Raw genomic sequence first — 1,083,021 nt, forward strand, 5'->3', positions numbered from 1 at the left:
GATCCATTGTTCAGTCTGGCTAAAGTTGGAGTAATAATCATAGCTACCATTTATCTACTACTTTAACTGCATTTATCTCATTGTACTTCACAATAACCCTATAAGGTGGGGTTATCCCCATTTTCTAGATGAAGCACGGAAACTTAAATGACATCGATGGTCACACAGCTTGTGTGTCAGAGATAGGGTTTGGACTCAGATCTTCCAGACAACCAAGTCCAGCACTTGGTGCGCTATATCACACTTATTCTCATAAAGGTAAATGAGTCATGTTACTGATATCATGCTAAGGAGTCAGACTTTACTGGGTGGATAATAGGCAGCCATGGAAAGAGTGATGTGATCCAGATTGCGCTTTAGGACAATCATTCTGGCAAAGCTCATAGAAGAGGGCATACAAACTCAATCATGCGGCTCAGAACCTGAGATAACTCTCTCAGCTATAATTTTTTTCTGCCCCAGGATAGCCCTAAGGAGGAGTGAGAAAGCTCCTCTTTTTTTTTGGGGGGGTGAGGTAATTGGGGTTAAGTGACTTGCTCAGGGTCACATAGCTAGTAAGTGGCAAGTGTCTGAGGCCAGACTTGAACTCAGGTCCTCCTGAATGCAGGGCTGGTGCTTTATCCACTGGGCCACCCAGCTGCCCCTAAGCTCCTTCTTCTTGGCCCTTTCGCACTCTTGCCCATAAGAAGGTCAATTAGTGGAAACTGATCAACACTACATTCACAGGTGAATGTTGTTTGGCTCCTCTCTCAGCTGCCCTGTGATTATACTTCAGAGCAGTTCTCTTTTCTGTGGCCTCTTTTCCATTCCCATTGTTCCCAACTGAGGCTAGGCTTTTTTTCCCACCTCAAAATCTCAGTTTCTTCATTTGCAAAATAGGGAGAAAATTATGGATCTTACAGGGTTATTGTGAGAGAATGCATTAAAAATAATATATTGAACCTGACCTATGAACCAATTCTCCCTCTCGAATTTGCCTGTGCTGTTGTTCTGCATAGCGGTGATGCCTTTTTTGCCCTACCTCTGTCTCTTAAAATACCACCTCTGTACTCTAAGACCCAACCCAGATGTCAGCTTCAGAGTGAATCTTTCCCTGAATCTCCCAACCAGGAGTGATTATTTATTCCTCTAGCCTCTCAAAGCACATTGTAACTGTCTTACGTGCTTAGCCAAATTTACTTTATAAAGTAGTTATTTGTGTGCCTGCCAGCTCCCCTACCAGACTAAATTCCTTGCAGGCAGGAGTCCCATCTTTGCATCATCATGGATTTAGAACTGGAAAGAACATTTTACAAATCATCCCCTTTGTTCAGTCCTTTTATTTGACAGATTAGGAAAGGGAGGTCCAGCGACACTAAGTGATTTGTCCAGCATCTGAGAGATAACAAGGGCCCCTTCTATAAAACATGTTTATTTTAGAAAAAACAATTAGGAAGTGAGACGATTAAGAATGGGGTGGTACTGCGGTTCTGTGGTATCTGCTTGGCTTTTCCCACACAGCTTCATTCTTTTGCATTGTACAAACCCCTGGGTGAGTCTTGTAAGGGAGGGAGCAGCTATAGGGTTGAGGCAAGAAAAGCTAGATTATAGAGAGGTGCACTGGGAGAGAGTCCCAGGGATGAGGGAAGGGCTGAAGGTCTTGACAAAGGCAATGGATGAAGAAGTGGGAGAGGTGGAAGTTTAGAAGGCTGCAAATGGGGAGCGGACTTTTGAAGATCTACATCATAGGTCATAGTTATGAAGTATTTAGAAGCAGGGGTGAACTGGAACCAGTATCTTAAGAGCCGATGGTTAAATTGTCAAATGTGAGCATTTATACCTGGCGAATCAGTGAACACTACAAATCAGGTATTGATTTATTGTTTGGTTAATTTCTGGACTTAAAGTGATGCGGGAAAGGCTAATAATGCAGAAAAAACCCTTAAAAGTTTATTCGATATACAACTTTCCCCTCCTCTGGTTGTTCAACATTTACCAGCATATCTCAGGCTAGAGGTCATCTAGTCCAATTTCTTCATGTCATAGACAAGGAAACCTGAGCTCAAAGGTCACGTAGGTAGTAAATAGCAAAGCCAGGATTTGAACCCAAATCCTATGACTTTAAATCTAGCATCCTGTCTCCCTTTGTCACTCTGCTACTTGGAGTTAGAATAATTATGAAAGTTGGTGAAGTCATGGGTGTGACCATGCCAGGGCAGGAGTGGAGAAGAAAGTAATTGAGAATTGGACTACATCAGGGATGTCAAACTCAAATAGAAATAGGGAGGGGAACTAAACCAAACATAAGGATCCTTGTGGGCTGCATATTGACTTAGAAAACATTGACATTATTATTAATATTAATTAATGAATGTTTTTATTATTATAATTAACATTATCTGTATTCTGTTGTATTTTTATTTTGTTAAATATTTCCCAATCCAATTTTTCTTCTTTTTCTTTTTTTGGTGAGGCAATTTGGGTTAAGTGACTTGCCCCAATTAAATTTTAAACTGGTTCTGCTGCACTGGGATTGGGGTGAGAGGTGGGGCATCTCATGAAGCCAGCTGGCTCTGTGTGTGATACCTCTGTTGTAAACTAATCAAATTCTTTGAAAACATTAATTCAACTTGAGCTGTGATTTGATTGCTATAGGGCAGTGGTTCCCAAACTTTTGGGTCTTAAGACTCCTTTACTCTCTCAAAAAATGAATAAGGACCTCCACAAAGAACTTAATTATATGTGGGTTATATCTATTGATACACATTGTACTAGAAATGAAAACATCTTAGCGTTATTATGACCTCACAGTTTTGACCTTACAGATCCTCCTCGAGGGGAGGTCCTCATACCATACTTTGAGAACCCACTGGTGAAGGGACTCTCTGTGACGGGCTTCTCCTACCAAAGCAGACATCTCATGACCCGGTCTGCAGCTTAGAGAGTTGTTAAGGATACAGAGAGAAAGCACAAGCTCTAGAGCAGAAAGAAGACCACAGAGCTTGAGGCGTGATCAATTTGTGTCAGGTCAGTGATGACCGCCATCTTGATAATCCCTTCTGACAACTTGCATATTCTCCTGAGAATGCCCAAGTCAAGTTACTACTCATAATTCCATGGTAACCAAGAGGCCACAGCAGTCTTAGCTCATAGTACCTGGCAACAAGCAAGTGGTAGGTGGAGCTCCACTAAGGTGAGTGATACAACAAGTCCCTTGGACCTCCAAGAATTGTGCTGTGACAAGACTGCCCTTAGAACAGGAGTAATCCAACACATACACTTATGTGACCTTGATTCCACTTCTCTTCAGTCAGACCAATAAAGATAAGATATATTCCACAAAGCATTTATTAAGCACCCACTATGTGCCAGGCACCATACGAAGTGCTTTACAAATATCATCTTATTTGATAAGCTCAGACATAGTCATTTATTCAAAACAGAAAGTGCAGACTCTAAGATAAATGGCAAACTGTAAGATTAAAAAGTGCTCCCTTCCCAAAAAATTCCACTTAATGGTCTAGATGACTCTAGTGAGCGAATAACAAATATATGCTCTTATAGCACATCTATCATTATTTATCAAGATTTCAAAATACTAAAGTGAGAAAAATTAGAGAAATGTAAAATTAAAGCAACTCTGAGGTTCTACCTCCTGCCCAGCAGACTGGCAATGACAAAAAATAAGGAAAATGACAAATGCTGGAGGGGCTGTGAGAAAAGACAGGTTGATCTGCTGTTGATGGAGTTGTGAATTGGCCCAAACATTCTAGATAGCAGTTTGGAACTATGCCCCCAAAACTTACTGAACTGGGCATTCCAGCACTGAAATCTGGAAATCTCCATTTGCTAAATTATTTCTAAACTCCTTGAAGGTAGGACCTGTGCAATCTAAACTTTATATCTCCCTTTAGAAGAGTACTCTGCACATGGTAGGTAATCAGTGCTTGTTGTAATTTTGACCCATCAGCTTCAAAGACATTTCTTGGCTAAGGCCCATGAATTCCCCTGGCTTATTCCATATAACCTATGGCCAAGGGCCCCACATGCTATGGTTTTACATGATTCAAGTCCAGTTTGTGGGGCGGTCCCCCGAATCACTATTATTTTGTTACCCAGAGTTTATTTGGGAAAGTCTCCAAATATATCTCATTGTCTAACTCTCCACAGCTGTAGATAAAAAAGGGTGCCCTCCACCCAGATGCTGCATAACAACTTGAGGTGACAGTACATTTATTGGGTGTGGGATAACATTTATTCCATCCTAGAGAAAATACAGAAAATGCAAAGGACTAACAGAAGGACATAAACAAATGGAGAAAACACATTTTGTAGAATGACTCACGCTAGCCATGAGTAATCAATACAATTCTCTTCCCTCTCTAGGGAGTCTCACTTTCTTTACAGGGCAGCTAGGTGGTGTGGTGGATAAAGCACTGGCCCTGGAGTCATGAGGACCTGAGTGCAAATGTGACTTCAAACACTTACTATCTATGTGACCCTGGGCAGGTCACTTAACCCCAATTGCCTTAAATATCTTTGGCCATCTCCAGTCATCCTGATGTATGTTTTGCCACTGGACCCAAATGGCTCTGGAGGAAAGAGTGAGGTTGGTAACCTTGCACAGCCCTCCCTCGCTTAAATCCAATTCATTTCAAGTCACAACTGTCATAGTTCTCTTCAATAATGAGGGACCATCAACAACAACTCACTTTAGGTTCCCAAAGCCCCTTAAATTCAGAGTCTAAGCTCCTGTGGCTTAGCCTCCCCCCAAAAGGGAAATGAACTTAGGTTTCCTGGAAAGAACTCCCTTTACATTTTGGTGAGTTTTTCTTTTACCCCACAGAGATAGATCCAAATAATCACCCAGTCATATAGTACTATCCCAAGAGACAGTTTACTTGGAGCTACTAAACAGGAAACCCTCCTATTTCTATTGGGCCCATGCCATCTGAATAATTCATGTTAACAGAAAAGGGAAAGTCCAGGATCCTTGCTCCCCATATCACGACTTTATTTCTTGATGCTGCTTCTCCCAGAACCAGGGGCTATATGTATTATGCTACCCTCTTGCCAAGAGGCACACTCCTCTGGAAATTCCCCTCCTCTTAATAACCCAGATCACTGAATTCTTAATTTGGGGGTTACTTGTGAATTAAATTCTGAGCCCAGCCCTGCTCAAGAATTCCCCCTTCTCGGGGGGGCGGCTAGATGGTGCAATGGATAGAGCACCGGCCCTGGATTCAGGAGTACCTGAGTTCAAATCCCGCCTCAGACACTTGACACTTACTAGCTGTGTGACCCTGGGCAAGTCACTTAACCCCCATTGCCCCGCAAAAAAAAAAAAAAAAAAAAGAATTCCCCCTTCTATGGCTAGAAATCCACACTCTGCAATGCGGCCATTGAAGAAATATCCCTTCTTTAGATAAAAGGTTGGATTCTAGGACTCAGACTTGGGACTGCCAGAGAAACAGTCAGGAAATGTCACCATTTAGCTACGTGATTCCCCTTTCCATGGCTACCATGTTATTGAAAGGTGGCACCTTTGCCTCTCCAAGTCTGGGGCTAGGAACTTGACTCTGTGAAGAAACTCTCCTCTCGGACCATGTGTGTGAGAACATCTAGAGCTTCCATATGCTTCTGGCCGAAGGTTTACTATTAATAGCTCCTGTTTGGGGGAGGTCTCTTGCCCTGGACCCAGTTCTGCTGTATCCTCAGGATGTCTTTAGAGGAGAAATGAATGAGAAAGAGAATGAGTCCACAATGAAGATTACCTTTATAGGCCAGTGTAAAGGGCGGCTGCTCCTGTAACAGCCATCTCATAACAGAGGCAAACAAGGAATTCAATGGGGGGGGGCAGCCCCCATTACCAAAAAACATCCCCCCTTTAAAATAATATTTTATTTTCCCACAATTACATGTAAAACAAATTTTAGTTTTAGGGTTTTTTTTTTTTAAGTTTTGAGTTCCAAATTCTATCCCTTCCTCCCTCCCTGAAATGGTAAGCAATCTAATATAGGTTATACCTGTGCAATATCCTATTAAGAAAAATGTCCAACAATACAATGATCCAAGACAATCCCAAAAGAATATTGATGAAACATACTATCCACCTCCAAAGAAAGAACTGATGTTGATGAAACAGACTGAAGCATGCTATTTTTCACTTTCTTTCATTTTTTTCCTTTTAATCAAGCTTTCTTGTACGAAATGACAAATATGGTAATGTTTTACATAATCAGACATGTATAACCCATATGTGATTGTTTGCTGCCTCAGGGAGGGGGAGGGAAGGGGAGGGTGAGGGAAGGGGAGGGTGAGAAAGGGATAAAAATCGGAACCCCAAACTTTATATAAAAATATTTATTATTAAAAATAAAATATAAAGGAAAAAAAAAGAAAAAAGAAAAATGTATGATCTCTCCCTCCCTCCCCCAGAAGAAAAAAACACAAACAAAACTCTTGCAAAAATAAACAGTCAAGCAAAATTAACTCTGTCATTAACTATTTATGTCTCAATCTGAGTCCATCAGGAGGTGAGTAGCATTATCTCATCATGAGACCTCTGGAATGAAATTTTTAAAAGTTATTTTGTTTGTGAAATGTTGTTATCTTATAAATTTTTCTCCCGATACTGCTCACTTTGATCTGTGTCAGATCAATGACATCTTCCCAGGTTTCTCTGAAACTGTTTCCATTGTTTCTTTTTTTTTCTTTCTTTTTTTTGGGGGGACCCATTATTTCTTTTGGGTTTTTTTGTTTGTTTGGTTGGTTTTTGTGGGGCAATGGGGGTTAAGTGACTTGCCCAGGGTCACACAGCTAGTAAGTGTCAAGTGTCTGAGGCTAGATTTGAACTCAGGTACTCCTGAATCTAGGGCCAGTGCTTTATCCACTGCGCCACCTAGCCGCCCCCCCCATTATTTCTTATAGAACAATAGTATTTCATTACATTTATATGCTACAATTTCTTCCACCAGTTCCCCAGTTGATACATACCTCTTAGTTTTCAGTTCTTTACCACCACAAAAAGAGTTCCTCTAAATATTTTTGCACAAATTAGTTCAAGTCAACTAGTATTTATTAAATGTTTATTTAGGGGATATTTTATATCCCCTGTCCTAAGCACTGGGAATACAAAAAAAGGCAAAAATAGTAACCACTCTCAAGGAGCTCACAGTCCAATGGGAAAGGCAGTATTCAAATAACTATGTACAGACAAGATAGAAGGGGAAACTGACAAATGTTGGAGAGGATGTGGAAAAATTGGGACACTAATTCATTGTTTTTAGTCCAACCATTTTGGAGAGTAATCTGGAATTGTGCCCAAAGAGTTATTAAACTGCTTATACCCTTTGACCCAGCAATACCACTACTTGGTCTATTTCCAAAGATGATTAGGGAAAAGGGGAAAGGACCTATATGTTCTAAAATGTTTATAACAGCTCTCTTCAGGGTGGCAAAGAACTAGAACTTGCAGGAATGCCCATCAATTTGTGAAAGGCTGAACAAATTGTGTTATATGACTGTAATGGAATACCACTGCGCTATAAGAAATGATGAGCTCGATGATTTTAGAAAAAACATGGAAAGACAGGGAATAATGAAGAGCAAAATGAGCAGAACCAAGAAATGTTGTATACAGTAACAGCAATATTGTTTGAAGAATGATTTTGAGGGGGGCAGCTAGGTGGCATAGTGGATAAAACACTGGCCCTGGATTCAGGAGGACCTGAGTTCAAATCTGATCTTAGACACTTGACATTAGCTGTGTGACCCTGGGCAAGTCACTTAATTCTCATTGCCCAGCAAAAAAAAATGATTTTGAGTGAATAAGTTATTTTGTCTATTATAAATACCTAGGTTAATTATAAAGGACATATGAAGAAAGATGCTATCTATATCCAGAGAAAGAACTGATAAATAGAAGTATATATATAATAATTTTACATATACATATACCTATTTGTATTTAGTGGTAGCCATCTCTAGGATGGGGGTGGGTAGGGAAGAAAAAAATTTACATCATAATTTTGTTACATATTTGAAAGGAATAGCAAGTTGTGCATAGTAGATTTGCAGTTTCATGGACAATCATCTTTTTATTGTACTATGTAATGGAAATGCTTGTTATATTCCATAAATTAAAAATTAAAATAAGATAAATTTTAAATAATTTTTTAAAAATTATAAACGGGATAGATGGAGAATATTCCCAATGGGAAGGCAAGAAAATTGAGGGGGACTGAGGTCTTCTTGCAAAAAGTGGGACTTCAGCAGAGATTTGAAAGAAGCTAGGGAGGTGAGGAGGTAGAGATGAGGGAGGGCATTCCAGATATGAAAGACAGTCAATGAAAATGTTTGGAGGCTGGAGGTGAAGGATCATTGTTAAGGAACAGAAAAGAGGCCAATTGGATGAGTGTATGGAGGGGAGTAATGTGTAAGAATACTGGAAAAGGGGGGCAGCTAGGTGGCGCAGTGGATAGAGCACTGGCCCTGGATTCAGGAGGACCTGAGTTCAAATCCAGTCTCAGACACTTGACACTTACTAGCTGTGTGACCCTGGGCAAGTCACTTAACCCTCATTGCCCTGCCAAAAAAAATACTGGAAAGCTAAGAAGGAGTTATGAAGGGTTTTGAAAGCTAAAAGAGGGTTTTATATCTGAGCCTGAAAGTAATAAGGAGCTTATTGCCTCAATGGAACTTATTGAATGGTGGGGGGGTGATATGGTCAGTGAGATCAATTTGATAGCTTTCTGGAGGATGAACTGGAGTGGGGAGAGACTTGGACCAACCAGCAGGCATGAGGTGATGAGGGCCTACACCTGTGGGCACCAACTCCTTCTTGTGACTCAATTCTGAATCTAGCTCAGTTCCCTCTTTATTTAGTTATGGCCTTAGTCCAATTTCTGTCTTGTGAAAAAACTATTCAGTTGTAGGGATTGTGAGAAAACTTTAGTGCATTGTTTGAACCTATCCCTGTGCAACTGGGAAGCTGGACCTCCTCTACCTGCTGTCTAGAGATCTTTAACAAAGGACCCAGGTTATGTTGACCAGAGACCCAGTCGAATCCAAAGATTGATGCAAAGAGTTTTCTCACCATTATACAGCTCAGGCAACCCATATGTCTTACGTGAAAACCAGCCCCAAACTGATCAATCAGTTATTGTTTCCATATTCCTTTGATTTAATACAGACACGTGGGTTTAGAGTGGGACATCTCTTTTTCTGATTTCAGGAAATTACATCTGTTTGCCCTTCCCCTCCCAAGGTGGAAAGTCCCAAATCTTTCCTTCAATCAGAAATCAGATTATCTAATTTTGTTTCCTGTTTAATTGTTTTAATTAATTGGTCTTATTTGATTAATTGTTTTTAATGCATAAAAACCTGTCTCTCCTTGTATTCTGGGTCCAGATCCAAGGCTAAGGAGGCCTGATCCCTATGTGTTAGGCAATCAGCATGCACTGCTTGCTTAATAGACTGATATGCTCGGAAGCTTGAATCTTTATTTCCTCAGTCATTTCATCTTTCCTCCCACACACACAGAAGAGAGAAGGGAACATGTACGAGAGATGTTATGAAGTTAAAACTGACAGGACTTGACAACAGATGGGATATGATATGTATGAGGAATGAGGAGAGATTATGAGCTTGGGTGCCTGAGAGGATGGTGGTACCCTCAACAGTCATAGGGAAGTCTAGAAGTGACGATGTGGAAGGAATAATAATGAATTTAGTTTTGGACATGTTGATTTTTATGTCATCTGCAGGACGTCCAGTTGGAGATGTGAGACTGGACATTAGGGTCAGACTAGTAGATCAGTCTCATTAAATCAAACTGAGTAGCTTTGGGGTATGTTGGTCAAGCAGTTATCCATGAGGCAAAGTTTCTGATTATCTCCTCGAGTGCCATGTACAATGTACATTGTGTACAGTTCTGAGACACTCCTCAAATTAATAGTCTTTTTTGAGGGATCAGATCTTCCATAGCTGGTGTACTTAGAGGTTACACTCATCCCCCTAAACAAAAAAAATTTACAAATTCAACAATCAAAAGCAGTTTTACAAATCTCTTACAGGTTCCTGTATGCCTTGGTACTTGTAAGGGCCTGTCCCATCCCAGGAAAATTATTATTTTTTTAAGTAAAGAATAAATGACTAATATGGTAATGTTTTACATAATTGCATATATATATATGTATATATATATATATATATATATATATATAACCTATATATGATTGTTTACTGCCTGGGGGGAGGAAGGGAAGAGGAGAGATAGAATTTGGAATTCAAAACTTTAAATAAAAATATTTATTATTTTTTAAAAAACAAGAATAGAAAAAAAAAGAAAAGAAAAGAGGAAAAAAAACCCAAACTTCTCTCCTTAGGAGTCCAGTCCTAATTTAGTTCTCAAGGCATGTGATGTTTTACCAAAAGGGATCTGGGACTTGGAGCTGATTAAAAGTCAACCCCTCACCCTCAAGTGAGAAACCAAACTATCCTGGATGAATTTCTCTCCAATGGATCTCTAAAATTTCCCCAAAGTAATTATTGTATGTTCTAATCCTTTGTGTTCAATAAATTTATACCCTTGTTCTCAAGGAGAAAACTGTGTGTGCAATTTATTGGGTGCAATCTGCCAAGACGTGCTATTGCCAAGTTCAAAAGATTCCAAGTTCACAAGACTCTAGCTCTGCAGGAGAATTCCAGGGAGATATTTGGGTAATAATCAGGATATTTTCAGATCCATACTTTTGAAAAAAGTCTTCTATTTTGGGGGTCTCTTCAATCCAACATAGCATGCAGGCTATGACAGTCTTCTGCTGTTATTTCAAGATCCTGTCCTTTGGTACTTTTATATTATTCCTGGATTTTTTTCAATCCATTTGGCCAATTTCAATTAATGAAGGGGGAATGGACTTTACTAGTGATTTTGAGAGAGAATCTAGTGTTTCTCTCTCCTTCCTGACACCTGTACCATATGCTTTTCAAGGGGTTCACACAGTGTGATTTTTTTTTTTAGAAGAATGAGATGCTTTCCAGGTCACATCATGGATATATTCAACTTTTTTTTTTTAAATCTCATAATCATGTAGTCAAATGGAAGTGGGAATAAAAGACTGTGAAGATAAAGGGAAGAGTAAACCAGAGAACATAAGCAGAGAAGAGAACCAGAGAGAAGTGGAGAATAAGAACAAGCTAGATCAGGGCCTGGAGAAGGGACCTTAATAAAGAACTAACCAAAAATAAAGGACTCATTGCCCGCCTACCCCACTGGTCTCACCTGAGTGCTAATTAATAGATGTCATAGTTAACATGTAACCAGGAAAAAAGAGCTAAACTCAAAGTTTGGAAACCTGGATTCAGACACTTTGCTGTGTGACTGTGGGGAGATCATTTAACTTCTTGAGCCTCTGCTTTCTCCTCTGTGCTGTCAACCTCACCATCCTTTAAGCAAATCAGAAGGGATAGAGCCAGGGATACAAGGTACAAATACAAGGTAAAGGATACTGAATGGTACCATGGTTTCTGAACCATGTGGAACTGAGCATGAGTAACTTATAATTAGGGTCCCTCACAATGACTTTTTTTGTTCTTTTCATTTCTTTTAGTTTTGCTGCAATAAGTTATTATTAACTTATTATCAGGGTCCCTGATTTTCAATTGGAAATGCCATGTCGACCTGAAATTAAGCCAAATGTAATAAGATGAGCTCTCTAAAAAGAGGAGTAATAATTGATTGATTACATATTTGTACTGTGTACACAATAAAGATACAACATTTTCACTATCTCTTGGTTTGGAAGACTACATTCTGCTCTCGTTTTGAAAAGAAGAATGGTAACTGAAAGACCATGAGACTTGAAATCAGAAGCAGAACTGTAAGTAGCAAAGCAAGGGAATGGGGCAAATATAACGAGACATGATGGAGGCCTTGGAACACAAAGCCCAGACTGGCTGGGGAAGGGAGCAGGATGGATTTGAGCTGGGGAAAAGCTTACCCTGGTTGGGGAATGTCCAGAGGTGTGCTGAAGCCAGCTAGAAGCATTCCCTATGAAGTGACTGTTAAATTTTTAGTGTAAGCATTTGCACCTCAGAAATGGGCAAATACTACAAATTCAGTGCTTGATTTGTTGTTTTGTTGATTGTCTCGACTGAAGAAAGTGACAAAGTGTGGATAATTTGGATTAAACTTAAAAGTATGTTATACATTTGCCAGCATACGGGTTGGTATATTCATCCAGCAGATTCCTATCTTAACTATTTGTCTGAGTTCAAATCTGGCCTCAGACACTTAGCTGTGTGACCCTGGGAAAGTCACTTAACCCTACTTGCCTCAGTTTCCTCATCTGTAAAATGAGTTGGAGAAGGAAATGGAAAACCACTCCAGTGTCTCAGTCAGGAAAACCTGAAATGGGGTCATAAAGAGTCAAATACGACTGAAAATTGACTGAACCACAGGGTACTGGAAGGTTTGTAGTCAGAGAGCATGACCTGGATTTGAATTTCTTCTGTGCCCCTTTCTGTCCCCTCTGAGAGACCTTGGGCAAGTTATTAAGGTTTGGATAACGTGACCCTTCCAACTATGAATCTATGATTCTCTGCTCCTGTCTCCTTTTTGGTTTAGAAAGGTTTACTGCCCTGCAGCTTCTCTCTTTTACCACCAGATGGCAGAGGTAAGGCGAGATACCCTCTGGATTAACAGTATTGGAGACTGCGGAAGAAATGAACAATTCAACAAACAAAATTTACTATATGCAAGACACGTTGGTGGGTGCTGAGGAAATAAAGGTGAAAAATGACTGCTCCTTTCCCTCAATTATCTTATGGGGAATCAATGGATCAAGGCTTGCTGATGGGGTCTGCATGTATTGGATGGAATGTAAAGATAAGCCATCCCAGCTACCTGATGGAATTTTAAGTGAAACTACTTAGGAAAATATCTTGATTTTTTTTCCTGGAAAATACAGTAAGTTAGATGCTATGGGGATCACAGTCTTTCACCCTGTCTCTAATGGTCTTCTTACCATAGACATTTCTCTATTCACCAAGTCCAGTGACTGATTCCTTCCAAATGTATCTTTTCTTTGCTACTGCCAGCCAAGAAGCCCGGAGTCTCACTACCTCATTGTAGTGTAATGGAAAGCACTTAACCAGAAGTCAGAAGGTCTCAGTTTGAGTCCCAGTTCTGTGATAGAACCACAGACCTAGAGCTAGAAGGGACCTTTGAAACCATCAAATCCAAATACCTCATTTTACAGATGAGGAAACTAAGGCACAGAGAGATTAAATGATGCACCCTGGAACACATAACTAGTACGTATCTGAGGTGGGATTTGAACTCAAATCTGCTTACCTGAAAATCCAACGTCCTATTCACCCTGCCATGCTGCCTTTCCTCAGGCAACTCTGAGCCTCAGTTTATTCATATGTAAAATGGGAAGCTAGAATTCTGGACCTGAAGTCAGGAAGACTCATCTTTGTGAGTTCAAATCTGACCTCAGACACTTCCTAGCTGTGTGACCCTGGGCAAGTCACTTAACCCCGCTTACCTCCATTTCCTTACCTGAAAAATGGGCTGGAGAAGGAAATGAAAAAACACTTCAGTACCTTTGCCAAGAAAACCCCAAATGAGGTCATGAAGAATCGGACACAACTGAACAACACAACATCAAAATTGCCCATTACATCTCACAAGGTTGTTCTGGGGAAAGTGCTTTGCCAACTTTGAAGAGGTACAGAAATCTGAATTCTCCATAAGATTTTGTACCTCTCTCTTTGTGTTTTGCATTTCCCCCTGTATTCTTCTGTGTTTGCCTTACCTCCCCTACTAGGTGCAACAGGCAGATTGTATACAGCATTTCCCTAACCTGTGGCATTATTTTGAAATGTCCATAATACAGTATAACCAAGTCCTATGCCACACCAGTGTAAGATCCTGCAGTGATGTTGATGTTTCATTTATTCATTTATAACATAACATTGTTCTTAGGAATTAACTGGGGGCTCCCCCCCACCATGAGATTGTTTTTCCTAACACCTCATTTTACTGATGGGGATGCAAGAGACAGACTCAGCATAATCAAATGACTTGCCTGTGATCACAGAGCTGGTAAGTACCAGAGCTGCACCTCGTCACAATACTCTGCATTGTCGTATGGCATTGATGATGGTGCTCTCAACTTCCTCTAGTCAATATCCAATCCCCAAATTTGACAATGAATTTAATTTTCTGAATTCTTTTTGTCTGGATTGTTTCTCTGTGGATTTAGGGTGAAATAAGCCAATTTCACAAAATGAAGGTAAACAGAGAATGTAGGATCTGAGCTACCTAGTCTAATTCCCTCATTTTAAAGAGGATGAAAAAAAATAAAGAGGATAAAAATAAAGCCCAGAGAAATTAAGTGATTTGCCCAAGATTATACACAGTTTATTGGCTTCAGAGTCAGAACAAGAACACAGTTTTGACTCCCAATTTAGTGTTCTATTCCAGAGCCATAACTAACACTTTTTTTAATTCATGTGACAAGCAGCACAAAATGCCTTTTTAATTATGTGAGAAGGGACTCTGGAACATTGTGAGGTCTCTATTGTGGAGGGAGAGAGGATCAGGATAGGACACACCAGACTGCAGCTACCAGTGGGAAGCAAGAAGGCCCATCTGTAGCCTCTTAGTTTAGTCCTTCTTGCTAACTCATTGCTTTGATGACTTATTTCTACACTGATGCAGGATTGAAAGTTTTGTCAGTACCCTATACATTTCGGTACCTTGGGATAGAGCCCCCATTTGCCCTACCTTAGTTACACCTTTACTCTATGTTGTTTTTCTGGTCCTGAACAAAAGTTCATCCTTCCTTCTCAAAGAGGACCAATGTCATCAGGAGGTTAATGTCTTGACTTGAAAGTGAATTGGATTTCAGTGAGGCAGAGCTGTGCAAAGTCATCAGCCTCACTCTCTCCTCCAGAGTCCTTAGAGTCCAATTGGCAAGACATAGATCAAGATGACTGGCGATGGCCCCAGATGCAGTGGGGGACCATGGCCTTTTCAAACTAAGGTCTCTCCCGGGTCTCAGTTTGTCTGAGGCAAAGCCTTTTTAGTAATTAAAAGCTAGTTAAGAATTGAGGCAAAAGATGACCTGGTCAGTCTGGAAGGGGAAGACCATGTGTCCTCAGGGGACATGGCTGAAGGCTTATGAAATACTTCTGCCTTATATATACATTCCTACTGACTGGTCCATCTGGGTAGGGGGCTTCTGGCAAGTAACTTCCTCCACTTATAGATGTAATTCACAGTCTTAAGAAAGTTGTTTAGGGGCACTTAGAGGTTAAGCCCAGGATCACAACTGCAATAATGTCAGAAAATAGGATTTGAACTCCTGTCTTCAAGACTCCAAGTCCGGTACTCTTTCTACCTACCATACTGCCTTTCATAAAGGAGTGTACAGCTGGATGGTACAGTGAACAGAGCTCCAAACCTGGAGTCAGGAAGACCTCAGTTCCAATAGGACCTCAGACACTAGTCACTTCACTTCTGTTTGTCTCATCCCTAAAATGGAAATAATAACTACCTATTTCCCAGGTTATCATGAGGATAAAATGAGATAATAATTATAAAGCACTTAGCACAGTGCCTGGCACATACTAAGGGCAATGTAAATGTTAGCTAGTATAATTACAGCTAGGTCCTGATTAGTATAAACAATGAACCCCCTGCAATGCATGCATGTATTTGCATTCGTACTATTCAAAGCTATAATTTTGTGAAATGTGGTAAGTGGTTCCAGCCTGGCAGAAGTGAATTTGAATTATGCATCCACTTCAGGGAAAAACAGGTTAGAGGCAAATTGTGGAGGTCTTCGAATGTCATGGTTAGGAATTGGATTTGAACCCAGATCTTCCTGCCTTTGAGACCAAGCTTTCTATCCGCAATGCCATGGCTTCCTCACTTCATACATATGGCTTTGATAATTATGGCAATCAGCAATTTCCACCCTATTTTGTCCCCCTAGTATTTGCTTCAATGCTCCCCTCACAAATTGCTTTCCTGGTGTTCTAACACATCACAGCACTTACAAATAGAAGACAAGCCTTTCAGACTTGTTAATAAATTGAAACTTGGCTCTTCCTTGCAATCTAGGAAACTCTCCGAGCTGAGATATTTCCCTGAGGTGAAGGAAGAAGAGCTTGATGCTTTAATGAGAACATTAAACTCTGTTTCACCTCTCTTTGCTTGGTGCCAAAGGCTTCTTCATCAGGACGGATGCTTGGGGTAGAAGCTCTTGTCTTTCTCTGGGTAATTTCCTTGTACCATTTCTCTTCAATAGCCCATATATGTGCCATCACGTTCTGTGTTATCAGCAGAGAACAATGCAGCCCCATGATGAAAAAGAAGCTCTTTCTGGGTCCCTTCCTTTCCTTAATTGGTATTATTGTCTACTGAGAAACCTAAGCTCAACATGGGGGCTCACTTGACAATTCCAGCACCATTGTTCTGAAATGAGACATTTTTTTTCTGGTGATAAATGAAGATTCTGGGGATTTAGGCCAGCCAAATCACTAACAGATAAATATAGTTTACCCAGCTAAGTTGTGTTTTCTGATGACTTTATCAGTTATCATTGTTTCGGTCCTTGGAATCCAAGCTAAGCATTTTATTGGAACAAAAGCCCCAAGGCCGGTTCCTCTGTAACTCTTTCAGGGCTAGGAACTTATCCACCAGCTGCCCAGGACATGACTCTCTTTAGTACAGATATTTGCTAAGTTTGCCCATGGAAGCACATGAGATCTTTTATGCCATCAGTCAGTCTGCCAATAAGCATTTATTGAGCACCTACTATGTGTCAGAATTTGGCACAGGATTTGAGGACAGCTAATATGACTGTAGTACCACCTGTGTGATGGTATGTAAGTCATTTAACCTCTCCAGGACTCAGTTTCCTCATCTGTAAAATGAGGGAGTGGGTCTAGCCAATCTTTAAGTGCTCTGAGAGGTGTCCTGGCCCCTCATGAATCTTCTGAGGATCTTCAGCCTGTCTGCTATTCACATCAGAGGGGAAGGCAAACAGGAAGATTTAGTTACATCAGGACATTGGAGGGCTTAAAAATGGAGTAAGATGCTGTTTTACTCCTTGAATCTTACAGTGGTAAGCATTACAGCTATTCAAAGATGGGCCCCTCTCCCAATAAGTCTTTATTTTCCCAGATTGAACACCCCTAGTGCCTTCAATTGTTCTTCATATGATATAGTCACCCGGCTGCTCACCACTCTCATCACCCTTCTCTGGATTCAATTTGTCAAAGGGCCTTTTAAAACATGGCCTCAGAATACATTCTCATCAGCATAGAGTCCAATGGGATTATTACTTCCTGTGGTCTGACCACTGTGGTGTCAGATTTTTTAGTAGCCATACCACACCAGTGATATGTCACACTGAACATGCAGCAAATCAGGCTCACTGGATCTTTTACACACGAACTGCTTCTAAGCAAGGTCTACTTCAATTTGCACTTGTGCACAGAACTCTGTAACTAGGGCAGAATGATTGACACTTTGCCCCAGGATGCTGAAACTTAAGAGAGTGCTGGCAGCAATGTCCTGGGCTGCTCTCCTTCTGTCCTTGCATTCCAGGGGAGCTCCTCCTCACGTGCCAGCCTCAGTGGCAATGGACTCCTTTTGATGCATGCTTTCTCCTCTTGGTAGTCATATAACAATCCCCTTCCCCTCTAACCCTATTCCCCCTTCCACAGTCATGACTACTCCATCAGCAGTGGTCAGTTCTTCAAGTTTCGTCCCCTAAGCAGCTGTACCCCACATGAGCTTGCCAACCTCACCTCTTCTTTCCTTAGGAGCATAAATTCCTATTTATAGTTATTATAACATGTAATTATATTCATAATTTTAATAATAGTACATAATTATATATATCATTGCATTATATTATGTTATAATAATATAATTATAATAGCATCTGCCTCTCAGGATTGCTGTGAGGATAAAGTGAGCTAATATCTGCAAAGCACTTTGCAAACCTTAGAGGGTCATAGAAATGTTAGCTATTACAGTTCTGTTTGTGCAATTGATTCTTTGAACCTAACAGTAGGACTTCACATTTGTCCCTCTTCAATTTCATCTTGGTCCACAGATTCAATCTGTCATTACCATTCTGAATTTTGATTCCAAGCCATAGTTTCCTCAACTGTGAAATAAGGGAGTGGGACCCTCACAGCTACCTAGTCTAATCCATAATTCCTAAAAGGAGCCCTGATTTCAACATACTTGACAACTAGCCATTTAGCCTCTTGTAGATTTCTAAGGAGTGGGAACCCATTACTTTCCCAGACAGTCAATTGATCCCTCTAATGGTTAGGACATTGAGGTTACGTTTGCCTCTTTACAACTTCCACCGGTTACTCCTAATCCTGCCCCATGGGCCAGGCACAAAAAGTTGAATCCCTCTACCTGAGGACAACTCTCATGTCCCTCCCATGTCTATATAACCCCAATGTCTTGGTCTTTAACCAAGCATTATATGATATGGATTCAAGATCATTCAGAATTTCTTCCCCTGGTCACTTTTCATCTTATCAATATCTTTCATCAACCTTAGTGCTCCAGACTGAACACAATGTTTCAGAAGTGGTCCAACATAATTCTGGCACAGTATATTAGATTGCCCACAATGAGTTCCTGGTATTGGTGGGATTAGAACCGATTTTCACAAGTGAAAGAAAATGAACTGTGGGTCCTCCTACTGTTCATCATAGGATCAAAAGGTCATAGATTTAGAAATGGAAGGACCCTTAACTTCCTTATAATTGGAAGCGGTGCTTCTGTCTCTGTCTCGCTCCCGACAGCATCTCCTGATTCTTTTTCATTTTCCCCCAGATGAATCAGAAGTGACAAGTACAGGAGAGAACAGTTCTGGTCAATTGCTGTAATGTGTGTATGTACAAATGTTTTGACATTTATGTGCTGAGAAGAAGGAAAGAAGTGCCTTGTTAAAATTCACTCTCATCTCTGGTGCATCTGAGACACTGGACTAAATTTGCAGGACAAAAGTGAAACAACCTAGCTAAGTCCAATGATGACTTAATGAAGAACAAATAAATCAGAGTATGAAGGCCATTTTGTCCTTATATTATCTACAGGTTACCTAGGAACTTGCCAGATGAGGAATCTCCAAGGAATTGACAATGTAACTTACTGGGACTGGAAGCATTTGCCTAGACTCTGGTTTTATTCAGATGGGTAAGCTTTGATAGTCTTCACATCATCAACAGAACAGTTCTGAGAATTTGAGTTTACCATGGCCACTTGATTCACCATCCCTACTGCCTGGCACACATGCTCCCAAATGGTGTGCTTCCCATCAAGCCATTGGGTGGTGCCAAAGTCAAAGAATTGACTACCATTGTTGTTTGGCCATGCATTGGTCATTGCTAGAATTCCATCCCATGTGAATTTCAACTTTGGGTAAATTCATCTGCAAAGTGCTTGCCATAGATTCTTTTTGTATCATTACCCTGAACTATGATGTCTTTGATGATCCTGTGAAACTTGGTGCCATTATAGAAATCCCATTGAGTCAGCTCTACAAAGTCCTTCCAGGTCTTGGGGACATACTTCCAAAATGGCTGCAGCACCTTAGTGCCCATGCTGGTTTCCAGAAAGACTTTGGCTGGCTTCCAGGAAACGGAGGCTACCACTGACATGCTGGAGCCTATAACATTCCTCAATCAGCCTTTTTAGGCTTCCCTCAAAGCAGCCCAAGTTCACATTAGCTTTTTTTTGGCTGCCACATCACACAATTGACTCACAGTGACAGTCCAGTCCACTAAAACTGCTAGACATTTTTCAGACAAACCTGTCAGAAGTTTGCTTCCCCCATCTCATATTTGCAAAGTTGGTTCCAAGTGTAAGAAATCCTCTTTGTGGGCAGCTAGGTGGTACAGTGGATAAAGCACCAGCCCTGGATTCAGGAGTTTCTGAGTTCAAATCTGGCCTCAGACACTAGCTGTATGACCCTAGGCAAGTCACTTAACCCTTATTGCCCTGACCAAAAAAACCCTGTAGTTTAAAAAAAGAAATTCTCTTTGTATCCCACATTTTTAGATTCATCTTGAAGTTCTTGACTGTCAAGGTCACCTTAAATCCTGTCTCTGCCATCCAGTGTGTCAGCTGCCTCTACCATCTCTGTGTCATCTGCAAGCTTCATCATTTTACTATATCGTTTCTAAGTTTCCTTCTAGTTCAAATACCAACTGTTTCGATTAGCTCTCCCTCTCAGCTTTTCATCATTAAAAATTTCTATAAATATGACTTTAATTCATTCAAGTTATTGTTGAATCTTAATCGATTTAAAAACATGTTTTATTATTACAAAATTAAAATATATCATTCAGACATAGAGGATTGACAGCTCACAATTTCAATGGGTTATAGCCTGGCCTTAAATATAGAAAGGAATTTTCTGTCTTTTTCCTTGTGATTAAATTGTACTCCACACGGAACAGTGTCTATTCACTATTTTCTCTCTATTCCATTTCCCAGTTCAGATTTGGCAACAACACAGTGAATGGAAGAATAAGTAAAGGAAGACATCTAGGTAGCCTATTTATTTCTTCTATCTTAAAGGTTATTTGCAAAGAAGAAAAGAACCCAGAGCTAGTATTTACGGCTTCAGGTCAATATGCCCATGAGTTTTAAATTCAGACCAGCAGTTTCTCGAGAGGAAAGTACCAAAACATATCCTACTGGTAGAGACAGGTTTTAGTTGGCTATAGTATACAAGCAAGATGATTCTCCCTCTATCACGATACACTCCTAGTTTGTTATTGAAATTGCTATGTAAATCTTGTGGAAACTGTTCCCTTCCCAAGCCATAAAAATGATAGAATTGATTCTTTTTATGCCATTTCTCCCCAGAGTGATCCTTGTTGGTTTTCATGGGGGCTGAATTAACCATTGACCTTCTTCCATCTGTTTCAAGGATTTTCCCTGTAATTACTTCACTGTCCACAAGATGGCAATCTCTATCCACATTCTTGCTAGTGAATTTCACTCATTGGCAAGTGTCCTGACAGTTTAAAGAGGATGATTTGGGCTAATATAGCAGTAGAATTTACGATTTTCATTCCCAGCACATAATCATATAATAAAAGTGCTAAATGGTCACAGTCACTGCCATTTCTGCTTAATTTAAAATGTACAGACACTCTTCTGCTATTAACAGTACAGTATTTTCCTGTTATAACATTCTCTCTAGTGCCTCAGTCACTCCCCAGCAGCTAATAAGGTGCACTTGGGTGGGAGCAAACAAAGAGTCCAATGGTACTTTCAAGGCCTGAATCAAAGGAAAACCTTGCCTGCCTACACGCTGAAGATGCTGGCAGAACCTTCCTAAGCACCACGGAGGACAAGACTCGCTATAATTTCTGTACTTTATTCTATCTTCTAGTTATGGGATTTTTTCAGATCGTCAGAATAGATATGAATGGCAATAGAAGTTTTTCATAACTCTAGGGTACAAAAAAAGCTCTGAAATATATTTTCTAATATTAGGAAATTCCGGGTGACTACCTTGAGGAGTTACCCAAAGACTCGTGAAACTGGAGGAAGGGAAAATGCATGAGACTTGGAGGTGGAAGAGACTGGTTCAAATCTGTCTCTCAGTGCCTTGGTTTCCTTATCTGTAAAGTGAAGGTTTAGTCTACCTAATCTATGAGTCCTAAATCCTTTTATCTAAGTAGGCTCTAGAGTCATTGGGAGCCCAGGAACAGAAGGATTCCACTAAGGTATGTAGCACGTAAAATATAATTCAGGTGGTTTGGAGTAAGTACCTGTGATTTCTTTGGTGTAGGGAACTCCAGGACAGGATCAATCAATCAGCCAAAAATATTTATTAAGCACCTACTCTGTGCCAGACTGTATCAGTGCTGGGAGCAAAAGGTCAAAGATTGAAACAATCCCTACTCTCAGGAAGCTTTATCTCTAAAATGTGGTTGATAATAACTATAGCCTCAAGGACTGTGCTCAGAGTCATTCATATCAAGGCTCAACATTTACTAGCTGTGTGACCCTGGGCAAGTCATTTAACCTCCTCCTGGTTCAGTTTCCTCATCTGTAAAATGGGGATAATAATAGCACCTACCTCAAGGGGTTGTTGTGAGGATCAAATGAGATAATAATTAGAAAGCACTTAGCACAGTGTCTGGCACATCTATAGTGGGCACTCTATAAATGCCTGTTTCCTTCCTTTATTAAAACTCGAGTAAGGTGATGTATGGAAGGCTCTTTGTTACTGTTTAAGGCGCTCTGTAAATGTCAGTTATCCTTAAAACATTGGTTTGAGGATGTAAAGGCACAGGCTGCTGGAGGCGTCCTCCCTACAGGAAGAAGCCGAGGAGGCATTTACCCTATAACTGAGACATGTCTCTCCCTTACTCTCCCCCTGACTCATTTCTACTTTCCCAGGTGGATAAGAGGAACTTTCCATTGAGGGGCTTTAAGAATCGGACCCCAAACCCTAACTCCAGTACATTTGGCAAACAAACGAAGGGTTTTCCCTATTGTTTATGAGGGCATTTTTACAAACCAGAAAGGCTGTAAAACCCCCTATTTCCAGTTCAACAGGCAGTGGCAGAGCCTCTGCTTTTTTTTTTCTCCCCAGTATGCTCCATCCTATGAGCCAGGGTAGCTAGGTGGTACAGTGGATAGAGTGCTGGCCTTAAAGGTAGGAGTACCTCAGTTCAAATCTCACCTTAGGTACTTCCTAGCTGTGTGACCCTGAGCAAGTCACTTAACCCCAATCACCTCAAAAACCATCTGAGGCCATCTCCAGTCATATATGTGTGTGTGTATACTTTTTTTGGCAGAGTAGTGAGGGTTGTGACTTGCCCAGGGTCACACAGCTAGTAAGTGTAAAGTGTCTGAGGCTGTATTTGAACTGAGGTCCTCCTGAATCCAGGGTCTGTGCTTTATCTACTGTGCCACCTAACTGCCCCATTGTCCTGATATATATCTTGCCATTGGACCCAGATGGCTCTGGAGGACAGAGTGAGGTTGATGATCTTGTATAATCCCCCCCCCACTTAAATCCAATTCAATGCAAGTCATGACATCTGTCATGGTCCTCTTCAAGAATGAAGGACACATGGGGCAGCTAGGTGGCACAATGGATAGAGCACCTGCCCTGGAGTCAGGAGTACCTGAGTTCAAATCTGTCCTCAAACACTTAACACTTACTAACTGTGTGACCCCGGGCAAGTCACTTAACTCCAATTGCCTCACCAAAAAAAAAAAATTAAAAGAAAATAAAAGAAAAAAAAGAATGAAGGACACACAACAATCCTATGAGGCAGGGGTACAGAGCAAGAGAAGCCTGTTTTCCCAGCAATACATCAATCTCTCCTCTTTAGTCTTTCTTTTCCCCATCCCTCCTGGTGGGTGCCTCTAAAGCCAGAAGAGAATCAGCCCTTCCCTCTTATCTCACTCTATGTAAAAGATGAAAGATTTACAATTAGAAAAAAGGAACTCAGAACTTGTGATCTTTGTACTGGATATGGGGAAGGAGGAAGTTATCAGAGAGACAAAGATTTTAAGCTGATATATTTAGCAAGACCTACTTTTAGGAAGTATTTTAAACCAGATTCTTTAAAATTTTTTCATTTTTTACTTAAAGACTGTGAATTTTATAAGGAGGTTTTAGAAACAATATATTTGAAAAAAACTAATATGATTTTTTAAAAAAGATGATCTTTATCTCCAAATACCTCAAAATAAGCTCTGAAGGGCTTGTCTTCCACTTTCTATTACTTATTCATAGAATCTCAAATTTCTAAGAGACCTTAGAGGCTAAATAGACTAATTCTACTTGACAGATAATCCTCTCTACATTATCTTCAATAAATAGTCATTCAGGCTCTCCTGAGGACTGTAAGGAAAGGGGAACCCACTACTTACTAAGTAAGCCCATTTTACTTTTGATGGTTCTGATGGTTCGACTTTTTATTTACCTCAACACTTCGAAGGCAGCGGGTGATGAAATGAATAGAGTGCTTGGCCTAAAATCAGCAAGACATGAGTTCAAATTTGACCTCAGACAGTTACTGTGTGACCCTGAGCAAGTCACTTAACCTCTCTTTGCCTCAATTTCCTCAAATGTAAAGTATGAATAATAATAGTACCTATTTCCTAGGGTTGTTGATCAAATGGGATAATATCTTTAGTCTTTAGCATAATGCCTGGCACATAGTAGGTACTTAATAAATACTTGTTTTCTTCCTCCTGCTACCAGAATAAGCCAAGGAAAGAACCTGAGCTGTCACAGCCAAGTGCTGCCTAATTGATGATACTGCCTGGTAGGTTTGTTATAAGGATGATATGAGAAAGTATTTGTTTAAAAAAAGTGCTTAGCATAGTGCTTGGTACATAGTAGGCGCAATATAAATGCTTATTCTTCTTACTCCTTTTCCTCTTCCTCCTCCACAGCAACTCCCAAAGACTGTACTTTGGCATAAAAGGACTATATGACCAATATAATGCAACCCCCCCCCACATTGATGAAATAAGGTATTTAATTAATATGTAATGAGTATAATCAGAGGAATAATTGAAGGATAATTGCCCTGGCTAGAGTACACTGAGTATACCCCAGTGGAACATACCTGAACTCGGTCCATTCTGGTGCCACAGTGTACTTACAATTGTACCCCAACTGGTGACATATTTACCTTGGTCCTTCCTCTTGGGCCCCTTGATAAAAGTGTACCATAGAGCTGCTATAATGCTTCTTGGAGAAGATGACCACCAGCAGGTGGAGGAGCCCAACTTCTGGCCTGGCTTGATAGAAAACATTTAGCGTCAGGTTGCAATTTAGACAATACAGTGCCAGGATTAAAGTGAAAATGTATGTTATTGCTCCTGTCTAAGTAATTGTCAATATGTGCTTGTTAGTTTTTTTGTATTTTAGGCATTTCTTTTGTTTGGAAGAAATAAATAGCTGTCTTCTACCTGATCCATATTGCACACTGAATGCTTTTCTATTCCCTTTTGGGGAGACCCTAAACAAAAGCCACATCTAAGCATTAGGTGATTCTCTCTAGGCCTCCAGGGTAGAGATATATAGAACTGGAGAGTTTGAGAAATAAAATCTTCATCTCTCTCTTTAGGGGTCAGACTTACCTTAGTTTGAACCCAGCCCACACCAGAGGTTCTTGGTGGGTGCAGAGCTAGTGACTCCTTTAATAATAATAATATATAACACATATAATGCTTTATGGGTGGCAGAGCACTTTACATATATTATCTCATTTTGATCTTCACAATAACCCTATGAAACAGGTGCTATTATGATCCCTTGTTTTAGAAATAAGGAAACAGAAACTGAGAGCAGTAGAGAGACATTTTTAGGAACATAGTATCTAAGGTAGAATTTGAATTCAAGTCTTTTTAACTCCTCTATCAACTATGACACCTAGCTAGGTGTCTCTACAGGGAGAGAGAATGCTATACCCACCTTGGGTTCAACACGGATTTTGTGTTATATATAATATAACAGTATAATGAAATACAATAGAATATGAAATAATCTAATCTAATATAGCTAGGTGATGCAGTGGTTAGAGTGCCAGGCCTGGAGTCAGGAAGACTCATCTTCTTGAGTTCAAATCCAGCCTCAGACACTTCCTAGCTGTGTGACCCTGGGCAAGTCACTTAACCCTGTTTGCCTCAGTTTCCTCATCTATAAAATAAGCTGGAGAAGGAAATGGCAAACCACTCCAGTATCTTTGCCAAGAAAACTCCAAATATGGTCACAAAGAGTAAGACATGACCAAAACAACTGAACAACAAAAAATTTAATATAACCTAATAGACTATAACAGAGTATAATGCTATAACACTATAATATATTAGAATAAATTATATTACAAATATGTACTAATCATTATGACAGTGGTAGATACATCATCTCATTTGAGCCCCACCACTATCCTATAAATAGGAAAATACAAGTGTTGTCCCCATTTTATAGATGGGAAAGTAGAGGCTCTGAGGGACTATGGGACTTGCCCAGTCACAGAACTAGTAAATGACAGGGTTAGAACTTAAATGCAGGTCTTCTGATTCCAAATGTAGTGAGTGATCTTTCCACCAAACTGCTGCTCTTTAAAATGTATTGTCGGGGCAGCTAGATGGCGCAGTGGATAGAGCACCGGCCCTGGAGTCAGGAGTACCTGAGTTCAAATCTGGCCTCAGACACTTAACACTTACTAGCTGTGTGACCCTGGGCAAGTCACTTAACCCCAATTGCCTCACTAAAAAAAAAATAATAAAATAAAATAAAATGCATTGTCTTACAATTTTCATCATATCCCCTTCATTCCTCAAACAATTTGTCTTGATGTCTGTCCTTTTTTTTCCAGGACAATGAGGGTTAAGTGACTTGCCCAGGGTCACACAGCTAGTAAGTGTCAAATGTCTGAGGCCAGATTTGAATTGATGTCTGTTCTTACTAAACACAGAGAATGGGTTGATGCATAGATTTCATTTTTATTTCCACCAAACACAAGAGTAAGTATTTAACTTGTTCAAAGAGAAATGCTTCGCAATGCTGCCAGGAACAACTCAGACTTGTTATGTAAAAATGCATTTTGCTCCATGTGTTCTTCTGACAGTTTGTACCCAGGTCACTTTCCTGTATAGCATAGTTGGCCTCCAGTAATGGCTCTGACTCTTTCTAGTGATGACCTTGGGTAAATAGCTTACCCCTCTGAGCCCCAGTTTCCCCCATCTCTAGAGGTGCAATGGAATATTGGATAAAGAGCTAGGAGTGGAGTCAGGAAGACCTGAGTCTAAATTCCCCCTCAGATACTTATAGACTGTGTGATCTTAGTCAAGTCAACCTCTTTGGGCCTCAGTTTCTTCATCTGTAAATAAAGGAGGCTGGACCAGATGCTTATTAGATATTTCAAACTGAATGTCCTAGACACATCTCAAACTCCAGGTGATAAAAAGAGAAATCATTATCTTTCCCTATTTCCAGAGAAGACACCACACCATTCTTCCAATCTTCCAGGTCCATCACTCTCCCTCAACCCACATATCCAATTAGATCCTATGTCTTGCCATTTCTACCACCATGACATCTCTCTTATCCGATTCCTACTCTTTACTCACAAAGCTAACACTTTAGTTCCAGCCCTTATCACTCTAGCCTAGCTTTCCAACATCTTCCTCTTTGGTCTCCCTGACCCATCTCTCTACATTTCAATCCATTCTTCCGTACAGTTGTAAAAGAGCATTTCCTTAACTGGAGGTCTAATTATGCAACTTCCCTACTTAATCAACCACAATGACTCTCAATTCCCTCTAGGATAAAATACAAGTCCTTCTGTTTGGCTTTTAAAGCCTTTTTCCACCTGACCCCAACCTATCTTTACAGCTTTATTTTATATCACATCCCTTCCTGCACTCTATGAAGAAGGAGAAAAAGAAGGAGAAGGAAGAGGAGGAGAAAGAGGAGAAGAAGGAGGAGGATGGGAGGAAAAGAGAGGAGAGTGACAATATGCATAGAGTACAATTAAAGTGATTGAACCTTGGCTTATTTAAATAAGTAAATGAAAATTTAAAAAAAGAGAAATGGGCAATAGAATTGACATCAACACAACATAATAGCATATAATATACTAATTTTATCCAGAAAACTCAACAGTGGCCAATGGATTGGAAAAGCTCAGTTTACCTCTCACACCTAAAGAAGAACAATGTCAAGGAATGTTCAAATTACTGAACAATTGCTCTCATTCCACATGCTAAGAAGGTTACGATTAAGATTCTGCAAACTAGGCTTCAGCAATATATGAATCAAGAATTGCCAGAAGAGCAGGTTGGTTTTCAAGGAGGCAGAGGAACTAGAGACCAAATTGCCAACATTTGCTGGATTAAGGAAGGGAGTTCAGAAAAAAAAACATCTACTTCTGCTACATTGACCATACGGAAGTCTTTGACTGTGAGGATCGCAACAAAATGTGGTGAGTTCTCAAAGAGATGGGAGTACTAGATTACCTGTCTCTTGAGGAACCTGTATGTAGGTCAAGAAGCAACAGTTAGAATGGAGCATGGAACAGCAGATTGGTTTAAGCTTGGAAAAGGTGTAAGACAAGGCTGTACCTTATTTAACTTAAATGCATAGTACATCATGTGAAATACCAGGCTGGATGAATCAAAAGCTGGAATTAAGGTTTCCAGGAGAAATATCAACAATCTCAGATATGCAGACAATTTCATTCTGATGGCAGAAAGTGAAAAGGAATTAAGAAGCCTCTTGATGAGGGTGAAAGAAAAAACTGTAAAGGCTGGCTTGAAGCTTAACATCAAAAAAGCTAAGATCTTGGCAACTGCTCCCATCACTTCCTGGCAAATAGAAGGAGAAGAAATGGAGGCAGTGTCAGATTTTATATCCTTGGGCTCAAAAATCACTGCAGAGGGTGACCGCAGCCACAAAATTAAAAGATGCATGCTCCTTGGAAAGGAAGCTATGGCAAATGTGGACAGCACACTAAAAAGCAGAGACATCACCTTGCCAACAAAGGTTCATTTTGTCAAATCTATGGTTTTTCCAGTAGTAACATATGGCTGTGAGAGTTGGAGTATAAGAAAAGCTGAGTGTCGCAGAATCAACACTTTCAAATTGTGGTACTGCAGGAGACTTCTGAGAATCTCTTAGACAGCAAGATCAAATCAGTCAATACTTATGGAAATTAATTCAGGCTTTTCACTGGAAGGTTAAATGCTGAAGCTGAAGCTGAAGCTGAAATATTTTGACCACATAATGAGAAGAGGGGACTCATTGGAAAAGGTCATCATGTCAGGAAAGATTGAAAACAAAAGGAAAAGGAGATGACAGATGATAAGCTGGATTAGATAGTGTCATGGAAACAATGAACATGAATTTGGACAGACTTTGAAAGAGAGTGAAGGATGTGGTATGCTATGGTCCATGGGGTCCATGACAAGCCACAATCAACTGAATGACTGAACAACAGTTAACCAATGCAAATCCATCATCACAACAAAGAACCTAAAAGAGCTGAAAAAGTTCCTTCATCAGCAAACATTAGACTTGTTTAGCAAATGGAAAAAGATGGCTGCTAAAAGGCTCAAACAGAAGACTAGACATCACTCAGAAACATTTAGTAAGTGTATACTGTGTGCTGGCTACTATGTGAAGCACTGAGGATGCAAATCACCCATTCAAAAATGAAACTCCCTGTTCTCAAGTAGCTTACATTCTATTAGGGGAAACAAGATATAGAGAAGTGGTATGTACCCTTCGGATTCACTGCTCCAAAGCCAATATGACAACAATCTCCCCTTCACTGTTCTGGGGATAGCACTGAGGGGTCTCTTCTCTAATTCCTGTAGCTCTACCCCTCCCAAGTGTGTTTTCCCTACTGATAAGCCCTACTGATTAGTGCTCAGTTTAATTTAACCCATCAACATCAATTAGATTTTACAAAGGAAATTTATTTCAAAGATATAATAAGAAACATTTTATCCTAGTACCTTAGGAGCATTCTTTTCTATTTACCACCTTGGTCCCTGGGGAGAGTGGGCTCAGATTCACTACATTGGGTCCCACCAAGTTCATGTTCAAATGTGGCACTTCTTTGAGATGAGTCTTTAGGCTATTTCCAGGCTGGATCCTGGAGATTCATTCCTCAGGATAGTAATTCTGGATTGCCTATAGAATCCAGCATGGAATTAACTCCTAGACCCTAAGTGATTTGCTCACCTGTACCCTCCAGATTAATCTCCTTCACTTAAAACAAAAGAACAAACATGGAGGCAAAGAACTAAGACTCATATTTACCGGTTGCCTGTTGGCCTCAAAAGCAGGGATAATAGCCTGAGGCCTTCTTCTTTACAGCAGCCCATCTCATTGACAATGTCAGCCAGAAAGAAGTCAAATAAAGACAAGGGCCAAACCAAGAGAGAGACAGGACGAGGTTGAGAGTGCCTTTTCAATCTCTCCCACTGTCCTTCCAGTTGGAGGTAGGCAGCAGCTGCCAAAGAGCATCCTCTTTATCATATAGTAAAGACCAGAAATATGTACAGAATATTCACAAATGCTCCAAAGTGTCTTGAAGGTACTTTCATCATACATCCTCATAACTCTCCTGGAAGTAGGCTCTTCAGTAGGGGTTATATCATTGGTACTCTGCACATGCTTATAAGGACAGGCCTCATTGGCTTTGTTACACTATAAAAAGTCCTTTTTTACACTACATAAAAACTAAATAAAAGCTAATTTGGGTGGATGAGACACTAGGAACTGGTAAGGGAGGGATCAGGGAAGACACCTTCATCCTTAGAGCTGGTGTTCTAGGTATTCTAAGAAGAAGAGGTGAGAAAGAAATGCATCCCTCTAGTGGAGGAAAGCCAGTGTAAAGACAGACATGGGATTTAGGTGTTTGAAGAATACTAAGAAGACCATTTTGGCATAGAGAAATGAAAGGGGAGTAATGTATAATAAAGCTGGAAAGGTAGGCTGAAGACAAAGGGCTTTAATGACCAACAGAATTTCTATTTAACCTAGAAGTGATAGGGGTACTGGAGTTTTTTGAACAAGGGAGTTATATGGTCAGACCTGTGCTTTGAGGAGCTCACTTTGGGGCTGGGTGGAAGATGAATGAAGTGATGAGGTGTTTTGCCATTCACTTACGTGTAGGGGGGTTCAGATCTACTAAAGAGAATGCTAGAATTGATGAAATAATGAATTTTTATTTATTTTTTTTTTAGTGAGGCAGTTGGGGTTAAGTGACTTGCCCAGGGTCACACAGCTAGTAAGTGTTAAGTGTCTGAGGCTGGATTTGAACTCAGATACTCCTGACTCCAGGGCCGCTGCTCTATCCACTGCGCCACCTAGCTGCCCAATCATGAATTTTTTGAAATCCTGAAGCAATAGTGATGGAGGTCCTTAATCAAACTTGAGGACTTCCATATAGGCAAGGGGGCACTAAGGCTCCAACTGGATGTTTTTCCCTCCTCCAGTTGCTGATATTTTTATACATTTTGTAAGGGTTTGGGGACCCCATTGGCATAAAATTCCTGCCTATGCTCCCCCGACACCTCTCAGTGATCACTTTTTCTTCACCTTCCCAGAAGATGGAATAAGAGATTTCTGCTATAACATAAGGGATTTAGTTAGAGAGAAAGGATTTCCTGACTGTGGGGGTTTATTTTCCATAGGAATTGGTGTCACAGAGAGGTCATAGTCATATAGAGGCTATAGAAACTCTTCTGGAGGTCATTAAGATAGGACACCTTCTCATCTATCTGGGAAAGATTTAGATGGATTAAGCCTGTCAGTCTATTGCAAGCAGTGTGGTCGTTGTTTTTAAAAATAGCTCATGTTGACTTTAAAGTTTGCAGAACCCTCACCTCACATCAACTTCACGAAATCAGTAGAGTTTAAATATCATATTGCTATTTCACAGATGAGGAAACTGAGTTCTAGGGAAGTAGAATGACTTATTGGGTCATTCAACAGAGAGGCAGTGGGATGTATTGGGAAGAATACTGGAAATAGTTCGGAGAGGTCTGGGTTTGAATCCTGGCCCCTTCCTGCTCCCCAACCTTGGATAAGCTACTTAGCTTTTCTGAGTCCCTGACATTCCATTCATCATGATGCTTCTTAACTTTTCTGCCATTAGCTGGAACTGTTATGAACTGGGAACAACATCAGAGAGTCAGGGAATAATCATAATAATAATGAGGACAGCTGACATTTGCCTAGGGTTTTGCAAAGCATATTCTGTCATTTTTTGAGGTTAGAAGGTCCTGTATTGCTGTATCTATCATACAAATGAGATAATCATTCGACTCTGAAATTTGGGAGCTGAGATCTCAACTCTAGTTCCAGGCAGGCTGCCTTCCTTCTTTCTTTCTTTCTTTCTTTCTTTCTTTCTTTCTTTCTTTCTTTCTTTCTTTCTTTCTTTCTTTCTTTCCTTCCTTCCTTCCTTCCTTCCTACCACCTTTCATGCTTATGTTTTTGGTTCTTATTATAGCAAATAACTGGTTGCTGCTATTTATCCTTCATTTTTTGAAGAGGACCAATGACATCACAAGGTGATGTCTTGACTGGCATGTCAACTGAAGCTTTGTAGGATGAGGTGAAGGCAAGGACTATTTTATGGAGGGTTCTAGGGTGAGTTAAAGCATTTTGGTCAGCAGATGGCACTCCAGGATCTTTGCTTTTACATACACTAACAGACCAGACCCTTAACCATTCCCAGAAGAGAAATTCAATGAAACCAGAAACAGATCAAAAAGGAAAAAAAAATGAACTGGGGATGTATGCAATGCTGCAGTCACAATTTGATGAAAAATTACATTTTGATACTGTTATACACCTATATATACTGTAATAAATATTAGCAACGGAGGCTCCATTAAAAATGGATCATAGATGATTGAGATAGATATACCCATGTTGTATGCCCTTGAATGACTTTTTCCCTTTTCCTTTGATAAACAAGGAAGGGACAGAGGAGAGGATCAGAACTACTATGTCAACGTTGACCTAATAGCTGAAAACCCTAACAGACAAAGGTCAAAGACCTGTGATTTCATTGAGATCGCAATTTCCTCTATCAATTAAGGACTTAGAGAGTCATCACTTGCTCTTTGCTAGTGCCAGAGCTAGGATTTGAACCTAGAGAGTATGGTACAGGAGAGAAGGTACTGACTCACTGAGTCTAGAGATAGAATATTTGATTTCAAACAACTCCCCGGACACATGCTGGGTGACTTTAGCTAAGTCAGTTAAGCCTCCCTGGATCTCAGTTTACTCATCTGTAAAATACCTCGATCTACGATCCTAGTCGATCAGTCTGCTTCATCTAACAGATATATTATATTTTCCCTTCCTGATGATGGAGTCGTTAGCAGGTCTTCCATGAGAATAGGAATAGATAGGGAAGTAGTGGAAAGAACTAGAGTATTTAGAATTAACCAGATTGAGAGATAAAGGGAATGGCATACACATGTAAAATGATTTCCTTTTCCATCCTGCCCAGCTGAAATATTAGTTCACAATTTAAATGGATACATTTTCTTGTCACAGCAGCACAACATACACCTCAAGTCAATTTTATAAGGCCTATTCAGTTGAGTTGGCAGTCGTGAATTTAAAGCTGAAGGAACTTCAGACAGTATCTGGCCTAATCTCTTCATTTTACATAAGGAAACTGAGGTTTACTCTGTCATGGGCCCCTCTATCTCTAAGTTTCTGCTTATAGAAAGGGTTACCCTACCAAGTATTTTTAAAATGTCTTATTGAAACCTTTTATATATCCCAGTAACTTCTGGGGAAAAATTTCCACTGAATTTAGATTCCTTCTTGCTCTTCCACAAATGTTTCTTCTATTGTCCCTCCTTGCCTGGGCACTTTTGCTCGTGTCAGTCTTTATGCTTAGAATGTCCTATTCTCCCCATTCTTATCTCTGCTGAAATTTCACCTTTGCTCAAAAGCCTTCACTGATCCTTACAGTCAGAAATTACCTTTTCCTCCTAAGAATTCTCATAACCGGCTTCTCTTAATCATTTATATACATGGTAAGTGTGGAAAAGTGAAACAAACTGACTTTAGAATCAAAGGACTGGGGCAGCTAGATGGCGAAGTGGCAAAGCACTGGCCCTGGATTCAGGAGGACCTGAGTTCAAATCCGGACTCAGACACTTGACACTAGCTGTGTGACCCTGGGCAAGTCACTTAACCCTCATTGCCCTGCAAAAAAAAAAAAAAGAATCAAAGGACTGGGGGGGTTCAAATCTTACCACTGATAATTACTACTTGTGTTAGCTTGGACTGGTCACCTGGGTCAATTTCCTCAGCTATAAAGAGAAGGGCAGCTAGGTGGCGCCATAGGGCATAGAGTGCTGGGCCTGGTGTCATGAGTTGAAATTTAGTCTCAAACTAGCTGCTTGACCCTGGGCAAGCCACTTAATCCTGTTTGCCTCAGTTTCCTCATCGGTCAAATGAAGTAGAGAAAGAAATGGTAAACGACCCCAGTATCTTTGCCAAGAAAACTCCAAAAGGGCTCACAAAGAGTTAAACATGACTGAAAATAATATAACAACAACTGGCTGGCTTATGAAGTCACTTTTTTAAAAAAGTGAGGCAAGGGGCAGCTAGGTGGCACAGTGGATAAAGCGCCAGCCCTGGATTCAGGAGGACCTGAGTTCAAATCCAGTCTCAGGCACTTGACACTTACTAGCTGTTTGACCCTGGGCAAGTCACTTAACCCTCATTGCCCTGCAAAAAGAAAAAAAAAAGTGAGGCAATTGGGGTTAAGTGACTTGCCCAGGGTCAAACAGCTAGTAAGTGTCAAGTGCCTGAGACTGGATTTGAACTCAGGTCCTCTTGAATCCAGGGCTGGCGCTTTATCCACTGTGCCACCTAGCTGCCCCTCTGCAGTCACTTTTAGCTCTTGCTCTACAATCCACTTTCTATTATCCAGGCACATGGGTATACACGTTATCAGTCCTGTAGATTGTAAACTCCGGGGGCGGGCGGGGGGGGGGGGGGACGGACGGACGGACAATATCTTATTTATCTGTACTTTCCCCAGTAACTATATAGTCTTTATGCTTATTTAATGTTAATGAAGTCAGTAGTAGATTGTGAAAAAGGTTGAAGTAACTTCACTTAAGCTAACTCAGATTCATGAGTTGTTTTCATTTCTACATAATAAAGGGGGGAAAACCCCAAAACATTGTTTATAGGTATTACTGGGGACCTGGGAAACACTGCCTGACAGCTGTGCTGCTTTGGTTTCAAATGAGCATACACAGTTAGATACTTCCATGATTTTTGAGCTCATCTATGGGAATACTTCCTCCAAAAAATATAGACCCCAAACCATTCATGTCTTCTCATCTTGAAGAGCCCTTATCCATGTCCTCTAATGGGAAGCAGTTACGTGGGAGCAGTGCTAAGCTTGGCGTCAGAAAGACCTAAATTCAAAGCTGGCTTCAGATACTAGCTGCATGACCCTGGGCAAGTTACTTAACTCTGTTTGCCTCAGTTTCCTCATTTGTCAAATGAGCTGGAGAAGGAAACAGTAAGCCACTCCAGTATCTTTGTCAAGAAAACCCTAAATGGGGCCATGAAGAGTCAAACATGACTGAAAAATGATCCAGCAATGATGTCCTTCAATAAATTCTCCATAGTGGGGGTCTACCCAATGTGCTTAATGGGCTTTCTTCAGATTTCTTGACATTTCATGGTTTAAGAACAGAATATGTGAACTGAACACCTATTATGTTCTTGCTATATGGCTTCCTTTTCCATTAACTTATTTCTTTAATGATATGCAGGCTAACCCAAAAGTCTCAGTGCAGTTGTAACTTTTAATAGCAGAAAACTGCACCAAGACTATTAGGATACCCCATACTTGGTGTCATTTTTGCATAGTTCTTTGCTGGTAATCAATTACAATCTGCTCACATTCATAGAGTATTTTAAAAATAAAATGTTTATTGATGGCCTTTTGTGTTTTCAATATCTGCATTTCCTAATGAATCCCTTTTCCAAAGAGCTATCCCTCACAACAGAGAATATAAAAAAGGGGAAAAAATTGAATAAGGATCTTGAAAAAGTCTGACATCATATGCAGTGTTCTTTATCTGTAGCTCCCAGCCTCACCAAAGAAGTGGGGTCTTTTTACATCTCTCCTTATAATATCACTTATAAGGTGCCTATAGTTTCATAGCATTCCATTTTGATTGGGTTGTTGTCTTTTTCATTTGTATTATTGGAGTCCTAGAACATATTGTTTTCCTGGTTCTGCTCATTTCACTCTGTATTAGTTCATATATTTCTTCTGGTTTTTTTCTGTGTGTATCGTATTCATTATTTCTTGTAGCCACAGGCTTTAAAAAATTTAATCTTTACCACTAATTGAACAGACTTTATGAGTACCTTCAAAAATCATTCAGAATGCTTGTGTTCGGGGGCAGCTAAGTGGTGCAGTGGATAAAGCACTGGCCCTGAGCTCAAATCTGGCCTCAGACACTTGATACTCACTAGCTGTGTGACCCAGGGCAAGTCACTGAACCCTCATTGCCCCACAAAACAAAAACAAACACAAAAACAATTTGGGAGCAGCTAGGTGGTGCAGTAGATAAAGCACCGGCTCTGGATTCAGGAGGACCTGAGTTCAAATCTGGCCTTAGACATTTGACACTTACTAACTGTGTGACCCTGGGCAAATCACTTAACCCTCACTGCCCCATTAAAAAATGCTTGTGGTTATGCTAAAGGATCCTAAGAAGGTTGAGAAAGTATTATGAGAACTGAAGTACTTAGCCTCACAAGGTTGAAGCCTGCTCCTGATATCTAGTTGTTTGTCAATTAATTGATGTTTTTTTTTAAAATCCCAGAGTAATTTTCTGATCAACCTCATGACCTCCTCCCAGAACTCTCTTGTATCAGAGAATAACATTCCACCAAAATCAACTGACACAGAGAATAAGTGTGCATACAATATTTAGCACTGACTGTCACCCACCTCTCTGTGTTCCATCATCTGTCCAATAGAATTGTTATTGGTTATTTCATTCCCACCCCACCCCCATCCCCAATAGAATATAAACCCCATGAAGGCAGGGACTCTCCAGGACCTACCATGGTGCCAATTTAAAGACACATTCATTAAACTGAATTGACTTGATTGAATCCAGCTGCTTCTTAGAGTTATTTTCAGTTCAACTACAATAATGTAAATGCAAACTGCCTGACATGCATTTTACATTGTAGAAATAATCATTAGCATTAATTAACATTTATTAAGTAACCACTATATGCCTGATTTGGTAATTAGAAGCTTTTGAAGTCATGGAACATTGAAACTATAATCTTAAGAGCATCTGAAATGTGTGTCCTATATTTATATATACATACATACAAACATACGTACACACATACACACATCCATATATGTGTGTGTATGTATATATATTATATATATATATACACATACATATATTTGGAATAGGGGAATCACTAGAAGCACAGTCTAATGGAACTACTAGGTTAGAAGTCACAAGGACAATCTTTAAGTCTCTCTGTATCCTACTGATTCTCTTACTTATCTTTTTGTCTTTCAATTTTCTTTATTTGTAAGATAAAGATGCTCTGCCCTTCCTCTTTTGTGGATTGTTGTGAGGATAAAATGGAATAATATATTCGAAAGCTGTTATTACTTCATTTGGTGATTTTTCCTGCTTATTAATAAAATATTTAACCTCTAGGGAAATGACCTATACTTATCTATTTACAAAAACCTCATCCATCCAAATGGTATTTCTTTCTATAGATGAACTCCTAGGGCTCACCTGAATTTTTGAAGGATAAATTGGCTTAATATGCAGAAGACATAATGGGTAGAGCTGAGACAGTAGCAGGTGGACTTACTGTGTTTTCATTGTTCCAGTTCCAACATGATAAGCAATTTCATAGGGGGTAATTCTAGCATTTTCTAGAGGTAATTCGATTGGACTATAATTTTTCAAGAATTTTTACTCAAATGCGTTGGGTTCCAGCCATCGTTGCAACCAATTCAGGTACAATTCTTTATTTTGGGGCGGGGGGGGGGGGGAGAAAGGAGGATAACCTTATAAAATCTTCCTGTTCATTCCTCCACCTAAGAAAACATTATCTCAGTAATTTTGCTCTCTCTAAAAGGGCCCTCAGCTCCCCTGCAAACATTTAGGCTAATAAGGAATCTAGGAACCAGGAATCCAGGCCAGGTTTCTATTTGGTTTAAAATATTTTATTAATTATATATTGTTTTTACATCACCTTTATTTCCCAATATATTCTTTTTCCTTCCCCTTACCAGAGAACCACTCCTTATTAGAAAGGAAAAGAAGGGGAAAATCCAGTTCAGTAAATGAGTCATCCAAATATTATTCTATGTATAATATTTTACACCCGTAGTTCCTGCCCCTCTATCCCCCAAGCTTTTATTTAACTGGGCAAAAAAATGCAGAATGCAATTTTCACCTGTCAGCAAAACTTTCTTTGCCCTTCAAATCTCTCCCTACTCCGATCCATCTGCACTCAGTTGCCAAGGTGATTTTCCTAAATGTCTGACTGTGTTACTCCCTCTACTCAATAAACTTCAGTGGCTCCCTATTACCTCCACAATCAAATTTAACATCTTCTGTTTAGTATTTTAAACCCTTAATAACCTGGCCCTCTCCTATCTTCCCAGTTTTCTTATACTTTATTCCTTTTCACGAACTCTTTGATGAAGTAGCACTGGCCTCCTTGCTTGCTCCTCATACATGAAACTTCCGTCTCTTGACTTAATGCATCTGCACCGGCAGTCTCTCCCTCTTCACCTCCATCTCTTACTTTCTCTGGCTTCCTTTGAGACCCAGCTTCTACAGGAGGCCTGTCTCTGTCTTTCCCGCTGTCAGTGCCTTCCTTTTGAGATTACCTTCCATTTACACCACATAGATCTTATGTGTACACAAGTGTTTGCATATTGTCTCGCTCATTAGTATGTAAGCTTCTTGAGGGCAAGGACCATGCTTCTCTCTCTCTTTCTATCCTCAGAGCACAGAGAAACCTCTCAATAAATGCTTGTTGACTGAATGAGTGACTGGTGTATCCAGCCTTCCCTCAGGACCCATGGTGTCTGACTTGTCCCTCTCTCAGTACCCACAAAGGGATAGGGTGGGGCTTCTCCTGAGTCTGTGCTCACAGTTCACTGCCAGGCCAATCTCTGTAGTGCTCAGAAGGGCAAGAGCCACTAGATAGCTCTGTTGGCATGGTTCTGTTCCCCATTCTCTCACTCCATTTGGTGCCAGCTCCTGAGCACATGAGATTCACTGTCAAGTAGGACAGATAGTATTTATCAAGCTCCTACTAAGCGCTAGACACTGTGCTAAGGCAGGGTTACATACAAAGAAAGACAACACCCCCGAAATAATAAAAACCAAACCAAACAAGTGCCTCCCCCCAAACCACAAAAACCCAGTTTCTGCTCTCATAGATTTCAAGAGCATGGAGCAGCTAGGTGGCACAGTGGATAGAGCACCGGCCCTGGATTCAGGAGGACCTGAGTTCAAATCCGGCCTCAGACCCTTGACACTTAATTAGCTGTGTGACCCTGGGCAAGTCACTTAACCCCAATTGCCTCACCAAAAAAAAATTCAAGAGCATGTGAATGAGTAGGCCTCTCTCCAGGTCCGCTATGTGTCTTCTTATTCTGTCAAAAGAGCAGATCTATTCTTGTGCTCATCTCCCCAGTGTCACCTGTGAAAATGTGGGGAGATACTTGATCTAATGAATGCGATGGGCCTTGCTTACCTGCATTGCCTACTCCTTGTTCAGTCATTTTTTTAGTCATGTCCAACTCTTGGTGACCCCATTTATGGTTTCTCTTAGCAAAGATACTGTAGCACTTTGCCATTTCTTTCTCCAGTTCACTTTACAGATGGGGTCATGAAGAGTTAGTACAACTGAAAAATAACTGAATAACAACTGAATAACAAAAATGAGGCATCTGGATGGCTCAGGAGATAGCATACTGGACCTGGGGTCAGGAAGACCTGAGTTCAAATTCAGCCTCAGACACACTTACTTGCTGTGTGACTCTGGGCAAGTCACTTAGCCTGTATGTTCAATTTCCTCATCTGTAAAGTGGGGATAATAACAGCACCTCACTCCCAGGGTTGTGCAAAGGTTGTGAGGTTCACATGAGTTATAATTTATAGGGGCAGCTAGGTGGCGCAGTGGATAAAGCACCGACCCCATATTCAGGAGTACCTGAGTTCAAATATGACCTCAGACCTTGACACTTATTAGCTGTGCGACCCTGGGCGAGTCACTTAATTCTCATTGACCCACAAAAAAAAAGGAAAAAGGAAAAAAAAAAGATATAAATTGCAAAACTCTTTGCAAACCTTAAAGTGTCATAGAAGTGTTAACCTTTATTAAATGGCAAATATTAAGAATTTAGGAATCATTAGATAGAAAACTTTGTGGTCCCTTCAGTGGACTCTTAAAAAAATGCAGGCAGTATATTCTCATTGTTTTAGTAGCTGAAGGGCTTATAGCAGTGATGTAATTAGGAACCTCAGATGAGTGTCCTCTGCTTGTTGCTAAACCACAGAAGGAATGAGAACCACTCAAACTCTTTCCTTCAACATTTAGTCATTTGTTCATGAACAGCCATTAAAGGGCCTATTACGTGCCAAAATCTGTGCAGGGCACAAGGGGCAATAAGAGGTCTGCTTCTGGGCAGAGCATTATCCCATCACAGGGTTAGGAACTAGACCTGCGATTTCATTGATGTAGAGAACTCTGAGATGAGGAAATACTACTGCTCGGGTCATCACTTTGAGTTCAAATCTGACCCTAGACACTTACTAGATGTTTGACCCTGGGCAAGTCACTTAACCCCAATTGCCTTAAACATCCAGGGCCATCTCCAGTCATCCTGATGTATGTCTTGCCACTGGACCCAGATGGCTCTGGAGGAGAGTGAGGTAGGCGACCTTGCACATCCCTCCCTCACTTAAATCCAATTCACTGCAAGTCATGATATCAATTTGATGTCATGATCCTCTCGGAGATCTAAGGGCAAACAACAATAGTATTAGAGCTTCCTAGGGCATTAACAGGTCAAGTGAATAGCCCAAGGTCATACAGCCAGTATGTGTTAAGGTCAAGACTAGAACCTGGGGCTTGAAACTTCTCTGGGGCATCCTGCAGTCCCGGGTTTGTGAGCAGGGCTTTGAGGCTCCATCTGTCATGCCCACTGCTTTTCTACCCCGTCATATGAAATGTAAAACATGTCTATGTGGCCGTTCAGACTTATTGTCCTTTTGTTGAGTGTTTTTAAGCAAAACTGGACATCTGTGCTAAGTAATTTTGTAGGAAGCTGGTGGCACAGACAATAACAAAATCCTCTATCCTCTCTACAAGCTATCTCACCTCTTACCCCTAGCTGTGGGGCTATCGTTGATGGGAGAGAGAGGAGGGAAGAAGAGTAGACAGAAAGGCCTGCAAGGATGCTCTTACCACTCCTGTTATTCCATGACCCTTAAAGGCCTGGCAGAACAGGAAAGGACAGACCTCAGTAACCATTGTCTGACCTCCAGATTTTTACAAATGGGGAAACTGAGGCCCAGGAAAGTGGAATGATATGGGTGAAGTTGCCACATTTAATTAACAGAAGTGTATCCCCTTCAACCTGGGCCAAGGTATCTGAGGACAGGTACTGATTTTCTGGTCTTGCTATTCTGAAACAGTGGAGACAGGTGGGCTTCCCTTCCCTCCCTTCAGGCACCTATGGGAGGCCAAAGGGCTACATCAGTGGCTATGAGCCTTTTTTTTTTTTGGCGGGGCAATGGGGGTTAAGTGACTTGCCCAGGGTCACACAGCTAGTAAGTGTCAAGTGTCTGAGGCCAGATTTGAACTCAGGTACTCCTGAATCCAGGGCCGGTGCTTTATCCATTGCGCCACCTAGCTGCCCCAGCTATGAGCCTTTTAAGAGACAAAAGCCTTTCCGGAGGGATACACTGTCTGAAGAGCTACTCTCCATACACACACAGTCTTACACCAGATTTTACACTAACCTCATTGTTATTCTATTTACTTTGTGCAAAGGTGTGTTAGACTGCCTAAGTACCACCATTTGACAAGTGGCATGGGGAGATTCGATTTGAAGTCTGACCCACATTTGCAGAGAGTAGGACCTATGCTACCGGCATGTTACCTAGAGGGGAGAGGCAGGTAAGATCTGGGACAACTGGAAAACGTCTCCTCCTATCTCCAAGAAGGGCAATGTCTCTGAACTAGTCATTCAGTCGTTTTTCAGTCATGTAGAACTCTGTTCAACTCCTCATGACCCCATTCGGGGTTTTTGTGGCAATGATACTAGAGTGGTTTGTCATTTCTTTCTCCAGTTTATTTGACAGATGAGGAAAGTGAGGCAACTAGGGTTAAGTGACTTGGCCAAGGTCATACAACTAATAATGATCTGAGGCCAAATTTGAACTCAGGAAGATGAGTCTTTCTAACTCTAGGTCTGATACTCTATCCACTATGCCACCTAGTTGCCTAGTCTAGGGTTATGATAGGCTCAGAACAAAAGATGCTTCCCTCGAAATTCTTATGAGGGAGGATAGCTCCTTATTGTATATCTAGGTGGTTTGGTGGATGGAGCTCTGGGCTTGGAGTCAGGAAGACCTGAGTTCAAATCCTACCTCAGATACTTATGAACAGTATGACCATAGGCAAGCCACTTAACCTGTGTTTGCCTCACTTTCCTTATGTGTAAAATGAGGGTAACAATAGCACCTACCCCCGAGAGTTACTGTGAGGATCAAACGAGATAATTGTAAAGTACTTAGTACAGTGTCTGGCACATTATAAATATTATATAAATATTAGTTATTATTATTATTTACCAGCTTTGCTCCTCCCCACCAAACACTAATCATACAAAAGACCATCGCAAATGGTGAGAGTAAGTAAATGTATTTATCTAAGCAAAACAACAAAGATAAATTGGAGAAATTCTACAGATGAGAATATGCCAAAAAATACACAGGAGTGAATGAGTTCTTCCGCTGGGAGCCAGATAAGATCTCAGCTCCAATTGGGAAGGAGAGAATCATTTCACACAGAGGAAATCCTCTCTCAGCAGTCTCTAGAATTGCAAGCCCTGGAGATATCAAGGAACAGGATGGAGGTGGCTCCCCTGTATGTCCACATATGGAGGGGTCCTGGTTCACCATCCAAAGTCTCTCTGGATCACCTCCCTGGAGGTCCTTCCTTTCTCCACATTTCCTCAAAGAGTGTCTGGAACCAACACAAGTAAGGTGCACGGCGGCACTGTTCAGCATTGTCTCAGCCATTCAGATGTCACAGCACCCCCACGTATGTAGCTGCAGTCACTTTGAACTTGCATGGGTGCTAGGCTATAGTCGTTTACAGAACACAGCAGAAGATCAAATACTAATTTAGTGTTACCAGAAGGGCCTTGTTACAATGCACAGGTGGCTTAGGAACTAGAAGAAAGGCCTGGAGGAGCTTCTACAGTGTTCTCCTAGCCATTAGCACATTAGTAAAATGAGTTTATCAGATTTGCTAATTGTCACCCATCCTGGAAGGCAGGAAGCACCCGACCCTGAGGGGGATGAGTACAGAAAAGAAGGAAGGGAGGTAGCAGCAAACCCAAGGTAGGGATATATTTTGTCAAATGGGTATGAGTGAGGAGGTTAAGACCCAAGTGAAGCAACCAAATGGGGGTTCTGGGCTTTGAGGTAGAGGGAGCATATTCTAGATACAGGGTTTAAGCTCTATTCTCTTTCAAGAATCATTTGCTCATAACATTCGCTCTTACTGAAGAGAGTCAGCATATAGGTGCAAGACTCTGCCTTCCTTTATTTTGAGTTAAGAAGCTTCAGGTATGGACTTAGAAAGGCATTTGGAGCTGGTCTGAAGGTTGTTCTGCCTCTGAGGCTGGTGAGAGGGACCCAGAGCCAGGAATAAGGGTGTTGAGGTAGAAGGGAGGAAAAAGATGGAGAAGATGAGTTTATGAGTTTGTGATGGGCTGAATGCAGCAGACAAAAAGCCAGACAATTACTCTGGCTGTTCACCACCATCACGGAGAACAACATATTTCACCTCATGCTATTTACCTTAGAGCAGAATTAGTGACAACAAGTGGGTTCAGTTTACATTTAAGTACCAAAAGGGAACTCATTATGAGGCTGTTTCATGCCCAAGGCTTTCCATGAAATGGAGAGCATTTTTTTTTTTGTCTTCCAGGAGACTCCAATATTATTTAGCTCTTGGTGTACAATACTTAGCAGGTTGGAAAAGGTTACCACCCCACTCCTGCAGGAAGGTCCTGGGGCCTGGGGGCCTGACACCACTCACTTGTAGGTCACCTACCTAAGCCTACCTTTTGATTTGCACTTATCTATTTACTTTAATCCTTCAAGGTTCTATAGCTATCTAGGTATGTTTATTTGCCATTAATGTACTAGCAGTCTTTCTCACTAATTAGTTTGATGTTACATATAGAAAAGGAATTACAAAGACCCAGACCCTGTGCCCAGGGAGCTTATAAACTAAACCACAAGGCTGATTCACATCCCCAACGTTAATGGGCATACAGACTACAGAATAAAAAACACAATGAATCAATCATAGATATCTACCCTAAAACATCTTTCTCTCTCTCTCTCTCTCTCTCTCTCTCTCTCTAGGAGACAAGGCTAAACATGGGCAAAGTACTGTAGAGGCTTCGACTGGCAAAAAGCTGGAGGAAAGCAGTCGGCTTCTTCTCGGATCAGACTTGAGCTTTCTGGTACTATTTAGAAATGTTATTGAGACCCTTTCTGGATCCTGATGTCCTGAGACATAACCTCAGAATTACAACGGCTAGGTATTTTGTCAGCAATTAAAAAGCGAGTGCTTTATTATATCAATGCCGACTTTCTGCACTACCCAGGGGTTCTGCGGAACATATCTCAGGCTAACTAAAGTAACTGGACACTAGCCCTCACATACTCATCAGCATAAAAAGAAAAACTATGGGCAGTATAATACATAGTAAGCTGGATACTCCAAAAGCCTAACTTTTCCCTTAGTTACAAGCTTAGGCATTTTAAAAAAGAACATTAACTCTTTAGTTTCCCAGTGGATCCTTTGGCAAACCTTGGTGTGGTTGCTAAAGGAACAAAATCTGCCAATAGCAACCTTCTCAGACATGTGAAAAATTCTAGTACATTCTTGATCAGCCTGCTTTGCTCTGGCCCTGAATACAAGTGGGGAAACCAATACTTAAATCTGCAATCATTTGCATATTCATAACATTGTTTTATCATTCTTCTTCATAAAATCATTTATAAATCACCATACACCATAAAACAAAGCAAAAACGACCTTAGTAAATAAACCTATATCTCTGTCCATGCTGTATTCTTCAGACTAAGGATGAGATGGTATGACATAGTAGAAAGGATATCAGACATGCCATGAGTTCAAATCCCATCTTTGCCCTTATTAGCTATATGACCTTGGGTAAGTCATCCAATGGAGGATCAAATGAAATATTTGTAAAGCAAATAGCAAAATGCCTGGCACATAGGAGGCTCCATACAAATGCTTATTCTTCCCCTCCTCTTCCCTCACCCCCTTCATTCAACTACTGAGAATCTTGGTCTTCGGAGCTTTGAAAGGCTGAAGATGATAAGACTACTTGCCTCCCAAAGGGTTTTTGTGAGGAAAGCCCATAGTAACTTTCCAAGTGCCTGCTGCAGAAATGTGAGAGTAATATATTACCCACAAGATTCTTTTAATGAACTGCTTGGCTAATTTCACCATATATTCTGCTCCATGAAGCAGTCACTTACGTTGCAAATTCTGGTAAAAATAATCTCCTCTTAAAAGACTGGGAATATCTGAAAAATCCCATAGCATGAATGGTTAAGTGAGAGGGTAAAGAAATAGGCCAGGAGCAAGAAATACATTTTAACACCTTAATTTTAGACTTGGTGGGCCGCTGGGTCCCGAAGGGGATTGCTGTGTCCTCAAAGCTCACCAGACCTTCTCCAGACAGAGCCAAGGCTGCCCCTGCACTTCCACGTGTCATGCAGGCCCCTTGCCCTCTGCTGTGGTGCTGGTGGGGTTTGGAGTATGGGCTTCTTCAGGCTCCAGAATCACAGGGTTGGCAGGCTCAGTGCCTGCTCAGTACTGACCTCTTTCTTAATTCCTTCCCTGGCTGTCCTGGAAAGCTGGGCTGGGAGGAATCTTTATTAAGTAGTTCCTTCCTTCACTTTGCCAGCCACTTTCTGGAGATGTAGATGAGAGATCTTGCTACCTTTTTTGCACAAGCTAGTGTGAGAGTCAAGGTGTTCCCCCAGGCATCTCTCCCAGCTGCTTTGCTTCTTTATTCAGGGGTTAGCTGATCAGCAACGAAAATGCTGACTCCCTTCCCTTCCTTTGGTAATAAGGAAGGAAGGCCTGAATCCTTCGCTTTCTCCCACTGGGAGACGACAGGAGTGGTGACCTCGGGCGGGCGGGTGGGTAGAGGTGCTGCCAAGACAACCGGCACAGACGAGTGGTCCTTCTGATGCCCGTTGTTACCCGTTAAAGATTTGTCTGCCCTTTGCTCTGGCTCAGTCTTGGCCCCGGACACAGGGGCAGAGGTCAGGTCCTTGGCCACTGCGGAGGAGCCGGGTCTCTTCTGGTATGGTCACAGGGCTGCGCGGGCTCCGTTCCATCTCCCACGGGAACAGCTGCGGAGCAGAGAGGGTTCTTTCACTCGGGCAAGCTCTGCTTTCCTTCTGGGAACTGCCCTTTGCCCCCTAAAGGTTAAAAGATACAGCTAGGTTGCTGTTCTATGTGTTGCTGACACGAAAACTCCCACAGGCTCACTGTGCAATTTACGCGTGGCATTAGTCACCTTCACCACAGCAGACACCCACCCCCAACTCTCCTTTTTCTCTCCCAACCCAAAAAAAAAAGGTCCCCGTCAGAGACGTGCCCCGTGGTTTCCAAAATGCCTCTGGGCGTCAGGGCAAACAACTCGTTGATGATACATCAAGTGAAAAAGCCTCCGGTTGGGCGTTACTTGCCCCGTCGGATCACAGAAATAAGGAAAACAGGGCAGCACGTTCCATCCCCGAAATATTAGAACACCACTGCTACATTCCCCTTTCTCAGATCCAGACTCTAGAGGGTTAAACCAGGAGACTACAATTCTCCCACACCCCCCCTTCAGTTCCCCCACTTCCCGCCTTCCCCCCCCCCACCCCTTACCTTTAAAAAGTTACAAAATGTCTGCAGTCAGTCTAAATCTCTTAAAGGGGCGGCGCTGGTGAACGAGGACTCTTGGCACCAGTCGCTGAAAAGGCTGGCCAGGGGCGTGAGTTCGCTCCACCAGCACCAAAACACTGAAAAAAAAAAAAAAGAAAGAAAAAGAAAAAGAAAAAAAGAAAAAAAAAAGGAAAAAAAAAGGAAGAGGAAAAAAAAGGGGGGGGGAAGGCAGACAGACACACACTTTAGATAAGGACAATTAGTCACCAGCAAGACCCTGTAGAAAGAAGGGGCTCAAATCAGAGGGATTTAATTAGGGAGTTCCGTGCCTTCTCTCCACGCCATGCCCTATCCCAGCTCCTGCCCCCCTGCGCTCCTAAGCCCGATGGCACTGTGGCTTGCTCTGATGCTACATCTCTCTCTTTCCTCCCAAGCTGGAGACAGGAGAACTTTTCCTGTAGGCAAGTCTCAAGGTGTGAAGGAAAAAACTCTGATTCTTCTCGATGTGAGCACCAAGAGCCCTGTCAGGACAGTCAATGAAAACTTCCTCTCTCTACAGCTGGACCCTTCCATCATTCATGATGGCTGGCTCGATTTCTTAAGGTAAGGCAGGGGCTTCGATGTATCATACTTTTTCTTTTTCTTTTTCTTTTTTTTTTTTTTTCAAAACAACCCCCACCCCCTCCCATCCCCCATTCCAAGAGCGGAAAGGAAAAAAAAAAAGCAGATCTCTCTCAAAGCAAAGATAGGAGGCTTTTCTTCTGGATATCCTGCTCTGGGGCTGTAACTTGTGATTGGGAAAAGCAATGTTTTCTATTAAGATGCACATGTTTGCAATGCAGAAAAGCATTTCAGAAACTTATCAGTTATGACTGAAAAAATGTTGTGCTTACATATATCCACAACAATTAGCCCTCCCCGTCTCCTTTTGAAAAGAAACAAGAAAAGGGGGCTAGCTGCAAACTGAAGAACCATCTCTGGCAACAAAGACTTGAGGGGAAGGGGTGTGAGTGTGTCTGTGTGTGGACCCGCGCGCGCCTGTGTTTGCTCTGTGAAGGGATCGCACGAAAGTGGAATTTTCCACGGAAAGATCGTTTCGCTAATTTTCTCCCACTCCCAGCTGGAGAGCAGAGACTGATCGGCGTACAAAAACGGATTTATTATTATTATTTTTAAACTAAATATCTTCCGCTGTCTCCTCCAGCCTGTGGGGCTGGCAAACAGCTTTTTATATATGGAATGCTCCCCCCTTTCCCAGTCCCTCCTCCTCAAGTCTCCTGCGGTAACTATGCATAGTTTAGTTTTCTTGAAAGAAAAAAAAATCCTCGACCCGATCTTACAGTATATAAGGGGAGCTTAAAGTAGCCCTAAAATACTTCGGGGATGTTTCTAAGTTTGAACGGGTCGCAGGCAGATTAGCAAACGAGGGAGTACCGACCGGTTTTCCCAACTGCTCTTCGGGCTATGCCAAGTAACTCTCTTTGCATTTTCCCAGTATTTTTTTAACTCCCTGACTCGCTAGCAACCGCGATCCATCCACATTACGGACGAGGAGATGGAGTGTAAAAAATAGTCTCTACTAAGTTGAAAGTAAATATTGGCTTAAAAAAATTCCTTCCAACACGGAGACTCAGCTATGGGTAAACCACCCTAAAGCCCTGAGTCTCCAGCAGAGCGAGGGAGAGGGAGAAACATAGAGTGGGATCACCCAGTCCCGCTTTTCCTTTTCCGAGGCTGGTGTCCGATGCTCTTCTTTCAGTGAGTAATTTCACCCATTGGGAAATGTACCTTTTGCTCCCGGCCTTCCTACCTCTGCGGGAGAATCCGCCGGATCTCCCGGGAGCTGCAGGGGAATGAGACACGTGGAGTGCTGCTTCCACGTGGAATGAAACATCCCGGGCGGGAGGATCTTCCCAGACAGCAGCGGAGCCGTCTCGATCCTTGTCAATGTCTGTGCTGCCCGGGTGAGGCAAAACAGTGCAGGGCGGCTTGCTCTTTCTTTTAGAAAGAGTGCTCATGTGGCCAAGGAGAGTATCCATGTGGATGCGTGTCTCTTTACGCAGTGCGAATGTGTGTACGGCAATAGGCGCGCGTTTCTTGAAATAAACATGACATGTTTGTGATGGACAGCATGCACTAGCTTGTCTATATATAGTTTCAGAGGAAAAAAAATCAAAACAGCCAACTCTACAACCATGCTATGTTCTCCATGCTGGCTGCAGAGATGATTTTTATAACGGCCGCTTTTATGGAAAGATGCCCGGGGTTTATTTGCGAGTTTGCAGTGGCTATGTGTGCATTAGGGAACAGTGCTACATAATGGCACGGCGTTCTTTTCACAGCCTGCTCAGGTGCAGAAATATAATTGTGGAATTTGGAGGTCCTCCTGTGCCCCCCCTATTGCCACTTTTTAGTGGCTCCTTTTGCCCACTAACCGTTCTTGCAGCGGGTCGCCTCTGCGGATCACCTTTAAGCTCAGACATCCCTTCCATGTACTCAACCGTGACCTCCAGAGGGGACTCGGTTTATTCTGCCGCACTTTCTAGTTTGGTCCCTTTCCTCTCCATTCTCATCCCCTTTACGTATCTCCCTGGAGTCTCCAGGTGGAGTTAGACTCCCCAATTCTAAGTCAGGAAAGTGTTAAAAATTTTTTTTTAAACCAACAAATCCAGAACTGAAAACCTATGCGCTATTTTCTCTTATTTTCTACTGGTTTTCCCTCTCTCAGCCCCCCCCCCCCCATCAATTGGCTGTAAAGGAATATAAGAGTTATTAAGCTAATTATTTTGGTTGCTTACTTTCTGGAACTTCCATGCTTACGTGTATCCAAAGTCCCATTCGCCTCGAAATATCGCAGTTGCAAAATTGGCGCTTAAGTTTCTCCAAGTAAAAAAGTTCCAAATTCCTAGGTTTAATTTACTGCCCTCATACCTGCATGGTTCCTTTCCCGAAAGTTTGCAAAAAGCTCCCAAATGCGGAGGATGAGAAAGGAAAAGAAAGCAGAGACCAAGCCCAGGATTGCCTTTCCGTAGAGTAGGCTGGGTTTCAGCAGCTGCAAAAACTGCACGTTCCCAGGGTAAAAAGCATTGCATACTTTTTTCTCCAGAAGGCAAGAAGTTCTAGGATCTATCCCAGCAACCCTTCTGGCCCGAGAGCTACGGGGTGGATGGGGTTAAAAAGGCAATGGAGAAGGAAATTCAATTTAAAAAAAAAATCGGAGGCCACCTGAATTGTGGGCTTCGGAAAGTCTCCAAAGAGCGGCGCTGGGCTGAGACTCAGCGAGCAGGTTTACCTGTGGTTAAGCCTCACTGGTCGGCAGCGGATCGGGAAGCAGAGGCAGAGCCGGGCTTTTGCAGCTGCGAGCGGGGCGGGCGTCTGGAATCTTCCGCAGGAAAGCGCGCTTGGCTGCAGCAGAGCGGCGTCCCCCCCGCGCCGGGCTCCGCTGCCCCTCAGGTCCGTGGTCGCAGCAACCGAAGTTTCTTCTTTAAACAAAAAGTAAAAGAAAGATACTGCAAAGACACCAGTGATTTTAGATTCCCGTTTTAAAAGGAGCATACGTTATACCTGAGAGTTGAGGTCACAGCCCCAGGGGAACTGGCAACCCTGGGAGCCCAGCAGCGTTAGCGAAGATAATGTTGGACGGCCCCGCTCCGTCTGGCCGAAGTCCCGACAAAGTTACGCGGGACTGACTTGCAGGAAGGAGGAAGCGAAGCAACCAGAGCCCGGCGCCGAGTGGGCAGCAGGAGCGCGCAGAATTCCCACCCTCCATGGTCCTGGGGCCTCGGTTCCCGACGACCCCACGGGGTACTTAGGGAGGAAGGGTGCGATGCACTCAGCCTCTGGAGACCCAGGCTTCCTTTTTACGTACCGATTCCCCCATTCCTCTTATCTCTCTCTTCTCTTCGCAGCTCCAAGCGGCTGGTGACCCTGGCCCGGGGTCTGTCGCCCGCCTTCCTGCGTTTCGGGGGCAAGAGGACAGATTTTCTCCAGTTCCAAAACCTGAGGAACCCAGCGAAAAGTCGCGGGGGCCCTGGCCCTGATTACTATCTCAAGAACTACGAGGATGGTGAGAAACTCGATTCACCTTGATCCCGGGTGCGAGGGAGCGGGCGCTGGTGCAGCGGGAAAGAAGGAGATGAAAGCCTGCCAGACAGGCCTAGGGATCTTTTCAAAATCCCTAAAAAGCCCCTGGCCCCTGGCAAGAAAGGCCCTTGACTTTGGAGACTTTTGCGTGATTTTTTTATGGGGCAGTAAATAGCTCTTGTGGTATCTCTCCTTCCAAGCTGAGCAATGGCCCGGCTCCACTTTGGTGAAATCTTGGAGGGAGGGAGCGGTGTCAGGCCTCCAATGCCTTGGGGTGGCTTCTGGAGATACTTTCAAGCACATTGAATAATGCCGTCAGAATGCCATCCCATCTTGGAGGGGGAAAACTGTACAGGGAAGTTCCTATTAAAATACGCATCCTTCAGGACTAAAGATCTGCTTCAAGTGTCAGACTTGGGGCCTTAGAAGAAAGGAATTTACTTTTTCTTTTGATAATTTCTTTGTAGCCTTTAGGCTTATCCGGCCGGAATGCCTTCCCCTATCCCTTTTCTAGAAGCCGCTCTGTTCAGGTCTGGAGATTTATCTCAGAATGCTTCTGGGTTTGAAAAGCTTCCTTTCTGCTAGTGAAAGAAGTCAAATGGCCTTATTTAATGTAGACTATCTTTCTATTAGTCCTAACCCACAACTTTTCATATTTACTAGAGGGATAGGCTGATCCTTAAGGTCTCTTCCTGTTTGTACCTTGGGCTCAAGTTGATTTGTCTTCAGTTTAGGTTTGTAGAACATAGATGATCCACGAGGACATTGTCTTTTGGTAGGTTGACCCTTCTGTTTACCTTTTTAAGGGGCAAAGTGCATTTTTCTTTGTCTTTAAGGGACGTAAATCTAGGGTTCCAGAGCTCCCTAGGCTGTCTTTCTTACATCTAATTTCCAGGGGTTTTCAGTTTGGAAAATTCTGGGAAAGAAGTGTCTGGGCTTCTTTCCTTTCCTTTCCTTTTCCCTTCTGAATTTCTCGCTTGTGCACTGAATAAGAGATTTCAGGAAAGATGTTCCACTCTTTGATTACACCTAAGCAATATCTAGATGTCAGGGGGAGGTAGAGAGAAACCAGTGTTGGTACAGACAGCCTAAGAAGTCTGAATAAAATTTATGAAAGGACCCTTTTAGGAGTTGTCAACCTTAGAAGGCATAGGCATGTCTTTGGGATCTTAAGGGACCTTAGAAGTCTTCTGGTCCAACTTCATCATTTCCCAGATGAAGAGGCTGAAGTCCAAAGAGAATTGACTTGCCCAAGCTCACACAAACAGTAAATAGTAGAACTGGGGCTCATTTTTGTAAAAAATAATTTTTTATTAATATCCTTTGTTTTTATATCACCTAAATTTCCCTCTCCCTCTTCCATAGAACCATCCCTTATAAAAAGAATTTACAAAGAGGAAGAAAACAAGTTCAGCAAAACTGATCAATATATCCCAAAAGGCTGGCAGTTATTCCATGTTCCACACCTGTGGACTCCCTGCAAGAGCTGAGTGAGGGTGGGGAGGCATCTTTTCAAATCTCTTCTTTGGGACCAAGCTTGGTCATTACAATTTCAAAGCCTTCAATTTCATTTGTTTTACTGCTATTCTTTGCATTTCCATTGTTGTAGCAATTGTTTATATTGATTTCTGGGTTCTGCTTATTCACTTTGTATCACTTTGTAGAAGTCATCCAATGCTTCTCAGTCCTTTTCAGGGGCTGAGTTTCTTACTACTCTTCCTTCACATTTGGATGCCCCATTGTGTTTAGCCACTGGCCAATGAATGGGTATTGACATTATTTCCCCCTAAGAACTGGGACCCAGAGACAGGTCCTCTGCCTTTAAACCATTTTCTCTTTCTTCTACAGTTTATTTTTTCTCTCCAATATGGATTCTCTAGATCCAATATGGATGAGGCTGAGCAAGGCTTACAAACTTGCTGAAGGCCTTCTCATATGCATTATGTTTATTTTTAGAGATAATCGTGTACAAGAATGTTTGTATTTGTTGGGGTCTTTTAAAAAGGTGAATGTTACAGTTGTGAGAAAAAAGAAGGGATTGTGCAGCAAGATTTCTGTGTCACACACTGCAAAAGGAAAAAAAATAAATTACAATATAATAACAACCCTGGGGAAGTTTGACAGAGGGTTGTACGGCCTAGAGCCTATTGGTTCATGCTGTTATTGTCAGCATTGTGACAGAGACTAGAGGTGGAATGAATATTAGTGATTTTGCTGATTAAACAGCTCTTTCATGTTCATTTTCCATTAAACATGCTTTCTTCATTGTTTATGGTAGAACATTCGAGAGCCCCAGGAATCCCAGGGTGGGGCATTGGGGTGAGGAGAGAATGAAAAAAAGAAAAAGACAGATATAAGTTTAGGAATTGGCTTTCTTCTGTCAAACTTCTACCCAGGATAGAATTACTGATTCATTGAGAACAATGAGATCTGTTTAAAATGAAGGATGCAATTTGCCTCCTTTGTAAAAGGAGAAAGTGGGCACCCTGGGGAGAGAGGAAATTGGCAGAAGGCCGTGGCCCATAAAACTTCATAGAATCAAAAAATCAGAGATGGAAAAGATCTGAGAGGTCATCTTCAGTCTACCTACCTCTTCAGGGGCTAGTGTCGGCATAGAATTCCATGTGGGATCCTCTCTCTTGCTTTGTCCAGTCTGGTATTAAATATCTCTAGGAATGTGATTTTTACCATTCCTCCTGGGAAAGACAGTTCTATCCTAAAGGTTATTGCCAGCAAATTTTTCATGAGGTTCAGCCTTTCTTATTTCTAGCTGCCCACCAGCCACCTAATTCTCTTTGCTTTTTTTCTGGGTTCCTTCCCATGCATCTGCCGTATGTGTCTTAGCTTTTAAAATAATACTCTATTCCTATAGCTGTTTTTTATTCAAGCTACCTGGATTCAATTCTTGGAAAACTTTCTTTAAAGTCAGGCCTTCCAGACACTAATCGAGTTTATTGCTCGTAGCCAAACACTTTCTGATTTATGTCTCTCTGGTAATAAGATGCTCTGAACTGTATCAGTATTTGAGAACCCAGCAGAGTTTAAGAGCGTGCCCTATTTCTTGCCCTTTGATGCATGAGTATCTCTAAATCATATCTCTTGTTTTTGTTGCTTTGTGTTATATTGCCAATTTCAAGCAAACGAGCTTTCAGCAAAGACCTTTTACAAATTGGGTAAATCTGGGGAGGGGCCCCTTCCTGTCATTACCTACCACTCTTATCATCAGATGAGCGGACCTACTTTGTGAGTGGTACTGAACTAGATGCTTGTGTGTAACAGTAACTGATGATATAGTGCTATAAGGTCCACAAAGTGCTTTATAGATAATATCTCATTTGATCCTCACAGCATCTCTTCTGTGTGAGTGGTACAGATGATATATCCATTTTTTGAATGAGAAAATTAAGTCCCAGAGAAGTTAAAATTTTTGAGCCTACTACTCTATACCATGCTTCATAGAAGAACTGTGTTGCCTTAAAGCAAAAAATACAGACTAGCTAGATAAAGTGAAGTCAGAAGGTGTACCTATAACATGACATTTTTGTTCAGGCCAGATGATACCTAACATTTCTATGTAGGTATTTAAAAGTTTTTCATTTTGCTAGTTTCCAGTAACATGCCATTTCCCCTTTTCTCCCCCCCTCCAATTGAGCTGAGCTGCGTGTGTTTGAGAGAGATTATATAATTATAAATTTTCCAAAGAAAAAAGAGAGTTTTGTAGCACTGATTGAGACAAATGTAAGACTTTAGAGAGGGGAAAGGAGAGGAGGAGGAGGAGGACAGAACTGATTTCTTTAATTGTAATTGTCACTGGTTTCTTTCGCTGTAATGCAGATGAGGTCCATTCAATCCCTCTGTGATGAATTTTACTGGTGACTTCATTTATATTTCTGTCCCTTTCTAGTTCCTTAGTATTATTTGTTTTCCGTGACACACATCATGAATAAAGGCAAGTTATATTCCCTGTAGCTTTAGTTTCCCAAGTAATTTATGAGCCCATTAAGACACCTGCCTCACCTACAATTCTTTACAACTCCATTTATGGAAATACCCCTTTTGGAAACTTCCCTAATTATGCTTTCAGTGATATCACATCTTGTCAGTCAGTCAATAAGCATTTATTAAGCACCTACTATGTGACAGACATTGTGCTAAGTGCTGGGACTACCAAAGAAAGGCAAAAGATAGCCCAAGCTCTCAGGATCTCACAGTCTAATGGAAGAGATAACATGTAGACAACTATGTACAAACAGGCTAGAGATGGGATAAATCAGAGAGAATTAGTCTTATCCTCCTCGCCACCTCTCATCACAACTCCTCCATTCCACCCAGACAGGTTAATGGATGGTGCCCTGATCATGCCTTACTCATGGTTACTTGGGATCATAAAATCACAAATTAGAGTAGGTTGTTTCTAGACTAGTCACCTGGTATGCAATTACCTCATTATATGGAGGAAACTAAAACTCAGGGAGGTTAGTTTAGTGACTTGCCCGAGGGCACACACAGCTAGTAAGTGGCATAATCCAAATTCAAACTCCAGTTCTTTGGTTCAAGATCTAGCACTCTTTCCCATCTACCATTCTGGTTCCATGAGGGTCCTAAGCCATAGGATCTTATATTTGGAGCATCAGCATATTCTGAGCGTCCTCCGTTCCCATTTTTGATACTCTGCCACTGGAGCAGTTTTGTATTTTGTCTTTGTCTCATGGGTTGCCATGGCCAAAGAATCCATCACTCACCAGTTGGTCTGCTGGCGATGAGCCTTTCCCCACACTCAGAAAACAGACACTTTTTGTTGTCTTGTCTTGAAGCCTTTTGAGCAGGGCAGAGCCTGGCAGAATTTGTAGCCCATCACTGTAGACTTGTAGAAGCCAGAGTCACCTCCAGTGAAGTAGGTCGTTTGGAGAGCTCTTGTATATGCAACTACTCGGCAAACTTATTGGATATTTGTTTTACATTATTTTGAACATTTTACCAATATCCATGAAAGTCTAAGGTGACATGGGCTCTGTCTATGCACGAGAACCAATACTACGGCTAGCTTCTATTGACCTAGTGTGGATTTTGTGATTTTCAGTCATTTCTCCCACCTGTTCCCACACCCTGCTTTGGCTCTGCCTTCTTAACCCTGTGCAGTTTGTGTATTTTTCGAATCTTATAACTTTGTGGTGTTTCCTTAAATTTCAGATTCCTTTTTTCCTCTTTTTCTTTTGTTTTTTTCAATTAGTAAGCATTTCTTTTCTTCCCCTCTTGCTTCCTAGGCATTGGGGGACAAAACCAAACCCCAAACAAACCCTTTTAAACAAATGTATAGTAAAGCAAACAATTCCTTACCTGTCTTTCCAGCAGACATCCCCTCTTTCACAAAGAGATAGAATCCCTGACTACAGGCAGGCTTTCTTGGCTAAATGTAAGTGAGGTGGTTCTTTTTCTCCTCCAGATTATGTGAGTGCCAAACATTACATAACACGACTGTGTTCTGAATACCCAAGTAAATATTTATCTATTTGTAAACCTGAACTCTTGTATCTTTCAGTAAAACTCTATTTCACATAAACATTCCTTGAAATTAAATCTAATTCAAAAAGTCATTTTTGAGTGCCCAACTTGTATCCTGGTCTGCTCAGGATCCTGGGGAGATACAAGAGAGTAACAGTAGTTTACACGTATGTAGTACTTGCAGGCTTGTAAAGCATTTACGCACCTCATTTCTTTTGAGTGTCACAGTAAACTTGTGATGTTAATGGTACGCTATCTCCATTTTGTAGATGAGGGAACCGAGGTTCCATTTCTTTTCTTTTTAAAATTTCATTTTCACATCTACATTCTCTTCTTCTGAACCTCCCCACTCCCCAGTAAAGAGAGCAAGGAAAATGAAACCTAAGTTACTATATACAAACATGTTGTCATTCAGTTGTATCCGACTCTTTGTGACCCCGTAGACCTCTCTTTCTCTGGGGTTTTCTTGGCAAGGATACTGGAGTGGTTTGCTATTTCCTTCTCAAGTGGATTAAGACAAACAGAGGTTAAGTGACTTGCCCAGGGTCTGAAGCTGGATTTGAACTCAGCGTTTCTTGACCCCAGGCCCAGTGCTTTATCTACTGATCCACACAGCTGCCTCCTGTACAAATATGTATCAGTCAAAACAAATTATCATATTGGTAAGGTTCCATTTCTGGTACAGTGCCTGGACATAGTGCTTAATTAATGCTTCTAGATGTTATTGGGGGAAAATAAAATATTAAATAAATATATTTTAAAAATATGTTTCCTTCATTTAAAAAAACAAACAAACAAAAACAGCTCATTGACTGAGAGGTTTGGTGAATTGCCTAAATTCACATGACCAGTAAATATTGGTGGTAGGATTTGAACCCAGGTCTTATTGATGCTACAGTCCAGCCCTCCACTATACTCCATTGGTCTCTAAAAGAAATTGCCTCTTCGGGCCCCTCAAAAGGCTTATAGTCATGTTAGGGAGGTAAGACTGTCTGTCACACATGAAACTATCAGAAAACAGTACTAAGACTATGTAATAAAGTGCTAAAATGACTATAAATCAAATACCTAAGATATGTAGAACAGATGTTAACTGGAGGGAAGGAATGGCTCAGCCCTGGCCCGAGCTCTCAGGGGAGGCCCGTAAAGGAAGCAGGACTGGGAGGACAGTTGGATTGGGGTGGGTAGGGGGTTAAACCTGGAGCATTCCAGAGTTGGAGGAATAGTATCAGCCAATGCCAAGAGACACACATGGGGCATATTTTAGGGATGGTTGGGGCTGGACCAGACAACTAGAGGGGTAGGTAGTGTTAGGAAATAACACAGGATCTCTAGTGGTACCAGGCTGCAGAGGGTATTGAAACCCAGACAATATAATAAAAATAGCACTAATCATTGCTAGCATTTATATAGCTGCTTTACATATGTTATCTCATCTAAGCCTCATAACCACCCTGGGAGGTAGATGTTATTTTTATCCTCAGTTTGGAGAAGGGGAAATGGGCTGAGAGAACTTGAGTGACTTGCCCTGGGTCACTAAGTGCCTAAGACAGGATTTAAACTCAATTGTTTCTGATGTGAAGTTCTGGTATCCTATACATCAGTAAAACCTAGATGTGCCCTTAGAACATCAGTATGGCCAAGTGAAGCCATGCTTGGGCCTAGACCCACTATTATAGGGTAGAGTCATTATGCCAACTCACCGTTAGTTACACTCAGCTCTTTTCCTTAGCTTCATCATTCCAAGTCTTGATGAATGCCCTGAAAATGTGTCTGCAAGCATCTACCCTCACTAGTTGATCCTTTCTTCTAAGATGATGTGGGAAGAGAACACTTACTAAGTACCAGGTGGAGCCTGGTAGCCTGGTCGACCAAGTGGCTGACCTAGTCACTGAGTCAAGGACAGTAGAACTCTGTGTGATGTAGTGGGAAGAGTCTGGTTGTATAGTCCTAAGGCCTGGGTCTGAATCCTGGCCCTATTACTTAGGACCTGGGTGATTTTCTTTGGTAAAAACAGCCTTCCCATCTCAGGCTCTAAGAGCAGCAGCTACTCATTGGCCCAGTCCTCTGACTGATCTGGCATGGGACCTCTGACCTGGGTCAGTTTGTCCCTTCTTAGGCAATCTGGTGGCCCCTGCTCTCACCATATCGCTGCCAGACTTGTGTGGAGTTCTGATTGGTTTAGCCTACTGTCGCTCAGAACTTACAAACTACAAAGATCCACCAGCCTCAGCCAACCCAGGATCTGGGACTATAGGAGTGTACCACCACCCTTGGCTCTGGCTCTGTGTGACACTGGACAGATCATCTCTCCTCTGAAGGCTCTACCCTCTCATCTTTAAAATGAGCATCATGGATTAGATCAGGGATTCTTAACCTGGGATCTGTGAACTTTTGCTCTAAATATGTTGATAAATGCATTTTAATATAATTAGGGTTTTTTGTATAGTCATGTACAATTATTTTATATTTTTATATACAGTTTAATGTATATATCATATAATTTAATGCATATTTATATAGAATTACTTTCATATGATGTAATTATATTAATACCGATTTTATATATTTTATATAATTGATAAATTCACTTATGTTTATAATTAGCATATGTATATATATAATTTAATTGTGATATAATACATTATACATATTTATATATTATTTTAATACATTTGTAAAATTTATATATATAATTATATATGGTCTGTTTTGGTAGATATAATTCAAATAATTGTAGATAAATGCATTTTTATATAATTGGATGCCTTAGTTATCACATATACACACATATATTTTAATGTATTTAAAAGCATTCTTAGATCAGATTCATAGGCTGCATCAGACTGACCGCCAGAGAAGACCATGGCTCACCAAAAGGTTAAGAGCCTCCGGATTAGATGTGCTCTAAGGATTCTTTAGCTTTCAGCCCTGTTATTGATACAGTTCCCCCAATTCCTTATCAAAGCCTATTGGAGATCAGGGGAGAGAACTTGGGATTTTGGTAGACCAATGAATAAAATGGTGGCACCCCAGAGAGGGGCACAGGGTAGAGTTTGCAAAGGAGCCTTGGCAATCGACCTTGGGTGTCAGTAATTAAGGTGCTAAATAACTAGGGAGTTCAGTGGGTTAGAGATGTGGGATCAGCGAAATCTGAGTTAAGAACCTGCCTCAGACACTTACTAGCTATGTGAACCTGGGCAAGTCACTCAGCCTCAGTTTCCTCATCTGTAAAACAGGGATAATAATGGTGCCCACCTCCCATCATTGTTGTGAGGATCAAATGAGATAATATATGTAAAGGGCTTTGTAAGCCTTAAAGTACTGTATACATGCTAGCGATCAATATTATTATTGTGTTGTTACAAAGTCTAATTTTTTTAATTTTTAAATTTTTTTTGGTGAGGCAATTGGGGTTAAGTGACTTGCCCAGGGTCACACAGCTAGTAAGTGTTAAGTGTATGAGGTCAGATTTGAACTCAGGTAGTCCTGAATCCAGGGCCAGTGCCCTATCCACTGACAAAGTCTTATTTTTAATTAAAAAAAAAATTCATGAAGACTCATCAAGTAAGATAGGCTGATAAGTCATGTGAACAGCCTGTTTTTACTTTTAGGCCTATATAATCACAATGACTTAACCTTTCAGTTGTGTCCAATCAAGTAAATAATGTGTAGCTCTAACTTGGACCAAGCATCTGGCTTAGTTATTGAAGGGAAGGGAGGACTTCATTTTTGTCTTTGAGATCCCAGTGTCAGGCACTTAGCAGGAACTTAGTAAAAGTTTGCTGATTGACTATTATATCAAATTTTAGTTTGTTAATATGAAAAATTGTAGAAGGTATGTGCATTTTGTTTCAAAAGAACTCCCCAACTTTAAAATGATGGTCCCACAAATTGAACTTGAGGTGCAGGGAGCATTTTTGTCCACATCTGAACACTTAGCAAATACTTTTTGGATTTGATGTAAGGAAGAGGGTAAGTGTGTGTCATAAATTAATGGATACTAATGTTAATTTCCTGCTATCCCTCAAGTCAAGGATATAAACTTTTCTTTATTTTCTTTTCCCTGAGGCCTTGGATTTGAACTAGCAAGACAATTTGGGATAATAGGATCATGGAATTTGGAGCTGGGAGGGCCCTTCCCTACCACTTTTGCCATGGATGCCTCTGGCAGCTGTGGACCCCTTTTCAGGAAATTGGCTTTAAATGCATAAAATAGGATTACAAAAGAAACCAACTATATTGAAATATTGCTATAAGGATATGAAAAAGCCAAATTTGTTATGTACTAATCTATCTATAACAAGTTTAATAACTACTACTAATAATAATTTAATTTTGAAGTAGTGATGATTGTGGATGATATTTTGAGGTCTCTGTAATAACTGTAGTGTGACATGAGACAGCTGGTGGGGCAATAGATAGTGGGACCTGGTGTCAGGAAGACCCAAGTTTAAATTCTGCCTCAGATACTTACTAGCTGTGTGAAGCCCTCTCAGCCTCTGTTTCCCCATATGTCAAGTGGGCATGGTAATTATAACACACACCTTCCCAGAGTTGTGAGGATGAAAATGAGATAATATTTGTGAAGTACTTTGCAGACCGTAAAGTGCTATTTAAATATGAGCTTTTATTATATGAAAATATCTGTGATTACTGTTGGTGACAGAGTCACAGGCACCACTAGCGATACTGTGGTTTGCTGCCCACATTCATAACTGAAGGAAACGCTAAATTGCAGTTAGAGGTTAGTGGGGAAAAAAAGTCGTCTTTTCTTCATCTAAAGTCATGGACTTTTTTGGGGGGTGGGGTGGGGCAGTGAGAGTTAAGTGACTTGCCCAAGGTCACACAGTTAGTAAATGTCGAGGGTTTCATGTCAGATTTGAACTCAGGCCCTCCTGAATCCAGGCCTGGTGCGCCACCTAGCTGTCCCAGTCATGGACTTTTGAAATCTCTCTGTGTACTATGATCTCCTTTCCTGTCCTTCCCCCCAACTCCTGATCTAGACCAATCCCCTTATTTTACAGATGAAGGAACTCGGCCCCAGAGGAAAGGAAAGTGACTTGGACAAGGTGACAAGCTAAGTCCTAGGTAGCAGAGCTCAGAATTTAAAAATAATTTTCTTTTAAATACAATGTGTCCCAAAAGTCTTAGTGAAGTTTTCAGCTTCAAGCTGTACTAAGACCTTTGGGACACTTTGTATAAACATAAAAGCTTAACTCTCCCCAGAAGTAGCTTTAATAGTTTCTGGCCAGAGGAGCAGCTATAATAGACAGAATGCAAAGGATTTAAAGATGAGTGGAGAGTGTGTGGCCACATGGGTTATGTGGATTACAAGATGCAATGGGCTCTGAAAAACTGGAATAATCCACTGCCTTCTCAGAGCAGTGGCAGAGGCTGGTGGGTACTCCCCCCATCCCTCCAAGGCATTTTGTAGCCCTTAGGGAAGTGTCCTTCCCCACTGCATTCCTTGTTCCCTTTCAATAACTCTTTTCTTCCATAGGTACCATATACTGTCTCCCTTTCCAAATTTCTTTTAAGTTAAATTAAACCCAGCCATTCTTACCCACTCCCCAAGCTTCCCCTCCCCCACCCCCTCCCCCATTCTCAAATCCTGGATACAGAGTGACACTGACTCCCAGGCAGAGGTGTCTTGGAACCAGTTCAAACCTCCTCTGAAACTTATTATTATATTATTATATATACACCTCAGTAGTCTGGGGCAGCTAGGTGGTGCAGTGGATACAGTGCTGGGCCTGGAGTTAGAAGACCCATCCTCCAAATCTCAGACACTTACTAGCTGTGTGACCCTGGGCAAGTCACTTAACCTTGCTTGCCTCAGTTTCCTCATCTGTAAAATGAGCTGGAGAAGGAAATGGCAAACCACTCCAGTAGCCTTGCCAAAAAACCCCAAACAACCAAACAAATGAACAAAAAAACCTAACGTGTCACAGAGAGTCAGACGTAGCTAAGCAACAAATAATCTGGTCTAATCTCACCTGTCCAATCAAATTATGAGAAGTTTCCTTCATATGACAGATCTGTCTCCTCACTATCCTTGAAACAAACGTTGGCCATTCAGTCTTAATTCTGTTGTTCATTGTTGTTTCCCATCTGGAGAACACTGCCTTCTTTCCTTTGCCTACTTAATTAAATTAAATGCCACAAGCATTTATCAAGTACCTGCAGTGTTCAAGGTATTATCGTACGTATCAAGGATATAAAGGCTAAACGAAATAGTTCCTGACCTGAGAATATTATATTCTACTGGGGGAGGAGGCAGCTAGGTGGCGCAATGGATAAGGCAATGGCCTTAGTTCAGGAGGACCTGAGTTCAAATCCAGCCTCAGACACTTGACACTAGCTGTGTGACCCTCATTGCCCAACAAAAACAAACAAAAAAAAACATTCTACTGTGGGGGGCGGGGGCGGGGAAGGATACAAACATTTGTTTATGCAGTAAATACAAAGTATAGACAAAGTAACTGAAGAAGCGGCTAGGTGACACAGCAGATAGAACACTGGACCTAGAGTCAGGAGGACCTGAGTTCAAATCTGGCCTCAGCCACTTATAAGCTATATGATCCTGGACAAGTCACCTAACTTCTGTCTGCTTCAGTTTCTTCAATTGTGAAACAGGGATTATGGCACCTAATTCCTGCTGTTGTTGTGAGGCTGAAATGAGATCATATTTGTAAAGTGCTTTACAAATCTTAAATTGCTATGTAAATGCATTAATAATAATAATTCCAAAGGAGAAGTGTGCCCTTCCTACCTTCTTCCTTTAAATTACTTGGAAATGGGGGCAGCTAGGTGGCGCAGTGGATAGAGCACTGGCCCTGGATTCAGAAGGACCTGAGTTCAAATCTGGCCTCAGACCCTTGACACTTACTAGCTGTGTGACCCTGGGCAAGTCACTTAACCCCAATTGCCTCACCAAAAAAAAAAAAAAAAAAAGCAAACCAAAAAGGTAAATTACTTGGAAATTAAGCAGTGGCTCTGGAGTAGGAAGATGTGTTTTCATATCCTGCTTTCAGCAGCTACTGGAGCAAATGAGTGAGTGCCTTAAGCTGCCTGGGCCTCAGTTTGCTGATCTGTAATATGAGGGGATTGAACCAGATGCTCTCTGAGGTCCCTTCCGCCTCTAGATCTATGATCCCTATGAATGGCCTCATTCAGGAGGTGGATCTTGACTTGTGCTTTGTAAGATGTTTACAAAGGGCAGAGGGCAAGAAGGCAGACACACCAGGAAAAGAAAGCTTCCCAATCTTCTGAAAGTCTGGTCTGCTCAGGAGCCATTCTGGACTTCACCCATTTCTTCCCTCTCTGGACTCCTCCTAGTCTGTGCTGCACAGTTTAGCCCAGCACAGGACTGGGCACATAAATTCAGTCCCATTCCTGTGGATTGATTGGAAGGAAACAGACACGGTCCATGCCTCCAGGAATTTGCAATCCAAACACTCATTGACATTGACAAACACGTGAATACCCTTACAGACTCACATGTCCTGGTGCTGCATGGAGCAGAGATGCACACCAACTCAAACAGAGCATTGATATTATTTACAAACCTTAATGCATGTGTTTTGCTTTTTGTGTGGTAGAAGATGAAGAGTGAAAAATGTAAGTTGCATTTTTAGGAAAGAGGGAAAGGAGGAAGACCCTTTGCCTTGTTTCCAGCTGCTCTGGAAGGGCAAGAACTCCATGGAGGATGTCAGGGAGGAAGTTTGGCAGGCTTGGAGGGGGAGAGTGTTCTGGCATAGCCTTGGAACCAGCATGAAAGAGGGAGCAATGATGACGTGTCTATAAGAATCACTGAGGTGTAGTGGAAGGAGCCACCACTGGAAATCGACCTCCATCCTCGTCCCAGCAACTTAGAATGATGAGCTCCGTGACCTTGGGCAAGTCATTTCTCCTGCCGGGGCCTGGGTTTTCCCATCTGTAAAAACAAAGGGGTTAGAGCACCACCTCTGGAGTCAGAAGACATGGGTTCAAATCCAGAATCTAATGTTTGCTTCCCATGAGACTTTGGGCAAGTCACTTATTCCATTTGGGTCTGTTTCCCAATATGTAAAATGAGGGCATCGACTAAATGATCTGAGGGACCTTCTACCTCTAAACCTGTATCAGAGGTTCTTTTTTTTTTTAATATGGAATGCTTCACGAATTTGCATGTCATCCTTGCGCAGGGGCCATGCTAATCTTCTCTGTATCGTTCCAATTTTAGTATATGTGCTGCCGAAGCGAGCACTGTATCAGAGGTTCTTAATGAGGGGTGTGTCTGTGGATCTCTAAGGGATGTGTGGGTAGATTTTTTTTTAAGTCATCCATGCACTTGAATAGGGAAAAGAAAATGACATCTTTGGCATTTCCTTTTAAGTATTTTAAAACATTATTTTGGGGGCAGCTAGGTGGCGCAGTGGATAAAGCACTGGCCTTGGATTCAGGAAGACCTGAGTTCAAATCCAGCCTCAGACACTTGATACTGCCTAGCTGTGTGACCCTTGGCAAGTCACTTAACCCCCATTGCCCCGCCAAACAAACAAACAAACAAAGCATTATTTTGAGAAGGGGTCCATAGAATATGCCCAACCTCCAGAGGGGTCTATGACACAAAATGGGTTTAAGAACCGCTATTCTCCATGACTGCTAAGGCCCCTTCCCAGGCTAACACTCTATCAATGAATCAAAACTGCAACTCTATATTACAGTGTCAACCAACGCCAGGATCTCTTAGACTTATACCATGTACTCAGTGACATGCCAGGTGCCACGGAGCAGAGGAGGCTTGATATATTTCCCTCATTCTAACTGGTGAAGCAAGACAAATCTAGATGGAACAATAGCAGATGAGACATGGCAGTATATGGGGTGATTTGTGCGCTGCAGACCACAAGGACCGTAGGAATCTGAAGGACAGGAAAGTCAGTGGCTGTAGGAGTCGTCAAGGAGAGTTGCTTACCATAGGTCTAGAATTGGAAGGAAACTGAGGGGCCGTCTAGTAGGATTTTACAAGATTGAGGACCATAGTGGGTTAAGTGACTTGCCCAAGGTCATCTGGTAGTAGGTGATAATTTCAGAACCAATGCCCTTTATACCATACCATGCTGTTTCCCTTAATTTGAGGTTTGAAAAATGAGAGGAAAGGAGAGAATTCCAGAAGGAGACACAATGGGCAGAGCATCCTTGTGGGACTGGGAGGACACTGGCCCTCATAGAGTAGAGGGGGTTTGTTGGAAATTAGCAGGAAATAATTAAAAGAATTATTAAGTGGCTACTTTAAGCTGTAGGTAGGGTTAGGCCTTGTATCTTTTCAGATCTAGATGTATTCTCTTTTTCTCACATTCAGATTTTGTCACAAGTCATATATATGCATGCATACATACACATATAGACACAATGCATACATATACACATATATATATGTGTACACACATACACACATATATAAACAGAACAAACCCCACAACCTCATCTGTCTTTCTGGACCCAGCCCAGATACTGCCTCTTCTATGAAGCCCTCCCTGATTCCCTCCATGTGAAAAGAATTGCTCTTTTAAAATAATAATTTATTTCTCCTAATCACAAGTAAAGATAGTTTTTAATGTTCTTTTTTATAACAAAAATGTTAAGTTCCAAATGTTCTCCCTCCCTCCCAAAGTTGGTAAGTGATTTGATATAGGTTATATATGTGCAATCATGTAAAACAGACACACTTCTATATTAATCATGTTGTGAAAGAAGAAACAGATGAAAAGGAAAAAAAACCATTAAAGTGGAAAAAAAAGAATGCTTCAATGTACATTCAGACTCTTATCGGTTCTTTCTCTAGATGCGGATAGCATAAATTGTTCTTTTTCCCCTCCAAATTTCTCACCACACTATAATTAAAGCCCTCCTTTGCATTGATCTCACTCCCTAGTATCATCTTTTTTGTCTATATAATAACCGCTAGCATTTATGAATTGCTTACCATGTGCCAGGTACTGTCCTGTCAGCTTTATAATTATTGTCTCAATTGTTTATCACAACAACTCTGGGAGGTAGGTGTTATTTTTATCCTCATTTTACAGATAGGTAAACTAAGGCAAACAGAAATTAAGTGACTTGGCCAGAATCTGGCACCTTACTACATATGTGATGTTGTGCAAGTCATTTACCCCATTTAAGATTTGTAAAATGAGAGGATGTTGATTCAGATAACATCCAAAGTCCCCTCTGGGGGGCAGCTAGGTGGTACAGTGACTAGAGCACTCAGCCCTGAGTCAGGAAGACTCACCTTTCAAAGTTCAAATCTGGCCTCAGAAACTTACTGGCTGTGTGACCCTGCACAAGTCACTTAACCCTGTTTGCCCCAGTTTCCTCATCTGTCAAATGAGCTGGAGAAGGAAATGGCAAACCTCTCCAGTATCCCTGCCAAGAAAACTCCAAATAGGGTCATGAAGAGTCGGGAACAACAAACATCATTATTAATATAATCATTTTCCTTTATAATCCTATGTATCTTATTCCATGAATATAAAAACATGACCCTGTGAGGGGTCCCGAGGCATACAGGACACACACAAAAAGGTTCAGAACCATTGGACAAGTTCCACCTTCCCAGTTCAATCCAAGGAAGACCCTTTTTGAAGCCGTTTTAAACCCGACTCAGGTAGGGTCTTGTTCTGTTGTTGGCTGGTGGCAGGGCCAGCCTTAAGTCAGGGTAGAGCCAGCAAGTATCTACATGATACAGTTGGAGGAGTGCTGGCTTTGAATCCTAGCTTTGACACTAACTAGCTGGGGGACCTTAAGCCTCTCCAGGCCTCAGTTTCCTCATCTGTAAAATCAGGGGGTTGAACTGGATGACCTCTAAGGTCTCTTCCAACAATCTAGGCATGTGATCCTATGATATCTCCAGCCTCCATAGTGTCTGATGTGTCTGTTATTAAGGCCCTCTTTTTACACGTCTTTTGGCCTTGTTTGTTAGCCCCCAGGAGGCCCTTTTAACAAAATTTCCTGGAAGGGCTATGTTAAACCCCATTCACCCATTAACACTTTAGTATGAATGGAATAGCCAGTCAACTCCTTTATTTCAGGGACTGTATGTACCCTAACAGAGAACACTGCATTGCAGGGAGGGAGCCCTTAATTCATGTTTGATCATTACAGGCATTTATCAGAGATTAGCAGGTGTTTCACATCTCCAGGTTCAGAGGAAATGGAAGGCTGGTATGTTTTGGTTGGTGAAAGAGAGGGAGGAGGGATTGTAGAACATGATCTTTTTGCTAGAGCAGACAGGAAGTGGGTTGGAGGTGGGAGGGGGCTCAGAAAAGCTTCCCAAGAGCAGGAGGTCTCTGAGTGCCTGGGGGACCCCCTGACAGTGAAGAATTCCTGTTAAAATACTTTTTTTCCACATTTTATTTTATTTATTTAATCATAAAAGTATTTAATTACTTTCTAGTTACATGTAGAGATAGTTTTCAACATTTATTTTTATAAGATTTCTAGTTCCAAATTTTTCTCCTTCCCTCTCTCCCCAAGACAGCAAGCAATCTGATATAGGTTATATATGTACAATCACATTAAACATTTCTGCATTAGTCATGTTGTGAAATAAAATACTTTTCGTATTCATCTTAATCGTTTTGGCAAAAATAAGTTTGTTTGGGGGCAGCTAGGTAGCACAGTGGATAAAGCACTGGCCCTAGATTCAGAAGGACCTGAGTTCAAATGTGACCTCAGACACTTGACACTTACTAGCTTTGTGACCCTGGGCAAGTCACTTAACCCTCATTGCCCACCCCCCAATACTAAGTTTGTTGAATCAATTTCACTACAACAGAACTCTATCCCTGTACATTCAGATACAGTTGACTTTAAATACTTGTTTTGTGATCATTTCATGGTGATCATTATAATTACTTTCACCCTTGGTGCTCAGGTGCTTCCTCTTCTATGAAGCTTTCCTCATCCCTTCCAGTCCTTAGTCCCTCACCTGCCTCAATTTAACTAGTACTTAATTGTGTATGTGGAGAGCTTTTTTATAGTGGGGTGGGGCGCTGAGGTGGGGTATGGCCAGATCTGTGGTTTGACCAGGGCAGATGGACGTCTGCTCTGCAACTTAGAGCCTTAGAGGGTTATCTTGGTTCATTGAGAGGACTCAACCAGGGTCACGCTGCTGGAATGTGTCAGCAGAACTGGAACTCAGATCTTCTAGATTCCGAGGTCAGACCTATATCTGCTATGTCAATTTTGTTATATTTTTACATGTTGTGTCCTGATAAGTATCAGATCTCACATCCATAAAGCGCTTGGAGATTTACAAAAGGAATTCTCTCATTTGATCCTTAAAACAACCCTTTGAGACAGATGTTCTTTTTGACCTCATTCTGTAGAAGAGGAAACTGAGGCTTAGAAGGCTCAGGCGCATTGCCCAGGATCATCAAACCCAGGTCTTCTTGACTATAAATAAAGCACACATACCCTTGCCGTGTTGTTGTTCAGTCATTTCAGTCATATTTATGGTATGGGGCAGCTAGGTGATGCAGTGGAGAGAGCACTGGCCCCGAAGTTGGGAGGACTTAAGTTCAAGTCTCACTTCAGACGCTTACTAGTTGTGTGACCCTGGGAAAGTCAATTAACTCCAATTGCCTTGAACATCTTGGGCCATCTCCAGTCATCCTGATCCATCTCTTGCCACTGGACCTAGAGGGCTCTGGAGGATAGAGTGAGGCTGGTGACTTTTCACAGCCCTCCCTCACTTAAATCCAATTCACTGCAACATAACATCACATCCCGATGTCATGGTCTTCTTTGAGAATGAAGGATAAACAACGACTCTTTATGACCCCATTCCGGGTTTTCTTGGCACATTAGAATGGTTTGCTATTTCCTTTTCCAACTCATTTTACAAATGAGGAAACTATAGCAAACGGGGTTAAGTGACTTGCCCAGGGTCACACAGCTAAGTAAGTGTCTGAGGTCAAATTTGAAATCATGTCTCCTTGATTCCCGATCTGGCACTTTATCCACTGTGTGACCTAGTTGTCCTAGCCATGTTACCTAACAATAATAATAATAATTATGATCATTTCCATTTTGGACTTCAGGACGCTACAACCTAATAAGATTAAATTAGACTTATCTCAAATTATGAGTGCTTATGATAAATTCTGATGAAAATTATTAAAGTGCTAGAAATAGAGTTTAAGTTTTCTGGTCATGTAAGATCTCTAATAATAGCCCATGTGGCCTTCAAAACAAACAACAAATACTTTTTCTGTTGGTAAATTATGAGAGTTTAGCTGTCTGAGGGTAGATGCTCTGTACACATTGACATTCACATCTTTTTGCTGTGCTTCTTAGAAAAATGCAATCATGGCCTTATCGTGCATGCCTGTGACACCATTATGAATCTCCTTGGAAGATGGATCTTAAATGAAATCAAGGGAGATTCTAGAGGAAATGTTGGCCAGGCCAGTGAAAATCCATAGGTGAAGCTAAACAGGGAACCTAAAACCATTAGAAAAATAAATGTTGTTGGTTCATAGAAAACATTTGTAGACGTGAGTGAATGGGCCCCTCAGCCCAGAGGTCAATATTTCAACAACTAGCCGCAGAAAACTTACACTTATTAAATGTCTTCACTTGAGGGGTGAGGTGGGGAGGGGCTCATGTTCGTGGATGACTGAGGTCTTTTGTTTCTCCCGTTTTCCTTATGGCAATAAAGTTGAAATGTAGCAACCTTTCAAAATGAGATTTCTCATAGAAGTTATAACCGCGGGTTTTAAGTTTTCATCACCTAAATGTGGAACAGAACCATTGCAAACCTGGGGGAGGGGATGGGGGCCGAGGAGAGGGAGGACACATGTGGTGTGAATCAGGGATCGGTGCAAATCGGGAAGGTGTGGTAAGGGGATTTCCTGTGCTAGAGCGCTGCAGAAATCTTGCCCCCCCCCTTCCCCATTGGTAAATTTCATATGTGGGTGATCAGAGGTGGTTTGGCCCTGTCAGGTGAGGGGCAGACCACTCCTCCCTCCGCTGCCCTGGAGGTGTTTATTCCCATTGCATGTCGGGAAAGCCAGACTCCATAGATAATGTAGCCTTTAATTGGGTTTTCTTTCCCTTTCTCTTGTGGTGCCTTATGGGGATCCTTAACCCAGGGAAGGGGTACTCAGCATTCTTTGGTCACTGACTGACGCTTTTGGCAGTCTGCTTTAGCCTGTGGGACCCTTTCCACAATAATATTTTTAAATGCATTAAACAAAATACAGAGATTATCAGGGATACCAAGTATATTGAAATATGAAGTCATGTACTACAAAGTTAAGAACCTAAAGGGGTTCAGCACCATTTCTGAGGGGTGCATCTCTTACTTTGTCCCTCACCTTGCTGTTCCATTTTCATCTAGGGAAAATTAAGGGCCTCCGCTAGAGTCCTCTTTTGTACTTTTGATTGTTATTCCATCTTAAAGAGGACCATGGCATTGGGGTGATGTCATGACTTGCACTGAATTGGATTTCAGTGAGGGAGGACTGATGTTTAATACCTGGGTAACCTTGAGCAAATCACTTTAAATCTCCCTGAGCCTCCATTTCCTCAACTATAAAAGGAAGGAGCTAGACTAGAAGTTTTTGAGGCTGGATTTGAATTCTGGCCTTCCTGATTCCTGGCCCAGCACTCTATCCACTGCATGACCTGGCTGCTTACCAAGCAAACAAAGAAGCAAAAGTTCTCCACCCTAAAGGAAGCTTCATTCCTCTGTAAGCACCCTTTTCTGTCTGTTGAGGACACCTATAGAAAATTGTTATCCCTGGTATTGATTAAATACATCTTTCCTAATTAGCATTAATCTTTCATCTAATTTTACCCTCAATTACGTACCTCTCCCATTTCTTCCTTTGCTTTTTTGCTATTTTCTTTCCCTTCAATCTTCAGTCTTTTCCCTTCAGTACTACACATGCTCAGGTGTTTCCTGTCCTAAAAGAAGCTGCCTTTGACCCCAATACCTCATTCATGCCATCCTCCTGCCTTTCCCTTACCCTTGGCTGCCAAATTTCACTCTTTTCTCCCTCCCCATCCCTTTCTGGAAATGGGCAAATGTCCCAAAATGAGAGAATATCAGCAAACACCCTGATGAATTTGACCTTCACTTTTTCAGTCAACATTCATTCAGCAAGCATTTATTAGTTACCTACTTTGTGTCAGGCACTGAGGAAACAGAAAAACATGAACAAATACAAAATTATTTTGGTTTGTTTTGCTGAGTATTTCAGGGAAAGGTATAGAACTTGACCTGAGATTATAAGAGAGGCAAAGCTGAGGAGGGGGAGCTGTTCTTGGTCATATCTTCTCCCATGGAGACTAGAGATGGAATGTCAGTTATCAGGACTGGCAACCAGATCAGTCTGGCTGAATGTAGAGTGTGTGAGGAAGATCAGGTGAAGTCATCCTAGAGAGATCAGGGCCAGAATGAAGAGAAAAGGGAGCCATAGAAACTTCTTGAGCAGGGGAGTTACAGCAGTTTTTATTTTTTCTTCTCCCCAGCCCTTTAAATTTGTTGACTAATCCTGAGGGATCCGCCTTAGCAATACTTCGTGCCTGTCCTGTTCTTTCTGCTCCATTTCTATCACAACTACCCTAATTCAGGCCCTCATCTCTTCCTGCTCAGCCTGTTATAATAGCTTTCTGTCTTCGCCTTATTCCTTCCCCATCTTTCACATCACTGCCCAAGTAATTGTCCTGTCTGATGATATTAGTCTTCTTCTCAAAAACCTTACCTGGCTCTAGATTGTCTCCCAAATATAGTATATATTTAAGGGTTTGTTCACTCAATCTCTAATCTGTTTTCTGGGCTTATCACAAACCAGCTCCCTTCAGCACTGTGCCTCCCAACCCCAGTTTTTGTTCTGCCTTCCCCTGTTTTCCATTTGTTGGCTCATGCTGACCTCCAAGTTGGAAGATGGACTTAACCTCTCCCACCTTTTGGTCAAACCCCTCCTTTCAAAACCTAATGCCAATTTTGTCTCCTCCCTGAAGTTTTCTGTTAACTTCCCCCCTCTTTTCCACCACCGAAAATGATCTTTCTCCTTACACTTCTTATAGTATTTATCCCAACTTTTCCTTGTAGTTGGGGCAGCTAGGTGCTAAAGTGGATGGATCGTTGGACCTGGAGTCAGGAAGGCTTCAGTTCCCGAGTTCACAATCTGGCCTCAAATACTTAATGGCTGTGTGACCCCAGGCAAGTCACTTCATCATCTTTGCCTCAGTCTCATCATCTGTAAAATGAGTTGTAGAAGTATTTTTGCCAAGAAAACCCCAGTTGGGGTCATGAAGAGTCAGGCACAAGTGAAAAACAACTGAACCCCTTGTACTTATCCAGTTCTCCTTTGTATCATGTTTGTTTTTGTAGGCATGGATCCCCGCCCCGCCCCTGCCCCTATTAAATTACAATCTCCTTGAGAATAGAGACTATGCCATACCTACCCTTGTGTCCTCTGACATAGGCCTCTACACATAGCGAACACTTAAATGCTTTGGGGTTTTTTTTGGGGGGGGGGCGGGGAGGAACCTCTGATTTCTTTGGTATAGGGAATTTCTGGTATAGCAACTCCCTACACTAATGATGATTGATAATGTATCTTTAACAGCCTAAGAGAATTGCCTGAGGGTGACTCACCCACCCATATTTCTAAATCTCCTATTAGTCAATCAGCCAATACACATTTTTAAAGCACTGGTTACTAGGTGTGCCAGGGTGTGTCAGAAACAGGACTTCAACCCAAGGCTTCCTGACACCAGGACTGGCCCTCTTATCCACCAGACCATGATGCCTCTTGTGTTAGTTCACTGCTTCTTGGTGCCTGGCACATAGTTGGTGCTATAACAATGTTAGCATAAAGCCCATCATTATTAGGTTTTATTCTGAGTGTTTCCTTTTAGTACAATCTCCTCCCAACTGTTCCTCTTATGCATTATTGTGAAACAGAGGCTCTTAATAGCAGAACTCAAGCTCTCGAAGATTCCACTAAGTCAAACATGGGCCTGGGAATGGGACTCTGCGCTTGTTGGCCAAGGACCAGCTTGGCCAAGTTGGGAGAGACTCCTTACATAGTTGGCTGCAAGGCATGAATTTTTCAGCCAAGGTAACCCTAGAGAATTACTTTCTAAGTTAGAGGAGAGCTGTGGTGTGTCATTTGAAAGAGGATTGAAGTATTATAACACCAAACAGTATAAAAAGGAAATGCAATGTGAATCTTGGCAAAGTCTATCTTAAATGTAAATGTGATTGTACCATTGGAGTTGCTGTCAAACTATTTGGGAGAACAGCTGTCAAGCTGAATGAGGAGAACAGGGGTCCTTAATCATTTTTTTGTGTGTGTCTCATGGACATCCTTAACAGTCTGCTAAAACCTATGGACCTTTTCTCTGAGAAATGTTTTGTTGCCTACTGATACATAATTGAAGGAAATGCTAAATTTCAGCTGGAGGTTAGTGAAAATAAAAATGGAATTTTTTTCCCTATCCAAGTTCACAGACCCCCTGGAAGTATATAGACTATGAAATTTCCACATGGTCACTCTGGTCCCAGCCAAATGGACCAGAGCTCTTAGGACCTCCTGCCTTAACTCAGGTAAGAGACCTGTTCGCAAAAACAGAGATTGATCAGCATCACCAGGCTCACTTACCCCTGGAGTTCATGTGTGTCACAGTCACTGAAGTCAGGAAGTCCTAAGATCAGCCACTACCCCGAACAGGAGCTGTCTACCGCAGGGAACAATCCTTATGCAGATTGCAATAACGACGAAGCAAACTTAGACACCTTTATAAAAATAGAAACCATCTCTCTGCTATATAAAATTGGCTCAGAGGACTGATGCATGCTTTGCGTGAGTGCATCTTGAATAGCACATGCTTATGTAAAAAGTTTTTAAAAGCTCTCTATAAAACAAATTACTGAGCTTAATACTTCCTCTGAAGGATTTGAAAGGATATAAGAATATCCTTTTAAAGTATCCATTAAAACAATTTTTAGATGCATCGTGCAGAGGGCAAATGCTTCATGTGTGTGTGTGTGTGTGTGTATACACGTGTGTGAGAGTGAGTTACTTGGCAAGGGTTCAGGAGGAAAAGGAGAGGTTACAGTTTGTCTGGGATGCTGTAGAGGGTCTTTCAGATGGTGTTGGATTGGGGTGACCCCTGAGATCCCTTCTTGCTGTAGGATTGTTTGGTTCTAGAGACCCTTTCAGGAAAGGAGTCTCGGGGCCCTAGCTGTACTTGGATTTTTCGTGAATTTTTTTTATTTTAGCTATTTCTGTGGTCATTTTTGTTTCTGCCAGGACTGCTGCCCCCTTCATGGTACTCGGCCAGTGATACCCTTCCCTAAATGAGAAACCAGTTCACTAACATGGTTTTGCAGAGGGAGCAGATGGCCTAAGAGGGATAGGTCCAAATGCCATCCTTCATTTCACTTGCAAAGCCAAACTACCCTAAGATATGGGGCCAGGAAGGTGGGAAATAAAATCAGACCAGTTTGGTTCCATTCCTGGTCTCTCCTCCTTAGGAGCCTGACTTCTTAGGATCATATCTAATGTGGGCAGTGGAAGGAGCCTGAGATTTGGGGCAAGACTTGTTGTTTAGTCATTCAGTCAACTCTTCATGACCCCATGGACTATTTTTTTCCCCGTGGGTCTTTCTTGGCAAAGATACTGGAGTGGTTTGCTATTTCCTTCTCCAGAGGATCACTTTTTTTTTGGTCTGAGCTCTCCATTATGACCTGTATGTTTTGGGTAACCCTGCACAGCATAGTTCCTAGTGTCACTGAGTCACATAAGCTCCTTTGCCATGACAAGATGGTGATTCAGGAGGGCTTTTTTTTAGGCAAATAGGAGATAAGTAACTTGCCCAGGGTCACACAGCTAGTAAGTGTCTGAGACTGGATTTGAACTAGGGTCTTCCTGTCTTCAGAATCAGCACTCTTTTCACTTCATTATATAGCTGAGTAGTGGGGTTCAAATCCTATCTCTCCCGTTTATTAATTTTATGACCTACTGCAAATCACTTCAGCTTTGGGCTTCCTACTCTGTTAAATGAGAAAGTTGGATTAGATGCCCTCCAGGTTCTGTTTTGTCTCCAAATCTGATTCTATGACCTTTCTGAAGCCTTTACAGATGTGGAAGATCAGCTTTCTCATCTATAAAATGGGGATAATTAGGTAAGTACATAACTGGCTCCTGGGTTGTTTGAAGTAATGTATTTAAAGAACTTTGTGAAACCTTTAAGTGATATATAAAAATTAGCTGTTAACGATAGAAGGGCAGCTAGGTGGTACGGTGGGTACAGTGTGAGCCCTGGAGTCAGAAAGACTCAACTTCATGAGTTCAAATCTGGATTCAGATGCTTATTAGCTGTATGACCCTGAGCAAGTCACTTTACCCTGTTTGCCTCAGTTTCCTCATCTATAAAATGAGCTGGAGAAGGATATGGCAAACCACTGCAGTATCTCTGCCAACAAAACCCCAAAATGGGGTCATGAAGAGTTGGGCATGATTGAACAACAGTTACATTCACATTAAAGGGGGCGGCTAGGTGGCGCAGTGGATAAAGCACCGGCCCTGGATTCAGGAGTACCTGAGTTCAAATCCGGCCTCAGACACTTACTAGCTGTGTGACCCTGGGCAAGTCACTTAACCCCCATTGCCCCGCAAAAAAACAAAAAAAAAAACAACATTCACATTAAAACTGGAAAGAGCATTGAAGCTGAAGTTATAAGTCATAGAATATTACAGATGGGCAAACTAAGGTCCAAGGAGTGTGACTTTACTCAAGTAAAGAGGTAACAATTGACTGACCCTAGGTTTAAACCCAGGTTCTCCATGTCCAGATTTAGTGCTCTCCATTATAAAACGCTGCCTCCCTTATCTGGATTTGAATTCCTGGCTCTAACATTAATTAAGTGTGACTCTGGACAAGTCATTTAACCACCAAGAGTTTAAATCTGAGGACAGAGTTTAGGGTGAGGAGGAGCCACCAGATACCGAAGCCTTCATTAGGAAGTTAGTCCAAATGTTGAGAAATGGTATGATGTAGAAGTAGACACTCATCCTGCCACTGACTAGTCATGAGACAATGGGCAGGGGACATAAACTTTCTGAACCCCAGTTTCTCCCACTGTAAAACAGGGGGATAAGTATTTTGGTACATTCCTCACAAGGTGAGAGAAACATCTTGGGAACCCTAAAGCACTGTACACAAATATGTTATTATTTAATTAGCCCACCTTGGAAGCTTTTGTAGACCTCTCAACATTCATTCAACCTGGGCTATAAAATAATGACACTTGGGGAAGACTTCATCACATGCTTCCTCTTGGAGTAGACTCATGCCATTGGTGTCTTTGCCCTAGTGTCTGAAAAATAGGTTGTAGAGAAAAACCTATTGAACTTTCTGGAGAAAAACATATGGAAATTCAGCAGATGCCATCCAGGTAGCTAAGTGGCCCCAGGGGACAGGGTACTGGACCTCAATGTAGGAAGACCCAAGTTATCCAGCTTCGGACCTTATCTGTATAACCCTAGTCAAGCCACTAAACCTCTGCTTTATCTACAAAATGGGCATAATAATGACACCTACCTCCCAAGATTGTTGTGCGGACCAAATGAGATAACCTCTAAGGTGCTTCACAAACCTCAAAGTACTTTTAGAAATACTGTTATTTTAAGGACAGCTCGGTGACACAGTGGATAGAGTGCTGGGTCTGGAGTTAGAAACATTCATCTTCAAGAGTTCAAATCTGGCTTCAGACACTTACAAGCTATGTGATCCTGGGCAAGTCACTTCGCCCTGTTTGCCTCAGTTTCCTCATCTGTAAAATGAGCTGGAGAAGGAAATAGCAAACCTCTCCAGCATCTCTGCCAAGAAAACCCCATGTGAGGTCACCAAGAGTTGGACACAACTGAAAAATGACTGAAAATGACAACAGCTCAGGCCTTTAATGAAGTAGGCAGTTAGTATAGGAGAAGGTAAGTGGATTTTGGATTAGGTGACGGGTTCCAATTTTGGCTCTGCTAGTTAGTCTTCGTGTGACCTTGGGCAAGTCACTCCAGCTCTTCTGGAAGATGAGAGAGTTGGACTAGTTAGCTTTGGAGGTTCTCTCCTGTTCTAAATCTCATGATTCGTTTCACTCCAGGTTGGTGGCACTTCCAGTGATTGCCTCTGGAGTCACAACTGCAGCCTTCATTAACCAAAAGAGCCCACGTGATTCCCCAGTGCCCCCAAGAGTCCGCTCTAGTAAGAGGATTCTAATAGAAGAATTACAAGGCTCCAAGAGTCAGAGGTTGCATATAAAAGAGCCAGATGCAGCTTGGGAGCCTCGGTCTGAATGTCACGGCTCCCAGAGTTGTTTATAAAAATGTGAACTAAAAATAGAGCAGAAGCAAAAAGAGCAAGATAAACTCCAGGGCATTGAGTAGATCCCCTGTGGAGGATTTATGGGAAAACTAGGACAAGAATCACCTTGGAGGGGCTTGGGGAATTCATCAAGACTTGTTTTTGTTTTGTTTTGTTTTTGTGTTTTGTTTTAAAATAAAGCACCTACTACTGATAATAATGCTCATATTTATATGGTCCTGTACAATTCGTGAAACATTGTATCACCCCACGCCTCAGTGTGTAGGAAGCTGGACACAATGGTTAGCTACTGTTCTCATTTTGAAGATGAGGAAACAGATTCTATGCGCTGTCACACACATAGGACATAGTGAAGACTGGATCTAAACATGGGATCACAGATCATAAGCTCAGAGGCCAGCTAGTCCAACTCGCTCATTTTACAGAAAAGGAAACTGAGGCTGAGTGACCTCCCTAGTAGTAAGTCTCCGAGATGGTATTAGAACCAACTAACTTCAAAGCCAGTGCCTTTTGCCCCGTATAAGACCCTGCCCCCAAGTTTGCTTTTCTTTTTTTCTACTTATATGTGCCGGAAAGTATAGTGGGTGCTGTGGGGCCTACAAAAAAGAGTATAAGATACAGGCCCTGGCTTCAAGGAGCTGACATTCTGTTTGGGGAGGCAAGATACCTACTGATGGAAAATCTAAATCTAAGTGACAAAGGCCTCATGAATGATATAGACTCTACCTTCTTAAACTGTGGGTCACAACCCCATATGGGGTTGTGTGACAATGTGGGGGTCATGAAAAATTTGGCAATAGTAAAAGGTTATGTCTACCTATTTTATATACCTATATGCCAGGGGTCATGTAAAAATTTTAGGGGCTAAAAGGGGTCGCAAGTGGAAAAAGCTTAAAAAGCATTGGTATAGAAAATCAATGCTTTAGGAGATCAGATGAGAGGGAAGAATATAATTTGTAATAATGAAATAATTCATGAAGGGAGGTAGAATTTAAGTTTGACCTTGAATGATGACTTTGGGTGGAAAACGGTAGGGTGGATATTACAGGCAGCCGTGATCATGAGTGGCACAGAATACATTGGGGGAAAGTGAACAGATGAGTTGGAAGCATCCCTCTTATAGTGGGACATAAAGACTAAAAAGGTATGTTGGGGATCTTGTGTTAAGAGAGTGTGATAGTAGTACACAGCATGGAGTCAGGAAGACCTGAGTTCAAAATAGGTCTCAGCCACTTACTAGAACTGTGGCCCTGGGCAAGTCATTTAACCTCAATCTCAGTTTCCTCTTCTGCAAAATCATCTGTAATCCTTGCTTAATTTTTTTTTCAACAAATCCCACACAAATGGAATTCGTCCTGGACCACTCTTTTTATATAATATCCTTTGGAGTAACTTGTCTAGCTGAGAGCCTGTTAACTATCCATCATTAACTGTAAATGCTTATGATGGAATCAATTATTTTTTTCTACATTAAAAAAAAAGAATCTGATTTAAAGCTGAAACAGAACCTGCAGGTCATATAGTTCAACCTTCTCTTTTACCAGATGAGGAAAATGGGGGAAAATAATAGTTGTTATCTCATGGGGTGGTTGTGAAATGGGATAATGTATGTGAAACTCTAGATAAGGTGTTATTTGGGTGAGGGGTGCTGTTGCCATAGATGTAGGGTCCGATTCTCAGACAGGATTTTTACCAGCCCCTTCCTCCAATCACTTAGTCCATTTACATTTATGTGCATGTAAAGTCTTTGCCTTTGTACAGTCATAGTCTGCATACTTGTTTTTGGTCTGGCTCTTCTCTCTTTAATTTGCATGATTTCACATAAGTTTTTCCATCTTTCCTTGGATTCCCTCTACTCGCCATAAAAGCATTGCCTTAGGTGAATATACCATGATTTGGACAGTCATATCTCAACTTCTGGGCGGGAATTCATTCATTCAATAAAAATGTTATTGAGCATTGTTATGCAGCACACATATAGACTGTTTCTAATTTTTCACAATTATTATTTTAAAAGAGCTGAGAATGTTTTTTGTACAGAAAGTTTTCTTTCCTAGCTATATTCTTTGGTGTTTCCCCCCATAATAATAGGGTGATCGGATCAAAGGATATGGTCACTTTTAATAGCTATTGATATATGCAGGGTGTCCCCAAAGTCTTGGTGCAGCCTAAAACTATTAAAGCTTTCTTTTCTAAGCTTAAAAATAAAGATTAAATATGCCCTAAGATTTTTCTCCTTTGTTGTGATTTAAAAACATCCATATGTCATCAGAAAAATATACCATCTTTTTCATAGGCTATTTCCCTAGCAACAATAATAATAATAACAACAACAGTAATAATAATATTGGACACTTACGTAGTTTACCATTTTATAAAACACCATACATACATGATCTCCTTTGATCCCTAATTCGATTTATTTCTATAGTCAGTCAATAGGCAGCCAGTCACTGAGCATTTTTAAAGTGCTTTGTATGTGTTAAACAGTTTGCAAATTACTATGGATGCAGAGCAAGCCGACTTCTGGAAGCTCACTGTGAAACAGGGGAGACAATATTGCAAAATACTACGTGTAACCACAATACATATAGTGTAAATGGCAGATCATCTCAGAAGGAAGGTTCTGGTAACTGGGACACCCGGGCTGGGGAAGAGATGAGGAGAGAGAGTGTCCAGGCTTGGGCAACCTCCAGAGCCTTTAAAGGAACCCCTAGTAAACACCTACCAAAGGCAAGATGCTGCTGTGTGTGGTGCACAGACACCAAGACAAATCTATCCTTGCCTTTGGGGAGCTTATATCCTCACAACGCATTCCATGGTTCATCTTATCTGTTGTTACTTTCCATTTTAGACAGAGCCGATTTTGGACTATATTTTACTTGGTTTCTACAGCCCTGCCCTATTCTCTGATTATACTACATGCAGTCAAGTCGCTCGGTCAATAGACATTTATTAAATACCTACTATGTGCCAGGTTAGGGAGCTAGGTGGCTTAGTGGATAAAGTGGAGTTAGATCTGAGTTCAAATTTGACTTCAGACACTTAATAGCTGTGTGACCCCCAGACAAGTCTCTTAACTTTGCCTCAGTTTCCTCATCTGTCAAATGAGCTGGAGAAGGAAATGGCAAACTACTCTAGTATCTTTGCCAAGAAAATCCCCTAAAAGGGGCCACAAAGAGTTGGACATGCCTGAAATGATTCAACAACAACAACAACAACATGTGCTGAGTTCTGGGCATAGAAAGAAAGACAAAAGACGGTCCTTGAAGTGAGCCTCATTTGGCGAGGCTATCGTAAGCCAGTTCAAGGAGTCTGTGTTTTGTACTATAGGTGGTTAGGAACCATTGGACAGTCTTGAGGAAGAAAACGATATGAAGATTTTTTTTTTTTAGTGAGGCAATTGGGATTAAGTGACTTGCCCAGGGTCACACAGCCAGTACGTGTTAAATGTCTGAGGCCGGATTTGAACTCAGGTCCTCCTGACTCCAGGGCCGGTGCTCTATCCACTGCGCCACCTAGCTGCCCCATGAAGATGTTTTTATGAAGATTAATCAGGTGGTATTTTGTAGATAGGGTTGGTGAGGATAAAGATTGGGGACAGGAAGCTCAGGCAGGAGGTATTTACAGTTTTCTGAGAATCTCAAGATGAAGGCATAAACAATGGAAAATAATAATAATGATGATAATGATAATAATTTCAATAGAAATTCAGGGTTTACAAAGCTCTTTTTCACATCTCCATTAATTAGGTCGCACTGGGATGATCATTCCCATTCTATGGATGAAAAAACTGAGGCCATAAAAGTTAAGAGATCATTCAGTACATATTGCAGCCTGAACTCAAATCCAGACCTCGTAATTCACAGGCTTCCTAACTCAATGTCTATTATCCCAATGTAGGAATAAAAAGGAAAATATTTCTGCATGGAGCTGGTGAAGGAAAACTTTGCCAGGAGTTGGTCACTTAGCAGTTACTTTGCGCCCCAGTTGGAGCTTTAAAGGGACCCAATGGTAATGTTTCTTTGGAGAATGCTCTGGGGTCAAGGCTAATGGTTGTAAAGCTGAGGGACTAATAGCACTGGCATGAGTCAGATTTTTTTCCCCCTTACACAAGAAGCACAAAGCAGGCTTTTGGCCCGCGTCTTTGCCAATTCATCTCCATCTGAGCTGGAAACAATTCTTGTTCTCTCTCTCTCTCTCTCTCTCTCTCTCTCTCTCTCTCTCTCTCTCTCTCTCTCTCTCTCTCTCTCTCTCCCTCCTACCCTCCCTCCCTCCCTCTTTCCTTCCCCCCTCTTTTTTTTTTTTTAAGTTTGAGCTTTCTCTCCAAGAAGGCAAAATATATAGTCAGATTATAATTATTTGAGGATGGTATGAACAAATATTTTCTAAGGCCTGCTGTAAGTACTGCCTGAATGACTGATTGTGAGTGTGTTACGTGTCACTGGGTCCCTGGGATAGTGCCCATCATGTATATGGATGCCAAGTTGACACACAGGGAAAAACTCGGTCATTTTGCCGTTGATTGTATTATTCCTAAACCCAATTGGACAATTGAGGTGTGTGTGTGTGTGTGTGTGTGTGTGCGCATATGTGTTTGCTGATTTAGTGTAGCTAGTCACCATATCTGAAAAACTAGCTCTAAGCACAATGTCTTCTTACTGATGTTTCCTTCGTGTCATGTTTCCAAGGAAAAAAGACTCCATGGATCCAGTGGACACACGATTATGTTGATACCTCCATCAATGCACATAACAATGAATCTGTTCCTTATCGTACTCGTATCCATGTACTCTATTAAATCTACCCACCACAAGGGGTCTACTCGGAGTTTGGGGGCCATTCCATTTCTCTTGATATTGGATTCCAGTGGAGCCTCCGCAGAATCTTCCTTTGATGCCTTGTGGTGATCTGCCAGTGACCTAGAGTTGTCAACAAAAGGCAAAAAGGGTCCCTGTCTGGAATGATGTTGCTTTCTAATGGGAGAGACAAAATGTAAATTAGAGGGAAGGGAGGGGGATAAGCATTAATATGGCGCCTGCTCCATGTCAGGATTGGTTATCCAAGAGAAGAGAAGGCTCCTAGTGGTCGTGGTAGGGAGGGGAGGAGACGTTATAGCTGTTTTCCAGTATTCAAAGGGGGATTAGACTTCTTCTTCCTGGCCCCAAAGGGCAGAAGAGGGATGAGTTGCAGAGTGGACTTCTCAGGTTCCCTGTTGTCGCTCATCCACTGTCTTTGAAGAGGACCAGTTACATCATGGGTGAAGTCTTAACTTGGTTCCATGTCAAAGACTAATTAAAGATATTCAGAAGTGGGATAAGGAAGTAGTGGGAAGTCCTCATTGGAGGAAGAGCTGTGTGACCCTTTGTTAGCCATAGTGCAGAGGGCATTCTCTTGGAGGCAAGGTAAGGTCCCTTACAACTTTGAAATCTCGTGGTTTAATTTTTACCCTGTTTATGTCTTGACTCGAGATTCAAAAAATGAAAGTAAAAAGAAAATGCTACTGTTGGCCATCTTTAAGGAATTCCCTCCAAAGACCCTAACCCTGAGATTAAGATCTTTCCCCTGTACCACTCTAGAGTGAATGTAAGGACAATTTTTACTTGACTTGAAGTCAGGCGGCCCAGTGAGTTCAAACCCTGGGTCTAACAGTAACACTAATAATCAGAGCTAGCACGTATATGGAGCTTGCTGGTTCACTTTACATATATTATCTTATTTGATATTCACAAAAACTTTGTGAGGTAGGTGCTATTATTTTTCTTGTTTTTCAGATGAGGACACTGAGGCAAACAGTTCAAGTGGTAATAATAATAATAATAATGATGATATTTATGTAATACTTACTACACAGGCACAATCCTAAGAACTTTGAAATTATGATGTCATTTGCTTCTTTCAACAATCCTGGGAGGTAGGTGCTACTATTATCCCCCTTTTACAGATGAGGAAACTGAGGCAAACAGAGTTTAAGTGACTTGCCTAGGGGTCATCCCGGTAGCGTCTGAGATTAGATTTGAACTCAGATCTTCCTGACTCCAGGCCCAGTGCTCCATTTCCTGTGCCAACTAGCTGCCAAGTTGTGTCCTATTAGACAAGTCACTTAATTTCTAAGCCTCCTCTTTAAAATGGTATACTTACATAAATTATTGCCCCCACTGGTTTGTAGTGTGGAACATGCTTTGTAAACCTTAATGTGCCTTGTCAATGTGAGTTATTATGTCTGTGGTCAGTGGTCCCCCAGCCCCAGTGCAGTGTTCTGGTCAGTTGTAAGCACAAAAGCTACTTCATTTAATAGATTGCAAGGGGATCTGGGAGACCAAATTATAAATCCATCAGTAATGACAAACACACCTGTTCCTCGCTTTAGTTCGGCAGTTTCATACATCATCGGTTTGCGAGCTGCCTCCAGCCCTTTTTCCTGAGGTCACCCTTACTTTCACACACCCTGAGCCCTGGTCAGTTCCTTTCTGAAGTAATTCCTCTCTTAATTTTATGGTGAGAATGTCAGAATGGATAGGCCTCGGATTCATCTTGTTGGTCTTTGGAGAGACATCTTCAGGCCCCCAACAGCTCCCTTCATTTTTATAGCTGGTTTAAAAAAGGTTGGGCTTAGCATGTTCCGTCCCCATTTGGACAACTCCACAATCATCCCTGCAGAGGCAGAAAGGGGGTAACCTAGCATTTTTCTTTCTTTCATGGATGAAGTTATGGAGAACAATAACAACGCTAATGATGATCATAACTAAAATTTCCATACCACTTTAAGATTTTCAGATTATCCCAATGAGAAATATTATGATTCCTATTTTACAGATGAGAAAACTGAGGCTGACCAAGATTAGGTGAGGAGAAAGTATGACATCCAATAAATGTATGAGTGAAGAAAGATGGTGTGGTCATGTGGCTAGGGGTGACCAAGGGATAGCCTCTGTCCTCTGTTGGCATCCTAATGATGTCAGCAGGAAGCATCTCTCCAGGATGATGGATAGATGGCCCGTGGTGAATTTATGGGAGGGCTTGGATAAGCATTTCCTGGGATGGGTGGACATGCATGGGTTGGATCTACAGTGATGGAGGAAGTGACCACACCAATGAGCTCATGAATTCCCTTGACCATATTTGAACATCTCTGGGCGTCAAGGCGAGAAGGTCTTTCTGCCTGGGTTGAGATCAACCCTCCAAATTCCAGGTCAGAACTGCCCCTGTGACCACCCAGACCACACTGGTGAGCATGAAACTCTTCTAAGCCTCTAAAGAGGTTTCTTCCTTTGGTAAGAGTGGAGGTTGACTTAGTAAATTGTATTGCCCCCCCCTTCACTTAAAAAATGATAAGATACTAAACCCTCATACATTTGTCACATCTGGATCCTCTGCTGGGTATGGATGAGTGCTGGACATCTCCCCAGGACAGGAAGTCTGTTCAGATTGGCCAAGGGGCAGTTCCCCCTCATGCATTATAAACCTACTCTGTCTAAAAGCTCTAATTTCTTTTTGCACATTTCTATTTCCTTTTTTTTTTTTGGCTCTCCCAAACCTGCTCCCATCAGCAGCCTACATGAATGGGCCTGACTTCATGTCTATATCTCTAGGTTTTGTTTTCTTCTCCATACAAATGAAAAGCATGAATATTATTTTATCTAAAGACAAATTATTTTTTTCATTGTTCCTGGCTACCCTCCCCTGGCTGCTCGCCAGTTTATCTGTGTTCACTTGTATCTTAAAACTGTAGTCTCAATATAGTCTTTCCAGGACAATATAGAGTGCCATTACCATCTTCCTAGTTCTGGGCCCTTTGCTCTCAAGCTGTCACTCTGTCTCTGTCACACCTATTTATTGCCAAACTTCTAAAGAAGGGTGAATCCCTGCATTGTTATCACTCACTCCTTCACAAATTTGCTTCTGCTCCCACAACACCACTGAAATCAAAGGTTACCAAAGGTGACTCTTGGTTGACAAATTCAATGGTCTGTTTTGCCCTTGACCCCTCTGCAACACTTGGCTTTGTTGACCATCTGTGCTTCTGGATATTTTCTCTTCCCTTGGTTTTAGGCACCAAACTCTTCTGGTTCTTTTCCTACGTCTCCAATTCCTTCTCTGACTCCTTCCTTCCTTCCTTCCTTGTCCTCTTTCCTAGCCATTAAACTGATTGTTCCCCTAGAGTCTGTCCTTCTTACCTCTTCTCTTTCTCCATTTTCTTCCTGAGCAAACTTATCATCTTAGCAAACTCATCATCATAGTTTTCTAACTATTCTTACTTCACAGATGACTCTCAGATCTGAATTTCCAGTCTTAATCTCCCTGGACACCTTTAGACTCAGATTTACAATTGCCTAGAAGACATCTGTACCTGGCTGTCACATTGGTATCTCAAAGGAAACATGTCAAAAAATCAAGCTTATTATCACAGAATTTGACTACATGAAGGGACCTCAGCAACTATCTAGTCCAAGTCATACACAAAAAAGTACTCACTATAATTTAGGCTCTATCCATTCACTATAACATCTCTTCTCAGGTGACACAGTAGATAGACCTAGATTCAGGAATACTGGAGTTTAAATCTTGCCTTACAAACTTCCCATCTGTATGAACTTGGACTACTCACTGAACCTCTCTCTGCCTCAGTTTCCCCATCTCTAACATGTTGATAATAATAGAAACTACCTCCCAGGGTTATTAGGGGAATCAAATGAGATGATATTTTGTAAAGCACTTTGTAAACATTAAAGCACTATATAAAATGCTATTATCTATCTATCTATCTATCTATCTATCTATCTATCTATCTATCTATCTATCTATCTGTCTGTCTGTCTGTCTATCTGTTTTCCAAAGCTTGCTCTTCTTTCTGACTTTGTTTCTTTTGCTGCTATTACCATTTTTTTTTTTGAGCATCGAGCAGGCTTTATTCTTTATTGTGGGCCCAGTCGGCCTTCTCGTGGGGCTGCTTCTTCTAGTCCTGCTTCAGGCTCAGCCGCTCGAACAGGTATTCTCCCAGCCCGGGCTGGGGGTCGGCCTGCACGTGGCGCAGGGTGGTCAGGTGGTCGCCCAGGCGCTTCAGCAGCCTCACCTCTTCGCCCAGGTAGTGGCTCTCCAGGAAATCGCAGAGGTGTGGATCCCCTTGGCTGGAGCCCAGGGCATGCAGCTTCAGGAGGGCCTGGTTCAGACCCTTCTCCAGGCTCAGGGCAGCCTCCATGGCATCCAAGCTGCGGCCCCACTCATCTTGACCAGGTTTCTGCACAGCTTGGAGGAGGACCCGGCCCCCACGTTGGTTCTGGAGCCGCATAAGGCGCTCGGCGCCCTCGCGTTTCTCCTTCGCCAGGTCACGGAAAAAGTGCGACACCCTCGGCAGAGCGACATCGTCCCGGTCGAAATAGAAACCCAGGGACAGGTAGGAGTAGGAGGCCTGCAGGTAGAGGTTGGCCAGGCGGTTGACCGCGGCCTCGGCCTCGGAGGAGAAGTTTTGGCGGATCTGAGAGGTGGAGCTCATGGCACCGACGGCAACGGGAGGAGGAGGCTGGTCCCGGGGCTGTTTGGTCTCGGAGGCGGATGGTCTCGAAAGCGAGGGTCGGGTGGTCCCAGGGGCTGTAGGGCTGCAGGACGAAGATCTAGCGCGAGGGGAGCTGGGGGAACCCCGGGTCTGTTCCGTCCAAACACTGTTGAAGCAAGAACCAGAGCCGGGAGACGAGGTCTCTGCTATTACCATTTATCCACTCTTACACTTTGGTTGAGCTGGTCTGTCTTTGGCCTCTCTTTGTATCCCTAGCACTTAGCACAGCACCTGACACATAATACAAACTTAATAAATATTTGTTTATTCATTATTTTTACCTTTCCCTCTCTCACAGCAAATTCTGTCTTCTCATTATCCTTCCTGGATGTCCTCCTCGTCCCTCTCCTGACACCTGTCCAGTAAAAGTACTTATTACTACCTGCTTCTACTATTACAATAGCCTCCCAATGGGTCTTCCCACGAGTCTCACCTGCCAATCCTTTCTTCATGTTGCTGCCAAGTTGCTCAAAGCCCCATAGCAATTCCTTCTCATCTGCCAAGTAAAGCTCAGACATCTTTGAGTTTTATACTGAGGTCTTCCATGATCTGGTGTATCCTTTTCTACTGCTTTCCTCTGAGTCCCCAGTACTCTAGCCAAACTGAACTCCTCCCTATCCCCTGTCTAGTGCCCTTCTCCTCTCTGCCCTGGCTTATGCTGCTCCCTTTTCCTGGAATGTTCTTCCGCTCCTTTAACTGTTAAATGCCTACCTCTTGTTCCTATCCCTGCTTATGTACCACCATCTCCAAAAACCTCCCCTAATTGATTTAGTTGTTAATGACTTTTGCCTGTTCGAATCACACATAGGAATTTCCTCCTCTCAGGAAGGTTATACTTGCCCCTTTATTATTCAGTTGTCAGTAAAATGTAAGCTTCCAGAAGGCAGGAGCTTCTTTCCATTTAAAAAATTTTATCTCCAAACAGCGAGGCAAAGAAGAGGGGTACATTTTCCTGGGGGCCGCGTGTCATCCTCATCAAGGGCCCAAGGTCTCTCTGCCTCCATCATTGTCTCTCACCAGACAGTGTCAGAGAAGGAGTCCAATCTGGAGCAGAGATCCACCAAGAGAAGAGTCTAAGAGAACAGTCAAGGACCTGGTCAGCTAGTGTTCTTTAAAGGCATGCTCAGCATCCACTTAGCTAGCAGACTGGAAGCAATTACAGAGTGTCTACACATGCTCCGGAGGCTCTCCAAAGCACTTCCATTATATGCCATTGTGACTCTTCTGGAAGCAGGTTCCCCACGTGGGCCATTGGCTTTCACACATGGGGAAAATAGAGGTATTCTGTGCATGCCCAGTTCCTGTCCCATGGGTCTCTCCCCTGGTGCTTCTTCAGCTCCTGTCATACATCACCAACCACATTTTAGATGTCTAAAACCGGATATCTTGTAGGCATCTCAAACTCAATGTGTCCAAATCAGAACTTATCCCCTTCCTCAACTACCCTCCAGTCCCCAGCTTTCCCATTGGTGTCGAGGACACCACCATCCTCCCAGTCACCTAGGTCCACGGTCTCGGTGTCAGCCTAGACTCCTTACTCTTACTCAGATGGAGGAGTCATCAAGCATCTATTAAGTACCTACCGAGCACTGTTTTCTCATTTCTGTTTTTACAACATCTTCATTCCTGTCCTAGAGTATGGGCTGTCATCGTTTCTCACCTGGAATACTGAGATCGCCTTCTAAATGGACTTGCTTCAAGTTTCTTTTCCCTCCAGTTCTTCCTCCACTCAGGGTAAGGGGAGGTAATAAGCCCAAATGCTTTAAAAATATTATTGCATTTGATCCTCACAACAATCCCGGGAGGTCGATACTGTTATTATACCCGTTTTACTGTTGAGGATACTGAGGCAAACAGAGGCTTAAGTGACTTGCCCAGAGTCTGAGGCCAAATTTGAACTCAGATCTTCCTGATTTTGGGTCTGGAACTCATATTCACTGAGCCACTTAGCTGCTCCTAAGCAGCTACCAAAGTGATTTTTCCTAAAGGTCTGATCATGTCACCTCCTATATAATAAACTCTAATGGCTTCCTGTTGCCTCCAAGATCAAACATAAAGACCTATTTTTGGCATTTAAAGCTCTTGCAAGCCTTGCCCTTTCCTGCCTCTCCAGTCTTTTTGCACATTCCCCTCCCCCCTATAATTTTTGATGCGGAGATCCAGGGACACTGGCATCCTTGTTCTTCTTTACAAAGGGTACTCGGTCTCACGTCTCTATCCATCTTCACTGGCCATTGCCCATGCGTGGAATACTCTCCTTTCTCATCTTCAGCCTTCGTGGCTCAAATCCCACCTTTTGCAAGAGCCCTCTCCTGGTCCCCTCAATTGCTAGTGCCTTCTCCGGGAGTTGGCCCTCCATTTATTTACACTGGATGTTTGCTCTATGTTATCTAGTTATTTCTATTTTTCCCCTATTAGAATAAGCTCCTGGAGGGCAAGGGATGGTCTTTGCCTTTCTTTGCATTCCCAATGTCTGGCACAGTGCTTGGTAGATAGTAAATAATAAATGCTTGTTGGTTGACAAACTGACCGATGAATGGAAGGCAAAGTTTATCCACTTCACAATTTTTCCCAGTGTCTGTTTATTGTATCCACCTTATAAGGTGTGTAGACAAATAGATGCCACATATAGAAGCATGTAAGGCACAGCTTGGTGGGATTGTGGCCACTGAGCCAAGTGAATTATAGAGGGGCGTGTGTATATTTTAACTTGACCAACTTAATGATGTACGAACGTTGCTCAAAGATTTAGAGAGGCAACGTGGAGTAGTGGATAGAGATCTTGTCTTGAAGACAGGAAGATTTAAATTCCAGTCCCCCTTCTGACACATGCTTGGTGTGTGACCCTGGGCAGATCACAGTCATCTGGGCAGCTCTCTGTGACTGTGAGTTGCAGAGAATATGTTGACCTTTGCTAGAGGGATTTTCCATACATGGAAGTTCCTTATAATAATAATACAATCACAGGTGGGCCAGTCCCTGTCTCCTACTCAAAGATTTAATTGAAATGCTATTATCAGGGGGCAGCTAGGTGGTGCAGTGGATAGAGTACCAGCCCTGGATTCAGGAGGACCTGAGTTCAAATCCAACCTCAGACATTTAACATTTACTAGCCATGTAACCCTGGGCAAATCACTTAACTCCAATTGCCCAGCCAAAAAAAAAAAATTAAAAAAAAATAAAATAAATAAAAAAAAAGAAATGCTATTATCAGGGCAAAGAAATGTCTTTGGTCTTTTCCTTTATTCCAGGCCCTCTTCTTTAGAGGGACACCTCTCTCTCTCTCTCTGTCTCTCTTTCTCAGTGTTAAGAGAAAATCGATTCTCAGTATTTAATGTGTGTATCCATCCTTCCCTGGGGTGTAGGGGCTTTCAGAGCTGCTCATCCACCTTTGGTGTCCACTTGGTGCTCAACTCTTACCTGTGGCTCTGAGAAGCTGTAGCATGTGCAGTGGTCACATCCCAGTAAAAACCATATTGGCTAAACCAGGCCTCAGACCTGTCAGTGAGTTAGGGGGATATCTACCCCAAGCACATGAAGACTCCCCTTGCAGAACAGGCAAAAGAGAACAATTTGTTCCAATAGCCATGAAGGCAGCAGAAGAGGGTGATTTGAAACTTTTAGATTTTGGTCAGACGTTGAAGACCACAGGTCTTTCATAGCATCCTGACCCTGTTGCTACAATCTTGACTTTTCTCCTGCCACTGGACTTTAATGACTATGGAAGATTGAGGCTGATGACTTTGCAAAACTCTGCCTCAGTGAAATCCAATTCATGGGCAAGTCCCAACATCACTCACGATGTCATTGGTCCTGTTGGAGAACAAAGGACAACAATATCAGCCTTCTCTCTAACAAGCACCAAAAAACCCAAACAAACCCCCAAACCCAGTGCTTGTCTTTTGTGTCCTCAATCAATGAATATTGATGGATATTTCACTGGGGACAAAAAGAGTTGGGGGTGGTGGGGAGGAGATAGTAATGCAGAGGATGGTCTGATGGATGGGCATCAGGTGATAACACATAGTCCAACCACAAGATAGTCCAAATGCAGTTCAGTCATGTTAGCTGGGGCGGGGTGGGGCAGTTTGTGAGACTCTGTACAGGTGGTGGGGAATGGCAAGCAATGGAGACTCTTGGGGCTAGGCAAGAAACGTGCTAATGGACTCTCTGGACTTCTCTAATAAGGAAACGGTCTACTTTAAGGATCATTCCTCCCTCTCCCCTCTTCCCCCCCTCCCCCAGTAGTGCCCATGAGGTAAAGTCTTGCTTTCTCTTCACCTTATAAACACTTCTACAGCACATTCTAACCCCCATTACATAATCTTTCTGATGTTGGTTATTCTGTCTGTCACCTTAAAATGTTAGCATGTTCTTCTGAAAGGATCCCAGCCAAGAAATCCCTCTTGATTTTTTCCATTTTTCCTCAGTGTAAATACTGGCATTTGTCTTGTGGTTACATTCTTTAGATTCTCTCCTTTTCTCAGGATCAGCATTCCTTGGACGTTCTCTTCCATATCACTACAGATTTTTCGCTGTTTCACAGTTTGTCTGATATTACCTAGGAGAATCACTCAGAGCCCCAGCTATTGGCCCAGCTCAGCCGTCAAGTTCCTTTTTCATTCAAAATGCTAGTATTATTTCCTCACAGAGGAGTCATTGCTTCCACAAAGAATCATGCGATCACACAGAATCATAACATTTCAGAGTGGGAAGAGGCCTCTGAAGTGGCTGTCCATTCCAACTCCTGGCTGAAAAATAATCCCTCTACAACCTCCCCAACTAATTGCCTTTCTGCCTCTGCTTAGAGATGGCAAATAAGGGGGAACCCAATACCTCCCAAGGCAGACCATTTTGCTTTTGTGTAGCTGTAGTCAGTGAGGAAGCTTTTCCTTACTTTGAGCTCAAATCTATTCTGCCCTGAATCTCTTCCACTCATCATTCCTAGTTCTGCCTCTTTCGGGGAGAAGCAGAAAAAGTTTAATCCATCTGCCACAAAATAGGCTTATGGATGCTTGAAGGTAGTGATTATATTCTCCTGAGTCCTCTCTTGTCCAGGCTAAATGTGCCCAATTTCACCAACTGATCCTTCAGTGGCTTGGACTATTGGTTCCCTACTTTACCCTCTGAGAGCTGTATGTAGGGTCAGACAAGGCCTAAACAAGGGAAGTGGGGCCTATGTAGAGTGAAAGGTGTTCCTCCTTCCTGAAAGATGCTTCCATTTGTCTTATGGGAGGCTAAATTCTTGATTCCACTAGTTTATTTGTAGGATTTAGAGCCCAAAGGGACCATTGTGATCTTCTCACCATTGACTTAGAATTGGAAGGGAACTTGGGCTCCCTTAGTGTCAATGCCCTGATTTTACAGATGAGGAGAATGGGACCCAGAGAGATAAAGTGACTTACCATTCAAAGTAGCGGCCACTGGATGGCGCCATACTGGATAGGGCTCTAGGTTTGGAATCAGCAAGACTCAACTTCCTGAGTTCAAAGCCAGCCTCAGACGCTTACTAGCTTTGTGACCTTGGACAAGTCACTTAACCCTGTTTGCCTCAGTTTTCACATCTGTAAAATGAGCTAGAGAAGGAAATGGCAAACCACTCCAGCATCCTTGCCAATAAAACCCCAAATGGGGTTACAAAGAGTCAGACAGACTCAAACGACGCCACAACAACAACCACCCAAAGTCACATAAGGAGTACATTTGGGATTCGAATCCCAGTTCCTCTGTCTCTAAGCCCAGCTCTCCTTCCACTATACTATGTTACCTCCCCACCAAAGCTTAATCAGTTGTTCTTGAATCACCCTGGATCTCAACCTTTTTGTATAGGGTAGTGTGTGGCAGCTGGAATCAGGTAGACCTGAATTTCAAATCTGACCTCAGACACTTAAAATCTGTGAAATGTTGGGCAAGTCACTTAACCTCTGTCTCAGTTTGTTCATCTGTAAAATGGGCATAATATGGGGTATAATAATCCCCAGGATTGTGAGGATCAAAGAGGATATTTTTAAGGTGCTTTACCAACCTCAAAGTACTATGTAAAAATTAGCCATTTATTCTCCTAAACTCTCTTTATTTGGCTTAGAGTCAAGGGTAGAAAACAAATGAGGCAGGAGTTGTGGTTACATTTAGAGGTCACAGGTTCAGGATGACCTTGGATGCCCAAACTCCTTTTTGAGGGATAGACAGTATCCTAGAATTCAGGGAGGATTATAAGAAGTACCAAATTCCGTTGTCCTAATCCTGAACCGTAGCTTTCAGCAAACTGGCAATCCTCATTTCTGTCTAGTATTGAGGAAGGAGCCCTGGATTTGAAGTCGGATGACTGATGAGTTGATTGATTGGTTATAATCCTACCCAGACTCTGTGACTGGAGTCAAGTCACTTAAAAATGAGGCTTACAATCCTTGTTTTGTTTATATCACAGGGTTGTTGTAAGGTAGCTTGTAACTCTTAAAGGACTGTAAAAATGCAAGCTGTCAAGTGTTTCTCACAAATTATGTAGCCCTGACTGATGCAGAATGCACATGGGCAGAGTGGATATCTGCAGTGGGTGAAGATGGGGGAAGGATTGAGTCATCTCTCCCTTGCCCTCAAGTGTCCAAGAGTCTTTTCTCCATCCTCATGCTTCTAGTGCTAAAGACTGAGTCGGGGTCCCTATGGCAGTTGCTACCTTGATATCACTCATAATCTCTAGGCAGTTCTCCATCTTGAAGGTGGGCCTGGGATCCACCCCACAAACCTTTTTCACTTATGGACATTGACATTTCCTTAAATCACCAGGAGTCTCTACAGGGGATGATAATTAATTAGGTGCTTGGAAACTCGAGAACAGTCTCTTTGGCCTCATTCTCTAGTCTTCAATTTCTTTTATATCTCAATGGAAATATGTCCTTGGCTAGTATGGGAAGAGATCCCATTTTAATGGTAATAACTCACATTTATCATGGCTGATGTAGTGGGAAGAGTCCTTGATTTGGAATTAGAAAACCTGGAATTGAATTTCAGGTTCATTATGCTACTGGAAACCTTGGGCAAGTAGACTAATATCTCTGAGCCTCAGTTTCTTTCATCTAGATGATGCAGAGTAGGAGTGGGGAAGGTTGGATGAGTTGATCTTTGAGAGATCCATTCTGTGTATAAATCCTGCAATCCTTTCACTTTGAGTCATAGATATGGAATTGCATCCAGCTCTGATGCCTATTAGCTGTGTGACATGTCATGGGCAAGTTAATTAGCATCTCTTAACTTTGATTTCCCTATACGTAACATGAATAATGATACCTTACCCTACCTTGGGGTAGTGGATAGAATGTCAGGCCTGGAGTCAGAAAGGCCTGAGTTAAAATCTGGTCTCAGATACTTACTAGCTGTGTGACCCTGGACAAGTCACTTAACCCCATTTGCCTCAGTTTCCTCATCTGTCAAATGAGTGGGAGAAGGAAATGGCAAACCATTCTAGTATCTTTGCAAAGAAAATCCCAAAGAGTCAGACATGAATGAAACAACTAAACAACAACATTAATAACCTTATTTTACCAAGTTATTGTGGAGAAGATGCTCTGTAAATGTTATCAATTATTATTATTACTTTATAGTTATAAAACTCCTTAACTACTTTATCTCAATTGATCCTCACATTTATTGTTAGATAAACTGTTTGAATGTGTACTCATAATTTTCTAAGGAGGTGGCTTAACAGGTTGCCTGCCACTTAGTTGGTACTTAATAAATGTTGATTGATTGATTGGGTCAGGGAGTATTATAGCTTCATTTGCATTTCCTTGAGTACCTTCTGCATGCCTGCTGCTCCTGTGTACAGTAGGGTCATTGTCTTAGAGCTGGAAGGGACCTTGCCACCCTGTCCAGCCCCCTCATTTTACAAATGAGGAAACTGAGGCCCACAAAATTAAATGACTTATCTAGAAGTAGCAGAACTGGGATTTGAACCCAGATCCTGTGATTGAAAATCCAAGTCTCTCTTAACTTCTCCACATTGTACCAGAGAAGTAGAAAATGAATTGACTGCTGTTAGGCAGAACCAGGTCAAAGGGAAGGATCTTTTTTGGGGAGGAGATGAAACTTGGGCAGTGTTTTGAAGGAAGGGTAGAATTGGATTCAGTAAGGTGTGTAGGATAAAATGAAAAACAAGCTAGAATAGGAGGGTTGAAATTCATGGCTCTGGTTTTCGCTCTGATACTTACCAGCTGAGTGACGTTGGGAAGACCTTTGGACTTTTCTGAGCCTCGATTTCTTCATCTGTAATGACTCTCTAGACTGTCTACATGCCTCAGCTGCTTTCTCACCTGGGAATTTGCTTCCTCCCCTCTTGCCCCCTTATCCCATTGGTGGTGAGTTTTTCCAGGTGCCTCTATTTTAGGGAGTGTCTCAGGCTTCACATCTTTCATTCTCCACTTGGCTTTACTACTGACTCTCTGGACTTTGCCACCATTTCCTTCTCCCAGATATCTCCCCTGCTTCTTCTCAAGTCCCTTCTGTTTATCATCTTCCTCCATCAGAATGTAAACTTCTCAAGGGGAGGAACAATCTTTTTTCCTGCTTATCACAAGGGCCTGGCACATAGTAAATACTTAATAAATGCTTATTGCCTGCTGCCTGTCATAGAAAGATCTTTGAATTTATCATCCTAAGCAGTTTCCAGTGAGGGAACTTCATGAGTACAGATGTTAATCCATATGTGACTTAGATAAGTGCTTTTATTGTTCTTTGTGACCCCATTTGAGGATTTCTTGGCAAAGATTCTGGAGTATTTTGCCATTTCCTTCTTCAGCTCATTTGAACTGAGGCAAACAGGGTTAAGTGACTTGTTCAGGCTCACACAACTAGTAAGTATCTGAGGCCAGATTTGAACTCGGGAAGATGAGTCTTCCTGACTCCAGGCCTGGCACTTGGTCTAGTGCACCACCTAGCTGTCCTGTTATTAAGAGTTGCTGAAGGCAAATAGAGATTAATGGACTACCAGAGGACCATATTGTCAGTAAGTGTTAGAGGTAGAATTTGAATCCAGGCCATCTTGACTTCAAGCTCAGCATCCTGTCCGAGATGCCTCTTGACTCCTATTTTCCTTAGTTATAAAATGAGAATAATACTTCATAAGGTTGTCTTGATGATCACGTGAGAGAGCATTTGTGGAAATCCTTTGTATATCAGAAAGCACTCTACAATGCCAGGTATTATTTATAAGCCTCTCGAAGTCATGGCTGATATTTGAACCCAAAAGACTTTCCCTTCCAAGTCCAGAGCTCTGTGACCAGTCAGCACTCCCTTGGTTTATTTCTTCTGCCAGTGTCACCTGGAGGTGAAGATAGATGTTATTTATGCATCAGATATTCTTCCCTAGGGCTTCGGATACCAATTTGCTGAGAGAAGGAGAGAAACAGCCAAGGTTTATGGGGCTAAATATGGCTTACCCCATTACGTCACCCAACAGCTCTCTGAAGAGAACCTTTGCTTTTGAACATATTAATGAGCCCTTTCATCTGAAGGAACGTTTCTCCTTCTTCTGTCTCTTGATCAGCAATCATCTGAGCATTTCAAAATGCCATGACCTGCTGATTAATCGTCTATTGTACATCTGACAAATTACATTTCATGGACTAGCTTTTCTGGGGGAGGAGGCCCATTACTTTGGCCTCCTCTTCCCTGCCAGTTTACTCTCACAATTGCCGTCTGGTTGATTCCCACTAATTGTGGGAACCAAGATACTTTTAAGCCTGTTGGCCACCAATACTGGTTAACCCTTTGATGGCCTCAGCAGTGCAATTGTGGGGGATCCTGAGGAGCTACAACATTCTATAAATTCTTATGTATTTATTTCTTTAATATTTATGTTCCAACGGCTTCCGAGAACTCTTAGGTTAAGGTGACAAGTCTGCGAATATCTGTTAATCCATTCAGTGTCTCTGAATCATGAGAAATAGATTGCTTTCCCATGAAAATAGCAGGTCTGGTTTAGACATATCTCCCACCCTCCACAGAGTAGCTACACTTTCTCAGTGATTCATAGAGCATCTCCATCACCACATGAGGATAATTTTGGCTGTGACTCTAGCAAGCTACAGAGAGAGAAGTATAAATGAAGAAGGCTTCATGATGATATGTAAAAATGAGGCAAAGATCAGGAGGTACAGTGGAAACAGTGATGCCTTTAGAGTCAGAGGATGCAAATTCAAATCCTGTCTCTTGTCACTTCCTGTCCCTGTGTCCTTGGGCAAATCACTGAATGGCTCTTTGCCTCAGTTTCCTGCCCTGTAAAATAAGGGAGTTAAACCAGATCAACTCTAAGGTCCCTTTCAGCTCTAACTCTAAGAGCCTATGAACTTTTTTTTTTTTTTTTAAGCAGGGCAATGGGGGTTAAGTGACTTGCCCAGGGTCACACAGCTAGTAAGTGTCAAGTGTCTGAGGCCAGATTTGAACTCAGGTACTCCTGAATCCAGGGCCACTGCTTTATCCACTGCGCCACCTAACTGCCACATCTATGAACTTTTTACTCAGTTAAGTGGTATCCTTAAATCTCCAGCAGTAGAGAGGCATTTCAGAAGCTTTGGAGCTGAAGAATACATCTATCTCATTGATCTTTTTTCCCCATCATTGATCTTCTTGATAGGAAAATGGAGGATCAGAGAGGTTGTTGCTTCCTCTAGGGTTTACTATGTGTAGCAAGCAGCAGAACCAGTATTTGAACCCATGTTTTCAGGCTCCATATCCTGGGCTTTCCCCACTATTTCACTACTTTGTATGGGGCAGGGCAGGGTATGCCTTTGTCTCATCCATTCCTGCCCTCAAGCCTGGATTCTTTTCTTGGCATGTCTGAGGTGTATCAATTAGAGTTTCTTTATCTGTTGTTTATTTGGCTTTTTACATTTTCGTGCAGATTTACCTTTTTTTTTGGTAAACAGCAATTTTCATATACAATGTTGTCATCTGGGAGGACCCCATCTTGTAGTTTTAATGGTCCCCAGTTGAGACTTGGGGCATCATAAAGAAAAAGCAGGGACTAGATGAATTTTGCTCTCTTTGCATTGGTGTAAGGAAGCATAGCATTTTTGAGGCAAGAGTTTGAGTCTTTTTCATGATTATGTATGGCATTATTTCCTATTCCTATTCATTTTTCTTCAGAGGTCTGTCATATGTAACCTTTCTAAAATTCTATTCACCCTCCTTAACTTTTTTTCTTTATTTATTCTTGTTTATCTATTTTGTGGTTAGATTTATCTAGTTCTCTTTCCTCTTATAACTCATTTAACATCTCCTTTAAGAATTCGGGTACTATACCACTTGGTGAATATGTTTAATATTGATATTACGTCAAAAATAATGATATTGCTTCATTGTCTGCAGAACCTTTTAGTAAGATGTAGTTTTCCTATTTCTTTTAATTAGATTTATGTTTGCTTTTGCTTTGTCTGAGATCGTGATTGCTATCCTTGCTTTTTAAAAAATTTCAGCTGAAATATAATAGCGTCTGTTCCAGCCCTCTACCTTTACTCTGTGTGTGTGTCTCTCTGCTTCAAGTGTGTTTCTTGTAAACAACATATTGTAAGATTCTGTTTTTTAATCCACCAAGCTATCTGCTTCCTCTTTTTGGGGGAGTTTATCCCATTCACATTCATGGTTATATTTTTCCCTCTGTGCTATTTTTCCTCCTTTTTATCCTTCTCTCTCTCCTTTCACCCTTTCCCTCCTCACCAGTGTTTTGCCTCTGACCACTGCCTCCCCAAGTCTGCCCTCCCTTCTTTCAGTTTCTTCCCCTGCCCCTGCAATAACACCATTCCCTCCAACAAAATTTGATTCTGATGTCTTCTAATGATACAGAGGAGAAACTGCAACCTGTGTTCTGGAAGGTTATGCTAGAAGAGGGTTTTTTTTTTAAATACCAGATCAATCTTCCTTTCTCACAGATCTGATGATGGTATATACGGCTTTGCTCAAAACCCTGCAATGGTTTCTTATTGTTTATTCAAAGAAGTCCAGAATCCTTTACCTTCAAAGTTCTCCACAACATGCCACCTGCCTTGCTCTCTAGCTTTCTTTCACCTCTCCATACCCAACTATGCCCCTGACAAACTGGAGTATTTGCTATCACATGTCCACCTCTGTAGCCTTCCCAGCTCTATAAATTTGCTTATGTTGCTACCCATTCCTGGAATGCTTTCTTACTGTCCTGGCCTCTGCCTTTGGAAATTCTACCTATTCTTCAGGACCCTAATCAAATGTCACCCGGTCTAAGAAATTTTCCTTGATTTCATCCCAGTTGAAAACAATCATCTCTTCTTGCAACTTCATGTAGAATTTTGTACCTACCTTTTTCTCTCATCATTCTTGTGCATTTTGATTATTGTGTCTTTGTGTGTAATAATAGCTAATAGCAGACATTTATATGGAACTTAATATATGCTGGGCTCTGTGTTAAATGCTTTCCAAATATTATCTCATTTGATCCTCACAACAACCTTGGGAAATAATACTTTTATTAGCCCCATTTTACAGATGAGGAAACTGTGGCAAACAGAGATTAATGGACTTGCCCAATATTATACAGTTACTTAATGTCTGAAGCAGGATTTGAATTCAGGTCTTCCTGTTGAATCAATGTTCTCTCCTCTATCATCTGGACCCCAGCACAGTGCTTTGTGAATAGTAGGTGCTTAATTCTTACACATAGTGGCTCCTTAATTTTTGAAAAATTTGAATATGGTACTTAATTATCAAACAATTTGATTACTTAAATTCTTGCATATAGTAGGTACTTAAATCACAGGTCAAACCACATTTGGAGCATTTACTGAGTTGGATTCTGGGCAGCCCATTTGGGGAATGATACTGACAGGCTGAAGTATATACAGAAGTGGGTAGGCACAATGGCAAGAGGACTTGGAAACAAATCCATATGAGTATATGATAAAGGAACTCTAGGGCAGTTTAGCCCGAGTAAGAGAAGATGTGTGTATGGAGGCACGGCAGTTAGCTTCAAGCATTTGATGGTTTACTGTACAGAAGTAAAACTAGACTCATTCTGCTTGGCCCCAGAGGGTAGATCTAGGAGCAGTGGGTGGCAGTTGTAGAGAGCGGGGTTTAGGCTTGATATAAGGAAAGACTTCCTAATGATCAAGTTGGCCCAAAATGGAAGGGCTGCCTGCCTTTGGAAGATCTTTAATCAGAGGCTGGAATGTCACCATCAGTGACATGATAGAGGGAATGATTGTTCAGGAATGGATTGGATTAGACCTTCCCTGAGGTCTTTCACATCTCTGAGAGGTCATGATTCAATGAGTAGATGGTTATTGAATGAATCAATGAATGAATAAATGTAGATGCTTGGGAAATCCAGTTAGTTGCCAGAAAGTGGCTTGGTGAGCATGACATCAGGGCAGAGGGAGCCGAGGGATATTTGTCTTCTGGGGAATAGGAGAATATGGTGTGCCATCCCAGCTCTATTCTGTAGTCTACCTTCCCAATGACTGGAATCCATGTGTCCACCAGATGCAGTGTTTCTTTCCCCCTTACACATATGGAGATATATTCTAGTCCATTTCTTCTGCGAGCATTCTTATTTTCCTAGAACCACCACCTTCTCTGCCTGCAAATGGGATTCCTTCTTTAACATATTTTCCTGATGTGTTATAGTTCTTCTGTTTACACGTGGTTTTTCATGAATTACGTCTTAGGTTGGCTGCTTCCTGATGACTGAATATAGACCCATGCTATGAGAATGACCACGGAATTCCTTATCAATAAGAGAATGTCAGCTCACATGTCAGGTTAGGCTGCTTCTGGGTAAACACCCTGTGGACAGCAAATCCCATCCAGATCATGTGGATCCTTGTTAGCCTCAGCCCCACAGAGCGGGCCTTACTGACCTTTGATTTTGAGGGGACTTCCCAAAATGGACCCATCGCTCCATAGCATAGTACTCCAGTGGACACCTGCTCTCATGGGTCTGGATTCCCTTCCCCTGGAGCCGACTGAAGCTCATTCTTGCCTTCTTAGCCCATGTGATTTGTTGTCTGTGTCTTTTTTTAAATCCCTTATAAAGGAACCACCCAGTATTCTGGAGTCCTGACATTGGTTCTTTTGATGTGCCATGGCTATCAGGGCAACACTGGAGTTCATAGGATCACAGGCTTAGAATTGGAAGGGACCTTAGAGGTCATCTAGCCCAACACACCTATGTGGTGCAGTGGATAGAGTTTAAGATTTGGAGTCAGGAAGATTTGAGTTCAAATTCAGCCCCAGAACTACTAGCTATATGATCCTGCATGAGTCATTTACTTGTGCTGTGCCTTTGTTTCTTCATCTGTAGAATGGAAATAATAATAGCACCCACCTCCCATCGTTGTTGAGTTAATGTAAATGTATGAGGGGTTTTGTTTTTGGTTTTTTTGGTGAGGCAGTTAGGGTTAAATGACTTGCCCAGGGTCACACTGGTCACACAGCTAGTAAGTGTTAAGTGTTTGAGGTTAGATTTGAACTCAGGCCCTCCTGACTCCAGGGCCAGTGCTCTATCCACTGCGTCACCTAGCTGTCCCTATGTATGAGTTTTTAATGTATATACACACATATATGCAATAAATATATGTAAAAATATAGAAATTTATATAAATGATGTTACATACATGAAAATACACTTTATACATATATACCTATATATTATACATTCATATACATATATTTTATACATATATGTATATGTTATACACACACATATATCTCTTCCTTTTTAGACCTTAAGATGCTTTCTTCTTTTTCTTTTTAATAATAAAATTTTTTATTTATAATTTTGAATTTCAAATTTTATCCCTCCTTCCCTCCCTCCCCTCTTCCCTCCAAAAGGAGGTGAGCAATCAAATGTAGGTTATACATGTGTATTTATTATTTTGTATAAGAAAACTTGAATAAAAGAAAGTAAAAAATAGCATGCTTCAGTCTATGTTCAATCAACATCAGTTCTTTCTCTGGAGGTGGATAGTATGCTTCATCATTAGTCCTTTGGGATTGTCTTGGATCATTGCATTGTTGAGAATAGTTAAGTCATTCACAGTTCTTAAGATGCTTTATAATTATTATTAATTATTATTTTATAGATGTGGAAACTGAAGTTCAGAAAAGTGAAGGGGTTTGCCAAAGGTCAAACCTACTAAGTAGTAGAGCCAGGATTTGAACCCAGGCCCTGCAGTGTTCTTTCCACTATTAGATGTTACTTTCCTATCATGCTTAAATCCTTCCTCACTCCTATCACAGTCTTACCCCTTTGTTCATCCTATGCCTCCTTGAGGATGTCCCTCAGGCCCTTGCACAAAAGTCATTGTTGGCAGCATGCTGCAGCCTATCACACCTAATATGCATCTTCCCATTCCCCTTTGGGTCGGCTGCCATTTTGATTCTTCTGAGTTCATGGCATTCCATGATTTGCAGCCAAATGACGTTAAGGGGCGAATGTTTTAAAGCAGGCATTGCAAGAAAACTTAATGAGGTTTTCCACCGGAGATTTAAAGTGGCTTTGTGACATTCATCAGGTATAATTTGAATCTCGAGTCTTTTCTAGCAGAAGAGGAATAGGCAACATTAGAGTAAAAATTGCCATAGCTCTCCACCTTGAAAGATTGACGATCATCCCTAGGAACAATGGAGCCTGTGGTGCCTTAGGGGCTGTGACTCAGGGAGAAAAACTTACTGTATGTAATGGAATCCCTAGAACTAGGATCTCCCTAGGAACAGGAGTGATTGTATTTGAGGATTTTTATTTCTTGTTTAAAATGCATCCATTCAACTAAATTCAGCAAATACTTTATTAATCACTCGCTATGTGCAGAGCACTGTGCTAGATGCTGGGGTGGCAAGTTAAAAAGGAAGCAGTTTGGGGGTTAAAAGAGCTTGCATTCGACTAGATGATAACTTGTATGTAGACATATAAGTAAATACAATGTGGATGCAAAGTAAAAAATATAATTCAGAAGTGAGAATGTAAGTAAGTGGAGGTGATATTTTATAGGGCCTCCCCCATCAGGCCCTCAGCAGGCTTTCAAGGAGGCTTGGGATTCCATGAGGTGGAAGTGAAGGTGGAGGGCATTGTTTACATGGAGTACAAAGTCATGGAAGGCAGAGATGGCATGCCATGTGATGGCAACAGTTTGACGGAAATGGAGGTGAGTAATAGGAAATGGGGGGCAGCTAGGTGGTGCAGTGGATAAAACACTGGCCCTGGATTCAGGAGGACCTGAGTTCAAATCCGGCCTCAGACACTTAACACCAGCTGTGTGACCCTGGGCAAGTCACTTAACCCCAATTGTCTCACTAAAAAAAATAAAAACAAAACCTAAAACTAAAAAAAAAATAGGCAATGGAAAGGTCACAGGGGCAGCAGATTGTGGAGGACTTTAAATTGTGGACTGAAGATTTTTAAATTTTATTTTAAGAGCAACAGGGAGCAATTGAAACTTTGTGAAGGGAGAAGGCTGACCTGCTTCGATGTGTATTTTAAGAATATCAGTTTGGCAGCTGTGTGGAGGATCAATGGGAGTGCAGAGACTGGAGATCAATTAAGAGACTATTGTGATGATCCATGCAGAGGAGGGATGAAGTCCTGCCTTTGGGTTGAGACTCATTATTAAGGGCATGTACCATACCTTAGTAATTTTTTAAAAATCCCTTAGTGTTGGGTGTGGTGGCTTACACTTGTAGACCCTGTTGCAGGGGAGGCTGAGGCTGGTGGATGGATTAAATTCAGGAGTTCTGAGCTGCAATAGGACTGTCCTGGCTGAGCAGCTGATCTGGTGTCTGTTCCAAGTGTAGTCCCTGGGAGTGCCTGAATAGGGACAGACTAGCTCAGGCTGGAAAAATGGAGCAGGTTAAAGCTTCTGGGCTGATTATTGGGATCAAGATCATGAGTGGTCACTGTACTTCATGTCCAGGCAAGATTGGGAGAGCCAGCCTTGACAGCAAACAGAAACAAATAATATGGAATAGTGCCTTACAAGTAATTTGTTACTCCACTATCTTTTGAAGTCTGTCCAAGTTCATTGTTTCCATGACACTATTCATCTTATCCTCTGCTGTCCCCTTCTCCTTTTGCCTTTAATTTTCCCCTAACATCAGAGCACCTAATAGTTGGTGCCCAATAAATGTTTGTTAAATTATATTGAAACCAGTATCATGCCATCATATGAGGGGATTTGGACTTTGAATTCTGCATCTCCTGCTATGTACTTGGATGACCCTGGGCAAATGAATGAACATATCTGGGTTCTGTAGGAATTGGATCCGACAATCTGCAAAGTCTCTTTCAGCTCAAAATTGTTTGAACCTATAAAGTAAGACTGTGAACAAAGAATTCCAAGATATTCTGGATTGAAAATGTCAGTTGCTTTTGGAGCCCAGGATTTCCGAGCAAACCAAAGTACTGTTTGTCCAAGAAGCTGATCCTGGGCCACAGCATAGAACTGGAAGAGACCTTAGAGATTGCTTAGTCCAAGGCATCTTAAAATTTTTCCACTCGTAACCTGTTTTTATCCGAGAAATTTTTATGTGACCCCAGGTATGTAGGTATATAAAATAGGTAGACATAGCCCTTTCCCAATTTTTTCATGACCCCCACATTCAGTTATGAGACCCCATAGGGAGTCACAACCCATAGTTTAAGAAGCTGTGGCTTAGTCCAACCCCTTATTTTACAGAGGAAGAAATCGAGGCTCTGACATTAAATGAGGTGCTCATAGTCAACTGGAATAGCAAGTCCGGATCAAACCTATATCCGCTGACTCTTGGCGCCATCACTCTTTTGCCTGCCTTGGCCCGGAGTCATCCAGATGAGGACTTGTCTGAGGAAGAGGCCCTTTGGTTTTTCCCAAACCCATCTGAGCGATTGGTTGGATGCTCCTGATCCCCTGTCCCGTGAGGTGGTGGAAATTCAGTTCTCCCTGTTCCCGGCAAGGGCCCCGTTTCCAAACATGACTCTCCACTCTTCTAATTAACTCCACTCATCCAATTAACTTTCTGCCACATGCTGCTGGCACCAGCCGCCGAGCCCGTGGGGTGGCTGACCCCAAACTGCTGATGAAGGTTCAAAGTAAACATATTTTCAGCCAATCTGGAACAGCCTATTTCTAAGAGCCCAGAGAACTCTTAAAATTAATTAACTTATCCGGACAAACTGTCCATCCAGCGGCAGTTTTTCAGTAATGAGACTCAGACCCAAGGGCTTCACCCTTGGAAGAGGTTCTGTCTCCAGGGTTTTGATTTCATTTTTGCCGGCTTCTGATTTTGAAAATGTATATAAACAAAAACAGGCCAAGAAGGCAGAAATGCTCCCATTGGATTGAGAGAGCCCATAGCTCCCCAAAAGGCAGATGCCTCTTCCTCCCTGCCCCCCACAAGCTGGAGCCCTTGTGGGCTGAGGAGGAGAGAGCCCCATATTGTGTAGGGCTGGTGGTGGTGGTGAGAGATGGTGACTTCAAAGCACCAGTCTTGCCCTGAATGGTGTTTCCCTCCAGGGAGAGTCTAATAAGGAGCTTCCCGGTACAGTCCTGATCACTGCCTAATGATTGATAGACTAGGGATGATGTCAGCTACACATAGAGGCCATAGGCCCAACTCCAGAGTCAGAGCCAGGAAGTACAAGAAGTTAATGCCCTGACAGGACTGACTTGATGCCTCAGATGGGCGATCCCCGGCTCTTCCTTGGCCGACCTTCTGTGTTCTTCCAACGGCATGTTTTTCCATCTTACACAACACTTCATATTTTGCAGAACACATTACTGTCTCCTCACAGTGGCCCATTTGGGGGCTTTCTAATGAGCTGTGGGCCTTGCTCAGGGTCTTCCTGGGGGCAGGGAGGAACCCCTTGGAGGAGTTTTGCACTCCTGGCTCTCCCATGGACCCAAGCTGCCCTCCTGGGCCGGCTCACGGGAGTAGGGGGACCATCTTGGGGTCTGCAGAGGGTGGAGATCCAGGAGCTCAGCCGTTGGCTGCTATTGGAGCAGAGCTATTAGTGGTAATAACGTTAACGGTTTACATTTATAGAGTGCTTTGTAACGTTTTCAAGATACAAAAGTATACTCTCGCTTTGTCTCTGTCTCCCTCCTCATCTGCCTCCTCTCTCTTTCTGTGTTTCTGTCTCTGTTTTTCCCTCCTTTTCATCCTTGTTTTCCTCTTCCTCCTCTCTCTGTCTCTGTTTTTCTCTGTCTGTCTTTCTACTTTAAGCAACCCTGTCAAGATAGGAGCTGCTAGGTTCCTCATTTTATAGGAGGAACTGAAGTTCAGAGAGTTTAAGTGACCTGTCCGAGGGTCATACCATTAGTAAGTGCTTAAGACAGAATTTGAACCCAGATATTCTTGTCTCTGCATCCAGGAGACTGTCCGTTATGCCCTGCCACCTCAGAGGGTAACTCCTGCTCTCAGAGAATCAGTAGCCAGATTCAGCTTTCTTCCCAGTTGTTTGGCGCTCCACATGTAGCGGGACAGGGTGGGGGTAGGGGTGGGGTCGTTGGTGCTGGTTATTTTGTGATTCAACCTCTTGGCCTCAGTGGACTATATTCTCCCCGCCCCCACATTCTTTTTTCTTTCTTTCTTTCTTTTTTTTTTAAATTTTAGTGAGGCAATTGGGGTTAAGTGACTTGCCCAGGGTCACACAGCTAGTAAGTGTTAAGTGTCTGAGGCCAGATTTGAACTCAGGTCCTCCTGACTCCAGGGCCGGTACTCTATCCACTGCGCCACCTAGCTGCCCCTGCCCCCCCTGCATTCTTAATGATGGGATGGCATTATTATCTTTATTCTACATATAGAACAACTGAGGCACAGAGAGAATGCAACTCCAAGTTGGTGCTTGAATTGAGAGAAGGTGGAAAACAGAAACGTTTATAGTTTAGCTACATTATTTCAGTTGGAGGAATAAGGCCCTAGTGTGACCATTTTCCTTTGTGAGAATTTGTTATTTTAGCCATATTGTATTACTACTACTGTTCTTTGGCCTCTGTCTCCTGTCTCTGCATCCATATAAGCCTGTGCATCCCCTCCCTTCTCACTCCTTCCTCCTAGAGCGTCCCTTCAAGGCTCTGCCCAGGTGGCTTCTCCTCCTCCCCTTCCTCCTCCCCTTCCTCCTCCCCTTCCTCCTCCTCCTCCTCCCTTGTGACACCTTCTCTGTTTCCACTATTGTTCATACTCTCTCCCTTGCCACATGAATTGGTTTACTTACCTGTGCACTTGTTATATGTCCCCAGTGGTCCCATATTCCTTGAGGCTCTGAGACCATTTCATTTTTGACAGGTAATACAGTGTCTGGCACATAGTAGGTGCTTAATAAAGTATGGCAGAGCGGCACGAATGTTGGACTTGGAGACATAGGATGTGAGTTCAGTTTCCAGATCTGTCACATCTTCCCTTTGGGATCTTGGACAAGTCACTCCACTCTTCTAGGCCTCAATTTCCCCATCTATACAATGAAGGTATTAGACTTTTCCACCCAAGAATTTCCATTCTTATACCATTCTCTTTCTAGAAAGGCAGTGTGTGTGTGTGTGTGTGTGTGTGTGTGTGTGATGAAAAGAACTGAATTAGGGATCAGAGTAGAGTCCAAATCTTTTGGGGTTTTTTTGACATATAATAGCTGTGCAAGCACAGGCAGCTCATTTAATTTCTTTGAGCTTCAGTTTTTTGTTTTTGTTTTGTTTGTGTCTTTTATTATTTGTGGGGCAGTGAGGGTTAAGTGACTTGCCCAGGGTCACACAGCTAATTAAGTGTCAAGTGTCTGAGACTGGATTTGAACTCAGGTCCTTCTGAATCCAGGGCTGGTACTTTATCCACTGCCCCTGAGCCTCAGTTTTTTAATCAGTAAAATGAGAATGATAACTCTCTACCTTACCTGGGTTGTTCTGTGGAAAGCCCTTCGCAAACCTTCAGAGCCTTCCATAAATCTTAAATATAAGTGCTATCATTAATCCTGGCCCTGCTGCTACCTAGATGTGTGACCTTTAGTTAGTCTGATGATCTTGGTCTCAGTTTCCTAAGCTGTAAAACAATTTAATCCTATAAGCATTTGTTACATCCCTAACAGGCACTCTGCTAAGAGATAGAGAACTCCTAGGTGAGAAAACTTCTGCCAATGTAGGTCCACCTTTTGTCTACAAGTTACAGTGTTGGTGTTACCTAGAACTCTGAGAGAGGTTGAGCATTTCGTCAGTGGCATAGCTAGCATGGGTCAGAGGCACAGGTTTTCTTAGCCCCAAGGCACTACTGTGACTAAAAATTATGCTTGGCTGCCTCTCTAACTGCTTCCCATTGTACAGTTGAGGAAACTGAGGCAAACAGAAGTGAAATGTCTTGTCTAGGGTCACGCAGCTAGTTATGCTTCTGAGGCAAAATTTGTATTCAGGTTTTCCTGACTCCGGGTCCAGTGTTCTGTTGACAGATCTCATTTTCCTTTCTGTGCCAGGTGTGGGTATATTTTAGAGACCCTCCCTCTTGTCCACTAGACAAACCCCAGATTTTAGGATCTCATGAGTTCCTAACTGATTTGCTGCTCGTGTACAAGTGGGAAAAACCCAGGGCCCAGCACCGTAGGGTCTAGTGAGGGTCCTGTCCTGGGAAGCTTTGTCCTTTTCAAGGCTGTGTGGCGTTAGGTCCCCTGAGGCAGCCACTAGGCGGCTCCAAAGCCATCCGCATGAGGACACATTTGATCCATCTGGCCTGAAATGGATGATCACTGACAATTTCTAACTGTGAATTCTGGGTTCCAAATTCCTGTTAGAGGTTCCCTACAGAATTTCTGCCTTCCAGTTAACCTTGGCAGTTGCTGAGCCTCACTGTGTTACAGTTGTCCTTATTTTGAGGAAAGCCAGACTATGTTTTCTAAAGAATTTGTACCCTGCCAGTTCTACCCATTTTCAAGGAGATAACACTGAGTCACCTAGAGGGGAAATCTTTTCCACTGTAGTCCACAGAAAGAAAGTAGGCTGGGAGGACTTCCTTTTTATCACATGATCTGCCTCCCTCTTCGCCTTCCTCATCAGAGATCATCAATTAGGCACAACTTTATTATACCTGCTACCAGAGCCAGGTCCCCTTAACCTTGTAAGGTCTCTCTGAAGACTCTGGTGCAAGAATACTTCCTCCATTGCACTGTTATTAACCAGACAGAGAAGTGCTGCTCCTGCCTACCTGCTAATTTTGGTTCTCTGAATTGCGCTTATTTTAGCTGGTTCAGTCTTCTGGATTGCCCTTAACTTCAGGGCCTCCTCTTGTCCCTGGAGTATTTTCTTGTTTCCAAGTGGCTTTTGGTTCTGATTCATTTCTCCACGGGGGCTGTGGAAGAAGACAGGACTCATCATCACCGTGAGCCGTGATGAACCCTTTCTCAGCAGGGGACTGTTGCCTTGCCACGGCGCTTGGGCCAACTCTGCAATAATTGCCTGGATGGAGAAAAGGACTTTTCGGGCCTGTTGGAAATCATCATTACCGTGACTCTCAGAAACTCTTATTAAGTAACTTGGTGCCATTGGGAAGCTGTTCAAAGCGAGTAAAAGGAGGGTGGCTTGATCGCCTCTGGGGGGGATCCCTTCCAGCCCTAAATTTATGGGTCCGTGAGTTAAACTTCATTCCTACCCTCAAGGAGCTAATGCACCAAAGTGACACTCATGTCCCCCAGACACATACAGAACACCCAGACAGCTGAAGAGGCCGGTAAAACTAAGTAGAAAGAAATTCCTGAATTATATACAGATGCAGGTGTTGGGGCATGCTGTGGGGTGGCAGATGAAATGGGGGCTGTGGAAGGGGATGGTACCTGTTGGTGAAGCTTGAATACTGTATTGGAAAGACTAGTGAGTCCAGAGTTAGAAAGTATTATTTCCATTTTACAGATGAGGAAACTGAGGCAAACAGTGGGTAAGTGATACCATAGCTAGTAAGGATCTGAGATTAGATTTGAACTCGTCTTCTTGACTTCAATGCATTCACCTTCTGTTACCTCACATAGCCATTGTGAGACTTGACTTATATAATGAAGATCATGGGATCATTGATGTAGACCCAGAAGGGAGCTTTGTATTGAGTCTAATCCCCTCATTTTAAAAATGAGAGAGGTCAGGTGATTAGTCCAGCATCACACAGAAAGTAGTATCTGAATCAGGATTCCATCTCAGGTCTTCTAGACTCCCAAGTCCAGCACTCTACCCATCATACCACCTTGTGGTATTAGCCCCATCTTATAGGTGAGAAAAAGGACCCGGTGTGCTTGTGCCTTTTTCAGGTCCCATTCCTAGTGTTTGGGGCAGGACTAGAGACCATGTCTGCCTGTCTAGTCAGAAATGTGCTCCCATCCTCAGTTCTCTGAAAGTAAATAAAAGTAAGTATTAAAATTTATTTTTTTTCAAGGCAGTGAGGGTTAAGTGACTTGCCCAGGGTCACACAGCTAGTAAGTGTCAAGTGTCTAAGGCCGGATAAGTATTAAAATTTAAATGTACAGTTCCCAACAGAAAAAAGCAAACCAAGAAGATATGGTCATATATAGACATCTAGGAACTCTTATGCCAAAAATTCAATTTAATGATTTTTGTGAGCACCTAATAAGGTCCTGTTACTGACAAGACACTGGGAGTTGGGGGGATTGGTAATTGAAACAAACAGGATATTATTGATCTCTGTTCTTTCCTAGTTTAAATTCTTATATTTGGTGGAGGGTAGAAACTTAGCAAAAAAAGTAATTGACCATATACTTCAGGATAGGAATAAATTATAGACATAAATTTAAAAGCAAAAAGGCTACTCAGTTTCCTTATGCAAAAAACAAATCAGGTCATTGGACTGTTGGTCTTTCTCTCTGTAACCTCAAAATTTCATGTCAAGGAATTTGGTTCCGTTTGAGAGGTGACACAGTGGATAGAGTGTTGAGCCTGGAGTTAGGAAGACCTGAGTTCAAATTTGGCCTCAGACACTTACTAGCTGTATGAACCTGGCCAAGTCACTTTACCCTGCTTGCCTCAGTTTCCTCATCTGTCAGATGAGCTGGAGAAGGAAATGGCAAGCCAATCCAGTATCTTTGCCAAGAAAATTCCAAATGGGGTCACAGAGATTTGGACAAAACTGAACAACTACCACAGCAACAAGCCAGTGTTTAACTGACTATTATGTGCCAGACACTTCTGGCACCAAGGATACAAATACAAATAAAGAAATTGTTCCTTCTCAAAAGGAGATTATTTTCAAAAGAGGGAGACAAGTATTTATAAAAACTACAGGGTGTCCTAAAAGTCACTGTTGTTTTAAGCTTTAACAGCTTTAAACTGCACTAAGATTTTTGAGACACCCTATGTATGTATGTATGTATGTATGTATACATTCACACACATATATGTATGTATATGTACACTCATAAATACACATATATGTATATATTTGTGTGTATATGTATACATGTACCTGTGTATTTATATACACTATGTTTATATATCTATGTGTGTATATATATGTATACACACATACACATTATATATATATATGTATATATAGAAATAAGTGTCTATATAAATACAAAGTACTTACATACAAGGGAATCTGGGAAAGAATGCATTAGCAGTTGGGAGATGAGAGAAGACGATGCAGAAAATGGTGCCGAGTTAAATCTTAAGGGAAGAGAAGGTCTTTATTACCAGAAAATAATAAAAACCTGAAGTAGTAAAAGAAAAAAATATCTCTGGCCACACTAGCCTATTGAACCATAAACAGGGAAAAAACCCCAAACAAACCAAAAAACCACCAGGAGGAAGAATGAATGGATGTTACCTAGGTTAGGATAGTAGCCCATTGAATTAGCTCATCTTGGGATATGTCTTGGGCAGATATCACAGGGGCACTGTGAGCTGGGTCCAGAATTGAATAGGAAGAGGAAAGTGGTCTAAAATGCTTTGGGGAAATCCTTCAGCTCCCGCCATGAGCCCCAGCTTATTCTTGCTATAAAAATGCATCTTTTTAAATTCCATTTTTCTCCTAGTAATGACTGTGAGTCATGTAATAGAATTTCAGAGAAATAAAAAATTATAGCTAGCCCAAGGAGAGTGGAAAAACACACAGAGTTTAAAGGACTGTTTTGGGGTGAGGATCACTGTAAGAGAAAAAAATGGAGGACACAGGATTATAGATTTTGCTTTGGGAGGGATCTTGGAGATAAAAGGGATCATGGGGATGGAATCGACTTCGGAGGTCAGCAGGGCCAGCTGCACCTTCCTTTAACCACCTCCCCATTTTATGATGAGGGAACTGAAACCCAGGAGGTTACAGTTTAGCCAAGGTCACACACGAGGCTCAAAAAGGGAATGACAATGTAGCTTTATTTTGTAGGTGAGTAGACTGAGGCCTACAGATGTGTGAAGAATCTTGTCCAAGGCCACACACGCATATTAAAAGAGCAGTGCTGTGATTTCAGTCCAGGCTCTCTGAATCCAAAGCCAGCATTTGGGATTTTGGATGTGATTATAGCCTCAGCATTGCATTGGTATCCTTGGAATATTAGAAAAATTATAAGAAAGCCTCCAGTACATTGGGTAGAGCTTCTTGGAGGATCTGTAGAAGGACATGGATAAGAATTATCAGGGTGGAGGGCAGTGTGGTACAATGGATAGCATACTAGGTTTGGAGTCAAAAGATCTGGATTGAAATGCCAACTGCCAGTACTAGTTGTATGACCTTGGGTAAGTCCCTTATCATCTCTTGGTCTCGATTTCTTTTTCTGATAAATAGGAGGTTGGACTAGATAACCTCTCCGACTCTCTGCCTCTAAATCTGTAATCCTGTGATTGCAAACTGCACTGCTGTATAAGATATCGAGAGATTATAAATTCATTAAAGTAGCACCATCGTCTGTTACTGTTGTTATGGAGAAATGACCTCCATTTTAAAACCTTGGGCTCCATTTAAACACATGTAACAGCTTTTATTCTGATAAACTTATGAGTGTGAAACTCCAAGAGCTAAAAGTTTTTGGCAGAAAATAGTTATTTGGTCCCTGCATCCCACTATTCCACAGTGATTCAGTGCAAATTGATCAGAACAGCTCTTGCAGTTAGATACCTGGTGGGAGGGAAGCGCTCAGGGCAATTGTAGTTCCAGGAAAACTGATTGGAAAAAAGATAATCATGGTGTTTCATGCTGGGAAACGCTCAGATTCTCGATGGGGCTTTGTTTGCTTGTAATTTTTTTTTCCCCTTCTGCTTCTGCTAGGAAAAGATTCAGAACTCCTTCTGTTCAGAGAGCTGATTGGGAGAACTGGATAAACAACTTAACATTTTTCCCTTAAGTTGGAGGGAGAAGGGGCTCTCACTCTAGGGAAGGTCAAAGGTTGAATAGAAACATCAAGGACTTCAGACAGACTCTGAGAGGATGTTATAACTCCTGGTTAAATTAAGCTTCAGAGACCGTCAACTTCTGTTAAACTCAATGACGGAATCAGAGTTAAATTAAGCCATTATTGATGATAGTTGGAAATTAGTGTAAAATAGGTACTACATGCAACTGAGGTGTTCAGATTTCCACAAATTTTGTCCCAATTCTATTTAAACATACTGCTTGTGTTAATATTTGACAATGTTAATTTAACTTAACAATCTAAATAATTTCATTTTTATAGGAAGCATGACTGAAAGGGAAAACATGTTATTTTTTTTTTTAATCTTCATTCATGTAGTGAAAAACACCACCTGGTGAGGACTTTACCATAATGGTAGGCAAAATACTCTAATTATAGACAAAGGATTGAATGACAACCTTTAAAATATCTGATAATAGAAAATAAAACAAACAACTTCCAAATCAGGTGTTCTTAACCTTTTTTTTTCATGTTGTCATTCTGGTGAAAACCTGTGGGCCCCTTCTCAAAATAATCTTTTTTAAATACATAAAAGGAAGTTATTATGCCTCAGTTGTGTTAAATTCTCCATGACCCCCTTTGGGTTTTTTTTTGGCAGAGATATTGGAGTGATTTTGCCATTTCCTTCTCCAGCTCATTTAACAGATGAGGAAACTGAGGCAAACAGGGCAATAGGTCACTTAAGACCTTCCCAGGGTCACACAGCTAGTACAACATAAGATTAAAAGGAAGTCAATTATGTTGAAATATGGTTAGATATTTAAAAAAAAAAAACAAGTTCATGGACAATGCTAAGAACCCCTGACTTAAAGGAAGTGATATGGTGACATTCCAGAAAATTAAGGTCATGGAATTATAAATTTATAGCTGAAGGACTCTAGGTCATGTAGGCCATTTTACAGATGAGGAATTTAGGCTTAAATAGATTTAATGGCTTGTTCGATGTCCCACAGGTAGCCAGGACCGGACCGGGGTTCTCCAATTTCAAATTCTTTTCGTTGTCAGTGTTGTCTGAAAAGCAAGGGATTGGTCTGGGTGACTTCTGGGGCTCCTTCCAGCTAAAAACCCATGTTCCTATGATCAGAATAGCCACCATTTCCTCCAAAAGAACCAAACTCCCAGTCTTCTGCCTTTGGACGGATGTCATAGCACAAACAGGAATATTCTAAGTTGGCTCAAGACTAAGATGGGAAAAAGAAAAACTTGTGGAAATACCCAAAATGCCCTTGAAAACTTGCTAGTAGAACCTAGGCCCACATAAAATCAATTCAGGTGTCCAGGACTTATCTGCTCCTGCTCCCACCCCAATTTCCCTATTTGGTGAGGCTGCAGCTGACTTGTACCTTCAAAGTCTGAGCCCCTCCTCCTCCCCAAGGGTCCAAGCTTGGACCTGGAACAGCATGTCGCTGTTGCTAGGCTCCAAACCAGAGCCAATGAGGTCAGGGACCCATTTTGTAACTATGGGAACATTTAGCTACTGCAAAGGAAGAATTGCCAAGACTTTTTTGTAACTGAAGAAATTGTATAGATGACTCCAAGTTTGTGACAGCGATGAGAAAAATGGACCTGGAGGGTGAAAGTTTACCATGGGTGATGATTATCTTATTTTGAAAATGTCATGGTGACAGCTGGGATGAGATATTGGGCAGCCAGGAAATGGGATGGTAGGATTTAGAGATGGCAGGGACCTCAGAGTTCATCTAGACCAGCCACCTCATTTTATGGAGGACCCCAGGGTTTAAATGGCCTCTTCAGTGTACAGGTAGTGGAGATAAACCAGGTTTTCCAACTCCCAAATCTAGTGCTAATTATATAGGTTAGGCTCTGAGATTAAGAAATGGAATCATTTGAAAATATCTTCTGGATAAAGGAATGTCAACATATGTTGGAAGTGCTATGGGAAGACAGAGGGTGCCGGTGTAGAAACTTGGGGCCCATGCAGAAGAATTCAGCAAGGGAAGAAGCAAATGGCTGAAGATTTGTGACACTGCTAGGAGCTGGCTCATAGATATAGTACTGAAAGGAACATTGGAAGTCATCTGGTCCATGTCCCTTATTTTAAGGATAAAGAAATTGAGGTCCAAGAAGGGCTAGGTATTTTCCTCAGGTCTGCCCTGGGAATAGGTGGAAAAACTGGAATTTGAACCCAGGGTCTCGGATTTCCAATCCAGTGTTTGGTACACTGTAGCAAGGCAGCAAGGTTAAATGACTTATTCCTGGTCACATACAACTGTTGTGTGTTGAGGGCTGGACTTGAACCTGGATCTCCCTCACCTTAAAACCAGCCTGCTCCACTGTACCCAGTCTCCTCTTCATTCAGTAAATAACTATGATAATGTAAATGAAAAAAAATTGAACAGCCTTAAAATTCTGATTAATTGTAATGATCAACATTGGCTTAAGAGAAGAGATGAAGAAAAGTGCCTCTCTCCTCTTGGTAGAGGGGTGTGTGTGTGTGTGTGTGTGTGTGTGTGAGAGAGAGAGAGAGAGAGAGAGAGAGAGACACTATGGATGTGGAATGATGTATGCTATCAGATACAGGGTGGCTCTGCTTGCTGGTTTTGCCAATTTTTTTTTTTAAACATTGAAAGGGTCAGTGGGAAGAGGAGAGGAATATTAGGGAAGACATGATGTCAGTTAATCTACAAACACTTATTAGGCTCTTAATATGCTTGCTGTAGAAGTACAAAGGGAAAAAAGATGTAAAAACATGAATTTTTAAAGTGTGCATAACAGCAAAGAAAAGAAATGATGTGAATTATTGATATAAAGTATACACACATACGCGGTGCATGTTCATATAGATCCGTTCAAGTTCATCTAATCTAATGCCTTCATTTTACAGATGAGGGACCAAGGATCAGACCAGTTCAATGCCTCTTGCAAGATCTCATAGCTAGTAAATGGTCAGATTTGAACCCAGGTCCTCCGACCATCCTTGCCACTATTGCATGTTGATGTTTCTTTGAATTTTGAATCACTCAACCAAAAGATCATGTTTATGTTTTATTCTCAGTGAGGGCTGCTGAGCTGCCACTTGGTAATCTCATCAGTGGCTCAAAGGACAAAGTAACAGGAAAACAGAAAATTCTGCTTCCTAAGGCTTCCTAGTTACTAGAGAATTTCATCTTAGGCTCCTTCTTAGATAGGCCTTATCTAGGTCCACCTTCCCCTTCAGAAAGTGTGGGGATCAGGAAGACTTCAATTTATCTAATCTTAATATCTCCCCACCTAGCACAGTGATATGCACACAATGGATGATTAATGACTATTGGGCGAATGAATGCGCTTGGTTATATGGGTGGGGAGGGATAGAGAAGATAAACTATGGGAAGGAGGGAGGAAAATATAAATCAAGAGATTATTACTTACCTACATTTCAGAATTTTTTCTGAAGGGAAGGAAGATAATGCGACAGTTGGATGGGAAAATGGGGTGAAGTCACACCTTTTTGGTTTTTTTTTTAAGTTAGGGAAAGCCCTGGGCATTTTTAAATAGATGGAAGGAATAATCATTGGAAGCTGAGAAGTTGATGGCGTGTCTGGGCACAAAATAAGCAATGGGTAGATACTTGTTAATTCTTTTGATTGCTTTTGCTTGGTTCAGTGGGAAGAGGGTTGACTTTAGAGTCAGGGCACCTGGGTTTAGGATTTTGGCTCAGCTGCTGTGGGACCTTGCGTAACCCTCTCTGGGCCTCAGTTTTCCCAACTTTTAAGATGACCGGGTAAGACCCACTCCAATTCTAAATCTGTGCTCTGAGTTTAATCAACATCAGTCACATTCTGAACCTGTAATTGATGATGTTATAGAGAGAAGAGAAAGGCTAAGGAAGTGAGGCCTAGAAGTCAGAGGGTTAACGTCTGTCTGCAAGTTTCGTGTTAATGAATTGAGACTAGCTATATTTACAAGAAGGAGGAAAGCATCCCAAGCTGGTGTGTCCTTCACAGTCTCCAGTGCGATCCACAAGCTGTGAAAGAGTGTCAAAGGTGATGTTGAGACCTCACCTGTCCCCGAGTCTTCCACAGCAGTGACTAAGGTCCCAGCAACCTCTTCCATGGTTTTCAGAGGGCGACTAGGGTAGAGGAGGCTTAAAGGAGTATAGTAGACAGTACAGTGCCTTCACACTGTCATCTGACACAATGGAAGGTAGGAGTCAGGTGAAAAAAGTTTTAGTTTTAAGGATTTTATTTGCTGTGCAGTATTTATGGTATGGTAGATTTTATGTGTTATGAAAAGCGAATATTGTCTGCATTCAATTTTTTTTAGTTGAGATGTTAGCACAAAAGGCCATAAAATTCTAGGGAAATTTCTAACAAGATAAAATGTTTTGCATGGTACCATTTTTATTTTGTGCGCTGCATCTTTTTTTGTATTCCCCTATGTGTTAGACAAGTATACCTTGATGCTCTTACCTGTTTGACCTTGGGCTGGTCAGTTAAACTCCTTTTGCCTCAGTTTCCTTATCTGTAAAATGAGGGAGTTGGATGCAGTGACCTTTGGGGTCCCTTTCAGCCCTATGATTGTGTGATTCTACCAGAACCATAACTAGAGTGGGGTGACTGGGGCTTTGTTAATTTAGAGGGCTTGAAACAAATCAGTTAAACATCTAGTTAGCGAGAAAGATTTGTTAAAAAGAAAGGTACCAGCTGGCATAGCTTCCTCTTTCTTCTACCCTACATTGGGCAGCTGTACCCCAGACTTGTACCTCCCTGGCCCTGTCCTCCTGGTGTCTCCCCAACCCTGGGGATACCTTCTGAGATCTCCAGGGCCTGTTTTGTACTGTTTATTTTGGTTGTCTTTGCCCCAGGCACAAACAGTGCTACTAATGGCTGTCCTTTCTAGGTCTTTGTCAAGGTCTTTAATAAAAAAGGAGACTAGATAGGCGGCTAGAACCCAAGGGCGCTTCATTAAAGACCTTCCTCCCGTTTGACATTGAGACATTAGTAAGTCTTTTTTTTTAGGGATAGCTATTTTACCAACTGTGACTTCACCTATCAGAAAAGAAAATGAGGTTAGTTAGGCATGACTTGTCTTTGTAAATCCATGATGATATCTCCTCATCATTTTCTAAATGCCTACAAATAACCTGTCTCATAAACCACACTACATTTTTTGTTGTTTGTTGGTACACAATTTTCGGGATTCACCCTTTTCTGTTTTTGAAAATTGCGATATTTGTTTTCCTCCAGTAATCTGGTGCCTTTCTCATTCTCCTTGATTCCCCAGAGAATGTGGAGTCAAGCATCGTCTATTTTTTCTGTGTTGCATTTCATTTTGAACTTCTTTCAAGTGCTTACATAAGGTCTTGCTATCACAGAATTACCTTACAATATACCACCTACCTCAGGCTACAATTTTCCCTTTACTGTGGCCTGTAGATTTTAGTTTGAAGACTTTTGTGGACAAATCAACATTGTTTTGCCTTCTCTGTGGCATTCTTTACATTATATCGTATAATAATAGACCCTCCCTCCCAGGGCTGTTGCGAGGCTCAAATGAGATTATAATTGTAAAGTGTTTAGCATAATGCTTGCCACATAGTAAGTGCTATAGAAACGTTACTTATTTTTATTATTATTATTGTTATGATCTTCCTGCACTTTTTTTTTGTTTCTCTTCTTCCTCTAAACATAGCTAACAGAATCCTTTTGTTGTTTTTGATGCTTTTCATGAGCTTGAATTAATTTAGGTTTTAACCTTCAGGATGATATTTATACAGGTTTACACTACACTTTTGTGTTTTCTCTGGCTATATACCTTTCTTTCCAGGGGTATGTTGATAGATGTTTAACAACCAATTCTCTGGGGGAGAAATGGATGATATACTTTTAACTTTAATCTGTGTTATTAATGTTTTTCTCTATCACTTTCTTAAGTTGTAGCAGTCAACAATATGATAAATCAAGCCCTAATTTTTAGTGTTTGCTGATTTCCAAGTTATCAATGTTTACACTGGAAATTTAACAGTCAGCTTATAGGCTGGCTGTAGCATATCTTCCTATCTTTTAATATTATTTTGAAATCTGAACTCATCAGAGAGCCCTCTGTGCAGCCTCACTATTGCTGTTTATTATCTAATCCAAAGTTTCTTAAACTGTGTCATCACATAACTGAATGGGGGTTGAGAAAAATTTGGTAGTAAATGTTTTATTTGCATACCTATTTTATATACTTATATACCCAGGGTTGCGTAAAGATTTATCCAGTGAAAAGGGATCGTGAGTGGAAAAAGTTTAAGAAGCCCTGATCTAATCCCCACTCTGCTGTCATTCTTCCTCACTGGGGTTGTTTGCCATTTTCTTGTCAGAATGTCACTTCACAGGATTTAGAACCGGGAGGGAATTTAGAGATGCTCTTGCTCAATATCCTTATTTTACATATGAGGAAATTGAGGCCCAGAGAAGCTAAGTGACAGCTCTTGGTCTCACAAACCATAAGCAGCAGATCCAATATTCGATCCTGGCTGTTTTACTCCTAATCCAGTGTCTTTGGTGTCATATCCCAGCTGCCTCTGGAATTTTGCATCCTCTGTGAATCGTATTCCCCTTTGGGGAATCCCCCTGGGATGGAACAATACCATTTTTTTTCTGGGATCGTTTTGAAACCTTTTCTCACATGTAAGAAGCATGTCTGACTTTGCCTGGTGCTCCCTTTCGCTGATATTTTGAGTTTCAGCATGCTTTCTCCCAAGGTTTCAATACTGAGACTCAGTTGAGATAGACTAGTTCTTCCTACTTGGTGGGAATTAAATTGGGCAGTTCAATATAGTGCTTCCTTTGACCTTCTGAGAGGCAGAACTTTGACTCAGGCAATTCAGTTTAATTTGGCAAATATTCACTACATGCCAAGCACTGTATTAGGGACTAAGGAGACAGAGAGAGATGATCCAGGTCTGAGTTCAAGGAATTTATAATCTGGTTGAGTGAAGAACAAGTACATGACTAATTATAATGCAATTATACTAATACTAATTATATATAATATAGTACATTATGTATTATGTATACTATGTAATGAAGTATATAGAAACATACTCTAAATATATATAACATACTAATACAATACTAATTATAATACAAGGAAGGGTGACATAAAGTCAAAGGAGATATCCAGGCAAAGTGCTGCAAGAAATTTGAGGAGGAGATTTCTGTAGGGATTTCCTTTCAGCACAGTTAACACTCTTGTCAAATGTTAGGGTAGATGTAGTCCTCATAAATGACATAGTTAGTCTTCATCTAAGTTTTGTGTACTAAGGAGTGATCATCCATATCCCTTGTCTAACAGGGTGGTTTATATTCTATGCTCAGAACAATATAATTCTGGCTTCTTGTGTAGGAAATAACTTTTGAGGGGGATGGGGCAATGAGGGTTAAGTGACTTGCCCAGGGTCACACAGCTAGTAAGGGGGTCAAGTGTCTGAGGTTGGATCCGAACTCAGGTCCTCCTGAATCCAGGGCTGGTGTTTTATCCACTGCGCCACCTAATTCTGGGTTCTTTTATTCTCACCCATATACTCTTACCCATAATTCAATTCTTAGGTTTGTATGTGTATGTGAACACATGTGTATATGTACATATATACACACATATATACATACATGTATATACAAACATACATGCATCTACCCACAAACCTGTGGACTATGTATGTGTGTATATATATGTGTGTGTCTATATGTATATAGATACACACATACAAATATATATACACACTTTAAATTTGTTTCTTTTCTATTAGATCTATTTCTTTTGAACAAAATAAACTTGAGTTGATGTATAGCAGTCATGAGTTTTATACCATCAGCTGTCAGTGATATATAGGAAGTTTTTTTACTATCTTATTTTAAAATTTCAAATTCATTTTTTATCTGTATTATATATTTTAGCATATATACATGTGGTGAGGCAGCACGATATAGGGGATAGAGAGGTGACTTTAGAGTTAGGAAGACCCAGGTTCAAGTTCTGCCTCTGACACTAATTATCTGGTTGGATAAGTTACCCTCTCAGGGCCCATAGCAAATGTCTAAGATTGTACTTGGCAGAACAATTGTTGATCTGTATTAGTTAAAGGGGAGGGGCAGCTAGGTGGCTCAGTAGATAGAGCACTGGACTTGGAATTAGGAAGACTCATCTTCCTGAGTTCAAATACCTAGATACTTACTAGCTATGTGACACTGGGTAAGTCACTTAGCCCTTTTTGCCTCAGTTTCCTTATCTGTAAAATGAGCTGGAGAAGGAAGTGGCGAACCCCTCTAGTATCTTTGCCAAGAAAACCCCAAATGGGGTCATGAAGAGTTGGGCACAATTGAAAGAACTCAACAACAACAATATTAGTTAAGGGAGTTATCCCACCAGAAGTTCCCCATAGCAATAATAAAAAATCTCAAGACTGAACAAAAAATTGGACATCTGAGGCTAGGAGTACTATGATATTCTCAACAAGCTTCCTTATTGTCTTCTTCTGACAATCATTGGACATCTCTACTGTGCTTTTCTTTCTGGGTCACGCATTCTATCTTCTGCAATCACCGGTGCTGGGATTCATTTTCCTTCCTCCTGAGTGCTCTCTTAATCAAACTAGTAAGTCTCCAGTAAAACATATTCTTTCCTGCATTGGACCCTCAGTAGGAGCCTGTCTCTTTAGTATTGTAGGCAGTCATGTAGGAAACCACTTCCTTCCTAATACCCACCACAGTCAGCCATTCACTTCCTATAACCTCCTTTCTCTTCCAAAGCCAGGACTATTAATGGGAGGAAGAGATGAAAATACCACCTGTGTCCCAAGCCCTTCAGTTTCCTACCCAGAACTTCAAAGTCACTAGAGATACATTCCAGATTTTTCCCCAGCTCTATCATTTGTTCCTACATGAATCAGCTGAATTCCTTGTTTTCTTGGTTGCAAAAATAAGTACTCAGAGGACAATAACTTTTGGGTACAAAAGGTCCCCTACTTGATGGGAAGCATCCTAGTTGGGTGTTTCTTTATAGAAGAGGCTATTTTTTACAGTTCTGTGGTGTACATCTGCTTTGAGTGAAATTAAACTGAAGCATAAGATGCAGCCTGTCCTTAATGGGAAAATAATTGGGAAAGAGGCGAGTTTGCAAAGTGGCTCCAGTCCTTCTCTGGCTCTCTTTGGTGACCCACAGATGACCTCTGTTGAAAGAGTGAAATGGAATCGGTTTGAAGACTGCTTCACTAGCAAGGCACCTGGAATACAGGAGGGGAGACCCAAAGGAGACAGCCCCAGCACAGCTGAGGCATAGGATTTGAACACGGGCCTCATGTCTTGAGTCAGACATGCTGCAGTTCTCAACCAGCAGAGGGTTGGAGACATGACGTCAGCAGTACACGTATTCAGACAAGGAATTTTCCATGTAGAACAACAAAAGCAATGAAACAGCATGTCCCTGTGAATTGAGTAAACCATGAGAATGAGTTGAAGAGGGGAGTCGAGGATCAAGAAGCCTAAATGAAATGATCGAGAGAGAGAAAAGCAAATAAAATCTTAGGGAGACTATTGGAAATAATCAGAGATACTTGCCCAAAATGACATGGAGGGGTGTGTGTGTGAAGCCTTTAGACTTCTGATTCTGTTCAAAATTCATTTAAGATCTCAATATCTGTGGGGCAGAGATTCCCAGTGGACTTCCCCTCTGCATGCTGGATGACAGTCAGTATTCAAAAGCACCTTGATAGGCTACAGCATTGGGCTAAGTCTAGTATGATTAAATTCACTAGGGATAAATGTAAAGTTTTATGCTTAGGTACAAAAAAATCAATATCCCAAGTACAAGATAGATAGATGACAGTTCCACAAAAGATCTGAGGATTTTGGTAAATTGCATGCTTAACAGAAGTCAACAATGGAATGTAACTGTACCTCTATACATATATCTATCTTTCTCTATAGATATACACATACACAAACATGTATGCATATATATTTATATCCATGTGTATATAAATATATTTGCATACATGAATACACGTATATATCCATGTATGTATATATCTCTTTATTTCTACATATGCATCTATCTACCTATCTATCCATGCATCCATCCATCTATCTACCTTGAACTACCTTACGAGAAGCTTAACTTCCAGGAATAGTTTAGCTTCCACTTGTTTTGTTTCCCTCTCCCCTTGTTGGGAGTATTGAGTTCATCCCTGGGTGCCATGGTTTAAGAAGGACATGGAGGGGCAGCTAGGTGGCGCAGTGGATAGAGCACTGGCCCTGGAGTCAGGAGTACCTGAGTTCAAATCCGGCCTCAGACACTTAACACTTACTAGCTGTGTGACCCTGGGCAAGTCACTTAACCCCAATTGCCTCAAAAAAAAAAAAAAAAAAAAAAAAAAAAAAAGAAGTACATGGAAAGGTAGAGAGTATTCAAAGGTGGGCAGCCAGCCTGGTGAAGGGCCTTGAGTCCATTGTCATATGAAGGCCACTTGAGTGAGCTGGGCAAGTTTAGCTTGGAGGATGCAGAGGGAACATAGTAACTGTCATGAAGTATTTGGGGGGGTATTGTGAAGGAGGACTAGGCTTATTTTTTTGGCCTAGGAGTAATGGGCCAAAGTTGCTGAGAGGCCAATTTAAGCTTGACATTAAAAAAGATTTCCTTAACAATTAGAACTATTTAAAAGTAGAATGGGCCACCTTGACACGTGGTATAGTTTTTTTTTGTTTGTTTGGGTTTTTTTGTGGGGCAATGAGGGTTAAGTGACTTGCCCAGGGTCACACAGCTAGTAAGTGTCAAGTGTCTGAGGCCAGATTTAAACTCAGGTACTCCTGAATCCAGGGCCAGTGCTTTATCCACTATGCCACCTAGCTGCCTCCGACAAGTGAAATGTTTTCCTAACTTGTTGGTCTTCACGGAAGGCTAGATGATCACTTGTCTATCATGTTATGATGGAAATTCCTTTTATGTTGGCTTATGAGATGATTGTTGAGGTTCTTTCCAAGTCTCTGTTGAGATTCAGTGAAATTTATGTATTGTCCTCTGAAAATACAGTTAGAATCTCCTCTATAGCATCGATTGACCCAGGGATTAGCACCCTATATTCATTTAACCATTTAACATCAATTCACTTTCTTATAAGAATATTTGCTGAGAGCTACAGCAGGAACAGAAATATAAACACATTTACTGCCCTCCTTTCTCCTCCCTCCCAAAAAATAGAGGATGACATTTCCTTATACTACCTCTGCTTCTGGAGAGTCAGAGAGAATAGGCTTAAGTTGTTTTTTTGTTTTGTTTTGTTTTGTATGGGGCAATGGGGGTTAAGCGACTTGCCCAAGGCCACAAAGCTAGTAAGTGTCAAGTATCTGAGGCCGAATTTGAACTCAGGTACTCCTGAATCCAGGGCCAGTGCTTTATCCACTGCGCCACCTAGCTGCCCTGAGAATAGGCTTAAGTTTTAAAAGGGACTACAAAGCATTCTCTGTGCCAAGTTCATTTCCAAATGTGGCATAGCTGAAAGACCATTCAGTTCTCACCAGTTGCCGGCAGACTCTGGCATGGATTCCAGTTCTTAGACCCCTGTTCTATTAACCTTTTGAAGCTCACAATTTGTCAGCTTAGTCTATTCCATCTCCAGTCATCTTTGGTGGGACACAACAGGGTCAGAAGGAATAGCAGAGCTAGAATATGGCTTCACATGGCTCTTGGTGTGGAGCACAGGTCACCAGAGCTCCCCATGGCCCAAAGGCTCATAACAGTTATTTGCCTTATTTATGGGCTTTAGATTCTCGTTCTGTTAACTAAATGAATTGCTTTTGGTAGAGTGGGGCTTCATTTTTGCTGTCTGCCTTCTCTTTTCCCTCTTGCAGACATTGTTCGGAGTGATGTTGCCTTGGATAAGCAGAAGGGCTGCAAGATTGCCCAGCACCCAGATGTAATGCTGGAGCTTCAGAGAGAGAAGGCTGCTCAGATGCACTTGGTTCTCCTCAAGGAGCAATTCTCCAACACATACAGTAACCTCATATTAACAGGTAAGGCTACTTAGGTCAGCTGACTCCCACCACAGTGAGTTCCTGGCTTACATCAATTAACATTCTAAAATTTTGGATTCACCAGAGTGGTCCCCTGCTGAGTTTTTGCCAGTTCTATCCTTTATTTAGTTGTGATGACTTTTGTTTTCCTCTGACAAATATTTCATGTGGCTGGCATGTACATTTTTGGCCTCAGATTGTAGACCATTCTGCATGTGTATTTTCAAATGTCAGAATCAATGAGAAACTAGTGTTGGTTTGTAAAAATATGACTTGCTAAATGTGTGTGTGTGTTGTGCATTTGAAAGAATTACTAAATTTGGTATCTTTGAAGAAGTGGCTATTTTCACCTTTTTGTAAACCTAGTAAATACAAAGATGAATGATAAGTGATAATGACCTGTGGGCAGAATAGAGAATGTTTTATTCCTGGTGGAGTTCTCTGGGGAATTTTATTTTCTCTAATGGGGTCCACAGGCATTGAGAATGGGCCCCATCCCTCATGTCTTTGTATGAGTTCTAGTAGAAAAATGAAAGCTGGATGGCAATTTTAGGAGAGAAGATCCCTGAAATAGAATGAGAAGCAGCCTTTCTAAGGCTGCCAAGAAACTTTGCTGGTAGAAGGTACACAGACAGGATGAATCCAGAAGCCTCAGTCTTAAGGTATTTGTAATGCTACAATAGCAGAAAATGATGTGAGAATTCTCAAGAATGGTTGAGGCTTTTAGATAGAAGCAGCAAATCATAGGAGTTGCCCTGTTTCTCTTGTAAAAAACAAGGGAGGCCTGTCTTTTATTGATCCAAATAAAGTCTAACAAACCCAGAGTCTGTTTACCTTGTTTGCAGAGCTTTAGAAGACATTGCAGTGTTGGTTAAGGCTTGGGCAACTCACCTTTTTTTTAATACCTCAAACCCAAATGGGAAAAAAGTTTTAGCTCCCATTATAGGATCCCTGACATTTCTCCAGGAATCTCCATGTGATAAACTCATTGTTTTACACTTTGAGAAAGCTTGAAACTTTCCCTTGTATTCCATCTTCAACCTGGTGAGAAAACCAAAAGAATGAAATGAAAGCTTGATCCAAAGGTGCCTATGAATAGGGAATGGGGTTACAGGGAAAAGCTCTTTCTCCCTATGGTAGGTCAATAAGAGTTGGGAACAGAAATGATAATTTCGTGTGTGCAAATGGTTGGATGCTGAGGGTACTTGGAACTCCCTGAGTTCTTTCTGTCATACCACATGTAAGTATGTCGGAGGGGATACCTATTTTTGCCACTCTCCAATGGGCTGCATCAGAAAACCAATGGACTATCATCAATGTAGTTGAGAACAATGTGATTTTTTTTCAATTCCTTCTCTGGTCTATCTTTCATTTATTTGCCCAAATGAAGGTGTCAGAGCCCAGAGTCCTTGAGTATGTTACAGAAGAGAGTTCAGCATAAGAAACCCTAGCCCTCACCCTGTTATCCTTGAATGTGGCTGAAGGACGCATTATCTTTAAAAACGCAAGCATGGTCTATTGGCTTCAATGGAGTCTTTTCCAATTTTCAGTAACATAATCCCCTCACATGTTTATTCCCGGTTCAAACTGTTGGAATCAACATTGTCAACTTTTACCCTGACAACTTGCTTACTTTCTCCTAAACAAACTTACCCCAGTAAAGAGGCTTTTCCCTGCTTTTGCTTCTCTCAGAGCTGCTTCAAAGAGTCCTCAGGCGTTTTCCACATTTTTCACCCAAAAGGCTGGGCTGAGGTGGTACCTTGTTACCCCTGGAGCCCTTGGAGTTTCCCTTTTTGTTTACATGAGAGTTCAGAAGGTTTGAGCTCCAGGTGTTGGGAAGTGATGGAGTCACTGCAGCTTAGCACCAGCAGTAAAACTATTTTAATGTCCTCTAACTAAGTCTTTGATTCTGAGCAGTGCGCTTTTCTAATTGTTATGAAATTTAATCCTTGATTTCTTATATAAATCTTGAGAACATGGTCTCCAGACAGCTAAACATAATATTTAAACATAACTAAACTAACTTTTGTAAATATTTCCCTTTTCGGTGATGAATGTGTATTGGTAAGGGGGGCAAGGTTGAAGGGGGTGGAGACCTCTCTAACAGAGTGACTTTCTTTGCCCACTTATTTAGAACACCTACTCTAGGATTTCTATTCAGTGATGGACTAGTTGTTTCATATAACTCCCCCATGAAGTTTGGGATATCAGCAAGGGAAGTATTTATGTTTCTAGCACTGGTGTAAAGACATTGGGTTTCTAGATTCTTTGGAGGGGGGGGTGTCTTTCTACATGTTTTCCCTACTTTCACTCATTTATTAAAGCCCTAGGGTAATCAGAACCTCAAGGGTATCCCTTTTGTCTGTTTCCCAGATTCCTTAGAGCCTGTAGTGTAGCTTCATGCCACGATGGTGTGATAGCTAGAGAACCATTGTCATTATCACTGTTTTCCAGATGAGAAATAGAAATGTGCAGAGAAGGCTGCTGCAGACATTGTGGCCATTGAATGGAATGGATTGGGAATGTTTGATTCAAGAGGGATGGGATTTACTCAAGAATTAAATTCTGAAGACACAAAGAGAAATGATTCCAAGAAGGAGGAAAAATGGGATTTGTCCACAGAGACTGATGTGGAACTCAATTAGTAACTTAGATTAAAAAAAAAAGAAATGTACAAAAGATGTAAGCAAGGTCAAGTGATGGTGAATTAATATAAAAATGTGGCATGGTGCCATGTCAGGAATGTCTATTCAGAATGAATTGAATGGCAAGGGAATCTAAGGATATCATTTATATATACATGTATATACATACACACACATGCATACATACATTTATGTGTGTATACATGTTGACAGAAAAAAGAGGGTCAAAGAAGGGACAGGACTTTTTTGGGGGTTGGATGGGATGATGATAACTGACAATAGAGTGAAGACAAAGTTTTTGATTTCTTATTTTGCTTCTGTTTTCTCAGCTAAAGAGAATGACTTTTGTATTTGAAATGGTTGAATAAACAAAGAAAGAGCTTGATTGATACTCAAGACATAATAAGAGAGAGTACCCAGCTGCCCTTGATGATTTCAAGTAACATGGTCCAGAAAAACTTGGGGACTAAAAGAATTGGCAGGTGTGATTGTTGTTAGTAATGTTTGAAAGATCAAGCAAAATGGGGGAGGTACCAAAAAATTGGGGGAGGACAAATATGTCCCAATTTTTGAAGAAAAGGAAGAGAGTCTGTGATGTTGAGGCCGGTGAGCTCGACTTGAATCTCTGGGAATATTCTAGAATACCTCATGCAAGAGATGGTTGGTGAACATCTAGAAAGTCAAGTTGTGATTTCAAAGAACCAAGAATAACATCATCAAAAACAGGTCTTGCTGCTCTAACCTCATTTCCTTTTTTGAAGGATTAGTAAGCTAATAGTTGAGGGCTATGTGAGGGATGTAGTTTACCTAGATTTTGACAATGCTATGGATAAATTCTCTCATGCTATTCTTTTTTTTTTGTGAGGCAGTTGGAGTTAAGTGACTTGCCCAGAGTCACACAGCTAGTAAGTGTTAAGTGTCTGTGGCCGGATTTGAATTCAGGTCCTCCTGAATCCAAGGCCGGTACTCTATCCACTGTACCACCTAGCTTCCCCTCATCTCATGCTATTCTTCTTCTTTTTTTTTTAAATTAATAAAGTATTTTATTTTTTTTCTGTTACATGTAAAGATAGTTCTCAACCTTTGTTTATACAAGCTTTACAATTTCAGATTTTTCTCCCTCCCTCCCCTCCCTCCCCTCCCCCCCTCCCCTAGACAGCAGGTAATCTGATATAGGTTATATATATACACACACATAATAACATTAATCCTATTTCTGCATTAGTCATGTTATAAGAGAAAAAAAATCAGAGCAATGATGGAAAACCTCAAAATAGAAAACAAACAACAGCATCAAAAACAAAAGAAATAGTATGGTTCATTTTCATGCTATTATTCTTAAGGAGGCTGTGGAGAGGTATGGATTAGATGATCATACAATTAGATGAATACAGAATTGGTCTCTGGCCTGAAATAATGAGTGGTTGTTAACAGTTGAGTGTCATTGACTTACTTGGTAGGATGGCTCCAGTGAGATATCACAGGGATCTATGTTTGGCCCTGTGCTCTTCAACAATTTTACCAATTACTTGGGTATGACACAAAGTGAGGAGGTAGAGCTACCACTCTGGATGATCCAAAAGGATCTTGACAGGCTATAGCATTGGGCTGAATCTAAGAAGATTAAATTCAATAGGATTAAATATAAACTTGGGAAGTTGTGTTTTGTTGTATGCTCAAGTACAAGACAGGGAATATTACACAACTGGACAATTTTCTGAAAAATTTTTGAGAGTTCTAGTGGACTTCCAGCTCAATATGAGTCAGCAGAGTGATATGGAAGCCAGAAAAGCTAATGTAATCAATCCTGGGTTCAGTTAATAAAGAGATAGTTTTAGGAATAAGGAGGTCAAAGTCCCAATGTACTCTACCCTTGTCAGAACTCATCTGCACTATTGTGTTCAGCTCTGGTTACTGTAATTTACTAAGACCATTGATATGCCAGAGAGGGTTCAGAGGGGGACAAGAAGGAGAATAAACTGTCTTGACTTTATGTATCATGAAGGTTCATTGAAGGAACTATGTTTAACTTTGAAAAGAGAACATAATAATTGGCAACAACTATTTGATGGATTGTCAGATGCAGGAGGAATAGACCAAAGGGCAGAAGGGCAGAACTGACTCATCTTGTATATATTTGTCAGATTAGTCCTGAAAATACTACTTAAGGGGCAGCTAGGTGGAGCAGGGGACAGAGCTCCTGTCCTGGAGTCAGGAGGACCCGAGTTCAAATTCGGCCTCAGACACTTACTAGCTGTGTGACCCTAGGTGACCCTGGGCATATCACTTAACCCGAAAAAAGAAAATGCTACTAATAACATGTGTCATCAACACCTACCACTCATCAGTTCCAAAGTTGAACTCATCTTCCTTGCCCTTTCCCCCAGACAAAAACCTTCTGCTCTTCATGTTTCCTCTCGTTTAACAGGCTCACGAACATCCTTTAGTTTTTAATTTTCCCATCTTCTTTTCCTGTCACATTTAATTTGGTCATTAAATCTTGTCAGTTCTTATGAAATATCTCCCCCACCCCCTCTGTCGATAAACTGGCCAGTGTCTCAGGGGAGGGTAATTAGGTCGGCAAAGGGCCCTGAATCCACTTCATATGAAGCTGAAAGAACTGGGCATGATTCTCTGAGAGAAGAGAAAGCTCAGAGGGGATGTGCTATCTCTCATAAAGAATTGGGTGGGCTTTCCTTAGAGGAGGTGAGTTACTCTCCCACCTCAGCTTCTACTGCCTTAATTCATTTCCTAATCACTCTTCCTGAGGTATTTCAATAATCTCCTAACTGGTCCATTAGCTTCCATCCTCTGTACTTTAATCCATCCTTCCAATTCTTGTTAATATAATTAAAGTGCTCCTTTAATCACATTATCTTCCCCCTACTTTGGAAAAAAATTCACTGGTGACCCAACATTTGTGGAATAAACCTTTAGCTCCTTAAAACTGCATTTGATTTCTTCAGTTGTTCTGGAGTGAATGGTGACTGGTTTGTGTCACCTGGTTGATAAGCAAACAGTATGCCAAGCTCTGCTGGGGTAATCAGAGTTTTCTAGCTTGGAGACCCCTTCCTTAGGGAGACCATGTGTTCTCAGGCTATAGAAGTGACAATGCTCATGCACACACACACACATACATATATATACACAGACACACACTTAACTTGTTTATAGGATCATAAATCTGGTTCTTGAAGGTCTAGTCTAACTACATGTAAAAAAGATAAGATTGTTTTAAAAAATTTAGCAAGCATTTTATTTGTTCTTTTCCCTTTTCACTCTCGCCTCCAAATGGTGCAACAAAAGAAAAAAGAGGGGAAAAAAAGAAAAAAAGAAACCCTTTGTAACAAATATGCATAGTTAAGCAAAGCAAATTCCCACATTGGCCATGTCAAAAATGTATGCCTCATTCTTTGTCTTGAATCCATCTCCTCCTCTGTTAAGAAGTACAGCCCCATTCATTTTACAGTTAAGTATACTGAGTTTGAGGGAGGGTGGGACTTTCTCAAGATCACATAGCTAGGAAGTAGAAGAGCTCTCCCCTCTAAGATGACTCCTTCCATGTGTTAGGTTTGTATCTTGTATGTTTCTACTTATAGTTATCCCTTCCACATTGTGGGGGTTAGGGGCATGGCACCCCCTGCAATCTGGAAAATCTGCGTAAAATTTTTTGACCTTCCCTTTGTACCAGAGGAGTCTGAATGATGATGGTATTAAGAGATGAAATATGTTGATATTATACATTCTATACATATATTTTATGCATTTCTGAGTTTCTAAACTTTTTCTGTCTTCTGCTGGCGTTTGCATGTCATCTGTGGCTTCCGCAAAACTCCCTCCAAATTCTCATTTAATTTCTTATGCCAATCCGTGTGATGGGGAAAATTGCAGTGTTGAAGGGATAACTCTATATATCTTGTCTTCCCCCAACATTAGAATATTAGCTCATTGAAGGCAGAGACTATTCATGATTTTTCTTTTATTTTTGGCACATAGTAGATGCTTAATAAATGCTTGTTGCTTGATTGACTGATCCATAATCTAGGGTTGTTGTGAGGACCAAATAAGGCAGTAATTGGAAAGTTCTTAGGACAATTCCTGACACATAACAGGTGCTATATAATTGTTAACTATAATGACCTTCGTCATCATCATCATTATTAACCCTAGGCAAATCACTTACATGCTTTTTACCTCGGTTTCCTCATTTGTCAAATGCAGATAACAAGAGGACCTACCTCCCAGGGTTATGAGGATCAAATGAAATAATAATAGCAAAGCACTTGGCACAGTGCTGGGCACATAAATGCTATATAAATATTAACTATTATAATTTATTATTATTATTATTATTAACACTAAGCAATGTACTTAAACCCCTGTTTGCTCCGTTTCCTCATCTGTAAAATGGAGATTATAAGAGCACTGACCTTCCAGGGTTATTGTGAGGATCAAATGACTTCATATTTGTAAGGTGCTTAGCACAGTGGCAGCCACTTATTAAGCTCATGTAAATGTTAGCTACCATCATTATAATTTATTATTATTATTATTATTATTATTATTATTATTATTATTATTATTATTATTATTATTAAGGTGTTGAAGTGAATAGACCACTGAGCTTGGAGTCAGGAAGACTCATCTCCCTGGGTTCACATCCAGCCTCAGACACTTACTAGCTGTGTGACCTTGGGCAAGTCATTTGACCCTGTTTGCCTCAGTGTCCTCATCTGTAAAATGAGATGAAGAGGGAAATGGCAAACCACTCCTGTATCTTTGCCAAGAAAACTTCAAATGGGTCGTGACTGAAATGACTGAAAAATCACCACCATCACCATCACCATCACCATCACCATCACCATCACCATCACCATCACCATCACCATCACCATCACCATCACCATCACCATCACCATCACCATCACCATCACCATCACCATCACCATCACCATCACCATCACCATGTCATTAAGATTCTTTTTTTTTTTTGGTGGGGCAATGAGGGTTAAGTGACTTGCACAGGGTCACATAGCTAGTGTCAAGTGTCTGAGGCCAGATTTGAATCAAATACCACTCAGAGAGTTATTATTATTAAGGCATTTACATGTGTTTACATGATAAAGCTCTTCACTCCTCTGCCTTTGTTTCCTCAGGTGTCCAGGATACCTAAGCCATAGCAGCTTACATTTATATGGCACTTTATGATTAAAAAACACTTCAAAAACCCTGTGAAGTTGAGCAAGTATTAATGCCCCCATTCTGCAGATGAGGAATGTCTAGGTTGCATTGACATTGGACCTAGCCCAAGGTCCAATGGATAACAAATGATTAACCCAAACTAGAACTCCATCTCTTCTGACTCAAAGAGCAGTTTTCTTTCCACTAATCCAAGCTGCCCTTTCTTAAAGAAAGAAAAAAAAGTCTTAAGTGTTTTCTCAGGGTATGAGTGCCCAAAGTCTGACAGTGTTTCATGGAGGTAGCAACGTTTCATTATCTCTTGGCAGAGACTTCAAAAATGTGTTTTGAATGAATCTTATAATGAGATTTCTTGTACCCAAGGCACTTTGAACTCTTTGAAAAAATGGTATGAGATAAGCCTTAGCTGGTATTAATAATTCTGCCTGATTGCATTTAAATGAATCCCCAAGAAGAGGAATTAGATGGCATTTACTTATCTCGAATAAGCCTAATGCCATTACCAGTGAAATGAAATGCTGAATATGGGAAAGGCAGTGGAGGTGCACAATGGGACTGTCAGTGGAATGGGAAACACATGGCCCTTCCCAGCATCTTCATTCTCCTCACGCTTTTCAGTGCCCAGCCGTAATACCCCTTTGTCTTCTTGGGTGCTCCCTTGTGAACAGTTCCATTAGCTAAGGATGCTGCTTTGGAAGTACTTCTCCTTCCTCATGCTCCTGATGTAGACAACTGGGGAGGTAGAGGTTGGGAGCATAAGTCAAGTTAGAAAACCTTGTCTGGTTTGTTTTAGGATACGAGTATAGAACACCTCATAGGCTGTTCTCTCTAGTTAGTGTCTCATGTTGTTTTCCTGAGATCATGTAGTATATGAAAGTTCCATCTTGGGTCCTTTTTCCTCCCCCTCTACCCTATCAAAAATGAAAAATAGCTAATAGTTTTGTAAAGTTCTTTATATGTATTATCTCATTTGATCTTCATGATAACCCTCTGAGGTTGGTGCTATTATTATCCCCATTTTACAGATGAAGAAACTGAGACTGAGAGAGGTTAATGAACTTGTCCAGGGTCACCCAGATAAATATCTGAATCAAGATTTGAACTCAGGCCTTATGTATGCTGAATGCTCTCTTTTCTTTCCTTTCTACATTTTCCTTTGGTAGGTAATTATATCTACTTCCATGGCTGCACATATCACTTTTTTGTTTTGTTTTGTTTTGTTTTCCAGGGCAATGAGGGTTAAGTGACTTGCCCAGGGTCACACAGCTAGTAAGTATCAAGTGTCTGAAGCCGGATTTGAACTCAGGTGCTCCTGAATCCAGGACCGGTGCTTTATCCACTGTGCCACCTAGCTGTCCCCCACATATCATTTTTTACAGACAACTTCCAAATCTATATTATCTTCTGTCATAACATTATTATATACCAAAACATTGTACTTAGTTGTGTAATAATAATGATAGCTAGCATTTTTATTGACCTTTAATGTTTGCAAAGTGTATTACATATTATGTCATTCAATCCTGGAAACAGTCTTTTGAATTAGGTTCTATTATTATCCCCACTTCTCAGATAAAGAAAGTGAATCCAACAGAGGTTAAATGACCTGCTCAAAGTCACACAACCAGTAAGTGTCTGAGGCAGAATTTGAATTGAGTCTTCCTGACTCCAGGACCTGGCTCTATCTACTGTACCTACCACCCAGCTGCCTCATCTCCTGTGGGCACATTAAGGCCCTAGATTAAGAGCTGGATTAGGAGTGTAAGCTTGGTTAGAAATTGATCTGATTTTGCCAGATGCATATTGCCTTAGAAAACCACAAATTAACATTCTCTATGTTGTATTGTTTTTATAATTTATTTTGTTAAACATTTCTCAATTACATTTTAATCTGGCTTGAGCCACATTCCCAGGAGTTTTGCCTAGTCTATCTCTCTCATTTTACAGATGAAAAAACAGAGGACCAGAGAGCTTAAGTGATAAGTCATCCAAGGAGTAATTGGTAGAGCAAGGACCCAAACTCAAGATTCTATACCAAGGGTCTGTATGCAGCACCATGCTCCCACCCCTTGAGTTTTACATACTCATGCTGGATCCTTTAACATCTAGATTTTTGGTTAATATTAATTTTATTTTATACTTAATAATTAAAAACATTTATGCTTAATGAATAGAAAGAGAGAAACTGCCAATATGGATTAATTCAGTGCTTCTCATCCCTATTTTATGCTGAAATTTAAAACATTTTGAAAATATATTTAAAGATAAAATATATTTGATTTAAATACATTTTAAGTACATTTAAAAAGTATATTTAAATGTAAAATGTATTCAATTTGTGATGTTTAAAATCTTAATTGTGGTCGCCAAAAATTAAAAGACTTCAGTGCCAGTCTTTGGGCATTAAACATTTATTAGAACATACAGATATTTACAAAGAGTTCAGAAGGTTATGAAAAAGAAGTCCTACCTAGCCTAGAGTTCCAGCTTGGTTGGGTTCTTCCTGAAGTCCTCCTCCACAAGCCTGCTTTAATCAGGAACTCCTCAACGAGCCTGTCTTAATCAGGAACCCCTTTACCAGCCTGTTGTTTTTTTTTTGTTGTTGTTTTGTTTTTGTTTTTTTTTGCCGGGCAATGGGGGTTAAGTGACTTGCCCAGGGTCACACAGCTAGTTAAGTGTCAAGTGTCTGAGGCCAGATTTGAACTCAGGTACTCCTGAATCCAGGGCCGGTGCTTTATCCACTGCGCCACCTAGCCGCCCCCTCACCAGCCTGTTTTAATCAGGAATTCCTTAATGAGCCTGTCTTAATCAGGAACTCTCCCTCAAGCTGTTTGTGGAAGCTTTTTTATAGATCTGGAACAGAGGCGGTCCTTACACACTGCTTCAAGGTGATTGGTTGGTGTCATCCAAATCCATTGTCTTTGAAGGTGTTCTCAAGTTGAGTTCACAGTCTAGTTTCTGAGAACAATACCTTCTTAAGGGATGGCCAGGTGTGATTACAATCCAATTAACTTGAAGTAGGCTTAATCAGCAGTCAATTACTCTCGCTTGATTCAATCAGTCTTGATTAATCTCCAGGTGGGTCTTTGAGTATCTGCTAAATCCCATTATTTCATCACAAATTTAAATATATTTTGAAAATATATCTATATATTAATTTAAATATATTTTAAATACATTTTGAAAGTATATTTACATGTAAAATATATTCAGTTTAAATATATTTTGAAAATATATTTACATATAAAGTATATTCAATTTAAATATATCTTAAATATCTTTTGAAAGTATACTTAAATATAAATGTATTCAATTTAAATACATTTTGAAAATATATTTAAGTGTATTTTAAAATTGGCTTTTGACTTTAGCTAGTCTTATTTCTCAGTAGGAGAGATGAATGTGAGGCTTCCCGCTCTTAATTTCTCCCAGTTTCAGTTGCCATTCAAAGAAATGTTCCTGATGTAGCCAGCCCACACACAACGAAAACTCGGTAAAATTCCTAGGTCACTTCTGTGTCATATGTTCAGCATTTGCAGATGTGTGCAGCTGTGGAACTGCCAGTCTTTTTCCTTTAAAAAAAAAAAAAACAAACCAAAAACCTCGAAAAGTTATGCGATATCTTAAGATACATCTCTGTTAGAAGCTCATAGGCTTAGAACTGGGAGGGATGTTAGGGTTCATCTCATACTACTTACACATTTAACAAATGGGAAAACGGAGATCCAGAGAGGCCAAGAGACTTGTCTACTATCACGTCGCACAATCAGAATTTGAACCTAGGTCCTGCAGCTCCAGAAGCAGTTGTCTTCTCTTTTTTTTTTCTTTTTTTTTCTTTTTGGTGAGGCAATTGAGGTTAAGTGACTTGCCTAAGGTCATATAGCTAGTAAGTGTTTTTTTTGTTTGTTTGTTTTTGGTGAGGCAGTTGGGGTTAAGTGACTTGCCCAGGGTCACACAGCTAGTAAGTGTTAAGTGTCTGAGGCTGGATTTGAACTCAGGTCCTCCTGAATCCAGGGCCAGTGCTCTATCCACTGTGCCACCTAGCTGCCCCCACAACTAGTAAGTGTTAAGTGTCTGAGGTCGGATTTGAACTCAGATCTTCCTGACTCCAGGGCCGGTACTCTATCGATTGCGCCACCTAGCTGCCCCCCTGTTTTGCCTTTTATTGAACAATATCTCAGGTTGTCCACCAAAGGGAAAAACCTGGTTGCTTTCTGTTGTGCAAATGCTGATTAAAGAGATAAATTTCCTGAATAGGTAAAACCATATATTATAGCTTCAAATGGACAGAATTTCTTTTTAAGCACTTTTATTTCTACACTCAGGACTGTAATGACAAGTAATGGTGGCCAAAAAGTTCTGTGGGGCTATACTTCCTTGGAGCTATACCATAGTGGGGTCGCCACAGGTCATAGGCTGATCTTTCAGCCATGAAAGTTGAGAACTTTGAATTGGTTCATTCACATCTAATCAGACTGCAAGATAACTGTCTTAACCCAAACAAGACTTATTAATACCAGAGACCTCATTGATTCATTCACATTAGGAAAATAATATCTTTCCTGAGACTGGATAATTTGCCTGTGTAGTGGTATCTGGAAATCTAATTAGGCATCAGGAGGAGGTAGTTGAGTGGTATTGAGGGAGAGTTGCCCAAAGCAGGTTTCATTCCAGTGAATGATTTTTTCCCCTCTTGTATAGAGCACATATCTTTTGAGCAACTGGCTATCTCTCCCTGGGGCCTTGCTAAAGAAACACTGACATTATTATTATTCAACAACTTGCCTTTTTATAGACCTCATGATGACAATGCCCTCTTACTTGCTCTTGTTATTACATTATCATTTCCACCTTTTTTTAATAAACAGATACAATGTCCAGGTTTGTTCTTCATTTCCCATTGATCACGGGTGTTCAGAGAGCTGTAACTTAAGTCAATGTTAAGCTTCAGAGAGATGGGGGTGGGAAGGCCTTCTCTGTGCTGTTAGAATTCCAAGATTATGAAAATCTGAAAAAGCTTTGTAGCTTTTGCTGAATCTCATATAATAATATGTAAATAAAGAACCTCTTGCGTTTATTTCCTTCCGTTTCTAATGTCACTACCTAACTTCAGATTCTTATAACCTCATTAGAATAACCTCTAATTGGTGTCCCTGCCTTCATCATCTCTTCTCTTTATTCTATGGACTGCTACCCAAGTAATCTTCTTACATCAACACCCTTTCCAGGCTACTCCCTGCCACTCAGAAACCAACCCTCCATGGCTTCTCACTACTTATGGGAGATGCTCCAAACTCCTTAACCTGCCTTCAAATACTTTTCATACTATTTGCAAGCTACTTTTACAGTCTTATTTCATATTTTTCTTCCTAAACTCTTCTCTTTCTCTTCCTACTCTCCATACTTTGGCTCAGGTCATTTCCTTTGCCTGGAGTTTTCTCTCCTCCTCCTCCTCCCCCGCCCCCCAAGTCTCTTTCTACTTGCTGAAATCCTATTCATCCATCAAATTTCAACATATACTCCACTTTGATGAACCTTTCCAGATTTTAGTCAGAAATGGTCCCTTCTTCTTTTCAATGCTCACAGTACCTTTCATGCATTTTCATCATCTGCCTGGTATTATACTTGTATTATCCCCATATCTAAGGTTGTTAAATTTTTTTTTGCAGGGCAATGAGAGTTAGGTGACTTTCCGAGGGTCATAGAGCTAGTAAGTGTCAAGTGTCTGAGGCTGGATTTGAACTCGGGTCCTCCTGAATCCAGGATTGGTGCTTTATCCACTGTGCCACCTAGCTGCCCCCAGGTTATTAAAATCTAAAAGAATTTGTGACTTTTGTCACAAAACTAGTAAAGTCCTTGAAGGTGGAGACCCATTATGTCTTCCTCAACAATAAATAATTCAACAGATATTTATTAAATAATTACTATATGCAGGAAGCCTGGTATAGTGGATAGAGTGATAGATTGACTTGTCGTCAAGACCTGGGCTCTGATCCCACCTCTGATACATACTGACCATCTGACACCAGATATCATTTAATCCATGAGCACCCCAGACAGTTGTCTAGAGTGCATGTGGATAGGCTTTAGTAGAGGAGATTTCTTCATTAGGGGTTGTCTATACCAGGGAGATCACAGATCCAAGACTTCCCACAAAAAGTGGTCAAGGCCCCGTCCTAAGTTCTAGAAAAAGATAACAAACAATACAGTCCATGATCTGAAGTTGCTGACATATTGGTAGGTGTGTGTGTGTGTGTGGGGGGGTGAGAAATGTAATTAAATAATGCTCATGCTAGTTACTATATCATTAAATGAAAATTATTTGAGATTGAGATCTTTGGGGATAATCAAGGAAGGCTTCATAGAGGAGATAGTTCCTGAACTGGGTCTTGAAGGTAGAAAAAGATTTTAAAAAGTGGAGACACAGGATGAATCTGTTTTAGGGCCTGGGGGATGTTGTGTGAAGATGCCTGGGAACAGATGAGGGCAGGATGAGATTGAAGAATGATAAAGAGTCCCAGTTTGGCTAGCATTTTGAGTATGTGAAAGGGAATTTTGAGAAATAAAGTTGGAAAGGTAGGTTATTAAGCCAAATGCTTGTTGTTATTATTATAGAGGGCCCTGAGTGCTAGGATAAGGAGTTTGTATATGTATGTGGTAGGCAATAGGGAACAAGTGGAATTTTTAAGTGAGAGAGTCACTTAGAATGTTGTATTATCAGTGAGATTACTTTGTAGAATGGATTGGAGAGTGGAAGTAGGAAGTAGGAAGTAGGAAGACCCATTAGGATATTCATTTGATAATTCAGGAGAGAGGTGATGAAGGTCTGAACCAGTTTGGTAATAATGTAAGTGAGAGGAAGGGGACAGATGAGAAATATATTATGGAGGATAGATCGAATGTGCATTCTTTTTTGTGCCTAAAACACATTGCTTTAAACAGTAAAATGTTTATTGAACTGAGTCGAATTGATACAGTTCTCTTTGTTTTAGGAAGCCATAGTCAGGCAAGGAGAGGGTATCCAAGATCTAGGTGACTTGCTGGTTGTGCTCAACATTGGAGTTTTCTTTGCTATTTTTCAAGCATGAAAAAAGTGGGTCTAAGTCAAGCAGGTAGTTTTAAGAGAAGGTTACAAAACCAAATAATCAACAAATGTTTTATAAGCATCTACTATGTTCCAAACACTGATGTCAATGCCAAGGATCAGGTGAGACTGCCCCTGCTCTGAAGAAGCTTGCATCCTATGGGGGGAGACAACTTGGATAGATAAATCTGTACTGCACAAATATATACAGAATAAATACAAAGTAAACACAAGGTAGCTAATTCCAAGGTAGTTAGGAAGGAAAGGCCGATGGCCATTGGGGGACTCAAGAAAGGCACCACATAGAAAGTCATGCTTGAGCTACATCTTAAAGGAAGCATGAGGGATTCTTGGAGGAAGAAGTGAGCCGAGAGGGCATTTCAGGCACAGGGGATTACTATTGCAAAGGCAGAGAGATGGCAGATGGAGTGCCATGTGTGAGGAAAAGAAGGAAGGCCAGTTAAGCCAACCATGCATTAACCAAGAATGAATAAGACCCTGAAGCGGAGATGACAAAGGTAGAGCCAAGGGATTTTGCCAAGGAAGAAGTAGATAGACTTAGTCTTGGAGGAGACATGTCGTTGTTCAGTGTTGCAGTCATGTGCAATTTTTTGTGACCCCTGTTAGGGGTTTTCTTGGCAAAGATACTGGAGTGGTTTGCCATTTCCTTCTCTAGCTCATTTTACAGATGAGCAAATGGAGGCAAACAGGGTTAAGTGACTTATCCAGTGTCATATTGAAGCCAGATTTGAACTTGGGCCTTCCTGACGCAAGGTCCAGCACTTTATGTGCTATACCACCTAGCTGTCCCTAGGGAACGTAGTAGGTACAAAATAAGGAATTATTAAATATTCTCAAGTTATTTGGGGGAAAGGATGATGGTGACTAAGATGGAGCTTGATGGAAAGACTTGGAGCTTTTATTTTTTGGCACCTATAATTTTATATCACAGATGGACATTCAATTGACCTCTAAACATGCTTAATGTGGGTGAGGAATAAAAGGATAGTTGGGGGTAATTTGAAAGAGTAATCAAAATTATTAAGATGATTTCAGAATCCTAGAATGATTCCAGGTGAAAGGGACCAGAGTTATGGAGAAGTCAACTCCTCTCATTTTATTGATAGGACAATAGACTGTCAGAGAAGCAGTATGACTTACATTCCAAAGTCATCCAGCCGAGTAGTTGCTGTAGTCAAAAGTAGGATCCGGATTTCTTTCTTTCTTTCTTTCTTTCTTTCTTTCTTTCTTTCTTTCTTTCTTTCTTTCTTTCTTTCTTTCTTTCTTTCTTTCTTTCTTTCTTTCTTTCTTTCTTTCTTTCTTTCTTTCTTTTTTAGGGAGGCAATTGGGGTTAAGTGACTTGCCCAGGGTCACACAGCTAGTAAGTGTTAAGTGTCTAAGGCCAGATTTGAACTCAGGTACTCCTGAATCCAGGGCTGGTGCTCTATCCACTGCGCCACCTAGCTGCCCCAAGGATCTGGATTTCTTGACCCTAAGTCTAGCTATTTCTCATCATACCATTATGTCTCTATAAGAGGCGTGGTCATGTAGCCTTCTCTTGCAGATTCTAGTATTTGGGAACTCTGGAGGCAGCCCATTTCCTTCTTAGAAGGTTGTCATCACTAAGACAAAGTGTAACCCCAATGTTGAGGTTCTAAGCCAAGCCTGGTGTGTTTTGTGTGTGAGATGCCATGTAACATTGGTTCAAGAGCTTTCTCCCCACCCATTGGTAGTCATACATATGTGACCCACAGAATGCATCAGGCATGGATTGAAATCTGGGGTGTAGAGGAGAAATTGGCCTCTTTCTATACATTACCCTCAGAAGCTAAGGAAAACAGATTTAAGCTTTCTTCTGTATGGCATCCCTAACTGAAGGGCAGCTATCTTTTCTCCTAAATCCCCTCTTCTCCAGGATAGTTTCTTCAGTCTTCACATTATAGTTTGAGCTTGAGTCTTCTCAATATTCCAGTTGCTTTTATCTGCACAGGGCCCAGTTTATCAATGCCCTTGCTTAATGATGGTGCCCAGACTAAACACTCCAAATGGGACCCAGCTAGGGTGGAGAGTACAGTAGAAGGTTCCTTCCCACTTTTTGTACACTGTGCTATTATTATTATTATTATTATTTTTGGTGAGGCAATTGGGGTTAAGTGACTTGCCCAGGGTCACACAGCTAGTAAGTGTTAAGTGTCTGAGGCCGGATTTGAACTCAGGTACTCCTGAATCCAGGGCCAGTGCTTTATCCACTGCGCCATCTAGCTGCCCCCACTGTGCTATTATTGATGTAACTCAAGAACGAATGAACCCTTTTTTTGGGGGGGGCGGCGGGGCAATGGGGGTTAAGTGACTTGCCCAGGGTCACACAGCTAGTAAGTGTCAAGTGTCTGAGGCTGGATTTGAACTCAGGTACTCCTGAATCCAGGGCCAGCGCTTTAACCACTGCACCATCTAGCTGCTCCCAAGAATGAATGAACTCTTGAAGGCTTTCACTCAGGGATGTGCTGGAGCCAGCTCATACTGACTCATGAGAGCAGATTGTTACATTTTCCCTTTCAGTGTTTACACCTTGGAAGTTGGCAAATGCTACAAATCAGTGCTTGTTTCTGTTATTGTCTAGACTTAAGCAAGTGATGGATAAAATGTTAATAATGCATGTAAAACTTAAAGGTGTGTTGTATATATAGTGTATTTTTCCAGATCTAGTTTGTTAAATATTTATCAACACATCCTTGCTTAGACTTTGGGGAAGGTAGGTGGCACAGTGACCCTAAGCTGGGAAGACCTGAGTTCAAATCTCATCTTAGACACTTATTTGCTGTGTGAATCTGGACAAGTCACTTAGCCCCAATTTCCTTAAACATCCAGGTCCATCTCCAGTCATCCTGATATATATCTTGCCTCTGGTCCCAGATGGCTCTGGAGGAGAGAGTGAGGTTGGTCACTTTGCACAGTCCTTCCTCACTTAAATCCAATTCAATGTAAGTCATGACATCACCTTCCAATGTCATTGTCTTCTTTGAGAAGGGACAAACAACAACAACAACAAAACAGCAGCAGCAGCAACTACTACTACTATTTCTTCTTCTTCTTCTTCTTCTTCTTCTTCTTCTTCTTCTTCTTCTTCTTCTACTACTACTACTACTACTACTACATACCCCAACCAAAGCAGATGTCTCACTGTGAAAAAAAATGTCATCAATTAGTACTTATTAAGCACCCACTATGTACCAGGCACTGAATCCTGAGTTTGTCAGACTCTCCTATCTTAGACAATATATAGTCCTCTTATTATTTAGTGTACCCATAAACCTGTTGGATTTCAAAGTACTTTAACCCTCCAGTGTTTTGTTTATTTTGAGGCACATGGTATTATGTTCAAGTTACTTCGGGAGACAGATCCATTCGTTTAAGGCGAGTCAGAAAGTTAAGTGCCAATAACAGAATTTAGCTGTTAAGAACATTAAATCCATTGTTTTGTTCACAGGGCATGAAATCTTTCCTGGGAAGGGTAGGTTGATTAGCCACCATAACCTGTTGATGGGAGCCAAGACTAGAATGCCTGGGATGGCCACTTCCTTTGAAAGAATGTTATATCCCTATTCCAGAACTGGGCAGTTGCTTTCATGAGAGGGTTTCATTTTCTAGGTATTTCTAGGAACTCATGGGCATGGTCCTTTCTTTAGCTGGGATATGTTACTCCTCAGAATCCCCAGGAGGCCTGTACTGAAGCCCTCCTCACCCAAAGTCACTGGGTATTGGTGCCAAATCATAGAATGTGGGGATTAAAATATGCAAATGTGGCCCAGGGAAGGAAGGTGGTCTGGACATTCCAGGGCAGGCCGTGTGGGTTGAGTAGGAATTTCTTGACATGCTAATGTACCTGGCAGACATGAGCCATCCAGGGCTGCTCCAGGATCCCAGGCAGAGGGGGTTGGGCATTCAGGCCACCCAGGGTTGCAGTTGAGAAGAAACAGAGTGGGTTTTAACAATTCTGTAGGTTTAGAAAGGAAAAAGAAAGAAACTTAATGGCTGACTCCCACTCCCTACAGCGTTTGCTGGATTCTCCTCAGGCTCTGCTTAGGCTGTCATTCCCCAGGCTGAAGCAGATGGGTTGGTTAGGTTCCCATTTTACTGAGTTGGGTAACCGAGGTTCCATCAAGTTCTCCTCCACTGCCCAGAAATTCTAAGAATCCTACTCCATTTTTTCCTTCTCTTTCAAGGGAAGAGTTATTCTTATGCCTTGTAGAGCTGAATGACTCTGCCTGTATCCTTCATCGCATGGCATTCCCCCATCACTACCCCTCTTCATCTCCTGTGTCTGCGTATTTTCACTGGAATTCCATGCCTGAAATGTACTTCCTCCTCACTTACAAATCATTCAATCAACAAACATTTATTAAGTGACTGCCATGGATCAGGCATTCTTGTAGCTCTACATCTGTGATCTGATAAGGAAAGAGCACATTTCTTAAGTACCTACTATACGCTAGACACTGTACTAAATGTTTTACAAATATTATCTCCTTTGTTCTCACAGCATCCCTGGGAGTTAGGTGCTATTATTGTTCAGTTGTTTTTCAGTCATGTCCGATTCTTCCTGACCCCATCTAGGGTTTTCTGGGCAGAGGTACTGGAGTGGTTTGCCATTTCCTTCTCTCACATATTTGACAGGAGATGAAACTGAACCAAACAGGGTTAAATGATTTGTCCAGGGTCACAGACCTAATAAGTATCTGAGGCTGGATTTGAACTCACAAAGATGAATTTTTCCTGACTTCGGGTCTGGCACTTTATCTGCTGTGCCACCTAGTCAACCCCAGTGCTATTATAATCTTTCCTATTTTACAGTTGAAGAAACCAAAGTTAGGAAATTTGCCTAGGGTCGCCCAGCTAGTAAGTGTCTGAGGCTGGATTTGAACTCAGGATTTCTGGAGTAGAGTCCCATTGCTCTCTCCACTGCACCACCTAGCTGCCTACTAATTTGGATGCCCTACTGCAGTGTTTCAGGAGGCCAAGGGCTGCGAATTGCCATGACTATTTTCCTCATTGGGTTGTTATGAGGAAAGTGCTTCGTAATCCTTTAAAGCTCTATAGACATGTGAATCCTTAGTTTTATTTTTGACAGACATTGGCATAACTTAATATTTGGCACTGGGGAACTTCAGCTGATAGGCAGAGCTTAGGGTGGCAGCCTATAGCGGTGCTCACCTGGACTGTGACCACAGAGGGTGTGAGCCATCTGTCACCTTACCATCTCAAGTAACCACTGCTACCAACAGGTGCCAAGTTCAGTTGTTTCTAGTCATGGCTGTAGATAAAGTAGAAATTCTAGTAGCATCTTTTACATTGGGCTTCCCTTGGGCAAAGCCCCCATCATCCTAAGTTATGACTCTGCCTACCAGCTGAGGAGATACATGAGCTACTCTGTAGCCAGAGTAGCTGAGATCTCTGTAATACTCTTCTCACCATGTTAGTTCTACAGTTCTAATATCTCCTATTATGTTAATTTATGGATATAAAGAAATTATGTCTGTAAAATTTTTATTTGGGAACTCTGTGACTTCTGCCTTGGGGAGGGGATTAGGAAAAAACTTTTCTTTTCCTGCCTGGACCCACATTTACTTTAATAAAGACCAGGCAACCTGAAATTGTCTTACTAATGAATGGGGGAGAGCTTAAGGTTTCTTTACAAGTAGGGTTTCTTTGAGGGGAAGTTTGCTGGAGAGGCACCCTCCATTCTGAAGCCAGACCACACCATCCAGCTGTGTGGGAGACTCAGACAAGGAATGTCTTTCTGCCCAGTTGGAGGAGAGATTAAATACTAATAAGCATGGACAATAAATTTAGACCGTGAGGGGGCCCTGAGTGCTCTCCACTCAGTTGGGAGCAAGGATGAATGTAATGAAGCCCCCATCTCTCCAAAGTTACTGTGGAATGATGGGGAAACTATGGGTGGCTTGATTAAAAAAATTTTTTTTTAAATTTTCCCTTTCTGTTTTTGATATTTTGGCTAAGTAGTTCAAACCCAGATCTATACCATCCTGGTGGGGAGAGAAGAAATAAACATGGGTATTAGGTCCTTTGGGAACCAGGAAAAGCTGTGTTTGGCACAGGTGGAAGGGTTAGTCTTTGAATGGAGCAGAAATACCTCTTCCCCTGGGACTTGGGAAAAGGATGAGAAAATGCATTTTTTAAACATTGCTTTTCTTTGCACTTCCTCCAATTTATCATAATTATCTTCTGACACACACACAAAATGGGCATAAAATGAATAGGTATGACAGATGTGGTCTCATTGCGGTGGAGGGGAAGGGACCTTGTGTAATTCTTTTTTACACACAACTCAAAGCAACTTCATCTTAATTTAATAAATGTTTATTGAATTCCAACAACATTCAAAGCCCTGGGCTCAGCTCTGTGAGCTCAGAGATGAAAAGCAGAACAATAGACCCCTCCAGGAGCATTCTGTCTTGTAGGGGAATGGGCCCCATCCATGAATAACATGTTGGATGATGTTCCTAGAAAAGTTGAACAGAATGACCTGAAACTCTCAAAGAGAGGGAACAGGAGAGGACTTGACTGGGCCTTCAAAGGGAAGCATATTCTTTTTTTTGGTGAGGCAATTGGGGTTAAGTGACTTGCCCAGAGTAACACAGCTAGTAAGTGTTAAGTGTCTGAGGCTGGATATGAACTCAGGTCCTCTTGAATCCAGGGCCAGTGCTCTATTCACTGCGCCACTTATCTGCCCCAGGGAAGCATATTCTAAACACAGCATACTCCTTTTTCAGAAACATAGACTATCAGAAAACATCTTTTAATTAGAATTTGGCGCCATCATGAATGAGTAGTAGCATTGTGTTTGTTTTGGGTTGATTTATCTGGGTACATTTTCCCAAAGATCCCTATAAGTAGAATGTATGTGCCTCGAAGGCACAGAATGTTTCACATATTGCACATGTCCTTACACACAGTTAAGCTGAATTGTTGGAAAGGGCACTGAATTTGGAGTCAGAGGACCTGTGTTCAATTCCTAGCATTACCATATATTAACTATATGACTTTTGGTACTCCAACACAAACACTTTACCTCCTTGGCCCTTAGACTCTTCATCTAGAAAAAGAGAGGATTGAACTAGAGGGCCTCTTGGGTCTCTTCTGGCTAGAGCTGCAATTTAGTCTCCTGTGACTATAATTCAATAGAATGAGCCCTGGTTTTGGAGTCAAAGGACTTGGGTTCAAATCCTCAATTTGTTACCACCCAGGTGAACTTGGGCAAATATCTTAACCTTTTCATGTCTCAATTTCCTCGTTTGTGAAAAGAGGAAGTAGATGACATCTAACATTCTATCCTTTAATTAGAATCCTCTGATGATATGGGAAAATGTAGTAACCTAGAAACTAGATATTGACAGTTATAGAATGAAATAAACATTAATCATGAAAGTGTATAAACTTAGATGAAATGAAATATGAAAACAATGTATTCACTTATAGAGTGGGAGTAATAACGTCAGAACACTCTAACACATTTTTTTTTCCCTCTCAGGTGCAAATTTTGTGACTGTAGGAATCATATGAAATCATATCATGATATTGCTGAACTTTAGCAAGGTATTGTGTGTAGTGTCTCGTGCAATTTGACTTGAAAAACTGGTTCACTTTTCTTTGGAAAGGAACCCCAAGGACATGGATTGAAACTCCCAAAGTTACAGAATATAGTGGTATGTTGATTTAGGGGAAATTGCTTCAGAACTTATTGTAGAAGATACTGTTAGTTCTAATTCTGTTTAAAATTGTTACTAGTGATTTGGAAGAGGGACTGGAGGCACATTAATGCTATTTATTCTAAATAGGGAATGGCCAAGAACCAAAATGGAAAGGAATAATGAAAGTGAGAACCAAAGAGATTTTTTTTAATAAAAATGAAATGCACATGGAAGAAAAATAATATGAAAATTCACATACTCATTTTGGAGGGAAACTTTGTAAATAAGACAATGTCAAACAAGACTCATGGGTCATCAGATTAAATAGCAACATATAAAAGATTTTAAGCACAAAAAATTTTTTTGAAACTGAAGCTGCCAGGGGCCACCAACCATGAAGGCCTCTGGACCCATTTCAGGCCCTGCTTTGGAACCAAAGTCACTTATCCCCACCCTTGCCTCATTCAAACCTCCAGAAGCCTCCAAGAAGCCCAGATAGGACTTTAAGTTTCTGCCTATTCTGTAATCTTCTTGTGATATATTCTTAAAAGTTAGGAGGGACTTTGTAGCTTCCCTACTCTCAACAGCTCTCCAGTGGGCATCTCCTTACAACATCCCTAACAAGTAGTCACCCAGTGATGTGGCCTTTGTCTGTGAGCCAGCCTTTTCTATTTTGGGGGGGGGGACTCTACCTGTGAGAAAGGAAGTTGATATTGCCCTGAAATCTGCCTCCTTGGAACTTCTACCCTTTATTTCAAATGACACAGCTCCAAGTCTTCATGCCTAGGGCCAAATCACATCCTAGGGCCAAGAGGACAAGAATTCCTCATCTATGTGAAAACCTTTAAAATATTGGAAGACAGGTGTCTATTGTGTTTCCCCCTGACCTTCTCGTTTTAAAGCTAGACATTTCTAGTTTCTTCAGTTGCTTTTTCTGTTGCATAGTTTCCAATAACCTTACAATCCTTGTTGTTGTCCTCTTGATGTATTGTGGCTTGTTTATGTCTTTCCTGAAATGTGGCACCCACATCTGGTACTGTAGATGAGGTCCCCTCTGAGAAAAATACAACAGGGCTACTCAGTCGTTATCCCTGAGCATCATGGCTGCCGATCATACCGTTGAATGCATGTTGTTGATGCATATTACAGTGCACTGGGGCTCCCATCATTTTTCAGATGAGATGATTTTTTAAATGTTTTTACCTGAACTATTTTAATAATCACCCTCTCTTCAGTCTCTCTCCCATTAATTCATCCTTAACACCACAGCCATCATGATCTTCCAAACTCTAATCATGCCAACTCCACTTGACATTCATTGGTTCCACCCTTGCCTTTTGAATAAAACTCAGACTTCTTAGCATTCAAGACCCTGAATGGTCTTGTTCCAACTTGTCTTTCTTCCTTATTTCATACTACTCTTCATCACATGTTCTAAGTTTTAACCAACTGGGTTACTGGCCAGATCTGAGCCCTGCTCCTACTGCCATGAACTCTAGCCCACTGTGTTTGGAATGGACACCTAACTCTGCTCACTGAACACATTCAGAAAACTGGGGATGACAGAAAATGCCGTCACCTTGAAGAGAGGCAGCATAATGCTTATTTTGTATTGAGTGATTGCATGGTGTGCACAAGGACATTCCTCCTCCCTAGGCCCTCAATTAGAATGTATACTCCTTGAAGTCAGGTATTATTTCCTTTTTCCCTTCTCTGTATTCTAGGTGAGTACTTGTACAGTACCTTACACAGAGTAGAGGTAGCACAGGAGTGTTATATGGCTTGAAGGGAGGCAGAATACACATAGCCTCTAGCCTCTTTATTCAAGGGAGACTCATTTTTGCCAGGAGGGGAAGCCAGAAGTGGAGGGTAGAGGCTGGCTGGTTACTCTGCTTGAATTACATCTCTCCACTCCCTTAAATATTGTTAGTCTAGGGGATGTAGTTCTCCACCAAAGACTAATCTTCTGATGGCTATTTATTAATAGGAGGACCCTGAGCTTTATATGCAAGGCATGACTCACTTTCCACCAAATACCAGTTCTACAATGAACAGACATCGCAGGTAGAAAAAGCAAACAAAAGACCATTTATCCCAGTTGATGGCAAAACAGAAATCAGAGAATGTATACCTGGGAGGATAAATGCCAGCCTGTACAGAATGAAGGAACTCTCCCATTGGGACCAAGGTAACAGCTCTGCCAGGAGAGAGTGTCAGATCTCACCTGAGGAGAAATATCCTGAAGGCTTTAGTATGGTAAGATGGGCACTGGGACATGCTGTAGACTGTCAGGTCCCCTCATGGCGGCTTCTTCAGCAATCAGAAGTAGGGTTGCTATTGTCTGTCCTCTCTCATGATGCTGGAAAGCTCCTGAGGCAAATGCAGGGCCCAGAGGAACTCTGGAGAAATGAAGAGGCTCAAGACCTTTAAGGGACCAAACTCCCCTTTTTCTGGCTCTTGCCATCTCTGCCCTGACTTTTATGCAGGCGTGGGGCATTGATCACCAATGAGGAGAGAGTTGCTATACCAAGGGACTTTGGCACTTGGGTTACGTAGATGATTAAAAAATGCTCATTGAATCACATTTTTGGAAAGAAGATTGTATTAAAAAAATCTGGGTTCAAATCCCAGCACGTTCATCTATGTGACTTTGGGCAGCCACCACTTCATTTTATTTAATCTTTTCTGGGAATGATTTTTTTCCTCTTCAAAGCTGTTTTGCAGCTTGGCTTAGCAGATCAAAAGTTCCAGACTTGAATCAGGAAGACTTGAATTTAAATCCACCTCAGATACTTATTAGCTGGACATCTATCCTGGGCAAATCCTGCTACCGCTCATGTTCTCAGTTGCTTCACCTGTAAAATGGGAATAATAATAGCACTGACTTCATAGGGCTGTAGTAAGGATCGGATGAGAATAATCTATGTAAAGTGCTTTGTCCTAAAAGTCTATGTAAATACTAGCTATTATTTAAATTAAAAAAAATTAAAATTGAGTGGTTTAACTACAAACCTAAACGCTCCCTTGGCCAATTTTCTTATTTGTTTCAGGCACAGATAACCCTGAGTTTTCTTTAGAACAGAAACTGGAGTTAAAACTTTTTCAAAAAAGCTAAATAGAAATCTCAGACATTATGTTCCGAGTTCTCTAATTTGTTTTTCTAGTTTCCCTGTGGTGGCTATAACATTTTTATGAGTTAGATGTAACGCACATGATAAAATACCTCCTCTAAACACTAACTTTAAATGTTCCCCTTTGACAAATGACAAAATAATCTCCCTCCTTTTATTCACGAAATACATTACAGGAAGGAAAGAAACAAGCATTTATGAAGTCCCTACCATGTGTCAGGTACTGTGCTAAGTGCTCAGAATACTAGATGTATATTTACTGCGTAATTACTGTATATTGACTACATAAATATACATAGTTACTGTATAATTCTGAAATAAAAGACCCAAATCATAAGCCAATGGACAATTAAAAATCTCACATTTTGGAGACTACCCCGGGCAAGACTACCTCCCATCCAAACATCTGAAATTTGGCATAAAGTACGATTCATAGGCAATTTTAAAAACCTGGATTTCTTCCCCCTCTCCTCTCATGATATGTATTTTACCAATATACTATGTATTATTTTCCTGGGCACTTAAAATGTAAACAGTAAAATCATTTAAAAAAATATAATACCATTTTATTGTGGAATTGCTCATTTTATGAAATAAAAGTGACTAATAAAGAGGATTCGAATGAAGCTTGTGAGTCTTTTATGCAATTTAATTGCTTTTTTATGTATCCCAATTCATTAATAAAGGCAAAGAAGGGAAGAACACTGGTGCATTTTCTCCATCGTTACTGTTCAAAATGACTATTTTCCCCCTCTCTCTTTTGGTGCAAATCTTCACCTAAATGGCCAATTCCTGTTTTCCCAGAAAAAATCTTGTTATGGAATGAGCATCTCCACCCATTTCCAGGGAATCCTCAATGAAAATATGAGAAAGACTTTTCTTAGACTATTTCTACAATAAACCACATCTCCATAGTGACCACTCTACCATAGTTCTTATTTGTTGACTTTACTGACAAGTGTTTTGGTGGAGAAAGATTCAGCCTTAAAGGCTGGCCTCCTACCATTCAGTAACCCAGGCAGTCAGCATTTATTAAGTGCCAAAGCTAGCCTCTGCTCATGAGGGGCTTACAATCAGATAGTGGAGAGAACATGCTGACAACTACCTGTAAACAAGCTGTGGACACAGGATATATAGGACGTAATCAACAGAGGAAAGGCAACAGAATCAAGAAAGATTGGGGAAAGCTTTCTGTAGAAGAAGGGATTTTTTTAGCTTGGATTTGAAGTGAGTCAGAGAAGCCAGAGCAGGTAGGTGGCACCATAGTGCATAGAGCTCCAGGCCTGGAGTCAGGAAGACTTCTAGAGTTCAAATCTGGCCTCAGGCACTAACTAGCTGTGTAACCCACACAGTGACTTTTAACCCTGTTTCCCTCAGTTTCCTCAAGAGCTGGAGAAAAATGGCAAACCAATCCAGTATCTTTGCCCGGAAAACCCCAAAGGGAGTTTTCACCAAGAGTTGGACACAACTGAAAAACGACTGAAGGGAAGCCAGGAGGTGGAGATGAGGAAGAAGAGCATCTCATGCATGGGGAGCAGCCAGTGAAGATGCATGGAACTGAGAAATGAAGTGTCTTGGTTTTTTGGTTATTTTTTGAAAGTAAAAAAAAAAATGCTTCAATAAGTATTCAGATACCATCAATTCTTTTTTGGGGGGAGGTGGGGCAATGAGGGTTAAGAGACTTGTCCAACAAGTTGTGGTATATGAATACAATGGAATACTATTGTGCTGTAAGAAATGATGAGCAGGAAGAGTTCAGAGAAACCTGGAGGGTCTTACGTGAGCTGATGATGAGTGAGATGAGCAGAACCAGAAGAACATTGTACACAGTATCATCAACATTGAGTGTTGACCTACTGTGATGGACTATATTCTTCTCACCAATGCAATGGTACAGAAGAGTTCCAGGGAACTCATGATAGAAGAGGATCTCCAAATCCAAGAAAAAAAAAAGAAAGAAAGAACTGTGGAGTATAGATGCTGATTGAACCATATTATTTCTTTTGTTTTGGGTGCTGTTGTTTTTTTTTTCTATTTTGAGGTTTTGCATCACTGCTCTGATTCTTTCTCTTGTAACAGGATTAATGCAGAAATAGGATTAATGTTATTATGTGTATATATATGTGTGTGTATATATATATCTATATGTATAGATATATATAGATATAACCTATATCAGATTACCTGCTGTCTAGGGGAGGGGGGGAGGGAGGGGAGGGAGGGAGGGAGAAAAATCTGAAATTGTAAAGCATGTATAAACAAAAGTTGAGAACTATCTTTACATGTAACGGAAAAAATAAAATATCTCAAAAAAAAAAAAAAAAAAAAAAAAAAAAAAGAGACTTGTCCAAGGTCACACAGCTAGTAAGTGTCAAGTGTCTGAAGCCGGATTTGAACTCAGGTCCTCCTGAATCCAGGGCCAGTGCTTTATCCACTGCTCCACTTAGCTGCCCCAATACCACCAATTCTTTCTCTGGGGATAGATATAATTTCTTATCATAAGTCCTTCAGAGTTGTCTTAGATCATTATATTGCTGAGAAGAGCTAAGTAATTCACAGCTGATCATTTGTTACTTTGTACACAGTACATTTCATTTTGCATTAGATCATGTAAGTTTGTCCAGGTTTTCCTGCTCATCGTTTCTTATAGCACAATAGTATTCCATCATAATCATATACCACAATTTGTTCAGCCATTCCCCAGTTTATTCAGCCATTCCTCAATTTCTAATTCTTTGCCACCAGAAGAGAGCTGCTATAAATATGTTTGTACCTATAGGTCCTCTTCCTATTTCTTTTTGGATACAGCCCTAGGTTAAAGGGCAGGCATGTTTTTATAGTCCTTTGGACATAGTTCCAAATTTCTCTACAGAATGGATGAATCAGTTCACAACACCAACAGTGAATTAATGTCTTACTTTTCCCACATCCCCTCCTATATTTGTTATTTTTCTCTTCTGTTCTATTAGCCAATCTAATATGTATGAGGTGGTACCCCTGAATTATTTTTATTTGCATCTCTCCAATCGATAGTGAGTTAGAGCATTTTTTTTTCATGTGGCTATAGATAACTTTGATTACTTCATCTGAAAACTGTTCACTTCTTTTGATCATTTATCAGTTGGGCAATGATTCATTTTTATAAATTCGACACAGTTCTCTATATGTTTGAGAAATGAGGCATTTATCAGAGAAATTTGCTTCAAAATTTTTTTCAGTTACTATTATTGCTAATGGTATTTCCCTCCAACCCATTCTCTCCTCCTATTTATTCTGTTCTCTTTCTCCTTTCATTCTGTCCCTCCTCAAAAGTGTTTCTTCAACTATCAGGCTAGACCAAGTGTGAGGTGATGAGGACTTGCAGGCTGGTGGCAGTATCAGAGAAGAGAAGGGGCTATTTTTGATAGATGTTGCAAAGGTGAAATTGACAGACCTTTGCAACAGATTGGTTATGGGGGTGACAGATGGTAAAGAATCAAGGATGCCATCTAGGGGACCGCAAGGATGTTAGTGCCCTTAACGGTGATAGGGAAATCTGATAAGGCAGTCGGGGATGTGAGCCTGGAGGTCAGCAGAGAGCTAAGGGCTGGATAAGTAAATTTGAGAATCATCAACCTAGAGATGATAATCGAATCCACAGGAGTGGATGAGGTCACCAAATGAAATAGTATATATAGATAAGACAAGAGAGCCGTACCGGATTCCTTGAGAGATCTAACCCCAGGTATACCATTTTCCAAGTTAATATGTGGCCTGAAGGAATTGTGATGTATGGTTAGTGGCCCCCATTTGAGTTTGACCCTACTGTTCTGGACAACTCTCTAAGACTGCGGTGAGTTAAAAAGTGCTGACCTGAATTGGTGGAGAGAATGCCCAAATACCAGTAAAATCCCATCTCTAGCCCCTATCCTTTACACCATGGCTTGGACTTAAGAACTGATATAAATTATATCATCAAAGAAATGCCTGACTGGAAGAGGAGGTTTGCTGATCAGATAACTAGAGTAAGTGATTGATGAAATGTTAAGACCCAGATGAAGGTGCCTCGTGGGTTTGATCCTTTATAGAGAATTTATGGATGGACAAGGAGGTGAATCACACAAGAGGAGACGACATGGAGGGGTTGAAGTGGCTGCTGATAGAGGGAGTATCCATACCAAGGAGGTTCTAAGTCATTGCTATTGTGAGGCTAGAAAGACCATGATCCTATAATCCCAACAACATTTGTAAAAATGGCTTTTTTTTTTGTTTTTACTGTTGTCATTAATTACAGTTAACAAGCTTTAGATCAGAGGTCAAATTAAGGCCGTGGGCTCCAAGCCCACAAAAGTTCTAAGTATGGTCTGAACCTGATTAAAATGTAATTAGGAGGGGGGAACCTGGGTGGCACAGTGGATAAAGCACTGGCCCTGGATTCAGGAGGACCTGAGTTCAAATGTGACCTCAGACACTTTAAACTTACCAGCTGTGTGACCCAGGGCAAGTCACTTAACCCTCATTGCCCCAGAAAAAAATGTAATTGGGAAATGTTTAACCAAATAAATAGAAATACAGTGGTTTTCTTTTTTCAAATTTTTTTTTTAAATTTGTGACTTTCTCAGTCAATATGCACTCAGAGGGATCTATTTCTATTTGAGTTTGACTGCTCTAGACTTTCTATAGCTCTTCTCCCTTCCACCTAAATGGCAGACTCTATTTGAAGGTCAGGAAAATGACCTTTTACCCAAGTAGAGGCAACAAGGCAAATGAGATCATCCTCAGGACTGAATGGAGGCTGAGAAAGACCCCTACACCCTAAGGATGCTTCAGCATGGTGTGTAAAACAGCCTTAGTAAGTGTTTGTTGAGTTGATTATACTTCTCTGTTCCTCACTTTCCTTGGAAATCCCAAGAGACAGAAGCCAGCTTTATGAGAAGAGAGAGAAGAGGGATGGTACTATGCTATATTCCCACCAAAGATGTTGCTAACAGCTCCTCCTAGGTAGCAGTTTCCATTTTGAATGGTGGATGTTGATACCTTTTTTTTTAAAAAAGAAAGGTTACAAGGATGGGTATGTAGCCAGTATCTGAGAGCAGACTTTGTCCTTAAACTGAAATCAACCTATTTCAACAGTTATTGATTAAATGCCCACTATGTGCAAGACATCATGCTTAGTTCCAGGGTTACAACAACAAAAACAAATGAAAACTGTCTCCACCCTTAAGGAATTTACAATCTATTGGAAAAATAGGACACATAAAATTTATAATGAAATACAAACTAACAAGCAGGATGATCAAGAAAGGCTTCCTTTCCTAGAAGAGGTGGCATCTGATTTGAGCTGGGAGGGGTGCTAAGGATGAGGAGGATGAGGAAAATCACATTTATGTAGCACTTTCAGATTTGTAAAAGGCTTTATTTAATATAACATGTATACTATATTATATATTATATAACATGTATGTAAAATTGTAGTATTCACTATACTAAATATTATGTAATATGTGTGTAAAATAATGTGTAATGTATGTCATATAATCTATATTTAATAGAATGTGTTATCTCATTTGATTTTAAGAGGCATAGGTGAAGAGAGGGTGTATTCCAGGCACAAGGAAAAGACAGCAAAAATATGGAAGGAGGAGATGGAATGCTATTTAGGGAACAACAAAGCCAGTGTACCAGGAGCAGAGTACACGAAGGGGAAAAATATAAAATAAGCTTGAAAATGTGTGAAGGGCCGGAACTATCAGGTTGAGGAGTGGTCAGCTTGGCCCTCAGTTCCTTCATCTGTAATATGAGGGGGTTGGACTAGACCAGGGCTTCTTAAACTTTTTCCACTTGCAACCCCTTTTCTCCTGAGAAATTTTCATGTGACTCTGGGTATATTGGTATATAAAATAGGTATAAAACCTAGACATTTAGGGGGCAGCTAGGTGGCATAGTGGATAAAGCATCAGCCCTGGCTTCAGGAAGACCTGAGTTCAAATCTGGCCTCAGACATTTGACATTTACTAGCTGTGTGACCCTGGGCAAGTCACTTAACCCTCATTGCCCCATCAAAAAAATCAAACATTTACTGCCAAATTTTTTGTGACCCCCATATTCAGTTAACTTGACCCCATATGGGCTTGGGACCCACAGTTTAAGAAGCTGTGGATGAGATGACTTCCAAGGGCTTGTCTGGTTCTAAATATTTGATCCTGTATTTACCATTGGACTGGGAGATCCTTGAGACCAGGGGCTGTCTTTTGCCCTTTTTTGGTATCCCTAGAGCTTAGCATGATGTCTGGCACATTGTAGGTACTTAATAAACACTTATTGAATATCTAGAAGGCAGTTGAAGGTGCAGGATGGGAGCTCATTTGACCATTTCCTCTCAGATAAACAGGAGAGAATAATGAGGAGCACAGAAAAATGCATGAAGACCCTCTATCCTTTTTTTTTTTTTAACATGAACATTGTACCATTTTAGGAGGAGAGGTTCTCAGACTAGTATATATCTTTTCCACCCAGCAATCAGGTAATTTTGATTATTTTTTTTGGGGGGGGGAGGAGGTGACTGGAAAGAAAGGGAGAATTATGCAATTTTGCCCTTAGGTTTTTTTTTTTGGCATTTTTTTTTTTGGTGGGACAGTGAGGGTTAAGTGACTTGCTCAGGGTCACACAGCTAATAAGTGTCAAGTGTCTGAGGCCAGATTTGAACTCAGGTCCTCCTGAATCCAGGGCTGGTGCTTTATTCACTGAGCCACCTAGCTGCCCTCATTGCCCTTAGTTTTGAAGAATGAGTCAATCTAAAATTTAATTTGGCCCTTCAATTTGTTTATGTTCCTGATACACAGACCCCCCCAGAACCTCATATTCACATCACTTCCTGACATACATAAACACAACTTCATATTCTTATGTTCTCCCATCTGCAGGCCCAAACAGCCTATGAGATCCACAGATCTACACCCCACTTTTGTTCAGAGACCTTTACCCCACTTCTAGCCTTTTATTGCTGCTGCTTCAACTCCATCCCTTTTTAGTCTTACTTGATGAAAACACTAGAGTTCTCTAATAGGCTGGCACAGCCTCCAGGCCTATGGTTTATTTCTTACTATCTCTCCTAATTCCATACCATAGAGGGGGGAGGAATAGGGCTTACATTGGTCAGCATTTAGCTCTGTGCCTGGCACATAGTAGGTGCTTAATAAATATTGATTGACTGATTGATTATGAAGTAAAAAAATATTTACCAAAATTCTGGGGACCTAGAAGTCACCCCTTTCCGTGCTTCTCCTTCTTCTTACAAAGTGGGCTTCTTTTAGTTGGGATTTTCAAGGAAAGTGGAGAATGGAGAAGTATAATTCAATTCAGCAAACATTTATTTATTTATTTTGCTGGGCAATGAAGGTTAAGGTGACACAGCTAGGAAGTGTCAAGTGTCTGAGGCTGGATTTGAACTCAGGTCCTCCTGAATCCAGGGCCGGTGCTCTATATACTGTGCCACCTTTCTGCCCCCTCAGCAAACATTTATTAAGTTGATTTTGCATCCCTAGGGGGTGGGGGTCTCAGCATCCATTCATTCTTGAGAGTGATAACATTTTCACCTAGAAAGGAATCCATTCCATGGTGGACCATTAAGAGATTTTTGATTTTCATTCCTGGTCTTATACTCAGAAGTCACTGTATTTAGTATTTTAGACAAGAATGAATGAATTTCATGAGTTCAATAAAAACATGAATAGCCAACTAGATAAAATTTAGAAGAATATAAAAAGTATATGTTCTTTAATCAAATATATATATTTTTTGGTGAGGCAGTTGGGGTTAAGTGACTTGCCCAGGGTCACACAGCTAGTAAGTGTCAAGTGTCTGAGGTCAGATTTGAACTCGGGTCCTCCTGACTCCAAGGCCAGTGCTCTATCCACTGCACCACCTAGCTGCCCCTAATTAAGTATTTTCTAGAGAGAAAAATATTTTAACTGCTAAAAACGAAATTATATGCATACAAGGATCTTGATAAATTTGGTTAACTATTGCTCGTTTTTATCCTAGGTGTCATACTTTCATTGTTTAAAAGGCACTCATGGGGGCAGCTAGGTGGCACAGTGTATAAAGCACCGGCCCTGGATTCAGGAGGACCTGAGTTCAAATCTGGCCTCAGACACTTGACACTTACTAGGTGTGTGACCCTGGGCAAGTCACTTAACCCCTGTTGCCCCGCCAAAAAAAAAAAGGCACTCATGTTCCAGGGTAGGTCCTACAGAGAGACTTGTTCATTCTTGCCACCAGGTGCCTCATTGGGATAGTGGCTAGACTTCAGGAATGACCTGAGAAATAAGTATATGAAATAAACTTAAGCCTATACTACTTATGAATTATAAAAATCAGATCAGTATTAAAAGCAAAAAACAAAACTTGAAGGAAAGAACCATGGGATCATAAGATTTAAAGTTAGAAGTTCCCTTAAAATTAATTATCTAAGACATTTCTCTAACTTACAGAGGATGAAGTCCAAAGAGTTTGTGATTTTCTCAAGGTTACTTAGCTCCAGTTCTTAATACTGACTTAGTTTTCTTCTGCAGAGTGCCCCAGGCCACTTCCTCTATATCTACCCTATTTGTTAGGTTGAATGGTTTTTGTTGTTGTCGTTGTCATTATTGTTTGTTGATTTTGTTATTCATCCATCCATCCATCCATCCATCCATCCATCCATCCATCCATCCTTGTCTCCCTATTTTACCCAGCCTGGAAAAGGAGTGGCCTTTCATGGGGGATGCCATTATCAATTGGCATGGGAGCTTTGACTATCTCTGTTTCAGATGTGGGCTGGTTCTGACCTTCCTTAGGCAGCCTGATGATCCCCTCACCCCAGATTGGTGCCAGACTTAGTGTGGTCATCCAATCAATTTAACTCAATTCATAATGCCCAAGGTCAAGCAATCCAATGGCCGCAGCCTCCCTGGTAGGTGAGATTATAGGCATGTGTCACCAGGACTGGTGAGTTTGTCAGGGGCCTCATTAGCCACCTTTCTGCTGCTTAAAGTGCTAAGTGTCCTTAGGAAGTTCTGAAGTTCCCTCAAAGCCATCTTTTCAGTCTTCTGGCTCTCAGCCTCTACTTGAGTTTTCCTCAGTTCTCTCCTGTCCTCTTATTGTAAACCCACGTGTGGACTTTCAGCTCTTCTTCATGTCTCTGAGCTGCCTTTTAAAGGGGAGGCATGTACTGTTGGAGATCTGTCATAGTTCTTCACAATTTCCTCTCCCAGGGCTGTTACCTTCACCTGGAGGGGAATGCAATCTTGCTTTTTAAAGGGGCCAGATCTACTCTATCCTGTACAGTTTTGAAAATCAAATCAAACTCAAAAATATGAACAGATTTCTTTACGTCTCTTCTCACATTTCTTTTATGGTGGAACTCTAGGCTTAGCAGAAATTGCCAGTGTAATGTCCACTTAGATGGGAGAAATCCAAGAGCTTGAATTCAGTAAACACTTGTCCAGCACCTGCTATGGGCAGAGCTGTTGGGTTTTTTCCAAGAAAGCAATTCTGTCAAACTCTTTTCCTATTAAGCCACATGCTGAAAGTCCTGAAGTTTCTCTAATTTGGATTAAAAGAAAAATAACATCTAGCCCCATATCAGCTTTGCCATTCCTCTCATTGGGTGTTCCTCAGCACCTTCTTGTAACAAAAGCACCAAGACCACAGTTTTCAGTGTTGTCCAGGGTCTCCTGGGGATCCCTGAGAACTTTTTAGGAAGTTTTTGAAGTTAAATTTAATTTCATTATAAAACTAAGATGTTTTATTTTCATATGTGGTAAATATTGATAGCTAAACCCCATATAAAAAAGCTATTTGGAGGGATCCTCAATAACTTTAAGAATGTAGGGGCTAGGTGGCACAGTGGATAAAACACTGGCTCTGGAGTCAGAAGGACCTGAGTTCAAATTGGTCTCAGATACTTGCTAGCTGTGTGACCCTGGGCAAGTCATTTAACCCCAATTGCTTCCCCACCTCCAAAAGAATGTAAAGGGTGCCTGAGATTACAGCTTTTGAGAAGTGCTCCATTAAAGACTCAGAATGCTAGGACTGAGAGGCATGATGCTGTAATAGTAGTCAGTAAGAATTTCCCTGAGCCCTGCCTCTGAGTTTTATCTCTCAGTACCCCAGGCAATATTCTGAGTTATATTCTGTAAGTTAAGGGTAGTTTGCTGATCTGCTTCAGTGGATAGAGTTTTCACACTGGGCTATCCCTACATGGATGAAAGCACAGGTTGGAATGAAAAAAAAATTCCAAGTGTACCTGAGGCATACTCACCTATCTCTCCAGCCAATAACTTATCTAAGAAGGGCTGAAACCAAGCCAAAACTGAAGGTGAAAATGGAAAGGAGGGAACTTCCCTGAGAAAGACAACATCAACTTGGGAAGTTGAAACTTAAACAAGAGGAGATTCAGAAGTGGCCCCACCACCAGTGAATGGAAGGAGTTACAGCTCTAATAACCCCCTAGGCCTCACCCCAAGATTTGAGTATGTCTCAGGAGATGACTCTTACCTTTGTTTATCCACATGTGAACAAACAGCATGAACCTGGGGTTTTCAAGAATAGAATCACACCAAATGTATTCCAAGTTGGATCCTTTCAAATTGGCTGTGGTCTTTAGAGGCAATTCTGGGGGTGGGGGATAATATTAACTACAAAGTGTTTGTTTAAGGGACTGGTTTAAGTGTAGCCCCTGGAATCTCTAACCCACTCACTTTTGGCCACTTCTAAGTCCATAATACTTAAGGCATAAATGCCCAGTGAATATGGTACTGCAGGGAACAAGAACGTTTTCAGGACATGGCTAGGGGCCCTAACTATGGCTTAGATGATGAGAGGGGTCCCTGAGGTTGAGCCTCCAAACAGAATTCAGAAAATAACAATAAGGAGGACCTGAGGCCTAGGGCAACAGGTCTATTTCAATTCAAAACTCATTAAGTTTCCATTTCCACTGAATCTCCTTCATGAAACCAGGATAAACCATGCAAAATATCATAGTAAAGCCAAGGTCATTTACTCCAAGTAGAATGCAAGTTAATGCTTGCTACCCATTTCCCAAAGGTCTGCTCTCACTACCCTGTATACTGGGGGCGCACTAGTTTCTCTTAGTTAACCACTCTGGGCTTCTCCTGCTGCCTCCTCAACTTTATAACATGGTGTCCGTCAAGACTCTCAGTAGCGTGTTGTCAGTATCGTCAATATTAGATGCCTTGGGCTTCTTGCCATGGTTTCTACAAGATAGGTGTTCATGTTGGGTTGTTAGTGTGGGAACTGGGAAACATAGAGATTTTCCCAGGACAGAAAGAAAGTGAAAAATTCGGAGCAGGGCCTGACCATAATTTCTTTGCAATCTTTCTCCTTGGCTCTTTCACCATAGTCTGTTAGCCTATCACATCCTTCTCCATGTGGCTTATGGTCTTTTAAATGGTAAGTACTGAAAGCTGCTGGGCTCCACCCAGATTTCTGGGAAATGTAGTTACGAGAGGGTGTTCATGCATTTTTCTGTCTTCTTAAAGTAAGAAAGATTCAAGATGGGGCTGGATCGTTTTCAGGAGAAATGTGAAATTTCGCAGCCTTCATCTAATTTTTGTTTTAAATTTTTGGCTACCACAAAGTTCTGCTATGATTGTTTATATATCATTGGGACATTTTTGTTGTTGACCTCCCTGGAGTATATGCCCAGTAGTGGGAGGTTGGGCCAAATGGAATAAACAGTTTGATGACTTATCTTGTAAGTTTTCAGTAGTTTTTCACAATGGTTTCATTGTTCATAGCTCCATAAGTAGTCATTTTATCAAGAAACACTTATTAAGCACATGCTATAGGGCATATAGTTGGTAGCACCATAGTGCATAGAGTGCTGGGCCTGAAGTTAGGAAGACTCATCTTCCTGAATTCAAATCCAGCCTCAGACACTTACTAGCTGTTTGACTCTAGGCAAGTCACTTAAACCTGTTTGCTTCAGTTTCCTGGCTTCTAAAATGGGTTGGAGAAAGAAATGGCAAACCACTCCAGTATTTTTGCCAAGAAAACCCCAAATGGGGTCATGAATAGTTGGACATGACTGAAACAACTCAAGAACATGGGGCACCTAACAAAGACAGTGAATAGAGCACCCAGCTTGGGGTCAGGAAGACCTCGGTTCAAATCCAACAGACTAAATGTGTGATCCTAAGTTACTTTAACCCTATTTGCCTCAGTTTCCTCATGTAAAATGGGAATGGTAATAGACCTACCTCCTAGGGTTGTTGTGAAGATCAAATGAGATAATAATTGTGAAGTGCTTAGCATAGTGTCTAGAACGTAGTAAGTGCTATAGAAATGTTAGCTGTTGTTGTGATGATGACGACGAAGACGATGATGATGTTCAGTCATGTCTGACTCTTTGTGAACCCCCTTTCTTGACCAAGGATACTAAAGTGGTTTACCATTTCATTCTCCAGCTCATTTGACAGATGAGGAAATTGAGGCAAACAGGGTGAAATGACTTGTCCAGGGTCACATAGCTAGTAAGTATCTGAGGCTAGATTTGAAATCAGGAAGATGAGTCTTCCTGATTCCAAGCCCAGTGCTCTATCCAGTGTGCCACTTTCTGTCCATCATTGTTATGCTAAGTGCATAAAGAAGGTAAAAACCAGCCCTTGCTTTCAAGTAGCTCACATTCTAAAGGGGAAACAACATGCAAACAACTTCTAAAGATTAATGAAATTTACAAGAAACACATTTTTTTTTTCTGTGTGGGAACATGGGGTACTTTCAATTTCAGGGGCCCAAGTTTTAGAAGGCCCAGATGTCTAAATGAATTGGCTGGCTCAGCGTAGTTCAGAACCCAAAGAAGTGTCTAGTGAAAAGAGAGAGTGTATGGTGGGAACATACTTACGAATAGGGCAGGAATAAAGCATGGGGCTGAACAATCTGGAGCAGTCAAGGATAAAGTCCTATTAGGAATGCCAGTTACAGGAGCCTCAGCACAGTTTATTAGATCAGATCCGGTTGAGGTTTCCAATTATGTCCTGGGGAGCTATCGAGATACAGAGTCTGATAAGCCAGCTGTTTTAAGTTTCACTAACTTCCGTGCCTTTCTCCTGGAGAGTTCAGATTATGTGGGAGGCAGACAGAAAATTAGAAAACACCAGGGCCCATCACTTATCCTCCTTGAGCCTCGGTTTCCTTATCTGTAAAAGGTAGGTGATGATATTTTCACCATCAATGATATGCAAGGTTTTTGTAAAAGAAATTGCTTTCCAAAAGCTGAGCTATCAATATTGAATAAAGGGAATGAAGAGACCTAGCTCTGGAGTCAGAGTTTCAAATCCTACTTCTGCTACTGACTACTTACATGATCTTGAGTGAGCCATTATTAACCCCATCGGGCCTCAGTTTCTTTTTTTGTTTGTTTGGGGTTTTTTTGCAGGCAATGAGGGTTAAGTGACTTGCCCAGGGTCACACAGCTAGTAAGTGTCAAGTGTCTGAGGCAGGATTTGAACTCAGGTACTCCTGAATCCAGGGCCCGTACTTTAACCACTGCGCCACCTAGCTGCTCTCGGGCCTCAGTTTCTTAATTTGTAAAATGAGAGAGAGTTGGATTAGATGGCCCCTGCTGCCCTTTCCAGTTTTAAATCTGTGGTCCTTGGTCCTAGGTAAACTCCTATGATAATAGGGAATGAATGAAGTTATAGGAACTGAGACTAACCATAGTAGTGATTGGTGGCCGACACCATTCCCTTTATTCAATATTGATAGCTCCATCCTTCATTTGTAAAATGAGGAGGTTGTATTTGAAGACCTCTGATGTCCCTTCCAGCTTTAAATCTATATTCCTTTGAACTTATGGCCAGTAGATGGGGAAGGAGACAGAGACCACAGAATACCATCAGTCTCATGCTGGGGAGGTTGCCAAGGCAGGAAGGGCCTCTAGGCAGTGCCAGATTGGTAAGGCGCTCATCTGGGTTGCAGCTGCCACCAATCTGGTAGCATCCCACGTTTTTCATTTATTTCATTTTAAAGAAATTGTTATTGACATTTTTTCTTTTCACATTACCTGTATTTCCAAATGCATCTCTTCCTTTCCCCCTTTCCAAAGAGTTACCCCTTAAAACGAGGAATAAAGAAAAAAAAAGTAAAGCAAAACTAACCAACATATTCCCCAAATGTGACTTTATATGAAATGTTCCATATCCATAGTGTCCCACTTCAGTAAAAGGGTGGGGAAAGACCTTTTCATATCTCTTCCTTGGGGCCAGCCTTGGTCACTGTAATTTCACAAAGTTGTTTCGATTGTTTTTGTTATTGTTATTCTTTCATTTCAACTTGTTGTGGTCATTGTGTAGATTGTGTGTTCCTGGTTCTGCTTGATTTACTCTGCATCAGTTCATAGACATCTTTCCATGCTTCTCTATTCCTTGGCTCTTACAGCCAGTATATTTACCATTATGTCCGTGTCATGGTTTGCTATTTCCCAATCGATGGGGATCTACTTTGTTTCTAGATCTTTTCTACTAAATATGTATTGCTATAAATATTTAGGCCTGTATGGGGCTGTTAAAAAAACACAACAACATTGTATGTGTGCGTGTGTGTGTGTGTGTGTGTTTTTGTTTTTGTTTTTTGTGTAGAATCTCTGGGTCAAAAGGTATAGACATTTTAGTTACTCCTTTACAAAATTCCAGTTTGATTTCCACAATTGTTTTTGGGCCAATTCATAACTCTAGCCTTGTCCAGCTGTTTTTCACCAGCACAGACTCTTACCATTTTTCCGCACCTTTGCCAGTTTGCTAGTCATGAGGTCAAACCTCAGAGCTGTTTTTGTGCCTGTTTCTCTTCTCACTAATTAGGAGCACTCTTTTCTGTTGTTATTAGTAGAAATTGAGAACTGTTTCTTCATATCCGTTGACCACATATCTATTGGGAAATGGTCCTATTTTATGTCATTATTCTTGCTTATTAGGTTTTACCTTCATTTGTTTCCATATTGTTGAAGCATGGCAAGTGCTGTCAGTGCCCTCCAAATCTAAGTGTCCTCAGCAGAGCCACGGCAGCTTTCTCTTAATTATGGTTCTGGGGAGAGGCTCTGCTGAGTCAGCGTTTTCATTTGACTTTTCCCATCAGAAGTGGTAACAGAGGCATAGACTTTCTATAGGAAGATGTGGGTGGTAATGAAGGAGTGTGTCACTTGGTGCTAGGTTAAAAGCTGTGCTAGAAAGTGTACTAAGGCATCATCAATTACCCCCAGATCTTCCATGTTCACTTTCCCCCTGGGCTTAAAGGCAGCTCACTAGATATGATCTGAAATATATTCATGAATTGCCAAAAAAAAATGCAAAATTCTCTCTTTCTGTCTCTCTGTCTCTGTCTCTGTCTCTCCCCTTTCTTAGTTTCCTTCTACTTCCTCCTTCCTTCCTTCCTTCCTTCCTTCCTTCCTTCCTTCCTTCCTTCCTTCCTTCCTTCCTTCCTTCCTTCCTTCCTTCCTTCCTTCCTTCCTTCCTTCCTTCCTTCCTTCCTTCCTTCCTTCCTTCCTTCTCTCTTTATCTCTTTGTCTTGATCTCTCTGTCTCATTAAATGAAGCTCCTATACACCTTTAAATCTTTGTTGTTCAGTTGTTTTCATTTGTGTCTGACTCTTCATGATCCCATTTGGGGTTTTCTTGGCAAAAACATGAGAGTGGTTTGCTATTGACTTCTCTAGTTCATTTTACAGATGAGGAAAACTGAGGCAAAGAGGGTTATGAGACTTGCCCAGTCACACAGTATCTGAGGACAGATTTGAACTCAGGAAGATGAGTCTTTCTGACTCCAGGCCCAGCACTCTATCCACTATGCCATCTAGCTGCCTAAACCTTTAAACCCAAGCTATCTTAAATTGTAAAATTAGATCATTCATCAGTTTTATAATTTTTTCTTTTTTATTATGTACTTGACAAAAACCCAACAAACACGATTATTTCAATATACAAAGAACAGAAAGGAAATTTTAAATGAAATTGTCAACTTAAATGAAGTATTGTTTTTAAAAACTTATATTAAATGTAACACAGTGCTCACAAACCTTTCCTGCTTGTCGGTGTCCTCTTCTGAGCTTCCTTCTGGTACCTTCTGTATGTTTTTTAATGTTTCGCTGCCACTCTTTTCTTTTTCTTCTTTTGCATCATTATTGTTATCCACCAACTGTCCCACCCCATAGCAGTGCCCCTACTCAAATACATACAGTCAAGCAACAAACATATTTGCTCTGCCTGAACATGTATGTCTCATTCTGCATCTCTAAGGTCTCCCCTTTCTGCCAAGAGCTGGGAAGATTGTTCCATTGATCATCAGCTTTTTAAAGTCATGATTGGTCACTGAATTGATCAGAGTTTTGAAATCTTTCAAAGTTGTTTTATTTTATGGACATTGGGCAAATTCTGTTTTTGCTTTCTTCATTTAGCATCAGTTTATACCAGTCTTTCCTGCTTTCTCTGAATCTGTCTTTATTATAATTTCTTACAAATAGTCTATTTAGACAATTCCTTGCTAATAACCACTTGCTTTATATCAGATATCATAGAAAACCCAGACATTAAAGCAATGCTTAGCAGGCTACAATCAAGTTGTACCTGAATTGGCTTCTTTCTACTTTCCTACCCTCCACCCTTCTCTTTCAATAGTTGGAAGAAGAACAGGAAGGCACATATTAGAATTTATAAAGGACACAGTGATCTAGGGAAGGAGGAAAAATGAAGGTTATGGGACTGGGCTCCTTTTGCTCTCATGAACCAAAGAGTCTAGTTTATCCCAGTCTCATTCCACCCATCTTTTTTGGGTTTTCTCCCACTTTTGTCTTCTTTCTCTAGTTCCAATTGACTCAGAGACCAAGAAACATCTTTCACCTAGAAGATAATATTGAACTCTTCCCCTCTGAAGCCTTCTACTTTCAGAGGAAGGAGTTGGAGATAGGATGAAAGAGTATCATTGTAAATATTTGCTGCAGATGTGTAGCTTTCATGTGTTGACTCTTAGGTACAGAATTGTGAATAGTGGTAAGGTACCTAGGTAAAGGAAAGAAGTAGCTACATTCCTTCAGGGCAGAGAGTCTCTTTTTTTCTAGCTTCTAAGAGAAGCTGCTGAGCATTGGAAGTTCATAGAAATTGGAATCAGAATCTCAGAGATGGAATGACTTTCAGAGACCATTAGGTGCAATTTGAACCTGAACAAGAGTCCCCTCAGTGACATACCTGACCATTAAAAAAACTTCCTATAGGATTTTCTATTATAAGTAAAGCTAGGGGCTGGCTGACCCTCTAGACTAGACCAAAGGGACTGGGCAGTCAGAATCATGGAATTTCAGAGTTAGAAGGGACCTTAGCTATCAGATCTCACCTAGTTTTACCGCACATCTCCTCCCCATACATGAATAAGGATCCTCTTGATGGAGGACACTTGACTAATGGGCATCCATCTTTGGCTTGAACATTTTCAAGGGAAGGGGAAACTTCTACTTGCTATCCCTTTTTGCTCCTTAGCTGATCCCCTGAACTTTCTATTTTCTGAATTGGACTTTGCCATTTTTGGACAACTCTTGGGTTTTTTCCCCCCAAACTCTACTTTTTAGGAAGTTTTTTTTCCTAATATTGAACCTAACTTGGTCTATTTGCAGCTCCCACCTATAACTCCTCAGTCTGGCCTTTGGGGTCAAGCAGAATAAGTCAATCTGCCTTCCACATGACAGCCCTGTAAATACTTGAAGACAGAGGTTTTTTTTTTTTTGTTGTTTTGTTTTGTTTTTTTTTTGTAGGCAGTGGGGGTCAAGTGACTTGCTCAGGGTCACATAGCTAATAAATGCCTGAGGTTGAATTTGAACTCAGATTCTCCTAATCTACTGCGCCACCAAGCTATCCTGGGGAAGACAGCCAATTTTGAAGATATTTCTTCCTGTATTCTTCTCCTCCTCTCAAGTGTTTTCCTACATTTATTGGCTCAATGCTAGCTGATAGGCACATATATCTATATATCTAAATTGGAGGTTGATTAGGATCAAAAGAAGATACAGGCCATTCTTATTAAGATAAAAGATCATTAGTTAGGCTCAAGGAAAGTCCAAGTGTTTAGGTTCTAAGGACACTCAGATTTGTATCAGATTCGTCTCTGAGGAAAGGAATGATGGACAAGTGTGTTTCAGAAGTCAGTACAATTGAGGTGAAAAAAGAGTAATTGGAATTTTTCTGTAGTATTTTGTTGATATTTAATCAAGCCTCAGAACATTACAGGGTGTCCTTAATGAAGTCCATGATTATTCAGAAGAGATTGGATTAATGATCCATACAGGAAATAATTAAATGGATGAAAAACTCCTTCATGTAGATTATGGAGACTTAACTGTCCCCCAAGGGTAGGGATGATGACTAGAGAAGGCAAGGAACAAAGAAAACCTCCAGCCCAAAAATGCCACTTAGCAGATGTTGCTAATTGGAGATCCATTTGGGCTTATAGCTGTACAGTGGAATGTGATCTCAGAGGCTGTCAAAGTTGAGTTGCTTATATTTATGTCCTCCATGCTTAGTACAGTGCTTCTATTTGTCTGTCTGTCTCATCTGACTATCCATCCATCCATCCATCCATCCATCTATTTATATCTAGTTACTGTATGCAGAGAGATTGTTCAGATTTTTTTTTTGTGGGACAGTAAGAGTTAAGTGACTTGCCCAGGGTCACACAGCTAGTAAGTGTCAAGTGTCTGAGTCTGGCTTTGAACTCAGGCCCTCCTGAATCCAAGGCCGGTGCTTTATCCACTGCACCACCTAGCTGTCCCCGATTGTTCAGATTTTGACACACATTTGGTACATTACATTGATATACCAGGGCAGCTCTTTGGGATAGGCATAGCATGTAGACAGTGAGTTCGTCTCAGAATTGTATAGGAGAAAGAGAAGGAGCTGGATTACATTTGGGAAATTGTGCAGTGCTTTTAACCATCCCAAATTATGCCCTGATGCAAAGATCCATGGTTTTAACACAAATGTTCTCTTAGCAAGAGTCAGCTAGGTGATGTGGTAGGTAGAACATTAGATATAGAATCAGGAAGACATGAGTTCAAATCCAGATTTAGGCATTTACTAGCTGTGTAACCCTGGGAAAGTCAATTAACTTCTGTTTGCCTCAGTAGCCTCATCTGTAATATGGAGATAATGACAACACCTACCTCTTGGGATCGTTGTGAGGATAAAAAGATGTTATTTGCAAAGTTCTTTTTTTTTTTGAGGGGCACTGAGGGTTAAGTGACTTGCTCAGGGTCACACAGCTAGTAAGTGTCAAGTGTCTGAGGCCAGATTTGAACTCAGGTCCTCCTGAATTCAGGGCCAGTGCTTTATCCACTGTGCCACCTAGCTATCCCTGCAAAGTTCTTTGTAAACCATAAAGCACTATATAAATGCTAGCTGTTGTTATTCTTAGCTAGAGATGCTATATAGTTATCCATTTTGATGTATCACAGTACTTCAGGAATCAAAGTTTCAAGTGACCCAAAGATCAGTGAAGAAATGCATGGTGGGTACAGTTAGGAAGTAGGCTATTTCCAATAAAGCTCTATGGAAAAGAAATCACATGAGGAATATTACTGAGGAAATCTATGATTAGAAAAGAAGGTGGATTGATCATACAGGGAGGGGAAGGGGAAGGATAGTAAGAGAATTCCACGAGTAGAGTGAGATGCTAAATTTGCACCTATTCAACCTGTGTTCTAGAACAATGTGTTTTGCTTGTGTTGAAATAACATATATATATATATATATATATTTAACATTATAGTTTTTTACTTCCTGATTTTCATGTTACATATTTGCATTCCTAATCTAGTTTTCTTTTTCACATCATTGAAGAGACATCAGCAGAGATTCAAATCTTTCTATTTTGATAATTATTTCTGTGTCGCGCCAGTCAAACATTCTACCATTCGTTCTCATCTAAATTCTTCTTTCAATAGTATTTTTTTTCTTGAAGCACTAAATCATACTACACTTTCATACTCTCTTAGGACTCTATATCATCTCATGTTTCATCAAGTGATTCCTTAATTTCCTTTGTTTTTCAGTATTTATTTAGATACATTCCTAATATTTGATTTCTCTGTTTGTGCTCTGTGTTTTTAATTCAGCCTTCTTCCACTGGAAGTCTTTAAAAAATGAAAAACAAATACTGGAGTGGATTGCCCTTCCCTTCTCCATTGTAAAAAGACAAAGGAAGGCAGCACCTTGGATATACATACACTCAATGAAGACTTTATACATGGACAAGAAATCCGCAGAATGAGAAGACGTGGTTGGGTTGCTGTCTGTATGGTGGAGGGGTCATAGACTTAGAGATGGAAGGGACCTTTGCGGTCATTTAGCCAAACCTCATTTTACAGATGAGGAGACCAAGGGACACACATGTTTAAGTGACTTAACAAGGGTCACTCAGCTGGTGTCTGAGGCAGGGTTTGAAACCAGATCCTCCTGACTTCCAAGTTCAGTGTTCTATCCACTCTACCCCACTACTTCTGGCTTAGATCATGGATCTGTCTATTTAAACCTAAGTATATATTATCGTTATTTTTATATATTCAATCATCTTCCAGATGTTAACCGTTCTCAGATTATCAGATCCTTTATGTATTAGTTCATTCATTTCATACTCTTAAGTTTTCACGGTTCATCAAGATCGCTGTTCCCTTCAATGATGTCTCTAGATTGTAACCCCTTCCATACCTGAATGGTAAATGATATCGTTAAGTTAGCCGAAGAATCTGGCAGAGATTGTTTTTTTTTTTTTACTTTCTTTGTACATCCAGTATTTAACACACTTCCTGGCATATAAAGTCAGTACTTAATAAATACTTGTCGATTGGGCAACCCTCTGATAATGAACCTCGCTGAACATAACCAGGCAGGTCCTCAGACAAAAGCTAGACAATCTGTGCCAGGCTTCTACATGATCTGTTTCCAACTTGGTTGAATATTCTAAAGCTTGTAGTCTATTGGCATTTGCTTTAAGAATTGCCTCTGTTCTATGATAAAGCATTCAGGTAGGATTTTAATAGAGGATGTGTGCATGTGTATGTGCATGTGTGTGTACTTGACTGTGTGTGTGGTGTGTTTATGTGTGTGTTCACTACATTCCCGATAGGGCCTTTGTTTCATTGTGCCTGACCTGTGGTAGAGCCTTCCCAGCTCATATTGGTCTGATCAGCCAGAGTTGGACAAACTGAACTGTGTAATTAAAAATTCTAAACGTGGGTCCTAATCTGTTCCCTCAGTTTTGGGGGAAACTGACTAAAATCAGTGATAAAATGAGTTTAGGTTTTTAAGGGTTTATTGAAAGATAGAAATAGAAAGATTGAGAACAGAATTCCTACAGCCTGGCAATCCTATCTTTCCTCAATTTCCCTGTGAAGTCCTCAGGAGTCTCTCTCCTCCACCACGGTGAAGTCAGGAACCCAAAGAGATAGAGCTCCCTGCGCAGGCTCTCCTTCCTCCTTCCTGTCCCCTCCCAGAAATGGGAGGTTCTTCAGGCTGGTTGGTTGACTGGCCAGAAGTTCAAAGTTTTTTTAGCTTCTGAGAACCATGCTTTGTTAAGTACTCTCAAGTACCAGCCAGATGTGTTTAGAATCTAGTCAACTAGTAATCCACTCAGGTGGGCTCCTGAGTATCTGCCAAATCTCATCTATCACATTCCATTATCTTGACAGTTTCTTGACATCAACGTAGTGATACCATTTTGCTCCTCTTAAAAAAAGGAAGGACAACAACTACCCAACTTTGTTGCAGAATTCTTTTACAAAATTTGTTGTGGTTAAAAACAGTTATCCATCATCACACTTTCTCATAATCCCCTAGTCAGTCAGAGGCCCTCCATTTTATACCAATTCACCAAAGACTTATTGTCATAAGTGCAAATGACAGGGAGGGAGGGGGAGAAGAACATTTTCACCATCCATGATATGGGAGCTTATGAACATTTTCATGCACTGTGAAGGGAAAAAGTCTCTGTGGCTTATTGGGAGAAAGTGTGGAATAAGTACTAGGTATCTGAGTTCCATCTTGGTTGCACAAGTTTCATTGTGTGCCTTGGGTGGGTGGTGGTGAAGTTTCTGTTGGTCAGAACTGTCCCCTTCCTCTCTCATAACTCTTCTCATCTGAGACAAGTTTCTGAAACTCATGGTTAACATCCATCTAATTAATAACCTTAAACAGAATGCTCTAGCGTGGACTTTGGGAGATCTGTGAACTTGTCCTATTTTTCAAATTCTGATTTATATTTCAATATAATTGTTTTCCTTTGTCATTCTGCTATTTTATTTTATGAATTTAAAGGTATTTGGAAGAGTGATCCAAGGGCTTTACCAGATTGACAAAGAGTTCTATGGCACAAAAGGAGGCTAAGAACTCCAGATTCAAATCCTTTTACACATGTTGGTTCTTACAAATATTGACTATGTGATAATATTTGCAAAAACCACATAGCACAGTGCCTGTCAAATAGGAGGTGCTTATTCCCTTCCATTTCTTCCATCCTAAACTCATAAAATTATTTCTTTCTTCTTGGCCAGTCTTGAGTAGGTGGGGTAGTTTTCCTTGCCATGTCAGGTACTGCCACTGATGCTAGACTGTTATGAGCTGTCCTCTTTATCCATCTCTTCCTTTTCATGGGAGCATCAAACACCCAGGAGCAAGGGGAAAGTCTAGACACCTCTAGCACTGACTGTTGACAGCATAGTTATGAGAGAAGAAGGGGATGGCTCTGACCCATGAAAACCTCACCACCACTGACTCAAGGCACATAATGAAATGTGTACAACCAAGATGAAACTTGGACACCTAGAAGTTATTCCAGACTTTCTCCCAATAAACCATAGAGACTTTCCCTTCATAATTCATGAAAGAGTCAAGGAGATATCCTTTGTGAGGAGAAATAAGACCCTGGGTGACTATACTGTATAAAATCTAGTGGTTTGTTAACATTTTAAAAATCAGCCCCAGTAGTAAGGGATAGGGGGACAGAAATCATGCCAGTTGTTTTGGTACTGCAGATTCCAATTTTCTTTACCAGTTTTTTCTCATGGTTGTTCAATGATCAGTCCTTGGTGGTATTTGCAGATTTTCATAGAAGAAGATTTTGTGTTTTATCCTCTCTTCATCAACTAGGAGACAGATACAGGAGGAAGGTTTTACTCTTGGTTGGCCATCCCAAGTCAACAGCAGACCTGGGAAGAAGCCTTGATTTCTGCTTCTTTCCTCCCAGGTCAGAAGGCCACTCAGGACTCCATGTGTTGGGTTATTCATCCCATCCTAGCCTACAATAACAGGCTCATTAGTATTACTTCTGGTATTGTGCACACATTTAGGGTACAGGCAGCCAAAATTAAACCAGGCTTACCAAGAAGAAGTTCGGCAGTCACGTTAGGAATATTTAGAGGGACATATCCTGCCCTCAGATGCACATGCATAATTTCCATTGACGTCAATCCTTGTGGCTCACATGTATCCGATGGCAGGATCTGGCCCTTAGAAATTGAATTAAATAATTCCCTGTGTGAGACACCAGAAAGTATATTAGATCTGCTGAAAAGGACACGCTATGAACTATGAAAGGGAAGATTTTATGCGGCCGTGTCGACACCAGCAACTTCAGATGACCCAGAGTTGAAAAGCATGGCCCTACCCATTTGCTTCTTAAGTCCATGAACATTTGTGATGTGCAAATATGTTTTTAAGGGTAAACAAGATTCTTTTTTTCTAACCATGCCAGAGACAGACTCAGTGAAGAGTTCATTTTTTCTTTTACTGATCCATGCATTTGTCGCCACTAAAATGAAAAGTCTAACCCCCTTCCCACCCGAAACATTCCAAACCCTCCCTTCCTGTGCTTTTAGATTTGAAAGTCACTGGAGCAGGAAGGAAACCCAGACTACATCTAATCCAACACTCATTTTAAGAGAAAAATGGAGGCCCAGAAATATGGAATGATTTGCTCAAGGTTGAACATCTGATGGGTGGTGGAACCAGCTCTTATAGGATCATAGATCATCATAGAATCATAGATCATACATCCAGAGCTGGAAGAAACCCCAATGGCCATCAAGTCTAACCCTCTCATTTTACAGATGAGGGAACTGAGGCCAAGGGAAGTTCAGTGACTTACCCAAGCTTATACAGATGGTAATCATTAGAAGTGGGATTTGAATTCATGTCCTCTGTGTTCTCACACCTGGAAGGCACTCCCATTGATCCCTCCCATTTCCCTCTGGAAGAGCCTATAATAAAGTCCCAGAATGTGCCAGTCCATTTAGGACCATGTTCTGTGTTTATGTGTACTCCTGGACCAGAACCACATGTTCTGTTGGGCAATGCCCTCTGTTGACAGAACATAGAGAATGCTGAACTTCCTGGGAGGAAGATGTCTTGAGTTACCCAATATTTAGTGCACTTTGGGGGCAGATTTATGGGGAAAATATTCAGCTTGCTTTTCTTACCCTTGGGATAGGTGGAGGTTGGGCTCTAGGCTGTGGAGTTTCATCAGTTGTCTTTTCCTACACCATAAGGATAGCTCAGGAAAGGTTTTCTCTGTCCTGTGGCTATGGAAGGCACATTGTGCAGCACATGAGCTATTGAAGGAGGTGACAAGACTAATCTCTTCCTAATAACAATCTATAACTCTTATATGTGGGGTTCACACTTGAATAACCAACTCTTCATAGTTTATGTGTTGTTATAATCAAACTGTTTAATGAGGCATTACAATTAATGAATTTCTCTAGTATTTCTTGATTACTTTTCTTTTAGCTACATAAAAATAGAACAACATTGCAATCTGTCCTTTGACCTCAATTTAACTGTGACTGCTCTCTTTAAGCCTACCAATGATCTCTGATTGTCAAGTCCGATGGCTGTTTCCTTATTTTTTTTTGATCAATCAACAAACATTTATTAAGCTCAGTTTTGTCATCTTCTGTTTTGGTTACCAGGAGCTCCCCATGGCAGTACCCAACACACATTTGTTTTCCCTAGAAGGGCTGCATTTCTCCCCAAATTACCTATTATACTCCATCTCCTTTGTCAAAATGCTATTTCTCTCAAAGAACTCATTAGTAATGTACTTACTTGGGAGGGAAACCTTTAGGTCTGCATTTTTTTTACCAACTGCTTTTTTAAAATAGTCCACAAAGAAACAAAGGAAGACCTTTGAAAAATGTTTAATTGATACTTTTTGTTCTTTTTTTCTTCATAGCTATTGATTGATTTATCTGTTCTTACAGTTCCACTGAACCCTCCTTTATTTTTTAATGTAAAATGTTTCCATAATAGTCATTTTTGCAAAAGAAGACTAGAATAAAAGAAAAAAATGAAAGAAAGAAAGTGAGAAATAGCATGCTTTGTCTGTGTTCAATCAATATTAGTTCTTTCTCTGGAGGTGGATAGTAGGCTTCATCATTAGTCTTTTGGGCTTGCCTTGGTTCACTGTATTGCTGAAAACAGATAAGTCATTCACAGTTCTTTATTGTGTGATACTATTGCTACTGTGTACAACATTCTCTTGGTTCTGTTTACTTCACCATGTATCAGTTCATATAAGTCTTTCCAGGTTTTTCTGAAATCATTCTGCTTGTCATTTCTATTACAATCATATGTCACAGTTGGTTTAGCTATTCCCCAATTGATGGGCATCCCTTTGATTTTCAATTCTTAGCCACCACAATAAAAACTGCTATAAATATTTTTGTACAAATATGTCCTTTTCCCTTTTGGGGGGATTTCTTTGGGATATAGACCTAGTAGTGTGAACCCTCCTTTATAAGGAAGAAAACCAGTTAAGTAAAAACTGGTAAAAAAAAGACCATGCCTGATATTGAATATTGTGAAAGCAACATCCCACCTCTGTAGTGCCCCACCTCCCTACCTAGAGAAGTGCAGTGTTTCATTATCTGTTCTCCAAGATCAATTATTGAAATTAATCTGAATTCAGCTACCTTGTATTTTCTTCAAACTATAGCCATTTGTATGACTTTAACAATATGGTCTGCTATAGAATAGATTTTGAGAAGGACTGCTAGTTTGTTTCCCTTATTGTCATTAAGGATGCCTTTTTTTTTTCTTTTTTTTGGTGAGGCAATTGGGGCTAAGTGACTTGCCCAGAGTCACACAGCTAGTAAGTGTTAAGTGTCTGAGGCAGGATTTGAACTCAGGTCCTCCTGAATCTAGGGCCAGTGCTCTATCTACTGCACCACCTAGCTGCCCCAAGGATGCCTTCTGGACATGTATCACTCATAAGGATTTTGCAGAAATAAGAAAGTAAGTATATGGATGGTAATTATTGATGATTTCTTGACTGCTTTTTTTCAGTGGTACTGTCCATGATTTTTCCTTTTGTTAAAAATATTTTCCCCTTTCAGATTTCTTAATTAATCTCTTGAAAAATCGATCCTTTAATACTTTCTTTCAACGTTGCATTGTCTCCAACGTAGAGCTACTATGGGTCTGCACTGATTGGTCCAAATGCTCTTCCTTTTTGTTTTGTTTTATTGTTGTTTTTGTTCACTTGTTTTAGTTATATATGACTCTTTATGACCCTATTTGGGATTTTATTGGCAAAGATACTGAGTGGTTTGCTATTTCTTTTTTCTAGTTTATTTTACTGTTGAGGAAACTGAGGCAAATAGGGTTAAGTGACTTGCTGAGGGTCACACAGCTAATAAGTGTCTGAGGCCAGATTTGAACTCACAAAGATGAGTCTTCCAGCACTCTAACCACTTTGCCATCTAAGTGCCCTTCCATTTTTATTTTTCTTTAGTTCTTTAGTTTCCTCATTCAGCACAAAGCAGGATGGGGCTATATAGTATATATCATTCCTGTCTCCACTTCTCTCTCACTCTCTAGACTTCTTTCTCCATCATAATCTAACCTTCTCACCCTAGAGGACCACCCTGCCCCTGTAGTCCTTTCTCTGATTAGTCAATTCTTACTGGAACTTCAATTTTAAGGAAAATGCCCAGGCCAACTATGTTCACTCCTTTATCCCTCTCTAGACCTCTTTCTCTACTGTGCTCGGGAATAATTACCACCTTTCCTTCCTCTTGGCCCTACCCCCTCAGCTTTTCACATTTTAAAAATGTGCTATCTTTCCCCATTATCCCCTATCCTGTGCTGTGGGCAAGGACTCTTGTTCTTTTTGCTTGTATTTTTATTCCCAGAATTTAGCACATAGTAATAAATGCTTATATACCGAGTGATATGTTTTTTATATGTATGTATGTCTGGTTGGTTGGTTGGATTTATATGTGTATATATGTAGAAATATACGTATACATATATAAATATGCACAATCACATACAATACATTTATGCATGCATGCATACCTATGGATGAGAGAGAGAGAGAGAGAGAGAGAGAGAGAGAGAAGGGGGGGAGGGAGAGAGAGACCTCATTTTCTCATCTAGGAAATGAGAGAATCGATATGATGCCTTCACTGTCATTGATGAAGACAGTAATTTGTGCAAGAATTGTTGATAGATCTTTTCCATTTTTTGTCTGTTATTCTCCTAGTCTCATCTTTAAAAGCTTTTGGGATGCTCTGCTTTGATTGAGTCTCACATCAAGATGTCTGCAAGCTCATTCTTTCCTTCACTGTTTCTTTCTGTTTTATGAGAAGGCAATGCTCATAATTCCCCACTCTTCTCCTTCAGAAGGCTTTTCAAATAAATTTATATTTTGAACCAGTGTTGCCCTTGGCTGTTCCAAAAATTATTGGCTGCCTGAAGAGTTTTTTAAGGCTCTCTTAGCTTCATGATTGTGACTTTATATTGTTTTAATTAATTTAGAAAATGGTGATAGTTGGTATCACTAATTATTCCTTTACCCAATTCCCATCATACTTGATACCTGGGTCAAATAACCTCTTTTTTTTAGTGAGGCAATCGGGGTTAAATGACTTTCCCAGGGTCACACAGCTAGTAAGTGTTAAGTGTCTGAGGCCGGATTTGAACTCAGGTACTCCTATCTCCAAGACTGGTGCTCTATCCACTGCACCATCTAGCTGCCCCAAATAACCTCTTTTTAACTAATAAATGCCAGGTTAAGGCCCTTCCCTCCTTTCCTGATCTTCCAGCAATATTTAAGAACTCCAGATGGATTGAGTAGTCATTAGCTCAGTATTTGTGACCTCAAAGTTCAGGGAAGGCAGGAGCAACATAGCCCTTCCTGATTAAATCATACATGCCTTGTTTTAACCTGTCAAGATCTTTTTGGAACCTGGCATTGTCATCCAGGGTTAGGCTAGTCTTGTGACGAATTGATAAGGATGCCATCTATGCCACTACCTGAGGCATTGATAGAAAGGTCAAGCAACATAGGACCATAGATCAGTTCATGGATGGTTTTGCATTAAACCCCCTCACTAGTTCCAAATACATCTAATTGTACTATTGTCTAGACTCTAGGAAACCATCTTTCCCATTGCATGAAACATCTTGCCAAAGTCTAGGTAAACCTATAGCTACAGCATTCTCCTAACCCACCAGTTTAGTAATTATGTCAACAAAGAAAATATAGTTGGTGTGGTATGACCTGTTTTTTTTGTGAAGCACCAATGGCTCTTTCTGGTCACTGCTTCCTTTTCTAAGAGTTTACTAAACACCTCTTTAGTAATAAAGGGTGTCCCAAATTGAAGTCTTAACAGCTTAAGCTGAATCTTTTGGGACACCCTGTATGTTCCAGAATTCTAGAATTTTCTCAAAGTCGAGCTCACTGGCCTCTTGCCTTTTTTGAAAACTGGGAAAAACATTTGCCCTTTCCCAGTCTTGTGGCCCCTCTCCTTCCAAAGCACACATCCCAAACATTTGGCCAGAAGAAGGCCGCTTGACATCACCGCTCGCTTTAGAGCTTTCTCTCAAAAAAGGTCAGAATTGACCTTATTCCATTTTCTTGGATGGAAAACACTGACTCCCGTGCCCTCAAATGCACCAAGTTATAAGCAGACATTCCTTCCATGTGGCATTCTGAACAGTGCTGAAAGCATTTCTCTGCCTGGCAAGCCCTTAAGAATACCAAGCACAGTGGTTTTATTATCTTCTTGGTAAGGGGTATGGGCCCCAAAGGCTCTGGGTTTCTGACATGGCAGCAGAGTGACTCTCCTTGTGTCTTACATCCTTAGTGAAAATGGTGCGGTTTGACCTGCGATACCCTTTAAAGACCCTTGGAGTAAAACTTTACCAGTCGATATGAAGAATTGTAGCTAGATGGTGCAGTGGATAGAGTACCAGGCCTGGACTCATCTTCCTGAGTTCAGATACAGCCTCAGACACTTACTATAGCTGTGTAACCCTGGCCAAGTCACTTCACCCTGTTTGTCTCAGTTTTCTCATTTGTGAAATGAGCTCAATAATGAAATGGCAAACCACTCCGGTATCTCTGCCGTGAAAATCCCAAATGGGGTCATGAAGAGTCTTTGACAACTGAAACAACTCAACAGCAACAAGCATATGTTCAGAGTCAGAGGGAGGTAGAGCTCGAAGGGGCCTTTGGGGTCATCTGAAGCTTATAGATGAGGAAACTGAGGCCCAGAGAGAAGATGACTTGCCCAAGGTCACTTCTGGGGCTAGAATCACAAGATCAAGAGATCTAGAACTGGAAGATGCTTTGGAAGCCTGCTGATTCAACCCTGTTTCTGTGAAGTGACTTAGCCAAGATTTCGTGGCAAGGTAGAGGCACAGCCAGGGCTAGAATCCAGGTTACTGTCTCTTGGTCCATTGCTTTTCTCCAATGTCCTGTACATAGTGCTTCATGCCTCGTGAATCCTTATCTTCAGTCCAGCCTTGCAGATAGACTAAAAATATCTTCTAGCTCACAAACATGTCTCAAAATTTGCATCCCTCTTGTGGCCCTTTTCTTCCTCTGGTGTTCCCTTCCCCCATTCCTGCCACTCTCTCTGTTCCTGGGCTAAGAAAGCATATGTTTCTGTCTGCAGAAAACAGGCTCTGAATCTCCCCATGTGCACATCTTCCTAAGCATCAAGAGCGAAAAGATAATTGCCCCAAATGATGTGAGACTTTCTTGTGTTGTCTAAGGTACCTAAAACGTAGCTTTCAGAAGGGCAGTTTTGAGTTCTAGATTCTGTCCGTACTTCTGTTCAGCTTTGGATATTTGGGGGACATCATGTCTTCAGAATACCAGGAATGTAAAGGAGGGTTGAAAAAATTCCTTTGGCCCGATTGCTTTTTGTTAGGCATTTGGGAAAGTCTTCTTTTTCATAAGCCCTTTTGACCTTTCCATGGGTCTGATCAATTCATGGAATTCTAGGACTGGTGAAACATGAAGGATTTGTGATTTAGTCAGCTTGGGGAAGTCCTAGGGAACTACTGAGGCATGTAGATGTTAATAGACTTGTCTGGGAACCCACCTTTAATAAATGTCAGGGTTGGGATTTGAACCGTGGTCTCATTATGATAGGGTCAGCTAGAGGCTCAGTGGATACAGTGCCAGGCCTGGAGTTAGGATGACTTATCTTCCCGAGTTCAAATCCAGCCTCAGACACATACTAGCTGAGCAAATCACTTCACCCTGTTTGCCTCAGTTTCCTCATCTGTAAAATGAGCCGGAGAAGGAAATGGCAAACCACTCCAGCATCTTTGTTAAGAAATTCCCAAATGGGGTCAACAAAGAGTTGGACATGACTGAAAAAAAAAATAAAACAACTCATTCAGACTCCAAGCCTAACATTCTCTCTGCTGGACCATTCTTTCTTTTCCTGGGGCAATGAGGGTTAAGTGACTTACCCAGGGTCACACAGCTAGTAAGTGTCAAGTGTTTGAGGCTGGCTTTGAACTCAGGTCCTCCTGAATCCAAGGCCGGTGCTTTATCCACTGCACCACCTAGCTGCCCCTGCTGGACCTTTCTTACTTTTCAGAACGACTGAGTAAAGGACCTTCATTGATGGCATCCTCCACTAGTCTTGCTCCAATGCTTCACCACAGCATGGAGTTGCCCAGAGAGGACATAGGTCTAGCAGTAAAGACTCTGCGTTTGATCTGTTTGACTAGTGAGATATAGAGTGATATACACACACCAGTGAAATGACGGGTCTTTTAAAATATCACAGGGGCAGCTAGATGGCGCAGTGGATAGAGCACCAGCCCTGGAGTCAGGAGTACCTGAGTTCAAATCCGGCCTCAGACACTTAACACTTACTAGCTGTGTGACCCTGGGCAAGTCACTTAACCCCAATTGCCTCACTAAAAAAAAAAAAAAGAGTAAAATATCACAGCATTGCTGACACAGTATCTTCTTTGCCTTGCCTAGCCCTCTGAAAATATTCTGGGAAGATAGCAGTGTGTTAGGATCTAGAGGAGCCCAGATTCCTCCCAAACACAAGCTCTAAAAATGTACCAGAAAGGAACAATTATAAAGAAAACCCAAGAGAAACAACAATCAACTCCTTCATCCAAGGCAGAACTATTCAGAAAGACAGCCAGAACCTTGTGGAAGCCCTGAATAGAGACAGACTAGCCTAGGTGGGAAGAAGGCTCAGTGCTGTCCTTCCTGGGTCTGCTTGTTTCTATCTGGGGCTGTCCTCTGGTGAGTTCTCCTCTCCTGGATCCAACCAGAGTCCCTTGTTCATCCTACATTTTCCTTTGCAGTTCTTTGAAGTCCTTACTGCATCTGAGATTGCAGCCTCCTTGGGCCTCCAATATAATTTAGGTCCCCCTAGTACAAGTGTCTGAGCCCTACTCCTTGTAGTATCTGGGCCAAAGGTGCCTCACGCTCCTTCAAAAAAATAATCTTTTTTTTTGTTTATTCCTTTTGCTCTTTCAATTAAAAACGTCCTCACTCTAGAGCCATGTCCTTCTCTCCTGAGCCAAAATATAACCAGAGAGATCTATCCAGAGGTATCCATAAAGTACATTCTTCCCATGGAAGTTCCATTGTCCCTACCACTCCCTATGTTCTTTGTCAGTCAGGAGCTTCTGTTATGGCAGGAGGGGACGGAGGTTGAGATTTTCTTTTAAACTTAAGCATCTGACCAGGCTTTGGCTCCCATCCAAATGCTGAACTGGGTTCATTATTTCCTAATGATAATGAAAAAGAAAGGGAGACTTAAAAAAAGAAGGGAAAAAAAGCTTTTAGGCCTATTATGCAATTTCTTTTATGTGTATGGGAATGTCCTGGTTTTCCATAGGTGCTTTTGTGATCATAAATCTGGAGAATTATGGGGCTGATCATCTTGAGGTTATCTAGTTTCAAGATTGGCTTTGGATAGGAATGCAATTGTAGAAAATAGATTCACCCGTTTGAAAAAGAAAAATCTGCAGTGGAGGGGAATCAGGGCTTAGGTTTAGATACTTCTGAGATCCCTTGTAGCTCCACAGTTTCTTACCACATAAGTAACTGAATCTTGATTTGAATTTTAATCCCTCCCATGATAATTTTTGCCTGTTTCCATTCGTCATCTCCTGAGGAGAGAATGAGTTACGCTAATGTTTTTGAAGATAGTATTAAACATGCATATCTTCTAATAGTGTATCTCCCCCTGTTTTTAATCCTTGTGACACGTTAGACTTCTTGAAGTTTGTTTCAGTTGTAGACTCCTTATTAAGTATTAAGTGAGGCAGCCTGGTTAGATGGCTGGAGAGTGGGCCTTAGTGTCAAATGAAACAACATATGTAAAAGGGAAATACCTACTCATAGAACATGGAGTGATTCTTTCCCTTCTAAATCCCTGCTACTAAAGAGGGCTAGTTTTTTCCTCGGGCTTTATTCATGCCTTTAAAAAATATTTTATTTTGTAATAAACATTTTTATTTATAGTTTTGGGTTCCAATTTTTATCCCTCTTTCCCTCCCTCACCTCCCCCCTCCCTGAGGCAGCAAACAATCAGGTATGGGCTATATATGCATGATTATGTAAAACATTACCATGTTTGTCCTTTTGTATATGAAAACTTGATTAAAAGAAAAAAAATGAAAGTGAAAAATAGCATGCTTCAATCTGTTCCATGCATTTAAAAAATATCATAGACATTTCTAGATAAAACATCTTCATCGTCCCTTCCTCCCCTCTGTCCTCTCCTAGTAAGCTTTCTCTTGTAACAGAGAAAAATATTAAGTAAAACCAACTGAGTACTGACCACAGTTGCTCTAGGAGATTAAATCCAGAATGACTTAGACAGACACTTCTGGCAGAGTTGAGAGTAGGAATAGTGGATCTAGTGCTGAACTGGAAGTCAGGAAGACTCATCTTCATGAGTTCGAATCTGGCCTCAGACACTTACGAGCTGTGTGACCCTGGGGAAGTCACTTAACCCTCTTTGTCTCAGTTTGCTCATCTGTAAAATGAGCTGGAGAAGGAAATGGCGAACCACTCTAGTATCTTAGCCAAGAAAACCCCAAATTGGTTGGAAATGACTGAAACAAGAGAACAACAACAAGAAAATAAGTTAAAAATCGCCCTCCCATCAGTTTGCTTGCATTCAGTTCAGCACTGGCAAGCACTTCATCACTACACTGCCTATGTGTAATCCTGCCACATCTGCAGTCACAGCTGGGCTTGTGCACCATAGTCTGTTATGTTCCTTTATTTGTATTTCTCAGGCTTCTTGCTTTCATGTATAAATACGTGAAGTTATCCTAGTCTTACATCTCCTTTTTACTTCCTTTACTACCTTGCCATACTGCTGACTCTTCCTTAGCATTTAAGCATCATCAACAATCAATCAACTAAACATTTCTTAAGCACTTAAAATGTACCTGGCACAGCTAACCACTGGGGATACAAAGAACAAGTAAAAACAGTTCCTGCCCTCGAAGAGCTTACATTCTAATAGGGAAAACGAGATGTTTCAGTTGCAAAAACAAAAACAAATTAACTACCAAATAGGTGAATCATCATTCCATTCATTTTATCAGCAGAAACATATAAAAGAAATAGAAACTTCTCCCAAATAAATTGATCCAGGATGCAGCTGTCAGATGGAACTTAGGCTTTTAAATGTGAAAAAATCTTAGGGTATATTGGCAAGAGTCATCCACTTTGGTGGAAAGTGATAGAGCTGGTTTATGTAAATTATTCTTAACTCATCTGCCACTTGGGTGAGTTCTGATTCATTCTCCTTGTTTCAGGACATATCCCTCATATATCTTCTTGGCTATCCAACAGTTCTCATAAAACAGCACTTTGATTAGCTAAGTGCAGCTAAATCAGAAACATGTAGACTTGGCAACACTTAGTTTCACAGGATGATTGAGCTGGGAGTAGAGGGGGTGGGCAGGGTAATGCCAAACTAAACAACATGATCAGCTCCATACATGACTCTGTTGTATCCCTAATGGGTACTTGGACTCAGGCTCCCCATCTTCAAGGCTGAAACACATCCACCCCCAGAGGCAGAGGCCGTCTACACAAGGGCAGTGTACCATGGTGTTTGCTTTCAAAGCCATCATTTCCCCTATCCCATGCTCATGTTTACATACTCAAAGAAAAGAGAATTAAGGAGCAAAACACACTCTTATGTCGGCATCCATGACTTCATTTTAGCAACTTCTTAGGTCAATTCTTAATGTACTTATTGGTCTGAGACAGGAGAGTCAACAGGAAGGAAGCCATGGAAAGGTAGCTGGACTATTGGATTTACCAAAAGGTATGTAGGGTTTAGAGATCGAAAAGGAGCCTCGAAGACCACCTACTCCAACCCCATAATTTTACAGAGGAGGAAAGAAGGGTTCAGAATGGAGAAAGTTCATATATTGAGTAATTCACCAAACTGGTATTCAAACCCAATGTCTTCTCCAAATCCTGTAAAAAAGTAGGGACAGGGGGCAGCTAGGTGGCACAATGGATAAAGCACCGGCCCTGGATTCAGGAGGACCTGAGTTCAAATTTGGCCTCAGACACTTGACACTTATTAGTTGTGTGACCCTGGGCAAGTCACTTAACCCTCATTGCCCTGCAAAAAAAAAAAAAGTAGGGACACAAATCTGATTTCATATAGTTCATTATTTTTCTTGTGGTGTCATTTAACTGCTGACTCTTTTATAGTCCCACTAATCCACTCTACCCTGAGCTGATTAGGTCATCCTCAATGCTGCGACCTTCTATTTCTCACTAATGAAGAGATTCTTAACCTTTTCTTTCCCTTCCTTCCTTCCTTCCTTCCTTCCTTCCTTCCTTCCTTCCTTCCTTCCTTCCTTCCTTCCTTCCTTCCTTCCTTTCTCTTTCTTTCTTTCTTTCTTTCTTTCTTTCTTTCTTTCTTTCTTTCTTTCTTTCTTTCTTTCTTTCTTTCTTTCTTTCTTTCTTTCTTTCTTTCTTTCTTTCTTTCTTTCTTTCTTTCTTTCTTTCTTTCTTCCTTCCTTCCTTCCTTCCTTCCTTCCTTCCTTCCTTCCTTCCTTCCTTCCTTCCTTCCTTCCTTCCTTCCTTCCTTCCTTCCTTCCTTCCTTCCTTCCTTCCTTCCTTCCTTCCTTCCTTCCTTCCTTCCTTTCTTTCTTTCTTTCTTTCTTTCTTTCTTTCTTTCTTTCTTTCTTTCTTTCTTTCTTTCTTTCTTCACCAGGGACTTTTTGGCAGTCTAGCAAAGTCTGTGAACTTGTTCTCAGAAAAATGTTTTTAAATGCATAAAATTCATAGGATTACAAAAGAAACTGATTTTTTTGAAATACAGTGATCACTATACATATGCATATGTGTATATGTGTATACATCAACACACATACACACACACACAAGTTCATGGACCCCAGGTTAAGAACTTCTCATCTAATGTGACCCTTCAGGTTCAGTTTTGGTGCTGATGCACCATCCCATTCAACTCTCATCTTTCTCATATCCCAGGAGGCATTGCTTCAGAGAGTCTGACTGGGAGAGAAAGCAGCCCATTTCCTCTCCTCTCCTCTCCTCTCCTCTCCTCTCCTCTCCTCTCCTCTCCTCTCCTCTCCTCTCCTCTCCTCTCCTCTCCTCTCCTCTCCTCTCCTCTCCTCTCCTCTCCTCTCCTCTCCTCTCCTCTCCTCTCCTCTCCTCTCCTCTCCTCTCCTCTCCTCTCCTCTCCTCTCCTCTCCTCTCCTCTCCTCTCCTCTCCTCTCCTCTCCTCTCCTCTCCTCTCCTCTCCTCTCCTCTCCTCTCCTCTCCTCTCCTCTCCTGGCAGTCATACTCCCCTTCCCTGTCCTGGGTTCTGCCTACTTCCCCAAACTTAATAAGAAACTCAAGCTGGTAGATTAAAGGGTATTAGATGAATGCTGGACAGCTGGGCAAAAGAAACTTGAGACAAAACCCCGACTGGCCTACCCTTGTTACAGTTCTGCCACTGAATTTTAGGCCCAGAGAGAAGGTGGTTAGCTTGGGAACAACCCTTTAGATCTGAACGGCATAGTCTCATCAAATATTACAAAGCGTTTAGGGTTTCTAAATTTGATCTGATTGGATTTAAACATACTCTTTTTTTTTGGTACTTAAGGAAAGAAACAAGGGTCCACATAAGCTGAAACAATCTTAGTTGGGATGCAAAATGGAGTTCTACTCCATCTTTACTAACATTACTGGAACAGACTTCTCAAATCCCTCTTCCTTTGTTTCCCAATCACTTTACCGAATTCAGCTCACAGCAGTATTATAAAGATTAATTCCTTAGCATCTGCTCAGGAAATCAAAATGCCAAATGCTTCTCTATTACCATATTGATCCATTTCCCTCTAGAACCGTGCAGGGGAATTAGAAGCGAGACATCCATATATTATATTAATTTAGCTTGCAAGCGCCCTTTTGATTCTTTCTTTGTGAGTTTTCATGGCTGCTGTTGTAAATGCCAGTGATTTCTTTGCTCTGATTTCCAGTGACTTGTTGGGTCATCTAATCAACTTATTTAACTGAATTTCACAATGGGGGAAATACCCAAAGTGATACAGGTTCTACACAGTTTGTAATAAAAAACATGATTCTGTGTGAGGATGGACTCATATGGAAATGGAACAGAAAGTCTCCTAAGCATAGTATTCTTTGAGGGATGGTGGGAAGCCCTTCCTTTCCCCCCAAACATATTCCCCATTGATCCTTTACTTGCTCAATGTTTTACATATAGACAATGCTCAATTAGTATTTAGTAGCATTGTCTAAAATTTTGGTGGAATTTTAATGAAATTCTAATGATTACTAATTTTTTCCTTCCTGATAAATACTTCATTCTTTCTTTACAAAGTTTTTGCAAATGTGCAATCCATAATCCATAGAAATCCTTAATACCCAAGTCTAAACAAATATGCTCGATGGATTTCCTTCCTGATGGAATTGAGACAGCATGGTGTAGTGGAAACACCTTGGATATGAGTTTGAGCCTTGGCTTTGTTACATATTACCTGTGTGCCCTTGAATAAGTCATTTAACCTCTCTAGGCCTCAGCTGTTCATCTATTAAGGGTGGGGATGGAAGGATGGACTGAATGACCTTTAAGGTATGAAATAGGAGGGTGAGAAGGCATTGATTGGGCATGACCTTGTTTTATTCCTTCTCTCCCCGCCCTCTTCCCTATTATTCCCTTCAGAAACTGAGAAGACTTCTGGGGTTTTGTGTTACTTCCCAGCTTACTGGGCTTTCTTCTCCGCTAAAATATCACCTTCTCCCAGATGCCTCTCCTGGTCCTCCTTAATGCTAGTTTCTCTCTATTGATTACTTCTGCTCTATCCTCTTATTATCTTCTTTATCCGTAGTTGTTTGCATGTTGTTTCCCCCTTTAGATTGTGAGCTCCTTGAGGGCAGGGACTATCTTCATCTCTCATGTGCTCAGCACATTGCCTGCACACAGTAGGCACTTAATCAATGCTTGTTGACTTGAGGCTGAAGTTTGGGAAAGGGTGCTAAAAAAGTTGTGTGGCAAAGGGGGATAGAGAACTTGCTTCAGAGCATCCAACAACCTGGGTTCAACTCCTGAATCCAGTTAACCACTTGACTCTGGACCCATAGAAGCTACCTGAGTATTAATGTCTTCATTTGTAAGATGGGGAGAATAGAAGTTTCATTAAAGCAACCCTACCAATGAGGGTCAGTGCCTTCTAAAGCCTTATCTAAATGAGAGGTGATGAACTATTGTTAGTCCATAGCCTTGCCTATCACTTATTTCCTTTCCACTCTTTTTTTGTGATGAGGCAGTTGGGGTTAAGTGCCTTGTCCAAGGTCACACAGCTAGTAAGTGTTGTGTCTGAGGTCGGATTTGAACTCAGGTCCTCCTGAATCCAGGGCCAGTACTCTATCCATTGCACCACCTAGCTGTCCTATTTCCACTCTTAATTAATTAATTAAGGTCCCAGAAATGCCCCCCTTTTGGACAGAAGGGGAAAAGAGATCTCTCCTCTTCTCTCGTCCAGCAGCTGCCCTGATTTTGGACCTCCAGAGATCAGTAGGTTTCTGGTTCTAGGAACTCTCTGCTGTATCCTAGATAAAATTTTTAAGTATCCAATATGAGCTAGGCCCCTTTAGAATGTTTCCCCAATTGGGAAGGGTGAAGAACATACCAGATATCGTTCTTATACTAGTAGCTAGACAAGTTCCAAGGTAGCTGTGCTCTTCCTAGGGTCATCTCCATTTGTGACCTGGAACTGCCTCCTTGGAATTTGCTCGGGATTCTCACCACCCTCTGTTCTATCAGTCTGTCAACAAGCATTTATGAAAGCACCTACTTTGTTCCAGGTACTGTGCTGGGAATGCCAAAATGTAACACTCCATGTCCTCAAGAAGCTTATGGGAGGAAACAATAAATCAACATAAAGATATAACTAAAACACATTCAAAGTAAACACAGGGTAATTCCAAGGGGGAGGTGTGAGGAACGAGGGTGGGATGAGGTCAAGAAAGGCCACCCGGTGGAGATGTCTTTTGCTCTGAGCTTTGATCTAGAAATTCGAGGAGGTGGAGATAAGGAAGGCAATATTTTGCAATAATCACAAGGCAAAAGCACAGAGATGGGAAATGGAATATTTATGTGTAAAGAACAGCAGGCCATATAGTTTGGCTGGAAAGGTGGTCTGGACCCAGGTAGTGAAGTCTTTTAAACGCTAAACAGAGGAATTTGTTGGTGGATGAAAAATATCTTGAGTGGCATGCTTCCCAATAGCCAAGTAAAAATTGTGGCCGGGAATGTGGCATCTAAAGAGGGCAATTTATGTGTGTATTTTGCAGTTGTAATAAATACAAGTTAATATACTATGGATTATAGGTACTGGAAAGATTTACCTGATAGAAGGCACTCATACATATGGCTTTTTTCAGAGGAGAGATGGGGAAATTTATTTTTTTTAATAATGAGTTCATAACAATTTATTTAATAACAAGAGCCAACAGTAATTTATTTATTTAATAATAAGAGGGTTAACACAATGGATGACAGAGTTGGCATGCAAAAAAAATCTTGAGATGTTAGAATTTTACAACAAATTAAAATAGAGAAAATTTAGTAGCAATAAAATGTAGTCTCATACTTCGGTTAAAAAAAATGACATGAGTTCAAGATAGAGCAGATGTGGTTAGATAAAACTTTTTCTTAGAAAGGGATCAAGGTTTTAGTAGACTGCAAGATCAGTATGAATCAATAGCATTTTATGGCAGCCCCCAAAGTAATGTTAGCATGCATCCTGTTAAGAAAGGCAGATCTTTGAAGAATCAGGCTGGATAAAGAATAAGTCAGGCAGCTTACCATTCGGGCCGGGTCACATCTGGTTTATTGTGCTCAGTTTTAGTTTCCACATTTAATAAAGGCTATTGATAAGTTGGAGAGCATCCAGTGTGGGGTGAAATAGAGAGTGAAGGGGTTAGAGTTCCTGCTAGATGACAATTAGTTGAAGGAAATAGTAGTTTGAAGTGAGGTTTGGGATTGGGGGCTCACACTCTAGCTGTCCTGAGTATTTGAAAGCATTATATATGGATGAGGAATCGGACAAATTCTCTTTGGCCCTAGGGGGGGAACTAGGAGAAATGAGCAGAAGCTGCCAAAAGGTAAACCTAAGCTTCATCTAAGGAAAAACTGCCTAAAACCAGAGCCATTCACAAGGACTGCATGGGCAGGGACTAGCTTGCCCCTTTGGAGGTCTTCAGGCAGACCCTTGATGAACCTCTGGTCTTGTCTAGGATGGTATAATGGGGTTGAACTATTTTTTTGTTTTGTTTTGCGGGGCAATGAGGATTAAGTGACTTGCCCAAGGTCACATAGCTAGTAAGTGTCAAGTGTCTGAGGCCGGGTTTGAACTTAGGTCTTCCTGAATCCAGGGCCAGTGTTTTATCCGCTATGCCACCTAAGTGCCCAGGGTTTAACTCTTTTTACTCTTTTTAGATGTAGGTCGAACTGGAAGGCCCCCTGGAATTCCTTCCATCTCTTCAATTCAATAATCTTATAAAGTTGATGTATTTTAGGAACAAAAGTCCTGAATTTTACATCGAGCAGTGCCTCTGATTCACTTTAAGCATATCCAGTAGAGTATAAAGGGTGGCTAGGTAGCTCAGTGGATAGAGCACTGGGCCTAATGTTATGAAGACCTGAGTTCAAATCCAGATCAGCTATTTTACTAGCTGTGTGACCCTGGACAAGTCACTTCACCCTGTTTGCCTCAGTTTCCTCATCTGTAAAATGAGCTGGAGAAGGAAATGACAAGCCACTCCAGTATCTTTGCCAAAAAAATCCCAAATGGGGACATGAAGAGTTGGACACAACTGAAATGATTGAACAACAACGACAGCAACAAGTAGAGTGTAAACTCTTGAAGGGTAAAGCCTTGTCATTGTTGTGGTTTTCCATTTTGTCCAGTATCAAACACAATGCTGGGCACATACAATAGACATACATACACATATGTATACACACATGTGCATATATGTACACACAATATGTGCATACATGTTAAATTCATATCGGCTCATTTTGCATCCCTAGTGCTTAGCACAGTGCCTGGCCCATAGTAAGCCCTTAACAAATGTTTCTTGATCGTTTGATTGACATATATATACACATGCATATACATGTGTATGTCTTTGGTGTGACCTGTTATTTCATAGGGAACTCCCAAGTGAGAAAAGTCCCTCTACTAATATAATACCCACTTCACTACCAATCCTTAGTGCTTAGAGATTTGTCAGGAGCACTGAGAGATTAAGTTATTTACCCTGTGCCAAAGGTGAGTCCCCAAGGGAGGTATTCCTTTTCTTTATCTATGATTCTCTGCTGCCCCTTCCTTGGCACACAGTAAGTCTGTTCCCAACCCCATTGGTGCACAGTAGGCCTCTTGATAAGTACTTGCCATTAAATTGAATTAGACCACTTAGAGAAAAGCTCTTTCCTCACTTTTCACTTATGAAACCTTTTTATGTAACCCTAGAATGAACTAGGACATTGGATATGGTGTCATTGCAACATCCATTGTTATCGCCAGCCATATTTTTTGTCAGTCTGCTATTGCTCCCCCTCATAAGGGCCACGCCCAGGATAAAGGCTTCTCAGAAGCATCCACAGACACCCTGCCCTGGGCTCTAGGACATTGGAAGGGAAACATGATCAGACAGAGCCACGGGTGTGGCATCACAACTCCCAGAAACAGCTCCAGCCCACCGTGGCTTGGCAGGAAGCATTGTATAGGGTATGGGAAGACAGACAAGGGGGAGATGCTCTGTGCCTGGGGTAAGGGCAGAGACCCCCCTGAATCTGAGTGAGATGGAGACCTGTTGAGGCTTTATAATACGCTATATTCTGTTGAGAATTTATTTTTCTTTTTTCAGAGGAAGAAGCAACAGTCTGTGAGTTTGGCTTGGCAATGAGCATCTAGATAATCTTTCAGTTTGGATGTGGGGACCTTACTATTTATTGCCCTGCCAAAACGGCGATCTTTGGGGGCACTGCCTGCTGCTGGGAACTCAGTTTGGTTCCAAAGATTTGTTCTTTCCTCTTCAACCAAACGTGTTTTGCTAAACCACTTTTCCAGCTGTCAGCCTCTACCTATTTATTTTCCATTTGTATTTTAGTTACTTCTCGCCTTACTGGTCCACTCCTATTTCCATGATGTCTCTATCAGGATTAAGAGAGCTGGGAAAGAATAATCAGATCATAGATGCAGAGCTGAAAGGGGTCCCAAGGGCCATCTGGTCGAAACCTTTCCATTTACAGATGAAGGGATTGAAGCCCAGGGAGGCTTGCCTTATCACATAGAAAGGAAGCATCTGGAGCAGGATCTGAACCTGCATCCTCTGACTTGAGAGTCGGAGCTCTTTCTTTTGTATTGTGTTGCTTTCTGGAATTGATGCTGTGTAGAGAGGTGAGATCACTAAGCCAGGTCTGTTCTGTTGCTAAGGTCAAGGACACACCTAACGAGAGTTGCTCATTTAGTGTAACCACTGGGGCATCACAGAGGACTTCTAACTTGGAAATGGGAATCCTTGCTGTTGATTGATCTAGTAGAAAAAAAATTCCCGTAAGAGCAGAAACTGAGTCATTTAACCCTCATTGCCCCGCAAAAAATTTTTTTTTGCATGACTGCTCATGTACAGCTGATATTGAATCCCTCAAGTTCTTGGGGGGAAGAGGGAGGAAGAGAATTTGGAACACAAAGTCTTAAAATAATTTGATGTCAAAATTTGTATTTACATGTAATTTGGGAAAATAAAATTCTAAAATGAAAAAAAAGAGCAGAAACAGTTTCATTTCTGTGTTTGTGCACCTGGTGCTTTGCCCAGTATCTTAGACCTGAAAGATGCTCCCTAAATGCTTGTGAAATGGGATTGGGTTGAATTGACAAGGGGAATCTGAGGCACAATGGACACACTTTGTGCATTGTGGGTGTTTAACAAATGATGGTGGAATGAATGCACTTCACTCGCTTCATAGCTTTGTCTGGGACTGCCTGGTCCTGCTTCTCCTCACTATTTATCTCTGAGAGCAAAGTACTTTCTCATTATGCATATGATCCCCAGTGCTTGGATCTGAGCCAATCTCAGTGATGGTTTTATTAATATCTGGCCTAATGAAATAGAAAGCATGCTCATCAAGTTTGGTAGTGACACAAAATTGGGCAAAGGTTTTATTATTTCGTAGGAAGGGACTCAAATGTTGAAAGGCCTGCCAAGCTTCAAAAGTGGACAGTTATAAAAGGAAGATTAATTGGGGCAGTTTTTCAAGTTCATGTGATTCACTTGGCTATGAGAAACATACACAAACACATATGATATGGTAGAACTGTCTTTAACCTGAAGAAAGTTCTGCATAGAGGGATGATGTTTGTAATGTGTTCTACCAACCAAAGAACAGTGGTAGAAAAATGGACATTTTTAAGGTCTTAGGATCATAGATTTGTAACTTATCGATCTTACCTCTTTTTCATTTTATTATATATCTAGGTTAACCTCTGCACACCCATTTTACAGATAAGGAAACTGAATCCCAGAGAGGTCGAAATGACTTGCCCAAGGTCACACAGTAAATGACAGCTCCAGGATTCAGACATGAGTAAAAAAACATAAATTGCACCAAGAGATCCCTAGTATAAATATAACAAAAATAATGAAAACATAAATTATGCCAAGAGACCCCTAATATAAACATAATAAAAATAATGAAAACATACGTTGCACCAAGAGATCCCTAGTATGAGGGGAGAAGCAAGTGAAGGGTAAGGCAGAGCAATCCATGGGGAGCAGAGGTGAGAAGAAAGTAGGGGGGCTGATAAAGAGCTCTGGGAGTGATGCAGGAGTCCTGATGCTTTGTAGGCCATAGGATCATACACTGAAAGCTAGTTGGACCTTAGAGGGCATCTAGTCCAGTTGTACAGGTGGCCCAGTAAGGCTCTATGACTTGCCCCAAATGACGAAGTTTATAAATAGAAGGGCTAAGAAGGGAAATAATAATTTATTAAGTACCTACTATGTGTCAGGCACTGTGCTAAGCACTTTATAGATTCTTTATTTGATTTCTTAACTACTTTAGGAGGCAGGTGGTATTATTATCTTGACTTTACAGTTGAGGAAACTGAGGTACACAGAGGTTCAGTGACTTGCCCAGGGTCACAGCTAAGAAGTGTCTGAGGATGGATTTGAATTCAGCTCTTCCTGATGATAGACCAAGTGCTCTATCCATTGTACTACCTAGCTGCCTAGGAATCAAACCCAAGGCCTCTGACTCTGAAACGAGCACATTTACTACTGGACCAGGATCCTAGCATTTCTGTCAGGTCTCTTGCTTACTCAGTCTCCTGTCTGCATGAGTCAGGTATAGACCCCCTAATCAGCTCCCTATACCTGCCTTCTAGAGTTGTCACTAGGAGAGCCAAGTTGAAGAAAAGATCAAGTCCCTACATGGTTCTTGGTTCTAGTAGAACGTCTTCAGATTTGGTTGGATATTCTTTCTCTATCCTCCACCCTCTCTGCCCTCTCCCCTCCATTACCCTGTTTCCCATCTCTCACAATACTCAACCTGTTGCTGTTTTGACTTCCATTTCTGGGATTATATCTTGGAACTTGATTTTCTTTCCTTGATGACTTCCAGCTTTGGCTACTGGTTGTACCAATGGACTGATTAATTGCTCCAACTTCCTTGGCCCTCTTGAATCAGGTTCCTGGACTCTGGTCCTAGTTAAGGTTACAGCCTTAACATTGGCTCATCCCATTACAGATGGGGTAGAGGGGCCACGGGAATAATGCAGAAAGACCCAAGGGAGAATTGTGAATCCAGAGAAAAACGAAAAGGAGAAACAAAGAAGGGTAAGAGTGTTAGCCAAAATAATAATTCTGAGGACTCAAACTCTCAAGTAGAGTTACAGTAATTTTTATATGGTATCATGATAATATTGTTGCAACATAGTTTCCAGGTGCTCCAGAATAAGCATTTGTTCTAATCTGCATATTTGTTTCAGCAAATAGTTATTAACCCATCACATGCCAGGGATTCTGCTATGCAGGTACCTGCATATAAAGACAAAAATGAAAAATTTCCTTGCCTTCAAAGAGATGACTTTCTGCCAGCTGCTGAAATGGGAAAATCAGGTTGTGTTTCATTTTAAAACAAACTTGATGTGTGAAAACTTGGGTAGTACTAAAAAAACCCCCAATAGAATTAAGGACCCATTCTTCAGAAAATTTTCTTTAATTAACAAGCTGCAGAATTTTAAAATAACTTAATGATAAGTTTAATTAGCTGCTTTTCAAAAACACATCAGGTAAAAGGTCATCTCCTTTTGTTTTGGAAAGAGAAAAAGGGGCAAGTTTATACTTTGGAATAGATTCCAATTAACAGGTCCAATTAATAGTAAGAAACTACAGTTCATAAGAAACTCATGGTAATAATCATACATATGTAACCCATATCTGATTTCTTGCTGCCTCCGGGAGGGGGGGTAAGGAGGGGCAAGAATTGGAACCCAAAATATAAATAAAAATGTTTATTACATTAAAAAAAAGAAATTCATGGTAAGTGAGGCACCTAGAGCAGAGTCACAAAGAGGAAGCTGGAAAAGATTTAAGAAAATTCAGGCTCAACTTTCTTATATTATAGTTGATAGCCCATAGATGGGATGTCCCTTACCCAAAATCATTAGTGAATTGGTTGTAAAGTAAGGACCCAGACTGCCTGATCTAGTGTTTTTTCCCCATTATACCATATTTTCCTTTTTGAACATAGGAGTATATAAGTAAGCCTCTCCTCAGAAGACTGCTGGCTGGGTCAAGTGCTGAGAAGAGGCAACCCTGATAGCTGTTTTTTTTTTTTTTTTTAAAGTGAGGCAGTTGGGGTTAAGTGACTTGCCCAGGGTCACACAGCTAGTAAGTGTTAAGTGTCTGAGGCCGGATTTGAACTCAGGTCCTCGTGACTCCAAGGCCGGTGCTCCATCCACTGTGCCATCTAGCTGCCCCGATAGCTGGTTTTTAATAGTTTGAATTTAAGGCTTCCAGGGATTACAGGCAAACCTTTTCTATGATTCTAGACCAAGAGTTCTTAGTTTTGGGGGGTCATGGACTTCTTTTGGAAGTCCAGTGAAGCCTATGGAGCCCTCCTTAAAATTTTTAAAAATTGATGATTGAAGGAAATGCTAAATGTCATTGTTCAGTAGTTTTTCAGTTGTGTTTGACTCTTTGTAACCCTATTTGCTTGTTTGCTTTTTGGCAAAGATATTGGAGTGGTTTGCCATTTGCTTCTCCAGGTCAATTTACAGATGAGGAAACTGAGGCAAATAGGGTCAAGTGACTTGCTCAGGGTCACATAGATAGTCTGAGCCCAAATTTGAACTCAGGAAGATGAAGCATCCTGACTCCAGGTCTGACACTCTATCCACTGTGCCGCCTAGCTGCCAGATTTCATTGGGATGTTAGTAAAAACATGTATGTACATATGTATGCATATATACACATAACATACACTTACACCTACACTTATACACATACATTTCCTATCCAAGTTCATGGACATCCTGAAATCTATTCATGTGTCCCTTAGGGTGTCTAGAATAAGAACTCCTGCTCTAGATTGAATTCTCTGACCCGAGAAAAATACCAAAACTGAGAGTAAGCTGTTTTGCCACCTACTTTTTTTTTTTTTGCAGGGCAATGAGGGTTAAGTGACTTGCCCAGGGTCGCACAGCTAGTGTCAAGTGTCTGAGGCTGGATTTGAACTCAGGTCCTCCTGAATCCAGGGCTGGTGCTTTATTTACTGTGCCACCTACCTGCCCCCTTGCCACCTACTTTTATAGACCACAGAGAGGGACAGCCAAGAAGAGACCAATAAGTAGGTTTCCAAGACTCTATGGCCAGGCACAAATGGGAATGCCCATGCTTCAGGAGGGGGCACTGCTCAGGTACATCGGAACAGAACCCTTGCCTTATAATATCATCAAGTTAGCTGGAAAATTCATCAAATTGATAAAGGACTCTTCTGATCAACTCCTCTTATGAGCATCAACTCCTTTTTGAAATCATTCATTGGAGGATGGTGGAAGATAATAAGCACATTGGAAAATGCAGCAAAGTGCAGTGGAGGAAAAATAGAAGTTTACAGAAAACTTGGCAATGAGACCAACTAAGCAAAATATTCCTGAGGATATTTAAGGACGAAACTCAGTAGAGGACCGCAAACTGATGGGGGGCGGGGGGGGGGAACGAATCTATGAAAATGTTTACAAAAATTTATTTTTCCCCATCAAGGACAGTTAATCATTCAGACTTTAGTATTTAAGTCCTGGGTGTATTCAAGGACATGGAAATGATGCTGAAGAAAATGCAGGATAAACAATTTACAAAGCATCTGGCTTAGACCAAGCATACAGAGATAAAGGAGGTCTATGCTAGAGGCAACACACACAGTTGGAGGGCATTGAGAGAGAAGTTTCCAAAGGATGTGAAAAAGAAGAGTCTGTCAAAGGTGTTATGGGGAAATCTCAGAAGTTATTACCACCCCAAAAAAGGAGAACAAGAGACTGTCAGTGACTCCCAACATGTATTCCTTCTTTCCAAGCTCTACACAACTTTGAAGGCATCCTTAGTGAGGGTATTAGAAAAGTATAAGGAGGCTTTTGCAAATGATATTCTACAATGGATCCCATATTTACCAATATGCAACTTATTGAAAGGTGTAGTCAATATAAGATCTCATTTGTTGACTATAACAATGCTTTTGATTCAGCAGATTTAAGCTCCTTCCTTAAAGTCTCCTTTCTAAAATGTTGTTTTCTATGCATGTGTCAACATAGGCTGGCATAGAACGTGGGCTGGGTATAGTATCTCGTTTAGTCCTACATTACCATTGGCTCTACCCACGAGGCTTATGGGTGTCAAAATCATATATGAGGGGGTAGCTAGGTGGCGCAGTGGACAGAGCACTGGCCCTGGAATCAGGAGGATCTGAGTTTAAATCCAGCCTCAGACATTTGACACTTACTAGCTGTGTGACCCTTGGCAAGTCACTTAACCCCAATTGCCTCAACAACAACAAAATCACATATGAGCCTTTGAAAGGTACAGCAAAAGAGAAAATGTGGTTTGACTCTGATGACTCTGATGTTTTAAATAAAGGGAGGGCACAGTTCAAGTTGAAGAGAGATTTGCTATAGATTCTGTGTTTCTCTGAATGCTTCTGCTTGCAGACAGCATTGTGCTGGTTATGTTAAACCCCAGAGTGTTGTAGAGCCTCCTAGGTGAGGTTCATGGTCACTCTAAAAAATTTGGTCTAACTATTCAAATAGGGTGCATACATACATACATACATACATATTCATATACAGAATATATGGGCAGCTAGGTAGTGCCGTGGATAGAATGCTGGGCCTGGAGTGAGGAAGATTCAGCTTCTTGAGTTCAAATCTGACCTTATATTACTTACTAGCTGTGTGACTGTGGACAAGTCACTTAAGCCTGTTTGCCTTAGTTTTCTTATCTGCAAAATGAACTGGAGAAGAAAATAACAAACTACTCTAGTATCTTTGCCAAGAAAACCCCAAATGGGGTCACGGAGAGTTGGATGTGACTAAAATGACTGAAAAAAGTTCATACAGGGAGAAAAGTAGATGAAAAATGCTTATTCCCTAGATTACAGTATGGATTAGGGTGCATACCTGTAGAAATATCCATCAACACATGTGTCTGGGGCAGACACTGTATATGGAAAAATCCTGGGTTCAGAATGAAACCGAAGAAAGAACATGGGCTGAATTGCCTATGGGAAATTGCAAAATTCTTTAATGAACCCAAACTTCTTTCCAAAGCAGCGTCCCCCTTTTTTAACATCACTCTCCCAAGGATATAGTCTAACTGTGAGTCATAGAATAATACAGTCTCTGAAGAATTGAAATTGAGGATCACCCAAAGGGCACCGAAGAGGGATAAAATGGGCATAACCAGGCTGCCACAGATTTCCCACAAGGAGCGACGCAGGAGGAATGGTATAAAGAATGCTAGCAGAGAAATAAGTGCCTGGAAAAAAAAGGAATTGGCTCATCATGTAAAGAGTTTGAAAGAGGGACAGCCTTGGTGTTTCATCAATATACAATTTAATGTCAAGAACAGGTGAGGTAGGCTCAGCACATTGGTAAAATTTGGTGTGTGTGGGGGAGACTTGGTCAAAAGCCCAGAATATAGACAAGTATAGGTTGGTCATGATTGGCATCATTGGAGGGAAGACCCCTGTCACTGAGATCACAGCTCCATTGGAGGATTAGACTATGGAACACTTTATATTTGACTTTTTTATTTTTTAAAAAAATTTCACAATCTGTAGTGGATAAAGCACCAACCCTAGATTTAGGAGGACCTGAGTTCAAATGTGACCTCAGACATTTGACACTTACTAGCTGTGTGACCCTGAGCAAGTCACTTAACCCTCACTGCCCTGCCCAAAAAAATTTACACAATTACAGAAAAACCTATGAAAATTCTCAGTTTTGATCAGGAATCTAAAAAAATAACACTGGGTTCTTGTCTGCATTGTGGGACTCAAGGCATTTACCATTACTGGGTGGTAGAATATACCCCTTTCAGATTGGGAATTTAAGGGGAAAACAGCTTCGAGTACTGAATTTCTCAACTTACAAGTCCCAGGTAATGGTAAATATTCCATTATTTTTGATTCTGTTCTTCTTGGGGTAAAAAGGTCTTGGTGGATCCTTGCTTCCCATACCAAAGACAAATTATTCTTTTCATTTGGATTATAAAAGGAAGCAAGGACCCCATGGCTAGATTTTGTCCAAAGCAATATTTTGAAGCAGAAATTGCCCACGCCAAAAGCCTCCTAATTCAGTGTCCCAAACGGTTGGGAAAATACTTTCCAAGGCAATTAGCTGAGCCCAGGGATTGTTCTGTTGTAGCTTTAATTGGTTATAGTTCATGTAGTTATACACCAGCTGAGCCCAGGTATGTTTCTGTCCAAGCTTTAATATGTTATTTTAATGTAGTTATAGATAGGGTACTTTCTGCAGATTAATAAAAGGGAAGACTAGCTCACAAGAGGCTAAAGGTTACGAACAATACAAAAACATTAAGGGGTAAATCAATATAACAATTTAATCCATGAAGGAGAAACAGATGGAACGTTAATTTCAAAATTGTAATGTGCCATCAGCAGTAGATGGCTTTGTCAGTATAATGGAGACATGATTAAAGGCAGAAGGGAAGGAGACTGAAGGAAGGATGAGACTGATTTTACAAGAGAAAAGGTGATAAAGTTGATTTTTCTGGACTATGAAATGGTCCAAAGACTCAGTTTTCTTTTAATCAGGTAGTTGGTAACCTGATGCCTTTGAGCTGAAGAAATAAGTTACAAGTAAGTCTAACCTTCCATTCTTGCTCCCATAAGAAATAAAGGCTCTGGGTATAGGCAGCTAGAGATGAATAGAAGTGGGAACTGGGGAATCAATGAGGCACCATTATCATCATGACCACCATCATCTATTTTATCCTTTGCTCAAGTTCGTTCTCTCTTACATGAGTTCCTACTGCAGGACTCAGTCCTTACCTTTCTTGCTGTTCTTTTTGGAGATTTCATGCCCTATCATCTCTAGTAGGATAAGTGCTAAATTTATCCCAAGATTCCAGTTATTTCTGATCTCTAAATTTGTGCTAAGAGGTATGGGTACAAATCTTGTTTCAGGCACCTACTAGTTGTCTAAGCACGGATCAGTCTTTTAATCTTCTCCTGGCCTTGGTTTTCTTATCTGAACATATACCTAGCTGAGTTCAGAGAGACTTCATGAAATTGGCCATGACTAGGTCATGACTTTCTTGACCACAGTGATCTTCAAAAGCCTTTGGCCAAACCACAGAGGAGTTGTGATCAGAATGGAGAGAATACCAACATTAGCAAAAATCATAGGATCCTTGAAAGAGTATTCTTGTTCATGGGTTCATGACATTTGGAGGCAGAAGGGGCCTTAATGACCCTTTTAGGAAGGAGAAGAAATTTTTGTTTTATTTTATATATACCAAGAGTTGTACTTTTCTTGCCAGAGGCAACTAGGTAGTATGATGGATATTCTACTGGATCTGGAATCAGGAAAATCTGAATTCAAATCCAGCCTGAGACTGTAATTGAGCTGGGGTAAATCCAGGAAGGAGTGGGGGTAGTGAGACTTTGAATCATGGATTCAAATCCTGCCTCTGCCCTTTCACTTACTCGGTGATCTTGGGCAAGTCAGTTTTTGGCTCCAGGCTTCAGTTCCTTCATGTTTAAAATAAAATAGTTGGACTGGGTGATTGTGGCGATACCTGTCTCCAAATGGTTAATGCTTTGGCAAGTCCATGAATTTTGGATGCATCATAGGAGGTTGTCAAATCTACACAGTGCAAGGCTTAGCTTCTGCTTGGCCTCTCAGAGCTCACTGGCTCATTGGTCTGTGACCCCATGAGCAACTACCAACAAAAGTTCTGTACTATCCCCTTGGCTGGTACCATTGGTTTGGTCCTGCTCCATATTGTAACTGGTGGTGGTAGTGGTCTTAAGTGTCTTCTTTTGAAACTACTGAAAATAAAAAGAGGATGGACTTTTGTGTAATTTCAGGAACTGGAAATGTCCAGAGTAATTTCTGCTGGCATAAATCAAGGTCAAATATTAGGGAAAAGCCCTGGCAGAAATGTGGTTGTAGAGAGAATCTCTCATTCCCCCCATCCTCCTCCTGCTCAACTATGGGGAGATGGGGGAAGGAAGCTTTCTTTATGATGAGGGAACTACTGGTGAATAATTTCTTATTTGGGGGATAAACCATCTGGGAAAGAAAAGTGTGGGTCTCAGCATGTGGGCTCTTCATTAGGCAACAGCCAAGAGCAACATTGAGAAGAGTGAAGAAGAGTGAGACTAAAAAGGAAGCTTTGTTGGCCCTGTTTTGGGGAATTTGGACCAGAGCTATCTCTTCAGCGCCATTTTGGACCATCCTGCTGAAAATCACATTTTGTTCCTTCATACAGAAAACCTTTAGGAGTTAAGCTTCCAGTCTCTAGCTCTTTGCTCTGTGTGTGTGTGTGTGTGAGTGTGGGGGGGCAATGGGTAAATAGCAAGAGCTAGATTTGGAGGAGAAACTGAAACTGATTCAAACAAGATTCCATTAACTAATTAGGGGAGCAGTGGAAGCTGGTCTGGGGCTCACAATCCCTCCTTTTCTCTTCTCCATTGGCACTCCAAGAATCAGATCACCTGGGGAAAGGCGATTTAAAAAATACCAGATGGTCTGTGCGATGCTCCAGCTGCAGAGAATAACTCCCAGTCAGGCAATCTGCCTTTCGGTCAGACCCTCTAAAAGTACACTGCCCATTCGTCATGCTTCTCCGATTGCAGCCTTCTGGATAGCCTCTTTCTGCCTTGTCTGACTCTTCCTTTCCAATTTTTATCATCCCCCTCCATGAGCTAATGGAGTAACATCTCTTCATTGGCTATAAATCCATTGAGGAACCCTATATAAAATATGGTTTTGTGAAGGAAAATTGGAAAACATCTGGTTTTTTTACCCATAAGATTCAGTGTTCACTTGTCTCCTATGACGACGTGACTGTTTGTGCATGTGTGAAAAAGAAAAGAGACAGGAAAGGGGGGTGGAGAGAAAAAGAGGCAAGTATCAGAGGGAGAAAGTATATTTGTGTGTGTGTTCAAGTGTGTGAGCGTGTGCATGTGCATGTGTGTATGTGTGCATGTGCATGTGTGTGTGTGTGTGTGGCCAAATGAAAAACTGGGGACTCTGTGTGGGGGAAAGTTGGCCCTTTATACCAGCTTGGAGAGAACCCTGGATTCATACAGGGAGAGACAAAACCCTGTTGACATGTGACCTTTCTAGGATGGCCTTGGAACAGGGTGAGCCTCAGCAGCATCCTCGAGGTCATTGTGCCAGCTTGGGTCAAGGTGGTCTCTGGCAGGAAGCAGTAAAGCCTAAAGTATAGCAGGCTTCAGTGGGTCTCCTTGAGATTGCTACTCAGCCCTTCCTGGCTTCAAGCTCTTACATCTGGGGACCAGCTCACTGCAGGGAGGTGAGGGAGGATGGAGGTTGTATATGAAGCCCTGAAGCGCTGGCGGCCTGCCCCTGGGTGCATGCATATGTGTGTGTGTGTGTGTGTGTGTGTGTGTGTGTGTGTGTGTGTGTGTGTGAGAGAGAGAGAGAGAGAGAGAGAGCACGCACGCGCATGCGTGCACACACTTTAGTGCACATCTCCTTCAATACGTATGACTCGCCTAATCTGGTATATGGTTGAATTGATGAATTTTAAAATCTTTTATGTTATGTGAGTCATCTGCAGAATATTGGGTTGAAAGACAATTGAAGAAGGAGGCATTTGTTAGTGGTATTTTTTTTCTACATACTTAGTGCCTCTGGAAACCACTATGCAAATTCATACAAATGAGAAAATTGCTAGCATTTTGAAAAACAAGAGCAAGACAAAACTTTGGCTAAGCTTTCTTTCCTATTCTCCTGCCCCCTTCCATTTTGTTGTCTTCAGTTATCTATAAGAGAGTTACTAAGCCTCTCTCTGACTGGGCTTCAGTTCACTCAGTGGTAAAATGAGAAGGCTGTGTCTGACTCTTCATGACCCCATTTGGGGTTTTCTTGGCAGATACTGAAATGGTTTGCCATTTCCTTCCTCAGGTCATTTTACAAACGAACAAACTGAGGCAAACAGGGTTATATGACTTACCCAAGGTCGCACAGCTAATAAATGTCTGAGATTGGATTTGAACTTAGGTCTTCTTGACTCCAGATCTAGTGTTTGATCCATTTTGCCAGTGGTTGCCTTTACAGCTTGTGATTGATTGTCTTCATAGAGTATAGCATGTATGTGTATGCGTGTGTGTGTGTGTGTGTGTGTGTGTATAGGTGTGTGAATAGCTTGAAGTTACAGAATTTCTCTCTTAAAGAAAAGAAATGATCATTGAGTCCTTTGGAGATCACTGGGTGGTCAGCAGCCTCTGCAGCTGTAGGAGAGTTTGGATGAGGACTGGAGAAAGGGGTTTTTCCAGTTAGTTGCCCATATATGTGTCTGAGCAACACCTCAGATACTGTTTTATCAACTTTTAATTTTTTTTAGTAATTTTGGGGAAAATTATTAATATTTCTTCATAGGACCAATGATCCTAGGGTTAGAGATGGAAGGGAAATTGGAGTTCATCTAGTCCACCTTCCTAATTTTACATTTAAGGAAAATGATGTCTAGAGAAGTTAAATGCGTAGTCCAAGGTAACACATGTAGTAAGTGGAAGGGTTATCTCCATCTCACCTGGGCTGGAAATGTATGGGCTACTCTGGCCCCCAATCCCACTCCTGATCATCATGGGACCTTTGGCCCACTCTGTTTCCAGGCTATAACCCTATTTCCTGGTCCTCAGGCAAACTAGTTGTCCCTCTTCTTCCTGTAACTCACCATATGAATGTTGAACTGTGTATGGGCACCCAAGCAATATAACCCCACTCTGCTGTTCAGAACTGCTGAATTCAAGAGGCCAACCAGCCTCAGCCTCCTGGGTAACCCTTTTCCTTTGCTTCCCTGGAAGACCAAGAAAGCAAAACTCATCAATCTGGCAGTCTGGTCATTATTCCACTGCCAGTCACCCTCCTCTCCCACTCTACAAAGAAGGGTTGGAGGGGCCAGCTTTGATTTGAGAGGCAAATAAGGTAAATAAGGTTGATGGTCTCTTAGAAAAACTGGGAAGATCGGGAGGATTCCCAGCTTCTTTTATTTGGGGGCAATCTTCAGGCTACAAAAGTAAGTGATTATGGGCCAGCTGAGAGAAAAATTTGGTCTGAGCCTTCAGGCACGGGTCTTTGATGCCAGGCTTGCAGTGGGACAGAGAGATGGGGATCTGAAAAGGGGACAGCAGGCCTGGGAGGTATGATCTAGTAGAAAGGGGAACTGCATTTGAATCCTGACTCTGAGGCTTGTTTGTTCTGTGACCATGGGCATGTCCACTCACTTCTCTGTGACTCGGTCTCTCCTTTTTTAAAATAGGAAAAAATGATACTTGTGCTACTTACTTCACAGGTGTGTTGGGAAGAAAATGCTTCAGAAACCCTTGCAAGACCATGTATGTGTGAACTGAAATAATTATTCCTAATAATATTGTTAATGATGAGGACAATAAGGCTTGGTACCCTTGAACAGAAAATAGTTCTGGGATGATAAAAAAATCAAGGTGCATGTTTATATGTTTAATGAAGAAGAGCAAAGAGCAAAAGTATGGATTGCTTTTTTGTTGTGAGGATCAAATGATTCATCAGGGATATCAGGGAGGGTGATGAGTGTGAATAATTGTATGAGTATGAATAAGCATGAATAAATGAATTGAAAAATGAAGTGCTTACTACATATTGGGCAATGCAGATATTTTCTGGGTATACAAATGTAAGCTGGCAAGACATCCTTGGCCCTCAAGGATCTTATATTCTAATAGGGGAAGATCGCCCTGGTGACCAGGGAGGAGTGTCTGGGAAAGGGAAGTCAGAGGGAATGGGATTAGCACCATAGGAAAATTGGGTGACTTGTCTTTTCCAGAAAGGGTTGTATGGTTTTATTGTTCTCAGAGCGAGAGGTGAGAGGAGAGGAGAGGATACTCATGAAAGGCTGGGCATCAAGATGATTATAAGAATTGATACAGGGGCCTGAAAGTCAAATAATAATAGAAACAACAACAATAGTAACAACAACAATAATAGTTAATATATCTAGAGGTCCATCTGTCTGTTTGTTTGGCTATTGCTAGATGCCAGGCACTGTGCTAAGCACTTTACTATTATTATCTCATTTGACCCTCAAAACAACCCTTGTAGGTAGGTGCTATTATTACTCCCATATTACAAATGAAGAAAATGAGGCAGACAGAAGTTAAATGACTTGGCAAAGGGCAGCAAGGTGGCACAGTGGATAAAGCGCCGGCCCTGGATTCAGGAAGACCTGAGTTCAAATCCGGCCTCAGATACTTGACACTTACTAGCTATATGACCTTGGGCAAGTCACTTAACCCTCATTGCCCTGCAAAAAAGAAAACAAACAAACAAAAACCCAACCAAAAAAAAAATAAATGACTTGGCCAGGGTCATATATCTAGGATGTTTCATCAATCAGAGTCCAGGGATACAGGGATGGGACCTTCAGTTCCCTGTGTAGGTGGCCGTTGGAGCGCAGATGACATGGCCTGGAGAGGACCCCAAAGTGGCCCAGCAGGCCTGAGACTAGGTAAGATGAGATGAAAACTCTCCAATCAGAGCCCTTGTGGGCTCACCAGATCACTGGTATCCTTGTAGGATCTGCCAGCTTTGAGTCCTGGACTTTGGGTGAGAGTTTTAGGAGGCAGTGGGAATGTAAGCAGTATGTGTTCTAGTTCTAGTCATACTGCTAGTTATCTACAGGATTTAGAATAGGGTTCTTGACCTCTGGGCTTCAATGTCCTCATTTTTTAAAAGGGAGATGAGTTCTGGGACCCCCAAATTCCATTCCACAAACAAAAGGACACTGAAACAGACTAAGCAGTTTCAGTTGATTAGGGAAACTGGTGGTCCCAAAGCAACTGGACCCAAGACTCTCCTCTGAAGTCAAAGATGCCTCTTCCCCGGGGGAGGGGGGGAGGGTTGTTTGCTTCTTTTATAGCAACTGAGGAGTTGCCAAAAATAGACTTAGGTGGTACAATTCTTTGATTGGTCAGTTCCAAAGGAGGGAAATTCACATGATTGGTCAAAGAAAAATGTCCATCAGTCACCAAAGTTTAGCGCTTTCCACATCTCATCAATCACAGATGTTTAGTCAGTGACTAGGCAACAAGATTGTGGGACTTTCCACCGGCATGTTATGAGCATTAGGCACAAAAGAACAAAGTAAAAGGGGAAACTATGGTTTTCTGGGATACAGCAGCTCTCAGAGCACATTTATGGGGGGGATTGTTAGTAAAACAAGTTTCTGACAGGTTAACACAGGCCCTCAATAGCAAACTATAAATCTATATAATATAAATCTATCATTTCCAAGCAATCTAATCATCAACGTGTAGATCTTCTCATCAGTACATAGTGGATTAATTAATTCCAACCTATATAATTCTTATTCTTATAATTAAACTTATTTCTATCTTATTTGTCTTACTTATAGACAGTCACCCACACCCATAAATCACAATGAACTGAGTAAAATACAGATTAATTGAGGAGGAGATGTCAAAATTATTCTCATAATTCTATTATCTTCAAGGTCCTTTCCAGCTCTAATATTCTATGACGTGAGGATGGAGCCTCAGGGAGGCGTCTCCAACCTCTCACTGCCTTTGGGAAAGTAGGGCTTTGGAAGGGATGGAGAGAGAGAGCTGCTGGATATTTGACTAGGGAAAATTGGGGAAGAAATCATGCTGTATAATTCCCATCCCACTCTCTCACCTTTACCACCATGCTGAAGCTCCAGTTCAGAAGGCAAACTTGAACTTCTGGTATACCCTACATTCTGTTCCCCCATGTACCCCCTATCCTTATCTACTTCCAACCCTGCTCTGCAGTCTCAGCCTTAAGCAAAGGGAAACCACAGAATAACATGTCAAAGGAAAAATGGCTTGGGGAGAAAAGAATCAAGATGTGAGAAATTGAAGATATATTTTCCTGATTTTCTTAATGTTGTGTAGCCATTGTTTTTCAAGTGTCTCCCCCGCCCCCATCCAGATCAAAGACTGATCTGATGACCATTTGTACTTTAGTCTGAGTGATTTTCAGAGCTAAGCTGACAGGACTGGGATCAGGAGACGTTTAATCTCAGGACCTGCTGGATTCTGTGTGGTTGAAATACAGCACTATTCATTTTCATTAATATTGTTTTCTATTTTTCATTTCAGATGTGTATGTATTTCGGCACGATCATGGGTCAACTAGGCTTCTGTGGGCTGGTCTGGGAACATCATCACTACATATGATACTGCTTCTAGAATCAGATGCATTCCAAGTTACAAATAGCTGATTTACAAATACTCCTTTTGGAACTCAGTTGCCTATAATTAGGATTAAATGTAGACATTTATCTCATTCCCTGATACAGTGCAATAATTAGTTATTTGGCATACAATTCAGCACAACTTGATGAACATTTATTAATCTGTGAGAGGCTCTTAGGATACAAATGGAAAAAAAATCCAACCCTGCCCTCAAGTAGCTTACATTGTAACATTCCTCAGACTCATAAATCAGTTTCTTCAGTTCCTATGATCCTAGTACAATATACCCTAAGTGCTTGGAGACCCCACCCAAAAAAGGGTCCTAAGGCAACCCATTCTGCTTTGTCATAGCTCCAGTTGTTAGGGAAATTTCTCCTGACATTGGACCCAAATTGGCCTCTTTGCAATTTCTATTCACTGACCCTGGTTCTGCTCTCTGGGGCTTGGTGGGACCAATGGAGTCCAGCTTCCCTTCATGTGGGATTCTCTATCTCATCTCCCTCCCCTTCTCTTTTTCAGCCTAAATATTTCATTTCCTTCAAGTGACTGTCATATGGCACGATCTCCCAGTCCCACTGTGCACAAGAAGCTTTTCCCCAGTTGACCTTAACCTTAATGCTTTTCCTGTGGGATCATGACCAGTTTAGGCCTTGCTTGTTCATTCTGACCAGTGGGCCTCTCCCCTCATTATTCCCAGAAGCCATACCTCTCTTTTTTTTTTAGTGAGGCAATTGGGGTTAAGTGACTTGTCCAGGGTCACACAGCTAGTAAGTGTTAAGTGTCTGAGGCCTGATTTGAACTCAGGTACTCCTGACTCTAGGGCCAGTGCTCTATCCACTGTGCCACCTAGCTGCCCCTCATACCTCTCTTAATACAGCCTGAGACTGCATTCACTTTTTTTTAAGCTGCCATAACCGAATGCATTGAGGCTGCAGGCCAATAATGGTGGTTAAGGATTCCAGAATCTTCTGCTCTTTCTATGCCAAATGTTAGGTGTTGAGGTGGATATAAAGAAGTAGGAGACTTGGCCTTCAAGAAGCTAACAGGTTGGGGCAGCTAGGTGGCGCAGTGGATAGAGCACCGGCCCTGGAGTCAGGAGTACCTGAGTTCAAATCCAGCCTCAGACACTTAACACTTACTAGCTGTGTGACCCTGGGCAAGTCACTTAACCCCAATTGCCTCACTAAAAAAACAACAACAACAAAAAGAAGCTAACAGGTTTATCTCAGTGGGGAGATGAGGTTTATACAAAAATAGACATGTTTAGATATCAGGTCAAGAAACATTTAGAAAGCATCTACTATGTGCCAGGCACTGTGCTAAGCAATGAGAACACAAGAGAAAGGTGAAAGGAGGTCCCTGCTCTCAAGGAGCTCATGGGGGAAACAACATGTAAGCTTTGGCTCTGTACAAACAAGATCTATATGGACTAAATTGGAGCTAATCCCAGAGGGAAAGCCCTAAGGTTAAGGAGGACAAAAAAGGGCTTCTTGCAGAAGATGAGAGATAAAGAGAATAGCTGTTATCTCCTTGGATCTGCTTGGTTTCATATAGTTCACCTCCATGTAAATTCTCTGCCTTGGATAAATAGGCACGGGTTACCTCCTCTTTTAAAAAATTAAAAAAAAAACTTTTAGTAAATAGTATTTTATTTTTTCTAATTACATGTAAAGATAGTTTTCAACATTCTTTTTTTTTTTTTTAGTGAGGCAATTGGGATTAAGTGACTTGCCCAGGGTCACACAGCTAGTAAGTGTTAAGTGTCTGAGGCCGGATTTGAACTCAGGTACTCCTGACTCCAGGGCCGGTGCTTATCCACTGCGCCACCTAGCCGCCCCTCAACATTCATTTTTAAAAGATTTTGAGTTCCAAATTTTTCTTCCTCCCTTTCTCCCCTCCTCCCTTCCCCCTCCCCAAGACAACAAGCAATCTGATACAGGTTATGCATGTGCACTCATGTTAAACGTATTTCCTCCTCTTTATTTTGTCGAACATCATTTTCTGAAATAGAATTATGATTTTTCTACCTTAAAGGGGTCCTACTAGTTAATAACAACATACAAACCAATAATATTGTGAAACCTCCCCTTCCCCACAGGTCCCCACCTCCGCGCCCCCCCCCCCCAAAGCACCCAAGAACAAAATTACTTTCTGCCCTTGTAGAGGAAACAGTCTCTGGGATATATAGTTATCCCTTCCACATTGCAACTTTCCACATCTCAACTTTTCCCATTGTGGTTTTGATATATGGTGGGTTGGCCTAAGAAATGAAATGGGAATATTTGGGGAGTTTTGCCAAAGCCAAAGATGACATGTAAAGGCCAGAAGATGACACAGAAAAAGCTTGGAAACTTAAAAAATGCATAAAATATTGTATATCAATTTATTTATCTTTTAATACCATAATAATTCAGACTTCTTTTCTGGTACAAAGAGAGGGCCAAAAAATTTTATGTGGGTTTTCCAGATTGCAGGGGCACTGTGCCCCTAACCCCTGCAATGTGAATGGGATAACAATAAATAGAAATCACTTAGGTAGGCTAGCTAATCTTTAAGAATTTGTTAATTCTAGGAGGGTCTCATTCACAATCTATTAACTCTCTTATACCTGGGAAAGAAACTATATCATCTCATTACCTATCAGGTAACTACTTCCTGGCTAGGAAATGATCCTTGGCCTTTCCAACTGAGTAAATAGGATCATAGGTTTAGAGTTGGGAGGAACCTCCAATAGTTTATTCCAACAGTCAACTTCTTATTTAAGTTTTACATCTGATTTTATGTTACTCTATAGTTTGTGACAAAAAGCCAATTTGACGTTCATTTATGACAGCCGAGTGTGGCTCTCTGCAAATTTCCAAATCAAAATTTTTTGCACCGAGATCATCCCTCCTCAGTAGAATGCTGTGAATTCAGGTTTTTAAATGAGCCCCTTGAGGGATCTCCGAGGTGTTTGGCACCAACACAAGTCATTAGGCAAAACTGAAATAGTCATCAGACCAGGAACGGCTTATTTTATATACTGTTTTGTGGAGAGTTAAATATTTCACCATATTCCAATGCTGATTGGTGTCTTGAATCATTTCCAAATGTTCAACCTGTAAAGATATTTGAGAAGCCCAGAACTTGTTCCCCCCACCCCCATCTCCACCTCCCCCCTCCCAGTGATAGATTTCACTTGGATTTTTACAAATGGAAAACCACAACTCCCCATAGCTGCAGAGAAGCAGCTGTCACACCAGGTACAGAGCATGAGAAAACACTTTCCAAAGAGCTCAGGGACTTCCCATTATCTGGAAGTTTTTTAGTGCTCTCAAAATTTGTGAAGAAAATAAAAGATTTTTGGGTGAAGAGTTGGCTTCAGATAATCAGCTGCACCTGTTTGGAAGCAGCTCTTCACGTTTTTCTCTCTAATATTTTGATGCACGTGTTCAGTTAATTCTTCACAGAAATAGGAAAGTTAACAAACTAGAAACTTACAAAATTGCCACTTATTAAATCAATAACTGGCATTTTTCAGTAGTGTCATCTTCATGACACCTTGATTTATTTTTTGGACTGACATTTATGTAATGCATTTTTATGTACTGAAGTTAATATTTTTATTTCAAGGAGCAGAACAAAACTCATTGTTGTTATGGTTGGGTTAGCCAACTAGTGGTACCAGAAAAGATCAATCAATAAACATTTATTAAGCACCTACTATGTGCTAGGTACAGTATCAGTGTCCTCAGTTTTGTTTACTAGGTGTTGGGGTGGGCCTACCACCAGCACTGTGTTTAGAATGAGTTTGTTTTGGTTTGAAATCTGGTACTTATAAGTCACTTGAACAGTTTAGAAAAGGGGGTTTACTCTGCTCTAACAGCAAAGATGGATATGCAATAAGAATACAGTGGCACTTAGCTTTTATAGGCATGGCCTCCCTCAGCTTGATAGTGAAACAGTCTGGTCAGTGGAGCAGGTGATTCACATAGTTTTCATACATCTACCTTACAGGTCCCCAGCTGTATGGTGGGTGGGATTTTTGATGCCTTTAGGTGATCAGGGAGCAGGGTTAAGGGAGGCAGAGGCCTCCCTAAAACTTAAAAAATGCATAAAATATTTAGGAAGGCAGTGGCCTTCCTAAAACAGCTTTGTTGCCTTTTAGGAAAAACGAATCTCCATGGCATGGAAACAGTGAATTCTGTTCCTCTATAACACGAATGTTTAATAAATAAGGCAAAACAATGATGGGACAAGTTGGATCAGTTATCCAGAAGCCAGGCTGCAGAATGGAAGCAAAGGGATATATGTTCTAAAGGGCTCAGAAAGTGTCCATGAAGTCACTGTTGTTAGGGGCCAGGTTAAGAAAATTAATGGAGTGAAGTTCCTTGGAATAGTACCCTGAGAAATCTGTGGCAGTAGTCTCTCTGATAACTGAGGGCTTCTGCTGCTTAATAAAAAAATTAATAACTCATATCGACTTAAGGCAGCTCATATATCCCACCCTAACTGGTTGGTGCTTCTGGCTTTAAAGGACTCTTGATGATCCTTGGCCATATTTCCTCATTAGCAGTATTCTTTTTCACCAGGGTCACCCTCTCTGTTTTGTTGTTGTTGTTTAGTCTTGTCAGATTCTTCATGACCCCATTTGGGGTTTTCTTGGTAGGATACTGGAGTGGTTTGCCATTTCCTTCTCTAGTTCATTTAACAGATAAGAAAACTGAGGCAAGCAGGACCTGCCTAGGGTCATGTAGCTGCTAAGTGTCTGTGGCTGGATTTAAATTCAAAAGACCTGATTTCAGACTAGATCCTCTGTGCACTATGGCACCAATTAGCTGCCCTATCTTCTCTGTTTAGATGAAGGAAAACCAGAGGATAATCTGAAAAACCCAGCTTGGGACCTAGTCATGTGGCCTCTTCCCTATCATTGCTTTTGTCCAATAAGTTCTGGGTACGTATCCTTGTGAGAGAGATGCATATGAGTACAGGGAAATTAATCTTCAACCCTAAGAACCCCAAAATAAGACATTAAGTTTTTAGAGGAAGAAACATTTATTTTAAGGAACCAAAGAGAGGAGGTTTGACCTGAGTCAACAAGTATGGAATTAAGAAACAAATGTTTGGACTTTAAACATCTTGAGTTATGTTTAGTTCATAAATTTAATCTGGAGGATTTAAAAATAAAAGCTTAATCACAGGACAGAGTTGTTTTGAAGGCCCCTCCCCCCTTTTTTTTGGCTGGTAAGAACACTGCCAAAATGTGCTCCCACTCTATATGGGCAAGGACTGATGGTTGCTGTAAATCTTTTGAGCTCTCTATATTCCTTTTCCTCCCCAGGTTTTATTTCAGATCTTTGTTTAATAGTGTATGAAAGGGAAATGAAGGCACATTTGCGTCTTACTAGGTAGGGAGTATAACCAATCATTATGTGAAATTCTGTTTTTCCTATTAAGGATAGAGCATTCTGGTTCTTTTTGATTCTAGACGCAGTTTTTGCAGCTTGTTCTGTTTTATATTTATTTATGGTTAATAGTTCGAGACAGCTTCTGTGTTGTCTGAGTAGAACCTCTATACCTCTTTAAGGCTCTTTAATATCCATTATCTCAGGTGATCTTTCTAACAGCCCTTTGAGAGAGACAAGACAGGAGGGGGGAGGGAACGAAATAGAGAGAGAAGGAGGGGAGGGAAGAGAAGAGAAAGAAACAGAGACAGTGAGGGAGAGCAAGGGAGAGAGAGAGACATGAAGGGAGAGACACAGAGAAAGAGACAGACAGACTGACAGATGGACAGACCGAGGTATGCTATGTGCCTTACCTGAAGCTGTCCAGCTAGTTAGCTCCTTTGCTCATTCTTCCTCTTGATTGCTTTTTGTTCCTTTCCTCAGTTTCCTTCCTTCACCTCTATTTGTGGGGTAAGTGGAGCTACCAAATATCCACATTTTTAAAAAAGTAAAACAAATTTCTTTTGAAAATTCTATTTCTAATAGAATAGAATAATTTCAAATTTCAAATTTTGAAAATTCTAATTCTGTTTCCTTTACTCAAGTTCACATTTACCTCAATCCAGGGGAATGGGTTGGAGGTCAGGAGACATGCTCTCTCCCAAACCAACTGCCTTTCCATGACTTTGGGCAAATCCCTTGACCTCTCCGACCTATTCACCTGAGAGATGAAGGCATTGGACTACATATCTAAGATCCCACATTTGTGCTTCTCTTCTCCCTAAACCACCTTGTATTCATTTTGTTTATGTTCTGAATATATTTTTGCACGTATATGTTATCTTCCTCATTAGAATGTAAGCTCCCTGAGAGCAGAGACAGTTTCATGTCTTCTTTTTATCCAGAGCTTAGCATGGTACCTGACACATAGTAGGTGCTTAATAAATGACACATAGTAGGTGCTTAATAAATAAACTGACTGACCACAGGGCTACACAGAGCTTGGCACACAGTAAGTGCTTATTAAGTGCTTGTTGATTGAATGATTGCTTCTATGTATAAAATACTCAATGAATCTGGGCACTCATAAGAATTACAAATAGCTGCAGTAAAAACAGTCTGACTTGCTTAAAGAAATGCACAATAAAGTATTGGACTTTATATTCATACAAGAAAAAATAGGTATAAAATGAGTCATAGTTCTCTTTGAGCTTAGGATCAACCACTCTTTTCTTATTGGACACCTGTTTGTGTGCTGCTGTTCCCCTACTGAAGGAATTGAACCCCCTAGGAAGTGACTGATGTCCTGGGATGAAGGATTCTCCTCAGCCACAGGAAACAACCAGTGGTGACTCTCCATCTTCTATAAATGACTCTTTATTTTCCAGCTGGGGGGAAAAAGTAGCAGATCCTTAGGCATGTGTTGTTATCATCTCCTTTAGCTATGGGCACCTTTTATCACCAGGCATAATTTTCCCCCTTTAAAAATTTTCTTTCTTTCTTTCTTTCTCTTTCTTTCTTTCTTTCTTTCTTTCTTTCTTTCTTTCTTTCTTTCTTTCTTTCTTTCTTTCTTTCTTTCTTTCTTTCTTTCTTTCTTTCTTTCTTTCTTTCTTTCTTTCTTCCTTCCTTCCTTCCTTCCTTCCTTCCTTCCTTCCTTCCTTCCTTCCTTCCCTCCTTCCTTCCTTCCTTCCTTCCTTCCTTTCTCTCTCTCTCTCTTTCTCTCTTTCTCCCTTTCTTTCTCTTTTTCTCCCTTTCTCTCTTTCTCTCTTTCTTTCTCTTTCTCTTTTTCTCTTTCTTTCTCTTCCTTCCTTCCTTCCTTTCTTTCTGTCTGTCTTTTTACATCACCTTTATTTCTTAATGTTTCCCACTTCCAATTGAATCCTCACTTATAACAGATGAATACAGTCAGGCAAAATAAGTCAACCCATTGACCACGTCTGAAAATGTATGCCTCATCTCATCCTCTGTGCTGTATTCCTTTTCTGCTGATAGGAAGTTAGCATATTTTACTGCCAATCTTCCCAAATCATGGTTGGATTCTGCCTTAGAGATCCAAAGTCTTATTGTTTTCTTTTGCCTCATACAGGTCATTGTGTAAATTGTTCTCCCAAGTCTGTGCCCTTCATTTAGCGTTAGTTCATAGAGGTCTTCCAAGGTTTCTCTGAATTCTTTATGTTCATCATTCAGGATCATAGATTTTTGAGCTAAAAGGGCCCATTCAAGGCCACCAAGTTCATGTCACATGACATAAAAATGTTTTTCCCCTCAGAAGTCACAATTTGTTTAGGCATTGCCTTTCTTTCTCGTTCTCTCCTACTGTATATTGCTGCTGTAAATATTTTTACATAAATGAAGGGATGGTCTTCACAAGGAAAGGGCGCACCTCTTCCAACAATAACATCTCACATGTATACAGTGGAGAAGTGATTTGCCCCTCCACACAGCTAGAAACCCCGGTCATCTGATCTTACAGTTAAGCCTCTCGAGCAAAGGAAATGAGGGATTGCTTCCCTTGCACAGTTGGAGTTCAAGTTAGTTCTGATGAAGTTCGAGCCCTTGGATGTTTATATTGAGAGACTCTGACATGTTCTGTCTGGCCCTAGGTCAGCCTAATTCATTGTATGAGAGATTTGAGCTAGAAGGGATGTGAAAGGTTGTCCAATATAACACCTTCATTTTATTAGTAGTATTATTACATTTTAATTGTTTTTTATTCTTAACAACAAACACAAAATAAAATGAGCATTTGCATATAGAATGGGGAACAGAGGAAGAGGATTGGATGTGAAATTGAGGATAAACTCATAACTGTCCTGCCTATTTGTAATTTCTTCTGGCCTTCCTTCTTTTCACTTTTTTTGGGGGGGAAGGGGAATCCTATTCCGACCCCCTCTTCTTCTCACTTCCCCCTTATTGGGGGAAGGAGGGATGGACAGTTAAGCGTTATTAAATAAAACAAATTTCCATTGACCATGTCCAAAAATGCATGTCTTTTTGTGCATCTCAAGTCTGTTACCTCTGTTAGGAGATGGATTCCATGCTGCTTCCTTGGTCCCTTAGAGTGGTGACTCATAATTTTATTGCTAACTCCCCTTATTTTACAGATTCATAAAAACCTGAGATTTAGTGAGGTTGAGTGATTTACCCAGGGTCATACAGTTGTGGGGGCAGAATTTGAACCCAGATCCTCTGACTCCAGATCCAGGACATTTCATCAAATGGCCTGTTCCAAGGAAGGCCTACATAGTTTAAGGAGTTCATTTTTTAGGAGTTCAGGGCAATTTTAGTCAGGGTTCTGCCTTGGGGGAGGGTTAGGAGGTGAGGGCCTAGAGTTATGACAATCAGGAATTTCAGACCTGTCTGTTCCTGGGGAGTTACAGGGTCGAAGGCTAACTTTACTGGGGAAGAGGGCCCCAGGGCAAATCTTATAGATTCATACACCTAAAGTCAGGTTAAAACGGACAGCAAGGGTGTAGCTTTGAAGAGCCAAAGAAGTCACAGAAGACTGCCTAAAGAATGTTTGTAGAAGGGGTAGAGAAAGTCTTATTGTGTAAGGGGTGTGTGTGTGCCTTTGTAAGAAGTTCATATTCACATGGCTTGTCTAAATGTATAGATGTCTTGGGGGTGGCATGGGTAGATAGGTCTTGAATCTAACCCTCCTGTTTCCAAGGGATACTGTGATCCCCCCCAGCCCTGCCCCCAGGATCAGGTGCTTATTCCTTCCATGCTCACAACTAAGAGGGTCCTCAGGAAAGATTTACATCTATCTGACCCCTCAAATATTGCTGGTCTAGGAGTATGAATTTTTCCTTTTGGTTGAAAATGAAGGTTTTTTTCCTGATTGCCTTTAAAGGGGAAGGTAGCAATCAGCTTACATGCTCTAGCTTAGCCCCTTCCCATTAAGCTCTGGTCAAACAGAGCACTATCACAAATAGCAAGTAAACTCAGTTATCTGAACAAAACAGTAAACAAATTGGAGAAGTTCTACAGTTTAGAATATGCCAGAGAATAGTCAGTATTTATAGGGGCAAGATGAGCCCTCAGCTCAAACCAAGGGAAAAACACCCCAACAACCCAATCTCACACAAGAAGAAATGCTTCTGAAGTTCCCAGCAAGGCAAGCTGCAAGTTAGGGACATGTTGCAGGGCCAGATTCCTCTCCATGTCTGCAGGTTAGGTTCCAAAGTCTTTTCTTCTCTGTGTATATATCTTCCAAACAGTGCTTGGAAGCACATGTCTCTTTCCTGCAAAGCTCCATTATTACCCAAAGAGTCCTTGAAATGGCACATGTCTCTGTCCTCCAAGGCTCTGGCAGCATCCCAGTGCCTCATGGAGACATTCATGGCTGACTCAGCATTCTCTCCACCAATTAGGAGTCACATCTCCCTATATATGTGGTACTGCAGCATGTGGCTTCTTCTCCCATACTCTGCTGGAGTGGAAGCCTAGGTTACATTGAGAATCATAGAATTTCAGAAGAAATCTCAGAAGCCATATTAGAATGAGAGGCTCCTCAATAATATACCTAAAGCTTTTGCTTGAAACCTTCAGTGGAGGGGAGCCTCTTCATGTAGTCCAGCCCAATTTGCATAGCTTGAATTTTTAGGAAGTTTTCTTTATGTCAGGTATAAATTTGCCATCTCATCCTCCTAGTTTTTGGGGTCAAGCAGAAAAGTTTCATTTTTTTTCTATATGACAACCCTTCAAAATACTTTAAAACAACTTTCACGTCCCTTCTGAGTTTACTCTCCAGTTTTCTTTAAACAGTCTTCACATGGCATGATTTCAAGGGTCTCCTTTGGTTGCTTTCCACTGGACATTTTTCAGCTTATCATTGCCCTTCCTGCACTCAATGTGCTGATGACTTATATTGAGATTGTATTTCTCCTACTTCCTCTTCTCCCTAGATTTCTTTCAGATGAATTTCTGCCTTCCCACACCTCTCCTGTCTTGCCCTTATAAAACTTATTTTTTGAACTTAAGTGTAAGACTTTTTATGTATTCTAATTAAATTCCATTTATTAAATTTAACCAAATGTTTTAGCGTGTTAAGATATTTTGGGATCTTCTCTCTGTCTTTCAGGGATTAGCTGTTCTTTCTAGCTTTGTGTCATCTGTCAACTGGATAAACACAACATCATTTTATGTATCTTTTTCACATGCAAATCATTGATAAAAATGGTAAATAGTACAAGGCCAAGTCCAGAGCCATAGAGCATTGCATCAGAAGGGACTATCTTTCCAATTTGACACGGAACCATCAATGATTACTTGTTGGCTATTCAATTAATCTTGAATCCACCATATTTTACTATTGTTTGACCTAGTGACTTGCAAAGTTTTTGGTCTTTACACTCTTTTACTTTACACTCCTTTACACTCTAAAAATTGATGACCCCAAAGAGCTTTTATTTTATGTGGGTTTTATCTATTGATATTTACTCTACTAGAAATGAAAACATCAGTATCATTATGAAAATAGTTTTGAACTCTTGGCCTGAAAGGGTCTAGGGCCCTCCCAGGGATTTCTGGATTACACATTGAGAACCATTGGTCTAACCTACGTTTGTTTTTCTATCTTTTCCACAAAGAATAACATTTGCCAAATACTTTGATGAAATATAGGTAAACTCTTATCCACAGAGTTTCCCTAATCTACCAGTCTAACGACCCTGCCATAGAAAGGAAACAGGATTAGTATGGCATGAAATGTTCCTGATGAAGTCATACTAACTCCTTGTGATCACTGTTTTGTTTTCTAGATGTTCACTAACTATCCCTTTAATAATATACCCAAGAATTTGACTAGAAATTGAAGTTAAGGTCACTGGCTTATCTTTTAGAGACTCCATTCTTTTTTCCTTAAAAATGATTTGCCTCAATTCTGTGGTACCTCTCCCATTTTCCAATCTTTCAAAGATCACCAGCAGTGGCTTAGCAATCACACCTGCCACTTCTTTTAATACTCAAACATGAAGTTCATCTGGCCTGGGAGACTTGAAGTCAAGGGCAGCTTGAATGCCCTTACTTTGGGTTTAGAGAGGTAGGAATCTTAAAAGTAGAGCATTTAAACCCCTAAATCCCACCCCATTCCATCACTGCCTAGATCTGGAAGCATGATATTCTCTCAAAGCAAGAGCCCCATTAATTAACTCCTTCTAACTTTACTCTAAAGGGTACTGATTCTTATTCAACTTGTTGAAGGTCAAATGGATTTTATATTATAACATAGCTTCAGGAAATGCTAGACAAAATGAGAGGCCTCCAGATAGGATTCATTCAACTCTGGTTTAGACATTTTAGGGAGGTTATAGTTTGAAATGAGCTCATTGATCCTTGGTTGATTTAGACTTGGTTATGGACTAGCCTCCTGTTCTGTGAATTTGGAATCCATCCATGTTAATGTACAGTGGGGTATAACCCATGCCTTTGCCTATCTTGTCTGGATGCTTGTTGCCTCAATGGCTTCTCAGAAGCGCTAAGTTTTTCCATCCATAAATGTTGGTGTTCGTTGTTGTTATATTGGCTTCTTTTTTTGGTTGGGCAATGAGGGTTAAGTGACTTGCCCAAGGTCACACAGCTAGTAAGTGTTAAGTGTCTGAGGCCGAATTTGAACTCAGGTCCTCCTGACTCCAGGGCCAGTGCTCTATTCACTGCGCCATCTAGCTCCCCTGTTATGTTGGCTTTTGAGCTAAACTTTCCCTAGAGTCATCAATTTTAATTTTAGTCTTGTATGTGTATATGGTAAGTACATCCCCATTTTCAAAGAGCATTTGCGAAATTTATGGGGATTCAGCTTTATGAAAATACTCTGGCACCATTGAGATCCTGGGATGTAGCCGACTGACTGGGCAGGGGAATTTGGGTCATAGTGTTGTTTCATGGTAGTTGGATCTCCTGGAAAAACCCAGCTATTCTGTTGACACAACAGCCTTAAATGTAGCACTTGAGAACCAGATGGACACCATATTTAATTTGAAAATCGGGGCAAGATTTCAGAAGGTTTTGTGACTTCTGCTGCTGGAATGCCCTCTCTTTTTGCGGCTGCTTTTTTACGATCCCTCTCTCCCTTCTGAGTGTTGTCAACTCTGTGAAATCTTCTCTGTCCCCACAAGAATGATGTCTTCTTTCTCAAATTTTCCTAGAAAATTTTGTCAGGATGCTTTCTGTGCACCCTTTGTCACACTCTACCTTGTCTTCACTTCCCTGTCTATAAATTGTGTCTTTCATGGTAAAATGTAAGTTCCATGAGGACAGAGATTGTACTGCTTTTAAAAAAATTTTACCATTGTATCCGTAGCATATTGTGCAATGCCTTCACAAGTATGTAATGAATGCTGCTTTTATTATAAGCTATTGGCTTTGCTACCCCACCAGTTGTGTGAATTGTCACGCACCTCTCTTAGATGATGTTACTAAGTGACATAGTGGATAGAACATCAGACCAAGAGTCAAGAAGATCTGAGTTCAAATTGATCCAAACAATACTCACCAGTTGTGTGACACTGTATAACCCCTCTCTCCTCCACTTTCCTTATCTGCAAAATGGGGATGATAACCTGCTTCTCAGCGTTGTTGGGAAGATAAAATTCTATCCGTAAAGTACTTTGCACACTTTAAAGCTCTATATAAATGCTAGCTCTTATTCCTTGGTTATTTTGTTAGGAAAAGTCAAGTTAGAGGATATTATTTTACTAGTAGAGGTGACTGATCTTTTGAAATAATCATTAACAGATCTGGATTCCAGAAAGGAAAAACTATAGAGAATTGGGAGGTAGTAGACTCTTTGTAAGGCCAGAAATGATTTGGGGATCTCCAGGTACTCACAAATGGCATACAGGTTATGATTTTAGAAAGGTCATAGTTACAGGCAAGGTTGCTCTTATCCATAAGAAGAATTAATACAATATTTTATTTGAGGTATTGCCCTTAAACACCCTCACCTGTCTGCTTCAGATTTAGCAACTTGGTAGTATAGATAGAAGGATCAGCTAGAGGGTGTAGTGGATAGAGCAAGGGTCTTGGAGTAAGGAAGATCTGAATTCAAATTCAGCTTCAGACACTTACTATGTGACCCTGGGCAAGTCATTTAACCCTTATTTTCCTCAGCTCCTTATCTATAAAATGGGGACACACTGCAGAAGGAAATGGCAAACTACTCTAATATCTTTGCCAAGAAAAACCCATTGACAAAAGTTTGTGGGGTCACATAGAGTTGGATATGACTGATAGATTAGAAGGCTGGATTTAGAATTAGGAAGACCTGGGTTAAATTCTTGCCTCTGACTAGCTTATATGACAATAGTCAAATCAGTAAACCTCTTAAAGTCTCAATTACTTCATCTTTAAAATGGGTACAGTAGTACTCTTAGTACCTACTACATAGGGGTGTTATGAGACTTACATATCCAAATCACTTGCATACTATAAAGCTAGATATCATTCTTTAGCAGATTATAATCTCCCAATAGAGATGAATTTTTCTGGGTTGTTGAGAAATTGTTTTTCTTCAAGGTTCAGAAAGTCATAAGTGACTCATCCAACTTTACATATCAGCTAAGAGGAAGAATTAGAAATGGAATTCAGATGGTTTTCATACCCAAGCCAATGTCTTCAACATGGTGCCTGTAGAAAACATACCTGGATTGGGTGCCCCCTAGTGGGGATAGGGAAAAGCAAGAGCCCTCCAGTTATCTAGGGGAGGGGGCAGCAAAGAAGTGGGAGAAGGACATTGAAAGGGTGTATGCCCGGGACTCTTCTATGATAATTAAAAGTTATTTATGCCCACCTCCTGTTACCTCAACCAGATTGTAAATACCTTGATCTCTCTAGTACTTACCACACTTCCTAGTACCCAGGTCCTTAGTGAGTATTGGCTATTTATGAAGATACCTTAATTTTTAAAATGAGATAAAGTACTTAAAGCACTTTGCATGCCTAAAAGTACTAAATAAATGAGAGCTATAATAAGAATTAGTAGTGATAGTAGTGTTTCTGAGAGGCAGTGTGTTGTAATTGGCCTTGAAGCCAAGAAGACCTGGTTTCAGCTCCTGCCTCACACTCATGAGTTGTGTGACCTCTCACTGCTATTTGCAAATCTCCAAGACCATAAATTACATAAAAGTTGTTGACCTACATTGATGGAGGGTGTCCCCTCACCCACTTGTACCAGTAAAATCACAAATCCAGCCTCTCTATCCCTATCCCCCAGTAAAATATCTAATAGAATCAGTTCACAGTATCATATATCATCATTAAGTGCCAGTATTAAGCATCTGATGTAGCAGGGGCTGAAAATTCCTTGCATTTGGGGCTCCAGTTCCTATAAAATAACTTCTGACTTCATCAATTTTCTAAATTAAAAATTGGGTAAAAACACTTCTTTTTAAGGAAGTGGTAAAATACTTGGCTTAAAAAAATTGGCAGTAGACACCAAGAAGTCTTTTTGCATATAGAATAACAATCCTAACGCATATTTGCATACTTGTAAACTGAATGAAATCAAGCTATTTATCTTCCATTTTTATATCCTAGAATTTTCCTTGCCTTTAGCTTCTTTTAGTTTGAACATTAAACAAGATGTTTCTAATGCATGTTAGAATATAGCATGAAAGCATACAGTTTTAGCATTGGAAGGGACCTTAGGGATCACCTCTTACAACACTGACATTTTATAAATGAGGAAAGTGAGACACATAAAGGTTAAGCAACGTGCCCAGGGTCATACAGAGAGTCTGCATGTAACACAGTTGACTGAGAGAATAAGGGAGTCACAGACCTTGAATGGAAAATAAATTTAAACGAGTTAAATCCAGTTACCACTACATCAGCATTTAACTCTTCCTAAGGGACAGCCTAAGGGAGCTATGAAGTGTCAGTCCTAAAAAAAAATTCCAGATTGTGGGTCCTGGTGAGGAGCAGCTGTATGCACAGACAGAGTCACATACCTACTTGGTGTTACTGATGCCTTTTACTATCAGTACCTTTAGTGAGCTTTGAGTTAATCAGACAGTCTTCAACATTCCCCAGGCTCCTGCTGTGTGCAGAACACTGTACCAGGTGCTATGGGGAGTTACAAAGGAAGGAGAAGAAATGGCCGTATCCTGGAGGAGCAAATGTTATAAAGCAAAATATTTCCTCTCTTATTCAGGGTAACTTATTCCCTTTATCCTGTATGTTTTGCACATGGGAATACCTAGTCAGAAGTCCATAGCCAGCAGTCTTTAAAAATGATAGAGAAAGGTTCCAATCCCACATGAACAACTGGAATGAGACATTGATGTAAAGCCAGTCTCTGACTCCTGAGTTATGTTGAGGGACTGGTGATTGTGGTCAGTCAAGAATTCCCCAGTGGTAGATATTAATTGTTAGCTATCCTTCAATCACCAATTCACCGGCAACCAGGGAAATGTCCATGACCACCAAGTTGCATGTAGATAGTAGAACCTAAGGCAGTTCTACCCAAGTGGTACAGGGTTGGGTGAAGGCTAGATTAGGGAGGACTTGGAATGCCTGAACAAGGAATCAAGATTGGACCTTTTTGGTGGGGGGGGGGTGGAGAATACTGAATTTACCTATATTGTCCAGGATAGATGTGTAGCAATTATTCACAGGTCTGATTCTACAACTGATTGTTATGGAAGTTTTACCCTGCCTGGGGCATTTTGCCACCCCTTACCCTACTAAGGTGGCCTGGTGGCTCCCTTGCTCCCAGGGACTCTCCATATTGATACCAAACAGTGCATATACCAGAACTTTTGAGCTCAAGTGATGTGCCTGGCTCAACCTCCTCAGGAGCGGGAATTATGGGCATGCCCAACTATTTCTGAAAAAGGCTGGATTCTCTGAGCAAGTAACATTATAGGCTTTGGAGAAGGTTGTTTTATTAGACGTATCTATGTGTGCATGTGTACATGCATATGTATATATGTATTGTGCATGTATGCATGTATGTGCATACATATTTACATATACACATGTATGTATGTGTATATATATGTATGTATGTATTTGGGGGGGAGATAAATGGGGGGAGGTATTAGAATGGGAAACAAGATGAAGAGATTAGCCAATCATGAGGTGATTAAATATAGGACTAGGGTGGCGGCTGTGAAGGAGAAGAGATCTGAGAGACATTATAGCAAGAGAATCAAGAATTATTGACTGTTAGGAGTGGTTGTGGGGAAATAAGGGAGTAGAATCAAAGACGGCTCCATGATTTCAGTACTGTGTGGCAAGAAGAATTATGGGACTTTTAATGAAAGGAGAGAGTTGGGAGGGGGTGATGTTTTGGGGGAAGATGATTTGGTTTTGAACATACTTAATTGAAGGAAAGATTTCCAAACAAAGATTTCTTAAAGGCAAGTGGCAAGAAAGGGCTTGAGCTCGGGTGATGTGATAGAATAGGAGATGTAGATGAATAGATTTGGGAATCGTCTGACGAGAAGAGACGGCTAAAGTCCTGGCTGTACACAAACTGTCCACAGGAAGAAATGGAGAATTGTGTGTGGCTGATGAACGAGTCTGGGGATGAGAAGGGAAAGAGGAGTCAGTGAAGATGAGTGATTCTTTATCTGGAACACAAGCAGGTTAGATTAGATAATCTTCATGGCTTCTTCCAACTCCAACATTTTATGGTTCTGTGAGTGATTTTGGAGAGATCTGGGGAAGAACCTACCATCCATCATCACATCCTGGAATACTAGTCCCGGGGATTATCGCTTGAACTTAAAGGAAATAGTTTTAGGTTACATAAGGGAAAGCTTAGTCTATGTTCCGGGTGGTTGAAAAAATAAAGGAACATTTGTTAACCCCTGAGGTGGTAGAGGTAGAAGCTAGAAGCAGACTCGTGAAGAATAAATTCATATATATCAGATCCAGCCTGGGTTTTTAAGAACAAAGAAGGGGGTATTGGGGAAATATGCTCTGACTTGTTGAGGTTTCCTAGAGAGGAACTGTGGTGTAGCAAAAAAAATATTCCCGTGACATAATCAGAAGACCCCTTCTTAGGACCACTGTTGATGGGCTTCCTGCCTAGGATCAGTTGGGCTCAGCCTAAGTAGTCTTAGCTTCTTGTTTAGATTTGAAATTCTCTGATTTGGGGAGACCCAGCAATGCCACTTGCCAGATTTATGACCGTGAGCAAGTCAACCTAAGCTCCCTGACCCTCAGTTTCCTTATCTGTCAGATGGAGGTCAGACTCTGTTCTGCCTACCTCAGGAGGTTGTTGTGAGGATTCCATGAGATAATATATCTAGAGTGCTTTGTAAGCAAAGAAAATTCTAGATGACACAACTTTATGTTTTCATCTTTCTCCCCAGTGTTCAGCTTGGTGCTTAACCCATAATGGGTAATTGATGTTTATTGAATTGAATTGACATTGCACTTCTCATCTCTGCATCTTTGGCATGGAATGCATTCCCTCCTGTCCTCAGTTTCTTAGCCTTCTTTAAGGCTCTTCTAGATTCCACTATTTATGTCGGGAATCCCCAAAGATGAGGGATAGATCTAAGGTCATTTCTATGAACTTGAGTGGGAAGAATTTGATGTGTATTTTCACTAACCTTTGATTTCCTTTATAATCCTTTGCCTTTCATTTACGAATTTAAAAACATTCTAAGAAGGAATCTGTCCAAAGGCTTCTCCAGGGTGCCAAAGGGGCCTGGGATACAAAAAGGGTTAAGAACCGCTATTCTATGGGAAACCTTTCCCCAGTTGTTAGTGGTCTTTGCTTGCTCAGATTATCCTGGATTTACTAATCTGAATATGTTATGTACCCCTGTAGATTTTAAGCCCCTTGAGGTCAGAAATGTCTTCCTTTTTCTTGTGATTTCCAAGAACTAAGCATAGTAACTGTCCTTTTTGGGGGGCAGAGGTGCCTATAGTTAATAGGTTTTTTGGTGGGGTTTTTTTCTACAGGGCAATGAGGGTTAAGTGACTTGCCCAGGGTCACACAGCTACATGTCAAGTGTCTAAGGCTGGATTTGAACTCAGGTCCTCCTGAATCCAGGGCCAGTGCTTTATCCACTGCGCCACCTAGCTGCCCTCCCTATAGTTAATAGTTGAGATTTCATCCATGTAGGGAACTATCAGGGTGGACATTTCTTCCACCGATGTAAATCATGACTCTTCTATCATTTATAATCTTAAAGTTACCTGGAACATTGACTTGCCCAGAATTACCCAGATTAGAAGGTACTCTCCGTACCTTGCATATAGCAGGCACTTAAATGTTGGTTGAATCCAGTGTTTATCATGGAGAGAAATAGCATTTTGTAATTGAATGTCTTGTGATATTGCTGGAAAGGACAGGATACTGGGGCTCTGACTGGAGAGAATGACTTTTCATATGTTATCTAGTATTCAAAATGCAAAAGATTCAATATATAAATGAGGAGGTGAGTGCTTGCTACACTAGCTACATCAAACAGCCAATCAATAAACATTTATTGAGCACCTCCTATTCTGGGCAAGAAGAACAATGAGTGCCAGGTAGGAGACATTGGATCATGTGTGAAGAGTGATGAGCAGTGATGCTGAATGAGATACAAGAAGATGGTTAATAGGAAAGGGGGTGGCGTGAGCTGGCAGCAAGAACCCCGACCTGATAATCAGGACACCTGGGTTCTCATGCTAGTCTTGCCATGACAAGATGGGTAGCACTAGGAAATATCCCTTTGTCTCTCTGGGTTTCAGCTTTCTCATCTGGAAAAGGGGGGTGCTTCATGAAGGCCTTGCCTAGCCCTGAAATTCATGGATCCTCAGAGAACTCTCGATTTTCTCATCTCGATGCTACTCATGGTGACTGCCTGACTACCTTGCTGGGTTATTATGGAGGTCAAGTGACATCATATGTATGTGGCAGCACTTCAGAAAATGCTGCAGAAATAGAAAAGGATGAATGTCATAAGCTAGGAAGGCAGTTGAAGAGGTGGGGAGGCACTGATGTTCAACCATTTAATTTCTTCCTTTCTCTAAATCCACAACTTCCTTCAAGTGACCTCCCCCTAAGTTCAGGTCCTCATCCACTTTCTCCTTAATTATTCCAATAACCTTCCAATTGGTCTTCCTATTTCAAGACTCTCTCCACTCCCATTTCCTCCTCTGCACAGCTGCCATAGTGAATTACTAAAGCACAGATCTGACTGTTTTTCTCTCCTACCTAGTAAACTCCAGCGGCTCCCTAGTTAACACTAGGAACAGAACTTCTACTTGGCACCTAGCATCCTTCCTTTGTTGTCTCCCTGAGTAGAATGGAAGTGTCTAGAGGATAGAGACTTTCGTTTTTGTTTTTGTATTCCTGGCACCCAACACGGTGCCTGGCACACAATAGGCTCTTTTTGGGGGGAAGGTAGGACAATGAGGGTTAAGTGACTTACCCAGGGTCACACAGTTAGTAAGTGTCAAGTGTCTTGGGTCGGATTTGAACTCAGGTCCTCCTGAATCCAGGGCTGGTGCAGTGGATAACACTGCGCCACTTAGCTAACCCCTTACATAGTAGGCTCTTAATCAATATTTTTTGGTTTATTGATTCAATGTACATCAGTTTCCTTTCCTGTCCAATGAAAAGGGTTGAAATCTTAGTTGTAGAGAATATAATTCTCTCCTCTTGGTAGAAAGATGAGGGGCTATATAGGTACTAAATGTGGCATAAATTGTTGGATGGGGTTGCTTCCATTGGTTGGCTTTTGCTTAACTTTTCCTGTGGTGCATTAGAGCATAGGGTCAGCAAACGACATCTGGAGGGTCAAGTCTGTTCTGCCTCCTGTTTTTGTATAGCCTGGGAATGTTTTTTTTTACATTTTAAAATAAAAGTTTATTTAAAAATGTAAAAACTCTACTCCACTGGCCAGTTGTGTTAAAACAGGCAGCTGGCCGCATTTGGCCCTCCACATTAGAGGATGGAGTGGGGTTGGGGGTTGTGTTGGTAAATGAATGTGGTGTTAAAAACAAAAGACATCAGTAAAACTGAAGATATAAAATGAAAGGAATCTTCTAGATGACCTCTAAGGGCCTTGTGAGCACCGAACCCTCAGATCTGGTTTCGTTTTGGTCTTCCTCAGAATATTTTGCCTAACTCTTTTCACTTAGCCCCTGACCTTCCTGAAGACATTTGTCTGCACTTACCTGCATGTCTTTCCGTTTATCTCCCTTAGCCGAAAGAACAGAAAACTAAACTCTCGTGATCTGCAGAAAGAAACAGGTTGAAGACCTTGTCCAAACATGACACTTTATGCAAATATTTTCCTGCGCAGTATCCATGAAACAGCTGTTCCCCACTTTTGCACTGATGTGCTCCAAACTTACAGCAGCCTTGGTGCAAAGCAGACCAACAGACACCTTTAAATGGTTTTATTTATGAAGTGGCAAGTGGAGATTAAGATTATTGTGCTTACAGGAGAGCCAGATATATATGGTGTCACTGATAGAACCCTTCAAACCAGGGCTAAGCTCCAGGCCTGATGTTTGCATGCTTTTGAGAAAGTTGGACTCTCTGTAATGACTTAGTAAGCCCAAGGAAATCGCACAGATAAGGATGCATCGTTTAACGGTTTGCTGTAGCTGAACTTTTGGCCAGCAGCATTCTGTTTGCAAGAGCACCGACTGAGCCAGCTCTGTGTTTTGTTGCCAATATGTGGTTTGGTTCTATTTCTCCCAGAGATAGCAGGCCTCAACCATATTAGCTAGTGGCTGACTTGGAAGAGGGATCCTGTTTCTTCCGTTCTTTTGGGGTCTCTCTGCACCAGAAACCTAACTCACGTGGATGGCACAAGGTCACCTAGACTACTGGACTCCAGTTTACCTGAGCAAAGAGAAAATTTTCATCAAGGGTTACTAGGTGCTTAATTTTTCTTTTCTCCCTTTTCTCCTTTTAAACATTTATTTATTTATTCACTCATGCATTTATCTTTCTGCTTATTTATCCACTCATTCATTCATTCATTTATTTGCCTGCTCACTTGTTCATCTATTGATTTATTGATCCATTTATCTATCATTTGTATGGTACCTACTATGTGTCAGGTACTATACTAAGCACTTAACAAACATTCTCTCATTTAATTCTCACAACAACCCTGTGAGATAGATGCTGTTATTATCCCCATTTTGCAGTTGAGGAAACTGAGGAAAACAAAAATTTAGTGATTTGCCCAGAGTCTCACAGGAAGTATCTGAGGCCAGATTTGAATTCAAGTCTTTCTGATTCTGAGCCATCCAACTGCCCAATTGATGAGCATGTACCCTCTTTCCAATTCTTTGCTACTCTAAAAGTGAATATTTTTGTGTCTAGAGGAACTATCTGTCTTTGAGGACCTCAAAAGTCCCTTTTACCTCTAAATCTATGAGGGCAGAGAGACAAGAAGGGGCACAGAGGAGATATTCCCAGAAGTGGGATCTCTTGGTCAAAGAATATGGACATTGTAGTTCCTTGGAGAGGGAGAGTGAGGGGAGAGAGAACCCAATTAAGAATTCTTCCAAGAGTAAATGCCTGTATCTTTCTTTCCATAGCCCTCCAACACTGATTATTTCTTTCTTTTGTCATCTTTACCAATTTGCTGGGTTTTAGGTGAAAACCTTAAAGTGATTTGGAGTAATCTTTCATAGAGTTGTTCTATATATGCCTTGGTTATCTCTATATTTGATACACATCTTTTATTCTCGATTGATCATTTTACTCTAAGTCATTATTGATTTTGTTCATGCAAATGCCTTTCGATTTCTGGTAACTGAAGTTATATATTATCTTTTGTCATCACCTCCCTCCCTTGTTTGGTTAAGAATTCTTCCCCTAGCCAAAGCTGTGAAAGGTACCTGATCTGGTTCTCTTCTAGTTTTTTTTTATGGTGTGACCTTTAATATTCAGTTCACATATTCAGTTTGAGCTATAATATATGGTTTAAGATTTCCATCTAAATCTAATTTCTGCCAAACCGTTTTACAGTTTTCCCAGTAGGTCTTTGTAAATAGAGAATTCTTCCCTAAGTAATTTATGTTCGTGAGCTTATTGAAATCTGGGTTGAGTTCAATTGTTTCTGATTTTTTTCTTATCTATTCTGTTCCACTGATGTACTTTTTTATTTCCTAACCACTACCAAATAAATTGATGATTACTGTTTTGTAAGATAATTTGTGGTCTTAAAGTGCTGAAGTGCTGTTCTTTTATTCCTATCTTTCTCCCCCCCAATATTTTCCTTAAGATTCTAGACCTTTTAGGGGCAGCTAGGTGGTGCAATGGATAAAACACTGGCCCTGGATTCAGTAGGACCTGAGTTCAAATGTGACCTCAGACACTTGACACTTACTAGCTATGTGACACTGGGCAAGTCACTTAACCCTCATTGCCCTGAAAAAAAAAGATTGTAGACCTTTTGCTCCACCAAATAAATATTATTTTGTATACTATAGTAAAGTAATAAAAATAATGATGAGGATAGCTAGCATTTATATAGCACCTATTCTGTTCCAGGCACTGTCCTAAGTGCTTAACAAATATTATCTCATTGAATCTTCATAACATTCCTGGGAGGTAGGTGCTATTGTTATCTCCATTTTACAGTTGAGAAAACTGAGGCAAATGGTTTAAATGATTTGCCAAGGGTCACAGAGGCAGGATTTGAACTCAACTCTCCCTGACAACAGGCCCAGCACCCAATCCATTGCATCACTTAGCAGTTGAGTATCACCTTGGTTGTTTGGCATAGCACCAAATCTGTAAATTTGTTTAGTTAATATTGTTATTTTTATTATATTGGTTTAGCCCAACCAGGAGCAGTGAACGTTCTTCCATTTATTTGTCTATATTGTTTCAGCCCAATCAGGAGCAAAGAATATTCTTCAATTTATTTGTCTTTATTTCTTTGAATAGTGTTTTAAAAATTGTAATTATAGGGGGTGGCTAGGTGGCGCAGTGGATAAAGCACCGGCCCTGGATTCAGGAGGACCTGAATTCAAATCCGGCCTCAGACACTTGACACTTACTAGCTGTGTGACCCTGGGCAAGTCACTTAAACCCCCATTGCCCCGCCAAAATAAAAAATTGTAATTATAGCCCTTTTAAGTATACCTTCCAAATTTTAATTATGGACCTCTTAAGTGGATTCAAAAATATTTTATACTTTTGAAAAATAATTTTCAATGGGATTTATTTTTTTTAGGAATTGTTTGTTTTGTTTTTTGTTTTGTTTGTTTTTATGCAGGGCAATGAAGGTTAAGTGACTTGTCCAGGGTCACACAGCTAGTAAGTGTCAAGTGTCTGAGGTCAAATTTGAACTCAGGTCCTCCTGAATACAGGGCTGGTGCTTTATCTACTGTGCCACCTAGCTGCCTCCTGATTTATTATTTTTTAAAATATTTCACTGTGTCTTTTTGTTAGGGTTTTATTTTAAAATTTTGCACTAAATCCCTTAGTGATATTGATCTGTAATAATTTTATTTCCTTTAGAAAAAGAATTGGGTTTTGCTGTTGCTAATGGTTACACCATTTTTGCCAAATGATTGCTACATTATACATTGTCCTTCTTCATGACTTTGGCTTATGGCTAATGTTTTCTCTGCTTCTGATATCATCCTCTATGACCTGAGCATGTTGGTGATCCATTTGTCTTTGGCTCTACGTTCAAGGCCTTGAACTGAACTCTGACCACAGCCTTCTTACCTGCTATCTCATATTCTCCTACCCCATAGAACTGTTCTCCTCCTGTACCAGGATTGCCAATTACCTGACCCATTCTAATTCACCTAGATAGATCCCTGGTGTTGACCAACATGTGGGGCAAAGGCCACCTGTGGCCTTCCTGACGTTGGGGCGTGGCCCACTTGAGATTTTAATTTTTGTCTAATTAGTACATGTGAAATTGTGGGTCATTGGGTCCTACCCATCTGCCTGACACTACTGTTATATAACTGACTACAGTCAGGTGTCATGTTAGCAAGCTTGGATCAATTAGTAATTGTAATTGAAGCTGAATGTAATTTATTATATAATGAGATTCATGTGGCCCTCACACACATGGATTCCTGATCACGTAACCCACTGGTAAAACACGGAGACTTCTGTGACCTAGATCATTAGTCTTCATCAGTTCACTCCCTTTTTTGTCTGGACTTCATGATTGGCTACTTCAGGATCTCCTTAAATCTCTTACCCTTTCACTGTCTGCCTTGCCAGGCCCAAATACTGAGTCACTTACATCATCTGTTTTCTTTATTCTTGACCCTGAGGCACAGAGAAAAGTCATGGAACCATGGCATTCTATAACCTCAACTATAAGACTTCAACCAAACCCTTGCCAATGCCCAGAAGTTATATTCTTTCATCTTCTATTGGTTCCTTATAGAGTTGCAGATTGGTAGTTGAACTTAGAGTCATAAAGACATGGATTTATCAATTGATTCTGACATTTACTAACTTTGCAATTGTGGCCAAGTTATTTAACCTCTTTCTTTTTTTTTTAGTGAGGCAATTGGGGTTAAGTGACTTGCCCAGGGTCACACAGCTAGTAAGTGTTAAGTGTCTGAGGCCGGATTTGAACTCAGGTCCTCCTGACTCCAGGGCCGGTGCTCCATCCACTGTGCCACCTAGCTGCCCCTGCCCCTCTCTCTTTATCCCCTTCCCCTCCTATTTTCCTGCATGGTTAGAGAGATTACTCTACCCAATTGAGTATGTATGTTAGCCGCCCCATTTAACCTCTTTCTTGCCTCAGTTTCTTCATCTGTAAAATGGGACAAATAATACCCTTCAGAGTTACCTTAAGAGGTTGTTGTGAGATTCTAATGAGATAATACTTGCGTGCATACACACATACACACACAGATGTAGAATGCTTTGCAAATCACTACATAAATGTCAGTTGTTGCCAGCATCATCTCCCTCTGAGCTTGAAGAGACTTAAGGCCATCTCATCCAATCCTTTCATTTTATTAAATAGAAAACCAGAGAGATTGGAGCTACCAATAGACACCAGCTTGTAAACTTTGGAGAAAGATGTTGTCCCTTGAGGGGATGTTATACAGAACATTAGAAAGAGCAGTTCCCCAAGTGATGCCTCAATCCTGGATCACATTGGATTCACTTCTGCTTACCCGATATTCACCAGTTCCTAATCATAGATAAGGCAACTGAGTCACAGAGCCCAAGGCCATAAGATAGTAAGTAGCAGAGCTAGTAGTGAAACTTGGGCTCTTCTGATACTAAATACTTTATTCTTTCTTCCTTCCCTTTCAGCCCCCATTTGATATTCCACAGGTGAAATAACCCATTTTGGAATGTCACATTCTAGCAAGAGTACCTTCATCCTCCATCTTCTTTACTCCCAAAGTATCAGTCTCTGGATAGTTGAGCTTCTCAATTTGTTTGTGGTCAGAATAGTCATTTAAAATTTCCCCAATTGTATCAACTTCAGTTAAATCAGAAGCTCTGACTGGACCATTAGCGGTATGCACAGTGACTTGCTGAAGTCAGAGGGAAAGAAGGGACAGTGCAAGGCAGGTACTGAAATAGCTTCTAGAAATAGATCAGAGCTCTAAAGAGGTGGTTTATGTCAAAGGGGAAAAAGACAAAATGGACATGGAATGAATATGACCTAAGTGGGCTCTTTCCAAGTTCTTATAACCCCAATGGAAAATGAATAGGGTGGGGAAGAAGAATGTGAATGAAACCAGACCCTATCTACTCTATTGGCCAAAGTATGTAAGATCAGATCTATTTCATGTCCCCCAGAAGCCAGGCAGAGTGAAGGGAACTATATATTAGCCGCCAGTAAAATCCCTGCTCTGGAGGTAAGGATACCCCCCTTCTAGACTACAGAATGACTCATCCTAGAGAAATGGATGGATGGATGGATGGATGGATGGATGGATGGATGGATGGATGGATGGATGGATGGATGAAGAACAAAGTATTTATTAAGCACTAACCTTGTGCAAACCTGGGGGTCACAAATAGACAGGTAGAAGGCAGGTAGAAGCTACCAAAAGAAACCAACTTTCAAACTTCGTTGGAAGCTGTTATCTCTTGGTGGTGTTGGGGAGGGGGAGGTGTCACTTCATAGAACATTAGAAAGAGCAGATGATCTAATCAAGTCTTAATCCTAGATCACAGCCATCAGCTCTCATCTTTAAAACAGGCAGAGTCATTATTATTATTTTTTGTATCTCAGCCTTTTGGTTTTGATATTAGTCATTTCCTAAGGTATCCTTTCTACACTAGTGAAACTTCCCTTGTAACAAAGCAAAAGTTGAGCAAACTGATTTTAAAAAGCAAATTTGAATTTGGGGCAACTAGGTGGTACAGAGGATAGAGTGCTGGGCCTGAAGTCAGGATAGCATTGAGTTCAAATCCTGCCCTCAGATACTGACTTGTGTGATTCTAGGCAAAATCCTTAACCACTGTCTGCCTCAGTTTCTTTATCTGTAAAATGGGGATAATAATATCTACCTCCCAGGGTTGTTATGAGAATTAAATGAGATGATAATTGTAAGGCACTTAGCACAATGCCTGGCACATAGTAAGCATTATATAAATGTTAGCTACTGTTATTGTTGTAGTGAGGATCAGATGAGATAGCACTTAGTATTCCTACATAAATGTTAACTATTAATATTAATTGTGTCATTGTATGCAGTATTCCCTACCTTTATTTTATTTTACTTATCTTCATTTGTTCATTCATTCATTCATTCATTCATTCATTCATTCATTCATTCATTCTTCATTCATTCCTCTGGGATAGCTGATTCTTCTCTGCTGAGAAGATAGAAATAGATTTCATTCTTTGTTCTTCAGGACTGAGATTGGTTATCGTAGTTAATCTCAGTTCAGCTGCATTTTGGGATTGTTTTCACTGGTCATATTGTAATCATCATGTATGTTGTTCTCCTGGTCCTTTCTTGGCTCTCCATCAGCTCATAAAAAACATTCTTCTGTGTTTCTCTGAATTCTTATATTCTTCAATATTTACAACACAACAATATTTCATTACATCCACATACCATAGTTCAAATAGCTGTCTAGTTTAAATACCCAGAAGGAGAAATCATGAGCCAACATCATAGAAGTGTGAGCTAACTTCCTTCTGGCATAAGCTTTGAAAGCCAAAGTCATCCCCACACTAGTCAGTCAATAAGCAATTAAGTACTTACTATGTTCCAGGCAATGTGCTAAGCCATAGGGATATGAAAAAGGAGAAAATTAGTCTCTGTTTTCAAGCATGTGTTAATTGTTTAATTATTAGATAATTATAGAAGACAGATAGATGGTTCAGTGGATAGAGCACTGAGTACAGAAGACCTGAGTTCAAATACAGTCAGAGATAATTTGCTAGCTATGTCATTTCACCTGTCTGCCTCAGTTTCCTTATCTGTAAAAAGGGATAATAATAGTATCTACCTCCCATGATTGTTCTGTTGATAAAATGATAACATTTATACGTATAATAAAATATAAATACAATATGATATAAATATATTTATAATATAATATTTATGAAGCACATTAAAGTTCAAATCTTAAAGCTCTCTTTAATTGCTGACTGTTATTAAGGGAAGTATCTCTCCCCTTCAGAGAGACTAGATTGGTTATGGAGTGAAGTAACAACAAAAACAATATTAATATCAGAAAGTCTGAAGCAAAAATAGGATGGACTAGAAGTAGCTTTAATGGAGGTAGCCAGAGTCAAAGAAATCAATACAAATTATACTAAATTAGGCAAGGCTGGACTCTCTATTTGATGTGCCTGTAAATAGTTGGTAGGTACCATTCAGAGAAATTGGAAGTACCTGGCACTCTGCCATATCTCTTATCTCAACCTCTAGTCTAGGGGTTCTTAATCATTTTTGTGTCATGGACCCTTTCGTCAATCTGGTAGAGTCTATAGATCCCTTCTCTGAGTAATGCTACTAAAATAATCGAAGGAAATGCTAAATTTCAGTTAGAAATTAATAAAAATAAAGATGTAATCTCCACCATCAAGTTTGTAGACCCTCTGAAATCTATAAATGGTGGTGGTTGTTTAGCCATTTTCGGTCTTGTATGGCTCTATGTGACTTCATTTGGGGTTTTCTTGGCAGATTCTGGAGTGGTTTGCTGTTTCCTTCTCTAATTTATTTTACAGATGAGAGAACTGAGGCAAATGGGATTAAGTAAATTGCCCAGGATCAAACACTTAGTAAATTTCTGAAACCAGATTTAAATTCAGGGAGATGAGTCTTCCTGAATCCAGGCTAGGCACTCTAAGCACTGTGCCACCTAGCCCTAACAGTAACATAAATGTGTAGTGATCTAGCCAGCAGGGTTTTGTGATTTCTTCCAGCTCCATTCATCAGCATCTGAATAGAAACAAAGGAAACTGATGCTGGGAGTAATCCAGGATACTAGAGGGGTTTGCCATTTTCTTTTCCAGCTCATTTTACAGATGAGGAAACTGAGGCAAACAGGCTGAAGTGACTTGCCCAGGGTCACACAGCCAGTCAGTATCTGAGGCCAAATTTGAACTCAGGAAGATGAGTCATACTCTATCCACTGCACCACTTAGCTGTCATCTACAAACGGATTCCTGAATGTGGAGAAAATGGTAGAGCATTTTTCCTTTTCTTGGTGTAGGAAGAGGTGAAGAGAAACCGTTTTGGTTTTGTCACAGGTTTGTGGAAAACTGGAATTGCTGTGTCTTCCTAAATACCCATATTCCCAAAGGCTAGTAGCACTGAAGCTTTAATCTTCCCTGGGTTCAGGCACCTGTCAGCTAGGTTTGGAAGATGTGAAGACCTTTCTTAGATCACATGTTTTTTGTTTTCGCCTAAGGTTTGGTTAGGGTGAGACCCCTTAGTGACATCCTTTACATTTATCCTCTTTGTTTTCCCCTCCCTCTTTCCCCAAGGATTTCTTACATGTTCAGGAATGCAGAATCCCATGACTGGTAACATCATTACTTGAAATAGAATGGAAAACAACTAATAGTGCAAGCTGCTGGTAGGAGACCACCCTCTCACAGCAAGTGGTGGGCCTTGATTTACTGCCTAGTGACTAGTGGAGTGCCTAGCCCTCATTAGAGTAACGAGGAAGACACATGGAGGCCCACAAGAAATGAATTAGATCAAAGGATCCCAACATTTAGAGCTGAGACAGGCCCTAGAGGTCATTGAGGTTAACTCCTTCACCAAGAGGCAAGGAAACTGAGGCTCCTCAAGGTGAGTTGGCTTTATGATTGAAAAATATGGAAACAGAGATGATAGTAATGGAGATTTTTTAAGTGGGATTGATCAAAGGACATTGACTAGGATAGCATTGATTGGTCTTAGATTCCCAACTGACACAGTTTGGTAACAGGGCACCAAATCTGTTAGAGAAAATGGTTTTGAAATAGTCTAGAAGTTGAACTTTTTAAGTATTGGTCTGCCATTAGGCAGACTGTTTACTCCAAAGGTATGAGAAATATAGACTATGAGAGGAGATGAGATTTGGCTGGAAGTAAAATTTTAAACCCTATAGAAAATGAATTGAAACAGATTGAAAACATAGTGCCAAGGGTCCTAGAGTGATGTGCAGGAACCAAAGTGCTAAGAAGTGTGGTCTTGATTCTGAGGAGAATATTATACAGGGATCTTAGTCCCAAGGATTCCTGACTCCTGCTATATCTTTTTTTTTTTTTTTTTGGTGGGGCAATGAGGGTTAAGTTATTTGCCCAGGGTCACATAGCTAGTAAGTGTCAAGTGTCTGAGGCCAGATTTGAACTCAGGAACTCCTGAATCCAGAGCTGGTGCTTTATCCACTGTGTCACCTAGCTGCCCCCCTTCCCCGCTATACTTTCTAAGCCTCACCTGAACTCCCAGGGTCTTGGTGTTGTCCAAAGAGTTCACTGGCACTATGGAAGTCATAAACTTTCCCCATGTAATACAATGTGGGCACTTGTAGAACTTGCTATGGATTTTCTTGTTCAGGAATAATTATGGAACTGTGAATTCCATGGTCCAGCCCTGAACTTCTCTTTCTAGACTTTTTCTGTGTGTTCTAGGAAACTTACCCTCATGGATTTAGAAATGGAAGGAACTCTAGAGTTAACTCTGGATTCAATTAAATTCAGTAAACATGTAATTAAGCACCTACTATGTGCCAGGCATTGTGCTAAGTGCTAGAGATACAAGTAAGAAAAAGACAGTTCCTGCTCTCAAGGAACTTACAATCTAATTTCCTTCAACTCCCTTATTTTACTGATAAGGAAATGGACACACAGGAAAGTAAAGTGATTTGTACAAGGTTACAAAGAAATAAAGTGATAAAACTGGGATGTGAACCCAGATCTTTGCCTAGACCCAATGTTCTTTTCATAGTGCCAACCTTCTTCTTCAGTCATAGATTTTTTTTTCTCACAACAAACATTTATTTTATTTTTTCCAGTTACATGTAAGGGTAGTTTTCAACATTCATTTTCATAAGATTTAGAGTTCCAAATTTTTCTCCCTCCCTCCCTTCCCTCCCCCCTCCACAAGAAAGCAACCAGGTTATATATGTACAATCCACAAGTGCTCTTTTTATCAGTTCTTTCTATGGGGGTGGATAGTATGCTTCATCATTAGTCCCTTGGGATTGTCTTGGATCATCATATTGCTGAGAGAGTCATTCACAATTGTTCATTGAACAATAATGCGGTCACCATGCACAATGTCTTCCCAGTTCTGCTCACTTCATTTTACATCAGTTCATGAGTCTTTCCAGGTTTTTCTGGGATCATCCTGTTTGTCATTTCCTATAGCACAATACCATTCCACTACAATCATATACCACAGCTGCTTCAGTCATTCCTCAATTGATGGACGTTCCCTTGATTCTCAATTCTTAGCCACCACAAAGAGTTGCTATAAATATTTTTTGTACAATTTTCCCCCTTTTCTCTTTTTCATGATTACTATTGTTAACTGTTTCCCTTCCATCCATGATATTTATTCTATTATTCATCAAGGGATTTGCTTCTGTCTGTCCCCTACCCCAATCTGCCCTTCCTTCTTTTGCCCCTCTCTCTCTTTTTTTTTTTTTAAAGTGAGGCAATTGGGGTTAAGTGACTTGCCCAGAGTCACACAGCTAGTAAGTGTTAAGTGTCTGAGGCCGGATTTGAACTCAGGTCCTCCTGACTCCAGGGCCGGTGCTCCATCCACTGCGCCACCTAACTGCCCCTGCCCCTCTCTCTTTATCCCCTTCCCCTCCTATTTTCCTGCATGGTTAGAGAGATTACTCTACCCAATTGAGTATGTATGTTATTCCCTCCTTGAGCCAATTCTGATGAGATTGAGGTCTTTGAGCCAATTCTGATGAGTATTAGGCTCATTTACTTCCGAGATTAAATAGATTACTCCACCCAGTTGGGTGTGTGTGTGTTAATCCCTCCTTGAGGCAACGCTGATGAGTTTAAGGCCTTTGAGTCTTTTCTGATGAGTGTAAAATTAATTTACTACCCTGCTCCTCCCCCATCTCTTCCCTTACTCCATAAGCCCTTTCCTATTTCTTTCATGTAGGATTTCACCCTATGCTACCTCTGGCCTTCCCTCTCTACCAGTGCATTCCCCTCACCCCTCAGTTTAACCCTAAAGATGTCATCATGGGGCAGCTAGGTGACACAGTGGACAAAGCATCCACCCTGGACCCAGGGGCATCCCAGCCAAAACCTGGCCTCAGACATAAGGCACTCACCCACTGCATGACCCCAGGTATGTCCCCCAACTCCAAGTTTTTATGGTCCTCTAGGGTCTTGTATTTGAAAGTCAAATTTGCCATTCGGTTTAGGTCTTTTCATCACAAATACCTGAAAGTCATCTTTTTCATTAAAGTCCCATTTTTTTTCCTCTGAAAGATTAAGATCAGTTTTGCTGGATAGGTGATTCTTGATTGTAATCCCAATTCCTTTTCCCTCTGGAATATCATATTCCATGCCCTCCAGTCCTTTAATGTAGAAGCTGCTAGATCTTGTGCTATCCTGACTGGGGCTCTATAGTACTTGAATTCTTTCTTTTTGGCAGCTTGCAATATGTTCTCCTTGACCTGAGAGATCTGGAATTTGACTATAATATTCCTAGGAGTTTTCCTTTTGGGATCTCTTTCTGGAGGTGATCGGTGGATTCTTTCAATTTCTATTTTAGCTTCTTCTTCTAGAATTTCAGGGCAATTTTCCCTGAGAATTTCTTGGAAGATGATGTCTAAGCTCTTTCCTTGATCATGGTTTTCAGGTACACCAATAATTTTCAAATTATCTCTCCTGGACCTATTTTCCAGGTCAGCAGTTTTTCCCAGAAGATATTTCACATTGCCCTCTATTTTTTATTCATTTGGATTTGCTTTATTGTGCCTTGGTTTCTCATAAAGTCACTAACTTCCATTTGTTCAATCCTAATTCTTAGGCAATTATTTTCATCAGAGAGCTTTTGTACCTCCTTTTCCATTTGGCCAATTTGACTTTTCAAGCTGTTGGCTTTTTTCTCATGTCTTTCCCGCATCACCTTCATTTCTCTTTCCATTTTTCCCTCTACCTCTCTAATTTTATCTTCAAAGTCCTTTTTGAGCACCTCTATGGCCTGAGACCAATTCCTATTTTTCTTGGAAGCTTTAGATATAGGGGCCCTGATGTTGACATCTTCCTCTGAGGGTGTACCTCGATCTTCCTTGTCACTAAAGAAACTTTCTATGGTCCTCACCTTTCTCTGTCTGCTCATCTTGCCTTTCTTTTACTTGACTTTTAGCTCCTTAAAGTGGGGCACTGTTTCCAGGTTGCAGTATCCCAAGCTTAAGAAGTCCCAGGGGTTATGATTTAAGGAGGATCAGGTTCTTCCCTTGCCTGGCCTGTTTCCTGGTCCTAGATGACCCCAGACCAACTTGCTAATCAACCAGCTTTGTGTGTTGTGGTTGTCAGCTCTGACAAGCCTGTGCCCCTCCCTAACCTGGGCCACTGCTACTCAAGCCTATCTCCTGGTTCCCATCAGGGGTGAAAAACCCAAGTTCTGCCTCAGTACTAGCATAGACCCCTGTAGTCTCCCCCTCTGCCAAGGGCTGAGCCCTCTCACCAGACTATGAGCTTAGTTCCAGATGACACTGGCGCTTCAAACTGATTCAGAGGCTCTGGGGGTCTGCTTCTCTGATGAGGCCTTCCTGGCAATGGATCTGTGTCAGGATGACTGTGGGGTTGGGCTTGACTCCTGTCTCAGCACAGCAGCTCCCTCCTTCTGACCTTCCAAGCCATTCTTGGTTAGAAGATGATTTCAGCACATTCTTCTGTGGGTTTTGCTGCTCTAGGTATTGTCCTATGGCATTATTTTGATGTTTTTTTGAGCAATCGTGTCATGAGTTCGAGAGCTCACTGCCTTTCCTCCGCCATCTTGGCTCCACCCTGGAAGTCTAGTCATAGATTTAGAGTTGTAAGGCATCCTGTAAGTTCTATAAGCCTCTCAAGGTTATATTGCGGCTTTTAGATGTTTATATATATACACACAGACACACACACACATATACACACATACACACACATATACATCTGTATACATACATATGTGTGCCTGTGTGTATATATATGCAATAGTTCAGTAACTATTAATTACTGAATTACTGCATGTATATATACATACATACATATACACACACATGTGTGTTGCAGGTGCTATGGGCCAAACAAAGCATTATGGACTGTTAGAGTTGGCAGCGACTTCCGGGATCATTTCATCCAAACGACACCAGGTTCAGGATTCTTCTTGATATCCCTGACAGTTCGTCTTCCATTCTCTGCCTGAATGGTTCCATAAAGGAGACCATGTGACTTTCTGGAGCATCTGCTCCATTGTTGAATGGTTCTAATGGCTAGTTCTTTCTTATGGGAAACCATGACTTCCTATAGCTGGATTGGTCCTGGTTCCACATAAGAAGGTCCCCTAGGAGCTTTGAATTTAGTTGAACTAAGATTTAATTAATCACATTGATCCTATGATGGAAATGCTGTGTGAATGGTACAGATGAGTACTTTGGAGCTCAGTGGAAGAAGAGAGCACACTCATGGTGGAAGAGAGAGTAGTATTTAAATTCTTCCTTGAGGGATTGGTAAGGTTTCAGTAGATAGAAATGGGACAATGGGTTAGTGGTGGTGGCGGCGGTAGCTAATTCCTGGAGTAATAGAAATAGTACTAGAACCAGTTCTCCTGATAGATATATAGTTCATTGATCTATTTACTATCCAGTGAAAGCACAAGATCATAGCTCTAGAACTGAACCTCGAAGGCTCTCCAACTCTTCATTTTACAGATCATGAGACTGGTCACATGGGTAGTAACCATCAGAGGAAGGATTTGAACTCGAGCCCTTTGACTTCTGAGTCTGTGTTCTTTCCACTGCACTATAATGCCTCTGATGAGATTTGACACATCGCTTTACCTTTCTGGACCTCAATTTCCCTATCTGCAATATGAAGAGCTTAGACTGTGTGATTGCCAACTCCTTTTTTAACTCTCTCTGAATCCAGGGAAGATGAGAGGAACACCTTGTTGCAAGCACTGTATATGTTCCAAGGAAAATAAATGTTATGGTACTTAAGAGGGAAACAAAAGAAACCTACCCCAGTCACTGGAGCAGCATCCAGGAGCTAAAGACACCAGAGAGCTCTGGAGGAACATCTGGCTGAGGGAAATTTGGAAAGGTGAGACAGTGTGGTATGTAGATTCTTATTTAACAGACTAAGGTAGGTCAGTCATGGGCTTGTGGAGTCAAGTGATGCCACTGGAATGAGGAAGGAAAGCCCAGTACTCTGTGGGTTTGAACAAGTTTGTTGGCTTCCATACTGTTCTTCTTTCTCCGACCCCTTCCTTCTACCCCACACCCCCTCCCCAGCCCAACCCCTGGGGTGGGAAATGGGGAATGGACTCCTGGATTTGAGATGCCTATGCTGCCAAAGACATCTTGAAGTAATACACAGCCCTTGATGACACCTCTTCAGCACTTAGTAAATCTGACCTCTCCTTTCATCTGTCATTAGGCCGAATCACATGACTTAGCAAGCCACTCACACATTGCGACCAAACTTCTCCATTTGCAGGCTGGGAACATGTGCTCCCTTAAGTTGATTAGTGATATTACTAGTGTTTCAGCCCATTTCCTGTCACCTTGGGGGACGGAGGGGTTACTTGACAGGAAGTCATTCTGCTGTCATCCAGGAGGGCAATTCCTTACATGTGTTTGGGAAAGGGGATGGTGGACGCGGCATTCCGCCCATTCAGCCAGCTCACTTCCCAAGTTCTCTCACACATGGCAAGAGCCATGAACAGACTGTGAAAGCACCTAGTTTTGATGTTAATGGAATGTGCATTTCTTTTATTTCCAAGCTCCCAAAGGATTTCTGTGAGGGTTGATACAGAAACAATTCTGGTTAAAAATGGGCTTGCATTCTCTTTAAAGGGTCTTTTTTTTGTATTAAGCTGCACATTAAAAGCCTTCATTGAAAAATTACCTTTTGGGGGGCGGGGGCAAGAAGGAAATTCCCAAGAGGTGGCCCATTTCCTCTAATAAATCTGAGCATCTTTTTCTTTGTATTGAAGAGATTCATTGTCATCCATTTTCATTGTCATATTGGACATCCCCTGGCCATCATTTAAACCAGATTGGTAATTTGGCCCTTAATTTTGGCACCTGTACATCTTTTAAAACTCAGTACTGCCTCTGGAGACATTCCTGCTCTGTAAGTTAATACCCTTTTATGGCCTTAATGCGCCATTAACAACACATTGGCCTCCCTGGATGCTGAATGGAGCTATTTTTTATATTTATTTATTGAATCTTTATTAGCCAAAGGTTGTCTGACTGCCCTGGGGGAGTGAATTGCCCATGAGGCTTTGAGACAGGTTTAAATCTTTTCCCTTATAACTTGAAGCATTAAGGGAAGGTTTGATCATTGTAAGTACTCCACAGACCCACTCCCCCATGACCCAGGCTTCAGTTTCTAGGAAGTCATGAAAAGTAGGTCTGGAGAAAAAGGACTCAGGCTAAAATTCTGCCTTGGATGCTTACTATTGGTATCTCCTTGGGCAAGTGACTTATCTGTCCTGGTCTTCTGGTTTCCTTATCTGTAAAGACCACAGCAGTGGATGGGATGGCCTCTGAGATCTGAGACTCTGAAGGCCCAGCCAGTGGGAGGGGGAGAGAGAAAAAGGGAGAATGCAAGATACTATCTTTCATGAATGGAGATCCTGGGAAGTTATGAGGCTTCTTCTAGCTAGTTGGTATGCAAGATGAGGGAGCATGAGCTTAAGCTAAGGAGGAGCTCCTCTAGGTGGTGGTCAGCAAGAGTAGGGTTGGGAGATGTTGCTTGGTAGCCTTCTTTTTGAAATAATAATGATAGCTAGCATTTGTGTAGCTCTTGCTATACTGAGTGCTTCACAAATATTATCTCATTTGATCCTCGTAAAAACCCTGTGAGGTAGGTGCTATTACTATCTTCATTTTACAGATAAGGAGACTGAGGCAAACAGAGATTTAGAGACTTGCTCAGGGCCACACAGATAGTAAATTCCCAAGGCTGGATTTGAACTCACTTCTTTCTGACTCCAGGCCCAGAGCTCTGTTTACTGCCACCTAGCCCCTCAAGTACTTACACTTATTAAGTAATTATACTAACTAAATAGATCCTAGCTCAGTTACTTCTAATTCATGAAGGACTTACAAGTGCTGTGGGCACCCACTAAATTTTGGCCCTCTGGAAAAAAACTCTAGTTACTGTCCCTTAGTTCCAGCTCTAGTCTTTAGTCTGTAAGGGGCTAAAATTCTAACTAGTCTGTCTAAAATATCTAATGAGTGGTCGCCAATAAATTATAAGCTTTAGCAAGAGTTAGACTTTTAAGCATTTATTAAGGAGAATAAGAATTTGGTGAAGAGAGAGAGAAAGAAGCCTAGATTCATCTATCTATCAAAGGGAGCATGCATTTTAGCTCCTCTCTACAAGAGTCCTAATGAAAGGGAGAGAACCACCCCTTCTTCATCCCACAAGCCTCCTGTGAAACTGGGAACATCCCATCCACATGTACACACATCTCCAAGCTAATTGGCTGGTAGCCTTGATTGACAGTACACATGAGAAAACATCACTTCCTGACGCCAAGGAAAGCTGCAAGGCTTGCCCTCAGCTGCCTTCTCCTCATGGTGGAGCTTTCCTACAGTAACTCTCCAGAAAGTGGCATCATTCCAATCGTTACAAGTCATTTTCCATCCCTCCTTTCAGTTCTCTTCTCAGTCTTTCTGCCTCACCAAGGGCGCTGTCCTCTTTCCCCAGTCCTCTTTATTCTTCCCATCTGTGTGTCAAAAGCCCAATTAATCCCTTATCCCCCAACAAAAGAACTAACTGGTGAAGTTTTAAGGTAAAACTCCTCCTGGGGCATCTGTAGTTTTATAAGAGAACTGTCAAGTACTCAAACCTTTCAAGACCCAAGTCATAGAAGGTTAGATAGTGAGAGTCTTTAGACGGGACCTCATTCACCTAGTTGCATACCATAATTTTTCAGATGAGGAATTGAAGACTAGAGGTTGGTCCTTTGCTCAAGACCATTTGAGTGAGAAGCAACTAGACTGAGACTAGATCCCAGATCATTCATTCCTTTCTTTCTTTCTTTCCTTCCTTTCTTTCCTTCCTTTCCTTCTTTCCTTCCTTCCTTCTTTCTTTCTTTCTTTCTTTCTTTCTTTCTTTCTTTCTTTCTTTCTTTCTTTCTTTCTTTCTTTCTTTCTTTCTTTCTTTCTTTCTTTCTTTCTTTCTTTCTTTCTTTCTTTCTTTCTTTCTTTCTTTCTTTCTTTCTTTCTTTCTTTCTTTCTTCCTTCCTTCCTTCCTTCCTTCCTTCCTTCCTTCCTTCCTTCCTTCCTTCCTTCCTTCCTCTCTTTCTTTCTTTTTTTATTTGTTTTTGGTGAGGCAATTGGGGTTAAGTGACTTGCCCAGGGTCACACAGCTAGTAAGTGTCAAGTGTCTGAGGCCGGATTTGAACTCAAGTCCTCCTGAATCCAGGGCCAGTGCTCTATTCACTGCGCCACCTAGCTGCCCCCCAATATTCTTTTTACGACACAGGGGCCAGGAGTTAGGGTTAGGATGCCTTCTCCTAAAAGCTAATCTTCCTGATTCATTCTTCTCGACTAAGATGCTCAGCAATCTGAGGGAATCAGTCTAGGCAGAGGGTTAATTTAGTGTTAATAACTTTGTGTCTGTTTCTCCACCTGCGCTGGGAGAGGTCCAGGCAATCAGCCCCCATTGAATCATTGAGGCTTAGTTCAAGCCCTGACTCTTACATGAGACTTTTTCTTCTCCTTACCCCCCTCCCCCACACTGAAACACTCCATATTTAATCATCTGTGTGCATGTTTTCTCCCCTCAGTAGAATATAAACTCTTTGAGGAGGGAGATTTTCTTATTTTTGTTTTTGTATCCTTAGCATCTTGAAAAGTGCCTGATATACAATAGGTGCTTATTATATGCTTGTTGAATTGGAATGGGGCATGGTTGGGGATTATTCCATAGTTTCAATGGGACAATGCCTTCCTTGGCCAGCGTCAAGTCTACCCTGATCTGCTGAAGCCCATTGTTCTTTACCATGGAAATCCTGGGAGGAATCAGAAGGTGAATCTTGTCTTGAATCCAACCTCAAAGGGAAGACTATTTTTCCAGAGGCAGATTCCACAGAGTAATTTGTCTTCCCAGAGATGCTTTATTTATCTTTTATAAGGTTTTGTGGTTGAAGAATTTCAGTGGTAGCTAATGAACACATTTAATCTTCTTCCTGTTCTCCCAGCCTCTCTGAACTACATATATACTTTTTATTTCATATTATAGACTTATTCCTTTTAGTTTATTCTTTGAGAAAAGAAACCCAGTCCTGAATTAATCTTTGTAGTTATGTGACTGTCTTTAATCAGAGGATAGTGAGGTCATAGCTAAGAGCAAAGAAGCAATGTCATTAATAATTTAACCTGAACCCCTCCCTCCTTTTTTTAGTCTAAGATAAGTGGATGGTGATTTTTATCATGTCATTCCCTGTTCAAATACCTTTAGTGACTCCCCATTGCTTACCAAGTAAAATAAGTACCAATTCCTTAGCCTGTATTCAAGGTACTCTAAAACCTGTGTCTGAGGCCATGCCTCTGTCACTAGTAATGTTGAGTGGAAGAATAGGAAAGGCAAACCTAACCCAGTACTGTGCTTCCATGGGTGGGCTATGGGTTCAACTTAAGCAGCTGGTACAAAAAGGCCAAAGTTTTGGGGAGATGGGCTGAGTCAGACAAATGGTCACCTCCTGTGTCCCAGCATGCATCTTACCTCTTGCTCCAGTCATGATCTCAGGTCCTCAGTCTCTGTTTCTTTAAATGCCTTTCTTGGTTGTTTTAATTCTTAGAAATCAGTGCCCCTGAGGAAGGCTGACATTTTGGTTTATCCTTATATGTATCCTACACTGGATTTCAGTTCTCTCTCTAGGAATGCAATGCCCTCTCCTCACCCTGCTGCTTGCCAGGTCACCTGGCTGGCAACAGATTAGTTCTGCAGCCTCATTCAACTCCCATAAATGTAACCCATTCTATAACTGAGCAATTTAAAAAGCATGCTCTATATACTTAGCCACATTCCACAGAAAGTTGTCTCAGGCAATGCAATTTTATAATAATGTCATTAATGGATTTTAACAAATACTTCATATACATAGGCATCCTCCAGAAAAGGCTGTCTCAACTGACTTAATTTTACAATAATGTCATTAATGATTTTAACAAATACTTCATATACACAGGCATACTCCACAGAAAATTATCTCAGGCAACATAATTTTATAATAATGTCATTAATGGATTTTAAACAAATACTTCACATACACAGGCATATTCCACAGAAAGTTGTCTCAGGCAACATCATTTTATGATAATGTCATTAATGAATTATAACAAGTATTCCATATAATTAGGAATCCTCCACAGAAAGTTGTTTCAAGCAACATAATTTTATAATGTTATTAATGGATTTTAACAAATACTTCATATACATAGGCATCCACCACAGAAAGCTGCCTTAATTGACTTAATTTTATAATAATGTCATTAGTACTCCATAAACAGTCAGTTAATAAGCATTTATGAAATGTCTATTATATACTAGGCATTGTGCTAACCTCCAGGGATGGCAAGAAAGGCAAAAGACAGTCCCTGCCCTCAAGGAACTTATAATATAATGGGGGAGAACAGCATACACAAGGAAGTAGAAAAGGGTGTGGGGAGGGCAAGGTATCTGTGGTAGGGGCATGATGGAGAAGTCCAGAAAAGCATGGCCAGATGGAAAATGAAGAGACAAACTCAACAGTAAGTTACACCAACCAACATGATTTTACAATAATGCCATCAATGGATTATAACAAATCTCTTCCATAAAGTCACAGACTGTTCCCTCTTCATTTCCTCATCTCTGCCTGCTGAAATACTAACCAGCCATCAATACCCAACTAAAATTTCACTTCCTTCTCTGATTCTTCTTTTTCATCACTTTTTCTGAGTCCCCTTTTCCCTGACCTCCCAGCTAGGGGCAAACTGTTCTTCATTTTAACTCTCATCCAACTTTGCATCTCTCTTATGGTACTTCTCCCATGCTGCCTTGGAGTCATTGTTTCTTATCAGTCCTAAGTACGCTGACGCTAAGGATTCAGCTTCTTTTCTCTCCCAGAATCTTTCTTAGTGCAAGGGAAAGGGAGCTGACTTCAGTGGATCTGTAAGCATGTTCATGCATTTAAGCGTTCCCTCCAGAGATACAGATTACAATTCATCCATGCTTGTCCAGCCTATGTGAATTTTACCCATGATTTCCTATAGATTCTCTAGAAGGAGTCCACTCAATGTGGTGAAGACTTTTCTTGCTTTTTTCTAATATTATCAGGTTCTGAAGGGAGCATTTCTGGATGTCTCCCTGTCATCTCTTACCCTGTGACCATACCATCTTTTCTTCCTATCGTACGTTTCCTTAATGACATTTTATTTTACTCCTATTTTTCTTTCAAATTCATCATGGATCATATGTTGCAACCTGCTCACACTCTCTGTGCCCCCTTTTCATTACTCTCTGTGCAATACTCATTTTAAATTCTTCAAAGACTGGTGAGCTCCGTGTCTTGATGCCATAGGGTAACGCTAGAAGACTTGGCATAATGGATGGATGAAGACTTGGTTCTGGAGCCTGAGGCCCTGATTTGGAATCCTTACTCTCTCATTTAGCAGCTGCACCACCTTGAAAAAGTCCCTTCACTTATCTGAGACTCATATCTAAAAGGCAAAGACAGGATGAGATGAGCCCTAAAGACCTTTCCAGCTCTAACAATCTATGATTTATGTGGGGGTTGGATTAGATCAGATCACTGTGAGGTTCCAGCTTTCAATATCTTATGTAAGAGCTACTCAAAGATTTGTTAAATGAATAATTTAAACCTATAAGCTGAGATCCTCACTTAATCGAAGCGTTTATTAAAAAAGAGCCTATTAAGTACTAGGCACTAGGAATAAAAATATAATAATAATTGCAATAGCTAACATTTAGATAGGGCTTACTATGAGCCAGGCACTGTGTTAAACACTTTACGATAATTATCTCATTTGATCCTCACAACAACCCTGAGAGGTAGGTGCTGTTATTATCCCCATTTTACAGGTGAGGAAACTGAGGTAAACAGAGGTCAAGCAATTTGCCCAGGAACATAAAGGTAGTGTCTGAGGCCCATACTTTGTCTACTGGGCCACCAGGTGCCTTGAAAAGGCAAAGACAGAAACAAAGAATAGTTTTAGCTAGGATCTTGGATTCTGTTCCTCTTAAGTCAGTGTTGTAGTAGGGGAGAAACCCCATTGTTTTGGGCATCAAGGACTGAGTTCTAGTTTCAGTTTTGTTGTTAACTGGCTATGTGCCTCCCGGGGAAGGCAACTCTGGGCCTCAGCTTGCTTCTCTTCCCACGAGTGAAGTGAATCAAATGATCTTAGAGCCCCTTATTGCTCTACCACTGTGTTAAGTCTGTGGACCTTAGTTTGGTCAAGCTCTGCACACCTGGCCATCAGATATCTCAGGAAAGTCAAGGTGCTGGAGGAAGTGAAGTTCAGGATCTGTCAGCAGGTGAATTTTTTCCTTTTCTTTGTGGATCCAAGTTATTTGTGTTTCAAGATGGAAGGGGATGTTCTTGGCTACCTGAAAACCTGCTTTGGAGTGAGACTGAATTCCTGGCCCAAATCCCTGGTTTAGGATCCCTTAGCCAATCTTTCCAATACTTCCCTTAAAAGTGACACTGTGGAAATGAATTGGAAAGCTTCTTGAAGGTTACTTTTCAGTTGAGCCCTTCCAGTAATGGGAACCCTTAAGTCCCAGTGATGGCCGTGATCTCTATACATAGTAATTTATTTTTCCTTTAAAGCAGTAGATATTTTAAGGTTCAGGGCTGAGAAGGACAACAGAGATTATATAGTTGAATATCTTCATTTTACAAATGAAGAAACTGAGGCTCACAGAGTTGAAATGTCTTACCTATGGTTATCTGAGAATTGAATACATGCATATATATATATCTATGCAAATAAAAAACATATATAAATATAGGCATATATGCACACACACATATCAGTTTACACGGAACTTCCTTTTGTCATTTTAGGTTTGGTAAGGTGATGGGACCGTATGGTGGGTATGGATTATGTTGGGATGGGATGATGCTCTGTTATAATCACATAATAAATACTTCACATACACAGGCATACTTCACAGAAAGCTGTCTCAGGCAACATCATTTTATAATAATGTCATTAATGGATTTTAACAAATGCTTCAGATACATAGGCATCTTCCACAGAAAGCTCTCTCAGTTGACTTAATTTTATAATAATGTCATTAATGGATTTTAATAAATACTTCACATACACAGGCATACTCCACAGAAAATTATCTCAGGCAACATCATTTTATAATAATGTCATTAGTGGATTTTAACAAATACTTCACATACACAGGCATACTCCACAGAAAGTTGTCTCAGGCAACATCATTTTATGATAATGTCATTAAATTTTTCAAACACTTTAGGTAGTATAGGGTTATTTTACTTTCCTAAATGCCCTTTAACAAATATAGAGCAGGTTGTAGTTAAATCAATTTAATTTGTCGAATACCTATTTTTAAAGTCTAGTGCTTCTTACTGAATTACAAATCCATGTAATGCAACAGGACTAGGCCAAGCTTCCTACTAGATTACAAATGCCTTAAAAGCAGAGACCATATTTAAAGAAAATTTTCTATCTCCCCCAGACTTTCATAGCTTTTTGTAAATATTAGTTGTTTAATTTTTTTTTTAAAGAATGAAATCAAGGTAAGAAAAGCTCATCAGAAATTGTCACCCAAATTGTTTTAATCTGGCTCCTCAAGACCCCAGGAATTGGCACTGGTCACTTCTATGTTCAAACAGGCTGACTCAAGAGTCTCTCTCCCTCTAATTTTACAGTAGCATATCTCTGAATATTAACACATTAAAAACGATAGACGCCTAGCCGGGAAATCTGATACTAATTGACTCTGGGATATTTTATTTTCAAAACATTTTCCAAGCGGGACTGTGAATTGTTCAGTTTCCTTCTTCAGGACTAAAGAAAACATTTGGTCTGCCAGGAAAAGTCTGTCCAAGAAGGCAGGAACGCCGGAGTCCTGGCATTTACCTGTCAATCTTCTATTTTTCCTGTCCTTGCCCAGAAACAAGCCTACGAGCTAATTGACTTCTGGGCCTTTCCTCTTGGCCTCTCGTTTTTCTGAACATGGTGATTCAAATTAAAACAAAGATAAAATTCCAGGGGAAGCTGGCATTGATCAAGGTTTGGATTAAATTAAATTAAGTGCTTTTTATTGAACTCAGCAGTATTAGTTATTAAAACCAGAAGGCTTTACCCGAGCTGGTGTAAAAAAAGAAAACAATGACTCATGCTGGGCAGAGATTTTATTGGGAAATTAAAACACTCGTTTTCTCTTATTCCATAAAAACTTTTTTTTTTTCAGACAAACACATGTAAACAAGATTGGGAGATGGAAAACAACACAGAGTCAGTCTTCCTAAGACTCTGGCACTTTGTGGGTCCTAGATCTAAGTTGTGGAAATTTTTTTTGGGGGGGAATCCTGACCTGGTAAGAAGTAGAAAAATGCATCAGAGGGTGCAAGTGGATCAGCCCAGAGGGATTCTTTGTTCCCACAGTGCGCTAGAATTTTGATTTCTGTGGTTTTTTTCGTGAGCCCAAGGGATGTCAACATCACCCAAAACTGCTGAGGAGGGGGCAGTGGTCCGGGAGGGTCTGCCCCCACCACCAGAGTTGGGGAATGGTGTTGGTGGGTCAAGCAGGGTTCTGCTGCTTTCACAGCCCAGCAGAAAGAGTGGGCACCTCTCTGGTTGTACTTTGTTCTAAGTGGCTGTCAGCAGTTTCCTAATTGAAATGCAAGATGTAAAGCTAGATAGAGCCTGCCCTGGCTTTCATTCCCCTTTTCCTGACATTGCAGAGAGAAAACTCAAGTAACAACGGGGAGGGTTGTTTAACTGGCTCTGACGGAGTGTTTGCAAGCGTCTTGTCAGTAGCGCCAGGTCTGCCCTGTGGTATCAGATATGTGGAGAGTTTGATGTGATGTGAAAAATGTTGACGAGACCTGAGGCCAAGTCCATCAAACTTATTTCATTGGTGAATTTACTCAAATTAGAACCAAAGGTTTCCAGTAGTGAAATATGAGTGCATTAGGGCCCACTTCTCAGAAGGACTCCTGAAGCCATATGCTTTGACCTAGACTGGGAGAGAGTAAATCATCAGGCTCCGTAGCGGTTTAATATGTCTGAACATCTGGAACTGGACATAAATCTGATTTCAGTAGGTTTTTCACACTCCAATATCATCATCTCACCAAATTAGTGAAGTCGTCAATGGAGAGTGATTAGAGAAACTGAGTGATTTATTGTGAATAGTAACTGTGTTAAGGTCCCACTGAAGCAACATTCATGTTTTAAATCCAAAATACAATCGAACTCCATTATTGCCACAGGTGTTGGGGGAACAAGGATAACTCCCAGGTTATATAGGCATTCTGTAGTTTCTGTTGATGGAGAATCACTATACAGTACTGCATGCGTGTACACACACACACACACACACACACATGGAATGGAATTGACCTCTCCGAGTAACCAACCCCAGGGTACAAAGCACAGGCTATTGGAATAGAGTTTGCCAATGAAAACAAAAATTCAAATTCAAAGTGAAAATGTTAAAATCCCGATAGGTACAGTAACTGTATCAGGGGGTATACTGGTGCTAGCTCGTTCTGACAGGAGAGAGCCCATGGTTAAATTTTCAGTGTGAGCATTTACACCTCGGAAATCAGCCAGTGCTACAAATCAGGGCTTTATTTATTTATATATCTGTCTATCTGTTCATTTATTGACTTATTTATTTGTTTGTTCATTCATTTATTCATTTATTTATTCAGTTACCTTGTTTGTTTGTTTGTTGTTGTTCTTGATTGTCTAGATTTAAGAAAGTGAGAGACCTGGGTTGAAATTCCACATCTGATGATGACTGTCTTTGTGATCATATACACAAGCCCACCATTCCTTTATGTGTAAAATGAAAGGGTTGGAACTGATGTTTTCTGAGACCTCTTCTTACTCTTTGAACTTTGCTGTGACTCTATCAGGCTACCAATCTGTCCACTTAACTTAGATGGTTCCCTCTCAGGTCATCATCAACTTTCTCCCTTAGGTTCAGTGGTTAGGTTAATGACAAAGTACCCTGAAACAGATAACTCAGGATTACTGTTGACTTATACTGCAGCCCACAATGTCATAAAACCATTTTCACATGAAGTGCTGTCTACCTGTGCTTCCCCTGTCTTCTACTTGTAAAGTTGATGTTTTTAAGCCAAGTATAAGAATTTACATTTATTCCTTTTAAGCATGTTTTACTACATTCTTCTCAATGTTCTGGCATCTTGTAATGTTTTTGGATGCTCACTCTGTAACTCAGTGTTAGCTATGCCTCCAAGCTTTGTGTCATTTGCAAATTGAGAAGCGTGTCATCAGTGCCTTCCTCCAAGTCATGGCACAAATGATAAACAGTTCATGGCCAGGGATAGAGCCTTGGGGTACTTCACTAAAGACCTTCCAAATTGAAATTGAGCCATTTGGGTTTAGCCATTCAACCTGTTTTGGATCTATATGATCGCCCTATTGTGTAATTGACATTTCTTCATCTTTTCTATAAGAGTAAGCTAAGAGGGGCAGCTAGGTGGCGCAGTGGATAGAGCACCGGCCCTGGAGTCAGGAGTACCTGAGTTCAAATCCGGCCTCGGACACTTAACACTTACTGGCTGTGTGACCCTGGGCAAGTCACTTAACCCCAATTGCCTCACTTAAAAAAAAAAAAGTTAAAAAAAAAAAAGAGTAAGCTAAGAGATTTTTGTTGAATACTTTGCTAAAATCTAGGGAAGCTAAATATATAGAATTCCATTGATCTAACAGTCTAGTTATCCTGCCATAAAAGGAAATCAGATGAGCCTGGCATGAACTGTACTTCATGAAGCCTTGTTGGTTCTTTGTGATTGCTGCTTCATTTTCATAGTAAACTGCATTTATCTAGTACTTTAAAGAGAGATTTCCTTACAATAAGCACATGAGGTTGATTGTTACAACAACAGTAATATATAACATTTAGATAGTACCATATGCCTGACAAAGAATTTTCTTCATAATAGCCCAGCAAGTAAATACCATACAGCTTATCATCATCATCAATCAATAATCGTCAATCAATTCTTGTCATCAATCCATCTTCCTCCTCATCAATCAATCCCCATCTTCATCAATTAATTCTCCTCATCATCAATCAGTCCTCATAATCAATAAGTCCTCATCAATCAATTCTCATCTTCATCCAATCACTGCATCATTTTCTAGAAATTCACTAATTATCCCTCCAATAATATGCACTAGAATTTTTCCAGGAATCAAAATCTATCTCATTGACCTATATTTTGTAGGTTCTCTGTGTCTCTGTCTTTTGTCCGTCCTTCCTTCCTCCCTTCCTTTCCTTTCCTTTCCTTTCCTTTCCTTTCCTTTCCTTTCCTTTCCTTTCCTTTCCTTTCCTTTCCTTTCCTTTCCTTTCCTTTCCTTTCCTTTCCTTTCCTTTCCTTTCCTTTCCTTTCCTTTCCTTTCCTTTCCTTTCCTTTCCTTTCCTTTCCTTTCCTTTCCTTTCCTTTCCTTTCCTTTCCTTTCCTTTCCTTTCCTCCTTCTTCTCTCCCTCCCTTTTTCTCTTCTTCATTTCTCTATGATCTTTCAAAGGTCACTGACTGTGCCTCAGCAGTCACATCTGACAGTTTTTTCAGTAACTTGGAATATAGGTCATCTGGGCCTATTGACCTCCTTTTACTATCTCTGTACTTGTCTTGGGTTTCAATCCCTAGGAGCCCTTTTTGTTTGGTTCTCTCTTATCCAAAGATCATTCTCCTTGGCAGAGAAAACAGAAGCAAAATAATAATTGAGCCTGCCTTCTTTCCTTTGTCTATAATCATCATTCCATTTACCCTGAGCAGTAAGCAATCCTAGTGTTTCTTTGGTTCTTTGCTTTTCCCTATATAGTTTTAAAATTTAAACACAAAACAAAACCAATAAACCCAATCCTTTGTGTTGTCCATAGGTTTCTGTACCATCCTCAGCTCGTCCTGATCTTTAGCCCTTCTGCCTCTATCCTAACAAGAGTGGGCCACTCTTGTATTTATACTATTATCCACCTTGATCTGTACATGCCATTTTAGAAAACTTAAGTTGGTCGATGAGTTCCCTGAGAGTCAGCTGCATTAGTATTTTTGGACAGTTTCCTTTTCTCATCATTAGAATTCTTTCTCCTTTGTAAATTGGGAAATGCATTTGAAAGCTCCCCATCCTTCTTGGGCTAACTTCCCTATAGAATTTTAGGCCCTGGAATATCATCTGTCTTTTCTCTAAATTCTTCAAAGTCTGTTCTTCTAAAATGTAGGGTGCATGTCAGACTGTGCTTGGTTTTCTTCTCTGTCTGTCACAGATGCAAAGATCAAAGGATTACTTGCCCAAACAATTTCCTCCACTACCCCTCCAGCAACCAGTTCATTCCTCCTTGTTAGGGAGAATCATATCCTGAATAGTAGTTTCCTCCCAACGGTTCATCTACCTTTTGAAGGATAATTTACCATGAGAGAGAGTGTTGGTCAGAAAGTGTTCTGGTAGATGTTGGAATAACCAAAGTCCATCATCCATCAGTACCATGCCAGACTTGTGATCTATTTCTCAAATGCTTCCTCTATTTCCTCTTTCTGTCCAGGTGGTATGTACTATATACATAGCATACTCCAATAAAAGTATTCCTTCTGTTTCTCCCTCCATTTATCTCTAATGAAATACTTGTTCTTCATCTCAGTGGTTCCTGGATTTCTCTCTAGGAGTATGTTTTCCTAGAACACAAAGCTACTCCATCTACTATCATCCCTTTGCATACCCTATTCTTTCTGAATTAGATATACCCTTCCAGTCTAATGCTCTAGTCATGGGTCTGCCAAATCTCAGTGATAACAGAGAAAAACCTTCATTTGGATATGGAAAAAACACAACCATCACACCCTCTATGAAGGTCACTACAACTTTTTCTTTTTTCTCCACATTTCATGGAAGTGAGAACCTTAGTTGTTTTTTCTTCTCCCTGCCCCTTACTTCCTAGCATCTCGCATCTCCCCTTGGGAACAGATCTTTATTTGTAAGATGAAGAAACTGAGGACAAGAGAATCTTAATGATTTTGTCCAAGGTTACAAATCTAATGTTGGATCTGACTTAAATCCAGTGATCTTTTTGTATGAAGTCACTTCTCTGTTGATCTCTCTTATTCTGTAGGTTCTTTCCTTTAATTTTCACTGAGTGGGGGCAGCTATAGGTGGCGCAGTGGATAGAGCACCGGCCCTGGAGTCAGGAGTACCTGAGTTCAAATGCGGCCTCAGACACTTAACACTTATTAGCTGTGTGACCCTAGGCAAGTCACTTAACCCCAATTGCCTCACCAAAAAACAACAACAACAACAACAAAAACAATAGATAATTTTCACTGAGTGGGTATGTGTTCTTCTTACTTGTCCAGCCTTCTTTCACAATCTTGTTTTACCTTTTGGTTTCTTGGGGAGTAAAGACCTTTCCTGTTTGGTTCATAAATACACTTTCCTCCTTTTACTTTCTGCTTGACGTGGTTCTCTCTCTCTATTTGACTTCTTCTATAGCTTTGCTGGCATCTTACCCAAATATTCCTCTAAGAATCCTATTTTCCAGCCTATGCTTTTGAGATCCCATTCAAAGTCTGTTTACCTACTTGCCCATTAGTGCAGTTTCTGGTACATAAATGCTTGTTGGCCCACTACATTGTGGGTAGATCTTAGATTTCATCTTACCCTTGTCATCTTGCTTATAGGCTTTCCAGACAGTCTGGGTTTCAAGCCCTTATGATTTTTTTTTTTTAATTTAAATTTTTTTGCAGGGCAATGGGGGTTAAGTGACTTGCCCAGGGTCACACAGCTAGTAAGTGTCAAGTGTCTGAGGCCGGATTTGAACTCGGGTACTCCTGAATCCAGGGCCGGTGCTTTATCCCCTGCGTCACCTAGCCGTCCCCCCCCCCCATGGTTTTTTTTATTAATGTATCAGGGTCCTTCTGTCCCGGTTTCTCTGTCTCTTGTCCTTTATGAAGTGGGATTTTCTAAAGACCCACCAAAAGCCCCTCCTTAGCTCTTTGTGCAGCCACCCAGGCTCAGTTCAGGATCATAGGATCAGTTTAAACACACTTATTTGGAGAAGTAAAGAGACTTGCCTCATACATAATATAAAGAGTCAGAATTTGCACGTGGATCCTTAAACTTCAAATTTGACCCACATTCTACCATGTCATCCTACTTCCCTTTTATACTATAGAGTCATGGAATTGTGGATTTACAGTCAGTACCACCCAGTTGAACAGTTATTAATCATCTTCTCTGTGTAAGGCATGAGGGGAAAAAATGAAAGTGTTTACACATTCTCCTTGAGTTTATAACATGTAAACAGAGAAGCGATATATAGTCACACAAAACAATTTCAAGAGGGAGGAAACATGAATGCCTTAGAGGCTTTTATTGGAAGTATCTCCTGAACTTCAAAAATAACTCTCCATGCACTTTAGCATACTGCCTTCCTTGTACAAATGAAGGGATAGGTCTAGCCCCTGCCCCTTTCCCTGCCTCTGCCCTATCTTGGAGTCAATAGGGAGCTACTGAAGATTTTTGAGTAGGGGAGTGATCTTCCAATCACTCCCTTACCCACTGATAATCTAGCTCTTTCCTTGCCTAACAAACAACAGAGAAAGTCTCTCCTAAACGTATATGAATGAGGAAGCTATGCTGGGATTATGAACAGTAATAGCCCACATGGTTTATGAATCAGTCACAAATGGGGAGTAAGACATCTGCTGATGTCCATTCTTGGCTGTCTGTCTGTGCAGAGGCCTCTGGTGGTCAGGCAGTGCCACTCACGCACACATCAGGACCAGCATCATGCACCGCCATCCCTACCTCCCACCCCCAGTTGCATGAATAGACAGCCTCATGGCTGTTCATACCCCATGTGTCACGGGAAGCCGATTGTCTTCATTTGCATCAGAGCATGGAAGTCTAGAGCTAGTGAAGACATCAGAAGTGATTGAGTGCAGGTTTGCCTAAGTAGAATTGAAAGGAGGGGGCTGAAGCGTTGGGGGAATAAAAGAAGGTGTCAGCAGAAAACTTGATTAGTCTTAGAAGAGAAGTGTCATAGGAAAGAAGCTTTCCCAGATGAGGGCAGACGTGGTCCAAACAAGTTGTATTTATTGAGTGTTTTTAGAAACGCACAACCCTGCTCCAGGAGTGAGAGGGAGGGACAGCCAAGCTTTAGCAAAGGCTCTGGCTTGGACCAGAGGCCATGGATGGCCACTTGTCTGGGATAATATTGATGAGATTTACGTTCTGGGTGAAGGCTCAAATAGATGATGTTCAAGAAAAGTTTGGCTTCTGCCCCCCACCCCTACCCTCTCCTACTGAATCGGTTTTCTTGGAAGCCCCCATGTCCATATTTCCATTTTAATTAGAAAGACAGAATAAACATGCCTACATGCCTAGAATGTCAGATCTGGAAAGACTCTTAGAGAACTTCTAATTTAACTCCATATTTTACTGACAAGGTCACTGAAGTCCAGAGCATTGGAGTTAATCCATCAGCCAATCAACAAACTTATAAAAAAAAGGCAGCTACTGTCTGCCAGGCACTGTGTTGAGTGCTGAGTATACATATACACAGAATGAAATAGTCCCTACTTTTTCCAAGCTTACAGTCGAACCAGGGAGTGATTTGCTCAAGTTTGCATTGCCAGGGGTGGGCAGAGTTGGCATTCAGTATAAAATAAATCATTGTATGTAAGAAAATTCAGTTCTTCTAAGGGCGTAGACATCAGTCCCATCCCTTTGGTCTGTGTCTTCTCCAAGAGTTCTTTGCTGTAGTTGTGTGTCTTTCTGTAAATGGCTAGGCTTATACATGCCAATTTGGAATTCACTTTGGAAACTTGAGTGGGTGAACTAAATAAAAATCATCAGTGTCCACATGTACAAGAGATGAAAGAAAGTGGTGGGGAGAGTGGGAAAGATTTAGGAGGGTGTGAGGTGGGTCTGGGGCCAGTCCAGGTAGACTAGGCAGGTGCCTATGTGGTATGATTTTACACTTTTTTTTTTTTTGCTGGACAATGGGGGTTAAGTGACTTGCCCAGGGTCATACAGCTAGTAAGTTTCAAGTGTCTGAGGCTGGATTTGAACTCAGGTCCTCCTGAATCCAGGGCTGGTGCTTTATCCACTGCACCACCTGGCTGCCCCTTTGGTTTTTTTGTTTGTGTTTTTGTTGTGTGTGTGTGTGTGTGTGTGTGTGTGTGTGTGTGTGTGTGTGTGTGGTATGATTTTGGAGGCCCTCTGGACTTCTCCCTTCCCCTCCCCTGCCCCAATTCCCTCACCTACACCTTGTTGCTTAAATCCCTTTCACAGGGGGCACAAACTCTTATTCTACAATGAGTTGGAAGGCCTACCTTGCCATACCTTTGCAGGAGAAATATATGGATTTATTTCCAACATGGCATTTAAAAAAGCTCGAGACATAATTGCTGGGTAATTTAATCATTTTATTAATAACGCCAACATTTTAATAAAAGGACAGTCATTTGGCCGACTCTCTCTTAGACAAAAGACAATCATGGAGGCTGGCCCATGGCTTATGACCTTTTGGAAGAGGAGTGTTCCCCAGGGACAATCAACTCTGGTTAGCAATTAATGAGAGAATGAATATTACAATGAGGGACCAGACTTGAACTTTGATTATGTCATTTACTTCTAAATAAGCCCCGTATGATTGACTGATATTAAAACTGATTCTCAAGTGGATAAAGCACCCGCCCTGGATTCAGAAGGACCTGAGTTCAAATCCAGATTTGGGCAATCTTTTCTTCCTTCCTTCCTTCCTTCCTTCCTTCCTTCCTTCCTTCCTTCCTTCCTTCCTTCCTTCCTTCCTTCTTTCTTTCTTTCTTTCTTTCTTTCACGGGGCAATGAGCGTTAAGTAACTTGCCCAGAGTCACACAGCTAGTAAGTGTCAAGTGTCTGAGGTCGGATTTGAACTCAGGCCCTCCTAAATCTAGGGCTGGTGCTTTATCTACTGCACCACTTAGCTGCCCCTGGGCAATCTCTTAAGAGAATTCATCCCTACCAGAACCTGAGCAGAGCACAATGGTTGCCCCACCTGGGTGGGGTCTGGATAGAGGAGAAGGCCATATCAACCTTCAGAGACTGAGGTCTTGAAATGAGAAAAGACAAAGGGGGAAATCTGAATCTTCCCAGTTCATTGGTTATTAATAATCATTTCTCTCACAAAGTACTAGGTATGATTGACTGATATTAAAACTAATTCTCAGTGGCAGCTAGGTGGCACAGTGGATAAAGCTCTGTCTCTGGATTCAGGAAGATCTGAGTTCAAATTTGGCCTCAGACACTTGACATACTTACTAGCTGTGTGACCCTAGGCAAGTCACTTAACCATCATTGCCCTTCAAAAAAACCAACCAAACAAACAAACAAAAAAAAAAAACCTGATTCTCCAGAAGAGATAGGATGAGGGTGCCCGGCAGGAGGGCACTATGTGCCTAAAAGGAAAGGGGAAGAAAGGGCACAAGGATACAGAAAGAGAGTGAGCTCTCCAAGAAATTCTCTAGTCCTGGTTACAGGCCTTTCAGGTTTTGATAAACTCTCCAAACCTAGTTTCCTTAAGCCTACAGTCTTTTTACTCTTCTTCAGCACAGTTCCTAGGGATGCCCCTTTCAATCTTTTCTCCTTTCATTCATCCTTCACTGACCCATCCTAAACTACTTTACACAGTCGTGAGCCCAGATTTCTTCTCTTCCAGTGCCCAGGCTGACCCTTTGCCAGTTAACTTTACCCCTTGCTTTGTAGAGAAGCTTAAGACCATCCATTAATAAGTCTCATATTTACCTGGAATCCTCATTCTTTCTACAGCTACTCACTTATTCCTTACTCCAGTCAAAGAGAATAAGAAATACCTCTTCTCCAAAGTTCTGGCTCTTTTCTGTCCTCTTCTGCCTTACTACTTTCCAATTTCTGTCTTTGAGTGTCTTAGACCAGGTGTCAAATACACCAGCAGAGGGCTGTATGAGGTACACAGTCCTTCTCAGGGCAGCAGAACCATATTAAATTATAATTGGGGGGGGGGGGCAGCTAGGTGACACAGTGGATAGAGCAGTGGCCTTGGATTCAGGAGGACCTGAATTCAATTCAGCCTCAGACACTTAACACTTACTAGCTGTATGACCCTGGGCAAGTCACTTAACCCCAATTGCCTCCCTAAAAAAAATTATATTTGGGAAATATTGGGAAAGAAATAAAAATACAATAAACATAGATAATGAGAAGATGTGGTTTTCTAAGCCAATATGTCACCTGCATGGAATTCTTTTGTATGGTTTGGTAGCCCCATTTCTATTTGAGTTTGATTCTCTTGGTGTAGACTATATTTACATGTTTCACTTCCTAGTTTCCCATTCCCTTTTTACCCTCTGGCAATCTGGCTTCTGCCTTGTAGTCTACTAAAATTTTTCTTGAAGGTCATTAGTGAATTTTTTTTCCTCAACAAATTGTCATTTTTTTAGATATTGACCTCAATTCTGCTTCAGCATTTCACACTGGAGGCAACCTCATGTTTTTCAAACTCTTTTCCCTTGGCTTCTGAGACGACCTACTTTTCCCGATTCCTTTCTCATCTTTTTCACCAATCCTTCCCTGACCTTCTTTCCTTTCTCTCGAATCTTCCTCTTGAGCCCTCTGATCTTGCATATTTATATTTAGTCTCTTGGAGAGCTTCTCCATTCCTTTTCAACACTGACACAGCATCAGAAAGACCTGGGGTTCACATCTCACCTCTGACACTTTTTAGCAGTGTGACTGTAGTGAGAGTTTGAAGGAATCTTAGAGGTCGCCTAGTACAATCCCTAACAAGGTGTGTTAATCCAGTCAATACCATAAGTGACAAATGTAATATAAGTTATCAAAAGGTTCTGTTCGGAGGCAGCTAGGTGGTGCAGTGGATGAAGCACCGGCCCTAGATTCAGGTGGACCTGAGTACAAATCTGGCCTCAGACACTTGACACTTACTAGCTGTGTGACCCTGGGCAAGTCACTTAACCCTCATTGCCCAGCAAAAAAAAAAAAAAAAAGAAAAAAAGGTTCTGTTCATTCTTTCTTCAATACTATCTCAGATTCATTTCCCTCTACTATGACTATAGCTCATATCCTTTCACTTCACACCTATTATAGTCCCCAACTGGCCTTCCCAGCCAACTCATTCCCCATGACACTGCCATACTTGTTTTCTGAAAGGACCTACTTCATCCTGTTCCTTTCCTTCAATAGGATCAAACTCTCCCCAAAGTCTTGTATTCAAAGCTCTTTATAAGTTGGTTTGACCTTACCTGGCCTACCTTATAATAATAAGGAGAAGGAGGAGGAGGAGGAGAAGGAGAAGGAGAAGAAGAAGTTGTGCAATTATTTACCACTATTTTTCATCATTAATCCTTCAATCCAGTTTGCCGGTCTCTTTATGTTGTCTACTTACAAGTTTTTCCAAATGCTCTTATCCTGTCTGTTCTGCTCTCCATCTCTGTCTTCCATATCCAATTCAAATCCCACCCATCCTTAAGATCCCCAGCTCGCATCCAGCCTCTTCTAGCTCCCTATGATCTTTCTCAGTCTGGCTTCCTGTAGTATTAAAGTTAGGATCATGCAACTTAACACTTAATTCCATTCTGTCTTATGGTAGTCTTTAATGAACCCATTTTGATCTTCATATGTTTATATGCATGCCAACATTTTATGTTATATATAATTGTAACTATTTCTCTTTCATTCTCTCTGTTTCTCTCTCTAAACATTTAAATGCTTGTTAAAATGAAAATGTGTATCTATGTATGCATGTGTATATATAGACATAAATAATAGGTATAGCTATGAATAGATATAGATCTATAGATCTCTGTGTATACATACATAAATACATATGTGTATGTATATGTATATATATGTGTGTGTATATATATATGTGTGTGTATATATATATATATATCTATATATATCTATAGCGGGGACCAATTTTTAATTGGGGAGTGTTAGCTAAGCGGCTTGCCGCAATATTGCGGCAAGGAAGGAGACAGACAGCCTCCCTCAAAACAGAGCAGGATTTATTTAACAAGAACGAACTTAAAAAAACACAAACAGAATCAGTAGGATTAAGGGAAAGGAAATAAAATGGGGAAAGGGAAATTATACAACCAGAACAACACCACTGCCCAGGAATCAGCTGAGAACACACAGCAGTGTCCCGTCGCCTTCCAGCTTCCAGCTAGAATGGAGGAAAAAACCTCCCTTCTTCCCAGCAGACCCCAGGCTGACCACACACAGCCCCCAGCCAATTGGCTGGCTGCTCTGATAGTCACATGACTGCCCTCACTGGGCTTCTAATCATTATAATTTTGCCAGGCCCATGTAGGCGTCGCCGAGTGGTGATGACATGAGGTTGCCAGTGCCATGGCGATGGCTCCAACCAGTGGGTGGAGCACTGTGTGGTTTGCGGAGCCCCAGAGGCCAGTGCACATGCTGAAGTTTTTTAAAAAATTCTGGCCAAAAGATGGGGTCATAAAAACCTCAAATAACAATTAATTCTTTACAATATAATATATGTGTGTATATATAAAAGCTCTAAGAAAGATTATTTCATATAGATAAATGGAGAGAGTATATAGTATATACATGCATATATTTAATATGTGTTTATACATGTATATGTGTATGTATATATGTGTGTATATACATATGTACATACATATATGTGTGTATATGTATGTGTATGTATAAAACATGTATGTGTGTGTATGTATATATATAAACATGTACGTGTTTTTTTAAAGAAGCATTTATTGAACACCTCCTCCTAGGTTCCAGGCACTGTGCTAAGCACTTTATGAATATTATCTCATTTGATCCTCACAATGGTCCTGGGAGGTAGGTGCTATTATTATCCCCATTTTACAGATAGGGAAATTGAGGTAGAGAGAGGTTAATTGATTTGTCCAGCTTTTAAGTATCTGAGGTTGGATTTGAACTCAGGTCTTCCTAATACCAAGCCCCTACGCTTTTCCTTTCTGGCAGCTGGCAAAGTGTTAGAACCAGAATCATCATTCAGTGAATGTTGACCTGAAATCCTAGAACATTAGACCAGGAAAGAACATTAGGGATCACCTAGGTCAGTCCCTTCGTTTTACAGATGAGGGGGGACAATGACTTGCTTGTAAAGGGCTCAGAATTTCACACCCGAAGTTTGTCCTTGATCCAGAAGGTGATAGAGAGTGACTGGGAAGTTGAGTGATATGCGGTGCATGAATAAAAGATTTTGGCTGTTGTGTACAGCATGGGTGCAGGGCAAGTAGAGGAAGAGCCAGTGTTTCCAGCCAGACTGGTCCCAGGTGTGAATTTTTGGTAGATGAATAAGAAGCCAGTAGAGAGGGTCAATATCAGAGAAAGGAAAATCATGCTGGGAGAGTTTTGTTGTCCTTGTTTCAATGAGGGGAAGGAATTGGGAAAACACCTCTGGGTCCTAGTAAAGAAAGAACTCTGCTAGCTACCAACCTTTTTTAGTCAGTCCCCTCCAGGAAAATGTCTCCCATTAACCTGTCTGGAGAGGAATAAAGTTAGTTTTTATCTAGTATTTTAAGATTTGCAAAGGACTTTACTCATATCATCTCATCTGGTCCTCACAACAAGGCCCTCTGCTATTGTTATCATTACCCTCATTTTGCTGATGAGGGTACTGAGGCTTTCCTGTGATCATACATCTATCCAGAGGTAGGGTTTGAACCCTGGTCTTTTTGATTTCCAAATCCAGCACTCAGTTCATTACACTATGACGCCTCACAAAGGCTGTATTTCAAAATAATTCACTTTCTAAGCCAGAGTCCCAACTAGCTCCATTCTGGGTACATGAGTATACCCATCCATCAGGCGTGACTGTGGCTTTACTATGTTGGTTGAGGCCACGAGTTGTCAGATTGCATCAGCCCAGCAGTCCATAGCATGTCTGGGGTATAATGGCACGTGATTTAGAGAACTTGAAAGGCAGCATGCTGTAGGAAGTGGGTTTGGCAGTCCTGTGGAGGGTGTTTGGGGGTGAATCAGAAATGGGCTAGTACCCAGGCACATGGGTTACTTCGTGGCAGGGGGTGCCCAGCAAGCCAAAGCCACGTGGATCATGGGTACGTGACACAGAGATTTTGAAAGGCAGTCTTTTGTTGAAGTGGGTTTGGCAGTTGTGCAGAGGGGGCATTTCTAATCGAACTAGAAATTGGCCGGTGCCTGGGCAGAATGGTCAGGTCACTTTAGTGCAGGAGGTGCTGCTGGGCTCTCAACCACGAATGGTTCTTTTGTTTCCTTTACCACAGAAGTGTTAGCCACATTGTCTTGGCTGAGATCCAGGGAGGGCAGTTGTAGCATTGGCTCTGAAAGTTTCCTCCTCCTCCTCCTCCTCCTCCTCCTCCTCCTCTTCTCCTTCTCTTCCTCCATCTCCCCTCCTCCTCCTCATCCCCTCCTCCTTCTCCTTTTCCTCTTCCTCTTCCTTCTTCTCCCCTTCCCCCTCTTCCCTCTTCCTCTTCTTCTTCCTCCTCCTCCTTCTTCCCTCCCCCTCCCCTTCCTCCTCCTCCTTCCATTCCTCCCCTCCTCTTCCCCTCCTCCTCCTAGCTCCAGTTGGCTACAGAATTCTTTGCTTCCTGTCCTAAATTTTTGTGAGGTGTCATGGCTGTTAAACAGCTGCCATGTTGCAGGCCAGATGTGGTTGCATTTGAGTGTGCATTAAACACGCCTTGTATAAAACATAAGATAGTTTAAAAATATGTTTTCTTAAAGAAAAAAAAGTTTGTGAAGCCCTTGGGGTTCTTTCTCGATAAGAGGGCTGTTAGTATATTCTTAAACTTTGTGGAATTGAGGACAAGGAATCTTAATATCGGGGATAAATTGCCAAGGGCGTGTGTGTGTGTGTGTGTGTGTGTGTGTGTGTGTGTGTGTGTGTGTGACACATGGGACATTGTTAACTCCTAGCTTCACCTGTGACCTCGTAAATACCAGTGATTACTAAAGAAACAAGTGGATGCAATCTCTTTCTGCTCTCCCAAAGCCTTTCTCCACAAAAGGCTATTAAAAATGCATGGTGAGATCAGGGCAATTGTTTTGTCATATGTAAGGAATGACCTTAGATATGGGAAACAAAAGGTAGAGGGGGAATATGTGGGCATTTCTCTGGATGGAAAAGTTTAAACATGGAGACTTCCCTGGGGATCAGTGCCAGGAGTCAGCCTTATTTAACACTTTTATATATGATCTGTTGGAGAGAAGGTACTGGTGAAACCTTCAGGTTTACAGGTTCAGCTAAGTTCTTCCAGGTGCTGAAATGCTAAGATGATGGGAGCCAACTGCAAGGAATACTTACAAAACTGGGAATGGGTAGGAAAGTGGCATCTGGGTCTTGGTGTTGGGCAAACAGTTGTGCCTTTAAAACAGGGCTTCTTTTTAAATAATAAACTTTTAAATTTATGGTTTGGGGTTCCAATTTTTATCCCTCTTTCCTTCCCTCCCCTCCTCCCTCTCTGAGATGGCCAGCAATCAGCTATGGATTATACATGTTGGTTATGTAAAACATTACCATATTTTTCATATTGTACAAGCAATCTTGATTTTTAAAAAAATGAAAGAAAGTGAAAAATAGCATGCTTCATTCTGTTCCATCAATATCAGTTCTTTCTTTGGAGGTGGATAGTTTGTTTCATCAATAGTCCTTTGGGATTGTCTTGAATCATTGTATTGTTGAGAATTGTCAAGTCATTCACAGTTAGAACAGGGCTTCTTAACCTGGGATTTATGGATTAGTTTTTTCTCAAAAACATTTTGATAACTGTATTTCAATATGACTGGTTTCCTTAGTAATTCTACATATTTTATTTAAAAACTGTATTCCAAAAAGGGTCTATAGGCCAGCTTCCCAAGGGGACCATGACACAGAGAAGGGGGATGAATCCCTGATCTCAGGTAAAGAAACCACGAGTGATATTTACAAAAAGCCTTAAAGTTTTGCAAGAATTATATATATGTTATCATACTTGATTCTTACAGCTCAATGGGGAAGGTAACACAATCCCCATTTTATGAGAGAGGAATCAGACTGGAGAAGGGATTAAGAGACTTACCTAGAGTCACATACACTAAATATTTGAGGCAGCATTTGAACCCAGACCTTCCACACTCCAACTGAAATGCTCTGTCTGCTATACCATCTTGACAAGTAGTCTAAACTATCTATTATATTGATGGTTCCTGTAGAGTTTAATTATACCTATAATAGTTCCCTCACCGGGGTTTAAGTGGTTTAAGTGAAATGAAACATGTAAAGTGGGAAAAGTTGGCAGCTTCCAAGGACTGTATGAATCGTTATGGATGGCACCAGCCACCAAGTCAGCAAGACATCGATCGGTTCATATTCCTTAGATACTTCCTTCCTTCCTGGCTATGTACTGTTGGGCAGGTCAGCTCAAGGTAACTTAGTCCATAGAGTGCTGGGCTTAAAATCAGCAAGACCAAAGTTTAAATTCAGCCTCAGGACTCTGTGTCTAAGAAGTGTCAGGCTGAGTTAGCCTGTGCAAGTGACTTCATTTCCCTCAGCCGTCAGGTTCCTCTTGTATAAAATCTGATGGCTTTTGACAGGCATCCCAGCTCTAAATTTGTGATTCTATGACATCACTGTTCCTCAGTTACCTCATCTGTAAAGTGAGGAGAACGATAGCATGTTTTTGTTGAGAAGCAGCAGAACACAGCAAAAAGAGAGCCAGTCTGGGAGTCAGGAAGACATGAAGTCAGGTTACATTTCTGGCCCTACTGGTCATGTAACACTGGGCTATTCACAGACCTCTCAGTGTTCCACTCTCTAATGAAATAGTGGCAGCACCAGTGCAGATCTGCATTGGGGAAGGAAGATGGTTGCCTCATTGGTATTCCTTACATTTCTGAAAGTGCAAATCCAATAAAAACAAAATTAATTTTATCCTGGAAATGGATCTGGGAGTCACTGACAGACCATCCTTGGATGACATTTAGTTTGGTGTTCTCTCCTCCCCCTTCCCTCCCTCCATCTCTACTTGGAAAGTCATACGTAGTTAACACACCTTGAGAAATGTAAAGGAACAGGCCTGAGAAAGGCAGTTCAAGTGATCGAGAAGGTTTGGGGGCTATGGCTGTCACATGGGGTCCTACACAAAAGATTAGGGCTCTTCCATGAGGTTGATGAGAGCAGAGATAGATGGAGTGAATCACAATCATCAAGAGAGAAGTAGTGTGGCAGAGGAAAAGGGGGACCCCACTTTGGAGTCAGGTGCTGACTCTGATATGTATCAACTTTGTGAATGTGGACACATCACATAACTACTCAGTGCTCCAGGCAAATTATCTAAGATGATCAATTTTAGATTTGATAATTCGCATCTGTATCAGAAAGTTTCAAAAAGCAATGAAATCACATACATGCAACCCCAAAATAGGACAAGAGGTTCCTTCTAGAAAGTTTGAGAGAGGCGCATTAAGACAAAAAAGAAAAACTTTAACATACCAGATGAATGAACACTCATACTTGGGTGAGAGAGTTTAAGCTTAAAAAATATGAGTATATTCACAAAACATTTTGATAAATTCACAAATAAAAGATTCATAATCAGCTACTGGATGAATTGGTTGGTCTATTAGAGTATAACTCAAAATCTTTGAGTCTACAACCAACAGCTTACCTACTTTCTGCTCCAGGTATAGGTGGAATGATGTTGGAAAGAGAATCCAGGACTGTTTGGAGTATGGGATATCTGAGTCTGGTGAATCTTAGATTGTGTACTTAGTCAGAATTTTCCAGCAGAGGGCTTGGGCCTGAACTATTCCAGGTGTCTGTCTATGGTACATAGTTGTTATTCAATTGTTTTCACTCATGTCTGACTGTCCCTCATTTGAGGAGTTCTTGGCAGAGATATTGGAGGGTTTGCCATTTCCTTCTCTAACTCATTATACAGATGAGGAAACTGAGGCAAACAGGGTTAAGTGACTTGCTCAGGGTCACACAGCTAGTAAGTGTCTGAGGCTGGATTTGAACTCATGAAAATGAGTCTTCCTGACTCTAGGCCTGGCACTCTATCCATAGAGTGATACATTGAGGTCAGATTGCTAGGCTAAAACAAACAAACAAATAAGCAAGGTAATTAGTTTTTGGTGTGGACACAGAAGGATTATGTTAAAAACAGGTGATAATTGAATGTAGGCTGATGGTTATCTCTTCCTGATTCCAAATGACTATTTTAGTCCAGTAGTATCAAACTCAAATAGAAACAGATCCCAGTGAGTGACACTGACTTAGAAAACCACAACTTAACATTACCTATGTTGTATTGTATTTCCATTTATTTTGCTAAAAATTCCCCAATTACATTTTTATCTGGTTTGGGCTACACTTAGTTTTGCAGGGTTCATGTGTTTGATGCCTCTACTTTAGCCTATTGGTTCCAGATCAGCTTCCCTTTTTATCTCATGTAAGTTTGGTACAGTTTGAGTAGATGAAGATCGATAAACTAAGGGAACTGGAGATTGGAGGCCTTTTAAGTCCTCTTTATTTACCACACATCATTTGCTTTGTTCAGTTCCCCACTCCCAATACCACTTCCCTTGACCCTCTTCCCTAAGCCAGTTTCCCAAATTCCCACTTCTGGAATTCACTGTTGATTTTGGTAAAGGCCCTTTCCATAGCTTCTGTGAACAGGAACTATTCTGAAAGGGCCATGAAGTCTCAGAATTTGGTGACTTTTTTTTTTTAGGGAGGCAATTGGGGTTAAGTGACTTGCCTAGGGTCACACAGCTAGTAAGTGTTAAGTGTCTGAGGCCGGATTTGAACTCAGGTTCTCCTGACTCCAGGGCCGGTGCTCTATCCACTGTGCCAAGTAGCTGCCCCCAATTTGATGACTTTTTAAGATACTGCTACTATTTCCCATAAAAATTTGGAGCTGGGTAGAAAGAACTGTACCTAGAAGAATGAATGAATGAATGAATAGATAAATGAAAAAGCATTTATTAAGTGTCTATAAAGTGACAGACCCTCAGGAGGAAATACCACCAAAGATCCAAGGAAGGTTAAATTAACATGGGGAAGTCCAGAGAACTTTCGAAGACTTGGAGGAGTAAGCTTGAGAAAGCTTCATACAGCAAGGGCTAAGGTGGGATTTGCAAAAGACAAAGGGAAACAAACTATTTACATATATCAGGAAAAATATTGGCTTTTTTTGGACTTGTGATGGGAAAATTGTTTAATAGACAGAACCTGTCAATGAAGCATTGTAAATCTCTGCTTAATACCCTCCTTTAATTGTTGCTTCAGATGTCTTATCCAGAAAAGAGCTAAGCTCTTTTGGAGATAGCTTTCCAAGGACATTTCTTACAGAGGCAGACTGTAAAAGTGAGAGCCCAGCTGTTTTTCTGGATATATATAGCTCCTAGGAGGCGAGCAAGAAAAGTATTATGGGGGGAAAGTAGAAAGAAAAGGCCTGTTAATAAAAAAGTAGAAAATAAAACAATTTAAAAATCAATACCTGGCCAGCCACTGGGATATTTGTAGGGAAGAAGGACGTTTCTCTCTTTCTTAAATAGATTAGAAGGTCAGGTTGGTGTGATGAATTTGGAGTCAAAAGAATGCTATTTGAGTTCCAGATTTGTCACTGATTAGATGGGTGACGTTGGTCCAGGCTAGCTTCTTTCTCTGACCTTCACTTTTCTCACCTATAAAATGAGGGTCACATTACTTGCACCATTTACCTCACAGAACTGTCATGAGAAGCACAACAGATAATGTATGCAAAGTATTTTGTAAAATTGTAAAGTTTTGTACAATGGGTGGGGGGCAAAGAGCAGGTTACATGCATTTCTATCAATAGTTGCTTTACAAGGGCAGTAGTAACCAGAAAAGAATAAATCCTAATCTCACCTATTACAGAAATAGGTTGACTACTAGTCCTGCTGAAAATATCTCACTTAATTTTTATTTTATTTTATTTTATTTTATTTTATTTTTTAGTGAGGCAATTGGGGTTAAGTGACTTGCCCAGGGTCACACAGCTAGTAAGTGTTAAGTGTCTGAGGCCGGATTTGAACTCAGGTACTCCTGAATCCAGGGTCAGTGCTTTATCCACTGCACCACCTAGCTGCCCCTCACTTAATTTTTCTAATTATAGTGGCCCCCACCCCTATACTGTACAGAACTTTACAATCTTACAATTGCTAAATCTGACGGCCTTTTCTCTCTTTTCATTCTACTTGAATTTTGTAACTTTTACACTTTTAGATTATTATTACCAACTTGTTCTGGACACTCTTTCCAGTCTTGGTTTACATGATGTGACTTTCTTTTGGTTTTTCTCCTACCTATCTGACTGTTCCTCTTTTGCATGGGTGCCCCACCAGGCTTTGCCCTGGACCTCATTTTCTTCTTTCTCTCTACTCTCCCTTTTGGTGCTCTTATTAGCTTTTGTGTCTTTAATTATCATCGCCATGGGATTTATCTGCATTTATGCAATTATCATTGCCATGCAAACAGATCCCACATTTAGAAACCCAGCTCAATTTTGGACTCTAGTAGCAAATAATCAGGTGCCCAAGGGAATCTCCACATAGATGTTTCATAGGCACCTCAAACTCAGCATATCCAAAATAGAACTAATTATTTTTCTATTTAAACCCATTTTCCCTCCCAGTTTCTTTGTTTCAATTAAGGATACCACTGTCCTAGACAGTCGGGTTTACAACCTTGAAATCTTCCTTGACTCTCCTCCTTCTTCATTATCTTCTACTATCCAGTCAGTTGTCAAATCTTGTTGATTCTGTTTCCATATCATCTCTTATGTCTTTCCTCTTTCCATTCACATAGCCTTCACTTTAGTGAAGGTCTTCCTCACCTTCTGCCTAGACTAACCTTTCCTGCTTCTAATTTTCCTCTCTCCAATCTGCCTTCTACACATTGTCAAATTAATATTCCTAAAGGCACATCTGACCATATCCCTCTACTGACCAAAAAGTCTTTGGTGCCTTCCTGTTGTCTCAAAGATAAAATACACATTTCAGTCTAGTGTTTAAGGATCTCTATGATCTGGCTTCTTGCAAGCCTACATTCTTCTCGTACATTATTTTTCTTCCATTTAAACTGCTTTACTAGCTGTCTCTACAAATTCCATCTCCTGCTCTTTGTATGCACAGGCTGCCTTCTATGCCTAAAAGTCATTTAGTCTTTTCTCTCTATCTGTTAGAATTCCTAGAGTTCAAGGTCCAGCTCAGATGCCACCACCAATATGGAACCTTTTTTGATTCCTTTGGTTGAAAGTGCTATTTTTCTCTCCCCTCCCTACCCCCCACAAAATGCTATTGTATTTACTTATCTGTTTATATGTTATGTCTCCCCCCAACAGAATGAAAAGTCCCAACAGGGAAACATAATTTTGGTCATCATGTCCCCAGTGCCTAGCTTCTACCCACATACCATAATACTTTGCCCAGAGTCAATGCTTAAAATTTTGTTGAACTGCACAATAGGAGAAAAGATCTGAGGAAGAGTAGACTCTTACAAAGCCTGAAAGAGTTAATGTAGTTTTTACCCATTTGCCTTAAAAAACCAGAAAACAAACAAAAAACCCTAAAGAGTTCCTTAGGTACCAGGAGAATTTGGCTCAGAATGTACTTGCTAATATCATACTCAAAAACAGGTTATATAAGCTCAAGTTGATGTGTTAACCAGACCCCTTGGGGGCTTTTTCAAACTGTCAACGATGGTGGTTATGGTTACAGGATATATTTTTTTTTTCTTTCTGAAAGTTGAGTATACTGAGCGTGTTTGGATGTTGCCACCAAGCAGAAACATATTCCCAATCTTTGGATAAGGATGACATGAGGGAAAGCTACTGAAATTGTCAGAATTTGGAAAGGATCTGCCGCCAATACCCTGTCGCACTGTAGATCAACAGCCAAACCACAGCAGAGAGTGAGCAGCCGGGGAAGGGAGAAGATTTCAACTTCTCAGCCAGAATATACAGTTATTAAATGCAAAAGCTGTGATTGTGCAGCTGGCGAGGCTCTAGAGTTAACATCCAAATTTGGGATATGAAAATGTTAAGGTTCCGGGTCCTAAATCACGAGTGATATTTTAAGTGATAAGAGAGAAATGATGTTTTAGAAAAAGTGCTCCATAAATAGGGTGCAAAGAGGTGGGGACAGGCTGGAGACAAGGAGATCAGCTAGGGAGCTGACACAGTAGATCAGGAAGGAGGTGGTCAGAATAATGACTGTGAGAACAGAGAACAGAACACACAGTTCAGGGGAATTTTAAAGGAAGAATGCACAGACTTTGATTCAATTAAATAAGCATCTGTTTGGTGCCTACTGTATGCAAGGCACTGGGAATATGAAGATGAGAAACAACAGAGCTTACCTTTAAGGACCTTACAATCTATAAGACCAAACGTGATAAAGGTAAACACAGGGTCTAAGCCAGTATCTGTAAGGAATTTGAAGAAGGAGCAATCACTTTCAGCTTGTGGAACTTCAACAAACATTTATTAAGCATCTACTGTCTGCCAGGTACCATGATAAGCACTTCAGAAATATCTCATTTGATCGTCTGAACAAAATATTCCCTAACCTCTGGGGGAACAAAACAAGTATAGGTAAATATACGCAAGGAGATTTCAAGAGGAGGAAATCAAGAAGGACCCCAGGTAGGAGGTAGCACCTCAGCAAGCCTTTGTAGGAAGTCAGTGACTCTACAAGATGGAGGTGAGGAGAGAGTGCATTCTGAGTGTAGGGAGCTACTTGTCCAAAATCACAGAGGGATGGGAGATGGGATTATGGGGTCTGGTGAGTAATTAGCAAACCTGTGTGATTAGAATGGAGAATGGATCTTTATAATACTGTTTTTTTTAAACCATGCCTTATGCATGTTTTCCCTTTGGAGTATGATTTTTTTTTTGAACTCTAAGGTAGGACTTTTCATTTGTTGCAAATATAGGGACTGAGAGAGAGGAGGGTGTCAAAGGTGATGCCATAGTTTTAAGCCTAAAGATTGTGTTCCACCAACAGAAATGAGGAAAACCAGAGGGAGCCAAATGTTGACCTTACCTGTTAAGGCCTTCTCTTTTCCTTCTAGATATTTCTTCTCTTGTTATGTCCTTAGTGGGGAGGACCCTCATCATTTTAGAGATGAGGTAACAGTGACATAGAGAGAGGAAGTAGCTTTCCCAAGGTCTTGCCTCTGGTTCAAGCCAAGCCTCAGGAAGCTCAGGACACCCTTTAGGTCTAACCTGGGTCCCCAAAAGTTTTCAGAAATCTTTCCTTTCCTTTCTATTCTCTTCTAGCTATTTGGTCTTTTTTCCCTGCCAGGCCTAACTGAGGCTGTGTTCACAGTCAAAGTTTGACACCTGTAGGTCATCTAACATTTACCAAAAGGAGGTTTAATTAGCCATAGTAGTCAGTCAGTAAACATTTATTAAATTTCTACCATGTGCCAGGTATGATGCTAAGCACTAGGAATATAAAAAGAGGCAAAAGACAGCCCCTGCCCTGAAGGAGCTCACAATCTGTTGAGGAGACAACAAACTAATATGTACAAATGAGCTATATATGGGATAAAAAAGAAAAAAAATTAAGAGAGAAAGCACTGGAATTGAGTGATTGGGGGGGCAGCTAGGTGGCTCAGTGGATAAAGCACCGGCCCTGGATTCAGGAGTACCTGAGTTCAAATCTGGCCTCAGACACTTGACACTTACTAGCTGTGTGACCCTGGGCAAGTCACTTAACCCCCATTGCCCTGCAAAAACAAACAAACAAACTAAAAAAGAATTGAGTGATTGGGAAAGGTTTCCTATAGAAGAAGGGATTTTGACTGGGACGTAAAGGAAGCCAGTGAGTGATGATAAGGAGAACATTCCAAGCATGGAAAAGCCAGAGAAAATGCCAAGAGCCAACAGACAGAGCATGTCTTGTTCATAGAACAGCCAGGAGGCCATTGTCACCGGGTCAAAGAGTAGGCGCTGGGGAGTGAGGGTGAGAAGACTGGAAAGGTAGGAAAGGGATAGGTTATGCAGGGCTTTGAATGCCAATAGAGAATTTTATATGTGATCCCGGAAATGACAGAATGAGCAGGTTGGGGGTTGACAGGGGTCAGACCCGAACTTTAAGAAAATTACTTTGGTGACTGAAGGATGGGCTGGAGTAGGGAGAGACTTGAGGCAGGCACACCTCCCAGCAGGCTGTTTCAGTAATCAAGGCATGAAGTGATGAGGTCCTGCACCTCGACTTGTGACAGTGTTAGAGGAAAGAGGGGATATTGCAAAGAAAGATTTTGCAAAGGGGGAATCGACAGGCCTTGATGACCAATCAGATGTGGAAGGACAAAAGATAATGGGCCCTTGAGGATACCAACTAGGTTATAAGCCCAAGGACTTGAGAAGGTGATGTTACCTTGACAGTAACAGGGAAGTTAGGCATGGCTGCGGGGAGGGTTTAGGGGGAAATATAACTAGTTCAGTTCTGGATATGTTGAGTTTAAAATGTGGACCTGACATCCAGTTTGAAATGTCTGAAAGGCAAGTGGAGGTGTGAGATTGGAGGTCAGCAGAGAGTTTAGGGCAGGATAGATCTGAGCATCACCAGCACAGAGACAATAATAAATCTAAGGGAGCTGATGAGATCATCAAGTAAAATACTAGAGAGAAAGAAGAGAAGAGAGCCTAGGACAGAACCCTAAGGAACATCCACAATAATAAAGTGTGATCTGGCTCAAAGCTTTTTTAACTGTGGGTCATGACTCCATATGGTGTCACATAATTGAATGTGAGGGTTGTGAAAAACTTGGCAATGGTAAAAGGTTATGTATACCTATTTTATAAACCTATATACCCAGGGTCATGGAAAAAAATTCTTGGGCAAAAAGGGGTCACCAGGGGGCAGCTAGGTGGCACAGTGGATAAACCACTGGCCCTGGATTCAGGAGGACCTGAGTTCAAATCTGACCTCAGACACTTGACACTTACTAGCTGTGTGACCCTGGGCAAGTCACTTAACCATCATTGCCCAACACACCCCCCCCCCCAAAAAAAAGGGATCCTGAGTGGAAAAAAGTTTAAGAAGCCCTGATCTAGATGAGGCTCCAGCAAAGGAAAAGAAGTGGTCAGATAGGTAGGGGGACAACCAGGAGAGAGGAGTGTCCTGAAAACCTAGAGAGAAGAAAGTAACAAGGCAGAGAGTGTTAATAATGTCAAAGACTGCAGAGAGATTGAAAAGAATGAGCACTGAGATGAGGCCATTGGATTTGGCAATTAAGAGATTACTGGTAACTTTGGAGAGAGCAGTTTTGGCAGAATGATAAGGTTAGAAGCCAGATGTAAAAGGTTAAGAAGAGAGTGAGAGAAGAGAAAGTGGAGGCAGCTTTGTAGATGTCTTTTCTTTTTTTTAGTGAGGCAATTGTTCCCTACTATCCACAGTAGCCCTTCAGCTGACCCTGTAGCACATAAAGAAATGCCATGGAAAGTGGAACTTTCTGGCATAAAAGATAAATATTTATAGAAGTAATATTAAAAGATGTCCTATGTTCTTTCCTCTTCAAGCAGTGCCATTCCTAGCTCTGTGTTAAGTTTTTCCTGTTACCTAGCATCCTCCTTGCCATTGTTTGGGTAGGTAGCTTCCCCTTTTACAAATGGACCATTGTTGTTGAATTGTTTCAGTTATGTCTGACTCTTCATGACCCCATTTGGGATTTTCTTGACAGAGATACTGGAGTGTTTTGCCATTTCCTTCTCTAGCTCATTTTAAACTTGAGGAAACTGAAGCAAACAGGGTTAAGTGACTTGTGCAGGGTTAAAAGCTAGTAAGTGTCTGAAGCTGGATTTGATCTCATGAATCTTCCTGATTCTAAGCCCAGTGCTTCCCCTAGCTGCCCCAGACTGTTGTAAGCCTGCTCATTTATACAGAGAACCTGAGAAGGTGAGACTGCCTCTTCTAGAAAGAAGGGGGCTTCCAAAGGCCATGTACCTTGGGGCTCCAATCATGCAACCAGACAGTTCTTACTTATCATCTCTGCTGAAAGAAAAAGATGCCTATAGAGGACAGTCACACATCTCTTGATTTAGACATTTCATCTCTTCTTATCCCTTTACTGAGAGGCAACTTCAATGTGAAATCCCCTGCTTGGCTTCCAAAGCTCTTTCCCACCTGGTCCTTTCTTACCTGTCTAGTCTTCTTATTCTTTGCCCCCCTCATGTACTCTACAAGCAGCAACCTTGGCCTCCTCACCATTCTGGACACAGACATTCCATCTCCTGACTCCATGGCTTTGCACTGCTTGTCTTCTGTGTTTGGAATGCTCTCACTCCCCACCTCCCCACTTTTATTTCCCTCCAGGTCCCAGCTAAAATTCCACTTTCTGCAAGAAGCTTTTCCCCATCCCCGCTTAATGCTAGTGCACCCCTTCTGAGATAATCTCCAGTCTGGCCTGTCTGCATTGTCTGTATGTAGCTCTTTGCATCTTGTCACCCCCATTACACTGTAAGCCACAGCTTTCAGGTCTCCTCGTATCAACAGTCTGTAGCACAGTCGCTGGCACACAGTAAACACCTAATGAATGTCTCTCTTTCTTTCTTTCTTTCTTTCTTTCTTTCTTTCTTTCTTTCTTTCTTTCTTTCTTCTTTCTTTCTTTCTTTCTTTCTTTCTTTCTTTCTTTCTTTCTCTCTCTCTCTCTCTCTCTCTCTCTCTCTCTCTTTCTTTCTTTCTTTCCTTCTTTCTCTCTCTCTCTCTCTCTCTCTCTCTCTCTCTCTCTCTCTCTCTCTCTCTCTCTCTCTTTCTTTCTCTTTTTCTTTTTCTGGGGTAATGAGGGTTAAGTGACTTGCCCAGGGTCCCACAGCTAGTAAGTGTCAAGTGTCTGAGTTAAACTCAGGTCCTCCTGAATGCAGGGCGGGTGCTCTATCCACTGCACCACCCAGCCGTGCCCATGAATGTCTCTTGACTTGATTTCAGAGGGGAAAGTGCAGTGCTGGATTTGGGGACAGGAGAAGTTGTTTGAATCCTGCTTTTGTCCATGTGTGACCACAAGCACATTTCCCCATCTTCACTGTATATTTCACTATGTGTAAAAGTGGGATGATATTGCCTCCAGTTCTTGCCTCATGGAGTTGTCAGGCTCAAATAAGCTAATGTGTGTGAAGTATTTGTCTATCTTTAGAACTTTGTGTCAAATATATGCATAGATATATGCATGTATATATTATATATCAGGTGCATATATATCATCAATGTTATATGTATATGCCATGTATTATGTGCATGTATATATTGTCATCTATGTTATAGTCTATAGTATATGTATGCATATTATCTATTATGTATAACATGTATGCATACATTATGTGTCTGTATTATATGTATATATATTATCTTGTCTTACATACATATTATAATGTAACATATTATAACATCTATATCGGCTGTTAGGATGAATATTTTCTGTGGTTGAATTACTGAGCAGCAGAGAACTCATGCGGACATGAAGGGAGGAGATGTGACAATCAGCCCCTGAAATACGTATAATCCGATTTAGGTGTATTGATGAGTCCCTTACCAGCTCCTGTGACTTCATAGTAGCTTTATTGTTTTGAAACCGAAAGTCATAGGAGGAGGTTACTCCGCCAGAAGCAGATTAAAACATCAGCATTATAATAGCAGCAGCAGTTACGGCTTCTCTGCTAAATCTAATAAAATTCCATCCTGTACTAATCCCATTTACCCAAACAAAAGTGAAACAAGAACCCTCTTAGGAGAGGCCTGCAAAGAGGGTTGAGATGAGGCTGAAAGCAGAAGGTTTTTACAAAAATCTCAGCGTTCACCTCTGACTCGTTGGATGGTCATCAGGTTTTATGCTAGGGACGCTGAGACCCGGTATCGGCCCTGCGCTTTTGAGGGTGCATCCACAGCGCCAAACACATAACCTCCATTTGTTCCCCAATAAGAGCTTGATGCTCTCTCTGCTTCTTGTCCACTCCCAGCTCCTGGAGTGGTCTTGGCACATCTGTAGTCAATCTTCAGTAAATGGCTAGAGGTGGGGATGATCAGAAGTTTGCTAGATTGTCATATGTAGAGAGATTATATTTATTATCAACAAGAGGGTGTAATCACAAACCCGTAAGATCTTTAGCCATTTACAAATAGATTTCCTATTGAAGATGCCTATCTTGCTTCAGCACAGAGTTAGGAGTTACATATGGCCTCCTTTTAGCATGCCTAGCATGTCCTTATTGCTCCATGTATCATGCAGACGTTTTAACATCTCTGCTTGAAAGTGCTTTACCTAATAATAATAATAATAGCTAGCAGTTATATATGGCATGCAAAGTGCTTTCAAAACATCTCATTTTATCTCCACCATAAACTCGGGAGGTAGGTGCTATTATTTACATCCATTTCACAGATGAGGAAACTGAGGCATAACACTTACGTCACAGGGTCACAGAAATAGAAAATGTCAGAGGTCAAATTTGAACTCAAGATCTCCTGATTCTATATCTAATGCTGTATCTACTGTGTGGCCTAGCTGTCCCATATAGTAATAATCATAAATAAAATCCACCATCTGCTGTGTGACAAAAGGTGGATTCTACCTTTGGCTTTAACATATGCAGTCAGTTTCCAAAAGGAAATAGGGCAGATAGGTGGTGTAGTGGATAGAGTATGGGGCCTGAAGTCAGGAAGATTTGAGTTCAAATCTGGCTTCAGATACTTACCAGCTATGTGACCCTGGGTAAGTCACTTAACCCTGTTTGCCTCAGTTTTCTCATCTGTAAGATGAACTGGAGAAGGAAATGGCAAAACACTCCCGTATCTTTGCCAAGAAAACCTCAAATGGGGTTACTAAGAGTCAGATATGACTGAACAACAACAGCATGTGCCAGACATTTTGCTAGGAACTTTGAAAATATTTTCTCATTGGAGCCTTACAACAGTCACATGAGGTAGGTGCTATCATTGTTCAGAGTTGAGGAAACTGAGGCAAAGTGTTAGATTTGAACTCAGATCTTCCTGACTCTAGGTCCAGCACGCTTGCCTTCACCATTAGCTGGCTCTAGACATAGGCATCATTTGATTTCATTAACCAGGACTCCTTCACCCACCCCCCTCTGAATTCCGGATCCTTCTTTTGTTGTCAGTTTCTTGTGGGGTTGTTGTCCCCCTTATACCATCTCAAGGTAAGCGGCAGGTATGGTGAGGGTTCATGCACGCTAGATCTACAGTCAGGAGGCCTGGGTTCCTGTCTTGTCTTTGACTTTTGACTAATAGTAACTGTAGACAAGGTATTTTACTAGCTGACCTCTTTGAAACCTTCTGGCTCCGAATCGATGAACCCATGGTATGATCTGATGAACTCCAGAAGATCTTGACCAGAGAGAGGATGGTTAATTTCCTCCTTCAGGAAATACCTGTATTCTTGCTCTTGGAAATTGACTACATATTTTAAAGTAAAGGTAGAATCCACTTTTTTTGTCATTACTGAGGTGAGATCTACAATACCAGAGAGGTGATGAGTGGAGAGGTCTTCAGAAGGAGACATGCTCCAAAATTCCTGTCTCCATTTGCAGGTGTTCTTTGGGGATTGGCTGAAAGGAATTTCCTTTGGGAGGCAGCATCCCTGCTGAACCACAGGACTTTCCTTTGAGAGAAAAGGCATCTGAAGGGAAAATTCTAAGAGAATTCTTAGCTGGATAGGTGGTTTCCATTGAAGGTGGATGAGGTGGTATGAATTTGGAGAATTTCTTGAAGTAGAACTTTGCAAGAGTGAAGCAATGGGCTGCCATTAGTCCAATCAGAAGGAGGCTTCTTTCTCTCATCCCAGAAGTGCATGGCCCTATTCTCACTGCATATAACACATGATTGATTTGGTGTTAAGTGACAGCTTGGATCCCTTCAAACTGGGAAGCCTTAACTAGCAATTCTTGTGCTTGGGGAAAGCATTATAAAAAGCATGCCCAGAGCAAACATCCCAAAAGATGCCTTTGAGTCAGGCTTCTCAGACAAATTCCATTGGAGCAAACCTGAAGTCAGGAAGACTGAAATTCAAATTCAGCCCTTAGATACTGTGTGACTCTGGGTAGCCTCTGGCTACCTCAGTTTCCTCATCTGTTAAATATAGATAATAATCATAACATGGTTGTTATGAGGATCAAATTAGGTTAATATCTGTAATGAGCTTTGTAAAAGTGCTATAAAATGATAGTTATTTATTACCACATGCGTTATTTTTTCCCCATAATTCTTTGGGATGAAAGGGCAAGCTTGTCAGTCAGTCAGACGTTCCCCCCACACTTCAGGTCACAAGATTAGGGCACAACTTTCCAGGAGATCAAGGAGGACACCAGGACTCCTCAGCCTGAAACCAGTAGACAACCATCTCTAACATTCTGATGTCAGCAACTCTGGAATTCAGTATGGTCAAGATAGGCTGACATAGTTATGTGTGCAAATAAATGATCTTCTCTACTAGATGGTAAACTCCTTGAGGCCAGGGGCTGAGTCTTGGTTTTTCTTTGTATTTCCAAATAGGAGAGAGGATTGAAAATGCTTAATGAATGCATATTTGCTGGATCTTTCTGCCCTCCCTAATTCCAAGTCATGGTTAAATACTGTCATACTCCCCCCCCCCCCATCACCATTTTTACTCCCAGGCTGCTCAGCACTGCCAGAGACAATTCCTGAATCACAGGGATTTTATCTCATAAAGACTTTTGCATGAGGCTGTGTAGGCCTCAGCTGGAGCCTCCCCAGTGCTGCTCTCTGTAGCTTCTGGACTCTTAAAAAATTTTCCATCATCTTGGCGTCAGACCTCCTTCCATTTCTACAAGCATACAATCTTTCTTCTACTCCCACAATACTCTAAGCTTGTGGCCCTAAGCATGATTATTAGCCAGCCTTGGCAAGTATGAGTTCTGTGGAGTGGAGCAGGCAAAAGCTGATGGAGAAACATCCTAACTCAGTTAGCTGGGAGAAAGTAAAGGTGTGTCCAGTTCAATTAAAAAGCCATACAGGGGGTGCCACGTATGTTCAAAGCATGATGCTGAGTACTGAATGGGGTAAAATCATGAATCTGTCCTCAAAGAGCTCACTATCTAGCGGGAGAGATGAGTAAGCCAGGAGATACAAGAAAGAGTGTGCTAAACGCACATAAAGGTGATGGTGCTCTAAAAGTGTAACTGTGACTTTGGACCATTCATTTGCCTTCTCAGCTCCCTTATCCTTTTTTTTTTTTTTAAGTGAGGCAATTGGGGTTAAGTGACTTGCCCAGGGTCACACAGCTAGTAAGTGTCTGAGGTCGGATTTGAACTCAGGTACTCCTGACTCCAGGACCGGTGCTCTATCCACTGCGCCACCTAGCTGCCCCTTTTTACTTTTTTTTTTTTTTTTTTTTGCAGGGCAATGTGGGTTAAGTGACTTGCCCAGGGTCACACAGCTAGTAAGTGTCTGACGCTGGGTTTGAACTCAGGTCCTCCAGAATCCAAGGCTGGTGCCTTATCCACTGCGCCACCTACCTGCCCCTTCCCTTATCCTTAAACAAAGTAATTGGCATCTCTAAGTACTTTAGAAATCGCTAGATGAAAGGAAATGGTAAAATAGGCTGGTACCTGGGAACCCTAGTTGAATCATGCCTGTTTGGGTTGGGGGAACAGTACCTTGGGTTTATTAGAATGTTATAAGGAAGGGGTTGGTTTGGGAAGCCAGTGGTTGAGAAGAAGAGTGAAAGTTTTGGAAGGGGTTGGAGTCAGGGTAAGGGTAATGGCTTTTACTTTATTTATATTATTTTAGAACTGTAGAAAGAGCTGACCATAGGGGATGGAGTATTAGGTTTGGAGTCAAGAAGATCATAGGTCAAAGTCCTTCTCTAATACTGTCTTTGTGACTTTGGCCAAGTTACTTAATCTTTCTGAGTCTCAGGCAATGCCCTACAACTGGATAGACTAGGAGCTACATAGATCAATGGTCCTATGATCTAATAATGACTTATAACTGTGACTTCTTGGTGGAGGGAGTCTCCCAGTATTGATAAAGTCTCAAGTTCTTCCATGATGAATTCCCATTTGAGGAACAGTCTTTTTTAGTGGATGGGAATAGATGAGATCCATCACACAGGTGGGGGGTTTATTTCTGAAAAGGAAGTAGGAGGGGCAGCTAGGTGGCGCAGTGGATAGAGTACCAGCCCTGGAGTCAGGAGTACCTGAGTTCAAATCCGGCCTCAGACACTTAACACTTACTAGCTGTGTGACCCTGGGCAAGTCACTTAACCCCAATTGCCTTACTAAAAAAAAAAAGAAGTGGGCTTCTTCATGACCATCAAGGAAGGCAAGAAAGATTGGGCATGGCTGGAGGGATGCCACAGACTTATAGACTTAGAGGCACCAATGGGCTTCAGGGTCCATCTCATTAAGTCCCCTCATTCTACAGATGAGGAAGTTAAGACCCAGAAAGATAAAATCTCTTGCCCCAGGTAACATAAATGCTGAGAGACAGCAAGGAGATGAGATATCTTCTGACCACATACAACTCTTTCCAATACATGATGCAAAGCATGTTAAGCAGGTGCTCTCTTTCAATAGCCATGGCCCTCTTTTGGGCCATTGGATGAAGGATGAAGGTGGCATCTCTCATGTGTTGCTGAGATTATGGAAGGGATGAACCCTGAAGCCCATTGGTATGGTAATTAAAGCCTCAAAGGACAGTTGTCACTGAACACCTGGAAATCATGAAAGGGTTGGACATGATCTTTAAGCGTTTGTGAACAGTGGGAGAAGTCACAGGAGATGAGGGAGGGGCCTACTAAGAGCTTGGCCATAACTAGGGTGGGGAAACTGGGCCTTTGCTCCAGGCCAACAAAATATAGAGTGCCTATAGCACTTGCGTTGTTGTAGAAAAAGATTGAGTTTAGCCCTTTTGGTCTGGGATTTTATTTCTCTTTGCAAGCCCTGAGCTAATTTCTTTGACTCTCTACCCCAACGGGACCCTTTGTCCTGGGTTCCATCCCCCTCAGATGAATTCTCTCCAGCACCAAATTGCTTGTTGTGGCTCTAACTAATAGGATGCATGCCACGCTGCTGAACTCAAGGCAGAATAATCCCAAATGAAGAAGAAATCCTTTATGTAGTCTAGGCATTTGCAGGGAGGTAGGGAGAAGCTAGAAATTCACAAATCACTCAAAAGGAGTAAAGGATTTAGTGGGAACATAAGGCTCATTCTTATTTGGGAGTCAGTTTGGTCTAGTGGAAATCGTGCCACGTTTGAAGATCAGAGTTCGAATCCTGGCTGATGCTAGCTACTACTACCAACTCTAAGTCTTTGGGCAAGTCACTTAATCCCTTTGGGGATGTGTTTCCACATATGTAAAGGGGATGGGTTTTACTGTGATCCGAGTGGTGTCTTCTTGCTTTATCCTGTGAAGGGTAAGGTCACTTGGGATGAAGGCTAAAGTCCAGAGATAATCTATGTAAGCTTTTAAACATCACTTATGATGGACTGGACCAGGCAGACATTCGTTGATCTCTCTTTAGAGGGGCCGAGGAATGTATGGTATACGTGTAAGGGTCAGAAAGGAGAAAACAGGAGCGAGGGGAATGACCACATTTCTGGACTTCTGGAAGATTTTTTCCCCCTTTTCTTATTCTTCCTGACATCCAGACGGAGGAGGGATCTTGATTTCCCAAATGATCGGCCTTGGGGGGCCCCTTGTTCTCCCCTTCTCAAGCTTCAGGCCTGTCTTGGCAGCAGAGATTTGGGAACGAACTCCAAGTGCTTCTTCGTGGCAGAGAGCTTGTTTATCCCGTAGTGACTGTGGGCACATGTGGGCTCTCTTGGTGGCACATGAGGCAGCCAGGACGGGGAAAGCTGGAGCCCAACTCATGTTACAGAGGAAGCCTGCCTTTTCGGATTCATTTCTGAGTGATCTCATCTGTTCCCATGGTCTTAATTACCCCCCCCCCCAATGATGAGCCCCAGATTTATCTCTTTACACCTCACTTCTCACCGAGTGCTTGATACCCTTCATCCTTCTGTCTGCTTAATTGCAACTGCCTGGCTGTCTAGCTGCCAAGTCAAACATACAAGTGGTCACTGTGTCTTCTGTAAAATCTCTTAAGATCTGCCCTTCCCTCTTGGCCCCTGTAGCCAAATATGTGGTCCACACATGGGTTCTATAACCGCCTTATTGGGTGCCTCTTGCCTAGGCCTTCTCTCCTTTCTTCCTAAAACGTCCCAACAAAAATGCTCATCCCTGCCCTTGCTTTGACCAGCTCACTATCCCGCTATGCTAGTTTTTTATCCGTTTTTGTGGCATCTGGTGAAGCCTATGGGCCCTTTCTTGGAATAATGTTTTTAAATGCATAAACTAAAATACATAGGGTTATAAAGGAAATCAATTATATTGAAATACAGTTATCAAAATATTAAAAGATTCATGGACCACAGGCTAAGAACCTAGCAGATCTTACTGTTTTCAGCACCTCTGGTAGCCATTGTTCATTTTAGACTTCATTTCCCCTCATCTCAGACATGTGAAATTGCCTCCCAGTTGTTGTTCAGTAATTTCAGTTGTTTCTGACTCTTTGTGACACCACTTGGGGTTTTCTTGGCAAAGATACCAGAGTGGTTTGCCATTTCCTTCTCCAGCTCATTTTACATATGAGGAACCTGAAGTGAACAGTGTTAAGTGACTTGCCCAGGGTCACATAGCTAGTAAGTGTCTGAGGTGGGATTTGAACTCAGGAAGATGAATCATCCTAATTCTAGGTCCAGCATTCTATCCACTGTACCATCTACCTGCCCCATTACCCAGTACCTAGCCTCCTAATACCCTAATATAAAGGTCCTTCCCGTACTCCCTTAATTCAGAAGTCTCAGATCATGGAGAAAGCCTTCTTAATCTAGGTATTTAATCTAGGAGTGCACTCAATTGCCTCAAATCTTGCTTGCTTTAAGGCTACCAAACTTATTTTTAGGAAGGGAAGAATCAAGACCAGAACACAAAACCAGGCTCTAAAATAATCCATATACTGTCAAACCTTGATGTGCATATGTATGGAATGAGATCTATAGCAGAATGTTACAAACATTTCTTAGAATAAGCCCTTTCTCCCAATAGATTAAGTGGTAAAGTGATTTGAAAAGGCAGTTTTCAAAAGGAGAAATGCAAACTCTCAACAACCATATGAAAGAATGCTCTAAAACATGAATAATAAGAAAATGCAAATCAAAACAATTCTGAGGTTTCACCTCACACCCATCAGATTGGCAAAGATGACAAAAGACAAAAATGGTAAATGGTGGAGGGGCATGTGTATTGTACATCAGATCATCAGGTCGGGTCACACTTTTATTGCTTTTGACTGAAAGCCAGGGAGGAAGATTTTGGCTCAACATAAGGAAAAAAAAAACTTTCTAACAATTAGAGCTATCCAAAAAGGGAGTGGGGGGAGGAGATGGGTGGGTGGGGTGGTGAATTTCCCATTGCTGGAGGTCTTCTGTTGGTGTTGAAAATGTTCTATACAGAGTTCATAATTAGGGTAAATTATGATGCTTAGGACTTTTGCAAGTATGAAGTCCCTAAGTCTGTACCTTTTTCTAAGATTGAGAGCACAAAGAGTTCATAACAGTCGATCTATTAAAGAAACTCTAAAAATTAGAGAAGATTTAAGCAAGAATGTAAGAAGAGGCAACTTTTTGGAATTAATTTCATTAGACTTTACAGAGTCACCAATCTACTACATAATGTGGTCATTTGGGTTTTTTATTTTTTTTTAGTGAGGCAATTGGGGTTAAGTGACTTGCCCAGGGTCACACAGCTAGTAAGTGTTAAGTGCCTGAGGCCGGATTTGAACTCAGGTACTCCTGACTCCAGGGCCAGTGCTCTATCCATTGTGCCACCTAGCTGCCCCTTATAATGTGGTCATTTTAACTGCGATTAGGTGACTTCAGTTCTGGTTTTTGCAGCAGTCTGTTCAAATAGAGAGAGGCTAGTTGCACCTTTGCCTCAGGATCCCTTATCATTTTGGCTTTTATTCTGGAGTGGATAGTAGTTAAAAATCATTCCCCTCCAATAAACTTCTGGAATGATTTCAGAATTAGTGTGTGTGTGTGTGTGTGTGTGTGTGTGTGTGCGCGCACATATATATATATATATATATATATATATATATATATATATATATGTATATGTATATGTGTATATATGTATATGCACACACCTGTGTGTGCAAATTCCTAGGGAGTGATGGATAATGTAAATGCTATTTATGCATTATATGAAACTTCACACATTTTAGTTGCGTGAATATTTCCAAAACATCTTTTTTTCCCCCTTAACATCAAAGTGGAGAAAGTATCTGCACACTTGGAATTAAGTATCCCATGAATTCGATGCACTGAGTAATCTTGTTATTATTTCATTTGTGTCTGACTCTGTGTCCTCATTTGAGGTTTTCTTAGCAAAGATACAGGAATGGTTTGCCATTTCCTTCTCCAGCTCATTTTACAGATGAGGAAACTGAGGTAAACAGGGTTAAGCGATTTGTCCAAGGTCACACATCTAAGTAAATTCTGAGGCTGGTTTTGAACTCAGGGAGAGGAGCCTTCCTGATTCTCAGCCCAGTGCTCTATCCACTGCACCACCTAGCTGCCCATTGAGTAATTACTTCTATAAAAAAACAACAACATTCTATAACAGGGGAAAATCACTGATTTGGGGAGTCTAAAGTCTTGAATTTAAGTCTTAGCCCATTATGTGTAAGTTGAGTGATCATGAGCAATTCAGCTAACCTTCGTGAGCCTCAATTTCCTCATCTGAAAGTAATCATTCTTGTCCCATCTACCTCAAGGGATTTTTGTAAGGAAAGTGCTTTGTAAACTTTAAATGGGGGGGGGGGGAGGAGGTGAAAGGCAAAAATATGGTTGATGTAAGAGAAGAGAGATGCAATTCCTCTCCTCCCATTTGCTATTAAACACGATGCTTTAACATTGGAACGGTATGAACACCTTTCTAAGTCAAGAAGGGAACAACTAGGTTGGCTGAGCAAACAAAGAACTGAATGCTGGATGAATTTCAGCAGTTGTAAATTGGGAGAGATTGTAAGCTTAGAGATGCCTGACTGTCTTCTTAGCTTCTTTTCCCTTTTCCTTCCTTCCTTCCTTCCTTCCTTCCTTCCTTCCTTCCTTCCTTCCTTCCTTCCTTCCTTCCTTCCTTCCTTCCTTCCTTCCTTCCTTCCTTCCTTCCTTCCCTCCTTCCTTCCCTCCTTCCTTCCCTCCTTCCTTCCCTCCTTCCTTCCCTCCTTCCTTCCCTCCTTCCCTCCCTCCTTCCCTCCCTCCTTCCCTCCCTCCTTCCCTCCCTCCTTCCCTCCCTCCTTCCCTCCCTCCTTCCCTCCTTCCTTCCCTCCTTCCTTCCCTCCTTCCTTCCCTCCTTCCTTCCCTCCTTCCTTCCTTCCTTCCTTCCTTCCTTCCTTCCTTCCTTCCTTCCTTCCTTCCTTCCTTCCTTCCTTCCTTCCTTCCTTCCTTCCTTCCTTCCTTCCTTCCTTCCTTCCTTCCTTCCTTTCTTCCTCCTTTCCTTCTCAAAAGATCAGTTAATATACTTATAGCCTTACTTGTTCTCTCCCCTCACCACTAGAATGTAACCTTCTTGAGGGCAAGGGCTACATTTCTCTCTTTGTCCCCAGGGTCTCACACCTCAGGACATCGAATCATTGCTTCTTTGCTTGCTTGCTTGTTGAATCAGCTTGGCTTGGAACAGCAGGTTGAGGGAGTCCTCGTTCTGGAGGTGCGGCTGAAAAGGATTAGATCAATGTTGGGTTGCCAGCTTTTCTGGTGAAGCCCCATTCTCCTGCTGGCCCCAGTTGCTCACAGTTAGCCCCTGGGGCAGTTGGCTCGTTCCCCAGCACCCTTTAGTCAAAATCACACGGCTAGGTAGTGAGGCATCTAACTGTGGCAAGAAGGGGTTTGGGGTCACTAGCCATTATTCAACTGAATCCTATCCAACCCATTTCCTCTGTATCCCCAGAAGCAAATTTTATTTGCTCTATAAGTTAATTATTTAAATTTTTTCAAACTTAGCAGAGAGCCTGTCTGAGGCTTGACCACATGTGAAGACTAACGTTTTAAAGGTCAGATGGTTTGAGTTATTGTATGCAAGAGTCAACAGATTTTTCTCTTTTTAAATGGGGGTGGGGGAGTCTATTGTTTTTTTCCACTTGAACAACTAAATAAAACACAAATATCTCATGAGTTTTCTTCAGACTTTCCAGAAGGATTTCATATTTGTGATGGGACTAGGCACGAGGAAGTTGCAGCCCCAGATGACTTTCTGACAAAGTTCCAGCAGCATCATTATACCTATTAGATGCAGATGAGGGCAGAGAAATCCTTCTCTCCTCCACCTGGTAAAGGTGGAAAGAGGGAAATTTCTTGCTTCCCCCTGAGCTACTATATTTTACCACTTAGTGTGACAAATCCTAGGAAATAACTTCGTTTGGGACATGGTTGTGGGTGGCCTGGAACCAGCAGTGATGCTGTTTTTGAAACGTGGCATCAGCTCCATCCTGAACTGTTTCAACAGTTTTCTAAGTAGTTTTCTGAGGCTTAGCACGTCAGCTAGCAGAGCCAATGTGGCTATAAACCATGAACAACCTGTGTGGCCCTGTGAAAGACAGTTTTAACCTCTTTCGGCCTCAGTTTCCTCATGTGTAAAATGAGGATTGTAATAGCACCTATTTCCCAGGGCTGTTGTCAGGATCATATGCAATGCCATGTGTAAAATGTGTTTGCGAACCTTAAAAGTGCTATATGAAAGCTAGTTATCCTTGTTGTCGTCGTCATCACCATCATCATCACTTGTTAATGTATCAGTCTCCATTGGGTCAAGTGGGCTCTATATGGGAAACAGAGATGTATAATACAGAGCCCCTACCCTTTAGGAGTTTATAGCTTAGCTTATGAAACAGGACATCCCCAGACAGAAAGTTATACAACAATAGGAGTAAATACTTGCTTGTTAAGTGTCCGATGAGTAGTACAGACAGTGAGACTCCAGGCATGGAGACAAAGCAAAAGACTACAGAGTCACACCCTCTCAGAGTTGGAGAGGATCTCAGACACCATCTAGTCCAGCCCATAATTAAATGGGTAATGGTCATTGAACCTATGCTTGAAGACTTCCGGTCATCTCTTATGGTAGTTGGCCCTACTTTGGGACAGATTTAAGAGGTTTTTCCTCACATTGAGCCAAAAATCTCTCTCTAATTCCTTTTCATTGCTCCTACTTTTTGCCTTCTGGGACCAAGCAGAATAAGTTAGTTGGCTAGTCACTTAACATTTATTAAGCACTAGGCATATGACCCTGGGCAAGTCATTTAACCCTGCCTGCCTCAGTTTCCTCCATCTGTAAAAATGAGCTGGAGAAAGACATGGCAAACCATTCCAGTATCTCTATCAAGAAAACCCCAAATGGGATCACTAGAGTTGGGCATAACTGAAAATGAATGACTGAACAACAGCAACAATGTATTAAACGTTGGTGGTATTTTGAAAGTCAAAAGATGCTCTCTGCTCTTAAGGATCTCACAGTTTGATGGGGGAGACAATACAAAAAACTGTATGAATAAGTTATATATTCAAGATAAACTGAAAATAATTAACAGGGGGGAAGGTAGCAGAATTAGGGGAGATTAGGAAAGGCTTCTTGTAAAAGGTGGGGTTTTTAGCTAGGCCTTCAAGAAAGCCAGGAAGACAAGAGGTGGAGATGAGGAGGGAGAGAAATCCAGACATAGGGGAAAAACCATTGGAAATACCCAGAGTCTGGAGGGAGAGCAAGGATACCAGTCTCACTGGATCAAAGAGTACTGGTTGGGAGTGTGTGGACTAGAAGATGTAAGAAAACTGGAAAGATGAAGCAGGGTTATGTTATGAAGGGCTCTGAACATCCATTTTTAAAAATGAAAAGAGGATTTTGCACTTAATGCCAGAGGCAATAAAGAATCACAGAAATTCATTAGACGAGCTTGAAACCCAACAGTCCATTACCCAACCCACATCTCTCCATCTTATCTACAGGATAGCTGGAGAGTTTATCAAAGGACACTCTCATCTACCAGTCTACTTATCCTATCTAAAAAGGAAATGACATTAGTCCAGTTTGATCTGTTGCTGATGAAATCATATAGGTCTTTTAAAAAGACTAAACTTCTCATTTTATCCACATCCAGCATTCTCTTTACTAAAACAGAACTATATCTGCTCATCAATTATCATCATAGGTCCCTTGGGACTGAGAGGTTAAATGATTTGTCCACAGTCATACAACGAGTATAAGGTCATATCTTAACAATGATCACTTTTCTTTTTAAATGCCCACAAAGCTGCATAGAAAGAACTGATAAAAAAAGAGCACTTGTGGATTGTACACATATAACCTGGTTGCTCTCTTGTGGAGGGGGGAGGAAAGGGAGGGAGGGAGGGAGAAAAATAAATTTGGAACTCTAAATCTTATGAAAATGAATGTTGAAAAATACCCTTACATATAACTGGAAAAAATAAAATAAAATAATTTTTTAAAAAAGAAAAAAAATTAAATGCCCACAAAGCATCTGTTGTGTAGTGTGTCTTAGAATTTTGTTAATAATCCAAGTCAAACTCACTGGCTAGAATTTGCAGTCTTCTCATATATGTATATATGTACATGTACATACGTATGTCTATATACATATATGTATACATGTGTGCATATGTAGATGTATGTATATATAAAATATATGAAAATGTGTGTGTATATAAAAATCAGAACCTTGGTCTGTCTCCAATTCTGGAGCACCTGTCTTGTTCTTCACAACTTTTCTAGCATCACAGCCAGTGACTCAGAAATTACATCCACTAGTTCTCTTTGGACTCTTCACATGGACCTGGTAATTTGGTCCCTGTGCTGAATGTGTTCCTTTGAGTTCTGCCTAAATCTTCTCTTTTCTTGGCTGACTCATGTCCCGTTCCTTCAGTGGGTCCTCATGTGCCACGATGTCAAAGCCCTTCACTATCCTGATTGCTCTCTTCTTGACACTCGCCAATGATCAATGATCCAATGTCTTTTCTTTGATCTTGAGTATAGAACTGAGTTGATATATGTGATTTGAGCAGAGCATAGTATGGGGGGAGGTAAGGCATTATTTCCTTAGTCCTACATGGACATGTTGGCCTCTTAATGCAGCCAATGATTGCATTAGTTTTTTGGGGGGCTGCTGTGTTACATTTTGACTCATATTGAATTTGCAATTCTCAAAAAAACACATATAAAAAACAACAAAAAAGAGATCTTTTTTAAAAAAAGATAAACTACTAGCTAATTATGCCAGCAGCTAGGTGGCGCAGTGGATAGTTTCAGTTCTGGAGTCAGGAAGACATCTCCTTGAGTACAAATCTGCCCTCAGACACTTACTAGCTGTGTGACCCTGAGCAAATCACTTTACTCTGTTTTCCTCAGTTTCCTTATCTGTAAAATGAGCTGGAGAAGGAAATGGCAAACCACTCTGGTATCTTTGCTAAGAAAACCCTAAATGAAGTGACAAAGACTTGGACATGACTAAACAAGAACAACGACCACCATCACCACACTTCTCCCATCTTATCCTTGTGAAGTTGATTTTTTGAACCTAAATATGAGTTTCTATTGAACCCTCTTAAATGACCTTTTGTTAGAATGAGTCTGTTGAGATCTTTACTGGCTTGTGATTTAGTGATCCAATATGCTAACTATAACTCCTAACTTTATAGCATTTTCAAATTTGCTCAACATAGCATCTGTTCCCTTATCCAAATCATTGATAAAAATGTTAAACAGTCCAGGGCCCCAATCCAGCTACCTGGAAATAGCATGTTAATTTCAGAAGCTGAAATTATGAAACTATTGAGTAGTGACCTTAAGAAAAAAAGGGACAGATTTGAGGACCATCGGGAAAGAATCAGAAAGTTTAGTGAACTGCATGGCAATGGCTATATCGCAAGGAGTTCAGATGTTTGAGCCTGGGTGAATTGGAAAATGATGATTGTACCAACAGAAGAAATGAGAGGATGTCAAGAGTGAGATCTGGATCAGATGAACTGCATCCCAGGTTACTAACGACACTTTTGCATGGGATATTGATCCATTGCCAATGATCTTTGAAAAATTGTGGTAAATAGGAGAAGTGCTGTAGGTTTGGAGATGCCAAAACATCCTCGTTGGTTTGTTTGTTTTTGTTTGTTTGTTTTAAGGAGAACAAAAGAATAATAGAAGTTAAGCTATTTTGTGTTTCTTTTTTTTTTAGTTCTCATTGTCAAGTGTGGTGCCTGGCACATGGCTAAGGGGCTTAGCATGTACTTGTTGAATGAAAGAATAAGGTGAATTCTATAGAATTCAGGCAAGTGAGTTGGATGTTTATTCTGGAAAGTGTGTGTGTGTGTGTGTGTGTGTGTGTATAGTTCAGGAGCACTTATAAATGGAATTGATGGCCAATTTGAGTCAGCTGGAGTTCATTCAGGGTAAGTCACAATAGACTAATGATAGAATTATGAGGTTGAACCATTAGGAGAATGTTGTAGACAGTATACTTGAATTTTAGCAACAAACTTTGACCAAGTTGCTCATGATATACTTGTTGACAAGATGGAAAACTATGAACTGATATATTCAAAACCAATTGAATGACTGAATCCACAGTGGCTGTTCCAGACCTTCTTGTATCTACTCCAGCCTCCCATTGTATTCTTCTCTTGACAATCTTGGCTGAGGACATTGTTTCACAACTCTAAAATATTGAGGCCACTCACTGAGAACCTCCTCCTCTCCCCTCATCTCACATCCTACTGACATCATACCTCACTACGTCTTCCTTGATCTCAGTCTCTGCCAAGACCAGCCACTATATGCACTTTTGATCCCCTCCCCTCTTGTCTTTTCCAGCAGATTGCTCCCAATATTATCCCTATTCTCTTCTTTTTTTCTATTTGGAATTTTATTTTACAAATTACATGTAAAAACAAATTTTGACATCAATTTTTTCAGTTTCCCAAGTTTTATTGCAATACTGTGAGTGATCACAGGGAGAGAACCAGAATAGTGGAAAGGTATCTCTCCTTGACATCAATTTTTTAAAATTTTGCATTCCAACTTCTCTTCCTCCCTCCTTTCCCACCTCCCACCACCAAGAATTCAAGCAATTCAATATGTTATATATACATGAGTAGTCATGGAAAATATCTCCACAATAGCCATGTTGTACAAAAACAAAACAAAACAAAACCCCAAACACAATAGCCATGTTGTGAGAGAAAACAGACAAAAACAAAACTTCAGATTAAGGAACTATCAAAAAAATTATGCTTCAATCTGTTTTCAGATACCATCAGTTCTTTCTATGTAGATGGATTGCAATTTTCATAAGTCCTTCAGAGATATATTGGATCATTGCATTGTTGAAAGTAACCATGTCCTTCCCAGCAGATCACCTTACACTATTGCTGTTCTTTTGTATACAGTACATTTCACTCTGCTTCAGTTCATGTAGGTGTTTCTAGGTTTTTCTGATAGCTTCCTCTTCATCATAACCTTTATATAGTACCTTAAATTTGACAAAGAATTTTCTTCACAATAGCCCAGCAAAGTAGGTACCATACATTTTGCCATTATATTCAATCATCATAACTATTTCCCTCCATCCTATTCCCTTCCCATGATATTTACTCTATTTTCTATCTTCTTTTACCCTATTTTCCTATTCTCTTATAATCTTCATTCTATCCCTGTGTACTTGTTCCTTCTCTGCTACCTACAAACACATCCATGGCCCCATCATAATTAAAAAAAAGAAATACTCAGGGCAGCTAGATGGTGCAGTGGATAGAGCACTGGCCCTGGATTCAGGAGTACCTGAGTTCAAATCCGACCTCAGACACTTAACACTTACTAGCTATGTGACCCTGGGCAAGTCACTTGGCCCCATTGCCTCACCAAAAAAAAAAAAAAAAGAAAAAAAAAAAGAAACACTTATTTGGTCTCACTATTTCCCACTAGCTATCATCCTATATCTCTACTCCCTTTCTGAGCTAACCTCCTTGAAAAGTCATTTTTTTCCTTAGAGTCTCCACTGCCTATCTATCTATCATCTCTGTGTTCTAAATCTTCTGTACTCTGGTTTTCCATCTCATCATTCAACTGAAACTGCTTACTCCAAAATTACCAAGGGTCTTTTTTGGGGGGTGGGGCAATGGGGGTTAAGTGACTTGTCCAGGGTCACACAGCTAGTAAGTATCAAGTGTCTGAAGTTGGATTTGAACTCAGGTCCTCCTGAATCCAGGGCCGGTGCTTTATTCAACACGCCACCTAACTGCCCCCTACCTTTCAATGACCAAATCTAATATCCTCTTCTCAAACCTCATCCCTGAACCTTTTGTGGCATTTCATACTGTTTACCATCTCTACCTGGCAACTGTCTCCTCTCTAGGTTGGACTGACACTGCTCTTCCTCTTGGTTCTCCTCCTTTGCTGTACCCTTTTCAGTCCCCTTTGCTGTACCTTCACATGTCCCACCCTGTAACTGTCCTTGTCCCCCTTCTCTTTCCTCTATACTCTTTCCTTTGGTGAGCTCATCAGTTCCCGCAGGTTCATTGATCATCTCTGCAGGGAATTCCTGGATCTATACAGCCAATCCTCGTCTCTTGCTTGAACTTTGTCTCCTCACGTGACCAACTGATTTTCTGATACCCAAACTGGATGTTCCAAAACTATCTCAAATTCAGTTCATTCAAACTCGATCTCATGATCTCGCTCACCATTCCTACTAGCTATCTTTCTGTATCTCTTCTCCCTTTTTCAGCTAAACTCCTTCAAAAAAGTCATTTCTACTTAGTGTCTTCTGCAGTCAGACTCTGCGTTTGTGAATTTTCTTTTAATTGTCAAGAACAACACTATCCTTCTACACCATAGATTGGCCATATCAGTGTCTTACTCAATTCTGTCCTTTGAGTTGCCCCGTACTAGAGTTAACTCTTGTCTTTTCTGCCTTAAGGACATCTCATGTGGACAGCCTCTTCTCTCCATTCACACAGTTACCACCCTAGTTAATGCCTTTATCACTTCTAGTTTAGATGAATGCAATCACCTTCTGGCTTCTCTCTCTGCTTCAATTCTCTCCTCCACTGTGATCCATCCTTCACAGAGCCGCCAAAATGATTTTCCCAAAGTGAAGGCATGACCACATCATTCCTTTAACTATTAAAATTCACTGGCTCAGGGGGCAGCTACATGGCGCAGTGGTTAAAGCACTGGCCCTGGATTCAGGAGTACCTGAGTTCAAATCCGGCCTCAGACACTTGATACTTACTAGCTGTGTGACCGTGGGCAAGTCACTTGACCCCCATTGCCTAAAAAAAAAAAAAAAAAATTCACTGGCTCAGGGGCAGCTAGGTGGCACAGTAGATAAAGCTCAGGAGATCCCAAGTTCAAATCTGGCCTCAGACACTTGATACTTACTAGTTGTGTGACCCTCGGCAAGTCACTTAACCGTCATTGCCCTGCCACAAAAAAGAAAGAAATTCACTGGCTTCCTGATTCTTTCAAATATATCATCCATCTAGGTGTCTCAATAGATAGAACGCCTGACCTAGAATAAGGAAGATCAGAATTCAAATCCTGTTTCAAGCACTTATTAGTTGTGTGAACCTGGGAAAAGCACATAACTTCTTTCTTCCTCAGTCTCCTCATCTCCAAAATGGGAATAATAACAACACCTACCTCCAAGAGGATGCTTTCCAAACCATAAAGCCCCATGTCAATGGCAGCTTTTAATCATTATTCTGCTTCAGACATTTGCTTGCTGCATGACTTTGAGCAAATAACTTCACCTTTCTGTGGCTCACATTTTTCATCTTGCCTTTTGGCAAGTGCTACACTTTGCAAAATAAATAAACAGGGATGTTGAGGAAGGCAGTGTTGGAAGGACAGAGGACCTGGATGTTCTCTAACAGTGGCCGAGCCTCTGAGTACCAGACCTACTTCCAGGCTGTCTACACCTAGCTAGCCTAGTCAGAGGCTAGCCGAGTGGACCTCCCAGATCCGTCTGCATGGCTGCTCCAGACTCTAAGTGGCTCCCCAGATGTCAGCAATGTCTTTTTGGATGCAGACCCAGTTTATATTAAGAAAATAAAAAAGACTGCCATGCTGTGGGTTGTCGGAGTTTATCAGCTTCAGAAATACAACCCCATCCAATGCAAATCCTAGAGCACATTCGTATCATTCCCCAAACATCTCCAGCACAAACAATGCTTTGATGCTTTGAAATGGAAGATAAATGTTGTCAGTCAAGATGGAAAGCGTGCTTTCTTTATGGGATCCATCTCTGAAGGGCTCACTGCATTTGGAGTTGGCAGGGAACCAGCAAAAAATGCTCCAACACACTGGGATTTGCTTTACCCAGCCCTGGTTTCTGAGGGATTTGTAAAATGAATACATTTCACAAGGACCTGGAGAAAAATCCCTTGGTGCCTTGGGGGGATGTGGAATGATGATATTTGTGAGGTTTTTAATGTCTTGCCTCAAAGAGGCCTGTGCTGAACTTGTTAAGATTGGTCATTTGTAGCACAGTGTCATGTAACAATGAAATGACTCCCTTAGAAAACAGGAATGTGTTAGCAAGAGCCCACATTGGGGTGGCGGTGGCAGGGGGTTGGGGGGGTTGGAGGAGGGTATGCACTTCAGGGAGAGTTAAGGAGAAAAGGCATTTTTCTGAGTGTGATGAAATGAGAGAAAGTAACAATTCCTGTCATTTTCCCAGATTTTTCCTTTGATGTTATGCTAAAATGTCGCAGTCCTCCACTTGTCCTAATTTGATTTTAAGCATTTATTAGCTGTGTTCAAAAAATAAGTACGGCTTAAATGTTTGTTGGAGGTGCCACACAGTATAGTCAAAAGATGCTGGACCTGCAGTTAGGAAGAACTGGATTCTAATCTTACCTCTAACACTTCTTAGCTGTGTGACCTCAGGCAAGTTGCTTTTTCAGCTTGGTGCCCTAGGTAACAGTCTAACAGGATATATTTTAGATAATTTGATGATGTGCACTGGGATCTGAAATCCTGACTAAAAAAATATAAAAGGATCAACTAATGTTTTCCATAAAATTTAAAAGCACAACTAAAACACTTGATGCATTTCTTATTTATTCAATACTATAGTCTCATTTTCTCAGCTTATTACAGGTCTTAGAGTCTTCTCATTTATTCAAAATAAAAAAACCCACCATAAAACTGTCATATCATTTTCAACCAAGGGCACCTTTAAAGATAATTGTGTATTTGTCTTCTCTTATTCTGAGACATCTTCTGAGATCTTTATAAAATCTAGATGATTCCATATATTTTAATTCCATTCAATGATTTTCTTAACTAATTCTAACTTGCCTCTGAGACTTAACCCAGTTTTTAATGTCTCCTCCTAAGAATTATCTCATAGCCTCAGTCCCATTACCTGCATTATATAAATGATGAGAGGTTTACTTTAAAATTCTGCTGACACTTTTTTTGACATATGTTGCTAACTCTTCCATCAGTCTTTTCCCCCCCTTTTATCTCATTAACCCAAATATTCTGATATTTGAAATGGAATGTCCTTCTGAAACATGAGAGGTTTTCCCACACTTCATTAAGTATCATTTCTTAGCAATCACTTCTCAGGTTGCTATCTACCATATGTTTTTGCATGGTACCCTGTGGATAAACCATTTCCTAGAAGCCATTGGACTCTTTCTGCTATCCTGCAATATCCTTTTACCTTGTATTCTTCTTATCTGTGTTCTCCCAGAAGTCCTTCATAAAAGCTTTTCCCAGTGCACTGAAGGGCTTTCTCTAGGATTTCTAAAGTTTTATAGGTATCAATTCAGCATGAAGACAATTATAGAAGAAATGCATGCAGAAGCAACACAAATCCGAAAGAAAAATCAAAGACTGATTTTTAAGTTTTCTCAAGCTGGTGAATAGAAAAAATAATAATGATTGATATTATTACAAACAAATAAAAAGGTGACCAAGAAGATATCAGAAATTATTAACTCATAAGCCTATTATCACATCTCTGAAATCTTTATGAGAATGATCTTTTTAGCTATCAATTAAGGATATTCTTGTGGGAAACATGAAAGAAGACAGGGATGATTAGGTCAAGCACCAGCAACTGTGAGAATGCCTCAAAATTACACATAATTTTCTGTAAGTAAACTCTCTCCTCACAGTCATAAAATTTTTAGAGGTATACACAATCCAGGATCAACTCTTCATATTGTTAGTGCAAAAATCACTTTACTCAATAGAGATAAATGCAGCCTCAACAACTGTGCTCCAAAAAATAATTTCTCATACAGGAGATCATATACGATTTTGTTATGGTACAACTCCAGAGATAAATTGCTTTGATTTCCTTCTGGTATGATCAATATCAAGCAAGGTACGAAACAGGATATGTGTGCTCATCAGACATGTTGACCACTGCCATAAAGAATCTCCTTTTCAAAGTCCAAATGGAAAAGGAGGTTCCTTGGGAATGATGTAGTCCTCCACTTGTTCCTGTTTGAAGATACATCCAATCCCCGAACAATATAAGGACACCATAAGAAACCCACACTCACTCAGAAGAGGTTGGGCTAACCATACATGAAAAACCAACTGAATAGGCAGCCCATTGAGTCAGTTTATCAGTGTATATAGCTTTTCCTCTTGTCTTGGGCAGTTAGACTCTGTCCAGAATTGAATTAGAGCAAAGAGTAGACTGGATTGCATTTCCTTACTTTATCTTTCTAAGCTCCATTTCTGTTTTCTGTACATGGAATATCAAATACTGAAATGGAGGAGTCCAAACATTGTGGTTTTGCTGTCTTCAATTTTGTGACCAGATTGCAATAGAAATGTTGACAGATCTGTTTCATTTCAAGTCTATTTGTTTTCCTCCTCTTAATTTCATCCATAAATGCTTTCAGAATGGTCTGGTTTATATGGGTCTCTCATCAAGTTTTTTTACAGGCTCATTTTTTCCCCTTGAGTGTTTCTCACTGTTTAGTGAGGCCATGTGACTAATAATCTTCCATCATCCCACTCAGTAATATTCTCTAAGTGATCTTTCACTCTAAACAAGTGTTGCACTTAGCTGCCATGTCTCTGCACTTAGCAAGGACGTTAAATGTTTGCTGACTGGGGTGGTTTCTGGTTCTCCTCACTCTCCTGACTATTTTATATATATATTAAGCTTCTCTAAGATATTTAATTAGAAGAATTAATGTCTAATTTTATCCATTTACCATTTATGAGAGTCAAGAGCTCATTGAACTCCTTCCCTTGATGAGTTCAGTTCACCAAATCTTGATGAAATTACATGCCAGGGTACTAAAAATTTGTGGATGTGGCTATTGAGCCATTCTTTATCATCTCCAAAAACATTTCCACTGAAGGGAGAATATTTCAGGGTCAGAGATGAACCGATGTCCAAATCTTCAGAAGAGTGTTGAGAGGGGAGAGGGTTAGGAAGGTTACTTACAGAATGTTCTATTAAAGTAGTGGTTTGTGTGAGCACTTAGAAAGAAAAGTATTGGTCCCTCTCAACCAGCCTTGGTTCATCGAAGACATGCAACTCCACATAATCATTATTTTCTCTTTTGCAGAGGAGACAGGGTTACTTTATTTAACAAGGTCTATCAGAATATCCATGTGGACAGGATAGAGCAGTATATGGGAAACACTAGTAAGTTGCTAGATTTGGAACCAATTGGACGATTATTTAATCTGAATGTGTCTGATTGAATGATCAGACACAAATAGAAGTGATTTATTGATTTATATCAACCTATGGGGGAATTCTTTATTAGTGGGCCATAGGTGACATACTTATCAAATTTGCAGAATATTTTAATCAATAATTATTTGTTAGGTTACTACTGTATACCAGGTCCTTTGCTAAGCACTGGGTGTACAAAGAAGGGCCAAAGAGCCCCCAGGGAGATCACAATCTAATGGGAGAGATGACATACAACTATATATATACAAGCTCTATATAGGGCAAATATGAAATCATCAAAAGAGAGAGTGTACTAGAATTAAAAAAGATTGGGAAAGGGATTTTAGCTGGGACTTGAAGGAAGAAAATCTAGCCACTACATTGAATTACTGAATTAGGAACCAAAAAGATATCTCTAATATCATAGACTAATTTGATCTATTATTTAATTTAATAGGAATTAACATAAGGTCTTTTTATTTACATTCTAAAAATGGTTTTCTTTCTTTTCTTTTCTTTTCTTTTCTTTTCTTTTCTTTTCTTTTTTTTTTTTGCAGGGCAATGAGGGTTAAGTGACTTGCCCAGGATCACACAGCTAGTAAGTGTAAAGTGTCTGAGGCCGGATTTGAACTCAGGTACTCCTGAATCCAGGGCCGGTGCTTTGCCATTGCACCATCTAGCTGCCCCTAAAAATGGTTTTCTTAAATATAAAATGGATGAGGTATGGATAGACAGTAGTTCACATAAAAAAGACCTGGAGATTTTAATGATTTGAAAGTTCAATTTGAATCAGGTGTGTTCTGGTGATTGAAGAAGTGAATGTGTTCTCATCAGTAAGTTTCAGCACAGGTGCAAGCAAACAAACCAGGTCAGGCCATTGTAACAGAACAGGACAGAGCCAGCATGGCTATTGGCACTAACAGCATAGGAAATAGGCAGGAGCCAGTGCCAGACAAATAAGGATCATCAAAGGTTCCAGACACTCTGAAGATCCTAACGAGGCAAATCTTGGCACTAAGAGGGTTCCAGGTGAGGTAAAACATTTTGCTGATTGAGACATTTATCCTGGCACATCAGGGCAACCTGCTTTATTCCACTTGCTAACTAACCCCTTGTCCCCCCAACCCTCCTCTTACTAACTCTATAGATTTCAGTTTACTCTTTAAGTTTTATTGATGTCTTTTTCCTTCCTTCCTTCCTTCCTTCTTTCTTTCTTTCTTTTTCTTCCTTCTTTCCTTCTTTCCTTCCTTCCTTCCTTCCTTCCTTCCTTCCTTCCTTCCTTCCTTCCTTCCTTCCTTCCTTCCTTCCTTCCTTCCTTCCTTCCTTCCTTCCTTCCTTCCTTCCTTCCTTCCTTCCTTTCTTTCTTTCTCTTTCTCTCTTTCTCTCTTTCTTTCTTTCTTTCTTTCTTTCTTTCTTTCTTTCTTTCTTTCTTTCTTTCTTTCTTTCTTTCTTTCTTTCTTTCTTTCTTTCTCCCTTCCTTCCTTCCTTCCTTCCTTCCTTCCTTCCTTCCTTCCTTCCTTCCTTCCTTCCTTCCTTCCTTCCTTCCTTCCTTCCTTCCTTCCTTCCTTTCTTTCTTTCTTTCTTTCTTTCTTTCTTTCTTTCTTTCTTTCTTTCTTTCTTTCTTTCTTTCTTTCTTTCTTTCTTTCTTTCTTTCTTTCTTTCTTTCTTTCTTTCTTTCTTTCTTTCTTTCTTTCTTTCTTTCTTTCTTTCTTTCGGCAGTGAGGGTTAAGTGAGTTGCCCAGGGTCACACAGCTAGTAAGTGTCAAGTGTCTGAGGCTGGATTTAAACTCAGTTCCTCCTGAATCCAGGGCTAGTGCTTTATCCACTGTGCCACCTAGCTGACCCCTATTGATGTCTTTTAAAAAAACCACAACAGTTATACCCTCCTCTCCTGTCCGTTGAATTCTTTCCTGTAACAAAGGAGTTCAGCAAAATTAATGTGCTCAGTGACTGCATCTGACAATACCTGTAATCTTTCATCTCTCCTGAAAGAAGAGAAGTGAGCTTAATCATCTTTGCTCTGGTATCAATCGATAGGTATAATTACTCACAATTTGTCAATGTTCATTTACATGTTTTTGTCATTGTGTCTCTGGTTCTCTTAGTTCTGCTTACTTCATTTTGTATCTGTTCATAAAAGTCTTCCAATGTTCCTTTGAATTCCTCATATTCATCTTTTCTTATGGCATGATAGCATTTCTTTATATTCTCATACCACAGTTTGTTCAACAATTTCCCAATCAATAGGCATCCACTTTTCCCCACATTTTTTTGTCTGTCACAAGCATATATGGGGCCTTCTTTAGGGACCCTAATAGTGGGAATACTAGGTGACAGGATATGAAAGTTTAGTTATTTTTCTCTCATAATTCCTAATTTTTTTCAGAATGCTTTGACCAATTCATAGCTTCATTTACCCATTTGGGGCTATGGTTATTCAACTGGTTATGAACTGAGTGTGTGTGTGTGTGTGTGTGTGTGTGTGTGTGTGTGTGTGTTTGTGTGTTGATAATTTGAAAAAACTCAGTAATCAACTGGATATTTAGTTGAGGAAAATTCTACTTACATTTAAAATAGTGGAACTTTTTTAAACTTTTAATTTCATTAGTCTTTTAACAGAAACCTCTCCTGCTGGTCCTTTGTGAAACAATCTATAGCCCTTCTTTGAAGGTAATTCCTGACATTTTTATAGAAAGCTGATAACCTTAGAGCCACATTTTATCCCTGATTATGTTGTACTGTTAGCCTGTGCACCATCCAGGCAACATCATATAGTAGGAAGAACCTTGGCCTTGGAGTCAAGAGGTCTCAGTGTGCTGAGCTGGCTCTAAAGATGCTTATTAACCTTATTAGTAATGGATGGGAAGTCAGTTCAGCTCTCTGAACTTCAGTTTATGCACCTGTAAAATAAGGAGAAGAGGGACAGGTAGGTGGCACAGTGGATAAAACACTGGCCCTGGATTCAGGAGGACCTGAGTTCAAATCTGGCCTCAGACATTTGATACTTACTAGCTGTGTGACCCTGGGCAAGTCACTTAACCCTCACTGCCCCGCAAAAAAAAAAAAATAAGGAGAAGACTTGCACTACTTACCTCATAGAATTTTTGTGATGAAAGTGCTTTGTCAACTGTAAATCTATTGTTGCCTACTGAAGTATAGTCTATTATCATTTTTGAAGTCCAAACACAAAGAATTGTTGAAAGTGACTTAGATTGAATTTCATTTACTTTCCATAATAAAAGCTGCTACTCTTGGAAATTTTATGATGTTGTACTATAATTTTCTTTATTTTAGGGGTTAAAAATTAACCATATGATAGTTTCTCATCCACACATGTCTACTTTTTTATTTCTATAAAATTTCTGTGAGAATGACCTATGTTGTTGTGAAGGGCATCCTTGATGGAAAAAATGAGAAATTTAAAATGGGGCTTTTGCACATTATACTCTAAAGCAGGCCAATATTGACTCGTGTATAAGAAGAGTCATAAAAATAAAATTAAGGAAACGTGATCAGATAAAAGAAATCGGCCATTTTTGTAGAGAGAGGAAAGGATGGCAGATGTCTGGCTGTATGTTGAACTGGTACTTACAAAATATAAAATGATGTAGATGCATCCCTCTAGTACATTGAGTAGATCCTTTATGGAGGAATTCTGGAACGACAGAAGAAGATGAGAAGGTGCCAGTGGGCTTCCACCTTCACCGCTGGAGAGAAGACTCTTGTGAATGGGATTGGAGAATGTGTCAAGGATTCTAAGTATCATCATATTGATTTTAAAATTGTGGAAGTAGTCACCATTACTGTGACCATTTTTGAGAGAGAGGGAGAGAAGGAGAGAGGGAGGGAGGGAAGGAGGGAGGGAGAGAGAGAGAGAGAGAGAGAGAGAGAGAGAGAGAGAGAGAGAGAGAGAGAGATTGGGATTACTTTGTGGTCAGAGGAAATACATGTAATATCTTACCATTTGGTCAACTGCCATTTAATTGCTTATATTGGTTTAAGATGCACAGGGAAGGTGGCAGGTTTAATTACAGAATAATCACATGGCAGTTGGTACAGTAGATTTGAAGATCTTAAGATAGACAAATGGACCTTATGCCTTTGAGAGAAGACACACATATATATACACACATATATACACACACACACACACACACACACACACACACATATATATATATATATATATATATATATGAGTTGCCTTTAAATGAGTGGAGACCATTAAATTGCCCAAAATCTTATGGAGAAAACATCCACATAGTTGCGACTTATAAATATTGCTGGATGATGGCCATCTTTTTTTTTTTTTGGTGAGGCAATTGGGGTTAAGTGACTTGCCCAGGGTCACACAGCTAGTAAGTGTTAAGTGTCTGAGGCTGGATTTGAACTCAGGTACTCCTGATTCCAGGGCTGGTGCTCTATCCACTGCACCACCTAGCTGCCCCTCATGGCCATCTTTTAATAAGGAATCAGTTTAATGTTTTTAAAAATCACAGGTGAATTAAATTTTATCTAGAGAATTAATCCTAAGATAAAGATTCTGCTGTGTGTGATGATCTGAAATTGTACTCACATGATGCCAGACCATCCAGTTGAAAGATGAAAAAAAAATCAATCACCTTGCTGTTTTATGTATAGAGCAGAGGCAAACAAGGCAATCTGATGGAGTAGACTGAGAACAGGAGCATGGAATTAGCCCAGTAATTTACTTATATAAACAGTGGATCCCCTCAAGGAGATTGGGATATAGTAAAGAGAAAATAACGCACTTATAAAAATAAATATAATTCAAAATAGAGCTTGAAAGTGCATAGGAAGTTCCCATAATGGAGAGATCACTTCTGGCAGGAAGTCGGGTTGAGTAATCCCGGAAAGCCCCATAGAATAGAATGGTGTTTGGTTTGGACCTTGAAGGATTGGTAACATTTCAGTTAATGGATATATGGATACTGCAGGTATATGGAATTATCAGGAACCAATGTCCAAAGCAGGGGAAGTATGGACAAAGTTTAGGGAACCAATAATACATTTTTATTCCAGTGTAAGACATATGAAAGACTTAATTGAAGTGTAAGACATATGGACTACTGTGTAAGAACCAAAGAGTGAAGACCATTAGAGTTTAGACCCTGGAGTGAGGATTCATTGAGGATTTTTGAAGCTTTTTATAGTGGGAAGAATGTTGAACTAGGAGTCAGAATCAATCACTAAGTGTATATTAAGCACCTAGTACATGCCAGGAACTGTACTGGATTCTGAGGATTCAAGAAAAAAGAAAGAAACAAGCCTTACAAAGATTTTACATTCTAATGGCGGAGATGCCAAGTGAACCTATAAAGAAACAGAGCATAAGGATAAAGTGAATATCTACAAAGTAGTTTTAATAAAAGGCAGGTGGTATCAGATTGGCTAATATGACAAAAAAGGAAAATAATAAATATTGGAGAAGTTGTGGAAATATTGGAACACTAATGCATTGTTGGTGGAGCTGTGAACTGATCCAGCCATTCTGGAGAGCAATTTGGAATTATGCCCAAAGGGTTGTAAAGCTGTGCATACCCTTTGACCCAGAAATACCACTTTTGGGTCTTTTTCCCAAAGAAATGATAAAAAAGGGAAAAGGACCCACATGTACAAAAATATTTTTAGCTGCTCTTTTTATGATGACAAGGAATTGGAAATTGAGGGGATGTCCATCAGTTGGGGAATGGCTGAACAAGTTGTGGTATATGAATGTAATGGAATTCTATTGTGCTGTAAGAAATGATGAGCAGGAGGAGTTCAGAGAAACCTGGAAGGATTTGCATGAACTGATGGTGAGTGAGATGAGCAGAACCAGAAGAACATTATACACAGTATCATCAGTGTTGTGTATTGATCAACTGTGATGGACTAGATTATTCTCACCAATCCAGTGGTACAGGGGGGGCTCCAGGGGATTCATGATGGAAAGGGCTCTCCAAATCCAGAAAAAAAGGAACTGTGGAATATGGATGCTGATTGAACCATACGGTTTCTTTTGTTTTTGGTGCTGTTGGTTTTCTGTTTTGAGTTTTTCCTTTTTGCTCTGATTCTTCTCTTGTAACATTAGTGCAGAAATATGTTTAATGTTTTTGTGTATATATAACCTATATCAGATTACCTGCTGTCTAGGAGGGAGGGGAGGGAGGGAGAAAAATTTGGAATTGGAAATCTTATATAAACAAATGTTGAAAATTAGTTCTACATGTAACTGGAAAATAATAAAATACTTTTATTTTAAAAAATAAATAAAAGGCAGGTGGAATAGGAAGGCACCAGCACTTAGCAGCATGAGGTAAGGCTTCCTGCCAGAAGTGGTACCTGAGCTTCATTTTAAAGGAAGAAAGGGACTTTAGAAGATCTAGATAAGAAGGGTGCATTCCAGGCACGTGGGGCAGTCAGTGCCAAGACAGAGATGGGAAATGGAGGATTGAGTGAGGAAGACCAGTCTGATTGGATGACAGAGTTTGAGGGAGGAATTAATGTCCAAAGAAGGCATAGAGCTAGGTTAGCCCAGGGTATGAAAGGATTTAAAAAGTAAACAGAGAAGTTGGCAGTAGGGAGCCACTAGTGTTGGCTCAATAGGGGAATTACATGATCAGATCTGAGTTTAGAGAAAATTACTTTGGCAACAGTGTGAAGGATAGAGTGGAGGGAGGAGAGGTTTGTCTTGGTTCTTCTGTTTATTTGTTATGTGCCCTTAGACAAGTCACTTTACATTTCTCAGCCTAGGTTTCCTTATCTGTAAAGCCTGGGCTTGGACTAGGTGATTTCCAAGGCTCATTCAGCTGTATGTTTCTATAATAAGAGTTTATTTTCTAAAAATGAGGTGATGTATGTGGGAAAAATGCCAAGCAAATATAAACTACTATTATTATGGCTTAGCTTTGAAAAACAACAGGCAAGACTCTCTTTTTTTTTTTTTTTGGTGGGGCAATGAGGATTAAGTGACTTGCCCAGGGTCACCCAGCTAGTAAGTGTCAAGTGTCTGAAGCTGGATTTGAACTCAGGTCCTCCTGAATCCAGGGCCAGTGCTTTATCCACTGTGCCACCTAGCTGTCCCCCCCCCCTTTTTGTACAGGGCAATGAGGGATAAGTGACTTGCCCAGGTGTCTGAGACCAGATTTGAACTAAGGTCTTCTTGAATCGAGAGCCAGTGCTTTATCCACTGTGCCACTTAGCTGCCCCAGCAGGCAAGACTCTTACAAAATGAAGAGAGAAGCTCCTAGATACCAAGTGTTCTAAAAATATTCAGAATAGCTGCTTTCTAGCAAAGCCACCAGTTCATCACCCTACACCCACATGTTGTCCATCTCCTCCTCCCTTTGAAGTCAGATACACTAGACTCTTCACCACCTTCAGCCCTGTCCTGCTGAATTAGTGGCCAAATGTTATACCTCATATATTACTTCCTGTCACTTCCTTGGTTCATCTCCAAAGCAGAGTCTTCTCTTAGTCTAGAGAAAGGGAGATTTCTTTGGAAGAACATTCAGTTCAGAGACTTCACATGTCACAAGTACATACCAGTCAGGTCACTTAACAAAGCAATCTTTTTTAAAATTACCTTTTGGGGGGGGGGCAATGGGGGTTAAGTGACTTGCCAGGGTCACACAGCTAGTAAGTGTCAAGTGTCTGAGGCCAGATTTGAACTCAGGTCCTCCTGACTCCAGGGCCGGTGCTTTATCCACTGCGCCACCCAGCTGCCCCTATCTTTTTCTTTCTTTCTTTGTTTTTTTGATTGATTCCATTTATTCCTATTCATCACTTGTATTTAGGGACTGAAAGCCCATGTTGGGAGATTATGGAAAATTGTACCCCATTTCCTTTTATGGTTTGCCTTGTTACATTTTTTTACCCCTTCTCATGATTCTGAAGGGAAAATGTAAATGTTCTTCCCTTCTGCGTAAACGTCCTGTTGTTCTTATCCAGGTGATGCTGTCCTTCTGGCTTCTGTTTCACAGTGGAAGCCCCTGCTTACACAGCAGACAAACTGGGCATCTTCTGATCTTTTTCTTAATGTATTATAGAATTATATTTACTTTTTTTTGTCTGTCACATCATACTGCTAAGTCGCATTAAAATTTTTCACATAGATTGTTGTCTCGCTCACTGTTTTTATTCCCAACTTGTACCATGAAATTGATTTTTAAAAAAATCTAAGTTCAGGGGCAGCTAGCTGGCGCAGTGCATAGAGCACCGGCCCTGGCTTCAGGAGGACCTGAGTTCAAATTCGGCCTCAGACACTTAACACTTACTAGCTATGTGACCCTGGGCAAGTCACTTAACCCCAATTGCCTCACCAAAAAAAAAAAAAATCTAAGTTCAATACTTTATGTGTATCCAATTTTTAAAATATGGCTTTTGTTTCTTATATCATCCTAGTTATGCCCAGTATCCCCCCTTCCCAGAGAATTATCCCATAAATCAAGCAGCATTTTTTGGGGGTGGGGCAATGAGGGTTAAGTGACTTGTCCAGGGTCACACAGATAATAAATGTCAAGTGTCTGAGGCCACATTTGAACTCACCTCCTCCTGAATTCAGGGCCAGTGCTTTATCCACTGTGCCAACTAGCTGCCCCCAAGCGGTATTTTTTTTAAGGAGGAAAAAAAATGAGCAGAAATGGATACATTCAAGGAGTCAGAAAACATTTGTAATATGTAACACCCGGGGACCTCCCGCCTCCATAAAGGGGTGGGTTGGGGGGTGTCCTCTCGGTTCTCTTCATTGGAGTCATGCTTGAGCTATATAATTTTGTTACATAGTCACTTTTAATTTTTTTGGTCTCTGGTTCTTTCTGTTTACATTGCTGTAATTCTTGTGTATATTGTTTTCTTGACTCTGCTTACTATACTTTCTAGCGTGTAAACATAATGTTTACATGTTTATATCAGTTCATGTAGACCTTTCTATATTCCTTTGTATTCATCACACACATCATTTCTTACAGCACAATAATATTCCATTGCATTCTTCTACCTTATACATTCCCCAATCGATGGCCATGCACTTTGTTTCCAGTTCTTTGCTATCACAAAAAGTACTGTTATAAATATTTTAGTGTATTTGAAGACTTTCTTCTTATCGATGACTTTGGGGTATAAACCCAGCAATAGAATTTCTTGTTCAAAGACTATGAAGATTTTTAGTCACTTTATTTGCATATTTCCAAATTGCTTTCCAAAATGGTTGTGCCATTTCACAGCTCTACTAACATGCATTGCTGTGCCTATCATTCCACAACCCCTCCAACATTGACTACTGCCATTTTTTTTATCTTCTTTGCCTATTTGAATAGTGTAAGGAGATATTTATTATTTTTTAATTTGACTTGATTATTTTATTTTATTTGCTGAGATCTGTTTGGATCCTAATTATGCCATCCAAAGTGTTAGCTGCCTGCTTCAGATTAATGTCATTCAGAAATCAATGAATTATTTATTATCCACCCAGTGACAAACCTCTCTAGTATCTTTGCCAAGAAAATGCCAAATAGCAGGGGCAGCTAGGTGGTGCGGTGGATAAAGCAGGAGGACCTGAATTCAGATCCGGACTCAGACACTTGACACTTACTCGCTGTGGGACCCTAGGCAGATCACCTCCCCAAAAATGCAAAATAGGGTCATGAAGAGTCAGACAAGACTGAAACAATTGAAACATCCACATCCAAGTCATTGATAAAACTCTTGACAGGAATAGGGTCAAGGACAGAACATAAGATCATAACTTTAATGCTGGAAGAGATCCTAGAAGTCCACAAGTCCAACCCCTTTATTTTACAGATGAGGAAAATTCACGTAGATTAAATGATTTACTCAGGGTCACAAAGTATGTGTCAGAGACAGGATTCAAATCTAGGACTTTCCTGACTGCAAATCTAAAAGTGTTTCTGCTACATGCCACTTCCTCTTAATATTCATAGAATCAGGATTAAAGATTTAGAAGCTAGGATGGACTTTAGGGATTATCACCACTGCCACCACTACCCAGCCCCAGTTTTCAATTTTAAAGCCCAGAAAACAGGTCTGAAGAGTTGAAGTGACTTTTTCCAGGTCCCCCCAAATCTCCCCCCCAGTATGTATATATTAAATAATGGTATGTATGTATGTATGTATGTATGTATGTATGTATGTATGTATGTATGTATAATAGCAGAACCAAGATTCAAACCCAGGCCTTTTGACTCTGTAATATGATCCATTCCCTCTTTCTCCTATGCCCATGCTGACTCACAGTTGGGAAGAATCTAGCTACTGTTTCTGAGAGAAGGGGACAGCTCAGGAGACATCCTGGCCTATAGCAATGATCAGGGATACTTTGTTTAGAAGAAATAGGTGAGGGCAGCTAGGTGTCACGGTGGATAAAACACTGGCTCTGGATTCAGGGGTACCCGAGTTCAAATCCAGCCTCAAACATTTGACACTTACTAGCTGTGTGACCCTGGGCAAGTCATAACCCTCATTGTCCTGCAAAAAAAAAAAAAAAAAGAAAAGAAAAGAAATAGGTGAGATGAAAGAGATAAAGCCCCTAGTTTTCTACCATTTGCCCTTCCTTTGTTTTTAAAAAGATGGCTAAAGCAAAAGTATTTTTAAAAAAACTTTTGTTTAGTCATCTCTGACTCTCTGTGATCCCATTCAGGGTTTTCTTGGCAGAGATACTGGAGTGGTTTGCCATTCCCTTCTCCAGCTCATTTGACAGATGAAGAAGCTGAGGCAATGAGAAGAGAAGATTTAGGATGGATGCTATGGGAAACTCAGGATAAGAGCACATGTTGATTTTTTTTTCTCTGCTTTTTGTTTTTTAATGCAAGAGAAGGGGAGGCCAATGTCAGGGAAAGAGAAAAGGGAGAAACCTGTGACATCAGGTAGAATAAGGTGTTTATTTTGAGTTGAATATGTGTGACTGACCAACATTTAACATTTCTTTTCCTATTCTTTGAGCTCTAGGAAATGAGGCACATCAGTCTATTCCTTTGGGTCCTGTGGACAAGGGGTGTTTTGTTATCATAGCTATTGTTGTGAAGTCTGGGCAAGGGAGTGAGCAGACAACTCATCTGGAAGTCATCTCTCCCTCATTTGATCTCATAAGCACTTTGCACTGCTCTTAGACACTTACATCCTAATTTGTACTATATTTATCTGTGCACCTGTCTTGATTCCCTTACTAGATAACAGCTTCCTTGTAGAGTAGAGTTTATGTTTAGGGTAGCTGGGTGGCACAGTGGATAGAGCACTGGGCCTGGAGTCAGGAAGACTTGAGTTCAAATCCAGCCTCAGAGACTTTCTAGCTATGTGACCCTGGGAAAATCACTTAACCCTGTTTACCCCAGTTTCCTCATCTACAAAATGAGCTGGAGAAATGGCAAACCACTTCAGTTTCTTTGCCAAGATAACTCTAAATGGGGTCACAAAGAGTCACACGACTGAAAAATGACTGAATAACAACAAGGGTTTATGTTTTATTTTTCTTAGTTTTGTGTCTACACTAGAACCTAACCTGGTATATTGAATGTAAGTAGCTGTGTCATGAGGATATGGTATATATACATGGTTAAATATGCACATGTCTTATTCTTCTCCTTGACAATAAATTCTTTGTGGGTGGGGATTTAGCTAGGGAAAATCTCAGGAGATCAAAGTGTGTGTGTGTATACACATGTACACACATGTGCCTGCCTTCCCCCTCCCTCTTAGCCCATCTATAATACTAGTTCACATTTATTTATCATTTACATGTTTATAAAGGTACTTGTTTTCTAAACAACCCTATGAAGTAGATATTTCCCATTTTGCAAATCGTAAAACTGACACTTAGCAAGGTGAAAAGATTTGTTCAGATCACACAGGCATGAAGGTCATATTCTAATTTTTGGGCACCAACACCAGTGTTGTATCCACAAACTGGAACTAGAACTTTTTCATGTAGGATAAAAATAGTTGAGGAAATTGGACCTTAACTGAGTCCCCACTCAGATGTAGACACCTTAAATTAGCTCTTTAGACAACATCTCAGAAAGGGGACAGAACTGGGGGGCAGCAAGGGCCAGCTTACACTGCAGGAAGATCCTGAGGTTCTGCCATAGTTATGTCTGCTGGTCACATTGGTCACTCTGTGCCCCCTGGTAAACATTTTCTTGGGATGATTTTGAGATGTTGTCATCAAACAGTGCTTCTGGGCATCAGGACGGCTGAAGTTGGGAGGTAATTCTCCCCTGAATAAGGGTGTAAGCTCTACTCTGGGAAAACATGGGAAGGGAGAAAAAGGAAACTCTTCCCTCAACACCAAAAAAAAAAAAAAAAAAGAGATGTATGACTTGTACCCCAGAGGTTTGCGCAGAACAGAGCACTAGGATCCTAAGTTTTAATACTTTTGGAATGAAACTTTTTATACTTGATTTTGAGTTAGAGGAATTTTTATGGGAATTTTTATCTAATTTAATTCAATTGCAAGAAACGGTATGGAAATAGCATCTGGATGCTAGAATGGAAAGCATGACACTAGGGATTTGGTGAGTTATGAAGGACAATGTTTCCAAACCATGAGGCCGATTATGGCCTGGAGTGGGCTGTGTAATGCTCCGTTCTGGAAGGCCTAAGAAGAGTCTAGCCTTCCAGAACTCTGCCCTGTTGTCTGCTATCAGCCCCTCATGGCCCTGAAAAAAGAAGCCTTCTCTTCCTTCTCAGTCATTGCTTCTAAATAGTTTGCCTTCTAAGATATTTGGGGGGGTATTATTGTCCTTTAGTAGACTTCCTTCCCTGTTCCCAGATTGCAATTACTTCTCCAAACTTTTCGCTTTACTTGTCCCTGCTCTGACTTGCCCCTTTCTCCTCTTGCCATCCTTTGGATTGATACCTTTTTTCTCTAATTTCAAATCCAATTCTGGCCCCATTTCAATCTATTTCTCCTCCATCTTCTGTATTGTGATCTTTGATAGGGCTGCTTTTTCTTTGCCACCCCAGCAAGTGCCCAAACAGAGCTACTTTTAAGAAAGGGCTTCTTAAGGAGGGAGAGGAGGGGAGGCATCCATGGGTGGATTTCAGATGTTCTTATAAGCTTCTATGAGAAAAAACTTTACATCTTTATTATTGCTAACCTCTAAATAAAAAGGAGTGTTTCCTTCAAAGAAGAATTTTTAAGGGGGGCAGCTAGGTGGCGCAGCGGATTAAAGCACTGGCCCTGGATTCAGGAGGACCTAAGTTCAAATGTGGCCTCAGGCACTTGACACTTACTAGCCGTGTGACCCTGGGCAAGTCACTTAACCCTCATTGCCTAAAAAAAGAAAAAAAAATTTTAAAGACAACGTTATTCCAAGGTGGAATCTATGACTTCACCAGACTGTCAATGAGTATGTGACTCAAAAAAAGGTAAGAGCTCCTACTTTAGGGTATGCATGTGGGACATGCCTGCTGTGAAACACCCTCTGAATACAACTTCTATTTGGTCCTTGGGTGAGCATCCTCTTGAAGCATCTCCAGGTGTCTTTTGCTTCACTCCATGGCAAGGTCAGAGAAGGAGGCGGGAGAGTTAGAAAGGAGGGGAAAAGGGAACTTCTCATGTGCAGTCAGCAGCAGAGTACAAGGTGAAGTATACCATACTGGCTTTGTAGTCAGAAGCCTTGAGTTCCAATTATGCCTCTACTAATTACAACTCATATGACCTTGGGGAATAAAGCTAATCTCTCAGAACTTCAGTTTCCTCATCTCTAAAATGAGGTGGAGTTAGATTTAAAGAGCTTTCCTGGGCTCCAGAACCTTTGAGTGGAGTGTTTTCAGAGACAGAGGATTTCTGGGTGGAATCAGGGGGCTGGGAGAATAAGCTTCTTAGTTTATCTTTGGTCCCTCCCCACTCCCTCTTTTTTTTTCCTCTTTCAGCTAGGTGGTATGGTAGATTGAGTGCTGGGCCTAGAATCAGGAAGACCTGAGTTCAAATCCAGATCCAGCCACTTGCCACTCTGGGCAAAGTCATTTAATTTCTGTTTGCCTCAGTTTCCTCATCTATAAATGAGGATAAGAATAGCACCTACCTCCCAGAGTTGTTGTGAAGATCAAATGAGATAATAAATTTAAAGCACTTAACACAGTGCCTGGTACATAGTAAATACCATATAAATTTTAGTCATTATTATTATTATTACTAAAGAAACCAAAGGTTAGTGGATATAAAGATGTAATTATTTTCACATCCAAACACTCTACCCCCGCCCCCCAGCCAAACTGCCTCAGTCCTGAAATCTATCCATAAATCCCTTTGGGTGTCTTTGGACTCCAGTTTAAGAACCCCTGCTCTAGACATTCTCCATTTTGTAAATTTACTTTCTAAAATATGACCTCCCAAATTGAACATAAATAGTCCAGACGTGGACTTCATATTATTAGCTGACAAAGACAAGTGGTAATAAAATGCCCCAGTGTAACATTCTAGATCTCTTGCCATTCCTTCAGTGAGTCTATTATGTATGTTCATGCACTCACACAGACAAAATGGTAGAGTGAGAAATTCAAGATGAGCCACAATTCAGAAGGTCTCTAGAGGAGAGACATTCATCTGAACAAAGAAAAACAAACAAAAAAAAAACCTTACCACATACACTGTCACCCAAACATCCAAGTACTTTCCTCCATCAAAGTAGTTGGCTTAAGACACTATTCCATACCTTACCCAACAGTGTTGTCGTTACTAGAAAACACACCTAGACTTCTTCTTTGGCAATTCCCTTAAGAACAAATGGACAAATTACAAAAGAGAATTTATCTATTACTTTACAGCCAGGTCACATTTTTAGCCTCAAATGGTCTTACCAAATTTCATCCCCTTCCTTATTCACTAGACTAGACTCTAAATAATTTTCCCTTACTTTAAAAACGTAAATCTGTTTTCCAAGAAGGAAGGTTTCTCTTTAATGAGGAAATCCCAAAGATAGGTAGGCATAAGTTTCAAGGGGTTGACCACAATGGTAGCATCATAGAGATGGGTATATTACTTTACAGGATGCCCACCTACAAGGGGACAACATTCATTTGGATATTTGTATCCAAATTTTGCCATGTACTTGGTTTCCCTGACTTCTTGGTGTCCAGCTAAAATTCTACTTTCTATAGGAAGCCTTTCCTGTTCTCCCTTAATTCTAGTTTATCTTGTCCATAGTGTGTTTGTATGTAGTTGTTTGCATGTTGTTGGCGTCTGATCTTCCATTAGATAGTGAGCTACTTGGAAGCAGGGGCTGTCTTTTTTTTTGGTGCCTCCCCCATTTTGGTATCCTCAGCATTTATCTTTTGATCTTTTCTTCCTTCACTTTCTTTCTTTCTTTTTCTTTTTTTGGTGAGACAATTGGGGTTAAGTGACTTGCCCACGGTCACACAGCTAGTAAGTGTTAAGTGTCTGAGGTCGGATTGGAACTCAGGTCCTCCTGAATCCAGGGCCAGTGCTCTATCCACTGTGCCACCTAGCTGCCCCCTCTTCCTTCACTTTCAAAGAATGAGAACCTATTCAGTCAAGCATAGCCAAAAAATAAAAGCTTGAACATCAGCATAAATCTCATGATTTCTTTATCTGTGGTGTTCTCCAAAATAATTTTGTATACAGTGTGTACAGAATTGACTTATCTATGTACATGCTGTTTCTTCCCAGTAGAATATAAACTTCTCAGTTTCGTATTCATATCCCTGGTGCCTAGCACAGTGTCTCGCAATAGTGGGTATTTAGAAAATCATTTTTGAATTGAGTTTTTTACTTGACACTAAGGAAAGACTAGATTTATTTTACTTACCTAGTGTTGGTTGAGATTCATTCTTTGCTCATTTATTATGTCTTGTAAGATAAATGGCAAAGGCAGTAACAGGGAGGAAAGGGGTCAAAATCTATCATATTCACAGACATCTGATGGATATTCCCTTCTTCTGGTCTGTTGTCTGCTCCACAATTATATTGGCATTTGCAGAAGATGTCTGTAATGTTGCATTGGGCCACAAACCCAATGATCACAAGCATTGAGAGTGAATCAGAAAGATGGGAAAAGAAAAAGGAGGTGAACGTTTTCTTCATTCATTATTGAGGATCTTTCATTGATAGTGCTCTTGACTGAAAGTAATGGTGGAAGAAAGATGCAGAGTCTGGGCCTAGGAGACACAAAATAGGAAGAAGGTCAGGACTGGTCCTTAATCACTACTGTTGTGATGCAAGCAAAACAAAATGAGCCAAGTGCCCACCAACACCAATGGCTTGCTGCCTGTGACGTCGTTCTTAGGTACAGGAAAGGGAGAAGCTTAGACATCCCTTTTCCTCTCCACTCTTAGCATTTTCCATTTCTTAAAAGAAAGGAAATACATTTTAACTTTAGTCATAGGAACCAATGCCAACCATTGGACTTGATCTGAATCCCGTTGTCCTTTACTGATGTCAATATGTTATTCATTGCAATAATTATATAGAGACAGATCTAGGTTATATCAGTCTATATCCACATAAAAATAAACTTAACTCTGTAATTAAGATTCATCTATTTCCTTACCATACATCTATTTGTATACAACTTCCCATGTTTCTCTACTTTTAAAAATTAAATCTTTCCCCCAGTAGATGAATGTTTGTTACTACTGAGGAGGTCTCAAACAAAGGCTTAGATATAACCCCTAAGATGGTTATTAGAGAGGAGCTTCTGAGAAGTTTTGAATGACAGTGGCATCATTGGAATGAGTATACCACCTCCCAAGGTAACCATATTGAAGGGGACAAAATATTCATGCTTCCTTGAGGTGCAGGAATAGTCCATTACATTCATCTAGCATAGTTTGTCCCTAATCATTGGATATATCATTTGTTTACTGGACTTGGGGTACTACAGTGCTGGCTCCTAAGAGCCAATTATGATTAAATTTTCAGTGTGACCATATACACCTCAGAAATCAGCAACTGCTAGGAAACAGTTATTGTTTTGTTGATTGTCTAGATAGAAGAAAGTGATGAAGAAAATATTAATGATGCAGATAAATCTTTAAAATGTACAGTGGGTAAATTTTCTAGGCGGCACAGTGGATAGAAGATTGGGCCTGGACTCAGGAAGATCTGAGTACAAATTTGGCCTCAGTTACTAGCTGTGTGACCCTGGGCAAGTCATTCAACTTTTGTTTGTGTCAGTTTCCTCATCTGCAAAATGGGGTTAATAATAATACCTATCTCCCTGGCTTTTTATAGAGATAAAATGAGATAATAATTGTAAAATGCTTAGCACCATGCCTAGCATATAGAAAACATTATATAAATGCTTATTGTTGTGGTCGTTATTATTAAATTTTTGAGAGCTGGTTGTTAAACATTTACCAGAGCACCATTGGGCATATGAGTCCTTTCTTTGTACCCTTGACCCCTTTGTGTGTAAGCACAACAATGAAACTGTTGAATCAAAGGCCACATGAACCATTTAGACACTTTTATTGCATAATGTAGGTGGCCTGGGGGATGGATAGAGTGTGTTAAATTTAGCATCATGAAGACTTGAGTTTGAATCCTGCCTTAGGCCTTTAGAAATCCTTAAGCCAGTCACTTGTCTTTTGCCAGCCTCAGTTTCCTCATCTGTAAAATAGGAACATTGTAAGGATCAAATAAATGCGAATTATTATTTTCATTCCTTTTGTTTTAGATAAATGCTTTTGCTCATATTAGGGAAAGGCCCCCTCTGATTTCCTATACTTCTTTAGGATCTTTAACAAATAAGCAATCTATTTTCTCAGGAGGCTTTTCCTGCATCTTTTGATGTAATTCTGTGGTCAGATGATCAGTTAGTACAGTCACAGACTTAAATGGAGCCTTAAATGTTCAGACTGCTCATTTGTCAACTGAGGAATCTACAAGTCATAGAATGTGGGTAACTTACCCAGTTCTCAGAGCTAATTGATGGCGGAACCAAGTCTTGAACCCAGATCTTTCTTGCATTCAGTAGTTTTTCCATTGCCCCATGCTGCCACCTCAGTATCTCTTGGACATAAGAGAATTGCACCAGGAGTAGGTGTTCTGGCTACCTCCTGGCCCAGTTCCTGGCATTTTGCACTTAGTGTCTTGCACTTAATAAGCTATTTGTTGACTTATTGTTCTTTGTATAATTTCTTAAAAGATGAAACAAAATGCTTACATTCACTTTGCTTCTGTGGCCTTCTTTGCAAACAGGGATGAAAACACACCTTTTATATCTCCCAGGGCTGTTAGAAAGAGCAGTTTAAAAGTTTCTATGTTATACTCTGAGCTCCTGAGAGGAGACACTAATAGTCACAACTTGAATGCTTCTCTTTTCTTTGTGGTATGATAGACGTAGGATTCCCTTCTTCATCCAGGAGAGTGTGTTGCTAGAGCAATGTGTAGAAAGGAGAATCAAGATGGCCAGTTGAAGACCAGGCATGGTGGCACATTTTTGTGATTCATGCTACTGGAGAGGCTGAGGATGGTGGATCACTTGAGCTCAGGAGTTCTGAGCTGTCATAGGGATAAACTCAATTGAGTGTCCATCCTTATGATCAGTATGGTGAGCCACCTAGGACCCAGGAACCAACCCAAATAAAAAAAAATGGAGCAGGTCAAAGTTTCCATGCTGACATCCAGCCTGCACTTTAAGGCTGGTTGAGATAATAAAATATGGTGAGTTTTTTCCTTACAGCCATTGATATGAATGATAAAATTGAGATTTGTTCTTTTCCTTGAAGTCACTTTATATCACAAGAAGCACTTATCTGGAAATCTCACTCCTCCCCAACTTGTGTTTGGTCCCACCCCTCTAATTAATTGCAGTTTGCTAACTTTTCTCCTGAAATTTGTTGCATACAAAAGTCAGTTCCTGATCTATTTGAAGACTAGTCCCTGCCCCGAACCCACACAGCCTGTGATCTTTCAACTCCCCAGGCACGGTCTGAGGCATATTTCTCAGGCAGCAAGGTAGGGCTCTTTGAAAATAGTGTTGCCATGGTTTCTCAGCTGTCAAATGAAATTGGTGTCATGTAATGGAGAAATAGAAGGATTGACTTGCCTAAGGGCAATCAACAGTTTTTTTCTGCCCCTTCTATGAAGTGATTCCCTGACAGTAAAGTCAAAGAATGAAGAGGCCTCAAAGATTACATAGCCTGAACCCTCATTTTACAGTTGGATAATGTGGATAGATGATAGACAGACAGACAGACAGATAGATAGATGAATGGATGGATAATAGATTCATATGTATATCTGTATCTTTGCCAGCTGACCCCTATCATACCCAACCTCTTTCCCCCCTTTCATAGAAGGCAAGCTCCCAGCAATCCCAGGGATTGTTTCCGTTTCTATTGGTATCTCAGTGCCTACTTCATAAAAGGCATTTAATAAATACTTGCTGATTGATTGATTGTTGGTGGACTCAGGGTGAAGTGATTTGCCAAAGGTGATATAATAATAATATTGATAGCTAACATTGATATAGCTTTTACTATGTGCCAGACACTGTGCTAAGCTCTTTATAAATATTATCTCATTTGATCCTCACAGCAACCCTGGGAGGTAGGTGCTATTACTATCCCCATTTTTTTTTGTTATTGTTTAGTCGTTTTCAGTCATGTCTGATTCTCCGTGACCCCATTTAGGGTTTTCTTGGCAAAGATACTAGAGTGGTTTGCCATTTCCTTCTCCAGCTCATTCTACAGATAGGGAAACTGAAGCAAACAAGGTTAAGTGACCTGCCCAGGGTCACACATCTGGTGTGTCTGAGTCAGGGTTTGAAGTCAGGTCTTCCTGATTCCAGGCCCAGCACTCTAGCCACTGAGCCACCAGCTGACATTAGCTCATTGGTGGCTGAATTCAAGTATCCTGGCCCCTGTCCCTGTTTGCTTTCTATCTCTGAAGCACAAAAGGTCACTTATTTATAGCTGCAAAGGACTTTAGAGTCTGTCTAATTCGACCTTCTCATTTTAGAGACCATGGACTAAGGATGTTGTGACTTGCCCACAGTCACAGTGGCTGAGGCAGTATTTGAATTTGGGTCCTTTGAACACAAATTCGGCTTTTGTTTTGGTTTTTGGTTTTTAGCTCTACTCACCTGCTTTTCTGAAGTTAAGCTCTTAGGGGCATGCCATCTAGGGTTCAAGACTGCAGTCTGTTTCTTCTCATTGCTAGACTTGCATTCATCCACTCTTGCACCCTGCCCTCCATAAGCTCTTTTATAAATTATGCTGATCTAGAATCAAGGAATCTTAGAGTTGGGAGAGAGCTCAGTGGCCATCTAGTCCAATTTTATTCAGTCAAGAAGCCATGATCTCTGTTGCTGCTTTGTCTCCTGTTTACTTACAAGATGGGTTTCTCTTGTCCTCTGTATGCAGAAGACTCTCAGATCTAATTGTCCAGCCCTAATCTCACATCTCAAACTGCCTAGTTAGACATCTCATGCTGGGTGTCCCTTAGACAACGTGAACTCAACATGTCCAAAACCGAACTCATTATCTTTCCCTGCAAATCCTCCTCTCTTCTGAACGTCCCCGTTCTTATCAAGGGCAGTGCCACCCTCCTAGTAACCCAGGCTCAAAACTTAGATGCCATCCTTTTCTTTGTTTTTGTTTTTGTTTTTAATTTTTTTGCCATCCTTTTTTTTTTTAAAGCAGGCTCACAGACTTCACTTTAAGAACCCCTTTTAAGTCTGTCTGGTCATTGTAAATATAAACTCTAAGAACTGAAAGGAACCTTCAATATTATCAATTCCAACTGATTTTACAGATGGAGAAACTGAGACTCTGAGAGGTAGTCACCTACCCAAGTCATTAATCAACATTTGGGGTGGCAGGGCAAGTCTTCTGTCCCCCTGGGCCAGTTCACTTTTCAATGCACTGTTCAGCCTTCAACTCTTTTTATATCATTTGTAAATGCACCCAATTCCCCAACATACACACATCTCTTCTTCGCCTTTCTCTTCTAGACTGGGACTAGCATTATCTAAGACATTCACTAGGCTTCTGTATCAGTCCTTGTTTTCCCCTTTGAATAAAGACCTCTATCAAGTCAGAGAGAAGCCTCTGCTAGGCACACGACAGCCTCATTTTCTCCAGGAGGGCACTGATTGGAAGGGTTAGAGGGCAGATGAAGACCCTCTGTGGTGCAGTTCACATCTGGGATTCAGCTCCTGGGAAAGAGCCATGACTGCGGCTGGGCCGAGGGCAGAGAGTGCCTGCCTTTGGGAGCCTGGGCCCTGGATCACAGGGTGACATGGTGAAAGTCCTCAGCAAAGATGGCCTGACTGTTTTCCAGAATGTAAACCATCCTATAACTTAGAGACTCTGTTTATACAAAAAGAGATCAGGAAACAAACTCTGTTAGATGATATTGACTAAATCTGGGCAGATGGGAAGCAGGCCTAGACTGCGTTTGAAGTTCCATTGACAAGCCAGGGACATACATGAGGGTGATAACTTTTCCGGCTTTTGAAAGCACTTGATTTTATCATCTTGTTTACTTATCTGTCACAATAGGGCATCGAACCAAGAAACACTCACATCGGCTGATATCTGAGAAATGTGGTTCTGGTAGCAGGGAAGCAGCAAGAGACTCATATATCAGCTTTCTGTTCTTCGTTAAATATAGTAATAAGCCAGTTTCTTCTAAAACCACCTAGCCGAATGTCAAATAGAGTATGACAGGGGACAGATTTAGAGCAAGGGATAGACATTCTCGATGTAACAAATTGCTCTTTTACATCAGTATTTCATGCCCGGTGCCGATAGATCAAGTGTAATTTGTCACATTCTCAAAAATCCACTCCCATTACATTGTGAAACAAAGCAAGAAATTTCAATATAAAGGCATTGTCGGGCTTCTCTTCCCCACGGCCATCAACCATTCCCACTCTTACAATACTGTGGGTTCAATGTCAGCAGGAGCCGAACTGGTTAAATCATATTCTGCTTTCCAACAGGGAGCTAAAAGTAATTGCAAAATATTTTGTTCCCCCCCCCCCTTGGCTCCGCATGTAGATTTAAAATTAAATTGGTTCTGGTTAGCAAGCTAGAACAGGGCAACTAAATTGAATTTTCTGAGGAATGTTGTGAATCCTGTGTGAAAAAAAATAAAACACACACAGTTTCCCTGCTCTTTTTCTCTGTTCTCCTCATTTCTCCACTTCTGCTTTCTTTTTTCCCCCCTTGCTTCAACTCTACCTTCCTTACAGCACCTCCTCATTGGGCTTATCCAGCCTAGGCCCCGGGGCTCATTTATTTATAAGGTCACACAGGTGGGTGGTTGTCAATCCAGACACCTACTTTTGCCCTGGTGCAAGTATCCACATTTAACTGAGTTCTGAGTGCCCCACGCCTGGTTCACCCTCGACCCACTGTCTGGCTGTTTACCTTCCCCCTTTCCATTGAAACAACTCTTCCCATGACTTCTGGGGTGAGGTCCTTGGGAGTCCTGCTTATAGGAAAAACAACAGTTGGTGTGTGTGTGTGTGTTTGTGTGTGTGTTTTCCTTTGAAAGGAGCTCCAGGAATTTCACATACCACTAACCTCCAGGGTTGACGGATACATACTAAGGAAGATTCTGGGCTTGCCTTCCTTGGAAAATGTGAAGAAAAAACAAAAAAAAAATCAGGCTATTCTTATATTTCTCTGATGATTTAGGGACTGTCCTGATTGGAGGCAGGGCTGGTTAGTGGTTGTGGGGGGTGACCTCCCAAGTCTCTTCATTATTACCATGATTTTGTCTAGAGCTGTGGGTGTGTTGGTGGGCAGGATATTTGGGTGTGATGGGGTAGGGTTCATCTGGTACAAATTGATACATTTCCACCCTTTGCTTGGCATCAGAACAGTGTCCACATAGTCTGTACTGCCAGTAATTTAATGTCCCCAGATCCTGTACTTCAGTGGCATTGCAGAAAAATGGGGTTTACTTTGATTACTGACTAGGAAAGGCTCTGTGGTACCTTCAACATTGGAGAACTCCCTGTACCAACACTGATTGCAATCCCTCTGTGACTGAATAGGTCAAAGCACCATAGATTTAGATTTAAAGGAGATCTAAGAAGTCATATAATTCAATCTTCTTATTTTACAGATGAGGAAACTGAGGCTCCAAGAAAGAAGGGTCACCCAGAAAGTAAATGGCAGAATTGAGTATTGAATCCAGCACTCACGAGTCCAAATCCATCCTGCTTTCCACTGTACCCAATTCTAGTAGGCCACAAAAACAGGAAATATCATAGAATGGGCTTGAACTTGGGTCTTTCCAAGTCCAGTGTTGCATCTATTAAGTCAAGCTGCCTCTACTCACTTTTATTACTTAGCACTCATCTTAAACGCAAGAGGTGATGAGCTAAATTCACATGAGAAGTTGTTTCTAAACCTATGCTTGCTGCAAGTTAACAGGTACTGTTGCTTGGAACTCAGAAGGGTTGCTGGTTAACTTTTAGGTACCACCATTGAGGTTTTGTTCTTTGTGTGTGTGTGTGTGTGAAGACCATAGGACTACAGAGGTAGAAAGGACTTCAGAGGCTGTCTAATCCAACCTCCTCATTTTACAGATGAGGAAACTGAGGCTCAGAGAGGATAAATGATTTGTTCAAGGTCATATAGACAATGAACATCAGAGTCAGGATTAGAAACCAGTTCCCTTGACTCCAAAGTCAATGAATAGCTACTGTATCAATGATTAAATGCACTGATTGATAGTGAATTGAAAGAGCTTGTGTGCCAAAGGACTCATAATGAAAAATGCTATCTGCCTTAAGAGGAAGGACTGCCTGAATCTGAATGCAGACCGAAGCTTGCTTGCTTGGTTGCTTCCTTCCTTCCTTCCTTCCTTCCTTCCTTCCTTCCTTCCTTCCTTCCTTCCTTCCTTCCTTCCTTCCTTCCTTCCTTCCTTCCTTCCCTCCCTCTCACGCACTCTCTTCTTCCTTCCTTTATTCCCTCCTTCCCTCTTTCTCTCTCTTTCTTTCTTTCTCAAAATGGCTAATATAGATATATTATTTATATGTCTGCACATGTATAACCCCATATCAGGTTGTATCAGACATATAACCCATCCCCAGGGTGGGTGAAAATGGAGGGAGAAAATTTGGAATTAAAAATTTGGGGGGATTAAATATTTTTTTTGTGGGGCACTAAAGGTTAAGTGACTTGTCCAGGGTCACACAGCCACTAAATGTCAAGTGTCTGAGGCTAGATTTGAACTCAGGTCCTCCTGAATCCACAGCTGTTGCTTTATCCACTGTGCCACTTAGTTGCCCCCAAATATTATTTTTAAAAGACTTGAGCCTTTGTTTCTAGAACAAGTTGGTATAAATAAAGAAACTTTGCAATTTCTTGAAGGCAAAGAAATCCTTGTGAAATATATTAAAAAATAAAGGGCTTGTGAAACATAGTCCTTTACCCTTATTCTTTGAGTAATATGCCTGGCTTTTGCAAAGCTTTAAAAGCCTCTAAACATTGTTGCTTATTAAAGTTTATTTTTCCTTTTAAAAATGATGTTATGAGAAAGAGAAAACAACATTAGTGGTTATGTACTTTGGGCTCTTATATAAGGCCAACTTTCTTTCTCTATTCTCTGCACCTACCCAAGGACATATTCCCACTTGTGCAAACTACACCAATTCCCTTTCAGAGAAGCTATTTGAGAACTATGTGGAACTATATTCCTGGATGCTCTAAGTGACCCGAATTTCCTTTAATCCTTTAATTTTGGCTTCTGCCCCTCTGATCCAGGTCTTCTTTGAGCCTTGGACAAAGGTCAGTAGCCTGAGTCTCATGGTTGTCTAAATAAATCCTTCTGGGGACTGCTTTGTAGTTCTGACCTTTTTTTGAATTCCGTTTCATTAAGAAGCTTCCCTTATGGAACTGCTGATAACAAGTAGAAGTTGTTAATGGAAAGTTTGCCTGTATGTTAATATGTTAATAAAGATATTAAGTATAAATGTTGTACACAATTGCACATGTATAACCCATATCTGATTGCTTATCGCATCAGGGAGGGGTAGGGGAGGGAGGGAGGGAAGGAAGGAGGGATAGAATTTGGAACTCAAAACTATAAATAAGACTTTATTATTTAAAAAATAAAGATGAGGGGCAGCTAGGTGGCGCAGTGGATAAAGCACCAGCCCTGGATTCAGAAGGACCTGAGTTCAAATCTGGCCTCAGACATTTGACACTTACTAGCTGTGTGACCCTGGGCAAGTCGCTTAACCCCAATTGCCTCACTAAAAAAAAAAAAATTAATTAAAAATAAAGATGAATAAGATATCCTCAAGGAAAAAAGATATTAAGTATAATGGAACCCTATTTGCTCCATCCAGCATTAATCAATGGTATTCTTAGAAACTGTTTTATTAGGGGAGTAATTCTATATGAATATGTTCCATTCTGTGTCTCTATGTCCTGGCAAAATTCAGTGAACAACTCTGAGTTACACACTGAATTTCAGCATATACACAATGGAAACTGCACAGAAAAATAAATACCCCTTAGCTTTGGTGAGCACAGTTAAGGCTACAGATTTTCTATGTGAGCATAGTCAAGTAGTGGTCATAATGTTTTTCTACATTTTATAATTAATATTTCTAAGTATTTATTATCTATTATCTATTTCTAAGTAATATTATCCAAGTAATTTCTAAATATTTCTATTTTTAAACTTGAGGTGGGAGTGCTGTATAACAAACAAAGACTTGACCACAAAAGCCAGTAAGAATTAGGTTCAAGTACTACTTTTGGCATACTAGCTGTGACTCTAGTTAAGTTATGACATCTCTGTGTCCCCCAGGAGACACTTTAAAACTCTTAAGTTGCAGAACAGGTACTGAGTTGCACTCCTGAAAAAGTTTCCTAGATAAATGAAGTCAAAGTAACTGTCCAGCAACAACAACAATAACAAATTGTTATTAACACCTTATAGGTGGCATAAAAAGGTGGAATGGTATATGGTAATTTCGAGGTGATGTTTAATCCAATAACACTGATGTCCTCCAGAAAAGCTTTCTCCTTAATATGAATACTCTTATGCTCAGAAAGTTCCTGATGTGAGCTAAAGGACTGTTGACATTAATAGCTTAAATGGAGTTTCAATCCAGTCTGGCTAAAAGGTTCAGTAAGGTGCCCACTCCAGTTAAAAGATTTCTCACACTTAACACACTCAAGAGATGTTTCTCTGATAGGAATTTTCTTTTTTTTTATTCAGAAGTTTATTTTTTCTCAAATTACATGTAAAAACAAATTTTAACATTGATTTTTTTAAACTTTGTGTTCCAAATTCTCTTCCTCCCTCCCTCCCCACTCCCCCCTTAAGGACTTAAGCAATTCATGGTTATACATGTGTAGTCATACAAAACATTTCCATATTAGTCAAGTTATGAAAGAAAACAGGCAAAAAAAAACTTTAGAAAAAGGAACTAACAAAAATTGTACTTCAATCTGTATTCAGATACCATCAGTTCTTTCTTTGTAGATAGACTGCATTTTTCATAAGTCCTTCAGAGCTGTCTTGGATCATTGTATTGCTGAAAATAACTAAGTCATTCACAGCAAATTATCTTACTATATTGCTATTATTTTGTATATAGTTCATTTCACTTTGCATCAGCTCATGTAAGTCTTTTCAGGTTTTTCTGATAGCATCTTGCTCATCATTTCTTATAGCACAAGTGTGTTCTATCATAATATCATCCCACAATTTGTTCAGCCATTCCCCAATTGATGGACATCTCACCAATTTCGAATTTAACTTTTTTTTCTCTTTAGATACCAACTTAGTAGTTAGTAGTATTACTAGGTCAAAGAGTATGCATATTTTATAGCCCTTTAGCCAGTTCCAAATTGCTCTACAGAATGTTTGAATCAGTTTACAACCAAGAGTGTATTAATGTCTCATTTTCCCCATATCCCCTACAACATTTGTCATTTTCCTCTGCTGTCCTATTATCCAATCCAATGGGTATGAGGTAGCACCCAGAATTATTTTGACCTGAATCTCTCCAATAAATAGTGAGTTGGAGCATTTTTTTCATGTGGCTATAGGTAGCTTTGATTATTTCATTTGAAAACTTCATGTCTTTTGATCATCTATCAATTTGGGGATGGCTCTTATTTTAACAAATTTGACTCAGTTCTCTATGTGTTTGAGAACTGAGGCCTATCAAACAAACTTGCTTCAAATTTTTTTTCACAGTTACTATTGCTAACTGTATTTCCCTCCATCCTATTCCTTTCCCATAACATTTACTCTATTTTCTATCTTCTTTCACCCTATCCCTCCTCAAAAGTGTTTTGCTTCTGACCATCTGCTCCCCCAATCTGCCTTCCCTTCTTTCACCTCCCCCCCTTATCCCCTTCCCTTCCTACTTTCCTGCTGGGTAAGATAGATTACTATATCCAATTGAGTATGTATGTTATTCCCTCTTAGAGACAATTCCGATGAGAGTATGGCTCACTCACTCTCCCGTATCTCCCCCATCTTCTCCTCCACTCCATAAGCTTTTTCTTGCTTCTTTTATGTGAGATACTTTACCTCATTCCACCTCTACCTTTCCATTTCTCCCAGTCTATTCCTCTCACCCTTTAATTGTAGATTTTAAAAGATATCATCCCTTCATTTGCAACTCATACCTGTGCCCTCTGTCTAAATATACTCCATTCAGCTGCCTAATAATGAGAAAGTTCTTATTAGTTACAAGTACCATCTTCCCATGTAGGAATGTGAATGGTTTAACCTCTTAATATCCCTCATGATTGCTTTTCCTGTTTACCTTTTCATGGTTCTCTAGGGTCTTGTATTTGATAGTCAAATTTTCTATTCAACTCAGGTCTTTTCATCATGAATGTCTGAAAGTCCTCTCTTTCATTGAATTCCTATTTTTACCCAAAGGATTATACACAGTTTTTCTGGGTAGGTGATTCTTTATTGTAACCCCATTTCCTTTGCCCTCCAGAATTTCATTCCAAGCCCTCAAATCCTTTAATGTAGAAGCTTCTAGGTCTTGTGTTATCCTAACTGTGGCTCCACAGTATTTCAATTATTTCTTTCTGGCTGCTTGCAGTATTTTTTCTTTGACTTGGGAGTTCTGGAATTTGGTTATAATATTTCTGGAAGTTTTCATTTTGGGATCTCTTTCAAGAGGTGATCGGTAGATTCTTTCAATCTCTATTTTATCTGCTTCTTCTAGAATATCAGGGCAATTTTCCCTGACAGTTACTTGGAATATGATATCTAGACACTTTTTTTGATAATGGCTTTCAGGGAGTCAAATTATTTTCAAATTATCTCTCCTGGATCTATTTTTCCAGGTCAGTTGTTTTTCTAAGGAGATATTTCATATCACCTTCTATTTTTTCATTATTTTGGTTTTGCTTTATTATGTCTTGATTTCTCTTAAAGTCATTAGCTTCCATTTGCTCAATCCTAATTTTTAAGCAATTATTTTCTTCAGAGAGCTTTTGTACCTCATTTTCCATTTGGCTAATTTGTCTTTGCAAGCTATTGACTTTTTTCATGATTTTTTTGTATCACTCTCATTTGTCTTTCTATTTTTTCCTCTACTTCTCTTACTTTATTTTCAGAGTCCTTTTTGAGCACTCATATGGCCTGAAACCAATTCATATTTTTCTTGCAAGCTTTGGATGTAGGAGCTTTGACTTTGTTATCTTCTTCTGAGGTTGTATTTTGATCTTCCCTGTCACCATAAAGACTTTCTATGGTCAGCATTTTGTGTTTGCTCATTTTCCAGTCTTTTTCTTGACTTTTAACTCCTTCTTAAAGTGGGGCACTGCTTCCAGGGTGGAAGGCACACTGTCCCAAGCTTCAGAGGGTTTGAACAGCCATTCTCCAAGATACCTCCAGGAATTTGCAAGTCCCTAGTTCCTCCAAGGTGATACCTAGGAATTGTCTTATGTTTGGTAAGGCCTTAATGTTAGCTAAAGACTTAGCACCTTCATTACATTCAAAGGGGTTTCTCTCCAATATGAATTTCCTTATGTGTAGTAAGTTGCTGCCTCCTATTAATGATTAAGTTTCTGCACTATTTGGCCATTTTTTGAGAATTTCACTGTTAGATTATACTTGAAAATGAAGAAGTCTATCATGGAGAAAGGAACAATAATTGTTATTGTTGTTAAGTTCTTTCAGTCCTATCTGACTCTTCATTACCCCATATAGGGTTTTCTTGACAAAAATGCTGGAGTGGTTTGCCATTTCCTTCTCCAGCTTATTTTACAGAAGAGAAACTGAAGCAAATAGGGGTAAGTGACACAGCTAGGAAGTCTAAGGCTGGATTTGAACTCTGGTCTTCCTAACTTAAACCCCCAAACTGGCATTACTGTTGGATAACTATGCAGTATGTGACTGGTATTTCATATATTCTTGTTGTGAGTGGAGAAATATCCAATTATTTGACATTGTGTCATTTTGCTGTAGGGAACCACTCTGAGTAAATTAGGAACAGATGATAAAATACATAGAAAAATGAAGTACTTTAAACATGGCCTTTTTTCCACTCTATTTGGGTCAATTGTATATCTCCACTGGCATGTATTTATGCTGCCTGTTTCATTTGATGTGAGCTCCTTGAGGGAGGGACTGTTGGGTGTTTTTCTCTGTATCTGTGGTGACTTATCTAGAGCACAGTAAACTTTTTTTTTTGGTGAGGCAATTGGGGTTAAGTGACTTGCCAGGGTCACACAGCTAGTAAGTGTCAAATGTCTGAGGCTGGATTTGAACTCAGGTCCTCCTGAATCTAAGGCCAGTGCTTTATCCACTGCAACACCTAGCTGCCCCATACAGTAACTGCATGTAGATTGGCTGATTGATAATCAGTTGGGTAAGAGAGGCGATAGAATTGCCCAGAACTCAAAAAGCGAAGTCAGGTGATTTAGGGTTAGATCCAAGACTGGACTGGGACAAGCTTCTACTGGCTTACATGAGTCCATTGTAAAGTTTTCAGTGGAAGCATTTGTACTTTGCAGAAATTGACAAATACTACAAATCAGGGCTAGATTTATGATTTTGTTGATTGTCTAGACTTAAGAAAGTGATGCATAAAGTATTAATAATGCAGGCATTTGTTAAGCATCTACCAGCCAACCCCTGGAACTTCAATCAGTATTGGCTGGAGTTGTCTTAAGGATGAGGGGCATTTTGATGGCCAGGTAGAATTTTAATAGGGCAGATTATAGAGAAGTTATGTAGTGTGGTAAATATGTATGTCGGATTTTGGCTTAAAGAAGACTTTGGTGCAAGTCTTGCCTCTGACACTTGCTAGCTGGGTCACTGTGTACAAGTCGCTTAACCTCAGAGTAACTTACTCTCAAGTAACTTAATCTCAGAGAGGTAAAATAGAGATAATAATGCCTGTAATAGTGACCTCACTGGTTTGTCATGAACACCAAATGAGATAATATGCCCAAAGAGGGAAATGTCAGTTTTCATTATTTTAGGTGTATGGGAAGGGAGGGGGAGAGGCAGCATATGCATGGCATTGGAGGGGATTAGGGGTAACTCCCCTAATTTCATTTCTGGCAACATTTTCTGGAAAATTTTCGATTCCTTAACATCTGGCTTTTATGTTTTCAGTTATAGGGTGGCAGAAGCCAATGGCAAAATCCTTCATGGACAGTGAGTACCCTAGTCAGAGATCAGTCCTATCTGCTGCTGCCATTTGGGTGACCTTGGACATATGGCTACCTTTCTCAAGGAGCTCATAGTCTTATGGGGAAGAATGGCATACAGACAACCATGTCCAGACAAGAAATGGACAGGATAAGCTGGATATAATTCACAGTGGGGAAGGCACTAGCATTAAGGGGGATTAGGAAAGGCTTTTTGAAGAAGGTGCGGTTTTAGCTGGGTCTTGAAGAAATCCAGGAAGTATAAATGAAGAGTAAGAGAATTCCAGGTATGGAGGACAGCCAGTGAAAATTCCTGGGGAGAAGGGGTGTCCAGTGCAAGGAACAGAAAGGATATCAGTGTTGCTGGATTGCAGGGTATGAGGTTTAAGAAGACTAGAAAGGTGGGAGTAGAGAGCAGATTATGAAAAGTTTTATGCCAAGTAGAAGGTTCTGTATATGATCTTAGAAGTAATAAGAAGCCAACTGTAGCTTATTGAATGGGGGGAAGATGTAGACAGACCAGTGCTTGAAGAAGATCAGTTTGATAATTAAATGGTGATTGGGAGAGACTTGAGGCAAGGAAATCAGCCTCAAGCTTCAGCCTATACCTGGGTAGTGGCAATGTCAGAGGAGAGAAGGGGGCCCATACAAAAGATGTGGCAAAGATAGAAACAGCACGACTTGACAATAGATAGCACTGAGGATGAATCTGTTGAAGGTGGGAGAGAGTGAGCAGTTAAGGATGACACCTAGATTGGGAACTTGGGGATGACAGGAGGATGTTGGAACCCTGTGCAGTAATGGGAAGATTAGGAGGAGGTGTGTGTGCTTTGGGAGGAATGATCATAAGTTCAGTTTTTGACCTGTTGAATTTAAGATGTCTATGGAAGATCCAGTTTGAGGTGTCCAGTTTGCAGTTGGAGATGTGATATTGGCGGTCAGGAGAGAATTGTGGGCTGGATAAATAAATCTTAGAATCATCAGCAGAGGTAATAATTATTTCTATGGGAGCCAATGAGATCACTGAGAGAAATAGTATAATTGCAAAATAAAAGAGTACCTAGAACAGTCTTGGGGGATGCCTATTGTTCATTTAGGCATGGTCTAATGAAGATTTAGCAAAAGCAACCCAGAAAGACTGAATAGAAAGGTGGTTGGGGCAGGCCAGGAAGGGGTTGTGTCATAAAAACTTAGAAGAGAGTATCAAGGAGAATAATATGGTTAAAAATGCCAAAGGATAGGGGGCAGCTAGGTGGCACAGTGGATAAAGCATTGGCCCTGGATTCAGGAGGACCTGAGTCCAAATCCGATCTCATACCCATGACACTTACTAGCTGTGTGACCCTGAGCAAGTCACTTAACCCCTATTGCCTCACCAAAAAAAAAAAAAAGTTTAAAAAATGTCAAAGGCTAAGGAGAAAGAGGTCAAGAAGCATGAGGATTGAGTAAAGGCCATTAGATCTGCCAATTAAGAGATCATCATGTATAGAAGATTTCCATAAAAAACAATCTTGCAACTCCCCAAGCCCCTTGTTTCCCATTTCTATCTTTATCATATTCAAATGTATTGGTTTTTTTGTGTGTGTGTGTGAGGCAATTGGGGTTAAGTGACTTGCCCAGGGTCACACAGCTAGTAAGTGTGAAGTGTGTGAGGCCGGATTTGAACTCAGATACTCCTGACTCCAGGGCCGGTGCTCTATCCACTGTGCCACCTAGCTGCCCCCAAATATATTGTTTTTAAGAGCCCATGATCTTTCCTTCCACTTCTGCCTGTGATGTTTAAAAGCTAACTGTGTGGTCACCTTAAATCAGAAGCTTTAGCACCAGTCTTTGGGCATTAAGCATTTATTAAAGCATACCAAATATTCGTGTGGAGTTCAGAAAGTTAAGAAAAGGCCTATCTAGCCTAGAGTTCCAGCCTGGTTTGGTTCTTCCTCAAGTCCTCCACACCGCGAGCCTGCTTTGAACCATGAACTCCCTTCAAACTAAGTGTGTGGAAGCTTTTTATAGGTCCAGAGCATGGGCAGTCCTTACACACTGCTTCAAGCTGATTGGTTAGCGTCATCCAAATCCATTGGACTTGAAGGTGGTCTCCAAATAAGTTCAAAGTCTTCTGAGAACAATACCTTCTTTTTGTGTTTTGTTTTTGTTTTTGTTTTGTGTGTGAGGCAATTGGGGTTAAGTGACTTGCTCAGGGTCACACAGCTAATAAGTGTTAAGTTTCTGAGGCCAGATTTGAACTCAGGTCCTCCTGACTCCAGGGCTGGTGCTCCATCCACTGCTCCACCTAGCTGCCCCCAGAACAATACCTTCTTAAGGACTAGCCATGTGTGCTTACAATCTAGTTAACTTGAAGTAGGCTAATCGGCAGTCGATCACTTTCACTTAATTCAATCAGTTTAGATTACTCTCCAGGTGGGTCTTTGAGTATCTGCTAAATCCCATTATTTTATCACAGCCCTGTGGTTCCTCTTCTCCTGTATCAGTCTTTGTTTCTGTATGTGGAAATCCACTGTCTACTCTTTCTAAGAGGATGTGGTAAATTTTATATATATGTATACATATATAAATATCTATATGTGTGTACATATATACAGATCCATGCATATGTGTATATATACATATATTGTGTGTGTGTATGTATATATATGTGTGTGTGTGTGTGTGTGTGTGTGTGTGCATATATTACACACAGAGCTACATACATTTGTTGGGTGTTTACTGACAAAGGCCTAGAAAACATTAATCATGGCTGTTTTCGACCATTCATAAAGGATGACCTGAAGTTGTTTCTAATGGGTGTGAATTATTACTGATTTCTGAAATCACAATAATCCCTAAATAAAAGATTCTGATTCTTGGCTGAGCTGCTTACCCCCTTTCTATCCAAGTTCTAGCCATCCTTTAAAGTTTTCTTATTCCCCTCCTGGCTTTTAGAACTCCGAGGTTCTCTTTTTTCTTCCCCAAATGGTTCTAGATTGATTTCTGAAGACAATTTAACACAAATCCTTTATTTGTTTCTATTTGTTCCTAATTCATTCAGCTCTAGCCCCTCTGAGTGAATGATCTGACTTTTCCCCCCTAGAGATTTTGATGTCAACCAACACAACAAAGCCTAGAATTCTAGATCTAAGTCAATAAGGTAACATCAAGTGACCACCTAGTTAAGAGCTCTGCCTTCAGCTATGCCTTGGTGTTCCTTTACCACCAAGCTATGTACATTATTGGGTTTTAATATATACTTATGGAGTGAATTAATGTCCAAGTCATTTTAGTATTTGAAAACCTTTACTATTATTATTATTAATTTTTTTTTGATGGGGCAGTGAGGGTTAGGTGACTTGCCCAGGGCCACACAGTTAGTAAGTGTCAAGTGTCTGAGTCCAGATTTGAACTCAGGTCCTTCTGAATTCAGGGCCAGTGCTTTATCCACTGTGCTACCTACCTGCCCCCTAAAAACCTTTATTATTAGAAAGTTATTTCTATATGTAATCTTGTTTTTGTTTTTGTTTTTTTGCAGGGCAATTGGGGTTAAGTGACTTGCCCAGGGTCACACAGCTAGTAAGCGTTAAGTGTCTGAGGCCGGATTTGAACTCAGGTCCTCCTGAATCCAGGGCCGGTGCTTTATCCACTGCGCCACCTAGCTGCCCCTCTGTATGTAATCTAACACTTTCATTCAGTTGTTTAATCCAAGATATACTTGAAGCCAATTTAAAAATCTTTCTCGGGCAGCTAGGTGGTGCAGTGGATAGAGCACCGGCCCTGGAGTCAGGAGTACCTGAGTTCAAATCCGGCCTCAGACACTTAACGCTTACTAGCTGTGTGACCCTGGGCAAGTCACTTAACCCCAATTGCCTCACTTAAAAAAAAAAAAATCTTTCTCCATCTTCCCTTTCTAATTCCTTTCATTTCCCACACAAATCCTGCTTTGCTCTACTACTAACAAATTTTGGGACCTTAAGCAGTTCACCTCTGTGATCCTCATTTGTTTTATATATAGAAAACAGGTGATTGGATGCAATGATCTATAGCTTCATCAAGCTCCAACATTCTATGAGTTATTATTAATGGTATAAAGGACAAGGGGCCAATGATTTTCCAGTTATTTATACCTGGCTATTAGTAGCAACACTACTAGCTAATATAAAGTTTCTCTATTATCTGTGGATATTAAATATACCTGTTATCTTCATCTTTCCTTACCATCAGTGAGTGAGAATTGGTTTTACTCTGTTAAATATTAAAGCCTATAGAAATGCCTCCATTATTATGCTATTAAGATTGAAATATATGTACATAGAAGTCATAAAATCCAAACATTAAGTGTCTAAGAGCGATATTAACTCTGCTAAATGAAATCCAGTACATTTTGGGTTACTTTAAATTGTTACCCCACCTGTAACATATTAATAAAAATATATTGGATATACACATATATGTATACATATACACATATGTGTGTATGTATGTGTATAAAAATCGGAACTGGGGCCAAATCACTTTTGCTATAACTTTTGATTCTCCAGACTTAAGTGCATTTATTAATTAACTTGTTTGTTGACATCCAATGCTCTTTTAAGGAGGGGGGCTAATGGTGATGCAAAAAAAAGTGTGTAGCCTTCTATGAAGAGAAGGAAAAGCCAAAATCATAGAGAAAAAGCATTATCATTATCCCAATTCTCTTAGCTGCTGCACTCCCCCTTTGTAGAAGACGTGAGCCTCTACAGAGCTAGGGATGTAAGTCATTCTGGGAGATGAGAGCTTCCCTACTGATGAGGCTGGAGACTGGCTTTTTGAAAAAAACAAAAACAAAAACAAGACAAAACCCAAACCAAAATAAACCAAAAGCCACACAGGTTTGACAGAAGGAATGCTTGACTCCCAACTCTCTCTGAAACTTCTCTTCACCTTCAAAGCCCCAGACAGCTCTGCCTTCAACACCTTTGTTCCTACCACACCTATGATCTGTTCAAGCTTAATTTCCAGTCTGCCTTTGTCTCTTCCAACCATGATCTAACCCTTCTTCCATGTTACTCTCCATCTCCTCAGTCAGTCTTGGAACTATTATGCCTCAAGCTGCTTCCTTTTCTTCCAGAAACTATTAAAATTCCATCTGTTCCTTTCACTTACAGTAACAATACAGTATTTATTATTTTCTTCCTCTGGCTTCAGACCAGTACATTACTGACTTTATCTTATTTGCTTAAAAAAATAATTAGGCAGGGCAGTAACATTTGTCTTCAAAACTTTTTGTGTGAGTCACACTGGAACACATGATAGGATTTTTAACCTGCAGGTCAGGAAGCCGAATGTGGAAGTAATTGAAGAAAGGAGCCTCCTGGGTGGTGGTGGATCTGGGAGTTGATGCTTTGGCTATGGCTGGAGACCACTGTTTGCAAATGAACCATGAATTTAAGCCCAAATCCTTGTCCCACCCTGCACGTGTTTGTCCCCAAGGAATCTGTACTCAATCAGACAATCAGCAAGCAATTACTGAGCATTTACTATGTGCCTGGCTCTGTGTGAGATGTTGTCAATACAAAACCAAAAATAAAGTAGTCCCCGCTTTCAGGGAGTTGACATTCTATTGAAGAGCTCCATGTGTGTATGAGTATGAGCATACAAAAAAAATAGATTGTCAATTCAAAGTAATTTGGGGTTTTGAGGAGAGAGGGTGGTAGTAGCCGTTGGATGGAGAACCAGGAAAGGACTCAGGTGAAAGGTGGCATTTGAGCTGAGCTTTGAAGGATGTAGACTAGGAATTTCAAGAGAGAAGAATGAGGAGGAACAGCTTTACAGGCCTGGCAAAGGTGGGGTGTAGCCAATGTAAAAGCACCGAGATGCAGTGTCAGGTGAAGAGTAGCTACAAATAGGTCAGCATATTAGGACTGAAGAATGTGTGAAGGGAAGGTTTGGCTTAAAAAATGAGTAAGAAGAAGAGAAATCAAAATGGCAGCCTCTGAAATGTGTTCAATTGGGAAGTGTCATGGTGTTGTAGAAACAGCACTGCACTGAGAGTCAGACTATCTGGTTTTGAATCCATACTACCTAGGTTACGTTGGGTAAATTCCTTCATTCCTTGAGGCCTCAGTTTCCATGTCTGTAAAGTGAGAAAGTTTCACCAGATGATTTTCAAGGCCCCTCTGAGCATTGCATTCTATGAACTTGTGAAATTGAATGTCTACCAACTCAAACCCTTGATATAAAAAGAATAGAACATAAAGTTTTTTTAAAAATTATGTTAAAATTTTGTTTTTACATATATTTTGGAAAATAAAATTCTGTTCAGTAATAAAAAAAGAAATGGTATCCAATCAAATAAAGGAAATTAAGTAAGTTTTAAGGTAAAAGCGCCCATTCACATTTGTCTAGAATGGTTCCATCATGCAACATAGATGAGAGAAGGGGAAGGTGGAAAACTAGATCAATGGATTTTAGGCCTCTTAGTCTGTTTGATTGGTGCTGTTTCCATTAAGAATTAGCTGACCCTGGGCAAGTCACTTAACCCCAATTGCCTCACTAAAAAAAAAAAAAAAGAATTCACATTAGAGGGGCAGCTAGGTGGTGCAGTGAATAAAGCACTGGCCCTGGATTCAGGAAAACCTGAGTTCAAATCCAGCCTCAGACACTTGACACTTACTAGCTGTGTGACCCTGGGCAGGTCATTTAACCCTCATTGCCCCGCAAAAAATTGTAATATTCAGCTTTTTCTAGCTTGGAGGATGTCTTGGGGATATCCTTGGTTTTACTGTAGGAGTTTCTCTCTCTCTCTCTCTCTCTCTCTCTCTCTCTCTCCCCTCTCTCTCTCTCTCTCTCTCTCTCTCTCTCTCTCTCTCTCTCTCTCTCTCTCTCTCCCCTCTCTCTCTATCTCTCTCTCTGTCTCTCTGTCTCTCTGTATGTATCTTATAGACCCTTTTGGCCATCTGGTGAAGACTATGGACCCCTTTTCAGACTAATGTTTTTAAATGCACAAAATAAAATTCACAAGATTACAAAGGAAGCCAATTATATTATATTGAAATATTTAAAATTCCAAGATCATCAACCCCTTAGAAACTCTCTACAGACTCCCAAGGATTTGTAGACTCTAGTTTATGAATCCCTATTCTAAAGTCACCTTGTCTCATCACTCCCTTGCTTTTGACCCCAGTCGAAGGCATTCAGTTGGATGGATTTCTAACAAATCTGATTTCTCTTCTGCAGTCTGCCTTTGCATTTATATTCAGTTGAATCTAGATCTATTTTTCCCCCTCAGTTCTTCTGGTCACTGTGAGGAATGATGGCCCTTCTCACTTGACAACCTCCATTAAGTAGTGCAGTGGATAGAGCAGCGGGCCTGGAGTCAGGAAGACTTGAGTTAAAATCCTACAGCACATTATACTTAATAGTATACTTACTATATATACACATACTATATATGTGTATATATATATGTATATATCTATATATGCATACATATACTTACCTATACTTCCTAGTTTTATAACATTAGGCAGGTCATTTAACATTTGTCCCAGCTTCCTCATTTTTTTTTTTTTTGGTGGGGCAATAAGGGTTAAGTGACTTTCCCAGGGTCATACAGCTAGTAAGTGTCAAGTATCTGAGGCTGGATTTGAACTTAGGTCTTCCTGAATCCAAGACCAGTGCTTTATTTACTGTACCACCTAGCTGTCCCCCCCACCCCGCAAGTTTCCTAATTTTTAAAATGGGGATGATTATAATAGCATCCGTCTCCTGGGGGTTTTGCGAGGATGGAATGAAACAGTATTTGTAAAGTGCTTAGCACAATGCCTGGTATATAGTAGGTGCTTAAAAAATGCTTGTTTTCTCCTTTTCTAACTGGAAATACAGAAATCCCTTCATTTACTTTCTCTCTCATCTTTTAAAAATATAATTATTTTATAAAATGCTTCTTTAAATTCATCTTATGAGAGGCAGACTGGTGGAGTGGATCGAGCTCTAGACTTTGGAAGTCAGGAAGTTCTAGGTTTGCAACCTGACATAGACACTTTAGAGATGTAACCTAATGAAATAGTTAGATTCAATGACCTCTATAGGCCCTTCCTACTTGAAATCTATGATGCTGTGGCCAGTTAGCCTTGTGGTACATGGGCAAAGGTTCCAGCTTCCAGAATGACAAATAAAATAAATAAACGAATGAATCTATCTAATAGTCTATTGATCTTTATTCTTAATTGGCTCTTACTTCTTTACTATTGTCTCAAAGTTAAAGAAGTAGATTCCTCTTTCACATTATGGGACAAAAAGGTCTTTTTTTTTTTTTTTTTTTTTTGGTGGGGCAATGAGGGTTAAGTAACTTGTCCAGGGTCACATAGTAAGTGTCAGGTGTCTGAGGCCAGATTTGAACTCAGGTCCTCCTGAATCCAGGGCTGATGCTTTATCCACTGTGTCACCTAGCTGCCCTTGAAAAAGGTATTTTTAAATAACCTTGACATTCTGTCATAAAAATTGACTCAAAGGCAGCAAATAAAATTTATAGAAAAATGGTCACATCCCTGGATGAGAACTGTAATTAAACACAGTGGAGTGGATTTAAGTTCTCCATCGATAAGTTCCAAGACTCAACCTTACTTAACCTTTTGATAAAAGATTTAGAAGAATCAGTGAATATTTACACTTCAGAGTACTTGCCTCAGATACTTTGAAGATGCTCATGTCTAAAAGGTTGGCCACTGGGAGAAACGTTTTGGAGATTCAGAGATTCACAGGCATAGATGCATAGAGAGAGGATTGTAATCTGAATGAGAGGAAGGAGTATTAATGAAGCCATGGGGTTTTTGAGTAATGAAGGATCCTTACTTATCTGATGATAGAGGTATATTTATGTGTTAATGGACCGTAGTTACCCAGTAACTGTATGAGGCTGGATTTCATCTTTCTGACTCAAGATCCAGCTCTCTATCTACTGAACTACCTAGCTGCCTCTTAATTTGGAACCAGACATTTGGAGACACTCTACATCTAAATTATGCCTTGGTTGAATTTTAGAGATTTCCCCAAAATTGGGGTCAGAAACAAAGACAGAATTTGAATTTCTTTGGGATCCAGGAGTTAGCTACCTCTGGGTGATTCCAGAGTCCCTCTTCCCAACTTCCTTTCCCCCCATCCCTGCTATGGAGGAAGATACATCTTGGGTACTCTGCAAACTGGGACACGAAGGGTAGGCTGTTTTCAACCAATATTAACAAAAGTGTTGGATAGGGAGTGTGAGGACCTGTGTTCAAGTTCCAGGTCTGTAACCTACTACCTGTGTGAGCCATGCTAAGTCTCTCCTGGGCTTAGTTTCTTTGTTTATAAATGACTCAGATGTTTATGAGGTGTCCACTATGTGCCAGGCCTTGAAGGTTCCTTCCAATTCTCAACATATTGGACTGTTATTGGACCTATACTGATTATTGATTGACCAAGACAAAAGTGGAAGTAACTTGACCTGGAGAGGCAGATGAATATATTTTTTTTTTTTAGTGAGGCAATTGGCATTAAGTGACTTGCCCAGGGTCACACAGCTAGTAAGTGTTAAGTGTCTGAGGCCGGATTTGAACTCAGGTACTCCTGACTCCAGGGCCGGTGCTCTATCCACTGTGCCACCTAGCTGCCCCAATAATTTTCTTTTAATTAAACCTTCTCGTATTTTTTCTGCCTCTTTGACAGAGCACTTATTTACAAAAAACAGTTGATAAGAAACCTGTGTCAAAACCATAATTTAATGAGTTCTGATGAGATTTTCAGTATAAGAACAAGTCCCAGGAATCATCCATTTCTGTCTTCCTTTGTGCTGGGTTAAAATTAGAACCAGCTCATTATGATTGAACTTTGGTTCTATTTTTTTTTTATGCAGGACCTAGAATTTCATAGGTTTGCAGAACTCCCAGTGTGATGAAACTCCTCCACTGTTATAAATCAACAACTCCCTCAGACCTAGAGGATTCTAGGGCCCTGAAGAGTTAAAATGACTTGCTCAGGGTCACACAGCCAGAATGGGTCTGGTCTTTCTGACCCCAACCAAGCTCTCCTTCCCCTACACAAAGCTTCTTCTTATAAGATTAAATTTTACCAAGATTTGAAGAATCATTTCTCAAACAAAGCCCTTCTCTGGTGTTTCATTAGGGGATAAAAAGGAAGATAGGTGACAAAGGCAAACCATTTCTTTCAAAATGTTTCCTAGGTCCTGGCTTATCCTAGGAAAAAAAGAGGCAAAAAATGTTTTCCTTTCATTCCCTCTTCCTTTCTCCAAGAACATCTGGGTCTAAAACATTTAGATCGCAGATGAAAACCGGTTCAAGAGCTGCACTACATTATGTTAAATACCTTTTTTATAAACTGACCTGGTTATGTGACCACCATTTATAACTATGTGACAAAAGGCTTTCCCACTCCTAAACAACCTGTGGGTTTGTTTGGGGTAAAGAGTTTGGGGGTAAAAACGAACGAAGAAGCAGGTCATAAAAATGTTCTGGCGCATTAAATGAAAACATACCCAAGCTGAAATCAAAACAAATCTGTGTTTGAAAGGATTTTCTCTGTCTGGGTTTCAGGCACCTAGCAATCATGTTAGACCAAACCCAGGTACAGCAAGGCTTCTGACTTGGAATTTTTAAAAGCCTGTTCATGGAAAGGAGACTTCCTAAGTTGTTGTTCAGTCTTTTCTGAGTCTCTCTGACCCCATTTTGGGGTTTTCTTGGCAAAGATACAGGAGTGGTTTGCCATTTCCTTCTCCAGCTCATTTTACAGATGAGGAAACTGAGGCAAACAGGGTGAAGTGACTTGTCCAGGGTCACATGGTATTCAGTATCTGAGGCTGGATTTGAACTCAGGTCTTCCTGACTCCAGGGTCGTGCTCTATCCACTTAGTTTCCCAGAGTAACCTGAAGGTACCAGAAAAGCATAGATTTCTATTTAATTCAGACTGTTTCAATTTAAGAGAGATTTCAAGCACCTACTTGTTGATAGATGCTGTGCCAGGCAATGAGGATAAAAAGATAATCAAGCACTCAACAAACACTTATTAAGGACCTACTATATGCCAATCACTGTAATAGGCGCCTGGAAATTTAAAGACAAAATGTGCTTGGCAATCAATCACTCAAAAAGCATTTTTAAGGACTTGCTAAGTTTCAGACACTGCCCCAGGCACAAGGGGGTAGAAAGGCAAGAAATGCTGCATCAGGACTTCCTAGCCTTTTTGTGTATGTTGTATGTCCCTTAGGGTAAGCTGGCAAAGTCTATGGACCCCTTCTCAGAGTTACTTTTTTATGTCTATTTAATTAATTATTTTATCTCGCTTAATAGTATTTTTTTCCAATTACATATAAAGATAGTTTTCAACATTAATTTTTTTTTCAACATTAATTTTTTAAAAAAGATTTTGAGTTCCAAATTTTTCTCTCTCCTTCCCTTCCTTCCTTCCTCTCCAAGACAGCAAGAAATCTAATATATGTACAATCATGTTAAACATATTTCCACATTAGTCATGTTGTGAAAGAAGAATCAGAACAAAAGGAAAAACCACAAGAAAGAAAAAACAAAATAACAAGAAAAAAGTGGAATGAGTATGCTTTGATCTGCATTCAGACTCCATAGTTCTTTTTCTGGATTTAGAGAGCATTTTTCCATCATGAGTCTTTTGGAATTGCCTTGGATCATTATATTGCTGAGAAGAGTTAAGTCTATCACAGTTGCTCATCACACAGTGTTGCTGTTATGTGTACAATGTTCTCCTGGTTCTGCTCACTTCACTCAGCATCAGGTCACGTAAGTCTTTCCAGGTTTTTCTGAAATCTGCCTGCTCATCATTTCTTACAGCACAATAGTATTCCATTACATTTATATACCACAGCTTGTTCAGCCATTCCCCAACTGATGGGCATCTCTTCAAGTTCCAATTCTTTGCCACCACAAAAGAACAACTATAAATATTTTTGTACATGTGGGTCCTTTCCCCTTTTTATGATCTCTTTGGGATACAGACCTAGTAGTAGTATTGCTGGCTCAAAGGGTATGCACAGTTTTATAACCCGTTGGGCATAGTTCCAAATTGCTCTCCATAATGGTTGGATCAGTTTACAACTCCACCAACAATGCATTATTTTTCCCACATCTTCTCCAACATTTATCATTTTCCTTTTTTGTCATATTAGCTAATCTGATAGGTGTGAGGTGGTACCTCAGAGTTGCTTTAATTTGCATTTCTTAAACCAATAGTGATTGAGAACATTTTTATATTACTATAGATAGCTTTAATATCTCCATCTGAAAACTTCCTGTTCATATCTTTTGACCAATGACTTGTATTCTTATAGATTTGCAGTTATTTCTTTAAATGCATAAATAAAACAGTATTACAAAGGAAAGCAATTAGAGTGAAATAAAACTATAATTTTTTTCCCCATCCAAGATTGCACACCACCTGAAATCTACCCATGGGCCTCTTGGGCAGGTCCATGGACCGCAGGTTAGAACTCCTTATGACTCATTCAAATGTCTGGGGTGTCTTCATCGGATGTTAATCTAAGACTTTGGCACATATATGCTTCTCTTGCCCAAAAAACCACCACCACCAACAAGAAAATACTGGGTGTCATTAAAAAGGGTCTGGGAAATGAGATAGAGAATGTTGTCCTGTCCTTGAACAAGAGTATGGTCTAATTAGGACCAAGAATATTATGTGCTATTCTGGCCACCCCATTGTAAAGGAAAATGTAAAATGGAAATAGAGATAGTTCAGAGATAGAGGAAGAAGGACCAAACCCATAGAGGACTCCTAGAGGGGGAAACTCCCTTTACCAATGCCAGTTGTCACCTTCTCCATAACTTAGAATCAAAGTTGCCTAGAATCCTGAGAGAGTGACTTACTCAAGGTTACAAAGGCAGTAGATGTCTGAGATAAGACTTGAATAATCTCGTCAGTGTCTGAAATGGGATTTGAATTCACAAAGATGTCTTCCTGATTCTAAGCCCAGTGCTTTATCCACTGTGTCACCTAGCTGCCCTTATCTTCTATAGAAATGACAGAACCAAGAAGGATTCCCTTCAGACTAAGAAGGGGTCCAAGACCTGTGAATATTTCAAATTCCCCCCTTACTGTGAGTGAGACATGCAAAATCTGATGCCCTAATATTGCCTCAGGCATAAATGTGGCATTAATACATGTACCCTTTTGTCTTATTATTTTTAAATGTTTATTTGTCTTATTATTCTTACCCATTTGGCCTATGGTTTAAGTTCGAGGTTGTGAAATTTGGGAGGAAGGACTGAAGTGTTTCATTATCTTCCCTCTATCTGTTGGGAACTGTGACCTTTCATCCTCTCCCCTTCCCCCACTTCATATTAGACTTTTAACTAAATGCCCACCTGAGAAAGGAGAGGTTTGTATGCTGCAGATGGCCTTCACTGATGGGCAGGCAGTACAGGAAGATTGGCTAGGATGCTCAGGAAGGGTCGTCTGCCAAGATGGGATGAAGTGTGGATCACCGGAGACTGGAACGCTGGAATGAGAGTCTGAGAAGAGAGCAGTTGAAGCGATTAGGCATGTGTTTTAGGGAAGTGAGGGGAGACTGAAATGGGCAGAGCTCATGAACAGATGAAATGCCAGCTAGGGGTGAACGCTGGGCTCGGAGAGAAGGTGGTTGTCAAGGCCTTGGTAACTATGGAATGAAAACTAGTCAAAGAGCCATACTCACACAGCCATAAGGCTTAGAGCTGGATGAGGATCTTAGAAATCACCTAATCCGATACCCTCATAAAAATATATAATCTATTCCTCCTGCCTTCCAGCCCAGAGATTTATCATATATAACAATGAATAAAAAAGCAGGTTAGAAAAAAGTAATCAAGAGAGTAACCAAGGCTGACAGTATCTGCAACTTTTTGTACCCACAGTCCTCTCCTTCTGCAGGGCAGGGAGGAAATTGCCTTTTCTGGTGTCTTCTTTGGGAACAAGGTTGGCCCTTATAATCAGACAATATTCAGTTTTATTCCTTGTGTGTGTTCTTCACATTTACATTGTTGTGATCATTGTGAAGTTCTGCCCACTTTATTTTGCATTAGTTCATGCAAGCCTTATTATGCTTCTCTGATTTCTTCATATTCACCTTTTCTTAACAGTGCTGAAATATGTCATACATAATTTGTTAAGACGTTAGAAAAAAGAGGGGCATCTACTCTGTTCTCAGTTCTTTCCTACTACAAAAAGTGTTGTAATAAATATTTTTGTATATAGGAGTCTTTCTACTTTTAAACATCTTGGTGTATATGCCTAGTAGGAGGATCTGTGGTTCAAATTTAGGGTATACTCATTCTAGTCATTTTTTTCAGCATTTGCTTTCCTGAATGGTTGGACCAATTCACAGGTCCACCAACAGTGTATTAGTGTCCAGATTCTTAACTTTTCCTTCCCTTTATTAGGTTCAAATAAAGTTTTCTTTCCTAAATGATTAACCAAGGCAAGTTCATTTCCATGCTTTATAGATTAGCAAGGGAGGCAGTGTTGTATAGTGAGGAGATAGATGGCTATCAGGAAGGTCTGAGTTCAAGTCCCATGTGTGACTCTTACCAACTGTGTGACCATGGGAAGATCACTTAATCTCTCAATGCCTGAGACAATTCTCTTAAGTCTTTAAGGTTAAAGAACAGATGCTTGGGAATCTTTATTGATAAAGGCAGTTTCTCACTAGGAGCTTCCTACCCCAGTGAAATAATATTGTTTTTGTTGATGTTCAGCCGTTTTTTCTGTCGTGTCAGACTCTTCATAGTCCCATTTGTTTGTTTGTTTTTTTGGACAGGATACTGGAGTGGTTTGTCATTTCTTTCTCCAGCTCATCTGACACATGAGGAAACTGAGGTAAACAGGGCAAAGCGACTTGCCCAAGGTCACATTTGAACTCAGTTATTTGTGACTCCAGGCCTGGTGCTCTATCCACTGTGCCACTTAGCTGCCCACCTAGCTGATGCTGCCTCATACTTAATGCTTGCTTTTCCCCTTAGGGATGAGGAGGGGAGATATCTCTCTCCCATTTGCTTAAGCTACACAGTTAAAAGGAGAGAAGCAAAGAGCAGTCAAACCCTGGGCAGAGGCTGCCTTATTGTACCTCCAGGAGAACTTCTGCCTCCCTTCAGAGATTTGAAGGGTCTACTTCTTGGTCAGCAACTCTGGTTCTATAGCCCTTGTTTCTTATCTTTTCAAGATGTTGCCTCAGTTATGAGTCATTTACGTTATACTAAGACCTAACATCACCAAATAAACAAATCAATAAGTAACTAAGATGTATAAAGAACTTAGACACTGGCTGCATGGCCTATGGCAAGTCACTTCACCCTGTTTGCCTCAGTTTCCTTATATGTAAAATGAGCCGGAGAAGGAAATGGCAAGCCACTCCAGTGTCTTTGCTAAGAAAACCCCAAATGAGTCACAAAGAGTCAGGCATGACTGGAAATGACTGAACAACAATATAGGACTTCAAGTCTAGCAAAGTACTTTACACATGTTATTTAATGCTCACAGCAACTCTCTGAGATAAGGAGCTCTTAGGATTCCCATTTGACCTAATGCCTTCTGACTCCAAGTCATGTTGCCTCTTAAGGTTCAGAATCCTTTGCTTTGAGCATGAGGATTTCTGAGATTAGATGTATCACCTACCTGCAGGAAGCAAGTACAGGTGGTAAGTGCAGTAAGAGACATCAGGTTTTCCCAGTTAGGGTCAGATATCTTGACTTTTCCAGTTAATTTCAATTTAATAAGCATTTATCACTAAGTATCAGTTATTTGCAAGGCACTCTGCTAGATTTAGGGAAGTATTCCTTCCCTCATGGAGCTTCTGGGCTCAATCACCTTCCATAAAACTCCAGCATCTTGGAGTTTGGAAGGATCTCAGAGACTGAGTGGCACTTGTCCACCCCCACCCCCTTCATTTCACACACGAGGAAATGGAATCTCAGAGAGGCCAAGTGATTCATGGAGAGTCAGACAGCTATTAAGTGACAGAATTGGGACTAGAATGATGCGAAAGGATAAATGGGGGAGAAGATAAAAGACGCGTGATTGAGAGCTCTAATTAGGTAGGAGAAAGGAACACTAGGAAAGCTCACAATTAAGCACTGGGTAGTTGGTCAGCACACACTGAAAGAGGTCAGTCATTCAGCAATTAGAAGACCAGGTAATAGTACCAGAGGTTATCTTTTGAAACTTGAGTAATTTTATGTTAAATAATAAGCAGTAGCTCACATTTACATAATGCTTTAAGATTTGCAGAGTGATTTAAATAATCCTTATTTCATTTGACCCTCACAAGGCCCCGGGGAGGTAGGTGCCAGTATTTTTTGTTCAGCTGGTTCAGTTGTATCTGAATCTTTGTGACCCATTTGGGGTTTTCTTAGCAGAGATATTGGAGTGGTTTGCCATTTCCTTCTCCAGATCATTTGACAGATGAGGAAACTGAGGAAACAGGGTTAAGTGACTTGGCCAGGGTCACACAGCTAGTAAGTGTCTAAGGCCAGATATTAACTCAGGAAGATGAGTCTTCCCAACTCCAGGCCTGGCACTCCAATCACTGTGCCCTCTAGCTGCCATTATTCCAATTTCATAGATTAGGACACTTGAGTAAAGTAACTTGCTGGGGGGTGGGGGTACATAGCATAACATAACAATAAGTATCAGTCTGGATTTGTACCCGGGTCTTTTTGACTCTTCCTTTGGATATCAGATAGTAAAATCATGGCACTTGTTGCCTTTCAAGGTACCACAGGCAGAAACTACAAGAAGCAACACAACGAATAAATGAATAAATGCCTGTTGCTACTTTGTATCATTAAGAGGAAGTTGGGAGGTTTGGGGATGGACCATGACTTTTGATACCACCTGAAGAGGAATTGGATTGTAGTAGGCCTAGAGTCTGAAGCCTGCCTAGTAGAGACATGGATGGAATTTGTACTTTGGGCAAGAGAGAGATTAGATCAGTGATTCTAAAAGTTTTTGGTCTTGGGATCCTTTATACTTTTAAAAATTATTGAGAACTCCAAAGAATCTTTGTTTAGGAGGGTATCTATTGATATTTATCTTGTCAGAAATTAAAATATATTATCATTATTATGAAAATGTAAGGGAACACTATTGTGCTGTGAGAAACAATGAGCAGGGGGCAGCTAGGTGGTACAGTGGATAGAGCACCAGCCCTGGATTCAGAAGGACCTGAGTTCAAATGCGGCCTCAGATACTTAACACTTACTAGCTGTGTGACCCTGGGCAAGTCATTTAACCCCAATTGCCTCACCAAAAAACAAACAACAAAAAAAAAGAAAGAAAAAAGTTTTTTACTTCAAGTTAAGCTGCCTAGGGGCATCTAGGTGGTAGAGTGAATAGAGTGCCAGGCCTAGAGTCCGGAAGACTCATCTTCATGAGTTCAAATCCAGCCTCAGACAATTACTAGCTGTGTGACCCTGGGCAAGTCACTTAATCTGTTTGCCTCAATTTCCTTATCTCTAAAATAAGTTGAAGGAAATGGCAAACCACTTCAGTATCTTTACCAAGAAAACCCCAATTGGGGGTCATTAAAAGTCAGACACGAATGAAAAACGACTTAAAACAAAGCCTCCTGAAAGTGTATTGGGGATCCCCAAAGACTGAGAACCACTGAACGGTCAGTACCATCAACAACAATAACTCATGCTTTGAGGTCTACAAAATGCTTCCTGAGGTTCCTTCTAACTTTTAGTTTTGTGCTAACTTCTGACAACCTAGTTGTCAGACTCTTTACCAATACCGATTGTTCTCAGAATGAACGCTTTTATATATCAAGGCTTGATTGATTGTTTTATCAATTGTCTCAGCTGAAGAATGTGATAGAGAATATTATGTTCTTTGACTGAGACAATCAGTAGAACAGAAAAGAGATATCACAGAGAATATCATATTCTTGTTCATTAATATTATACATTACATAACATTACAAATTTTATTCTTAATTAACATATAAACATCAAAATAATTAATGTTAATTTTAATTATGCAGATTAAAATTAAGTGTGGAATGTGGCTCCCTCCTTGTTTTTTCCTTTCCAGAGTCAGGTGTTAGACATTTATCAGCACACTTTTGAAAGCAGCACCATAGATATGGGAAGATTACAAGATCCTAAAATTTAGAGCTGGAAAAGGCTTGAGAGATCATCTAAGCCCGTGGTATCAAACTCAGCTAGAACTAGGGGCCACTAAACTATACATAGGGATTCTCTTGGGTCACATTTTGACTCAGAAAACCACATATTCTTATTATCTCCATTGTAATCTAGTTTGGGCCTCACACACCCAGGAGCCTGGTGGGCCTTGGGAGACTGGGCCACGTTTTTGGTGATCTGCTCCAACTCCCTCATTCTAGAGATGAGAGAACTTAAACCTCTGCCCCTGACCAAGGACACACAGGTAGCTCATAGCAGAAGTGGTGCTAGAAGCCCTGGCTCCTGGTGCCCAAATGTTCTGACTCTGCCTTACCAGTCATTCATTCACAAAAGTCAATACCTGTCATTATGTGCTAGAGGAACCACATACCGTGTTGACAGACATCAGGCACATTTTCTGGGGCAACCCCTTTCTTCTCCTGGATCCTGGCAACCCCTTTCTTCTCCTGGATCCTGCTCCCTCTGCTGAACACACCTCATCATCTCCTCTGGATGGAAGAGCATAAGGTAGAGTTGCTGGCAGATGGCAAGGCAAGGGAGAGAAATTGGGTTGTACGTGCTGATTGCTTCCTAGCAAAATATCAGGGTAGTCATTCTGTCATCAGACTCCTGACTGAATTGATTCTCTACAAAATCACCTCACCTTTAGATCCTCTGGGCTTCACGCTTTGGGATGGTGGAGCCTCCGTGTTCATCTGGGAACACTGGATGCCTCCAGCCAGCCCCAGCAGCAGAAAAGCACCAACTGTGCGTGGCCCCATTTACCTCTAAGCGTGCTTATGTGGCCCGTGGCTACCAGGGCTGGGAGGTCAGACCTCAAAGCCCACTTTGGATCCTGAGTATGCAGGTGGAAGCTCTCCAAATACGTTTTCTTAGCTTAGACATAGAGTTAATAGTATTTGTGATACTACTTCCCTCCCACAGGCTTGTTGTGAGGAAAGCATACAACAAAGCTTAAAATGCCATAACAAATAGATTTATTTGTTCCCTTCTTGGCAGAGTGGATACAACACTGGGTTTGAAGACCTGCGTGCAAATCTTGCCTCAGAACTAGCTCTGTGGCCCCAGAGAAGAGGCTTCATCTTTCTGAGCTCCAGTTTCCTCATCTCTAATATGGGGGGAATAAAACCTCCAGGGTTGTGAGCATCAAATGAGAGAGTATAGCCAAGACCCTTTGTAAAACTGAAATATCTACACAGGTGTTTAGTATTTTTTAAAAAAATGTTGATTCTGTATAATATTCACATATATTATATATTATAGACTTCATTATATATGATATAGGATATATTTCATTATATATTCCTTAGATAACATATATTTCATTACATAAAATATATTGTATATCTAAATAAGAATTCACATATACTTGTATATTATGTAATATATTAATATATACAATAATATTGCAAATCATCTATATATGTTAAATTTATAACACAAATGAAATGAATGATCTTTATATGTAATATGTACTAAATGTATTATATAAAAATGAAATTCATCACCTTCATTTCTACATAATATAAAAATGAAATTCATCATCTTTATGTATAATACATAAGATATATATTATAGAAATGAATTTAATGTCTTCATGTATATAATATACAAAATATATATTATATCAACCAATTTCACAATCTTATATATACAGAATATATTATATATATTACATTAATCTTCATTTATATATAATATAGATTCCATTTTATTATACACAAATGAAGATTACTCATTATATCCTTATAACAATTGTGCCAGGAAGACTGTAGAAGGAAGAACCTAGATCAAAGATCCAGCCCTTTCATTTTACATATGAGGAAATAGAGGCCCAGAGAACAATGGTGACTTGACTGAGGTCAAGCACTAGGCTAATCTGGGATTTGAGCTTGGGCCCTATGACTCTGTGTACAGAGCTCTCCTCATTAAACTACATTGAATTTAGTATTATTATCCCCATTTTTAAGAGGTGGTGAACCTGAATATGGTCATTTCAATGACTTGCTCAGGATCACACAGAGTAGTAAGTGATACCAAAACCCAAACCCTCATCTTCCAATTTCAAGTCCGGCATTCTTGTTGGACCATACTATCCATCGATTGGCATGGCAGGCATTTATTTGTTCATTCATTCATTAATTCATTCATTCATTTTTTTCCTTAATAGTATTTTTTCCAGTTACATGTAAAGATAGTTTTCAACATTTTAAAAATAAGATTTAGAGTTCCAATTTCTCTCCCTTCCTCTCTTGCCCTCTCCCTCCCCCAGAAAGCAAGCAATCTGAGATAGGTTATATACATACAATCACATTAAACTTATTTCCACATTAATCATGTTGTGAAAGAAGAATCAGAACAAAAAGGAAAAATCTTAAGAAAGAAAAATAAGTAACACAAAAAGTAAAAATAATATGGTTCAATCTGCATTCAGATTCCACAGTTCTTTTTCTGGATGTGGAGAACATTTCTCATCATAAGTCCTTTGGAAGTATCTTGGATCATTGTATAGCTGAGAGAAGCAAAGTCTATCACAGCTGATTATCACACAATGTTTCATAGCAGGTATTTATAAAGGAGAAAGGCCCAATGAGATTTTGTGTGTGTGTGTGTGTGTGTGTGTGTGTGATGTTATTCTTCACCTACCCAAGTGATGATGACCAGCCCATCATTTCCATGGGCTCATCTTAAAAATCAGGCAGAACATTCAATGTTTTCCAGCCTCAGGGATTTTGAGCCAGTCATCCTCATTGAGTGCAGCACAGAAACTCTATAAACCTCAGCTCTCTTGAAGTCAGACCCTTAAGTATTCTCGCATGTAAGTCATCAGGGCCTGCAGATCTTATCTCATCTCATCTTATCCAGAGACAGATTTCCATGAAAGTAGCATTAAAAAGTCATGGAATGGAGAACTAGCTGCTAAATGCTTTTCAGACTGCTTGCCTGATTTCCTTCAGGGCCTATCACCCGGGTTTCTTTACCCCCACCCTGGTCAGCCTGAGTACACTTCAAGTTTTGGCCACATGGGCCTGTGTTGATGTGCACAGCTGGTTCCTGGGTTCATATTTTCACTTTGCATTTATTCAGTCCATTTTTCTGCAGTCCTTTTCCCATCTGCTTACATTTGCCGCTTCCCTTCTGGCATATTCTGATCATGGTGGTGGTGGAGGGGAGCAGTACTCCTATTTCTGATATTCCTGTCCCCCTATTTCTGCTTGTGTGGACCCTGTAATCGCTCTTCTAGCCCCAACCTTCCATTATTCTTTTTTAAGTCTCCTGCCCCCCCCCCCCCCATTTTTAATCCTTACTGTATTTTCCTTTTCTCATTTCCTAGCTACCATCTTCTAGCCTGGGCAAATCTCCTTGTCTTATAGCTACTTTCCCCATGCAATTTTCCATCCAGATCTGCGGATGTTACTCTAGCTTCTCTCTTCTGCTCCCCTCCTTTCCCAACCCTGTCTGCCTTCTGCCTTCCCCATTTTCTAGACTAGAACTGCGCTGGTGTTTTCCACGTGGTTCACATTTTAAAAACCAGAAACATCTGTTTGGGGAGGAGACGCTAATAATAAATAATTAAATTTAGCACTTTCCCTGTCTTAGAGCAGCTTTTACCACCATTAGTGAGCTAATTCACACAGCAATTAGCCTCGAGGTGTTGGCGGCTTCTTTTTACCAACAGGAAGCTAAGGCCACAGAGAGGATTGGTGACTTCAAGAGAGGGAGGCAAAATGAGATCCAACATCAAGATTCAGTCAAGTCTCCCCCCCCCTCACCATACCTCCAACCCCCCCCCCTATATTGGATTCATTTTTGTAGAGTAAATTTTTATTGATCTTTTGGGTTTTTTTAACATCACCAAAATTTCTCCAGTATTTTTGTCCCTTCCCTCTCCCATAAAGCCATCCCCTATAACAAATAACAATTCTTTTTTTTCGTTTTTTTTTTGGCTGGGCAATGAGGGTTAAGTGACTTGCCCAGGGTCACACAGCTAGTGAGTGTCAAGTGTCTGAGGCCCCCAACAGGGGCAGCTAGGTGGCGCTGTGGATAGAGCACCGGCCCTGGAGTCAGGAGGACCTGAGTTCAAACCCGGCCTCAGATACTTGACACTTACTAGCTGTGTGACCCTGGGCAAGTCACTTAACCCTCATTGCCCCGAAAAAAATAAATTAAATAAAATAAAAAGTGAGAGAGGGGGAAAAATAGTAGTCCAGGTAAGAAATATTTCAAGAAAGGACTAAGCATTTATATAGGGCCAATTACATGTGAGACAGTATTCTAAGCACTTTACATATATCTCATTTGATCTTCAGAATAATTTTTAAGTATTGTTATAACCTCCATTTTACAGGTGAAGAAACCAAGGCAGAAGTGAAGTAACTAGGTCAGAGTCACATAGTAAGTATCTGAGGCTATATTTGAACTCAGGGCTTCCTGACTCCTGACCAAGTACCCTATCCATTACACTGCCTAGCTTCCTGGTTGTTATTTGTTCTTCTTCTGGAAGAGGACTGTGACATCGGGAGGTGATATGACTTTGCAGTGAATTGGATTTAAGTGAGTCAAAGTTGTGCAAAGTCACCAGCCTAACTCTCTCCGATGGAGCCATCTGGGTCCAGTGGCAAGATATAGATCAGGACACAGCCTCCAGCTCCCTGGTATGGTGAGCAGAAAGGGATATATGTGAGAAATATTGTGGAGACAGTCACTAAGGCAGGGCAATTAATTAGATTTGTGGTCACCCCATTAGAAAAGAAAACAAGATTGGTTTGGCACGACTTGTTTTGGATGAACCACAATTGGCTCATTGTGATTGTGTCTTCCATTTCTTTGTTATTGTTCACTTGTTTCAGTCATGTCCGACTCTTCGTGTCCCCATTTGGGGTTTTCTTGTCATAGATACTGGAGCAGTTTGCTATTTACTTTCCCCAGCTCATTTTACAGATGAGGAAACTGAGGCAAACAGGGTGAAGGTCACATAGCTATTAAGTGCTTGAGGCCAGACACTTCCTTTTCTGAACCATCCATTCCTTTAAAAATATTCTATAAAGTTATGCCAAGAATCAACCTTAAAGGTCCCTGGTGGTAGACTTCATTCTCTTCCATGTTTCTTTTCTACCTACCTGAGTAAACTGAACTAATGTTACTCTAGAACGAGGTAAATGATAATTCATTCTGCTCTATTCCATCCTTGATCAAACCATCTCTATAAATAAACTGGAACTTTTCCTCTAGTTCTGCTGGTAACGATCTGTGTTGGGAGAAGGAGAGTTCTCAGGACCAGCAAAATCACAAACCAAGCCAAAAATATAGTAACGGACTTGGTCTATACTCTCTTCTTCCCCCCCTAATTTTATACTCTGTATCATGTGCTATGTAATTCTCTATATATCAGACTGTTGATTTTATCTATTTAACATCTTTCATATGCCCCTGTCTCTCTTTTGACCCAGCCAACAACTCTGGTCCTGGCACTTAATACCTCTCTCCTGGACTGCTGGTGGGTCTGGTGGGTCTGCTACTGGTGGGTCTGCTGATTCCAAGGATCTTCCCACTCTTGTCTTTCCTCTATTCAGCTATGAAATTAATCTTCCTAATGCACAGGCATGTTGTTCCCTATCCCCCTTCTCCCCCTATTCAATAAACTCCACCGACTTCCTATTATCTCCAAGATTAAATCTCAAGCAATCCACTGTCCTCAGCTTCTCCAGTGGCAGGGATTATATGTCTGGCCTCTGGTTTATTCTATGTTGTTGTTGTACAGTAGTTTCATTTGTGTTCAACTCTTTGTGACCCTATTTGGGGTTTTCTTGGCAAAGATATTGGAGTGGCATGACATTTTACAGAGGAGGAAACTGAGACAAACAGTGACTTGCCCCACTAGTGTCAAAAGCTAGATTTGAACTCTCAAAGAGGAAACTTCCTGACAACATGCCCAGTACTCTATCCACTGTGCCACCTAGCTGCCCCACACTATGCTATACATTTTTTTTTTGGCAGAGCAATGAGGGTTAAGTGACTTGCCCAGGGTCACACAGCTAGTAAGTGTCAAGTGTTTGAGGCTGGATTTGAACTCAGGTCCTCCCAAATCCAGGGCCAGTGCTTTATCCACTGTGCCACCTAGCTGCCCCCCCTTTTTGCTATACTCTTTATCACACTGTATTAATATTTGGTAATCCACTCCAGGATCATACACCAAAAAAAATGGGAGATGACAGTAACCTCTCAATGGATGCTCCCCACAGAATCCCATGCCACTGTTTTCCTTTTTCTTGGTCTTTTGTTCTTACCTCTGTCTCTTCTCCTTCTTTTTTTCCCCTTTGTTTCTTTCTCTTTTAATTTCCTTTTATCATTCTCTCTCCCTTTCTCTTCCTGAGCATGTTTTTCTAATTTGTCATGCTCTTCCATTTATACGTGTTTTTTTCTCTCTCCACTCCAGCTTTTCCCTGTCTCTCCTCTCTTCAACTTGTTTCTTATCTTCCCTTTCTGGTCTCTGTCTTTAGCTCTCCCTCATTTTTCTCTCCTTTAATTAACTATAACATGACATTGAAATGTATTTTTTGTGCTATTTGTTGAGTAAAATCTTTTGGTTCTTACTCTTAATTGTAAGATTTTATTTGTTTTAAAAAAGGACCCAAACATTTTCTTTCTCTGAGGAACAAAATTAATTAGATTACTTTCTAGTATAGGTTATTTTTAATGCTCCTCAACTTATTGTTTCTTACTGACCTGGCAGTTCTCTGGAGATTCAGATTTGAGCTGGATCTCTATGGGCTGAGTCTCAAATGTACTCCTGGCAATGCTGAATAATGTCAAATCTTAACATGCTACAATATTTGAAGATTTCAAAGAAATAAAATTGAGGGTTTCTCAGTGCCTAGTGGAGGTCCACTTGGGTTTGAGGAGCGCTTGCTTGGTAGGTGTGATGTGGCGATATGCTTTGGACTTGGTGACCCCTGAGATTCTTTCTTATTCTCAAGTTCTGTGATTCTGCCACATATTTCCAGCAATGACCTGAATCCAAGAAGTGGTGTAAGATGTCATTAAAGAAATATGTGACCAGAGAAGTATGTTGGGGTGAGTAAATATTTTATAAACCTTAAAGCACTATATGAACATGGATTATTATTTGTGAGGTTTCTGCTGCCAAAAATGGGAGGTAAGAGGGGCAGCATTCTTGGCTTAGGGAATGATGTGCTCAAAGACATGGGCGCAGAATAGTGAGAGAGAATGGATTTGGGGAGCAATGAATTGATTGGCTTAGCTATAGAGTAGGGAATGTGAAGGAGACCAGTATGAGAAAAGATTTTAAAGTGGGCAAGTCACTTAATCTCTGCTTGCCTCAATTTACTCAATTGTAAAATGGGAACAGTAACAGCACCTACTTCCCAAGGTTGTTATCAGGATAAAATGAGATAATAATTGTAAATGCCCTTAGCACAGTTCTTGGCACATTAGTTAAGGCTATAGAAAAAAAAAATTTTTTTGTTTTATTATTTAGTAGATTAGTTGTGCTCAGCTTTTTGTGACTCTGTTTGGGGTTTTCTTGACAAATGTACTGGAGTGATTTGCCATTTCCTTCTTCCACTCATTTTACAGATGAAGAAACTGAGACAAACAGGGTTAAGTGACACAGCTAGTAAGTGTGTGCGGCAGGATTTGAACTCAGGTCTTCCTGACTCCAGGTCTGGCACTTTATCTAGTGTGCCACTTAGCTGCCCTGTAGAAATGTTAATTATTATTATTATAAATTTGAGAGGGAGTTAATTAGGGAGGACCTTGAATGCCAAGTATAGGAGTTTGAACTTTATTTGCTACATAGTAGTAGGGAGCCACTAAATGTTCACCACCTATCCCTTAAAGGCTACATAAAGTATTATGCACCTCTGTGCTGTATTCCAGAAAATTGATATATGCATAATTTTATGTTGGTACTATATGTAAGTGGTTACTCTGTTCTCTAGGAGGTTATGATATATTATAGCTTACATTTATAGAGTATTTTAAGGCTTGCAGAGCATCATATATATGTATGTTTACTTATCTATCTATCTAATATGGACATTTAGTACTAGAGATTTAGTGCTTTTAAAATAGAGAAAGGAGTTGGAATATATAAATATATACATATATATTCACAAAAGGTTGATTTTAAAGTGTTTGGGGGGAATTTACAACATATTTTTTATCATTCCTATAGAGATGTGAACAATACCTATAAATAATAAAACCAAAACTGTAGAAGTTAGGCCCTCGGGACAGCTAGGTGGCTCAGTGGATAGAGCACCGGCCCTGGAGTCAGGAATACCTGAGTTCAAATCCGGCCTCAGACACTTAACACTTACTAGCTGTGTGACCCTGGGCAAGTCTTTTAACCCCAATTGACACACTAAAAAAAAAGAAGAAAAAAAGAAAAAAAAAGAAATTAGGCCCTCAATTAGGTAGGTGTAAGAAAAACTATCAGGCCCAGAATTAAGGAGAAGGGTCATAGATTTAGAGCTGAGAAATCATCTAATTTAGCCCCTTACTTTTACAGATGAGGTCCATTGGAATTATTTAACTTGCCTAAAGTATTACGTGGCAGGGTTGACATTTGAACTCAGGCCCTATGACTCATCATTGCGCCATATGGCCAACAAGCAAGGTACCTGCCATAGACGTACATTTAGAGAGAGTATAGTCATGAAAGTCCTGCTTTGGAACCATCTAATTCTAGAACCATTGAATTTGGAGGCTGGAAGAGGCCATTCTGATCTTCATCTAATCCAGGCCCCTCATTTTCCAACTGAAGAAACTGAAGTCCTCAGAGGAGGAAGTGATTTAGTCAAGTAGACTGAGCTAGTGGTGGTTCTGGGGAAAGGCTCCAACTTCCTAGGATCCCAGACTCTCAAAGTTAGATGGAGTCTTAGATAGAGCCTTTCTAGTGTAGTCTACACCTGAACAGAAGAATCCCTTCTAGACACACCTGTTATGTTTTGGAAACATCATCTACCCTTGTAGGCAGCGCATTCTGCCTTTGGATAACTCTTTTAGGAAGCTTTTCCATGCCACAAGCCTAAATCTGGCTCTTTCTAGCAATCACCTATCACTTTTAGTTCTACATTCTGAGGCAAAATAAACCCCCAAGTTTAATGCTTCTTCCACTTAACAGAGTTTGAAATATGGGAAGACAATTATCATGTGCTTTCCCCTCCCCAACTCCCAAGTCTTCCCTTCTTCAAGTAAACACCCTCATTCCTTTTTTTTCCCCCAGGGCAATGGGGGTTAAGTGACTTGCCCAGGGTCACACAGCTAGTAAGTGTCGAGTGTCTGAGGCCAGATTTGAACTCAGGTCCTCCTGAATCCAGGGCCAGTGCTTTATCCACTGCACCACCTAGCTGCCCCCAAAGCCCTCATTCTTTAACCAGCTTCTTAGATGCATAGGCTCAAGCATTTTTGCCATCCCAGACATCCTTTTGTGGATGGACTCCCGTTTTATCAAAGCTCCTCCTAAAGTGTAACACTGAGAACTGATCACAGAATTTCAAGCCCAATGTATTTTCTGACATTTTCTAGAGCCCTTTCTTCTGGTGATCCCTAGAACTCTAGGTTTTCTCCCTCATCCCCAACTCCACCTGCCAGTCAAGCATCTCCAGCATGCTTTACTTGGTGGCTGTTACTTATCCAGCTTCCAGGAATGGAGGGAGATGGTACCATTTACCATGTCACCCAATCCAAGTAGATGGTATCTAGTTAGAGGTTGTAATGGTTGGGGTAGAAGAGGACTGACTGAATTGGTTGAAATCCTAGGAGTTAGAAAAATGATTTGAGTAGTAGTTGTGAAGAAAATATTAAGTTAGTGGGAGATTTGTGTAAAACTTTCCTATGGCGGATTAAGGAATTTAGCAACCTGATATAGGAAGGGGGAACCAACAAACAATAAAAAAAATCAGTTTCTGTAAGACAGCAATTTAATAATAGCAAATTCAGCCCATAAATTCAGTCTGTTGGAATCCTAATTCCATCATCTAACATATTGACTATCTCCTCCATGTTCATATAATTTGCAAATTTGATGATTGTAACATCTCTGCCTCTAAATCATTGATTAAAATGAACATAACAGAACCAAGCACAGAACCTACTAGAGACCTTTTGAGTTAAATCAGTCCATTAATTATCATTCTTTGGATCTAATTGTTCAATTATTTCTGAACCTACCTCTACTACCATCCATTCCATAGCTCTCCATTTTCAAAAGAGGGCTCTTATGAAGTACTGTGTATGTGTACCTCATTAAAATCCAGGCTTTATTTATTCTATCATATTCCCAATAACCTTGTAAAAATGAAAACAAGGGTAGTGTATGACTTATTCTTTTGTTCATTCACTAATTTATTCACTTATTAACATTCATGCAACAAACATTTATTATTTTGCAGAATTACTATGGCATAGCTCTGTGTTAGGTGCTAGGGGAGAATTATAGATGAGATGAGGCCCCTAGCTTCAGTGAGCTTCCAGTCCCCTAAGTGAAATATTTGCTTTTGTTGTTCAATTGTGTATGACTTATTCATAATGACTTTATCTTGGCTTATAATGATTGTTGCTTCTCTTTCTAATTCCTCACAAAACTTCCCTTTAATAATAAAGTATACAATTTTGCTAGAGGTCAAAGTCATCCTTACTGACTTATAGTCTTCTTCGCCATTTTGAAAATTGGATCAAACTTTTCATGTCGTGCAGCATATCTTCTGTTCTTTAGGGTGGGTTTTTGTTTTTGTTTTGTTTGTTTTCTGCTTTTTAGTAATTACCAAAGGCAGTCATGCCCATATATTATTTTAACACTATGGGGTATGATTCCACCTGAATTGAGTTGAGGGTAGTTAGCTACTCTCTTCCCCATATTTTGATGTCATTAGCCATTTCTGTTTCGTACTTCCCAGTTTGTAGAGAAAATAAAAGTGAAGTTAATATTGAATAGAATATCACATAGTGAGCCTTTAAATACATGTTTATTGAATTTAATGTTTATCTATTTAAATATAAGTTGAGATTGCTTACCACCTCAGGGAGGGGGGGGAGGAAGGGAAGGAGGGATAAAAACTGGAACCCAAAACTATAAATAAAAATACTCATTACTCAAACAAACAAGTAAGTAATTGAATGAATGAAGGAATGAATATCAGTTGAATAGTTTTCTGTAATCACAAGTCTTTTATATAGATTTCCCCATTTTTCCCTATTATAATCAGCTTCATAATTTCTTTTTTGAGAGCATCCCATCCCTCTTTAAGCCATGAGTTCTTACCAAAAATTTTTCTGAACTTTAAAAAATATTCTCACATAAATTTTATTAGAGTATGCCTAGCCCTTTCCTTTTTATCTATTATGAGCTCAATTCCTATTGAGATTCCCATCATTTCTGCCTTGGCAACAAGTTCCTATATACTGGCCAAGAGCAGGGAAGGAAAGAAGGAAACAAGTACTTATTAAGTGTCTACTGTCTTCCAGTCACTGTGCCAAGCACTTTACACATATTATCTTATGGTATTACCACACCAAGTTTACAGTTAAGAAAACAGGACACTAGGGGCAGCTAGGTGTCACAGTGGATAGAGCACCGGCCCTGGAGTCAGGAGTACCTGAGTTCAAATCCGGCCTCAGACACTTAACACTTACTATGTGACCATGGGCAAGTCACTTAACCCCAATTGCCTCACTAAAAAAAAAGAAAAAAAGAAAAAAGAAAACAGGACACTAGAGATTAAACAACTTGTGCAGGGCCACACTGCTAGTAAGTGTCTGAGGCTAGATACAAACTCAACTTTTCCTGATGCCAGGCCCATTGCCCATCCATTGTGCAATCATATTTCCCCCTCTCTGCTTCCTCCACTTTCAACAGAATGGGATAGACTGCAATGAAAATCATGATTTTTAAAATTCTGTACTTTTAGCAGGGGAAGAGCTGCAACCTGTGTCCCATCCCTACTCTCTTGCCACTGTCCATTTCTGTGACGTCCTTCTGGATGTCGTCATCTACTTTTTCCTTTTAGCCAAGAGGTTTGCAGTATACTCCACATACAATAGCTTTTTTATTGATCTTTACTCAAATATTTTCTGCCATGTCTTTGCCACAACCATCTTCCATTGATGGATTTCTACACAGGAGCAATTTTTTTTTTTTTTGTATTCAATGGTATTTGACCTCTCCTTTTATTTAACCTTTTCCTTTTTTATCATAAAAGTGTTTTATTATTTTCCAGTTACATGTAAAAATAGTTTTCAACATTTGTTTTCATAAGATTTTTAGTTCCAAATTTTTCTCCCTCCCTGCTCTCCCCACTCTCCAAGACAGAAAGCAATCTGTTATAGGTTATATATGTACAATCACATTAAACATATCTCTGCATTAGTCATGTTGTGAAAGAAGAATCAGAACAAAAGGGGAAAACCTCAAAAAAGAAAAAAAGAAAACCAAAAAAAGTAGAAACAGTATGGTTCAATCTGCATCTAGATCCCACAGTTCTTTTTTTCTGGATGTGAAGAGCATTTTCCATCATGAGTCCTTTGGAATTATCTTGGATCATTGTATTGCTGAGAAGAGTTAAGTCTATCACAGTTGAGCATCACACAATGTTGTTGATACTGTACAATGTTCTCCTGGTTCTGCTCACTTCACTCGGCATCAGTTCACGTAAGTCTTTCCAGACATTTCTGAAATTCGTCTGCTCATTGTTTCTTACAGAATAATAGTATTCCATTACATTCATATACTACAACTTGTTAAGCCATTCCCCAACTTATGGGCATCTCCTCAATTTCCAATTCTTTGCCACCACAAAAAGAGTAGCTATAAATATTTTTGTACATGTGGGTCCTTTCCCCTTTTTATGATCTCTTTGAGGTATAGACCTAGTAGTTGTATTGCTGGGTCAAACGGTATGCACAGTTTTATAGCCCTTTGGGCATAATTCCAAATTGCTTCCCAGAGTAGTTGGATCAGTTCACAGCTCCACCAACAATGCACTAGTGTTCCAATTTTTCCACAGCTTCTCCAAAATTTATTATTTTCCTTTTTTTCATATTAGCCAGTATGATAGGTGTGAGGTGGTACCTCAGAGTTGTCTTAATTTGCATTTCTCTGACCTTTTCCTTTTGAATAAAGTACAATCCCTAGAGAATAAACATAAGGGATTTTTTGGTAACCTTTTACAATACTTAAAATATTAAATGCAGAATTAGTCCCAAACAAAATTTCTTAATAGCCATCTATGGGATAAATAATCTTTCTTCCCACCCCTGCTGCTTTTCCATCCATTGAAAGAGTTTCGATGCTATTTGGAATATTGGGGAGGGGAAGAGAGACAGGTCTAACTCTGCAAAGGCAGTGATTGGGAACATCTTGGGAATGGGTTTTGCTGATACAGTGGAGCTGATTGAGGATGATAGGGGGCAGCCTGAAAGTGGTTGTAGCTCCAGGAAGTTTAGGGTTTTCCAGTTTGGGGGTGGGGTAGGCAGAGAGAGAGAGAACATTCGAGTCTGGAGGAGGATGAAAGAACAACATGAAAGAAAAGTCCCTCTGTTTGCCTTTGTTTGTGCTGATGCCAGAAGGTGGTCTTGGGATGAGAGAAGGCCCTCCCTACCCCTACCCCCTACCCCATGCATTCATGGGTTTAAAACGAGAATAAAGTGGAGCTCATTTAGGTTCTTTGGAATGCCTTTTATTTTGGACTTTCCCCCATTCCTAGTGTTATTGGGTTATAATAAGAGGCTGCTTGGCGAAATCCTTTGAACTCAGTCTAGGATTTCATGTGAGAACCAGCCAAGGGTGAGAGAAAATAGTGATAGCACATTGCTGAGGAGCCCACCACTAAACCTTCCATTCCACCACAAACCACACAAGACCTGACTCTGGGCTCACTTGAAGGCTGGTGAGCATCAGTGATGCTTTCACCATCTAAGAGAGCCAGGAACCCATGTGGCCTATAGAGCTGGTTACGCAGGAAGAAGTAGAAATAGGTCTCCTCCCCCAACAAAGGACAAGAGCTAGTGGTAGTGAGGGGTGACCAAGGGAAACAGGAAAAGGACATCTGTGACTTCCCACTTTTATCTTTTTGCCATCCAAAAGGTTTCAAGGCCAGCTTTCAGTGTCAAGACAGGAAGGGTGAGGAGTAGGAACATCCCGAGTCCTGGGGGTGAGATAGCCCCTTTCAACTTGAAATTCTGGGATTCTGTGGGTGGATAAAAAAGAATAATGCAGACCCCACATTGGGGCACCAGATGTCAGGCCTAAGGAATGCCTCCTCTTTCTTCTTGCATCCTCCAGTCAACCTACATGTTAAGTATTAATTTCATCTAGCTTTTCACTTAGCAATAAAAACCATGAGGTTTCACATTATTTCATTCTAAAATGTTCTGGCATTTGGTTCCATAATCAAATTGATCTGCTTGAAAGTGGCATAGAAGGATAGAAAGTAGAATTCTAATTTTAAAGAAATTATTCCTAGCTTTTTTGTTGTTAATCTTAAAATACTCAGATGGAGCTGTGATCTCATCAATTTGGGTATCAGTTGATAGATTTCTTCCCATGATGCAAACTGCAAGCCATCCATGCCTGACCATCCATTATCAATGACTCATCAGTGTTGAGTAACTTCACAGGGTATTCACTCAACCCAGTATAGGCTTGTCTAACTTTCTCCTGACATTGTATGAACACCATTGGACTACCTGTTTCCCCTAGATCTTAGCCATGATCATCTCATCTTTTTCACTCATATATTTCCTTGCTGATAGTCTTTACTCCAGTTATTTGAATTCCCTTATCTTATGTTTCCTCCTGCAGCCTGCCTCTGCCCATGATACACCCTCCATTGTCTTCTTTGTGATACCCATCTGTAATTCTTTGTGAGTCATAGAGATCCCTTACTTTGCAACCATATAATAACCCAGGTAAAATACTGGTATTAAAAAGATGGGCCTTTGCCTCTGGGAGAAGTCAGTATGTATCAAAACAACTTTGTAATTTCATAAAAGCAGTCTAACTTACCTTCCTACTATTGTTTAATTCTGGGATCAATTCACTGTTGTTTAATTTGCATTCATCCCTTTATGACTTCTATTTTTTGCCTTTTAAATATTCCATATTCCTTTTAAAACTTGACTATCTGAGAGCATGACTAGATAGGATTTTTAGTCCAAATTGCATTGTGAGCAGGCCACCTAAGAAATATTCTCTACTGTCTATACAGCCAGCCTTCATGGCATGGAGTTGTCACTGCAATCTCTTTTCTATTTTTAGTCCATAGCAAAAAGGTAAATGTTTGCTGAATGAATGAATGAATGAATACACTCATTAATTTGAAAATAAAAGCTCAGTTTAGTTTTATTATTTCTGTAAAGTTCTTGGGCATTTTAAAATAGGAACAAATTAAATTGAAGAATACCTTTTAACAGGCTTTTGAAAGCCCGTTTGCTTACATTTGGGGCAACAGACATTACACAATCCTGCGTCTTATATTCCCATTTCTGATCCTGTGAGAGAAGGGAAATGATTGTGGTTGGGGAAGAATAGGTAAACCATGCCCGCTACAAGCCAGATCGAAGGCCATAACAGCTGTGAGAAGAGATTACATGACTTCTAAGTAGAAATGGTTTCAATTATATTTATAGTAACCAAGTTAGTGACATTGAGAGGTTCAAAAGATACACAAGGACTGGATAAAGATTCTGTACTGCAATAGCTTCTGGGCTGAAATCAGCGTAAATGACCATTGTACTCAACAACAATAATGTGCCCTCCTGGCCCTGCCCATAATTCTAACTCATTGGTTGTTAATTGTCCACACTTTGGATTAAAGCTCTGGCTTCTACAGAGGACAGAGGGCTCTGGTATGCTTTGCTTTTTCTTCTTATCCTCAGATCAATCCTGAAATACATAAGAGCAGAGGTGTCCAATATGACTGTAATTGGAAATTATTTAACTAAGTAAAAATACAACAGAACATAGATAATTATTATGTGGTTTCCTAAGTCAATATGTGGCACACAGGAATCCTGATGTATAGTTTAGTGGCCTCATCTTTATTTGAATTTGACCTCATTGCTTAAGAAGGAAGAGCTAGAGGAAATGATGGGGAATTAACTGTGGGGTGTTTTATGTAGTTATTTTATCCATTATAGTGAAATAATAGTCCAACTTTTGGAATTCAGTGGAAAATGTGCCAAATCTGTAGTCTCTGGATTTGAGTTCTAATCTCCTTCTGCTATTTACTACCAATGTAACTGTGGGTAAGTCACTTATCCTCTTTGGGTGTGAGTTTCCTCATCTGTTAAATGAAATTAGATTAGATGACCTTCCAAATCTAGATTTATGATCTTAGAGCACTTTAAAGTTTACAAAGCACTCTCTTTCCAATGACGTAGGGTATTCTTATTCTTGTTATTATTATTCCAGTGTTACAAATGAGGAAACTGAGGTTCAGAGAGGTTGATCAAAACTAAGCGACCCGGGGCAGCTAGGTGGCACGGTGGATAAAGCATTGGCCCTGGATTCAGGAGGACCTCAGTTCAAATTCAGCCTCAGACACTTGACACTTATTAGCTGTGTGACCATGGCAGTCACTTAACCCTCATTGCACCACCAGAAGAAGAAGAAGAAGAAGAAGAAGATGACGAAGACGACAAAGACCAAAGGGTCACTTTGGACTTAAACCCACATCTTCAAACTCTAAAACCCAGATGCTTACCATTACATAACATAATATTTTTCTATTCTATTACATTGCATTCCATTGCATTCCATTACAGAAATTTGAGCCCTCTCCAATATAATATCATTTCAAACAATATAACAGGAAAGTGTTGACATGTGTCCTTTTCCAAATTTCCTTTTCTATCTTTAATTTTTTCAAATTTCTAGTTAATGAGCATTTATTTTCTCTCACTCCCACCCCATTCACAGTTTAGGGAAAAAATCCTTGTAGCAAATGTACGTAGTCAAGCAAAACATATTCCCACATAGCCCATATCCAAAGAAAGTATGTCTTATTTTTCACTTTGAGTCCCATCACCTCTGCATCAAGAAATGGGTAGCATAATTCATCATCAGTCCTTTGTAATCATGGTTGGTCAACACATTGATCAAGTCTTTCAAAGTTGTTTTTCCTAACAATGTTGTTATTGTATAAATTATTCTCTTCATTCAGTTAATATAAATCCTCCAAGGTTTTCCTGAAACCATCTCTTGTCATTTTTTACAGCACAATAACATTCTATTCCATTAATGTTACATACTTTGTTCAGCCGTTCCCCAACTGATGGGCACCTTCTTAACTTCTAGTTCTTTGCCACTAAAAAGGGTTGCTATAAGTATTTCTACACATGTGAGTCCTTTTCCTCTTCCTATGATTACTCTAGTAATAGCATCTCTTAGTCACATTGGTGTGCCTGCTTTCCTGCGGCCCCTCAGGCATTTGTCATTTTTCTTTTTCTTTCTTCTGTCTTCAAGACTTCCTTTTTCACAGAAACTTTGGTTGTTTAACCCTGCTTTATTCTGCTTTGTACCCTATCTGTGTAAATGTTCAGTTTACACATGCTTACATATTTCAAACTGTTTTTAAGGCTTTTCTCTGCATGTTTGCTCTGGTTCTTCAAAAATGAAGATTTACTCTGTCTTTGGTATGAGGTCTAATAGAGGGTTCTTTGTGGAATGAGTGTCCAGTGAATGCTACTGAGGCACTTTGAGGAACTATCCCATTCAATCTATGTAACTATATTTTTTATAATACACGCAGTTATACATCTAGGACAGTTTTTTTCCCTTAGGCATTTGGAAGGATGTATGTGTGTGCTGTGTGGGTGCATATACACACATAAATGGTTTTAAGAAACATAACCTGTTTGCACGAAAAGTTTGCCAAAACTCATTTTGGCAAATTAAATCTAGCAAAAATAAAATCTCTTCTATTGGGCAGTAGAGGATCTATGGCTTTGGGGAAATGTCAAAGGGATAGTGAGTGGACCCCTTTCTGACTGTAATAAGTTTAGTGGTGAGAAGGCCCAGGGAGATAATTCTCAAATACTTGCTGGTGCTGCGGGTCTAGGGTCCAGTTTTATAGAATAAATATGTGTGACCCATAGGATCTATGAGTAAACATAGAAGCTAGCAATTTTCGAACTTCCAGTAAAAAACAAATAGTTTCCCTCATGTGGGTATATCTTTTTGTATTTATATGTCTATCCATATGCAAAGGTATGGATATACCAGTATGCATATAACTAATGTGTAACTTAAAATTCTAAATGTGGGTTCTAATCTGTCCCCCCAGGTTTTGGAGGAAACTAAAATCACTGATAAACGAGTTTAGGATTTTAAGGATTTATTGAAAGATTTATTGAAAGAAAGAGAAAGATTGAGAACAGATTTCTTATAGCCTGGAAATCTTCGCCTTTCTAAACTTCCCACTTCTGAAGTCCTCTGCCACCAAGCCGATGTCTCGCACCAAAAGAGGAAGAACTCTCTTGCCAGCATCTGCTTCCTCCTTCATGTTCCCCTCCAAGAAACAGGAGATTTTTCAAGCTGATTGGCTAGTGTCATTAAGATTCATTGGTTTGGGGCAGCTAGGTGGCGCAGTAGATAAAGTACCGGCTTTGGAGTCAGGAGTACCTGAGTTCAAATCTGGCCTCAGACACTTAACACTTACTAGCTGTGTGACCTTGGGCAAGTCACTTAACCCCAATTGCCTCACTAAAAAAAAAAAAAAAAAGATTCATTGGTTCACTGGACCCGAAGGTGGTCTCAATCTAAAGTTCAAAGTTTTTAGCTTCTGAGAACAATACCCTCTTAAGTACCCTCTTAAGTACCAGTCAGATGTGCTTACAATCTAGTTAACTGGAAGTAAGCCAGTCATCAGTCAGTCACCTAATCCAATTCAATCAGTTTAAATCAATCTCTAGGTGGGCCCCTGAGTATCTGCTAAATCCCATCTACCACATTCCATTATCTGGACATACTAGCGCAGGGCAGCTGGAACTTCGTCCTAAGGTACTGAAATTTAAAGAGTACAAAAAATGAACAACTGAGCTAAGTATCTGGTTAACAAGAATAATTAGTTAAAATATGATACTATCAGCTACTACTATAATTAATTAATACCCTTTCCTCTTCTACTGAATTTATATTAATCATGTCCTGGACTTTTTTTATAGAATAACTTTTTAAAAATTGAATTTGATGATACTTTTCCCCAGAAATTCTTGCCCCTTTCCCTGAATACCCAAATTCCTACTTATAACTTGTCCTATATGTGCATTCATCTATGTGTGACTGCATATGTCATTGTTTATGTCTAGGTATCTTTGTCTTTCTGTGTATCTATGTGTCTGAGTTGCTGTAATTTATTGGGTTATTTGCATGTTGTCTCCTCCATTAGAACATAAGTTTCAGGGGCAGCTAGGTGGCGCAGTAGATAAAGCACTGGTCCTGGATTCAGGAGGACCTGGGTTCAAATCCAGCCTCAGACACTTGACATTTACTAGCTGTGTGACCCTGAGCAAGTCACTTAACCCTCATTACCCAGCAAAACAAACAAAAAAACCAAACCAAACCAGACAAAAAAAACCAAACCCATAAGCTTCTTGAGGGCAGGGACTTTTTTTTGGTCTTGTCTTTTTTCTAACCTTAGTGCTTATTCTAGTGTCTGGCACATGGAAAGCATTTAATAAATACCTCCTGATTGATGGGTTGACTGTGAGGTGATTCTTGTGTGTGCATGTATGTGCATGCATGTGTGTGTGTGTGTGTGTGTGTGTGTGAGAGAGAGAGGGGGGGGGAGGGGTGGAGAGGGAGGGAGAGAGAAAGAAGGGGTCTCCGTTTCTGCAGAGCTGAGCTCCAGCAGGACGCATGAGTTTTGCATTAGGGTTGTTTGCCACTCTGCATACGATCCTGCCTTCAGCCTCCTCTTGTCTGAGCTGCGGCCCTGGTATACTCCCATCCTCCCTTAGTGCAGCTGCAGGCATCCCTTTGGCAGGGCCCTGTGTTTATTATAATCTCTGTGATGTGCAAAAGTAAATTTCTTCTCTAACTTTCTCTTTAAATACGAAGAATTATGAATGTGGTTTTAATTAAGGATTTGAAATTGAAACATTTCCTTTTTCTTAGGACAATTTTCAGTTAGAATGTTTTAGTTTTGAAAAATACCAGATCCCTAGCTCACAAAGTGCAAAAAAAAAAAAAATCATCAGTCATTCCCTCCGTTGGCTTTGAAGGGGGAATCAGCTGCCACATCATGGCAAGAGAGCTAGGGCCCAGGTTAGGCCATTGTCAGAAGACATTGTAGAAAGCCTTCAACACACGCACACACACACACACACACACTCTTTTTTTTTCTTCTAATGAAACCATCTCTCCTTGAAGATCTGGAAAATAATCTCAGAAAAAAATGTTGTTGGGCATGATCCCTATTACATAAGCAACTCATCTGTAAAAAGTGGAGCCTGGCCTAGATGGTATCCAAAGCCCGATCTAGCTCCAAGTATTCTAGATGCTGTATTCTACCTGGCACCGTCCAGTGGGCTAGGGCCGGGAATGGAGCCCAGAGACCCTGGGTGGCAGAGATATTCCATGGTGCCCACAGAGGTCTGTGGGGATTGGGGATGGCGACAGTTTCACAGGCTGGGGAATTTTTTTAAAGAAGCTCAGCAGAAGGAATGTCAAAAGAGCCTTGCCGTAGGCAGAGGGCATATGCTTATCGTTATGGGAGGAGACGGCAGCAGGATGTGAGCTCTCAGACAGAATCCAAAGCCATGGTGGGTTGAATCCCAGGACCTACAATGACAGAATCAGTAGTCCTTCCACATCCTGTAACTTACTACCTGTTTGACCTTAGGTAAGTCATCCTTGCTAGGCCTCAGGAACTGCAATAGATGAAAGCAGAGGAAGTTAGACTAATTCATTTCAAATCTTATGATTCTGTTAAAGATGAGAGTCCTGGAGGAGGTTTTTTGCTATGGAAGGAGGGAGTCCATCTATTAGATGAAGCTATTCAGTTAATGGCATTGAAAAGAAGAAGGAAGGGAGTCCTAAGTTTGGGAGGAAGGTTTTACTTGTCCTACCTGCCCCAAATTTGCTCTTGCCCACTGCCTGAAATTTCCACCATTCAGTCCACTCATTTGGGCTAAGGATTTGTCTCCAGAAGTGGTGGTGATGGTGATGGCAATGATGATAGCTAGCATTTATATAGCATTGCATGGTTTTCAAGGCACTTTACAAACATGATTGCATTTATCCTCACCATGATCCTGAGAGGTAAATGCTATTATTATTCCTGTTTTATAGATGAGGACATGGAGGCAGACATCATTTAAATGACTTTCCTAGGATCATATAGCTAGTAAGCATCTGAGGCCTTATTTGAGCTCAGATTTTCCTGATTCTAGGTTCAGAGCCCTATCCACTGTGCTACCCAGCTTCATTATAGATTTAGAATTTTTGAAAGAACGTAGATTTACAGCTAGAAGGAACCTTCCGGTTATCTAGTTTGACACATTTTTTCAGATGAGGAGAAAGTGAAGTGACCCGGGTCACACTCTCCCTTCAAACACAAATATGTTACCTGGGGCCTGTGATCACATTAAAAGCAGAGTCAGGTCAGGTTGTGTCAGGACGGGAAATGAAAGGGAAAAAAAATCTAGACAATGAAGCCGTCCCAGGGAGAGTAGCCCTGGGTGTCCTGGATATCCCACTGATGTCTTGTATCAGGCCTAATCTCTCTAGAAACTTATCTTTTCCTCAAATGAGATAATATTTATAAAGTTCTTAGTACAGTAAATAGTACACACTTAGTAAATGCTTGGTCCTTTCCTCTTCTACATTGGCCTTAATTCATCAAAAACTATGTAGCCTGTGCTTGTCTCCTTCATGTTCATGTTACATGGATTCCAGGTAAATTACTTGAATTTACCTACCAGGCCTCCTGAAGGCATTTTCTGATAATTTCCTTAAGGAGACAGAAAAATAAAAGGAACCAAAGCGAGCTTCCTCTACTTCAGAATTGGGCCTGGAGCTGGCATTGCATGGAGTTCAAAGCTTACAGCTTCAACTGGAGACTTCCTGCTGATCAGAAAATGGAGCCATTAAGGATTGCAGTTTGAGCCCGGCCATTTAACAAGTTCTGAATTCATCTCATTGTATTATCATCTAGACCATATCTCTCTCCATCTTTTTTTTTTTTTCATAAGAATAGAGTGAGATAATTGATCAAATGGTTTGCTAAAAGCTGGATACACTGTGACCAGTAAGTGGTGCATTTGGGTGCACAATAAGTGACAATTTGAACTACTCTCCCCTAGATGGCCCCCAACTCTGGAATGTAGGTATATTCCCTCTTTCCCAAAATCTCACTTAGTCAGGTCCAGAGGGATACAACTCCCCCTTAGTTAATGTCTTCACCCTTTACTTAGGATCTGATTGCTTTTTTATTTTTCTAAGCTCTCTTGCCTAAGTCTCCTTGCCTTTACTTATACCACCTAAATCCATTTTCTCAAGAACTCAGTTACGTGAAGATCTTAATTATGTCTTAATTTTTTTTCATAGAATAATTTTTTAAAAATTATCTTAATGGTACTTTTTCCCAGTTTAGGTGTTAAACATACCTGACATTCAGCCCATAACAATCTAGAGTGCAGCCCAAACTGGAGTAAGATATCATTGAAGAATATTTAACAGAATAAATAGAAATACAATAAAATATAGGTAATGGCTTTCTAAGTCAAAATGTGACCCTCAGGGATCCTTATGTGTAGCCCATCTCTGTTTGAGTTTGACACTGCTGGTGTATAACCCGACTATTTCTAGGCTCTACCAAAATTTCCTTTAATGATTCATTGTAAAGATAAATATTAATGATTAGGGCTGGGTTTAGCATTATTAATGGGAAGGCAGTTATTGAAACAGGACTGTATAGGAAATTCTAAAGTAATAACATTCTCTCTATGAATGCTAGCCAGCACCTTCTCTACAAGCCATAAAGAACTTTAGGGAATTGCCCAGAACACTGAGAGTTTAAGTGACTTGCCCAGGGTCATAGCACTTATGTTTCAGAGGCAAGATCTGAACTCAAGGTTTCCTGGGTTTGATGCTGGCTTGCTTTATAATACATTTTTAATATAGCATGAGACCCTTTACTGAGTTTTAATAATAAAAATTATTATATGTTTCATTAAGAATCACAAATAGCAGGGTGGGTGTTTTACTTATGCCTTATGCAAAGTCTTTGACCACTTTTCAGTTGAGTAATAGCTCTGCCCAAGTCCACCCATATTAGTCTTTGTTTTGACTGCATATTCTGTGGTCGCAGGATGGCAACATTGAAGGGGTTGATTTTCGCTTTTAAAACAGTGTAATTTTCCTTTTTGTCTGAAAATCCAATTCAATAAACCTAATAAAATTATGTAATTTCTGATTTAAATTAAAGTGACTCTGGCTATTTAACCATTGTATATAGAATTCCAGGATTATTAAACTAAACTCATTTACAAATTGAATTTAACCTAAACTATCCCTCATTTAATAATACATCCCTGCATTCCACTCCCCCCTTTCCCTCCTGTCTTTTTCTTAGACTTCATTCTTTCTCTTTCCCAGGCCACAGTTACAGAAGTACTATTTTTATACCATCAAACAACAAACCTGAATGAAGTACCTAACATTTTCCAGGCATAGTGCTAGGATCTGGATATGGAAAGGAAGGAAGGAAGGAAGGAAGGAAGGAAGGAAGGAAGGAAGGAAGGAAGGAAGGAAGGAAGGAAAGAGAAAGAGAAAGAAAAGAAAGAAAGAGAAAGAAAAGAAAGAAAGAGAAAGGAAAGAAGGAAAGAAAGAAGGAAGGAAGGAGAAAGAGAAAGAAAAGAAGGAAGGAAGGAAGGAGAGAGAGAAGAAAAGAAAGAAAGAGAAAGGAAAGAAGGAAAGAAAGAAGGAAGGAAGGAAGGAAGGAAAGAAAGAATCCCTACTCTCAAGGACCTCAGATACCTAAGAGGCCCAGTGGAAAAAGTTCTAGGCCTGGAGTCAGGAGGACTTGAGTTCAAATCTATCCTCAGTCATTTACTAGCACTGTGACCTTGGACAAATCACTTAACCTCTGTTTGCCTCAGTTCTGCCAAATGTAAAATGGGCATGCCATTAGCATTTAATAACAGCATTGAATCCCCAGGGGCAGTTGTGCTTTGACTAAGGACAAAAAAGCACCACAGTCTAAGATGCAGAATCTCAGAACTGGAAAGAGCCAGAAAACTCCCTTCACAGGCGCTCTTGCAGCAGATCTCCAGCGAGAGGGATTCTGCAGCTGCCCACTGCCCTCTTGGACAGCTCTAAATGGTCAGAACTGATGTCAAGTCTAACCTTCATTCTATACAATGTATGATCATTATCTCTGATTTTTTCCTCTCGGGTCCAGCAGAGTGTCGTCAATCCCTCTTCCACATAAATGCCCTTGAAATATCTATCTAAAGATAGTTCATGCATTTCCTTTAAGTGGTCTTTTCTACAAGCTAAACATCCATAACTCCTTCAGCTGAGATGAAATGGTCTTCAATCCCCTTAGTTCGTTGCCCTGCTTTGAACATGCTTCATCTTGTCAATGGTCTCCTTATACTATGACACCCAGATTAGAACACAATATTCTAGGCATGTTCTGACCAGGGCAGAGCAGACTGGGTAGCATGTTATATAAAGTCCACTACAATCCCCAGATTTCTCCCATCCCACTGTGAGGGCCAAATTTAATATATGGAGAGTTAATTAAATGTTATTTAATCAAGCTTCCTTCATGTTATATAGAGGTATCTGGGTGGTCTAGTGAATACTAGGCTTGGTATCCACTGAATAATGGTGGAAGTTTTGGATTAGAGTCAGAAATCTAGGTGGTGCAGTGGACCTGGCGTAAAGAGGACCTGAGCTCAAATCTGAACTCAGACCTTAATTCTACATCCCCTGTAATGGTTACGGATCATTGGCTTCTATGGTTCTTTGCAGATGGATTATTAACAAGTGTGACCTTAGGCAAGTCACTTAACCTTTATCTCAGTTTCCTCGCCTTTTAAATGGGAATAATAATAGCATCTACCTCCTAATGTTATTGTGAGAATAATGTGAGATCATATTTGTAAAGTATATTGTAATTCTTAAAGTGCTACAAAATGCCAGTTACTATAATTATAATAATAATAATTATTATTATTCCCCAGGGTGGTTGTAAGGATAAAATAAGATACCATATGTTAAGTACTTTGTGAATCTTAAAGTTTTATGTATTATATGTATATATGTATATATATATATGTGTGTGTGTGTGTGTGTGTGTGTGTGTATATATATATATATATATATGTATTATTATTTGGGAAGTAGATTATGTTGGGACCCCAATTATAGGACTTTACATTTATCTCAATTAAGTTTCACTGTATTAGATTCAGTCCATCATTCTAGCTTGTCTTTGAGGATCCTGAGTGTGTCATCCATTACAGTAGCTATCCTTCCTAGTTTTATATTATTGAAAAAAATGATAAACATCAGTCTTTACTTTCATCCAACTCATGCAAATGACATCAGTGATATACTACCAATGCCTACTCCTCACTCAGCTGAATCTGCACTATTGTGGCACCAGTTATCTCTGTTTAGTGTCTGCCTGCTTCTATATGGCTCAACTTCCCATCCCTGTAATTCTCCAAAAGAAAATACCAACCCCTCCCCGACCATGGCCATCATTCTTCAGTGTATGTTGTCTCCTCCTTTAGAAAGAAAGCTCCTGAGGTGCAGAGGCTGTGTTTGCTTCTGCATTCCTACCTCGTGCCTATTGGTTTTTCATTCATTCATTCATTCATTCATTCATTCATTCATTCATTCATTCACTTGTGTTTCATCCATAAAAACACAAGCAGATGGTAATTTTGATTAGACTGATAGACTGTGTGCTGTATATCTGAGGAAAGGTCCTTTTTATAAGAATCCTGTGTGGACTCCTGGAATTGTCCCACCCTGTGACATCCTTTGGGTATATTGTTTCTCCACTTGTTAGTCTTCCATATCGATCACTGGTCTCTTTCTGGAACCCATTGGTCTTTGGTGGACCGATTGCTATAAGTTCAGAGTGAAGCTATCCTCATATGGAAGTGACTATACCCCTCCCCTATGTAATGACTTTTATAAAACTTTGACCTTATGCTATTTAACCAAATATTGCAATGTGGCCCAAATAATGAGTGTTTTGAACAATGTGTTCCACATTTCTTCCTTTTGTGCTTTTCAAATTAAAATTCCAGTTGTTTAAACTTAACAAACAAAATTCAATTTATATAGAATTCCAATTAAAGTAGGGTGAGGTCTGCCTAGATGTAGAGCCTCCTGAAACACCTCCTGGATACGTTTTCCTTTTGAGTCTATTATCTAGAAATGGTATTTTGTTAGACATCTGCCAATTAAAATTATCCACAAAGACTAGAACTTGTTAATAATCCATCTGCAAAGAACCATAGAAGCCAATGATCCGTAACCACTATAGGGGATGTAGAATTAAATTATTCCAATGTGTTACCTATGTTTTGGCACCTCACATTTTATTTCTTTCCCTTTCGTGGCAAAGGAGAAGGTCATTCTCCATTTCAACCTCATTAGGCAGCTTTTGCCAAATTCCTTTTAATTGATTTTATTGGGGGGAAAATCCCTCTAGTCACTTACAAACGTCTGTTAATAATCATGTGGCAAATCAAAACAAGCAAATCTTCCCAGGCCACATCTGCCATGTTGTCTCCATTAGCAAACTGGTTGTCTCTTCCTCAAGTAAGGTTCAATTCAGTCTTTTAATCTTTTAATCTTTCTATGCAAGGGTGCTTTGTTAGGCACTGGAGATAAGTAGGACACAGAGCCTGCTGTTCATTGTTAATAACGAAATAGAATACTAATTATTATTAACTCAGTAAAAGACAAACTGGGATAATAAAGAGATCCAGTCTCAGAGCCAAGAAGGCCTGCATTCAAGGCTTGTCTCAGACACATAGCAACCATGCGACCCTGGACAAATTACTTCAAATCTTAGTATTCTAGGTAACTCTTTTATGATTATATGTCTGAGAGAAGGTAACACTGGTCAAAAGCTACATTGGTAGAGATAATCTCTTTAACCTGGAGTTGTCTATACCAATGAAATCATGTCCAGTCCCTCTGGCTATCCAGTAATAATACCAAGGCTACCTCCTAATAATTTATTTTTACCTTTAAAATTCATTTGATAATTAAGAGAAATTTAATTATGGCCCTGAATTTTCAGCATGGTATAGTGGAAAGAGTACTGGGCTTTAAGACTTTGATTCATGTTATAGCTGTGATAGGTTGTACTGAAGTGACTTTAAATCTCTGAACTTCCATGAGACTCAGTTTCCTTATCTAAAAAAATGGGAATAATAATAATCATACTGGCTACTTCCCCTTACAGGTTTGTTGGGAAAATCAAATAAGGGAATATTTGGGAAAGATATTTTATGAAAACATTTTTGTTAAAATATAAGGTAATGTTATTCTAGCATTTAGGGGCACTACAGCAGGAAATGAATCCTGTTTTGTACCCAGCCATTCCTCAGTCTTGGAAAAGCCTGATATCCTATTAGGAGAATGAGGCTCCCCATTGTTGTACTCATTATCTCATAAACTAAAGTAATCTAAGCATAGTGAAAGTTATGTTTCAGAAGTCTAGGACTTCTCCAAAAGGGAGAAAATAGCAAGGTGACCCAGTTTAGTATGAATCAGGTATGGGACAAGTCATTTATTCATATACAAATGCTTAACACTGAGAAATCACAGTACATGTAAATAGAATGTTTACAGTGAATTTATTGGTGTGGTTCTCAACAGCAGTATCAGAATATAATATAGTTTTGCAATACTTCTTGGCATTGGCCTATTCACTTTTGGTACTTGTTTACTGATAAAGTGTCCAGGCTCCTGTTAACTATTCAGGTATCAGGTTTTAGCCATGTGTATTTCACCACACCCAACCATCACCATGTCTTTATACTGATGTTGTCACTCTCATTGACAGAACTCTAGACCTACACAAAGGATTTTTTTTTTTAAAAAGCAGAGGTTGCCAGCATCTTAGGAGCCAGCTCTTCTCTTTGGGGACCACAGCTGCCATGTGGGTAGGACCACCCTGATACCAGGGCAAAGAAGGGATCTTGGTTCTTTTCTACCCCTCACTGGGGTCACAATTTGTGAATGTGCCAGCTGCAAGCTGTTTCTTTTTTTTAACAGATGCAGTAACCCCTGCACCTTCTCCTGACACAGGGCAGGGAGAAGGAGATGGACAACCAAAGAATTATTCAGAGTCTATCATGTCCTGTTAAAATACAAAATTCTTTCAGTATTGGAACATCATATGCCTGGAAACAACTCCCAAACTCCCATGTAGCTGACCCAAATCAGGGAGAGACTATATGTCCACGCTCCATGAAATGGGATGAAATGGGACTTGACTTATTATTTCCAGAATTTTCATTTGTGGTTTGTTTGTTTTTTCCCCATGTAGGATCTTCTTCGAATAGCCAGAGAAATAAGATGAACTCTCTATCCTAGATATAAAACAGGGCAGGACTTTGGAATTCATCTAGTCTAATCTCATTTTACAGATGAGGAAACTGATATACAGAGAAATTAATTCTTTCAAAGATCAAGTATCTCCCTCCATATGAAATCTCTTGATTTCCCTCACTTCTAGTAACCTCCTGCATTCTTAACTTTATATTTTTTCAAATTACCTTGTATATATTTTGTATCTACTTACATTTGTATATATAGTCAGCCTCAATAAAATGTAAGCTCCTTGAGGGTAGGGGTTATTTCATCTTGGTCTTTGTATTCCCAAGTGTCTAGTACAGTGGGTGGCACGTGGTAAGTAATCATTAAATGTTTGTTGATTGACTGATTGTCCAAGGTTACACCTTGGACCCCAAATCCAGCCCCTTTTCCACTGTATCATGCTGCCTGCTATTATAAATCTTCTTTGACCTTTAGCAATATTTGATCATATCTATCTAATGACCCAAATGATAAATTGGGTATAACTCCACCTTGATATCCCAGAGCATAGGAAGGGAAGCACTCTCCAGATGTTTACAAATAAGCTTAGAAACAAAAGATTTCAGATCCACATTTCTGACATTTTTTAATAGAAATTTTCAAAAGGATTGAAAAATGAATTAAATGGCACACATCTGACCAGCAGTGCTTCGACAGTCTCCCCATGGCCACCCACACAAAGTCTTTCCAGACCTAATCAGGGAGGGTAGGAAAATCCAAACATTACCATGTACCCAGCCACTCTCACTCAGGGTGGGGTGCCCTTGATGTTAGCCATTCCAGAGAGGGTGACTGCTGATGGTCAGGCCCGCATATGTTCTGTTAGCTGGCCTGGAAGGAGTTTGAAGTCCTGTAGAAATAACAACAACAATAATAGCGCATTTATATAGTTCTTTAAAGTTTGTACAACATTTTTTAAAATAAATGTCCCACCTGATTCTCACATCAATTCTTGCAGGTAGATACTATTCATATCCCTAGTTTACAGATAAGGAAACTGAGTCAGACAGCAGTTAAGTGACTTGCCCAAGGTCAAACAGCTAGTAAGTGTTTGTCAAGCCATATTTACATCCATTCAGTGTTTATTGCTTAACCTTTTAGGCAAAGGCAACCGTGCTGGGGGTGTGAATACACAGATTTAAACATGGAGTCTCTCCCAGCACCTAACAAAGTAGCCAGTCTATTGGTGCTTGATAAATACTTGTTGGTTGGTGGGTTTAGATACTGGTTGGACAAGAGGGATTAAAGGCAAGATTAAAGCAAGTAAAACAAAGGAAGAATCAAAGATGTGCCTGAATTTTAGAGCACAGGTGACAGGGAGGATGCTATCAACAGAAAAAGGGAAGTTTGGGAGAAAGAGGTGGGTTGAAAGGGGAACAATGACTCAGTCACGTGCATGTTGAGTTTGAGGCACTGCTGGGATAATCTTAAGTGAGCCTCAGTTTCCTCGTCTGTAAAATGGGGATAGTAATACACTTAGCTCACAGTATTGTGGTTTGGATCCAATGAGATAATATTTGAAAAGAACTTTACAAGGCTGACTATATAAATTTTTGATATTGTGTTTGAGGAAAATTTTACCTAAAGGGGACTAATTATTTGGGGGGGGGCCTAGCTTTAGATGGTAGCCCCCCCACTTTGTGTTCATCTTCTCTGAAGCTAGTAAAGATTGGATGATGGCGCATATGAAAACGTACTCCCTAAAGGGACAGGGTAAAGTCTCCCTAAGAATTGGGGTTATTTCTCTGAAATATTTATTGATGAAGAAACCATAATTCATAGATCTCTTTCCTTCAAGCCTTTGTGTTTAAAGCCCTTCACAGTCTGGCTCCATTGTGCCTTTCTAGATTTAATTCCCATTAATCTCTTTCACATACTATCAGAACTAGCCAACCTGTCATACTTTATGTTCCCTAATACTCAGGATTCCGTCTTCATAATCCCTGCCCTTTAAAATATATTTACTGAAGGCAGCTAGATGGTGCAGTGGATAAAGCACCAGCCCTGGATTCAGGAGGACCTGAGTTCAAATCCAGACTCAGACACTTGATACTTACTAGCCGTGTGACCCTGGGCAAGTCACTTAACCCTCATTGCCCCACCCCCCCCAAAAAAGATAAAATATATTTACTTATTTTTAACATTAATTTTTAAAAAAAATTTGAATTCCAAATTCTCTCCTTCCCTCTAGCCACTCCCCCACTCACTGAGAAGGCAAGCAATATGATATCTGTTATACATATGAAATCATGTAAAACAATTCCATATTAGACATGATGCAAAAAAATTAAGAAAAAGTAAAAAAAAAAAACACTATACTTCAATCTACACACAGAATTTGTTAGTTCTATCTCTAGAGGTGGATGGCATTTTCATCATGGGTCCTTTGGAATTGTCTTGAATCATTGCATGGATCAGAGTAGTTAAGTCTTTTGCAGTTATACAATATTGCTGTTATTGTGTACAATATTCTCTTGGTTCTGCTCATTTCACTTTGTATCAGTTCATGTCACTCCAGGTTTCTCTGATAGCACAGTAGTATTTTATCACTATCATATGCCAGAACTTGTTTAGCCATTCCCCAATTGACAGTCATTCCCTCAATTTCCAGTTCTTTGCCACCACAAAAAGAGCTACTATGAATATTTTCATTCATGTGGGTTCTTTTTCCTTTTCTTCACTCTCTTTGCAATAGAGACCTAGCAGTGACATTGTTGGGTCAAAGGGTGTGCACATTTTTATATCCCTTTGGGCATAGCAGGGAAACTACATCTTGCTAAAAGGTACCAAAGATAATAAATAATGTTAATTCTAAACACACATTCAACAAGTAGTAAAACATCCATTTCCTTAAAGGAAAAGTTAAATGAATTACAAGAGGAAATAGAAAGTCAAACGATACTAGTGGAGGACCTTAACTTTTGCCTCTCAGAGATAAATAAATGTAACAAAAAAAATAAGAAATAAGTTTATCTATGTAGCTATCTAACTATCTGTATACACACACACATATAAGTTTGTGGAATGCAGCCACAGCAGTACTTAGGGGACATTTTATATCTTTAAACAGTTACATCAACAAAATTGAAAAAGAGCAGATCAATGAACTAGGCATGCAACTAAAAAAACCTGTGAAAGAACAAATTAAAAATCCTCAGTTAAACACCAAAATTGAAATCTTGAAAATCAAAGAAGATATTATTAAAATTGAAAGTTAAAAAAACAACATTGAGTTAATAAATAAAACCAGGAGCTGATTTTATGAAAAAAAAAACCACAGTAAAGTAGATGTCATTGGTTAATTTGATTAGAAAAGAAAGACAGAAGAAAAGCAAATTATCAGTATTAAAAATTAAAAGTGTGAATGTACCACCCAGGATGAAATTAAAGCAATTAGGAATTATTTTTCCCAATTATAAGCCAGTAGAATTGACAGTCTAAGTGAAATGTATGAATATTTACAAAAAACATAAACTGCCTAGATTAACAGAAGAGGAAATAAAATATTTCAATAATCCTATCTTAGAAAAAGAAGTTGAACAAACTATTAATGAATTCCTTAAGAAAAAAATCCCCAGAATCAGATGGATTTATAAGTTAATTCTACCATTCTAACAACAATTATTCTTTTTTTTTGTAGGGCAATGGGGGTTAAGTGACTTGCTCAGGGTCACACAGCTAGTAAGTGTTAAGTGTGTGAGGCCGGATTTGAACTCAAGTACTCCTGAATCCAGGGCTGGTGCTCTATCCACTGTACCATCTAGCTGCCCCTACAATTACTCTCTTTTTTTTTTTTAGTGAGGCAATTGGGGTTAAGTGACTTGCCCAAGGTCACACAGCTAGTAAGTGTTAAGTGTGTGAGGCCGGATTTGAACTCAGGTACTCCTGACTCCAGGGCCGGTGCTCTATCCACTGCGCCACCTAGCTGCCCCACAATTACTCTTAATACTATATAAATTATTTGCAAAAAATAGGAGTTCTACCATATTCCTTTTATGACACAAATATGGTTTTGATATCTAAACTAGGGAGAGCAAAAACACAGAGAGAAAACTGTAGGCCAATTTCCCTAATGAATACAAAACACAAAAATTTTAAATAAAATACTAGCGAGGAGAATAAAGCAATATGTCACAAAGACCACACACTATGATCAGGTGGGATTTATATCAGAAATACAGGGTTGCTTCAATATTAGAACAGCCATCAGCATAATTGACCATATCAATAGCAGTACCAATAGAAATCATATGATTACATCAAGAGATGCAGAAAAAGCCTTGGGCAAAATATAACACTTATTCCTATTAAAAACGCTAGAAAGCATAGGAATAAATGGAGCTTTCCTTAAAATGATAAATAGTATCTCCAATTAATCTTTCCACATCACTGAGATTAAGGATGTGGCACCCTGAGATCTGGAAAATCTGCATAAAGTTTTTTGGCCCTGCCTTCATACCGGGGAAGTCTGGATTTTTTTCTTTGTTTTTTATAGGGTATTTACAGTACCTTATTGTAAAATTTGAGTTAAATATTTGGTCATAGGCTCTTTGTCATCTGCTGGCCTTTACCTGTCATCTCTAGCTTCTGCAAAATTCCCCCCAAATTCCCATTAAATTTCTTATGCTAACCTGTAATATATCGACACTACAATGGAGAAAGTTATGATTTGGGAGGAAGAACTGCATTTAAAACCAAGAGCAAGCATTATATGTAATGGGAATAAATTTGAAGCCTTCCCAATAAGATCAAGAGTGAAGCAGGGCTGTCCATTATTACCACTATTATTCAATATTGTACTAGAAATGCTAGCTAGGCAGAAGACAAGAAAAAGAAATGGAAGAAATAAAAGTAGTCACTGAGAAAACAAAACTATCACTCTTTGAAGAAGATATGATGGTATACATAGAGAACCCTAGAGAATCAACTAAAGAATTATTGAAACAATAAATCATGACACAATCTATAAGACTACTCTCAGGAATACTAGAGTACAGAAGGACCTGAGTCAAGAAATGTTTATTAAGCACCTACTATGTGCCAAGGCACTATGCTGGGCACTGGGATACACAAAGAACCAAGACAGTTCTTGCCCTCGGGGAGCTTACAATCTAATGGGGGAGATCATGTGGAAACAAATATATACAAAGCAAGCTATGTACTAGATAAATAGGAAATAATTTAAAGAGGCAATATGCTGGAATTAATGGGGGTTAGGGCAGGCTTTCTGTAGAAGGTGGGGGTTTCATTGGTACTTGAAAGAAGCCAGGTAGGTCAGTAAAGTGTTCTAGGCATGGGAGATAATCAGAACTGAGAGATGGAGGGTCTTGTTTATGGAATAGCCAGGAGGCCAGTGTCACTGGATCGGAGCAGTGTTGTGCAATAAGGCGTAAGAAGACTAGGAAAAGTAAAATGGGATTTAGGTGATGAAGAGCTTTGAATGACAAGCAGGGAATTTTGTATTTGATCCTGGAGGCAATGGGAGTTGTGGGAGGACGTGACGTGATCAGATCTCTACTTTAGTAAAGTCACTTTAGTGCCTCAATGAAGGGTGGATTGGAGTGAGGAGAGACTTGAGGAAGGCAGACCCACCTGCAGTAGTCCGGGTGTAGGCTGATGAGGGTCTGCACCAAAGTGGTGGCAACATCAGAAAAGATAAGAGAGTGTGTTCAAGAGATGTTGTAAAGATGACATCAACAGGCATTGGTAACAGCTTGCCTATGGGGGTAACAGATGGTGAGAAGTACAGAATGAATCCTAGGTTGTGAGCTTGAAGTCATGGGAGAATGGTGTCCCTCAACAGTAACAGGGAAGGTAGGAGGTGAAGAAGGGTTTAAGAGGAAAGATAAGTTTTATTTCAGTCTAATGGACCATTGATCAATGATGGTCAATGCAAATGCTGTATTAAGGGTAAGAAGAAAATCAGATGAGTGTTTGGTTTGCTTCACAGTTTGGATAGAATTCTGATAATGGATTATGGAGAGAAAGAAAAACAAGTGGATTCTTCTTCTGCTTTAGATTTCTCTGCCAAGAAGAATTATACTGTGTTTCCAAAGTTTTAGTGTGAATTTCAGCTATTGAAGCTTTAAAATGCTAAACATCATCTTAAAATGTTAGATTAGAGTTTCAATCTGCATTAAGACTTTTAGGACACCATTGGAACTGGGAAGTATAGAACAAAACAAGTCAATAGAGATTTCCACCCCAAGGTAAGGGAGGAGATGGTCAGAGAGCATATTCAGTAGTTACCCTTTGTGACTTCAAATCACCAAACCCAGATGACCTACCCCTTTTAGGTACTGATAGAAATAGCAGATGGAATTGTATAGTGGCTCTCAGAGATCTTTGAAAAAAAAAATCGGGGAACAGGCTCAATGGCCTAGGACAGGGCAAGAAGAAATGTCTCAATTTTCAAATAAGGGGAAAGATGGAGTCTGTAAAATATAGGCTAGGGATCTTAACTTCATTTCTTGGGGGGAATCAAATGTGAATTTTTAAAGGGTTGCTTTATGAGCATGTATAAAATGAAGTGGGGGATCCCTAAGGCTTTATCAAGAAATTTATGTGGCAGTTTATGTTTTGCAAAGCAAGTGCTTGATACATAGTATCTCATTCAATCCTCACCGCAACTCTGAGAGGTAAGTAGTACAGGTTTTATTTATTATTTCCATTTTATAGGTGAGGAAATTGTAGCTTACAAAAGTTGATTGATTTTTCCAGACCTACATAACAAACCCATATCAGAGGGGGGATTTAAACCCCCTTTAACCTGGTCAGAAACTCTTCCACCACCAGTCTGACTCCTAGACAGAAAGGTCCTGTCACACTCACCTTATTTTCATTTTTACAGGATTATTAGACAGCCAGATGAAGGGGGTTCTGGATAAAGAGTATACCTAGATTTTTGCATACCTATCAAAGTCTTTAATATTCCTTTGTCATAAAATTTGATATTTAGAGCTAGCAGTTCCTGTAGTAGGACTCCTTAATTATACCATTGAGTAAATTAAAACTCAGAGAGAATAAGTGAATTGTCCAGAATACCAGAATACCAGAGCCAAGATCTGAACCCAGGTCCTTTGACTCAAAACCCATTCTTCTTTCTACTGGACCACAACAATTATGAATAAATTGGAAGGAGGTGGGCTAGGCTGGAGTACAGTTAAATGAATTAAGAACTGATTTAATAACCATCTGGGTCCAAAAATAGGTCATTAATGGGGTTAGAAGTAGAGGTCTCTAGCAGAGCGATCCATGAATTTGTCCTTGGCCTGACACTTTTCAGCATTGTTTTTTTATAAATGACTTCCATAAAGATATAGATGGTATGCTGATGATACTTGCAGATAATATGAAGTTGGGAAAGATGATCATGTCTGTATCCTGGAAGAACTTGACTAGATGGAACAGTCAACTGAGTCACAGAAAATGAATTATAGGGATCAATAAAAATTCTACATTTGAATTTTAAAATCAGCTTCATAAGGATAATATCAGGGAGATATAGCTTGACACCAGACCATGTGGAAAGGAGATTTGGTGGATTGTTAAGCTCAGAATGAGTCAAGCGTATCACAACAATCTTTTACCATGTCTTGCCCTTGTTTGAACACCTCTGGAATATTGCATTTGGTTTGGGGCAACACATTTTAATGAAGGTATTCAGCCATAGTATAGCCAGAGGAGATGACTATGATGGTGAGGGCCACTAGAAACCAGTCTTCTGTGAGACCAGGTGCTTAGCAGAGTGCTTTGTATATAGTAGGCTTTCTGTAAATAGAATTTTAATGAGTTCAAATTAACTTAAAGAAAATTATCCTTGATCGTGGATCAGTGAGAAATAGTTACACTTTGCATCTTCATGGGTTGTTTTGTTTTTGTTTTGTTTTGTTGCTTCCTATATGGAAAGTAGAGTAGCAAAGAGACGCTTTCATGCCATGACCAATATGGTGGTTTTTTTAAAAAACCCTCACAGATTTCAGTCTTTTCTGTGTGAATATCACATCTAGCAGTACATAATTGAATTTCTAGTAAGTGAACCTTGAGACAATTCTCTCTCTGCTCGATTACACAGTAAACCATTTCTCGTAAAAGAATCATCAACTCATAAAATACTCATTATGATGCAAAGCACCCATGAAACATGCATATGGAGAGAGCAGTGGAGATGAAATTGAGGGAAAAAGATGACATTCCGGAAGTCTTCAATGATATTAGGTTACATTCTCCTTCTTGACTGTAACATTTTCAGAAACCTCAGAACAAACAGAAACCTTTCCTTTGTTCCCATTATTTCCAAGGCAATGATATGCCTGAAGTCCTCAGTACCATCTGCCAAGCCTGATGTTATGTATAGATCCCATAATTATGATGAGGAATGGAGGGCATTTGGAGAGATGGCAAGAAAAGTGTGGTATGCTGCAAACATTGCTGGGTTTGGAGTCAGGTGAACTGGTCTTGAATTCTAGCCAGATCACTTACTATATGACCTTAGGCAAATGATTCAGCCTATTAGTTTCATTGCACTTGTGTAATCGATCAGTCAACAAGCTTCATAAAACACCTATTATGTGCTGGCATTATACTCAGTGTTGCTGATACGATTTTGTTTTTCGGGTTATTTCAGTTGTGTCCAACTCTTCATGACCCCATTTGAGGTTTTCTTGATAGAGATACTTGCGTGGTTTGCCATTTCCTTCTCCAGTCCATTTTACAGATGAGGAAACTGAGGCAAACAGGGTTAAGTGACTTGGCCAGGGTCACACAGCTAGTAAGTGTCTGAGGTCAGATTTGATCTCAAGAAGATAAGTCTTCCTGATTCTAAGCCCAGTGCTCTAGCCACTGCACCACCTAGCCATACCTTTGCTGATACAAATACAACAGTTAAACAACCCTTGATCTTAAGGATCTTACAATCTAGATGGTACTCAATGATCACTAAGGTCCTTTCTGGCTCTAATGACCCATGAGTACAATAAGGGGAGCCCCATCCTGGGTAACTCTGGTAGTAGCTACTTTTTGTATTTTATCTTTTTAAAAATTTTATCCTTATTCATTCATTCATCTATCTATCTATCTATCTATCTATCTATCTATCTATCTATCTATCTATTCATTTTAATTTTTTTTTGGCAGGGCAATGAGGGTTGTGACTTGCCCAGGATCACACAGCTAATAGTAAGTGTCAAGTGTCTGAGGCCGGATTTGAACTTGGGTCCTCCTGAATCCAAGGCCAGTGCTTTATCCACTGCACCACCTAGCTGCCCCCCTGCATTTTATCTTCTTGCTGGCACTCCCTAGGGAGCCCCTTTGGAACTGTCCACTCCATTCATCATCCTTCAGTATTGGTCTCTTGATGCCTATTTGCTTGTCATTTGCATTTCTGCCACCCAGCTCAATTAAAGGGAAAAAAAAAACCCTTAAGCACTTACAATGTACCAAACATTGTGCCAAGCACTCAGGACAAAATAAATAGTCCCTTTCTTAAAGGTACTTAGATCCTACTGTCTCTTTGTTCATACTGGAATTGTAAAATATTTCTGTTGGATGGGAATTGATGGGTCATCTGATCCAGTCCTTTTCCTTTTAAAGATGAAGAAACTGAGGTCCAGAGAGGATGTAAATTGTTTTTCCTGATAAAAGTATTTTATTATTTTCCAGTTACATGTAGAGATGAGGATGTAAATTTCACAAGGTCATAGATCTACTGTTAGAGCCAGAAATAGAATTCAGACATTTCTATTCAAATGGTCACCAAATGCCAAGGTTGTGAATGGGAGAAGAGAGCATTCTGAATGTTTTCTATGTGCCAGATGCTATGCTAAGTGTTATAGATTATCTGATTTGATCCCCACAACAACCCTGTGGAGCTAAGTCTCCATTTTTCTGTTGAGGAAACTGAGGTAGAGATTGAATGACTTGCCCAGGATCACACAGCTAGAGAGTGTCTAAGGTAGGATTTGAACTCAGATCTTCTTGACTATAGACCCAACTTGCTCTCTGTTGCACCACCTAGCTGCCAGAAAGAACACTAGACTTTGACTTGAAGATCAGAGTTCTAGTTCTGGCTCTCACTTATCTAGTTTGTGAGGCTGAAATTGAGAGAGAGGAAAGTAGGGTAGTGACTTTCTCTGGTGCTCTATTGGGATGATAACGGGTGTAATTAATTGGCTTATTTAAGGGGAGGAGGAGTAGGGAGGAGCCACTGGGGTTTCTGAAATTATCTGCATGAGTAGAATGCAAAATGTAAATTATAAAGCACTCTGCAGCTATTAGCTATATTGATAACACTAATTATAATTAGTATTCTTACTGTTATTACTTAGAAGGGAGGATATGAATGTTTCTTAGGTCACTTCTATATCTACAAGGAGTTAGGCACATGGCAGACATGAAGGGAAAACTGATATATCAAGAGATGAGTCCTGGCAAATATGACTCATTGATGCCTGTCTGATACTTTTTATTTGAAGATATTTTCCTTTTCCAGGGCAGGTAGGTGACACAGAAAATTCAATGCTGGCCCTAGAGTCAGGAAGACTCATCTTTGTGAGTTCAAATCCAGTCTCAGACACTTCCTAGCTATGTGATCCTGGGCAAATCACTTCACCCTGTTTGCCTCAGTTTCCTCATCTGTAAAATGAGCTGGAAAAGGAAATGGCAAACCACTCCAGTTTCTTTGCCAAGAAAACCCCCAACGGGAGTCACTAAGTGTCAGATATGACTGAAAATGACTGAACAACTACAACCTTTCTTCTGGGAGGTGTTCTTGATTCACAGGTTTCAAACCAGTCTTCACTGTTACTTTTGTACTTTCCACATCTTTCTTCCCAGCCAATCTGCTCATTTCAGTGACCCCAGAACGTGTATTCGACGATTTTCTATGATTTTGTTCAAAACATTTTTGGGTGTGTGCCAATTGTTTAATATGTCGTCTTGCCTAGCTAGGCTGTAATCTTCTCAAGGGAACAGGCTGTTTTCATTGTTGTCTTTTTATCACCAGTGCCTGACACGTTTCTTGGCACATAAAATTATTGCTTGTTGATCGATGGATAGATAAATGCATTGACTCTTCTCTTGTTGAAAATGCCCTATTCTTTTCCTCTTTGACAATCCATAGCTTATCAATTTTTCAAGGTCCAGGTTAAATTTCACCTCCTCCTTGTATCCCTTCCTGGTTATTATGACCACTGCCTTCTCTTTTCTGTGATCTAATAATAATAGTAATAAGTGCTAACCTGGGCGCAGCTAGGTGGCACAGTGGATAAAGCACCAGCCCTGGATTCAGGAGGACCTGAGTTCAAATTCAGACACAGACATTTGACACTTACTAGCTGTGTGACTCTAGGCAAGTCACTTAACCCTCATTGCCCCGAAAACAACAAAAAAAAAGTGCTAACCTATGTATAGTGCCTCCTTTGTGTAGGCACTTTACAAATATTATCCCATGTAATCCTCACAACAACCCTGAGAAGTATGTGGTATTATTATTCCCATTTTAGACTTGAGGAAACCTAGGCAAACAAAAGTTAGGTGATTTGTTAAATGACACACAGGGAATCAGAAGTCGAATTTGAATTCAGGTCTTCCTGATTGCAAACCCAGCACTCCATCCATTGCCCTGTTTAGATGCTTCTCTCTTAATATTTCCTTTTAATAGATATTCATTATGCTTATGTCTACATCACTCACTTGATACTTATATCATCCTATGTTAACTTGCTTTTTTGCTGTGCTACTATTATTTTAAATTATTGATATATTTTATTTTTATATTAATTTAACTTTCTAATGCATTCCTTCTCCCTCCCTCCTCTCCCAGAGAGAAATTACATATAACAAAGAATACAAAAGAAGGAAAAAGAAACAATTGCTCAAAACCAACCAAAATATCAACAAAATCAATATTATATGCAACACCCAGAGTCCCCCACCTTTATAAAGAATAGAGTGAGACAGCTTCTTAGATCTCTTCTTTGGGCCTGAGCTTGGTGATTACATAATTTTCCAGCATTCAGTTTTTATTTTAGTTGTTGTTCTTTCCATTTACTTTGTTGAAGTCGTTGTATAGATTATTTTTCTGGTCCTGATTATTTCATTTTGAATCAGTTCATAGAAGACTTCCCAGGCTTCTCCAAATTTCTTGGTATTGGTTATTTCTCAGGGCATAATAATATTCAGTTACATTCATGTATATATTTTATTGTTATTTAGCTTTTCTTGCAAGTGATGTCATTCTTTGACTAAATTATTCTGTCTTGTGCACTAGAACTGTGCCACATATAGACTTGCAGCTCACATTACTATATTACTTTAAGGCCTACAAAATGCTTTCACCTCTCTGTCATGAGTTGATGAGGTAAATTGTGCAAGTCCTGAGACTCAGGGAGGACACTGTACTATTCATTCCTATGTCATTCTTCCAGTTCATCTGAAGATACTCTTGGGGTAGTCTGCCTTAGTTGGGAGTAGCATTCTGGATTTAGTGGAAAGAGCAATGAATTTTAATTCAAAGGGCCTAGATTGGAACCTAAGATCTGTTATTTATTACCCTAGGATCACTCATTTAATCTCTCTCTTGGGGACAGATTCTTCATTTCAACAATCAGGAGATTAAACCCAAATTGATCATCTCTGAAGTTCCACTCCCTTTACACCAGCCCACATCTAAGTACTGGGAAACTATGTTTGAGGAGCAGTACTAAAGAAGAAGTCCTCATTCCATCCCTGTGCCCCAACCCCAAACTCAGTAATTGGTCATCCCTGGTTCTCATGCTGTATGTTAAACAACCATCCATGTCAACAGATCATCCTTAGGTAGGTTATATGAGATAAGATTTCAGAATCTTTTAAGTACCTTCCCTCTGAGACCCATTCTTTCTCAGGATAGGAGTGATACATATGCTGCAAATAATTTGTTTGGCTTTTTGGCAGAGAGTAAACTGGGGCCTTGCCTTGGCATCAGAAAGTTCTGGGTTCAAGTCTTGCCTCTGATGTATACTAGCTGTGTGATGCAAGCCCAGGGTAGCTAATGCAGTAGGACTTAAGTTACAGATAACTGCCGACTTGCATTAGTGGAGCCTATAGAGTTCTCTATCTGATGAAATCACAAGGTTGAACTTTTAAAAAAAGCAGCTATAACAGTTTGACTCTCATTTATATTCTCTTTAACACACACACACATTTACAAACATATAACTTTGGGGGAAGCTCATAGGGATCTTGGGGCTAGAGCTGGAAATAACATCAGAGGACATCTAGTCTGTCTCACTCAATTTACAAACAAGGAAACCGAGACTCGGGGTAGTGAAGAGATTTCCCCAAAGTCACCTAGACAATAATCATCAGAAGTGGGATTTGAACCTTTGGCTGAAGAGTATGTGCTTTTTCCACCCCAGGAAGTAAGAGTAAAGCTGTGTACTCTTTCATCCATTGCTTATTTCAGAGGAATTTTTGAAAGAAATTTTTAAAGATTAACGACAAGAATATTTATGAAAATATCTCTGTGACTTACATTTGTAACCATTCAGATATGTGGCTTTGGCCATTTGTATTTAATTTACATTTTAAAACCTTTTTTTCCCTCTCCTGGAGCATTGCCAGGCAAGCATGTAGCCTGGCCAAGAGCCCTGAGCATGTAAATAAATAAATAAAATGACACAACCCATTGCATGTTTAGACAGGAAAACCTGCTGCCCGCCTGGGCCCTTCAGCAGGTGACTGGCATGGAGGTTGACAAGCCCTCAGGTGGGAGGACCTCCCTTGGACTCCAAGGTCTTTCCCTCCTCCTTCCCCACCCCTCCCATTTACTCCTTTCCTCTGAGGTGGCTGTGAAAGCTGAGGAGAAGGGAAGTGTAAGGAAGGCTTCATCTGAAGAGAATTAGCTCTCCAAATGTAAATGAAGGTGTGGGTTGTCATAACTGGCCGTCAGGCTTGCTGACAGCATGTGACTGCTTGGGACACTGTGATGTGGTGTGGATGACTGAGACCGTAATTTGACATATCAAAAATAGACATTCCTTTGAGGTAAAAAAAAAAAAGAAAAATAAGCAGCGAGCTTGTTTGCTACATGGTTAAAATAAATGTGTGTTTGGTATTTGTACTGGTGGCTTAAAAAAAGAAAGTATCATTGCATGATACCATGGGAGAGATTTAAGGGAACAAGTTGGGGGAGGATGAAATTAGAATCAGAGTTTATACCTACCCTTGTGAGCCTAATGCTCTATACACAATAGGGGCTGAATAAATATTTGTTGAGTGGAATTAAAAAAGAATGGTAAGGAGAATCCTAAAGAATATGAGGAAGGCAGCCAGGCAGCCAGGCATGGTGGCATACATTTGAAATCTGAGACACTGGAGGCTGGTGGATATTTTGAGCTCTGGAGTTCTGAGCTTAATTGGGCTAGGCAAGAGATCCCTGGGATGTCTAAAGTTGGACTAAGCAAGAGATCCCTGTGATGTCTAAAGAAGGTTGAGACAACCTGGGGTGGAAATGGAGCAGATCAAAACTCCTGTGTTAATTGGAGTGAGATTGCACCCATGAATGATCCTTGTGCTTCCAGCTACTCCCAGACAAAGAGAGACCCAGTCTTTTAAAACACACACACACACACACACACACACACACACACAGTTCCAAAAATTATTAAAAGCTGAGGAGAGACTATGGGGAAGGAGAATATCTCCTAAGTTTATAAGAGAAAAAAGGAGAGGCATTTGTTTTCCTTTGGAAAGCCAAATTTTTTAAAAAAAGATTATAGGGAAGGAGTGTTTGACATTAAGTTAATGTTTAGTCCAGGAGGACATGTTCTGTCAGGGTCTGAAAAAATATTGCTTTTATTTTCAATCTAACTGTGGCCAGTGGTTAAGGGAAATGGTGGGGCAGGGTGAGTAATCCTATGGGGTCTTTTGATTCTAAGTTCCTTGAGGCCAGGGACCATGTATTATTATTCTTTGTATCTACCACTATGCCCAGCATGGAGACTGGCACCAAGAAGTTCCTAAATAAAGATGAAAGAAATGAATGAATGATATAGTTTCAGGAGTAAGCATTTATTGGGCACATTTATAGTATTGCTAGGCAGCATGCTAAATTCTGGGAATACAAAAATAGGCAAAAGACAATTCCTGCTCTCAAGTGGTTCACAATCAAATGGGGTCAGGCACAGGTTCATGCCTTCATGATTCTTAGTACTTCCTGTAGCACATTTTCCTAATGGGACTTTGTGCAGAAATATCATGTTAATGAGGCCCCAGCATTAATTGTGGAACACCCAAAAATGCCATCTTTCCACCTACTTCTTTCCATCGAAGTCCTTGGCCAATTGAGATGTCAACAGCATCAAGCCAGCCAACAACCGGTTTGAAGGGTTGTTCTATTTCATTGGCCCATCTGTAAAAAGGGGTTCGGGAACCCTGAAGGATGCTGTTAGTGAAGGAGTCTCCCTTCACTAACTCAACACAAGAAGGAATTCCTGGTTAGCAAATGGAACTTGGCAGATATCAAAATTGTCAGCACTGTGGCCAGGGCTAGCAGCATAACCACTAGCCCATTAGCTCAGTCAGCACCATGGCTAGGGAAAGAGTTGGAGACAGTCACAGCAATTGGACTATATTGTTATACCTTTGTGTGCATTTGGAGGCAATTGGGAAATTTAAGGAGGAAAAGTAATGTGAAATATTGGTAGTAATTAGGTTTGCCACCATTGTGAAGTCTTTTGGCATATCCACCTGCTTGCAGAAAGTTAGTCCCAGATCTTTAACATTTCTAAAATGAAGAAACTATCCACATAATCTTCTAGTTTGTGTGAAAGGCATAGATACTTGTTTGGAATCTTATGGAGATTTCCCTAATGTGGGTGGGCTTCTGGGTGTTCCCCGAGCTGTAAGAAGGTAGTTGGGGAAACCATGAGTGGTATCTATGATTCCTTCCTCTGAGTCTTTGTATGCTATCATTATACTTGGAATTTTCCTAATGATTAAAGGGTAGGCCATCTGGCACAATTAAGTCTGTGATCACAGGACCATAGACTTATAACTCAGAGGTCATGCATTCCAAACCTTTTATATTACTGATGAGAAACCTAAATCTCAGAGACCTTACGTGATTTGCCCCAAATCACAGAGCCAGGGTTTGAACTTAGGACCTTTAATTCTAAATCTCATGTCCTTTCTGAAAAAGTTTCTTTGATTCAGTTTAGAGTTGCTTCTCTAAGGTATTTGGGACTCTGACCTTTTAACCTGAGGGTTTACTCATGGATAAGTAAGTACTAGGCATCAAAAAAGGAGGTAGAGATAAAATATAACCTATTGGGGTTTTTTCCCTTTTTTTTGTGGGGCAATGAGCGTTAAGTGACTTGCCCAAGGTCACACAGCTAGTGTTAAGTGTCTGAGGCCAAATTTGAACTCAGGTCCTTCTGAATCCAGGGCCAGTGCTCTATCCACTGCGCCACCTAGCTGCCCCCTAAAATATAACCTATTGTGATCTATGTTTCATATATTCTAAAAAAGGTTATAAAAGATAGTTTCAAATAATTTACAATTTTTCTTTTATGAAATACTCAATCTTTAATAGTTCTAAGGTGAAAAATTCTAGAAGTATTTGGCAATGATGATAAAATCCAACCTATTTTTTTTTTTAATATGATTTTAATACCTACAGTCCTTGCTCCTGGGGAAGATGTGACTAGTGGATTGCCTGAGCTGGGGAGTTTTGAGCCTCAGTTAGACTAAACTTATTGGGCATCTGCTCTAGTTCTTATACTAATATGGTGAGCCTCCAACAGTGTATTATTATTATTAGATATCTATCTGGAGAAGCCAGATGATGTGATGTGAGAGAGAAACTCAAAATAGAGATTAGGGTGTGTGGGAGGGGAGAAGAAGGAAAGAAAAACAGACAGACATATTAAGGCGTAATTTACAAAGAGGTAATAATTAATGACAGTTGATGAGATCACTTATAGAGAAGGTGCCATGAGTCCTCCAGTCCTGTTTTCCCATGTTGTATGAGCTTCCCATGTGAGGACATGCTATTTTTTGGACAGAGATTTAAATACTGGGAGCCTCACACTGTTCCCATTTCTACTCCCTCCTGCTGGTTTTGCCTTGATTGAGAGGCACCCAGGGTATAGGAGCTGCCAGAGGAAAGAATAATTATATACCCATGACTTTTCAAGACCCAGGTGATAGATGGTAAGGGAGTTGGTAGATGAACCTAAATTGCCAAAATGTCTAGAATATTATCCCCTCTGAATTTTATCACTCCTGGGACAAAGCCCCATTTGTCCCATCCTAGTTGCCATTCTCTCAAGTTAAATCCAGGAGGGGCTAGAAGCATGAGAACATGGACTCCAGGAACACATAATTCTCCATTATTTCAACAGGATATACCCAATTCAGCCTTCTATATGTCAGTAGTAATTACTTTACTATAGGAAATAAGGGGAATACAGTTACAAACTTTTTTGGTAATTAGGGGATCACAGATACATACAGAGATACATGAAAAATTGGGCTTGGAGGAGTCATGGAGACAATTTTTTAATGGTCTCATGAATTGGCCCCTGTTTTCTACTCCTAAGTCCCACATATTCCCAAGAATACTTGCTGTCTTTTGAGGTTACTTCAGTGTTTTATGATGCTACAAGTTCTATTCCTTCATGATTCCTCAAGAACTTGGACTTTTTTCTAGTCTTAATTTCTTCAAGTAAACTCCTAATTTTTTTCAATTGCCTCTTTTTCTCACTCTGGACATCTGGTTTTGTCAACAAAATGGTTTCCCTGATTCTCTTGTTTTTGTTTTTGTTTTTTTTTGCGGGGCTATGGGGGTTAAGTGACTTGCCCAGGGTCACACAGCTAGTCAAGTGTCTAAGGCCAGATTTGAACTCAGGTACTCCTGAATCCAGGGCCGGTGCTTTATCCACTGCGCCACCTAGCTGCTCCCCTCCCTGATTCTCTTAATCCACATAGTCCTGATCATATAGGATCCCCAGGGAGCTAGATGACACAATGAATAGAGTGCTGGGCCTGGAGTCAGGAAGACATGACTTCAAATTCAGCCTTTGATACTTCCTAGCTGTGTGATCCTGGGCAAGTCACTCTGCCTGTCTCAATATCCTCAGTTGTAAAATGGGAACAAATTACAACACTTACCTTCCAGTATTATTGTTAGGACCAAATGGGATCATATCTGTAAAGCACTTAGTGTGATGCCTGGCATAGAGAAAGTGCTTAGTAAATGCCTGTTCCCTTCCCTCCTCCCACACATAGCCTTCATATAACTAAGGTAGGTGGACTTAGCAAAGCACCTGGCACATAGTAGGTGCTACATAAATACCAGATAGTATGATGATTATTAGTTTTAGCAGACATATACATATCTATACATCTTTTATGTTGAGTCAGTCATGATGTAGTGGCAAGAACACTGTTAAAACTATCAAGAACATGATTTGGAGTCCAAAGACCTGTATTCGAATCCAGGCTTTAATACTTATTACTTTTGTGACCTTGGGCAAGCGAATTAACCTCTCCAACCATGAATTTTTCTCATCTATAAAACAAAGGATTAGATACTAGATGTTCTCTAAAAGTACCCTGTGGTCCATGAAAGGAAATAATTCCCTACAGAACTATGATGGATCACCCTCAACTCTCTTAATGGAAAAATAATCCTTTGGGGAATAGAATCAAGGCATCTACAGTGACATTCTTTAACCAGGACATAACATATTGGCACTGGAGGGGACTTGAGGGATATTCTAGTCTAACCTCTACCTTTTGCAGGTGAAGATACTGAAGTTCAGAAAAGTTAGGTGATTTACCTAAGGCCACACAGCACTATTACCAAGAATCTTCAGTCTAGTCTTTTCATATGTTTAATTTTGTCTTTCCTGCATAATAACCAAATTATCTAATGCTATGACTTCATTAAAACCTCTTGGGGTGAGAGATGGCTGTGCTCCATGAAGCTGCTCAGGCTTTTTCTTCACCAAGAGTTTTGCCATGGAGTTTAAGTATTTAACTTCTCTCACTATATTTTGTCTGCAGGGTAGTTGAAAATGGTGTATTAACTGCCACTTCCCACATAACACCTCCAGCTAATAGAAGCTTGAGAGTCGGGGTTCTGGGTTCGAGTTCAGAAGTCCTGGTTTCGATTCCCAGCTTTGCTCCTTTGTTTCTTGTGTGACTTTGGGTGAATCACTTCAGGCTTCTGATTACAGCCTCTTCATCCCTAAGATGAGGTGGTTGTGCAATGTTGAGGCAAGTGCTGGAGATGTTGGAGACACAGAGACCTGGTTTTGGATCCCAGCTCCAGACTTTGGCCTTGACCTCTCAGGGACTCAGTTTTCTCATTGGTGGAACAATAGTGTCAGACAAGAAGACTTCTAAGTTCCCTTCTGGCTCTAAATCGGTGGTCCCATGATCCTTAGCAAAACTCTCACTCCATGGTAAGCTCACACAGCTTTCCCCTCCCCACATGACTCCCGAAACTTTCCTTGAGATCATTTTGTCTTTTCAAATACAAATTCCTTGACTTGCCCAGAATGATATTTGTGGAATTTACACACATGACTAATCGGTGTGAACTCTGTAATTGAAAACAACACACCTCCAATGCAACCCTCCCTCACCTCCCACATGGAAGCAAAGTGGGGAAAGAGCTTTGTTATCTGAAGCCTCTCTCTTGGGTCTGGGTTGCAAAAACTCTGTGATTTTTCAGACCCTTGACTCCATATTTTCTCATGTAACTAAAATGCTGGAGTTTTCCATTGTTCACACCATAGAGAATTGAGGAGATTGGAGCAAACTCCCAGGACCCCCACCGCAGATGCTGCAAATGGTGTACACGTGTGCGGCAGATACATGCAGACATTCCTGCTTGCAGAGACATTCCTTCAGGCTCATCACACACAGACATGAACTTGTAATGTACTTTCAGGTTACTTTTCACCTAATCATGAGCTCCAAAAAACCTTGTTCACAATAGAGAATAAAGACAACCCCATGTAGGTGACAACACAGTGAGGGAAAGAGTGCACAGCTTACAGACGGATCAGAACTCTAACCCTGCTTTTGCCATCGCTGGTTGCATGATCTTAGGCAAGTGATTTCTCTAGGTCTTAGATTCTCATAGTTTCATTTTTCATCTCTGTATGGCCAGGTCCCATTAGCATGAATAACGAGTCAGGTGAAGTTGTCATATATATTCAAATTTGGGCTATTACAAGTTGTAATCACATAAAATATTGCAATTAGTTCCAGGACAATGGAAGTATGCAGTGACAATTCGAATAATGCAAACACTTTACAGGATTCATTAGTTCATTCTTTGTATTAATCAGGACCTAGCTGTACATATTCTTAGATATTTAACATAGTGTATGGAACATTGTAAGTGCTTAATGATGACTGATATTTCTAAAAAATATATAGACCTGAATTCAAATATGGCTTCAGACACTTATTAGATACATGTCCCTGGGCAAGTCACTTGACTTTTGTCTACCTCTGTCTTCATCTGTGAAAGGGGATGGCCCTATATAGCACTTCCCTTTCAGATTTGTCATGAGGATAAAAATGAGATATTTGGGAGGAAAACATTCCTATTCTTAAAGTACTATACACAATCTATCATCATCACCACCACCACCACGTAGCTGACAATGACTACCAACATTTCCAGTTTCATCTTTGTACATTCCCTAATGGATGGAGGAAGATCTGAGGGAGAAAAGATCACTCCCAAATGAAAAGGTTCAGCAAGACTTCATGGAAGAGGTGGCATCAGAGAAGAATTTGTGACTTGCATTGCTCTGAAGTACAAAAGTTAATTCCTCATAGGTTGAGAATTTTCTGTGAGGGCAGGGACGATGTCATCATGGTCTTTGCATCCCAATTACTCAGCATGGTGTCTTCTGTGTAGCAGGTGATTTATGAGAATTTGTTCGATTTAATTGAATTGCAAGAGAATTGTTCAGGACAATATCATATGTTTTCTACACCTAAAATCACAAACACAAGTCTTTAATAAAATAGACTTTTGCTTTGAAAATTCTTAACCTATGAGTAATTAATTTTTCACTTCAGAGCGATGCAAGTCACATAAATTTTTCTCTGATGCCACCTCTTCCATGAAGCCTTGCTAAACCTTCCCAGTTGGGAGTGGTCTTTTCTTCCTCAGATCTTACATAATTTTTTATCACTGCCTTTTTATATGCTTCATGTGTCCTCTTTTCCATTGTGATTATTTGTCCAAATGTCTCATCTGCCTGGTAGATTATCCACTTCTTAAAAAAAGGCACTCTTTAGAGCACCGGCCCTGGAGTCAGGAGTACCTGGGCTCAAATTCGGCCTCAGACACTTAACACTTACTAGCTGTGTGACCCTGGGCAAGTCACTTAACCCCCATTGCCTCACTAAAAAAAAAAAAAAAAAGGCACTCTTCAGGGGCAGCTAGGTGGTGCAGTGGATGAAGCACCGGCCCTGGAAACAGGAGGACCTGAGTTCAAATCTGGCCTCAGACACTTGATATGTGCTAGCTGTGTGACCCTGGGCAAGTCACTTAACCCTCATTGCCCTGCAAACCACACACACACACACAAACAAACCAGGCACTCTTCTCTCATCTTTGGCATCTCCCCTGGGGCCCAGCACAGTGCTCTGCATATATAGCTCTGTGCTCTCATCAATGTGGGTATTTTATTCAGATCATTCTGCATATAGTAGACACTTAATGACTGTGATGCAAGTTGAACATTACTATAAAAAAGAATAAACACATAGTCAAAAAGGATCCATGCTTCAATGGGATAATGTTTTTAAAGTGCTTTGCAATACTTATGGTGGCATTGTTGTTGTTAAGCATGGGGAACTTACTGGTATGAGAAATCCCCCCTAATTTTGCAAGTTACAACCCTGCTATGATTTAGTATATAAATCCAATTAAACCCCAAGAAATCACAGAAAAAGTAAAATGACCTATTTATATATCTGGTTGTTTTTTTCAAAAAGCAGCTTTTTTTGGTGGTAAAGAATTAGAAACTAAGGGGATGCTCATCAGTTGGGAAATAGCTGTACAAAATATGTGATATAATTGTGATGGAATACTTTTGTGCCATAAGAAATAACGAAGGGGATAGTTTCAGAAAAAAAAACCACAAAAACAAAACTGGGAAGACTTATATGAACAGATGCAAAGTGAAATGAGCAGAACCAGGAGAACAGTGTACATAGTAACAACAATATTGTAAGGATGATCAACTGTGAAAGACTTAGCTATTCTGATCAATACACTGATCCATGACAATTCCAAAGGACTAAATGAAAAGCACAGTTTACCTCCAGAAAAAGAACTGGATTTAGAATGTAGATTGAAACATGGGTTTTCCCTCTCTTTATTCTTCTTCCTTTTCCCCCTCTTTATGATTATGGATATAGGTTTTGCATGACTTAATATGTATAATGGATGTCATATTTCTTGCCTCCTCAATGGGTGGGGGAAGGGAAGGATTTGGGACTGAAAATAAAAATTAAAAAAAAACAGATAAATCCAATTCAAAAAGGATTTATAAAATATATGCAAGGCACTAGGGGCACAAAGAATAGTAGAGTTTTCCCTCAAAATGTTTACATTGTACTAGGGAAATGTGGCATGTAAACACAAGTAGTGAGGAGGAAGAAGAAGACTTAGCAACTACAGGGATTAAGAAAATCTTCAGGGGGCAGGTAGGTGGCGCAGTGGATAGAGCACCAGCCCTGGATTCAGGATGACTTGAGTTCAAATCCGACATCAGACATTTGACATTTACTAGCTGTGTGGCTCTCAGCAAGTCACTTAACCCTCATTGCCACCTCCCCCCAACACAAAAATCTTCCTATAGTGGGGTGTTACATGATCTGAGCCTCAACAGACTATTCAAAAGCACAGAGTTTGGAGAAGTAATACTGAATTTAGGGAAGTTGTCTAGTTCTAAGATGTTGCTTGAAGAATGTAGTGGCTAAGTTATTTTCTTAGGTCACATAACTGTTAATATCAGGGTCATGATTTAAGCGCAGGTCTGGATGGTAGGTGGCACGGTGGAAAGAGTGCCAGACCTGAAGTCAGGAAGACTCCTCTTCCTCAGTTCAAATTTGGCCTCAGACCCTTGCTATCTGTGTGACCCTGGGCAAGTCACTTCACCTCGTTTTCCTCAGTTCCTTCATCTACAAAATGGGCTGTAGAAAGAAATGGCAAAACCACTTCATTATCTTTGCCAAGAAAACCCCAAATGGGGTCATGAAGAGTCAGACACAGGTGAAATGACTGAACAACAAGAAAACTGCTTGTCTCCAAGCCCAGAACTTTATCCACTATTTTATCAGTTTAGGATCAGATCTGGTACGATGAAGAGCTCAGTGTATAGGTATTGCAAACATTTGCTTTGCTATGATGCAGAGTACATGACCCTAAAGAATCTCAATACTTAGTGAGTTCAGTGTCCCCTGTTTTTGTTTCTCTTCAGTGATAACTTGCCAATCCCAGGGGGAGGCCCTTGAAAATCTTGGAGTTCCTTCCTATGAGCCTCAACACCCAGATAACCCATATCCATGTCCTATTGCCTCTATAAAAAGAAATTAAATTAAAATCATCCAAACAGAGACATGGTCAACAGATTAGTTTCAATCTAGATTTCTATATCACCATATATAAGTAACCTAATACTTGTAGTGGTAAAAACACTTTTCAAAAGTGCTTTTATCTGATCCTTCTAGAAATCCTCGGAGTAGATAAGACATTAAATGATTTTTAAAAGTAGCCTTCCACTCCCTTCTGTTTTTAAATGATCAAAAGTTGGCTTGGGCTGTCTTCTCAGCATGATTTCTAGTTAGGCAGTTTGCAGACAAGACCAAAAATTTCTATCCAATAAGCTCATAATAATATCATATTCCCCTGCAGACTTGGCCATGACAAAAATCCATCCAATGGTGAATAATGAAAGAGCTATAAACTTATCTTGCTTAATAGAAAACAGGAACCCCATCCCACTTGCCAAGCCCAAGCCCCCAAAGTCTGCTTCTATCCAGGAAAAATCACTGGGAATGAAAAAGAATTTCTATTGGCTGGGCAGGCCCAACCAGCAGTAATTAGGACTCCTTCATCTCTGGGGGGAATGCTCCAAAGTCTAACATTATGGCCTCCATGCTCCAGACACTCCCTTCTTTTGTAGGCAATTCTAGACAGAGGGGACCATTCCCATCCCCTTCTGGTCCTTGAAGCATCTGTGAACACATCATTGCTTCCTGAGGAGGGAGAAGGAGTAGGAGAGGAAAAGGGAAATCTCTTGGTGAAGCTACCTTCAATTATATTTTTAAGGGAAATAATGGTTGTGGGGGAAGGGGAGTACAAGGGAGGTCAGGTTGCCTTGATTCTGGGTCCTAATCCCTAACCTGCTTCTTATTAGCTGGTTGTCCTTAGGCATAGACACTTCTTGGCCTCAGTTTCCTCATCTGTAAAATGAGAAATCTCATCCACAGATTCTCTAAATTCCTTTCCAACACTAAAATGACATGAGTTCTAAATACACACAAAATATATGGGGAAGTTATGGAATTTCATGCATGGATAAAAATTATATATAAGGAATATATATGCCTTCATATTTGAGTTTTAATGAATTCATACCCTAATCCCCAGGGAAATTAATTTACTTGGTTTTGGATTTCCTGCCTTAGGGTCCAACCCACTTGGTTTGTGACTGTATACAAACTAGTCTATTTAGTTTTCATTTAAATCTTTTCTTTTCCTTCCTTCCTTCCTTCCTTTTTTCCCCTTCTTCCTCCTACATCCCTCTCTCTTTTTTTCTCAATAATCACTATCCATTCATCCATCCATCTCCATTCTACTCACAACTCACCTCCCAAATAAAAATCACCCGTTTGTATCAAAAAAGTACAGGTGAGAAAAATAGATTTACATATTGGTCATGTCTGAAAATGTATGTCTCATTGTACATTTTCCATTACCTCTATGCTGAGATGAGGTACACTTAATCATCATTTTCCAGAGTTTTGAATAGTCATTTCATCAGTGTTTTTAAGCCTTTCAAAGTTGTTTTCATTTATAATATTGTCATCATTATATAAATAGTTCTTCTCATTCTGTTTACTTCCCTCTCTGTTAGTTCATATAGGACTTCCCAGGTTTCTTTGAATCCAACTCTTTTATTATCTTATGGCAAAATCTATTATATCACGTTTAGATACCATGTTTAGCCATTCTCCAATTAATGGCTGCTCACTTTGTTTATAGTTCTTTGCTAGACCAAAAAGTTCTTCTATAAATATGTATATTTTCTCTTTTTTGTCTCTAAAGTTCAAACCAGAGACAAAGAGTATTCATTTTTAGTAACTCTTTGGGTATAATTCCAAAATACTTCCCAAGATTGTTGGGTCACTTTATAGTTCCACCAACAATGTGTTAGTATACCTATCCTTCCAAGACCTTAAAATACTTGTCATTTTCCTTTTCAAAATTTTTGCCAATCTAATTAATGAGAAGTGGAATGTCTGAATTGTTTAAATTTTATTAATAGTAATTTACAGATTTTTTCAGATGGTTATTTAAAGCTTACCTTTCTTCTTTAAAGAACTAACTAGTCACATTCCTTGATTTTTTTATCTACTGGCAAATCACTCTTGTTCTCATAAATTTTTATCAGTTCCTTATAAATCTCATATATCAGATCTTTATCCAAGAAATTTGCTTTAAAGTTTTTTCTCCCAGTTTATTGTTTTATTTCTAATTCAACCTGCATTGATTTTGTTTGTGCAAAAAACCTTTTAAATTTTATGTAATCAGAATTGTTTGTTTTATGTTTGTCCATCTCTATCATTCAATTGGTCAAGAACTGTCTTTCTTTACCTATGATATGATCTTATATATATAGGTCATACATCCTTTTTTTAAAAAATAGTTTTATTTATTCCATCAAATATTTCCCAATTACATGTAAAAATGTAACAATCATTTTTTTTTATTTTGAGTTCCAAATTCTCTCCCCCTCTCCAACCCCTCTCCCCATCTTGAGAAGGCAAGCAATCTGATTTTGATTATATATGTGGGTCATGAAAAACATGTTTCTATATAAGCCATCTTATAAAACAAAACAAAATAAAACAATAAAATAAAGAAAGTTTAAAAATATATTTCAATTGCATTCGGAAGTCATCAGTTCTCTCTCTAGAGGTAGATAGCATTTTTTATCGTGGATTATTTGGAATTGTCTTGCATCATTGTCTTGATCAGAGTACCTGAGTCTTTCACAATTGATCATTCTTATAATACTGCTGTTATGGTGCACAATGTTCTCCTTGTTCCGCTCACTTCATTTTGCTTCAGTTAATCTAAGTTTTCTCAGGTTTTTTTCTGAAACCACCCCCATCATTTTTTAATAGCATAATAGAATTCCATCACAATTATATACCACAAGTTGTTCAGCCAATCCCCAATTGATGGGCATCCCCTCAGTTTCTAAATCTTTGCTAGCAAAATATATATATTTTACAAATAGTTCCTTTTCTGTTTTCTTTGATCTCTTTGGGATACAAACCTAGTAGTTAGTATTGCTGGGTCAGAGGGTGTGAACAGTTTTATAGCCTTTTGAGCAGAGTTCCAAATTCTTTTCTAAAATGGTTGGACTGGGGGGCAGCTAGGTGGCTCAGTGGCTAGAGCACCAGCCCTGGATTCAGGAGGACCAGAATTCAAATCCACTTTCAGACACTTGACACCAGCTGTGTGACCTTGGGCAAGTCACTTAAGCCTCATTGCCCTGCAAAAATAAAATAAAATAAAATGGTTGGATTGGTTCACAACTCTCCCAACAATCCATTAGTGTCCCAATTTTTCTACATTCCCTCCAGTATTTTGGGGAAGCTAACAATATATGGAGAATCTGATACTTCAACATGCCCTGATAGCTCAACCAAGAAGCCCCAGCCTCACCCAAGGAGAAATTCCCTGAAGTTTCTAGGGATTCAAGCTAGTAGTCAGGGACATTTTGAAGAGCCCAATTTCTCCCATATATGCCTTCCAAAATCAATCTCCCTCTCAAAACAGGTCTTCTAAAAGGAAAGAAGGATGTGACTTTGCTCCAAAAATCTTGTGCCAACTTTGCCCCTCACATTGGCACACAGCGAGCAAACATTCTCTCTCCACCAATTTGGAATCCTGCCTAAACCTGGGTTACAAGTTTATTCAACAAACACATTCTTTAAAAAATCATTAAGTACACACAGATTCAGAAAGGTGTGATAGCTTGTTCCAATTCCAGCATTCATGAGACTTCAGAGGAGGTTCCACAAAATAACCAGGCTGATGTTGTATAAATCAGTGGCACACAAAGGGAGGCCCAAGGCTTAAGGTTTCTACCCAGGGGTGAGAACATAGAGGCTAGGGAAATAAAGGAAGGATACACCAAGAGAGGTTACTGGACATCAGGCGTCATTTTCTTTAGGTCGCTGAAGAAGGGAGAAGGGGGTAGAGCATCAGTGGCGATCCTTCAGAGCCTCTGCCCTCGGACTTCGCTAACGCCCAGCTTCATCAGATCTGTTTACTCTTTCTCAGTGAGGGTGACATAACCGGCTCCCCCAAACCCCAGACAACTTTTCCTGCTGCTGCCGTAGGTCAAAGGTTTTCTAAAGAGGAAATGGTTCTCTTTGAGTGGTTTCCCATCTCTGCTGTCACAGACAGGGTGATTCTAGGGGAGTCTTAGCTGTGTGATATTGGGACATGGATGCTACCAGAAAAGGGAAGGGTGGAGGTTTTGGTTTTGTTTTTTGTTCGTTTTGTTTTGTTTTTAGGGGTTAAGTGACTTGCCCAGGGTCACACAGCTAATAAGTGTCAAGTGAACTCAGGTCCTCCTGAATCCAGGGCCAGTGCTCTGTCCACTGCGCCAACTAGCTACACCAGGGTGGAGGTTTTAAGCACAGAGAGGGGATGGATGCGAAGCAGAGGCATCCAGCCACGGGTGAGTGCTGTAGAGACACAGAAAAGAGAAAAGTTTTTTTGGGCTAGACCATCACAGATCCTAAAGTATACAGGCAGAGAATTCCCTGGGTCACATGCATGCCCCTGTTCAAGTTTCAGTTTCACACCTGCCCCAACTGTAGGGTTTCTGCTCCAAGAACTTGTCTAAGCAAGACGAGCAGCTGGTCCCAGATCACCAACGTCAGCTGGTTCTCATAGGCTTAGCCTCAATGTTGGAGGTGGGTGGGGGGAGGAGAAGAAAGGCTCATCAGTTGATGAGAACACACCCCAGCTGTAGTACCTCAGCTGCCACTTTTCATACCCTGTAGGGCCTGCCTGTTTGCACCTTCTTGGTCCCCAGTATTTGACACCTGACTCTGCTGACCATGCCGTGATGACCAGCATAGGTTTTGCCAAGTATACATGGTGCTGTTTATATCCGCATGTTGGCACAGTGTGTGTGTGTGTGTGTGTGTGTGTGTGTGTGTGTGTGTGTGTGTGTAGGGGGAGATTTCTTCCCTGTTGTTGGCCACAGTGTTTGCAGGATCTGATATAGAACATTTGCTGATTTCCAGTCTCCCTGCCCCATTGTCTATGATTTCTCGAAAATTGCTGTCAGTGGTGCTGAGATCACACCTGCGAATTCCTCCCACACCCTGGGATGTAATTCATCTGGCTTTCAAAATCATGAACTCATTTCAAGCAGCTAGGTGCTCCGCCACTGTCAGCTCACCTGTCTGGAGCTAGAATTCCCCCCTTCAGCTGCCTCATTTGGTGATCATTTTTATTGCTGGAGAAAACAGAAGCAGCCTCCTACATCTTCCTCCCTTCCACCTCCATTCTACTTCTGCCTAGAGAAATCCATCACCACATCATCCCCTCCATCTATAAGTAACCTCTCCTTCAGTTAGTCCTAGCACTCTATCTGGATTCAGGAGGACCTGAGTTCAAATCTGGCCTCACACACTTGACACTTACTAGCTGTGTGACCCTGGGCAAGTCATTTAACCCTCATTGCCCCGCCCCCAAAAAACAAACAAACAAACAAAACTGTCCTTTACACAGATGCCAAGTTGATATTCCTAAAATACATGATTACCTTACCATTCCCCTGCTGAATAAACTTCAAGGGCTCCCTATTGCCTCTAGAGTGAACTATAAAACTTCCTCTCTGTTTTTTTAACTCTACACAATCTGTTCCTAGTCTGTCTTTCCAGGTTTATCACAAAGTACTCCCTTTCACACTCTCTACATTCCAACCAAATTGTATCATAGCAATTTTTGGTTTAAGTATATGTATGGGTACATGTACATGTACATATGTGTGTATATATCCACTTATAGCCATATACAGTACATATATATATATATATGTACTTCCATCTCAGTGGCTTTGCATGGGCTATATCTCCCTAAGCCTGAAATGTGATCTCTCCTCACTTTTCCCTCTTAAAAGCCTTAGTTTCTTTTCTTAGAATTCAGCAAAAGTGCTATATCTTACATGAGGTTTGATCCCAATCCTCTTCCCCCTCTAAAATTGTTTTGTATTTATTTTCTCTCTCTGTCTCTGTCTGTGTCTGTGTCTGTCTGTCTGTCTGTCTGTCTGTCTGTCTCTCCCTCCTTCTCTCTCTCCCTCCCTCTGTCCATCTGTCTTTCTGGCTTTGTCTCTCTCTGTCTCTCATATAATAAGGTTTGCACATGTTCTTTCCCCAGTATAATGTAAGTCACTGGGACCAGGGAGTATTCCATTTTAAACTTTGTTCCCAATGCACCGAGCACAGTGCAATACACAAGGAGTGCTCAATAAGTGATTCTCAAATGATATTATACAACAGGGTCCAGAAGAAAGACGACTGAATTTGGAGTCAGAGGACCCGAGTTAAAATCATGGTTTTTCTATGGATTACTTGTGTGTGACCTTGAACACTTGAATCTCTTTGACTCTTTGGGGCTTTCGATATCTAGAAAATGGGGGAGTTGGCAAAGATCTCGGTCTTGAAGGCTCTTTGTCTTTTTCCAACAGTCAAGCTAAAATGGTTTGTTATGTGGAATTAAATGAGTAGAAATGTGTATATGATGTAGCATCTACAACATGCGTGAGCAATTTTGACTGTTTCGTGCCACTTACAGAAAGCTGCTGCAGTCTATCAAGGGAAGGTGAGTTTTCCCCAAAGAATTGACTAAGGAAAACAATCCATAGCACTCCTGGAAGGGGGAAAACCATTTCACTAGTGAACATTAATAAACAATAGACTAGAGGTAGCCTGGGCTTGGTGTCTTGGAGCATTTTTATGGCTTACCTGACCGTTTTGTGATCTTGGATAGATTACTGAACCTCTCTGTGCCTCAGTTTCTTCATCTGTGAAACGAAAGGGTTAGATTCAATGACCTTTGAGGAATTTTCTCAGCTCTACATCTATGATCTCATGGTCCATCTGGGAGCCAGAAATATGAATTGGAAGTTTATAAGTGCTTTCAAGGCAAGTGCCTTCTAGTATAAGTGGCCATGGCTATAGTGAAACATCATCCACTTTTTTGCTGGGAGTTTTGTGAATATGGAGGACTGGTTGTAGCAGGGGAGGGCATCCTTAGCAGAAACAGGGATGGCTACAGGATTTTTAAAAGGAAACAAAATCATACCAGGCCTCTAAAAGAGACAAGTGGGCCATGGTTTGGGATGTGCTGGTAAATATTTAACAACCAACTCACCAGGGAGAAAACTCATTCACTATACTCTTTTAAGATTAATTTGCATTATTAAAATTTCCTCCACCACTTTCTTTTTTATTTTCTTTTGAATTTTGTTTTTCCAAATTACATGTAAAACCCAATTTTGACATCAATTTTTTAAAACTTTGTGTTCCAACTTCTCTTCCTCCCTCCCTCCCCCCCACCTCTGCCAAAAACTCAAGCAATTCAATATGTTATACATGAGTAGTCATGCAAAATATCTCCACATTAGCCAGATTGTGAAAGAAACCAGACAAAAACAAAACTTCAGAGTAAGGAACTATCAACAAAATTATGCTTCAATCTGTTTTCAGATACCACCAGTTCTTTCTCTGTAGATAAATTGCAATTTTCATAAGTCTTTCAGAGTTATCTTGAATCATCGCATTGCTGAAAACAACCAAGTCATTCACAGAAGAACATCTTACACTATTGCTGTTATTTTGTATACAGTACATTTCACTCTGCATCAGTTCATATAGGTCTTTCCAGGTTTTTCTGATAGCATCCTGTTCATCTTTTGTTTGTTTGTTTCCAATCACTTTCTTAAGTCTAGACAATCAACAAGACAATAAAGCAAGCCCTGATTTGTAACATTTGCTGATTGATTTCCAAGATGTAAATGTTCACACTAAAAATTTAACAATTGGCTCTTGGGAGAGTCCAAACTGGTTCCAGCACACCATTGGTCATGGCACAGTTAAATACACTTTTGTTCAATCACAATCACATGTATGTATTGCTGGCAGGATGGGGGATTGAGATCATGTATGCTCAGAGTTGTGGGATTTTAGCCCTGAGGAAATGGGAAAAGTGAGTTCTTTGTGGACATTTTGTTTTTATTTCCCCAAAGCCCATAGCTGTGAAAGGTTTTGATGAATGGAGAAAAACAAAAGGTAATAGAAAATAGTTTTTTTTTTTTTAAGTCCCTACTTTTTTTTTTTCTTCTTTGTAGGGCAATGAGGGTTAAGTGACTTGGTCAGGGCCACATAGCTAGTAAATGTCAAGTGTCTTAGGCCAAATTTGAACTCAGGTCCTCCTGAATTCAGGGCCAGTGCTTTATCTACTACACCACCTAGCTGCCCCATAGAAAATGTTTTTTTTAAAAGGTGGGAAGCACCTAGGGCAGCTAGTGGAACAGTAGATAGATCATAGGACCTGGAGTCAGGATGTCTGAGTTCAGATCTAGCCTTAGACACTTGCTATATGACCTTAAGTAAGTCATTTAACCCTTCTTTGCTTTAGTTTCCTGGTCTATAAAATGGGGGCAATAAGAACACCTACTTGCCAGGGTTGTTGTGAGGATCAAATGAGATAATAATTATAAAACACTTTTAAGGCACAGTGCTTGGGACATAGTAAATATATATAAATATTTTCTATTATTATTTATTATCATTATTATTGTAAGTACTATAGAACTATTAGATATTATTTAGTAGTAGTAGTAGTAAAAGCACTACATAAATATATATATGTGTGTATGTATGTGTATATATGTGTGTGTGTGTATATATGTATATATGTATACACACACACACACACACGTAAGCATAGATTTGGGGAGTTAAAAGGAAGTCTATAGATAGATGATTTCTACTTCTTTACCCTAAATATCCATGAGGAAACTGAGGCATAGAGAGGGTGAAGTGACTTACCCAAAGTCACACAGTAAATTACAATGAAAGCCAGGATTAAAACCTAGAGCTCCTTGTTCCCAGATCATCATTCCTTCTGCTCAGTCACACTTGGGTTTTCCAGTCTTACTGTACACCTATTTAAAATTCACAGGCATTGTTGTGGTACTACTTTAGAGGGACAGTGGGATAATGCATTGAAAACCAGATTAGAAAGTAGGAAGATAATTTCATATTGTATTAGAAATGTTAGCTAAAGCAATAAGAGAAGAAAAAGAAATTAAAGGAATTAGAATAGGCAAGGAGGAAACAAAACTTTCACTCTTTTCAGATGATATGATGGTATACTTAGAGAATCCTAAAGAATCAACTAAAAAACTGCTTGAAATAATGAACAACTTTAGCAAACTTGCAGGATATAAAATAAACCCACATAAATCATCAGCATTTCTATACATGACCAACAAAGCTCAGCAGCAAGAGATAGAAAGAGAAATTCCATTTAAAGTAATAGTAGACAATATAAAATACTTGGGCGTCTACCTGCCAAGACAAACCCAAGAACTCTATGAACACAATTATAAAACGCTTTTCACACAAATAAAATCCAATCTATGTAATTGAAAAAATATCAATTGCTCATGGATAGGCCAAGCTAATATAATAAAATGACAATTCTACCTAAATTAATTTACCTATTCAGTGCCAGACCAATCAGACTACCAAAAAAATTATTTTATAGAGCTAGAAAAAATAATAACAAAATTCATATGGAAAAACAAAAAGTCAAGAATATCAAGGGAATTAATAAAAAAAATGCACAGGAAGGTGAGCTAGCCATACCAAATTTGAAGCTATACCATAAAGTAGCAGTCATCAAAACTATGTGGTATTGGCTAAGAAATAGAGTGGTGGATCAATGGAATAGGTTAGGCACAGGAGACACAGTTGTAAATGACTATAGTAAACTACTGTTTAATAAACCCAAAGACTTCTGCTTCTGGGACAGGAACTCAGTATTTGACAAAAACTGCTGGGAAAACTGGAAGATAGTATGGCAGAAACTAGGAATAGACCAACATCTTACACCTTATACAAAAATAAGGTCAAAATGGGTTCAAGATTTAGACATAAAGGGTGATACCATAGATAAATTAGGAGAAGAAGGAATAGTTTACGTCTCAGATCTTATGGAGAGGAAAACAATTTATGTCCTAACAAGAGATAGAGAATATTATCAAAAGCAAGGCAGAAGACTTTGATTACATTAAGTTAAAAAGCTTTTGTACAAACTGAAGCAATGCAGCCAAAATTAGAAGGGAGTCAGAAAACTAGGAAACAATTTTTACAGCCAGCATTTCTGATAAAGGCCTCATTTCTAAAATATATTGGGAACTAAATCAAATTTATAAGAATCCAAGTCATTCCCCATTTGAGAAATGGTCAAAGGACATGAACAGGCAGTTTTCTGATGAAGAAGTCAAAGCTATCTATTGCCATATGAAAAAATACTCTAAATCACTATTGATCAGAGAAATGCAAATTAAAACAACTTTGAGGTACTACCTCACATCTATCAGATTGGCTAATATGACAAAAAAGGAAAATAATAAATGTTGGAGAAGTTGTGGAAAAATTGGAACACTAATGCATTGTTGGTGGAGCTGTGAACTGATCCAACCATTCTGAAGAGCAATTTGGAACTATGCCCAAAGGGCATACCCTTTGACCCAGTGGTACCATTGCTAGGTCTGTATCCCAAAGACACCCTAGAAAAGGGAAAAGGACACACATGTACAAAAATATTTATAGCAGCTCTCTTTGTGGTGGCAAAGAATTGGAAATCAAGGGAATGCCCATCAATTGGGGAATGGCTAAACAAGTTGTGGTATATGAATGTAATGGAATACCATTGTGCCATAAGAAATGATGAGCAGGAGTTCAGAGAAACCTGGAAGGACTTACATGAACTGATGCTGACTTAGAGGAGCAGAACCAGGAGTACTTTGTACACAGTAACAGCAACATTGTGTGATGAACAATGGGGATAGACTTGGCTCTTCTCATTAGTGCAACAGTCCAAAATGGTTTCAAAGAACTTGTGATAGAAAATGTTCTCAACATCCAGAAAAAAGAACTGTGAATTATGAATGCAGATTGAATCATATTGTTTCTACTTTTGGACTGTGTTTTTTTCATTCTTGTTTGAGGTTTTTCCTTTCTGCTCTGATTCTTCTTTCACAAGATGACTAATGTAGAAATATGTTTGATGTGATTGTACTTATATAACCTATATCAGACTGCTTTCTGTCTTGGGGAAGAGGGAGGGAAGGGGGAAGGGAGAAAAGAAAAATTTGGAACTAAAAATCTATTGAAAACAAATGTTGGAAACTATCCTTATATGTAATATGTAACTGGGAAATAATAAAATTAAATTTAAAAAAATTTTAAAAAAAGAAACTAGGAAGATGTGGGGTCAGGTTCTTCCTCTGACACATACTGTCAATGTAACCCGGGACAAGTTTTTTACCTCTTTAGGTTAGAGGTGTCAAATGCATGTCTGGCTGGCTCTAAGTGGCCACAAAACTCTAGAGGACCACAGAAACCAGATTAAAATATCATTGAGAAATGTTTAATGTTTTAAATATATATGCAATGCAACATAGATAATGTTGATTTGTGATCTTCTAAGTCATCAGGAGGCTCCAGGGGTTTCTGTTTGAGTTTGTCACCAATGTTTTATGCAGTTCTCTAAAAGTGTAAGTCTTTAAATTGCAGAGATGGAGTTGACTGGCATCTATAGAGGGAGATACTCTTTACTGTGGGAGTTCTCTATACTAGTGTTCCCTATGCAGGTCCCATCTATATCCCTATCCCCCTAATGTGATACTTGCTTATTTCTAACCCATCCCCATCCTTCCCTCCCAAGGCATTTTTCAGCCACCAAATAATGGTGAGATGCTTTGTGTAAAAAAAAGGATTCGTGAGTGTTATCACGATTTATAGCCTTACCACTAATATCAGATTCTATAGAAGTGCTGTGTGGCTTAGGATAGCAGGCATCAATTATGGGAATACCTTCCATCTTTGAACTTTTGTGAGTATTTCAATTTTCAGCCTTAATGTTATATAGATATAGGTTTTTGCCTCTAATTTAAAATATTTCGGAATTTTAATTATGCCTAGTAGAATGAAGTGAATGTTCTTTATATGGGCCATTACTTACATTAGTGAAAAAGCACTGGGTTAAAATTTAAATCACATACTTTGCACCATCCTGTTTCTAGACCTGATCAATTACATTTTTCCATTAACTTCCCTAGATGGTCTATGAATTTTAAACATATACTGAATTATATCATTCTCTCCTCTTATGGTATGATGGAAACTTAAGTGGATACCTAATTAATAACATTCCCAACAGTGGCTCATTAGTAGAACTGTCTATCATGAGGAGTCAGCAGGGTGGCCCAAGAGGTTACTGACCCATGGGACAGTGGTGGATTGGAGTGGATTAGGGAATAGAAGAATAGACTTGGAATCAGGAAGACCTAGGACCATATTTTATCTCAGATACTTACTAGTTGTGTGACCTTTACCAACTGTGTGGGCAAATCACTTAACCTGCTGGTGCCTCAGTTTTCTTATTTGTAAAATGGACTCAAGTTGCCTCTAAGGCCCCATCCAACTCTAAATCTATCATTCTCTGATGATCCTATGATTAATATATTATCTTACTGCTCACCAGAAACCTATACTCTCCCATACCTTTGCCCATACCATTCTCTAGGCTTGGAATGCCTGTCTTGACCCTCACCCCCACCTCAGTTATATTCTGTTTAAATCCTGTGAGATTTGGTGCAATTCAATTCAATTCAAAAAGCAATTATTAAGGGCCTACTTTATTTCAATCACTGTGCTAAATACTAGGTCTTCAAAGACCAAAAAAAAAAAAAAAAAAAAAAAAGAAAAAGAAATGCCCCTTGCTTTCATGAGCCTTATATTCTACTGGAGTAAATAACATGTACACCACTGAGTAAATATAAAATGTAGACATTTTATATTCTCCATGGGAAAGAAGGTATGGTTGGATGGGGGGTTGACAATTCTTCTTTCACAAAATTATTTTATATAAATGTGTATATATGTACATACATACCTACATATGATCTCTTAATTGAGTAGATGGGTGGGGGGGGGAGGGGCAGTTAAGAAATATGACTGAAGATACAACTGTTGCTCCAAAGAGTAGCCAGGGTGTCTGTGTCATCAGGAGAGAGCCAGGTCTCAGTGAGTGCAAGATGAATAGAGCAGCAAAGGTAAAGGCCTAAGATGAGAATGAGTCTGTTGCCAAAGGAACAGGCATTCCAGAGAGGACCATGGAAAAGATGGGTAGGGTTAGAGTAAGACATTGGTGGGGTTGGTTTAAGGAGGATGGAAATAAAGTAGTGAGCAGTAGGAGACAGAGGATGGTGTTTGGATGGTGATAAGCTAAGGGCTGAGAATTACTGGGATGAGAAGGGTATGATGGAGAAGAAACATGTCATTGATAAATGGGTTTATATAACCCTGGGAGTAGTCCCAGGGTTTCAGGCAGCTAGGTGTAGCTAGACATGATGGGGAGGGGGTGAAGAAGCCAAGTAGATTGCCATGGAGTTTGAGTGTTAGAAGAGATTAACTGGACCTCGATCTCTGGAAAGCCAGAAAACCCTCCTTGGAGGACATAGGCGAGCTACCAGTGCTGGACCTTTAATGACCCGAGGTTTAATATTCTCATTAATTACTTGGATAAAGGTGTTTATATATACATACATACATACATACACACACACACACACACACACACACACACACATATATATATATATATATATATATATATCATACTTAGCCAACAGAGGTAACACTAAGGGTTCTGGACTTGGAGTCAGAAAGACCCAAGTTCAACTCATGTTTCAGATACTTTTTAGCTGTGTGATTCTGAACTGGTATCAAGGTTTCAGTTTCTTACTGCAAAAGGGAATGGGGAAGTTGGGGAAAGGGATAAGTAGGGCTTCCTATGTGCCTGGGACTGGGCTAAGCTAAAGGCAGGTTTTGAATTTGATGGCTTTTTCAGATACCTTCCAGTTCTAAATAGATTATCTTATTACCATACTGGCTGACAGAATCATGATTGGAAAAGAACATTGGGTTAATATGAGTAAAATGAAATTTAACAGGGATAAATGTAAAAGTATTACAATAGGGTTCAAAAAATAAATTTCCTGTTCATGGTTGGGAGGTACAGTTAGATGGTAGTCTGTCCGAAAAAGGACTGGGGGTTTTAGTGGCTGCAAGTTCAGTATGACTCCATCAGATGATATCAGTCCAGAAAGCTAGCATAACTTTAGATTGCATCAAGAAAGGCACAGCATCCAGGACAAAGGAGGAAACAGGCCTTTTGTATTTGTCCTGGCCAGAAGATGTCTGAAGTATTGTACTTTTTGGGGTGACATTTTTTAAAGACTAGTGATTGATTAACTGGAGAATGTCCAGTGCAGGGCAAGTAGGATGGTGATGAGCTCGATCACATGATATGGGTATCATTTGAAGGACTTGGAAATGTTTAGGCTGGAGAAGAAAAGACTTAAGCGGGAATGATAGTTGTCTTCAAGAATTTGGAAGAATGTTCATGGAAGAGGGATTAGACTTGTTCTCCTTGGCTCCAATATAATTGGTTCCTTTTGTAATCTTATGTATTTTTATATTATGCATCTAAAACATTATGTTGAAAGGGTATCCATTGATTTCACCAGACATTACCAAAGGGGTCTATTACATAAAAAGCTAAGAATCTGTTTCATTGGGAATTTTTGTTCAGCTGTATGTTAAACTGGATGGGCTCTGAGTTTCCTGCTAACTCAGATTCTGATTGTGTTTTTCAATGATTGCAAAGATGCCTTGGTCAGAGTCCCAAACAAAGGATTCCCTATTAAGGTTACTTGCCACAGTGGAAGCTGTATTAATTTCATTAAGCTCTGGAAGATTTTTGAATCAGAAATGAGACCCTGAAGTAGGGTGATTTTTTTTCAGGAAAACTTTCAGGATAGTTTGAGATGCCAGGGGTATGGTGGATACAGTCAATAAGACCTGGGTTTGAATCTCATCTTAAATACTGATGATCCATTTAACTCTGGGAAAGTCATTTAATCTCTCTCTGGGCCTCACTTCCCTTATTTGTAAAATAAGGTGGTTGAATTCAGTAGCCTCCAAGATACATTCCACTTTAGACTTTTCTGACCCCAAACAAATACTTAGAGATTTGTAGAGATGATAAGTCAAAGGTGGAGCTGACAATTAGTCTTTTGCCTTCGTTTTTATCTTTTCTATGCTGTTTTGATTAAGCTTTAGCTTTATAGCTTTCTTTTGTCATTTATATGTCATTGCCTTCAAAGGAGACCTTTCCCAAAGGCCTAATACATTTTTTAGGGAACATCTCTCAGAGTATTCATCAGTTAGACCCAAGATTATGAGATCAAAGCAGTAGAACTTTAGAGACTATATCATCAATCCCTCTCACTTTATAGCTGAGTAAGCTGAGACCCAAAGAGTCTGAGTGACTTGCTCGAAGTCATATGGTAGTAAGTGACAGAGGCGGTCTTCTAACCCCAAATCCAATATTCTTCCCACCACCCCATGCTTCCTTTGGCCGAGCTGCCATCTTGTAAACTCATCATAGAGGTAGGTATTCCATCCTTGGTGTGTATGGCTCAGATTGCCAGGCCCAAGAGAGGGCAGATCTCAGGGAAGAAAGCTCTGCTGGAATGCATGTTCTGGTATTTGCCTCTCCATGAAGGAATCCAGTTCCATTTTTGTCTCTCTGTTGAGCGGCTCATAGATTGTTAGGTGTTTGGAGAAACCGTCTGCCTCTTGCTTATTTGGGAATGCTTTTAAGAGGTTCCAGAAACTGCTGTTTGTTGATAAATCAGGATAATCAGAAAGAAGTGTTTTAGTGAAACTGTGTAAAAGTAGGAACAAGGCTTTCTGCATCGGTACCAGCTGTCGCCTCTCTGAGGAGCATGCATAGTAGATTGCAGTACTTCTCAGACATCTGCTCTCAAAGCCATATAAAATGGTCTTTCTGTCAGCAAAGATTCTGGCAAAAAAGAGCTTACATTATTTCAGGAATCACATTCCCAGGCCTGGTGTGTATATGGTCTCCTCCAGAGTTATGGGGACAGAAAAGTCACCTAATAGTCTCTTGAACATTAGCCCATGACCTAGCTCTTTAAGTAACCATTTTTACTTCAGTCCTAGAAAACAGAAAGCAAAACTAGGAATAGGCCACGTATCCCATGACTGGCATTCAAGGTTCCTTCAACAGTAGCTGAGGATTAAGCCTAGACTCTGTGGTGGAGATGTGCCCTGGCTGCTTCTTCCAAGGTAGAGTCTAACCCTCATGGCCACCATGAAAAGTCCATGCTGCTTGGGCCTAAGCCTAGGCTTTGGGTATTCTACAGACCCAACTCCCTCCTCCTGACAATTTTCTAAACCTTTTACCATTTTGAGATTGAACCCAGATCTTGCCGTTTAATTCAAGCTGTTTGTCAGCTTTCACTTGAACCCAGAAACGATTGTTGTCATTTGAACTCTTTACCATCTGACGATTGAAACCAGACCCCCGTGTGGGTCTTCCAAGCTTTTTAATGACAAGAGATTGAACCCAGACCTCACTCCTGTCATCCAAACTTTTTGCTATTTAAGGATTAAACCCATTCCCAAATGTCATCCATGCTCTGTGCCATTTGGGGACCAAACTCCAGGTCTTTGGACTTTTATCTAAGTTCTTTTCAATTTCTAGACTTAACCCATACTGCTTGTTTGTTATCAAAGCATTATATCAATTGGAGATTGATTCCACACAACAAGGCTGGGAGCCAAGCTCTTTAGCAGCTAGATATTGAACCCAGACTTCATGGTTGTCTTCCAAGTTCCATGCCAGCTGGGAATTGAGCCCACATCCTGTGGCTGCCTTCCAGCCCCCTTATTGGTGGGGGAGAAACCCTGAGACCCTAAACTACTCTTTAGGTATTCCAGAGTGAGGGACAAAACCTATCCGTGGTCATTACACAAGTTTTTTACCAGCTGTGGATTGAACCCAGCTGTCAGAAACTAAGAGGGAAGATTGAGTGAAGGCCTAACTTTTCTTCTTCAGCTGCTAAAGATCTTGAATGATGATATTAGTAACCCCTAGAGCAAGATCGCCTGTTATCTGTTGGGGAATAATCTCAGATCTCCCAGCTGTCATCCAGCTGCTTGCCAGCTGGGTATAAAATTCAGGTTCTTATTAATACACTATATCAGCCCATTACTTTATTAGCTTGGATGTGCAAGCCAAGTTTCCTTAACTATTGTTTGGTTATGTTATTATACAAGACGGAGCTCATTCCCTTGGCTTGATGCAAAAAAAAAAAAAAGCCAGAAACTGTTTTGTGATAGTGTAGCAACCAAGCCTGCCAATGCATTTCTTTTTTGCATAGTGGACCACCAATGCTGTACCTTGCCTAGGGGACCACACCCAGAAAGCCCCCAATGTAAGGCTTTCCTGTACTACTCATTCCTCATTCAAGTTACAGGAAGGCCAGGCATGGTTCTCTGTGTGAGAAAAGAACTGTTTTGTCCACTTCATCATCTCCAACAAAGGAGCAGGTCAGATTGGCAAATCAGGTGAGTTCCTGAATCATTAGTCTGCCTGAATTCTGTTTGCCTCTTTTTTTTAAGCCAAAGCATTTACAAATGTACTGATTTATAGTGAAATGCATAGGGATGGAGAATGAGAAGCAAACAGTCTGGATGTTAACATCTGGAGCAGACAGAATTAAAACGTAAGGACTCGTTACTGTAACAATTACTTACTGAGTCTGGGAAACTTTTAAACCTAAATCTGGGAAGAAATTTTTCAAGAATGCTTTAATATAAAAATAACTTAGAAAAATCTGCATGGACTATTCTGCATCAAATTGAATTTCATGTCAGCTATTGAAAATGCATGGCATTGCTTTTCAGTCGACTCTGTGGAAAGAGCCCCCCACACAACCTCTCTCCAGGGCTGAAATGTGCATGTTTGCCTTAGACTGAAGGGTGCTGGTAATTGAGTCTCTTAAAAAATAAAGGCCCTGGTTCTGCATGAAAGAGCTATGGGCTTCACCCTTTGGTCAAAAGAAGCTGAAATTGTCATAATCTGTAATGTCTGGTAATGCTCTTTGCTTGTGTCTGTCTGCCTGGGCACCTTTCCTAAAATGTGGGTCTTTCTGAGCTGCCAGTATAGATATTCCCACTTCTTTCCCTGGTCTTCCTGGGAGTTGTAGCAGCTGAAGTCCAGTGGCCTGTGGCCTGTCATCAGCAGATCTTTTTCTGCATTTATTTTCTGGGAAGTCAATAGGAAAAATAGCCAGAGAATAGTCATACAGCTTTTGTGATTCCCAGCAGGGTTGGGGAGAGAAGGGTCAGGACAAAAAAAACCCCAAAAAACTGCATGATCCAAGACACTTATTTCCTTCAGCCCTCTCTTTCCCTCTACAAATCTTGAAATAGCCAGTAGCTATTAACTACCCTCCAACCCCCAACCATCTACTCATTCCTTTAACTCTTATTCTTGTTGGCTGGTCAACCTTCTCCATTGAACCGCCTGAAGCTGTCCTATGCTCTCACATATTCTGCATATTTTCCCCTTTACCCCACTCTTAAGCTACCAAGATTCTTCAGTGTTAGCATTTTAAATTGAAATTTTATACAACAGGATAAAATGAATGGGAGCAAAGTTTCCCAAAGGGAGTAGAGATTGAATATTAATATAAATCCCCATCAGTGATGATTTTACAGTGAAACGCCTATAGTTCTCTATTATTTCCCTAGTTGTGGAAAGTAAAATGATGCTCCATGGTTTCTTGAAGAGCCACAGGGATACCAGAGGTTTTTTTTCATGGTTTTTCGTTGGGTAGGACACTTAGGAATGGATTTTGGCAACAACAACAACATCAATAACAATATAGATCCACAAGCATTTATAAGTACCTATCATGTTCCTGGAATTGGGGAGACATAGAGAAAAATAAAGCAATTTGTACCCTCAAGGAGCTAACATACCATTGGAGGATACAACATAGACACACACACACACACACACACATAAATTAGTACTGAATCTAAGTCATTCTGATTCTGAGGCAAGCTATTTATGTACTCTGCCATGCCACCTCTCCTACAAGATACGTACTTAAATTAATATGAGATCATTTTTGGAAGAAGGACACTAGAATCTGGCAATGTCAGGGAAAAGCTTCATGTCATGCTTGAACTGAGCCTTAAAAGGAACAAGAGATTCTAAGAATCAGAGAGTTGAAGAGGGCAGGACATATTCTAGGCATGGAGGCAGGAGATGGAGTATCAGGTGTGAGAGGGCCAATTCAGCTGAACCATAGAGTGAGCCAAGGGGAGGAATGTGGGGAGGAATATAGAACAAAACTGTCAAAGTAGATCATAATACCTGGACTTACCTGAGGCTTTATGGTGATAGCCTCCACTAAAGTCCTAGTTTGATGTCTCATTATGGCATGAAGTTGACCTTGGATTCTCAGAGAACAGCAGAGAGCAAGCTTTGGAAAGCTTTCAGATAGACACCTTGTAGTAGACTCTGTGTCTGTCCTCCAGATCCAGCATAGCTGGGTTCAGAGATATGCTCCAACAGGATGGCTACAGCAGGATACATTCTTCATTCATGGCAGCTAGGTAGATGATACAGACATTGCTATCATTTCCATTTTGCAAATGAGGAAACTTAGACTCGGACTTACCCAAAGTGATACAAGTAGCAAGTGACAATATTGTTCAGTCGTGTCTGTCTCTTTGGGACCCCATTTGGGGTTTTCTTAAAGTGATTTGCCATTTCCTTCTTCAGTTCATTTTCCATATGAGGAAACTGAACCAAACAGGGTTAAGTGACTTTCCCAGGGTCACACAGCTAGTAAGTGTCTCAGGCCAGATTTGAATTCAGGAAGATTAGCATTCCTGACTCAGCACTGTATTCACTATGCCACCTAGTTGCCTCAGCAAGTGGCAATACTGGGATTCAAATCCAAGTCTACTGACTCCATGTCCAGTATAATGAGATGAGGCCAGTTGGTGTCCTGAGTCAAGTGCCTATCCATGGGGAGACTAAGGAAACTCTTTTCCTTATTACCCAATGAGCTAATCTGAGAAGTCTCCAAATGGTACTTTATTCCATGGGGAATCTCATTGTTTTGGGATTACAGAGTACCTCTCTTCTTCTGTAAAGCTTGGCTAAGTAACCTCAGGAATAATTAACATGAAACTAACTAATGGCAGAATTAGTCAGAACAGAGAATCATTTTTTTTCCTATCAGTAAATCATTTTTATTTCTCATTACAGCTAAGCGCCCAATCCCATCACAAAGGAAGACATAGACCTCCAGCCTGACTTTGTAGTAGAATTTAAGGATAATATGAAATAAAGAATTTTCACAAAGCAGAACACTAACCATTCCATTCCCCTGATCCACAAACTCCAGGGTCAGATACAAATTCCTATCTTGGGTATTTAAAGTTCTTCACAACTCGGCTCCAGGTTACTTTTTTCAACTTTATTACCCATCATTCCTTTCACGCACCCTATAGTCCAGCCAAAATGGCCCTTTTGTTGTTCCTTAAACATGAAATTCTCATCACGCTTCTCTGAATCTTTACATAGGCCATCCACATGTCATAATGGACTCTCTACTCACAGCCATCTCTTCGAATCTCTTAGAATGTGCTTCAAAACTCTGTTCACAGGTGACTTTTTACCTGAAGCCTTTCCTGATCTCCTAGCTGCTAGTGCCTTCCTTGGATATTATATCATATTTGTGTTTTGCTTATGTCTAGATTTTGTTTATGTGTATAGGTGTGTGTGTGTGTGTGTGTGTGTACACACACACACATACACACACACACAGAGCAACATTTATCCATATATACACATTGTCAGCCCTGGGAAAATATAATCTCCTTGAGGTTAGGAACTGCTTCATTTTTGTCTTGTATCCTAAGCATCTAGAATTATGCCTGGCATCTGGGCAGCTTTTAATAAAGGATTGTTGCTTGCTTGACTCTTACTGCATAGGCTCCAAGTGAGCTGTGCTCTACAAAGTGCCTTTTCATTGTAAATAGGGATGGTTAGGCAAAGGGGTACTAAAGCTAGCTTTTACTGGTTGGGGAGAGATGATTGTTAAATCTTTATTGTGAGCATTTACACTTTGAGAATAGGCAAACATTATAAATCAGGGCTTTATTAGTTTTGTGGATTTTCTATATTTAAGAAAGTGATGGAGAAAATGTTAATGCAGATTAAACTTTAAAATGTGTGGTGGGTACATTTTTAAAAGAGCTCATTGTTCAATATTTACCAGCACCCTGCTGCTATTAGGTGACCCAGAGAATGTATTTGGTGAGTTGATTTACAGAGAATTCCTGATAACTAGATCAGCAGAGTATTCTGGATATAGTTTATCCACAAACTCATGGAGATGAAGGAATTAAATGAAGTAAATGACTTCATTTAACTTAAACATCACTCCTGATGGAATTTTACCTCTCCTGTATGGTTAACTTATATTTTCGCTTTGAGAGATTTAGGTTACCTTACTCTACAATTCCTGAACATTGCACTGGGTTACCATATAACATGGAAAGTTCTGTAGTGGAAAGAACAATGGAATAAGAACCAGAAGCATAGGTTCTAGATCCAGCTCTGTTATTGACTAGCCATGTAATTTTCAGCAAGGTACTTTCTCTCCCTAAGACTCAGTTTTCTACTCTGCAAAATGAGTAGTTTCAACCTTCTGATTCTTCAAGCTCTGACATTCTGATGTGGCAGTATTAGGTTGCCTTCAGAGACACATATCATCTGTGAATATAGCAGCACTTACTATTCTGTACTCTAACCTTGTCAGACCAAATATTGGGTCCAGTGAATGGATTGTAATATATAATAAACAGGACTGAGGTTTGTACTGTGGTCTAAAATAACTGTTCTTTCTATTATGGCTTTGGGATTTTAAGCTATAATCATGAGATAATTTTATGGTTTTGATCTATTTATTAATAACTAGTATAAGAGGCTCCAAAGAGAAAAAGATTAATTACTGTGACTCAGAATCATTACCATTGGCCTTGAATCTTGAATAAACAGACTTAGAGAGTATAAAGAGGCAATTGCCTCAGGAAAAGTTGCTTTTCTTTTTGTTCTTTCTTGGGCAGTTTAAAGCCTTATAATCTCCTAGGGAATAAGAGTCTGAGTAGTGGCTTGGGGGCAGCTAGGTAAATTCAGTGGATAGAGCACTGGGCCTGGAGTCAGGAAGACCTGAGTTCAAATCCAGCCTCTGATGCTTACTAGCTGTATGACCCTGGGCAAGACATATTGTTTGCCTCAATTCCTCATCTGCAACAATGAGCTGAGAAAGGAAACAACAAAGTTCTCTAGTATCAAAATGGTGTCATGAAGAATCATACATAATTGAACAACAACTGAACATAAGTCTTCACGGGGGGCCAGCTTCAAGGAGGAGTTGGTGCCCACATTCCAAAGTTGGAAGGCCAGAGGAACCTCTTGCTTCTTTTTCTTTCTATAACTAGCCTTTCCAGACAGCACCACCTGCTGGTTATGCTCATAATAGATATAATGGATTTGTGGCCACCACTAGGTTTGGTTTATTAATTAGTGTTTAGTGCTTTCTATTTTAAATATTATCACATTAAAGAGGTCTTATCTTTTTTTTTTCAGTATCCAGAGGCCCCCATTAAAAGAAGCAAATAACAATATGGTAACAAATGATAGGTACAAGGAGTGATAATTAACACTTATTATTAACATTTATTAAGGATCTACTATATACTGACACTGCGCTACTCATTGGCAGCTACAGAGAGAAAAACTAAGTCCTGTTCTCAAGGAACTTATGTTCTATCAATGGATATAAGGTATATGTATGTGTGTGTGTGTGTGTGTGTATGGGGGGGGGAGGAAGCATATTCAGAATAAATATAAGATAGTTAAATACAAGAGAGGTCAGAAGTCACTAGCAGTTTCCAAGAAGCACTTCCCACATAAGGTGGTACTTGAGATGATCATGAAGGAAATGGGGATCCTATGAGGCAGAGGTGAAGAGGACAGGATTTCTCCAGACAGTGTCCTGGGACTTCACTTTCTTTGTTTGTAAAAAAAAGTGGGGGGCGGAGATAATAATACTTCTATTCACCAATAACAATATTGTGAGGAAGATACCTTATAAACTGTAAAACATGATGCAAATAAGATCTAGGATGTTTCCTATGTCAGAGTTGACACTTGCTTGAATAGCATCTCCCTGGTCTAAAGGAGTTAATGTAGTTTTCAAATGTGCTTAACATATGACTAGGGAGTAATTTGCAAACTGAGAGAATTTGGCTCAACAAACAATAATAGCAGCAAATATAGTATTGTTGAAGAATTGTAATTCAGAAGCCATGGGAGCCAGAGAAGGAGTTCCCTTTTTAATAATAGCTCACATTAATTTGGTGCTTTACAAGTTTCCAAAGCCTGTGAGGCAGATAGTACAAGTGTGACTATCCCTACTTTTACAAATGAGAAAAATGAGGCTGAGATTCAGTGACTTGCTCATCACCACATGACTGGTAAGTAGCAGAGCCAGTATTTGAACTCAGGCTACTTGACTTGTCAGTTTAGTGCTTTTCCCTTTACCCAAAGAAGAATGTTTAATAACATAATTGACTGATTTCTTCCTTTGTATACTTTATTCCTTGGAAGGGAGGCATTTTGAGGGGGTGTTAACCCTTTTGTGAAAATGGAGCACCATTTTAAGTCTTACTAAACAAAACTGGATGAAATGCTGCTTAAATTACTTAATTTATTCAAAGTCCATATCCTATTATTACATGGACAGGCTTGTCTGGGGAGGATAACAAGGAATATGAAGGAAATTAAGCTTGAAGGATATTTAGTCTGGAAAAGAGAAGACTTTGGGGGTTGGGGAAGGATGCATCATAGCTGACTTGAAATCATTGAATCATTTTCATATGGAAGAGAACTATGACTTATTTTTGCCTGGCACTAGAGGATAGTACTAGGACCAACTGTTGGAAATTGCATTGAGATAGCTACGATGTCAATATAAAGAAAAACTTCCTAACAATTAGAACTAACTAAAAATTAAATGAGCTGATTGGAAAGGTAGTAAGTTCCTCATTACTGAAGGTCTTCAAGTGGAGACTGGATGATCATTTTGTAGGGATGTTATAGAGAAGATTTATCTTCAGTAATAGGTTGTGTGGAATGAACCTTGACTTCTCTTCAAGATACCACAGTGCAGACATGACACCCAAACCCTCTTGTCTCTTATATCTCAGGATTGACTAACTCACCCCAACCTGCACTCTCATGTGGACAGTTTGGGATGGGGGTTTCTAAAGAAAATAGATTCATTGCTACAACTAACTCTCAGAGTTTCAAGAGTAACTTTGGTGGAGGGAGCGCACTTATACTGCTGTATAGTGTAGCTTTGGAGCCCCCATCGGCGTGCTCCCCACTTAATAAATTTGCCAGCTAAACCCCATTAGCTCTTAATCATAAACATTTACTAAAGAGAAGACAAAACAGGAACAATAATAACATAACTTTCTACCCATAATCTGGAAGATACTCTACCACTGATGCACACAGTGACTATACATACTGATCATCAGAGAGAAAGTGGGCACAAACTTACAGAACCATAGCAGAAAGGCACATGTGTTATAAAATACATGTATATAGAACACATGTACCGATGAAGCTGGGTGGCACAGTAGATAAAGCACTGGCCCTAGATTCAGGAGGACCTGAGTTCAAATCCAGCCTCAGACACTTGACACTTACTAGCTGTGTGACCCTGGGCAAGTCACTTAACCCCCATTGCCCCACAAAACCAACCAAACAAACAAACATAAAAAACTCTAGTCTGTGATTCTTGATGTCTTCTATCTCCCTAAGGAACAGTCATCACAACTGTTTACTATAGTCATTCTTTTCTGCTGGCAGCTCCATTTCTCCTCTCCCGGGCTGCCTAAGTAGTGTTAAACTCTTAAAGCAAAAGCAAAAACTCTAAGCTTGGAATCTGCATAGCTTCTCATGTCAGGACCCATGGTTGGTCTCTGAGGGGCTCCTATCTCTAAGGCAGTAGTATAGGGAAAATCAAAAATAAAAGCCAATATTTCACTATTTGGTTCTGCCAAACAGTAGGTGGCAGCACAAGCTTTCTTGTCTTTTTTCCAGGCTTGAGCCTCATCATCCATATGCTACTTGTTATTGATTCTGCTCCTGCCAATAAATACAGTGACCCCTCTGCTTTAGCCTATTCCCATCACCTCCCAGTGGCGACTCTAAATTATAATTAAACATTGGACAATAAAAGGGAATTCCTAGAGCTGGAGCGACATGGAGTTAAATTTGCAATGGAGTTAAATTTGGCTTGGTGACACTAAACACCATTCTGTGAGCATGGAGCATCCCATGGTCACGTTTCACAATGGTGTTCTTATAAAGGGGTTCAAGCTTTGGGGTATTAAGAGGATATACATTACCTTAGAGGACAGAATGTTAGATTCAAATACTTTGAAATAACTAACAGGAGACATGGTTCCTTGCATTATACAATTAATTAGAAAATTGGTTTTCATCCCTATTGGAATTTACATAAGTATTTAACCTGCATTATTCAAAATGTATTGTTCTATTTTTCCATCCATTTTATATAGCATCCTATTTGACAAAGGTTTAAAAAAATCTATAAACTATAAAACTAGCTTACAAGGTTGGATTCAATATTAAGTGGAGAGGAAAGTGGGGGATATTCTCAATAAAAGAAATAACATGATCTGTTTATTTGTTGCTCATTTTGAACATGATAAATTAGAGGATCAGTGAGGAGGTCACTGGCAAGGCTGCAATAGAGGATGTATATTGGGGAATAGTAGAAAATAACTGGGCAGGCAAGGGAGAGTCAAATTTAGAGATGTTCTAGTGCTAGGCTAACAAGTTTGGATTTTAGTCATAAGCATGAATGTGGGTACTGTGCCTCACCCGGTACATGCCATCTGGACAAGTAGTCTGTGACCCATTACATATGTGTATATACATGCACACATACACACATATGCATCCAGCAATGACAAAAATACAATGATAACAAAGCTAATGCTGTAGTGTTTTCAGAGTGTGAATGCAACATCTGCCAGAGGGATACATTCAGAATTAGACTCTTTTCTTATGGTCAATGAGATCTACAATCAGTAGCCAAATTCACAGGCACATCATTTGAAGTATGATGACTAGAGTGACGGAGGTGATAGTTCTACTTATCCTGTGTTGCTTAGACCACTTCTGTCATTTCTTGGCATCCTATTTTACAGAGACTATTTTGGAGTTGGGTGAGTCACCAGAGGAAAGTGACCAGGATGGTGAGGGATGGGGAAGTCATGTCTTAAAAGGAGCAATGGGAAGAGCTAAGGGAATGTTAAGCTTGGAAAAGAAAAGACACAGAGAAGATAAATAGCCATGTTTAAATAATTGCAGCATTTGGATGTGAAAGAAGAATTAGACATTCTGTGAAGTTTAAAAGCACAAAGTAAGATAGAACCAAAGGGAAGAGGTTAGGGGAGGGTAGATTTGTTTCAGCATCAGAATTTCTAACAGAGCTTCATTGAGAGGTGTTTAAGCAGATGTTAGAAGATCACCTCTCCAGTATTCTAGTATAAATGGAGTTGGGTTGGAGATATAGCTCTTCGAAGCAGGTTCTTATAACAGGCCTCCTTATACAGCTTGGGGCTGCTAATCACATAGCCTCTTACTGGTTTGTGAAAATTGGACAGTAGAGAATATTCCTTTGGCAGGAGTACCCATCATGTTGACTTGCCTGCTACCACCCTTGGTTCCCATCCACCTACACATATTGGATTGCCCCGTACATCTTAGGTACTCACTAACTATTTGTGGAGTTGACTTGAATTAGAAATTAAGTGGTAGAACCAAATAGCAGAGGGCCCTGGATCTGGAATCCTGGAGCCATGTCAATAGGAAAGAGGTAAATTAAAAGGCATAGGCAATAACCTGGGTCACCATGATATGAGGTTCTTTTGTCTTTGACCATTTTCAGTGACCCTCAAAGAATCATAAAGTCACACCATCTTGGAGTTATGAGAAACAGCAGAGGCTTCATAACTAGACCTGAAAAGCAATCATCTAGCCTTTCCTGAGGAGGCGGTCACTTGGTTTCGAGATAGCCCATCTCTCTTCTGTACAATTGTTCTGTGTAATTGTTGCACCTCTAAGTTGTGAAAACGAGACTACTCTTCTGAGGTGAGCTGGTAGATTTCCTTTCTTCTAAAACTCATGTGAATTTTCTCTCTCAGTAGCCTTTGGGCCTTGTTTTTGTTCCTCCATCATCACCATAGGCAAGGCCTAAAATATCTCTGATTTACCTAACAGTGGTGATCTATATGAGCAAATAAGACTGCTGGCAAACTTATACCAGAAATCTGGTTGAAAAAAGGAAGAGGGCTTTAAGGTGACTTGAATTACCCAAACAGGACCCGGAATTCTGTTCTAGGGAACCGCTTAGCATATTTGCTTTTGATTTGCTCATGTAAACAAAACCTACTTCTTCACTTACTATATGTGGATTAACTTTTTCCTTGGACTTCACAAATTAATTTTATAAAATTGTAGTAACCAAAAAATGATGATCACCACAACAAAAACAATTTCCTGTCCTTCATTTCTTGCATGGAGTTTATGAGGAGCTGGGCTTTATTAGCTTTTTTCAAATCTTACAAAAATGCCAACCACACTTCTCAAACATGATGCTTTCAGGCACTTGTAAGTTCAAAAATACCCTTTATTCTTTTCAAACTCAGTAAGGAGGCTGGTCCCCATGGAGACCCTGCCACAAAGCAAGTTTGAAGTTTCCTTTTGTTCAGCTTATATGGAGTCATTGGTGAGCAATAGGAGTCTTTTTTCCCTGAGTTTGGGGTAGGAGAAATGAATGGCAAGAACAAAGCTAAATTTTTGTGTTTACTTTTCCATATGTCTGAGATTTTTGCTCAGAATTGCACACACACACATACACAGAGTCTCTCACACACATACACACAGAGAGACTCACACTTTGTTTTATCTTGATAATGAGAGAAGGGAAAAGTGAATGGTCAAAGGATGGAATTCATCACCTGAGATGAAAAAATACTTAGCCAGTGAGCTCAAACAAGGCTGGGATGAACGGACCTAGCAACAACATCAAGCTTAGAGTTTACCCCTGGCAACAATTTAGCAGTTTACATGTTCTGCATCTGGGTACCCCAAGGTACCAGCTATCATGACAATCAGGGAGGCAGAGCAACTGATCTGTGAGAGCAGGAAGGCAGCAGTGGTCAGTCACCAGGAGTCCTAGTGAAGGCAGCCACTTCTCTCTAAACTTGAGGCTTGCCCATAGGTAGCACATAAAAATAGAAAGCAATTGATTGAGCCTCGGTGCTGTTATCGAAACTAGTGCATTAGATTAGCAACATCAGAGCAACATGGATTGGAAGGAATAAGAGGCAGGTGAAACCTTTTCATGGCAAATTGGTGAAGTCCCCCAAATTTAGCATCTTTTAGTTGTTGTTCCTGTGTTTTTTTATGGGCTCCACTGTGTTATGTACTCCTGAGAAAGTCTTGTGTTCCAAACACTATCTAGCACAAGCTTCCTGAGGTTTTGTGTGTGTGTGTGTGTGTGTGTGTGTGTGTGTGTTCTAACAAAAGGTTTTGTTTTGTTTTGTTTTTTGGTGAGGCAGTTGGGGTTAAGTGACTTGCCCAGGGTCACACAGCTAGTAAGTGTCAAGTGTCTGAGGTCGGATTTGAACTCAGGTCCTCTTGAATCCAGGGCCAGTGCTCTATCCACTGGGCCACCCAGCTGCCACTAAAAGTTTTTTTAATCTTTATTAGGTTTTAGTTGAAATCATATGATCACAGAGATAACTATTGAGTTACTAGTGAGGAAAGCACTTTCTAAAAATATTTTTAAAACAATACTTGAAGCAGCTGTATGCATTGCAGGCCAGTATTCTATCCATTGCACCACCTAGCTGTTCATCTTCCTACTGTGACACAGCAGAAACCAACAAGCATATAGAGGGAAGTAATGTGTAAAAATGCTGGAGATGGACAATGGGGCCACGTTGTAAAGGACTTTAAATACCACATGGAAGAGTATATGTTTGATCCTAGAGGTAATAGGGAGCCACTAAAGTTTATGGGGTTACCAAGAAAGTAAGGAGAGATAAGAGGGGCTAGGACATAGCTTTGGGAATTACTCACAGTTAGGGAGCATGATATGGATGAGGAACTAACAAAAGAGACTGGCAAAGAGTAATCAGGTAAGAGAATAATTAGGGAAGAATCATGTTATAGAAACCTTGAAAGGAGAGAGAATGTGGTAAACAGTCAGTGCCACAGAGAGGTCAGAAGAATGAGAATTGGACAAAGGCCCTCAGGTTCAGCTATTAAGAAATTATCGGTACGGGGGCAGCTAGGTGGCACAGTGGTTAAAGCATCGGCCCTGGATTCAGGAAGACCTGAGTTCAAAATCAGGCCTCAGACACTTGATACTTTCTAGCTGTGTGACCCTGGGCAAGTCACTTAACCCTCATTGCCCCACAAAAAAAAAAGAGAAGAAAATGAAAAAGAAATTATTGGTGATGTTGAATAGATGAGTTTCATTTGATGAGGTTGGAATTCAAATTGTAAAAGGTTGAGGAGTTAGAGGAGAGGATATGGAGATGACAAGTGCAAGCAACGATTTAATTGAGAGAGGGAAGATATTGGATGATAGCTTGGGGGAGGGGAGGTAGGGTATAGTTAAAGTTTTTTGGTTTTGTTTTTTGCTTTTATAAGATGGGGAGACTTCAGTCTGTTTGATGGAAGTAGGGAAGGAGCTAGGAGAAGGGTCAATGTTGAAGATTATGGGGGAAGGAGTGATTGAGGGGGCAATATGCTGGAGAAGTGGCAGGAGATGAGATCAAGGGCACATGAGGAGGTATCGGCAACTTCATTATGGAGACTGGGGGGAAATGTTAAAGGGTTGTACGATAAAGAGACGGGGAGAAGAGGAAGCTCACAGCAAATTGCCTCAATGGTCTCAGTAAAGCAAGAGGTGAAATAATCTGAATAACTTTGCTTTCCCAGTTTGCCAGTAAACACCACCCAAGCTTCATTGTTTTCCAGCTGTGCCCTTTAGGATGACTGCAACACTCTTTTCTCTTCTTCTTTGCCTCTTACCTCAGAGGAAGAGATGTCCTCTGTCCATTTACCAGCTGTGTGACTTTGGGCACATCTCTTAAGCTCCCTAAGACTCACTTACCTCCTCTGTGAAATGAGGGGATTAAACTACGTGACCTCAAAGATCCTTCTGACCCTAAATCTATGACTTTATGATACTCTTAAGGAAATGACTCCACTCTTTTGCTGTCTTCTCTGTGATCTTGTTCCTTTAATTATTCCACACCTCTATTGCATCTTCCATTTCTCTCACACCAATAAGCAGGGTAGCACATAGCTCACACAGGGTAGCACAGCCTTCCCTCTTGTCTTTTATATCTTGTAACTCTTACCTCACCACAGACTCCACTGGTGTCCATAAGTTTTTTTTAGTATCCTTGTCACAGAGCTGTAGTAGCATTGGGGTCTGTGTAGAGTAGTCTAAAGGCATAACTCTGCCATATTTGTAGCAACTGATTTTCCATTATTTTCATCTTTCAAGAAGAGAAAGAGTCCAAAGCATATTGCCCTCTTGTGGTGATGAAGTGAAAAGCACTAAGTTAGTACTCAGGAGAACTAAGGACCTTGCTTAAAATTGTAGTGTCATCTTCATTAATTAAATAAAGAGTTAGATTAAATCAAGGGTTCTTTTTTTTGTTTGTTGTTTTTTTGGTGGGGCAAAGAGGGTTAAGTGACTTGCCCAGGGTCACACAGCTAGTACATGTCAAGTATCTGAAGCTGGATTTGAACTAAGGTCCTCCTGAATCCAGGGCTGGTGTTTTATCCACCCCCAAATCAAGGGTTCTTAACCTGGGTCTGTGAACTTTAAATTATTTTGATAACTATATTTCAATATAATTGACTTCCTTTGTACGTCCATGCAGTTTGGGGCACATTAAGATATCATTCCAAGAAAGCCTCATCAAGAGGTTTGACTAGCTTGCTAAAGGGATCCATGGCACATAAAAGGTTAAGGCAAATTCCAGATGCCCACACAGTCAGTAAGTGACACACCCAATCAGGACAACAATGTTGGTCTTCAGAGAACTAATTTAGTGCTCTTCTGGTGGATCACCACAAGAGGACAGTAGTTGTTGGACTCTTTCCCATTGAAGGATGGTACTCGTGAAAAGTTCTACCATGGAGGCAGAAGGAAGGCTGCTTCAAGCTTCCTGTGGTTTTTGCGTTTCTACACTGTTTACAGCCTGGTTTTGTGCTTGTAGAAGGGGCTGATTGGTATTCAGTCCAGCAACACAGATACTTCTCCCATGTGAGCTCACGAGAAGCTTAGATTCTAATCTAGCTGCTTCTTTTTACAAAAGAGGAAACCAAGGCTCAGGAAGGCATAGTAACTTGTCCTACATCAAATAAATAATAGGTGCAAGTGCTGGGATGAAAATCCTAGTCCTCTAACTGTACATCAGTGAGGTTGTGCAGTAGATAGAGCAACAGACCTGGAATCAGGAAGACCTCAGTTCAAATCCTGCCTCAGATAATTCCTAGCTGTGTAATCCTTGGCAGGTCACCTAAACTCTGCCTCACTTTCCTCAACTGTTAAACACCTACCTCAAAGAGTTGTTGTAAGGATCAAATGAGATAGTATTTATACAAGAGAAGCTAGGTGGCACAGTGGATAGAATACCAAGTTTGGAATCAGGAAGACTTATCTTTGTGAGTTCAAATCCCACCCCAGACACTTACTAGCTGTGTGACCCTGGACAAGTCACTCAAGTCACCTATTTACCTAATTTTCCTCATCTCTCAAATGATCTGGAGAAAGAAAAGTCAAATCACTTCGATATCTTTGTCAAGAAAAGCCTAATGGGGTCACAAAAAGTTGGACATGACCGAAAAATGACTGAACACACACACACCTTCATTTGTAAAGCATTTAGCCCAGTACCTGGAACATAGTCAGTGTTATATAAAATATAAATGCTTATTCTCTTTTCTTTTTCCATTATACCAAATGCATATATTCTTGTGTGCCGGTGAAATGAAGCTGTGGCTGTTTTTAAGTCTGGCTGGCTGTGGGAGGGCTGTGTATGGATGGTGTTAGGAAGAAGCCTTCAGACTAGGCCCAGAAAAGAGAAGAGGCTGAAATCTTGGCAGATGGGAGAAAGTGGCTAGTTCAGCAACCGTCAAAACTAGCAGAAAAAAGATAAGAACAGCAGCAGAGAGGTCAAGAGATAAGGGACCTAGAATTTCAGAAAAGAGCCCTTGGTCACAGGCCTATGGGGACTCAGAAATGAAGGGATCAGCAGCATGAGATTCTGGAGACTGTTTCAAACCTCAGACACCAGGAACATGAATGGTAGGGGATTTTCAATGTGAAACTAACCTAAATGACCAGATTATATTAATACTGGTCCTTGGTTCTTAAAAAATGGTGGTTGACACCTCTAAGTCACTTTATCTTATTGTAAGTAGTGGCTAGACCTCCAGACTTGGAATCAGGAAGACCCAGGTTAACATCCTGACTCAGACACTTTTTTTTTGTGGGGCACTTGGGGTTAAGTGACTTGCCCAGGGTCACACAGCTAATAAGTGTTAAGTGTCTGAGTCCGGATTTGAACTCAGGTCCTCCTGAATCCAGGGCCAGTGCTCTATCCACTGCACCACCTAGCTGCCCCTGACTCAGACACTTCTGACCTGTGTGACCCTGGATAAATCACTTAACTTCTCAGAGACTTGGTTTCTTCTGTAAAATGAGGGGAGGTAGGATGTCTAAGGCTCCCACAGTTTTAAATCTGTGATCTTATTAATGTGTGTGTATATATACAAGCTTGTGGGTACAGAGTTATAGAGAATCAAATAAAGGAAGAAAGTATTGGCAAAGGAGAGATAGACGGATAGAAGACAGAGACACAGATAGAAACAGGAGAGGCTCTGGAAGAGTTGAGGGCAGTGTATGATTCTAGGGTTGGGGACTGTGCAGAAAGGCTTTACCCCTTGAATGGTTTAAGACAAAATGGGAACACTGAGGTAGCAGTCATAGTAACAATTATAGTGTTTCTTCTCTCCCCTACCTCCTATTTCATATCTTCCACTTATTGCCTCCTGCTGCCTAAGGTCTTTGCTTACAGCCCACTCACAATCAGCATCGTTCCCTATCTCTTGGGGGTGAGGCTACAAATTACCACGGCCAATAATTTTTCCAAAGCCATCCTGATGTCCATCAATTTATTGAACACTCTGGTGTTTGTTAGGAGTGCCTGTTGTTCCCTGTTTAATCTTCTCTAGTAATAGGAAGTAATGGCAAGCCTAGCTGTTACAATTCAGATACTCCAGGCTAACTGGATTGGACTGCAGGATGCCTTCCAAATTCTGATGGATACCATGTGGGAATTCTGGAGCAGCATGAGCTGCCGACATCTACTCATGCCCTCTGCTCCCCATATATCCAATCATCATTGGTAGTGGAGGGGCCTATAATTCATGCCTCAGTTTCTTTTGCTAGCTCCTCCAAACATACCTGGTATATCCAGGACTCTCAAGTGATGATGGACTGATGCCTTAACAAAATCACCATATCAGAAATATGAATCTAGTCATAGCTTCATTATAACAAAAGAATTGCCGTACCCTTCTCTTCACTGGGATGCTGCTAGGCTGCCAATGTTTCCGCAGTTCTTGGTTGCCTTCCCTCCCATATGCATGACTAACAAACAGTCTTCATTGCATTTCACAGTTGTGTCAAGCATTCTTCTTTCACAGGTATTCCCTCTTCTCTTGAAAGGCTATTTGGTGTTGATGACCACTCCTCATTCCCTCTGTTTCTCTTGAAGTTTCAGAGTTCTGCCCGAAGGAGCAGAACTGTTCTTTTATTTTCTCTTGTGACTTACCCACTTGGGGCAGAAACTTTAAAGACTTTACTTCTTGGGGAAGGGGGAAGTCTGAAGGACAACTTCACTTCACCCTTAGCTCAGTCTTCCATACTCAAGAGTAAAGAGATCAGCTCCTTGGGCTCTCTTGCCTCAAGATTTTAGCTCTTATAATAGTGTTTGGGGCTGAGTAAGACAATAAACTTGTAGTCCCTATTGCTGGGAAAGCTAACATTGGTGGATCTCTTGAGTTCAGGAGTTCTGAGCTACAGCCAATCAGGTATCAGTATTAAATTCAGCACCAAACCCCAAAACCAATCAACCAACCAATAATAAGGAAGTATAGAGAGGGGTTGATGCCATGCCTCTATAAGCCAGTTTCAGGGAAGGTGCAGTGACTCAAGCATGTACCATTAAAGGTAGGAATTGTGCTATTCTTCTTGGTTTCAGCATCTTCTCTTCCAGAAGTATTTCCCCAACTCCCTTTTCTCTCTCCCTCATCTCCTTGTTTTAGGATTCTTGGAAATGGGTTGTTTTTTGTTTGTTCACATAGATACATTTCTCTCTTCCACAGCTTTCTCTGACAGCCTGAGCTTTAGGCCTGACTCTGCACAGAATAAAGGCGACTTAACATTCTATTTTTGCTGCCCTACCCCCTCCTCCAGCTTAAAGGAGGGTTGAGCATCCTTGCTTAAGGTGTCAAACCTTATCTTTCCAGTAGCTGGACCACATGCCATAACCACTCTGTTTAGGCCCATGAGGAACTGATAGCACATTGGAAAAATTAATCAGTCGAACAAAAGATGCCCAAATCATGAATTACATTTGACTACTTCTATTGCTTCATTTCTTTCTTTCTTTCTGTTTGTCCTCTCTTGTTACATCTTCTGCTCTGTGCTCTGGATTCCTACTTTCTCTGGGACTCAACTCAGTAACTTCTCTGTTCCCTGTTAGCATTTTCAACCTTCCTCCACTGGTGCATGACCTTCTGCCTTCAAATTTAATTAGGTAAGTACCTAAGAGCGAAAGCCATTTCCCAGTAGAACTGCAAGCCAGCAATGATCACATAACAATGTTCCACATCATTAATAATAAAAAATGCAAATTAAAATAATTCTGGGATTTTACCTCACACTCATCAAAATGACAAAGATGACAAAAAATGCAAATCATTGCCTTTGCTTAATTTTATTGCAAGGGAATGTTCAGTGTTTTGGGAAGAGGTGAGTTGGATATTGGGAAATAACCTGCTCTAAAAACGGAAGGCATGAATAAAATGCTCATTTTTAACCTTTGGTTTCTTCTGCCTCTCCCAGTCACTACAGTTTCTCAACTTCTTCCAGACAAACTTCGCTAATGAGAGATTGATGCCCACTACTTCCATTTCTTCACTATCTACTATCTTCTTAAATTTTTACAGTATGGCTTCCTCTCCAACTACCTTATTGAAACTGCACTGAGACCTGCCTCTAACAAAATTCCCATTGTCTTTAACTCATTTAGCTCTCTAATATTTGATAATTTTTACCTCCCTCTGCCTTCTTGAAACACTTGTCTTATTTGACTTCTCTAACACTGCTGGCAGTGTTCTCCATGGTTTCTTGCCCTGTTTTAACACTGCCAGTTGCTCCCAACAGTAGGAATTACCCATGGCTATTTTCATAAAATTAGATAGAGGTGAGAGGAATCTTAGATCATCCCAGCTCTGTTCTGGCTTTGGCTTTGGCGCTTTGGGGCTTCAGAACATCTTGACATCAAAACACTTGCAGGTAGTTTCTACCTTTAACTAAACAGGCACTAATTTGTCCTCTCAAATATTGCTCTCAAAGCCTTTTTTTCTGACTCCGCCTCACTTAAAACTTTTAATTTTGTGTTGGTTGGGTTTTTCTGGTTCCATGTTATCCACTTCAACCCAAAGAAGAAAGATTATATGGAATTAAAATCTTAGTAGGTCTACACTTGATGATTACTAATGATTATAATTTTCTAATTTTCCCACCAAGCTGGCTTCTTTTTTTGTGGGAAACCCATGGATTTACACCCAGTTGCTTAAGATTTTCTCATAACCACCCCAGCAGGAGCTTGTAGTAGTTTTTGAATTTTGTTTCTATCAGAGTTCTCCCCTTTCTGACCCCCCAAATCCTGGAGATTTATGGTAGCGGTATCCTCTTTTTTTTTTTTTTTGGTGGTGTAGTGGTTTCTTCTTACTGTGTATCCTCTGGGACATGTGTGTGTGTGTGTGTGTGTCTGGGGCAATTTTCAGTTCTTGGGCATTTATATCATACATACACATATATATTTGACAGATGGGGCCTATATATATATTAGAATAATTCTGGGATTATTCTATATATTATACATATAACATATAATTAAAATGATTATGGGATATATATTATTAAAATAATTCTGGGATCATACATAAATACATACATACATACATACACCCACACACATATGATCTTACTTTATAGTTCCAAGGCCATCATTTCTGTGAGGTCTCCTTTTAAGTAGGAGAGTGGGAGACAATTCTTGTGCATCTTCTTCCCCAAGCTCCACCTACCTCCACCCCCCACAAAAGTTGAAAACCTTAAGAAGGCATGTACAGGTTTTATGACAACAGCTTTGCCCTACCCAGAACTCAGGTTCACTGTATACATAGAAAGAACTTTTTTGGGGGGTCTGCAAGTGAGGAAGAAATATCTTCAAGCATCAATCTTATGTGTTCTTTGCTCTTTCCATTTAATAGATGAAGAAAATGAGAAACAGAAAAATTAGATTTTTTTCTTTGCCGGAGGTAGAACTGAAATTTAACGTCACTGTTCTCTGCACTTTGATAGACCACTACTTCATCTGCTGACCTCATGGGTTGTAGTGACTCTTTGGTGCCTGACCTCACTCTCTCCTCCAGAGCCATCTGGGTCCAATGGCAAGATATACATCAGGACAACTGGAGACAGCCCCAGACATTTAAAGCAATTGGGATTAAGTGACTTGCCCAGGGTCACACAGCTATAAGTGTCTAAGGTGAAATTTGAACTCAGGTCCTCCCAGCTTCAGGGCCAGTGCTCTATCTACTGTGCCACCTAGCTGTCCCACTTGACTATATAAGGACTATATCATGAACATGGTTGTTCTGTCCTCGATGCAGATGCCACCTACCATTTGGTGCAAGGGTCAGGGTACTTTGGGAGTATATATCACATTCCCCTTGGCTTGAGTCACTTTTTGGGAAATTAAGACCCACAGTCGAGCCCTTCCTATTTACAAACACATTGGTTACAGTGTATGGAAGAGGAGGAAAAACACTATTAATTAAAAACAGCCAGTTAAAATCCTCTCCTACATTTTCCCAATAGAATTCAGGTTTCTTTTTTTCCAATAATAAACATTTTTATTTAAAGTTTCTTTTCCAATCTTAATAGTATTTTTTCCAGTTACACGTAAAGATAGTTTTCAACATTTTAAAATTTATTTATTTATTTATTGCGGGGCAATTAGGGTTAAATGACTTGCCAAGGATCACACAGGTATTTAAGTGTCAAGTGTCTGAGGCCAGATTTGAACTCAGGTCCTCCTGAATCCAGGTCCAGTGCTTTATCCACTACTCCACCTAGCTGCCCCCTCAACATTTGTTTTTATAAGATTTTTAGTTCCAAATTTTTCTCCCTCCCTTCCTTCCCTCCCCCATCCTCAAGACAGAAAGCTACCTGATATAGGTCATATAAGTACAATCACATTAAACATATTTTTACATTAGTTATGTTGTGAAACAAGAATCAGAACAAAAGGGAAAAAATTTTTAAAAAGAAGAAACAGTATGGTTTGATCTGCATTCAGAATTCACAGTTCTTTTTTATGAATGGGGAGAACATTTTCCATCATAAGTCCTTTGGAATTGTCTTGGATCATTGCACTGCTGAGAAGAGCCAAATTCTATCACAGTTGATCATCACACAATGTTGCTGTTACGGTGTACAATGTTTTGGTTCTGCTCACTTCACTCAGCATCAGTCCACTTAAGTCTTTCCAGGTTTTTCTAAGATCTGCCTGCTCATCATTTCTTTTTCTTTTTCTTTTTTTTTTTTTATGGGGCAAATGAAGGTTAAGTGACTTGCTCAGGGTCACACAGCTAGTAAGTGTCAAGTGCCTGAGGCTGGATTTGAACTCAGGTCCTCCTGAATCCAAGGCCAGTGCTTTATCTACTGTGATACCTAGCTGCCCCCTGCTCATCATTTCTTACAGCACGATGGTATTCCATTACAGAATGCAGGTTTCTTAAGGACATAGATTGGTTATTTTTGTCTCTGCATTTCCACTGTCTAAACTGTTAAATATTCTCTAGTGTCTACTGTTACAGAAGTCCAGAGCCTCTTCTTGGTGGTCATCTAAGTCACTTCCTTGTTTAGGGGTCTTTCAGCACTATGTGACCCTCTGAGCCCCATTCTCTACCTGTAAAACTGGGATAAGAACACTTGTACTAATCTAACGCTTGGGTCTGAAGTATTGCATTTTAGGAGCATCATGAAGTAGTTGATTGAGAGAGTTTGCCTTGGAGGTGGGGAAGACCTCTTTGTGACTCTGGATAAACCAGCTCTCAAAGACTTGAGGTTGCAAACAGGGTGCTAACCTACACTGGTAGAGGGAATGTGATCACTTAGGAGTTCCTATACCTATGAAATCACAGGCTGGGTCTTAAATATTTACTGAAGGTTACTGAAGGTGGGGGAACAAATAAACAATTTTTAATATGCAGCTACGTTAGGACTATTGTTGTTGTTGTTGAAGCATTTGGGGTTAATTGACTTACCCAGAGACACATAGCTAGTAAGCACCTGAGGTTGGATTTGAACTCAGGTCCTCTGGACTCCAGAGTTGGTGCTCTGTCCACTATACTGGTGCTCTCTCCACCTAGCTGCCCCTCAATGTTATTATTTTTGACAATTTTATTATATTTTGTTTTTAAAATTATTTATTTTTACTATTAATAAGAACAACAACAATACCATGGACTACTATCCACCTCTCTCATTTTTGCAAATGAAAGTTTATATTACATGATTTGTTCACAAACAGATTTGGAGTGTAAAGGTTCTGAGTTCAAATCCTGACTGTCGTTACTCTCTTTAAGATCTCGGGAAAATTCGTTAAACTCTCCATTCCTCAGTTTTTTTCACTTGAAAGATTAGAGAGATGGACTAGGTCACCACCAAGACTCCAAGGTTATGAGCCTTCAAGGGCATGTCCACTCTGGTGACATCTGCTTCAAGGGAAAGAACACTGGACTGATAGCCAGGACACAGATTTGAGTACTGATGTTGCGGCTCACAAATGTCATCTCGCTGAGTCTCAGTTTCCTCATCTGTACAATGGAGACACTAATAACTTGCACTGCCTAGCCCCATGTCAGGAGGAAAGCATTTGCAAATGTTAATGCTCTAGGTCAGAGCAAGTCCTTATTACTGGCTGGTGGGGTCTCATGTCTCCACCTACTATGTATGCAGCCTTGCTCAGTGTGACCAGGAAGGAGCCCAGGAATTTCCCCTTCCTCAGATCACATGGCTAAAACTTCATTTCCGTAGAGAAGTTGGAGTTTTTTGTTCAATCACCTCCACGGAGGGTGGGGCTAACCATCCATCGAGCCTTTGTGATTGGCCACCCCACGAAAGACCGCCTCTTTCCTTCATAGCTTGCTTGTCTCATGATTTCATTGGGCTTGGGGGCTGTTGGGAGTCCTTGTCAGTAACAGCGCACTCAAGAGAATTATGCCTCATCCTAACCCCTCTTCCCTTCCCAATGTCCCTCCCCCTTTCTCCATCTGCTCCAAAGAGAACAGGGCATCCTCCCCTAAGGGGCTACATTCAGCCACCCTGGTTGTCCCCGTAATCAGCATATGCTGTGCAAATCCAGGAGGGGGAAACCTCCACATAGAAGAGATAGCCCTGGTTTACATGTGTCTGTGCACACATGTGTTTCTGCATTCTAGATCAGTGATAGAATGGTTTCAGGCTGACCTAGCATGAGAGCAAAAAGAACAGACAGCCCCAAAATTCATGCTGCTCACAATTTTGACTTTGCAGAATGCTTGTGCTTTCTATCTGTGCTTGGAGCTCTCTGAATGTGGAGGAAAGGGAGAGGGAGTTAAGTGCCCGACAGTTCCAGACAGTGGACTTTTTCCCCCCTTTCCTTAGTAAAGAGAAAGAAGGGGGAGGGAAGGGGAGTATCAGAACTCTTCAGTTCTTCCCCAGAGGTGTTTCAGGCCACTGGCATCTAGAAGTGCTGGCATCTGGCCCTGGTGGGTGACTAGAAGTCCCGTCAGGTAAAGGTTTACCATCCTTACATTCAAAGCTAGCTAGTCCAACGCTTCCATTTTAGAGATGAAAATGGAAGCCCAGATTGATTTAGGGATTTGACTAGGGTACTACATGGTGACAGAAGTGGAATTTGAACCCAGGACTTCTGGACTTTTCCCAAGCTCTTTCCATTGTACCACACTGCTTCGAGGTCTTCAACACAGCAGTCCATAGCTCATAAAGAAGGAGATGAAGGTGGTATGGGGCTATGGACAAGGAAGAAAAAAGCCCAAATGGTACATTGCGTTTTATTTTCTCCCAGGCCCAGAATGCAAGTTCTCTGCCTTAGAAAGAGGGGCCTATACCCTGTGGTAACTGCTCAATACTGATCTGCCAGTACCTGTTACTCAGAGGACCCTGACATTTTCCAGATATCTTTGCAGGGAAAGCAACACCTGATTTCAGTTAAAACTGCAGCGTCTGCCCCCTGCTTTTCCCAACCCAAACCCACACCTCACCCACTGAGGCAGTGACGCAAGGAGGATGTAATTATCTAGTGGCGGGGGTAGGTGGGGGGGGGATGGGAGCAAGAACCTCGGGAGAGCATCCATCAGCATTCCAGGGTCTGATTTTTGTGACTCAATCCCAATATTTCTCCCACATGCATAATGTATACTGACAATGAAGAAAGAGGGAGAATAGGGCCGATACCATCATTAAAAACACAGGGTGTTGGGATGTGTGTATTTGTGTATTTGTGTCTTTGTCTGGATACATGTGTGTTTGTGTGTTGTGAGTCTGTTTTTCTTATGGATGTAACCTCTCTTCTTTTCTTTTTCTGAAATCTCCAAGACAGATCAAGCAAGTTAAGCCCTTAGAATTTTGCCCTTAGAAGTGCCCCATTTAATATCTCCAAGGAGGACCATAAAGTTCATCCGGGGAGCTAGGAAACTTCTAGCTCTCCATGAGAGTAAGGACTCACACATGAGGTCTGATTACACCATAAACCTTGTTAACTTATACACAACCTTCATCGCTTTTCTTTTTTTAGATGTCTGAAAGTTTATACAGAAGATAGTTCAAATTTCCGAACGTTAAATTTAATCCATCTTCATGAAGGAGGGAATGAGAAGGATGGCCAAAGATTCCAGCAGAAGGGATTTAAGTCAGATTCAGGCTAACCTAACCTTACCTAAGGGGGGGTAGGCAATGCGACAGACTCTTGGGAGAAAATTTCCCTTTTTGGAGAGATTTTCTGAAACCCCATGATGCTTGTTGGAACTTTGACTTCCTGAACAGTTTGGGGGGAAAGAGCTGGCAGCTGGGCCCTTCACATCAGACAAACATTCCTTACCCAATGCCCTGGGCTGTGCCCAATACAAGACAGTCACTAGGCAGATACAGTAGCTAGGCTTCTCCATCCTTCCAACTCCTAATGGGAACGGAAAACTTGAACCAATCTGGAATGTTCCATATGCGTCATTAATTCCCTTCAATGAGAAATACTTTTAACTTTCCTATGTAAATAAATTAGCAAGATTTGAGATGCAGAATGTAAAAAGTTAAAAACTCACCCATGAGATGAGGCACTCCATTTCTCCAATGCATTTGTGATCTCATTGATATCAGGAGGCTTTGGTAAATGTTTAACTATCAGACTGGAAAAAATACATGCAAGACACACTTTTAAGGTTAATCTGCATCATTAACATTATTTCCATCACTTCCCTTAGCTTAGTCAACAAAACAAATCAAGCCCTGATTGGTAGCATTTGTGATTTCTAAGGTATAGATACCCACAATGAAAATTTTAAAATCTATTCTTACAATCCAATGTGAACAGGCCCTAATGATGCAGATTGCAATCCATCCATTGGTGTTTATCCTCTGTGACTTACATCTATGTCCTCACGTAAATGCACCATTTGGAGGCTAGTCAATATGCAGAGGCTCATCCTCTTGTTTTTTTTAACATCATCAGAATTCCTATGAAATTTATGCAAGCTGTTTATTGGTTGCCCTTTACTTTTCCTATTAAATCACACATTTCTCTTATGACATCTTTTATACCAGTGGTGTCAAACTCAAATAGAAATGAAGCCACTAAGTTATGTATAAGGATCCCTAAGGCAATAATATTGACTTAGAAAACCACAAATTAACATTATCTATGTTTAATGCATTTTTATTATTTTGTTAAGTTATTTCCTAATTACATTTTAATCTGGTTTGGCCCCACTTGACCCCTGGATTGAATTTTTGCCACCTCTGCTTTACTCTACATATATATATACATTTATATACATATACATGTGTGTATATACATACATTTATATATTTATATATATGAGTTATTTGGAGACTATGGCTCAAACTGTGTCAAATATCAGAAGGAAGATGGTGTTTGAAAAATAGTGTCTTCTTGGGTGGAGGGTGGATTGAAGTGAAAAAAAGATGATGCATGTGGGCCAATTAAAAGGCTAAATAAATAGTCCAGGTGGGAGGTGATAAGGGCCTGGACAAAAATAGTGGCTATGAGTGGAAAGATGGAGATGTATGTGACAGACAGAGAGAAGGAAATGATAATACTTGACAATAGATTGTATATGTGAGGTGAGGAAGAAAGGAGTCAAGGATTACACCAAGCTTGCTTACCTGGGTGATTGGAAGAATGGTGGTGCCCTCAACATCAGTAGAAAAGTTAACAAAATAGGTGGGTTTGGAAATAAACCCAGTGACTTCTGCTTTGCATATGTGGAGTTTGAGATAACTTCCATTTTGAAATGTCAATAGATAGTTGGTAATTTGGGATTGGAATTCAGGAGAGAGACTGAAACTAGACAAATAGACCTGTGAATCATCTTCGGAAAATTAATTATTGAACCCATGAAAACTAATAAGATTAGCAAGTGAGCTCAATATTGGGGGCTTTAATATCACTAGAGAAGGCATGATGCTGGACAACATGGTGCTTAAATACTATAAAATAGACTAAAGATGAGGAGCCAAACTGTGAAAGGCGTTAAATGGTCATCAGAAGTGCTGCTCTTTCATCCATTTGGTTTGCACATCTGTACATACTATAAATCTAGGTGTTGATGTAATCCATCAAGGAAGGACACCAGCTCTGAAACCAGGGACCCCTCTGATACTCACTATTTCTGCAATTTTGGTAAGTCATTTAACCTCCTTGAGAGTCAGTTTTCTCATGGGTCAAGTTAAAAGGTTGAAGTAGATGACCAAAGCTTTCATCCCATGATGCTTCTCATTCTGTAAAATTCTTGTCAACATCTTTCTACAAATGTAGCACAGAGGACCTATTAAACATTCTGTAATCTTTATTCTGGATCTTTTAATAGTTCCAACAGCATTCAGCATCTCAAGAGTAAGAGAGAAGAAAAGAAGACAGGTGGTAGGATTGACTGAGAGTTGAGAAGTAACAGGGCATGTCTAGTTTGAGACAAGGGGACAAGGGATTCAAGAGGAGATGAAATTCAGGTCTGGAAAGAGAAAGAGGTAAAGCCAGAACAGGAATGATAGCATGGGAAAATAAAGAATGATTAAGTATCTGAAGACCTTGATGATGAAGAAGAATCATTTTAGCAGGAATGAGGCAAAGGGGAAGATAGAAGAACAGGAGATTATGAACAGATGAAGAAATTTCAAAGTTCAAAGTCACAGAAGTGGCAGAAAGAAGAGGAATGTCCCCTATAGGTATTTTCAGGATAGAAGGGGCCATGAAAAGAGATAGTAGTTGTCCAAGGAGTAATACAGAAGAGTAGGGAATCCCCTAGAATGAGGAGATAAAGAGAGTTCCCTGTTGGAACAAGTATGTAATGTTGAACATTACTAATTCAAGGACTACCTGTTGTGAATATATATATATTTTTTAATTTTTGCTGAGATTTCCCGTGAGGATCTTCACAGAGAATGGTATGCGTTTTCTTCCAGCAAGACCTGTGAAAATATGATGGGGTCAAGCATAAACAAACTACCACTTATCATTCATGGTGCAATGGCGGGTAGAAAGATTTCCTACTACTCCAAAGGGAATATAAGCCTGCTTCTAAGCAGAGGATTTAGACTTAGAAGTGACCTTAGTGACCATCTGGTATAGTATTACCTATTGTAACTCCCTCATTTTACTGATCAGGAAACTCAGACCTGGAAAGCTGAAATTGCTTGCCCAGGATCACACAGTGGTGGAGCTAAAACTCAAACACAGATCTTCTGGTTAAGACTTATGTGTATGGCCATACTAATAATTGGGATGATCAATTAGCACATTTACTATGCACAGGGAGAGAGATTTCCCAAGAAGCTGTTAGGTTTTCAGCATTTAAATTTACTTATCACTATATTCTTACTATGTGCCAAGTCACTGTGCTAGGGAAATGCCACAGAGGATATGAAGAAGAATTTGGATCCAGAATGATCCTAACAGATTAGATCAATAGGCTGAAATGAAAAAGATGAAACTGAAAGGGATAACTATAAAGGCATATAGGTTCAAAGAAATTAACTTCATAGGGTGGGAAGGATATGGATAGATGTTCAACCCCAAAATTATCTGGCAAGGTCTTTGGTAAGACTATAAGTTCAATGTGAATCAAGAGTATGAAATAAAAGCCAGTAAATCTAATGTCATCTTTAGCCACATTATCATAGCTATAATGTCCAGGACTACGAAAATATACACTGTCCTGATTGGACTACTAGAGTACCACAGTCAGTTTTGTCTCCTACATTTTGGGAAGAACATCAGTAAGTTAGAAGATGACTAGAGGAGAGTGACTGGAATGGTGAGGGGGAAGACCACGCCTGTTTGAAGCCTGTTTGAAGAAACTGAGAAAATTTAGCCTGGAGAAGACTTAGGTGAGGCATGATGGTTGTTTTCCAATATTTGAAGGTTTTTCCTATGGTGGAGGGATTAGACTTATTCTTGGTTCTAGAGACAGAGTTTATAGCCCTTTTTGTATCATGGACCACTTTGACAGTCTGGTGAAGCCTTTGACCCCCTACTCAGAAACATGTTTTTAAATAATCGCGCTACATTTCAGTTAGTGAAAGTAAAGATGTAATTTCCCCCTTTGTCTAAGTTCAGAGAACCCTTGAAATGTGCCCATGGACACTTTGGTTAAGAATCTCTATCTTAAAGAGTAGAACTGGGGCAGCTAGGTGGCATAGTGGATAAAGCACCGGCCCTGGATTCAGGAGGACCTGAGTTCAAATCTGGCCTCAGACACTTGACACTTACTAGCTGTGTGACTCTGGGCATGTTATTTAACCTCCATTGCCCTACACAAACAACAACAACAAGAAAAAGAGTAGAACTAGGAGTAACAGCTTCACAGATAGGCTTGAGAGAAGGTAAAACTTCCAAACAAACTCTCTAAAAGTGAAATTTTCTGCCTCCAGACACAAGAGGTTCCTTCTCACAAAAGATCTTCATGCAGAGGTTCAATAACTACTTGTTGGGGATATTATAGAACTAATTTAGAGATTCTTTATAAAGACAGAGCTGCTCCAGAAACTTATAGTCTAAATGGGAAACCAGTAAAGAAAGTTGTAACAAGTGAAATAACTATTTATACTTCAATATTTATTCACATGGGATTTACAGTCTCTGTATTCTTTCCACTTACATAGCTCACAGCCAGTGTGTGTCTTAGCAGACATGAGCCCATATCATATGATAATTGATTGAAGAAACTTGGAATGTTAGCCTGGAGAAGACTAGGAGATGGAGGAGGAAAGAAACAAGAGACTTGACAATTATGTTCAAGTAATTTGGAGGGCTATCCTTGTTCTGTTTGATTCTAGGGGGCAGAACCAGGAGTGTTGGATGGAAGTTGCAAAGAAGAAAATTTAGACTCATGTTGGGAAAAATAGCCTAACAAATAGAGAGGGCTACTCCAAAGTAGAATGGGCTGCCTTAGGAGGTATTTAAGGAATTTAGGAAGTATTTAAACAGAGGCTAGATGACTGACCATTTGTTGCATATGTTAGGCTGAGAATTCCTTCTTCAGATATGGGTTGAACCAAATGGTCACTGAGTTCTCTTCCAATTAAAATTCTGTCATCCTGAGTTGCTGTAGCAGAAGGAATTCAACACTTGGTGACCAGGCTTCTGGTGATGAATCTTTCTAATTTTAATTAGGCTGATCCCCAGATGACAGACATAAATAATGATATGAGATGTAAATTTCACACAATTAAGACAATACCGAGGTTGCCACAGACCAGTACATGATTCATTGCTAAATGAATGGCAAAACACTCAGGAATTCAGAGAAGGGAAGTGTTATTTTAGGCTTGGGACATGTGTTGGAGATTGTAGCCTTATTCCAAAGTGGGAATAATTGCATCAGAATTGCTTTGTGAGGTTTGCTAGAGATAGGCTTTGGGCTAACAGGAAAAACCCTGGAAGGTTTCTTGCAGGAGGTACCATTTGAGTTGGTCTTTAAAGGCTGGATAGGAAGTGAGCAGGCAGAAATGGGAAGGACACAGCATAGGCAAAAGCCTGGAGGCAGGAAAGTACTTGGTTTTAATAATCGAATACTTTTACATATGGCTGGGCTAGGATACAGTGACTGGGGAGCATTTGGTTGAAAAAGTTCAGTTGTTGAAGGGACCAACTCTTCAAACCTCATGTCTAAACTGACTTCCTCCTCAAATGGGATCTTTTATTTCCCTTTGAATACAGAGATAAATTTTCTTGATCGTGGTTGGGAGAGCTAGCTTCCAAATCCAATCTGATCCAGCAAGTATTTGTTAAGTCCCTATTATGTGGAAGGCAGTATAATAATGAAAAACAGCCCTTGACCTCAAGAATGTTACATTCTAGAGTAACAGAATATAGAATCTTTCTAGAAGCTAGAACGTCTGGGTCTACCTGATAAAATCATTCAATCAACAAGAATTTATTAAACACTTATTTTGTACCAAGTACTTTGTTAGACTCTAAAGGCTACAAATACATAAGTGAGGCACCTCCTGCCTTCAAGGAGCTTACATTCTATGGGATTTATATCTCATGCTCACAGATAAATAAATACAGGATAAATATACAATAAGTGTACAGTGATTGGGGGTGAAGTACTAACAAGTAGGGGAATCAAGAACAACTTTTTGAAGGAGAAATGCTTGAATTAAACCATGAAGGAAGCCAAGAATACAGGTGTGGTAAGATTATTAGAATTGGGCTGACTGGCTCTCACACAAGGAAGAGGAAGGAAAACATTCTAGGTATGGGGGATAGTCTTGAAAAGGCCCAGAGATGGGGGCAGCTAGGTGGCGCAGTGGATAAAACACTGGCCCTGGATTCAGGAGTACCTGAGTTAAAATCCAGCCTCAGACACTTGACAATTACTAGCTGTGTGACCTTAGGCAAGTCAATTAACCCTCATTGCCCTGCCCAAAAAAAAAAAAAAAAAAAAAAAAGAAAGAAAAGGCCCAGAGATGGAAAATGGACAGTCATATAGGAAGCATAGGGTGCATCAGGGAAATTGCAGGGGCTGATCTGACTGAGGCTGATATTCTATTACTTCATTTTCAGAGTTAGAATAGAAAGGCACTCTTAAGTCATTTAATAGTTAACAAAAGGAGGCATAGAAAAGATATTCAATAAGGATACTTCACTTACCTTGAGTAGACAGGATCCCTCCCTCGCTTTTAGAAATACCTCTGGTCAGAAGGGCATTATGTGATGACTCATACGGTCTCGGGATGGATTTGGGGATATCTGACAAGACTGAAGAGCCCTAACTCCATCTCTGTTGGTTGAGCAGGAAGTCATGTCAGTAGGGGCCAGAGTCTACCAGGAAGTTTCATCAAGCTGCCTCTTACTTAAGTCTTAATGCTATGAGATAACCAAGTCTTTGAGATGGCTCTTGTCATTTTTTTTTTGTAATAAACATTTTCATTTATACTTTTGGGTTCCAATTTTTATCCCACTTTCCCTCCCTCTCCTCCCACCTCCCTGAGGTGGCAAACAGCCAGCTATGGGTTATACATGTATGATTATGTAAAACATAACCATGTTTGTCATTTTGTACAAGAAAACTTGATTAAATGAAAAAATGAAAGAAAGCGAAAAATAGCATGCTTCAGTCTGTTCCATCAATATCAGTTCTTTCTTTGGAGGTAGATAGTGTGTTTTTCATCAATAGTCCTTTGGGATTGTCTTGGATCATTGTGTTGTCTTGTCTTTTTTTCAAGGAAAAAACTAGCATAAGCCACAGTGGGTGTAGGGGAAAGAAGATAAGGGAAGGGAGAAAGCATTTATTAAGCACCTACTATGTGCCAGGCATTGGACTAGGCATGTTACAAGTGCTATCTCATTTGATTCTCAGAACAACCTTGCAAGGTAGGTGCTATAATTATATTCATTTAACAGGCGAGGAAACTGAAGCAGATAGGAGTTAGGTGACTTATCCAGGGTCACACACCTAGTAATTGTCTGAGGCCAGATTTGACCTCAGATCTCCCTGATCTAGGCCCAGCACTCTATACACTATGCCACTTAGGGAAAATGTAGTAAAGTCTTTTCACAGGGAATTGTGTGTTATCAGCCTTGAAAAGTATGTTGGAGCTAGATGCAAAGGGCTTTAAATGCTAAACATAACAATTCTTATTTTTATCTTAAAGATCATTGGCAGAGGGAGTGGGATGGAGAGGGGAACAGGATAATATGGCCAGACCTATGCTTTAGAGGAATTTGATAGCTGTGTGCAGGATGGGTTGGAGAGAACGATTGGATGTAAGGAGACCAAACAGAGACTATTGCAGTGTCTCTTCAGAAAGTATTAGACAAATTCTAGCATCTTAGTCTCCAACTCCCCTTTTCTTTCAATATGTGAGGTGCATCATCTGTATTTTCATTGCTCATTAGGTCAACAGTTTTCTTCCTATCAACAGACTTTGACAGAAGGCCAAGTTTTTCAGATTCCCTATTCTCACTAAAGGCATTTAAAATGGGCTCATCCTCTCAGGAAGAGCCTATCTCCAAGTCAATGTGTTTGGCTCCTTCCTAGCAAGGATGGGGTGTGGATTATTGTGAGTTTCAGTCCCAGAGAGAGACACCTCCCTGTCATTACTGGGACCTTGTCCTTTGACTTTACAAAATTTGGAGTATGTAGCAATCTGCTTGGGGGAAGCTGGGTGGCTCAGTAGATAGAAGTGCTGGGCCTGGAGTCAGAAAGACCTGAGTTCAAATCTGGCCTCAGACACTTAGTAGCTGTGTGACCCTGAGTAAGTAATTTAACCTCTGTTTGTCTTAATCCAGTGGAGAAGGAAATGGTAAACCACTCCAATATTCTTGCCAAGAAAACCACATATATAGTATGGTCCATGGGGTCACAAAGAATCAGACACAACTGAACAGCAACAGGAATCTCCTCCAAGACTATAATACTTAACACACCCAAAATCAGAGAATGTAAAAGTGTCTTTTTGCATATGACCATCATGCCTTGTTTCTTTTTGTTTGTTTGTTTTGTTTGATGTGTTGTTTTTTTGTTGTTGTTGTTGTTTTGCGGGGCAATGAGGTTAAGTGACTTGCCCAGGGTCACACAGCTAGTAAGTGTCAAGTGTCTGAGGCCGCATTTGAACTCAGGTCCTCCTGAATCCACCTAGCTGCCCCCATCATGCCTTGTTGAATGTGTTCCTGTATTATTTCTCCAACCCACATTATTATTCCACTGTCTGTGTCCAAGGCTTTTTTCTAACTTAAACATAAATTCCAAGAGAGCAAAGACCATGTCTGTCTGATTGCACTCAGTACCCAAATGACTAATATGATGCCAGTAAGAGTGGGATGAGGACACCCTCCCTCTTCACCCCCTCTCTCTACATCTACTGTCCCAGCTGTTTTCAGGTCCTCTCCCTAAATCAGATTCTTTGGAGAGATGCCCCATTACTCTGCCCCCTCCCTTTCCTCTCCTTCATTCCTGCACCCCTCTCAACTCACTGGAGAGCTTGGGGATACCCAGCCAAAAGTGGTTCTGAGGCAAAAAGAGTGTTCCATACTATAGCATGTGAAGATTTATTTCTGGCTGAATGGGAACTGTGCCAAGTCTCTGGTTATAGTGTTTTCATGGCACCATAAGAGCTATCTTCTTTGGAAAACATCTTCAGCCCGGACTGAATAAATTCGTTTCCATGGCAGCCTTAACCCGATCTTGTTTTTCCCCTCTGGAACAAGACTTAAGAATCTACAAGACAGGGGCAGCTAGGTAGTGCAGAGGATAAAGCACCGGCCCTGGATTCAGGAGGACCTGAGTTCAAATCTGGCCTCAGATACTTGACACTAGTTGTGTGACCCTGGGCAAGTCACTTAACTCCAATTGCCCAGCCAAAAAAAAAAAAAAAGAATCTACAATACAGAAATGTACATACTATCCTGCGGTGCTGAAAAGAGTCATGTGGTAGAACTGTACCCCAAGCTTAAGAGCCAGAAAGAATTGGAGATGATCTGAGGGCCGACCCACCCAATGCCAGGGGCATCAATCTCTCTCTTAAAGTTCTCTTCAGCCTCCTTATTGTCCTTTATGGTCTTTTACCTCTATAGGACACTCTCCTGTACAAAGCAGGCTCACACAGATGATAAAGTAATTTTCCTAAGACACAAGTTGGACCTGGTCACCTCCCACCTCCCAGTAGTCTTCAGGGACTCCCCAGTTGTCTCTATGTTAAATGTGCACTCTTTAGCTTGGCATTTAAAACACATCACCATCTGTTTCTACCAGTCTACCCTTCTAGGTTTATTGCATGCTATTCTCCTTCATAGACTGTATATTCAAGTCAAACTCTCTTACTTGCTGCTTCCTCAGCTCATTATTCTGTTTCCTGCCTCCCTATGCCTTTGCCCTGGAGTGCCTGGAATGCTCTCCCTCTATACCTCTGAATAGGAAGCCCTAGCTTCCTTAAGTCTCCCATCATATTTGCCTTTTACAGAAAGTGTTTCCCCATCCCCCAATTGTTAGTGTGCTCTGTGTCCTCAAAAAGCTGTGTCTATACTTACCTGTGTACATGTTGTACTCCCTTTCCCCTAACCCCAGTAGAATGTAAGCTTGTTAACCACAGAGACTTCCTATTTTGTCTGACTGTCATTGTTTTTATATACTTAGTACCTAGCAAGCAGTACTTAGTATAGGCTGGGGAATTGATAAACCCTTGTTGTATTAGATTGTCTCATCTGAACTGCACAAAGACCCTGGGTGATAGGACAGGTATTATTATTCCTCCTCCTCCTTCTCCTTTCCATGTGTTTGATTAAAAAATTAAGGAACAGGGGCAGCTAGGTGGCGCAGTGGATAGAACACCGGCCCTGGATTCAGGAGGACCTGAGTTCAAATCCGGCCTCAGACACTTAACAATTACTGGCTGTGTGACCCTGGGCAAGTCACTTAACCCCAATTGCCTCACCAAAAAATAAAAATAAAAATATATTAAGGAACAGAGGTTATTTTCAAATCCAGTCACTGAGTTTGATGTCAAAGACAGGACTAGAACTTAGGTTTCCTAATTTTTGGCCTATTTATCTTTCCACTATATCCAACTTAGTAATCCGTTGAGTTCCCTCCTCATTAAATAGCAATCAGTCAGTGAGCATTTATTGAGTACTTGATTCCCCATTCCTGTTGAGTGGGCTGTTCTGCTTCTAGTCATTCAAGTTCACAACTTCAGAAAGATTCTGGATCTTCCTTCTTCATCACTCCACCCCCTTCTCCATTTAGTTGCCAAGCCTCATTATTTCTGCCTCACCAAAATCTCTCGGTCCTTCCCTTTCCTTCAGTTCATACAGTCATTAAACTGAATGCTTTGTATTTAGATGATGTCAGTAGCCTCCCAATGTGACCCTCAGCTTCCAATATTTTTCCCGTTCTGCTTCATTTTTTGCACAGCTGCTAATACCATTTTCCTAAGGAATGGATCTGACCATGTCACTTACCTACTCAATGACCCTTCAATGACCCCCCCCATTCCACTGACTGTTTTCTTGGCTCTGCCAAATTGGCCCATCACTTCTTTGCCTAGCCCTTAGTTAATGAATGGGCATGTTCTCAGACAAACTGAGACCTGGGAAAGATAGTACTCAGAAAGGCCAAGGTTACCCATTTCATCCTGTGCCATCTCCAGTTGTCTTGAGCTTTGACATAGATGACTCTGGAGGAGAGAATGAGGCACAGCTCTGCCCTGCTTAAATCCAGTCTATGCGGCAAGTCAAGACATCACCCTTATGATGCCATTGGTCCTCTTCAAGAATATAGGACGAGCAAAAACTGACTTTAAAATACATTACAAACTATTCAGCCTGGTGTTTACAAGCCTTTCCTAGTCTGGTTCCAGCCTTCCTTTCTGGATTATTTGGAATTACCCCTACTTGTGTAAGAAGCTGCATGATTTAATGACTAGTACACTAGACCTTGAGTCAGGAAGGCTTAGTTTCTGATCCCACCTCAGACATTTAGTAGTTATGGGACTCTGGCTAGTTCACTGAGCCTTTATTAACCTACTTCTTGGTGTGTAAAATAAGAAATATAATATCACCTACCTCACAAGGTTGTTGTGAGTATCAAATGAAATAATGCATATAAAGCATGTTATAAATCCTAAGTTATTATAGAAATGTTTTATTACTAATATTACTACACATTATTTTGTAGCCAAATGGGCTTCCTTGTTCACCAAATTTGACCTTCAGTCTAAACCATTGTACCTTTGCACTGTTTCATGTGCCTTTAATATATTTTTTCCTCACACCTGCCTCTCAAAATCCTTTGCTTCCTCTAGGCTTAGCTCCCCTTGATCACCCTAATTGTTCGTGTACTCTCCCTTCTCAAGTTATTTTGTATTTACTTATCTGTATATATCCCTGTCAATGTTATGTGTCCTCTCCCGCCCCCCCACCAAAGTAGAATGTTAGCTTCTAAAAGGCAAAGGTTACTTTTTGTAATTCTTTGTAGCTTCAGTGTTTAGCACAATCCCTTGTGTATGATAAGTACTTAATAAATATTTGTTATTTGTTAGGGTGACAATTCAACCACCATTTTGTGTAAGGCACTGTGCTATATAAGATTGGATGATTCCCTCCCAGTAGCTTACAGTCCAATTGGGTAGAGGTGGGGAGCTTAGCCAAAAAAAAATAATAATATAACTTAATAGACAGTAGAAAAGATATCACAAGTTCCTATATTGATAAAAATATTCAAAGGCAGCAGACCTCAGAATCACATTAAATCTGTATTTGGATCTCTCTAAGTATGGTAGGGGATGTTATTTTAAACTCTTTTAAAATATCTTTAAAATCCTATTGCTGTCATCCAGAATCATGCAGATGCCTTGTCACTTTTCCCAAGTCACCTTCTTGCCAGACTTTAAACAGCATTCAGAGTCAGTTAATGCTCCTTGCTAATTCTCTTTTCCCATTAACCTGTTTAAGAAATAGGGAAGTTTTGTATAGCTCATGATATTCTCCATCTTCCCTGTTGCTGTTACTATTTCTAATATATACTGTATGTATTGATATTGCACAGATTTGTGGAAAAATTACATGGTTTATTTTTCACAAGTGGAATCTCACACAAAGCTAGCTTACTTTTTTACAAGTATTACAACTGAAATATTTACCAAACTGTTCATAATCCTGGGGCAGACTGCTTTTTTGAATTTGTGCTTATTGACACTATTTACTATATAAATATAATTTATCATTTGTATCATAAAAAAAGAAATAGGGAAGTTTGGTAAAAGTAATGATGTTAAGTTCTATTTTGGTCCTGATTAAGATATCCCAGGATGTCCCATTTGAAATGTTTAGTAGGTGTTGCTGAGCTAAAGCTCAGGGGAGAGGCTGGAACTGGTTTTATAGATCTTTGCATTTTGTTTTGTTTTGTTTTGTTTTGCAGGGCAGTGAGGGTTAAGTGACTTGCCCAGGGTCACACAGCTAGTAAGTGTCAAGTGTCTGAGGCTGGATTTGAACTCAGGTCCTCCTGAATCCAGGGCTGGTGCTTTATCCACTGCGCCAACTAGCTGCCCCCTTCATTTTTTTTATTGTTAAAAAGTTTACACATCTAGAGATAGCAAGACTGAGTCTTTTTATGTAAACCATTACCATATTAGTCATTTTGTATAAGAAAACTTGAATAAAAGAAAAAAACTGAAAGAAAGTAAAAAATAGCATGCTTCAGTCTGTGTTCCATCAATATCAGTTCTTTCTTCAGAGGTGGATAGTATGTTTCATCAATAGTCCTTTGGGATTGTCTTGGATCATTGTATTGTTGAGAATAGTTAAGTTATTCACAGTTCTTCATCAAACAATAGTGCTTTCTCTGTGCATAATGGTCTCTTGGTTCTGCTCACTTCACTATACATCAGTCGAATGGAGTTAGAGATTTTTGATAAAATGAATCTCAAAGCAGGAGAGATTGCTGCAGCATTGTGGCAAAGAGAAAATTGAGAAAGGGCAGTGAGAAGCAAGGATTGGAACCACTCCTCCTCCAGGACTAATGTGTCATGGAGTGATTAAAATTGTAACCAGTGCCACAGAGGATGGAGAGGGATGGACAGTTGTCTGGGGATTTGGGGGTGGGGGGAAGGTCTGAGCCTAGTTGCAAATTCCAATTCTCTCCACTTTCCTACAGTTACTCTCTCTAAGGTCACTGTTAGCCAACTTCTCAAATCCAATGGCCTTTTCTTAGTTCAAGATTTCTGAAACTCTCTGTAGCACTTGTCACTGTTGACCTTCTCTTTTTGGGCTCTCCTGCTCTTTCTGACCACTAAGTTATCAATGACTACTGTCTCCCTGTTCCAGGCTGAGAATGACTCAGGCTAGTTCCCAGCTAGTTTTATGGTCAATATTGGAACAAAATGAAACACTCATTGGCCATTCATCAGTTAACAAAAGCAGATTTACTTAGCCATAGCAGAAGAACATTCAACATTGAGGTCACCTTGAGTGAATACATTTGAGTTGCCAGAATTGCTTGTCATTTTCCAGCAGTCAATCATCAAAGAGATCCTGGAGCTACTTTGGGGCTGTTTTGTTCAAAGGTGAACAGTTGGAGTATTTACTCCTTGGAGTCAATCAGATTTCGAGGATGATTTCAATACTTTTCAAGGAAAAAATATCCTAACTTGCATGGGGGCAGGGGTTAGGCTATCACCCTTCCCATTACCCCTTTCTACCACCACCACCAACAAAATCCAAAAAGCTCTCAGCAGGGTAGAACAAAAGGCCAAATATAATATAAAATTAAGAGAAGATAAATATAAAGTTCTATACCTGGATTCAAAAAATCAATCTCTCATAAATTCAAGATAGAGGAAGGGCTAGATGAAGAGTCATGGCAAAAACCAAGGTTGTTACTGTTATTTTGTGGGGGCGGGGGGGTCGTAAATTTAATTAGAGTCCACAGTATGGTGTGGAAAGGTCTAAAATCTACTTTTATTTTAGGCTGCATTTAAGAGTAGCTTAATTTCCAGAATGAGAGAAGTAATGGATCCACTGTACTTTGCCCTGGGCAAACCAGATCTGGAATATAGTGTTCCTTTCTAGACCCAACATTTTAGCAAACACATTGATTTGGAAAGAATTGTCAGGATGGAAATTAAAAACCTTGAGCTCATGCCATACATGGAAGAGTTGAAGGATTTGTGACAAGTGTTTTCAAGTATTTACAGGGCTAGAATGTGGAAGAGTGATTAGATTTGTTTTTCTTGGCACCACAAGTCAGAACTAGTAGCAGGGAGTAGATGTTTGAGAGGCAGATTTAGGTTGGATATGACGACAGTGACAAGAGAGTCATCCTAACAATGAGAGCGTTTCCAAGAGTGTAATTAGCTGCCTCAGGAGGCCATGGGCTTCTAGCAAAGGTTAGATGACCATTTGGAAATGATTTTCAGCCTGAAACTGGTGGAAATGAAGGACCTACGTGATTTCTTCCAAGTCTTAGATGCTGGGAATAGCGAGTCCCCTCTAAGTCCTAAACCTTTGACTCTTCTTTTGCTATACTGTCTCCTTTATACATTTCATTTGTTCCAGTTTATCTCATGGTTTTTTGTTTGGTTTGGTTTGGGGTTTTTTTGAGGGGCAGTGAGGGTTAAGTGACTTGCTCAGGGTCACACAGCTAGTAAGTGTCAAGTGTCTGAGGCTGGATTTGAACTCAGGTCCTCCTGAATCCAGGGCTGGTGCTTTATCCACTGTGCCACCTAGCTGCCCATTATCTCATATTTTTGAATGACTGCCAAGCATGAAGTGCCAACCCTGACTCCCCCTCCCATTCTGTCCTTCATCAACTCCATTTTTCGCTTGGAAACACATAAAACACTAAGTTTACTCAATTTGGAAGAAGACCTAGCTATTGGTACCCTCTAGAGGGATGAGTAGAAAGTCTGATACCATAGACCTGCCTTATTTGTGATGGGAACTTTAACCATATAGGAGCATCAAAGCTCCTTTCTTGCCTATCTCCAACCATGCTTTCCTGGAAAAGGATGAGAGGGTGTGGGGAATCAAGGCCACACTCCCTGGGAGACTTTAGCGAATACTTCCCTCTTTGTCTTCTCTGTACACTTTTAGTTATTTCCTTAGAAGATCTTTCTGCCTGTGCTTTCCCACTATCTTGGGGAGCCAGTAGAAAAATAACTAATTTGAAAATAAAGAAGTAACTTCTGGTCCTAGCTTTCTTAGCAATGAATCATTCAGCCTTGGACAAATGACATCACCTCTCCCACTCTGGACCTCAGTTCCTAATCCATAAAAGAAGACTGTTGGACTAGGTTATCTCTAAGGTCCCTTTAGACTATGGACAGTTCCTTGAAAGGACAGACTGGCTGGGCCTGGTGGCATGTCCTTTATGTTGAAGAGGATGAGCATGGGGGATTGCTTGAGTTTGGAAGTTCTGAGATTTAGTAGGGATGAAACTGATCAGGTGTCCATACTAAGTCTGGCACTAATATTATGAGAGCTACTAGGCTGCCTAAGGAGGGGCAAACTATCCCAGGCCAGAAAAATGGGGCAGCTTAAAGCTTCTGTGCCTGTCAGTATTGGGATCAAGCCTGTGGTGGCCACAGCACTTCCATCCTGAGTGAGGTACAGTGAGCAAGTCTTGGGGGAAGGGAGAGAGGAAAGGAAGAAAGGAAGGAAGGAGGGAGAGAGGGAAGGAAGGAAGGAAGGAAGGAAGGAAGGAAGGAAGGAAGGAAGGAAGGAAGGAAGGAAGGAAGGAGCAAAAGAGAAAGCAGAGCCTGTTTGTCATGGTATTCCCAATGCCTTGCTCATAGTGTGTGCTTGTGTGTGGCTGTGCTCTGAAAGGGAAAGTGACTCCCCTACCTTCTCAGAGCAAGTGGCAGAGCTGGGGTGGTCTTCTGTCCTCTGACTCTTTCCAGTGCCATCTTCACCCTGGCAGCCTCGAAGAACAGCATGTGGCTGCCTCTTGAAGAGTAAAATGGGAGAAAGCAAAAAAGTTTCCTTAGGGACTTTGCCCCTCTAACAGAGCCAGAAATATGCCTTTGAGTATATTCTATGAGGCTGATATTTTTCATCTTACCTGGTGATGTTCTGGTGATAGGACTATATTTCCTCTAAAAATCTTGCTATTTTTCACTCATTTGTTAATTCTTCTACTTACTCCACATTTGCTCAGTTGGCTAGAGCTAAAGTTCTCTGCCCATTCTTTCCTTCTTAGACAATTCTATGTGGTAAATGTCATATCGCATGCTAGGCAGGGGCTTCATGTTGCTAGTGATTGTTGTTGTTTGTGCTTTCTTCTCAAAGAGGACCATGACATCTGGAGGTGGTGTCATGACTTGCAGTGAAGGGAGGACGGTGCAAGGTCACCACCCTCACTTTCTCCTCTAGAGTTATCTGGGTCCAGTGGTAAGATATAGATCAGGACAACTGGAGATGACTCTGGATGTTTGAGGCAAGTGAGGTTAAGTGACTTGCCAAAGCTCATAAGTGTCAAGTGTTTGAGGCCAGATTTGAACTCAGGTTCTCCTGACTCCAGGGTCAGTGTGCTATCCACGGTGCCACCTAGCTGTCCCTTTGTTGGTGATTAGACAAACACTAGACTTGGGCAAGGGCAGTTTCCACAAGGGGAAAGATGGGGTGGGGTTTGACAGATATAAATCACACTAATCAGATGTAAACCAAAAATCCAGGTGTACTTTGTACAAGGAGGTCTTAACAGTAATGAAATTCATGGAGCTAAGATGAGTGAGCTAACATTCAGAAACAAAGATTGAGAAGTAGTGATTTGAGATACACAGAATAGGGCAGCTAGGTGGCGCCATAGTGCATAGCGTTCTGGGCCTAGAGTTAGGAAGACTCATTTTCCTAAATTCAAATCTGGCCTCAGACACTTACTGGCTGTGTGACCCAGGGCAAGTCACTTAACCCTGTTTGCCTCAGTTTTTCATCTGTAAAATGAGCTAGAGAAAGAAACGTCTGGCTAACCATTCCAGTATCTTTGCCAAGAAAACCCCAAAAGGGGTCATGAAGAGTTGGACATGACTGAAAAATGACTGCACAATAACAAAAATATGCAGAAGACCAGAAATCAGATCATTCGTCTGGCACAATCTGTCTTGTCAAAGCTCAAGGCTTTGAGTGGGAGCAGCTCAGGTTCCCTTTCCCCTCACCATCATAACGACCGTCATCACAATTTCATTCATCATCAACAACAGCAACAACAATAAGCATTCTTAAAGCAACTAATATATGGCAGGCCTTGTGCTAAGTAATGGAAATACAAGAAAGGCCCAAAAAAGCCCCTGATATCAAGGACGTCACAGACTAATGGGGAGACGTCATGTGAACAACCGTGTACAAACAAGATCTACAATCATACACAAGGAAAATGGGCGGTAGGCTCAGAGGGGAGACGTTCATGGAGGTGGGGTAGGGGAGGTCTGGGAAAGGGCTCTTGTAGAACAGATCTGAGCTGACTCTGGAAGGAAGCCAGGAGATGGAGATGTTGGTCTGTGGGCTGCTACACTGAAGTCTTCAGCATGACTTCAGGCCAAGGATGACTGATCCAATTTATTATAATGCAATTCATCCATCCACCCACCCACCCATCTATCCATCCATCCATTTATTCATAGACTCATAGAATCTCAGACTTGAAAGTCAATGTCAAAATCACCTCTTCCAACCAACACCTGAATCAGAATGCCTTTTAGTTACGACATCTCCAACAAGAGATCATCTTGCTTCTGCCAGAAGACTTCTGATGATTAGAAACTCACTTCCTCCCAATGCTGTCCATTCTACTTTTGCATGTTTCTCCCTGTTAGGAAATGATTTTCTTATACAAAGCCAACATCTGTCTCCCTGCAGCTTTTAGTTCTGCCTTCTCAGACCAAGTCAAACAAATCTAATCCCTCTTCTAAATACTTTAGATACTTGAAGATAGCTCTTGTCCCCATCCCTCCCCCACCAACCTCCCAGCCTCCACTTTAAGCAAAACGTCCTCAGTTTTGTTGGCCAATCCTTATATGGCATTGCTGTGAATCTCTTTGCCATCCTAGTCACCCTCCTTTCAATATGCTCCAGCTTGTCTATGTCCTTCCAGACCTGAGTACGATGTCCCAGATATGGTCTAAGTCCAGTAGAACTGACATCATTTTCAATACTAGTGATTCAGCCTAAGATTTATTTCAATTGTTTTGTTGACCCATATTGACGTTGGGGCCAATAAAACTCTCAGTTATTTTCTTTGTATGACACAAATTGTTATCAAGCCATTGTCATCCCCATTCTATACTTGTGGAATTGATTTTTTTGGTGGGGGGAACAATCAAGTGATATAGCTAGTAAGCGTCTGAGACCAAATTTGAACTCCTGACTCCAGGCCCTGTGTTCTATCCACTCTGTCACCTAGCTGACCCCTGGAGTTGATTTTCTGAACCTAAGTATGAGATTTAAATCCGTCTTTGTTGAATTTAACTTAACAGATTCAGCCTAGCATTCCAGACTATTAAGAACTTTTTTGACCTCAACTCTCATCTAACACAGAGGTCAGCAAACTCCAGCCTGCTGCTTGCTTTTGTACAAGCTAAGAATGGCTTTTACGTTATAAAATGCAATAAAACTTTATTTGCAAATGTAAAAACCACCCTTAGCTCCCTACTCCATACAAAAACAGGCAGTAGGAATATTTGGCATGCTGGCTATTGGTTACCAGATTGCCATTTATGACCTAATACATTCATTGTCATTCATAAATTCATTAAGCTTTTATCATCCATAAATTCATTAAGCATCAGGCTTTTGCTTAAATACAGGTCCTTGATTTTTTAAAAAAATTATTAAGAGAACTTAAGGAATGATCACTGGGGCATTGCACTCAAGAGCTCCCCGTATTTGATGATTATCCATTAATTACCACCCATTGGTTATTTCAACCAGCATGGCAGATACGTAATGGTACCATTGTCTTGTCCACATCTCTCTGTGTAATTGCCAAGGACAGCATGAACAACTTCATAAAATTCTTGGCTGGGATTCAAAAATACAGTGTCTATGGCATTACCCAGTTCTATCAGTAGATAGACCTGTCAGAAAAGAAAATGAAAACTAATCTGGCATGACCCATTCTTGATGAACTCATGCTGGCTCATAGTGATCACCATTTCCCTTTCTAAATACTTCTACATCCTCTCATTAATAAAATGTTCTAAAATTTCGTCAGTGGTTAAAGCCAAGGCTTCTGGACTATAGACCAGGGAATGATCTTGCTCCCTTTTAGTTCAGTGATACCTCTCCTGTTCGCCACAGTATTTCAAAGGTCACTAACAGGGGCTGAGCGACAGCACCAACAAATTCTTATTCTTGCTATGCCAGGGAATGTAATTTGCTTGGGCCAAGTGACTTGTACTTCATTGCTCAAGTGAAAACACTCTCACCAAAGGTACCAGTGATCTCCTAATCACCCAATTCAATGACCTGTTTTTTGGTGCCCTGCCTTCATGACCCCATCTGTTCCTTTTGACACTGGATCCCTCACCTCCTGGATATGCTCTCTGGGAGTTTTGTGGCACTGCTTTCTCTTCCCTGGCTGTTCTTTCTCAGTCTCTATTTTTTTTTAGATCATAAGAATGTCCTGCTTCCCAACTGGGAATGACTTCCCAAGACTCATTGATAAATACAAAGAATAATACTTTCATTCCCTACCTTAAAGGGCTGTTGTAAAAAGAAGAAATGCTGATTTTAAAGTTCCATATAAATGTGAACTAGTATTTTTCACATTTATTTAGCGTATTTTAGCTTAGAATACAATTGTATTTGAGTCGAATCATCAAAAATGTATTAAGCACCTATTATGTACAAGGTGCTATTCTAGGTTCTGAGGATACAGAGAAAAAATGAAATAGCACCTACCCTCAAGGAACTTACATTCTATTGTTCTCTTTCTGAAAACCAAGACTTCCCAGCTTCCACCTTGCAGTACCTCTGTCATTGACCATAGGTTGTGGTTTTTATTTTTTTAATAGGAAAAATAATTATTGCACTCTGTATCCCAGTGCAGGTCAGTGGAAACAACTTTGCATTTGAAGTCAGAGGGCTTGGGTTCAAATCCTGCCCCTGCTATTAGGTATTTTGTTTGACTTTGAACAAGTCACTTAAGCAATCTAAACCTTGATTTCTTGTTCTTTAAAATGGAGCTAGGCTTTTGGATTACTTACCATCTTACAGAGAGGGGAGGAAAGGTAGAAAGTTTGGAACTCAAAATTTTATTAAAAATAAATGTTTAAAATTGTCTTTACTTGGGGCAGCTAGGTGGTGCAGTGGATAGAGCACCGGCCCTGGATTCGGGAGGACCTGAGTTCAAATCCAGCCTCAGACACTTAACACTTACTAGCTGTGTGACCCTGGGCAAGTCACTTAACCCCAATTGCCTGGCCAAAAAAACAAACAAAAAAAAATGCCAACAAAAAATTGTCTTTACTTGTAATTGGAAAAAATAAATTACTATTTAAAAAAAATTATAGTCATAGTAGTACTTTAAAGAGTTTTTGTGAACCACAAATAAGACACTGCACATATAGCACTTTGCTATGGGTTTTTAAGAGGCAGATATGTGGCACAGTGGATAGAGCACTGGCTCCAAAGTTGGGAGGATTTCAGAGCTCACCTCAGACACTTATTAGCTGTATGACCCTGGGTCATTTAAACCCAATTGCCTTACACATCTGAGGTCATCTTCAGTCACCCTGATGAATATGTTGCCACTGGATCCAGATGGCTCTGGGGAGAGAGTAGGGTTGATTACCTTGCACAGCCCTCCCTCACTTAAATCCAATTCACTGCAAGCCATGAGATCACCTTTCCATGTCATGGTCCTCTAGGGGAATGAAGGGCAAACAACAACAATGGGTTGTTATATACTTTGGAGATGTTGTTAGTATTAACATCTTCCTTTGATTTCCCAAAGTACCTTCTTGTGCCTTTTTTATGCACTTATCATGTGTTAGTATTATAGTGTGTATATTTGAGTGTGTATTTATGTATTCTATATAGTATATATTTCTATTATATTGTTGGGATGGGGTGGGTGTCATACAACTGGGACACCCGCCAACCAATTATTACCAAATCCCAACTTCTTCTACCTCTTACACCTATGATTCAGATTAGCCAAACTTCAAAAAGACATAGGGGTAGGAATGGGGAATTATTTAATTAATATAGGGAATTCCCAGATCAGTAAACTAATGCAGATTCTCCACACCTCCCCTGCAACTTACAGAGGTTAAGTGACTTTCCCCAAGACAAACAAGTTTTTCCCAATCCCCTCTAATTCCATCCATTGTCTTCCCTCTTGATTATTTCCAATTTATCCTCTGTAAAGCTTGTTTTTATATAGTATTTGCATGTTGTCTTCCCCTATTGAACTGTGAGTTCCTTGAAAACAGAGACTGTCTTTTGCTTTTCTTTGTATTCCCAGAATTTATAACACAGCCTGGCATATAATAGGTGCTTAATAAATGTTCATTGCCTGTCTGCCACAGGCATAACTTGAACTCAGGTCTTGGTTCTGCGGCCAGTACTCTATCCCCTATGCCATAGTGCCCCTCTGTATTATGGTAGCCTTTAACAGATGCTTAGGAAGGAAGGAAAAGAGGGAGGGAGGAAGAAAGGAAAAAGAAGGAAAGAAAAGAGGAAGGAAAGAACAAATAATTTATTATGTGCCAGGCAATGTACTAAGTGCTTTACAAAAATTCTTTCACTGGGTCCTCACAACAGCCCTGAAGGTAGCTATTATTCTTCCCATTCCACATTTGAGAACACTGAATCAGACATTGACATGAACCAGGATCGCCCAGCTAGTGAGTGTTCGAGGCCAAATCTGAACTCGGGTCTTTCAGGCTCAGAGTTCTATCCACGGTGCCACCTAATTACCTCTCAATTGAATCCACTTAACTTTTTTGAAGTCCTTGACCTTTTCTTCTTATCTGGAGTCTTTGTCTGAGAATCACAAGCCTCCCTTTGCTTCTTCCCAGCCAGGTCTCTAGACAAACTCTATAACTTCGCTGATTGCTCTGGGCTCCACCTGATCTTCGCCTTGAACGCGCTGCGACGCAATCCGAACAATTCCTGGAACAGCTCGAGCGCTCTGGGTCTGGTTAAATACAGCGCCAGTAAAAAATACAACATCTCTTGGGAGCTGGGCAATGGTGAGTAAAGACATTGATTGTCTTCTCGGCACCGGTGAGGTTGAGAAGGGAAAGCAAAGAGAAGTTGGTGGTCCTTCCTCTCAGCTGGTTACCTGGGCCGGAAGCAGGGAAACGCTAGAGGTGCCTGATCCTTAAGAGGAGCTCCCCCAAATAGCCTCTTCAGTTCAACCCACCCTTGTGGAGTTACAATCACTTTTTTTCCCCAGGCAATGAGGGTTAAGTGACTTGCCCAGGGTCACACAGCTAGGAGGTATCAAGTGTCTGAGGTCGGATAGGGCCGGTGCCCTATCTACTGCACCACCTAGCTGCCCCCTACAATCACTTTTATACTTGGATCTTCTCGTTTGAGTTTTCCCATTGGACAGCACTTGGAGTGTTCCCATTGGACAGGCAAGAAAACTGAGACTCTAAGAGGTTACATACAATCACTTTTACATTTGAATCTTCTCCCTTGGGTTTCCACTAGCCGGCAGGTATGATTGTTTCCATTTGACAGGCAAAGAAAGTGAGACTGTAAGAGTTTACACATCCCTTGACACAGCTAGTAAATGACAGAATTCACATTCCAACTTCCGACCCCAAGTCTAGTTCTTTCATCTTTTTTTCTTCAATTATACTTTTTTTTCAATTAACAAGCATTTATTTCACTCCTTCCCACCTCTCCTTCTGTGTGTGTGTGTGTGTGTGTGTGTGCGTGTGCCTGTGCTCCTGTGTTGGGTTGGAGAAAAGGAGACAAAAATAAAAGCAAAACCCTCATAAAAATATGCAGTCAAGAAAAAACAAATTCCCCCATTAGCAGTGTCCAGAAATATGTGTCTCATTCTACATGTTGAGCACATCACTTCTGTGTCGGGAGGTGAGCCTTTCCACCACACCATCTTTCCTTTGTGAAACATAATCCATTGGGGAGCAAACTGCTCATTTGGGTGAATGCCTGGATTTTTCAGGCTCACCTTTTTGTTTGCTTAACTTTATGGGCCTCTGAAAATGGCTGGCCAGGGATTTCAAGGCACATCACTACGGCTGCTTTTTTCAGTTTTGTTTTGTTACTGCTGTTACACCTACAGCGACTTGATTCAGAGCTTGGGAATAAAACCACACATGAACTTGACCGTTTCTCTTTTAACCAGGATACAGCCCATCTGTAATAGCCAGGATCATATTTTCCCTCTGGTAATTTAACCTTTTTTTCTTTTTTCTTTTTCTTTAATATGAGACCTTCTTGCAGAGATTCTGGGATCCATTCCTATTACAGAATCAATGCTAATTATGATTTCATTTTGGGTAATAGCCATCTGAACTGAAAACGTGCCAGCATCCTCATGAATGGCTTGGTAATTTAATGTGCTGCTCTTTGTTGAAAATCTGTACCTAATCTCTCAATGCTTCAGTTTCCTCCCCTTAGTTGACACCTGTTTCTTCTTCTCGATCTTTCTTATTTCTGTCCCTCGCTCTTCATCCTATGATTCTCGACCTCTCAGAGGGGGAAGGGGAGGAAGGGGAAATACTGTAAGGATAATAATGCCCCAAATCAAGAAGGGCAATGGAAATAAAGTTCAAAACATTATTTTCTAGGGGCAGCTAGGTGGCACGGTAGATAAAGCACCAGCCCTGCATTTAGGAGGACCTGAGTTCAAATCCGGCCTCAGACACTTGACCCTTTCTAGCTGTGTGACCCTGGGCAAGTCACTTAACCCTCATTGCTCCACAAACAAACAAAACAAAACAAAACCAAAAAACAACCAAAACCATTATTTTCTATTTTAAAAGGCTGGTGACCCCAGAGAAGTCCCTTGACCTCTCTTCTCCTCAGTTTCCTCATCTGTAAAATGGGCACCATAATCGCACTTGCCTCCCATTCTGGTTGTGATGACCAAATGAGATAATACTTATAAAGTGGGCATAGCACAGTGACTGGCTCATAGGAAGTGCTATATAAATATTAGCTATTGTTATCGATGATAGTGTTCTTATTATTACAAGGCAGCATCATATAGGGGATAGAACTTTGTACTTTAAAGTCAGAAGACCTGGGGTTTGAGTCCTATCTCATGCATTTAATATCTATGTGAGCATGGATGAATCTCTTACTCATTCAATAGTTCTTGAAGACTACAATTAATAGTGAGTTTGCCAATTAGTAACAGAGAGAGGACTTCCACACTGAGAGTTGCCGTGACCTCTTTTTCATCCACTATAAAACAAGGATAATGATATGTTCCCTCTCTATCACAGATAGTGTAGGAAACCTTGCAGACCATACATTGCACAGAGGAAGCACAGCAGAGAGGAAAGGGTCCTGGACATGGATTCAAGAAGTCCCGGGGTACAAATCTTACTTCACCCACTTCCCTTCTCTGTGGTAACTGACGAATCACTCCCTTAGACAACTCTTCAGGCCTTGTATGCTAAATTATAGATGGTTGGGATCTTCATCAGTGACAACACTGCCAAAACCACAGTTCTTTGGCATATTAATATACATCAGGGATGGGGAAGGAGTGTGCCAGGTACTGTGCTAAATGCTTTACAAATATTTCATTTGATCCTCACAACAGCCCTGGCTAACTATGCCGACAGAAAATAAGGCCCTTGCAGGTAGGAGGTTTCATTTCTATCTTTGTTTTCCTAGGACCTAGTACAATGACTAGTACCTAGCAGACTCTTATAAATGCTGATTGATTGATTGATTGATTGGTGCTGATGGTGATGCAAAGAAAACAAAGCTTGAAGGAGCATAGAATCCAGTTTGGGGAGTGGTGAAATAAAATATACCCACACAACTATTGTAAAAAGCAGAGTGTGGCCACATAATATTTTGTGAGATGTCATGCTAGGGAAGTTTAGAGGAGAATTCCAAATCATGTAGCCTTTCCAAATCGTCCTCTTATCTGTGGAAGGATGGAAAAACAAAACTGGACAAAGCCTAGTGAAGGGTAACCAAAATGCTCAAGATGCTCAAGGGGCCATATTGAAAATACAAAGTAAGAAACTGAGACTCCATATAAATACACTCTGTCCCTTAAGTCTGGAGACAGTGAAGATCAGGAGGAGATGTGACCCAAGACTGAAACATCATGTATATGACTGGGATGGACACAGGCTTATTCTCCAAATCCTTATCCTCAAATACCAGGCATCAGCCCCTTGAGAGAGGATCGCTGTGGTACAAATAAAAGGAACTCTAGACAATGCATAGTAAACTGATGGAACTTGTTATTCCCAAGATAGGATACAGATTGAAAATGTAAATAAGTTCAAGAAGAATTTGCATTCCTTCATGGATGAAAATGATCTGTAACACGCAAATTACTACACTTCACTTACAATAAGGGAATAGGATATAGATGTATCCCGGTGGAAGTAGGCTTGGGAATAATAGAAGAGGCAAGGCTTAGTAGTGAATAGGAAGTCCATACTGCCCAACACTGATTTACACAATTTGCTTTTTATCTAGAGCCAAACAACTATAGGACCATGAATGGCCGTGCGGTGAATGGCAGTCAGTTGGGAAAGGACTACATCCAACTAAAAAGCCTGTTGCAGCCCATCAGAACTTACTCCAGAGCCAGCTTGTATGGACCCAATATTGGGCGTCCCCGGAAGAATGTCATAGCTCTTCTAGATGGGTAAGTAAAAGAGTTTTGAACAAGTAAAAATACAATCCAATAACCTTCACAGGCTCATGACTCCCTCCTCCTCCCTCCAATTTTACATTAATTCCATTGAGATAGCATGTGGTAATAGATAGAGTATTAGTCTTGAAGTCAGGGAGACCTGGATTCAAATCTCACCAATGCTTGGTATTTGTGTGACCATGGACAAGTTATTTACTCTCTCTAAGCATCTGTAATCTTAGGGCTTAAACTTAATACAAGAAGTAATAGAAGAAGATGTCTAAAGAGACTAGCATTTATGTACAGACACATCATGAACCATTTTAGGTTTTTAATAATCTTTACAGGAGATAGAAATGGCAAACCACTCCAGTATCTTTGCTAAGAAAACCCCAATTAAGATCACAAAGCGTTAGACTCAACTGAAACAACTCAACAACAACAATGACACAGGAGATAGAAGCAAGAGCATTTAAGGAAAATGAAATTATAGTCGTGGCACAGTCCTGTAAGAATAGTCAGGAATATTGGAACTCAGAATAAGTTGAGGCTAGGACAATTTTTTTAAAAAAAATTTAATGCTATGTTAAATAAATAAGGCAGAACCAGATAAGATTGCTACTTAGGATATGCAGAATGAGGATAAAGATCAACAGAGAGAAGATAACTGTTCAATCTTTTGTTTTGCTCCTGGGGCTTTTTTGTTTGCTTTTTTCTGAAATGGTGAGTTATCATTTAGCCAGAAATTACAGAAGAAAAATCATAAAATGTAGTTGATTCCCAAGATAGATGAGAAGACAGTTAAATTTATTTACCATTTTTGTATTTCTGTATTACTGTTTCTTGTATTTGCAAATTGAATAATCTGCTCTCAGGTTCTTCTTTTTTATTTGTTTGTTTTTGCAGAAACACTCCAAATGCCTCTCTTTTATTGAAGGACCATTTTATTAATTTATGATTAGGTTCAGATTGCAGGATATTCATTTTGGGTTGCATCTTAAGCTTCTTTGCTCTTTGGAATATATTATTCCATTCCCTTCTGCAGTTTCCTATGAGTACAGCATAGTTTTGCGTTATGTTTCTTTTCTCTTTGAAGGTCTTTCTCCTCATTGCTTGCAGAATTTATTGTTTGGCATTGGAACTGTGAAATTTAATCACTGCGGAGGCTTCAGAGGGCAGAATTGGGAACAATTGGTAGAAGTTGTCAGGAAGCTTGGCACCAAATTTCCAAACGAGTAGAACCTTTCAGTAGTGAAATGGGCTACTCCAGGAGGTTGTAAATCTCCTCTTAATGAAAGTCTTCAAGCAAAAGCAGGAGAATCACTTGCAGGATATGTTGTAGAGGAGATGATTATTCAACACTGGGTTGTGTAACATGATATCTAAGAGCCCTTCCAAATTGGAGATTCTCTGATTCTGTTTTTGAACCTGAACAGGGAATGGGACTTGGAGGACCTTCTGCTTCCTCAATGGCCAAGGCTTGTAGTAGAAATAGGTGGAACTAGGAAGAGGAGATGGGTCATTGGCATTTTACACCAGCCTTTAGGGGCTTCCCTTCATTTCCAAAAGCACCCAGGGACATGTGTGAAATGGATTTGTGATACAAATTATGGGGGTTGTTAGACAGTGTGTAAATGTCTATCCATTGATCAACAAAGGTAAAATACTGGGACAATTTCTAAACAACATCTTCTAGGTCTAATGGAAGACACATGGTCTCTTCCCGTGGTCTCTTGGTCTGATGGGAGAGATATTATCAGCATCAGACTTTGAGGGGAAGATGAAAGAACCAAAGGCCTGCTTAGTGACCCGAGCTATCAAGTGATGGATGGGCAGCTTGCAGCAGAATTGGGGGTTCTTACCCATGCTTGTGTCATGCATGCCTTTGATTCTCTCATGGAGTCTGTGGGGCCCTTCTCAGAAGGAGGTTTATAACAGATAAAATACAGAAGATTTACAAAGGAAAGCAATTATTTTGAAATATAATTATCAAACAATTTTTAAAGAGACAAATCTGTTAAAATGGCTTTTTACAAGTAATTGGGGAAATAATAAAATATTATTTTTAAAAGGACAAATCTTCAGATTCCAGAGCTTTTCACAAGCTCCAACATTCCGCAGTTTACTTTAGTTTCTAATAAAATGAGTGGGATTAAATTGTCTGAATAATCTGTGATTTCTTCTTCCATTCCCACTTTGACATCTAGACAGAGGCAGGAGAGGGAACTTTACTTTTTGCCCTTCCCACCTCACAGAGGGCTCTGAAACGTTGGTACAGAATGAAGCATCCCCCATAGCACTGTGGGAATTAACATAAGTCGGGTGCTTTCTGTACGCAGGACATTGTGCTGGGCTCAAGTCTGACAGTAGGAAATTATTTTTATGCTGCTCTGGTGGTTCAGTGCTTAGAAATGGGAGCAGGGACTCTTGGGATAATGCTCTAATCCCTCTCTTCATTCTTCCTTTGTGGACAGAACTCTCCCAGCTAATGAGAGGATATTGTGGATACAAGGAGAGATTCTTGGTACTGGATACATAGACAAAAGGCAACTTGGCACAGGCTTCATGTCCCCTTCACCCTGCTGTGTCTCTACCATGAATCCACTGTTTATGATTACTTTTTTTGGTGTGTGTGTGGGGGGGGTGTATGTATGCAAAGAGAGACATGTGACATTGTCCAAATAAGATGCTAACACACTTATATAGGAAGATAGATAGGGTGAACTAAAAAGAGCCCTGGATTTAGAATGAGAAAACCCACATTTGAATCCTGGTTAAAATTATTAGCTGTGCAAAACTGCATGTCAGTTAATCTCTCTGAAACTCAGTTTCCTTATCTTTAAAATTGAGGGAGAGAGAAGACTGGGTTGTATATAAGATATTTTTAAATTCTAAATTCTATAATCATATGGATTACCACGGACAAATCCCATAACCTCTCAGTGCTCCATGTGTCATCATCATCACACAACCACCACCACCATCAGGATCATCACTAGCATTTAAGGTTTGCAAAATGCTTTACATCTGTAATCTCATTGAAATCTAATAACCCAGTGATTTAGAGCTTATTATTATAGATGAGGAAACTGAGGCTGAGAGAGGCTATAATAAACATTTAAGACAGAATCCATATTCAGGTATTCCTGAATCTAGAGTCTAGAACTCTACCTACTGTGCCACCTGTCCTCATGTTACATACCAGCTGATATTCTGTGTTGGTGAAAGGAATCTTCATACGAGGAGTTCCCTATGCTGAGAAAATCGCAGGTTTATACCAAAAGCAACATCTGACTCCGCAAGAGCCACAGTAAGTTCCTGGTAGACCCCATGCATGTCAGGGCTCATTTCATGCTCCCGAAGAGATGTCATTGCCCTTTCTATATTCTTGGTGCCTAGCCTCCCTCTAGACTTATGTTTTCTGCAAAATACCTAGTGTAGCTATTAGGTAATCTAGCCCAGAGTTAGCACAAGATGATAGCTGACAGTGATGTTGCTTTCACATTTGCCAGGTACTTTGCATGTCTTCTTCCCATCTGATCCTGATAATGACCCTGTTAGGCAGGTCCTACAGGCATTATCATGTCCATTTTACAGATGAGGAAACTGAGGCTCCAAGTGCCTTTTTAAGTGACTTGACCCTAGGCAAACAACTAAATAAGCCTCAGAAGTAGGATTCCAACCCCCATCTTTCCTGACCGAGTTCTTTCCACTGTACCGTCTTGCCCCGCAAGGAACCTGCTCTGCTTGCTTCCTTGCTCTTGGGCAGGGGGGTTTCCCTGTTCTTGATAGTTTTATAAAAAGTCCTCTAGTTCCCTTGTTCTCTAGTCCTTCACATGGAGCCCAAGAAAATACCTACTGCAAGAGAGCACACAAGGCTGTTGGGTTGGGTTTTGCCATGCCCTGTTGGCATGGGAGAGTAGAGGCCATCTTCCCCCCAGCTCAAGGGGCACAAGAGAGGAGAGCTGGAAGGGTGGGCTTCACCCTGACAGTGGGATGAGGATGATGTAGGGCTCTGCCCAGGCCAGAAACTTGCTTCCTCGACATGAGCTCAGCGGGAAGATACACAGCTGGGGACGATTTGTTTCACCAAGTAATTATCAGTGTTATTCCTAATAATTGCTCTGTTTTGTTTCAACTATAAACTACTGAACCAAAATGCAGCAGAGAAGAAGAAAGCAAATCCTTCCTTTTGGGTTCATAATTAGAGAGACTGCTATTCTACTGTCCCTGGAGAGAGTGTAGAACTTCCAAGCAGCTGTTGTGGGTTCATCAGTAGGAACGTGTACTGACTACTGGAATTGTTTACTCCCCATTGATGAATATTGCTGGTTGCTCCTTAGTTTAGTTCAACAGATATTTATTAAGCCCTTAGCATATGCTGTGGCCTAGAGTCTTTACTCTTTTTTTTTTTTTGAGACAATAAGGGTCAGGCGACTTACCCAGGGTCGCATAGCTACTAAGTGTCTGAGGTTGGATTTGAACCCAGGTCCTCCTGACTCTATCCTCTGAATCACCTAGATGCCCGTTAGACCCTTTACTTTTGGTAGGAAGCTTTTAAAAAACGCTCTTAACAATCATTTAAAAAATTTTTGAGTTCCAAATTCTCCCTCTCTTCAGCCCCTCCTCCACTCATTAAGAAATCAATCAAGATGATTTGATAGAGGCTTAATAAATGTTTGTTGAGTTGAATTGTGCTGGAGTGGGGGGTGAGGGGAGCAAAACAAAGGAGAAATAACTCTCGCCTTCAGAAAGCCTAAAATCTAATGGTTCTGAATCCCCCTCTCCCAAACATGTCTCTCTTCTCCTATTTTTTAAGAAGGGTTCTCTCCTGATTTTAATGGTAGACAAACTCCTCACTCCAGACCTTAGTAATAGTTCCAAAAAATTATACCCAGTGGCATGCTGCTAAATTAATTAAATTAAATGAGCTATTAAATGTGTTCATATTTGTACACAGTAGCAGGTGCTATCTAAATGTTTATTCCTTTCCCCTTCACCCCTAAATGTGTAACGATGGGCTCTCCTAAAACATGACCCACTTTTAAGTTTAATCTGCACTGTTAACATTTTCTCCATCATTTTCTGAAATTTAGAGCTAAGGTTTCAAACTAGAAGCTGACAATATTCCAGAGTGATCTTGACCCAGATTAAAATATAATTGGGAAATATTTGACAAAATAAACAGAAATACAGTAGAATATAGATAATGCGAATTGCAGTTTTCTTTCTTTGTTTGTTGAGGCAATTGGGGTTAAGTGACTTGCCCAGGGTCACACAGCTAGTATGTGTCAAGCGTCTGAGGCCAGATTTGAACTCAGGTCCTCCTGAATCCAGGGTCAGTGCTTTATCTGCTGTACCACCTAGCTGCCCCCAAATTTCGCTTTTCTAAGTCACTTTTCCCTGGCATGATTTACTGGTTCTGTTTCTATTTGAGTTTGGCACCAACCGTTAGTCAGTCAACAAACATTAAATATCTACTGTGTGTCAGACACTGTTTTCACTGCCCTCAAAGAGCTCACAGTCTAATGGTTGAAACAACAAGCAGACAAATATGTATGAGTAAGATATACACAAGAAATAATTAAGATAGAGAAGGCACCAGAATTGAGGGGTTTAGGAAGTCAGCAGAACAATAAATTAAGCCCTGATTTATAGTGTTTGCTACTGAAAGGTTAAAAATCCCCTCAGAGCAGTAGGAGCTGACTCAGTGCATCCCTGCCTAGTACTGGGGGAGGAGAGAGGACAGACTATATTGTAGTTTGATGGAAAGATACTTAGGTCGACAATCAGAAGACCCGCAGAGGTTCAAGTACCAGCTCCATCACTGGCTACATAATGTGAGGCATCCTGCTGTGTGCCCCTGGACTGTGAACCTTAGCTTCCTTACCTAAAAAATGGAGATGACGCCATCTTGCCTGCACTTCTCACACAGATGTGTGCCCAGGGGTGCGAGGGTCCCTGAATCAGTCTTTGCTCTAGGTTTGTAAGGGGCTCATTCACTGTGTCTCCCTGACTTGTCCAGAGAACATTAAACAGTAACACATTGAAGTGTATACGAGCTGGAGAGTCAAACCGAATGAGAGCCGTCAGAGCATGAGAATCCTAACTAAATGCAGTACAGTTCTTGGGGAGCCAGAACAGTCCAGACCAGTAATGGTGTAATCATCGAATGTCAGAGCTGGACAGAACCTTTTCAGTCACTTAGTGCAACTTTCTCATCTTATAGATGAGGAAGTTTACCCCCTTGGAACGGAAGTAACTTGTGCAAAGGCACATAGCTAGTTTACTTTGGTACCCAGGTGACGTCAGTTCATGGAAAGTTGGGGGCATGGAGAAAGAGAAGCTTGAACCAGACTCAAGGAGGAAGAATATGAACTGCTTGGGTAGTTGGGTAAATTGGCAAAGATTAGAAACCAAGATGGCCTTGAGACCTAGCTGTCTCCACATCTGAACTCGGTGTGGGTTCTTACCTAAATATTTTAAGTGGTATGGGCTTTTATGGGCAGACTTGCTCTCATCATTGGTTAAGCTCGTGGTCTCTCTATGCCTTTGTAAAAGACCTTCCTGGCTTGCTGTGGCCAAAAGAATCAACTTTTGGTGATTACTCTATTTTTTTTAAATAAGGAAACTGAGATTCAGGTTGTAATTTGCTCAAAACCATGTATTGGGGTTTGTTTTTTTAAGTTGCAGAGTCTGGCCTCTAATCTAGTCTGATTTATAATCTTTTCACTATGCCAGCATGTTAACCTCTATATCTATATAGATACATGTTAGACATGTGCAAGAGCCAGCAGAAGTCTGAAATTCCTCATCCATTCCCTTTGCATGGACTATGGGGGGCAGAGGTGAAGAGAAACAGAGACAGAGGGGAAAAAGAGAGAGACAGAGATAGAGGCAGAGAAGAGACATGTGTGTGTATGTATATATATATATATATATAGAGAGAGAGAGAGAGAGAGAGAGAGAGAGAGAGAGACAGAGAGAGACAGAGACAGAGACAGAGACAGAGACAGAGACAGAGACAGACAGACAAAGAGAGAGACAGAGACAGAGACAGAGACAGAGAACAGAGACAATCAGGGGGAGAGAGGAAGGAGAGATGACATAGAGGAAGGATGAGAGAGAGAAACAGATAGAGACAGACAGATTGTGAGAGAGGGACAAAGAGAGAAAATACAAAGTGCATTGTAGAGACAGTAGGACAAGTCTCTGTTTTTCAGAAAACTGTGGAACATGCTTACAAAAGCACCAAGGTTTGCTGATCTAAAGACTGAGGAGGAAGGAAAGAAGCTTCCAAGAAAATGTCAAGTAAAGGTTGCCTCTGGGGAATGGGTAGAAGCTCCTCAGTCAAGCAAGGAGCAACAAGGGTCCTTGAATGGATGGAATGATATGGTGGCAGACAGCTCCCCAAGTCACAATTTGAATCCAGATCTTGTGACTCCAAATCCCACCTTCCTTTGAAATTAAAAAAAAAACAAACCCATCACTATGGACTTCAAGATCATTCTGTAATTTAAGCAAGGTTTCTGGGATTAAATAAGTTATTTTACAAAATTGTCTATCCTGCCTATAGACAAGGGGAGAAAGCTCAGCTTTCCTTGATTCTTGGAACATATAAGCTTTAAGGCATATGCTACTGATTTTGCAGGATTTATCCTCTTTCCTGGGAGCAGGATTCAGAACACAGCTTTCTGTGTCACACTCTGAAGTCTGAGAGAGAGAAATAAACCCATAAGGCTATGAATAAAGATGTGCCTTATTATAAGAGAGAGCTGTGATACCCCCTCAGGGAGAAGGCCTGACAATATTTCAGGCACGTCATGCATGCAGGTGGAAAACAAAAAGAAAAAAAAATTCTCCCAGATTTGGGGATCCTTGGGGATGAAAGGAACTCTAGAAATGCAAGGGGATATTTTACTTTTATTTATAGCGGTGATTCAGCTCCAAAGGAGGAGATGACCAAATATCTACCAGAGCTGTGGGCTGTCACCCTTGTTACAGGTGCCTGCTTTCTTCTGTAGCCTATCCTTGCTGGAGAGATTCCCAGCTGTTTGCATAGCTGAGCCTTAATGTGAACGCCCAGCACACTCTGCTGTTATTCTTAAGAAGACCACCCACTGTTTCTTGTCACCAGAGTCCTGACTTTATCAGGCATCTATCTGGCCTTTGGAAATCCTGTGTCTTATCCTCCCCACTACTTAGGCAGCAGGTTCAGGTACCTGTGTGAAAAACATGACTCCCAAACTCTGTGTGGTCCTTTACTTCCACATCTAGTGGCCGCATTCCAAGCAAGGGAACAGACTGGGATGCTCAGGGACATGTTGATGATGCTAGAACTTCACCTGAATGTCAGTTTCCTAGTGGTATTTCACTCCTGTTTCCCTTCCTGACAGTAGGGTTCTGCATGTTATTCCGTCGTTCATATTTTTCTGGCTGAGAATTTTGCAGCTGTGTTGAAGTTAGTCATCTGTTGTTCTTTCTGTTCAAACCACTTAGGATTCAAGGCTCAAAGTGGTTGCTACCAATATCTGTGAATGATTTTCCTTAGTTCCAACCCATTTTGGAGAATTAGATATCCTCTTATCAAAGGTTTCCAAGGCATTAGTGAGGTATACTATCACCACCACCACCACCACCACTGTTACTACTACTACTACTACTACTACTGGCAGCTAGGTGGCAAAGTGGATCAAGCACTGGAGTACTACTACTTCTATTCCTGCTACTCCTAATACAACTACTACCAACACCACTACTAGCCATTAGATGGTGAAGTGGATAGAGCACAAGACTTGAGTTAGCAAAGCCTGAGTTCAAATCCTTATTTGAAGATATATCTTCAAACAAGATACATCTTCAAGAATATATCTCAAATATCTTGTTTCAGATATCTCCTAGCTGTGTGACCCTAGTTGAGTCAATGGTTAGCCTCAGTTTCATCACATGTGAAATGGGGATAACAATAACACCTATCTCCAAAGGTTGTTGGGAGGATCAAATGAGATAATATATGTAAAGCACTTTGTAAACCTTAAAGCCATATATAAATGCTAGCTATTATTACTATATGCCATTGGTGTAGCTCTTTAAGGATTTGCTAAGCATTTCACATATTCTGTCTCATTTTAGACTCATGACTCTGTGAGTCTTAACTCACATTAATTACTATTGTAATTACAGTCAATCCTCAACATTGGCATGTTTAACTTTAGTGACTTCAAGCATTCTCACAATTTTATTAGAAACCTCATTTTCATGTTGTCAACTGTGCACATTTCTGGCTTTGCACAGAAGAGAAAAAAAGTGAGAGGCAAAATGTATTCAAGTATGTGGAGTGGCTGATATCCTACTACGTGCTTCACTGATCTTGTTTACCCTACTGTTAAAGAGTAAAGAGCTCCCCTTGCATTTGTAGCATATTTTCATTGTTTACCTTTAAAATTCATTGTTTACCTTTAAAATTCAAGTTGCAGTTATGCCCCCAAACATAGTACAAATCCTTTAGGCCCTAAGCCCAAATGTGCAAAGTCAGTGATGTGGCTTAATGAGAATTTGTTCCTGCTGCTCAGCTAACACCATGTCACCCTTCCTCCAGTCTTCTAACTTCTCTTCCTACGGTTTGGTCCTTGGTCTCTCTTTTTCCATTCCTTAAACCACTCTAGCTCCATTTTTTTTCTGCTCAGCTGCTATTGGAACATTTTTTTCAACAACAGTGGCTCTCTATCCTTAGAAGCTGCTGTTCCACCCCTATATTTACCATTTCTAGAACACAAACCCAAATATGCCTTTCTGGAGCTTATTTAGAATAAATTTCCTTTCTTTGTATTGTCCAAATTTTGCCACCTGATTGATAGTAATGGATTTCATTTGGACATGTAACATTCTTTTTTTTGGTGGTGGGGGGGAGGCAATTGGGGTTAAGTGACTTGCCCAGGGTCACCACAGCTAGTAAGTGTCAAGTGTCTGAGGCCGGATTTGAACTCAGGTCCTCCTAACTTCAGGGCTGGTGCTCTATCCACTGCGCCACCTAGTTGCCCCGACATGTGACATTTTTACAATGTCTTAGGACATGTGGGGCAGCTAGAGAGGATGTTTGAATAGGAGTTGAGATATTTGGAAAGGGAAAGAAATGGAAATCTGGGAAAATTTTGGAGTACTTTTGTAAATAGAAGGCAGCTTGATGGCTCAGTGGATAGAGAGCTGAGCCTGGAGTCAGGAAGACCTGAGTTTAAATCTAGCCTCAGACACTTACTAGCTTTGTGACCCTGGGCAAGTCATTTAACCTTGCTTGCCTTAATGCACTGGAAAGAAAAATGGTAAACCAATTCAGTACCTTTGCCAAGAAAACCCCAAGGACAGTGTGGTCCATGAGGCCATCAAAAATCTGACATGACTGAACAACAACTTTTGCAAAAGCAGCTTTTAGGAGCTAACGGTGCTCTGATCATTTAGGAATGTGCACCTTAGATTGCTCATATAATAATATTTGACATGAAAGTATTTTTTCACGCAATAATTTCAAGCTCATGAATTGAATTTGCAGCAAGATGTTTTACATTTTTGTTGCAAACCCAGCTAGACTGTAAGCCCCTTGAAGGCAAGGCCTGTTTCACTTATGTCTTTGTATTCCCCAGGGCCTAGCATTTACTACTATGACTGGGTGCTTAATAAATGTTGATCACTTGAAATAGAGTTCAATACCTAAGAAGCCATGACTCCAAAACTGTGTTAGCTTGTGAGACAGGCAAAAACATAGACCAAAAGTGTCTAGCAACATTATGTCAAAATAAAGTAAAGAAAGAAAGTCACAGCAAAGAGAACAGGTTGCCTGGCATAGTACCAAAAGTTCTGGACTTGGAATCAGATGTTCAGGCTTCCCATCCTGCCTCTGTTCCTTATCACCTATGTGACCTTGAGCAAATTGCTTAAGCTTTCTGGGGGTTCATCATCCTCCTCTTTAAAATGAAGAGGCAGGGGCATGATCTCTGAGGTCCCTTCCTGCTCTAAATCTTTGATTGTCTGCTCTTTAGCACGTAAGTCTGCAAAGCGCTTTATGTGTGTGTGTGTGTGTGTGTGTGTGTGTGTGTATCATGTCCCTTGATCCTTAGGTATTACAGATGTTATTTTCTCCATGTTACAGATGAGTTCCTGTGCTTTCTAGACCTGTGTCATCCCTGGTGGCAAGCAGATAACAATGAGTCTCAGTTGCAAGAAAGGAAATGAGGGCAAAATAATAATAATGATGATGATGATGATAATAATAATAATAATAATTTTAAAATAGAAGACTCTAAAATTCACCAACCACGACTTTTGCCATCTGGGACTGTGTCTAATCAGCCTCATTTCCTGAACCATTGCTATTAGCAAGATGTTGCCATCAAAATTAATATATCAAAACTGAAAACTTGCTTCTCGATGTAGCTGACATTCGAGAACATGTGTGTGGTCATCCTCATGGCACTCAGAGCTGCATGTTTCGTTTGACAGTGTTCACAGGTCATCTCCCCTACCCGCTACCTACCACTTCTAAATAACTCAATACGGAAATGCTTCCATATGGTAGAAGTTGGCCTGACTATTTTGCTGAGAGTGGCTATGGAACATTGTGGCTCGGTGGTGACTTTCACATAAATATGCATTGAATAATGGCATCCCTTTCAGAATTCACTGTAAAATAGCTTTTCCAGCCCTACAGGCCTTATGTTGCTGCAAAAGGCATGGTAGGCGATTTTGCCTTGAAATATTGGGTCACAAGGAATTCAAGAATGATTGCATGTAGGTTATAAAATATGGATTCAGCTAAGCCATAGTTTTAATCTTCAGATAAATTTAAGCATTTTGCAGAATGAAAGGATTAGTTCCTTTGTGTAAAAGCTGAGAATCTGGCCTCAGACACTTACTAGCTGTGTGACTCTGGGCAAATCACTTAACTGTTTGCCTCAGTTTCCACATCTGTAAAATGAGCTGGAGAAGGAAATAGCTAACCATTCAGTATCTCTGCCAAGAAAAGCCCAAATGGGGTCAATGAGAATTGGATACAACTGAAAAAACCAGAATAACAAATCAAAGCTAAGGCTCTTAGACACACCCTTAGAGAGATAGGTTGGAGTCTCAGGTTGATCGCCTTTGCAGATACACAGCCTAAGCTGTTTCTATATCTGAGATGCTTCATCCTTATAGTAGATACCAAGTAAAATCACAGGTTTTAGGATAGTGGAATACTGCCACTAGTGCCCTACCACCATGAATTACTCACTTAGCTGCAGCAACAACCTCCTTTGGGCACCTAAATCTCACTTGAGTGAATTTTACTTGCTGGCTCTGTTTTCCCAAACCTCTACTCATGGTCCTGGGGAGAGGTCAGAGTAGCTTGAATGTGAGCATATGGTACTACTTTATTTGTCATTAAGCATGTAGCCCATTGACATGAAGCTTATTTCATCCAAATATATGTGCAGTAATGGCGTCCTCATTACTCGATATGTATGTGTTCCAAGTCCACTTCAAGAGTAATACCAGTGGTAATGTTATATCTAGGACTGCACCTGCCCCCTACAATCCTTTCCTATATGTATTACCTATCTATAAGCTTTCCATGCTTTTGTTTGTTTTGTTTTGTTTACTAATGATTATAAAATGTAATCCTACTTCAATCTTTACTGCACTTTTTTAGTATTTGTATCTTCTGTCTCTTTGTCCCAATCTGTATCCAGTAAGACTCAGTTCTCTATATTGTGACATTAAAGGCCAACTCCTTTCAAAAATGGAGGCTTCCAGCCAATCTCTGAGGATCATTGACTCCACTGTTTCTAGAAATGGCATGTCAGTTAACTGACTAATGGATAATCTTGACAGCCCTATGATCCCTAAGCCAAAATTCCCTTCCATGGGCTCCAGTCCTCCCTATTAGAGTATAAATTTCTTGAGTTTAGGACTCAAATGTATCTGTTTTGTTTCATCAGCATTTAGTACAGTTCTTGAAACATTGTAATAGAATTATTTTTCATCTGTCCATCTCCTGCCTGCCAACATGATCCTCAAAACTAAAAATGCAGTTAGTTCCTGTACAGTATTTACTGCCTATCTGTCACCTTTGGTCATCATTTTTCTCATTGAAGATCCACTCCCCACACCCTCCCAGTTCTCCAATCTTAAAATTCCTTATGTCCATGAGTTCTTCCTAATCCTAGTATTTCTCTCTTCAGCTAAACCTGTTGTGAAGGCAGAAAGCTTGCTCCAAGTTTCCCATTCAGGGTCAATGATAACTGTCCTCTCTTCTTCAGAAACCCAGATAACTCTTCCATTGGGCACTCAGGGCATTCTTCATATCTTTTGGGTTCCCCTTGTACAATACTAACTTGGCGCTTTCTGTAGCATGAGACCACAGGCTCTCACATCTTTCCAAACTTGTATTTGCTCTGATTCTCACTGCCTTTTGAGCAAAAACAAACAAACAAACCAAAACCAAAACCAAAACCAAAACAAAACCCAACCCAAAACAATAAGTTTTGTTTCTTAACATTACAGGAGCAAAGAGATATGCTACAACCAATGGGCCCTGCAGGCTTAGCCATTGTTAGCCTAAACACAACTAGCCACTGATTCAAAAATCAATAGGAGGAAACCTACAACAAACACATTTCTGATGTTTTTCTAATTGTGAAATTTGTACTGTTGCTGTGACAAGTAAAGGCTGAATACCAGAAGATATTCATCTTGTATTTTAAAAAAGTTTATTCACTGTTCAGTCTAAAAAATTCATAATTCAAAATTTTTCAGTATTTATACTTTCTCAAAATAAAAATGTCTCCAGAAAAAAAACCAGTTAAGTAAGGAAATAAGAATTTATTAGGGGGTCCATGCTGGTGCTAAGGCAGAACTTGGATTTTACACCCCTGCTGAGAACCAGGAGGTAGGCTCGAGTAGCAGTGGCCCAGGTGGGGGAGGGGCTAACAACCATAAAGCTGGTTGATTGGCAAGTTGGTCTGGGGTCATCTAGGACCAGGAAACAGGCCGGGCGAGGGAAGAACCTGATTCTCCTTAAATCATACCACCTGGGACTTCTTCAGCTTGGGATACTGCAGCCTGGAAACAGTGCCCCACTTTAAGGAGCTAAAAGTCTAGTAAAAGAAAGGCAAGATGAACCGACAGAGAAAGGTGAGGACCATAGAAAGTTTCTTCAGTAACAAGGAAGTTCGAGGGGTACCCTCAGAGGAAGATGTCAACATCAGGGCCCTTATATCTAAAGCTTCCAAGAAAAATATGAATTGGTCTCAGGCCATAGAGGTGCTCAAAAAGGACTTTGAAGATAAAATTAGAGAGGTAGAGGAAAAAATGGAAAGAGAAATGAGGGCGATGCAGGAAAGACATGAGAAAAAAGTCAACAACTTGAAAAGTCAAGTGGAAAAGGAGGTACAAAAGCTCCCTGATGAAAATAATTGCCTAAGAATTAGGATTGAACAAATGGAAGCCAGTGACTTTATGAAAAACCAAGACACAATAAAGCAAATCCAAATGAATAAAAAATAGAGGGCAATGTGAAATATCTTCAGGGAAAATAGGTCCAGGAGAGATAATTTGAAAATTATTGGTCTACCTGAAAACCATGATCAAGGAAAGAGCTTAGACACCATCTTCCAAGATATTCTCAGGGAAAATTGCCCTGAAATTCTAGAAGAAGAAGCTAAAATAGAAATTGAAAGAATCTACTAATCACCTCCAGAAAGAGATCCCAAAAAGAAAACTCCTAGGAATATTATAGCCAAATTCCAGATCTCTCAGGTCAAGGAGAAAATATTCCAAGCTGCCAAAAAGAAAGAATTCAAGTACTGTGGAGCCCCAGTCAGGATAGCACAAGATCTAGCAGCTTCTACATTAAAGGACTGGAGGGCATGGAATATGATATTCCAAAGGGCAAAGGAAATGGGATTACAACCAAGAATCACCTACCCAGCAAAACTCAGCATTATCTTTCGGTGGAAAAAATGGGACTTTAATGAAAAAGAAGACTTTCAGATATTTGTGATGAAAAGACCTGAACTGAATGGCAAATTTCACTTTCAAATACAAGACCTTAGAGAACCATAAAAAATTGGAGTTGGGGGACATACCTGGGGTTGTACAGTGGGTGACTGTCTTGTGTCTGAGGCCAGGTTTTGGCTGGGATTCTCCCTGGGTCCAGGGGTGATGGTTTGTCTACTGTGTCACTTAGCTAGATGATAACAATTCTTTTAGGTTTATATTGAGGGGTGAAGGGATTCACTGGGGAGGGGGAGGGCAGAGGGGAAATCCTACATGAAAGTAACAGGAAAAGGCTTATAGAGTGAGGGAAGAGATGGGAAAGGAGCAGGGCAGTAAATGAATTTTACACTCATCAGAAAAGGCTCAAAGATCTTAAACTCATTAGAGCTGCCTCAAGGAGGGACTAACAGACACACCCAACTGGGTGGAGTAATCTATTTAATCTGGGCAGTAAATGAGCCTAACACTCATCAAAATTGGCTCAAAGACCTCAATCTCATTAGAATTGGCTCAAGGAGGGAATAATGTACTCACTCAATTGGGTAGAGTAATCTCTCTAACCCTACAGGAAAATAGATGGGGAAGGGGATAAAGAGAGAGGGGCAAAAGAAGGAAGGGCAGAGTGGGGGAGGGGACAGACAGAAGCAAATCCCTTTTGAAGAGTGATAGGATGAAAGAAGATGGATAATAGAATAAATATCATGGGGAAGGGAATAGGATGGAAGGGAAACAGTTAACAATAGTAATCATGAAAAAGAGAAAAGGGGGGAAAATTGTACAAAAAATATTTATAGCAACTCGGTGGAGGCTAAGAATTGAGAATCAAGGGAATGTCCATCAATTGAGGAATGATGGAAAAAGCTGTGCTATATGATTGTAGTAGAATGGTCTTATGCTACAGGAAATGACAAACAGGATGATCCCAAAAAAACCTGGAAAGACTAATGAACATCGATGTATAGTGAAGTGAGCAGAGCTGAGAGGACATTGTGTGTAGTGACAGCAGTATTGTTCAATGAGCAATTGTGAATGACTTAACTACTCTCAGCAGTGCAATGATCCAAGACAATTCCAAGGAACTAATGAGGAAGCTTACTATGCACCCCTATAGAAAGAACTGATAAAAAGAACACTTGTAGATTGTACATAAAAAACCTGATTGCGATCTTGTGGAGGGGGGAGGAGAGGGAGGGAGGGAGAAAAATTTGGAACTCTAAATCTTATGAAAATGAATGTTGAAAACTACCCTTACATGTAAATGGAAAATAAAATAAATGTTTGTTGCTAAAAAAAAAAAAGAATTTATTAGGTGCTTACTCTGTGCCAGACACTGTACTAAACATTTTACAAGATATTATATATTTGATCTTTACACAAATCCAGGAAAGAGATGCTATTATTTCCCCCATTTTACAATGGAGGAAATCGATGTGGGAGATGAACCTCAGAGTTTCTGGCCAGAACATCATGAAGAGCCACTGAAGGAAATTGGAGATATTTTATCTAAAAAAAACATAGGAAGGTACATGATGGCTGTCTCTTGAATATTTAAAGCACTAGTATGGGAATGATATAATTGTTTTTACTTGGCTTGGGGTCAGGGAATAGAGGATAAACACAACTAGGAACCATGTCTAAAGTTGCTAGCAAGAGAAGATTTAGACTTCACGTAAAGAAAAATTTCCTAACAATGAATCTCACTTGAGATTCCATTCATTAGGGGAAGCTGGATGGCACTCTTTAATAGGATTGTACCCCAAGGTCTCTTCCAATGCTGAGATTCTGTAGACATGGAGAAGAAGGACCAACCTTACCCAGACCCATAATGAGCCCTAGAAAGAACCACTAACCCTTATTGTGGATCCTGCACTGGGCCAGAAAGCACAGTTTGCCCTTTGCCCACAGTCTTGCCCCTTGCGTGTGTGACTTAATTCATCTTTCATGAGGTTTTTTCCTTCCTTTCTTCCTAGGTTCATGAAGGTAGCTGGGAGCACTGTGGATGCTGTTACCTGGCAACAGTAGGTATTCATCAGTCTTGTTTTTCCTTATGTCAGCTAAACTGTGGCAGAAAGAAAGACAAATTAGTCATCCCTGAGTTTACATCTGAAGCATCCTCAAATTATCCATCATCCTCTAAGGAAAAGTTGAAACTGGTTGTGGAACCAACTATTATGACAAGAAAATACTAACTCATAATCCTCTGGGTTCTTATTCCAAGCAGCCTGTCACTTTCATGAAATCTCAGATATTATATATTGTTTTAGATTAAACTACCATTAGTGGACAGGGAATCTGAAGGTTTCCTCTCGGGAAACATTCTTTATCTACTACCAGGCTGCCTAAATACAGGGAATATATTGAGTCTGGTATTTCCTCCAGCGATATATTTCCTCATTTATTTTAACTGGACACTAAAGGACTGAGGGAAACAACTTACAATTTTAGTACTCCTGCTACAGAGTCAAAATGTGATATCTCATTGAGTGTCTCAATGGCAGGAACCACACTTAGGACTGAGTCAGTCCATGAAGTAAAGAGCTAAGCAGGTGCAAAAAAGATGATTTGTAAGGAAATGAAGTGACCTGAAGTGAATGGGTGCACAGAGCTCCCAGGAAGTAAATGAGGCAAAAAATGGGCTACTTGTAAAAACCAGCAGCTCAAAGAAGAAAAAGAAGACTGACTGACTGTCTAATGAGCCCAGTTTTCCCCTGGGGTAGATTCAATTCCATTCCATTCTACCCAACAGACATTTATTAAACATCTCTTCAAGTTCATAGTGATAAAGAAATAGGACATGGTGGTGAAAGCAGGGCTGGACTTGAGTTCAGAAAGACCTGGATTCAAAACCCATCTCTGACTTTTACTAACTACATGACCCTGGGCAAGTTATTAATCTCTCTGTTAATGTGCTTCAGGAAACTCCCCAGGACTGATTTACTAAGTCAGATATGGGTTGTAACCTATGTTAGTAAAGGAACTTATCACACCAGGAACTCCCCACCTTGATGAAATTGAAATGCTTCCTGTATTAATGCATATAGAAGACATTCTATATAGGATTCACTATCCCTTTACCCAGATGAGGAGCATATATAAGCTCACTTCAAACCTTCAAAACTTCAAACCTCCTTACTGTATGCTCAACCCAAATGTAGCATAGGGCCCATTTCAGTGTTTTTCTGTAACTCTACCTATCTTTTTTTTCCTTCTCCAACAGTCCCCACATATGACCTAATTTTCTTTACTTTCAGTTTTATTTTAGCTGATTATAACCCTGACTGTTAGGATGCATGCTTCTCCAACCTGGATCCCCTCATTATTACCCAGGGATTGTTGGCATTTTGCCCCTTATCAAAGGCACTTGGCTACTGTTTGTACCACATGTGTGTATTCTCCACTTTGAGAAATGTAAAATTTAAGAGCAGTATTGGTTAAACTTGAAGTAAATAAAAGTTTTAAGTGGTGTGCTTTGGGAAGGAATATGATGAGTTTCTGCTTTGTTTTAGGTATGGTGATAACCATTCATCTTTGTGATCATGGCTTTAACCATGTCCACTAGTGCTGTGCACTGTTAGCTCTAAGTGAAATGTCACATTTGTATATTTATCCACTTTCCAACCAATTCCACATACTTGCAGACATTCCTTTTGTTAACTTTCATCAGATTGTCATGAGGCCAGGGGAATGATACAGTCATCTTTATCTATATGTACTTATAAGGTCAAAACCCAGAGAGATCTTGTGATTCTTAAATGGTCAATACTGGTTGTAGAAGATGTAAAATAAGTCTGAGAAATGCCTCCTGACATGAAGGAGATGAGCTCTAGGTATCATTCTGGAGACAGGATATGAAACAGTTGGAACAAATGAGAACTAAACTACTGTAAACTCTAACAGGAACTCAGACAAGGGTGAGAACATATGGAACTGGTAGCAATGGGAGCATGGTATGGTGAGCAGGGTTGTTCTTCACCCTCCTACTGACATATCTAGATTAGAGTTTCCTGCTATAATCAACCTTTCTCTGCTCTAGGAAGTGGTAACAAAAGGAATCATAATTCTCTAATATTTTTCTAGCTCTGAGCCCCTAGCCAGGGATAGCACTCTGGCTAATACCTTAAAAAGAACAAGGACCCCTACTGGAGGATTTGCAAGAAGTCTCCCCAGGTTTTGCTCCCTTGGGACCTTGGTTCTGAATCCTACTTCTTCCAACTGGATATGGGACAGCAGGATCATCTCAGCAAACTAATGTCCTTTATGCTTAGCCTTTCCTTTTAACAACTTATCCGGATACAAGACTGGTCTCCTTGTGAGATGCTACATCCAAACTTTGAGTGATATAGTACATTTGCTAGTCTCCATCTCTATAGGCTAAACCATAACCAGACAACAATTATTTGTCTTACGATCACTCTGTAGCTCTAGGGTTCAAAGTTCCCCAATATATTTGTTGGTTTTTATTTCTCTCTCTTACCTATTGGTCCATACAAATGAGAGAAAAGGATGCAGTGATAATTCATGTCTCCACTCAGCTACTTTACTCAATTTATTGTATGCAAATGAGCCCCCTAAAAGTTTCATGTCCTTGACAAGACCCCACATGATTCACTTAAATATGAAAGGAGCTCGGCCTTTACAAGGTGCAGTGCCGTCTGAGTGAGACACAATCTTTCATATATTGTCTTGGCTACTTGCCCCTTAAATCCTGAAAATGTGCCAAAGTCTGAAATGCTCACACCCTTACAAATGATCAAGGAAGGCTTCATGAATTTGTCTTTGAATATTAGGTAGGATTGCTGTAGACTAAGAAATTCTGGGTAAGTGAAATAATATGAGCCAAGACTTAGAATTTGAGAGTGATCATCATGTATATAGGGGAATGGTATCTTTACACACACTATCCCCCGAGCCTGGAATGCATTAATTTTTTACCTCTAGCTCTTAGAAAGATCCACACGGTCTTTGAGTCTGTGAACTCATATGGGGAAAAATGCATCTTTACTCTCACTAATCACTTATAGAAATTGAGCATTTCTTTGCCTTATGAATGGAGGCAAAAAAATCATTATTCTGATAAGGGTTCCTGGATATCACCAGACTGCCAGAGGGGTTCATGACCCAAAGAAAGTCAATCTCTGGTCTGTCTAGTCCAATACCCATCATTTTACAAACAAGGCAGCTAAAGCTCAGAGAGATTAGACTGCTTGCCCAAAGTCCTCTGGACAACAAGTGGTAGATTTGAATTCAGATCTTCTGACTCCAAATCAAGTGCCCTTTTTGCTATACAGCAGTACCTGTCCAGCATAGCCACCTGTGTAAGAACACAGAATTGAAGAAGCCACAGTTTAGTCAATTGGAAGAATGGTGGTGGATCTGTCCGAAAGTAAATACCTCTGCAGTGTATAGGCCAGGAAGGCTTCCCATTCCAACTAAACAAAGGTGTCAGTCACAGTACCCCACCTCAGCTAAGAGGCAGCCAGGAGGAGTCTGCAGACAAAGTTTTGACATAAGATGAAAGATAAACTTAAGACTTCTATCAAAAGAGTAGATGAGGCAGTCTGATAAACCACTTACCATTCTGAAGTCTCCCTCTTAATTTTTAACCCTACCTTATTGGTACTTCTCATTGATAATTTAGGGGGTGTCCAGACATGTGATTTTAGTATTATGAAGAACTCTAAGCTGGGAAACCTTCCCTGCCAATCCAGATCTTCAGCTGTTCTCAACCCATCCTTTAAGGGAGTTATCTGGAACACAAAGAGTTTAAGGGGACTTGCCCAAGGTCAAACAGCCAGTAAATGACAAAGGTTGGACTTGACTATGTCCTGCCCGACTTCCATTTAAGTTGTCTATCCTCCATGCCATGGTTCTTCTGCTAATTAGTAGTATGATGAATTTCTATTAAGTACATAAATAGTGGGAGGCTCTTCCAATTTTAGGTTCATGTTCCTCTGGTCCACACTGTTATACAAGCATGCATAACTATAACATATATGTGTGAATATATGTGTATATATACAAGCATATATATACATACACATGTGTATATATATAGACAGACAGAAAGACAGACAGACTGTGTCTAGATATCACAATAGGTAGATAGAACACTAGGCCTAGAGTCAGGAAGACCTGAGTTCAAATCTTTCCTCAGGTACTCAATAGCAGTGTGACCCTGGGTAAGTCTTGAGCAGCTTAACAACTTTTTGCCTCAGTTTCCTCATCTGTAAAATGGTGGTAATAATAGGACCTACCTCTCAGACTTGATGTGATGATCAAATGAGATAATTTAGCATAGTGTCTGGCATATAGTAAGTACTATATGAATGTTAGCTATCATTATTATCATTATTATACAAAATTTTATCTCAATGGATAACTCAATAGAGAATATGAATCAATATAACTCAATAGTTGAGTTCTCTTCTAAATCTATATCCATATTGAGTTAAAGATGTACATAAGATATAATGCGGCAGCTAGGTGGTACAGTGGATAAAGCACCGGGCTTGGACTCAAGAAGACCCGAGTTCAAATCTAACCTTAGACACTTACTAGCTATATGACCCTGGGCAAGTCACTTAACCCTGTTTCCCTCAGTTTCCACATCTATAAAATGTGCTGGAGAGGGAAATAGCAAACCACTCCAGTATCTGTGTCAAGAAAACCCCCAAATGTAATCACAGAGAACAATATAATATACTTTTTTTTTTTTTAGTGAGGCAATTGGGGTTAAGTGACTTGCCCAGGGTCACACAGCTAGTATGTGTTAAGTGTCTAAGGCTGGATTTGAATTCAGGTACTCCTGACTCCAGGGCCAGTGCTCTATCCACTGCTCCACCTAGCTGCCCCAATATGATATACTTTAAAGTTTCAAAAGCACTTTAAAAATATTTTCTCATTTTATCCCCATAACATTCCTGGGAGTTGGATGCTATTATTGTCCCCCTTTTACAGATTAGGAAACTGAGACAGACAGTGGTTACATGACTTGCACAGCTAATAAGTGGCAGGATTAGAACTCAGGTTTCCCTGACTCCAGGTCCTATGCTCTGTCTACTTCACAAGTTTTTATTGGCACTGGAATATCTCTGAGCCTCAATTACACACACTTGGAGCAGCCTGCCTACTTAGCTTTCCCACCACTCATTTGGTGGCAGTGACCTGTCGTGAGGCAAAAGCCAAATGAATAAAGTGCTAAGATCACTAGAACTCACTTGAAACTTTAAGCCCACAAGGTTGTGGTCAAGATAACATCATGTAAATTTGAAGCAGTATAGGAATAAAAGCTATCTTATTATTTTAAAGTTATGAAGTTACTTAGAATACAGATGTGAACAGAGTTTCAATTTATGCCAAATCTGAAGAGGAACTTGGATTAAAATTTGGTAAAACCATAGAGAGTTTCAAGGAAACCAGTTAAAATCCTATGCTGAACGGTGTTCAGCATTTCTGTTCTTGGAGCTCAGATCTGAAATTATTGGCAGCTCTATTTAAAATCGTCAAATTGAGAGGAAGGAGAGAGTTAATCTCCAAAAGAAAAAAGTAGAAAAATACATCCTCTTCCTTAGGGTGGAGAAATGGAGGCTTTTACTGTTGCTAGTGAGATGTTTCTTTGTAATGGTCTTTCTTCTCTTTTACCTGAGGCAAGGAAGGAATTAGAATCTCTTAGAGCTAGAATTTTCTACCCAAGAGAGGCACACAGCAGTGGGAATAGCAAGAGAAATGCCATGCAGAGATGTATTCTGAAAAATCTGGCCTGCAGTGTTCAGTGTTGTAAATCAGACCAGAATCTCTCTCTGAGGGGATATCAAACTTTGGAATTACAGCATTTGGATTTTGAATGGAAGTTCTATGTCATCCAGTGAGATTTTCCTCCCATCTCAGGACTCCTGCAATAGACTCTTTCAACAACACCCCTTAGAGATGGTAATCCAATTTTTGGTTGAATATGCCAAATAGTGGGGAATTCACTGACAACTCATTCCATTTGGGCACCTCCAATTTTATTAAAGTTTTTTTTTCTTATTTTTGACAGAATATCTGCCACCTTATAAAATGTTGTGCCCAACTTTAGCTCCTTTGTTAAATTTGGATCCTCAAACCTGCCACCCATCGGTCCTAGCTCTATTCTCTGAAGCAGGACAGAATCTATTCCCTTCTACCTGATAGACATTCAGATATGTGAAGACAAGGCTTCATGCCCTCTCCCACCCACCCAAGTCATTTCCAGTTTCATTCAACTATTCCCCTTATGACACGATTTTCAGACACTCCAACATCTTGGTACCCTCCTTTTAATGTGGTCTAGTTTAGTAGTGCCCACACATAATGAATGGTGTCCCAAACTAGACAAGTATTTTTGTTCTTCCATTAATTTAGTCTGATTGTATTCACTTGGTTTTAGCAGCTCTATCACACTGTTGGTTTCTACTAAGCTTGTGGTCAACAGAAACTCCCAGGTTTTTTTCACATCAATACTGTCTAACTAGATGTCATCCATCCTGTACTTATATAATATGTTGCTTTGAGCCTAAATTTGTTGTTGTCCAGTCATTTTGCAGTTGGACTCTTTGTGATCCCATTTGAGGTTTTCTTTGCAAAAATACTAGAGTGGTTTGCCATTTCCTTCTCCAGCTCATTTTTACAGATGAAGAACCCAAGGCAAATAGGTTAAGTGACTTGCTCAGGATCACACAGCTAATGAATGTCTGAGACCAGATTTGAACTCAGGAAGAGCCAGCACTCTATGTACTATGGAGCCCGCTAGCTGCTCCTTGAACCTAAATAGCAGCCTTTATATTGTTCCCTTAAAATTTCATCTTCTGGTTTTGTCTCATCATTCTAACCTATGGAGATCTTTTTGGACCCTAACCACTAGATGACCTAGAACTTCCCGTTAGCTTTTTGTCATCTGCAGAGTTGACAAAATATTACCACCATGCCTTCTTCCAAGTCTCTGATTAAAATCTAAGAGGCCAGAATCAAGGACTGGTCCTTGGGCTAATCCATTTAACAAGTTGGCAATTTTAGGCCACTTATTTCTTTTAACCTCCTTTATGGTCCTAGATATTAAGAGGAAATCATAAAGGCATAGGCTTTTGCAAATAATGAGCTGATTCTGGTAAAGAGAACAAAGGGGTCCATCATTTGGAATTCTTTTTACCGGCTCTCTCCAAAGGGATGAGAGATTGCATGCTAAGCAGTAAGCTACCAAGAGTGATACCTGGTGGCAAAAGCAGGGTAACTACAGCCAGAGTTACACATTGCTGAAGTGAAGAAATCAGATTTAGAATCAGATTAATTTTCAGAGAGCCGCTTTGGTGGGCAGTGTGGACTAAAACCCTGTGCCAGGCATGATTTTGGCCCAGACCATGTGGCTTAGCATATTATTGCCTCTTGGAGACCATTTGTCTTCAGTTACAGGAGCAGTCTTTTAGGTGCCAAACAAAAATGTAATAAAATAGGATGCAGGACTTTGAGCTGGAAGGACCATAGAGGATCACTTCATCTAACTTCTTTATTTTGGAGAGGAGGGAAACAAAGATTCAAATAAATTAAGTGACTTGTTCAAGGTCATCATCATCTCGAATAACTAGCTTTTTCATAAGTAGCCTAGATTTGCAAAGAGTTTTATGTAGCATATCTCATTTGATCCTCAGCAGAGTCCTGTGAAATAAGCACTTAGAGGTATGATTACATACCTTTTACAGATAAGGAAACTGAGGTTTCCAAGGGGTCATATGGGTAATAAATAGCCATAGGTCCCTGTGTTTCTAAATCTAATGCTCTTTTCCATTACAAACCCATATAGTAGGAGCTGCTATAGATTTGTGGTCACTTGATAAGCATTTATTAAGTGCTTACTCTTTGCCTGGGAACATGCCAAATGTGGGGGAATACAAAGATCAGCATCATAGAATCCGTGTTAGGGAAGATTAGTTGGGTGGTAATATGTAGGGCAAATTGGAGAGGTGGAAGACTGAAGAACAGGGAGAGCATCCAGAAGTAATTCAGGCATGAGACAATGAAGGCCTTGAAAAAGAGTATGAATGAAGAGCCAGGGAAAGTCTCTGAGCCATTTCAAAAAAGAGTGGCAGAACTTAGTGACAGAGTTGGTAAAGAGGATGGAAGAGAGAGGTATGTCAAAGATGAAATTAATTGAGGCGAGATGTGAGGTTCTCCATTTAACTTTGCTGAAGTTAAGATGAGGGTCTCAACTGGCAAGAGCATTGGGGAGGGAAAGAGTGTGGAGAGATGCATAATGGACCTTGATGGAGAGAAGATGAGAACCCCCATGAAATGAGACAAAAAAGGAGAGGCTGGAGGTAGACCATAATAGAATAGAGTCCTGGAAACCAAGACAGGGGAGGCTTTCAAGGAGAAGGGGTTAGGCAGGAACCATCAAAGTCTCCAAGAAGGGAAGAGGGCCATTGAATGTGAAGGAGAGAGGTTTATTGAGTTTTTCATAACTTTTTCTCTCTGCCCATGAAGTCATGCTGCCTTCTTGGCTCAGGAGTATACATGATCTCCTATGCCAAGAATCTGTAGAGGGAGGCATGCAGATTTTAATAAGAAGTGTCATAACTCACGTTTGACAGTGCGGTGTGGGTGTTAGAGCTCTGGTGCCATCTAGCAGTCCCCTCCACCACGGACACAAACTCGCCTTAAAGCTAAAGGAATTTTGAGCGTTACAGAGGAACCTCGAGCCAACAGGCAGCCATTTCTTAGCACTCTGCAGCCTTAGTTTTCCTGGGGTTCACTACTAGAGTACAGCCTTCCTCGGACAACAGGGAGAGAAGTCAACCTAAGGTTCAAACTTGGATGCTCTTCCCTATTCCGATTTTCATTTTGCTGATTGCTGCTTATCCTATTTATCTATTTATTTGTTTGTTTGTTTGTTTATTTTTTGCTGGGCAATAACGGTTAAGTGACTTGCCCAGGGTCACACAGCTAGTCTACTATTCTTTAATTGTCTGGCTCAAATGCCACTTCTTCCTGTGAGGTCTGACCTCATCCCTTCCATACCTCTATACCCACCAGCTTGAAATGAATTATCCCTCCACTAATTGTATAGAACCTGTAGTCCTCATATGTAATTATACTCCCATTTATTCGTATCTGATAGAATGTAAATTCCTTGAGAAAAGGGACAGTTTTTTGTTTTCATATCCTCAGCACCAGGCAAACAGTAGGTACTTCATAAATGCTGCCTTGTCAGTCAACAAGCATTATTTAGTACTTGCTATGTTTTTATACTGTGCCAAGTGTTGGAGATATAAAGAAAAAATAATTCCTGCCCTCAAGGGTTTACAATTTAATAGGGGAAACAATGTGCAAACAACTCTGTACAAACAAGTATAGTGAAGGTAATCTTAAAGAAGGGGAACACTTACCTGATGTTTCCCTATACGTTTTAACCTCTCCACTAGACTGTAAAGTTTGAGGGCCAGACATCATTTCTCTTTCTGTCTCCCTGAACGCAATGGATTTCCTCTCGTAGGGTCTCAGCAAACATTTGAACAAATGAGAGCAATTGAAGGAATGAATCAAATGAATGAATGCCTGTGGCTGCAGTCTTGCTCCCGCACAGCTGATACTTTCGCTCTCCTCTTGGGGGACATTATTCTTATGCTCACCTTCTTTTAAATAAGGAAAACACTTCTCCAGTGGCTCCCACACAAGTGCACATGTATACTCCTCATAGCCAGGGGTGAGCAGTGAAAATACAAAAAGGGATTGGGAAGAGGAGGAGGTGATGGTTTGTGGTAGAATAGGTTCTAGTCCCAGCTCCATTACTGATTTGTTGTGGAACCTGAAACAAGTCACTTCTCCTTTTGGACCTCAGTTTCCTCATCTGAAAAATAAGGGGAATTGGACTTGTGGGCATTTCCTTCCTGTTGATCATATTACCATACTCAAGGGGGAGATGGGAGCCCAGTCTTTCTTTATAATGGGAAAACACAGTTTACTCTAAATACATTTCGTTTATTGGTACTTTAAAAATATTGGCCACTTCTCAAGACAAACAACATGTGTTTGCAACTTCTCCAGATGCACCCCGAAAGCAGGGAGGGTGTTGTGTTTCTTTTGGCTCAAGGATCTACTCTCATTTGGGGACAACAAGTAGCACCTGGAATCCACCATTTCCCCCCTCCTAGCCATGGTCCTCATTCAAGACTTGGGAAAGTTATAGAATAATCCCAGGAAATCCAAACCATGAGGACTCCATAGAAACTCAAGCCAAATGCCATGTTGCTGTACCATTAAGGGCAATTCCAATGAAGGTTCTCTTAATGCAAAGAAAATCAGCAGTCACTGTCCAATACAAAGGCCACTGCTTTGGGGAGAACTACTATCATAACTTCCCACCAAGTATTGGGAAGCAGAGTCTAGCCCATAATCAGGTAGCATTGAAAACCTCACTTGTGAAATTGTGAATAGGGATTTCCATGGAGGATTTGCTCTATTTTGAGGACCTTAGTGTCTCAGGCTTCTAGGCTGCTCCACCCATTAACCCCACCCCCAAATTTGAGAGTTGCCAAAGCCTGCTCATGTCCACAGTGTGCCTCCCAGTTCAAAGATGGGAGGGAAGGAAGAAAATGTATCATCAGGGAAGTAAATGATAAGAAGTTAAGATCAGCAGCAACTAGTCAAACAGCAATGGTGTGGTATGACAAAGCAATAGTGATAGGGCTCCTCAGGCAGCTGGCACAGGAGGGGATGCCATGGTTGATTGGTGATCTGTGCTTTTGGAGGGAACCTCCAAATTGGTGTCATCATTGATCCATTCTAGTTCATCTCAAGTGACTAGCTCAATACTCTGAAAATCGTAGGTGCTTAAGTAATGATGACCATTGATTGCTTACACAAGCACAGACGTTTTATTAGCAAGCAGAGTCATAACTGGGAACTCTCTGCTGTGCAAATTAAGATAGAAAGGGGGTGTGAAGCACAGAGGCCGGTAGGTGGTGCAGTGGGTAGAGCTCTGGCCCTGAAGTTAGGAGGACTTTAGTTCAAATCTTAGCTACTGTGTGACCCTGGGCAAGTCACTTAACCCCAATTACCTTAAACATCTCGGCCCATTTTCAGTCATCCTGATATCTTTCCACTGGGCCCAGATACCTCTGGAGGAAAGAATGAGGTTGGTGACCTTGCATAGCCCTCTCTCATTTAAATCCAATTCACAGCAAGTCATGATATCATCCCAGTGTCATGGTCCTCTCTGAGAATGGGGTCAGGAAGATCTGAATTCAAATCTGGCCTCAGTTACTAGCTGTATAACCCCAGGCAAGTCACTTAGCCCTATTTGCCTCAGCTTCCTTATCTGTAAAATGAGCAGGAGAAGGAAATGGCAAAGTGCTCCAGTAACCTTTGCCAAGAAAACCCCAAATGGGGTCACAAAGAGTCAGACATGACTGAAAAACTGAACAACAAAAAATATCACCAAAAAGTTATGGACCATCCCTCAGGGAGTATAGTCTACTCTTAGCAGCACATGCTATGGCCCCTCACCTTACTTCAAACTTTTGTGAGTAGGCAGCAGGGCAGGGATGTTGGGCAGTTAGGAGAGATGGGCATTCCCTAAAAATAGGGCCTAAGGCCAGGTTTGAGTCAGGGTGGGAGGACTGGTGGTACTAGTGCTGTGAAACATGAACCTACATAGAATCTCAAGGCTCAGGAACGGTGAACCCAATGTCTCCTGCAGTGAGCAAATACTGCCAAGCCTCCACCACTGTACTGATGTCTGGGACAGAACCCAAGTCATTCCATCATAGATATGGGTCTATAATTAAGTATGTCTTTGGCATTCTACACATTCTGATGATATCTTTACCTCCTATTTACCTTTTCTTCTTCAAATGTAAATTGAGTTATGATTAGGTTAGTATGAATATTCTGTCCAGCAGAAGGGATTGAACGGGATCAAATGGGAACAAATGGGGTCAAACGATAGCATTATAACAAAATAGATTAAAAGTAAATTTGAAGGGAAGCCACTAAGCAGCTCTCTTCAGGTGGGAGCTGTATCCAGTTGCCAACTTCGTTTAGTTCCTCTGCTGCAGAGGAGTTGGTCAGCAGGACTTGATAGGGAGGACCTTTCCACCTGGGCTGTAGGAAATCCTTGTGTAGGTGCCTTTTCTAGTAAGACCCCAGTCTCCAGGTTCCAGATGCAGGGTAGGTGATTTAAATTTGAGTCTCTAGAAAGTAACTGAGAAGTAATTGGGGTGATGAAGAGTCTGGGCAAGTCCTCTGTGGTAGAACAGAAGGGAGACCTGGGTGGTGAGGGAGTCGCTGGAGGGAGAAAGCAGGGGCATAGGTTACCTGGTGATGATTTCAAAGGGTGAAAGAGAAAGGGGTTGCCCTAAAATTCAAAAGAACTAAGGGAAGTGGATAGAGCACCCGGCCCTGGAGTCAGGAGGACTTGAGTTCAAATCCAACCTCAGACACTTAACACTTACTAGCTGTGTGATTCCTGGGCAAGTCACTTAACCCAATTACCTCACCTCCCCCCCAAAAAAAGAACTAGGGGAAGGGCTTTTGGCCAGGGCACATCCAAATCATCCACAGATCTGCCAAACTGGACCTTAATAATTCCATTCTACTGGACCAAAGGATTGGGAATTAGAAGGTGTGGTCAAATGTAAAATAATGGCTAAATGGAACAAGTTTCTCTGGCCTATTAGGGAAACCTCCAGTTTTCACATTTAAACAAAAAAAACAACTTTTCTTGCTATTTACAGCAAGAAGCCAAATTATTTTTCCCAGAGTCACACATTCATTATGCCTAGGGAATATCCCAGAGGGGAAACTTGAACTCAGGTGTTCCTGACTTTGAGATCACTTCTTAGTGAATTCACAATAATAAAACTGTAAATATCTAAACAAGTCATTTAAATTGCTTGACTTCAGTTTTTTAACAGTTACATCTACAACAATTTATAACCCCAAAGAATACTAGTCTATAATTAGCAAATATTCAGATTACAGATGGGTAAATTGAAATAACTTGTTTTAAAATTCTGCATTTAATAAATTTCCAGATCCATGGAATTTTAAACACTTTGTCTTGATGCAAATATCACAATAAATCCTGATTAAAAAAAAAAAACATCTTATTAGAAGACATATTTCCCTTAAAATAAGACTAGAATAATTCAGTTACACTGGATGTCTATTCCCAAGTGGTATGATTCTCAAGTTATCTAAGGCTCACCTACTATTAGTATTCCAATATGAGACTATTATTATCAATAAATCCATTTTTACATGGTGATATAAACTCTAGTGACTGAGAAGCCAGACAGTGCCCCAGATTTTAATCAAAACTGATTTATCAACCTGGACTTAAGCTTGGACAGCAAGTGGGAAGAAGAAAAAAAGATTGCTTTTCACTCAGAGACACATATACACACAGAGAGAACATTTTAACACAAATAGCACTCTACAGACAAAAACAGTAAACAGTAGTGGTAAAGAATCTTAAAATAATTTAGCATGCATAAATTAAGTCCTCTAAATCCTCAAAGCCCCATTTATTTAGACCTTTTTCTGAGGGACAAAAATCTTATTTTCCTCTTTTTTTTTCTTTTTTGACTTTATTTTCTGGAAGGGAGGAGGGTTCATATTCAGATTCCTACTTAGTTGATTCAAAATGCCATCAGAAACTAAAAATGAGTCCCGCTCAGGGTCTTTTGTTTGGGGGAGCAGAATCAAGAGTAAACTCAAAAAGGAGATCCCACTGTGTGGTTCAGACTTAGTCAAATTTTGCCAATTTTCTGAGTACTTACAAGAACATGGTCCATACTTGGAAAACAGCATTCGGTTCTGGTGGACCATACCAAAGAAGACCACAAATTACCCATGGATTTTGCCAGACACCAGACTCAAAGAGCTTTAGGAATTCAAGAAAAAAGTTCTGAATTTGAGAGACCTACTCACCCACCGAGTTTGAGTCCTGACTGGGAACTCAATGGATTCCTATTGGTACCAAGCATCTGAAGTAAAAAAATGGGATTTGGCTGAGCAAGGCATCTTCAAATACCAGACAAGCCCCCAAAATATCAACCTGAAAATAGATAAAAGAATCAGTATAATAAAATTAAGGTCTTTTATTGGGGCAGATAACTCATGATATATATCACCATAGTAAACCAGGAATATCCAACAGAGTTTATATAGGGTATAAACTACAAACAGCACAAAATGTCTTCCCTTGGTTGATTACCTTTTGTTTTACCTGTTAAGTTTTATTTTTGTTGTTGTGTACATAAGCTGGTAATCAGAGGCTGGAGTTGACAAAGTTTGGTCAGCCCCAGGCAATTCATTGGTTTGAGGAAAGGAAACTAAAAGAAGTTGGTTAGTTCTCAGATAATTGAGTTTGTCAGTGGTTAAGAGTTCTAAATAACCAGAAGTCAGGAAGAGCAACTGAGAAGATTTGGCAATTAAAAGATAGTTGGTTATTTTTATATGTCTTATTGATGTTTCCCCTACCCCCCTTATATATTAACCATTTTGAGTGGAAAAACCATCCATATTGAACACTCTCTTGATATAAAGAAAAAACAATTAAGCAAAAAATCCTATCCAGTTATCATATGACAGTGGATAGAATATTCTTCTTAGTTATTCACCCTCTCCCCCTCATACCTGCTCTCCAAGGAGAGAGATATATTCCATTCTCTCTCCATATACAATAGTTTTGTTCATCCATTTCCCCCACCCACTTTATATCTCATTTTACTACCATAAAATTATTATTAATGTTATGGGCCCCTGGGTACCTCAGAAGTTTTCTGTGTTGCATCAAAGAACCTTTTCCTTGAGAAACTAAACCAAAGGACAGACACACCTAAAGAGATGTGGCACCTGATAGGGACTGAGTTAGCCCCAGGACCACCATCCTTCATTCTTGTCTCCCCCACCCCTCAGGGAGATAAGATTAGGTGTTGCTGCTGCCTTTGTGGCATGGGGAGGACAGAGATGGCTTGAGAGATCTGGAGCCACCCCTCACCCAACTTCCCCCAGTCACCACCAGTGGGGGATGGTCCTCCCCCAGTAAAGGAACTTTCCACAGTCAGATGATCACCTGATTGGACCATCATCTGTCCTCTACAAAAGTTTCTGCCTGTCTACTGCTCAAGGAGAAAGGTATCTCAGAGAGAAATGCCTCTGTGCCATGCCTTCTCCCCATGAGAAGTCCAAGGATTTCTCTCTTGGTTTCCTTTCCATAGCCCCTAAATAAACTATTATTTTATTCTAATTGGATTTGTGTGCAAGAGGGTATAATTCTTTAAAGGAGAATTCTTAAAAATCCCTACCCCAAACCCCCTTCATTTCCCCATAACAATTAATATGTTAACATATTTCCATACCTAATCTCTCTTTGTATATAGATATCAATCCATTGATCTATCTACCTATACCAGTTTCCAGTGATTTCTTAATTGCCAAATCCAATGATCTTTTATTCTCCTCAACCTCTCTGCAGCCTTTGACATTGTTGCTTTCTCTCTCTTCCTTGAGACTCTCTTCTCCCTTGGTTTTTAGGATACCACTCCCTCTTTGTTCTCCTCCTCTCCATCTGACTATTTCTCAGTCCTCCAATTATAGACATCCAACAGGCTTCTTTTTGGGGTCCTCTTCTCTTCTCCATCTCTACTATTTCACTTGGTGATCACATCAGCTCCTGTGGATTTCATTACCATATTTATTCTGATTATTCTCATATCTATTTATTGTCTTAAGCTCTCTGCTGACCTCCACTCTCATATCTCCAACAGCCTTTCAGACATGTCAAATTGTGTTTCCAGTAGAAATCTTAAACTCAACATGTCCAAAAAAAAAAAACACCTCATTATCTTTCCCTGTAAAGTTTGTCCTCCTTCATATTTCCCTGTCAAGGGCAACAGGATCTTCCCATCTCTAAGGCTTTCAACCCAGGTGCCATCCTTGACTCTTCATTATCTCTCAACTCTAATACCCAATCTGTTCTGAAGGTCTGTCAATTTCACCTTCACATATCTCTTGAATATGCCCCTTTCTTTCCTGTGACAGTGTCATCACTCTGGTTGAGGCTCTCATCACATCACAACTGATTTGTTGCAATATCCTGCTGGTGGGTCTGCCTGCCTCAAGTCTCTCCCCACTCTATTCCAGTCTTCATTCAGCCACCAAAGTGATTTTCCTGAAGGGCCAGACCTCTGATCATGTTACCCCACCCATCCACTCAATAAACTCCAGTGGCTCCCTATCACCTCTAGGATCACACACAAAATACTCTATTTGGCATTCAAAACTCTTATCACCTAACCCCTTCTACCTTTCCAGTCTTCTTACACCTCCCTCCTCCCCATGTCCAGTAGACATCTTGAATTCGGTATATCCAAAACAGAACTCATTATCTTTCCCCCTAAACAATCCCACCACCACCTTCCCTATTACTATAGAGGCCAATTCTGACCATGTCAAGCCCCTACTCAATAAAATCTAGTGGTTCTTATCACTTCTAGCATCAAATACAAAATGCTTAATGACCTAGCCCTCACCTACCTTTACAATCTTCTTATTCCTTTGTCCAGATATGGTGGAAAGAGATAATTCATCATCAATATATGAATACAAGTATTTCTTTGAATAAACTAGAATGAAAATTTCTCCCTTACATCCAAGAGAAAGTACTGGTGCCACTGACAAATTCTAAAAAGTTGGGACAATGAACTCTTTTCTTCTGTAGTTTTCACTTATGATTTCTTGAAATGTGGCTCTGAAAAAAAAACAGGCTTTGAAAAAGCCCTTTGTGATTTAAATGGAGCTACTTGACTATGCCTTTAAACCCAAATCACCCTGACTTTCAATGATTGGCCAATAATAGGTCGCAAACCTCTCTTGCCACTGTTTGGGTTTTTGATGACTAGAGTCAGTGTAAAAACAATTGTTTTTTTGTTCTGGCCAGAAATTCTGAGGGTCTTCCCCCTCTCAGGTTGATTCTCTTATACTGGCAAAACTATGTCATCTTTTGTCTCATTTCCTACCTAGTCCTTAATTACTGAATGGGCCTTGCCTCAGAGAAACATACCTGAGAAATATCTTAGCTTAAAAAGGCCAAAGTGTCCCACTGCATCCTGGGTGATTGCCAGTCATCTTGATTTATGTCTTGCCTGTGGACTCCAATGACTCTGGAGGAGAGGGTGAGGCAAATGACTTTACCCATTTCTGCCTCACTCAAAGCCAATTCATTCACAAGTCAAGACACCACCCTTGTGATATAATTGGTCTTCTTCAAGGATGAAGGATGAATAGCAACAGTTCCTTATTACTCTTCAAATCCAGAGACAATGGCCTCCTGGCTATTCCACCAACAAGACATCCCATCTCTTGGTTGTGTGCATTTTCTGTGGCTGTCCCCCATGCCTGGAGACTCTCCCTCCTGAACAACAACAGCTGAACTCCCTTGCTTCCTTTAAGTCTCAACTAAAATCCTACATTTTTAAAGTAATTCTTCCTCAACTCTCTTAATTCTAATGTCTTTCCTCTTCTAATTATTTCCTATTTATCCTGCATATAGTTTGTTTTGTATATATTTGTTTGCATGTTGTCTCCCTCATTAGATTCTAAAACTCCTTGAGGGCAGGAAATGTCTGTCTGTATTCCCAGCGCTCATAGTTGGCACTTTATCTAGTGACTGGCACTTGACCATTCTATTAATAAAACACACTATCTCTTGGCTCCTACCATTTTTTTTTGGTTCTTTCTAGAGTACTGTCTCTCCTCTCTGCCTCCTGGATTCTCTGGTTTCCTTTAAGTTCCAACTAGAATATCATCTTATATAGAAAGTCTTTCCTAACCACTCTTAATTTTAGTAACTTATTTTGTTTGTTGCTGTTTTGTCTGCTATGCTTTGCACAACTACACATGTATAACATAATTGAATTGCTTGAGTTCTTAAGGTGGGGGTAGGGAGGAAGGTTGAGAATTTGGAACACAAAGTTTAAAAATTGATGTTACAATTTGTTCTTACATGTAAGGTGGAAAGATTCTAAATAATTTTTTAAAAATTCTCTTAAGTATTTCCTATTATCCAGTATGTAGCTTTTTATACTTATTTGTTCACTTATCTCCCCATTAGATTGTGAACTCCTTGAGAGTAAGAAGTGTCTTTTGCCTGTTTTATATCCCTAGCACTTAGCATAGTTCCTGTCATGTGGTGGGTGCTAAATAAATCTTTTTTTCCCCATTCTTTCTGTTTTTCTTCCATTTTTCCTTCCTTCCTTTCTCTTTTTCCCTTCTCCCCCTCCTTCCTTCCCTCTCTCTCCTTCCTTTCTTCCTTCTCTCTCTTCCTTTTCCTTCTCTCTCTGCATGAGGTTCTTGGATACATATAGATGGCTGTTCTCTTCATAGCAGCCCTGTTTCCCCCCCCTCAGGAAATTAAATGAGCAAAGACAAATATAAGCATATTTTAAAAGAGCTATTAAACTAATAGCCCTGGTCATTTTTTGCAATTGTATTTACTGTGAGAAAGGTAAAAAAAACCATGGGAGTATAAAGTAATGATGTGGATGTTGATCACTAAGTATTATCTCACGCATACAAAATCTTAGCTTTGACATTATATGAAAAATGAACTACAGCTAACTTTACATCATCTCATTTGATCATTATAGAGACAGAATAGAATAAGAAAAAGAATTCTGGCTTTAGGGTCATAGGACTTGGATTCAAATCCCAGATCTGCTGAATTCAGCCATGGGACTTTGATGAAGGCCCTTCACCCCCTGGGCTTTAATTTTTTCATCTGTAAAATAAAAAGCCTGGACCAGATGGCCTCTTAAGATTCCTTCTAATGTTCAATCTATGATCATCAGAAGTCATTGAGGGCTGGAGAACTGAGATGATCATTGTAAACAAGTCAATAATGGGCATATATTGAGCATCTATCATGTGTCCAGTGCTCTCTAGGCCCTATGGGGAATCCAGAAATATAGTCTTTGCTCTCAATCAATTGGTCAACAATCATTTATTAAGTGCCTACCATGTACAAGGCATTTATTAAGTGCTTACTATATACAAGGCTGGAGATATAAAGACATAAATGGACCAGTTTCTTCCCTCTAGGAGCTTACATTCCATGGGGGTAGGGGGGAGGGAACAACATATCTACAATAAGTGGAATGAATGCAAGTTAATTTTCTGGAAAGAAGTCATTAGCAGTTGGAACAATCAGGAAATTCCTCTTGTAAGGGGATGGCCTTTGAGCTGAGCCTAATGTCTTATTAAATTGCTAATTTTTTTTTTGTTGACACATGAATACTTTCTCATAAAGACATGTTACAGTTGCCAAGATCATAGCTTTTGTTTCTCTAGCTTAATTTTAAATGGACAGACACCCAAAAAGAAAAAAGAAAAAAAATTTAAATGGACAGCACTCTCCTCAAGACCTCCCTCTAAGCTGACACCAACCTATTAATTACTCATCTGCACTTCCATTCTTTCACTTAGTTCTGAATTCATTGAACTGTACCATCAGTACAATCTTTTCTCTAATGATAATGTGCCTCATTAAAATAAAGTTATTTAGTATCTACCATATTCCTCTGACATACTGGTCTAGTGACACTGTCAGAAAAGGAGATTAAGTTAATATGCTGTGACCTGTTCCTGATGATGTCAAGTTGTTTTTATCATCAGTAATTACTAAAGATTTTAAATGTTCATAAACCAGTCCGTTTAATGATGCATGCTAGAATCCTTCCAGGAATAGAAGTCAGGATTATTGGACAGTAATTTGTAGAATCTCCACTTTTTAAAAAAGTTTGAACATTTACTTTGTTCCAAACCAGAGGCACCTCTCCTAGTCACCATGATGTTGCAAAGATCATTAATCATAGCTCAGTAATCATAGCTGCCAGTCCTGTTATTACCTTACGGTGCAGTTGCCTAGACCTGGTGCCTTGAGCTTATTAAGGACAGCCAAGCTCTCCACTTCTCTTTCGTTTCAATTCCCAGTTAACTTCCTCTGTTCTCTCTTTCTCAACCCCATGATCATTTTTTTTAATTAATAAAATATTTTATTTTTTTCCTGTTACATGCAAAGATAGTTCTCAACTTTTGTTTATACAAGCTTTCCAATTTCAGATTTTTCTCTCTCCCTCCCCTCCCTCCCCCCTCCCCTAGACAGCAGATAATCTGATATAGGTTTTATACACACACACACACACACACACACACACAACATAATAACATTAAACATATTTCTGCATTAGTCATGTTATAAGAGAAAAATCAGAGCAATGATGAAAATCCTCAAAATAGAAAAAATAACAGCACCAAAAACAAAAGAAATAGTATGGTTCATTCAGCATCTATACTCCACAGTTCTTTTTTTTCCCCTGGATTTGGAGATCCTCTTCTATCATGAGTTCCCTGGAACTCTTCTGTACCATTGCATTGGTGAGAAGAATATAGTCCATCACAGTAGATCAACACTCAGTGTTGATGATACTGTGTACAATGTTCTTCTTGTTCTGCTCATTTCACTCATCATCAGCCCATGCAAGACCCTCCAAATTTCTCTGAACTCCTCCTGCTCATTGTTTCTTACAGCACAATAGTATTCCATTGTATTCATATACCACAACTTGTCCAGCCATTCCCCAATTGATGGGCACCCCCTCAACTTCCAATTCCTGCCACCACATAAAGAGCAGCTATAAATATGTTTGTACAGTGTGGGTCCCTTTCCCCTTTCCATCATTTCTTTGGGCAAAAGACCCAAAAGTGGTATTGCTGGGTCAAAGGGTATGCACAGCTTTATCGCCCTTTGGGCATAATTCCAAATTGCTCTCCAGAATGGTTGGATCAGTTCACAGCTCCACCAACAATGCATTAGTGTTCCAATTTTCCCACAGCCTCTCCAACATTTATTATTTTCCTTTTTTGTCATTTTAGCCAATCTGATAGGTGTCAGGTGGTACCTCAGAGTTGTTTTAATTTGCATCTCTCTAATCATTAGAGATTTATAGCATTTTTTCATATGGGAATAGATAGCTTTGGTTTCTTCATCAGAAAACTGCCTGTTCATATCCTTTGACCATTTCTCAATTGGGTAGCAGTCAGTTTTTACAAGTCTAGGAAGTCTTTCTGTCACAACAGAAATAGTATTTCAAGAAAAGTAAACCTATTTATTGTATGTGAGGTCAATCAATAGCCTAAATATCCTGCCATCCTCACACACACCTCCCCACCCTCTCTGCATAGATAAAGTTATCAATTGCAAAGAATAATAATAACAATGATAACAACAACACTTTAAGGTTTGCAAAGCACTTTACACTAGTTTATTTCATTTGTTTCTCACAAAATCCCTATAAAGTTGGTTTTATTGTTATTATTATTATTATTATTATTATTCATTTTTCCTGGGGCCATTAGGGTTAAGTGACTTGTCCAAGGTCACACAGCTAGTAAATGTCAAGTGTCTGAGGCTGGATTTGAACTCAGGTCCTCCTGAATCCAAGGCCGGTGCTTTATCCACGGCACTACCTACCTGCCCCAGTTGGTTTTATTATTATCCTCACTTTACAGATGAGGAAACCTGAGCTGAGAGAGGTAAGTGACTTGCTGAGAGTCATGCAATAAGTATCTAAGGTAAGTTTGAATTCAGGTCTTCCTGTCTATAGGTCTGGCACTTGATCCATTGTATCACCTAGCTGCCCCCCACTACTAGATTCTTCTTTCTCTGACCATTACCAGATAATCTCTCACCAGATGACTCTTATGGATCATCATTCTGTGTTACATTCATTCCATGGTTAAAGAAGGAGATCATGTCTATCCTAAATCTCTAAGTGAATAAGTCTTTACTTCCCTTCACCAGTCTTCATATGGCATAGTTTCAGGTCCCATCAACATCCTAGTAGCCCTCTTCAGATGAGACAAATCAAGTTCATCAATGCCTCTCATAAAATATGATGCCTAAAACTGAACATAATACTCAAATTTGGTCAGATGTGGGTAGATCACAGTACTGATAGGACATCTCCTTGCTCTGGACACCACGTTTCTCTTAAAGCAGCCTAGACTTTTTGGCAACAAAGTCACATTGGTGTTTTGTATTGGGGCCTTACAGTTCACTAAAATACCTAGATGTTTTTTTCACATGAACTCAGGTCTAGCTTATCTCCACAATTCTAAACTTAAGCAGTTGTTTAGTTGTTGTTTTTTCTCACCTAGATACAAGACTAAATTTATCTTTGCTCAATTTTATCTTTCCCAATTTCAGCTCCAGGCTTTCTAGAACTTTGATAATGCCTATTGTCAGCCAAAATAATAGCTATCCCTTTGGGTTTTGTGTCAATCTGCAAGCTTTAATGAGCATACCATTGAGTTCTTCTTTGAAGTCATTGATGAAATATTGACCAGAACATGGTCAAGGACAGAGTGTGACAATGCACCACTAGAAACTTCCTTTTAGGTTGACATCGATCCATTAATCAGCATTCTTTAGATCCAGTTATTCAACCAGTTTCAAATTCACATAATTGCACTATTATTCGGGCTACCTTTCTTCATCTTCTCTGTGAATATATCATAAAAGACTTTATCAAATGCTTCATGAAAGGCAATACACTGGAGTGGGAAATACACTGGACCCGGAATCAGGATTCCTGGGTTCAAATCCTTGCTATGATACTAGTTCATTTTTTACTCTGGGAAAGTCATTTAGGCTCAGTTTCCTTCTCTGCAAAATGAGGATAATAATACCTATACAACCTACCCTCAAGCATTTTGTGTTGGAGAAGGTATCATTTAAAATTGAGTTATAATTATTAATGCTGAATATCCATTTTATATTATACTTATACATTTTCTCTGATTGATAATCTTCAGTAGACTGGTAAAGTGGTACCACTGTGTACCGATTAGCAAGCTACACTTTGAATTACAGAAAAACTGAATTCTCCTGCTTCCATACACTTGATAGCCATGTGATCATGGACAAGTCAACCTCTCTTAAGCAGTTCTCCAAAAAGTGTCTACTAATCAGTCATTCAATAAGCATTTATTAAGCACTCAATATGTGCCAGGCACTGTACTAGGAATACAAAGAAAAAATGGAAAACAGATCCTGCTCTTTCCAGGCCCTTACATTATGATGGCGGAGACCACATGTACACAAATAGTTGTATACAAGATATACAAGTTATATATATAATTTTATACAAGATATACATAGAGTAAACATAACTTTATTGAGGAAAGCACTAGCAACTGGTAGACTGGGACACTGACTAAGCTACATATAACTTTATATTCGCTATACTATAATATAATATAACATATAAGGTTTACACATAACGTACCAAAATTAGTTGGGTGTTGGGAAGTCTCCCATTAAAGAGATCAGGCCAATCTCATAGCCCTTTCCAAAAAAAAAAAAATAGGTGATCTATTGAAATTACAGATCCTTGACCTTTGGATGAATTGACCAATCCAGTGACCCCATCAACAAAGGAAATTAGGTTTATTGGATCATAGATTTAAAGCCAAAAGAGACCTTTGGAGATCATCTAATCTGGAATGACTTGTTCTAAACAACCCTGCCACGTGGTAATGACTGCTGTTTGCCTTTCTAAGTTCTAGTTGCTCACAAATCATTCATTTAATTCTTATTCTAAAAATTTTCCCACGGGGGCAGCTAGGTGGCACAGTGGATAAAGCACTAGCCCTGGATTCAGGGGGACCTGAGTTCAAATCCAGCCTCAGACATTTGACATTTAATTACCTGTGTGACCCTGGGCAAGTCACCAAAAAGAAAAGAAAAAAGAAAGAATATTACAGCGAGGGGCTAAGAGTGACTTCAGGTCACCCATGGACAGAAAAACTGTCTCTATATGCAGACCACCCCCAGCCTTGGGTAATCTATTCAAAGAATCTATGTAGCATCCAATGCTTAGCAGAACACAATGGCTGCTCTACCAGGGTGGGGTCTTGAACAAGAAAGTTAATCCAATCTGGTTATCAGCAATGGCCTTCAAGAGCCTAAACTTTTCTAAGATTGGGACTTTAGAAGAAGGTGAGAAACCTGGGTCTTCCCAGATCATTGGTTATTTATAATCATTTCTCTCACCCCTGTGGTTCTAATCTTTTAAGATTTGAATAATTCCCTCTTTCTTTCTTCAGGTACACATCTTCCCATCTAGCCCAAGTAGCAAATGTAGTCTCTCCTTGTTCTTTTTGCCTCTACTCTAGCTTTTTTTTTTTTTTTTAAGCCAGCACTTTCTTTATCATTGTCTATACTTGTGCATGTCTGTTCCAAACATCCCCCACAAAACCTGGTGTCTTTACTAAAGGATTCCATTTTTAAAAGAAGGACATTCTATAATTTAAATTTCCATCCATACTAAAAGGCACAAAAATGAAAATTTTAAAAGTATGTCATTGCAGTGGTGACTCTGAATTTGCCTTTAATGTAAATGTGAATTAAAATGACTCTTGAGAACAGCATCTCTTGGAAAGGCATGAAAATGCCCAGGGCTAATGGGCCATTAGAATGACTTATTCAATACACATTCTGGTTAAAGAGCGAAAGCATCTCTAACAGATCCATCACCCAGATATTCAATTTTAGAAACCAGAATGATATCCAGCCTGGCAACAGTAAGGAAGAAATTGAAAGGAAGAGTTAAGAAAGTACATTATTCCCAGAAAGCTTGGAGTTTAGTTCAAGGTACTTCATTGTTAGCCCCCAATGGAAAAGATCAGGCCTTCCAAAGAAAAACCTGCCCAGCTGACAACCAGTAGAATGAGGCTTTTAAATAAGGGAAATCTACAAAGTATGGCAGTTATGTGCGATCAGAACATAGGCCACCAAAAAAGCAGTTAAGAATTACCTTATAAAAGGGCTCGATCGAGCCATTATCACCTAGCTGAGAAGACTGAAAGGTCTTCAGGGTCTGGGACCTGGACACAGGTTCATACCTCATTTTGAATGAGTGTAGCATTTGAGCATGAGATTGATAAGGACTTTTGTAGATCCAGAGCTGAGTCCCAGTAATTCAGAGAGCTAAAGATAGCTAGAGATAAAGAAATTTTCTCTCTAGAGGGGTGTAGGCCCTAGGTTGAAGTAGAGGGATGGGTCTTTGCATCCACAGAGCTTCACTACTAGGAGCCATTAATGGCAACCTTGGGAAGGGTCATTTATAAGTACCCTCAACCAATATGGTCTTTTTTGGGGGGGGGGAGGTGAGGCAGTTGGGGTTAAGTGACTTGCCCAGGGTCACACAGCTAGTAAGTGTCAAATGTCTGAGGCCAAATTTGAACTCAGGTACTCCTGACTCCAGGACCGGTGCTCTATCCACTGTGCCACATAGCTGCCCCTACCAATATGGTCTTAGCAACAACATTGCCCCTGGAGAAGATGGTACCATGTGGCCCAGTCTCCTAAGTCAAGGACTTCTTAGGTGGCCCTAGAGTGAGAAAGTGAGTTCCTGGACACAGAGCTTGTTGACCTGGACCACAAAGAATAACAAGGGATCTGTGATACACATGACCAAAACCCAGACATTTATCCCGGCCACTACCATGAATTGTTCCATTGACACAGATTGAATGGGAAAAGGTTTGCCTTTTTTAGGAACCCCAAGTTTGTTTTCCCTGGAACCTTTAGGGTAATATTCTAGGCTGGAAACCTATATAGGTCCCTGGGGTGAAGTTAACACTTCTAAGAATGACAGACATTGCCTCATTACTCAAATACTCAAAGGATTTGTGATGAAAAAGGTCTCTATGAATTTCAAAGGGGTCAAGTATCAGTTATCTTATTTGCAGAAAAACAATAAAAACTATATAGGATGGTGTGTCCTTGACTATCCGTGACAATCCTGGAATCTTACATGATAGGACCCTTCAGGGAGCTCCTTCTAACACCCTATTACACTGCCTCCTATATCATGGTATATCAGGAAATTGGATCCACTGTTCTTAATATCACTGCCCCTAAAGAACTAAAGAACAACTACAACCAGTAATTAAAATGATCAAAGGGATGGGGTGAATAATTACTAATAATAATGAATAGTAATTGCTTGCTATCACATAGTGCTATAAAGTTTCTACCTTAACCTTACAAAGAAAGTATTCTTCTTCTTATTATCCTTATTTTACAAATGGGAAAGTGAAAGGGAAAGTGAAGTGGTTTGGCCAGGGCTGCAAAGCTAGTAAATGTCTAAAATGGGATTTGACCTTGTCCTCCTCCTGATTCTGATTCCAGTGCTCTATGCACTATGACTTGCCGCTTCTCCAAAGGACATCCTACGTTAAGACAAGCTAAGCAGATTAGGACTTTTCAGTCCATAATAATAGACTCAGAGGAGAGATGCCAAAGTCACCAATTCAATGAGATTATGGAAAGGGTAAGTGCACCAAACCTAAATAAAGTCCAACTTCTTTGCAAGAAAGAGATTTAGGAGAGGAACAAAACAAGTTCTCTGCAGTATATAATACGCTTATGGAATTCTACCACAAGAGGTGGTACAGGCTGTAAAAATCAGCTCCAATAGGGGGCAGCTAGATGGCGCAGTGGATAAAGCACCGGCCCTGGATTCAGGAGGACCTGAGTTCAAATCCAGCCTCAGACACTTAACACTTACTAGCTGTGTGACCCTGGGCAAGTCACTTAACCCCAATTGCCTCACCAAAAAACAAAACAAAACAAAACAAAACAAATATCAGCTCCGATAAATGTGTGGATGATGGATTCTTAATAGCTTATTGAAGGAAACTAACCAATCTGAAGCACAACTCTAACCTTTGAAGTTGTCATCAGGCGTGCCAACCTCACCTTTCTTGACAAATCCATCGATGACACTGTATGAGAAAGGATCCTCGCACACATTTGTATCCTTAGTGCCTACTACAGTGCCTGGTGCATTGGAGGTCTTACTAATTAATAAGAAAATAGCAATTCTCATCTCTCTGTGTTCTTATAATCCAGATATTTCATCTGGACGAGTCACTTAACTCTTCTGAGCTTCAATTTCTTCATTTATAAAATGAGAATTTGGATTAGATCATCTCTAAGGCCTCTATTATCTCTAATATTTGGTGATGTTGGTAATATGGTTATTCCCTATATAATGCCGACCTCAATTCACCGGCCCATTTTATAATCTTAGTGAGTGCTTACCGTTACCAAGCACTTTCACATCCGTGATCAGGGGTATGATGGAGCCAGCTCAATCCAGCCCAGCATGGGAGAGATTGCTAAATTTTCAGTGTGAGCACGCACACCTTGGAAATCAGCAAATGCTGCAAATCTGGTGATTTTGGTTGATTATGTAGACTGCATGGAAAAAGTTCTAATAATACAGATTAAACTTCAAAGTGTGTTGTGGGTACATTTTTTTGAAAGCCAGTTGTTAAACATTTACCAGAACACTCCTGCTCACAACTATTCAATAACGTATGCAAAGTAGGCATTACTAGTTCCTATTTTACAGATGACAAAACTGAGGTTAAGAGACTTGCCAAGGGTCAAAGGCTAATAGGTGGTAAAGCTAGGACTTAAATGCTCTGCCCAGTATTCCTACTACACCATGACTCATAAAGATCCAGCAAATGGTATTTCCTTAGAAAAGCTCTAAATGACTCCCTGACTCCAACTAATCCATCATCAACACTTGACTCTTCCTACATATGACAGAGCTGGTTGGCTTCTGCATCAGATCCTCTCATTTTTATCAGCTAAGCTATGGATGTCACTTGGAGATCCAGACCCATTATTCTCAACTCTTTCTGACATCCATTAGGCCCTCACAGTGAAGAGACAAATGCAGACCTCTCAACCTCCCAGAAAAGAACATCAATCAATTATGTACAGCAATGCAAGGGGCAGGAAGTCCTTTCCTATAAATGTGCCCATCAGTCTTCCTCTGCAAAAAGAAACAAGATGTAATACCTGCACCTGAAAAACATCAATAAAGGCTCCCATGGTGTTTGTGATATTGGGTTGTTTCTCTGATGATCAGTAGAGCCTCGATGTATTTTAAGGCAATGATTATATTTATATATAAGTCCAACCATTTCCAGTAAGATTCACTTTGTGAAGTAGCCCTTGCTTCTCTTCTCTTTACCTTTAGGTCTCAGGTTCTAGACCTCTCCCTCAGTCCACTCACCTGACCACATACAGTAGGACTCTGTCTCTCTGGCCCTGACTAATTTGAATCTCTAACATATTTAGATGCTCTAAATAGAGATGTCACCTGGAATTCTTTTATTTTTCCATAAAAGTATTTTATTATTTTCTAGTTACATGTAGAGATAGTTTTCAACATTTGTTTTTATAAGATTTCTAGTTTCAAATTTTTCTCTCTCCCTCCCCTTCCTCCCTCCCCTGTTCCGCAAGACAGCAAGTAATCTGATATAGGTTGTCACCTAGAATTCTAATGGTTGTTGTGCTGACTCACTGTAATGTATTTGTAGCTGCAGCACCTAACATAATGCCTGGCACAAAGTAGGTCCTTAACAAGTGCTTAATGATTGACTGACTGATTGCTTGTAGGACTCAACTAAGATAAAGCTTGTGAAAGAGATTTTTTAAATTGCAAAGTACTCTATAAATATCAGTCATTACTATTTCTAGCTAATTCAAGGTTATTCTACTTAAGCACCACAATGTTTAAAAATTTGACCATTCTGATGGAAAATATGCTTCCTAAAGTAGAATATATACGCCTTGCCTTCCTAAAATGAGTATATTTCAGTAAATCAAAAATCCATGGATTTTCTGAGTTGCCATGTCTAAAAAAATCATCACAACTTTAAAAAATATCTTATTTTTACCAATTACATGTGAAACAATTTTTAACATTGGGTTTTTTCAAATTTTGAGTTCCACATTCTCTCTCTTCCTTCCCTCCTCTTCCTGAAGCAGTAGGCAATTTGATATAGGTTATACATGTGCAATCATGCAGAATATATTTCTCTATTATTCATGGAGAATTAATAAGAGGTAGATGGGTTGTAGTGGGGCAGGGTGAGGTGGAGAAGTTGGAAGAGTGGAGGTTGACTCCAAGGATTTTCAGAGTGTTCCGGTCTCTTCCCTCAATTGTCACATCTAGCCCCCTCAGAATGTCTGCTTCCAAAAAAAACCTCTACCTCTTGCTCCTATTCTGTTGCGATCTAGAAAGATCAAATAGCTAAACTTGTTTAATCAATAACCTCATTTTGACAAACAATTTTAAGTCTGCTGTCAATGGCCTGCATTCATCATCCTTTGTCTGTTGGTCTTGTAATGATTTTCTAGTGGGCTCATGACCCATTTGCCTCCACACTTCCAATGTTTGTCTTGAATTCTCTCAAGATCCAAAAGTACCACCCTTTCACATCTCTGCCCAGCCCACCCCAGGCACTGCCACCACCTGGGAGGAACTAAGCTTCTTCTCTCTGTAGTGGCAGATTTTTAAAGTGATCCTTCAGCGAACACTGGGAAAGACTTAAAGGAGCTTAAGGGAAAGGAAGACTGGGATAATTAGGGAGGAGAGTTCATTAGGGACTGAAATGCATTATGTAAGCAGCCATACATGAACAGCACTGAGCATAGTGCTCTGCACATAGTAGGCAATTAATAAATTGGAATGAATGAACATATACAATGAGGATGTATATGTTTGACAAGTAAATTCTCCTAATTAATGTATATAATCATTTTACTTAAACATTATTGTTATAGGAGAAAAGCTTACTGTGGACATGGGGACTTTTTAATCATGCTCTCAATTATCCATGCCTTGGGGGGAAAAAAGATTATTTGACTTATATACCATACACTAAAGCACCACATTAGGTGCCTGGATTGTAGGTATTGTGTTTAGGAATGAAGTTTTACCTTGCAAGACCAAACCTAGTAAGTGACAGCATTTGTCTTAGAAGACTGAGTTGAAGTTAAACAACTTAATTCTGCAATGGGTTGGGTATATGTGAATCTATATCCTTGGTTAGGAGCATTCTATATATGCCTAGATGTAAGTGGAAGAAAAAAAAAAGACAGAAAACTGGAGTGATCAAGAATTGTAGACTTCTGTGATGGGCTTGGAGGAAGGTCAAGGGTAACAACAACAGTAATAATAGCTGGCATTTATAGAGTACCTTTGATGTGCCAGGCCTGGTGCTAACCACTTTATTATCATTATCTCATTGAATCATGAATATGCACCAGGAGTGGTGCTAATCACTTTACAATCATTATCTCATTGAATCATGATAACAATAGCTAACATTCATATAGGACCTACTATGTGCCAGCTGTGGTGTTAACGACTTTACAATTATTATCTCACTTAATAATAGCTAACATTTATATAGTGCCTACTATATGCCAGGCTGTCCCAAGTGCTCTAAATTTACAAACTCATTTGATTCTTGCAGTAGTGCTGGGAGGTAGGTATTATTATTAATATATCCATTTACAGATGAGGAAACTGAGGCAGACAATATTTACCTGATTGCCCAGGGTCACACAGCTAGTAAGTGTCTGAGGCTGGATTTGAAGTCAGGTCTTTCTGACTCCAGGCTAGGTGCTCTACCCCCGGGTCACCTGGCTGCCTTTATGTTGAAAACTTGAATTCTAGAAACAGCAGAATTAAAGTAATTTACAACAGAGTTTAGGCCCTGCTGATGTAGGAAAAGCTGGATGTCTACTTAAGGAGATTAAGGAAATGTGATCTCCATGGGGTCTAATGAGTCCTCACTATGAAGGCATCATGGACGATGACAGTGGATGGGGTAGGCAGGAAGAATGTGATCCAGGTATTAAAATCATCCAGGAGGGAGAGAGCATCTATCTGTCCTATGGGATCATAGTCAAACGCAATGATTTTAAGAGTGGCGTCATTCACTTCAACTGGGTGACATGATGCATAGAGAGCCCTGTCCTTGGCGTTGGACAGACCTAAGGTCACATCCTGACTCACATACTTACCAGCTACGTAACCTCGGACGAGTCCCTTCTATCTCTCTCAGCCTCAGTCTTCTTATCTGTCAAATGGGAATAATAAAAATAAACCTGCCTCACTGGGTTGTAAGGATCAAATGAAATCATGTATATGGTACACTTTACAAACCTTAAAGAGCTATAGAAATGCTACCACAGCACACCAATATTGTCCATGGGGTTTTCTTGGCAAAGATACTTACAGTGGTTTTGTCATTTCCTTCTCCCGTAGATTAAGGCAAACAGGTTAAGTGACTTTCCCAGGGTCACACAACTAGGATTTGAGGCTGAATTTAAATTCAGGTTTTCCTAATTCCAGGCCTATGACTCTATCCACTGAGCCACATAGCTGCCCTCCATAAATGCTAGCTATTATTATTAAATTTAGTGAGCCTTTAAGTGCCTATTATATCCCGGGCACTGTAGAGGGACAACAAAGACCTCAAATCATTTCAAAAGAAGAAAAGATGGTGGTCCATAAATGGTACTGAGGAATAAGGGCAAGTTTAATTGGTCACCCCCCCCCAACCATTCCTATTCAGTCAGAGGATCATAAATCCAAAGCAGAAAGAGGTCTCAGAGGCTGACCCCCTCATTTTACAGTTAAGGAAACTGAGGGCTAGGGAAGGTAAGTGGTCATAGAAGTAGGAAGCTTCCTGGGTGGGAGGTTGTGATACCAAAGCTGGGGCCGTGCTCAGCCATGTTGCCTCCCTTACAGATAAGGAAAAATCACCGTTGAAGGAAGCCAAGACCCCAGAGCCAGTGAGTGCCGGAACAGGAACCAGAGGCCTTGTCATTGAATCCCATTTTCATCCTTAGATTATACAAAACTGTGTCTTCAGTTGCTTTCTTCAACATGTCAACCCAGGATAGCTGCATCAACCTTCTAAGCCTGGGACTTGGGGAGAGGGGGGGAAAGGGAGCACAGTAGGTAGGCAAAGGGAGAGGGAAAATTTTTCCACCCTGGCTTCCTCTAGTAAACTTTTCCCATCTTCCCATCCTCCTTCCACCTTAGTATCAAATGATCTCCCCAAATGGAATCCGCTTGAAATTGCTCATATTTTAAAAATGTGATAATAAAACATTTTTAAATGTTGTATATAAACTAACCTCTAAAATGATCGGTGTTGTCTCCAAAAAAGGGTGATATTGCGTGAATAAATCTGAATGATAAGTTTCATGTCACCACAACCGTAGACAAAAATAATTCTGTTAAAAGTTCAGAATTGTGCCCAGCACACACACTGTATTAACAGTAAGTGACATTTGTATTGACAGTTTCTATACATCCTAGATTTTCTGGAATATACTTCTTATAAAATATTTGGTTCTTTTATCCCCAGCAGTAGAAAGAATGATGGGTTAAGACTCAGAAGACCTGGGTTTGAGTCCCCCAGCTCTTATACTCATTGGCTGTGTGACTTTTTAGTACTCACTTCAATTCTCTGAGATTCAGTCTTCTCTTATATAAAATGGGGAGGATTACAATTGGCCCTAAACTGCCTCTCAGGATTGTTGTGAGAAAAATTACTCTTTTAACCCCAAAGCTGGACATAGGTGTGAATATTATAGGAATTACAGTATTGTGGTAAATGATCATAACCTCATTCCAACAAAAGGTACCTCTCTGGGGCAGCTAGGTGGTACAGTGGATAAAGTACTGGCCCTGGATTCAGGAAGACCTGAGTTCAAATCCAGCCTCAGATACTTGACACTTAGTAGCTGTGTGACCCTGGGCAAGTCACTTAACCCTCATTGTCCTGCCCCTCCCTGCCAAAAAAGGTACCTCTCTTCTAAACTTTGTAACTCCCCAAGGGGTTCAGCATAGTGCTTAATTCTCTACTCACAAATGTCCAAATGGAGATGGGATCTCAATAATGTGGCTGTTCCTTTCAGTGGTGGTGGTGGTGCAGAAGAAGAAGAAGGAGGAGGAGGAAGAAGAAGAAGAAGGAAGAAGAAGAAGAAGGAAGAAGAAGAAGGAAGAAGAAGGAGGAAGAAGAAGAAGGAAGAAGAAGGAGGAGGAAGAAGAAGAAGAAAAAGAAGAAGGAAAAAGAAGGAAGAAGAAGGAAGAAGAATGTTTGTTGAAACACTAAATATTCATGAATTTGGAGTTGAAAGACCTGAGTTCAAAACCCGGCTTTGCCACTTACCACCAGTATAACCTCAGACAGCTCATTTAGACATTCTGGGCCTCAGTTTCTTCATCTATAAAAACAGGGCATCAGACTAGAAATTCTTCCAGATGCCCCTTCCATCTTGAAGTCAATGAGCATTACAGTAAAAATAGACATAGGTCACAAAATATTCAGAATTATAAAATCACATGCCAAAGAAACACAAATTATTAACAGAAACATAAATAGAATATATCTTTTTAGCTATATCAAGATACACAATACAGGCTAATGAGTATGCCATTTGCTTTTGTTGTTGTCATCCTTGTTGTTGAGTTGTTTCAATCATGTCAGACCCCATTTGGGGTTTTCTTGGCAGATTTACTGGTCCAGTTTGCCATTTCCTTCTCCAGTTCATTTTACAGATGAGAAACTGAGGCAGAGTTAAGTGACTTGCCCAGGATCACACAGCTAATAGTCTCGGAGGCTGAATTTGAACTCAGGTCTTCCTGACTCCAGTCCCAGCAGTCTATCCACTGTGCCACTTTACTGCCCTAATGTATGTATTATATACACACATGTACATATGTATATATGTGTGTATGTGTTTGTGTATATATATATATGCTTGTTGAATCAAGGCAAATTCAATCTGTCCAGGATTTTTCAGTTTACAGTTATGGTCAGAGAAATAACAAATGAAAGCCATTACTTGGTGCAATATAGGGTGGTCATTTAAAATGCCAAACATCCCCCAAACAGCAGCATTCTCTTCAGCATTTCTAAAATAAGCTGCTTTTCTTTCAAGGAGTTCAGGGAATTCAATGCAAAGGTTGGCAGGATTCTCCCAGAATGCTCCTCTGTGAGTACAGATCAGATGCGGGGCAGACCACAGGCATGAAGAGATGAACAATCTGTTGAGTGACTCAGAGAATGCCTTTTTATGAGCAAGGAGGTATTTTTATGGTGCAGGCCGAGTGAGCAGCCTCTTATGTTGAGAAAGCAGACTGAAAACAGCTGGACAGCCCTTTGTATCAGTTGCTATAACAACTTGAGACATTTGTCTCTAATGTCATTTGATCACTTTGAGAGCTGGCTTGCTTCAGGGTGGATGTTGACTTTTAGGATTACTCCAGGCAGTGATTACATCTGTCTCATTGGGTTCCTGGGATTACATTGTAGAGTGATTATGTTCAGTTTGGGAGTTTGGATTCTGGTATCACACAACAGGTCTATAATAATGTGGGAACTTTGATCCCCAAATCACACTATCCAGCGACCCTGCCAACCTTCCAGGTGTACCCAGATAGGGGAGAGTGGCCCGCATCTAAGAGATGAGACATGAGATTCTCCACTGACCCCTTTCCAGTGGCTTTATGTCTTTCCCCTACTCCCAACATGCCCTTCGAGGTTGATGGTTTTCTTACTTGGTCTTCATCCAGACATCTTCATCCAAAAATTCTTTTGTTTGGAAAATGAAGCGAGAAGCACTTGTGGAGCTAAAAATAAACGCACTTGTCTGATTTTAAGAGCAGGTTAAACGTTCCCTAACCTTACTCTTCAGGGTCTCCAAAGCGGCTGAGCTTTTGGCGTTAAATTGAGAGGCTTGTGTCTTGGCTACTGTGTAAAATTCTCTCCTCAGTCACTGAAAGGGTCAAATTCTGAGGCTCAACCACTTGCCTTGCCTTTGCTCTTCTGGGAAAAAAAATGCTTCTTTCTTCCTCCCCCTCCTTTTTTTTGACAGAGAAGTGGACAGTGACAACCCAAACCATTCAAACCTGCTCTTCCCTATTCCTCAAAATAATGGGGAGGGGGGACAAAACGTAGGCAGTGCCCCTTAAAAACAGCTATCCCCATCCTTCCACAGCAAAGTGGAAACTCTTGACTCACTGTCTGAGGAAGAGAATCTCCTGGATCAATTCTGAAAATTAACAAAGAGTAATGGAGTTAGAAGCAATGGAGAGAAGGACTTTTTGAGCACCATCAGGATGTGATTGCTTGACTGTCTAGAGTTACATGGCTATTTCTGGTCTTGGGCAGTTTCATAAACACAAAGTATTGTTTGATGGTAACATAGCTGTGGTTTTCTGCTGGCGTTTTTATGCGGAGGTGGATGGCTGCTGCATCCTGTCAGGTTGTTTTCCTTCCCCTCCCTCCCTCTCCTTTTCTACTTTATTTCATATAAATAAAAAAAAAGATCAAAGTTACAGCTAAGAAATCTCCTTCATTTCTAATTTTAGCCCACAGAAGACAGTAAATTTCTCAGAGTAATTTTTATTACTTTCAAATTTCAGGGAACAGCCAAGTGGGTATAATGGAAAGGGTTCTGGTCAGCAAGACTTGGCTTCAGATCACCACTTAAGGTATTGCTATGTGACCTTGGGCAGGTCACTTAACCCCTATTTGTTTCTGCTTCCTCAACTATAAAATGGAAATAAGAATAATAGCACCTAGCTCACAGGGTTGTCGTGAAGATCAGATGAGAAAAATTTTTTTAAGTGCTTATCACATAGCCTGAGACATAGTATGTGCTATATAAATAGTTATCCCTTCCCTAGTTAAACGTTTACATGGGATATTTTCATGTGAATTACATGGAAATGGGGATTACCAATGAGAAATTCAACATTGTATTTTTTTTTACCCTGGTGTATGTATGTGTGTGTGAGAGGAAGAGAGAGATGGATTCCGTAAATTCATGTCAAGTTGACAGATTTAGAGAAGAGTAGGGTACCATTGGGTTCACCTGCTTTGGCACATGGCCCTCATTTGGGAAAAATAAATATAGTCAGAATCATAGACTTTTGGAGGGGGGGGAGGGGGGGTGTTCTGGGAAGTCATGTGATCCAACTGTTTGATTTTTTTTTTTTTTAGAATTTCTACATTGGAAAAAAGAACCCTCAGACAAATGAAATGGCTTAGGCTAGATGACCTAGACTTCAACCAATGGTCAGACCAGTACTAGAACCCGGGCACCTTCAATCTTTGGTTGATATTTCTTTTCCCTAGACAAGGCTTAACCACACACCATTTTTTCCTGCCTCCCCATATGCTTTGACATTCTTTTTTTTTTTTTTTTTTGGCATGGCAATGAGGGTTAAGTGACTTGCCCAAGGTCACACAGCTAGTAAGTGTCAAGTGTCTGAGGCTGGATTTGAACTCAGGTCCTCCTGAATCCAGGGCCGGTACTTTATCCTCTGTGCCACCTAGCTGCCCCCTCCCCATATGCTTTTATTCCTTCCCTATGCAAGCTTATATGCTAACCCGCATAGCACCAAAGAGAGCACATTGATTACAGACAGGTGAGCAATACTTTCAATTTGTCCAAGATCTGTGATTTCATCAGTGCAAGATCTTGTGTATAATTTATAGATTTAGAGTTTCCTGAGACTCAGAACAATGAAATGACTCGCCAAGGTCACACAGAGAGTATCTAAATTGAGATTCAAATCTAGAGCTTCCTGACAGTCCAAATCCAACACTCAACCCACTACGACATGGTGCCTTTGAACATGAACATAACAATCGAAGAAATGCAGAGTAGCCTAGTGGGGGGGACACATGTTTGTCATCTCTGCTACTGGGGAGACTGAGGCTAGTGGCTCACGAGTTTGGGAGCTCTCAACTACAGTAGGGCTAAAGCTGATCAGGTGCTTGCATTAAGTCTGGCACCAATATAATGACTCCTGAAGGTAGGGGGGCATCAAGCTGCGTAAGAAGGGACAAACTTACCCAGGCAAGAAATGGAACAGGTCAAAGGTCCGATCTGATCAGTAGTAGGGTCAGGCCTATGAGGGGTCCTTCTAATTTCAGTCTGGGCAAGATAGGGAGACCTAGTCTCAAACCTAAAGGAAAGAAGGGAGGAAAGAAGAAGGGAAGGGAGAGAGAGAAGGTTGGAGGGAGGGAGTTTGGGAGAGGAAAAAAGGTAATAAAAAAGGGAAAAAAAAATGGGGGAAAAGGAGGGGAGGGAAGAAAGTAAGGTAGAACATAATCCCAGTATTGGAGGATAGGAGCAACAAGTGTGTTTTAAAGCCTTTCCTGCTTTAACAAAAGAGATGACTTAGATGTTGGTCTCCATACAAGATATGCCCAAATAATCAATTTGCAGCATAGTGAGATGGTCGTAATGGGATATCTAATATACTTAAATCATATGTAATTGGGTTAGTTATAAAGAGAGATAATAAGGAAGTTGGGGTAGTAAAAAGAACAAAACAGAAAAACGGTAAAGGAAAAATGGTATCATTGACATTTCATTAGTGTACTGAGGTTTACAAAGCACTTTCCTTTTGATCTTATACAAACAGGGAGTTAAGTAGCTCCTGACTAGAGCACTGTATAGTCAAGAAGAACTGAGCTTGAATCCCACTTAGAATACCCACTACTTGAGTGCCCCTGGACAAGTCACTTCACCCATCAGCCTCATTTTCCTCATCTATAGTACTTCCCTCATGGAATTGTTGTGAGGATCAATGAAATAATCTATGTAAAGTGCTTTTCAAACTGCAGAGCACCATTATACACATTAGCTATTTTAATTTTCATCATCTACATATTACAAACAGGGAAATTGAAGGCAAGAGAGGGAAAGTGATTTAAGAAAGGTATTGGAATAAGTTAGTGGCAGACCTGGGATAAGAACTGAGATCTCCTGAGTTCCAGGCTACTATTTTCCCACTATACCGTTATATAAGAGAGCAGAGAATGGTGGAATGGGGAGAAGAGAAGAAAAGTTCCAAAGAATGCAATACCATTTGCCTTTGATAAATTAAGATATTGGAAATAAGGCCACCCAGGAAGGTTTTGTCAGATGTCTTCCTTTAAAAAAAAAAAAAGCAGGAAGAAAACTGAGAGCATAAGTCCAAGGCAAGGGACCCATTGCCAAAGACAAACTTGGGTCTGTACACTTGGCAATTTAGCTTAAGATCAGGCCTACTTGGCACTGGCATGCTTGGCAATGTTGGGGCTGAGAAGAAATCATTACTTCCCTTCTCATTAGTTTAGCATACATATATCTTGAAAATAACATCTGTCTTAGTTGAGAGAAAAGTTTCCACATTGAAGAAGAAATATTTTAAGAATATTATTAAGCTGGTGCTTTAAATTGCTATTTCTTAGTGGTAATTTAATGAGCTGAGACTTTAAATTGCAGCAAATGGGAAATAATTACATTTCACCTTAGTCTCAAGATGGCATGTTCCAGTCCCTTTGATGCTAACTGGCAAGTACACAATCTCTTCAAGGCCAACTGGCACAAGGATTATCCCCCCATCACTTCCAAGTATTACAAGACTGGGATCTTTAAGGAGTAATGGATATATTCCTAGGCCATCAGGGCCATGTGACCTCTGACTTCTACCTTTGGGAAAGTGAAACCTAAACATGCTAGATAATTTATGACCATCAACCTTTAGTGATATCATTTGCTGGTTTTTCTTTTTTTATTGAAATGCTTGTCCTTTTTAAAATAGAATAATTCCTCATTGGTGGATTTAGGTAAAAATCAGCCAAGAAAGAGAAGTAATTGTTGGGCTGCCCCAGTATAAAGAATAACAACATCATTAATTTGTTAATAAGCATTTACTAAGGGGTAAGTATCATGCAAGGCTCTGGGGATATAAAGAAAGTCAGAAACAACCCCCTCCCTCAAGTTGCTTACACTAAACTGGAGGGATGCAATATTTATGCCAACAATACAAGGTCACTTCAGGCAGGAGAGAACACTGACAGGTGGGGAAATAAGCGAAAGCTTAGCATCAGAGGTAGCAACTGAATGGAATCTTGAGGGAAGCTAAGATTCCATGAGGCAGAGGTGAGTCATGGGAGACAGTCTTGTCAGACAAAGGCATAGAGACTGGAGATAAACTTGTTCAGGGAATGATCGATAGGCTTGGAATATAGAATGAGTGACATGAACTCTATCCAGAAAGGTCAGTGTGCATCATCATCAATCAATCAATCGATCGATCGATCACCCACCACCATCATCATCATCATCAATATTTTTACATAGATTTGCAAAGGGCTGTACTTATATTAAATCATTTGATTGTCCTGACAGCCCTGAGAAGTAGGTGCTATCATTATCTCCATTTTGCAGATAAGGAAACTGAGGTTGAAAATAGTTAAGTAAGTTGTCCAGGTTTGCTCAACTAATAGGGAGATCTAGAGGAAATTAGGGTTTAGAGTAGAGGACGAGTTCTATTTTACACATGTTGAGTTTTCAATACAGATAGGCCATTCAATTGGATTTGCCTCAAGGTATTTGGTGATGGAACACTAAAGTTCAGAAAAGATATTAGGACTCTGTGTGTGTGTGTGTGTGTGTGTGTGTGTGTGTGTAAGAGAGAGAGAGGCAGAGGGAGAGAAAGACAGAGACAGAGACAGAGAAAGAGAATATGTGTAGAGGAAATTTAAAGACCAAGAACAGATGAACTCACTAAGGGAGAGAGTGTAGAAAAATGAGAGCTCACTATCTTCTCAAAGTAAATCATCATACCTTAATAGTGGTTTTTTTTTTAGAAAGCTGTGTTCAAATAATTTTATAGTTGCAATATTTGTAATTGTCAAACAAATGAACAACAACAAAAATTGGAGTCTACCTGATGGCTTAGTGGTTTGGTTGAGTAAAATGTGATATTGATGTAATATAATACTTTAATTCAATTATGATCTATAAGTATAAGGAATATAAAGAAATCTTATAGGACCTTTCTAAAATAATTCAAAGAAAAAAAAGCAGAACCATAAGGACTGAATACATTGTAGTTACAACCATACAAGAGAAAAAATAAATGGAAGTGACCAAAGAATTGTAATAGAGACTTTAAGGGATTTAATGAAAAGTTATGCCATTTTATGCATGTAAGTACATTTACTTAAATGTAAATAGTTGCCAATAAAATTTAGTTACATTTATCATTATGTTAAGTTTATAATTAATAACCAGGCTGGTTGTTGTTGTTGTTGGGTTTTTGGTGAGGCAATTGGGATTAAGTGACTTGCCCAGGGTCACCCAGCTAGTAAGTGTTAAGTGTCTGAGGCTGGATTTGAACTCAGGTCCTCCTGACTCCAGGGCTGGTGCTCTATCCACTGTGCCACCTAGCTGCCCCTAGGTTTTTCTTTTTTGAAGAATATCAATAAAGCAAAAGATGAATCTGAAGCTTCTTGTTTAAGTATTAGGTAGAATTGTAAAATTATTCACTATTTCATTTGTAAGTCTCATGGGATGAAGATATCATATGAGACATAAATAAGACAAATACATAATTTGGGAAGAATCAGAGCTGACCAAAATTAGAATGAAACTGACCAGATAGCATAGGGTAAGGCTTCTTAAACTTTTTTCACTCATGACCCCTTTTTGCCTGAGAAATTTTTATGCAACCCTAGATATATAGTTATATGAAATAGGAATACATAACCTCTTACTGTTGCCAAATTTTTTGTGATCCCCACATTCAGTTACATGACCCCATATGGGGTCGCAACTCACAATTTAAGGCTGAGGGAAAGGGGAAGGGGGAAACAAAAGAGGAAAGAATAAGCATTTATATAGCACCTACTATTTGCCAGGCACTGTGGTAAGAGCTTGATCCTTACAATAACTCTGTGAGGTAAGTGCTGTTATGATCCACATTTTACAGTTGAGGAAACTGAGGCAGGCAGAGGTTAAGTGACTTGCTCAAAGTCACACAATGACTAAGTGTCTGAAGATGGATTTTAATTCAAGACTCTTCTGGCTTCAAGCCCAGCATTTTATCCACTGCTCTACCAACTTCCTCCAGTTAAAAATGTGCTGGGTGGGAATTGGGAAGATCGAGGTTCAAATCCTGTCTCTGACACCATAGCTGTATAACCTTGGACAAGTCAATTATCTTATGTTTGCCTCAAACAATGCCACAGGAGTCTACTGAGGTTGTCAGTGGAGAGAGTTTCCAAATACGGAGGGAGGGGGGTAGGGAATCACAGATTCTTCAGCCATTCCCACCAAAATAGTAGAGGTGATATAAGTCTAAAAAGAGGCAAACAATAAATGGAAGTATCTGGGCATGAAGGAGTGCAGTCATATCATTCTCTTCAGAAAATCCCCTCTTGTCCTCCTCCTCAGAATTGTTTCCCTTTGTATCTTCAGGACTTTCTTCCTGAGCATTTGCCACCTACCTCCTCATCAGACTATAGAATTCTAGTTCACAACATCATATTTACCCATACTCTGAACCCATTAGAATCTGCTCTACCAAAAATCAAGGCATGTGTCAAACTATGCCTGACTTCCTCTCCTTTATTTCAAATTCTAGGAGAAAATGGTCATTTCTTCCCATCATTCCTGCTCCATTCCCCCAAGTAACCACGTTCTCTCCTATTGGTGAGAAATCATATCCAGAATCTGTCCTTGAATGAAACTTATTATTGATGGGCTATGGCCTTGGACAAACTGAGACCTGAGAAAAACCTTAATTTAGAAAGTCCACGCTATGGGACTGTTCATACCCTTTGACTCAGTGGTACCACTACTAGGTCTGTATCCCAAAGAGATCATAGAGGAGGTGAAAAGGACACACATGTACAAAAATATTTATAGCAGCTCTCTTTGTGGTGACAAAGAATTGGAAATACAGGGAATGCCCATCAGTTGGGGAATGGCTAAACAAATTGTGGTATATGGATGTAATGGAATACTATTGTGCTGTAAGAAACGATGAGCAGAAGTTCAGAGAAACCTGTAAGGACTTACATGAACTGATACTTACTGAAAGGAGCAGAACCAGGAGAACATTGTACACAACAACAGCAACATTGTGTGATGAACAATGGTAATAGACTTGGCTATTCTTAGCAAATCCAAAACAATTTCAAAGAACTCATGATAGAAAATGTTCTCAACATCCAGAAAAAAGAACTGTGGACTATGAATGCAGATTGAAACATACTGTTTCTACTTTGGGGCCATAGTTTTTTCCTTCTTTTTTGAGATTTTCCTCTTGTGCTCTGATTCTTCTTTCACAATATGTTTAATGTGCTTGTACATATATAAACTATATCAGATTGCTTTCCGCTTTGGGGAGGAGGGAGGGAAGGGAGGGTGGGAGAAAAAATTTGGAACTAAAAATCCTATGAAAACAATTGTTGAAAACTAGCCTTGAGTGTAACTGGAAAATAATAAAATACTTTTATTTTTAAAAAATAGGCCAGTATCACCCACTTCATCCTGGGTCATCACCAGTTGTCTTGACCTTTGTCTTGCCACTGGTCTTCAATGACTGGAGGACAGAGTGAGATTGATGACTGTGTACAGCTCTGCCTCACTCAAATCCAATTCATGTACAAGTCAAGACATTACCCTTGTGATGTCATTGGTCCTCTTTGAGAAAAAAGGAACAACAACAAAAATCATTAAAGAGGATTGGATTATGTTGAATTCCAGGTCACCAGGTGGTACATTTTTTTTAATTAATAAAGTATTTTATTTTTTTCCCATTACATGTAAAGATAGTTCTCAACTTTTCTTTATACAAGCTTTCCAATTTCAGATTTTTCTCCCTCCCTCCCCTCCCTCCCCCCTCTCCTAGACAGCAGGTAATCTGATATAGGCTATATATATATATATATACACATATACATATACACATAATAACATTAATTCTATTTCTGCATTAGTCATGTTATAAGAGAAAAAATCAGAGCACTGATGAAAAACCTCAAAATAGGAAATAACAACAGCACCAAAACCAAAAGAGATAGTATGGTTCATTCATCATCTATACTCCGTAGTTCTTTTTTTTTTTTTCTTGGATTTGGAGATCCTCTTCTATCATGAGTTCCCTGGAACTCTTCTGTACCATTGCATTGGTGAGAAGAATATAGTCCATCACAGTAGATCAACACTCAATGTTGATGATACTGTGTACAATTTTCTTCTGGTTCTGCTCATCTCACTCATCATCAGCTCACACAAGATCCTCCAGGTTTCTCTGAACTCCTCCTGCTCATCATTTCTTATAGCACAATAGTATTCCATTGTATTCATATGCCACAACTTGTCCAGCCATTCCCCAATTGATGGGCACCCCCTCAACTTCCAATTCCTTGCTACCACGTAAAGAACAGCTATAAATATTTTTGTACATGTGGGTCCCTTTCCCCGTTCCATGATTTCTTTGGGAAAAAGACCCAAAAGTGGTATTGCTGGGTCAAAGGGTATGCACAGCTTTATCGCCCTTTGGGCATAATTCCAAATTGCTCTCCAGAATGGTTGGATCAGTTCACAGCTCCACCAACAATGAATTAGTGTTCCAATTTTCCCACAGCTTCTCCAACATTTATTATTTTCCTTTTTTGTCATTTTAGCCAATCTGATAGGTGTCAGGTGGTACCTCAGAGTTGTTTTAATTTGCATCTCTCTAATCATTAGAGATTTAGAGCATTTTTTCATATGGGAATAGATAGCTTTGGTTTCTTCATCAGAAAACTGCCTGTTCATATCCTTTGACCATTTCTCAATTGGGGAATGATTTGGATTCTTATAAATTTGATTTAGTTCCCTATATATTTTAGAGATGAGGCCTTTATCAGAAGTACTGGCCACAAAAATTGTTTCCCAGCTTTCTGCCTCCCTTCTAATTTTGGATGCATTGCTTCGGTTTGTACAATTTTTTTTTCATTTAATGTAATCAAAATCATCCATTTTGCATTTTATAATATACTCTATCTATTGTTTGGTCATAAACTGTTTTCCTTTCCAAAGATCTGTTAGGTAGACTATTCCTTTCTCTCCTAATTTACCTATGGTATCACCTCTTATGTCTAAATCATGTATCCATTTTGACCTTATTTTAGTATAAGGTGTAAGATGTTGTTCTATGCCTAATTTCTGCCATACTATCTTCCAGTTTTCCCAGCAGTTTTTGTCAAATACTGAGTTCCTATCCCAGAAGCTGGAGTCTTTGGGTTTATCAAACACTACATTACTAGTGTCATTTCCTACTGCATTTCCTGAGCCTAGCCTATTCCATTGATCTACCACTCTATTTTTTAGCCAGTACCAGATAGTTTTGATGACTGCTGTTTTATAGTAAAGCTCCAGGTTTGGTACTGCTAACCCACCTTCCTGTGATTTTTTTTTTCATTATTTCCCTGGATATTCTTGATTTTTTGTTTTTCCAGATGAATTTTGTTATTATTTTTTCTAGCTCTATAAAATAATTTTTAGGTAGTCTGATTGGTATGGCACTGAATAAGTAAATTAATTTAGGTAGTATTGTCATTTTTACTATATTAGCTCTGCCTATCCATGAGCAATTGATATCTTTCCAATTATTTAGATCTGATTTGATTTGTGTGAAGAATGTTTGGTAGTTGTGTTCATAGAGTTCCTCCTGGGTTTGTCTTGGCAAGTAGACTCCCAAGTATTTTATATTATCTACTGTTACTTTAAATGGAATTTCTCTTTCTATCTCTTGCTGCTGGACTTTGTTGGTCATGTATAGAAATGCTGATGATTTATGTGGATTTATTTTATATCCTGCTACTTTGCTAAAGTTGTTAATTGTTTCAAGTAATTTTTGAGTTGATTCTCTAGGATTCTTTAAGTATACCATCATATCATATGCAAAGAGTGATAGTTTTGTTTCCTCCTTGCCTATTCTAATTCCTTTAATTCCTTTCTCTTCTCTGATTGCTAAAGCTAACATTTCTAGTACAATATTAAATAATTGGGGTGATAATGGACATTCCTGTTTCACCCCTGATCTTATTGGGAAGGCCTCTAATTTATCTCCATTGCATATAATACTTGCTGATGGCTTTAGGTAGATACTGTTTATTATTTTAAGGAAAGCTCCCCCTATTCCTAAACTCTCCAGTATTTTTATTAGGAATGGGTGTTGTATTTTGTCAAAAGCTTTCTCTGCATCTATTGAGATAATCATATGATTTTGGTTGGTTTTCTTATTGATGTGGTTGATTATGTTAATAGTTTTCCTAATGTTGAACCAGCCCTGCATTCCTGGTATAAATCCCACCTGGTCATAGTGTATTATCCTGGTGATCACTTGCTGTAATCTCCTTGCTAATATCTTATTTAAGATTTTAGCATCAATATTCATTAGGGAAATTGGTCTATAATTTTCTTTCTCTGTTTTTGCTTTGCCTGGTTTTGGTATCATCACCATATTTGTGTCATAAAATGAATTTGGTAGAACTCCTTCACCTATTTTTCCAAATAATTTGTATAATATTGGAATTAATTGTTCTTTAACTGTTTGGTAAAATTCACCCATAAACCCATCTGGCCCTGGGGATTTTTTCTTAGGGAGTTCATTAATGGCTTGTTCAATTTCTTTTTCTAATATGGGTTTATTTAAGGATTTTATTTCCTCTTCAGTTAACCTGGGCAGTTTGTATTTTTGTAAATATTCATCCATTTCATTTAGATTGTCAAATTTATTGGCATACAGTTGGGCAAAATAATTCCTAATTATTGATTTAATTTCCACTTCATTGGTGGTAACATCACCTTTTTCATTTTTGATACTGGTACTTTGATTTTCTTCTTTCTTTTTTTTAATCAAATTAACCAATATTTTATCTATTTTATTGGTTTTTTCATAAAACCAGCTCTTAGTTTTATTGATTAATTCTGTAGTTTTTTTGCTTTCAATCTTATTAATTTCTCCTTTGATTTTCAGGATCTCTAATTTAGTATCTAATTGGGGATTTCTAATTTGTTCTTTTTCTAGCTTTTTAAGTTGCATGCCCAATTCATTAATCTCCTCTTTCTCTTTTTTATTCATGTAAGCATTTAGAGCTATAAATTTTCCCCTAAGCACTGCTTTGGCTGCATCCCATAGATTTTGGTATGTTGTCTCATTATTGTCATTCTCTTGGATATAGTTATTGATTGTTTCTATGATTTGTTGTTTGGCCAATTCATTCTTTAGAATGAAATTATTTAGTTTCCAATTGATTTTCATTCTACTTTTCCCTGGCTCTTTCTTACATGTAATTTTTATTGCTTCATGATCTGAAAAGGATCTATCATGTCTAACTTTTCTAGTAATGTATTCACCTCTTTCACTTCTTTCTTATTTATTTTTTGGCTAGATTTATCTAATTCTGAGAGGGGGAGATTCAGATCCCCCACTAGTATAGTATTACTGTCTAATTCCTCTTGTAACTCATTTAACTTCTCCTCTAAGAACTTGGATGCTATACCACTTGGCGCATATATATTTAATATTGATATTACTTCATTATCTATAGTACCTTTAAGCAAGATGTAATTTCCTTCCTTATCTCTTTTAATGAGATCTATTTTTTTGTGTGCTTTGTCTGAGATAAGGATTGCTACCCCTGCTTTTTTTTACTTTAGCTGAAGCATAATATATTCTGCTCCAGCCTTTTACCTTTACTCTGTGTGTATCTCTCTGCTTCAAATGTGTTTCTTGTAAACAGCATATTGTAGGATTCTGGTTTTTAATCCACTCTGCAATTCGCTTCCATTTTATAGCAGAGTTCATCCCATTCACATTCACAGTTATTATTACTGACTGTCTATTCCCCTCCATTCTATTTACCCCCTTTGTACTTTCCCCCCCTTCTTCCACCCTATTCCTCCTCACCGATGTTTTACTACTTACCCCTGCATCCCCGAATCTGCCCTCCCTTTTTATCACCCCCTCTCTTTTCTTTACCCTTTTCTCCCTTGCTTTTGTCCTCCCTTCTGTCAGTCCCCCCTTTCCCTCCCCCTTTTGCTTCCCTAAAAATGAGCTAAGTTTCTTTATCCCAGTGAACGTATATCTTATTCCCTCTTTGAATCAAATCTAATGAGAATAGGGTTGAAACAATGTTCACCCCTCCTTTCTCTCCCTCTATTGTAATAGGGTTTTTTTTCACCTCTTCATATGATATAATTCATCCCATTCCACCTCCCCTTTCCTCTCCTCCCCATAGATTCCCTTTTTAACCCCTTAATTCTTTTTTGTATCATCACCTCAAAGACATTTTATATTTATACCCTCTGTGTAAAGTCCTTCTCTCTGCCCAAATACATTTACAATTCTTTAGAGTTATGAGTATTATCTTCCCGTGTAGGGATATAAACAGTTTAACCTAATAGGGTAACCTTTTTTTCCCCCCTCTGTTTACCTTTTTAAACTTCTCTTGAGTCTTGTATGTTGAGATCGAATTTTCTATTCAGTTCTGTTCTTTTCACCAGGAAAGATTGAAAGTCCCCAATGTTACTAAATGTCCATCTTTTCCCCTGAAAGAAAATGCACATTTTTGCTGGGTAATAGATTCTTGGCTGCAATCCAAGCTTCTTTGCCTTCCAGAATATCATATTCCAAGCCTTGCAGTCCTTTAATGTTGAAGCTGCCAGGTCCTGAGCAATCCTGACTGTGGCTCCATGATATTTAAATTGCTTCTTTCTGGCTGCTTAGAGTATTTTCTCCTTCACCTGATAATTCTGGAATTTGGCTACAATATTCCTTGGAGTTTTCCTTTTGGGGTCTCTTTCAGGAGGTCATCGGTGGATTCTTTCAATGATGATTTTATCCTCTGATTCTATGATATCAGGGCAGTTCTCCTTAATAATTTCCTGGAGTATGGCGTCTAGATTCTTTTTCTGGTCATGGCTTTCAGGCAGTCCAATGATTCTCAGATTGTCTCTCCTTGATCTTTTTTCCAGATCAGTTGTCTTTCCAATGAGGTATTTCACATTTTCTTCTATTTTTTCGTTTTTTTGATTCTACTTGACTGATTCCTGGTGTCTCATGGATTCCTTATCTTCCAACTGTCCAATTTTAATTTTTAAGGCATTGTTTTCTACAATGACATTATGCACCTTTTTTTCCATTTGGCCAGATGAATTTTTTAAGGCATTGTTTTCTTCAATGAGATTATGCACCTTTTTTTCCATTTGGCTGAATGAATTTTTTAAGGCATTGTTTTCTTCAATGAGATTATGCACCTTTTTTCCATTTGGCCAAATGAATTTTTTAAGGCATTGTTTTCTTCAGTGAAATTATGCACTTTTTCCCCCATTTGGCCAGTCAGTCTTTGTGCTTCCTTTTCCAAGCTGCTGATTCTTTTTTCATAGTTTTCTTGTTTTGCTTTCATTTCTCTCCCCATTTTTTCTTCTACGTCTCTCAATTGATTTTTTTTTTTTTTTTTAGTGAGGCAATTGGGGTTAAGTGACTTGCCCAGGGTCACACAGGTAGTCAGTGTTAAGTGTCTGAGGCCGGATTTGAACTCAGGTACTCCTGACTCCAGGGCTGGTGCTCTATCCACTGCGCCACCTAGCTGCCCCTCTCAATTGATTTTTAAAATCCTTTTTGAGCTTTTCCAGGAAGGCTTTTTCTTCTTGAGACCAATTCACCTTCCCTCATGAGGCTTCACATGTAGGCAATTTGAGGGTATTGTCCTCATCTGAGTTTGCGTTGGGTTCTTCCCTATTAATACAGAAGCTCTCAATGGAGAGGGCTCTTTTTTGCTTCTTACTCATTATTGCAGCTTATTTATTTATTTTTTAAGTTCAGTTGAGGTCTGCTCTGGGGGCACCAGGGTCCCTGTTTTGGGCTTCTTGTGCAGGGGTATAGGTGCCTTGTGACCAGCTTTTTACTCTGAGGCCTTTATATTGTGTGCAGTTCGCCTCCCTGCACTTCCTGTTTGAGTGCGCTCGGCCAGGTGTCCGATCCCGCCTGCCCCATTCGTGGCCCTCCCGGCCGGTGCAGATAGGTTTTTCCACTGTCCTTCTTGGCCACCAGATTTTTGAGCCAGGTTCTAGGGGCCTCGGTTGTTCGGCTGTGGCCCGCAGCTCCTGCTGACTTGCCCCGACCCCCTCGGTGCTGGGTTGCTGCCCTGCGCTGGGCCTCCCTTTTGCCTGAGTCAGACCGACCTTTTCCTGAAGTCTTCTAAATGATCTCTGGTTGGAAGACTGTGTCTCTCTGTCCCTTTGCAGGTTCTGTAGTTTCAGAATCTGTCCAGAGGCTTGATTTAATGTTCTTTTTGAGGGAACAGAAGGAGAGCTCAGGCAGCTTGCTGACTCCTCTCTGCCATCTTGGCTCTGCCCTTTCCAGGTGGTACTTTTTGAAAAAGATGGCTTTTAACTCATTACTAAAATAACTTGGAAGCAACTCCCTTCTTTGTCAAGATGGGAGATTATGGGTATTGAACATTGCATATATACTGTCAGATTCAGTTGATATATTGATTGATTTCTCTGAACTGGTTTTTTGTTTTGTTGTTGGTTTTGTTTTGTTTTTGTAACAAGGGCTCTCTGAGGAGGGAAAGGAGAGGACTATATTTGGAAATAAAGGCAATATAAATACAAAAGGTATCACCAGGAAGCCTAATCACATAGGCTTTAGGACTGGAACTTTTGAGTGGATAGGAGGGGGACAAGTGGCTCTCCTTACCTTTTTTACATTGTTTTAGTGATAAGTATTTGTTAATGCAACTGAATAGAAAGAACATAACATTTGGGGAGGGAGGCGTGTCTTGTAAACTCTATATTCACCACTTAGTACCTATATAACCTTGTACACTCCTATGGTCACCTTGAGCTTCAGTTGCTTTGTCTGTAAAACTGGGATCATATTACTTACACCACTTACCTCACCGGATTGTTGTAAAGATCAAATTCTAAGTGATATTATGTATGTAAAGTACTTTGTATCTGCAAAGTGCTTTGTAAATGTGAGCTATTAGTAACATTGTCATAGAGAAAATTATTTTAAGAAAAGAAACAAATGAACTCTAAGAGTTTGGAGGATCGTTATGAATCCACATGCTTTGATTGTTGCCTTGACAAAGTTACTAGATAATGAGGAATTTAATTCTTGTCCTCACACACATTATAAAAACATAGCTGTCATTAGCATGTAATTATGTAGTCTTCTTCTCGTCAGCATCCTTTCTATTGAATTTAATTAAATTCATTATGTACACAGCCTGTTCAGCAAGTAATAGATGATACAAGATAATGGAAGAATTCATTGGCAAAAATCTCTGCAAGTCATAAATAATTGACAAAATATGCAAATGAGACACTGATTCATAGCCCTTATTAACAATGCCCTTTAAAATACCAGGTGAGCTATATAAACATGTATAAATTATATCAGAGTCTCTTCTAGAGTAAGGACAGGAAAGGGCAATGTGACTTAGCAAGAAGCCTGAATGATGGGGTATTTTTAAGATGTAGTCATTCCTTTCAAGTACAGAATAGTTAGGGCTCCAGAGGTAAATGGCTACTGAGGGATAAGTCAGTCGAGGTAATTGTTAAAATTCACAGTTGGCCTCTTTTACATAATAATGTATAATAAATATGATACTTAGGCCCAGATATGAGAACTGCCTCATTAAGAAGAAAGGGCTCCTGGGGCAGCTAGGTGGTGCAGTGGATAAAGCACCAGCCCTGGATTCAGGAGGACCTGAGTTCAAATCCGGCCTCAGATACTTGACACTTACTAGTTGTGCGACCCTGGGCAAGTCACTTAACCCCATTGCCCCACCAAAAAAAAAAAAGCCAAGGGAAAGGTACATGGTAGGTGTGGGCAGGCTGCAACCCATTACAAATGAGAAATCACTCCAAAAAAGCAATGTAAAGGGTGTTAGAGAAACATATGACTAGAAGAAAAGGTAAAATTGGGTTGTTTTCTAATCCCTGTTTTTACAAATAAAGAAATTGAGACCCAAAGGATAAAAGTGACATACTGAAGGTCACAAAGTAGGGTAGTGACAGATCTCCTGATTCAGAAGCCAGAGCTTAATTTACCTCTGCCCCCAGACTACTAAGCCAGGAAGGAGGTATGGCTCAGGATATGGTGAGGCCAACAACAGGTCAACTAGGATACAAATGATAGAGCCATGACTCAGTTGAAGTGAGATTATTAGACTAGGAGACCAGAATCCTAATCCCAGCTCTCTAATTAGTTATCTTTGTGACCTTCAGTGGACAAGTCATTCAGCTTCCTCAGCCCATCACAGACCATGGCGACTGAATAAGAAAACACATATGGGAGTGCCTAACATCAAGCAACTTATACCAAAAAACCAGTTTGAGCCACTAACCAGGAAGAACAGAACAAGGGGCAGCTCATGGGGAATTTGTGAAGTAAGATCAGGCCTCTATTGAGGTAGTTTTAAAGACAGCCTCTTTTGAAGGTGGGAGTTGGAGTCAGAGGACCTGAGTCTGAATTCTACTTCTACAATGTATGAAATATGTGGTCTTTACCTCTCTTGGCCTCAGTTTCCCGATGTGTTGTGATGTATGAAAAATTCAAGAGACTTAGTTTCTGGGTAATCATTTTATTAATTATGGTTTGTGAATAATTAATAAGGGGATGCTCATCTGGCCTTCTTTCATAAACCAAAGACCCCTCCTAGAGGCCTCTCAATGCTCATATGTCCTTGGAAGAGTGGATATTCCCCACGGGCAGCAATCAACTCTGATTGGTTAACAATTAATGAGAGAGGGGGCAGCTAGGTGGCGCAGTGGATAAAGCACTGGCCTTGGATTCAGGAGTACCTGAGTTCAAATCCAGCCTCAGACATTTGACACTTACTAGCTGTGTGACCCTGGGCAAGTCACTTAACCCCCATTGCCTGCAAAAAAAAAAAAAGAACAATGAGAGAATGAATATTATGATGAGAGGTGGGCCTGTTCTAATGAGGGTCTAGAGTACTTAACTCTGATTATGTCATTCTTACTTCCAGAACACCCCTAGCCTGGGGGAATCTAGACAAACATCTACCCTTTCCCCCTCCTCTTGCCACCTCCAAGAATTCACCTGTATATAACTCTTTTTATTCTTTAATCAGAATGAAGCTTCCCCAGTGGAGTGTGTCTGAATAAGATTGAGGAGAATGTTAAATCCAATCTCATTTGCAGCCCTATTCTTCAGAGGCCGATTTGACCTAGAAGAGAATGAGGGAATAGGAAGGCCAAAAATTCTGGTTCTCTCCAATATTCACAATTTATTATTTAATAATCATTTTTCTCAGTGTAAAATTAGCAGGTTCGACTTTATGGTCTTTCAGGTCCCTTCAAACTTGAATGATTGATGACTCTATGAACATGCCTGAGTTATGAACATAGCTAGAGCTGGAAAGGATTGTAGAGATTATCTCATCCATTTTCCAAAATGGGGAATCCAAAGAGGTTGAATAGTTTACCTGAGGTCATGCAGGTAGTAAGTATTGCCGCTGCCCTGCATGTAACCTGAATGCAAGTGGTCTGGCTAGTTTCCTTTCCCATCAGCTAAGAATTTGTGCAGCTTTCACTCATGTTGTCATTAGCTTTAAAGAGGAAATTTGCTGTTTCAAGCCTGTGTTGAAAAGTGAGCTTGAACTTCTCTCCTATCTGTGGCCAATGGTCTTATGAAAAGGAAGAATGGGGCTCATGATAGACTATTTCTTTTGTGTACAAAATAAATATGGTGGCATGGATGATGCTAAGAACACATTCTACCAATGAAATTTCTCCACATCTGATGCTAAGCACTTACTCCGCCAATGAAATTTGTCCCCTCTTCAGATCTACATCAAGGTCTTCCCTTTGGCAAAACCAGAACCTACATGTACAGAGACATATAACATTAGAACTGAGAAAGACCTTAGATATTATATAGTGCACCTCTCCTATTTGTACAGAGCAGAAATATAAGGCCCAGGGGCTACACATTTTGATCCTAACAGCAATATCATGAGGGAAGAAGGGTGATTTTGTTGTTGTTCTTGTTTAGTCATTTCAATAGTGTCCAACTCTTTGTGACCCCATTGGGGTTTTCATGGCAAAGATACTAGAATGGTTGGCCATTCCCTTCTGCAGCTCATTTGACAAATGAGGAAACTGAGGCAAACAAGGTTAAGTGACTTGTCCAGAGTCACATAGCTAGTAAATGTCTGAGGCCAGATTTGAACTCAGGAAGATAAGTCTTCCTGATTCCAGGCCTGGCACTCTATCCACTGTGCCACTTGTCTGCCGCAACAATGATCTCCCTCCAAGTAAGACAGCCCGCATCCCATCAATGTCCACCCACCCTTCATGACTCTTTCCATGTGAGGGGATTTGTCCAAAGTCATAAAGCAGAAGTGTGACAGAGCAGGGTCCAAGGTAGATCTCTGAACTCTCATCCCTGCAGTTTCACTTTGAGAATTCACTTTTGCAAATAAAAATGGGATGAAATTATATGTGTAGAACTTGGCACAATTTATAGAGGTGCAGAAGAGTGCCTGGTACAAATGAACAAAATATTCCCAGATTTTGTGGAGCTCTGCACTCAAAAAATCATCAGGTTTAAAGAGGAAATTTCCCATCAGAATCCTGTGCTAAGAACTGCTCCCTGCTTGGCTGCCTTGGGCTCATTAATATATGTCCGTTCCTTTCCCTGCCATGTGCTTCTATTTTTTCTGCTTCACCAACTCCTTCTCCTTTCTTCATTTAAATAAATAAACCAACAAACAGACAAAGTAGCCAAGAAGGAAATCAGGAGCAGGCAGAACAGCTTAGTTTTAATGAGGCTACAACCAAATGGTTATTGAATTGAATATACCCTTCTCCCTTTTTCTTAGCTTGGTCCCTACCTCATGAGGACTCACTGAAGTTGAGCACACCTGAGCCTCTGTCTCATTTTTACACATTCATTCTCTCTTTCTCTCTGTCCCTCTGTCTCTCTGTCTCTCTCTGTCTTTCTCTCTCTCCTCTCCTCTCTCTTTCTCTCACCTTCTCACTCCCTCCTTCCCCCCCTTCTTCTCTCTTTCCATGTGTGTGTGTGTGTGTGTGTGCGTGTATGTGTATACATACATACACATATACCTCATTGGTTTTCCTCTTGCCTTTTTGGAAATTGCTTCACAATAATTGAGGGGAAAGGAAATGAATAAGAATTTATTAAGCTCCTACTATATGCCATGCACTGTGCTAAGTGCTGGAAGGTTTACCTCTTCCAAACCCCATTTCTTTTTCACTGGGGTCTTTCTGGACTGGGAAGAAGGAAGGACAGAGCAAAGTATCCCTTTCAGGATTTCTTAAAAATCCACCATTATTTGATATAACTCACAGGAAAAGAAATCTAACTCCTCTTTTCTGGGACTATAACACCAAGTAGTTGAGAAAAGCGGTGACCTCAGACAGTGTTTCCCAACCCCTGGTTCATGGTAGATTTGTACTGGTTCCAAAAATATTGACTACAAAATGTGCTAACATAACACCTGTAAAACTACTGACTCTTCTTCTTGCTTTTCCTTATCCTTTTTAATCTTCCTGCAATCTGTTTCTCCCCCTGCTGCCTCCTGACCCTCTCCTCAGAGTCAGGGAATATCACTGCAGAGGGTAGAAAAGTACATGATAGAGAAATAGTACTGTGTTACCCCACAGTCTAGGCAACGTGATGCTACAGTATTGTATTAATCCATAGCCTCGACAGCTACATAGGCCCAGCACACAGAGCTCCATGCCTGGAGTCAGGAAGACCTGAGTTCAAATCCCAACTAAGATGCTTACTAGATGTATGTAAGTCACTGAATCTGTTTACCTGTTTCCCTATCTGCAAAATGAGAGAGAGATGGATCCCTTTCCAATTCTAAATCTAGGATTGCTGTGCTCCACATGGTTTGTATTGAGAACCATATCCATGACTCTAAGTACAGAGATTTGGGACCAGCTGCTGGCTATATTGTAGAGCAGGTGAAGGTCTCCCCAGTGCCTTCTTGCATTGATAGTTCTATTTCTGGCCCTCATTATTAGGTGGTATGAAGAGAAGGCCAGCTGGTAGATTGCTTGGTTCTAATCCTGGTTCTTCCTGCTACTAGTTGACACATTCTTTGGCAAATCACTTTACCTCTGGAGAATCATCTACTGTTACCTAGAGAGTTGGCTTATATACCATCCAAACTTAAACTTTTCATTTATGACAACTCTAGGACTCTTTAAGACCCCTGTCAGCATCATTTTCTCGCCTTTTAGGAATCTTGATTTTTTGGAGGTACCCAGTGCTTTCATACTAGTGAGGAGAAAATGATTCTCCTCAACTACACCTAAGACCTAATTAGCATGAACAATGAATCCCAAGAAGTCGTTGTACTATTTACACTGAATTTGGGGCTACTACATAGTGCAGTGGATAAGGTGCTGGGTCTGAAGTCAGAAAGACTCATCTTCATGAGTTCAAATCTGGCCTCAGACACTTACTAGCAATGTGACCCTGAGTAAGTCACTTAACCCTGTTTGCCTCGGTTTCCTCATCTGTAAAATGAATTGGAGAAGGAAATGGCAAACCATTCCAGCATCTTTGCCAAGAAAACTCCAAGTGGAGTCACAGAAGAGTCAGATGGTATTGAAAAAACAACTGAACAACATTTCCTTTACTTATAATTCTAACTTAATATAATACAAATTCAAATAATGTGACCACTTCATAGGATTTATTATTCTCACTAATCAGGACACCTCTAGTTTCCCCGTAACTCTCCTAGAAACCTTTATACTTAAAAAAATGTGATATGATGGAAAAAATTAATACAAGTCTAAAAAATGGGATAACTGGGTTCTAGTCTTGACTTTACCATTACCACCCTATAGGCATGTGATCCTGGACAAGTAGGCATCTCTCAGACCTTGTTGTTTTATCTTAATGAGGAATAGATCAGAATAACCATCTTATTCCTAATGATGACTGATGATAATGATGACAAGTAATATGGTCTTTGTGAATAGAGGCCTGGTCTTAGAGTCAGGAACAGCTTGGTTCGAGTCCTTCCTTTGACTCATACTGTGTCCCCAGAGTCATCACTCAACCTCTTATGCCCTAAGACTGCAAGATGCCAAACAGTTATTGCTTCACATTGGTAGAGAAAGTTTGATAAACCAATGAAGTCACAGGTCCAGATGTGATATGAGGATGAGGTCATTTAGCTCTTTTTAGCTTATCATCCCTTTTATGTATAACCTTCTGCGTTTGGGATTTTATGGTCTGTCTGGAGAGGACAATACATAAGATAAAGGAATAACTGTCTAATAGAGTTTCAGGAACTTGATTAGAAAAGAGACTTCTAGCAGGAGGATTATTTAATATCCCTTTAATTGTACCATACAGGCAGCCCCTTCTCAACCACAGTATGGTGCCGTCTAAAAGTCAGGAGTGTCAGCAGACCTGGGATTTTGTCCCATCTCTACTATCAATACTCACTTCCCTCCCTGGGCCTCAGTTCCCTTCTCTGTGAAATGGTCAGACAGATGATCTCTGAAGTTGTCTCCAACTGGAAGAGTCTATAAAGAAAAAATCTATGCCTAAGTACTTATTGCCGTCCAACCTGGTGACTTGAAATAAAACCCTGGCCTTTTCTCCCCCTCGTTTGTGAAAGTGGAGAAAATGATGCCTTCCCCTAATCTTTCCAGAAGAGCTTTTTGAAGCTTCATAGAAAATAATGGAGCACTTAGTGCTCTTTTCACAAAGATGCTCTGTAAATGCCAGTGACCACGAGCATATTAATTGCTTAACCTAAACTGACTCTTGGCTGCTATGGAACTTCCAAAGGCCAATTTCTGCCCTAGGAAAACATGGAAGTGTCTAACATATGCTCTCAAGGGGAAATCCTTTGAAAAGAGGCCAGAGGTTAATGGTTTTGTGATCCTTCCTTGTACTGCTTTTCATAAAGAAAAAGCATCCGAGTTGACAGGAATGGAAACTGAACTGGATAGGGGAGAATGGGACTCCACAGATCTTCTTCAGTTCTGAATAGAATAAGGGCTTCGTTGAAGAGGAAAGCAAAACAATGCAGAGAAGAGTAATAGATTTCTGCCTTTTCTAGGAAATCACAATATTCTAGTGGCTAAATATTGTCTTTGTGGTGTCTCAAAATCCTTTGCCTTCCACTTTTTCTCTTTGTCTTGGTCATACAACCTCTACCAGGGGCCGTCTCAAGCAGGAGAGAACTGGTTTTTTTTTGTTTGTTTGTTTTTTTTTGTTTTTTTTTTTTAGTGAGGCAATTGGGGTTAAGTGACTTGCCCAGGGTCACACAGCTAGCAAGTGTTAAGTGTCTGAGGCCGGATCTGAACTCAGGTACTCCTGACTCCAGGGCCGGTGCTCTATCCACTGTGCCACCTAGCTGCCCCAAGAGAACTGTTTTTATTGAATATAGTTGTGCTTTTCTCTCCCTCTTTTCTATTGGACAGCATAGCAACACGGGCCAGGTGACCTTTCCTTTCCATTATATAGTGTGGCATGTAAAGCATTGTATGATTAGGAGCTCCAAGATAATTCAAATTCAGTAGTACCTCAACTATCTTCATTATAGGAGCTTTTGTAAAGGGCACTCGTCTAGGCACAAGAAGACCTCCCTTCATCTAAGTCATTAGGAAAAATGTTCACCACCACAGGACTGTTTCACTTTTACCTGTGTACCCCAGAACTTATACCAGTACTCTGCACTTAGTAAGCATTTAAATAAATGGGTGTCATTTGACTAACTGAAGGATAGAACCTTGAGTCTCTCTCCTAGGGCCCCCTCCACCTTAACATCAATCTATTAATGGCCAAACTTTGGATCTGTTCATTCAATGAGTTCCAGATCTATTGGACTGTATTATCCTTTAGTATTATTCTCTCCTTCTTATCCAAAAGTTTATCACGAGTTGTTGTTAAGTCATTTTTTTCAGTCTTGTCCAATTCTCTGTTACCCCATTTGAGGTTTTCTTGGTAGAGATACAGGAATGGTTTTCCTTTGTCTTCTGCAGTTCATTTTATAGGTAAGGAAACTGAGGCAGTCAGGGTTAAGTGACTTCTTTAGGATTACACAGCTAGTAAGTCTCTGAGACGAGATTTGAACTCAGGAAGATGAGTCTTTCCAACTCCAGCACTCTTTGCACTATGGTGCCACCTAGATGTCCCAGACAGCATGAGAAACTTTATCACATATTTTGCCGAAGTCTAGGTCAATTATATGACATCCCCTGCAGGTGACCTCCCCCAATCCACAAGCCTAGTAAGCCTGTCAAAAAATTAAATGCGATAAATCTTTCATGATTTCCAAGGTACAAAAGAAAGGGCACTGACTCTGGAGTCAAATACTACTGCTGGAATATTCTGGTACTATCTATGTGAGCCTGGGAAGGTCACTTAATTTTCCTGGGCCTCAATTTCTTCATCTGTAAAATAAAAGGGTTGGATGAAAAGGCTTTGGGGGGGTCCTCTCTGAGCTCCACATATATCATCCTGTGTGATCTCTGTGATTACTACTTCTTTTTGAGAAGCTCACTGTTTGGATGCTTAATAAGGCATTCTAGGATTCTGTGAGCAAAGTCTACTTTACCATCACTACTAGTGGTTTAGCCATCGTATTTGTCAGTTCTTTCAGGGTCCAGGCCCAGAGCCTGGTGACTTAAACTCATCATGTACAGTGAGGTGTTCCTTATCTTCTTACTTTTATTGGATTTCCCTTTCCTATTTGCTCTTTTTTTGTTCTGTACTGTCTAATCTAAAGGCAATTCTCCATAGGAGAAAAAAACAGAAGCTAAATTAGAGTTGAATAGTTATACATTCTCTCTGTCATCTGATTATCTATCATTGCCTTCTATCCCAAGCAATGGCTCTGTTCTTTTCTTTGGTCTTTTTCTTTTGTGAGAATCAGGACATACTCGTCACTCTTTTTGTTCATTCCTGGCGTCAGCTCCTTCTTAATCTTAGTGCTCAGGTCATTTTTCTTATAGAACTGTGCTATGCTTTTGTAGGCATTCTCCTTCACATGCCCATACTTTGACCTTCAGTATGGTGTCTTTTTAAAAATCATATATATAAGAAACAATGAATATAATGAACAGAAGCATGGAACAGCAGAAACTGATGCAAAATGAAGTAAGCAAATCCAAGAAAACAATATAAACAATGACTATAACAATGTAAATGGAAAGAACAAAACCACAAAACAGTTGAAATTAATGTTGCAAAATTATAAAGAACAAACAGTCCCAAATAAGAGATGAGAATGTACTCCTCCCATCCCCACTACTTTGCAGAGTGTGAGGGGGGTCCACAGGCATGAAACACTGTAATATATTATCGAACCGTTTTTATGGTTTGGGTTTTTTTTTGATGATCCCCGCTCCTTTTTTTCTTTTTTTATATGAGATGGTTCTGTGGGAGAAGGGTGGAGAAGAAATTAAGGGGAAAATATAGGCTATGTAAAAATAAAAGAGATCAACAAAATTTATTTTAAAAATAATTGTGCTATTATAATAGTGGTGCTATAAGAGGTAAATGAGATGCATATAGTTGTTTGTTTTTGCACTTGAAACCCCATAATGCTGTGCTTTTTGTTCTTGTGTCTAGTTTTATAAGTTTAAATTTCTTCCCCACACTATCACTTAATCCTAATTGAGAAAAATGGCAACCATCTCTTCTTTCAGACAACTTACTGCCCCCTTCTAATTTGATGCTGCTTCTGCCATGACCCGCATCTGTAATTCTGAACCTTGTAACATTTGCAAAATTAAAGAGGATTGCTTTTTTGGTATGGTTTGTTTTTCCCCCTTAACCTTACGTAACAAATTCAGGCAATAGAGATCTACTTGCTTTATGTACCAGGTTATTTGTTAAAATCACTTTTGGGAGGAGAGGGCAGAGGTGCTGTTGAAACTGCTTGTCTGTCTCAGAGAGCTTCCCCACAAAGTCCTGAGGTGTTTTTCCTACAGTAAACACAGAGGATCCTTGTTTTGCAAGCTTTTCTGACTCAGGTTGAAATCTTGGCAGGTGTCCTTCATTTGTTTTATTTTCCCTGTGTTTTGTGAGACCCAGCTGAGGCAAGGGCACAAGGGGAAAGACAAGCTGTGTTCTTGTAGCCATTTTGCAAGGCATTTAGTTTTTCCTTTCACATGGACATAAAAATGAAACCTAAATATCTTAACTACTTCTGATATGTCTTTGCTAATTACTAGAGGAATAAGCATGCCAGACTCCTGACACAGAGCAATTTCAGGTATCGTCCTATTATACTGAAAGGTTACCCATGTCCTTACCCAAGGTATTGCTGGTGCTGACAACCATGCATTCTTCCCTGGGGGATAATGTTCCCACTGCTTTTGCTGCCAGAAAAGAACATTAGCACATAATTCTTCTCCTGCTTCCCTTCACTTACTCCACCTCCCATTTCAACAATAAAATGTGTTAAAGAAAAAAAAAATCAGGGGCCACATTGGTATATTATGGTATATAAAGCACATTAGTAACAATAAATAGAGCATAAATCCCTCAGACAGGTACTTGCTATATTTTATATAACACCTTAGTGCTCAGAAAGGATGTAATAATATTTATAATTGATGGGTAAGTCCTCTGACTTATTAATACAGTATGAATTTTAATGTGATAGTTATCAGGTAACATCACTCATGTCCCCACAAAAGCATATCTCTCTTTAACATCCCTAACTTTAATTGTACCTTATTGTATCTGTCTTTCAACAAACATTTATTAAGTACCTACTATGTGTCAGGCACACATGATTAATGAAGACTTGTTTCAATGGGGGAGGATATAAAAACCACTTTTAAAAAATTCTTCTTATCAATATCTTCAATCTTTACATAATATTCCTTTCAAAAAGTATTCCTATGACTCTCTCTCCCTAACATTATTCTTGGAATAAAGATTTTAAAATAGAGGGAAAAAATAAATCAGCAAAACTACTACCCCTAACTATGTGTGTGTGTGTGTGTGTGTGTGTGTGTGAATTCTTTATCTAGAAATTACTCCTCTTCTACAATGAAGGGAGGGAGGGAAAGGACTGAACTTTATACTCAAAGTCACGGACTGTCAGAACTAGAATTAGGAAGAAAAATCATGGAATTGAGCAATTCAATAATTATCAAAATTTCAAGAGATCTTCTAGTCCAGGGGTCTGTGAACTTGTTGTTGTAGTATTAACATTTTATGACTTTGTTTCAATATATCGTTTTATTTTGTAGTCTATGTATGTTGTTTTTATGCATTTATAAATATTGTTTTCAAAAGGCATCACCAGATTGCCCCAAGAGTCTAGGATGCATAAAAAGGGTTAAGAACCCTCTGCCTCATTTTGCAGTCAAGGAAACACTCTTAGAGTGTTTTGTGTACTTGATAGCTCAGGACTCTGAGAAGGGAGACAGAAGGTAGATCAGAGAAACAAAGCTGTCACAAAGGAACACCGAGGGAGAATAGGAAGCAATGTTGCTTCTCAGCACAAGGCCAAGGCAGGCCACTTTGGGGGAGGGGCTAGCGCCATTCATAAACCTTTACAGGGACTCTTCAGTCTTCTGCTGCAGTTGAATCGGAGGTGTCAGGGTAGATTTTATGGGTCTAACACAGTTCTCATAATTATTGTCTTGCTGAGGTTTCCCCCCGTTTTGGTGAGAAAGGCCCCAGTTTTATGGAATATCTGCCTCCCTAGAACAGGCTGTGTTCTAATTCTTAGCAGACTGTCCCCTCCTCCCCACAGAGCAGGAGGCGACAAAGTAGATGCGGAAATTCCTGAACATTGGGAAGTCGACTCTAATGCAATTACCTGAAATAAAAGAAGGGGTCAGATAATAAGGGGCAAAGGTTTTTCCTTTTAAAATAAAGGGTGGGGTAAACAAAACCAGCTGCTCTTCGAAACAGTCAGCTCTCCTCATTAAATATTTTAAAAGGCTAATGGGCACAAGTGGTTAATTAGGGTGAAATCCAGAGATGGAACCCAGAGGAGCTAGCCTCCAGATCAGATCTCAGCTGGCAGAGAGACTAAGGAAGGAGAGTCCTTTTCTACACCAAAAGAACCTCACTGGCTGAGCTGGAAGCTAGGAATAAGCAGATGGATTGGAAGACTCCAATATTGTGGTCCTTGGCATATCTCCTCTGCCCCTGTCCCTGCTCCTCCCTCTCCCTCTCCCTCTTCCTTTCCCTCTCCCTGTCCTTCTGCTTCTCTATCCTTGACCTCACTTCTTACCTAGCCTGAATCACTGAATGGACATTGCCTCAGACAGGCTGAAGCCTGAGAAAGACCTTAGCTTTAAAAAGTCAGCCTCTCCTGCATCCTGATGTATATCTTGCCACTGGACCCAGGTGGCTCTGGAGGAGAGAGTGAGGTTGGTGACCTTGCACAGCCATCCCTCACTTAAATCCAATTCAGCGAAAGTCATGACATCACCTCCTCATGTCACTGTCTTCTTTGAGAATGAAGGACAAAAAACAGCCATAATCAAAAGAGACTCATAGTCTCGAGTCAAAGACCTTGGGTCAAAATGCTCACCTTGATGTTTACTATGTAAAGTAAAGGAGGACCTCTGAGGTCCCTTCCAACTCTATGATCCCATGTCACTATGTGGCAGATTGGGAGACCTGTTAGACACAGAGGTGAATAGTAGGTACATTTATTGGAGGAAGTGGAATGGTCAGTTTTAAAGGTTAAAATGTCAATTAATGAGGGAAAAGAAAGAAGTTGAATGAGTAGGGAAGTCATGGCCCAAGGTTCAGAAGGTTTCATTAACCATCCTCGACTACCTTGCCAGGTGTGTGGTATTTAGTACCTATATCCTTTAAAAGACATAATCCACTTGAACAGCACAGGTGTTTTAAGTATATAAAATTTCAATTGTTTCATAAAGGCAGTTTCTACACATAAGGTGACAGCCATAAGAACGTTGTTTTTTTCCCTCCAATCAAGATTTAATTTTATCTTTCTCTCCTCCCCTCATGCCTTGGGGAAAAAGAAAAAAAAGAAATGTAAAACATTTGTAATAGATAAACTATAGTCAGACAAAATAAATAGCTGCATTGACCATGTCCAAAAATATGGAGCTTATTCTGTATCTTAGTTCTTTACCTCTTTCTCATGAGGTGGGCAGCATGTTTCAATCATTAGTACTCTAGAATCATAGTTAATCATTGCATTGACAAAAGTTCTCAAGTCTTTCAGAATTGTTTGTTTTTACAATATTGATGTTATGGTATAAATTGTTTTCCTGCTCACCTCACTCTGCATTAGTCTTCCCAGGTTTCTCCTTTTCCTTCTCTTTTTCCTCCTCCTCCTTCTCTTTTTCTTTCTCTTCCTCATCCCTCTCCCTTCTTCTTCTTTTTTTTTTTTTTTTGAGACAGGTCTTGTTGTTTTTCCTAAGCTGGAAGTTAAGTAGAAATTTACATGTAACTTTTTGGCATGATTACAAATTGCTTTTCAAAAGCCTGGACCAGTTTACATTCTCTTCTTCTGAAGTTTCTCCAACATTTGACAATTTCCTTTTTTGTTAACTTTGCCTATATGATGGATATGAGGTAGAACCTCAGAGGTTTTTTTAATTTTTAATTTTTTAAATTATTAATGATTTGGAGAGGTTGGTTTCTTTCATTTGGCTACTGATAGCCCAATTCTCCCCCTTGAGATCTGCCTGTTCATATTCTTTGACCATTTATCAATTGGGGAATAGCTCTTATTCTTACATATTTGAGTCATTTCCTTATGTGACTTATATGATATGATCACACTAGTGATTAGCATGGAAGCATTGACCTTTCCAAACTTTGGTTTAGTTCTCCTTAGGTAGTCTAGTGAGCTTAGGGGTTCACCATATTGGTGCCCAATTGAGTACAGACACCCAATTGACTTAGCCTACTTCAGCTAAGACCACCTGAATTCAAGAGATCCACCAGCCTCCATTTCTCCACTATCAGGGATTATAGGCATGTACCACAATGATCAGTTCTTTCTTCATTTCTTATAGCATAAAGGCATTCCAATACATTCATACCATAAGTTTTTCCACTTCTTTGCTACTAAAAAAAGACCTGTAATATATGTATGTATGTATGTATGTATATATATATATATATGTGTGTGTGTGTGTGTGTGTGTATGCATTTTTATCTCTATCTAAATATACATACATATAGTACCTTTTCCTCTTTTGTTGATCTCTTTGGGATACAATCCTAATAGAGATTTCACTGGATTAAAGGGCATAAACAGTTTAGTAACTTTTGGGACATCATTCTAAATTGCTTTTTAGAATGACTTAGAAAGCTACAGTAGGAAGAGACCATATTTTTGGATTTTTTTACACATCTCTACATACTTTAAATTACTTTTAGTGATCAGAAAAAAATAGATGCAAATTCTTCCTACTCTAATTTTAAATTGTATTATGAAGCACTTCTTTGGAATAATTTTGTGTAAAAGAATTGCATTGCCTGAAAAAAGTAAACTATTCTCCATTGTTTAGTTTTTATTATGACATTTTAGCAGCTTCTGTATAATTCTACATATTTTTATGAACTAAGGGTGAAAATTTACTGCATTATTAGACCAGGTTGGAAATAGAAAGAGAGAAGATAATAAGTATATGTTGGTTATTTTTTTAAGAAAAATCTCAGGCAAAAGTTTAGTTAGAATGTAAGGGACCCATTGAGATATACAATAGGTTTTCTTAGTCAAAACAAATGATCATGAACTTGGAAAAAATTATGGGCCCCTTGTTAGATTTTATTTAACTTTCTCTTTCTTTTTTCATTCTAGTTACTACATTGATGGTCGAGTGGTCAAGGTGATGGACTTCCTGAAAACCCGTCTTTTAGACACACTCTCTGACCAGATTAGGAAAATTCAGAAAGTGAGTAAAAGGTATACTAGAATAAAGATAAATGAGTTTCAGGATGAGGCATGGGAAAGTGGTCACAGTATTACATCTGCACATCAGAGGCAGGACAAGATGACAGCAGAAGGAGCCCCAGCCCAATCCTCATGGGAAATTGGCCTTGAAAGAAATTCCCTTCAGAGCTCCTTTGAGTGGCATTATGGGTTGGGGAAAGGTCTGTTGTTATTTTGTATTTGAGTTGCCCAAAGTTAATTGTAATTAATAAACTTTCCTCAATGAGTAAACAGATAGATAGCATACATTTCCACAATGGAGTCTTTTGGCAAGATTGAGGTTTGAAAGGTGTACTCATTCATTCATTCATTCAAGCTGACATTTATTAAGCACCTACTGTGTGTACAGTAGTGTGCTAGACACTTGGGGAGGTACAAAGTTTAGCTAAAGCATGGTCCCTGCCATTTTGGATCTTAAAGTAAATAGGTAAATAAATCACAAACACAGGTAACAACACACAATATTAACTGAGACCACATTAGAGTTGCAAAACAAAGTACTCTCCGAGGTCTAAAGAAGGAAATTGTTATCTCAGAGTTTTTCTCTTGGAATTGCCTCCATATCAGTCTTTGACTAAGAAAAATATAAGATAAGAAATTTTCCTAAAGGGAGAAGAAAAAAACCCCACTAGCAGAAGCTGTATGTCATGTCACTGTGGTAGAAGTAGCACTGGCCTTGGGGTCAGAAGACTTGGGAGTGATTCAAGCCCCTGTGATATGCCAGCTGGATGACCTTGGACCTTTTGAGTCTTCATTTCTCCATCCAAAAATAGGAAGAATAGCACTTGCCCAGCTTACTTCATGGGTACAAGGAAAATCAAATGAGTGGTGTGAATGTAAATCATTTGTAATTAGAAAGTGCTATTTTATCATATGCTATTATCATGAGTTATATTGTCAGGACATATCCCCTATTTTTTGTTTTTGTTTTTGTGGGGCAATGAGGGTTAAGTGACTTGCCTAGGGTCACACAGCTAGTAAGTGTCAAGTGTCTGAGGCTGGATTTGAACTCAGGTCCTCCTGAATCCAGGTCTGGTGCTTTATCCACTGCGCCACCTAGCTGCCCCCCATATCCCCTATTTTTTTTCCTTAAGTCATAATATTATGTGCCTACAATATATCTATGTTGCTACCAGATGGGGCTCTTGCAACTTTAGGAGCAGAAACCAAGGGAAGACTGAATCCCTCCTGGGAGATAGACCTCTAAATCTGGTAGAGAGTCTACTTAGGGCAGCAAGGGGGCACAATGGATAGAGTGCTAGGCCTAGAATGAGGAAGATTTATCTCCTTTAGTTCAAATCTGGCTTCATGCACTAGCTGTGTGATGCTGGGCAAATTATTTAACCCTATTTGCCTCAGTTTCCTTATCTATAAAATGAGTTGGAGAAGGAAATGGCAAACCACTACAATATCCCTGCCAAGAAAACCCCAGTGGGGTGACACAGGAGTAGTGGGACATGACTGAAACAAATGAAAAACAACAACTACTTTCTTAAGAAAATTAAATAATTAATTGGGAAAATAGAACTTTATAACTTGCATCTAATTAACTGTGAAAGGCGATTCCATTTGGAGCAAGAATACAAAAAGATCTAAGATCTAGATTCATGAAGTGCCTAATGTAATATATTACTATACTGATTTATATACTGATTTATGCTGATCAGCAGGATAGGGATTTTTCCTACTGCATGTAAAAACAACTGTTTTCTGAATATCTGATAAAGAACCCATATGGGGACCCATTCCATAAGCTTCTTCAATTTCATTCTATAGTTAAGTGTCTACTATGTGCCAGGTATTGTGGGTACCCAAACAGAACTTAAAAAAAAAAAGTAGTCTTTTCCCTCTGGAAGTTTATATTTTACTAGAGGATGCATGTAAATATAAGGTAAGTAAATAAAAGATCATTTTAAATTTAGTGCTAACATGGGGTGGGGGGATGAGGATTGAGGGAAGCAGTTTCTATTCTGTAGTAGGCACTGAATAAATGCTTGTTAATGGATTTACCAAGATGGAGGTGAAAAGGGTGTGCATTCCAAGCATGGGAAATAGCCTATGAGCCTATGCAAAGGCAGAAAGACAGGAGGTGGAATGGGCAGTTTGGCCATTGGAATGGGCTCTAGAGTGTTTCAGAGGCATATGAGGCTGGAGCGTTAGGCCAGAACAATTTGTGAAAGGTTTCCAATGGCAGGGTAAGATTTTTGTAATTTTATCCTTGAGGTTAATAGAAGGAGCCAGCAGAGATTTTCAAGCAGCAGAACGACATGGTCAGACCTGTACTTTAGGAATATAATTTTGAATTTTGAATCCTACAACTCTGTTACCCAGCAAATACACAAAAGCAGAGAGTCCAACCAAATATCTTCTGCTCTTTGTAAAAGCCAGTTGTAGAACCTTACCCACCATCATCTTGAGCTAACTATGACAGAACCCAGGCAACAATAACATAAATGGAAGTCATTTAATGTAGCTTTAGCAGCTTCACAGATGCACCACTGCCATTATGAAAGAAAAGATTGGACCAAGGGATGAAATCACAGAGGTTATGAGGAGAATTTTTATTCAAATGCTACTTTAATGAAAACCTATCTGGCTTCTCCTCAATTAGGTCTTATAAAATTCCTCTTCCTTCTGCATGATGGATATGGTCCTATCACTTTTGTACTCACAGGGCTGTCATCAATGACTATCTCAAAGAGGAATCTTTAATATTAATTTATTCAGGATACTCAAAATGATTCATAACATGGTAGGATGGAAAGAGCACTGATTCTGTTGTCAGAAGTCCTGCATTTCAATTCCACCTCTTAGACTGATTGTGTAACCTTGAAAAGGTTGCATAAGGTCTCTAGTAGGTCCAAGAAGTCTATGTCTTCCATTCCCTCATTTGGAACATGAGGAGGTTCGATCTAGATGGCCACTGAGATCTCTTCCAACTCTAGCACCATGATCTTATGATATAGCTCACCTTTACTTGTTCTCTCTTCCAGTCAGATAAGCCTGCTAGCTGTTCCCCCTACATATTTAGCCTCCTACCTCGATGTCTTTGTCTAGGTGGTCCCCCATTGCTCGAAAGCATCCCCTCAACTCTACCTTAGAGAATTTCTAGCTTACTTCAAAGCACAGTTCAATGATCCCTTTTCCCAGGAGACCTTTTTCTGATTTTCCTCTACCCCAATTGTCAAGCGTTCTGTCCCTCTTGAAATCACATTGTATATATTTTCTTTTTACTTATACGAGTATAGAGTATCACAGAATTTTAGAACTGAAAAGGATCTCGGCAGCTATTTAATCCAATTTGTATGGGAAAAGAAATCCTTTCAACAACCCCCTGACAAGTGGTCATCAGACTCTGCCTAAAGACCTCTAGTGAATGTATCTTTAGGATGTGTGCCCAAGGAATTTGTTTACTTTAAAGATAAACACTAACATAAAAGGCATTATTTTTTATTCAAACTAGAGAAACTAAAACTTCACTAAAATTAAGCTAAAACTCCAACTAAACTTTACTTAAAAATACAAACTTGAGGGGCAGCTAGGTGGCACAGTGGATAGAGCACCAGCCCTGGATTCAGGAGGACCTGAGTTCAAATCCGGCCTCAGACACTTAACACTTACTAGCTGTGTGACCCTGGGCAAGTCACTTAACCCCAACTGCCTCACTAAAAAAAAAAAATACAAACTTGGCAAAGAGCTTCTTTCAAGCAAACCCTTCCCTTTCCCTTAAAAAAACAATTTGCCTTTTCAACTTTACCTTCTTGGCTCAAAACATTTTCCAATAGCCTTGCCATGGAGGGGCCTTGCTGGAGTTTAAAGATTGGTTGCCAAAGAAGCAGCTTTTGAAATTTTGTAATTTAAACTGTTTTGCCTTTTGTACCAATCAGTGGCCCAGAGCTATGTCCTAAGACTGAGCTGTGTGGAAAACAAACTGAGAAGTCAAAGGGAAAGAAAATGTCTGTTTTTCTGTGCTCTGTGTGTGTGTGTGTGTGTGTGTGTGTGTGTGTGTGTGTGTGTGTGTGTGTGTGTGTTTGCTGGCCTGGCTATAGCCAATGGGGAATCATTAGGCAGGAACAAGTATCTTCTTTGGGATGGGAAAGAGGAGGACACACAGCCTAGCTGAGCTCCCCTAAGGAGAAGCACCACAGAGAAAGTAGGGAGGAAGGCCCAGGATTCTAGGCACCTGAAGTCACCTGGTGCACCCTTTCCCTTTCTCCCACACCAGAGCCTCACAGAAATGGCAGAAGGGAAATGGAAAAAGGAAGCAGGAGTAGTAGCAGTGAGGATGTGTCCACTAGGAGGCCCCCAAAAAAAATCTGAAAAAAGGCAGCTCCAAGATGGCAAGAGGGTTCACTGGCACATTAGGGTATGCCTGGGCACATCTCACATAGTGTAAAGGCAGGATGATAGTCCTATGGGACCCATTTCACTTTTGAGTAAGTATATACTCAGTAGAATATAATGTCAGTGAAAGCCAGGATTTTCATTTTTGTCTTTGTATTAGAGCCTAATAAATGTTACTTAAATGTTATGTGTTATTTTACAACAACAACATTAAGTGTTTTCCTTAGAAAGAAAACCTCAAAGAAATGTTTGATGGGCTGTAAGTAACCAACCAATCAGTGCCAAGTACTTAAACACACGTGTATCTATTTTGTCCAAAGAATTTCCTAGAAATTACACGTGGAGACGACCAAAGCCACAGTTACCATTGAGATTTTGCCACAATTAAAGGTGCTTCTTAATTGCTCAACCATTAGAGTATTTCCATGGAAGGCAGTGGACCTAATTCCCCTCTGAAGCTGAGATATAGGGCTAGAATGTGATCAGATTGCAAATCTAGAAAGTTCCTCCCCCAAAGAATTCCCTTAATTTTTTTAAACTCCTCTTCCATTTGCTATACCCCTCCTCCCACCTTGCATCCTAGCATCTCTAATCTGGACAGAGGTTGGACTTCTGTCCATTAGAGGCCATGTCCATGGGCCTGTAATCAAGTCCTTAAAAAAATCTGAGTTTCCCATGAGAACTATCAATTGGATCTCCTCAATTGGACTCCCATCAATTAGAGCCCCTGCCCATGTGAACATGATCCAATTCTTAAAAGAAACTGCAAGTTTCCCATGAGAACAGCCTGTCAAAATAATGCTGTGCCCTACTACAGAACTAGAAATTTGGGTTTATAAATACCATAGACAGTTTCAGCTCTCTTCCCTCTCCACTGACTCACCAGCAATTTCCCAAACAGTCCCATGCCTAGTTCTAAACACTAGGCAGACACAAACAGGCTGGTGATTCTGCATACTACAAATTTTCCCAGATGCTATGAAATGATATGAAGTCATGACAGTTGACCACCGCTGGCTGGTCAGTCTTTTCTAAGTTCACACAAGTGTTTCTGATGGTCTATTTCCAAACAATGCTTACTGACAGGATTAAAGTCAGAAACTACTCACCTCTCCTAGCCCAGAAAATATGTTTCCTAGATGTTAAACCCTCCATGAGATCTTTTTTTTAAAAAAATTGGACCCTTGTATCAAGGGCCTCACCAGGCAACTCTGGTTGGTGATTTTAACTCTAGAAGAATTTATTCAAGTCATCATTTAACCTCTCTGGGACTCAGTTTCTTCATCTTTCAAATTAAGAGGTTAGCCTGGATTACCATTAAGATCAATTCCAGCTCTAAGTCTGTGATGCTCACAGCAAGTTCTATGAGGATGTCAAGCTAGGGATTATGGCTTCCATTTTATATATGAGGAAACTGAGGCTCAGAGAAGTTCAGTGACATAGGTTAAGTCACCCTAGACTTAAAATTCCCAGTCCAATGTTCTTTTACTTATACAGGATTCCTCACCTTTGTTCCTGTATCAATTAGAAATTCTCAGGGGCAGCTAGGTGGTGCAGTGGGTAAAGCACTGGCCCTGGATTCTGGAGGAGGACCTGAGTTCAAATCTGATCTCAGACACTTGACATTTACTAGCTGTGTGACCCTGTGCAAGTAACTTAACCTTCATTGCCTCCCCCACAAAAAAGAAAAGAAACTCTATTTTGACTGCCCCCTTCAAAATTTAGATAGTAGGATTCCTTTTTAATTGAACCCTCTAAAGTAGTCCCCGGTTTGTTTACTACCACACACTGGGCCATAAATGTGTTCAGTATACCCTGTAGGCATCTACTATTGGTCTTCCACTGTCCTTCAAAGGAAGCAAGCACTCCCTGCACAACCTCTGGGGAAGCTTGCACTCCCAGCCCTTAGAATTAGAAACCCCTGTTCTGTTAACTGGTTCCAGAAATTGGAGGTTCAAAGAGTCCCTGCAGCTTTGGTGGTAACTTCAAGGAGTTTGGGCTCTGGGGGCTTGAGATCATTGGTATTTCTGGGCTTGGTGTCTCCGGAAGGATCCTGGGATCGCAGCCTGCCTCATTAGTCATCTGCCCTATTGTTACTGGATATTTGCCCTGATCTGGGGCTAACTGCTACTGGTACAGACCCATAGAAAACTGCCCCTGCCAGTCTCACTCCCTGAGTATTCTTTCTTCCACTCAAGATGAAAAAATGAAGATAAACAATATAAGGGCTTTGCCCCTTTCCTCCCTTGGGATTTTATTTAGGTTTCCAGGTCTCACTTAGTATGATTCCTGGCACTTAGTAGGTACTTAATAAATGCTTGTTGAGTGATCATCTGATCATAGATCTGGAGCTAGATGGGACCTCAGAAGGCATCTAGTCCAGTATGTTTATTTTACAGATGAGGAAACTGAGGCTGAAAGATATCAAAGAATTTTTTCCATATCAGACAAATAAAAGAGCCAGGATTCAAATTTTGAGCCAGCTCAAATCCAGTGTCCTCTCATTCCATACTGTCTATTTAAAGATTAGTTGCTGTCTGGCTCCTGTCATCAGAACACATGCAGTGATGTCCTTGGTATCCCACTAGAAAGTTCTGATAGACCATAGACATCCATGCCCTATGTCATTATTTTTCACAATTCATTTAGTACACTTCACTGGACCCTTTCTCATGACATCAACTTATCTTATTAGAAAGTTCTAGCAAAAAACCTGTGGCCACCTATTGAACGTGTTGCTGGAATATTCATCCAAAAGGGTTTTCTCTCCATATGTAATACTCCTTGCCTCCCTCAGTGACAGCTGTTTTTCCCAGCATAATTTGGGGAGGCCAGCCCCATGATGTGTGCACTGTTGTTTTGCATTCAGGGAAGAGATGCTTAATTGCTAAAGCAGAGAAGGTTCTCTAACCTTTTCCTAGTGAAAAGGATTGTATAACTTCTTCAGTCTTTCCAGTGTTGGGTCAGTGTGCGGGGGCAGTAAATATTCCTCAGAGGACATAAGTGGATGAAAAACTGTAAGAGCGATGTCATCGCTTGGAAGGACTGTTACTTTGAGTCGCTCTAAGAGGACCCCTCCTCTCACTTGCCTTTCTCTTAATAATCTGTCTTTTTTTTTTTTTTTTGGCGGGGCAATGAGGGTTAAGTGACTTTCCCAGGGTCACACAGCTAGTAAGTGTCAAGTGCCTGAGGTCAGATTTGAACTCAGTTCCTCCTGAATCCAGGGCCAGTGCTTTATCCACTGTGCCACCTAGCTTCCCCCAGCTCTCTTAATAATCTTAAAATCCCATATTCACTTCGACCTGCACCGGGGTTGGCCAGTCTTCCTCACTATCTCAGTCTTGGGAGGTCTGACATCAAGCATCATTACACCCATTTTGAAGGTGAGCAAACTGAGGTCCTGAGAGGTCAGTGGTTTCAAAGCCAGTTTTGATCATTTACTGCTCCCAGATATGGTCATACTAGTTCATCTTCATTTCTATTTTTTTCATTATTTCTCTTGATATATTTACCTTGTGTTTCTCCATGTGAATTTGTCAATGTTTTGTCTGATTCTAGAGTACTCCTATTTTGTCAAATGCTATGTGGTGTACTCCTTTATTAATGTGATTTTAAAAGTTATGTCTTTATATTAATTTGGATATCATTTTTATTGTATTCATGTGACCCAATAATGAATATTGAATATCTCTAAGGTTTCCCTTATTTCTGTAAATAGAATTCTGCAGTTTTATTTAAGCCCTGAGTGTGTCCCGATCAGTTACCTCCCAAATAGTTTATTCATTTGTCAATGTTTTGAGTAGAATTTTTGTACTCTCCTCCCCACCTCCCATTTTTGTTAGTAATATATAAAAATGTTGATGAGTTTTCTGAGTGCATTTTGTATACTGCTATTTTGCAGAGATTATTGACTTATTTAGTTTTTCATTAATTCTCTAGATGTTTCTAAATAAACTATCATACTGTTTTCAGTAAGGAATACTTTTACCCCTTCTTTGCCAATGCTTACTCTTTTAATTTCTTTTTCTTTTCTTATTGCTTTGGTTAATATTTTTATAATACATCAAGTTATAGTAGAAATGGGAGAATTCTTGCTTCTAATCTCATTGGGGAACGTGTTTATCCATTACAAGTAATTCCAACCAACACTTGGTTATAGATAAATGTTTTTTTTCATGTTAAAAAAGGGCCATGAAGACACCCAGGTAGCACACTGGACAGAGCATCAGTTCTGGAGTCAGGGGGACCTGAGTTCAAATTTGGCCTCAAACACTTACTGTGTGACCCTGGGCAAGTCACTTAACCTGGATTGCCTCCAAAAATGTAAATATATATATATATATATATATATATATGTGCTTTTAAGAAACAGATTCTACTATTAAGTAAAAGCTTCTAGGAAACATACTATGTCCAATTTCTGGGAACTCGTATAACTTAAATTTGGAGAGGCTTTGCACAATTAGGTTGTCCAGTTGTCAGTAAGTTTTATGCTATGATAACCCATGAATAAAAGAAAATTACAAAATAATCTCAGTTTTATGCAATTCCTTTTGGCTATTGCAATAATAGTGGCAAAATGGCAGAAGACCGGTTTGGGAATGTTAAGCATCACATAGATTTTGTATTATCTATATGAACATTAACTTTGCAATTGGTATTCTAAATGTTAGGACCTTGTCCTGTGAACAGTGAGTGAACATATTCCTGGGGTAATGGAATCATGTCACTCTTGGACATTCTGGCTATAAACAAAACCAGAAGACAGAAGGAAGTTACAACTGAATGGAAGTATAAATCACAGGATCTCCTTGAAGGGTCAAATAAAGAAGTTAAGTTGTTTCTTTTGTGCATTGAAAGGCAACAAGAAATATATTTTCCTGGGATGTTTGGTCACCTTGTATTGCTGTGCTCATGGTAAACATTTGACAAGGAATCATCATGAAATAATTGTAGTTTATACACTAATATCTTTTTAGTAGGATGGGGAAGAAGAGAAATTATATGAACTTGAAAAGACACAATACATTAAATCAATATATATTTAAATTTTTTGAAAAAATTATTAGTACATTTTGTTTTGACAAAAATGCATCCTGATATTCTCATAAATATGTAGCACATTCTGTTTAAGCAAACGTAGCTAAGCAAAAGTGTCTAATAAAGCAGTGCAACTGACAAAACAAATTATATTCCACATGTACAACTTACCATTTTAACAACAATAATAGTAATATTAGCAGCTTGCATTTATAGAGTACTTTTTTGGTCTGCAGAATAGAAATATTACCTCATTTTATCCTCACAACAACCCTGGGAGATAGGTGCTGTTATTATCCGTTTTTTTGATAGTTCAGTAAACTGAGACTGACAAAAGTTAAATGACAAAAGTTAAATCTGAGGGGAGATTTGAATTCAAGTCTTCCTGACTCCAGATGTTAAGAGGAATTTAAAAAAATATATCAGTTATTTGGAACCAGTATTGGTCATTGCATTTGGTCTGTATTCTGTTGTCTTCAAGTATCGCCTTCATTTATATTATTGTTGGCATTATATATATTTTTCTTATGAATTTGCTTTCTCCATTCTGCATCAGTTCACACTAGTCTTCATATATTTTCCCAGATCCTTTATATTTATTGTTTTTAAAAGTGAAATAATGTTCCTTTTTTCTAGCTTATTTCTTTTTATTTGTAGTTTGTAGTAAATGCAAATCAAGTCTGTAACATGGGAATAGTTACTGTGAATCCAAGCATGAGGACACAAACACAATATATGATAAGCCCAAACATAGTACAGCAAACAGAATAGAGCATAAACGAGTGTTAATTCACACACAGAGTAGTATGTGACACTTTTTTGCATCAGGAGGTTTGGGAGTTGGCTAAGTACAGCAAACTTTCTTTGTTATTAAATGAAGATATTGTAGTCATTTCAGATATTACTAATCTAAGCCACAATGCATGACCATGTGAACCAAAGAAAACAATGTATTTTAAAATTTTTATCCCTCCTTCCCTCCATCCCCTTTCCCCTCCCTGAGGCAGTAAGCAATCAGATATAGGTTATAAATGTATGATTATGTAACATATTACCATATTAGTAATTTTGTATAAGAAAACTTGAATAGGGGGCAGCTAGGTGGTGCAGCGTATAAAGCACTGGCCCTGGATTCAGGAGGACCTGAGTTCGAATCTGACCTCAGTCACTTGACACTTACTAGCTGTGTGACCCTGGGCTTAACCCTCTTTGCCTCTTAACCCTCATTGCTTACCAAAAAAAAAAAAAAACTTTAATAAAAGAAAAAAATGAAAGAAAGTGAAAAAATAGTGTGCTTCAATCTGTGTTCCATCAATATCAGTTCTTTCTTTGGAAGTGGATGGTATGTTTCATCAATAGTCCTTTGGGATTGTCTTGGATCACTGTATTGTTGAGAAAAGTTAAGTCTTTCACAGTTCTTCATCAAACAATATTGCTATCTCTGTGCACAATGTTCTCTTGGTTCTGCTCACTTCACTATACATCAGCTCATACAAGTCTTTCCAGACCTTTCTGAAATCATCTTGCTTTTCATTTCTTATAGAAAAATAATATTCTGTCACCACCATATACCTACCACAGCTTGTTTAGCCATTCCCCAATTGTTAGGCATTACTTTTATTTTTCTGTACAAATAGGTCTTTTTCTCCTTTTGGAGATGTCTTTGGCATATAAAACTAGCAGTGGTATTGCTGGATCTAAGGGTATGCACAGTTCTATAGTCTTTGGGGCATAGTTCCAAATTGCTCTCCAGAATGGTTGGATCTTTTCACAACTCCATCAACATCCCAGCTTTCTCCTCCAACATTCAATATTTTCCATTCTTGTTATATTTGCCTCTCTCATAGATGTGAGGTGATACCTCAGAGTTGTTTTAATTTGCATTTCTCTGATCAATAGTGATCTAGAGCACTTCTTCATGTGATTATAGATAGCTTTGATTTCTTTGTCTGAAGACTGTTCATATCCTTTGACCATTTATCAATTGGAGAATGACTTGTATTTTTATAAATTTGGAGGGAAAAAAAGCACCAGCCCTGGATTCAGGAGGACCTGAGTTCAAATCCAGCCTCAGGCATTTGACACTTACTAGTTGTGTGACCCTGGGCAAGTCACTTAACCCTCATTGCCATGCCCCCCCCAAATTTACTCAGTTCTCCATATATTTGAGAAATGAGGCTATTATAAAAGATATTTGTTTCAAAGGTTATTTCCCACTTTTCTGCTTCCCTTGTAATCTTGTTTACATTAGTTTTGTTTGTGCAAAACCTTTTTAATTTTATATAATCAAAATTATCTATTTTATATTTTCTTTTACTCTCTATATCTTCTTTGGTCCTAAATTCTTCCTCTGTCCATAAACCTGACAGATAAATTATTCCATATTCTCTTAATTTGCTTATGGCATCATCCTTTGTGTGTATACCATGCACCCATTTTGGCCTTATTTTAGTATACGGTGTGAGATGTGGGTCTATGCATAGTTTCTGCCATACTGTTTTCTAGTTTTCCTAGCAGTTTTTGTCAAATAATGAGTTTTGTTCCAAAAGGTTGGATCTTTGGGTTTATCATATACTATATTACTATAGTCCTTTATTATAGTGTAATTTGTACCTATTCTATTCCACTGATCCACCTCTCTATTTCTTAGCAAATCTTACCAAATTGTTTTGATAATTACTACTTTATAATACAGTTTGAGATCTGGTACTGCTAGACCACCTTCTTTTGTATTCTTTTGTATTTTTTAAAATTAATTCCCATGATATCCTTGAACTTTTGTTTTTCCAGATGAACTTTGTTATTGTTTTTTTTTAGATCTTTGGAATTAAGGAAAGCAGGGTAGCTAATGAAATATAGCATTTTGTTGGACGGGGTAGTAATGAGAAATTCTAACTTCCTACTGAATATTATGAATGCCAATTTTTACTAATTATGCTTGTATTCGTAGAAGGTGCTAATCCATCATTGTTCTGGCACATGTCATTTACAATATAGCAGGTTAAATGTGATGCCAGATCCAAAGCCTCAGAGAAAATAATTGAACTCAGGAGAAGGAAAAAAGGAAAGAAACAAATGTTTATTAAATGCCTTCTATGTGGCCAGCACTGGGCTAAGTGCTGGGAATAAAATTCAAGCAAAAAGACAGCCTCTTCCCTCAAGGAGCTTACATTCTTTTTTTTTGTGAGGCAATTGGAGTTAAGTGACTTGCCCAGGGTCACACAACTAGTAAGTGTTAAGTGTCTGAGACCACATTTGAACTCAGGTACTCCTGAATCCAAGGCCAGTGCTTTATCCACTGTGCCATCTAGCTGCCCCAGGAGCTTACGTTCTAATGAGAGAAGATTAAACACAAGAGGGAACTTAAAGGGGCAGGGGGAAAGTCCCTGGTGCTGCACTATGCTCTTGAAGACTGAAAGCCAGGACCAAGGCCAAGAGGGCAGTGTTGTTGCTTGGCTAAGTCTCTTAACAGAAGAGATGGAGAAGGGAGAATAAGAGTTTGAGTTGATTACAGGGAATTTCCACTTTCCATAGTCATGGAAGATGTAATGTGTGAAAGTGTAGTTATTGCCAGAGGAGTAGTACTTACTGAAAACCTTTTGCTTGTGCTTGGTGGGGCAGTTACATTTTGTGAATGAATCTGCATGGGTAACAGGAACAGAAATCCCAGCCATGGCTTTAATAGCAATCACCATCCTCATGCCGACTTGCTCTTTTTGATTTGCTTTTAGTACCCACTCCAAGCACTGCTACAGGGTGGAAGTCTAAACCTAGGCTTACTTTCAATAATATTTATTATAATTAATTTATTTAGGCATTTACCAAATTGGTGGATGTGCATTTTGTTTCTAGTTATCATAAAAAGTACTGCTATGTGTGAGAATCATTTTGATTATTCTCAATCTCAATATTGATCACTCAATAAAATTAATACCCAATTTAATCAGTATTTACTCAGGTCACTGTGCTTTTAATGGGTATCAGTGATTGTAAGTGAAATTGAGTGACTTTGATTTAGTTAATGTTGTAAGAATGAGAGTTGTGTAGAATACAATTAATTAATCTACTATGTATTGATGATTATATTAATTGTATTGGATTTATTAGATAGATTCATGCTTTGTTAGTTAGGTCTGTTGTAAGAACATATTGCATTAGCTATATACACCTCTCAACTCCTGTTTGTCATACTTGAAATAAAGTTGATAAGCCTTAGGAATACCCTCCTTATTCCTAAAAATCACTTCGCCTCACTCTCAAGTGATCTTTGCTTCAAAACTACAATTTCGGGGCAGCTAGGTGGCGCAGTGGATAGAGCATTGGCCCTGGACTCAGGAGTACCTGAGTTCAAATCCGGCCTCAGACACTTAACACTTACTAGCTGTGTGACCCTGGGCAAGTCACTTAACCTCAATTGCCTCATTAAAAAAAAACAACACAAAAACAAAACTACAATTTCCTTGGTCCCCTAGGATACTGTAGGCACATTAGTGTTTGGTAACCTATGAAAGAAATCTCCTGCTGAGATGAACTTTGGAAGGCCCAAGACCTTATTGATAGGGTCTCATGACCAGTAGAAGGTCTCATGACCTGTTTTACTTTAGCTGAAGTACAATATATTCTGCTCCAGCCTTTTACCTTCACTCTGTGTGTATCTCTCTGCTTCAAATGTGTTTCTTGTAAACAGCATATTGTAGGATTCTGGTTTTTAATCCACTCTGCAATTCACTTCCGTTTTATAGCAGAGTTCATTTCATTCACATTCATAGTTATTATTAGTAGATGTCTATTCCCCTCCATTCTATTTAACTCTTTTGTACTTTTTCTCCCTTCTTTCACCCTATTCCTCCTCACCAATGTTTTGCTTCTTACCCCTGCCATCCCCAATCTGCCCTCCCTTTTTATCAAGCCCCTCCCTTTTCTTGACCCTTTTCTCCCTTGCTTTTGCCCTCCCTTCTATCAGCCCCTTCTTCCCCTCCCCCTTCCCCTTTTAGTTCCCTAAAGAATAAGCTAAGTTTCTTTATCCAAATGAACATATATGTTATTCCCTCTTTGAATCAAATCTATTGAGAGTAAGGTTGAAACAGTGTTCACCCCTCCCTTCTTTCCCGCCATTGTAATAGGTTTTTTTCACCTCTTCATATGATGTAATTCACCCCATTCCACCTTCCCGTTCCTCTTCTCCCCATAAACTCCCTTTTTAACCCCTTAATTTTCTTTATATCATCACATCAAAGACAATTTATATTTATACCCTCTGTGTATAATCCTTCTGTCTGCCCAAATACATTTACAATTCTCAAGAGTTATAAGTATTATCTTCCCGTGAAGGGAAGTAATTGAGTAACTTTATTTTCCCCCTGTTTACCTTTTTAAACTTCTCTTGAGTCTTATATGTTAAGATTGAATTGTCCATTCATTTCTGGTTTTTTCATCAGGAAACTTTGAAAGTCCCCAATGTCACTGAATGTCCATCTTTTCCCCTGAAAGAGAATGCACATTTTTGCTGGGTAATAGATTCTTAGCTGCAATCCAATCTTCTTTGCCTTCCTGAATATCATATTCCAAGCCTTGCGATCCTTTAATGTTGAAGCTGCCATGTCCTGAGCAATCCTGACTGTGCCTCCATGATATTTAAATTGCTTCTTTCTGGCTGTTTGGAGTATTTTCTCCTCCACCTGATAATTCTGGGATTTGGCTACAATATTCCTTGGAGTTTTCCTTTTGGGGTCTCTTTTATGAGGTGATCAGTGGATTCTTTCAATGATAATTTTATCCTCTGATCCTATAATATCAGGGCAGTTCTCCTTAATAATTTCCTGGAATATGGTGTCTAGTCTCTTTTTCTGATTATAGCTTTCAGGCAGTTCAATTATTCTCAAATTATCTCTCCTGGATCTGTTTTCCAGATCAGTTGTCTTTCTAATGAGGTATTTCACATTTTCTTCTATTTTTTTCATTTTTTTTTATTCTGCTTGACTGATTCCTGGTGTCTAATGGATTCCTTTTCTTCCAAACTGTCCAATTTTAATTTTTAAGGCATTGTTTTCTTCAGTGAGATTATGCACTTTTTTATTCCATTTGGCCAGATGAATTTTTTAAGACATTGTTTTCTTCAGTCGATCTTTGTGCTTCCTTTACCAAGCTGCTGATTCTTTTTTCATAATTTTCTTGTTTTGCTTTCATTTCTCTCCCCATTTTTTCTCCTAACTCTCTCACTTGACTTTGGAAATCCTTTTTGAGCTCTCTTCCCATTTTTTCTTCTACCTCTCTCAATTGATTTTTAAAATCCTTTTTGAGTTCTTCCAGGAAGGCTTTTTGTTCTTGAGACCAATTGATCTTCCCTCTTGGGGCTTCACATGTAGGCAATTTGAGAGTATTGTCCTCATCTGAGTTTGTGTTTGCCTCTTCCCTGTTGATACAGAAGCTCTCAATGGTGAGAGCTATTTTTTGTTTCTTACTCATACTGCAGCTTATTTATTTGTTCATTCATTCTTTCGTTCATTTGTTTGTTTGTTTATTTATTTATTTAAGTTGAGGGCAAGAGGGTCCCTGTCACCAGCTTTTTACACTGAGGCCTCTATGCCTTGTGGATTTCCCCCACCCTGGACTTCCTGTCTGAGCGTGCTAGGATCAGGCCTGGTCACGTCTGTCCTGTGTGTGGCCCTCCAGCTGGCAGCCTGTCCTCTTGGCTGGTGCAGATGGGTTTCCCCACTGTCCTGCTGCGCCTCCAGATTTTTGAGCCAGGATCCAGGGGCCTCAGTTACTTGGCTGTGGCCCACAGCTTCTTCCTGCTGACTTGCCCTGACCCTCTTGGCACTGCGCTGCCGCCCTGCGCTGCGCCTCCCTTTTGCCCAAGTCAGACCGTCCTTTCCTGAAGTCTTCTAAATTATCTCTGGTTGGAAGACTGTGTCTCTCTGTCTCTTTGTAGGTTCTGTTTTTTCAGAATCCTTCCAGAGGCTTGATTTAATGTTCTTTTTGAGGGAACAGAAGAAGAGCTCAGGCAGCTGACTCCTCTCCGCCATCTTGGCTCCACTTCTCCAAACAGATTCTTATATATTTGATTCTGGAAGTAACAGGGAACCACTAGAACTTACCTAATAGGGGCACAAGATGGTTATACTTGTGCTCTCAATAAATCACTTTGGATTCTGAGTGAAGGATGGATTAGAGTGAGACTTGAAACAGGGTGACCAACCAGAGGGTGACTAATAAATAATTTGTGAGATGTTGATGGCCTGCACCAGAGTAGTGATATGTGAGTATAGAGAAGAGGGAGAGTCCACAGGACTTAGCAACAGATTGGATTTGTGCAGAGGAGTGACAGAGAGTGAGGAGCCAACACTGAAGAGTAGATTGACAAGTCTGAGTGACTGAGAGGGTAATGGTTGTGTGAATAGGGAGCAGGTGATGTATATAAGAGATGATGTGAAGGTAGAAATGACAATATATGACCACATATTGGATCTGTGAGAGAAAGTGAAAATGAGGAATTGAGGATAATACCTAATCATTTCCTTTAGTTCTTCCTCATTTGGAATGACATCTCCTTTTTAATTTTTGATCCTAACAATTTGAGTTTCCTCTCATTTTCTATTCATTTTAAAAATTTTAAAATTTCCATTCATTTAAAAAAACGTGATTAACTTTAATGGCTTATAGTGGTTATATGTCACTTTCATAATTTTTACCTTATTTTTTGTTAACCCCCTTCTTTGATTTGTTTAAATATTGAGATGCATTAAAAAAAACCAAGACAGATTTTCTGGGTGATAAAAAATTAATTTATAGTTAGACCAGCTGGCAATCAATAAACTGATGGTGATTGGTTTCTCTTGGGAACCAAAGATACCCAATGGAGACCCTGAGAGCCTTACATAGATTTCTGAAAGGGAATATCCCTCACAAATGAAAATTAATCCTGACTGGTGGACATTTAATGAGGAGGTGGGCTAGAAGCCTTCCGCTCCTCCTGCTGAGAACATGACTTGATCATGAGACTCAGAAGCCTTAAGAAGTATGAACAGGGAAATGCATACCCATCCAGAGCTCCCTGGCTGTTTTTTTTTTCCTTCATAAGCTAAGTTATCCTAAACTCTAGTGCAGGTGTACAAGGTCAGGGGTTTCTCCCCCCAGCATAAAGACTTTCCCTAGTACAAAGTTAGGTCTCCTAGTTGGGTGGGGTCCCGCCCAAGATTGAAAAACATGTTCCTTGAAGGCTAGGAGTAATCTCACCAACCAGCTATGTCCTTCAGTGATGAACTTAACCTTTTAAAGGGCCTTGAAAGGAAACAAAAGGAGAAAACCCTGTATCCTAATTTAATATTTAGTTATTAATTTAATAGCATAACAATAATAATTTCTCTCATCCCCCCTCTGATTCACTTGAGAGATGTAGTATCCTCAGTGAATCACTAGCTGATATGACAAATACTTCCACAAGGGTTTTTAAGCTATGGGGTTTATGATGGGAAACAATGTGAGGGGAAGAGTGAGATTGGCTGACACATTGACAGGAGACATTTGGGGCAGTCCGTTCTAGCAAGCATGCCTTACTGAGAATAATGGTTCAATCTCTTTCTCAGTAACCCATTGCCACTGTCTATTTCATCAGTCTATCATATATTAGGGCTCAGATGTCTCATCTCACACAGCTATCTGGTTTCTGAAACATCTCATGATACAGCCCTTTGGTCCTCTGGAGATCTCTCCTCTTAGTCATTCTGAAGTGGGTGAGGTTTCAGACTAGCTTCTAACAGATCTGCTTCTCCAGTTCAGGTCATTTTCAGAGATCCCCCTTTCTATTAGAATCTCTTGCCAAATAGATCTTAATACAATTCAAGTTTGCTTTGCCAATAACCAGGTCAGGTAGTGAGAACTATTTCAAACTTTATGTATCAAATAAGGGACCTCAAGACCAGAGACTTTATATTTTCCCACACTCCTTGCTGCTCCTATCCTTATGTAAATACTGCCAGAAACAGTCTGAAGGGAGACTCCAAAAGAATCTATGAGGACCTGACTTGTAAAATGAGCCCTTTTGATTATGAATTTGATATTTGCTAATGTACTTATGTAAGCTAAAAAGTACCTTTTAAATTGGTACTGATTCTACTATCATTTAACTTCTGGTATTAATCTCTCATTCTTCATCTTAGATTCAAGTCCCAGAAAGGGTAGAAACTTCAGTTTATCACTATAATTTCTTTGTGATATGAGTTAGCAAATTTTTATGTTCATATATTTAAGAAATTCAAATAACAATTGAAAAATAAGAATATTCTGAACCCAATTTTTATATTTAGCCTATATAATTATCTGGTCTTGTTATTATTATTTTTAAAACAAAATTTTCACCAAAAACAAAATTTTCACTTCAGCTATTTATTTCTTTGTTTACACTAGTTGTTTTCATTTGGCTGCACACCTACCCCCCTCTCCCCCTTAGGAGGATGAGATTCTGCTGGAAATAATAACAGAACATTTTTTATACAATACAACCTCTAATACAAAAATGAGTTTCTTAAAAGTTGCCAAATTAACTTCAAATGTAACAAAATGTTCTGGGATAAGATATATAAATACATTAAGTAATCACTTTCAAAACAAACATATCAAGTTGTATAAGTGTATGCTTTCAGTTACTAACCATGTTTAAATGAATAATCCTGAGTAAAATTGGATGTCTTAAGATAACACAAAAGTTACTTTTCTAAAATTTTTGCCTTAACACAGAACAGAAAACATTTATGATATTAGCCTCACTAAATAATATAAATATATCCTAGTTTCACAAATCAAATCCTTACATCATTGTCTAATTATCCCATACTATTGTGAGACATTAAAGGACCTTATCTTATACAGGCAGATGATAAAGCCCGATACTCATCTACTTGGTGGTTTACAGTATAGAAAGGACTAAAATTCTAATAGATGAATCTTATTATAGTAGCTCAGATGTCCTCCAGTATTAGCCTATGAGATAAAGATTTCATATAGTTTTGATACTGATCCCCTGCCATGATTATAGAAATTTGCCATGGAAGAAAAATAGGGATATAACTATAGCAAGGGGAAAATGCTTCTCTAACTTTACATTCATCCCAGGTAAGAATCATATAGGTCAAGTGTATTGAGAAACCAGGTGGGAAGCTTTCCATTCAAGAGGAAATGTCACACTGGGAAAATCATGTCAGAAGAATCCTGCCTCAGCCCATGCCAAAAGTCATTCTCCCAGACTTTCCCATAAAAATTCCATCTGCATTTCTTAGATGTTAGCCCCATAGGGTTACTGGCATCATGGATCATTGGCTTAATCATATTTCTTGTTAGATCAAAGTTAGATTTGTCTAGTTCTGAGAGTGCTACATTAAGCCCCCCAACTATTAAAGAGTTTTACCATTATTTCTTCCTGTAATTCAAATAACTTTTCTTTTAAATATTCAGATGCTGTATCATTTTATATATATACATATATATGTGTATATATATATAATATATATATATATTTAATTTATGTGATGCCATTAAGTATAACGTGTTTTCACTGTTTATCTCTTTTGGGGGGGCAGGGTAGTGAGGGTTAAGTGACTTCCCCAGGGTCACATAGCTAGTAAGTGTCAAGTGTCTAGATTTTGAACTCAGGTCCTCCTGAATTCAGGGCTGATGCTTTATCCACTGTACCACCCAGCTGGCCCCACTGTTTATCTCTTTTAATCAAATCTATTTTTACTGGTGCTTTATTTCTGCCAATAATTACTATCCCAACTTTTTAAAGTCCACCTGAAGCATAATAAATTTTACCCCTCACCTTATTTTAACTCTGAGGATTTTTTATGTTTCAATTGTATTTTTTCTAAACAACATACTGTTGGATTATGCCTTTTTTACTATCCTCTATTTTATGGCTGAATTAATTCTGTTCACATCACAGTTATAACTGTTGTTCATTTCCTTCCATCCTATGCAATCACACATTTTCCTCAATTTCTTGCCCCCCACCTTCCCTTTACAAAGAATACAGCGAGAAAAGGAGTGTGATTAGCCCCAGTGCTCTATGTTTGATGCATTCTGCTTTTGCTACCCTGCTCCCTTTCCCTATTCCCAGTCCCCAAACACTGGTTTTACTCTTCTTTTTATTCCCCCATTCACAGTCTACACTCTGAAGTTGGATTTTGTTTTACATATGAGAAGTTTCTTTCTAAATATGTTCTCCCTTTTAATATCCACTTTCCCTTTCTCTACTCCCACCTAATTCCCTGCTGAGATTTCTACCAAATGTGTGTGTATTTGTGTGTGGGGATATCAGGATGGATGTGTTTTCAATCTTCCTTTTTCTGGTTCAGAAGAAAGTGAGGTTCATATGCCTATTTCCTCTACTCCTTCCCTCATGCTTGTATGTTATTTTTCTCATGTACCCAGTTTATGTGAGATGTTTCACCCCATTCCTTCATCTTTCTTCCCTAGTATATTCTTTTTTCCTTCATTCTTTTTTCTTAAGATCAGGATAGCATAGGAAGATTGCTCAAGAGTCGCTGTCTCATTTATTCCCTCTATAATCCTTGAAAGCAGTAAGGTTTTCTAAATCAATCATAATCATTTTTCTGGTTTATTTCTTTTGTATCATGGATTTTCTGTCTCTTTAATTGCTTTTCTTCTGTATAATTTCTTTTTATTGCCTCCTTTCAGAATACAGTATTTCTATCAATTTTTAAAATATCAGATCAATTTTGAATTTGTTTCTGTTCTCTATAGATTTTTTAGATGTGAAGCTTTATTCTTTATCCTTCTATATAAAATTTCCAAAAGTCAACCAAGTATGATTGAAAAGAAATATAAATAAAAATAGCCATGAAGTAAACTACATCAATCTGTAAGAAATTATAAACCTAGGGGGAAGCTAGGTGGCACAGTGGATAAAGTACCAGCTCTGGATTCAGGAGTACCTGAGTTCAAATCTGGCCTCAGACACTTGACACTTACTAGCTGTGTGGCCCTGGGCAAGTCACTTAACCCTCACAGCCCAGCAAAAAAAGGAAAAAAAAGAAATTATAAACCTACAAAAAAATAACAGAAAGAATCCATGTAAGGACTGAAATACTGAGTGACTAGTAAGGGTCCTCAGAAACACCAAGAAAATTGCAGGGGGGCGGGGAGTTAGAGAGGAAGAGAGAGGAAACAAATGAGATAGTCCTATATACCTGCCCAATCAGACATGGATAGTCTCAACCTCTCCTTTCCCTAACCCAAACATTATTCTATTAGTTTTTCTTCTACATTTTCATAGATTCAGAGCCATCTACTCCATCCTACTCATTTTATAAATAAGGATACTAATGCTCAGGGAGATTATTAACTTATTACAGGTCACAGAAATAAAGGACCAGTGTCAGGATTTTAATCTAGACCCTCTGACAAGGCTAGTTCTCCTTCTGCTGTACCATGGTGCCTCTTGTGCAACCATATAACTAATCATTCACTAATAAATAGAAAATGTACATGATCGCATTTTTTCTTGCCCAGGATGATCTGAATTTTCAGGATGAAGTACCTTCTCCCATGGTAATAATTCACTTTGCAAACCTGGAAGTACTATGCAAAAATGAGTTATTATTATCATTATTGAATTATCACCAAATCTCAACGTTAGAAGGGACCTCTAGAAGCTATTTAGTCCAACTTGTGTACCAGGAGTCCTTGTAACATCTCCAACCAAGTAGTCATTCAGCCCTTGACTGAAGCCCTCCAGTGAGGGAGAACCCACTAGATCCTAAGGCAGCCCATTTTAATTTAGAAAGCTCTAATTACAAGAGAGTTATTTCTCCCCCTGAAATCAAGCCTAATCTTGTCCTTATCCAAGCCTAAGTCCAGTCTGTACCCCATATTTTATCTTATTAGATTCAGTCTAATGTTCTATATTGTCGAGTTCTTTTTGGATCCTGGAGGTAATAAAAAGAAATTATGCAGAAGAAAAACTATTAAAGTGACAGAAAATCTATGCAATAACATGAAAATTGACCTCTTTGCAATTTCCATTCATTGCTCCTGGTCTTGAGGTCTGGGGCCAAAGAGAATATTCATAATCGTTGCATATGACATCCTTTCAGATACATGAAAATGGCTTAAATATAACATTCCTAGTTACTTCAGCTGAGCCTCATATGCATGACTTCACTGTCCTTCACCCTGCAGTGGACGCTGCAAATTTTATTGCTGTCTTTCCTAAAACACAGCACCTAGAATTGCCCACGCTTCTCTAGATCTCACGTGACCAGGGCACTCACCCAGGAGTTCCTTTGACCAGTGAAATCAGGAGTCCAGTTCTCATCCTATACCTTACCTTATTAGATTCAGGTTTATGTTCTGTCCTGTCAGGTTCTTTTTGGATCCTGAGTTCACCATCCAGCATTTCACCCTCATACTGTGTCATCTGCAAATCTGATAGCTATGCTATTTATGACCATATGTAAAGCACTGATAACAATGTGAAATATTCCTCCCCTGGCATCTCACCTGGCAGAGAACCTCTCTAACTCTGTTTACTAGGGCTAAAGCATTATTGCTAATGATAAATAACAACTTCAATAGCTTACCAGTTAGGCTCCCTGCCTTCAGTCTCTTCACACTCTAATCCATCCTCCACTCAGCTATCAAACTGATCTTCATGCGGAGCAGGCAGGACTGTCCATATCACTCACTGCACCCCCTTTCCTCCTCATAATTAATTCCAGTAATTCCCTGTTATTCCAGGAGCAAATATAAAATCTTCTGTTTGCCTTTTAAAGCCCCTCATACCGTACCCTCTTCCTAATCTTTCCAGTCTTACACCTCACTCCCCTACATGTACTCTTCAGCCCAGTGACACTGGCCTCCTGGCTGTTCCATGAACAAGACCCTCCATCTCTGGGATCCAGCCAGTTTCTTTGGCTATGCCCCATGCTTGGAATGCTCTCCCTCTTTATCTCTGTCTCCTGATTTCCCAGGCTTCCTTAATTTTCAGATAAAGTCCTACCTTCTGCAAGAAGCATATCCAAGGGGCAGCTAGGTGGCAAAGTGGATAAAGCATAGGCCCTGGATTCAGGAGGACCTGAATTCAAATCCTGCCGCAGACATTTGACACTTATTAGCTGTGTGACCCTGGGCAAGTCACTTAACCCTCATGCCCTTGCAAAAAAGCCCCAAAAATGGAATTGGGAAATATTTAACAAAATAAATAAAAATAAAATAAAACATTGCCAATATTACATTAAAAAAGAAGCATATCCAAGGGGGTAGCTAGGTGGTAAAGTGGATAAAGCACCAGCTCTGGATTCAGGAGTACCTGAGTTCAAATCTGGCCTCAAACACTTGACACTTACTAGCTGTGTGACCCTGGGCAAGTCACTTAACCCTCAATGCCCTGTAAAAAAAAAAAGAATAATTAGAAGAAGCATATCCAAGTCCTCCATATTCTTAGTACCTTACCTCTGAGCTTCCCTTCATTTTATTCTGTCTGTATCTTATTTGTACATAATTATTTATCTGCTGTTTTCACCATATGAATGTGAGTTCCTTGAGGGCAGGGACTGGTTATTTGTCCTTTTTTGTATCCCCAGTTTCTCTCATCCTTCTTAGGTTTAGGGTTCTTTTTTTCTGAACTGTTTTTATTGTTACTCTTTATGCAAAGGATGTTTTTGTTTTTTGCAGGGCAATGGGGGTTAAGTGACTTGCCCAGGGTCACACAGCTAGTAAGTGTCAAGTGTTTGAGGCTGGATTTGAACTCAGGTACTTCTGAATCCAGGGCTGGTGCTTTATCCACTAAGCCACCTAGCTGCCCCCCAGTTCTATTCAATCTTACCCAAAGCCCCCTGGATTAACAAAGAGCCAGGTATTTGTTTCATGTATGGATTATCTCATAAACTTGAATCCCAGCTCTGCCACTTATATGAATTTAGGCAACTCATTAAAGCTCTCTAATGTGATGTGTTAGAGGGCAGCGACTATTCATTTCTTGTCTTTGTGTCCTGGCACAGTGTCTGGCACAGAGGTGCTTATAAATACTTATTGATCAATCACTTTAATTAACCCATACTTAATTCATCTCTAAAATAAGGATATTGAACTAGGTGTCGTCTTAGAGACCTTCCAGCTGCGTGTCTGTTTTCCTTCTTGGTATGAGGATATAAAGCTATTGCTTCATCTGAATTCATTCTTGCCTCTGAGGACTGGATTTCTAGGCAAGATGGCATTGAGAAGGGAAAGAAACTGCTCAGTTCTCATTCACCTATGTCAGAAAAAACCCTGAAATTTGTACCAAATCAAATAATGATCAAGAAATCTAATAAAAACTAGAGCAAGTGCTTATTTCTACCCAAGATAGAAGTCCATGGGCAATCTATTGGAAAGGAAGCTGTCACCAAAGCCAGCTCAGGCAGTCAAAACAGCAGCCTCCCAACATTAATATAGACAGACCAGAGACACTTCTAGCCAGCAGGGCTCAGTATCTGGAGGAAGAAACAGTGGTGAGCTCCCCTCAAAGAGGCATTAAGGGTGGTTGGAATACTGTAACAGGGCCTTCTAGAAACCACCAGAAACCAGGACAACACTTGGCTTTAAGGTTCTTAGTACTCTGTCCTGATACTGTATAATGGGTCCTAAGGATCCTGGGCTCTGAATCTCTAGCATTCAGGTGAGGGAGGGGAGTAACTCCGAGAACTGCAGAAGCCCACATGACTCAGGATGAGACTAAGCAGAGCTGACCATCTCATCAAAAATTAAAACAGAGGCAGAACCTAGCCCAAGTCCTCAATTCAGGAACTAAAGTTTGAGATATGAGTAAACCAATGAAAATCCCAATCAACATAAAAAATTATTGTAGATCTAGAGATCCCACCCAAAGGAGGACTTTGTAACTCTATAACAACTATAAACACAGATTCAATGAAAAAATGAATTTTCTCAAGGACAACATGAATAGCTAGAACAAATGTATTCATCAAGAGATAAAGGATAAAATAAAAGCTCTGGAAGGAATTTTTTTTAATTTAATTTTTTTTTTTTTGCTGGGCAATGAGGGTTAAGTGACTTGCCCAGGGTCACATAGCCAGTAAGTGTCAAGTGTCTGAGGCCAGATTTGAACTTAGGTCCTCCTGAATCCAGGGCTGGTGCTTTATCCACTGCACCACCTAGCTGCCCCCTGAAAGGAAAATTTTTGAGGAAGAATAAATAACTTAGAACCAAAAGTGGCAAGCCTCAAGAAAAGGATTCCCTGATACATAGAAAATATCTAACAGATCATTGACTTCATAAGACAACATTTAATACATAAATAAATAAAATGAAAACATGGGAGGGGACACTAAAAGACAATATAAGATACCTAATATCAAAAGTGACAGGCCTGTAAAACAGATCAAAAAGAAATAATTCAACAACCATAAGACTCTGTGAAAACCATGACAAAGAAAAAGAGCCTTTTCATTGTATTTCAAGAAATCATAAATGAAAACTGCTCAGATATATTAGAACCAGAGGGCAAAGTGAAGATAGAAAGAATTCTCAAAATGAAAAGTCCTAGAAATGTCATAACCAAAATCCACAATTCCCACTTTAAAGAAAAAATATGACAGGTGCCCAGAAAGAAGCAGTTTGTTGATCAAGGAACTATAGTCAGGATCATAGGAGACCTGTCAGTTTCTACTGTAAACCTTGAAACCCAGTATTCCAAAAGGCCTGACAGACATCTTAAACACAACATGTCCAAAAGCTGAACTCATTATCTTTCCCCCCCAAAAAAAATCCCTCCTCTCTTTTCAGTTTCCCTATTCCTGTTGAAGGTACTACCATTCTTCCAGTCACCCTGGCTCACAAATTAGATGTCAGCCTTATTATTTCTACATTCCTAACATCTCTTGTACACAACTCCTGCTCTATTCTGATACTGCCACCACCCTGGTGGATGGAGGCTCTCATTACCTTGTGCCTGAACTATTGCTGTAGTGTGTTTGTGGGTCCCCCTGCCTCAAGTATCTCCCCACTCCAATCCATCTTCTACTCAGGGTGTCAAGTTGATGTTCCTAAAGCACAGCTATGACCATGTCACCCTGTTATTCAATAAATATCAGTGGCTTTTTATCACTTTCAAGGTCAAATATCAAATCCTGTTTGGCATTCAAAGCCCTTTATAACCTAGCCCTCCCTACCTTTACAGCCTTCTTAGACTTTATGATACACTCTGCAGTCCAGTACCACCAGTCTCTTTCCTTGCATAAGGCACTCCATCTCTTCCCCTCATCATCCTCACCCCCTGTTTTCCATGGTTTTCATCCGATCTCAGCTAAAGTCCCACCTTCTGTATGAAGCTTTTATCTTTGTGCTTTCCCTCTACTTATTATCTCCCATTTATCTTCTCTAAATCTTGTTTCTGCATAACTGTTTGCTTTTTATCTCCCCCATTAAACTATGAGCTCAAGAGCTGGGTTGTCTTTTGTCTTTCTTTGCATCCCAATGCTTGGCACAGTGCCTGTCCCATAGTGGGTGCTTAATAAATGCTAGTTTACTAACCAACTTCCTCTGATGTTGAAAGGAGGATTAAAAAGAAAATTAAAAAACTAGAATTTAAGAGGGTAGCTTAGATTGCCTCTTGGATAACCGAGGAATGATCAAACAATTATAGTATATGAATGTAATAGGATATTATTGCTCTGCAAGAAATTATGAAAGAAGCAATTACAGAAAATTCTGGGTAATATGCAATGATGCAGAGTGAAATGAGCAGGACCTAAATAACAATTATAGAAGAACATTACTGTAAAGAAAAATAACTTTAAAAGATTTAAGAATTCTGATCAATTCACTCATCGACATGTCTCTAGAGGAGCTATCATAAAATAAATTACCCATCTCTTGACAAAATGGTGATAAACTCAGGGTGCAGAGATATAAATCTTTGAATATGGATCTTGTATATATTCATTTGCTATTTCACCTGCCATGGATTCAGTTATCATCTCTGTGCTGATGGTTCTTAAATCTACTAATCCAGTCCTAACCTATCTCCTGACCTCCAGTCTTACATCTCCAATTTCCTAATGGCCATCTTGAATTAAATGTCCCACAGACATCTTAAACTCAACATGTCCAAAACTAAGCTCATTGTCTTTCCTTCCCTCCCTCCCTCCTTCTCTTCTGAACTTCTCTCTTCCTTGTTGGGCAGGGCTTAAACTTTTTCCATCCATGACCCCTTTTCGCCCAAGAATTTTTATGTGACTCCAGGTATATCAAATAGGTATACATAACCTTTTACTCTTACCAAACTTTTTATGACTCCTACCTTCAGTTATGCAATCCCATGTGGATCATGACCCACATTTTAAGAAGCTGTGCTATAGAAGATACCATCCTCCCAGAAACCCAGGTTTGTAATCTAGGTGTCATCCTTGTCTCCTCACTCTCTTACACACACACATAGGCAGTCTGTTGCCAATTTGTTTCAATTTTACCTTCATAAGATTTCTGCTCTTCACACTGCCATTATTTTGGTGGAGACCCTCATCACCTCCTATATGGACTATTGAAATAGCCTGCTGAATTCTCAAATCTCTCCCCACTCCAGTCTGTCCTCCAATGAACTAGCAAATTGATCTTCCTGAAGCACAGGTCTGACCATGTTATCCTACTCAAACACCCCATTCAATAAATTTCAGTGGCTCCTTGTCACATCCAGGATCTAATATAAAATATTCTATTTGGAATTCAAAGCTCCTCATAATTCCTCCCCATTCTACTGTTCTAACCTTCTTATTTTTTACTATTCCTCTCTCCACCTACTCTGTGACCCTGTAACACTGTCCTTGCTTTTTCTTGAACAAGATACCCCATCTTTAGACTCCAGACATTTTTCCTGGCTGTCCCCATGCCTGGAATTCTCTCCTAACTCATTTCCACCTTGTGAATTTCCTTGGCTTCCTTCAGGGGCCAGCTAAAATCAATCTCTCCTACAATATGCTTTTTCTGGTCCCCCTTAATGCTAGTGCCTTCCCTCTGTTGATTACCACCACTTTATCCAGATATATATTATTTGTGCATAATTGTTTGCATGTTGTCTCTCCCAATAAACTCTGAGCTCCTTGAATACAGGGACCGTCTTTTGCTTTTCTTTGCATCCCCAGAGGTTAGTACAGTACCTGGTATATGATAGTATGGCCTTAATAAAGGCTAGTTGACTGATTTGTTAGAGGTTTTTTTTTCCCTTTCTCTCCATTTTTAATTGGGAGAAGGCTCAGGAGGAGAGGGAATTAGTAAGAGTGATACAAAAAAAAAGGCCATTGAAATACTTTAAAATACACAAAAAGAACAGAAATAAGTTCAGAAGGAAGCACAGATGATCAGGACAGCTTTAAAAATAACATGAAATTTATTACATCCTTTTCAAAAAACAAGATAAACAGTACGACAGACAGGTTCATAGTTTTATATACAGAATCTCCTTTTGTGTTTTGCTACATATGTGAAAGTTTTTTGGCATAAGATAATAGTAAAAGTAATAGTAAAAATTAAATTAACGAGGAAAAAAGATTACTTTGAGTGTTTGATATGTCTCAGTATTAATAATACTACCATATTTTTAGTAGCTTGTCATGGTAATTCATTTTCTTTTTTTCTTTTTTCTTGGTAGTATTTTATTTTATTTTCTAATTACACGTAAAGATTGTTTCCAACATTAATTTTTGTAAGATTTTGAGTTCTAAATTTTTCCCTCCCTCCCTTCTCTCCCCCCTCTCTAAGATGGCAAGCAATCAGATATGTTATATATATATATATATATAATATCATGTTATACATATTTCCATATTAGTCATGTTGTAAAAGAAGAGCTGATTCATTTTCAACTTGGATTCCACATTCATTCTAATAAGGTTTTTTTGTTGTGTTTTGTGGGGGGAGGGGGTTTCCTTTTTCATATATCTGAGGATATATTCATTTTTTCTTCTGAGCTTCCATCATTTTTAAGTTAATGTCTTCTAGAAAAGACAAAAGGGCCATATAAATACTTCATAAATTTTAGTCAAAAAAAAGTCCCAATGAATCATTCAGTACCATAGTCCTTGGATGAGAGCCTGAGTTAGTGTTGTTGTCCAGAGGATCTGGGTGCATTCTTGCTCCTCCACTCTTCTATAGCACTTTGTTGTGCAACTCCCTAACATGATTATGGATAACATTTTATATTATAGTTATCTTTCTTTTTGTCTTATCCATCAACTGTTTTAAGTTCAATGAAGGGGGATTTTTTGTTTTAGCTCCCTATGTTCTTACCACCTAGCTTAGAGCTTGGCAGACAATAGGTACTTAATAAATCCTTGCTCTGGTACTTCCCATTTTTGCTCAGCTCTGAAAGGTATATAGAAAAGTTCCTAGCATGTGCAGACAGTCAGCTTGCAGAACTTCTCATTTAGGAACACTCAGTCCAGGGCTAGGATCTAGGAGAAGCACAAAGGAAAAATTTAATTGCTAAAGGGCAATGTGTTTTTTTCTGGCATGCAGGGAAAAGAGGTTCATTTTCTCATAATTTTCATGGCTTTTGTTTTATGAACAGGTGGTAAACACATATACCCCAGGGAAGAAGATTTGGCTTGAGGGTGTTGTAACCACCTCAGCTGGAGGCACAAACAATCTCTCTGATTCCTATGCTGCTGGATTCTTGTGAGTAACATCTGAATTTCAGATATAAGGTGATGGGAAGGAAAAAAGATAGCATTCCTGCTATGTTCCTGATTACCTTATTCTGCCAATTTGGGGCAACCAGACTGCTTGAGAGGTAGCTTGAATAGAGTGCTTGATTTTTAGTCAGGAGACCTTTGTTCAAATTCTGCCTCAGATATCTCATAATTGTGTGATCAAGGGCAAGTCACTTAAACTATCTGATCTAAAGTTTCTTCACCTTAAATGCAGATAAGCACATCCTCATTTTTCACTCTCACTCTTCCCTTTCTCCCCCACATCCAGTAAGTTGCCAGGTCTTGTTTATTCTACCACTACAGCATATCTCACATTCAACCTCTTCCTTCTATTCCCACCACAATTGGCCATTCTGGCTCACGTCACCTCTTGCTGGACTATTGCAGTAGCTTCTTGAACCTGTCCTGCACATAAAGGCTGAAAAGGATACCCCTAAAGAGCAAGCATGACTAGATCATTCCCTTACACAAGCGCCAGTAATTGCCTGTTGACGCTAGGATAGCATACAAAGTTCTCTGTTTTTCACTTAAAATCCTCCCAAACTGACCTCAACTTGGTGTTTTTTTAAGTTTATTACATATTACTCTTCTCATAAGTTCACAGTGAAGCTGAGCCACTTGTTCTTTCCTGTATAGCATAAGTAGTGTTTCCACTCACTGGATATGGAGCATGGAGACAGTCCCTGGCATGGCTCGCTCACTCCAGCTTGCTTTCACAGGTCTAGATGCCCAGAGAAAGACCACCACCATATGGATAGACTGAAAATGGTTCATGTACTAGGGGTAACCCTTTTGAGAGGGAGGAAATATACTTTCATTATTCACCACTCTAGCTCTTGAACTCTCAACTTACACATTTCTAATTAGAGTAACCCTCACTCACAATAATAATACTTCTAAAGATATTAAAAATAACCATTTTAACAAAAGAAATAATAACATCATAGGTACTCATAGATTAAGTACATGGATAATAAAATACATCACAATTTGTATATAAACCTGGGTCCCATGGCTGCATCTGTGGAGGAGAACTGGCATACATTTACAGGAACCTGGAAGGGAAGCATATGAGGGAAGCAAACTCATATGTTTGACATAACCTGCACTATTGGACAGCAGGCTTTGATGTCATTGGTCCATGCAGGAACATCTGCAGCACAAAAATCACTTCTCTCTTAACTGATCATCTTTTGGTTCTCACTACTTTCCAGCTAGTCATTCCTTTCTACTCTAGCTTAGCACTTAGAAGTTATTTCAAGTTACTCTCTCTCATCCTTAGAAAGGCATTTAGAAAGTGTTACCTCCTAATGTGACTAGCAATTTTCTTTTAAGTCAGAAAGTTGCAAAGTTCATCAGGCAAGCTGCTCTATGAACCAATCCAGCCAACTCTTCATTTGCCGTAATGCTGCCTTGTCCAGTTAGAGGAGAACTCAGAAGAAACAGTTCAGGTTGACTCCCTGGGTAAGGCAAAATCAGCTTCAACACCTCTTATACAGCAAAGCAGCAACAGTACTTTTCTTTCCCCTTTCTGCTTTCCCTCTCAAAAGAGAAGGGACAAAAAAGAACTCCTTGATATACTTGAAAAAATCTCTCTTAAACTGAAGCCTTCATTCAGCCAGTCAGGAACAAGTATCAACAAGTATCAACAAGATGTGTTTGGCTTCATACATTTTTTTTTATCCTCTTCTGTCAGGTTCTTAATTCTTCTGCTTCAGTTTCTTCTCCTATTTCATATGCTTTAAAATAGTTTAAGTCTCTTGGTTCAGTGGAGTGTCTCATTCACTGCCCCCCCCCCCACGACAGATTACTCCACCCAATTGAGTGTATATGTTGTTCCCTCATTGAGCCAACTCTGAGGTCTTTGAGCCAATTCTGATGAGTGTAAGGCTCATTTCAGTGGAGTTTCTTTTACTTAAAAGGTAATAACTCACCAACTTCTTTTTAAGAAATCAACAATACTTTTTAAATGATATCTGTCATGAAATAATTACATGATTTCTCATGTTTTACCCTATCAAGTTGTAAAACAGTTACATACAAATGACTGAAGTACCACAATGACCTGCAACTCTTGTTTTCGACGCATTGTTCAATTTATTTTTCTTCCCTAAAATTTTGTTTCTTTACGTTCATATTTTCAAAGTATTTAAATAAAAAAGTGCTTACTTTCAGTTAGAAGTTAGTGAAAAATAAAGATTTATTTTTCCCACTCAAGTTATTGCACCCCCTGAAATTTATTCACAAACCCTAGGCTAAGGATCTCTGCTTTAAATCATCAAATTGTTCACATTGAAGCAAAGCATCACCCTACATCTTTCACATGGTGATTTATGTCTTTATATGTATGTTACCATTCATTTTCTGTCTCATGACTCAAATCCCATCTGAAAAATTGTGTTTCTTCATACATGTATTTTAGCACAGGCGTTCTTAATCTGAGGTCTGTGAATTTGATTTCTTAATATCCTGATTACTCATCTTCAAATATAATTGGTGTTCTTTGAATCCCCTGTATCACATTTCATTCTGTTCATAGACTTGACCACACTGCCAATGGGCTCTATCACATAACAAAAAGGTTAATAAACACTGAATTAGGCAATGGAAGGGGCTTACAGATATTTTTAAATATAGCCCATGTCCTCAAGTGCAGTCTAGTAGGAAGATCTGTGTCATTTGAAATATTGGGGGGAAGTCTGTCTCTGTTCTAAGTTATTGGGGAACTTAGCTGGGATTTCTAATATATTGCTACTTATAAATTAATGGCTATAGTGCCAATTTTGGCATTAAGAATTTCTTGAACCATATTAAATGTTAGTAAAGAATTGACTGCATTTAACACAAGCCAAAAAACCCCAGCACGAGAGAGAAAGAGAGAGAGAGAGAGAGAGAGAGAGAACATGGCTCCAAAGTAGATTTCAGAAGCCCTACATTACCTAGAGAGAGAGGAATGCATGGCTGGTTCAGGATCCTGGGCACAAGACAGGAACAAGCATGTAAGCTTCCTGTGGTCCACCCTGGTTCCTGCTTCCCTGGGACGACTCTTACACACAGCTCAAAGCTAATTGGCTAGCATCATTTAATTCTTTTGGTTGATGGGACCTGAGAGTGGTCCATATCATAATAATCAGTACCATGCTGAGCTCAGACAGACCCTCTGAGGAGAAATGTGCTCTCAAAAAGGTGTGGTTTTAATCTCTACTGAGTTAGTCGGATCTCTAATGCACCTTTGCGCTGGCTCTGAGAAACCAGCCAGAGTTCCTGAGTGGGGGTAGGGTCACTGGGTCCCCCCAAAACCCATCATTAATAATTATTTTCTCATAGACATGTACTTAAATAGCTATGATACAAGCTTTGTGTAGTAAGTGCCATGAGAATGCTAAAATGTGCTTTGAATGTGCATAGGAAGGAGAATCACTTCTAGCTGCAGATGTCAGGGAAGGTCTTTATTGAGAAGATGACAGCTGAGATTGGTCTTGTCTTGAAGAATAGGTAAGATTCTGATAGCCAGAATGTGTATATGTGTATTTGGGGGAAGGGGTTGGTTGGGATTCATTTAGAAGTAGAGAGTGTGCATTTCAAAAAGATGAAACCACGTGAGCAAAGGTGAGGTTGTGAGAAAGGGAAAGAAATGTTTCAGAATTAGGGAAACTAGTCTACTCTGACATAAGCATAAAATACATATAGGGAAATACTGACATGGTTCTTGAGAACCTTATTGTATTTTTCGCTTACATAGTCACATATAATGGCCTCTCCTCATCTCTTCTGAGTCACAGATATGGCCAAAGACATGCTATTACCTGAATCTAAGGAGCAGATCAATAGAATCTGTTTCAGACACGATAGAATTGTGAGCCTTTCATTCTCATGTTCTACACCCTGCTCTCCAATGGCTGGATATTCTTGTCCCCTCAGCCTGGCTTGCCAGCATAATTCCTGCTCCTTTTTGTTCTCTATCTTACACCTCCCAGGAGGCTATTTTCACTGGCTTGCCCAAATGCTACAAAACTGACAAGCTTTGAACAGTATATTATAGGTCTTCCTGGTTCCAAGGGCATTTCTTTTTCTACCACACTACTTTGCCTCTTTAAATGAGGTAAATATCTTTTTTGTTTTGTTTTGTTTTTGTTTTTGTGAGGCAATTGGGGTTAAGTGAGTTGCCCAGGGTCACACAGCTAGTAAGTAAGTGTCAAGTGTCGGAGGCTGGATTTAAACTCAGGTCCTCCTGAATCCAGGGCCGGTGCTCTCTCCACTGCGCCACCTACCTGCCCCTGAATGAATATATCTTCTTAACATACTCTGCTACTCTTTGCCTATTTTATTTATTCTATTTTTCTATGAGTCGTCCTATAAAGTATCAGTGATATCTGTGAGGTAAAATTTGCCTTGTGCTTTAGAATCTCTAGTTTACTTTGTCGATTGCCTGTATTTTGTGTTTTGGTGTAGACATCTGAGGCCATGGATTTTATTGTGGGATTCTCTTGGATGTGAGTTCCTGTGGATTTAGTTTAACATCCTTTGTTAGACATTGGTTCCTATAGAACACTGGGCATTTTGAAAAGATCTGACAGTTTTTAGTATATCATAAGCTTAATATGAGTCAGCAGCATGAAATGGTGGCCAAGAAGGCCAAAGCTGCATTAGGAGAGGTGTCGTGTGGAGCACTAGAGAGTGAGGGACTCTCCCTTGGGCAAAGCACTTCTCAAGGATTGACACCACATTTTAGGAAAAAAAGCAGCAATATGGATAGTTTCCAGAGCTGGGCACCCAAAACAACAAAGGGCTTTAATTCTATTCCCTCAATTGAATGGGGCAACATTTATCTTAGAAGAGAGGGTACAATGGAAGAATGGGAAGGACATCTTGCTAAATGTATTCAGGTATTTGAAGTAGTATTATTTGAGAGAGAAGAGAGAAGGGAGGGAGAGACAAAGAGACAGGCAGAGACAGAGGGAGGCAGAGAGAAGAGAGTGTGGTTGCCTCATTCTGCTTGTCCCCAGAGGGAAGTTGAAAAGAGACAGATTTGGACTTGAAGTAATGAAAAACTTGCTAAGAGTTAGAGCTGTGCCAAAATGGAATGGACTTCCAGGAGAGATAGTGGGGTCTCCCTCAGTAGAGGTCTTCACTAAAGTCTATGTGGCTGGGGGCAGCTAGGTGGCTCAGTGGAGAGAGCACCGGCCCTGGAGTCAGGAGGACCTGAGTTCAAATTTGACCCCAGACACTTGACACTTACTAGCTGTGTGACCCTGGGCAAGTCACTTAACCCCATTCCCCCCGCGCCCCCCCAAAAAGTCTATATGGCTATGTATTAGATATATTGTAGAAAGGTCATGGTCCAATTCCTTCATTTTAACAGCTGAGGACACTTTGGCCTCCAGAGGTTAAGTGACTTACCAAGGTCACAAATCCAAGTTCCCTCACTCCAGAGGCATTACTCTTTCTATTATACCACCCTACTTTCTAGAGGATTCTTCTTTAGATATGAATTCATCTAGGTTCTAGGGTCTCTTCCAATTTTGAGATCCTAGAATTCAGTGATTTTATCCCTTTTATTGTACCTACTGTTCTTTATACCATCTGGATTCACTGTTATTTAGATTTAATTTTGTCTTCCACATTATTTGACCTTTTATTGTTTAAAGACTTCTTGACTAGGTTCTTAATCAGTCAGCCGTATTTTTACTGGTCCTCAATAGGTACATTCCATCCCTGGCAAAATACTTATATTTTAAGCCCTGGTCTAGACATCCAAATCCCATTCTCGGACCTCTTAACTGGGTGTTCACTTCCCAGATATGCCCTTTTTCTCCCAAAGTCTCTACCTTCAGTTGGCAGCAGTAATGAAAATATCATCTGTGCTCCTCGATTCTTACCTTTCATGTCCTGGAGTTCATTACCCCAATCGGTGCTTTCTGATGTTTAGTCTGGCTCTATGACCAGTTGTTGGCAGTAATTGTCAGGCTTGGGAGATCTCAGGAGGCTGCCCACATGTCCCACTAAAACCTCTGTTATATTTATCATGTTAACAAATAACTATCTCTATGCCCCTGATCATGTAGTCACCAACCACCAGAAATATCTTCTCTCGCTGATCATTGCTGGATGAACTCTTTTATGATGACACCCATAATTCCACATCCTTCTTTCTTGGAGGACAAGAAGCTACTTTCTCCTAATAAGGACCAATTCCTGCCACTATAGGAAGAGTTTCACACAGATTACTTAGCTTGAAACGTTCAGTTGTCATTCTTCCATTTCTTTTTCAATAATAGTTATCATTTACATAGCACTTTAAGATCTGTAAAGCACTTTACATTATGTCATTTGATTCTCCCAACAACTCTGTGAAGTAGGTGCTATTATTGTCCTTATTTTAAAGATGAGTTTGAACGAGGTTAAGTGATTTGTCCAGGGTCACACAGCTAAGAAGTGTTAAGTGTCTAAAGTGAAATTTGATCTCAGGTCTCCCTGATTTTAAGTCCACTATACAACCTAGCTACCAGCAGGTTTTAAATTTTTTCTACTCACCAGACTCAACTCAGGTAAGGATTCCTCTCCACCGCTAGAGATCCTTTTTATTCTTTTTCCCCCTTGAATCATTTCTTTCATTTCAGACCCATGGTTCACAACTGAAGTTTTGGGCTTTTGTGGCCTGGATTCAGTTTTGGGAGTCTCATGTTTCCATCCAGGATTTCCCCTGGAAACATCAGACTTTAGTTAGCGTCTCCTTGAGGATCCTCAGGATAGGTTTTAGTTTTTAAGCCAAGGTAAAGTATAATGGTACAATGGGCTTGTACCCAAGCCTATGGATATTCAAAACAATTCTTGGGTTGGCCAGTGGTCCTATCTCCCCAGGGATCTAGGCAATTTACCTGACTCATAATAACAGTGAAGGGACAGATTAAAGTTTTTATTCTTTTCAGATTTGGAAATTCCTCTTCTAAGGGCTAGTGTATAAAAGCTTTGTGTTAATTAAAATCTCTTTGAAGGAAGGGGTGGGCCTCCATGTTCAAGGGGTCTGGCTTGATGCCTTGATCTCCTCAGTCTGGTCCTATGCCACCACTACTGATGAGGAGGTCTGTATATCCTGACCCTGCTGTCACACACACACACACACACACACACACACACACACACACATACCTGTAGCTCTGCTGCTCTTTCTCAATCAGCTGACAAGCTTTTACTAAGTACTTACTGTGTACCAAGCCCTGTGCTATATGCTGGATATACAAAGAAAGGCAAAAATGTAGTCCCTGCTTTCAAGTTCATATACTAAGGGAAGAGAAATATATAAACAACTCTACCTACAAGATATAGATATAGATATACACACATACATATATGCATATAGACACACACACACACGCACACACATTATAAATGGGAGATCCCAGAGGGAAGGCGCTAGCAGTCAGGAGATGGGGAAAAGCCTCTTACAGAAGCAGGGGAGATATGAGTCTTGAAGGAAGCTAGAAGACAGAAGTGAGGAGAGGGAGAAAATTCTAGGCCTAGTAGACTGCAAGTTGAAGGGCACAAAATTGGGAAATGGAATGTCTCAGCAAGAAGGCCAGTGCCACTGCATTACAGAGTACATGGAAAGGAATAAAGCAAGTTCATAAAGGTAGAAAGAGGACATGTTCTGAAGGACTTTAAATGCCAAACAGATAATTTTTATATATATATATATATAGTTTGTTTGTTTGTTTGTTTGTTTGTTTTGTGGGGCAAGGGGAGTTAAGTGACTTGCCCAGGGTCACACAGCTAGTAAGTGTCAAGTGACTGAGGCCGGATTTGAACTCAGGTATTCCTGAATCCAAGGCCAGTGCTTTACCCACTGTGCCACCTAGCTGCCCCCCAGATAATTTTATATTTAATGCTAGATCCCAGGAGGCACTAAACTTTTCTAAGTAGGGATGTGACATGTTCAGAACTGCCCTTTAGAAAAGATCACTTTGGCAGCTGAGTGGTGGATGGCTTGGAGTGGAAAGAAACTTCAAACAGGTAGAGCAACCAGTAGGCTATGGCAGTAGTCCAGCGGTGAAGGGATGTGGACTTCTACCAGGGTAGCAGCTGTGTGAGTGAAAAGATGAGGTATGTAAGAGAAGTTATAAAGCTAGAAACAAAAAAAACTTGGCAACAGGTAGGTTGGAATAATTGAAAGTGTCAAGGATGACACCTAGTTTATGAGTCTAGGTAACTGGGAGAATGGTGGTGCCCTCAGTGGTAATGGGGAACTTCAAAAGAGAGCAGGGTTTGGGAGGAAATGTAATGAATTCTGTTTTGGACATATTGAATATTTTTTCTAAGGCTGAAGTTCTTTTTTTAATGATTTTCCCCCCAATTAAATGTAAAAACAATTTTTAACATTCTTTTCAAAATTTTTTGTTATAAATTCTCTACTTCCTTTCCACCCTCCCTTTATCCTCTTGATTGAGAAGGCAAGCAATTTGCAGTCATATTTCTACATTAGTTATATTGTGAAAGAAGACAGACAAAAAAAAAGCCAAGAAATATAAAGTAAAGAAAAAGTATGCTTCGATCTGTATTCAGACTCCCTCAGTCCTTACTCTGGAGGTAGATAGCATTTTTCATCTGTCTTGGATCATTATATTGCTGAGAATAAGTCATTCACAGTTGGTCATCAAATAATATTGCTATTACTATATACAATATTTTCTTGGTTCTTCTCATTTTATTCTGCATCAATTTATGTAAGGCTTTCCAGGTTTTTATGAGAGCATCCTGCTCATTATTTCTTATAGTATGTTATTCTCTCTTTGATCCATTTCTGATGAGAGTAAGGTTCACATGCTCCCTCAACTTTCCTCATCTCCCCCTCCACTGTTAAAGCTTTTTCATACATCTTTTATGTCAGATGATTTACCTTATGCTACCTCTCCTGTTTCCCTTCTCCTAGTATATTCCTCTATCACCCCTTAATTTTAATTTTTTAAATAATCATCCCATTATGTTCAACCCTATCTATGTAAGCTTCTTCTAACTTTCCTAATAATGAGAAAGGTTTTAGGAGTTACAAATATTATTTTTCCATGTAGGAGTATAAACAGTTTGACCTTATTGATTAAACTTATGATTCCTCTTCCTGTTTACCTTGTTGTGCTTCTCTTGAATCTTATATTTGAAAGTCAAATTTTCTATTGAGCTCTGATCTTTTCATCAGAAATGCTTGGAAGTCCTCTATTTCATTGAATTTCCATCTTTTCCCACCCCTGAGAATTATATTCAGTTTTGCTATGTAGGTTATTCTTGGTTATAATCCTAGCTCTTTTGCCCTCCAGAATATCATATTCCAAGTACTCTGATCCCTTCATGTAGAAACTGCTAAATTTTGTGATATCCTGTCTGGAGCTCCACAATATTTTAATTGTTTCTTTTTGGCTGCTTGCAATATTTTCTCCTTGACCTGGGAACTCTGGAATTTGGTTATAATATTTCTGGGAGTTTTCATTTTGGAGTATCTTTCTGGAGATGACAGGAGGATTCTTTCAATTTCTATTTTACCTTTTGGTTCTAGAATATTAGGACAGTTTTCCTCGAGAATTTCTTGAAAGATAATGTCTAGGCTCTTTTTTTGATTATAGCTTTTAAGTGGTCCAATAATTCTTAAATTATCTCTCCTGCATCTATTTTCCAGGTCAGTTGTTTTTCCAATGAGATATTTCACATTTTCTTCTACTTTTTGATTCTTTTGATTTTCTTTTATTGTTTCTTTGTGTGTGTGTTTTATGGTTTCTTAGTGTCTCATAAAGTCAATTATCTTTTACTTGCCCAATTCTATTTTTTAAGGAATCTAGTCAGCTTTTGTACTTCCGTTTCCATTTGACCAATTCTACTTTTAAAGGAATTCTTTTCTTTGGCGAATTTTTGTACCTCTTTTTCCATTTGGTCAGTTCTGCTTTTCAAGGTATTTTCTTCATTGGATTTTTGTGCCACTTTTATCATTTGGCCTATTCTGTGGTAAGGTGATATTTTCTTCAGTATTTTTTGTTTCTCTTTTACCAAGCTGTTGACTTTTTCCATGATTTTATTATATCACTCTCATTTCTCTTCCCATTTCTTCTACCTTTCTTTCTGGTTTTTAAAATCCTTTTTTAACTCTTCTGTGGCCTGAAAACAATTCATATTTTTCTTTGAAGCTTTGGATGTATTCATTTTGACTTTGTTGTCTTCTTCTGAGTTTATATTTTGATCTTCCCTTTACCATTGTAACTTTCTGTAGTCAGGATCTTTTTTTGCTGCTTGTTCATTTCTCCAGTCTATTTCTTGACTTATAACTTTTTGCTAAAGTGGGGCTCTCAAGTTTCAGGGTTTTTTGTGAAGCTGTTTTCAGAGATAATTCTGGAAAAGTTTTTGGTTCTTCCAAGGTGATATGATCTAAGAAGAGGTGTCTTTACTATTCTCTTATAGGACAAAGGGTTCTTGAAATTCAATTTTATCCAAATTTAATGAGAGCCTTTGGCTCTATTAGCAGAAAATTTTATAGTCATAGAATATCTTTCTCACCATTATGCAGAATTGCACACATATACATGTATATGTATATGTATACACACGTATATATACACATGCATACCTATGTATGTGTATATATACATGCACACATGGACATACATATATATACACAGAAACATATATTGTTTTTATAATCTATTCCAATGTTCACAATCTTTGAAATCTAACTCTAATAATTTATGTTGCAGTTTAAACTCATTTTGCTCCTGTTCTATCAGTTGTCATGTAAAGATATAATGTAAATTATGAAAACTGTTTTAATTTGTTCAGAGAAAAAACACAGTTGTTCATTTTGTCTTTTACTTGCAAAACAGAACAAAAGACACTTAGAAGAGAATGAAAAGAAAATCCTAGCAAAAAGACTACAGCAATCAATATATTTTTAAAAAATTATTCACTCTGACTAAGATGGATCTTTTCCAGAGTTCAGCATTAGAAAAATAATTGATATGCTCATATTAAAAATAGCCCCAAACAGAGAATTATAGCAACAGATACTCCCAAATCCTTTAACAAAGTACAAGACACATTTATTTTTAAAAATTATAAAGGCATGACGGGCATTATTTGCAATATACAGGAGTAAAGCAAGGTTGCCTTTTTCCCCCACTGTTATTTACCATAGTTCTAAAAATGCTAGTGCTAACAATAAGACATAAGAAAAGAACAAATTCATAAATGCTTGCAAAGTAGACAAGATCATCCTTACATATTTAATTATAAAATATCAGAGAATCAGTAAAGAAACAAATTAAGAATAGCTTCAGGAAGGCAGGAGTATACCAAATAATCCACAAAAGTCATCAGCATTTCTATGTAGCAAAAACACAATCCAGAAAAAAATAATAAGGCAATCTCATACAAAATACCTATAAAATACAGAAAATATCTGAAAGCCAATCTACTAGCACACACTCAGGACCTTTTTAGGTATGGTTACAAAATATTCTTTAAAAGAATAAATAAAGAACAATTTAAATAACTTGATGGGCATTCAGTGCTCATAGCTGGACCATGAGTTGGACAATATAATAAAAATAGAAATACTACCTAAATTAGCTTACATATTTAGTGCAAAGGTCTCACAGAAGGAAAAAGAAAACAAGATAATAGAAGAAAACAACATCAGGTATCTCTCATAGCTGTGGCTAGGGGAAGAGTTTTTTTAATCAAGTGATAGAGCTGATCACATAACATAAAAGAGATAAATTCAGTTAATCAAAGTTGAAATGTTTTGTGAGCTTAGCGTATGAGTGACTGAAGGCCATGAACAAATAATTCTCAAAAGGACTACAAACTTAACCATATGAATGATTGCTCTATATCACTAATAATAAGAGAAATGCATATCAAAACCACTCTGAAATTTTACCTCATATCCAGCAAATTAGCAAAGATAACAAGAAATAGGAAAAGTCAGTGTTAGAAGGAATACATAAAATAGTAACAATAATGGACTGTTGCATTGTGAATTATGAATTAGTACAACAGTTCTGGAAAGCAATTTGGAATTTTGCTAAGAAAGTGCCTAGAATGTCCATATCCTTTGTCTCAAAGATGCCATCGCTAAAGGCATATGCCCCAACGAGGTCCAATACAGAAAGAAAGGTCCTCTATGCACTAAAATATCCATAGTAGCACTTCAACAACCAGAAACAAATCTGTGTCTTTTGATTAGAAAATAACTTAACAAATTGCAGTATGTGAATATGATGAATTATTTCTGTAGTATAAGAAAAGCTGAATGTAAAGAATTCAGAGAAAAGTAGAAATAATTATATGAACTGCCGTTGGGTAAAGTAAATAAAACAAGAAAAAATATACACAATGACTACAGTGACATAAAGTTAAAGAACCAAAACAAAATGAAATTGGAGCTTCTGTCATTTTAATGACCCAGTTTGGCTTTGGAGAAGAGTTGAAAAAATGTACTTGCCACTCTTCATTGCAATTAGGTTAGTACTGTTATTTGCAGTGGTTGTGTTGGCTAGTTTTGCTGAACTGTTTTATTTTTTATTTAAAGAAATGGCTCTCTAAGTAAAGAAGAAGGAAGTGACATATTTAGAAATCAATGTGATATAAAATCAAAATGTGTTAAATAAAAATAAGATTGTTTTTAAATTGCCAGGAATGTGAACAAGGTGAGGCTAGTGATGAATGCTAAAGAAGGAGGTTGCTATGTTGGAGGCAAGAAGAATAAAAAGAAGATATGGAGCCACTGGTTGGGCTTAATGGGATCACTTGTTGGAATTCATGATAATGAACAACACAGAGAAGACAAAATCTAAGTCACATCTTGATGCCAAGGAGTATGATCTTTCAACTTTGAAGGCTAAAAAAATGGTAAACAGGAAATTAAAGCTTAGGCTAAGATAGAAGATGCTAGGAGAACATCTGGATGCCCTCAGTAAGTTCAAGAAAGTCTTCAGTCAACTACATCTTAGGGTCTTTTCAAAAAATGATAGAATTTATTGCTTAGTAGCTATCAGTGATTTTTGAAAGATTATAAAGAGAGACATTCCATAAGAGAGAAGGATACATTTCCTCTTCCCCTCCCCCCCACAAAAAAAGAAAGAGCTCATTTCTCACAATATGGTTTGAAAGTCCAATAGAACCTTATTTCTATGCCTTATGGTGGCACAAGGGTAATTCTGGGTTCTCCAAGGCTATGTCCACCAGTATAGGATCTAGAATGTTCCCCCATGTTTCAGAGCTTTAGAGTATAGTTGTAATAGCAGTGTCAAGTGTCTGAGGCCAAATTTCAACTCAGCTGCTCCTGAATCCAAGACTTTATCCACTGTTCCACCTAGCTGCCTGACAGGCTGCTTTCTGAAGACCAGCCTAGCTAGGTATTCAAAATTAGGCTGGTCTCTTGTTGATGAATTCTTTGGGCTTGACAATCCATGTAACCAAAAAAAACCCAAAAACAAAAACTTCGGGATGCTCCAGTTTTTAGCTTCCCAAAAGTCTTAGTGAAATTTTCATCTAATAAAGGTTTAAACTGCATTAAAACTTTAAGGACACCCTGTATAAGGTGGTCTTCACTTTTGTGAGTCTGCTTTCAGCTTCTGCATTGTCAGACAGAGTAGCAGAAAAGGGCCAGAGTTGCTTATAATCACACAGTTGTTAGATGGTCTATAAACATAAGTATAAACAGAGTAGCTGTTGCTACTCTGAGTTTGACATCTTTGTCTAGTGACCAACAAGGGGAAATATGACTAAAGGAAGTCAATTTTAACAATCTTGACATTCTCACTATAAATGAAACCAGAAGCCAGGAAGAGTTGCAGCTAAATGAACAGATGGCTCACAGATTCTCCTTTGGAGAGGTCAATAATAGAATTGGTAGAATTGGTTTTATCATGGGGCCATAGACAACAAGAGACATTATTTAATGGGACAGTTGGTTATCTTGTATTTTGTTTCTCATGGTAACTATTTTCCAAAATATCACCTTGAAAATATTATTCATGCACCAAAATCTGTTGCAAAGGGAAAAGAGGTAAAGAAATTTTATAAAGAACTTAATTAAATTAAATTTGGTTAAATTTTAAAGACCTTGATTAAATCAAATTAAGTAAACATTTTTTCGATACTAAGTGAGTTCAATACAGAGATGAGAATAAGGTAGGTTGATGATGGACATGACAAGAAAAAATAACATCACAAAAATATAATGTATTATATTTTAACAGATACGAAATGACTTGTAACTGATGTGGTAGCCATTTGTGAATCAAGTCTGTGTACAGTCATACCATTCATTTGTTAAAGCAGTGAAAAAATTAATACAAAGCTATTATGAATAAAAGAGGTTGATTTATTTAATGAATTTTATGCTAAAAATGTGATGTTGATGAAATTCTAGACATTGATTAACACTTATTAAAATTTCAAAGATAAGTTTAACCAAAGTAAATAAATTACCAAAATGCAACCAAAATGCCTAGAACTTCCTTAGTTAAGAAACACTAGATTTCCTTGCCAAGCAGAGAGAGATGTGGCAGCTAAGATGAATTTTGTTTTAGAATATAAACTTTCTTGTAAAATCTTAAAGAAGAGAAAGGTGAAAGCTTGCAAGCAACATTGCTTCATCAAGCAGTGAGAAGCAATGGAGTGGGAAGAAAGCTTAAAGAAAGTTGGTGAGTGACCCAGAGTCATGCCAAGGGCATTTAAAGATAAAATTAGAAGACAATAAACTGAAAAAACAAGGAAGATTTCTGCTTGGAATTTCATAATTCTTTTTACCATGAAGGCCAGTGGAGCCATCGTGTTTGGACTTAACATAACAGTCCTAGATGTGGACTAATAGAGACAGTGGAAATACAACTGAAGACCACACAAATAGGCAAAGCAGCTGGATTGAATCATGTGCACACAGAACAGTCCTGTGCTCAAGACAACACAATTTTGAGGGTATCAGGGGAGCTGAAAGGGACTTCTGAGATAATCTAGTCTAACACCTTCATTTTACAGATAATTAATCTGAAACTCAGGGAGATTAAGTAATTTGCTTAAGGTCACACAAGTAGTAAGTGCTAGAGTTTGTAATCATTTCTCAAGTGATCTGAAGGGGAAGGTTCAAATGTGTGGAAAAAAATCCCAGACCTTATGACACCCAAAAAGTATACCAAGAAAACTATCTACCCATATGCCTACTTTCCTTTCTATATAAAAGTTTTGTGATAATAATGTCCAAAAACAGTAAAGCTATCTCTGGTGGGAATACTATAATGAAAAATAGAGAAATTCACAAGTGATATTCCATAGGAGAAGATCAAATCTTTAGCATCACAATTGATTGAAAGATATAAAGAATATATGATTTCACCTTGCTTTTGGTTGGTGACTATTAAAAAGCATTAATGATGGGGGCAACTAGGTGGTGCAGAGGATAAAGGACCGGCCCTGGATTCAGGAGGACCTGAGTTCAAATCTGGCCTCAGACTCTTGACACTAGCTGTGTGACCCTGTGCAAGTCACTTAACCTTATTGCCCTGCCCCCCAAAAAATAAAGCATTAGTGATTCATTGGTAGAAAATTCTGTCTTAAAGGCCTGACTCCCACAAGTTGTCCTCTATTTATATATTTAAATTACAGAAGATTAAAATTATAGAGAACCTTATTCAATAGTCTTGCAGATATTATTATCAAGTCAGGTATAAAATAGATGCATGTTTACCAACAGTGTTTGTTATCGCTTGCATAAGATCTGGAGTCCAAGTTGAGGATGGATTTCTTTTTTTTTGTTTTGTTTTTGTTTTTGTTTTTTTGGTGAGGCAATTGGGGTTAAGTGACTTGCCCGGGGTCACACAGCTAGTAATTGTTAAGTGTCTGAGGCCGGATTTGAACTCAGGTCCTCCTGAATCCAGGGCCGGTGCTCTATCCACTACGTCACCTAGCCGCCCCTGAGGATGGATTTCTTATAAGTATTAAGAGCCGCCATATACTCTTGTTTTTTGGATGCCATTATGTGCATTGCATCAAGCCCCAGACTATTGCAGACCCACCTAAAGGAGATCCATAATCATTCAAAAGAGTTCAGCCATGAAGGAAAAACTAACTGGATGTCTAAACTATGATATGCAATTGAATGGGACACTTGTAGTAGAATCCATCTATCAGTGCTGATTTATGATGAAACATTATAGCCTCCAAAAAACTGAAGATGATAATCACCCAAAAGGCAGTGAAGTAGGTGCCTGTTGGGTATAAGCAGTCTGCAACACAAAACAAATAAGGAATTACAAAGTGGTGTCAGTGATCTCATCAAAGATATATATGAAAAAGATGAACTAGTCACCCAATGAAAGCAATGAATAACTGATACAGTCTGTATGCCCATTTATATTCTTGGGATGTTAGAAGAACTCAAGGAAGGCCTACAAACATGGGTTGGACCTCTTTCAGTAAGCTAAAAGAAGGACATAAAAGCACTTATTATGAGCTGTGGCAAATATATAGGAGAATAGTGATGAGGGTAGTTCAGGATAGGCAGTTACAAATGTGTTATGATCTGTATTATTGGTAGGAATCCACACACTGATGAAGTCATGGATCTATTTGAGAATTTAAAGGAAATATTATAAGGTATTATTATCAAGATAATTAATAAGCATTTAGAATGAAATCAATAAAAGAATGGTAAATTGAGAACAACTCATGCCAAATTAACAATTTCCCTTTTCTTAGATTTACTAAAATTAAATATAATAAAGATAAATGTAAGATCCTACACTTGGTTTTTTTTTAAGTAATAAACACTTTTATTTATAGTTTTGAGTTCCAATTTTTATCCCTCTTTCCCCTCCCTGAGGCGGTAAGCAATCAGATATGGGTTATACATATACAATTACCATATTAATTATTTTGTACAAGAAAACTTGAATAAAAGAAAAAAATGAAAGAAAGTGAAAAATAACATGCTTCAGTCTGTGACCAGTCAATATCAGTTCTTTCTTTGGAAGTGGATAGTTTCATCAATAGTCCTTTGGGATTGTCTTGGATCATTGTATTGTTGAGAATAGTTAAGTCATTCACAGATCTTCATCAATCAGTATTGCTGTCTCTGTGCACAATGTTCTCTTGGTTCTGCTCACTTCACTATACATCAGTTCATACAAGTCTTTCCGGGCCTTTCTGAAATCACACTTAGATTTTTTAAAATAACTCACATATACAGAATGGGGGAAAGGGTAATTAGACAGTAGAAAGAGTAGTAGGAAAAGATCAGAAAAGTCAGTGAACCATATATTCAGAATAAATCAACAACGTCACACAGCAGTCAAAAAAGCTTATTCATTCTGAGGGAAGACACTGTTGGGGGAGGAAGTGTTTGGTGTCCCTCATTTCCTTTCTTCTATAAGAGTTGAAGAAATTAGAGATCTTTAGCCTCTGAAAGAAAAAAACTTAGGGAGGGGTTAATATTTGAAGGGCTGTCTTGTAGATGTTATCCCCTTGAGGACAGAACTAATAGCAGTAGTTAGGAGTGGTAGAGAAATGAATTTCTGCATGAAGAAAAGTTTCCCAATGATTAAAAAAGAAACTGAAATGGGCTGTCTCAGAAGATAGAAGGCTCACCTTCACTGGAAATCTTTCATCAGAAAATAATTAACCATTTGTTGTGAATAACAGCAAGAAGAATAACAATAATATTTACATAGTGATTTAAGGTTTGCAAAGTTCTTTAGGAATATTATCTCATTTTATCCTCTTAGCAACTCTGGATGGTAGATGTTACTATTAAGTAACTTGTCTAGGTTCACACAGCTAGTAAGTGTCTACAGCAAGATTTGAATTAGAGTCTTCTTGACTCTTAAGTCCAACCCTCTATCATTCTCACCACTTACCTGCTCTGGTACAAGATAGACTGAATGGCTTAGAATCAGAAGATCATATATTTAGAGCTGGAAGGGGCATTAGAAGCTCTCTAATCCTAGCTTCTCATCTTACTAAAGGAAGAATTAAGTCACTTGCTCAAGGTCACACAAGGTAGTAAATAGGAGATCTAGGATTTGAGTCCAGGTCCAGTTTCCAAATTCAGTACATTTTCTACTGAACCATTTTTTCTCTTTGTAAATCTGAATTCTGTGATTTTGTGAATGCTTTCCCCATCACTTACATCTAACTAGTTGCTAAGTCATGTTGACCTCATCTCCATAATATCCTTTGAATCCATCCCACAGATCTCATTACTATTACTATTACTCATTGCTGTTACCATTATTGGCTGTTATTTCTCCCTCAGTCCATCCTCTATATTCCTGCCAAACTACTCTTCCTTTTGTACATGCTTAGTAATGCCACATCTCAGCTCAGATGCCTTCAGTGGCTTGCTATTGCCTGCCGAATAAAGTGCAAACTTCTTATCCCTCTGCTGTATTTCCTTTCCTGTTTTATCTTGTATAATGACCCTCTACATTTATTAAATTCTAGTCACACTAAACAACATATGTGTGTCCTTGCATTTTCCCACCTTCCTGCTTTTAGGTCATGGTCTTTTGTATGCCTAGGTGACCTTCCCCTTTGCTTCTTCTACCCCTTTAAATCCTTCCCATCTTTTAAAGAAGAAAGAACACATCATTCTTGACCTTTCAATAGTCTTTGACACTTTCAGCCATCTTCTCCTTGAAGATCTCTTCTCTCTAGGTTTTCTTGACACTGTTCTCCCTTGTTTCTCCTCCTACCTGTCTGACCATTCCTTCTCAGTCTTCTTTGCAGGATCTTCATCCAGGTCATACCTACTAACCATGAACATCCCCCAAGGCTTTGACATGGACCCTCTTCTCTTTCTGCTATTTTTTGTAATGATCTCATCAGCTCCCATAAATTCAATTATGATATCTATGCAAAAAAAATTTCCATATTTATCCAACCCTGATCTCTCTCTTGATCTCCAGTTTCACATCTGCAACTACCTATTGGACATCTCAAACTGGACATCCCATAGACAGTTTAAATTCACCATGTCTCCCTTTTTCCTAACTTCTCTATTACCATAGAGGACACCACTATATTCCACATACCCAGGCTCTCAACTTAGTAATAATCATCCTTGACTCATTCTTGCCTTCTTACTCTCTTTAATCCCTCATATCCAGTCAGTTACCAAGTCCTGTTGATTCTTCCTTTCTAGCATCTTTTTTTATATAGCCCTTTCTCTTCTTTACCATTGATTGCCACCACCCTGATACAGGTCCTCATCACCTCACTCCTAGACTATTACAGTAGCCTTCAGGTTGACCTCCCTACCTCCCCACTCCAGTCTATCCTCCAATGTGCTTTCAAATTGATGATTATGATTATGATAATAACAATATTAGCTAACACGGATATAGTGCTTACTATGTGCTAGGCACCATACTAAACATTTTACAATTAGTATCTCATTTGATCCCTACAACAACAATGGGATGTGGGTGCTATGATTATCCCCATTTTTTACAGGTGAGGATACTGAGGCACACAGAGGTTAAGTGACTTGCTCAGGGTCAAACAGCTAGTAAATTTCTGGGGCTGGATTTGACTTCAGGTTTCCTGATTGTAGGACCAACACTCTATCCACTTTGCTACCTAGCTGGTTAAACTAAAGCCTAAAGAGGTGACATGCTTGAGATTATATATTAGTAAATAGCAGAACCAGTATGTAAACCCAGGTTTTCTAACTCCATATTCAACGTTTTTTCTACTACACTGTCCAATCAGTAGTTACATGAGACTGGGGGATGGGGGGAAGGGAAACAAATCTCTATGGTACTAAGAGTACTTTAGGGTATACTTACATATATTGATTCCCCTTTGTAGTAGATAAAAATAGGGTTCGTTAATTAAGCTACATTTTTGAACAGCTGTTTGTTTAATGTATGCTATTGTTCTTAGGGCTGTGGGCCATGCAAAGAGGTATCAGGCATGGCCTCTCTTAATGTGTATATACAGGTGTACATATTCCCAAGATACCACAAATGCATTGCGTAGGCACGCAAAAATGTGAATAGCCTTCTGCACACTGTAATCCACACAGGCTTACAGATGTCTTCACATATACAAACACCAAGACACATTGATATTTTTACACCCCTGCACTCCTAGATGCAGTATCTCATAGACACATAAACACTTAGAGCACATGTGTATGTATTCATAGAGAAATCACAGACTCTCTTTGATTTTCACAGCTTCAGTATGAAGAGAACATTGAGCTTAGAGTCAGGAAAACAGAGTTAGGATCCAGATTTCACCACTCAGTGACACTGGGATGGAGGCTAGATTTAGAGTTAATCCATCTATAGAGAGGGGATAACAATTCTTTCTGTGCCAAGACTCAGTAAATGCTAGTTTTAATGAATCCAGCTTGAGCACGTCACTCCTTTGAGCCTCAGCTTTCCTATTTGTGAAACAAAGGTCCATTTCAGTTATGATATTCTGTGATTATAAATACATTTTTAAACATGTTGATTGCTACGAAGAAAAAGAATAACAATAGAGAGGTAGAAAGAAAGTTATAGTTAATCTAGTCCAACCTATTCTTTTTTCATGTGAGGAAATGGGGGCCCTGAGCCATAAAGTGGATTGCTCAGCATTATACCAGTTTTGAGAATAAAAGGATTTGAACTCAGGTCTCCTCACTCCTTATATACAGTGCCCTTTCCATAAGGCCATTCTCAAAATCGTAAATGTGAGATGCTTTGGACATTAAAGCATAATATAAATCATAAGGTGCAATTATTATAAATATAAAATTATTCTATAATCTGATTTGGAACCTGCTTTTCAGGTTCATAGTTTAGGAAAAGCATAAGTTTCTGATTAATCTCTTAAGTTGACTATTCAGTGACTTTCAAAGTTAGTTCTAACCTTGAGTTTTAATATTGTATTAAGAGGGGGCGGCTAGGTGGCGCAGTGGATAAAGCACCGGCCCTGGATTCAGGAGTTCCTGAGTTCAAATCCGGCCTCAGACACTTGACACTTACTAGCTGTGTGACCTTGAGCAAGTCACTTAACCCCCACTGCCCTGCAACAACAACAACAACAACAAAATATTGTATTAAGAATTAGAAGTTATAAGTTGTCCAGTATTTCAAAAGAGTGTGTGATAAGAGCATGTATGTATGTGTGTGCTAGGGTATGTGTGTGTAGGAGCATGAGTTTGTGGGCGTTTGATGAAGAAAAGTGGGGTTCTGGACAGCCTTGCTTGGAAAATGCTTGTGAATGATAACTTACACATGAGGATAAATGTTTGTGACTATTTTACACTGATGAAGTATATGCATGATGAGCTTTATGCACTATGGGGGACCTTTCCTTATTGGGATATATCAGTCTCTATATAACTAGTTGGATCTAGAAATAAGTATGATCATAATAAAAACAATTCCTTTAGTAGTAGCTCCTCGTTTAAGACATGTGAATGATGCAAATTCTCTGAGTTGGGGAGGATCTCTATGGATGGTATATGCACAGTAGATGTGTCCAAGTAGGAGAATTTAGGTAATGGGATGCATAGTTATGATTTGTGTCTTATAAGATAACAAGGTCTTGCCCTAGAAATCTACCTAAAAGTAGGCAGCCTTTGTGGTTTATGACATTAGAGTAACTCCATAGGTTTGAACACCTGATTTGAAGATCTTAAGGAATTACAGACACGAGCTACTTATGTGCTGATAACCTATTTAAGTTGCAAGTAATCTTTGCATACTGTGGGAGAGTGATTGGGTAGACCTTGCTCTGCCAGCCAGCCAGTAATCTTTAGGGTACTTATTCCAATCCTTGCCTATTTTGAAATGCATTGATGTAGCTGTTTTCCTGCTTTTTAGATGGTTGAACACTTTAGGAATGTTGGCCAATCAGGGCATCGATGTTGTGATACGGCACTCATTTTTTGACCACGGCTACAATCACCTTGTGGACCAGAATTTTAACCCATTACCAGTAAGTGCGGGATGAAGATCCCATCACCTATTCCATATCTTTCAATCCCTCTGATCGCACCCTTTGTCTTACTGTATGTAGGCTGTGAAAATTTTATTTTTCTTTTCCTGTTACATTTAGTACCATAAATCAGAGAGAGAGAGAGAGAGATTCTTGTCTTGTGTTCCCTTGACCCATTTCACAGACTTTTGGCTTCATCACAATTTTTTTTTGAATTTTAAATCCACTTCTCCTTGTGGCCTGTTTGAACTCTACTTGAAAATGAATTTTTCCAGATTGGTTTCTTTTAATGCTAATAGGATACATTAGTTAATGTCAAAAGCAACATGTTGAAAGCAGATGGGGGAGTGTTAGCCAAAATCAGAGACATTGTGGATCCCTTTCCTACAGAGGGAGGAAGATAGGTCCAGTTATAGTCAGACATTGACCCATGAGTGGACAGTGAGGACATTTATATGGAACGCAGTCCTGCAGAAGGAAATCCAGTAAGAAGAATACAGTAGTTAGGTACTGTAGTTCAAAATTCATTTGTCCATACATTAATGAAACCCAACTTGTACAAGAACTCTCTAAGCATATGTTGTGACAGCCTTGCCTTAATCTTACCCTGAACCCCATCTTAATCAAATGGCCCCTCTCTCCCAAATGTCATTGCCAAGCAGTCACTCCTTTTCTGGGAGCCATGGCTATAAAAGTGAGTGTGTGAGTGAGTGTGTGTTTGTGTGTCTGTGTGTCTGTGTGCATGCATGCTGGCATTGTTGTCGTTCTTAAATTAAATGTATGACATAGCTAGCTAGCACCCATTAACAAGATCTGTAGTGAATAACTTATTTAGCCGTTGTAGACACTCAAAATTATGCTGCCATCAATGTCATACTTCTCGAAAGTATTCCTCTCTTCACCCTCAGAATGGCAGGGGAATGCAGTAGGAAAGAATGTACATCAGTGTAGAATTGTGACATTTTTACAACTAGAAGTGGTTTAAGATAATAGCAAACTAATAACTTGTGGAGACTGGAAGAGTGAAAATAATGCTGGGCTTGGAATCAGAAGGCCTGGGTTTGATTCCTAGATCTGCCACTTACTATCTACATGATCCTGGGAAGGTCATTTACTCAGTGGCCTCAGTTTCTTCACCTACAAAATAGGGTGTCGCCTAAACCAGAGGTGTCAAACACACAGCCCACAACATTCTTGAATGTGTCCCAAAACAGATTAAAATATAATTGGAGGGGCAGCTAGGTGGCACAGTAGATAAAGTACCGGCCCTGGATTCAGGATGACCTGAGTTCAAATCCGGCCTCAGACACTTGACACTTACTAGCTGTATGACCCTGGGCAAGTCACTTATAACCCCCATTGCCCTGCAAAAAAATAATTAATTAATTTTTTTAAAATTAAAATGTAATTGGAAAAATATTCAACAAAATAAATAAAAATACAGTCAAATACAGGTCATAATACATTTTGAAACTATCAATATGCAGCCCACAGGGATACTTAAGTACGGATTGGTTTTCCCTGTTTCAATTTGATTTGGACACTACTGGCCTAGATGACCTTAAAGCCCCTTCTAACTCTAACTCTGTGACTTGAGGGAACCCAGTGTTATAATGGTTAAAACACTGGACTGGAGTCAGGAAGACCTAAGTTTGAATCCTGCCTCAGATACTTACTAGCTACATGACCCCAAGCAAGTTATCTAACCTCTCTCAGCCTTGGTTTCCTCTTCTGTAAAAGATGGATAATAATGGTACCTACCTCACAGGGTTGTTGTGGGGATCAAATGAAATGTAAAGCATTTTGCAAGTCTTAAGGCACTATGTAAAATGTTCATTATCCTTATCATTATCCTATGTGATAAAGCACTTTGACAAAGGTAAAAAATCATGGAACAAATATAAAGAAATGTGGTTATGATTTTTGTTATAGTGCAGCAGAGCTTCACTAGAACATCCTCTTTGGGGTCCATGCTGTGGGCCACCAAGAATCAGAGGGTACTACTCAGATCTAGGACCAGAAGAGAGAAAAGCTGGAGAAAAATAAAGAAAGAATATTTGTAGACATCTTGGTGAGCCAGAGATGGAAGACTTAAACCAAAGTTAAACTGGATTTGAGTGGCTGAACAAAGGTATTTCCAAGATTGAATCACCTAAACTAGACAATTTTGGCATCTGTGATTTTTCTGTGTACCCATAGTTACCTACTTTTTTTTGAACTTTTAAAAAAAATTTGAACCCTTTAAATTCTTATAGTTTGATTCCATTCAAGATTTTTGCCTGAAAATGTCTAGCTGTTGAATGTGTTGATAGTAATCACTCTTATTCCCTGTGTAATACAATTGACAAAGAACTGTCCCCCAAATTACTCTGTGATGTAGGTAGTGCTAGTGCTATTATCCTCACTTTACAGATGACCCAAAGAGGTTAAAACTTGCCCCTTTTGGGGGCAGCTAGGTGGTGTAGTGGATAAAGCACCGGCCCTGGATTCAGGAGTACCTGAGTTCAAATCCGGCCTCAGACACTTGACACTTACTAACTGTGTGACCCTGGGCAAGTCACTTAACCCCCATTGCCCTGCAAAAAAAAAAAAAAAAAAAAAACCTTGCCCCTTTTGTAAGTTTTGTAAAACTTTCCCTTTCAAGATGGGACCATCTGACTCCAAATCTAGTGCTTTTTCCACTGTACCATGGTGAGGCACAGCATCTAAGAGGAAGACTTTATTCCTGAGGTTCATCATATAACCACCAAGGATATTAGCTACATCTCCAAGATTCTTGGCTTAAAAGATGCTTACCAGGGCCCATCTATTTAGCTAAAAGTTTTAAAACAACTAAGTAGCTGTACTTCTGAAAACACCCAGCTCTAATAAAGAAATTGCATGTAAAAGCACTTTTAAAAGTATCGGTTGTCTTTTCATCTTTTTTTTCTCTAATAAATTCTACACCTTGTAAGCACAGAACTTGGCAGCAGAAAGAATAGGTCCTGTATCTTCTCTGGAAGGAATTTACAAGGCTAAACCAGGACACAATTTCCACAGATACTGCCAGAAGTCTCTTGGAATGTGTAATGGAGATCTGGGAAATAGAATGATTACCCCTTCAGAGAGTTATGCATTTGATAATCCAATACTGTCAATAAAAACTTGTGGATTTTACATTGTGATTAAATCTTCAAGAGAGTTTGTTAAGGGCAGAGAGGTTTAGTGAATTAGGATTTTTCATTACTTAAAATCCAAAAGTCTAAAAAATATCTTCTTCTGCCCTGGTTCTTCTATACTAATTCAATGCCCTTTAAGGAAAGATATCTTAGATTTTGTCTCTTAATGTTATTTTTCAGTTCTGTTATCCAGTTAAGTTAAAAAAAGCAGTAAAGTTCACATGAAAGCCATGGCCTTGAGGAGTTCATTAGTCTATGTGATGTTCTAATCATCTCTGATCCCTCTATTTAAAGTTCTATGCTTCTGGTTAGACTAATTTGAGTAAAAGGAATTATGAAAGATGGTCCTTTAAAAGCAAAATTAGTCCTAGGAAAAGTTTATAAAGTCTTTGCTTATATATGTCCTAGTTTTCTTTATATTATTTATCTAGCAAGCCCTAAGACTCAGAAGTATAGGATCATTGAATTCTGGTACGGAATGAAAATCTGAGACGTCATTTAGTCCAACCCCCTGCTTTTTAGATAAATATCCAGTATGACATGCCAACAAAATGTCATTCAGCCTCTACTTAAACATATCCAGGGACAGAAAACTCACTCCCTTTTGAAGCAGTCTGTTCTTATTTCAGATACCTTTGCTGTAAAGAAGCCTATATTTATACTGAACTTATCTGTTGGCCTGTGACTTCTACCCATTGCTCCTAATTCTGTCCTATAGAGCTACACAAATAAAAATGTATAATCCTCATTTCATATTAAATCACTTGGGCAGTAATCATTCCATCTAAAATCTTCTCTTCTTTAGGCTAACTAAGCCTACTGTTGTGGGAATTTTCTTCTAGGATAAAGAAACCTGCTCTCTTTGTCTTTAATTTGGAGTCAAGAAGAACTAAATCCAATTTTTTTGTGTTCCCTGAGGAAAATGGCCTCTGAGACATCATATATCTTGTTTCTTTAAGGCTGTAAGACCATATACTCTGAAGACCAGAGCAGTACCCTTCCTAGAAGAAATCATCCTAGTACGTCATTTAACATCTCTGGACCTCAGTTTCCCCATATACAAAACGATGAAGTTAGACTAGGTATCTTCTAAGTCCCATTATCATATGAACTTAGTGGTTTATCACTCAGCTCCCAACAATGACCTCTTTCCACTTCTGCCTCCATTGGGCAATTGAACAGAATGAAATTTTAATCTCCATGGCCAGCCAGTTGGTCATAGAATCTATTTGGAAAAGGAGATATTTGTAACCCAAATAGATTCACGATTTTCTTGCACACTGCTCAGCCCTTACAGCTTTTAAGCATTTTTCTAGGAGAATTACTTTGACCCATTTCAATTTCATATACTAATTTATAGCATTGTCTCAGAAAAGGCTGACCTATAGCCATCCACCAAACTTTTAATTAGTTGCCATTTCAAAAACTTTTCCACATGTAAATTTTGTATGAATTACCTTGAGAAGTCTTTAGCCACTCTAAGCAAAAGAGACTCTGGTGGAAAGGTCTTCAAATTTATAATGTAGCCGAAGAGAAAATTTAAAAATCCATCACTAATGTTGAGAAATAGAATCTAAAAACTGGCTTTTTGTTTCGTGGATTTTTAAAGAACTATTCTCATAGAAAATAAAATTGCCTCTTACTAGTCTTTGAGCTATTTTTTTCTTTTATATAATGGCCAGGTATTTGATAACAAAGGCACAAATTAGCAAAGTTGAAAGTGCAGATTGAAAATTGCACATATCTTGATAATTCTATCCTTTGGACAAGATAACTACAAATTTACCACCAGGGGGCAGCCGTAAGCTCTGAGTTATTTTTCCCAGAAGAAGACTAGATCTGCTTATTTATTGTCACTTGCCTACTATCCCCAGTTAATAATGGCATTTCTAAGAAATGACAGAAATTGAGTCTTGGAGGCCTCCTGACATAGTGAAATGACTATTGCATGGAGAGTCAGGAGACTTAAGTTTGATTCCTAAATGCCTAATTTGCCTTGGGCAAATCATATTACTTCTCTGGGTCTGTTTCCCTTTGAAGGTAGACTAAATGATTTATAAAATCTCATCTAGATTTTTGAATATGAGTCATCAATATGAACTGTGGCTGTATGCTGGAATAAAACCTAGTATCCAATACAGGAACTGAACTCTGACCTTGCCTTTATTAACATGAACTCTAACCACTTCTGGTTAAGAACGTACTTATGGCATCATGAAAGGTCATAGAGGAACCTACTTTCCTACAACCCTAGTTAAAGTCTGAAACAGACTCCAGATAGAGCAACGATAAAGAAACCGAAGTAAAGAAGGTAAAGGAATTTATCATCATGCAAACTGGGGTAGCCAGGAAGAAGTTCCAAATATCGAGAAAGGAGTGGGAGAAGTAGCTATCTCATGTTCTATAGTCTTTTCAGAACTATACCAGGAAGAGTTGAACACACAAATACATGTGCATGCATACACACACAGTGTTTGGAGTGTATGTATGTCTGTGTGTATGTGTGTGCACACACAGACATACATACATATATTCCACAAGGAAATAGTTGGAGATAAGGAAAAAGGAAGGAGAGTATAAGACGGAGAGTAGAGTCTAGAGAATTGGGTGCAAGCAAAACAACTTCAACTTCACAGTGTTTATCATAAAAATGATATTTTAAAAAGGGATATACTTAGGAGTCTTATAAGAACTAGATATCTGGGTGTGGGACAAAGGAGTGGGAACAGACCATTGCAATTACAGATTATGAATGTTGATCAGATTCCTTCTCTTTCTGTAACCTTTTCTTCTTTGTAAGTTTTTTTGGAAGGGGGAAAAAAGAGCTTGCTTATGAAAGAGAAGGAAACTATAATGGATTGTGAAGCAGAATATAGAAACATATTATTTATAAGAAATATAGTTAAAATACAGAAATGTAAACAAAGATAAAGTGAGGAGCTTGAGCAAAATTTATTATAAGTACCTTCAAAAAAGTAAATTTAAAAAATCATATCAGACTCAGCTACAGTAAAAAAAAGAGGTATGGCTAAGAGAGATAAACAGGGATGTTACATTATCCTTAAAGATAACAAAGATAAATAATATCAATACTTAAGAGATAATCACCTAAGGCACCTAAGTACCTGAAGGAAAAGTTAGTTTTATAAAAAAGGAGAAATATACAGAAAAACTATAGTACTCAGGACCTCACTGTGTGCTTTTCAGACCTAGACAAATCTAAGAATAATAAATATAAGAAACAAGTTAAAGACATGAGCAAAATTCTAGAAACTATCATTGTCATAAGCGTTTATTAAGTACATGTGATGGGAATACAAATAAAGATGGAGATCGGCAATCCCTGTTCTCAAAGAATGTGCTGTTAAATGGGAAGAACAACATGCAAATGATTATGTATTAACAAGATATATCAGGATAACTTGGAGATAATAGAGAAAAGTATCTAGCATTGAGGGAGGTTATGATAGGCTTCTTGTAGAAAATAGGATTTTAACTGGAACTTGAAGAAAGCTAGGGAAGGCAGGAGGCAGAGATATGGAGGGAGAGAATTCTAGGCATGAGGTTAGCCAGTGAAAATGCCCAGATGGATGGGGAAAGAAAGCAATATACACATTTTTCATCTGTGCATACCACCTTTACAAAATTGGCCATGTTCTAGGACAAGAAAATCTTGTAAACAAATGCAGAAAAGTAGAAATATTAAACATTTCCTTTGCGAACCACAATCTAATGAAAATTATAACAAAAAGAGCACTCAAAGAAATTCACATTTAAATGAAAACAAAATTCCTAAAGAAGTGGTAGGTCAAATAACATATCACGCAATAACTTGATTACAGAAAATGACAGTACTAAGACAACATGCCAAAACATTGAGAATACAGCCAAAGCAATCCTTAGAGAAAAATTTTATCTCAAAACACTTTCATCAACAAAAGAGAAATGGAACAAAACAATGAATTGGGCATATAGTTAAGCAAATTAGAAAAATACAAGTAAAAAATCCAAACTAATAAAAATTCCCAAAAATCAAAGATGAGGATAACAAAATTGAAAGTAAAATCCTTTTGAGTTTACAGATAAAACTAGGACCTGGGTTTTTTTGTTTGTTTGTTTAGTTGGTTTGTTTTGTTTTTGGTTTTTGGTTTTTGGTTTTTTTGTAAGACAATTGGGGTTAAGTGACTTGCCCAGGGTCACACAGCTAGTAAGTTGTCAAGTGTCTGAGGCTGGATTTGAACTCAGTCCTTCTGACTCCAGGGCCGGTGCTCTATCCACTGTGCCACCTTGCTGCCCCTAGCACTTGGTTTTTTAAAAAATAATTAGCTAATCATATTTTTAAAGCAAAGAGAATAAACAATGGACAGTATGAATAAAGAATAAAGGCAATTCTTAGAAAGTGTTTTACCTAATTATATGACAACAAGATTGATAAATTAAATGAAATTGATAAATACTTAGAAAAATATAAAATATCTAAATTAAAATAAAAAGTAAAAGAATTTAAATAACTCAATCTCAGAAAAAAGAATTGAAGAAGTCAAAAAAGGAAGTTATAACTTTCTGTGTGTCATGGACCCCAGTGGCAGTCTGGTGACAGCCCCTTCTCAGAATAATGTTTTTAAATTCATAAATTAAATACATAGGATTATGAAGTAAACCTATGTTTATCCTGAAATAAAAATGTAGGGTTTTGTTTGTTTTTTCCTATTTAAAGTCATACGCATCTTAAAATCTATCTATAGATGCCTTAAGGGAGGGGGGAAATAAGCAGAGAAAGAATACTATAGACCAATATTTACAATGAATATTACTCCAAAAATAACAATATAATTAAAGGATTATACACTTTTAGCACTTTGAATTTATATAAAGAATTGATTCAATAATAGTAAAACTATAAACATATAAACACAGTGATAAAAATTACATGATTATATTAGTACATTCAGGAAAAGCTTTTACTAAAATATATCTTTTTATGCATTGAAAAATTTAAAATTAGGAATAAGTTGACTTTAATATATCTAGCATTACGTGTAATGAAGAAATGTTAGATGTCTTTCCAGTAAGATCAGGAATAAAGTAAGGATGTCCACTGTCATCAAATTTTTATATCTTCTAGAAATACTAGCTAAAACAGTAAGACAAAACTAAATTGAAATAAGCATAAGAAAGAGGAAGCATTTCCACAAAACATGTTGGTTTACATAAAGCAATATTTCTCAAACTGTGCAGTATTGAATCCTGAAACTCCTCACTTTTATAAAATGAACTTTATGCAGTTTGTTAATAAACATTAATCATTGTGGAGGATTTTACTATAAGGATTCTGTCAAAGTTTTGCTTTAAACTGAAGGGTTTTAGCACTGCGGAAAATTCTAAGATCCACCAACTTAGAGAATCTTAGAGCTTCAACTAAAAATTTAATTGAAATAACTTCAATAAAGTAGTGGAATATAAAATAAACTCAGAAAACAATGAATCTTTCTGTATATTACCAAAAAAACCAACATAAAGAATTTTTTAAATTCCATTCAAAACAAAGATATAATGTATGCCAATGAGTGCCTATGCCTATGAGTCCAGCAATCAAGACAATACAAGAATTATAAGATTACAACTACAGAACACTTTACAGAAGTAAAGACATCCCTAAATAGTTGGTGAGATATTAATTTTTCATGATTCAGCCATTCCAGTATGATAAAAATGATGATGCCACCTTACTCAGCTATCATATTTATTTCTATACCAACCAGACTAAGAGAGGGATACTTTATTGCATCAGAAAAAATAGCAACAAAATTCATCTGGAAGAATAAAAGGTCAATAATGAAAGATAAAGGGAAATAATAAATAAAAGTTGGAAGGAGGCCTAGTAGTACCAGATCTCAAATTATGCTACAATGAAATAATCATTAAAACCCTTTCATAGAGAACGTCATCAGAAGAACAGATTAGGTACACAAGACCCAGGAAATCCAAGGTTCTAACCACTTGGATAAGGACTTATTATTGACAAAACAGCTGGGGAAACAAAAAAAAAGCCTAGATAATTAATCTTAGATCAATATCTTACACATACCATTATAAACTGCCAATGTATACATGACTTAAAATATAAAGTTAGCATCATAAGCAAAGTAGAGGATCAAGGAAGATCCATTTCACAGCTGTGAATATGGGAATACTTCTTGATCAAATAAGAAATATCCCTGGGATAAAATGGATGTTTAATTACCTAAAATTGAAAAGACTACACAAATAATATCAATACAATAAAATTAGAAGGAAAATCATTAACTAGGAAAAAATCATGCCTTAAATTTCTCTGCTAAAGATCTGATTTTTCAAGATAAATATGGAATTGATACAAATACATGAGAAAAAAGAGCTACTTCCCAATAGATAAATAGATAAAAGACATGAAGTTTTCAAAAGAAGAAATGCAGTCTATCAGTAGTCAAGTAAAAATATGTTAAATGACCAATCATAAGAGAAATGCATATTAAAACAACCCTGAGGTTCTATTTCATCCCCATAAGATTAACAAAAATGACAACAAGGGAAAATGACAGTTGTTGGTGGTACTTTTCATGAATGAATTCACTCATTTACTGCTGGTTGAGCTACAAAGTGGCCCAGCTATTCTGGGATACAAATTGGAAGAATACCCAATTAGTCACTAAAATGTGCATGTCCTTTTGTCCAGTAATATCTCCACCAGTCTTTTATCTCAAAGAGATCAAAGCCAAAGGAAAAGGATATATTTATTTATTTGTTGGTTGGTTTGTTTACACATAGAAACACACACATGGAGGAACTTTTGTTGTAGGAAAAATCTGAAAGGAAACGAGGTGCCCATCAGTTTGGGAATATTTAAATAATTATGGCATATAAATGTGAATGCAATATTATTATATTATAAGAAATTAAGAAAGGAACTGATTTAGAAATAACAGGAGGGTCTTATATGAAATGACTTAGAGTGATGTAAGAAGAACTAGGAAAACAATTTATACAATGACAACACTTGAAAGAAAAAACTAGTAGGCACAATTTAGAAACTATGATGAATAGAATATACAATCAATCATGACTCCAGAAAAACAGTGATAAATTATACTTCCCATCACTTGTCAGAAAGGTAATGGGCTAGAAGTGCAAATTGATTCATGTTTTTTCAGACACAGTCAATGTGTGGCTCTGTGTGATTTTTGTTATAAGTGAAGACTTTTGAGGGAGGAGCATTATCTTCCCAAATGAAAGGAGACACATTATCAGAGGGCAGCATGGGGAGATCTGTTTTTTTAGCCCTGGCTGTGCTGTAATCTAATTCTATGCCTTAGGAAAACCATTCTTCTCTCTCTGGCCCTCTGTTCCCTTATCTGTAAAATGAAGACTGGATAAAATGTCTCTAAGGTCTCTTCTGGTACTGAAGCATTCTATTTCTCTGAACTTCTGATCTGTAAAATCATACATACTATGTAAGATTGTGGTAAAAACAAGATGAGAAAAATATGTCAAAATTCTTTGAAAATTGTAAAGGACTGCAGAGAATCACCACATGTTAAGGCAATATTATGGATGCAGATGACAAAATAGAAGCCCATAGTGATGCAGTGGCTTGCCCAATGAAGAAGAGTAAATGGATTATAAAGGTAATTGGATGAGACTTTTGTAGTCACTGTCTGGCCTCACCCAGAGTATGTGCAAATGAAAGAATTACAGAGCTTTAGACCATGGGGTGGAAGCTCCACAGACTCAGACTCTAACCTGTTTGAGATATAAGTGCCTGTCTTTGATCCTTTATTTCCAGTGGGAGTGATCAGGAAACTGAAGGGAGCCAAGTGTACCTGTTAGGAGTAGCTGCAATGTGAAACAGAATACTCTCATTAGCTGCCTAGACAAAGCCTCTTCCACATAGACCCTTTGTGGGAGTCAGATGGCTGCTGAGGAAAAAGAGCTGCTTCAGCTGGAGAATCTATCATTGCTTCTCAAACTGGCTGTTCCTTGACCAACACCAGGGGAATTTCACTCTTTGTCCAAGACACACGGGCCTCTTCTGGGCCACCAGAGCTCTGTTTTTGAGGTCAGAGTCTATCTAAACTTACTGGAGGCTTCTCTATCCCTATATTTACACATCAGATTACAGACTTAGAGCTAGAGGAACCTCAGCAATTATCTAGTGCTCTCCTTCATTTTGCAGTACAGGAACCTGGAACCCAACGGGGTTAAATAATTTGCCCAAGGTCACATAGGTAGTGAGGAGCAGTAGAGACAAGATTCAAATCTCTGTCTTCTGGTTTCAAGTCCAAGTCCAGATCTATTTCCACCACACCATGTAGCACTTAAAATATTTTTAAACAACAAAGGGGAAAAGGACCCACATGTACAAAAATATTTATAGCTGGTGGCAAGGAATTGGAAATTGAGGGGTTGCCCATCAATTAGGGAATGGCTGAACAAGTTGTGGTATATGAATGTAATGGAATACTATTGTGCTGTAAGAAACGATGAGCAGGGGCAGCTAGGTGGCGCAGTGGATAGAACACCGGCCCTGGAGTCAGGAGGACCTGAGTTCAAATCCGGCCTCAGACACTTAAAGCTTACTCGCTGTGTGACCCTGGGCAAGTCACTTAACCCAATTGCCTCACTAAAAAAAAAAAAAGAAAAGAAAAAAAGGAATGACGAGCAGGCAGATTTCAGAGAAACCTGGAAGGACTTGAATGAACTGATGATGAGTGAGATGGGCAGAACCAGGAAAACATTATACACAGTATCAACAACATTATGTGTTGATCAACTGTGATAGACGTGATTCTTCTCAGCAATACAATGGTCCAAGATAGTTCTAAAGACTCATGATGGAAAATGCTCTCCAAATCCAGAAAAAATTATTTTAAAATGTATACTATGCCCCAAATGCCATGCTAGGATACCGATTAAGGGATTAAGGGGTAATCTCTGCTTTCAAGGAATTTATTGTCTAATAGAAGAGCTAAAACTTGTACATTTAAATAACACAAGTAAGATGAGAGGAGTTAAAAATCATACAAGAAGTAAAAACAAAATGCCCCGAAGATTCCCATTAGGATGTGATCACTTTTGTGTGTGAGAATCAAGAAAGTCTTCATGAAAGAAGAGAACTGAGCCTTAAAAGATGGGTAGAATTTTGACATGTCTACTGAGGCTGGAGGAAGATTGAACATGAACAGAAACTTGAACTTTCTATACTTGAAAAGGATTAACTGAAGAATAGTAAAAGAAAAACTGAAAAATACATTCTGCTCAAACATGGGGGACATACTATAGACTTCTCAGTGGAGATTAAAGCAAAGATAATTTTATAGTAACAATTTTAACACTATCATTTGCTATCTTTACATGATCCAATAGACTCTTAGAAACCCTGATGTAACACATCAAACTGCTGATGACAAAGCATTTTGAGCATCATTCTGAAGCTAGTTAACCCCAGATCACCAGGCCCTCATCTCCTTTGGGGGGGGGGGGGGCACAGAGCAATGAGGATTAAGTGACATGCACAGGGTCACACAGCTAATGTTTGAGGCCGGATTTGAACTCAGGTCCTCCTGAATCTGGGGCCAATACTTTCTCCAATGTACCACCTAGCTGCCCCCCTCATCTCCTCTTAACAAGGACTTTTTTCTTCTAAACTCTCTTCTTTCCAACCTTTTTTCCACACAGCTGCCAGATTTTATATTTTTAAAAATGTAAGTCTGATCATGCCATTTCCCACTCAAGAAATTCCAGCGAGCCCTCTTATCTTTGTGGTCAAATAGAAACCCCCCCTTTTGGCATTTAAAACTCTTCCCAATATGGCTCCAGCTTGTTTTTTGTCAGGCTCACTGTACATTACTGTCCTTTACTCACTCTAAATTCTAGCCAACTGTGCCTGCTTGCTACTCCCCATATCCAGCATTCCATCTCCCATCTGCATGTCTTTCCTCAAGCTGTCTTCTATGCCTGGAATGAACTCCTTCTTCATCTTTACCTCAGGATCCACCCCGGACCCCGGCCTTCAAAGTTATTTCGAGCACTCTCTCCTACAAAAAGTTGATCTTGATAACCCCTAGTTGCTAGTGCCATCTCCTTGGAAATTATTTTGGATAAATTTTGCATGTCTTTTTCTATATGTGTGTTGTTTCCTCTCAATATAATGTGATATCCTTGGTGGCTGAGACTGTTTCACTCTTACCTTTAACATACCCTGCACCTAACATAGTGCCTGACACCTGGTATGTGCCTAATAAATGTTTGTTGAATTCAATGGAATTCAAGCTTCCTTTGGATGCCTAGTATTCCAAGTTTGCCAGGCTGAGGGATGACTTCTATAACAAGGTGTTTTTTTTTCTTTTTACTCTAAATAAGTTAATCATAAAAAGCTAATTATAGCTTAACTATAACCAAGGATCACATAGATCAGTGATCCAGATCAAACTTGGAAGGAAAAGAAAATGAATGATAATAACCTTCTCATTTTAGCTAAGGCAATTTATTTACCTTTTTGGAAAGTAAAGTATGCCCTTAAGTGATACTGAAGGATCTATTATGGTGATACGATAGTGTGATTTTTACAAGGCTAGCACTCCAGAAGTTGTTTTATTAGGTGTTATGCTTTCAATTCAGGTAACCTGCCACCTGGTAAATGAGGGTGCCTGAACTTTATGGTTCAAACAGCCATGATTCCCATAGCTGTGACCAGATGAATCCAAATGAGCCTAGTATGTTTTTCTACTCAATTATTCCCTTTTCTGTAAAAATGGAATTCTCTATGAAAACTACTAAACAGACATATGAAGGCACATGAGATTCACATACTGTACCCTATTTAGAACAAAATTTGAAGAAATACAAACGACAGTCTACAACAAGTTAGCAACTTTTCCAAATTAAGGAGTCCTCAATTTGCATCATTTCTTTTCCTTGTCCAATCTGAACTCAAACAAGCCATTCTGTGTCCCTGTGGGCTTAGGCAGGATTTAGGATCACAGAGTATCAAAGGTAGAAGGGACTTTAGAGAATGCCTAGTTAAGATCTCTCATTTTACAGACAACTAAACTAAGGCCCAAAAAGATACTGTAATTTTCCAAGTATTGAATAGCTAATTAGTTGAGGAGTAACAGGGCTTGTATGGAAGTCAGATATATCTTTTGTTTCTGAGTCCACTCTTCTGTGTAACACTGCCTCAGTCAGTCAACAATTTGATACGCATATCTTACAACTTGAAGGAAACATGTTTATTGAATTTAACCCCTTTATTTCACAATTAGAGAAAATGAGCCCCAAAAGAAGTAAAATGATTTGGCCAAAGTTATGCAGTATGTAGCAGATCTGAGACTCAAACCTAAAATATTGTCTCTAAGTCCAGTGCTCTTTCCATTATATCATAGTGCACCATTTTTATAGAGTGAATCTTTATATGTATGTATGTATGTATACACACACAGAGATGATCTCTAGGTATTATAGAGATAAAAAGTATAATAGTGTAAGTCCTTGTTCTCGATGAATTTACAATCTAGTAGGCACTGAATGATAAATGCAAAATAAATGTCAGAGAAAATGGATGGTATATAAGTTTATTGGAAAGGAGATAACACTGAGATCTGATATGTTCTAGTTAGAACATTTTACTGAGGGGTGATATTTGAGTTACATCTTTAAAGAATAAATGATATTTATATAAGCTTAATAGAGTATAGAGGTTATGCCAGGCAAAGAGAATGGTGTGAGTAAAACTATGAAGCAGGTAATGATTGGTGGCCAAATTGTACATAGAATTGTGTTGTCTATAACATTGTAGTACAATATCATTGTATTATAATAATAAGTGAAATAGGATGAATTCCAAAAGAGCTGACTGGATTTATGAAGAACCAAGAAAATAGAACCAAATGAACAATAAGCACAAACCCCCTTCATTTTCCAGATGAGAATGAGAGCTTAAATAGATTAGCCAAAGTGCACACATGGAGTAGAAAGACACAATATTTACATATGAAAAATCAGATAACAATATGGGATATCAAAGGGTAGTAAACAATAATTTTCAAATTAATATCTTAACAGTGCCAAGGAAATTTAGAGGAGGAAAAAGACATTATGGGCTGAGGTAAGACTTAAACTAGGCCTTGAAATATGGGTAAGTTTGACTAAGTACAAAGAATGAAACAAAGGGGCATGCATTTCAAGTGGAAAGAAAGATGTAAGTAAGATGTGGAAGTGAAAATGTGCCTTTTATGTTTTAGAATAATGATTAGGAAAGTTTCACTAAATCTGAAGAAGTGGGGTGAGATCAAGGTGCCAAAGTGGATTGGAGCCAAAGTTCAGAAAATGTTAAATGCTTGACTCTATTGGTGCATTATGAGTAGGGAAATATATGTTGGAAATAGAGAATCTAGTTAAAAGAAAAGGAAAAGATGGAAGGTAGATAGCACTATTACTACTAATAGTACCATGTCAGGATTTTATTTGAGTTGTGACTCTGTGGATAAAGCACTGGGCTTGGAGTCAGGAAGACCCGAGTTCAAAACCAGCTCAGACACTTAATAGTTGTGTAACCTGGGCAAGTCAGTTAATCCCACTTGCCTCAGTTTCCTCATCTTTAAAATGAGCTCAAGAGGGAAATGGCAAATCACTCAAGTATCTTTGCCAAGAAAACCCCAAAGACAGTCATGAAGAGTCAGACACAGTCAAAATGACTTAACAACTAAAACAGATGGTGAGCCTCCAGAGAAGTCCAATATCAGCGAATTGTCATGCCCTGTAGGTGATCCAGGGTTCTTAAAGTTTATGCCAGTGGAATATAAACTTTTAAAAGTGTACCGAGTACGATCTTGGCAACAGACTTGTAAAGAATTCATTGTTATTTGACGTTTTTATGACCCCATCTTTTGGCTAGAATTTAAAGGGAACCTCGGCATGTGCTCCGCAAACCGCACGGTGCTCCACCCACTAGTTGTAGCCATCGCCATGGCGCTGGCACCTCATATCATCACCACTCACCGATGCCTACATGGGCCTGGCAAAAAATGATTGGAAACCAAGTGAGGGTAGTCATGTGACTGTCAGAGTGGCCAGCCAATTGGCTGGGGGCTGTGTGTGGTCAGCCTGGGGTCTGCTGGGAAGAAAGGAGGTTTTTCGCCATTCTAGCTGGAAGCTGGAAGGTGACAGGATGCTGCTGTGTGTTCTCAGCTGATTCCTGGGTGGTGGTGGTGTTCAGGTTGTATAATTTCCCTTTCCCCATTTTATTCCCTTTCCCTTAATCCTGTTGATCCTGTTTGTGTTTTTTTTTAAGTTTGTTCTTGTTAAATAAATCCTGTTCTGTTTTGAGGGAGGCTGTTGGTCTCCTTCCTTGCCCCAGTATTGCGGTGAACTGCCTGGATAAGACTCTCCAGTTAAAAATTGGTCCCTACAGACTCTGTACACTATTTGCTGTCCACCCAAGAGAAACAATGGTTCTCAGTCATGTTCCATTCTGGCTTCTTTGTAGGAGAGTGGTTGAAATGAGGAGAGAAGGTATTAAATATCTCAGTTCTCATACCATTTACAAACAATCAGCTACTGATTCTCTAAATATGTAATATTTGTCCAGGGATTGATGAGTTAATATGTTCCTGAAGCACCTGAACCACATTCATGCTAATATTCTTATAAAAAGACAAAGAATTGCAGCCAAATGAAAGGGCAATTCATAGGTTCTTTTCAGAGAAGTAAATAAAGGAATTCAGAGAGAATTTTTTTTCATTTGTCCAAACGCAAAAAGCAAAACCATTTCATGAGACACTTGGTCATTTCGCCTAAAAGTACTTATGATGAATATAATAAGCAAACAAGGCACCACAAAGATAATTGAAGCTGGGCATGTTCTATTATAAATTTTAAATATGGTCCCAGACTCAGTCTGCTACTTTAAGTCCATCTTAGATAGGTATTAGAGGGATTTGCTCTATAGGTAATGGAAGACTAATTGAAACACCAGTTGCAGAGGATGAAGCAGAACAGAAATTCTTTGAAGAAACTGAAAAGGTATTCCTAACTATATCATCACATACTTTGAAACTTGGTGATTCAATGCAAAGGTGGGCAACTTTGGTGGGAAGATGTTGGAAAACAGAGTTTGAGACCAAGAAATTTTTTTAAAGTATTACTGTTATAGATTACAGAGAAATTTCACACTTGGTTTATCATAGGAGAATAAGAAGGCATTAGACATGGTGAGCACCAAACAACACAAAAAATCAAAATTACTCTATCTTACCAGATAGGAAATGAACCTATCATTTCAGAGGAAAGTCTTTGATGACTTAAATACATACATAAATACATACATACATATATACATACATATGTACATATATGTGTATATACAGAGAGACCCCTTCATTGATAACTTAAATACATCCATATATATGTACATAAATACATACATATGTATATTTATTCAAATCATCACGTTGTTAGAGCAGCAGTCAATAGCAAATTAGGCAAAGGGATAAAAATGAGAAGATATTGCTTACAGTTGCAGCATTTCAGCCTAATCTGTTTGAATTAGCTATCAATTAAGATTAATGAGAAATAGAGTGAGATGTTAACTGTGACAATCATCACTACTTCTAGAAGTTTAATTGATGAAAAACATGAGGTATCCCAAAGAGCCCTCAGGAAACTCCTTATCTAGCAACCAGGTTCCATTACCAAAGAGACACATGACAGCCAAGGGTGACATCATTTGATTATATAATTCAATTTGTGAAGATTATGGAGGCTTCTTTGTAGAGGTGGGTGCTAGAGATGTAGAAAATTGCATATGCTCTCTGACTCAGTTGATTGTATTGGTTAATTTTGTGGAACTGTTGTTTTTCTTTTTTTTATTCTTTGTGACAAGGGATATAGGAAGGGCAATGCTATATTTTGAATGTCTTAAATGAAGATGATGCAAAAACAAAAGATAATAATTTTTAAATAAAAGGAAAATATTTTAAAGGATGAGTAATAGAAGATTAGCTTAAAGAGTGCTTGGCATGATAGCTAGCTAACCTAGGTTATTCTGAAGGCATTTAGAGTGAATATGGAAGATGAACAACAAATAAGGAGTGAATGGAACTAATCTTCCAGTATTTCTCTGGCAATCTCTCATATGGGGCAAGAATGGAGCCACCACATTTGGGCTCTCCTGCCTCAAGAATCACTGTACTGAGTGAGCAAATGGTTGTTAAGATTATGTTTGAAAGTATGGCTGGATTTGAGCACAAACAAAGAGAAGAAAGAAATCTCAGCAGGGATCAGCAATTTTAAATGTATGCAGGGATCAACTTTCTCAAAAAAAGGTAAGTTTATATATGAACAGAAAGGACCACAGGAAATGCTGTTAACAAAAAAAAAAAAAAAGGTGAATGAGATTACATTAGCAACTGTCAACCCTTATGCCAAATACTTATGGCTATAAAATCTATTTAAGAATGATCCGGGGCGGGGGGGGGGGGGGACAACTAGGTGGCGCAGTGGATAAAGCACCGGCCCTGGATTCAGGAGTACCTGAGTTCAAATCTGGCCTCAGACACTTGACACTTACTAGCTGTGTGACCCTGGGCAAGTCACTTAACCCCCATTGCCCCGCAAAAAAAAAAAGAATGATCCAGGGGGTAGCTAGGTGGCACAGTGGATAAAGCACCAGCCTTGAATTCAGAAGGACCTGAGTTCAAATCTGGCTTCAGACACCTGACACTTACTAGCTGTGTGACCCTGGGCAAGTCACTTAACCCTCATTGCCCCACAAAAAGAACAAACAAACAAACAAACAAAAAAGAATGATCCATCACACATTAAGTAATTCCTCAATGAAAATATAATTTTCAGGAGTCTTTCAAAGACAATTTTCCACAGCAGACTACATATTCATGTTCATAGCTGAACTCTGCTATAGATATTGTCTCCTACCATTAGAGTATGACCCCCTTGAAAGAAGGGACTGTGTCATTTTTTCTATCTATATCCCCAGTGCTTAGCAAATAGTATTTAAGATGCCTTTGCATTTATTTATTCATTTATTCAGTAATAGTGACACAACTAAGAGGTCTAGAAAATATAAGATCCCATTATCTCTATTATTTTTATAAGCAGTATACTTAGGGAAAATGGGCTACAAAAGGCTCTCCTCAAATAAGGTGCCATTTACAGTTTATACATGATTCTATACATGCAGCCCCAGAAGTGGCTTTGTTCAACAGTCTGCTGAATATCACATAAGATGATGCTCACCAAAGGTGTTCATCAATATTATGGAAGATAGCTTGTGCAAAGATCAAATAGAAAAGGGATTCCTTATTGATAGCAGATTTACATAGATGTCCCTATTCATAGATGACACTGTGATTATTGCATTGATCCAATAACTCTATAATGACTCCTCCAAAAGTTTTGCTATCATTCAAAAAAGAGCAATCAAATTTCTGGCCAAGATGGCCAGAAGCAGATAGTCCAGATCCTGCATACTCCATCAAAAACCAGCTGGAATAATGATCAAGAAATCCGATGAGCAAATAGAGTAAGTAATATAGTAAGAGAGGAGAGCCAGAGGCTCTCACCAACAAACCAGCTGGGAGAAAGGGAAGGACCAATCAGACTCCTGGAATGCCATAAGACTAGACACTCTTTTCCCCAGTCTTTGAGACAAATTTCAAACCCAACTTACCTCTCTATTCTCCCCTCAAGTATCTGATCTTGATATATGATGTTTAGGGATTCAGAAGGAAGGCTGTTTCCCTGATCACTCATAAGAATGAGGGTAGCCCTTAGTTTATACTTAACACCTTGGCTCCTTCCCACCAAATTCTAATTACACAAAAGACCATTAAAAAGCAAATGGGGGGGCAGCTAGGAGGCGCAGTGGATGGAGCACCGGCCCTGGATTCAGAAGGACATGAGTTCAAATCCGGCCTCAGACACTTAACACTTACTAGCTGTGTGACCCTGGGCAAGTCACTTAACCCCAATTGCCTCACCCCCCCCAAAAAAAGCAAATGATGAGTAAACCCATTAATCCAAGCAAAACAGCAAACAGAAATTGGATGAGCTATACCAATAAATGCATGCTAAAGAATAAATAAGTGTGAATGAACTCCTTAGCAGAGAGTGAGATGATAGCTAAGTTCAGGAGAAAGGATCCAGTCTCAGTCAAGGAAGTCTCTGAAGTCTCTAAGCGGAGGTAAGATGGAATTTTGAGGAGCCATGTATGCAGCCTCCAAAAACTTTATTTTTCTCCTTCTAGGAATGTCCTCTGTCCACCTGTCCCTCTCCTGAAAATTCTCTAGAATCATCCATGCCTCTCTTTCAAGAAGCTCTGGTTCAACTCTACCTCTTAAATAGGTATACAAGATTGCCTCAATACCCCTTCCAGCAAGTAGGAGTGACATCTGCTTCTGAATATATTAAATACACCAAGTTTGGTTGGAAGATTGAATATAAGAGAGTGAAACTTACTACTTTTTATAATTAAGGTACATGAGGGAGAGGTAAATGGAACAGGTATTAGTTGAATCTCAGTCTTATATGAACCATACATTTGCACACATACTACAACAACTATACAAAAAGAGGGCTAGGAATACACCAAACTCAATAAAGAAAGGGGGTTAGAAGGAAGCTACAGAGAGTGAGTAGTTTCAAATAAAACATCTTTTTTAGGGGGTATTAAATTCCAGTGGGGAGATACTAAGGGAGTGGCAATTGGTTGAGGAGGGGTTGAACAAACTGTGGTATATAAATGTAATGAAATATTATTCTACTATAAGAAAATGGTAATTTCATAGAATAATAGAATTATGACTAGATGTGTGAGCAAAACCAGGAGAACAATTTATATGCTAACAACACTAAAGAAAATTAACTTTAACTTTGAACTTTGCAAGACTTAGAGACTCTGGTGACCAACCAACCTTCTAGAGAGATGATGGGCTCAAGGTACAAAAAGAGACATGTATTTTTAGACACGGCCTAACTATGTTTATTTGTTATGAGATAATTTTTTTTCTATTTTCAATTTTCTGGGGAGAGGAAGACAGAAAAAAAAGGAAGGCCATTGAAAAAATTTTAAAAGTTTGCAGAGAACAGAAAAAAATTCAGAAAGGAAGTACACAAATGCAATATTGAAAGGAATGTGTTGAATTTGTTATATACTTGTTTTTAAAAGCAAGAAGTATATAAAAATGTTCTTTTTAGTATTTAAATTTTGAGTAAATTGGGATTTAATTAATTAATTAAATTAAAAAGAGAGATCAGCTTAATCATCCATGCTGGAAAAAAAACAATATGAATGAAGAACTTATATTGTTTCAAAGGAATATCCATATTTCTCAACTTTTGCACATTTACAAAAATTGATCATAAGCTGGGACATAAAAACTTTTTAAAAATAAAAATATTAAGCACATCCTTCCTTTACTGATCACAACACAGTAAAAAAATTATAATCAATAACTGGAATTTGAATAGTCTAACTTAAATAGAGACTGAATGATATAATTTGTTTTGTTTTATTTTGTTTATATTTTTTTACTTTATTTTAATAAGCCACATAAAATTTGAATTTGTGGAAGTAAATGCTGTTGACAGTATATAATAAAGGAATATATTCACTTAATATCCCAAATGTTTTTTCTATTTTAAAACCTTATTATATTCACATACATATTCTACTTTTTTTTTCTAGTTACATGTAGAGATAGTTTTCAACATTTGTTTTTATAAGATTTCTATTTTCAAATTTTTCTCCCTCCCTCCCCCTCCCCAAGACAGCAAGCAATCTGATATAGGTTATATATGTACAATAATACTAAAGATATCTCCATATTAGCCATGCTATGAAAGAAGAATCAGAGCAAAAGGGAAAAACCTCAAAAAAAGGAAAACCAAAAAAGTAGAAATAGTATGGTTCAATATGCATCTAGATTCCACAGTTCTTTTTGGGGGGAGATTTGGAGAACATTTTCCATCATGAATCCTTTGGAACTATCTTGGACCACTGTATTGCTGAGAAGAATTAAATATATCACGGTTGATTAACACACGATATTGTTGATACTGTGTACAATGTTCTCTTGGTTCTGATCATCTCATTCAGCATCAGTTCATGTGAGTCCTTCCAGATTTCTCGGAAATCTGCTTGCTCATCATTTCTTCACATTGATTTTTTTTTTTAAACTTTGTGTTCTAAATTTTTTCCTCCCTCCCTCCTCAACCCTCCCTATGGAACCAAGCAATTCAGTATGTCATACATGTGCAGTTATGCCAAGCATCTTCACATTAGCCAAGTTGTGAAAGAAAATAGAATAACTTTAGAAAGAGGAATTAACAAATAAAATTATACTTCAATCTGTATTCAAATACCATCAGTTCTTCCTCTATTGATGCTTTGCATTTTTCATACATCCTTCTGATATCATCCTGCTCATAATTTCTTTCACAGTTACTATTGCTAACTGTATTACCCTCCATCCTATTCCTTCCCCTTGATATTTAACCTTTTAGTTTCCCTCATGATTTCTTTTTCCTGTTTACCTTTATATGCTTCTCTAGGGTCTTCTATTTGAAAGTCAAAATTTCTACTCAGTTCAGGTCTTTTCATCACAAATGCCTGGAAGTCCTCTTTTTCATTGAAGTCCCATTTTTTCCCCTGAAACATTATATGCAGTTTTGCTGAGTAGGTTATTTTAGGTTGTAGTCCCAGTTCCTTTGCCCTCCAGAATATCATATTCCATACCCTCCTGTCCTTTAATGTAGAAGCTGTTAAATCCTGTTCTATCCTGACTGTGACTCCACAGTATTTGGATTCCTTTTTTATAGCTGCTTGTAATATTTTCTTCTTGACCTGGGATCTCTGGAATGTGGCTATAATATTCCTGGAAGTTTTCCTTTTGGGATCTCTTTCTGGAGGTGATTGGTAGATTCTTTCAATTTCTATTTTACCCTCTGAATCTAGGATATCAAGGCAATTATCCCTTACAATTTCTTGCAAGATGATGTTTAGGTTCTTATTTTGGTCATGGTTTTCAGGTAGACCAGTGATTTTCAAATTATCTCTCCTGGATATATTTTCCAGGTCAGCTGTTTTTCCAAGGAGATATTTCATATTACCCTCTATTTTTTCATTCAATTGGATTTGCTTTATTGTGTCTTGGTTTCTCATAAAGTCACTAGCTTCCATTTGTTCAACCCTAATTCTTAGGCAATTATATTCTTTAGCAAGTTTTTCTATCTCCTTTCCCATTTGACTTTTCAAGCTGTTGACTTTTTTTCTCATGACTCTCCTGCATCGTTCTCATTTCTCTTTCCATTCTTTCCTCCCTCTCTCTAAATCTTCCTTCTATCTTTCCTACTTTCTCTTCAAAGTCCCTTTTGAACATTTCCAAGGCCTGAGACCAATTCACATTTTTCTTGGAAGCTTTGGATGTTGGAGCTTTGACTTTGTTATTACCTTCTTCTGAGGGTGTATTCTGGTCTATCTGTCCCCCAAAGAAGCTGTCTATTATCTGCTGTTTCTTTGCTGACTCATCTCAAGCCGGAAGTAGATGTCTGATTGAAATCTGACTCTCTATGATTGGAAGCTTGGCATGCCTGTGCCCCTCACCAACTGGGCTACCACCACTTAATTCAGCCCATTGGTTCAGAACCAGGGCACCTCACCCAAATTCCAGCAGAGACTATAGCCACTTCACCCCAGCCAACTGCCGAACCCCCTCACAAGTCCACAAGCCAAGCCTCAGAAAAGGCTGCTGGCGCTGAAGACTCAGAGATGTCTGTTCCTGGGTGGGTCTGGGCCCCGTGCTGAGCTCCTCTTTCAGACTGATCAACAGGTGATTTCAATTGCCATTTCTGGCTGGAAAATAGTCTCACTCTGTTCTTATGTGAGTTAGGCTGCTTTGGGGGGTTTTATGGCATTATTTGGGAGTGAATAGACAGATTTGTCAGGAGCTAGGGGGAGTCACAGCCTCTCCTCCACCATCTTGGCTCTGCCTCCCTGAATGATATAATTTTAAAGAATATGTGGGTCAAGGAATCAATTACAGAAACAATCAATAGTTTTATCAAGAAAATGACAAGAATGAGACAGTATATCAAACTTTTGATATACAGCCAAAGTATGCCTTACAGAAAATACTCTAAACACTTTCATCAACAAAAGAGATAAAGAATAAATGAGAAAACTGGTCATACAGCTAAAAAAAAAACAACCAACTAGAAAAGCAATCAATCAAAAAACTTCAGACACAAAAATATAAATAATAAAAATCAAAGATGCAATAAAGTTGAAACCCTCCCTCCTCCCCCCAACCTGGCAAAAAAAAAGAAACAATAATATTGAATTGCTAAATAAAACTAAGAACCTTTTTGAGGGGGAGAGAAGGGACTAATTAAAATAGAACATTAGGAGAGAAGAAAAAGAAAAGCCAATTACCAAAATTAAAAATTAAAAAGAATTCACAGCAAATAAAGAGATAACAAAGAAAGGAATTTGTTAGAAAATCCAGTTGTATGCCAACAAAACTAATAAATAAAATGGATGAATAAATAAAAATATAAACTACCCAAATTAATAGAACAAAAATTAGAGGTTATAAATAACCCAGGGTCAGAAAAAGAAATTAAGCCATAAATGAACCCCCCCCTCCACCAAAACCCATGCCCAGATGAATTTACAAATGAATTCAATTGTAATTATAGTTTTTAATGTGAATATTGCATAGACTGTTTGCAAAATCAGAGGAAAAATTATTAGATGCATATTTCACAACATATACCATGATAAGCTCCAAATAGATAATGGAATATTACTATAACAGAAGAAATTACTATGTCAGATTCAGGGAAATATGAAAAGACTTGTATGACTTCATGTAGAGTGAAGTGAACAGAGCCTAGAGAACAGTTTACGCAATGAACAAAATTTAAGTGAAAACAACTTTGAATGACTTGAGAATTCTGATCATTGTAGCGACCATTTATCACTTCAGAAAATTGATGATAAATTTTGTTTTTCAACTTTTTGCAGAGAGGTAATTAACTAGAGATGCTGAAAGATATATGAATTTGTAGGCATAGTCAATGTGTTTATTTGTTTTGCTTAATTTACACATTGGTTACAAGGAAGAGCTTTTATTTGAAGAGCACAAGTTGGTGGGTATTGATAATAAGGCAAAAAAATGGAAAAAGAAGCAATGAAACATTAAAATAAGACACAGAGCAAAAAGTAGACTCAGAAAGGGACACAGACAAGCAGGACAATTGTGTTACTATCATATTAAATTTAACATAAATCAAATTATAGTTTTAAAAGTTGTATATACCAAATTCAGTTTCATAATGGAATATTATTTCTTTATATGCCGAAATGTATGTGGATATTTGTAAAGTTCATTTTTTTTAAACTTCAGAAACACATATTCCCACGTTCAGGTGGATACAGATGGAGCTGAGATTGTTTTCCAATGTATGTATCTTGGACAGATAGTGTGTGGGGCCTAAAAATTGACCTGGAACACATCTGAGAGATTGTACAGTACTTTCAGTGCTCTCAAAATGCTTACTGCCACAGAAGCCCTTTCTTTTGGTATTCCCTATGATACTTTAGAGCTGCAGATGATAGAAAATCATTGTCCCAAATGAATTAAAATTGCGAATAACCCAAAGAGAAAGACACCTATGGGTACAAATAGTCTATAGCATATTGCCATGATTTGTATACAGGTAGTGCGAGAAATAGCAACTTGATTCAACTCAACCAGGAAAGGAGGATTGTCAATCATATTGTGAGTGTGAAATACGCTGAACTGCCAGTATGAATGATACACTGGTGTCCATGACATATTAAAAGACTGAAAGTGGGTTTTCTTAACCTTTTTGTGTTATGGTGCCCAACGGCAATCTGGTGGAACTTGTGGACCCCTGTTTATAAAGTTTTTAAATGCACAAAATAAAATACAAAAGATTACTGTGGAAAGCAGTTAGATTGTAATGCAGTTAGAAAACTATCTTTTAAGTGTTCAAGAATCCTAGATTAAGAACCCCCAAACTAGAGGGTGGCCTCTAGTGCATTCAGTTGATCCTCTGCGGAATATTTGTGAAGAAACATGGACAAGAGTCACTGAAGATGGCATGTCTGTACCCATATAGGAAGGATTCACACCAATGATATCATGAATCCATCGATACATCATAGTTTGAATGGAGAAAGAGGCTAAAGGTGGCTTATCTTCTAATCCTGGATTACCAGGAGAATCATTGTGGGGCAGAAAGAATGAAATCAGGAGAAACAAGGTAGGGGGAAAAGATGATAAATTCATTTTTAGACATGTTATATTTGACATCATCTGTGACTAACAGTTGGATAAGAAGTCCAGTGAATTAAACCGTGAGTACATTTACATTGGACAGGCGTTACAGATGGACCATGAACCAAGCCTAATATTGAATAGAGGAGGAAGGGAGGGGGAAAGAGACAGAGACAGGCAGAGAGAGGAAGGGACGAAGAAGGGAAAGGAGGAGAGGGATAGATTATATTTAAGAAATAAGAAGTGCTGTCAACCCGTCTTTTATCACCATATATGCTAACATATCTGAAAAAGAAGATGAAGTGCTTGGAATGTGCTTGGAAAAAAATCAAAACTATGACTATTTCCTAAAAAGATGATTATGAAAACATCAATAATTACTGGCCCGTATATATTTACCCATTTCTACAAAATCTTTCTGGACATCAAGGGCATCTAAGATGAAAGGCTGAGAAGAACATGAAGCTTTTACCATAGACCACATCTTTATGGTCATTGTGATTACCTGAAAGGTACAGAGAATATGAGATCACCCGGTCAGTTACTAAGTTTACTGTTTCTTAATTATTCAAAGAAATTAACTTGGCAGAACAAGATGCCACCTGAAAGCTCTGCCCCCAAACAGGTCCCTGCCTTGTGTATGTTAAAAATTATACAAGATTTCTTGAAAGCTGTCACAAAAGAGATAATTTTTGTTAATAATCCTATTTTTATAAATAGCAAGTGGGATCTAGATTACCTTATGCCTGGACTATTACAGTCGCCTCCTGGTTAGTTTCCCTGAAGCTATCAAAATGCCAGTCACTTTCTAAAGTGCAAGTCTGATGAATTTCTCACATAGAGATAGTGTTTATACACAGTTTGAATTTTGTCTGCCTTTCCCCCTCCAGCCCGCCCTTGAACTGTGAGCCCCTTGAGAGCAGGGACTTTGTCTTTCTTTCCATCCCCAACACTTAGCACAGAGTCTGACTTAATAAGTGCTTCTTGACTTGACTCGAGAATGCTTACCAATATGTGTTTACCACTTTCATGAAGAATGTCCAATTCACAGTTCAAATCAAAAAGGGATTTTCTAAAGATGGCAAGGTCATCCAAGGAAGACTCAGGGTTGCATTCTGAAAGGGGTATCGTGTAGAGAGTCCTCAATCAAACACTTTCCAGGTAAAAATGCCCAGCTGGTTTTTATCCATCATCAGCTTGTTCTTCATCATCCCTAATGGGGGCCAAAGTGGTCAGAATGACACATCAGATTTCCAAATGCCTGCCTCTCCATGTTTGCATCCAGACTAGACAAGCACTTCAGTAGAGTGGTCTCCCCATCATCTTAAATGAGATTTGAGAGGGGATTTGAGGGGTGAGAGAGGTAGATTTGCCAAATGAAATGTCTTGGAAACACCATTTTAATGACTTACATAAAAATTAATCATAAACATGTGGATTAAATTTCCCCAGAAAAACATGTTTTGGTTCTCTCTGGACCCTAAGTGATTGAAAAATGATTGGAGACATTTCCTGAACCCAAAGAGTGAGCGGGAGCAGGTCCATACTTCTCTAACTGCAAATGTTAGTGCAATAGATAAATTATCCAGGGGGACTGGGGAAGTTAGAAATATGGACAGGAAATAAGGAAATGAGAGTCAGCTTGGAAAAATGCAGCAGGTACATCTGGGGTAAAATAATCAAAAACAGAAAAATTTGGCTTGAAGGGGAAACCAAGAAAGTCATGATGCCTGGAGATCCAGGGGTGATAATGAGTAAGATAGCATGACAACCACTGAATCACAGAGCTGGAAGGGACCTAGAAGGTTAGTCTATCCTGAAGCTGAAGAAGAATCCTTCGACAACCTAACCATTATTCAGCTTCCAACATTACCATTTGGGGGGGGCAGGGCAATGAGGGTTAAGTGACTTACCCAGGGTCACACAACTAGTAAGTGTCAAGTGTCCAAGGCCAGATTTGAACTCAGGTCCTCCTGACTCCAGGGCCAGTACTCTATCCACTGTGCCACCTAGCTGCCCCCAACATTACCATTTGATTGAAACTGCTCCCTTCAAGGTTTTCACCAATCTTTTAAATTCAGCATCTATTGGCCTTTTTCGAGTCTTTATTCCGCTGGATCCTTCTTTAGTGTGTGACATCAATGACCACTCCCTCTTTGGATATTCTCTCTTTCCTAGAGGTTTGTCATATATCTTCCTTCTGTTTCTCTTCCTTCCTGTATGACTACTTCTTTTTGGTCTTTGCTAGATTCTTGTCCCATATTTTGTCACCCCCCCCCATTCTCTTTTGGTTGATTGCATTAGTTCCTATGAGTTTAACTATCTCATGAAAATACCTCCCAAAATAAATATCTAATCTTCATCTCTCCTATTTTGGCTCTGGTTCTGCATCACCAGATGCCTGCCAAACATCTCCATTTGGATTTCACATAGACATCTCACATTCAACATGTCCAAACTGAATAAGTCCAAAGCAGTACTCATTATCTTTCCTACTCCTAATTTTCTTATTTCTCTTGAGTACTACTCTGTCCTTTCAGACACCCAGGTTCACAACCAGAGATTCAAGGATAACACTATACTTTACTACCCATACCCAGTCAGTTACTAAGTTTTGTCAATATTATCTTCATGATACCTCTTCATACCCATCCCTCTGTCTCTACACACAGGACTACTAGCATAGCTTGAGTCTTCATGACCTTTTGAATGCATGATTGAAAGAGCCTTCTATTCAGTCACTTTGCCTATAATCTCTCTTTAAAAAACCCCAGCCTCCACATATTTGCCAAATTGTTATTCCTAAAGCACCAGTCTCACTCACCATGTCACTCTTTTCTGCTGAAGAAAATAAAATGGCTCCCTACTGGCTCCAGTATAAAATACAACTTCTCTGTTTAGCATTTGAAATCATTGAAAATCTTAGCTCCACGGGGAAGCTAGGTGGCACAGTGGGTAGAGTACTGGCCCTGGATTCAGGAGGACCTGAGTTCAAATCAGGCCTCAGACACTTGACACTTACTATTTGTGTGACCCTGGGCAAGTCACTTAACCCTCATTGCCCCCAAAAAAATAAACAGACAGAAAGACAAAAAAGAAAAAATCTTGGTTCCAACCTGTCTTTCCAGACTTGATTTTACATTACTCCATTTCATGAACTCTCTTCTCACCAAAATGGTCAGCTTACTATTCTTTGGACATGATATTCTTTGGCCATTCCATTCCTTTCTTGCTTGTTTTGCAAAGTGTTTTTCATGCATAGAATATTCTCCCTCCCCACTTCTGACTCTCTGGAATCCTGCTTCCCGTAATGGCTCAGCTCAAGTACCACTTCATATAAAAGACCTTTACTGAAACTGACTTGCATTCATTTACTTAAATGTTTAGATGTTGTGGTCCCTGCTGTAACTGTAAGCTGCACAATGGAAAAATCTATTTCTTTTATAATTTTTCCTTTGTTAAGAGTTTGGGGCCCTGGATTCAGGAGGACCTGAGTTCAAGTCCAGCCTCAGACGTTCAACACTTACTAGCTATGTGACCCTGGGCAAGTCACTTAACCCTCATTGCCCTGCCGCCCCCCAAAAAAGAGTTTGGTATCCTAGCACGCTTTGAAACTGAAAAAGCCAGAGAGCAGGACAAATAATTGGAAAGGGCTTTTTACTCCAAATTGAAGGTTACAATAAACAAAAGGAAAAGTTAAGAATTAGTGAGAAAGGTACCAACTTTACCCTATGTGTTCATTTCTTTTAAAATTTATTCTAAAATATCATCTGTGAAAATAATGATTGCTTGGTTTACAAGTGTGGCCATTTCAGTATTAGTATTTTGTATTTTCCATGACTGAGGAGTGGAAAAACTTATGGTTAAATATGGAGGAATGGAAAATTGCCATCTGGTCTAGTAGATTGAGTACTGGAGTCTGTTAGAAGACATAGGTTCAAGCCCCAGCTCTAGCACTTACTGGCTGTGTGACTATGGGCTTAGATTTCCTCATGTGTCAGAGCTGGATAACTAAACTATCTTGGCCTTCTGTAATGCAAGCTCTTTGTGACTATAAGGTGCTGACAAAATCTGAGCTATGATTGTTATTATTACTATCTTTATTATTTGAAACCTCCGACAGAACTCATAACTTATTTATAGCCATAGCATACTACTACCACCTGGTGGTAATATCTAAATTTGCAGATTACATTTTTATGGGGCAAATAAATACTTTTAAAATATAAAAATATAGGATTTAAATGATAAAACAATGAACCTCAAAGACGGGTAATGTTTTTCTTTTCTTTCTTCTTTTCTGTCTTTTGAAAACTATGTCTCCTACATTTGCTATTCTGATCTGACTCCTGTAAAACTTGCTACTTTTTTTATTCTTTCCCTGATGCCTTTTTCACTATGTAAGGGCCTTACAGACAAGTAAAGCTGATGGTCACTTAGACTATATGATTCAAGGCATCGCCACATCTATCAACCTCACTGCCTTGTCTTCCATCATCATAACTTTACCATTGGGGTCAGAAGGGCTGCAAAAACCTTTGTCAGACAGTTCACTCCTTATCAGATAGCAACTTAGTTGACAGTGAGCTGTGTGCAAGGGCCTTTTGGAATGGATTACAAGAAAAGTCATGATAGGCCATATCATCAATGAGACAAAAGAGATGTGGATATAAAAGGTAGGAGATGGTCATGCATCTCGTCTACTTCATCATAATTATAATCTTAGGGCAATAGGGATGTAATGAGTTGTACTCATTTCAATTCTCTGTTAGATTATTTTACACAGGGTGTCCCAAAAGTCTTAGTTCATATAAATGCTATATAAATTTATCCCCCCCAAATCTGAAAGATTAGTTATTTAAAATCTTTGAACATTGATATATTTCTTATTAGGATTCTTGTATAATCAGTGTCTTATACTACATGTTACTTTAGTCAATTTTTTAATTACAAAAAAAATTTAGCTGTTGCTCAGTAACTAAAAGAATTGCATTTGTAATTCTAGCCTTAAAATCATCCAAAGAATGACATTTTGATGTATAAATGAAAGTATTGATGTGATCTCACAAGAAAAAGTCTAATTGAGATAGATTAGGTACTGAGATGGCCAACCAAGAATACCACCTCTACCAATCGACTGGTCTGAGAAAGTGTTATCTAGAAATTGTCACACAAACAATGCATAATAATAGGGTATTTGGTCTTATTAAAATTAAATTTTTAAATGTATTATTCAAAACTTGCAACTAAACAAGTATAAAGGAAATATAAATAATTAAACTTTCAAATGAAGCCTTTATAAGTTTGTAGCATTTTTATTTCTTAAGTAATTAAAACTTAAAACTGCACTAAGACTTTTGGGACTGTAGATGCTAATGACTGTTGCTAAATACACCTTGGGTAATGATTAAAATATATTACCTTTACCCAGGGTCAAAATGCCAATCATTTCTAAACCTAGTTTTCCCAGTGTTCCATAGGCTTATATTTTACAACCATAATCATCAATAAAAAACATGTATTTATTGCATTCCTAACCATGTTTTGCTTTGATTTTTGTACAGATCTTTCATTTCATTAGTGTGGGAAAATCCCAGTCTGGAAACTTCTCTTACCAATACATATTAGCAACTTTTCTATAACTTAGGCTTAGAGAGTTCTCTAGGTGTGGAGAAAAATTATGTGACTTGCCCATGGTTATATAAAAAAGTATTTCTCAGGGGCAGGACTTGTACCCAGAACTTCTTGACTCCAAGACCTGCCCCCATATCACTACATTATTTTGCATACTGTGTATAAGGCAAAAATAATGTGAACAATCTGCTGATGCTGCAGAACCCAGAATCATGTACATAAAGTTCAAATATGTCTATATTTACACAAGACACTTTGCTTATTTGTCTCAACAAATTTCCCTTCCACTATATTCTGATTTACTGCATGACTTATAATGAAAAGGAATAACAAGTCTTTTCTTACTGATGATGCAAGAGCTGCCACAAGTTTTTATTTTTTTTAATAGAATTTATAGCTAGGAAGGGACCTTTTTCATTAATTTATTCAGCAATTTTTTATCCATTCTATTACACTACACAGTTTCCATAAATGGAATATCTACTGTGAAATAATACTTCCTTTAATTTTTTATGGGGGGGGGGAGAAGGCAATCAGGCTTAAGTGACGTGCCAGGGTCACACAGTAAGTGTATGAGGCCAGATTTGAACTCAGGTCCTCCAGACACTAGGGCTTGGTGCTCCATCCACTGTGCCATCTAGCTGCTCCTCATTTTCATTGAACTTGCTTTTTCCACATTTTAAGGCTTTCCTTTAGTGCTAATATTGTAGAATTTGACAAATTAATCTCTTCACCTTGTCCTAAGGGCTGGCAGCCTTTCAGAGATGCCAGAACAAGTCTTGATTCACTCATAAGTAGAAGCCAAGAACCCAGATCTTGATATGCCATCTCCCAACTCAGGTTAAATTTCAGCTAAGTATTTGACAGATTCTATCATGATATCCCTGTTGTAAGATGGACATATGCGCTATTTGGTAGTCTAGGTTGAGATTATTTTTAAAGCCTCATTAATAAATTAATGTAACCCAGAAAACAGTCTCTAACAGAATGCCACAAAGATCTGCCCTTGACTGTGTTCTGTTCATTATTTGTATAGTGATGTGAATAAAGGCATAGACCATCATTCTTGCCTCCCAAAATATTTTTTCCATCCTGAATCTGTCAGTCAATATGTTGGCTATACTTCTAAGCTTTGTGTCATTTGCAAATTGGATAATCGTTCCATCCATGCCTTTATCTGAGTCTTGGCTGACCCTGCCTTGCAGTTGCTTATGACCCAGTGCTGAAGAGAACATGATAGGGACTGGAACTGTGATTTTATTCATCTGGGGAACTCACAAGTGAGGATACCCATGACCATCACGACCTTCTCCACAACTCATTGCTTAGAGATTTGCCTAGACTACTGATACAACCAGTATGTGTCAGAGCCAGGGTTTGAACTAAGTCTTGTTCTCATTCTCTTGTGTTCCCTCTCCCTCTCTCTCTCTCTCTCTCTCTCTCTCTCTCTCTCTCTCTCTCTCTCTCTCTCTCTCTCTCTCTCTCCCCCCTCTCCCTCTCCCTCTCTCTCCCTCTCCCTCTCTCTCCCTCCCCCCCCTCTCTCTCTCCCTCTCTCCCTCCCCCTTTCTCCCCCTCCCTCCCTCCCCCCCCCTCCCCTTCCTTTCTGTGCCCCCCTCTCTTTGAGAAGCCTTCCCTTCCCATCACTCTCTTCTTAACCACTACAGTCTGGTTTCCAGTCATATGATTCAATTGAAACTGTCATTTCCAAAGTTATCAGTGATCTCTTAAGTGCCAAATCTAAAGGTCTTTTCTCGATCCTCATCCTTCTTGACCTCTCTGCAGACTTTGATGCTGCCCATCATCCTCTTCTCTCTAGGGTATTGTGATGCTGCTCTCTCCTGCTTCTCCTCCGACCTATCTAAGCACTCCTTCTTAATCTTTGCTACATTTTCATGAAGGCCAAGCCCGCTGCTGACCATGCATGTCCCCCAAAGCAATGTCCTGGGTCCTCTTCTCCCTTCTCTCGATATTATTTCTTTCGGTGATCTCATCAGTTTCCATGGATTCAGTTATCTTCTCTCTGCAGCTAATTCTCAGATCTATTTATCTATCCCTAACCTCTCTCCAGACTTCCATTCTCAAATTTCTAACTCCCTTTGGGCATCCTGAATTAAATCCAAAACTGAATTCCTTATCTTTCCTTCAAAACCTTTCTGTCTTCCAAACTTCCTTATTACAGTTGACACAACACTCCTCCCTGTCACCCAGACTTACAACCTAATAATCATCCTTGAGGGCTCACTGTCTCCCACACTGCCCCCCTCCCATATATCCAATCAGTTGCCATGTCCTGTGTATTCTACCTCAGCAACATCTCTTTGATGTCCCTTTTCTCCTCTAAAATAGCCACTATCCTTGTCAGGCCCTCATCACTTTACACTTGGACTAATGTAGTGGCCTTCTGCTTGGCCTGCTTCCTTCGGTTTTCCCTCCATTCTAGTCCATCACTCCACTATATGTTGCATTCCAGTGGCTCCTATCACTTCCAGAATCAAACATAAAACTGTTCAAATTTTAAAACCCTTCATAACCTTGTGCCTTCCTATCTTTCCACTCTTTTTACACCTGAGTCCCCCCACCTACTACTCTCTGATCTAGTGACTCTGGTCTCCTTGCTATTCTTCCCACAAGATACGACCTCTCCCAGTTACATACATTTTCATGGATGCCTGCCCCCGATAGCCAAAATGATCTCCTTTCTCATCTCAATTTTCTGGCTTTCCTGACTTCTTCAAGTCTCAGCTACAATCCCCCTTCTATAAGAAGCCTTTCTTAATCCCTCTTAATTCTAGTGCCTTCCCTCTGTTGATTATCTCTAATTTATCTTGTATAGAGCTTGTTCACACAGAGTTGTTTGCATATTGTCTCCCCCACAATACTATTAGCTCCTTGATGGCAGGGGTGGTTTTGCCCTTTTTTGTGTCCCTAAGTGCTTGGCACACAGTAGTCACTTAAAGGTTGAGTTGACTTTACTTGACTAAGAGGCATGATATGAATCTGGAGTTTATTTTTAGTTGAATTATTTTATATATCTCTGCATATATTGTGTTATGTTTCTTGTTTGTAATTTAATATATTAGATTTTGTAATATAATGCAATATATAATATAATGCCATATTTACATTTTATAATCTTTCTATACATAAAAAACTGAACTAAATTAAATTGCTTTTTAATTTTATATGAATTTTTTTACACTATGAATACCCTTTTTTCCATGGAAAAAAAGTTGTCTGTTCCTGGTCTTTAATGTTCTCACAAACTAGATTTCATAGCATCTTGTCTCTCATAGGCCACTTTCAATTATTATGCCTTTCTTTTACATCTGATTTTTAAACTGATCATGTTGGGGGTTGACATGTAGTAGTTAGATTCTATCTGAAACTATTTGATTCTCTTTAATTCAATACTTCCATGAAGCCATTATTCCTTCATTTGGCATGGGTAGATCCCCCTGTGCCATACCTTCTTATTCTACATAACCTACATTCAAACCCTTATGTGAATCCTCTATAAATCATACACCTACCACGTTGGAGACTTTCTTCTGGATTTTTTAATATTTTTTTAGGAACCAATGCAGCAATAAAAATTTCAATCACTAAACACCTACTATGTGCTGCACACTGAACTAGGTGCAGTTACCACTTATTCTAATTATAAAACTGGCTGACTTTGCTTTTCTAAACACATATGCCCTTGATTACATATTTATTTACATATATACATGCATATATAACATGCAGACACCCACATATATGTATGTATACATATTGCAGATCTTACACACTTGCTATTTGTTGGCAAAATATTTACCTACCAGAGTTCAATCACCATCAGTTTTTAGCCACTCATCTGCTGAGATAATTGCATTCTGATGAAAAGATAGAGCAATAAAATTTGAATAGGAGAATGTGAGTGTTTAAAAATGGTCTTGCAGAAGAGAAAGTTCGGGAACATTGAAAGCACTGAATAGTTTCATCAATGAGTTTCATCCTTCTTTCCTCCATTCTTCCTATTTATTGTGCATTTGCAGTGCCTATCACAATACATGTACTGATGGACTTACTTAATGGATTACCTCATATGACTACATGTTATAGTCTAAGCAATATGCATTTCTCATATCCTTCTTTTTCCATGTGTATACCCAGCCAATCTATTTTGGGTAGCCATGGATCAGATAGAAATACAGTCAGCACAATGACACCTGCACATTGGAACATTTGGAGAACCTTACTACGGGAATCCTGATACCATTTGGACATTTTTCATAACAGTGGCACAGTACTCAGGTTGTGCCTATACCTCCCAGTTTTTTGCCTTCCTTACCACTGATAATGAGATCATTGAACAAAATTCTCTCTGATTATCTGTCAAAGGAGTTTATGTTATTTTAACATACATGGACAGTCAAACCCTGAGTCCTTTGGCCTTAATGGGGACACATTCAGAGTTGTCTTGTAAAGCAGAGGATATTATATGAATCCTTGGGCATAAGATGGATGATTCTCTACACAAACTGTCGTTGTCTTCAGAAAAGTTATTTTCCATCTTCATGGTCACTTGTATTTATGTCTTCAGAATTTCATTCTTTTTCAACTGACTTTCCCTATAGAATTTTAAGCCATCATAGTATACTCTTTTTCTCTGAATTTTTTTACATCTATCCTCACAAGTTCTAGGAAATATTGCCCAGCTTTCCTCTCTTCTATCAGAAACTCTTAGATAGATAATTACTTTGACTATGTTTCCCCATTATTTCTATTTTAACAACTTCCTTATTGGTTAGAATCCAGTCCAGAATAGCAGTTCCTCTCATCACTTCTTCTACCATTTGAAGAATAAAATCATCATTAAGGCACATCAGAGATTTATCAGCTGCTCTGCATTCTGGGTAGAAAGAGCTCAAGCAGATGTCCAGATAGAGTCTCTTATCATTACTATATTCATCATGCCTCCAAGCCAGGTTTGTCCTTTGTTTCCCAAACCTTTCATATGTTTTATCCTTCTAGCTGGGTAGTTTGTAGTATATTTCCATGAAAATATAATTTCTCAAAAAAAAGGAAAATAACATTTCTCTTTTCCCTTCCACTGATCCTCACTCAAATGTTCTCTACCATGATGTTCTTAGACTTCCTTTTTTGTGTACATGTTCTTAATATAAATTCTTTTTCAATTATACATTTAATCTGTGCTATTCTTTTCATCAAGGCTCATCAAACCATTGCCATTTCCTTATTAAGAGTCCTATACCTACTAATGTGACTGATACCTATAAGGTCAAAGTTGCCTCCTTACATTAAGATCTCTAATTCATCTTTTTATTACCCATACTTCATGAATTCTGAGTTGTTAACTATCCTTCCTTTGTGTCCTCTGCAAACCATAGAACCATGCCATCTATGCATCTATTAAAAATCATTAATAAAGATGTTAGGTAGCATAAAGACACATAGACAGTGTACTTGACCTTCTAAGCTGACATCAAACCAGTAATGACTATTCCTTAGGTCTAGTTATTCAACTGGCTCTGATTCCACATAACTCTATTGTTATCTAGTATGACGGTCTCCACCTTTACACAAGAATAGCATGGGAAAAGTGTTTAATGTTTTGCTAGAATTTAAATAAACTACAGCTATACCATTTCCCTAATACATGAATCTAGTAAACCTATCAAAAGAAAAAAAGAAAATAAGATGAATCTGTTTTGGTCTGTTCTTTTTTTTTTTTTTTTTTTTTGGTGAGGCGATTGGGGTTAAGTGAATTGCCCAGGTTCACACAGCTAGTAAGTATCAAAGTTCTGAGACCGGATTTGAACTTGGGTCCTCCTGAATCCAGGGCTGGTGCTTTATCCACTGTGCCACCTAGCTACCCCTGTTTTGGTCTGTTCTTAATGAAGTTATGTCTACTCTTTGTAATCACCATCTCCTTTTCTAGATTTTCATTAACTAGCTTGTTAATACATGTTCTAGAACTTTTTCCAGGAATCAGAAATAAGCCTGCTGGCCTAAAGTTTAAAAATTTGATTCTCTTCTTTTAAAAAAAAAATAATGCATTTTCCCTTTTCCAGTGTTACAACCCTTCTGTTTTCTTTGATATTTCAGAGATCACTGCCAGTGGTACAGCAGTCACACTGTAGAGTATAGCTTGAATTCACAGTTATAACTGACACTGGAAAACTGAACCATGGCTCTAAATGAGTAGACTTTATTCAAAAGAAACAGTATGGGTAAGGAGGATGGGAGGAGGTAACGAGGAAGATGAATGATTTTTTTTATCTTAAGGAATACTGGTGTGTAGAAATCAGAAACCAGAAGAAAAAAACGTGGCAGAAAGAAAAACCAGTGATTTTAACATGGAGATATAAAGACCACCTGGTCAGAAATAGTAAATGAAAATTTTTTGGAAAACAGATCATAAGCCTGGTATGGAGACATGATACTGTATAGTAGTGATGAGAGTTTCAGTTGTCTACATATCCTTTGGAGCCTTTTCTTTGCCAAAGGCAGAACAGTTAATAATTTCTTTATTTACCTTAGTGATGACTTAATCCTTCAAAAGTTGGAACCAACAAAGGGAAATTCTGTTCTGTATCTCTTTTTTACTGGCATGGAAAATGAAAGAAATCTTGGGAGAAAGTGACCTAGAATTTGTGATAGAAGAGATAAAATACAGCCATAATCTGACAATCACCTTAGATTTGGGAAAACATTTTCAAAGGGTTCAAAGCAAAGAAAGGTAGGACCCCATGGACTAAATTGCTACAGGAAAGTTAGTCCAGAAGGTATGGGAGATGGTCAGTAATAAATTTCTGAAGACACAAAGGGTAACTTCCAGTGTGGAAGAAAAATGGAATTTGTCTGAAGAGACTGATATGAAAGCACATGGAATTCACCATCCAAAAAAAGAATAGGTTTGTACCAAGCTAAATCACTCTTTTTTGACAGGATTACTAAGCCAGTAAATGAGGAGAATGCTGAAGATATAACTTACCTAGATTGTTAGCACAACTTTTCATAGAGTACCATACATTCTTGTGGAAAACATGGAAATATGTGGACTAGATAGAAATTCAATTAAGTGGATTCAGATTTGTTTAGATAACTGGACTCAGACCTCCAACAGAGTACTGCAGTTTCACTTCTTAGCACTGTGTTGTTTAACTTTTTTATCAGTGGCTTAGTGAAAGACGTTGATGGCGTGGCCAGCAAGTTTATAGGTAGAACAAAGCTGAGATGGAGAATTAAATTCTGGATGATAGAATCAGAATCCAGAAAGATCTTAACAAAGTACAGCATTGGTCTAAGTCTAGTAAGGCAATAAATATAAAGATAACACTTGGTGACAAAAACAAAAATCAACTTCACAGGTACAAGACCAATAGTAGTTATTCTGAAGACTATCTGGTAGCTTTGGAGGACTACAGATAAAATATAAGTCAGCAATATGATGTGGCAGCCAAAAAAACTAAGACAATCTTGGGCTACATTAAGAGAGGTACAACTTTCAGGAATTTGAAGGTGATATTCCCACTTGTTGATAGTTGATCCTAGTTTGATTTTTTTTCTGGAGTTCAGTTCTGGGTACCACTTTATGTAGTACATTGATAAGCAGCCCTCCAGAGAAAAACATTATTCTTTGTTTTCTTTGTTAACCTCAATTCATTTGAGACCTTAGCACTCCTGACACTATTCTTTTTTTTAAATAAATACAGTTCTTTTTCTCTCACTGTCTCTGTCTCATATTAGATTTGAAATACGAGTTGCCCACATTGGCTCCTTCCAGCCCCAGACTCAATACAGAAGCCAGATGTGTGGACAATTGTTTTCTATCACGACTACTTATGCCAGACTTCTAATTGTTTTCTTAAACTCTTCATCTATTTCTTCTTTCTGTCCCAGTAGTCCTTAGTGTATCCTATTTCTTCTGTTTCTGCCTGTACTTCCCATTGCCCTTTCCCTTCTGGTTTCTGGATTTCTGCCCCACCATATCTTCTTAGTATGCCTTTTTCCTTCCCTCCCCCACTGTTATTATACACACATACTGTTTATATAACTTGCTCTTTTTGAATAAGGTACATCCTTCCATAACTACACTCTAATCATGGATCTCATCCCAGTAAGCTTCAATCATACTTTATGGGCAACTAGGTGATGCAGTGGATAGAGTGCTAGGCTTGGAGTCAGGAAGATTCATCTTCCTGGGTTCAAATCTGGCCTCGGGAACTTACTAGCTGTATGACCCTGGGTAAATCACATGATGCTGTTTGCCTTGGTTTCCTCATCTGTGAAATGAGCTGGGGGCGGCTAGGTGGCGCAGTGGATAGAGCACTGGCCCTGGAGTCAGGAGTACCTCAGTTCAAATCCGGCCTCAGACACTTAACACTTACTAGCTGTGTGACCCTGGGCAAGTCACTTAACCCCAATTGCCTCACTAAAAAAAAAAAAAAAAAAAAAGAAAGAAAGAAAGAAAAGAAAAGAAAAGAGCTGGAGGAGGAAATGGCAACCCACTACAGAATCTTTGCCAAGAAAACCCCAAATGGAGTTACAAAGAGTCAGACATGACTGAAAAACAAATGAACAACAAATACTTTGATGTAAAATTTGCCTTACTGAGTTAGGATCTAAAGTCCGGCTTCCTTGTTATCCATACTTTGCATATTTGTGTATTGACATCTGAGGTCATAGGTTTTACTGTTGACTTTTTCTTGGCTGTTTATTTCCTATGGACTTCTAGGTGTCTCTATTGTTAATTTTCCTATATTGAAGCTACTTTCTGTGGTATCTAGCTTAGTGGAGTTGTATAGGCTGTTTTCTCTGACCCCCCTTCCTTTTCAGCTTAAAGTCCTTTTTATTAAGCTTAGAAGACTCTAGGCAATTACACTCTTACCAGCCCTTGTTACATGTCTTCTTTCCCTGCCCAAGAGCCAATTAAAGCTGCATTTTAAGCTGTGATCCAGATATCCAAATCTTATGTTCTCAGGCATAATCTTCTTCAACATAAATTCACTTCCTAAATCTTTCTCTTTTACGCCTTTGGTCAGCAGAAGTGAGGAAAATGCCACTTGTGCCCCTTACCCAGGGGTTCATATACTTGAGCATTGTTTCCTAGATTCCATCTGGCAGCATCATATGTCCATATGTGAATTACCAAATGTGATTAAAAGGCATCGTTTGACAAGTCTTATGAGGCCTTTGGCTTTTGTGTTCTGGGTACAAACCCTGGGAAGGCAGCAGACCTCAATTGTTTTCTGGCTGACAGATTGCTCATTCTCTCCCCCTTGGCAAGGAGTCAATACTTGTTTCTTCTTCTGATTCTTATTATATAATTTCAACTGTGCATCATTATTCATTATAGACAAGGGTGTGATGGTAAATAACAACCATCTCTTCAGGTGGGAAAATGTACAACACAACATACTTCTAAGTTTAATCTGCATTTTTCATGTTTTCTCCACTGCTTTCCTAAGTCTAGACAATGAACAAAATAATAAAAATCAAGTCCTAATTTGTAGTGTTTACTGATTTCCAAGGTTTACATGCACACTAAAAAATGTTAATGATCAGGTCTCATGAGCAGGTTCGAGCTGACTCTAGCTTACGCCTACTTGTAGGAGAAGTAGTTAGCTCTTCCTCCTCAGAGAGTCTTGTGTAGTGGTCCTACCTATGTGGAAAGACCCTCACATTTGTTACTTAGGTTCAAATATTCAGTGGACTTTCTTCCCCTTCTCCTCTGTGCCACATTCTTTCACCTCCTACTCTTGTGGTACAGGTCTGAAATCATCATTACACTTTCACATCTTTTTCTTCATTTTCATATTTATTTCCTTCTCTTTTGGGGTGCTGTTTTGTTTCGGGTGGGGTTTTTAAAGGAACACTTCATTCCCTCTGCAGAGTAGTGAGGCATTTCTTGAATCCCTGTACCTTCATTCTCAAGCACTCCTGGGCTAGGACATGGTATAATGTCTGCCAACCTCTTGACTTCCTAGGATACCTTTGGTTTTAATTTCTAGGGTTCAAGGAAAACTTCTGGGGAGGGCCACTTCTACTTCTTGTTCATATACAGCTTAATCACATCCTTGTGAGATGGAGGAAGAGGCTAAAGCTGGATGTAGGGGTCCTATCAAGTGAGATTTCTGAGGTTTGGAGGCACAGAGGATAGTTTCTGAAGTCCTTTGCCATGGCAGAGTTAAGGATGATATTTTTATGGAGGATTCTAGGTAAGGGAGCAGCAGGAGAACTCTGGCATCCAGAGAACCCAGAAGCTATCTATTACTCCAAAAGCAGGTCATAATACACACGAACTTCCAGTTTCTTTATGCCTGAAACATTCATCATGGAGAGCTCATAGCTGCAGTTGAAGGCACTCATTGTACTTGGTGGTCCCCCTTAGGTTTCCATGAGCACAGGTATGATGTTTTCTTATTCAGAAGAGGTTACCCTTGACTTTATAAAGACTAAACAAAGTGCCCCATTGGGTGATGGGGGCCACCTGGAGCTAAATTAATTTCTCTTTTCATATAAAATTTCTAAGGGTTGAGGTTAGCCAGAATCTATCTTTCCAGTACTATTAAAGACCTCAGGATGGAACTCTATGCATCTCATACATCAGCAAGTACTTTGGTAGATGTTTAATGGAATACAAAAATTAATAAAATATAGCCCTTTACCCTCTAACAGCTCATTGAGTCTCTTCTGTCTCAGGAACACTTTACAAAGTCTCAAGGCCCTAGAAGACTTAGGAATAATATGTTCATGATGGACACTAGGTCCTGCCTCATAAGTCTAGAGGTAGCACAACAGTGGGAGAAGTCTAAGATCCAAGCAATTTAGAAGCTGCCAGTTGCTTCAAATGATCAGGATTCCTTCACAAGTTGTAGCAGTTTTTCACACCTGAAATGTGGTCAACCTGATGCAATATGCATATTCTGTACTAGGTAGGCAGTACCAAAATGAGTCTGTTTTTTTCGGAAAATAAATCCAAGACAGACGGCAGCTAGGTGGTGCAGTGGGTAAAGCACCGGCCCTGGATTCAGACACTTACTAGCTATGTGATCCTGGGCAAGTCACTTAACCCTGATTGCCCCACAAAAAAAGAAAAAAGAAAAGAAAAGAAATCTATAACAAAGGCAATAGTGCAGTAGATACCCAATTGCAACCACTTCGGAGAAGATTTGAGGATTAGGAAAATAAAGGTTTGCCCCAAATGACACCACTGGTTAATTATAGTGTCAGCACCAGAATCCAGATCTCCTGATTCCTAGTCCAATGCTCTTTCCACCCTACCAGTTCCTCTGAAAAAGGAGGAACAGCCATTTGTTCTAGCCAGCCTTCTTCTTTTGCCCTCACTCATTAGTGTGGGCTAGCTGTAGATGATTTAATAATTATCACCAACACTCTGGAAGGCCCAAAGAACTTGAGGATAGGCAACTTCACATAGCATGAAATAGAGTAAGAGCACCATGAAGGGAATTTTATAATAGTTTTTAAGAGGCAACATTCTTAGGGCTAGAAAATTGTGCTCTCCAAAACATGTAGATACTTATTTTGTTAAGTCAACCATTACCTTGCAGTGATACCTCAAAGACATGGGTATAACACACAGGAGGAACAATTTTCAGATATAGTAGGGAAGATCCAATTTCCAGACCTTGCTTAGAATATACAGATTCCTTTTCTGGGCTCTGTCTTAGAAATCACCTAGTTTATGGAAGTCATCAAACTATAGCCTCTGGGTTAAATCCTGCCCACAGCCTATTTTTGTAAGCCCACAAGATGAGTGGTTTTTACATTTTTAAAAAGCAACAAAACTTTATTTAAAAATGAAAACCCGGGGCAGCTAAGTGGCACAGTAGATAAAGCACCGGCCCTGGATTCAAGAGGACCTGAGTTCAAATACAGCCTCAGACGCTTGACACTTACTAGCTGTGTGACCCTGGGCAAGTCACTTAACCCTCATTGCCCTGCAAAAAAGAAAAAGAAAAGGAAAAAAACAATAATAAAACAACAATAAAACAATAAATAAACAAAAACAACAATGAAAATGAAAACCCCATTCTTATCTCTCAGACTATACAAAACCAGATAGATGTTTGCTGACCTCTGACCTAATTCAACTATCTCATTTTATAGATGGGGAAATGGAGGTCCAGAGAGATTAGATGTTATGTCCAGGGTTACATAGCTAATTCAAAATGGAGCTAGGACCTGAACCTAGGTTTTCTGGTTCCAAATTCAGTGTTTTTTCTCCATCTCAAAGACTGGAATAATTGGATACAGCTTGACAAATTGGATCACCACACAAGTGACAGTAACTACATAATCATAAAGATTATTGAAAAAACTTCATTGGTGTGTCAGAAAGGGACAACCAAGATAATTCTGGGGGAAAAAAACCATTTTCCCCATAATTATCCAGATTTTCTCCACTGAATAATTATAGCCCCTTTCCATTGCTTCATGTGGCTTATAAGTGACCACGTACAAATGTAGTTGGAGTTCCCTGTGGGGGCATCTGAATGAGAGGTAACACAGAGCCTGTGACTAACTTGGAGAAGGAGGATTTTTCTTTTTAAATGAGGATGTTAGAAAGAGTCTAAGGGGAAATGTTAGGAAATTAAAATCTGTGGAATCAGCATGAAGGCTGCTTACGGATCTTATTAGTCACGGAAGGTGAGTTTACCCTAGAGCAAGAAAAAAAGGAAAGGGGGATGGGGAGTACACAGTTGGGTTAAATGGCAGGTACAAAAGTTGATGAAGTATAAGACTCTTTGAAAGGAAGGAGCCTAGCCCAAGTGATTTGTCTTGAATGGGTATCTACATCTGTGGGTAAGATTATGAAAACAGAAGAAAGTGCCCCAAACGGAAAGATGCTGTGGTTTGAGATATGATTGAAACATTGTGGGTAGAAATGAATAAAATTAAACTTAGGGAGAATGCAGATGATGTCTCTGGAGAAAAATAAATCAGAGAGCATAGCATCTGTCTTCAGTGGGAGGGAGAGTCTATAATTGCAAAGCAGCATTGTTTTTCAAATTGGGAATAATGATGGATTATTTTACTTTTAAAAGGAAAAAAAGCCATGAGAGCTTTTGAACTAGAATCACAGGTACTAAGGGTTCCAGAGAAGCTAATCACAATCATCTTAACTTAGTGAGATTGCATCCAAAACAACTTACATCCTACCTTCCTGAGGGCAAAAGAAATCTGAACAGAGCTGAAGGACTTAAGAAAGTCAGCCTAAAATAGTTGAGTGTCCTCTTCCTCCTACCTATCTATCAGTGTTAGATGTGAATCTTTTGGCTTCTGTTACTAGCTCATACTCTTTTAGCCTACTGAGGTGAATAAAATAACATGATGATCCCATAGCTTTTAGTCAAGGAACATCAGACAGGCTAGAATTTAGTTTTAGATTGTCTATTGACTTAGAGCAGGGGGTTGACAAACTACAGCTTGAGGACCAAATCAGGCTGCTACTTGTTTTTGTATAGCCTAAGCTAAGAATGGTTTGGGGGTGGGTTTTTTTTTTACATTTTTAAATACAATAAAACTTTATTATTTTAAAATGTAAAAACATTCTTAGCTTAAGGACCACATAAAATTTAGACAGTAGGCTGTAGTTTTCAGACCCCTGAATCAGAGCACAGGTATTAGTCTGGATGACCCTATAAGTCTAAATGACTTATCTATAACTTACATAGACTTTTAGAGCTAGAAGGGACCTTTAAGGTAATCTTGTGACAAGGGATATGGTTGAAGATATGTAAAGTAGCCAGTTGATGAAAGTCCCTGAATGTTAGACTGAGGAATTATGGTTCAATAATAAATCAGGAATCAACTACAAATTGTAAGAGCAAAGAAGTAACATAATTACAGGGTTGCTAGAGAAGGCATATTTTGATAGCTGTATTTCGGATTCATTCGATGAAAAGAAACTTACTACAAGACTAGGTAATAGTCTGATATAGAAATCTAGGAATGAAGGACTGTTGAGAGTTAGAGTCAAAAACAACACCCCAGTTACAAGATTGGAGAACTAGAAAAATGGAAATGCCATTGGCACTGATGGGTGAGTTGGGAGAAAGGGCTTTTGGCTTGATGACTGATTTCTCACGTGTTAAATTTCAGGTGTCAGGTGGACATTCAACTGGAGAAGTCTTGTAAACAACTGGAGAGGAAAGGCTGAAAATGTACTATTAGCCAGCCCCAGGGCACTGTCTGTACCTATTAGATTCTGCATTTATTACCTTGGACTTTGAGGAAAGTAAATATTTCTGGACTGGACTTGGCTGCCCATTTGAATGAGTTAGTAAATATGAGAAATTGCCACTGGGTTATTACACCTTTCTTCCTTCAGAATAGTTTCCTACAGAACACCTTTCTCACCCCATTTAGCCTCTTCTGACCATCAAGAGCCATCATAGTCAAATGATATTTGGGTCACTATGCTGTTCATTGTTTTCCTATTCAGTTGTGTTGTTTTACTTTTTTCTTGCTCTGCCATTTCATATTACATTCTACTCTGAAAAAATTAAAATATATGTATATGTATATATACATATTTACATATATATGTAAATATGTAAACATCCATATACATATGTGTGTAAATATACTTTACTGGATCAAATGAGATAATGCATGTAATACATATTATAAAATTTAAAGTCATAGTATCCTGGAGTTATAAAGGATTTTATAGCCTATCAATTCCAAACTCCCTCATTTTACAGTTGAGAAAACTGAGGTGAAGAGAAGTTAAGTTGCCCAGCATCATAAAGCCAGTAAGTGTCAAAGAAATGATTCAATCCCAAGTCTTCCTGACTACAGTGTTAGCTATTGCTCTTAATAATTTATCTCACTTTCGAAATCCTAAAAACTTAAGATGAAAAATAGAAAGTCTAAGGCAGGAGTTCTTAACCTAGCATCTGTAGACCACCAAAGGGTTCATGGATAGATAGATTTTAGGGGGCCTGCAAACTTGAATGGAAAAACAATAACATTAACCTCTAGCTGAAATTTTGCATTTCCCTACATTATAAATGTAGGTAACAAACTACAGTAATATTAGGCCTCACCAGACTGCCAAAGGAGGCCATGACACAAAAAAGGTTGAGAACTCCTGCCCTAGGGAGAAAGAGGGAATGCCAAATAACCTTGATATCTGAATCTGATGTCTCATCCTCATGTTGAAGTGATTCTGTGTTCTCAAAACCCAGGACAATTTCTATGAGGTATTACCAAGTTGGAAAGATTTCAGGTAGAGCCTGGCAATGGACTGTCATTCAAAAACTGGCCTAAGTGTAGGGTAAGTATCATCCATTAGCAGAAGGCTAGTCACCAGGTGAAAATGAGGAAAATTATGAAATTATATTTCTAAAAGAATTGAAGAAAATATTCTGTCCAAATAATTTTCAATAGTTATATGACAAGACAATCCACAGCAACTGGACTGGATCCTTGTGTGTATGTGTGTGTGTGTGGAGGGGGTGGGGACTGAAGGTATAAAGATGGGTAGGAAATGCTTCAAAGAATCTAAGAAAGAGAGAATTACATTTCTTCAAAAGAGAGAAGCATCGGGGCAGCCAGGTGGCACAGTGGATAAATCACCTGCCCTGGATTCGGGAGGACCTGAGTTCAAATGTGGTCTCAGACACTTGACACTTACTAGCTGTGTGACCCTGGGCAAATCACTTAACCCTCATTGCCCCAACCAAAAAAAGAAAGAAAGAAAGAAAAGGAAGAAAGGAGGGAAGGAAGAGGAAGAGGAAGAGAAAGAAAGAAAGAAAGAAAGAAAGAAAGAAAGAAAGAAAGAAAGAAAGAAAGAAAGAAAGAAAGAAAGAAAGAAAGAAAGAAAGAAAGAAAAAGAAAGAAAGAAAGAAAGAGAGAGAAGCATTTGTTCAAGTCAGGTGACGAGAGGACTGAATGTGGCCATCCTTGGAAGGCTGGCAGGCTGAAGGGTGGGTAATGACACAACATTTCTTACTGTACTCTCCAGGAATATGGGCATTGGAAGTGACACCTTTGTAATTCTTACTTTAAGTAACGCTGCTCTGTCACCATGTACCTTCTAGTGCCTAAGGCAACATAAATTAGCAGACAAATCAGTTCTTTATTCCCTATTAAGTCACTGCCTCAGCGATTTTTACATTTCCTTACCCAGAACAGTCTAGAATTCTTACAGATGGTATCTTTTCTGCATCCTCCCCCTCTCCAATTTATCATGTTTAACCCTTCTCCCTAACCTGCTTCAGCAACTATGTCATCTCTCCATGTTTTCTCACTACAACTAAAGCAAGGGCAGGAGAGCATAATGGTTAATGCTGGCCTAAGAATCGGGAAGACTTGAGTTCAAAATCTGCCTCTGACATTTCTACTTCCACTGACTGCTATGGTGAACCTGGCTTGGACAGAGCATTGGGCTGGGAGTCAGTGAAATTCAATCAAATTCTGCCTCCAGAACTTACCAGCACCATGAGCATGAGCAGGGGTGACCCGTTGCTGTGGACCTCCAGCAACTCCCTCAAACTTCTCTACTGATCCATAGGGAGTGGTGGTGCTGTTTCAGAATTCCCTTTGTTTAAGAATCAGATCCACGTCATAGCATCATATGATTTAGAGTGGGAGAGCATATGAAGGATCAAATAGCCCCGGCTCCTCACTTTGTAGATGAAGAAACTGCAGCCCAGAGATGGGAATCCAGTTCCCCAAAGTATATCAGGGCTGCTTCTACCAACCTCATCTCTGCCTCTGCATTCCCTGGAAATTACCAGGGTTTTCTCCCCAGGGCAAAAGTAAGAAATAAGGAATATATAAGGAGTTGCCTGTAGTTGGCTCTTCATAATCATCTACTGAATGTTGAATGGTTCATGTTTATACCTAAAAAGCAATAATTACATCACATAAAACTGGCTTCTAGTAAGTATATAATTTTTGAGTTTGTTGGGTCAACCTACTGTACATGTGGTGTCCTTCCTTGGTCTCAGATATTTTGTATGTTATCCTTAGGATTGAAAACATATTATTCTAGGAGCCCCTTAGTTCAGTTGCTTCAAATATGCCTGTAGGTTATGGTTCCCTAATACCATGTTTATACCTGTCTCCTATCAGGATGCAAAATTTACTAAAGCTTTTTAAAATTAGTTATTCAAAAAGGAACAGGAAGAAAAAATTCACAAGGAATCACCATCCATTCCTTTTTTTTTTTCCCAGATCAACTGGTCAGCCTTCTCCCTGTTGACTCCTTTGCCTGTGGTCTTTCAGGGAGAGGTGATGACAAGAAACATTTCAGATTCTTTCTCCATATGCTCCAATCAGCAGGAAGCTGCAGCCCTGCTTCCCTCTAGGCCGGCTTAGAAATGCTGGTGTCAGGATAGAACTGGCTTCCAAAACCCAACCGCAGTACATTTAATACCTATGCAAACTCCACGTAGTATTCATATGCCACAAAGTCATGGCTTTATGAGTTTTCCCATGACATGGTGTTATTACACTCTAGGCCTCTCACCTAATATGTCACTCAAGCAGTGTCTGTCATGAAACCAAGGAATAAGCAGCAAGAAAGAAGATTAATATTAGAGTGGCTAAAAGAATCAGGTTCACCCAACCATATGGTTCAACTCAGAAGGGACGTTAGTCAGTAAAGGGCTCCATCTTCTTTTCCTTCTCTCCTATCATGCTCTCCTTCAGCGATGCTCTCTCTTCTTGCCCTTTTGTCCCCAGCCAAAATCCTGATGCACCACAACTCCGAAATTAGATGATTAAATCTCTTAGAGGACTTGAGAACAAACAGCTTCATTTTACCCATTAATGAGGTCTGGGGCCAGTTTTCCCTATGTTGTCTGGTCCAGGCTCTCCCCCTTTCTCTTACGAGTCACACATAGAAACTTAACCACATTGCCTAACTTTACTCAAAGTTCTGGGTGATACAGGTTGGGAACCTATGTGCTTAGTCACCTTGGACTTCCTTTATTGGATGCAGCTGGTTGTATGAGCTTCCAGTTTTACTTTTTTTTTTGGCCAGGAAATGAGGGTTAAGTGACTTGCCCAGGGTCACCCAGCTAGTAAGTGTCAAGTATCTGAGGCTGGATTTGAACTCTGGTCCTCCTAAATCCAGGGCTGGTGCTCTATCCACTGCGCCACCTAGCTGCCCCCAGTTTTACCTTTTAAATGTAGTTGTGGCCTCAGAGTTGACTTTAAGCTGTGTCTTGTATGAGGTATAATTAGAAGGGCATTCTCAAAGTTCCACTGTCCCAACTTGCTGTGGTATCTAAGATTCCCTGCTTAGAGATTTGTGTCTTTAGAGTAAAGTTTCATATCCCCTAGAGTTTGCTATTATAAATAAAAGTTCCCCCTCCAAGCATGGCACCTTAAATCATGGAGCTTTAGGCCATAGAAGGAACTAAGATTGCTAAAGATTCCAAGAGAAGAGGGTTAAGGGTTAACTTTGTTTTCAGTTTTTCCTAGGACTCACCCTACAAGTACCTGTGCTCCACTACATTTATGATTCAGCAAAATAATGATTATCTTCAAAAATTACCTTTATTTAATAACTACACAAAGAATGGCGACCAGCTTTTCTATGCTGAGGGAAGGGTGTTGAATTAAAGGAGGAAGGATTTACACTGCATGTGTAGAAGACCTTTCCGTCAAGGTTTTTAAGCACCCAAACAGGTTGCTAGGGAGTTCGTGAAGTCTCCTCTGAAAATGTTTAAAACATGCCCATTTGTCTGGTATGGTTTAGAAAAACCACAAATAAGTCCATGTTTATAAGCCTTCTAAAATGTTTTGTTTGGTTTTAACTAAACTGCCTTGCCCTGCCCTTAGGAGGTACACAGATAGTAAAATAAATAAAAACAGCATTCTTTACTACTCTCTTTGCCAGACATAAATTAGTTTTTGCTATGGCCTCATGAGTGAGTGACTATTTGGGGTTTGGATTAGGTAGAGGCCTGCCTGAGGTCGGTGGGAGAGATACTGCAGTTTTGTGAAGCTAACAGACTCTTTGTGGGCAATTGAAAGAACTCAAACAGAGTGGATTGCTCTTGGGTGAGGGAAGAAATGATTAGCACTTTAATTTAAACAAAATGTGAAATATCAATGTCAGTTTTTTAGATTGGTTTTAGGTAGTCCCTGTTTCTTTATCCTGGTGACTTATCTGAGGAAAACAAACCAGTAAATGAATGTACAGGGGATGGGAGTGAGATCAGAGAAAACTTCCTGGAAGAAGTTTGTTAACCAGAAAAACTGAATCAGTTTTTTAAATTGGTTAGAATTCAACAGGGCGGATACTTCAGAATGTTGAACAGCAAAAACAAAGGCACGAAAGTGGGAGAGCTCAAAGCACTTTTGGGGGCTGACAATTTTCCATTTTGACTAGAATATAGAATGCATGGAAGTAAGTACATCAGATAAAGTTAGAAAGGTGATGTGGCTTCAGACTGTAGGTGACCTTGAATTCCTGGCAAAGGAGTTTGAACTTGACTCAGTAGAAAGCCAGAAATTACTGAAGATTTTTAAGCGAAGGGCTTACATGACCAAATTTATGTGAAAGAAATTAGGAGGTTAAACATTGGTAACCAAAAGGCGAGCATGTCTCTCTTTATAGAGGGCATGATTGCATACCAAGAAAATTCAAGTTACTCAGTCAAAAAATTAATTGTGATAATAAATGAGGTTAGCAGGGTGACAGGATATAGGAAACACATGCATGCACATGCTCACATGCGTGCACACACACACACACACACACATACACACACACACACACACCATACCACACCACATCTCTTCTCACTTAGATTATTGTAGTTCATCTCCTAGCTCATATTGCTGATTCTAATCTGTCCCTTCCAATCTATCCTTTCTACTGCTGCCTGGATAATAACCCAAATGTGATCATATCACCCCTCTTCTTAAAGATCCTGAGTGGTTCTCCATTACCTACTGAATAAAATATAGATTCCATTTCCTGTCATTCAAAGCCCTCCATAATCTGTCATCTGTCTACCTTCCAGCTTTCTCTCATAATAGTCTCTTACTCTACACTGTAGCCAAGCTTGGCTGCCTTCTATCCCCAACTCTCCCTTTGTCCTCTTTCAGCTTCATACCTTTGCTCATATTTCCCAAGATTTTAATGAACTCTCTCTCCCAGCCTCCATATCCATCTTTTCTAACTGTTGGCCTTCCAGCTCCATGCCTTTGCTCATAATGTCTCCTTTGTTTTTGGTTTTTTGTTTTGTTTTGTTTTTTTAGTGAGGCAATTGGGGTTAAGTGACTTGCCCAAGGTCACACAGCTAGTAAGTGTCAAGTGTCTGAGGCCGGATTTGAACTCAGGTACTCCTGACTCCAGGCCCAGTGCTCTATCCACTGCGCCACCTAGCCGCCCCTCTCCTTTGTTTTTAATGGATGCCTTCTACACCCCCAATTTCTTTTTTTTAAATGATTTTATTACTATCTTTTTTATATGACCTATATTTCCTATACATCCCCCAGCCCCTCCCAGAGAACCATCCCTTACAATAAAGAAGGGAAAAAAGAAGAAAAGGTTAAGCAAAGCTAACCAACATATCAGAAAAACCCTAGCATTACAAATAGTGTTATACACTCATGGTCTACCACCTTCAAAAAGAAGTAGTATCGGGGGCAGCTAGGTGGCACAGTGGATAAAGCACTGGCCCTGGATTCAGGAGGACCTGAGTTCAAATCTGGCCTTAGACACTTGACACTTACTAGCTGTGTGACCCTGGGCAAGTCACTTAACCCTCATTGCCTCAAAAAAAAAAAAAGGAAGTAGTATCTCCTTTAGAGGATCAAGCTCAACAATTATATTTTCTTTTTTTAAAATAATAAACATGTTTATTTAAAGTTTTGAGTTTCAAATTCTATTCCTCCCTCTCCTCCCCCCTCCCCGAGGCAGTAAGCAATCAGAGATAGGTTATACTTGTGCAGTTATATAAAACATCACCCTGTTAGTCATTTTGTACAAGAAAACTTGAACAAAAGGAGAAAAAATGAAAGTGAAAAACGGTGTGCTTCTCAATCAATATCAGTTCTTTCTTTGGAGAGTGGATAGTTTTATCAACAGTCCTTTGGAATTGTCTTGGATCATTATACTGCTGAGAACAGTTGTCATTCACAGTTCTTCATCAAACAATATTGGTTCTGCTCACTTCACTATACATCAGTTCATACAAGTCTTTACAGGTTACAGGCCTTTCTGAAATCATCCTGCTTGTCATTTCTTATAGCACAATAATATTCCATCACCATCATATACCACAGCTTGTTTAGCCATTCCCCAGTTGATGGGCATTCCTTTGGTTTCCAGGCAATTATATTTTCACAGCATTCAGTTTCAGTTGTTTTGTTACCATTGTTATTCTTTTCATTCACACTGTTGAATTCAATGCATTTATTGTTTTCCTGGTTCCACTTACCTCACTTTGCATCAGTCCAAGTCTTTCTGTGCTTCTCTGTTTTCACCATGTTCATTGTTTCTTACTGTACAGTGATGATATGCCGCAATTTATTTAACCATTGCCCATTTCTGTCTGTTTAATTTGTCCATTCCTTCAAGGATGTCCAGGTGCTAATTCCTCTTAAAACCACTTATGACCTTCCCCAACTAAAAGCAATCCCCTCCTCCTCAAAATTTTCATAGCTTTTAGCCTGAATCTCATCTCTGTGATACATGATTGATTGTATCATGACTCTTTTTATATGTGCCTTTCTTTCCCAATTAAGTTGTAAGGTCCTGGGGTATTTCTCTTTCTCCCTAATGCCTTGCATATTATCAGCACTTGAAAAATATTTATTGGATTGAGTTGAATAAACTTAGCTTTTCTTGTTCATAGATATACCTTCCTACTGCCCACCCCACTGCCTAGTCACCATCACAGGATACAAATATAAACTTTGGCAATCTCTGTTGGCCACTTTGGACATTTGCTGTATGGCATGGACCATGAGAGTTCTATATTCCCCAGGGTTTAAACGGGAAATTTGGGGAGTATAGACTAACTAAACAAACCTAGTACAATATTCTTATGAGAAATACATGAACTAATTCTTGCCTGACAAGAATTCCAGTACTTAGCGCAGTGCCTGGAACATTTAATAAGTGTTTAACGATTGATTGATTGATACAATGCTAATTGTTAGGAAGATTATTTAAGAAGATTTTTTGGCAGCTTTGTGGAAGATAGTTGTGAGAGAAGAAACTGGAAGCCAGCAGTCCATTTAGGAATCTGTCACAATAGTCTAGGCTAGAGGTGATAAGGACCTAGGCTAGGGTGATTGTCATGTGAGTAAGGAGAAAGGCAATATGCAAGGTATGTAGTAAGGGAGAATTAGACTTTGACAAATGATAAACCCCTAAAAATCAATAGTATTTCTATGTAGCAATAACAAAACCCAGGAGAAAACAGAATGAGAAGCCTATTTTAAATAACTACAAAAAAAAACCCAAAACTATCTGAGAGTCAGTCTACCACAGCACACTGAGAACTAGTGTAGATATAATCACTGAGCAATCCTTAAGGAAATAAGGAACAGTTGCCAGTAGAAAAATGGTAAAAGAAAATGAATAGGCAGTTTTCAAACGGAAAAAACATACTATAACAGCCATATGAAAAAAGTGTTCCAAATTAGTAATAGAAAAATGTACATTAGACCATCTCTAAAGTTCTGCCTCTCCTATTGGATTGGCAAAGGAAAGAAGGAAAAATGACAGTTAGCTACAGGAAAACAAGCAGACCAGTATATTCCACCCCTAGTCCTGGGACCCATCACCTCACCTGGACCATTTCAGTAACCATCAGTGGACCCGCCTGCCTCAAGTCTGGCCTCACTCCAATCTATCCTCCATTTGACTGTCAAATTGATCTTCCTTCAGCATAGGTTTGACCGTGTCACCCCCTACTCAGTAAACTTCAGTGGGAGCCTGTCACTTTCAAGATCAAACATAAAATCCTCTGTTTGGTGTTCAAAGACCTTAAATTTACTTTCCCTTGCCCTTCCAGTTTCAGTCTCTTTACACCGTACAGCCTTTCCCCCTTCTCCCCAGTACGCTTCAGTGCAGTGACACTGGCTTCCTCACTGTTCCTTAAACATTCTATTTCCTGACTGCATTTTCACCAGTTGTTTCCCATGCCTGGAAGGATCTACCTCCTCATTTCAATCTCCTCACTTCCCTATATTCCTTCAAGTGCCAGCTAAAACCCTACCTTCTACAGGAAGCCTCTCCCATTTCTTAACTTTGTTCTAGAGCCTTCCTTCTTTTGATTATTTCACATTTATCTTGTATATAGTTTATTTGTACATAGTACATATTGCCTCTTCCATTAGATTGTGAGCTCTTTGAGAGCAGGGACTATCTTTTATCTTTCTTTGAATACCCAGTGCTTAGCACATAATAAATGTTTATTGACTGCCTATTGACTATGAATTGATCTGCTTCTGGAATGCAATTTTAGACTATGCTTGCTCGAAAAGGCATACCCTTTCACCTAGGAATACCACTACTAGATCCAAAGAGATTAAAGAAAGAATATGATCCATTTGGACAAAAATACTTATAGAAACTCTTTTTGTTGTATCAAAGAACTTAAAACAATGAGGATGCCTGGGATCACCTGGGAAATGGCTGAACAAATTGTGGTATGTGAATATAATAGAATATTACTGGCCTATAAGAAATTACAAAAGGGATGGCTTCAGAGAAATACCCATGGGAGTACATGTAATATGTGTTTTATGTAAATACAACATATGACATGTGGCACATATAGCATGTGTTTGTTATGGCACATGCTTCTTTGATATAGATGATAATATGCCATGTTATACATGTAGTATTTTCTACATGTAATCTTTTGTAACTGTATGCAATGATATTGTTTGATACTATATTTTGTCTCTTGCATGAACTGTATCTTTAGTTTAATACATTTGATGCTGCCATATAGCATAGTAGCTAGCATTTATATAGCACTTTAAGGTTTATAAAACATCTACATGTATTATGTACTAGTACACATGTGTTCTACACTAATTCACATGAGTTGTACACTAAAGCAAATTGCATTCAATTCTAGTGTTGCATAACATACTTTACATACGGATTATTCCATGAATTTGAGATGATTACCTATGACCAGGTTATGATGTTCATGTTGTATACTCGAAGATACTCAAGTTAATCCTATGTAATTTTCAGGGTCTACAAATGTTTCACTGGGGAAAATATGTAACTTCTTCTTTACTGTGCACTATTGGGGGCTAGGGGAGATAGAAGGAACAAGGCATGGCCCCTCTGTTTTAAGCATGCATCCTAAAGCTTAGGCACTTAGATAAATGGTAATTAGATTTCATTTAAACATAGCCTAAAGGAAAGAAGGTGGAGTTCTCTCAAAAGCTGGGGGACCAAATCTGGAGTATAACTAGATAAAACTGCATAGACTACAACACTTTCATATCAAGAGGAATACTGCTACCCATAAAAGGGGGCAGGGACTAGAAGCATAGAGCTTAGAATGTGGGATTGTTGGCACATGGTTTTTCAGTAAACATTTTTAAGCATCTACTATGGACCAAGAACCATAATAAGTTCTGGGGATACAAAAAGAGACAAAAGACAGTTCCTGCTGTCAAGGAGTTTCTAATCTAATGGGGGAGACCAAAAGCAGACAAATAGGTACAAACAAGCTTTATACAGGAAAAATAGGAAGTAATTAAAAGAGGGAAGGTGCTAGAATTAAGAGGGGTTGAGGAAGTCTTCCTGTAGAAGATGGAATTTTAGAGGACAGCTAGGTGGTACAGTAGATAAAGTACCAGCCCTGGATTCAGGAGGACCTGAATTCAAATCCAGCCTCAAAGACACTTGACACTTACTAGCTGTGTGACCCTGGGCAAGTCACTTAACCCTTATTGCCCCACAAAAAAAAAAAGAAGACAGAATTTTAATTGGGACTTAAAGGAAGACAGAGATGACTGTGGTTGGAGATGAACAAGGAGAACATTCCAGGCATGGGGCACAGCCAAAGAAAATATCTAGTGGCAAAATGGAGTGTCTTATTCATGGGAGGCCATCGTCACTGGGTTGAAGAGCACACGGCAGAGTAAGGTATAAGAAGACCAGAAAGGTAGGAGGGGACAGATTATGAAAGACTTTGAATACCAAACAGAATTTTAAATTTCATTCTAGAGGCAATAGGGAGCCAGACTTGTGTTTTAGGAAAATCAGTTTGGTGAATAAATGGAGCATGTATTGGAGTGGGGAGAGAATTAGGCAGACAGACCTATTGCCAGTCTATTGCAATACTCCAGGTATGAGGTAACGAGAACCTACACCAGAATAGTGGCCCTGTCAGAGGAGAGAAGGGGCATATATTTGAGAGATGTCACAAAGGTGAAATTGACAGGTCTTAGCAACAGATTGGATATTGAGAGGGGGATGTGAGAGAGACAGGAATCCATGATGACTTCTAGATGGCAAGCTGGGAGGACAGCATTGCCCTCTACATTAAAAAAGGAAAAGGGGTTGGGGGCAGAGAATCATGGTGCTTATAATTAGATGAACAACTTTTTAAATAACAATAGATTGGGGGAAGGAAATGAATATAAAAGGAAGTCATGATGTTTATTTTATGAGGAAAACAAGTCATACAAAACAGTCCAAGGGCTCTGCATATAGAGGGGATAAGAACCATCATACAGAATTTGGCTTGGTAATGAAGTAGGTGGGAATAAAGATGCTGAGGTTTATGACCAGGCTGGGGGTGTTAGGCCTGTTTCATTTTTGTTGATGTTTAAGAATTTATTTATACATTTTATTTTGACAATACTATCTGCAAATAACCAAAGAAAACCCCTTACAAAGTATATTTCCTGAAAACAGTTAAACAAAACTGTCTGATAGCACATGTCACTTTCCACTTTTGTAATTGAACAATTGTCAACAGCAAGGGAAATGTGAATGCTTTAACTTCAACAGTATGGTCACTACATTGTCTTTTGAATTTGACCTGAGTTTTATTGACTCTTAGAGGTGGTTTTATTTACACGATTATTGTCAAGCATATTATTCTTTGTTCTCCATTCTCTATCACTTCATACAAGTGATACTTCATACCCCCAGTCCTCCTGATATATATCTTGCCACTGGATCCAAGAGGGATCTGAAGGAGAGAGTGAGGTTGGTGACCTTGCTCAGCCCTCCCTCACTTAAATCAAATCCAGTGCAAGTCATGACATCATCCCAATGTCACAGTCTTCTTCAAGAACGAAGGACAAACAACAGAATTCTTCAAAGTTGTCACTTTTTACCATGGTTTATTCATCATTGGAATAATATTTTGTTTCTAGCTTTTTGTTATCACAAATAATGCTGCTATGAATATTTTTTTACATATGACTCTTTTCTTACTGTTGATAGTCTCCTTGTAGTATAGTAATGGGAAGTGGATTCTCTGAGTTACAGATTATAATCAATTCAGTATTTTTTTCTAGGAAAATACCTCATTGTTTTCCAGATCACTTGAACTGGTTCACATTAAGCCAGTACTATCTTTCCATAGCCCCTCCAACAATGAGTCATTCTATCTTTTAGCAACAATTGGTGAAGCCAGATTTTTTTTTTGCCAGACTCCCTAAAAAATTCACAGCTTACCAAGTAGTAATGCCAGTGGAATCTACTTTGTTTTGCACCTTTCCAGTGTATTTATCACAGTGTATATTACATAGTGCATATGGTATCCTTATAATGGTCTGTCTGTGTTTTAAAGTTTATATTATTTTGGTATTGTATTTATTACAGTGTTTGTGTCTTATCCCCCAGTTAGTATGTAAATTCCATGAGGCAAGAATCCTGTGTACTTAAACTTGGTGTCTGTACATGCCTATCAGAATATTCTGCACACATAGTTGGTGCTTTAAAAATGGGTCAATTCCTTCAACCTCCCATTCTTATAGCCTTGGACCCTAGAGAAGATAAAAAAAAATTAAAATAAAATAAAAACCTTGAACAACATACTCATTATAGGATCTAAAGCTTAGCTATGATTCTATCCAAACATCTCATTTATTTTTTTTCTTTGCTGGGCAATGAAGGTTAAGTGACTTGCCCAGGGTCACACAGCTAGTAAGTGTCAAGTATCTGAGGCCAGATTTGAACTCAGGTCCTCCTGAATCCAGGGCCAGTGCTTTATCCACTGTGCCACGTAGCTGTCCCACCAACCTCCTCATTTAAAAGATGAAGAAACTGAGGTTAGAGGGAAAAGAACATGTCTGAGCTCACACAGGTGATAAAGAGAAGAAATGGAATTTGAACCCAACTCCACTGACTCAAGATCTGATGTTCTTTCCATTTATGATGTAAGCATCTAGTCAAGCTTTTTGTCAGTTTTTCATTTCTTGATGTGCAATGTGCCACAGGAAAGGGTCAATGCACGTACCACCAAATACAAGGTAACTTTTTGAATGTGAAGAGAAATGTTATAGTATACTTTCCACAAGCATACATATGTACTCTTCCTTTATTTCTTCCACCCACGGCCCAGGGCCTAGCAAATAAGGCCTTTTATCTTCTCTTGTATAGTTAATCAGTAGCATATGAGCCCACTTCATCCTGAAAGATCCTAAAACTTTTATGTGATTTTATTGTACTGCCCAGTGGACATATATCTTCTCCCTCTTGTGTCCTATGCCCCACTTAATATTGAGCTAAATTCAGTTCCCCTCAAAGTTCAGCTCTAAAAAGAGTAGGATTTTCAGCCAATCATCTCTATGTCTTCCTTCTCTATATAATCTCATGGTAGACCCATGTCCTCATCCAATTAATTCATGCCCTCTATAAAATGTTTTTTTTTTCAACTTTCTAACAACTTATCTCTAAGTTTAAGCTTTTATCCCAATTCTAATTCTAAAGCCTCTTAAAACTAATGCCAGGGACAATTGGGTGGCACAGTGGATAAAGCACTGGCCCTGGATTCAGGAGGACCTGAGTTCAAATCCAGCCTCAGACACTTGACACTAGCTGTGTGACCCTGGGCAAATCACTTTACCCCCATTGCCTTGCAAAAAAAAAAAAAAAAACCAACACTAATGCCAAAGAATTCCCTATCTTATCTTAACAAAATATTGGCTGAATATATTATTGATGAACCCACACCTAGCCATTTGATGTATTCTAAGAAGTTGTTTAGGTAGGAAAGAGAAATATGTAAAAATAATATCAGGGGCTATGTGAGTTGAGGGTTTGAGGGTGAGAACTGAGAGAAGTAGAGAGAAGGTGGGGGAAAGGAGGATTGAAGAGCATATGGAAATGGCATTGGATTATGATTAAAATATAGTAAACTCAGGAAAAGGTTGGATGGGGGCATCCAAGATCACTTAGAAGCCGAGTGGTGAAATTAGAAGGGGTGGGGGACAAGATAAGATTTCAGAATAACATTGTGGAAGTAGGTGATGGTGATTGATACCAGGCACAATATGAGGAGGGGCAAAGGAGGGGGTAAAGTTAAAATTGGATGGAGGCAAAAAGTAAGGAGCATCTACAGGTTACAAGGAGAGCAGCTCTGAGCTAGGGATCCTGGCATAGCATTTTTGAAGGCATGTAAACATTAGAAAAATTAAATGCATAATGGCAGTTTTAGTCAATTCATGTTTGGTGTCACCTTCTTTTTTATACGGGAAGATAGCAGCAATCATAGGATATCAGAGCTGGCAGAGAACTTAGATCTTGCCTTATTTAACCCCCTTATCTTTCAGATAAACAATTTGAGGTTCAGAGAAGTGAAACGATTCACTCCAGATCACACAGATGGATACTGGCAGAGCCAGGGTTAGATCCCAAATCTTCTGACTTCATTTCTCAGTACTATCATTTTCTGAAGCTGTCTGGCCAAGCTGATGGTGGTTTAGATTTACTTACTCAATAAAGCAAGGACAGCGATTACTTTTGAAGGGAATCTTATATGACTCTATGTGATTCTGTTAAGTAAGACTTTGTAGGGCATGGTAAGCCAGAGGTGTTAATGGCAGAACAATCTCCTGGTAAGCCGACTCTATGGCACTCAAAAGGAAAATCAAACAAATCTACAAGAAAAGGAAAAAAATACAGCCCTTGGAAAGAGGATCCAAGTATGCAAATACATATTGTAACTTGCAGGGGATCAGTCCACAGGAAAACTGGAGTTTGCAAAAATATGCAGTACTCAGAGGGGAGATCTAAAGATTTTGGAATCATAGTCATTAGAGATGGAAAAAGTGATATTAAGTGACACATTCCATCTCCCAGGGGCGAGCACCTAATTATTCCCTCTTAAAGAGGTTTTTAGTGCTTTGTTGTAAATAGCTGGCATCAATTCCCAGACTTCCTTTAGGGCAACTCCAGAATCATAGACTATTAGAGCTGGAAGAGATCTTGGGTTATCTAGTTGTAGAGGCATAGACTCTCAGAAGTATAAGGGACCTCAGAGGTCATCCAGCCTCTACTTGAAGGCCTACAGAGATGGATAATCTTATCCATCTCTGTTCCCATTTTGGACAACTTTAATCATTAGGAAGTGTTTCCTTAAACTGACTACAAACTTCCTTTCACATAGCTTCTACCCAGCTGTCTCAGTTTTCTTTCCTGGAGTCAAACAGAACAAGTTTAATATATTTTTTCATATGATAAACCTTTAAATACATCAAATTCTTTCTCTTCCAATACCATCAGAGTCTTTATTAACCTTTATCTATCCCACTTAGTGCTAGTAATTTCTCTTTATTATTTCCAATTAATTGTCTTCCAATTAATTCTGTGATTATCTCCAGTTTATCCTAGTATATACATAGCTATTTGCATATTGTCTTCCCCCATTAGACTGTGAGCACCTTGAGAGCTGGGGCTATTTTTCCCTTTCTTTGTATACAGTGCTTAACAGAGTACCTGATATATAGGAGGATGCCTAATAAATGCTTATTGACTGATTGGTCAACAAAGTCAAATCCTATAGAAAAATCAAGAAGGATAAGGACTGAAAAAGCCCATCAGATTTGGCAAGTAAGAGAATATTGTTTCTGGAAAGTATTTTAGAATCATGCCTAAAATGTTATTAAATTGCATACCTTTTGACCTAGCAATGCCATTTCCAGGTCTATACCCCAGAGAGATAAGAAAAAAAAAGGAAAAGAATCCATATGTAAAGAAATATTTCTAGCAGCTCTTTTTGTGGAGGCAAAGAATTAGAATCTGAGGGGGTACTCATTTAAGGAAAGGCTAAACAAGTCATGGTATCTGGATATGATGGAATACTATTGTGCTGTAATAAAGAATGAGGGGGATGGTTTCAGAAAAACATAAAAAGATGTGTATAAACCGATATAAAGTAAAGTGAGCAAACCCAAGAGAATAATATATATAATAATAACAATATTGTAAGGGTAAATAATTTTGAAAGACTTAAGAACTCTGATCAACACAAATGACCGACCACAATTACAGAGGACTCATGATAAAACATGCTACTACCTACCTCCTGGTAGAGATGTGATGGACTCAATGCAGAGTAAAACATTTGGGAGAGAGATCAGAGGGGACATGGCCAATGTAGGAATTTGTTTTACTTGTCCATACATGTTCTTAACAGTTTTTGTTTTTCTTGCTTCTTAGTTGGTGGCTGAGGGAAGGAAATGAGAGAAAATGTTAACCTGAAAACAAAATGAATTAATTTTTTAAAAAAGATCATTGGTGTCTTTGTAGAAGGCAGTGTCAGTTGAATGGATAAGGCAATAGAACAAATGGGGAAAGAGATTTGAATGCGATATAGATCTGAACTGGACCACTAAAGGACTGAGATTAGGAAAGGAGGAAAATGTAGCCAGAACAGGTGTGCTAGCCTGGGAAAGATCTGAGTGGTGGAAGGACTGGAGGTCAGGTGATACCAAATAATATGTTTAGACAAAAAAAAAAAAAACAGATATTGATGTAGCAGTAGTAGTGTGCATTCATGTCATCTATTGGTTAGAGCAAAGTCAAAATTAATGCCAGATTAGAAGGACAAAGATGAGAAGATAGACACTGCATGAGCTCCAACTCAATTGGTTTAAACAAGCTGCCAACTCCAAAGGAAAAAGGAAGTGGACAGAAGTAAAGACGTTGATTCTCACTATCACCATTTCTTAGAGAACTTGAACTGATGTAGAATCAGTGCCATGATGAGGAGTTTGAAAAAATCCAGAAACCACCTTAGTCAGAAAATACTTGTTCTTGCCAAACAGAGGGACATGACAGCCAAAAGCAGCACTAGTTTAGAATGCAAACACATTTGCAAAATATCATGGAAGAATATGATAGAAATTTGTTACAAGTAGTATTGCTCACAAATCTGTAAAAGCTGTTTAGATGAAAAGCAATCAACAAGTATTTATTAAGCACTTGCTGTATGCGAGAAACAGATACTACATACTTGTAATGAACTTACATTTTAATAGGAGAGGGAGAGACAACAAGTACACACATTAGATAAAGCATAAATACAAAATGAATAAATACAAGCATATACGCAGTAGTAAAACATAAGGTAGCTTGGGAGGTAGGGCACTAGCATTTTGGATGATTTGGGAAACACTTTTTATTGCCTGAGTTGAATCTTAAAGGAAAAGAGGGACTCTATGAAGTGGAAGAAAGGAGGGAATAATTTCCAGGTATGGAGGATAACCCAAGCAAATGCGCACAAAGGCAAATCTAGTGTTCTGAGTCAGGAAGGCCAGTTTGTCTGACTGTAAATCCAAAGGGAATAATGTTCAATGAAACAGAAAAAATAGATTGGGGCAGGTTGTGTAGGGCATTAAAAATAAACAGAGGAGTTTATGTTTTATTGTAGAGGCAACAGGAAGTCACTGGAGTTGGTTGAGTGGAGAATCACATGGTAAGATTTGTGCTTTATGTTAAGAGGAAATAGGTGGGGGTTTGGGGTAGGGGTCTTTAGGAATTCCTCTTTAAAGAATTATACCCTCTTGCACACAAATCCAATTAAAATAAAATTTTATTTAGGTGCTAGGGAAAGGAAACCAAGAGAGAAATCCTTGGACTTCTCATGGGGAGAAGGCATGGCATAGAGGCATGACTCTCTGAGATACCTTTCTCCTTGAGCAGGATATCGGCAGATACTTTTATAGAGGACTGATGGTGGTCTGACAAGGTGGTCATCTGACAGTGGAAAGTTCCCTTATTGGGGGAGGATCATCCCCCACTGGTGGTGGTGGCTGGGGAAAGTTGGGTGAGGGTCGGCTCCAGATCTCTCAAGCCATCTCCCCCCTTGCCCCCCCCTCACGCCACACCTAATCTTATCTCCCCGAGGGGTGGGGTTGACTAGAATGAAGGGTGGTGGTCCTGGAGCTAACTCAGTTCTAAGGCTATTTGGTTTAGGGGGAAATATAATGAGTTCTATTTTCAACATGAGTTGTGAGGCCCAGCTAAACCAGATTGTGAAGAAAATATCTGGGGATGAAATAGAAAAGAAGAGCGAGATATGAAATGGAAACAGCCAGTTGATGTTTGTGTGTCTGGTTATTCTGATCCATGACTATGATATAACCACCACTTTGGGATTCCACACCTCAGATTTCTTAGAACCCAGAAATGTTGTTAAACAAATGTATTTGATTATATACATACAGAAGGAATTGTTGCTGACAAAAGATTTGAGGGAGACAAGAATTGATTTGCAAGTTACCTCTAAGAAAGGAAGTTTCCAAAAGAATGGGAAGGACTGCAGATGGTACTTGTACCAGAGATGGAAGATGTTAGCAGCACTGATGCCCTATTTTTGTATTTTCTTCTATCTATAAAAGTTTTATGAGAATGGGCCATGCATACATCAAGGGTTTTCTTGATGAAAACATGAAGAGGGAACAGTACAGACTTTCCAAGTGATTTTCAATGGAAAACTACATCTCATTTATACAACTGACTGAAGGGTGTAGTGAATATAAGATTCTACTGAATCTATTATTCATTGATCCTTTTATTTTATTTTATTTTTTTGTGAGGCAATTGGGGTTAAGTGACTTGCCCAGGGTCACATAGCTAGTAAGTGTTAAGTGTCTGAGGCCGGATTTGAACTCAGGTACTCCTGACTCCAGGGCCTGTGCTCTATCCACTGCGCCACCTAGCTGCCCCCATTGATCCTTTTAAAAAGGCATTTGAGGGGCAGCTAGGTGGCACAGTGTATTAAGTACCAGCCCTGCATTCAGAAGGACCTGAGTTCAAATCTGGCCTCAGACACTTGACACTTACTAGCTGTATGACCCTGGGCAAGTCACTTAACCCTCACTGCCCCACAAAAAAAGGCATTTGACTCAATAGAATAAATGTCACCCATATATATATTAAAATTCATGCAATATTCTATAATAGATTTGATTTTAGTAAAAATTTTGTTCAACAGTCACCTGGAGATCAGCATCAAGCATGAAGACATATTGTTGTTTATCCTTCATTTTTTAAAAGGACCAGTGACATCATGAGGTGATGTCTTGACTTTCTTGTGAATTAGATCTAAATGAGGCGGAGCTGGACACATTTGTCAGCCTTACTACTTCTTCCAGTCATAAAAGTCCAATGTCAAGACAGAAGACAGGACAACTGGCAGTGGCCCAGGATGTAGTGAATGACCTTGGTATCTTCAACGTCTGAACAAGCTTTAAGAGATGCACAGTACCTATTCCAGCCATCTTTATAACCAATGGAACAAATTGTTCTCATCTGCCCATTCCTCCAGGGAAAGTCGACATCTCACTTGATTAAAGTATTCACCAGTGTCTTGGAGGATTGGGTCTATAGAGTTCAAATACAATAGGTTACTTATATCTTAGAAATAAATATCTTCATATTTTCTTATGCTCAGATGGTATAATACTGATTATTTCAAGGCCCCTGGACAGAGCCTCTCGAGGAGATCCAGGGTCATTCAAAAGAGTATAAAATAGCCATCTACACTAGGGGAAAAATAGTGGATGAAAAATTTGCAGTGTCCAAATTATGACAGTTTGTCAGGTCAGGTTTGAATTAGCCTCTGTGTTTGTGGTAGGAGGGGGTTAGAGAATGAGGTATCTCTCTGTGCCGTTATCTAGATTCTACAGTGAATTGGACCTGGGATTGAAAGGAATAAAGTATCAAACTGTATTGCATTGGTGAAATTGCACGGTGCTTTCAAAATTCCAAGCTGGTTTCTACTACAAATGCCTGTCTTTTAATACTACTATTTTCCCAGTGATATTAATTGAAGATCAATTATAGATCATGATCCCATAAGAATAAAAATTTTAAAGTCAATCAGCTATTAGTGAGTGACTTCATTTGAACAGTGGCATAAAAACATCACTAAAGAGGTTAGCCAGTCATATATCAGATAGAATACTGTACTGGTGTCCCTAAAATATTAAAAAGATTCAGAAGAAAGTTTGTATAGCATTTAAGGAAAGAAATGGATAAAAATCAACCAGGAGGAAATGATATGAGGAAATCATGACTCCATTGAAATAGACTGAAGAGGGATAAACAGAGTTCTGTGAGAGATTGAGGCAAGAGTAATGATTTCTGGCTATGGATGATCAAGGAAGGTTTTGGGAAGGAAGTAATTTCTGGTCAATTCATCTACGTAGTATCCTCTACTCTGGAATCCCTTTGCAGTCTCGCCTCCCCAAACCCCAACTCTGATTACTCCCACCATCTGTCTCCTTTACAACTATACCAGAACACTGGCTCTAGAATCTGAACATATAATTTCAAATTACCTTTGACACAACCTCTTTGTGACCTCAGGTAGCACTAATATCTACTATAAATGTCTGTTCTCTAGTCTCACTTTTGTCCTCATGGCTACATGGCAATCCTTCCTTGATTGACACTCTCCATTGTGGTTGTTCCAGAACTTCTCTTCTTTCCTCAGTCTCCATATACTATCTTTCCTCTCACCTTCAGAAGATTTCACTTACAGCTCTACTGAGAAATTATATTCTACTTCACATTTCAACATAATCCTCAATTCTCTCCAGTCCCTGAGAAAGAGGTAGTCCTCCTAGCCAAAGGCACTCCTTTGACTGACTTATGCGTCAGATTTCATCCCATTTGTCTTTCCTACGGACTTACCCCTTCAGTAACTCCCCCTTCCTCTCAGTGGTCCTTTAGCTCAAAGATTCTGGGGTGATTTCCATTCCTTAAAACACCTTCATTTGACCCTCCCATTCCCTCAAGCCATCAGCCTGTTTATTTGCCCTTTCACAGCCAAGCTCTTAGAAAAGTCCATCTACAACTATTGCTTCTACTTTCTCACCTCCCACTCATTTCCTAAAGGCTTACAATTTAGATTCTGACATCATCTTTTGACTTAAACTGTTCTTTCCAACTCGACCAATGATCTTTTACCTAATAAATCTAGTGACTTTTCTGAGTTTTTAATCATTCTTGATCTCACTGTAACTTTTGCCATTTTGGATCAGTGCCCTTTTTCTGGATACTGTCTTCTCCTCCTTAACTTCATATTGCTTTCCCCTGGCTCTCTTCCCTCACTCATCAGCCTCCTTTACTAGCTCATCATCCATTTTTTATCCCCTAAATGTGGATATTCACCAAGACTCTGTCCTCAACCCTCTACTCTCTCTAAACTTTACTGGTAATTTCATTTGATCCCATGGGTTCTGATAACTCCCAAATCTACTGTATTTCTATTAAACTAATATCTTTTGAATTCTAATTCCATATTGGAACATTGATACCTGGATGTCCCATGGGCATCCCAAACTCAACAGTCCAAAACAACAAACCTCAAATCACATCTTTCCTGGCTCACAATACTCCTCTCTCCCTCTCTCTCTCTCTCTCTCTCTCTCTCTCTCTCTCTCTCTCTCTCTCTCTCTCTCTCTCTCTCGCAAGGGCCCTGCTCCTTCTTCCCTTTTTCCTCTTAGTCAATCAGTTGACATGTCTTATCAGTTATAACTCTACAACATCTCTCTCATCTGTCTTCATCTGTCTCCTTTCCACTTAAATTACCACTATCCTAGTTCAGAATTTTATCACTTCTTGCCTGTGCATTAGCTTCTTTATCAATATTTGCCTTCAGTCACTCCCATTTCCAATCTGTTCTCCATTTAACTAAAAAAATAATCTCCCTAGGCAAAGGTCTGACCATATCACTCACCTGCTTAAAAATTTTTAGTGTCTCCCAATTGCCTCTAAAATAAAATTCAGACTCTTTAGCCTGGTACATAAAATACTTTTCAAAGTGGCCCTAACCTGTGTTTCCAGACTTAGTTCTTATTGCTTTTCTCATATATTCTGTGTTCTAGCCAAGCCATCTACTCTCTCTGTTCCCAACTGGGTGATACATTCAAAAGAGTACTGGGCTTTGAGTCAAGAAGACCTGAATTAAAATGTTGACCCCTTGACCCCAGACTTAATATTTGCCTCAGGCCAATCATTGAACTGCTCTCTAAGCCTTAGTTTTATCATGTGAAGATGAGAGGTTGAAGTTGATGGCATATAAGATCCTTTTCAGGTCTAAGTCTATGATCCTATCATCATAAAAACCCAGTATTTCTTCTATTAGCTATTCCTTTGCATAGACGGTCTACAATTCTGAAATACATGTGCATTCTTCCTCATCTCTGCCTCTTATAATCCTTAATTTACTTCCAAGTCCCATCTCATGTGCCCCCTTCTATTTAAAGAATTTCTTATCAAATATCTTCTGTTTACTTCGGAGAGTACACTGAGCTACTTGAAAGCAGGGACTAATTTTTTTGTCTTTTTATCCCCAGGAACTAAGCTGATGGTTTGTACACGATGCTTAATAAATGTCTCTTGAAGTGAGTTGAGTTATAGGACAAAGTAAAGGGAGAAGGGACTTGTAACAGGTGAAAAAAATATTCCATCAAGTAGTTCACTGGCAAGGTAATGAGCTTCTGAACTTGGGTGTGGTGGTGTAGTAGTAGGGAATGGATTAATTTAGGAGATATTGTCATCTTTAGCTAATATTTTACACTGTTCTCTCTGATGTTTCTCAGTTTAGTATCATTCACAGATATGTATATATGTATGTATTATGCATATGTAATATATACTGTATGCAACATAGTATATTATATTTATAATTTATAGTATATAAGTATGTTAAATGTGGTTAAATTTAACCTTATCTACTAACCCTGGGCAAGTTACTTAACCCAGTTTGCCTCAGTTTCCAGATCTGTAAAATGAACTGGAGAAGAAAATGGCAAACCACTCTAGTATCTTTGCCAAGAAAACCTCTAATGGTGTCACAAAGATTTGGATACAACTGAACAACAACAACTAAGTTTCTATTTAGCCATGTTTACATTAATGAATCCGATTCCCGTTTGCTTGTAACCATCCTTAAAACCAAAGAACTTATATTCATCAAGCAGAACCAGCAGGATTAGGGGCCTCGAGAACAGAACCAAAGTTTGTTGTAATTATAGACTTTGGCTGATGATGTACAATAATCTGGGGGTCATTGAAAATAACTTCTTATCTTAGTCTTAAGATAATTTCTCCTGTTACTGAAGAAAACAAGGCAAGCCAGGGAAGGTAGGTTCATTATTGACACTTCTAGGGGGAGAGTTGGGGAGAGTAGGTTGGAAAGGACAGACATAATGGGGGAGCAGATTTGGAAAGCTTACACAGAACAGATGTGGCCAGTAGACTGGACGATGCTAAGCAAAAGAGAATAAAGTTATTTTCATGGGTTTTAAAGATTTACAGATTAAAATAAGCATATGAAATGACTGTTTAGAACCCATCAAGTCAGAGAAGAAGTTAAATTGCTCCCTAAGTTAATTTTTTTCTAAACAGGATGGGATCTCCTCCTGGCTTTTTTCTGATGGACATGATAAGGTTGTTTAGGTAGCTTTTTACTGGGAAGGAATAATTGAGTAAGAGTCTGAAAGGAGTTGAAGATAGAAAAGAAACTAGCAATTCTTATGACAGAGCAAGTATCACAAAATACCCTTAGAGTAAAAAATAGAAAAGGTGTCCTGAAATCACCTTTTAAAGACAAAATCAGTTGGGGGAAGAAGGAAACCTTAGAACTTAAAATAAAAGTCTCCATATTTGAGAAGCCTAGAAGCCCTGAGATACTGGCTTCCATGGCCAGAGGCCCAACGACATTAAGAACCTGCTTCTGGGAATGTCACTGAGAAAGGGAGCAAGGGCATGACTGCCATGAGGAAGAAAGGAGCAAAACATGACTGCCAGGAGAAGCCCATCTGCCAGCTATCTGTTTAATTTATTATTCTTGCTCACTGGGTGCTAGATTGCTTCTACCTGTTAAATGATTCTAAGGGATTTCAGTGCCCTCTAAATTTCAGCATCTGAGAAAATTTCCAGTTGTCCCACCCTAGGTATAGCTATGGCTGAAGGTTACTCCCTAATGGCAAAACAAAGAACTCTCAGTATTCCTTCCCCATTTGCAATTTAAACAAAATGCTATCAATTTTTTGCATGGAATATCATTTTTTAAAATTTCCCTATGGAGAGTGGATAATACAAGGACAGGGGACCAAAGAAAGTATTTTCATGTACTAGTTGTTGAGGTTTTTAACAAACCATCTACAGAGAAACAGGAATAAACTTTTACTAAAGAATTTTTGAAATTATTGAATATTTTGCCAGTATCTAATAATAAGGTGGCATCATGAACAAGGGCCCTGTTACTTAAGAGGAAAAGACCTTAGCAGCAGCATTTATAAATCTTTACCTATTAATCATCTAGTTAATCTATCATAAACAGACATTTATTAGGCACTGTGTACTGAATAGTATGCTAAGACTAATGGATATCTAAGGTCTTCTCCAGCTATAACATTCGATGATTCTATCTTATAAGATTCATATCTCTTTCCCTGTTGTAGTATTTATGTATATATATGTGTGTGTGTGTGTGTGTGTGTGTGTGTGTATGCATATATATGTGTGTATGTATACACGTATATATATGTCTGTGTATATATAGTTGAAAGTATATAATAAATTAAAATATAAAGAAAAATTAATCAGTAAAAAAAGTTTTAATTCCAGCACTTCTCATTGATCCAGATTGCCCTCCACCCCAGTTGGGTAAGATTAACGGTCAGTCAATCAACAAGCATTTGTTAAGCATCTACTTTAGCTACCTGGTAGAGATACAAAATTGAAACAGTTCCTTCCCTTAAGAAGCTTGTATTCTTACAGTGAAACCAGGTTTTACTGTATCTGGACACCTTAAAGGCATCCTTGAAGAGAATGCAATAGGGGTAGTTCACTGAGATTACCTCAGCCACACCATGCCCCAGGGCTGAAGTTCCTATGTTCCTCTCATGAACTCTCATCCCAGTGAGCGGACCAAGTGAAGAGTTAGAACAGATGGCTAAGGAATGAGTTTTGGAGAATATCAGTATATAGGGGACAGGAAGAGGAAGTGAAGCCATAAAAAAAGTCAAAAAGAGAAATACTCTCCTAGAGGTAGAAGGGCCAGGGCATTAGTCTTCTATAATTTAGGGGAAGAGAAGAATTTCCTGAAGGAAATTCTCAGCAGTCTTGAATGCTACAGAGGCCAATGGGAATTCAATTCATGAATGTGTTTTTTATGTCTACTATGTCTCCAGCATTATGGTAAGCATAGATATGGATATGGATCTCAATATAGATAGAGATAGATATATAAGCATATATAAGAAATATATGATGTCCTTGCTTTCTGTGGACTCTTTAACTACTTTGGAGGAACAGGATCAACATGTAAAACGATCAAAGTACTTTTGTATTCAAACCCAGAATAAAACAAATGACTAAATTACTATCTAAGCAGCAGTCCTGTTTTGTGGGCATCTATGTCTCTAAGAGGGGAAATGCCTCTCTAGAAGATAGGAATTTTAAAAGACAGATTTGGGAACAGGGTAGAGGAGAAGGATAGCCAAGAATTAACAAAAGTGTTTTGAGGTGAGAGGAGAGAATAGAAAAAGACTATTTCCAGAAGGGAGAAGAAAGAGAACAAGAAGAGGAAGTGAAAAAAGAAAGTCAGAGTGGGAAATGAAGATGTAAGAGAAAAAGATAAGAAGGAGAAAGAAATGGAGAAAAGTGAAATCCTCCTGTGGTCTGTTTTAAATTTCTTGGGGTCTCTTTAAAATATATATGGTTATAAAAGTATTAGGCTACAAAAAACTTTAAGAGATCAGTCAGACTCTCACCCTCTAAACAGAACTGTGCTAGACAGACAATTGTTAGATCTCCAGAGGAAACTAGCCCCTGCTTTGTTCCTTAGTCCAATAGCCCAATGGTCTATATCAATCCTAATTATTAGGATTTTCTTCTTTATGTGTAATCTAAATCCCTTTCATCACTTTAAATGCATTTCTTTGTGTTTTGTCTTCAGTAGGGATACACTGAAAAGCTAAGTCATCTCCCAGCCTTCTTTCCTGCAGAAAAAAACAACAAACACAATGGAGAAATCTTTTGGAAACCAAAAAAGTCCCCTCAATCCCTCTCTAAGGAATAAGTAGATCATCGTCACATCATTAGGGAAAAAATGAAAATGGCCATTTTGAACTTCAGAATGACTATTAATGATCAACAAAATCAGTATGTTATTCATTTGCATTTAAAGTCCCCAAGAAAGGACACACTGGCGCACATTCCTCTATCCAATTTCTGTATTTCCAGATTTTACTAATGTCTGACAGCTTTCCCACTCTCTCCATTCCACTGAGCTGTACTGAACAACTTATTGAGTTGTCCTAATTCTTAATGCCTTGCTTCATGAATAGGCCTTTCTATTTTTAGGATAACCTGTAGCTGGGGTAGTGAGAAGTTCATCATGTTGAACACCAACCAGAGACACCTCAGAAAATTCAGTCCCTTATTCTAACAAAGAGTTAACTAGTGTTTGGAACTGTACGGTTCTATTCGGTATAAAAAACATATGTTTAAAATTGACATTTGGACCAATTTTTGCATCCATTAGATCCCACATTTAGGAGAATCACATGTGATTAACGTTACGAAACATAAACACTGTTCCAGTGACTTAAGAGAAAGCCAGGAAATTCTGTATTAAGGCATTATTATATCTCCAGAATGACCCATTGTGATCCCCACAAATAACAAAAAAAAGTTTACTTCTTAAGAAATCCTATATTATATATTCTAGGTTTAAGCCTAGAGTTATGATAAGGCATTGTCACTACCAGTGCATTTGCTTAGTCCTTTCTGATTGGCTGAAGTATTTTCAATTAATTTGCTCCTCATTTTGTCTCTTAGATGCTTACAACCCTATGTAATTAAAAACTAGGAAACTCAGGAATAGGTACCCATGGAAAATGGAGTCTTTTTAATTCTGACAATTCCAGAAAGGAAGATAAGAAAATACACTAAGTTAGTATCATTGGACCTGGGGATCTAAGAGAATATAGTGTATCTCATATATTTACAAATGCCAAAAGAGAGCCCAGACAGTGAGAAATCTCTCTAAGGCCTCATAGAACACTAAGGAAAGAGGAGAAGAAAAGATCAACATAGACAAAGGAGAGTTCTTTGTGCTTCTGCAGTCTATCCTCTGTGCTGCTGGGAAAGAAGATTACAAATGTTTCACCAAAGAGGCTAGAAGTTGGAATCATAGAATGCCAGAGTTGAGGAAACCTTTCAGTTTAAGTCCAGTTCTATCACTTTGCAGACAGGGAATGTGATGCCTAGAGATGAAGTGATCTGTCCAACAGCACAAGGCTAGTTAGTTGTAGATATAAAACCAGATCCCAGATATCCAGATTGTTTGTGACAAACCATTGTTTGTCATTCATGGGAATTGGGGGGAGGGGGTCTGCAGAAGCCACAGACAACAGAAAAAGTTTAGAGACTCAGAAATACATAAAATACATGTATAGTATTTTGTAACACTAACATATTTTATTTTTAATACCATAATAATTCAGATTTCTTCTATGGTATGAAAGGAGGGCCAAAAAATTTTATGTGGATTTTCTAGATCACAGGGACTCTACACCCCTAGCTTCCAAGATGTGGAAGGAATAATTGTAGTGTGGGAAGGCCAAAGTCTGTTCAATCCCTGTTCAGATAACCTCTGTTTCAACAGTCAACCTATCATTGTGCATATCTCATGTATAATTAAGTGAATTTCCTGTATTCATAGGTCTATCTGGAAACTTTGACCTCATTTCCAATTCCCTGAATTTTATAGATCCACTAAAGACATGAAGAACTCTTCCCCCCTCCCACCAATATGAAGAAAAAATATGTGTATGTGAAGTAATGGTGAAGTTTTGATGAAGACATATTTTAGAGACTTTTGAATAGAGCATCATTTTATTTAAAGAGATATTTGAAGCTTTCCATATTCAGAAATAAGAGCAATTTTCCACCTATCACACTCCACAGGGGTTACTTTGTTAGCAGGGAAACTAGGGTAGGTGAGAAGAAAGAGGTGCAGCTTCTTGGTAAGGGAAAACAGTATTTGTGGCATAGATTAGATATTCCAAGAAATCATTTCCAATGACAAGAAAATTGTATAAGCAAAGTGAAGCAGACAACTGAGGCCATTCTACACATAATTCCCACATGTGAGGAGAAAAAAACCACCTGTGACGTCAAAATAATTCTTGTCAGGGATGTCGTAGATGGGATCCATGATTCAAGCAAAGCCTAGGTGAGGTGACCTTCTGGTATCCTTCACTGAACTTATGATTGTGTCCACCTTCATAGAGTTCTAATCTAGAACTAACTCCTAGGAAAAATTGTATGCTCAAAGTAACTACACTAAAAGCTAATGCAAAACCAGCTCTCTGGAGCTTACATTCTTAGTTTGAAGATAATATAATGTAATTAGGCTATCTTGATGTGCGGCTCACAGGGAGGCAAGAACAGACACATCTCTAGCATCTCACTCCCCCACCCTTCTCCAAGGGAGACTTTCATTCCTTAAAGAGCAGAAGCAGAAGGTTGGAACCAGAGGCTGGCCTTCTGCTTTCTTCAGAGAAAAGGAATACTGGGCTAGAATTCTATCTGTCATCACCCTTACATATTATCGGTCTAAGGTATGTAAGGCTCAGGTTCAAGCTAAACTTGTGATCACCATTTCTTAACAGAGAAAGGAGGATCCCAATCTCCATATCCTTCCTTCCCACCAGATCCCATTTCCACAATGAACACACACACACACACATAGCCAATAGCAAAGAAATCCATTTCTCCACATCAACTGCAAGTAGCTTTATAGATATAGATATGTATATATACATATATATATATATATATACACACAGATGTGTGTTTGTGTGTATATATGTATACAGAAATATATATGCATGTATGTGTACTCATGTATAGAAGTATGGGTATATGTATGTGTACTCATGTATAGAAGTATGGGTATATGTATGTGTATTCATGTATAGAAGTATGGGTATATGTACGTGTATATGTGTTCATATATACATAAACACACGCACACACACCAATACAAAGTGCAGGAGCTCTCCCACTGGGGGCATAGTGTTTGAGCTCATCTAAGAATCCTATACCCTATCCATGAGGAAATTCTCCATAGCCTCTAGTTTAGCAAGCTGTGGATAGAGATATGATGGAGACTGCCAGATCCTCTCATGTCAATTTCTTCCTAAAGTTTTTTTTTTCTCCCTTCAGAAACCTAAAGTGCAATTGGCATCTTCCATCTCTCCAAAAGCTGGAAGCCAAAAGAGACTAAAGGGATCTCTCCTTTCTCCTGCTTTGCCCTGCCCCTCACCTAGGTGAAGGATGTTAACCTCCTCCAAGGAGGAAAGAATCCCATTCCTAATGAGCTTTGGGGATCGGTCTACATCTGAAATATATCAAGATATTTTTTTTCTCACCATGCAAAGAAAGCTCTTCTCTCCACTGTCTCCTGAATACATAGTATCTACAGTTTCATCCTGCTCTAATCCTATATGATGCTTGCATAGGTATTGATGGTGGAGAGGGGGTAGATCACCAGCACATGCAGTGACCCACTCTTTCTTCCAGTAATTTTCTACTGATTTTATTATGTTCACAGATAAACACAGCCCTTAGCAAAGTGGCTGGAAGTTATGGTTCTTTTTGTCATTCTATACCTTAATTAAATGGGACAACTCACTATTGTTTGGGGGTTGGTTTTGGGGGGTTTTTTGTGAGGCAATTGGGGTTAAGTGACTTGCCCAGGATCACACAGCTAGTCTGAAGCCGGATTTGAACTCAGGTCCTCCTGATTCCAGGGCCAGTGCTCTATCCACTGCGCCCCCTGACAACTCACTATTGGCTTTGGTTTTCCTGAGCTTTTGCTCGATCAATAAATATTGTGTTCCTTATTTGCAAGACACTGAGCTAGGCACAGTGACTAGAAAGCTTTTGGCCTTGAGAAGCTTACATTTAGTTGAGTAGACGAGATCTATGTATAGAAGTACAAAATGAATGCAAGAAAAAAACTAAATTAATTAATTAATTTTTAAAAATGAATGCAAGAACCTTGAAGAAAACCAAGGGTTCTTAGTCATTTTGGTGAAAATCAAGTACATTCCAGCCATGGAACTAGGGCTAGCAAACCCCCTAATAGGGGAGATGGAGATTATGTGTGAGAAGGCTGTTTAACTGGGTTACATGTGAGTAGAAGAGAGTAATGTATAATTAACTAGAAAGGTAGCCTTGGTCCATGTGATGAAGGGTGTTATATGTCAAACAGGAGTTCAATATTTCGTTCCTTCTCCAGAGATTGCCTTCTCTCCCCACAACTCAAGTTCTACCTCCTGAAATTCTGTCTATCCTTTGGGACTCAATTCAAATGCTACATACCTCACAAAGTTTCCCCTGATCTCCTAATTGTAGTGTTGTCTCTTACTTCTTTTCATCCTTAATGTCTTCTATTATAGTTATTTTTTATCCTTGTCCTTCCCTGATAATTAGGTTAGTAGCTCCTTGAAAGCAGAGACCCTGTTTTATCTTTTTATTCCCTCAAATCATAGAGATGCATACATGATAAAGGTTCAATAGATGTTTATTCAACTGTTGTTGAACAGTCCTCAAGATTTTATATGTTCATTGAGATTCTGTTGGGGGTGGGGGAGGAGATCAGAAGGACATTTACTGCCTTATAAGTTTGTCTTTGGGCCCTACAGAGCCCATTATGCAGGTTTCTTCTGGGCCCAGAGAAATAGTTATTAGGCATTGTGTATATCATACATGGCTCCAGGTTTCTACAATTGATTTTCTACAGTTCCCTCCCACATTTCTCACCACTGTCAAAAGAATTTAATGTTTTGATAAGCAAATGCTTGATAATTGGTCTGAGTATCTTGAGACTGTCAAATTTATATGGCTTTTTCTCTTGGAAATACAAGGAAACTTCCGTTTTCATTTTCAGTAATTGAAGTACATTTCAGGCAATTGTTTTGTTGGCTTTTTTAATCACTTTATTCCCTTTGTGCTAATGACTACTCAGTAAATCTCTCAGAAATACCACCTCTCCTGAGTGATAAATCAGACAGGAAGCTCAGACAGTGTTTTCACTATGTTGAGAATCCATCTATGACCAAAAGTCATTATAACTAATTGTGTGTGTGGGCTTTGCTGGTTCACAGTTTGATCTGAACACATCTAGCAGCTCTGATGAATCTCCATGTGGCTTTTGGAACTCAGGAACAGGGGGACTGGAGAATGGAGAATGAAGCCACAACTTCCAAGTGATCAGATCTGATCTGATACCAAGGAGGAGAACATGAAGCTCTTCCAGCTAACTGTCATTATTCCCTGCATGGGTTCCTTGCCAGTACCCTTCTGTAAGCTGCCACCAGGAGCTCTTTTATGCTTTGAAGCTGGTGAAAAGCTAACTTCAAGGCTAAAGTTAGACTATTGGCAGCAGTCTACCTGCATTTCCTTATAAAAGTTTCACTTGCTACTGGGTTAAGCCTGGATAATCTGTTTTGTAAGACTCCCAGGGCTCTGGGTTCATCTCAAATGCTCAGGAGACCTTTAGGGTGGCAAATTTATTCCTACTCTCTGTTCTGTTCCCCCACCTTTCAATGATTGGAACTAGAGAATGACCAAAGTCATCTTTGTGTTACTAAGATTTATTTTTATACTGATTCTTAATCTGCTTTCCAAGCTAAATAATCCAAGAGTTTCTCTGGTAGATCTTATTTCCTAATCCTTTAATTATTCTATTGGCTCTTCTCTGAGCTCTCTCCAAAATTTCCACATTCCTCTTAAATTGTATAGTCCAAAACTAGTCACAAGACTGATGCCAAGGACTGACTGTATAATTGGAATATTACATCCCAATCTCCATATCCTGTATCACTATATGGGTATCCTGAGGATCCTGCCTCCTTGTATAACTGTAGCACTGTGCTTAGAGCTCATTAAGCTCTTGTGTTATCTACTGTAACTCCTAGGTCTTTTCATAATCCCACATAGTGAGTCCTTCTCCATCTGGTGTTTGTACAACTATAAGGTCCTTTTTTTACAGCAGTAAATTGTATTTTTAAAGGATTTTCTCTTTTAACTTTTAACCCTGTATTTCTCCCTATTTGGAATTCCAAATCTAGCCTTCCTTCTACCTCTAGCCCTCAGCCACTGTTAGTGAGATCTTTAACTTTTAATGATAAGTGGAATTCTCAATTAGAAGGTCTTCAATGACCAAGTTCATGTTTTCTTTATTTTTGTGTCCTCCTTCAGGCCCCAACATAAAACATTATACATAATAGAGCTTAATGATCTTTTAAAAAATTTCTATGATTTCCTTGTCAGGGAAATTCCTTCTACCAATGCAATGGAACCTACTTTGCAGCTGAGAGTGGTAGATATTTAACTGGAATACTAAAGGATTACCCAGGGCCACACAGCCAGTGGGTCAGTGACAGGCCTTAAATCCAGGTCTTTCTGACTCCAAGGATGGCTGTCTATACACTATGCCATTGGGCCTCTCACTTTTTGAATAGTTATTGAAATCATATACTCTTTGCTCAAACTGCAGAGCGTTTATAAGCAGTATGTCACCCATGTCACATGATCAATGACCTATGAAGATTGAGACTATTTACTCAAATGTAATGAGATGCTTTCATGTGTAGCCTGCATAGTTAGTCTCATTACTTTCTGGCAGTTGTCACTAAAAGGTCACTGTCGCCTTGCAATAAGCAAAAACTGATTATCCGGCCTGATATAGGCACATCTTAGCTACAATAAAATTATTCTGCATCATTATTCTTATGTCACATGATAATTATTAGGTATAAATTATAAGCAATTTGTGCTAACAACTAAATTCAGGACCATGTTTTTAGTTTTCCTAACAACTTTTAACTTTCCTTCTCTCTCTCTCTCTCTCTCTCTCTCTCTCTCTCTCTCTCTCTCTCTCTCTCTCTCTATATATATATATATATATATATATATATATATATATATATATATATGTGTGTGTGTGTGTGTATTACATATGTATATATGTACATATATAATAATAGGCATCATTGATACCATTTTCTTTCTCTCTGTTAAATTCGGGTCAGCGGCAGCTGATATGGGCATGTAGTTGCCTACAGCTATGAGTTATGTCCACATATTCCCTAGCTATTTAAGCAAAGTCACTGATGTTGATGCTCACATTACTTTGTAATAATTTGAGGGAATCTAACCCCTATGTGTTTCTGTAACATTTTGAAAGAGGAGGAAAGAATCTAGAGAGTGGTATAGACAGTGAGTGATTGAGTTTGTGTGAAGTTGTGGTATAAGTAGAGACGAAAGAGAATTTAAGAGTGTTGGTAATCAGGGAGTGCTCAGATATGAATCACTGGCAATTTGTAGGTGAATCTGGATTCTCAAAGGAATGGGTTTTTCCCTAAGGAGAACCATGATGTAGGAAGCCTGATGATAATAAGGATTCACACTTTAATTCCATGCTCCTAGACTATGCAGCAAAATAGCAAAATTGTGTGCAGGGTAGATCCCAGTGCCATGCCTACAGAGCAGTTCCACAATTGCAAGAGCACTTAGAAAGAATCCTAACAGATGAAATGTCAAAGTGATGAAACTCTGAGCCCCAGTCATCTATGTGGGGAAAAAGAGCACCTGGGGTAGGCTGGGAAGGAAGGGGCACAAGAGGAGCCAGAGACTAGGGAGTGATTAAGAAGAATGAGCATGATACGTACTGTAACAAATTTCTTACATTAAAAAACAAAGGAACAGGGGCAGCTAGGTGGCACAATGGATAAAGCACTGGCCCTGGATTCAGGGGGACCTGAGTTCAAATCTGGACTCAGACACTTGACACTTACTAGCTGTGTGACCCTAGGCAAGTCACTTAACCCCAACTGCCTCACCAAAAAAACCCAAACAAACAAAGGAACAAAGGTCCTGGTTTTTATCCCATAGCAACTGAGATTCTCTTCCCCTTATTCCCACAACCCAGTGCTAAATGCAGTTCTCGTGTGTTCCAGCCCATGACCTCTTATTCCAACACAGACATTACAGAGATCTCCAAGAGAAATTATAAAATTTTTAAAAAGTGATAAATGAAGAGTTGGGTGGGCTCTGGGGAACACCTACACTTAGGAAGAGTTACTGAAAGAGCCCTAGAGTAAGAGAATCAGGGGGCAGCTAGGTGGCACAGTGGATAAAGCACCGACCCTGGATTCAGGAGTTCCTGAGTTCAAATCCAGCCTCAGACACTTGACACTTAATAGCTGTGTGACCCTGGGCAAGTCACAACCCCCAATGCCCTGCAAAAATAAATGAATAGATAGATAGATAGATAGATAGATAGATAGATAGATAGATAGATAGATAGATAGATAGATAGATAGGTAGAGTAAGAGAATCAGCACAGTGCTAAGTTGTGGAAGCCCAGAAAGAAAGTGGCCAGTAGTGTCTGATGCTTTCAAGTGAGGTCAAGGAAGATGGGGACTCAGAAAAGACGATTGGATCTGAGGCTTTGGTGACTCTGGAAAGGACAGTTTATGTGCAATGAGAGTGGGAGGAGAGGGAGAGTAAAACTTAAAAGTCATCCTACCCTTTAAGAGCTCCATTATCTTGAGCCTTTTTCTTCTTAGTTCTCCCAGATTTTTTCTTCCAACTAGACAAGGAAACCTTCCTGAGACAGATGAAAGTTTATGAAGCTAGAAGTTGAACATGCCCTTTAACTCCTAACCAGAACACTACTTTTTACAGCACCTTTGTAATGTTTCCTATATAGTATTGAAATAACATTGAACGTTGACCTATATTTTTCAGAGCAGATTTGTAGAATTTTTAAATTATTTTTCAAATGCACAAATAGGCGTCCTAGTGTAAGGGGCTAAAATTCTAGCTATACTATCTAAAATCTAATGAGTGGTCACCAATAAATTATAAGTCTTAGCAAGAGTATTTAAGTGTTTAAGTATTTATTAAAGAGCATTAGGATCAGAGAGAAAGGTAAAAATCTAACTGTTTCTAAGAGACCTCATCATCTGACCCACCATGGCGAGGTCAGGAACAAAAAGGACCCAACGCCTCCTGTGAAACTGGGAACATCCCCTCCATATGCACACACAGCTCCAAGCTAATTGGCTGGTAGCCTTGATTGACAGTACCCACGAGCAAATGTCACTTCCTGACGCCAAAGAAAGCCGCATGGCTTGCCCTCAGATGCCTTCTCCTCATGGCGGAGCTTTCCTACAGTAACTCCCCAGTGGGTGGCGTCCTTCCAATCATTACACTAGGGCCTATTTCATTATTCTGTGCCTATTTATGCCCTTTCCCTTACAACCTAAGCCATTCTGTTATATGCCTGGGGCTCAAGTTTATTTTTTGTAGAAAGACTCATATTGTACAACTCAAGACTGATGAATGGATGAATGAAAGAAACATTTATTAAGCACTTACTTTGTACACAGCACTGTGCTATATGCTGAGATTACAAACAGAAAAAAAGACAATCCTCGCTGGCAAGAAACTCATGCTTCAGTGGGGGAGACAGCACATAAAAGGTTTCAGTTGCAAGTCATAGAACGATCCCATCCAAGGTCCTTGAAGTGTAGCACCAAAGCAGATGGTAATGTCTCTTGTTTCATGTAGTTTCCACTTATGAAATCATATCAGTTTCTGATGCTGAGCCATCTGACAGTGCCAAGGACTTGCAATAAGAACTTGTTTTCTGGGTTTTCAGTAACTGTGATTGGCACCTGCAGGAGCAGTTGCCAGGCCACATATCAGTAGAAGCTGCTTCCCAGGATGATGACTAAGGGAATTAGACTGGAAGCACCACTCTTCCCAAGGCTCTTAAGTTCAGAGTCCTGGGCTGTCTCTGTCCAGGTCTGAGGAGAGATGGTGATATCTTTAATACTCTTGCCAATGTCAGAAATATCCAATTATATAATGAGATTTGTAGTAACATCTCTAAATAATGGCAAAGAATTTCATTCTCAGTCACAAGTAATTATCTGGAGCCAAGATTTCACCAATTATTTCACATAGTTCAGGAATCCAGTCTATGCCAGTTTCAGACTAATGCTCTCTTCTCTTTTAAATTAGACTGTGAGCTCCTTGAAAGCAAGACTGTTTTTTGTCTTTCTTTCTATCAGCACAGTGCTTGGCATACAACAGGCACTTAATAAATTTGTTGGTTTGACTTGACTCTTCAAAAACAGAATGTTAGATTAAGCAAAAACAGTGAACCTTGGGGCGGCTAGGTGGCGCAGTGGATAAAGCACCGGCCTTGGATTCAGGAGTACCTGAGTTCAAATCCGGCCTCAGACACTTGACTTACTAGCTGTGTGACCCTGGGCAAGTCACTTAACCCCCATTGCCCAGCAAAAACAAAAACAAAAAACAAAAACAAAACAACAAAAACAAAAAACAGTGAACCTTAACGAATCAAGCATCCACTTAAGATGTTTGAGTATTCTGGAGTTTCTGGTTAGAAAATTTAATATGTTGGCTGTTGTTCAGATGTTGATGCTGATTTCTATTGAAAAAAAAAGTATTAATTCCAAATATGCCTCTTAAAAACCCTCAATTAACTCCTTGTGGGAGGCAGGATACAGCTAAATATAAAAATCCATTTTTGTTCTTCAAAGATATATGCAAGTCCAGCACTGGATAATTGTTAGGTAACATCTAGACAGATTGCAACTGATGTTACCTAGTGGAATCGTGCAACATTTAAGGTCAATTCAGATACTGTTTGTCCCTTTTTTTTGCAAGAATTATGCCGTTTAGCTATCTTGTATTAATCAGCTAACTACCAGACTTCCACCTATCTCAGCCCATTTCCTTTTAAGTAAAATAAAATCATTGAACTTATTGATTCACTATTGTAAATTTCAGAGGGCCCAGAGCAATGCCACGCTTAAACTTTGTTCCACCCCCAGCATTAGCACTCTATACACAATAGAAGACTGAGAATCTTTGTTGAATGAATGAATGACATCTGAGGTCCTTGCCAGATCTGAGATATTAGGTTTGTGTTCACTTTGTGCTGTGTTCAACATAGGCATAAATCTATTTAGCCACAGGGTAAAGCCAAGAATAAATTGTAAATCTGGTTTCTCAATCCATAGCCTCTGCCTCCTTTTTTATGAGATTTCACAGGAGGGATGAGGTTTATTCTCCACATTCCCACCGACCATCATTTTAAGAACTCCTCCTCCCACAATACACAAGTCTCTGGTCTCTTTCCCTAATTAAGTCCCAGGTGTCCTAAACCCAACAGCAGCTTAAATACTTTACACAATAAGATATCTAGAGTTGTGTCTTATGCTTGAAGGAACATTAATATACAGTACTCTGTGAATTACCAACATTAACCATTTAAAATTATATAAAATTGTACACCAATTAAAGTTTCTTACAAGCCATAAATGATGCACGGATTGTCTGCATTTGTAATTTCTTTTTAGATTTTGGATTGTCCTATAAAAACCACCTTATTGTCAGGCCTAGTTATAGATATTGTTATCTAGCCTAACACAGAGACATGGAACACGAGAGCATATTTAAAAGCACAGGAAGCCTGTTTGCGTGGTAGAAAAATAAAACATCAGGTTATTTGAGAACTTTTCTGCCAAAGTTGTGGCATTTTGCACGTTAAGCTTTCCCCAGAGCAATCATTAGGAAGTAGAACATCCCCATTATCAGATAGCATATCCTTGGTGTAGGTAAAAGCTCAGGGGAGTCTATCTGTCTCAAATGTGCCTGAAAAAAAAGGGCATCTCCTGGTTGATGAGCCCTTCTCCTGGGTCCCATTCATGTCCTGTCTATATTGTCCTCTGTTAATTGTATTGATAGAACAGATTCAGTCACGCTTTCCCACCAGCTACACATTGTAGCCATTTCAGGTTCAGCCATGCATGCCAGATTGAATTAAATGCTTTTTTAAAAGTCTCCAAAGCAGGAAAACATCTTTTCCCGGCTGGTATTTTTTACATATTTGTTAATGAGCGTCTGTACATTAAAGATGTGGTCTGTAGTTTGTTTTCCAAGAAGGAATCCAATTTGGCTCTTATGGATGTTGTTACTGCTATTCAGATATAGTTTAATATTTTTACTGAAGCTCTTACAAAATAGTTTGTAGACAACGCAATTTATCCAGACCTTTCTATAACTGTGTGAGTGGAGACCACCTTCTCTTCTGCACACTGAATTCTCTAATCTCATTCAAGTGACTGGGCAGAAGTATTTCTTCCCAGGATATGTGGTATTGGCCATCATTGGTGCTATCTAACTCATGATTTGGTTTTTACTCCTGAGCCTGTGGTTGAGCCAGTACCCTTGCCTTTATTCTTTGTAGCCAAAAGTGTTCTAGTATGCTGTCCTGGACAGAGGGAAGAAGAATCTCCTTCCAACAATATTCTGCTCCAGTTAGCTTAATACAACACTAAAATCACTGGGATCCCCAAAGGCCCTGGATACTGAATCTGTCCTTGACTTCTTCATACTCCTCTCAACTTGTTCATAAACTCACAGTCCGAGAAATTACAGGTATAGGTAAGTATGTAGAAAATAGGGAGTCTATGTCATAATCACGCTCTCTCTCTCTCTCAGTCTTCTACCTCCTCAAATCCAGAAGTGTAAGAAATTGGTGAGTATAAGAAAGGTGGTATTCTATTGTCTTGAGAAGTCAATACAAAGTCCTTTTGCTCTTTTGACCTTTGGTTCTTTATTTTTTTAACTCACTGGTGGGAAGGCAGAATTTGATAATGATAGTAAAATGGGGCTAGAATGCCAGCCATGTGAACTTTGAACAACCTCATCCTCCATATTTGTCAGCTCCCTAATTTCCCATCTTGCTACTCTTGCTTCTATTAGCAGAGGCCTTAAGGAGTATAAGAGCTATAGCCCTGACTCATTTTTCTCCCATATCTCTTGTGAGAAAAAAAACATCGATATTAGAGTTACATCTAAGGCGTTTAGAAAAATCGTGAGGACTTATCAGGGCACAAACTCCGTGTGTGTGTGTGTGTGTGTGTGTGTGTGTACATAAACATACACATGCACCATATATGTGTGTATATGTGTGTGTGTGCCTATGTGTATGTATGTAGGTTCTCAGTTTAACTTGGAGATTCCTACATTCTAGATCCTGTCCGTTCACCCAAGTACATTCTCTTTTCACTGTGTCCTATTTTTATCCTGACGCTTTCTATCTCTATCTTCACTCAGGCCAGGAATGAACTCTATACGTCCCTTCTCTTTATCTCTTCCCTCCCTTCCAGACCCAAATCGAATCCCATATGAAGCTTCCATTCATCCATCCAGTCTTCCCTTAAATTTCTCATAGCACTTTTATGGAACTCTCCGTTACATTCATTGTCTGGTTTGTGTAATGGTTATTTCTGTATTTCTATTGTTGTTGTTCAGTCATGTCCAATTCTTCTTGATTCCCGGCCCTTCTGTCCTTTACTGTCTCCTAAAAGTCTGTCCAAGCTCACATTCATTGCTTCCATGACATCTGTCCATTTCATCCTCTGCTCTCCCCTTTTTTCCTTTTGCCTTCAATCTCCAATATCAGGGTCTTTTCCAATGAGTCCTTTCTTTATGTGGCTAAAGTATTTAAGCTTCAGCATTTGACCTTCCAGTGAATAGTCTGGATTAATTTCTTTAAGCATTGACTGATTTGATCTCCTTGCTGTCCTAGAGACTCTCAAAAGTCTTCTTCCAACACCACAATTCAAAAGAATCAATTCTATGGTCAGCTTTCCTTATAGTCTAACTCTCACAGCCATACATTTCTGTTGGGAAAACCAGAGCCTTAATTTTACAGACCTTTGTGGGCAAGGTGCTGTCTCAGCTTTTTATTCTGCTGTCCATAGCTTTCCTTCCAAGGAACAAGCATCTCTTAATTGCATGGACACAGCCATGCCACAGTGATCTTTGAGGCCAAGAGTAGAAAATCTGACACTGCTTCCATTTCTTCTCCCTCTATTTGCCAGGAAGTGATAGGGCCAGTTGCCAAGATCTTGGTTTTGTTGATGTTAAGCTTCAAACCCGTTTTTACACTCCTTTCTGTCTCCCTCATCAAGGGGCTTCTTGATTCCTCTTCACTTTCTGCCATCAGAGTGGTAACAATTGCATATCTGAGATTGTTGATATTCCTCCCAGCAACCTTAATTCTGGCTTTTGATTCATCCAGTCTAACATTTCACTTGATGCTGTTGAGATATTTCAGTTGTGTCCAAAGTTTTGTGACCCTATTTGGGATTTCTTGGCAAAGATACGAGGGTGATTTGCCATTTTCTTCTCCAGCTCATCTTACAGATGAGGAAACTGAGGCAGATAGGGTTAAGTGATTGTCTAGGTTCATACAGCTAGTGTCTGAGGCCAGATTTGAACTCAGGCCTTCCTGGCTCTAGGCCCAGCGCTTTATCCACTGTGCCACCTAGCTACCCTTCCAATGATGTACTCTGCATATAAATTACATAAATGTGGTGAAAATACGTAGCCTTGTTGTACTCCTTTTCCAATCTTAAACCAATTAGTTATCCCATGTTCAGTTATAATTGTTTCTTTTTAAAAATTGGTCCCCACATGCTTCTTGGCCTGTTTACAGGTTCCTAAGGAGACAGATAAGATGATCTGGTATGCCTGTCTCTTTGAGTACTTGGCACATTTTCTTGTGATCCACAGTCAAAAGCTTTAGTAGGGGGCAGCTAGGTGGCACAGTGGGTAAAGCACTGGCCCTGGATTCAGGAGGACCTGAGTTCAAATCTGAACTCAGACACTTGACACTTACTAGCTGTTTGACCCTGGGCAAGTCACTTAACCCTCATTGTCCTGCAAAAACCAAAACCAACCAAACAAACAAAAAGCTTTAGTATAGTCAGTGAAGCAGAAGTAGAGGTATTTCTGGAAGTCTCTTGCTTTCTCCATAATCTAGCGAATGTTGGCAGTATGGTCTTTGGTTCCTCTGCCTCTTCTAAAATCAGACAGCCGTTCTGGTAATTCTCAGTTCATATGTCTCTGAAGCCTAGGTAACAGAATCTTAAGCATAACCTGTTGGCATGTGAAATGAATACAGTTGTTTGGTAATTTGAACATTTTTTGGCATTCCCCTTCTTTAAGACTGGGATTTAAACTTATCTTTTTCCATCCAGTGGCCACTGCTGTTTTTTTTTCCAAATTTGCTGGCATATTGAGTGCAGTACTTTAACAGCATCATCTTTTAGGTTTTTAAATAGCTCAGCTGGAATTCCATCACTTCAGCTAGTCTTATTGTTAACAATGCTTCCTAAGACCCACTTGACTTCATTCTCCAAGATGTCTGGCTCTAAATCAGTAACCACACCATTGTGGTTATTGGTGATGTCAAGGTCTCTCTTGTGTTGTTCCTTTGTGTATTCTTGCCTCCTCCTCTTAATCTCTTCTGCTTCTCTTAAGTCCCTACCAGTTTTGTCTTTTAGCATGCCCATTTTAGCATGAAACATTCCCTTGATATCTCTAATTTTCTTGAAGAGATCTCTTATCTATCCTATTCCATTGTTTTCTTCTATTTCTTTGCATTGCTCATGTAAGAAAACCTTCGTATCTGTCCTAGCTATTCTCTGGAATTCCACATTCAATTGGGTATATTTTTCCCTTTCTCCTTTTCCTTTCATCACTTTTCTTCTTTCCTCAGTCATTTATAAAGGCTCATCAGGCAGCCATTTTGCTTTCTTGCTCTTCTTTTTTCTTTGAGTTTTGTTGTTGTTGTTGTTTTTGCTGCTGCCTCCTATATAATATTGCAAAACTTTCTCCATGGTTCTTCAGTCACACCATCCATCAGATCTAATCCCTTAAATCTATTCATCACCTCCATTTCATATTCATAAGAGATGTTATTTAAATCATACCTATGTGGTCTGATCATTTTCTCTACTTTCTTCAAAGCCTGAATTTTTCAATAAGAAACTCACGATCTGAGCCACAGTCAGCTCCAGGTCTTGTTTTAACTGACTTTGGCTGTAAAGTATATAATCAGTCTCATTTCTATACTGACCGTCTGGTGACATCCACATGTAGAGTCGTCTTTTGGATTATTGAAAAAGAATGTGCACTATGACTAACAAGTTATCTTGACAGAACTCTATCAGCCTCTGCCGTACTTCATTTTGTACTCCAAGGCCAAACTTGCCTGTTCTAATTATCTTTTGATTTCCTGCTTTAGCATTCCAATATCCTGTGATGAATGTGACAACTTTTTTTGATATTATTTCTAGAAGATGTTGGAGGGCTTCATAGGACTGATCAACTTTGATATCCGAGATTGGGGCATAGACATATTACTATGATGTTGAACAGTTTGCCTTGGATTCGAACAGATATCATTCAGTCATTTTTAAGATTATAACCCAGTAGTGCTTCTTTTACCCTTTTATTGACTATGCCGTTTCTTCTAAGGGATTCTTGCCTTACATGTGGTGATCATCTGAATTAAATTCATCCATTCCCATCCATTTATGTTCAGTGACACCTAAGATGCTGATGTTTAATCTTTCTACCTCCTGTGTGACCACATCCTTGGTTCATAGATCTTACACTACAGGTTCCTATGCAATACTGATCTTTATAGCAATGTCTTACCTATTAGATTAAAAGATCTTTTCAGGACAGGGGAAGTATATAATTTCATTTTTGTATACCCCAAATTATCAGAGTTTCATTTAATTGAATTTCCATGCCATGCCCTTCACAACAGGCTAAATAAGAATTTTCTCTTTTCTCTCTAGTTCTACCTGCTTAGCCCTGTATTCACTAAACCCCTCAGAAATTGGTTCTTTCTAACTAGTTTCCTACTTATCCTCTCCTACCACAAAACCGCTAAACACACATACAATTGAAATTCAAACAGTATAGCAGTTCAGACCCGGATCTGTTGAGACTTTGTTCCATATGTTTTTACCAGTCCTTTTTATTACAGAAGCCTTCATACTCTCATTTCGACCTTCTTTTGCCCTAAATGCACCCTTCCTTTTTTAGAGGAGGAAATGAAAGCACAGCATATTGTGGTATGTTTCCTAGAATTTTGAAGGACAAATTTTAAAAGGTCCCAAAAGGTAATATCCCATGTTCTATAGTTCTACAGAGAAAGGTAGCTTAGGAAAAATAGAAGGCTCTTAAGAGTAAATTTCTAAAGATACGCACACAAAAAAACCCCAAACAAATTCTACTGGTGAGGAAAATGGGTATTGTCTAAATAAATCAGTGTGAATGCATAGGAAATTCATGTACTAATTTAGATTTTTAAAAGACAAGTACAATAGTATTCCATCACATTCACATACACTAATTTGTTCAGTCAATATAGATTTGTAATGGGTTTTGTTCTTCTTGTCTTCTCAACAGGTAGGGAAAGAGGAAGAGAATTCAGAACTTAAAATTGTATACATTTTTTAATTTAAAAATATAAATACAGAAAATGGAAAATGGCACAAGCCTCTAAGAATAGTGTCAGGAGTTTTAAAGCTCAGAATGACCTGAGATCACTGAGCAAATCCAAGGGGAACGAGGGGAATTTATTAGAAAAAAGAGAAGGATCAAAGAAAGACTGTTGCTCATGGCAGATGGAACAGTAATAACTGAAGAGGAAGAAAAAGTAGAGCTCAGTTCTTACTTTGCCTCTTTTTTTCTGTTAAGCAGAAGAATCTTTGGTCAGAAAACGATAGCACAAAAATTACTAATATGGAGCCAAAACCTAAGATAAGTAAGGAAAGAAATAACATCTAGTTCCTCTTAATAAGTTCAAGTCACCAGTGAGCTTTGTCCAGGGATAATAAAAGAATTGATGGGTGTGGTTGCTATACTGTCAGTGATCTTTGAAAAAATGTAAAGAATGTGTTATGGGTCACAGGAATGGAAAAGGACAAAAAAGTTATAACGATTTATTAAAAAATGAGAGATACTAGGAGTAAAGGGTTGACTCAATATTAAGAAAACCACATAAGTGGTATTAGACCACATTAATAACAAAAACAATAAAAATTACATGATTATGTCAGTAGATACAGAATATGTTCTTGACAAAATACAACTCCCATTTCTGTTGAAAACAATAAAAAGCATAGGAATAAATATACTTTTCCTTAATATGGTAAACAGTATATATATATATCTAAAACCAAGCTCCAGCACTATATATAACAGAGAAATACTAAAGGCCTTTTCAGTATGATCAGGAGTAAAGCAATGATGTCCATTATCACCAATGTTATTTGAAGTAGTTCTAGAAATGCCAGCTGTAGTAAAAAGTTAAGAAAAGTAGAGGGAATAAGCATAGGCAAAGAAGAAAAAAATTACTGCTTTATGCAGATAATATCACAGTATCACAAAATTTGAGCATGTCCAAAAGGATTTTAGTGGCTATCTAATCCAACCCATATACAAGAGGAATTCCCAGATTCTACTTAAAAACCTCTTGGGTAGAGGGAAGGGACTCACCACTTATTTAGGTAGCCCTTTTCACTTCTGGAAAGCCCTAATTATTAGGTTGTTTTCCCTGAAAATCAAGCCTAAATTTACAACTTCCATAACTCCTGATTCTGCAATTCAGGGGCAAGCAGAACAAATCTAATCCCTCTTCCACCCAGCAGCCCTTTACATACTTGAAATCAACCATAATATCCCCTATGATCTTCTCTTCTCCAAACTAAATATGCCCAATCTTTTCAATCTATCCTCATATGTCTCTATCCTCATATGGCCTTTGACCATTCATTCTAGTTGCCTGTCTCTAGGTACTCTCTAGCTTACCGATTCCCTTTTTAAACTGTGGTTCCCAGAACTGAACAAAATACTCAGATGAGGTCTGATAAGGGCAGAGTACACTGAGACTATCAGCTCTCCATTCCTGGAAACTGTGTACCTCATACAGCCCAAGAATTGCAACATTTATCCCTATTGAAATTCATCTTATTAGATGAAGCACAATGCTCTAGCCTATCAAGATCTTTTAGGATCCCAACTGTCATTCATTATGTTAGCTCCTCTTCCAATCTTTATGTCATCCACAAATTTGATGAGCATGATATCTTTGCTTTTATTCAAGTCACAAATAAAATTATTAAATGACACAGGACCAAATTGGAGTATTCCAATGGAGATTTCTTGCCACGCTGACATTGAACCAGTTAACAAGTACTCTTTGAACCCAGCCATTGACTAGATCTGAAGCCATCTGATTGTATAATCCATTTTCTCCACAAAGAGATACTTTAACAAAATATTTACCATAATTAGGTAAACTATAATACTGTGAAAAAATGAATGAGATTTGTCTGGCATGGACTATTCCTGATAAATCCCTGCTGACTCTTTGTCATCACCACTTCCCTTTATATCTTGTCACTCACCATCTCTTTAATGATTTACCTTAGAATTTCCCCAGGACTAACACTCAAACTCACTGACTTCTAGTTTTCATACTCTGCAACCTAACCATTTTTTTTTTAAATCAGGGCCACATCTTCCCTTTTCCAGTCTCTTGGAACCTCTTCCATTTCCCATGATCTTTCAGAGAACACTGAGAGTGGCTTGGCAATCAGGCCAGTAGACTTGTACTCAAGGGCAGTGAGGGTATTCTCTTTCTTAACTCTTTACTTATTTTGGATGTCTATTCTCTGCTGTTCATTTTTTTTCATCACCCCCAGCATCAAGGTCATTCTCCTTTGTAAAGAAAACAAAAATAAAACAAGAATGGAGGAGCAGCTCTGCTTTTTCACAGTTGTCCATCATCATCACCCTTTTCATCCCAAATGTCTCCAAGGGCAGACAGACATTTGGAGGTTGAGAAATCATTAGCCAAAATTCCACAGTAACAGCACTAAGTGATCCAAATCTTGGCTCTAGATCGACCACTTTGAATTTCTCCCACCACCTACATGTATACACACACACACACACACACACACACACACACACAGTAAGGTGATTTATGCTGTTTTAGAGTTATGCTCCTAAGAAGGAAACCCAGAAAGAAATGTAAAAACATGTAATAGTTTACAAATGTAGCATAGGCCCCTTTAATCATAGAACCTCAGAAAGTTACTGTAGGTTCAAGGTACATTTTGGATGAGCATTCACACAAAACAGAAAATCACTGGTTCCATTCAATGTTTATTTTATCAGACCCATCTGATGACACATTCCTTCAAATCATGAGGTGTTTATTTGAAATAAAAAGCAAAGTAGACAACAAAAGGACTGAATCAAATATGAGGGTTCCCAGAATCCATTTCCAAAACAGGGGCCTCCTCCTCCTTGGTGAGAATGATGATCTATCTGTATGGTGCCTTCTTCACATCACAGTAAAAGCAGCATACAATAAGTCAGTAGATTTTGGGAAAGCAGATTTCAAAAGGGTCAGAGGAAAAAAGACATAGGATTCCCTGGACTAAAATGCTATAGGGGAAGACAGTCCTGGGAGATGGTAGATGCTTAAAACTGAGATTCTGAAGACCTAAAAGGGAGACAATTTTAATAAGAAAGAAAATTAGCTTCATCTAAAGGTGTAAATACAAAGGGAATTCACCATCCACCTTAGACTTTAAAAAGAAATGAAACAGAGAGAGGATGCATATAAGACCATGACCTAATTCTATTCCTAGAGACATGTCATGACCAGGGGCCACACCTGTGTGCACTGCTTTGTCTTGTCTAGTCTACCTTCCCTCTTGCACCAATGAGTTAAGAACCCTGACCATTTTCTCAAGGCACATTTTCTTCTGCTGGTCGAATTCTTCTACCATCCTTGTCAGGGTCCAATTCAAATCTACTCCATATGGCATTTCAGGCAACTGGAATTTGAGATTTCCCAGTCCCTTGCTACAGGCAAGTCTCTGTTGCCACCATATGGATGTGTCTTTTTTATCTTCCACTTTCTTCTCTTTCCAGAAGTCTGGTTTCTCCACACTATTTTCTTATCCCTCTCTCCCCTTCTTCTGCCCAAAATAAAAAGATGATTAATGGGTACTCCTACATGACAACTAGTAGAATGCTCCTACTTATATGGAATAGCAATAGCTATGTGTAACTTTCAGTTTTAAGGGATCTTAAAAGTCCAGGTCTCCTCATTCTGTAGAGGAGAACTTGATCAGGGAAAAAGAAGAAGCCCCAAGGTAACACAGCTAGTTAGTGACAAAACTGGGACAAACCTTGTATCCTGACTGCCAGTTTAATATACCATACCAGGCTTACTCTCTCTCTGCTGGTTGCCTTCTTGTTCATTAAATCAATCAACACATTATTAAGTGCCTACTGTATATCTGACTGTACATTTTAAGCTCAGAAATCAGAAAATCCCTCTATTAAGTTTTAATCCTTATCTATTATAGGTCATAGGATTTTTCCTGTTATCTCTCTATTTCACACAACTCTTAAAGAAGGAAATGTAGTGGGACCATTACTTCCATCTTCAGAAAACAGGGGCACTGAATTATTTAAAAGAGCTTCATGGTGAATCAGTGACCAAATTGAGATAAAAATCTGTATTCCTCAAACACCCTGCTTGGTTCCTATTTGTTTAGCCCAACAAAAGCATACTACTTGCAACCCAACTGCAGCTGTGAGTCATCAAGTGGGGTTGTGCAGGTACCACAGCAAGAGACTGCAGAGTGACAAGCCACAAGGTAATTACGATTCATCTGATCTATCCAGGACCCTATCCTGGTAAGGTGGATGTGCTTTATTCCCTCTGCCAAAGGCAAAGGACTGAGAAGGATATCAGTGTCTTTATAACTTGTAGTGATTCTCTAAGCATTTCAGAATTCTTTCTAGGCTTGTCTTGCTGCCTCTCCTTTGCTGAGGAAGCAAAAACAGTGGGGTTCTTCCCTGTGAATGTTAACTTTGGCAAATTTCCACTTCTAGTGGTAGAATCCAGTGATGTTGTTACACTCAATTTCTTCTCCTGTCTCCAGGGTCAGATATTTAGCTAAAGGATGGCTACTGTGGTTGTATTTATGCTTATAAGAGAAACAAAGTTGGGAATTTGTGAAGTTACACAAGAGGCTTAACCCAGAAAGCAAGGAGGTTGGAGAGAAAAGAACTTGGCATTGAACAGTTAAACTTCATCCTAAACATACTTCTCAGCAGCAAAAAAAAAAAATAAAATAAAAAAGAAGTTAAAACAAAACTCAAGGGCTTATAGCAAACTCTTTCTGTGTTCAGTAAAACCCACAGCTTATAACCTCTAATAATTATTGGTTTAATGAGGTCAGCCTTCTATTTAGCCATCCATTCCCAAACTGAGTATGAAGAGGTTGCATGATAGAGTGGAAAGAACACTTAGCCAAAAGCCAGGAGGAGTAAAGTCTAGTTCAGACGACCACTAATCTGGGATACTGGCAATGTCATTAACCTACCTGCGCCTCAGTTTCCTCATCTGTAAATTGAGGAGGTTAGACTGGATGGTCTTTAGAGGCCCTTTCAGATCTAATATCTATTGCTCTTTGTCTCTAGGGTAATTTGGCATGAACGGCAAGGGCACGTAGGATCTTTGTTCCCATTTATCTGTAGGTCAGATAGTGATGACACCAAGTGCCAACATTGTCCAGAAATGTAATAGTCTGGAGCAAGATGAGCTAGTTATGCTGAACAGAAACTCCTAGAATACATTTCAAGGAAGCCTCAGGGTAGGATTTCATATAATATGAATTCATTAACTGTGGATCAGGTCTTTTACAGGTTTGTCCTTGTCAGTGTTCTTGATCCTATTTTTCTTCTTGAGGTATGAAGGACACTTAAGCAAAAGCACGTATCATGGGTAAATTTCCACAAAAGCAGCAATTGTGCTTAACCTCCATTTGAACTTCTAAGTGATATCTTCTGGGAAATTCATGTAACTTATTTTTGCCTAAATTTCCTCATTTGTAAAATAGAAAAAATAATACCTACCAGATTCACAGGGCTGTTATGGGAAAAGCCCTTTGTTTAAAGCACTATATAAACAGGTTTTTTTATCATTGTTATTATTATTATCATATGCCATAGGAAGGCCAGGGTACTGACTACATGAGGGAAAGAAGAGTCTATAAAAGGGTATCACAGAGCCTTCTTCAGAGCTCTGGCTTAAAAACCTGCTGAGTAAGAATGGAGTATACACATTGTCTGGGTGTTCTGTCGATGGATGGATGGATTTGGCCATAAGGAAAAAATAAAACCTGCTCTATTATATTTCTATACCTTGTAGCACAGACTACCACCCACACCTAAAGTAGAGAACACATATGACAGATCAAGAGTCAATACTAGGTCCAGTCAAACTCCCCACCACATTTTCATATTGTATTAGTGATATCATTAGTTATAGTGCTGTATATATACAAGTGAAGCAGCATCTCACTTTCCCACAGGTCAACCATCTGGTAATCAACAGAAACATGAAAAGAACCTGAGAGTAAGCCCCCCAGAAAAGACTTCTGGTCAGCCAAATGTATAGATGCACAGTTCAATATTCTTATTTATAAATATGGGAAGTTGGACTATATGATCTCTAACAGTACTTGGGTTTAGTGGGTTTCAGTTTTTCTTTGAAATTCTGTTCACTCTTCTTTCTATTAATAGGTTCTCTTTGTTGTTTATATATTTGTTTACTTGGCTTTTATTTAGACTTTCTCCCTTAAGGTTTTGGTATTTTAGTGCTTTAAAAAAATTCACCACCACTCAGTTCAACTCTACTTTTTCTATATCCAGCAAATAATTACTTTCTTTTGAGGTTTCAGATTTATACAGGTTTATAGACACTTTATACTATTCCACCATAGTACTGGTCACGTGATTGTTGGAAAGATTAGATGTTACGTTAAAAGAATGAGTAATTTCCCCAGTACTTTAGGTCCCTAGCATTTAGATCCTTTACAGAAATTATATGAAAGGGCATGGATAAAAATACAGAACGTAAGAGGACAGGGAGAATTATGGTCTTCACCAGTAGAGGGAGTACCTACACCAGTGAGACAAAGGGGCATCTAGATAAAATCACAACTCTAATTTGTACAAGTTCTATTCTCTCTACTCCCCCTGCCTCCAGGTGAATTATAAATTCCCTGAGGGAAGGGCTGGTGCTCACTGTCTTCTTGTGTCAGTAAGAGGAACACCCAGTAGAATAACTATGTTTAGTAAATGTTTGTTGAACAAATTGTCATAAGATTATAAAAGTCCTTTAGGCAGAGTTATTTGGCCTTGATTTTGTGAACTGCAGCATGCACCAGTATTTTTGAGAAAAAGTATGATATGATTAAAGTGATACTTCTGCAAAACTAGTTTTAGCAGTCACAAAGAATAGGGATCCAAGGCTGAGGCTGAGTAGACTCTACTCAGGTGAGATGGTAAAAGGCTCAGCTGAATATTCGAAAGACTTCCCTGATGACTTCTATTAATTACAAAGCATTAGACTCTCTACTGGATCTGTATATTAAAGATGAAATTATATCCCTTAAACACAAGAAACATATATGGGAACAGTCCTGATAGGACAGCACATAAGACTATTGTTCCAAAGTGTGATGTTCTGGATCACTACCACCACCACCTTTTGTTTGTCCTTTGTTCTCAAAGAGGACCATGACATCAGGGTGATGTCATAACTTGCACTGAATTGGATTTAAGTGAGGTAGGACTGTGAAAAGTTACCAACCTCACTCTCTCCTCCAGAGCCATCTAGGTCCAGTGGCAAGATATAGATCAGGATAACTGAAGATGTCCCTGGATGTTTGAGGCAATTGGGGTTAAGTGACTTGCCCAGGGTTAGTTACATAGCAAGTAAGTGTCTGAGGTAAGATTTGAATTCAGACCCTCCCAACTTCAGGGCCAGTGCTCTATCCACTGTACCACCTAGCTACCACCTAGCTGCCCCCATCAACAACACTACCAGTACTAAAAGAAGGACCTACCACATATGTGTGTCTTTATATCTATCCTCTCTTCATCCTGGAAATCTAAAGATTGAAACCATGAGTTTTACATTCATGTAAAGAGGTGAAGGAGGACTGCACATAAAAATATGAGTTTTCTTTGAGTCCTTTTCCTTTACCCCATATATCCAATCTGTTACCAACCCCTATCAACTTTTTCTTCAAAATATTTCTTGGTTTTACTCTTTCCTCTACATTTTTATAGCCATAAACCACATTATCCAGGATGAAACAATGCTTTCCAACCCCCTCATTTTAGAGGTGAGGAAACTGGAACCTAGAGAGATAAAGTGTTGGTTAATGGCAAAGCTAGTCCTAGAATACAACCATTTACTTCAGCAGCCCCCTAGTATGTCTCCCTGGCTCCAGTTTCTTCTTCTTTCAGTTTTTCATGTGAAAGAAGCAAAATGACTTGTCTAGAGTCAGAGGCTAGATTTGAATTCAGGTCTTCTTGATTCCAGACTCAACATTCTATCCACTGAACCAATTGAACCAATAGTCTTCTTAATCAGCAGTTGTGATTATACCACTCCTCTGCTTGAAAAACTCCATTGGTTCCCCTTTGCCTAATAAACACAGTCTAAACTCCTTGGCTTGAAACTTCTGGTCCTCTATAATCAAACTTACCTTCCAGGTTTCATTTTCTATTGCTCTCCCTCCCATGCTGTTCACTGTAGCTAAATGCCATAGAGAGTAGCTACAGGATAGCAAATGAAGAGCTGTAGAGATGTTCAGTAATTCACTGGAGAAAAAAAAAATACATGAATGGAGCCAGCAATAAAACCCACAGCTCCTAGCCACTCTGTGTAGTTTAGTTAGTGAGCAAGATGAGCTAGAAATACTAACACAAAGAGGGAAAGTTTAATTTCAAAAGGGGAAGATAGGAATTCTGCTCAGACTGGAAGGGATAATAATAACTGACAACAGAGAGAAGGCGAAGCTACTCAATTTAAATTTCGCTTCTTTTTCCTCTACCATAGACACTGACACTTATCTAAATACATAACAAAAGTGGCTACTACAGAGTTGATACCCTTTTGCAGACTGTTCTTCCATTGGGTAGTCAGTATACCTTGGTCATCCTGTGGCTTTTGAAGATGGTGATGATGATAACAATGATACAAAAACATGCTTTCAAACATAAAAAGGGTTTGCCCCATCAACAGCCCTGTGAGTTTACCTGGTATTATTTTTCCTATTTTCCAAATACAGAAATTTAGGCAAAAATAAGTTACACAACTAATTGGGCAGCAATGTATAGAATAGCTTAGAAGAGATATAAACCAGAGAAAGAGAGCCTCAATGATCCTTTTCTCTTGTCCTGATAACTAGTGGCATCATCGCTGCGCCACCCTTCCAAAGTTTAAGTGACAACTAACAATGCCATTTGAGTTCTAGCATTAATAATAACCTTGTCCTATTTTAATTACCCTAGCCTGTAGTAAACTAGTATTAATAAACCAGGTGGGTGATGTGAACATAAAAGTGAAAATTCAATGTTAAAATTGAGAATTTTAGGGGGCAGCGAGGTGGCACAGTGGATAAAGCACCAACCCTGGATTCAGGAGGACCTGAGTCCAAATCCAGCCTCAGACACTTGACACTTACTAGCTGTGTGACCCTGGGCAAGTCACTTAACCCTCATTGCCCTGCAAAAACAAACAAGCAAACAAAAAACAAAATTGAGAATTTTAAACTAATATATTGAAAAATACTACAATATATTCCATTGGTTTATATACCTCTATTCATTTCCCATTCATTTCATGAACTATATACTCCAAGAAATTCCTACTTCCTGAACAATCCAGAACCAACCATTTAAACAATAGAGTTTGAAGATATCATTGAGAAGAACTAAACTTGAGTTCTGGTTATATGGCTTACTGGATGTATGGCCTTGGGCAGTCAGCCCTTGGAAATCCAAGGGTTAATAGATGACCTCTTGGGGTCTTATCTATTCAGGGCCAAAGCATCTCATCTTCTGTAGGCTAGGGTATAGTGGCTACAGCCTCTCTATGATAAGCTCTGCCATGATAGCTACTATACCCAGCTAAACAAGTGACAGAAAAGTACCCTCAAGCTAAAAGAAGAGAAAGAACTAGAAAAGAGTCCCAAAGCACAGACTGGATCCTGGGTCACTACTAAAGACTAGGGGGTCGAGCTCCTATAACAGGAGTATGTTTTCCTCATCACCTCCCAACTCCTTGTCACCAGTTATAAAGAGGAAGTTCAGGTTATTTGATAGTTACTCAATAAATATTTCTTTATTAAGAGTCTACTATGTGCCAGGGGGACAGCTAGATGGCGTGATAGTGCATCGAATGCTGGGCCTGAAGTCAGGAAGACTCATTTTCATGAGTTCAAATCTGGCCTCAAAAACTTCCTAGCTGTGTGACCCTGGGCAAGTCACTTAACTATACCTGCCTCAGTTCCTTATTTGTAAAATGAGCTAGAGAAGAAAATGGCAAAGAAAACCCCAAATGAGGTCATGGAGAGTCAGACACAACTGAAAAACAATTTAACAACAACATGTGCTAAGCAATGGGAATATTTAAATATTTAAATTTAATATTTTAACATTTTTAAAATGAAAATATATATAGGACCTGCCCCCAAGTATGTTACATTTTAATAGGGTAGACAACATGGAACTATGTGCATATGAGATATATACAGAGTAAATCTCAGAGAGAAGCCACTAACTGATGGGGGTAAGGGGAACTGTCTCCTGCAGAGGGTGAAATCTGAGCTGAGTCTTGAAGGTAACCAGTTGAGAAGGGAGAGTATTTTAGTTATGGGGGACAGTCATTAAAAGGCACCAATTCAGGAGTGCCATGTGCAAGGGACCGCAAGAAGGCCAATGTTTCTGGATTGTAGAGTCAGTGGAAGGGAATATAATGGAAAGATAGGAAGGGGCAGGAAGTCATGAAAGGAATTGACTGTGTCTTCCTAGAAAGGCACCTATCCTCCAGAAAGGGATGTCCAGTGCCACAGGAGATAGCCCTTTCTAGGCAGCTGGTTAATCCCATCAAGTTGCTTAGGTGATTTATCAGATTGAACCAGGGCTCTTGATCTCCCCAATACAAAGTCATGGAGGTAACCCTGGGTTCTCAAAGACACTACCACCACCAGAGTAAAACCGCTGGCAGGATGCCAAGCTTGGAAGACTTCAAGTGTGGCTCCAGTGATAGATTGTATATCTATTGTTTAAAGACCAAGGTAGCTAAATTTGGAGTGGTTCGTCACCACAAGTTTGGACATCATAAAGACTGTCTTATCTTTTTTTTTTTTTTTTTGAGGGGCAATGAGGGTTAAGTGACTTGCCCAGGGTCACACAGCTAGTAAGTGTCAAGTGTCTGAGGTCGGATTTGAACTCAGGTCCTCCTGAATCCAGGGCCAGTGCTTTATCCAATGTGCCACCTAGCTGCCCCCTTATTATCTTTTAATGTATGGAATGGTCATGATCTTCACTGGTGGTGGGAGGACCCAGATCAAAGGAATCATATACCCTTTAAGTCTTATTGTTGTTATTGTTAGTAGTTGTTGTAGTAGTCATATTCTGTCTGCCCTTGGAGACTCTGTCCTGTTATTTGACTTAAGATAACTAAAAAATATTTCACTCCTTGTAGTCATAAGATGAACAGCTAGGTGGTGCAGTGGATAGAACACCAGGCTTAGCGTCGGGAAGACTTCTCTTACTGGGTTCACATTTGGACTCAGACGCTTGCTAGCTGTGTGACCCTGGGCAAATCGCTCAAAACTTTTTGCCTCAGTTTCCTCATCTATAAAATGAACTGGAGAAGGAAATGGCAAACCACCCAGTATATTTTCCAAGAAAACTCCAAATGGGGTCACAAAGAGTTGGGAACAACTGAAATGCCTGAACAACAACAAAAGTCACAAGACTAACTAATAACTAATCATAATTGGGCCTTGGGCAAATCAGTCTATCTCCCTGTCCCTCACTTTACTATCTTGTTCTCTTATGCGCTGCTCTTTTCTATCTTGCCCTCTAGGACTACTGGCTCTCTCTCCTGTATAAACGTCTGATTGGACCCAAAGTTTTAGCAGTTCATGTTGCTGGCCTCCAGCGGAAGCCACGGCCTGGCAGAGTTATCCGGGACAAATTACGCATTTATGCTCACTGCACAAGCCACCACAAGTAAGTCGGCCCAAAGGTGCCATTTCAGGGGTCCTTTCAGGCTATGCTCCTTCATCCATTTAGTAGCTTCAAGAAAAAACCCAGAATCTGACAACCAGGGTCCTTTTGGCAGGAATGCCACCAGAGCACATTGATTCCTTTTGATCTTGTTGCTATTCACACCGCCTACTGTGTTGAAAAAAAGCTAACAGAATCACTGCACCTGAATGATAAAGGGTTTAAAACAAGCTTACTAAAATGCAAGTTTAAAAACATAGGGTTTAAAACAGGGCCATTGAAAACCCACCTTCTCAATCACCCTGAATTTATTCTTAGAAAGATATGAAAGTTGCCTAAGCTCTCTTTCTCTATACTTCATCAGCTGGAAAATATGAAACACCTATTCTTGTGCCCCAAGGGGCTGAGGGTGAGGCAATAGTACTGCATTTATAAGTTTTAGATCCCACACAGAATGGAGACCAATCCTCACTAGATGCCCTGTAGTGAAACTTACTTGGCAAAAAAAAAAAAATGCCTATCTTAAAAGGAAATATCAGTTTCCAGTTGAAGGAGCAAAATAGACAAACCTGCGAAAGAAAAACCCTTCTTTTAGTGAGGAAACAGAGCATCTGTGGGCATAATGAAAATTTGGGGCTAGGAAGGAGTCTCTAGATAGAGCTATTGCACTAGGGTTATCAAAAGATGATCAATGGGAGTACACAGTACAAAGGGCCCTACGTGGTCATGTTACAATAGTCACCTCTTCCCCATACTTGATGATAGAGGAGCTGGGCCCAGTTAATTTCTCATGATAAGAGTTTTCAAAGAATCTCTCATAGTAGAGGGGGCTAGGGGCCAGTTGTCTTGTCTGTAGACACAATTGTCTTTTGTGGATGAATACAGACTGAGCTTGGTCACATGCCAGGTGATTTTCAGCACCCCTTTTGCTCCACAGGAAGCCCTTTCCAGAGAGTGACTGCTTCATGGCATTTGTTTGTTGTTATCAGATTATTATATAAGGAAACATTGTTTTCCTTGTCTCAGGCCCCAGAAGCAACCACCCAAAAGAAGGACCACAATCATAGAGAAGAAAAATCATTTCAGTATCTTCTGGCCCCATGCTTTTACACACTGCATACAGTACTAAACAATATAATCCAAGTGGAGCAAAAGGATGGAAACCCCTCTTTGGGAGGAGAGGGCACCAAGCACACTAGAGAATTAAGAAGGGGGTAGAAACTTGGTAAGAAAGATTAAAATTGATTTTTGAGGAGATCATTTGGGTCAGACTATAAGTTCCTAGCCCTGAATTGGCCTGAGGTTTTTTCATTATCAGTTAGAGAACGTATTTAGCAAAAAATAATGATGAAGAACAACCTTTGTGAACCTGGATTTTGAAAGGTGCCACATTCTAAGCTTAATATTCCTCCTAATGGGTAAATGCATTAAAAGTGCTCTTTGCGGCCATTCATTCCAAATAACACCATTGTGCAACTACCTTCTATTGGTGAGCCAAGTAAGGAAAGTCTATGGGAACCTATATTGTAATAGTCTGGCTCCGGTAAGGTCCAGGAGAATAGTTCATCCATGATGGTAGGCATTGGGGTCTTCATGTGTCCTCCTTGAACACCCTACAGCATGACCACATTCCAAGTTTCATTTTAAGTGCCTAAGCAAAACTTATTCTTTCATTCATTCATTTATTCATTCATCCATTATTTGGATACTCCTTAAAGTTAGATTTTTTTTGTGTGTGAGGCAATTGGGGTTGTGACTTGCCCAGGGTCACACAGCTAGTACCTGTCAAGTGTCTGAGGCCGGATTTGAACTCAGGTCATCCTGACTCCAGGGCCAGTGCTCTATCCACTGTGCCACCTAACTGCCCTTCCTTAAAGTTAGATTACAGGATTATACAATAGATTAAGTAGAAAAATGAGTATGAGAACCCCTTTTTACATAAAAATAATTTCAGAGTTCCTCCCATTTGGTAGCAATTGTACATTAGTATGTTTTGATTATTAAAGTACATGATAACAAAAAGCTATTTTAAAGTCAAAGATCCTCCTGACGCCAAGGCCTCTAGGCCACCTAGTTGCCTCTTATGCAGAAAACATTTTTTAAGCATCTACTATTTGCTAAGTACACCTTGGTTTCTGCCCTCAAGGATCTGGATATAAGAAGAAAAAAGCTAGCTACACATATAAATAAAATACTAATCAGAATATAATTATGGGAGCAGCTAGGTGGCGTAGTGGATAAAGCACTGGCCCTGGATTCAGGAGGACCTGAGTTCAAATTCAGCCTCCGACACTTAACACTTACTAGCTGTGTGACCCTGGGCAAGTCACTTAACCCCCATTGCCCCGCAAAAAAAAAAAAAAAAAAAAAAAAGAATATAATTACATAAGACGTGAATTAAGTGCTATAAAATCAGGTAAGAAGGAAGTCCCTTCCAACTGGAGAAATCAGAAGGTGACATTTAAGCTGGACCTTGAAGGGTAGCTAGACAAAGACAGGAAGGGGAGAATGTCCCAGGCAAGGAAGATAGGAAGAGCAAAGGTATGGCAGCAAGAGAGTGTGGGATATGCTTGGCAGACAAGTAAGAGTGTATGAGGGGAGTGTGAGTGTAAAAGAAGGCTGGAGATGTTGAAGCCAGATTGGAGGGCCTTCCGAGCCAAGCCGAGGGGTTATGTCTTTATTTAGTCAACAGTGAGAAGTTATTTCAGTCTGAAAGCTTGGGTAAGTCCACTCGCACAGTTGTTCCTAATCAAGCAATCAACAAGCATTTATTAAACATCCACAATGTGCCAGGCACTGAGCTAATGTCTTTGTTAGGTCATTAGAAAGCCAGCGCTCATCAGTTCTATCTCCGGTTCCCTCTGATATCACTAGCTCAGTCACTGGTCTTCCGAAGGTGGTGGACTGTAACAAAGGATAGAGATGCTGATGAGGTGGGGCAGGTCTATCGGAGATCAAACTGAATGAAGAAGCAATGAACCTAAGCTCTGGCTTGAGCTCTGCCATCAAGAAGGTCAGGGACATCCAGGTTTTTTTTCTCCAGTGGAGGGTTGTGAAATCAGAAAGCTGTATGTGTGGGGCCTGCAAGATTTGTTCTAATAGGTAGACGATAATAATAGCAAGCAGACAGTTTCGAGCTACTGACCTACCAGTGCATGTGCTCTAGCTAATTAAGTAAAAGTCGATTTGTTAGAGGTCTAAAGCGTGCCATATTCTGAAGTCAGTCAGGCTAAATCTGTCCCAGGGGCTACATGTTGGACTCCAGTGCTCTGTAATGTTGAACAAGCATTTTCCTTCACTAGGATTGGAAAAATTTTATTTCTCCATTTATACTCTTCCAAGAATGTTGAGAATTCCTTAGAAACAGGGTCCTAGATAAATAGGAAGCTGTATTTTATTATCTGAGAAAATAAAAGAACAATTTCCCCACATTCCTCCACCTAAACCCTTTCCTTGAGAAACTGTGCTACTGTGATGTTTAAATACCAACATCCACACACACACTTATTTTTTCTCTTCCCTTATTTGCCTGTCCACTCAGTCTTAATAAAAACTCGAAGAAACAAGTCTCTCTTTCTCCCCTCAGAATTAAAAAGAACATCATAGTTGTAATAGAAGGAGCCACATTCACAAGACAACTAATAGTTCAGTTATTTTGTGTGAACTAGTTAGCATTCTTTATGTCAACCTTTCTTATTTCTGTTGAAGGCTCCACCACCCTCCCAGTCATCTACATCCATTTGCCAGATTAGAGTCATCTTTGAGTCTTCACTTTTCCTCAAACCCTGTAGGTAGGCAGTTGTCAGGTCTTCTCAGTTCTACTTCCCAAAATCTCATGCACTTGATTCCTACTTACACAACCATCACCCTATTTCAGATCCTCATTGATTAGACTATTGTAAGCCCTTCCTAACTGATCTCCTTTCTTTTAGTCTCTCCTTTCTGTAATCCATCCTCCACCCAGATGCTGAGGTAATTTTCCTAAGGCGTAAATCTGGCCAGGTCAGTCTACTACTAACTTTCAGCACCTCCCTATTACCTTTAAAAAAGAAAAAAGCAAAAAAAAAAATTGCCCTGGCATTTAATTCCCTCCACAGTCTGAATCCAACATAACTTTTCAACTTTATTTCATATTACTTCCCATTACATACTCCCCATTTCAGTCAAACTGAATTAAATTGAATTGAATTCTATAGCTACAGACAGTACCCCTACATTCAAAGTGCATGATCTTTGGCTTAAGAGGTAGTCAAGAGGGACTAAATACAGATAAACCTCTCTTAGCCAAATCACACAAAGCAATTGACTTTCTGATTGTAGATCTGCAGTCATCTTCATTTACAAATTACAGTATTCATTAGGATTAGAAGAGACCTCAAAGAGCATCTAATATAACTTCCCAATTTAGGAATCCCTTCTGCAGACTCCTTGACATACAGACATCTGGCCTATGCCTGAACACTTCCTGGGACAAGAAGGCATCCTTCTTGTTCCATTGTTGGTCTTGTGGCTATTTAAAAGTTCTTCCTTATGACTGACTTATGAGGAGAAAAGGGTAATACCTTGACCCAGACAGGTGCTTCTCTGCAATTTGCTCTTACGTTAACAAATTAGCCAGAAATCTGGGAGGGTGGCGGCCCAACTCCCTAGATCCTCTTATAGCAGGAACAAGCAAGTTTTGACTAGATGAGTACAAACCATCTTTTTAAGATATTGTACGTTTCTGGGGAGGAAAAAAAGGCCCTCAGCCAAGTTCAGAACTGACTGGAACTTAGTAGATTTTGAAGCAAACTTGAGCCTTTTGGGGTTCAAGTTCGTTTATTCTTGGCAAAACATGACTTCCTGTTTCTCAGAAGAAAAAAAAAAAGCCTCATAAAAAAGGTTCCTGAGGCTTCTTGGACATCAAATGGCTCTTACAAAACAATATTTTGATGAGTTAAGTGTAAATGAATCAGAAACATGTGGATTAAATTTCCCTTAAAATACACAGGGGCTTCAAAATTAAGAGGAAAAAATGTTTGGCAAAACATGGCCTGACTCTTACCAAAAAAAAAGTTTGAAATAGACTTGGAGACAATGGACAAACATAGATTTCAGGGAGGTTGACCTAACACTGAATTTGGCCATTGCTCCCCAAGCACCTTCCCAATCTTTTCAGCCTCGTGGGAGGCCTTTGCTCTAAGACTGTTTGGTATCTGGAGGTCATCTGGTGCTTGTCCCACCTGATGTCCTCCACCTCCTCTCTCCAGGATATTTCAATCCCAGTCATCCATCCCTAGACTCAGTCTCCATTCCCACCCATGGCAACACAAGGGAAATGTCAGGCAGGGAAAAAGCAGTCAGAGGAGATGAACTCCAGATACTGAGATACTCGGCTGGTGAAAATGTCCTAACCATGAATGAGGCAGAGGCGGAGGAAATTCAACACAGACCACTCACTTCTCCCAGGAAGTTTTATTAGCTAAAATAATAAAAGGTCAACAGATGATTTATAGTAATAAAAGGACAAAATGCCAAGGTGAGACCAACTAGCCCCCTTCCCTGGGAGAACAATAGTGCTTCAAAGATTTATTTGGGGGTTAGGGGTTCAGAAAACAAATATTCTGGGGATCTAACTTCTCCCTACATTGTTTACTTGGACCATGCTCACAAAACTGTGAATGTATCTGTAGAAGCCAGAAAGTCAACTCTCATTATACCTTCCGAACTGTGCAACCAACAAAACTTTTTCCTGAGGGCAGAAAGCCAAGGAGATGCATTGGGCAGATGGGCCAACTTTTGATACCAGTCTCCTTCTGGCTAAGGTACAAACTGTGAAACATGTTCTGTACATTGCCACCTGGACTGGCTTTCTGCAAGGGCTTGGCCTCCTGAGAGAACTTATGGGAAAGGAGTAGGAAGGCTGCCAGGCAGTTTGACAAGGCAGATTTCCCTTTTAACTGTGCAGTGACTAAAGGTTTCCCTCCCACCCACCACTTCCTCTGATCCCACCATTCTCCCTGAGGACTCATTCTGCCCCATTTCTATAGAGGATAACTAGTAAATATAATCAAATCACTCTCTCCTTCTCTACTAAAATGTGAAAGAGAGGTCTGGTGACAATCAAAAAAGAGAATTGCTCTGGTCTTGGCTAAGAAGGGCATACACTGGTCTACTACTTCCTGCTTTTACTCACAAGGTGAGTTTCCTTTTTACCATAACTAAATGGAATCCTCAGACTTGACACTCATCCAAACCAAGCCTTTAGTCCATCCACCAGTAATACCTAGTAATAGTGCAGTAGGAAAAGTTAGGGATTTGAAGTCAAAGGGCCTGGATTCAAATCCTGGCTCTGCCTTTTACTCCTCTTGTGACTCAGTCTCTTTGAGTTGAGGTTTCATCATCTGAAGAACCAGGGGGATTGGAACAGATTACCTCAAAGGTTCCTTACAGCTCTTCATCCATGATACAAAAATGCACTGTCAATAAGATGTGCTGTATTAGAAAAAACACTCAGCTTGGCATCAGAGTACATAGTTTCAAATTCCAGTTCTGTCTGGGAGCGGCTAGATGGCACAATGGATAGAATGCTGGGCCTAGACTTAGGAAGACTTGTCCTCCTGAGTTCAAATCTGGCCTCAGACACTTACTAGCTGTGTGATCCTGGGTAAGTCACTTCACCCTGTTTGCCTCAGTTTCCTCATCTGTAAAATGAGCTGTAGAAGGAAATGGCAAACCACTCCAGTATCTTTGCCAAGAAAACCCCAAATGGGGTCACAAAGAATCAGACTGTCTGAACAACAATAACAACAACAAAGTTTTATAACCTAAAAAAGTCACTGCTCTGTGCACCTTAAATTTCCTTATCAGTAAAATGAGGGGATTGGACTAAATGATTTCTAAAATCTCTTCCACTTTTAACCTTTGTGACTTTCTGTAATCACGGTGGCTTATCCTATGCCATCCATATTCTCTCACCCAATTCCCTGTGACCGACCATAACATGCATTTTTGAGATAATTGACTGACTTTGGGGGATACAGTTTTTCTTCTTATGAAACTGTCTCCTGTCCTTTTGGAGATTTCACTTAGGTCCTTTTTTGGGAACATTGTGGCATTGTGCTTTTGGGTTGCTCATCAACTTGCTTTCCAAAATTGTAATTACATTATTAATCCTAATAAAAAAGCATATACCGCCTCGAAGTACTGAATATTCTGTCATGCTTATATTGGACCAACCCGTGTTCTAAGGCTCTTGCATATAGAAATGCAGTCTTTCTAAGCTTCCAAATCTCCTACACTACTCTCGAGATTTCTTCTCTCTCTCTTGTCTTTCTTTCCCTTGTATATGCCTCCCCAAGTCTCTCACTTTTCTACACCATTGTATTCTTTTTCTTTTTTATTTCCTTTCCTTGCGGACATCTCCATCTCCCTCTCTCCCTCCCTCCCCCATCTCTCTCTCTCTCTCTCTCTCTCTCTCTCTCGCTCTCTCTCTCTCTCTCTCTCTCTCTCTCTCTCTCTCTCTCTCTCTCTCTCTCTCTCTCTTCCCTCTTCCTTACTTGGCCATAATACAGAACTGAAAAGGTTATTTTATTTTAATTGATTTAGGTACTGAATTAAGTTTTATGTTCCTTGATCTTTATGTTTGAAGACAATATTAAATGTTTTACATGAAAGAATGTAAAGCAAATGAAAATCCTAAGTTAATTTTTTTAAAGTTTTCCTTGTATATGACCCATAATACATTTTTGGCCATTCAGTGATTCTAGAGAGAAGGGTTCCCTATCATGTAATAGTGTGCAATAATCCAGACAAGTCAATGGAAGGATCCATTCACACCTGCTAAAATACTTTATCCAGACATTAATATTCTGGTCTTTTATCTAACCCTTACATGATAGGTGCTAGCACTGTATTAAGGGGCTCTGAATAATTTAAGTAAAAGATGAAGTTTCTTCACTTAAGCAGTTCACAGCTTAATAGATGTCTCTTTGATATATAAAAGCAGACATAATGAATTTCTACCACCCACCCCCAAATCAGCGGGGTGACTTAACTGACAAAGGGAGATGTTTAGGAAAAACAAAAATAAAAAGACTTTTATAAGTTTTAAGGGTTTTTTTTGTTTGTTTTCTTCCTCTGTAGAAACAAACTATGAGATTGTGGAAGAATGGAGGACAGTTTTAAGAATAAAAGACAGCTGGAGATAGGCTGATAGGGAAACACAGATGATCTCAAATGCAATAGCAATAAGTGAGGTGATTAGGGAAGTGAGTTCCTTGTGGGGCAATAAAATGACAAACCCTTTTTGTCTCCAAAAGTTTCCTGCACTCAAGGACCTTAAATAGCTCGACACTTTACTTTGCAGCTTCTTAGCAACATAAATGTTAAAAGGATCTTTAAAGTAATCTAAATCAGTCTTCTAATGTTCTAGAAGAGGAAACTGAAATCTGGACAGCTGATGTAACTTGCCCAAGGTTAATGGCATTGTTAGGTGTAGAACACAAGTCTTCACATTCCCAAGCCAATCAATAGTCTTCCCAGTCTGAAGAATTTAAAAGAAAATTCTTTTATTTTTTTTTTTAAATCTTTAGCTTCCTTGAAATCTGCCTCTATACTGTGGAGGATGGGGAACACCTCACTGACATCACTGTTTTAATCTTCTCCCTTCTGTCTTCCTGGATCCTAGCCACAACTACGTCCGTGGGTCCATTACACTATATATTATCAACCTGCATCGATCAAGAAAGAAAATCAAACTGGCGGGAACACTCAGGGACAAGATTGTTCACCAGTATCTCCTGCAGCCCTACGGGCAAGACGGGCTCCAGTCAAAGTGAGTGAACCTTTTTTAGTGGAAGGTGGCCCTGTACAAAATTCAAGTGTCCTAAAATATGTTGGGAGAATGGCATTCCTCACTGTGCCATGCAGTCAGTCCAGCATCCTATGCCAAGCCCCCCCAAAGAATCCCAAACTCCTGGCATAGAGCACTGATGGCTCTTGGTCTCTAGCAGCAGGAAGCACCCCAGCTACAGAGAAAGGAGGCCTGGCCATGAGAATGGAAACCTCTACTCTAAGGAGGAAGGCCACTGTACGGCCTGGGGAGGCATTTCCATCCCATTTCTGATGTAGCAGGTGGTTTGCACACCCACAGCTACCCACAAACATTTGCGCAATGATTGTTCATGACTCACTAATGGAAGTTGCTCACTGAGACAGCTTTGTCCCCATTAGATCAGTCTTGGTCTTGATGTACTATCCATCCTCTTCTGATCATCTGTTTGCTGGTTTTACTTTCATGTATTCTATTTTTTTCTCTCTTTCCAGTCACAGGTATAACATTCAGGCACATTGAGGGCACTATTCCCTCTCTCTCCTTTTCCTATCCATCAGTGACTATTTTTTTAGGTACCTACTGTTTGCCAGGAACCATAACAGGCACTGAGGTTATAAAACAACTGCTGAGAAGGCAGTGTATTATGTTGGAAAGAAATCAGAAAGAAATAGGTAGGGAAGCCAAAAAACTGGGGTCCAGCCCCAGCTCTGGCATGTGCTGACCACATAACCCCAAGGTAGTCACTTAGAATCCCAAGCTTCAACAGCCTCATTTTCAAAATGGAAACAATTTCTGCCCTGCCCCCTTCACAGGAGGTTCACACACGGTAATAAATGTGAAATCACTTTGTAAGCTAGGGGATGGTGAGCACTTCTCGGTTAGCTCTCTACATGCCTAGTATTCATCTGCATCCTCTTTTTTGGCCATCCTGGCTATTCTTATTAACTATTGCCCTTACTGTTTCTGCTCTGCCTACCCCATTTGCCCTCATGCAGTTGAACAGCCTTATTTTGATATTGCTGGAGGCCTTTGATAATTCATCACAGGCCTCTACAGGACCAGAAGCCTGTGGCTAGTTTCCTTTGTACTTTGTCATCTGCGTATTAGGTTAGTGTGATGCCCTCCTGCCACCACAGCCCCCGTAGCAGTCTTTGATAAAGAAGGCAATAAATGAGGACCCAGCACTGAAGTGGTGGTGACTTTTTAGCCCTGATCTCCACCACTTTCCCAGAACAAAATTAACCCTAAAATTAGAGTCTCTAGGGAGATCCAACACCAGAAAAATGAAGTCCCCTGTGGAGGCCAAATGGTACCATGGAAGGAATGTGGGCTGCAGAGTCAGACAATGCGGGTTTGAGTCTTTGTTACATAGGACAGTCATGTCTCCTCTCTGGTTTCTTTAATTGTAAAATGGGGATAGGAATAATCATGCTGTCTCCCTTTCATTGTGGTTGTGAGGGTGATGGGGGCTGGGGAAGCACTTCATAAATCGTAAAGAGATCCCAGGAAAGCCTAAAAAGGGTATGAACCCATTTGGGAAAACCAGCCACTGCCTGCTTAGCCTGAGGAAGACCCACCCAGCTCGCTTTGTGAAAATTTTATCTATAGTTGTCAAATAGCTAAAAATATATCCTATTAACTTCAGTTATACCAAGAATTGTTTTAATTCCTTCCTCTGCTTCTCAAACTGTTGTAACGTCATGCTTACTTTGAGAATTCAAAAGAAGTACAGGGATAGGTGTCTTTTCCACAGTTCCTCATAAAGATGCACAGATAAGACCCTCTATGATTAGCTATATGACATGTACGTGTGGTATGGTAGAAACAACACTAGGTTGGGAATCAAAAGACCTTATTTCTTGTCCCACCCATGCCACCAATTAGCTGTGTGAACTTGGGTTAGTCTCTGTCTTCCTAGGCTTCAGTTTACTAATCTGTAAAATGAAACGATTGGGCAAGATAACCTCTTAATATTCCTTTACTCAAGATTATGTTATGCTGGGGGCGGTTAGGTGGCGCAGTGAATAAAGCACCGGCCCTAGATTCAGGAGTACCTGAGTTCAAATCCGGCCTCAGACACTTGACACTTAACTAGCTGTGTGACCCTGGGCAAGTCACTTAACCCCCATTGCCGCACAAAAAAAAAAAAGAATATGTTATGCTAAAAAAAAAAAAGATTATGTCATGCTACCCAAGAATGTAAGTGCCCAGAAAGAGACCAGATCATATCAATGTGTCTACATCACCTAGCAAATTGAGCCTGCTTAGTAGAAGCTAAACATGGAAAATGGGTAGTCCTGGGAAGAGATGTTTCAGAGGAAGACCAAAATGAAATCTGAAAGAAAATGCCAAGAAGTGATTTCAGTTGTTTGGTGCCTCTCGCTCTTTTATGTGCCTTCTGGGACCAGATTCTATTGTGCTCATTTTGTGCAGCAGCATGGGCCCTTACAGTCCTTAATTGTAAACAGGGAGTCAAGGGCCCTATGAAGAAGACCAGAGATGGTCAGTATTATCACCCAGAGAGACATAAGGAACAGAGTATATATGGTGAGTAAATTGCCCCTAAATCACCACCAGCCTTTCTTTTCAGCAGCTATGAAGTTGGTCATTTCAGGCTATGACTTAGAGAGTGGAGAGATACCAGTGCTGTTTCATTGGTGACACAGGGAGAAAAAACAGGGAACTCCACAGATTTCTCTAAGTAGACCCAAAAGGTATTGGGATTCATGAAATGAAATCTTGAGACCTTTAAGATTCTCTGGAGTCTTGACTTTAAGGTATGCCTGGTCTCAGAATAAGCAAACTCACACCTGCTAAGCTAAGGTACAGCTGTCCAGGTTTATAATAAATTTTGTCCCATACCATTTCAATGGATAAAACATAGAGAAGATAGATCTCTCCCAAGACAAAGGGATACAACCATGAGACCTGCTTATTCAGACTACAGAAAATGATTCAACTCCCAACATAAGAAAAGTTTTGATTCTGAAAGTCAAATTAATCTGAGGACTCAGTTCTCCAAAGAAAGCAATGGAACAATGCCTTGGTAAACTGGAACTTATCCAAAAGACAATGGCCAAGATGGGAAAAGGTCTGGAAACTATATTCTGTGAAGAATCATTGAAAGAACTAGATTTCTTTAGCTAGGAAAACAGTCAACTAAGGAGAGAAGTACTAGCTCACTACAGATTTTTAAAGAGTACTTATGTAGAAGACTAGGCCAGAACCAAAGGATTTATGTTATAGAGAAGTAGAGTTCTCCCCCAGACAAGGAAGACCTTCCTGATGAATAGAAATGCCTGGTTATCTGTCAGAAGATCTATCAAAGAGAGTCTTTGCTGGTGAGATAACTGAGTTAGATGATCAGAGATATTTTGTTTGTCCTTAGACGCAGAACTGGAAGAACACTTTTTGAGCATCCGTCTCCTCCAACCCCTTCATTTTATAGAACAGTAACCCATGGTTCGCAGCGTTTAAATGATTTGTCAATGTCCAGGATTTGATCCCAGATCCTCAGCCTCCAAATTAAGTGCGATTTAGACTGGGTCGTGCTGCCTAAACGAATATTCTTTGTTTCTTTCTACTTAAACCCAGATTTTTTTTTACCCCAGGAGCTAGCATTAGCCATAATTAACTTGATATCAGGCTTCTTCTACCAAAGGCAGTACATGAGGCTGTTGAGGAAGGAAGAGCCAACCATAGCTGCCAGGTGCATTCTCAAAGAGGGTTCCATTTTCTGTACTTCTAGTCATCTCCTCCTAAACCCAGAGCCACTCCTCTTCCTTGGCCTCTACAGTATGAGCAGATCAGTTGTTGGGAAAAGAGTGACAGAGAAGTCCTTCTCCCCCGTTTGTGTAATCCTACATTTATCATCTGATATGTAGTTATCCAGGGCAACTCCTCATCTGTAAGAGGGAGAGAATCAATTCAATCTTTATTAATAATCTAAGTGCCAATTTTTTTTTCTTCATCTAAACAGACATCAACAAATACCATCCCAGTGGGAATGAATTCTTTCTGGATAATTATCATCTCTAGTATCTTTAAGTAATCCTTTCTTGAGATAAAACATGAAGTAGAAGTTCTATAATTTAAGACAACCAACTTACTTCAGAAAAAAAAACAGACAGAAATGAAAACCTTCCTTAGGGAGAAGTAAAAAGTATGTACTAAGAACAGGTGCTCTGTCAACCCCCAGTGCTCTTCTCTCTATGTCCCTTCCAATTCCATTTGCAGGAAAAACAATCCAGAAAATTAGAAAAGAAGGAAACAACTTTCATCACTTTGGCTATTCCATTCTGACTGTCTGACCTGAGGGAATCAGCAGATGCACAGAATCATAAGGATGGAATAACCTTTTAAGGTCATGCAGTCCATTCCCCTATCTTCAGACAAGGCTACAGTTCAACCATCTGGACAGAAGGGTATCTGTCTTATTTTTAAAGACCTCTGGGAAAGGAGATTCCATAAATTGAGTTGATAACTAACTTCAGTCATCTCAGAAAACTTGGTTTTATATGTAATTGAAATCCCTCCTACCACAATTTAAGTTCATTTCCTCCTATTCTGACATCAGTAGAGATGGAGAGCCGTTCAACAGTCTTTGTACAATAATTCTTCATATACTTAAAGGCAGTTATCCCATTACTCTGCAGTGTTCTCTTGTTTGGCTAATTTCCAGTTCCTTTAATTTTATTCATAAATCTTAACTTCTGACCCTACTTTTGGTTCTTCACTGAACTATCTCCAAATTCCCATGTCTTTCAGTCTACAAGTAAATACCACATGATAAAAGTCTAACTTGTGTTGAATAGAAAGAGAGGATCCTTGTCTAGGTTTATAGATTCACACATTTTTAGAACTTAGAGGGTCCTTTAGAATCTTACATTTTGATTGACAACAAATCTCAATTTAAAATTCCTCAGGGGGCAGCTAGGTGATGCAGTGGATAGAGTACTGGCTCTGGAGTCAGGAGGACCAGAGTTCAAATCCAGCCTCGGACATTTGACACTAGCTGTGTGACCCTGGGCAAGGTACTTAACCCTGATTGCCTCACCAAAAAAAAAAAAAAAAAGAAAAAGAAAATTCCTCAGATACATTTTTCAATCCCTGAGCATCAGGACTCTTTACATCAAAATTTCTCCTGATCTTTATTTCTTTTTTAATTTTTTTAGTGAGGCAATTGGGGTTAAGTGACTTGCCCAGGGTCACACAGCTATTAAGTGTTAAGTGTCTGAGGCTGGATTTGAACTCAAGTACTCCTGACTCCAGAGCCGGTGCTCTATCCACTGTGCCACCTAGCCGCCCCCTGATCTTTATTGCTTGACCTCATGCAACCTAGCTTCCAGCTTCTATCACCCCCTTTTGAGCTGATTGACATAGCACTGAGTTTCTTAGACCACTTCTCAACCGTTATCTTTCTTGACTTCTCTACAATCTTTGACATTGTTGGTCACCCTCTTCTCCTAGAATATTTAGGTTTTCATGGCATTACTGTCTCTTGGCTCTCCTACTGTTTGTCTGACCTCTCTTTCTCAGTTTCCTTTACTAAATCTTCATCTAGGTCATTCCCACTAACTGTAGTTAGTGGTCCTACCCTTGCCTTCCTCTATACTAAGTCACTTAATGATCTCATCATCTCTATGCAGGTGATTTAACACATATGTATGTATGTGTGTATACACATATTTATACACACACATATACATACATATACTTGAGAAATATATATATGTGTGTGTGTATAATAGCCCTATTTTCTCTCTGAACTCCAGTCTTGTATTTCCAGTTGTCCTTTAGCCATCCCAAATTCAATATGCCATAGACATCTTAAACTCAATACATCCAAAATAGAATCTATTATCCCCAAACCCTGCCCTCTTTCCAATTTTCCTATTATTGTCAAAGACATTGTCACCCTCCAGTCATAGAGGTTCACAGCCCTGACTCCTCACACTGCGCCCACATATGCAATCTGTCACCAAATCTTGCCATTTCCACTTGGACAACATCTCTCATATATATCCTCTTCTCTCTCTCCTCATATAGCCTCTACTCTGAAGCCACTACTTTCAAGCTCTTATCATCTTATACTAGACTATTGCAATAGCTCTAGGCTTGGTCTCTCTGCCTCAAGTCTCTCTTTATTCCAGTCCATCCTGTACTCAGAGGCCAGAGTGACTTTTCTAAAGTGTAGGTCTAACTATGTTAGCCCACCCCCCACCTTTCCAGTCTTCTTATACTTTACATCCCTCCACACACTCAACAATCCAGCTACACTGACCTTCTTGCTAGTCCTCACACAAACAACATTACATCTGCCTACCCCATGCCTTTTCATTGGCTTTCCCCCATGCTTGGAATTCCTTCCCTTCTCACCTCTTCTTCCTGCCTCCTTCTAGACTCAGCTCAAATCTCATCTTCTGAAGGAAGCCTTTCTTTACCACTACTACCCCAGGACCTTCCCTTGGGGATTACCTTCCATTTACACTGTATATGCATGTACATAGTTATTTTCATGTTATTTCTCCCATTAGAATATGAGCCCTTTGAGGGCAAAGACCATGTTTTTGCCTTTCTTTGGATCCCCAGAGCTTAACATAGTACCTGGCATATGGTAAGCACTTAATGTTGTTTACCACTGACTGACAAACTGACCCTTGCAAGTTAAAAAAAAATACTTTATTCATTTATTTATGCAACAAACATTTATTATTCCTGGACACACAACTCTTTCTCTCTGCTTTAAGAGATATTATAAATTGCAATGGATTCAGCCATCATCTCTATGTAAACTACTCTAAGATCTATCTATCCAGCCCCAGTCTCTCTCCTGAATATTAGTCACCTATAACTATCTACTATTTGGATTTTTCAACCTGGGTGTACTATAAGAATCTCAAACCCAAGATGTCCAAAACATATATTTCCACCAAAAGTTTCCACTTCTCTATTTCTATTAAGATCACTACAATCCTGAACTCTCAACTCTTCTCTCCTCTTCACCTCAAATATGCAATCAGTTGCCAAGTCTTGTATACTCTGCCTCTTATATACATCCCTTCTCTGTTCACATGGCCACTATACTAATTCAAGCCCTCATCACCCTGTTCCTATACTACATAATGAAGTTTATATATATTCCTCATTTTAAGTCCTATAGAGACATGGTTGATCATTGCATTGATTAGAATCCTTAAGTCTTTCAAATTTTTTTTCTTTGCAGTGTTTCTGTTGTAAGTCCATCTCTTCTGTCTTTTGGAATATTAAATTCAAAGATCTCTTCTCATGTATAGTAGGAGCTTCTACATCTTGTATGATACCAACTGATTATTTGGTAGTTGAACTGCTTTTTTCTGATAGTTACTGTATTTTTTTGACATAGCAATTCTGTATTTTAGCTAAGACATTCTGGGAATTTCCCTTTTGTAGTTCCTTTCAAGAGGTGATTGATATATTCTTTCTACCTTCACTTTGCCCTCTTTTTGTAATAAATCTGGAGCAAGAAAGAGACTAGTTCTTAGTCCCAAAGAGCAACATTAGAAACAATAAGTGGAAATTGCAAAAAGTCAAATTTGGAATGCTATCAGCACAAACATCCTAAGAGTTGGAGATAATCAAATGAAGAATGGGCTACCTCTACAGAAAGCAGCCCTACCACCACCACCACCACCACCACCACTGGAGGCCTTCAGACAAAGAACAGAGAGCCCCTCCACAGGCAGAGTGGATAGATGATTCTTGTGTGGGCCTAGATTCCTTCTAAAAGTTTTGAGTTACTTCTAGCTCTAAGATTCTATCACTGTGTACTAGACATTCTTCCAAAGGCTGGGAATACAAAGATGAAAAAAAAAAAAAGATTGAATGCCTTCCCTCAGGGAACTTACAGTCTAATAGAGGGGATGACAAGTACACAAATAAGAATGTTAAAGGGCAGTGTGAAAAGTGCAAAGGGGAGTGCTGGACAAAGTGATCAAAGAAATTTGAGAAGAAAGAGTCCCATTGGGGGAGGAGGGAAGTTCAGGGAAGGTTTTGAGTAGGAGGTAAAACCGAAATGTGTGTGTGTGTGTTTGTTTGTTTTCCAGGGTGGGGGGGGGGTGCGCAATGGATAGCTTGCAAAAAGGTATAGGAGATGGAAATCCACACTGAGAAAAAGTAACTGATTTGGCTGTAACATAAAATGTACATGAAGGAAAGTACAAAGACATGAAGCTAAGAGGGAGGTTACACCCTGTTGTAAACATTTACTATACTCTGACAAGACTGGATATAGAAAAACAAGGCTCTTTGTGCACTAGTAATGTACACTAAATAAATCTACTCATAAATATAAGGAAAAATGGAAAATCAACCAACCAGACTAGCTACCTAAAGCTTTGGTCTTCTGGGATCATTTTCATTGTTTTATTTTCTTCAAAATCTTTATCCAGCCACTGCATTCTAGAGAGAGAGTGCAGTTATTAGAAGAGCTAGGTAGATGAGTGAGAGAGAGAGAGAGAAATGGATAGGTGGATAGGTAGATAGGTAGGTAGATAGAGAAAAAAATTTATACTTACAGAAAAAATGACTTTTGGAAAACACAAGAATTAAATTTAGTGAAGTACATGATCTAGTTCATAGAGATCCAGCCTTAGAGACAGGAAGACCTGGATTCAAGGCCTGCCTCTCACATTCACAGTGTGTGCTAACCTTGAACACTGAACCTCTTAGTGCCGTGGACAATTCCCTAAAACTAGAAACTAAAGAACCAGTGCTAACCTGCACTGCCACAGGGGGTTTCACCAAAAGGAGTTCCCTATGCCAAAGAAATGTTTTAAAAATTAGATTTTAACAGGACATCCCACAAAGTATGGCAGCCCTTCTATAGTATCCCTGACAATTGCCTCCAGGATCACGAACCGTACTTTCTAACAAATTAGCCCATTCTACTCTTAGTTGACTCTGTTAAAAAATTTCTTCTGATGTTGAACTAAAATCCTTTCCCTTGAAATATATGTCTTTTCTATTCAAACCAATATAGGCTACCCTTTTAAATATTTGATAACCTTTAAAATATTTAGACAGTTACCATGTGTCCCTATTTCTTGTCTCCCTTTAATTTCCTTCAGTCTTTCTTTTTAGTGCACAGTTCTCAGATCCCTCATCATCATTTTTGACTTAGAAGCCATTAGCCACCTTTTACAGAACCATTCCTGATTTATTATTTAGCTTTCCCAACTATGTATCAGCTTCATTGATGAAGTTTGAGAAAGAATGGGAAATGTGAAACATTACAATATTTTCTCTGATGGCTTTTCCAGATTGGGTCGATATGACAGATTAAAAGTCCAATAGTGATAGTGCTCGTTCAGAGATATGAAGAGACCTGTTTTATCTGTGTTTTGTTTTACTTAATGATTTCAAAATATCAGAAAGAAAAGGTTCTGGAGGCTTTAGGAAGCCAAGTCCTTTGTGAGTTGCAGGATTAGGGAAAGGTACTGTTGAATTACCTGAATCATTTTAAAAAGTTGATTAGAGGGGCAGCTAGGTGGTGTAGTGGATAGAGCACCGGCCCTGGAGTCAGGAGGACCTGAGTTCAAATCCGGCCTCAGACACTTGACACTTGCTAGCTGTGTGACCCTGGGCAAGTCACTTAATCCCCATTGCCCCGTTAAAAAAAAAAAAAAACATAGCTGAGTATATTATAAAGTGCCACACATACTTTTCTCAGTTATCCACACCTGAGGTAAGCTTACCAGTTTTTGCCCTTGCTGGTATAATCCCTTCCCAGCAACTATCTGAGATGAAAAGAATAGTAGTAAATATTTAAGAGGGATTTAAAAACCTTTATAGAACTTTCTCTGAAAAGTCAACCTCTTTCCAATGACAAAAAACATTACAGGTAGTTGTCAATACAGATGCTTTTCTCCACTGATGTCTAGGGACAAGTTTCTCAATCAGTTTTACAGAAAGCTGCACACACCCAGGGACCAATCTCCTTGGTTCACATTGCAGAACAGGCTAGAATAGTGTTTCATTTGGAGAAAAAGAATTAAATGATGCAGTGCTTTGGAAAGAGGAGGAATATTTGCCTCATGCCCAATCTCACTTATAGATCCCAAACAGAGAGGTGGCCCAAAGGAGTCAAATAAAGGCCTTTTTCACTGAAATTTAGCCATCACCTTCCTAGATTAAAAGAAAAAGGAATGTTGCTTTTTTCCCTTCCCTATAAACCCAATTCAGACCGCTTCTCCAGTCCGTTCCCAGCTCCCCAGAATCTTGGAACAGCATGCCAGATGATTGAAGCCTCTGATTTCTCCCAGATTTCAATCTGGATTCATGCAGGAAGCCATTTTGCCCGGGGTGAGTCCATTAAAGCAAGACAATGGGAGCTGTTTCTGACTCTTAGAGAAAAGAGTTTTAGCTCCCCAAAAGTTCTCCTTAACTAATTAAGCTCCAAAATTATTAATGTGTCATTAACAGATTAAAGGATGATAACGGGCACACTAAATAAATGCTTATTGACTGAGATCCTAAAGCAAAATGTTTGAGGAACCTCTTCACACCAGACGGCATTTTCCTGTGCCTCACCCAGAGTATCTGTTCTCCTCCTGCCTTAATGTTCATTTTGGCTACTGTTTTCTTCTTCCTTATAGCATAGACCAGCCTTTCCTCCCAGCTGCAAACCACCAGCAAGCAGCCAGGCTTAGGCTTCAATTCTTTCTTGTTTGAGTCGTGCTGTAGAGGGGACAATGGCAAATGGACATGTTCTCTCTGGTGCCTTCTAGTTCCAACATTCTGTGATTCAGTGTACTTACTATAATTCTGAATAGTATGATAGAACCAGAAGAAGTTATAATTCCCTGCTCCATAGTCCCCCAGGCTGAGGTAAGTCATGGAAGGAGAGTACCACCACCTGGAAGTCTTCATCAAGGGAGTTCCAATAGTCCTTCATGTTCATGTTCCCTGAACTTGGATTTCTGCCTATAACAGAGCACACAGTTAATGAATATTTGTTAAACTGATTCAAATGGAATCAAATTTTCTTGGCTACAAAAGTAACTTAAAGCCTGGGGCAGCTACGTAGTGCAGCGGATAGAGCACTGGCCCTGAAGTTGGGAGGACCTGAGTTCAAATCTTACCTCAGACACTTATTAGCTATGTGACCCTGGGCAAGTCACTTACCCCCAGTTGCCTTAAAACATCTGACAGCATCTCCAGTCATCCTTATATATATCTTGCCACTAGACCCAGATGGCTCTGGGGAGAGAGTAGGGTTGATTACCTTGCACAGCCCTCCCTCACTTAAATCCAATTCACTGCAAGTCATAACATCACCCCCAAATCATGGTCCTCTTCAAGAATGAAGGACAAACAATGACAACTTAGAGCCTAGGATCGATTAGCTTCCTTCTCCTAGTAGTGTTAGAGGAAGACGAGAGAGGTAGAGGGAGGGAGAAAAGTCAAACTTTCAAGCCTGCATTGATCACCCATTGTTAGGAATTATATATACTTTTTAAACTACCATTTTACCAACTTCTCTTGGCTTTGTGACCCACAAAACAATCCAGAGAAGCCTTCACTTTGGGTGCATTTTGGTCTATCCTGTGCACAGCTACCAAGTTAATCACCCTGATGTTTAGTGTGGATCATATCAGTCCTCTCAAAAATCTTTGAAGCTTCCTACTTGCCAGCAGAATAAAGTCCAAACTATCCATCCGTCACTCAGAGCCCTCCACAACCTGGCTCCAACCAACACGTTATCTCATAGTATTCTCACACAGCAATGTGTACTTTAGGCAAATTTAACTAAAGAAGTCCCATATACTCTCCAGCCTCAGTACTTTTACCTGGAATGCCTCCCTACCTCTCCCAACCACATGCGGACCTACTTATCCTGAGGCCCAATGCAAATGCTGCCTCTTCCATGAACATTCCTAGATTCTCCCAGTTGGAAGTGAGCACTGATTTATTTGATTTCATAATACTCTTATTATAAACACTTATTATATTCTAATTTGTACTGCGTTTTTATAAGTCAAGGGGTCAGTGAATGTCCTTCAGGGCCTAACACAGTGCATTTATATACCCAATGTTTAACACAGTGCCTGTCAAATTTCCTTCCTAGAAAATATTTTCTGCTCAGTTTTCTTTCCAGTAATTCTAATAGCACCATCCCATTGGGGCTAAAATCTACTCTCTATGCTCCCCAGATAGAAGTAGGGAATGTTAACTTTATCTTTTTATTTAATTTTTTTCAATGAAGAAAAAACTATTTTCTCTTCCTTCTACATTCCTCTGTAGATTGAAAGGAAAAACAAAACCCTTGTAACATATACACATAGCCAAGCAAAACAAATTCTCACACTGGTCATGTCCAAAAATATATATCTCATTTTTCACCCTGAATCCATCAGTTCTCTCAGGAGATAAGTAGTATACTTCATCATGACTGGTCACTGTACTGATCAGAGTTCTTAATTATTTCAGAGTTGTTTGTTTTTATAGTGCTGGTGGTTCTGTTCACTTCATTCTGCATCATTTCTTACAAGTCTTCTCAAGTCTCTCTGAAATTCTCCTCTTCATCATTTCTTAAAACACAATAGTATTCTAGTACATTCATATACCATAATCTGTTCAGCCACTCTTTGCCGCTACAAAAACAACTGCTATAAATATTTTTGTAGCTATGAGTCCTTTCCGCTTTCTTTGATCTCTTTCAGATATATAGCCCTAGTAGTTATATCACTGGGTCAAAAGGTATGCACAATTTAGTAACTTTGGGGGCACACTTCCAAATTGCTCTGAAGAACAGCTGCTTTGAATTCAGTTATTCAGTTGTATTAATGTGCCTGTTTTCCTGCAGCCCTTTCAATCTTTGTTATTTTTCTTTTTTGTCACCTTAATCTAATGGGAATGAGGTAGGACCTCGGAGTTGCTTTCATCTTCATTTCTTTGAGTTTTACTTATCTGAAGCATTTTTTCATAAACCTATTGATAGGCTGGGTTTATTCCTGGTAAACTTCCTATTTGTATCATACTTACAAGCAATGTGATGTTAGGTAAATCACTTAATCTCCATATGCCTAAATTTCCTCATCTTCAAAATAATGGCACACCTCCCAGACTTCTTGGGAGGATCAAATGAGATATTTGCAATGCACTTTGTAAACCTTAAAGCACTATAAAAATGCTGGCTATTATATATATATGTATATATATTAAATATATAATAAAATATAAATATATATTTGACCTTTTCTTAGATGGAGAATAGCTTTTATTCTTATAAAATTGAATCAGTTCCATATATATGTATATGTATATATATATATATATGTATATAATATAGGAGTTCTCGAGACCTTTATCAGAGAAATTTGCTTTCCTTCTCATTTTGGCTGCACTAATTTTGTGTAAAAACCTTTTAATTTTATGCAATCAAAATTGCCCATTTTATCTTCTGTGATCCTCTCTATCCCTTGTTTGAAAATGAATTATTCCCCTAGCCTAGGAGAATAACTTAACTCGCCAGGCAAATAGAAGAAAGGAACTAAGAAGGGGAGACTCAGTTATTTTCTACTTTTTGTGCCTCGCTCTGCCTCTGATCCTTGGCCCTTGTCAGATTTAAGTTTAAGAAGTAAAAACAATTAATATAAGCTTACATTGATATATTGCTTTGTATATAATGAGAGTCATACATGTATTATTGTCCCCAATTTTACAGCTAAGGAAATTGAGGTGTTTAGAGAGGTTCCATGACTTGGCCAAGTTCATATGGTTAGTTTGAGAGACTGGCCACCAGCCAAGGCTTCTTACTCTAAGCCCAGAACTCTGTCCATACCCAGTACCCACAACCTTCTATATAACTCTTTGTTCTTCATACTTAAAGAATCATTCTTGTTCTTTATACTTGAATGGGAGAAATGATAGGTAATCTTGACTTTTAATCATTCATCAGAACAAAAGCTAATAGGGTAGGTTTGATAGTCTTAGTAACCTACTTACTTTGAATGAATCAATAAGCATTAAGTGTCTGCTAAAAGCTGGTGCCTGTCCTAGGCCCTAGGAATATAAATGCAAAAACAAGATAGAGGAGTTTAAATTCTAATAGAGTGGTTGCCAGAGAAAGGAGTTTTGGTCTAAGGAGTCCAGGGGACTATAAAGGTAGCCAGAGTACAGTCAGAAGCAATGGTAGATGGTAATATTTGATGGTAGATTATTGTAGTTCTCAGAGCAAGTATTAAAGGGGTAAGGAAAGTACTTGACTGGCATTCCTGAGGAATGAGTGGTTAGAAGGTGAAGCATGATCTGGGACCAGCTGCCCATAGAGGGTTAGGAGAGTTTATACTCACTCATTCACAGATATGGAGAACTCAGCCCTGGGGTAGATTTCCAAAAGCCTAGTGGTTCAACTCCCCTAGGAGAGAGAAACATAGCTTCTGGCAGTCCATCCTGGAGACCCCTGTTCCAGATGAGAAGGCAACTGCATCAGGGAAATGGCAAAATACTTGCATAGACCTGGGTTTCAAAGATTATTTTCTAGAAGCTTATTTGTAAGTCAATTGTTGCACATTTCTCCATTGAAATCAATCAACAAATATTTATTAAGCACCTACTGTGTGCCAATAACTATGCTAAGCACTAGGGACATGAAAATAAAAATGGAACAGTCTCTCCTTTGAAGAAGTTTAATGGAGGACACAACATGCTCATGTCGAGGTGTATGCAAGATCAGTTACAGCATCCCCTTGGATGGGGAGGCACCTCTGCTTCTTACTGCCTTTGTGACTTTGGGCAACCACTTAACCCTTCTGGAGCTCAGTTTCCTCACTGGTAAAATAAGGATATTGGACTAGATGACTGACCTCTACGGTATCTTCCAGATCTAACTAAATGATCTATGCATCTCTTTCTAAGATTCTTTAGTCCTCACCACAAAATACTGGAATGAGATCCCAGCATTGTAAGGTTTACAAAGAACTTTCCTCATAACCCCATGAAGTATACGGGGCATCTTTCCCAAACATGGGAAAACTCCATTTTACAGAGGAGGAAACTGAGTCTAAGTGCAACTAAAAGAGGGAACTGCGGTGTAGTAAAGAGAGTACTGGATTGAAGTATCAAAGCCTTCACTGATATCCCAGTTCTACCACTTACTAGCTCCACAACTCTGGTCTTCAAACTCAAGCTCCATGGACCTTGTTCTTCAAACTCAATTTCCTTATCTTGAAAATGAGATTTTACTAGCTCTGTAAGATCCTTTCCAAGACCAATTAACATTCTAATGTTATATGACACAAGCCTGATAACGATGAATTACGGATGAGCTTTAATCATGACCTTATCACCAGTTTTATAAAAGAGATCCCCTTATCTTTCTGGATGTTGTTACAAAAGCTAAATCTAAAATACCATCAGCTTGGTGTCCTCTGAGGCTAGGGATAGGAAAGAGTAGAATAAGGAAAGATAATGGATGGCATAAGTTTCTTTAAAGATTTCCAATTGTCACAAAAGCAAGATAGAGTTGTGTGTGTGTGTGTGTGTTCTGGGAAAAGGGATAAATCTTTCCAACCTTCTCCTCTGCTCCTTCATCCTTCTCCTTGCCTCTCTCTTTCCAGAAATTCCACAGTGTGGGAAATATTTGTATTATCCAGAGAAAAACACCAGAACCCCTATTATGCTTCATGCAAAGCTAGAATGTGACCTCATACAAGTTGAAGTACCCCAGGAAAGGTTCCTTATGGACTGTCCAGTCCAGGATGAGAGAATTATAATATGGAGGCCATCCCAGAATCAATAGCGTTGGTCATGGTCTTCCTATTATGGTAGCTCTCACTCACCCAAATTCTAAAAATAACTTCCTCTCTTTAACCTACACCAGATGCACAGACCATCCCTAAGGAAAGAAGAATGAAGCCCCTTCTGTCCACAAACCCTACTTTGCTTCCCACCCCCTGCTTTAACCTGCCAGTGACCTGAAGGAACACTGGGCAGCTGCACATACCAACTTACTAGCTCAATGATGGGGGACTCGAGGGGGCAGCTCTGGCTTCAAGAGGCCAGTAAAGTGCAAACAGGTGCACGCCCAAGCTCTTCTCAGTGCTTGGGAGAATTGGAGCTGGCCGAGGCACTGGGGAGCCCAGCCAACACCCCACACCTGCAGCAGGGCCACTGCTCCCCATTCCTAACTGAGCAAACAAGGAATGGGAAACCCACATCCCTCCAGCAGGACTTTTCACAGCAAATTCACACATTTTCTTAATATTAGGCAGCATTCCAGATCTATTCTTTGCCAAGTCAACAACATGGAAGAACGTCTCAGGGTTTTGATGGATATCGCGGCTGATTTATAGGCAAGGCCAAGTACAATCCACATCTTAGAACCTCTATGGTGCTTAAACCACATTCCAACTTCAGTAGGATATCACTGGCTCTTCAGATCTCTTTATGTGGGACTAGAGTGCCATCTAGTGCCAAAGCAAAAAGGAGAAGTCTATATCACTCAGAAAAGTCAGAGAATTAGAGGATTCAGTGCAGAAAGAGACTTTGGAGACCATCTCGTCCAACTTTATTTTACAGACAATGTAATTAAAGCCTAGAGAGGGATAAATTACCCATGATCACACAGCAAGTCAGTGGCAGAACCAGGACCAGAAATAAGATCTTTGAACCCTTGTTCCAGAATGGTTTCTACTATTCAGGCTGCTTCCTTATTAAGTGCCCAGAGAAGAGCAGAGAGTCAAGAAATGCCATTTCAAAAGTCTTCAACCCCACAGTAATGAAGGAATAATTCTGGAGTGCAATCAATGTATCTACTGAATAGCAAGTTCAGTTCAATTCTCACTGCAACCTCATACAAGTGATTTCAGTTCTTTGGACCTATTTATCTGCAATATGAAGGGGTTGAACTAAAGGATCTTTTCTGTTCAGTACAGCTGTAATACTCTGTGAGTCTGTGTCCCTTGTTTAGCATGACACCTACAGTAATAATTATGATAAAAGATCAAATGAGATAAGGCATGTACATTTTGCAAACTATAATGCAATTATATGATCTATTATCATATGAACTAGGCATTCTTATTCCCATTTTACATAAGAGGAAACTGAGGCAAATGGGTAAAATTCCTTGGCTAAGGTCCCACAGCTGGTACATAGCAGAGCTTAGAGTAAAACCCATATCTTCCTAATCCAGGTGCACTGACGTTTTCATCATACTATACTATCTCTGAACAAGGAATAAAGCAAACTTCATGGGGCCCCCAAAATGACTTGTTATAATGGCATGTTTTTAAAATAAATACATTAGTTGGTTACACATTTCCAGTCTGCAGGACCTGGAGATGATAATTAGCAAATAGGGGAGTGATGTTTTAGTGTATGATTTTGGTGGGTAGTTTGGAAACATAAGTGATTTTGATTAGATAACTTTTCCCAATCAGATATAACAGGATTCTTTTGGATACATCCTGATTTTTTAACATTAATTTTTTCAAGAAACATTTTTATTGAAAGTTTTGAGTTCCAAATTCTATCCCTCCCCATACCCCTCTCTGAGGTGGTAAGCAATCAGATATTGGTTATACATGTGCAATTATTTAAAACATTTCTATATTAGTCTTTTTGTATAATAATAGAAAATAAAAGAAAAAAGAAAGTGAAAAGTAGCATGCTTCAGTCTGTAACCAATCAGTCTCAGTTCTTTTGGAGGTGGATAGTATGCTTCATCATTAGTCCTTTGGAATTGTCTTAGATCATTGTATTGCCAAGAATAGCTAAGTCATTCACAGTTCTTCATCAAACAATATTGCTGTTACTATGCACAATGGTCTCCTGGTTCTGTTCACTTCATTATATGTCAGTTCATATAAGTTTTTTCCGGTTGTTCTGAAATCTGCCTGCTCATCAATTCTTATAGAACAATAATATTCCATTACAATCATACACCACCATTTGTTTAGCCATTCCACAATTGATGAGCATTCCTTTGATTTACAATTCTTAGCCACCACACAAAAAAAAGCTGCCATAAATATTTTTGTACAAATAAGTCTTTTTCTCTTTTGGGGGATGTCTTTGGGAGAAGGAATATGTGACAATAAAAACAATCAGGCAAGGCACAAAGATCCACCAAGACCCTCAAAAGGAAATACAGAGATCATGAATACAGGCACAAAAGGTAGAAATGAAAAGAATTAGCTTCAATGCAAATAATGAGCCTGAAGAAGAAATATTCAGTAAATTAAATGTGAATTAATTTTTACCTGTTCTTGATATGTTCATATCTATTTACTTAATATGAATTTTTCCTGTCTAATTTTCATAAGACCAGCTTTTGAATCAGAAATACATATTTTTATTCGATGAGGGACACTGACAGTAGCATATGCTCAAATCTGACTGGGTCACATTTGGGAAATTGAGCTCTACTTTTAAAGATAAGAAATTGCTTTCTGCCACAAAAGCCCATCTCTTTAACATCACTCCCCCAATGATGATACATGGCTGTGAATTATGGAATATCACAACCTCAGAAGAATAAAAAGTACAAGTAAACCCAGAAGATGACAGAAAGATGAATTGTGGTTGTAATCAGGCTATATAGCATGTTATGAATTATATAAAAGGCAATACCAAGGATACGTATGACTAGAAAAGGATATAGGCTAGTCATGTAGCAAGAATAAGAGACAAGTGGCTTACCAAAATGGTAGGTTTGTTTTTGGAGATATTAAAAGAAACATAAGGCTTTCAGAATGTTGAGTAGATCTTCTATAGAGGACTTATAGACACTGAGAAAAGAATTCATAAGAGATGGTATGTATTGGTTATAATATGCATGGCTGGGAGGTTTATCTGTTCCAATGAAATCACAGATTAATTAGAGTAACAAAAGGAAAGCACGAAAAACTACACTGTTAGTTAACAGATTCCCTCGGTGATCCATAAGGTCTGTTCAAACAAAGGCATCTAGTCCCAGGGCTATTTAAGATGGAGAGGCCCCTTCCCACTCCCCTGCCCCCATACCATGACTGGGGTTCTTCTCAAAAGCGTTTTGTGTCACAGGAAGAGCACAGGACTCAGATGTGTTTTCAAACCCCAGTCCTGCTGCCTGTTTAATTTTGGGCAAATCACCCTGGGACTTCGTTTCCTCCTCTGAAAAATCAGAAGGTTGGCCTAGAGAGATGGTCTGTAAGGACCTTTGCAGCTCTAAAATTCTATAATCCTATAAACTCTAGCCCAGAACCAATCTAGACTTCCCAGAGCTGTTCTGTACCCAACTGGCAGCTAATCCCACTTTCCACCCAAGGCTACCATTGTTTAAAATTGAACCCCCAAGGCTGTCTTTAAGAATTAGGATGGGAATATCATTCATTTTGAATTGTTTTTCCTGGACTTTGTGCAACCAAAACCTTGTTCGTATATCTAAGTCTTGGATATTAAAGTATCCAGGACCAGTCTGGGACCTGGAAAATGAGATTAGGGGCAGCTGGCTGAAAAGCCTATAAGAGCTAAGGAAGCAGATGAAAAGCTGCCTTGCCTGTGAGGGGGTTGGGGGAAGGGGAAGTGCAATAGGGGCTGAGGCATGGAGATCTTTACTCTAAATTAGTGGTGACACTGACTCTAATATGATAACATGAAAAAAATTAAGTAAACAAGTTTAAGAAATTGGAAAGTAGTTAAGACTGCAAAAACAAAGAGTGATAAAATGCAGTTGTCCTAATATTTGGACAATTTAAGTATATATCCCTCAGCAGGTCAGGCATGCCAGGGTGTTAAGGTAAATACTTCAACACAGACTGGATCATTTAGAATTTCGTTTGAAAAGCCATGGACAACTGAGAGGTACCAGACTGTTGAGAAAATATGATACCAAACCTTTGAAAAGTAAGAAATATGATCCAGGAAATTACCATCTGGTAAGTATAATCCAAATTCTTAGATGAGTATTACAACAAATATTTAAAGAAAAACACTGTGATCAGGAAAACAAAATGTAGATAATAAACAAGACTGTATCTTTTCTCTAATAAATCAAGGTAATGGATAAAGGACATGTCTTTACAGCATTTCACAAAACCTTAACTTGCAAAATTAACTCATTGACTTGACTGAAAGATGTTCACATAGGTCATTTTAAGGATGACAACTACTGGTAATAATAGATGGCCTTGTGTCATTGAGAAAAAGTATCTAGTGAGAAACAGCAACAATAGAGATAATTTAGGTCTTATTGAGTATCTTCAAGAGCCTCTGAAAACAGTAATTGGTATGTTCATTAAAACCATAAATGATACTCTACAGACTGAGCACTAGAAAAATAAAAGCCTGAGGACCCAGTGATAAAGCAAAACAACAAAAAACTAGTTCATTGATTAGAGAATGTAATTGTTTGTAATGATAATCAGCAATGAAACTACCACCTTATATTTGTATTACACTTTTTCTATTTTTCAAAGTATTTCCACATCTGTTATTAGATTGTAAGCTCCTGTGCCTTACAACATAGTAAGAACTAAATAAATATTTGTTGAATTTTTCATTTGCTTGACAGTTGGTAAGACAGGTACAGCAGACATTCATCTACCATTAATAGACGAGGAAACTCAGACTCAATTGGCTAAATAACTTGCCAAAGTTCACACAAGAAGTTAACAGCCCAGCTTGGCACAGAATTTCTATTCTAGTGTCTTCCATTACCATGTGACTGGTACTTTCAAAAGACAAATTAACACTATTTTTCTGGTTAAATTAAGTAGAAATTACAATATTCTAATTAGTATGGTATTCTAAAGTGTTATTGGGGGGTTGGTTTTTTCCGGGTATCACTTGACATTTTGCAGAGGCAACAGTAGTCTTAATCAGATTCAGACCTACAAGAAGGAGAATATCAATTAAATTAATTAGTTTGCCAATGAGGGAGATAGTTTCTGTGTCTGTATTGTGAGAAATTAATAACTGATATCTTGGGGAGATTCAGAGCTCCCCTGTCTTCTCCCAAAGCCCTGACTTTTAGAGGTCCATTTTATCCTTGATAATCAGATCGCATTGTATCTCTTCATCTTGGTCAGACCCATCCCAAGCTTGCAAGGAATCTAGGGTGGGGAAGCTCATTGTGTTCTACTCAAGCTTAGGTAGAGACAGATAGTTTTGTCTAGATAGGAAGGCCTCTCCCTCCAGGGAGGGGTCACTCAGCACCCACTCCCCACTGAAGAGGAGGACATTCTTTGAATTGATAGCCCAAAGCTGGAGATAATCTTTCTGTGTAGGGGTCAGTTCTTGGCCCCATTGACTACCTACTAACCCTACCCATATATGACCTCTGTGCCCCACCACCATGACTGTCTTTGGTCTCAGAAAAACGGTCAAACTTTCATGCTTTTATTAATAACTTGCCAAAAAGTAAAATAAAAATTATTAATAACTTATAGGCCTTGTTAATAAAATGATTAAATTATCCAGGAACTATGTCTCTCAAATTTTTAATCACTACACTATCAAGAAGCCCAAATGCCCCAAACCTTGGAGTTGGGAGGGACAGGCATGAAGGAAGCCCTCACTGGCCTCATTCTGAATTCTTGGGTATGATATAAAATATGCTCCAAAATTCCTAAAAGAGGAGATTATCTCCCCTCTAGAGTCTCCACTCACACTTTTGGGGTCTCCTCTTTTCTTTTATGGCCCTCTATATTTATAATACACAGTCAATCCACCCTATGGCTGTACACATTTTATTGTCTCAAACAAATATGACAGGAAAACTGTTGGGAAATGACATTTCCCAAAAAGGAAGCCTCTTCCCTTTGCCCTTCCCACTTTACCCTTTAATGAAAAGACTGGGGAAAGAGCTGTATATCTAGGACATCTTTTAAGAGGTCAAAGACCTTTATCAACTGAGAATAAAGAAACATTCTAGGTGAAAAGTCTGTCCCCTTCTGTGTCTAGCTGCTATAGCTCTCAAAAGCTGCATCTCTGCTGCAGGCCTTATTTGCCCTAGCAGCACCAGCTTCTACAGACCTTGTAGACACCTTGTATCTCCACCTTAAGCATATGTCTCAGTTCTCAAACCCTGTCTCAATACAGGTACAGGCTCTGGCAACTGGTGCAATAGTGGCCACACCCAAATTGGCAGCTTGAAAACAATAGCCAATAAATGGATTGTTCCAATTAGTCTCTCTTCTGTACTTTCTTTTGCTCAAAATTTCTGGGAGGCAGAGGTATCTACTAGGAAGAGAGGCAGAAACAGAGACAGAGACAGAGAGATATTGAGATTACAGTGATTTACCAAAGAGACCTAACATGGTGTGCTTCATCAGCCCAGTAGTTCAGGTTTGCACTCTACCAGTAATTATGAAACTTTTATACCTCAGGCTAGTTCATTAGTACAAACAACTTCACGTACTTCATTCCCTATGAACAACAGTATCCCCAACTGCCTTATTACTGGGAGAAAAAAATGACCAGAACACATAGTAAAAGTGATCCTACATTATATGAAGCAACAAATACTTTTATCAACTATTACACTTGGTTGATACAATTCTAAAGAAGTGATTCTACCGTTTCTAAATCACTCTGCTAGAGTAATCTTAATGGAGAGATATGATTATACTATTCATCTACTCAAAAAAGTTGTCAGTGCTTCCCCATTCTACACCAAATAAAGCCCTAATTCCAATGTATCTGCCCAGCTTTACATGTATAATCTGGTCTTGTCACACTGGACTGCTTGCCATCCCTGGAACTGATCCCATTATGTTCTATTTCTGTACATTTCCTTATGTTTTTACAAACTATGCCCAAAATACAAAGTTATAACTAGGTTGAGGCAATCAGAGCTCTGCCTCATGATGTCAGCATTGAAGGACATGTACTTCTTCCCTTTGGTGATCAATAAACCACCATCCCTGAACCTTGAAGTCCTCTATAGGCCTAAACCATGAAACATAGCTCCATTCCTTTGCCACCATCCCCAGGGGGTTGTCACTAAAATGCCTCCAGGGCTCATTTTCCCACATATCTTCCTTGGGGTGTGGTCAAATTCCATGAAAGACAGGCCACTACTTTCCCTGATGTTACTGTATCTATAAACAGACTGTCTTCTGTACCATGACCACTGTCCGACTTCACCGTTTTTGCCCCTAAGTAAAGAATTCTTAGTTATACCTCTACTCCTATGCACTCAGCCCACCCATTCCACACTATCTCTGCCTGCTGAAACCCTTCAATGCCTACTTCCCGTTCCTTTTACTCCATGACGTTTCTCTGATCCTTTCAGCTAGAAGTGATCCCCTCCTCCTCCTCAGACCTCTCCTAGCACTCTGTTTATAACCATCCTATACTGATCACATTCTATTTTGTATTGTAGTTATTTGTGCCCGCCTTGCCTCCCACGCTATCCTGTATGGTACAAAAGGTATATTATTGATATATTTACCTTTGTATTTCCCCACAGCGATTAACACAAAATAGGTTCTTAATAAAGCTCATGAAAAAAGTCACTTCATTTTCTCATCTGTAAAATGTATTAGGTTACCTAAAGAGATTGGCAGAATAGGGCCCCTCTGAATGAATGAATCATTCATTCAACAAATACCATTCGTTAAGTGCCACTGTCTACACAGCACTATGTGAGATACAATAAATCAAGCTGTCTGGAAACAAATAGGCTCAACTGTTTAACTTCATGATGGCGAAATAATCAGCTGTCTGTTGTCTTTCCTCGTTATAGGTCAGTGCAGCTAAATGGCCAGCCTTTGATGATGGTGGATGATGGAACTCTGCCGGACTTGAAGCCCCGACCCCTTCGGGCTGGCCGAACACTGGTCATCCCACCAGTAACCATGGGTTTTTATGTAGTCAAGAATGTCAATGCTCTGGCCTGCCGGTATCGATAGGCCTTCTTTACATTCATTTGCCACTGATGGACCTGCTGGACCTTTTCTAATTCTTCAGATCTAACAGTATCCTTTTTTTTGTTGACAAATATCTTCTTAAGCAGATTAAAACAGACCCTGCTTCCAAGTCCTGCACAGGCCTTCCTTCCAAAGAAGATCCTAAGTCCCATGGAGTAAAAATGTATGCATACCTACATACATACAAAATACCAGCAAGAGACAAATACTCAAATATATGTGTGTGTGTGTATGTATGTATATGTAGATGGATGGATGGATCTCCATCCTAGAAATAAGCAGGCACTCACCCTGCCAGGGGAAATGCCACCAAATGCCTTCCTGGGGCTCTGGCTGCCCAGCTACCTGACAACAAAACCTCATACTTCTGTTGCTGCCCATCAGAAGAAGAGAAAAGAAATGGAAAAGGGGACTTGCTGAAGCCCAAAGCTAATTCTAAGCACCTCATCTTTTGCTGTTGTCTGCTGCTGCTCTGGGTTTCTATGGACCATTACCCTTCTTCTTTAGGAGACAGGGTGATGGAGTCAGTTCAGGGCCTGGTGGATAAGCTTTTTCCAACTGATATCTATGTATATGTGTATGCATATGTGACACTGACATTACTTATTTGCTCAATTTCTGGGGTCCGTACTCCTAAAATGTAGAACTGTAACTAGGCTCAGTTTTTGAAATATTAACCCCCCCCCAATCCAGTTCCTCCCGAGGTTGAATATTACTTGGACTACATATATCAAGTAGAGAGCAACAAATCTGGTACTGTGGAGAACTGAGAGGACTATCAAGAAAAGAAACAACATCCTTTCACCCTTCCTTCCTGAAAGTAGCTCTTGAGCCAGTGGGGAAATAAGTTCAATTAGGCAAGAACACAGATAACCAAAACATACAGCACTAATATTAACTGATCATAAAGATCAGCCCTGAGGAGGGGTCAGTCCAATTCATCCAACATTTAATCATTTCTAAGTGTATGGTACTGTCTGAGACACTAAGAATATGCATAAGAAATGATCCCAGTTCTCCAGGACTTTATAGTATAGTAGGGCAGATGACAAAGAGACACAGATACTTAGAATGTTCTAAGTCCATAAAAAAGTTACATCCATGATACTGAAGAGGGAGAGATTTCTCCAAGTTTTGAGGGGGAATGGGGAGTATCAAGGAGATGGCATCTGAGTTGGGTCTTGAAGGGTGAGGAAAGATCTCAGCAAAGTTATTGAGTGGGACTAAACAAGGTGGGGTTCAGTAGGGAAAACCTCATAGAAGAAGTAAATCAAACTTATCTCAGAAGGTTAAAACTCAATCTGGCATTTTCTACCATCTTCCCATTCAATAAAACAGTAAACAATAGGACCTGCCTATTGGTCCATATAAAATGGCCATGCAGTCAAAGCTTTAGGCATAACTTTTAGGTAGGAGGAAAGGAAATTCTAGTAAACCACAGAAAAGAAAAGACACATTTATGGAAGACGAAGAAAATCACAAATACAAAGCCTCAGGGGGAAGTTGGAAGGGTGAACAGGTTTGCTTGGCTAGGGAATGAAAGGTATCACCTAGACTATAGCAAATTGACTATAATTTAAAGGAATTAGGAGCAATTGGTCAGGGACCTTATAGCTCCATGATTAGGATTTCCATTTTACTTGAGAAGTTATTACCAATTATAGTGATATGATTAAAATGGAAAATAATTTTTGCTGCTGTTTATAGGAGAAAATTGAAGGGGGAAAGGCTGAGGTGCTGGGAGACTAGCTGAGATGCTGTTACAACAACAGTTGTTAGGCACAAAGTGTTAGGTATCTCGACTAAATTTGTAACTAAGAGAACAGTTAGAAGTGACAGATCTGAGAAATAGAACAGAAGACATAACATGACATATTGACATTGGTTATAGAGTAAAAGCAAATGTTCTGATCCCAGAGAAATGTGTGAACACTGAATATTAGCAGTAAAGCTTTCATTAGAATCTGAGGATGGCTACTCACTTATGGGAGCCTAAGGAAACATTTGAGTTTGGTTTTTTCCACATGCTTTAGGTTTGGGTGTTAGTAGAATCCCATAAGGGATTTACGGAACTGGAGAGAGGGTGAGGAGATACACATTTATTAAGTGTCTCCTATGTGCCAGGTATTATGCTAAGGGATAGGATTACAAAAAGACAAAAGACAGTCCCTGTCCTCAAGAAGCTCACAATCTAATGGGGGAGACATCAAACAAATATATACAAAGCAAGCTATAAATAAGATAAATAGGGAATAACTGAGGGAAGGCACTAGAATTAAGAGGGGTTAAGAAAGGCTTCCTATAGAAGATGGGATTTTAGTTGGGTCTTAAAGAAAGATAAGGCTGGAGACTGAAGGAAACCATTCAAACAGAGGACCTACTTAAGACAAGGAATAAAGAAAGAGCAGAGCCAAAGGCACAACACTTTTTGATCATCCTTCGTCATCCCTTCTGTGGTTTGCTAGAGTAGAGCAAAGTCCTTTTACCCCAGGAATGAAAAGAAAGCAACTAGCAGATTAGGACAGTCAAAAGAAAGGGAGAAAAGAAAAATAGCAGAAAGAAGGGGATATAAGGAAGAGAGGGGAAGGGAAGGAAGAATAATTATACTAATAAATAACACATTGATAAAGGACTTTCACATGTACAAAGGACTCTCTCCCTTTTCTCAACAACCTTGGAAAGTAGGTAGTACAAGGATTTATCATCTTACTGATGTAGAAACTCAACTATCACTATACATTCTGCTGTTGATAGAAGGTTTATGCAGGTGTTCTATTTGGGAGAGCACTTAATAAGTCCTCAGAAAACTTCCAGGCCCTGAGGAAAGAGCCCCACGAGGACAATCAGAAATTCACAGTATCACCTCCATCACTTCACAGACAGTAAAGAGTTGGAAGGGACCTTAGAGATCAACTAGTCCAAGTTGAAACTGGGGCTCAGAGAGATGAAGGGATTTGCCCAAGGACACCTGGCTAATAATTGGCAGAGCTAATAGTTCTCCAAAGCCTGTGTTCTTTCCACTCTACAGCAGAAACCTTTAAGGATCCCCTAAAACACTTCATTTATATAATAATGGCCACTGCAGCTAGATCCCCTAGTTCATTGAAGACACCCATTCACTAAAGGTTAGGAACTTGCTCAGGGAATCATGTAATCTGGTCTACATAAAATGCAAAAAGCAATGGAATATAAGCCAGAGTTGGAACAAAGGAGACACGTCCTTCCTACTGTTTCCTTCCCTACCTTCCTACACAGAAATAAGAGCTGGAGAATGGAATGTTTTGCAATACAAAGGATTACATGATTTTCAGATGTTTTGCTTTGGGGGCCCCAAATGCTAACTATAATAGTTCCTTGCTTCTTAGAGGATGAGGATAAAAAAATCCAACCACCACTAAACAACAAGAATTTGTTGTTTGTTAAGCATTGTACTAGGTGTTAGGAATACAAACACAAAAGTGAAATAGACCCTGCCTTCAAGAAGCTTACATTCTATTTGAGAACAGAATGTAGTCTTTGTTTGTACAATATACAGGGATACACTCAGATACAAGATGATGGGGTGAGGGAGGGCATTAGCAGCTGGGAAGGATCAGAAAAGGTCTCTTGTAAAAAGTGTTTCAAGCTTCACTTTAGTTCTTGAGCTCAGTCTTGAAAGAAACTGGTAGTAAAGAGGGAGTGTATTCTACACATTGGGGACAGCCATTACAAAGGCACTTTGAATGGAAATGAAGTACTACATATGAGCACCAGTTAGAAGCCTGTTTGACTGCATTATTGTGTGTGTGTGTGTGTGTGTATGATTAGACAAGGGAGTTGGTGCCAGACTGTGAAGGGCTTTAAACGCCAAACAGAAGATGCTTAACATTATCATAATAATTTCTATAAAATACACAGAATTTCAGAGTTAAAAGTTCAACCCAACTCCCCAGATGAAAAAAAAAATCCCCACTACAACATACCAACAAGTAGTTACCCAGCCTTGGCTTGAAGACTTCTACTGAAGAAGAGTCTTCTACCTCCTGAGGCAGCCTCTTTTTTTGATAGCTCTAATTATAAAAATTAGGAACATTTTTCCTTACACTAAAGCTAAATGTGTGCCCATATGAATCATTAAAAGTGGGCCTGATTTGACAAGTATTTTTAAAATATCAAAAAATATAAAATGTATCATATTCTAATTCACTATAAAGGAAACTTGTATTGAACTTTGTCCAAGGGATGTTAGTTCCCAAAGTCCTAAGATGATTGCGTTGTTACTGCAGTTGTACCTATAAAACCACTTAAGGCAAGTACCCCAAGGCATGTTTTCCAGTACAACCTAGAGGGCAGAAGCACGGAAAGACTATACTATAGAGGGGCAGCTAGGTAGCTCAGTGGATAGAGCACCGGCCCTGGATTCAGAAGGACCTGAGTTCAAATGCGACCTCAGACACTTTAACACTTACTAGCTGTGTGACCCTGGGTGAGTCACTTAACCCCAATTGCCTCAAAAAAAAAAAAGACTATACTATAAAAGAGCTAAGCAACTTGCTTTTCCAAAGCTATTTCCCCATCAAAACAACTTACACAAAAGGCAAGGGCAAATGACAATTAATTATGTTTAACAAGCTTGGTCAATTATCTTGAAGAAATACTTAACTGAGAAGATAAAACTAAATGTTACAAAATTAGAACATTTTTGCAGAGCTGTTTCCTGTTCCTTCAGTCTTCTTTTTTCCTTTTCACTCCTAAATAGTAGGGAGGGAGCTGGTACTCCTATTTTTCTAGAGATCAAGTCCAATATCTGGGTGTTCAGCTTTTCTCATTTATTTCAAACAAACAAAAAAAACCCTACTATCATCCAAGACAAGAATTAGCTAAGATAGAGGCAAAATGAGCTGAAGTACCAGAAGTAAGATGTGTATTAAAGATTATAACTGCTATTCCCCTATTCAAATTCATTGAAAGGCCCTTGTAGCACATGGTCTCAGGAGTCACAAACCCTAGTGTGGGAATGAGATTGTCTGAGGATACCAGCCCTCAACCTGAACCCCCAAACAACATAAAAAATACTATCCTTACCTGTAGCACTATGGAAGAGCAGACCTCCTGGAGGCTACAAGTATCCCTACCCCTATGGAGTAGAGATTTACCACAGATTCTCTCTTAAGATCCCTTCTAATCAATCTATACACATTTATTAAGTGTCTGCTACGTGCCAGGCATTATGCTAAGGGCTAGGAATACAAAAAGACAAAAGACAGTCCCTGTCCTCAAAAAGCTCACAGTCTAATGGGGGAGACATCAAATAAATATATACAAAGCAAGCTATAAATAAGATAAATAGGGAATAACTGAGGGAAGGCACTGGAATTAAGAGGGGTTAGGAAAGGCTTCCTATAGAAGATGGGATTTTAGCTGGGTCTTAAAGAAAGCCAAGGAGGTCAGTAGTCAGAGCAGAGGAAGAAGACTATTCCAGGCTTGAGGAGTAGTCAGAGAGAATGCCTAGAGCCAAGAGATAGAATATCTTGCTCATGGGAGGGCCAGGAGGCTGGTGTCACTGGATCAAAGAGTATGTGTCAGGAAGTAAGTTGCAAGAAGACTGGAAAGATAGGAGGGGACTAGGGTATGAAGGGTTTAAATGCCAAACAGTATTTTGTATTTGTTCCAAGAGGCAACAGAGCCACAGGATTATATTGAGTAGGAGAGGTGACACGATTAGACCTAGACTATAGGAAAATAACTTCAGTGGCAGAATAAAGATGGGTTGGATTGAGGAGAGACCAGAGACAGGCAGACTCCCCAGCAAGCTATGCTAAGCTATGCTATGTCCAAACATAGTGATGAGGACCCACACTAGAGGGATGGCTGTGTTGGAGGAGATAAAGGAGTGTAATGGAGAAATGCTGTACATTCTAAGAATCAGTGTCTAGAGGTTTGGGGACCTAGTCATTAGTATTTGCATTCACCTAGTGGTCATCTACAGTTACGTGTCAGATACATAAATAAAGTGTAGGTATAATTATGTTATGTCAATAAGCACCAAGAATCCACTTTGCTTGTGTTGAGACTACCCTTGGCTTCACCTTGAAAGTTTCTTGCTAGAGGAAGTAAATTCTTCACTCTCTTATTAGAAAAGGGGAATTGTTTAATTTCTGAAGAGAATAGAATGTGAGCGGGACTTCTCAGACACTTGAAATGTCATCCAAGAGCCCCCCAATGAGAGAGTGAAGATAGAAATCCAAAACAAGGAGTGTGTACTTTTTATGTAATAATAGCTTTTTCAAACTGCCCAAATCTCCAACTAGCACCTCAGTTTTCCTCCCCTTCACCAACTTCACTAATTGTCCTAATAAACTGCTTTAACATTCCTTTTCAATTCTTTTCCATATTGTCTTTCAAATTCCACCAGCCAACCTCTGCAGGTATTCATCTCTGCCTTCCTCTAGTCTGCTACTCTTTAAAATGGATGTATATTTTGTTGAGTTGGCTTTGGAGTCATGGGAGACCTGGATTTAAACAGTGCCTTACTAGTCATGTGACCTTGGGCAAGTCCTTTAATGTCTCTGAGCCTCAGTTGCCTCATTTGTAAAATGGAGAGAATATTTGCACTACTTATCTCTCAGGGTTGTTATGAGGAGAGCACTTTGTAAAGTTAAAAAGTATCATAAATTTGAGCCATTGTAAGAATCTGCTTATAATTTGTTAGGCTGTCATAATTTTTTAAAATAGTAGAAGCATTCATATCAAAGGTTTGAAAAAAGACTGGACTTGTTATGGGGGTCATAGAAGAAACTCCTGCTTTGAATGGAGCAGAGGGTCTGATGCTGACGCTATCCCTTCAACTTCAGGATTCTGATTATTTTCCATGAAAGGTAGCTCTCAAATGAGGAATTTGATTGTTTTTCTAAAACCCCAGAAGAAACAAACTCTATGGCCACTTAGAATTACTGCCATATGTATTAGTAATCCTGCCATCTATCAACTCTCCCCTTACAAACAGCACAAATATATCCTGTCCTAAAATTGCCCTTAGGTAGACCCCTTCTAGCTCTGTCAATGAGCCTCCCTAATGAACATTTCATTTCCTAATGAAAAAGCCTTTTTTTCCTCCTAAAAATCCCGTGATGAGTAGTAGAGGCACCACCACACCCATTTTACAGATGCAGTTGAACTTGGGGAAGTTAAATCACTTGGCCACGGTCACCCAGCTTGTAAGCGAGTGAACTGTGATGACAACAGAGTTCTCTTGACTCCTGTGTCAAGCGTTCCTTCCACTATAACACATTGCCTCTGTAATGAACTCTCTTTCAAGATTAATTTTTGTTTTTATGTTTTCATATAAATCACTAGCCTGAGATTTTATGACCAGGAAGGGTTTGTGCAGAGCATGAGTGCTCTTAGATTCCAGACACCATCCCAGGCTCTAACTCTCTCCCCCGATTCAGATGCTAGCAGATCACCTTTAGAACATTTAGTAAGAGACTGAAGAGCAGTTGAAACTAGAGGCTTTAGCTTTATCGTGGCATGCTTATTACCACTCCCTGGTCTCTTCTTTCAGATGAAGCAAGGTACTGGTATCTCCTTGTGAAGGAGGTCCATTTGGGATCTCACTGCTCCAAAATGTAAGGCAGTGAATATGTTTTCAAATACTGTGGCTGGGTCTGAGATGTCCCTTTTAAGGCAGGAATAAAAAGAATGATATTCCATTCAATTCCAACAATTGAACACCTACTATCTGTAAGGTTCACATCTGAAAGTTTTATGACTTGAAAAGTAGTAGTGAGGGGGAGGATAAGCAGCAGAGCATCCCTATGCTCCAGCAGCATCTCAGTCTGATCAAGGGATCCAGAGAAAGTTCCCTTGCTCTTGGATGGGCCTCTCGTAGAGGAGGCAAAGGAGGACACAGAGGAGTGCTGCTCAGAATCAGGAGGCATGAGTGAATGTGGGCCACGTGTTTGGAGAGAGGGTAAACAAAGTCATAGCCTGCTGACCTAAGGCTTAATGCCTTATAAAATTCCTCCTCACCAAAACCCATAGGGCAAACTGGGTCAAATATATTACTATATTCATTTTATGATGGAGGAAGCTACATCTCAAAGAGGTCACATGATTTGCCCAAGGTCACCCCACTGGTAAGAGGCAGAGGTAAGACTCCCAAGTCCCTCAAGGAGTTTACACTGCTGAAAGGAAGTTCTACATAATACAAATTAGAATCTGGTCAGTCCTTAGAATTCTGAAATGCCTCTGTCATAAATAGAAACATCTGTTCCTGTCCCCTTAGCTTAGTCTTGAGTAGTGTTTCCTGATAAGGATTTCAAATGAGCATCAAGGTGATAGTAATTAAGCTTTGGGACACCCCTAGGTAATGCTTAGTGAATAGGAGATCTAGCCAATGGCATGCTAACTGCCTTTTATTTTCATGTGAGAGTGCTTCTCCTACTGCCTTATTTTGCTGATAGTTCATTATTAGCTGACTGGCCTTAACAAGATCTTGTTTATTTTGAGAGGAGGAAGGAATAGACAAGCTTGAGAAGAAAAGCATAGTACCAAATACTTATAAGTGCCATTTTACAACCAAGGAAGGATGGAAGAAAATAAGTATTTAAGTGCCTACTGTGTGCCAGGCATTGTGCTAAGTGCTTTACAAATAACCTATTTAATCTTCACAATCATGGGAGGCAGGTGCTGTTATTATCCCCTTTTTACAATTAAGGAAACTGAGGCAAACAGAAATTAAGTCATTTGCCCACAGTCGCAACAGCACTTGATCCACTGTGCTACCTGGCTGCTTCTAGGTTTAGAGCTGGAAATGATATTAGCTGTCTTTTATTCAACCCCATCATTTGATAAATGAGGAAACTGAGTCCCCAAAAGGTTAAGGGAACAAGATCACACAGGTAGCAAGTAATAGAACAAGGATCTGAACATGGGCCCTCTTGGCAAACCAAGCCAAATCAGCATAGCTATATTAGTTCCCCCTTCAGAAGGATGATACGTCCATATGAGGATTGAAAGAGGGTTTTAGGTGGGACAGCTAGGTGGCACAGTGGATAGAGCACTGGCCCTTGAATTCAGGAGTACCTGAGTTCAAATCCGGCCTCAGACACTTGACACTTACTAGCTGTGTGACCCTGGGCAAGTCACTTAACCCCTCATTGCCTTGCAAAAAAGAAAGAGGGTTTTAGAATACCTGATAAGAATTTAGATCACTTCCTCCTCCCTGTACAAAGGAAAAATTTCTGGGAAACCATGTTGGTGACCCAAAGCTTTAAGGTTTACCAAGCCCCCATGGGGCTTAAGAAGTGCTTCAACTGAACAATATACTCAGCCCAATGATTTAGAAGAAGAAAGGGGGTCTACTACTCCAAACCCCAATCAGCCCAAGCCTTCCTTATTTCCTTGCATCACTAATATTATTCTTATAATTATTATAGTGGAAGTATTTCTGGTTGTCATGTTGTAAATGTTTTGTATTAAATTATATTTTCAGAAGAAGCAAAAATAAACTTTCAAAGTTCTATTAGTCTGGAAGTTGGCAAAAGGAGTGAGTCCAAGTGACACCTCCCATAGGAAGTCTCTTCGATGTGAGGGGGATTTTACAGGTGTTAATATTTTCTTCTAGAAAACAGATTTTATTAAGGATTATATGAGTCTGATGACTGCAAAGAATTGGGGTCCATGAGGTATTTTATATTTGGAAGTAATATTTTGAAAGTAATAAAAAATGGAATATTCAACTTTCTGTCTGAGCATCTTGGGGGAAAACATGGATAGGCACATAGGAGGACTTTTAATTACACCTTCCTCGGTCTTAAGATGTGTTACTACACGATGTAGTTAACACAGGGTTTACTAAGATAAGCAAGCTATTGTTTTGTTTTGTTTTCATTTGACAGGCTCCACAATGATGATGTGGGTTCTTGCTGCAAGTTTCAGTGGAAGTTAAATTGCTAATTTGTTGGTCGCTGACCACACTGCATGGAGACAATTTTGACAAGTCAGGACCCTCAAGTTGAATTAATTGAATTCTGCTAGGAGACTGCCTTCAACTTGAGAGAACCTATTTCAAAAATAGGCATCTCCACTGCCTAATCATAGTCTAAGTCTGGTTATTCCAAACATGGCCCCTAGAAGCTGAATCTGTAGAACTCAGAACTAGAGAGAATTTGATGTACCTTAAGCAAAGTCTCCCCCTCTATGGAGCACAGCCTAAAGAGCTAGTAACACACTCTCTCAACCACATGATCCCTCCACTCAGGATTTCAAAATTAGCCTTTAAATTTTCTGCAGGCTATTCTAAACAAAGACCACATAGTTCTCGAAATTTCGCTGTAAAAAATAACATAAGCCCATTTCTACATCCAGCTTTGTCAAGGTGTAAAGGAATTTTTCTCAGGAACTTAATATTACGTAGAGTGGACACCCCCAACAAAAACAAGATCCTTAACTGCCACCAGCTTCTTCCAGTCTTACCTACTAGAGGTCAAATACTTTAACCAGACCCAAAGTTACTTATACTCTATTTTTTTTATATAAAAACAAAACTATCTTTCATAGATGAAACTAGTGTAGCAGAAATTCAAGACAAGAACATGGACTTATTGCCCTGTACACCCAAATAGAGTGTCTGTCAGTCAAAACATTTATTAACAAGTGCACCTGGGTTATTCTAACTGTTCCCTATTAGCTGAGCTCTAGCTGTAACTGACACTAATCCTGGTGTTATACATAGAAGTTTCTGTTGACTTCATTTTTTCTCCTCTGGATCATGGCCTGGTAAGATAGGCATCTGGTTTTTGTGAGAAGCCCCCAAGGCAGTCATCAGCCCACATGACTGAAGCCGACTCCATTCCCTAGAAACAGAACATTTGGTGTAACCTAAGAGACAACACTGTGCTGGGGTCCTTCCCCCTGATGAGGCTCCTCGAGGTAAAAGATCAGAAGAGTCTGAAACCAGACAACACTGGGGCCTGACTCAATGAACAGGTAACCTATTCCAGCTGTGTGAGGCTGCAACCCCTGACGCCTCCAGCTCTCCAGGCTCCCTTTTGCTGCAGGACCTTTAAAGTAAACAGCATGGTCAGTGCTAAAAGGTATGCTGCTTGGGGAAGGGGGGGAAAGGGGGAAAGAATGCAAGAGGCTCGGACTCTAAACTTGCTGGCGGTCCACAAACCAGGCACAGAGAACATCAAGAAGAATCAGCCTATTCAAGTGATGACAGAGTCCTGGGGCCTGAAAGTCAAAGCCAGTTCAAAGCTGCAAATGGCAGAAGAGACTATGCCAGGGCCTCCTTGCCATCTTGAATTGATCCAAGCGTGCAGCCCCTGCATAGGGAACTGGATTCGTCATAGCAGGAAAGCAAATTAGCAATAAATAAAGCAAATTAGTTCAGGCCCATAGGCCCAATATCCAGAAGTTCATCGTTTGGGTCTAAAAGAAATTATGGACTACATTGGAAAATTCATAGCAAGCCCAGTTCCTCTGAGTCTTAAATAATTTTTCCTAAGTGAGATGTATAGGGAACCTCAAATCAACAGATGACCACTTAGTGTTCTGTACTAAAAACACTATCATTAATTTTTTATATACAATGCAGATACTCTCCTTAGGTAGCAAGTTTTTGAAGATTTTGACTAGGAACAGGGTCCCAGTCATTGCTGGTTATCATTCTGTGACCACACCAAGCATACTAAAGTTTTCTTAAACTATGGTTGTCCTGGGGCATTTGAGAGAAACTATACTTACTAGGGGGGCTGGTCATCCATGGAACATTAACCTAATGTCTTATGTGTCTTCTTTTCTGGTGGGGTAAGTTATGTGTGGCCTGTTCTAGGCAGATCCTATGGTCACTGGCCTATCTTATATTTACTGAAAAGTATGGTCCTATTGTGGAACCCTGCTGGGATGCATATGCTGCTATAGGTTATAGAAATCCCTGGAGATCAGTCCTGAGTTAATGGAGCTTCCAAGAGATTGGAAGTCAAATTAAAACTGCCTCACAGATTATTGGCTGAGGCAAAATTATCTGAAATGTAAATTTTACTTAAAACTAAAGAAGACTGATCAGTTTGGAGAAGCTTATCATCAAAAGGTTAACCACAAGGTGATGAATGTATTTGGCCACAAAAAAATGAATTCTATTACTAAGATTCGGAGGAGCTGCAGTTTGCACCAGTGGTGACTATAGAGATGTGCCCAATAGTGTCCATAAACATGAACATCTTTTGAAATGTATTGTTCCACATGGCTAAAATGGAAGTGTTTTGCATGATTACACATGTATAATCTATATCAAACTGCTTGCTTTCTCAAGTTGGGGGAAAGGAAAAGAGGGAGGGAGAGAATTGAGAACTCAAAATTTTAAGAAATGAATGTTAAAAATTATTTTTACATGGAATTGAGAAAAAATTTAAATAAAGAAATGTATTGTTCTAGCAATGTATTCCAAAGCATATCTCCCTGGCAGTCTGCTGCTATCAAGCAGGTAGGTCTCTGACAATTTACTAAGAGTTATTGAAGAATTGTAAATAGTAGTTAATTACTATAATAATCAGTTATTCCTGAAAGGGTTTTTAAACCAGTAGTTATTACTGAAAGGGTTTTTTTCTCCGTTAAAAAAATTCTCCTTAGGGGGCAGCTAGGTAGCACAGTGGATAAAGCACCGGCCCTGGATTCAGGAGGACCTGAGTTCAAATTTGACCTCAGACACTTGATACGTACTAGCTGTGTGACCCTGGGCAAGTCACTTAACCCCAATTGCCTCACACACACCCCCAAACAATTTTTTAATTCTCATTAAATACTATGAATTTACACAAAATCAGAACTGAATGTAGGCCAGGCCAGCAGTCACACAGAGTGCCACACACAGGATGGGGGCATATGGTAAATAAGACTTTAATTCTATCTGTCATAATTAACCACTTTAATGGCAGAAAACTCTCCTTTCTATAGTGTTGGTTAGCTTGTGACAAATTGCAGGTGTTATTTTGTAATAAGTTGCACTGTTCAAGTCAAGCTTCAAAGTTTTTCAACAAATGTTTCAACAAACAATTAGGCATCTACTGTGTACAGAAGACTGACTCTGCTAAGCACTGGGGGAGATACAAAGCGAAGCTATGATTACTTCCCTCGTACAACAGAGGCATTTTTACATGTAGATAACTGTGGTAACCTCTGGAAACTTTCTACTTCCCTCTACACTTTTTCAGTTTCTCGCAGGCCTTGACAATTCAGAGAGAAAGCAAAGTAGAGATGATTCTGGGACCTTTCCTATCATAAAGGAACTTCATGGGAGGTTGTGTTAATTCCCTCTGAAGCAAGGACACAATAAAACAAAGTTGGCTATAATTTATGGCTTCTTTGGGGACTTAGAAGCAGCATAGAGATTCCACCTTTGGAGCTGAGATTCTATCCACACAGCAGGAAGGAGAGACATCTGCAGTCACTGTGTGGGGCCAAGACCGGCTGCTAAGGGAGATCATACTATGATCAATTATCACTCAGGGCCAGCTATAGACCACAAATTGATTTGAATCTTACTTAGTGATCTGACTGGCTGAGCCAATGAGGTTCTAGGATTCATCATATTCTTTTTCACTGGAAAACACAGGGAGAATCCCTCTTGTCTTGTATGTACTCTTTGAGCTGCAGGAGTGCACAGGGAATTTCCTAGGACAGAGGAGGTGATGGAGGATAGGAAAGGAAAGATGTGATATCCATCTCGGTGGGATATAGGGGAGTTGGTTTTATTTGTACATTCACTTCATGTATATTAAAATTGCAGTGATCTATAAGCTATGCGTCTGAATCCATTGGATACAGAAGGTAGAAGCTTAGAGAGTGAATTATCCCAAGGGATGGGGGCAGAGCCAAGAAGAGTGTAGCAATTCTATGTGTAATATCTTCAAATTAGAACTCAGGAGGAAGTAGCATGCACAACGGGTAAATGCTACTTTTGTATCAGAAAGCAAAAGGAAGAAGTAGCTCTGGCTGCCATTGAGGCCCGTTTTGGCTTTGAGTTCCCTCTAGTGGACAGAGGGGATATTAGCGCAGCCATAAGGCTGAGCTCTCCAGTAGGACCTAGGCAGGAAGAGCTTGGAGGCTGACCCAGATAGCCCATGTGACTGCAGTTTAAAGAAGTCTGCACCAAACCAGCCAGACCTTAACCCACAGGACTTAATAAAGAAGAAGAATTTTTCAGTCTTCATTCTCCTAATCTATATAATCTGTTCCATGGAGATGCTTCCTCCATCCATGGAGGTGGCCCTGGATTCTCCAAAGCCATGTCACAGAAGCATAAACTCTGGAAGCTCCTACCATACTGTAAAGGTTTTGAATACAGCCCTGTTTACAAACTGATTCTATTTTCTGAAGACCGACCTAGCAAATTATGGAAAGGCATATCTCTAATAGGCTGGCCACCTGGGGATGATTTCTTATTTTTTCATTTTTACCATGGTAACCCATGAGACAAACAAAAACCTTATAAGGTTTAGAGACCTAGAAGATAATCTAATCCAGCCTCATCAATTTACAGAACTGGGGTTCAGAGAAGCTAGGTGACTTGCCCAAAGTCACACAGCTAGTAAGTGGGAGACCCAAGATTTGACCCATGGTGCTCTGACTCCAAAACCAGCACACATCCCACTCTATTATAGTGGATATTGACCAACTCCCCTATGACTCCATGAAATCATTTACATTTCCTAATACAAAACAACCATCTCCAAATTTCAGCTGAAGTCATTAGAATTATAAAATGCAAAGACAGCTAATAATAATTTCCTTCAATGCCCACAACCCAGGTGAACAGCAGAGTACACCAGCAGCTTGCGTCCTACACATTCATATCAGAGGCTGCTACTAATATATTTTTTTAAATTTTTTTAATTTTATTTTATTTTTAATTTATGAAATAAAAAAGCATTTCCATAACATAGTAGGAAAAAAGATAATTGCACATGAAACTCAAGTCTATTATGTACAACTTGCTATTTATTTATTTATTTTTGGCTGGAAAATCTTTTTTTTGCTTTGAATAGAATTTTATTTTCCAAAATATATGTAAAAACAAATTTTAACATCAATTTTTTAAAACTTTGTGTTCCAACTTCTCTTCCTCCCTCCATTCCCACCCCCCACCCACAAGAACTCAAGCAATACAATAAGCTATACAAGAGTAGTCATGGAAAAATTCCCCTATTAGCTAGTTGTGAGAGAAAACAGTCAAATATATAATAAAGTTATCGTGTAAATTTCTTTTTTCCTTTTTTCCTTCCCTCCTTCCCCCCTGCTCCTGCTCCAGAGATGGCTATCATTAGAAACAAATATGAGGGCAGCTAGGTGGCGCAGTGAATAAAGCACCAGCCCTGGATTCAGGAGGACCTGAGTTCAAATGTGACCTCAGACACTTGACACTTACTAGCTGTGTGACACTGGGCAAGTCACTTAACCCTCATTGCCCCACAAAAAAAAGAAACAAATATGTGTGTGTGTGTGTATATGTGTATATATGCATATATACATAAAATCATTCTATACATACTTCTGTTTATCACTTCTTTCTCTGGATGCTAATAGCATCTTCCATTATAAGTCCTTTATAGTTAATTTGAATATTTATGAGTCAAAATGACTTAACCACTCGAAATTGTTCTTAAAACAATATTGCTATTGCTATATACAACATTCTCTTGGTTCTGCTCATTTCGCTCATTATTTTGTGCAAGTGTATCCATGTTTTTTCTAAAGTCATCAACCTCATCAATTCTTATGACACAATAGTATTTCATCATGATGAAATACTGCAACTTGTTCAGCCATTCCCCAACTGAGGGGCATGCCTGCAATTTCCAGTTCTTTGCCACCACAAAAAGAGTGGCTATAAATATTTAAGTTCTTTTCCTTTTTCCCTAATCATCTTTGGAAATATACCTAGTAGTGGTATTTTTGGGTCAAACTACTGATATTCTCTATTTTTCCCTCCCTCCTTCGGCTTGTCTCTTTCTCTTTCCCTTCCAAGTTTCTAACTTTGTTTCTCTCCATCTTTGCTTTTTTTCCCTTTCTCCTATTTTTTCCTGTCGTTCCGCTTTCTTTTCTCTGATCCTGTCCCTTAAGTGGTCGTTATATAGAACTCAAATTCTGTTTGGTTTAGTTGTATTTATTGAATAAAGTTTTATGTTGTTTACATCTCTGGCTTTCAGTTTTCTCACCAATAACCTGAGGCTTGCACAAGGCAATCTCCCTGTCCTTAATTTAAAAAAAATAGTTAATTGACATTTTATATTTCTTTCTTTTAAAAAATTGTTTTTGGGGGCAGCTAGATGGCGCAGTGGATAGAGCACTGGCCTTGGAGTCAGGAGTACCTGAGTTCAAATCCAGCCTCAGACACTTGACACTTACTAGCTGTGTAACCCTGGGCAAGTCACTTAACCCCAATTGCCTCACTAAAAAAAAAAAAATTGTTTTTTGCTTTTATGTGACCATTGTTGGGTTTTTACCTTCTTATTAATGGTTCTAATTCTTATTCCTGTTATTGTTGTTAGTAATAACAAAGATGCTATTAATAAGAATGAACAAGGACCAGAAGTCACAGTAGAGAGCACTAGAGGCCTTCAAGCTTAAGTCAGAGAAGGGAATTCTGGTTCATTTAACCCTTTGCAATATGGTTTACAATTTCATCATTCAAATGAAATTGCTCTCTCCCAAGGTATTATTGACAATCTTTTAAATGCCAAATCTTTCTGGATCCCTTCTGCTGCCCTTGCCACTGTTGTCCACTCTCTTCTCCTGTAGAATCTATTTCTTCTGGATTTAGTGACATTGCTTTGTCCTAGTTCTTCTCCTACCTGTGAGCTGCCTTTAGTCTCCTTTATTGACTCATCATCCATCACATGGCCCATGACTATAGGTACACCCCCGAGATTCTGTCCTGGGCCATATTATCTTCTCTCTATGCTCTCTTCATGACCTTATCTGCTTCCATAGGTTTAGTTATGACCTCTCTGCTAATGACTCCCCGATCTATAGACCATCCAAGGGTGTGCTTGTAAATGTTTAACAACTAGGTTTTGGGAGGAGGAGGAGCATGCACAGCACATTTTTTTTTTAGGTTTAATCCCATTATTAACTTTTTCTCCTTTACTCTCTTACGTCTAGATTATCAACAAAACAACATGAAAGCCCTGATTCATATCGTTTGCCAGTTTCCAAGGTACAAATGCTCCCACTGCAGATTTAACAATCAGCTCTCTCCAATAGGTCCTAGATGACTTGAGCACACCCCTGATCCAACCCCTACCTCCTTCCTGAGCTCCAGTTCCACATTGCCAGTGGACTATTGGATAGGCCAAGCTGCAAGTCCTGGAGATGTCTCAATCTAAGCTGCATGTCCTGGAGATGTCTCAATCTCAACAAGTCCAAAACATAACTCATTCCTTTCACTCCAAACCTACCCCTTGACTGCATTTCTCCATTTCTATTGAGGACAAGAACATTCTCCCCGGCTTCCCTGTTTGTAGCCTCAGCATGATGCTTGCCTCATCACTGACCCTCACCCCACACAGTCAATCAGCAGATAAATCTGCCCTTTCTACCACTGCTTCCTCTCTACTCCCACAGACACAGCTCGGGTCCCCAACACCTCCTGCCTAGGCTCTTGTAATGACCTCTTCCTTTGTTTCCCTGCCTCAGGCTTCTCCCCACAGCTGCCAAGGTGATTGTCCTTAAACACAGTCTGACCACACTATTCTCAGACTATTCAACCAACTACCGTAGCAACCTGTTGCCTTTTGGATAAAATATCAACTGTTCTCTCTAGCTCTTAAAACCCTTCCCTTCCCACACTCTACAATTCTGCCAATTGGGCCCACATATGGCAGCCCCTCTCCATCTGTGTCCTTGCCCCGACCACCTTCAGTCCTTGCAATTTCACTCCCTCTTCCCACCCACTTCATAGAAACCTCAAGCACTGCCTTCTATACGAAGCCTTTCCTGATGACCCCCACAACTCCCTTGTCTTTATCTATTTTGTATTTATATTCTATATAGACATATCTATATCTGCACATGCTTATCTCCCCTGACATAATATAAGCTCCCTGGGAGCAGGTTTAATGTCTTTTTTTTGCCATCTCCCCAGTGCCTCTATTAGACCCTTAATGAAAGCTTGCTGATTACCTGATCGGCACTTTCTGCATCCACAAGGCTTACGCTTTCTGTGGTGTGTATGCCCTACATCTGCCCTTCTGCAATGGGAATGCCAAGATGACAGAGGCCAGTTCCACCAGGTCTCCTGCTAACTCAGGCATGTCAAAGAGGCTACGAGACAGATCAATCAGAGCCCTGCCAGTTGAGTCTTCCCATAAAGTTGAAGAATTAAAGTGGAACTTGAGACCAAGGACTGAAGGCATAGCCTGAGGGAGCTAAACTGGTCCAACAAAGTCAGGCTAGAGCACGGTGAATAATTGGCCATATGCAATCTATCTTTACTCTCTAAAGCCTTCCAGCTCCTGGAAAAAGCTAACCCCTCAAAGGCCCTCTGGACTAGTGGCATTCTGGAGAACAAGGCTCATGACCTTCATTCACAGGGGCAGGGGTACAGGCAGTCCACAGCTTTCAGCCATCCCCCAATTAAGATGGAAAAGTTTGCATCTGGAATGCATTTCTCATAGAAACAATGTGAGCCCTTAGACCCGCTCAGAAAGATGAGTCAGAGGCAACAGTAAAGAGTAGAGGGAGGTAAGGAGGCCAGAAGCTCCAGCTGCAATAAACCCTTGAAGGAGAAATCTATAGTCACAAGTCCCTCATTCATTCCCTTTCTTTTTTTTCCTCTCTTGGACACCTGCTTCTCTTCCCACTGTTCCTGGACCCTTCTAGATCTAAATTCCCACTCTTGAGCATAACAAAGTGAATGATCCTGAGGAGAGTCACTGAACATCACCTCAAGAATGCCCAAGATCAAAGGGTGAGGCAGAGAAGGTCTGAAAGGTCCAGCTTTGGAATTCTTCTCAGAAGAATGGTCAAACTCAGGACAAAACTCTCAAGCAGAATTAGGGAATGTGAAAAAATGAGCTCTCCCACCTAAAGCTTCTATTTAGCAGGGCCTCTAAGAGAAAAACATAACAAGCAAAAAGAAATGCATTATGCAAACACAATCTCTGCATGCCAGATTTTCTAAGACCCTCCCTGGTTGAATCTAAGCATTTCAACCATCCAAGAAGCATGAGTATGAAGAATGGAACTTGAGAGTGTGACGGAAACAGCTGGGGTGTCCTCTGTGATTGGAACATCTGGAGAGCACATGAGAGCACATCTGGTGCCTACGTGACCAAGCAGCTGGAGTGAGTTTGTAGGAACAGCTGTGTCGGGTGCCATTCCCGCTTGGCTCCGGCTGGGTGGGTGGAAAGTGCTACCTGTTCTGCGGTAGCCACTGCCAGGGTCACCTGTCTGCTACAAACTGCAGAGGTACACAGGGGAAAAAGCGGGGGTGCACTGAAAAATTCAAATCCTATCCACCCACCTTACAGATGATGCACCAGGCTGAAGAGGGACAGACATAACCTACCAGAAAATTTCTGGAAAATATGAACCATGCCTTTCATTTAATAATGGAATCAATACAACTTTTTGTCTCCTTGGGTCCAGAAATTTAGGCTTCCTACCCTGTAGTCCTGATCACTACTGTTCACAAACAAGACGGTGTTGAGGGCACAGGGAAACAGGCCCCAGTTTATGCATAGCTGTGCAATCTAAGTGATCATCTTCAGGGTGTGAATTGAAGGGCACAGAAAAGGCGGCTTCTGCCCCCAAATCTCTCTCCTACCCTGCCTGGAATTCTTCACTTCACTGCCAAGCCAAAGGATTCATTTCTTTAGTTAGGAAAGCACCCACTACTCCCAAGGTAAAGTAGCAGGGCCACAAGGGATCACAGTGCTAGATCTGGAGTCTGATTTCTAATGGGGCTTCAGACACACTAGCTGTGTGGCCCTGGACAAGTCACTTAAGCTCTGCTTCAGCTACCTCATCTGTAAAAGAGACATAACAATATCATCCAACTCCCAGGAGAGATATGAGGATAAAATGAGATATTTGTAAAGTGCTTTGCAAGCCTTAAAATGCTTTAGAAATGTTATTGATCATGATCATTATTAATATTACTATTGCCATTATTATTAGCAGAAAAAGAAGCCAAGGGTTCTTAACCTGTGGTCCTTGTCTGTGGATAGATTTCAGGGGGTCCATGAACTTGAATGGGGAAAACATTACATCTTTATTTTCACTAATCTAACTGAAATTTAGCATTTCCTTCAATTATGTTTTTTAAAACTTATTCTGAGGGGGCAGCTAGATGGCACAGTGGTTAAAGCACCAGCCCTGGATTCAGGAGTACCTGAGTTCAAATCTGGCCTCAGACACTTGACACTTACTAGCTGTGTGACCCTGGGCAAGTCACTCGACCCCCATTGCCTGCCAAAAAAACCCCCCCAAAAAACAAAAAACTTATTCTGAGAAAGGGCACCAGATTTCTAAAGGAGCCCATGACTCATAAAAGCTTAAGAACCCTTTCACCGAACTATTATTAATCCATCACATCTTGGTATAAACTAGTTTTAGCCAACTGATCAGGATGAAGAGAATTCCTGTTTGATGAGGGAAGTGGGGGGGGGAAGGATACTTTGTTCTGACATTACATCATAGGCCATCTAAATGAATCACGTTATAGGCAGTGCCCGGGATAGAGAGAATGAGACAGGCAACAGGGCACAACAAGAAGTATAAGATAAGACACCCTATCTGCTTCACAATTTTGCCCATGCTTGGCCTTCTCACAGAGCCAAATTGGGGAAGGATGGAGCAACAGGGAAGGTGACTTAGAGTATCACACTGGTAGGAGAGAGTCTTGTGGTTTAGTTGGGGGGGGGGGGTGTCAATGTGGGAGTTACTAGGTCACTACTTGACCCTGGCAGTAGAACCCTGAGTGGAATGTGTCAGTGTAGGCGCTCCATCTATGCCCTCGACCAAATCCTAGAGGCCTTTGGGGCTGTGCCCAAGCCTTTATCTCATCCTCCGTCCTTCCTCCAGCGAGAAGCCAGAGTGTGTTAACAGATTTAGGGCGGGAAGGGTCCTTGGACCCCTCCTCTCTTTATGAAGCGCACTCCAAGGTCACACTGTGACCTCGGGTCTTCTGGCTTCGGATGCAGTGCCCTTGCCCAGGTAAACGGGCCCATGCACAAAACAGAAGCGCAGCCAGGGCAGAAAACAGTGGGACCAACTGGGCCCGTCCAAGCCCAGGCATCTCTGCAGCCTCGGTGATCCTAAGGCAGTCGGCTTCCTTCGAGCCAAGATCCCACCCGCAGAGAAGTTTACCCCCCCCCCACACACACACTCTCCCCAGTCCTGGCACCTTCTCCCCGGGGGCTCTCTCCGGGTTCTCCCCGACGTGTCCCATTTGTACGAAGCTGTTTGCTCCTTGTCCTCCGCGTTAGACTGGAAGCTCCTCGAGGGCAGGGGCTGCCTTCGTCTCCTTTTGTATCTGCGGTGCCCGCCCGCCACACAGTGGGTTGGCGCTTAATAAATGTTGATTGACCGACTGAGTCCCCTCCAAAAGGCAACATGGGCTGTGTAAGCTGTGAACTTTGCTAGACAACTCCGTTCAGGGGCGAGCCTCTACCTCTAGGATCGGAGATTTGGAGCGAGAGGAAACCGAGGCCACAACGAGCCCGGGACAGATTGGAACCCAGGGCTCAGAGGCCCCCACACCCGGCCACTCACCAGGGCTCTCCTGACACATAGCCCCCCGCTCATGACCTTATTTTGAACACAGTCATTCTGTACCTGTGGCCTCGCTCCTTAGACCGTAAACTCCCTGGGAGGAGGCCCAGACCTGGGTAACCCTAGCCAAGTCATTGCCCCTCCGTTTCCTCAGTTTCCTCAGCTGTAAAATGGAGGGGAAATAATAACAGCACGTGCCCCGCAGGGCTGTGGAGAGATCCGAGCCTAAACCCGAGCCAAACTCTCTTGGTTTCTGTGATTCCTTTAACCGCAATCCCCGGCGCCCTGCGCGCGCTCCCCGTCTCTCCCCGGGAGCGCGCGCCGGGGCCGCCGGGGGCGGGGGCGTGTAAAGGTCACGTGATCCCCCCTCCCCCTCCGCTCCCCGCCGCCTTCATGCGCGCGCTGCCGGAAGCCGCCCTGGGTGGGCCGCGAGAGCCGCTGCTGCGGCTGTATCCGGGTACGTCCGTACATCCCCCTTCCCCCTCCTCGCTTTTCTCCAGGAGGGGCTGCCAGGGCTACGCGAGGGGGCTTCTCCTGGGCGCGGGGCACAGACCCCCGGACACATAGACAGGACACACAGACACAGAGCCAGCGATTCCCGGGGCAGGCGGCCTGGGTTGAAGGAAGTCGCTTCCCCCAGGGAGAGGGCGAAAGGGGCAGGCAAGTGGGCGAGAGGCCTGCACCCCGGGGACCTGGAGGCGGGGGCTCCGAGGTGTTCGGGGCGCTGTGCTCCTGGCCCCCTGCTAAAGGCCCTGGGCCCCGTAGGGAGAGCGCCAGGAGCTCGGCCCGGGCACTCGGGTCTGAAGACCTTTATTAACCTGCGTTGCCTGCAGCGGGTGCCGGGGCTGCAGAGCAGGACACTGAGCGGCCTCTGCCCTCGGCCAGCTGCCGCTGTATTAGGTGTTTGTGGCAGGGGGCCCTAGGATAAGGATGCTGCCCGCAGAGGGTGATGCCCACCGAAGTCTCCGCCCAGCGATCTGCAGAATCGGAGCTCCCCCCGCCCCCACTACCTCTCGTGGAATCCCTCCCCGCCCTCAGCCCAGGCAGAGCCTTCTCTAGCCTTTCTGGATTTCCGTACCAGGGCCGTTTCTGAGCGTCCCCCAAACTGCCGCTTGGCCCCCCTTCCCAGCAGAATCGTTTACTATTTATTCAGTTTGCACGTGTATGTGTCATTTCCCCCATGCAATCTATGCTCCTTGAGGGCAGGGACCAGTTCGTTTTTCAGTCATGTCTCCCCAGCACCTAGCGCCGTGCCTGGCACGTAGTAGGCACTAAATACTTGATTGATTGATGGTTTGAAAGGGAACGGGTGCCCTCTAAATAATAGGCAATCAGTCCTGTCTCGTGGTAACAGACTGACTTAAGAGTCAGAAAACCTGAATTCTCTTTCAGCCTGGGCTACCGACTTGCTTTTTTTTTAACTTCCCCTCCCAGGGCTCTCATTTCCTGTTCTGAAAAATAACAACCTTTAAACTAGATGGTTTCTAAAGTCCCTTTCACTTTTTCCCCCCGGGGCAATGAGGGTCACACAACTAGTACGTGTCAAGTGTCTGAGGCTGGATTTGAACTCGGGTCCTCCTGAATCCAGGGCCGGTACTTTATCCCCTGCACCACCTAGCTGCCCCGCCCCGCCCCCCCCCACTTCTAAAGTTCATGAACACATTGTAGGGGAGGAAGAAGCATCAGTAAGGAAGAATGGGTATTTGGAGAGAAAACAGAGATCTCTCAATCCAGAGAATGAAAATGGACGATCTGATCCATTGCCTCTAATAAATCAATTAATCAATCAATCCATCTGCGATGCTAATATATACCAGGTGCCTCCAGAATGTTAAGCTATTAAAACAGTACTAAGAATTTTGGGACACTTAAAGGTTTGCAAAATATTATACATATATTTTCTCATTTGATCCTCACAGTAGTCCTATGAATTAAGTGCTGTTATCAGCCCAGTTTTATAGATGAGGAAGCTGAAAAAGAGAGAAGTTAAGTGACTTTCCTAGCCTCACACAGGTAGCAAGGGCCTGAGGAAGGTAAAAGGCTTTAGCATCCTCAGAAGTTAGGAGACATCAAAAAGCCAGGGACAGGAACCCTAGAGATTTGGAGAGGTTGTGATGCACATTTAATTCCCACACCATTGAAATCACTGGATCCCCAAAGTAAGAAGAAATTAAGGTGATAGGGAAGGGCCAGGAGGCTGAAAGTAAGCCCTGGCTCCTCATTAAATTGAGGGCTGTGTGATTTGGGGGGGGGAAAGGAGGCAAATGGGGTTAAGTGACTTGCCCAGGGTCACACAGCTAGTAAGTGTCAAGTGTCTGAGGCCAGATTTGAACTCAGGTCCTCCTGAATCTAGGGCCGGTGCTTTATCCACTGCACCACCTAGCTGCCCTGGGCTACATGAATTTTGAGGATAGGAAGTGTGCTAGCCTTTCCTCACTCTAATCCCAGCAGCTGGGACTCAGATGTCTGTCCAGAAGCATTGATGAGGCAGTCCTAGAGTCTTTCCTTGATAGGCCCCATTTGTCTGTGCATCCTCCCCAGGCCTTTTCTACTTGGCTTAGGCCTGATATAGAGAGAATGAGAATGAAATGTTGGTTTTTCTTTGTGTTGTGTACACTCCTGGAGGGCAGGAACTTTTGTCTTTGTATTGGTGCCTCAAACAGTGCCTTGAGAATGATAAGCACTCAATCAAATGCTTATTGATTAATTCGGTGATTATTCCATGTGTTTGTAACCACAGACCTTCACCACCAGACTGAGATGACTGACCTGCCTGTCTAAACAGTTTGCTGAACTGCCTCCTCCCTAAAGGACAACTGCTATCCCCTTCAAGGTAAAATTGACATCGAGTTTGAAATCCTGCCCTAGAGGAATGAGCTCTTACTGCAGGTCAAGTCCAGCTGTTCTGGGGGGGGGGGGGGTTAGGGTTTGTATATATGGTGAACTTCCCTGTCCATCTGGGCTCCTCTTCTTCTGGGGAAAGTCTCATCCTCATGACCAGTGCATGTCTCTTATCCCAGGTGCCTAAATATTTAGAGCAGCAGGAGTTTGGCCCCCAGGTGATGTGTTGAGGAGGGTTTTGGCCACAGAAACTCATGAAACTCACCTCCAAAGGCAATGTAAACTGTCGTTTGTGGCACAGTGGATATACTGCTAGACATAAATTCAGGGGAAGACCCAAATTCAAAACCAGCCTCAGACACTACTTGAGTAACCCTGGGCAAGTCACTCAAAACCACTCTCCTCCTCAGTTGCCCCATCTTTAAAATAGGGATATTCATAGCACCTCCCTTCCAGAGTTGTGGGGATTAAATGAGATAATATGTGTAAAGTGTTTTGGAAATCTTAAAGTGCTTTATAAATGCTAGCTATTATTATTATTATACATGGCAGAGAAGATAATAACTGATAATTAGTAATGTAATAAGATGGGGCCAAGGAGAAGTCCAGACAAAGTACTTTAGTAAAATTTGAGGTTAGAGAAAACCGTTTTCAGCTGGGAAAGTTCAAGGCAGTTTTTATGAAGGAGGTACATATAAGCTGAGCCTCAGATGAAGAGAGGAATTCTGAGAGTCAAAGATGAAAAGAGAGATTAGGTTCTTGGTACAGGAATAGACTGCACAAAGGGATGGGGGTGAGAGATGGCATGTCTACTGTGTGGAAGAGATAGTAGTCCAGTTTGGCTAGAATATGGGCAAACCAGTGGGTAGAAATGCTGTGTTCGATGTAAGAAAAACAAGAGTTTAAAGCCTGCCTCAAATACTTATTAGCAGTTTGACCTTGGGCAAATCACTTAACCTTTCTGTGCCTCAGTTTCCTCTTCTGTAAAATGAGAGGGTTTTTCTTGATAGCCTGCAAGGTCCCTTCCAGTTCTAAATCTATGATCCTATGGAAGAAGTAGGATAATAGTATAGAAGAAGACTGGAAGTGTACCCCAGAATGACATGTCGGGAAGGAACCCAAAAAGTCCTCCGTTTTAATCCTTACTTTTCGGGAACCCCCGGTCACATTGCATTGAGCCAGATTCTAGAGGACTTTAAATGCCAGGCTAAGAGCTGATGATGTGCTGACTGTGTGCCAGGCACAGTGCACTAGACTGGGGATGCAAAGACAAAGAATTAAACAAGCCCTTCTGCCCCAGGAGCTGCTGGAGAGACAAGCACCTGGACTGATATATACGACCCAAATGTTAGGAGAAGCACTAGATGTATGCAGGGTTAGCCAGTCTAGGGTTGTTTGGAAGGGAGAGCAGGGAGGTCAGGAGAGACATGCAGAAGATAGAAGCAAGGGGCTCTGAGGTAAAGACAGGCTGTATTCTAGGCACATGGGACAGCATGGAGGAGTGCAGAGAGAGTTGACTTAGAGCCAGGAAGATCTGGATTCAAATCCCACCTGTGACCCTGGGCAAGGTTTGTTTGTACCTGCTAGGTGTTACCTGAGAGGCACAATGAGTCCATACATGCTGATTGCTGTTGGTAAAGAAAGTTTCTTTACCAGCAGGACCTGGGATTTCATCACTACCATGGTTAAATCACTTGTCTAGGTTTTTTTTGTTCGTTTATTTGTTTTGTGTGTGTGTGTGTTTTTTTTTTAAGAAGGTAATAGGAAGCCACTGAAATTTTGAACTGTGCAGTGACTTGATCAGACTTGTGCATTTGGAAGATGATTTAGGCAGCTATAGGAAAGATGGATTGATTCAGAGCAATTAATTTTTATTTTCTTGTGTTTTTTTTTTAATTAAGTGTTGTTTTTTTCTTCTTGGCCTATTTGTTATTTTATAAAAGGTCTTTATGAATGTCGTGTCATTTGAAATATTGGAAGGCTATGCCTGTTTCTGTTCTAAATTATTGGGGAACTAGGCTGGGGTTTCAAAGATATTGCTACTTATAATTACACACTGCTCAGAGCAAATTGGCTAGAATCATTCAATTCCATGGGTTGACATCGGTCCGTACCTTGCGATATCAGGGTCTAGTGAAAGACAGACCCTCTGAGGACAAAGGCTTTCAGATAGGTGTGGTTTCTATTGTCTCTACCTTACTGAGTCTGATTTCTATTGTCTCTGGGCTGGCTTTGAAAGAAATCAGCTAAGGTTCCTGAGCCAAGCCCTCAAGGGGGGAAGGGGTTTCCTCCAAAACCTCCTTATTAATAATTATTTTTCTCACAATGCTAATGGTGTATTAGGCTGGGAAGTGGTGGTTTACAAAGATATGTAAGAGACACTCTAAGCTGATGACACTGACATGGATTATTTCAGTGAACTTGCAGAATCTCATCTGCTTTTGCTGCTTGGAAGCAGGGGGATGGACTAGGTGGTTTCTCAGCCCCTTCCAGTTTTTGAATCTTTGACTTTCTGGAGGGCTGCCTGAGACCTAGCCTCTCCCCTTTCTTTCTTATGCGTGTCACCCTCCATATTTGTGGCTTCATTTACTCTGGGTCACGGCGGGACCTTGTCTTCACAAAGTTACTAGATCCTCACTCTCACCAGCTGTCTTCTAGGCATGACTGTCCAGGAGGGCATTCCTGTCGAAGCCTGACCTTTCTCTCTTCCTGGCAGATGAAGTGTGTGCTGGTGGCCACAGAGGGGGCTGAGGTCCTATTCTACTGGACTGACAAGGAGTTTGAAGATAGTCTCTGGAAGAAGTTTGGGCTGTCAGAGACCATGGAAGGAGAGGTGAGAGCCAGGGAAAGACAAAGTGCCGGCCACAAGAATTCAGGAGGCCCCCAGTCTTCCTTCAGGCTTAGCATAGGCAGCGTCATTTCCTGTGGCGTCTACCCTTCCTCTCCCAAGTGTGGAGTCTCATCTCCTCAGGAGACAGTGCAGGATAACAAGCACAATGGATTTCCTTTCTGTAGATCTTGGCTTAAGAAGTAGGCCTCTTCCACTGGCTTTGGACAAGTTACTTAAACACTTAAGCACTCTTCTCTCTTCTCATCTCCAAAAGAGGCATATTAAAATTTACCTTCAATTTCTTCATCCCTAAAATGGGGTTAATAAAAATCACACTAAGTACCTTAGAGATAGGTGACTCAGTAGATTGAGCTCTGAGCCTGGAGTCAGGAAGACCTGGATTCAAATCTGGACTCACACTTCTTAGCTTTGTGACTCTGGAAAAGTCACTTAACCACGACCTGCCTGAGTTTCTTCATCTGTAAAATGGAGATAATAATAGTTCCTCCTTCCTAGGGGTGTTGTGAGGATCAAATGAGATAACATCTGTAAAGCACTAAACATATGGTAGGTACTTAATGAATGCTTAGTCCCTTCCATGTCAACATTGTTGTCAGGGAAGCTAGATGATGCTGTGGCCAGAATCTCTTGACTTGGAGTCAAGAAGACCTGAATTTAAATCCAACCTCAGACGCTGGTCTTGTGACCCTGGTCAAGCCATTTAACCTCTCTCACCCTGAGTTTCCTCATCTGTAAAATGGGATTAATACTGGCATCAGCCTCCCTGAGTTGTTGTTAGGATAAAATGAGGTAATATTTGTAAAGTGCTATGATGATTAAAAAATATGAGAGACAGTTTCTGGGTAATTCAGTAATTTTACTAATAGGCCAGCAGGTTATTAATAAAAGGATGGTCAATGGATGGCTCTCTCAGACCAAAGACCAAAATGGTGGTGGACTCACAGTTTATATACCCTTCTAACTGTAGGAGGTCCATCATATAGCAATCAAATCTAATTGGTTCACATGATTGGAGGTGTGTTATATTAAAATGAAGTCTGAGGATACTGACTTAGGTCACTCAAATCTTGGTTAAAAAAAGAGAAAGAATGTAGATCCCATCCATGCTGATCTGAGCTCAATAGTTTCCACCTAGCTGTGGTTTAGTGCAGGCTAAATCTCATCAGTAAAGTCCTTCAGTTATCTAGATAAACTGATCTGTCTCCACCCAAGATTCTTTGTAAGCTTGGGTTGGGTTGGGGGGGGGGGCAGGAGGCTGTATGGGGAGGGAAGAAAAGTCTAAAACAGAAGGGGAGAACATTGGGGCCCCTTCAGCATATCGGTTATAATTATTATTTCTCACGGTGCTATATAAATGCTAGTGATTTTTATTACTGATTTTAATAAGATAGAAACATGCACTATTCTCTTGCAACCTTTCCCCACATATCTCATACCACTGTCCTTAGAAGGACTAAGATTCTATTGGAATTGAAACAACTTGAATCAGGCCATGGTGATTCCTACTTAATCAGGTTTTTTTCCTTACAAAAAAAATCCATCTCCTTGTTTTTCACATTTAAGCTCTCATCTTCACAGCTCAAAAACCAAAGGCTTCAATGATAGGCAGTGCACTTATACAAGTTAAAGCAAGAGTTTATTTTGAAGTCTTTTTCCTATAAATTTTGAAGCTGTGTTAAAAAAAAAAACCTCAATGATTTAGCATATCTCATCTGCCAAAGCCCCCTGAAAGAGCTGTTCATAAAAGTCACTGAGAGGTGAATAATTTCCACTTCAAAAAATTAATTATGGATATCTGGGGAATCTTTTCCATGATATTTAGTACAATCACCTTCATCAGATGCTTTAACTTAAACAGAAATTATTTTATTATGAATTTTTCATTAACGAACACATAATTATTTTAATAAGACAAACATTTTACCTATTTTAGTTTTAAGGGTAAAATGCAAAGATTTGTTATGGTGGTAGTGGTAGTAGTGCTGGTGTTTTACATTCTAGAAGAATATAAGCACCATGAGGGCAGGAACTATCTTGCTTTTCTATTTATGTCCCCAGGACATCACAGGCAATTAATAAATGTTTGTTGATTGGGTGATTGATTTTTTTCAACAAAGTAGCAAAAATAAGAGCATATTTAGAGGCACATAGACCTGGGTTGTAGTTCTGCTTATTAGTTGTATAACCTTGGACAAATCAATTCACCACTCTGAGCCTCAATATCATAATCTATAAAATGGGAATAAAAATAATTGGACTTTGTACTTCACAGTGTGTGGGCAAATGAAAAAATATATGTTCAGTGCTTTTTAAACTGTAAAGAAATATGTAACTGTCAGCTGTTGCTTTCAGCAAAGACAGTATAAAACATAAAATATTGGCTTATTTCTTCCTCCTTATTTACTTACAGGCTAAGAATGAAACAAAATTTCTTGCATTTTCAGTTCCCAAATTATTTTTCTATTAGGATAAAATAGTCTAAAGAAGGAAAAATTAAGCTTTAATAGTTTAAAACTGCACTGGCATTTGGCATACCCTCTTGTATACACATATGTGTATACACATATGTGTATACACATATGTGTATACACACATTTATTATAGTTGGTTTTACAGAGGTTTTTGTTGTTATTGAGGAAGATAGCGATAGGCATTCAACCTGTATGCATAGGGAACTGCCAGACGGAGGAAACTCTCCTTATCAATACAGGTATTAATTATCAATACCTCCTCTGTGACTCAGAATCTTGGAGAGTTGCACTGATTTGTTCAGTGTTTTGCTCAGGGTCACACAACCATTCACTGTCAGCAGCAGAACTTGAACTCAGGTCTTTGTGGCTTTGAATCCAGAGCTCTTTCTCCCATAGCCAGAATACCCCCCAGTTATTGTTAAGAGTATTAATGTTGCATGCTCACACCCATCACTAATTCTTCTGTAGCATCTGGGTACAAATTATGCTACTGAACACAAAGAACCTGTCAAGACAATGAGTTGGCAATAAATAGTGCCAGCTCCATTTGCATTTTTAATGCCCATAAATTATCTCTTCTGCTGCACATTTCTCTGTCCAAGGCAAAGCTTTGTTCTGTTCCTTCCATGTTTGCCTGTACTTTATGGGCATCAGAAGAGTCCAAGTGTGCTCTGCACTTCTCCTCCGGGACAATGTTGAGAACCTTCCCAATAGGTTCATCTCCCTTGGCTCAGCTCAGGCCAATTTTTTCCAAAACCACCCACAAGCCTTCCAAAGAATCAGAGTAGATGTCATTGGCTCCTCTTGGTTTTGTTGTGGTTTTTTTTCCCTGTGCCCATGGCCACAGAACTGGCCACTGTTTACTTCCCATCCTTTGATGGAGGGGGTTAAAAGCTTCAGGGGGGTGCTCTCTTGGGCCCCCCCAAAGTGCTTTAGGATCCCTGACACCTAACATACCCAGGTTCTGCTGCTGGATTTTTAAAGTACCATAGTATGTATTTAACTGCATGCAGTTAGGAGGCTCTTTTACAAGCTAGACCAAATAGTACAGAATAGCTACAGGATCCAATTTGGAAGATATACTCTTCCTTGCTTTCTCACATGATCTGGATAAACTTATAGTCACTCCTTTTTATTGACTCTTGAGGTAGTTATATTATTTATATTTATATTTTATTTATATTTTTGCTTTCAGATACTTTCCTTTGACTGCTGAGAAGTCTCAGTCCAAGTTTTCTATTTAAATCTCTCTCCCTCTCCTCCTATATCCTCTCCCTTCTCTCTTTCTCATCCTCTTCCCGTCCTCTCTCTCTCCCTCTCCCTCCCTCCCTCTCTCTCTCTCTCTCTCTCTCTCTCTCTCTCTCTCTCTCTCTCTCTCTCTCTCTCTCCCCCCCCTCCCTCCCTCCCTTCCTCATTATTCCCTTACTACTTTTCAGGCTTTTCTTCCTCAGAATAAAGGATTTTGCCCAGATCTTCCCCATCCCAGATATGACTGAAATGACTCAACAACAACTATAACCCCATCCCCAGTAAACTTCGATATATTTGCTTTCTTTCTAGGGAAATAAAGGAGTTTGATTTAACAGGTCTCAAAGAAACTCTAGGGCTGATCATGCTTGTTATCTCATTCCCATGAATTTGTGCTGAAGTTAATAAGATGGTATTTGTACAGACTCAGACCCACTGCTTTTTTAATGGATGACAGACCCATCAGTTTAGACCTAGAAGGCACCTTACAGACCTTCTGGTCCTGCCCCTCATTTTATAATTGAGGAAACGGGGGCCCAGGGTGGTTAAGTGATTTGCCCAACACCACACAGGTTGTAAGTGTCAAAGGCTGGATGGGAACCAAGGTCTTCTGACTCCAGAACCAGTGATTTCTCTCTGGCACCATTGGGTAATGGTGGAGCTACAGCAGGGACCTGGCTCTCCTGCCTCCTTGGCCAGCCTTCTTTCCTGCTCTGCCACACTGCCTTATGGGCTCTCCTGGGCTGGCTGACCTTACTTCCTGTTGGATAGTGTGGCCTTCCTGAATCATTTTATAGAATATAAAGAAGAGCCCCTGGAAATCCTCCATAAAACTGAGAGCTGGTTGGGAACCTTCTTGTGACCTTCTCTGAAGTTACAGGATGATGGTGTGATCTCAAAGACTACAGAATTAGAAGGTGCAAACTCAACTGAATGATAGTATCTTGATCTTTAAACTGTTCAATTGATATAAAAACAAATGTTGAAAACGAGCTTTACATGTAACTGGAAAAAAATAAAATACTATTAAGATTGAAAAAAATAAATAAAATGTTCATTTGAAACTCAATGTAAAGAATTTTTTAAAAAACTATAAAAATCTAATTGTGACTTTTTTGGTCTGATTTTTGTTCACCCTGATGAGGAGGCCTATAATAAGAGGTACTGTGGTATAATTGATAAAGTACTGGGAGTGGAACCAGAAAGACCTGGACACAGGTTAGACACTGTGACCCTCAGTCTCCTCATCTGTAAAATGGGGATAATAATAATAGCATCTATTTCATAGGGTTGTTGTAAGAATCAAATGAGAGAATAGATGCAAAGTTCTCTGCAAACCTTAAAGCACTGTAAACATGTGAGCTGTTGTTACCATCATTAATCAGTTAACACTGATCCTCCACCCTTTCATCTCCCCCCTGCCAAAGAAAAGGAGTTATATAGTCTTAGTGTCATAGACTTAGAAGGGACCTCAGAGCTCATCTTATTTTACAAGATGGGGAAAGGGAGGCCATAGGAGGTGTCTAGGGTCACAAGTCCATAAGTAGTATGGAGGGGATTTAAATCCTAATCCATGTCCCTTCCCAGTGCACCAGGCTACTTCTGGAAGGCTGGAATATGCTCCTTTGAATGATCATTTATTGGGGGGGGGTAAATTAGAGACCTGCTACAGGCAGCTGGTATGCTGCAGCACTGTCGCTGTCGGGCATTTCTGATTGTTCCACTCCTTGTCTCCACCCCCAGTTTCCTGCTCTGGAGGACCGCCTCAGCACACTCTTTGCCCCATTGATCATCTCCTCCATGACGATGCTAGAGAAGCTCTCAGACACCTATACCTGCTTCTTAGCTGAGAAGAGCAACCATCTGTATGTTCTTCACCTGGTGAGCATGCTGCCCTAAGGCCTCTGCCCCATGGGGAATGAGGGTCTGGATGTCCTTTCTATAAGCCCCAGAGGGAAGAGACTCTACCTTAGCAGAGGCACCCTCTAGAGAGGGGGCCAACACACAAAAAGGTACGTCTAAGTGCCTTTTGATGATACTGATGAAGGACTGGGTGGTAGCTCAGGCTTAGTACGGGAGAGGCACTCTTAGGTACTGGCCCTTCAGGAATCAATCAACAAGAATTTATTAATCACCTACTCTGTGCTTGGGACTATGCTAGACACTGGCCTACCAATTAGCCCACCAAACAATTATCCACTGCTTACCATATGCTAAGCACTAACCTACATACTAGGCACTGTGCTACAATAAGCATTTATTAAGCACTTACTACGTGCCAGGTAGGTGCTGGGTACTGAGGTTACAAAAGAAAAGGAGTTTACATTCTAATGGGGGGAATGTGGGTTGAGATGAGATGAGGGAATCCTAATTCACTTGACTGTGCTTACAGTTTAGTGAATGCCTATTTATCGCCATCAATGGTGATGGCGCAGAGAGTGAAGATGACCTGCACCGCAAGTTGTATGTACTGAAGCACCTGTTTGAGATGCACTTTGGACTGGTGACCCTGGACAGCCATCTCATCAGGAAGGAGTGAGTCTCCCATTTAGGGGGAAGGGTGTGGTTTGGAGGCAGTTAAGGGAATTCCGTCCATTAATGTTGGCAATACCCAGTGAAGAACCTCCCTCTACTGATAGCTATGTGCAGCCAACTGGTCTGCCTGTGGTCTTCATGGGCCACTTGGAACACTGAGCACTCAGGTGACCTTCCCATGGTCACACAGATTGTTCTTCCTGACACCAAGGCTCCTTTTCTATCCAGATAGGCACCTCTTACCTCTTAAATTACAATGGGGTTTTCCTAAGGCTGTTTCTGACTCTAGTCAGAGCCGGGACATGGAATTTGTGGGACATTTGGCAGGCCCAACTCATCTTCTTCACCCCGGGAAAGGAAAAGTGACTGTAAGTCTACATCTAAAAAAATAGACAGGTTACTGTCCATCAGAGGCATCACATGACTTGATGTGTTGTGGACCACAGAATCATGGCATTAATGTGTGCATTTATAAAAAGTTAGATTTGTTTTAAAAAGAGTTTCTTGTGGGTCCCAGCTCTGTGTATGGTGCTCTGGGCATCTCTCTGTTCACTTTGCCTATCCCTGGTTCCAGCTCTGCATAGTGACTCCCCTACCCATCTGAGGCTTTTTGGATTCCCAAAGATGGGTAGCTATTCAGGGCAGAGTCTCCTGGGCTGTCTTCTCCAGGGACTGAGGGGGGATCCTTTTCTAGCATCTGGATAGTCTCCAAAGTCTCCCCCAGCCCCAAATCATCTGATTCTGTGAATGATTGTTCAAATAGAGTCCTTCAAGATGGTAGCGTAGCAGGGAGAAACAGACGCTGGTTTGCTTGGATCCCAAAGAGGAAGAAGATAATTGTGGGCCCCCTCAGGAATGAGGATTTGAGAAACTGTCCTTTTTCACTTGCCATAAGTGGAAATGATGAGTAAATGCCCCACTATCGTAGGCTGGTAGAGCTTTAAGAGATCTTAGAGATAACCTAGAGCAGAGTCTTCTCACCATTGTGTCTTAGACCCCTTGGGCAGTCTGGAGAAGCTTACAGACCCTTCCCCAATGATGCAAAGATCAAAATACGTAGAACTACCAATTTTTAAATGCATAAGACAAATTACATAGGATCACAAGAGAAATCAATTATATTGAAATGCAGTTTTCAAATTACTTAAAAAACAAGTTCATGAACCCCAGGTTAAGAAGTCTGATATACAACCCCCCATTTAGTCTGAAGGCCAGAGATGCCAAGGTCCCACAGTCAGACGGCAGCAGAGCTGCACTCATGGTGCAGTGAGCCTGCACTTTGAAGGTGTTTTAAATTGCATTTTTCCTTTCTTTTTCTTTTCTTTTTTTTTCTTTCTTTTTTTGCGGGGCAGTGGGGGTTAAGTGACTTGTCCAGGGTCACACAGCTAGTAAGTGTCAAGTGTCTGAGGTCGGATTTGAACTCAGGTCTTCCTGAATCCAGGGCCAGTGCTTTGTCCACTGCACCACCTAGCTGCCCCTGAAGGTAGCTCTGTGCCTCTCCCCCCCACCCCCCCACTCCTCCCAGAGCCCAGTCCAGTGCCTGGCACAGAGAAGCACTAATCTGTGTTTGTCTAGTCAAGTAGAATTCAGGGAGAGCATTAACAGGCTCTAAGAGGAGGGATTCTTAACCTTTTGGTGTTATGGATTCATTCTTCCCATAGCCTTCGCCCACTGAATTGAGACAGAATTTGTTTCAGTTTTATTTTGTCTTAGTAAGAATGAACCTGATTCTGTCCTTGCATTTAATTAACTGGCATAAGAAGCTCTTGATGTGGAAACTCCCTTCATTTATGCCAGTCGCAACTAGTCTGCAACTGATAGTCTTTGAGCAGTTTGTGTCTGGTGAAGCCTTCATGGACACCCCTTCTCAGAGTAATGTCTTTAAGTTGCATAAAATAAAATGCATTTCATGACAACAGAAATCAATTATATTGAAATATAGTTCTAAAAAAACAAGGGGCAGCTAGGTGGCACAGTGGATAAAGCACTGGCCCTAGATTCAGGAGGACCTGAGTTCAAATCCAGCCTCAGACACTTGACACTTACTAGCTGTGTGACCCTGGGCAAGTCACTTAACCCCCATTGCCCCACCAAAAAAAGAGTTAGAAAAAGAAAGAAATATAGTTATAAAAATATTTTTAAAAAGACAAAATTCACAGACCCCAGGTTAAGAACCTACCTAGAGAAAGAAGACGGTGTGTGTGTGTGTGTGTGTGTGTGAGAGAGAGAGAGAGAGTGAGCGAGAGAGCGAGCATGAGCGAGAGAGCGAGCATGAGCGAGAGAGCGAGCATGAGCGAGAGAGCGAGCATGAGCGAGAGCACTCGCAGGCAAGTGAGTGAACCTAAGTGTTTCTGTATGGATCCCATATCTGTGTGCATGTGTTTATTTGGGGTGCTAGAGGCATGCCCATCCCTCCTGCTTATGCTCTGCCCTGGTTACCGTCTTGCGTCTCATTATTTTTTTCTCTGCTGAGATGGGGCTGGGGGTAAGAAAAGGGAAACAGTGGTTTGTTTACTGAATAACTTTAGTCATTTAGGATTCAGGGTTTGACTGGGCTTGGAGCTGACCTGGCTTTCTCTTATCACCCCTGACCCTGACCCAATTCTAGGCTCCGGCCCTCAGACCTGCAGAAACGCACCCAAGTGTGGGCCCTCTTCCAGAGCCTGCTTCATACCTACGGCCGCCTCAGAGAGCAAGAGCAGAGTTTTATGGTGGAGGTAACTTCTGTGGGGCCCTGAGGTGGGAGTAGGGATCCCTGCCCTGAAACTTCTGTGCTGTGAGATGCTAGACGATAAATGTAGGCCCAGGGCCACCTTGGCTGTCCTGAAAATGCAGAGACCCCCAGTCTGAGTTCTCCTTTTTCAGATGGGCGATGCCGCCAGGGTACCACCGAGCTCCTAGGAAAGATGGCAGCCTCTGGATTATAAGAGCATTGATTTAGAGCTGAAGGGGCCTTAGAGGCCATTGAGTTCAGTCCCCTCATTTTACAGATGAGGAAACTGAGGCAAGGAGGGGTCAAGAAACTCATCTGGGGCCCCAGCTAGGAGGCATCTCAGGCAGGACTCACATTCGGGTCTTTCTGACTCCATGTCCAGTATTGCTTTGCCTGCCTTCCCATCGTTAGTAAACATGCCTCCTTCTGTGCCAGGCTAAGTCTGCACTCTCCATGGGAGGTGTTTTCTTTAGCGTTTCCCAAGCCAGCCAGGCCCCTAAAGTCACCCACAGTTGGGGGTGGGTTACTGAAGTAGGTTTCTCCACCATCACCACGGTGGCTGTTCTCACTCATCCTCCATGTCGTGGGTAGCAAGGGATGATCAGGGCCATATTTTGGTAGTTTCTTTACCTGCACATCCCTCTACCTGAGTAGGCTGTCGAGAGGCTAATCCACCCCCAGCTCTGTGAACTATGTATCGAGGCCCTGGAAGATCACGTTGTTCACCACATTAATACCCGTTCTGAGCATGGCGGTGAAGAGGTCCTCCATGCCTTCCTGCTTGTCCACACCAAACTGCTGGCCTTCTACTCCAGGTGAGCCCCGAAGCTTCCTGCCAATAGAGAGAGAGACCTGCCACTTGCTTTTAAGGGAGAGGTCCCTGGCCCCCACTTCCCTCTGCTCACAGTCTCCTCTGCCCCCAGCCCAATTCTGCTCTCTCCCTTCTTGCTAGCTTGCAGTTCAGCCCTTGGTTATAGAATCTTGTGTCCCACCCATTGTGTCACATAGGAAAGTGCTAATCTTCCCAATAAAAGACTCATAGAATTTGAGGGGTTGGGAGGGACCTCAGAGATGGTCTTGTCCTACCCAAACACAACAGGGATCCCTCCTGAAACATGTCTGACAAAGGGGTCAGGGAGAGGTCATCCAGTGCTTCTCTTAAAGACCTCCAAGGAAGGGGAACCCAATCCCTTTCTAGGAATCCCATTCTACTTTTGGACCATTCTTATTTTAACTAAGTTTAAATGCGTTAAGTAACATTTCAAAGTTTTCCAAAAATATTTTCATGTTATCTTAATTGAGCATCAATTGAGGTAGCTACTAGAAGATTTTTATTACTCCGGTGTTACAAATGAGAAAATTGAGGACCAAATGGTTAAGTGACTTATCCATGTTCTCACAACTAGTGCCAGAGGCATGGTTTTGAACCCAGAGCTTCTCGATTCCAAGCCTAGTGCTTTATCCACTCCTCCACCATGACTCACAGAAAAATCGTCAGCTCTCTGAAGACAGGGGCCATGTCTTATACTGATTTCATGATATGTCCTGCACTTTGTTTTTCTGTTTTTAATCTTCATATTGGCAATCCTATCTTTTCCTCAATCTCAGTGCCGGTGACGTTGTCCAGGACACAGCCCGACCCACTCTTTCATCCTGCACTTTGCTCCATATCTTCTTACCTACCCATCCCTGGAGATCCCCGGCACTCCATCTGAGAACCCTTTGGAAAGGGGAGAAGCATCCCTGGGGCCCTTCATAACCTGTTGCCTCTCCCCTGTGTTTGCAGCTATCACGCTAGTCCCCTGCGCTCAGCAGATCTCCTCTCCCTCCTTCTCGTGGTTCAGGACCTGTACCCCAGTGACAGCTCATCAGAAGAGAGCTGCATTCAGGTTCTCAGTCAATTCCCTGGGAACTGGCCTGGGGCTGGGTGTGGGGCTGCTGGGTGGAAGGGGAATGGGTCACAGAGTGAGGGGGAGAAGGCGTACATAACTCTTCTCTCTGTAGGCCTGCCCCCTATATGAAATACTGGGAGGAATGATGCAAAGTCCAGACATGTTCCCATGGAATGCTCTCAGCTTACCCACCAACCTCTATCTCAATTTGCTATAGGCTGCCCAAGAAAAGCCATCCTGCCAGAGACCCAGCAACAGCCAGAACATTCCTGTGCAGCAAATGAGAAGCCCTGGCCCATATTCACGCACTAGGAGGAGTTCGGAGGAGACGGTGGGTACCATGGGCGTGGGGGGCCTCTTTGGAGCATCAGAGCCACCTTGGTCCTCTCATAAACTTCCACCCTGGATAAGAGAGCAAGGTAGCCTTGGGCATGCCTTCAGTCCCTGCTGCTGGGGAGCTTAAGGCTGATGGGTCTCTTGAGTTTGGAAGGCCGAGCTGCGCAGAACTGTGCCGGCCTGGCGTCTGCAGTCCCTGAGGGCAGCATTAACATGCTGAGTCTCTGTGTTGGTCAGAGCTCCTGTGCCAGTCAGTAGTGGGGTTGGGCCCACAGGTGGCTGCTATACTTCCACCCTGGGCAAGCTACAGCAGGCCAGGCTGAAAAAAGTCTGAGAGACTCCCAAGTGAGAGCCATCTAGAAGAACCTACTTGTTTTTGAGCCCATGCTCCCTCCTCCTTTCTTACAGGAGACGGATAGTCTCTCAATGCCCGAAGAATACTACACCCCAACACCCTCCCCTGGTGGACGGAGCTCAGGTAAGACCCAGAGCCACAGGGCAGAGAAAGGAAACCAAAGGAAGAAAGTGCCAGGTCCAGAGGATCAGACCCAAGCTCCTACATGGAACCTTCTAGAAGCCTCCTTCTCAGAGCAGAGTTAGCCTAATTGTTACACATGCACACCTCTCACCCCTGTCCCTGACGTGGAGTAAAAAAACAGAGGTGTACCACGAGGCTTCTTCCCCTCTGCCTCTCTCCAGCTGGGAGGAAACACCTCTTTCCCAGGCAAGTCTCCAAAGTGCAGTGATCCCTCCTGTGCAAGGGAGAGAGGCAGCACAGTGGAGTGGGGGTGGCACGTGGGATGGGGAGGTGGGGGAGACCTGGGTTTGAGTCCCAGCCTTGCCAGAAATACTCTCTATTACCTTAGGCAAACCACTTCCGCTCTTGGTGTTTCAGTGTCCTTATCTATAAAAGGAAAGGATTGGATGGCCCTGTCTCTAAACTCTCTTCCGGCTTCAAATGTGTATGATTGGCTGGTTGTTCACAGAAATACAACTTGCCATCATTTTTGACTACACAATAAATGGACTGTTAAAAAGAACTTTATAAATACTATCTCATTTTATCCTCACAACTCCAGGAAGTAAGTGCTATTATTATATCCATTTTACAGATGAAAAAAATGAGGCTGGTGGAGGTTAATTGACTTGTGCACTCATCATTCAGCTAGAAGTATCTGAGGCAGGATTTGAAGAAGAGGCTCAGGTCCTCTAGGCCCAGCAGTACTCTCTACTGTACCACCTCCCTGTAGAGAATGATATACCTATATCACTTGCTTTGTAATATTGTGATGAAGAAAGTGTGCTTTTCAGACCCCAGAGCACTCTATAAATTCATAAAAGATAAGTGAAGGGCTCAGGCACAAATAGGAGGATTGGTCTCAGCCAGAGAAAAGCCCTTTCACCATCAGAGGCTGGTGCAAAGGAAGAGAGAACATAGAGGTATTTTAAGGTATAGAAGGGGGAGAAGAATAAGTTCACAATGTATAACTTCTGTTTTCCTCAGGAAAGGAGGTGAAGTGTCCTGCAGTGAGCACCCACGAAGCCATTTTATAGGATACAAAGTCTCCAGCTTACAGAGGATTTGTTTCTAAAAGTTCCCTTGTCAGTCATTTGAAACTAAGCATGTTTGCCCCACACAGTGTTGTACCTGGTGATTATAGGCAGTGAAAATATAATAGGAAACAGCACTGTGGCAGATACATAGCTTGCTATTTTTGATACTTTGTTCAATTACAATCTTTATTAAATAGACATTTTTGTAAGCTGGCTTGTGATCTGAACCATATACAACATAGTATGGAAAAATGCATTCTGTAGTGAATGTGAAATATCTATATCATCCCTGCCCTTGCAGCCACTGAGTGAATTGTGGGGGAAAGGATGAGCTATTGGGAAGGCATTCCAAGGAATTTTGGTAGAGGAGCAGGTGTATGTTTGGAAAGTGGGGGCGGGGAGGGGAGATGATATGCTTAGAGCCTCCAATCTGTAGGATCTTTACAGGACTTCTGTCACCCAGACCTCTGCTTTAGCTGCATCTTGGGTCCTCCCTGTAGAAGAGATCATGATAGCTCTGAGAACATGTTTCCTTTCTAACAGCCCCAAGTATTTTTGTTGTGGTGACACACAGTGAGCAGGGAGCAAGAAAGAAATATGGTTACTTAGAAAATGGCCTGAATTCCAGGAAATCCCACTGTACACTTTAGCCAGAACTTTCTGGTAACAGGCTGAGGATGCCCTCTTGAGAGGCCCAAGAGCAAGATGGCCCATTCTGCCTCATGCTATAGTCATTGCCTGTGTCAGCAGATCTCTCTGCTCCAGTAATTTTCATTCTGGGCCATACCTCTAAGCTCTCTCCTTTGGGATGGGGCAGACAACACATAATTCCTTTGTAACTTGCAGGAAGTACCATCTGGCTGGAGGGGGGGACTCCACCAGTTGGTGGGGATGCTGATGCTGCCTTTGTCCAGGTGAGTTCCTCTCGGGGGATGAGTGGACTTATCCTGGGACTTCAATGGACCCTTTTTGTGGATAGGCTTTTGAACCAAGGGAGACTCCCAGCCCCCCCCCCACTTCCTTCTCCTCTAGAACTGAGGGTCTTCCTCTTTTTAAAAAATTTTAAAATTTATTTTGTTTTTGTGGAGTAATGAGGGTTAAGTGACTTGCCCAAGGTCACACAGCTAGTGTCAAGTGTCTGAAGCTGGATTTGAACTCAGGTACTCCTGAATCCAAGGCCGGTGCTTTTTCCACTGAGCCACCTAGCTGCCCTGGTCTTCCTTTTTTTAACAAGGTGCATACATATTGCCAAAGCCCAGTGGATTAGGGTCTGTGGATGAGGAATTTAGACCTAGGGCAAATCCCAGCCCTAGTTAAAGCCTGGCCCCTTCTAGCAAAGCCCTAGTACCAGTTTCCTCACAGAAGTATAGGTAGAGCACTGAACTTGAGATCAGGATTACCTGACTTCATATTCTAATATATGTATGCCTAACTAGCTGTGTGACCCTTAGCAAATTACTTAACCTCTCTGGGCCTCAGTTTCTTCATTTATAAAATGAGGAGGTTGGACATGGTCATCTCCAAGGGTGCTTCCAGCCCTAAATCCATGGTCTTTTGAATCTATGATATTCATATGATGAATTCGTTATTCCCAAGAACTAGGGGACAGTTGGAGCATACTTTCTCATATTGTCTTTAACACATCTTAAATATATTCCATCAAGAGTTGAGGTGTTCAGGGGCAGCTAGGTGGCACAGTAGATAAAGCATCGGCCCTGGATTCAGGAGTACCTGAGTTCAAATCCGGCCTCAGACACTTGACACTTACTAGCTGTGTGACCCTGGGCAAGTCACTTAACCTCCATTGCCCCAGGGGGAAAAAAAAGAGTTGAGGTGTTCAGTATGGCCTCCTGGTTCAAGTCCACCCACTAGTTGTGATCACATATTCCCTTTGTGTCCTAGTTTCTCCACTTGCAAAATTTGTTATTTTTGAGATACCAAAGAACTGAGAGAACAGCCTAGGGCTATGTAACTTTAAATATCTTAATTTTAAAATTAAATACTTAACTTTAAGCTATTTTAATGTTCTTGGAGAGGCAGGATACTATGTGTCATTCTACCACATCTCCCAGTTTTCTCCCTCTTTCCTCTTCTGTTTCTCCATCTCACCCCATTTTCCCATCTATCCACCATAGCAATCTTTTTTCCGGATTGTAAGGTAGAGTGATGTGCAGAAATCAGAAAGAACAGGATGGTTGTATCTTGGGAAGTTGAACGAAGAAGCAATAATTTAAGAGCTGAACTGTTTGGATCTGGAGATAGATTTCTCCTGCCCCTGTCACAAGACAAGGAAATTCATGAAACTGACTCTTGAGGAGGGCAGAGCTAGTCTTATTTCAAAATAACTCCACGCTGTCCTCTCACCCACATCTCTGTCTTCCTGAATTAGATAGCAGAGGACACCTTGCAAACACTGGTCTTCCCCTCTCCTGAGCCTTTCAATCCCAGGAGGATTTTCCTTGATGCAACTCTAAAGGAGAGCCATTGCATTATGATGCCTCACACCATGTACTGCTTGCCCCTCTGGCCCGGCATCTCTATGGTGCTTCTAACCAAGGTAAGAGAGTCGGCTTGGACTGGCTCTGGGTGGCTCCTCCAGACCCAGCTGCTTTTTCTCCTGCTCAGGGCAGGAAGTTCTTTTCTTTAGACCCCTCACCCCACCCTCACCCCCTCTGCTTTCTCCCTGCAGAGTCCCACCTGCCACATGGCTTTCTCCCTTTACCAACTGCTGGAAGGGTTTTCAGTACTAGAGAAGAAACTGAAGGAAAGACAAGAAGTGGGGAGTGCCTTTCGTTCCCAGCCCCTTCTAGGGGACTTGCGCCAGAGGATGGACAAATTTGTGAAGAATCGAGGAGGACAAGATATTCAGGTCAGACTTCAGCCTCATAGGAAATCAGACCCAAAGCTCACACACACACCCATCCCCCAGGGAGAAAGAAAGGCTCCTTGTGCTCCTTAGGGACACCAGGGAATCAGAAAACCAAAATACGGAATTCAAAGAGAAATGCAGGACTTTTAAACCCTTGAGTTCAGGAACAAGGTATTTTTGTTAATCAGTCAGGTTAACAGGATTATCATAAATTCCAGCTATGACTCACCAATTATCAAGTAACTTAAAATTCAATTCACATGTATTTTTTTAGGTTAATATCCTAGAGTATATATGTGTTAATATCCTAGAGTACATATATTATAGTGTTTCAATTACTTGGGCTTTTTAAAAAATTAAGTTTCATTTCTTCAGTTAACAAAAATCTATTCTCTCTCCCTTCCATCTTCCTCCATTGTGGGGGGGAAAAACCTGGAAAAAACAAAACCATTATCACAAATACACATAGTCAAGCAAAGGGATGCCTGCATCGGTCACGCCTGAAAGAATATATCTCAGTCTCCACCCTTGGTCAGCTCTTAGTCCGGAGGAGGGTGGGGGTCGTGTTTCATCCAGAGTCCTCTGAAATTATGGTTGGTCACTTCACATATATTTGTGAAACACCTATTCTGTACCTACCACCGTGCCAGGTGCTGTGTAAACTCACAGCAACCTAAGTGTAACCCGTGATCTTGCCCTTGAGGAGATTCTAGTCCGATCATAAAAGTTGTATCCATATACAGTAACAATGTGCACCAGCAGTGGGGCATACACCCAGTACTGCAGAAAAGGAGGGAGAAATGGAAGACCAGGACAAGCTGGAGAAGTGGGGGGGGGGGGGATGCCTTGGAGATGACGGCACTGATGAAGTTGGGCTTCGAAAGGTGGGTAGGAGTTGGATAGGCCAGGAGGAAAGGGAGATCATCTGAGGTGAGGAGAGCAGTGCGGTGGCCTTTGCGCATAGTAGGTATTTAATAATTATGGCTTGAATGGAAGTCAGCCCTACAATTGGGCAGAGAAGAGGAACTTCATGGCATACTTTGGGGAAGGTGGAGAGACCGGCCAGTTTGAAAGAAAAAGTGGTACAGAACAGTGGGGGATAAATATGGAAGGAGGGCAGCTGGGGCCAGGCTAGAGAGGGCCTTGACTGCAAAGATGCTAAGTTTAGCTCGCTTCCTTTGGCAGTGGGACATTGATTGGAAATGTGTAAGCAAAGGAATGATGTAGTGAAGGTCATGTTTTAGAAGGGTGAGCCTGATGTCACTGTGAAAAATGAAGTCCAAGCAGGAGGAAGTAAAGTATTCAGAATATTAAAGCACAGCTGGGTCTTTGATGATTCTGGAGGCATTTGGGGATCTTGTAGTGCCTCAGGGCCAACATCCTTAATGTGCATTAGCATTGGCTTAGGTGGACAAAAGAGCTGGCTCCTAGGATGGCATACCAGGTGTTTACTGACTAAAACGAATTCTGAAGTGATCATAAACACTTAGGAGGCCCCGGGGCCTCAAGCCTAGTAACAGCATTGCTGGGGCAGGGCAGAGGGTCCTGGGGTGGGGTCTGTATCCCCAAAGTTATTTATCCTCATTTCAGAGCTCCTGGCTGGAATTTAAGAACAAAGCTTTCTCCAGAAGTGACCAAGGGTCCCCCTTGGAGTAAGTATGGGCACTAGAGGAAAAGGGTTGGGTGCAGAGAGGAGGGTACATGGGAGGGAATATTAAAGGTGGGCAGCTCCCAGGCTCCTCACTGCCCTGATTGTCTGATTCTAAGATGACAGAAAGGAACCAGGCAGAGCTCGGTAAACTCAGAGCAGGAGAGAATTTCCAGGGAAGAGTATGATTGAGGAAGAGAGAACACCAGGAGACAGACCGAGGCTCTAGTAGGTGGGGGGGGGGGTGGCCAAGACAAGTAGATAGAGCGGAACTAAGGGAAGAGAGGAGACGTGTGTGTTCAGCATCCACCTTCTCTTCGGTGCCCGGTCCTGTAGATCTGCCTGTCCCTCCCTTTAGGAGGGGAGTCCCTGGGGGGGCAGGGACTAGGTTTAGCCTTTCTGTGCATCTTTAGCACTTAGCTGAATGCACCTGATCCATGAGCACTTGCTGATCGAGTCCTTGATTGTCAGGATCATCCAGGCCTGTGCCAAGGTAAAGCGGCAGCTTTGCTCCTTGTATCGAGCCCATTTCCTGAGCCAGGGGCCTGGAGGGGGAGGATCCTGTCTCCCCCAGAGCCTGCAGGACCACGCCCAGAGTGCCATCCAGTGAGTAGGTCAATGATTGGGGGTGGGACCTAAGCCTTGGCTGGAGCCTGCAGCCAGCCCAGAGTCACCTCTGCTTCCTCTGCTTTCCTCTGACAGGGACACACTGATGGACTGGAAGGACTTTTTGATGGTGAAGAGTCAGAGGAACATCACCTTGGTGTCATATCCTGACTAAGTAAGGGGGAGCCAGGGCAGCACAGGGTCTCTTCTGCTTAATCTCTCAGAAGGATCTCCAGGCTATAAGTGGTACTGCATGCATGGCCTTTTCTCCCTATCCTGCTCTTATTCAGCAACAAGCATGTGGTGGTGCTTCCTCACTCTGTGCCAGGCACGGGGCTAAGTGCTGGCCGACCATACAGGGGAGAAAAACAGACCTTCCCTGCCCTCAGTCACCTGACCTTCTAATGGGGGTGAGACAACCTGCGCATAATAGACAAGCGGGAGATATGTGCAAAGCCAATACAAGGTAACCTTAGAGGAAGGAAGACCTAAGTTTGAATCCTGCCTGAGACATTTACTAGCCTTGTAACCCTGGACAAATCACGTAACCTCTCTCTGCTTCAGTTCACTCATCCATGAAATGGGGATAATAATAGCACCTACTTCACAGGGTTGTGAGAATCAAATGAGAGAATATTTGTAAAGTGCTTTACAAAGCTTAATGTGCAGTACATGCACACACATACATATAATATTGAATCTGTGTAGATATATATATACTGTATGTATACATACATGTATATATAAGTACTGAGTATGTAGAGATTAAATATATATAGGGAATTTTGAGTATGTATTTATATATGTGTGTATGTATATAAGTGTTGCATATATTTGTTGTTATTACTTAGTCATGTCTGACTTTTCCTGACCCCATTTGGGGTTTTCTTGGCAAAGATATTGGAGGGGTTTGCCATTTCCTTCTCCAGCTCATTTTACAGGTGAAGAAATGGAGGCAAATGGGGTTAAGTGACTTGCCCAGGGTCACACAGCTCATAAGTACATGAGGTTGAATTTGAACTTGGGTCCTTGACTCCAGGGCTAACACTATCCACTGGGCCACCTAATTGCCCCATTGAGTATATTATATGGACATGTGTCTATCTCTGTGTGTATGTGTTAATACATAATGGCTATTATTATTATTTTTTTTTTTTTTTGGTGAAGCAATTGGGGTTAAGTGACTTGCCCAGGGTCACACAGCTAGTAAGTGTCAAGTGTCTGAGGTCAAATTTGAACTCAGGTCCTCCTGAATTCAGGGCCAGTGCTTTAACCACTGTGCCACCTAGCTGCCCTGGCTATTACTATTATAAGAGTGGAAGGCACTAACAGCTGGGAAACGAGGCCAGGAAATGGACCAAGAAAGGCCTCCCCCAAATATGGTTTTCGAGATGTCTCTAAGGCAGCCAGTAGACATAGATGAGGAGGGGGAGCAGGAGGGTCAAAGGAGCCGACCTGGACAGAGGCTCTCTGGTTATTCCTCACAGTGAGCGTCAGACATTTCCTGGTCCTTTTTGTATAGGAAGTCTTTCAGAGCCAGTACGAACAGAACCCTTCCTAGAATATCTTTCTTGTAAAGACCCCAAGGGCCTAGAGCTATAGGAGCCGGTGGAAGGCTTCTGCTTCCACCTTATTTTTTTAAGGGGAAGTGATTCTCCCACATCCTGCAGCTATTGAGTAGCAGAGCCATTAGACCATGGGCTCCTTGAAAGCAGGAGCTAGTTTTTGCTTTTCTTTGTATCTGCTGCAGTGCTTAGCACCTGGCATACAGTGGTGCTTAATAAATGCCTATTGACTGAACCAAGACTAGATATCCTGATTCCCAGAATGGTGATCTTGCTATTCCACCATACTGCCTCTGTTTTTATAGGCCACGAGGTGGTGAAATGGATAGAACCCTGGGCCTGGAGTCAGGAAGACCTGAGTTCAAATCTGGCCTCAGATACTTCCTAGCTGGGTGACCCCAGGCAAGTCACTTAACTTCTGTTTGCCTCAGTTTCCTCATCTCTGAAATGGGGCTATAATAGCACCTGCCCCCTGGGGTTGTTTTGAGGGTTAAATGAGATTATATTTGTAAAGTGCTTGGCACCATACCTGGCTAAGTCAGTGCTTCTTCCCTCCCCTTATGATATTAAGTATGGTCCTTTGGACATCATTTCCTGAGATTTGTTGGGAAGAAGTTCATTTTTTCCTTCTATAAAGGAGGGGAAGACCGAGGTCCCCATTTGCCCAGGGCATACCTGACTAAATGTTGGCCAAATTGACTGTTTCCTTTCTGTGGGTGTTTTTTTCTCTCATCTATAAAATGGAGACGAAAACCCTCCAACCTTCATCAAAGTGCTTAAGTTCCTAGGGCAGGGAAGCATATCACATTTAAGCCAGTGGTATCAGCACAGAAGCCTGTGCCCCACCTGTTGTTGTCCTGGCCATAGTTTTAGACTGTCCAAGTATAGAGAAGAGACCATGCCACTGGCCAGCAGTATCCCAGGAACAGGAATTCAAACTCCCTGAAAAAGCATGATGATGATGACAGCAATGGTGGTTGCAGGCATTTGCACAGAGAGGTTTTCGAAGTCTGCAGGTTACTTTACACACATGATCTCATTAAATCTTTACAACAAACCTCTAAGGAAGGTGCTGTGATTATCCCCATTTTCAGATGAGGAGGTGGGATGGGAGAGTTTTAGTGAGGCCACACAGCTAGTAAATGGCTTGTTAAGGGCTAAAATTCTAGCTAAACTGTCTAAAATATCTAATGAGTTGTCACCAATAAATTATAAGCTTTAGCAAGAGTTAGACTTTTAAGCATTTATTAAGGAGAATAAGAATTTGGTAAAGAGAGAGAAGGGCCTAGATTCCTATCTATTAAAGGGAGAACACATTTCTAGCTCCGCTCTCCACCAGCGTCCAAAGGCCAGAGAGTCAGAGCGAGTGCCAGTCTCTTCCTTCCTCCTCCCACTAGCCCTCGTCACTTCCTGACGCCAAAGAAAAGACTCCTGGTCTTGCCCTCAAAGACCTTCGCTTCATGGGCGGAACTCTTCTTCAGTAAGTCTCCAGCAGGTGGCATCATTCCAATCGTTACAGTTCCCCACTTTGTTTCCTCAAGAAACGGTACGTTTCCTTGATGAAACAGGCTGATATCAGGATTCAAACCCAGGTCTTGCTCTGCCTTTAGGCCACTCTGTAACTGTCCTTCCTCTCAAATACTGAGCCTCATGCTTCTCATGGGATTCGCAGGTTAGAGAATTAGGAGGGGAAATAATTGGTTCTCTTTGAGGAGAGGAGTGAAATGGAACAGGAATTCAGGTAAAAGGCATACCTGAGAGCACCTGCCTCCTATTGCCTTTGGTGATGACCTCGTGAATAGAAGATTTTTCCTAGGACCGTCCCTCATGGCCTGGATTAGAACCTCCTTAACCCTGGCCTTCACTTACTTGGAAGACTTCCCAGGTTTGGTACATTTCATCTACGTGGATCGAATGACAGGGCAGATGGTGGCTCCCTCCCTCAACATCACTGAAAAAACGACGTCAGAGTTGGGCAAGGGAACCCTAGCTGCCTTCATCAAAACTAAGGTAATCCCCAACTCACCTCACCTCTAAATATCTGAAGTCCTGCTGCTCTGGTCATTTTCAAAGTTGCCTCAGCACTTGGTGCAGATGAGATGAGCTAGATCAAAGTTGCTTATGAGACAACAACAGAAAAGCCTTGTGCTATATTTGAAGGAGCCTGTAGAATAAAAGACATAGCGAGGACAGGAGAGTCATCTTCTTGTGTGAGAAGGCTGTCATCCGGCCACACCAACCTCCTCCCCCCTGGCTTATCAAGCACAACGCTCCATTTCCTACCTCCGTGTCTTTGCACTACCCCTCGCCTGTGCCTGGAATGCGCTCCATCCTCACTTCTAGCCCATAGAATCCCAGCTTAAGCCCCAATGCTAAGTACAGCCTTTCCTGAGCCTCCCAAAGACTCGTGCCCGAGATACAATTCTATAATGACATTTGCACTTATTCTCTTCATACTTACTCTGTACATAAAGAAGACGCATAGAGGAGTGGGGAAAGAGGAAGGGAGGGGATTGGCATTCATGTAGTGCCTACTTTGTGCCTTTCTCTGTGCTAAGCACTTTACACAGGTTATCTCATTTGATCCTTACACCAACCTTGAGAGGTAGATGCTGTTATTATTCCTATTTTATAGATGGGGACAGTGAGGCAGATGGAGGTTAAGTGACTTGCCCAGGGTCACCCAGCCAGATTTGAACTCAGGTTTTCCTGACCCCAGGACCATCACTCAGTCTACTGCACCATCAGATCTAGTGAATAGAGAGCTATCTTTGAAGCCAAGAAGACCTGGGTTCAGGTCCTTCTCCATGCACTAGCTGTGTGACACAAGATAAGCAGCTGAATTTCTCTCTTCCTCAGTTACCTCATTTGGAGAAGGGAGATCCTGGCTTTGATGGTCTCCGAAGCCCCTTCCAGCTGTCACTAGAAATGCCCCAGTCTTCACTGGAGTGTAAGCCTCCCTCCCTGGAGGTCTTCAAGCAGGCCTTGGAGAACCACTTGGCCAGGAGGCTGTGGGAGGGAATTTAATGAAGGACCCAGAGGTCTTTCCTGAGCTCCACCAGGGGGAAGAGAAGAGTTCAAGAGATGTTGATTTGGACATCGATTTTCACGTGATATTTACAAATGTTTGTTCACTTGAATTTCAAGAGGTATATTCCATTGGGTCTCTTTTAAGATTTTTGTTCAGTATTCTGATTCAAAGGAAGCTCATTCGTTATGGCTTCTTCCTTGGATGTGCATTTCCCCTAAATGTACACTTTCGTTGTAATAGCAGCAAACCTCCCTTCTGTCCTCATGCATCCATCCCCTCTCAGATACCAGAAACTGACCGCTACTGCCCCCTACTGGAGGCCACCTGCATCTCTGATGGTCACTGCCCCAGCCAAGCATGTGTCTTAAGAAGGCCAAGGCAGCCAGGCAGGGTAATGGTACAGCCTGAGACTTGGAGTCAGGAAGACCCAAGTTCAGATCTTCCCTCCTTCCCTTCCTTTCCTCCACTTACTAGCTGTGTGACCCTCGGTGGATCAGCTTCTTTCAGCCAAAGTGTCCTCATCTTTAGATAGCAGCTACACATTGTCAGGCTCAAAGGAGATAATACCTGTCTAGCACTTTGTTAACCTTTAAGCACTACATAAATGTTAGGGGGGATTGTGGTGGTGGTGGTGGTGCTGGTGGTGTGAGATCACTCATTCTGTGAACCTGGACAGGATCCAGAGCCTCAGCAGTTATGGGTCAAAATGTGTCTCCTGCCCCTGCCCCAGTTCTCACCAGCCTCACCAGATTCAGAGGCCCTACCTGACCCATGACTTCCTGGTATCTGACTTCCTGGAATATGATCAGGAGTTCCTGATGGCCAGAAGGTGACTTTGAGTGATCACAGTTGATCCTTTGTAGTCATAAAATATATAATGTCACTAATAGTATAAATTACTCATTTGTTGAGGTTTGCTAAAAAACCTAATGAGTCATCAAAACAATGGCCTTTTGTGAGATGTTTTTTTGAATGGCGACACGTGAGACAGGGAACACCTGAGACAATTAAAAGGCACAGCTAGTGGAAGCTGGCTAGGACTAAAGAGAATGATAGAGCCTTTAGCTTGATCCATTTTCTCCTCTCTCCTTTCCCACAGGTCTGGGCTTTAGTTGGTCTGTCCCGGCGGTACCTCCAAAAGGGCTATACTACTCTGACGTTCCGAGACGGCGACTACTACTGCTCCTACTTCCTGTGGTTCGAGAATGAGATGGTGTGTATAGTCTTGCTCCCAGGAGCAAAGAGAAGAAGATATGTTTATGTAACTATGGGAATGTTGTTGGTTTCTCCAAAACACTTTCCATTTTTGGTCTCATTCTAATGGCTCTGTGAAAGAAGACAAGTTAGCTCACTTGAATTAGAGTGCAGGTCCATGAGGTCAAAGATGCAGGTTACACCCTCTTTGCCGAATTTTATGGCTGTAGTCTATAGCTCTGCTCCAACCTGGCTCTCTTCCAACACATAGCATAAGTGGAGGGATGGGGGGAAGAGGCAAGAGAGGAAGCTGTGCCCAGTTTTGTGTGGACGAGTCATTTGCAGTACTGAAAAGGAATGCTAAGAGCATGAACTACATCATCTTTGTAGATGAAAGTTGGAATATTCTCATGTACAAGTGGAGAATGCAAAGCATGCATAGATTAAGTTGTACCAGGTCACATTGCTAGTGAAGGGTAAGCTTGAGGCTATGACTGAAATCTTCCAACCCCTGACCCTGCGTTCTTTTCATGAGGCCACACTGCCTTCAGCAGTATAAAAATAGGTAATGAGGTTTTACCTCCATATTTTTCCTGCTTTCTTTTTCTATCACTTCCTCAAATTCTTCTTTTTTTTAATTCGCCCTCTCTTCATTTGCTGTTTTCTTGTTTTTTCCTTCTTTTTTTCCAGCCCCTAAAGAGCAGTCACTTCAAACTCCAGCATTCACTTGAACCTGCCGTTGCTTCTGTTATCCAGGCCTTTTATTCATCTCTGCCTGTCTTTTCTATGCCAATACTACTGACTTCTCCCTCGCTCACCCCCAACCACAATAGGCATCCTTCTTGACTCCTTCCTCCTCTCCTCTCACAGGAGATCTCTGGAGCAATCAGTATCCAAGGTAGTAGTTGATAAAAAATAATCAGACAAAAGGGCTTAGAAAGTTCTGCCACAATGACTAAGTTGATAAGTTGATTCCAAGCCTTCCTCTTCTTCATCCTCTCAGAACATAAGGAAATGTACCAAATAAAGTAAAAAAAAGAAAAATTAAATTCACACACTAGGTATTCCAGTTCAAATTAACTGGAACTACCCAACACAGGAAAGAATGAAAGTATAGATGGGAAGGACTATTCTCAATTCTAGAATTCCCCCTTGGTATAGACCTTATTAGGTAGAAACAGAAATTGGTGGGAAGGAACAAAACAAGCATTTATTAAGCACTTACAGTATACCATGCACTCTGCTGCGTGCTGGGGATGCAAATACAGCAAGTCTTTTACCTAAAGGAACTTAGAGCTCATAGGGGAAGACAATACATATGTGGGGCGGGGTTAGCATTGAAAAACAGTACTCATGGGGTAGGGTGGTTTGGAGGTGGGCAACCTCATCTTTTTACAGCAAGAAAATGGCTCTTTCTAAAAGGGCTCTGCTGTTCAGAGCCTCATGGTCGCGCATAGTTCCTGGCTTCTCAGGGTTATTCGTGACATTTTTGCCTATACCTCCTTCCAGTCCCTTCTCACAGCTCTTCTCTTCTTTAGGGGCACAAACTACAGGCGATAGAGGTACCCGTCCTCTCTGATGACGCACCTCCCATAGGTGTGCTTGGGGGAGACTATTACAGGTAACGCCCTTCCAGATTAAAGTTCAAGGGCCGGTTCAGTGAGGGAGACCTGGGAGATGGATGGATGGATGGGTGGATGGGGCATACACACACACACACACACACACACACACACACACACACATACTTTAGGAGCATGCAAACACATGTAGAGGAATATTTGTACATATACACACATACATGTACACATTTACATATACATATACATATGTATATACTGTGAAATTAAAATTGGATATTAGATCATAAATCTCCCCTACTTAACCTTTCCCTTAATTTATCTCCCAGACTAGTAAATGGAAGAAGCTTCTGGTTTTCTAGATAGAGCCTTTATTGTATGGTAGTCACAAGGTGATGTTGATTAGAAGGATAGGAAAGTAGAAATACAATACAAATCCTCTTAAGTCTAGGCTTAGTCTATATTCTGTATAAAACTCACCAAAACCGAAGGCCACTTTTGGGGAGAGAGACCGAGTCAAGCGCGTGCTGTTAACCGAGAGCCGGGCCAAGTCAAACTCCAGTGCACGTCTGTCTGTGCAGCGCAGCCAGGAGACCAGCGGAGCAGAAAAAAAAGCCCACTTCCGTTCTCTCCTTGTCTTTTAAGCTCGCACCCCGGAAGTTGAGTGTGTAGCAGGCAGTCTGACATGCGCAGCAGGCGCACTGGCGTGCATAGCTCATGCCATTGGTCTCCTCCCCGAAAGGGTGGTCCTTAAAGAAAAACTGGCGTCTTTCAGTTATCCTAACCGACTGTTAAAAAACTTTCATATTTTTTTACCACAATATATATACACATATTCCTGGGGTCAGAGGAAGAGTAGCTTTTCTCCCATTGGGGAAGTTCCTAGAAATCCTCCTGTGAGGGCTTGCCGAGTATCTGACCTCGCTATGCCCAGTACAGTAGCATCTCAATGCTTTGTTATCAAAGAAGCCAGTTAGGAGGCCGCCCACATGTGTGGCCACTCCTGATTCTACCAAGCTCTTATTACAATAGAAAACATGTCTGGGCCCGGCAGGTTCTGGTTCTTGTGGGGTTGGTGCTGGAATCCACAGGATAGGAACCTCTTTGAAGGAGTAGAATTACTGTCAGAGAGCTAAGGGATAAGCAAGGGCAATTCTAATTGCGTGGCAGAGAGCTGAGGAAGAAGTCTTCACTGACTGTGTTGCTGGAAAAGGTGCTTCTCTCCTCAACCTTATATTTTCTTTTTACCCTATCTCCTAGGAAGCTTCTGCGCTACTATAGCAAGAGCCATGCGGGAGAAGTAGTGAAATGCTATGAACTGATGACCATCCACCTTTCTGTCCTCGCTGTGGACATAGTGGTCCAGCAGGCAGGCCAGCTGGCCCGGCAGCTGTGGGAATCATCCCGGATCCCCTTGCTCTAGGAGGCTGGACTGTTGTGTGGCTCTTGAATTATACAAGACATTTGTTTGGTCTGTTCCATATCTCCCTCCTTCAGGACCTGCTCAGGGTCTCCAGATGCTTCACCTCGGCAATGGAAATGCCCCTCTTCAAGTTCTCAAATCTTCAAATGATGAAGATCATAGGTAATCCATGCCCTCCTGCAAAATCAGTGATAGCCTGAAGGTAGCAGGGTAAAACCTCCATGCCTGCATATTCCTGAAAAGCCCTACCCTGGCTGGTCCATAGAATGCATGGTACATAGAGATGCCCCTCCAAGCCACAAATCAGTCCTGTGGTGTGGCAGATCTTAGCACGAATGGTGCAGATGCCACTTTGTGTTTCAGAAAGCAGGTTGGGGGACAGGGGCTGGGCTTCCCTCAAATCATTCTTCCCTCTGAAAGGGAATGATGAACCTTTGAACAAGGGCCTTCCTTCCCTATTGTGTCCTTAAAAGTTCCAGAGATCTTGACATTGAAATTCAGAGGCACTAGATCTGGGGGCTGTCTCTCCGAGGCTTCCCAAGAGGGGAGGAAGTTACCAGCACCCAATATCCAGGGTTTTGTGACCTTAATTTCCTGTATGACTTAAAGCACTTACCTTTCTTCTTTTTCTCCACTGGATTCCTTCTTATCCTTGAGTTTCCTTTCTCTGCCTCCCAAAATCCAAGCTGCCTTATTGCCTATCATATGGTAAAATGGGGAGGGGGCTTAGTGTGGGCCTATGTATGTCCTGCACAACAGGCAGTTAAAAACATGCTCACTCCCAGCCTGTCAGTGTGTGTGCTGGGACTCAGTGTTTCTTGATTCCCAGGTAAAGATAGAGGGTGACAGGAAGCAAAAAACAAGCAGTGTTTGTCCTGTTAATGATACTTCATTGAATGGAATGTGTGCCTCCTATATGTGCAGTTTATTCTCCAGAACCTTAGTGAAAGAGTAGAAGGAAGCAAGAAACCAAATTCTGAATCCTCTGCAGAGTTTAGCTAAGGAGAGATGTATCAAATTGAAAAGACATCGATCGACAGAAAGAAAGTATTCACTTCTGGAAACCCCTCATTTCTGCTTTATGCATTGTAAACCTGCCCACCCCACACTGGCCATTTCATTTCTGGGCACAAACAAGACCACAAATGACTCTGCAGTCACTGAGGGGATTTGAGGAGCTCTGGGTGTCCTGGCCCCAGGAGATAGAAGAGACTAAATTCCAGAGCTGAGATGTGCTGATGGACCACTGCAGCACACACAGGGTAATCCAAATGGAGGTCCACCTTGCCTTCCACTAGGACAAGGAAAACATCAGAAAAACATAGCAAGAGCCCTAGAAGTCTGGGGCTCCCCGCAAAGGGGCTGAACACTTTGGGTTGATTATTTGGGATTTTGAGTCCATCAGACAAACTTCCTCCTGTGAACCTGCATTCCATGAGGATTTCCAAGAAGCTGTCTGTTGCATAATGGTACAATAAGTCAACAGTCAAGATCATTTAAATAAGAATGATAATCCCATTGATGTGCTCCCACTGTGTGCTCTAGGCCAATTGTTAAGCACCAGTGTTCTAGGGATTCAGCATTCATACTGCTACTCTGGGCTTCCTTACTCCTCTTGGGTACAGTCGTACAGCATATGTCATTACTTATTCCACCATGCAAGAGTTACCTCAAAGACCCGAGTCTAACTTGTAAAGGAAACACATTGGAAAACTGACAGTTCAATTATAGAAAAAGAAGAGGGGAAAAAACCCTAATTTTCCTCTAGTGTTTTTTTGCAATATTTGGGCATTCAAGAAGAGTCTGGGATTAAAAATATTTCCAAGCAGGTCCCTGCAAATTCATAAGGAACCCCAATCCAATCAGCTTGCAAAACCCTGTAGGTTTTACTTCCATGACCCCTCTGGAGACAGTCTCTTTCCAACTTACAGTGACATCTCCCTAGTTCAAATCCCTGTCAGCATTTGCCTGGTCTAACTGGTCTCCCTGCTTCCATTCTCTCCTAATCTCCAGTCCATTTTTAACTCAGCTATTCAACTCATCTTCCTTCTAACCCTCTACATTCACCTTGTCAGAAACCCTTACTGGTCTTTCAGAGTTGTTTTTCTTCTCATTGGCGTTACATTGTTTCCTTTTTTTTAAATGCACAGACCAAGAAAAATAAAACAAACCACAAAACCAGAAGACACAAATGGAGCCGTTTTGTTAGTACCTTGTTAAATTTAATGTTAGTTTTTAAAAAGACAAATTGTACGTAATGGGAGTTCAGAGTTTCTTAGGAAATCTCTGGTTCTTTTTTATGTATTAAAGTGGTTGTGTTTGTTGATGATTCTTAAGATAGAAACAAGAAAAGGAAATGGTCCGTGGCTCCCAAGTGCCTTCACTTCACACACTCCACATTCTAGCCAGATATTCACAGGTTGGTCCCCACTCTTCACCTCAGACACTTCTAATTCTAAGCATTCATCCACAGCAGGCTCTTTAAGGAGGTTCCTCCAAAGGAAGCCTAGAGAGCATTAGACAAACTGAGATGAGAACAGTTGGGCTAAGGGCAGGGTTTGCCTGGAAAAAACCCATACCTCATGCCTCCTTTCAAGGCCCAGTTCAGGGGCGGCCTCCTCCAAAAAGGCTTCCTCAGGTATCAGGTACTTTATAAATGTGATCTATTACTGCTGTAGCAATAATCAACCTCATGGCTTTGTTGTAAGGACATCTCTCTTTAAAGGACTGCATAAATGTACTTTACCAGAAGCCTTCCTTACTTTTTCAGTTTCTCTGTCTCCGTCCCAGATGAAACCAAGGCCTTCTTAAATTATCCTAGCAGACACTGTGCAGATCTCCCATTCCTGTCACAGTCGGCTTCCTACCATATTTATGTGTGCTAGTCTGAACCAACAAAGTGTTAACTGCATCAGCCACACCCTTCAAATAGAACTTTAATTAAGGGTTAGGGTTTGAGCCAAGAAAGGAGGGAGTGTAGCATTTGGTGATTAAAACTTTATTGGTAAGAATACTCATCAGTAGCATATGTACTCTGCCCATAGTCACTTTGGGCAACCAAACAGATGAACACCCTGGGGTACACTGAGTCACAGTGCCTGCTTCTACCAGGAGCCAGCTGGCTTCCATGAGGTGGTTTAGCATTCAGCTGGATGGCTGGTAGTTGGAATGTTCAGTGTTAAGCTCAGTGTGGAGTCCCCCACCTCCACCGAAGATTCTCTGTCCTTAATCCATCTAAGGAATGGCTGTCCAAAGCAAGGAAACACAGTGAACTGGACGGATGTTTAGTTTTATACAGTTTCTAATGAGATGGGGGAAGGGAGAAAGGGGAGAACTGATCCCACCAACAATTAGCTGAAGTAACTCCAGAAAGTGATGGCAGGTAATAGAGGCAGGAGGTGATAAAACCAAATCCTGAAGCCAAGTCGGCACTCTCTTAGCACTTTATGAAGTGAAATGTGAAAAAGATCTCTCTGGTGGAATTAGAGGGCCAGTTTCCTGTTGACTGGCCAAAGACTGATCACACACCTGTCAGAGTTACAGGAGGGCCACTCAATCATGAAGACTGCACCACAGTAGATAGAGAGCCAAGGACAGGAAGCAGCAGCTTCAAGGAGTAGAGAGAAATTTAGCTCTGGCAGATATAACTCCAACTGTAGAGAGGATATTGTTTGTCCTTTGTTCTCAAAGAGGACCATGACATTGCAGTGATATCGTGTTTTGCACCGAAAAGGCTGTGCAAGGTCACTGACCTCATTCTCCTCCAGAGTCATCTGGGTCCAGTGAAAAGATATATATCAGGACCACTGGAATTGGTCTCCAATGTTTAAGGCAATTGGTGGTTAAGTGACTTGCCCAGGGTCACACAGCTAGTAGATGTCCAAGGTAAGATTTGAACTCAAATCTTATGGTTTGAGGGCGGGTGCTTTATAACACTTCACCACCTAGCTGCCTGGTAGAGGGTGAGGGGGGTGGGGAGGAAGATGTGGAGAGCACAGGTGAACAATTCACTTAACAGAAATTCTATAAGGGGGAAGAGGAGAACCACAATGTGAGGACACCTCAAAGAGAAAGTACACTGGGACCCTGAAGTACTAGAGGTATAAGTTACCACCTGTGTCCCTTATGAGTATGCCTAATTACTGATGTATTCTAAGTTTGTGCCTGCCCCTATTCCATGTCTGCCTTGTGTCCTTTTGGGAGAGATCAGGAAAGGTTTATGGGGAGAATACTTTGTAGCTACTGTAATTGCAATGCAATCTTTTTGGGGGGAGTTGGGGGAAAGTCAATGGGGTGAAGTGACTTGCCCAGGGTCATACACCTAGTCTGAGGCCACATTTGAACTCAGGGTCTCCTGACTCCAGGGCCAATTGCTCTATTCACTGCCCCACTTAACCATGCAATCTTAATAAATGCCTTTGCTTTGAGCTAGTCAGCTCTACAATCTATTTTCCCTTATATGTTCACTGGTGGAGACACATGAGCTATAGTTTTTGGGGTACAGCCCTACAAAATACTTTTGAATCTGAGAGGAGTCACCTCCTGGGGATCCAAATCCACAAACCTTTGATTGCCAAGTTGTGAAGATAACACAAAGGGGATGCTCCGTTATGGGCGTGTGTCAGCCAAAGTTGCAATCCCGAAACGCTACAGAGAATTCTAATAACTCTACTGGTGTTTTAAAGGGTGTGCTGTTCAGGTTACATGACAAACAATCCAGTCAGGGAACGAAATTATCTATCAGTCAGTATGCAAAATTATAGCCCATCAACTTAAGGTAGGTTAGACAGTGTTCATCAGGCACAGAAGCACAAAAAAGAGGAGTTTCAGCAAGTGAAAGCCCGGGTGCATCATGTGAAGGAGTTATGACGAAACATGAGGCAAACATAACCTGGTGAAAATGCACTTCATAGCTCACAGAGGTTAAAAGGGTCAAGGCGTGGGGCGACTACCCTAAGTGCAGTCATTATATCATAGCCCTCCATTGCTCTTTGAATTCAGGGGTTGCTGTTTTTCGTCTTTGTACCCTGGCTCTTAGCACCAAGCATAGGTATTTAATAAAGTTGATCTGATTGAATTAGCTGAGAATAGAAAGATTGCCTGAGAGGAGTTCTTTAGCTGGGGTGTGGTAGGTAGTTAGGCTTCAGGAGGGCCTACCATGAGCTTAGGTGGGAAAGAAATATATCTTTATTTGCATAACCTCTAACTGAAACTTAGCATTGCCCTCAGTTATGAAGACAGCCAACAAAACATTCTGAAGTGTTCGTACCTAGGTTTTATTGGATGACCTGAGGGGCCACAACCCCAAAAAGGTTAAGAAGCCCTACTCCGGGGACTCCCGGAGTAAGCAACAACCGTGCTTGCTGCAGGGGTATGTCCTCAGTCTTGGCTTGCCCATTGGTCATCAGTGATTCGGATGAAGATGTGGATGGCATGTTTAGCAGACTTTCAAATAACAAAGCTGGAAAAGGGAGCTGCTTGGGATAACAGTTGGGGGAAGGGGCAGTCCTGTGATTTCATCATCGGCATAGGGAGCTGCTGATGAGGAAGGCCCCTCCACTCATGCAGACCCGTAATCTTTCTATGTCCACTTCGATAACTGTCTGGGTCTAAGGAGGAGATTTGTTTTACTCGCCCACACATACTTATAATGCTAATTTGTAATTCACTGCATTTTGCATCTGCTGCTCTGATTTCAACTCCCTAAACAAGATGCCCCTCCCAGGATAAACTCACCACTTCTAAACTGACCACTTTGCTGCTAGTGGTGGCTAGTGGCAACAGTGTATAGAGCAATGGCCCTGAAACTGGGAGGACCGGACTTCATATCTTACCTCAGACACTTACTAGCTGTGTGACTCTAGGCAAGTCACTTAACCCCAATTGCCTTAAATATTCAGGGCCAGGGGCAGCTAGATGGCGCAGTGGATAGAGCACCAGCCCTGGAGTCAGGAGTACCTGAGTTCGGATCTGGCCTCAGACACTTAACACTTACTAGCTGTGTGACCCTAGGCAAGTCACTTAACCCCAATTGCCTCACCAAAAAAAAAAAAAAATTCAGGGCCATCTCCAGTCATTCTGACACTGGACCCAGATGACTCTGGAGGAGAAAGTGAGGATGGTGACTTTACACAGCCCTTCCTCACTTAAATCCAATTCACCAAAAGTCATGACATCACCCCGATGCCTTAACAAGGACAAATATCAACTTCTGTGCTAATTCAAGCCTTGATACTACCTCCCTCTCCCTCCTCTCCCCTCTGATTGGAGGACTGGAAGGTGGAGCACCAAACTCCTCCCAATGCTTTCCTTTATAGAGGACTCTCAGCTAAGGCACTTTGCCTCTGCTGCCCTGTCTGGTTTCAACACTACAGAACCAGATGCCCCAGGCCAGGTAACCCCACCCCGTGTTCCCTTCCCCCTTTCCTGCCTCCTTTTGTGTGTCATATCCCCCTATATGGTAAACTTCTTGAGGGCATAGACTGTCTTTATTAATTGTATCCCCAGCACTTAGCTCAGTGCCTGGCACATAGTAGGCACTTAATAGATGTTTATCGGATTGGTTTTTATTCCTCTTGCCTTCTCAGTGGTGGGGGGAAGGGGGAGGGGGAGAGAGAGAGAATTTGGAACCGAAAAGAAAATTAAAAAGAAAGAAATAAATAAAGTCACCTGATGCACTGATAAATCAAATGTCTTGCCAAGGCTCATTCAGCCAGTACAGATCAGAGGCAAAATGTGAACCCAGGTGGGGGTGATTTAAGGTTTGCAAACCACTTTACAAATGTCATTTCATTTGATCCTCACAACAACCCCGGGAGGTAGACATTGTTATTTGTTATTATTACAGATGATGAAATTGAAGCATACAGAGGTCAAGGAACTTGCCCAGGATGGAACCACACAGCTAGTGCCTGAGGCAGAATTCAAATTCAGGTCTTCCAGACTTCAAGTCCTATACATACTATGTACTGCCCCACTGTGCCACCTAGCAGTGATAGGACATGGGAAAAGATGAGGATGCCTAAATGATCACAAGTTTGGAGTAAGGCAGCAGTGGGATGCAGCTGATAATTTTTTTAAAATCAACACTTTCTTTGACCATATAAATAGAAGAATATTGTCCAGATCATTGGAAGTAATAATCTTCCTATCCTTTCAACTCTTTATACCACATCTGGCATGTTGCATTTGTCACATTGCTTGAGGGATATTGATAGCCTACGATGCATCCAGAGGACAGTGTCTGGGATGATGAGGGGTCTAGATACCACAAGGAATAGTCGGAGGATCATAGGGATGGGAATTTAGGATTGTGATTTCATTAATATAAGGACCTCCCAGATGAGGAAACTCCCTCTACCAATACAGGTTCTACACTTCCATGATTTTTTTTTTGCAGGGCAATGAGGGTTAAGTGACTTGCCCAGGGTCACACAGCTAGTAAGTGTCAAGTATCTGAGACCAGATTTGAACTCAGGTCCTCCTGAATCCAGGGCCAGTGCTTTATCCACTGTGCCACCCAGCTGCCCCACATGATTTATAATATTAGACAGTTGCCTGTGGCACTGAGAGTTTAAGTGACTTACTCAGGGTCACACAACCAATATATATCAGAAAAAGGAATTGAACCCAGATCTTCCTGGCTTTGAGGCCAGCTCTCCATCCACTATAGCACATGTTCTTAGACCCTGGGTCTCAAGATCCCTTGACACTCTTAAAAATTATTGAAGACCTCCAAAGAGTTTATGTGGGTTATATCTTGCAATATTTTCTGTTAGAAATTACAACTGATAACAATTGTAAATGATTAGTTCATTTATAGTAACAGTAATCAATTCATTAATATTAACAAATATTTTATGATAAGTAACTATACTCCCCAAACAAAACAAAAATAGTAAGAATGTTGCATTGTTTTACATATTTTTGCAAATCTCTTTAATGTCTGGATTAATCAAAGACAGCTGGATTCTCATAGCTACTTCTATAATCAGTCTGTGACAACATATTATTTTGGTTGAAGTAGATGAAGAAAATCCAGGCTCATGCAGATATACAGTTGGAATTATGAGTATTTTACTAGGCAAAATAAGATTTTACTATTATTATGAAAATAGTTTTGACATTGGGGACCCCTTAAAAGGGACTCTCAGCATAAGGAATGATGTTGTCCAGTCATGATCTCATTTGGGATTTTCTTGGCAAAGATACTGGAGTGGTTTTCCATTTCCTTCTCCACATCATTTTACATATGAGGAAACTGAGGCAAACAGGGTTAAGGGACTTGCCTGGAGTCACATAGCTCATAAATTTCTGAGACCAGATTTGAACTCACAAAGATGAGTCTTCCTGATTACAGACAACAGAACTCTGTCCCTGTACTATCTAGCAGCACTCATAAGGAACAATAGGAGCACAATTTTAGATGCCTGGAAGGCATCAGACTGGAAGTTTAGATGACGTCTATTCTACACCCTTCGTTTTACATATAAGGAAATAAAAGCCCAGGGAGACGTTGAGAGACTTGCAAGGACCAGGTTGGTTTTTCTTAGAGAAGACATGAGAACTATCATCGAATATGTGGAGGGTTATTCTGTGGGAAAGGGAGCTAACTTGTGTGAGCAGGCAAAACTGGGACTCACAGGTGGCAGCTTTTGGCTACACACGGGGAATTTCGATTCATAAAACAATGAGATTAATAAAACAGGCTTACCAATGCTGGTTGACAGACATTGCACACAGCACTTGGAGGTTTGCAAAGCTGCTTGACATATATTACCTCATTCGATCTTCCCAACAACCCTGGGAAGTAGATTCTATTATTATAGAATGCAGGTGGTGAGAGGGTGAATGCACCCAAATATTCCACCATGTAAGCAAAGGTTTAGCCAGCCCTCTGGTTTTGTGGAATGGGAATGGACATTGACGGCCTCAAGGTTCTCTTGATACCATTTGGAAAATGCAAATATCCTCTGAGAATTCTAAGCCTGTAGCCATTCACACCTTACTAGCCATTACTCCTATCCAATAATTAGGTTGCTTTCTTCCTAAGATCCAGTGAACTAGAGAGGGTGGGAGAGGGGGACAGTGGTTGTTGATAGGGTGGGGAATATGGGCATTATACTGCAATGTCAGAGACTCAGAAGGCATGAGAACACATGACACCTGGATGCCATATGACAAGAACTGCAAAGAGGAAGGAGAGGGGAGCAGATAGGAAGGAAGCAGGGTTCCCAAAGGCATATTTCAACTACTTTGCAATCTTGCCTAGAACCCTTACCTTTTGCGGCCGCTAGGTGATGCAGTGGATAGAGCACCAGCCCTGGATTCAGGAGGACCTGAGTTCAAATGCAGCCTCAGACACTTAACACTTACTAGCTGTGTGACCCTAGACAAGTCACTTAACCTCAATTGCCTCACCAAAAAGAAAAAAGAAAAATAATAATAATAAAGAAAATTACCTTTCAGGGGGCCTTCTTAGATGGGCTATGTGGCCTGCTTCAGGAGAAATAAAAAGCATGTATAATATATTATATATCCATATATAATATCCATATAATATATGTAATAGATATCAGGCACCCTCAGGCCATCTTATCCTAATCCTATAAAGAGAAAAGGAAAAGAGTTAGAAACAGAGAGTCTGAGATGTTTCTGCCAAAGATGTTCTTTGGGGTAGGCCTGTATCTGGGCACCTCTTCTCTGGACTACGCGACATCTCCTGGAAGATACTGGGAGCAAAAAATACTTCCTAGGGAGAGGGTCTATCAAGGGACTTCCTAGGGGTTCTATGTGACACATGCACGTATGCAGATCTCAGGGGGAAGTTTAGGAGGGCAAATACATTGTGACAGTGGGAAGCACTTTGCCCCTCTTGAACCCGGAGCAGCACCAGTGTGGGAGGCTCCCCACGGCACTCACCTGCAGAGATGTACAAGCACAAGATGGAGCTTGGCATTGGCCCAAACAAATCACAGGTGGGCTGATGGGGAAGAAAGCTGACAGCCCTGCCCAGCCCACAAGCACAAAGCGGGGCTTCACACTGCAGCGGGTGTTCAAAAGTCACTGGTATGATCATCATTCATCTCCTCTCTTGCAATAAGTGGAGATAGGAGACTTTTATTGGGCAGGTGAACTTCCTTAAAATGCAGGCTTTGTTCTGAGGCTGGGAATGTCGCACTTTACAATACAAATGGCTAATGCTTCCCGAGGTTCTCGTGCTTTTACTAATCAAACTGTTTAACCATGACTTTGAGATTGGTGAGGCTGAAAGGTACCTTGGACCTGGAAGGAATAGGGCAGTGGGGCTTCAGCCCATAACCAGTCATGACTGGCAAGGGTAATGCCCTGAAATGTAATGGTGAAGGAAAGGATGGCGGTGACTGAGTCAGCTGCCCCCAATCCTATTGGCAGGGATAAGCAAGTGGCTCCAAATGGGACAGTGGATAAAGTGCCAGGCCTGGAGTCAGGAAGGCCTGAATTCAAATCCTGTCTCATTTACTAGCCATATACCCTTGGGCAAATCACTTAACCTTGTTTGCCTCAGTTTTCTCATCTGTAAAATGAGCTGGAGAAGGAAATGGCAAACCACTCTGGTATCCTTGCCAAGAAGGCCCCAAAAAGGGGTCACAAAGAGTCAGAACAACAACAAAAGGCTTTTCTTCTTCAGGTGAAAGTCCTTAAGGTCTCTCTATTCTCTACCTGAAGTGAATAGTGTGTTGGCCTTGAAGTCAGGTCTGCCTCCTGTGCTTACTAATGAGCGAGCCTGGGTAAATCCCTTAACTCCCTTTGCCTCAGTTTCTTATTTGGAAAATGGGGATGACAATAGCACCCACTCCCAGAGTTGTCATGAGGCTCAAATAAGATAATATATATAAAAGGCTCCTTGGCCCTTAAAGCAGTCTATGATTGTGAGACGTTATTATCACCTCACTTTTATTCTTGGTGAAAACCCTACCCCTAAGCAGACCAGACCTCCTTAATGATAAACCCCAGAGAGTGAACCCATCTTCTTCAAAGTTAATCAGTCATCTCACCTCAGCTTCTAAGTTGTGGAGACGGGACAAAGGGGCAGTGGAGAGGGAGAGAGGAAAGCAAATTCCCTTCTCAGCGATGGCCCGACGCCAACCCTGGAAGCCTGGTCTGGTTGTTGCTCCACCTCCCTTCCTGCTTTTCTCTATGCTTCCCTCTCTGCCTGCAGACCAGACAATCTGAAAGCTCAAAGGCCTGGCCCTTCCAGTGGCTGCATCTGGAAACTGGTTGGAGTTTAAAACCGAGGGGAAAATGACTCTCCCAAGCCAGAGGTTAGGAAGAGCCTTTGCCGTGTCTACCCAGCAGAGCCTGAGACCAGCATGCCCTGTGGCGGGGGGCCACCTGCAGCCTGAATACGACGCTGTGGTAATAGGAGCAGGTAATGATGCGGTGACCACAGCAGTGCAGGCCTGGAGGAGAGGCTTCTGGGGAGAGCCACGGCCTGGAACTAGATTCTTTCTTTGTCTGCTTCCTTTCCACTTTTAATGTACAATAACCCTGTGCATGAGTCTGGGGAAGATCATTTGGGCTTACAAGTCACTGGCCAGTTTACTGAGGTCCCCACTGTTTTGGTTTCATATTCTTTGGGATTAGAGGAGCCTGGGAAATTTGACTGATGGTGAGCTGGAAGCTAGGACCCTTTGGCTTCTAATGTCAAAGACCAATGTGGAGAGAGCACTGAAGGGGGGGGGGCAGTGACTTAACCTCTCTTAAAGATTTGAAGGTGGTGGGTGGGCAGACAATCAGGGAGGCCCAAGTTTGCTGTAGTGATCTTCTCTTTGGATGCTTTTTTTCCACATAAAGGAAAAACTCCCCTGGAGCACTGTGAGGTGTTCCTAAGGAGATAGTGCCAAGAGGCTTCTGCTTGCCAAGTGGGCCATGTTACCCTCTCTCAAAGCATTTGTGGCAGGGTTACTAAAGAGTCTCCATCAACTGGCATTGTGGAGTGAGTGTTGGATTGTGAGTCTGGAAGATCCAAGTTCAAATCCCACTTCTGATAGCTGGGTGACCTTGTTCAAATCCCTTTACTTATCTGTACTCTTTAAGCATCTTTAAGCTGAGGATGATAATACCTGTTTATCTACTGCATGTAATTTAAGGTTTGCAAAGTGAAAGACGTACCTTATCTTGGGGCATCTAGGTGGCACAGTGAATAAAACACTGGCCTTGGATTCAGGAGGACCTGAGTTCAAATCCAGCCTCAGACACTTGACACTTACTAGCTGTGTGACCCTGGGCAAGTCACTTAACCTTCATTGCCCTGGGGGGAAAAAAAGATTTACCATATCTCATTTGAGCCTCATAATAACTGACATACAAAGCCTTATATACATGATCTGTTTGAGTTCCATGGAAACCCCATGAAGAAGGTAGTACAGGTGTTGGTATTCCCATTTTACAGTTGAGAAAACTGCGCCCCCCCCCCTAAAAAAGTCTGTCTATGAACCCAGAGCTGGTATTTGAGTCAAGATGCTCCTAAGATGCTGCTAAATGGTGCATGTGGAGGACAGTATTTCTTTGTATTTACATAGTGGGAAGGAAGTGGAAGTTTTGCCGGTATTAAAATTATGAAGTTGTTGCCTTCTTCCTGCCCCCTCTTTTAGGACCTCTCTGGTTCCCAATCTTCTTTGTCTGAGAAAAGTGGAAAGGCTCTGAGGTTATTATTTGTACTTACCCAAGACTGAGTTGGTTTCCATGGTTACCTCTCCTTCATACTTGCATTTTCAGTCTGTCTTTTCTCGCTAACTATGGGACAGAATGCTGCTTCTACCTGAAAGGCATTTTGAGTATTAGCAATCAGGTGAAGAGAGACCCCCGGGGACCAAATTCTTCTCCTAAATGTCTCCAGTGCAGATGCTCCCCAAAAACTAAAAGCCAAACTGGCTTTAGTATCTGAAAGCTCCTGCCCTGGTACAATACGATCTGAAGAAACTCTCTGAGCATCTCTGGCATCTTGTGGCCATGGCTTCAGAACCTAGAGCTCCCCAGCAGGATGGGGATTCCCTCCTCTCTCTTTCCTTCCCTGCCTGAGCCTGGTCACCCCCTCCCACTCCCTCCACTAATCCTAATGGCTGCCCTCCCTGAGCCCCAAGATGCCCAGATGCCAGAGCATGGAAGTTGGCATCACAAGGCCTCTGCCCAGCTCCCAGTTCTGCCATTTACCAGCTGTATGACCCTAGCTGAGAAATTTACCCTCTCCAGGCTTCAGTATCTTTATCTGTACAGTGAGGGAGTTAGACTAAATAAACTCAAAGGCTGTGAACAAGAACTTGTTTCCACTTTTCCCAGATCTCAGAGTTTTAGTGGACTTAAAGGTCAATATGGGATAACAGCATGACATACATACATACATACATACATACATACATACATACATACACACACACACATGTGTGTATATGTATATATATATATCATATATATAAAATAAATCTAAACGTTTACTTATTTGCTGTTGTCCTAAATATAAGCTCATCTTCCAAAGTAAACATGCCACTGGAGGAACTTTCCTGGATCAGTCTTGGCATTCTCGCTGTAAATTAAGCCAGAAGAAGGAGGGAAGTTGCAATTAAATGGAAAGATGTGGGGAGCCTAATTACAGAATTATATGAGTTGGTTTTTAGCGGTCAGAAGAAAGGCAACAAGAAACATCATTTCATGGAACATTCGGTCATCAGGTTTTTGCAGTGCTCATGATAGTCTGTGTTGTTTGTCCTTCCTTCCTGAGGAGGAACATGACATCAGGTGATGTCATGACTTGCACTGAATTGGATTTAAGTGAGGGAAGGCTGTGCAAGGTCACTAACCTCACTGTCTTGTCCAGAGCCATCTGGGTCCAATGGTGACATATGTATCAGGACAACTGGTGATGGCCCTGGATGTTTGAGGCAATTGGGGTTAAGTGACCTGCCCAGGGTCACACAGCTAGTAAGTGTCTAAAGTCACATTTGAACTCAGATCCTCCCAACTTCAGGGCCAGTGATCTATCCACTGCGCCACCTAGCCGCCCTAATTCATGAGAGGTATTTGCAAAGGGATCACCATGAAAATAATTGCAGATTACCACCAATTTCCTTTGCAGAGGATAAAGAGGGGGCAAAATTCTGCAACAAACTTGATGAGACCCTACAAATTATGTTTTAATACTTGGCGATTTCAGTGAAAAAGTCAGAATAGATGAAGATGGTGAGAAGTATATTGAAAAACATGAATCAGAAGGAAGTAACGAAAGAAGACAAAGATTAGTAGACTACTCAGGACTTTGCTGCCCATAGGCCAATTAGGGATGCTTTTTTTTTTTTTTTGACTTGCCCAGAGCAACACAGCTAGTAAGTGTCACGTGAAGGATGCTTTTTTAGAGAAAGAATTCAGCAGAATATGGATGTGGCAAGACCAAATAATAGCACAAAAATTAAATTAGTTTGGTTTTTTTTTTTTGCGGTGCTATGGGGGGTTAAGTGACTTGCCCAGGGTCACACAGCCAGTAAGTGTCAAGTGTCTGAGGCCGGATTTGAACTCAGGTCCTCCTGAATCCAGGGCCAGTGCTTTATCCACTTCACCACCTAGCTGCCCCCTAAATTAGCTATATTTGAAGAGATAGTAAATTACTTGTTCCCAATGTAGAAGTCATTCCTCATTCGGTTTTAAGTGTATGGTTAGATCACCTATTACTATAAAGATAAAAAAATTGGAATGAGAAAAAGATATAAAAAAAATCCCAAACTTTAGCTTCATCCTAACCTATTTAAATATGTTATTGATAAAGAAAAATAGATGGGAAAAGTCCATAGTCACAAATAGCTGCAATAATTTCATGGAGAAGTTTAACCACCGTTAATCAATTACCACAATAAAGGGACCCAAAGAGCCTAAAGACCCCTGAGTCACTTGTCTTTCTTGCCAAATAGGAGATATAACATCCAAAGGTAACACCAGTTTATAATATAAACTTGTTTGTCAAATTTTATAGATATGAGGGAAGATTTGTATTGCCGCAATTTTGCCTCAAGAAACAGAAGCAGTGAAGAGTAAAATTAGTTTAAAGAAAGCTTGCCAAGAGACTCAACTAAGCAGACATCCTGAGGGCATTTGAAGTTGAAAAGGGAAGGAGGACAATAAGAAAAAGAAAAATGGAGAATGGAAAATTTAAAAATGGAAGAGAGCTAAAAAGATGTTTACATCCAGCTTTCTTCACTACTAAGCCTTGGATTCTGTCAGTGCAACCCTGGATATGCTTCTAGAAGAGGTGGAGTGACTTCAAGGAGAATGGAGATGGGAAAGCAGCTGAGTTAGATCAAGCTTGTGGGGGCAGCTAGGTGGCGCTGTGGAGAAAGCACCGGCCCTGGAGTCAGGAGGACCTGAGTTCAAATCCAGCCTCAGACACTAGACACTTACTAGCTGTGTGACCCTGGGCAAGTCACTTAACCCTCATTGCCCTTAAAAAATCATAATAAAATAAAATTAAATAAATTTTAAAAATAAAAAAAAAATAGATCAAACTTGTGAAGAGGAGAGCTGTGCTGGAGGCATCACAATCATGAGAGAGCACTAGGGGATCCATTCAAAGATAAATGGAGGATGTGAAGATACCAGAGACACAGGGAAAAAAGTCATTAACCTTATTGATAGTGAAAAAGATTCCCAAGAGAACAATAGCTACTAACCTCTAGGCCTACTACCCCATCTCTATAAAAGTATTATGAAAATAATCTACACATGTGTCAAGGGTATCTTTGGAGAAGGTATAAGTAGAGAGTAGACAGGCTTTCACAAGTAATATTTCAGAGTAGAATATATCTTCACCATTACACAATTGACTTAAAGTTGTAGAGAATACAGTACCCCGCTGTTGGTTATTTTTTAAAATACATTTGTTTCAATAGAGCAAAATTGCCTTGAAGGTTCTCTTCTACCACAATTTCTGGGGGTGCAATTAAAGAAGTCTGTGGGGGGCAGGAAATCATATCTCTAACAAACATACATTAAGAAAATAGAAAGAGAGACTTAATGAACTGAATATGCATTTTAAAAAATTAAAATGCCTGTAAACAAGCCTAAAATAAGCACAAAAGAGATATTAAAAATTAGAGGAAAAATAAACTAGAAATCACAAAATTATATAAACGATCAATAAAACTAAAAGCTGGTTCTTTGAAAAGACTAATAAAATTTAAAATAAACCTTAGCCAATCTGATGAAAAAATAAGAGGGCAGGATATCAACAAAATAGCAAATCAACAAAATGAAATCTCTCTCTCTCTTCTCTCTCTCTCTCTCTCTCTCTCTCTCTCTCTCTCTCTCTCTCTCTCTCTCTCTCTCACACACACACACACACACACACACACACACACACACACACACACACACACTCACACTCCACGGAAAAAACCCCAAAACCAGAAAAAAATAAAGTTAATTATCAGAACCCACAATACAGTTATATGCTAACAAAACTGAGAACACAAAGAAACCAGAGGAATATCTTCATCCTAATGGATTCAGAGGAGAATTCTGCCAAATTTTTAAAGAACAATTAGCAACAATACTATACAAATTATTCTCAAAAAATTGAGAAAGTACCTTACCAGATTCCCTTTTATGAGACAAATATTATCCTAATACCTAAACTAGGGAAGGATAAGGCACAAATGGAGAATTATAAACCATATTACTAATGAATATTGATTCAAAATTTAAAATAAGATAAAATTAACTTGGAAAAATAAAAGATCTTAAATAGCAAGAAAAAAGGTAAAAAGAGGTTGGGATGAAGAAGAAATAGCACTTCTAAACTTCAAACTGTATTATAAAGCAGCGGTCATGAAAACCATTTGGTATTAGCTAAAAAAACAGGTAAAGCAATGTAAGACATTAGACAAAGGAGAATCCAAAATGATGCAACTAAATAACCCAGTGTTTGATAAACTAGAAAACATAAATTAGTTATGGAAGAACCCCTTTTTGGCAAAAACTGCTGGGAAACCTAGGATGCAGTCTGGCAGAAACTAGGTTTAGACTAACAACTTACACCACATTCCGCAATCTATTGTAAATGGATATGTGACCTCAATATTAAAGAATATACTACTAAAAGAGGGAGAAATAGATTATATACCTTTCACAGTTATGGGTAAGACATATATTCTTTCATTATTATTCCCACTTAATTTTTTGAGTAACATTTTATTTTTTCCCAATTACATGTAAAAACAATTTTTAACATTCATTTTTAAAAATTCTGAGTTCCAAATTCTTCCTCGTCCTCCTTCCCCAACCCCCAAATGGTAAGCAATTTGATATAGATTATACATGTTTAATCATGCAAAACAAATTTCCAAATTATTTATGTTGTGAAAGAAAACACAGACCAAACATACACACACAAAGTGAAAAATATGTGCTTCAAACTGTATTCAGACTCTACCAATTCTTCTGTAAGAGATATATTCTTAACCAAACAAAGCCCAGAGGTAGTTACAGAAGATAAAATATATGACTGATTGCATAAAATTGAAAAGCTTCTCCATAAAAAAATTAATACACCTAGAATACAAAAGGAAGTGATCAAACAAGAAGAAAAAACACCTCTGTATCAAAGATATTTCTCTGCTAAGGATATGGTACCCAAGATATATAAATAATTAACAGATATAAGATATGACCAAGATCAATTCCCCATTAGATTAGTAGTCAAATGATATAACAAATAGTTCTCAAAAGAAGAATTGCATACTTATAAGAGCCATATGAAAATAATAGAAATGCAAATCAAGACATCCCTGAGGTTTCACTTCTCACGTTGCAAACTGTCAAAGATGACAAAAGATGGCAATAATCAATGCTGAAGGTGTTATGGGAAGACTGATACACCAATGTACTGTTGGTGAAGCTGGAAATCAGGACAAGCTTTTTGGAAAGCAGGTATTACTATACAAATAAAATGACTAAAACATCTATTCCCTTTTACCCTAAGATTCCATTGCTAGGCTTACAGCTCAAGGAGGCCATTGATAAGAAGAAAGTCCCCATACACCAAGATGTTTGTAGCAGTACTTTTTGTGCTAGCAAAGTATTGTAAATGATGTAGATGGAATTGATTGGAGAATGGCTGAACAAATTATGCTACATGAATTTAATGAATTTAAGAACTGACGAATGTGATGAATACAGAGAAATATGGAAAGCTCTACATGAATGGATGTAGAGCAAAATGAGCAGAGCCAGAAATATGATACCACAATGACTACAACATTGTTAGTAGGAAAGAACAACCACCAAAAAAAATCAAAAGTGAATGTTGCAAAATTGTAAAGAAAAGCACAGCTCCCCAAAACTGACACCCCCACCCAACTCCTTTGCAGAGGTTGGAAGTCCACAGTTGCTAATCATTGCACACATTTATAGACATCTTTCCCATATATTGACTAATTGTGCTGATTTTTTCTTCTTTTTTTGTCTTAAAAATACTTTTTATGGAATGGCTCCATAGGAGAGAAGTAGGAGGTATACTGAGGGAAATTATGGTGTTTTTTAAAAAGACAGCAGCAAAATCATTTTTTAAAAAACGAGGCAATTAGGGTTAAGTGACTTGCCCAGGGGCACACAGCTAGTAAGTATTAAGTGTCTGAAGCCGGATTTGAACTCAGGTAATCCTGACTCCAGGGCCAGTGCTCTATCCACTGTGCCACCTAGCTGCCCCAAAATCATATTTTGAAAAATAGATTCTCTTCCAAAAGGTGCCTCCCATCCATATATCAAATTATTCGAGTTCCTTTGAAGATATAACAAAAAAGAAAATCTTTTTGATGTCCTTTTGACCAATAATATCAAATAAGACATAAAACAAGGAGATGTATGGTTACCTTGGGTATTCACCACTGTCATGAAGGAAATACTAGGGAAGTCAGATGGTATAGTCCTCCAGTGTCTCTCTTTGAAGATATCATCATTTTGGTTGAATCAAGCCTCGAGTACTTCAGAACCTCCATGAAAAGGTCTGTAACCAAGCGTATGCAGGAGCCAGCTGGATTGGATTTGAGAGAGGTGATTGTTAAATTTTCAGTGTGAATATTTACATCTCAGGAATCAACAAGTACTACAGATGAGAGCCAGCCTTATTGTTTTGTTGATTGTCTAGACTTAAGAAAGTGATGGAGAAAATGTTAATGATGCAGATTAAACTTCAGTATGTCCTCTGTACATTTTAAAAGATAGCTGTTAAATATTTACCAGCCCACTTTTGTCATTAACCACTCAATAGCATCTGACCTAAACCATCCACATAGGTAAAACCAAGTGGATGAACAATGCTTATTCTTCATAGCATGACATGAAATTATGTGGCATTCGTCAGTGTGTGTGTATAGATGTGGATGTGTGTGAGTGAAAAATGTGTACATACATTATATGTATACAATGTACATCTGTATACACACATATATCTACAGTATATAATATTGCTCTAACCATTGCTCTATTTTTTAGCCAGATGGTTTTGATGACTGCTGCTTTATAATACAGTTTGAGGTTTGGAAATGCTATTTTCCCTTTGTCTCTACCTCTTTTAATCATTTTCCTTTATACATACATACACATATATACACAGAGAGGCTCTGGTCTTTAGAAGTTCATAGTTGGGGCAGCTAGGTGGCGCAGTGGATAGAGCACTGGCCCTGGAGTCAGGAGTACCTGAGTTCAAATCTGGCCTCAGACACTTAACACTTACTAGCTGTGTGACCCTTGGCAAGTCACTTAACCCCAATTGCCTCACTAAAAAAATAAAAGAAGTTCATAGCTGGGGGCAGCTAGGTAGTGCAGTGGTTAAAACACTGGCCTTGGATTCAGGAGGACGGACCTGAGTTCAAATCTGGCTTTAAACACTTGACACTAGCTGTGTGACCCTGGGCGAGTTATTTAACCCTTATTGCCCTGCAAAAAAAAAGTTCATAGTCTAATGCAAGCAACTATATACAAAAATTATGTGCAAACAAGATATTTACAGGATAAATGGGGAGGAATAATCTCAAAGAACTGGTTGTTTGCTTTCAAATAAAAACAAGAAATTAGAATATTGATTACAAGGGTCTGGGGAGGAATCCAGCAAAATTACCCAAATTTATGAAGATGGGTAGAGATGTGGGAACTGTTACTTGACACACTTCAAGCAAAAAAGGGGTACCATTCTCTACCAGAAAGTAGATTTCCCCAAGAGCAGTCCCATTCCCCATTCATCCCCCAGAGCAAGGGATACTAGAAATACATGCTAGGTGAGAGCTGGACCTAGACAGAAAGGTACAATGAAAAGAGTTACAGAATCATAAGACATGAATTTTTAAAAATCTCACTTTTGACATTCTTTAGCTGGGTTACCAAGTCACTTGTCATTCCCAGGCCTCAGTTTCCACATCTGTAAAATGAGAGGCTTGGCCCAGAACTCATATTTTTTGCCTTTAGCTTAGGATCATGGGGAATCAGAGAGTGTGTCACTCTCTAAAACTCTTAGAAATGACTGGGCCAAGAACAGCCCAACAGAATCCCTGAGGACAATGCTTCTCTGTCTTCTGACCCACATTTCTTTCATTCCCTCTCTTCTTCCCTCTCCCGCCTTCTCATTTCAGGACACAATGGACTGATCGCAGTGAGTACCACCTGCCTCCAACCATCTTCATTCTGTAATTAGGCAAAAGCCTCTCCCTGAGATAAACGGAAAGGAAGGTGATGTGAATCCCATGAGAGGAAGGACATGGCTTCTTGGGAGCCTGTGGGATTCTCCTTGGAGTGCTGCACTGCCAAGCCAGCCTTGGCACAGGGGGTTAATTTCTAGTCTAAAAGATAAGTATCAGACAGTTCAGATAAAAAATCCCCAGACTTCCAGTGAATGTGCAGGGGTAAAGAGAAATGGTTCGGCTTAAGGGCACTCTGTTCCCTCTTTCTTCCTTATTAAAAATAGGGTTAAAGGCAGGTAGTCCCTGGATCCCTCAGTCGCAGATATGAATACATACTAAGCTGGTGGGCAGGAAAGACAGATAGTGAGAAAGAAGGGAAAGTACAGAAAAGCGGGTAGTGACCTGTCGTATATGGTGGCAGTGGGTTTATGCTAACCAATGGGGTCTCTGTAGTGAATACCCTTGAATGTCAAAAGAGAAAACTGAGACCCCAAACATCATAGAGGTTTCAGGGATTCCTGACCCCTCACAATTGGTTTCCAAGACCCCTCCCCCTCAAAAAAACCAAACTAAGTAAGAATTAGAGCTACTCAAAGGTGTCTCATTTTGACAAGGGAAGTCTAGGTTTTTGTTTTTTGTTAGATCCTCTTTCTACAGCTAGCATGGAGTTGGGCAGCTGACGGCCCATTTCTAGTAGCATGAAGGTAATCCCCAATCCCCAGTGCAGACATTCTAGAGGGGTGGTGGCATAGGCTGGGTCTTCAGGAAGCTGGCTGGAAGGAGAGCTCTTCCTCTGTGAACCACAGGAGCTATTAGAATAATCCACCCAAGCCACTCTACAATGGGCAGGAGAATAAAATGCAATGACTCAGTTTCTCTGAGTCTCTCCATACATAGCCTGTAGGCTGAATCCAGTAACCATGGCAACAGCAAGAACCCAGAAATTCACTCTAATATGTGCTAGGGCTCCTTAACCTTGATTACTTTCCAAAGCAAACAAGCTTTGCTTCAAGCTTGCTCCCTGAGAATATCACCCTCCTGCCTGTCCTCAGAGTGAATGAAGACCTAGGAAAGCATCTGCCAGCTCCCAGGAAGTACGGGTTCTGCCATCTGCCTTACAGATATAGGGGACTAGTGTGGAACTACAGGCTATATCCACAATCCCCATGGAGCCAGAACTGACTTCTGTCCTGGAAATGACTTGGGAAGCCCCAAACTAACTTTTAAAGGTTAAAATTTCCATCAGAGATTTTTCAGTCTCTCTGGAGTCTCTCATCAGTCATCATTCATTAAGCACCTTCTATGTTCCAGGCATTGTGCTAAGCACTAGAGCTACCAAGAGAGGCAAAAGATGGTCCCTGACCTCAAGGAGCTTATAATCTAATAGGGAAGACAACATATAAACAAATATATACAAAACAAGCAATATATAGGACAAATAGAAGATAATTAACAGAGGGAAAGCATTGGGATTAAGAGGGTTAGAGACATCCCCTCAGACACCAGGATACATGTGGGACATCAACTCCAGTCACCAAACCCCCAAGTTATGCCCAGGACAGATCTGAAGTGTGACAAAAAAGGAAGGGGGGAGGACACAGTACGTTTTCCCATAGGCAGCCTACCTGCAGAAGTTGGGGGTCAACACAGCTGTCCTAGAGAGACGTCATGTGATCGGAGGTGCTGCTGTCACAGAGGAGCTCATCCCAGGTCAGTCCTGGGGAACAAGTCGGGGTGGGCGTGGGGAGGAGGGCAGTGCTGGAGGCAGCTTGACTTCATGTCTCTCTGCTTCTGTTCTAGGCTTCAAATTCTCCCGGGCTTCCTACCTCCTCAGCCTTCTGAGGCCTCAGATTTACAAGGACTTGGAGCTGAAGGTAATGTTCCCAGACAAAATGCATTTCTAGTCCACCAAGTGCTAACTGTGGAGTTTCAGGATGATAACAACAATAATAATAATGACATTCACGTGGCACTTTAAGGTTTACAAAACACTTTTGTGGATATTATCTCATTCCTGAGGGGAAAACAAATGAAGGACAGAGGTGGCAGAATTGATCTTAAAACAACGGCCTACCTGCCTATCCCAGATGAGAACCAATAGGCTTAGGGCTTCTTCTCCATTTATCGCTTTTTTTAAAAAAATAAAAATTTCTTTTTTTCATCATGAGCTTAATCATCAAAAAACACAACCATTTCAATATACAAAGAATAATGAGAAAGAGGCTTCTGTAAGAAACTGTGGGCTTCTGTTACCATGTTTAGAAATATTAGACATTAAATTGAACAAACAGCAGTTTAGTTACTGCCTTTATCATTTTCCTAGCTGCCCCCTCTTTCTCACTTTTAAGGACTGTCCCCTGGCCTCCTCTTATTTTTTTTTTTGTTTCTTTCCTCTGCTATGCAGTTTCCATAAATGTCCTCAGCCTATTTCTGACCTCATTATGACTTTGGATACTGTTAACTCATCATGTTTCCTGGAAAAGGAAGTCTGAACCCCAAAGGACTTTTATCTCTCTCCCATCTCCTCCCCCAACTTTGACCCTGTATTCCTCTTTTTAAAAAAGCCTGATCTTTGACCCCACTACCATAGACCAGCTCTGCCTACCTCCCTGCCTGCCTAACTATTTAAAACATTTGGAAGTTAGTCATCTAGCATTTGACAATTTCTTTCCAGGGAAACAACAAGCATTTATTGAGCGCCTACTATGTGGTGGACACTGTGCTAGACTCTAGGTATATAAATACAAAGAATGAATCAATTCTTGGCTTTTTTGGTTCATTGCTTCTATAGTCTTTTGAGATAAGAAGCCCAAATCTATACAGACAGTTGTCACATTCACTCAGATTTTGCTTTGAAGGGTGGAAACTTGTTAAGATTGATGTTGTGAGGTTGCAAACTTTTTCACACACACACACACACACACACACACACACCTCCAATGCCAATGATTGTTTCAGGTTATTCTTCCTTCTTTGTCCTGCCCTCCTCCCACCTCCCCACACCCGTATCTATCTTCTGCCACCACTAATTTTGACTGTGGTAATAGGGCATCAGTGACAACCAGTCACACTCCATCACCAGGCCAAATGCAGAAATGTGGGCTACCTCAGCTAATGGCTTCTCAAAAGAAGTCTGCAGCCCGGTTATTGCCTGCGAAGAGTAGAGAGAGGAGAGACTTGTTCACTGTTGGCATTGACACTGTTTCCTCCCTCTCTCTTCTCTTCTCTAACCCTCCGCTGGCCCACCACTTGGGAAGCTGTTGGTCACATGACCAGCCTCTGAGCATCTCTTGCCACCTACCACTGCTCCAGGCCCAACTGCTTCTTTGACTCATTAGTCAATTTCATCACTACAGATGTTTCCTTTCATAATCTATCCCCTTCACGTTTGACCTGCCTGCCTCCCATTCCTCCCTCAGTCACATGAAATAAGACCAACGCATCTGGTATTATCCAAATAGCATAAAAACCAAGGTTTCTACCCAATTCATGAAGGGGGTGGGGAATCTTTGACCCATGAATCAAATTTGACCCTCAGTTTAAATTTCGTTTAGCAGGCACAGAAAGATTCAATATAAACCTAATAATAATTCTATTTTTGGTGGGTACTGCGGCTATCCTATTCAAAAAGCAGCCTCTGAAGGTTTGATTAAAAAGAGCCAAAGAACTGTGAATAGCCAACTGCTTTATTCCTAAAGAGGATTTTCTGCTGAGGATTTCTTAGTAGTGCACAATAAGACTGATGAACAAAAAAGAAAAAAGGGGGGGGGCATAATATGGAAAAATTAAAGAAATCCTAATTTCTGTATATATTCATTCACAGGCAAGGTAATCAGACAGTTTGGAGATATCATAAAGACTTGATGACATAGGTAGTTCAACTGATTTGGTTTTGTTTGTTTTTTGCAGGTCAATAAGGGTTAAATGACTTGCCCAGAGTCACACAGCTAATAAGTGTCAAGTGTCTGAGGTTGGATTTGAACTCAGGTTCTTCTCAATCCAGGGCTGGTGCTTTATCCACTGCACCACCTATCAGCCCCCTGATATTTTTGGCGGGGGGGGGCAAAGAGGGTTAAGTGACTTGCCCAAGGACACACAGCCAGCAAGTGTCAAGTATCTGAAGCCAGATTTGAACTCGGGTTCTTCTGAATCCAGGGCCGGTGCTTAATCCATTGTGTCACCTAGTTGCCCCCATTTATTTTTAAAACAAATTTCTAAAACTCATCATTTTTCACTTGCATGCAAATTTCAGAATTGCTTGAGGAAAAAGATAAACTTTTGTTTAAAAAAAACACTCAGAAGTTTGGAAATTTTTAAAAAGGAAAACCAATACTGAACTCAGAAAGAGCCAGTTATACTGATGAGCTATTTAGAATTCTGAAGGGACTAAAGACTGATAAAGATTCACTGTCATAGTTACAATTGAAGAACAATACTGTTTACCTCCTAAGGTAGTAAACTCAGCACCTATTAAGCTTCTCTCTCTCTCTCTCTCTCTCTCTCTCTCTCTCTCTCTCTCTCTCTCTCTCTCTCTCTCTCTCTCTCTCCTTCTCCCTCTCCTTCTCCCTCTCCCTCATCTTCTTCCTCTCCCTCTTTCTCACTCATTTCTCCCTTCCCACACCCTTGTATGAGCATATTTTCTCCTTTAAATGAACTCAAAACTGAACTGACTCCCCTCACCTGTCCTATCAGAATTTCTTTCTTCCTCCCACATCACATAACTCTTCATACCACTCTTTTGAGCCCTGCCTCTCTTTGAGCTCTTAAGGACCCCCTCAGAAGGCTTTTGTTTATGTGGTTTATATCTATTGATACTTTCCACATGAGAAATTAAAACATTATAAAAATCATTTTGGTCCCGCAGAACACCCCCCCCAACTAAAAATAGGTCTTGAGAACCTCATACTTACATATTTTGAACTGGGAAGGACCTTAGAGATCATCTTTTCCAGCTTCTTCATTTTCCAAAGGAAGAAACTGAGGCCCAGATTACAGGAAATGACTTACCCAAGGTAATGTGGCATATTTGAGGCAAAGCTGGGATGAGGAGTGAAGCTTTTAGACTCTCAGTTTTAGGGCTTTTCCCACTACCCCACCACCAAGTGCGTCTATGATTAATTGCATCAATACTAAGAAATCTACCTAAAACTACACTTATAATTAAATATATTATATATTTACATTTTAATGGAATGATATTGAAATTAGAGAAACAAGTAGGATTTTTAAAACTTTATAACAAAGGGAAGAAAAGACAGGGCAGTGCTTTGCACAAAGCAGGAATTTAATATATGACCAAATGAATGGTAATTGGCCATATTCTAGATAAAATACCATATTTGTAGACTAGGATTTTCTGTTCCCTAGTCACCTTAAAATTTTGTGAGTAAAAGCAACATTTTCCACTTCTTTCTTCGCAAATCTAAATTAGGTGGTTTTTTTTTTAACTTATGTGATTCTCAATTTATGGTTTTGTTTTGTTTTTTCTTATGGCACTGAGAATATGGTAGTGAGAGCTTAGAAAGCTCAGAAAGCTGGCCTTGGTCCCAACCTCAGGGATGACCAAGGATGGAGGCACATGCCTAGGAAAGAAGGCATTAAATAAACCCTGGTTCCATGACCAGCCCAGAGATTACCACCTTTTCTACATCATGTTAATTTTTTTTTTTTTTGGTGAGGCAATTGGTGTTCAATGACTTGCCCAGGGTCACACAGCTAGTGAATGTCAAGTGTCTGAGGCTGGATTTGAACTCAGGTCCTCCTGAATCCAAGGTCAGTGTTTTATCCACTGCGCCACCTAGCTGCCCCTTATTATCTTTTAATGTATGGAATGGTCATGATCTTCACTGGTGGTCTCCTGACGCACTGTTTTGGTTTCCATCTTCTTCCTCTGCTGAGTCACGCTTTTTAGTAGGCTAATTGTTAGTGATTCTCAGCTAGTCCTTCATGCCTCATCATTGTGCTAATAGTAGTACCTTGCAGCCCGTATTAGGACACCCCCCCACACCTAATTTTCTGCTTTACTAACTCCTCTATTATCTCCTCTTTATCCTGTCTATAGCTTGTTTGTGCATAGTTGTTTGCATCTTGTCTCCCCCCATTAGACTGGATCAATCTTTTGCTTTTGTTTGTATTCCCAGCACTTAGCATGGTACCTGACACATAGTAGGTGCTTAATAAATGCTTATTAACTGGCTGACTGATTCTGATACCCTCAGTTCTTGAGCCACTGAAGACCAGCAGTATTGGGAATTTAGCAGCATCCTCTCCATTTCAGAGCTCCTCATTTTTAAAAATCTCCCTCAGGTACCTAGAGCTCTCATTCTCACCTGCTGTGGCACTTCTGTCTCCTAGGCAGCGCATGATCTTGTAAACCTTTCTCATTATCCTTCCTCTTACTCCAAATGTGATCAAAATGTTTATATCCTAGCATGCCAGCACGGTGCTGGGGTGAGAGAATTGAACCGATAGTCAGGAGACCTGACTTCTAATCCCGGCTCTGAGATTAATTGGTGCAAATATTGGCAGCCCTGGATATAGGTTTTATTTAACCTTCAAATAAGGCTTAAGATTTCCCTTTGAAATGGAAATGTGTATAAAAATATGGAGACAGATAAATGCATGTGCACACACTGACATATGTGGAGATGTATTCATCCGGATATATGTAGGTACATGATAAAAAAGAAACATGCCTTATAGCGAACACTTTAATACTATTGTTTTATGGCCTGAAGTAAGTCATTTCACTTCTCTAGACATATTCCTCTCTTCCTCTGTTCCAACTACTGACTTCCCTGGCTTCCTTTAAATCCCTACTAAAATTCTATCTCTTACTGGAAGCCTTCCCTAGCTCTTTTACAATGAGGGTTAAGTGACTTGCCCAGGGTCACACAGTTAGTAAGTGTCAAGTGTCTGAGGCCAGATTTGAACTCAGGTCTTCCTGAATCCAGGGCCGGTGTTTTTATCCGTTGCACCCCCACCCCCAGCTCTTCTTAATTCCAGTGCCTTCCCTCTGCTAATTACCTATCTATCCTATATATAGGTTGCTTTGCATATATTTGTTTGAGTATTGTGTCTCCCCCCCCCCCAATTAGATTATAAGCTTCTTGTAGGCAAGGACTAACTTTTGCCTCATTTTCCAGCCCCATTACTTAGTATAGTGCCTGGCACATAGTAGGTGCTTAATGAATTCAACTGAGCTAGATAACCTCTAAGGTCCCTTGGAGCTTTCAGATTATATGTCATCTAGTGATAACTGTTTAAATTTATCTAAGCAGCATTTTATAGTGGATAGAGAACTAACTAGAAGCCTGCCTCTGAAATATACTGTGTGACCCTGGAAAAGTCACTTAACCCCTTGTTAAAAGAGCACTAGGCAGCTCTCTAAGACTTCAGATTCCAGAGAAATTAGCCTGGGAGAGAAGTTACTGACTTCCATCAGTAGAGAGGGATTTTCTCACTCAAGAATTCCCTGTACTAAAGAGATCAGAAGCCCAGGTCTCATCCCATGAGACACTAGATCAATGTTACCCTTTCCACGGTGACATTGTAGCTTGAGTCTAGGGGCTGATAAGGCCTTATCCCAAATAAATGACTTTGATAGTGAGAATTTTGACATGATATGGTGAAAATAACACTGGAATTAGAGTCCCAGTTCAAATCCCCTCTCCCAAATAATAGAAATAATAACTTGCATTTATATATACTTTAGAGTTTTGATAAAAGCTTCCATTACAACGATTCTGTGAAGTAAATATTGAAAATATTAATTTCCTTCTCTTTAAAATAAGGATGATCAGACTCAGAAAGGTTACTCAGGGTCAGAAAATTAGTAAGCAGATGAGATTTTAATGCAGCTCTGCCACTAACTAGCTTAATAACCTTGGGCTTAATTTCTCTGGTCTTCATCCTTAAAAGTAGCTTGGAGGTCCCTTCTAGCACAATTTGGGCTCTTTCATAGTGGGAGTCCACCTGTGCACATTTCTGAGGAAGTTTTTTCATAATAAGATAGGATTTGGCTGCCTCTCCTAAGTCATCTGAGTTTACAAGGACCATGAATAAGGACTAGCTGAGACACAAAGGCTTCCCCATGCACTTGCATGAAAAGAGGAAACTGGGAGAGGTGGTTAGGGGAAAGTATGTGCACATTCCTAGCAAGTGCAAAAAAAGATGCTTCACAAAGAAAAGAGAACACGCCGTGGGTTGTTTATATTTCTGCAGAAACATGGGCTGAAGGTATATTTTCGAAACCTCTACTCCTTCACACCTATGCTGGAAGAAGGAATCCGAGACAAACCCCCGCGGTCACTTTTACTAGGGACAGACATGGCGGAAACCCAGAAGCAGATTGCTCAATTTTCTCCAAAGGATGCTCAGGTACAGCCTCCTCCCTGCTGGTCTGGAGCTGGGTCTGCTTTGGGAACAATGGCAATTGGGATTTCATGGGAACCTTTTGGTCTATATAGACCACACTGACTGGGACAACTTTAAGAAGCTTGTAAATCTTACATCAGATTATAACATGTTCCCTGTGGGGACAACCAGCCCTATGCTATCCTTTGTACCTGAGGCATTAAGTCAAGCCCTGCAATAGACAACAAGAGAGAGTGACTGATTGCATGTATGTAATATGGTAGCTGGGGGCAGCTAGGTGGCACAGTGAATAAAGCACTGGCCCTGGATTCAGGAGGACCTGAGTTCAAATCTAGCCTCAGACACTTGACACTAGCTGTGGGACCCTGGGTAAGTCACTTAACCCTCATTGCCCCACAAAAAAAATATGGTAGCAATGGAATTTGGAAACCTAGGTCCAGCTACTACTCATTTGCTATGTGATCTTGGGAACCTATTTTAACCTCTGAGCCTCAATTTACTTATCTTTAAAGTGAGGGGATTGGACTACATAATCCCTACAGTACCTTCCCACTTTTAAGGATTTAAGATTCTATGATCTTAAGGAAGAGGGGTTAAACATGTGACCCGAACCAGATTAAAATGTTATTGTCAAATATTTAACAAAATAAATAAAAATACCATAGAATATAGATAATATGACATTTTAAAAGTAAGTCAATATATGGCCCCCAGAGGCCCTTATGGGTAATTTAATGGCCCCTGTTTCTATTTGAGTTTGATACCACTGGTCTAAGGAACCATTTGGTTATTACCAACTGTTAAATAATGAAATCAAGGCTTCAATGCTTCTGTCTCCTCATCCTACAATAACTACCTGTTTTGGACATACAAGCCATCTCTCTGTCCCTGATGAAGCAGAAAACCCTTTCTGGGCTCATAATAAGCAGACTTCAAATCTATTGAAAGGAAAAGGGAAGATGAGAAAACCCTGAATATATATATATATATATATATATATTTGTTTTTTGTTTGTTTTTTGTTTTGGTGAGGCAATTGGGGTTAAGTGACTTGCCCAAGGGTCACACAGCTAGTAAGTGTCAAGTGTCTGAGGTCGGATTTGAACTCAGGTCCTCCTGAATCCAGGGCCGGTGCTCTATCCACTGTGCCACCTAGCTGCCTCTTGAATATAATTTTTAACACTACAGGAATATCTGTATTAAAACAAAGAGAGCCCGATGCAGGCTTTATGAAAGGATAGTGAGCCAGAGACTACAAAGATCATGTTTGATCCACTTAACTGTTTCCTTGACCTTGGATTATAGAATCAGTTATCTTTGGTTTCCTCAGAGCTATAACCAGGATAGGGAAACTTGGGTTTTGTCCTGAGCCAATAAAATTTAACAACACTGGCAGAACTTTATCAATATAGAAACAACGGAACATGACACCACATTAGCCAGAAGGCAGGGCCACCAAGATGTCCAAGGTGGAGCAGGTAAAAGTTTAACAACGGGATCAGTCCCATGAGTGGCCGCTGTATTTCCAGGCTGGGTGAAAAGTAAGACGCAGTGAAATGACAATATGAGAAACTGGAAATAGCTAGAGGCCAAATGAGTAGAAAGTACAAAAACAAAAAGAAATATGTAAGGGGTGCCCATTGATAATTGGGCCATAGTGCTATATTGTCTTCCTCTTTTTCAGGCTTTCCCCAAATATGAAAAGTTCATGAATCGTTTGGCATCAGCCATTGATCCATTGCTGGATGCCACCCCAGTAGATATGACTGTCTTTCAACATGGCTCCCTACATCAGAGACTGAGGGCCCTCTTCACATTTAAACCCCTTTTACAGGCAGGTAGGTCCCAAAGGTCATACTGGTGGACTAGAGTTAGTCAACAAACTTTCATTAAGTGTTTCCTTTGTGGACAGTGAAGTGTTGAAGTGAATAGAGTGCTGGGCCTGGAGTCAGGAAGACTGATCTTCCTGAGTCCAAATCCCACCTCAGATATTTACTAGTTGTGTGACCCTGGGGAAGTCACTTAACTCTGTTTGCCTCAGTTTACTCATCTGTAAAAAAAACAATGTGCTATGCACTGTGTTAAGTTCTGGGTATAGAAAGAAAGGGAAAAACAGTCCCTACCCTCAAGGAACTCACATTCTAAGGGGACAAGATGTGTGGTAGGGGAGAGAGGAATAACATGCCAGGAGATACACACATCCTACGTAGACATAAGGCGTATGTAATGTAAATGGGCCTTCATCTCAGAAGTTATGAATGGTGGGGGTATGGTCGTGTGGGACAGCAAATGCAAAGGCTCAGGAGCTCGGGTGTCATATGTGAGGACCAGGAGGATCACCCTCATACCACAGTGAGACATTCAAGTGCAACATTAGCAGGAGCATTTCTACCACATTTTGGAAAATAATTTCTTTTTGTTTGTTTTTGATCTTCTTTTCTAGGTCTAATTTTGGGAGCACAGCTGCCCCAGTATTACCAAGTTATCACTGGCCCAATCACCAAGGTAGGTGATACTTGTATCCAGAGAGGCTCTTTTTCCATCAGAACTCTACAAGACCTAATCTCTAACTCCCTAATCTGAGCTGGGTGTGATCAAGTATTCTGGGAGGAGAAGTAATTGCCATTAACTCCTCCTTCCTTTTACTGTCCTAGGTGTTGGATGAATGGTTTGAGTCTGAGCCCTTGAAAGCAACTCTTGCCACAGATGCTGTCATTGGAGCCATGACAAGTCCCCACACTCCTGGAAGTGGGTGAGTGAGGGGAACCAATGTTGGTGCACAGCATTGGGGAATTTAATTGTTAAAACCCTGAACTAAAATAATATTCCTCTCCTCTCCCTCTTTTATCTTCTCCCTCTCCTTCTTTTCTCCCCTCCCTCTCTTCTCCTATCCTTGTTATTAGGGCACCTTCTATGCCAAGGTCCCCAACCTTTTTTCTGTGAGAACAGGTTGATATAGATAGTCAAATCCATGAGGTGGCAGTCAGACACAATAAATTCTATTGAAGTTATTACTTAATGAGCCATTACTGCTTCTTAAGACTTAGGTACTTTGGTGAGTACAAGGTTAAAAGAAGGGTACTCTGAAGAAGCAGGTATTTCCCAAGGGAAGCAAGTCTTTGACTAAAAGATGCTGCATTGAGTCAGTTTCCTGAACCCTAAAGTACTTAAAATAGAAAGGAATCAGCTACTTTCCTCCAGGTTAGAAATTTCTGAGGACTGAGGGGAGTGGAAATCATGACAAGTACTATCCTTCTTCCATGAGGACCTGAGGACCATGGAATTTGAGCTGGATGGGGCCTTAGAAGTCATCTAGTCCTGATTAGGTCAGACTTTGTAATCAAACAGTTGCTTAGAACATAGTTGTTGAGGCCCTCAATTCAACATCATTGGTCTCTAAGAATATCTGCCTGGGAGGAGGAAAAAAAGGTTAAAAATACGTTATCGCACTCTGGGGCAGCTAGGTGGTCCAGTGGATAAGGCACCAGCCTTGGATTCAGGAGGACCTGAGTTCAAACCCAGCCTCAGACACTTACTAGCTGTGTGACCCTGGTCAAGTCACTTAACCCCCCATTGCCCTGAAAAAAAAAATAAGTTATCTCAATTGAACTCAATTAGACAAACATTTATTCAGTACCTACCAGATGCTAGGGGGTTGTGTGTGTGTGGGGGGGTGCTCAGGAGGACCAGCACCTCTGGTGGGAGGGCTTGCTGAACCTTGTCAGGGCCACCCATCCACCTTTGGGGTCCACCTGATTCATTTAACTCTCACCTGTAGCTCCAAGAAGCTGTAGTATGCACAGTAGCCACACCCTGGTAAAACTGTCTGGGCAGATGGGCTTTAAACCAGGGTAAGAGTAGCTGATGGGCTTCAAACCCATTGGTGACTTAGGGGGTGTCTACCCCAAGCATGTGAAGACAAAAACAGTTTGTTCCAATGGTCATGAAAGTACCTGAAGCAGGTGCTGTAGAGCACGTAGAGCTTGGTCAGACATCAAAGATGCCAAGATGCCAATGCACTCTGGGATGTTGCCAGTCATCTTAACTTTTGTCTTGTCACTGGACTTTGATGACTCTGGAAGAGAGAGTGAGACTGATGACTTTGTGTAACTCTGCCTCACCTAAACCCACTTCACTAACAAGTCAAGACATCATCCTGTTATGTCATTAGTCAGCTTCAAAAAATGAAGGACAAACAACAACTAGATACTAGGAACTGCTCTGAGGATACAAGAGGGTGAACACATCCCCAGCCAGAAAAGAGACTGCATTTTGTTGTTGTTGTTGTTTTTTATTTTTGTTTTTTTTTGCGGGGCAATGGGGGTTAAGTGACTTGCCCAGGGTCACACAGCTAGTAAGTGTCAAGTGTCTGAGACTGGATTTGAACTCTGGTACTCCTGAATCCAGGGCCAGTGCTTTATCCACTGTGCCACCTAGCCACCCCCAAGAGACTGCATTTTAATGGAGAATACAAACAAGTAAACAGATAAGAAAACACCAGTTAATTAGAGGGTGGAGAGATTATTAACTTCCTGAACTGACCAGGAAAGGCAATCTGGAAGGAAATCCAAGCCGAGATGTGAGCCTTGAAGGAAGCTAAGGAAAAGAGAGAGGACTTTCCATGGATGGGCAACAATCTAGAGACAGGAGTTGGAAAGTCTAATGTGGACCTCACAAAAAGGCCAGTTTAGCTGGAAGCTGGAATTCATGAAAGGAAGTAAGATAAACAGAGTCTGGAAATAACCAGACCATGGAGGGCTAAATGCTCACCTGAGGGGTCTATGTTTTCTCCTAAAGGTAAGTTGGAGGCCCTGAAGATTCCTGAGTAGGGGAGTGACCTGCTCATGTTAATAACTCAAAATATCCACCTTTTTTCCTACAAATCATGCAGTGTGTGTTAAGAAGGATATTTTAGTTTGTCTGACTTAGGTCCCCTGATATCTTGAAGTTTCTCATCCTTCTCTTGTGCCCAAGAGAAAGAAACTCTTTAAACTCTTGCTGGCCCCAAAGTCCATTTCTTTAATGCTGATCTTGTGGTAGTAGAGCTAGATGGTTGTGAATCATGGGCCATGATGGTTTTGTAGGCATCCATGTTCCAGGAAAACCTTCCTGGGAGACTGTGGTATGTATGTAGACTGTGGTGTATTACCAATGCTGATTCATGCACAAGAAGGGAGGAAGTCATATAAGATATGAAATAAAAAGCACATATAACTGGAACATGATGATATAAAAGAGAGTTGGTATCCCACTGGCATCCTCAAGTTATTGAGAAAGCCTCTTCTACATTGGGTTCATTCTCTATGGGGGAAGTCTAGAAAGATATGGATGATAATTACAGAGACACAGAGAGAGGGAGGTCTGAATTAATGGTGAGAGTCCCAGTGTTGATGAGATCACAGATACCTTTAAATAACTCTTGGTATATCCCCACTGGGACTAAATTACTCAGTGGATAGAGCACTGGGCCTGGAGTCAGGAAGACATGAGTTCAAATTTGGCCTCAGATACTTACTAGCTATACAACTCTAGAAAGTCATTTAACCCTGTTTGCCTCAGTTTCCTCATCTGTAAATGAGCTGGAGAAGGAAATGGCAAAGTACTCCAGTATCTTTGGCAAGAAATTCCCAAATAGGATCATGAAGAGTCAGACATGACTGGACAACAATAACCTCCCCACTAGGTATGTGCTGTTACACCATGTGATGGGAGGCCTGGAGGGGAAGAAAGGAGCCTGGGGGTACGTAGAAGGTGGCATGGGTGCCCTCTCTCATGCTATCGCAAAGGCAGCAGCAGCACATGGAGCAAATATCTTCACAGAAAAGGTAAGCTGCTCCTGATGCCCAACAAACCCCCTAATTACTCCCAATTCATTATTCTGATCCTGGCCTGTGTAAAGGTAGAAATAGTGTGGCATAGATCTAACCACTGAACCACCTCAAAGAGTTAGTAAAGGAGCTTGGGCCTGGAGGAGTCTACTAGGCAGCATTTGGACACAGGGGTGATCAAAACTGTAGGTGAAGCCTAAGATGAATCCCCAGTGGAAGCACAGGTAAGGGTAGCCCTGCCCCTTCTACAAGAACCCCCTGTGGGTCCCCAGAACCCAATACTGATGTCCTTCTTTGGTACTCAATGGGCCCCCGTTCTTTACTGGTCTTTAGCCTGTGGATAAGGTACAGGTGAACAGCAATGGGCAAGTCCAGGGGGTCGTTCTAAAAGATGGAACTGAAGTGAGGAGCAAACTGGTGCTGTCCAACGCATCTCCACAGATCACTTTCCTGAAGCTGGTACCCCAGGTGAGAGGTTGTGGGATGTGAGCTAAGGGTGGGGGAAGGGGAGAAGGGAAGAGGACAAAGGGATGAAAAGTAGGTGTCCACAGCGGGGGAAAAAAGAAGAAGCAAATGACAAACTCTGGAGAGTTATTATAGGCCAAATGCAGGTGCCTCCCAAGTTGGACATGTACAGCTCCTTGGTATCTTAACTTCCTGAGTACAGAGGTGTCATGCTATCTCTTGTATGTGCCCTAAGAGTTTTTCTCAAAAGAAGGGACAATATGAAATTCAATTCAATTCAAGCATCTATCTATTTATTTATTTGCTCATCTACCTATCTACCTATCTATCTATCTATCTATCTATCTATCTATCTATCTATCTATCTATCTATCTATCTATCTATCTATCTATCTATCTACCTGTCTACCTGTCTATCTGTCTGTCTGTCTGTCTGTCTGTCTGTATGTCTACCTACCTATCTACCTATCTATCTATCTATCTATCTATCTATCTATCTATCTATCTATCTATCTATCTATCTACCTATCTATCTATCTACCTACCTACCTACCTACCTATCTACCTATCTATCTATCTATCTATCTATCTATCTATCTATCTATCTATCTATCTATCTATCTATCTATCTATCTATCTATCTATGTTTCTGTTTGTTCATTTGCAGGGCAATGAGGGTTCAGTGACTTGCCCAGGGTCACACAGCTAGTAAGTGTCAAGTGTCTGGGGTCGGATTTGAACTCGGGTCCTCCTGACTCCAGGACCGGTGCTTTATCTACTGCGCCACCTAGCTGCCCCTCTCAAGCATTTATTAAATACTTCTTTGGATCAAGCACCATGCCATTCATGAGGATAGAGACAAAAATGAAATAATCCCTGCCCTAGAAAAGACTGCATTCTACTTGGCAGAAACAATATGTAGGCACATAAGTACATGGAGGGTGGGGACAACTAGGGAGGACCAAGAAAGGTAAAATGGAGAAAAAAGGCCTTATCTATTTCTTGGGCTTTGGTGGAGTAGATCCAGGAACGCTGAGTGCCCACAGCTCTCCATTAGTATATGAGCCTTTTCAAAACATAGGTTCAGGGGCAGCTAGGTGGTGCAGTGGATAGAGCACCGGCCCTGGAGTCAGGAGTACCTGAGTTCAAATCCTGTCTCAGACACTTGACACTTACTAGCTGTGTGACCCTGGCTGGGCAAGTCACTTAACCCCCATTGCCTCACAAAAAACCAAAAAAACAAAAAACAAAAAAAAAACAACATAGGTTCAGTCTATCCTGCCCAGGATGGTGTCCCCCATAGCTCATTGTGTTCTTGTAGGAGTGGCTCCCTGAGGAGTTCTTCAAGAGAATCTCTCAATTGGATACCCAGTCACCAGTCACCAAGATTAATGGTAGGTGTGATACCCTAGATCACTAGGAAATCGTACAGAAAGCAAGCAAGTCTCCTCTCTCTATGGGATGCCTCCCACTGATATTGCAAACTTGGGCTTCTTAGAGGCTTAGCTGGAGGGTAATGGCTTGGACAGAGGAGTCCTTTATTAAGTTTCTAACTTAAATGTGTTCCCTATGGTTATAGTGCTTCCTTCTCATTTCTTTTAAAGCAGATTCACTGACATTGTCTCCTTCTTTCCCATGCCTAGCCTCAGGTTCTTGGGAAGTAAAACACTCTGACCCTGACTCCCTGTTGGGCTCTCTATTCTTGTGTGCTCCCTGCCCACTGTGGAGGGAAAACCAGCAGAGGAAAGGGCTTGGGGAACTGAGGCTATGACCTTCCTTAGTATCATTGTCCTCTTGGTTCCCTCTTGGAAATCCACAGTGGCTGTAGACAAGCTGCCCAACTTCCTGGCTGTACCAAATTCCACCAGTGGTCAACCCCTGCCCCATCACCAGTGCTCCATCCACCTGAACTGTGAAGACACCCAAGTCCTCCACCAGGCTTTTGAGGATGCCACCAAGGGGATTCCTTCTCACAGGTGGGTCAGTGACTAGGCACTGTTTCTGAATAGTCTTCCCTGGGCCCAACTACAACGAGAGCTACTTTGTGTTTTTAATAATTTTATTTAAAATTCTATTACAAACCTAACATTGAAAATGGGTTTTGTAACTGTTTATATCTGAATTAATTTCAATGCATAAATTATTATAACAACTTTCTAGTCACTCCTAAGTCCTCAACAAGGCTTTTTTTGTCTATTCATTTCCTCATTTATGATTGCAATTGGTATACAGTCCATTTTTCTGAGCTGCTTTTTTTCATTTTGCATTATCTCATAAAAATATCTACAAATTTCTCTGCATTCCTTGTACTTGTTGGTACTAATTGCTTTATAGTATTCTATCACATTAATGTACCATTATTTATTTAACCATTCTTCAATCTGTGGGTATTTAGATTATTTTCAGTTTGCGGTGGGGTTGTTTATAATTTTACATAATGTTGCTTTGAAAACATTTGAACAGAGAGTTCCTGGTTTTGCTTGTTTTGAGTAGCATTTACAGTATATATTTCCAAGTATTTGGTCAAAGGGTATGATTATTTATATTGTTTTTACAAGGTACTGCCAGATTGCTAAGGGAGTTTCTCTAAAGGAATATCAATTAAGGGAGAATTTGAAATGTAATAAAGTCATTTATTCAATCACTCACTCATCAAACATTAATTAATGTTACCATTTCTACACATTTTGCCATTTCAACCTCCACAACATCTCTCACATCCACCCTGTCCTCTCCTTCCTCATCCCTGCAACTGCTAGATATTTATTACTCAAAAACTGCTCAATATATAGCTTGTATATGCCTAGGAATGTCTCTCAATGCAAACTCCTTGAGGGCTGGAACTGTTTTGCATCTATCCTTGTATCCTCAGCATTTAGCAATCAATGTACCTGACTCGTGGAAGGTGCTTCCTGAATGCTTATTGACTGGTTTGTTGTTTAAAGATGTCAATGCTATTACTTGGCTCATGGTTCTTCTGACTACTCCTATCATCCCCATAAATAGGCAAGATAGCACAGTGGAAAAAACACTGGGTTTGTTATTCATGGATGCGAGTTCAAACCCAGATTTTGCCACCTGCTCTAGGCATAACCTCATTCAATTTTCTCATGTCTATGATGAGGCTGTTGGACCAAATGGCCCTCCTTAGCTTCCTTTCAGTTCTGGATCAATGATCCTATCATTATATTTATGGCTCTTAACACCTTGCCCTCTGAATTTCCCATCTGCATTAACTCCAACAACTTTCATCTATTCTGCTTCAATTACAGCACTACCTCCCAGGTCCTGGACTGTGAAGCTCCAATCTCTAAATTCAGTCTCCTCCTCTTGTACCTTTCCTATTCCCTTATTATACTGCTCTTTCTCCTAATGGCTTCCATCCCTCTACTCTCTTCTATCTGCCCTGTCTCTCTTCCTCCCCTCTGGCTTCATTTGCCACTATAACCAGTCAAGCAAATCGGAGATTCATTAGCCACTTTTCTATAATCACTAAACCCTCAGATTTTTTTTTCTGCTCCTAACCTGCTAATCCTCAACCCTAGGCAACTCCCCTCCAAACAACTTCTCCCCTCCTGTGCCTGAGCTGCTAAACATCAATAGAAAAAGTCACCGAAATGTGCTGATTTCACCCATTATAAATTTATGGTGCATAACTTCAAGTGGGTCCTTATAGTTGCTCAGCAATCCTATTCAGCTCTTATTGATTCTTTATATTATTCCCCACAGCAAGTATTTCAAAGCTTTTCTCTTTTCCTCAAGGCCCAACTCCCCCCAGCCCTCACTTAGTAAATGACCTAGCTTCCAATTTCATCAAGAAGACTGAGGCTATTTGGTGGGAGCTCCCTCAACCCCCACCCCTCCACACTTCAAAATTTCTCGATATCTTTACCTGTTATCATCTTCCCTCCTTTCTCAGAGGTTGAAGCATCCCTATGTCCTTGATTCCAGCTGCCCCTGCCTTATCTAGGACCTTTGTTCCTTCTGTTATCCTGTCTCCAATCTAATCCAACTCACTCTGATCCAACCATCATTTATTAAGTGGCTACTACATGGAAAATATTGTGCTAGCTTCTGGGGATATGAAGAAAAAATGAACTTGTATTCTTTTCTTTCTCTCATACATTTTCAATCATTCCCTCTCCCTCTGATCTGATCCCTTTCCATTTTCTTACAAATGTACTAAGTTCTTGCCTATCCTGAAAAAGTTTTCCCTCTGCCCCTCAATCCTATCAAGCTAAGTACTGCCCATGTATCTATTCCCTTTTATCAGCAAACCTCTAGAAATGTAGTCCATTACTTCCTCACCACCCACTTTTTCCTATACTGCTTCCTACCTGGCTTCTATCTTTACCACTCTGTGGAAACTACTTTTTTCAAAGGTCATCATTGGCCACCTTATTACCCTATCCAAAGGTCTTTAATTAGCCTTTGTCCTCTAGGACTTTTGACTCTGCTGACCTCCCTCCTTCTGAATGTAACTCCCCTCCACTGGTTTTCAAGGAGTGTTCTGATTCTCATTTAATTTCTCTGACCGTGGTTCCTTCAGCGAATGACTTTTCTTTCTCAACTCTTTGATACTGATCTTCCTTAAAGTTTTGTCCTTGGTCTTCTCTTCTTGCTATGTTTTCTTTCTTTCTTTCTTTCTTTCTTTCTTTCTTTCTTTCTTTCTTTCTTTCTTTCTTTCTTTCTTTCTTTCTTTCTTTCTTTCTTCCTTCCTTCCTTTCTTTCTTTCTTTCTCTTTCTTTCTTTCTTTTTCTTTCTTTCTTTCTTTCTTTCTTTCTTTCTTTCTTTCTTTCTTTCTTTCTTTCTTTCTTTCTTTCTTTCTTTCTTTCTTTCTTTCTTTCTTTCTCTCTTTCTTTCTTTCTTCCTTCCTTCCTTCCTTCCTTCCATTCCTTTGAGTTGACAATCACCTTTACTCAAATGACTCATACATCACTATCTCCATCCCTGAACTTTCTCCTAAAAGTGAGATGTGACTTTCATGTTGTCCATAGGGCAGCTCCACCTATATGTCCCAATGGAATAGTCCAATGGAGCCCATACTGAACTTAAAATTGTTTGGTTTCCTTTAATCCTCTATTCAAGTGCCACTTTCAAGATGGCTTTCTTAATTCCTCCAGCTATCAGTCACCCTCTCCAAGTCACAGTGTAGTTAGGAACATGATACATCCCCCTTCCAGTAGATTGGATGTTCCTTGAGGGCAAGGATTATCTTGGTTTTGTATTTGTATCCCTCAGTGCCTAGCACAGGGCCTGGTACATAGTATGTGTTTAACTAATGCATATATGCTTACTGATTGATTGGTGTCTCCTCCAAACCCTAATTGGCAATATCATTCACCTAAGCTTTAAACCTTGGCATTATCTTTGATTGTTCCCTTGCCTCCATAAATCCTATCAGTTGTTAAATTCTAATGACTCTAGCTCCATAATATCTCTTGAATCAATTCTCTCTTCTCTATTCTTCCTGAGTCCTATTGTTGACTTACTATTCCAAATGACCCTTTCTCATCTCTTTTTTATATCTATCTTTGTCTGTCTGTCCTTCCATCTTTGTTTCTTTCTTCCAGTTTCTTTCTTTCTTTCTTCCAGTTTTTCTTTCTTTCCTTCCTTCCTTCTTTCCTTTAGTTCTCTCTTTTTCTGTCTTTTTATCTAGACATAACCCTATATATAACATCTATATCTATAGATGTAGATAAAGGTCTATAGTTATATATATAGTGGTATAGTGGAAATAGTGCTGGACTTAGCATCCTGAAAAAACTTAATTTGAATCCTGCTTCTGATACTTCCTAACTTTGTGAACATGATCCCATATTAGTACCCTTAATTAAGTACCCTTAATATCATAATTGGTAGAATGAAGATTAATAATACCCATAGTAGCTATATCATAAGATTTGAGGGAGAGTCAAATGAGATAATGAATGTAAGGTGCTTCATCAACCTTTAAGTGTGATGTAAATGTCAGCTATTCGTATTATTACAGCAGTATTCCTCTTGAACCTAACTAGCTACTTACCTTTTAATGATATTAAGAATAATAACTTATGACTTACATAAAGTTTTCAAAGCATCTTACATGCATTATTTCATTTGAGCCTCAAAACACCAATCTCGACTTCCTTTCCTGCAAGATGTGCTCCTGCACATGTACATATGTGCATACTCTCTCTCTCTCTCTCTCTCTCTCTCTCTCTCTCTCTCTCTCACACACACACACACACACACACACACACACACACACACACACACACACTGTTCTCTGTACCATAGAATGTTAGATCTTAAAGGAATATTAAAAATCATCTGATCCAATGCCCTCATATAACAGAAGAAGAAACTGAAACTTAGAGTAATTAATGTAAAAGTTCTATCAGGTAATAGATTACTGCCATATCCCCTACCTCCCACCCCACCCCCCAAATAAAAAAGATGAGTGGAACATTATTTTAATATTTTTATAAATATTTTGGTTTTTATATTGTATATTCTATTTCCAAATATATTCTTTTCTACTTCCCTGCCAAGAGAGTCATTCTCTAACAAAGAATAAAAAAGAAAGAGAAAAAGGGCAGAACAGCATAACCAACCAACACATCAACCAAGGTTGACAGTACAGTTAATGCTCTACATCTGGCATCCCTCATCTCTTCCAAGAATGGAGGAAGGTGCATTTTCTCAGCTCTTTCACTGAAATTACACAGTAGGGGCAGCTAGGTGGTACAGTGGATAGAGCACCAGCCCTAGAATCAGGAGGACCGGAGTTCAAATCTGGCTTCAGACACTTTACACTTATTAGCTGTGTGACCCTGGGCAAGTCACTTAACCCTGATTGCCTCAAACATCTGGGACCATCTCCAGTTGACCCAGATGGCTCCAGAGGAGAGGGTGAGGCTGGTGACTTTGCACAGCCCTCTTTCACTTAAATTCAATTCACTGCAAATCATAACATTACCACCAAATGTCATGGTCCTCTTTAAGAATGAAGGACAAACAACAACAAAATTATATAGCATTCATTTTATTTATTTTGTTCTTTTCATTTTCATAGCTACAGCTATTAAAATATTATCTTCCTGGTTCTACTTACTTTACTTTGTATCAATTTAAACATCTTCTCATACTTCTTTGAATTCTTCCTATTCCTCATTGTTACATGTGAGGCACTGTGATATACAGTAGAAAAAATAATGGATATAGCGTCAGAAGACCTGAGTTCAAATCCCACCCATAAATCCCACCATGGTGATTACTCCCTATGTGATCTTGGATAAATCACTTAACTTCTCTGGGCCTCAGTTTCCTCAGATGTAAAGTGAAAAAGTTAAACTAGATTGTCTTGAAAGCCCCTTCTAGTTCTAGATGTATAATCCTACTTCACATGTGATTTTACTGATATGAGGAACTCTTCCAGGTGAGAAAACTCCTTCTACTGACATAGACTGGTACCTTTTCTACAGCATATACTCTTTTTTTTTTTTTTTTTAGTGAGGCAATTGGGGTTAAGTGACTTGCCCAGGGTCACACAGCTAGTAAGTGTTAAGTGTCTGAGGCCGGATTTGAACTCCGGTACTCCGGACTCCAGGGCCGGTGCTGTATCCACTGCGCCACCTAGCTGCCCCAGCATATACTCTTACAGAGTTGTTTAGAACATTGAGTGATTAAATAACTTGCCCAAGATCATACTGTCAGTACAGTATATATCAGAGGTGTAACTTGAGTGTGGGTCTTTCTGGTTTTGAAACCAGCTCTTTATTTACCACACTACACTTTTGTTGTTGTTGTTCAGTTGTTTCAGTCATGTCCAACTCTTTGTGACCCTGTTTTTGAGGTTTTCTTAGCAAAGATACTAGAGAAGTTTGCCATTTCCTTCTCTACCTCATTTTGCAGGTTAGGAAACCAAGGCAAACAGTGATAAGTGACTTGCCCAGAGTCACACAGCTAGTAAGTGTCTGATGCCAGATTAGAACTCAGGAAGATGAGTCTTCCTGATTTCAAGCCTGGTGCTCTCTCCACTTTTCCACCTAGCTGCCCCACGACTTCACACTATCATAACCCTATGTCCCCTGATTTGTTTAGCCATTCCTCAACTGATAAAAGTCTACTCATTTCCAGTTCTTTGCTATCACAAAAAGAGCTCCTATGAATATTTTGTTTTATGTGGAAGTTTTGTTTGTCTTTGACTTTTTTTTGCTGTGGGGCAATGGGGGTTAAGTGACTTGCCCAGGGTCACACAGCTAGTAAGTGTCAAGTGTCTGAGGCTGGATTTGAACTCAGGTCTTCCTCAATCCAGGGCCAGTGCTTTATCCACTGCACCACCTAGCTGCCCCTCTGTCTTTGACTTCTTTGGTTTATATGTCTAGATGTGGGATATCTGGGTTCAAAGCTTCCAATTTGCTTTCCCGAATGATTGAATCCATTCATAGGTTCACAACAGTATATTATTATTAGGGTGTCTTTCGCCAATCCCTACAACACTTACTAGGGAAAATTCCTTAAAACATGTTTTCACCTGCTTTGTTATTTTCTCAATAGCTAAGTATGGAAATGGTAGCAAACAATTATATCCAAGAATTGAGGTAGCAACTAATGAGGGGATTCACTGATAGTTTTCTGACATCCCTAGGTTTTAAGAGATATACTCTCTGAGATTCTGGAAGATAATTAAGGATCCAAGTAAGATTAAACTGATTTGTAGGATCTTCTAAAATACTGGTAGTTCTCCAGAAGAGTGATCTAAGACTATATTCCCTTGTATTTTTCTTTTTTATCTCATACTTTTCAAGAAATCTAATTCTCTCTCTGCCTCTCTTCCCCTCAACTCAGGCCCATGATTGAACTTTGTATTCCATCATCACTGGACCCCACCCTGGCTCCACCTGGCTGCCATGTTATCTCACTCTTCACTCAGTACACTCCCTACACCATGACAGGTGGAAAGGTCTGGGATGAGCAAGAGAGAAATGCTTATGCTGACAGAGGTAAAGTCAAAGGAGACACTCAGTCTTTGTCTCCAAAAAATTATATCTTCAGAGAGAAAATCTCGTCTCATTCTTCCCTACTCTAAACCTGACTCTTCATTCATTGGCATCCCATTCCCCTAATTTTCCACTTTCCTCATGTTTTTTCCTCTCATACTTAAAGGGGTAATCAAGATCTTTGGGAACCTCCTAGTTATCTTTTTTCCTTCCTCTCCTTCTTGGCACTTTGGTTTCCCCTGTAAGTATCTCCATGGGCAGGAATAATTCCTTACCAGATTCTTGAGATATGAGTCAGTAGGGAAATATGGTAGCCAAAAAGGTCATCCTGATTTTAAGCTTCAAAGTGTCTCCGCAGGGATTCTTAACCTCTTTTGTGTCATGGACCACTTTGGCAGGCTGGTGAAGGCCACGAACTCCTTCTTGGAATAAGGTTTTTGATGCACAAAATAAAATACTTAGGATTACAAAGAAAATCAAATATATTAAAATATAGTGATCATTTTTTTTAAACCCAGTTCATGGACTACAGGTTAAGAATCTTTGGACTAGAATAAAGAAGGCAATGAGAGTCACTCTATACTCTGTTATGATCAGCTTACATCTGGAGGATTCTGCTCCATTCTGGACCCCACATTTCCCCAAGGATTTGGATAAGCAGGTATATGTCCAAAGAAAGCAGAATAAGAATTGTGAGAGGATTGGAAATTAGGGTATAAACATGGAAAAGAGGTGCTTGGGAACATGGGGTGGATATGACATTTGTTATTAAGGATTTGAAGGATTGTTATATGGAAGAACTGTTAGACTTGTTCCACTTGGCTCCAGTGAAGTTGGAAAGGGGACTCCTGTTCAGGTACAGGTGGAAATAGCTGACTTCTAAAATCCTTTCCAACTCAGAGATTCTGGGCTTATGCACAAGCTTCTCCACAATCCAGAGAAGAGAGTTTCATGAGGGTCAAATCCCTGTGTGACACTAGCTCTTAAATTATCAGATTCCTAGTCTATCCTGGAGCAAGGCAGAACCTATAAAGGAAAAAGTAAGGCCAGTGACATTTGCCTGGTGTAGCATAGGGATAGGCTTGTCCCAGACAACTACTCTTGTGTTTTCTAGCAAGGTTTTATTTTATTTTATTTCCTTTTTCCTTTTTTTTTGTGGCGAACACAAAGCATACGACTCTGAACAGAGGTGAGGTTTCACTTTGCCTCACATGGGCCCAGTCTTACCTTGATTGATTTCTTTTTTTAAAAAGTTTTATTGATGCCTTCTGTTTTTATCACTATTATTTCTAAATATACATCTACCCCATTGAATCCTCCCTTATAATGTCAGAAAAAATGGAGTAAAACCATGCAACAGAACGATGTCTAGCAGCATATATAACGTTCCATATCTGTAAGTCCCCTGCCTCTTTAATGTTCATCAATCCTAATTTCTTTTAGAAGACGCTGCAAAAAAGCAGATCAGCCTGGACGACCTAGTTTTTAAAAACTATTGTATTTGTTTTTTAATTCATTCTGTGATAGTCCCAAGGGCTTTGCCACTGAACTTGAAGGTCCATGGGACTTTATGTGTGTATGTATGCATGTATGCATGCATGTGTGCATGCATGTGTCTGTGTATAGCATGTGCATGTATACACATATTCTGTTTGTGTATATATGTATGTATAGACATGTGTATATGTACATGTATATAATTTGTGTGCCTGTATATATATATATATAATTTGTAGTATATTGTATAATAGCTATGCATACTTATATAGTGTGGTTAATATTTATTATATCAATTAATATAATTACACATGATATAACTGTGTTATATCATATATAATATGTGAATATATGTACCTAATGTATTGTGTACATATATGTGCATGCGTTGCATGCATATGTGTGCATGCACACTTAGCTCTTTTTACACGCATGGCTATTTTGCATACTGTACATTGTGCACTGTATATGCACATGGTGTCTGTATATATGCATGTGTGTGGCACTGCAGGCTTTATGCCTGTATATGTGTATGTATACCTGTGGATCTGCAGTGTTTAGCACAGTGCTTTGCACACAGTAGTTTTCCCTGGACCATTACAGGCTTTCCTTCCTGCTAATATATCCCTGTTCTCCTACTATCTGGAATTCATAGTGTTCGATTGCATTGAGGCCTATGCCCCAGGCTTCAAGAAATCAGTGATCGGCAGAGACATCCTGACCCCCCCTGATCTGGAGAGGGTGTTTGGACTCCCTGGCGGGGTGAGTATGCTGTTAATATTTTTTCCCTATCCTCTTCTCCCTTCAACTTGTCCTAAAGGGACCCTGTCAGTCCTGGAGCTTTTTCCTTATCTTTTGTCCCCTGAAGCTTAGCTCAATACCCAACCCTTCCTTGAGGTGTAGAGGCCTGAAAAGCAAACAGAGTAAGACACAGAAGTGGTGTGGGCTGGGGCTTGAAGGGTACCAAAAAGGTGGGTGGGCAGGCACAGCTGTGAGTGCACAGGATGTTGAGAGGAGATATGAGCAGTGGTCAGCCTCTGAGGGCATTAAGTGTGTCTTGTTCTCCCTGCTAAACATCTGTATCTGCTGCCTTAGTCTGACACTGCCGCAGGGAGTGCCCTCTGACCCCGTGTCACCTTGGAATTCTGTTCCTGTGGAGCCAGATTTAATCTCTTTTTGCCTACCAAGTCACTCTCCCCATTCATAAGATATTTCCCTTCATGTCTATGGCACTTTAAGGTCTACAACGTGCAAATCTGCCCACCTTAGAGCCTAGCACAGTGTCTGGCAGATAGTGGGCACTTAAAAATACTTGTTGATTGATTGATGTTATCTCATTTGATCTTCACTGGTGCTGCTATTGCTTATCCCCATTGTATGGATAAGGAAAGTGACGATACAGCCAGTAAGGGCATGAGGCTGGATTCCAATTCAAAACTAATCCTGAATCCAAGTCCAGCCCTCTCTCCACTGTATTGTATTCGAGACATGGCAATTAAACCCGAGGTCAGTCTCCCTTCTCTGTCACTTATAGAACATATTCCACGGAGCCATGTCCCTGGATCAGCTCTACTTTGCCCGCCCGCTGCCCTCACACTCCAACTACCACTCCCCAGTCCGGGGTCTCTACCTCTGTGGCAGTGGTGCTCATCCTGGTATGTGATCATCGTTCCCCATGTACTCCATGGGTGTGGGTATTGTGGGTGATGGGGGGGGGCGGCTTTCAGAAGTAGAAAAGAGAATGAACTGATGTGTGAAGAGTATAGAGTTTCTAATTTTTTACTGCTCAAATTCCAAAAGATTTCTGAGCCAGAAGAGAACTTAGGGTTTTAGCCTAACCTCCTCATTTTATAGAAGAAGAAGAGAAGGTCTAGACAGATGTGATGTATCATGGTCAAGGCCATACAACTGGCTAATGGCAGACTGGGATAAGGACCTGTCAGATTGCCTGACCCCCAAGCCCAGTATGGTTTCTACCAGTCCTGCTGCCTCCAGGAGCATCTCTTGATACACAAATGGGGATGCAGGACCTGTCACCAAATCTCATCTTCAGCCATTTTTCTTCTCTTGGGCCTTTCCTAGTTTGATATAATGGGAGTTTTATAATATAGTGGGACAGTCTGGGGTCTCTGCTTACCTACTGCCTGCTCCCTTCCCCAAGCAGTTTGAAAAATGGGGATTCAAAGGACTTCTTTTCCTTTTCTAGGAGGAGGTGTCATGGGAGCAGCTGGACGAAATGCAGCCAAAGTGGCTTTTGAAGATTTTAAGAGCATGTGAGCCACTGAACTGACTTAAGAAAGGGATATTAAGGCCCTGAAGCCTCAGTCTACCCATAAGCTCAACTTTATAAGACTCTGTCCTCTAAACCAGTATACATCTGGGCACTCAAAACCATATAGCAAAGTGGTATAATGAAGAGAACTGTCTTTAGGGTTAAATGAAACCTAGGTTAGAATCCCATGCATTAGATTTACTTGCCTTTTTTTTTTTTTTTTTTAGTGAGGCAATTGGGATTAAGTGACTTGCCTAGGGTCACACAGCTAGTAAGTGTTAAGTGTCTGAGGCCGGATTTGAACTCAGGTCCTCCTGACTCCAGGGGCAGTGCTCTATCCACTGCGCCATCTAGCTGCCCCGATTTACTTGCCTTTTGACCATGAACAAGGTACACAACCTTTCTGAGCCTTAATCTCATCTGATGATAATAATTCCTGTAGCATCTACTTCAAAAGATTGTTGAGAAGATCAAATGCAGTTATGTATGCAAAAGTACTATGCGAATACCATGTTATAATAGTTACTGGTATCCTAAAAGGATAAGGACAGAATGTAGGAATTTTATAACAGTGGGACCTCAGATACAGTTATGGGGACAGCTATCATATGTCCCAGATATACTGGGAGAGTCTGAATTTCAAACATTGAAACATTCTTGAATGATTGTTATGGATATGAAGTCATAGTGATTAATTTTCTGGATGAATCTGTAATCTCCTTGAAAAGTTTTTATTTAAAAATTTTACCTTAATATTCATTAGTAAAATTGGTCTATAACTCTTTTTCTGCTTTGTCTCTCTCTGGTCTTGTATTTGTCTCATAAAAGGAGTTTACTTCACATTTTTACAAATGATGTTTGTAGCACAGATATTAATTGCTTTTTAAACTATTGATAGAATTCACTGGTAAATCCATCTGGATTAGGGATTCCACCACCTTTAGCAGTTTCTTTATGGTTTGTTTAATTTCCCCCCCTAAGATTGGGCTATTTAAGATCTCTGCATCTTGTTTTAGGTATTTTTATATTTTTGTGAATACTCCTTTTTTCTTGAGTTTTGTTGGCATAATAGTTTCTGATAATTCTCTTTCCTCTCTGTTTACTTCACCTTAAGTTTGATTTCCTTTCTCTTTTTTTGAGCAGGCTAGACAATGATTTACTAATATTGTTAGTTGACAAAAAGCAAAGCATCTTCTAGTTTCGCTTATCTGTTCTATAATCTCAGTCCCAGTACTCAGAAAACAAATTATACTTGTCACAAAGCTGTGCCAAAGTAATATCTTTAGTTAGACCATGTATCTTGATTTTTGGTTGAGAAAATATGATTACTGTAGTCATCAGATATATAAAAATGTGTGTATCAGAAACAAACAAATAAAATGTGAGTACCTGGAGGAAGGAAAGAACTTCCTAGGAGGTATCAGGGCTCCCCACATTGGGTCAGGCACCAAATGCATCTTGCAGACGATGGCAATATGTTTTGGCTCTCATAACAGGATACTTATGCATAACTGCTCCTTTGGGATAGAACTTTATTAGAAAGATTATTTTGATATGATTAGTAGCTTTTCTCTTTGTTGTACCAATGTTAATAGAGCACCAAAATTCTCATACAAATATGAAAATGACTACCAGCTGAGCAAATCTTTCCAAGGCATACAACAACATGGCCAGGATTGGGCACAGTCATGAAGTCAGTTGATCAGAAGTTTTATCTTAGGGACAGATCCTTCTGTCTCCCCTTTCACAGTCCTTCTTCCATTTTCTTTTCTTTTTTTTTTTTTTGTGGGGCAATGGGGGTTAAGTGACTTGCCCAAGGTCATACAGCTAGTAAGTGTCTGAGGCCGGATTTGAACTCAGGTACTCCTGAATCCAGGGCCGGTGCTTTATCTACTGTGCTACCTAGCTGCCCCCTTCTTCCATTTTCAATCTCCCAGGTACCTATCCCTCTTCCCATTCCTGGAGGGCCTGGATTGTAGCTAATGTGGCAGATGATGAACATTACTATTTTTGAGCTGGAAAGGGATTCAGAAGTCATTGAGTCCAATTCCCTCATTTTTGCAGATAAGGAAACTGAATCTTAGAGAGTTTAAATGACTTGCTTAAGGTCACACAGGTAGCAACAGGACTAGGATTTTAAAACATGTCCTCCAGATCTGGGGCTACTTCCATGATACCACACTGACTCTTAGGATTTTAGCCCTCTTGAGGGTATTCATAGCTTTTCAGGGGCCTTCTGATGACTGGGAAGCCTTTAACACCCAAGGGACTACATGTGTAATGGTTACACTTCAGGCACCATGAACAATGGTGGTAGAAATATTTTTGGAGCATGCATAATTATGACGATTCACATTTCTGAAATAGTGCTTTAAGGTTTCCAGAGCAGAGTGCTTTCCTCACAGCAATCCTCTTAACTAGGTAGTACAAGGCCTCTTACTTGTAAGGGCAGCCTCTCACACAGGCAGACATGGACTAACCTCCAAAGAGCCTCTCTTGAAAGACTTGTCTGTCTCCATAGCAACCCTTCTCTGATCACAGAGCACCCTGGTCATTGCAGCTGGCCTGCTTTTTAATAGACTAAGAAGAAGTACTGAATCATCGGGGATGCGAGAGATGGTGAGTGTGGCTCAAACACATTAATCCTATATCATTCATTATATTTGAGACTATATGCTTTTTCAATATATTGCACCCAGAGAGCACAGACATCAGCTTAGTAACTCATCTGGCTGATGGCTAGAAACAGTAGCTTAAGTTGAAAGTCTGGGCCCTGTGGAAAGAATTCAGAATGATTTTTCTGGCCATGTTCTAGTCTGAGCTTTGCCCCTAACTTGCTGTATAACCTCGGGCCAAGTCATTTTGCATTTCTCTTCCTCATTTCCCTCATCTGTAAAATGGGGGGATTTAGGTGAGATGATCTAATCTAGTTCTAATTTCTACAACTGGATGAATTTATGACTCCTTGCTAACAGAAAAATAGATCTCCGTCAGAAAAAAAGGACTCAACCAGCTGGGATTACACAGGACTGAAAGGTGGGTACTTCCTCTTCTTTTCCTCACCCTAAGAAAACAGGGATATTTTAGCCCTTTCTCACTATTATTTCCTTGTTTTTTACTATTTCCTTCCAGAGGCAACAGCATGAACTGTAGCAGTGTTATTTTTGCTTCAAAAAAAGGAAATGAAAATGTCATATGAGTAATTTTTCTCCCTCTTTGAAAATTCCTAGTTATCGCCATGTTCTACTGTAAATGTTCCTTATGCTTTAAGGGGAAATTCTTATTTTGTGCTTTTGAAAAAGAAAGGAATAAGGATATTTTATAGACTCATAGAGGTCAGCCAATCCAAACCAAACAATGGTACATTACAAAAAATTCCCTCTACAACATCTCTGAGCGACACTTATCCAGACTCTGATTCTCTTCTTGCAGTGACAAAGAGCTCAGAGGGTAGCCTGATCCTTTCTTGGACAGCTCTGATGGTTAGCAAGTTTTTTCTTATGTTGAGGCAAAATTTGGCGCCTTCTGACTTCCATTCACTGGTCCTAGTTTTTCCCTCTGGGTAATCTTGAGCAAACATTACTAGTTTCTTTTATCATCCCTCCTACACGATGGTTTCCTAGACTAGTCACCATGTTCCCATCCTCTTTCTCTATAAGTCCCTTAGTTCATCTGAGAATTCAAGACCTATAGTTGAACACAACACACCAGATATAGCCTGACAAATGCAGAGTATAATAGGACTATTGTTTCTTATGATCTGGACACTATACTTCTGAGTATTATTCTGAATGTTCTGAGCTTGGAGTGAACCAAAATCCTAAGTCTTTCTCTCATGAACTCTCACCAAACCAGTCTCCCTATTCCTATTCTGTTGCAATTGATTCTTTTGATCCTAGTGCAGAATTTTACATTGGTTTCTGGTAAATCTCTTTTTGTTGGAATATTCCTATCTATGTGGATTTGTTTGTACCAAAACCACAAAGGAAACATGTTTAAAAGAGAAGGGTGGGCAGGCAATGATTTCTTCAGAATGAAAATACCGGCAATAATCCTTTTGTGACAGTGATACCATTCAGAAACCTTCCTCAAGATACCATGTTCACTGGTTCCATGATGCCCATATCCAAGAAAGCAGAAGCATGTAACAATGACCAGAGGGTGAAATACCCAGGCAGTGGAGCATAAGTGGTACTTCAGTTTCCATCTTGATTTCTAATCAACATTGCTTCACAGGTTTTCACTCAGCTCTCCCTTTTCCCTTTAACCTTAACCCAGCCACTTTACAAATATGTTCCATTGGTGACAAGAGTTCTGTAGTGTAAGGAGAATGCTGTCCTGGCAGTAATGAGACCTGTTAGGGAGTAGGAGTCTCAACTCTGTAAGCTTCTGTGTGATTTGGGGGAAGTCTCAAGGTCTAAGGGCAACTTGGGTTTACTTTTCTGGAGAATGAAGGGATAAGCCTTTGCCCCTAACTTGCTGTATAATCCTCTAACATTTTACCACTATCAGCACTCCCTGGATAGGACCATGAAGAGGGCACATGAGGAAGTGACTCTTACTACTTTGAGGAAGTAGCTGATTGGAAGTTAATTGACCACTGGCTAACTGGCTATTAGGTTTTTTGTTTTTGTTTTTGTTTTTTATGAGGCAATGAGGGTTAAGTGACTTGTCCAAGGTCACACAGCTATTAAGTGTTAAGTGTCTGAGGTCGGATTTGAACTCAGGTCCTCCTGAATCCAGGGCTGATGGTCTATCCACTGCACCACTTAGCTGCCCCTGGCTATTAGGTTTTGTCCAACACTTGTGGTCTATTGGAAAGATTTCTATGGAAGGGCCATCAGGATGGATGGAGTATATTCTCTGTCTCCCCAGAATTAGCCAGGGCCTTCATTTGGTACTAGACATACCAAAGTGGGGAAACTTCCTGTACAAAGAGGCACCTGACTTGCTGCAAAGCAATTACTTTGGCAGTGAAGGAAATAGCTGCAAATGTGTCCCCTGCTGCTTCTGGCATGTAAAACTCTTACAAGTATAAACAAGTCAGACATCTTTTTGCCTGAAATGTGAAGAATTGGAGGCAGATTTATAGTTCCTTGTTTTCCCCAAAGCAGTGGGAAAGCTTCCCCCTTAAGCACAAACCACCTATCTCCTGAAGGGGAAGCCAATCCAGTCTGGTTATGCATTCATATAAAACTTCCAGCTCCCAGCCTGAGGTAATGGCTCCTAAGTGATATTGTCCAGAATCTTAGAGAGAGGGGAGGTTTATCACTTTGGAAGGAATTCAGTAACCTTCTGGATGAAGGAATGACAGATGTTGCTGACAGAACCACCTGCAAGCCTTGTTAACTTAACTAGATCATATTTGCACTGAGATCTATACCTGTTAGCTTTTCCTTGGAATGTCAATGTTATTTGGATTTTCTAAATTGTCACCAATTAGCTGTTTGGTTGTGAGCAAGTTACTCTATCCCTCTAGGCCCTGGGTCTTTTCCTTATAAAATGAGGGCATTAGATTAGATAAGTGATTCCCAAATTTTTTGGTCTCAGGACCCCCCTTTATTTACATTCTTAAAACTTGAGAACCCCAAATACTTTAATTGATGTGGGTTATATCTGTTGATAATTACCATGTTAGAAATTAAAATGTCTTAGTATTATTATGAAAAGAGTTTGACCTCATAGATCCACTGAAAGGCTCTCAGAACCACCACTCACCCCCAGGTCACATTTTTGAATACCACTGGATTAGATGATCCCCAATGTCCTTCTTAGTCCTAAATCCTATGATTTTATGACTGGGAGCCATTGAGGTGCTCAAAGGAAAGAGATTTGCCAAGTGGTAAACAAAAATATAGCCAAGAGCCTGAAATAGAGTACCTAGGTCATAGAATGTTTGAGCTGTAGGGAACCTAAGCAATCATTTAGTCCTCTTGTCCTCCTGTTTTACTTACAAAGAAACTCAAGATCAGGGAGAGTGACTTCCCCAATGTCATACAGTTATTAAGTGGCAGAGTTAGGACCAACACTCAGGTCTCCTGCTGGGTGGTGGTCTAATGTTCTTTTTACAAAAAAAAAAAAAATGAAACAACAAAGAACCCTTAAATTCCTTGTTCATGGATCAATTTCCATTGATCTAAAATTCCTTTTCATAAGAGCCCTTTCACTAATTTGTGAAGGGCTAAATTTTAAGGATAAGACCTATTACATAATTGAAATATTGAGAGGTCTTCTTGCTCTCAGGCACCCAAACATAGGTGATTCTCAGTAGGGAAAAGTAACTTTCATTTGGTTCTCTATGGTTCTTTATTTCCTAATCTTTCTTCCTTCTCTACCCCCTCAGTTATGCCATTCCTTCTGTGGTTAGTGCCCTGTGTGACCTTCTCTAATCTTGTTCCTGCTTCAGACTAATGGACTTCCTGGGGGAATGGTTGTTACTGCAAGGAAGAGGTCCAAGAATTCTTCCAAGTCCTTAGGGTATACCTTAGGCAATTTATTATACTGCTCCCATGAAAAGGGACTTAACTTCACTGACATGCCTAAAATTATCTAAGTAAAAATTATCAGCCCAATATCCATGGTCTGTAGGGTTTTGAAATTTCATTCAAAGCCTCAACCAACCAAGAAGGAAGGAAAAAAAAGTAATGTTGGATAAGGGGATATATGGTCTGAAAGTGAACCCCACTAGAAGAAGTATTATAGACACCCCACCCTAATTATCCCTCTGCTCGAAGACATTACCCATAGACATCTCTGAAACAGAGTGTCTTACAAACTTAAATTGACCAATCCTTCAGGGGGTAAATAGTCAGGGGCTATCTTACACATCTTAAGTTAAGTACATTGCCTATGGTAGGCACTCTATATATTGAATGAATCAATTTAATTCACTAAATTTGTATTAAGTGCCAAACAAAATTAAGAGCCTGTACCCTCAAGGTGTTTAAATTCTGGGGGGAGGGGGGAGAAAAAGCATGATTGAATACAAGAATAATAATAAAGAGTAAGTACTAAGGGGGAGGACAAAGGAGAGATCAAAGAGGCCTAGGAATGTCTAAGGTATGTGTGTGGGGGGCTGAATGGATGAATAGTGAATTGTGAGGAGCATTGTGTCAGTGGTGGAAGTCTGAAGGGGGGCCTGTTGAGATATTTGGGGTTCTCTGGTAATCTGATACACCTTGAAAGGTCTCTCTACCAGCCCTTTGACTTCATAATACAAGAGGCCTTTTTTCACAAAGGGCTATGAGTTGTGATACAGGTTTTCAGAATAGAGCACAGGTTGGGGGTGTTGGGTGTGGTCACTTTTCATTCTACCTCTGGGAAAAGGTCTGGATGTCTGGCCACATTCTCTAGACACACACCCATGAACCATATAGAACCAGGCTCAATCAGCTGGCTACTCATCAGATTCAATACGATTCAGGAGGACTAAGGTCTAACATTTAAAAAAAAAATCAAGCAATAGATTCCTTTTTAAAAACCTATTCTTTAAGAAAAAAATTATTGATACTATCTGGGATTTTTTTAAACATCGTGGGTCACTTCCCCAAAAACTCTGTCCATGGTATAGACCCCTCCCTTGTAACAAAAAAAGCAAAAGAGACCACCAGATTGACCACACTTAACACCAGACGACTCAGCATCTGTAGTCCATGTATTTCATCCCCATAGAAGCATAGATTTAGACCTTGAAGAGACTTTAGATGTCATATAATCCATCTCCTTCATCTTATAAGAAATGAAAGGGGGGCAGCTAGGTGGCAGAGTGGATAAAGCACCAGCCCTGGATTCAGGAGGACCTGAGTTCAAATATGACCGCAGATACTTGACACTTACTAGCTGTGTGACCCTGGGCAAGTCACTTAACCCCAATTGACTCACATAAAATAAAGTAAAATAAAATAAAATAAAATAAGATGAGTCAAAGTTAACCCTCAGGAAGCTCAGATGAGGGCGGATGGTGCCCATACATTAAAGATGGGGGCCAATGCAAGGGCACAGTAATAAATGCCAAATCATTAGTCTTACCTGTACATGGAAGGTTAAGATTATGAAACCCTTTCATATACATTATCTTGCTTGATCAAATATAATAATGGTTGATATATTTTACATAATGCTTTAGGGTTTGCAAAGAGCTTTACAAATGTCTTATTTGATCCTTACAACAATCCTGGGAGGTAGATGTTATTATTATCCCCAGTTTACAGTTGAAGAAACTGAAGCAAACAGAAATGAAATAAATGACATGCCCAGGGACACACAGCTAGCAGGTGTCTGAGGTCCAGTTTGAACCAGGAGCTTCCTGACTTCGGACCTTGCACGCTCTCGACCGCGCTACCTACGATTCATCTTGTTTGCACACAATTGTTTGCCTGTTGTCTCTCCAGCTACGTTACATTTCGAGCTTAAGGGCAGGGGCGGCCCTTTTACCTTTCTTGGCATCCTTAGTGCTTAGTTCAGAGCTTGGCACATAGTAGGCGCTTCATTAATGCTGGTTGATTGATTATTGTTTTATAGTCTCAAAAACCACCTGTGTGATCTTGGACAGCTCATTTTTGTTGACTGAGCGACTGCCCATACCGGGTTCAGATGAGATAATATATGGAGAGAACTTCGCTATTTTCTAGACCCCATGATCCCCGCAAAGGGATTGGGAAAAGAAAAGCGGAACCCCACCCGGTGACGTCACGCCGCCCTTGGTCCGCCCCTGCTCCTCCCCCAAGCCTGGTTGGTCCGGAGCCAGAAGCTCGCGGCCGGCGTCAGGACGCGCACGCGCGCTCCCGCGAGGCGCGGCCCCGGCTTGGGTGGTGACGGCTCGGGCTCGGACGCTGTGGGAGCTGGTCTGGCAGGCCGCAGCCACCCCAGACTCTCCGGGAACGTCCACCGCCACCTGCCGGTGAGAGCGAGAGAGCCCCGGGCCGGCCGCGGCCGCCTCGCCCTTCCTCCTGGGCGGGCTGTGGACCCCCTGACGAGTGGGCGGGAAGCCCCGGGACCGGCCGGGCCTCAGGGCGGAAGGGGGCGGGGAGGGGGGGGGGGGAGGAGGGAGGTCTGGTAGATGGAGAGGTGCGCGTGCGCGCTCTGGGCCGGGCCTGGCCAGGAGGGGTGGGGCGGGGCGCGGGGAGAGGAGGCAAAGGAAGAGGGGCGTGCGGGCGCAGCGGCCCCTGCGAGGAGGCTGCCCTCTGGTGGAGACGCCAATCTGGGGTGGATTGAAGAGCCGGGAGCCTGCGAGCGCCGGCCCTGTGAGGAATAAACGTAACGCAGTCTGGGGTCCAAATTGTGAGCTCGCTGAGGGCAGGATCGTCCCCTCCACTATATGCATCATTCATTTACTTCATTCTTTCGTTCGTTCGTTCATTCATTCATTCATTCATTGCAAAGCACTGTGGGATCAAGCGCTGGGCCTTTCCAGTAGCAGGCGCTCTGTAATTGAATTGATTCTTAGCAGAAGAGTCTTAGCTGATTGCAGGGCCCCAGATCCATGGATAGAATGAATGGATTTGGTTCAAAAACAGACCTTAGACCAGGGCTTCAAAAGTCAACTTTTTTGTGTGTCCCGGACCCCGTAGCGCAGTCAGGTGAAGCCTTTGGACCACTTCTCCGAATCACGTTTTAAATGCACAAAATACAAAACAATGGCTTACAAAGGAAGCCAATTATACTGAAATACAGTTTATAAAAATATTTCAGAAGTACAAATTCTTGTACCCCAGGTTGAGAACCTCTCTCTGCCTTAGAGGCATCTTGTCCAACGCCTTCATTTTACAGATGAGGATGTAGTCCTAGAGAAGTTTTATAAATGACTTCACAGAATAGCAATACAGCATTAAAAATAATCCTTTCTGATTCAAAATCCACTAATACCTTACATCAGGGAGCCTACCTCTACAAAAGGTTTCTTGTTCACACACAAGCCAAAAAACAAAACCCCATATTTCAAGATGCATAGACATAGCCTTCCACATTGAGAATCACATGCAGGAGCTTCCAAAATGGTTCATTACTAGAGAAAAAAAATGATTCAACTTGTTTGAGTTGGCCCTAGAAGAAAGAAATAGGAGCAGTGGGTTGAAGTTAGAGGCAAATTTCTTTCGGATATAAAGAAACACTTCTTTAAAAGACCCCTGGAGGTCTTCAAGTGTAAGCCAGATAATCACATGGCAGGCATAATAAGTTCTCTCTGTCTCTCTATATACATATACCTATACCTATACTTTTACTTAAAAATACACACATGCACACACACTATCTAACTATCTATCATCTATCTATCTATCTATCTATCTATCTATCTATCTATCTATCTATCTATCTATCTATCATCTATCATTTATCTATCTCTCTCTCTTTCTATCTATCTATCTATCTATCTATCTATCTAAAATAAGCCATCTACTTATCTGTCATCTACCTATCATCCATCCATCCAATCATTCATCTATCTATCTATAATGCCCCTTTAAAGTTTGCAAAGCACTTTCCTTACAACCACCTAGGGAAGTATTTCCTTGAACCTGTTTCCTCATCTGTAAAATAGGAATTATGATAGCTATAGCAGTTCTTACCTCAATGGGTTGTTGTAAAGATTCTGTCAGATTATGCAGAGCACTTTGCAAAACTTAATGTTATATGGCAGCCATTGTAAATACAGAAAGCAAATATGACTATCCTCATTTTAAAGATGACGGATTTGGCGCTCATAGTCACAGTACTGGAGCCAGAATTTGAAACTACATCTTTTGGGGCAGCTGGGTGGCGCAGTGGATAGAGCACCAGCCCTGGATTCAGGAGGACCTGAGTTCAAATCCAACCTCAGACACTTGATACTATGACCCTGGGCAAGTCACTTAACCCCAATTGCCTCACAAAAAACAAAACAAACAAGCAAACAAACAAACAAACAACCCAACAACAACGAAACTACATCTTTGGACTCCAAAGCCAGCACTTGTTCCACTATATTTGGGGATGTTGTCTAGGGAATAATTGCTTTGGGGTAGATTTGACTGGTGTAGTACAGTAGAAAGAGGACCTGGATTCAGTCTACCTCTGAGACTTAACTGTGTGACCTTTAGCAAATCATTTAATCTCCCTGGGCCTCAGTTTCCTCATCTGTAAAATGAAGGGGTTGGACTCGGTGATCTTTAAGGTCCCTTCTAATGCCTCATCTATGATTTTATGGCTAGCTGACCTCTGAGATCTCCTCCGTTTGAAACTGATTCCTCGTCTATAAAATGAGTTTGGATTAGATGATTTCCATGGTTCCTTTCAGCTTTAAAACCTATGAGACTATAGAGATTCCTAATTATTTGAAATTTTAAGCCAGAATTGTTTTATGAAATAAACAAGTAAAAAAACAGAACCCTTAAACAGTGTTTCAGAAACATTCTTTAAAAAGGAATAAAGACATTGAAAGAATGATAAGAGAGAAGGGCAATTAAATAAATGATTCTTCAACCTTGAGAGAAAAAAAGCAGCCTGCTGTAATCTAATTCAGTACAATGTGTAGTAGCCTTTATTTTAGTTGAGATTGTAGAGTTGCAAAGATGTTAAATAATAGTATACAAACTTCCTCGAATATTCTTGGGATGAGGGAATTGGTTTATATGAGAAAATATGCTTGTTTTAAAAATAACCACCCTCTGTTTATAATGAGACAACCTCTTTTATGTACAGGTCATCCTCCAAATTTTGCCTGCCTCATGATAGTTTCCAGCCTTTCAGGAGCTAAATGCACAATGTTGTAAATTACAAGACTGAATTGTAGAAAAATGAGGTTAATTTTATTAGAACAAATTAAGATCATGTAAGTAGAATTTGCATTTAAATAGGCATATTTAAGCAATAATCCATGGTATTTGTGTATATGTTTATACATACATACATGTATATATACAATCTATAACCGTGAATGAAAAGTTATATTACTTTTGTCAGTAGTGAAAAAATAAAATTTAAAAAAAGATTAGTTTGCATTTGAATCATGTCAGAACTTAAGCCACATACCAGTAATCATAGAGTAAAAATGCTCTGGAAATGTAGGGAAACAAAATTCTGTTTAAAAACATTTTTCTTTTTGGGATGAAGTGATGAGTGAGAAAATTTGCCTATAACTAACATCTTGAAAATTACCATCTACTTGATTATTAAGTACATAGTAAGTACTTTATTAAGTACTTACTATGTATGCTTAAAAAACCTTGTATTTCTATGTCACACCTGTTGAGAATACAAATAGAAGCAAAAGAAAGACAGATAGTACTTGTCCTCAAGGAGCTTATATTTTTTGCGGGGAGAAGATAGTACATAAAAAGAAGCTGGGGTAGAGCAGAGGCAAGCTAAGTGGGGCTGTGGTAGGCAAAGTGTGGAGAGTAGAACCTGGAGAGGAACTAAGACATAACTGGCCTGTGCACTGTCCTTAAAATGGAGGTTCTGGGAGGAACCAAGCAGTCAGAAGAAGGGGCCCACAGGGCCAGAGTATACCTCTAGTTTAAGAAGGAGGTGTGGCATAGTAGAGAAAGTCAGGGATGGAGCCTTGAGAGGAGTGAAGACATCATTCTTTAGGATCGGGTGGTATAGATAACCCATTGCAGTTTGGGGAGGAACAAAGTCACTGTCAGGGCTTTTTAGTACATGGCTGAGCAAATATTTTATTTTTCTATTCCCAGTACGTATTTGCTTTAGTATTTAACTGCATTGTGATGCTTCTGTTAATTAGTTAAGGAAAAAAGCTGGGTTATTTGGAATCTTTCTCAGAAGTTATGAAATAGATAAAATGATTGATCTTCTTTCCCCTTCAAAGGGGTTAAAAAGTTATTAAAACACACCAAAATTACATTATAAGGTAGTCCATCCATAAAGATGGCCAAAAGAATGGATTCTGCCTGCAACCAGGAAATGAAGTCTGAGTACATTTATTACTCCAAATTAACTGTCATCACAGTGTGACCCTAGACAATTCACTTAGCCTCTGTTCATCTCTTCAAATTCCCTAGGATTTACCCACTAAGTCAGACTGATTATAATTTGCTTTAGTTGAGGAAAGTCCCAACCTGGGAGTTCCCTATATTTATGAAATTATATATCATAGAATCATAGAAGTACATCTGGAAAGGACCTTAATGGTTATCAAGTCCAATTCCCATATTTTCCAGATAAGGAAACTAAGGCCCAGAACAGTTAAAGAATTTGCCCAAAGTTCTACAGTAGATGGAAAACACAGTGGCTCATCTTTCAGTATTCTCATGTTAATTTAAGGCAAGGGGAAAACCCACAAAAATTTTCTTAGGATTTAGGGCACTGAAGGATTATTTGTAGAATTATAAAGTTATTTGTCTATATGTAGTTATCCCAAGAGTATGATGACTACTTATAGCAAGAGACTACGTAAGTAGCCAAAGGGTTAACCCAACAGGTTAACTGCTGCTTGCTAAAGGCTCGATAGAGACTGCTTTGCTCAAGCACTATGTTGAAAAGGAAGGGATTTTAGAAAGGGACTTGCTAGTTGGGAGAGCATGTCTGTTTTGCTACCCACTTTTTCTTTTTCTTCAGCAGCCTTCAGAGCTCTATAGTGGAACAAACTGGAAGTATTCATGAGTTTGGTATTTCCTTCTCTTGCCTGTCTTTTCTTACTTGGGAGGGTGCTTAGAAAAGAGTATAGTGGAATCAGTCTGATTTTCTCTGTCCGTTGTTTAGGAATGAGCAATTGGTGTTCTCATCTCTACTCTTCTGCTTTGGGGCAGCATGAAGACCATTGATAATTCCTTCATGGATCTGCTTTGAAGATGTAAAAATCTCAGTAATTTTAGCTTTTCCTATCCATAGACCATTTGTCAGGGCTGAAGACCTATTGTGCCATCCCACTCATCCCCTCATACTTGGACACTAAGAAGGAGCTATGATCCCGTAGATATATAGTTATTTCCTTTACTGGTGCAGATCACAACGTATACAGTTTCTTTATGATTCTTGTCCTTTGTTATTTGTTTTTGTTCATTCGTTCAGTTGTGTGGGATTCTTCATGATCCCAAGGATCATAGCTCACCAGACCCTTCTATCTTCCACTAACTTTTTTTTTTTTTTTTTGGTGGGGCAGTGAGGGTTAAGTGACTTGCCCGGGGTCACACAGCTAGTTAGTGTCAAGTGTCTGAGGCCAGATTTGAACTCAGGTCCTCCTGAATCCAGGAAGAGTTCTTTATCCACTGTGCCATCTAGCTGTCCCCCCCACCCCTGCCAAAGTCTGTTCAAGCTCATTGCTTCCATGACACTTACCTATCCTCATCCTCTGCTGTCCCCTCCTCCCTTTGCCTTCTATTATTCCCTACATCAGGGTCTTTTCCAGTAAGTCCTGTCTTCTTTTTTTTTTTTTTTTTTTTTTTGCAGGGCAATGGGGGTTAAGTGACTTGCCCAGGGTCACACAGCTAGTATAAGTGTCAAGTGTCTGAGGCCGGATTTGAACTCAGGTACTCCTGAATCCAGGGCCGGTGCTTAATTCACTGTGCCACCTAGCTGCCCCCCTGTCTTCTTATTATGTGACCAAAGTATTTAAGCTTCAGCTTCAGTATTTGACTTTCCGGTGAATAGTGTGAATTAATTTCTTTAAGTATTGACTGATTTGATCTCCTAGCTGTCCAAGGGACTCTCAAAAATCTTTTTCACCACCAAAACTTGAAAGCTTTCTCTCATAGCCATACATTTCTACTGGAAAAGCCATAGCTTTGACTATATGGACCTGTGTTGGCAAGGTGCTATCTCTGCTTTTTAGTATGCTGTCCAGGTTTGCCATAGCTTTCCATCTAAGGAACAAATATCTTTTAATTTCATGGCTACAGCCATTTTATGCAGTGATATTTGAGCCCAATTATAGAAAATCTGACACTGCTTCCATTTCTTTCTCCCTCTATTTGCTAGGAAATAATAGGACCAGTTGCTAAGATATTAGTTGTTTTTTTTTTCTCTTAGCTGATTTAATGTTAAACTTTAAGATAGATTTTACACTCTTTTCTTTCACTCTAATCAAGAGGATTCTCAACACCTTTTTATTTTCTGCCATCAGAGTGAAATTGTTTGCATATTTGAGATTGCTGATATTTCTCCTGGCAACCTTAATTCTGGCTTTTGATTCATCTACCCTGGCATTTTGAATTATGTATTCTGCATATAGGTTAAACACAATGACAATATATAGCCTTGTCATTGTCCTTTTCCAATCTTAAACAAGACAGTTATTCCACATTCAGTTCTAACTGTTGCTTCTTGGTCCTCATACAGGTTCCTCAGGAGACAGATAAAATAATCTGGTACTCCCATCTCTTTGAGGATTTACCACATTTTGTTGTGATTCACACAGTCAAAGGCTTTAGTGTAGTCAATGAGGCAGAAGTTGATGTTTTTCTGGAACTCCCTTGCTTTTCTCCATAATCCAGTGAATGTTGGCAATTTGGTTTCTAGTTCTTCTGCCCCTTCTAAAACCAGCCTGCTCTTCCAGTAATTTTCATTTCACCTATTGCTGAAGCATAACCTTGTTGGTGTGTGGAATGAATGTAGTTGTTCAGTAATTTGAACATTGTTGGCATTATCCTTCTTTAGGATTGGGATATAAACTGATCTTTTCCAATCCAGTGGTCGCTCTTAAGTTTTCCATATTTGTTGGCCTGTCAAGTGAAGCACTATTATCAGCATCATCTTTTAGGATTTTAAATAGCTCAGCTAGAATTCTAGAACCTCCACTAGCTTTATTGTGTTTTTTTTTTCTATAAAAGTATTTTATTATTTTCCAGTTACATGTAGAGATAGTTTGCAACATTTGCCTTCATAAGATTTCTAGTATCAATTTTTTCTTCCTCCCTTCCCTCCCTCCCCCCTCCTCAAGAACAGCTAGCAATCTGATATAGGTTATACATGTACAATCACCACTAGCCTTATTGTTAAGGAGAGACAAGAAGGTTTTCTTAAATGAGCAATGCAAAGAAATAGAAGAAAACAATAGAATGGGAAAGACGAGATCCTTTCAAGAAAATTAGAGTTATCAAGGGAATGTTTCATGCAAAAATGGGCATGATAAAGGACAAAAATGGTAGGGACTTAACAGAAGTGGAAGAGATTAGTAAGAGGTGGTAAAAATATATAGAAGAACTCTACAAGAAAGATTCTTGTCTTTGTTTTTCATTAATCCTCCATAGAGAATTGACTCTGTGTTGAAGTTTTTCTTCTGGTCCTTTTAAAATATTTCAAGGATGCCTATGTAGTACTTAGTATGCCTTGTTGTCTTTCATGTTTACTCCATAACTAGCTCACCTGTTTATCAAGTCACCCATGTCATTTGTGATGATTTTTGTTGTTGTTCTTGCCACTTTTTGTGTGTAATGGTAACATACTATATAGCCTGCTTAAACTCATTAAAGGTCTTTTCATTCTTTGTGATTTTTATTTTTATTACACTGTAGTAATACACTTTTTATAATCAGATAATATCAGGGAATTAATGGTCTTAGGTAGTTTTACTTTTGCAGCAAGGAGCAGTTAAGGATTATTGAAAGCACTGTGCAGTTTCCTTAGTGTGATCCAGCTTTATCTCTTCCTACTTGTTTCTGGCTTCATCTTATTGCCAATGGCAGCACTTTGTCCAAGACATAGATTTATATGGATTAATTTAAGGGACTACCATCCAGCCTGTCCAAAAATCTCAAATGTCCTTATGATGCTAAATAAGCAAAACAAAACAAAAAGCCCTCACTAGAATTAATGGGAAGAAAGGAGCTGTATTTGATATAAGGGATTATTTGAGTTTTCTTAAACAAATTACCATATTAGAAAAAAAGGTATAAGAATGATTGTAGTGTAAATTGTATTATTTAACTAGTTCCTGCAGTGAAGTAATTAACTCTTTAAAGCTTCCATTTGTCTACTAACACATAGAAAGCATTCCATATAGACTCATTAAACTGATAAACATGAATATCACATGAAAAAAAAACCCAGCTGTGAACTGCCTTAAATATTTTTGCCAATGCCATGGACCACACACAGGTTTTTTTTTCTTTTATAGTATTTATTTTTTCCAGTTATGTGTAAAGATAGTTTTCAACATTCGTTTTTATAAGATTTTGAGTTCCAAATTTTTCTCCCTCCCTTGCCTCCCCCTATCCCCAGGAAAACAAGCAATCTGATATAGGTTATATATGTACAATGACATTAAACTTATTTCCACATTAGTCATGTTGTGAAAGAAGAATCAGAACAAAAGGGAGAAACCTCACGAGAGGAAAAAAACACACACAAAAAGTAAAAATAGTATGGTTCAATCTGCATTCAGATTTCATAGTTCTTTTTCTGGATGTGGAGAGCATTTCCCATCATGAGTCCTTTGGAAATGTCTTTGTATATCTGAGAGATCACAGCTGATCATTACACAGTGTTGCTGTTATTGTGTATAATGTTCTGGTTCTGTTCACTTCACTCATCATCAGTCCACTTAATTCTTTCCAAGTTTTTCTGAAATTTGCCTTCTCATCATTTCTTATACACAATAGTATTCCATTACATTCATATACCACAACTTATTCAGCCATTCCCCAATTGATGGGCATCCCTTCAATTTCCAATTCTTTGCCACCACAAAGAGAGCTGCTATAAATATTTTTGTACATGTGGGTCCTTTCCCCTTTTTTATGATCTCTTTGGAATATAGACCTAGTAGTGGTATTACTGGGTCATAGGGTATTCACAGCCCCATAGCCCTTTGCACATAGATTTAAATTGCTCTTTAGAATGGTTGGATCAGTTCACAACTCCACCAAAATGCATTAGTGTTCCAATTTCCCCCTATCTCTTCCCACATTTATCATTTTCCTTTGTTGTCATATTAGCCAATCTGATAGGTGACCACAAATACTCTTGACAATCACTCCCCTGAAGAGGAAGAGTGGTAAGCACGTGAAAAGTACTTCACAAATCATCTTGTTGTAAAAGATTTTCAAAATGGAAAGAAACTATTTTCAAGATAATTTTTCCTAAAGCCTTAGAGATTTTATATGGAATACACATGCAAATATTAAGCCAATTAATTACTTAACCAGATAAAATCAGCAACTTCACACTGTCCTCTCCAGGTTCATGTTGCTTTGAGGAAACATAAGGAAATTCAAGAGAATGCTTTAGTTCTAGATTTTCCATGTGATTTTATAGAATAGTTTCATAGAACTTCAGAGTTGGCAGGGAATATCTATGAGGAAAGTGAGTGATATATCCAAGGCTACAGAGCTAGTTAGTGGCAGAGCTGGGATAAGAACACAGATTTACTGATTGTCAGTCCATTCCGTTTCCACAGCTGCTTCTTAAATTCTAATTACCACTGAAGGACCCCAAGGAATCCTAACTCATTCCAGATAATCTGCCTTGAAAACTACTCAGAATGATATCACTCCTAGAGCAGCTCTCCCAGGTCTTCCTCAGATGTAAAATTGTATCCTTGGATTGGGTGAAGGATACAACAGCCTGAATTCAACTTCTGAGCAGGCATCCATGCTGTGGGCAGCCACTGGAGGAACATAAAACTCCTGGGACCTCTGCAAACAGCTTCAAGATGAATGTTCAAGGTTAGTTACTGCCTTGATTGGGAGGAGAGTGTAAAAGCTGGTTTGAAGTTTAACATTAAAAAAATTAAGATCATGGCAACTGGTCCTATTACTTCCTAGCAAATGGAGGAAGAAAGAAAAGGAAGCAGTTGTCAGATTTTCTATAATTGGGCTCAAATATTACTGCATAAAATGGCTGTAGCCATGAAATTAAAAGATATTTGTTCCTTAGATGGAAAGCTATGGCAAACCTGGACAGCATACTAAAAAGCAGAGATAGCACCTTGCCAACACAGGTCCATATAGTCAAAGCTATGGCTTTTCCAGTAGAAATGTATGGCTGTGAGAGAAAGCTTTCAAGTTATGGTGGTGGAGAAGACTTTTGAGAGTCCCTTGGACAGAAAGGAGATCAAATCAGAAATTAACTCGCACTATTCACTGGAAAGTCAAATACTGAAGCTGAAGCTTAAATGCTTTGGTCATTAGATTTCTGATGTCTTTCAATCTTTTTCTTTACATTATTTCAATCATTGTTTTAAGTAATTTTCCTAATTCAGTTACAAATCTATCCAGGTGTTTCTGAATTCTTTATATTCGTTGTTTTGTATGGTACACCTTGTTTGACATTCCATAATTGATGGGCACCCACATTACTTCGAATTCCCCCCACCCCCAATAACATGTGTGTAGGGAACTTCTGGTAAAGAAACTCAGTCTAGTACACTTCTGCAACTGTTTTTTAATTTTAGTCTTGGATTACTTCCTGGGGCATAGAAAGGTTAAGTGACTTGCCCAGTGGGACTTAAAGCAGGTTTTAGCCACTCCAAGGTCAGTTAACTATCCACTATGTAAAAGTGTTGCTATAAATATTTTTGTATATAATAAACCTTTAACTTTGTCTTAGGATCTCTGAGTCAAAGGATATGTATAGTTTAGTTTTTCTAGTATCATTTTCTAGGATCATCCCATAGTTCCAAATCATTTTCCAGAATAGTTGGATCAGTTGACAGCTGCAGCAACAGGGCATTAGTATCCTGACTTCTCATAGTCTTCAGTATTTATATTTTGGTCTTTCTTCTTTTTCTTTTCTTTTCTTTTCTTTTCTTTTTTTTTGCAGCGCAGTTGGGGTTAAGTGACTTGCCCAGGGTCACACAGCTAGTAAGTGATAAGTGTCTGAGGCCAGATTTGAACTCAGGTCCTCCTGAATCCAGGGCCGGTGCTCTATCCACTGCGGCACCTAGCTGTCCCGTCTTTTTTCATTTTTAATGATCTAATGATATGAGGTTAAAAATTCAGCTTTAATTTCTCTTATTCAGAGATAAGTAAATACAAAGCATATATGAAAATACAAAATAATTTTAATAAAAAATCCTGATAATTGAAGGAATCAGGAAACTTCTGTAGTAGATCTAGATTGCACCTGAGCTGTGCTTTGAAGATGCTGTTAGTTTTAGGAGGCAGAGGTAAAGAGAGAGTGCAGCTAGGTGGTACAGTGTATAGAGTGCTGAGCCTAGAGTCAGGAAGACCTGAGTGAAGGTCCCATTAGAGATTAAATAACACATATGTGCTGAATCCAGTTGTCATAGTTGTATGACTTTCTCTAGTAGCAGAGGGGTACAGTGGATAGAGCATTGGGCCTGGAGTCAGGAAGACCTGAGTTCTAATTTGAACTCAACTCTATAACTGTATGACCCTGGACAGGTCACCTGACCTCTCCTTCAGTTTCTTCAGCTGTAAAATGGAAATTATAATGACATCTACCTCCTAGGTCGATGTAAGATAGTATCTGTAAAGTGCTTAGTATAATACATGACATGTAGTAGGTGCTTAATAAAGTTTGTTTTCTTCCTTCCAGCAGCATTCAGCATCACATGAGTAAGAGTAGAACACAAATGGTGGGATAAATGAGGGTTGGCTTGCCTAACATCTTGTCATCGATACAGGACGGAGGAGCAAGGGATTTAGGGGTAGCTGATGCTGTCTGGTTGAATTGGCCAACTATCGAGTCCAGACTGAATTGTCAAGGGGACAAAGTGAGGTCAGGATAGCTGGGATAGACTGGGAAAACAAACAGAGATGGAAGCTCTGGAGCTCACGGTAAAGAAGCAGAATAGGTTTAGGAGTAATGAGCCTGAGGCAGAGATTGAAGGATAGACACTGCAGATGAACAATTCACTGGAACCAGAACTGAACTGGAGGAAGAGAGGCAGCATATTTGGGAAACAGATCTCTGCTTTTGGTGATTTCAAACTTCTTGTTGCAAAAACCCTCCTTTTAAAACCAGTGTTTTAGTAATGCTGCATGGTTGTGAACCATGGAACACAATTTCACAAGACTCAGAATTGCAGGTGGTGAAGGGCATTTGTTGTAAGCTGTCTCCTGCATGATGCCAGTGACTATGTGTATTGGAGAAATGGTGTAAAATATGCCACTGAAAATATTTATGATTGGAAAAGAAAGTGTGGTGTTGGGGGGAAGTGTCAGTCATATAGAGAGGATTAGGGATAAGAAATGGACATCCTGAAATTTCAGAAGAACCAGACAAAGGCCTCCATTATGTTGAACACATCCTCTTTAAAGAATTTATGAAAAGCCACATATGAGGAAAATACAGGGTGAGAGGCATAGGGGTCTGCTCTCCACCAGTTGAGGGAGTACCCATGTCATTGTTTTGAAGAATAATATCAGCCCAGAATAACACTAATAAAATTAATTCTCTTTGTATGGTAACAAGCTTCCCAGAGGACACTGGAGCTTCCTGTAATTCTTTTTGGCCATGTATGGTTGCTTGCTCAGAAGTTGTATTTAAATTATCACACCTTTTCTATTTTTACTTCCCAGATGTATAGTAATTTTGGGAACTTATGCAACAGTTTCAAGGGTAAAAGTTGAAAACTGAAAAATACCTCAGGGATATGTTCTAAGATCCATATGTAAAGAGTCTTTAGGACATCAGATTTTTGACTTTGGAAGTCCTAACTATGCCAGGGTTTCCTAAGACTATCAGAGCTTTTTGGAATTTGAATCATAGCCCTAGAAGCACTATATTCCCTAGAGTCCTCCAGAACTAGCTTGAGCCAGGAGAGGACCCCTGTGCATTGGCCAAACTCATTTTGGTTTTGACTTAATCATTTGGGTGGTCCAGGGAACATCAAGTTTCTGGTGCATGAAAGTCTGTGGATTGGAATTGGGGAAACGTTAGCTTTATGGTATAGATTTTAAATGGGTGGCAAGCTGCCAACTAAGGCAAAGGGGTTACTGTGGTAAAATACTGATTATATAATCTATTAGTGTAAAAGGGTAATTAGTTCGAAAAGACAAACATCCAGAATATAATATCTTTATATTCTACACAGGGTTTGACTTTATATAGTAAAACTCCATGTTTGCAAGCAAATAGCCTTTATAGTACAAATTCAGCTTTTTAAAATTGAAAAACTGATCGGGACATTTCAGTTTTAGTCCCCTTTCCAGATTAGAAATTTGATCACAATGTTTCAGTAAATACAAAATTTGCTTTTCAAAAATTTTATAGAGTAAAAATTTTATGAAAAGTCATAATGTAATTATTTACAGAAATTAAGGAATTCAGTTTATAAATAATTGAATAACATGAAACAATAAAGGATGGAAATAGTGTCTTAATTTTATGTCTGAGGGCTGAACCTGCTAAAGAAATCACAATTGACTTCTGTAATAATTTTTCCAGAGTCCTTGGTGAGCCATATTTATCTTTAAGTGACAGGGCAGGATCTTGAACAGCAACGCTTTGGAAAACAGCCAGCATACTAGCATGGAAACAATGCTTACTACCTCACAGTCCAAGTTGACTGGGCATTTGCAAAGTAAAGCTATTTCTAGGATCTCCAAGGTGCTGCTCTCTGATTTCCTGAATCAGGGTAGCTATAAGGAAGGTGAACCAAAGAAATATTGTAAGAACAATTTCATACAATGTAATCATGTGCTGATGGGAAAAGACAATAGTGAAGAGATCATTCCAGCAGGCAGTGTTCAAAATGTGAGCCTAACGAGGGCTCTAGTCAGGCCATGGTTCTAGAAATAAATGTTATATCCCCAGAGCAGAAGATAGGCTTCATATCTGCATAGTGTGGGAAAAATACACAGAAAGCAGCATTTTGTGGTAGAAAAAGCAAGATCCAGTAACAAGGCTTAGGATTCTGGGGCCTAGGTTCCAGTCCTAACTCTGATATTTTTTTTTTCTTCTCTCTCTCTCTCTCTCTCTCTCTCTCTCTCTCTCTCTCTCTCTCTCTCTCTCTCTCTCTCTCGGCAATTGGGGTTGAGTGACTTGCCCAGGGTCACACAGTAAGTGTCACGTGTCTGAGGCCAGATTTGAACTTAGGTCCTCCTGAATCCAGGGCCAGTGCTTTATCCACTGCACCATCTAGCTGCACTGCCCCCCCCCAAGTCTGTCCAAGCTCATTGCTTCCGTGACACTTATCTATTCTCATTCTCTTCTGTCCCCTCCTCCCTTTGCCTTTCCAGTAGCCACCGTAGGTTTTCACCCTTCCTCTTCAGGATGCTCTTCTCCCTTCTTTAGCAGTTGGATTCTCTTTTAAGGGCCAAAGGTCAGTGGAGTACACTAGAAAGAACATTGGAGTTACAATGAACATGAGTTCAGATCTGGTTCTGCTACTTAATATGTGTGTGTGACCCTGGGTATATCATTTAACCTCCCTGGTCTCCATTATCTCGTTTTTAAAGTGAGGAAGATATTGGATTAGATTATCTTTTAGAGCCTTTACAAATCGGAACCCTATGTGTGTGTGTGTGTCTGTATATACACATACATCCATATCCATATATATATGGGGCTATATACATATCTTCATTCATATATATATGCACACATTCCCATATATATATATATATCCCTATAATCCTTATGATCGTGGAGAAGGTGTTTATTTAGGGATGGAAGGAGGAAAAGGAGACAGCACAAAGTACTTTTGTCTTAGAAATGTTCAGTAAGTTGTTTGAGATTGAAAGGAACCATAAAGGGGTCTAACTAGGAGTTTCTGAGTTAAGTAAAAGCCATCTGCTGAAGGAATGTATGCGGGAAGACTGGAGGTTTAAAGCTAGAACAGAAAGTCCAGAATAACTGTTGTAGGGAGTGTTAGCAAGACTGGGAAGATTAATATAAGGATTGATGAGGGTAGAGTTGGATGACAGGGGGCAGTGACAGACCAAGTCTGTGGCATCTTGTTTAAATGTTAAGAGGGGAAGAAAGATGTGAGGAGGAAGAGGAGAGGAAGAAAAGGAGGGAGAAAGAAGAAATATTTTTATAGTGCTTAAAAGTTTGCACAGTGCTTTAGTTCATTGACAATAAGACTGATCTTTTTATAATTTAAGATCATTAAAAAAGCATATAGTAAAGAACACTTGAGTGGTGTTTCAAAGTTTGATTGGATTTAACCATTGAGATGTTGGGCAAATGCTATTTGGAGTGTGCAAAAATGGCTAGAAAATTAAGAAATTCACTTCCTCATAGATTAAAGAAGAATGATTGAAATAGGCCTATGAGGGAGAACACAGCTGCAGGAAAAAAATAAAATGCTGTGGTGCAAAAGAATTGGTAGTAGTTCATTATTCATTATCTTTTTGTAAGCCTTTGTTTATGGAAAAGAAAGCTTGGAGATGAAGGACTAGCAAAGTTAGTCCTGGGACTGCAGGATTTTAATCAAACACAGACTCCAGTACCTGTGTTCACAATGGAAAAGTTGAAGCTTAGAGGTAGTTTAATAAGGGTTTCCAGAATTACTTATAAGATTTATAACAGGGGCAGCTAGGTGGCGCAGTGGATAGAGCACCGACCCTGGAGTCAGGAGGACCTGAGTTCAAATCCGGCCTCAGACACTTAACACTTACTAGCTGTGTGACCCTGGGCAACTCACTTAACCCCAATTGCCTCACTAAAAAAAAAAATTATAACAGTTAAACTCTATTGCCATTTGGCCTCAGGATATACTGATTCATCAGAGCTTAATCTAGTCAGAATAGTTAGGACCAGGAGAAATTTGAAAATTCAGGTCCTTTGGTTACCATAGCCTTTTACCCTACATCTACCATTCACTTATGCTACTGCTAGTCATAGTTGCCATCCCATTCACCTCTGTTGTCTACCTCTGCTGTTCAGTTCCCTGGTTTCACATCTGTATATGTGGTCATGGCAGTGGCTGCAGTGATGGCAATAGTGAATGGAAATAGGGAACAGGACTGGCAGCAGTGCTGTTGAAAAAGATGAATAGGTCAGCAGAACCAGAAGGAGCAGGGTTGGAATTTGGTGCTGGATCAAAGCTAGAATTAAAGGTCAAAAGGAATGGAGGTTAGGAAAGGGAATATGAGAGGGCTGGGTCAGAAATGCCATTTCCCAAAGGTCTTCATTTTCACCTCTGCTGAACGAGGTCCAGACATTCTGCAGAATCCAAGTGGATTGGGGCCAGGTAAATGGAATCTTGTTTGTATGTGTATATGTGTGTGCATGCACATTATATGCAAACACCAGCCTAGAGAAGCATTGATTAATGTTATATCAATCATATCATACCATGCCATATTTACATAGATCCACACCAGCCTGCCAAGGCATTTTTAATAATGCATAGTATAGATGAACTATGAGTGACAACACAGCATTGAGTATAGAGACCTAGCCTCAGGGACAAGAATATTTGGGTTCAAGCCCAACCTCTTATATATGATAGCCTCATGACTGTGAGCAAGTCACTTTTCAGTGCCCAATGTGGTAAAATAATGGAATTTGGCAGACGCCTAGGAATCTCACCTGAATGATCTAGTAGTGTTTGGAAAACTGGCTAGGGATGATTGAATATGGGCCACACCTGGCCTGCCCTGAGTGACGTATACTGCTGATGTCAGCAAGGGAACCACTCTCCACAGGGAGTTTGAAGGACCACCCTTTTTGGGGGAGGGAGAGTAAACACTTGCTGAGGGGAGCTCTTTTTTTCTCTCCGTTTGGTGAGCTTCCAGGAGCTCACAAGAGAGGTTTGTCCTGTTGGTTTGTCCTGTGAGCCTTGCCGGTCGGCTCTCCTGGGGGCTTTGCCTGTTGGCGATGGCTGCATAGCTCATTCCCATTGAAATTATGGATCCCAGGTGGTGAGTTAATAAATGAGCCCGGCTCTTTGAATTAGCTGAGCTGGAAGCGAGTTTGGGGATTGTATAGGCTTTTGTTAAAGTTAGGTGGATTATCCATTTTCCTCTTTCCCTATTCCCTTGTCCTTGACTTTATTAATTTCACCTTTGCTGTGTATTTTATTCCCATTAATAAAACCTGATTCGTTTGTGGAAAAGAGGCTGTTAAGCTCCTTTCTTATTGGCCTGGGAGAAATATCTAAAAAGGCAGTTCGGAGGGGAGGAAGTTTTGGACCTAGAGGTCCCCCATTATTTTTCTGAACCCCAATATTACAGGGAGCCACCCAATTAACTCTCCACATATTAAATTTGGCCTCTACACCTCTTAAGACAATAAATTACGGAGAAGATGCCAATCTGTATTAGAACTCCCCTAGGAGTTCATTGTGCCAATGAAATCATAAGATCCATGCCCTATCCCTATCTTTAATTTATGGCTGAGAGCTGTATGTAGTTCTAGTAGTTCTACAGTATCTACCTACTCATTGTTTTCCTGGATGAAATGCATTACCATTTCCAGCTGAGGATGCCAATAACACATGTCCTAATGACAAGAACTTCCATTTTTACACTACCTTTCTCCCACCCTTCTACTGACCTGGCTGTAGTGATGATGGGCTCCTGGGATGGGGAATTAATTTGGTTCAGAGGCAGGGCAGAAACTCCAGTGGGATATATGATAGGAAGAATTGTAAGAAGGCTTCTCTGGTGACTGCTAAAACTGCCCCTAGCAGAAGGGGGAGGGTTCAGGCAGGACCAACTTGAGGAATGTCAGAGCTTTTTTGAGAGGCAGTGTCATATAGTGAATAGAACACTGGACTTGGAGTTGGTAGGACCCAAGCGTGACACTGTGACACTTCAGACTCTGTCTGCATGACCCTGGGCAAATTGTTTAACCTCACTGGATCTTAGTTTCCTCATCTGTAAAATGTAGGGGGTTGGATTTGGTACCTTCCATGATGACTTCTGTCCACTAATGCTTGAGAGTTTAATCGTTTTGAGACAATAGCAGAACAGGAGTGCTGGTAGAAGAAATTCTCCTTAGTTTTGGCAGTCTGATGATAGGGGAAGGAGCCAACACATTTCAAAATGAGGTAGTAAATAGGGATATTAATAGAACTCAACATAAGAGCCGAGTCAAAATAAGGTGAATTTCTAGTAGAAATAGATCAAGGCAGATAGAAGAGAAAACTCAGTGCAGAAAAAATAACTTTGAATCTCAGAGAAAGGAGAACAGGAAATTTGATTGGAACACTTTCGTGGTTGGCTGGCCTATGTTGAACACTGATTTGCCTGTATCCTTTTTTTTTTTGATAGAGAACTAGGCCATAATTAACAAATCATATCAATGTGTTAATTAACTTAATAAATGGATTAATTAAATTGATAAATGTTTGTTGAACTAATTACCATCCATGCCCCCGTGTCCTTAAAGAGACACCTTATTAAGCTTCCTGAACAAGAAGAGAAGGGAATCTGCCAAGAGAAGGGAGAAACTAGGGGTGGGGGGACAGGGTTGGTCCTTGCTGTAGTTGTATTAGATTCCTCTTGTGACAGTGGAAGTGGCCAGAGATTCATCAGAAATAGGTATTTCAGTTGAGCCCCTATCAACTGTTTATAAGTAGTAGACTGGGGGCAGCTAGGTGGCGCGCAGTGGATAGAGCACCGGCCCTGGAGTCAGGAGTATCTGAGTTCAAATCCGGCCTCAGACACTTGACACTAGCTGTGTGACCCTGGGCAAGTCACTTAACCCCAATTGCCTCACTAAAAATAAATAAATAAATAAGTAGTAGACTGCCTGAATTTTAAGATCAAGGCAGTTATTTAGATAGAGCAAAATGTCTTTATCTGATATTTGGATATGCTAACTTAAAAAGAACAGGTTTTGTTAGCTTAGAAGGTCAACAGGCTAAATTATTAAGCATTCTTCTTGTTATCTCATGGATTAGCCTTTTTCTTTCAATTTCCACAGCCATTAAGGATAGACCAATTCTTCATCACCTCAACTCTAAATTAATGCAAAAGCCTCCTAGCTAGTTTCCTTGTCTCTAATCTCTTCCTTCTTTAATTAATTTTATACATAGCTGCCTGAGTATTCAATCTGTTTCAAACAACTTTCATCACATCACTCCTCTGCCCAAGAATTTCCAGGGTCTTTCTCCTTGTATCAAATCCCATTCTAACCTTCAAGTATGTGAGATTTAAAATTGGATATTAGATCATAAATCTCCCCTACTTAACTTTTCCCTTAATTTATCTCCCAGACTAGTAAATGGAAGAAGCTTCTGGTTTTCTAGATAGAGCCTTTGCTGGTGCCAGAATGCTCTGTTTAGGGTGATCTGGATCTTCCTCACGTGAGTCAAAGACATAATTTGCAAGTTCCTTAATTCTATCTACTGTGAGATTTCTCCAGTCTGGACATTGTTTCAGAAAGTATCTGCGTATTTCTGGCAGTGAATTATAAACAAATGTGTTGAGAACGATATAGGAATCTCTTAAATCTACTGGATCCAATCTGGTGTACTGTCTAGCGGCCTCACAAAGTCTATCATAAAATCTGTTTGGTCTTTCATTAGCCTCCTGAGGTAGGCTTAAAAATTTCTGCCAGTTTTCCGGTTTTCTAGAGCAAGATTCGTGGTATTAAAAGGTATTTCAATTGCAGGCATAAAATTTCTACTTATATTAAACGTATTTTCCCAAAGATTCTCACTTATACTATTATACAAAAAACTTTTTGCTGCCTGAATGAGGAAAAAACCAATAATGTTTTGAAGGACCATTGAGTAAACTATTCCTCTAAGTCGGGACGTTATGCTGTCCCAATACATTCCGATGAGAAAAATCAAAGGGATAGTAGAATATTCGAGCATCTTGCCCTTTAAACTGGGCTGGCTTTTCTGTTTAAAGCAAGACTTTTAGAGGCTTAAAGTCTTTAAGGGAGATTAGACAAAGGGAAAGTCCGTGGGGGGGGGGTATTTGGAAAATCCACCGAAGTCTATATTCCTTATAAAAACTCACCAAACCGAAAAGGCCACCTTTGGAGTGAGGGAAACCGTCTGTGCCGCGCCGCCAGGAGTCCCGCCAAGCAGGCAAAAAGGCTCCTCTCGTTCTCTCCACCCTGGAAGTCAAAAAACCCGGCAGGCAGTCTGACATGCGCAGCAGGCGGACTGTACCCGGCAGGCAGTCTGACATGCGCAGCAGGCGGACTGTTCATCTCCTCCCCAAAAGGGTGGTCCTTGAAAAACTGGCGTCTTTCAGTTATCCTAACCGACTGTTAAAAACTTTCATATTTTACCACAAGTACATAATCTCATCTGTGTTTAGTACTGCCCAGCACTCCTTGTGTTCTTATTAATTATGTATCTCATTCTTCATAGGGACTATAGGGACTGTTCAAAGCTTTATTCTCCTTTCAAGTTCCTACTACCTATTTCTCACATGTACTGGGGATGACCTAACCTCCTACATCCCTAAGAGGATTTGAGATCATCCAATGGGAGTTCCCTTAACTACTTTCTTACCCTCCTCAAAACTTTTTAATATTATCATTGATTTTTTTTTCTCTTTTTGTTTTCATTTTAGAGGAAGAGTTATCCCTAACCTTGCTAAAACTACTACCTTTACTTGAGTCCTTGATTCCATTTCCCCTTTCATACACTTCTGACTTCTTTCCATATGCCTGGAAACATGTTCAAGTTTCTCCACTTCTAAAACTGCCTTTCTTCTATCCTATTCCACCCAGAGACCTTCCCATCTATAAACCTTTATTGGCAAACTTCTTGAAAAAGGAGTTTATGCCCGATAATTCCACTTTCTCAGTACTCTCTCTTTACTGCCTGTGGCAAGGTAGGAGTCAGTGGATTCATTGAGGTTATAGTCCAGTAAAATCCCTAGGTCTTCTTTAGGCAAAATGCTACATGTATCATATCCCAGTACTAGGCCGTAAGCTTCATGAGAACAGGAACCTTGTATTCCCTAATCTTTTTTTATCTCCCCAAATACTCACCACACAGCAAAAGTGCTTAAAGGCTTAGTCACTTGAGTTAAAATCAGATACAAACTCCTCAAGACAGTGGACAATTGGACCTCTCTACTTTTTCAACTTCATTTTACTTCTTTCCCTTGCTCTGTGCCTGTGACTTTTTTCTCCCTTGCCTTCCCCTTCTCCGAGTCACACAAAACCATTACTTCTGCTATTAGTATCCATTATCTTCCTCTAGAGGCAGCTTTAAACTCCCCCAGATAACCTCCTCTGATTAACGCCAGCTCTAAATATTCTACTGTTCTATGTTGCTAGATGATACCACTTCAAATAAATCAAGAGTTGTTGCCTCCTCGTTAGAAAAAGGGGCCTTGGTCTAAGGTAAATAAAGATTGAAGTTTAGAGAAGTAATTCATAGAGTTGATAGAGAAACTTGTTTTTTCTAGGGGAGGAAAGCTGAAATAAAGCAGTATCTGAAATCATTCATTCAGTAAGTATTTATTGAGAGTACTGAGTGTTAAGGATTATATGAAGTACTGTGTAACATAGGGAATGGGAGTAGAAATAGTTTTTTTTTTTTTTGAGTAGAAATAGTTTCAACAAAGAAGAGTAAACAGGATGTGGCAGACAAATAGGTCTGCCCTGTAATTTTATTTTTGGATAAAGATGGGACTGTATGTGAAAAGGTCAGAGGTGAGTTAAGGTGAAGTAGGAAATTCTTGGTACAACAGGCTGGCTTCAAGTGGGTAGACAGTAATAAACTAAGTGGATTTTTCATGTTCTTCAGCCATTTTATGTTTCATTAAATGTGTGCAGGGAGTTGTCCAATATAACTGCATATTTGCCTCTGTTGATTATCTGGAATGATGTGTTGATCAAAGTGTGATAATTATACATAAGGAAGCAAATAAGCATGATAAAAACTCAGTGACTGATTTATTATACTTCTAAAATAGAAAGGTACTATCTTTCCATTTGCCTTTCACTAACTCCTTTTTCTGTTGTTTTAAACAATAATAACTTGGTGCTTTTTACTTCTTCCCCCTTTATTTCATTTCAGTACTGTTGTTTTTCTACATTCTTAATAAATAGTTGACTTAAATCCAAAGAACTGTTATATCAGTAACTAAGCTTTTTTTTCAAGGAAACAAAATTTATTTATTGTATCATCATTTTGAATAATGCAATTCCATTTAAACTCCAATGAGAAAATGACACTAGACATTCAACATTTCTAGATAGACTTCCTACTCACCTAGGACATAGATCATTTAGGTCCAATATTTACTCAGATTATTAGTCTTCTCACTACAGTTACCTCTCAGTGGAAATCAACAGTGTCCTCATTAAATATCCATGTTGAATATTCTTCTCTTGCTATGATGAAACATCTCTTTTTATGAACTACCAGTTCTGAAATCTAACCTAAACTTCCAGGGGACCAGCTTGAATCAGATCTTTCCTAAAGCCTATGCAGATGACAAAAGCACTATCACCTACATGACTTTTTTTTAGTAATAAACATTTCTATTTATAGCTTTGAATTCCAATTTTTATCCTTTCTAATCTCCCTACCTTCCCCCATCTCGGAGGCAGTAAGCAATCGGGTATGGAAGTAGCTAAACTTTTTGCTGGAATGTCAGGTTACTTGATGTTTTCACTTGGTAGGCACTCAAAAAGTATTTGTTGAATGGATGACTAAGTACAATGTATTGTGTAAGGTGTAATGGAAGAGAGCTACAAGGAGAATACAGCTTTAAAAGAGTTTATAGTCTTGTTAGAAAGATAAGACGAGAACTGAAATAACCGCTGTAGGTAGATGTGTAGGGAAAAAAGTATTCCTCTTTTAGCAAGGCTAGTTCCTCCTAATGTATCTTCCACATTGTTCCTTCTGCCTACAAACATAGTCAGATCTTCCATAGACTATTTTGGGGATCTAAATTCTTATTGTGTCCTCTGACAATTTAGGGATTATGGCTAATTTGGATATTATTTAATTTTCAAGTCCTTGGAGCCAGTTCATTTTGATGTCAGTAGTTTGTACATATAGTTGTTTACCTAAGCAATGCTAAAATTCAAGTCCTGTTGCCTATAGCTTTTAAACTATCGAGAATCATCTGAAAATTTCTCAACCTATTTTTTTTTTGTGTGTTATATTTGTGCCCACTGCTTATTTGACTCCAGTTGAAAGCCTAGGCAGGTACTTTTGTAAATTGTGTCCACACCAAAGAACAACACATGAGGTTAGGATTATGGCAAGAGAACAACCAGGAGGAATGGTAGTGTTTTGAGAACAGTCTTCTTCCTTATCTTACCCTATCCTTACCACTAACACCCCCCCCACACCTTATCCTAGCCACAGACCCTAACCATCAGTCTTACCCTTTTGACTTCCCATTTCTCCTTCTAGTCACCAAACCAAAGAAGAGAAGCAAGTGTCCAAAAAAGTGGTAGAATAGATTTGGGTCCCCAGAGTGGCGAAATAGCTTCCAACCCCATATACCACACCCCCCAACTCATGCCTTGCTAGATATTGATATTATTGGATATCATTTTCTGATCACACATTTGTGATCAGAACCTTTGAAGAGTTGTGGTTAACTTTAAGTTCTGATGGCAAATATATAGTTAGAGAGGAGAAATCTAATAGAAGAGAAATTGATTTACCAGGAAAATACAATATCCAGAGTCATTCCCTAGTTGGTCTAGGTAATTGGCAGCTTTTGATATACTGTTTTTTCTCTGCCCTCTTTCTCTCCATATTTATTTGATTTAGCAAATTCATGAAAACTTGGTTTTGATGCTTGATATTTTTTACAACCTGTCAATAGGAGCCCTTTTAGGGGATATAAAATTAGTTTATGATTTATTGGAACTGTAATTTTGCAAATGAATTATAATAAAAGGCCTACTTGAGCATATGACTTGATAACCCTAGTGTTCCATTTCTTCTTTTTCTTCTGGTTATTAAATGAATTTTGCTATATAAACCAATATTTATTGTCTTCTGTGTAGAGGTAAAAAGATTGCTATGCAACCACCTTTTTCACCTTGCGCACATTTTGAAACTATTTAGTTCCCGTGCCAAACTACTCGATTAAGCTTTTGTATCTCCAATGACTCTTCATAGCCTCCCTGGTCTCCTGCCTCTGGTCACCACTGTTCTTGCCCTCGATGTTCTTAACTTGGCATCCATGAACTTGTTTTTAAAAAACTATTTTGATAACTATTTCAATATTATTGGTTTCCTTTATAATTTTATATGTTTTATTTTGAGCATTTAAAAAATATTGTTCCTAGACTGGGTTTCACCAGATTGCCAAAGGGGTCTACAATACAAAAAAGGGGAAAGTTGGTTTAAAGGAAGCCTTGCTTCCTCTCTGTACCTTTCACCTTCAGCTAGAAGTAAAAGGAATAGGCAAAAATATAAATAGGTAAAGATGATAGACATGTTTGGGGGATAGCAGTTAATCTCTTACCTAACGTTGACATTAAAAGACTACAGAGCTAGTGTCCTACAACAGTGAGGTTCATTTGGTAATTCAGCTCATGGCAAAACTGTTGCCTCTGAAGGGCACAATATGATTTCATTTGGGGTAAAAGTCTTTTAGCTCTAAAGTTATATAGTTATGTGATCATGTGATATAATGGATACCTTTTCCCCCCACCTAACTCACTTTTGTGCCTTTGCTCATGAGTTCACCACCATCTACCCCTGGATGCTCTATTCCTATCCAAATTTTACCAGCCTTATAGGTCCATCATGTTTCATCTTATCTATGAGTCCTATGAATCTTCCCCAGGAATTATGTTCAATATGGTATTTCTAGCCAACAGGATCATTCTACATCTAAGCTCCCAGAACATTTATTATTCTTTGTCCTATTCCTTCTCCTTCCTCACATTTGTACAGCATTTTACATTTTACAAAGTGTTTTCACTTCAATTATTTCATTTGATTCCTTTTTTTTTGGTGGGGCAATGAGGGTTAAGTGACTTGCCCAGGGTCACACAGCTTGTAAGTGTTAAGTGTCTGAGGCCAGATTTGAACTCAGGTCCTCCTGAGTCCAGGGCCAGTGCTTTATCCACTGAGCCACCTAGCTGCCCCCTCATTTGATTCTTATGGATCATACTTTTGCCCCCAAAAGGTAACTGAGAAGACTATTGAACATATGCCTGCTCTCTTATCTCTCTAAAATTTTTATGCGGATGCTCTATGCAGGTTATCCTTTGTTAAGATAATGAGAACAGATAAATGTTCACTTGCTGTTTTGTATAGCAAATCATACATCCTCATAGTCACACAACTAAGATGCAGAGTATATAAGATACTATTGTGGCTATTGGTTGACATTTGAAAAGCATTTGACTTGGTAGAAAAAATGCAGCCCTAAAATATTTCCTAAAACAAGATGTTTCCCACACATGTTAAAATAATATAATAGTATGACAGATGTGATTATGGAGATACTTTTGTTTAAAAATCTGCTTAATATCAACATTAAGTGAGGCATAAAACAGGGAAACAGACATAGGCTCACCGATGGCATTTCTCGGTGTCAAGCTATGTATGTTGCAAAAAGTCTTAATAGAATAGGGACTCCCTATTGATGGCAAGATTTTTCTAATATATCCTGTTTCTAATATATCCTGTTTGTACATGACCTTAGCAAGCCCAGGAATGCTTTGGGACCTCCTTAGTGAAATTCATTGTCATTCAAAAGAGCCACCTACACTAAAAAAACAAAAACAAAACCCCCTAAGAGGATGAAAAATGCATGTTTTCTATTTTATAATATGCAGTTTGATCCTATCAATATATGTATATACGTATAGACATACATGTCACTATCGCTATTTCTATATCTGGAGAGGTAAGGCATTTTTGGATAGAGACCTGACTTTTGACATCAGAAGACCTGGATTCAAATCCCACATCTGACATATATTGGCTATGTAACCCTAGTAAGATAGAGACCCAGCTCTGAAGTCAGGAAAATCAGGATTCAAATTCCAAATCTGACATATACTGGTTCTATAACTAACCCTAAACAAGTCAACCTCTTGTTGTCCCTGGAAACTTGTCAAGACTAAGCTGCAAAGCAGGTGATAGAATTAGATGTAGGTATATATTGCTGCATACATACATGTATGCAGCAATTTACATGTGCCTATACATGCATAGACTTGGGTATATGCATATATATTTCATGGAAAATATGAGCCCGGTCACATCATACACATGTGACCTATACTTCAGATGTATATGTATGCCTTGTCATGTGAAATCTGTGTCCAGTCATAGATTTATGGCATGCACTTCAATAAGACATTGTAGTGGGCTTACAGTTGAATAAGAAGGAAGAGGTCAAGCTGAATTGCATTAGGGAAACTGCATAACCCATTTAATGATTCCAAGCTCTTCAGTGCTACCAAAGCTCATCTTTTAAATGCCACCTTATTCCAAGGGATGCTATATGTCTGTGAATCAGGGGCCAAAGGATAATGGATGTAAATAGACTTTGCTATATCACTACAATTCCTTGTGCTTGAGGAGTGGCATAAATAAGTAAAAGAACAATAAATAACATTCAGAGCATTTGCAGACCTTGTCTAAAACAAATGCTGAGGGCACAAGAGGAGATAAAAGAGTATCATAGGTAGAGAGTGAAAGATAATGGATGAACCAACAGCCTGAGGGTTGCCCTGTATACACTAAAGACTAACAGAACCAGAAGAAAAAATCTAGTCTGTTAGGTGACTTTTCCATGGAGGATTTGTGGAAAAACATGGACAAGAATCTCATAGATGGAATGAGAAAAGGTGGAGGAAGGAGGACCCACACTGTTGAAACCCATTGGAGTCTATGTTGTGGAACTAGATTATATTTAGTTTTCGCCCTGATTCTGTACTATATTTCCCCCTCATTGTTTGTTGGTGTGCACAAGTATTTTTTCTTTAACAAAAAGGTAAGCTTCTTGACGGAGGAGACCATCTTACATTTCTTCTGTATTTGCCACTGAATCCTGCGCTGTTATGGGCACATAGTAGGAACTCAATATATGATCTGTTGTTAAATTTAATTAATTTCTTTCTTCATTCTTGCTAGATGAAGAAATGTCTTTTAACATACTTAAAGCAATCAATCCTTCAGAAATACTTTTAGATTAATATTGAAGCTTAATATACAGAATTTAAATTGATAAATTAGGGAAAATATGTTTTATATATACATATATATCATATGTATTATGTAAAGATTATTATAACAAAATTACAGTATCAGATTAGGATAAATTTCCTCTACCATAAATGTCAGCTTATGTGTACTACCTTGTTAACTTGACTGTTTTGTGTGTTCCAGTAAATGTGTTCTCCATCTGTTCATTTTGAATCACTACTTTCTGGTGTATTTTTGGAGTCTCTTTCCTTCAACTGAGATCAATACGTGCATTTCTAAAAGCCAGAAAGAAGCATCCAAATAAAGTGCTTGGAAGCACTGAGTTATTAATGAGAATTAATTAAATGTTATCCTACTATAAAATACTGGGGAGGAAGATGTATAGGAACTGAATTTTTTTTTTCAATTGAGTGGGTGGTATTCAGTTAGGATAATGTTTTAGGCTGTTTTTTTTTTTAATTTACTTTAGACCTTTAAGTTCTTGTCCAAAACACAAAAAAAATGACCCAACCGTACTTATTTCTGTTGGATTTTATGACTTATTTTTAGTTTTATTAATATTTATATGAAAATTATTATTTTCATGTGGATGCACATTTAAATCTCAACTACAGCCCTAATCCAGTGCCCATGGAGGTGACCCTGTCTTCCCAAAGGCCATGTGAATGCAGTACAAGTTCCAGCAGGTCCTAATCTAAGCTAGAAAGATTTCAAATAAGGACCCATTGATGGATTATATTTTTTTGTCTAAGGTCAAACCTAGCTAATATTTGGATAGAGTCATCACCAGGTTTACCATAAGGTTGATGAATTCTTCAGCAACTGTAACTCTTGAATAAATACTAAGTTTTTGAGGGGTTGTGATAAGCATTGATAGAGGGGAAGTGCCCGTACAGATGAAATCACTGATCCTTAAAGTAAGTATTGAAGCATATTTCAAAGGGTTGCTTACATTTAGATGTGATGTTATTTTATTTGGGGGCTCGAAACTTTTCCAAAGAATATCTCCAATTTTACAATTTGTCAATGGAAAAAGATATCATGTATGTATGTGTATGTGTATTTGTATATATATAGAGAAAAAAAACAACAACCAGTGGTTGTCCCAAAAGTTTGAGTGCAGTTTTAAGCTTTAATAACTTCATCAAATGCTACAAATTTATAAGAAACAATATTTTAAAGGTTATTTAAAATTTAAAAATATTGGTGTCATATTTAAATTCAATATAACTGCTGCCTTGTGCTTTACATCTCTTTAGTTGATTTTCAAACTTTGTATAAATTTTCATCAGCTGCTGCTCATTGACTAAAAGGATTGCATTCAAAATCTTAGCTTTAAGATCATCCAAAGAATGAAGTTTTGATATAAGCATGACAGTTTTGACATTAACCCATATGGAATAATTTAATATTTAAGCTGATAGATGAGATGACTGAGCAAGAGAACCTCCTACTGATCCCACTGGTCTGAGAAAGTGTCATCTAGAAATTGTGATGCATAGCAGGTTGCTCCACCTTATTAAAATGAAAATTTTTATATTTAGAATCTGCAAAACTAAGTATAAAAGAAATTTTAAAAATTTAAAAAATTTTAAAATTTAAGAAATTAAAAAAATTTAAAAATAAACTTTCTAATGATATTTTATGTTTTGTAGCTTTTATACTTTTGAAATTATTAAAACTTAAAACTGCACTAAGACTTTTAGGATAGCTTGTATATTATAGTCATCTTCTTAAAGGAAGTATCTATTTAGTAAAGTGAGGTATACTTATATCCTGTTCTCCCATCTCCACACCCTCCCTTCAGAAATTGTAGTTTGGCTTAGAGATGAGGAGACTCCTTATAGTTTAAAAAAGAGTAATATAAACTTAAAAAAAAACACCATTAAAGTTCTTGTCTTCTAAATTCCCAAATCAGTGCCTCATCAGGACATAGGGGTCACCCAAAGACTATGCCTTAATCTCTGGCAGATTGTACTGAGTTGGAAAGTCCTTGCTTCTACAGGTGCAGTGATGGATTTTGTGTGTTTGAGGACTAGCCCAACAAATTTGGAAACGTTTACAAGTTAACCAACATTTGATGGGGGTTTTGGCCACAATAACTCATGAATATCCTCTACTAAAACTTGCAATTATCAAGATTTGTGTGGGTAGAGGTAATACTCACAGTGATTGAGTCAGACACCCTTTGAAGTACTAAATAGTGTTCTGGTACCTAATTTGAATTTTGCAACTTTATAAACTGGGACTTTGTTCGTTGTTCATTATTTGTGCATTTCCTGTAAAATGTTTTGTGTTTTTCTTGAAAACATACACATACACAGAACCACACAGGCCAGTAACTTCTTGTGTTTTAGTCATTTTCAGCTCCTCCTAATCCCTGGGGAATCTGTTTCTGAGGAGGGGCAAGATGCTGGAAAACAAATTTAGTCACAGCGTGTTTTCATGGAGACAGGAAAAAATAAGCATATCCATAAAAGTACCTCATTTACTTTTCTGTATTTAGCCCCTTCACAATCACTCTATTCTCCTAGGTTCTTCCAGGACACAGACACAAACCACTCTATTTATAGGAATTTCTGCCAGTTTAAAAAGTGGTGTTTTGTAAATGTGAAGAACTTTGCCCTTCCCTTTTTCATAAAAGTTTATTTTCAAGTATAGAAAGCCATAAATAATGTTTAGCAGCACTAATGTTCAAGTATTTGGAATTATGGAATCTCAGATTTATTAGGGACTTAAAAGGTATCTAGATCAATCCTTTCATTTAGCAAATGAGGAAACTAAGACTCAGGAGGAGTTCTTTTTGCCCAAAATTTGGGAGAGGGCTGATTATCCTTATAAACAGTTATTAACATAGAATCATAGATTTAGAGCTGGAAAGAACCTTAGGGTACATCTAATGCAACCTTGTCATTTATATAGATGAGGAAACTGAGGCCAAGGGAAGTTAAGTGACTTACCCAAGGCCACATAGATAATAAGTCGGAGCCAAGACTTGAATCTAACTAAGTCTTTTGATTCTGAAGCCAGTGTTCTTTCATTCATTCATTCATTCATTTACTTTGCAGAGCAATGAGGGTTAAGTGACTTGCCCAGTGTCACACAGCTAGTAAGTGTCAAGTGTCTGAGGCTGGATTTGAATCCAGGGCCGGTGCTTTATCCACTGCGCCACCTAGCCCCCATGTTCTTTTTACTACAGCAATATGCCTTGCCTACAACAAATGACGTAATTCCAGATAGAAGAATGTTGGTTTTAGTCATTTTAATCAATAACATTTAACAACAATTAATTTGTGTGAAATATCATGTTTATGGCAACTATAACAACGGGATGATCAGTATTTTGTATTAGAATGTCGTATATTCAGATTAGCTCTTCCAATCTACCATTATAACTTTGTTTTTATTGAGTCCTGGGGCTCAGCCATCAGAGATGAGGAAGGAAAAAGTATAATAATACATGCTATTTGACTGCTATTCTGATTCCATATTCTTTGGTCTTTTACAAACTAGCTAAGTGGGAGAGGCAGGTGACTAAACTGGACCCCCAGGATGGGCATGAAGGCTAGAGAAGGTAAGAAATATAGCAAACTCCTTGCTCAAAAGCACCACTTAGCTTATGGGTCCGTTGGATCATACCTGTGAGGCTAAAAGGAATGTTAGAGGCCATTGAGTTTACTCCTTTCATTTTACTGATGAGGAAAATGAAGCCCAGCAGGGCTAAAAGACAACACAGCTAATAAATGTCTGGAAGCAGGAGGGGATCAAAAGTGCCTTGGGAGGGATTTACCTTGGAAAGGAGAAGGGCTTGGTCTCTGGACCACCTCAGGCTTTGATAGATTATATTTTCCTTTATTTTATCTGGGATTATGCCTCTACTTCACTTTTGGGCTGTCCTTTATGTGTTGTCTTCCCCTATTAAAGTGTTACTCTTCTTAGGGGTGGAACTCTCTTGATTGCTTGGATTTTATTACTAGCACTTACCACAATGCCTGCCACACAGTAAGAATTATCTATCTATAATCCATCTGTTGAGGCATTGATTTATTGATCTATCTCAGACATGATTAGTTGTAATCTAGACTAGGAAGCAATAATCACAAAGACCCAGCATGGTTTAACAAATAGGTAATTTGGAGGGGCTACAGGAAGAGAGGCCCACTAATAGACTGCTGGTAGAGCTCCAAGTTGGTCACACTGTACTGGAAAACAGTTTAGAATTATGTGGGGGAAAAGGACTAATCTATTCATGCCCTTATATTTTGAGATTCTATTATTGGACTTAGAGCAGTTAACATTTATATAGCATTCTAAAGTTGGCAAAATGCTTTAAATTGTTTCATTTAATTCTCACAAATAACTCCATGAGGTTGAGAATATTTTTATCCCCATTTTACAGAGGAGAAAAACTGAGATTGAGAGAGGTTAAATTCCTTGCCTAGAGTCCCATAGCTAGTGTCTGAGACAGAACTTGAACTCTAGTCTTCCTGATTTCAACTCTGATTCTCTTTCCACTGTGCCAACCACCTAGCTGCTACTACCAAGGCTGTTAAAGATGGGGTTGGGGGGAAGAGGTTCCATATATACTAAAATATTTATAACAACATTCTTTGTGGTAGCAAAGGACTATAAACAAAATGAATGCACATAATTTGGGTGATATCTAGACCTTTTGTAGTATATGAATGCTATAATTATTCTGTATTAAGAAATTATGAACACAAGGCCTTCAGAGAAATACAAGAAGACTTGTATGAACTGATTAGGAGAGAATTAAGGAGATCAAGAAAATAGTATACACAACAGCTACAACAATGTAAACAAAATGAACTATAAAATGAAACGAACACTGTTAATTGTAATGACCAGTCTTGGCCTCAGGAAAGAAATACTCATTTCATTTGTATGTGGCATATGTCAGAAAATATGGTTGATGTGTTGTTTGGATTTGTTTAATTTTCCCCTTTATTAGAAGGAAAGGCTTACTGGAATGGCAGGACAGGAGGAAAAGGGATACATTCAGAAGTAACAATGATGTAAAAAAAGAAAAGTCATTAATAAAATTCAATTTAAAGAAAAAGAACAAGTCATGCCAGTCTAATCTTATTTCCTTTTTCCATAGAATCATAATTTGAGAGCTGGAAGGGACTTCAATAGATGTCTATCCCAACTAAGTCACAAAGAATTCCCCCCTATAATATATCCAACATGTGGTTTATATGGTCTCTGATTGAAGACCTCCAAGGAGAGGGTCTCAGTTGAATGTCTTCTTTGAAACTGCTTTGACTGGTAGACCAGAGGAAACTTGTAGACATAGTCTACCTATTTTTTTAAAAAGTATTTTATAAAGTATCACATGCTATTCTTATGGAAAAAGATGGAGAAATCTGGGCTGGATGTTAGTACAGTTAATTGGCTTTGAAACTGATTGAATGGCTGGTCTCAGAATAGTTACTAATAATTTGCTGTCAGCTTGGTAGGAGATTTCTAATGGAATGCCTGGCACATCGGACTATTTATTTGATCCATCCCAGTTTGATTCAGTAAACATTGAATGCCGGCTTTATCTAGATCACTGTGCTAGGCCTTATGTTTTAGAACATGTGTTAAAAAAGCATAGATAATATCCTTATCAAATTTGCAGGTGACAAAATTTGAAGGGATAGCTAACACATTGGATAGAGTCAAGATCCACAGAAATTTCTACATATTAGAATATTGAGCCAAATATAATGAAATTTAATAGGCATAAATATAAAGTCTTACATTTGAGTTTAAAAAATCAACTTTACCAGATGGGGATGAGCATGGTGAGATAGCAATTTGAAAAAAGATCTATCTATGGGCTTTAATTGACTACAAGCTCAATATGAATCAATAGTGATATGTCAGCCGCAAAAACTAATTTGATCTCGAGTTGCATTAAGAGAGGTAGCTTCCAGGAATAAGGTGATAATTCTACTATACTCCTTCCTGGTCAGACCACACCTGGAGTATTGTGTTTAGTTCTGATAACCATATTTTAAGAAGGCATGATGAGCTTGGCAACATCCAAAGAACAATCACAATGATGAAGGATCTTGAAGGTGATGCCACATGACAATTGTAGGAATTTGGTATTTTTAGGTTAAAGAAAAATTAGGAGGTACATGAAAGTTTCCTTGTATTTGTCAGGTTGTCATTTGCCAAAGGGATTGGACTTTTTCTGATTGGCCCCTGATGGCAGAATTAAGAGAAAATGGACTGAAATTTCAAAGAAGCAAATTTAGGCTTATTGTAAGAAAAAAATAGAGCAATCCAAGAACAAGATAGACCACTTTGGGAAGTAATAGATTCCTTCTCACTTAGGTCTTCAAACAAAGACAGGACGACAATTTTATGAGTATGTTGTGGGGATTTGTTTTGGACAAGATGGACCAGATTTGCAAGGCCCCTCCCCAACTGTGAAATATTTCATGTGATTCTTTAGTTAGTTCTTTCTTTTTCTGCCCCTGTGTGTGGGTTTTTCCTAAGGCTTTTCTTTCTCTATACTCCCTCTATTTGACCTCTATGATTTCAGTTATGATCTCTGTGAAGATGACTCTTATCTATGGATGCAACCCATTTTCTCCCCTGAGATTGAGTCTCATGCCTCAGACTGGTAGGAATCTCCATCCACATGGCCATCCAACTGGTTCTTGATTCAGGAATCATTTACTAAAACCTCTATGTTCAAGGAACTGGATGACGTGCTAGAGAAACAAAGATAAAATAGCCCTTGCCTTTAAAGAGCTTACATTTTTTTCAGAGGAAATAACATAAATATTGATTTAAAAGTATTTAAGTACATACCAAATACATACATGCTTATGTGTATATATTCTTATAAATACTTATAAAACTTTTATATATGCACATATAGTAAAAAATAGAGTAATTTGGTGGGGAGGGCACTAAAAACTGGGGTAGGGGAAGCAAACTCAATATACCTAATCTTAATTCTCTTCATGTGAACAGGTTTAGTAAGCTCTTAATATGTATAAGGCACTGGTACCAGGGATTTTAAAAAAATAGATACAACATGGGTCTTATCCTCAAAGACTGGGAGGAGAATATGCAAATAACTGTGATATAAAGGAGAGTGAGATAAGTGCAAAAGAAAGGTCCATGAAAAATGCAGGGAAAGGGATCATTTTCACCTAAGGGTAGGAATAGAGGAGGATATAGGGAAGGCTTTCTGGAGGGGTGGGATCTTGTTTTCACTTTAAAGGAATTTCAACAAGCAGGATCAGGATGGGTGGAAATGGGAAGGTCTGTTTTAGAAATGGGAAATAACCAAAGCAGGAGACTGGGCAACTAATTAGATATGGAAAGAGTTAGACATGATTCCAAGCCTGGTGAAGATGAATTCATTTTTGCCTTTCCTCCTTTCTCATTACTTCACATCCAGTTATTTTGTTAGTTCTGTAAATTCTACTTCCACAACATCTGTCACTTGCCACTTGTCTTCAGTCTGAGCCATGACCCTAGCTCTGGCTCAAGTTCTACCCAAACTATTGTAAAAGTCTTCTATTTGCCCTGCCTTTCTTTAAGAAAAATCTTTCTGAGGCATCTGTCTTAATGGTTTTATTTACCTAACTTGTAATGCCATCCAAAATGTGATTCCAACTTAAATTTCCAGCCTTATTTCACCTTGGGGAAGGGAGCAGTTCCTTTAAAATGTTGTCTTGAAGATTTAATTGAACTTAACTCTGTGGCCAGTCCTGGAGTAAACTTAAATGACTGGGGAAATCACATTTATTCTACATCCAGGAGTGGAGTGGGGGGAGGAGGGATACTCTTCAGGGGGGTTGCTTTTCTCTTTGATTTGAGAACAAACCTGAATGATACTTGTTCTCTTTGCTTGTTTCTTGTTATCCAATAGAATATATCACACTGTAAGAAGTATTTGATTAAATCAATCAATGCCAAGGATACTACTTTCATTCAAGAGCTTTATTATCTCTTCTGCCTCTTGGGCAGGTTTTTTTCCTTCTAAATCCTTAATTTCCCCTTCTGTCAGTAGCACCTTAAGGAGGACCCCCAAGAGCCTTTTCCATCTTGTAGCCACTTCCATTTTCTTTGACAGATCTGGAAATTGCTCTTTTATCTGTCATTATCTCATTAATGATTTGGTCTTGACTTGCCCATTTTTGTCCTTCAAAGCTGTAGAGCTTTCCCCTTTCTCTGTCTCCAGGCATGTTGAAGTGTGTATGTGTAGGTAATGCTCTATTTACTTCCTCCCTATTCCTTTCTTCCTGCATAACCTTAATTCTCTTTAGACGTGATTCTTTTCATTTGTTCGTTAATCACTGTTATTTTCAGTATCACTTGTGTGCCATTTCCTTTCCTCCCTCCTCATTGTCAGTACTTTACCATAGGGACCATTTCAGTTTTGTGTTCTTCTATTCCTTGCATCTCCCTGCCATTATTTCTTTCTTTGTAGTTTTAACTCCTCTTAGCAACCCCAGGCATCCCAGGAAAAAAGCAGTGGTGATTTTATCCCTATTATTATCTGTCTTGCTATCATCTCCTATTTCTCTTGCCACTTTAACATTCTCTGTTTCTATAGTCTCGCCTCATATTTCTGTCACTTCTTAATTACCATCAACTTTTGTTGAGTATCTTTTAGGTGTAATGTAGTATGCTAGATTCTGGGGTTGCAAAATGGTAAAAAGGCACAGTCCTTGCTGTCTAGGAGATTGTAATCTGGGGAAACAGAAGAATGTTGTATTAAATGTGATTCTGTGTCTTGACTGGAATTTTTTAACAAAGAAACATATCTCTAATCTTTTAATTTAAGCTAATGAGAAACTAATAATAGTCTACAGATATTTATATTGTAGGCAACTTCTTAAAAGAAGACATTTTGTAAAATGGGGAACAATTTTGTTTTTTCTATGGATGACCTTCAAAATAAAAAGACAAATTACAACAAAAGAAGGTAGTTGCTAAGTGCCAAATAAAAGATGCTTAAATTATTGCCACTTTTAGGATGCAGTGATACAAGAAGATACTTTTCAAAAAATCACCAATGTCTTAGTTAGAAAATAAAGTAAAATTGAAATCTAAAAGTTAAAAGAAAAAGAACTAACTTAAAGAAAAAGTATATACCTAAATCATAGATAGGTTTCAGTAATCTCAATCAAGAGCTGCATGTCACAATCTCTTTGGGCCTCAGTTTCTTCATCTGGAAAATTGGGATAATACTTTCCCCACCTGCCTTACAGTTTGTTGTGAGATCAAATGCAATCCTGGATGTGAAAGCATTTTGTAAACCATATAATACTCAATAAATGCCAGGTGTAGTTATTTAGTTTGTCATGTGAAAGAGGTTCAAAAAAGAGAATTCTTCTGAAGTGGTATCTATATTGGCTTTGAAAAATCAACATATGGTAGAGAAAGAAAATGCAAGTTTAAATCAGGAAATAACAATTGGAAGGTGGTCCAGGAATGAAGTAAAAGAACAAAATTAATTAGTAAGGAGAAAGTTAGAATAAATTTGAAAAAGATCTTGTTTTAAGATTCCTAATGCAAGTAGACAAGCTTTGCCTTCAGGCTTGGGGCCAGGAGCTTTTGTCACCACAAAATATCCTAATAAGTATAATGCTAGTTTTATTGAGAAGGGGCTTTCCTAGGTACCTTTGTACTGAGGCAAGTGTGGTTGTTGTAATCAGCCTAAGAAATCAGTTTATTTGGGTTTTCTAGTCCATTAATAAGTTCTTTGACCTTGTGAAATTTACCCCTCCTTATATATTAGTATTCTCATCTGTAAAATGGGAAGTTTGGACTAAGATAATTTTTAAGGGTCCTTCCAACTTTAACATTCTATCATTTTACTTAATCATCATTCTTTCCTATTTTTTAAATGTTTACATGTTAATCTCATTTACTTTTTCCCTCTGGTGAAAACTCAACTCAGCCAGTGGTATATTTAAGGGTTCCTCTCAGCATGATTCTACAAGTCTTAATTCTTACTTGGCAGCAGTTTGTAGATATAAAAGTTTCCCCTTCTGTTTTCTGAGAGAATTTGGGATTGTTTAAGGTCAGAAACCAGGGAAGCGACTGAGTTCTTCATGCTGTGTACCAGGGGACCTGTATTTCAACACCAAAAAGGAATTTGTTGTTCTCTGTCTTAGTTGTAAGTCCAGATGTGTATGTTCTGAAATGGCAGACCACTCCAGTTAGTAGCAAATGAGTAGTATACAGAAGGCACCTTATTTTCATAAAAAAGATTTGTATGATGTTATGAGGTGCCCTCTTCTTGTAGCATAATTAGTCTGGAATTGAATCTGTCATATTTATTGTTTTGAGAATAGCTGTAATTCTATCTAATTCTACTTGGTGTTATTTAACAAGTTAGCAAAGGTGTTCTACATTATAGAACACAAAAATGTGTTCTATAATTTTTGTGTGATATGTCTTTCACAATTCTTCCTAGCTAAAGTGTCAAAAAGTAAATTATGTCCTCACTGGTCCCACTTTTATTTGAAAATTTTGCATGTGAAACATTTCTACACATTCCAGGAGGGCAGGATGCAAACAGAGAGGCAGCACAGAAGAAAGCAGGAGCTGAAATGGAAAAGATCAGAGTAGTTGATTCAGATCAATTTGATCGAACACACATTTATTAAAGTGGATTGGCTACTGTGCTTATACATGGGAAATAGGGACAGGGGCTAAAAGGACAAAAACAGAATACTCACTGCCTTCAAGTTGCTTATAGTCTACTGCAAGATACATGATACTCACAGATAAAAGTAAATACAGTCTATACAGAAAATAATGAGCATCAAAATGGCTTGGAGGATACTAGCCTTGAAGGCAGAAGGACTTGAATTGAGTCCTGCCCCTGAGACCTATCAGTTCTGAGACCATGGCCAAGCCCCTTCATTTGTCAATTCTCCTAGCAATTCTCTAAGTAGTCTTTGACCCATGGATAAGCTTCAGAAGATCTATGAACTTGGATGGGAAAAAAAATCACATCTATATTTTCACTAGTCTCTTACTGAAATTTAGTATTTCCTTTAATGATGAATGTAGGCAATAAACCACAGTAGTATTAGTAATATCTGTGATTTTGTCAACAATAGAAATCACAGATAATGTCATGTCATATTACAGTTTTTACCGATATCCCAAAATATAATTTACACTCATTACTCATATATTACTGTAGTTAGATCACATGATCCCATTCTGCCTTTCTATTGACTCTATTTTAATATAACTGGCTTCCTTTGTAAATATCATGTATCTTATTTTAAATATTTAAACATATTATTTTAAGAAGAGGTCCAGAGGATTTACCAGACCGCCAAAAGGATACATAACAAAAAAAGTTTAAGAGCCTTTGCACTAAGACTATAAATTATAGACAAGATGCTGAAATGCATGTAGGATTAGGAGTTTGCCATGCTCCTGCCAATTCTCCTGAGCACTAAAATCCTGCTCCAAATCCCAGTTACTAGAGCTGGCTTCCTGCTTCCAGACTTTTCCTATGCTCTGCACACAGACCATGACAACTAACCCAATTTTCTACTTCTGGATCTCTGAATTAATGGTATTTTAGATTCATGGGGAAAAATTTGGAGGAGGTTATCAATTTCTCCTGTCCATATTATTCCTTGCATTTTGCATAAAATGTTATTCTTGAGTGACTTTTTTTTTTTGGTGAGGCAGTTGGGGTTAAGTGACTTGCCCAGGGTCACATAGCTAGTAAGTGTCAAGTGTCTGAGGCCGCATTTGAACTCAGGTCCTCCTGACTCCAGAGCCGGTGCTCTATCTACTGTGCCACCTAGATGCCCCATGACTTTTATTTTTTTAAGCAGGGGATCCTTGACTTTAATAAGGAAAAATTCAAGTTAATATTAATACATGTTAAAAGCAACTAATTTTAATTTTTGATACATAAGCAAATGAACTTATAAAACAACAACTGTTTTATCAGGCTTTCTTCAGTGTGTGAGAAAAAAGTGTGTCAGTGCAGTCAGAAGCAGAATATTCAAGATGATTTTCATTCTAGTCACTACTGAGAAACATAATTTAATCAGTAATGGACATTAAAATTTGTGGTATATGAATTGGATACTCAGTTATTAGGTGAAAAATATCATAATTATTTTTATGGAGGTTGATATTTTTCTAACTTTAGTTGTGGTGGTGATGCAGTGTATATATATGCGTGTTTGTCTGTGTCTATACAATGTGTGTCTTAAAAGAATTTCCAAAGACACAACAATTTGTCTAAATTTCATGTGAAAGGAAGTTTAAAATAGTTTGGCATTAGAACACCACACATGGGTTTTGTCTATGTCCCCGTTCAGAGTTAAAACAATTTTATGTTGCTTATGTACCACTGAGTGACTTTTTGGCAAAACAGTGGCCTTTACTAGGAAAGAATCAGAGAGCCCATACATAAAACTTATGTATCTAAATGATATTTATTAAGGGATATTTTCTACATCAAAACTTAAGAGGTCCTCTCTGGAAACAGATGTCACAAATATTCCAGCTCTTCAGGTGCACATCTATTAGTGACCCCCAAAGGGTATCCAGCAATGTCAGATCAGTTGGGGGCTGGGGAGGTAGCTACTTCCATGGCTTCTTATCTTCCCCTTTTTATACAGGAAAGGACCCATTGCCAATGTGATTTTTCATCACTTTCTTTTGTTCCCCAGAGGTTCTAGAGTAGTGATTTTGGTGGAAAAGTAAAGAGTTTGGTATCTTTTAGCATTTTAATTTGTTGAAGGGGCCGAGGAGAGAGAAAAGAAGAGGGGAGAGTGTCTGGCTGACCCCATGGCTTGCTTTGCTGATAGAGAAAAGGGCCAACTCTCAAGGCCATGGGACTTATCCCTCCCTAGAAGTAGCCATTCACTCATATTATAACAAAGCCTACATATCTGACTTCAGTCTCTTTAACCAGTTTCCAGATTTATAAAGCAGGTTATAACTAAACTTGTTAATATTCACTCAGGGCTTTATGTTTAGTTATCTTGCCAAGCATGCAATTACTGGGAGCTAGAATAGGCCTTATTTCATTCTCTTTTATATCTATCTTTCTGAATCTATTCCTGTTGGATGCTGCCATGTTCCTCTGATTATTATTATTATTGCTGAGGGTCCAGACTTTTTTTTGGCACATCATACTGGAACCTTCTTGGATTAACCAAGTTGCCTCAGTAAATATATCTAGTCTCCACATCCCAACCATCTCTGTTGAACCCTGATAAAAAAAAAAAAAACATGTACTTTCCAATTTGCCATGACACATCTACACGTGGCCTCCTTGTGTATTCTTCCAGTTTGGCATCACCAACAACCATAATGCTTCCCTTCCCCCTTGGAAGTGGTATGGGAGTGATAACAGAGTTTCTTCTATTTGCTATTTTGTGGGTTTCATCCACTTTTTGGTCGGGCAGTGAGGGTTAAGTGACTTGTCCAAGGTCACACAGCTAGTAAGTGTCAGGTATCTGAGGTTGGATTTGAACTCAGGTTCTCCTGAATCCAGGGCTAGCACTTTATCCACTGTGCCACCTAGCTGCCCCTTTATCATTCTTTTTTTTTTCAGGGCAATGGGGGTTAAGTGACTTGCCCAGGGTCACACAGCTAGTAAGTGTCAAGTGTCTGAGGCTGGATTTGAACTCAGGTACTCCGGAATCCAGAGCCAGTGCTTTATCCACTGCGCCGCCTAGCTGCCCTATCATTCTTAATGTATGGTTTGTTCATACATCTTCAAAATACTCAGATTCACTGTTTGCAGGCAAAGCTTTATAAATATTGTTTAGTTTGTGTTTCAGTTTCTCATCCTCCATCACCTCTGTCGTTGCCTTCTATTCGCCAGCCTCTTGAAACTGTCTTCAAACTGTATTTCTCCTCCCTCTTTTCCCATGATCCTTCAATATCTTTTTTCTGGTGTACCTCTCCTATCCTGTTTAGGAAACTTTTATATTCTTGAATAATGACAGAGTAGATAGTCATTCCCCAAGTACTTTTACCATCTTTTATTAGGTAGAGACCAGATACATAATTGGCAATTACTGAAGCAAGCAGCACTTGCTGTTGAGCTTTGAAGGGAGGTAGGTTTTCTAGGAGGTGAAGATTAGAAGGAAGAACATTTTAGTCATGGAGGAGAGCCTATGCAAAGGCAGGAGATGGGAAATGTCTTGTATGAAGAGTAACAAGAATTCCAGTGTGGCTGCAGAATTGAATGAGTAAAGGAGAGTCACATGGAATAAACCTGGGAAGGTAGGCTGGAGTTAGGCAGCTTATGGACAGTTTTCAATCTTTACATGATCTCATTTGATCTTTATAACTTGCTCTATGAAATTGATGGAGCAGGCAACATTATCCCCATTTTACTTAGGAGAACCTGAAGCTCCATTAGGGTAAATAATTTAGTATCATTGGATTTAGAGCAGGAAGGGACCAACAATTTGGAGGCAGGGAATTTGGGGTTGAATCTTGGCTCTGCCACTTAACAACCTGTGTAATGCTGGGGAAGTCACTTAATCTTCCTAAGCCTTGCTTTACTCAATTAAATTAGGGAGTTGGACCAGGTGATCTCTGAAGTCCCTTCTGGCTTTCCATCCTTGATCCTAGGATTAAATGCAGTAGAGGCACAGAGAGTCTTTGCCCAAGGTCAAAGAGGCAGCAAAGTGTTTTGATTACAAAGCCAGTGCTCTTTCCTCTACATTTGTCCAAAATCACATAATTACTAAGTGGCAGAGGTATTTTGATTTGTCATTGATTCAAATTAATAAATTTGCTAAAAGTGGTTCCGTGTTTTCCAATCTAGCTGAAAATCAAATTTAAGCTGAAATAGGCAGACACTTTTAAAAGTACATTTGTGTATTAATAAGGTTCATTTTGTCATTTGGCAATTTTATCTTGTTCCTCTGGTGTCCTAATCAGCATATAATACATTTCAGAGGGAGCATTGCAGATGTGGAGAGAATAGGCAGAAGCTTAAAAAGATCAGGTAAAACAGACACATAACTGGTAGATAGTTTTAGTTTTCAGTGTCAGGAAACACAGGGAGAGACATCTGGGGAAGTCAAACAGAACACTCATTACATGGCCATGAATCCTGGAGTGATGGTGAGGAAGACCTTGCTGGTGGGGTCATAGTGCACAGCTGCAGCACGCCAGCAGCAAGGGGTGAGGCTGCATAGAAAACGTTCAGAATTTTGCATGGAAAATAGGAGTGACATGTTCTAAATAGTCGGTGAGACCACCTTTGGGAAGCCTGTTTTTTAAATGAGGTGACAGAAACATTTATGTTTTAGTCCTTAAGTTTTTTCCACTTACTATCCTAGCTTTTCCATTCTTCAGCTTCATCCAGTTTTACCTCAGTATGGACACTTACCTTTTTCTCCACTTTCTTCTCTCTGCTCCCTCAACAATGAAGGAGAAAAATACAAATTGCAAAATACAACTTGTTGGCTTTCAAGTTTCCTTTTTTTTTTTAAAAAAACAGTTTGAGGCCAAATGGTCCCATTCATTTATTCTCTCAATAAACTCCTTTCATTATTCTGCTCCTTAATTTTTTAAGTCTTCTTATAAGTTCCTTTGTATTAATATTTTCCTTAACCTAGCCTTGAAAATAAATGGGGAAATCACAGAATATGAATGAGAAAGCATATTGCTAAAACTACCAAGAAATATTTTCAGATCTGGAAGAGATGTTTTAAAAAACCCTCAGATAAAATAATATTTAGCAAAATTAGAGTCAAAGGGAGGCTATATTTTGATTTTCTAAAGTCTAAAATCCAGTAATAATTTATCTAGTGATAAAAATCTAGTAATAATTTTGTTGTTATTGTTGTTTAGTCATGTCCAAATTTTTCATGACCCCTTTGGGTTTTTTTTGACAGAGATACTAGAGCAGTATGCCATTTCCTTCTCCAACTCATTTTACAGATGAGGAAACTGAGGCAAAGACGGTTAAGTGACTTGCCCAAAGTCACACAGCTACTAAGTGTCTGGCATCAAATTTGAACTCAAGAACATGAGTCTTCCTGATTCCAGACCTGACAGACACACTCTATCCACTACTCTATGACAGCAAAAAGATACAGTCTTTCCATCTATTTTCATCAGTATTTGCCAACAGAATGAATGTTGCTACAAAGAGACTACAGTAGGACTGAGAGGACAGAAGAACATCAAGATTTCTTTGGAAAGACAGTGTGGTAAATGAAAAGAGTTCTGGACTTGCAATCAGGAGGACCTGAGTTTTAAATCTGGCCTCTAATACTTAGTGATTGTGTGAATATGGTTATCTTCTGAGTCTCAGTTTCTCTATGTGTAATATGGAGTTAAATAACAACTGTAGTATTTACAGGGTTCTTGTGAGAATTGAACAATGTAGTGTCTATTAAATATTATATAAATGTAAGCCATTGGTATTATTAAATAAACTAGCCATTTTCAGATATTGATGATTTGCATTATCCTTTGCATAAGGAAGTAGCTGAAGTCATTGAGGACTACCTCCTATCATTTTTAAGACTTTTTACAGGACTAGGGAAATGTCTTCACATTGAAGAGAGGATAATAATATGGTGCCTGACTATGAAAAAAAGGGATGACCTTAAGACTATAAAAACAAAAACATATCACAGAATCAATTTGCAAACAACTAAAAGAGCAGAGAATGAAGTAGACTTCATAAAGGACATGCCTGATCAGACTGATATATCAATTTTTCCTCAAGTAAGAATAACACCTGGCAACACGTATAATCTATTTGTATTTCAGGGTGACTTTTGTTCCACAAGACTTACACAATAACTGCATCTAAAAATGGCTTTTTGTCCTAAGGGGATAGGTCTACTGATATGGAAGACACTCTTTAAGATGCAGTGATAGAAATCCACACCACCAGGGTAGAGTTGCAACTGAATTAGCTTTTAGGGGCAAAGAGAACACAAGTTGTTATTGAGTGTTCAGCACAATGTGGAACTCTCATTCTCGTGTTTTTCCCCTTTCTTTCAAAGCAGCTTCCTCACTCTTCTCTTTTTAGTACCAAACCTTTTGCTCATACTTAATTCTTTTTTTTTTTTGAATTGTGTGTGTTTCTTTTCTTTTCTTTTTTTTTTGCATTTGTGGATATCTGAGGGTTTTTTAATTTCTTTTTGCTTTGAATAGAATTTTATTTTCCAAAATATATGTAAAAACAAATTTTAACATCAATTTTTTAAAACTTTGTGTTCCAACTTCTCTTCCTCCCTCCATTCCCACCCCCATCCACAAGAACTCAAGCAATTAAAAATAAGGTATACAAGAGTAGTCATGGAAAAATTCTCATATTAGCTAGTTGTGAGAGAAAACAGTCAAAAAACCCCCAAACTTCAGATTAAAGAATTGTCAAAGAGGAAAAGAAAAAAAATTTTTAAATGTGTTTCCATCTGTTTTCAGATACTATCAGTTCTTACTCTGCAGATGGGCTGCAATCTTCATAAGTCCTTCAGGGTTATATTGGGTCATTGCCTTGATGAAAATAATCACATGCTTCCCAGCAGATCATCCCTCATTATTGCTGTTATTTTGTATACAGTACGTTTCTTTTTTTTTTTTTTCATCAGTACCAAGTCACTTTATTGGGATGTAAATGGTGGTAGTTTTTTGGTACAGATTATGAAAAGGTCAGATAACCAAAATATGCATGCACTGAAAGACAGGAGGAGTGGCGCCCACAGTTCCCAGGTGTGGGGGAAGCCAGGTGTGTGGCTTAGCTCTCGTTGTCACTGTCTCCAAGGGTGTGCTTGTCAAAAAGATATTCCGCCATGCCAGAATGGGGGCCCCCATTTCGCGCAGGTTGGTTATGTGATCACCCAGTTGTTTGATGGACTTTGCCTGTTCGTCCAGGTAGTGGGTTTTGATGAAATCACATAAATGGGGGTCATTTTTGTCAGTTGCCAGCTTGTGCAGTTTCAGTAAAGACTGATTGACATTTTTTTCCAAGTGCAGAGCACACTCCATTGCATTCAGTCCGCTCCCCCAGTCATTGCAGTCTGGTTTCTTGATGTCCTGCAGGAAGATGCAGCCACCGCATTGGTTCTGCAGCTTCATCAGCTTCTCAGCGTGCTCCCGCTCCTCGTGGGACTGGTGCAGGAAATACTTGGCAAAGCTCTTCAGGGCCACATCATCTCGGTCGAAGTAGTAAGACATAGACAGGTTGACGTAGGAGGTGTAGAGCTCCAGGTTGATCTGCCGGTTGATGGCGGCCTCAGAGTCCTGGTGGTAGTTCTGTCGCACCTGAGAGGGAGACGAGGTCATCATGGAGGGAGGAGGCGGCTGCGCAGCAGCTGTAGCTGAGGCTGGGGCTGCAGCGGCGGCGGCGGCGGCGGTGATGACGGCGGCCCGGGTGGCTGAGGCAGACGGCTGCTGCTTGAACGGTAGGACGGAGAAGTGTTGGCTAGTGGAGGTGAAGGTGGCGAGGTGGCTAAGGGCGGCTCCGGCCGGGAATCGAGCAGTGGGTTCCATTCAAGCACTGTTGAAGCCGGAAACCGCAGCGACTCCCCTTCCCTGCGCTTCTGGGGACCTATATAGTACATTTCACTCTGCTTCAGTTCATGTAGGTCTTTCCAGGTTTTTCTGATAGTATCCTGTTCATCATAACCTGTATATAGTACCTTAAGCTTGACAGAGAATTTTCTTCATAATAGCCCAGCAAAGTAGGTACTATACGTTTTGCCATTCTAATCAATCATCATAACTATTTCCTTCCATCCCACTCCCTTCCCATGACATTTACTCTTTTTTATCTTCTTTTTACCGATTCCTCCTCAAAAGTGTTTTACTTCTGACTATCCTCTCCCCTGCTCTGCAGTCCCTTTTTTCACCCTTCCTTCCTTATCTTCCTCCCCTCCTACTTTCCTGCAGGGTTAAATAGATTACTCCTCCCAATTGGGTATGAAAGCTATTCCCTCCAAGAGCCCACTCCGATGAAATCAAGGTCCCTGAGCTAATTCTGTGTTCTAAATTTTTCTTCCTCCCTCCCTCCTCAACCCTCCCTTTGATATGAAGCAATTCAGTATGTCATACTTGTGCAGTAATGCAGAACATCTTCGTCTTCCTTGAAAGTGTTTGGTTTTTTTTGTTTTTTTTTTTTAAGGCAATGGGGGTCAAGTGACTTGCCCAGGGTCACACAGCTAGTAAGTGTCAAGTGTCTGAGGCCGGATTTGAACTCAGGTCCTCCTGAATCCAGGGCCGGTGCTTTAACCACTGCGCCATCTAGCTGCCCCCGAAAGTGTTTGGTTTTTACTGCTCTCTCCCCCAATCTGCCCTTCCCTCCTTCCCTTCTCTCCCCACCCATCTCCCTCCCCGCCCTCAGGGCAAAAATATATTACTATACCTACTTGAGTATGTGTGTTAGTCCTTCTTTGAGCCAATTCTGATGATATTAAGGTTCACTCATCCCCCCCAACTCCTTCCCCCTCTTCTCCCCTCCATAAGCTTTTTTCTTGTTTCCTTCATGTGAACTACCTTTCCCCAGACCATCTCTCCCCTTTTCCCTCCTCCAGTCTATTCCTCCTACACCTCAACCCTATTTTAAAGATGTCATCATGGGTTAGTTAGGTGGCACAGTGGACAAAGCACCAGCACTGGACCCAGGAGGCCCCAAGCCCAAATCCAGCTGCAGACATAAGACACCCCACCCTGTCTGCCCCACAAAGAACAAAACATAAATGCTTTACAGATATCATCCCTTCATATTCAGTTCAGACCTGTGTCTTCTGTGAATTCATTACTGAGATAGTTCTTATGAGTTTGAAGTATTATCTTCCCATGTAGGAATGTAAACAGTTTGATCTTTTAATATCCCTCATGAAGTCTTTTTCCTGTTTACCTTTTTATTCTTCTCCAGGGTCTTGTATTTGAAAGTCATATTTTCTATTCAGTTCAGGTCTTTTCATCACAAATGCCTAAAAGACCTCTTTCTCATTGAAATCTCATTTTTGCCTCTGAAAGATTATACTTAGTTTTGCTGGGTACGTGATTTTTGGCTGTAGTTCCAGTTCCTTTGCCCTCTGGAATATCATATTTCATGCCCTTCAGTCCTTTAATGTAGAAGCTGCTTTATCCTTATTGGAGCTCCACAGTATTTGAATTCCTTTTTTCTAGCTGCCTGCAATATTTTCTCCTTGACCTGGGAGTTCTGGAATTTGGCTATAATATTCCTGGAGGTTTTCCTTTTGGGATGTCTTTCAGGAGGTGATTGGTGGATTCTTTCAATTTCTATTTTAGCTTCTGCTTCTAGAATATCAGGGCAATTTCCCCATACAATCTCTTGAGTTTTTGTTTTGGTAATGGTTTTCAGGTAGTCCAATGATTTTCAAATTATCTCTCCTAGATTTATTTTCCAGGTCAGCTGTTTTTCCAAGGAGATATTTCACATTGCCCTCTATTTTTTCATTCAATTGGATTTACTTTATTTACTATGTCTTGGTTTCTCATAAGGTTCCTAGCTTCCATTTGTTCAATCCTAATTCTTAGGCAGGTTTTTCATCAGACAGTTTTTTAATCTCCTTTTCCATTTGGCTTTTCAAACTGTTGACTTTTTTCTCAAGACTCTCCTGCATCGCTCTCATTTCTCTTTCCATTCTTTCCTCCCTTTCTCTACATCTTCTTTCTATTTCTCCTACTTTCTCTTCAAAGTCCCTTTTGAGAGCTTCCGTGGCCTGAGAGCAGTTCATATTTTTCTTGGAAGCTTTGGATGTTGGAGCTTTGACCCTGTTATTTTCTTCTTCTTTTGAGGTTGTATTGTGGTCTACCTTACCCCCAAAGAAGTTTTTGATGGTCTTCTGCTTTCTCTGCCTAATCATCCTGGCTTACTATTTCTTGGCTTTATTCATGGCCCAATGCAGCCCCCTGAAATCTATCTATACCTGGAGAAAACTCTCAGCCTGTATTTTTGTGTGTTTTTCTACTCCAAAGGTTCTTTTATTGCTATTTTAGGGGTGATTGTATCAGGAGCTCTGTGCGTTTAATGTCTTTCCTCTGCCATCTTGGCTCTGCCCCTGATCATACTTAATTCTTTGGGCTTATGATAAGGTTTTTTGTTTTGTTTTGTTGTTTGTTGTTTCTAGAACCATCATGACTCATGGCTTCTTGGGAAATTCAGCTGATTTTCAAGTTTCCAATAAAAACACAAAAGCTGATTCACAGAACCATAGAATGTTAGAGCTGGTAAGAACCTTATCAAACTTTTGGGCCAACCCCATAGGGGCATCTTTATCAGTGATTGAACACCATGATTTCTAAGAATGGGAAATGGAAATATATAGGTGTCAGATAGAAATTAGGAAAGGAATTTGTAAGGCAAATACACTGTGAATGCACACACTGAAGACTCTTCCTTCAGCAACCAGATGATTAACAGAGAGTTTGGGATTATTAATGACCACAAGTAATCGGATTATCAATTTCAGATGCTTTCTAAAAAAGAATACCACCAGCAGTGCTTTACCTCTGACATCATTAGGTAGGTATTATTTCCATCCAAAAGAATCAGCCAATTGTATCCTTTCTTAACATTTCTAATATTCAGAAGCATGTAAGCATTTCTAATACGTAAACAATAACAAATGTCTCACTATATCCTTATATCACCTGCCTTAGGATTAGTTTTATCTTCCCAGGTTCTATCCTAAAGCCACCAAATAATGGACCAGAATATGGAAAAGATGTTGACATTTTTGGCAGCTGTCAAGAGCACACAAAAAAATGATATTTTGAATTTTAGGTTTGTGAGTGTTGAAGGATTATTTTGGGGCCTAGAGTAAAGGAAAATTCATGCTCATAATAACCATTATTAAACTTCCCTTTAGAAGAACTTCTTACCTATTGTAGGTGGATCCAAATAGAATAAAATAAGCATTATTAAGCACCAACTATGTACAAAGCCTGTAGGAGCCATCAAATTATAAGATTTTGGCTACTAGTTCATTTGACACCCGGAAAATGTTAAAGGAAATCACAGCAGGGTATTAATCTTATATCTATTAGGGAACTATAGGTAACATTCTTTGAAGAATCATCCACTTATTTCTTAAACATATTGTAAAATAAGTGAGTCAGGTTAGCAAGTCTGAGCCTCATTTCTTTATAAAAGTAGTTTTGATAAATATTTTGTTAAAAGAAAATATCTTAATTATGTTTCAGCAAGTTCAGCAATTTGATGCACATTTCCATAACTATCCTTTGAGTTTTTGATTTGGGATATATAAAGGTCTAGTGAAGTAATTAATATTTTATATGTTTGTGGTTAATAGTTTTACCCTTCCTCTCTCTTAGTTCACAAGTCTTTATATACTGAGCATAATGATGAAGATTCTAGCAGAACCATTTTATATCCAAGATACCATTAGGTTATTTTCCAAGTTAAACAAATACTTTTGCAGATATTTTCCCAGCTCGGAGTTTTGAAGCACTCAGCCCGCTTTCTTCTGTTACTATTAGCCATAATGGCTCAATATTGCCCTCTAACAATGGAGGATTCAGTGTCAAGCATTACAGTGGAATGGAGAACATCACCAAGGCAAGTACTTAGTCCAAGGTGACTAGAGACTTGATCTATTCTCTTCAAATTTAGGAAAAGGATAAAGCCACAGAGGGATAGAATATGAATGTTTTTCCCTTGCTTTAAGGTACAGTCTCTTTAGAAGGGAGGTACCCTCAGTTGAATGTAGTATTTTGGATTTGCTCCAACTTATATATGATGTGACTCTTATCTCCTTGTCTGGTGATATGAAGCTTTTCGGTAATGTAACTGAAATTATATTAGCAGTTTACTTCTGCCTGTTCATTTCAGATTCTTAGCCCTTGTCATCTCTAGGCATATCTTGACAGTTAGCTGCTTCTCTGTGCATTAAGTGTCAGCATTTGCTTATTTTTCTTTAGCTGTATTAGTTGGATTTGTTCTTGTTGAAATTCAAGTTCTTTTTCTTTCCTTATTCTAACTTTTTTAGTATAATAAATTTTAAGTATTATTCTTAAAAATAAAATTATTGGAATATATAAACAGGAACAAAAGAAAATATGAAAATGGAAAATAAGAAAACAAGAAAATTATATAATATTAAAGTTGAAAAAGGAACTTGGTATCCATCCAGTTCACCCATTTCTAAAAAAGAATGCCCACTATAATATACCTATTGGTAATCCAGCCTCTATTTGAAGACCTTCCACCATTTCACAAGGCAATTGATTCACTTTTTGTTTTTGTTGTTCAGTTGCTTCTGTTTTTGTCTGACTCTTAGTGACCCCCATTTGGGGTTTTCTTGGCAAAGATACTGGAGTGGTTTGTCATTTTCTTCTCTAGCTCATTTTACAGATGAGGAAACTGAGGCAAACAGGGTGATGTGACTTCTCCTGGGTAACACAGCTACGAAGTGTCAGAAGTCATATTTGAACTAGCCTGACCCCAAGCCTGGCACTCTGCAAAATATGGCACCACCTAGCAGTCCCATTCCATTTTTAGTTAGCTATAATTGTTAAGAGTTTGTCTTGATTGACATCTATCTAGTATTTTGCCCCTGTGACAGCTACCATTTATTCCTAGTTGTCTTTTTTTTCAAATTCAGAATTTTATTTTATTTTCCCCGATTACATGTAAAAACAATTTTCAACATCCATTTTAAAACTTTGTGTTCCAAATTTTCCTCCATCCCTCCCCACCCACCCCTTATGAACACAAGCAATTCAATATAAGTTATACATGTGTAGTCATATAAGACATTTCCATATTAGTCATATTGTAAAAGAAAACAGATAAAAAATTAAAGAAAAAGAAACTAGAAAAATATTTTTCAATCTGTATTTAGACACCATCAGTTCTTTCTCTTGGGATGCAGAGCATTTTTCATAATAAGTCTTTCAGCGTTGTCTTGGATCATTGTATTGGTGAGAACAGCTAAGTCATTCAAAGCTGATCATCTTACAATGTTGCTGTTACTGTGTACACAGTCCATTTCATTTTGCATAGGCTCATGTAAGTTGTTCCAGGTTTTTCCGAGAGCATCCTGCTCATCATTTTTTTATAGCACATTAGTGTTCCATTCATCCCACAATTTGTTCAACCATTCCCCAATTGATGGGTATCTCCTCAATTTTGAATTCTTTACAGCAGAAAAGGGCTGCCATAAATATTTTTGTACATATAGGTCCTTTATCTTTCGGGGTTTTATCTCTGTTTGGATACCGACCTAGTAGTGGCATTACTAGATCTAAGAGTATGCATGGTTTTATAACCCTTTGGCCATAGTTCCAAATTGCTCTATAGAATGTTTGAATCAGTTTACACCTAGTTCTACTGTCTTGGGCCAAACACAATTCTAATCTTTCCTCCATTTGACAATCCTTTAAATATTTGAATCCAGCTCTGATGTCCCTCTGAATAAGCTAAACAACAGACCCTTATATGACCATGGAATCATGGGCCTTCACTAGTTTCATTGCTTTCTTTTGGATACTCTCTATCTAATCAATATGTTTCTTAAACTGTGGCTCACAGACCTGAACACGGTGTTCTAGGTGTTATCTGGCCAAGTTTCTAGAGCATTAACACTGTTTCTATAGCATTAATTATTTATTCTTTAGATGTTTAGTTAAATTTGCTTTCAAATCCATCTAGTCCTGGTTTTTGTCATTGTTTTCATATACCTGTTCATAAATGACCTGTTTAAATTTTCCTTTGGTAATGGTTTCCTATTTTGTCAGTTTGGAAACGTTTAAGAAATATTTGTACGAATATTTAAAATTTATATTTTCTATTTGGCAGGTGTATGTAACAATTTCTGAGAACTTTTTTCTTATCTACTTGTGAGTTTCCTTTTTGTCATTTTTGACAATGGCAATTTGCTTTTCTCTTCTCTTTTGTGATTAAAATATATATTAGTTTACCATTTATATTGCTCTTAAAAACACTTAATTTTACCTTCAATTCTGATGATTTCTTTTGGTTGGTTGAGGTTGCTGATTTGTTTTTTTAAGTGCATGCTCAACTTATTGATTTTTTTTGTTTTTTTAATTGATATAAATGTTGATATACAGATTTGTTCCTGAGAATTACTTAAACTGTAACATTCAAAAATTGATATATTTTGTTATTTTTGTCATCATATTTAAGATAGTTTATTATTATTTCTATAATTTGGATTTTTAGTCAAGTAGTTTTTAGAAAATCATTATTTAGTGTCAATTTAAATTCTTACTTTTTGATCAATTTTCCCTTATTCACCACTTTTTATTATGTTATGGTCTATAAAGATAGTTCTTAAAATTTGGGGGCAGGTAGGTGGTGCAGTGGATAAAGCACCGGCCCTGGATTCAGGAGTACCTGAGTTCAAATCCGGCCTCAGACATTTGACACATACTAGCTGTGTGACCCTGGGCAAGTCACTTAACCCCCATTGCCCAGCCCCCCCCAAAATTTTAGCCCTTCTATATTTATTTATATCTTATACTGTGATTAATTTCAGTAAAAAAACAACATATGGTTAGTATGAAAAGTAAAGCTCCTAATATTTTTATTTAGTATTCTCCATATGGTTATCAGATTTGGTTTGCATCATTCTCTTCAAATCTATCATTTGCTGCTTCTTATCTTTCAGTTTATTTGTAAATTTCCATTAATGGGAGTATTACAGTTTCCTCATACTGTTTTTTGATCTAAATATTTTTATATTTCAATTAATATTTACTTTAAAATTTTAATTGCTGTGCCATGGAGTGTGTGTGTGTGTATACACAAATATATATACACATACATATATATACATATATTTATATTTAATGTTGATATTATTTCATTGTCTTTATGCATAATATACTTTGAGTTTTTCTCTGGCTTAATGTTTTCTGTTTTGAATTCCACTTTGTCCAGTATCATGACTAAAACTCTTGATTTTCTGGAGACAGCTGAAAAAGAAGAAATTTTATTGCAATATCTCATATTAAATCTATGTGTGTCTTTTTTGTTTTAGGCATGTTTTATATTTTTAAATCCATTCTCTAATTCTTTTCTTTTTCATAGGAGAGCTTAATCCACTTTTGTTCAAGGTAATAATTATTAAATTTGTTTTTTCCTAAACTACTTTGTTATATTCATAATAGTATGTTTGACCTGATTATAAAGTATAAATCTAATACTGTTCTTTGAGTAAATATAGCCATATCTTTATATCTATACATATAATACCAAAATACTGTTGCTAAGTTTCCTCTATTAGTACTGAAAGTTAAAAAAACCTTTTATTTTTCTTTGCCCATAGGAGTGTTATTCTGGATTTATATGATTCTCCTTTTCCCTTTCTCTTCCTCCTTTCTTCTTCATCTGTAAAGCCCATAAAAGTGTTCTCCATATCCCATCTCCATTTCCTGTGGTTCAACTGTTGGTATGCCATGGATCTAATCTTCAGTCTATCTGTCCATTGATTTAAATAATCCATGGAAAAATATTATATCATTTCCTAAAATTTGTTGCTTGGGATCCTTCTTAACATTTGGAGGGAGAAGGGAAGGAGACTAGTAATTCTTTGCTCTATAATGTAGTTCTGTTTGCTTTTCTTTGTAGAGTAAATATATTCCCCCCCCCTCTTTTTTTGACAGGGCAATGAGGGTTAAGTGACTTGCCAAAGGTCACACAGTTTATAAGTGTCAAGTGTCTGAGGTCATATTTGAACTCAGGTCCTCCTGAATCCAGGGCCAGTGCTTTATCCCATGCACAACCTAGCTACCCCCTAGAGTATATATTTTCGATAGATCTTTAATTATTCTTAGGGAGTTAATTATGTACATTTAAGTGTCTTATGATTATGCTAATTTTGATTTTGGAACCATTACAAGTTTTGATAATTTTTTCCTAGGTATGTCTTCTTTTTGTTTTCTTTAAATCTATGCTGTTCATTTACCATGTTGTAAAATTTTTTGTGATTTCATTTCTTTGATGATTTCTTCCCATTTGTTTGGCATATCTGTTGACAGTTTTGAAGGGATGTTGTAGACTAGACTTAACTTCACCCACTTGCCAAAGTTCTTTGTTTTAAGTTTTTAAGAAGTTTGTAACATCACACTTTTTTTTTACATATAAGGTATTTTATTTTTTCCATTACATGTAAAGATAGGTCTCAACTCTTCTTTATACAAGATTTACAATTTCAGATTTTTCTCCCTCCCCCCTCCCCCCCCCTCCCCTAGACAGCAGGTAATCTGATATAGGTTATATCTATATATCTATATATCTATATACATATACATATACATATAGATATACACACATATATATACACATAATAACATTAATCCTATTTCTGCATTAATCCTGTTACAAGAGAAAAAATCAGAGCAGTGATGCAAAACCTCAAAATAGAAAAAAAAACAACAGCACCCAAAACAAAAGAAATAGTATGGTTCAATCAGCATCTATACTCCGTAGTTCTTTTTTTTTTTTTCTTGGATTTGGAGATCCTCTTCTATCATGAGTTCCCTGGAACTCTTCTGTACCATTGCATTGGTGAGAAGAATATAGTCCATCACAGTAGGTCAACACTCAATGTTGATGATACTGTGTACAATGTTCTTCTGGTCCTGCTCGTCTCACACATCATCAGCTCACGCAAGACCCTCCAGGTTTCTCTGAACTCTTCCTGGTCATCATTTCTTACAGCACAATAGTATTCCATTGTATTCATATACCACAACTTGTCCAGCCATTCCCCAATTGATGGGCACCCCCTCAACTTCCAATTCCTTGCTACCACGTAAAGAGCAGCTATAAATATTTTTGTACATGTGGGTCCCTTTCCCCCTTCCATGATTTGTTTGGGAAAAAGACCTAAAAGTGGTATTGCTGGGTCAAAGGGTATGCACAGCTTTATCGCCCTTTGGGCATAATTCCAAATTGCTCTCCAGAATGGTTGAATCAGTTCACAGCTCCACCAACAATGCATTAGTGTTCCAATTTTCCCACAGCTTCTCCAACATTTATTATCTTCCTTTTTTGTCATTTTAGCCAATCTGATAGGTGTCAGGTGGTACCTCAGAGTTGTTTTAATTTGCATCTCTCTAATCATTAGAGATTTAGAGCATTTTTTCATATGGGAATAGATAGCTTTGGTTTCTTCATCAGAAAACTGCCTGTTCATATCCTTTGACCATTTCTCAATTGGGAAATGACTTGGATTCTTATAAATTTGATTTAATTCTCTATATATTTTAGAGATGAGGCCTTTATCAGAAGTACTGGCCTCAAAAATTGTTTCCCAGATTTCTGCCTCCCTTCTAATTTTGAATACATTGCTTCTTTTTGTACAAAAACTTTTTAATTTAATATAATCAAAATCATCCATTTTGCATTTTATAATATACTCTATCTCTTGTTTGGTCAAAAACTGTTTTCCTTTCCAAAGATCTAATAGGTACACTATTCCTTTCTCTCCTAATTTACCTATGGTATCACCTCTTATGTCTAAATCATGTATCCATTTTGACCTTATTTTAGTATAAGGTGTAAGATGTTGGTCTATGCCTAATTTCTGCCATACTATCTTCCAGTTTTCCCAGCAGTTTTTGTCAAATACTGAGTTCCTATCCCAGAAGCTGGAGTCTTTGGGTTTATCAAACACTACATTACTAGAGTCATTTACTACTGCATTTCCTGAGCCTAGCCTATTCCATTGATCTACCACTCTATTTTTTAGCCAGTACCAGATAGTTTTGATGACTGCCACTTTATAGTAAAGCTCCAGGTTTGGTACTGCTAACCCACCTTCCTGTGAATTTTTTTTCATTATTTCCCTGGATATTCTTGATTTTTTGTTTTTCCAACATCACACTTTTAATTAAATGGTATTTGTTAGGAACCTATATGAAAATGTTATTGTTATAGGGGCTATTCAAAGCAAGTGCAAAAGACACTTCTATGTTTTCCATTCAAACTCAATTCTCTTTCCATTATTCCATTTTTTCCTCTATCTTTCCAGATGCCTAGACTAAAAGTCCATAATTCTCTTTGATTCTTCTATGTCCCTCTCTCCTGAAAGGCAGTAAGTTGCTATGTCCCATTGATTCTACCTCTGAAATATCTCTTATATTCAGCCCCTTATTTCTAGCCTCACTATCACAACTGTTGTTTAAGGTTTCAATGCCTTTTGTCTATACCAGGGTTTCTTAAACTTTTCCACTCATGACCCTTTTTTGCTGGAGAAATTTTTATGCAACTTCATATATATGAATATATATATTTAGTATATATAGGTATATAAAATAGGTATACATAACATTTTATAGTTGCCAAATTTTTCACAATCCCTACATTCACTTACATGACCCCATGTGCAGTCGCAACCCATGGTTTAAGAAGTTAGGGTTTGTACTACTGTAATAGCCTCCCAACTCATCTCTTTGTTTCCAGTCTCTACCTTTCTAATCCATCATTCATATAATTGTCAAAGTTATATTTATCTTCCTGGTACACAAGTCTGGTGACTTCATTTCCCTGTACTTCATATTACTAGTTTTGACATATTTTATACTGTAGTTAAACTTGACTGCTAGCCATTCTCAGACTTTGTCCTACTTTCTCTCACCTCCATACATTTGTGTAGGCAACTCCCCATGCCTGAAATGGACATTCTTCCTTCCAAACATGACTCAGGTGCTCCATGATATCTTCTTTGATTACTCTAGCCACAGGTTATCTTTTCCTTTCCATACTCTCATCTTGCTGTGTTTGACCTCTCTACCATTCACTGTTCAGATTCCAACTTGTATTACCATCATATGTATAAATGCCTAACCCCCTTACCAATATGTACTTTTTTATCTTTGAATCCTGAGATTCCAGAATAGTACCTCTTAGAAATAGACATCTAATAAATTGTGTTAAATTTCAGTGGATTGAGGGAGAGAGATATGGAAATATAGACCTGAAAGTCACATACACAATACTGAGAGTTAAAGCCAGGAGAGGAGAAACTTATTAAGGAATTTAGTGTAGAAAGAAGAACCGGGGGTCGAGATCAGGTCCTTGAGAGGAATACATACTGAAAGGGTTAGTGGAAAGAAAAGAATGAATCTTAAGGGTGACATAAGAGGCAAGGGTCAGAGCAGTAAGGAGAGTCAGGGAAATTCAGCACCAGAGAAGCCAAGGGTTGTTCACGAATTTGTGAAAATATGAAGATTTCACTTAATAAGGTCTGAAGTTTATCAAAGGACTTCAAGGCAAAACCCTAACAAGGCAAGTTGCAGTAGCTCAGTAATATTATCACAGAATTTGAGAGTTAGAAAAGACCTCAACATGCATCCAGTTTAACACAGAGATGAAAAGTAATTTTCACTATAACATACCTGGAAGACCTCCAAGGATAGGGGAAACACTCCCTCTCAAGGCAGCCTGTTCCACTTTTGTACAGCTCTAAGAATTTGAACGTTTTTCCTGAGGTTGAGCCTAAATTTCCGTATCACTACTTTCACTCATTGGTGAAACCCTTTCGGTCCTGCCCTCTAGGACAGAGTGGAACAAGTCTGAGCTCTCCTTTGAATTCTTGAAGTGATCGTGGCTTTCTAAGTTTTTTCTTCTCTAGCCTGAACATGCCCAGTTTCTTCAGCTAATGATCCTCCAGTGACCTGGACTCAAGGAAACCTTCACTGCTCTGGTTGTCACCTTCTGAATGTTTCCAAGCTTATCAGCGTCCTCAGACTGACAGCCAGAGCTAAAGGTCGTACTCAGGTGAGGTTTGTAGAAGGCGAAGTTTAGTAGCACTCTTACCTCCCTGTTTCTAGAAGCAAAGAGCATCTTCATGAAGACCAAGATTGTATTCCTGTTTTTGGCTGCCACATCAGATTCTTTTCAGAACTGTTGTCTAGCCATGTTTCCCTTATCCTTTCTGGGATAGATTTTTTTCTCCAAGTGGAAGACCTTTCTTCTGTTTATATCTGCTGAATGTCATCTTATTAAATTTATCTCATTGTGCCATCCTGTCAAGGTCCTTTTGGATCCTGACTCTGTTATCCAGTGTTGCTTAGCCCTCCCAGTTTTGTGCCATCTGTGAATTTCAAGAGCCTACCATCTATGATGCCCTTACCAGATCCTTAATTTTAAAAAGTTAAAACAACACAGGGCCAAGCAAATCTGGATCCTTTAGGCACTCTACTGGAACCCCCCTGCCATGTTGATATGGAATCATTAACAACCACTCTTTCAACCCAGCCTTCCCACCAGTTCTGAATTCATTTGACTGTACTGTTGGCTAATCCATACCTTTTTATCTTCTCTACAAGAATAGTATGGACTATATTATCAAAAACTTAGATAAAATCTAGATGAACTATCTACTAGTTCAGTAATCCTGTCAGAAAAGGAAGTAAGGTTAGTCTGGCATGACTTATTTTTGATGAAGCCATGCTGGCTATTTGTAATCACTACTTCCCTTTCTAGGTATTTATCATGTCTTTAATGATTGATTCGGTCTACAATTTTCTCAGGAATCCAAATCTACCTCACTTTGCTGACTCAGTTCTCTTGCCTTTTATGAAAATCTGGGTAACATTTACCGTCTTCCAATCTTGTGGTAACTTTACCCTATTCTCTAGTAACCTGGGGTAGTGGGTGCCATCTCATTGACTGTGCTATACTTGTTATTTCCTTTCACACTGACAATAGCCATTCAGTTGGGAATTTTAAAAATAGATCTTAACCTTCTCATTACACCCCATCCAAACATGGTCCTTGTATAGCCTAGAAGAAATTGACATAGAGGACAGTGAAAGTCAGTGGGACTTTTCTATTTAAAGCCATAGTTTTAAACATTTAGAACTTTCTAGAAAGTGATCTGTCAAAGTGAGTATATTTACTGCTGTTTTCCAATCCAAAGGTGAAATTTAAAGTGAGTGGATGTTTGAGAAAATAACCAGTTCTACCACCTTTTCAGCTTTTGCAGATTGGTATGTAGGGTGTGAGCTTTTTTTGAAAGGCTATTTTCAGATTTCTTTACTTTTTGTACTTGTTTTTAACATTTGAAACTGTGTATATACATAGCCATTATGGATTTGGCTTTGCCAAAGTCTGAAAATAGCAGATTGAGAAATAGAGAAATTATAAATAAGCAGAAATAGCTTTTTGAGGTAAGTTATAGTGTCTCATTTTCTTTATTGACTCAAATATTCTCTGAAATATTGTTTTCCATATAGAAGTGGAGACACATTCAGATGTCTACACTTTTGTTTATTTTGCTGATCCAGATAACCTGTGGATACTTGCTTGGATATATACAGATTAAAAAAAAACCTAGGAAATCAATGTAAAAAGTTTTAGTATACTATAGTATATTTAGTTTTAGTATATTATCACACAACCTATATTTTAAAGCAAGGGATTGTTAACCTGGGGTCCATGGGCCTCCACCATGAGTACTTTTCAGGGAGTCTGTAAACTTAAATGGGAAAAAAATGACATCTTTATTTTTATTAACCTCTAGCTGAAATTCACCATTTCATTTGATTATTAATGTAGTCAACACATATTTGAGGAGTCACCAGGCTTTATCAAACTGCTGAAGGGGTCCCTTAAAGGTTAAGAACCCCTTGTTTAAAAAAATCTTTAAATCTGCTGTTTCATGTACAATTCTTTTTTTTCAGTTCTACTATGTATATGCAAATGCCCATTGTATTTGTTGTTTGTTAGATTCAAAACTAAAATTACAAAATAAAAGATCTTTTAAGCATTGTAATGAATGGTTCTTATTAATTCTAAACATAATGAAATATTATTTCATTAAATATTTTTACGCAAAATAGTTTAATTGCTTATTTATGTTCTTTTGTTATTGTAAGCTAAAATGGACGGCGATCAAGGTGTGACTATAAAGTAATGAGATTGATTTCTGTGGTGTAGTAAATGGAAATCAGTTTCATTACTTTACAGTCACATCTAATCTTCTACAATGGTATTTGATGCTAAGTAAAGTGTGTTTCTTTTTATTGTTGTAGAATTCGTGCCAAAGACAACCAACTTAGGAAGGGAATTTGCATGTATTTTTGTTGCTTGGTTACCCTCATCCAGAAACCTGTGGACATCATCTCCTGGATGCTCTGAGCCCTCTTCTTGAAGTACAGACTGACCACTGCATACATATTTTTAATGGAAACTTTATCAGTAACAGACCAAAAATACAGAAATAAATTTTGGCATCGATTAGATCAAAGCTTCTTAAACTGTGGGTTGTGATTCCATATGGGATTGTATAACTGAAAGTGGGGCTTGTGAAAAATCTGGCAGTAAATGTTTGATTTGTATATCTGTTTTATATACCTATATACCCAAGGATGTGTAAAAATTTCTCAGTCAAAAAGGGATTGCAAGTGGAAAAAGTTTAAGAAGCCCTGAATTAGATTACTGATCATTCTAGAATTCCTCCTCCAATTCCCTCAAAACACAGTTCCTGAAGGAATGCTTCACTCGTAGGTGGAATCTGCCATCTGCTTCATCATCCTCTATCCTGTTTGCTGGGGACCTCTTGTGCAATGCCCACTAACTGCTCCCTGAAGAAAAGGGGGTCCCTTTATGGCACTTGACATCCTCCTCTTGCCCCATCTCCTGTGATCCACTATTGCAAAAGTGTCTAGAGTTTTCCCTCGCCTTCTCATTTGCTTCCCCCTCCCCACTATAACCCATCATCCATTCAGCTCTCAGTAGTTTTCCTTTAAAGCACAGGTCTGACCATGTTGCTCTCCCTATTCAGTAAACTCCAGTAATTAATTCCCTATTGTCTCCAAGATCAAATACAAAGTGCTCTGTTTAGCATTTAATGTTCTCCATAATTTGGTCCCTTCCTACCTTTCTGTTATTATACCAAACTCTGCACACACAGTGGTCTACCTTTCCTGTCCCCTGTCATTCTTCACATTTCCTATCTCCGTGCTTTTGCAGTGACTGGTCACCCTGGCTGGAATGCCCTCGCTACTCACTGTCCCAGCCCCACCAAAGCCCCTAGTGGCTTCCCCTCTGATAGCACCTCCTGGTTAGTATCAGTGATGAATCCCTTTAAGTGATCACATGATTCAAATTCATACTGCATATTTCCAATGGACTAGAACCAATGACCATGTTTTGCATAATTATAACTTCAAATATTGTGAATTCATTATTTGTGCTAGTTATTTCCATGTCCCTTCCATTTGGATGTCAGCTACTTGAAGACAGAGGAATTGTTTTTGCTTTTCCTTTGTACCTCAAGTGCTTTGCACAGTTCCTGGCACACAGTAAACATTTTTTTTTTTTTAGTGAGGCAATTGGGGTTAAGTGACTTACCCAGGGTCACACAGCTAGTAAGTGTTATGTGTCTGAGGCCGGATTTGAACTCAGATACTCCTGACTCCAGAGCCAGTGCTCTATCCACTGCGCCACCTAGCTGCCCACACAGTAAACATTTAATAAATGTTTTTTAATTGCTATCTAGCTCGTTTTTGTAGATAGATTTGTGCAACTGTCTCACGACCCTTGGAATCAAAGGTAATTTTGAATGAGGATATTCAGATGGATGATTTTAATCAGTCTTCATAGGAAACTAGATTGAATAACTGTGACTGTGACTACAAGAATTATAACTTTCTCATTTCCCTTTATTTATTGCTTTAAGATATCGATCACACAATGTAGTCTAACAGAAGTTTTTTGAGTTAAAAAAGTTGACAGCAAAATTGCCTTCCAAAATGCAGAAAAGTAAAACAATTAGCCCTTATTTATGTCGCTGAATTTTTCTATTTAAAAATTGTGTCGTGAAATGTTTCTTAGTGTGAATTTTGCTCTTGTGTGTTTTCAGAAATGAAAAGAACAAAAGAATCTAGGGGGGAAAAGATCCTGAGCAATGAGCATGTACTAAAAATTACCATCTGTTTTACTTCTGTATAATTAAACCTCTTTTGAATTGGTGACCCTTTGTATTAGGCATAAAGAAGTGATGGAAGGAAAGAGATCATAGAAAACACAGGAGAACTATTGTCATTGACATCACTAACACCAAAACCAGAAGACATATTTTTCTCAGAATTAGCCTGTCCCTGAAGAGAGAAGCACTTAAAAAGCAAGTGTGTTTGTCTTAAGCGTATGTTCCTTGAGATTTCTTTGTTTTTTGTTACCAAGTTTACTTTTCTGAAAGCCCATCCATTTTCTTTCCATTTTTCTCTGCTTAAAGGCAGATAAAATATCAGTTCTTCTTTTGGTTTTCTTTACTTTTAAGCCAGGAGAAGAAAGCAAAAAAAAAATCTTCAGAAAACAAAACGTTAAGGCAGGCGAACCATGTTTCCCAAGTTTTGTACAATAAGATGAAGAGAAATCTAGCCTTTCTTTTAAAAATGGGGATGAAATCACAGATCAATAATTGGCCCAGATGAGCAAAGGATAGCTTTTCCTTTAGTACAAACAAGCAGTTTTCAAATTTTTTCCATCCATTGAACACTAGATGAAGAGGACAGATGAGGATATATGTTGCATCCATTGCCACTGGTCATGCCAAACCCCGACCCCCATTTTTTCACTATACTGGGAAAACTAGTATTGTTGTAGAGAACACCAGCAAAGTGTGTCCCAAAAACATAATGTAGTTGCCATATTATCAGCATTAGTACTAATATTCAGTCATAATTTTGGTCCCCACCCATTGCCACCCCATGGATTCCTAGCTTTGCAGGTTATTCATTTTTATTAGTTTGTCCAGGGAGGGACAAGCTCTAAGAAATTCCATCATGCTAACTGAAGTCATGAGAGACAAACCAGAATGGGAGCCATACCTGGTTCTAAGAGCAGCGGTGGTTTGTCTGCAGAAGTCATTGTCTTGGTGGGTAAGTGCACTTAAGTTTAAAAAAAAAGATTGAGACTAGAATCAGAGCAGAGGAAGGTTTTAAAGAATTTCCCATCTCCATTCTAGAGACATTTCCTTCTGAATAACTAGTAACTGGTCATTTAGAATGGGATCCAGGAGAGGGCCAGAGGGACACTGATAGATTCTTATTCCTTTTCCAGGCTCCACACAGACTGTGATTCTTCAGTTTGTATTTGTTGTTCATGTTACCATACTTAGGGTGGGTTGTTTCAGCAACTACCCAGCCTCAATCATTTTATGTTTATTCTTTTGGGGTCATTTGATCAATTAGCAGGCATTTATTAAATATCTACAAGATGCCGGGCACTGTATGCTGAGGGTATAAATGCAAAAGTGGAACAAACAGTCCTTGTCTTCAGGCAGCTAATATTTTATTGGGGGTGGGTGGTAATGCAATATGTTCACAAATTCATGATGATGGATAGATAAGTATATAAATGGATGGATGGTTGGGCATTTAGATGACCGAATGAATAAACAGATAAGTAGAAGAAATAAATACACAATGACTTGGAGGGAAAGGTTTGGGGCAGACTCCAATTCAGAGGTTAATACTTTCTGACCTTGTCCTTAAATTTCAGAGCTGTACCTTAATTTGGAGCCTGCAACCCCCATGGACTGACTTCATTGCTTTTTATATTTCTGTGACCTATGAGAAACAGGACTAAGATCTTCCCAGTAATGTTATACAAGGCCCACTGCTCCACTGTCAGCCATGGCTCTTCATTTCCACTGCCCTTAGTCAGGTCATAGTCACTATCCTAAAAGTGAAAAGCTTGTGGTTTTATGCCTATATCCAGACACATTCAGGTGTGTCTCTCCTACTCCTCCTTTGATGTGTGTAAATTGGTTCACAAATCCTGTATTTAATTTAGCTTACGCTCTACTGATTTTCTTCAGTGATTTTCTGGTTTATTACCTTTTGCCTGGCTGCTAGACTCCTTGTAAATTGCATTGCTCTCCTTTCTGCTCTACTGTTTGTCCAGGAAGAACGTGGAAGCTGCTGTTCTAGTCTTTATTGCATGCTAGCCATGAATTTGCTATAAACTGACAGCTCAGTCTAAATGTACCTGTCCCAGCCATGGCTGGCAGGTCGTTCTGATAGGACAGTTGGCAGAGGAGGCTTATAGCAATGACACAAAGACCCAGAACTGATTTATAGCACACTGCATACCTCTTGGTTTTGTTTTGTCTTATCCCAGAAGAAGGAATTGGTGAGATGGGAAAATTACTTTCAGGCTATTGAGATGTTCAGTGAAACTGTACAATTCATCCCAAAGACTACAGGTAATTAATTTTATAGATATTTTAATCCTTTGGTTAAGAATGACAAGATAGCCACAACTGAGAGAAAAAAGAAGCAATTAACTATTCTTCTGGTTATTGCCTATCTAGAACAGGATTAGAAATTAATTATTATATTTCTATACTTCGTATTTGTTAGATTCATGTTTATGGTTGTATTTTTTTTTAACTTTTTTTTTTTAAGTGAGGCAATTGGGGTTAAGTGACTTGCCCAGGGTCACACAGCTAGTAAGTGTTAAGTGTCTGAGGCCGGATTTGAACTCAGGTACTCCTGACTCCAGGGCCGGTGCTCTATCCACTTCGCCATCTAGCTGCCCCTATGGTTGTATTTTTATAAACTATGTGCATTATATTTTGTAAATTCCTATGGAAACAGAATTGTATATTTTTAAATGACATTCTTGGCATCTCCTCTCTATGACTGCAGATTTAAATATTCAAATGGAAGGTTATAATGCCCCTTCTGATGGCAGGAATCGTGTCTTATCTAACTTTTATACTGTTTTCACCACTAAGCACAATGCTCTACTTATAGTGGGTGCTTAGTAGATATTTGATCAATGAAACCAGATTTAAAGTGCAAACCAATCTAAATAAAATTAATGGAAAGTCAACTGCAATTTTGGCAATTAGTGTAAAAATATCAATGCAGATAGAAGGAAAATTGTCACTATGGAATCCAAGAAAGAAAGGCCAAAACCATTGCTTCCCATTGATTTTTCTTACAGTTAGTTGCCTTTGCAAAACCACTAGCAAAGCAGTCTATATCCAGAACCCACTTGAATGGTGGTTTTCAGAGAATCAGAGGATTTTAGTGTTGGAAATGGCCTGATAGATCATCTAATCCAATTTCCCACGTTATGTCCCCTTCTCACCCTAAGGTTATTGTCTAGGTTCTCTCCCTTGCAACCCTAGTCTCTTCCCATTGGTTCACTTCTCAGCTTTGTACCTGTGACTCCAAAATCTATACACTCAGCCTAAAGCTCTTCTCCTAAATCTTTATATAATATAAAGGCTAAAGTTCTTTCCTTAATTCCAGTCCTGTATCTCCAAATTCCTGCCAGAAACCTCCCTGAATACTCCTTAAACATCTCAAAGTCAACAGTCAAAACAAAAGTTATTATCTTCCCTTCCGACTCCCTACTCCAAACTGTTCTATTTCTGTTGAAGTGATCACCATCCTCCCAATTATTTCAGGCTGAAATCCTGGAGTGATCATTGACTTTTCCCTTTCCTTCATCTTTATACCCAATCAGTGGCTGTCTTGCTTATTCTATCTCAACAACATCCCTTGTATCCTTTTTCTACTACTGCAAAGCCCTCTCACCTAGATGTCTATAATACTTATTAACTGGTTGCTCTATTACCAGTTTATTCAATCTATCCTACACACAGCTGCTAAAATAATCCTCCTAAATAAACAGGTTTGACCAAATCAATCTCTACTCATATATCTTTCATGGCTCCCTATTGCATTAACCTGGCATTTAAAATTCTTCTCAGTCTAGCATCCACTTATCTTTATAATCTGATTTAACATGACTCCCCTTCCTGCATTCTCTGTTCTAGCCAAACGAGCCTATACCTGAAGTAGGAGTTCCATCTCCTGCTTTTATCCTTATGGATGGAATGTACCTACCTCTCTTCACCTTTGCGTCATAGAATTTTTATCTTCATTCTATGCAAAACCTTTCATGATTTCTCATCATTTTTAGTGTTCTCATCTTCCTTCAGTTACCTCTAGTAGCAGGAAAATCTCACCATGAAATACCAATAGCAATAAAACTAATATAAAGTTAAATGTAGTTTTGGGAATTATTCTATGGAAATGATGATGCAGACAGAAGTCAGGCCTAGTACAGGGTTTCTTAATATGGGATATCAGGGAGTCCATGAATTTGGATAGAAAAAATTATCTTTATTTTCACTAATATTTAACTCATTTAACATTTTATTAAATTACTTAAAACATTTTCTGAGATGGGGATGCATAGGTTCCCCCAAACTGTTAAAAGGTTTCATCACATGCAGGTGCATGTGCGTGCATGTGTGTGTGCACACACACACACAGAGTTAAGACCCCCCCTGGCATACTAGATGGAGTGTTGGACTTGGAGTCATGAAGACCTGTGTTCAGTTTCTGCCATTGACCCTAGCTGTGTGACCATAAGTAAATCCCTTAATCGCTCTCAGCCTCAGTTTCCTCATCTGTAAAACAGGGGTTATTGTTCAGTTGGTTTTTTTCAGTTGTATCCAGCTCTTTATGACTCCATTTGGGGTTTTCTTGGCAAAGGAGTGATATGCCATTTCCTTCTACAGCTCATTTTACAGGTAAGAAAATGGAGGTAAACAGGATTAAGTGACTTGTCCAGGGTCACAGCTACTAAGTGTCTCAGGCCAGATTTGAAGCCAGGAAGATGAGTCTTCCTGACTCCAGGCTTAGTACTATACCCACTGTACCACCTAGCTGTCCTTAAAATAAGGATAATAATACCTATGCTGCCTACCTAAGAGGGCTATTAGAAAATCAAAATGGGGATAAAATGGCAAGTGATTTGTAAACTTTGAAGTGCTATCAGTTATCATTATGTATCCATAGACATACAGTAATCCTCCGCATTAGAATATATATACTTCCTGAGGTCAGGGACCTTTTTTAAAAAAGATCTTTGGGGGGCAGCTAGGTGGCACAGTGGATAAAGCACCAGCACTGGATTCAGGAGGACCTAGATTCAAATCCAGCCTCACACTTGACTCTTGCTAGCTGTGTGACCCTGGGCAAGTCACTTAATCCTCATTGCCCTGCCCTCCCCCCCCCTCCAAAAGTATGTAAAAAAAATCTTTGTATCCTATTATGGCACCTTGCACATTGTAGCTGCATAATATTTACTTGTTGATTGATTTCTTGATACATTTGTTTATTTGGATGGCAGCTGACTATAGTATCCCTGATTCAATTTCATCTATACTTTGCTTACATACCTTTGCTAAGAGGGAGCTCACTCTCTCAAAAGGCCACCCGTTTCACTCTCCAATATATCTTCATATGGCTGCCAAGGTGACTCTCCTAAAGTCACAGGTCTGACTCCTCTATTCAGTAAACCCTAGTGGCTCTCTATTGCCCCCTGCATCAAATATAAACTCACTTTGGCTTTAGCCCTTTATAATCCGGCCCCAAACTCCCTTTCCAGCCTTGCTGCACATCACTTACCTGTCCGTGCACTCTAGTCCAGCAATCTGGTTTTCTTGTCATTCCTCATTAGTAGCATTTGTAGTATATGCATCCCTCCTCAGCGCCATCTCTCAGAGGCCTTAGTTTCTTTCAAGGCTCACCTCAGGGACCACCTCCTGCATGAGACCTTTCCTAATCCCTGAGCTGCTAATGTCTTCCTCTCAAAATAATTTTCTATACATCTCTCTGTGCAGAGCTAGTTATATTATAAACTCCTTGAGGGCATGGACTGTTTTTGCTTTTGTCTTTGATTCTCCAGTGCCTAACAACACAGTGCCTGCCATGTAGGACAGGCTTAATAAATGGTTTTGATTGATTAAACAGCTCTAACTGTTGAAAGGGATGAGAAGAACCAAGAGAGAGATAAGGGTGTGGTGAAGTAGACCCTTTTAGTGCCCCAGCTTTGGCTGCACAGCTATTCAGATAAGCTCCTCTTCATCATGGGTCTAGCACCCTAGACCTAGTTACAGAGTGTCTTTGTGTGCTCCAGATCTGCTGTAGGCCCTTCCATTGCATATGAACATGACTTCCTGGAAGAAAGCTCTCTAGCCTCTTCCAGCTGGCAGATTGTATCTGTCTAGCATGCTGACCCCTGCCCACCAGCACCATGGACCCTACACATCTTTGGTGACTCAGGAGTATTTTCAGAGGGTAGCCTTGGCTAGTAAATTTTAGGTGAAGTGAGCCAAGGTGACCAAACTAGGGGAAAGTAAACAGGAAGTCTAACCAGGCCCAGGTGTTTACCGTCCTGAGGGCTAAAAAGGCAGATTCTGTAAGACTTCAAAGGGCAGTACAGGCCAGCCATTTTCATAGTCATCTGACTAGAACTAAATTAAAACCAAGGCCTGAACAAAGAAGGATTTAATGGGAGAAGGGTGGCGAGGGGAGAGCTAATGAAGCACCATGGTTAAACTGGAAACCTCTATTAACTATGATTATTAACCTTTTCATGCTATAACTAACCCACTCCCCACAAACATCATCTGTTCCCCTGTAGGGCTTAATAGAAAATCTCTTTATATACCCTGGAGACTGTTATACAATGATCACAAAGCAAGAGGAGTGGGACACTGAAAACTCTGTGGTTTTCTCCCTAAAGGGAACCTGGGATTTGTTGAAAAGTATTAGGCAAGGAGAAGTGTTGGCAACTTGAAACCTTAAGGGATTGCTAACGGGCCCAAGACCTGGGCTAGGGGGTGAGAAGATTGTCAGACCCCCATCACCACACAGCCCTTTGGATACTTGTTCCCCTTAATCTTTTCTTCTCTGAGTAAGTATCTTGTATAACATAGTTCCCAGAGTCTGCACCATTACGATCATTCTGTGTACTCTAGCTTGTCAGTGACTCTTTTAAAGTGAGATGTCAAGAATTAGACAAAATGCTACAAATATAAGCAGCTAGATGGTATCACATTGCACAGAGTTCCAGGCCTGGAGTCAGGAAGACCTGAGTTCAAATTCAACTTCACTCGCTTTCTAGGTGTGTGACCCTGGGCAAGTCACTTAACCTATGCCTGTTTCAGTTTCCTTATCTGTAAAATGGTGATAACAATAGCACATATCTGCCATGGTTATTGTAATAATTAAATGAGTTAATTATTGTAAAGTGTTTAGCAGATTGCTTGGCATGTAGTAGGCACTATATAAATGTCAGTTATTATTAATTACTACTACTACTACTACTACTACTATTACTAAATGTGGAGTGACACCAATTGAATATGCATGGAGGGACACTTAACCCAGCCCCAGTCTGGAAAGATAAGAGGCTGCCTGGTATGGGAGAAAGAACATTGATTGGCCTTGGAGCCAGAAGACATAGGTTCCAAATATGGCAGTGGCTCTCTGTGTGGTAGTGACCTGTCTATGGGCAAGTCACTTCATGCAAATAAAGATGATCTTGGCACCACCTGCTTAGCTGTGTCGTTGTGAAGTTTTTGTGAGGTTAAAGGTGAACAATGAAAGTAAACGTCAATGGAAACCGCCTTTCACTGTGGTCCTAATTTCATGTTATTCAACTACTTCATTTCTTCCCATTACAGGATGCAGCCTTTCCTCCTTTGCAGAGTGTCAACCAGCAGTGCTAGAAGCCTTCATTTCTGTCCAAGATAAAGCCAACTTTAGAGATCAAAATAATTGGGATGAATGTGCAGGCCAAAGAGTGGAACTCTTTTAGGTTAGGGCATTTAGGGAGTGGCAGGGAAGAGAACTCTAGGCAAAGAACTGGTCACTCTAACAAGTAGGTGGGATGAATGTGAAAAGGGAAAATGTCCACAGAACATCTCAATGGAGATTCTTTACACAAGACACACATAGCTCAAGACATCCCATTAACTAGGGTGTATTTTGAGAAAACACACCCATATTTAGTGAGTAACCCTTAGCAGCAACAGCTCGCTTTTGGATCCTTTTTTTTTTTAAAAACCAGACCTATGATTTCTTTGGTATAGGAAACTCTATAGAGTAATATCCTCTCTGGAATTTAAAGTTTTGAGTTCCAAATCCTATGCTTCCTTCTCCCTCTCCTCTCCCCACCCCCTGAGGCAGTAAGCTATCAGAAATAGTGTTTTTGGTGCTGTCTTTTTTCTATTTTGAGGTTTTTCATCATTGCTCTGATTTTTGTCTTATAACATGACTAATGCAGAAATAGGATTAATGTTATGATGTGTGTGTGTGTGTATATATATATATCTCCTATATCAGATTACCTGCTGTCTAGGGGAGGGGTGAGGGAGGGAGAAAAATCTGAAATTGGAAAGCTTGTATAAACAAAAGTTGAGAACTGTCTTTACGTGTAACGGGGAAAAAAATAAAATACTTTATTAATTTTTAAAAAAAGAAATAGGTTATACGGGTGCAACAATTTCTTATTGACAACTCTCATGACCTTTTCTCAATCCTGATCCTCTTTGACCTCTCTGCGTTGGACTCTGTTGCTCACTTCCTTCTAAGTCTGAGGTGCCGTGCACAGAACCCTTCGTCTTGTCCCTGTGCCTTTGCTTTGGCTGGCATTCAAACCTGGACTGCTCTGCTCCCTCACCTCCTCCTTAAGTTGCCCTGGTTTCCTCTAAGATAGCTCAAATCCTACTTTCTGCAGGAAGTCTTTCTTAGTCCCCCAGCTGCTAATGCCTTCCTTTTCCAGATTATTTTCGTCCGTACTTGATATATACTTTGCATGTACCTAGTTTTTTTTTACATGTTTCTTATATCTGAACATATGCTCCTTAAAGGGAGAAACTTGTTTTTGCCCCATTTTTGTTGGGAAGGCAGGGAATACCCAGTACTCAGCATACAGCCTGGCACATAGTAAGTGCTGAATAAATGCTTGCTGACGGAAGGATTTCCGATTCTGAGGCCCGCTCTCTAGCAATTATACTGCGATACTTTAGTCTGGATTCATAGGTTCTGAAAAATTCAAACTCCATATAGCGCTTATTTAAAATTTTCCAGTTGCATATTACTCCATATTCTTGGATGATAAGTGCTAAGAAAGGATTTGTGACTCTCCTGCACATTAGTTTCTTCTTTCTTCATTGAAGTGTGCAGAATTGTGATTTCAATCTATTTTGTTTCTTCCCTCCATCTGCTTCTAGAAAAACTCCAAGCCCACAGGCAACAGAGTAATGTTTTCATTAACAGACCAACCTCAGAAGGGGCTCACTGAGGATTACTGGTCAGTGACAAAGCTGGAAGGAAGGAAGGAGACTACATGGCTTTAGAAGAACTTTGGAAATAGCATGTTAGTGGGGCCAATCGGCTACCTATGGCCAAAGTCTTGGGTGGCTGGATACTTGGGAACTTTGAGACTTTGAAAAAGCCTTGTGCACTTGCTGGTAGGTAAAACAATTTGAGACTCAGCTTTTTTTAAAAAAAATATTTCTAATGAGGTTTTTTTCCCCTCTAAGTTATTGTTCCTGCTGAGTTCTGGGTACATGGCTATGGAAAGATCACTCTGCATTTCACAGAAAAACATTTGAAAAAGCTCTTTAGAATGGGAATATAAACAAGGAGGCCAGAATTTGGACATCTGAAGAGTCCTGGAGACTTGGGACCCAGCAAAATAAGGTAAAACTTGCCTACTGGGAGACGGGAGACCAGGGGTGGGGAGGTAAATAGAGAGCAAAACCATGGTTAGGAGATGGCTAGAAAGTGACATAGCTATAATGAAATCTTACCATTGGAAATGAAAGTTCAGCTAATATTTCACATGTGCTCTATTATGCATTTATATCCTTAGTGTCAATATGTAATTGGCTCCTTGCTTTTTGCTACCTCAAGTTTCAATGATCCAGCCACTTATACAGTATGACCCCAGATTATCCATAATTAAATTTTCACTGCCTTCATCTTCCCATTTGTCACTTTCCAGCTGGTGATGTAAGAGAGCATTCTTATGCCCCTCTCCCCGCAAAGGGTGAGAGCATCTCCTCCTACCAATGTGGGAGTGTCATCTAGTGGTGAAAGGAGGTAGTTTCAGGCTATGCAGGCACTCTATAACAGAGAGGCAAAAGAAACCATCTGTCACTGTTTTGCTTTCTGATGTGATTTCCAGGAAAGCATTGAAGCAAAGAGTGAGGACCACATGTAGTGCCTACTTCCACATTCCTGAGAAAACGAAGAAGCTGGCTGATGCTGTAGTCGTCTTGAATAGACTTTGCAGAAATAAATGTGGCACAGCTCGAAGTAGCAACTATGTAATAGGTTTCATGCCTCTCAGTTCAGCAGTGTTCTCTCCAACAGAGAAGACTACTTACTACTCCTTAGGGATTTCTGTGCAGGGAAATACAGCACTGACAAGAAATACTTCTTACTGATTCAGATTCTGTCAAGAGGAGCTGTTCTCTAATAGTACCAAGGGGGGAAATGCATTTTTAAGAGGAGGAGGAGGAGGAATTCCAAGTAATCCCAGCAAGTCAACACATGGATTGGAGTTTGTTTTCCTGGTCTTTTTGACATAAGTCCTTGTGTTTGCTTCCAATCATGGATCAAGGAGTTCCTTTGTAGACACCCTCAGCGTTTGATATTATGGATTCAGTCACCCTCACAATGATTGCAATCACTCTTCAAGCTTTGATCATGCTTGTACCAGCAGACATTATCATTTCCCCAGCATGGACAAGTAGAGGCTTAGAATGATGCCATTCACATATGACACCTGTTTGGGCTTTCTCATTAATGCTCCCCAAATGTTAATGTTGCTGCATGGGAAGGCACCTAGAGCAACGACAGGTCTTAGAACTCAGAAACATCAGGGAAATACACCGACCTTCACCTATTCTCAAAACCTACTCTTGATGCTTCGCCAAAACAAGGCTCACCCTGGGAAGCAAATGGCATAATAGACCACAATCCACACCAGTGCTTATCCATGAAGCTGCACTTAGAATCATACTACATTATTTCTCACCCTCTGATTCACACCACTCTTCTCTGCATCAGTCAAGAAACATTTACCAAGCACCTACTATGTGTCAGACAGGGGTGCTTAATACATGGCTGGGTGTGTGTGTGTATACAAAGAGAGGCAAAAGATAGTTGCTGTCCTCAAGAAGCTCACAATCTAATGTAATCAACCACAATGCTAATTCCTGCCCATTTTGGGTTACATTACTGACTCTCCATGTGGGCTCTGTTCTCAGCATACTCTATTCTTGACTCTCCCTACACTGTCACAAACCTCTAGGGTCTGGATCTGGCACATGATAATTCCCCCAACATCAAGAGAATGTTTTTTTTTTTTACAGTCAAGTGAGTAACTAACAATTTGGAGCCCTCTTCTGACTGGGCATATGGCCATACCTCCTTCAAAGTCTATCATAGTCTATGATAACTCTATGTAAGTTTCTTAGTTCCAAGATGACAGCTTATTTATCATTGTATCTTCCTCAGCTTCCGGCATGTCTTTGAATTCAGTAGGTGCTCACTAACTGTGTGGTGAATAGCACTGAAGAATGGAAGTTACCAAAAGGAAAAAAACCATATCCACTGTCAAAGATTCAGGGGTACCTCATGCCCATAGAAACGCTGTCAGGCTATCAAATCGAAAGCTCTCTTCATGATTCTTCTGGGGCCAAGTTGTTTATCTCAGCGACTATATGCTGAGCACAGATAATGCATACATCAGGTGCTGAAGATGTGTGGAATCCATTAAATATAACACATCCTTAAAGAGTTAATGAGGGGCAGCTAGGTGGCACAGTGGATAGAGCACCAGCCCTGGAATGAGGAGGACCTGAGTTCAAATCCAGCCTCAGATACTTAACCCTTACTAGCTATGTGACCCTGGGCAAGTCACTTAACCCCAATTGCCTCACCAAAAAAGATAAAAAAAGAGTTAATGGTCTATTAGTCAGTTACTATATATGACTTTGAAATATAAGCACTATTAAAAAATGCTTGTTTACTTTAAAAAAAGTTAATGGTCTAATGGAGTGATACCATAGCTACACGGAATCAGAATAAGCTAAATAAAGAAGAGGTCCTTGTCATCATGGAGATTACAGTCTAGTCAGGTGTTTTGAGAAGATACATATGGATATATACATGCACACGTGTGTATACATACATATATACATACATAGACATATAAATGTCTATTTAGGTAGGTACATATGTGTTTATATGCCAGGCAATAAAACATATACACACATACATACAGTCCTTTCAAGAAGCTGACTGTCCAGTGAAAGGGAAGACAACATTCAAACAACCATGTGCAAAGGATATAAATGGGATAAATTGGAGAAAATCTTAGAAGAAAGGCACCAAATTTGGAACTATGCCCAAAGGGCTATAGAATTGTGCGTGCCCTTTGATCCAGCAATACCACTACTAGGTTTATATCGCAAAGACATCCAAAAAAAGAGGAAGAGATCTATTTGTAGCATCTCTTTTTGTGGTGGCTAACAATTGGAAATCAGAAGAGTGCCCATCAATTGGGGAATGGCTAAACAAGTTGTAGTATATGATGGTGATGGAATATTATTGTGCTTAAGAAATGACAAGCAAGGGAGCAGCTAGGTGGCACAGTGGATAAAGCACTGGCCCTGGATTCAGGAGGACCTGAGTTCAAATCCGACCTCAGACACTTGACACTTACTAGCTATGTGACCCTGGGCAATTCACTTAATCCTCATTACCCTGCAGAAAAAAAAAAAGAAATGAAATGAAATGACAAGCAAGATGATTTCAGAAAGGCCTGGAAAGACTTGTATGAACTGATACATAGTGAAGTGAGCAGAACCAGGAGAATATTGTGCACAGAGACAGCGATATTTTATGAAGAACTGTGAATGACTTAATTATTCTCAGCAATGCCATGATCCAAGACAATACCAAAGGACTAATGATGAAACATACTATCTACCTGCAAAGAAAGAACTAATACTGACTGAACACAGACTGAAGCATGCTATTTTTCACTTTCTTTCATTTGGTTTCTTTTATTCAAGTTTTTTTGTACAAAATGACTAATATGATGTTTTACATAATTGCACATGTATAACCTATATCTGATTGCTTACTGCTTCTGGGAGGGGGGAGGGGAAGGAGGGAAGGAGGGATAAAATTTGGAACTCAAAACTTTAAATAAAAATGTTTATTTCTTAAAAAAGAAAGAGTAAGGCTGAAAAAAAAGAAGGAACCAGTATCGAAGGACATCAAGAAAGGCTTCTTGCAGAAGGTGAGATTTTAGTTGGGTCCTCTGTGAAGGTCAGGAGATAGAGATGAGGTTGGAGAGAATTCCAAGTGTGATAAGTGGACAGCCAATAAAAATTCACGGAGGCATTGTTGTGTGCAAGAAACAGCAAAGGCCAGTGTCACTAAATCACAGGCTACATGGAAGGGAGTGTAAGAGTGACTGTCCAATAATTATGAAGTAAAATGAAATAAATAAGAGCACAAGTACTAGGTGAGTTCTGAAAAAATGATCATTTCCTTTTGGGGTGGGGGTGGGGCCAAAATTCTAGGAAGACTTCCTGGAGAAGGCGGTATCTTATCTGGGCCTTGAAGAATGAGTAGAATGTTAAAAACTGGAGATTGGGAGGGTGAGAGGGAAAAAGGCATTCCAGGTCTAGATAACCACCATAATAATAATCACCATAATTACACTAGTGCATTGTGTGTGGGGTGGATTAGGGGATTATAATGGCAGATTGAAGAACAGAGTTAATCAGAGCATTTCTGAAAGGAAGGAAGGGGAAGTTTTAAATAAAAGAGGGGATGTAATTTACCTGGGAGGCAGTAGGCAGCACTTTTGGACAGATACTTTAGAGGGCTCTGATGTATTGGAGGAGACTTGAGGGCAAACAGATTTGATGGGGATAATTGATTGGGCACTTGAAAGGCAGCTGTTAGAAGTTGGTACAGCATTTATCTGGAGGGCAGTGGGGAAGCAGTAAAGGGCTGTGACAGAGCCAAAGTGGCAGGCATAAGGAAATGAGGTTGGCAGTGGCATGCCCAGAAATATGGAAGGGGAGTGTACTTGGAAGAAAGAATGTTGCTGCCTGCAGTGAAACAGTATGCCATTATTGTGTCATAGAGCTGATTACTGGAGTGTTACCCAAAGCCTTTGTCCTTCCTGCAGTTATGGGGAGGGTGGCAATGGACAGACATTTTCAGAATGTTTCTGTGCATTTGCCCACTTCAGATGCCCCAAGCATGCTGCCAAAGCCCTGGACGATTGACAGCTCTTTGCATGAAAACCACACCAGCATTTCAGCTGAACCAGTGAGAGGACATTAAACCACCAAATAGACTAGGATAGAATTGGAGAGTAAAGTTGCTCTGATAGATTGAGGAGGCTCTTCAGAGGTAGTTGGGATATGCCTGGGCCAGCAGGGCTAGTGTAGTACAGGATAGAAAGTCATAGGCAGAGTTGTTGGCAGGGAAGCATTTACACCCAGCCTTCTTAGCTCCTAAATCTTAACATTTACCAAAAATGAGGGAGCAAAGCAAAAAAGATGAAGCAGTACTGGGCAATTTAAATCATCAGTCTCAGCAGATTTAAAGGTTGTGTTTGCAGCTCTAGAGGCTGGGTTTGTAGGTCCTCCTATGATCAAAGATATGTGAAAAGGGGGGTAGTTCTCTACTAAGCTTCACTTGGATCTGTATCCTCATTTCTGGGAGTACTTCCTCCCATGATATTGATCACAACCCAATCAATTCTAGGAGACTCTTTCCCAGACTACCTTGGAATCATTTTTTAAATGCTCTTTTGGAAATGTATTTTTCTGGGGGCATCGAGGTGGTACAGTGGATAAAGCACTGGCCCTGGATTCAGGAGGACTTGAATTCAAATCCGGCCTCAGACACTTGACATTTACTAGCTGTGTGACCCTGGGCAAGTCACTTAACCTCATTGCCCCGCAAATATATATATATATATATATATATATATATATATATATATATATATATATATTTCTGTCTACTGCATGCCCTAAACCCCTAAAGCAGGGACTTTAAAAACCTGATATCCCTGACCTTACTTTTTGAATATTTTCATAGCTGTATTTCAATGTAATTTGTTTCCTTTGTAATGCTATGTATTTTATTTTATTCATTTTAAAACATTATTGTGAAAAGGGTTCTGTAGACTTTCCCTGACTGCCAACGTGGTCTATGACACAAAAAAGGATTTAGAATCCCAGTCCTAATACATGTCTGTAGTCTGTTGAGACCATATGGAACACCAGATCATGGCTAAAACAATCCCAGGAAACCTGAAGTCATTGGAGATGAGAAGTCTGAAACTGACAAGTTCCAGTCAACTTCTTGTTCAGACTACTAGAAGAATGATTTAGTAGATTCTGGATGGTGCTCTTCCAGAAATTCAGGTTCCTAGGGGAGATTTTAGATTCCAACTTTGTGTGTATTTCTCCTTAAAGGACATGAACCTATGGGGTTCACCCTTATTTTTCTGAGGACCCTCAATTCAGGAATCAGGCAGAGATCAAAACAAAACCCTCCAGACAGATCCTAGTCCTAACCCAAATTCCCAGCATGATTTTGAGGTTATCTTAAAAGGATCCAGAGAGCATGAGTATGCTCAGTAGGCAAAAGTCATCTGCTATATTATACATCTACCTTATGAAGCTAGACCGTGGCACCCTGGATGTGTTCAACAGCCATTTGGGGTCAACCCAGCATAGATTCCCAGCATGCTGGCATCAGATGTTTCCATTCACAGTTCAGGGAAACATTAGTAGTAATAATTTGCTGCCAACCTACTACTAGCACAAACCTTTCTGTCTCTGTCTATCCCTCTGTCTGTGTCTCTGTCTCTCTCCTTTCTGTCTCTGTCTCTCTGTCTTTTTCTTCCCCTGACCACACACACAGAGGTACTTACACTTGTGCCTAGCATGTTCTTTCGATTCTTTTCTCATCTCCAGAAGAGAACTAAGCAGTTCCTCAACCCCCCCTTTTTTTTTTTTACATATAATTCGTCTTGCTCACAGCTCCAAAAAAGAAGGGGAAGTTTTCCACAAGTAGCCTTATTCTCTGGTTAATGTAAAAGATCTTGGTGGATCAAAATCCTCATTTTTTCAGTAGATGATTTTCATTTGGGGATGATCTTGGCCTTTTGCTTACATTTCATTCTTTATGACTGATGTTCAATAATTACATGATTCATCAACATTTTTCACAAGGAGAGACTGAATGGAGAGTTGACACAGGGGGAAGCAACATTCAGAAAAGATCTGGAGCTTAAAGAAATCAGTTGATAGGAGACATCCCTGAATCTAACCTGTATCAGACCTGTAGCCATCTGTAAAAAAAAAAAAAAAAAGGCTGCCATATAAAACCAGGTTAAATCAGTGAATTTCAAGTGAGTACATTTTTGCTCCTTGTTTTCCCCTCTTTAAAAGTATTTGTAGGGGGGAGCAGCCAGGTGGTGCAGTGGATAAAGCACTGGTCCTGGATTCAGGAGAACCTGAGTTCAAATCTGGCCTCAGACACTTGACACTAGCTGTATGACCCTGGGCAAGTCACTTAACCCTCGATGCCCTGCAAAAAAAATTTTAAAATTAAAATAAAAGTGTTTGTAGGGCAAGAAAGTTTAAGTTGTTGACTAAAATAAGAGTAACACCTAAATCAGAGAAATTTTGAGAAATTTTCTCACTTCTCTTTGCTTATAACCCCTATTCATAAAAGCATCAAAAATGTATGCTGGAATTCCACACACCCCCTACCTCAATATTATAAAGAAACAAGCTCTCCATTTCTAGGCTAGAGTTTACAATATTACAAAAGAAATTGTTATTTAAAAGGAAGGAAAACATTAAATAAGTAACTTTTAGTGCCAGAGTTGTACCTAAATCTCCATTCACTTAGAGTCCTGGATATGAGGACTCCTCTGGCAGAACCCTACCTCTCCTTGCTCCCTACTCCCAAAATCTTGTCTTGGCCTACTTCTTCCTGCCATTTTAAAGGAGGTTAGACTAAGCTGAGCAGGGAAAATGGTGTCTCTCTCTCTCTTTTTACTATTCTTCATGGCTCCATAGCATAGTCAAATCATCTTCCAGTTTCTAAGACCAGGTACAGGCAAGTCTCTAGAATTCCCAAATGTTTTGGTTCCATCTCCCTAGTATAGATGAAGTCAGAGCCTCAAGGGTTTTTTTCCATCCCTCCCCCATCTCCCTATCTCTCCTTTTTCCTAACCATCTCCTAATTGACATCTCCACACATTCCCCAGATATCTCCAGGTGAGAACACTATTTTGGGCAAATGGAATAAAGAGCCTACTCCCAAGTATGCAAGATTTGGGGCTTATCTGTGGATTTACTATATGCATTCCACCCCTCTAACCTATTAACACACATATTCAAGATGACTGAAAGGGAATATGCAAGTTGGGACCCCAAATACAGTGGTAGAAGTGGGGTCTTGGATGTTGAGCACGTCAGTGTTACTATTGACTACATAGGCCAGTTGCTCATGACATTGTTCCACTGGGGGAGGCTGTATCAAGAAAAACCTGACACTTGAGGAATTCAGTTAGTGGAAATATTTTCTACCCTGAGTCATTTCTTTGGTCATTCTGTTACCCATAATACACCATCCATCCTGAGCTATACCTTTAAGCAGAAAGGATGTACTTCTGAAGAATCAACAGCAGTCATTTTGCTGAGCAATGCCATTAAATACATTTTGTTGGAGGAGAAGCATGAATAGAAAACATTGGTAGTCATGAAGGAAATAACAAGACATCATCTTTATTCCTATTACTTGGGCCTTTCATTCCTCAACTTTAGTCTTCATTGAAGTAGCCACATGCTGGATAATGCTTGGTATAATACCTAAAATGTGCTTTAAAGCTAAGATTCTGAGCTTCTCTCATGACTGGATTTTGGGCCAACAATAAGAGGGGCAGGAAACCCTATACTTGATGAAAGACCACTGAAGAGAGAAAAAAAATCAGGAAGACTATTTAGCTTTACAATTTAACTTTATTACATTTTTAAAAACAAGTTGGTGAGCTGTGAGAAATAAAAAGATTTTTCTCTCTCTTTTTTTAGGTGTTCTTCCTTTCCTGATCCTTTTTCACTCTTTTATATTCTGTAGCAAATCCATTCACAATCCATATTGTATCTATCTACCCAGACCCAGGACTTTAGCCTTCATTCTATAACCTTGTGTAAACCAAGAACCATGATACTAATTATGATGAAAAATCAGCAAACTGTGGCTCTTATTTTCAGTTATCAAGAGAAGTCAAGGGAATCCCATACCCATATCAACAACAGCCTCCTGGAAATCTCTACCTGAATGTCTCACTGACATTTCAAACCCAATGTGTCCCAAAAGGAGTTGCATATCTCCTAAACTCATTCCTCCTCCAAATTTGCCTATTTCATTTGCAGTCTCCACCATATTTCCAGTTACCTAGGTTTTCAACTTCAAAGTTATCCTTGGGGCAGCTAGGTGGTACAGTGGATAGAGCACTGGCCCTGGAGTCAGGAGGACCTGAGTTCAAATCCAGTCTCAGACACTTAACATATACTAGCTGTGTGACCCTGGGCAAGTCACTTAACCCCAATTGCCTCACCAAGAAAGAAAGAAAGAAAGAAAGAAAGAAAGAAAGAAAGAAAGAAAGAAAGAAAGAAAGAAAGAAAGAAAGAAAGAAAGAAAGAAAGAAAGAAAGAAAGAAAGGAGGGAGGGAGGGAGGGAGGGAGGGAGGGAGGGAGGGAGGGAGGGAAGGAAGGAAGGAAGGAAGGAAGGAAGGAAGGAAGGAAGGAAGGAAGGAAGGAAGGAAGGAAGGAAGGAAGGAAGGAAGGAAGGAAGAAAAAAAGTTATCCTTGACTCCTCTCTCAGTCTCCATAGTCAATTAGTAGTGTGAGAAAATTATTAATAATAGGGTGTTTTGGGGACTCAGAGACCCCCCCCACACACACACACAAACAACACACACACACAGAGGAACTCTGGCTGGTTTTGCAGGGCCAGCCCAGAGTCAGAAAAATTTCAAAGGAAATGTAGATTTACCTTCCTAACTAATTAAAGGAAGTTAACTAACTTAAGACCACCTTCTAGTCATGTCAATGGACTTGAATGTTACCAGCCAGTTAGCTTGGATCAAGGTGGAGTGACCCACCTCTAACTGAGACCGGTTAAAAACCCTGGAAAGGGGTCTCTCACTCTCTTGGCACGCTCTTCCCTCTCCCACGCTGCTCTCTCTTTCCCCTCTATCCTAGGTATGTAGGGCCTCTTAACTTTCTGAGCCATGTGCTCTCTTTTTACTAATATTTAATATGCTTTAATAATGCTTAATGACCAAAACTGGTGCAGTAGTCTCTAATTTCTAAGTAGCAAGATATTAGAACCCCAGCTAATTTTCCCTAAACTTGGGACAATTATAGGGATACCCCATAAGTTTTTATTTGCCACAGTAGACAGATCTCCAGACAGTCACTAAGCATTTATTATGTAATGCCAACTCTGTCTCAGGCACTGTGCTAAGTACTGGGGATACAAAAAAGGCAATAGTCTTGTCTTTAAGGAGCTCCCAATCTAATGAGGCAGACAACAAGCAAATAAATAATGTACAAGATATATTCAGGATAATTGGGATACACAAGGAGTCTGGTCAAGCCTACATCTATAACATATATCTAGACTTTCTCCACTTTGTCCTCTCTATAGCTTGTTTGTACACAGTTGTTTGCCTATTGTGACTTGCATTAGACTGAAAAATGCTAGCTGACTGACTAACTGTCCCCTTCTCTCTACTTACATAGCCACTACTTCATGTCTTTATCACTTTTGGCCTGCTCTATTGCAATAGCTTTCTAATTGGTCTCCCCAGTTCCAGGCTTTCCCCTCTCCAATTCATCTTCCATATAACTGCCTAATTAATATTCCTAAAATACAGGTCATTCCCCTGCCAAGAATCTTTAGTGGGTCCCTTTTGCTTCTAGGATAAAATTCAAACTTGTCTGCCTGGCATTTAAAGCCTTCCATAGTCTGGCTCCCATGGATTTTTCTAGACTTTTTTCACTTAACTTCCTTCATGCACTCTACATTCAAGCCAATCTGGCTTACTTGCTGCCCCCCAAACTAGGTGTTATACCTTTCACCTCCTTGCCTTTGAACAGGTGGCCTGAATTCCAAGAATACATTCACTTTTCGCCCTTGTCTCTTAGAATACTTAATTTTCTTCAAGGTCCTGCTCACATGCCACCTCCTCCCCAGTGCTGCTAGTTGTAAAAGTTCTCTCCTTCCATTAATAATCCTGAATTTGTTTGTTTGTGCATGTATTGCACCTCCCCACTGCTTAGAATGGAAGCTCCGTGAGGGCTGGGGCTTTGATCTTTGTATTCCTAATATCTTGCATATAGCAGACTCTCAATAAATGTCTGTGGAAGTAGAAGTGGACCCTGGAGTGCTTGTTCTAGATCAGATTAACTGTGAAAAGACAGCTGTGAGAATCCCAGAAGACCTCCTGTCTCAAATTTCCATAGAAATTCTTAGACAATCATGGGTATAGGGGTTCTAACCTGGTGTCAGAGCTTTTGAATTGTTCCTACGTGGTTATGTGAAATTAGGTCTTTTCATTGGTCATGTTGCAAGGGGAAGATAGAATTTTATTTTGAGCACAAAAATGTAGTATGAGATATGGCCATAAGGAAATGAGATTGATTCTCAAGCACGTAACATCAATGCACACATCCAGATGTGTTGTTTCCTTAAAAGCAGTCACCTTGAGAGTTTATACACTTATTCTAATTATGCTGCTCAAGATTTTTTTTTGGACTCCATCTCTGGGAATTGCCTTCAAGAGCTATAGCACATTTTTTTTACTAACCTCAAGAGTGGCAACTCTTTCATCTTTGAAGGTAGATTTGATTTTTGGGAATCAACCAAAGTTATTTGGAGCCAAATGTGGTGAAAAAGCTGCAATTAAACCCTTTTATTGATTCCTCCATAGACTCTTCTCTGCAAAGCTAAAACCAGATGGCATTTCCTTTCAGGCCCTGGCAGACAGTCCCTGAGTTCCTATATAGTCCCTCCTATACTCAAATATGCACAATTAGTTCTTCTGCATTCCCCTCAGCTCAATTAAAAGGAGACCCATGCAATGGAACTGTCTATAGCCCTCCATTACTTAGTGGCCAATGTCATATCTTGCTGTATTTGGGCATAATACATGAATAAACTGTGTCCACAAGGAGAAAAAAACCCAAGATGGTAGGTAATCCCTTTGCCAAATTCCTTCACCTGAACATAATACCTGGAAGTTCTAAGCCCCTCAAATATATCCTTTCCCCATGGAATGACTATTGGAATACATTTCATTAAGGTTTTTTAAAGAAGTAAATTAAAACTATGAACTTGAAGCTTTTCAGTAGAGCAAGCATTTATGATAATATTGCCTTAAAAGATCAAATATTTATAATTTTGTAGACTGAATAATGTTGCCAGTTGTCTGAGTTACTGCTACTACATTATGTATGTATGAATCCATTAAAAGGTTTGCTAAGCCATTTCTGAGTCAAGGTGCATGGCATAAAATAAGACCATAGGAAATATTATAGTGGATCAAGACAAATGGTTCATCTAGGTCAGGATTAAGCCTCTAATAGTGACAATATGGGATGTTTGTGGTTGACCATGGTTGTCTTCCATGATGTCAATCTTGAAAGATTACAAATATTCTCTTAGCTGTTCCTCTCATCCGTAATAGCTTTTGCTTTGTACCTACAAGCATAAATTTATCTAAACCCTTCTTAACTTATTTGAGCTTCTAGTCTATATTCTCTCATGGCATAAGGATTTCTGTAAGGCTATTTAATACTCTGCAATGTAGTATTTCCTTTCATTTGATTCAAACCCACCTCTTTGAAGTGTCAGGAAATATCCCTGATTCTAGTGTTCCCTGACTTGACACACATCAATGTTCACCCCATCCATACCCTACAAAATTTTACAAACTTTAATCAAGTCAGAGGAACACCACATTGTTCTAGTCCTAGGCCCTCCTCACTTATATCTGAATATTCCCAGATCTGCTGCCCAGATGCCTGGGTCCCAGTCTCCATTGACACCATCAGAGAAATCCACGAGGTGGAGCTCTTTCCCCTTTCTGGTCATGCTCCCAATTTTCCATTCATGATTTCCTTTTTCAAGAGTAGTAGATGGAGGCAGAACCAGTTCTCTAATCTATACTAGGGAGGAATGAATTTACAGGAAATATATACAGTATACAAAGAAGTAGTATTAATAATTTTCAGTCATTCCTTTAATTACTGAGCAGTCTCCATTTACATCCACCTAGCCTGCCAGCTTCAATTTGAAATTCTGCACACCTCTCTGTATTCTCCTAGAAACTACCCTTACTTTGTTCACCTCAGGGTCAGCCATTTTTTTCATAACTTTTTTCAATTATCAAGCACTTACTTTTTTCTCCTTCTCAATGGAAAAGGAAGAAGGAAGGAAAGAAGGAAGGAAGGAAGAGAAAGAAAGAGAGAAAGAAAGAAAGAAAGAAGAGAAAATAAAAGGAAGAAAGGAAAAAAGAAGGAAGAAAGAAAATAAAAGGAGGAAGGAAAGGAAGAAGGGAAGAAGAGAGAAAGAAAGAAAAAGAAAGGAAATCAAGTAGAAAGAATAAAAGAAAAAAGAGAAACACAAAGAATAAAAGATAAGGAAAAAAAGAAAAAATACAGAACTCTTGTAACATGTAAGCATAGTCAAGTAAAACAGATGGAAATCTGTTTTATGTTGATGATGTCCAAAACTGTGTTTCTTATTCAGTATGTTATATCTTCTCTCTGTCATGAAGCAGTCAGGATTCTTTTTTATTATTCCTCCCAAATAATGGTTGATTATTTAGTTTATCAAATTTTTCAGAATTGTTTTTTTCCAACACCGAAGGTTTAGTATAAGTTATTTTCTGGTTCTGCTCATTTCACTTGGCATCGATTCATACAAGTCTGACCAAACAAGGGCCAGCTATTCTTCTAAGTATTCATAGTTCCCATCTCTTAGTAAGGATTCCTTTCCCCATTGGGACAATGATAGCTCAAGATATTTTTTCCTATATCCTTAGACACTAGAGCAATAAATACTTAAGCTTTATTCTTATCAGGCCAACTCAAGGCCAGACCTTCTGGTGCCTCTTAGGTCGCTCTACTGGCAAATCATAGATTTAGAGCTAGAGCTAGAAGGGACCTTAGAAATCATCTAGTCCAATCCCTTCATTTTACAGATGAGGCATCTGAGGTGTAGAGAATTTCAAGTCTGCAAGCATTTATCAGTCGCCTGCTAGGTTTCATGTACTGTGATAAGCCCTAGGCATACAAAGAAAGACAAAACAAAATAAAATAAAACACTTGTCCCTGCACTCAAGGAGCTCACAGTTTACTGACCTGATTCTTAGAATCACAGACATTGAGAGTTGGAAGGAGTCTCAGTGGCCATTTAGTCCAACCGGTATCAAGATGTAATCCCCATTGTAACTGGTCATCCAGCCCGAATCTATAATGTTTTGTTAACCTTGACTCCTTCTTCCTCACCTTAGTACCATTTTATTACATCATGAGGATGAAAGGGTCACTTTCCCATGCCTACAGTTCATTATTTTATACTTTGAAATATTTATTCCTAAATATAGAAACTAGATTTAAAAAAAACATATTTATAACACAAATATGTTATAAATGTTTATAAATATGTTATAAATGTTTATAACATATTCATAAACTGAATCAAGTAGCCTTTTCCAGAGTTTTGGTATGGAAAGTCATATACCAATTCATGATATTCAACCCCCCCCCTTTTTAAAGAATTCTTCTTTGGGGATTGTTTTCACAGTCTTTGGGGAGTGATTTGAGTTTTGAAATTAGCAAAAAGCTGTTAGGAGTTGAGTAAGTTGAATGATCAAGCAGCATAATATTATTTGGAGTGAAAGTAAGATTTAATGAAACTAATTTCTTATGAGGCTTGTTAGCTGTCTCTAAAGGAAGTTCCAAAAGAAGGATTCTGTAATTTTACCAAGTTCGTGGTAACTCAAGATTAAAAAATACATATTTTAAACAATTTTTGTAGTGATAATTATTTTCAAGTGAGATAAATTACAATTTCCATCAGTGATAGTGAATCAGAAAACATCAGTTCTTTCAGCATCCTGCGATATTTCTTCTGGGCTTTAGTGAATTTAACTCATTGAAGGGAACCAGGTCTTCTCATGCCTCCTACTTTCTTATTCATTTTGAGTTTCAAGGTTTTGTTTTGTTTTTCCCCCATTGTAAAGCACTTAGATTAGTCCCTGGTACATACTGGGTGCTCTTATTTCCTTTTTTCTTCCCCTTCCATTCATATTTAAAGTTAAAAGTTAGTTTTATATTTTCCTCCATTTGTCTCTAATGTTGGGAATTTTTTTTTCAAATTAGCATCCTCCCACCCCTTCCACTGTAAACACAGTACTATCTATATCTTTTCAGTTATTTTAACTTAATCTATGTTAAGGCAACCCTATTCCCACTAGATCTCCTCTTGTCACCCTCAAGCCCTACCCCATCTTGTTTTCTATCCCTTTCCCCAGTTTTGGAGTTTTGCCTATTTTATTAGTTCCTCTTGATTCCTTGGTTTCATCTTGTCATTTAATTTTCCCCTTCTCTTTTTCCTCTATGTTAAAAAGTCAAGTAGAATCTCCAATTCTCTCTTCCTCTTCAACTTTTTTTGTATGCTGGTTTGAAAATTTTCATTTTCTGCATTTCTTTCTAAAAAAGAAATTTTCCCACATTCTCTTTGTTATTTATCTTTCCTTTATTTTATTCTAAACCTTAGATCCATGGCCCTTATATTTTACTCCTTTGTTCTCTGTATTTTTCATGGGATTATTTTTGAGGTACCTATTTTGGGTTCCTATTTCTAAAGAGTTTCTGTCATTGACCTGTAGAACTTGCCCACTGCTCCCTTTTTACTGTTGTGCCTTACCTACTTAGAAATACCAGTTCCTATTTTAAAATGCTTGAGTTCTAGTGGGTGGGGGGTGGGAATGGAGGAGGAAGAGAAGTTGGAACACAATTTTTTTAAAAAATTGATGTTAAAATTTGTTTTTACATATATTTTGGAAAATAAAATTCTATTCAAATCAAACAAACAAACAAACAAACAAACAAACAAAAACCAAACAAACAAAAAAAAAGAAATACCAGTTCCTGCAGGGGGATTTCCCATGATAGGAATATCTCTATGTCTCTGATTATGCAGTTAATGTTGATTTTTTTTGCCCTCTCCTTGGTCATTTGTTCCACATTTTTTTCAATATCTTTTCCCTGGGTCCATTCTCTCCTACTCTTGGGTTCAGTTGTTCCTAGAATGAGTGATCTTTCTAAGCACCAAATTCTTCCCCCCACCCTTTTTTATAGTGTCTTCTTCCATAGGAGCATTCATCAACAAGGTTTCCCCTTTCTTTCTCCATTTTAATCCCTCCTCACTCATTCTTTAGTCTGTCTTTTTCCTAACCATTATGGAAATTACTTTTGTTTCATTGTTAGCCATTGCCTTAATTAGGATACATCACATCCTCTACCCACCCCCCCCCATCTTCTTTCTCACTTCCCTGTTTTATGTGCCCTCCCTTTCTATAATTCAGTCTTACCAAAAAAAAGCATCACTTTACCTGTCTTCAGGGTGTTGTCAATTTAATTCATTATATTTTAGCCTTATTTCTCCACCATCATTTCCATTTGACTTCTACTTTGTCTCTTGTCTCTTCATACATTTAGAAAGAAATCTCTCTCAGTCTGTTGTTATTCTGTTGTTGCTGTAGTACTTGGTTGCTGTATTTGTTACCCTTATTGTATTTCCGTTGTCTGGGGTCTTTTGAGAAGTTCATGACCTGCTTTCTTCCTAGGAATGTTTTGACATCTTACTGAATGTTCATCTTTTTTCATTTATGGTTAGGCACAGATTTGCAGGATAAGTCACCTTAGGCTACATCTTGAGTGCCTTTACTTTTTAGAATATATTCTATTCCCTCAAACAGTTTTGGGTATGTGTGGAAGTTTTGTGTTAATTTTAATTTCTTTTCCTTTATGTTTGAAGGTTTCTCTCCTAGTCATTTGCAGAATTTGTTGTTTGTCAGTGGAACTGTTAAATTTAACCACTATGGGTCTTAGAGTTTGTAGCATAGGATTTTTTGTATCATTTTGTTTTTCTGGAAGTGATCTATGGATTTTTTCAATTGGCACTTTGTCTTTTGTGTTCAGAAGTTCAGAGGTATTCTTTTTTATATTAGGGTGCCCAGGTTTTTTTACTTGATCTATTCTTCTTAGAGACCACATAAGCCTTAAAATGTCTTTGCATTCTGTCTTAAAATCAATATATTTTGCTTGTATGGAAATCATGCTTTCTTTAAATGTTATTGCTGTTTGCTTTTTTTCTTCCAGACTATCCTTCACTTCAGTATATTTGCATTCCCAATCTATTATCTTCTCTTTTGTATCTTTGGTGGGATTTACCACCTGAAATTTTGACTGTTTTGACTGAAATTTTCCTATTCTGACAATTATTTCTGCTATGCAGGCCACACATCCTGCTTTTATAATTCTTATTTCTTTTTTAATCCATTCAGGAAAATCTTGCTCTGGTTCCATGTTCTCTTGAGAATCTTGAGGTTTTGTGCTTCATCAGATGTTGATTCATTTTCCTTTGTCTTTCAATATTTATTCATAAATGCCTGAACTCTTTTTCCTTATCTAGAAGTTATTTTCCTTTCTGTTATTAATGGCTTCTCTGTTGGTTTATCTGCATATACTCAAGGACTTTGAGTTTTCTTCTTCCTGAGATCTTTGATGATTTCAGTCTTTAAAAAAAATTCCTCTATTGCTCATTTCTGACTCTACCCCCTTAGATGTCAACTTTTCTGGGGTCTTGATCTCAAAACTATCTCAATCTCCTCTCATGCTGGGCAATTCAGAGTTCACCAGTCTGTATTCCTGCCCCAAATGACTTCTATGGGGACAGAACTAGCCTGAGCCAGATGCAGGGCTCTTTCCCTGAAAGAATGAAATGCCACATAGCCTCCCATACATGTGTCCTTCCTCAGTTCCCTCTTTCTTTCAGTTCTCTGGCCCAGCTCTGATGCAGTATGGTGATGATGACAGGGCCTTGCTGCTGTCACAGCCAGAGCAAATTTCTACCCTTTGGATATCCACAGTACTGAAAGGGAAAGGGGAGGTTTGAAATATAGAGTTGAGTTCTGTTGCAACCAGGTGGATTAGCTTGTGTAGTTCTGCTACCCAGATTGTGGTGGATAAGAGGGAAGGGAGTATTGAGTTAGTTTGTGGGGGGTCAAGGATTAGCCTTTTCTGCTCTTAGTTCATTGGATTTTTACCTTATTTGGGTCCTTGGTGTCCTAGACTGTGAAGAAAGATGATAGTTGCTTTATCTCTGCCATATAATCCTATTTCAAAGAGGTTTGAGAAGTCAAGAGGATCAGAGAAAAGATCTAGTCCTTCATCTTCTTGGTCATGTGACCCAGTAGTTCTCAATTGTCTTTTAACCATTTTGTTCTCTTCTTCCCAATCCCCCTAGTCCTCTCTTTGGTTGAGAAAAAAGAAATAATAGGCAATGATAATTGCCTAGAGGTAATTAGGTATCACAGAAAATGGAATGTTGGGCTTGGAGTCTAAAATACTTTAGTTCAAATCCAGCTTCAGACACTAGCTGTGTGACCCTGGGCAAGTCACTTAACTTTTGTCATTCTCAGCTTTCTCATCTGTAAAATGGGGAGAATAATAGAACTCAGGATTGTTGTGAAAATCAAATGAAATCATATTTGTAATGTACTTTGTAAACACTTAAGACACTACATAAATACTATCTGTTGTTCCTCATCCCATCCATCCCCAAATAGCAGTTTTCTTTGAGTTACTTCTTGCCCACAGTCCTTTTTCTTTCTTAGAAATTCCTTTTGTTGTCCTTAGCCTTCATCACTAGTCTCAGTTTCTTCTAAACTTTAGTACTACTGACATTATTCCTAGAGGGCCATGACACATTTATTGTATTTATCCTTCATTATCTGCCCTTGTTTTTCTCCTTTCTACATGTTTTTTTTTAAATTGATAGATAAATTACCTGTACATTTGCATAATTCTTTTTAAGTAGATTGCCCCTTTACTTTTTCTTGGAACTATGCACACACACACACACACACACACACACACACGCATGTTGTTAAGATTTCATTCTTGGGAACTTCATATTCCTTCTAGGTTAATTTCCCTAAAGAAGTTAGGACAATGATGCCTATTCTTTCTTGGAATTCTGCATCTTGTTGCCCTTAGATCTAGGATGCATATTGGACTCTTGCTGACTATCTTTTCCTCTATCACATATTCCAAGATGGAACAACCATTTCTTCCCACGGTTTCTTCAGCAACATGTTTTGTACTTTGTCAGAATTAGATCCATAATAATAACTTACCTTTTCACTTACATCACTGTTTTGAAGAATGAAATTGCCATTTATTACTTGCTCTGTTTTATTCTTTTATTTTTTTGTTAGAAGGAAAGAACAACTTGCCTGGATATTTGAAATCCCCCATCACTACTGTATCATGCCTCCATAACTCAGACATATAAATTATTTCCTCAACTCTTCATCTATGTCTTCCTTCTATCTAGGTGGTCTGTAGTAGACGTCCACCAATAAATCACTTCTGTTTCAACCTCAGGTGACCCTCACCCAAATGCTAACAAACAGGCTTCCTACCTCTGGTTTCTGGATTTCCTCACACAAGTATATCTTTGTAATATGTAATACTATTCTACTACTTCTTTTTCTCTATCTGTTCCTTTTGAGTAAAGTATATCTTTCCATAGCCATATTCCAGTCATGAGTTCCATCTGTCCAAGTCTTGTTGATTCCTACAAAGTCAAATTTGTCTTTTCACCTGTACTCTGTACCTTTGTATGTAATATTAACTACTCTGGCCCTCACTACCTAAAGGCCAGGTGAGTTACATTTTTCTCCTCCACCAAGGTTCTCCAGTACCCTTAAGGGGATTTGAGAGTGTCTCTTCCATTGGCTTCAGCCCCCACTGATGTTCTCTCAATTTTAGGGGATCTTTGGACCCCAGTTCCACTTATCCACTTAATATTTGGATTAGCTTTTACCGAGGAATATGTATAGCAAGAACAAATGTATGACCATACAAAAATCCTTCCTAATATCTGGGAGGCATAATCCCCCTTCATCACTTCATTCTCTGGGAAAGGGAAGGGGATGTTTTCAGCTTAGTTCAGTTTCTAAATAGCACAGTCCCACCAAGTTCCAACTGCAAATTCTCCCTTGGGTTCAAGTCCTGGGCATCTTGGCTGGGACTGACTACAATGTTCTACTTTTTTTCCTTTATGTGGCCTTAAAAGAGAATATCTTATTTGGATGGATAATACCTTAATTGCCTATTAATATTTGAGTTGGGCTTTTATATGAGTGGAATGAACAGCAAATAAGCCATTTTGGCTGGACCATAGAGTGAAGGAAAGAGAGGAATATATAATAATATTAGAAAGATAAACTTGGACGAGGCTGTGAAGGGTTTTAAATGCCAAAGGAGTCTATTTTGATCCTAGAGATAATAGAGAGCCACTGGAATTTATTATTGCATAGACAAACGTCTTGGTCATACCTGCACTGTGTAGATATGATGGTAGTGACAGAAACAAAAATGGAGCCCAGGCATTCTCTTGAGGTCATTGAACAATTTCCTTTGTCCTTCATATTTTCTGGGAGCAAGATGTCCCCTGTCACTCCTATTGGTTCTGGTCCAGTTACATGGTTAACTGATTGCCTTGTGCATTTGTTGCACTAGGGCTCAGTTCCTAGGGGCCCTTAGGAAATGTTTTATTTGTAGAATGCATCCCATCTTATCTTGTGACAGAGGCTAGTTGGCCCAGGTGACTTCAACTGGTAATTAGCAGGTTTCTGCAAAGATCTAATGCAAACAGAAGCTGCCCTTACCTGTTTTGTGAGAGAGGATTTCAAATAGAATTTTAATTATCAGTAAGGCTTTATAAATTTAAATCTAACTCTCTACTTCTTTTTCTGTCATTGATAAAATTCAGATACTAACTTTCTACTTCTTTGTTAGCCCCTTCTGTCCCTTTGGTACAACTCATTTTTTCACATATTCACCCTGTTCTCTCTTAAGGGATTAATAAAGAATGTTTTCGTTTGAGAAACGACCAATGCCTACTCTTTAATAAATTACATTTACTTAAATATTTTAGTCATCTTACCCTTTATTATAGATTAAGACTGAAGCTGATAAGTTCTGACCTAGTAGACCATCTGAGAACTTGTTCTTAAATTTGGGAAATGTTTCTGGAAAAAGCACAAGTATAAATTTAGCAAGTTAACTTGGTGTATGGAATTACACTTTCATTCAGTATTTGGATTGTACTCCTGAATTTGTCACTAGCTAACAATTATGTGACCTTGCTCAAATCACTTTACTTTTCTGAGCCTCAGTTTCCTTATCTATAAAGTAAATTAGTTGGATTATATTATCTCTGCCTTCCACTTCTGAGATTATCTCTGTAGTGCCATGACATGATGGAAGGCCCTTTTGCACAGGTAGGAATTGCTCAGTATGCATTGAAAAGTTCAGTTCATCCAATGAAGTGAGTGTCCCTAGCTTAACCCCATTAAATGTTATCTGCATTGCTGGTTCCAAAATGCTTATTATTTCCAAAGTGCTTATCATTTAATATGCTGCTCTTCATCAAATTTTCAAACTTCTTTGCTCTTTTCTATTCCCTTTGCTGATTTTGATTTTCCGTCTCATTGTTTCTTGTATGCTGTCCAGAATTTTAAGGAAACATCATCATATAATCCTTTCTCTTCAAACATCATATTAATGCCCCCAGGGGTATAAGCAGAGTGACAGTGGAGACAAGTCATGTAGGCCCATGCCCAGAGATGGGGCACAGAAATGAGGTTGGGGGTGCTGGTAGAGTCCTTGCACTACATGCTTCTAAGTGGTTCAACGGGAAGAGATCCATCACCATCACATGTAAGAACATCAGCAATACCCCTCTCCATGGTTCTAAATTTTTAGCTAAAGCTTCCCCAACTTTGAGTATCCTTCCTCTCTCCTGTACAGCACCAGCCTATCTGGCTATACCCCTGACTCCGGCAGCTTGTGTGGCATGATCTGTATCTCCCTAGTGTGGTAAAAAGTTTTAACAGTCGGCTAGATAATGGAGAGACGCCAGTTTTTTTTAGGACCACCCTTTTGGGGAGGAGACCAACAGCATGAGCTACGCACACCAGTCCACCTGTGACGCAGGCCAGATTGCCTGCTGAGCACTCGACTTCCAGGGTGCGAGCTTAAAAGGCAAGGAGAGAACGGAAGTGGGGCCTTTTTTCCTGCTCCACTGGTCTCCTGGCTGCGCTGCACAGACAGATGCGGACTGGAGTTTGACTCGGCCCAGCTCTCGGTTAACAGCATGCGCTTGACTCGGTCTCTCTCCCCAAAGGTGGCCTTGGGTTTTGGTGAGTTTTATACGGAATATAGACTAAGCCTAGACTTAAGACGATTTGTATTGTATTTCTACTCTCCTATCCTTCTAATCAACATCACCTTGTGACTACCATACAATAAAAGCTCTAACTAGAAAACCAGAAGTTTCTTCCATTTACTAGTCTGGGAGATAAATTAAGGGAAAGGTTAAGTAGGGGAGATTTATGATCTAATATCCAATTTTAATCTCACACTAGTGTGTTAACAGTAAAGAACAGGTCTGGGGATAAGGAAGGTAGAAACTCGGACTTGTTAAGCAGTGAGTTGCCTGAAGACCAAAAAAGGAAAACCCCAAAATCTTTTGTAGAGAGAGTTCCTGTTCCTGGACACTGCTATCACAGAGATAGAGAAAGTGATTTAATTTACTGTTTTAAACTGTCTATGTACATTCGCAGTTATGTCTTCCTAACACCAGTTCCATTGTTCTTTAGCTACAGGGACAGAGAATTGTAATGATGATGTTTCCTTAAAATTCTGGACAGATGCAGTTTGGCTCTGAAGAAGGTTTTCTAAGAATTAGAAAGAGGGAGGAGAACCACTTTTTGGTTCCAATTCCTCTACAAATCCTGACACCTTGTTTGTTTATCAGAGGACAGTTCTTATTTACCATCCCTCACCACATCCCTAAGGGAGGGAGCTGGTACAGTATAATGTATAGGTCTAGTGCATTATAAAGCACTAAGGAAGTTGAGTCATCTGGGTTCTAGTCCCTCTGTCACCTTGGGGAAATCACTGAACTTCAGTGTTCTTAGCTATATGAGAGGTCTATGATATGGATTCATTGGGCAGCTAGGTGGCACCATAGTGTATAAAGTACTAGACCTGAAGTCAGGAACACTCATCTTCCTGAGTTCAAATCTGGCCTCTGATACTACTAGCTGTGTGACCCTGGGCAAGTCACTTAACCCTGTTTGCCCCAGTTTCCTCATCTGCAAAATGAGCTGAAGAAGGAAATGGCAAAACCACTCCAATGTCTTTGCCAAGAAAACCCCAAACGGGGTCACAGACAGTCAGACACAACTGAAATGACTCAACAACAACAATTATATGGATGTGTGTGTGTGTGTGTGTGTGTGTGTGTGTGTGTGTGTGTGTATGGGGACAGGCTGGGGAACTAGATGAGTTCTATGATCCTTCCCAACGTATTTAAGGCAGCCAGGTGACTAGGCAAATAGAGAACTGGGCCTAGAACTCAGAAGACCTGAGCTCAAAAATGGGCTCAGACATTTCCTTACTGTGTGACCTTAGACAAGTCACTTAACCTCTGTCCGCCTCTGTTTCCTTGAGTGTAAAATGGAGATAATAATAACACTTGTCTCTTAAGGTTGTAGTGAGGATCGAATGAGATAATATTTGTAAAGTGCTTAGCAAATAGTAGGTACTTAATAAAGGCTTGTTTTCTTCCTTTCTTTTAACAAAATATATCCTTTTTAGGGTCCTCCTCCAGTGCCTCATTATGACGTGAACCTGTTCCTGAGTTCTTGAAGGTCATGACAACAGGGTACAAAATGTAGAAGGTTCTTCCAAGCTAGAAGGGCTTCGGGTATGGGCCCAAAGACAGCTCTGTGTGTGCTTGCTCAAGGACTAGCACTAGAAGATTGGCCAACAGGAAGCAAATTTGTCAGAATTATGGTGCAAATGAGTAGCTCCTGAATTTCTCTGATCTGCATTCCTCCCAGCGGCTGCCATTAGTGGATATTTCTCACACAGCCCCAGAACTCACGTGTCACCAATCTGGCTGGCCGGCTGGACCAGTTTGAGCTCATAGGAGAAGGTGCAGGAGTGGGAAAGCAAGAGATTGACACTGATCTAGCAGCAGTGTTGCTGTGCACGTATTTATTTGGCTTGGTTTCAGTTCAGTCCCCAGTCTTCCAGCCCTTGCCATGACCACAATAGCTTTCCTATATGTATGTCAAGCAGTTGTGGAGGTTGCAATGTTCTGGCAGGACGCAGTGGCAGCTCCAGGCCATGAAGCATTCCTGTGGCCATTGTAAGGGGTTATTTTCAACATTTTTTTTTTTTTTGGCTTCCTTGGATCGACTGTGGTGCTGGGGCTTGGGCTGGGCCTTTGACCTGGTTGGCTCAAAGGTGTTAGGAGAAATTGAGTGTTTTACTTGGGGCCATCCCTAGTGGGGCCCATGTTGTATTTAATTCTAAGCCTACCTTTCTAGTCTTATTTCACATTACTCCCTTCACACACACTCAATATTCCATCCAAAGTAGACTGCTAGCTATTCCTTGAAATAAATGTGACATTGAGCAGCTAGGTGGCGCAGTGGATAGAGCACTGGTCCTGGATTCAGGAGGACCTGAGTTCAAATCCAGCCTCAGACACTTGACACTTGCTAGCTGTGTGACCCTGGGCAAGTCACTTAACCCCAACTGCCTCACCAAAAAAAAGAAAGAAAGAAAGAAAAAAAGAAATGTGACATCTTCAGCCACACTGGATGGCAGAAAGGGAGGTAGAGGATGCTAAGGATCACAGAATTCTAAGAATGTCTGCAAACACTAATTTAACGCATGGCATTCTTAATGTACACTCTTTATCCAATGACCAAATAGTTACTGCAGTGCTAGAGGAAATGAACCAATCTAATCCAATTATGTAACAGGCTTCCACAAAATCCTAAAACCAGTTCTAAGTGTGGGCCTTATTTCTCCAGCTAGTTCAGGAAGTATGGGGCTCCACCTCTCTGAAGGGACTAGAGACATTTTGGAGAGGAGGGGGACTTAATAAAGACCCAGAGCTGGGGATGGGAACTGACCTGACAAGCAAAGAACATACTAGCCAGGAAAAAAGTAGTGGAAATAAGAGGTAATGGTAAAAAAATAAAATAAAAAACAACAACAACCTGGAATCAATCAATCAAAAAGCATCTACTGGGGACGGCTAGGTGGCGCAGTGGATAAAGCACCGGCCCTGGATTCAGGAGTACCTGAGTTCAAATCCAGCCTCAGACACTTGACACTTACCAGCTGTGTGACCCTAGGCAAGTCACTTAACCCCCATTGCCCCCACACACACAAAAAGCATCTACTGTGTGCTAAGAACTAGGTGTTAGAGATTCAAAGACAAAAGTGAAATAGTTCCTTTCCTCAAGGAGCTTACAGTTTAGCCAGCAAAAACAACATAGAGGGGCAGCTAGATGGCGCAGTGGATAGAGCACCGGCCCTGGAGCCAGGAGTACCTGAGTTCAGATCCGGCCTCAGACACTTAACACTTGCTAGCTGTGTGACCCTAGGCAAGTCACTTAACCCCAACTGCCTCACTAAAAAAAAAAAAAACAACAACAACAACAACAAAAAAACAACATAGAGCTTTTATTAAGTGCTTACTATGTGCACAGCAGTGTGCCAAGTGCTAGGAACACAAATACAAGCAAAAATTATAGTCTCTACTCTCAAGGAAAAGGGGGTAAAGAGCATAAAGAGCAACTAGGAAGCAGGGACAAAGGAAGGCTGTTGTTGAGGTGGTAGAAAAGTCTCAAGAGTGAAGAGTGGAGGTCTTGTTTCCAACATATATAAGGAACTGGTTCAAAGTCATAAGAAAAAGAGCCATTCACCAATTGATAAATGGTTTAAGAATATGAACAGATGGGGGCAGCTAGGTGTTTCAGTAGATAAAGCACCAGCCCTGGATTCAGGAGGACCTGAGTTCAAATTCGGCTTCAGACACTTGACACTTAGTAGCTGTGTGACCCTGGGCAAGTCATTTAACCCTCATTGCCTAACCTAGATAGATAGATAGATAGATAGATAGATAGATAGATAGATAGATAGATAAGAATATGAACAGACAGTTCTCTAGGGAAGAAAGCTATTTATAGCCATATAAAAAAAACCCACTCCAAAGTGCTACTAATTAGAGAAATGCAAATTAAAGCAAAATTAAGATTCCTCCTCACATACAAAGATGACAAAAATGGAAAATGATAAATGTTGGAGGGGCTGTGGGAAAACATACACTTAACTGCACTGTTGGTGAGGCTTCTGGAATTATCTTCTAAGAAGAAATAAATTCAATTTACCATTAAAAAAAAGCAAGCCAGAATAGCTGGATCACAATGTTCATGGAGAGGAATATAGTATTAATACTATTCCATATTCTTGTTGTTGTTGTTGTTGTTGAGTCATTCAGATATGTCAAACTCTTTATGGCCCCTTGGACCATAAAGATGCCAGGTCCTTCTATCATGCACTATTTCCCAAAGCCTGTCCAAGCTCATGTTAATTGCTTCCATGACACTATCTATGCATCTCATCCTCTGCCATCCCCTTTTCTTTTTGCCTTCAAACTTTCCCAACATTGGAATCTTTTCCAATGAGTCCCATCTTTATGTGACCAAAGTATTTAAGCTTAAATTTCAGTATTTGACCTTCTAGTGAATCATCTGAGTTAATTTCTTTAAGTAGTTTTGACTGATTTGATCCTCTAGCTGTCCAAGGGACTCTAAAATATCTTCTTCAGCACCACAACCCAAAAGCATCAATTTTGTGACATTCAGCTTTCCTTATAGTCCAACTCTCACGGTCATACATTTCTATTGGAAAAAACAGCTGTGACTTTTGTCAGCAAGGTGATGGCTCTGCTTTTTAATATGCTGTTTGGATTTGTCGTAGCTTTCCTTCCAAGGAGCAAGTGTCTTTTAATTTCATGGCTACAGTTGCCATCTATAGTGATCTTTAAGCCCAAGATTATAAAATCTGACATTGCTTCTATTTCTTCTAGGAAGAATATTCTTTCAGGAAGTGATGGGACCAATTGCAAAGATCTTAGCTTTTTTAATGTTAAACTTCAAGCGAGATTTTATACTCTCTTCTTTTACCCTCATCTAGAGACTTCTTAATTCCTCTTCACTTTCTGCCATTAGAGTGATATCATTTGCATATATGAAATTGTTGATATTTCTCCCAGCAACATGAATTATGACTTTTGATTTGTCCAGCCTGCAACTTTATATGATGTACTCCACATATAAGTTAAATAAATAAGGTGACAATATACAGCTTTGTTGTAGTCCCTTTACAATCTTAAGCTACTCAGTTTTTTCATGTTCATTTCTTTTTTTGTTTTGTTTTTTTCAGGGCAATGAGGGTTAAGTGACTTGCCCAAGGTCACACAGCTAGTAAGTGTCAAGTGTCTGAGGTCAAATTTGAACTCAGGTCCTCCTGAATCCAGGGCCAGTGGTTTATCCATTTCGCCACCTAGCTGCCCCCTCATGTTCACTTCTAACTGTTGCTTCTTGACCGGCATACAGTTTCCTCAGGAGACAGGTAAGATGATCTGGTACTCCCATCTCTTTGAGGACTCAGCACATTTTCTTGTGATCCACAGTCAAAAGCTTTAGTGTAGTCAATAAAAGAGAAGGAGAGGTTTTTCTGGAACTCTCTTGCTTTCTCCATAATCCATCAAATGATGGCAATTTGGTCTCCTGTTCTTATGCCTGTTCAAAACCCTGCCTGCTTTTCTGGTAATTCCCAGTTTACATATTGCTGAAGGCTAGCTTGCAGAATCTTAAGCATAATGTTTTTGGTGTGTGAAGTGAGTGCAATTGTTTGATGATTTGAATATTCTTTGGCATACCTCTTCTTTAGGATTGGGATGTAAACTGATTTTCCAATCCTGTGGCCATTGTTGAATTTTCCAAATTTGATGGCATATTGAGTGCAGCACTTTAATAGAATCATCTTTTAATGTTAAATAGCTAAATTTCATCACCTCCACTAGCCTTATTCTTAGCAATCCTTCCTAAGGCCCACTTGACTTCATTCTCCAGGATGTCTGGCTCTATATTATTGTGGTTATCGGAGATATTAAGATCAATCTTTCATCTATAGTTGTTCTGCATATTCTTGCTACCTCTTCTTAATCTCTTCTACTTCCATTAAGTCCCTACCAGTTTTGAATTTTATCATGCACATTTTTGCATGAAGCATTGCCTTGGTATCTTAATTTTCTTGATGAAATCTCTCAACCTTACTATTTTTCTTTTATTTTCTTCTATTTATTTGCACTGTTCATTTAAGAAAACCTCACAAAGATAAGATTGCTATTCTCTGGTATTCTTCATTCAGTTGAATATTTCCTTCCTTTTTCTTCTTTCTTCTGCTATTTGTAAGGCCTCAGAAGATAGTCATTTTGCTTTTTCACTCTTTTTCTTTGGAATATTTTTTGTTGCTGCCTCCTGTACAATATTGCAAACCTCTGTCTATAGTTCTTCAGGCATTCTATCTACCAGATTTACTCCCTTAAATCTATTCATTACTTCCACTTCATATTTATAAAGGATATTATTTAGGTAATGCCTATATGATCTGATGGTTTCCCCTACTTCTTCAATTTAAGTCTGAATTTTGCAGTAAGAAGCTCATGACCTCAGCCACAGTCACATATTTTTAGTGCATAAGATCCCAAGTAGCTCTTGTCCTATATCCCTCCTCTCTTTTATAGATAAACTCCTTAAGAAGTAAATCTACAGTTGGCTTTCCACTTCCTTTCCCCTCACTCTCATTTTTTTTTTCTCTGCAGTTTGTCTTCTGACCTCATCATTCAAATCTAGTGGCTTTATCTTAATCTTCGCCCTTCTTGACTTCTCTGCAGCTGCTGATGACCCTCTTCTTGATACTCTTTTCTCTTTCAGTTTTTTCTTGGTTCTCCTTTGCTCTTTCCCAGTCTCCTTTGCTGAATCTTCATCCAGATCATGCCTACTAACCATGGATGTCCCAAAGGACTCTGTCCTGGGCCCTCTTTTCTCTCTCTATACTATTTCACTTGGTGATCTCATCAGCTCCCATGGATTCAATTATCATTCATGATCCTCAAGTCTATTTCTCCAGTCCTAACTTCTTTCTTGACTCCTTGTCTCATATTTTAAAATCAGATGTTCTATAGACATTTCAAACTCAACATGTCCAAAACTGAACTATTATCTTTGCACCAAAACCCTCCCTTTTCCCTAACTTCCTTATTGGTATCAAGGATACTACCATCCTCCTAGTCATCTAGGCTTGCAATCTAGGTATAATCCTCAACCCTCCCCCGCCCCCGCACCATCTCTTACCCTCACATCTTAATTTTGTTGCCAAGTTCTGTCAATTCTATCTTCCTAACACCTCTCACTTAAGACCCCTTCTCTCCTCCTACACTGCCATTACTCTGATACAAGTCCTCATCACCTTACTCTTCGACTATTCACAATAGCCTTCTGTTTGGTCTCCCTACCTCAAGTTTCTCCTCACGTCAGTTTATCCACCAGTCAACTGTCAAATTAATCTTCCTATTGCCTAAGTCTAATCATGCCACACTCCTGTTCAGTAAACCCAGTGGTCCCCAGTTATATAAATCAGGATCAGATATAAAAATCCTCATTTGACTTTTAAAACCCTTCATAACCTAGCCCATTCCTATCTTTCTTGTTTCCTTACATGTCACTTCCCTCCACATATCTGCAATCTAGTGATGTTGGTCTCAGGGCTTTTTCTCACACAGACATTCCAACTCCCATTTCTGCAATTTTCACAGGCTGTTCCCCATGCATGAAACTCCCTCCCTCCATATCCCCATCTCCTGGCTTTCCTCAGGTACCAGTTAAAATTCTGCCTTCTGCAAGAAGCCTGTCTTGACACCCTCCCCATAATAGCGCTTTCCTCCAAAGATAATCTCCTATTTAGCCTATTTATATCCGGTTTGTACCTAGTTGTTTGCATATTGTCTCCCCTATTAGACTATAAGCTCCTTGAGAACAGGAACTGAATTAGGTTTGGGTTTTATTTGTTTTTGTTTTTGTCTTTCTTTGTATCCTCAGCACTTGACTCAGTGCCTAGCATATAGTAGGTACTCAATAAATACTTCCTGGTTTGCAAAGGGCTTTACATGCCAAATAGGAAAGCTAGTATTTGTTTCTAGAGCTAATGGAGAGCCACTAAATAGAGGAGTTGTATGATTGGATTTTGCTTTAAGAAAATCACAATATTTCTCTCTGTGTTGTACTTGGAGCAGGGATGTGGGTAACTCTAGGCTGTGAATCAGATGTCATTTAGAAACTAGTTTGTACTGTAAACGAATGGGGATCTAAGATTAGAAAGTCAAGGCATCCAAATTGTAAACATGTGTCCACCTATTTACTAGTGAGGGGCATGGAGGGAGCCAAGGAATTATAATAGTTAGCATTTAAATAGTGCTTTAAGATTTATTAAACACTTTAAAAATATTACCTCATTTGATCCTCACAACAACCCTGGGAGGTTGGCACTATTATTATCCATATTTTATAGATGAGAATACTAAGACACAGGTTAAGTGACTTGCCCTAAGGTCACACAGCTAGTAAGTGACTGATAAAGGATTTGAACTTAGGATGGTCAGTCAGCTAACATTTATCATTATTTGTCTTTTGATCTCCAAGAGGATCATGACATCAGGAGGTGATGTCATGACTTGCACTAAATTGGATTTAAGTGAGGGAAGGCTGTGCAACCTCGCTCTCTCCTCCAGAGTCATCTGGGTACAGTGGCAAGATATACATTAGGATGACTGGATGGAGATGGCCCCAGATGTTTAAGGCAATTGGGGTTGTGACAGCTAGTAAGTGAGGTGAGATTTGAACTCAGGTCCTCTCAACTTCAGGGCCAGTGCTCTATCCACTAGTATTTATTAAGCACCTACTATATGACAGGCACTGTGCTAAGACTAGGGATGCAAAAAAGGGCTAAAGACAGTCCCAGCTCTAGAATTTACAGTCCAATGGGGGATACAACATGCCAACAAGACATACAGGATAAATTTGACATAATCAAGAGAAGAAGGCACTGACACTAAGGGAGGCCAGGAAAAGTTTCTTACAGAAGATGGGATTTCATTTTTAAAAAATATTTCATATACCAATTACATGTAAAAACAATTTTTAACATTCATTTTTTCAAAGTTTTGAATTCCAAATTCTCTCCCTCCCTTCTTTCTCCCTCCCAGAGACAGTAAGAATCTGATATAGGTTATACATGTGCAATCATATAAAACATTTCCATATTAGTCATTTTGTGCAAGAAAACTGAAGGAAGGAACAAAGGAGAAAGGAAGGAAGGAGTGAAGGAATGAAGGGAGGAAGGAAGAAAAGAGAATGAAAGAAACAGAAAAACAGTATGCTTTAGTCTATATTCAGACAATATCAATTCTTTCTATGGAGGTAGATAGCGTTTTTCATCATGAGTTTTTTGGGATTGTCTTGAATCATTGTATAGCTCAGAACAGCTAAATCATTCACAGTCCATCATAATTCATTGTTGCTACTGTGTGCTCTTCTGGTTCTGCTAAGTTCACTTTGTATCAGTCCATGTAAATCTTTCCAATTTTTTTCTGAAATCATTCCGCTTGTCATTTCTTATAGAACAATAATACAATCATATACCACAACTTGTTCAGCCATTCCCCAATTGATGGGTATACCCTCAATTTCCAATTCTTTGCCACCACAAAAAGACCGGATATAAATATTTTTGTACAAGCAGGTTCTTTTCCCTTTTAAAAATATCTCTTTGGGATACAGACCTAGTAGTGATATTTCTGGATCAAAAGATATGCACAGTTTTATAGCCCTTTGGGCATAGTTCCAAATTGCTCTCCAGAATGGGTAGATCAATCACAGCTCTACCAACAGTTCATTAGTGTCCTAGTTTTCCCACATTCCCTGCAACATTTGTCACTTTCCTTTTCTTTTATATTAGCCACTCTGATAGGCATAAAGGTGGTACCTCCAAGTTGTTGGAATGTCCATTTCAATAGTGATTTAGAACAGTTTTTTATATGACTCTAGATAGCTTTAATTTCTTCATCTGAAAACTGCCTGTTCATATCCTCTGACTAGATAGAAGATGGTCCTTTGATGAGACTTTGAAGGAATTCAGGAAAACTAGAAAGTGGGGATGAGGAGAGAGAAAGTTCCCTGTGTCTTTCTGACCTTCAGTCCAGCATCCTGTAGAAAGCAAGCCTTAAAAGGCATAGATTCAATCCTCACCTCTTGTATATACTGGCTTTGTGACCTAGGGCAGGTCACTCCTCAGTGCTCTAAGCAACACTCTAAAACCTAAGTCCCAGAGAAGTTCCTGACCTCCATGAGTAGAGCGTTTCTAATACCACTAAAATAACTGGTCTAATTCTTATCCCTAAGCAAGCAAAGTCTTGACAGCTGACAGAATTTACTTAGGAGTAGCCCAAAAAGACATGCTGTTTATCCCTCTGGTAAGTTAGAGGAAAATCATCTGCCTTCTGTATTTTTTGTTAAACTTTCCATGTTAATATTCCAGTTTCTTCTCCAAAGGAGAAAAACATGCCACGGCTTGTGGTACCAGCTGTGACCATTTATACACAAAATAAATATGTTTTTTTTCTGACTGATGAAACTTCTTTGGCTGAGGAGATCAAAGTTTTGAGTGATCTCCAACTTTGAAAGGTGCTCTTAAGAAGGCAGCAGTTGAGGGCAGCTAGATGGTGCAGTGGATAAAGAACCGGCCCTGAATTCAGGAATACCTGAGTTCAAATCTGGCCTCAGACACTTTACACTTACTAGCTGTGTGACCCTGGGCAAGTCACTTAACCCTCATTGCCCCGCAAAAAAAAAAAAAAAAAAAAAGGCAGCAGTTGGGAAAATAAAACCCTAGCATAAATGTCCTGTTACCAAGGGTGAAAAGCACGAGGAATAGCAGCAGTTTGAATCAGTGTGTACAGATATTTGGGGCATAGTTCCCATGGGAAGTAGTTAGATATGACTGAAAAATGACCAAACAATAACAACAATCCCATGGGAAGTGGAGTATATGTTAGCTGCCCAGAAAGAAGAAGGTGAGGGGTGGAGGTGGACTTGGGGGTTACTGATGATCCTGGAATCTCACCCTCAAGCCTACTGGAATCAGAGACAGCAAAGCTGAAAAACAAAACAAAACATAGAACCAATCCATTCACCGAGTGACCTGGGTCACATAACTCCTGCCTAGTAGGGTTCTTCGTAGAATTACTGTCCTCAAAGCTAATCACTGTACAACAAAGGAATGCCATGCTCCTCCTCACCACATCCAGAATCAGATGACCTGAATGTGCCACTTACCACTTATGAGAGCTTGGGCAGGTCACTTGATTTTCATTTTTCTCAAATGAGATAATATTTGTAATATTAGGTTCTATACAAATGTGTATTGCCTTCCCTTCCCCTTTTTTCTTCAGGACCTCAATTTTCTTTAAATAAATTTATTTATTTAGAATTTTCCCCAAGTGACATGTAAAAACAAATTTTCACATTGATTTTTTAAAACTTTGTGTTCCAAATTCTCTTCCTCCCTCCCTCCCCACCTCTCCCTAAGAAATCAAGCAAGGGACTTCAATTTTCTTGTCCATAAATGAGGCAACCAAATGATCTCCGACGTCTGATGTTTCTGGCCAGTCTACCCTCCTTTCACTTTCTGAAACCAGGTCTAACTATTATCTTTAACCCCTTCTGATTTCTGAAAGAAATCTCTGACGTCAGATGTAAGACCTTCTAGAAAAGGGACAGCAAGTCTGGACCATATTAGACTGTGGCTCCTCCCTTCCCCCCTCCCCCATGATCTATTATCCAGTCCTTTACCCTGACAAATGTGTACACAGAACATGTCTTTGTGAAGAAAAATATTTAGATAGTCCTTGTATAAACATCCGAGCTCTATCAATTGAAAAAAGCTATTCCATTTGAACTTAAAACAACTCTTCTAAAGACTGCCTCTTTTTCCTTTCTCTGGAAATAAGGCTATTCGATCATCTAATTTCCTTCTTGTCCAGTCTCCTTGTGAGAGGATTTTATTCACAAGCTCTGTGCCCTTCCTTGATATCTGATGTTTTCTCTAGAAATAACCCTTGGTTCTCTGTAATTTCGCTGTTTGCCATCATTCTCTCTCCATTCTGCACACACTTCCCCCCACCCAAACAAGTGACCCAAGTTGTCAGTGCTTCACAATTTTTTTTCAACTGACAGTTCTAGAGTAGAAATATCCTTGGGGCTTTAGGGCTCAAGCTGGACTGACCTGAATGAATTTGGCTGGAGCCACATCCAACTATTAGCAAACTGTCAGTGGCTCCGAGCTATTGAAGCTGGGACTTCTAAGCAAAGGCAAGATAGAGGCATTTAATGACCCTGAAGCAGCTTAGCACACAGCTCAGCCAGACCCATCCTGCCTATTAGCTGCTGCCACCAAACAATTAAGCTACATCTACTTCAAGCAGCCTAGTGGAAAGGTCAGACATCAGTTACTGGACAGACGCTGGTGCTGCTCCTCCATTTCTCTTCTCTACCTTTTTGTCTTTAGCTGGGCTTCAGAACTGGCCACCTGTATATTGGGACTTTCTCTCTGCTTCACCAGTTACTTATAGGTTTCTTGCCCAGGACAAACCTTGCAGTGCGGCAGACAGGGAAGGAGTACAGGACTTGGTCAGAAGACTTGACTTTGAGTCCTCTATGACTATTCTGAGGAAATCACTTCTCATCTCAGGGCCTCGGTTTTCTCATCCATAAAGAGAATGGGCTAGATAATTCTCAGTTCTCTTCTAACTCAAACTTCCTGTGATTCTGTAACCAAGGTGTTCTGCTTGAGCCACGATGTCAGAGGACCAGATTCTTTTTTTTTTCTTTTGGCAGGCTAATGAAGGTTGAGTGACTTGCCCACGGTCACGCAGCTGTTAAGTGTCAAGTGTCTGAGGTCATATTTGAACTCAGGTCTTCCCTGAATCCAGGGCCAGTGCTTTATCTACTGTGCCACCTACCTGCCCCTGAGAGGACCAGATTCTAACCCCTAGATGACCAGGGAAGACTTGGAGCTTCCAAGTGTCCCTAATTTTATTAAATACCTTTTTTGTTTGTGATACTTGCAATTACCTCTGTCTCTGAGATGCTGCTGGTTTGAGGCATGTTCTTTGGGGAGTATGACCCCACCTGAGCAAGATGGGAAGAAAAGCAAAGCCATCCTCTTCTTGCTTCTGGTGATGACTTATACATGAGTTTCCAGGGGAAGACTCCTTAGGAGGAAAGAAGCGGGAAATCCTTAGTTGGCACATTACAAATGCTATAAGAGCATCTTATAAATACTTGGGACTCAAGAACAAACATACCATGGGCCCCAGAGAAAATGATGGGCCTGCTATAGAATTCTTGGCACAGATTACAGAGGTACCCTCCATGCTGAAATGACCTTATACTTAACAAACCCCTCCCAGTAAGCCAGGCCAGGCCAGGCCAGGCCACAGAATATCCAGTACTTACCTAGAGGTTTAAGCTGCAAACCCACAACCCCATCAGAGAGTCTGCTTCCTTTTCAGAGTGATCGAGGCCTCCCCTTTATGGGCTGGAGCAAGTTTACTATTGTTGTCAATCAATGACAATTTAGAGGGTGGATTGCAATCTGAATGACTTCATAAAAGAAGGCAGGGCTGTGCTATTTGACAGCCTCAGGACCAAAGCTCTCGCTGGATTAGTGAGTACGTAGCACTTCTTAATTAGCCCTCTGAAATTTGGCAGGGATTGAGGTGGGGAGGAGTAGACACGTTCTGCTTTGGGGAAGCTTTTTGACTCTGTGCCCCCCACATCTGAGCAAATTCCTCCTTAAACCACTCCCAGCTCTCTGCACAGAATACCAGCCCATACTGTGGTTAAGTCATAAACTTCTTGCCTTCACTGCCACCATGTAAGCACTGCCACAAAACAAACTAGAATTTGAGAGTTATGGGGGTTTTAATGCAGATGTGGAGTCTAAGTAAGAAAGGTATAGTGGAAGTCAGTGGGAGTTTCCTTGAAAAGGCAGGTATATCCTGTATGGAGATGATGTAAGGAGATTTCATGACCCAGGCTGCTGATAGGCTTCAGGTGAAAAAACTCAGCCCTTCCCCATTCTCCCTTCTAATGGTCAATTACCAACATCCACACACAGACAAGTCATCTTGAATTTAATAGAAATTACAGGGGCAGCTAGGTGGCGCAGTGGATAGCATACCAGCCCTGGAGTCAGGAGTACCTGAGTTCAAATCCGGCCTCAGACACTTAACACTTACTAGCTGTGTGACCCTGGGCAAGTCACTTGACCCCAATTGCCTCACTGAAAAAAAAAAAAAGAAAAGAATAGAAATTACAACACACATGAAGCTTGTTCAGGATGTGCCCTGTCATACCTGATGGACTGAGGTTAGGCTTGGGAGCTTCTTTAATGATAATCTCTATGACCCAATGTCCCCACCTCTAAGTCACTCCTAGGAACACCAGAATCTGACTCAGGTCTCTCATAGTCTCCTAAAAGCACTGAGACTAACAAAGCATTAGATGTAGAACATGTATGTTAGGGAAGGGTCTTATATCTTAGCCTTTTTATCAAGGCAATAGTTATAAGAGCCCTTTCAGTAAGCTCTATTTCTGGCTCTTCGGTCTTCATAACTGCCCTTCCTGGAAGCTCTGGCTTCCTCTTTCTATTACATATTTTCCCTAGCTTTTTTCTGTCTTACATGGTGGAGAAGTTGTTTAAGCTCCTTCAAAATTGCTTTAGTACTTAGTGCCCTCAGTTAAAAATTCTGCAGTTTCTGAAAATTATAAAGCTGGCATGTGTCCAACCTGTAGGCATATATTATATAACATTCGTGAATTACACTTATCATAGTTATAGGCAAAGTATACCAGATAATTAAGTCCTATGCAAGTATGTGTCGTACTCCATCATCACACAGTAGATTTATGTCTATTCAACCTTACATACCCTTTATTATTTGTGCTCCATCCTTCCCCAAAGGCAAGATGCACCCTTGCGCTAACAAGCACCATTAGGTAGGACCCTGGCCTCTCCCTGGAGCTATTTTGTGGGACTGGGAGAATGCTTCATCTCTGTGCCACTTGGGATGGGGTGCTTCAGTAACAATCTGCTGTCTTGTGTTTTCCTGTGGTACAAAGAGTTCGTGTTTATCCCTGACTTGAGTTCCTAACAGCAAATTGAAGCATGCCACTTTTCTGAGCAGAGGCCTTAGCTAGATGGTCACTAAACAAAGTTCTATCAAAGGAATGACATGATAGTTGTGAGTCTATGTATTTCCCCCCATCCTAAAAAATGCCAAAGCACAGGCCACTATGGAGCAGTGACTCTTGCCTGGCTGTTGACATGTACAGAGCGCAGCCTGTGGTGTCATTCCTGGTGGCACAAGCTTACACTAGAGAGGTCACATGAAGACCCCACCAAGATTTCTGCTTGGCCTCAGTGACCCCAGCATGTCCATGGGAGTGTGATTAAGATGTACTAGTTGAGGTGGTGGCTAGGTGGCGCAGTAGATAAAGCACTGGGCCTGGATTCAGGAGGTCCTTAGTTCAAATCCAGCCTCAGACACTTGACACGTACTGGCTGTGTGACCCTGGGCAAGTCACTTAACCCCCATTGCCCTGCAAAAAAAAAAAAAAAAGATGTACTAGTTGTACGTCTCCTTCAGGACTCTATGGCATAGTTCTAGATTTTTTTGATCGGGTTAGATACCCCATGGCATAGCTTACTTTCAAAATTTCTATCCTCATCAGAATGAATGCTTAGAGGGAAGCCATACATGTAATGTAAGCCATATACACACTAGAAATATGCTTCTCCCATAATTCCTGGGTCTAAAAACCTTCTGGTTCCTGGTTGGGTAGGAACCAGGTGAAGTGGCCCTTCACCAATAGCACATTACTCAGCTTCTGGTCGCCTTTTAGGAAGAAGGGCACCAAATCCAAAGACTTGATATAGCTTATCCTATCTAGGTTCAGGCTTTATGTGTCTACACATAGACATTCAAGACCAGCAGAATCTATTTTGTGGTTGTTGAGTCACTCAGTCACACCTCATTCTTCATGACCTCCATGACCATACTGTCCGTTAGGTTTCTTGGCAAAGAAAAATACTGGAACAGTTTGTCATTTCCTTCTCCAGTGAATTAAGGTGAACAGAGGCTAAATGACTTGCCCAGGGTCTCACAGCTAGTAAGTATTGAGGGCCAGATTTTGAATTCGGGTCTTTCTGACTTCAGGCGGAGAACTCTATCCACTGAGCCATCTAACTGCTCCTATGACACTCAACCTAGAGTTTTCTTTTTTACCCAAATATCCAAAATCAATGTAGAAGGATTTCATAGTGAGAAATTGGTAGTCTTTGTCATGCCTCATGTAAGATCAGATATTGTCTGATGCAATATCTGATGCGGGAGTCAGGACTCCAACTTCTGCCATTCCCTTAATAATGATGTGCTCTCAAAGGAGCTAAGCTTGATTAATGGATCAAGTCACCACCTCTTGACCAATGTCATCATTGGTAGGCCCTATCTTGTAATTTATGCTATAAAAACATTTTAAAGAAAGATAACTTTGAAAGATCTAAGAAATCAGATTAATTAAGTGACCAATTATGATTCTAGAGAAATTATGATGAAGTATGCTACCCACTTCTTGACAAACCCACAATGCAGAAAAAGATGTACATTTTTAGACACAGCTAATGTGTGAATTTGTTTTTCTTGACTATGCATCTTTGCTGCAAGGGATTTCTTTTTCAATGGGGAAGTAGAAAAGTGGTAGGAATTGGCATAGGGATAAGGGAAAAAAAAAGAAAAGGAAGAAAGACATGTCATTGAGGCATATTGTGTGTGGGGGGCTATGTTTGTGTGTGTGTGTGTGTGTGTGTGTGTGTGTGTGTGTAGGTGTGGGTGTTTAATTCAATGAACAGAAGGAATACCAGGGGGGAAAAGCATAACCAAGCAGATCAACTTGGAAAACTACAGGTTGAACTTAAATATTAAAAGATTAAAAACAAGATGTGTGTAATAGAGGTCTACAGTTTCACATACAATCTTCTTTTTCTGGTCTATCACATACTGTAAATGGAAATGCCCATGTTATTTGGTGTTTGTTAAATCCAGAATTTGGAAAAACTAAGTGCTTGAGAAAAAGAAAACAGATATGGTCTCTAACCTCTTAGTGAGCAAAGGTGGACAAAGGTATAATGAGCCTGAAAAATATTTCTAGTTTAAAGAAAAGACTATTAAGTTTCTCGAATGCATGAGTTTTTCACTTTTTCTTTGTACTTCACTGGTATTACCTAGCACATAGGAGGTGCTTAATAAATGTCTGTTGATTGATCATCTAACACTGACTTCCCTCATTATGGACCCTATCCTTCTCAATGAATCCTAAGGTCACTTTAGCTTTTTTTTTATTGCCATGTGACATTGCTGAGTTTGTAGTCTGCTAAAATGCCCAAATAATTTTCATATGAACTTTTGCCTAGCCATGTCTCCCCTATCCTGTACTTGTGAAATCAATTTTTTAAACCTAAATGATAGGTTTCATATTTATCTCCATTAAATTTGATTATAAGGCAGCTAGGTGGTGCAGTGGATAGAGTACCATCCCTGGATTCAGGAGGACCTGAGTTCAAATCCAGCCTCAGATACTTGACACTTACTAGCTGTGTGACCCTGGGCAAGTCACTTAACCCTCATTGCCCTGCAAAAAATAAATAAATAAATAAATTTGATTGTATTAGGTTTGACCATCATTCTATCTAGATGACTGTCATCTAATGTGCTACCTATCCCCCAAGTGCCTTGTCATTTGCAAATTTGATGAGTGTTATCTATATCTTTATCTAAGTCACTTATTAAAAAAACAACTCTAAATAGCATATGGCCAAAGATAATTCCTGGGGACTGTGGTGCATTCTATTACTACCTTCCAAGGTGGTATTGATTCATTCACAATGATTCTTTGAGTCTGGCCATTCAATTAGTTACAAATACACCTAAATTATACCATCATCTAATATCCATCTTTCCTTCTTATACCTAAGAATAGCAAAATACTTTGTCAAATAGTTGTCAGAAATCTAACACAGTGTATCCTTTATCTACTCTGCCTACAAAGGGAATAAGGTTTGTCATTTATTGTTGTTCAGTCATTTTCAGTCATGTCTGACTCTTTGTGACTCCATTTGGGGTTTTCTTGGCAAAGGTACTGGAGTGGCCTGCCATTCCCTTCTCCAGTTCATTTTACAGATGAGGAGACTCTGGTAAACCAGGTCAAGTGACTTGCCCAGGGTCACACAGCTAGAAAATGTCTGAGGCTGGATTTGAACTCAGGAAGATGAGTCTTCCTAGCTCCAGTGCACTATGTGGCTGCTTAGCTGCCCTTGTCTGTCATGACCTGTTCTTATTGAAACCATACTAGACTGAATCTTCATGATCATTATGTCTTTTCTGAACTCTCATAATGTGTTCTAGAATTTTGAGAAGACTAGAAATCAAGGACAATGGCTGGAAGTTTGCAGACTTTAAAAAAATCATTTTAAAATTTAAAATCACTTAAATAAGTTTTTAAATCATCTGCATTTGCCCTCCTCCTGGACTGTAGAACATCACTGTTATCCGTTTGCTTTCAAAGACAACCAATAGTGGCTTAACTCAGCAATTGCATCCAGGTGACCTGTAGTATAACCCAAGACAGTATTGTTTTTGTTTTTCCCTCCATTGATGCTCACTATGCATTCCTCCTCCAGCTTCTGGGTTTCCTCTGAGGATATCTTTTTAACATTTAATACTAACTCACAGCCTTTTCCTTTGCATATCATTTCATAGTCATTCCTGTCATAAATCCCTTCACACCAAGTCTCAATGATACTGTGGAGCTAAATTTCTCTCCTTGTGTCAGACTCTCCAGTTCATCCTATTTATTGTACTTTGTACATTTGCATGTAAATATCTGAGGGCATAGCTTTTATTGGTGGTTCTCATCTAAGATACTATCTTCTGTGAATTACTGGTCTTCTCTGCTGTTGGAATAGTAAATGCTGATATTTACATAAAACTGCAAGACTTACAAAACACTTTACATAAATAATCTCATTTGATCCAACCAAGAAACTAGTACAGGTATGATCTCCCCTGTTTTATACAACAGGAAATTAAGGATAAAGAACCTGGCTTCCTCAAAGTCACACATCTAATAAGTGTCAGAAGCAGAATATAAACCCAAATCTCTTTAGAATCCAAGGCCAGTGCCCTTTTCATTGCACCACACTGCCTTATTTTCTTTCATTGTAATCTTCAACAAGCATTTATTAAGCACCTACTAAGTGCCAGGCACTAGGATAACTGCTGAGGATACAAAGAAAGGCAAAAACATGATTCTTGCAACAACATGCCCATCATGACTCTCAAGATGGTTAGATGTTCACTGTTGATATTGAAGAAGTTCCAAAAAAGTGAAGAAAAGAGATCATTGACAACTTTGGAGATGAGAGGATCAGTTAAATAATGATGTCAGAAGCAAGGCTTTCCTTGTTGTACCTGCTGTGCTCTATGGGATCTGGCTATAAATATATACATATACTTGAGTGTATATATGTGTGTGTTTCTGTGTATGCACATGTTTACATGTTATATGCATACACATTATGTGTTCGTGTGTGTGTGTACATGCATGTAGCTTCCTTTTCCTTTTTCTCCCTCCATTTTTCCATTTATGTAGCTCTTGATTAGATTCACAAGACTCTTGGAAGATGTCTATATGTCCTTATTTTCATTAGGTGAATTACATCTTTGATCAAGAACCCACCATTCCTGGATTTTTTTTTTAATTTTTTTTTTTTAATTTTCACGGGCAATGGGGTTAAGTGACTTGCCCAGGGTCACACAGCTAGTAAGTGTTAAGTGTCTGAGACCGGATTTGAACTCAGGAACTCCTGAATCCAGGGCCGGTGCTTTATCCACTTCGCCACCTAGCCGCCCCCATTCCTGGATTTTAAGCCATGGTCCAGAATCCAAATCCCATTCTCATATGCCACTTCTTAGCCAACTGTTCACTTTGGGGGGTGGGGGTATCAATGAGGGTTAAGTGACTTGCCCAAGGTCACACAACTAGTAAGTGTCAACCCAGTCTGAGACTGGGTTTGAACTCAGGTCCTCTTGAATCCAGGGCCAGTGCTTTATCCACTGCACCACCTAGCTGTCCTGAACTGTTCACTTGCTAAAGCTGCCTTACATTTCTGAAAACACCACCTAATGAATGCCCCTAGAGTCTTCTGTTTCCTGCCCAAGATTTCATAGTCTTTAGCCATGCTTTTCTAGTTTCCTGCTGTCAGGATCATTCGTCCCCATGTGAATCACCAGAATTGGTCATGGGCTTTGAAGAGTCTCATGAGGCTCTTTGACATGAAAACTGCCAACTCCTCTCTTGTTTATTTCAGGCTGACAAATAGGCGCCTTGGTATTTCTCCAAAGGGAGTCACCAACTGTTATAGCCTGTCTTTTTTTCTGGTCATTATTGGTTGGCCATTTTCTTGATGATGCCTGTGATTATTTTTTTTCCTGGGTAATTAGTGTGATTATTCTTTAGAGCATAAGAAGCCCCTTCCTCCTGAGAATGTCCAGTTCTCCCGTCTCTTCTCTAAATGCCCACCTATTACTAAATGTTTGGTGGTCTTCTCTGTGCCACATTTTTCTACTCTCCAACCTCTTGACACAGGGTAGGATTCACTTCTTAGGGCAGTTAAGTGGCATAGTGGATTGAGCGCTGAGCCTATAGCCAGGAAGACTTGAGTTCAAATCTGAACTCAGATACTTCCTAGCTGTGTGACCCTGAGCAAGTAAATCACTTAAGCTCTGTTTGCCTCAGTTTCCCCATCTGTACAATGGGGATAATGATAGCATCTACTTCCCAGGGTTGTGGGAATCAAATAAGATAATAATTATAAAGCACTTAGCACAGTGCTGGGCACATAGTAAACATTAAATAAATGTTAGTTATTATTCCTCTTCAGAATTTTTGTTTCCTCTTTTAATAACTTCTGTTCTTTGAAAGAACATTTAGGATCCTAGAATCATAGACTCAGAACTGGAAAAGACTTTACAGGCCATGTGGCCAACCCCCTCATTTTATAGATGAGGCTAAACGAGGTGATTTGCCCAGGGTCACACAGCTAGTAGGTGTCAGAGGCAAACAGAGTATGAGCCAAGATCTTCCTATCTCCAAGTCAAGGCCTCTCTCTCTTACAATATGATGCATCTCCTTATTCTCCTAGATAACCGAGAAAATAGAGAGGTCTTCTGCCAGCCCTTTTACCTTCTATTTTAGGAGGGGAACAACCCTATACTTTAGATAGATGTGGCTGTTCCTCAGAAATGAAAATCATATAGTGTATGTTCTACAGGACACTGCAAAATTCCCTTTGTTCCCCGTACTTTCTAGAAGGTATATTGCTTAGTCTTTTTGTCATTCTTGTTGGTAGTTCCTAGGGCTAACTCTTCTTAATTGTCTGTTTACCATACCTAGTTGTGAGGGAAGTGTGTCAGGGGGAGGGCTCCTTAGATATGCCTAATTTATTTACAAATGGCCTCCTCCCTCCTTATCGTCTAATATAGTAACTTTGACTGGCAATTGGCATACCACCAATAAGACCTCATACAAACAAAAGGTTCCCCTGATAGTCTTTCATTTGAAGGAATGAAGCACGGATCCAATTACTAGCAAGGTTTTGATATAATTTACCCTAATTACCTACTTCTCTTTTCCCCTTCCAGCCTGGAACTTGATATGTCTTCTTTTTGTTTCTATATAGTAAAGGGTTCTTAACCTAGGGTCCATGACCCACCAAGGGGTCCATGAGCTTGGATGGGGAAAAGTACTTCTTTATTTCAATGTAATTAGTTTCCTTTGTAATCCTATGTGTTGTGTTTTGTGCATTTCAAAAGACAATCCTGAGACAGGGTCCATAGGCTTCACCAGTCTACCAAAGTGAGCCATAGCAGGAAAAAGGTTAAGAACCCCGCCTTTGGGAAAATAAGACTGTTTACATGTGGCATGTAGAATCAGCATCATTATTATGTGGATACCTACTGTATTACAGATTGTGTGATTGTTCTAGTGTATGATCAGAAATGATTGTATGGGTCTCTCTTTAAAAAAAAAAAAAAATGTCTGCCTTGCTTAGAGTTGAGCACTCAAATAGTTTTGTGGGAAGATCTGTCAGCTCCGAGGAAAGTGTATGTCTGGGAGTGTGATTTTGGGTCACTTTTCTCTGTAGCTTCATCCTTTTCTAGAAGAATCCATCCGGGGTTCCATCCTGTTTTTAGAGCTGTGTCCTTTGTATCTAAAGTAGCCCAGGATTTAGTCTGTGTCAGATTTCCATGACCACCATGCTCAGTTTGGATTTTTACTCCCTTGGGTTCAATTTCTCTTTCTCTTCCCCATAACTGACCCTAATAAGGAACCAAAAATCTTTTTTTGTACTTCTGGAATGAATTGTGGATATCCTCTATTCTTAATTTCAAAAGTGGTTGTGAAAAAGCTGAGTTTATTTTGTTTAGCTGGGTTTTGATTTGTGTGCTTTTTAAAATGTTCAGAAGGAGATAGTTCTTTTAAGGAGGCAGGTAATAAAATGAAGGCAGTCATTCAACTCACAGGTAGGAGCCTAAGTGAATGAATTAGAAAGAGCAGTTAAGTGCATTCCTTGCTATAAATAGCAATTTAGAATGCCAAGGAGAGAGACAGAGAGAAAGAGAGCAGGGAAAGCCTCAGAAGCTGAGCTCTGTGAAGAACCTTAGAAGCCAATTAGCCCTGGAGTTGATCCTTTCATGCTAAGGAAGAATAGCAAAAAGAGCTGACTTTAAAAGGAAATTCTCATCTGTATTTAAGTATAAATATATTCCAGAAAAAGTCCATAAGCCAATGGCTTATGTCGATTAGGGAAACTTCTTCAGACTTTGTCAAGGGATAACAGGTTGTAGACACTTCTTTGCAGTAGATAGAGTGCCTAGCCTGAAGTCAGGAAGACTGCTTTCTGAGTTCAAATCTGGTCTCAAACACTTACTATGTGACCCTGGGAAAGTCACTTAACTCTGTGTACTTCAGTTTCCTCGTCTATAATATGAACTGGAGAAGGAAATAGCAAAGCACTCCAGTATCTTTGCTAAGAAAAGCCCAAATGGGGTCAGGAAGAGTTGGACATGACTGAAAAACGAGTGAACAACAGCATGTTATTACTACTGCTTATATGCCCTTTACATTCTGTGATAATTTCAATGGAACTTGAGAGGAGGGAAGACCCAAATCACCCAACCCCGTTAAAATAGGTATATTATCCTTTTCTATTTATTAAAGAAATGTGAACATATTGATTTCCTTTCTTCAACCTGCTGCTTTCTTCTGGCTTCCTTCCATAACTACCGAAATTCCACTATTCTACTGAAATTGCTCTCTTTAAGGTCACTGTCTCATAACTGTTAGTGGCTTTTTCTTTACTCTCATTCTCCTTGACTTCTTGCTGTTTCTGACACTGTTAATCACCTCTTCTTCCTGGATACTTCTCATGCATGGCTTGGATTCTGTGACACAGTGCTCTCGGCTTTGGTTCTCCTCTTCCCTGACTGCTCCCTCTGATTCTCTTTGTTGGATAATTAGCCATCTCTGAACCATAAACTAGGGATGGATGTCCCTCAAAGTTATACCTGAATCACTTCCTCCTTGTCCTCCTCTTTTTCCTTCTTCTCTGTCCCCTCCTACTTCTCCCCTCTCTCACTTTCTATTAGCCTCTTTGCATTCAACTATTGTCTCTATGCAGATGACTTCCAAACTATACACCTAGTCATAATCACTCTTCTGAACTCTAACCTCACACTGCCAACTACTTGCTGAATCTCTCTACTTAAATGTTCCATCAACATCTCAAGCCCAACATGCCCCAAACCAAACACATTATATTTCCCCCTCTAAATCCACCCTCTGGGGAGCTAGGTGGTACAGTGGATAAAGCACCGGCTCTGGATTTAGGAGGACCTGAGTTCAAATCTGGACTCAGACACTTGACACGTACTAGCTGTGTGACCCTGGGCAAGTCACTTAACCCTCATTGCCCTGAAAAAAAAATAGGTCTAAATCCACCCTCCTCCAAACTTTCTTATTTCTGAGGATGGTTCTCCCAAGTTTCCAATCCAATCTCACATTCATCCTTGATGCTCCTCTCTCTCTTACCTCTCCCCATATCCATTGAGTTGACAAATCTTGCTCATTGTACCTCTCCTGCTCTGCAGTAACTGGCAAGCCCTCTGTACCTCTCTCAGAGCAGCTGGCCAGCCCTCACCCCTCCACTTCACACCTTTGTGGGAGATGTCAATATCTTCATCTCTCCAGGGCATGGGTTTCCATCAAATAGATCCAAGGCCTAGCCACCATCCTGCTTAGGAAAACTCCTCCTCTTTGTCATTCCTTGTGTATGCTTCATCGATTCAACTCTCCCAAGGTCATTAATTATAATCATTTAATTGGATTAAACACAAGCTATTAAAAGCAGAAGCATTATTTACATGCGGCATTGATATATAGTGCTCCATATCCCATCTAACCACTTACCCCAGGCCATCTTACTATCTGCCCTGCTCCTGTCCCATTTCTCCCTACCTGTAACAGTACCTTCTGGACTAGAGCTTCAGAAATCATGCCCTGGGTCCATGGGGGTGGTTAATCTATGCATCTTTGGAAATTTGCCCTAGGCCTGGGCTGTCTTGATTATTGAGTGCAAATGCATCTAGCTCACTATATATGGACTGCCCCGGACTAGACCACGTTCCACATCCTCTCTGCCCATTCACTTGGGCCATCTTGCCATATACCCTTCCACCTTGTGACTGTACCACACCCCAGCTTTCTACCAGCTGTCCTGAACACAGTAATCAGATCAGTAGTACCATTTCTTGTAGAAAGGATGCTATGGCTGCTATGGATCAGCTCATTATCCTTGTGACTCCCTAGATCAAAACTCTCTTCCTTGTCTTCTACTTCTCTCTCTATATTGTCTCTTCCTATTAGTATGATAAATTCCTTGTGGGCAAGAATGCTCTTGCTTTTGTATTTATATTCCTAGTGCTTAATACAGTATTCATAACATAGTAATCATTTTAAAAATTATTTTATATTCATCATTCATTTATTCACACAACTTATTTGATTCCTGGACCCAGGGATGTGCTTGTTGGTTAACAACTGCCTCTGGGGTGGGGGAGGAGAAGGAATGTATGGGTGATACATTTTAAAGTTTAATCTGCACGATTACCATTCTCTGAATCTCTTTCTCGAGTCTAGACAATCAACAAAACAATAAATTCCAATTTGTAGCATTTGCTGGATTCTGAGGTGGAAATGCTGACGCTGAAAATCTAACCATCGGCTCTCTTGAGCATCTCTCAAGGCATCTTGAGCTGGCTCCAGTACACCCCTGCCTGGACCTAGCCCCTCCTAAAGTAAAAGCATTTGGGAAAAAAAGACAACTTTTGCTCTTTCATATTCCACCTAGGGGATCCAATTCTTCATCTCACCTCAAAGAACTGAGAAAAGCTGCTGCTGTTGCTGTTGTTATTGTTATTGTTATTGTTGTTGAATCACACCGTCTATACCACTGGGAGCTGAGACATCCCTCTGATACAAGGGATCAATATTTGACCCCCTAGAAGTCACTCCCAAGAATGGTACGATTTAAAGAAGCTGATTGGCACCAGACATTGGTGCACTAATTTCTCACTGGTCTTGTCCCAATATTTGTGCTTTTAGACCTGAAATGTCTCTTGAACTTCCTCACAAATAAAAAAAGCCATTCCCTGTTAGCAGTCTTTTTCAAATGCAATTGATATGGAGCTGGGGTAAGGAGCAAGAGAGATATTCCCAGTTAGTTGCCATTTTCTTTCCCCCATCTCCTTGAAAAACTCTTCTCCTGGCCTCTTACATGAGTGTGTTCCACATGGCATATGCTTCCCCACTGCCTAGCATCTCCATTACACTCCATAAGCATGTGTTAAGTTGAATTGAATCCATTCCTTTCTCAGTTCCCCAAATAGCTGCCATGCCTGCAGTACCTTAATTAGGCCCCACCAATCACCAGTGGCAGCTCCTAAAGGTGAGGCACAGAAGCATGCAGCATTTATAAAGCATTTCTTATTAATCATAAAGCATTTCTAGGACTTGTCCTGAAACCTTAACCCCTTTTAAATGTCATGGGGAGTAAGATGAACATATTCTATTTTCCTTCAAAAAGAAAGACAAAAATCCCACACCCAATATTAGTGATAAATTTCTTGTTGCTTGTGTGTGGTCCATGATGGATTTTTTTCCCTTTCTGTTAGCCAGGAATAGGAAAAAATAAAATAAAACAACCATTCTCTACTCATTCAGTAAGAGAAAGAGGGAAGGAAGTGCCTGGTACCCAGTCACTACCCTAACCCTCAGTCTGGGACTTTCTGAAAGAGAATGGGAGGTGACTGGAAATTTACAGAAGGTGAAATGTTCGAGACAGAGAAGAACTGGTAAATATTGCTACACCTTCATTTATCTCTTTTGCTAGAAATATTCTATTTCATCCCAATCTGTTGTTGCTCCTCGTGATTAAGACTACAGAACCATCAAATACCCAAACCACTGGGGCAGCTAGGTGGTACAGTGGATAAAGCAACAGCCCAGGATTCAGAAGGACCTGAGTTCAAATCTAGGCTCAGGCATTTGACACTTACTAGCTGTGTGACCTTGGGCAAGTCACTTAACCCTCATGGCCTGCCCCCTCCCCCCAAAATATACCCAAACCAGTGTTCTTTTGTAGAGATCAGGGAGTGCCTTTCAGGTATGTTCATCTAGCTCAGTCAGTGGCCTTTCTGGAAGGGACATATAATTAGTCAATAAACATGTTAAGTACCTGCTATGTTCATGGCACTGTGACAGTTGCTAAAGATACAAATATAAAAGTGAGTCTTTCCTTTCCCTCAAGAAGCTTATAGTCTACTTAAGAGATAAAACATATTTACAGGTAAGTAAAGAGACAGAATAAGCATTCAATAATTTAAGAATAGGGGATACGAAAATAATTGAGAAAGTCAAGTTCACTTGAGGTGAACCTTAAAGAAAGTGAGGAGTTACTAAGAGTTAGAGGTGGGGAAAGAGAGCATTTCAGGCATGAGAGAAAACCTATGCAAAGATATGGAAGTGGAGATGCTGTTCAGTCATTTCAGCCCTGTCTGACTGTGACTCCATTTGGGGTTTTCTTGGCAAAGATACTGGAGTGATTTTCAATTTTGTCTCCAACTCATTTTACAGGTGAGAAAACTGAGGCAAACAGAATTAAGGATCCTGCCTAGAGTGACACAAATAGTGTCTGAAGCCAGATTTGAACTCAGGCAGGTGAGTCTTCCTGGCTTTAGGAGAGGCACTGCACCATCTAGCTGCCCAAAATAGCCTTAATTTCCTCTTTAAAATAAAGAAATGGGACCAGGTGACTGGTAAGGTCCTTCTAACTCTGTGGTTCCAAAAGATCATTTCTGCCTTGTAGGGAACAAAGAAAGCTTCATAAAAAAGGGGTCATTTGAATTAGGCCTTAAAGGATACCAGTATTTCAATAAGCAGGAAGAAGAGTAAACCATTCTAATTGTAGGAAAAGCAGATAAGTCATAAAATATATGGAGATAGCATGGTATAGTGAAAAGAGCCCTGTCTCTGGAATCAGGGGACCTGGGTTTAAATGTAATTTTGAGACCTACTTATCCATCCATCCATCCATCCATCCATCCATCCATCCATCCATCCATCCATCCATCCATCATACCTCTGCCAGCCATCTATTCTGTCTCTCTCTGTCTCTCCCTCTCCCTCTCCCTCCCTCCCTATCAAATCTATCTATATCTTTGTATCTATCTAATCTAGCAACTATGTACTTTCTATTCATCTATCTTTATACCTATCTAATTCATGTCTACCTATCTATATCTTTGTATCTAGCTAGCCAGCTAGCTAATCTATCTCTTATTCACCTTTGGTACCCACTGGCACTCAACTCTCACCTGTGCCTTAAAGGAGCTATGGTATGTTCAGTGGCCACACCCTAGTAAAAGTGTCTTGGCAGACAGGCTAAACCATACCTGACCAACAGGCCTCAAACCTGTTGGCAAGTTAATGGGATGTTTACCCCAAGCATGTGAAGACTTCCCCTAGCAGGATGGGCAGATGAGAACAGTTTGTAAAAGCAGGCGCTGTGGAGTGCTCAGAGCTTGGTCAAACATCAAAGACACCAAGACCACCCACTACATTCCAAGCCATCGCCAGTGAGCTTGACTTTTGTCTTGCCATTGGATCTCAGTGACCCTGGAAGAGAGAGTGAAGCTGATGACCTTTCACAGCTCTGTCTCGCTTAAATCGAATCCACACATGAGTCAAAACATCACCCCATGATATCATTGGTCTTCTTCGAAAACAAAGGATAAACAATAACATCTCCTTTCTATCCATCCATCTATCTAATTTGTTTATCTATCTATATCTTTGTATCTAATCTACCAATGATCATCCATCTACCCATCATATATATATATATATATATACCCATACATATATAAATATAGATAGACATATACACATATATAAATGTACATTTATATATGTATATATGTATATCTATATATCTTTACATCTTTATCTTTGTACGTATCCAATCCATTGACCAACTAGGATTTATCCACAATTTGACTTTATATAGTCATGTAAATATTTCCAAACCTCATTGTCAAATGAAGGAATTTGGACTAAATGGCAGCCTCTGAGCCCCTTCTTGCTTGAGCTCTAGGACCCTTGGTTTAATGGGATGGAGAGTAGTCAGCCTAAGCTGTGGGGAGAGTGCCTGGAAGGCCGAAGTGTGAGATAAAGCTGGGGAAACTGGTTAGGGCAAGGCCACGGAGGGCCTGTGGCCAACCTCGTGGGTGACAGGAGAAGGGATGCATTAGACAAACAGAATAAAAAGGGCAATGGAATCATGACTTGTGAAGTTAGACCCGAGTCAAGTGCAGTGCATTCAAGTGTGGGGGAACTTGGTGAATTGAATTGCACAGTCAATTAAGGGTAGTCTGCTCCAGAGAATTCAAATGTCAGTAGATTACAGGTTATTCCCTGCCAGATGGAGGGTGCTTGGGGCCAGGAGATTTGTCTGTGTAGCATTGATGTCAGAATAGAAGCACAGTTTATATAGCTCCCTGGGACCCCACCCTTCCCTCCTCTCTGGGCTGAAGTGTTCACTGTGAGTCACATTAGACAACATAGGCACAATGTTGATTCCAGGAGGCCACTGCTAAAATACATGTTGCCAGGTAGAAGTCTTGGGAGGGTGGAATGATCTATTCTCGACTTTCCCCACAATAATTTTTGAGGGGTGTTCAAACTTTTGATTTCAATTGCATAAACAAGTCCACCTGCCCAAATGCCCTCCACCAGTGAAGATCAGGGACTCTTCTGGAGCTAATAGCCTTAAAGAAGTGCCTGGGGGCACTTAGATGTATCAGAGCCCCTTCCTTAACGTTATCCCTTTATCTAACATGTCACATCGCCTCTCTCATCAACATATTATCAAGAGTTTTCAAAATCAATTTGCTTTTGGAAGCATTGAGGCAGAGCTCAGTATGTTAAAGATGGGCAGGGCCTTGGAAGCCATCTAGTCCAACCCTTGTGTTTTACAAAACAGAAAACTGAAACCTGGAGGAGAGAAAACGAGCCTAGTTCAAGGTGCACAAAGAACTTTCCATCCTATCGTTTGAGCTTCCCAATAACCTTGTGAGATAGGTACCAAAGGTTTTGTTGTTCTCATTTGACAGATGAGGAAACTGAGGCTCAGAGAGATCAGTGACTGAATCAGAAGCATGATTTGAACCCACCTCCTCCTCAGAATAGGAACTAGCTTTATATTACTTCCCCATCCTAAGGAAGGAGCCTTGGAAGGGCTGCTCTTCCCTAACCATAGTACAACATATTCACCTTGAAGTTGGGAGAGAAAGTGAGAACAAGGGGATAGCATCACCATTTGGGGGAAGTTGAGTCCTAACCATTATAATTAGGGAAAACAGGAAAGGCTTTGCAAAGGATGGGGCATACGAGCTAAGCTTTGACGGAAGCAAAGCAAAGATCCTAAGAGGTAGAGGCAAGGAAGGACTATGGTCTCTGGGTTAAGGGCAGGGGCAGCGACTAGGCCTGGGATTGCTTTGGTGGAGGGAACTCCCAGAGCACAAAACTCCTCTTACCAATAGAGGTTCACCCCCTTCTCTGTAACTTCTATTTTTAGAGGGCTGCCTGGAGCACTCAAAAGAGGTTAAGTGACTTGCCCAGGGTCACTCAGCTTGTAGATATCAGAGGCAGGACTTGAATCCATGTTTTCCTAATTGGTCAGTTCCTCTCAGAACTTCCATTTTAAGAAAAGTGCCCAGGCCAGTCATGTTCACTTCTCTATGTCTCTGCTTCTGACTCTCCAGAACTTTTCCCCAACATATCTTCCCCTTCTCTTCCCTTTAGCTTCTTTTTACGTCTTTCCCCATTAGAATGTAAGCTCCTTGAGAGTAAGAACTATATTTTTTGGCTTGTATTTCCAAAAATTAACTTGTTGAATTGACTTGCCTTGACTTTAACTTGATTCAACTTGTCTTGGCTTCCTGGTCCCAAGGTTACCTCTCTCCACTACTCCGATCTGCCTCTAGTAGGGAGTGAGGGATAACTCAGAGTGGTTTTCCCACATATTCCCAGGAATCTGATAATACACCAGACATTTTTTAATACACCTTTTCATTGGTGTCCAGCCCCTAGAAACTCTGGCTTAAATTCCAAATCTGCCACTTAGGTGACCTTGAGAAAGTCTTGCAATTTTCCAGAGCCTCTAATGTGGCTAATACACTCTACCCACCTCCCAAGGGTTAGGATGAAAGTGCCTTGTAAATTATAAAATGCTGTAAAAATGTAAACTATTATTTTTAAGGTTTTTTATTTAATGTCGTTTATTTCCCCCAATTATGTTTTTAAGCAATAAATATTTTTATTTATAGTTTTCAGTTCCAATTTAAAACTATTCTTATATGTAATATAAACGATAATGTTTGTATTTCCATTAAATCACCCTTAATGTAATATAAACTATTTTCAGTTTGTTCTACGTGGGTTTTCACAGGATTGTAGAAGGAAGAGGGAGAAGGGAACATGAGGGGCCTCCTAGTCCAACCCCCCTCATTTCACACATTTGGAAACTGAAGTTTAGAGAGGAAGCCTTGCATGTGAATCCTTGCAAACAAACCACCAAAGGCTGATTGTACAATCCAATTCACATAATTGTCCCAGGCTCAGATGCACTCGGCTTGATTCATGGGTTACTTTATGAGCCATGATATATTCTCTGCTCTCCCTTTTATTCTGTTGGCTGACCTTGCCCGTGATAGTCTCGCTGACAAGGTCAGCCCTACACCCCAATGTCTAGCTTAAGTGATTGATTCAACATAGCAAAGCTGGAACTCAGACCCAAGTCTTCAGCTTTCCAGGTCAGTGATCTTTCTTTCATCACGTTGCCTCTCATTTTGCTCCTTCTCCGCTTGGATGACTAGAAAAGTGTATCTCTTCCACCTTGGGACCTTTATTAGAGGTGGAATTGACATTCCTGTTCTTCTGTGTTTGGCCTAATGAGGTACCATGGTCTAGTAGAAAAAAACATTGAACTTGGAGTTAGGAAGACTTAGGTTTGAGTTCCAACTCTACCACTTAGATGACCTTGGGAAAGTTATGCAACCTTTCAGAACCTCAGTTTCTTCAACTGTGAATTAGGGATAATAATACTCTAACCACCTCCCAAGGGTTGTTATGAGGAAAATGCTTCATACTTTGTAAAATGGTGTAGACGTGTAAACTAGTCTTGTTGTTACCCCTAAATTAGCTTCTCTGTCCTTGAAGCATCACTTCCTTTGCCAGATTCCCCAAAGCAGCTGAGCTCAGTGTAACCAAAAGAGGGCAGGAGAGGGCTGGTTATGGAAATGTCTAAGTGGGAACTGGCTGAGATTTTTATGGACTCATGGAATCTCAGAACTTGGAAGAGACCTTAGACGTCATCTAGTTAATCCAGCGCCTTACTTTATACAAGACACAGAGACTCAGGGATAGGCTAAGTGAGTTGTTTAAGGTCACACAACAAAGTCAGGAACAGAACCCAGGTCAGTCTTTGGTCAGTATCCATGTCTGCATTCTAAATGTCTTGGAGGGCCTAAGTATGTAAAAGTCAGGATACCAATGATAATGGATGGAATGCTGGGAAAAGAAAGAAAGGGAAGGGAAGAGAACTCCCCTCCCCCTAGACAAATACCACCAAGCAAAGGCATGGGAACACTCTGTCATTTTACACCTTAACAAACAACAAATAAAATGAACATTTCTGTATACACAGTAGAACAGAAGAAGATTATATGGGAAATGGTGAAAAGTGGTTGATTTTCCTCTTGAACATATAATAAATTAAACAGGTTACTTTCAAAACTGTCCTGCTTGTCTGTGTTTCCTTCTGGCTTTCTTTCTTCTTTCTTCTATGCCTTAAAAACATGTGTCCATGACCCTTTTGGTTTTTGTTGCTGTTGTTTATTGTATCATTAAATCTTCACTGCCTCTCACCTAACCCCCAAATTAAAAAAGAAACAAAAAAACCCCCTTCTAACAAATATATAAAATTGATCAAAACAAATTCCCACCATGGCCAAGTCCAAAAATGTGTTTCATCTTGAGGCCATCACCTCTCTAACAGGAAGCTGGTAGGATGCTTCACGCTGCAATCATGGTTGGTCAAGGCATTGATCATTGTACCATTCTGTCCTTGCCCCTGAAGCCCAGTTTTTTTTTCATCACCTAGAAAACCTCATGTGAACCATTCTTATTCTCCTGAGTTACTTTGGAAACTGGGTTAGTCATCTGGAGACCTGGGTTTTAAGGTTCTGCCACTAACTAGACATGTGACCATGGCCAAGTTATTGCCCTAACTCTCATCTTTTTTTTTTTAATCTGTAAAATGAGGGGGTTTGATAATTACATGATCACTAGGGTCTATGATTCTGTGAGGAAGGCTCACACTCTTAGATCAACTCCCCACTTCTCTCAAGGTTGTACCAGACCAACTTGGACAAAACTCCATTTCTGACTGATTGCATGATCACCAGAACCATAACTAAGAATATTTTCACCCAGGAATAAAAGGGTTGTGAGGGGAAGGGATAAGGTATGGTAAGGAGTGTTGACTTCAGTTGTATTGGGAGGGGGAGCAATCTGACTTTTTCCCTTGAGAGAGTTGGGGGTAGGAGACACAGGCCTGTAAGAGAAGAACATCAGCCCTAGGTGGGGAGTTGGCCAAGATCAGGAAATGAGCCAAAAGAAGCCTGAAAAGTATGGGATCAGTCCAACCATTCTGGAGAGCAATTTGGAATTATGCCCAAAGGGCGATAAAGCTGTGCATACCCTTTGACCCACCAATTCCACTTTTAGGTCTTTTTCCCAAAGAAATCATGGAAGGGGGAAAGGGACCCACATGTACAAAAATATTTATAGCTGCTCTTTACGTGGTAGCAAGGAATTGGAAGTTGAGGGGGTGCCCATCAATTGGGGAATGGCTGGACAAGTTGTGGTATATGAATACAATGGAATACTATTGTGCTGTAAGAAATGATGAGCAGGGGGAGTTCAGAGAAACCTGGAGGGTCTTGCGTGAGCTGATGATGAGTGAGATGAGCAGGACCAGAAGAACATTGTACACAGTATCATCAACATTGAGTGTTGACCTACTGTGATGGACTATATTCTTCTCACCAATGCAATGGCACAGAAGAGTTCCAGGGAACTCATGATAGAAGAGGATCTCCAAATCCAAGAAAAAAAAAAAAAAGAACTGTGCAGTATAGATGCTGATTGAACCATACTATTTCTTTTGTTTTGGGTGCTGGGTTTTTGCATCACTGCTCTGATTTTTTTCTCTTGTAACGGGATTAATGCAGAAATAGGATTAATGTTATTATGTGTATATATATATATATATATATGTGTGTGTGTGTGTGTGTGTGTGTGTATATATGTGTGTGTGTATATATATATGTATATGTATATAGATATATAGATATAACCTATATCAGATTGCCTGCTGTCTAGGGGACAGGGGAGGGAGGGGAGGGAGGGAGAAAAATCTGAAATTGTAAAGCTTGTATAAACGAAAGTTGAGAACTATCTTTACATGTAACGGAAAAAAAAATACCTTATATGAAAAAAAAAGTATGGGATCAGTGGTCATTGCCCAGAAGAAGCTGCACACCTCCATTGGACCCCCATGGTGGCATCCTGGCCATTTGTCCCATGCTGGTTACAGTTCACATGACCAGAAACATCTTTTTACTATGGAACTTGGCTGACCCAAGAATTCCCCCCCACACACACACACAACTCCTACCACCCTTATTTCCCTTTGACCAAGCAAGAATTTCCTCCAATGCAGAGACAGATATTTTGGGTAAATTCTGGTTTGATGTCTAGAAAAACATCCCAGTAATTAGAGCTGCCCCAAAGGGGAAGGGGCTACCTTGAGAGGTAGTGGGTTGCTCCTTCTTGGAAAGCTTCAAATGGAGGCTAGCAGTGGTTGGGAATGTCCTAGTGAGGACTCCTTTCATGTGTGAGCTGGACTGAATGGTTGCTCAGGTGGAAACTGGGATTCTACTATTTCTCCTTTCCAGTGCATTATTTTAGAGAAGATAAAGGGCTGAAAAGGATGTTGAAGGAGCCATGTTCAAATCCAGGCTCCCCTACTGAGGAGCCTCAGTAAGTTCACCCTTGAATGTCTCACAGAAGCACTTCAATGTATGTCCAGGATCTGGGATTTTAGCAATATGGGTGTGCACCGGCATATATTGCAGCCCTTTTGTGGCTTGCTGGATGGTCTTCAAGGGTTGCCATGGCTAAAACATGGTGATCAGCCTCTCCAGGCTTAGCAAGGCTGCTCCTCCGACCACAGAAGTCTGGCCACTCCTCCCTGGAAGACTTTGTAGCTTGGAAAAAAAACCTGACAGTTTGTGGTTCTCAGGTCTGGTTCTTTGAGAGCCCAGGGGTGTCTCCAACACTACAAAGAAGCATCAGAATGTGACTCAAGTTATAGGATTGTAGAGTTAGTGGTCACCTGGCCCAAACTTCTCATTTTACATCTGAGGAAACTGAGGCCCAGAGAATAGAACTGATTTGACTATTGGTTCCTCATCAGTAAAGTGGGGATGGTAGCACTTGAACTATCCCTTTCCTAGAGTTGTTATTTGGAAAGTGCTTTGTAAACCTTAAAGGGTTAGAGAATTGTGGGCTATCATTATTGCCTTTAGCTATCATAGGTTTAAGTGCCCTGAATAGATACCTAGGTGGAAGGAAGGAGCCACTTTATTCCCAGTCTCCTCCCTGGCTTCACCCCACCCCACCAGCTTCACCAGTTGCACACCCACTAAAATAATTGGCTTCGTGGTCTACAAACCACTTTTCTGGCAGTCACTCATTTGACTCTCCCAGTAGCATCTAAGAAGGAAGCCACCTAGAAGCTGATCTCAGGCTCTGAGCAGGAGGGGAAGGAAAAGGTCTACAGTTTTCAAGACTCCCAGTTCCTACTCTGAGGAAGACCTGAGTTCAAATCTGGTCTCAAAACTTACTAGCTGCATGGGCAAGTTACTTAACCCCCATTGCTACACACACACACACACACACACACACACACACACACACACCACACACACACACACACAACACACAAATACGGCAGTGAGAAAGGGGAAGATGTCTAGTTCTGAACTGTCAAATGAACAGGTCTGTAACTCTATCCCTCTGACCCTTGACTGACTCCTGTGCCCTGTCCCTCATTACTATCTTCCCCACTTCTTTCTAGGATTTCAGGAAGGCAAAGTTTCCCACAGGCAGCCTCCCCTAAGGTCCTCCTGAGGTCCATCACAAACCCCACCTCTGGGCTGGCCTCTCCTTCCCATAAACAATTCAATCTGTGTGCCTGGCACTAGGCCTGGAGTTGTGGAGCTGGCCCTACCCTCAAGGGGCTTCAAATCTTATTGTAGAGACAAGACGCAGACTACATGGAATGCTTCAATAACATTGCTATGCAGCAAGTTTCCCTGAAGCCCTACTCTGGATGCCTCATCCTGGAATGCAAGTGGCCCTGGATTCTTGAAGCTATAAGGGTAAAGTATGAACTCTAGAAGGTCCCACCAAGCAGGAAAGGCTTTGTATAGCATCTAAAATAGAAAGAGCATTGGACTTGGAGTTAGGAAAACCTGTGTTCAAATCTCACCTCAGACAGTTATTAGGCTCTGTGAACTTGAACAAATTACCTAATATCTCCAAGCATCAGTTTCCTCAGCTGTAAAATGTGAATGATAATGACAGCTCTCATTCCTATCTCACAGGGTTGTTGGAAGTATTAGATGAGATAAAATGGCTAAAGCCTTTTGTAGATCCCAGTTATTGTTATTGACTGAGGACCAGCCAAGTTTAGTTCCTAGCACACAGTAGGCTAATAAATGCTTGATGGCTTAACCAACTTGGCCCCAGGGTGATAAATAAAGAAAAACCAGCCATAGCAATGATCCCTTTTAAAAAAATTATTGGTATCTTTTGTTTTTATATCACCTTAATTTCTGAATATATCTCTCTCCCTATCTCTCCCCCTATTCTGCAGGATAGGGAGGCAAATGTGTGGATGGTTAGGGGATGAGTGTGGGGAAGTCTATTTCTTCCCATTGGGGGTGGTCATTCTTGGTAAGACATCTTCCAAGGTGGGAAGAGAGGCCCTAGGGAGTGGGCAGCTGCTTCCTCTATTTCTAGTCATCCCTTAAAACAAAGACTAATAAAAGAAACAGGTGGGAAAACGCTGTTCAGCTAATTGCCCAACATGCCGGCGAACGCTGACAGTGAGACCATCTACTAAGTCATAAACTGTCTAGAGAGGGGGTTCTCACACTACAGAATCACCGCTGACCAGTGCGAAGTACAACCCAGGGACAGGCTCAGCCCTGCAACCACACCCTCACTCTTTTTTTGTGGGGGGAATGAATTATTCTTTATTCTTTTTCGTAAACAGTTTTATTTATAGTTTTGAGTTCCAATTTTGATTCCCCCCTTCCCTCCCTCCACTTTTCCCTCCCTGAGGCGGTAAGCAATCAGATATAGGATATACATATGTGATTATGTAAGTCATTACCATATTAGTCATTTTCACACCCTTACTCTTGATCACTCACCACTTTTCCACATCCCTTGTCCAAATGTCACCATTATATTGCCCCCCTCCCTCCTTTTTAGGACACAGCAGCTCTTTGAGGCACAGAGGATACAGCTGTCAGCTCCCCAGGGACTCCTCTTCCCAGCTTGGAAGATATGTCCCCAAGAATGAGCACCCTCAGTGGGAAGGAACAGAAAATCTCCCCACTCATCTCCCTTCTCCATTCACACATTTGCCTCTCTGTCCCGGATCCCTTGCCAAGCCTGAAGCAAACACCTCTTCCAGATAGTGTTGATTTTTGGGTGGCTTAGCATTCATTATTTAATGGGCTGACTTGCTGTGATGGGAGGGGTGGCTCAATCACCAGGATATTGTCCAAAATCCGTATTCCATCGGAAGAGCCTTCAGGGGGCTGCTTCTCTCCTCTCAGCTGAAGCTCCCAGTGAAATGCCATTCCTCTGGCCTCCAGCTCCCAGGGGCAGTGCCATTTCTGGACCTGTCTCCCATGTGAGGCTAAAGCCGTGGGCCAGCTTGGCACAAACTCCCAGAGGCCTGGTTTGAGTCTTAGCACTCGACATGACAAATTCTTTCCCCTTGCTGGTGTTGTCACCTTGTAGGTATTTATAGCATTATCATGTCCACCAGAGAGCGTAATGGGCTTTTTAGGCTAAACCAATTAAATTCTCTTCTCGTAAGTCATGTTCCCTGGTCCCTGGATCATTTCTGCTGCCCTTCCCTCAACTTTTTCTATCTTCATTATCTTCTCCAAGACCTGAAGTCTGCCGGGGCGTGTCCCAAGTGCCTGCCAGCCAGCCAGGCTCGTCATCGTCAAGGGTCTCAGCTCTGTCCTTGCCTTTCATTCACCCTCACCCTCCACCTCCCATGTGCTGGTAGAGACGAGCGAGACTCCTCTGGCCAGGTAGTTTCATTCAACTTCCAGGCCTAGAGCCTAGATCCTTCTTTTTCTTTCTTTCTTACCTTTCCTTTCCTCCCTTTCCCTCTTTCCCTTCATCCCTGTTTTCTTCCTCCCTTCCTCTGTTCCTCCCTTTCTCTCTCTCCTCCTTCCCCTCCCTGCCTCCCTCCCTCCCTTCCTGATTTCCATTGTTCCACAAATATTTCTTGCTGACACAATAATTGGTTTAAACCACTTAATGTACAATAATAGCTCATTTCATGCTCCCAACCTCAATGTGAGGCAGGGGTTATAAGTATTTTTAGTTTTTGATCTGGACCTGTGATTTCATTGGTAAGGGATACTCCCAGAAAGGAATTCCTTCTACCATTTCTGATGAGGATTTCATCTGCAATTTATACTCTTAGAGAGTTGCCCAGTAACTTTCCCAGGGTCCCACAGCCAGGGGGTGTCAGAGCCAGGATTTAAACTCAGGTCTTGATGACTCAGAGACCAACTTTTTATTGATTATTATCCCATAAGGCATCTCTACTACAGGGATGATTATTCCCATTTTACAGGTGGAGAAACTGAGGCTTGGAGAGGTAAGATGACTTTCCCACAGTCAATGAGCTAGTAAGATTTGAATGTAGCCTTTATCAGACTCCAAGTCCTGTCATTCTGATATATGCCTTTAACAATGGGTCAGGTACTGTGCTAGATATTGATAGAGATGGGGCCCAGAAACGTATAACATACAGTCCCTACCCTCAAACACCTTGAAATCTAAGGAGGAAAGCATAACAGAGCAGAACCACAACCCAAGCCACGGTGCTAGGTAAGCTCAGAGGAGAGAAGGGGGACACTTCCATACAGGTGACCCAGTTAGGTGAAGTTTCATGACAGAGGCCAGGGAGCATCCGAATTTTGAGTGAGGCTCCAACACCCTTGAAAGGCAGCTTACCGTGGCTTGGTGTCAGGTACTCCTGAGTTCATCGTCTATTAGCTGTGTGATACTGGGTGAGTCACTTCACTTAGGTTTGGTTTCCTCATCTACAAAATCGCACCTACCTCATAGGGCTGTTGTGAGGATCAGCTTGGGTAACATTCATAAAGCATGTGGTGAATTTTAAAGTGCTGCACACAGATGAGAGGGAGAGACAGAGAGAGAGAGACAAAGACAGAGAGACAGAGACAGAGAGAGACAGAGAAGGTTGGGCAGGATTTTGACAGGTGGCAGGATTGCGTGCACCTTTCCTGATATTACAATGACGACACATATCTGCTCCTCTCTTTCATTCCAAGATAAAGCAGTTCACAGTGACATCCATCTTCCCACCTGCACTGGGAGAGAAGGTTCTAGTCCGGGCTCCTAAGCATAAGCTTCAGAGAGGCATCGCTCAGGCAGGGAGAAGAAAGTGACTTGGAGTCAGAAGCCCTGTGTTCACAAAAGGTTGCTCCAAATAACTCAGAATAAGATCAGTTGCTAATTAAAACAACTCTGAGGCTTTATCTTTCTCCTCATCAAATTAGCAGAGATGATCATGAAAAATGGAAGGGCTGGGAGGAAGACAGTGCTGTAAAAACAAAAATCATCACAAAAAATTCTTTTTAAAAAGGTGACCCTCGGGGGCAGCTAGGTGGCGCAGTGGATAAAGCACCGGCCCGGGATTCAGGAGTACCTGAGTTCAAATCTGGCCTCAGACACTTGACACCTACTAGCTGTGTGACTCTGGGCAAGTCACTTAACCCCAACTGCCTCACCAAAAAAAAAAAAAATTAAAATTAAAAAAGGTGACCCTCAATTGAGCAACAGCTGTCCAAGTTGTGGCATGTGACTGTCATGAAACATTATTATGCAGATAATTAGCAGTGAGGTGGCACACTGTACCTGGAGTCAGGAAGACACAAGTTCAAGTCCAGCCTCAGATACTTACTAGACTCTGGACAGGTCACTTAATTTTTGGCTGCCTCAGTTTCCTCCTTTGTACCTTGGAGGGTTATTGTAAGGATGAGGTGGGTAGATATTGGCAAAGAGCTCTCCTTAAAGTGCTAAAATAAATGTTGCTATTGTGATTAATAATCAAAAGTGATGACTATGAAGAATACATAGAAACATGGGGAAGACTTGCACGAAGTGGAATCAGAATAAAGAAAGCAGAACCAGAAGACCAGCATATACAATGACTATAATCATGCAAAGTGTAACAACACTAAGCAGTCACACTGTGATGAATTCTAAATGAGCAAATCTTCCCCTACTCAGGGTGGGGGCTATGGGTGTGTAATATTGTATATGCAACCAGACAAGGTTGCATTGTAAGTTGGCTTATTTACACATTTTTCTTTGTTAAAAGGAAGAGTTCAGGGGGCAGCTAGGTGGTGCAGTGGATAAAGCACTGGCCCTAGATTCAGGAGAACCTGAGTTCAAATTTGTCACTTAACCCTCATTGCCCTGCAAAAAAAAAAAAAAAACAAAAAAGGAAGGAAGGAAGGAAGGAAGGAAGGAAGGAAGGAAGGAAGGAAGGAAGGAAGGAAGGAAGGAAGGAAGGAAAAAAGAGTTCAGTATTGATAGGGGGAGGGATGGTCTAAAAAGAAATGACTAGTATAAAAACAAAAGACATTAATAGCAATTAAAAGCACTCTCCCTCCAAAAGGACCTGGATTCAAGTCTCAGCCCTTTCTCTGACTCCTTGTGTGTCCCCTAACTTTTTTGAGCCTTTGGTTCCTCAAAGGAATGAAAATGGAGGATGATAACACTTGTTCTATGTCAGTATCAGCTCTCATTTGTAAGGAAGCCCTTTCTTATTTAACAAAGAAACTCAGAACCCCCACCCCCATCTCTGTAGCTTCAGCTGAGCATAATTCAGAATCCAACTGTGAGTTTCTCTGTTCTGAATGGATCAGCTGCAAGAGAGAAGTTTCTCTAGGAGAGGAAAAAAATAAAATCCCAGCCTCTGCCTTTAGTTGCTTGAATTAATTACGTGCCTGGTTCTGCTGCTGAAGCACCTCGGTGGGCTGCAGCTGGGATGCCAGATGCCTGAAACTGGATTCCAGCCTTTGCCAGGATGAGAAACGGGCAGCTTCTGCCAGGCTGGGTGAGGAATATATTTATTTTTACCCGGCATCCACTGGAATCAGCCTAGAGCTCCAGGTGTGGAGGAGTCAGTAAGCTTCCAAGCCTAGCTCAGAACCCCCACCTGCCTGCTACAAGAGTCCCCGTAATGCCACACCTTCCTCCCCCTCCTGCCCCACCCCAGGACAAGGAAACCAGGCAATGCTATGACAGATAATGGGCACACCCCCCAAAAATAAAAGATCAGACATGCCTTCCCTCCACACTCATTATCCCTGGTCCCCTCAGAGAGGCTCCTAGGGCCAGCTACTTCTCCACAGCTGTATGCTCACACCTGGTACAGCTACAGCCTCCAATAGCTGGCCTTGCTCCCACCCTCTGCTCTTAGCCAGCACCACTACCCTTGTTTGTTTGGTTTTAACTGAAAGGACTGGAGGGACCAAATGGGGTTACAGGTATTAAATAGCTCTTCTAAAGGACAAACTGCCATTCTTGTCATCCTGGAATATTGGAAGAGATGGGAATTAATGGACATGGCCCCAATTTTAGGCATGGCCATTTGGGGGTGAGAATGAGAATAACACTTTTTTCCATCTTCTTCCCTCCTTTCCTCCCCAGTCTGCCTCCACCCTACATTTCTGGTCTTTTCTCATTTCATATTGTATATTGCCCCCCTTCATTTCCTATTCACTTCTCCTACATAATCCATGCTTTAGCCAAACAGGAATGTTAACTGTTACTCAAACTTAACATTCTTTTCCCCACTCTGTGAATTTGTGTAGGCTATTCCCCATGCCTGGGGAACACTTTCCCTCATTGCTGCCTCTCAAAATCCTTCTCTTTCATCAAGGCTCAGCTTAGGTGCTCACCTCCTTCATCAAGCTTTTCCTAATTCCTCCCAGCTGGAAAAACCCTTTCCTTCTTTGCATTGCCCCAGAGCACCCTTTCCTCCCTTCATCATCTGTGTACACCTATATGGTCCCAGCTACAGTCAACACCTGCTTTCTTTCTTTTTTTGTTTGTTTGTTTTTGAGAGGCAATTAGGGGTTAAGTGACTTACCCAGGGTCACACAGCCAGTAAGTGTTAAGTGTCTGAGGCCAGCTTTGAACTCAGGTACTCCTGAATCCAGGGCTGGTGCCCTATCTACTATGCCACCTAGCTGCCCTAACATCTGCTTTCTGATAGCCAAGTCAGTAAGGATGGAGAGACTCATTCCCGGTAAGTTGACTGCTTGATGATGAATTATATGGGCTTGGCAATTCATAAGAAAAAGTAAAATGCAAAAAGACCTGTATACTTCTGTAGGGATGTGGGCAGAAAGTACTAAAGAACCATACAATTTTTAGATTGTCTATAAACATTGATTGCTGGTACTCTGAATTTGTGGTCCTTGTCCAGTGACTGATGAGCAGGAATACTACAGAAGGAACTGGGTCATATCAATCTTGAAATTCTCACCACAGATGAAACTTTAAAAAAATGAAAAGCAGTTGTAACAAATGGAAGGGTTTAGTTCTCCTCTCTGGAGGAAATAAGTAAAAGGATTAATTGGTAGTGGAGTTAGTTTATTTTTTTGTGAGTGCAAAAGCAAGAATAACTATCATTTCTTGGACATTTGGCCATCACATGATAGAGAGGGCTCATGGTGAGCTTTTGTCAAAAAAAGACCACATGAAGATAATTGCAGCTTATGTACAAATATTGAAGAGGATTAACAAGAGGAATTCTACGAAAAACTTGACAAGGCTCTCCAAATTAAATGACCATAGACTTTGGTGGCTTGAATGCAAAGGATGGTTGCAATTCAATTCAAGGGGAGGACAATGAAATATAATTTAAGGGGAGCCACAATCTCAGTGTAGCAGTAGGAATTCAGAGGAAGGGTCATTTGTGTCACCTGCATCCCTCTTGTGTTGCTTAATGAAGCTTCAGGGTAAATTGTCATTTCAAAATTTGGGAAACTGTGAAAGTTAAAAGAAATTTCTTCACCCCAAGGGAAATATCAAAAAGGCCTAAAGAAAACATGACCAAAAAGGAAAATGACAAATGTTGCTAAGGATGAGAGAAGATAGGGACACTAATGCACTGTTACTAGAGTAATGAACTGGTCCAACCATTCTGGAAAACAATTTGGAACTATACCCAGAGGACTATAAAATTACGCATACCCTTTTATCCAGCAATATCACTATTAGGTCTGTACCCCAAAGAGAACAAAGGAAAGGGAGAAAGGTTCTTTATTACAAAAATATATATAGGGGCAGCTAGATGGCGAAGTGGATAGAGCACCGGCCCTGGAGTCAGGAGTACCTGAGTTCAAATCCGGCCTCAGACACTTAACACTTACTAGCTGTGTGACCCTGGGCAAGTCACTTAACCCCAACTGCCTCACTAAATATATATATATATATATATATATATATATATATATATATATAAAGCAGCTCTTTTCATGGTGACAAATTGGAAATTGAGGGGATGCTCATCAGTTGGGAGATAACTAAAGAAGTTGTGGTATAGAATTGTGATTGAATACTATTGTGCTCTAAGAAATTATGAAGGTGATGTTTTCAGAAAAACACAGGAATTTTTTTTGCAGGGCAATGGGGGTTAAGTGACTTGCCCAGGGTCACACAGGTAGTAAATGTCAAATGTCTGAGGCCAGATTTGAACTCAGGTCCTCCTGAATCCAAGGCCAGTGTTTTATCCACTATGTCACCTTGCTGCCCCCCAAACCCAGGAAGATTTACATGAACTGATGAAAAGTGAAGTAAACAGAACCAGAACACTGTACACAGTAACAGCAATTTTGTAACAATAAACAACTGTGAAAGACTTAACTACTCAGATGCCAGTTTGAAAGGATTCAAGATGTAAAATGCCATCTACCTTCAGAAAGAGAACTGATGAACTCTACAGATTGAAGCACTTTTTTCACTTTATTTTTGCTTTTTTTTTTTTTGCAACATGGCTAATATAGATATATGTTTTGCATGACTTGTAAAATGGGCATCATATTGCTTGATATGGGTGGAAGAGGGACTGGAGGGAGAGAGAGAATTTGGAACTCAAAATTTTAAAATAATTGTCAAGAAAAATAAATAAGATAAAAAGGTAGGAAAAAAAGAAGGCCTGGGAGAAATGAAGGTGGTTGTGGTAGTAGTGATGGTGATGGTGGTAGAGGTGGCATTTTTTTAGAGAGATACTTGATCTAGGGGGATTCTTTACTTTGCTGGCTGATTGTAGCTATGGACCTGATTCACGAAATTGTCTGTAACGTGGACTAGACTGCAAATACCCCCTTTAGGAAAGAAGCAGCCTAGTAACAGCAAAGGGGCAGGTGGCAGTAGCTCAGCAGAGAAGCCTAGCAGCAGTTTTAGAGATAAAGAAGAGTTCTTCTTGGGACATAACTATGGGAGTATGAACTATTTAGGCTCCATTCACGGCATGGAAATCAAGGGACTTTTTCCTTGTTATTTATCTTGTAATGTATTTAATTAGAATACCCTTTGCTTCAAATATGGTTTGATCTGGTAAAAGGGAGCATTGGATGGTGGCTCATGAGTTGTGTGTTTGAGTAGAAAGTAACCTCTTAGTCAGGGTATGTTGAAGGGGCCCCCAGGTGGTACAAAATCTTGGAAAACTTAACTTAAGGGGAAGAAATAAAAGAAGTCACAGTCTTGTAGACTGTGCCATTGGAGGGAGGACTCATATTGATAGGATCCAGGGAAGGTCCCTAAAAGCATCAAGGTCTACTTGTCATTTCCTTCTTACCCATTCCAGCAGAGGGCTTCGTAGGGCAAGAATTGTTGTTTTTTATCTCTGTATCCCCAGCATCTACATAGTAGGCACTCCACAGATTTTTTAAAAAATGTTAATACTGTTTATTTAGTTTGGGAAATATTTTAGCCTCCTAAACATACAAAAGAAAATCAACAAAACGTTCTAAGTATTAAGTATAGAATGTGTTTTGACTTCCATTGCTACATTGACCCTTCAGTTTTTCTAACACATTTCCATGTAAAAATGACAGCATTTAACAACCACAACCCCAAAAAACCAAACCACTTTTCATATCAGCTCATTGCCATATCTGAGACTGGCAGCAATCTGCTATTTCCCTATTTGTTGTTGTTGTTCAGTTGTGTCCAACTCTTTGTGACCTCATCTGAGGTTTTCTTGGCAAAGACACTGAAGTAGTTTGCCATTTTCTTCTCCAGCTCATTTTACAGATTAGGAAACTGAGGCAAAAGGGGGGCTAAGTGACTTGCCCAGGGTCACACAGCTAGTAAGTGCCTGAGGCCATATTTGAACTCATGAAGACCAGTCTTCCTGAATTCAGGCCCTCCACTCTTTCCACTGTGCCACCCAGCTGCCCATTTCACTATATACAGAATGACTTTAAGTTGGATGGACAATCATTGTAAAGAACTACTCTAACAGTACATGCTTTTGGTCCATGGCACCTTAAGAAAGATCCAATTTAATTTTCCCTTTCTAAGGTGTCATGATTTCAAATATTTATGAGAAGAATTTGTCGAGTACATATAAACACACATGCACACATATACAATACATATGTGTATACTTACATTTGGGTGTATTTTTGTATGGGTGTGTGGAGATATGTACATACCTTCTCTCCTTCAGATACACAGAGAGACTATAAGTTGACAACCTGGGATTTCTAACCAATAACCATAAATGTCACAAAAGCCTGTAACTTTAAAAAATGCTTTGATATAGCAACTGCAGAATACACAGAGAGAGGAAAATACTCAATTTCCTTTTCATTTTTAAGATGTTTGAAAGTATGTACTAGTCTGATACACTTTCAAAGGGCTCACAACACCTATGTTCATGCCGCATAAACCAGGTAAACTATCTAGAGCACCTGTTTTCTATTTTAAAAACTAAATGCTACAAATGTAGTATACACCAGATCAATAAAGGTGATTCATTTAGTGTTTCCCCACTCTGTGGTATTTAAGACAAATATGATATAGTTTTATTCACCATCTTCTTCCTTCTCTTCCTCCTCCACCACTCTTCCCAGGGAGCTTTAGCTGTTCCCTTTGTATTATCAAACTTTCTTTTGGACTGAATCAACAACATCCTTTTCATATTTTTTTCCTTTGGTTTTGTTGCCTTATTGTTGTATAGCTGCTTTTCATTTTCACTCACCAATTTGTTTGATACATCCCAGTGGATATCCCAGAGTTCGTAAATTTTATCTAGGGGCAAGATTCTGAACAGAATAGGAAGACGCCAGACAGGCTGTTTGCGAACATTCGTTTCCTTTTTTTTCCCCTTCCTTTAGCTGGTCCATAATCCTTCATCTCCCTGTCATGCTGCAACTTATTAGCCTTTGCCATTTCATCAGACTTGGATTTTTCCTTCACAGACATATCCTTCCATCTTTCTGAACATTTCTTTGAAAATTCTGCAAAATTGACAGGAACTTCAGGATTTTTTTCTTACGTTCTTCACTGCATGTTTGTACAGAGAAAGTGTAAGTGGACTTTTGCCTTTTGGTTTCTTTGGATAACCTTTAGTTCATTAGTCTCCACTCCACAAATATTTGTTGAAATTTGACTCCAAGCTCATAGCTCTTAAGTAGGATTAGAACTGTTTTCAGAAATTATTATTTTTTGTTGGGGGCAATGCTTAGGGTCCTGAGAAGACTGACATAATTGAGTTTACAGGGTCTCCTAAAGAAAATTGCCCCAGATTGTTCTTGAATTCTCACTTGTCTTTGTTGATAACTGACATTATACCTAGATCTGCACCTTCTCTTCAGAGATGCTCTACAGGATAAACCAGAATGCATCTAGGCACACAAGAGTATAAGCTGTCCCTTAGTACTGAGTGACAGCTTCTTGTAGACATGAGATGGGAATGAATGACTGAAGAAGGAGATGCTGATAGGGAAAGGTCTTTGAGTCATGGTGGTGGTGGGGAGGTATTGGGGAGAGGGAAGAAGAGCCCAGAAAGGGGGGGAAGGAGGCCCCAAAGCTGAAGAAGTTGGAAGGTGTTATGGATAAGAAGGGAGTGAGGGGACTGAGGCAGGAAGGATCTGGAAAGGTTTTCTTTCCTCTATGAACTCTGAAAAGAGAATCCTGGACCAGGTCTGTTTCTTCTTCCCCTCAGGCCAGGACATGTGGCTTGTGAGCTGTGAGCTCATGTTTCTGAGGTCCATCCTTGGGTAGGGGGGAGCATGACAGAAACCACAAAACCAAGAGGCTCTTTTCCCTGGGAGTTTCTGTTTGGGAAAACAATAATGTGTTGCCCCACCCCATCCCACTCGACCCTGTGCCATGAGAATCACTACTTATCCTCTACCTATAAGAAAGAGGAAGAAATCAGAGGTATAACAAGGAAGAGGCAAGCAAGGCACTTTCCTTGGGTGCACAAACTTGGGGGATGATGAAAATAATTACAAAAAAATATACATTTCAGGGGAAGCTGGGTGGCACAGTGGATAAAGCACTAGCCCTGGATTCAAGAGGACCTGAGTTCAAATCCGGCCTCAGACACTTGACACTTACTAGCTATGTGACCCTGGGCAAGACACTTAACCCTTATTGCCCTGCAAAAAAAAAAAAAAAAGTATACATTTCCTATCCCAAGGATGCCTTGCCAAGAAGATGGGTTTGGGGAAGAAACATAATTTTACATTCTTGCCTTGGTTGCAAAATTAGCTTGTTATAGTGCTGCCAGAATATCAGCCTTCTGCCCTGCCCTTCCCCTTTATTCATTTTACCCACTTCCTCCTTCCTTGTTCTCAGCCTTGTTACTTACTGTCCAAAGACTCACTATGTATGGAAAAATCCAGTCTGGCTCCAACTTACCTTGCTTGCCTTACTTCACATTCCCTACCTCTATACATTATATGTTCCAGTCAGACAGATCTTCTGTCTGCTCCCCGGTCTCGTCTTGCCCTCTCCTTCTTCTAGGCATTTTTCCATTCTAGTCCCAGTGGATAGAATTTAGGAAAATCTGGGTATGAACCGCCCCCCTCACGTCCCTCGCCAAGAAACTTATTAGTTGGTTGACCCTGAGCAAATTTCTTTAACTCTCTGAGCCTCAGTTTCCTCATCTGCAAAATGGACAAAATAATGACATTTTCCTCAAAAAGTCATTGTGAGACTCAAATAAGATATCTCTAAAATACTTTGTGAACCTTTTAAAGCTGTAGAAAGGTGAGCCAATATCATCACCATCATCATCTTCTTTGTCTACTAAACTTACTGCAAAACCCAGTTTGGTGTCTCCTCCTACATGAAGCCTTCCCTTATTGCTATCCTTCCCCCCTACCCTCAAAAGCTTCTCTCTTGCTTTAGAATTCTCATCATATTTCTTGTAGTTCTGTGCATATCCTCTTAGGATTCAGAACATTCTGCCTCAAGCCTACTTATTTAGGGTTTGTTTGTTTGTTTGTTTGTGGGTTTGGGAGGCAATCCGGGTTAAGTGACTTGTCCAGAGTCACACAGCTTAAGTGTCTGAGGCTAGATTTGAATTTGAGCCTTCCTGCTTTCAGGGACGGTGCTCTATTCACTGTGCCATCTAGTTGTCCCAATCCTACTTATTTGGATACATACCTTCATTCCCCTCCCACCCACCCCCCTACCCTCCATTCAGTTGTAAGCTTTATGTGGACAGGGACTATGTTCTTTTTCATTTTTGTATTCCTGGCACATAGGGACCTTGTTCATAGCAGGTACTTTCATAAATTCCTGTTGGATTGTTGAATTGAATTGTGGTGAGAACAGTTGTGAAGGAATTACCTGAGGAAGTTAAAACTACTAAATCTTCCAGTGAACAAATGGATTGTCGTCCAGATGTGTCTCATGAAGAGCTGACTTCAATAATACTCGGATAGATTGATGATCGAGAAAAACCAAGGTACGCAGTCCAAGAAATATAATTGTGCTTTCCTGAGGTGAAGGACACAGTGGGAGAGGCTCCATCCAATTTATTAGCATCTCTTTTAGAGAATCATGGATTAACTATCAACAGCTGCAGAGGGCAGTCCTGTGACAAAGGAACAAATATGAAAGGAAAGGAAGAGGGTGTTAATCTATGAAGTGCAATCCTGGATGATGGGGCTTAAATCTTGCCTCATAGTTTTAACCTTTTCTTAGGCAAAGCTGCTGAACTGATTTGATAATAAACTGAAGCACTTGGGTGACTGGTATATTATCATCACTATTTCCTGTATCTGTGAAAAGGTGGATTATTGAAAGAATTTACTAAAATTATGTTTAAGTTCTTTGCATCATTGGCTGAGAAAGAGCCTTTTTTCTGCCCTGGATGATTTTCACAGACCCTTTGAGCTCCAAGATCCTTTGTTCTAAGTTCTCATATGATTTGGAAATGTTATTTTTTTTTATAACAGTAGACTATAAACTCTTGAGGACAAGGTCTATTTTATTTTTGTCTTTATGTCTCCAGAACCCGGCACTTAATGAATATTTAAAATTGAATTCTAAGGGTAACAAATAATGAGCCTTATGATCAGTGCCCAATCCTATTTATTTATTTATTTATTGTAAGGATCAGGTTCTGTTAATCAAATGTTTATTCCTCTATCTCTCATGAGTACTGCCCAACAACAGAAGGTACTCTTACAGCCAATCAGCTCTCAGACACTGGCTACCTCTTTCCCCTTAGCTCTACTCCTTTGTAGGTGGTGACATTTGTCTCTTTGGTCTTGAGTTTGCATGTCTGGATTACCAGGTCAGATCATGCCTCCATCTCAATCCAGTAGGAAAACTCCCCCCTCCCACCTCCTTAATTTTGTCACTGGCTATAAATTTCATTCATTCGATTCTAAGTCAAGGACATACAGTAGAAAACGTGAATCAGAATGTTAATGTAAAATGTGTTTGTTGCCCATGCAGGTTGTGTGTGTATCCATATGGGTCTTTCTAAATGAAGCTTGCAGAGAGGTGTGAATAGATATATCTGAAAGTTCCTTCACCCCTCCCTTACAGAGACTTTGTTTCCCACCTAGAGAGAAATGGGAAAATGGCCCGTGAGACTGGCCTGCTCTGATGTGCTCAGAGAAGGGATACCAGACTAAATTAATACCTATGTTGTTGTTGTTCAGTAATTCAGTTGTGTGTGACTCTTCATGAACCCCTAGACCATAGCAGGCCAGTTCCGCTATCCTCTACTGTCACCCAAAGTCTGTCAAAGCTTATGTTCATTGCTTCTATAACACAATCTGTCCATTTCACCTCTGCCACCCCTTCTCCTTTTCCTTCAATCTTTCCCAACATCAGGGTCTTTTCAAATGAGTCCTGTCTTCTCATGATGTGACCAAAGTATTTAAGCTTCAGCTTTTAGTATTTATCCTTCCAATGAATAGTCTGAATGAATTTCTTTAAGTATTCACTGATTGATCTCCTTGAGTCCAAGGGACCTTCAAAAGTTTTCTCTAGCAGCACAGTTCAAAAACCTTGATCCTGTGGTGCTCAGTTTTCCTGATAGCCAAACTCTCACAGCTATGCATTAATTACCACAGAAAAAACCATAGCTTTGACCATGTGGACCTTTATCAGCAAGGTGATGTCTCTGCTTTTTAGTATGCTGTCCTTATTTGCCATAGCTTTCCTTCCAAGGAGCAAGCATCTTTTAATTTCATGGCTGCAGGCATCATCTGCAGTGATCTTTGAGGCCAAGAGTAGAGAATCTGACACTGCTTCCATTTCTTCTCCCTCTATTTGCCAGGAAGTGATGGGACCAATTGCCAAGAGCTTAGGGTTTTTTTTTCTAATGTTAGGCTTCAATCCAGCTTTTCCACTCTCCATTCAATATTATAATAATACAAATCTATGTTCCAACCACTGATGCCAAAGAGGCCAAAGTTATTCAGCTCTATGAAGACCTATAACATCTTCTGGAAATAATATTTTTAAAAATATATCTGTGGGGCAGCTAGGTGGCAAAGTGGATAAAGCACTGGCCCTGGATTCAGGAGGACCTGAGTTCAAATCTGACCTCAGACACTTGACACTTACTAGCTGTGTGACCCTGGGCAAGTCACTTAACCCTCAATGCCCTACCCCCCCAAATGTGTGTGTATGTATATATGTATGTGTGTGTGTGTGTGTGTGTGTATATATATATATATATATATATATATATATATATATGCCCCCCTAAGTATTGGTGGTATATGGGAAATAATTTTTAGGTTCAAATCAGTCTTCTTCAAGCTACTTTATGTCATCAGAGAAGGAGTGCCCCAAGCTATACCCAAAGGCTTGACTCTCTTCCCACCCAATATCAGTTACACAAAAACTATCACACCTAGTGCATAGCCAATAAACTCCATTTATCCAAGTCCATTGCAAATATAAATATAGAAGCTATATAGATGAGAAGATGCCAGAAAACAGAATGAATGCGCTCTCCCTAGGGGAGAGAGTTATCTTAGATCAATTGAAACAGAGTCTCTGATCTCACCCAAGGAAAAATTCCCTGAAGTCTCTAGTGTAGCAGATTGGAAATAGGGGCATGCTCAAGGCTCTCACTCCTTGGCTTCTTCCCAGAGTCTTTCTCTTCCTCCAGGGACCTCTTCCTTTTGGGGGGGGGGGAGGCGTGGGCAATGAGGGTTAAGTGACTTGCTCAGGGTCACACAGCTAGTAAGTGTCAAGCGTCTGAGGCTGTATTTGAACTCAGGTCCTCCTGAATCCAGGGCTGGTGCTTTGTCCACTGTGCCATCTAGCCACCCTCAGGGACTCTTCCTGAAGAAATCTTGGAAGCATGTGTGTCCTCTCTCTTAGCCCAAAACCAGAAAAGGGAAAAGAAGCCTTCCCCTCACAAGTTCTCACCAAATTCCCATTATCAGGCACAAAGCATGCCAATGAGAAGAGTCTTCTATAAACGCCTAGGCTTGAGCCCTGGGTTATATTCAAAATAATAAAGTAAATAACACCTATGCATCCAGAATGGGCATGACCTCAGTTTCTATGACCGGGCTCAGACCAGAAGGGAATACCTTTTCACCCCTGGCAAGGCTTGCACTCTGGGGCATTCCACTCATGGCACAACCTCCTGCTAGGTCAGCGTCTGGTCTTCTTGGGTGGAGGGTAGTGATGAAAGAAATCAGGACACTCCTGCTTGTCTTTTGAGGCAGTTTGGCATTTACAAAAACACTGCATCTGGTGCCAGTCTCTTGTCCAGTTGGCCACCATTTCTGCTCCTCAGTCTTCAGAGCTTTTCAAGTTGAAGCTCGAAGCCCAACCCCCATACTTTCACAGTGTGCACTCATTTAGTTTGCATCTCTACTTCTTTCATACCAGGTGCGTGTGTGTATGTTAATTAAGGAACACCTGGGAGGGATGGTTTCCACTTGACAGAGTCCCAACTTGTTCAGGAACCAAGCAAATACTTTTTTCCTCCTTAATTAGCTCTCTCAAGGAGCATTCTCTCCTCCATTGCTTTTATTTTATGAAGCTATGTAGAGGAGACCCATGGTGGAGGTGACACTATCTGGAGAGCATTGAGAGGTTGATCCCAAGGTATCTGGAGAAAGGAAAGATACCAAAGGTCTAGAAAACATCTCTGAACTGATTGATGCTGAAGAAAAAGTGATGAAGAGGACACCATCAACAAGAACAGCAAGAATAAGAATACCTAGCATTTCTATAGCACTTTCAGGTTGCAAGGATTATCTGATCGTATCCTTTGTTGTTCCCTTATTTATCGGTTGTGTCTGACCTTTTGTGACACTGTTTGGTGTTTTCTTGGTAAAGATGTTGGAGGAGTTTGCCATTTCCTTCTCCAGCTCATCTTACTGATGAGGAAATTGAGGAAAACAGGGTTGAGTGACTTGCCCAGGGTCACACAGCTAGTAAATGTCTGAGGCCAGATTTGAACCCAGGAAGATGTCTTCCTGACACCAGACCCAGCACTCTGTCCACTGTACCATCTACCTACCCCATTTTATCCTTACATCTAACATGAGAAGTAGGTGCTATTTTCATTCCCATTTTACATATAAAGAGATTGAGATGAAGTAATTTGTCCATGGTTACACAACTAGGAAATATCTGAGGCAAGATTAGAATTTAGGTCTTACTGACTCCAGGTGCAGTGCTCTATTCACTGTGCCACCCAGCTGCCTATTTTATATGTCTACTTCTCCATCTATATACAAAATGTTATAGGTATGACTACTTGGAAACATTCCAACAAGGGAGGTCAAGCTGTCAATCACTCAGAGAAGGAATCTGTTTGAGCATGTTAGGGGAATTTATTCCCCACTCCCTCTGTGGGCTGAAGTTTTTCTAGCAACTCACTCCTCTCCTGGGGCATGGCTTTATTTTTAAACCCCATGCATTTTGTGCTCTAGGGGAAGGAGAAGAATGGCTACCTGCCTTACCCAGCTTATGATGTGGCTTTTTCCACATTTCCCAGTGGTATATCTTTATGGATCCTGAGTAACTTTGCATGTGTCTTTTTTTTTAATTAAAAAAAATTTTATTTAAAGTTTTGCATTCCAAATTCTATCCCTCCTTCCCTCCCTCCTCTACCCCCTCCCTGAGGCAGTAAGCAATCAGATATAGGTTATACATGTACAATCATGTAAAACATTACAATATTAGTCATTTTGTATAAGAAAATGTGAATAAAATTTTTTAAAATGAAAGAAAGTAAAAAACAGCATGCTTTAGTCTGTGTTCAATCAACATCAGTTCTTTCTCTGGAGGTGGATCGTATGCTTCATCATTAGTTCTTTGGGATTGTCTTGGGTCATTGTAATTTGCACATTTTTTAAAAAAAGAATACTCTTTCTGTTCTCTGAAATTATCTAGTTCTGGACACCCAGCACAGCTCCCATTTCTGAGCAAACATATCTTCCAAGCTCTGTGGGAAAAGGGGAGCCTCTCCAAAATATTACCAGCCTACAAATTGTTAATTGCACATAGTCAGAATCAGTGGCCAGTATTTTTCATGGTAGGTAAATAAAGTCTAAATTGGATAAGAGATAAGCAAGTTTGTAGATAGTTAGATGTTTAACCAGTAGCCAGAATGGGGAGAAGTGGTTACTGTCTGAGAAGGAGGATATTATTGCCTCCCAGGAGAGTGACTTCTCCCAGGAGGAACAGAGAAAGGATAACCACTTGTCATTAAGCCAGGAAAATCTCTCTTCCTCTCTCCCTACTCTAGGCTGAATATTCCTGGCTCTTCTCACTGGAGTCTGGCCAACAAACAGGAGCAGTCCTGTCCCATCAAACTATAATCCGGACTTCTCTCAGTCATAGCTCTGCTTCATGTTAGCAAGTTCTCACGGCTTATCTTTCAGTGGCTGCTCCCAATAGCATCTCCCTATTTGTGATTGCTTTCTACCTCTTCTTCCTTCCAGACAAAAATCTGAGGAGACTTTGGAAGTCTGGGTATTAGGTCATTTCCTTCCCCACGAGTCTCTTGGCCTTTTGCAGGTGTGACCAAAGTTAGGGCTACATTTGAATCAGATAAACACAAATTGATGACCTCCTCAATATGTGGGGGTATTGTCAAGGAAAAGAAAGGCTTCCATAAGTGATATTCTACAGTGGACACAATTGACTAAAAGATGTAAAGAATACAAAATCCCATCATGCTTACTGTTTGTTAATTATAAAAATATATGATTATGAAACACCACCTTAAAGGGTTCCTTCTAGCAAGGTATCTCCTATTCATACATCAAAATCATCTAACATTCCTTGAAAGATATAACCTTGTTCAAAGACCCTCTGTAAACATCTAGTGAGGCATAAAACTTGCCAAAGGTGTTTGTCACTGTGATAAAAGACATAGCATATGTGCCAAGTTGAAGAGGTAGATGGGGAGGTCCTCCAAAACTTTCTGTCTGCAGATAACATCATGCTGGTTGTATCAAGTCCTGGAATATTGCCAAATATCTTATAAGTTAGAAACAAGACAAAAGAGTTTGACTTGAATAACTACACAGGGAAAGCAAAGTAGATGAAGAATGTCTATTGTCCAGATTATAACATGCCATTTAGATGGACTAGTTATAGGACTTTTTCATCCATCCATCTATGTAGCCATCCATCCATCCATCCATCCACCTATCTATCTACAGACACATATTTGTACACACATTTATGTTTATATATATTTATATATATATATATACATACATATATATGTTTTTGTGTGTATTATCTGAGACAAATCATACAAATAGTAATGAATTAAGCCTAGAGTTAAATAGAAAAAATAAAGTCAATTAGACTGCATTCAGGAAATTGAAGTTCTCCTTTAATAATTCTAGATTTCTTCCAGCAATGGAGATATTTTAAAATTCTGATATTATTGATGTTCATGACTGTGAGACATGGAACACAAGAGCCACTGAAGAGCTGAAAATGAGTCTCATACAAAGGGCAATTGATAGGCATATGATGGCTTTGAGCAATAAAAGGAATAAACTCTGTGCTTAGAAGAATGTGTGATAGGAAAAGATGGACTCTTTTTGGAAGGAAAATAAACTTGGCAGTTCTAGAAAGACAACCCTCATTCCTTCTAGTCTTGGTTACATCTGTTTTATTTGTATAAAATTTTTAAGAAATTTAATGTAATTGAAATTATTCATTTTACACTTAACTTTGCTCTCTCTCATTCATAACTTGTTTACCTATGTGGTAAAAATTATTTGTGGTAAAGATTAATATTGAAAGTTTTAGCTGAATCATTTGGGAGGGCCACACCTGGCCCACTCTGAGATTGTGCATGCTACTGAGCAGCTTTTGAAGGATCTCCCCTTTTGGGGGAGGAAAACTCAACTGGAAGGGAGGGAACTTCCGGTAGGAGGGGCGTGTTCAAAAGTTCATGCTCTTTTGGCCTGGCAATCAGTCTGGTGGTGTTTGGGGACCTGGCAGAGGCACGTGTTTTGCTCTGTTTCGGGCGACTGCTGAATAACTGTAAACTGACCGGGGTTTGGTGAGTTTTAATTAAGGAAAATCCTAAATTCCTTTGAACTAGCTTAATTGGGAACACTCTGGGATTTCATAGGCTAAGCTTAGAGTTAAGACTATCTATCTGTATTTCTACTTCCTTATTTCCTTAATTGGTTTCACCTTTGTGGTTTAATTCCCAAGTAATAAAACCTGATCCTTTATGAACTAACTCTCAGAGGCTCCTTTTCTTATTGGCCTGGGAGGAATATATAAAAAGGAAAGTTCAAAGGGGAAATTAAACCTAAAAGAGTCCCTCATATTTCCAGGACCCTAATATTAAAGCGAGTCACCCTAATAATTCTCCATATATAAAATCTTGGCCCTCACACCTATCCATAAGTCTTATTAGTAATACATTCTGTATTCTTCTAATCTTCTTATAAAATCTCTCTTGATATCTAGGTCATGTAACCATTTTGACCTTATCTTGGTAAATGGTGCAGAATATTTTTATTCCATAAATTAAAAATAAAATTTAATAATAAAAAAGGACAACCTTCACAGACATTCTGGTGTTTCCCACTTTCACTCCAGGGACGGATACTAGCCTAAGTGCTTGCATCCACCCTAGAAAGAAAATGAAATTGGGATTTATTCTAGAACAACCAATACCCTTACCATCATATCTGCATTATCTGAATAACTCATAATAGTAGGGTAAATTTTTTTTGTTCCTCATTGAATTGTTGGGATTCAGAACCTCATAGATGATCCCCTTCTCTCTAAGATGCTAGTGCTGCCCCAAAATTTCCCTTTCTCTTCATCAAAGGTTAGGTTTGTGAACTCCCCAGGAACTCAGTAATACCCCTGAAATATATCCTCTCACTAAGGCTGGGTCTCGACACTCAGAGTTCAAGAACATGGGGTGCAGAAGCAATCAACACCTCATCAATACCTCTGGCTTCAATCACTAGATCTGTGGTGGTGGTGCTGATGGGGAAGTCGGTTGATCTCTAGAAGACTGTGCCTATGTTCAGATGTTTCCTAGGAGACAAAGTCAACCTTCAGGTCACTGGTCTCTGATCTATATTCAGCATTCCCAGGATCTTTCCCAAAAGGGAGTAGGACAGAAAGGCTGGCCCTGAAATTGACCCTCTCTCTTAAAAAAAAAAAATATAGGCATAGGACAAAGGATTGGCTCTGACCCACAACAGTCAGAACCAAACAATTCATGCCTACTGATCCATGATAGCCCTAACCAATCATTTCTTCACCAAGAGATTACACAAGAGAGGAAACTTAAGAAGCAGAGTGGAAAAAAAGTTGTTGCGCAATACTTAATTCAGACATGTACCACAAGTTAATGGTAGACTGACACGGGGGGTGGGGCAGAGCCTGGGCATCATGCTTTTGTCAGCATACTCTTTGAGCTTTTTAAGTCTACTATGTCTGAACTGTGGTTTCTTGTTTATCCTTTTTCCTTAGTTGGATTGTAATGTATGGTCTGTCAACCTGTGAATCTTTAAAGTATGATTCAGGTATTGTTGTATTCTTTACTGTGTAATAAAAATGTTAAAAAAAATCGGTAAAAAAAAAAAGAAGCAGAGTGGAATCTTATATTCTTTGAACCTTTCAAGTTCATGGTATGACTCAAAATATGTGTTTTGCTCTAAAACATGATATGCAAGGGCCTGCCTGTCCCCTTCTCATTGCCTTAACCAAGTATTTATAAACACACATATCTGGATGGATAGATAGATAGATAGATAGATAGATAGATAGATAGATAGATAGATAGATAGATAGATAGAACTTATTCTTGCAAAGATTTTGTAGAAGTGGGAAAGTAGGTTTGTAAATCAATAGTTGATTTTTTTCTCAGTCACTTTTTTGGATATTAATATCCTCATTTTCCCAGTGTTTGAATTGTCTTATGAAGTTTCTGAAGATCACCTGGCAAGATTAGATACTGGACACCAGGGTCCTTTCTCAAACTGAACTGCCAAGCATTTAAACTCTACTACAGGGAGCATAACTCTGATGGGCTGGCCATGTTGTTCAAATGCCAAATGTCCATTTGTCTAAAAGACTATTTTATGGTTGAACAAATAGTGATATGTGAATGTAATAGAATATTATTCCACCATAGGAAGTGATAAGAGGTGATTTCATAGAATCCGGGGTAGTATGAACTGATACAAAGTGAAATAAGCAGAGTCAGAACAAGTTAAACCAGTACAAGGACCACATAAAGAGAAAACAACTTTGAAACTAATGAATACAATCAAAGTACCAAGTCTCCAGATGAACCAAGTCTAAAGATGTTACCCTCCTTCAGACAGAAGGGATGGACACCAGGTGGAAAAAGGAGCATACATTTTTAGACATGGCCATAGTGTGGATTAATTTTGATGGTTACAACTTTCTACCTCCCTCCTCCTTTTGCATTTTTAATTTGGGAGGAAGAAAAGAAGGTTAATAGGAGGTGGAGTCAGTAATAATGTAATAGTAAGAATGTCTTAAAGGGCCATTTGTAATATTTTTAATTCACTCAAGGGAAGATAAAATAGCATGAAAAGCAGAACTGTTTTAAAATGAAAGTATAGAATTATATACTTAGAGCAACTGGTATGAGATAGAATTCATAATTTCATATGCAGTTCTATTTTTGCATGTTTCAATTTATGTATGGAAATTCTCTTTAAGGTTTTTAAATGCAGCATTAAATTAAAAAACCCAAACAAGTTATAATTTAGCTTCTTTTTTTGGAAGACCTTTAGCAATTGGGAACCTATGGCCTTCCAAAGTATCCCATTTTGTCGTATTACTGTAATGTACGTTATTTTCTTTACAACAACTGATCTGCTCTCTAAAATTTGAACCCATTGTTTCTAGTTCTCTACTGCTTCTTCCCATCTAATTATTTTTTTAACTTTAAATACAAATGTTTATTAAAGAAAGACTGTTTTATAGAGAACTCACACAAGGCAAGTGTTCACACAGAGGTCAGAAGGAGCGATACAAGGACACTCTTCAGGTCTTTCTGAAGAACTTTGGAATCAATTGTGAGACATGGAAGACACTGGCACAGGGCTGCCCAGCATGGTATGACTGCATCAGAGAAGTCTCTGTGCTCTATGAGCAAAGCAGAATTTCAGTAGCTCAAAGGAAACATGAGACGTGCAAATTTAGAAACATTGCCAATCCAAATATTCATATGGACTATTTGTGTCTGACTTGTGGTAGAACCTTCCAAGCTCATATTAGTCTGCTCTGCTCCAATTGGACACACTGTATCTTGACCCCAATGTGAGATTTAAAATTGGATATTAGATCATAAATCTCCCGTCTTTAACCTTTCCCTTAATTTATCTCCCAGACTAGTAAAAGGAAGAAGCTTCTGGTCTCTAGTTAGAGCTTTTAGTGTGTGGTAGTTACCAGGTGATGTTGATTAGAGGGATAGGAAAGTAGAAATACAAAACAAATAGTCTTAAGTCTAAGCTTAGTCTATATTCCATATAAAACTCACCAAAAGCCCAAGGCCACCTTTGGGGGGAGAGAGAGCTGAGTCAAGCACATGCTGCTAATGGCAAGCCAGGCCGCATCCCACTCCAGTCCGCGTCTGTCTGTGTGTCGCAGTCATCGGACCAGGAGAGCAGGCAAGAGATCCCACTTCTGTTCTCTCCTTGCCTTTTAAGCTCCCACCCCGGAAGTGGAGTGCTTAGCAGCCAGACTGACGTGTGTAACCCATACACGGCCGTCGGTCTCCTCCCCGAAAGAGTGATCCTTTAAAAAACTGGCGTCTTTTCGTATTCACTAACTAACTGTTAAAAAAACTTTTTACCACACCAACACAATGATGTTATTTTGATCCTTTGAATTCAAAGGATGACAACCATTTTCCCCTCTTTCAGATGTCTTAGAATAGATCCCTCAATATCCTCTAAATTGTATCTCTTCCAGCACTAATTCATACTGTGTATATATTGGGTCTAATCCAGTTGCTCTTTTTCTTCATTTTCTTTAGTACCATTTATACTTCCTTAGATATACAGCATATTAGGGACTGTAATGTTAGAGTCCAAATGTGGTATTTCCACTATCATTGATGAAGAGAAGAGTTTGATACAGCAATCTGGGCAGATCTTTTTCATTTGTTTTGCTTCTCCTAGTACTATATATACTTAAACACTCTGGCTTAATTAGGTTTTTCATCAGACTTTCTGTAAATGTGTAAAAGTTTATAAATGAACATATTCATTCTTTGTTAAAAATAGTTTTTAATTCATTTATTTTTAATATTCTTTTCTTTTTAAATTTGAGTTCCAACTTTTCTCCCTCCCTCACACCTTATCCCTTACCCACTAAAAAGGCAAAAAATATATTAATTATACATGTGAAATCATGAAAAACATATTTCCATCCTGGCCATATTTTTAAACAGCAAGAAAGATAAAGAAAATGAGAAAATTATGCTTAAATTTGCATTCTGAGTTTCATCAGTTTTCTCTCTGGAGGGGGATAGTATTTTTTCATCATGAGTTCTTTGGAATTGCCTTAGATCATTGTGTTGATCAGAGTAGCCAAATCTCTCACAGTTGATTGTAATTATATTACTGGGTTTTTTCTGTTTAGAATTTTATTTTCCAAAATATATGTAAAAACAAATTTTGACATCAATTTTTTTAAACTTTGTGTCCCAACTTCTCTTCCTCCCTCCCTTCCCATCCCCCCCCCAAAACTCAAGCAATTCAATATAAGTTATATATGAGTAGTCATGGAAAACATCTCCACATTAGCTAGGTTGTGAGAGAAAACAGTTAAAAAACAAAACTTCAGATTAAGGAATTGTCAAAGAAAAAAAAAGAAATGTGTTTCAATCTGTTTTCAGATACTATCAGTTCTTTCTCTATAGATGGATTGCAATTTTCATAAGTCCTTCAGGGTTATATTGGATCATTGCCTTGCTGAAAATAACCATATGCTTCCCAGCAAATCATCTTACACTATTGCTGTTATTTTGAATACAGTACATTTCACTCTGCTTCAGTTCATGTAGGTCTTTCCAGGCTTTTCTGATAGCATCCTGTTCATCGTAACTTTTATATAGTACCTTAAACTTGACAAAGAATTTTCTTCACAATAGCCCAGCAAAGTAGGTACCATACATTTTGCCATTATAGTCAATCATCATATCTATTTCCCTCCATCCTATTCCCTTCCCATGATATTTACTCTATTTTCTATCTTATTTTACCCTATTCCTCCTCAAAAGTGTTTTACTTCTGACTGTCCCCTCCCCCACTCTGTCCTCCTTTCTTTCACTCTTCCCTCCTTATCCTCTTCCCCTCTTACTTTCCTGTAGGGTTAAATAGATTACTCCTCCCAATTGGGAGTGAATGTTATTCCCTCCATGAGCCCACTCTGATGAGATTAAGGTCTTTGAGCTAATTTTGTGTTCTAAATTTTTCTTCCTCCCTCCCTCCTCAACCCTCCCTATGAAATCAAGCAATAAAAATATGGAACGATTCAAGATTGTGCATGTCATCCTTGCTCAGGGGTCATGCTAATCTTCTCTGTATCATTCCAATTTCAGTATATGTGCTGCTGAAGCGAGCACTATATTACTGTTACTATTCACAATGATCCCTGAAATCTTTTCAGTTCACTTTTCATCAAGTCTATATAGGTCTTACCATATTTTTCAGAAACCACCCCCCTTGTCATTTCCCATAGTATGATAGTACTCCATCACAATCATATGCCTCACCTTATTCAGTCATTTCTCAATTGATGAGCATCCCCTTGATTTCCAATTCTTTGCCACCACAAAAAGAGCTGCTACAAATATTTTGGACATGTAAGTCCTTTTCCTTTTCCTTTGATCTCTTTGGTATACAGACCCAGTAGTGATATTGCTGGATGAAAGAATATGCAGTTTTACAGCCCTTTGAGCACAATTTAAAATTTTTCTCCAGAATGGTTGGACCAGTTCACTTCCCAACCAACAGTTTATTAGTGTGCCTGTTTTCCCTCATCTCCTCCAGCATAGTATATTCATTCTAATCTGGTGTTGCATTTGGCTGCCAAATCCCTCTTCTTGGCAAGGAGTATAAGCTGGCTAAGACAGTTTCTAGACTTTTTGATTTCCTCATTGCATTTTTAAAAATTTATATATAATGAATGATCTTCAGTTAGCCTTCCTTAGGAAATTCTGATAATCTGGCCCTCTATTTACTTTTCCAAGGGAAACATGTAATCCTCCTTCCATTTGGCTGTAACTTATTTTTGTTTTTTGGTTCCCTTTATAGCTAACATGTCAAGATAGATGTACGGTTCATTTCCTCTAGTAGTGTGTCTGTTCTTTGATCATTGGACAAGGATTTCCCATTTAGAGTGATAACAGCTAATATGTATAGACTTCCTTAAAAATTATATGATTTCCTGGTATTATTACCTGCCCCCTTTTATGCCACTGGCACCACTGAAATGGAAGCAGCCCACTAGGCTCATTTACATCTTGTTTTGTTCCATGACCAAAGAATCTATCTCCTAGTAGCCATTCTCCTGATGATGAGCCTTTGTACTTGGCTAGGCTGTTTCTCAGAAAGTGGCCTGTCACTTGTAGGAAACTCAAGTTTTCCATCTTGGTAGAAGTTGCCAGAGCTTGTGTCCCATTCATGTATACTGAGAACCCAGGGACACTTTAACCTCATGAGGATATATCAGAGTAGTGCTTTGTGGGAGTGATTTCATTGGTCCAGATAGCTCCCAAATGATGGGGCTCCCTCTACCGAAACAGATTAGCATCTATTCTGAAAGTGATGCTTTTAGGCTTTATAATTTTAAAGAACTAGTACAAGATCACCATGCCAATATTTGTCAGAGGTGAAACTTGAACCAGGTCTTCCTGACTTGGGTGCCAGCTCTTGAATGAAGTCTTTGTTTTGACTGAGAAAACATCAGCAATTCCTGACTCACATGCCTACTCTTTCATCTTTTAAAATCTTAAGGAGAATTTTCTAATAATAGCTAGGGTCCTCTCCATCTCTAAAAGTATGTATATTCACCAAAGGGGTTTTCTGTTAGAGGTCTACAGCAGATGGAGTGCTGAACTGGGAGTCAGAAAGATCCAAGTTCAAATGCAGCTTTAGACACCTGCTAGCTGTGTAACCCTGGGCAAGTCACTTAACCTCTGCCTTACTTTCCTCAACTGTAAAATGGTGATAATAATAGCACCTAACTCTTGGGTTTATTTGTTGTTGTTGAGTCAATTCATTCATGTCCGACTCTTTGTGAACCCATTTTGGGATTTTCTTGATAAAGATACTGGAGAGGTTTGCTATTTCCTTCTCCAGCTCATTTGACAGATGAGGAAAGTGAGGTAAACAGGGTCAAGTGACTTAAACCCAGTGTTACACAGATAGTAAGTGTCTGAGACTGGATTTGAACTCAGGAAGAAGAGTCTTCCTGACTCCAGGCCTGCCATTCTATCCACTTCACCACCTAGCTTCCGGGTTTGTTGTGAGGATCAAATGAGATAGTATTTCTAAAGCACTTAGCACAGTGTCTAACACATAGTAGGCACTTAATAAATGCTTGATCCCTCTTCTTCTTTATGCCTCTCCCTCTATCATCACAGAGGAGGCCCCAAGTAGTGTACAAAGAAAAGTGGGATGAGTAACAATTCCAGATTCCCTTATTTATGGATAACATTGCCCTCATTTCATCTAGCCCCAGGACACTATAGAAATTCATCAGCAAGACCCACAGACAGTTAAGAGAAGGGTCTAACAATCCACCCAAGAAAAAACAAATACATGAAAAATACATTTGTCCAGATTGTAACAAGCATTTTCCACTGAATTAACCCATTAGTATATATGTCTTCGACAGGTGCAACAAAGAGAGAATGAACTGGGTGAGGAATTGAAGAGGAGGAAGAGAGTGGGCTAGATTGCTTTCAATGATCCCAAGCTCCTCCCTGACACAAACCCTCCTATTTTAACCCCAAATAGTCTTCCCATGGTACTGTAGGGCTGTAAATCATGGGACACCAGGAATGCCAAAGAATCAATGTTTTGAATGGCCCCCAAGACCACAGGGAGACTTGTGGTGGGTATGAGGAGGGTGTAGTATCTATTACCAGTAATGACAAACTCAAGAAGTTGCATTAAAGATGCCCAGGAAATGTATGTTTGGAAAAGAAGTGGTGATGGTTCAGGATAACAAAGGACAACCAGATGTTTGCCCTGGTACCTTTTGAAATCTAAAAAAATTCTGGATGTGTGGTTCTTAACCTTTTGTGTGTCCTAGACCCCTTTGTCAGTCTTATGCAGTTCAAGGGTCCCCTCTCAGAATAATGTTTCAAGTATAAAAAATAAAAGATATCAGATTTGAAAGGAAATCAATTATATTACAATAAAAGTGTAATTTTCTCCTGTCCAAGTTCACAGATCCATTGACCCCAGTTTAAAGACCTTCGATCTAGCTAAAAGATGAGCCAGGTTGGATCATCTTTGGGGAATTTATGGAAGGGAATAGAAACAAATGGAACAAGATAAGGTATAGATGGGTTCTGGTCTGCACCTGTGGAAGGAGTACCCACAACAGAGAAGATCAAAAATATTTCCAAGCAGTATTGCATTTGTATTAAATAGTGAAAATTATCCTCTGCTGTCAACAACCCAAGCTAGTTAGTAGCCTCTTAAAGTAAGTAAGCAAGTAAAAAGTAGGTTAGTAAGTAAAGTAAGTAAGTAAGAAAGTAGTGAGTATTAAGTAAGTAAGCGGATGAGTGAGCAATCAAGCAAGCAAGTAGCGACCCTAAAAGAAGGGGCAGCTGGGAGATAGCTCTCCCCTTCCAGTTCTATGGCTTCATTCCCTCAGGGGGCTCCTGTCATTCTAGGAGCAGGGGGAAAGATCCCAGCATGGGCCACACTGGTTACATTGATCTTTGCAGGCTCCAGAGCCTCCTGTTCTGGGGCAGAGGAGAAACCTCCCAGCGAGCTCAGATATCACCAGTGGGGAATTAGCACAGAAGGTTTTGACTAGGGGATCTGCAGAAAGCTGTGTCTATCTTTAGAACCTGGCTGGGACCCAGGGATCCATGCTTAGGGAGGGAGGGAAGTTTTCTTCCACAGTCATGGCTGACATTCACTCGAGCTTGTTTTCATTGTGAATCTTGCACAGGAATTCCTACCTAGAACACCAGAGCCTTTGAGGCCTGAACATATTTTTCAAAGGGAAAAAACTGGGTCAGGCAATGACCATGAAACCGAGGCTTAAAAGGCTTTTCCATCACCGAGCCTCCCTCCCCCTCCTTTTTTTTCTCCCTCCTTTAGAACTTGTCCAAAATTTTCCCTCTTCGTTGATATTTCTCCTTCTGAACTGTGGCCCAAAGGTGAAGAATGTTGGATAAGTTCCTTTGGAGATGGGTGGAGTTGTTTTTGAGCATGATGAGTAAGGGGGAAAAGTACTGGGAGCCCCAGACGTGGTTCAGGGGAGCTGAACGAAAGCCAGATTGGAAATCAGGAGACTGGGTGCTAACCCTGGTTCTTCCACTAACTTTCTGTGTGACCTTGGGTGAGTCCTTCACTTTTCTGGGCCTCAGTTTCCCTATTTGCAATAATACTCCCTTATGCTTATATAGCAATTTGAGGTTTATCTGGGACTTCCTTAACACAACCTTGTGAGGCAGGCATTTGGGTTTTTTTTTACATATAAGGTATTTTATTTTTCTTCGTTACATGTAAAGATAGTTCTCAACTTTTGTTTATACAAGCTTTACAATTTCAGATTTTTCTCCCTCCCTCCCCTCCCTCCCCTCTCCCCTAGACAGCAGGTAATCTGATATAGGTTATATCTATATCTCTATATACATATAGATATATATTTATACACACACATACATATATATATATATACACATAATAACATTAATCCTATTTCTGCATTAGTCCTGTTATAAAAGAAAAAATCAGAGCAATGATGAAAAACCTCAAAATAGAAAAAAAACAACAGCACCAAAAACAAAAGAAATAGTATGGTTCATTCAGCATCTATACTCCACAGTTCTTTTTTTTTTTTTTCTTGGATTTGGAGATCCTCTTCCATCATGAGTTCCCTGGAACTCTTCTGTACCATTGCATTGGTGGGAAGAATATAGTCCATCACAGTAGATCAACACTCAATGTTGATGATACTGTGTACAATGTTCTTCTGGTTCTGCTCATCTCACTCATCATCAGCTCACGCAAGACCCTCCAGGTTTCTCTGAACTCCTCCTGCTCATCATTTCTTACAGCACAATAGTATTCCATTGTATTCATATACCACAACTTGTCCAGCCATTCCCCAATTGATGGGCACCCCCTCATCTTCCAATTCCTTGCTACCACATAAAGAGCAGCTATAAATATTTTTGTACATGTGGGTCCCTTTCCCCTTTCCATGATTTCTTTGGGAAAAAGACCTAAAAGTGGTATTGCTGGGTCAAAGGGTATGCACAGCTTTATCACCCTTTGGGCATAATTCCAAATTGCTCTCCAGAATGGTTGGATCAGTTCACAGCTCCACCAACAATGCATTAGTGTTCCAATTTTCCCACAGCTTCTCCAACATTTATTATTTTCCTTTTTTGTAATTTTAGCCAATCTGATAGGTGTCAGGTAGTACCTCAGAGTTGTTTTAATTTGCATCTCTCTAATCATTAGAGATTTAGAGCATTTTTTCACATGGGAATAGATAGCTTTGGTTTCTTCATTGGAAAACTGCCTGTTCATATCCTTTGACCATTTCTCAATTGGGGAATGACTTGGATTCTTATAAATTTGATTTAGTTCCCTATATATTTTAGAGATGAGGCCTTTATCAGAAGTACTGGCCACAAAAATTGTTTCCCAGCTTTCTGACTCCCTTCTAATTTTGGATGCATTGCTTCTGTTTGTACAAAATTTTTTTAATTTAATGTAATCAAAATCATCCATTTTGCATTTTATAATATACTCTATCTCTTGTTTGGTCATAAACTGTTTTCCTTTCCAAAGATCTGATAGGTAGACTATTCTTTTCTCTCCTAATTTACCTATGGTATCAGTGAGGCAGGCATTTGTAAAATGAGGGTTTAAATGTCTGAGGGCCCTCCTAGTGTGAACAGTCCTTGATCAGATTGAGTTCAATGATTCTCACAGATTTGGAGCTCGAAGGCATCTTAGAGCTCATTGAGCCCAGCCCTTCCATTTTACAGATGAGGAAACTGAGAGCTGGGATTTGAACTGGGGTTCCAGTGTTCTTTCTATAGCAATACCAGTCCTCAACCTTTTGAAAAACCAAATGGACATGGAAGCTAGTGAATAATCAGGTTATTCTATCCTTGACCCAGGTCTTCCCCACTTTGCTCACTAATTGCTCATTAATTCTTCAGTTCCAGAGGTCTTCATCTGTTATAACCTTTAATAGTTAAGAGTCAGAATCCACTGGGTTTTCCTCCCATCACATAGCTATAACATCTCATGATGGGATTAGACTGAACATTTAGTAGGTGTCTATAATGAACCACAAACAGAATAGAAGCATCCCTCCCTCAGAACACTCCGCAGCATGGGACAGCTAGGTGGCACAGTGGATAGAGTCAGCCCTAGACTCAGGAGGACCTAAGTTCAAATCCTACCTCTGATACTTACTAACTGTGTGACCCTGGGCAAGTCATTTAACCCCAATTGCCTTAAAACATCCGGGGCCACCTATATCTTAAGCTTCCAAGGAAAATATTAATTGGTCTCGGGCCATAGAGGTGCTCAAAAAGGACTTTGAAGATAAAGTTAGAGAGGTAGAGGAAGAAATGAGGGTGATGCAGGAAAGACATAAGAAAAAAGTCAACAGCTTGAAAAGCCAAATTGGCCAAATAGAAAAGGAGGTGCAAAAGCTCTCTGATGGGGTCAGCTAGGTGGCGCAGTGGATAGAGCACCGGCCCTGGATTCAGGAGGACCTGAGTTCAAATCTGGCCTCAGACACTTGACACTTACAAGCTGTGTGACCCTAGGCAAGTCACTTAACCCCAATTGCCTTACCAAAAAAAAAAATAAAATAAAAAAAGCTATCTGATGAAAATAAGTGCCTAAGAATTAGGATTGAACAAATGGAAGCTAGTGACTTTATGAGAAACCAAGACACAACAAAGCAAATCCAAATGAATAAAAAATAGAGGGCTATGTGAAATATCTTCTGGGAAAAACTGCTGACCTGGAAAATAGGTCCAGGAGAGATAATTTGAAAATTATTGGTCTACCTGAAAAACTATGATCAAGGAAATAACTTAGACATCGTCTTCCAAGAAATTGTCAGGGAAAATTGCCCTGATATTCTAGAAGCAGAAGGTAAAATAGAAATTGCAAGAATCTACTGATCACCTCCAGAAAGAGATCCCAAAAGGAAAACTCCTAGGAATATGATAGTCAAATTCCAGAGCTCTCAGGTCAAGGAGAAAATATTGCAAGCTGCCAAAAAGAAAGAATTCAAGTACTGTGGAGCCCCAGTCAAGATAGCACAAGATCTAGCAGCTTCTACATTAAAGGACCAGAGGACATGGAATATGATATTCCAGAGGGCAAAGGAAAAGGGATTACAACCAAGAATCATCTACCCAACAAAACTGATCATAATCTTTCAGAGGAAAAAATGAGGCTTTAATGAAAAAGAGGACTTTCAGGTATTTGTGATGAAAAGACCTGAACTGAATGGCAAATTTGACTTTCAAATATAAGACCTTAGAGAACCGTAAAAAATTGGAGTTGGGGGACATACCTGGAGTCATGCAGTGGGTGACTGTCTTGTGTCTGAGGCCCGGGTTTTGGCTGGGATTCCCCTAGGTCTAGGGTGGATGCTCTGTCCACTGTGTCACCTAGCTGCTCCATGATGACATTTTTAGGGTAAAATTGAGGGGTGAGGGGAATGCACTGGGGGAGGGGGGAGGGCAGAGGTAGCATGAGGTAAAATCCTACATGAAAGAAACAAGGAAAGGGCTTATGGAGTGGGGGAAGAGATGGGGGAGGAGCAGGGCAGTAAATTAATTTTATACTCATCAGAAAAGGCTCAAAAACATTAAACTCATCAGAGTTGCTTCAAGGAGGGATTAACACACATACACCCAATTGAGTGAAGTAATCTATTTAATCTGGGCAGTAAATGAACCTAACACTCATCAGAATTGGCTCAAAGACCTCAATCTCATCAGAACTGGCTCAAGGAGGGAATAACATATACAGTCAATTGGGTGGAGTAATCTCTCTAACCCTGCAGGAAAATAGGATGGGGGAAAGGGGATAAAGCAAGAGGGGCAAAAGAAGGAAGGGCAGATTGGGAGAGGGGACAGACAGAAGCAAATCCCTTTTGAAGATGGATAGGATGAAAGAAGATGGATAATAGAATAAATATCATGGAGAAGGGAAACAGTTAATAGTAATCATGAAAAAGAGAAAAGGGGGAAAAATTGTACCAAAAATATTTATAGCAACACTTTGTGGTGGCTAAGAATTGAGAATCAAAGGAATGTCCATCAATTGAGGAATGACTGAAGAAGCTGTAGTATATGATTGTAGTGGAATGGTATTGTGTTATAGGAAATGACAAACAGGATGATCCCAGAAAAACCTGGAAAGACTCATGAACTGATGTATAGTGAAGTGAGCAGAACTGGGAGGACATAGTGCATAGTGACAGCAGTATTGTTCAATGAGCAATTGTGAATGACTTAACTACTCTCAGCAATACAATGATCCAAGACAATCCCAAGGGATCCCATCATCATCATGATGAAGCTTACTATCCACACCCATAGAAAGAACTGATAAAAAGAGCACTTGTGGATTGTACATGTATAACCTGGTTGTTCTCTTGTGGAGGGGGGAGGAAAGGGAGGGAGGAAGGGAGAAAAATTTGGAACTCTAAATCTTATGAAAATGAATGTTGAAAACTATTCTTACATGTAACTGGAAAAAATAAAATAAATGTTTGCTGCAAAAACAAAACAAAACAAAACAAAAACATCTGGGGCCATCTCCAGCCATCCTGATACTGGACCCAGATGGCTCTGGAGGAAAGAGTGAAGTTGGTGACCTTGCACAGCCCTCCCTCACTTAAATCCAAATTACTGCAAGTGATGACATCACCTCCTGATGTCATGGTCCTCTTCAAGAATGAAAGACGGGGTCAGCTAGGTGGTGCAGTGGATAAAGCACTGGCCCTGGATTCAGGAGGACCTGAGTTCAAATCTGACCTCAGACACTTGGCACTTAGTAGCTGTGTGACCCTGGGCAAGTCACTTAACCCTCATTTTCCTGTGAAAAACAAAAAACCCCAAGAATGAAGGACAAATAACAACACTCATCAGTCATCCACACTAGAGGACATGGGGGGGGGGGGCGGGCAGTGAAGAAAGTGATGGACTTGTCAGGAAAACCTAAGTTCAAATCTTAACTCAAACCCTTACCGGCTGAGTAACCCTTGATGTGCAAGTTTCTTACTTCTCTCTGTTTCCATCTTCTCATTTGTAAAAGAGGGATGATAGAAGTACATGCCTCACAGGGGTGTTCAGAATCTTAGAGATAGCTGAGTTGCACTTTGTTAAGACTTGTGCTATAACCATAATGGGAATTGGGGTTTTCTTCAGACTCTGTCTTCGCTTAGGACTAAAGGCTCAGAGATTTAGGGCTGGAAACAGCCTTAAAATCATCTTGTTCAACCCCCTTCATTTTTTTTTTTTAGTGAGGCAATTGGGGTTAAGTGACTTGCCCAGGGTCACACAGCTAGTAAGTGTTAAGTGTCTGAGGCTGGATTTGAACTCAGGTACTCCTGAATCCAGGGCTGGTGCTCTATCCACTGCGCCACCTAGCTGCCCCCAAATATTTTTTGTTTTTTTTCCGGGGCAATGGGAGTTATGTGACTTGCCCAGGGTCACACAGCTAGTGTCAAGTGTCTGGGGCCAGATTTGAACTCAGGTACTCCTGAATCCAGGGCCAGTGCTTTATCCACTGTACCACCTAGCTGCCCCAACCCCCTTCATTTTTGTGTGTGTGTTTTTGTTTTTGCAGGGCAATAAGGGTTAAGTGACTTGCCCAGGGTCACACAGCTTGTAAGTGTCAAATGTCTGAAGCTGGGTTTGAACTCAGGTCTTCCTGAATCCAGAGCCAGTGCTTTATCTACTGTGCCACCTAGCCGCCCCCTGAGCCAGATTTGAACTCAGGTCCTCCTGAATCCAGGGCCAGTGCTTTATCCACTGTGCCCCCTAGCTGCCCCTAAGGTTTTGTTTTGTTTTGTTTTGTTTTGTTTTGTTTTGTTTTGGGGGGGGGCAATGGGGGTTAAGTGACTTGCCCAGGGTCACACAGCTAGTAAGTGTCAAGTGTCTGAGGTCGGATTTGAACTCAGGTCCTCCTGAATCCTGGGCCCATGCTTTATCCTGTGGTAAAAAGTTTTAACAGTCAGTTAGTGATAATGGAGAGATGCCAGTTTTTTTAAGGACCACCCTTTCAGGGAAGAGACCAACGGCATGAGCTACGCACGCCAGTCCGTCTGCTAAGCACTTGACTTCCGGGGTGCGAGCTTAAAAGGCAAGGTGAGAACGGAAGTGGAATCTCTTTCATGCTCTGCTGGTCCCCTGGCTGCGCTGCACAGAAAGACGCTGACTGGAGTTCGACTCGACCTGGCTCGCGGTTAGCAGCACGTGCTTGACTCAGTCTCTCTCTCTCCCCAGAGGCGGCCTTGGGCTTTTGGTGAGTTTTATATGGAATATAGACTAAACTTAGACTTAAGACGATTTGTTTTGTATTTCTACTTTCCTATCCCTCTAATCAACATCACCTGGTAACTACCACACAATAAAAGCTCTAACTAGAAAACCAGAAGCTTCTTCCATTTACTAGTCTGGGAGATAAATTAAGGGAAAAGTTAAAGAGGGGAGATTTATGATCTAATATCCAATTTTAAATCTCACAGTTTGGCGACCCCAGAAGGGACCTTAAGGACCCTCCCACCCTCCCTAGTTTGGCCACAAGCCAGCTAATTGGGTGGATTTTCCAAATACCCCCCCCCCACCACGGACTTTCCCTTTGCCTAATCTCCCTTAAAGACTTTAAGCCTCTAAAAGCCTTGTTTTAAAGGAAAAAGCCAGTCCAGTTTAAAATATGATTGAATATATCATTTTCCCTTTGGTTTTTTTGTTTTTTGGCATTGGAGCGTGTTGGGGTAACATACTGTCCAAACTTAGACATCTAGTTTACTCAGTATTCCTTCATTGTGTTATCGGTCTCCTCCTCACTCACACAGCAAAATCTTTTTGGTATAATGGTATGAGTGTAACTGTCTCCACTGAAAATGTGTTTAATGTTAGTAGGAATTTTATGCCTGCAGTTGAAATAAATTGTACTACCATACTCACGATAGTTAACATGACTATAACTCTTATTATGGCTATTTTCATGGTTGTGAAGTGGAAGGAACCACGTGGCAAAAGAGATGCCAAGATGGCTCCCTCTGCTGAAGGTAACACAACCTCACCACATGGCAAGGGAGAGGCTAAGATAGCTCCCCCTACTGGAGGTAACCCAGTTACAGAAACAGATATTGGCCAGTCTTTAGAATCAAATCAGCTGAAACTACTTCCTTTTCAGGAAGCTATAGAACTTAATAAAAAGGGAGTGTCACTTCAGGTTAGAAAATATCACCCCTTTACACCAATTGACTTGAGCTCATGAAAAGCAATCTTCCCTAGTTTTGAGAAACATCCAAACATTGTAGTTTCACAGTTAAGGGCTATATTTAATATATTATCAACCCACTTGGGCTGATGTTACTTGCCTTATGGAAACTGAGATTACAGATATTATCTCAGCAGTAAATGCCCTTGTTGCGAAGGGTAAGGCCGATGTGGAATGGCCTCTAAAGGATCCAGAGTGGAATTATAATAACGACAGGGATTTCCAAAGATTAAGAGACGCTAGGGAAACACTTCTGAAGGGGATGGAATTATGCTCTAGAAAACCCGAAAACTGGACAAAATTTATGAGCACATTTCAGGAGGCTAATGAAAGACCAAGCAGATTTTATGATAGGCTTTGTGAGACCGCCAGGCAATATACCAGATTGGATCCAATTGATTTAAAAGATTCTTATATTATTCTCAACATGTTTATTTGTAATTCACTGCCAGAAGTACGCAAATATTTTCTGACTCAATGTCCAGATTGGAGGAGCTTAACAGCTGATAGACTTAAGGACCTTGCAAATTATGTCTTTGACTCACGTGAGGAAGGTCCAGATCACCCTAAACAGAGCATTCTGGCATCAGCGATTCCTAGTCAGCCATGTGAACACCAGAACAAGGGCACTAAGGTGTGTTGTTCCTGTCAGCCTCGTGAACACCGGAACAAGGACACTAAGGTGTGTTGTTACTGTCGTAAGGAGGGGCATGAATTGAGGGAATGTAGGACTTGGAGAAGAAATTCTAATTCTAATTACAGGCGAAATCAAAATAGAAATAGATCTTTTCGGAGGAATACAGAAAGGCAGTACCAGAATAATGGTAACCAAGGTCCCTCTCAGAGGAGGGCACAGGAATGACAGGGTCTTGGGGAGGAATGGAACATAGATAATGAAAGCCATATATTCCCAGATCCAGATTTTTTGAATGCCCTTGTACCAGTCCATTCATCTCCTCAGAGTAAAGAACCACATGTCACCCTAAAAGTGGGGGAGACTTATTACGATTGTCTGCTAGACACAGGAGCCTCTAAATCAGTATTAGTAAGCAAACCAGATGCTGGGTGTAGACCTGTAGGATTTTTTAATGTAGTAGGAGTCTCAGGAAAGAGCCAGAGAGTGGCAAAATTGAATCCTTGCATGGTATCTATGGGACCCTTAACAGTGGAACATTCGTTCTTACTCATGCTCGATGCCCCTGTAAATTTATTAGGTCTTGATCTCCTTTGCAAGCTTAGAACAACCATATCTTGTGCTCCAGATGGGGCTGTCTCCCTACAATTGCCAGAGGATACTGTTCATTTATTACCAATTTTACTTACAGAAGCTCAAGGAACAGTAGGGGAGGTATCCAAAATCTCCTCTGACATTCCTGAGTCTTTATGGGCCTCATCCCCTAATGAGGTGGGGCTCCTTAAGTCTGCCATGCCTGTTACCTTTAAAGTTAAGGGGGGACCACCCCCCTCCATTCCACAGTATCCATTGTCTAGGGAAGCAATAGAAGGGATCACCCCTATAATTGAGGTTTTGAAAAGCCAGGGTATTATTATTCCATGTCATCACTCTCCATGCAATACTCCCATTTTGGCAATTAAAAAACCCAAGCCTGGGCCAGATGGTAAATCTGTTTATCATTTTGTGCAAGATCTTAGAGCGATTAATAATTATGTTATTCCTAGACATTCTATAGTTCCAAACCCGGCTACGATAATTTCATCCATTCCCTGTGAATCTATATGTTTCACAGTGGTAGACCTCTGCTCTGCCTTTTTCTCCATACCAGTACATGAGGACTTCCAATATTTATTTGCTTTTACCTGGAAAAATAGACAGTGGACCGGGACTAGACTCCCACAGGGATTTGTAGACAGTCCCACATTATTTTCCCAAATTTTACAGCAGGATCTGGCCTCCATTACCTTTAAAGGCTCCACACTAGTACAATATGTTGATGACTTACTTTTGGCCTCTCCTAATGCTGAAATTTGTCAGGAAGATAGCCGTCACTTACTGCTGGAGCTGCACAAGAGAGGACACAAGGTTTCTAAGACAAAGGTACAATGGTGTTTGCCCCAGGTAGAATATTTAGGATTTATTTTGGCTGCTGGAACTCGCTCTGTCTCTTCTAAGCGAGTCCAGGCCATTCAACAACTTTCTGCCCCCACTACTAAGAGGCAGTTGAGAGCCATTCTGGGAGCAGCCGGGTACTGTAGACAATGGATACCCTCTTTTGGTGAAATTACTAAACCTCTCATATCTCTAACAAAAAGTTCTGTCCCAGACATTTTACAATTGGATCCCCAGCATCTCTCAGCCATAAAAGAATTAAAACAGGCCTTGTTATCAGCACCTGCCCTAGGACTACCAGATTATAGTAAGCCTTTCACTCTCTTTGTGCATGAACAAAGGGGGGTGGCTTCTGGAGTCCTGACTCAATCACTGGGGCCTAACCAACGCCCTATAGCCTACTATTCAACTCAGCTGGACCCTGTAGCGGCTGGAGCGCCACCTTGCCTTAGAGCAGTGGCGGCCACAGCCCTTTTGGTAGAAAAAGCCTCTGATTTGGTCCTAGGTAACCCTCTAACTGTGCAATGCCCTCACGAAGTGGAGGCTCTCTTACTATGTCACAGGACACAAGCCTTTTCAGATCAAAGGCTGGCGAAGTATGAAATAACCCTGTTAGGTAATGAGAATATCACTTTAAAACACTGCACAGTTCTCAATCCAGCAACGCTACTCCCTAACTTACTATTCTTGGGGGAACCGTTGCATGACTGTGCTTCTTTAGTTGATATGGCTGAAAAACCCCATGATGATCTTTTTGATACACCTTTAGAAAATCCTGATTTTGTCCTCTATACAGATGGTTCCTCATTTATGAGAGAGGGAACCCGTTTTACTGGAGCTGCTGTAGTTTCTGATTATGACACCCTCTGGGCAGCTTCTCTACCTTCCCATTTTAGTGCACAGGCTGCTGAACTTGTGGCTCTTACACAGGCCTGTAATATAGCCAAAGATAAGAGTGACACTATTTTTACTGACTCGAAATATGGCTTTGGCATATGCCACTTTATTGGTATGATTTGGCTTCAATGAGGCTTCCTAACATCCTCGGGCAAGGCTATTGCCAATGGGGACCTTATCAAGGACTTCTTAGATGCCCTGAAACTGCCTTCTTCCCTAGCCGTTGTACATTGCCCTGCCCACACAGGGAATAGTGATCCTGTTTCAAAGGGAAATGAACGAGCTGATTCTGCAGCCAAGCTTGCTGCATTAGAAGCTCCTGAACATGTATTTAACCTTTCACCTTCTGAGGATATTCCTTCCAACCTAACCTATGACGATTCTGAAGTAGAAAAGTGGAAAAAGAAATTTAAGGCGAAACAGATCAACGGCGTCTGGGTGTCTCCAGAAGGTAAGCCATTTCTTCCCTGGAAATTCTACCACCAGGTATGCCTCTCTGTTCACAGAAAAGGCCATTTTGGTACACAAGGCATTGTAGACTCTATTAAGAGAACCTGGATAGCACCAAGTGTGACTAATACAGCATCTTGAATCTGCTCGGGCTGCTCCACATGTCAATTTTATAATCAGTATGCTTTTAAAGCCAAAGCTTATGGAGGGCGTCCTCTAGCATATATACCTTTTGAGCACTTACAAATTGATTATATTACTATGCCAAAAGCAGGACATTATAAATTTTGCCTTGTTATAGTTGATCAACTCACTCGGTGGGTGGAGGCATTTCCCAGCCCCCGAGCCACAGCTGCCTTTGTTGCCAAAATTCTTCTTAAAGAGATAGTACCTCGTTTTGGCCCACCAGCCTGCATCGATTCTGGCAAAGACACACGTTTCACTGATTCGATTTTATCCCAAATCTACTCTTTCTTGGGAGTGACTCCAAAATTCCACACGCCCTACCATCCGCAAAGTTCAGGCCAAGTTGAACATATGAATAAAGAGCTTAAGAGTATGATTGGCAAATTATGTACTGAAACCCATTTGAAATGGCCTGATGCTCTACCATTGGCATTATTCTATCTATGCAGTAGACCAAGAGGAGAACTTCATATATCTCCTTATGAAATGCTTTTTGGTCACCCTCCTATCCAAGCTAAAACTTTTTCCCCAGTTTATACATCACTGGTGGGAGGTAATACTTCTGTTGCCTCCTATATACAGGAATTACAGACCAGGCTACGTGAACTCCATGAGGCAGGAGCTGTGGTCCAGGCAGACTCATTAGACTTTTCATTGCACAGCCTCAACCCAGGAGATAAGATATATGTAAAGAATTTTCAGAGAACCAGTGGAACCCAACCTGCCTGGGAAGGACCTTTTCAGGTATTATTGACAACTCCTACTGCCATTAAAATTGGTGAAAAAGACTCATGGATTCATTGCTCTCATGTAAAGCCTGCACCATTCATAGGTGAAGAGATTTCAGATAGACCTAAGGTAGACACTAAAGAGCTAAAAACCCTAACGATAGTAAGTGTTAAAGAGCAAAGAGAGTTCAGAGGAAATAGGCAGTTCCCATTTGATAATCCCACTGATCAGTTAAATGCTTTGGGACTCAGTCTTCGTAAAGTATCAGGAGACGGAAATTGCCTTTTTAGGGCTTTAGCAGACCAGCTAGAAGGTCACTCTAGAAATCATCTCAGACACAGACAAAAAGCTGCTTCTTATATGATTAACCATAGACAAGAGTTTGAGTCTTTTAGAGTAAATGACTCCCCTTTTGAAGAATATGCTGACGAATTAAAGAAATTTGGAAAGTGGGGAGGAAATGATACAATTGTAGCATTTGCTAAGCAGCATCAGCTGAATGTGGTAGTTCATCAGTTAAATCAGCCCTTATTGAAAATCAGTGGCACAGACAAAACTGATGCTAGAGAACTCCACATTTTCTACCATAAAGAACATTATGACAGCATTAGAAAGATCAATGACAATTCAGAAACCCCTGCCACTTTGACATGCAGAGAATTGGGGAACCAGTTAAAACAATGTGGCATACCCCAAATTCTAGCAGCTTAAATACCTTAAAATTTAACAAGCATTTCCTTCTACAGGCAAAGCACTGAAGTACATGGCCTAGTTTTCTGGCCCACCTCAATTTCTCCCACCCTTTCCCTACCCTATACCTATTTTTTAAAATCCTTTTTGTTTTCTTTGTTTTGACTTTTGAAAGGCACTGAAAAGACCTGGAATTCACCACACCTTTAAGTTCTTTAAGAGCACAAAAGGGTGCTTAGCGAATCTTTTGCTTTTTATTTTTGGTTTTTGGTTTTGTTTTGTTTTTTTTACTTTTGTTTCTTTTGCTTTTCTTTAAAAACCCGATTTTGTAAACTAAGTGACTTTTCAAAGACATTTTAAGTATATGCTGTGGGTGAGGCCATCAGGCCTCAGAAGCTACCAGAATTCTTTTTTTTTACTCTTTCTTTTTGAGAGAGGGTTATTGAACCCTATTGCTTGATACCTCACTGAAAACATTGAATATTGAATCTTGCTAATTGAAGTCTTATTTCTTTTTGATAAATTAATCACCACTTTAAGTATCTGCTACTGTTATACTAGAGAATTCATGTATAAGATGATGTGGTTTACTTGCTAAAAGAAGATTATGTAATAATGTCTAAAAGAAGATTATGTAATAATGTTTAATATAATCAGCTATTTACATTTGTTTATTATTTATATGTCATTATACTCTGGGTATGGTTTGGAATTATTGTATATATCACTAATATATTCTCAGTTATGCAGCATAGCACGCATTTTTACCATCATACTGTCTTTGGTGAAATTAATATGAGATTTTGGAAGTATGGAAACTTATCATTTCAGAGACTAACTTGCTGTGAACTCTGATGCAGGCTCTGGAGAGAATATATGTGCAACAAAAGGAGAGACAGGTATACGTAAGTCCATGCTTTGCTTATGATGGTGACTATGTAGAGCACAATTACTAGGTACAGTCCAGTATTCATCCTCTCTCCCTCCTAATTTAACCTAATTTAACTGAACTTATTTATTTTTCTTATCTCACTCAGTTGAACTCACCTGTGGCCTAGCACAATCACTGACTGTCTCGGAACCATGAGATATGCTATGATAACATTTTCAGGTGTCATGAACACATACTAAATTTGGCTTTGATCCAGACACATGGTGGTAAAAAGTGTTACAGATTGCATAACTACCTCAACCCTCTATTAGAAGTCTAAGGATATAAAGGAGGGAATGTAATGGAATTAATTTGATCATTGACAATGCTATGCTAAGGTTTAGTAAAAATGCAGCAATTCAAACAGTTAAAGAAGAGAATCCAGCTTTTCCAGACCAGAATCCAGACCAGAGTCCAGAATCCAATTTTCCAGACCAGAATCTAGTTTCCTCCTGATGACATCTTACCACTTCAAGAAGACAAGAGAACTCCGAGACTTTATATGAACTGTTTTATTTTGTTAGTTTTTACTATCTCCTTTCTGTTATAATATACACTATCTGTAACATGTACTCTCTGCAGAGGCTCTCCCTTTGCAAGACTAATGTCAAAGCATCAGTTCATGAGGACAAAAAAAATCGCCCCTCTGAACAAAACTTTCCTCTCTTCCTTTTCTATATTGTTGTTCACATATTATTAGTTAGCAATAGTTATTATATTCTTTTTACTGTTCCATCAAGGAAACATTTTGTTTCTTGAGGAACAAAAGGGGGGGAATGTGGTAAAAAGTTTTAACAGTTGGTTAGCGATAATGGAGAGACACCAGTTTTTTTAAGGATCACCCTTTCAGGGAGGAGACCAACGGCATGAGCTACGCACGCCAGTTCGTCTGCTAAGCACTTGACTTCTGGGGTGCGAGCTTAAAAGGCAAGGAGAAGGGGGCAGCTAGGTGGCACAGTGGATAAAGCACCGGCTCTGGATTCAGGAGTACCTGAGTTCAAATCTGGCCTCGGACACTTGACACTTACCAGCTGTGTGACCCTGGGCAAGTCACTTAACCCCCATTGCCCCGCAAAACAAAACAAAACAAAACAAAACAAAAAAAGCAACAACAACAACAAAAAAAGGCAAGGAGAGAATGGAAGTGGAATCTCTTTCCTGCTCTGCTGGTCCCCTGGCTGCACTGCACAGAAAGACACTGACTAGAGTTCGACTTGGCCCAGCTCACGGTTAGCAGCACGCGCTTGACTCAGTCTCTCTCTCTCCCCAGAGGTGGCCTTGGGCTTTTGGTGAGTTTTATATGGAATATAGACTAAGCTTAGACTTAAGACGATTTGTTTTGTATTTCTACTTTCCTATCTCTCTAATCAACATCACCTGGTAACTACCACACAATAAAAGCTCTAACTAGAAAACCAGAAGCTTCTTCCATTTACTAGTCTGGGAGATAAATTAAGGGAAAGGTTAAAGAGGGGAGATTTATGATCTAATATCCAATTTTAAATCTCACAATCCACCATGCCACCTAGCTGCCCCTCAACCCCCTTCATTTTACAGATGAAAAAACTGAGGTCCAGAGAGGACCTTGCCCAAGGCCACTGGGATTAAAATCCGGTTCAGCTTCCTTTCCCTCCCTCCCCGCTCCTTTTCTGTCTTCCGATCATATAGCAAAGCCTGCCTGAATTTCCTCAGGTTTGCCAGCTCAGTAGATTTCAGTTCTAGGAGACTTTCCCAACTGGGGCAGGATAGCTGCCAACATTCTTCCTTTTCTGGGAAGAGGGGGGCAGGTGGTTGGGCTTTCTCCTAGAATGGTGGCTGCCACAGCAGGTACGTGAGAAAAGGGGGTTCCTCCTTTGTTCCTGTGACCATCTACCCTTCCCTTCTGCTCCAGAATCAACCGCTGACTTCTCTGACATCTCCAGAAAATAATTGCCCCAGAGTTTTCTTCAGAAGAAGTACCAGACATCCGTCCTGTGGAAAGCAGAAGATTTGGCAAGTCTGCTCTTTGTCCTTCTGGCATATCTCCATGGAGAACCTGAAGGAGAAGTGAAAACGTTGAGCTTTTTCCCAAGTCAAGATTGCAGGGTCATGTGATGGCCCCAGGGGTGACTAGGGGACATGCTGGAAGTGGCTTGGGAGACCTCATGTGAGCCTTTGCACTTCAGAAATCATCAGAGCTTGATTTGTGGTTTTGTTGACTTTCTGCACTTAAGGAAATATTAATAATGCAGATTAAACTTCACCCCCCAGTCCAGTTGTTAAATGTTTACCAGCATACCCTATTTTCCTCTATAAACATTACTAGAGCTCAGCAGGGGAACAGTAGGAGGCTCAAGGAATGAAGTCATGGGACTGGAGGCTACCAACAACAGTCATCATAACTGGCATTTATGTGGCACTTTAAGATTTGCTTTTGAGCCTTGTGACATCCCTGAAGTGATGGCCAAGCATCATGTCAGCCAGATGGGAGGGGCTTATTTGGCTTGGAGGCTAGAGCAGCCCATTCATGGCCCAAGTGAAGGTGTCCTAGAATAACATCCTGTGTTCTCTGCCTCAGTAGTTCTGAGCTATGGTGTTTTTATTTTACAGTATAATTTGTCCTTGAGTACTGGTGAAACATAGATAGATAGATAGATAGATAGATAGATAGATAGATAGATAGATAGATAGATAGATAGATAGATAGATAGATAGATAGATAGATAGATGGATGGATGGATGGATGGATGGATGGATGGATGGATGGATGGATGGATGGATGGATGGATGGATGGATGGATGGATAGGTGGATGGATAGATGTGTGGATGGAGAGACAGAGTGAGAAATATTTTTAAAAGTATATATAGATATAGATATTTTTAAAAGCTTTAGTCTGGGGTGGGGTCTGAGAGGAAATAAAGGAGCTTTATAAGTTGGGATAGAAATATCTAGGCAGGATTTTTAAAATTGGAGTCCATGAACTTATTTTTTTTAATTTTTGAGGGGGCAGCTAGGTGGTGCAGTGGATAAAGCACTGGCCTTGGATTCAGGAGTACCTGAGTTCAAATCCAGCCTGAGGCACTTGACACTTACTAGCTGTGTGACCCTGGGCAAGTCACTTAGCCTTCATTGCCCTGCAAAATATATATATATATATATATATATATATATATATATATATAAAACTTTTAATATAATTATTTTCCTTTTATTTTATTTATTCGATACATTTAAAAACATTATTCTGGCAATGAATCCATAGGCTTCACTAGACCACCAAAAAGGTCCATGATACAGACAAAGTTAAGGTCCCCTGATCTAGAGGAATCAATGTATCCCAGAGTCTTGGCATGGGCTGGGAGCAGTGGCAGAGAGAGTTTCCTATTGGCTTTGTGTGCCTGGCAAGTATAATCTGTTAAAGTCAGTCACCAAGCATTTATTGAATCCTTACTAGTGCCAAGCACCATGCTAAGTGGAAAGGAAAGTGAATAAAAAGCAAGGCAAAATACCCCATCCCTGCTCTGAAGGAGCTTACATTCTAATGGAGAGACAACTTGTAAGTAACTAGGTCCCTCCGAGGTGTGTACAGAGAAGATGGAAGGTAGTCTGAGAGGGAAGTGCATCAGCAACTTTTGGATCCTGGGAAAGGTCTCCTGAAGAAGCTGAGATCTGAGCTGAGCCTTGAAAAAAGCTATGAAAAAGTGCACAGGGCCTGAGTGGAAAACGGGAAACAGACCAGAGCCCCAGGTGAGAGAGAGTCTGGTCGATGGATGACCTGCCTGGGGTCCCGTTTCCTCCAATAAGGTTAGACTAGTCTATAGGGGAGCTCAAGATTCCCTTTATGTCATGTTCTCCAGCTATTTTGAAGAGCAGGGAAGGGGAGCCACAGGGGCCTGGGGCTTGGGGCTCTTACCAAAGCTGCTACTTCTGGAACATCCTCTTTCTCATCCATAGCAATGATCCTTGGGTTTGGGGGGCAAGTGGTATTCCAGCAAAAACCGCTCAGCCTAAGCTCCCAGGACCACTGTGTTCTGCCTGCCCATTCTGACTTGATTTTCCCTTTGATTATCACATCACACCAGCTCTGAGTTTCCAAGAGGTGAGAAGGATGCTGAGTGGAAAACTTTTTTCTAGCTGGGGGGATGAGAGCAGGAGCAGGGAGGGTGGTCAGATTCAAGACATGAGGGGTGACAGGGCTTTCCATAGCACTTTCATGAGATTTGTCCACATCTGCCCTTCCATTCCATTCCTTATGTTGGTAAAAACCCCTCTCAGCTTTCCTTTGTCCTCTCCAATAAGTCAAAATAAATCTACTTAATAATAAGGAGCATTTCTATACTACTTTAAGATTTGCAAAAGTTCTTTACACAGATTATCTCATTTGAGCGTCATAACAATCCTGTGCTATTATTATCCCCATTTTACTTATGAGCAAACTGAGGCCGGGAGAGGTTAAGTGACCTGCCCAGGGTCACACAGCTAATAAGTTTTTTGAGGCTGTGGGGACCAATTTTTAATTGGGGAGTGCTAGCTAAGTGGCTCGCCTCAATATTTGGGGCAAGGAAGGAGACCGGCAGCCTCCCTCAAAACAGAACAAGATTTATTTTAACAAGAACGAACTTAAAAAAAAAACCCACAAACAGGATCAGTAGGATCGAGGGAAAGGAAATAAAATGGGGAAAAGGAAATTATAATACCTGAAAAAATACCACCGCCCAGGAATCAGCTGAAAATATGCAGCAGAATGCCTGTCGCTTTCCAGCTTCCACCTAGAATGCCCAATTCTCCTCCCCCAAACCTAGAAACTCCCCACACAGCCCCAGCCAATGGGATGGCTGCTCTGACAGTCACATGACTGCCCTCACTAGGCTTCCAATCATTATAATTTTGCCAGGCCCATGTAGGCGTCAGCCAGTGGTGATGACCAGTGAGGTGGTCAGAGGTTGGTGCCAGAGCCCTGACAACGGCTACAACCGGTGGGTGGAGCACCGTGCGGTTTGCGGAGCCCCAGGCCAGTGCACACTGAGGCATAAAAACCTCAAATAACAATTAATTCTTTACAAGGCAGAATTGGACCTCGGGTCTTCTTGTCTCCAAAGCTTCTAATACATAAAATAAAGAGATGCCTCTGAAGAAGGTGAAATTTAGAAAGTCCAGAAATAGAACCGAGCAGCTTTTAGGGGGTTCTGTGTTCAAGTCCCAAGTCCTCCGGTATAGTCAGTCATGTGGAAGCTATTAATCTCTCTGAGTTTTACTCATTTTCAAAATGAGGGGAATTATGCCCTCCCTACCTATAGCATAGGGCTATGACAAAAATAAGATGAGAATATCTTTAAAGGTATAGATATAATGTTTAACAGATTTGCAGATGACATGAAGCATAAGAGGAGTGAGAACCTGCTGGATGACATTCAGGTTCCAGAAGGATCTTGATGAGCTAGAACGATGGATGGGCTGAATCTAATAGAGATGAGATTTAATGGAAACAAATGAAAGTCCCATAACCTGGGTTCAAAAACTCCACAGCAATAAGTATAGGAGGTAGGAGATAATGGCCGGATATCAGTTAATATAAAAAAGATCCAGAGGTTTATTGTTTTCATTTTGTTTTTTTTAATTGTAGGCTCAATATGACCCAATAGTAGGACAGAGTAGCTAAGAAAGCTAACATGATCTTAGTTTGCAGCCCAAAAGAGACATATAAGCTTCCTGAGGACAGGAATTGTTTTATTTTTCTCTCTACATGTCCAGTGACTAGCATAGGAGCATATGGCACATGGTTGCAACCTAATATGTGCTTGTTAAATTGAATTAATCAAGATTATGGAGGCTAAGATAGGCCTGTTGTACTTGGCCATGGTCAATAGACATTTGGAGTACTGTGCTCAAGTCTGGGGGTCAAATTTTAGGAAGGATGTTGATAAACTGGAGCACATTCATAGGAAAGCAACCAGCCTGCAATTCAATAACACACTTGTATTTCTTAATCAGCTGCCATGTGCAAGATACTGTACTTAGTGATGGGGACACAAAACCAACCCCCCCCCCAAAGTCTATTCCTGCCTTCAGGGGACCTACTGTGTGGTGAGCCTAGGGTCAGTCAGAAGGTTCTTTCTGGGAAGAACAAAACACTTAAGCAACTTGCTGATGTGTGTTCTTTCTGGGAAGAACAAAATGACTAGTCAACTTGCTAATAGGCAGATGTGTCTCAAGGGTACAAGGGAAGTGGGGGCAATACAAATCACTAAATGGAAGCCAGATATGCATATTGCCTGATTAGAACCAGGAGGTGGCAATGACCCAGGAGCTCAGGAATATAAACACAACTGTTTCAAGTATCCCCAGTCCCCCAAAGTTATAATTTTCCATTTTCAAGTCTCCCCTTATCTACCCCCTATAAAGGTATTGTCTATCTTCTGGCTCGGAGAGGAAGAAGTCTTAAACTTCTCCTATCACATCCCCTTGCACCAAATAAAACCTTTTGCTATCTCTGATTGGAGTATGTTTGAGTCTAATTCTTTAACTGAGGATATCCAAGAACCAGCCCACCCGTGACAACGGGAAGACTGGAGATCAGGCCATAAAATCACTTGAAGGAACAAGAAGAACTTGTGGGATATGATAGCTGTCTTCACATCCTTGTCATATGGAAGAGGATTAAGATTGATTTCACTTTCCTTAAGAGGGAAATGGTTCCTAAGACTGATGGGTACATATTGAAGATATCCATTTGATATAAGGAAAAACTTCCATGGATTAGGGCTACTAACAATGGAATGGGCTACCCCAGGAGATAATGGAATCCTCCTTACTGTGGATCTTCAAGGGGGAACTTGGATGGGAAACTACTTATTGGGAATATTGTAGTGATAATGGGTCCTTCTGAATCCAGGACTAGATGTTCCCATCTGACTCTGAGATTCTGTAATATATGTGTGTATGTGTGTGTATATATATATATATATATAATATTTTATATAATATATACACATATATAAATTACATATATATAAATAAAATTTATACACAGAGTACTCTGCCACCATAAAATACTATGTGTGTCAATCGTCATTATTTATCATCCGCTAAACTAGTCAACTCATTATGACATGGAAATGACCCTGGATTCTTGAAGGCTATATATCAGTTGCTATGTCAATGGCTATATCACAAATTCATCTAGAAACTCATTAGCTTATTAATATTCTTTGTAGCCAAGAATTAAACCCAAGACTCTAGATGAGGTCTAATAATGTCAGAGTACAATGGAACTCTCACCTCTCTATTCTTGGGAGCTATTTCTTAACATAGCCCAAGATTACGTTCATTTTTTGGCAGCCACATAATATTTCTAACTCATACTAAATTTGTTGTTCATTAAAATCCTCAGATCTTTTTCAGAACAATTGTTATCTAATCATGACTCCCCCAGTTTGTAGTCATTTACCTTTTGTACCCAAGTGTAAAACATTTACATTTATCCATGATCACATTTATCTCTACTGAATTTTAACTTGGTAGATAAAATCAGAGCTCTAGACTGTTCAGATACTTCTATATTCTCATTGTCATCCAGTGTATTGGCTGTCTCTCTGGGCTTTGTGCAAATTTGATGCACCTGCAATTTATCAATGTCAAATCATTGATAAAAATGTTAAACATCACAGGACCAACATATCTCTCAGGTTCTACACTGAAGAAACCTCATCCCATTGGCATTAAAACACTAATAAATACTCTTTGCGTCTGGCCATCCAATCATTTTTGAATCTGTCTGACTGAATTATTGTTGAAACCACTTCTCTCCATCTTCTCCACAAGAATAGTATAAGATACTTCATTAAGAGCTTGGCAAAAAAGCTAGGTATACCACATGCATACCATTTCTTTCATCTAGTAGTTCAGTAATCCAATAAAAAAAATGAGGTAAGTTTGCCTTGTATTTGTAATGAAGCTATGCTGGTTCATTATAATTTCTGCTTCTCTTTCTAGAAGCCCACTAACCATCTCTTTAAAGATCAGTTATGTAACTTTCCTGGGAACCAAAGACCAGTTTACTGGCCAATAGTTGCAAAGTCTACTCCCTTTTCACTTTTGAAAATTAGGATCAAATTCATCTTCCCCCTAGTCCTGTAATGCCTTTTCCATTTTCTATGATCACCTCTGATAGTTCCTAAGGATGTAGTCCATGGGCCAAGAGACTTGAATTCATCAAGGGAAATTGGGTGCTCTCTTACAAATCTTGGTTAGCCACTCCTTGTAAATCATTTTTTCTGTCATTTCCTGTTCAATGGTCCTTCTCCATGGCAGAGAAAACAGAAAGAAAGCAAGAATTTAGCAGATTTTCCTTCTCTCTCTGCTGCAAGTTATCATGATCCCATCTACCCCCAAGAAAAGGTCCTGTCCCTTCTTTGATCCTTGTTTTTCTCTCAATAAAGCTAAATCAAACCAAGAGCAATGAGAAAATATGCTTTTTTTTTTGGTTGTCCTTAGCTTCCTTTTCCAGTCTCAGCTCATCTTGAGCTTCAGCATTCCTAACATTCTTCTTTTTTTTGCAGGGCAATGAGGGTTAAGTGACTTGCCCAGGGTCACACAGCTAGTGTCAAGTGTCTGAGGCCAAATTTGAACTCAGGTCCTTCTGAATCCAGGGCCAGTGCTTTATCCACTGTGCCACCTAGCTGCCCCCAACATTATTCTTATAACTCTCTGCCACAATATAATATTCAGCCTGGTTCCTTGTCTTCTTTTGATTCTTTTTTACATTTCTTTAAAAAAATCCAAGTTGGATGGCAAGTTCCCTATGCATCTACACCAGTCTTTCCAGACAAATCCCATTTTTCTTCTCACGGGAGTTGCTTCCCTTTGTGTCTTCTGAATTTTATTCGTGAACATCTCTCATCTCTCCTGGGCTGACTTTCCTTATAGAATGTTAGTACATGGCATCATAGCTATCTTTGGAACCCTTTTAAATCTGATTTGCCAAAATCTAGAGTACATGTCAGAATATGCCCAGAATTCCTCTCATTCTTTATCATAAACTTCAGCATGGAATGGGTCCCCCCGCCCCCACTCCCATCTCCTATCATTTTCAACCCAGCAAAATTCCTGTAGTAAGAATCAGATCCAGCATAGAGTTTCTGATTATTGATTCCTCTACCTTTTGAAGGATGAAATCATCACTAAGGCAAGTCAAGACATTAGTATTTGCTTTGCTTTTGGCATACAGAAAGCTTCAGGAAATGTCTGAATAAGTCAGTAAAGGCATCATGTAGAATGTGGGTCCGTAGTGTATGGAAGGGAACTAAGGACTCTAAGAAGCAAAGGTAGAGAAGGAAGGCATCCTAGGGCATGAAGGTGGAAGATGAAGGATAGTATATGTCGGACCCTCTTCTGAGCTATCTTCCCAAGTTTATCCTTGTAGATTTATTTGCAGGTTCAGTATCCATGGGCAGCAACTACTCCTAGTTTCAAAGGTACTCTGTTGATTTATACTTCTAGAACTATAGCTCATAAGCCCCCACTGGTTATTTTTACCTCTAATAATCAGTCAATAGATTAAAACTCAAATTAAAGGCATTTACTAAAATCGCATAGTAAGTACATTTCTCCCCATAATTCTAGGATACATCCTCCCATAAATACACTCAGTATCTATGAGAAGAGTGGGAACAAACTTCTTCACATTCCCTATATTCTAACCAAATTGAACTATGTTTTGTTCTTCAAACTTAACATTTAACTTTCTGCCTCCATATATTTGTGGAAACCAGCTTTCCTGCCTGGTATATACTCCTTCATCTTTGCCTGTCAGAATTCTTATTTTCCTCCAATGTTTATCTCAGGTATCACCTCTTCCATGAAGGCTTCCCAGATCCCACTTCTAGTTGCTAATATTCTCTTCCTTCTCCTCAAATCACCTTGTGTTTATTTGTCTGCGTACTTGTCTCCTTGATAGAATATAAACTCCTAGAATCCAGGGACTGTGTAATTCATTATATCCCCAACACCTTGTACAGTAAATGCCTCAAAGTAGACACTTAACCAATCAAGAGATCAAACAAGCATTTATTAAGTGCCTGTGTTAGATACTGTGTGTGAAACATACCCCACCTGAGTCAATCCTCATTTTCATGGGTGTTGTTGTTTTGTTGTTAGTTCTTTGTTTTTTAAGACCAATGATATCACAGGTGAGGTCTTGACTTGCATGTAAATTAGATTTAAGTGAGGGTAATATTCCTAGAAAATGGTGTGAAAGTATCAAACCTATGGGAAATAAGGTGTGAGGTTCCTATGACCACCAAAAACTGTAATCCTTTGCTAGAGATCACTGAAAATACACTTTTCTGTTTGCAGTTCTTTTTATCAAAACACTAATTCTGATAATATGCACTTTCCCTAACATAATAACCATGAAATAACCCATAAAATGCAGTACAGAAACGAAAACTGGTAACAGGCAAGACATTTTTTCTTGCTAGTAATTCCTTAGAATTCTGTGACCTTTTGTGCTAACATCTCCAATTAAAACACACACACACACACACACACACACTGATTTTAGACAATACTGTTCTACTATTAAACCTCTTGACCTTGGACATCCTCTGAAATCCAAGCGAGAGGTTGTTGGGACTTTAGTTGCTGCAGTCAAAAGATTCCAAAACTGATGAGGTCCTGCGATCATCTTTGACACTCCAAATACAGGAGGAGCTCTTTATTCTGCAATGGTAGGTTGAACAAGACCAAGGAAGTCCCTAGTAGGATACCATTCTTTCCACAAAATTGCATGCGATGCACCTCTCATTTTTCTCTAATGTGCATAGCTGAGAATATGCAAGTTGACAATATGCAAATGAAAATGAGGTTACTAATAAAATCACTTGAATGCTTAAAGTTGCAAAAGTTAAATGTGTGATCTTTACACATTTAAATATGTAAAGTTAATGTGTAAAAATGAAAAAAGTTTAAATGTGTAAAAGTTAAATTGTGAATATTGAAGATTGTATGTGTCTGTGTATATGTATATGTGTGCGCGCACACACACATGTATATATTTGTTCAGTCATTTTAGTTGTATCTGACTCCTCATGGCTCCATTTGGTGTTTTCTTGGCAAAGATACTAGAGTGATTTGCCATTTCCTTCATATATATGTGTGTATGTTTATATACACATATAACATACACATATGATCATGTATACAGAATAAATATAAAGAGAATAAATCCAAGGCAGTCAGGGAGGGAGACCATTGGCAGGGCTCAGGAAAGGCTTAAATAACCATTTTGAATGAATTTTTTAAAGTAAGCATTGAGTTACATGTTGTAAAGTGGTCAAGAAGGATGAAAACTGAGAAAAAGGCATCCAATTGATCAGTGAGCCTCCTAAACCATTCTCCAGTGGTAGCAGCACTGCAGAAGGTACAGGCAAGGTTAGGTCACACCTTTTATATAATATACCCTCTGGTGACTTATTGTTCCCAGTCTACTTGCTACTTCAAGAAAACTCATCATTTATATGAATGTAGTGGGATATTATTATTGTGTGGTAAGGAAAAGAGAATAAGAGGAATTAGAGAAACATGGGAAGATTCTTAGGAACTGATGCAGAGTCAAGAAGGCAGAAATAGGATAACAATGACTACAGCAATGTAAATGGAAACAACAGGAACAAAGAGCTGAGCTCTGATTAAATGCAATGACTAATCACGGTCCTGGAGAAGAGATGATGAAACACACTTCCCTTCACCCATTTGAGAAGTGGGAGACTAAGTCCAGAGTGTTATATATACTCTCAGTTACAGCATCTCTATGAACTGGTTTGCTTAACTTTTTTTCTTACAAGGGAGGATTCTGTGGTGGTTATTGGGAAGCAGGTGATAGAAAGAGCAATAAGCAATCATTAAACTTTTAAAAGTAACAAAAAGTGAGGACTAAACAAACATTTGTTCAGACTTCCATATTCTCCAATGTCTTTGATTTATTCAAAGCTAGAAACAGAGTTTTCCAACACTAAAGTGAAGCAGCAAGCTCAGCATACAATAAGCTACTCTGTCTTCTTCAATTCTGCCACAGCCTGCTCACCAACGGGCTACTCGCAGGCAGGCTGGCTGTCCCCTTTAAGAAGGATTAGGCCAGCTGCCAAGGATTTTTCAAAGAATACATTCTGTCCTACACCCCTACCAGGAACCCAAGCCCAGAAACTCTGGTCCTCTGTCTTCCATGTGCTCTGTGTTATTCACTCCCAAATTAACTAGGACAAGTTTCAATGCACCAAAATGTGGTGTAACCATATTTTAAAATATAATACTCAAAGATCCATTAATTCTTCCAATAAGCATTTAATTAGTAGAGCACCACTATCTTCAGGAAACTCTGCTAGGTCCTGAACTGAAAGATATAAAGATACAATATAATAATTAACTCTTTCTTGATGTGTTATCCAAGGACATCATGCTTCATTAGTAAATTATATAAACAAATGCCAGATTATTGGCATGAATTTAAGCTGAAAAGTATTTCTCAATCCCATTTCCAATGGTTACCATCTCAGTTAAATCACTATCACAAACAGTTCTCAAAAGAATTGCAAACTATAAACAACCATAAGAAAGATTGCTTCAAATCACCAATAATAAGAGAAATGAAAATAAAAATAATCCTGAGATTTTAACTAATACCCATGGCAATTGGTGAAGATGACAAGAGATGAGAACAGCTGAAGGGATTGTGAGAAGACAGGTTTACACATATACTCTTTTTTTTTTTTTTGGTGAGGCAATTGGGGTTAAGTAACTTGCCCAGGGTCACACAGCTAGTAAGTGTCAAGTGTCTGAGGCTGGATTTGAAGTCAGGTCCTCCTGACTCCAGAGCCAGTGCTCTATCCACTACACCACCTAGCTGCCCCTACACATGTACTCTTAGCATACATGTGATTTGGTTGAACCATTATGGAAAACAATTTGGCATTATGCTAAGAAAGTGACTAAATCATCCATATCTTTGGATCCAGAGATCCCCGTGGTAGACATATTCCCCAAGAAAGTCAAAGATAGAAAGGTCCCCTAGAGAATAAATTATTTACAGCAACACTTCTTACAGGAGCAAAGAATTAGAAACAAAGTAGATGCCCATGGATTTGGGGATGGCTAAACAAAGAGTAGTAAGAGAATGTACCAGATAGTTATTGTGTTATTAGAAATGTTGAATATGGGGCAGCTAGGTGGCACAGTGGATAGAGCACCGGCCCTGGATTCAGGAGGACCTGAGTTCAAATCCGGCCTCAGACACTTAATACTTACTAGCTGTGTGCCTTTAGGCAAGTCACTTAACCCCAATTGCTTCACCTAAAGAAAGAAAGAAAGAGAAAGAAAGAAAGAAGAAAGAAAGGAAGGAAAAAAAGAAATGTTGAATATGAAGGCTACAGAGAAAGATCAGAAAACACACAATGGTTAGTTTTGCTAAAAAGTCTCTCTCTGTCTCTGTCTCTGTGTCTCTCTCTCTCCCTCCCTCTCTCTCTGTCTCTTTATCCTTTTTTATTCATTGTTACAAGGTATAACTCTCTGGGGGAGGAGAGGGGGAGAGTGGGAAAGATATCCTTCAAAATGAAGGTGATGTTAAAAACAAAAAAGTGTGGCCAGATAAGGGTATTTGAGTGTAGGAAGTCACAGAGATAATGAATGGAATAATGAGCTAGTCAGCTGACAAGCTGTCTCTCTTGCTTAACTGTCCTCATGAGTAGCTGTCCCCCATGCCTGGAATTTTCTTCCTCCTTAACTATTTCTCCTGGCTTCCCTGGCATCCTTTAAGATTCAACTGAAATCCCACCTTCTGCAAGAGGCTTTTCCCGGTCCTCCCTTCCTCCCTTTCTTCTGACATCACCTCCTGTTTTTACTTTAAATATCTTTTATGTATATAGTTGCTTGCATTTTTATTCCCTATTAAAATATTAATTTCTTGAGGACAGGAACCATGGAACTTTTCTCCCCTTTCTTTGTATTCCCCAGGGTATAGCACAGTGCCTGACACTGATTGATAAGAGCTTGGTGACTGATAAACTTCTCCCCCATTGTGGAATCTCCTTTCACCAATGCAAACTGCCCATTCATTCTCTGTAATTGATAGTCTCAAAGAGATTGCAGGGGCTCCAAAGAGGTTTAGTGACTTGCCCTAGTCACATTTCTGACTCCTGAAGAACTTTGTGATTCTAGTCATCATGTAAAATGTAAGAACAATGAAACTGAATAAAAATGATTTGTTATTCCTTGAGGAAAAGGAGGTTTGTTCTGAGGGGAAGGAGAAGGTAAAGACCTTAGACTGGAGATTCTAAATGCAGTGATTTCAAGGCACCTTCAAGAGCCATTGTGGCTGATGGCCCTGGTTCTGCCTAATTTTACTTCTAAACTAAGGACTATCCAATCTTTGCTTAAGATGTATCATTAGCCCTTGTATATAGCCAGCACTTGCTTTTCTTGATACATCTACATCACTTGCACTATTCTTGGGCTGATCAGTGAAGATTGGGGTCATTTTGTTGTTGTTGTTCACCAGTGGAATGAAAAGAGATTTTCTTGAGGACATTGAGCACAAGTTGGAAGGGTACTTGATGAAGATTTAAATGTATGGAAAAGAAAATCCCTGAAGTTAAAAAAAAAACTGAGTTGTGAACAGTGAAAAGTAGAGGGGAAATCACCAAGGGGCATAATGTATGAATGATCCCCCTAAGGGGAAAGAAAGGCAATGGTGGGGAAGAAGCAATGAGTCAACCATTTCCTTGAGCTAGCCTCCAGGTGGCATTGTAGGTTCAGAAGAATTTCATTGCTCTTTGGATGAAGTAGGGAAGAGGGATTGATCTTAACGTGGGTGGAAGGAAGGCAAGGCTGTGGACCACTGGCCATATGTGTGTAAGGTATGTTTCTAAGTCGTGTTCATGATTCATAGAGTAACTGATTGAAAGTTAATTATTTTTGTAAACATAGAATGAAGAAAAAGACCTTATTTATGGAGGATAAGGCTGCGCCAAGAGTAGCTCCATGTCCCTTGTGATGTTATACCTCTCTAATTATACCTGATGATCTCTCACAATCAATCTCCAGGCCATACTTAATGCATCCCCTGGGATGACATCCTGGGCAGTCAACCCTATCCTTCCCAGCTGGGTATAGCTCTATGCCCCATTAACTGTGTGGCTCCCTTCTTCCTTAGATTCAGGCTACTGAAGGAAGCTTCTATTCTTCCCTATCTTAGAGGCAATTAAAACGAAACATCATTAAGAGCAGTCATATGGAAAGGTCCAATTTAGCATGTGATGTTAGTATTAGTATAAGGATTGCCAAGTCAGTACGAAACTCACAAGTTGCTGGTAGAGATTTCACACAAGGCTCAATAATCAATGTTTGGAGACATAAACAATTGAATTTGATTATGTTAAATGCTCTCAAAAGACCCCAGTCTAATTATCACTTGTAGCTGACATGTGGTAGTGAGGCAGCACTGGATATGGGATCAAAGAATGTGGGCTTCAAGTTTGGTTCTACTGCTTACTATGTGACCTTGGGCAAGCGGCTTACCCTCTCTAGGCCTTAGTGTTCTTATGAAAATTTGGAATGAAATCAAGAGGTTGGACTAAGATGTCTTCTAGCCCTAAAGCCTAGGGCTTTCTAAATTAATTTTTTTAAAAACCTCATGATTTTTGCCTTTTCCCACTAATAAGCCCAATATGACCTTTTCCTCCTGTGGTTATCTGGAAAAACCTAGGGTTTTCCAAGACTGGTCTTGACCTGGCAGACAGTCTATGCTCTAGACAATCTCCTTCCTTCACAAAATCAAGCTGAAAAGAAGAGGCTGATGACAGGGCAGCTTGACCCCAAAGAGGAGAACTTGCTAGAGCATGTTGGAGAATCCAGAAGCAGGCACACAGCCAGGTAAGAAATGAAGAGATGGCTGGCCTGGATCGCTCTCCTTAAATGGGAGTCTGAAGATCATGTTTAGTGGAAAGCCAGGACCCTATGTATCTCACCCCTTCCTGATTAATAGTAACAATAACTATCAACAGCCCATACTATGTGCCAATATCTTTACAAATGTTATCTTGTTTTATTCCCTAAGACAATCCTGAGAGGTAGGTGCTATTATCATTCCCATTTTACATATGAAAAAAACTAAGGTTAAATGACTTGCCCAGGGTCACATAGTTAATGTCTAAGGTGATATTTGAACTCAGGTCTTCCTGACACCAGAGGGTTCTATCTATTGTACCACTTAGCTGCCTCAATGGTTCTGTCATTAATCCAAGCAGTTTCCTTTGCCCCCTCTTTCCTCCTTTTAATTTCCTCCCCCTCCACATGTCAGGCATTTATAATTAAGTAAGGGCTTTCCCTTGTTTGAGGCAACATATGACTAATGAATGGCACTTAGGTGGTGTAGTGGATAAAACGCCAGCCTAGGGTGAGGAAAACTCATTATCCTGAGTTCAAAAACCTATCTCAGACACTTACTAACTGGCATTTGACCCTGTTTGCCTCAGTTTCCTCATCTGTAAAATGAGCTGGAGAAGGAAGTGGCAATCCACTCCAGTATCTATGCCAAGAAAACCCCAAATGAGATCACAAAGAGTCAGACACAACTGAAAATGACTGAATAACAAAGACTATTAGCAATGGCTATTGCTTTTATCATTATTGGCTGGTTTGCTTCTTCTGTGGAAATCTCTTAAGTCCCAAAAGAGCTGCAAAGGAATAGGACACCTCGTCACATCCCAAATAGCTCTTCATCTGTACTTCTGTTCCATGGTCATGACATTGGCCTCAGCATGGGATCTCTGGGCTGTGTGGTTTCAGTAATGCTTTTCTTAATGAGAGGGGGAGAGAAACAGACAGGCAGACAGACAGAGACAGTGACAAACACAGTAACAGAGACAAAGAGAGACAGACACAGAGACAGACAGACAGAGAGAGAATGTCAATATATAAATTATCCAACAATGGAGTACAGTATTTGATTTGCCCATCAAGTGAGGTTTAAACTACTAAACCATTGGCCTTGTCAATGACATTCTCTGGTGTGAGAAAGCCTTCTCTCTAGGGGCAACAGTATCCTGGGGGCCAATTGCAGGCACTCATTCTGCAAATAACTGGGCTGCCTCCCTCCAAAGCAAGCCTGTGCTAAAGAGGCAGCAGGAAAGTGTTGATACCTTCATGCCCAGGTCTTAAATTAATCTGAGGAATGAAATGGAATGTTGTTTAAAATATTGAATCTGCTCTCTACCTTTTGCAGAGCCTCTAGTCTCAACTGTGGATTCTTCTTTTATCAGTTTGTTGCCCAAATGCATTCATAGATTAAGAGACTTCATATGTGATGATCACCTAATTGATTTGCTTAGATTGAAGTGAAAAAGGAAATTTGATCAAACATTCCTATATGGAGACATTTGTCTCTAACCTCCTCCTGGTTGCCCTCCCAGATCTGTCTGGCTACAAACAAAGGAAATTCCAACCATGGTTCATGGTTCGTGGGAAAGGAACAGGAAATAAGCATCCATTCCTTGTCTTAGAATCATGAACTAAAAGAAAAAGGAAAGCTGGGAGCGTGATGAGGAGGTTCCACACCCAAATGGAAATCAGCATCCCTAGTTCACTAGCCCATTGGGATTTCCAGGAGTTGGCAGTCTCAGAACTTTGGAATCTTTTCTCCTCACAGCTGCACTGCTTCTGCCTAGGTCATTATCTGTGCTCCTATAGGCTCTCAGCACCATCTTAGTTCTAGGGACAGAAGATCTCCAGCTTGGCTATACTCTAGATGCCTTTCTCTCTTGGTATCATCATTACTTGCTCTCTCCCTCTTTCTGTGTTCCCTCTTTCTTCCTCTCTTCCTCCCTCCCCTGTCTGTCTCTCTTTCCTTTCCTCCTCTCACCTCCTTTCTCTTCTCCTTCCCTCCCCTTCTCTCCATTACTCTCCTTGACACCCTCTCCCTTCTCTGCTCCTCTGCCTTTTGTTTTGCTCCCCTCCCTTTCTTCTTCCTCTACCTTTCCTTTCTTCTCCCCTCTCATTCTTTCCCCCCTTTCTCCTCTTTTTCCTTACCAACCCTACCCTACTCTACCTTACCTTACCCTACCCTACCTATCTTCTATCTCTCCTACCTCCCCTAGTCTTCCCTATCTCTCCAGGTGCCCATGGGGAAACAATTCAGAGACATACATGGGGTGGGAGGGGAGAGGGCTTAGGTTATATAGGTACTTGTGAATAGGGACAGCTAGGCCCTGCAGTAGATAGAGCACTGGTCCTGAAGTTAGGAGGACCTGAGTTCAAATCTCACCTCAGACATTTACTAGCTGTGTTGCCCTGGGCAAGTCATTTAACCCCAATTGTCTTAAACATCTGGGGCCATCTCCAGTAGTCCTGATAACATACCTTGTCACTGGACCCAGACAGCTCTGGAAAAGAGAGTAAGGTTGATGACCATGCACAGCCCTCCCTCCTTTAAATCCAATTCACTGCAAGTCATGATATCATGCTGATGTAATGGTCCTCTTCAGGAACAAAGGACAAACAACAAACAACAAACAGCAATACTTGTGAATTACATACACTACTTTTAGACAGTGAGCTACTTGAGGGCAGGGCTAGTGCCTTATATATCTTTGCATTTTCTGCCTCCTCTCCCCAGGGACCTTGCACGATGCTCTGCAGGCAGAAGACATTTCATAAACATTTGCCGAACTGAACTGCAGAAAGTCAGAAAAGAAGGGAAAGAAAGAAATGTGAACTTGTCCCTTCTCCCAAAAGATCCATCTCATTCCAAGGAGGTTGGCTCTGAAGAACAGCAACATTGAGGGATAGCCAACACCAAGGCGGTGGGGGTGGGGGGGTGGGGGAGGCTAACTGGGAAAGTTCCCATGTTTCTTGCTCCCCTATCACTTTGCTCCCTACTCACTTAGCTACCCCCCTGGCCAATGTCCTCCCCTGGACTGTCGCTAGATTGGCCTGCCTGTGGGTCTCCTTTGGTCCAGTCCCTCACCTTTCTAATTCTCCTCATAGCTAATATTCAAAGACCTGGATCTAACCATATCACTTCACTTCCCTGTTCTAAAGGGGAGCTTCAGTGGCTCCCCATTGCCTCTCGGATGGAATTCAAGTTCCTCAGCCTGGCTTTTATGGCCCCCTCACAACTGAGCTCTAGCTTTATCTTGTGTGACTCCCCTCCAAACACTCCTTTCCAGCCAAACTGCTCTCTCAAACAGCAATATACACTGCTGGGGGCAGCTAGGTGGCTCAGTGGATAAAGCAGGGGCCCTGGATTCAGGAGGACCCGAGTTCAAATCTGGCCTCAAACTTGTTGTGTGACCCTGGGCAAGTCACTTAACCCTCATTGCCCTGCAAAATAAATAAATAAATAAATAAATAAATAAATAAATAAATAAATAAATAAATAAATAAACAAACAAACAAATAAATAAATAAATAAATAAATAAATAAATAAATAAATACACACGGTTTCTTTTTGTATCCTCAGCACTTAGCACAGTGCCTGGCATATAGTAGGTACTTAATAAATGTTTATTGGTTCCCTGAACTCAATAGTCCTTCTCCTACCTCGGTGCATTCACTGAAGTTGTCCCCCATCCCTGGAAGGCTAGCCCCCTCTTCATGGGCTTGCCTCAATAAAGGCAACATGGCTAAAGGGAAGGAACAGGGGAATGAGGATCCAAGGACTTGAGTTCAAAACCTGCTCCTGCCACTTCTTGTATAACTTTAGGCAAGTTACTTTATCTTTCTAGGTTTCAGTTTCCTCAGCTGTAAAAATCAGGAAAGGAGATTAGATGCTCTCTAAAGTGCCTCCCATAAACCTATGCTTCTTATTTTCCCTCAAGGCTCAGTTGAGAAACTACTTGGTTCATGAAACCTTCCCTGATCCTTGGGGTTCTTACTGCTCTTTCTCCCTTCAAAGTATTTTTTTGTTTGTTTGTTTGTTTGTTTGTTTTTAGTGAGGCAATTGGGGTTAAGTGACTTGCCCAGGGTCACACAGCTAGTAGGTGTCAAGTGTCTGAGGCCGGATTTGAACTCAGGTACTCCTGACTCCAGGGCCGGTGCTCTATCCACTGCGCCACCTAGCTGCCCCAGTATTTTCTATTTATATACACTACACATGTTATATTTCATGGCCCTTATTAGACTAAAAGCTCCCTGAAGACAGGACCTGTTTTCTTTTTATCTTTGTGTTCCTAAAGCCTACCACTGGTAGGTAGCACTCAGTAGGTGCTTAAGAAATTTACTTATTGAATTTAATTTAGTGGAATGACCATTTCCAAGTTCTCTCCTCAATAAGTAGCCTTTGGGTTTCCTTAATTTACCACAAGTCATTAACATGATGAGGGAGGGGCTGTGGCTTTAAAAAAATTGGAGTAACCAGGTCTGTTGGAGGAAATATTCAAATTTCTCATAGAGTCCCAAGAATTTGGTTTTTGGTGTTTTACTGTTCTTTATAATCATGGTCAATAAAGTCTAATATATGGGTACATATTTGTTTCCTTAAAAAAAAAGCCCAACCCTGCCCATCCCTGGTTGCTGAAAGCTGTGCTAAAGATAAGGTAGTATGAGCACAAGCATGAGCAAAACATTTGGGGGAAAACAATAATGCACTGCCTCCCCCTGGAATCTAGGTCCTGTTCCTTCATCTAGACTGTAAGCTCTTTGAAGGCAGGGAACTGTTTTATACTTTGTATAAATAACTTTATTATTATCACCTTGAATTTCCAGTTGATGAAAATGTGGCAAGTGTATGTGTGGATAAAGGGCCCCCTAATCAAATTATTCCCCTCTCCAATACACTTGATGGAATTACAGGGTTTTCATACATTGAGTGACCCTGAGTGCAAGATGTAACAGATTCAGGGTACATCACTTTCAGAGTATGAGTCTTTCATGTGCAGATAAAAAATCAGGAACTGTGGTTAAGGATTGGCAGAGACAATGGACTTGCCCTTTGGTGGAGATAGATTTGGTGAGAATTTTAAAACAGGGGACCTGCTCTGATAGAGAGTATATAAACTGTGATCTTTGAAGAACAAATTCACTGTTCATTTTTACCCTTGCTCCTCTTACAGAGGGTAACAAGGGCAAGGAGGATTTATCCTTCCCCACCTCCCCTCAGCAACGTCCGTCAGAAACACGTTACAGTGTCCCATGGAACAGGAGTGGAGTCGAGTCAAGGCTAGAGCCCTACTCAAAAGATAGCAAGTTCCACATATTAGACTCTGCTGGTCCTAGGTTCTGGGTTCTGATGATAGCAGTACCCCAAGCCAGGATTTTACCTGAGCCCAAATCTGGAAATGGAGGAGTCATGGCCAATCATGAGAGCAACACATCTTGCTCAGCAGCAAAACCAGGGGTCCAGCAGAGGGAGGAGAATAGGGAGTGACCTGGCAGATGAGAGATATAAATTGCCTTGGTCACATGTGTTCCCTACAAGTGTGCCTTTTTACTTATGAGCTTTACAGGTATACACTCTTCCTATTGAATCTGTTTGTATTTATGGGAGAGTGTACTCCAAGTTTATGAAGGAAAGTTTTGTGGTTGCTTTTCTTATTTATTCATAGTAAATTACTGCTTTGAGCTAATTGTGGCTCATGGATGATAATAAATAGGTAAACACTAATGGGGGCTTGTGATCTCTAGCTTTAAGAGTAAAGTCCCACAGAGTATGCTGAACCTGGGTTGGTATGCCTTGGGGGAACCCAACCTTCAAATGAAAGTTGAGGGATAACCCATGGTGTCACAGCATAAGGAAATGATAGAAACTGAACTGTACCTTTTCAGGTTGTAAAAATTTAGTACCTAACTTAATGCAATCATTTGGTTCAAATTATACAGCAGAAGCTTTCTACTTCACAAACTAAAATTCTCAAATGGATCTGTAGTCTTACCAATTTGGGAGGTCCAGCCAAAGATGCAACTCTTGTGTATGTCTTCTGAAAAGTTCACTAATGAGGGTCTACACAATGTGCTAGGGGCATCTCTTTATTTCTCCACATCCTTCTTGATTTCCCTTCTTGGGATTGTGCCAATGGAGGAATTTCACTGTTTGCCTGTCATCCCTCACTCTTCTTTTCCAGTCATACCATTTCTTCATAATTTCTTTTACTTCTGTTCATCACAATTCCTCTTGGTTATGTGGCAGATGAAAGATAAAAGGACTGAGGAAACAAGGTTTGAGCTTCTTATCAAGTAACATGTGGCAATTGCCCAATAACAAAACCAGACCTCCTCAGCTTAGGCATGAACCCCAAATACAGGAAGATATACTTTTTAACACATTCAGAACAATCAAATACGGCCAATTCATTAAAAAGAAACAGTACAACATTAGGGAATCTGATTTCTAATTGGATGAAAGATTAGGGACTTTCCAAGTTGGGAAGGGAAGAATGAACAGGTGCAATTCCCTAAATTTGAAAAAGAAGTGTCCCGTTCCTACCAAGTTTCTGCAAACAATCAAAGGAAGAGGAAATAATAACTGATTCATCAGTATGGGATCCAGTTTTCAGGTAAGACATATGGATTCCTTGAGATGTACAACTAAGAGAGGGTCTGCTATATGGTGCAGTAGATAGAATACTGGCCTTGAAGTTGGGAAGATCTGAGTTCAAATCTCATCTTAGACCCTTACTAGCTGGGTGACCGAGGGAAAGTCCTCAACTGCTTTAAACATCCTCCATCTCCAGTTGCCCTGAAATGTATCTTGCCATTGACCCAGATGGTTCTGGAGGAGAGAATAAGGTTGGTGACCTTGCACAGCCCTCCCTCACTTAAATCCAATCCATTCCAAGTCATGACATCACCCCAGTGCCATGAACCCCTTTGGGAATGAAGGACAAAAGAAGACCAACAACAATTGAGAGAAAACTCCTTGCATTAGTCTTTGGATCTGACTGCATTTCTCATCAGCATAACATAGGTCTTTGGTGAAAGGTTTCTAAGCAGCAGGTAGAGGTGGTCCAGCTTCCCAGATATGCAGGGCTAGGTTCAAAAACTGTAATAAAGTTTTCTTCCAATTCCTACCTTTCCTCAGGTATTGGTTTGAGCCTCTCACACCCACCATATGCTTTTCCATTGCCCTCTGTGTTAATTCTTTGAAGGGAGTGGTGTTCCATGGCTCATTGCCATATAGTACTACGGATTAAGCCCTAGTATTGAAAAGATAGGCTTCTGCTTTCCTGAGAAGCTTGGAGTCAATACAAGAGCCTTGCTATTTACCAGAGTAATCTAATCTGCTATCTTCTCCCTATTTGACTCTAAGCCCAACTCCTACTGGCTGTCTCAGATATACATACTGTTGGACAAGCTCTACAGGGCCACCTAAATTCATGTTGAAATCTGGGCAGTAGACATTTTTTTTCATTTGGTCTTTCCTGTGTGGGTGGACAGGCCAAATTCTTTTGAGTGATTACAGATTTCTTCCAGGAGGCTTTGCAGTGTTCAGAGGTTCACGGAAATCAAAACAATGTCATCTGCCAACAGGAGCATCTGAAGGACCCTACCATTCACAGGGAATCATTTTTTAAACCTGGATTCTGTACTGGATCTCCAAGATCAGAATTGGTTTTTAAAAGGAAGAAAGAAGAAAATTAAAAAAGATATGGCATATACTTGATGCTACTTAACCCTGAATTATATAAAGAAGTCATTGAAAACTAAAAATGGGAAATGGGCAAGAAAAATGACACTGACGACAACTATAATAATTTCATACAGAAGTTTAACAAATGTAAATTAATTGCACAACAAAGAGACTAAAATTGCCCAGAAAGTGCCTTGGTCAGCACACATCTAATTTTCTTGCCAAGTGGTAAGAAATAGCTGCCAAAAGCAACCAATACTGGATCAGAATACAAAATCTTTTGTAAAAAATCTAACCAAAAAAAATAAGATGGATGGTTATATTGTCTCCTAAACCAGAGAGAAGCAGTAGTGGGCAAAACCAGTTTAAAGAAAACTTCATAAGATATCCAACCAAGCAATGTCAACTGAAGGGCATCCAAGAAAGAAAACAGGAGAATTACAAACAACAGAAAAATGGAAAATATCTGCAAAAACCATTTTAACAAACTGTTTTCTCCATGAAGGATGGTGAAAACATTATGTTTGGACCAATATCACAGGTGGGTGTGAGCAGAGCTAGAAGTAGTAATATGGACAACAAAGGTAGGAAAAGATTGGACCAAGTGTATTAGAGAGGATCTGTGTTGGGGATAATGGGATTGTGAGGACACTGAAGGACTGATTTATAAGATATCTGAAGGAGAAGATACTTACAGAAATTTTCAAATGACCGAGAAAATGTCAATAAGTACTGACTTATATGCCTACCCTCCCATCTATACCAGGTTTTTATGAGAGCCATCTGTATACAAAATGAGGGCAATACTTAAAAGTATTAAGAGAAGGTAAGTAAGCTTTCATGAGCAACAGCCAATAAAGGATCACAACTTTACCATTTCACAATTAACTGAAAGACAGAGAGAAGAGAAAATACCCGTGCTTATTGTTTGTTAATTGTGGGGAAAAAAGCATTTGGCTCTGTAGAACAAAATACTGCCTTGTAGGCTCTGTTTATATTTTACAATTTATTTATTTTTTCAATTAACCATCATTGATTTTTCTCTCCCAAATTCCCCCATCATAGGTTCTTGTACAGATAGGCATCACCCATTCACACATCTAGATCATTCGTGATTCCTTGGAAGATGAAATGACAGAAAGAACTCTGTTCAATGACCCTCTGATCACAAACATCAAGCTTGGCATAAAACAAGGAGATGTACATTTGCCAAAGGTAATTGTCACTGTGATGGAGAAGATCCAGGACAGTGTTCATAAACTAACAGATGAATGGTCTCAGTACCATAAATCCAAACCCCCAAATTCAATAAATAAACTGTCCTGGAAGTGGAGCATCACTGAAGACAAAACTGTTGCCCACAATGGTCTAGGCATAACGCTGACCCATAAAATTGTAAAAACAACATTTTAAAATAGATATCCCCATACAAAACACTCATAACCTCCAAACTACATAGCAGAAAAAACTCTCAAAAAAGAGAAGTCTAGAGGAGGAAATCAAAGCCATGTGGGGAGACAATGAAGTACATGTCATCCTCCAGCGATGATGGAGGTAGCCCAAAGTTGTTTTGGTGAGTCTACGGCCCAGTACTGTGATTCAATTACAAAAAGCAATAGTTTGCCAAGCATTAAATGTAAAAGACCAGAAAGAGGGCTGTGATACGTTGGAGGATGGTTTCTATTTGAACTCCACTGAATGTATGATGATAATGATTTTAATAGCTCACATTTACATATATTATCTCATTGCATCCGCACCACAAACCTTCAAAGTGGATATGCAAAAATATAAGTGAATTGATTAGTGATTAAGATTAAATATTGATAGATGCCCTTCAAATACAACCTTTCAATCATAGAACACCAGAGCTAAGAAGGGACTAGAAAAATACAAGAATTATTGACATCAAGCATGTTTAGCCTGGAGGAAAGAAGATGGAAGACCGAGAGAGCTGGGCTTAAGTACCTGAAACCTCTCCTAAAAAGGAAGGGTTAGATTTGTTCTGCTTGGCCCCAGAAGAGAGAACCAGGAGAAATGGGTGGAAGGAACAAAAAAGCATGCTTCTGAGGGCTGCTAGGTGGTGCAGTGATTAAAGCACCAGCCCTGGATTTAGGAGGACCTGAGTTCAAATCCAAACTCAGACACTTGACAGTTACTAGCTGTGTGATCCTGGGCCCTGGGCAAGTCACTTAGCCCTCATTACCTCATGAAGAAGAAGAAGGAGGAGGAGGAGGAGGAGGAGGAGGGGATAGGAGAAGAAGAAGAAGAAGAAGAAGAAGAAGAAGAAGAAGAAGAAGAAGAAGAAGAAGAAAAGAAGAAGAAGAGGAGGAGGAGGAGGAGGAGAAAGAAAAAAGAAAGAAAGAAAGAAAGAAAGAAAGAAAGAAAGAAAGAAAGAAAGAAAGAAAGAAAGAAAGAAAGAAAGAAAGAAAGAAAGAAAGAAAGAAAGAAAGAAAGAAAGAAAGAAAGAAAGAAAGAAGCATGCTTCTTGGCTGAATGTTAGGAAAGACTTCCCAACAATCAAAGTGGTCCCAAAGTGCAATGGCTTGCTTTGAGGCAGCACATTTCCTTTGCTCTTATGTTTCCAATAGAGGCTGGCTGACTACTTGGTGGGTACACCATAGTGGGGACTCCTTTGGTTTAGACTAGATGGCCAGAGAGGTCCCTTTCAGCTCTCAGGTTCTATGATTCTGTGAGGGTCTTGCTTGAAACTGAACAACCGTCCAGCTTTCCAGAGAGCTGATCTGGTCCTCATTTTACAAAAAGACCCTCTTTCATCTCCACATACCTATTGAACCTTCTCTTTGTTTTCCCAGAGATTGTTAATATTCCACTCTTCTTGGTTTACCGAATCCATCCTGTCCCTGCTGGCTGCACTTGACTTCTAGTCAGGCACAGTCCATAAGACTTGAATGCCATATTCTGCCACTTCACTAGGCTCCTTTACCCATAGGTGTGACCTGTGGTGTTCATCATGCTGATCCTCAACTCTGGGAACCTGCCAGCATCTATTTCCCAGGCAAGACAGTCACAATGGGGAGAGGGAAGAATCACCAGTCCATGCAGACCTAACCTACTGCAAATTCCTGCTGTCTAATTTCAATAGGCCATCGGAGCTATCAATGATTCTTCTATTCTTCCCACATGCTCCTCAATGATTGTTCTGAACTTTTCCCACTATCTTTAAATCCTCAATTGTGTTCCCCATCTCCCCCATAATCTGGATGATTGTGTCTCCTGCTTCCTAAGAAAATTAAGGTCTTCTCTTGGGCACCCCCTTTCCCCCATCCTCTTTATCCATCTTTGGAGCTTCCCCTCTATGATCAGGAGAGAACAAAACATCCTCATTCATTCCAAGGCTAAATTGAATGTGAATTTCTAAGCTGTTGGGCCCCAGCACTGTCTGCCTCCTTTGGGACCCTAGACCCACAAACATTGATGCCACACTATGATTTTCATCACTGCATGAACACACTGCCTCCCAAAACATGAACTGGTGTCCCTTCTCCGAGGACACATTGTCCCTCTCTTCCCCCCCAAGACCAATTGGATCAGCTCTCTACCTTGCCTTCTCCAACCTCTGGCTTTCTCATAACTTAATGAAAAAAGCATTTATTAATTCACCAGTAAGTGCAAAGTGCTGTGGATACCAGTGCTAGGGATACAAATAGAAAAACAAGACAGTCCCTGCAGTTCTAATAAGGGGAGCCAACCAAAGGGGGATCGCCTGCAAGCCATAGGGAAAGACCCCACGGCCCTTAGGGTGCAGCATCAAGGAAAGAGGGTGATTCACCTTATTTTACATTATTTCCACTGATAAAACCAGATCTGCTTCTGATGTTGAGCCATCTCCTAGGGTCCAGGACTTTGGGGGCAAACCCTCTATTTTCTGGGGCAGGGGCTGTAGCTTCTGCAAATGCGCTTGCCAGGCCACATTCCACAAGGCTGGAGCTTCAGGGGCTGGAATGGAAGCAGGACTGGGTGAGGGGAGGAGGGCTGTGGTGCTGCCATTCCAAGGGCTTATGTTGAGCTTAGAGTCCTGGGATGTGTCCATGGGGTTCTGAAGGAAGGAGGAAGTGGCGGTGGCACTGGTGGTGGTGGCAGTGGTGCCAGTGGCAGCAGTGGCACTGTGACCCACCCAGTACATGGCACCTCTCATCTCTCCTTTGAGGATGTTGCTCTTTCACTGGTTTTGTTAGCTCCCGCTCTGTCCAGGCTGAAGATCATGACTGGCCAATGCTGCTTTCATTAATACCCCAGTCTCTTAACCTTCTGTTCTATTGTCACCCGAGCCTGGCCCGCTGCCACCATCTGCTTTCTCGGATCCTATGCCAGGCTGAAGATCACAGAAGCATGCAAACTTGAACTTGGCGCATTTCAAATTCATGCTGCCTATCTCTAGTTGAGCACTCGAGGCTGCTTAATAATCCTTTTATTTCTCTCAGCTATTTCATAGCTAACTTCCCACACTCCCCCTGGCCTCAGCTTGTGCAGTTCACACCACCTGGAATGCATCCCCCACAGTTCACACCCCCACTATTCAAATCCTAACCATCTTTCGGGATTTGGCTTCAGGCCAGTCCAGCTCTGTAGACTATTAGAGATCACCTCAAGTTCCACTGGCTCACAGGGGCCAGTGGACTTGGGCCAGCCCTGTCTTTATCAGTTCTGTTGTGCATGGGGAGGCCAGCGTGCTGTAAGTCCCATGACTGGGACTTACGGTCAAAAAGCTCAGCTCTGCCACAGTGAGGGGTCATAAAGGCCTCAGCTGGAGTTGCTATAGTAAAGATGGAAAGGAGCTGATGAATAGAAAGAATATTACTTTATTAGAATTGACAGGGGCAGCTAGGTGGCGCAGTGGATAGAGCACCAGCCCTGGATTCAGGAGGACCTGAGTTCAAATTTAACCTCAGACACTTACTTAACACTTACTAGCTGTGTGACTCTGGGCAAGTCACAACCCCAGTTGCCTCGCTTTAGAAGAAGAAGAAGAAGAATTGACAGGACTGAGCAATTGGTTTGATGCTAGGGAGGGAATGGAAGAAATGACTAAGAGGGAGAACCAGAAATGACTTATGTTTTTAAGTCTGGCGACTGGGACAATGGTGCTGTCATTAATGCCAAAAGGAAAAGATTAGATTCGGATTCAATAAGCACTTACTATGTGCCCAGCATTGTGCTAAGCACTAGGAACACACATACTACAAGTTCCTGCTCTCAAACAGCTTCCATTGTAATGGAGGAAGACAGTGCATAAGGAGCAGAGCAGCCCAGGTGGGGTATATGGGGGGCGAGGTGCATATAGGTACTCTGGAGGTGGGTCAAGGTGGAAAAGTAGTCCCAAGAGTCAGGAACTGAGCCAGGTTAGAGGGGAACATGGCTGTTGTGGAATTTCTTGAAACTGAAATTCAAAGGAGAAACTCACAGATGAGAGAGAGAGAGAGAGAGAGAGAGAGAGAGAGAGAGAGAGAGAAGGTGCCAGGCTGGAGGTACCTCCAGGTGAAAAGCATGTCAGGTGAAAGATGAAATGACTGATGAAACAAAGGTTCGAGCTTCTGAGCATATCAATTTATCAAGCAACACATGGGGACCAGACCTCCTCAGCTTTGTCACTGGATCCAAAATACAGGGGGAGACAGACTTTTATGCATTAAAATCAATTAATCAAAAAAGACCAATTAATTAAAAGAAAACAATTGATCAGTATACAAAATTAAGTCATCTGATTTCTAACTGGAGGAAAGATTAGGGACCTTCCAAGTTGGGAGGGGAAATGCAAACAGGTGCAGTTCCTTGAAATCAGAAAAAGGGTATCTATATTCAATCGAAGGAAAATGGAAACAATAACTGATTGGTTGGCAAGGGACCAGTTTTTACATAAGACACATGGGCTGCTTGAGATGCATAAGTGCAAGAAAACTCTTTGCATCAATCTTTGGGTCTGACTGGGTTTCTGATCAGCATAACCTAAGTCCTTAGTTAAAGGTCTCTAAGCAGCGGGTGGAGGGGGTCCAGCTTCCCAGTCACGCAGGGCTAGGTTCTAACAGTGCAATAAAGTTTCCCATAACTGAATAAAGCTTTCTCATAGACAGATATTGGACTAGACCCATAACTGAATAGAAAGGGAAGCGAGCTAGCTCCAGAATTCAGTCATAAGGTGGAGTCAGTGTGGTTCGCTCAATTCCCACTACCACTCACCGTTCTAATTCCCTCAGAAGGCCACTGGGAAGCTAGGATGAAGGAGGAGGGGGGAATGGTGAAGAGAAATTGATTTGAAGTTGTAGGGACTAACCCGGTGAAGATGTCCAGATGACTTTTACGAGTGTCAAACAGCACACTCTGCCACTTATGTTTGACCATAAACGCTATTTTAGAAGTTCTAGCATTTGCTTTTCATGAATAATGATGAGACTGGGATAAAAGTGTACTGACATCCCAGAGAGCCAGGGAGGTGATTGTTTCTATGTGCTCTGCCCTGGTCCGCCGCATGGAGACTGTGGGATTTTCCCTGGGGACCAGCTTGTAAGAAAGCCATCGACAAACCAAAGAGTGTCCATAGAAGGTTAATGAGGATGGTGAAGGAGTTCAGGGTTATGTCACACAAGAATCAGCTGAGGAAATGGGATCTTTCGCCTGGAGATAAGAAGACTTGAGCAGGAGGACAGGGCAGCCTTTGAAGGGTTGTTGATATGGTAAAGGCATCAGCTTTGATTTTGGTCCAGAGCGCAGAGTCATGAACAAAGGGCAGAATTTAGAGAGAGACACACACACATATCTTGCTATAAGGAAAAATGCCCTGCTGGGTGGAACTATCTAGTAGATTGTCTGACTTGCCTGGGCAGCTAGATGGCACAGGGATGGAGTGCTGGGTGTCAAATCTGGCCTGAGACACTTACTAGCTGTGTGACTCTGAGCAATTCACTTAACCTTGTCTGCCTCAGTTTCCTCAACTGTTAAATGGGGATAATAATAACACTTACCTACTATGATTGTTGTGTTTTAAAAACATTTTTGTGGGGGGAAGCTGGTGGAACAGTGGATAAAGCACCAACCCTGGATTCAGGAGGACCTGAGTTCAAATCTGGTCTCAGACACTTGACACGTACTAGCTGTGTGACCCTGGGCAAGTCACTTAACCCTCATTGCCCCATTTTTTTTGGCTGAGGCACTTGTCTCTCTCTTCAGCAATGGTGAGGCAGATGCCCTTGCCTCTGGGAAGAAAAATCCAAGGCTTGTTACCTTTGCCAGTCACAAAAATGTTGGAAAGCCTGGTGGCAAAGCTGTTGCTGTTGGCATCCTTCACATGAACCACATCAAAGGAGCCTGGATGTTTCTCCCTGTTGGTGATCACACCAATCCGACCAAGTTAGCTCCTCCAGTCACCATGTACATATTCCCAGTATCGAACTTGATGAAATCTGTGATCTTGCCTGTCTCCAGATCAATCTGAATGGTATCGTTCACTCTGATGAGCGGATCTGGATAGCGGATGGCGCGTGCATCATGGGTCACCAGATGGGGAATGGCCTTGGTGCCCGCCCACAGAGGTCTTTCTCACTTTGCACAATTTATACTTTGCCTTCTCAGCTGTGATGCCATGAACAGCAAAGTGGCCCTTGGTGTTATAAAGCAGACGGAAATGCTCGCCAGTCTTCTCAATGCTGATGAGATCCATGAAGCCAGCAGGGTAGGTCGTGTCTTAAAATGCTGTGTGCAGATCTTCTTCTAAACCTCATCCCCTGTCAGGGCATACTTGAGACGGTTGCGGAGGAAGATGATGAGTGGGAGGCATTCTCTCAGCTTGTCGGGGCCTGTGGATGGTCTGGGAGCAAACACGCTGGTCGGCTTGTCCAGCATCTAGTGCTTGGGGGTGGCGACGCGCTTCAGGTGTTTCTTGGGTCTACGAGCCATAGCTGTGATGAGCCAGGAAAAAAAGGGGGTGCTATTTAATAAGCACCTACTACATCGGGCTAAGTACTGAGGAAGCAATCGCAAAGCTGAGCCAGTCCTGCCCTCAGGAAGAGAGATCCAAGCAGTTGCTATTATGTAGAAAAAAGTAGAAGTGGCCATTTAGGGAGAGATGGCTCTAGCAGCTGGGGGGAAGGTGAAGCGGGAGAGGCCTCAGCTAAGAGATGCGCCCCACTGAACTTTGAAGGACGTGGGGAATTCTAAAAGGTGGATAGGAGGGCATGGAGGACATACGATGCAAAGGTGTGGAGGAGGGAGATAGAGGGTTGAACAAAAGAAACAGAAATAAGACCATTGTTTGGATTGTAGAGTGGATGAAGGATAGTGACAATGTAATGAGGCCAGAATTGTCAGTGACAATGGAGGAGACTATTTTAGGAAGCCATGCAAGTAGGGTAGCTTAACTTTTTTTTTAATGTCCTGAAGCCCTGGGGTGCTCTGGTGAAGCCTATGAGCCCCTTCTCAGAAGAAGGTTTTTTAATGAATAAAATAGAATACATAGCATTACAAACACACCTGATTATATATTGAGATAAGCATGTGATATTTTTTCCCATCCAAGTTCATGGGGAGGGGTCAGTGGGGAGATTGTGGATCCCAGGTTAGGGACCTAAGCATTGAAGTTTTCAATTCAATTCAATTCACGAACAATAAACATCAATGAAGGTTCCAGGACCAGTGCTTAAGGCACTAAGGATTCAAAATCAAGTATAAAAATTGTGCTTTCCCTTAAGGAATTTACACCAGGCCGGGGAAGGGGGGGAGGGGTGGACACAGAATACGTACAGAAATAAGTCAATAAAAACACATAAAAAGCCCAAACAAAATCATATGGAGAGGGGACACTCAACTTGTTGAATTGGCATTTACTTTGAGGGGAATTCCTCCTCTCTTTCTTCACCTACAAAACCGAGGGGTGGGACTGATGACCCCTATCGTCCTCTTTCTAATTTCAGCATTAACTGCTTTCCAGCTTTCTGTGTTTATGCAGCTCACTCCTCCATTTCCATGGCTACCATCCTAGTGTGGCTTCCACCAATACATGCCGGGATCAGAGGGTATCAAATTTAGAGCTGGAAGAGAGATCAGAAGTCATTTAATCCACCCCACCCCCATTTTATAGATAAGGAAACTGAGGCTCAGAGAGGTTGTGACTTCCCCTCAATCATAAAGGCAGGCTGTGTTGGAGATGGGATTTAATCCCAGACCTGGTTTTTCTATTCTATGAAAAGAGTTTCCTAGCTGGTCTCACTGATATTTGTTCTTCTTTTTCAGTCTATTTTGCACCCCACGGCCAGATTAATGTCCTTGAAAGATCATTTCCAACATCAATTCAACAACAACAAAAAAGAAAGAAAAACCATGTATTAAATGCCTCCTGTATGCAGACCCCTGTGCTAAATCTTGGAGGAGATAAAGAATTAGCTCGGCCATGGCCCCTGCTATATTCTCTTTCTTTCTTTCTTTCTTTCTTTCTTTCTTTCTTTCTTTCTTTCTTTCTTTCTTTCTTTCTTTCTTCCTTTCTTTCTTTTGAAGGGCAATGAGGGTTAAGTGACTTTCCCAGGGTCACACAGCTAGTGAGTGTCAAGTATCTGAGGCTGGATTTGAACTCAGGTCCTCCTGAATCCAGGACTGGTGCCTTATCCACCGCTCCACTTAGCTGCCCCGCCTGCTATACTCTCAGAAAAGGGACATATAACACAAATGTTAGCAGAAATCTTGGGACAAAGGACCCAGCCAGAGACATTCACCAGAGATAAGAGGCAAGGGGTTCACTCATACCTGGTATGGCTAAGTGTAAGGTATTTAAACCAGCCTTCCATAGTTTATAGTACTGGTTTACCTAGGTCAAGGGGCAAATAGAGCACAAACTTCAGGATTAGGAAGACTCATCTTCCTGAGTTCAAATCTGACCTCATATCAGACACTTACTAGCTGTGTAACCCTAGACAAATCACTTAACCCTTATTTACCTCAGTTCCCCATCTGTAAAATGGGAACGCACTGGAGAAGGAAATGGCAAATGGACTGGGTTTTGCCTCTTTCCTCCCTTATAATTGTGCGTGACTATCTCTGGCCTTTTTCCAGGAAAGACAGCCAAGAGCTCATGGAGAGAGGTGGTGTTTTCCTGGATGTCTCACACGGATCAGACCCAGTGTTTCTTCGGCAATAGGATGGAAGAAATGCTACACGTCGTGATGAAATACCGCCCAGACTTTGCCTGAGAACCATATATCTGACCCTCCTCAACTCAGCTCGATTCCCTATGACTGGTAACAATTTTCCCAGCAGTGAGTGTCTCAGAGAATCATAGATTTAGAGAGGCAATCTAGTCCAATCCCTTCATTTTGCAGTTGGCAAAATTGAGGCCTAGGGAAGTGAAGAGACTTTTACATCTGGCTGATCTCACATGAAAGATTCTGCTGGAAATTGGAAAGAGCTCCCTCCTCCGTATCCTTACATTCAAACCAGAGCTTCAAAAATGAGCCCTAGCGATTTTATCAATATGAATTCTCAGGAGGGATGGGGAGTTATATACTACCTGACTGTACATCAGTTTGACAGTAAAAACTACTCTCAGCATATAGACTTGATAAATGGAATAATTCTGGGACATGTATTTGCTTTTCCTTTTGCATGACATCAATGCCAACACCCTCCAGATCTGTAAATAGTTGGGGTTTTTTTTGGGGGGGGGTTGGTTTTTGCGGGGCAATGGGGGTTAAGTGACTTGCCCAGGGTCATACAGCTAGTGTCAAGTATCTGAGGCTGGATTTGAACTCAGGTCCTCCTGAATCCAGTACCAGTGCTTTATCCACTGTGCCACCTAGCCCCCCCCCTGTAAATAGTTTTTAATGCAATTGACACAGACCTGAGTTTTTCTATTCTATTTAGTGAAATTGACACTTGAGTGCAGACATGTAAAGAACTAAGTAAAAAAAAGTATTTTACATGTCAAAACAAAAAGAAAAGGTTGTACAGGTACTAAGTATCCGAGACAGAATCTGGCCAGAAATCCCCATGTCTAATCCTCACGTCCTTCAAAGTTCAGTGGGGTGCATCTCTTAGCTGAGGCCTCTCCCATTCCACCTTCCCCCCAGCTGCTAGAGCCATCTCTCCCAAAATGGCCCCCAAAGGAAAGGCCCTTGCTCCGCACTCACAAAGCACTTTGTTTACGACTCCCCTACACTACTACTGGTTTATTTTGCAACGCAGTTAGCTGTGTATACATCCCAGTACAATCGAAAGAACATGGGCTCCTTTGGGGGCCATCAAGGAAGGACTGAACTGAAAATGCAGTGTTTGAGCTAGCTCCTGAAGGACCCAGGAATCTCTCAGATGGGCGCGATTATGATGAAAGGCTCTCCTGGCACAGGGAATGTCATAAGCCAAGACACAGAGGCCGGAAATCATAGATGCTAAATGAATAAGAGGCATTTTATCACGTGCTGCTGGGGTTATAAATACAAAAGTAGGGGGCAGCTAGGTGGCACAGTGGATAAAGCACCGGCCCTGGATTCAAGAGTACCTGAGTTCAAATCTGGCCTCAGACACTTGACACTTACTAGCTGTGTGACCCTGGGCAAGTCACTTAACCCCCACTGCCCCACCAAAACAAAATGTAATAAATAAATAAACAAACAAATAAATAAATAAATGCAAAAGTAAGAGAAGCTTCCATTCTAGTTGGGGAGACAAGGCACATAAGGGACTATAGGGTCAGGGAAATGTATTTTTGTTTGGGAACTTACCCAATGGTGAGTGGAGCCCTAGAGATAAGGATCGGAAATAGTATTTCTTTGGTATAGGAAATTCCTTCTAGCCTGCAGGTTGGCCCCTCTTCTTCACTTACTGGTTTAGGGAATTGCCTAGAATAGAAGTGTCAAAGATGTCCCCCAGCCAGCAAAGTTCCCGAGTGCTGTTGAACCAGATTAAAATGGAATTAGGGGGCAGCTAGGTGGCGTACTGTATAGAGCACTGGCCCTGGATTCAGGAGGACCTGAGTTCAAATTCAGTCTCAGACACTTAACAATTACTAGCTGTGTGACCCTGGGCAAGTCACTTAACCCCAATTGCCTCACAAAAAAAATTAATAAAATGGAATTAGGAAATATTTAACAAAATAAACAAAACAATAGAACTTAGATAATGTTAATATGTGGTTTTCCTTAAAACTAAAAATTTTTTAAAAGAATGCTAAAAATGGCTTTTAGATGTAATTGGAAAAAATAGAGTCTAATTTTTGAAAATGGGGTTTTCCGAGTTGATATGTGGTGTGTAGAGATCCTTATGTATGTTTCAGTGGCCCCTGTTTCTATCTGAGTTTGTCCCTGCTGGCTTAGAGCATTGAGAAGTGAAGGGACTTGCCCAGGAACACACGTCCAGTCAGAAGTAGGACCACTGTCATGTTCTTTCCAGACTCATAGTATTGATTTGGCTCCTGTTCCCACAGCAGAGGATACAAGTGGCCTAGTTTACTTGAAGCTTTGAGTACATGGAGAGGAATCACGTGAGAGATGCCCAGGAAGGAAGATTTGAACCAGATCAAGGAAGGCCTTTTAAGGCTAGAACAGGCAATAGGAAGCTCCTTCCTTGCTCCAAAGCCCACAACAATTGCTCATTGAGCCCCGTCTCAAGGGCTCTCTGAGTCCTGTGGTGGTCACCTTTTCTGCTGTTCATGGTGTTCCCAGAAACTCCAGACTACATCCCCCCTCCCACCCTAGCTCAACAGCACCCCACCCTGCAGGCCCTCTCCGGGAGGTATTTTTAGGACTTGGCAGCACAGAGGATGATGGGCAGCCGGTGGCTTCGGTGTTTCCAAGCCGCCCCGTGTTGTTCCTGGCTCAGCATTAGAGATGACTGGGGATGAGGAAAGGCAGGAACAGCATACCTGGCATGCCGGGCCACAGCTGCCTCAGTGTCCCAGGGACAGGGCCCCAGGAGCCGCCCCAAACAGCAGCTGACCCAGGTTTGGAAACATTCTTTCCTGTTGACTCATTTCAGGGACATGCTAGAGGAATATTTCGCTTCCAGCTGGGGTGGGGCAGGGTTACAGACAGGACAGAGTGGTTATAGACATGGATGAGGGGTCCCCGAGAGGGAGAGAGGATGATGACAAAGGTCAGGGTCAAGGACCTGAAAGGACAGGAGCCTCAGCGGGGTAGAGAGAGGTCCAAGCCCTGTTCTGGGGCTCAGGAAGGAAGTAGACTGGCTGGGGTAATTCTTTCCCCCCATTTAATAGATGGGAACACAGAGGGAAAACGTGCCCCGCAAAGTCACATAGTGAGTCAGTGACAAATGATGGAACTAAGGTTCAGGAGGATAAGGATTTAAATTCTTGCGTGGATTCTCCCTGACCTAGGTAGGGAAGAGCCTCAGTTTCCCCATGGGGTGAGAAAGAAATGACCGGGGAGAGGGTGGAGGGGAGGAGGGTATAAATTAACATGGGCTCCACAAATGTTTCCTGTTAATGGTGAGGACTAAGTGTATACTTCCCACCTTTGGGGCAGGACCACAGCTAAACCATGTCAGACAAATCCCTTTTTTAAAAGCCCCTTTCAAACTCCAGCAGGATTTCACAACCTCCCTAAGTCATCTGTTCCAGTATGTGACAAACGCCGCTTCCAGGAAATGCTTCTCTCTATCTGACCTCAATTCTTCATGCTGCTGTTTATGCCTATTTCCTTTCCTTTGGTCCTCAGTGAAAATAGAAAATAACCAGTGAAAATAGCTCCCACGAAGTGCTGTGCTGGACTTCTTGCGACTGCCAAGACCTCAAGCCGTAGCCAAAAAAAAAAAAAAATACTGAGGGGCAGAAGAATGACCTGCATGGGTCACCAGAAGCCTGGGCACCAGGGACAGGGTGAGCTTGCCTAGTCCCTGGGGGAAGGGGACTGGGACGAGCCCTTGGCTGAGCACCTCCCCAGCCCTTTAGAAAGGAGGTTTTCCTTTCACTCCTCTAGCCTCAGGCTCCACAATCAAACTCTCCCTTTCCAAGCCCCAGAGCTCAGCCCATTGTGCCCCACCCCAGCCGGTGAGGTAGTCCTGGTTGTGGGGTGCAGGTTGTAGAGCTTGGAGCCGGGCCTTGGTTATTTCAGATTTGTGCCCAGGAAGCTGGGCTGGGCTGGGCTGAGCTGGTTCCCTCCTGCTGGGCATCTGGCCCTTGGAAGCTCCTCCCCATCCCCTCCTTATGGATTCATTTGGCTTCGGGAGACTGGACTGCAGGGGGGAGTAGAGGGAGGGGGTTAAGGAAAAGGGAGTCGGGATATAAGGGCCGGACAGCTCCAAGACTTACCTGACAGGAAGCAATTTAGGAGGTGGCGGCAGCAGCAGCAGCAGCAGCAACAGCAACAGCCCCTTACCCAATTCTATGCTCCAAGTGGTGAGTGGACCAACGGAGTGTTGAGTAAGTATTTCTGATCTCCTGGGTGCCCAGTTTTCTACAGGAGTCTCTCCCCCTTTCCCCTTTCATCTTTTCGTATTTCTCTATCTCTCCCAGCTCTGTCTCTGCCTCTGAGTTTTGAAAGCATTTTTTGTTCTGTTTTGTTTTAAATAACTTTGGGCTATGTCTAAACAGAACATGTTGGATTGGAAAGAGCACTAACCTCAGAATTCAGACATCTGGGTTCCAGCCCAGGCTCCACTTTTGACAGATTGAGTGATCTTGGTCACCTCTTCCCCCATTCAGCCCATGAACCTCAGTTTTCTTACATGTAAAAGGAAAATAAGGACTCCTGCTTTGCTCATAGCCAGGTGGGGGCATGATTGATTGAGATGTGTGTACTTTGAACACAGTAAAGTTCTGCATGATTAAAAAAAAAAAAGGATGGTTATTATTCAGCAAGTTGGATTGTGTGATTGTATTGGTCCTCAGCTGTTTGCTCATTGCTTATAAGCTTGTTACCGATTGGTAAAATGACCAAACTACTTTGCACATGGGCATAAACACATCCTTTCTTTACAAGTAACTATTTTTTCAGTGGATGTTTTTGGGCAAAGAAGGTTGATATCCTTTGGAGGTTGGTAGAAGTCTGCAAAGGTCCACGGCAAAAAAAAAAAAAAAGTGGACTAGGGTTAGACAGAGGCAGAGAGAGAGAGAGAGAGGGAGACAGAGACAGAGACACACACAAAGAGAGAGAGAAAGGAATGGAGAGACAGACTGAGGGGGAGAGACATAGAGTGGGGTGGGGGGGAGGAAAGACAGGGAAAGAAAGAAAGAGGGAGACAGAGACAGAGACATACACAATGAGAGACAGACAGAGATAGAAAGAGATGCAGAGACAGAGAGACAGAGAGACACAGAGAATTACAGAAAGGTGACTGGTATGTGGTTTAATCTCCACTTTTTGTGAACCTGGAAAGATAGGTATTTCAACCCATTAGCTTAAAATACATTGAAGCCCAGTCTAGGGGACAGCATGCCATAGTAGTAAGAGACTAGTTTGGGTATCAGAAGACCTGGATTCTCACCCCAGCTCTGCCACTTAGAATAAGTAAGACATCTTACCTCTCTGATCCTCTGGGGTTTTTTGTTCATAAAATGGAGTTGGACGCAAAGATCTCAAGTCTCTTTCCATTCTGACCATCTACAGCCTAGGATTCTGAATGGGCACCTTGACTCCCCTCTATTCCTTATGGCACAGGAGGCTTGGACTAAGGGGAACAACTCAAAGCTGCCACCTGCATCCAGGCCCAGGACAAAGGCACCTCTGGAGAAAAGGTGGCGAAGCCAGAGTTCCTCAGGTCCAAACTGTCCCCTTCCCCTCCCAATCATCACCTAGCAGGCTCTGGGATTCCCCCATACCTAGCAGTTCCCCTGCTCAGCCAGGTCAGGCCAGGTGCCAGTCTTGTTTGGCAAGAAGTGTGGAGCAGGTGCCTCATTCTACCCTGAGCTGGAACCAGCCTGGGAAGTGTCTCCTGGCTCAGCTCAGAGCTGGCACACACCCCAGGGCTCTTACATAGTTCTGCCAGGGTCATAAATCAGCCCATAACATGGTGGAATTTCATTCATCCCTTCTCCCCCAGCCCTGCTCCCCACACATCCCTCTCACCTTTCCTCTCCAGTCCCCGTTACCTACAGCCCCACCTCTGCATGCCCTGCAGTTATTGCCTCCCTTAAGTGGATGAAATTTTGCATTCAAGCCCACTTTTTCTCTTGGTAAGAATCTTGCTTTCCTGACACCTTTGTTTCCTCTCCTGCCCTTTCCCCTAACACTCTCCTTTTCCTATTTCCAACTATCTCTGTTATCATCCCCCCTCCAGCCCCCTCAGCCCACGCAGAGCAGAGATAGAGCCACACGGAGCCGGAGAAAGAGGACTTGCTAGATGGGAGTCAAAAGACCTGGATTTGAATCCTGACTTGGAATTTCTTAGTATACTAAAGGATAGAAAGCCTTGGCCAGTTAGTCGCCAACTTGGGGCTGACCCAGAAGGAGAGGTGTGTCTGTAGTTGAAGTCCTTGGTGTAGTTTTTGGTAGGCAGTGTCACCACCACCAGTATGAGGAGAGAGAGGCAGAGAAACAAGACAGAGAGCGACACACACAGAAAGAAAGAGACACAGAGACAAAGGAGAGTGAGCCAGAGACTCAGAGCCAAAGCCAGAGACAGAGAGACACACTGAGTGAGAATGTGGTCAACAGTTGGGGATCAGAGGCAAGAGAAGGCACAACCATAAACTAGAAGTCAGGAGATCTGGGTTCTTGTTCCCACTCTGCTACTTACTACTTTGGTCACGTAACCTCTCTGGACCTCAATTCCCTCCTCTGAAAAACACGGTTGGACTACATAGAAGCTGTCAAACTGAGGCAAAACCCCGCTAGTACTGGAAGCAGATTAAAATGCTCAGTGGATAAAGCACTGGCCCTGGATTCAAGAGGACCTGAGTTCAAATCCAGCTTCAGACACTTGACACTTACTAGCTGTGTGACCCTGGACAAGTCACTTAACCCTCATTGCCCTGGAAAAAAAGAAAATGTAATTGGGAAGTATTTAGCAAAATTAATTTAAAAAATACAACAAAGACACTGTTAATTTGCAGTTTTTTCTCAGTCAACATGTGTCTCACGAGGATCCATTTCTATTTGAGTCTGACACTGTTTGGACTAGTCTCTTCTAGCTCTTAATCAATGATCTTTGTGCCTAGGACCAGGGGGACTCAGAGCAGGGGGACCAGGCTGGTCAGTGGCTGGATGAACTCCTATACAGTGAGGAATGAGAAGGAAAATGAGTATGACCCTGGAGCTGTCACCTGACTTCAGTTTCTCTACTGAAGCCCCTCCTTCCCCCTTAGAACCACAGTGTCAGAGATAAATGAATGGGACTATAAGCCTTGGTAAGATCATAGCATCAAAGATAATGTGTAGCAAAGTACTCTAGAAGTCAACTCATCCAGGCCCTTCTTCGTCATGTCTAACCCTCCACTTTACATGTGGAGAAACAGGCTCATCACAGGTATTAAGTGGCAGAGTAGGGACCACTCTGGTCTCTTGACTACGAGCCCACTGTTGTGCCTTTCCTCATCCCTGTATTACCAATCAGTGATGTCCTACCCTCTATCATCTCTCTCTTTCCAGTTCCTTCATATTGGGTGCAGAGGTGCTGTCGGCCACAAACCACACTGAAGACACACCCGCCTGAAGATCCGCCTGTCTTTCTGGGCCAGACCCAAACTGGTGACTAACTGACCAAGGTGTTATTTCTCTTTGTCCACTAACCATTCCAAGCCTCTCTGACCACACGGGGAGACTCACACACTATGTGCTTATTTGTTTATTCTTGGTGAGAGGGACCAGGAGTGACCCACAGGCAGCACCCTATGCCAGGTATGCCCTAGTGACTGAAATGTTGAGTTCTGAAACAAAGAATGATACATGTTTTCGTTTGTTTTTATTGAAGCCGGTTAAGTAGTTTGGAGAAATTGGAGCCATCCAAAAAAAAAAAACGTGGGCTGCCTATTCCTGACTTAGGAGGCAATGGAGAGCAGGGACAGTGGGATGATGAAAGTGGTTTTAGGAAGATCCTTAGAAGGAAGGGACTGCTTAGTCCATTTATTTTGTTTCACTGACGAGGCCCTGGTTGGTGAATGACTTGCTCAAGTTCTCTCCCAGTTAGAAGTCAGGATTCGAACTCTGAACCTTTGTCTCCACACTTAGCGATCTTCTTCCTGCTGCCATCTATCCAGCCAATCAATGTTGATATATGGAATGGATGAGAAGTCGTGTAGCTTTTTGGCAAATCTGGGCCCTGCAGAGGCTAGATCTCTTGACTCACAGGTGATTTAGTATCCCAGCAGATGCCATGTAAGAGACTGAACCAAGATGGCAGCAGTGAAGGTGGAGAGGAAGGGATGGATAAGAGAAGCCTCTAAGAAAGAGTCCATGAGATTGGATTCCAGAACCTTCTCTAAGATGAGGGCTGTTCTAGCCCCGACTCTTGTCTCCGGGAGTTGACCCCAAGCAGCTCCATGCTGCTCAAGGCAGAATGTTTGTCGAAGGGGAGTTTAGCCCTGGGCGCTGGGAGGGCTGGGTTTTTTTTTTGTTGTTGTTGTTGATGATGCTTTTCCCAATTAATGCTTCTCCACTTGCTCCCAGCTAACCCCCACCTGGCGAACCCCAAAGCCCTTATGCTGCCCTATTTCCTGCTCCTCCCTCCCTCTCTCTCCACAGCTGCTCTCCCCATGGCTACATCTGGCCCTGCCAATTCAAACCTCACCATTCCCTAGTCTCTGTGCTCAGGCTTACAATTAGATAATTGAATAAGCTACTTCTCTCTAAATGTTTACTGGAGACATCTTGGTGTAGTAGAGGCATCATTGAAACTGGAGTCACTGGACCTGGGACCCAGTCCCAGCCCTGACACTTCAACTGTGTCTCCTTGGGCAAGTCTCTTGTCCTTTCAAAGCTGCAGTTTCTTCATCTGTAAAAAGGGGGCAATGATACCCTGTCAGGAGAGTTCTGGGGCTCCAATGAGATAATGTATACAATTACCCTTGTCAACCCTATTTTTGTTACTATTAATAATAATTGCTACTATATTACTACTAAGTGTTAGCTATTCTTCTAAAGTGTAAGAAGCCACAGGAGAGGTAGGGAACTCAGGAAAACTAGGGTTCAAGTCTGGCATATGCTAGCTGTGTGACCCGTGGCAAATTACTCAACTTCTCAGTACTCCACCTCCATGGAGGGTCAGTCCTGGGCAAACAAAGCACACAGTACCAGCCAGTTTGATTTCTCAGTCCCTGCTAAACACCCGGAGCCAAGAAGCCCTTTCAGAGCCTCGGGTGGGCCTGTCAGTGAAGGAGCTCATGCCTTGATGAGACCCCGGCAATCTGTCCAGGGCACATCTAAACACAGGGGGAGGGAAGCATTTCCTCTCTGGCTTCCCGCCCATGTCCCTGGGGGGCGAGGGGGGGGGGGCTGGTGGAGCTGTCCCTAAGCACCCACCCAGCCAGTGAAGGCCTTTGTCTTTGCTGACTAGAGATAGTAACTGACAGCTTAGACAGTGGTGGGGCCACTGAGGGGCCCTATTTCAACACAAGAAAAGGTCCTAGACGGTTTTCTGAGGATGCAGCCTGGCACCGTCACTGCTCTGTAAATACTGGAAGTAACAATGGAGAGACTGTATTTATTCCTCAGACTGCTGCTTTAGGGTTAGTCAGTCAACAGGCACTTATTAAGCACCGACTGTGTTGCCAGGTCTTCCTCAGTCCCTTGTATAACTGAGGAAAGGCTGGGGGTCTGAGACTTTGGGACCCCCAAATGGGTTAAAGCCTCTAATGCCCCAGTGGATTTGGGGTCCTTACCCATCATCATATTCTTTATTTCCCCAGATTCCTGAGCCCTTGCTGCTTCTGAAGGTGCCCTGATGTGGCCTCTACCTCCCGCCTGCTCTTTGATCTTGCTGTGGCTATGCCAGGCCCCCCTTAGCTGGCAACAGTCATTGGGATCCCTTAAGCTTCGGCTGGTGGGCGCCGGGAGCCAGCCCGAGGAAGGTCGCCTGGAGGTGCTGCACCAGGGCCAGTGGGGAACCATATGTGATGACGACTTCAGCCTCCAGGAGGCCAATGTGGCCTGCCGCCAGCTTGGCTTCGAGGCTGCTCTCACATGGGCACACAGTGCCAAGTACGGGCAAGGGGAAGGTGAGTGACCGTGTGCCAGGCAACGGGGTTCAGGGGCTAAGCTCACACCAGAGCCCCTGATGGGTAAGATGCAGAAGAAGAGAGAGATGGACCAGGAAGATGACTTAGGAGAAAGAACAGCAGAGGATCTGAGTTCTAGGTGATTGTGGACAAGTAACTTATCCAAGACTCAGATTCCTTATTTGAATAATGAGGGGTTTAGATTAAATCATCTTCCAGGGGCCCTTCTAACTATAACTTCCCTTGATCCGTCCCCTTTTTCCCTTCTCTCTCTTAGTCTCCTTACTGGGGGGAGGCACTTACCTCCAGGTGCCAAGGAGACCTTTAAGGAGGGGCCTGGACGGGAAACAGCAATAGTTCTCTTAGGTTGGTATGATGGATAAAGCATGGAGCTGCAGTCAGAAAGACCTGAATTTGAATCCTGCCCCATATTCTTATTAGCTGTGTAATCCAGAGGCAAGACTCATAAATTTTTTTTAGCCTCAGTTTCCTTATCTGTAAAGTGGGGCTAATAACAGCATCTGTCTCACAGGGTTGTTTCAAAGATCAAATAAGATCAAATGAGTAAAGTGCTTTGTAAATCTGAAAGCGCTGATATTATCTATCTAGAAGGTAAATCCTGGATGGCAAAGACTGTCCCACTTTCTCATCCACTACACTCCCTACTGCTTGGCATCGCGCCCATTACATAGTAATTGTTTAATAAATTCTTGTGGATTGATTTATTTTTTTAAAAAATCACTGAGTTTAGGGATCTTTTCAAGGTTAAAAAGGGGGGTCAGTGGCCTATGACCTCATCTACTGCTAGCCCTGGGTAGCTGTCATCCATGCCTTCCCCCCAATAGGCCACATCTGGATGGATAATGTGCGTTGTGCGGGCACTGAGAACTCCCTGGCCGAGTGCAGGTTCAATGGCTGGGGCATCAGTGACTGCAGCCACTCTGAAGATGTCGGGGTCGTGTGCCACCCCCAACGCTTACCTGGACACCGCTCAGAGAAGCCATCCCAGACCCTGGGGCCCCAGGTGAGGAGAGGCCAAAGATGTCCCCCTGGAAAATGAGCTCCCCTCTGGGTCTGGATGGAGGAGACCCACAGACCTTGGTGTCAGCGCTGGAGAGGTCTCAGTGTAGATCAGTAGATTGAACGCTCCTTGAAGGCAGGGGATATTTTGATTTTTTTTTTTCTTCAGAGGGTAGAACACTGCCTTATTCAGAGCAGATGCTCACTAAATATACTGAATTGATAATGGGAGCCCAGAAAGTAGAGAAAGAAGGAAGTGAGAGATCCTTGGGCTTAGAATGAAGTTCAGGGCCCACGGGGCTGTTTCTCAGATGAAGGCAGAGGTCCAGTCCCAAAGCCAGTGAGCATCCTCTCTTGAGGCTCAGCAGACTCAGAGAAGAAAGAGGTTGGGCCTTCTGGGAATTGGAGATGCCGCTTACCAATTGGGAGGGAGCAGAGGGAGTCCAAATGGGGGATCTTTCACCCACACAGCTAGCCACAATTGCTGCCTTTTCCCATCACAAACATCCCAGAGCTAAAAACAGCCACAAGCAAACAAGCAAGGGCAGGCAGGGCAGAGCTCTGTATGAGGGATGGCCGCCAAGCCAAGGCCAGCTGCCCTTAGCCCACCTGATGGAGGAACAGGAGGAATGAAGGGGATGACGCTCTCCACAGTGGTCTTGCCTGGGACAAGGTGGCCCCAGGGCCAGAGGGGATCCCAGAGAGTGGATGAAAGATCCTAGACTAGAGGCAGTGGAGCCTGGCTCATAGTTTCCTAGCCCCAGGAGCTCACTCCTGGTGGTTCCCCAACAGGCAGTATGGAAGGGAGAGAGCACCCCACGGAGGATTCTCTTTGGGTGTCCTATACCCTCAATGTCTGTGTGATCCTGTGTGCCTGGGCAGGGACAGCGGTTGGAGGAGGTACGGATCAAGCCCGTGCTGGCCAGTGCAAAACGGCGGAGCCCCATTTTGGAGGGTGTCGTGGAGGTGAGATATGAAGGCCACTGGCGGCAGGTGTGTGACCAGGACTGGACCATGAACAACAGCAGAGTGGTCTGTGGGATGCTGGGCTTCCCCAGTGAAACGCCAGTCAATACTCACTTCTACAGGTAGGGAGATCCTGAGCACCAGCAGACAAGGAGAACCTTGAGGGGCAGGGAGTGAGGTTAAGTGTGCCTAGGCTGGGTGATCTGGGTTCAGGGATTCCATGTAGGAGGAAAGAAGCCAGCCCCTGGTCACCTGGGGGCACTCTGAGCTCCTCCAATTTACAGCTACCAGCTTAACATGGACTGTTGGAGTAGAAATAGAATCAACCAGAAAGCGGGGAAGGGGGGGGGGGGATCCATCTGCAAGACAAAAGTATTTAATTGTGAAACCGAAAACTGCAACGTTTAAAAGAATTTGATGAGAATATTCATGTTTAAATTCCTAAGTAAAAATCTGGACTATGTCAAATCTATTTCAAGTGTTGTCTAATTGGTGTTTTTGGCTGGATGTCAGGTGACAAAGCTAGCCAAGAATCTAATTCCAAATGGCCTGGGTGGGGGCCCTGACTCCATAAAGGGTCAAGCCTTCCCCCCTTCCCCCCCTCAATTGGGGATTCTCTCCCTTCCCCAAGTCCCTCCTCTCTCTTGGACTGCTCCATGTGGCTCTGACCCAAGTTCCAGCCTCACGTGTGACTTACTTGCCTGCCCCCCACACAGACCAATATAACCCCAATGAAGGGTGACCAGGGGCCAAGCATCGATCATGTGATTCCTGCTTTGGCTACAGCCGGAACATAGGTCCTTGCTTGGCCTACATGCTACTAATTGCACGTCTGGGCCACGGCTGACTCAGTCACCAGCCCAGGAGGCCCCAGTAGCTCTGATTATAGCCTAGGCGGCTGCTCCCTAGTACAAGTGACCTTCACCAGGATGGATGAATCTTTCCAAAGGCTACTCCTTTCCCCTGATCCACTGGGGATGAAAGGAGGCAGTGGAGGTAAGGGATCAGTTCAGGGACTCGATGAAATAGTCAGGGTGTCATAGCTTTAGAGTTTTAAAGGCCCTGGGAGGGGGGGCAGCTGGCCCAATGCCTCCATTTTATAGATAAGGAAACTGAGGCCTGGGATGGTTAAATGATTTGCCCAAGGACGCAAAGGTGAATCAGGATTTGAATCCAGATCATCTGGCTCTCTCCATTGAGCTCCAGAGCTTGTAACTACTCTGTCCCCAGAACAATTGGGAACAGACTGAGGGGAAGGGTCTGTAGAGCCACATTCCAATCCCTCACTTCTAGTTTTCTCCAACTGCAGGAAACTCTGGAATATGAAGATGAAGGACCCCAAATCCAGGTGAAGAGTGGGGTGGGGGTGGGAGTGTCAGCCTCTTCCCTTTCCATTTCCTCTTGCTCACTCCTTGCCCCCTCCCTTTCCCTGCTCCCTCCCTCCTTTCCTTCCACCCTCCAGGAAGCTCACATTCTCCTCCTCCCTTATTTTGCAGGCTGAGGAACCTGACTAAGAAGAATTCGTTCTGGATCCACCGGGTGAACTGCCTGGGGACCGAGCCCCACCTGGCGAAGTGCCAAGTGCAGGTGTCCCCACGGAAGGGCAAGTTGCAGCCAGCCTGCCCCAGTGGCATCCATGCTGTGGTCAGCTGTGTGGCGGGACCTCGCTTTCGACACTCCAAGGGGAAGCCCCGCCGCAAGGAGGTAAGGCTTTGGAGCGGGAGGGGGAGGGGAAGAAGGAGCAGGAAGGCTATTCCCGAGGATGACAAGCAGCCCTGGAATGGGCCATCAGAAGCCCCAGCAGTCCTTCAAAAATGAATGACCAGGGAGTCCCAGGAAAAGGTGCTTTAAGGTGCAGGGCATAAGTTTGCCCCTGGAAGGAGCATTTTCCATTCAGTTCCTATTTTCAAAGTGCTTTAAAATCTGCAAAACGTTTTGCTCAGATCCACCCCAGAGGTGGGCAGTGTGAGTGTTCACACTGTAGGTGACCCCATTTTACAGATAGGGAAGGTGAGGCTGGAGCATACCAGCTGGGATTTGCCCACAGGTCTCTCCGCCTCCCGGTCTGAGACTCTTTCTGTGGTACTCGCCCATTTCAAAGGCTGTTCTATCAACCTCCGGCCTGTGGAATCAGAGATTAAGATCCAGAAGAGACCTTGCTGTTCATTTGGCCACTAGCCACATTGCATAGATCAAAACACTGCTTGCTGAAATCATGTATAACTTATTTTGAATTGTTTGAGTTCTTGTGGGTGGGGGGTGGGAATGGAGAGGGGAAGAGAAGTTGGAACACAAAGTTTTTTTGTGTTTTTTTTCACTTTGAATAGAATTTTATTTTCCAAAATATATGCAAAACCAAAATTTTAACATCAATTTTTTTAAAAGTTGTAACACAAAGTTTTAAAAAAATTGATGTTTAAATTTTGTTTTTACATATATTTTGGAAAATAAAATTCTATTAAAAAAAAACACTGCTTGATGGCCTGCCAAGGTCACCCGCCGAATGGATGGCAGGGCAGGAGCAGGTGCCAGCTCTCCTCACTCCCCAGCCCCGGCAGCCCTGCCCTGCCCAGATGGCCCTCTGGCTTCCAAGCTGCTCATTCTCTCATGCTCTCTCCCTCTAGGAGGCCAAGGTGCGGCTCCGGGCTGGGGCCCAGGTGGGTGAGGGCCGGGTAGAAGTGCTGAGGAACGGCCAGTGGGGCACCGTCTGTGACCACAAGTGGAACCTGATCTCAGCCAGTGTCCTGTGTCGTCAGCTAGGCTATGGTTCTGCCCGGGAGGCCCTCTTTGGGGCTCAGCTGGGCCAAGGTGAGTGAGGAGTCTGGGGACAGGGCATGGGAGAGTCCACAGAGTGATAAAGGTGGGCACGGAGTGAACCTCTCCATTTTGTGGAGAGGGAAACTGAGGTCCTGGGTCGGCAACAAGAAGGTAAGCTTACAGAGAGACTGGACTCTCCCGTCCCCTTCTGTCGCACAGGGCTGGGGCCCATCCACCTGAGGGAAGTACGGTGCAGTGGGTATGAGAGGGTCCTCAGCGACTGCCCTTCTCAGGAAGCCTCCCAGAGCGGATGTCAGCATGAGAACGATGCTGCGGTCAGATGCAACATCCCGAACATGGACTTCCAGAAGCAGGTCAGCTGGGGCTGGGAGCAGGGGGTGGGGGGAGGGGGTGGTGGTGTCCCCAGGGGCCTCTCCAGTGAGATGCCATTCCCGGCTGATACTGACGGGGAGGCAGCTGGGGCCGTGTTCCCTGGCTCAGGGTCTTCCTGCTGACCAAGAGCATTTTCATCCCTGGGGCACCCTCTCCACGGCTGGCCCTCTATTTGTCCCCCACACTGTCTCCAGGGCATTTCTCCTCCCACTGAAAAGTCACCATCCTCTGCCTAATCTCTTAGGGGCCAGATCTCAGATACTTTCAGCTGTCGACTAATTAGCTCGAATAGGGTAAGGGAAACTTTTCTCCCAGGTACCAGGTGTATTCTCTTTTATTTTGTTGTTTTAATGGAGATCATACTCCTGCCTTTGAAAAAAAATCTTACCCTCAGGGGAACGTTGTCTAGTGGTGGGAAGTTCTGGTCTTCTAGGAGAGGAGGCCTCTCAGCAGGGGGTGGTCTGAGGGGTAGGTGGACTTTGCAGCAATCCTCAAATAATGCCCAATAGTCACTCATTGACGCCGCCGCTGTGTAGGGGTGAGATGGCGGCTATTCACAGGGCTTTGGCTGTTGCAGATCCGGTTGGCTGGTGGGCGAAGTCCGGAGGAGGGCCTGGTGGAGGTTCTGGTGGAGATGAATGGGGCCCTCCAATGGGGAGCCGTGTGCAGTGACCTCTGGGGACTCAATGAGGCCATGGTGGCCTGCAGGCAGCTCGGTCTGGGTTTTGCCAGCCACGCCATCCAGGTAGGCTCCAGATGGCCTCCCCAGTGATCCCCCTCTGGTCTGTTTCATTTGAGTCCCGGGCTCTTGAGGCCTGTGCCAATGTGACCCCGTTCCAGCCCTCCCCACCCCTCCCTGCAGTCAGCCCCTGTGCTGACCGAGGTGGCAATGACTGTTTTCTCAGGACACGTGGTACTGGCAGGGCACTCCAGGGGCTGGCAAGGTGGTGATGAGTGGGGTGCGCTGCTCAGGCACCGAACTGGCCCTGCAGCAGTGTCAGCGGCACGGGCCCATACACTGCTCCCACGGGGTCGGCCGCTTCTCAGCAGGAGTCACCTGCACGGACAGTGAGTAACACCTAGGGCGTATGGGACTTGGGTGAGGGACCAGACAGCGAGGGACACAGTTCCTGGACTGTAAGAGCTGTGGGGCTTGTTCTCACCTCCAGATACTGCCCCTGCCTGAGGCCAGGCCTCCTGGCATAGGGGGAGGAGAGCATAGGGAGCCTCGGGTCTGGAGTCTCTTTGTATTGTGTTCAAAAAGCCAGGTCAGTAGGGGAGGAGGGGCCTGTTCATTGATGGAATCATGGGCAATGATGTAGGAAAAAGGCCTGGACTCAGGAGACCTGGATTTATGTCCTGTCTCTGCCACTTAGCAGCCATGTAATCTTGAGGAAAAGTCCCTGTCCATTTCTGAACCTTGGTCTCTTCATCTGAAAAATGGGCATATTTAAGTCTCTGTGCCTTGTGAGCATTACTTAAGAAGTACAGGAAAGCTCTTTGTAAACTCCCAAGAACTCCTTACTACTCATGTCAAGTTGTATTGGGGTGAAAGCCTGTCCCCAGCCCCAATTTTGTGAAGCAGGAGGAAAGGTCTTTTTTTTTTGGTAGGGGGGTGCCATTAGCCTTTGTCCCGCTGTTGACCCCAGGTGCCCCAGACCTGGTGATGAATGCACAACTGGTGCAGGAGACAGCCTACCTGGAGGACCGCCCCCTGAGTCTGCTATACTGTGCCCATGAGGAAAACTGTCTCTCGCAGTCAGCAGACCACATGGACTGGCCCTATGGGCACCGCCGCCTGCTGCGATTCTCCTCCCAAATCCACAACCTTGGTCGGGCGGACTTCCGACCCAAGACTGGGCGCCACAGCTGGATCTGGCACCAGTGCCACAGGTGGGCACCCGCTTTTAGCCTTGGCTTTGGAAAGCCCAGGTGCCTCTCCTAATCAGGGGAACAGATGTTTCAGTCTGAAATGAGGCTTCTGTGCCCTCTGACACCCGTGGTGTTACCAATCCCTGGGGTTGAGGGTCCCCATCTCCAGAAATCCTTTCTCCAAGGTAGGAGCTGAGGTAGATGTCACAACAAGTTGGGTGTAGACCTTGCCTGTCTTTCTCCTTTTCTCGATGCTCCCTCCCATGTTGAGTCAAGGTGGTGTGAGAAGGGCTTCGTTCCAGGACATTGAAGTGTTTGGGGGAGAGGGTGTGCTTCCTCCCACTAGTGGTCCTCCAATTTAACAACCAGCACAGAATAATTGACCCTGCCCAATGGCCTGGCTCACCTGACCCTCTGGGCTCTCACCTCCCTGGAGGCCCATGGTTGGGCACCCCTCCTGGGAACCCACCTCCCCCAATGCTACCATCACATTCCCAGCCTTCTCAAGAACTGGGGGAGAGATTCACATGAGCTGTGCCACAGAAGCATAAACTTTCAGGGATGGACCCTGTTGGGCACCAATACCACCCTTTTCATAGATGGTGGTGGCCTTTCTCCCACTCAGAGAGAGAAACCTGACATCCCTGTCCCCCCCCCTCCCTACCCCCTCCACCCCAGGCTACTGGTGTTTGGCATCTTTCCTCCGCCCCCAAACAAATTTCCCCAGGTACCAGAATTCTGAGTTATGACTCTTCAGGGTCCTGGCTCCCAATTCCACAGCCCTCCCGTGGCAACTTTGGGTCTGGCACCTTCTCCTGGAGGGTCTTTTCAGGGTAATGGTGCCCAGAAACCTGTGAGCCTGGAGGGGCGCACTCTTCTGGTCCTGGCCCGACCTCTTGGTCCTGAGCACTTTCTGCATCTTTTTTTGTTTGTTTGTTTTTGGGGTTTTTTTTTGGGGGGGGGGTTGTGAGGCAATTGAGGTTAAGTGACTTGCCCAGGGTCACACAGCTAGTAAGTGTTAAGTGTCTGAGGCCGGATTTGAACTCAGGTCCTCCTGACTCCAGGGCCGGTGCTCTATCCACTGCGCCACCTAGCTGCCCCACTTTCTGCATCTTAGGCACTTGGAGAACCTCATCACAAATTCCTGGTCATTCATTCAGTGGCTGGGGGAAAGGGGGAGACCCCAGAAATCAGGAAGAAAGGTTGAAAATCAGTAGTGTCCCAGACATGTGACAGAATCTCAGCCAGAGGAAGAGACAATGCCAGTGACAAGGAGAATGTGGGAAACACCTTCCCTTAGGGAAAAGAGCTGTAAGGGGTGCGGTGGAGAAGACGCATTTTGGGGACTTGGTCCTACCCAGGATAATAAGCACCATTCCCAACATTACCAACAGAGCTGTTATTACTGCCAGTTTGGACAGCACACTAGCAATTTGGTCTCAGCCTGACAAGGAAGAAAGCGGTCCCCTTAAAGGTGTCTCAGCTCCCACACACGTCCCAAGGCTTCCAGCCCCTACAATGCCCTGCCCTGCTAAGCTGCCTTTTCAGGCTTAGGAAGACAGGTGTGCAGGGACAGCCTTGCTGTGTGGCCTGGCAGAGGTCAGAGGGTAGAGGGCAGGGACCGTGCTGTTGGAAAGGAGGAGCTGGGCCAGACACTAGTCTTGCATTTAGTGGGCAACTCTGGACACTGCTCCATTACACTCCTCCTCTGGGTAATGGTGGAGCTGCCTCTCCCAGAACAGACCCTGTCCTGATGCCGGGGATGACCGGGCTTTGTTTCTTTCTCAGGCACTATCACAGCATTGAAGTCTTCACCCACTACGACCTTCTTACTCTCAATGGCTCCAAGGTTGCTGAAGGACACAAGGCTAGCTTCTGTCTAGAGGACACCAACTGCCCCACAGGTGCGTGGTACCCAGGAAAAGTAGCCTGGCCCTCACTTCTCAGACTAGACTATGTTCTTCCCCATCCCATTCTCCCTCTCCAGTTAAATTTCCTACTGTTCCAAGCCCTCAAAGACCCTCGAGGTAAGGGCTGGAGAAAGCTAGCGGTCAATTAATAGAAGTCTTTCTGGGGCCCTGGGAAGAAGCAGAGGAAGCATAGTCTGGAGGGCACCATTTCCCCAACCAACAAAAGCCCCTGCAGCTACCATTGCCTTCCTTTAGGGCTACAGCGGCGTTATGCCTGTGCCAACTTTGGAGAGCAGGGGGTGACTGTGGGCTGCTGGGACACCTATCGTCATGATATCGACTGCCAGTGGGTGGACATTACAGATGTGCGCCCCGGGGACTACATCTTCCAGGTAACATTGGTCCGTTCCAGGGATCAGGTCCACCATAATTCACACATCTACCTTCTTCCTCCTGGTCCTGAGACAAGGCTCTGTCTATCTCACAGCAGGCATGGACTATTAAAAGAACCTAATGCTCTTTCTTCTGAATGGCCCTGAGAGAGAATAGGCAATGCAAGAATGATCGAGGGGCAGCTAGGTGGTGCAGTGGATAGAGCACAGGCCCTGGAGTCAGGAGGACCTGAGTTCAAATCCGGCCTCAGACACTTAACACTTACTAGCTGTGTGACCCTGGGCAAGTCACTTAACCCCAATTGCCTCACACACAAAAAAAGAATGATAGATCATATTTTTTATACAAACAGAACTAAAGCTTAGGGAGATTGTGACTTAATGAAGTTTTATAACATTGCCCTTAGAGGATTTTTAGTGGAGTCTATTGCTGGAATGTCCCAAATACCAGTCTGTAGAGAGTCCAATTTGTCAGACGTCTGGCTCACTTTGGGGGTTGCAATCCCCCCAATCTCCCCTATCTTTTCACTCAAACCCCCAATGTGCCCAGCCCCTGTTCACAGATTCTAAGTTTTTTTTCCTTTGTCCCCTACTTCCGTTTCAGGTGGTTGTAAATCCCAAATTTGAGGTAGCCGAATCAGATTTCTCCAATAACATGATGCGGTGCCGATGCAAGTATGATGGTCATCGGGTCTGGCTGCACGGCTGTCACACAGGTAAACGGGCGGTGAGGGCAGGCTGGAAAACCCAGCCAGGTTGGAGTTGCTGACCTTATGAAGGAGGCACTTGTAGTTATGTTCCAAGTTATGACTGTTCACTGCGTGTAAGAGGGCTTAAATAGAGGGGAGGATGTGTTTCCTAGCAAAGCCTTGCAGAAAGATTTACTGAATCTACTTTCCCGTCGCCCCCATCCCTATAAAGCCCCTGATAGCTCCCCCACACCTTCTCAGGAAATAGCCTGTCTGCCCCTCCCACCCTCTTTCAGCCTTTTCATCCATTCCAGCCCCAGACAAAGATGAAAACAATGTATTTTTGTCTTTTCCTAGACTTTTTTTTTCTTGGCACTTTCTGCTAACCACACCCACCCTTAGCCTCTCCTTGCCCTGGCTGCCACATGGACAATAGCAAGGCTTGGCAGCGGTGGCATAAATGGTTCTCTCAGTGTAGCGCTCTCATCTCAAGCCGTGCTACCTGAACAAGAAGCCTGAGAAGGGAGGATTTAGGACAGAAGTGAAGAGTAACAAAGAGCCCATCCAGTTGTGAGATCTTTGCCGATTTCAGTTTCAAATTCAGGCTAACTTGAATATTTAAGTGCTGGCCATATGTACTTTGTGCACTTGTGGAATGAGAAGGCTGGTTCTTTGGAAGATGATCCATGGTGAGGTTGGAAGCTCAGTGATACCCTCCAGGCAGTAGGAGCTAGGGATGTGGGAGTGGACTGGTAATGGTGGCTGGTGGTGATGGGATCTGGGGGCTGGGAGTGGGGAGGAGTCATACCTGCCTCGATGTAGCATCATGCTCCAGAATACTGGGGGGTCATTCCATGACCATGAAAGTGAAAGGGGAAGAGAAACCATGTTTCCTTCAAAGTCAGTTTCCATGACTTCGGAGGATGCTAAAGGGACCTCAGTCTATTCATCCTGATTTCATAGAAACTACCCACTTGTCCTGAGGTGGTGGTGGGAGGGGTTCCTTTTGAGTGAATGGGTGTGAGGACATAAGACTGGTGGGCAAACCACTGAGAAGTTGTATGCGTTTACAATGATGAGGTCATGGGGAAAGAGATAAGACAGGAACTGATGCTGCCTCCTTATTCTAACCGACCCATACTCTAGGTGATGCCTATGGAGCCAACATGGAAGTCTCCTTAGAACAGCAGCAGCGACTCATGAACAACCTCATCTGAGGTCCTGGACATAACCTTCCACCTGCTGCCCAAACACCAGATACCTCAGCTTACTGGAGCCATACTCTTCACGGAGCATCAGCCTCCTGATGAGGGGACAGTGCCCAGAAGCACCAAGCACATGCTCAGGGAGCCTTGGAAGGAGAGAATGCCAAACCAGGATGGGCATAGCTCCCTGAGGATGGCACTGGGCTTGGACCTCTGTCAAATGGAGCCCGCAGATGCCAAGCCCGAGGTCTCTTACAGAGCCACCATTCCCCGGCTCCACAGGCTCTTACCTTCTTGGGATAGCTGGGAGCCCCCAATCTACGGTGCTTTATATATTTTGCAGTGGCACTGGGGATAGAGCCAATACGGGTTTGATGGAATTGTTGTCAGCAGTTCAAGCAACACAGCTTGAGTAAAAGTCAACGGTGACATCTAAGTCAATATGATCGTAGAAGTGAGTGGATTTGTCCCACACTTTGGACCCATCCATGGCTTTCCATCCCCTCTCCTCCCTGCATCACGGTCCAGTCTTCTTTTTGGATCCTCACCCACACTCAGCTGTGTGTCTATGGGTTCCATCTCCCTGGCAACTTAGGTCTCAGGTCACCACTAGCTCCTGATGTCTGTAACGATTTATACAGGTCACACAGAACAATGGCCCGGAAAAACCCAGTGGATGGTAAAATCTGGGCCCTGGGGCACGCCAGGGACCTTTTTGCACCAAAGAATGATGTCTGTCTTCAATTTGCTTGCCTCAGGGACTGGTCTCTGGTCCAGTTTAATTCCAGGTCTGAATAAGGTCTCTAGAGTGAACTTCATAATAAATAAATACATTTTGCAATGTAATGAGTATCTATCTGCTAACAAGTCTTGGGGAAAGCACGGTAGTTGGGGTGAAGAAGAAATGGTAGGAAAAAGTGCCAAATGGAAATCTGAGCTGGGTGACGTGGCTGCTATGGGCTATCTAAAAGCCCCCACACAGGTGGCATGAAATCCGGCAGCTCTAGGAACCCGGCATTCACTGTGGTCAGCAGCATGCCAGTGCTGACACGAGCTCTCCCATCAGGCACTGGCTGGATTCCTTGGCTGCCACAAACTTTTTGGAATCACAGACCGTTCTGGAGGTCATCTAGTCCAACCTTGTGTCTGATACATGAATCTCCTCTCCGACCTCCCACGAGTGGCCAGTCAGCTTCTGCTTACTGCCTCCCTCGGATGGGATGCCCCGGGCTCGGGGCTAAAAGCGGTGGCACACACATAAAAATAAAAAGATGAATCCCCGGGGTTACTAGTTTTTATTATTGTGGAAGGTATTCTTCTGTTCCTGTGGCCCAAAGTCTAGAGTGGGCAGGCCAGATTGATAGCCATGTGCCCATCCCACCCACTTCAGCTGTTCTCTCCTTCCATGTAGAGTTCTCTCTCTCCTTGGGGTGCCCTCCATGAATATAAAATGGTGTGATTGTGTTCCCTCGTTCCCTGGACTGTACCTTCTTAACACCCCCCACCCCCAGTTCTTTTATGAAGCAGAAGGGACATTCTATTTCGGTATGGCAGGTTGGGTAAACAAGGGAAGGACCGATTTCCTGTTGGCTTCGGCAAACAGCTCCAAAACAGTAACGACATTATACCCACACATGTAGCTAATGGTCTGTGGAAAAGCGTGCCTCTGACAGAGGAGTATGCGGTGACTGATGGCTAGAGCAGGCCAGATCCAGGCAGGGAGGTTACCCGTAGATCCTGGCAGGACCCAGTTTCAAAGGATGCCAGAGAAAGCAGGTCGGGCAGACGGCCACCGTTCCAGTTCTGATGCTCTTGCCCACATCACACGTTTGAGAGGCGTGGCCAGCTCCAGTCTTTGGAAGAGGCTGCAACAAGGGCCGTGCTGTTACAGGGCAGAGATGAAAAGGAAGGAGGGGAGAGGGAGAGGGGGGTGGTGTTGGCTAACACAGCTTATAACTGGGTGAGGAATGTTAATGAAGGGCCGACCACCGGATTCCAGACAGACCCCAAAAAGCCCGAGGACGGGGCCTCAGCATATTTCAGCCTCCAGGAAGCGAAAGCGTGGGGAACCTGAGCTTCCTCGTCCTCAGAAGATGGGTTCAGCTGGGTTCTATGTAGCCTCCTGGGGTTTAGTGACCGCGATTAGTTATTTTAGCTGTGGGCAAAGGATTTTAGGACTAACAGGGAATATCTGTTTTCTGGACTTCATGCTTGGCATTAAGACACTAAATCACAAAACATCAATGACTAAATAAGAAGGGAACGTGGTATGCATTAAAGATGACTGGATCTACTCAGGGCCTAACAGCAAAGTTCCAAGGAAAGAGCACTGGACTTAAGAGTCAGAGGCCTGGGTTTGAATCCCAGCTCTGCTATTTGCTACTGGTAGGACCTTGGACCAATGACTCTATCTCGCTCAATTTTCTCATTTATACAGAGGAGACGGTTGACTAGATGGAATGCTCTCTGAAGTCTTTTCTAGGGCTAACTGCCATGATTCACCATGGCTAGCTAGCTCCACTTGGTACAGAATCCTAGACTTTCCGAGTTAGACTGGATCTCACGACATTCCCAGAAAGTGCTGGTCTAGCCTTAGCCTTAGCAGATCTCTCATGAGGGATAACCCACTCCCTCCCAAGGCAGCTCATTCTATTTGGGGTGACTCTGAATGGTAGGAAATTGGTGACGGTGTAAGGGTATGGAGCTACTCTATATGCCAGGGCAGGTAGGTTCATCCTATTCCATGATTTCTGCCTGCATCCTTCAGCTAAGCCAGTCTTGAAAAAATATGCCACTGGCCAAAAAGGGAATGGAAGCAGGTAAATGCAGATTCCTCTCCACTACTGAAAAAACCTCCGAGTCCTACTGACAGACAAGTCAGTAGAGTCAAACTTGTATATGAAAGAGAAGAGTCCCAGAGCTTTTGATTTTTGTCTAAGAAAATTCTTCTTTCTATTTAGGTTACGGGGTAAAGGCTAGGAGGAAAAAAAAATGTCAGGATATTAAGGAGGAGGTAGAAGTGACTTTTTGAGAGAGAGGGATAGATGACATTTCAGCTAATGAATGTGATTTGCATTAGACTACACATTTTAACAAAGAAACTGCCTTTGAAGCCTAAAAAGCTCTTAGAAAAAACGCCAAGAGCCCTCAATGGGAAGTAATAAGAAAACTCCTTATCTGTGCTAATCACCCCCTGGCTCTAAGGAAACAGTCAAGAAAAGGTATGCCTCAAGGGAGCACTTCCTTTAAGAGACTACCACAGATGAAGTCACTGGATTGCGGGCCCAACACTAATACTTAGCAAATAGAGGTCTTGGTCTCAGAAATCTGGCTAAAGGCCTTAGAGAAGTTTTTTCTGGGAAGTTTGGGAGGATGTGGTAAAAAAGTCTTAACAGTCGGTTAGATAACAGAGAGACGCCAGTTTTTTTTTTTTTTTAGGACCACCCTTTTGGGGAGGAGACCAACAGCATGAGCTACGCACACCAGTCCGCCTGCGACGCACGCCAGATTGCCTGCTGAGCACTCGATTTCCAGGGTGCGAGCTTAAAAGGCAAGGAGAGAACGGAAGTGGGTTTTTTTTTTCCTGCTCCGCTGGTCTCCTGGCTGCGCTGCACAGGCTGATGCTGAGGAGAGTTTGAAACGGCCCGGCTCGCAGTTAGCAGCAGCACGCGCTTGACACGGTCTCTCTCTCTTCCCAAAGGTGGCCTTCGGCTTTTGGTGAGTTTTATACGGAATATAGACTAAGCCTAGACTTAAGACGATTTGTATTGTATTTCTACTTTCCTATCCTTCTAATCAACATCACCTTGTGACTACCATACAATAAAAGCTCTAACTAGAAAACCAGAAGCTTCTTCCATTTACTAGTCTGGGAGATAAATTAAGGGAAAGGTTAAGTAGGGGAGATTTATGATCTAATATCCAATTTTAAATCTCACAAGGACTAGGCCATGTTGCCATAGGTCAGAAAGACAGTGGGATTAAGGATCAGAATTATCAGTGTGTGATTCAAAAATGGTAAAAACAGGGTAGGTAGGAAGCAAGACCAAGGGACGCTGGCAGTGATAACCAAGAACCAGATCAGCAAAGAAATGACCCTGATGCAGGCCCACGGGGCTCCAAGAAGAGTGGGCTTAGGATGAAGGTTCCCTTGGGGGACATCTCTGCAATGTTTCCCCCCAAAACCCCCTCCTCTGGCTTCACCCAGGCAGGTGGTGCTGCTCATCTATCACTGTCCCTGGCAGTAAACCATAAGGGAATAACGCTGTGGGCCTTGCTGAGGACCCCAGGAAAGGCTAGTCCTCGCCATGTTGGCCCTTTGTGGCTTGACCCTGCCGGCTGCCGTCCGGCTCCATGATGCCTAGCTGTGGAGCTCAGAGGCATAGAGCCTGGGCTAAGGTCTCTTACTCGTCCTGTTTCCTGTAGGAAAGTCTCCTTGCCCTGCCTGGAGGGGTTGACTTGACCCTGGCTGCTCCCAGTCTTAATGGATTGTCTCCAGCTGCCTGCCAAGTGCTGCTGGCACAAACCGAGATGATTACACTAAGAACATGCTGTGTGCCAGATGCTTTCTGTGGGATGACAGATTAGAGG

The 1,083,021-nt window shown here is 40.3% G+C and overlaps 5 protein-coding genes, 2 non-coding genes and 4 pseudogenes across 13 annotated transcripts; 4 read left to right on the forward strand and 7 right to left on the reverse strand.

Annotated features, from left to right (window-relative positions):
• Positions 1–19,216: 19,216 nt before the first annotated feature.
• LOC122738303 lies at positions 19,217–19,698 on the reverse strand (annotated as a pseudogene).
• A 27,364-nt stretch (positions 19,699–47,062) lies between these two features.
• On the forward strand, positions 47,063–740,205 carry HPSE2 (heparanase 2 (inactive)). 3 transcript variants are annotated; one of them, XM_043980493.1, is made up of 12 exons: positions 47,063–47,438; positions 50,744–50,901; positions 125,569–125,730; positions 468,139–468,312; positions 471,770–471,941; positions 488,927–488,974; positions 553,578–553,671; positions 583,669–583,775; positions 605,665–605,779; positions 707,369–707,514; positions 716,180–716,326; positions 740,040–740,205. In XM_043980493.1, exons 1-12 carry the CDS (start codon positions 47,179–47,181, stop codon positions 740,203–740,205), a joined length of 1,749 nt encoding a protein of 582 aa, XP_043836428.1. In that variant the 5' UTR covers positions 47,063–47,178. The 3 variants fall into 3 exon arrangements, with proteins under 3 accessions (XP_043836428.1, XP_043836429.1, XP_043836430.1); XM_043980494.1 differs by lacking the exon at positions 468,139–468,312; XM_043980495.1 differs by lacking the exons at positions 125,569–125,730; positions 468,139–468,312.
• On the reverse strand, positions 64,565–64,671 carry LOC122744783. The gene has a single exon (XR_006355128.1). It is a non-coding gene; the product is annotated as a U6 spliceosomal RNA (small nuclear RNA).
• LOC122738472 (ferritin light chain-like) lies at positions 86,692–87,512 on the reverse strand. Its single transcript, XM_043980496.1, has one exon. The coding sequence runs from the start codon at positions 87,301–87,303 to the stop codon at positions 86,767–86,769; it is 537 nt and encodes a 178-aa protein (XP_043836431.1). The 5' UTR covers positions 87,304–87,512; the 3' UTR covers positions 86,692–86,766.
• A 22,139-nt stretch (positions 740,206–762,344) lies between the features above and the next one.
• On the forward strand, positions 762,345–797,040 carry HPS1 (HPS1 biogenesis of lysosomal organelles complex 3 subunit 1). 2 transcript variants are annotated; one of them, XR_006354903.1, is made up of 21 exons: positions 762,345–762,439; positions 764,723–764,815; positions 767,540–767,656; positions 773,137–773,274; positions 773,786–773,928; positions 776,537–776,645; positions 777,296–777,456; positions 778,428–778,530; positions 778,751–778,864; positions 779,278–779,347; positions 781,270–781,337; positions 782,813–782,980; positions 783,113–783,292; positions 784,883–784,944; positions 785,412–785,546; positions 785,643–785,708; positions 788,977–789,121; positions 791,242–791,355; positions 792,027–792,234; positions 792,875–792,957; positions 794,177–794,211. XR_006354903.1 is itself a non-coding variant. In XM_043986269.1 (20 exons), exons 3-20 carry the CDS (start codon positions 767,540–767,542, stop codon positions 794,337–794,339), a joined length of 2,139 nt encoding a protein of 712 aa, XP_043842204.1. In that variant the 5' UTR covers positions 762,345–762,439; positions 764,723–764,815; the 3' UTR covers positions 794,340–797,040. The 2 variants fall into 2 exon arrangements, 1 of the variants encoding a protein (XP_043842204.1); XM_043986269.1 differs by lacking the exon at positions 792,027–792,234 and having other exon boundaries at positions 794,177–797,040.
• Positions 797,041–805,532: 8,492 nt separating this feature from the next.
• On the forward strand, positions 805,533–911,601 carry PYROXD2 (pyridine nucleotide-disulphide oxidoreductase domain 2). 4 transcript variants are annotated; one of them, XM_043989642.1, is made up of 19 exons: positions 805,533–805,749; positions 814,988–815,007; positions 816,652–816,745; positions 816,836–816,909; positions 823,259–823,414; positions 825,095–825,248; positions 825,854–825,915; positions 826,065–826,162; positions 829,094–829,235; positions 829,572–829,706; positions 831,025–831,097; positions 831,523–831,679; positions 838,536–838,690; positions 840,840–840,946; positions 841,719–841,839; positions 842,391–842,457; positions 844,978–845,075; positions 845,432–845,492; positions 911,377–911,601. In XM_043989642.1, the coding sequence occupies exons 1-17, from the start codon at positions 805,623–805,625 to the stop codon at positions 845,030–845,032; spliced, it is 1,797 nt and encodes a 598-aa protein (XP_043845577.1). In that variant the 5' UTR covers positions 805,533–805,622; the 3' UTR covers positions 845,033–845,075; positions 845,432–845,492; positions 911,377–911,601. The 4 variants fall into 4 exon arrangements, with proteins under 4 accessions (XP_043845577.1, XP_043845578.1, XP_043845579.1 ...); XM_043989643.1 differs by lacking the exon at positions 911,377–911,601 and adding an exon at positions 845,589–845,648; XM_043989644.1 differs by lacking the exons at positions 844,978–845,075; positions 845,432–845,492; positions 911,377–911,601 and having other exon boundaries at positions 842,391–843,170.
• LOC122744213 lies at positions 895,947–896,667 on the reverse strand (annotated as a pseudogene).
• A 78,616-nt stretch (positions 911,602–990,217) lies between the features above and the next one.
• Positions 990,218–991,857, reverse strand: LOC122738306 (annotated as a pseudogene).
• Positions 991,858–1,006,344: 14,487 nt separating this feature from the next.
• LOC122744816 lies at positions 1,006,345–1,006,451 on the reverse strand. Its single transcript, XR_006355159.1, has one exon. It is a non-coding gene; the product is annotated as a U6 spliceosomal RNA (small nuclear RNA).
• A 47,804-nt stretch (positions 1,006,452–1,054,255) lies between these two features.
• LOC122738307 lies at positions 1,054,256–1,055,034 on the reverse strand (annotated as a pseudogene).
• Positions 1,055,035–1,060,958: 5,924 nt separating this feature from the next.
• Positions 1,060,959–1,079,239, forward strand: LOXL4 (lysyl oxidase like 4). Its single transcript, XM_043985519.1, has 16 exons — positions 1,060,959–1,061,497; positions 1,064,664–1,064,912; positions 1,066,919–1,067,227; positions 1,068,073–1,068,251; positions 1,069,130–1,069,335; positions 1,070,523–1,070,561; positions 1,070,710–1,070,917; positions 1,071,838–1,072,021; positions 1,072,190–1,072,344; positions 1,072,941–1,073,108; positions 1,073,269–1,073,431; positions 1,074,013–1,074,256; positions 1,076,024–1,076,139; positions 1,076,401–1,076,537; positions 1,077,142–1,077,253; positions 1,078,373–1,079,239. The coding sequence occupies exons 3-16, from the start codon at positions 1,066,954–1,066,956 to the stop codon at positions 1,078,441–1,078,443; spliced, it is 2,256 nt and encodes a 751-aa protein (XP_043841454.1). The 5' UTR covers positions 1,060,959–1,061,497; positions 1,064,664–1,064,912; positions 1,066,919–1,066,953; the 3' UTR covers positions 1,078,444–1,079,239.
• The last annotated feature ends 3,782 nt before the right edge of the window (positions 1,079,240–1,083,021 follow it).

Source organism: Dromiciops gliroides, chromosome 2, assembly GCF_019393635.1.
Source record: "Dromiciops gliroides isolate mDroGli1 chromosome 2, mDroGli1.pri, whole genome shotgun sequence".
Lineage (NCBI taxonomy): Eukaryota > Metazoa > Chordata > Mammalia > Microbiotheria > Microbiotheriidae > Dromiciops > Dromiciops gliroides.

Coding starts and splice junctions, on each gene's coding strand:
- HPSE2 (XM_043980493.1), top strand. CDS start 47,179: ATGCCCTATCCCAGCTCCTGCCCCCCTGCGCTCCTAAGCCCGATGGCA. Junction 47,439..50,743: donor GGCTGGCTCGATTTCTTAAG/GTAAGGCAGGGG, acceptor TTCTCTTCGCAG/CTCCAAGCGGCTGGTGACCC. Junction 553,672..583,668: donor AGATTAGGAAAATTCAGAAA/GTGAGTAAAAGG, acceptor TTTTATGAACAG/GTGGTAAACACATATACCCC.
- LOC122738472 (XM_043980496.1), bottom strand. CDS start 87,303: ATGAGCTCCACCTCTCAGATCCGCCAAAACTTCTCCTCCGAGGCCGAG.
- HPS1 (XM_043986269.1), top strand. CDS start 767,540: ATGAAGTGTGTGCTGGTGGCCACAGAGGGGGCTGAGGTCCTATTCTAC. Junction 781,338..782,812: donor CTGATGCTGCCTTTGTCCAG/GTGAGTTCCTCT, acceptor TTCCTGAATTAG/ATAGCAGAGGACACCTTGCA. Junction 784,945..785,411: donor GACCAAGGGTCCCCCTTGGA/GTAAGTATGGGC, acceptor CTTGATTGTCAG/GATCATCCAGGCCTGTGCCA.
- PYROXD2 (XM_043989642.1), top strand. CDS start 805,623: ATGACTCTCCCAAGCCAGAGGTTAGGAAGAGCCTTTGCCGTGTCTACC. Junction 825,249..825,853: donor TAAACCCCTTTTACAGGCAG/GTAGGTCCCAAA, acceptor CTTCTTTTCTAG/GTCTAATTTTGGGAGCACAG. Junction 831,680..838,535: donor AAGGGGATTCCTTCTCACAG/GTGGGTCAGTGA, acceptor CCCTCAACTCAG/GCCCATGATTGAACTTTGTA.
- LOXL4 (XM_043985519.1), top strand. CDS start 1,066,954: ATGTGGCCTCTACCTCCCGCCTGCTCTTTGATCTTGCTGTGGCTATGC. Junction 1,072,345..1,072,940: donor ACATGGACTTCCAGAAGCAG/GTCAGCTGGGGC, acceptor TGGCTGTTGCAG/ATCCGGTTGGCTGGTGGGCG. Junction 1,076,538..1,077,141: donor CCGGGGACTACATCTTCCAG/GTAACATTGGTC, acceptor CTTCCGTTTCAG/GTGGTTGTAAATCCCAAATT.